This window comes from Felis catus, chromosome C2, assembly GCF_018350175.1.
Source record: "Felis catus isolate Fca126 chromosome C2, F.catus_Fca126_mat1.0, whole genome shotgun sequence".
In the NCBI taxonomy this organism is placed as follows: domain Eukaryota; kingdom Metazoa; phylum Chordata; class Mammalia; order Carnivora; family Felidae; genus Felis; species Felis catus.
Genome location: NC_058376.1, coordinates 13,210,001 through 14,047,500, shown reverse-complemented (window position 1 = coordinate 14,047,500; position 837,500 = coordinate 13,210,001). Strand labels below are relative to the sequence as shown.

The 837,500-nt window shown below is 44.0% G+C and overlaps 4 protein-coding genes, 5 long non-coding RNA genes, 1 other non-coding gene and 1 pseudogene across 27 annotated transcripts in view; 7 read left to right on the top strand and 4 right to left on the bottom strand.

The window, feature by feature from the left end:
* Positions 1-126,527: 126,527 nt before the first annotated feature.
* Positions 126,528-526,197, bottom strand: TIAM1 (TIAM Rac1 associated GEF 1). 13 transcript variants are annotated; one of them, XM_045036687.1, is made up of 31 exons: positions 525,758-526,197; positions 524,011-525,287; positions 508,123-508,368; positions 498,563-498,655; positions 443,041-443,089; positions 275,734-275,910; positions 265,823-266,796; positions 249,785-250,232; positions 244,374-244,546; positions 225,715-225,939; positions 223,677-223,862; positions 218,046-218,192; positions 215,596-215,670; positions 212,700-212,870; positions 205,950-206,054; positions 198,517-198,598; positions 191,191-191,277; positions 185,451-185,675; positions 171,852-171,955; positions 162,079-162,258; positions 161,039-161,107; positions 160,590-160,715; positions 155,284-155,392; positions 150,979-151,158; positions 150,761-150,879; positions 145,024-145,132; positions 139,659-139,717; positions 138,970-139,072; positions 136,815-136,902; positions 134,826-134,998; positions 128,710-131,232 (listed from the first exon to the last, which is right to left on the bottom strand). In XM_045036687.1, the coding sequence occupies exons 7-31, from the start codon at positions 266,783-266,785 to the stop codon at positions 130,763-130,765; spliced, it is 4,776 nt and encodes a 1,591-aa protein (XP_044892622.1). In that variant the 5' UTR covers positions 266,786-266,796; positions 275,734-275,910; positions 443,041-443,089; positions 498,563-498,655; positions 508,123-508,368; positions 524,011-525,287; positions 525,758-526,197; the 3' UTR covers positions 128,710-130,762. The 13 variants fall into 13 exon arrangements, with proteins under 13 accessions (XP_044892627.1, XP_044892622.1, XP_044892625.1 ...); XM_045036692.1 differs by lacking the exons at positions 128,710-131,232; positions 525,758-526,197 and adding an exon at positions 126,528-126,906 and having other exon boundaries at positions 524,011-525,425; XM_045036690.1 differs by lacking the exons at positions 524,011-525,287; positions 525,758-526,197 and adding an exon at positions 516,581-516,857.
* Positions 188,232-205,273, top strand: LOC109503349. Of its 2 annotated transcripts, none has more exons than XR_002162277.3 (4): positions 188,232-188,580; positions 189,241-189,676; positions 189,792-189,893; positions 204,471-205,273. It is a non-coding gene; the product is annotated as an uncharacterized LOC109503349 (long non-coding RNA). The 2 variants fall into 2 exon arrangements; XR_002162276.3 differs by lacking the exon at positions 204,471-205,273 and adding an exon at positions 190,214-191,772.
* Positions 414,517-415,238, top strand: LOC109503350. Its single transcript, XR_002162279.3, has 2 exons — positions 414,517-414,655; positions 415,095-415,238. It is a non-coding gene; the product is annotated as an uncharacterized LOC109503350 (long non-coding RNA).
* A 16,390-nt stretch (positions 526,198-542,587) lies between the features above and the next one.
* LOC105260899 lies at positions 542,588-623,599 on the bottom strand. Its single transcript, XR_006584847.1, has 5 exons — positions 623,445-623,599; positions 596,865-597,054; positions 554,339-554,522; positions 542,996-543,054; positions 542,588-542,727 (listed from the first exon to the last, which is right to left on the bottom strand). It is a non-coding gene; the product is annotated as an uncharacterized LOC105260899 (long non-coding RNA).
* LOC101092043 lies at positions 580,820-581,406 on the top strand (annotated as a pseudogene).
* LOC111556412 lies at positions 607,388-607,491 on the bottom strand. Its single transcript, XR_002735894.1, has one exon. It is a non-coding gene; the product is annotated as a U6 spliceosomal RNA (small nuclear RNA).
* Positions 623,600-623,720: 121 nt separating the features above from the next.
* SOD1 (superoxide dismutase 1) lies at positions 623,721-632,260 on the top strand. Its single transcript, XM_006935922.4, has 5 exons — positions 623,721-623,880; positions 628,284-628,377; positions 629,800-629,869; positions 630,732-630,849; positions 631,887-632,260. The coding sequence occupies exons 1-5, from the start codon at positions 623,809-623,811 to the stop codon at positions 631,992-631,994; spliced, it is 462 nt and encodes a 153-aa protein (XP_006935984.1). The 5' UTR covers positions 623,721-623,808; the 3' UTR covers positions 631,995-632,260.
* SCAF4 (SR-related CTD associated factor 4) lies at positions 630,126-695,160 on the bottom strand. Of its 3 annotated transcripts, none has more exons than XM_023238818.2 (20): positions 694,657-695,160; positions 671,581-671,664; positions 670,384-670,428; positions 668,723-668,884; positions 667,436-667,571; positions 666,989-667,128; positions 666,201-666,377; positions 660,485-660,681; positions 659,729-659,837; positions 657,954-658,118; positions 657,352-657,437; positions 656,461-656,651; positions 655,005-655,105; positions 654,447-654,560; positions 653,547-653,703; positions 651,957-652,114; positions 650,107-650,272; positions 649,933-650,019; positions 649,587-649,778; positions 630,126-635,775 (listed from the first exon to the last, which is right to left on the bottom strand). In XM_023238818.2, exons 1-20 carry the CDS (start codon positions 694,684-694,686, stop codon positions 634,844-634,846), a joined length of 3,429 nt encoding a protein of 1,142 aa, XP_023094586.1. In that variant the 5' UTR covers positions 694,687-695,160; the 3' UTR covers positions 630,126-634,843. The 3 variants fall into 3 exon arrangements, with proteins under 3 accessions (XP_023094586.1, XP_023094588.1, XP_023094587.1); XM_023238820.2 differs by having other exon boundaries at positions 649,587-649,712; XM_023238819.2 differs by having other exon boundaries at positions 666,201-666,371.
* Positions 695,161-697,627: 2,467 nt separating this feature from the next.
* On the top strand, positions 697,628-721,261 carry LOC123379877. The gene is made up of 3 exons (XR_006584846.1): positions 697,628-699,218; positions 709,660-709,778; positions 720,008-721,261. It is a non-coding gene; the product is annotated as an uncharacterized LOC123379877 (long non-coding RNA).
* Positions 721,262-721,514: 253 nt separating this feature from the next.
* On the top strand, positions 721,515-778,378 carry LOC109503347. Of its 2 annotated transcripts, XR_006584845.1 has the most exons (6): positions 721,515-722,173; positions 760,239-760,303; positions 761,013-761,094; positions 766,057-766,143; positions 772,055-772,156; positions 776,634-778,378. It is a non-coding gene; the product is annotated as an uncharacterized LOC109503347 (long non-coding RNA). The 2 variants fall into 2 exon arrangements; XR_002735806.2 differs by lacking the exon at positions 721,515-722,173 and having other exon boundaries at positions 760,090-760,303.
* A 48,554-nt stretch (positions 778,379-826,932) lies between these two features.
* The window catches only part of HUNK (hormonally up-regulated Neu-associated kinase), a 112,165-nt gene continuing 101,597 nt past the window's right edge, over positions 826,933-837,500 (top strand). For both annotated transcript variants that reach the window (XM_045036686.1, XM_023238814.2), the window contains exon 1: positions 826,933-827,226. In XM_045036686.1, the coding sequence (XP_044892621.1) occupies positions 826,966-827,226 (261 nt within the window). In that variant the 5' untranslated portion in view covers positions 826,933-826,965. The remainder of the gene's footprint in view (positions 827,227-837,500) is intronic.

The window sequence follows — 837,500 nt, the reverse complement described above, 5'->3', positions numbered from 1 at the left end:
CCCATCCACTATGAGGCCCGTCCACTCCTTCCTCTTCATCTTGAGAAACAACTTCAGTATCTTCCTCCCTCTTCTTCCAGCCCTGGTCATCGTCTAGAGTTGGGGAGCAAATGCATGTCTCCCACGGAGGCCAGGAATGTATTTGTATCCTATGTCTTGATTTTTGTATTTTTTTTTAATTAGTCTTTCATTATATCATTAACCATGTACACCCATAAGAAAGAAATGTAAACAGAAGAGTATAATATGAAAGGCAAAATGTTCAATTTGATCTCCCAATACCCCCTCTGTCTCTCTCTGAGTTGACAGTAACTCTTAAATACTTCCAAATATTTTCCCTAACTATATTACTGTATATGTAATCTACGTATCTTGAATGTTTCTCCTTTTAGAATTTATTTTATCATTCATTATGAAATTTGGCATAGAAATAAGGAATATAAACATATACGTGTACAGTTTGAAGAATACTGATTTTTAAAAACTCACCAACCAGATCAAGAGCATTCTATCAGAAAACCTCAAATGTCCCCCTCAAATTGTGTTTCTCTTCTAGCGTCTCAAAAGTATGTTGATTTTTAGATAAGTCATCCTTTTGGGGGCGCCTGTCTGGCTCAGCTGGTAGAACACATGAATCTTGATCTCCAGGTCGAGAGTTCAGGCCCCATGCTGGGTGCGGAGCCTACTTTAAAAAAAATGGCCCCTTTGGTGGTTATCGGATTTGCTCACGCTTATCCTGGCTCTCTCCTTCCGGCCACAGTATAGAATTGCACTTTGCCACATGTTCAAAGTGTGGTTTGGCCATGTCACATTTTTTGGCAAATGAATGAGGTTGGAAGTGACTGAGTAGAAGCTTTGAAAGTCATTCTATGCTTCGCCAACTTCTCTTTTTCTGTCTGCCTCAGGTAATGGCCTAAAGGGTAGCTGCTCCATCAGCGTGGATCCTAAAATGAAGACAATAACCATGAGAAAGCAGAGAGATGAAACTGTTATTTCCAGTTTGGTTTGAGTTATTTCCAGTCCGAAGGTTTGAGATTGTTGGTGCCCACAGGAGCATAGACTGATACAATCTCTGGCCTCTCAATACAACTACATCACCAGTGAGCACAGCTGCAGTCAAATATGGCTCCATTTGCCCGTCTGTTATCGTTACATAAAAGCAAGCATGTGAATGTTCTGCTGGGACTTTTCAATATCATATTTTGAAAGCTAATCATGTTGCATGTAATATACATAACGACATGGCATCCATGGGGGGGGTGAGTATACCGCGATTTAACCATTTCACCATTGATGGACATGTCAGTAATCTCCACTTGGGAACATTCACAGACATGCATCTCTTCCGGGGGTATGGGTTTCTCTAGAAACTTTGGCACAGAATTTCATCTGAATTTCAAGCCAGCTTAATAGCTCACTTTGACCCACCCCTAATGACACACATAGGAAGTAATTTAAGGCCAGAATATTTGACCTACATGTCGTTCTAGTGTAACATTTCTTTTGCCTGGGGCAGTTTCATATCAATCAATACATTTAGCAACAGACTGAACACCATAGTTAAGAGGTAGCATCTCTGTACCCACAAACACAATTTCACAAACAGGGTTTCTCTTAAATCATTTTTAAATTTTTCAAAAGAAGAAGTAAGTCCCTTTCAAATATTTAGGCATTCATTTTTTAACGCTCTGTTAATATGGTTTGAGAGCATTTACTTTTTTCTAGACAAGTATATTAAAACTACGTTAATGTAGCAACTATTTATTTAGCAGCTGTTATGAATACAGAATAGGCTGGGCGTTGTGACAGGTGACAAGTCGTGTAAGCAGCGTCCTCGCTCTCATGAAGCAGCCATCCACCTCACTGAGAAAATATTTAAGCCCTTCTATCAGTTCGACGCAACACGAAGTGTTATAATTCCACCTTGCCCCTCCCAACTCCAGATGCCCGACAGCTTTATCTATTTAGGACTTGGCCAAGGAGCAAACTCTATAAAATAAATGCCACAAAATGCACACACCTATAGGGGATTCCCTTGGTCCTTACTCCTAGCCTCGTCATGCTTTTTATGTGCCTACAATTGTATTGAGTTAGCCCTCTGGTTTACAAACCTACCACAAGGCAGGACTCACAAGGAAAAAGAGGCAAACAGGGGTAGCAAGGACAAGTGACAGCACACTTGTGACAGCAAGGGAGAAGGCCAAAGAGGAGAAAAAGCAGCAGATAAGCCCGCTGACACCTTAAGCGATGTGCACAAGAATAAATGGACCTTCCTGAATCAATAGGTCCTGAGGCATTTCATCAGGGCTCAAGAATGGCTGTGCCTGTTAACAGCCATGGTGCATGGAGATAACATAAACTCAGCCTGTTCTAGGTAAGGAGGAAAGTGTGCAATAAATTTTTAAGGACTTTTATCTAAAGGGTTACACTTTTGAGAAGCTTTGACACTTAAGTCAACAAAATTTTTCTAGGTCAAAAACTCAGGTGCCTCATAAGTATCATTTTCTCAGCTCTGTTTATAGGCCACGAGCTATTGATATATTCCTCCACCTCAAAATGAAAGAGCATTCTCTTCACTAAATTGAGATTCCGGGAGGTTAAGGACTTTTCTCAGAGTCATGCCTCTGATACCTGATGGATCCAAGGTACAGACTCCTCTCTCTCGGACTCCAAAATCCATGTTGTGTCATTATAACATAGGGCTTTATTCATCCAACAGTCACCTTTTTGAGGGTTATTAAAATGATGAAGTTTCTCTATTTCATGAAATTAATAGCAAAGGGTTTAAGTATATACCCAGAGTTATCAGCATGCTTAATCTACATATTTGCCTCAGGGAATAATTAGCTATCCAGGTTACTACTGTGTTTAATTTGTACCTACCATATGCCCTGGTGCCCTGTGGAGGGATGTATGAAGAAGTCTTTCAGCTGACTGTGGAGTTTTCCAGATTTCTGAGTTCAGACACCAGAACTTCTGGAGGTCAACCTTGCAGTGAATGAGGGAGGGTGTCCTGTCTAATCTTAACACAGAAACGGAGGCCGTAGCACATGAACATATTTACTTGTCAAATGAAAAGACCTCAAAATTTTGTTCTAGAAAAGCGGTTTATACAAAGAGCTGGGGTAGCAACAAATCTCTTGGGGACCCTCAGCAGTATCCTCTCAAGAGGGAGAAAGGCCAGATCCTTGGAAGCCACAATTCACCCAGACATACATTTCTGAAGAACAGGACCAGAACTAAGGGGGAGCAAAAAACTCAGGAATAAAATAAGTAACACTTTAATGGAGTACTTAAAAAATAAAAAGTGGTAAAAAAAAGTTTATGATAAATTATCATAAGCTTAATAAACACAGAATTAGTGTTACTGGGTTTTTTCCCCCTTTTGCTTCAGGATCCAGTATGGTTTTGCACAAGACCAACGGAGAGTTAACATAAATATTTTTTAAAAAGGAGGGTGAATACATGGAGGGTAGAAAAATGATGATTTGGGAGATCATTTTTAAATTACAATTTCACTACATGGAAGAAACAATAATTACCTTCCTGGAGTCTTATTTAAGCCTGGGAGGAAATTGCAGCATGAGATAATAACTCAGTTGTAACTCCCCTCAAGATACCTCCAGTGAGAGCCATGGCCAAGGAAAGCAGCTTAAAGTACTATTTGACTGCAGAACCCACTGCTGTTGGTTTCCACTTTGGCCAGTGGAACATGGGCAGAAGTGAAAGTGCAATGGTACCGAGCCCAGGCTTTAAGAGCCATCACATGTTTCTACTCACTTCCCTTGCAATCCTGTCATGCCCTCTACAGCCTGCAGTTCCCCAGAGAATGAAAGTCACATGAACCCAAGACATACTAAGCCCATGACCTGAAGCCAAGCCCAACCAACTACATTGGGATCATGTTGGCTGCCTCACCACCCTCACAGACGCGTGAGGAGACAGTGCTTATTATTGTGGGATTTTGTGGTTGTCTGTTACACAGCAGTAACTGACTGATACGTTGTTAATAAGTCCAAGCATTCAGTAGCTTCTTATGCCTTTGCATACACAGATCAGTGATTCTCAACCCTGAGCACACTAAGAATTGCTTGGACAGCTTTTTAAAACTACCACAACCTCAGACCAGTTGTTTCATAATGTCTAGAGGTGTTTACTGTGCATCAAACATTTTCAAATGTGCAGCCAGAATGATCGATGATTTTAAATGTGCAGCCAGAGTGATCGATGTAGATGTAGGCATGAATAACTGATCACCAGCATGAAGTACATCTCTATCCCTGTTTGCTCTGGCTGGGACATTCTTCTCCCTGATTAGAGAGGTTTGATGGAAAGCAGGCTTGGCAGGAGTTAAACAGTGTCTAAGATGGCCATGAGGTGGGGTTACTAATATGCCTGGTGAGGTGTTAGCACCAGAGGGTTATACTAGAATTTATGTGCAGTGAAAATATTGTGAAGATATCAAGTGTAAACAGGCTCATCAATAAAACAGAGAATGGAAGTTAATGTGCAGAGCCCAACTCAGTGTGGGGAAAAGGGCTCATGAGTCAGAGGAAGCAAGACTAGAAGCAGAAAATCAAAGATGGGTTACACACATGCTATGGATTCCAACAGTATCGGATTCATCTAGGAAATGCAGGATCCCAGGCCCCACCGCAGATCTCCTTAATCAGAATCTACGTCTCAATGAGATTCCCCCAGGCGATCTATCTGTGTGTGTATTCAAGTTAGAGATGCACGAATCTGCCGGGATCCAGGCAACAAAATACATTTACCTCCAGATGATTTTATATTCTTCTACTGTGTGATTGTGTGACCAGCCCAGGTACACTTACAGGGAATGAAATGGGACACAAAATGGTAGGTGTGCATACATCTAATAAACCAATAGTTATTCCAGTTATTTAAATTTCATATTTTAAAAAATGGAGGTTAAGACACTAGAGACTCTGATTTGGTCGGGGGTGAAGGACAAGCATCAGTATTTATTAGTGGCTATTGAGACGATTCTAACATGCAGCTGATATTAAGAATCACTACTCTCTGCCCCTTAAAACTGAAATTTGATTTGCTAAAAGATTCTTTTTGTTGACTGTGATTCTGAAGTAGTGTTAATATGTGCTTTTGTAAAAAAAAATTTTCATGTTTATTTTTGAGAGAGAGAGAGAGAGAGAGAGAGAGAGAGCATGAGTGGAGAAGGGGCAGAGAGAGGGGGAGACAGAATCCAAAGCAGGCTCCAGGCTCTGAGCAGGGCTCAAACTCATGAACCATGAGATCATGACCTGAGCCAAAGTAGGACGCTCAACCGACTGAGCCACCCAGGCGCCCCAATATATATGCTTTTAAAGGTGCCTAAATACCAAGCCTGGTTGAAACTCTTGCTAGCCATATGTCTTTGGGCAAGTCACTTAATGTGTGTGCCTCAGTGTCCCCATCCCTGATGTGGGGATAATAATGTAACTACTTCGCAGACTTATCATGGGCAGCAAATGAGGTGTGTGCATGAAGAACTTAAGAAAAACATCTATCACAGTGTCAGCACTCAGTAAATGTAAGCAGAAATGAGTGTGGATGAAGCAGTTTTGGAATGAGAGAAATTCTGTGTGCGTATGAATTCAGTTCTATGGGCTGAATGTTAGTGTCCCCCAGAATTGACATATTGAAGCCCTACCCTTCAATGTGATGGTATTTGACAAAAGTGGGGTTTGGGGGAGATAATTAGATTTAGGAGAGATTCTGAGGATGCGACATCATGATGATATTAGTGCCCTGGTAAGCAGAGGAAGTCAGAGAGCTCTCTCTCTTCACGTGCACCTACTGAGGAAAGGACATGGGAGCACACGGTGAGAAGGTCTACAAACCAGACAAATAGTTCTCACCTGACACATCTCTGGCACCTCAATCTTGGACTTCCGGCCCCTAGAAATGTGAGAAGTAAATCTCTGACGTTGAAGCCACCCAGTCTATGGTACTTTGTTGGAGCAGCCTACACTAAGACATGGAGTGAGGTACAATTGTATATAGTTTGAGAGGATTATGCCAGGAGATTTCTAAATTAGGATAAACTAGTTGGCAAGAATTGAGATCCACCATTCTGGATAGGATTTAATCATCTCTTTTTATGGGGGCACCTGGGTGGCTTAGTCCATTAAGCATCTGACTTTGGCTCAGGTCATGATCTCCTAGCTTGCGAGTTTGAGTCCCACATTGGGCTCTTGGCTGTCAGCACAGAGCTCACTTCAGATCCTCTGTCCCCCTCTCTCTCCACCCCTCCCCACTCATTCGCACTCTCTCTCTCAAAAATAAATAAGCATTAAAAAAATAATCTCTTTTCATGGCAAGAGATTTTTTCCTAAGGTCCTATGCAGTTCCTTATGGCTGATCTGCTATTTTAAGGTGGATAGGACAACGACCCTTGCTGAAAAGAAACCTAGAATCTCTAAAATGGAAGGCAGTAGGTCTGGTATCAGAGGGTCGCAGGTCCTATTCCAGATTCCCCACCTGCCTGCTCAGAGCCCCTCCTGCTGTTGCTTAACCTCTAACCTCTAAGTTCTCTGAAGCTTCATCTGTTCATCTATCAGAAGGAGGTAATGAGAAAGCTCAATACAGATATAACTCAAAAAGATGATATAAGGGCAAAACACCCGGAAAGTACCATGTGAATGTTCACTGGTATTATCAGTACAGAAGCCTTTTCCAAAACATCTTGAGCACAGTGCTGAACCTTCTTTAGACTTTAAAACGTTCCCAGAAAAAGTGTAGATCTTGTCTCCAACTCAATCTCTCTACCCCCGTAGTTTCCAAGTTCCTGTTTAGACCTCTGGTCAGACTTGAAAAGAGCAAGGCTACAGGGGATGTTATCATTTTCAGTGACGTCTTGATTATCTGGCACAGAAGCAAACAAATAAGGACTTGTTATTTAAATATTCAATAAATCTAAACCTTGACCAGAGATGTGCATTGCATGTTTTTTCCCCCAGCCACGTCTCACAGGTTACTGGTCAGCCTCGATCTCTACCCAGGGCTGCTCTATGTGGCTATGCAGGCTGAGCATTGCATGCCCAAGGAGATGACGTGAGGTGGATTGACACCCTCTAGAGCTACGCAGAGCAGACCTACCCAGCTCTACCCGGCAGCCTGCTTTGGCTTAAATACTTTTCTCACTTACACAGGGAGCTATCTTCTGAGAAATGAATGGCCCATAAACAAAGAGTCTTCACGTCCAGATTCCCTACTAATTGAATTTTGGAAGTGTTGTCAATCCCAGCCTTCCTGTCTCCTACAATCATTGCCAGCTAATAGATACTTAGCAGGGCTAATTTCATGGCCTCGCCACCTGTATAGTTGCCCCAAGCCCTGCACTTGGTTTAATGTTCTGCTGTCCCCATCTTGAAATTCTTATTAAACAAGGGGCCCCATATGTTCATTTTGCACTGGGCCTGCAAATTATGTAGTCAGTCCTGACGCTTAGAGTAAGTAAAATTCAAAAGCACATCAAATGGTATCCACATATTGGAAGGCTTGTAAACAGATTGCTAGCGGGATTAATGTATTAAGACATTGACCTGAAAATGACTCCACTTCCAAATCATTTGGGGATTTTGTAAATTGTGCAGATTCCTGGGCTCCACAAACTAGAGATTCTGATTCAGTAGGTCTGGCTCCTAGACGTATTTTTTAAAATTTTTTTTAACGTTTATTTATTTTTGAGAGAAAGAAAGAGAGTACGAGTGGGGGAGGGGCAGAGAGAGAGGGAAACACAGAATCTGAAGCAGGCTCTGAGCTGTCAGCACAGAGCCTGATGCAGGGCTCGAACTCACAAACCATGAGATCATGACCTGAGCTAAAGTCGGACACTTAACCAACTGAGCCACCCAGGCGCCCCTATCAGTTGTATTTTTAACTTGAGAATTTTTTTAATGTCACAAGTCATTCCGATATGCAGTCAGATCAAAAAATTATTGCTCTGGGACATGCCAGGGTGGTCTTACCAAGAAGTGGAATCGGGCAGAGTCAATCTGAAAGCTCATAAACTCTCCTTCAAGTGTTCACTGAGGTTAGGGTAACTATGTACTCTGAGCCTCCACCAAAATTCCTTTTCTAGGAGCCTATGAAAAGGACTTTTCACCTTGAACACGGGAGAAATGGCTTTTCAAAGTCAGGAGTCTTTTTTTTTTTAATTTTTTTTCAACGTTTTTATTTATTTTTGGGACAGAGAGAGACAGAGCATGAACAGGGGAGGGGCAGAGAGAGAGGGAGACACAGAATCGGAAACAGGCTCCAGGCTCTGAGCCATCAGCCCAGAGCCTGACGCGGGGCTCGAACTCCCGGACCGCGAGATCGTGACCTGGCTGAAGTCGGACGCTTAACCGACTGCGCCACCCAGGCGCCCCAAGGAGTCTTTTAATTACTTGATGCTAAACCCTAAAATTCAAAGGTGGGAGAGTTTTTCTTTCTTTTTTTTTTTTTTTTTTTTTACCCTGGTCCTATGACTAGAGGATTTTTAACAACTGGAGAGTGTGTCCCAAAACACCTCTGAAGGATTACAACTTTAAAAGAGAGAAAGCATAAAGGGAAAGTGAGAGGAGGTATGTTGGTGCATGGATGCTACTCTGGAAAGTTCCACGGATGGAAGAATGTTCCGGGTGGCCATTTCAAGTAATAACTCAGCACAGGGTCAGACTGTCAGGTGCAATAAGCTCTCCTTAGCTGAGGTTTCCAACGAAGACCTGGCCCTCACATAAGTGTCAGCCCGGCTGGCTGGTTCCCAGCTGCCCCAAGATGGCAGCTGGCCCTCCTCAATGAACTCAACAAGAGTTCCTCCTCTGCTGCCCCCAAGGCTGAGAGACTGAGTTCACAGGAGACCAGAGCTGTGCATGGTCACAGCACATCATACATGTTCTATTCTCAAGTCTCTCTTTTTTGTGTGCTTGTGAGTTTTCTGTGTTGTCTAGATAAATAGTAGGTAAGCCACTCATTTCTCCTAAAGTTTCTTTTTAGAGAGCATCATTGTCAGTTTCTCCCCCACAGGAAGGAAAAGGTTCCTGTATATTAGGAAACTTTTTGAAGTTTTTGAAAATCTTCCTGAATAGAAACTAAATGCATTCAATCAAGTTTATTCAAGGTCTGCTGATGTCAAGAGAATTGTGATGGAATGTCTATGAATCATTATAGGGGATTCTTCACAAGTCGGGGTGGAAGAGTAGGAACAGAAACATCTTCCTAACCAGTGTGAACCCCCTCCCACATCTACAATCTTCCCCTTTAGAGCAGCGGGGCTCTCAAGCACCCTTCCTACAGATGTCATTCGGACTCCCTGTTTTTGCGAGGGAAACTTATGAAAGGATGACCCCAGGGGGCTCCTCCCAGGGTAATTTCCTCCCTCCCACTTTGCAGGGCATGACATGGCTTACCTGGAGAGTGGCTCAAAGTCAGAACTGATGTGCAGTGGACTCCAAAGCTTTCACTGCACAGATTTCCTGAATGGAGCCAAATCCCCTTCACCTGGGAATCCTCTGAAGCACCATGTTGCTATCTTAAGGGAACATTCCAGCTTTTAATTTAACAGTTGCCAAAAGCAGCAACCTTAGAAGTGTGGTTGTCAACTCTCCATGGAGACTTCTTCCAAGTTCAAAAGAACCCTGAGGAACAATCTCCAAAGTATTAAAAGGAGCCATGCCAGGCTCACAAATTAAAGGGAAAAAAGACATCCAAACTCCCCTCTGGGAGGATATAATCTAGGCTGTCTTCTACACACTTTGTTATCCATTAAAATAATTTAAATGGGAAGAAATAAAATATTAGTGAAAGAAAATAAAATACATATGCTGGTAGAGTTTTGAAAGTACTAAGCTCATGAGGAGACCACAGACGTATTTGGAGACTGGCTTTTGGAATACAGTGAAGTGCAGATAAGAGTACAGAATGAACAGGAGTAAGAAATGGGCTGAAAACTGGGGATTCTGCATTGGTGTTTACTCAGAATAGCACCTGTAGGCACCCAAACTCTGGTCACACACCTAAGCACAAGGCTTGAGACATTGAGCCAGGAGGGAAATGTGATTTAGCTCCTGCAGGGTCCAAGAATAACTCCTCCCCACAGCTATGTAAACTCCAGCTAGTGACTTTTATCTTTCCACATCAACTTCCAGACACCCACAGAACACAATGATTGGGGACCACATAAGAGTTAAAGATATTGACAATGATGAGAGCAGAACAGAGAACAAATTGGGTAAAAATCAGGAATGTTAAAATAGAAAATACACAGAGAGGGTGGTTGCAATAAAGTTTATGGAATGCAGGGGTGCCTGGGTGGCTCTGTCAGTTGGGTGTCTGACTCCTGATTTCAGGTCATGATCCCAGGGTCCTACAATCAAGCCTGGTGTCAGGCTCTGTGCTGAGTGTGGAGCCTGCTTACAATTCTCTCTCTCCCCCTCTGCCCCTCTCCCCTACTTGCACTCTCTCTCTCTAAAATTAAAAAAAAAATGTTTATGGAATGCAAAAGTGAAGTACTACTCTATAAGGTTACATCAATGACCAATAACAATAAATAATACACAAAAACACTGAGAGGAGGGGAGGAAGGGATCATATGGTGTGAGTGAGCTAAATCTTTATCATCGTGGAGACAAATAAGTCAATAAATTGCACCCAATTTTTTTAATCAAGCAATTATTTTGAGTTTTGGACTTAAGAAACAGAAATAAAACAGAAATGATTCAAAGACTTTCTCTGAGGAACGAAATCCCTGCTTAAAGAGAGGTAAGGGAGAGACTACTGCTTTGTATAAAATCTTTGGGACCATCTAATTGGTACTCCATGCATATGGATGAGGTGATAAGGTACATGAACTCTGGAGGCCTTGCCATCTGTGTGATTTTAGGTAACTTCATCGAACATGCCCATGCCTCAGTGATCTCATTTATAAGGCAGGATGACTAATAATGCTTATCCCATATTGTTGGAAGAATTAAAATGGGATGATGTAATTAAAGCACTGAGCACAATGCCTGACCAAGAGTAACAAACATCTCCATGAAGCCTGGCTATCATAGTTATTATTATCACTTGGTAACTTGCTTTCATTCACTGAATACATCACTCACAGCTCTACAAAGTAAGACACATGGATCTAAGTCACTCTTTAGTAGCTACATTACAGTCCATAGCATGAACTGTCAGAGCCAGTCAGCCTTTTAACTGCTTAGATTCAAACGTGCTCCTTCTCAAAACCCCGGGTTTCTCCACCTCAGCACTATTGGTATTTGGGTCAGATCATTCTTGGCAGTGGGAGACTGTCTTGTGTAATGTAGGTTGTTAAGCAGCCTGCCTGGCCTATGCTCACCAGATATACCACCACCCCCAAATTCTAGCAACCAAAACTGTCTCCAGACATTGCCAAATGTCCCTTGCAGAGGAGGAAAGGAACAAAATTACCCTTAATGAAGAACCATGGATGTAAAATGACATGGCTAAGATCCATCCCCAAAACTGCAGTGACTGCCCACCAGAGCCAAATTTCTTCTCATGGGAAACTTTCTTTACAGGAAACATAAAATATTACAGTATCTTTGGGGTTTCACTCATCTGAAATTCAGGGTCAGAGAGACAACTGTATTGTGTCTTTAGTCTAAAATGAACTTTACAAGATTTTGGGAAAGGAATAAGGGGTATTACTCAAGAAATAATGCTTAACCCCTTCAATCCAGCCAACCAATGGCAACGTGATGGAGGCAATATTATTTATGCTCTTGGCTCTTGGCTCTTATAAACTCAATCATAACTTTATGAAATGGGGTTAAAACGGGTACAGTTTCTCTAGAACCAGTTAAGAGTTAATTTGGCATAAATAATTTTCCATAAATTTCCTTCCTAACCAAGCCTGAGAGCCTTGTCGTTGTGTGTCAAATGACCCAGAGAGACCCTGCCAGAGAAAAGAAGCAACTCCACGGAGAACTGGGTGAGAGCAAAACAGCGAATCCATATCTCAGTAACACTAGCTCCGAGTTTACCTTCATATAAGGAGGGCAGCAAGTAAACACGAACAGAATCCCCTGATTATATAGCATTTTAATTTAGGGTTCTGTTTAGCAAAACTATATCCATGTCTTTGGGGATGGCTTATTATAATAGTACTTTGCTGATGTGGTTTCAGAAAATCATATTAAATGAAAAATCCTGTAGAACAGATGTGTTCACAAATCCCTGTCCACATAGCAGTTGATCTGCTTAATGAAAACACTGCTATGGTTCAGAATTAGTGCTTTATACTGTTACAGTATTGTTATAGTAAGGTCTCAGAGGAGTAAAGAAGGTTGGGAAGGAATCAGAGTGAGGAAATTGCCCGAACTAGGGGTCAGGGATAGAATATCTCCAAAGCAGGTAGCTCAATATGGTACAGAGGAAGGGAGATAAAGAAAGAAGTATTATTTAGAAAAAGAAAGCAATAGCAAAACCAGGGCCTGGAAATGAAATTTCTGCTTGATTCAGATACACTAAATCAAGTAAATAACACCACCTCTGTGCCCTGTTTAATGGGTTCCATTTAAATATAATTGTAGTGTAACAAAGCTACCGACAACTCCCTCAAATTCATTAAAATGAGATTTTACCAGTATTCACGAGCTATTGCTTACCCAAATCATCCTGTACCAGGGGAGACATAGGGCCACTTAGCTTGTGCTCAAAAGTTGTCGATGAAATTTTGTTTGGTTTCTCCACCTCTGTTCAATTTGTGGTGGCTGTACAACTAGCTTTGGAACCATTGCTGTTCTGCCCCTGAATCAGGCAGGAACAACCCCATTTGAGGTCCTACTGCAAATAAAAAGTCTCTACCGTGCTATGGACTGAATTGTGCCCCCTTAAAATTCATATGTTGAAGCCCTAACCCTCCAACGTGATGGTATTAGGAGCTGGGGCCCCTAGGAAATAATTAAGTCAGGAGGATAGAGTCCCATGACAGAATTAGTGCTCTTATAAGAACAAAAAACAGAGCATTTCCTCTCTCTCTCTCTTTTTCCTCTCTCTCTCCATCTGAGGACACAATAAGAATGAGAAGGCATCTATCTACAAGCTGGAAAGCGAGTCCTAACCAGGAACAAAATGGGCATGCAACTTGACATTGGACTTCACAGCCTCCAGAACTATGAGAAATAAATGTCTGTGGTTTAAACCATCCAGTCTATGGTATTTTGTTATGGCGGTCTGAGATAAAACATACAGGTGTGTGATGCCTTCTTCTTTCTTCTCTGTGTGTGTTTGTATGTGAAAGAAACCATTCAGTATGATCCTTGCCTCCAAGAGATACACTTCCAAATAACACGCAACCCAAATCCCATATATACCCTATTCATCCTGAAACCATAGAAATGCAAATTTATCCAATTAAATATAGGATAATTTAAAAAAATTTTTTTCAACGTTTATTTATTTTTGGGACAGAGAGAGACAGAGCATGAAAGGGGGAGGGGCAGAGAGAGAGGGAGACACAGAATCGGAAACAGGCTCCAGGCTCCGAGCCATCAGCCCAGAGCCTGACGCGGGGCTCGAACTCACGGACCGCGAGATCGTGACCTGGCTGAAGTCGGACGCTTAACCGACTGCGCCACCCAGGCGCCCCAAATATAGGATAATTTTAAAGAAAGCCAATGATTTAATTTTGGATGCTGGAAGACTGGGCTTGTAAAAATAAAGATTAACCTTGGAAAAAAACAATATTGGTCATTTTGTGGTTTTATTTTCATTCCAGTACAGTTAACATACAGCATTATATTTGTTTCAGGTGCACAATATAGTGATTCAACAATTCTATATGTTAAGCAGTGCTCAAGATAATCCCCTTCACCTATTTCACCCACCCCTCCTCCCCTCTCCCCTCTGGTAACCACCAGCTTGTTCTCTATAGTTAAGTCCAGTTTTTTGTTCGACTTTTTCCTTTGTTCATTTGGTTTATTTCTTAAATTCCACATATGAGTGAAATCATGTAGCATTTGTCTTTCTCTGACTGCCTAATTTCACTTAGCTTAACACTCTCTAGCTCCATCCATGTCATTGCAAATGGCAAGACTTCATTCTTCTTTGTGGCTGAATAATATTCCAGTGTGTGTGTGTGTGTGTGTGTGTGTGTGTGTGTGTGTGTGTGCGTGTGTGTGTGTGTGTCTTCCTTATCCATTCATCTATCAACAGATACTTTGGCTGCTTCCATAGTTTGGCTATTGTAAATAATGCTGCAATAACATAGGGGTGTATATTGGCAGTTTCAAAAAACACCAAACAGATGGATAAATCATCAATTTATTCTTGAATGTTAACCCTGGGCTAAGAACTACCAAAAGTGTTAAGATTTTTAGCAAATAGCACGCCTCCTCCCCAAGAGGCCACCACATTTTAACTTGAGTAGTTGAGTTTTCTTCTAAAAAATAAGAAGTTTAGAGCAAAACTGGGAAAAATGCTTGTCATTAAAAGGAATGCAAAACAAATATTTTAATAAAATCTGTCCCGTAAGACATTTCTGAGGTGACACTGACTCTACACTTTCACAGATCTCCAAAACCATCTGCGATAGTGGTTGTATTATTAGCTGCCTTCCAGCTCTTGTTGAAAGATAAATAAATCGCAAATGTCTTATCTGAATGTGCTGATGCAGGCAGCAACGCAGTTCCTTTGCATTTAAACCAAAAGGTACAGCTCGATTTGTCTTTTTCCACTGGCTTTATTAAAAGAGATTAATATATGTATGGTTCTTTCATAGTCTGCATTGCACATACATTATCTCATTCAATCTTTCCAACAAGCCCATGAGTTCTGTAATATTATCATATCCATTTTTCAGAGAAGTAATTGGATGCTGGAGAGGGAAAGGAATTTGCCAAATATTAATCAACGCAAAAGTAGTATAGCTAGAATTCAGCGAACTGACAGCCTTTTACAGGCACATCTCGTCTTCCCCACATAAATAAATGGGCCCTTCCCCAACACACACAAACGCACACACACACACACACACACACACACACACACACACACATACACACACCTAAGTTATAGCTTGTTTCAGAGACTGATTCAAAGTGGCCATATATTTGAGAAAATTTTCACAGACTTGGGGTCTTTGATGACTGATTTTCTCCTGATGGTCTATCATCCTTGTTTTGATTACTTAATAACTTGTTTGATTACTGAATAACAACTCATACTGAAATTAAAACATTCTGCCGGTTAGGGGCCTGCTTAGTTCCCAAGGACGACCATTTCCACAGAGTCCCTAGTGAACCCCACCTCAATAGCACGTTTTATTAGTAATTCAAATAATAGATACACAAACCCTCAAAGCCTGCCCTATCTTCAGTATCAATCAATGAATCAACCAAAGAAAGCTTGCTTTCTTCATTTTCATTTCGAAAAAATTTTTGGAAGTCTCCCTGTGATGATTGATTTGTCCGCTAAAACTATAAGAATTTTTTAGGCAAGAATGTCTTTTAAAATATGCATTGACTTGAAATAAAAGGTTGATCAGCATTTTTCTATCTCTCTGACTTCAGAGACCACTTCAAAGACAGGTTCTTTTTTTTTTATGTTTATTTATTTTTCAAAGAAAGAGACAGAGAGACAGAGCACAAGTGGTGGAGGGGCAGAGAGAGAGAGGGAGACAGAGAATCTGAAGCAGGTTCCAGACTCTGAGCTGTCAGCATGGAGCCCGACACAGGGTTCAAATTCACAGACGGTGAGATCATGACCTGAGCCGAAGTCGGACGCTTAACCTGCATAGCCACCCAGGTGCCCCTCAAAGACAGGTTCTAAATGAAAACATGCTACTAAATGGTCTGGACCTTGTAGAGGATCCTCAAGCAGAGAAACACGTGGCAGGCTTCACTGGGTGTGTGATTAAAACAAGTGAAAAACGAACAGAGTGCAGATGACCCTTGAACAACATAGGTTTGAACTGTGCGGGTCTACTTTGTGAGAATTTTTTTCAGTAAATACAGTTAGGACTGTCAATGTATTTTCTCTTCCTCATGATTTTCTTACAACATTTTCTTTTCTCTAGCTACTTTATGGTAAGAATACAGTATATAAAATATAGAACATAAAAAATATGAGTTAATTGACTGTTAGTGTTATCAGTAACACTTCTGTTCCAGAGTAGACTACTGGCAGTTGTTTTTGAGGAAGCAAAACTTACGCACAGCTTTTGTACAGTGTCTGGGGAGGCAGGTCAGTGCCCTGACCCCACAATGTCCAAGGGTCAAGTACAGTTAAGTATATCCATGCCGGAAGGAGACAGCTTGGGTTCTCATGTTGGCCCTATCATTTTCACTAACACTGAGGATTTGAGCAAATTATTTAAACCCTCTGTGCCTCAGCTTCCTTATCTGTAAAATGGGCATGGTAATAATAGTACTTATCTCATTGAAGGCTTAAGAGAATTGAGTAAATAGAGGTAAAGTACTTCAAAAAGCACCAACCATACAGAAAGTACTATACAAGTATTAACTGCTATTGTTACTATTACAGTAATGTAAAAAAAAAAAAATCCTGGGGTACCTAGGTGGCTCGGTCAGTTAAGCATCCACCTTTTGATTTCAGCTCGGGTCATGATCCCACAGTTTTTGAGTTCAAGCCCCATGTCAGGTTCCTCGCTGACAGTGTGGAGCCTGCTTGGGATTCTCTGTCTCCCTCTCTCTCTACCTCTCTCTCTGCTTCTCTCTCTCTCTCAAAAATAAATAAATAAACATTTTTTAAAAATCCTCCCTTTAAAAAAAAAGAATAAAAAACAAATTTTAAAGCTCCTCCATGGTAAAAACTCACTTTCATTTTCTCCCTTCCTGTTTCCCAGTCAAAGCTGCACAAAGCATGGCCCAGGGACCAAATCTAGCCACTAACATGTTTTTGTACAACCAGCAAACCACGAGTGGCTTTTCCATTTTTAAATGGTTACAAGAAAAAAAAAATCAAAAGAAAAACACCATTTCATGACATGTGGAAATTATTTGAAATGCAAGTTTCAGTGTCCATAAGAAAAGTGTAACTGGTCCCCAGCAGCTCTCACTCATTTACATGGCGTCAGTGGCTGACTTCACAGCACGAGGCAGGGTTGACTAGTTGTGTTAGAACTAATGGCTCAACAAGCCTAAAGCATTACTACCTGGCTCTTAGAGAAAATGCCAGCCCATGGCATTGGTGCACTCACAGGAATCCAGCAAACTGAGGGAGATACAGATAGGTCCTAAAAGGGAAATTTTATGTTCAGGAAAGTGACAACACAAAATTAACTGCTTCGTATTGTTCCCTCTGAGTGCAAGGAAAGGCAGGGCAAAGATGTCCATTGAAACCATAGGCTCAATCTTAATTAGTAACTAAATTTCACAGATTCTGTGAGGTTTGCTTACTCATAAAAATCAAAAATTATCTGAGCTTCATCATAGATGCTCAGTTTTTTCTTATAAAAATTTTGTACAGGGGCACCTGGGTGGCTCAGTAGGTTAAACGTCCAACTTCAGCTCAGGTCATGATCCCGCAGTTCGTGGGTTTGAGCCCCGCATCGGGTTCTGCACTGACAGCTCAGAGCCTGGAGCCTGCTTCAGGTTCTGTGTCTCCCTCTCTCTCTGTCCCTCCCCTACTCATGCTCTCTCTCTCAGAAATAAACATAAAAACTTTAAAAATATATATGATTCTAACTTAAAAAAATAAAAATAAAAACAAAAATTTTGTACAGCAGCTAAAAATGTGTAGAGAATGCCATTCCAATCACCCGGCAGTACCAGCTTGAATGCTTTTTTTTTTCCTCATTTTACTTCATTACATGTTTTTTCTTTTTATTAAAAGTTCATGTTTGAATCTGAAGAGTGAAAGATTAGGCATGAAATAAATTTACCTCACCTACCCACTTTCTCATTTGTATCCAGGCTTCTCATCGCCCTGAGAAGAATTTGTTCTTTTTTTTTTTTTTTAACATTTATTTAGTTATTTTGAGAGAGAGAGCATGAGCAGGGGAAAGGGCAGAGAGAGACTGAGAGGGAGAATCCCAAGCAGGCTCCCTACTGTCAGCTTAGAGCCCAACACAGGGCTCGAACTCATGAACCGTGAGATCATGACCTGAGCCGAAATCAAGAATCGGAGGCTTAACTGACTGAGCCACCCAGATCCCCAAGAATTTGATGTTTCTTTTCTCAATGATCATAATCCTGTACTTAATCTACCAAGTTGTTTTCACACTTTGGTACTAAAATATTCATGTTTAGACTTTTCCCATCATGATGTCCTTTCCCTGGAAGTCTTCCTGATTCCGTCTTCAACCTTCCTTGTCACCCATAAAATCTTGCCTTACACTTCGGTAAGACAAAATTAAAAACAATAAAGTGGAAAGTTCTGCTCATGTATATAGTTTCTACCTGCTTATTTTAAGTGTTTTCTTTTTCCATTCTCTTAATGGATTAAACAATTTCTCTTACAACTTTGTGCAATGACAGCTTTGGGTATGTTGTGGTTAGGCAGCAGCTAGGATTCCAGAGTTCATTTGAAGGTGGAGGGAGAAAGAGCCTCTACCCTCAATTCCCCTGCCCTTCCGGATGTGGCTATCACCTCATCCCCGATTAGCACGAAAGAAGTGAGGAGAGGTAAGGAGACAGGGAAGAAACCACTTAACTGGCACCCATGTTCTTTAGTTTTGGTTCTAATTGGTATTCAAAGCCAATTCTCTTTGGGATGCTTGGTGGGTTCTTTGGACAACGTCTCCAACCTGGGATTCTGCAGCTGCAGTCGCTGTGATAAGGGTAAATTGATCGTCTCACAGAAAGTTTAGGACTGCTCCTCAGCCTGGCATCTGGTGGCACACACCCGCCCCTTTCTGGTGATGTCTTCTGGCTTCTCCCAGAAGTCCTCGGGGCAAGATCGGAAACAATTCCAAACTGGTACTCTCACATGTGACCTTCACCTGAGCCCCAGGTAGCAGGAACCTCTGACCTGCCATCAGAGAGACTGCATCACCTCCCATGCCCAGCCTGTCCTTAGCCGCCCAAGGCCAGCTAGCCTCTCACCCATGCAGACTTTTTTGTAGGCATAGGTAATAAACTCTAGGGTTCACAGTTCACACTCCACAAACGAGCTCCTTAAAGCCCTCTCTTGCCTTAAGAAAGAAAAAATCCCAGGGTGCCTGGGTGGCACAGTCGGTTAAGCGTCCGACTTCAGCCAGGTCACGATCTCGGGGTCGGGGAGTTCGAGCCCCGCGTCGGGCTCTGGGCTGATGGCTCAGAGCCTGGAGCCTGTTTCCGATTCTGTGTCTCCCTCTCTCTCTGCCCCTCCCCCGTTCATGCTCTGTCTCTCTCTGTCCCAAAAATAAATAAAAAACGTTGAAAAAAAAAATTAAAAAAAAAGAAAGAAAAAATCCCTTTAATGTTGGGAGGGGAGAAATTAGTAGGGGTATGAAACATGGGCAAAACATGAAATGCAAGGTCCAAATTTTTCCAAATAAATTCTCTCCAAGTTCCTGGTTCTTTTCTCAGACTCCATGACCTCATTCATAGGCTGGGTAGGTGGCCAGCTAAAGGTCATCAAATGGGATTTTGCCTCCATCCTTTGCAAGCCCCAATGAGGAGGCCCAGTGTTTCACTTTTGAATATGGAAGACGTTGAGACTTATTACCTTGTAGTCTCAACCAAAGACAAGACAAGGAAGAGTCCTAGTCAAAGCCATATGATTTATCTTACACATTTAAATTTACCTTGTAATGTTTTTATTTTAGGGTAGATGCAAAAAAAAAATTTTTTTTAAGACTGGTTTTCTCATAATGTCTCTAGTTTATCACAACTCCTGATCTTCAATCTGAGAAATAAATTCTATAATAACCCACTTAAGCACATTCTTAAAAGAAGCCAACAGAACAAACACCTTTGATGTGTGGCTAAAATCTAGGGCCATGATGAAATCTTAATCTCCTTTTTCTTTCCAGTCTCTAGGCTTCTGGACTTTACTTTGATCCACCCTGCATAAAGCTATTGGCAAATGTATCACGATTTTGATCTTATAAAGTATATGTAAATTCACACACCCTCATATTTGCCTTGTAATAGAGACAGCAACCTATAAATGATGACACGACTATGACTCAGCAGTTTGAAGCCCTGCCAGCAACCATGTCACCTCTTTATACTGAGCTTCATCCAAATTTCTAACCTGGGAAGCTTCCTTGATGATCAAGGGGTCACTAGACAAACAGACATCTGCCTTCCCCAAATGCTGGCAGACATCACCCAGGAGAATCTCAAACAGGAGGAAAAAGCAAAATAAAGAAAAAAATTTGGAGAGTGGTTAAGTGTCAGACTTTGGTTCAGGTCATGATCTTTCAGTTTGTGAGTTTGAACCCCACACCAGGCTCTGTGCTGACAGATCAGAGCACAGAGCCTGCTTCGGATTCTGTGTCTCCCTTTCTCTGCCCCTTGCCCTTTCACGCTCTATCTCTCTGTCTCTGTCTCTCTCTCTAAAGTAAATAAGCATTTTTTATTAATTTAATAAAAAAAATTTTTTTAAGAAAAAAATTTTTTTAATGCAGAAATAAATATGGGGCACAATTAAGCAGCATTGGATACCAGAATGAACATAGAAGAGAGAGGTTGACAGGTGACACAGGAAGCCAGGTCACACTGTGCTGTTACTTATCCATCTGGGCCACCACCAATCATCTCTAAATGTAGAAATGTGAAGAAAATAATTTCTAAAACACTGAGATCCTAGTTAGTGTTGAAATGATTATGTTTTCATTATGTTGACTTTCTTTGAGCACCAATTCTAAGTAGATTCACCAGGATACACACAAGGAACATTCCATAATGATTCCCCACAACACAGATAGGCACATTACTGGCCACCAGCCAATTCCAGACTGCAGCCTGTTTTTGAACAACTTGTGAGCCAAGAATGACTTTTTTTTAATATAATTTATTGTCAAATTGGTTTCCATACAACGCCCAGTGCTCATCCCAACAAGTGCCCTCCTCCCTGCCCATCACCCACTTTCCCCCTCCCCCAGCCCCCATATACCCTTAGTTTGTTCTTAGTCCTTAAGAGTCTCTTATGGTTTGCCTCCCTCCCTCTCTGTAACTTTTTTTCCCCCTTCCCCTCCACCATGGTCTTCTGTTAAGTTTCTCAATATCCACATATGAGTGAAAACATATGGCTATCTTTCTCTGCCGGGCTTATTTCACTTAGCATAATACCTTCCAGTTCCATCCACATTGCTGCAAATGGCTAGATTTCATTCTTTCTCATTGCCAAGTAGTATTACCTTGTATATATAAACCACATCTTCTTTAACCATTTGTCAGTTGATGGACATTTAGGCTCTTTCCCTAATTTGGCCATTGTTGAAAGTGCTGCTATCAACATTGGGGTACAAGTGCCCCTATGCATCAGCACTCCTGTATCCCTTAGGCAAATTCCTAGCAGTGCTATTGCTGGGTCATAGGCTAGATCTATTTTTAATTTTTTGAGGAACCTCCACATTGTTTTCCAGAGTGGCTGCACCAGTTTGCATTCCCACCAGCAATGCAAGAAGGTTCCCATTTCTCCACATCCTCTCCAGCATCTATAGTCTCCTCCTGATTTGTTCATTTTAGCCACTCTGACCGGCGCGAGGTGATATCTCATTGTAGTTTTGATTTGTATTTCCCTGTTAATGAGTGATGTTGAGCATCTTTTCATGTTTCTGTTGTCCATCTGGATGTGTTCTTTGGAAAAGTGTCTATTCATGTCTCCTGCCCACTTCTTCACTGGATTATTTGTTTTTTGGGTGTGGCGTTTGGTGAGTTCTATATAGATTTTAGATACTAGCCTTTTATCTGCTATGTCATTTGCAAATATCTTTTCCCATTCCACCGGTTGCCTTTTAGTTTTGTTGATTGTTTCCTTTGCAGGGCAGAAGATCTTTAGTTTGATGAGGTCCCAAAAGTTCATTTTTGCCTTTAATTCCCTTGCCTTTAGAGACGTGTTGAGTAAGAGATTGCTGTGGCTGAGATCAAAGAGGTTTTTTCCTGGTTTCTCCTCTAGGATTCTAATGGTTTCCTGTTTCACATTCAAGTCCTTTATCCATTTTGAGTTTATTTTTGTGAGTTTATTTTGTGGTGTAAGAAAGTGGTCTAGTTTCATTCTTCTGCATGTTGCTCTCCAGTTCTCCCAGCACCATTTGTTAAAAAGACTGTCTTTTTTCCATTGGATATTCTTTCCTACTTTGTCAAAGATTAGTTGGCCATACATTTGTGGGTCCAATTCTGAAGTCTCTATTCTATTCCATTGGTCTATGTGTCTATTTTTGTGCTAATACCATTCTGTCTTGATGTGAAAATGATGTGAAATTCACGTTTTGGTTTCTATAAATGGTTTTATTGGCCTCCATCCATGTTCATTTGTTTATGTATTATCTATGGCTACTTTTACACTACAACAGCGAGGTGCAGTAGTTGCCCAGAAGACCAAAAGGTGCACAAAACCTAGAATATTTTTTCTGTCCCTTTAAAGAGAAAGAAAACATTGCTCTATAATTACTAGGATACCATGGGCAAGGAGGCTGTATCTATGGGAAGAGGTAGTCTGTGTCCCGCCTGATTCACTCCCTAAACCATGGTAGGTGTCTCCATATTAGCATTGGTCTCTCTGCCTTCTACTCTAAATTAAAACACCCCCCAGGGAGTCTCTTTGGGTATGCCAGAAGAATAAAATGGAGTGGAGAGAAGGGATGGAAGAAAAAAAAAATCAAGAGATTTGCCTTACTCATTTCTCACATACAAATGGTTTAAAAATTGAGGGGCGCCTGGGTGACTCAGTCGGTTAAGCGTCCAACTCTTCATTTCAGTTCAGGTCATGATTTCATGGTTCAAAGTTTCAAATCCTGAGTGGGGCTCTGTGCTGACAGCATGAAGTCTGTTGGGATTCTCTCTCTCTCTCTCTCTCTCTCTCTCTCTCTCTCTGCCCCTCCCCCACTCACTCTTTCTCTCTCTTTCTCTCAGAATAAATAAATAAACTTACAAAAATTTTTTTAATGGTTTAAAAATTGAAACCCTGGACTGGTGGTAAACTAAAGGGATCAAGCTGGATTACCTGTGTGTTAATGCAAGCCAAACTAGTCTAAGCAGCTCTAATTTACTCTCTATTTTTATTCTCTTCCAGGCCTCAGATTATCAAAACCTTGTTGCTTATTCTATTTAGAGGAACTATGAAAATCAATGAAAAGGCAGCCTTAGAATATTAGTTTTGCGATACCAGGGACTTTTGTATTAGAGACCAGAAACCTGCAAAGGACATTACCTTTATGTCTCCAAATGCCCACTTCCAAAGATTTGTTGGTAACATGTAAACCAACAAGGAGTTCACACTTGTAAATCGACTATCAGCTCCTAATTACTATTAGAATATAAGCTTCCCAGCGAAACTGTAAATTCCCTCAGTTAAATAGATAAACCCTCAAGGGTGGGATGCACATTACTTTCTGCTCAGCTCAAAGAGCCTAGTACCTGATAAGATGCTGTCAGAAATATTGGTTGAATAAATGTTTTATTTATTCAGAGAGTTTATTTTTCATTTCCTATTGTGATTAGGTGCTAACTCATAATTCTGGATATTTCCATATATTTTAATATGGTTCTATTAATTCAAATAAGGATTTTCACCACTATGCAATACAAAAGGAATTCTACACACACAAATGAAACACAATAGACACACTGCCTGTCCCTAAAGACCAATCCAGAGATACTACGTCATATGGACAAAAATGATATCCATTCACTAAGTGAGAATCTGTCATGCGAAATGAGCACTGTGAAAATAGTTCTCAAAAATGACAAGTAAATATAACCCATTTGTAAATATGCATGAAGCAAACATCAAATGCCTAGGGAAACAACACAGTTTTTAACTGTTGAATCTGGGTGTGCATTTGGGAGTAAGACAAACCAAAGAATCCATCTCCAAAGCAATGGTGAAGATATTCTTTGGATAATCCTCCACCAGAAGCTATTATTTTCCCTCCTAAAGCCAAGAATATTTGCAGAATTTCTCTCATCACAGCATGAATTCACAGGCAATTTCAGGAGGGATAACTATCAGCTGTATTAGCGGAGGCTGTGGCATTAAGAATCTGGAGGAATTTTGTGCCATCAGCATTTGTATGCAATGTACAATTAGTCACTGAGAGAATCACACATTAAAATAATAGAAACACGGTAGCTAAAGGTCTTTCTACTTCAGAGACTTAACATGGAACATTTGTTAGTTGACACAAAGTCTCACTCCCAAGTTTAAGGAAAACTTTCCCTTGTTACGAAGAGGTACTGGGCCCAGTAGATTGTACCAACCTTGGTAGTCAATATCCTGGGCACAGAGCAAGGGTGCTGTTCAGGGTTCTTGGCTCCATGAAGGAAACTAACTCAGATTACTTGAAGGCATAAGGCAATTTACCTGAAGGAAGTGGGACAGATCACAAGATTCAGACAAGGACTAGCCAGCCAGGCACAGAAAGTGGGCAAGATAGGGAGGTCAGTATCACAGCCCAAATCATGACAATAGAGGACTCTACGTAGGATCCCACGGTAGCCCCATTTTATCAGCCCCACTGATGGCTCTGGACAAGGAATGTTGCCACATTCCACATTGCCACATTCCAGAGCAGACACTGGAAGCCACAGCTGTCCCTCTAAGACAAATTCTAGAATGCTCGCTGTAGGGGCAAAGGGCAGGTCATTCTAAAATGCACCACTTTGAAATATTGATTCTTTTTAATTAAAATTTACTTAAGAAACAGCCAGTAGAAAAAGAACACTCTGACCCCACCTTTGTCTCCAGAAAGCAGGAAATAAATCCCCCATGTGGAAGGTACCCTCCCTGTACCAGAAGGTAAAGCGACAGAGGGATGGAGACAAGGAATTTAGGATTAGATAAATCTTGTTACTTTCTACTAACTTACTACCCCAGCCCAAATTCTGTTTAGATTTCTTCACTGATTGAAGCTCCCAAACGTAACTTTTATTTTTCCTGTCAATTCCTCACAGATTTAGTGTCTCTTCATCTAAACAGTATAAAAACTACCTGCCTTGGTCATTTCTTTAGGTCTTAATTATTGGGCTTCCATGTGCATATAATTAAACATTGATTTTTTTCTCCTGTTAATCTGTCTCATGTCAATTTAATTCTTAAAGAAGAACCCTAAAAGGTAGAATAAAAGCTTTTGCTCCCCAACACTCTCTTGTTTCTTTGTACCACTGCCCCAGAGTCAAAGTCTAAGGTAAGAGGAGCATCTGGCTGGCTCAGTCGGAGGACCATGAAACCCTTGATCTCAGGGTCATGATTTTGAGCCCCATAGTGGGTGTAGAGATTACTGAAATAAATAAAACTTCTCAAAAAACTTTAAAAAAAAAAACTAAGGTAAGAATACAGTAGGCTTAGCTTTGGTCAAATGCCTGTTCCCTAGTTGCAAGGGAATGAGAGAACATCTGGAACAGTTGTATTTAGTGGGAATCAGGGTTCTGCTTCCACTAATCTTAAGCTCTCCCCAAATTAGAGATGGTTTCAGATCCTAGACTAATGTCCATTTTGGATGTGCCTCCCTGTTCTCAAGGAATTGGAAAATAAATACAGATATCACTATTACACAAGAGAGGAAATAAATTACAATGCACAGTGAAATATTATAATTCTAGGAACTTTATACCACAACTGCTCCATGGTCAGTCCCATTTTATAGAGGAATAACAGTTTAATACACTTCTTCCTGGGTTTTTTTTTTGGTTCTGAAAAAAACCAATTTAAACCAATGAGGAGTAAATTGAGGTCTACATCATCTCCTGACTTCTCTTCCACAGCACTGGGATGCAGGCACTCTGGTCCCACTGAGCTGTGGTAGTTTGGGTAGCATAGGAGAATGGTGGAAGACAACAAGAGAATTAGGTTTCAGTGAAAGGAGGAAAAGCCTAAATGTCCGTGTGCACTCCAATAATGAAGGACACAGAGAGAAGTGTGTGGAGTCCTTTTTCTTCAGCTCTGCAACAAAAGGAAAGTGACCCAGAATTGTAGCATCCTTAACGAACAATGAAACAATTATAGACGATCATAGCAGCAATATTTCCTTGTCAGCTCCTCACCAGTCCAGATATGGAAGTCTGATCAATAACACATTATGTGACTTTTGCCTTGGGCTACAACGTCCCAGACTCACTCAACCCACACATGTAAAGGACCCTCACAATCCCAGTGTTTATCAAAATTGAGAGAGGTTCTTAATTGCTTCTGTTGCACAATTGAAAAGAAACTCAGACTGCATTTCTAAACTTCTTTGGACAAGAAATATTTTGTTTATGCACTTGCTCAACTGGGCTATAAAGTCCTGACAGCTAATACTGATAGATAACAAGACAAAAAGGGTGGCTTTTGTTTATTTGGGGTAAAAATGGCCCCCTTTTAGAAAACATCAACATAATGTACATTGCAGTGTGGTAAGTACCTCCACTATGTTATCAAAAAATACTCTTCAAACTACCCAATGTCTTTGACAGGAGATTTCCTAGTGACTACAACCATAAGTATTTGCTGGATCCAAGGAAGGAGGTGGTCCTTGCTGCTGAGAAAAGTAATAAGTACACAATCTTCATAGCAGAAGTTGGTAACCTGGTACCAAAGGGCTGAACACAGCCCAGGATAAGGTCAGGTTCTACCTGCTTTGCTCTCCAGTCTCCTGTCATCAGGGCACAGACACACAAGGAGCTAGTGTTAGGCTGTGCTGATGGAGTTACACTGGATAAGCCCACATTCATCCAGTGCAGGAGGGGGAAAGGGGTGGGGCACCCCATCCCAGAAGCCAAACATTGGCTAAGGCTTGGCAAAGACATACTGTGATTAAGCATTAACATCTAATAAATAAGAAGTGAGTGCCAGGGTAAAGCACTTTGCAAATGGAGAAGACTATAAGAGTACCTATCGTTACTAATGGTGCTGTAGGTAATCACAACATCCAGGAAGGAGTTTACACAGCTTTGGCAGGGAAAACACTAGCGTCCAAAGAGCTAAGCACTAAATGTTTCAAATCCCTGCCCTGGCTGGATGGCTGCCCAGAATAGGGGGCAAGCCGACAAAGCTCTGGAGATGATTTCGGGGAGTTCCACAGAAGACACAAACATTGCCAGGGAAATCATTGTGCTTCCTTAACAAATATTTGCAGCAGCTGTCCCATGTGTAGATTTATACAAGTGGTTCCCTTCAGAGCCCCTAGAAGAAGGAGAAACTGAGAAATTATTTAAATGATACCAAAGGCTCAGCCACCTTGGCTAGCCACCTTCAGAATCACCATGAACATGAAGAAAAGTCAAATGGTAGATGCTGTCCACTAGCAAAATTTTATTTTATTTTTTTAAATTTATTTTAGAGAAAGAGAGTGCGTGAGAAGGGGAGGAGGGTGGTGGGGTAGAGAGAGAGAGAAAGAGAGAGGGAGAGGGAGAGAGGGAGAGAGGGAGAGAGGGAGAGAGGGAGAGAGGGAGAGAGAGAGAGAGAGAGAGAGAGAGAGAGAGAGAGAGAGAGAGAGAATCCTAAGCAGGTTCCATGTTTAGCACAGAGTCTGATGTGGTGCTCAATCCCACGACCCTGGCATCATGACCTGAGTCGATATCAAAAGTCAACACTCAACCAACTGACCCGCCCAGACACCCTCACTAGCACAGTTTTGAAGAGAATTCCAGTTCCTTTATATTCTGGTTTTTTGAATAAATTGTTTTCCTTGAATTTCAAGGATTCTTATTTTTTTATTTTATCTTATTTTATTTTATTTCTAGTTACGCAAAATCTGCACTGTCGTTGTGGATGCAAATCCAACAGCCCTCACTCATCTGTCCATTTTTTTGAATGTCTACAGCACTGAAAGTAAGCACTGCACAGATAAATTATATTTTGTCTCATTACATTCTCTAATTTTTATGTGTATTTAGTCTTTTCTCTTCGTCTTCACGATAAACTCCCTGGAGACCAAGGGCAGTGTTTGGGGGCACTGCTTTGGGTTCCCTCTGGGCCTAACACAGTAATCCTCATTAGTAGATTCACTGTGCTATGAAATTGCTCTAATATGGGATCTTCTAGCTGGACATTTCCAACCTCAATATTCAGAACACTCCAAGCAATTTTTTCAATAATTTAGGCGGCCTTTAAGTGAATTTCACCTTTTTTTAAATACCTTTTTTTTTTAGTGTTTATTTTTGAATGAGAGAGAGAGAGAATGAGTGGGGGAGGGGCAGAGAGAGCCGGGACAGAGGATCAGAAGCAGGCTCTATGCTGCCAGGAGAGAGCCTGATGTGGGGCTCCAGCTCACACACCGTGAGATCATGACCTGAGCTGAAGTCAGACGCTTAACTGACCGAGCCACCCAGTCGGTTTTCACCCTTGCTTGAAAGTCTCCAGTTTAAAAGGCAGGTTAACCATTTTAAGGACATCTCAGGGAAAGAGCATTCTGTACCTGAGGACAAACCAAGTGTGCCCAAGAACTTCCTGAGTTCTTGTTTGCTACACAGCTGATGGCTCGTCACAGCTCCCTTAAAGGGGAGGGAAAACAATGGTTGTGTTTCTAACAAAATATTTTGGAATACTTTGAGGCCTTCCTCTTTTGAATGCTTTTTAAAAGAAATATCTTATTGGGGCACCTGGGTGGCTCAGTCGGTTAAGCCTTCGACTTCGGCTCAGGTCATGATCTCACAGCTTTTGAGTTTGAGCCCCGCATAGGGCTCTATGCTGACAGCTCAGAGCCTGGAGCTGCTTCAGATTGTGTTTCTCCTCTCTCTCTACCCCTCCCCTGCTTGTGCTCTGTCTCTCTCTCAAAAATAAATAAAAAACAGTTAAAAAAAATATATCTTATTGAATTTTCCATTCATCTACCAAAGCTTAGAGTCAGTGCCCCTAAGCAAACGACACAGAACCACTGAAAGGAAAAACTGAAAACTCCTTCTCTCCCCTTCCTAGATAACCAGTGCCAACATTTTGAAGTATTCTTTCATGCTTTTTCTCATGCTTGAACGTATCGAAACATGTTTCTTTACATACGGGTTTGCTTTTTGTTTTGTTTTGGGGTTTGGGTATTGCCTTGCCTTGTTTTATTTTGCAGAGTTGAGATCATCCTATACATATTACTTTGCAATTTGCTTCATTTTTACTCAACAATGTCTGAGGGGCATTCTTCCAGGTCACCCTGTCATTCCTCTTCTTGTGAATCTAATACTTGTGTTAAATTCCCTTGCATAGGTGCACAGTTTCCTTTTACCCCCAGCTTTTCCTTCTGTTGGTCATTCAAGCTTTTTCCACTCAGGTCACCTCACTTTCCGGACCTCAGTTTGCAACTGGAAGCTTCTTCCCAACTCTAAAATTAGCACTTGGCCTAAAATGAAATGCAGCTCTTTAAAAAACAAAAACAAAAACAAAAACAAAAACAAAAACCACTATTTTCTGGGTCAAATGAATCAATATTTATTTAATTGAGTTTCTTAAAATTACCTTGGATTGGAACTTTAAGGCATTGTGCTATTCCTGAGGACCATCAGGATGTTCTAAAGCCATTCTTTGTAACAGGGAATATCCACACTTCTAGAACTCCTTTAAAATAATTCAAATAAGGGCTTAGAAGGGCCAGCACTTCCATTACTAAAACACAGAAGTTCAGTTGTCGATACGTACATTTACGCAAACATTTTTTTACAGGGTGTTCTGGGGAACACTGTCCGGGGAAATGCTAATAATGATCAAAGTAAGTCTAGGAAATTCTGTTTAAAACTAAATATAAACTTTTAAAAATTCTGACATCTTCATGAATGATCGCTTTCTAATCTCTTCCCCTAGCTTCTCTGCTAAGCAATGGAAAGACATATGCCATCTGGTCAGTGCATTAAAGAGAGAACCTCAAGCTACAAGCCTTCTGTACCATGCACACAGCGTCATGGGGCAAATACAGACTGAATCACCAGCTTTCCTGTCCCTCCCTCTCCATGCCTCCCCTGATCCCATGCACATCACTCTTGATCAAACATTAAGGCATGACGCAAGGTAGAAGTAAAACTTCATCTTCGTTCTCCTGTTCTCCTCAATCTTTCTTACTCTTCAAGCTGAAAGGAAAGTGGCATTTAGATTCACTTTTTAAAGTTTAGCATTCATAAGAAACTACCTGAAAGCAAAGGACAAAATGGCTTTGTTTTAACCTCGAAATCAGAGTGCATCCTGAACACAGGGATATGGTGATTCAATTCTCACCTCAAGGGATAAGAGAAATATGAGAGGTGACCTTCACGTGCCCACATCAGAGAGAGTGGAGGCACATCCTGGGAATTCAAAATGGCCTGAGTCCTTTGCACAGAGCCCAGCCCCAGCTCTCCTACCCACCTCCCTAGCAATTTAATTCTTTCTTACTCTCATCAAAAGAATTAACAGGAATTAATAATGCACAAAAACTATTTTTTCTGAGTGAAATCCAAAATACTTGTCCTGAGTATCTGTCCCATGGGAATAATCTTCCCAAGACACCAGCTCTAATTGACAATAGACCAAACACACAGATACTAAGCAGTCAAAGCCAAACAAGATCACTACTAGTCTCAGAAATGAGAACCCCTGCATTTTCCAGAACAAGACTTCTCAGGCAGACATGAGGACCACCTGAGTCAGAATTACCCTGAGCCTGATTTTAGAAAAGATCTTACCTAGCCCAGACGTACCTCATCAGACCATAAGGTGAGTTCCCTGGAATCGATCTTTTTTACCAGCACCCCAGGGGATGCTGATGGGCACGAAAATTTTAAATTATTTTTTAATTTTTTTAATGTTTATTTGTTTTTGAGAGAGAGAAAAAAAGGGGGGGAGGGGCAGAGAGAAAGAGGGAGACACAGAATCCGAAGCAGGCTCCAGGCTCTGAGTTGCCAGCACCCCCCCAAAGTGGGGCTCAAACCCACAAAACATGAGATCATGACCTGACCTGAAGTCGGACACCTAACTGACTGAGCCACCAAGGCGCCCTGAAAATTTTAAAACCACAGGACAGCAGCCCTCTCAGTGTGGTCCCCAGAATGGCAGCATCCAAAACGTCTGGGTCTCAGTATAGAATCCCATTTTCTGACCCACCACAGACCTACTGAATCAGAAATGCTGGCAGAGACTCAGAAATCTCTGTTTAAGAAGCCACCCAGGGGCCAACTGGGTGGCTCAGTCGATTAATCATCTGACTCTTGGTTTCAGCTCGGGTCATGATCTCACAGTTCTCAAGTCCGCCCTGCATTAGGTTCTGTGCTGGCAGTGTGGAGCGTGCTTGGGATTCTGTCTCTCCCTCTCTCTGCCCCTGCCTTGCTCCCTCTTGCATGCATGTGCTCTCTCTGTCAAAATAAATAAACAAACCAAAAGAAAAGCCATCCAGGTGGTTTCTGATGCATGCCAAAGTTTGAGAACTACTGCTATAGCATGCTCCTGCCGAGCTCAGTTTGGAAAATATTGGAATGGCCAGTGAGAACACAAGAACTGAAAGAAGAAAGCCATCACCTGAAGCTCGGACAACTTGTGGACCTTTAAGAGAGGAGCACGTGTTTGGGGCAGGGCATTTAAATTATGGGTCACATAGTGGAAAGAAGAAAGGGCATTCAAGACAGGAGGTAAGAATGAGAGGAAATTGTAATAGGCATCTTCCCAGGGTTAATAATCAGGTCAGTGAGCTCTAAGCTTTCATGCCATTTTTGAGTTACAAGAATTACAGTTGGACAGGCGTGCTAAGCTGTGGATCCGGGCAAACTTCAAAGTAACCGTAAAGAGTATGTACCCTCTTGCTCAGGCATTGGGGAAGCATCGAAGGATAATGAGCTGAGGCATAACAAGACATAGGATTGTGTTTAGGAAATGTGATTATGCATTAGTGCACATAGGGGAACATACTGGAGAGTGTAAAGGTAAGTAATTAAATTAAAAGTCTTTCAATATTCCAGAAATAAAGTGATAAGGGTCGGGATTAGGGTGCTGGCTCTGACAACTAAAATTACCAAATAGGTAGAGGAGAATTTAAAAAGGATAAATGGCGTGTACTTGGTGTGTGGATGGTGCAGCGGGAGAACAAAGGAGGAGCAGGGGAAGGAAGTGGCCAAAGGTGACAGCCCAGGTTCAAGGCTCATAAACTAGGAGCATTTTGGAACACGGGAAAGTCTGAGGGGTGCAGGTCTGGGGGAACAGAGATTGGGTCTTTCTGTTCCCTCTCAGCATCATCACCACTTTTTTTTTTCACGTTTGTTTGTTTGTTTGTTTGTTTTGAGAGAGAGAGAGAGAGCAGAGGAGGGGCAGAGAGAGGGAGAGAGAGAATTTCAAGCATAACGCAGAGCCCAACACGGAGCTCGAGCTCACAAACCACGAAATCATGACCTGATTCAATATCAAGAGCCAGACACTGAAGCGACTGAGCCACCCGTGAGTCCCACCATCTCCACTCTTGTTATCGCTTTCAGTTCTCAGAACAAGCCTGTCCTCTATGAAGGAGACATATGTGATAATTCTTCAAGATGTGTAGCCGCTGGACACTGAACCCCTCTGCCTTACAAAGAGAGGAAGTCTAAAATGACAAAAAGGGTTTTGTTTCTTCATATTACATTGAGAGCGACTTCAATTGTAACCCTCAAAACCTCCCGGGAAATTCCTCAGGGAAACTGGGATGCTGGCTTTCATTTAGGCTAGCAAAGGACACCTCAGCTAACTCGTATGTGCACCTGACCTAAAGTACCTAAAATTTTAAATGTGCTATCAGGAAACTTTTCCTTCCCTCGGCCTTCCCATGAAAACATATCCATTAGAGAGGCCAACTTCAAAGCAGTCTGAAAGCACATGTCTGCTTCTGCCTCCTCTCATTAATGCTCTGCAAGTAGAACGTGAAGATACGTAAAAAATTTTAGGGCACAGAAAAGCCTGCACAGTGCCAACATTCTTGATGATTTCTTTCCTCCTGTGGCAAACCTTCTGGAAAGTGGCACTTAAACTCCTGGGTGAGCTGATAGGTGGCAGATTGATTAAGGAGTAATAAAGCATTAAGGTCACTTTCTGGTTAGGATTTGGAGATGGCCAGGTTCCAGGCAGAACTAACTGAGGGGCTCTGCCAAGCAGGGTCAAGCCCTGCACCCCCGAGGTGGCACTCAGGGGACGGGCAGCACACACCAGGACAGGAGGCAGGGATGCCAGGGAGAGGCTTCTGCTGCCAAGTGAAAGGGCTCCCAGTGGCCGAAGCTGGAACGATCTAGCAATAAAATGTGGCTTCCATAACAAGTGGCCACAAACTGGGCGGCTGAAAACAGTTGGAATTTCTTCTCTCACCGTTTTTTTTTTTCCTTTAAGTTTATTTATTTATTTTGAGAGACAGAGAGGAAATCCGAAGTAGGCTCCATGCCATCAGCACAGAGTCCGGCATGGGGCTCAAACTCTCAAACTCGAGCTCATGCCCTGAGCCGAAATCACGAGTCGGACACTTAACCCGCAGAGCCAACCAGGCGCCCCTCATTTCTCGCAGTTCTAAAGGCCAGAAGTCTGAAATCCAGATGTCAACAGGGCCATGATCCATGTGGGGATCTTTGGGAGAATCTATTCTTTGCCCCTTTCAGTTTCTGGCGGCTCCAGATAGTCTTGGGCTTGTGGTTGTGTCCTCCAACCTCTGCTTCACCTTCACATGGCCTTCTCCTCTGTGTCTGTGTCTTCTTCCTCTTATGAAAATACTTGTCCTTTATTGAGGCATTCATTTCACAGTGTATATAAATGTCAAATCATTACCCTGCACACTTGAAACTAATATAAAACTGTATGTCCACTAGAGAATACTTGTCATTGGATTTAGCGCCCACCCAAATAATCCAGGATGATCTCATCTAAGATTCTTATTTAATTACATTCACAAAGACCTTTTCCCAAATAAGATCACCCTTGGGTTGCAGGGGTTAAGACATGGACATATCGTTTTAGGGGCCACCATTCAACTCACTGCACTGATAAATAAGTGATTGAATATATAGGTAAATAAGGGGTGGGTAGGCAAATCTGTAGTGCAGAAAGTTTCAAATAAGATTAGATAGATAGATAGATAGATAGATAGATAGATAGATAGATAGATATAGATATAGATACACATAGATACTCCCTCTGCAAAGAGGTGGTGCATAACTCCCTCTCTTTAGTGTGGGTTGCACATACTATATTCCTTCCAAAGAATACAGCATGGAGAGGGGCAGGGGAAGACTAACTGCTACAGAAAAACTTGGCAAACCCAATCTCAGCCAGGTGATCAAGGCCAACAGCGGCCAGTTACTTGCATGAATAGCAGGTACCCCTGACACGATGTGATGAGAATGACAGTTAACTCTGTGGTCTTCCTTCAAAAATCCTGTAACCCCAAGAGTGCCTGGGTGGCTCAGTTGGTTGGGCATCTGTCCCACTCTTGATCTCTGGGGCTCAAATCACGATCTCATGGTTTTGAGCCCTGCATCAGGCTCTGTGCTGACAATGTGGAGCCTGCTTGGGCTTCTCTCTCTCTGCTTCTCCCCTGCTCATGCTCGCTCCTCTCTCTCTCTCTCTCTCTCTCTCAAAATAAATAAACTTCAAAAAAAGAAAGAAAGAGAGAAAAGGCTGTAACCCCATTCTAGCCATGAAAAAAGCATGAGACAAACCTAAAGACATTCTACAATATACTTAACTGATACTCCTCAAAGTTGTCACTGTTATCAAAACCAAGGAAAGCCTAGGGGCACCTGGGTGGCTCAGTCAGTTAAGCTTCTGACTTCGGCTCAGGTCATGATCTCACAGTTCATGAGTTTGAGCCTCACATGGGGTTCTCTGCTGTTGGCACAGAACCTGCTTCAGATCCTCTCTCCCCCCTTTGTACCCCTCCCCCTTCTAAAAAAATAAATAATTTTTTTTAAAAGGCTAAAAAACTGTCACAATCTAAAGAAAAGACCTAAGATTTACAACAACATGGATGGAACTGGAAGGTATTATGCTAAGTGAAATAAGTCAGTCAGATAAAGACAGATACTATATGTTTTCACTCATGTGTAGAATTTGAGAAACTTAACAGAAGACCATGGGGGAAGGGAAGGGGAAAAATAGTTTCAAACAGAGAGGAAGGCAAACCACAAGAGACTTTTAAATACAGAGAACAAAATGTTCTCTGAGGGTTAAAGTAGGGGGCGGGGGAGAGGGGGAAATGGGTGATGGGCACTGAGGAGGGCACTTGTTGGGACGAGCAGTGGGTGTTATATGTAAGCGATGAATCATGGGAATCTGCTCCTGAAGCCAAGGGTGCATGGTATACACTGTATGTTAGTTAACTTGACAATAAATTATATTTTAAAAAATAATAAATAAATAAAGGCCTAAGGAGACATGACATCTAACTGTAACATGAGATCCTGGAACAGAAAAGGGACATTAGTAAAAAACAGAGGAAATATGAAGTATGGACACTAGTTAATAATAATAATAATGTATCAGTTCATTAGTTGTGACCAATGCATCATCCTAATATAAAATATGGACAATATGTAGAGTACAAGGGAACTCCCTGCACTGAATCTGCAACTTTTCTGTTAATCTAAAACTATTCTAAAATTAAGAGGTTATTTTAAAACATATATATTGCTACATTCCTGTGATAGAGGGGTGAGGGCCCAATACAGGGCTCCCCGGTCTCAGCACTATTGACATTTTGTTGAGAGCATGGTCCTGTGATTTGTAGGATGGGGAACAGCATCCCTGGCTTCCATATACCAGACGCCAATAGAATCCAACCTCCCCTCCAACCCACTGTGGACAACCAAATATGTCTCCTGAAACTGTCAAGTATTAGTAATTGTTACAATGTATTGTTTTTATTTTATATTATCATGATTTCTCATAATTATTTTATAATCCTATTTCTCACTCCAAGAAAGATTAATGATGTCCTACAGGCGAACGTGAGGAGCCTCTGAGTTACAACACAGACCCTCAATCCTTCACAGTGGGTGCAGCTCAGGAAAGCAATGCAGAGTGTGTTGAGAGCTTGTCCCTAACTTCTGCATCTGTGACCTAAGCTGAGTAACCAGTGTATTGAACCTTGATGAGGTCCCATTGGGAACAGGCTTTATTTTTCTCCAGTCACTTACTTTCAACATGCCTTGCCCGAGGTCTGTTACCACTTCTTGATGGTGCCTCAGACAAAGAACGGAGCTTTTTGGTCAGTTTCAATAGTAAAACGAACCGTCTTCTAAAATGATTCCAGCAGACCTGACTCACCTAAGGCAAGCTTCAATCTCAAGCAGATTTCACAGAGCAAGCCTGGGCCCTAAGTGAAGCCATGTGGTGTCCACCCATTCCCAAACTCTCTCCTGAATTAGCCCCCTCCCACCACCATGACAACCAGGAGGAGTCAGGCTGGTCTGAATTTGGAGAAGTGTGTGCTTAGGGTCTATCTTCTTCTCGAGAGCCCTAGGGATCTTGTGTTGCTCACCTGTATGTCTTGGCATTGGATTCTTCACTCTCAGCATCAACAGATCAGAAGAGATTCCAAAAGACAGATATTACATATTCAACAAAGGAAGGGTATTCCAAACATAAGGGACAGCAGGTTATCATGATAGATAGATAGATAGATAGATAGATAGATAGATAGATAGATAGATAGATAATAGATTTAAAAAAATTTGGGGGTCGCCTGGGTAGCTCAGTTGGTTAAGCGTACCACTTCGGTTCAGGTCATGATCTTGCAGTTCGTGGATTCAAGCCCCACTGTGCTAACAGCTCAGAACCTGGAGCCTGCTTCAGATTCTGTGTCTCCCTCTCTCACTGCCCCTCCCCTGCTCACACTGTCTCTCAAAAATAAACTTAATTTTTTTTTTAATTTTAATGTTTATTATTTATTTTTGAGAAGGAGAGAGAGAGAGACAGAGCAAAGTGGGGGAGTGGCAGAGAGAGAGACACAGAATCTGGAGTAGGCTTCAGGCTCTGAGCTATCAGCCCAGAGCCCAACATGGAGCTCGAACTCATGAACCATGAGGTCATGATCTGAGCAGAAGGCAGATGCTTAACCAACTGAGCCACCCAGGTGTTCCTAGATAGATAGATTTCAAAGTAGGTTTCATGCCCAGGACATGGGGCTACATAGGGCTACATAGGGCTTGAACTCATAACCCTGAGATCAAGACCTGAACTGAGATCAGAGTTGGATGCTTAACTGACTGAGCCAGCCAGGAGCCCATATCACAATATATTTTTCAATAGGTAAGTAACTAATGGATGATAGAGGGAGGAGAAAATTTGGACAGAAATATTATCAGAATAGGAGGGAGAGAAGCTTACAGAGAATCAGAACAGCTCCTGAACATACCCATACAGATTCCTAGACTCACTCAATTCTAAGATGCCATCAATTGTGAGACACAACCAAAGAAATGGTGAGGTGTGTGTGGGGGGAGGGAAATAAAGAAATATAAACACTTTAAATGCCTACATCAATAAGAAGATGCCTCCTGATTTGACATATATTAAAATGTGAGGCAGGAAATAATTCAGGAAAGCAGAATAATTAAATGGCTCTTAGACTAGGAAAAAATCTTCGAAAAGTCCTTTAACTGACCCCATTCGTTCAGGGAGGCTCCTGCACCTCCACCCAAATTGGAGAAAGTCTGGCTAATTTTAAAGATTAGGTTCTTTTCATTTTTAGTGGCATTCCTTCATGGGAGTGAATTACAATTTGCCACTGGTATAAATAACAGAAGGAAAGAGTGCATACAATTTGCATACTAAAAAGTAGAAAATTAATGAAGACAAATCACTCTTCTCAATGGAATGGTCTACTACTAAGATCCTCCCTTTTACTCTGCTTTTAACTTGACTTAGAGAAAAAAGAAAAGTTTGTTGGTTTGTCTTTTTTTTTTTTTCAACATTTATTTATTTTTTGGGGACAGAGAGAGACAGAGCATGAACGGGGGAGGGGCAGAGAGAGAGACACAGAATCGGAAACAGGCTCCAGGCTCTGAGCCATCAGCCCAGAGCCCGACGCGGGGCTCGAAGTCACGGACCGCGAGATCGTGACCTGGCTGAAGTCGGAGGCCCAACCGACTGCGCCACCCAGGCGCCCCTTGTCTTTTTTTTTTAAATAGAGGGGAAAAAAGAATTTCATTTAGGAAATGCCCTAGCTTTGTGCATTTTAAGCATGAATTTCTGTCGACACATTTATCTTTTTAAATATATTGTGCACACATACTGAGTTTCTTATGCTTGAAACCAGCTCTCACAAGAATTAGAAATTAGGGCCTGCCCAGTTAGAAAGAAAAGTCTGATTCAGGATTTACTAAATCACACACTGAAAAATCTTCACTGTACGTATGGGGTAACAGAGAAGCTCAGTCTTTGGAGTCAGCAGGAACTAGCTCAGAAACTAACTCCATAACTTACTTGAGTGTGCCACTTCTGCTATTGAGTTTCTGTTTCTTGAGTTATACAATGGTGCAAATAAATCCCACATATGAAATTCAGGATTAAATAAGATCTTGCCTATAAAGCACTTTACCCAGTATCAGTCATTCAGCACATTTTCATCTATTCTATCCTCCCTCACCCCTTAAAAAATTATAGTTTCAAAGTAAATGTTGGGGCGCCTGGGTGGCTCAGTCTTTTGAGCGTCCAACTTCAGCTCAGGTCATGATCTCACAGCTGCTGTGTTCAAGCCCCAAGCCCCGCATCGGGGGCTCTGTGCTGGCAGCTTGGAGCCTGGAGCCTGCTTCAGATTCTGTGTCTCCGTCTCTCTCTCTCTCTCTCTGCCCCTCCCCCTTCTCTCTCTCTCTCTCTCTCTCTCTCTCTCTCTCTCTCTCTCTCTCTCTCAGAGAAGACTATGGCACAGTTCTAGTTGGTGAGGGATTTACCACCTAATGGTAGACATAGGAGCAGGGCAAAGCCTGGTAGCTCTCAGAAAGGCACATACACAGGACAAGGGGCAGCTGAGCATGGCCGGTGCTCTCTGCCGACCAGCAGAGTTCTGCAGAGAGGAGGGACTGGAACATATCAAGGTGTCAGTGAGGCAGAGGTGGAGTCCATGAGAGTTGGATGTGATGTTCTTCAGAAAGGAGGGAAGCTATTACAGTCATGCTCACCAGCCAAGGGACCCAGGGAGTACAACACCCTTGAGTGTATCACTTCTACTCTTGATTTCTCTTTGATTTATAAAACGGTGCAAATAATTCCCGTATATTAAACTCAAGATTAAATGATATAATCTGCTGGAGAATCAAAGGTCCAGAAACACCTGGCCCCCTTCAAGTTTGTTCATCCAGGGATCTCCAGAAGGCTTCAAATCAACTTCCCACCCTGCTCGTCTTCCTTTTCTTCTGACTCAGGATTCATTTTCCTGCAGCCCCTGTGCTTTCCATTGTGTTCCATGGCTCGCCTTTATTTTGAGATCGGATTCCTGGTGGCTCTTCTCAGAGAAGCCTTGGAAACCCTCATGGAATCTAAGTTTAGGAAAGTAGTTTCTTTCTGAAAATGTTCTCAGAGGGTCATGCTGGACCCACTGGTCTTTTGGGACTTGGTGACATTTCTATAGAGCTGCAGTGGCCTTCTAATGCCACTGCAGAAGACGGTCTAGGATCAAAATCCAGGTCCAGTGTAGAAAGAATGTGAACATTATGAGCAAAGGGGCCTGGATGTACACACCACTAAATCACCACGGAAGAGAACAAACATCTGGACGTACTGAGTAGATGAAGCCATTGACCCATGAAAGAAGGACAGGAATTCTAGAAGTTAACACGCCAAAAAGAACATCTGAAGAGGCTTCAGGAGATTTAGGAAGCCCTGCCCTCCCTCTGAGCCACCTTGTTCTTGCTTTGACATTTCTCTGCCTGCTTGGATTTTTCTTTTTAAGCCACAGACTCATCCCTGGCCCAGCAATGAGCACACTCAGCGGCCTGGCACACTTTCCAACTGATACTCACCCTGAATGGGGCCTGATTTATGTATAAACTGTCTCAGCATAACAGGTGACACCCTGTGACTTGGCTGTCCTTCATTGTCAACAGAGGACCCAAGTTAAGACCTGAAACATTCCTTTCTTGCCTGCCTGGTGACTCCGCACCTGTGACTCACAGAGCCTGCTCGCTCACCCCTCGACTTGCTGGCAGAGGCTGAGGCTGCTGACCTCACCCACCTCTGCGGCATTCCGGTCTCATCTCCAAAATGCAGGGGGAGGAAGGAAAGAGACGGGCACCTCCATCATCACATCTGACGGAAGCAGTCACCAGGTGTTGGATCAGGCAGGGCCCTCGCTGGGGGACTTCTGTTCCAGAACCGTCCCCAAGCTGTTCTCACCTTTGGATCTCAACTGGCAAATATTCTAAGACCCAAATGACTTTGGGATAAACTCTTGCCCAAGGTTGGGCCGGGTAAGTGTGACCGGAGGCTTCTGAATGAGATCATTGAGAGAAAGAAAGAGAGGGAGAGCAGGAATTTTCAAGTCTAAGACCTCCCAGGAAAATAATTTGAAACTAATTAAAAATAATTTAACTTACAGGTGGGGTTCCCAAGGCAAAACACGTCTCTTCTGACTGCAAGGATTAGAAAAATTACATTCAAAAACCAATGCTATCAAGCCCCAGTTGGCATGCATTTGGCTTTCCTCTGGATTCTTGCAGGAACTATAAATTGTCTGTAACACATTCCAAAGAGCCTCGCTCAACAGCACAAGCCAAAGTGCTTACATAGCACAATGTTGATGTTTTCAGCCCACCCTCAGTAACTGATACGTTGTCAGGACACGAATAATTTGTCATCTCAAGTGCAAGTATGATTAAAAGTTTCTCCTCTTAAGAGTCTAAAAATAATACTGGGAGAGCCTCTTATAAACTGACACATTGCTCTTTGGTTCTTAAAATGCAAGAAAAGAAGTATATCCAAAGCAAAGAGTTTATCCCTGTAATCTTCCTATTCTAACCTAATTATTTTCTCTCCTGATCTGTAGCCTACCAAATGCAGGTGTCTGAAATAATGAGAGTAAGCACTTACACGGTACATACAGTGTGCTGGCTGCTGTTTTAAGTGCTTTCATAAACTCATTAATCCACGGAGCTATCTTTGGATAGGCATTATGATTATCATTCCCCAAAGGGCACAGAGAGGTTAAGTGGCTTGCCCAAGATCACACAGCTTGTCTAGTAAGACGCTGAGCCTGGATTCCCACCAAAGTATTTTAGGTTTAGTATCTGTGCTCTTATCCATTAGACTGTTACGTCTCTTTTTCTTCTTTTAATTTTTTTAATGTTTATTAATTTTGAGGGAGAGAGAAACAGAGTGCAAGCAGGGGAGGGGCAGAGAGAGAGAGAGACACAGAATCCGAAGCAGGCTCCAGGCTGTGAGCTGTCAGCACAGAGCCGGATGCAGGGTTCAAACTCACAAGCTGTGAGATCACGACCTGAGCCGAAGTCAGATGTTTATCCAACTGAGCCACCCAGGCGCTCCTATTAAGTCTCTTTTAAAATGTCACATAGGTTGGAGCTCCTGGGTGGCTCAGTTGGTTAAGTGTCTGACTTAGCTCAGCTTGTGATCTCACAGATTTTGAGTTTGAGCCCTGCGTCCGGCTCTGTGCTGACAGCTCAGAGCCTGGAGCCTGCTTCGGATTCTGTGTCTCCCTCTCTCTCTGCCCCTCCCTGCTTGTGCTCTCTCTCTCTCAAAAACAATAAATAAAACTTTTTTTAAATAAATAAATAAATAAATAAATAAATAAATAAATGTCACATAGGTGAAAAGTAAAACTTTTTAATGTGGTTGGAAAAATATATTTGTGTGATTTGCTAATTTGGAGGAGGATGTTCAGAGAATCTGCAAGCAACATTTAATAATTATTTGATTGCTTGTATTTTAAAGGACCTTAGAGATCCTCTAATCCCACTTCTTACTGGTTTTTTTTAGCAAGGACACTGAGGCTCAGGATGCTGTAGAGATTTCCTTGAGAACTGGGATTTGGGTCTTTTCCTCCCAGTGATCATGATGAGAAACTATCAGGAAACAGGTGCCTGGATTCAGACACTGAATACCTAATGAGCCTTGGGTTAATCCTAAACAATCCCCTTACTTCTAAACTGAAAAACTTAAACTAGATGTGTCCTCGGGTTTCTTTACCCTGGTTTGGTTTCTGTGACTCGACATTGTGTGAGTCTTCCGGGGGCAAATAGTTCTGCAAACAAAGGGGAAAAGGGGGAAGGAGCTGGAAAGTCCAGTCTGACCTCTAAGAGGAGTCGGGAAGAATGAGGCACACCATCCCTTACCCACACAATTCTCCATATTTCTTTTGTCTCTTTTAGAAATTGGCCAGACACCGAGAAAGGAAGAAGTCAGAAGGTCAAAACCTTCATCTGATCTCTTTGTAAGGTAAAGCAGGACCTACAGGGGATGGCCCCTGCAGAGTAACACTCCACAATGAGTCCCAAATTATGCACAGGGAGGTTCGGAGCCAAACCAGACAGAGAATACTAAATTACTATGCTCAGTCCAGTACTGGGGAATGGGATTTCACCAGGAAACCTGCAGGTTGAGGGTCTGTACAACTACAGAAGAGGATTGTGGAAAAGGAGGAAGATGGCCAAGCGACACATAGGGATGACTAAAGAAATTTTAATAGACTACTGTCTGTTCTTTTGTGACTACAAAAAGTAAATTCCCTCCTCCAGGATATTACCCCACATATGCACCAAAAACAAAACAAAACAAAAAATCAGCAAAGTCTGTTACACTAAAACCTTCCATAAGGTTTTTATGAAGGAGTGCCTAGGTGGCTCAACTGGTTAAGTGTCCGACTCCTGGTTTTGGCTCAGGTCATGATCTCACAAGCCCCTCATCTGGCTCTTTGCTGAGCGAGGAGCCTGCTTAGGATTCTCTCTCTTCCTCTCTCTCTCTCTCTGCCCCTTCATCCCTACCTCTCAAAATAAATATTAAAAAAAGAAAAAAGAAGACTTTGGGGCACCTGGGTGGCTTGGTCGGCTAAGCATCTGACTTCGGCTCAGGTCATGATCTCAAAGTTCGTGAGTTCAAGCCCCACGTCAGGCTCTGTGTTGACAGTCTGGAACCTGGAGGATGCTTCAGATTCTGTGTCTCTCTCTCTCTCTGCCCCTCCCCTGCTTGCTGTCTGTCTCTGTCTCTCTGTCTCTCTCTCAAAAATAAATAAACATTGAAAAAATTTCTTTAAGGTTTTTATGAATATAAAGAAGCAGGGAGGTCAACTTCCAATCTGGTTTGGAGGGGAGCAGAGAGAACAGTAGGAGGGGAGGGGCACCTGGTTGGCTCAGTTGGCAGAGCATGTGACCCTTGATCACTGGGTTGTGAGGGTTGTGAGTTTGAGCCCGACGTTGGGTGTAGAGTTTACTTAATTTTATAAAGGGGGAGGACACCTGGGTGGCTCAGTTGGTTGAGCGTCCGACTTCAGCTCAGGTCATGATCTCACAGTTTGTAGGTTTGAGTCCCACATGGGGCTCTGTGCTGATGGCTCAGAGCCTGGAGCCTGTCTCAGATTCTATGCCTCCCTCTCTCTCTCTCTCTCTCTCTGCCCCTCCCCCACTCACACTCTCTCTTCTTCAAAAATAAACATTAAAAAAAATTAAAAAATAAATAAAAATAAAAAATAAATAAAAATTTAAAAAGAACAGTAGATGAAAAGATAGAATTAAAATCTATGTGTTTATGAGAAGCACAAGGCCAAGGATGAGAGATCTTGAGAACATGAGCTCCCAAACATCTTCAAAATTCTTGAGGAGGACATTGGACCTCCCTCAGAGTGTCAGCTTCTCTCCTGTATAATGTTCCCTAACGCTCCAAGACCAGAGTGAATCTCTGGTGACATCCGGGTTACATTTAGAACAGTGAGCTACCAGAATGAGGACTCCCCAACACAGAACCATAGGGAAAAGGAATGCTTTCTCAGCCTTACTAATGTTGGAGCTGGATAATTCCTAGTTGGAGGCAAAGGGTGCCGTCCGAGCATCCTGGAGCGGGCAGTCCCAGCCGCCATCCACGGGATGCCTGTAGCAGTCCTAGCCCAAGTTGTAACAACAAAAACTGTCTCCAGATATTGTCAAATATCCCCTGGGGGGCAAAACTGTCCCCACTTGGAACCACTGGAGAAGGATGAAGTGATTAGAAAGTCAACCAGGCTCACAGGTGAAGAGCTGACGGTAACAGAGCAAAACAAGAAAACAACAAACAACAACAACAAAAGAAAAAGGAAAAGAAAAAGAAAAAGAGGAAATAAAAAACAATACCTCATGTATCACTTTCAGAGATTTTGCTCATGTTAATCAAGCTAAAAAAAATTTTGGAGGTGATTTAAGATTCAAAGTTTTATATCACTAATTATTTTAACAAGGAGTTTAACAAGGACCCTCCAGATGCTGACTGTTTTTTCAAATTTTATTTTTTAAATACCCATCATTTCTCCCTCCCAGGGCTGTCAGCTTTCTTCTCTGGTTAAAATTTAGCAGAAGAGTTATTATTTCCTTTTTTGTTTTTTTCCTTTATGCTTGTCAAAGTTTAATCAGCCTGATTACCAGATTGAAAATGAATGACTGTAAAATGCTAGTTTCTAAAAACAGGAGATCAATCAACACAATTGTGCACACCTGATAAAAGGTTCCAGTGGCAGGTTCCTGATTCCAGTAAACTGTGGCTTTCAGGACAATTTCACTGCATAATAAATTAACCCTCATACTGCCAGAAAAGACTGGTAACTAATGCCTCCCCCCGACTGAATCATAATAGCTAATTAAGTGAAGTTCTGTATCACAGATTCTTAACCCTCAGTGGTGAGATGTTTGGAGGCTAGGAGCAGAGTGTCTGGGAATCTCAAGTCAACACAGAAGTGTCACAGCTTGAATTGTGTCCCCTAAAATTCTTATCTTGAAGTCCTAGACCCCAGTACCTCAAAAAGTGACATGGTGTGGGAGTAGAGTCTTTGCATATATAATTAAGATGAGGTCATAGGGGAGTAGCGAGGCTCCTCATCCAACATGACTTGTATCCTTATAAAAACAGGAAATTTGGACACAAATATGCACTCAGGGAGAACACCATATGAAGACAAAGGCAGAGACTGGAGTGATATGTCTACAAGACAAGGAACACCAACAATGGCCAACAAACCACCAGGCGCTGAAAGAAAGGCACAGAACGGATCTTTCCCCACAGCCCTCAAAAGAAGAAACTTTGCCAACTTCTAGATCTTGAACTTCTTGCCTCCACACAACTGTAAGACAATAAATTTCTATGGGACTCTGTTACAACAGCCCTGGCAAGTGAATTAAAGAAACCTATACATACCTCTGTTCTAATTCACCCCAGTCCTGCCTTATCCAGGACATGTGGGAAGAAGATCTTCTATCAGACTGATATGGCTACAGTAAAAGCTCCCGATAGGCTCAAGCAAACAGCATCAGAGTAAATTATCTTTAAAAGGTGAGTATAGGGGTGCCTGGGTGGTTCAGTCAGTTGAGCGTCCTACTCTTGATTTTGGCTCATGTCATGATCTCATGGTTCATGAGATCGAGCCCCAAGTCAGGCTCTGTGCTGACAGCGCAGAGCCTGCTTGGGATTCTCTCTCCCCCTCTCTTTCTGCCCCTCTCCCACGTGCATGTGTGTGCTCTCTCTCTCTTTCAAAATAAATTTTTAAAAAAGCATACAGTTCCAATACTCACTCATCTACACAGTCACATCAGAACCCCAAAGCCTTAGGAACTCTGGAGATTTCCTGGTTTGAAGTTTGAAAGTTTCAGCCAAGATTGTTTATGTAGCTAAGCTCAAAACCATTGGCCCTCATAGCTCTGAAACTGGTTTTCCTTTGCTACTCTGTGTATTCATCAGGGTTCTCCAGAGAAACAGAACCAATAGGGGGGATATATCAATAATACCTATCTATTATAGGTATACCTCTGTGTTATATATATGTGTGTGTGTACATATATAAAATCACCTTTACATTTATCTATATATTTATAAACATAGATATCCATTTTATATACATCCATTTCTACAGAGAACTTTATTTGTATAAAGATAGATAGAGATTTACTGCGACAAACTTGCTCATGCAATTACAGAGGATGAGAAGTCCCACAATCTTCCCTCTGCAAGTGGAGACCCAGGAAAGCCTCGGGTGTAATTCAGTCCAAGTCCAAAGCCCTGAAAACCAAAGGAACCTATTGTGTAAATCCCAGTCTGGGGCAGGAGAAGAGGAGATGAAATGTCCCAACTCAAACAGGGAAGCAGGAGGAAAGGAATGAATTCTTCCTTCCTCCACCTTTTGCTCTATGCAGGCCCTCAGCGGATTGGACGATGCCCACCCACACTGGGGAGAGCCCTCTGCTTTCCTGCTCCCACTGATTCCAATGCCCATCTCATCTGGAAACGCCTCCCAGACACACCCAGAGATCACATTTAGTCTGTACCCCCTGTTTCCAGTCAAGGTGGCACACCCAATTTGCCATCACACTCCACCACATAGTTTCTGTTTCTCTGGGTGAGCTCCAGCAGTTTGTATGAAACAAGTTGAAAAGATGTACTTTTCCTTTTATATCACTTATTCTGCTGCAGCTAAAGGAAGGCACCATGCTCTCAAATGCCTTATTTAAGTGGTATGAAGAAAATGGCTCCAGAAAATGCACAGTCTTCTCCAAAGGGGCCCATTTCCCTTCTCTAAGTCTTTAACTTTCTGAATTAATAGGTTTAACAAAGGCGATCCACACCTTCCACATGGACTGTGTTCTGCAGACTGTTTATAATTGGCTACTTCGTGCAGCCTTTTCCCATAGTAATAACATTATGAATGGAAGTCAGACTCCTAGGCAGCTCTAAACAAACAAACAAACAAAACTATTTAATCCTTAATGTCACTGAACTGCTGTTCTCAAAAGAGAAAGCTGAGTTTGAGGTCCTGGGAACAAGGGTTCATGTACTTCAAAAGGGAAAACAAATTTTAAAAATGTTTTTACTTCTCATTTTTATTTTAGTGCCAGTCAGAAGTGAGTGGGTTTTGTTTTTTGGGTTTTTTTTTGTTTTGGTTATTTTATTTTATTTTATTATTTTACGTCAGAGAGAGAGAGAGTGGAAGCTGGGGAGAGGAGCAGAGGGAAAGAAAGAATCTTAAGCAGGCTCCCTGCTCAGCACAGAGCCTGACACAGGGCTCCATCCCAGGACCCTGGGATCATGACCTGAGCTGAAAGCAAGAGTTGGAGAGTCAACTGACTGACCACCCAGGCACCCTGTGAGTGTTGTTTATATTACAGTGCAACAGGGTGTTAGGATATGCCTTTCCCACTATGGTGTTGTCATGGGCACCATGGGACAGTACTGGTGTAACTGTGACACAGAGACCCCCGCAGAGAAAACTTCCAATGAGAGTTGAAAACCTGTTCCAAGACTCCTGACTCTCCTTGCCAGCTTCAGGAATAGAAAAGTGTAGGGGAGGGGCAATTTAGCAGGAAGATTTCTTTGCCAAGAGCTGCTGCCGTGGTTTAGTGGAGTGCCCCCCACACGGGGAGAGGATTGTGGGGTTTTACCTTCCCTATCTCAAGCCTGGTGAGAGGGCTTCTTTGTACTCTCAGGGTGCTTTAAAGTGTGTGTTTTCTGATGCGGAGGACTCTTCCCTCAGATAAAGCTAAATGAAATTGTGAAACTTCACCTTCTGGCTACGATTCCATAGCTGATTTCAAACCAACTTCCCCCCGGATAAACTACACAGGTGAAATTTTGTTGAGCCTAAATGTCCACCAACTGACGAATGGATAAAGAAGATGTGGTTTATATATACAATGGAATACTACTTGGCAATGAGAAAGAATGAAATATGGCCATTTGCAGCAAGGTAGATGGAACTGGAGGGTATTATGCTAAGTGAAATAAGTCAGAGAAAGACAGATACCATATGTTTTCACTTATATGTGGATCCTGAGAAACTCAACAGAAGACAATGGGGGAAGGGAAAAGGGGGGAAAAAAGTTACAGAGAGGGAAGGAAGCAAACCATAAGAGACTCTTAAATACTGAGAACTGAGGGTTGATGGGGGGGTGGGGGGGGAGGGGAAAGTGGGGGATGGGCATTGAGGAGAGCACCTGTTGGGATGAGCACTGGGTGTTGTATGGAAACCAATTTGACAATAAATGATAAAGAATATTTAAAAAGCAAAAAACAAAGTAGCTGTTTGAAACCGAGAGAGATCAAGAAAGCAGCCAAGACTTAATGGGCCAAGATCCAGAGAGAAAGGAACTACATGGGTGTGATCTTATTATCCTCTGCCACACGCTCCTCCAGGTATTTATCTATTTTTCAGTTGCAAGGAAAAGGCTACAAAGCAAGGATAAACTGGAAGCTCAGGGTTCGCAAAGCTAAAAAGGGCTTTGTCAGATTTGAAGGGCATGAAAGCCAAAGTTGGAGTTGAAGTCTGCAAGACCCTAACAGGCCACACCCCAGGGCTAAAGATGGCCAGAATGAGGGGCACCTGGGTGGCTGAGTTGGTTGAGCATCCGGCTTTGGCTCAGGTCATGATCTCACAGTTTGTGGGCGTAAGCCCCACATCAGGCTTTGTACTGACAGCTCAGAGCCTGAAGCCTGCTTCAGATTTTGTGTCCCCCTCTCTCTCTGCTCCTCCCCTGCTCATGCTCTCTCTCTCTCCTTCAAAAATAAATAAAAACATTTTTATTTTTTTAAATTTTTTTTTCAACGTTTATTTATTTTTGGGACAGAGAGAGACAGAGCATGAACGGGGGAGGGGCAGAGAGAGAGGGAGACACAGAATCGGAAACAGGCTCCAGGCTCTGAGCCATCAGCCCAGAGCCTGACGCAGGGCTCGAACTCACGGACCGCGAGATCGTGACCTGGCTGAAGTCGGACGCTTAACCGACTGAGCCACCCAGGCGCCCCAAAAACATTTTTAAAAAATTAAAAAAAAAAAAAAAAAGATGGCCAGAATGAGACCAGACCTTTCAAAGACTGACTGGAGCAAAGATGGCTTATTGTCACTGCACCTGCCTACTAGAAGTAAAGTAAATGCTCTCTGGAGAAAGAAAACATCATCCAAATCCTCTATAATTTTTTATATATAATATCTGACACTTAGTCAAAAAATTCCAGGCATGCCAAGAAACTGGACCAAGTGATTGTAAAAAAAAAAAAAAAGAAAAAAGAAAGAAAGAGAACCTGAATAATAGAAACATACCCACAGCTCATGATGTCTTTAAAACAAATGTGACTGATAGGGTAACAAACATGGATGGCAGGTTTCATCAGGAACCTGAACTATATTAAGAAAAAAGAGACACAAATGGAACTACCCCAATAGAGGGGTAGTAAGCAGGGAGACCAGTTAAGGGGTCACTGCAGTGGTTCAGACTGAAGTAAACTCATAGTAATAAGACTGGCCAATACAAGATGGATTTGAAACTCTTTTGGGGCGCCTGGGTGGCGCAGTCGGTTAAGCGTCCGACTTCAGCCAGGTCACAATCTCACGGTCCGTGAGTTCGAGCCCCGCGTCAGGCTCTGGGCTGATGGCTCGAAGCCTGGAGCCTGTTTCCGATTCTGTGTCTCCCTCTCTCTCTGCCCCTCCCCCGTTCATGCTCTGTCTCTCTCTGTCCCAAAAATAAACGTTGAAAAAAAAATTTTTTTAAAAAAAAGAAAGAAACTCCTTTAAGAGGAAGGACTAATGAGATTTAGGTATTAGTTGAATGCAACTGAAGACAGAGAGAAACTCCATACCACCCTTTATTAGTGATGTGACCTTAGGCACACTTGCTAACCTTCCTAATTCTCAATTCCTCATTAGAAATTCATAAGGTTGTTGAGAGCCTTAAGTGTGTTCAATGTGGGGCGCCTGGGTGTCTCAGTTGGTTAGGTATCCAGCTGTTAATTTCAGCTCAGGTCATGATCTCACTGTTTGTAGGTTCAAAGCCCCATGTCAGGCTCTGCGCTAACAGTGCTAACAGCGCTAACAGGCTCTGCGCTCCCCCTCTCTCTCTGCCCCTCCCTGGCTGGCATGCACATGCACACACACACACACACACACACACACACACACACACACACACGTGCGTGCACGCATTCTCTCTCTCTCAAAAAAAATAAATAAACTTAAAAAAAGTGCTCAGTGTTGGGGCACCTGAGTGGCTCAGTCAGTTGAGCATCCAACTCTGGCTCAGGTCACGATCTCACAGTTCGTGGGTTTGAGCCTTGCTTTGGATTCTGTGTCTCCCTCTTTCTCTGCCCCTCCCCCACTTACACTCTGTCTCCCTCTCTTTCAAAAACAAGTAAACATTAAAAGAAAATTTGTTTTAGAAGTGCTCAGTGTAAGAGCACCCATCACCTTGTTAGAAAATTGATTTTCAACAAACACTGGTTTTCTTTCCCACTTCCTTTCCTACTCCTAGGCCATACCACAGGAGGGCTCTTCTGAATTATGGAGACTTTGCTCTTAGAGATACCTATCCTGGATGCTGAGAACAGTTGGGGTTGGAGGATTTGGGGGCAACATGCCCTCCCATAATCCATCTCCAGAATTCCTATGATAAAGCAACTTCTAGGCTGGGTGGATCACGTTTGGGGCCCATGTGGCAATTCCTGTATTCTTAAACTATCTGAAGAAGCAATGTGGAGCTTCTGGTAAGTTCCGACAGTAAAAACCATGTTCTTTGGGCCCTTACCCTTCTTCTGTTGGGTTTAGCTTTTGCTACCTTGAGGCTAAGGGAAGCCTCAGAGCATCTGACCTAAGAGGAAATTTCAGTTTACATTGTCCTCACTCCAAAACAAAACAAACAAACAAATCCAGGCCATTTATGAAAATCTGAGTGGAGGCAGATGCAAGTCAATCTCTCTTTGAATCCTGGGACCTATATCAGTTCAGAGATCACAGAATTGAATCATCTGTCTCTGGTTCAAAACATGGGTGGGAAATGAGGGAACTAATTTCCTTGTAAGTCTTGACCCTGTGCTGAAGGACCAGATTATTTTTCTAATCCATCACAAAGTAATACTTCTGTCAAATACAGCAGAAACAAATTGTTAGGGGAGAGAAATTTTCAAAAGAAAATGTATTGCTAGTCTTAATATTGTATTATTTGATTCAAGAGACATAAAGTACATCAAACTGATTTTTTATTTTTTATTTTATTTTATTCTTTTTTTTTAAATTTTTTTAATGTGTATTCATTTTTTGATAGAGAGAGACAGAGCGTGATTGGGGGAGGGGCAGAGAGAGGAGGAGACACAGAATCTGAAGCAGGCTCCAGGCTCTGAACTGACAGCACAGAGCCAGACTCGGGGCTTGAACTCACGGACCGCGAGAAGTCGGTCACTCAACCGACTGAGCCACCCAGGCACACCTATTTTATTCTTTATTTTACTATTTTATTTTTTATGTTTGCTTTATTTTTTTTAAGTTTTATTTCTTTATTTTGAGAGAGGGGGTGGGATGGAGACAGAGACAGAGAGAGACAGAGAGAGAGGCAGAGAGAGAGACAGAGAGAGAAAGAGAGAGAAAATCCCAAGCAGGCTTTGCACCATGAGTGCAAAGCCCACCTCCAGGGCTTAACTGACTGAGCCATCCAGGCACCCCTTATTTTTTCTTTTGGAGAGAGAGAGAGCACGTGAGCAGGGGAGAGGAGCAGGGGGAGAAAAAGAGAGAATCTTAAACAGGCTCCACGCTGAGCCCAATGTGGGGCTCGATCCCACAATCCTGGGATCATAACCTGAGCAGAAATCAGGAGTCAGACGCTGAACTGACTGAGCCACCCAGATGCCCTGTTTTGTTTTGCTTTGTTTTTTAAGTTTCTTAAATCTGACTCTCAGTTTCAGTATTTAACCCACCATGGTCTGCTAACAAACACTTCATTGACTGGCTCTGGTCTGCAGGAAGGACACACTTTGCCTAGAACACCTCTGGAATGTCTTAGTCTGCTAGGATTCCTACGTAAAGTGCCACAGACGGAGTGGCTTAAACGACAGAAATTTGTTTTCTCCTGATTCTGGAGACTAGAAGTCCAAGATCAAGGCATGAGCAAGTTTGGTTTCTCCTGCGGCCTCTCTGCTTCACTTGCAGATGGCTGCTCTCTTGCTGTGTCCTTACTTCCCTGATGTCTCTCTCTCTCTCTTCTTAATTTTTTCTAATGTTTCTAATTTTTGAGGGAGAGAGGAGAGAAAGAGAGCATGCGCGCACGTGTGAGCAGGGGAGAGGCAGAGAGAGAGGGAGACATAGAATCCAAAGAAGGCTCCAGGCTCTGAGCTGTCAGCACAGAGCCCGATGCGGGGCTCAAACCCACGAACAGCGAGATCATGACGTGAGCCGAAGTCGGCCGCTTAACCAACTAAGCCAACAGGCACCCTTCTCTCTCTCTTCTTATAAGGACACCAGTCCTATTGTTTTGGTGACCCATTTAACTTTATTTACCTCCTTGAGGTGACCCTGTTTAACTTTAATTACCTCCTTAAAGACCGTGTCTCCAAACGCAGTTACTTTGGGGGTTAGGATTTCAATATATAAATTTGGGACACAGTTGAGTCCATAACAAAGAGCCAAGCTCATACAAGGTTCTGCACTCCTTCTCTACCTTAGCCTTGTAATAGTCTAAAGAAAAGAGCCTTTGGATTCTCTCTCATCTTGGAAGTTACCAAAAAGTGCCAAACAAAAATGTCCCTTACACCCAGGGCTCAATTATCCACTGTTCACCCCTAATCAATGAAGATCATTTAATGGCCAAGCTTGAAAGTCTCTCCATCTTGATTTTCCAACTTCTTCATGTGCTGTATGTATCTTTAAATAGCTTTTGAGCAAAATTACCTAACAATTCCTCACTGTGACCTTGGACTTCTTCAGGGTTTTGTTTTGTTTTGTTTTTCTGTTTACATTTTGCTTAGGTTTCTTTGGTATTTCATCTTGATGAGAAATGAAATTCCCTGTGTGTGTTCCCTTAGTTCAGTGACAAGGATGGAACTAATAGAAAATGTAAATCAGATGTTTTTAATCACCCCTTTGTCAGAGTGTGCTGGACTATTTGTGCTAGAATCTGTCCCTACCTCCTGCCAGCTGTGTGCCATCTCGCGTGTGCCCAGGCAGATCAAATATTTCGCCAGAAAGCACATGAACCACCAAATATTTCGCCAGAAAGCACATGAATTATTTACCGACTTTGTCTTAGAGGAGAGATTTTTCTTCCTCCTTTACCTGCAAAAGCATAAATTTCTACTGTCAGATTACATATTTTGTTCCTAAAGATGTGTTCATTTCTTTTGCCATTTCTGTAGCAATCTGCTGATTTAACACACGTCTCTAGGAAGTGACTGTTCAAGAAATCTGGCACATTCAACCCAATATTTGTAATCAGTTCTACTTTTGGCATAATGCCTCATTCAGTAAGTGTATCCTTGTTGATAATATTTCCCCCAAAAAATAATTGTCAGACTACTTAAAATTATATTTGTAACCAACAAACAAATATTTGAAAGCCTTCCTGCATACCATCTACATTTAAAAGCCCTTCAAAGAAAAAATAGCCACTCAGAAAGGGCTTTCTTAAGTATTTACAATTTTTTTAACAAGATAAATGTAGAATTTTTAAGTAGAGCAAAGGTAGATTGCAAAAATACATTTTTAAATCATTTATATCCTAATTCTCATATTTCATCATGCAAACTTTTAGATTTTATTATATCCACAGATAAAGAGCAGAAAGTGTTTCATGTGGTACGTACCTCACCTATTAACAGTTATGAATGTTCATATCACAGTTAACATGTGGTCATATTTTGAATTGTGTTTCTAATTTTTTGTTTCCATGGAAGCATTTTTGCATTATTAAAACTTGCCTGTAATAGCCTGTTGGAGACTTTGTTTCTTGATCTGCAATCATCAGAGAGTTGGACCAAAAGTTTGGGGTCCCTTTGATTCCTTTATTCTTTTTACTGACCTGCAAGCTTATCATCTTGTGATCTAGCTGTTGCTGCTCTTGTTTTAAAATATCATATTATAAGCTGGTACAGTTGCTCTGGAAGAAAGTGTGGAGGCTCCTCAAAAAATTAAAAGTAGACCTAGCCTATGACCCAGCAATAGCACTGCTAGGAATTTACCCAAGGGATACGGGAGTGCTGATGCCTAGGGGCACTCGTACCCCAATGTTGATAGCAGCACTTTCAACAATAGCCACATTAGGGAAAGAGCCTAAATGTCCATCAACTGACGAATGGCTAAAGAAGACATGGTTTATATATACAATGGAATACTACTTGGTAATGAGAAAGAATGAAATCTGGCCATTTGCAGCAACCTAGATGGAACTGGAGGGTATTGTTAAGTGAAATAAGCCACACAGAGAAAGACAGACACCATATGTTTTCACTCATTGTGGATCTTGAGAAACTTAACAGAAGACCATGGGGGAGGGGGAGGAGGAGGGGAAAACAAAGTTACAGAGAGGGAGGGAGGCAAACCATAATAGACTCTTAAATACTGGAACTGAGGGTGAATGGGAGGTGAGGGAGGGGGGAAATTGGGTGATGGGCATTGAGGAGGGCATCTGTTGGTATGAGCACTGGGTGTTGTATGGAAACCAATTTGACAATAAATTATATTTACTATAAAAAATTTAAAAAATGAATTATATTGAATTCAAAAAAATAAAATTAAATTAAATTAAATTAAATTAAATTAAATTAAATTAAATTAAATTAAATTAAAATATCGTATTATATCTCTTCACCCGGAATGTAAGTCCCCAGGAGCAGAAGTCACACCATATCTGCTTTCTCTCCCCCAAAGCAGTGCCACTCAAAATACAGGTCTTCAAACTATGCTTTATTTACTGTTTTATTTGCACACTGTTTAGTTCCACCAACATTTTTTCTTAGCAGGACTTTCTTAATGAAGAAAACTAGATGTTGATTTACACTCTGATACAAACTCTTTACCTCACTCTAACAAATGTTTCCAGGAAAAGCACCAATCTTCAGGCCACACTATAAGCAGCACTGGTCTACAGAGCCTTACAAAAGATTCTCCGTAAGTATTTATTATTTGACGAATGGCTTATCTATTCATTTCGTAAGCATTAATTGAGCATCTGTAATAAAACAAAGCACTAAAAGGTACTTACGGCAGGGGGCACACAAACCTATAGGTGCTTACAGTCTATTAAACAAGATGACATTTTTCTTTTCTTTTTCACATTTTTATTGAAATTCCAGAGAGTTAACATACAGTATAGTATTATTTTCAGGAGTAGAATTTAGCGATTTACCACTTTTTTTTTTTTTAAATCAACGTTTATTTATTTTTGGGACAGAGAGAGACAGAGCATGAACAGGGGAGGGGCAGAGAGAGAGGGAGACACAGAATCGGAAACAGGCTCCAGGCTCTGAGCCATCAGCCCAGAGCCTGACGCAGGGCTCGAACTCACGGACCGCGAGATCGTGACCTGGCTGAAGTCGGACGCCTAACCGACTGCGCCACCCAGGCGCCCCACGATTTACCACTTTTTAAAAACTTTTTTAAGTTTATTTCTTTATTTTGGAAGACAGAGAGAGCGAGCTGGGGAGGTGCAGAGACAAAGAGTCCTAAGCAAGCTTTGCACTGTCAGTGCAGAGGCAGATGAGGGGCTCAAGCCCGCGAACCATGAGATCATGACTTGAGCCAAAACCAAGAGTCCAATGCTTGACCTACTGAGCCACCCAGGTGCCCCGTAGTGATTCATCACTTCCATACAACACCTGGCCCTCATCACAAGTGCCCTCCTTAGTGCCCGTCACCCATGTAACCCATTCCCCCGCCCCCCTCCCCTCCAGCCACCCTCAGTTTGTTCTCTACAGTGAAGAATCTGTTTTTTGGTGTGCCTCTCTTTCCCCCCACCCTTATGTTCATCTGTTTTGTTTCTTAAATTCCACTTATGAGTGAAATCATGTGGTATTTGCAAGGTGACATTTTTTTTTTAATTTTTTTTCAACGTTTATTTATTTTTGGGACAGAGAGAGACAGAGCATGAACGGGGGAGGGGCAGAGAGAGAGGGAGACACAGAATCCGAAACAGGCTCCAGGCTCTGAGCCATCAGCCCAGAGCCTGATGCGGGGCTGGAACTCACAGGACCGCGAGATCGTGACCTGGCTGAAGTCAGACGCTTAACCGACTGCGCCACCCAGGCGCCCCAAGGTGACATATTTTAAATAATCAAGTAGAATATAGAATCACAAACTTATAAGCAAGGCACACACAAGACACCTTGGGAGTTCCAAGGAGGGGAAGAATATTTACCCAGAAGGGGTAATCCGGGAGCTTCTTCCTTGTGTGAGGGGCAGAAGGTTGAATGATGGTATGGATGCCAATCACCAGGAGCAAAAGTGAGAATCCGGGAAGCTGTAGGCTAGTTTAGGAGACTCTCCAAGCATGAACATTGCCTTTCTCATCATTTGACATTGGACAAGTATTTAACTCCTGCACATTTCCATTTTCTTATTTGTTAAAAGGGGAATAACAGAAAAAGTATTCATCTTATAGGATGAATGTCAAATGGCTTAATTCAAGTGAAATGCTTAGAGCCACAGTCAGTGCTCAATAATTGTCAACTCGTGCTGTTATTATTATAATTTATCACATTATTATTATTGTGGAATGTTAACTCTGCTTTAGATTTTTGAGGCTCTTAGTGCTTTTGGTTTTATGCTGTGGAAAATAAAAAGCCATTAAAGCTTTCAAACCACAGTAGGAGAAAGAGCAGAGAAAAATGGACTGAGGTCAGAAATGTGAGCATTGCCTACAATTAAGGAGCAGAAAGAGAAGGGAAAAATCAGGAAAGGGCACAGAAGTCACCATCTGGGAGGCAGGAAGAAAATCAGGTAAAAATGGGCACATGAATTTGAGCTGGGAAAAAAGTGTCTTGGCAAAATGAGGCCATTAACAGAGTCATCTACTGTGGAAAGATAAAGGAGGGCAAAAGGTAAAGTCAAAAAAAAGATAAAGTCATTTAAAAAAAAGAGATGAGGTAGCTGAATTTGAGAATTGTGAGGTCACTCATAGTGACCTTTAAGAGAATTTCTTTTTTTTTTTTAATTTTGTTTACTTACTTTAAGAGGCAGAGAGAGCACAAGCAGGGGAGAGGCAAGGCAGAGAAAGAGGGAGAGAGAGAGAGTCCCAAGCGGGCTCCACACTGTCAGTGCAGAGCCCAATGTGGGGCTTGAACCCACGAACCGTGAGATCACGATCTGAGCTGATATCAAGAGTCGGACACTTAACCGACTGAGCCACCCAGGCGCCCCTAAGAGAATTTCTTTGTGGTGATCATAGCAGGAACAAGGTGCAAGAAACTGAAGATGGTGAATGGTAAGGAAGTGGAAGCACTGCAGGTAATATACTCTTACTCCTTTGTGAGTGTTTACTTTCTGTGCGTGAATGTGCATGCTTGTAACCCAGCCAGTGACTACTGACAGCTTACCTTGCTTTAAGATGGGTCATAGACGTCTATCTACTGTTCTGTCTGCTCCACCCCTTGCCCAGTCCTTTCTGTAAACTATTTCTACCCCCACGTCTAAACTTGCAGCTGGCATAGGAGTGCATGCATTTCTAAATGTGGTACCAAAGAGAAAGCATGAGTCAGTCTTTTCCCCACAGCAGAAATTTTACCATGAAAAACTCTGGTGCTGTCAGCAATCATATTTCTTCCCTGTTAGAATAAGCCCGTTGGTCTGCAAAGAAAGATAATAATTGCAGTTTTGGAGAGCAATGCATTGAAGAAATGGAGAGAGAGAGAGAATCCTAAGGGCAACTGGACCCAAGTTCTAATTACTTCTGAGGCACAGCTACATTACTGCCTTTCTGGTGGTTTTCCCCTTCAATGTTTCCTTGGATCTCAGGAGCCAACAGACTCTCCTTCTTGTCTTAGGTACTCTGAGTTAGACATCTGTCCCTTGAGACTTAAAATGACCTACTATGAGAAGGGATATATGTTGTAGCAAAGGTTTGGTAGATGTTAGAAAATATTAAACAATATGGTGGCATGGTGTTCTTGGAGTGAAAATGGAATAGAAGGCAATGAGGTGGATCTGAATGTCAGTCTTTAACTCAAGTGTGAGATAACTGGCCTTTTCTCTTTTTTGTTTTTTGTAGAGAGGGAGTACATGAGTGGGGTAGAGGGGCCCCGGGGGGGGGGGTAGTGGTTAGAGAGAGAGAGACAGAGAGAGAGGAGAGACAGAGACAGAGACAGAGACAGAGAGAGAGAGAGAGAGAGAGAGAATCTTAAGCAGGATCCACACTTAGCATGGAGCCTGACATAGGGCTTAATCCCACAACCCTCGAATCATGACCTGAGCTGAAATCAAGAGTCAAACGCTGGACTGACCAGTTGACTGAGCCACCCACGTGCTCCAAATGGTCTTTTCTGTAACTCAACCTAATTTGCATTATAAGCCCCCAGCCCACTGGGTTGGTGGAAATTTTATCCTAGTTGATTTTCCCCACCCTACTTCCTTTCCCATGACTCTATCAAGGTTTTGGGGTACTTAGAGTACTAAAACCTGGTCAGGGATTTTCACTAAAACATGCCTGTGCCTTCAGTCTAGAGGTTCCCTCCACCATTTCCACATCACTCCAGTGGCAGGGGACTCTTGCTTCAGCCTTTGTGCCAGCCAGGGGGGCAGCAGTCTCTGTCACACTAAGGACCCATCTGCTTAAATGCCATGATTCCATTTCTCCCTGCAATTCTGTTGAGCAAGAAGGCAGTGGGTTCCCTCTCTCCAGGCCTCACAGAGTCTCTGTTCTCCCCACCATCCCAGAGGAATCTTCTAGTTTGGGGAAAGGACTAGGGCGGGGTGGGGATGAGAATTCTCCTTTCTTGTTTCATCCAAACACTGCGTCAATTCTCAGTTTTCCTCTTTCTCCTAAAAGCTCGGGAATTCTCGGCAATCAAAGCCAGTAAGACCCACCCTGTCCTGTCCCTCTGCTGAGACCACGAACATGGAGCCAATTCACTTCTACATATGGGAAGAAAAAGGAAGAAATACTGGAAGGAAATAAAGCTGACATAGGTTAATATCTCAGAAATATCCTCCCAACACTCAGAGAACTTTAGAAGTGATATGAGAGGAAATGAAGGGGACGCTGTTAGATAGATGTGATTGTCTGAGCAAAGTAAGAGTGGAAAATTTTCTGGGGGATGAGGGGGCTGAGGATTGACAGCTCAGAAGTTCCTTGACTTCTTCTATCAGTTCTTGGCACCTGGGAATAGCAGGAGAAAGTGTCCCTCTCCAGGCATGGATGTGACAAGAGGGAAATATGAAAGGCTAAATGGGCCAAGGGATGCTAAGGTATGAGTGGCAAATTTGTACAACCTGGGCCCCAGGGTCCAGGTTGAGTACAGAAACAAAAGAGGCAGAATGGAGCAAAAAGTCTGACAAGAGAGAGGGGCTATGGGAGCAGATGTTCCAATGAGGATGGAGAGCCAGCCCAGCAAGAATGAGAGTATGAGGTGTTGGGAAAGGAGAAAGTTCCAAATGCCACGTCTGCAAAGCCCTCTGCTGAGAACCAGATCAGATATTAAACCCAGAGACACCCACTCTATGCCAATCCCTCTCCCATCAGGACCTGAACTATATCAGCTTCCACCGGATCTCTGAAAGTAAGGGGGACCCAGAATCCATCAAGGGTCCTTGCCCCCATCAAATATTTGCTCTTTTCAAAACTTCCAGAGTCTTATGAAAATCAGGGCTAAGACCATTCACAGACATGTAAGCAAACGCTGAGAAAGTAACAATATGAAAGAGTTGCGTCATACAGCCTCAGATCTACCACGTAGGGGGCTGGTGGATATTTCCAGAAAAGGGCATGCGGTGTTTAATCTTCATTTTACAAATTATTTTTTTCCTCCTCGTTAGGCAAGGCAAATCTCATCACACCTTCCACCGAGAGACATTGTTCCAGAAATTGAAGTTTATAATGTATTTTTAAAGCTTATGCATTGGCAATTGTTAATTATTTTACTGTCTCCACTAAACAGCTTTTTTTTTTTTTTTGCATTTCCAGAGAAATGTGAAGTTTCTGTGGGTTTCAGTATCACCAGCTGGTGAATGTGGCCTTCTTATATAATAAGACGGCTCATTCTACGTTTCAAATAATAAATGGAAAAACAGGCTTATCGTCAACAGAGCTGGCATTTAAACACAAGAGTTCCCAGCTTCCTGCCTTTTATTCGGGTAACTCAGTGTCTAATCCTGTTCTGTAAACTCACACGTCCCTTTTTCCTCTTTGTTGATAGTATTTTTCAATTGCGTCTGCTTGCCAAGATCCTCAAAACAAAAATATAATCATCTTCTCTATGTCTTCTTTATAATTGCTTCTTGAGAACTACAATAATCTTACAGGAAGCCTCACCACCTTCTCGTTTAAAGTCTGGGATGCTAAACAACTCCTAACTAGTACGTTCCCAGCACAGAAGGAAATAAACAGGGCTTACGGGTAAGGATCCCCAGTACATCAAGAGAAAGCATTTTTTCTAACTGGATTGGCAAGCAGTATAATCAAGGCCTCTCGGGGACTTTGTCACAGTCATAAAAGAAAACAGGTTTTGTGGAAACTGTTTTGAGGAAACCTGAAATGCTTAAGGGCATACAGGAAAATTGCCCAAATCTTACTTCAGAAGAAACAGACAAGAGCACACAGATACAGCACTGTGATAATTCGATTAAGAATTCCAACACCCTTGGACATCATCCCCACAGTGAGGCAGAAGGTTGCCAAATTCTATGAATTAGCCCAACTTGAAGCCAAAACTCTAAGTTTAGGAATGCCAAGTGGAACTCACCCTTCCTATGTAAGCTTTAAATCAAACTAAAAAAGACAGACTCTATTTCACTGTTGGGAGTATGTTATTCCTATTTTCATGTATGCTTCTTTCGAGGTATCTGCTGCTCTTCCCTACCCGGTAATCATGAATCATTCTCACACAGTACAGTGCGGGAAGAAGGAAGGTGAACCCTAACCTTGGACACAGTGTTCTTTCAGTCCATACAGCTTCTCTCATCCAGGTCATGGGACTAACTACCTAGAGTCCAGTCACTATGAGGCAATTGTGCAAAGCCTTGAGAAGTACCCACAGGAAGGGGACATTGGTCATTGCAGCACTGTTTTAACTATGCAATTTTGATGCTTTGACATCTTCAGGACTTGCTAACTCTGGGGACTGCCTCTCCCAGTGCAAGTCAATTCCTAGACGTGGTAAAGGATTCACCTCCAAGCCTACCTCATATACAAACCAACCAATCCGATGACACCTGTACCCCCAACCACCTCCTATATAAGGCTTTTACATTCTGGGGCCACTATTCCCCTGCCCTAAGTGCCCCAATTAAATGCCTCAGAGCCCACTGAAATCACTCAAAATGGCCCATCCCAAGCCTGATTACCCTGCCTCACCCATTCCTTTCTGCAGGAAACACAGTACAGATTCTTGCCCATGTTTTCTTCTCTCTCCCTCTACCTCCTGCCTGGCCCTGTGGGACATGGCATGCCCCACAACCAGGAAACAGTTCACAACTAACATACTGCCTTCTCAATGGCGGCCATCTCCCAATCCATTGGCCTCATCATACAAAACCTACATTTTAAAATCAGCACATTTGAAAATTAAACACTGAAATAAGCTAGGACCAGGCAGATGGAAGACAAGTGAGCGTGAACGGCAGAACAATCTCCTTCTCAGGGAAAATCTGTGCCAGGAGGGAATGAGTTGATGTTGGTGCACCGCACCAGATCTCCAGCAAGTTCCCAGTGATCCCAGCATCTGAGCTAGCCCTCCCGTACCTCCACAAAGCCATCACATTTGCAACCAACGTGGGTTCTGAATTGGAAAATTGTCTGCTCAGCTTGACTCATCCTTCCAACCTGAAAAAGCAACAGAGGGCAGAGAAGAACTGGCAAAGTTGATAATGAATGACGAAGTCAAGAAACCACGATGGTCCTTCTCTAGCATGCCCTCACGCACACTCCCATCATAAGGTGGTTCCATCAGTCAGAGCTTGCTCAGGGAAGGGATTGGTTGGAAGGTGGCTTAAATTCAAGTGCTACACATTTGCATTGCAATGGGTCCATAGAGCACCTACCCTCATTCTTTAAGGCATATATTGGAGATAATTTTAGAACTAGAACTTTTAGGATTTATTCCAAGGTTGGGGGTGTGAGATCCTGGGAATAGGGCCAGACTTTTTTTTTTTTTCCTACCTGTGTTTTTTTCAAGGCCCTTCTATACCAGACCGCCAGAGAAAAGAAAGAGTTCCCATATATTTGAAATGCAATCTGCCTATTATACATTGGTTTTTTGTTATTATATACCTCTTTTTATTTCAAAGAGCAGACAAAAATGGAAAACTGCTAGCTATTCTAAGAATCATATAATCATAATTATCAATTTGAATTCCTATTGCGAATACTTGCAACCACAGTGAAGTGATTTATCATCAAATGCATCTCAGGGTTTTAATTGTGTGCACTTGAATGTATTTGCATATTCTCAGCACACTTCATCATTTTCATTCCTGATAAAGCACTTCAAAAGAAACTATGCTCTGTCAAAACTACACAGTTCAAAAATGTATTGTTCTTGCATATCTCTCAAAATTATGGGTAATTGCTATCATATTCTGAATATGTTTAGGATTGAAGGTAACTTGAATTTTTAAAAATGGTGCCATGAAGCTAAGATTTCAAAAAATGCTGGTCTTAGGTGTCTAATGTTTAATGTTATTCATATCCACACTCTGCAATAATCTTATTTAACGATTTCTTGTGTGACACTTGAAAATGGGACAGCAGATTCTAAAAGGCCATCTCTTTCATGCCTCCTCAAGGAGCCCAGAAGCTACAAAAGAGAAGAAAAATACTGAGAGGGCTCTATACAGGTAGACATTAACCAACTGGGTCTTTTTTTGTGGCTTCTTCCCCTCATCTTTCTTCCATCACTGACTCACAGCCCTCAACACCATGTTTTTCCTCTTGGGGGACTAAATAGACTCAGAGATTCATAAACGGGTTAAGGTATTAACTATGAAAAGAAGTGATAGTAAACGTATCTAATGAATCCAACTAGAAAAATACAAACCCAGCTTCCCCAACACTACCAATAAGCAATAATAATTTGCACAAATCCTGCTGGTGCTATTTACACAGCCCACCAATCTAATACTTTCTTTTATTTGTACATCTGAAATACATATTGACATAAATTCTTAGTGGAAAGATCTTCAGCAGAGCTGAGGAATGTTTTTTTGAAAATTAACCCTAATATAGCCAGATGTAGTAACTCAATCCTCCTAGGCATCTGTGTCAAAAGGATAAACCAAGACACCATGTCAAAATAGTTGAGGCACAAATAGACAGAAGTACCAAAAAAAGGCAATTCCACCATTACAGTGCAATACTTAAACATGTTTTTCCAATAATAGGCCAAATCCAATATAAATTGGTATGGATATAGATCTGAACAATACACAAACCATTATCTAATGCACAGTATTGAACACCATGGTCTCAGAAGACACATTCTTTTCAAATACGTGAAAAATACCTAAAAAATGAACCACTTCTAAAGTAACTCAAAAAATATCAAACAATTGGTATCACATGGATCACATTTTTAACTACAAAGTAGTTATGTAATTCTAAACAAAACTGGAAGTGAAAATCCCCATATGTTTGAAAATTTTAAAACACAAATTTAATAACTCACAGACTGACTCGCAATGGAAATAATAAAATATCTAGAATTTGAATAACAGCAGAAATAGTACATGTGCCACAAACCTTGTAAAAGAAAAGGAAAGTGGTGTTTGTAGTGAAATGTGATTATCAGAGAAAAGTTAAAAGGCTTAGACTTTATCTAACTATCCAAAGAACATTAAAGGATGAAAGCATAAAGATAGGAACATGAAATAATGGAGAGCAAACACCCAATGGAGGGAAATGGTAATGTGAAAACTAGGTTATTTGAAAGAACGCTAAAATTGACAAATCTCTGACAAGTCTGCTCAAGAAAAAAGATAGGCTGAATAATATTGGAATGAAAATGGGCCAAAGTTACAGATGCTACAAACATGAAAAAGATAATAACAACTTTATGCCAATAAATGCGAAAAGTTAGATGCCATGGACAGTTCCGTGGAAAATATAATTTACAGAGTTACCCAAAAAAGCAATAAAAAACAATGAATATGCTTATCATTTAAAAAAATTAATCAGTCAAAACTCTTCCTTTAAAAACTAGAAACAAAAACAAACAAACAAACAAACAAACAAAAACAGGGGCACCTGACTAGCTTAGTCAGTACAGCATGTGATTCTTGATCTTGAGGTCATGAATTTAAGCCCAGTGTTGGGCCTAGAGCTGACTTAAAAAACAAAACAACAAATATAAGTAGAGACACAGTAATTTTATAAAGCTAGCATAACCTGATAAGGGCACTATGAAAATGAATAATCACAGGTCAATCTTATTGAAGGATACAGTGTAAAAAATTATATATATATATACACATATATATGTATATATATATTTTTTTGTGTATATATAAAATACATATACATACATACATATGTGTATATACATACATATATGTGTGTGTGTGTATATATATATATATATATATATATATAGCATTTAAATTTACTAAATATTCAAAGATTTAATACCAACCTTTCTCAAACTCTTCCAAAAAATAGAAGAGGAGGAAATAATTGCAAGTTTATTTTATGAGGCCAGCACTACCCTGACACCAAAACCAGACAAAACACCACAAGAAAAGAAAATTAGAAAAATCATCTCTTTTATAAATGACAGATGTTGGGGTGGCTAAGTCAGTTAAGCATCCAACTCTTGATTTTGGCTCATGTCATGATCTCATGGTTTGTGAGATCAAGCCCCCCATCAGGCTCTACACTGCCCGTGTGGAGCCTGTTTGGGATTCTCGTTCCCTCTGTCACGGCCCCTCCCCCACTTTGGCACACACACTCTAAATAAATAAATAAATAAATAAATAAATAAATAAATAAATAAAAACATTTTTCAAAATAATAATAAATTTAAAAAATTATTCTTATAAAGCTTTGACGAGTATGACACTATTATCATAGGGAAAGGCAAATAGATCAATGAAACAGATTAAAAGTCAAAACAGAGTTGGTAAGCTGGGTAGGGGGCATGGGTTAAGTGGGTGATGGGTATTAGGGCACTTGCTGGGATGATCACTTAGGATGAATCACTAAGTCCTACACCTGAAACTAATATCACACTATATGCTGATTAACTGGAATTTAAATAAAAACTTGGAAGAAAAAAAAACAGAATTGAAACTTGTTATATCGGAGTAGGTATTGCACACGAGTGGGGAAAAGATAGACTTTTGGTAAACATGACTGGGACAATTATTATTAGTGTAGAAAAAATGAAATCAAAGCCCTACTTTACCTAAGGCACAAAACCAATTCCAAATGAACTAGATTAAAATACAAAAGACAACACTATGAGATTTTTAGGAACAACATAAAACAACATATTTGTGACATTAGGGGGAGGTGAAATTTTTTAAACAAGATGCAAAAAAAGGTGTGTCATAAAGTAAGATATGGGTAAATTAAGTAAATTAAAAGTAAGAACTTCTGTTCACCAAAAGATATCAAAGAGAAAATAAAAATACAAACCACAAACTGGTAAAATGTTTGCCATATGTATTACTGACAAAGGAATACTATCTAGAATACATAAAGAACTTCAATGAACCATTAAGTTAAAAAGCAAATGAAAACTGAAACAAAAGATTGACTAGGTCTTCAGAGGAGAGTAAAGCCAAACAGCCAAATATAAATGAGATTCTCAGCCATGTTAGTCACCAAGAAAATAAAAATTCAAATCACAATGAGGTAACATGTTACAATTACCAAACTGGCAAAAGTTAAAAATTCTTGCAAAATCTAAGTTGGTAAGGATCTGGAGTTACTCGTCTATGGGACTGTAAATTAAGACAAGCATCTCTGAAAACTACATTACCCAGCAAGTACTTCTACAAGACAATTGCATGTTCATAACAGCCCTTTTTGTAATAGGAAGAAAAATGGGAACAACCCAAATGTTTGTCAATTGTAGAAGAGAAAAATAAACTGCATGAAAGTCACATAATGAAACACCATGGTCTTGTGAAAATTAATGAATTTCAGATATATATAAAACATGGATGAAACTCAGGAATATAATTTTTTTTTAGTTTATTTATTTTGAGAGAGAGAGAGAGAAAGAGAGAGAGTGCTCACATGAGTCAGGGAGGGACACATAGAAAGGGAGAGAGAGAGTCCCAAGAAGGCTCCACTCTGTCACCAAGGTGGGGGGGGGGGGGCTCTATGTCATGAACCCTGAGATTATGACCTGAGCTGAAAACAAGAGTCAGACACTTAACCAGCTGAGCCACCCAGGCGTCCCAGGAATACAACGTTGAACTAAAAAAACAAGTTTCACTTTAATTTTGTCTAAATTAAATTCAAAAACATGTAACACTGAACAATATATCATTTAGAGAAATGCCATCTGGGAAAAGTGAAAAAAAGGGAGGGGGGAGTGGTAGAGAATAATAAACATAAATTTGAGCAGAGTGGTTTCCTCTGAGTAGAGAACTAAAGCCACAACCCAACCAGAGCTCAAAACTCCAAGTGAACCAGTATCAAAATGGAGTCATTTGAGTGACTGTCCTGGGATTCCCCCCTACCAAGAAAAAGCATAGGTCGCAGAATTGGTGTGCAGGGTTGAATGCGAGGGAGAAGCTTAAGAGAATCCAGCTGAGTACAAGGGCTTTATATCATCTTCAAGAAAAAAAGGTTTTCTTCTCATTTCACAGGTAGGAACTCTGAAAGAAAGTTAACATGACTTCTCTAAAGTCATTTGATCATCAGTTTGGACCCAGAAATAGAACCCATCAGTCTTAAGTCCTTTTATTGATGCCATGACTAACCTATACTCTTCCATTCACAAATGACTTAGAGGCTATACACGGGCTAAGGAGGAGACAGGCCATGATTCACGGGCCAATGTGTTTTAGGCAAGGTTTCATTTCCGAGCTTTCCCGATTCCCGTGTCTTTCATGCTCTGGAAACAGCAGCTGTGCCAGACAGCAGTCAACAGAAAACGAAAAGAACTCATTTATAAAGCAGAGGACAAAAATAGTTTGCCCAGCATTTATACTGTGCTCTTTGGGGCTCAGGGTCAAAGAGTTCAGTCTGACTTTTCTTTAGTAACCTAAACTTAGTTGCTTTCTTTTTCTGCATCAAAATGATTTTCAGTGTCTATTCATATAACAATGGATGTGAGGTTCTATCAAATGCCAACCATTTGGATCACTACTGAAATGGAAATGGCATGGCTTAAGCAAATCAAAAGCATACAATTGAGGTCACTAAAAGACATTTTGCTGGCAAAACCCAAGACAGTATCATAATGAAATATGTCTAAAAATGAGAATAGAAAAACCAACTATAAAATATTTCCCTATGTAAATGTCACAACTGCATCAGACATTAAATCCACCTTTAGAGGTAATTTTAGCCCAAAGAATCAGATTTAGGAATCTTGCTCCCTAAAGGAAAGAAGATTTTTTTTTAAATAAAGAAAAACACATTTAAACAATCCAGATCCACCACCAATTTTCTATGTGACATTACACAAGTCTCCTAACCTCTGAGATTCTGTTTCCTCACTGGGGAAATGGGCTCAGAGACACCTGTCATTCCTGGTTCCCAAAGAGATATATGTAGGAAAGCACTTCACTGAATATAAAGAACCATTTGAAGTATGTATCTCATGTGCAGCTACAATTGGGTTTCATGGAATTTTCTCATGATAATTTTAAGAAAGTATTAAGTAATTCTTGTAGAAGATAGGACACAACTGTTTTGATTCACAACTGACTGATCACTTACCCAAAGAAGGTGGGCTGATGATTTTTTTTTTAATCTGAGACAATAAAATCATTTTCTTTTGCTGTGTAACAAATTACCCCAAACTTAGTAGTTCAAACAATACGTGATCTCACTATTCTATAGGTCAGAAACCCAGTGAACTTGACTGGGTTCTCTACTTAGGGTTTCACAAGTCCAAAGTCAAGGTGTCAGCCAGGCTGGGCTATTAACTGGAGGCTGTAAAGATGAGACTAATACCAAGCACATTTAGATCATGGCGATAGGGCTGAGGCACCCAATTCCTTCTTGGCTGTTGGCTAGGAGCTGCTCTCTGCTCCTAGAGGGCACCTCATTCATTTACATGTGGCCCCCTTCATCTTCAAAGCCAGCAACAGTGCCTTGGCTCTCCCTCATGCTTTGAAACCCAGACTTCCTCATTTACTACCAGTTGAGGAAGCTCTCTGCTTGTAAGGAATCCTGTGTTTCGTCAGGCCCACCCAAGTATTCACAAGGCTAACTCTGCCAAAAAATATGACATGGTCATGGGAGTGAGATGTCATCATATTCCCAGCTTCTATGGATCAGGGAAGGACATTTTTGTGAAGGGCATTGTAGAAATTCCACCTACCATAGAGGAAGTGGAGGGATAAAAGTTAAGAGCATGGGTTTTCATGAAGACTGACTTAGCTTCAAATTCCAGCTCTGTAATTTGACCAAATCTCTGTTTAAATTCAGAAGTTGCTAAAACTCTCTAAGCTTTACTTTCTTTAGATTACAATCTACTTAGGATCAGGGAGTACTAATAACTACTTCTCATACGTTTGCATGGTGTCTGGAACATGTCAGTATATTTGAGAGACCAAACGAATCAATGAATTGGAGTTAACACTAGAACCTATTGCCAAAACGTACCACAGAGCTCTGTTTGGCCCTGTTTTGCTAATGTTTTATCATCAACTTTGTCAATGAATTTGAATTGACTCAAATTGAATCGGATCAATGAATGAGGACACACAACAAATATACAAATACATGTTAAAGAAATAAGTGGAACGAAGGTGGGCCAAACATTGGATGACAGAGCCCAAATCAAGAAGAGTCATGGCAGGGTGCCCGGGTGGCTCTTCCGGTTAAGCATCTGACTCTTGGTTTTGGCTCAGGTCATGATATCACAGTTTTGTTTGTTTGTTTTGTTTTGTTCCTAATGTTTATTTATTATTGAGAGACAGAGAGAGACAGAGCATGAGCAGGGGAGGGGCAGAGAGAGGGCGAGACATGGAATCCGAAGCAGGCTCCAGGCTCTGAGCTGTCAGCACAGAGCCCGAAGGGAGGCTCAAACTCACAAACCATGAGATCATGACCTGAACTGAAGTGAGACGCTTAACTGACTGAGCCACCCAGGCGTCCCTATGATCTCACTGTTCTTGAGTCCGGGCCCCATGTTCGGCTCCTCACTAGGAGGCTACTTGTGATTCTCTGTCTCCCTCTCTCTCTACCCCTCCCCTGCTCTATCTATTTCTCTCAAAATAAATAAATAAACTTAAAAAAAAGAAGAAGAAATAGAAGAGTCATGGCAAACTGAAAACAGAAACTTAGCAAACCAAGATGAAAAATAATGAGTTTCCTTAATGCTGTCAGCAACCAGCAAGCTTGGAGCTAGGTTTCTAAGTTAATCACAATCATTTTTCCTCAGTCTGGGCTAACTGGTATTGGTGTCCCTCTTCGTTATTCATGTCTTGTCCGTTGACTTTCATGCTTCCTAGTTTTATTGTGACTGGCTTTTATTGTAAATCATCTAAAAGTTTGTTAAGAAGCAGGTAGGATGTAACAATGTATAACAAGATAGAGAAAATTTTATTTGCCAAAATCTAGGGGACCTAAAGACAAGCAGATTTTCTTTGGGCGTTAAGAGCAGGAAGGGACTGTTCTCTCTGGTGCCCACTGGAGTGAGATACAGAACTGTTCTCTCAGCGATTCCTCTGGTGAAAGTGGCATCTGGACAGTGTGAGTTTGGGTAGGGCTAGATTGTGTGAATGAGCTCCCAGACAAGATGGTAAAGGTCTTTATTTGCCTTATCTCATATGATCACTTCTCCATGCCTCCCTTCTGCCCTGAAAACTTCGGGTAAGGTCCTAATCTGTCAAAATGCTATTGTGTACGTGGATTTTTTTGTGCATATAATAAAGACCAGGTGGGAAAAGAAGATTATAGAGACTTAGCTGAATAGACAGAGATGGGAATAAGGGAAAAGACACTTTGAACTATTATAATACCAATAATTTTTTATCAGAATTTCTGCAACACAAGAAGACCTCAAATGAGGTCCTGATTAAATAAATTAACTAATAATTATTAGATAAGCTTTAATCCCTTCAAATGCCTTTAATCCCTTCAAATCCTTTTAAAAATACTGTAAGAAAATATAAACATCTTTTTGTTATCTTTATAAGAATACAAATTAAAATATTTTGTAGATTTTATGCCTGTAACATATATCCATATAGAGGTAGATAGATAAATGAATTTGCATATTTATTTGCATCTTGGAATGCCAAGATAGCATGAACCATTTTAAAGTGACAAAGAAGTACATTAGCCTGGAAAAGAAGGGCTTATGTCAAGTGGAGAAAGTTCACTTTTGATCTTTCCACTTTTCCATCATCTTTCCATTTGGGTTAAACCAACAGATTTGGGGGAAGAGGAGAAAGAAGGAGCAAAGGGCACCTGAGATGTGCAATACAATCCAGTTCTGGCTGAGCAAAGTGGCCAGGGCAGACACTACCGATTCTCCCCTTCCTGGGCACACAGAGACATATGACCGAGTCCTCATCAACGGGAAAGGGAGTAGAGCTAGTGGGCCACATCCTATCCAACGCCATTAAGAGCTGGCATGGCTTCTACATATCGTCTCCTCTTCCTTCAGCATGGCCGGAACAATGAGATAAAGGAGAGGTAAGATGGAGACAGCTTAGATCCCTGAGACACCCCGAGGAGAGGTGCCTGACCTGAATAAGACTGAGACAGGGTCATAAATAAACCTTCCTGGACCTTTCAGAGTCATAAATAAGCCACTGAGATTTGAGGGTGTATTTGTTATCACAGCATAATCTAGCTATCCTAATACAAAAGCACTATTTCAAGCCATTAATATGAATATTCCTCGATTTGGAGTCAACTGGGATTCAACTGTTCTATGACAAAATTAGATATATAGAGGAGTTAGCAGAAGCTTACCTCTTTATTTTAGATATTTATCATTTATAATCAATTTATAATAGATAAGAAAATAACCAGTAAATCGAGAGCATCAACAAAATATAGAGAGGGTTTTTTTTTTCTATTTTTAACTACAATTGACTCTTGAACAACATGGGTTTGAACTGCACAGGTCCAATTATATGTAGACTTTTTTTGATAGATACAGTATAGTACTGTCAATGTATTCTCTTTATGATTCTTTTAACAGCACTTTCTTTTCTCTGGCTTACTTTATTGTAAGAATACAGTACATAATTCATATAATACACAAAATATGTGTTAGTTGACTATGTTACAGGTAAGGCTTCTGATCAACAGTAGGCTATTAGTAGTTACTTTTTTTGAGGAGTCAAAAGTTATACTACTCAGCAATGAAAAAAAATGAAATCTTGCCATTTGCAACAATGTGGATGGAACTGGAGGATATTATGCTAAGTGAAATAAGTCAGTCAGAAAGAGACAGATATCATATGTTTTCACTCATATGTGGAATCTGAGAAACTTAACAGAAGACCATGGGAGAAGGGAAGGAAAAATAAGATATAAACAGACAGGGGGGCAAACCATAATAAGAGACTCTTAAATACAGAGAACAAACTGAGGGTTGATGGGGTGGGGGGGTGGGGGATAGGGAAAATGGGTGATGGGCATTGAGGAGGGCACTTGTTGGGATAAACACTGGGTGTTGCATGTAAGCAAAGAATCATGGGAATTTACTCCTAAAGCCAAGACTACACTGTATATACTGTATGTTAGCTAACTTGACAATAAATTATAAAAAAAGAAAAAGTTGTATGTGGAGTTTCAATGGCATGAAGGTTGGCACCCCTAGTCCCCAGGTCATTCAAGGGAAACCTGTACTTCTAAGCACCTTCCAGATAGTAGCCACCCAAAGCTTAATGAAAATTTCTAATTCTCAAGCAACACTGAAAATTTATCCTTAACAGGTGGTCGGAAACTTATTACAGCCCAAATGATCAACGCTAATTTGGGTCTCGGCACAAAAGCGTGTTTTTAAAGCCTCAGTCTTAACATCTTGGGTGGTGACATGGAATACTATCCCTTCCTGGGGCATCAGAATGATCCCTGATGCCTTCCTTTCAAGTATGACATGAGTCTGGCATACTTTTTGCTGGTGAGTTGGAAATGAATGTACAGTTTTTCCTAAGCCTTGAAAGTTCAATCCATCTTATGTGAGATAAATCTTAGTGAACATTCAGAGAAGGCTGAATTTAGTGAGAGGCTCATGTGTGGTATTTTATTTCTGTCAAGTAGAAGATACTAGTCAGCAGTGGGGTCATAAAAGCGCCCACCTGGCCAAGATTTGTGCCAATCTCCAAGTTCAACAGCCCTTGTGAGTAACTGCTGGTTACCACATCACTGTTTCTCTATATACATTTTTCAGACGTGTTTAATACCCTATGGGATGTTTGATATCCATCCAGTTTTGTTAAAGCCCTCATCAGCTATCCCAAACCCATTGGGCAGACTACTGAAATACTGAAGGCTTTATGTGGAAGTCATTAATACTATTGCCTAGCTAACTAAAATATCTTTAAGTAACACAAAAGACATTAACTTTATGTCTTTACTTTTCCAAACATCTTTTTTTATTAATGTTTTTATTTATTTTTTAGACAGAGAGAGACAGAGCATGAGCAGGGGAGGGGCAGAGAGAGAGAGAGGGAGACACAGAATACAAAGCAAGCTCCAGGTTCCCAGCTGTCAGCACAGAGCCCGAAGCGGGACTTGAACTCACGAACTGCGAGATCATGACCTGAGCTGAAGTCTGATGCTTAACCGACTGAGCCACCCAGGCACCCCTCCAAACATCTTTAATAGAGTAAATAAATTAATTCAATAAATGGCAAACATCATTTTCCTTAATATATTTCATGTTAGCATAACAATTTTTCTCACATAATATCACAAGGAATAGTTTAGCCAGTATAATTTTCAAAAATTCTGGAACAACTTTTAGGCATCAAAATTCCCATTGAAGTTCTATTAATATTTAGCTAGATTATTTTCTCTGCTAACAATACTCATTCCTTACATATATCACCAGCGGAACACTGATGCCTGCCTTTATATAACAAATATACTCAATTTCATTGAGCAGGATACATTTGCTATACAAGCTAAAAAGAGAAAACAACAGGTAAGCAAGTTTCTTAATTCAAGCGCTTCAACTGATTTTCTTTGTGCTTACTGTTGAAATTTCTGTCATATTCTTTCAGGTGTGATTAGCTCTATGGCTCAAGTAAAAACGCTAATCATGTATCGATATCCTAAAGTCGGAGCATTAGGAAAAACTTCCCTTATTCTTAGATCTTAGAAGAGCAGGAATTCATCAGCCCCTTTCATGCTTGCCTTCCCCAGATATGCCCCTATTATAAATTGCTGGGTTTTGAGTTTCTTAACACTAAAAGCAACGTGTTTATGCATTTGAACCCCCTGCATGTCCTATCCTGGAAAGAACACATAATACGGACTCAAAACAAGTTTGAGAAAGAATTTGAATTGCCTGTTCTTAGCTGACTCTTTTTAAATCATAGAATGTTCTCAACTAGAATATAACAAATCTGCAGAAAAATATACACAAACAAATAGGTTAACAGTTTAATGACTTATCAGAGAGAGAGCCTTTTTAACACCCCCTCCCTGTCCAAAAAAAAAGGGAAAATTGCCAGCACTGTGGGAGCCGGGTCCCTGCCTCAGGCTCTCTCCCGAATACTAGCTCCCCAAAGGGAACCACTCTCCTGATTTCTCACTCTGTAATCTAGCTTTTCCTATCTAGGATCTTAAGTAAATAGGCTCACGCTGTATTCTATTATGCCTGGTTCTGACACCCAACATTATGATTATGAGGTTTATCCAGGGTGTCACATGGAGCTACTGTAGCTTGGTCTTTGTTGTTGCTGTGTGGTATTATATTGCAAGAATGTACTATAATTTACCTTTCCATTCTATTGTTGGTAGACATTTGGGTTGCTTCTAGTACCCATAAGCACACACGTGTCAGTTATATATGTCGCAAATATCTTTTCCCACCCTGTGGCTTCCCTTGACAGCAAACAATTTTAACTAATGTTTCTTGGCAAACGGCAAGGTATCGCACCTGACTCTGTAAGAGGGTACATACAGAGTGCTACACAATGACGGGACTGTCGTAGTTTCCTACACCTGGGACAAATAGCAATTGTACGCGGGGGGAAGAGATGCTCACCCAAAATGCATTGTATCTGTATGTCTGTGTGTCTGTGTCCATGTCCATGTGTGTAAGTGGGGTGTGTAGAAAAACACCAGGATTCCAAAATTGGAATGAACTTTCAGATACTTATTGGGTAAATTATAAATGGCTCTGGGGCACCCGGGTGGCTGAGTTGGTTAAGTGCCTGACTTTGGCTCAGGTCGTGATCTCGCAGTCCATGAGTTCCAGCCCAGACACTGGGCTCCCTGCTGTCAGTGTGAGTGAACCCATTTCAGATCCTCTATCTCCCTTTCTCTTTGCCCCTCTGCCTCTTGTGCTCTTGCTCTCTCTCTCTCTCTCTCTCTCTCTCTCAAAAATAAACATTAAAAAAATTTTTAATGGCATTATACACAAACAAGTTATGAAAGCAGATTGTTTGCAAATGTAAACAAGCAACATTTTTGTATTTTTATAAAAACTCTGGTATCTCTTTTGCCTTTCTCTCCCTTTATGGGCCATACTTAAGGTTTAGGCTGTAAAATCCCAAATACTGTGAATTATGTGATCGCTGAGCTGGACTGCCACAATATCACAGAACGTGCCCTGATGTTCTACAGTGGGGAATGTGTCTTCAGCTGGGACACTAAGGAAGGAGAGCTTCTTCCTTGAAGGGAATTCAAACTCCCCTCTTATTTGCCTTAGCAGGAAAAGCAGAGGCAGCCAGAGAAGGAAGAACAGGGATTCCCAGCACTCAGCTGAGTGAAACCAGGGGTAACAACCTCAGGCCAATGTTTCTTTAAGGTGGCAGCCAGCTTTGGGCAGAGATACTGCAGAGAAATAAATATTTCCTTAAATCATTTGATGAAGACTGAGTGGTGGGCTAGAACTGCCTCGAAAGACTGAGAAACGAAATCCCTGAAGCAAGAAACAGAGGTCTCAATGCAAGAACCATGCAGAGCACAAAGAAGACAGCCCAAACTGGAAGAGAATTTTCCCTGAGAATAATAGGCATAATCACTTATTAAAAATGATCATTGCTCGTATAAGGACCCACCATTTCTTTCTGTGGAAAAACTAGGATTTGTAGATCCTTCTCAGTTGTTTAGCAGGGGTAATCATCTTAGGACATCAAGCCAATGTGCCTTCACCCTTGGCGATTGCTGCTTCCACATTAAGGTAGTTGGGGTTGTCTGGGACGCAGACTTAGGGAAGGCATTTCGAGTGCAGGATGTTTGTTAAGCAGACCCCTGGGACCAGCAAGGGGGAGGGAGCAGCAAGGAGCAGAGCCAGGTAGAAGGAGCAGAGCCATGATGCTGTCACAATGCAGCCTGGCCTGACTCACGTGTCCTCCACAGCTGGACCAGCCCTCTAGGGCTGTGCCACATAGGACCAATATGGCCCGGCCTTTGTCCTCCCATACAGATCAGTCACTGGCTCGGAGCATGACCTTGGGCACTGCTCCGAAGCTGAGCTGGTCCTAAAGAAATGACAGCTGAAGTCTGTGTGGATACCATACTCTCAGTGGCTGAGTCCAAGTCCAGCACTGAAGGCATCTGGGCTGTCCAGTCGGGTGTCAACGTGACACCCTACCACTGGCTCCTATTGCAGACGCTGCTGTTCCCCGTCTTTACCGCTCTGACCTCCAGTGTGGGCAATTCTCTCCCGGGCAGAAGCCCTATCACTATGCCTGCTGGCTCTTTGCTGAACCACTGTGGGCAACGTTGCCCACAAACAAGACAGGCTGGATGTACCAGGGAATGAATAACCACCTACAGCCTTGACTCTTGGAAGTGAATGAAATACCCCAGCTTCCTGACCCCTCCATTATATAGTTCCAATGTGTGACGCTTCTCCAAGTTTCCTTGTGAGATTAAGCTCCCATCACCCAGTGCAATAATTGTCTTAATAATTCACCCATTTATTGGCCTTTTTCTTTTTCCTTGCTCGCTTCCCCACTCATCCGCCAGTGTTCCTTGCCCCCTCCCATATAAACTACTTGCATTCAAATCTTTCTCTAAGGACTTCTCGGAAAAATCCAAATGAGAGAGCTTCCAGAGCCAAAAACGTGCCTCGTAGACTCAGATGATGGAGTTTCTTTCATGAAGTCTGGTCTGTGGAGATCAGTGCTGCACAGAAAGCCATAGTAAAGGGAAATCCTTTCCAAGAAGGAAAAGAAAGCGGGAAACCTACTCTGTTGGTGCAATGAAGTATAAGAGGAAAGGACGGAGGAAGAAATTGGGAGCTGTAGGGTTGAAATCTATAGTGGGAGACACACCCAGGCAGGTACTATCAGGGAAATATAATCAACAACATCTCTGCCAGCCCAGAAAACCTCTTCACAAAGACAGAACACAATTCTATCATTGAATAATTGTTGAACCAGAATGTGGTGTGTATCATAGGCCATCTGCAAAGAGGCTGCAAAGAGGGAAAAAAAATCTTCCTGTTTTATAGAGCCAAGAAGATGCAACCATTTACATGCATGTTCTCAAGATAAACAATAACCACTCCTCTATAACAGGACCTGACAGCACCATTTGTCACACATAGATCATCCCAGATTCACCTGGTAACTGAGGTTGCCATCTGTGTTTGCTAATTGGCTTTATCCAAAGGAAAAATAAACCTCTCACATCTTTATGACAGGAGGTAGCTTTGGAGTGAGGCACTTGCCAAAGTTAGGTCCCTATCCTCTCACAGAAATTGGGAAATGGGACACTTGAGAAAGACATTTCTGGGTCATAAAGCTGACAAGAGGCTTAGTTAGCTTTTAAAAAGATTTACATACATTTCAAAGAGAGAAAGAATTTACAACAAGTTTTCTAAACGTAATGATTGAAGAAAGGGGATATCTCTTCCCTTATTTTCAACAGAAAGAGTTAAGCATCTTGTTTGTATCTGTACTTGCCTTTACAGTACGAGGGGACCCCAACACTTGTCGTCCCCCCCCCCCCCCCGCCCAACACGGGTTTTTCCAGGTGATACTCCAGTGAATAAGGAGGAGAACTGCAGGAGACAAGATCAGAGGGCACTGGGGATGAGACTGAGTCCCCCCTCCCCCTGTCAACTGTTGTAGGGCTTGGCACTCACCGTGATGGAGATAAAAAGTCATTAGAGGTTTTGATCAGAGCGGAGCATGTGGTCTGACGTACATTTTAGGGTCATTTATTATAAAGCTGGCAACTACCTATTCAGCAAGACTTTGTTCTGCATAAGTGCTAATACAGATACACAAGGAACAAAGCTTTATCTTGAGGTTGTCTACTCTGCCCTCTGCTGATGGGAAGGTAGTGGGGGAAAGTCATTAATAACATGAGGTCATACAGGTTCATTTGCCCAAATGGCAGCAGTCTGTGTACAGATGAGGCTAGACAAAAAGAATGCAGAGGCAAGGAGAGACACTGAGGACTGAGCCATCACAGTATGCATTAAGGAGCAGACAGGACCTGAGCTGTTCAGAGGATGGTGGCAACTGAGTGACAGAGAAGCAAACAGCATGAATCCAGGGTCAAGGATCACTCTGAATACAGCCTGTTTGGAGTAGGCTGAGAAAGGCTAACAAATTAAGATCAGGAGACTTGTGCTGTGGAGGCCAAGTGTTACTGATAAGAAAGTATGGGAGCACCTGGGTGGCACAGACTCAGAAGAGTGTGCAACTCTTGATCTCAGGGTCCTAAGTTCAAGTTCCACGGTGGGTGTAGAGATTCCCAAGGAAAAAAAAAAAAGTAAACATAAAAAAAAAAGAGAGAAAAGTATAATGAACAGACCGAAAAGCAATTATAGCCATTACTTTTAACTACTCCTGCCATTCCTTCCTTGTCCCACCCCTGTCTCTGTCCCTTAGACAAAAATTTTGTCCCTTAGACAAAAATTCACCGGGGGCGAATTTTACTTGAGACCTTTAAGCAAAATGCCATTTTACTGGCAGGAGGAGGGAGAGGGCTTCGAAAGAGATGAGAAGGGGAAATTGTGATGGTTAATTTTCTGTGTCAACTTGACCCAGCCACGGAGTGCCAGATATTTTGTCAAACATTATTCTGAGTGTTTCTGTTAGGGTGTTTTGGATGAAATTAACATTTTAATAGGTATTGAGTAAAGCAGATTGCCCCCCTAGTGTGGGTGGGCCTCATCCAATCAGTTGAAGGCCTGAATAGAACAAACAGACTGACTCTCCCTAAAATAAGAGATAACTACTTCTACCTGACTGCATTTGAACTGAGACATTGGTCCACGGGCATACCACCCTGACACGCCCAATCTCGTCTGAACTGAGACACTGAATTTCCCTGTCTTTGAACTCAAACTGAAACACTGGTTCTTCCTGGGTCTTGAGCCTGCTGGCCTATGGGCAAGGACTACACCATTGGCTCTCTTGGGACTCAAGGTTCCTGACACCCTGAAGATCTTGGGACTTGTCCGACTCCATAATTGTGGGAACCAATTCCATATAATAAATCTCATTGTATTTATATATGTATAAAGAGAGAGAGAATATGTACAGAAAATACAGAGTCAATAACTCTCCCAAGCTTCTTTTAGGTAATGGCCTATGTCACCTTGGAGCCTAAGGGACTGAGACTGGAGGAGGGAATACACTCTGTACTGGTAACAATTGAGCACAGCTGAGGAAACCACGTTCAGCAGAGCGACCCACACAAGCAAAAGCAGGGTGGGCCAGGGCCTGGAATCCCCTGGAGACATACCTACGGACATTTCTCTGTAATAGTCACAACTCAGACGGAATGCTTACTCGGTAATACACCCTGGGCCAAACAAAGGCTTTCCATCCATTGTCTCAGATAACGCCCCCGTTTTTCAGATGAGAAAACAGAGATCTAATGAGGCTAAGTGGAAAGTTATAGATAAAGAGATCAAGGGCCTCAGACTAAGAATCCTGTAAGAATTAAATGAATCATTCCAGGAAGCGTGGAGAGCTAGGTGTCTGGCATGTCATATGAGCTCAATAAATGGAAATTGCTATTTTCACATCGTCATCCTCATCACTATTATTACTATAGTCTTCCTTCATCACAAATTCTTTATCAACCATGTTTCTCTGGCTCTAATAAGCCTAAAATGCCAAAGAGGTGGCTTTGTATATGGCCTTCAAACTCAAAGCTACCTGGAAGCATCTTTCTTGCAATATTTTCTGCCTCAGTTGTGAGAGGCACGTGAAGGTCTTCGTAGCCTGAGAAGGAAACCACCATCACTCACCAGTCAGAAACCTGGTTCAAGACTGCTCTCTCATTTCTCCCTGGCCTCCATAGCTCGTTCCCGTTTCCCGTTGTTAAACATCTCTGGACTCAAGGGTGCCCACTCACTAGCTCAACTGGGTTTTGCCTTCAACCTCTTCACACACCGTAACCTAGATGTTACTCAGGGCACTTTGTAAGCCCTAAATGCTTACTTAATGCGAGCCGTTTTCTCTTCAACCCCCTCCCGCCCTGCACTAAAGAGAAAAGCTTAAAGTTGACCATGTAGCTCTCATGTAAAATGACCTACATCCTTTTAATTGTATTTTATCTTTGCATTAAAAAAAGAGTAGAGTTGACCAAGTCGCTATAATAAAAAACATCCTCAATGGTATTGTATCTTTGATACCTGGAGAAATGCCCTTTGAATTAATTTTTCCAACCTGTGTATCATGAGCAACCTGATGACACTGGAATCATTTTCTAGCTGTTGCCATTAATTATTTTTTCCTTTTTTGGTGGCTGTCATTGTACTGAAATATATTCATTAGTGGTCACACATATATCCTGCAGTTTGCTTATTGCTGTGCTCATGTCAGTCCTGATTAAATTCAACATGAACTTTGGCCTTGAATGGAAAGAGAGGCAGATTTAGCCGTATTCCCTGAATTCGTGAGGCCACAACATGTTTTGTTGTGACTGGAGATAGGACACTGCTCTGGAGAGCAGGGCTACCACAGAAAGGAAGAAGCCCACATGACCTTCCCTTTGACACTGGCGATCGCAAGGGTTCACAGCCAGGACTTGGCCTGGCTTCCTCTCAAGAGCCTGCAGAATGTTTGTTGGGATCTGTATGTTATGCCAATGTGGCCTCTGCTCTTCGAGCATTGAGAAGGAAAAAGGAAATAAATGTACATTGCTTGTCACCTGTTACCACTCTGGCCACAATACACATTCAGACTTATAACGGCACAGCAAGTAGGTTTTTTTTAACATGTTTTAGAGACAAGGAAGCTGAAGCTCAAGGAAACAGAGTAACGTGGCCAAGAATAACACAGCTGTTAGTAAAGGAGCAGCGTGGGGTTTTGAACCCATGGCTGTGATTCCAAAGCATGGGTTACTTCTCTGCACGTAGCTAAAAAGCCTTTAGAAATGTGTTCAATGATGAAATCAAGTTTGTAAAATGGACAGTGGTCCAGCCAAGAGACATCTCTCTGCCAAGAGATGTAACAGGGGGCAAATGTCACAGCCAACCAGCAAAGTCAGGAGATTTTCTCTAGTGAGTCTTAGAAACCCATCAGGATGGAGAAAGAAGATAATCTGATTGCCCAAGATTTGGGGTCAGCATTATGGGTGCAGTGGAAGTTTCCAGAGTGAGAAATCTAGGACAGAAAGGAGGGCATGATGTTGGCATGAGGAGTCCGGGCTCTGTGCGGAGCTAAACACCAGGAGGGAGTGGGGACAGGCTGGGACAGCAGGGAGGGGTCTGCAGTCTGAGAGGTGACTGGGTGGGAGTGGGGAGACAGGGAAAAGAGCCTCGGAAATACTCAAGGGGAAAAAGAGGTGATGTCGGCAAAGAGGCAAGTTTCGGAGTCAGATACAGTGCAGGCAGAGCCCGGGGCATGGCTCGTCCTCCAACAAGCTGTTCCCCTCCAGCTGTCAGACTCTTGATAGTTTAAGGGGATGTGCTGCCAGCCCCTCAACAGGTGTCTCTTCCCAGACAAAGCAAAGGGACTTGAAAGACAGAGGATTCTTTACTAATAGAATGGCGGAATCTACAGACAGACACTCCAAATTGTGCGAGCTAGAATTTCCAGTGAGGACACACACCCCTCCTCAGTCCTTCCTTCAAACCTTACGACACAAGGTCTAACCTGCCTTAGAATGCACCAGCTCTGCCTGAAGCTTGCTTCTGGGATGGGTGTCATGAAAGGGTTATGGTCCCAGTTTGGGATTCTCTTGCCACAGCCAACAGTTTCTGGGCGCCATTCTGCTTTTCTCTCCAACCTCACTCTGCTCTAGCAGAGTGGCCTCTTCTCAATATCTAGAACATTCCTTTCCTGATGAAAGACTTTGCACTTGCAAAAAAAAGATTTCCTCTGTCTGGAAACCTCTTCCTTCAACTTTTCCTGAGGTCGCTCCTTCTCATTGCTCAGGTCTCTGCCTACGTATCACCACCAACGACCTGACCTCATACCCCTCCTGCACCCACCTGTTATGGCTGCTTGTGCCTATCCAGTGCCTTGTGTATAATCACTGCATTCGTTACCTTCTGTCTCACCCACAGGAGGGAAAGCCCCCTGCAAACAGGGACAATATGGGCGTATCCTCGATGCTTACCATTGTGCTTCAGCACAGAGTAGGGCACCTAATGGTGTTTGAATAAATGAATGAATGAGGATCAATAAGTAAGCATCTCAAAGGTGCAGCAGAGGCTAGAGGAAAAGAGACAATGGTTCCATCTGGTGCCATTAACCCCTCTCTCAATGGACCTTTCAACTCTTCCCTAGTTGTCAATTTTCACCAAATTTCCCAATGTGAAAAACTTGTAAGGAAGGGGACAGAGGGAATTTAATATTTTCTTTGGGCTCCACTTGTGGAAGGCACAGCCCTGTCTTACACAGCCCACAACCCAACTCTGGCAGAACCATGATTATGGACTGAATTGTCTCCTTCCAAAATTCATATGCTGAAGCCCCAGTGCCACCCCCCCCCCATTACCTCAGAATGTGACTGGATTTGGAGCCTTTAAAAAGTTAAGTTCAATGAAGCTGTTAGGAAAGGCTTTAATCCAATCTGACTAATGTCTTTATAAGAAGAGCAAATTTAGACACAGAAAGACACCAGGGATGCACACATTCAGAGGAAAGACCACATGAAAACAGCAATAAGGCAGCTATCTATTAGCCAAGGAGAGAAGCCTCAGGAGAAACCAAATCCGCCAACACCTTGATCGTGGACTTCCAGCCTCCAGAACCGTGAGAAAACAAATTTCTTTCCTTTAAGCCACTCAGTCTGTGGTTGTTTTGTTATGGCAGCCTGAGAAAACCAACACAAACATCAATGTAATAGTCTTAACACAACTTGGATAACTTTCATAGACCACACAAGTTGGACCAAGCTGACCTCACAGCCCATGGAAGCACTGTGATGAGTGGAAGGCACGTGAGCTGTGCGATCAGATCCCAAGTCCATCACTTGTCAAGCTGGGACGTTTGCCTAACCTCTCCTATCAAGATATAGAACATTTGTCTATATATTAGTCAATTATTTTTCTCTTCTTCCCCCTTTCCCATTACCTTATCTGTCATCAGATGTTTTAATAGTTGGTTAGCCTTATATCTCAGTATTTAAGTTACAAGATCTCAAAGGAAGAGCATCTTGGAGAGGAATAACATCGCCTGGGGATACATTAAGCGACAAATGAGACCTTGTATACTTTGGGAGAGAGAGTTACCATGTTTTAGGCTGTCTGAGGAATAGTTGCATCGTGTTAGAAAGTTAAACATGGGAAGGTACATATTGATGCCAGGTTGACAAGGAGTGGAACATCCTCGTTTTATACTATGTCAGCCTACCTACTGGCACTGTGGGTCCCAGAACCCCCTTCTGGGAAACTTGAGTAAAATTTGGAAAGCAGAAGTGAAAAGTAGCCCTTATTCTTTGAAGAGCATCATGCTTAGACACAACGAGGGATAGAGACAGAGTGCTGGAAGGTTCCAGGTTTTGTCCTTACTCTTCCCTCTTTGGTGCCCAACTCCTCGACTTCCAGCCTTGCTGACTGTAATGATGACTCTTACATGTCAACCTAGATTATGTTTTCTAGAAGCGGTTCACATTTAAATTGGCAAACACCGGGTAAAGCAGATTGACCTCCATAATGTAGGCAGGCCTCATCTGATCAGTTGAAGGCTTGAATAGAGAGAAAAAGACTGGCCACCTGCAGCAAGAGAAAATTCTCCAGCAGACTTGGAACTGTGTCATCAGCTCTCCTGGGTCCTGAGCCTGCTGGCCCAGGCTGCAGATTTCAGACTTCCCAGCCTCCAAATCATGTAAGTCAATTCCATGACAGATGGATAGATAGATAGATAGATAGATAGATAGACGACACATAGATAGATGATAGATAGATAGATAGATAGATAGACAGACGACACATAGATGATAGATAGATAGATAGATAGATAGATAGATAGATAGATAGATAGAGATAGATAGATCCCATTGGTTCTGTTTCCTTGGAGAACCCTGACTAATACATTTACCAACAGCCATTCCAGGCTGACAAGCACATGCAAAGCCCGCAACCTTCCCTAGACCCCTCCCCGCAGGCTTCCTCCCCAGGACCACTCCTCAGGTGGTACCCCTGCCTTCCCACATCCCCATCCACTAGTCCACTGGCACTAGTGCATCAGAAGGCCTGGATACTGATGCTTCCCTGACTCTGCAATCTCTTTCAACCCCCTGCTTCTCCAGCATGTTCCATAATTGTGGAAGGCCTCAATCCTATAGCAAATCTTATTCTATAAAACCCATAATGAAGGGCGCCTGGGTGGTTCAGTCAGTTGAGCGTCCAACTCTTGATCTCAGCTCAGATCATGATCTCATCGTTCATGGGAGTGAGCCCCGCATCAGGCTCTACACTGACAGTGTAGAGCCTGCTTAGGATTCTCTCTCTCTCTCTCTCTCTCTCTCTCTCTCTCTCTCTCTGTCCCTCCTTGCTCACATGTTCTCTCTCTCTCTCTCTCTCTCTCTCTGAAAAATAAACATTTTAAAAAAGACATTAATTATTCCATTTTCCCTTTTATGCCATGAGTGATAGAATATATCATAATTTAGCACAAATGAAAATGTGCTAAAATTCTCAGCATACACAGTAAAGCATTAATACTATTAAATGGTTCTCACTTCTTGTCTCATTCACTCACTCACGTCCTCATTCATCTGGGAAATATTTGGTGAGGGTCTGCTACAGGCCACATGCTCTTCTATGAGAGCACATTTGAAATATATAAAGGGCCGTGACCCTTTGTATATTGGCCTATGACCAATGAGGGGAAATTGCCAGAAGGAGGCTTGGGTTCAACACAGAGAACTTTCTGACAGATAAAGCTGTCTATAAATAGAATGGCCTCTCCATTCTAAGGCAGTGAGGGGCTAGTTACTACAGAAATTAACAATTCAATTACCAGGAATGCTTCAGAAAGCAGTGGCACATCAATTACCAGTATTTAAGGTACATTTGCACCAGGCTCTCTCTCAAATTTTTATATTCTACGATTCCATTATAATATATACCATTTGTGAGATTCTGAAATTCCCTATTCTGCCCATATTCTGAAGCAACTATGAGGCATAACAAGATTATGATAGTCTCTGAATAAATACCAAATGGGAATAGAACTAGCATTTGCGGCTTAGTACATGCCAGGAAGTTTTTCATTGGTTGGTTTGTAATGCTCCCAAAACTCCAAGAAGTAAATTTTATTATCCCCACTGTGTAGATGAAGACACCAAGATTCAGCACACTATAGCGACTCATCCAAACATCTCAGCTCCCCAGCAGAAGAGGTAAAATCTGTATGACCCCACAGTCTGTTTTCTTTTACATTCTACCGCATCACATTTCAGTATTAGGGTGTGAGAATTAATAAGATTATTATCAACCATAAATAAAAGCAGAATATCCAGGTAAATTCTTAACGAATGCATACTTTAATATATAGCTTAGACCATGCTTTCTAGTAACTGTATTAGACTCGTAGCAAGATACCGCTTACGGAATATTCTGTGTGTTCCAATCACTCCGAAGTGCTTTGCATTCTCATCTAACCTCACAATAACCCAGCAAACGGAGTTATTATCCAGTCCCCTTTTACCTGGGGAGAGTAATGAAGACAATGACCATCAGAGAGACTGAGAAACGCTTCCAAAGTCAATCAGCTCCTAGGCAGGGGCACGTCTGGAATTCTAATTCTATTGCAGTTGACACTGAAGCCCATTGTCCATGTGCTGGGTACCCCAGAATACCCTCCCCTTGGACCGGGGTGGGAGTGGTGGGTTTTGTCTACTACACTAGACCCCCTTATGGGTGAGAGGTATGTTCCAAGTCCCCCAGTGGGAGCCTAAAACCCCATATATACTGTTTTTCCCTATCCACACCTCTCTTTAATGAAGATAAATTTACAAACTAGGCGCAGAGATTAACAACAATAACTGTTGTTAATAATAATAAATTAATATACTAATATGTTAGTATATTGCTAATCATATATACTACTACTAACAACATAATAATAAATAATAAATAAAATAGAACAATTACAATAACATCCTGGAACAAAACTTATATGAAAGTGGTCTCTCTTTCTTTGCCTCTCAAAATATTTTCTTGCACTATCCTCACCATCTTCTTGTATTGATGTGGTGATAAGACACCCACCTGATGAAGTGAGGTGAATGATGTAGGATTAGACGGCCACTGACCTTCTGACAACAGGTCAGAAAAAGGATCACCTGCCCCCAGTTACTGGAAAGTAACTACAACTAGAGAAAGTAAAACTTTTGACACGGCAGGGATCCTGTATATTTTCCAAAATGACTTGTTCCCTCTTCTACATGTTCCCAGACCCATCTTCTCCTTCCTCTGGATGCCTCCATACAACAGCTCCTGGCTCCTGGGTTATCTCCATGCCAGTGTTCGTTTTCAGCCTCGTTTAAAAATTAGGAAGACTCACCCGCCTTAAAGCATTTTAACATGAGGAATTGGCTGAGCAGAGAAGAAGAAATATTTTTTCGAATACTTAAATTGCAATGAATGACGTACTACCTCCATTCACTGCAGTTCAGGTCTTGTAAGATATTCCTTTTTCTTGGCTCAACCAAGCATTCATAACTAGATGATTTTTGCTTCAAGCTATGATTCAGATCCACAGAGGACTTCATTTTGCCTTTAAACTAGAGCTGACTCTAGCTGTATGAGATGTTTAAGACAACCAGGTATATAAATTGCCCCATCTGCAATTAAGGGAAAGATGATTATATGTTTGTGAAATGGACCTCAGGATAGAGACCGACCTATCTGCTATTTGCTCTCGTTACGAACATCAGCTCCAAAGCAGAAAAATAAAATTGAAGGAAAGAAAATTGGTTTTCATCTCATTATAGGGAAAGGTAAGCTACATTAGAACATGACTCATACAAAAAACGAAATATATACACAAACACACAATGGGAGAGAAGGAAACTAACATTTATTAACGGCTCAATATACACCAAGAGCCTCACATAACTTACAACCGTCCTATGACATAGCTATTGCCAGTTCTCTATTACAAAAAGAAAGAAAGAAAGAAAGAAAGAAAGAAAGAAAGAAAAGAAAGAAAGAAAGAAAGAAAGAAAGAAAGAAAGAAAGAAAAAGAAAGAAAGAAAAAAGAATTGCCAAAAACAAAAAACAAACCTTAAGTTTAATAAACCCTTCCAACTCAAGGTCCAGGCTCTTTCTACCATGTTACATTGACGCTCTCTACAATACTATGGACATTTCTTTCAGAAACTTGGAACTAGTTTATGAGACATTACTTAACCTTTTTATGCTTCCGAACGAAAATAAAGTCATGAATCTCAAAAGGGAGACCAGAGTTATTGCAGCCTCTACCAATTGTCCCGCTGCTCTGGTGTTTATTACCTAGTTTTACAAGCGCCTTTGTGTTTAAGCCTTGACAAACTTGTTTGGAAACCCTGAAGTTTATAAGGAAAGTGAACAGAAGAAAACTGTCCTCCCATTTTGAAAACATTAGAGAGATTTCTTGCTGTCTGGAGATGATGTCTATTTTTGTTCACGACCCAAAACCCAACTCACTTGATTTTGAAAACAGCCCCTTGCCTTTCCTGAATAGAACCACCCTCCTCCTGGTTGATGGTTTTGATAGAGCACTCCGTCCTTCAATATGCTCTCCCCTCCCCTGACCAAGGGGAGATACACCAAAGCTGGATTCTCCTCACCCCCACCCAAGACTCAGATTTTGTGCAGAGGAGTGAAAAAGAGAAAACAATTGGTATAAATTCATCGCAAAGATGTCACAGAGACATCACACCTTATTTCTCCAGCTCTGCCCAGATTCTCGGGCTCCCTGCTTCATTCATTCATCTATTCCTTCAGTTCTGTGAGCTATCGCATATCCTTCCAATATATTTATTTCTTCCCCCTTTATTGGCTAGAGTCAGTTTCTGTTGCCGGCAACCCAAATACCTGAAATGGTAAACGAATTTGCCCTTGGAAAATTGTGACATTGGGTTCCTGGGCCCCTTCTCTTCTGGATTCCTGTATTTGCAAGATGTGTTCTTGCATTATCGATTTGCTCTAAGCCACTGATCCCATCTAAAACGGTCAAGGAGCATGGAAGTTTTTCGTGTGTCTCGCGTCCATGAAATACAGCCAGACCAACACGAAACCATCCTACACACCTAGAAAACTGACTGGAGGATTAACACAACAATCTGCACAACCGGAACCACAGAATTCAGCAGGTATGCGGCGCGGAGAAGTGAACTTGGGGAGCAAGAAGACACAGGAAGGGAGGTGCTTTTGCGAGCGGGGAGAGGACAGAGACTGGGGGCGGGAGGGAGAATACGGGAAAAGCCCCCTTCCCCAAAAGCAGCTGGAGAGAAAATGGAAAATTGGAAACAGCTGCAGGGAGTAAACTAAAAAGGGAGAAAGGAGAAAGGAGAGGGCTTAAATTCCATTAAGTCTGTAAACAAGGGGAGCGCAAAGGCTGCAACTCCGCAGCTCCCTACCTGGCGGTGCTCGGGTGGGAAGGGCGAATCCCCAGGAACAGAGTGGGGTCCGGGAGGTTCTCGGACCACACAGGGGAAAGCGGTTCCACGGCTGGAATGACATTTGGCAGAGACTGTTGAAGCCACCTGGTCCCAGCAGACCCCGGAAGGCGGCCACATTCGCTGGTGCTGGAGCAAGGTCTTTAGGGTGAAGCCTGGTGCCAGATGTGTGCTATGATTTCCCATAATCCCTGAAACGCTGCTGCTACACTGTCTCGCGAACTTTTTCTGGGGCGAGCTGGCTCCTGGCCGCAGTCTCGGGGTACCGGCAGCAGCATGGTCCAGCGGGCGTTCCTGGGTACAGCCAACACTCGGCCATTGCTCTTTCGGGCAGTGCTCAGTGAGACCCTCTCGCAGAGGGGCGGAGCGGGTCAAAGCCGCAGTCCTTCAGAAGTAAGGGGCCGTGGAAAACAGCCGCATCTGAGACAGAACTCGGGAGAGAGGTGCTGCCTGGGGCCTGGTCACGGAGAGTGGAAAAGCAGGGAGTGGATGAGAGATGAAGACAGAGGACCGGTGCGCGATTGCTGATAGGGGAGAACAGACTGGGTGGCGCCATTTTTCACAACTCCCACACATGCGCACCAATGAGCACCGCAAGACTCCACCCCAGTTGGCTAGCAGCGCCATCTAGTGGAGAGCAGAGCCATTACACTGAGCCCCGCCCAACGGGGCCAACTTAGCTCTTCAAGAAAACAAGTCTCACCCCCGCTTAGTTTATGGACTATAAAGAGCTACATAGACTAACTTCTAGGGGAAAATGAAGTAATTTCAGTCCTACTTCAATCTGTTAGCAGGTCCATCTATTCAATTTTCTTTCTTTTTTTTTCTCTTTTACACTTCTCTTTCTTGAATTCAGAAAGAGAAAAAATTCATTTTTATTTTCAGTTTTTATTAAAAATATTTTTCTTTAATTTTTACTACTATATTTTTTACTTTTGTGTAAATTTTTTCAAATTCTATTTTACTTGCATCACTTTATTTTAGTCTACTTCAGTGTATTCACCTTTTCAAATTTTCAAAAGATCTCCTTTTTTTTCTTTTCTTTTTTCTTTTTTCTTTTTTGTTTCTTTAATTTTTCTTGAATGCAGAAAGAGAAAAACTTCATTTTTACTTTAAATTTCTATTAAAAATATTTTTCTTTAATTTTTTATATTTTTTGCTTTTATGTAAATTTTTTCAAATTCTATTTTATTTCCATCGTTTTATTTTAGTCTACTACAGTATATCCACTTTTTCAAATTTTCAAACAATTTCCTTTTTTTCTTTTTTCTTTTTCTCTTTTTCATTTCTTTTCTTTTTCTTAAATATAGAAAAAGAAAAAATTCATTTTTATTTTTAATTTTTATTAAAAATATTTTTCTTTAATTTTTTTCTACTATATTCTTTACTTTTGTGTATATTTTTTCAAATTCTATTTTACTTCCATCATCTCATTTTAGTCTACTTCAGTGTATTCGTTTTTTCAGATTCTCAAACGATTTCTTTTTTTTTCTTCCCCCCCTTTTTTTTCTCTAATCTGTCAAACCACTTTCAACACCCAGGCCAAAACACACCTAGGATCTAGAATCACTTATTCGATTTTTGTGTGTGTTTTTAATTTTTTAATTTTAATATGTTTTTAATTTTAATTTTTCTACCTCAATTCCTTTTCTCCCTTCAAAATGGCAAAATGAAGGAATTCACCCCAAAAGAAAGAGCACAAAGAAACAACAGCCAGGGATTTAACCAACACAGATACAAGCAAGATGTCTGAACCAGAATTTAGAATCACAATAATAGGAATACTAGCTGGAGTCGAAAATAGATTAGAATCCCTTTCTGCAGATATAAAAGAAATAAAAAATAGCCAGAATGAAATTTAAAATGCTATAACTGAGCTGCAATCTTGAATGGATGCCATGGTGGCAAGGATGGATGAGGCAGAACAGAGAGTCAGCAATATAGAGGACAAACTTATAGAGAATAACGAAGCAGAGAAAAAGAGGGAGATTAAGGCAAAAGAGCACAATTTAAGAATTAGAGAAATCAGTGACTCATTAAAAAGGAAAAACATCAGAATCATAGGGGCCCCAGAAGAGGAAGAGAGAGAAATAGGGTAGAAGGGTTATATGAGCAAATCATAGCAGAAAACTTTCCTAACCTGGGGAAAGACACAGACATCAAAATCCAGGAAGCACACAGGATCCCCATGAGATTCAACAAAAACCGACCATCAACAAGGCATATCATAGTCAAATTCACAAAATACTCACGCAAGGAGAGAATCATGAAAGCAGCAAGGTAAAAAAAAAGTCCCTAACCTACAAGGGAAACAGTTCAGGTTTGCAGCAGACCTATCCACAAAAACTTGGCAGGCCAGAAAGGAGTGGCAGGATATATTCAGTGTGCTGAATCAGAAAAATATGCAGCCAAGAATTCTTTATCCAGAAAGGCTGTCATTCAAAATAGAAGGAGAGATAAAAAGTGTCCCAGACAAACAAAAATTTGTGACCACTAAACCATCCCTGCAAGAAATTTTAAGGGGGTCTCTCTGAGGGGAGAAAAGATGAATATATATATATATATATATATATATATATATATATATATATATAAAGCAACAAAGATTAGAAATGACCAGAGAACACCACCAGAAACTCCAACTCTACAAGCATCATAATGGCCATAAATTCAGATCTTTCAGTACTCTAAATGTCAATGGACTCAATGCTCCAATCAAAAGACATAGGGTAACAGAATGGATAAGAAAACAAGATCCATCTATATGCTGTTTACAAGAGACCCACTTTAGACCTAAAGACACCTTCAGATTGAAAGTAAGGGGATGGAGTTATGCTAAGTGAAATAAGCCATACAGAGAAAGACAGATACCATATGGTTTCACTCTTATGTGGATCCTGAGAAACTTAACAGAAACCCATGGGGGAGGGGAAGGAAAAAAAAAAAAGAGGTTAGAGTGGAAGAGAGCCAAAGCATAAGAGACTCTTAAAAAACTGAGAACAAACTGAGGGTTGAGGGGGGTGGGAGGGAGGGGAGGGTGGGTGATGGGTATTGAGGAGGGCACCTTTTGGGATGAGCACTGGGTGTTGTATGGAAACCAATTTGACAATAAACTTCATATATTGAAAAAAAAAAAAGAAGTAAGGGGATGGAGAACCATCTATCATGCTAATGGTGAACAAAAGAAAGCCGGAGTAGCCATACTTATATCAGACAATCTAGACTTTAAAATAAAGACTGTATCAAGAGATGCAGAAGCACATTATATCATAATCAAGGGGTCTATCCACCAAAAAGACGTAACAATTGTAAACATTTATGCGCCAAATGTGAGAGTACCCAAATATATAAATCAATTAATCACAAACATCAAGAAACTCATCAATAGTAATACCATAATAGTAGGAGACTTCAACACCCCACTCACAACAATGGACAGATCATCTAATCAAAAAATCAACAAGGAAACAATGGCTTTGAATGACACACTGGACCAGATGGACTTAACAGATATATTCAGAACATTTCATCCTAAAGCAGCAGAATATACATTTTTCTCCAGTGCACATGGAACGTTCTCCAGAATAGACCATATACCGGGACACAAATCAGCCCTAAGTAAGTACAAAAAGATCAAGATCATACCGTGCATATTTTCAGACCACAACATTATGAAACTCGAAATCAACCACAAGAAAAAAATTTGGAAAGGTAACAAATACTTGGAGATTGAAGAACATCCTACTAAAGAATGAATGGGCTAACCAAGAAGTTAAAGAGGAAATTAAAAAGTAGATGGAAGTCAATGAAAGTGATAACACCACAACCCAAAACCTCTGGAACGTAGCAAAGGCAGTCATATGGGGAAAGTATATAGCAATCCAGGTCTTCCTAAAGAAGGAAGAAAGATCGCAAATACACAACCTAACGTTACACCTTAAGGAGCTGGAAAAAGAACAGGAAATAAAACCCAAAACCAGCAGAAGACAGGAAATACAAAGATTAGAACAGAAATTAATGCTATCGAAACCAAAAAAACAGTACTACAGATCAATGAAACCAGAAGCTGGTTCTTTGAAAGAATTAACAAAATTGATAAGCCACTAGCCAGTTTGATCAAAAAGAAAAAGGAAGGGACCCAAATAAATAAAATCAAGAATGAAAGAGGAGAGATCACAACCAACACAGCAGAAATAAAAACAATAATAAGAGAATATTATGAGCAATTATATGCCAATAAAATGGGCAATCTGGAGGAAATGGACAAATTCCTAGAAACATACACACTACCAAAACTGAAATAGAAAGAAATTAAAAATTTGAACAGACCCATAACTAGTAAGGAAATTGAATTAGTAATCAAAAATCTGCCAAAAAACAAGAGTCCAGGGCCAGATGGCTTTCCAGGGGAATTCTACCAAACATTTAAGGAAGAGTTAACACCAATTCTGTTGAAGGTGTTCCAAAAAATTGAAAGGGAAGGAAAACGTCCAAACTCTATGAAGCCAGCATTACCTTGATTCCAAAACCAGACAGACCCCACTAAAAAAGGAGAACTATAGACCAATTTCCCTGATGAACATGGATGCAAAAATCCTCAACAAGATATTAGCCAACTGGATCCAACAATACATTAAAAAAATTATTCACCACGACCAAGTGGGATTTATACCTGGGATGCAGGGCTGGTTCAATATCCGCAAAACAATTAACATGATTCATCACATCAATAAAAGAAAGGACAAGAACCATATGACCCTCTCAATAGATGCAGAGAAAGCATTTGACAAAATACAGCATCCTTTCTTGATAAAAAACTCTCAAGAAAGTAGGGATAGAAGGAGCATACCTCGAGATCATAAAAGCCATATATGAATGACCCAACACTAATATCATCCTCAATGGGGAAAAACTGAGAGCTTTCCCCCTAAGGTCAGGAACAAGACAGGGATGTCCACTCTCGCCACTGTTATTCAACATAGTATTGGAAGCCTTAGCCTCTGCAATCAGAAAACACAAAGAAATAAAAGGCATCCAAATAGGCCAGGAGGAGGTCAAACTTTCACTCTTCACAGATGACATGATACTCTATATGGAAAACCCAAAAGATTCCACCAAAAAACTGCTAGAATTGATTCATGAATTCAACAAAGTTGCAGGATATAAAATCAATGCACAGAAATTGATTGCATTCCTACACACCAACAATGAAGTGACAGAAAGAGAAATCAAGGAATCGATCCCATTTACAGTTGCACAAAAAAACACAAAATACCTAAAAATAAATCTAACTGAAGAGGTGAAAAATCTATACACTGAAAACTATAGAAAGCTTATGAAAGAAATTGAGGAAGACACAAAGAAATGGAAAAAGATTCCATGCTCCTGGATAGGAAGAACAAATATTGTTAAAATGTCAATACTACCCAAAGCAATCTACATATTCAATGCAATCCCTATCAAAATAACACCAGCATTCTTTACAGAGCTAGAACAAATAATCCTAAAATTTGTATGGAACCAGAAAAGACCCTGAATAGCCAAAGCAATCTTGAAAAAGAAAACTAAAGAAGGCATCACAACCCCAGACTTCAAGCTATACTGCAAAACTGTAACCATCAAGACAGTATGGTACTGGCACAAGAATAGACACTCAGATCAATGGAACAGAATAGAGAACCCAGAAATGGGCCCACAAATGTATGGCCAATCTTTGACAAAGCAGGAAAGAATATCCAATGGAATAAAGACAGTCTCTTCAGCAAATGGTGCTGGGAAAACTGGACAGTGACATGCAGAAGAATGGACCTGGACCACTTTCTTACACCATACACAAAAATAAACTCAAAGTGGATGAAAGACCTCAATGTAAGACAGGAAGCCATCAAAATCCTTGAGGAGAAAGCATGCAAAAACCTCTTTGATCTTGGCCGCAGCAACTTCTTAACACGTCTCCAGAGAGAGGCAAGGGAAACAAAAGCAAAAATGAACTACTGGGACCTCATCAAAATAAAAAGCTTCTGCACAGTGAAGGAAATAATCAGCAAAACTAAAAGGCAACTGACAGAATGGAAGAAGATATTTGCAAATGACATATTGGGTAAAGGGCTAGTACACAAAATCTATAAAGAACTTATCAAACTCAACACCCAAAAAACAAATAATCCAGTGAAGAAACGGGCAAAACACATGAATAGACATTTCTCCAAAGAAGACATCCAGATGGCCAACCAACACATGAAAAAATGCTCAACATCATTGATCATCAGGGAAAGACAAATCAAAACCACAATGAGATACCACCTTACACCTGTCAGAATGACTAACATGAATAACTCGGGCAACAACAGATGTTCTCAAGGATGCGGAGAAAGAAGACCTCTTTTGCATTGGTGAGGATGCAAGCTGGTACAGCCACTCTGGAAAACAGTATGGAGGTTTCTCAAAAAACTAAAAATAAAACTACCCTATGACCCAGCAATTGCACTACTAGGCATTTATCCACGGGATACAGGTGTGCTGTTTCAAAGGGACACATGCATCCCCATGTTTATAGCAGCGCTATCAACAATAGCCAAAGTATGGGAAGAGCCCAAATGTCCATCGATGGATGAATGGATAAAGAAGACATGGTATATATATATACAATGGAGTATTACTCAGCAATCAAAAAGAATGAAATCTTGCCATTTGCAACTACGTGGATGGAACTGGAGGGTATTATGCTAAGTGAAATTAGTCAGAGAAAGACAAAAATCATATGACTTCACTCATATGAGGACTTTAAGAGACAAAACAGATGAACCTAAGGGAAGGGAAACAAAAATAATATAAAAACAGGGAGGGGAACAAGACAGAAGAGACTCATAAATATGGAGAACAAACTGAGGATTACTGGAGTTGTGGGAGGGGGGATGGGCTAAATGGGTAAGGGGCACTAAGGAATCTACTCCTGAAATCATTGCTGCACTATATGCTAACTAATCTGGATGTAAATTTTAAAAAATAAAAAATTAAATTAAAAATAAATAAATAAATAAATAAAATAAAACGGTCAAGATTGGGGCACCTGGGTGGCTCAGTCGGTTAAGCAACCAACTCTTGATTTCGGCTTCAGGTATGATCTCATGGTTGGTGGGATTGGAGCCCCAGGAGAAAGAGCCTGCTTGGGATTTTCTCTCTCCCTCTCTCTCTGCCCCTCCCCCTCTCACTCTAAATAAATAAACAAACAAACATTTTTAAAAATGGTCATGACTAATGACTGCTCAGGTTGTATTATCTACTGAAAGAAATTTTAATTCAGTGGGAAACTCAAGAAAGCTAGAAAACATAGGCACAGAGGAATGAGACTCCAATAATGAGATCATACATATGCTAAGTAAAATAAAGTAAAATTAATATATTTATGGTAGACCATTCTATAACAATCTGTTCTATAACAATCTATAACAATTACTGTTCTGTTATCTAAACAGTGTCATCCAAGACCCTCTGCCCTAGAATGTTTCCATAATTTATGGAATCTTGCACTTAGAGGGTCTCTCTGAGAGAGTCTTAATTAACCAGTTTTTAAATACAGTACCTAAGACCATGATAATTTATGCTCAATCACTTCCACACTCAGATTTATTGGAGTTTAATTTAAAAATTTAAGGATCGACTTAAAAAGAAAATATCATCTACCCTTTCACTACTAGAAGCAGGCTTCGCTGCTGACTCCACGGAGAGTAAATTCATGCGATTGAAATTCATCTGCATTATCTCATGCTGCTGTCCTCTTTGCACACCAATAGTGCAATGGTAGGAAACGACTATAATCCTTGCCATCTTGCTGTTCTTTAGCATTCCTCTCTTAAATCGGCTCTTGAACCAAGGACCAGAGAAATTGTCAAGTAATACCTGTTTCATTTCATCTGCAGGTGAATAAAGAGCCAGAGACAGCTGTTTCCCTGGGGGCTTCCAATTAAAAAGGATTAAGAACAAATCCAGGTCCTAAACTTCCCTGATTTCTCAACATAATCACTTTACTCCATCTAAGAACTTCAGCTGCAGAACTCTTCTATAAATACCAGTTATATTTTGAGAAAGACTCAAATCAGACAACTAAAATTGCTTGACAAAGTCAGGTCAAAATAGTGTAGGATCTGGACCCTAAACACCACAGATTCCCACTTCTCTGGTTTGTTCGCTGCAGGCTCCTACCTGGACAACACTCTGTCACATCATCCCTGTCCTTTGAGGCACAGATTGTTCCCTTCCTCCATGCAGGATTCCGTGACCCACTGACCTCCTGACGCATTCCTCCCCTGGGGTCCATTCATGCCCAGAAATTCTAGAAGTCTCTTGAGGCACTTAGCGTAGCCGGCCATACATACTCTGACCTCCAGGGGAGCCCAAGGCTCCTGTCCTCCCAATCGGGTCCCAGCAACGTCCGAGGAGACAATAAAGCAGCAAAGCACAACAGGGCCACACTGCTGATGGAACACAGGAGGGAGATGTTTAACTGAAGGAATAAAAATGAGATGAATAGTATGCCTTTAAAAGAATTTCCCTTCCTTTGTGTGCAGTAAAAATTAACAGGGCAAGATTAACATTTGGTACAACCTTGACCTGCCTCTAGAGTAAGTCTACATTTAAAGGGACATGGCTGTTCTTGAAGCTGGGTATAGTTCGGATTAACAAGCAGGGTTGGGATCTGCAGAGAAACTAGATCCATAGGCAGTAGGCGTTCCTCTTCTGCAAGGCCAAGTACAACACGGAATCTATCTAGTACAGAGTTGCCAAGTGGAGGGAGAACCAAGGCATCCTCCTCAGTTCTGCTTCCAGCCCAAATCTCTTCTACCAAAAATCGTATTCTGCTTTGTACATTTAGTTGTATATTGTGGACTTCTTCCAGTTTTACAAATGCATTGGCAATTTCTTGAAAAGACTCTCTTTTTTTTTAAATGTTTATTTATTTTTGAGAGAGAGAGAGAGAGAGAGTGGGAGCAAGGGAGAGGCCAGAGAAAGAGGGAGACACAGAATCCGAAGCAGGCGCCAGGCTCCGAGCTGTCAGCCCAGAGCCCGACACAGGGCTCGAACCCACGAACCATGAGATCATGACCTGAGCTGAAGTCGGATGCTTAACTTACCGAGCCACCCTTAAGGCGCCCCTTAAAAAGATTGTTTATCTCACTAATGCATATCCATTCACCACAGCTTCTGCATAGTAAGTGTGAAATGTTTGATGGTTTCAATTAGAAATGACTTCTTAATGAGAAAAAAATCACACGGAGAAAGAGAAACATCCTAACCAATAAATACAACACGCAATCTAATAAAGTTACGAACATAGTGGGATGCTAGCCGAGTTGCCGTATCAACGGCAAGCTCCAAGAAGAAAGTGGCCATGTCTGTGTTACTGACTGGTGTGCCTAACACCAATGATAGGCTTAAAAAGTATTTAAATAATTAGCTACACGTAACTCAAAAATTAATATTTTACCCCATATTAGTTTCCTATGGCTGTTGTAACAAATTGCCACAAACTTAGTGACTGAAAACAACACAAGTTTATTATCTTGCAGTTCTGTGGGTCAAATCCTACCGAGCTAAAATCACGGTGCCGGGGGGGGCCTGTGTTCAGGCCCTCAGTAGAGGCTCAGAGGGAGAATCTATTTCCTTGCCTTTCCTGGTTCCTAAAGGTGTCTTACATTTGTGGGCTTATGGCCCCTTCCTCTACCTTCAAAACCAGCAGGGCAGCATCTTCACATTTCTGTGACTCGAACAGTCCTGCCTCCCCCTTATAAGGACAGTTGTGGCTATATTAGGAGCCACATGACTGATCCAAGATAATCACCCCCTTACGAGGTCCTCAACTTAATCACATGTGCAAAGTCCCTTTTCCCAGGTAAGGTAACATATTCGCAGATTTCAGAGACGAAGACATGGGCATTTGGGGAGGCCATTATTCTACTTACTACCCCACCACACGCATACACACACACACACACACACACACACACACACACACACACAGAACCATGTCAGACATTTATGAAGCACCCCAGTGCTGAGGTGGAAGGTTTTTGGAATATTAGTCCCACCACACAGGCAGTGAAAGAGCAAGGCAAATCTTCCAGGGAAGCATGGGTATGTGCCTTCTCTTCTGGGCAGCAATCCTAGGCAATAGCCAGCCTCCTCACAGCCTTTTATACTTGGATTACAACTGTGAAGTTCATTGACAATTGAAAATGTATTTAATCAAATCATTACTTATATGTGATAGAAGCTCATGTGAAACTCTTTTGTAAAGAAAACAATCATCCTTCCAACTAATCTTTTGAGTAAATAAGAATTTTCGTGCAAGGGACTACTTAAAATTGGAGAGCACCCACATTTATTTTATGAAGCTTAGCTTCCCGAATCCCACTCAGAAAGCTACCGCCCCATGGTGTGATAAGGCATTCGCCTCAAAGATGAAGAAATGTTGGGAATCCTCCATAGAAATTCTACTCTCTAGGATCATGCTTGGAACAAAATAGAGAGAGGAGAGCAGAGGAGAGGAGAGTCCAGAGAAGAGAGAGAAATGTAGATTAAGATTTTCCTGGCAGGGTTCCCTAGGAAACAGAAACATATGCGACGCTTGCACACTTTTTTCTTAGGGAGTACAATGCATCAAAAGCCAGAGTGAGGGGGAAAGGATAGTAGGGTAGAAAACATAGCAAAGAGAAGGTGGACCCCCACCCAGCTGCCCACACCTTCAGCATAAAGTACATTGTGCCCACTTGCATGGACCGTCTCCAAATGAAACAGAAAGAAAGAAAGAAAACTGGAGCCTGTGAACCATATGGGGGAAGAAAGGAGAAAAACTTATACGCAGGCTCATTCTTGTCTCCTGGTTCTCACTGGTCCAAGTTCACCCCCATTGTATTACCTGGCACCCCTGGAAAGCCACTGGGAAGCCAGATCTCACACCTTAGGTGTGGCCCTTTAACTCAGTTCTGAGGCAGTCCTGCGAGCCTTGACCAGCTCCAAATCTAAATCCAACTCACCTCCTATCTCTAGGGTCATCTTAGCAGGACAGACCCTGGTGAGGGCTTGGGCCCTCAAACCTTCTGGCCTAACTCTTGGTGACCCCATTTGGAGGCTCCACAAACGAAGACAAACCATCCCCAGGTTGTGTCTCCACCTTGTCCCAAGACTCTGCACCCATTCACCACTGGACCTACTGCGGCCCTTGTTTCCATGAGCACAGTGGTGGTCACAACAGCCACACTGCATTCTCATGGCCATGTTTGGTGACGTGGAAGAGGTAAGCCTGAGGCCACTAGGCAAGTTGGTGTCCAGAGAGCCCTTGCAATGGAGGAAGAAAAGGCATAATACAGGGGCATGTGAAGCTCAGCGTATCATAAAAGCACATAAAGTTGGACTTGATACCAACTCCAAGTACATGATAATTTTTATGTGATACCAAATTATGATTTGGAAGGAGACTGAGTACTCTGGGATTTCAAGGGAAGAAAAAAAATCCCCTTAGGCCAAGGACAAGGACAACATGGGAAAAGAAACAGCTCTCAGGCTAAGCCACGAAGAAAAGATTATAATAATAGCAACCACCATTTTGTGGCCACATAAATGCTTTTGACTCTTTCCATGAAATGTTCCATTTAATCTGCTGCTCTACCTGGGAGAGGGAAGTATTGTTTCTCTTTTACACAACTAAGGAAGCTGGCACATGGTTTAGAGAAGGTTATTCAAAGAGCCTGAACATGTGGGAGAGTAGAGAGCTCATTCAGGACAAAAGAAAAAGATGTTTTTAAGAGGTCAGTAACTCCCAGCCCCAGGAAGGTCTTCAGAGCCAGGCTGTAGGGTTGGGCCATTATTCAGTGGCACTGAGGCCAACAGGGAAGGATGACCCCCTGAGGACTGACACGTGTACATGTGTTTAGAAGACAATCCTATGGAAGAGGCAGAGACAGACAGAGGGGAAGATTTCGGAAAGTGAAAGAAGCAGTGGCCGTGGCTTGAAACTGGACAACGTAACTTGATAACTTGAACGTGAACAAGATGGCAGGAGGAGTGAACGATGGCCCAAGGCTCTTCGGGAGCACATCACGGATGGACCAGTGCTATGGAGAGGAACCTAATCCCTCAGTCACCTTTCTGACCAGACTGCACTCGCACAACTCGGCGAAGCCCTTGCCACGGGACCTCGCTCACCCAAATGCTTCAGACAAGTGTGAAACTTCCAATTCGCTGTGACAAAGGGGCCAATTCCCAAAGATGGAAGGAGCATGATGGATCAGGGTCAGCCCTGCCTTATTTTCCACCCCTTCTCTCCAGCCACAGAGTAACATCCCTCAGCATTGCGATTTTCAAGGAACTCCTAGAGCTTTCCATGCCCTCTTGCTAATTACTACACACCTCTGGGTGCTGGGAGAAGCAGCAACAGTAATTACAGACATAGCCGGAGTGCAGTCGTGCCCAGCACAAGTGGCTGAATTAAAATAAAATGCAGGTGACCTGCTCCTCAGCAAATGTGGTCCTATGCACCCTGCCCCCCTCCAGTGTAAACATGTGAGTTGGTGAATTATCTTTCATCCAGTGACATGAGCAACTCTCAGGAATGGTGGCCAGCCTGGATGGGAGAAAATAAAATTTATTATAAGCTAAACTTGTAATTTGACATGCAGATGTTTATAGGAATAGTAGGTTCATGAGTTTTGTACTGTTACAGGAACCCAAGTTTCCCTGGAGACCCTGAAGAGGTTATCACATGTGGTTTCTTATTGTCAGTCAGTCTGTTTGTGAAAAGGATTATAAGAAATCGTCTAAGGTGATATCTGAAGCAATTGTCAGTCTTTCAATGTCATGAGTGACTAGACAGGGCTTCTGAACGCCATCTTGGGACCACAGAGGGACATTAGGCTGAGACCAGCCAGTGCAGAAAAGAGCAGAACTGAGGGTAAAGAAAATGATGTCAGGGAACCCTTGAATCTAGTTCTCCTATTCCTGAGCTTTTCAGTTAAGTGAGCTAAGGACGTCTTTTTTGTATTATTATTATTAATACGAGTTAACTTTCTTTCACTTAAAACTGACAACTGACTCAAAATACCACAGACCCAAAGAACATAAATGATAACTGAGATTTTTCTGTGAGAATAACCTGAAAGCCAACATTTATTTGAGTAATAATTCCTATCATTTTGTGGTTTTAAAATTAGACCAAGAGAAAAATGAAAGAACAAATTAAAAAATACATTCATTTGGGGCGCCTGGGTGGCGCAGTCGGTTAAGCGTCCGACTTCAGCCAGGTCACGATCTCGCGGTCTGTGAGTTCGAGCCCCGCGTCGGGCTCTGGGGTGATGGCTCAGAGCCTGGAGCCTGTTTCCGATTCTGTGTCTCCCTCTCTCTCTGACCCTCCCCCGTTCATGCTCTGTCTTTCTCTGTCCCGAAAATAAATAAACGTTGAAAAAAAAATTTTTTTTTTTAAAAAAAGAAATACATTCATTTAACTTGGTACAGTTTTCTGTGACTTCACCTCAGTTCTGACTACTAAAGCATTGAGTTACCCCATCTTTTCAGCTCAGAGTTGGTGATTAAATCTTGCCTGCCATCAGCATCTCTAAACCATTCTTCCAGCCTTCAGGGAAATGCTGTACAATATAATAGCTTTGTTCATCGGAGCACCTAAATATATAAAGTGAAAACTAACAGAGCTAAAAGGAAAAATAAACAGTAACACAATAATAGTTGGGGACTTTAATGCCCCACTCTTAACGACTGATAGATCATCCAGACAGAGAATCAATAAGGACACAGTGTATCTGAACACCAGTATAGACCAAATGGACCTAACAGACGTATACAGAACATTCTCTCCAACAACAGCAGAATGCACATTCTTCTTAAGTGCACATAGAACATCTTCTAGGACAGACCATTCATTAGGCCACAAAATGAGTCTTAGCAAGTTCAAGAAGGCTGCAATCATACCACGTATCTTCTCTGACCATAACGTGTGGAACTAGAAGTCAATAACAAGAGAAAATCTGGAAAATTTTCAAACACATGGAAGTTAAACAACACCCTCCTGCGTGACCAATGGACCAAAGAAAAAATTAGAGACAGTTAAAAAGTCTCTTGAGACAAATGAAAATGAAAACACGCACACCAGAATTTATGGGACACAGCAAAAGCAGTTCTAAGAAGGAATTTCATAGCAATAAATGCCTCCATCAAGAAGCAAGAAAGACCCCAAATAAACAACCTTAATCAACTAGAAAAAGAACAAACTGGGCCCAGAGTTAGCAGAAGAAAGGAAATAATATAGATTAGAGCAAAAATAAATGAAATAGAGAACAGAAAAATATTAGAAGAGATTAACCAAACAAAAAATTGGTTCTTTGAAAAGATAAATGAAATTGACAAACCCTTGGTGGGTTGACCAAGAAAAAAAAAGAGAAATGACTCAAATCAATAAAATTATAAATACAAAGGAGACATTACAAGTCATATCACAGAAATTTAAAGGACCATAAGAGTCTCCTCTGAACAATTATATTTCAGTCTAGAGATAAACAGAAAAATTCTTAGCAACATACAACTTACCAAGACTGCATTGGAAAAAAATAGAAAACTTGAATAAGGAAATTGAATCAGTAATCAAAAATGCTGCAATAAAGAAAAGCCCAGTACCAAATGACTTCACTGGTGGCTTTTACCAAACACTTTAAGAATTAATACCAATCCTTCTCAAATTCTTCCAAAAAATTAAAGAGGAAGGATTACTCTCAAACTCATTTGATAAGGCCAGCATTATGCTGATATCAACACCCGAAAAATGCACTACAGGCTAATAACTCTGATGAATATAGATGCAAAAAATTCTCAACAGAATGCTAGAAAACTGAATGCAGCAGGACATTATAAAGATCATTCCCGAGGCACTTGGGTGGCTCAGTCAGTTAAGCATCTATCTGACTCTTGATTTCAGCACAGGGCACGATCTCATGGTTTGTGGGTCCAAGCCTGCTTGGGATTTTTGCTCTTCCTCTCTCTGCTTCTCCTCTGCTCAATCTCTCAATCTCTCTCTCTCTCTCTCTCTGTCTCTCTCAATGAATGAATGAATAAATAAATAAATAAATAAATAAACAAACATTTCTTTTAATTTTTCAAATTAAAAAAAGTTTTTAAAAAGGATCATTTGCTGGGAGGATCAAGTAGAATTTATCCCTGGTGTATATATAGATAGTTCAACGTACACAGATCAATGTAATACATTACATTAATAGAATGAAAGAATCATATGATCATCTCAGTAGACATAGAAAAGCATTTGACAAAATTCAACATTTATTCACGATCAAAACTCTTAACAAATTAGGGATAGAGGGGACATATATCCACATAATAAAGGCCATATATGATAAGTCCACAGCTAACCTCATACTCAATGGTGAAGGGATAAAAGCTTTGCCTCAACCCTGAAAACTATAACACATGGATGAAAGAGACCAAAGATGACACAAATAAAGGGAAAGCCATCTCATGTTCACAGACTGGAAGAATTAATATTATTGAAATGTCCAGACTCCTAAGAGCCATGTATAGATTCAATGCAACCCCGATGGCATTTTTTAATAAAAACAGAAAAAAAGAAACACTCCTAAAATTTACATAAAACTGAAGAAGACCCTAAGTAGCCAAAGAAATCCTCAGGAAGAAAACATAGTAGGAGGTTTACACTTCCTAATTCAAACTATACTACAATGCTATAATATCAAAACTGTGTGGTACTGGCATAAACACAGACAAACAGACCAGTGAAAAAGACAAAAGTCCAGAAATAAGCCCATGTATACACAGTTAACTAATGTTTGACAAGGGACCAAGAATACTCAATGGAGAAAAGACAGTCTCTTCAGTAAGTGGTGCTGGAATAATTGGATATTTACATATAAAAGAATGAACCTGGACCCCTATTGTACACGACTCACAAAAATTAACTTGAAATAGATTAAAGACATAAACGTAAGACCGGAAACCATGAAACTCCTAGAAGAAAACATAGGAACAAAACTCACTTACATGGGTCTTAGTAAAGACTTTTTTGATATGACATCGAAAGTACAAGCTAGAAAATAAAAAATAAACAAGCATGGCTACATGGAGCTAAAAATCTTCTATACACCAAAAGAAACCACCAACAAAGTGAAAAGACAACCTATGAAATGGGAAAAAAAAAAACTATTTGCAAACCATCTATCTGATAAGGGGTTAATATCCAAAATATATACAGAACTCATACAACTCAAAAGCAAGAAAACAGATAGCCCAATGGAAAAAAAATAGACAAAGGACCCAAACAGACATTTCTCTAGACAAGCTATACAAAAGGCCAATGAAAAGGCCATGAAAAGATGGTCAACATCACTAGTCATTAGGGAAATGCAAATCAAAACCACAATGAGAAAACACACACACAAGACAAAACAAAACAAAACAAAACAAAAAACAAACCATAAAAACCACAAGAGATAGTATCCCACACTTGTTAGAATGGCTATCATCAAAAAGATAAGAGAGAACAAATGCCGGTGTGGACGTGGAGAAAGGGAATTCTTTTGCACCATTGGTGGGATTACAAATTGCTACTACAGAAAACACATTGGTGCTACAGAGGGGCCCATGGGTGGCTCAGTCAGTTAAGCATCTGACTCTTGATTTCAGCTCAGATCATGATCTCAAGCCCCACATGGGCTGTGCACTGACAATGCGGAGCCTGCTTGGGATTCTCTCTCTTCCTCTCTCTCTCTCTGCCTCTCCCAGCTCACCTCTCTCTCTCTCAAAAATAAATAAACATTTAAACAAACAAACAAATAAAAAAACAGTGCAGAGGATCCTCAAAAATTCGAAACTAGAACTACCATATATGACCCAGCAGCTACACTTCTGGTAATATATCACAAAGAACACCAACTCGGGAAAAAAAAATATCTATATATATCTATATCTATCTATCTATCTATCTATCTATCTATCTATCTATATATTTGTACCCTCATGTTAATAGCAGCATTATTTATAATAGCCAAGACATGGAAACAACCTAGGTATCCACTGATGCAAAATGGATAAAGAGGTTGAGAAACACATATACACAATGGAATATAACTTGGCCATAAAGAACAAGGAAATCCCCCCATTTGTGACCATGGATAGACTTTGAAGGCATGACGCTAAGTGAAAGAAGTCAGACAGAGAAAGACAAATACCGTATGATCTCATTTATATGGGGAACCTTAAAAAAAAAAAAACTCATAGAAAAAGAGATCAGACTTGTTACCAGAAGCAGGGGTGGGGGAGGGAGGGAGGGTTGGAGAAAGGGGATCCAAAGATACAAACTTCCAGTTATAAGATAAATAAGTACTAGGGATGTAATGTACAACATGAGGACTATAGTTTACACTGCTGTGTGATGTACAGAAAGGCGTTAAGAGAGTAAATCCTAGGGCGCCTGGGTGGCTCGGTCGGTTGAGCGTCCGACTTCAGCTCAGGTCATGATGTCTCTCGGTCCATGAGTTCGGGCCCCACATCGGGCTCTATGCTGACAGCTCAGAGCCTGGAGCCTGTTTCTCATTCTGTGTCTCCCTGCTCTCTGCCCGTCCCCTGCTCATGCTCAGTGCCTCTCTGTCTCTCAATAATAAATAAATGTAAAAAAATTAAAAAATATAAAAAAGAGAGTAAATCCTAAGAGTTCTCATCAGAAGGAGAAAGTTTTTCCCTTTACTCTTTTCTTCTTTCTTTTCTTCTTTTTTTTTAAATGTTGATTCATTTTTGAGAGAGGGTGAGTGAGCAAGGGAGGGGCAGAGAGAGAGGGAGACAGAGGATCCGAAGCGGGCTCTGTGCTGACAGCAGACAGCCCGACGCAAGGGGCCAACTCAGGAACTGCGAGATCATGACCTGAGCCGAAGTCGGATGCTCAACCCACTGAGCCACCCAGGAGCCCCTCTTTGCTTCTTACTGTATCTATGACAGGATGGACGTGAGCTGAGCCTATCGTGGTAATCATTTCACGATATAAGTAACTCAAATCTCCATGCTGTACACGTTAAACTTACACAGTGTTGTAGATCAATTATTCCTCAATAAAGCGGGAAAAAATAATAGCTTTGTTGATCAAAACAAAACAAAACAAAACAAAACAAAACACCAGGAGCAGAATGTACTGAACATCAGGTTAACTGGGTAAGGATGTCGCTTCATATTCTGCTGGAAACAATGGCCAATTCACAAGCCTCTTACCTGGAGGCAGCCTCTGTCCAGGCTGTTGGCAAAGATACTAATGAGGTTTGAGATCTGCACAGCACTGTGTGCTTTCTAAAGGGTTTCCCCATCCACTTTTACATGTGACACCCCCGATCGTGGGCTGGAACGGAATGATACCTTGCCTGTTAGAAATGAGGAAACTGAAGCTCAGGAAAGTCCCCTCGTTTCCAAGCCAAACAGCCAGCGGCTCTCAAAACGGGACCCGGTTCACTGCGACCCTGATGAATCTGCAAATTGCTTCCTTTGCCTCCCGAGGAGAATCGGGGAGTTCTGCAGCCACTGGGCAGTCTCCCTGGTCGCTAACAAAAGTCCTGGGGAGGCTTTTCTTTCAGCAAGTGGTTGGCTGCAGGTAGAGGTGAGGAGAGAAGCAAGCCTTTAGTAGGCTCTCAGAGCTGGGAAAGTCCTCCGCCCCCAGTCCCTCCTCCCCCGCCAGCTCTTACCACTCCAGAGAGGCTGAAGCAGAGAGAGCCTTTGATTTCATAATGCAAGATCAACTTTAAAAAAGAAAAAAAAAAACTGGAAAGGGTAACATTAAGTAGGAATTCACTATTGCTGTGGAAAAACCCTCACCACCTTCTTTCCCAGACCCACCGCCCACACAGGTTCCCAGCCGCCTCCCGTTTCACCCCCCTGTCACCTCTGCCCAGCCACCCTCAAATCAAAACCCTCCTAAGAGCAGATGTGGATGTTGAGTGAGGAAGGGAATAAAGGCCACAGGGCCCAGGGAATTTGAGATGTTTGTGCATATGGGGGAGAGGAGAGAATGAGCTAAGTGCCCCATACTGTACCAGCTGCTGTACCCATATTATATATATACAGGGGGGAGCACAAGCAGGGGAGAGGCAGAGAGAGGGGGACAGAGGATCCGAGCCCAGTGTGGGGCTTGAACTCAGGAACTGTGAGATCATGACTTGAGCTGAAGTCAGACGCTTAACAGACTGAGCCACCCAGGTGCCCCAAATGTATTTTTTAATGTTTATTTACTTATTTTGAGAGAGAGAGAGAGTGAGTAAGAGATCTGCAGATGGGGAAGGGGCAGACAAAGAGGGAGAGAGAGAATCCCAAGCAGGCTCCGTGCCATCAGCACAGAACCCACCTCGGGGCTCGAACCTACAAACCGGGTGATCATGACCTGAGCCGAAATCAAGAGCCAGACGCTCAAACGACCGAACCACCCACCCAGGGGTCCCTCCCCATCTTAATGCTGCCCCAATTCCTCAATGCCAAACACCACTTCCCTCACTTTGTAACTGAGGAAATCAAAGCTCTGGGAGGTAAAATTGATTATCCAAGGTCCCAAAACCAGCTTCAAAAACAGGTCTAACTCCACAGCCTGAGTTGGGTCTGCCAGACCATGTTGCCCCAAAGACCCACGCAGCTCCCTCCCCGCACCCCAGGAGCTGGGGAAGGGGTCTGGAGAGTTCCCAGAAATGTCAGTTCTTCAGGTTTGCCACCACCAGTCAGAAATTTGTATCCAATCCCTAAGTCAGCGAAACTCAGAAATGAAGGAGGGCTCTTGTGATGAGCACTGGATGTTGTATGTAAGTGATGAATCACTACATTTCATTCCTGAGACCAATATTACACCGCATGTTAACTAACTAGAATTTAAGTAAAAATTGGGGGGGGTGCCTGGGTGGCTCAGTCGAGCATCCGACTTTGGCTCAGGTCATGATCTCACAGTTCATGAGTTCATGAGTTCAAGCCCCACGTTGGGCTCTCGGCCGTCAGCACAGAGCCTGCCATTTAGATCCTCTCTCTCCCCCTCTCTGCCCCTCCCCCACTCGCTCAAAAATAAACATTAAAATTTTTAATTAAAAAATACAAATTTGAAACAAATAGACAAAAAAGAAGAAGAAGAAAGAAAGAAAGAAAGAAAGAAAGAAAGAAAGAAAGAAAGAGAAAGAAAGAAAGAAAGAAAAAGAGGCAAGGAAGAAATGAACTCCACATGATCTTTGCTGATCTTAGCACAGCTAAGTCTGACCCAAGTCAAAGGAAAGGACAAAACAGATTAAGTGATATACTAGGAGTGGGGTGAAAAGGGTTATCTCTGGAAGAAATTAGTGTAGTTAAGCAACATCTTCGAGCTATTAAATGGGCCTCGTCAGATCTAATTGCCTTTTTCACTGAAGCACCTGTGTTCAGTCCCATCCTCCAGAGCCTCGGGCTTTAAATGGAGTCATAAATCTTACCTGGGTGACGTCCATCAGTGGAGGTCAGGCCATGGGTGTTGCAGAGCCCCCTGGTGACCTGCCGAGGAGACACAACATTTGTTCTCAGGGCAGGTTTGCAAAGGCTGGCTGAGGACAGGTCGACACTGCAAGTTAATGAAGAACTCTGGGATAGCCAACATTTGAAGCCATCTGTAATGATGTCTCAAGTTCAGGCACAGGGCCATCCAAAGTCGCCGAGCGGGACAGGAGAGGCAGACAGGCACACTCCAAGATGGAAGAACCACAAAACAGCATTCCAGCCTCACCCTCCGAGTGAGCCCAGCAAAGGGAAAGGGGCTTTGCCCTGAGAGGCCGTGGACGCGAGGGCAGAAGGGGGACTCTTTCCTGAAAGGCATGGGGAAAGGGGTTAAAGGCAAGAAAGAACTCAGCGCTACAGCAGCCAAATGCCCACAAAGCAATGAAAACTGACCCTCAGCTCAGAATCTCATGTTGAGTTTTAATTTGCATTGTAAAATGTTGATTTTTTTTTAAATGTTGATTTTTAATTTGCATTGCAAAATGTTTCCATCCTACAAAACAGAGACAATGACACACTGAACATCTAGGACCCATCACCACGTCAATCAAATCTTAATAGCCTTCCAAGTTTGCTCCCCATCTTTTATAAGAAGTAAGTCATCGGGGCACCTGGGTGGCTCAGTCAATTGAGCGTCGGACTTTGGCTCAGATCATGATCTCACGGTTCACCCATTCGAGCCCCACATAGGGCTCTGTGCTGACAGCTCGGAGCCTGGAACCTGCTTCAGATTCTGTGTCTCCCTCTCTCTCTGCCCCTCCCCTGCTCACACACACACACACTCTCTCTCTCTCTCTCAAAAATAAACATTTCAAAACATTAAAAAAAAAAGAAGCCGTCAAGTTGAAGCTCCCCTCTTCCTCCTCCCTTCTTTCTTCCCCAGAAATAACCAAAATACTGAATGTTGATGGTCATTCCCATGAACGCGTTCCACAATGATTACATGTAAACGTAGTATTGCTTGTATTGTTTGTTTTCAAATTTCATTTAAATGTATCTTACAGGGGTGTCTGGCAGGCTCAGTCAGGAGAGCATGTGACTGTTGATCTCAGGGTCATGAGTTCGAGACCCACCATTGGGTATAGAGATTACTTTAAAATAAGTAGATGATGATAGATAAATAGATAGGTGATAGATGATAGATAGATAGATAGATAGATAGATAGGTAAATGGCCTCTTCTAGTACATATCCTCTACCACTGCTGTCTCTCTGAAACTTCAGGTTTCTTTTTTTTTTAAGTTTATTCATTTATTTTGAGAGGGGGGGGGGGGGGAGAGCATGCACAAACCGGGGAGGGCAGAGGGAGAGGGAGAGAGAATCCCAAGCAGGCTCTGTGCTGTCAGAGATCATGACCTGAGCTGAAATCAAGAATCAGACGCTTTACCAACTGAGCTTTACGTTTCTAAGATTTGTCTACTTGATATGTGTGGTTCAAGTTCATCCTTTTTCACTACTGTATGTTATTCTATTGGATAATAAACCAAAATGTATTTATCCACTCTTTTATTTTTCCTGAAGAGTTAGATTGCTTCGTTGTTACTTTTTTTCTTTTTTGCAAACAATGTCACAATAAACATTCTTATACCCTTCTCCCCCTGCCTATCCAACGGGAGAAGTTTCTAAGGAATATTGCTAGCAGCAGAGCTGATACTCAGCATTTTTTCAGCAATACACATGCACCTGTTGGGAAGCGGAAGCCTCCATTCTGACTGGAGAAGGTGTGGGTTCTGCTTGGTGGCTGGATTGACCCACAGGATGCTAAATATGTCAGATATCATCCCTGCCAAGAGATGGAATTACTGAGTCCAAGGGCATGAGGATCTTTGGCTTTGCTAAATAGTGACAAATTTCTCTCTAAGGCTACTGTATTGACACAAGCCTCCGGGTCATGGCTGATACTTCTCCAGACCCTTGTCAATGCTTGGTATTTTCAGCCTTCCTTTTTTGTTCAACTGCTGGTGCAGAGCGTTATCTCTCTGTAAGGTGTACCTCTCTGATTCCCAGCGGGATTGGACATTCTTTCATGGTTACCACGTCCTCTGTGAATTACCTGTTCGAACTTTTGTTCACTTTGCGTTTTGAGTTTTTTCTCTATTTGTAAGTCATATGTAATAATCCTTGATCATACACATTTTTATAATATACGCTATGATTCTATATTGTGTATGTATGATGATGTGCAATTATATAACACCTGCATGATAAGTATGCTTTGCCAGCTTGCCACACGGTCTTCAGCCTATAACACCAGGTGTGTTGGTCTCCCCCAGCTCTGCTTCACACACCAGCATGGCAGTTCCTGCTCTCTGAAGGGGTGTCAGCAAAACAGCCACCGGGGAGACCCCAAAATGTGACCTGCGTCCTCTGAAACACCTTCCTCGGACAGCCTCCTCTCAGAGTCTCCCCTTAGATTTTACTGATCTTTTGGGCTTACCTTTCCAATTGATGGTAGGTACTACAAGGGCAGGAACTTGGGCCCGGGACAGTGTTTTTCACAAAAATCAGTGCCCCTCACATTGGTTGATGGGTCACAAATAGGAAAGGGAAGAAGCTGATCTCCTAGAAAACATAACTAAAAGTTGGCAGAACTAATAATTTATTAGACACAAACTTAGACACTTAAGTCATTTACTCTTTTCAACAATCCCACAAAGCAGGTTCTGTTTGTATCGCCTTTTTTTAGATGAGAAGACAGTGGCAAAAAGGATTTCAAACATTTGCCCACTTAGGAAGTGGAAGAATTGGGACTGAAGCCCAAGAAGGTGGGCTCCAAACGTGTGTTTTTCTTGCTTCATTTTACTGATTCCCCTTCCCTTCTTCCCATCCCTGTTATTCGGAATGAAACCACATAAAGGCTCAGAGTCTAAAGGTTTCTTAAAACCAAGAAAAAAACAAATATTGTAATTTCTGATTATCTCTACCTGCACTGTAATCTGAGACAGTTGCTTGGTGCGATGGTGAATTTTGTGTCAACCTGAGTGGGTAAGGGATGCCCAGACACAGCTGGTAAAACACTATTTCTGGATGTGTCTGAGGGTGCCTCTAGAAGTGATTAGCATGTGCATTGGTGAACTGAGCAAAGCAGACATCCCTCCCCAGTGTAGTTGGGCATAATTCGATCCTCTGAGCATCTGTACTAAGCCAAAAGGCAAAAGAAGGGCAAATTCACTCTCTCTGCTGGGGCTGGACCAGCCATCTTCTCCTGACCCTGGACACGGGTTTTGTGGTTCTCAAGCCTTCACACACGGACTGAGTTACACCACCGGCTTCCCTGGATCTCCAACCTGCGGTCAGCAGCTTGTAGGACTTCCCAGCCTCCACAATCATGTGAGCCAATTCCTTACAACAAATATCTTCAGATTTATATACACACACACACACACACACACACACACACACACATATCCTGTTTGTCCTGTTTCTCCAGAGAACCCTGACCAAGACCACTGAAATAATAAATCAGACTCGGGGGGCACCTGGCTGGCTCTGTCGGTAGAACGTGTGACTCTTGATCTCAGGGTTGCATAAGTTCGAGGCCTGTGTTGGGTGTAGAGATTGCTTAAAAATAAAATCTTTCATAAAATAAAATAAAATAAAAATATAAAATACAATAAAATAAATCAGAGTCAGATCATGGTGTCTCAAAGACTCGAAGCAGGAAGAATCCTAAAATGGAATTGGAAAAACTTAGCAGATAACATATTTCCACATCTTATTTTGTGACTGGGACAGCCAAACCCGGACAGAGTAAGAGACTGGCTGAAGGTCACGCAAGCAATAGAAAATCCAATTGAAACCAATTTGGGGGGAGAGTTCCTGTCACCTTCCTCCTGCTAGTTTGAATCGCCTGCCTGAGAAGGTAAAACAAAGATGATACAAATGAGAACAGGGAAGATGATCTCCCTCCCAAACCCCCAAAGACATTTCAGGTCCTTAAAAACTGTGAAATCCAAGACTCAAATACCAACTTCCATCCAACTTGTCACTAATCAAGTTGTGGATGAGGCCCTTCTTCAGCTCAGCGCCATTTCTTTGGGGTTCTAATCACCTCACACTAAAGGAATTAATTCTATCCACACCAAGGTAATTTAAAACAGATAAGACATCTGTATTTGCAACATATCTTTCCTGCGCCTCATCACAAACACACACACATCCACCTCCTTTCTCTCTCAGGCTACAGTTCTTTGTTTTAAATATTTGATCATTTTTTTTTCTAATTAATGAAATCTGATTTGATTGTTCGGTTTCCCAGTTAAAAGCCTTACATGGTGGGGCGCCTGGGTGGCGCAGTCGGTTAAGCGTCCGACTTCAGCCAGGTCACGATCTCGCGGTCTGTGAGTTCGAGCCCCGCGTCAGGCTCTGGGCTGATGGTTCAGAGCCTGGAGCCTGTTTCCGATTCTGTGCCTCCCTCTCTCTCTGCCCCTCCCCCGTTCATGCTCTGTCTCTCTCTGTCCCAAAAATAAATAAAAACGTTGAAAAAAAAATTTTTTTTAATAAATAAATAAAAGCCTTACATGGATACATCTCTCGAATAACGCAGGGGAAGATATGGAATGGAGAAGATAAAAACCTGGTTGAAAACACTAAAAAGAAATATTCTTTCTAAAATAATTTATTAGTGATAGTTAGGAAAAATAATAACTCCTGTATTTCCTGTTAATGGCTTACTAAGAGAACTTCTGGAAAGCTATATAGTCTCTGTGCAGAAAATGAGTTTGAACTGCCAAATGTCAAAATCTCAGCGCTTCCCGGGTTTGACAACGGACTTTTCTAAACAACTCCCTCCTTGCCCTCTCTGGGGTCAGGGCACGTGAGACACAGAAAATGAACAGTTGGAGAAAAGAACGCAAAACCCAGCTAGCGACCGTTCAACTCTTTACACACAAGCGCGAAAGTCCATTTCCATCTGGTAAAAGCTCGTGAAGGGGAATTTTAAGTATCTTTGCCTTTGGTGCATGTACTCAAAGGGTTTGTCATTAGCAGGGATCCTGTTGAGCAAGCGAGTGGTGAATGAATGTTGCAAGAACGTGGTAAGCAGAAATATCACTCTCCTATTGTCCTATCTTATGCTGACTTATTGGAATAAAGAGGGGAGAGAAATAAAAAGGGGAGAAACAGAAAGGGGGGGGGAGAGACAGAAAATGAAGGGACAAACAAGAATTTTTGATCAGAGCAACATTCTGGAACTTTAGAGTCTTAAAAAATATTCGTAGTGAAAGAGCGACCTCTTCTGGTCAGATCAAAAAATGCAGGAACTTCTCTTTTCTCACCAAGGTACGTTCAACCTCAAAGATGGATGAATTACTACATTGAAAAAGAGTGCATTCAAAATTTAATAAATCTGCCGGTGTGCACTAAACCCCATAAACTAGCAAACTCAACTCAGAGTCAGCATCCCGAAGGTGACAAGTTCCAGCAATCCAATGAGAAACTAGGCTTGGATAGGGATCTTGTTCAGGATCCATCCTTCACAGTGATGTCCTTCCCTAGTTAAATTAAGTAAAGCAGCTCAGATTTAGCCCCTTATGGTGAAGCAACTTTTCCAAAATATAATTCAAGAGCAAAGACTATGCTCGCTCTTCTAAAGTAACAGGAAGTGGCAGGACATTTGAGGTCAGCATGAGGTCATAGTGACCCACTTGGGCGCTTTTTGGAGCCAAGACAGACGTAGATTTGAGAGCTGGGTTTACATAAATGGGTAACTTTGGGCCACGACTGAACAGTCTGTTTTCCCAACTGCAAAATGAGCATGGGAATGGCTACTCTCAGGGGTTTTTTCCCAAGGAGTCCATGAGAGACCTCATGAAGCCCTCGGCCACTAGGAAAGGCTTGGTCACCTTGAGCCTGTGTAGAATGGCCACCACCAAGCACAGTAAAGCTCATTGTCAATTACATTGCACATCCAACATCTGTGTGTTACCTCTTCTATCTTTACATCTGCTCTTTCAAAAACCTGAAGACAATTTCTTTTGCTTTTTTTATTGCGGTAAAATAGGCACAACACAAACCATTTTAACCATTTGTAAGTGCATTAATTACATTCCCAATTATGTGCAACCATCCCCACTGTCTATTTCCAATCCATTTTCATCACCTTGAACATAAACTTCATACCCGTTAAAGGCTAAGTCCCCACTTCCCTTCCTTACCTCCCCCCACTCCCTCCAGCCAACCCTGATGACCTCTACTCTACTCTCTGTCTTTATGAATTTTCCTATTCTGGATTTTTCACATAAGTGGAAACCTACACTATTTGTCCCTTTGCATCTGGCTTATTTCACCTAGCCTACTGTTTTCAGGGGCCATCCATGTTGTTGGATATATCAAACTGTTTTCCTTTTTTACGGCTGAAAAATATCCCATTGTACGTATATACATTTCACTTGTCCATCCGTCGATGGACACTAGGGTTGTTTCCACCTTTCAACCACTGTGAATAATACTGCTGTGAACATTGGTGCATAAGTGTTTGTTCGAGTCCCTGTTTTCAATTCTTCCTAGGAGAGGCACTGCTGGGTCATATGCTAATTCTGTGCTTAACTTTCTGAGGACCTGCCAAGTTAGTTCCCAGAGCATTCTCACCGTTTTACAATCCTATGCTCAACATATAAGTGTTCCAATATACTTATATCCTCACCAACACTTGTTATGTTCTTGGGGTTTTTATTATTATTATTATTATCACTTTCCTAGCAGGTGAGAAGTAGGATCCCATTACAGTTTTGATTTGCATTTCCCTAATGACTAGAGATGCTGAGCATCTTTGCATTTTCTACTTGGTCATCTGTGTACCTTTTTTGGAGAAATGTCTCTTCAAGCCCTTTGCCCATTTTTAATTGGGTCTGTTGGCTTTTTGTTGTCGAGTTGTTAGTGTGTGTGTGTGTGTGTGTGTTTAATTCTGAGTATCAAACACTTATCAAATATATGACTTACAAATATTCTCCCCCATTCTGTAGATTGTCTCTTCACTTTCTTGACAGTGTCCTTTTTTTTTTTTAACTTTTAAGTTTATTTATTTATTTTGAGAGAGAGGGAGGGGAAGAGGGAGCCCGTGCTGTCAGCATGGAGCCTGACTCAGGGATCCATCCCAGGGAACCGTGAGATCATGACCTGAGCTGAAACCAAGAGTTGGACGCTTAACAAACTGAGCCACCCAGGCACCCCCTTGATAGTCTCTTGATGCATGAAAGTTTTTAATGTTGATGAAGTCCAACTTCCCTGTTTCTTCTTTTGTTGCTTATGCTTATGGTGTTACATTTAAGAATCCTTTGCCCAGTTTGGCGATACCTTATTTTGGGGTGAACAATGGTAACCACTTAACCTACTTGATTACCACCTCCTACATCTGCCTCAGTGTCTTACCCATGAAGCTCTGCTTCCAACGAGATTCTACTCCTGCCCACGCCTTCCGTGCCCACGTTCCTGGACTTCGGTGCCAGCCTCACTTCATCACTTCTGCTGGAGTCCCAGCTCATTCTACAACACGGCAACCGTGTTGATAAATCATATGACAGCCCGAGTAACTTAACACTGTGCATCCCATCTAGGTTATGGCCCCAAATTTAAGCTCCCCCCCAATCATCTAACACCTCCCCTTCTCTTCATGTTTCTTGTGTGCCCCCTGCCTCTCCTTCCTCCCAATTTCTCCCATCAGGTCCTCCGGGATGCTCGGCTCTGATGAACAGCCAGCTCCGTCCTCAGCCCCCATCGCATTGCTCGCTTTTGTGTTGCAGCTGCTGAGTTTGCACTGGATTGGCAGAAGCTGGGACACACGTCTGTGTTCTGGTTGGAAGGTGGGCAGGGGCTCAGGAAGGAACTGTACCAAATCCTACCTTGAAGAGGCAGAACAAGGCTGCTGCAGTGAGACACTAGGTGCAAAGAGAGTGTGCAAGTGATGCTGCATGGCCGGCAGATGTCCACTGCCAGGCTTTTCCAGTCAAAAGGCAAGAGGAAGTGTTAGTGGAGAAAGATTCGGGAGAAGGGCTCCGTGAGGAACCAGATGTAGATGACAGAGGTGACCAGGTATCCAGCTTACTCAGCCCCGTAGAAGGTGATGAACCCATAATGGAGGAAGAAGTGAGGGTGGAAATGATGAGTCTGGTTTTGGAAACAGCCTGCGGGGTTTATAAGTCTATAGCTCAAAGAAGCTTCCAGATTCTCAGGCCCAGGCAGTGGCACCAACAGTCATCTAGGGGCCTTGCATGTGGCACCAGCAGCTGTTCTGACAAGCCTGTCAGCCAATTCTCATCTCCAAGCTTTGCTCAGGCTGACCTCCTCTGAAGATGTGAGTTGTTCTCGCCTATCCCTAACCATCGTTTCCCAACCCCCACCCCCCCCCCCCCCCCCCCACCCCCGTCCCCAGCTGGGACCCAGTTACTAACGTGCATGAGCCTGAAAAAATCTACTTCATCACTAACGCGTATGAGCCTTGGAAATCCACTTCACCGTTCAGGACCTCAGTGTCTCATCGGTGCAATGAGAGGGTTAGAAACGACCTCCAAGGGTCGTTCCTGTTCTCTGGGCGTCTAAATAAGACGCGGCACTTCCGCTAGTCCACCACCAGGGGGCACAAGAGAGGCGCCCTCTCAAGGGGCTGCCTTGGAGGTGCCGGGGTCAACCCACCTATGCAGGGCGCCGCACTGGAGAAGATAAAAGGTAGGACGCGATCCTTCTGAAGCCTCCTTAGGCAGATCCTTAGGCTGGGGGGAAACAAACAAAAACGTTGAGTAGCTGCCAACTTTCTATGTCTTTATACTCTTTACCACTTTATTAAAGTAAAAAGTATCTTACTGCTTCTTCACGGCCAGAGTTGGAGTCAGATATATAAATTTTCAGAGCAAATTACATCCAATAAGTTTCCGTCCAATTATAAGACAGACAAGGAGAAAAGGATTTTCTTGCTCATGATTGATACAGGCCTGTAGTTCACGGCGCGGCTGGCTCATTAAAATCCCCGGCCTGCTTTTAAAATGTACTGATCGCAAAGTGAGACGCCGCAGGTCTCCCTTCAGCTTGGGACAGATTCCTGCTTCCCGCTCACCTCGCCCCACCTCACGCCTGCAAACTCAGCTCCCCTCTGTGTCAACCCTGGAAAAGCTGGAGACCATCCGGCAGGTGTCCAGCAGGGGGCAGTGCTGTACACGTGGTACCTTCAAAGCCTTCGGCAAAAAGCTGCAAGGTGGTGGTTAACGCTGAGTGGTTCTCTTATCCTTATCGACGGGATAAAACCATAAAGAAAATACCACCAGAGACTTTTAGACGCTCGACTGTTACGTCTGTTCTTTTTCAAAGAGGCAGGGACAGTGTCTGATTCTAGCATTCTGTCATTATAGTCAATTAATTATCTAGCTGGCAATGCTGGGTTTTGCCAGTCTTCTTGTCTCTCTGTGTGTGGTCTAATCCTGGTCGTTAACACTTAACTGCCGGGGTGCAAGTCACGCTTTCTTTGTGCCTTCTCTTCTCGCGTCTATGGAGAGTAAGATATCCGTGCAACCCATCTCAGAGGATTTTGTGAGGGTCGGACAGGGTATGTATCACTGGCGATTTGCCATGGGTAAAATGGCTGCGAATGGCAGGTGACACTTTTAGAGGTGAGGGGTCGCTGCACGGTGTTTTCTTTACACCTAGCCAAAAACGTAATTCAAACATCCAAAATTCCCGACTTGAAGTGGAGACCCTCATTTCTTTTTAGCGAGTATCTGACGTCCTGCAGTGTGTCCACTCAAATGAAATCTTTGCACCTCTTAGACACTATTGATACAGTTAATAGTTAAAGCATGCTTAATGGCACCGGGAGCTCCTGATTATGTATAAGTGAAATTAAGCAGACTATAGTATAATAAAGTACAATATGACTCCCTTTCAATATGCATGTATTGGGGCGCCTGGGGGGCTCGGTTGGGCGTCCGATTTCCGCTGGGGTCATGATCTCACGGTGGGTGGGTTCAAGCCCCACGTGGGGCTCTGTGCTGACAGCTCGCAGCCTGGAGCCTGCTTCGGATTCTGTGTCTCCCTCTCTCTCTGTCCCTCCCCTGCGCATGCTCGGTCTCTCTCTCTCTCTCTCTCTCTCTCTCAAAAATAAATAAACATTAAAAATTTTTTAAAATATGCATGTATCTATATCTGTGTGTTAGATATGCATATGCATATAAAAAAGAAGGAAATGGAAGCCAGTACCCCAGGTGGAAGCAATGGGTATGTCTGGGCAAAGTGGACCCACTGGGCGTGGCTGCCTTCCTGAGTCATTCTTCAGACTGAAGAGCAAGAAATGGGCTAATGGGACAACTAATTGGGCTTCCCTTCATTTCACTTTACTATTAATGTATCTTAACACAAGTAAAATTGCATACATTTGAACTCACATTAATTTAGTAATTTAAAAAATAAACACGCGAAAGCGAATTCAAGTGTTTCAGTCAACGCGAGGGGTGTTTGATTTCACACCCGTGAAAGTCCTCAGGTTGCATGTTTCTTCCCTATTCCCATTTCAAACATGGAGCTCCTTCTCAGAAGTTCTTGGGAAGGAAGGGAAAATGGCTCTCAGTGAACAGAAGCTCCACACGATGTGTTTGGTTATCAGGGACATTTTGATGTGAGGAACAAAGGCAAATGAAAAATTAAATTTCCTTACTGCCTGCAGCCCATTGACAGGCCCTTGAAACAGGCAGAGGGACCCTCTGAGAGCTCAGCTTTTGCTAAGGGCAAAAGGCAATTTTAGCCTGATCCCCCCCAGGGTCCTGTAAGTCTACTTTAACATACAAAAATTCCTTTAGAAACTTCCTTTATCGCCCCTCCCCCAAGATATATGTTGGCAATCAGACTCCAAGCTTGTGGCCCCTGACACATATCTGAAGGGTCTCATGACTGAGTTTTTACCAGACCGTAATAAATGACCTTTTCTTAACAACAGCTAGCCCCCTCAAGGTGCTGGAAACCTTGCTTCCAAAGTTCCTTAGAGACTTGCACTGTCCCTAAACCCCCTCCCAACCTGAAGGTATATAATCTGTCACCTGTCACAATCCCAGGGCAGCTCTTCCTGCCCACGGGCCCTGTCCCCGTGCTTTAATAAAATCACCTTTATGCCCTGAAGACGTCTCAAGAATTCTTTCTTGGCTATGGGCTCCGAACCCCAACATTGCCATATCACATTTCATGATTTCATTTCACCAAACTGTGGGCTTCTTGGGTCAGGAACTATGCTTATCCACCTTGTGCTCCCAATCTCTTATTATCTTGCCCCCAATCAATAGATGTTAGAGGTATGGATTTTCAAATTTTCAAGGTAAATTAGATCCAGCGGTCTTTGGTCCAATAACACAACAGAGGCCAGAAAAGGATGAAGTTCCTTGCCTGTGGGTGATGGAGTCCTGTAGTTCGTAGCCCTACTGGCACCTTAGAACCACCCGAATGCTTATTAAATTAAACTGAAGTCAGTGGGTGTAGCGCCACCTTATTTTTTTTAGCCTCTGGTAAGATTCCTTGGTATGAGTCATTGATTTAACCTTTCCATATCTCTCTCATCTGTATATTTGTTGCTACTGTAAATCTCATAATACTCGAACACATCTCTTTGCTTAGATGAGACTATCAAACATCTATTTTCTAAAGCGAAGGTTTATATAAAGCAAAACTAGAAATAGATCAGATATTACTACCTACAGAATTAGTCCATAATGGGGTTATAACAGTTAGTATTGGGCCCACTGTCCAGCTGGGTGTGAGATTTACACTCGAGATAGTAGAGGTCTACCAAGTGCCTTGCCTAAAGGTATCCTATCTAGGTTCCATTCAACATTTTTTGGTTTGGCTTTGAGGGTCCTCTAGTCCTGTACGGACACCTCAGAATTTAAAGGATTTCCTTTGGCCACCAAATAGCATTTACTAACCAATACATATGATTTTATAAATATTTCTCTTGGAGAAACATACCAATCATTCCGACCAGCATGTGTGTGTGATGGCACCAGTTACTGTGCGTCCAGTTCAAAGTGAGGAAATGAACTATTTGAGTCCATCTCAGGCCTTTTCTGAAGGCTGACGTAGCATTTCATTAAGCCATTTAAAGATTGAAATCAGCTCTGGACCTCTCTACTTATATAAAGTGAATAAAAGCTGGGCTTCACATAGTCTAGCATTAAAAAAAAATACACTGATGCCAACCTGGAGCCTGTGATGCTCTTGGTCGGAGGTGGGTCCCAGCATCAACCTATTTTCAAAGCTACTTGGGGTTGAGTACTGCTGATGCATTAAGATTTTCTCTTTTTTTTTTTTTTAATTTTTTTTAATGTTTATTTATGTATTGAGAGAGTGAGAGCATGCGTGTGCACATACATGAGCTGGGGAAGGGGTAAAGAGAGGGGGAGTGGGAGAATCCCAAGTAGGCTCTGCATTGTCAGTGCAGAGCCCGACCCGGGGCTCAAACTCACAAACCATGAGCTCATGAACTGAGGTGAAATCAGAAGTCAGACACTTTAACCAACGGAGCCACCCAGGTGCCTGTCAGTTGCAATTCTGAAAACTCAGGTACCATTTAAAAAAAATTTTTTAATGTTTATTTATTTTTGAGAGACACTGAGCATGAGCAGGGGAGAGGCAGAGAGAGAGGGAGACACAGAATCTAAGCAGGCTCCAGGCTCCGAACTGTCAGCACAGAGCCCGACGTGGGGCTCGAACTCACAGACCATGAGATCACAACCCGAGCCGAAGTTGGACACCCCACCGACTGAGCCAACCAAAACCCAAATATCACTTTACACAATTGCGATAACTACCAACCTCTTGAAAATTTCCAAAAAAAAAAAAAAAAAAAAAAATGATGATGAGGAAGGGGAAGGAATTATCAATAAAACAATGGTAGAATTCTCAAATGCGTGCCTTATAAAAATTGACTCAATAATGTAACTTTAAGAGAAATTACACATGTCCTGGGTAAGATTTACTATGGAAGAGTAGGAAAAAATGAAAAACAGTTGACAGAATTCTATGAATGTATTTTAGATTTTTTTGTACATAGCATTATATGAGCAATGTAAAATTCAAGCAGAAAAAAGATTTTAGTAAAATTTTCCTATCTTAGCTAAGACATGGATTGTGCAGTGGATTTTAATGCACTTTTAATTCCAAAATTGGGGTGCTTCAGACTCAGCCCCCTGGACAGAAATTATTGAGTCATGTGGTAAAGACATAGGACTCATCTACAAGTTGCTATTTTGATTGAAGCTTCCATGTTTGTTTTAAAAATGTCATTTTTCCAATCAAATAAATTAAATGTACTTATGTACTTTCAAGGTAGCTTTTATATTTTTTTAAATTTCTATATAAAACCTTTTTTTTTTTTAAGATTGCATTTTTAATCTCTACGCCCAGTGTGGGGCTCGAACTCACAATCTCAAGATCAAGGGCAACATGCTTTTCTGACTGAGCCAGCCAGGCACCACTAAAGTTCTACATAAAAATTAAAAAAAAATTTTTTTTATTATTTAGGGAGAGAGAGAGCGCGTGAGTGGGGGAGAGGGGCAGAGGGAGAGGGAGAGAGAGAGAGAGAGAGAGAGAGAGAGAGAGAGAGAGAGAGAGAGAGAGAGAGATCTTCAGCAGATTCCACTCTCAGCACAGAGCCCGACGCAGGGCTCAATCCCACAACCCTGGGATCATGACCTGAGCTGAAATCAATAGTTGGACGCTCAACCAACTGAACCACCCAGGCATCCCTAAAAACTTTTATTTTAATCACTAATGTCACTACTAACTGTAGATTTACTTTTATATATATAACAGAGTGATGAATAACTTTACGAGTGAATAGAAATCCCTGATGAGAATAAAGCGTTTTTCAGCTTCTCTGGAAAGACTGGTCCAAATCAGAGCCAGAAGTTTCCATTGCAAAGCTGGCACCATGTCATCATCTCAGGGCACTGGTAAGTTGAGATTGCCATGAGGTTGAGGCCCTGCTACCTCCTGGTCCTGGCTGGGGGTGGAAGGAAGCAGAAAGTGACCATTAATTGAGTCACATGGTGAAGTAGGTATTATTATCCTCTTTGAGATGAGGAAGCAGAAGCGTTTGGTGCCTGGCCCGGGATCACACAGCTGGTTCAAGCACACGGGGGTCTCATGACAAAGCCCATTCACTTTCTGTCCAGTTAGCCTCCCTGATTCTCAATGAAGAGACAAGTATGAACAAGCATGGACTGCCTCTAAAATAACTCAAACTTCTAAGGCAATAATTTTCCATTTTGTCTCAAAAACTTTCCCAGATAATTTTTTTAGATTACGTACCCCCTCTCATTGACATATGTCTTTTTTTGTCATAAATTTAAATTGTTTCAAAGGATGTAATTTCTGGTTCTGATAGATTTTTGCAGTAATGGTCCCTAATGAATGGCACCCCCATGGATCCATGCCCTTGGGTAACTAGTTCCTTCCCAACCTGCCTCTGGGTTTGGCTACATGTCTTGCTTTAGCCGAGGGGATATTAGTAAAGTTGAGATGGGAAGGGGCTTGAAAACTGCATTGGAGCTTGGCCTCTGATGTTCTTTGGAACCCCAAGGCCACCATACATTCACTGAATGTTTATATCTCCACAGAATGCATATATGGAAGCCCTAACCTCCAATGTTATGGTGTTAAGAGGTGGGGCCTTTGAGAGGTAATTAGGTTTAGATTAGCTCATGAGTGTGATACTCTCATGATGAGATTAGTGCCTTTATAAAGGGAAGAGAGACATCTCTCTTTCTCTACCCACAGGTACCAAGAAAAGGCCATGTGAGGACCCAGCCAGAAGGAAGCCATCTACAAGCTCAGAAGTGAGCTCTTATCAAGCCTTCAATCTGCCACCACCTTAATCTTGGACTCCACAGCCTCCAGAACCATGGCAAATGAATGTCTGTTGTTTAAGCCACCCAGTCTATGGTATTGGTTGCAATGGCTCCAACTGACCAAGACACCATGTGAAGAAGTCTATGCTAGTCTACTGGGTGAAGAAAGACCACGTAGAGCAGAGACAAGCTATCCCAGCTGAGGACCATCTGACCAAATAGCCTTCCACCTGACCAACATGTGACCGAGGCCACAGGACCTGAGTGAGACCATCGCCAAGATTTCAATTGACAAGAGATAAGCCAACCCAACAGAGACCAGAAGAATTTCCAGCTGACCCGCAGAATCACCAATATCGTAAATGTTGATGACGCCACTGAGACTTACAATGGCTTGTTACATAGCAACTGATACACACGTTATTATAAAAGTTGATATTTTTATTTTTTTTAATGTTCATTCTTTGAGAGAGAAAGAGAGAGAGCATGAGCAGGGGAGGGGCAGAGAGAGGAAGACACAGAATTCAAAGCAAGCTCCAGGCTCTGAGCTGTCAGCGCAGAGCCCGACGCGGGGCTCGAACTCACAAACTGCGAGATCATGACCTGAGCCGAAGTTGGACGCTTAACTGACTGAGCCACCCAGGCACCCCTAAAAGTTGCTATTTTAAAGTAAAATAATACTGGGATGCCGGGGCGGCTCAGTCAGGTAAGCATCCAACTCTTGATTTTGGATCGGGTCATGATCTCATAGTCGGGCTCTGTGCTGACAGTGCAGAGTCTGCTTGGGATTTTCATTCTCTCTCTCTCTCTCTCTCTGCCACTACCCCCCTCTCTTTCTCTCTCCAAATAAATAAATAAAAATTTTTTAAAGATATAAAATAAAATAATACTTTTAATGTATCTTACACAATCTGTGTACTATACCAATTGGACACCCATCATCTGTTTTAAAACTCGAAAATTTTCTTTAAATTTGTTTGCCTAATCCCCTAGCTCTCTAATATACTACTTTACAATAAAAATCTCTATATGAATGTATTTGTTAATGGGGCGCCCGGGTGGCTCAGTCAGTTAAGCATCTGACATCGGCTCAGGTCATAATCTCATGGTTTGTGAGTTTGAGCCCCAGGTTGGGCACCATGCTGACAGCGTGGAGCCTGGAGCCTGCTTCGGATTCTAGGTCTCTCTCTCCCTCTGCCTCTCCCCTGCTTGTGTTATCTCTCTCACAAAATTAAACATTAAAAAATAATTAAAAAATAAAAGTTTTGGCATTTGTTGGGACATCTGGGTGGCTCAGTTGGCTCAGTTGATTAAGCGTCTGACTTTGATTCAGGTCATGATCTCAGGGTTCCTATGTTTGAGCCCCACCTCTCCCCTCCCCCTGCCCCCCTCATCAAGCTCTGTGCTGAGAGCTCAGAGCCTGGAGCCTGCTTCAGATTCTGTGTCTCTTCTCTCTGTCCCTCCCCCGCTTCAGCTCTGTCTCTCAAAAATAAACGTTAAAAAAAATTAAAACAAAAAGTTTGGCATTTCCTATGATTATAAAGCCCCAACTACTTCTTTAAAAATCACTTTTGGATTGAGTTAGGATTATAATTGTTACCAGTACAATTGCCCAATAAGAAAAAACAGATAAGATATTATTAAATGTAAAAGGTGACATTTCACTGGAAATGATCTCTTCATGACACGGAAGTGTTTGGGTATTTTTCTCAATTAGTTCATGTTTCCAGAAGGGATCCTATTTTTAGCCACATAAAGACTTCAGCACCAATTCTCTTCCTACTTTTCAGGTTTATAATGAAAGCACAGAGAAAGCAAACTGAAACCACCTGACATGGAAAAGTAGGAGCTTCCTGGTCAGTAGAGTCATTTGCTTTCTCAACACACTATTTTTCTGTGTCTATTTGATGTCCCAGAGGTTCGTGCTCCCAAGCGTGACCCACAATGGATGAGAACAGTCTCTCTCCCATAAAGAGGGGGAGGATTCTAAGAAGGGCGGGAGAAAACTTCTACTTCCTTCACAAGCACACTCCCAGGCAGATAAAGGTGAGGAGATTGGGAGGTGGATTCCCCTGAAATGATCTGCATTTTGAACCCGCAGCAAAGTCACATTTTGGCTCAAGGATCATTGCTCCGGTGAGTCAGGGTCATCTTCCTCTCGCGGGTGGTGACAAACTCCCGGAGACGTGGAGAGTTTATTGAAAATCCACCAATAGGGAGCGCCTGGGTGGCTCAGTTGGTTGAGCGTTGGACTTCAGCTCAGGTCATGATTTCACGGTTCATGGGTTCAAGCCCCACTCGGGCTTTGTGCTGACAGCTGAGTCTGGAGCCTGCTTTGGATTCTGTGTCTCCCTCCTCTCTCTGCCCCTCTCCTGCTCGCTCTGTCTCTCAAAAATGAATAAACATTAAAAAATTTAAAAAAAGAAAGAAAAGAAAATCTACCAGTCATTGCTCCTCTCTCTGTTCTACAAAAATCTTTTTCCATAATGGTTTTTAGTAAAAAACATCAAGAGTTATTTCAAACATAAATTTCATCCCAACCATGTATCCCTACCTTGACTTTCTCTGATTTTTTTTGAAAAAAAAAAAAAATCTATAAGCCCTTATTTTGTTTCCAAAGGCCATTTTCTTCATTATGGATAAGAGGACTCTGGGAAAAGGAATGAATTGCCCAAACATGTCTGTGCTATGAAACTGATTTTATCACTACTGTAAAAGTTCCTCCCTCATGTAAATCTAGAGGGAAAACAAGAAGTAACATATGTGGAGTGAGGGTATTTAAAACCCTTGGAGTTTGAAAGGGAGACCTCGCAAGGATGTTCAGCTCGTGTCACATTAAGTACCCAAATCCTGTAGCTTAATGGCCAAACGTTCCTGTGAAACTGAGTGTGGACAGGAGGAAGGACAGGACACTGGGAGATGGTCCACCCACCAGGATATCCAGCCCAAGGATCTAATACAAACGCAGGTGATAATGCCAGTCTCCGTGGCAAAGCCATAGGCATTTCTGTCGCAAAGTGAAGACATCAGACAGGAAAGTGGATCTTGACAACTCACCAGAAGCCAAACAGGTCAGCAGTATGGCCCCTACAATGTAGAAACGTACATCAAAATCTTCAAGACACATATACATACACTCAAAGCTATTTCGATGACTGTACCCTAGCAAGTGCACAAAGAATACGCAACACATACGTTCACGGTATTTTTCTATAATAATAAAAACCAGAATCCTTCATGACCATCAGCAGGGAACTGAACATAGAAATTATGGTAAACCACAGTCCATCCATTAAAATGGATGACTATGTAGCAATGACTGTGAATGCTACAAACCTATTTATTGTCTTAGGCAAATGGCCACAATTTGTATCACTGAGGGTAAAACTCAGATTAATAAAAAAAAGTATGTGTTAATAAAATAGTATGAACCCATTTCCTAAGTGTGTGCGTGTTTTGTCGGCACACAGGGGCACACCCACGCATGTATTCAAGGAGCCAGTCAGGAAGGACATGAGCCAAAACGTGAACGCCTTGATCGAAAGCGAACCAACCCTTTATGTCTACAGCACAAGGCAATGACACCGGGCACAAAACACAAGCACAGACCTGAGCACAACGGAACACAGGATGTTCTATTTAAGATGAAGACACAGAACTCAGAAACCAACGAGTTCTTGGGATCGTCTCGGGAAGCCCCAGGTGGCTTCCAGGAAAATGGGCCAAGTCCTAAAGCCAAAGAGAATGGGGCTGGTGCTCAGAAATGCTGTGAGGGTCCCACTGAATTTGACCTGGATGTGGGGCATGTTGAAAGGACACGTAAAATGGCATTCTTTTCTACGGATTCTGCTCTATAGTGGTTCCTGATATTTAAAATATTAAGGTTTAGGTTTTTAAAAAAGTATCGGGGCATCTGGGTGCCTCTGCTGGTTAAACACTGACTCTTGATTTTGGCTCCGGTCACGATCCCACGGTTTGTGTCCTCGCTGACAGTGTGGAGCCTGTTTGGGATTCTCTCTCTCCCCCTCTCTGTTCCTCTCCTACTTTCTCTCTCTCAAAATAAACTTTAAAAAAATAATAAAAATAAAAACAATGCCCCCAAACCACAAAGAACAAGAATCCAGCCCACAGAGAACAGACTGACGGTTGCCAGAGAGGTGGGGGGTGGACAAAATGAGTCAAAGGTTCAAAAGGTACAAATTTCCAGTTCTAAGATGAGTAAGTCCTCAGGAAGTAACATACATCATGGTGACTATAGTTAAAATACCATACTGCAGATCTGAACATACCTAGAAGAGTGGATCTTGAAGGCTCTCATCACAAAAACTATGTATGGTGACAGATATTAACTGTACTACTGAGGAGGCCATTTTGCAATATACACGAATACCAAATCACCTGAAACTAAGATAATATTATAGGTCAATTACACCTCAAGTTGAAAAAATTAAAAAATAACACACAAAAATTTTTTTTTTAATGTTTATTATTTTGACAGAGACAGAGTGTGGCCAGGGGAGGAGCTGAGAGTGAGAGGGAGACACAGAATCTGAAACAGGCTCCAGGCTTCGGGCTGTCAGCACAGAGCCCGACGCAGGGCTCGAACTCAGGAACGGCGACATCATGACCTGAGCCGAAGTCAGACACTTAACCGACTGAGCCACCCAGGCAACCCCAGCACAAAAAAATTAAAAAAAAAAAAAAAACAACACACAAAAAACCACAAAAGCACGAAAAGCTCTACCAAGTCAGCTTTCCCTTGATGATCACGATAATTATTTAGAGAGAGAGAGAGAGAGAAACAAAAGGGCATTCCCAGGAATCTCCTCTTTCCCACTGCCAACAGTCCACACCCATCCTCCCATCCAAAAAGGCACAGGACCGTCCAGATACTTTTCAGTATTTTTATTGTTTGACAGGCATTTACAACGTTCCATTCGTAGACCTAAAAACATAAAAATAGACCTTCTTTCAGCTTATAAAAGAAATATATAAGAACTTTTGACATAGACACGTCATGACCTTATGTACAAGAGACAATGGCACCCTCTCTAAGCACCAGACTTTCTAGCATCTGCAGACGGAACCGTTGCACTGGGACTAGTGTGGCTATCAGAAGTCTCTGCTTCCGTTTTCCATCTGGACACAATCGAACTAGAGGTGATATGGAACAATGCAGTGGTACAAAGGGTATAGAAACCATTCTAAAGCTTTTTAAGAAAACCAGAAGATATAGCAAAAATTTAATAGAATAAAACTTTCAAAAGATCAAGCTCAAAGCCCTGGAAACCCGAAAGGGGGGTGGGGGAGGGGGGACAGAGGGTGGGAAAGCAGGTAAAGCAAGCAGGGGTACCGGAGCGTGATGTTCTGAACTCTCTATTGTCTGGAAATATAAAGTCATAACTGATTTTTATAAAATATAACTCCTAAAGCTACTATAAAATTCAGGTCTTTAAAGTACCTACTGATGTGTCAAACACCAAATAGATATTTTCCCCAAAAAAGAAAGTTTTCATATTATTGAAACCCTTCTTAGGAAGTGGACATTGTGAAATGGGAGAGAAAAAAAAAAAGCTATAAACCGTTTTAAAAGAATCAAAAGTGCTTTAACTTGTTTTTGTTCTACCTATTTGGAAATCTGTTGAGAACGTTAGGTTTTTTAGCGTGTTTACCCTGTTTTCGTTGGCATGTTGAAAGTATTAAACACAAGATAGGTTTCTGAAGAGGCTGTTTTGTTAAGGGGTCTGGTGTGGACCGTCAGGGAAGGGACAGGTATTCTATGGATGAGGATGCAACTTTGATGGGAAAACCAATGATCACCATGGCAACCCCTCGAGAAGGAGCCTCCCCTCCCCCGCCACGTGCAACAGACATAACACACTGCCCATCCGGGTGTCATGTTTAATCCAGCCAAGCTCCCATCTCGCATAGAGATTCAAACATTTAAAAAAAAAAAAAAAAGCAATCTGTTTCTTTAAAAGTTTCTCCTAAGCATCTTGTTGGCCTTTCATATATAAATATAAAATCACCATGCCTCACTCTCTCTGTAAAAGGTAAAATCCTCATTTCTTTAGATTCAGAGTTACACTAGCACTGTAAAATTCTTATCTGTTTGTGCCCCTGCATCTCAAGTAAAATACAAAAAATAGTGTTTTTTGTGTGTTTTTTTTTTCAAGTGATAAATTTGGATCTCTTCTTAAAGAGTTTGGCATCTTTATAATTCTATGCAAAACTAGAACTTCCGAACACGGACACTGAGTAAGACCAGCCATGGACCAAAACAGAAGAGAGAGAAGAAAACAAACAAACAAACAAAAAACCAACAAAAAAACACCCCAAAAAACAACTCATCAAAACATACATCTCCACCGTCTCCTCACACATTCTTAAAATACACAGATATTCTCAGACATTTAAGAGGGGAAGGAGTAAGAACATTGTAGACGGTACAGTTGCTTTGTTGTGTTTTGTGTTTGAACGTGGTTTCCCCAACTGAGAGATGGCTCCTGGACTGATTTCAGATAGAGCGACTTTTATTATTGTTAGTTTTTGTGCTGTCCCTTCAACTAATCTGTCGTAACATACTTAAAACACCGGGGGTGATTCTTTTTCCAGTGCTACAGAATCTTTCTTTTTTTTTTGTTTTATTTTTGAATTTTTCCGGCCCTGATTAGTTGAGGATAAGAGCCCTTAGGAATGTACAGAAGACGGAACTCGAGCTTATTTGGGATTCTGGACAATTCTTTCTGATGTCGTGAGAGATGACGAAGTTGGGTGGCGACGTGGCTTCAGCACAAAGTCAAGCCGCCAAAACCGTGTGTGTGTGCAAGAGTGCCACCTACGGGGACATTCTCCTCCTTGAGGGGACAGGAGGGGGCAGGGGGAGGGCAGGGCGTGGGGGGTGGGGAGTATCTACACACACTCTCTAGAGGGAAAGTGACAGTCAGATCTCAGTGTTCAGTTTCCTGGAGGGGGCAAAGTCTTCGCGCCTAACCCAGATGACTTCCTCGCTCGGGCCCTCCAGGCCTCCATTGATGCCCGACAGGGCGGCTTGCTTCTTGAGCTGCGTCATGCGGGACGCGTGACTATCCAGGCTTTTGCGGCCTCTCTCCCGCTGACTGATGGACGCAGCCTGAAGCTGCTCGGGCAGGTCTGTGTCCACCGCGGCGCCCTTCACGGACTCACAGAACTCATCATCGTCACTGAGGATGTCTGTCTCCTTGATGTCGTCTTGCTCCTCGTACTGAGCAAGATCGAACTGTTCCTCTACCCATCGGTCAGTGTCCCCGCCACCGGGGGGCTGCTGGGACTCTTTCTCCGGGCTGCTGGCCGAGATGGCATCAGAGTCAATGGTAAACCTGTTTCGAGCCAGTCGCCGCCTCCTTCTGCCAAGAGACTTGCTTGGGGCGGACACTGCACACACACACAAAAATATAAAAAGAAAACCCCCACATGCTTTACATGCGATGAAAATCCAGACAGCAAAGAAAAGAAAAAGAAACGCTAAATGGTATTTATTTGATGTCGTTCGGGGCTTAAAGTCCAGATTTCACCAGTCTGCCTTAGAGTCTTTATTTCACACAGATGTCTGGACTTGGAGGATGTCATAGCAACGGACCGAAGGGCAGGGCAGGGGGAACAGAGGGACGCAGGGGGCTTTCGGTTATGGGGAAAAGGGGATTCACCTCCCTCTGAAACAATCTATTTCTCTACCCTGTGCTGCACCCAGTTGACCTCTGACCCTGGGATTAGTTAGTGCCCTCAGCCCTGACGATGTCCCATGGTGCAGTGCTCTGGGGATCCCCAGGGGCTGTCCTAGGGTATCTGGGATGGGTCTCTGGTAAGGGTAGGGGGTGCTTTTAGGGTTCCACTGGCTTCACAGAAATCACACATCAAGGAGGCAGAAGTTTGGGTCCAAGTTATACTGCTCTCTGGGAAACCAAATGTCACATTTCTGGAGGATCTGCAGTGAAGTAAGGGCACGGCGTCCCTCACGCAGAGCCTACAGGAGAGTGGCTCTCAGAGACACCAAGTCTCCAGTCACGGCCCTGCCCGCTTTCTGACAAAGCCCCACGTGAACTGTGAGGCTGAGCAAATGTGAGCTTTAGTCCCTCCTGACGACATTCTGTGTGTCACCGATTACTCTCCTACAGATCAATTAAAATACCGGTGCCCGAGTGGAATGAGAAAGAAGTCATATATGACACCCATGCCATTGACCCTCGAAGCGCCATATAAAGGGACTCACCATTACCAACAAACAGATCTTTGAATTTGTTTGTTCACCCCACAGCCCTCTAGGAAGCCAGAGTTTTTCAAAACACACAAGACGCCACTCAATCAAGCAAACGAACACTCCCACCACACGCTCACACACAAAAGACACATACGCAAGGGACGCCACTGCCTGGTCCCTGCTAGTCAAGGGGCTGTGGCATTAGACACGAGAAGGTGAAATGCAACATGGGGTTCCCAGTGGAGGGGAAGAGCCTAAACCCCCCTTAGTAGCCGCGTTCCCGGCACCTAAGCCCTAAAACCGTTAAACTGTTTTCGGTGTAAGGAGTACGATAGCTATTCCCAAGTACTGCCAAACCTAGCCATGACTCCAAACACAGCAGGTATACGGGCAGCGGGTCGGATGACGCCCTCACTTGGCTCCCATTCCAGCCATCCTCTGGCTCAGATCCCTAGGTTTCTATCGTTCTACCAGCTGAAAATGGAACAAACGGAAATTGCTCTTGATCAAGGAAGGGAATCGAATAAAGGTTTCCAGGAAAAATGGAAAAAAAGAGAGAAAAAAAAAGGCACTACTTTTACTCCAGTGGGAAAAAGCAAAACTTCCTGTTCAGTTTTATCCCAATCCCACCATAGTGGAATCTGCCTGTCTCCAATCGCCATATTAGAACCACCTGGATTCAAAATTGGGCTACTGGAAATATTTTTGCCAGTGCTCAAGTATTCAGGGGTAAAGTGTGTTAATGTGTGTATTTTTGAAATGTGTCAAAAATACGATGCGTTGACGGACAATAGATGGACAGATACGGGATAAGAAAAATATAAAACAAAAACAAAAACAAACCCCAATTATAGAATGGATGGTAGGTTCTGTATGTGTACAATTCTTTCATTTTCACTGGGCTTTTGGCAGACATAAAGTACTTTCAGACTGAGTACTGAGGCAAGACACTTGGCTTTACTGTCCTTTTCAATCAGAACAGAGAAATAAACTACCTGGGTATTTATGACAATGCACAATGAAGCATGAGTATTTATCCTTTGTTAAAAGGATACCTCATAACCTGGACGGCTATACAGGGTTCAGGGAGACCATCTCTGACTTGAGTATTCCCAATTCATTGTTAAGACTTGTGACAAACTGGTGCTGGCTGAGCCACTCAAGCATCATCTTTAAATCGTCTAAAGTGAAGATGCTGATGATGATACTGAGGGGTTTGCAGAATGGCCAAAACTTTCTTCAGCTACCTATGAGCCATCAGGCAGACAACTTCCAATCAGCCAAAGCCAACAGGCTGACATTGAGGGTTTCTCTTGGTTTCCATGATGGTGCAACTCTGCATTCGTTTTCGCTCCAAAGGGGTCTTAGCAGGAAAATTTCTGAGTGTCCTGCAGACTAAAATCGCTTAGTTTTAACGCAAATGCAGCTCTGAATTTAGGTTCACTGATTAACAACTGAAACCTAGCCGATGACAAGCACATTTCCTGAGGCTGGCACGCGTATTCGCAATCCGAATTTAAACATTCCCTGGCCAGTAAAAAGGTTAGGCGAGACAATTCTCAGGAGAAGTGCTCTACTGTGAGGTATAAAGGGATCCGCAAAGTTTTCTTCACATGAGGACTCCGCGAGAGATTGTGGATACAAAGGTACGTCAGATTCTCAAGACACTTGGAGAACCCAACAGAACACGAGATGTTCACTGCACCAGGTTTTCAACAGACGTTTATCAACCGATTGGAGAGTAGGTTCGATTTAACTAACCCCCAACATTAGTTAAATGTAAGGTGCCTCAAGAACATAATACCCCACGTCAAGCTATGTAGGCTAGGTCTACGAAAACCTCCAACCATTCACAATTCTATCTATGCCTCTTGGACACAATTGTGAATCGGCAGAAAGGTGACCCGGACAAAGGTCAGACCCTTCTCGGCAAATGCCAAGGAAGCCTCTTTTACTGGACAATTCCCTGCAAAATTCAGGGCTACCTCTTAAGAAAGGAGGGATAAAAGCGTGAATATCTTGATGTCACTAATACCTATGTTATGAAAATACCTTTCTTCCTAGATATATTTTACTGCTATTTACAGATGGTAGTATAGGTCTTCCTTCCTCACTGCTCCAAGGTGATGATTCCAGTCCTAAAAGAATATTTACTCTGGGACCATTTAAACTCTAGTTTCCTCTTTACCAAACAGCAGCTCAAGGCTTCCCCAAACTAACACTGAAGCTAAAAATAAAGTTGCAGGCACTAGGCAAGGGTAAACAGCTCATGTGTCACCTGGTCTACCAAACATGCCATCCTTACTGAGAACAGGCATCGCTGTGTTTTCAGATTACAGAGCCTCCACGTTTTCAGAATGGCAGGCCGTGACCTTGCTGAGACAGGACACACTGCTTTTTGCTAGACAAAGCCGGCTGTCATGCAAAGCAGCGACTCTCATTCCACAAGCAGGCTGAGAGAGCCCCTCCAGAAAGGGAACGCGCTCACTCGCTGGCTTGGCGAATGAGAGAGGCGTCCCCAGCCAAAAGGAGGAGGGTGGCAGAGGGAAGCTGGAGGGAGGGCAAGGTGAGTGAATGAAGGGCGGATCCCCAGGGAGCTGCCGGGAAGGAGGCAAGGGCGAGGAACCCGACACCAGGGAAGAGCTGTACTCCAGTGTTAGCCCCCACAAGGCCACATCTAATTCTTGCTCAACAGAAAGGTCAAGCTCACTGGAGTTCTACAGTGGAGTGGGGGTGACGGGGATCTTGAACGTCTGAATCCCCACAGTACCTGCCCTGCTCATGGCTGGCCTGGCCCCTTTGAGCGCACACAATCTTTTTCCTCCAAAAGGTACATATTGCTGGGATGAGGGAAGGCTTTCAGTTTTGAGGAGCTGTCTTCTGTGCTTATCACGCAGGATTGAATGCACAGCCTTCAGGAAATCTTTCCGGCTCTCTGGAGAGCTATGAAAAGAAAGAAGATTTACACGCGTTAGGGGGAAAAAGTACTTAACACATGGGGATCTTCTAATATTATCGGAGGCAGCCCAACAAATATCCCTGAGGACCAAAGGTCAAAGAGGCCACAACTCCGATTTCTGCGCTGAGCCATGTTTTCATTGCTGGAGATAGAGAAGACACACTTCTTTCCCGTTATGCTTTGTGACTCATCTCCCGCAGCTAATGTGGGACAGACAGCCCATTGACGAATAGATTGATGGATACCCTGATCCTGCACCAAGAAGTTGCCAGATTCTGCTTTTGACACTTAAGGCCTTTCGTTCCAAAATGTTTTTTTTTACAGGCAAATGAACTACAGGATTCTCAGCTCTGCAGAGCACCCAAAGACAGACATCCCAACGACCTTAGTTTCCTCTAGAGTTGGCCTTATGTTAAAAAAATTTTTTTTCCAATGTTTTTATTTATTTTTGGGACAGAGAGAGACAGAGCATGAACGGGGGAGGGGCAGAGAGAGAGGGAGACACAGAATCGGAAACAGGCTCCAGGCTCCGAGCCATCAGCCCAGAGCCTGACGCGGGGTTCGAACTCACGGACCGCGAGATCGTGACCTGGCTGAAGTCGGACGCTTAACCAACTGCGCCACCCAGGCGCCCCAGAGTTGGCCTTATGTTAAATATCAGCTACTCCCATGACACATTTCAACAAGTCAATATTTTTTTTAAAGACTTTTTTAAATGTTATTTATTTTTGAGAGAGAGACAGAGCATAAGGGTGGGGGGGGGGGTGGGACAAAGAGAGAGACACAGAATCCAAAGCAGGCTCCACACTTTGAGCTGTCAGCACAGAGCCCGACACGGGGCTCGAACCACGAACCATAAAGATCACGACCTGAGCTGAAGCAGAAGCTTAACCGACTGAGCCACCCAGGTGCCCCACGACAAGTCAATATTAAAGCTACCTTGAAAAGAACTAAAAAATCTTCCCAAGCCCTAATTCCCACAATAAAAACCTTCCTCCTAGGTAAGAGTAATTTTTCTAATTAGGTCGTCAGTATTTCTACCCAGGTAAGTGGCACTTAGTCTTCCGTATTAATGATGAATGAATACAGCATCTCTAGGGGCGGCCTCACCAAAGTCCATGGACTTTGCCAACAAAATCACAAACATGTTAGCCTACACAGATAGTACCCGAGTTTGAACTCAGTGTTCATTTCTGTAATATTTTAGGCAAAGTAGCCTCCGTGAGCCTTGGCTCCCCATAGGTAAAATGGAATAATGGAACCTCAGTCTGGCTAAATGAAATAATGCATGTGGTGGGGGGTGGGGAAGGCGCGGCGTCTGGGTGGCTCAGTCGGTGAAGCGTCCAACTGTAGGTTTCGGCTCAGGTCATGATCTCACGGTCGATGAGCTGGAGCCCCGAGTCAGGCTCTGCAGTGACAGCACAGCACCTTTTTGAGATTCTCTCTTTCTCTTTCTCTCTCTTTCTCTCTCTTTCTCTCTCTCTCTCTCTCTCTCTCTCTCTCTCTCTCTCTCTCTCTCCCCTCTCTTTCTGTCCCTCCCCCACTTGCTTGCTCTCTCTCCAAACAAACTTAAAATAAGTATATAAGTAAATAAAAAGAAATTAGGTTAGTGAGATCATCGTCTATGTTCTGATAAGATCAGTTTAATTTGCCGGATCAGTGTTATTTGTTGTGCAAGAAAAAGCACGTGGCGTCTAGGGACGCACACGCAGATGTGCAGAGCCCCGAGGGGGTTGAGGCGACATCGAGCAGTCACGTCCCTTCCCTCTGGGCTGCACAGTCTCACGGCCCCAGGCTCACCTGCAGCACAGGTGGAAGATCCTCTCCGGCCTCCCTTCAGACTCAGACTTTACATGGACAATTTCACACACGGCATTTGCTTCCGCGTCTACATAAATTAAAACAAGGCGGGATTAGCGTATGTTCCAAAGAGATATGTTTGCATTTTTACAAAAGCATGTTCTACGCCCTGGCGTAAGATTAAATAGCGCAGAGCCTCATAAGACCAAAGGTCCTTCACCACCATCCTGTCAGCTCAGAGAGACAAAGTGAGAGCTTAATGGGTGTTAAGAAAAAGAAATGCTTGGAAATTTTCCAGTTGCTACAATCTCCTGCTAGATGGTCTAAAAGGGCAATCAGCCAATCATATTGATTACAGAACTACCCCTTTAGCTGCATGGCCTGTTTGGCCGAACTATCTCCATTAAGTGAGTAGTTCTTTCGGCAACGGTTGGACTAGACAGAACCCGAGATGCCAGTGCAGAGTGCAGCAGGCCAGTGCTATCCAGAGGCAGGTCCTCGTGTCCCTGAGAAGGGCCTTCCCTGTGAGTGGCCAGGCCCGTGTCCTGGCCCAGCAGGTCCTGGAAACAGATGGGCCTCCTCCTCTTTCTCAGCACCCCCAGGGTGCCCACTCTGAGGGAAGCAAAAATGGGATGCCCAGAGGCGGGGACAGTTGTCCTTTAAAGTCATTTCTAAGCTTTGCAACGTCGGCATACCATGGTCTTTGAAGTCAGAAATAGTGTTTGTGGAAAGGACAATTACTGCAATCGGCAAAGGCTGCACATTGCGAGGTCTCAGCCTTACCCAGCGTGGTACCGAGAGCCCCGGTCACAAACCCTCATTGTGCCCACACGATTTAAGCCCAACCAGGGCTCATCTGCAAAAATGTTCACGAATCTTCCCAAACGAAGATAAAAATCGAGAAATCGCACATTCTGGTTTCTCAGAGCCACTGGAATGTATCTCATGACGAGAAACAAGTTGGCTAATCTTTCAAACTCACTTAAAAAAAAAGCTTTTATCTTGATAATCTTAAACATGCTTTGAATGAAAGCATGAAAGAGAATGGAACAGCACATCACAAAGATGGCTTTGTTGCCACAATTTAAATTCTTTGTGTATGTGGTCCTCAGCGAAGGCAAAATATCTGGCCGAGAAGCCAACAGTTGGCCACGGACACAAGCTTTCCCATTTATAAAACAGGCACAACATACGAACTAGATAATCTGCAACCTACGGTTACAAAATAAGACAAGAAGAGTGTTTAAGTGCCCCATCCTCGGAATGCTACTCCAGCTAATAACTTCCAGGTTCTGGCAAATCAAATAAAGTAAAAAGGCACTAGAGTAAATTGCTGTGCCTCAAGGTTGGGAAGAAACCTTCTTAAGGCAAATGATCATCCCAAATACATTCGTCCTATGGGGTTTCTGCATTTGAGTGTTTCTACAAGAGATCACAACAGTGAGGGAAGAAGCTCTGGTTTAATTTCAGTGAGTAATTGAAGGTTCACTAAAACCGCATGACGTGGGACTTGATTTTATGAGGATCAGAGCCAATTTTATTACTCATGGAGGTGACATGTAGAAACAGGGAAGGATGAGGAACACACACTGGGCACCAAGAACTTAATGCTCACATCAGATGCCAGAAGAGGATACAGAAATACGGATCTACTGTGCATTGCAGAGGTCCCTTCCATGGCCTCCCTTCACTACCAGACAACTGCACCTGTTGTCCAAGTGGGATGGGCTTTAATGGCTTTATTTTGTGCTTTTGGTGGCCTTTATGGGCCCCCCGGTTAAAAAGCTAGTGAGTGATTTTCTGTGGGCTTTAATCTGCTCACGGTCTCAAGGATTCTGTCCAGAAGTACAAGACTCACTGCTACTCAGATATTAGGTACTATAATATTAATACATATAACAGGATTGACTAGAACTCCTTGAAACAATATTGAAAACATTCCATCTATTCGCTTAGTTCATGCATGCATGCATGCATTCATTCATTCAAATATTTCATACATGGCTGGGAACACAAGAGGCAGTAGAGAGACTGAGGAAAAAGAGATAAATATAGAAGAAAAAGGAAGGTTACAGAGGTTATGCCAAAGAAAGGATTCAGACCAACCGTTCATACACATGTTGGAAACATGCACCCGGCATGTTCCCGTGTTTACCTGCACTTGCCAAAGCTCGAACCTGCAGAGCTTCGGTGGGGATCATGTGCCGAAACCGGAAGGGGTCCCAGTCCTCATAAATCGAAAGCCTGTGAGATCCTACCTGCAGGAAGAGAAGGAAGCGGGTGCGTGGGGGTGATCTGCTTCAGCCTGGACCGGACCCCCCCACCACCACCACAGACACACACCCACACCCCCCACACCCACACCCAGACAACTAGTGAGGCTGGAACACCCCGTGCTGGTCTGGAGGGACCTCAGCCCCACAGGAAGGAAGATGAAAGGGATTCCCCAAAAGGGGGACAGAAAAAAGGAAACAAGTGTCAGGAAGGTTCTGGCCATGATGGGCCCCAATAGCTCTTCACGTTTCATGCTCTCAGTGTGCACCTGCCAAAGAGAAGGCGGGGTAGGCAATTTCCTCCCGTTCTTAGCAACACTTCAAATGTATTTAAAAAGGAAGGAAGGAAGGAAGGAAGGAAGGAAGGAAGGAAGGAAGGAAGGAAGGAAGGAAGGAAGAAAGAAAGAAAGAAAGAAAGAAAGAAAGAAAGAAAGAAAGAAAGAAAGAAAGAAAGAAATCACACGAGGCTTGTGCCTGACCAAGGGGCAGAATGGTAATTATGCAGATAAAAACTACGAAGCAGACAGAAACGGAGTTACTTTCAAACCAGGGGAGACATAAGAAGTCTTACAAGTTTCTTCTTCTGTTTGGAACCGTCTTTATACACAAGGACCACAGCAGTTTTGAAGACTGGAAAAAGAGGAGACAAGGTGGTTACAGCACATAACACAGGGGCTTTCCTCTGAACTCCGATAATGGACACTACAGTTTCCAAGAAGACAGCGAGGGGCATGTGAGCCAGCCCTGACCCCACCTTCTGCTCATTCACCCCATCCACACGGCTCCAAAGCCTCCTGAGATGACAATTTTCCAAAAACCACAGAAAGCCTAAGTAAATGGAAATAAACCCTCCTGCCCCACTGGAACCTTTTTTTTTTTTTAACGTTTATTTATTTTTGAGACAGAGAGAGACAGAGCATGAATGGGGGAGGGTCAGAGAGAGAGGGAGACACAGAATCTGAACAGGCCCCGGGCTCTGAGCTGTCAGCACAGAGCCCAACGCGGGGCTCGAACTCACAGACTGTGAGATCATGACCCGAGCTGAAGTCGGACGCTCAACCGACTGAGCCACCCAGGCGCCCCTGAGACCTTTTTAAAGCAAGTTTAATCATGATGTGATTTCAAGTTTAAAACTTCGGCAGAATGCAGCTGGAGGAACAGTACAAACCTCGATGATGATAACAAAGCTTACAGGGATTTAGATTTATGCCAGCTAACCTAATAAATAGTGCACACACACACACACACACACACACACACACAGAGTATTGATAATTCAGGAAACAGAACTCATCTTGTTTGACCTAAAGAAATGAAAATGTGTTTATGAAACCAGAATGCAATTGCACTTCTTCCAAATGGGGCTGAATCACAGGAAGGATCCAGGGGCAGGGAGCTTGCCGGTTTATTCTTACAGTGTTTGAGGAGCAGAGGAGACCCAATAGTTGTGCACACTCCATAGAGTTCCTTAAACAATGCCAAGCATGGTGACCACTCAGTGACTCTGACTCTTCCTAGAGGGAAGGAAGAACGGGCGCCCAGGAGACCAGAAGATGGGCAAGCCCATCGCTGGCTCTTGGATGCAAGGACTCCATCCCTCTTCCCGCTCTGGCCCCAAGAGCCAGGGCCCAGGTGGTCACACGGCAGCTGGAGGGGCCATGCCTGGTGTACCAGACCCAGGATCACAAAGGGAAGGAATATTCTGAGCATTCTCAGGGAGGGGCTCCCAGGCCTTCTGGAGACCAACCCCAAGTGTCTGGCTCATTTTCTGTCCTTATAAATGGACATTTATTATAAATGAATCGGCTTCTCCTTGGTGCAAAATGCCTCTAACTTCCACTGCAGAAACCAGCCTGATGGTGTAAAGAAACCAGCTCTAGCCACTGGGTCTGGACTGCCCCTGGCCCTTCACGCTCACATCATCCCACCCCTCAAGAGTTCCAGAGGGTCGGGGCGCCTGGCTGGCTCAGCCGGTGAAGCATTCAATTTTTGGTTTCGGCTCAGGTCATGATCTCACGGTTTGTGAGTTCGAGCCTCATGTCAGGCTCTGTGCTGACAGCACGGAGCCTGCTTGGGATTCTCTCTCTCTCCCCCTCTCTCTGCCCCTACCCCACCAGTGCTGTCTCTGTCTCTCTTAAAATAAATAAATGAAAGAAAGAAAGAAAGAAAGAAAGAAAGAAAGAAAGAAAGAAAGAAAGAAAGAAAGAAAGAAAGAAAGAAAGAAAGAAAGAAAGAAAGAAAGAAAAAAGGAGGGAAGAAAGAAAAAGAATCCCAGAGGATTGACGGAGAGGTTCCCTCTCCAAAGTCCCCACTGGCCCAATAAGGCTGTACCTGCTCTGCACGGTGACTAACACTGGCACCTGAAGAGGCCCTACATTCCCACCGGAAGCCTTCAGAAATCACTACGGCCGGGACAATGGGTCCATTTAAAACCGAGGGAGCTCCACCCCAGGACAGGGTGTCCAGTGACCTTAGTCTCAGAAGACCCACCAAGTCACTGGGACTACAGCTCAATGGGGTGGTTGCCATGGTTCTAAAAAGGCTACTGGCCTGCCTCAGTTTACCCTGACCTCAACTATCTTGGATCACGGCGGTGGGGCCAGAGCGGTCCTCAGCAGGGGCTGTGACCACCTCCGCCTTAAACCCTCCCTGATCCCCTGGGACTAGTCTCACTCAGCTGACTGGAGGTGTTGCCCAATCTCTTCCACATGACCCCCACCAAAACTCCTAGCTACCCCTTGCCAGCCCCAAGCACTCCTCTACACCCCCAGCCATGAACATCTAATACCCTGCAAGGCGGAAGCCCAGACCAACTATTTCTTTTCTTTTTTTTTTTTTTAAGGTGATAATCATCAGCATTCAGTACAGATTAGCCATCCTGTGAGTAAGAACATCAAGGTGCTGAGGTATACATCAGTACATCAATTTGTTTCAGAGGAAAGCTGCGCTGTCTCCTGAGACGAGAGATTCAAATCAAAAGACAACCACGTTTTAACCCCAGAGCTGCCTATTCAATGGTAATTACCCTGCTTCCCTTACAGCAACTCCTCTTCACTTCAAAAGGCATTTCTAAGGCTGTTTGCTCTGCCTTGCTACCTGAAATCACATCAAAACTGCCAAACATGACCTTGGAGGACTGAAAACCCGTAAGTAAGCTCATGATGGTGAGGACAGTCTGCCTTTACTCATAATCCTGGTTTGTTTTTCTCAATTTTTTAAAATTAATGTTTATTCATTTTCTGAGAGAGAGAGAGACAGAGACAGAGACAGAGCGTGAGCAGGGGAGGGGCTGAGAGAGAGGGAGACACACAATCCAAAACAGGGTCCGGGCTGTGAGCTGTCATGTCAGCACAGAGCCTGATATGGGGGCTCGAACCTGCAAACCGCAAGATCATGACCTGAGCCGAAGTCAGACATATAACTGACTGAGCCACCCTGGTGCCCTCTGGAGATGACTCTTACTTAATAAGCTTGCCTCCACCTCCCATAGAGCCTTGGGCAATTCTCACCTCACTAACTATGGCCCCGGCGGAGTCTACTGGCAGTGCGATCACCGATCACTGGGGCTGGGTGTGCAACTTCCATTCACACCCAGCACAGGTGTTGGGGGCTCCCTTTTGGTGAGCCTCCCCCCCACCCCGCTCCCAGCCCCAGTAAGCAACCCACGGGGCAGGGAGCAGAATGATGCAGAGTGGAACACACACTGTCCTCCCTCTGAGCCTGTGCAGCAAGAGGCAGCTAAGGCCCCAAACCTCAAAAGCAGCCTGTTCCTGAACCCTTTGTAAACCACCCTGGAAACTGGGGCCAGCTGCCTATTCAGCACAGCCTGCGAATACAGGCACTCACTTGGTTACATATGGTCTATGGTTGCAGTTTGGCGACATATGGCTTCTGGCCCTGAAAACCTAAAACATTTACAATGTGGCCTTTTACAGGGTAGGTTGGTTGACCCCTACTTTCTCCCACTCAAATTATTTTCTGGTTTTAAATCTGTTCATGTCTAACCCCAGGAAATCTGTACAATTCAGGACATCGTCGTGAAAAAGTCCCAATGACGGAACTCTGGAATTGTTCACCTGTAGCCCAGAATCAGAAACAGGTAGGTAAGACCGTTTGGGTCATTTACTTGGGAATCATACTTCCTAGAAATGACCTACCATGAAGCATCAGAAAGCTGCCAGCCCTTCCAAGAAGAAATTGCAACATAAGAAACACAACTGGTAAGTGGGGGGGTGGGGGGTGGGGGGGGTAGGGAAAGAAAACACTCTCCTTACCCCTGCCAAAAGCACCCCGCCCCCATCAAAAGCTACCAATGTGTTATAATATCCCAATACTTCCTTGTATGATGCATGTAGTCACATATTTTTCTTGCACACTTCTACCCACCTTTTATTTTTTTAATGTTTATTTATTTAGAGAGAGCGCACGAGAAGGGAGAGGGGCAAACAGAGAGAGAGAGAATCCCAAGCAGGCTCCAAGCTATGAGCACAGAGCCCGAACCCACAAACCACAAGCTCATGACCTGAGCCGAAGTCAAGAGTGGGACGCTCAACAAACTGAGCCACCCAGGCGCCTGCCCACCTTTGTTATGTTTCATGAAATGGCATCACTACTCTAGTGGCTTTTTGAAAATGTTACAAAGGTCACTACATTTTTCCATGAAGGCTGAGTGATCTAAGTGAGAAGTTCAACAGTCTTTATGTTCAACACTCCGATTTTAATATCACTAGGATGTTCCACTTGGGGAGACTCTGTTCACATCGTGGGGGGAGGAAAAAAAGAAGTGTTCCGGTTAAAGAAGCCTTAAGCAACAACCTCTTGAAGGCAAGGTAAGAAAATGGAAATGCTAGATTTCCTTTATTTTAGGTTCCCACCCATGAGTCTTCTGTAGAGGCTAGGAGAAGACACAACATAAAACAGAAGCACACACTGTTGGTCGTTTTGCACCCAGAACGGCACTGCAGGCCGTCCAAGCATTCAAACTGCAACAACAAGCCGTATTTCCTAAATTACCCACAATTCCCGGTGTGCCAAAACACAGTTTTCTCTCTCGAAGAGCATTTCACAATACGACCACGTGAGAGTCCTGATTACAGCAACTGCATCCATCTGAACCAGTTTATTGAAAAAAAGAAATCACGCACAAGCATCTCTACTTTTGCTAGTATTCGCCCTACTGTGATTGACAAGCATCCCACAACTGAGCAAGACACCCACCACAGGTGAGCTGAGAATCAGAGTCCTGAATCCCAGCACCACACACAACAGCAGAGTCAGCGAGGATAAAAGATGTCAGATTTGAGGTCGCAGAAAAAGACGGTGTTTTCATTTTTGCCCATCGGCTTTTCCCTGGTGTACTGTTAACCTGTTATTTTGAAAAGATATGCAGAGGGGGGTTGGGTGGCTCAGTTGGTTAAGCGTCCGACTTCGGCTCAGGTCATGATCTCACAATTCATGAGTTCGAGCCCTGTGTGGAGCTCTGTGCTGACGGCCCAGAGCCTGGAGCCTGCTTCCAGTCCTGTGTCTTCTTCTCTCTCTGCCCCTCCCCACTCCTGCTCTCCCTCTCCCTCCCCGCCCCTTTCTCAAAAATAAACATTAAAAAAGGGTTTTTTTAATAAAAAATAAAAAGAAAAGATATTCACAGCAGGGACGACAACAAACTCTTTCTCTGCCTGCGTGTTCGTACACGGGGCAGGCTTGGCATGGCCATTCCCTCCCTCCCACGTAGCTGGTGCTCACACTGGCCATACTTAACTGGAAGGTTTCATGCACTGTTTGTGACATGTTGGTGCTCAAGGCAGGAAGACCGGTTCAGATAACTGGAATGAACTTCATTTTAATAAACTGGGTCTTGGGAAAGAAATGTTCTTGTTTTGGGAAATAAGCCCAGCCTCCCTCCCTGGGCCCACCCTCACCAGCCCTGTTCTGATACGTACCAAAGGCTGCCAGTTCTGGCTCCTTTTTCCACTTTCCCAGGGAGGCTGGCGGGTTTGGCCAAATCACGGTGGTGTGCAAAAGCAGGTCCCCCATGCTCAGATCTGCAACCTGAGAAGCACAGCAAAAAAAAAAAAAAACAAACAAACAAACTTGGAGGTGGTTGTTACAATATTCAGATTTTTAGGTTTTCAAATCTGGCAGGCTGATGGCAATCTTATTTCACAAAAATATGGTCTTTAACAACATCTGGTCACTTTTTTTTTTCTTTTTCTTTTAAATAGATTTCCCATACTTTACTTTTTAAATTTTTTAATGTTGATTTTTATTTGAAAGAGAGAGAGAGAGAGAGAGAGAGAGAAAGAGACAGAGACTGTGCACGAGTGGAGAGGGGCAGAGAGATGGAGACAGAATCTGAAGCAGGCTCCAGACTCCCAACTGCCAGCACAGAGTCTGACGCAGGGCCAGAACTCAAGAGCCATGAGATCATGAACGGAGCCGAAGCTGAACACTTAACGGACTCAGCCACCCAGGTACCCCTGGTCCCTTTGTTTTCTTTATCCCACATTTATCTACAAGAATTTCAAGACTAGAGTGGCAAAAGGTAGAAATTGGGGCCTCCAAATTCACACACAGCAGCCTGGAGCCTGGAGCCTGTCAAAATTGATCTACAAAACTGGCCAAGCTCTGTGTTCAAATAGAGACAGTTCCCCAAGGACAGACACATGGCCATCGATCACAGACATTCCCCCCAGAAAACTAGGCATTTCCACCTATGGCTTTAAATCCCCTTGGAGCCAAGGTTTTTCTGGAAAGCAGTGGAACCAATGATTTTTTCTTCTTCCAGCTCATTCTAAAGGTTTGATTTCACTTTAGAGGAGGAAGAGAGAAGCCAACTGAGGAGTCTGAAGAGTGTTCTTTCAGTATGTGCAGCGTGAGCTCAGGGATCCGCAGAGATCATGGGGTGTGGTCACACGGCTGGGGGAGACTGAGCGCAAGCCTGGTCCAGATGCGTCTTTGGGTCGTAGAGCCATCCAGACGTGATGCTGCGGCAGTCCAGTGCTGACACCTCCCGACAGCCACCTCTGCCTTTGTCACCGGAGTCCAGGGCCCATTTGCAAGCCCATCCACACCTCAACCTCCCGCTCACTCAGCATCCTATTCACAGGGAGGAAAAGCATCTGGTCTCTTGACCTGCTCTCTGTGCAGGCACATTAGGGGACAAGGCTTTACAAACAGAGTCTGTGGTCCACCCACTGATAAATACCAAACACTGCCAATAGGTTCCGCATCCAGAGATCAAGCTCAAGGCAGCATTTCAGATATTCCAAAACTTGATGTTGAGCTTCTCAAAGACAGATGGGTCATTTTGCTGCTTATAATCTGACAGGGTTTCTGGAAATAGCAGCAGCGACCCGGCAGCCCTCTGCTGACCACAGTGCCATTTGGCGTTGCTCATCCTGAGTCACCAAGCCAGATGCTGGTGCTGGGGATGCGGCTCCAGCAGTACAAAATCCAGTGGTGTCGGGGCACCTGAGAGGCTCAGTCGGTTAAGCACTGGCTTAAGACTTTGGCTCAGGTCATGATCTCATGGTTCGTGGGTTCAAGCCCCATGTCGGGCTCTGTGCTGACAGCTCAGAGCCTGGAGCCTGCTTCAGATTCTGTGTCTCCCTCTCTCTCTGCCCCTCCCCCGCTTGTGCTCTGTCTCTCAAAACAATGAATAAACGTTAAAAAAAAATTAAAAACACAAACCAAACCAAAATTCAGTGGTGTGGTTACCACTATAGTGACTGGGGGATCAATAATAATAATAATTACTGACCTGTATTATTAGTAAGTAGTATAGCCAAGGATAAAAAAAAATTAATCAATCTTAGTTTGTTTGTACATATGAAATAACTAGTCAACCACCTCCCAGGACAGTCTCAACTAAGGTAACTACAGTCTCTACTACCCATGCCCCAAGCATCCACACAAAACAGGAGTGTTTATACACAGAAGTCAAATTCCCAGGTACCATTCTGGGCCACCGCCTTAGGGGATATGTCTTTAAACGTGATTGAGGGTCACTGGGGCAGATCATTCTCCAAACTCTACTTCCTTCTCCAACATAATTCTGTATCGGCACCCTCTGCCATGTGACTTTCTAGCACCTCCCACTACACCAGGCCAATCCCTGATGACTCTGCACGTGGCCATGTGCCTTGGGCCTCGGACTTGCCATAGTAAGTTTCCACCAGCCCTCCTGGGCTTCCACCGTCCATGGAAAGGATATGCCCGAGACAGCCACTGCTTCTTCAGCCCAGATCCCGAAAGGATGACAAGTAGAGTCTACCCGGGTTTTACGTTCTAGAGCTCACCAAGAGAGGCCAGAGTTCCACTGGCCCACATACCCGAGTGTGGTGGTATTCACTGAGATGTTATTTGTCACATAGTGAAAAGGGACTGATGCAGTCCCAGTCCATGTGGTTATGCTCTGTTTTCAAGTTTCCACATGGCCCACGGAATAAGGGTGTCAAGGCTGCCCATCCTGGCCAACAGTATCTCCCTTGGCCTTCTACTTGTCACCTTCTCAATTTTCTGCCCAAACCTCAAGACTAAGCTCTGATTAGAAGTCTGGCCTGTTCTACTCTGCCACGTCTTTTGGGCCCAAAGGGGACATGCCCTCTTTGGTCTTTTCTTCATCCTACCTAAGCAAAAGGGATGCTCTACGTGGTCCAGCTCAACTCCGCAGGGTTTAACATGGGGAGGTTGAAGGCCTCCCAGCTTCATCATACAGTATTTTCTTGAACAGCTTTGTTCTTTGTGCACATATCTGCCTTCAGGGATCGCCTGAGGAAAGTGGCTGATGACAAGATGAGCTATGGTAACGTGTCCCTGGAATGTTACCATTTCAATAGTGACCCACCTTTCCCAACAGATACTGATAAATGTTCCTATTCATAACTGTTGACAAACTGTTCATAAACCCATTCTAGGTTTTTACTGGATATTGCCATTAAAAAGAAACTACAATGATCAGGAATCAGCTCTGTGGGAATCAGGACATAACCTATGTGCCTCTAACTGGCTGCCTCTCAAAGTTTCCATAATTGCTCCAATGTATGTGGCAAGGAGTGTGATAACTGATCTGTGCACTATTTCCCCAGGACCCACATTTCCCTCAGGTCTTGTGTTTGTGAAATTGAGACCACTCCATCCTTTTCAGTTTGAAGACCATCCTCAAAGAGAGATTGCATGGAACTTGAGGCCTTCTCCTTGCCTAATCAAGGATCGTTGGCTACTAAACCTCTGCTCCACTTTGGGCGCCTACTTCTTTCTTATTCTTCTTACGGGGTTAAAACACAATCTTCCGTTGCTTTCTTTGGCATCTTTTCCAAACCTTGATCTTTCTGGGCTTTGGACGTCCTAATACTGAGATAGGATTTTCCTTCTCTTTAATACTGGTTCTCAGTTAAATGTCTCCCTTTATCTTTTGCACATTTCTTTTCACAAAATCTCAGCCCACGGGAGGCTATTTTGTACCGCACTTTGTCTCTTTGTTCCTCGCTAGAAAGATTTCTTACTTGATTGTCAGAATTTCATTGTAGAGGACGGGCAGTTTCACCAAAGCCATGTTCCCTTTCACGGTCCTTGACTTTTGAATCATATTCGTCTTTTTTTTTTTTCCCTAAATGCTTTGCAATCCACTATCCATATCACTTTCTAGTCTTTGGCATAACAAGGTCTTTGCCCCCAAGGTCATTAAAATCCAGAAGCTAGCTTGATGCATCATGAACAATATAATGAAAATGTTCATTTCCCAGGCCCAATAAAATTCACTTCTGTCAAAATTAAAATAAACTAAAACACAGGGGAGGAAGTGTTGTGATAAAAAAAATGTTTGCAGTATTGGGGTGCCTGGCTGCAGAAGCCTGATCTTGGGGTCGTTCGTGAGTTTGAGCTTCACATTGGGTATAGAGATTGCTTAAAAATAATAATAATAAATAATAAATATATAAAATAAAAATAAATAATAAATAAATACTTTAAAAAATGCTGTCAGTATTATTTGTAGTAGTCAATGAAACCAAGAGATCTGTCTAATGACAGGAAATTAAGTAAACCATTGTTCGCCCACACAATGAAATATTACACAATAATTTAAATGATTGTTTTCAATAATTTAAAACAACATGGAAGTTTTTTGTTCAATATTAAATAAACAAGGCATAAAATTATTTTCAAAGTATAACTATTCAAGCATATACAGAGACATAATTTTCTAAATCAAAGCAAACACCCAAACATTAAGAGTGGTAAGTGCTTTGTTTTGAGATCGAAGAGATTTTTCTCCTTGTCTTTTCCCGTATTTTGCCCTCTCACAAGCATCCCACGGCTTTCTTCTTACAAAGGTTTTATAAGAAAATGAGAACTCAGTCCAGAGTAGCCGTGCCCACCTTTTCTAAACTCTTGATTGATTACATCATCTGCCAGGTAGACTGAGAACATTCTCATGCTCTGCTTGTCACACCGGTAGAAAAAAATAAATGGTGTTTCAGTGGAACACCGTGGATCCTCTAACACACCCTCCCGAGCCATCAGACTCCAGCCCTCCATGCTGCCTTTGAGTTCCTCTGCAACTCTCTTGAAGGTGTCGGCAATGGTTGTCCAGTCGGGCGCTGACTTGACTTCCTCCCGCTGTGGAGAAGCCAGTGTGTCTCCATTTGCAAACGATCACACTATTTCTTCATGTCTTATCCACACCTGTGCTAGTCCAGCTTTTCCAAGAAACCGTGGTGACGTCTGTCTGGTTCCCTCCTATCATCTGAGTAACATAAATGTCTTAATATGTCTTTGCTTTTACATCTAGAGGAGGGCCCATGATTTTACCTCTGTCTGAAAATCAGCCTTTAGCAGTCTGAAAACTTGTTTTGTTTCCCTGAAGACATCAAAATGAACCCGGACAGTAATCCTGTGTACCTTGAGGATAAGGCTGTTTTCTCTCTGCTTAGACTAAACAACCAAGTTTCCCCACCCCCTTGTCTTTTACCCTCTTCGTCATCCCAGTAGGAGTGATTTTCTTCCTGGTTCCCTCCCAGCTTTTCTCCTTTCTTTTCTTTTAAAGGCAGAAAGCAAACCCGAGGAGAATATTCCAGCCGAATGCACAGAGGCAGTGATGAACGTTATTACATATCCTATCCCTCGGATTCATCTCAGTATTATCAGAATTTTTATTCACATAAGCTCTTGTCAATGACTCAGGCATTATTTATAATTTGCTCTCAGTTTTTCTCAGGTGTATCTGGCCCTGTCACTCTTTCTTCTAAGTAGGTTTTTAGGTAGACTTTAAAAAAAAACAGATTTAGAGTCATTTGAAATTTTCATTCATTTAGCAAATATTGACTGAGTCCCTACGACAGGCTGAGCATTATTCTAATCTCGAGGGATGCAGCTTCAGCCTTTTACGGTGCTTACGGAAGCAGCCCAAGCCATGGTCATGGGGGTTCAGGCTCACACATAACAGAATAAAACCAGAGGTCCCGAGGGGGAAGGAATGAGACTCAGAGACACGGTTCCGATATTAAGAACTAATTCAGCTGAGGAAGAAAATTCACTTACAGCCTTGGATAAAGGGTAAAAGTTCCACCGACAAAAACAATACCTTCGTAACTCTTTCACTTACAAATAACACCTTCAGAAAACAATGGAACCAACCCAGCTTTACTGCCAGGTGTTCTGAGAGGCCGGCCCCCTTACCTCTTTTTTCTCACCGGTCTGTTCAGCAATGAGCTGGTCAAACACAGCCCCAAATTCTTCATGAATTTTCTGCATTTCATTGATGTGACTTGCAACCTTGTTCATAGTCTTGATGGCCACTGGAAGAAAACGGCCGTGAAAGGCAAAGGCTGTTTAGAGACGGTCACGGAGACACGGGCAGGGGGGGCGGGGGGCAGACCTCGGGGCCGGGGCCTCACCGTCCAGGTGGTAGTGCTCCTCGCTCTCGGCATCCGTCAGGGCAAAGAGCTCCTTCAGCAGAAGCGGGTACTTGAGGATCCTCTGGATGGGCTTGATGAGGTAAGACTCGAGAGTGGCCGAGTGCTGCTGTTTCGGGTTCTGGGCATCTAAGAACGCCTTGAAAGCCGTGTCCGTCTTGGCTGGAAGAGATTAACACAGGCTGTCAGGATGGAACCTCCAAATGACCCCCTCCCCACCATTTCCCTCACTTTTTCCAAGGCGCCTTTCCACAGGACTGAGTGGAGAGTGTGTTGCAGGAGGAAGGAAGGCGGGGGGGGGGGGGGGGGGGGGGGCCAGGGAGACAACTGGAAGAGCCTGTCAGGCTTCTTTGTTAGGGGGCAATAATGGAGTCTGAGTAAAGGGATAACAGGGTTTGTAAATCCTACACCTGGGCTTTCAGGGGCTGCTGTTCATCCTCCTCGTACTAAGAACGTCTTTTTTTTTTTTAATTTTTTTTGGAGTTTATTTATTTTGAGAGACAGAGAACGAGCAGGGTAGGAACAGAGAGAGGGGAGAGAGAGAATCCATGCTGCTAGTGCAGCGTCCGACACAGTCCTCGAACTCACGAACTGTGACATCATGACCTGAGCTGGACGGAACCAAGAGTCAGATGCTTAACTGACTGAGCCACCAGGACGCCCCAAGAATGTCTTTTTATTCTGTTATTTTGACATCTGGGGGCCTTACAGACCCCGGAACTGCCCCTCCCGGGGCTAGCCATTCCTACATGCAGCAAAGGACTCACCCACCGGGGAGCACACCTTTCGTATGCAAACCAACCAATGTGGAGTCCCCTACCCCCATCTCTTCTAGTGGGCCCTGACACTCTGGGCCGCTATTCCCCTGCCCTAATCCCCTCAGGGCCAGGTACCAGACAAATCAGGACCGCCCCTCTACCTCAGAACCCACTGAAACCCCCCCACCCTAAGCCTGCTTACCCTGCCTCGCTCCGTCCTTTGTGCAACAACCACAATAAAGTTGCCCACGTTCCCCCCTGGCTCCTGCTTCCTGACTGGCCCTGGTGCTTCCCAGTGTGGCCCTGTGTGGCATGTCTCGCCCCCTTCTTTGGGGAACTGTGGGTAACAAACTACCTTTACAAAGGCAACGGTCTCCCTGGTCTGTTCGCTTCGCCGTATCTGAATACTCAGAAAGCCTACATGTTGAAACACTCCTTACCCTGGTTTTCTTAATCTTTAAAGCATTTCATTGCCAGTTAGAATCCCTTTTTTTTTTTTGAGAAAAGATATGAAAAAAAACGAAAAAATGAGAAGCAGTGGTGCTCTGTAGCTCTGGGAAGTGGGGCAGGGCTGGGTCTCCCACAGCCAATGCCTTTGAAGATCTGTTCTATGTTAATATGCTGCTACCAGCTATCAGCATCTAGAGGGCAGCGCCTCCCTCCCAGAGCCCAGGACTGCACAGTCCATTCAGAGGGAAACATGCATCTGACCTCAAAGAACCCAGGCAGCACTTTCTTCATCAGCCTGGTTTCTATCTGTGTCCCAGCAGGGCTGAAAAGCAGCCCTGGGGAGTTGAGGGAACCCAGACCAGCAACAAGGTACCCACCAGTGGGTAGTTGGGAAGACAAGCCTAATTAGGAAGACAAGGCTAATTAATGCCATCTAGGTGCAGAGAAACTGGGGGGAGGGAGAAGGGAATGAGGGCACAAAACGGGGGAAAAAAGGTACAATATATCAAAGTGACGTAACAGTGGGCATACCCTTTTTCAAAAGCTTCTGATAAAAAATGTATCTCCGTCTCCAGGGATTAGCAGCGCAAGCTGAGACCAGAAGATGTTGTAAAAGGGCATCATGGATTGTAAACTGATTATTCTATCTTTATTCAAAGAAAAACAGCAACCATGTGAAGGTGGCCTCATAAAGACCACAATCTTTTCATCCCTTTTAAGCCCTGTGAAGAGGAATTAGACTGCATGGGGTTTGGGGCCACCGTTTCTCCTCCTGCCAAAGAGCAAATCTGGGAAAAGAAAGGAGACTGGGAAGGAGTGGCCTGTGTGTCAGGAAAGCAAGGCCCAGCCCCTCCGATGCCCAGGAGGCTGTGGCTACTGTGCGACATCCCAAGTGTCTACTGCCCACATCTAGAAGGGGCGTAGGAATCCCCTCAAAATCCGAAAGCCCAAAACAATGGCCACTGGCATTTAATCCATCAACCATATTTCATGTCAGAGCAAAACTCAGCTCTTGGTGAGTTAAGGGAGTCTCACTTTCATCCAACCTAGCCGTGAGCCTATTAAGAGTGAGACTTTTGGGACACCTGGGTGACTCAGTCGGTTAAGCATCTGACTTCGGCTCAGGTCATGATCACACAGTTCATGGGGTCAAGCCCCGCATAAGGGTCTTGCCTCTCAGCACAGAACCCACTTTGGATCCTCTCTCTCTGCCCCTCCCCCACTTGCGCTCCCTTCCTCTCGAAAATAAACATGAAAACAAAAGAAAAGAGTCACAGACTTTTGTTCTCCAAGAGTTCTCTTCACCCTCCCCTCTAGGCAACTTTGGCCATTAGAAAAATGTAGGTCATACCTAATGTTTCCAGGGATCATTTTGAAAGACAATATTTTTCAGGTGCAAAAAACAATGTTATTGGATTAAGAAAAAATCCCCAGGGGCACAATTTAATCTAATTGAGTGATTAAAAGTAACACAAATTGCTCTAAAGCCTGTAATGTGTATATAATCTTACAGGAGAACAAAGTTCTCTAAAATTGTTATGTTAATGATCTCCTAACAATCAGCAGTCAGTTAAAGTTGAAAAAGAAGCCTGTATGCAGAACTCTCTGCCCAATATAGGACATGTGAAAGCAGCATATGCGAAAAGTTGGGCCAGACAACGTGACAAGGCAATTCCCAGGCTCCCTCTAAAAAAGTTTTCTTTAATGTTTATTTATTTTTGAGAGAGGGAGAGAGACAGAGTGTGAGCGGGAGAGTAGCAGAGAGGGAGGGAGACACAGAATCGGAAGCAGGCTCCAGGCTCTGAGCTGTCAGCACACAGCCCGATGCGGGGCTCAAACTCACAAGCTCTGAGATCATGACCTGAGCTGAAGTCGGACGCTTAACGGACTGAGCCACCCAGGCTTCCTTGACATTTCATGTTGAAAATGTCCTTTGAATTTCATGTTGGGATAGGTGCCGTGGCAATCAACTAGCTCTACCAGTAAGTATGTCATTATCTGGGGCATGCTCTTCTGTCAACCGGAGACCTGCACTGTACTAATATTTCCTATAATAGGTTTTAAATTAAGCCAAGCTCATTCTCTCTGGCAGGAAAGCATAACATGGATAAATTATTTACGTATTCAGGGACTGGATCCGCAGCTGTGCACATGACAGCCACAGGGAAGTGTTAAGAACGAGCAGGCTGATTTCCAGAGATCCTTTGCAATCGGACTTTCTACCGATTATACTGTTTCCCAGGGAAATGCCTTTTTTTTTGTTTTTTTTTAAATCACCTATCACTAACATCACATGCTGAACTAGGGAAGCAGAACAGCTTTCTGGAGACTCTCAGCTTTAGCAGTGCTGGTGGTGGCTATTATCACACACCTAGGGAGAAAAACATAGGTGAGGGAAAGAGGCATTCCACCAAAAGGCCCAGTAAGTGTGCGAGGTTATAAGGAAATGAATGAACATTAGGAGTAAAGCAGGGATTTCTAAAGCTCCTCTGTTTTTGCATAATTGCAAGATGACCCCTCAATTCTGGCCCCAAATAGATGAGTCAAACCTTTCGCTATGAGAAGACTGGTAAGACCGTTACTCCAAGATAGTAGGGGCACCTGGCTGGCCCCGTCAGTAGAGTGTGTGACTCGGCATCTCGCGGGTTGTGAGTTAGAGCCCCATGTTGGGCACAGACTTTACTTAAAAAAAAAAAAAAGACAGAGGCACCTGGGTGGCTCAGTCAGTTAAGCACCCGACTCTTGATTTTGGCTCAGGTCATGATCTCACGGTTTGTGAGTTCGAGCCCTGCGTGGGGCCCTGTGCTGACAGCAGAGCCTGCTTGGGATTTTGTCTCCCTCTCTCTCTGCCCCGCCCCTGGTTGCTCCCTACTTTCTCTCAAAATAAATAAAAACAAACTTAAAAAAAAAAAAAGACAGCAATGCATTTCACTTCTTAGTACCTTTATTTGTGTAACATCTATCTGGCACATCAATGACTCGTGGATTTCTGTCCCAAACCCCCAACCACAGTCAGCCACACACAAATGGGAATCTACAACAGACATGCCCACCTGCCGCCCAGTCCTCACCGGCCTACCTTTCACCAGGACCTTGGGGACCTTCGTGTGGCTGGCGCAGAAGGCACTGTAGAGCTTGAAGCGGTCAGCATAATACAGAAAGGATCCCCCCAGGGAGAACAGCACTTTCTGGATTCAACGAGAAAAACCGCAGTTAGTTCATGTTCGTCCTCATCTAGAAATATCAGCAGGACACAGAGGGAGCCCACATCTGCCTGACCCTCCCCACACATCAGCACCATTCACACCTGTCACAGCCTTTCTTTGCTCCCCGACGGCCTGAAACTGCCTACTGGAAAGGTCGAGGGCTTACATGTTTGTGGAGTTGGCCTTCTTGCTAATTACAGTGGAGATGTCACTGCTTCTCCAGCCCTGGGCCTTTAAATGACCTACCTGGGATGTCTGAATGTTAATGAGAAAATATAGATGGCATTTTGGAAAAGGCAGAAATCTCCTGAAATCTCTCATTAGCTCATCCTGGGAGGGGGAAGCGACAAACCAAATAGAGGCAAGAAATGCATACACCCCAAAAATAGAAGACACATTTCCCTGGTCACTAATTCCACCCTCTCCAATATCACTCCCTTGTCTAGCAGGGAGTAGATAAGAATGTAAGAAACATGCTAGGCTACTGGAATTAGATATCCTCTCCCAGCCCATACCCTCTGCCTCAAAAGGCTCAAAGATGGGTGATGAACTTCCCTATTAGAATTTAGTTTGCAGGGCGCCTGGGTGGCTCAGTCGGTCGGGCGTCCAACTTCGGCTCAGGTCATGATCTCACAGTTCATGAGATCAAGCCCTGAACTGGGCTCTGTGTGGACAGCTCAGTGCCTGCTTTGGATTCTGTGTCTCCCTCTCTCTCTGCGCACCCCCCGCTCATGCTCTGTCTCTCTAAAAAATAAATACTTTTTTTAATTAAAAAAAATAAATAAAAGTGAGGATCCAAGAAAAAAAAAAAGTTTTGGATTTCAATGTGCAATTTACCTAATGAGCAATGCACAGAATTCTGATAGATGGTCTACTAAGAACAAAAAGTTTCTTTTCAACTACCCAGAATAGGTAATTGGAGACCTACACTTGTTTCCTATGCTTTCTACTTTTCCTCCTTTCCTTTTCAAGCCCCACCCCTCCCAACCTCACCACCCTGGCTGAGAGGGGTCCAGCAGGGACAGTTATCCTTGGAGATACACTCAGTAACTAAAAAGAAAAGATGTGAAAGAGAAAGCTCTAAACATAACCCCTCACGTTAACTGTATCAAGCCATTAGTTAGGTCTAACTTATTACTTACTTAGCATTTACCATACAGGCACCCACAGATAAAACATTAAGGCATTCATTTATTCTTCTGGCCTTAAAAAAATGATCTCAGGGCACAAAGTGTGCCCAAGTATGAGGGGTTTAGACACAAAGACTATATTTACCCCAAGTTGCCCTTCCGTAGGACATCACAGAGCCACTCACTGGATGTTGGACGTAGCAAATTTCCAAGGGCACATTTTATCAAGACTTGTTTGACCTCAGAACTAGTTATATTTCTTTCTGATACTGCCTTAGAACTAGAGTTTTATGCAGTCTGAATATTGGAACAAGCTTCTATGTTTCTGGCCAAATGTACAATCAGAATTTAGACAGAGCACCAAGGGTAAAACCGACAGGGACAGGTGTGGGAGCAAAGGCAAGACAATCCAGAAGCCAACTGAGAGGTGCTGGAGAGGAGCTCTTGGGCCATGAATATTCAATATGCATCAGTTGTCTTGCCTTCCTGGCAGAATGGAGACCTTCAGGGTATGCAATAAACCAGTACAGCCACAGTCAGGGAAGAGTCCCACTCTAGTGGCATTTAGAACTGTAACCGTTCAGAGACAGCTTACTCAAAGAATCCATGCAGCAATCCCTCCTAGAAGAACCCTGCTCATAATGCAGCCATGTTCATACTACAGTTCTGTTCACCTACCTCTCCTCAATTGATTCACTGAACCTACACTCAAAGAACCGGCGTCCCAGCAAGAGACTGGTAAGTGAATTCAATGAGTGTTGTATGCTTTAGATTAAAACCAAGTGTTTTAGGGGCACCTGGGTGGCTCAGTCAGTTAAGTGTCCCCCTTCGGCTCAGGTCATGATCTCATGGTTCATGAGTTGGAGCCCCGTGTCAGGCTCTGTGCTGACAGCTCAGAGCCTGGAGCCTGTTTCAGATTCTGTGTCTCCCTCTTGCTCTCTGCCCCTCCCCCACTCGCACTCTGTCTCTCTCTCTCTCTCAAAAATAAATGTTAAAAAAATTTTTTTAAACCTCTCAAAAATAAATGTTAAAAAAATTTTTTTAAACCAAGTGTTTTAAGGAATGTCTGTAACCATTTGTTTTTTTAGATCCTCATCAAACAACTTTTTTGATTAACAAATCACTGACCCTTGTCATGACTTTGAACTGTCTTAATTAATGCACTAATTTAGAAAACACAGGGGCGCCTGGGTGGCGCAGTCGGTTAAGCGTCCGACTTCAGCCAGGTCACGATCTCACGGTCCGTGAGTTTGAGCCCCGCGTCGGGCTCTGGGCTGATGGCTCAGAGCCTGGAGCCTGTTTCCAATTCTGTGTCTCCCTCTCTCTCTGCCCCTCCCCCGTTCATGCTCTGTCTCTCTCTGTCCCAAAAATAAATAAACGTTGGGAAAAAAAAAAAAAGAGAAAAAAAAAATAGAAAATACATGTTATCATTACAAACACACACAAAGGAACCAAACTGTATTTTGAATGGACAGCAGAACCACCCTGAGGATGAAGAGGGAAGAAAATTAATTCATGCAAGCAGCATTTGAATACACACACAAATGAACCTTATGCGGTAATTAGGATTAAAGAGGTATCCTGCCTGCAACTAAACTCTTCAATGGTTCGAGGAAAAAAAAAATTATATTCCACAGACACACAGATACATACACATATACATATCAGAGATAGGAAGGGAGAGAAATAATAAAACAAACGTGGTCAAATGTTCACATTTGGGAAATCTGGGTGAAGGAGATCCAGGAATTCTTCCAGACTATTCTTGCAACCAGTCTCAAGACATATCCAAATAAAAACAGATAACTATATGTGAAAACACATTTGGGGGCACCTGGGTGGCTCAGTCAGCTGACTGTCTGACTCTTGGCTTTGGCGTGGGTCGTGATCTTGCAGCTTCGTGGGTTCAAGTGCCGCTCTATCAGTGCAGAGCCTGGTTGGAATTCTCTCTCTCCATCTCTCTCTGCCCCTGCCTGGCTCACGCTGTGTCTGTCTCTCTCAGAATAAATAAACTTAAAAAGAAAAGACTATATTCATATACTAAGTGTATGAACATGTGTATGTATACTGAATAGCTCCCATTGCAAAGGATCACTGACCCAAAAAAAAACACGAGGGAGAAAGGGCAGCCAAGTCCCTAAATGTGTATACTAACATCACTCAGCCATATCTTGGCAAGCTCTACGAGAGGTCGAAGCGTATGGGGGCCCCACATAGACAGCTGAACCCGAGTCCAACACAATGGCCAAATTAACAAAGCAAAGAGAATAGAAGGATGGTCATTTCAGCACATAGTACCAGAAAAATCACATTCACAGGCAAAAAAGATGACTTTGATTCCTACATTGCACCTTAACAAATTTAATTCAAAACAGATCCGAGACCATAAGGTACATGCCCCAATTACAAAGCTTCTGGGAGAAAACAGAAGAAAATGTTTATGACCCTGGTTTAGGCCAAAATTCCACAGCCAGGACACCAAAAGTGTGACCCAAGAAAGAAAAGATTTGAAAAATTGGGCTTCATCAAAATTTAAAATTCCTGATCTTTGAAAGACACTGTATGACAAGAAAACATTTACAAATCCCGGTTCTGGTAAAGGACTTCCACTCAAGACCCAATAGTAAGAAAACCAAAAAAATCAACGGGCGAATGGTATGAATAGGTCCGTCACCAAAGAGGATATGTTACAGGCAAACGAGCACATCAGAACACGTGCACCGTCATGTCATAAGGGAAATTAAAATGGAAGTCACAGCCAGATGCCACTACACATGCGTTAGGATGGCTACAATTATAAACAGAGACCATGACCTCCTCGTGAGGGTAAGGGGGAACCGCCGGTGACAAGGTACATTGGCTCAACCACGTGATCCAGCCACTCTACTCCTGGGTATTTAGCCAGAAGAAAGGAAAGCAGATATCCACACTAACACTTGTACACAAATGTTCACAGCAGCTTTACTTGCAACTGCCCCAAACTTGGAAACCACCCAAGTGTCCAGAAAAGGTGATAAGATAACAGAGCGTGCTATACCTGTTAACCCGTATGGTGGGTCACCACTGAGCGATGGCAAGGTTGGACTATTGGCAGATTGAGATACGCAGCCACAAGGATGAAACGTGATTAAACTAAGGACAGGACGCCACGTAAAAAGAGCACACGCTGCATGATTCCATTTATATAAAACTGCACAATGCAAGTTAATCTAACTAATCTATGGTATCACAAAGTGCACGCGGTGGCCTGGGGCTGACGGGCAGTGAGGGGCGGGAGACAGGAATCACCAAAGAGCAGGAAAAACACATTCGGGGCTGATCGTTATGGGTATGTACATATGGCAAGATTCATCAAACTGTGCAATTTGAATATATGCAGCATATTCTATGTCAATTATACTCGAATTTTAAAATCTGTTTCTTAAAAGCGTATGACGGTGACATGCAAGCCAACAACACTGTGCATGAAGCAGCGAGCTCTGTCATTTGCAGGTGTAGCATAGGAAATTATCTGCAATAAAGGAAACCCGGCCAAGGAGGAGGACACAAGCTGTAAGTATCCTCACTACGGTACTCGTCATAAATCCTCATTAAGGCTATAAGAACGCTGTAAGATGGAAGATTGTGTTCCTCCTGGATAATGATAAGCATTTCCATTAAGCAAAGTTTTCCAGAACAGGATAAATTAATTTGTTTACTGGGAAACCAAGGGTGCTGGTCTAATTTGCTAATAACAAGTATTAAAGGGCCCCACATAAACAGAACAAAAGGTCAAGGTTGGTCTATCTTCCACAGCAGAAGCTGGTAGACCTACCAGGTTTGATACGTGTTGATGGCACTAGTGTCCCCTTAGCCAGACAAAGGTCCCCTCTTAGACTCCCTTCCTGAATGGACGCCACTGGAGGTCCAATGAAGACTCAACACCATGAGCACGAGAACTGACCAGAAAGAGCCCAGGCCCCCTGCTATCAGGAGAGTCAACCTGACCTACAGGATAGCCCACCCATGACATTAGGAGGCAGCCTCATGCCTTTGAAGATGAGACTTACCTTAAATTGGTCGACTTTCTCGAGCTTTTCCAAATCAGGGACCAGTCTTACTCCATCCTCCAGGGTTTTCAGAAATTCTACCTGAAACTCTACCATTTCGGTGAGGTTTCCGAAGAGCACGTCCAGCTGGAAAATGGAAAAAGAATTTAATCCACTCTACATTTCATTAGTGGTCAGAAACTTTATTTGCTTCCGATTTCAAAGCTCTTCTATCAATACTTATCAATTAAGATAATGAGCCCACCATGGGGAAGGGGGGAAAGGTGAGGGGGGAGCAGCTCCTCACCCTTTGAGTGCAAGCCAAGAGCTTAACAGGCAATCATTTGAGCTATTTATTACAATTAAGCAAATTCAAATTGCTTTCAGTGTTGCCTGTGTGCCTCGCTCCTTCTTCACCAGGTTCAACTGCAATGTGACCCTCACAAAGTTAGGTCATTTTTCCATCATACCTCATCTTGGGTGAGGAAAGTTTCTTTTTGAAGAGGTTTTAGGTATCTCTCCATGAGACAGTTTAAGTCCTAAGGGTTGAAAGGATACTTCATTAGCACCTCTAAAAGTCTGTAAAGCATCTAAAGAAGAAAAAACAGATTATGTCCCAAACGCTAACATTACACTCTTTAGGTCATTAAATTCCCTTAAAGCAGGAGTGAGCCCAAATTTCCTGCAATATGTTAGACTGCAGGCCATGTGGCCTCTGTCACAACTGTGCCGCTGTAACAGGAAAGCCGCTTCCTGTGACAGCAGCACAAACACATAAGTGAATGTGTGTGTGTGGCCACGTTCCGATAAAACTTTATGTGTCAAAACAGGCAGAGGGCTGGATTTGGCCTGAGGTCCATAATTGGCTGACCCCGGAGTTAAAGACTAAAATAGGTAATTAAAAACAGATCACAGTGTTGTGACATCTAACTAAATTATATAGTTATAGGAATATATAACTATTACAGTCATAGGAATGTATTACAATGTACGTTTTGCAGTGTGTGTAAAATGCACCTATTATAGTTATACATATTGCATAGACATTATGAATGATGAAGGAATAAATTACATAGCTACAGGAATATAACTAAATGTCTGAACACAAGCGAGAATAAAAACAAAACAGATGCCCTTCTGCCTAGACTCAAATTAGATCCTGAAAATGACACCTTTACATTTTTCAAAAACTCAATTCAATTTTAGTCTTAGCCCAACGACAGATTCAGAAAGGTCAGAAGGCTCACTCAATATTCTCCATCATCTCCTTTCTCAGTCGATCACTTACAAATCTCAAAGAATGGCTCTAAGAATTGATGAGCTTCCTTAAGACGCAGGAGAAACAAACGTTCAGAAGAGAGGCCAGATTCCAAGGGGGACCACGATATGTCTCATTACCACCACCGGGCTTTGTGGTTAGTCAAGCAGGGGTATGAACCCACAGAGCCCCTCCTTGGAAGTGAGGGAAGGCAGGCCCCGCTGGAAGGCAGGGCGGGACAAGGGGACCTACTTTCACATAGGTGCGCTCCGTCTCCAGGAGCTCACAGATGACCTTGCGCAGCTTGTCAGCGTCGGTGAGCTGCCTCATGGTGGCCAGCTGAGGCCCCGTGGAGTCCTGAGGCGATGGGCTCGGGTCAGAGAGGTTCATCTCATGCAGACTGCGGCAAAATGCGGCCACCTGTTCCGTGCTCTGCGGAGCACGGTTTAAAAGGCAAGGCAGATGAAGTTACCCCTCGCTAGAGAGACCAGTCTGACATCTGTTCCGCCTCAAGATGTCCTTCCTGATTAATGAACTGCCACACATGAATTACATCTCTCTCTCCCCGCCCCCCGCCCCCCACCGCTCTGCACATATGAGAGCTCGGATGCTCAAAACAACCATAACAATAATTGCTAACACATTCCGAGTGCTCACCACATGCCAGGCACTTGTCTGATGTAGTCAACCCTCCCGCAGGGTGAGTAAGGGCTATTAGCATTCCTACAAAACAGCTGAGACAAAGGAGGCCCAGAGAGGTTAAGGAGCTCATCTGAGATTGCACAGCTCCAAAGTGGCAGAGCTGGGATTTGAGCCAGGCAGTGTGGATCAAAGCCTGTGTTCATAGCTACTCTGCAAGAAGCATACAAATAAGGGGACAGAGAAACAGAAAAATGAAACGCATTCCACTCAAAATACAAGGCTAATTAATTAGCACGCCCCCAGGTTAAGTGAACTATACTTTGCAACGTCAGAAGATGATTTTATAAGCTAAGATTCTTTCTGGCTCTGTTAAAGATTGGCCCTAAGGCAACCTTCTAGATAATGACAGACACTCATATATTTTAAGAAAAAAAAAAAAATTCTGTCTCTATAGCTTCTCCGAACAGAAAGATACCTCCTCTGTGGGAATAAAGGCTGTTGGGCCCTGAATAAGGCTTCCGTGGGGGAGTCCAGCCTCCACCTAGTCTCTGTCCAGGATGATTCGGGTAGAAGTTGAGGGTTCTAGGATTCTAAAGTTCCAGTTTTCCAAGTTATGCAAGACAGTTCTCCAGAGCGTGGGTGGTAGATGTGCGGCTGAAAATCCCTGGGCCCAGTGCTTGGCCACCTCGGCTGCCTATGGGACTCACCTGGGGAACATGCCCAGCTAACCCTCCAGGTCAATTCAATCAGGATCTCCAGGATGGGATGAGCCAGCATATTTTTTAAAGCCCCTGGTGGAATGACTCCAGAGGCTACTTCGCAGCACAAAATCTAGTTTATTAATATTTGTCCAAATGTGCCACCCTACAAATGTTTGCCGGATATCTCCTCGAAGGCAGGCTGTCCACTCCTCCTCCTCCTCTCCCCGGCTTCCATTCTCTAATTCATCCCTCAGCACAGACGATTCCCAATCAACACGTGTGCAAATAAAGAACGACTTCTATCACCCACGTACCCAGGAAGAACATGAGAAGAACATCTTCCCCAAAACAACAGTTGCTGCCCAGAGCTGAAAGTCAACGCTGGCATTTTTGTGCAGGGCAGAGGAGCTAAAACCAAGGGGACCCCATGGGGGCAATCTCTTAAACGCAGAGGAGGGCAGCCAATATTAATATGCCTTTTCTTCATTAGCACATCCCCAAGGGAAGGGAGCCTGGAATAAAGGCAGGACAAGGACTAGGGAAATCAGAACCTAACAAGGATACGTTAACAACAATGGCATGACAAGCCAAGAGTAGAGGCAAATCCACAAAATTATTCTTTCAATTCTCTTGCAGTGACCGCAGCTTATTCGCTGCTAGCGCTAACCCTAGTCTTATGTGCCAGAAGGTATTAGTCACCTGTCAGGGGCACTGTTCAATGTTCTCTATGGATTCAGCGTTCCAGACATTGTATATTCCCATGAAGAATCCTCCCTTCAGTGACTGACAAAAAAAAAAAAAAAAACCTCACCAAAATGGGCTCAACTGTATGATATGTGAATTATATCTCAACAAGGCCGTTAAAAAAGAATTTAATCAAAGCTTGTTTCTGTAGAAACCAACTACACAGTTTTATTTAGTTATGTTAGTGTTTTACTGACTTGTCACCCTGAAACACCCAGCTTAAATATGGCTTTGTCTTAAAAATGGCACAGGAATAAAAGACCCGTTGTAACAAAAATGCTCACACATCTTTTAAATGATCCAGTGATGATTTATACCATCTGCATTATAACGTAGACATGACAGGGGGGTTGGGGGAGAAAACCTCACCAAAACTAAAATCCTGTGGGCGAGAAAGTCTGACAAGTAACTGCCCTGGTCTCCAGCTTTTTCCACCTGACTTTTACCGTTTAGATCTAGCGTTCTGCAAAGGAAACTAACGCAACAAACGTATAACTGGCACCTTTCCTTTCACAAAGCTTTTCTAACCGGCCCGGCACAAACCACGGCTACCTGTCGTTTCCCTGCAGATGGAACATCAAAGCTACTCCTCATGATAAATAAATCCATCCCTTCATTCCCATCAGAGATGCAATACACCTTTCTGCACTTTTATCATTTAGACAGGTTACCACGTGAAATCCAATGTCCTCCTATGGTATACCAAGGGCGCCTCACACTTTCAGGAGGGGCCAAAGTTACAACCTGGGGACTCTGACACATAGCAAAGGCACAGGATTCCAGAAGACACTTCCCTTTGTGCTCCCAGTTCTCACTACACTGACCTGTTGCCATTCTCCCCGACATCTACGTATAGTAATGGAAGGTGTGGGAAGGTCTTTCCAGGTTTTTATTCCCTTGGTTTCACCACACTCTGAGGTTTCCATTTTCAAGAGTGTGAGGAGAGCTTCTGACTTTACCTGTGTGAAGTTCACTACTTCTAAGGTCTGGTATCCTTGTTTTAAGCAGGTCCAAGGGGAGAGCTAAGGTTAGTGGGCTGTGGGCTAGGGCTATGGTGCATCTAAACCTAGCCACGTCCTGTCCAACCTCACTCCAAACACCCAGCCTACTCCTCTTTCTCCCGCTCTGAGCCAAGTTCTGGATTCTATTAGGAAAAACCTTTAGCATCCCAGAGACACCCCCAAATTCCCTTAAGTCCTCTTCTGAGAGTTCAAAGCCTTAGGCATCCCTTCCTTATTAGACACAATCCTCAGCTTAGGACAGATTTAGCTAGGTGGTCTCTAACACAGAGGAGGGGGTTAATGAAGTTTCAACATGGGCAACCCTGTTCTCTGATTCAAGATATAAACTCTCGTGAGGAACATGGATGTAATCTCAACATGGACAAAATCTGCTTACTGTCAATTCCATGTTATTTAAATAAGGAATAAAAAGACAGAATTCCAAGTTACAGTGCATACTGGCAAAGCACGTTTTACAAAGCTCATAAGGAAACTTTTGCTTGGAAACATTTAACCTAAAATGATGTCATCAAGTTTGAGAATTTTGTCTTACTAAAATCTGACCCAGAAAACATCCTTAGAAGGAAGTATGAAATGCAGGTATTTTCTAGAAGAATGCAGAGATTTTGTATGCTGTGGCCCAACTTTTAAGTCCCCCTGACCCTATGCTGTGGCCAGAACTTTTTTTCTTTTTTTAACATCAAGGTCCTAGGGAGCTAGACCACGATGTAGAATGTACGAGGAACGCAAAGCTTCCCCCGCTCTGTCACGGAGCGTTTTGTGGTCTCCTCGTTATTCTTCACCAAGCTCCGGGGTCAGAGATGCCCGGAGAGGCGGCTGCTGTGGGGGGTTCTCAACACACTCCCGAAAGCCAAGTGTCCTGGAACCAGGACAAGGGGAGAAGGGCAGCTCGGGAGGAGGGGACAGCGAGGTTTCTGCAATGGGAGAAGTACAGACCTCTCCCGGCTTGAGGACTGCAATCAGTCACCCTGGAAACAGAAAAGCACTTTCAGGCATTTCAGAGCTGCCGGTTAGAGACTGTTCAAGGTAGCAAAGCCGTTCTACTGCCATAGCTCAGAATTATCCAACCACCATGCAGAAGAGAGTACACAATTGCAGGAGGAAATGGACCACTTTACTGGGGCCAGCGTGAAGCTCAATGTTTATAATATCGCTTTCTTCCTGTGGAAGATGAAAAGAAAGTACAAAAAGAAGGGGGAGGCTTTTAAGTACACACTATTGACTCAAGCTACCCAGCTGTTTAAGCCCTTCCTGTTATGCAACCACCGAGGGCAATTTCTATCTCTAGAGGAGTTCAGAGTCCTAAAACTGTCCTTTAAGTGTGACCGATTTAACACATCCCACAGATTTAAAAGGGGCCAGAGTGGCCTAAAATCTTATAACCTTTACTTAAGCTCTTTTGGAGACAGACACCAAAGTCATGTTCTCTATAATTTCAGAGACCACTATACACAATGGCAGTCCCCATAGTTTTCCATCACCTTCTCTGTCTCCTTTTGAACAAACTTTGAAGAAGAGACCTCTCGGAAGGACGGAGGCTCAACTGAGGAAATCGGGTGTACTTACTGCCAAAGTTCAAGCTGCACTAAGTGACACAAAGATCGCACGGCGGGCAGACTCCAATGTTAATATGAAGCTATTTTTAAAAGTTCAATGTGATTTGGTTAAATTAGTCCTTGTCATTAACCCACCAGATTGTCTTATTAGGGACTCAACACTTTACTACAGGAACTGACACGTACAATAGAAGTCAGTGGACGTCAAACCACCAACACATTCCCTGCGCCAACGCATCTATAAACATCTCCTTCTCAAGTAAGCAGAGATAAAGTCCAAAACCCTTAAAACGTTATAGGAGGCAAGGTGAACACCCTTCTTCCAGAAACACACGCGGAACACTCTGAGGTGGGGGTAGGGGAGATTTGCCATACACATAATACAAACACACTCGAAATCTCAACAACCAAAAGAAAGGGGGGAAACTCAACTCTCACTTCGTTTTAAAAATACACACTACTGGGGCCCCTTGGTGGCTCAGTCGGTTAGGCGTCCGACTTCGGCTCAGGTCATGATCTCACGGTCCGTGAGTTCGAGCCCCGCGTCGGGCTGTGTGCCGACGGCTCGGAGCCTGGAGCCCGCCTCGGATTCTGTGGCTCCCCCTCTCTCTGCCCCTCCCCTGCTCGCGCTCTGTCTCTCGCTCGCTCAAAAATAAGTAAAACATTTTTAAAAATTATTAAACAAAATACACATTACATCTTCAGGCCATTTAAGAATGAAAATATATATATATAAATGTGAAGATTCGAGGCAAATTCGGCTTCACACCAACTACCGATGCCCACCCCCATGCTAAACTACATGTCTCTTTATCAACAAGGGGAACTGGAGGGCAAAAAGATGCAATATGGGGAAACGGGGCTGGAAGACAATTCAGCTGGAAAGTCATAACAGAAACAAGGTTAGCAAGACAGAATTCAAACATGCTCACCAGAGGAAGCGTCTGATACACAGAGTCCCCGGACTTGTAACTGTTTTCGATCCTGGGCTTGCGCTTTATTTTCCACAGTGCAGACATCATCAGGAATATATTCTCATGGTAATGCTACCACCTGACATGCTCCGCACAGAAAGAGAAGTTTCCTAAAATACCCCGAGAGCGCCAAACGCCTTCCAGTTCCCAAGGGAGCATCCTCTCACACAGACAGCCCATGCGGGCTCGCCGGTGAAACCTACTGTCGCATCTCAACACAGCAAGGAGGGCAGCAGTGCGCCCCCCGTCCCCAGACCGGCACCCCTCTTCCCGTCAGCGGCCTCTGGGATGGGGTCAAAGGCTAACTCGCGGACTCGAATTCATGCTTTGATTTCACCTGGCTAACCAACAAAAGTTCCAGAAAGGGAGAACCAAAAGGGACCAGAACACAAAGCCGAAAAAGCCTGCCCAGGATGTGAGCAGTCTGCTCTGCGGCCAAGATCAGCTGATTGGCCAGCGTCACGCCGTGCTCGGGGATATTCAACCCGGCAGGCTCCCACAACTTTGAAGACACCCCTCTCTCACTGAGTCGGGAGCAGGCACTAAAAAACAAATAGATAAATAAATAAAAACAAACTACGTTCTTGGAACAGCTTATGTTTTCACATCTTCCGCTAATGCTTTGTTACTAAAGCAGACATTTCCAAGACAATCCCAATTTGGATTAAAAAGAAAAAAAAAAAAAAAGAGAGAAGCAAGGCTTTCAGAATGGAAATGTTCTGAAAATTATTCTAATACATTGGCTAAATGGAAAACAAAATCACAGCTGCCAGGGGGCCTGGGATGCATAAGGACAGCCGGGAGCTCATCAGCATTCATTTCCAGAGACAAGAGTTTTCCAGGAGAAGCAGGGAAACCAGTGGCCGGTGGAGAAGGCCCCCTTTGAGGCTATCACCACAGTCACAAGAGGAGGGAGGTGGCTCACAAAGAGGCTAGACTGCCCCCCTGCGGTGTGGGAGCCCCGCCCCCACCCCAGGGCCACCAATGCCCGGCAAGCTCATAATTATCTACTTGCTTAACCCCAAAAGGCCACAAATAGCGAAAACTGCTATTTACAAAAAAAAAAAAACAAAAAAAAAAACACATTACACTCAAGCCTGCATTCTCTTGTATTCTGCCCAATGTTTCGTAAAGCAATTCATTTCGGAAGAGCAACAAAAATATTAAACAAAAAAATCAACAGTCTTCACACACTCAGCAGGAATAAAGAAAAAAAATGACTGCTTGTTTCATTTCATGTCATTTCTTGACTTGTTGGTTTATTTACTTGTTTTTACATTCTACACCCAGCCTGGTGCATTCGAAGCAAAGGCTAAACCATCCTTCCGTGTTTACGGCAGCTTACAACTTAAAAATTAACGTTTGGTTTATTCTCAAGAAGAATTACTGATCTAGGAGACATGTCAAAAGAATAAGCTTGATCAAGAAATTCTTGCTCTTACTTTTTTTTTTTAAATGTTTACTTACTTTTGGGGGAGAGAGAGAGGGAGAGAGAGAGAGCGTGCATGCGTGCTCAAGAGCTCAGGCGCATCCGTGGTGGGGGAGGGGGTAGCAGGGAGAGAGGGAGCCACAGAATCCGAAGCAGGCTCCAGGCTCTGAGCCGGCAACACACAGCCTGATGCGGGGCTCGAACCCACAAACCACAAGATCATGACCTCAGCCCAAGTTGGAAGCTTAACTGAGGCACCCCCAGGTATTCCTTACTTTAAATCATAAGACAAGACACCCCAAAAGCTTAAGCATTAAGAAAATATTTAAGTGGCTAATGAGTTTCTAGCTAATTGACTTACACAGCACATTAATTAATTAACTCCTTTTTCTGAAACTTGGTATTTAACACCACACTTTAACCAATCTGGCCAGAAGATAGTTTTAGCATAGCCGATAACAATACAAGGCCTGGTTTTGCCATCTCAGAGCTGTGTGACCTTCAGTGAGTTGTTAACCTCTCTGTTCCAATGTCATTACCTATAAGATAGAGGGAATAACAGGATTTCTCTCTCAGAGGTATTGCGAGGATGAGGGAAGTTAATATGAATGGGGCCCAATATGTAGAAGAATCCACAGTAGGACCCAGACTCCAGAAGAACCATTTGCACAATTTAAGATTTTTGCTTCCAAATATCCAAAGTGAGAAAGTAACTCATTAAAGGCTAATTTAGTTAACTAACTTGGGTTGAGTGACAAAATCATTCAAATAAAGATAAAATGTGAATCGAAGCAAACCTAGGGAGTATTTTCAGGTACAGAATCACACAGTGCCCTCCGACCTGGTGAAAAGAAAAGATGAACCTATGGTTTTAGCATGGGTCACTGCACTAGCTTCACCCAAACTTGTCATCAATAACTCTGAAGCAGTTCTCTTTCAGGAAAGCGCACTGAGCATCGTACAGTGAAATCCAGGGACGAGCTGGCCTGTTCCTGCACCTGACCCTGTCTGTTCCAGGTGAGCTGTAGGGCCTGTTCTCTGGAGAAAGAACCATGAAGTCAGACAGGCATCCACAGGCAGTCAACAAAACCCCAGGGCCCCTTCCTTCCTCTCCACTGCCAGACCTAATATTATAGAGGACCCTGTTTAGGACCTCATGACTCACAAATTTTAAATGAAAACAATCTCAAAATCCACAAGGAATGAGAACACGGGGCTATTACAGTGAGGTAAAAATGATCCAAGTTAAAAAGTATTCAGAGATTAATGTTTTAGATATAGGAAAAATAGCCGTATTCCTAAATCAAATTAGAAACTGAGAATTAACATTCAATAACAAAATAACTTAATAAATACCTTTCGAAATATCTGACCCCAGTTTGGAAATATCCATTTCTCCCTGAGGGGGGCTGTCCCTGTCTCCTCCCCCAAGTATGTAAAAGTAAGGGCCACAAACATAAAAAAGTTAAGTTTAAGCAAGTTTTTGTTTGGGGTTTTTTGGCTTTAAATGAAATGTGTGTATTTCCATTCATCTGTGGGGTTTTTTTTTTAATGCTTATTTTTGAGACAGAGAGAGAGAGAGAGAGAATGCAAGACGGGGAGGGGCAGAGAGAGGGGGACAGAGGATCCAAAGCGGGCTCCGTGCTGATGGCAGAGAGCCCGATGTGGGGCTCGAACTCACGAACCGCAAGATCGTGACCTGAGCCGAAGTGGGACACTCAACCAACGAAGCCACCCAGGTGCCCTACCATTCATCTGCGTTTTAATTAATAACCAACATAAAGCCCTTTACAAATATTAAAGTTAGTTTCAAATATTACATTTGAAAGTTCAAATATTAAATTTCCAAATATTAAATTTCAATATTAAATATTAAATTTTATATTCAAATATTAAATTTTATATTGCGCCCAACTTAGAAAGGACACCAAGGAAGGTAATCCCATGATGACCAAAGACACACACATGGGTAAAAGTGACACAGGCACTCAAGAGAGTCTTACAGAGATAGAAACACCAAAAGAGACAAAAAAAAAAAAAAAAAAAAAAAAAGACACGTAGAGAAATGCAGGTTTTTTAAAATAAGGGTTCATATTTGAATCATATATTTCCCTGGCCAACGTGCTCTCCTACTGTTATATTATTTGACCTCCCTAGTCATCCAATCACTGGGCGAAGGCAAGAACCACCCTGTTACAGGATTTGATCAGGGCAAGTGGTAAATATCAAACAGAAGAACAAAAGCTAGGTGGAGGGATCAAAATAAACACGTGCGTATTATTATTATTTTTTTTAAGGTGAATAAATACAGAAACAGAATCACATACGATGACTTTTGCTGCGGAAGGGCCTTTGGACAGAGGTAACACCAGGTTTTCAAACTGTCGTACCCTGGAGACTGTGCTAAGAAGGCGTTGCTTACTGATCCACGGAACCCTCTGGGAAGTGAGGGTGGAAGGGTGGAAGCATGATGAATTATGGGAAACAAACACACGGCCTTCCACCAAAGAGAGGCAGAATAAGGCCTCAGCCAACCAAGGAACATGCTATTCGAATAAATTAAAAGATGGTTTCTCTCCCTTTAACAGGAGCCACACACAGACAATCCGAGAAGAGTTCAGTGCAGAAACCAGAAACCAGACGAGCAAGAAGGTGTAACTGACCCAGCGGCACACAAACTGGATGCCGCCTTTTCAAGCACAGACGGAGGCGTAAGAAGGAAATCGGACGAAACGAGACTTGAACCCATGCAAAGGCACTTCTGCCCTGTAAGCTCACGCACGGGTTTGTTACCAAGGTGGTGATTTGGATTTTGTGTCTTATCTCGTGACCTCTCAGAGTAAAAGCACCTGGTCCCGGGGAGAGGCCTCCTGACCGCATACGGCTGCAAAGGTGACGTGTCAGTTGTGATTCTTTGGTGGTTTGACACGTGGGACGTGAAAATGAAAATCTCTCACCTTGCTGCTGTGATCAGTTTCATCTGAGGATTCCAGGTCTGGCCCTTCGGTCTCCTCCAGAGCGGTCTCAGCACCACTGCCCTGCTCGCCGCACAGGCCGTGCCCTGCAAGACGACATCAGAGGAAAATGAGGGTCGGCATGTGCACCAACCGCTAAAAGCCATGCCTGTGCAAAGCGGGGCACGGGGTCAGGCTCACGACAGGTACATACATTGTGAGACCCTCCAAATACGAGCTCCACGATCTTGGCTCAGTAAGTGTGTTTTTATTGTTACTAGTATTATTTTTATATTATAGCATATATATATATATTTTTTTTTCCAATACCTAATTGTTATGATGCGCCCCGCCCCCCACAACAAACTCAAGTTGAAGCCCTACCCTCCCACGCCATGGTATTTGGAGGTGGACCCAGGGACGTAAACATTCGGTCCACAATACGTATGATATCTGTTTTTGCGAAGTCTGGCAAGCCATAAACAGAACACCAAACTTCCATACTTCCCGGCATACTCTACGTAAAAGAGAAGGAAGAGAACACTGCAATCACAGGCCTCTGGGGGGGGGGGGGGGGCTTCTCAAATTTAAAGAGCATCTGAACCCACAGGGGATCACACTCTGCAGATTCAGATTCAAAAGATCTGGGGTCGAACCGAAAATTCTGCATTTCTCACAAGCCCCACGATGACACCAATCAGTACTGTAGGTCCACGGACCACACCTGGAGTTCCAAGGCTCTAAGACATTTAAAAACCTCTAGCTAATCTGATGAGACAGTGGTATAATCAAACCAGTCTGGCACTGGATCCGGGACGACAGCACCATCCCTATAAATGGACAGGATAGAAGATGAGAGAGTTAAGGGAGCCACTTTCTGACTCTTCCGATGAGAAAGCCTGGGTTTGCAAAGAGGTTGCCTTATCCGGTGACACCAGTACAGTCATAACCTGCCTGGCATCACTTTCTGTTTGGACTCGAAGTCAGCTGGGAAACAGGGAGGAAGCCCGCCTCCCAGCGAGCACTGCTCCAAGATGGTATCCTGTGGTCTCCCCTCCTCCTCTGGAATGAAGCACCAACAAAGTGAATACACTCTGAATGAAAGTTTCTGTCTGCGTCCTCCCTTTTGCTCTGGCTCTAGGATTTTCTAATTACTGGCTCACTCTACCATATGGCAGTAGCAGTCAAAGAAAGCAGCTCAGTCAACTTGGTGGCTATCGACTATGTCGTATTGTCACCTCCATGGGGAAAAAGTGATTGAACACTCTGTACGGGGGCAATGGCCTAGAGGCTGGGGCCAGAGAAAAGGGCAAGAGTTGACCTCCAATGCGGAGGAGCGGATGAGCTCATTTAGGGACACTTTGCTAAGCACTGAGCTCTTGGATCACAGAAACCACGGCTCACTCAGCACTGTCCTAAACAGCCAGGCTGCACAGCCCACAGGGCACCATTCACACTGCAGTCTGCAGAATGGCAACCCCCCTGCCTGTACAGCCAACGGCTGTGACCCTACAGACCCCACTGTGTAATGCAATGCCTGGGGGACAGCTGATGCTCACAAGGTAGTGAGAAAACAGATGAAAGGATTTCATTGTTAATGATACAGTGGCGCTAGGTATCCTGAGAAGGAAGGAAGGAAGGAAGGAAGGAAGGAAGGAAGGAAGGAAGGAAGGAAGGAACGAGACAGGGAAAGGGAGGGAGAGAGAGAGAGAGAGAGAAAGAAAGAAAGAGAGAAAGAAAAAAGAAAAGAAAAGAAAAAAGAAAAGAAAAGAGAAAAGAAAAGAAAAGAAAAGAAAAGAAAAGAAAAGAAAAGAAAAGAGAAAAGAAAAGAAAAGAAAAGAAAAAAGAAAAGAAAAGAAAAGAGAAAAGAAAAGAAAAGAAAAGAAAAGAAAAGAAAAGAAAAGAAAAGAAAAGAAAAGAAAAGAAAAGAAAAGAAAAGAAAAGAAAAGGAAGGAAGGAGGGAAGGAGGAAGGGAAGGGAAAGAAAGGAGGGAACTTCACCTCTACACAACACTTAAGAATGATAAATAAAACATAACAAAATCCTTTTAAACATAGAGCTGAGCTCCAACGAGTCCCAGGGCCCAAAACGAAGACAATAAAAGAAGCTGGTGTGGTGGGGCCAGTCTAAAAGCTGTGGCGATATTGAGTAAATCCATCAGTCCCCAAACCCTAGAGCAGTGTTTCCCGAAGAGAGAAAGAGACCTATGGGTGTTAGGAGAGGAACAATTCTGGGGGGCGGGGTACAAAATTGCACATTTGGCAGACACTTAGTCTCCCTCGCTCCTGGGCACTAAATACAATTAGCACTCCCCAATCTCTGTGCCAATAAAAATGCACCCACACATTTCCCAACAGCGGTACCATCACAGCTTGGGAGCCAATGTCCTGGAGACTCTGGTTTCAACTGTAAAGACCAGAGACAGAAAACAGGTGTCAGATCGGCACAAGTTGGAGACCTGGAACTGAATCTCCCGCATTCATTCACACGGTTCCTTTGAAGGGCTACACCCTTGGTCTAAAAAGATGTAAAAAGATAAAATAAACAGGTATTCATTGGCAAAAGGGAAGGGAAGGGGAGGAATGAGAAGGGGAAGGGAAGGAAGGGGAGGGGGAGGGAGGGGAGGAGGGGAAAGGAAGCTTGTCTGATTCTGCCTACACTCTGGGACAGAAGACCAGGGAGGGAGCAAGGGCTGGGGGGGGTGGTTCTCCAAAGAGGATAACCACAGGCTGACCCCACGGGTGTTTGAGATTCAAATTTACACCATGTACTGCCTCCAGAAGACTCTATGTCTTAGTCAGCTTGGGCTTCTGTAAAAAGACCACAGAGGTAGTGGCTTAAATAAGACATTTATTTCTCTCAGTTCTGAAGGATGGAAGTCCAATGTCAAGGAGCTCACAGATTCAATTCTTGGGGGAGACCCTTCCCCCGGCTCGTGGAAGGCTACCATCTCCCGATGTGCTCACATGACCTTTTCCTCATGCACGTAAGGGAAGACTGAGCTCTGCTCTCTTGCTCTCCTCATGAGGACACTAACCCCATCATGGGGGGACCCCATCATGGGGTCCTACTTTCACAACTTTAGCTAAGCCTGATTACCTCCTAAAGGCCCCAACTCCAAAGAACAATCACACGGGGCTCACGGCTTCAATGTATAGATTTTGGCAGGACACAAACATTCAGTCCGTGACACTTAAGATGAACAAACTACCTTAAAATCATTGTAGATTTGTATTCCAAGGGCTCTGGCAAAGACACAATCAAAATCCCTCTGGACGAATTCACTCTTAAAAATGGTATCATGTAATGTCCAGAGATAAAGCTTGATCAAATAAAAACTCCTAGTCCGTTATTAGAAAACCCAGGAAGAACCAGGTCCCCATGAGTGAGAAGCCGCAGACACAATAAACAACAGAAGCAGATTCCCAAGGAATGATACTGTAATCATCAGATACAGAATGGCAAGTATGCATAAAAATATATTTTTTTAAAAGGGACAAGAGGTAACTTCAGAAAAGATCAGGTAAATTCACAGAGTTTTTAAAAATGAGAACTAACCACTGAAATAAAATGCTCAATAGGTAAGAATAAAAGTTCAAGAAAGAATAAAAGATCTATCTGAAGAAAGCACAAAAATCTTCAAATGCTAACACGACCAATATAGAATTGTATTTCCAGCTAAAATATTATTCAATAAGGAGAATATAATGTTCTCTGAGAAACAAAGAGTGAGAAAGTTTGCTACAAACAGAACCTCACTAAAACAAACAAAACAAACAAAACAAACAAACAAACAAACAAACAAACCCCACCTCTCTAAGGGATATACAGCTATACCTTGGAAATATTGTGAGTTTGGGTCTAGACCACTGCAATGCAGTGGATATCACAATAAAGCAAGTCAGATGAATTTTTTGGTTTCCCAGTGGATATAAAAGTTATATTTACACTACATTGTAGTCTATTAAGTGTGCAATAGCATTGTGTCTTTAAAAAGTATGATTTTCTAATGTTTACTTATTTATTTTGAGTGAGAGAGAGAGTGAGCGGGGGATTGACAGGGAGAGAGGGAGAGAGAATCCCAAGCAGGTTCTGCACTGTCAGTGCACAGCTGGAACTCACAACCCGTGAGATCATGACCTGAGCCAAAATACAGTTGGACGCTTAATGGACAGAGCTACCCAGGCACCCTCTGACGATTTTATTTTTAGGGGCACCTGGGTTGCTCAGTCTGTTACGCATCTGACTTCGGCTCAGGTCATGATCTGGCAGTTCATGAGCTCCAGCCCCACGGTAGCTCAGAGCCTGGAGCCTGCTTCGGATTCTGTGTCTCCCTCTCTCGCTCTGCCCCTCCCCCACTCACTCACGCTCGGTCTCTCTCTCTCTCTCTCAAAAATAAATAAACGTTAAAAAAAAAAAAACTAAAGGGACGGGAAGATATAGTTGGCCAATGTAAAGAAAGCGCAACAAATGTCAGACAAAACAGATTTAGCCACCACGTGAAGATGTATCAATCGTTATTAAGCTTGATCCATGAATAGATTTCAAACCCTTTTTCTAAGAATTTGTGAGTGTGCATCCTCCCCAAGGATCGGCAATTTATACAAGCAGGCCACACATCAGACCACAACATAAACCTCAACAAATTTCAAAGAGTCTGTATTTAGCCTCAGACTACACTTAGCAGCATTTTGGCAGAACTGAATTTGTGACAAAAGAGCAAAAAGCCAGTAACACCAGAGACAGTTTTAGAGAAAAAGAACAAGATTACACAAGGTTACAGTATTTTCCCTACCAGATCCCAAAATGTATTGTAAAGCACAGGCTAACAGAGCATAGAGCCCAGAAACGACCCTTCCGCAGAGGCGGGTGTGATATACACAGTAAATGTGCCGTTTCAGACCCCAGGGAACAGAATGGTACCTCTGCTAAACGTTATGACAGAAGACTACTCACATGGAGAAATAGAACGTTGTACCCTAACACACACCATTCACAAAAATCAATACCAGGGAGGTATACACCAGAAGAATGTCAGTAGCCCCAAGTATAAAATCTTTTATAAGAAAATACAGAAGACAAGGTTGGTTACCTTAGGAAAGAGAAGGGCTTCTTAAATAAGATATAAAAAGCACAAATCATAGGAGACAGAAACATCAGATTTTATTAAAATTAAAAACCCTTCTGGGGCACGTGGGTGGCTCAGTCAGTTAAGCATCCAACTCTTGATTTCGGTTTAGGACACGATTTCACGGTTCGTGAGTTTGAGTCCCGCATCGGGCTCTGCGCTGACAGTGCGGAGCCTGCTTGGGATTCTCTCTCTCTCTCCTTCTCTCTCTGCCCCTCTGTCTCTCACCCAAAATAAATAAATAAACTTTAAAAAAGAAATAAATCAAATTAAATTAAAACCCTTCTTTGTCAAAATGCAACAAGACACAGTATAAACTGAGAAAAGTGATCTTCAACATATAACTGGCAAAAACATTAATATCTAATAAAGGGACTCCTACGAATCAGTATCTATAGGTATATCCGATTCTAAAGCCAGTGTTCTTTCCCACTTCACTATGTGATGCTTCTGCCCTTAGCTGAAGACAAAAATTAATAAAATAAGAGAGAAAGAGCAATGCAGCTGGTAGAGCTGTTTGCAAACTGATGATTCTGTTCATCCCTTTGAGCACAGACTTCTGTGTCACTTCTTCTCCACCCCATGAACTGGGACTGGCCTTGTGAGTTGCTTCAATCGACAGAACGTGACATAGATGGTGAGACAAAAATTCCAAGCCAGGGCCTCACGAGTTCTTACAGATTCTGGTTTGCCCCCAGGATCTCTGAGCTCACCAGACAAACCGCCGCCTAGCCTCCTGAGGTCCAGCCAACCAAGCACCAAACGTACAAGTGAGGCCATCTTGTAACCCAGCCCCAGTCAAGCCACCAGACGACACAGCCAAATGTGCCACTCCGGGCAAGGGCAGCAAGGACCCAGCTGAGCCCCGCCCAAAACTGCCAAACCCAGAAGAACGAGCAAGGAAAATGACTGTCCTGGGATGGTTTGGTACCCAGCAGAAGATAACCAGGAAATGGGTCAGGGGGATTTAGTAATCAAAGAAAGCCAGAGAGGCAGGAACAGGGACTTCAAAGAGATGAGGTCATGTTCTGGCTCCTATGCTTCAAGGCCTTCTCCGAACATCCCCCAGCTTAAAAGGCTTATGCAAAAACACCGCTGGGGTTTTTTGGCAGCCTCAGTACAGTTTTGCAACATCCTATATCTCAGGTCTCCACCGCCTTCACTACAAGAGACTTTACTCCAACAACAGACACCGAAGGAATTTTCTTCTTTGTCCCGGAAGGAGCTGCCCCCATTTACTCCCTAGCGCACCCCACACACACTGGCTCTGCTGACCATCAGAGAGACGGGAGAGCCGAAGGTAAGGCTGAAGAAGTGGTCACAGCAAGGGAGCCGCCACCTCGCCTCCATTCCATCCCCACGTTTAGCACAACGTCTGGCACAGAGGAGGTGCCCAGTAGCCATGTGGCAGCACAGAGAAGAAGCAGGGCCAAATCTGAAGAGACAGTGGGTTGACAGGGGGCTGGGCAGCCCCAGAGAATGAGGAAGCACAGAGTAGGGCTGAGGCTGGGGGGGACGGGACCCAGAAGCACCATAAATAACATTTATTGTTGCAAAGAGGTGCGGTCATTTTTCACTTTTTAAAATGATTTTCATATCGGGGCACCTGGGCGGCTCAGTCGGTTAAGCATCGGACTCTTGGTTTCGGCTCAGGTCATGATCTCACAGTTCGGGAGTTCGAGCCCTGCGTTGGGGTCCGCTCTAAGCATGGAATCTGCTTTGGATTCTCTCTTCCTCTCCCTCTGCCCCTTCCCCCTCCAAAAGAAAATCCTTACAATGATTTTCACATCATAACAATGCTCTGGTGACCAAGAAAACCTTTGTGACGAGCATAGCCCACTCACAACTAGCAGGATGCACACATCAATGTAAGCCTACGTTTAGATTTATCTTTAATTTACTTGGTTGAGGCACATTCACTCTGGCTCCATTTAAGTCCCTTTGGGACTTAAAGAAAGAAGATAAAAATCTTTCGCTTATGAGATGTACTAACTATGTGTACTACATAAGCAGATTCTCCAAATCAAACATTTCCAAAGAGGGACCAATTATAACACTGATTTTCATAACGCCTTGATTAATGCCTGAGTTTAAAGCTCTGTGAGGAAAAAAAAAAAATGATTGGAGGACAAGGGGGCAAGAAAAGGTTAGATACTGTCAATAAAAACATTTAGCTGAAATTTAACCACTAGGCCAGGATTTTATTTTGCTTTTTAGTCACATAAGAATTCCATAGAAACACTCATAATATATGTATATGATCAGCATAAACACTCCACAACAAAGCTAAAAAGCAAAAGTAATTACAGAGGGGGAAAAAAAAAAAAGAATAGGTTAAAGTGCTCCAACTTTGACTTCATTGACAAATAACTTGTTCCCAGCCAAATTTCACACAATCTCAGTGTCCGTTTCTCTACGGAGAGAAATTTTTACATCCCCAAAAACCGTAGATCTAAGCGTTACCGACTCTGTTAATCTGTTGTAAAAGCCAAATAATACAAGGTTCATTACTGTTCTTTTAAAATACACACACGGAGGCTCTGACATTCTGAACCATTTTTCCCCACACACAGGATTTCGAGGGTGTCGTCAACCCAATCCAGCCGGAAATCAAGACTAGATGTTTGGCTCTCGCCAGCAGGGCCTCAGGAAGCAAGCCAGGTGCTGTGTGACAAAACCACGGGGCCCAGACAGTTTACAAAACGCACATGGCTCCAAATTTTATCAACAAACAAACAGAAGACCGTGTGCTACTGGTATCTGGGAGACTTCAGAGCCTCCGAAGGATGGGGCCATATTTGTTTGCAGGAAAAAAATCTGTGCGGTGCCTATTTCTCTGTTGTGTCTCCCTGCTGCCTGATTGTCTTGTGTTTTCAGAATCAAGCTCCAGACAATCTGCACGGAACAACGGTCTGAAATAGACTCGTACCTTCCCCAGGCACTGAGGGAAGCAGGCTCTGCCCGCAAATCAAACAACTGTCCGTGGTGGGTGCTCAACCAGTCCTCTGGCCAAGGTGCCTTGGGCTCTCCCGACTGTCACAGAAGCCTTTCCTGTTACAACAAACTCTGCTTAATCTACTTCCTCCAGGAGGGGTATTTGTACTGGGGCAGACTCTAATCCTCCACTTAGCATCAGACAGATGTGCCTGAGGTATATCAAGGGGGGAGGGAGGCGCTTGACTCTGCAAACAACGATGGCCCCAACTGTCCTTGACGCGCATAGGCCGGAGTGAGCTGCAGACGCCCAGCTCGGCTTCCATAATGACCACTTTTCAAACAAGAACCAACTTTAGTTTGCTGAACTCTGGCACTTTTATTGTAACACTGAGCTAAATGAGGGCACCGGCTTTGCCCTAACCCGTCGAGAGGAATTTTAGAGAAGATAAAGCAGAGCTGCATTCACCATAAAAATTAAATGGATGCGAGCCTTGATGGCGGGATTTAAAATGAAAGACGCAAACAGATGTTTTGAAGCCTTGGAAAGACACCATTGATGCTCTGTAGTGATTCTTTCAACGTGCGTAAAATGTGGGGATTGCAGAATTACTGAAAGAAATACCTCTGTGCCAAGAATTAATTTCAATGATAAATATCTTATGCCAGAACAATCCTACTCACACTTGGGAGAAAGGCCTCAGAATAAGCATTTATTTGTTCTTTGCTCTTCCCTTGACTCAAAAGGCAGTGGGTGGGGGAGGCCCAGGGGGAAATGCCAGAGAAGGGTATTTGTGTTAGAATTCCCTCAATAAGTGTTTAATAAAACCTTTCAAAATTATTGTACGCCGAGATTTGCTTTTCTATATTGATGCTCACTGCGAATATTTCCCTAACTGGGTAATGTGGGTTTTCCTTCTAGTAAAGCGGGCCAGTGGCTCTCCAAGGGAGGAGATTTTGTTGCTCAGGGGACAGCTGACAATACGTGAAGAGATTTTGGTTGGCACAACTCGGGGAAGGGGCTACCGTTAACTTACAGTGGTTACATTAATGCACAGGACAGCCCCCCCACCACAAAGAATAACCTGGCCCCAAATGTGAGTAGCTCCAGAGGAGACCAGTATTCAAAATAAATCACACAGGAGCATTCGAGAGGCTTTTTGGAAACCTCACACAAACAGTGCTGCAACTTCCTACCTCAGCTTCCTCTTCACTCCAAGGTTCTCTCTATAACAACAGCCACTCAAGGGACTGTCGTTTTGTCTAGACATCCTTCCTCCATTTTCTTACCAGTACGTCGGTAAACAAACATTAAAAAAAAAAAAAAAGGTGGGGGGAGGGGGATGAAAGTAGCTCAAGAAAGATTTTGACAAGGACCCCAGGTGGTCAATGACTGAGAATGGGAAGCTGAGTCTCAGGGAGAACACAGAGGATGAGATCTCTTATTTTCTAAGGCAACACAGCAACCCATTTGCCAAGCTTCCTTCTCAAGGGACACAAGGGCGGGGACACACTCCACATCCCCTAACGGATTTCCATTACAAAAATCTCAGGCCACAATATGATGTCAACAAATGCCACCACAGATGGTCTGCGTATGACCATAACTTTCCAATCACCTTGTCATTCTACCAAGACAATCAAAAGAAGATCAACAAACAAAGACCGTTGGAGACCAAAGGTAGTGGATCCCAATCCCAGCTGCACGTTAGAATCCCCTGAGTTTTAAGTAACCACAAGTACAAATGCACCCCCAGGCCCCACCATCATGGGAATCACCATCTCTGAAAAGGGGCCCAGGTGTCTCAGCACCTAGTCAGCAGAATTCATTTCTTTCTGCCTGGGAAAGGGAAATACTTAAGTAAGGTATTCATAAACTTAGTTCTCAGACAATTCACCTGTTGCACATTGAGGTGGATGGAGGAGAGACCAGAGAGATAAAAAAATGAGCAGCTTCCGGTTACAAGCCACAAATCTTCATGTCTCCATAAGAGACTGTGCTTTGAACACATAACATTTATCGAGCACTAAGACCTAAACACTTCACTTTTATTTTTATTAATTTTTTTTTAGCATTTATTCATTTTTGAGAGAGAAAGAGCATGAGCGGGGGAGGGGCAGAGAGAGAGAGAGAGAGAGAGAGAGAGAGAGAGAGAGAGAGAATCCGAAGCAGGCTTTAGGCTCTAAGCTGTCAGCACAGAGCCCGATGTAGAGCTTGAACTCATGAACCACGAGATCATGACCCGAGCCGAAGCTGGATGCTTAACCAACTGAGCCACCCAAGCATCCCCAAAACACTTCACTTTTATAACTCAATTAACCCTCACAACAACTTAGTGAGACAGTACTGTGGTATCATCCCCATTTTATGCACAAGGACACTGAGGCACAGAGAGATTAAGCATAACCTGTTCAAAGACAGAAAGCTAATAAACACAGAACCAGGACTTAGTCCCAAGAAACGTGGTCCCAGAGCCTACTCTATCTCACTAGGGTGTGGGGCTTTCAGAGAGGAAACAAACTTATGCAACAAAGGGGTTCAGAAATAATCCAGTGCTGAAAGTTAGTCCCATTATTTCAGTTCAGGGTTCTGAGGGCAAGATTGGGCCACGCCTGCCTACTTGGGCACCGGCCAGGGCTCACGTGGACCCCAGGGTCCCTGAGACACTGCGTGGCCCTCCGTCAAGGTGGCCAAACATCCACTGTGACCACCATTAAGACGGTCCCTGCATCAGACCTCAAACCTGCACTCAGGATGCTTCTTATTTTTAGCTCCTTCTAAATTTAGACTAAGGCGATAGTCCAGCCTCCCCATTGTACAAATTTTCTAGTTGTTTTCTTTACTATTTTAACTGCAGCCGTCAGTGGATGCTGCTTTATCTCTGCCTCATTACGGAGCAGTCTTTCAGATCATTTTATCCTGTTTCCTTGCCTCTTGTATTTTTCATGGTGAAATGGGGACTAGGAGCTGCTAGCGACCAGAAAGAAGGCAAAGAGGCTTCAGCTGCTCCAATTGGACCGCCACTGCCCAGGGCTTTTGAGAATTCTTCTGGAACGTGTTAATGCTGAAGAAAACTAACACGATGACTACCTTTTTGCTTTATGCTTGAACCAGTTTTAATGACCTGAATTTGACCCAGAGGACTGTGTTCTGAAGGATTTTGATCATCGCAAAATAGTATCGTTTAACTGGAAAAGAAGCAAAGGAATGGATACATCTTCTAAGAATGATTCCAAAATGGAAATTTTAATGTGTTTTAAACACCGGTAGATTTGGTGGATTAAGCACTCAGCCTTCAAAGGTGACTGGCCTGAAGGAGGTAACATGTACTATGTAGAGGTCAGTTAGGTTTAAAACTCCATCATATAAAAGATGGGACAGCTACTATATATATAGAATATACTCAATATTTCTAAAATAAATACATGCATGCAAATACATTTTAATTAAAACAATTTTAATAAAAATTTGCAAAACGTACACACACATACACACACACACACACAATTTTTTAAAGAAGAAACACCCCAAAATAGGGACAATCAACCTTTATTTAAACAGTTTGTTTAAACAGTTCCAAAAAAACTTTATTGTAAAAACAGGCCATGGGTTGCATTTGGCTTGTGGGTTGTAGTTTGCCAACCCCTGCTTTATATCCATAGCCCACAGGAAGGGCTCAGATGGAAAAAAAAAATCAAAGAAAGTTGAAATACACTGTATGTACATAGTACGTACATCCAGATCTTATAAAAATCCTTTAAATAACCCAACCTAACCTAACACAACAAGCCTCATTCAGAGTCATATTACAGATAGAAACATCAGTCTCTGTGAACTGAGTTTTATGGGATCAATCCTGCCATCTTGTGGTCACACAAAAGAATAGCCTTCGTGGTCTCCATTCCCCATAGGGGTACACAGCTCCCTGGAAACATTTTCTAAAAATCTGATTGGGGTGCGGGTACTGCAATGACATAATGAGTCAAGGAAGTCAACAGCAGTAAGTGTGATCAATTTTCTGAAGCCTCAACTTGTCAAATTCCTGCAACAGCCACTGAACAAAAGAATGTGCTCTCACAAGGGCTCTGCTGGGGATCTATTCTCATCAAGCCAAACTTCAGAAGGGAATTTGAAACACAGTGACAGGAGGGTGCCTGGGTGGCTCAATCAGTGTCTGACTTGGGCTCAGGTCATGATCTCGTGGTCCATGACATTGGGCTCTGCACTGACTGTAGAACTTGCTTGGGATTCTCTCTCTCTCCTTCTCTCTCTCTCTCAAAATAAGTAAATAAACTGAAAAAAAAAATCAATGGCAGGGCAAAGAATATTCAAAGTACCTATACCCAGAGTTTGAAATCAAAGACTTTTTTTTTTAATTCAAGTTTTGAAAAGAAAATCAATCCAAAGACCCCAACTTGCTAAATCAACCCCACTACTAGAACCAGGTCATGGAGAAAGAAGTGACAGCAACATGCTATTGACTGGTGGGCTCATTCACGGACCCTCACTCAACAAGAACGGGGTGCCGTGGAGCAAAGTGAAGCAGGTGTAAGCCCAGTCCCAGGAACAAACTCAGGACAGAGAGACAAACCAGTAAGAACAGTATTGTACAACTAGGGCACACATGAAAGAGGTCTTTGCAGGGTCCTAGGGACCCAGAGCAGGGAGGCTCCAAGGGGCAGATAGCATACAAGTTGCTTCTTTTTTTGTTGTTTTTTTTTTTTAAGTTTATTTCTTAATTTTGAGGCAGGGGCTGGGGGGAAGGAGGGCAGAGAGAGAGAGGGAGAGAGAGACAATCCCAAGCAGGCTTCACACTGTCAGTGCAGAGCCTGATGCGAGGCCCAAACTCACAAACCATGAGATCATGAGCTGAGCCGAAGTCAGATACTTAACTGACTGAGCCACCCGGGTGCCCTCAAGTTGCTTCTTTTAGGGTAAGCACAAGGTTACAAAGGGATAGGGAGAAAGGCTGAGGGCAGGAAGCACAGCGGGTAAGGCAGGGCACGGTTGCACCTGTGGACTCCTGCTCCGACTGGAGACCGGGCGAGCCCAAGAGAAGCTGACCAAATGAGAGCTCTGGGCATATTTCCACGCGGGGCAGCCCGTACCCTCTCCCACACAGAAGGGAAAGCACGGGCTTGACGGTTTGGGGGACGGTGGTGTGGAAGGCAGAGGGGGGACCCGGAGCCTTGGTAAATCTCTGTCATCTCCACCCACAGCCAAGACATGGGGGCCTCTACCCATTCGACTTTCTCCAAAATGATACACAGCAGCAGCAGCTGCGTGTGTGACAGGTTGATTAGTGGACAAACGGTTACTCCGCAAGAACACAAGTCCCCTGACCCCTGGAAATTAACAGGAAGCACACACTCCGTAACCAGTTCATTTCACTCGTACATCTTAGGCCTGCTGGCCCCAGGCCACTGGAACACACACACACACACACACACACTCACACACACACACACACACACACACACCCAGCAGGTCCCGGCTGACCCGGGCTCAGATGCGGGTCCGGCACACGGCGCAGCCATACCTGGGTTGCTGCTGAGGAAGGCCAGGGGGCTGTCGTTGAGATCCGCGGGGCCGTCCGCTCGGTGGGGCGGGCAGTCCAGCAGCTCCACACCCCCGACCAGCTCGGGGTAGGTCCTCACCAGGAGGCCCAGGGACGGCTGCGTGAGGAAATCTTTGAGCACAGAGGAGTTCAGGGTGCCTGCAGCCCGGCTATTGATCTCGAGAATCTCATCTCCCGCTTTCAGGCCTGCCAACGCGAGACGGAAAATGTTTCATTTCACACGCACATAAAAGCAGTGGCGGCCGCAGCATCGAGTCAGATCACAACAGCGTAGAAACCCTGCTGTAAAGGGCACGTGGAGTCACCTGTCGTGGGCCCCACGGCCCCGGGCGCCGGGGCAAACAGGCTCTGGTCCTCAACAGTGATCACCAGGTGATCACGCGGGCCCCGGTCTCAAAGGTTCCGGACTCGGTCGTGACAAGCGTGCCTGTCTGTCCTGCACACACACCAACTAAACACATTTTCTCCTTCCCGAATCCACCTGCTCTGGGCACCTTCTCCTCACAAATGCTAATTCCGGCTATCATCCTCAGTTTTGAGGGGAAATGGTAGAAATGCTCTGGGTAGCTGGGGCGGCTCAGTCGGTTAAGCATCTGGCTTCAACTCAGAGCATGATCTCGCGGTTCGTGGGTTCGAGCCCCGCGTCGGGCTCTGTGCTGACAGCTCAGAGCCTGGAGCCTGCTTTGGATTCTGTGTCTCCCTCTCTCTCTGACCCTCCCCTACTTGTGCTCTGTCTCTCTCTTTCTCAAAAATAAATAAACATTAAAAAAAATTTAAAAAAACAAGAAAACAAATGCTCTGATTGCTATAATCAGTATGTTTTGTACACACTCGTGCGACAGTGCACACATGTGGCACGGCCAGCTAACATCTCTTTGCTCACTGCTATGGAACCAAAGTGCAGTGAGCTTCTTCTGGCTACGAATATAGAAAATCAACTTATTCCAAATTCAAACACAATCTAGAGAACCACATGTGATCATTTTTTGCCCTCCACACACCCCCTCCCGCCTTTTTTGTAACTATATCACGGCTTCGGGGTGAGTATCTTTTGGAAGGTCCCCAAAGGTTCTGCTGCTTTTGCAAAGCATGCTGGGGGAGTTGCCAAAGTCTGGGACCCAAGGGAACTAGCCCAACCCAAAAGAACAAGAGGTTGTGACGGACCCTGCGGCGTTTCAACCTGGTATTAAAAGAATATTCCAGCAGTTTGAGAAAGGGAGAGGTTAGAGCAGAACATGAAAGGAAATATTGTTTCAGCTACGAAGAAGACAAGAGTCCAACTCTCACTCTAAAGACTCATGTGGAAGAACAAACTTGGAAAGGGAAGTGAGTGAGGGCAAAGGTAAATGAATAAACTGCAGAAATGAGACGCCACTCAGCTCCTCAGGTATCCACAGATCCCACCTCTGAGTCTGAGGGAAAGTGTTTCCACAGAGAAGTTCGTACTTCCCGGCTTCACCGAGTCACAGCCCTTGGCTATCTGTACTCGGGTTTCCAAAACACTTGACATCAACCTTCTACCATAAAACACTCCAGGAAACGCTTGGAGTGGGGAGGCAACGGAAGACAAATGTTTTTCTCTACTCAGAGGTGGAATTCTGGGAAGCTAAGCACTCCAGTTTTAGGTGACAGATTTTGGCATCACAGCATTTGAAATGAAAACACAAAATTGCCCCATGTGGAACGTAATTTGTTTGGTTGGTGTTTTTTAAGTCTTTTCTCGGAGACAACCCTCTCGGTTAGACATTAGAGGAGGTAATATAAGGAGAAACAGAAGACAGGACTTAAACATCTAGGAGTTTTGTTTTGTTTTTTAAATTTTTTTTTTTAACATTTATTTATTTTTGGGACAGAGAGAGACAGAGCACGAACGGGCAAGGGGCAGAGAGAGAGGGAGACACAGAATCGGAAGCAGGCTCCAGGCTCTGAGCCATCAGCCCAGAGCCCGACGCGGGGCTCGAACTCACGGACCACGAGATCGTGACCTGAGCTGAAGTCGGAGGCCCAACTGACTGAGCCACCCAGGCGCCCCGTTGTTTTGTTTTTTAAAGAAGTTCCAGGTTTACCATGACTGGTGTAGCAAAAGTGTATAGTGGGTTGAACAGTGACCCCCCCCCAAAATATGTCCATGTCCCAGAACATGTGAGTGGGGCCTTATTTGGAAACAGGATCTTTGCAGTTATAATTAAATAAATGATCTTGAGATGACACCATGCAGGATTGTCTGGTGGGTCAAAAACCCACTGATAAATGTCCTCTGAAGAGAGGCACAGAGAAAAGATAGACGTGAACAGGGCGGTGATAGATACTGCTGGGGGTCAAGGAACACCTAGAACTGTCAGAGGCTGGAGGGGACAAAGAAGGATTCTTTCCTAGAGACTTCAGAGGGAGTTGCTGACACCTTCGTTTAAGAATTCTGGCCTCCAGAACTGTGAGAGGACACATTCCTGTTGTTTTAAACCACCCAGCTTGTGGTCATTTGTCATGGCAGACCTAGACAATGACCACAGGCAGTTGCCTGAGTGAGTTATTCTCAGAATTAATACGTGAGTGTAGACAGCCCAGCAGTAGTGAGCAATGAAGTGCCTCACTGGGGTCCTGCTGTCACAGTGTGACCGTGTAACAGCTCTGTGACCGCGGGCATGTTACTGAACCTCTCCCAGCCCCCATTTCCTCATACGTAAAAGTGACCGTGCGCTGAGACTAAGTGAAGTAACCCATGTAAAACTCTTAGCACAGCATTTGGCACGTTGAAGGTATTCACTAGACATGAGCTCTCATCAGTATGTAGCAGAAGAAAGCTTTTCTTTCTAACAGAAAACCACAGCCTGCTTAGAAGCAATCCCCATAATCGACCGTGGCAAAAGCTATGAAGTATCTAGAAGATACTCTGCCCTGGAAAAAGAAGTACAAGGTTTTCTCGACCGGGCTCTGTCCTGTGGAGCCATCAGAGAAACACTCGGGAGGACAGCAAACAAGACGCCAGCTCCCAGCCTCAGATGACCCCAAGAGAAGAATGATGGGCCAGAATGAGCACACCCAAGTTGAACAGAGATTAAGTGTTATGGTTTTGGTTCAAAGAGTCAATTCCGTAAGTACAGCCAACGCGAGATCCAGGGGACGGGTAGGCAGATATTAAAGGGGGGTTCACCATTAGTTCATTATAGGCCAAAAGCCCCAGGTGGTTAACAAAAATAAGTAAGAGACTTAGTTATAACATGATGGACATCCAAGGCTGTCTATAGAGAAGAATAAGGTAAAACGGTAAATGGAAGCTGAAGAAGGAGAATGTTTTGTGATTAGAGATCTCCGAGAAGAGGCCTTACGGTCTGTAGTGAGCTCTCCATTATCCAGACGTCTGCACAGAGAGGCTAGAATTAACATTAAAAAACCCAAATCTCTCTCTCTTTTCTAATGTTTATTTATTTTTGTGAGAGAGCGTGAGCAGGCGAGGGGTAGAGGCGGTGGGGACAGAGGACCCAAAACGGGCTCTGGGCTGCCAGCAGGGGACAGTCCGACGTGGGGCTCGACCTCACAAACCACGAAATCACCACTGCGCTAAAGTCAGATGCTCAACCAACTGAGCCACCCAGGCGCCCCAACCCAAGTCTCTTGCTTGCCACTGCCCTCTACATGGGTGTGTCTGTGGCCCCAGTGGACAAAGGGACATCACTCTTAAATCTATAGAGGACAGTGCTATACAAGGCAAGTGGGTTGGAACAGACAACCATTTGTTTTTATCTAAAACCAGGGCTCCTGGATTCAGAGAACTAAAACAGGATGTGACTGAAACTGAGGCAGCGTACTTCCCCACCCCCATACCACGCCAACGGGCACACTCATCGTGCTGCAAGAGATAACAATCAGACTTTGGGTTTGTGGGAGAACAAACCCTGCCACGTCTGCTCCCAGCTGAGATACAGCTTAGTGAATGTGGAGACTCGCCTCCAGGCTGCCTTTGGCCTTGGAAAGTATGGAAGGAAAATCCTCCTCTGTGACGGCGGTGAATACATGACTTTGACTTTATTCCCCATTTGTCACACTTCAGCCATTTCTGTGCACAGCCAAGCACGCAGGCTGCCCTTCTCCGAGGCTTACGGCACAGGGGGAAGTAACCTGGGTAGGTAGCTCGAAGGTCATGAACACCCAGAACTGAGCTGGACCAAGACATGGAAGGAGTTGGCAAGGTAGGCCACTCCACCATTTTCTTGTCTGCTCCATTCTTGTCTGCTAGAGCAGACAGATGCAAGGCATTACGTCTAAGTGCAACTGACCCAGACGTTTTGGTCTTTTATTCGACAGGTATGATATGGCTGCTTCCTGGATGAAACGAAAAGTTCCACAGCAAGGAGAATGAAAGGAAAGTGGGTTTTGAGCCCTATCTAGCGGCCTGATTTGTTTACGGTAAGTATGGTAGGCTGAAAAGTGCACCCCCCACCCCCCAAACTCATGTCCATCCAGAGTATCAGAATGTGACCTTAGTTGGAACTAGGGTCTTTGGGGCGCCTGGGTGGCTCAGTCAGTTAAGCGTCTGACTCGATTTTGGCTCAGGTCATGATCAGACGGTTTGTGAGTTTGAGCCCCACGTCGGGCTCTGCGCTGACAGTGTGGAGCCTGCTGGGGATTCTCTCTTTCTCCCCCTGTCTCTCTACACTTCCACCACTGTCTCTGTCTCCCAAAATAAGTAAATAAGCTTAAAAAAAAAATGAATGGGGTCTTTGCAGATGTAATTACGTTAAAGATGAAATCACACTGGATTAGGATGGGCTCTACATCCAATGACCAGTATTCTTATAAGAAGGCCATGTAAAGATGCAGAGACACACAGGAAAGAAGGCCATGTGATGAAAGACAGAGAGATCAGAGGGACGCAACCACAAGCCAAGGACTGCCAAGGACCGCCAGCAGCCACTGGAAGCAAGGGGGAGGCATGGGACAGATTCTTCCGTCAGAGGCGTCAGAAGGAAACAACCCCGCCCATACTCAGATTCTGACCGTCTGGCCTCCTGAACCGTAAAAGCATAAATTTCTGTTGTTTTTAATCACTCAGTTTGTGATAATTTGTTACTGCAGCCCTAGGAAACCATCACAGGAAGCAAAAAAATCTAGGCTGAAAAGATTCTCTCTGAGTAGAAAGAGGAAAGAGAGTTGGGGTTTCGCAAGTAGCCCAAACCGCAGTGAGCCCTGGGAGGGCCGCAGGCGGGGTGTGGCAGAACAGAGCTCTCTCCGTGGGGCAAGAAGACTGGATCCTGAAACCCTAGGTTCTCAACTTCTGCAAAGGTCCCTTCATGAGCGGGAGCAGGACCACAGCCACTCTGAAGGAGCTTTGCAGGTTCAGGGGAGAGCCAGCGTCAGCTCTGGCCACCGGAGCACAGAGGGCTGTTCCTAAATGCTGCTTCAGGAAAACCCCTAGGACCCCCATACCATCGAAAGATGATCACGTCAGGTTAGAATGGGATTTCCCACCAGCCCCAAGGAAATGGGCGCAGAATCAGATTTAAGATCCAAAATGTGGCATTTCTTAAACACTTGCATTTATAGAACAATATGCATATTCCCTGGGAGGGTTTTCAAGGAGACAATGTTCAAATAATCTTTACCGGTGAACCCTTTGGGGGTGTCTTTCTCATCCACCAACCAGAGAAACCCCCAAGAGATTTTAAGAGAGACAGACAGACAGTTACGATACTCAGTCACTTACCTTTCTTGGAAGCTAAGCCAGTTTCCTTTACACTATTCACATAGAGCCTTCGAACGCCATCTTCTTCCACAGAGGAAAGGGAAAAGCCTAGAAAACACAAAGACAGAATGGTAGGGCTCACACCTTCCGAATGTTTGCCAAACAACACGAAATACCTGCTGTAAACTAAGTATGTTCAACGTTTTTGGTTACAGTTTGGAGCGATTGTTTTTTCCTTGTTCGTATTATTTTACAAAGCACAAAAAAAATGTATTTTTAGATCACTCTAAAAAAGCCACTACTTGCAAAAATTAACATTACCAGGTACATCTCTCCTCACACCACCTACCTATCAACCCAAATGGAAGAAAATTATTTTGTTTTACCTTGCTTGCTAGCAAAAGCCACAGTTTTATTTTTTCCATTGTCTCCTCCACAGTGCAAATGGGATGATTAGCATATCTCAACTGGGTCCTTCGGCTTTTTGCAGCCAATCCTTGTCCTAAGATATATTACACCTGAACAACTACATGGTATGTGTCCAGCCATATGTATTGCTATATGGACACCGAGTTTAACTTAATAAATCTCTGCATATGGGGATTAAGTAGTGACTTACTTTACAAATCTTATTTTATACTGAAATTCATTGATTGCACATTCTACTAGAGTGTGATCATAAGATTATCTTATACTTGTCCAGGCTTCCAGAGCCCAAAGCCCATTAGCTAATCAATCTTGGGCTTGCTACATCCTTCGGGAAAAAACGCAGAACCAGACCCTGAGTTTCCAGGTGGTTTGGGGATCTGAGGGGCTTCTAATTCCGTGGCCACAAGCCCTGGGCACCTCAGTTTCTAGACAGTCTCATTACAACTCTTTTCTGATCAGGGCGACTGGCTGGCTCAGTCAGTGGAGCATCCAACTCTTGATCTCAAGGTCATGAGTTCCAGCCCCAAGCTGGGTACAGAGATTTTTATTATCTTTTTAATGTAAATTTATTTATTTTGAGAGAGGGTGAGACAGTGCAACAGGGGAGGGGAGAGAGAAAGAGAAAGAGAGAGAAAGAGAGAGACAGAGAGAGAGAATCCCAAGAAGGCTTGGTGGAGAGCCTGACACGGGGCTCGATCTCACGAACTGTGAGATCATGACCTGATCTGAACTCAAGAGTCGGGAGGCTTAACAAACTGAGCCACCAGACACCCCGAGATTACTTAAAAGTCTTTTCTGATCTGTTATCTCCTTTCCCTCAAGTAAGAGACTGTGGCAAACACCCCTAAAAGAGCAATCAGAATTAATGCAGTTGTGAAGATATGACATAATTTCAGGTCTGGGAGAAGAATAATCCCCTAATATAGGTACTTACCTTAAGGGTGAAGGCAGAAAAAAAATCACAGTGCTTTTGAAGAGCAAATAAGCAAATAACAACAAGACTGAATAATAAATTACAGGACTGAGACCCAGGGAGTCATCAAGACTTTTCAGGCCGTGTCATAACGAACATGGGTTTTTCTGTTTAGTTCACAGGATCAGGAAATAGATACCCACACTTAGGCAAAACTACCAACTGTCTTCGCCTACTACAGTATCATAACTCCCTCAGATGGGGAAACACAGGCCATACCCTGAGGACTTTCTGGTCTTTATTTGACTCGTACTTTGAATTCCATTCTTACAGCAACTTGTAACGAACGTTCAGATTATGTTTCAAGAAGACCCACTCAAATCGGGGCCCCTGGGTGGCTCAGTTGGTTAAGCGTCTGACTCTTGATTTCGGCTCAGGTCATGATTCGTGAATTCGAGCCCCACGTTCAGATCTATACTGACAGTGAGGAGCCTGCTTGGGACTCTCTCTCTCTCCCCCTCTCTCTCTGTCCCTACCCTGCTCGTGCCCTCTCTGTCTCTCAAAATAAACTTTAAAGTAAAAAAAAAAAAAAAAAAAAGAAGAAGACCCACTCAAGTAAAAATAATTTTATACATGAGCCAATTAAGTGATATTAGCCCTAACACAGGTTTATCTATTTGCATTTCAGTAGAGAATTTCCCTTATCTGTTAGAGTAGATGCAGAATCAGGGGCAATGCCAAGAGAAAGAATGGATACAAGTTCATTAAAATATAGGCATTTCCTTTCTGAAATGCCGAGTTTCTGTCAAGTTTTGAGACCACATTTCTTTTTCTTTTTTTTTTTTTTTTTTAATTTTTTTTTTCAACGTTTATTTATTTTTGGGACAGAGAGAGACAGAGCATGAACGGGGGAGGGGCAGAGAGAGAGGGAGACACAGAATGGGAAACAGGCTCCAGGCTCTGAGCCATCAGCCCAGAGCCCGACGCGGGGCTCGAACTCACGGACCGCGAGATTGTGACCTGGCTGAAGTCGGACGCTTAACCGACTGCGCCACCCAGGCGCCCCCACATTTCTTTTTCTATTAAAACAAGTGAGCAGGGGCACCTGGGTGGCTCAGTTGGTTGGACGTTTGACTCTTGAGATCAGTTCGGGTTGTGATCTTGTGGCTGTGAGATCAAGCCCCATGTCGGGCTCTGTGCTGAACGTGGAGCCTGCTTGGGATTCTCTCTTTCTCTCCCTCTCTCTGACCCTCCCCAACTCTTTCTCTCTCTCAAAATAAATAAACATTAAAAAAAAAAAGTGGGCAAATGACAAGGTGCCAGGGGACAAGATCAGAAGATGCCAGGAGAGACAACAGTTGAGAGCCTGATACAAACCACACGAGGCCAAAATCAGTGGAGATGGCTGAACTATTCCTTTGCCCCCTTCCCTCTTTTCTTGGTCTATTTTTTTTTTTTAATAATCAAAAGATAATAACAAGGACTACAAGCGACTATGAGATTGGTGCTGGGCAAGCATGGCTCTGAGAAAGAGATCAGACCCCTCTAGTTGGTGGGAAATCTCTGTGACAGGACTGCTGAAGAGAGCTTTTGCAATAAGTTTTCTGGAAGTTGATTCAAGGGAAGCCAACATTCACGAAGGGAAACGGCACTTCGGCTCTGCACTGGAATTCATATTGGAAGACACCTGTTGGGGGGTCAGGCAAACAGGACCCCCTCGCAGCATTCAGAAAGGCAGCTCTCCCCACACTCAGCTACACAGCACACACTACCTCGGGCTCTCAGAGTCTCAGGGAGCAGCCTCCATTTTGAGATGCCAGTAATGTGCCCACGCAGCGGAGGGGGATTACAGCCATCTCCTAAATTAACACATGTAAGGAAAATATTGTATATCCTACCGTTGGATTATTTTGAGATCACTGGAAAACACAGTTTTTTTCTTCCTTTCAAATAGGATAGCAACAATCTAATTCCCAGCCAATAAACGTAACATAGCCCCAGATGACTGCCAACAGGAGGCAGAGAGAGTTATTCAAAATAAACCCAACTTAACCCACCAGGAGGAGGCACCACGAGCAGCAATAATGCTCTCAAGAATGAAAGGAAGTGATTAAAACTAAGAAGAGAAACCAAGAAGACAAACGCCTGTGATGAGCAACCAGAAGGTCCCTCATACTAAAATCTATAACCAAGGAAAAGTCATGGCGTCATCAGAAACAGCAGGGGAGTACTCAAAACCAGATTCCAGGATACAGGGAAATTCAGAAAATAGGACAAGTGTGGACACCTCTGATAGAAATGGTACATGTGACCAAAAATGCAACAGCAGAAGTCCCCGTAGAAGAAGGAATGTTCTCTTGCTGCAACGATGCATCCTTTACTTCAAGGCAGCCTGGGGGGTCATGCTTAGTCTATCTCATAACTCTGTGAACTAATTTCAACAATCAGTTCAGGTTGAGATGCAGGGAAGGGCGACTAAGAGAGATTAAGGAAGGGCCAAATCTTGGGGCACCTGGGTGGCTCAGTCAGTTGAGTGGCTGACTCTTGTTTATGGCTCAGATCATGATCTCGAGGCTCATAGGTTTGAGCTCCACATTGGGCTCTGCACTGACGGTGTGGAGCCTGTTTGGGATTCTCTCTCTCCCTCTCTCTCTGCCTCTCCCCTGCTCATTCTCTCTCTCTCAAATAAATAAACAAAAAAAGAAAAAAAAGAAAAGAAAAGGAAGTGTCAAATCTTTCCACTGGTTCAGTCAGTTGGATTATTAAGCCCTATTTTCCTCCCTAAAGTGTTCTAAAATAGAAGACAGCATGTGGTTTGTGTTTGGATTTTTGTATGTTGGCATATGCTAGTAACTTATATATATACTGCACTGTATATATATTGAGCTCAATATACGGCAGGAAGCCAGACTTGAGTAGGTGCGAACGTTAAATACTGCTGAGCTGAATTTAGAATCCTTGGTAGTTCTGGGGGCACCTGGGTGGCTCAGTTGGTTAAGCCCCCGACTCTCAATTTCGGCTCAGGTCATAATCTCACTGTTCATGAGATCGAACCCTGCATCGGGCTCTGTGCTGGCAGTACAGGGCCTGCTTGGGATCCTCTCTCTCTGCCCCTCCCCTGCTCAAGTGCTCTCTTGCTCTCAAAATAAATAAATAAACTTAAAAAAAAAAAAAAGAATCCTTGGAGGCACCAAGTTGGTTAAGCGTCTGACTTCAGCTCAGGTCATGATCTCGCAGTCTTTGAGTTCAAGCCCCGCATCAGGCTCTGTGCTCACAGTTCGGATCATGGAGCCTGCTCTGGATTCTCTCTGTCCCTCCCCCACTTATGCTCTGTCTCTCTCAGCAATTAAAAAAAAAAAAAAAAAGAATCCTTGATAGTTCTGAGGTCAGAGGCAACCAAGTAAGTCTCTTACGATGGGGGACTCTTTAACTTCTCCGTCAATACGCTGTTGGAACACCTTCCACCAGCATGAACTGGGCGCTCAGAATAAACGGTTTTGCTGAGGTTATTAGCCACACATAGCAAGCTCTAGAAAGTGAAGTCCATTGGTGACTGATAGTAACATAGACAGAAACTGAGATTAAGCACTGTGAGCCCAGCCGTGAGACAATGGCACACCTCCAAGCATGAGCTTTGAGAGTTTACAAAAGCAGTGGCGGTCCACGACAGACTGTTAGAACAAAACAAAACACCCTGCTTCTTTACCTCAGATATTTTGAGAAGCACTGTTGACGATACTTTCTAGGGTGATGCCTGAGGTGCTAAAATACCTTCAGGGTGGAAATATAAATGGGGTCTGTGAGCGCTTGAGTCAATAAAAACATATAAAATTATAGCTTTTTTTTAGAGTTTTTTTTAATGTTTTATTTATTTTTGTGACAGAGAGAGACAGAGCATGAATGGGGGAGGGGCAAAGGGAGAGGGAGACAGAATCACAGCAGGCTGCCTACTGCCTCAGTGCCTACTGAGCTGTCAGACTGAAGCCCGACACAGGGCTCGAACCCACGAACCGTAAGATCATGACCGGAGTCGAAGTTGGACGCTTAACCAACTGAGCCACCCACACGCCCAAAAGCATAGCGGCTTTATGCCCAGTTCCCGAGTCCAAGCACCCGTCAATCTTACAGTTTCATTCCAAGACCTTTAAATTCAGCCCTGTCTTGCTTCTTGCTACTTAAAGAGAAAAGAATAACTGTCACGGTGCATCTCACTTTGGAGAAGCCAGACACTTAAGTTACAGCACTGCCACCGACTACTGCTTTAATTACCAAGGTCATGCTTCCGATGCATAATAAGCCTTCTGTAGACGTGTATCCTCTGCCATCAAAAAACATCCTCTGGGTGTATGATGTCTTTAGTTTCAAGGTCAAGAAGTAAACAGCATGAAGGTGCAATGCAAGTGACCAGGGTCCAAAATGAGGTTCTCTTCATTAGGCCAAATACCCTAAGGAATGTTCAGAGATGAAGAGTAGTGGCCTGTGGGAGCGACTGCAGAATGATTCTGCCATCCTGCTGGTGCGTGAAAGTTCTGAAGATGCTCAAATGCTAAGAAGCCAAATTAACTTAATTCAGAGAGAAACCGTAAATGAGCAAAGACGGTAAGCTCCATGTGTCTGCATCAGGCTTTCTGGTTCTCTTCCTTCCCACAAATAGCAGGGCTAGAGTCCCCTGCCCCTTGGGGGCAGGCGGGGCCAGGGGACTGGCTTTGACAATAAACTGTGAGGCCACCAGCACCTGGCTCACTGCGCCTTCTCTCTTCCCCTCCGCCGAGAGACAGACAACGCCCCAAGCGGCCGCTGCAGGCCTGTGTCCGAGAGTGACGGTAACATAGAGTCGAGCCAAGCCACAAAGGATGCACGGTGAATTCAGGAAGCCCATTTCACTGTTCTGAGCCACCTCGGCCAGCCTCGCCACTCCTGACTAATATCACTGTTTGGATTTCCCCTTGTGGTTACTGCTCAAGCACCAACTCCACTGCTATTCAGATCATACAGTGTGATGCTAACCAGTCTGGGACATATGAAGGGACGACATATTTGGCTACGCCAGAATGCAGACAACTGTGTAGAAAACCATCAACATGGCAGACCTGTTATTCTTTCAAAGGCCTGCTTGTAAGTTTGGCCCCTGGCTGGCCATCCGGGAACTTGGATTTTGGGTGGGTTCCCAACACCCTGACGAGACTCACCGGGCCTAAAATTTGTACAAACAATATGGCTGACGCCTAACTCCAGCTTTCCCCTGCTGGGAGCCTGAAACTTTGGTACATGCTAGGTAGAGTGCATCTACATGACTGGGCACTGAGTCTCCAACAAACTTCCCTGCTAGACAACACCCCACGTGCACTGTCCCAGCTTGCTGCTGGGGGAATCGAGGACGTCCCGTATGACTGGGGAAGGACTCTTGGAAGCTTGTACCCACTTTCCTCAGACCTCACCCCATGTGCTTTTTCTCTTTATTGATGCTGTTATTATAGCTTCTCTGTAATAACTCACAGTCATGACCAGGACGATCTCCTGAGTCCTATGCGTCCTCTTAGTGGATCAGCAAACGTAGGGGTGGTCTTGGGGACTCCCAGCACAACACGGAAATAAGTTCTTTTTACATTATTTGTTGGGGAAGGGAGAATAATGAGTATGTTTGAGGAAGAGGGGTGTGAAGGGATCATTTCTTCATTACTAGGGTATATCATACTATAATCTATTCCCGATACACGCATTTCCTATTTACGACAGAACCCCAGTGACCCAAAGTTATGAAATTTAACCCCAATGATTAAAGCTATGAAGTTTAGGCTGAAGTCTGCATGGTACCCACAGTAAATCTCTTCCCTGCCCCCCCCCACCCCACCCCCAGTTTGGCCGCTGTGTATATAGCACAGAAGCCAGATGTGCTATCTGTTTTAAATAGGCCCCAAAGACGTTTTACTGAATTGTAAGTGCCTGTTTACACAGGAATTGCTTTAACTTGAAAAACACCAAAGATCAGAGAAAAATAAACATACCATAATTATCACTGGCTGTATCTGACTTCTCAATCTGGATGTTCTGAGTGACTTTTGGACAAATTTCAATTTCTTTGTACAGCTGAAAAATGACAAAGAGTCTGATTAGGATTGCATTACAAATATCTTATTAGGAATAGACATCATTTTGTAAGTCTATTTTTTCACAATTGATACTTGGAAGTAAATTCTCATCACATCACAGCCTTTTTACTGAACCGAACCCAGTAAAAGTCAAAAGAGAAATTTAAAATGCACGCTCCCAAACTTGACTACCGTTCCAGTTTCTAAATAATGTCTCTTCCCCTTCTAGATCTCTCACAGACCTGAAAACTATTGCTAAAGTAACCAAAAATATCCAGTACTGGGGAAAGAAATCATTAAAATCAGAAAGAGGCTACAAAAATCTTGACAAGGGGGCGCCTGGTTGGAACCTGGGTGGTTCAGGCAGTTGAGTGTCTGACCTCGGCTCAGGTCATGATCTCACGGCTTGTGAGTTCGAGCCCTGCGTCAGGCTCTCTGCTGTCAGTGCAAAGCCTGCTTTGGATCCTCTGTCTACCACCCCCTCTCTCTTCCCCTCCCCTACTCACTCTCTCTCTCTCTCAAAAATAGTAAGTAAACATTTAAAAAAAAAAAGATCTTGACAAGGGATTCTTAGAAATAGGAGAAGTTTCTGTTCACATGCCACTTTTGCCCTAAAGATTCATAGCACAAATAGGTGCTGACAAAGAATAGCATTGAAACAGACAATAATTTATATAAACGGAGGAGATTCTCTTTTAGCCACTGGATTATACCAAGTTAGCTAGAAAACTAAGGCACATAAATTAATCAATTCTCTAGAAACCCAAGAAAGCCGGGGGGGGGGGGGAGGGTACGGGGAGGGGCGGGAAAGATAACAGAAAGCTGTAGTTCACATATCAGAAACTTTACTTCGATTTAATTTAATTCACTTTCATATGTCTACAACAATCAGCATCATGGACAATAACTTATGAAGGTTTTCTCAGGTGTCCATGTGCCACACAAGTGTCATTCCATTGAACAAGCAAGGGAATATGGCTGGAGAGAAAGCACTTTGCTAAAGGTTTTAAAGCCAGAATGGGCAGAACAGGGATTTGAACCCAGGTCTCGCTGGCTCCAGAGGTCAAGTTCTCTCCACTATACCGCAATGCCCGGTAGACCACCTCCAGGTGGCGCTGAGAGGTACCACAACTTCTTAGGTAAGCAAGACAAAGGCCGTTTCCAAAGATTATGATAAAAATTCCAAAACAAATAAATGTGTCGAAGCTCATATGGAACTGGAAAACTGTCATTCAATTTTGAAATGAAAAACTCTGGTGCCAAGGTCAATAACAGAAGGCTGTGCTTTAGTACGAAAGAGAAGTCTTGGTGGTTATTGAAACTTGCTCGCATCTCTGACCCACAGTCATTCACCCAGAAATAACGTAATTCAGGCAAGTAGAAAAGAATGGTAGTTTCTTTCTCTTCACTTTCTTAGGGAGGCTGACAGGTGGAAGAAGGAGCCTTGGAAAGAGGCTGCTAGAATAGAAAGGGGAGCAGTGTCCTGGGAACAACGACCACACAGCCCAGATCCTCTAGAACATCCTAATTTAATGCAACTTCCGCCATATGCAATGTGTTAGGGGTGTCATTTCATGTGGGTTTTTTTTCCTTTTATACTTCAGAAAAATGTTCATACGAATAAATTCTGCAATCAGGAGAAATCAGTTGTGAAACTGATCTTTAGTTCAGAAAATGCAGTTACCAACGTTATAAATACCAAATATAATAAAGTTTTATGCAATATTTTAGGACGCCACGGAATGTGCGATAAATGCTGTGCACTGTGTTTCTTTCAAATTACTTTGAGCCTCAGTTTTACTTTTTACAAATTTCCTTGAGAGTCAAACTCTTACCCTAGGTGGCAGTATATCACTGTTGCAATCATCTCCAGAAAGTTCCTAATGGTTGCCACAGATCCAGGGGGAATACAGCTTTGTGAATAATCTTTCCCATTCTCTCATAATATTGCCTCTTACTTTTCTTTGGAACGGTGTGAAAGCTGTTGTGTCTTTTACCAGCCCCAGACAATACCTAAGTGTGATCTAGATATAAGCCCCTTGGCCACAGTATGTTCTCAGAGTGGTTAGACTAAAATTGTGTTTGGTAAAAAACACTAATAAAAACATAAAATCTCAAGAAGGATATGCACTTTAAAATATATTTTTTCAATGCAACTACAATCCCTATCTGAAACTAGAAATGCTGAAATTTCATAGGTGTTATACAAACATCTTTAACAGCAAAACGTCACACGCGTTCCCTTTATTTTATTAAGTCAATGATGTGTCACATTTTCCTTCCCTTTCTTTTTAATGTTTATTTATTTTGAGAGAGAGAGAGAGAGAGCACGCAGAGGAGGAACAGAGAGAGAAGGAGAGAGAATCCCAAGCAGGCTCCGCACTGTCAGCACAGAGCCCGATGTGGGGCTCAAACCACGAACCCTGAGATCACGACCTGAACTGAAATTAAGTCTGATGCTTACCCAACTGCGCCACCCAGGTGTCCCTTTCCCTCTTCTCAAAGAGCAGATTAAAAGATCATCAGATTTAAGAACAAACTTGATTGCCAGGCATTCGAGTTATCATGAAGTCAGGATCACGTCTCACACATCTCCGCTGGGTGCCCTGGTCCAAGCCAGCATCACCCGCTGCCCCAATTACAACGCACTAACCCCCTGCTTGTTCTCAGCAACTTCTCTTGTGCCCTGTGGTCCATTGGCCATGTGGCACATGTCCCACGGACACAGAGCCACAGTGAGCCTACTAAAATAGAAGTCAACCAGTGTCCTTCTTCCTCCGGGGTTTCCCCTCTCATGTAGGCCCTACATGGCCCATCCTGCTCCCCTCCTCCCCTCCTCTCTTGCAGCCTCACCCCCTCTCCAGCCACTGACCCTCCTCACACACAAGAAAACAACCTCCACCCTCGCCATCCACCCCCTGCCAAGGCCTCACCCAGCTTTGTTCCCTTAGCCTAGAACACTTTCCTCCAAAATACCTCTACGACTCACTCTCTCACCTCGCTCTGTTCACACATCAACCCAAACACAGCTCAAGGGGCAGAACACTCTGTTTCTGGATGCCCCATCTCTCTTTCCACTTGACCTAACCTTTTCATTCCAAGCTCTTCACATCCTCTGAAATACTGCAGTTACATGTCGTTATGCAAAAAATCTACATATTTTTGTATGTCTCCACAAACTTGAGTGTGGGTTCCACAAGGAGTAGAGGTTTTTCATTTTCGTTCCTTTTAAGTAGGTATATGCCCAATGTGGGGCTTGAAGTCATGACCCTGCGATGACGAATCACATGCCCTGTGGGCTGAGGCTGGCCAGGTGCCCCGAGGAGTAGGGATTTTTGATTGTGTATCCCAGTGCCCCGAACAGGCACGGTGGTGCCAGGCACACATAAATGCTAAATAAATATTTGCTGGATGAGTAAATAAATCAATTGACCAGTGTTTCTGCAAACTCTTTATTCCCACCTGTCACTTTAAGAAAAACACATTGAATAAGGGTCTTGAAAAGCCAGTGCCTCCCTATTCATTATCAATCCATCGATGGGGCCTAACAATTAACCAAATACAAAAAAAAGTGGCCCAACAGGTACCACTTCTATTAAAACATAACCAGCAGAGCAGATAAGTAGACGACCGACTAGTCATGGTCATTCACAAGCAAGAGGATCCCCTAACCCACCAAAGATACATCCTAGACCCCTCAAAGCTTTCAAATCTAATACACACTTTTCCTAATAACTACAGACTTTACTATTAAAGAATGTCTGGTAAAACAGTGTCAGAGAATAAAACATATCAGGACAGCCATCTATGAATGAGTTACTTACAAGGGAACAGCTTCATACGTGTGCGAGTTTCGCTAGTCTGTCAAAAATAAAATGGAGGTGGGCTACAGAAACTAATCGACCGTGTATGGTCTGATGCTTATTCAGTAAGGGTCAATAACCTGAAATGTGCAAACTCTCAAAAAGCCTCCAGGAGCGCTGTGTGTTCAGACACCCCCTGCCTTGGAATGACATTAGAACAAGTTTAATGGCCTATATGGGGGATTGGAAGCCAGGGACCCCTGGGTAGAATCCAAGGGGTCTGTGAACTTCAGTGGTGGGGAAAAAAAATGCCATCTTTATATCCACTAACCTGTAACTGAAACTTAGCATTTCCTTCAATCATAAATAAATGTAGGCAACGAATACAACAGTACTGGCAGTGACTATGACCTTGTCACCAGTGAAAATCATGGTTGTTTCCCAATCACATTCAGGCTGCTGTCAGTACTTCAAAACAGTAGTAGCTATCGGATCTCCCGCTAGGTCTTATTATTTAAGGAGCCAATAAATGAGCACACGTATTATCTATAATTGTAAAAATATCTTGGATAACTATTGCAACATAATTATGCCATAGGTGATCCTATGTGTTTTATTTCGTGCAACTGAAAACAGTAATCTGAGAAGGGAGCGTGAAGCTTTGCCAAGTTGCCCAAGGTATTCTTAAGAACAAAAAAGTGAAGAAACTTGGTAAAAGCAGAGATGTGAGTAAGCAATACTCGCTTGCAATCTGAATGATAAAATGAACGAGCCTATGGCACTCGCTTCCTCAGGGACCTCTAAGCTGGAGACCTTTTGCAAAGAGCAGGAAAGATGCCATGCTCTCTCTGCATTTTAGACTCTTTAAAAAAAATTGTGATGAGAACATCTGCAATTGCAGATACAAACAGACCAAGCTTGGTGCGCCTCAGTCTCCTACACCAGATGAGCCACCCAATGGCCAAGACTCAAAAATAATAAGCGCGTCAATAGAATTTCAAAAGACATGTCTTAAGTCCCTACTATGTGTGAAATAGGAGGGCCATGGAAGTCGGTTAGAGGCAACATATGAAAGTCTTAACCATCAAGATGCAAACATACCGGTGGTCAAAGAGCTATCCCAGTCTAATCAGCCCCGCACTTTCCTTTTTTAAGTAAGGAAAAGGGTTTTCTTTCCTCTGCTCAGAGAGAACAAAGTCAGGGCTCTGCCCCATGCCAGCCAGAGGAAAAAAAATAAATCAGCTACTCTCTGTTAAAAGCTCCCTCTCCTGTTAACGCTTAATTGTTCAGGCGATGGTTGAAAATAGACTCATCATGGGGCGCCTGGGTGGCGCAGTCGGTTAAGCGTCCGACTTCAGCCAGGTCACGATCTTGCGGTCCGTGAGTTCGAGCCCCGCGTCGGGCTCTGGGCTGATGGCTCAGAGCCTGGAGCCTGTTTCCGACTCTGTGTCTCCCTCTCTCTCTGCCCCTCCCCCGTTCATGCTCTGTCTCTCTCTGTCGCAAAAATAAATAAACGTTGAAAAAAAAATTAAAAAAAAAAAAAAAAAAGAAAATAGACTCATCATTTTGATCTTCTTTCATGGATTGCATCACATGGAAAAGTGCGACAAACACCCTCCCCCTCCTATTTATTAGAAACACTTAATGGGGCACGAGGGAACATTTTAGGATGATAGAAACGTTCTGAAGTAGGACTGCAGTGGTGGAAACATGATGGTATGGTGAAACCTCAGAGAATTGTGTGCTTAAAAACTGGTGAGCTTTAGGGGCACCTGGGTGGCTCCGTCAGTTAAGTGGCCAACTTCAGCTCAGGTCACGATCTCGCGGTCTGTGAGTTCGAGCGCCGCATCGGGCTCTGTGCTGACAGCTCGGAGCCGGGAGCCTGCTTCGGATTCTGTGTCTCCCTCTCTCTCTGACCCTCCCCTGCTTGCTCTCTGCCTCTCTCTCAAAAATAATAAACATTAAAAAGATATTGGTGAGCTTTGTTGCATATAAAGTAAACGTCAAAAAGAGTTGATTGAAAACAAAATTCCCTATTAAATTTTAAATCACGCTTCTCCTTTTCAGAAAGAGACTACGCGGGTTCAAGTTTTCAGTTCTGCTTTCTGTGGTGCAACCATGTCTGAAGTCATCCTGTTATCATTCACATATCCACGGCCAGCAGCCCGGTGGCCCCCAGAGGAATGACTAAGTGCAGAGAGAGAAGAACAAATTCTAAGATAGAGGCGCCTTGCTCCCAAATTGTCTCTTTCCTGGAACTGAAAACTATACCACTCGGCTCACAAAGAAGAGCTTGTTACTGTGTTATTTCCATGACAACCATTTACTGAGCATCTATTATGTGCACTAGTATCTCTCATCTTTGCAAAATCCTAGAAATTAAGCCCAGTTGACCCTTGAGCAACGTGGGTTTGAGTTGCATGGGTCCACTTTTCCAGAGTTTTGTTTTGTTTTTTTTTTTTAAAGTTACTGCAAATGTATTTTCTCTTCCTTAGGACTTTCTTAATAACATTTTCTTCTCTCTAGTTCACCTGATTGTAAGAGTACAGTACCTAATGCATGGAACATGCCAACTGTGTGTTCACTGACTATTATTGTTATCAGTGAACTTCCAGTCAACGGTAGGCTATTAGTAGTTAAGTGTCGGGGGAGTCAAAAGCTGTACTTGGATTTCTGACTGTGTAGGCGGTTAACACCCCCAAGCCCCGCACTGTTCAAAGGTCAACTGTATTAGCACATCTTTTGCCAATATCACAAAATTCGTAAGCAACGGGGCCGATATAAAACCAATCTCTAGGGGCGCCTGGGTGGCGCAGTCGGTTAAGCGTCCGACTTCAGCCAGGTCACGATCTCGCAGTCCGTGAGTTCGAGCCCCGCGTCAGGCTCTGGGCTGATGGCTCGGAGCCTGGAGCCTGTTTCCGATTCTGTGTCTCCCTCTCTCTCTGCCCCTCCCCCGTTCATGCTCTGTCTCTCTCTGTCCCAAAAATAAATAAAAAACGTTGAAAAAAAAATTAAAAAAAAAACCAAACCCATCTCTAGTTTAGAAGCCAAGTCTCATAATGAAACCCAAACATACCTAAATGTCCCCAGGCACCTATATAAATACAATTACAAAAGACTGGGACATAGAATCACACGGCAGCATTTTCACCCAGAAGGATTCGACCCATCGGCTTCAATACCCAGGTGGAAGTCATTCAAAACCAGAGTTAGTGCTTTTGTTCCTGACAACAGCCAGCTGATCTTTGAGTCACCACGCTGCCAGGAAAGCTAGGAATAATAACTAAAATTCTACCTGAGGGTCAGCTCTGGATTTCAATCTCTCACGGTCGCACAGCCTCGCTCCTTGCAGACACAAAGGTGGCATTTCTACTCTACAGACACATTGTGATAAGTAAGGCCATCTTCGCAAACTTCCGAGCTCTGAATGAGGGTCATTTACTTTAGAATTCGTTCTACTTCACCAACCACAATTAGTACAAGCACACATATAATTTAAAAATCATCTCCTACAGAATGTAGTCGGACAGCCGTCATAAACATTACCAGCTCATAAATGTCCTCCTCGGGCTTTGGAACGTAGTGTTGCATTTTGTTTTCTATTAGAAATTTCAGACGCAGGTAATGAGCAGAGTGATCCAGTTGATGTGTCTGGGACAAAAGAAAGGAAAAAGAAAACGTTCAACGGTAAACAGGAGTATTTAGTGCACCACTGACATATTATCACTATCCCCCGAGAATCATAGAGATGTGTTGCTGGGGAGGGCGTATGGTTTCTACACCTCCTAGGAGGTTTACCTCTAAAACTTAAACTTGAAACGAATTTTCATTGAACAGATGAGTAATATTCCACGGACAGCTTATGATTCAATGGAAATAACTGAGTCACATCTTCACTTCTGCTTATCTGAGTCATTACCCTCTTTAACACTGGTTTTGCAACAGAACCCCATCAGATCAGGGAGGCCCTTCAACATAATTCCAAACATACAGAGGTGATTAAAGAAAAAGTCACAGAAACAGTAAGGAAAGATTCACAGTGACAGGGAAAAGCTGTGCCCTGGCAACGTTGTTTTTCTAGCCACATGGGGACACTGGGACAGTTGCTAATAGTTCATCTGCAGGCGAGTCAGCGTGAAGACAAGGCATTTGGATTTCAGTCTTATTTATATACACCCCAAGTGAGACTCCCTCCGGGGGCAGTGCAGACGGGCATGTGTCCAGCACTGGCAACACATTGAATGACTTACCCAAAGAAAACAATTCTAAAATAGTTAAGGGTTGAAATTTCCAGGCCTACTCCTTTGGTTCAGAATGGGTCGACGGATTTTTCTCCTCTAGAGAGTCACCCTCGATTTAACGTTGCGGTAAAAGCAATAGTCGCAACGTGGCTTTATAAATAATCCTCCACGTGCATTCGTGAAGATGCAGAGAAAAATGTAAGAAAATGCTCTTTGAAAGTTACATGGCAGCTTGAAAATGTATTGTTAGAAAACGCTTAAGTGAAGCCACTTTTTAAAGCATTCTTATCCCTCAGAGATGCATCCCAAAGCACTAGTAGATAAAAGATATGATGTCTAAAACTTGCTTCCAAAAGAATCCAGAGCAGGGGGTGGGAGGGGATGAGTAAACAGATGAAGCACAATTTGGTAATTTTGGTTAATTATAGAACCTTGGTGACAGATACGCAGGAGTTTATTACACTATTCTCTGCTCTTACATGAGTTTGAAATTTTTCATAAATATTAGATCTCTTCACAACAAAGCTCTACTGGTGAGAATTATTGCAATATAAGTGAAAATTAATCTTTTGCTGGCTTAATCCTCTTTCTACCTACCCTGATACCCCCCCCCCTGAATTTTAAAGGCTAAACTAAGAAAATTCCGATAATTATTCCAATAGTAGTCATTCAGTGCCATCTAACGAAATCTTAAGATGCTGTGTGAAACACTGCAGATATAAAAATTAATAAAACGTAAATGCAGCCTTCAACCATGTGTGTGGCTGTGGGGAAGAGGGGGGCAGAAAACAGAAGATGGGGCGGTGGTGGCTTTGCTTTTTAAATAAATATATATGCAACAGGGGTGCCTGGGTGGCTCGGTCGGTTGGGCATCCGACTTTAGCTCAGGTCACGATCTCAAGGTATGTGGGTTTGAGCCCCGCGTTGGGTTCTGTGCCGACAGCTGGGAGCCTGTAGCCTGCTTCAGATTCTGAATCTCCCTCTCTCTCTGCCCCTCCCGTGCTCATGCTCTGTCTCCCTCCCCAAAATAAGTAAACATTAAAAATTTTTTTAAAAAAATACATGCAACATAGGCATCCTGCATTATTACAAAAGCACATTTCCAGAAAGTGGAAATGAGTTCGTTCTGAGCACCTAGGAGAATGATAAAGAAGTTTTCTACCCTGCATCCTCTCCTGAGTAAAGTGATAGTTTGAAACCCGCTGTGTGACCACAGATACTGCTGAGCCAACACATTCCCACGTACCTGACTTTCAGGCTGTCACTGTCTGTATTACGGAGGTCAAATGCTCAGGGTCTGACAGACCCAGATGGGTGGTGTCTAAGGTAATAAGAATGATTATGGGTAATCCCAAGAAGCGTAAAACAGGGAAGCTTTTGTTGGTTTTTCTGTCTGTTTTTGTTTTGACAAAGAGAGAGAGAGAGAGAGCATGCATGCATGGGGAGGGGTGGGGGGGGTAGAGAGAGACAGACAGACAGACAGACAGAGGGAAAGAAAATCTTAAGCCGGCTCCAAGCTGAGCATAGAGACCACCACAGGGCCCAATCTCACGACCCTGAGATCACGACCTGAGCTGAAATCAAGAGTCGGATGCTTAACTGACTGAGCCACCCAGGTGCCCCAAAACAGTGAAGTTTTACAGTGGGCTACCTATTACTTACGGGAGGGCTGCTGAGACAAACCAATGAAATAATAATATTTAGGGTAAGATGATAGGAAAAGTTTCCCTCCAGAGACAGGAGCTGCAAATGCTTCCCACCTACCTAGGTCCTCACCGAAATCTTTCAACAGAAGAAAAAAATTGTGTTTGCCATCTGTTTCTGACTGAGGTGGGAGGAAAAGAGCAATGAAACTCCATGGGGTCTTGGTTAACAGGAACAAATTCACTTGGCAACCTTGCTGTCATCATTAATAAACACTTTGTGGACACTCTCAATAAGGCTGACACTTAAACCGTTTCCTGGAAGTCGGACCCAAGGAGCAACCTCACCTAAGAAGCTTGTGGTTCCTGAACCCTCAGTGGGAGAGACAGACAGCCCCCTGTCAGGCACCAAAGATCTTAAGATGGTCCCGATGAAGAGTAGAGAGGTTCTCATCACGCCTTAAATGCTGCTGTGCTGGAACATTTATACAGATGTACAGAGAGCAAAAAATAACAGCTGTCTAGGTACCTCACTTAGAGTGACACAGCAAGGACAACAAAAGAATGGTAAATACAGCAATGGTAATGAGGCCGATTCTTGGCACCTTCCCCTCCATCATCATCTTTGTCAAACTTCTTTAAGTTACAATAATGTCTTGATAATTTTAAAAAATGAAAATGGCACATGCAACAGATAAAGCTTTTAATGGTCTTACTTGCACCCAAGGAGCCCTTCGATTGGTCAGTAAGCAGTTACCCTAAAATGGTAGACCTGAGGGTCTACCATTTTGGTAAAGATTTCTCAATTACAAGCCCTCACTAGTCATGGCTGCTCTAACGTAAAGGCAAAATCCTAATGAATTAATTGATCCTGATGAATTAAATCTGATCATCAGAACTCTCAAGAAGAATTTCCTGCTCCCCAAATATCTGCAGGTTGAGCAAATTTACCATGTTCACAATACATCTTTGTGCAAAAAGAATGCCAAGTATCAATGAATATGTTAACACAGCAAGTCCAAATATTTGTCCTGCTACAGACTTGTAAAACATTCAAGAGAAAACTTCCTAATTCAAGAGAAACTCGGGGAAAAATTTAAGTGGTACCAATTTGTGTTCCAATGTGCATTTGCTTAAGTTACTCAGAGGGCATTTGATTCATTTTGAGGCAATGTAGCCACAAGTTATACCAGAAGATAAAAATACCATAGAACAAGTATTAGTTTAGTTGGCATATATTTTCTTTTAATTTGCATCCACTTCAAAGGATGAAATAGCAAACACAATGTACTTTTTTTTTCCAGTAAATAGTTTGAGCCAATTACAAGAGATAATAACATGATCTTTTAATCCATCAGGGTTTTCTCTTCCAATTCAGTCAAACTTCTTGGGGAAACATAAAAGTTACCACATATAGAAATCCATGCAAACACACACACACACACACACACACACACACACACACAAGTGCTATTGCAGAATTTCCAAAGATAGATCTTCCTCTTCAAGGTGACCTTTCTTTTTTTTAATGCCAATGGTTTTTAGAATAATCAAAAAGTCATAGGCCAATACAGTGATGGCAGGAAATAAAACTCATCCCATGGTTACACATGAATTGTATCAGTGAGTATGAATGAATGAATTTTTTGCAATTATTTTGGTAATTGCAATGATCAGAATATATCGAAAACCCACAGGCCAACGTGGTTACCTGCTATAGTTAGCAACAATCATTTTCGTAACATCTATTACATGAACTGTACATGAAATGTAGATCTTGAAACATTTACTATACCAGAACTTGACTGGTGCTCGGATGGCAGATGACAAACTGATGTGAAAGGATGTGGATCAGATAGAATAGGAAAAAGAATGAGCTGAATGCAAGAGACAGAAGAAAGAGATTGATTATTAAATATTAGAAAAAGCATCCATCACCGACGTTGAGAATGACAATAAAGAAATAAAAGACAGACATTCTGACAATCACCTTTTTTTTCAGTCCCTCCTCCTCCAAAGAGAAAAACACTCACCACTAATTAGATCATTAATAACATGTGGCACTGTTACCCCATTATCTCTTTCCCTCTTAAGAATAAAATTGGCTCCACTAATTACAATAAAGTGTTTTCCAAAGAAGGAGCCAGCTTTAGAAGGCACCTGGTTCTCAGCACACTATATAATTTATCCTACATGGGTGCTTTTCCAGAGACCATCAATTTCTTCAAGTGCATACAAAAGTTTTCCATTTTTAAACTCACGACACTTAGCTTGTTCCACACCACATTGTTTTTGTCTTTATTTCCATGTTTGGGGGAAAAGAGTTGAGGACCCAAGGGAAAATTGGGCGAGATGACCTTCTGTTGTTAGAGAGAGGGATTTGTGCCCTCACGATGCCATCAAAAACCTTTCCAGCAATAGATATAAACACTTTATGCAGGGACAGGTCCCACTTGCTGTCCAAAGATGGTCTCTAGTTGCCGTGACAATACTATTCATCATTCTCTTAGTTTCTATCAAAACAAAGCTTAAAAAGTACCTAAAATTGGGCCCATCACTATTTTCCCCACTCATTGTTCAAGTTTCCACCAATCGATGGTCACTGGAAAACTATGACCTACCCTCTGATCCCTAATTGCATCCAAGGCCAATGTACACAGGAGGCGCTTAAGCAATGCTATCCCCTTGGAAAGACCTCCAGGGTTTGGCTTTATTAAAAAAAAAAACAAAAAAAAAAAAAAAACAAAACCAGAGTCCTACTTTTGACACCTTCAGCTGCAGTTCTGAGAACGACTTCCACAGCTCTGCGGAATATTAATGGGTCTCTAAAGAATCGTGCTAATCTATAAATAAAAGAATGCAGAAATCCTCAATAGACTAATTTTGTTAAGTAATTAAAATGAAAAATGTGAACAGAAATACCATTATCTTCAAAAAGCTGGAATTCACGTACATGAAGGATTCGAAGCATGTAACAGAGTATCATTTATTTTTAACACCTATGTGGGGGCTGAGTTTAGCTTTGTCTTAAAACAAATGGCCCTTCTACATTTCTTCCACATAAGGCTTATTTGAGCCAGACTGTTTCATTTCTCCCACTCATATAAAGAGCCATATTTTTTCTTTACAAAGGCCCTAGTGATTTGTTTTCTTTAAAAAATTCCGAAATTGCTGATTGCGGAATTACAGCATTGAGGTACTTGTTCTGGTAGTGAAATAGATTCAGTCTTTATAAACCATTGTGTTGAGTGAGGAGGTCCTAAAAATGTCACTGTATCCATCCAACTTCTTCTAGGACAAAATTATAACGGGAAGGTTTCTGCTTGCCCTTTAGTGGTCCTGGGGAAAGCCATCACGCTCTCTAAAAAATATATTCTGGATTCTTCTGACCCTAATGGACCATCCTTCCTGATGACCACCCTGGCGCAGGAGAGGATACAGGCTCAGAGCAACCAGGTAGATGTGGGTTCAGTCTCTCCTTTGCAACTGACTGCGTGCAACGTGAGTGCTGGGCCTGGAGCTAAGGCTCTCTGAGCCTCACTTTCTCCATCTGTACAATGGGCAAACATCATTTCTTCCTCAGACTTGACAGAACTCCTAAATAAAACTATTAGTGCTGATACTTTTGTACAAGTAAAAACAAGCAGCACATGGAAAAGGCTCGTTTCTTTCTCTTTTCCTTCCCTCACTCCAGGCAATTCATCTGGTGCCCTTCAGGGGGCTGGAAAATAAAACCACGTTGACTTTGGAAAAGAATCGGAAGTTTCTGCAGCTTAGAAGTGACAGCAGAGAAAGTGAACTCAGGCATTTGTCACATACACACGCATAGTAAGAGGCTAATTATGTGTTTACAGGGAAGGGAACTTCCCATCACGGAGATCAAACATATTTATTTCAGTTTTTCCCTACCCATATGGCTGTGGCATCAGTTACTGTCAAAGAGCAGGTTACACACAGTACACATAATATGATGCCACTAAACCTGTGTGTGTGTGTGTGTGTGTGTGTGTGTGTGTGCGCCCGCGCGCGCACAAAACAAGTTAGGCAAATGCCAGAATGTTTACGGTGATACTTCTAGACCTTGTAGGGGTGGCCTTCATTTTCTTTGCTCTTCACCCAAATTTTCTAACATTTTTGCAATGAGCATATAATTCACTTATTTCAAATCTATGAAACATGCATATTGAAAGAAGCTATTTAAAAAAAGAATCCCTCTCCTCCCAAAGCCCCAGAATTCACTTCCACTTAGTATGCATATGATCACAGAGGAAATCAAAGCTGTGAGAGGAAATGGAGGTACCCTTCGAAGCGCCTTCCTCCCTCACACGTCTCTGAATCCTCGCGCGTGCCACAGATGATTCCTCTGGCCCACTCTGCTCCTCTCAAGGAGGCAACCCCGAATACCTTCATACCTTACAGATCAGCTCCAGGGTGTCCCGGGCAGTGTCCCCGGGCCGGACGACCGTCAGGGCTGGCTGATTATTTGGCAGACAGAACCACGATGGTGTGAAATACTCGTGGACCCAAATGTCACAGTCGGGATTGTGCTGGTGGACGCTGGGCAAGACCATTTCTTTCTCCCTCTACGATAAGAAATGAAGTTAGTCGGGCAGCAGTCATCAGGCTTTGCTATCCAGATTGTACACGGAGATTCACTGTCTCCAGGAAAATGGCCCAGAGTGGAAATGGTAGCACTGGTCAGGGACAGAGGGGGATGTTCAGAGAGGAAACTATTGACAAAGGAGCTTTAATGGGGGAAGGAGAGATTTCTCAGATGTGAGGCAGACCTTTCACCCGGTCCACAGCATCCACAGGTGGGCACTGTGTAAGTGGGGGGGGGGGGTACTGAAATTTGGAAGAAGGAAAGAAATGTATCATTCATTCAGCTCAGCTTTCTTGCTAGGATTTCCCCCACAAATCCACCTTAAACAGGGAATTCCTACAGCAAGATATCTACCGTGTGGGTTATATGTTTCAAAAGCAACAATGAGGCCCCAAGGAAATTATTAAAGAAACGATGATGTTCTAGCACTACACGTTTACAGGGAGCATTGTTTCTGTGCTTGCACTTGACCTCCAGCACAGCTCTGGGAGGGAGACAGTTCCGTTTCCCAGACAAGGTTCAGAGCACCTCAAAGCATGAGCTGTGTGGCCTTTTTAGGCCATTGCCACACTCCATCCTCTTCCACTACTCGGCCTGAGGGTCAAGGAGTAGTGTCATGTTTATAAGGATGGGAAAAGATGTACTCGTTCAGCAGCTGGGATAATCCAAGCAAACGAAGCTAAAACATTCCATAGAACAATGAAATAGGGGCCAATTTCTTTGAAATAAGCAAATAAAGAATGATGTTAGGGGAGCCTGGGTGGCTCAGTCGGTTAAGCACCCAACTCTTGGTTTTGGTGCATGATCTCACGGTCACGATCTCTTGGTTCATGGGTTTGAGCCTGGATCAGGCTCTGTGCTGACAGTGTGAAGCCTGCTTGGGATTCTCTCTCTTTCTCTGCCCCTCCCCTTCTCTCTCAACATAAATAAATACACTTAAAAAAAAAAAAAGAATGATGTCAGATTTCAGCAATGTGAAAACAATATTGATGGGCAAGATGTACTAAGACAAGACTTGATTATTGGTTTATAACCAGGCCACTGATCAATAAATACAAATCTATAGGTTACCAAGAACAAGGCTGGTATTAGAAAATTACAAGAAACAATTTTTCAAACTAAGGCTGATAGGTGGTAACGTCATAGCTTCTATTCAAAAAAAGAATGAATCCGAGAGTGGGGGAAATATTTTTGCAAAGGCTACTAACTAAATTCAACCAAGAAGACAATTTCAGCTCTGGCTTTGAACGATGTCACTTTTGTGGATGAATTGAACCCCAAGGAAGAGATTGTCAAAAAGCAAAAAGCAATCAACTTGGCTAAATCCCATGAACTATAATTGGAATCTTTTTATTGTCCCCATGTGCCATATTAAATAAGTGCCCCTTAGGACTGGATCAACTCAAGTTTTGCATCTAAACTGCTGTTTGAGATCAAGGCACTCCAGCCAAGAAGAAGAATAAAGAAATATCTCAGAGAAATGGACCAAAAAAAGGGGCAGAGAAATCCAAAGGAAAAACATGTGCAGGTTCCAGGATCTGTGTGCTCTGTGCCTGGGGTCCAGGATCTGTCTGCCTGGAGAGGCTATCCCAACATTAAAAGGGAACTAGTAACAGTATGCAAGATGAGTTAGCTAACTTCAGAAATGGCTTCATTAACATCAAAAACAATGCTTGTGTTGCACGTAGGTACAGTGATTTAATTTCATCAGATTTCATCAGAGACAGAGTTTTTCAGAGAAAGGGGCACAGATGGGTATTTCCAAGGACAGCTGCATTTGTATCTACAGGGACAGAATCCAGGACTAGTTCAAGCACAAAAGTGACAACAGGCCTGTCCCTGGCCACTCCTCTCCCGTCACCCCTTCCAAAGGCCAGAACTCCCCGCTGCACTCTGTTTCAGAGGCTCCATCTCGAACACGGGGCTGTGCTACCGCTGACCGCCCCTGCTTGGTTGCACAGCAACCGAGAGCTGAACTCTCTGTCATATTGATCCTGAGCCCAAGAACCGGGGGATCATTCCAAGGTCACGTTATCAACAACAGAACCCCCTGAACAAAGAGGTTACTGGTATCACTGTTAGGGTCTTTAAAGCTTGGGATGTCCATTTAAATTAGAGGCTGAAAAAAGTACCCCAGAGGAAACAAAAATCAATATTCTTCATGGGCTTTCAATCAGAGCAGTGTGACCACCCCTTTTAAATCCAGGCACAAGGTTAGAACAAGTCTGTGAATCTTTAATTGAATACTTGTCTTCAGGAGGCAAAAGCATTTTTTTTTTTAAAGAATATACTATCAGAACAGTTCTTTGAATTAATGGGAACAACACAGCATGTGTGGGCAGAGAGGGAGGGCAGTACGAACTCACCTCTTGGGAATGGAAGTTGTAGATAAAAGCAATTGGCAAAGACATAAGATATTCAGCTCCCCAGAACCCAAATTTCCTCTTATATTCTAGATGGAAAATGATACATCCAAACGATAAGTATTGAAAATGTTATGTTGGCAGGAGAATGTCCTTATTGTTACCAAGTTTTAAGCATAAAATGCTTGTCCACCTTTTACCGACCTGTTACATAACTTTAAAGATTTGATCATTTCAGCATTTAATACAGTCCACTTAATTTTAGGATCCCAAGAAACCAATGCATTGTGTAATGTTGACACATTCGCGGTACTTTTAGAAAAGGAATGGGTTTATTTTTACCTTGCCATCTGGAACAGTGTCATCAAATATTCCCTCTAAAGATTTCTTTACAGCATCACTTCCCTCACCGAACACCTGCATATACAAAAGTATCATCTTAAAAAGGCCTGTCGGCAAGAGGGCAAATGAAGCATGGGAAGGGGGATGGAAAATGAGCGTGGCTCTTGGAACACATGACAGAAGTCTCCAGATCCTCCTATATCAGCTCCATAAATAGGGAACGTAATTCATGGTAGCAGACCAGGAAAAACATGATCCTCTATCTGGATCACTTCCCATAACTCTAACAAACTCAAAAGAAAAAAGAAGAAAAGAAAAAGTTGGCTTCTAGATCTGGATAATTCATTTTGTTGTAAAGAAAATAAGCTTTTGCAAAAGCAATGGACTAGATTTGCTCACATTGAACAGTTTCCACAATTCCCTCACATATACAATCAGATATTCACCAACGACTAGTTTACTTTTCATACTCTGCTGAGCAGAACCTGAGACTATCCATTTATAGTGCTTTCCGTAACATCCCAGAAAAGGTTTTCTTAATTAAAGAAAAAGAAAAAAAAAAAAACAGAAATTTGTCTGTTCTTTGAAATTAAATGAATTCTGTTCAGTAGTCAAAATCTAAACATGTCGACAAGAGAAAGTTTTATATTCTGGCTCTAAACCAGCCAGGTACTATCAGGATAATACACATGATTAAGAAAAAGCCTTTCTCACGATGCAAATGAGATAGATAGAAACACACCATTTGTGTCCATTTCAGAGTCCTGAATTAACAAGTAGATTTCTGTTGGTATGCTCATGGCTAAGTAGAAAGTTTTTATAAACCCTCACTTTAAGAGACAGGAACAAGAATTGCTTCGAGGAAATGGTATCGTCCTTTGATTTTTGAAATACGTTAAAACATTCTCTTGGACCTCATTTAACTTGAGGCATCTATTTCAGCAGCCATGGACTCTGACACAAGCTGGCCCCGATAAAGTTACCACCGCATGAACCAAGGCTTGTGACAGAAAAGACGTTCAAACCCAGTTCCCAACTGCCAAGTCCTGGCATGTATTTTAGTGGGTGCTCTGAGTCACCTGCCATCACAGGAGGATTCACGCAAAACGCCACCACCACCTGCCAAAGGGAGGGGAGAAATCCTAGTGGCGAATGTCTTCCTTCTGTACGTACGTTTCGTCCAGAGACATCAAGTCTCTTGCGTGAGTGTTTTGATAAAACAGTGACTTTCCTCCACACCGTTTCTTCTTCAGGTTTACACAGAAGCAAAACCTGGTAGCAGACTTGATGCTCTGCCTTCTCCAAGGACCACAGACCAAACGGCACGAATGCTCAGTCTGAGGCTCACTTATCACCTGCTCATCTGGTCTCCTGCAACGTCCATCAGCGACACAGAATACCCACGTTTAAACAGTGAGTGTGGTGGTCAGTTAGGAACGTAGGACGACACTTTTCAGGACTGTCTCTTCTAAATTTCAGTTCTTGTGTAAACTAATGGCTGGAACTGTCAGAACAAACAATGAGGGATCTTTTTATCAAAGTAGTCAGTTGGCTTCTCACTCTGCATAAGGGCACAGAGTGAACAGGTCAAACTGGGAATCCTAGCCATGACCTCCAAGATGCTCAGTGCTTCACTTTTCGGCCACCATAACCCATGAATCCAACATTCTCCTTCTCCTGAAAAGACCAAGACCCATGCTCCTTCAGTCCCTAAAGCACGAGCAAGCAGTCCCGGAGCCACTTGCTTCACAAAGCCAAAGAAGAAGGACAATGACAATGGAGAGAAGTTCCTAGAAGTGACTCTAGCAGGATGGCGGTCTTGGCAAAAAGGGATAAAAAGGACAAGGCCACAGCACGTGGCTATCAGAGGACTGACCCTGTGGTACACCTCTCGGTGATGCCATTCGTGAGGTACCGAGATCCCCTTCGAGCCCCAGCATCTGGGTAGAAGGGCATCATGGCAGTGGTGAGGACTCTCAGACTCCTGATTTCTCATACTGGAAGACAAGGGAACTCCCCATTTCATGTCAACCCCAAAAAGCTAATGGCAGAGGAACAATCTGACCTCCCCGGAGGCCACCTTTGATCCAGCGCCAGAAGCAGCTTAAAAAGCCCTGTGCTCAGGTGCCCACTTGGCTTCATCAACAAGCCCCGCTTTTTTCCGAAGACTCAGGATGAATTGTGCACTTTCAGGAGGTCTGTAATTAGCCAGGGTTTGCAAAGGATGCAGGTGGGAGACTGGAGCTTGGTGATAGACTAATAGCAGAGTTCAAAGTCATGAGTACACATTAGCTATTAAAAGCGTCTAGTACAACCAACGTCTTTGTGTCAGTGAGCTGATTCGAAATACCACCCAGTACCAATAAATCACCACACATGCACATGCATCCCAAGTTGAGGTGGCCATGGAAGCAATCTGTGCTTGCTCTTTCGCCCACCCTGGAACCCACCTGGTTGATGCTGGGGCGTCCCTGCTTCTTTTTGGAGGTAGTGTCCAGACCCCAAAGGGAAGAAAACCTGCTCCTTCGCTTGCTTGCGGATCTGGACATGGCCTGAGTACGACGTCTCACTCCGGTCTCACCAGTGCGTGCTGCCACCTGAGGTCGTCGAGGAACAGCATCGACAAGAGAAACGCGTCAGGACCGCTCACCTCTTCCTCAAGGTCCCTACTAAGTTACACGCCCAGGGAGCATCCCTCTCCTTGCTAGAGGGATGCTGCCCGTTCGTGAATGACTTAATAAAGCCAGTTACATCTTCAAATTCATAAAAATTTTAAAAAAGACCAACCATACCTCCATCATGCCAGCCCATCACCAAAGCAGTTAATCTGTGACTCCCATATATTGGGACTTTGAGGGCCCTTCATGGAGTCCAAATATAATTGAAAGGTTGGCAAACTCAACCACTGTCTGAAACCATCAGGAAAACAGTAATATATAAAATAACAATATGACGCGTATGTAATGTTTCCAAGAATTCAATGCCCTTCTGGTCACAGGACTGAGCTCTAGCAGCAAGTTGAGCTAACCATACGATCTTGAGATTCTCCCTAAATGCTCTAGAGCTGTTTCTACATTCTAGAAGAATGGTGTCTGAGTGTCGGCAAAAATAGCGAAAACGATACCTCTCAGTTCCTGTGATTCCACATGAAATCTCAGTGTACCAATTCTTCTATTTAGTTTTCTCAGAACGACACAATTTCCTTCGTAGGGAAGTGATGGTTGTCCCCCTATATCATTCTCCCTCTAGCTCGGTCAGAGAAACCCCACACGTAGCTGAGCACATGACTACCCAACGCTGACTTATTTTCCTTTGTAGCAGGACATGGGCCTGTGACTAACTTCCAGTCAACGGGAGCTAAGCAGAAGGGCTATTTGTCATCTCCAGGAACCGTCCTTAAGAGGAGGGAGGGAGCTCCGTTATCTTTCACTTCTCTCCTTCCGGACAAAGGAAGGTCCGTGGGTTAACTCTTCTAGGACATTCAGACAGAACCCTTTTCACGGTTTTTAGAACAAGAAGATGGACGGGACCCAAGTCCAGGAAAATGGTGAAGCCACCTTATTAGCCTTACATGTCCCATGTTTAGATACAAGGGAATAAAAGTTCTATTTTGTTTAAAAAAAAAAAAAAAAAGCAGTGGGGAGCAGGAGCTCCACTCTGTTGAGATATTTGCAAGATGCCAACAGCCCAGACCAATATTTCAGAGAGGAACACCCCAAGTTCAAATCTGCTTCTATACAAACTGCTCAAGTAGACACTGAATCTCTGTGAGGATCCCACAAAGTCCTTCCCAGGCCAACATTCGTGCTCGCAGTGTATCCATAGGTTAAAAGCAAAGTCCCAGGAACTTGAGGGAACTTCTGCCAGGAAATCTCAATAGGCCACCCACAGGCTCTCCTTTCAAATAAGGGAGTGCCAGGAGGTACAGCGAGTCAGACTTGAAATGAAACCTCCCCACCCGTCCTTTGTTGCTGGAGATGAGTCTTGGAACCTACTTGTCACAGATTCCCACACGGGCAACTCCCAGTGTGGTGGGTGCCAACTGGCATCAGACTGGGGGATGAAACCCCGTTGGGGAACAAGAGGGGCCCCCCAGCTGTCAGCACGTTGGTTAGAAGGCACGCCTCTCTGGGGTTTTCAGCACTGACAGGGTAAATACCCTGGATGCTCCATGAGTAGACTGGCAAAGACACTAAAAAGGAATCAGAACAGCTTCCCTGCAAAGGTATTAGAGGGGGAAGATTTTGGTCCCAAATGAAGATAGGAAGATGAGGAAGCGGTCTTATATTTTCCGAGCTTGAGGCATGTAAAAACGCGGCATCCAACACCACGTTAGAGAAAGAGGTCTAGACTAGGATTGTGCTCAAGGGGATGAGGGGGACAAAATCACAGACCAAAAGACACGTGTTTACTTTAAATAGATACACATTTTCTCTTCCCTATTTTCATCGCTTTCTGAGTCAAAGGTAAACAAAAGCTGCAAAAGGAATAAATTATAATGTGCTGACATACATACATGCACACATGACGATTTCAGTATCAGATAAGCTTATCATCACAAAATGAGGCTAGGAACCAATAAATAAGTGGTGTGAAAGTTAAAAGTCTGAGAGGAAACAAAAATGCCTATTCGGTCTCATTATTTGTATATCTACTTATAAATAGATAAATCTATCCGTAGATACACAGACACCTACAGACAGTCATATACAAATATATGGCTGTTGTATCACTGTTTATATATATATATATATATGTATTATTACCTTGTTCACTTCCTTCATAGCATACATCAATACCTGCACCTACCCTGTCTATTTAACTGCTTACTCATTTATTATGCATCTCTCCCCATAAGAATCTCCAATAGGAAAAGAACTCTGAGTTGTTTGCTGCTATAACCCTAATCATAAGAAGAATAAATGACATATGCCAGGCCTCACATGTATTTGCTGATTCAATGAATAAAATACATAAACCAACATCACAAAGCAAAAGCAGAGGGAAGCCTGGGTGGCTCAACTGGTTAAGTGGCCGACTTTGGCTCAGGTCATGGTTTTGTGTTTCATGAGTTCGAGCCCCACGTTAGACTCAGTGCTAACGGCTAGGAGCCTGGGACCCGCTTTGGATTCTGTATCTCCCCCTCCCTCCCCCTCTCTCCCCCTCCCCTGCTCCTGCTCTGTCTCAGTCTCTCTCTCTCTCTCTCTCAAAAATAAGTAAACATAAAAAAAAAAAAAGCAAAAGCAGAGATCCTACATATAACACGGTCACAACAGTAATTCTTTACAATTTTAGAAAGACAGAGTCCAGCAGAGAAACTTACACAACGTAAATGTTCTCAGTTACCGGCTGACCAGTTGGTTGAGTCTGTTTAACAAATGGGCCCTTCACTAGGGGTTCTCACAGTAACTATGCTGCACTGCTGGGGGCCCTGTAAACTGCAAAAGTAACTGCTACCCCCAACACAATAATGACTCAAAATAAGCAAAGGGATTTACAGGGGGGGAAAAAAAAAGCTGGCAAAAGAACTAGCAGACAAGAGCTCAAGAGTTTCTCAATGATCTTTGCCCAGACAATGCCTCCCTTTGTGGCCAGGACCTGATTACTCTATCATTCTGCTCATCTGTGCAAACAAGAACAATGATAACCTTCTTTCAAAGAGTACAGCGGGGACCCTTCAGTTAATTACTGCAAATCACTGAGCATTATGGGAAGCCCTCCTGGTGAATGGGGCTTAAATTGTAGCCCAAATCTCCCCGCCCACCCCCAGCCCGCCTGCCCTCACACCTCCTCCTCCCTTGCCCCTCACTTAAAAGAAGAAAAAAAATAAGTCTGGACAAAGGCTAAATTGAAACATGTTTCAATGAGGGGTGGGGGGGGACCTCTCTGGGGTCAAATGACAAGGAGTAGAGGAAAAAATAAGTATCTAATAAATCAGACTGTAAAGTTCCCTTCCTGGGATCTCCTACAGGAACTGGAACAACAAACAGGGGCAGACACCTAACCGGCCTGCTGAACTTGTTCTGTGTGAAGTGAAACCCCTCGTGGAAAAGAGAAGTTTGTGAGGACACACGGGCATATAGACACCCAGACTCACACTGCAGCTGAGGACGGTCGGGGGTAAGGAAAAGGAAGCTGAACATAAGGACTTAAATACGTTTCTTAAGGGGTGCCTGGATGGCTCAGTCAGTTAAGAGTCCGACCTCGGCTCAGGTCATGATCTCACGGTCCGCGAGTTCGAGCCCTGTGTCGGGCTCTCTACAGTCAGTGCAGAGCCCTCTTTGGATCCTCTGTCTCCCTCTCTCTCTGCACCTCCCCTGCTTGCCCTTCTCTCTCAAAAATAAATAAACCTAAATAAATAAATAAATATTCTTCTTTAAAGTCACTGACCAAAACGCCTAAATTACTAACCCTCCCATCCCTATCTTCAGCTGGCCAGATTTTAACAGTCTGCCCATCCAAATAAAAGTACACACAAATCACAGATATTGAGATAGAGGCAATTAGAGGGTCTGAAGATAAGTTATGGAAGGATAATAATAAAGTTAGCTCCAATGGCTTTGAAGAAATTAAGGCAAAGAAGTTTTAGATAGATAGCAAACTTATTCTCTCCCAAATCTATCAGGCCCAGTAACAGGAAAAAGTCATTTGGATGCTTGGGGTTTAGAATTAATACGGACTCTGCATCACTGGAGGCATGAGCTCTCTTACAAAAATGCCACTTCAATCTACGACATTCTTACCATGCAGTAGACAAGAATTTTTATTATTATTATTATTTTTTAATTAATTAATTTATTTTTTTTGCAGAATACACAAACTGAGATTTGGTCAAGTTACAAATTGGTGTCTGGGTCTCAGATAAATAGTCCTAGAGCCTCAAACTGAAAAACATTTGGAAAACTTATTCATCACAGCACACTGACCCATTACTAAGAAAAAAAAAAAAAAGCACTTAACAGCTATATGAAGAGGTGGGAGACCAAGAAAGACCAAGAGCTGAGTCGTAATTAGCAGAACAAATCAGGGTGCCAGTTTTAATAAGTCCAGAAATTGGTTTAAGACTTCTTTAAAAATGTAAATCTACCCCTAATTATCTGAATGATGACGCTAATCTATTTATAAAGAATACAAACGCCTTTGAATTGCAGCTCTGAATTCAATTGAAGGGTACAGCTGACGAGGGGAGGCAAGCCAAACCCAGCAGAGCTAAGGTTTTCCAAAGCAGTTTCTGGAACCTGAGACTTAACATTTAATTCCACAGCAAATGTGCTAAGGTGCAGTACATTTTAAGTGGGTGTTGACTTGGATGGGCTGAAACCATGTTACTCGCAATAGCAATTTTTGAGAAGAAAGGAGCCAAACGTACATAAAGCTGTTCGCAATTTAGCAAGTACATAAAATTACAGATTGCAAACACACAACACAACGATGCAATCTGCCGTTCCGGAGGTCAGATGCAAATTCTCCTTCCCAAGCAAATACATATGTTGGGCTGGAAAATCATGGAAGATCTTTACTTTCCTCAAATGCAGCAGGTACAGTTATGACTGTAAAGAACGGATTTCTGAAATGACAGTATTTAAAAATAAAATGAAAGGAAGATCACCAAAGAGATCTGTGTTCAATATATGGGGTGTGTGTGTGTGTGTGTGTGTGTGTGTGTGTGTGTGTGAGAAAGACAGAGAGAGAGAGAGAGAGAGAGAGAATGCATTTCCGTATGAGAGACCTCTCCGCTTAACATTTCCATAAGGTTAATATAAAAAAAAACTGTATTTGGATTAAAACCAGAACACTGCCTAAAGAGGACATCAGTTACGAACAAACACTACATGCAGAGATCTCTTAAGATAATACCTTTCCTATTTTCTTTGCACAATAATTTAGGCCCCATCAAGAGAGGCTTAAGGAATACATTTCAGAACAGACTCAAATGAAGATCTGTACCCACCGCAGAGGACATGTCAGAAATCCACACCCAGCAGTGAACTAGAAAAACACTTCAGCGGCTCCTGTCAAGTCCTGCTCAGGATTAATAGTAAAGAGAAATATTTCTTAAAAACACACCGGCTTCGACTCACCAGGGCATGGAAGGATGATACAGAGAAGATTCCAAGGCGGCCCATTGCCACTTTCGTTGGTCGGCTTGCAAAAGCAAGTAGCCTTTTGGGGTTTGGCAGTTCCCCACCTTGGAGGCTAGCTAAGTAACAGCGGTAACGAAACAGGTCCATTTGGAACTGCTCGAGATTCTGCTCCCAAACGAAGATCTACGGTGGTGAAAATATGGAAAAAGGAAAGGCGAGGAAAAGGGAAAACAGGTGTTAACAGCTTCATCCCACACAAATGTTACAAAACCACACGTTGTCAAGGTATTGATTTTAATCCTAAGGGGTAAACCACAGGTACCCCGAATTTCTTAGGGAACAGCATCTCAAGTATCACTGTTTTCGTAGCTTACACGTTTTTTTCACAAAGACCCACAGTCATAATTCGGTCTGGTAAACAGAAAGTACATGTCAGCTGCTCTGTGTCCTCTGGTTACAATGTCATGTTTCTGGGCTTTCTAGGCCATCAGCTCCAAGCTCTGGGCCACAAACCCAAGGGAAGTAAAATCTGCAGGGTTTTTACCACTGGAGAATTATAGGACTTACCAGGAGATGACCTTTCATAGGAAGACAAAGAGAAAAAGAAAAGGGAGGTGAATTAAAGATCAGAGCCCAACAGCTTTTGGGAACAGGGGAGTGGCACACGGCCCACGGTGGGAGGCAGAAAACACTAGAAGGTGAAGACCCAGGCTCTGGAATAAATTTCCAACCACAGAGTGCGTCCAAGATATTTCCTCGCTTTTCAGAGTGGCAAAACGATACCTACTTCCTAAGACTGAAGTGATATTTAGATGAGATAATGCAAGAATAAACTTGGCACAGGATGTGGTATATAGCCAAGGCTCAGTGATGTTAATGATGACGTGGACAGTGGTTAATGGCCGATGTCTACTTTTTACTGTGACTTATGCATGTTCGCAGCAGTGTTCACAACGGCCAAAAAGTGGAAACAGCCAACATGGCCCATCAACGGACAAACGGATAAGCAAACTGTGGTGAGTGTGGGCAACGAATCATAGCCGTAAAAGGGAATGAAGAACTGACTGATGTACCCTACGATGTGGGTCCATCCCAAAGCGTGACGTGAAGTGAAGGAATTCAGACGCAAAAGGTCACATGTTGTGTAATTCCACTTGTATAAAAACATCCGAAATTGGGGAATCCGTAGAGGCAGCATGCCAGGAGCACAGGGGAGCAATTTAACAGGTATGGAGTTTCCTTCTGGGGTGAATGACAACGTCTGGGAACTAGACACAGGTTGTGGTTGCTCAATACTGTGGACGTATGACATGCAACTGGCTTGTACGCCTTAACATGGTTAATCGCATGCTACGTGAATTTTGCCTCAATGAAAACAAAGACAGCGCCAGGTAACAGAGGGAGAGAAACCACGGGAAACCAGCTGGTGGCCCACACCATCCACTGTTCCATTCCTGAAACTCACTGATTCCCACGATGATTTCCTAACCGTTAAGACAAAGTTTCAAAGCGCGACTAGATGGCTCATCGCAGACTTTGAAACAATTGAGTAGAAGGCACAACCTTCCTGTTACCTCGTGACGGCTTTCTTTTCTTAGCATGAAATATACTTACTTATGATCCTATACTGCAGCTACGCACACCTTTTTTCAAACACACTCCACCTTGCCGAAATTGCCTAAATTTGCATCTCCCCACAGCAGAGCTCACCCGTGAACCGGACAAGGTGGGAAGGAAAACCGGCAGACGTGGCGATGACAGAGATGCCCCAGAATAGCACAGCAGTGGTGGTGGGAGCGGGGGCAGCTCCTCTATTAGATTTCTGTCTCCCGTTCAATGTAATATTGTTCCCTTCAGCTCGTAACAATCGGCTGCGAACGACGGGTGAGGAACGCTGACAGTCACAATAAAGAATTCAGCAGCCCGGATGACAGGCTGACAAGATAAGCGATGATGCTCCGTGATGCCAAGACGTGGAGGCACTTGAAAGACCCATAACGATCCCGCCCAAGTCGAAACACGGAAGGACGATTACCTGATCTAATATAGTCTTCTTCTTCTTCGAATCGGTGACCGAAGACAGCTGCATTTCGCCCATTTTCTTCATCTTCTCATCCATATCAATCTTCTGTTCCAGTTTTTTGATCTCGGACTTCAGGAGCCGGAGCGTGTCCTCTTTGTGGTGATGTCTCGCCACGGCAGCCGCGCAGGCAGAGTGGATGGCGGTGATCCAGTTTTCGAGCTCCGTCTGGCTGGTGGTCTGTAAGGGGGGCGGGGGGGGCAAGAAGAAACAGCTGCCTCTTAGGTTATCGGCAGTGGACCAGGGGCGTTTCGAGAGAAGCAATGGCACGGAGTCAAGGTGACGGGTCTGGACACCTCATGAGTAAGGCTAACCTTCCTGACCTCCTCCTGCAGACAGTACATTAGGCCTTAGGCCAGACGAACTGCACCCACCCCCAGCCCCCAAGAGCTGTCTGGAAGGAGGCCTCCTCCGTGTCTGCTCACTCTGTGTACTCCCTGAACTCACTTGTTGTGATGGAATGATCGTGTGCATCTCCCCCAAATGCAAAGGTTGAAATTCTCACCCCCAGAGTGGTGTTAGAGGACGAGGCCTTGGGGAGAGGATTAGGTCATGAGGGCAGGGTCTTCATGCAGGGGATTAGTGCTCTTATAAAAAGGCCAGAGAGGGGGCGCCTGGGTGGCGCAGTCGGTTAGGTGTCCGACTTCAGCCAGGTCACGATCTCGCGGTCTGTGAGTTTGAGCCCCGCGTCAGGCTCTGGGCTGATGGCTCGGAGCCTGGAGCCTGTTTCCGATTCTGTGTCTCCCTCTCTCTCTGCCCCTCCCCCGTTCATGCTCTGGCTCTCTCTGTCCCTAAAATAAATAAACGTTGAAAAAAAAAAAATTAAAAAAAAAAAAGGCCAGAGAGGGGCGCCTGGGTGGCTCAGTCGGTTAAGCATCCGACTTCGGCTCAGGTCATGATCTCACGGTCCGTGAGTTCGAGCCCCGTGTCGGGCTCTGTGCTGACAGCTCAGAGCCTGGAGCCTGCTTGGGATTCTGTGTCTCCCTCTCTCTCTCTGCCCCTCCACCACTCATGCTGTGTCTCTCTCTGTTTCAAAAATAAATAAACATTAAAAAAAAAAATTAAAAAAAAAAAAAGGCCAGAGAGCTAACTAGTCCCCTTCTGCCGAGTGAGGACCCAGCGAGAAGACAGCATTTACGAATCAGGGAGCGGGCCTGCCCCTCCCATGCTGCCACCCTGAACTTGGACTTCCAGCCTCCAGAATGTGAGAAATAAACGTCTGTCATTTATAAGCCACCTGTTTATTTATCCGTTTGTTATAGCAGTCCAAATTAAGACGCCTGTATATGTGATAATCCTACACAAAGAGCTTAGTTTCTAGTTAACAGGGTTGCTACGAAGCAAAGGTCAGTTTCCAGAGAGGGATGTGTGGTTCCAAAGTAGGAATGAGGCCGAGGGACGTTACTGGCCAAGGAAGGCACAACAGCCCTGCCCCCAGTGAACTGCTGTGACCCAAATCCAAAGGCCCTATGCCAGAGTCAAGCAGCAATGACACAACTAGGGTTGTGGAAGAAGTTCAAGGCAGCCAGATGCAGTATTATGTTCGGAGACACACGGGAGTACCCAGGAAGAGGGGCCACCTGGCAGTGAAGAATGGCCAGGTCACTTTAAAGAAAATGGTAACCCCCAAAAACACACAAGCAACCTCCAAGTGACTCGAGGTGCTCTGAAAGGCAAAAGTCAAAATACAGCTTGGGGGAGACAGTTCATCTGCAGAAACACACGATCACTAAGACTTTAGGAACCCAGTCAATTGAGTATTTATAAGTAAGGACACGCTAGAATGTCCCGGGTATCCCCTTAAGCCCAGAGAGGTTTAACAAACACTCAGAAATTAGATCACTGAAGAAAAGGTCTATTCAGCCACTTCAATACTAAAGTAACAGCCAACATTATTTTCACACACAAAACACTCATTTTTTTTTTCCTCTCTCTCTGATGCGTCTTCTTAGTTTCCAAACTCATCTGAGTGAAAGTCTGCAAACAAAATTCCACCAGCAGGTCCCCATCCGCCTATTACTCTGTACCCACAACCAAAGACCACCCCAGGTGTCTACATTATTTCTGAATTCCATCAGTTTTGTATTCCACAGAGAAAATGGCAACAAATGTTACAAATGGCATCAGCCAATAGAGCCCCGACACACTGGACAAATGTAAACAATGTGGCCGTTGTTACATTTATAACAAAACATGTGCCTCTGTCTAAAGAAGATTTCCATAAGCTAGACATCCTCATGAAAAAACAGCAGAGGGAAGCAAATGGAATCATTTTGTGAAAACTGAGTGGGAGAAGAGGAGATTGCAACACTGGAAATCAGAGGTAAATACTTCTTGGCGGGGGTGGGGAGGGTGCCCGTGTCTGTATAGGAGACTCATCTTTAAGGCTTAATTAACTTTGCTTCAAATTTTTAATGTGTATCTCCTCTTAGAAAGTCACTGTCTTGCATTTTATCTTGGTAGATCACTCTAAAGTAACTCAAGAGGGGCGCCTGGGTGGCTCAGTCGGCTGAGCGTCCCACTTCGGCTCAGGTCATGATCTCGCGGTCCGTGGGATCGAGCCCCACGTCGGGCTCTGTGCTGCCAGCTCAGAGCCTGGAGCCTGCTTCGGATTCCGTGTGCCCCCCTCACTCTCTGCCCCTCCCCCACTCATGCTCTGTCTCAGAAATAAACATTAAAAAAAAATTTTTTTTAAATAAATAAATAAAAAATAAAGTAACTCAAGAAAAATTCAGAGTTCCGGGTCCTCCCACATAAGATAAATGCCCCACGCTTGCTCCCGCCTAGGACAAGGTACAGCGTTGGACCTCGGAGTCTCTCTGTGCCACAGCATCAGTGCGTTTCTTTACTAAAAAGTGGAGTTATTTTTCCTCTTTCTTTTTTTTAAATGTGTTTATTAGGGAAGGTATCAGCTCAGATGGAAAAAGAACCTCGTGAGGATTCTTTCCTAAAAGGAAAGCTTCCAGGAAGAAAATACCAAGTGATGGCAAAGATATGGAGCAACGAGAATTACGACGCGCCGTTGGCTGCTGGCTGCTGGCTGGAGAAGTAACTGGTCTACGTGCTTCGGAAAGCTCTCTGAAGCTACCTAAAAAAAGGGGAATATATGCATGCCTTGCGACCCCAAAAACGCACTCCTGGGTACATGCTCAACAAAAATGCATTCATATGCTCACCAGAACATAGGTGCCAAAATGTTTATAGCAGCATAATTTGCAGTGGGCCAAACTGGAAACTATCCAAACACCCGTCAACAGCAGAATGGAGAAAGGAGTGTGGTAGAATCACACAATGAAATACCATACAGCAATGAGAATGAAAGACTACAACCTGAATAAATTTCACACACTGAGGACAAGAAGCCCGACATGCAAGAATATAGACTAGGATTCTATTTATATAAAGTACAAAAATGGGCAAAAGCAATGCGAGAAGTCAGAAGAGTACCTCTTTGGTAGGTGTCGGGGGGAGGGTGGAGAGCAAATGGGAGAACCCACAAGCCAGGGTGGGGGCGGGGGGCTCTGGGGTGCTGGCCAAGTTCAGCTTCTCGGTCCGGGTGCTGATTATGTGCATGTATCACGTGGGTGTACGAGCTAATCAAACACCATCAAAAGGCGTACTTTTCTGTGTAGATATTCTACTTTAAGAGAAAGTTTTTTTTAAAAAAACACTAAGATATATTACCCTAAGTTTACATCTAATTTCTCTGTAGCTATCCCCCAAAATAATATATTTCAGATTCCATTTTTCTTTAAAAGGTGTCCTCTATAATTCTGCAATGGAAGTCCCAAACAGCACGACCCTTTCGCGGGGCTATGTCTCTGTCGTCCATGGTGTCAGGCAGTATCTGATAAAAATAGCTGCTTCCTTGAGCTGAAACATGCTTTCTCCTTGGTACATGCAGCTCAGTGGAAACAAGGAGGTTTTATAGACTTTAGGAAAGATGGTGTTTTCACCTATGACAAAGGGACACTGTTGGGAGCGTTTCAGATGCCATCCGTGCAGAGGCGGCATGTGCTACTGAGGAGGAGAGACCGTGTCTCCTGTAAAAATACCAGGTATGTGGATGCTTAGAGCGAGGTCAGCATCCACCCCACCCCTGCCACCGCCAGCTGCCCCTCGCCCACCTCTGCCTCCATTAGAACCTTCCACTCCCAAACTCCTCCCGCCCCAAGGCACAAAGAAAAGGAAATCCCTACAAGTCTGACATAAGATGTGAAGAATTGACGGAAAGAGCTGAAATTCCCTGATACAGGCTCTGCTTTTTAAGTTACAAACTTTAATTTTATTTTTTTTTTAATTTTTTTTAACGTTTATTTATTTTTGAGACAGAGAGAGACAGAGCATGAGCATGGGAGAGGCAGAGAGAGAGGGAGACACAGAATCCGAAGCAGGCTCCAGGCTCCGAGCTGTCAGCACAGAGCCCGACACGGGGCTTGAACTCACGGACCGCGAGATCATGACCTGAGCCGAAGTCGGATGCCCAACCGACTGAGCCACCCAGGCGCCCCACAAACTTAAATTTTAAAACAAAAATATGCCTCTAGAAGGGGCCCAGGGCAACTTTATGAATGAGGAACCAAAGCTCAGAAGAATGAGGGATAACACAGTAATTTATTATAAACCTCGATCTCTACCAATTCTGTGCTCAAAAAAACATTTTATTAAATATGCTACACTGCCCCTGAACCCCTAGTTCTCAGCAATTACCCCAAAGCCTGGGCCCCCCCAGTGTCTATACCTGTAATATTTGGAGCCCCTCCTAGGGATGTAGGGGGATAGAACTTTCCTGCTCCTTTTAAAGTTCGGTGTGGCCATGTCACTTGGTTTTGTTTTGTTTTTTTTTTGTTTTTTTGTTTTTTTGGCCAATGCATTTGAGGAGAAGTGGCGTGTGTCATTACAAAACAAAAGCCTGATTTGCCCCCATTCTCGTCCCTTGGCTTGCAGTCATGGAAGCATGTGTCGAGATGAAGCGTCTGTCAGCCTGGGTCCCTGAAAGTCCAGGACAAATACAGCTTCATAGCCAATGCCCATCAGACAATGAAGAGGTGTGGTAAGCCATGGGGGTATGAGGGTTGCTCCTTTCTACAGCATAACCTAACCACCGTGACTGATGATGCACTAGCTATGCTCAAAAACCCTTCTAAAGAAATGCTTTTTAGAAGAGTCTATAGAACACACTTTTAACCTCCGAGAAGAGCCATAATCTGATAGGTTTTATAGAACAACAGCCTTTTCCTCTCTTTACTTAATGGAAGCAGGGTCCCAGGCCCCTTCTTCCCTCCACCTCCACCTTTGAGGGTCTCTGCCAAACTCAGCCAAGGGCAGCACATACTCCAATCTGATGCCTTAGAGTTTATGTTTACACCCCAGTTAAGGAGTGGAAAGAAATCACCTGGCTGGCTCAGTTGGTAGAGCATGTGACTCTTAATCTCAGGGTTGTAAGTTTGAGCCCCACGACAGGTGCAAAGGTTACTTAAAAATAAAATCTTAAAGGGGGTGCCTGGGTGTCTCAGGTGGTTAAGCACTCAATTTCAGCTCAGGTCATGATCTCACAGTTCGTGGGTTCAAGCCCGCATTGGGCTCTGTGCTGACAGCTCAGAGCCTGGAGCCTGCTTCGGATTCTGTGTGTGTGTGTGTGTGTGTGTGTGTGTGTGTGTGTGTGTGTGTGTTTGTCTCTTTCTCTGCCCCTCCCCTGCTTTCTCAAAAATAAAATAAACATTAAAAAAATGTTTTTAATAAAAAATAAAATAAAATCTTAAAAAAAAAAAGAAGTGGAAAGAAAGGAAACTGATACTAGTCAATGAAGCTAAACATCCTTTGAAAGATGTTTATTTCCTTTGGGTAGACCAGCTATCCTGAAATTTATTTATTTAAAATAAAGAAAGATGGTGATTGCCAGGGGCCAGGGGAAGGTGGGACTAATGAGTTAGCATTCGGAGTTTCGGGTCTGCAAGACGAGGAGAGTCCTGGAGACGGACAGTGGTGACGGGTGTACAAAGATGCAAACGTACTTAACGCCACTGGTCTGTACATTTAAAAACAGGTAAGATGGTATGTCACGTATACTTTACCACAACTAAAATTTTAAGGAACAAACAAAAGCACCAAACCCCATAACCTAGAGAAGGATACACAGAAAAGTCTGATCACCGCTTCCTGAAAAATTTATCCGTCATTCGTTCTAACCATTCGGCATGCCTCGAGCCTCCAAGCTTCTCTGAAACCTGTCGGTGGCTGAAGGCAGTTCCATTAGAGAGAACTTTTGCTCCTGCTGCCCTGTATAAACAACGCAGCAGTCTCGGCCTTTCTCTATCATTAAGCCGCATCTATTTCTAAGAAGCGCAATTCACTAAATGAGCTTTCTGAAAGGGCTTGTCCATTCCCAGGGGCATACACAGAGAGGGTGGGCTAAGTCCACCTGACTGCTGTCAACAGCGAGTTAAGTAGACAAAACTCTGGATAGTTCGTGGCAGTTTATAGGCTTAACAATCCAGAGCTGCTCACAGCAGATCACCAACTTGATAGAATGTTTCCCAGTGTGGACTCCCAAGGATTTAAATTCTGACATGCTAGAGAAAGCTTTTCAGAGCCGCTACCTTTGCATTACCTTGCTGAAGCAGGCAAGTTTAATTAGGGACATCGGGTCTACTAAAGGGCTCTCTGTCAGAATCCAGTGGTTAAAAGGGCAGGAAGGAGAGACACCCCCCTCCCCATGGTGGAATCCTCTTGCCTTCCTCCACGGTCATCAGCTTCAATTAAACAAACAGCAGCAGACAGGTAGCAGACGGAATTTTATGATTCTTCCTCTGTCTTCTAGAGATGATATGAAAACTGTACAAAGTTCAGTGAAGGGAATACGCAAAGTTCTTGCCAACAGAGGGATATAATCAGAAAAAAGAAATGCATTTTGCCTAAGAGCCTCTTTGAGTGCAGAGTTAAGATGCACTTTATGTATTCATTATGTATTTAAATAGATCTAGCTTCAATTATCCAACCGAATGGAGGGTACTCAGTGATTTCAGATAATCAATGGTTTACGTGAATGGCAGGAAAAGGGAAATTCATTTTAAACGAGAGAAATACTAGGGAATATATGCCAGATCTAGGAAACTAAAATTTCAGATAATTTGAGTTTATAGGAGCACAGGAATAATTGGAAAGTATATTGAACTTCTTTTTTCCATCTAAAAAGAACAACAACAACAAAAGGGAATAAAGTTATATGTTTTTAAAAGGTTAGTTGGGAATGAAGTTCCTGTATGAACTCTTGAAAGTCTTTTCTTTCATTATTTCTCTCTTTAACATATTCTAGAATTCTATTTATACAAGGCTTAAGTAAGCTATCACTTTTTAAAATTTCCTTATGTAATCTCTACACCCAACGTGGGACTTGAACTCACAACCCTAAGAGCAAGAGTCGCATGCTTTACTGACTAGGCCAGCCAGGTGCCCCAGTAAGCTATCATTTTTAACACATGTAAAGAGAACAATATGGGGCTTGCCTCATCCACTGGAAAAAGTCATAAACTGGGCACTCTTCCCTCCCTAGCCCCCAATCCCTCACCTCTCTACCCCCTCACTCAGCCAAGGTAAATTCTTTGGGGAAGAGAGGCTCCAAACTCTAGGAAGACAGGCACGAAAGGAGGAGGAAGCTTTTGCTCCAAACAGGGGAATCAATGGAAGCCTGCCCAGTTAAATGGCAAGGGCAGGATGCATCTCTGGCAAAGCTGAGTAGCCCCACAGAAAAGGCCAACAAATACTGTCAAATGGACACCCTCAACAAAAAGGTTTTACCATCTGTTCATGCTATAAAAGCCCCCAGTAGATGGCACAAACGATATCCAAGCACTTTTTTGATATTTCACATTTAAATATGATCAGATAGTGAAGAATCGCCATTTGATGAAAGCCTCCAGCATGAAAGGCAGAGACTAGAGCACACAGAAGAAAATACATAACGAAAAAAAGAGAAACAAAGCCTGCAGCCACATTTCCTGAATATTCAGCAACATCCCCAAAGATGGAGACACAAAAGAATCTAAAGCTATGAACAATAAACAAATGCACAGGTTACACTGAAAAAGGGATGATAAGGTAGAAAGGAGGGAGGAAGACAAAGGGAGAAAAGGAGAGAAGGACAGAGGGAGAGGAGAAGAAAGGAAAGAAGGAGGAAGGGTAGGAGGGAAGGAAGGAGAGGGAGAGAGAACAAGAAAGGGAGGGAGGGAGGAAGAGACTGGGAGAAAGGGGAAGGAAGGAAAAGTAGGCGGGAGAAGGGAAAGAGAGAGAAAAGGAAAGGAAGAGAGAGAAAGGGAAAGCTTTTAGTAATAAAAAAAGATAACTAAAATTAAAATCTCTTTGAGAAATCATAACCCTGGTGATAGAAAATTATTCTCAAGCTTCAAAAGAGAAAATAAAGCACACACAAATTATTCAGAAATGATAATAAGTGAACAAAGCACATTTTCCAACCAAAATTTCAAATTACTCAAAGATTATTCAAGTAAAAGGGAGAATAAAGACATTTTCAAATATGAACCATTTTGTAGGAAATTATTACAGGTTTGTTAGTTTGTTAATGAAAATAAAGGAGAAAAAAGGATAACTTGCAATCCAAGATTCTAACTAGGATGGTGAAGGAAAATCCAAGGTAACTATTACGCCTGAGGCCTAGAGAGCAAACAGATTGGAGCAGGACAATAAAGGACCTGGGATAGGTGGTCTCCAGGGAACAAAACAGTACTAAGCAACTAGGTCAGAAAGTACAGATGTAGAAAATACTGCTAAAGCAAGTGTAAAAGTAAATAAATGGAGCAGAAAAAAAGAGGCAGGCATTAACTACAGAAAAAAAAAAAAAACAAGAAGTTGTTCAAGAAAGGAAATCAAATGATAGTATACTAATTGGCCCAGCAGCTAATATTATTTATATGGTCATAGCATGGAACACCCTAATAGTATAACAGAGACTATTGATTTAATCCTAAATGTTCATATAACTATATAAGAACATGAAGAAAGGAGAATTCATATATAATATAGCTAAATATTCATCTGTCATCACAGAAAGTCAGTAGTTAATGTCCAAAGTTAATTTAAAAATACTATAAGGATGTTAATGAGAAATGAGGGTAAATGCAAGGGGAAAAAGAACAACTCAACAAAAGAAAACCTAGCTAAAATAATTGAACATAGTTACTTTGGGGGACTAAGGCTGGGGGAAGAGGTTAAAGAAGGATAAGAATTTCACTCTTAATTTTTCTTTTTTTTTTTAATTTTTTTAACGTTTTATTTATTTTTGAGATAGGGAGAGCATGAACAGGGGAGGGTCAGAGAGAGGGAGACACAGAATCCGAAACAGGCTCCAGGCTCTGAGCTGTCAGCACAGAGCCCAACGCGGGGCTCGAACTCACAGACCATGAGATCATGACCTGAGCCAAAGTCGGCCGCTTAACCGACTGAGCCACCCAGGCGCCCCTTAATTTTTCTTTTAAGGTTAATTAAATTCTTTAAAACCATGTGCTCATATTGACTTTATACAAATTTCAAATAATGAGAAAAGGAAGATGAATAGTGTCAGTAATATATTATTTGGATAATACATAGTAGTATACAAATCATATACTAAAATCTAGCTCAGCCACAATTATATTCACTGTCCTTTTAACATATGTGAGGAAATGTCTGAACACACTAATAGTAGGGCATGTGCTGTAAACATCACTGCCCTGTGTATTCATTTTGTACTTCAACATCTATACTCTTCATCAATACTCTCCTAAGAGCTAGGCAAATGGAGCCCCATATTTTGAAAATACCCCTTTTGGTGCCTGAAAAGGACAGGGTCCAGAAGGAACCCTCCACACCCAGTACATTTGCTTCCCTTTGGGGAGTTCAATAAGGTATGTATGCTAAGGAGCTCTTGGACATGAGTCAATGCCTAGTGGTTGTTCCCAATAGCCTATGTGGTATTTCTTTCACTACATTGCATGAGATGAGCCACCAGAATGGTTTGAAAAGTTGATATGGGGTGAGCCAAATTCTCCATATAGATAAAAAATTTTGCCTGGGGATCCACACATCTTAGGAGTTCACCCTTCTTCACAACTCATCCATGTCAAAACCAAAGGTAAATATTTCTAAACTTTTTAGAAAACTGGCTAGGGGCAGGGAGATGATCTACAGTGATGAGAAAACAGGACTTAGCTATAGACTAAGGCAGCATTTAAACCAACAGAAAGAACAAAGACCAAACATCCAGTTTGTCTTATCTGCAGAAAGCATGAAGTTAGAGGGAAGACCAAATTAGGATCCAGGATGATCTCGACAAGTTCATTAGAAGGACAGAAACCAAAACATAAAATCTCAAAGAAGTCAATTTAACTTCTGCACTTAGAGTTCTGGAAACATCTATTAAAATAGGATGGTAGAGACCTTGTAAGAGTTGATTCTATGGGTTTGATACACCACAAGCTCAGTATGAGTCAACAGTTAGGTGTGGTTCCTAATAAATTAAGGAACTGACACTAGCATTGTGGAAGAAAATGGGAAGAGCAGGAACCAAACTGCAGGGAGGCTGCACAGGACTGATCTCAAGGGAGACAGGGTGCTGGGTTCCAGAACTATTTACAAGGAGGAGTATCTACCAAGTCCACTTCACGCCTCTTTGTAAAAGATGACTTCCAGAATTTTCCTCAATCTGGCTGGTCTTGTTCAGGACATGTGTGCCAGTGACTTTTGTCAAGTCCACATAGAACCAGATGTGGCACTTCAGGATAACCATCCAGAGCTTAAGAGCCTAATAAAACTCAAAGCCTTAGCCTCTTCCCAGGGAAGCCACACTCAACTTCTGTAAAGATCCTTATTTAAATATTTTTTTAACGTTTTTATTTATTTTTGAGACAGAGAGAGATAGAGCATGAACAGGGGAGGGGCAGAGAGAGAGGGAGACACAGAATCGGAAGCAGGCTCCAGGCTCTGAGCCATCAGCCCAGAGCCCGATGCGGGGCTCGAACTCACAAACCGCGGGATCGTGACCTGAGCTGAAGTCGGACGCTTAACCGACTGAGCAACCCAGGCGCCTCAAGATCCTTATTTAACAGAAATAAAAGGAACTAGTCACTTTTTCTTTATTGTTAAAATGCAACTATAACATTTAATGAGCATTTGCTGGGGGCATCTGGGTGGCTCAGTCCATTAGGCATCCAACTCCTGATTTCAGCTCAGGTCATGATCTCATGGTTTAGGAGTTCGAGCCCAGCACTGCCAGTGCAGAGCCACCTGCTTGGGATTCTCTCCCTCTCTCTCTGCCCCTCCTCCTTTTGTTCTCTCTCTCTCTCTCTCAAAACAATAATGAGCATTTAAAAAATATTATTTAAAAAATTATTTTAAAAATAATGAGCATCTGCTATCTATAAGACATCTGACTTGGATTATTACACCCAATCCCCAACCCACCATAATGGTGTAAATACTATTCTTTTGTTCACTAGTCTCTTTTTCATACGCATACTATACCCTCATACAAGTGACTTTCTAAATGATATGAAAACTTTCTATAGAAAGGCAGTCCCCCCACAGAGATATGCTACACTTCTTTAGATATATCATTGCATATGATTTTCCATCCAGTCAGGAGTCATTCTTACCCAGCCTGCTAATTATGTTCCTAAGACATGTGATGTAGAAATAAAAACCTAATATTAGGATATGTTACCATAAAAGTCATGGAGCTTTTTGGAATTGTATGTAACACCCAGCAGTAATGGACAAAGGAAGGCCCCGAGAGGAAACTGTACTTCGTACGTGGTAGATGCTGGTTCTGCCTTCCAGTTGGAGGGAAGTCTCTAAAGCAGTTTCAATGCAGGAAATATAGCCTCCCTTTGCAGACAGCATAGCACCTCTTCTACGCAAGCAGCTCTAATATTCATGCCCATTCCCACCCCCATCCTGCCCATAAAACCCCTTTTCTGCTTTTGCCGGTAGCATGAATCTCCTTACCATGGGCAAATCTGAATAACAGCATCAAATCAGCAGCACACTGGCTCTGTAAACCATGCACAGTGAATTGAGCCCTGGGGCTGGAATAACCTACAAATTATTTCCATAATCGTGGCTGATCTCCCTTGTGTTAACCTCACCCCTAACCCACACAGGTTTCTTTCAAACCTAGCCCCTCTAGAGTCATGTGGATTACAACAAGTAGAAGGTAGAAAATGCCCTCATAGGTCCTGAACAGCAGTAATTTCTTCTGAAAAGGTTCATTTTGTGCTCTATCCCACGTAAGTAGCCTAAAAATTTCACCACCACAAGAGGACACAGAGGTTTTCATGAATAGGTCCTATGTTGCCACAAAAGAATTTTATTCAACGTGACCTATTGGATATTTAGATTGTACTAGCAATTTTATGGCCAAGACGGTCCTTTCAAGAGGAATTCACATCAGCAGAGTGTAAGTAAAAGGAGTATCCTGAAACCGATTAGATTATCATCTAAACTGCGTAGTGAGGCAAAAATGGCTGAAATATTGAAATATTCCCCAGTGAATGGCTTAATTCTAAGAATGAGAAACAGACCCTTTTGACTGTGGTCAGTGATTCCTGCCCATGTTCTTCTTAGGGTACACAGAAATAGAAATAAGATAAATAGTATGCTTAGACAGTAAAAGATTTTAGAGAAAGAGGGGCTTGGTTTGAATCCAGCCAACACTCAGTGACTGTGTCACTTGGCGTCTGATTATTAGCCTTTATAAAAGCCTCAGCTTCACCAAATGGGAGACACAGTCCACATTAATTGGCTAAAATATGGATATACCATCCAAGTCACTGATTGCTGTACGAATTAAATGTGACTTATGATTTTGCTTTCATGTGGAACTGAAAAACATAAAACAAATGAACAAACAAAAGCAGAAACAGACTCATAAATACCGAGAACAAACTGGTGGTTGCCTGGGGGTGGAGGAAGGGGAATGGGCAAAACAGGTGAAGGAGATTAAGAGGTATAAACTTCCGTTTATAAAATAAATAAGCCACGGAGATGGAAAGTACAGGATAAGAAATACGGTCAATCATACTGCAATGATGTTGTAGGGTGACAGATGGGAACTATGCTGATGGAGATAATCACTGCCTAATGTATGGAATTGCTGAATAACCATGGTGGCACCTAAAACTATGATATATCAACTATACTTAAATTTAAAAAAAATTTTTTTTAAGAATTATATGTGACTCACATTATAGAACACTTTCCAAGATGGTGGCATACAAGAAGGGCTCAGTAAAAGATAGCTGCTGATATCACATAATATTGTTATTGTTGTCATTGTTAGCTCTAGTTAGCTATTCCCTCATATACAAGAAATCCAAATAATAAAAAGTGATGCCAGATGCAGAAAAACAGTGGTTAATAAGCTATACAGAAGAATAGTTTCATGACTCAGAGCATGTAGATTTTTTAAATAGGATACACAAAAGCACTATCCATTAAGGAAGACCTGAGAAATGACAGACATTAAAATTAAAAAGTCACAGGGCATCTGGGTGGCTCAGTCGGTTAAGCCTCCGCCTTCGGCTCAGGTCATGATCTCACGGTCTGTGAGTTCGAGCCCCGTGTTGGGCTCTTTGCTGACAGTTCAGAGCCTGGAGCCTGCTTCAGATTCTGTGTCTCCCTCTGTCTCAGCCCTTTCCCCACTCACACTCTGTATCTCTCTCTGTGTCTCAAAAATAAATAAAATATTTATTTTATTTTAAATTGTTTATTTTGATTTTAAAATAAAATGAAAAACTAATAATAAAAACCAAATAGTCAGATTAACAAAGGATATCTTTAACAGAGTAAAAAGCGAGCCACAGTAAAAGCACAGTAAAAAGCGATACACAAAGTATGTATAGAAGTGCCATGAATCATTAAGAAAGATAACCCAATGGAAAAACAAGCAGGAGACTGAAATAAGCATTTTACAAAGATGATGTTGAAATGGTCATTAACCACCCCCCACCACCACCAAAACATGGTCAGCTGCACACTAATGGCTTACAAATGAAAAACTAAAAAGATCTGACAATACCAAGTGCAGACAAGGATACGGAACTCCTTGAATTCCCTTAGGCTGCTGATCGGCGCATAAATTATCATTTTGGAAACTGGCAGTATTTAGTAAATACGAATGCGGGGGCACCTGGGTGGCTCAGTCGGTTGAGTGTCCAGTTTCAGCTCAGGTCATGATCTCACGGCCCGTGGGTTCAAGCCCTGTGTCGGGCTCTGTGCTGACGGCTCGGAGCCTGGAGCCTGCTTTGGATTCTGTGTCTCCCTCTCTCTCTGTCCCTAACCCACTCGCATTCTATCTCTGTCTCTCTCAAAAATAATTAAATATTTAAAAAAAAAAAATTGAAAAAAAAAAACGAATGCGTACATTGACCCCATGACAAACCGATACCAATCCTAGGTATATGCCAGCAGAAATGTGGACAAACATATCCTGAACACAGACACAAGCTTACTCTAGCAATACTGCTCATGGTCCTTCCAAATTGGGATCAACCCAAACGTACCCAGGGACAGGATGCTACACAACCCAGGTAGCCTGGATCTGTTGCAATTTACACCTGTTATCCTGGCATAATTGTTTATTGAGCTGCCATATCTCTCAAAACTGGCTAGTCTCTGAAGTGTCCTGATGAGTTCATCAGTAGAAATGGTAGAATAAAGGACCTCAAAAAACTGCTCCTCTGTGAAACCAGTAATATCAGCAAAAATCTTCAAAATTGGCTTTTTCAGAGCTCCAGCAATTAATTAGGTCTTGCAACAATCAGGTGCTTCTATTGGAAAAAAGCAATAGCTGAGTCTCAGAACAGAAAGGTTTGAGGACGTTTTCACTTGCCTTATTCCCGTCTTCATCTCCCCATCTCCACAAGCATGTGAAAAACAGTGGCCTAGCAATCACTGGAGGGGGCAGTGAGCTCCCACAAAACAATGTCCTCAAAGAATTGTCATCATTTGACATATGACAGTTCGCAGGAAACCCCCATTCACAGGGCTTGCTGCTATTTGACCTCAGAACTCACTTGTGCAGCTAGTCATTACTCCAAGGGGAGTTTCTGAAAACTAATCAGGAACAACTGTTTAATATCACAGCTGCCTGAGACAGTGATGACAGTTGGGGCAAGAAAGGAAGCTAACCAAGAAACTTTTTTTTTAATGTTTATTTATTTTTGAGACAGAAAGACGGGGGGGGGGGGGCGGGGAGAGAGGGAGAGAGAAAGAGCAGGAGACGGGCAGAGAGAAAGGGAGACACAGAATCTGAAGCAGGCTCCAGCCTCTGAGCTGTCAGCACAGAGCTGAACATGGGGCTTGAACCCCCAAATGCTGATATCATGACCTGGGCAGAAGTCAGACACTTATCTGACTGAACCACTCAGGCACCCCGGGAAGTTTTTTAAAAGCTGGGGAATAAGATATTCATAAGCTATCCATAGTCCAGGGAATCTAGAAAGTCATGTACATGTATAAGACTGTGCATACATTCACAAAACCCTAAGAAGGCCCTACCCTCACCCCTCTGGCTGACCTTGAGACTCTGTGCAAGCAGAGGTGAAGGCTAAGGCAAGTTATTAATCAGCTTTCTGAGTGTTGAAGACATAGAAGTCCTTGGGAAAGAATGGATGTCTAATCGCTCCCAGGCATTTAAGGAAATCTTTGCAATCATTTGCTGACTACTAAACTAACTGAGCAGAGACTTCAGTAGCCACACATCACAAAGAATAAATGTTTTATCGATTTCAGGAAAGGCACTTAACAAACAAGCAAGAGTCACAACAATCAACTACAACAAACACTGGGGGGAGAGGGGGGACCTGGTTTCAAGAGTCACCACATTATATTATTTAACGTGGAGTTTTCAACCAAGTAGCTGTGAAACATGCAAAGAAACAACCAAACATGGAACACACACAAGGAAAGAAACAGTTAATAGAAACTATCCCTAAGGAAGTTCAGATAGTAGACTGCTAAACAAAGACATTAAATCAACTATTTTGAATATATCCAAAGGACTAAAGAAAATCATGTCTAAGGAAGTAAAGCATAAGAATGATAATCTCACCAGAGAATATCCATAGAAAATTAAAAAAAAATTTTTTCAGAGAATCAAATACAAATTCTAGAGTTGAAATGTAGAAAAATTGAAGTGAAAATTTCACCAGAGGAACTCAACAGCAGATTTGAACTGGCAAAAAAGAATCAGTGAACTTGAAGTAGGTCAACTGAAATTATCCAGTCTAAGAAACAGAACAAAAAAAGAATGAAGGAAGATGAACAGAGTCTCAGAGACTTGCACTATCAAGCTTGCTAACATAAACATAATGGGAGTCCTAAAAGAGAAGAGAAATGGAAAGAAACCTATTTAAAGAAATTATGGTTGAAAACTTGCCAATTGTGGTTTAGACACATGCATCTAAACATCAAAGAAGCTCAAAGAATTGCAGGGAGAATAAACTGAAAGAAATCAATACCTAGAGACATATCATAAGCTGTTTAAATACAAAGACAAAATTCCCAAAGTACCAACAGAGAAGCAACTCATCTAATAGATTTTTATTTTATTTTGAGTGGGCTCCATGCCCAAAGTGGCACTTGAACTCATGACCCTGAGTTTAAAAGCTGCATATTGTACCAATTGAGCCAACCAGGCGCCCCAAGAAGCAACTCATCTATACAGGGGGTCCTCCTAAGATTAAAAGCTGATTTCTCATCAGAATCCATGGAGGCCAGATGGCAGTACAAGAATACTTTCAAAACACTGAAATAAGACCGTCAGTCAAGAATTCTATATCCAGCAAAACTATCCTTCAAAAATGAAGGAGAAATGCAGACATTCCCAGATAAACAAAAGTGTCCTGGCTTGGATGATAAGATCCAGATTTACTCTATCCAACTAGTGGCCTGCATGTGTGTCTGTGGGTGATGAATGGCTTATAGGGTGCTAGAAATTTCTGTTTCTTGACCTAGGTGGTGGTTATGTATTCATTCTGTTACATTTCACTGACCAATACATTTATGTTTTGTACACTCTTATTTTTTTTTCAATGTTTATTTGTTTTTGAGAGAAAGTGAGAGAAAGAGTGAGAGAGAGCAGGGGAGGGGCAGAGAGGGAGACAGAGGACCCAAAGTGGGCTCTGCACGGACAGCAGTGAGGCTGATGCAGGGCTCAAACTCACAAACCACGAGATCCTGACCTGAGCCAAAGTCAGACACTTAAGCAACTGGGCCACCCAGGCACCCCAGATCATAATTATTTTAATGATGGAGGAGGAATAAGCAGAGGTCCTTTTTTTGTAATTTTTTTAAATGTTTACTTATTTTTGAGAGAGAGAGAAACAGAGTATAAGTGGGATCGGGGCAGAGAAAGAGGGAGACACAGAAGCTGAAGCAGCTCCAGGCTCTGAGCTGTCAGCACAGAGTCGGATGTGGGGCTTGAACTCACGAACCATGAGATCCTGACCTGAGCCAAAGTCGGACACTTAACCAACTGGGCCACCCATGTACCCTTTATGTGTACTTTACTTCATCGATTTAAAGAAAAAAAACAAAAAACAAAACAGATGCTTTTGGCTGTCCACACACAAATGACCACTTTATATTTCTCACTTTAACTGCCCAAATGCAAATAACTTAGGGGCCAAACCCAGAAACTTGGTGAAATAACCTATTATTCTTTCCCACGCCTTTAATCCAGCTCTCTTTTCTGCATGGAATATTCTCACTGTCCATTGCCCCAATTCATCCTTTAATATTCATGACCAGGCCTTCCTATAGTACAAAGATCTATCCCTGTGTCTATCTCCCATGTCATATATGAACACTTTTGAGAGCACGAACTGTGTCAAAATCTTCTTGTTCTCAATAGCACCATGAGAAGCATGTAGGAAGCACAGACTACAAGTTGCATTACAAGTTGAATATCTGCATTATGGAAATAAACGAGGGCAGCCTTCCTAACTACCACAGCAAGTTCTGGCAGAATGCATCACAACTGACCAAACTCAAACAATTCCCTATAAAAGCAAATGTTAACCCTGCAGTGATTAGCAGGTTTGTGGGTTTTGTTTTTTTTTAAAACACAATTAACACTCCAACTTCAAGAACACTGGGTACAAATTTCTGATAAGATGAGGAAATTATTCGGGTACAGCTAGTCATTTCTGGGATGTCACTGTTTTATTTTATGAGTAATGTTAGAAGAGAACATTATGATGAAAAATTTTGACAGCTCAAATCATTTCTAAATTAAGGAATTCATCATCTTTTTCTGAAGCTCTTCACAAATGGTATTGAGACTACATTGATGAATCCTTCAACCCACGGCAAAGAGCGCAAGCCTCTCAAATTCAACTCACATCCTTCCGTAGGCTTCCCATGGAACCTTCTGGGTGACTTCTCTCATTTCTGAGTTCAATACAGATGTTTATTTTGTCATGGATCATTTTTTTGTTTCTATAATGAGCAGAAGATAAAAACGCACTAGAAAAGGAAAACAGGGTGGGGTACCACAGGCTGGAGAGGAAGATGTCTGGTTTGGAGGTTTGAAATGCCCATAGGGGAAGCGCCCAACAAACCTGAAAGAGGAAAGCATCACCCAGGGAATTGCTGAGGCAGAAGACGAAGTCCTTCTTGGGGTGTTCAGGCACAGCCTGCACGATGCTGTTCTCCACCCACACGGCGTGCTTAGGGATGCTGTTGTGGTCTATTCCAGACCTACCATCGCTCTCATAGAAGAAGAGTGTGCACCCTGAGAAAACAAAACAGGGGTCTGCGTGAGTATTCAGCGCTTGTGCAACAAAAAAGTCGGTAGAGGAATCTATTGTCTGTGTCCCGTCACAAGGAAGAGGCTGGAAATTAAAGTGCGTGGAAACCGAGGGAGAAAAGAATGGGGTTTTGCTTGTACTGAAGTCTTGGATGGACTGAGAGAAAGGCAAAGATTTTTCAATCACTGTTTCTCAGTGATGAAACTGAGGCCACATGAGACTCCCTCATGTACGCCCTCAAGTTCTTAAAGACCCTGAATCTCTTAAGAGTGTTTCATCACAGGTGTGCTCATAGGCATATGGGGGTCCTACAGCAACTTTGGCCAATGGTGGCTGGGAACCCGGCACAACTGGTCAGAACTAAAACCACGGCTGTGTGAGGACCACCAATCAGTACTGGCCCACTGGAGTCCCTTCCCAGTGGCTCACATGATATACAACCAGGCAACACAACTCTGGGGGTTTCTTGGCTAGGCCCTTGGAGGAAACAACTCACAAAACTAGCTTTGGGTGCTTTAAGGATAAGGAAAGAAATGATAGATTTTCTTATTCAAATATGTCCTACAGAATGTTCTTCTAGAAATAAACCATGTCTTGTTCCTACTGAAAGAAAAAATGGCATGGCGCACATATGAAGGCCTGGGGCGGGGCGGGGGGGGGGGGGGCGGTGCTCAAGACCTGGTCCGCACTTAATGGCCCTGTGAAACTAATGAGACAGAAACAATAAAAACCTCCCATAGATTTATGCCAAGGTGGCTTCAGTGAATGGCCTCCATGGTCTCCTTAACGTGAGGCTCACTTTCATAGTAATTACTACCTGAACATTTACTGTCAACTAATCAAAACCACTTTCAGGGAAAGCGTGGGCCCCACTTTATGTGACTGACAAAGCCCCTGAAAGTACAATCTATTCAGCCGTAAGAGGGGTTTCTTCCATAACGTAAATTTGCGCATATGTGATTAGTAACGCAGAATGATGGGTATCGATGGAAAAGTCACATGAGTTCAGAGGCAATTTTTCTTAGCCCATAATATTTCACATTCACATGGTAACAGCTGCTGAAATGCAAAGTCCCCAAACACAGCCGAATACAGCACAGTGGCAGATGCCATGTCCACGCACTGCACGAATTCTCCCTTGGCAGAGTTTCCCAAAAGCTTTCCTCACAAGTCCTACCGTATGGTGGTCCTAGGCTTCACGGTTTCTTCTTTCCTGTTCTTGTCTCGATAATCCAGGTGTTTTGATTCCTCTTTCTACCCACTCGCGTTATATTCACTTTTTTATCTTAATTGTTTCAAGTTTATTTATTTATTTGGAGAGAGAGAGAGAGAGAGAGAGAGAGAGCGAGCATGCACAGGAGAGAGGCAGAGAGAGAGGAAGAAAGAATCCCAAGCAGGCTCTGAGCTTTTAGCACAGAGCCCGATTTGGGGCTCAGTCTCACAAACTGTGAGACCATGACCAGAGCCAGTATCAAGAGTTGGACGCTTAACCAACTGAGCCACTCAGGTATCCCATATATTCTCTTTTTTCTTAAAGGTGAAGTCCGATGTTTTCTATAGTATTTACTGCTAAAAAGTAAGATGAACTATGTGAATATTTTTAGCAGTGTATTTAGTTATCCGTCCATCCATCTATCTATCTCTCCGTCTATCCAGCATTGGGTTAAAAAGTTGCAAGCACGTAACTGAATTACTTACCTATTGAATAGTCTGCCCCAACCTTGTTTTTCCCATAATCCCTGTTATTGTGAAGATCTCAGGTCTTTTCAGAAACCCATGTAACACATGGCAGAATCATCTGAACCTATTTCTACTTCTTAAGCTAGCACAGACTCAGAGATAAATATAAGAAAGAAAATGGAAAGAGGACGCCATTTTTCTCCAAATCAGAGGTTCTTGAAGTGTGGCAATCTTGCCCTTGAGGGGACATGTGGTGATGTCTGGAGACATTTTTGGCTCTGTCACTGGGTGTAGGGGGTGGGGGAGGAGATGCCACTGGCATCCAGCAGGTAGAGGACAGGGATCCTGCTAAACATCCTATGGCACCCGGGATAGCACCCCCACAACAAAGAATTTTCCAGAAAATGTCAAGAGTGCCCCCGTTACGAAACCCCGCTCTGATCTTTAGGACGAACACTACAGTCATGATTAGCAGATTGTGAGCAGAGAAGGAGAAACACAGCTGTGCCGGAGGGTGAGGACAGAGAAGGAGGCCTGTGGATAATGGAGAGGGGACATCCGCGAACCTTGGCATGTGCAAACATTGAACACTTTATACAGTCTCCTCAAATGGCTGTTTTTAGAATCTTCCAAAGTTGGTTTACAATCACCCACGACAGCAGGTGGTTAAAATCGGCTTTTCCTCTAATGATCTCCTTGCTCCAGTGAGAAGACGCACACGAAGCAACACATCCAGGACCCACACGCTCCCTGATAGTCCACCGGCCCTCAACTTCACTTGAGCGTCATCTGTATGCTCGGCAGTTGTCGACAGAGACACCCCAGAGGTTCGTGCTAAATGAGATCTTTTTTTAAAAAAATTAATTATTCTGTCTAAAGTGAAAGAATCTTTGGAGAAATCTACCCCCACGGCTCCCAGGTGCTCTGCTTTTGATTTCATGATATCCAAGGGTTGCTAAGAAAGAAAAAAAAAAAAAACAAAAAAAACCCAGCAGCACGTTGTGCCTTTGAGTGGCAAGAACGAACCGTGAGCATGTCAATATATAATGGGAACCCGTCAGGATTAAGAAACGAAGGACTCACTGGCTCTGGGTTCTGGGCCTGGATCCTGACAGACTGTGTCACTCAGATCTGGGTCACCAAGAAAGTGAAGGCTCCCTCCTCTAACGGGCTCCTGAGCTGGGCTCCAAAATGCCTGCACGCTGGCTTCCGGGATCATTTATTCTCTAAGGGAACGGCAGAAACAAAACAGTTCCCTCTTCTGTGTCCCAAGTTAAAAATCACCTCTAATTATTGTTATTCTCTGACACGGACACTGGTGTTCTCGAACTTAGTGTCAGAATGATGTGGGAAGCTTGTTTCACACGTACATCCGGGGCCTGTCATGGGCTGAATTCTGTCACCCCAAATTCCTATGTTAAAGTCCTAATCCAGTACCTCAGAAAGTGGCCATATCTGGAGGTAGGACTGTAAAAAGAGGTCATTACAATCAAAAGAGGTCATACGAGTGAGCCCTAATCCAATCTAACTGCCGTTCTTATAAGAAGGGGGAATTGGGCCACAGACAGGCAGAAGGGGAAAGCCATGAGAAGACACTGGAAGAAGACAGCCTTCTAGAAGCCAAGGAGGGAGATGGCAGCAAGCACCAATCCCACTCACACCTTGATTTCCTCCGGCCTCCAGAACTGGGAGAACATAAATTTCTTTCGTTAAACCAGTCGGTCTGTGGTACTTTGAGACAGCAGCCCTAATACAGGGCGGGGGGGGGGGCGCCTCCATTTTTCTGCAGGAATGCGGCCCCGGTGGTGAGCTGTCTTGACCACAGGGACTAAGATCACGCTCTGGGAATAGCTGAGCAACAGGACAGAAGGAGCCTGGGACCCAAATGACTCAGAGGAAGGAGTCACCACAACGACTTCAGACGGTCTACCCCTGGTAGATGGGAGGGAAATCAGTTCCATCTTGCTTAACACGTTGTCACCGTGGGTCTCTGTGACATGCAGCAAAGCGTACAGTCTAGTTAACAAGCTCCCATCTCGTCTCACCAGGCGGTGAAGCAACAGTTGGCACCGATAGCAATGGGGCCAGCCTACACCTTGCTTGTCCTTCCAGGATTGGCCTGCGCACCACCACAGACTCCAGGGCATCCTGTGCCTCTAGGACTGGGTGTCCCCAACACCAGCCACAGTTGATGCGATTGAGTATGGAATGTTCGGAGTGTGAGCCACATCTGGAAAGCCCAGGCTCCCTCCTGCACTTGGCCTTCATGCCTGTTAACCTATCTAACCTGTCCTGCCAAACCCTACTCCTGTTTCAAATGGAGCTTGTGACAAAAAGTCTAAGTGGCCTTCCAGTATTCTTTTTAAGACACAGAGCTCAGAGGTGCCCGGGTAACTCAGTCGGTTAAGCCTCCGACTCTTGCTCTCGGTTCAGGTCATGATCTCACAGTTTGTGAGTTCTAGCCCCGCATCGGGCTCTGCGCGGAGAGCGTGGAGGCTGCTTGGGATTCTGTCTCCCTCTCCTCCCCCCACCCCCTCCGCCACCCCACCCGTCCTCTGTCTCTCTCTCAATAAATAAGTAAACCTAAAAATTTTTTTTAAAAAAGGCACAGAGCTCACAAATGCATTATGACTTTTATACTACTGAGACACGTGCAGACGTGCACAAGAGCATATACACCTGCTTCAAAGGTGTATATTCAATGTGTGACTGTACAACAGTGACTTTTCACAAACATATGATGGCTCAGACATTCTATTATGCATTAGGTCAAACCTTATGAAATCAGTGATATTCCATCATTTTTTTTTTAAGCCTAAAAACATAGTAATTTCTTGGGCTTCAAACTAATGACTTTGCCTCTACGACAGTCACTTCAGGGGGTACTCCAATGCCTTGAATAATTAAGAGAAATTTTTTTTGGAACATGTCCCTCGAAACTGTCATCCCAACCAGCTGTATATAGGAGGAAACTGGGTTAGTGATGCTCCTCTAGCTTAAGGGTGAAAAAGTGAAGAAAACAGCTGGTGGCGAGGCCAGGGTGGGGAGTTACTAAACAAGCAAGGAACATAAAGTTTCAGTTAAGTGAGATGATTGCATCCCAGAGATGGGCTCTACAGTCAATGATAATGTAACATACGCCTAAAAACTTAAGATCTCACGCTAAGTATTCTTACCACAATAAAAAAAAAAACTGGTTAAAACTGATACAAAATAGGGGTATCTGGGTGGCTCAGTCTGTTAAGCATCTGACTCTTGACTCTGGCTCAGGTCATGATCTCACGGTAGGTGCGATCAAGCCCTGTGTGGGGTTCTATGCTGACAGTACAGAGCCTGCTTGGGATTCTCTCTCTCTCTCTCTCTCTCTCTCTCTCTCTCTCTCTCTCTCTCTCTCTCTCTCTCAAGAAATAAACATTTTTTTAAGCTTTAAAAAAATTGGTATAAAACACAAACTCCACATAATTAAGAAACATCATGTGCGCAGGTGCACCAAGGAGCGCCAGGTGCATCACGCGCTGGGGGAGCGGGGCTCCCGCTCCTACCTTTCAGGGACACCCAGTAGTGCTTCCACTTCCTCCGGGTGGCCGACTCCACCTTCTTGTTCTTCTTGTGCACCAGGAAGTTCTTGACGGCCAGCGCCCCGGCCTTGCGCACCGTGCCCTGCGCGGCCGTGAGCAGGATGTCCGACTGGCCCGGGGAGCTCAGGGTGCCGCTGCTCTGCTCGTCGCTGTGCGCCGAGCCCGCCTCCTCCAGGCTCTCGCTGTTGGTGGTGCTCATCTCCAGCTCCCGCCGGAAATTCTCGTACACCCCCTGGCGGGCCGCATCCCCCGTGGAGCTGCTGCCGCTGTCGCTGCCCACAAAGGCGCGGCCGGTGGGGGGCGAGTAGCTGGAGTTGGTGGCATTGGATCGCCTGGACAGGAGGTCCGTGTCGGTGGTGGCCCCTTCGATCCCGCTGTCCGCAAACTCACTGCCCTCGCCGGCATTAACATCCTTGGGAGCCGAAAAGGGAGAAAAAGAAGACGTACATCACGCAGAGAAGCAAGCCACAGACCGTGTGGCCGCAGGGCTGCGCGAGACCCACGGGGCGCTGCTGCTCCCACCCGGTCCTGGACCAATGACTCCTCAAGCCCCCGACCCACGCGAACCTAACCTGCCCGCAGAGCGGCTCAGGAAGACCACCACGCCACCCTGGCGTGAATCTGAACAGGCTGAAATGTTCAAGAAATTTATGTATTTAAAAACAAGGAACCTTCCAGAGAACTCACCATGTATCTGACTTAGGTAATTAACTATTTGGCGATTCCGCTACTGAGCTTCTCCCACCGCAGTGGCTGGGCGCCCCTCATCAGTCTGCCCCAAACTCCAGGAAATTCTGCAGGCTGATCAGTGCTTGCAGAGGTAGGGGTTACAATGGAGAACAAGGTCTTTACAGCTAATACTTTTTTTCCCCTCTTTTTTTTTTTTTAATAAAGAGCCTGGAGTTAGGAGTCTGTTTTGTAATGTGGGGACTAAAAAGATACCTAGCATACTGCCTCACCCACTCACCCAGCAAGGACCCATGTCCCACGAGCAGGCAAGAGTCCTCATGCTGGAACCAGCTTCACTTCTTGAAAACAAGCAGCCTCTCACCCTGCATGGAGCTAAATAAGTCTGTGGGGCCCACAGCTCCAGTACAGGCTCTCCAATTACCTCGCCCTTTCAAAGCCGGGATGCTAAGAGCCCAAAGCAAGCTACTCACTGCCCCCGGGCCAAGTGACAGCTTGCGGCAACTGCCAGTGTGGGGGGGGTATCAATTCCCAGTCTAAAAACATTTGGAACTTCCAAAGCACAGTCCCTGCTCTCAGGTTGAAGACTTCCGGGACACAGACAGGTCTGTTCTTAAATCAGAGTCTTAACTGCACTAAAGTGCGACCGGCATATCCATAAGCAATAATTAAATAATGGTAGTCATCAAGGAAGGATAATGACAGCACTATTGGACAGGACAGCTCAACAGTCTCACGGATAAGAAGTCAGACTGATTTTTCTCAAAGGAAGAGAACAGGAACAGGGGTCTGACATAGTGGTATAGATGGTAAAGTAATACATGCTTTGGGGGTTTAACCATTTTTTGAGCCTTAAGTCTCATAAGCATCTAATTATGGTTCGAAAATGTAAAAACTGACAGTTCTGGGTTGGCATAAAAATGAATGCTTTGGGCTCAAATATTTGCTGAGAGGCAGTGGGGCCGAATGAACCAAGCCACAGACGAGCACTGTCCTGCGTGAAGCCCAGACAGGTGCTGAGCCCGGATCTCTAAGCATCACAGGCAGTTCTAAGTTAGGGCCTCAAAGTTCACTTCACCTTCATCGTGAATAGATACTAAGTGAACAACTGAAAGATGGGCGTAGCCAGATGTGACAAACAGGAGACCCAGAACGACAAATGGTCTATGATTCACTCGTGTGGAATCTAAAACTGTTGAATTCTGGGGCGCCTGGGTGGCTCAGTCGGTTAAGCGTCCAACTTCAACTCAGGTCAAGATCTCACGGTCCGTGAGTTCGAGCCCCGCATCAGGCTCTGGGCTGATGGCTCAGAGCCTGGAGCCTGCTTCCGATTCTGTGTCTCCCTCTCTCTCTGCCCCTCCTCCATTCATGCTCTGTCTCTCTCTGTCTCAAAAATAATAAATGTTAAAAAAAATTTAAAACAAATAAATTACATATATATATATATATATATATATATATATATATATATATGAATGTTGAATTCATAGAGCAGAGAGTGGAACAGTGGCTGCCTGGGGGTGGGGGGAAATGTGGAGATGTTGGTCAAAGGGTACAAACTCAGTTATAAAATTAGTAAATTCTACAAATCTAATGTGCAGCATGGTGTGTGTGTGTGTGTGTATATATATATATAGTGAATACTGTACGTACACTTGAAATTTACTAGGGGAGCAGATCTTAAGTGTTTTTGCCACAAAAGAAAAAAGGTAACTGTGTGAGGTGATGAATGTGTTAATTAACTTGATTGTGGTCATCATTTCACAATGTATACATATATTAAATCATTATATTGTGCACCTTCAAAAACAACAACAAAGAGAACTGTATGCAAAAGGAGGAAAATACGTAACTTTATAGTGGATATAGCTGCGAATGCTATCTCAGCCAGGTGTTTAAGATTAACTGGGAACCCTCTCTACTATCTACAACTGTTCTGAAAGAAAGAAAGAAAGAAAGAAAGAAAGAAAGAAAGAAAGAAAGAAAGAAAGAAAGAAAGAAAGAAAGAAAGAAGAAAAGAAAGGAAGGAAGAAAAGGGGCATTTGAGTGGCTCAGTCGGTTAAGTATCTGACTTCAACTCAGGTCACGATCTCACGGTTTGTGAGTTCAAGCCCCACATTGGGCTCTGTGCTCACAGCACAGAGCCTGCTCCGGATCCCCTGTATCCTTCTCTCTCTCTCTCTGCTCCTCCCGCTTGCTCTCAAAAATAAACATTAAAAAAAAAAAGAAGAAGAAAGAAAAGAATAAAACGAGGAGGGAAGACAGTAGCAGGAAGTAGTTAAGATATCTTCTAAGGACCAACTACATTTCCAGTGGATTTGAGACCCATGGGATTTACAGAGCCTTAAGGGGGATAAAGAAACTGTGGGTGCCACTCAGGGGCACACTGCCCTGCATCTGCTCTTCCCATCACTTTGCTATCTGCCGTCCCGCCTATTAACTGCCAGCAATGGTCAGGAAGGAGCCAGATCTAGTGGATAAACATCCTCTATACAAACAGAGAAACACAGTTAAGAACTCACATTTCTCCCAGCAGGGATACTGACTATGTCAATAAGACAGTAGGTAAATTCACCATTACTGATTACTCAAGATAACCATGAGTAGTGGGAGATGAGGAGTTTGTGAATTTCCTAAACATCTGGATTCATCTTCACGTGCCTCAATCTTGCTCTGGAAGAACAAAGCAATCCGCGACAAAGTCACATCTAAAATGCAAAGAGGCGAGAAGCTTCTCTGTAAGACAGGGAGAGATCAGCTACATGGGTAACCTCCCTAGTCCATGAGAGAAAGGCCTCCGAACGTGGGGGAAAATGAAATCAAGGCGTCTCACAATGCCAAGAGTTCAGCTGCGACAGCACCTCACAGATTCTGTCTCAATAGTCAACTCCATGCCTTGCCCCCAACCCTTTTTTTTTTGCCAACACTGCTTTTTCCAGGTTTTCCCAGCAAAATCTGAGTGACTATCTACATGCCTTGACTTGCCAGGCAAAGAGCTCAAAGCCCAAAGTTGGGGGAAGGGGAGAGAAGGGATAAAAGAGGAGGGAAACAAGAAGAGACCAGACAGGCCAAACCCTCAAGAGCATGTGTCTTGACTGTCTACTCTCCCACAAACCATTTCCCCCTTTACAGAATGCCCTGAGGCCTCTATTGAAACTAGGAGTTAAGACCTTGGTAGACACTCACCTCTCTGTCAGACCTGAACATCTGCTCATAACAACTGATGCTCTAAGCTTGCAGTGGCCCAGGCTCTGTGTGTTCACCTCCCGGCCGACCACTAAGCTAAGCAGAGGTGATTACCCCAGGTAGGAGGCCTGCTGGCCCCAGCCAAGCATGCATACCTATAGAACGCACAACCCGTGTAACCACCGAGGAATGCTCTGGACCAATGATCCAAGCCGACTCCACCTCGTCTCCACAAGTGGCTAAGCAGGCTAAGTGGTACACGTCCCCCACTGATATGTGACCCAGCCTGTTGGGAAACATGCCGGCTGCCCAGCCCCAGCCCCTATTTGGTCATGAAGCTTGGGATGTCCCAAATACTCATCATGGGAAACCAGAGGCACTACTCAACACCTGAATGGTCAATGGAGGGCTCCCATGACACCAGCAATCTCCAACTTCAGTGTGGGGAAGAATTATCTGTAGAACTCTACTACCCAGATGCCTAAGTGCCACACGAGAAATACAAATTTATAGGTCTAGGACAAACCAAAGCCAGATACTCTGACAGAGAGGCTCTGGGTTCACACTTTGGTTTTTGTTTTTATTAAGTTTTCATCTTAATTCCAGTTAGTAAACATACAGTGTTGTATGTATGTTTCAGATGTACGAGTCATTCAACATTGCCATACATCCCCCTGTGCTCTTTGGGTTCACACTTTGCAAAACACCAGGCATCCCTCTATGGTTGCATCCCAGATGCCCATCACTCTCAGATGCCAGGATGCATTTCACTGTAAAGCGTTTTCCAACAGCTCAGAAGAAAGGTAGTACTGGGGTCATGGAAACATTCTTCGGTGGTCATCTTTCCAAGGGCTCCTCCTCCTACCCACCTCAGTCTCAGAGTCTCTCTCTCTTCAGAAGCCCCTGAGAACCTCCCACTGTTCCTGGCAGCAAGGAATCTAGAAAACCAACCCCTGGGAAGAGTCTCATGGGAGCCTCAGCAGTGCTTGTAGCATATGCAAGGAAGGTTCCTACATATCACCGGAGACATCTTAGCATCTGATAGGTCCTAGTATTTAATCAGATACTGAATTTTAATTCAAAAGTCAAAGCACATCTGGGGCGCCTGGGTGGCTCAGTCGGTTGAGCGTCCAACTTCGGCTCAGGTCATGATCTCCCAGTTGACGAGTTCGAGCCCCGAGTCGGGCTGTGTGCTGACAGCTCAGAGCCTGGAGCCTGCTGTGTCTCTCTCTCTCTGCCCTTCCCCCCACTCATGTTCTCTGTCTCAAAAATAAAATAAACATTGAAACAATTTTTTTTTAATTTTTTTTTAAATTTTTTTTTCAACGTTTATTTTTATTTTTGGGACAGAGAGAGACAGAGCATGAACGGGGGAAGGGCAGACAGAGAGGGAGACACAGAATCGGAAACAGGCTCCAGGCTCTGAGCCATCAGCCCAGAGCCTGACGCGGGGCTCGAACTCCCGGACCGCGAGATCGTGACCTGGCTGAAGTCGGACGCTTAACCGACTGCGCCACCCAGGCGCCCCAGAAACAATTCTTTTTAAAAAAGCCAAAGGACATCAAGGGAAGTGGTAAGACCCTAGCTACACCAAGAAGTAACTCCCAACATGGTGCACGGTCTGGTTAGAGACTTCTAGGAAATTGCTCAAAATAAAGTCTCCATGTTAGAAACACTCCACTGAAGAGGCTTCCGATTATACACAACATTCATGGGGTAGAGAGGCTGTTAAATCCTGCTCTCTCTGGACAAATCCTCCCAAGCCAGATTTTTAGAGCACTCACCAGTTTCCACTGCGCTGGCAGCTTCCCAGCATTAACGTGCACACTTTCCTCTTGGATGCACAAGTGGCCAGCTGTAGCCCAAGGCCCGCTACAGCTGGGAGGCAACAAGAGTTTTCATAGTCATCCGAGCTGGGCCACAAATGCCTAAATGAGCTCCAGTATGAACACGGGGGAAGCAAGTGGCAAATTTCAAGCCCGTTTTCACCACCTCGCGAAGCGAAGGGCCACGCAGCCCTTCCACGCAGAAGAGTGTGGGCTAATGATACGCTGTGGCAAGGCTCAAGTTGTTTCGGGATGACTTGTGAAATACTCTTAGGGACAGGGATTCTATGTTAATGCAAGGTGAGCACAATTTTGAAAAGGTAATTAATTAGCCACAAAGTTCAAGGGCCCTGGGACAATTCAAGGACCAGTAAGATCAATCGATCAATCATTTACTGTAGTTGTAAGTTGAATACAATTAGAAACTATTTTGTTGGCAGGGCGCCTGGGTGGCTCAGTCGGTCAAGCATCTGACTTCGGCTCAGGTCATGATCTCGTGGTTTGTGAGTTCGAGCCCTGAGTCGGACTCTCTACTGTCAGCACAGAGCCCGCTTCAGATCCTCTGTCCAACCCCCCCCCCCGCCCGCCCCTCCCCTGCTCGCTCTTTCTCTGTCTCTCTCAAACAATGAACATTAAAAAAAGAAACAACCAACAACTATTTTGTTGGTTACTTTAATGTCCCTGATGAATCCAGCTTACTTTCATCATAGCTGGGCCACAAATGCCTAAATGAGCTCCAATAGGAACATGGAGGTGCTGACCTCCTGTATAGAGAAGCTCAGTCAAGAAGAGCTCACTGAATTTGTGGGTTGAGGAAATTTCAACCTGCAGAAGCTTTGAATGAGAACAATTTTTGCCGTGTTAAATAAATTCTAAAATACTCCTCCCTCGGAACACCTGGGCAGCTCAGTCAGTTAAGCGTCTGACTGTTGATTTGGGCTCGGGTCATGATCTCAAGGTTCATGAGATCAAGCCCCGCATTGGGCTCTGTGCTGACAGCAAGGAGCCTGCTTGGGATTCTCTCTCTCTCCCCATCTCTCTCTGCCTCTCTCTCTCTCTCTCAAAATAAATTGAAAAAACATTTAAAATAAAATAAAAATAAAAACAAAATAAAATCCTCCTCCCCTGATTTCTCATCTTATTTTTATCCCCAAAATGTAAGTAAGTACCCCCCCACACACACACACACACATGCACACATATGAATGAATACTGTCTTTGACTCCCAGCATTCCCTCCTTGGTATACTCAGTATAATCTTAGTATGCTCTTCCTTGGTAATCTCAGTATGGTCAATACTGATCCTAGGGAAGTTACTTTGGGCCAATTTGTGCCTCAGTTTCCCCATCTATAAAATGGGGATAACAACAGTCATCTATTCTTTAAGACACTTTATAAGATAATGTGGAGTTAATCTAACAAAAGTTTGTAGAACTGTGCCCAGCACATAGTACCTGCTCTGAAGTGTTAACTCTAATTACTGTTCACTTCCATCCTCAGCCTTACTTTCATCTCAGCCCAAGGACAGAAGGCACTGGCTGACCTCACTCCCTAGCTCCCTGCACGAACATGGAAAAGAGGTGGCTGATGAAGAAACTGTGGAAAACAAGGGCTCCTGGGAAAAACAGGCCGACCAAGGCTGGTGCGAACCAATGAAACCCCTTTCAAGTATTTTCACATTCACACAACAGCATAATGACCTAAGACAATGGTGACGTTTTCTACACTGTAGATTGATAAGTCCTGGTCGCTGTCACTAATAATTGCCATTCCTGATTTGCTAGAAATATATCAGTGCTACTTTTGCATTGCTCTAAGGCTCCCCCCCCCACCCCCAATGTCCACTGCCTTTTTGCATTTCTAATTCTGAAGTTTGTAAATTCTACCCCTAGGCTTCCCGCTATCAGTCCCTGTGCACATGTCCCGACTCCTTTTGAGGCATTTCTGAAACCCGACTCTATTTCCCCCTTCTCCCTTTCCCAAGGCAAAATTTCCAGACCTTGTTATGTTTCCAAAACCTCTTCCCTTTTCCTCTAATGATTCCCAATGGGAGTGACTCAAAATTTCTCTCAATCACAAGGACGGGAAGCGACGTTTTTACCGTTGCTAAAAAGCGAGGCAGAAGTAAGTTGGCAAAGGCTTGGCACGTTGCTTCAGGTGACTGCAGCGCGGGGACCGCCTTTCTGTCTACGTCAGTGAATCATCTTCTCTCTTTTCATCTGGGTTTCTATGTAGGTGCCTCGAACCCTGTAGTCATCCTTCCCCTCCCCACGATGTATCGATCACATGGTCCCGCAGGCTCCTGGCGACCTTTCCTAGAGCCACACCTCTGGTTCGGCAACAAGCTGTCTCTTCCCTCATCCTTCCTCACTGCACCCTGCACGCCAGCTGCTAGGTAACCTCCCAGGAGTGCACGGAAGGCCCCTCAGCCTGCCTTTCGAAGCCCCCAGCGAATGTCCAGCCCTCGCACTGGAGCGCTGGATGTACCTGAAACTGAAGGAGTCATTGCAGCGCACGTTCCCAACCTTTCTCGCTTTCAGGAGTGCTTACCCTTCAAGGCTCGGATCCCACCCCTCCCTTCCGCAGCTTGAAGATGTTTCTTTCCCTCCTCCAGTTGCCAGGCCATCTTCTCTGCAGCATCTCAGCCCCCTTCCCCGCCCCCGCTGTGCTCCAGACACACTGGCCTCTTCCCTATGCCCCAAACACAAAGGGCACATTCCCACCTTCCAAATCAGTGGCCACTTTTCCTTCGAGTCTCTACCCAAGTCTGCTCTCCAGAGGGAGCCAGGCCTGACCACCCTGTCTCAAATTGCCTCCCGTGTCCCCCATTACTGCATCTTCCTGGCCCTGCTCTCCGTCCCACAGCATGTTGAATGCTTATTATGCTAATTGTGTTCTGCGTATACACCCCCATTTCACCCTGAACTAGCCAGAAGAGCTCAGGGACCTTTTCTTGTTGACACATCCCCAAGGGCACTTCAAACAAATAAACCCACCTTGGAATGAATGAACTGCTGTTCATGTTCTGCCAGAATCTCCGAACGGGGAAAACAGTTTCTCGCGGATTACATTTTGGTTGATTTAAATGGTTTAGTCATTTCCAGGTTCAGCTCATGCTCGGCTATGGCTGAGGTGACAAATCAATCCTACTTCTCACGCTTAACTTTGCAATCTACAAGCAATCCCATTTGATTATGTTGTCTATGGGAACAACCAGACTTGATTTAATATTTTTAACTTAATTTTTTTTTTTTTAAATAGAGCAAATTAAGAAAGACATGATGGGCTGTCCTACGGCCCATCTTAGATAACAGTGCCAACAGTGGTCCAAAGCAAACGGGGCCCAAATGATGATGGAAAGCCTATATTGGCTCTTTCCTAAGTTCTACCTTGGGCTACATGGAGACCCTCTTAGCTCTTCATAGCAGGCTGGCTGGGAGGGCGCTAAACTCCCAATCCCAACCCCTCCTCCTCCCCAGTGATGCTAGGAAACCAGCATTTTCATCAAGGGACACAGTTCCTCCTCTTCAAGCACTAAACTAAAAATGTGAATTTCAAAGGCTTGAACTTCCCCAGCCTACATTAGCATAAACGAGCAGCTCTCAAACTGTGGACCAGGGATCCTTAGATCATTTCAGGGTAGACGGGGGCTCTCCCTTTTCCAAATACCTGGGCGAGGCCACATTTTCCCCCTACCGCCTGACCAAACTAGCATATCACAAGAGAGTGAATGCAGATAGGCGACTGTCAGGTCTTATCGGCCAGAAACTGCAGAGGTTTGCAAAATGTAAAATAACACCTCTCTTCCCACTAATTTTTTTAAATTTTAGAAAAACAGGGGGCACCTGGGTGGCGCAGTCGGTTAAGCATCCGACTTCAGCCAGGTCACGATCTCACGGTCTGGGAGTTCGAGCCCCGCGTCAGGCTCTGGGCTGATGGCTCGGAGCCTGGAGCCTGTTTCCGATGCTGTGTCTCCCTCTCTCTCTGCCCCTCCCCCGTTCATGCTCTGTTTCTCTCTGTCCCAAAAATAAATAAGAAACGTTGAAAAAAAAATTAAAAAAAAAAAGAAAAACAAAAAATTTAAATAAAAAAGTTATTTGCGTGAACACGTAATGGGTGCATTAGGGCTATTTTAAAACGACTCAACGAGCATTTTCTTTACTTTTCTTTTTCAATTTCTAATGTGATAACTATGTATGCATATAACCCAGAAACAGAAGTCTTCTGGAGTCTGCCATACTTTTTAAGAGTTCAAAGGGGTCTGAAACGCCTGACAGAGCCACCCCTCAACCACCTACTCGCCCCACCCACTTCCCAAAAGGAGATCTTGCTGAACACGGATGGGCTTGCTTTCAAAACTACCTCACTGCTTAACGGAGATGTCAGAAAAGAGGAAGATCAAGGGGAAAGCAAAAAAGCAGCACCAAACAGCAGTCGGAGAAGGGAAGGAAGGGAGGGTTTGCTGTTGTCGCTGTTGTTTAATTTTATACGAAAATACGTTGTTTCGTGAAGAATTAACCTGAGGTTATTAACCAGAAGCTTCTAGATGGACTTTGGGGAAACCATGGAGCCCCAGGGATTGAATGCAGAAGGGGGGTCCGTGTGTTTCTCTAAGAAAAAGATCCAAATTTTTTATACAATTCTCAAAGGAGTCTGTGACCAGAGGTTAAGCATCTCTTGGATGCTGAGGTCAGGGAACATACTTATTCCTGAGCCATTTTTAAGTGGAAAGCAAAATCAAAATTTAAACACCAACACAATTTTCCTAGGAACTCAAGATCGTCTTCTGACAATGCTGTACCCTCTACGTTGCTGAAATCGCGGATTCTGTGACTTGCTTCTCCAAACCAGAAAGCAGAGCTTTCTTCTAAAGCTGTTGTGAACACCTCTCAGGAACCACCGTCTCGGGCTATGGGGGTGGATATTCCCGTGTTCTTTTCAGCCAATCACCCTTTTTTGCTTCTGTACCAGAACTGAGGATTCTCATCTTAAAATCTGAGGACACAGGAGTTGAGATCTGTTCAAGAATGAGAGGTCGCATGCCGTGGGATGTGGGATTCTGAAGAATGGCCCTGGGTCAGTGAGGCAGGAGACCTGGATTTTCATCTAGTTGGGACACCTTGTCACCTCATCTCTTTACATACACTTCTTCCCATGAAAAGCAAGGGGGCTGGACACAGAGGTGATCTGTGAGCTGGAAATCAGGCTGAAATGAATCCCTGCCAGTGGCCCACAGAGACCAGAAGCTCTGGTCTTACCAGTGGAGAGCTCTCTTGCCTTACCCCGTTCCCACTCCATACTACAGTGTGAAGGATTTCTGGGAACACTGAGGTAGTCAAATACTGCACAAACACACGAAACTACCAAGAGCGTCACATCTCCACAAGGTGCGCTGAGCAGGGTCCCCTCGCTGTCTCAAGGCTGTGTCTCCCTGAGACATTCTTGGTACAGCTGCTCCCATTCTCATCTCCTAAGAGGATGAATGAAGCTCTCCTCACAAGTTATGCACAATGGAGCCAAGCCAAAGCTTCCCTCTGAAACACGGAACCTGGCTAAAAGACGCCCCATCAGTTGGCGGTTTTCTCCTTCCACCTCACCCACTGAAAGTCTCAGAGACAGAGGAGGGCTGAGCTCTAAAATATTAAGTCAAACTTTTCCGTCGCAACTAATGATCATTATTGACTAAGCTTGTACAGTGTGCAAGATACTGTGCCGGGAGTTTCGCGTTCTCTCGTGTGGAACTCACATTACCCTATTTAAAGAGGCACCGAGATCCATCTAGATTACACGATCAACAGATAACAGGGCTCAAACGGACAAGCTCAGATCTGCTGGATTTCAGAACCTCTTTGCGTGACACCAGGCTGCCCCAACTCTGTTAACCACAGGAATTATCAAGACGGTAAAAGTTCAGTCCGAAAGACCGGTAACGCATCAATCAAATCAAGGGGCAGTTTCCTCTGTATTTCTGCAGAAATCAATACAAGTAAACTCTGCTTTAAGTGGTGTGGGTAAACCCTCCCAACAAATGAATACCAAACTGATTCGCAAGACTAATTTTTAGGCATGGTGCACGCGCGCACACACACACACACACACTCTCTCAAACATACTGAATTAAAGAAATAACTACTCAGCACTCACTGTGCAGCAGACATATGACATGTGTCACTTTTTCAAACCTAAACATGCACTCCAGTGCCTCATGTTTTAGTAACACTTCCAACTACTGAACAAATACAAAAACAGGGAAAACGGTCAAAAACTCTTTTTCAATCATTTTCAAATCAAATTAAGTTGTTCGCATTATTTCAGATAAAACATATTTTATCCCAGGCTCGGAGGCCATGCTCTGGGGCCAAATGTCTGCCAGAAACTCTTCTTTCTGGGGAGGAATATTGCTGACAGACAATTCCAGATTCAACTACATCACCAGGGCAGATGAGGCGACTTTAATGTCTATGATCCAAGCCTGCTGGAGAGATCCCCTGGGTCAGAAACTTTTACCAACAACAACAACACAAAAAAGAACAAAAAAAGAATTCTTTTCAAGGAAGCTTCCACACCCACCGTCTCTTAAAATACACTGTTTGGAACATAGTGGGTTCTCAAGAAATCGCGTTGGATGAACACGCCAAACTTAGACTAGGAAGCGTGGGCGGAGGGATAGTGTTGTGCATAATTCTGGGGTTTGTTTCAAGTCATTAAAGATCCTCACTCAACATATAAAGTCAATACGAAAATAATACTTCCGTTTGTTTTACAAACGGTTTCCATACGCAGTATCCCATTTGGTTCTCCCAGTGGTCCTGTCCGAGGCTGGTGGCACTCACCCTAGACAGAGAAGGAGCCCGTGGTGCACGCAAGATGGAGAGACTTGCCCAAGGTCACCGGTCAGTGAGGAGTGAGCCAGGATGTAAATGGAGTCGTCAGGATGCCTCGTCTGTTGCACTCTGCGTTACATTAAGCTGCCTAAGCAGTGACTTTATGAGACCACATTCAGATGATCTCACTTCCATATATTAACGATTTTAGAAGGCGACAAGCCAAAGATGGAAACGTCACAGAACAATTACGCGTGAGCGCTTTCAGTGGCACCCGCTCTGAAGGAGAGAACCGCTCTGCCCCTCTCTTTTGGGTGCAGTCGGCTGTGACTCAAAGGCTCAAAGCCCCACCAGCGGGGTGTGGGGTGAAGCAGAGGGTCCAGCCGTCCCCTGCAGTGGAGACCCGGAGCCAGAATACGGCCAGGCATGCCTCTCAAATCCCACACAGAATATGTGCTACCGTGGCACTGTTCCAGGGAAAGGGGACAGTCACAGGTGATGTTCCCCTTCTCTGAACTCTGAAGGCCGGCAGACCATCTCTTTGTATCAGCTCTGCGTGGCTCACTCAGTTGAGCATCTGACTTCGGCTGAGGTCATGATCGCACAGTTCGTGAGTTCGAACCCTGCGTTGGGCTCTGTGCTGACAGCTCAGAGCCTGGAGCCTGCTTTGGATTCTGTGTGTGTGTGTCTCTCTCTCTCAAAAATAAACAAACATTTTTAAAAATCTAAAAAAAAAACAAGGAAGGAAGGAAGTTCTGACATGTGCTACAACAATGCATGAACCTTGAGGGCATGATGCTAAAGGAAAGACGCCAATCACAAAAAAGGCAAATACTACATGATTCCACTTATATGAGGGCCCTATAGTAGTCAAATTCAGAGATGCAAAATAGAATGGTGGTTGCCCGGGGCTGGGCGGGGGTTGGGGGTGAGGAGAGAGGTTGGGTACTGGGCTTCAGTTTTGCAATACGGAAAGGGTTCTGGAGATGGATGGTGGTGATGGCCACACAGCAGTGTGGAGGGACTTAATGCCAGCGCACTGGACACTTAAAAACGGTTAGAGTGGTGGGGCGCCTGAGTGGCTCAGTCGGTTGAGCGTCCAACTTCGGCTCAGGTCATGATCTTGCGGTCTGTGGGTTCGAGCCCCACGTCGGGCTCTGTGCTGACAACGCAGAGCCCGGAGCCTGCTTCCGATTCTGTGTCTCCCTCTCTCTCTGCCCCTCCCCCGCTGATGCTCTGTCTCTCTCTCTCTCTGTGTCAAAAATAAATAACATTTATGGGGCGCCTGGGTGGCGCAGTCGGTTAAGCGTCCGACTTCAGCCAGGTCACGATCTTGCGGTCCGTGAGTTCGAGCCCCGCGTCAGGCTCTGGGCTGATGGCTCGGAGCCTGGAGCCTGTTTCCGATGCTGTGTCTCCCTCTCTCTCTGCCCCTCCCCCGCTGATGCTCTGTCTCTCTCTCTGTGTGTGTCAAAAATAAATAACATTAAAAAAAAAATTTTTTTTTAAATGGTCAACGTGACAAATGTTATGGGTATATTTTTCCCACAATGAAACATAATTTTAAAAAGAAAAGGAGGGGAGAGGTCAAACACGTTCCCTTTAGTCCATATAAACCCAGAGGAACATACAGTTAACTTTTCATTATTCAAATACAGAAATCTAGAGCAGTAAAAGAAAAAACAAAAGAAAACTACCCCCTGATGACCTATACATGAGAATTTAAAATTCCAAAGTAGGGGAACCTGGGAGGCTCGGTCGGTTAAGCACACGACTCTCCATTTCGGCTCAGGTCATGGTCTCACGGTTTTGTGGGTTCAAGCCCCCCATCAGGCTCTGTACTGACAGCGCAGAGCCAGCTTGGCATTCTCTCCGTGCCCCTCCCCCATTCACGCTGTCTCGGTCCCTCTCAAAAACTAAACTTAAAAAAAATATTTTAATTTAAAAAATAAATAAAATTCCGAGATAAAAATTAGAAACCTGAGATTTTGGACACTTAAAAAATCTGCTCTCCGGGGCACCTGGGTGGCTCAGTCGGTTAAGCGGCCGACTTCGGCTCAGGTCATGATCTCGCGGTCCGTGAGTTCGAGCCCCGCGTCAGGCTCTGGGCTGATGGCTCAGAGCCTGGAGCCTGTTTCCGATTCTGTGTCTCCCTCTCTCTCTGCCCCTCCCCCATTCATGCTCTGTCTCTGTCTCAAAAATAAATAAACGTTAAAAAAAAAAAAAAAAGAATCCATTATTAAAAAATCTGCTCTCCAGCAAGAACACAGAGAGTCTAACGCCAATTTTCTTTGCCTCCTTCCTTAGGTTCTCCACCATCTGCCCATCATACTTAGACCCCCTTTCCGAGAGAACTTCACCTTGAAATGCCTGTTTTGCTTGCACAGGAGCAGTACCAGAGGTACACCGACCACTGGTCGGGTCAGAGGGCACCTGCTGTTCCCCGGGAGACCGCACTGCCGTTAGCCGGTCACCCTGGTGGCTGACATGCCTTTCGACGCAAATGGGCTTGATCTGGATTTCTGATCCTAAGCCCCATCCTGCAAACCACGAGCCTACCCTCGACCCAAGCCAGGCCTCCCAAAACTCTGCTACGGGGGCACAGCAGGACCAGAAGAGGACTTTGGTCTCACCTGGTCCAAGCAGGAGGGCTTGACAGGTCCTTATGCTCGTGTGAGTATCATTACCGGTTAAGGTGGGGAGTCCTCTTTCCGTTAGCAAGACACTTCTTAAAAACCTTTGAAAAATGTCTTCCCACCCACCCTCTCATGCCCTAGACCCCGAGGCAGGCAAGTTGAGCATTTTCACTCCCATTTTTCAGAGGAGCAACTAGAAGGCAGGGTTTGCCCAAGGTCACACAACTAGTTGGCTGCAGAGTAGGAACTGGAACCCGCCCGTGTTATTCCTTCCGCTACACCTCCCTCCAGAGACAGGGCTGGCCAGCATCACAAGGAACAGGAAATTGAAATGGCTCCTGGTAAGGCAGGAAGGCTGCCAACCTCCGAGAGAAGTTGACAAATGACCAGAGCCCGCCCTGAGTCGAAAATGCCTCCTCAAAGGAGCTTCCGACTAACCCCTTCCCACCTGCAGTGCTGGAGACAGGAGCTGTAAGAGGCCACAGCCCACCATGCCCATCTGTCCGGGGAGAGGAAGGAAGCTCCGAACCAGCGAGCTGCTGCGGCAGATCGGAGTTGGACAGGCAGTCACTTCCCAGTAAGAACTTAGCAGCTTTATTCTCACTCCCGCCACATCACCCCCCGCCAAACACACACTCCTCCCTTCATCCCACCCCTGCCCGCGGAACGGGAAGCGGGGCAAAGCAGAGGTGAGGCCAGCCCTCGGGGAAAGCGGTACCACCTGCAGCAGCCACCGGGCAAACCGGGCACAAGCCACTAAGAGACGGGAATCTCGCGGGAGCACAATCATGCACTAAAAGTCATGCACCGACTCCAAAACATGGAAACAGACTTCGGTCACTTTACCTGAGTTGTTTTTGCTCTTCTGCCTTGCATGCTGTTGCTATGGCTAATTTGTGGGTTGGTGGCACCTTCGGAAAGACAGTGAGATTTCCTACAGGGGAGTGTGTTGTAATTACTGTAAGGAACAGAGTCTTCAGCAGCAGCCGGTGGCATCTTATGGTTTGCAAGCTCGGGGATATCAGACACCAGATTCCGACAGTAGCCTGCAAATTTGCTCCTTGGCCCCCCGTTTGCCGTCACCCCGGAGTTTTTCTGAGCGTACAAGTCACCCAGGGAATTGGCACGCTGACAGGCGCTGAGCCGCCGCGGACTCGCCCGGGGTTCCATCCCCCGAGCCTCCTCACAGTCTTTCTCTTCAGTGGAAACCAAGATTTCTTCGTTGCTTGTTAAATGTTCTTGGCTCAGATCGGAGAGTGAGAATTCCAGGCTGTCCTCCCGCCAGATGTCTGCAGATTTGGAGCGCTTCTTCTTAAAGCTCGCCGTCTCCATGAAAGCGGGCCCATTGGATGTATAGGGATGCTGCCTCCTGCCCCCGTCAGCCAAGTACGCAGCGTCATCCCCGTAAAGCCTGCTCTCCTCCGAGTCTGGCATGCTCTGCACAGAGGCGGCTGTGAGGACGATGCTGCTGTCTACGCTGGGAGCGACAGAAGAGTCGGTGTACGACACGGGTCTCAGGCCCATATCCACTCGGTCCACCCAGATGGGGCTGCCGAAGTCCTCCAGGGCGCCTTCTTGGGAGAAGGGCTCCAGGCCATTTTCGGCCAGAGACTGGGGGATGCTGGGCGTGCTGCTGGACCGCGTGCTCACTTCGGAGTTCCTGTGGATCACCTTCCCCGAGGACGCGTGCCTCGTCCGCCGCGCCTTGTGCGACAGGCGCAGGGAGCGCGACGTGTGCTTGCGGCCCAGGCTGGCATGCTTTTCTCCATAAAACTCATGCTCTACATTTTGACTCTCTGCGTTTCCCATGGTTTTATGGTCTGTAGCACAGGGGGGGAGGGGGAGGGGGTGGAAAAAGGAGGGGATAATTGAGTCACCAATGGGTACGGGCAGTTCAACAGAAAAGAACTCAGGGTGCAGGGCGGGCAGACAGCTTGGCAGGTCACAGCGTATCCACCTCTCTCTACCCACCCGGCAGGTGCTCGGTCCCTTACCCGGTGGCAGGTGAGAACCAGCGTCATCCACTGAGATGGGCCCTCCCGAGATGTGTGAGAAGAGCCTCAGCAAGACGTTCAGACAAGGAAACTCGTCTTTGTCCAGAGGGAAGCTGCCTATGGGGAACCTGCCACCGTGCTGCCTCCATGAGGCCGCCAGCCCTAAACTCTATACGTAACAAAGTTCTCAAACCCCGAGAGCACAAACCGAGGGGTCGGGCAAATGCGTCACTTTCTGCTTGAAACTATCCGTATTTCAAACAACAGTTAACAAAACTCACAGGTGCATGTGATAACCTCCCTCCCTCCCGATGCGTCTGCTTGACTCAGACTTCAAAAATCAATCAGAACTGGGAAAAGTCAAGATGTAAGTCCGATCAACTCCTCCTAGTTTTTCAAAGTCAGAAAGGAAAATGGGCTTGCTGCTTTTTATTATCATTTTTTTTTTTTTACCTTAAATTCCACAGCACTCTGAAAACCTTAACTTGCGGTGTTTGGGAGGGGGTGCGGGCAGAAGAAAATAGAAACCCCGCTCTCTGCTTAGCAGCAGACCAATGGGTTTATTTCTGGCAGCAAATCCAAATTGAGAACATTGACCTGGTACAGAGTGCCTGCAAACAGACATTCACATCATGAAACCACTAAATGTGATTCCGCCTTTTGGGGCTGCCCAGGTTAATCCAAGTCCTTCCTTAACATTTTTCCAGTCTCTCGCACTGGCCTGGTGACCTTATCCACCATAGGAAAGAGACAAACCTTCCAAGCTCAGCGACTGTGACTCCATTGGCCTATTCTCCTTGCTCTGTTCTTTCTCTGTACCATTCAAATTGTAGGCACTCGAGATATACACATAAAAGTGGCCAGAATGGAAAGAAGAAAAAATATAGTAGCTGGACATATTCCTGAGTTGATTTTTCCAACCACCTACACAGTCATTCATTCAGAAAATATACACCGAGCACCTACCATGTTCTTGAAGCCAGAGATACAACAGAGAACAAAAGAGACACATTCCCTACTCGCGTGAAACTGATACCGTAGCCCCGGGAAGGCACACAATAAAAGTGAAAGGCACCAGGGGGAAATGGAGAATGAATTCCCTTATGACCACGACAAACAGCTTGGAGTGCCCTGGACTATATAATACACGTTCACATTGATCCAGAGTCATTCCCTAATCTCACTGTTCTGTCTGAAACACCGCATTGACCGCCACAAGCGCATCATCGTGGAAACGAAGGCAGTGGCAACAGGAAGAGAAAACCCTCCATTTCGTGTTCCAGTGAGTTCATAGGTAACTCATACAGGCACCAGATGTTAAGCTATTCCCACACTGGAATATTCCCTACCAGGTCACACATCATATGATTCTCAGAGGGAACTTTCCAAGAAGGACGATCTCCTTTTTACTGGCAGTAAGTATATTTCAAAGCAGTTAAACTCATGCCTCTCTGACTGGCATCTTTAAGAAGAAAAGAAAGAAAAAAAAACCACCTCAACTCACTGGAGGGAAAAGAAACAGATCAACTGTCCAAACACGACCATTTACGGGATCTAGAGTCCAAAGAATATCATGTGCTGCATTTTTAAAGTAAAACAAATACACATTTCCATAACTAAAGGCCATGACTAATTTCTTAGAGGTTTGTTTTTTTTTTTAATAGACGTTAAGATCCCTGGATGTATCTATGTATCTATGGTTTACCAATAAATAATACAGAGCTCAGAACAAGTGTTAGCCATGGTTCCATTTTGAGAATCACAGAGATTTAAGTTTAAAAGCAGGAAAGAATGACTGTGGAAAAAGTGAATGAGAGAAAAGCCAAATTGTCACCTCACACCTCGGGCCCACCAGGGGGACCCTCCTCTACCATACGTATCAAAAGTCTGCAAATATAAACTGACAGACATATTCCCAACAACAAATTTTTGGTTAGGCTTGTTTCTGCCAACAGAAGAGTAATCAAGTTAAAAGCCTCAGGAGAGGCTTCCTAAAGAAAATGGCCCCGGCCTTCAAGAATTACAGCGTCTCCATGCATCATCGTGACGGGTCCTGTTATATTAATAGCGTTTTTAGTAGCAGGATTCTTTTCAGCCAGCCAAGGTAGGAAAGAAGCCATTTTTATCTTCAGGACTAGAATTCAGACATGAATGCCAAATCTCCTAAATCCTACCAAGAGAAATTCTCAGGGGATGACCTACACAGAGTCAGCAGGAAGTCTGAGGCTGCTGAAGAACAATCAGTTTCTAGGGACTGCTGAAAAAGCCCTTGGTTGGAAACCTTCTCCAGAAAGCTCGGTGACAACCACGAGGGCCCATGTGGCCTTGGTGGAGGACTCAGAAATAACAGAAGCATGAAAACTTGAAACTGCCCCTTGCATCTGACAGACACAATCTCCCCTTGCAGGGACAACCTCCCACCCCCCGCCAGAGTCAACCCCCAGAACGCTGTCCAATCCTTTTCATGTACAAATGTAAAATGCCAGCTACTTCCGTTATCTGAGTACCTCCCTGTTCTCGTTTTAACCCTATCGTTTATTTTCATTTCAAACAAACACCCAGTTTGTATCTTACATTTGCACCAGCTTTGTTCCTGTGAAGCAGGAAGCAACTCCAGGGCAGAAAAGTGGCTTTCAATTTCTTGGTGGCCTCTATGGAGGCTAGAAGGGTTCGACTCGAGACAAGGAGTCAGTAAACATTCATGCGTTTTAGTAACAAAAGCAAAGGGTACCTCACCAACATGATCATGGCACCCTCAGCAGGTAAGAGAAGAAAAATTAAGATGAGACTGAAATACAAAAGCCAGGATAGAAATTAAAAAGAAGAGCGTCAGGAAAAAAAAAAAAAAAGGAGTACTCAATCTCAAACCAGAAACCGTCACCAGTTTTAAACTCATTAAAACTATCACTCCCTTATGTAGAATGTTAGTGGTTCGTAACAGCTTGCACTTTCAGGGGGCAGTGGGAGGGGCATTAAGCAGGAGGTGCTGGGTAAGATTTTATTACAAGAATAAATCTCAGTATTTAAACCTCTCTCACACTTTCTTTTCAAAGGTCTAAGTTCTGGCTACTCTAGCCTGCCCCAGGGCCTTTGCCCATGCTCTCCCTTCTCTCCTTCTCTCAGGCATCTACTCTCGCTCACGCTCCAGTTCATTCTATTTCTGACTCAAATGCTGCCTTCTCAGGGTGACTTTTCCTGGCCTCTCTACCCAAAATGACAACCCCTCCTGCAGACCTCAATCCTTATCCCTCTTCTTTGTTTTTCTCTTCCTCCTTAGAATTTATCACAGTGGTTAACAATGTATTTCACTTATCTTTTTTTATCCTCTATCCTTCCCCACTACAACCTAAGCTTCAGGAAAGCTGAAAGTTTTGCCTTGTTTACTGCTGTATCCTCAGTGCCTAGAACATTGCCTGAAAGGTAAAAGGTGTAAGGTGCTCAGTGGAAAAATAATGAATGAATGAATGAATGAATGAATGAATGAATGATAAAATGAACTTTCACCTAGGATGCAAAAACTCCTACAACCACAATAAAATGTAGGTGTGAATGTTAACACCACACACACTGGGTAAAAATACCACAGTGTGGACTAGAGAAAACACACATCAGACTTAAACACGCTGGCCTCTCCCACCAGGGTGCCTTGAAGACACTCCAGTCTTCAACGTGCCTGTTGCTCTGTGTCCCTTCCACCTAGAGACCTGTGTAGGTCCCTCATCCCAGACCATTCGACCCCACCATGCTCCGCTCATCCCCCAATTACCTGGCCAAAGAATGAAGGCCTGGCACCTGCCTCATGTCACTTAATTCTTGCCCTCAATTCATAGCTGCCTCCTCTTCTAAGAGAGGACCTTGCAGGGGTTTAGGGAAAGGCTCAACAGTCGAGAGGATACCCCTCCCCATCGTGTGGGTAGACAGTGCAGGACAGCTCAGCCTAAGATGATCCAGACACAATGGGGGCATGGGCGACATAGTGGGGCCACAGGCAGGGGGTCATTCCGACAGGGTCAGAAAACCGAGATTCTCAGGGTCTGAGCTCAAGGGCACTAAAGGGAAAGTGACTCTCCAACACCACGATCTGTCTCTTAATATGATCAATTTAATTTTTCAAGTAATCACTGCAAATTCCTGTAAATCCACCCAATGAAATACACAATGAAAAGGTATCTCAAGGAACTTTATCAAGAAGTATGGTCATTAGGGTGGTTCATGCATTCATCAGCTAAGTGGTCCTTTCTTAAGGACTGCTTTTTCCAATTTATTAGCCTGCTTAAACTTATAACTACATGTGTACATTGAAAAAAAAGAGTCAAACTCCTGGCTTTGATAGTTTACTCTAATTATTTAAGAGGCAACCATCAGGGGACACTAGGTGAAGGGTATACTTTCAGTATACGAGTTCCTCTGAACCTGTGATTATTTCCAAATTGAAAAAACAAAGCCTTACCTGAAATATTGTGGTTAAACAAAATTTTTGTTTAAAAGTGAGAGTTCTGCAAAATGAAACTTTAAAATTTTTTTTTAACGTTTATTTATTTTTGAGAGAGACAGAGACAGAATGCAAGTGGGTTAGGGGCAGAGAGAGAGGGAGACACAGAATCCGAAGCGGGCTCCAGGCCCTGAGCTGTCAGCCCAGAGCCCAACGCGGGGCTCGAACTCATGAACTGTGAGATCATGACCTGAGCCGAAGTCGGACGCTCAACTGACTGAGCCACCCAGGCACCCCTAAACTCTGCTTTTACAGCTGAAAGCCATCAAAAACATTCTAATATAAGTTTCCACAAATTAGGCAATAAGAAATAAGCATGCACTGAGCATCATCTAGCATCTATTATTAGGAAATACAAAGCAAACACAGACCAATGGTCTAAAATGAGGTTGAACTGAGAGGTAGAGTTGAGTGGCAATGCGTTTCTGTCTTAATAAATAAAGTCGTGTGCAAAACTGAGTTGCTATCGTCTGGTGCCAGCCAAGGTTCAGATGCAATATGGCACCAGGACGGACCCTTCCCTCACTGATAAAAACTAAAAACTTGGGACCAAAGGAAAAAAGCAAGTACCCAAAGACTGCAAAGTGTAAGCAAAAGCAAGCGGACTGGGGAAGGGAGTCAAAACCTGAAGAGGCCGGGCACACGGGAGTGAGTTTCCTGGTTTTCTCTCCCAGCCTTGCCCGGAAGGCGTGCACCCAGCATACCCAGACACAGGCAAAGCAAAATTCTCAGGACACGCCCGGCTGTTCTGGCCAGAGAACCAAGGTAAGTGGTCCCTGAAACCAAAGGAGTGAGGGGGATCTCAGAGAACAGAGAGGCGGAGAAGCAAACCCACTCAGGCCGCGTATAAACGCACATGAGTTCCGGGCTCACCCCTCAGAGGCACATGCCTCGGACTGACCCAAAGCAAGACGGCAAAGGCTTTGAGAACTGAATTATGATACGAACCACAGCCCACGTCCCAGACGAGCCAGTGGCACATGTGGGGGACAAGTGAGACCAAAGTGACACTGGAGCCACCACCCACCAAAGGGGAGGCAGAACTTGTAATCTGAACCTAGCCAGGCTGATTACCTGCCAAAACAGCGAAAAAAGAAAGACCAACATTTTCCGGGTGATTTTAACGGGACTTAGGGTCTCCCGATATAATACTTAAAATGTCCACGATGTATTCCAAAGAACCAAGGAAAGCTAACCAATTCTCAAGAGAGAAGACAATCCATAGATGTCAATCTTCAAGTGACCCAGATGTTGGCATAACAAACAAAGACTGTTAAGGCCACTGTTACATGGTTGAAACCGCAGCCCAATGTGTTCTGGGACTCCCACGCTAGGAAATGTATGCAAAGCGCACCCAAAGTGATCAACGGAGTGAGGAAAAATTCGTCGAGGTTAAAATGTTTTTCTTCTGAAATCTCCTCTCCAAAAAAATTAACTAAAATAAAGCAGCTACTCTAACTGTGCTCCCTGAGTAAAGGTAAGCACTCTTGAAATAAATGAAATCCTCAATTGCTTGCGGTGTCTACACAAAATCATTATGAACATAACTATTGTATACGAGCAGAGGAACAGAACACAAAAAAGAAAGGTAAAACGTATTATGATCCAAGAGAGAACACGCAAGCTGCGTCTTTAATCACGCTGATGTTACGTTGTCCCCCGTACTGCATGAGAAAACATTCCAGTTAATAGAAAATCACCCCATGGCCAAGGTCTCTGGGCAGAGAGGAACAAAGAAAACTATTCCTGTAACTTTACATTGTTCAGAGAAAAAAGGGGGAGAGGGGCGCCTGGGTGGCTCAGTTGGTTAAGCATCCAACTTCAGCTCAGGTCATGATCTCGTGGTCTGTGAGTTCGAGCCCCGCATCGGGCTCTGCGCTGACAGCTCAGAACCTGGAGCCTGCTTTGAATTCTGTGTCTTCCTCTCTCTCTCTGCCCATCCCCTACTCTCGCTCTCTCTCTCTCTCTAAAAAAGAAATAAACATGAAAAAATTAAAGAAAAAAAAAAAGAAAAAGGGGGAGAGAAAGAAGAAGATACAGTGGAAACCAGAAATAACCTCATCACCTTGAGGACTAAGGAGCCTGGAATAATATTTTTATGGTACGGCCTGTCAGAGTCCCTAGATGAGTCAAGCGATTCAAGCGGTACATCAAACACACAGCAGAATGGCCCAGCCCTTTCCCTGAAGAACGGGAAGGCTCCGAGTGGTCAAAGCCCAGTCTTGTGCGTCAGCCTGCCAAGGTTTGTCCTGTTCAGAAGTAGACAATCAAAAAAGAGAATTCGACTGCTGTTGCGGTGGAACATCCCTGGAGCAAAACCCTTCTTATTCTCAGGAAGCAAAACTTACATTTGCGAAGCGCATCCAAGAAACTGGCTTTGAGCAGGTTAAAATTTTCTTTAAGAATATTAATAGTATTTCACTTTCTTAGGGCGCCTGGGCGGCTCAGGCGGTTAAGCGTCCAACTCTTGTTTTCAGCTCAGGTCACGATCTCACGGTTCATGAGTTCGAGCCCCCAAGTCGGGCTCCACACTGAGGGTGCAGAGTCTGCTTGGAATTCTCTCTCTCTTCCTCTCTCTATCTGCCCCTCCCCTGCACACACCTGCATGCGCATACTTCTCAAAATAAACTTAAAAAATAATAATAATAATAATATTTCACTTTCTCACACACACGTGAGCACACACACTGGCAACTATTCTGGATAGAGCGATTAGGGGAAATTTTAATTTCCAAAAGTTATATTTTTTGGATTTTCTAAAGTTTCTACACTAACCCTGGAATTCATTTTAAGGAAAGAAAAATAAGTAAAACATGTTAACATGTTGTAAGTCCCTGAGTTTTTTGGATAATTGAAGAGAGTGAGGATGTGGGCACTACATTGACAGCTACAACAAACGACACCAAACCCAAACTCAAAACAGATGGCTGGGGAAATTACCTAAGGTAAAAAGAACACCATCTAGCTTGGACTTAATCACGCTTTCCCTACATTCCAACAGCACTCGGCTTGACCTGTTCACGTGGCGTCTGCGATGTGGTTATTTGTCCACTGATGTGCTGCTCTTGCTTTTTATGTATCCCCTTCCCATTTTATTGTAATTCCCCAGTGGCAGGGACCATGCTCTACCCATCCATGTCATTACTCATTAACACAGCTCTCTTCACTGGGAGTGGTCGCCGTGCAGCCCAACTCGTAACAAGGGTACTTCAAATATAACAACTGTTAGAGCTCACGAGTGGGCCCGAGATGACCCAATTCGAATCAGATTCAAGTCAGAAGGCAACTATGAAAGCCAGGTTTCTCTGTCATTTGGCAAGGACATCGTGAAATCCAAGCATAAGGCATTTAATGATGTATGTAAATTATAATTATTAATAATACAATTTTTTCACTCCCCTGAGGTATTTAAAAACTTATTAAAATAAACATAATGATCACCCTTCTATGACTTGAAAACAGACCTCCACATTTGCAGGAGAAAGGATGAAATGTATTTATTTCAAAGTTAAATTTGAAGCGAAAATCACAAGACAACAGATTGCAAATTTAAAATTAGCTTCTGGTGGGAGGTCTTTGGTTTCAAGCCTGTTTTTTTCTCTCCTGGAGGCTGAGCTTGAAGACAGGGGTGGGGGGGGGGGGTTGGGGGGGGGAGAAGCTAAGATTACATGGAGACAAAGTTCTGAAAGTTTCTGCTCAATCTTTACAAACCCATGAAAAATGTTTTTGCCAAGTCACACGCGAGCGCCCCTAACATGAGAGACTAAACAGGAAAGTTTTGCAACAAATAAAAGATGATCTTTGATTTAGAAAGATTATTATTTTGACTGTATTTATTTTGCTTTTTAAAGATTATCCAAACCACAAACAAAATATATCATTGTTTTGAATTTAAGATTTTGCAGCTAGGTTTGTCTTTTTCAAACATAATCCAATATAAAGATGCTGAAGCTCAGGGATAAATTTAAAAGACCCTGAGGGCAATTCACAGGGTGAGAAAAGATTTCATAGGTACCAGGCTTTTTCTTTTCTTTTTCTTTCTTTTTTTTTTTTTAAGCTTTAATGCTAATGCTTTTGAATTCTTAGATGGGTGTAACCCTAATCCAAAGAAGTGGTTCCAAATTCTTTTTCCCATGAGCTCCATGCAAGACAGCAATTCCAATTATGCTAAAACATATCTGTCCCTCCCCCCTCCCAACCCCACCTTTGAAGCATTTCCATTAATTCATGCAGACACATATACAGGCTCGAAAATACATATACAAACCTACCTTCCAAGGCAACAGTGGTTCCCAGCCCAACGTGCCCCAAGAGCACTGTGGCATTTAGATACTGAGATTGGAAATGGCCAGGATAAACAGTGACAGGGGCTGGGGCAAGGTATCAGCACCTGTCCCTCGCGAAGGCCGTCATGGTCTCATCTGAGTCTATGAGGAGGTGCCAAAAACCTGGAGAGGACCAAGAAGAGAAAGGAAATGGTCAGCCAGAACACAGAAAGTGGCCTTTTTTTTTTTATGGCGCCCATTTTTCTCAATTCTCCAACATCCATCTTGTGTGCAATACCCCACCCCAAATCACACAGTGCAACAGTTGGCCGCAGGTACAAAGTGACAGGCATAATCAGATAAATAAATAAGTATGAGTGTGTTTATTCTGACGGAAAGAAACAGTCCCACGAGCTACGTTATCATTTTCCCCTATTTCTGTGGACGAAAGTCTCCGATGACAGAAACAGGTTACTTCGGATGATTTCCAGGGCTCTTCTTCCTCTCCACAAGGTCTCAAGGGACAGACACACATACAAGGAAACAAGGGAGTCTCAGCTATTACCAAAGCAGGGCTATATTTATAATGAAGGTTGAAGAAAATGTTAAAAGGCAGGAAAACCAAAGACCTAATTAAATACACAGACCTCGTGGCTTACATGTTTGCAGCTGGCAAACTTCAGAGACCACTCATGAAGAATATGTACAGAAAAGAACTTAGCAAAATATCTAAACTGTTATTTAACACAGAAGAGAAATTGACAAGGATAACTCCACGAAAGTGCAGTTTGGATGGTTTTTTGGCAGCTACTGAGTAAGAAAGGAAGAGAGACTGCGGGTTTCCTGGGGTGGCTGCACCTCACCACTGTCCTCCTGGGCACCCATCTGTGGGGCAACCCGCTGCAGCCACCCATTACTGGTGTTTTCAGCAAGGCGAGAACACGAGGCACCAAACGCTTAGAGCACGAATGCGGAGAAAACTGCCTATTTTGTGGAAGGCAACCCCACAGGGGCAGCCAATAAGTAAATGCACACATCCACAGAGAACAGTAAGTAAAGTTGCGGTTGCTTCCTTATCTTGGAAACCAGGCTATTGAACCTGAAGTTGGTGACTCACGCTTGCAAGAAAGGGAGCACTCGGCCTCAGCAACACCCCATTATTAGCCTACAATACATGCCCTTTCCATAATACCCCCATCGCTGGCTTGTTCTCACTCTTCCCTTAGGCATCCTCCTGAAGCTGTTCGCTGCAAATTTTCCAATTTTCAAAGCAGTTCCCGAATTGCTTAGGAACTGGCAGAAATTAATAAGCAACAGCCCATTTATATTGAAATGGACTCATTACGGTGCCAGCTGCCAATAATTTGCAAGGCTGGATTCTTGCTGGCAAACGGGGCCTGTGGGCGGCTGCCCTTTCCACCTGCACAACAGAAGCTGATAATGCATTTTTTAAACACTTTTTTAAAAAGTACACATTTTATCTACCAGAACGAAAACTTTATCTATATCCTTGTAATTCCTGAGTAGAAGAAAGATTATGGGGAAGAAGATGAAAGTTACAGAGCATTATTTATAAAACATGCAGGAGGAGTGCCTGGGTGGCTCAATCAGTCGAGCATCTGACTTTAGCTCAGGTCTTGATCTCACAGTTGGTGAGTTCGAGCCCCACGTCGGGATCTCTGCTGTTAGCGCAAAGCCCGCTTCGGATCCTCTGTCCCCCCTCTCTCTCTGCCCTTCTCCCAACGTGCTCACTCTCTCTCTCTCTCTTTCAAAAATAAGTATTTTAAAAAATAAAATAAATAAAACATGGAGGAAAACAAAATTGAGTTGTATCTGGTATCATTTTTGCCTGATCTTGGTGGGAAAAAAAATTTTTACCTGAGACCCAGGGTGCAGAATTGACCTATGACATGGACTAACGAAGAGCCTCACGTTTGTTCTTTTGCAATCAGCAGATATGCTACGGCTGCAATGTGCCAAAAGGCACCCACTTTGCCTACTGTGGGTTAGCTCCACCGCGGCCTTGAGACTGTGCGCCATGGCACCTTGAGAACTATTAGTCCTCTGAGTTTGCTTCAAGAACCGCAAAGAATTCAGTTTCAATGGAAGGCAGCAATGCACCAAGCTCAGCGCTGGGGGGTTTTGAGCCCGAGTCCTTGCCGCATGCATCAGGTCAAATCTCGGCTTCACCATTTACTTGCAGGGTGGTTTGGGGTAAACTGTAAATATCACCCCTCTACAAACAGAATGGCTCCCAGACCACTGGGTTATTATGAGCACTGAGTAAGATCACCTACGTGACATGACTAGCTTAGTGCCTACCCCTTGGTCAGTTTGCAGTAAACGTTAGCTATTATTCCACTGTTATTTAACATTTGTAAGCTGTAAAAATACTCGCTATAGAAGGCCACCGTTACAGGGACTTCCTTAAAACATGATGCCTAACTCACTGAAACTGGGCTCACAAGTCACCTTAAATCTGTTGCGAGGCAACAAGGGAATTGATTAATGCCGCCGGAAGATGTGATCTACTCGATCTGTCACAGCGCACGCACCGCACTGACTCAATCTGGCAGCACCAGCGGCCCGTTGACGTTACGCTGATGGGACGTGAACGCGGAATGTACCACGTTTTTCAGTCTCGTTCTAATTCATCGTCAACTCACATAGTCAGTTTCTGTGTCAGGTGTCAACCAGTTTCCACAGGGAAGTGCATGTGCTGGAGGTGGGGAGGGAATTACCAGAAGGAATCTCGGGCTTCATCTACCTGCAAAAATAGACAGGGCTGAGGGGTCCCGCTGCTCCCACCTTCCCGCCTGATGGGAGCTAACAATATGACGGGCGTCAGAAATAGTGTGTTCATGACAGTTAATCCGTAGCTTTTCCTAAAAAGTCTGCCAGGCCGGAACTCTTCTTTTTCACCTTTAAAAAACACTCATAAGGGGCAGCCTGTTGTTTTTAAGTCCTTACAAGTTCCAGACACCAAAGTATATAGAGAAAGGGGTACTGTATTTGCCCTCAAAGTATCCAAGCTCACATAGAAGGCTCTATTACGTATGTGACCTTGGGCAAGTATCCATCCTGAAACTCAACAGGGAAAATGTGAGATTATCTCCCTTACTTTCTGACCTACAAAGATTGTTAAAAGACAGAAATTAAAGAATCAACACAAAACATTACAGGAACTATAAAATGCTACATAAGTATGTTCACTATTTTTTTTAATCTTTTAAAAAAATTTTTTCACATTTATTTATTTTTGAGAGAGCACAAGCGGGGCAGGGGCAGAGAGAGAAGGAGACACAGAATCCGAAGCAGGCTCCAGGCTCTGAACTGTCAGTGCAGAGCCCGACATGGGGCTCGAACTCACAAACCGTGAGACCATGACCCGAGCCGAAGTTGGACGCTCAACCAAGCCACCCATGAGCCCCTAAGTATGTTCACTCTTAGGCTATTCATCATGACTTAGTACCCAAAACGATTCCATGATTAGTGAATTAATGAGAATCAGGAAGTTTCCCCTCACCTTGAACCTTAAAAATAAGAAGCATTGGGAGGAGGGTTATAGAGATCTCAGATCAAAATTCTGAACAAGTCAGAATCCTGAATATTTATATGTAGTAAGTACCCCAAAAAATAACTTTTAGTATTCACTTAGTCTAAAAACCAGTACTGGATAGACGGATGGATGGATGGATGGATGGATGGATGAATCTGAGTCACTGAAAAATTTTACATGGTTCAGAAATTAAAGAAAATTCACTGGTCATCTTCTTTACTTATTTTTATACCATTACTTTATTCAACAAAGGACTCAGTAGTGTGTGACTTTCCAAGATACATGATCTAAACCAGAATAGAAGAAATTACTACAAGCCAACTCAAATTGGGAAAACATGGCACTTATAAAATTCGCAATTCCAAATCAATTGCTCAGAAGAAGGATGAATGTTCTTGGTACTAAAATCAGACAGGAATTCCCACTGAGATCCTCTGAGGCCACTGTGATATGATAAGCAATGCCGTGGACCACATCCTTCCACATGGGCTCAGGGACACATTTCATACGGACGTTTCTTCTTGATAGCCGATTAAAAAAGAAAATCACAACTCAGCGACAGAAGTTCTGAAGAAGCAGGACACTGCTGAAGAGCAGAGAGGCTGCATACTTCCAGGAAATTTTCCTTAATCACTGTTTGCTCTCCACAGAGTGCTGAGGGGTGGTGAGCTTAAGGTAGGGTTCTCTGGCTCACGCCCAACTATCGCTGTGTCAAGCTATGACAACCATCCCCATCCGGCATGAGGGGAGGGTTCCACGAGGGGGGAGTCTGTTTGCCTTGTGTGAAAAACGGACACTCCAGGCCCACCTTCCCCTCCCAGGAGAACCATGTGACCCCTAAGGGCAGAACCAGGATTCTTATCACAGAGGAACGAGCCATGCTGGGGGCTCCAAACTCCTAGCGCATGAATGACATACGTGGCTTCAGCCTGGCCACGTTTTCAAGACAGGTGAAAACAGGCACCCAAATCAGCTGAACAAAATCCCTGGAAGCTCCCATATCCAAACGCCGCACTAGTTTCGAGCAATGCTATTTCCTAGTAGATCCAACTGTATCCCGAGGTAACTGAGGAAACATGTTCATAGAATCAGTATTCTTAAGCCAGCTATAAGTCAAGGAATCTCCGCTAAAATAATAACTTTAATTTTAGAACGGTGAATCTTTGGCAATACTTAACCAACAGGTTCAGCTGGGACAGACATTACCATATTTCATAGGAGTAAAGTCAGTGTGTTTCAAAGTGAAGTAACATGTTCTACCCCAACTAAGCGCGATCTACCATTTATGGAATGCTTACTATCTGTTTGGCAGTGAGTCAGTGGCTTTAGGCCAAAATACTCTTCTAAGTTTCCCTCAGTTCTTGGTGTTTATTGTCTTGCAGCTACAGTTGGACACTGGTAACTGCCCATGCATACAACTCCAACATTGCATCACGCACTACGAAGCTCCCTCCCAGCTTCGTCCAAGGGTGTTTGGAAATCGTCAGTCCCAAGGGGCTGTGTTACACAGCTGGCCATCAAATCTCCCCAAATATCCCACAGCCCAGCCCAACAAGGGCTCAAATGGCACCCAGCTTACTGAAATGGACTTAACAGCTTTTTCAGGACAGACCATGAGAACCACGTAATTTCTCAAAAATCTAAGTAGCATCATTCCCACTAGGAAGCCATGAAGCTCCTGAACCCTTGAGAATTCCACCCAACATTCCCGGAGTAGTGACCATGTGATATCAGAGCCTGCTCAGCTCAATTTCAAGTTTGAGTCACGTCAAAAAAGCACGTCCATGTCATTGGAAGAGGGAATAGAACATCTGATCTCCAAAGAAAATGGATGTGGACCACAGTTAACTGCTAATGCTGACATCTGTCCTTCAGCATTACACCACGCTGTGGCTTAAGTTCACAGGGTGTTCCCAGTACCCGGGAGAGGACAGGACGCTGTCGAAAGTGCTTCCATACCTCCCGTGAGACCTAACAGACTGTACCATCTTAAACCGCACACGAGAATAATCCTCTCCAGAACACATCAATGCCTTAGATAGGAGAGATTTCAAATGACGTCTTTTCCAAAATCAAGTCACCGAGGTCTCTTTCCTTGAGCAGACCTGCCTCCCTTTCCCATTCCAGCTGGAGAAGGCCTCCCCAGGCACAGGAAGAAACCTGGTATCCCAAGCCACTGGGTGACACGGGCGTGGTGGGTTAGAGCAGTTCCTCTTTCACTGTCAAAGGCTACAGTTCCAGAAGGGGAATTTGGTTCTAGCTCTTTCTGGCTTTCCATGCCGCGGTGTGTAGCCTGGAGACAGGGGAGTCTCCACTCTGAAGGACACGGCCTTAGCTGAGAGGAGACTCTCAGACTAAGAACAGACACCTTCTCCAGGCCCTCCCAAGTGACCCAGCCCTCGAGAAAGGGCAAGCTGCCACTTCCACGCTGGTCTCCCACCCCTACAACCTGGCCTCTCCCTTCACCTGTTCTCTCGCCGAGCAGCCAGGAGGGACATCTCTCAGCCCAAAATATAACTGAGATGTCATCGGGGTCAGAGCACGATGTGGTCTTCCTGGCGATTTTATTCCATTTGCCACCACACAGACGCAACAGTCCCCTGACCTGGAGCTGCCTTTCCCACGCAGAATGGGAGGGCCACTCTGTGAGTCAGGGAAGAGCTCCCTGGGGGAGGCCGTGCACCCAAGCAGCCGGTGTGGCAACTGTGCCTGCCAGCAACGAGGATCAGGACCGCCTTCAACAGCATAGAAGAGACAGAAAACACCGCCAGCCTCTCTGGAGAGCTTATTGGGCTGGGGCACACCAAACTCGCACAGCTGGTCTCTCGTGCTTGAGCCTAAAGGGTCCATCAGAAAGAGTCACCCCCCCCCCCAGCTGGTACCCCTTCCTTGGCTCATCTCCTGCTGCTGGTGGTATTTGTCTCGGCAGAAGGCATGTATGAGACGGCAACATTCTCTAAGAGAAAATGGCCAAGGAGATTTTGGTAAACCAGATACTAAGGATGGAAAGGAAGGAAGAGAAGCTAAAAATACGAAGTGAGTGTGAATATTGGATTAACAACATAATTTAGTAACCAAAACTCAATGAGCAAGTATGACAGCTGGCAAATGTAGCTGCCCTACATAAAAAGTGACGGTGTAATGGGTCCTGTGCAATACCATTGGTAAGGGGATAGTAGGAACATCAATCCCGATACGTGTTTGGATGGTAACGTAGAATTTTAATCAAACACTAAGGAAAACATTTTAGTGCAGCAAAGAATCTTCTACTTCGATGTCGAGTAAAATAATTTTTTAACAAATTCTTAAAGGAATTCCTCCCAAGGATTTTCAAAATGGGGGTGATTCTTTTCCTATAAGTCTTCATCTTCTAAAAAGGAAGAAATTAGGGCTCACTCCTACAATCGAGTAACGAGACAAGGTTTCACAGACCTAGCATCCCAAGTCACTCCCAGGCTACTCAGCCCCAATGCTCCTTTACGCTCTCATTTTATTTTTTTATTTTTTTATTTTTTTTAATTTTTTTTTCCCAACGTTTATTTATTTTTGGGACAGAGAGAGACAGAGCATGAATGGGGGAGGGGCAGAGAGAGAGGGAGACACAGAATCGGAAACAGGCTCCAGGCTCCGAGCCATCAGCCCAGAGCCCGACGCGGGGCTCGAACTCACGGACCGCGAGATCGTGACCTGGCTGAAGTCGGACGCTTAACCGACTGCGCCACCCAGGCGCCCCTACGCTCTCATTTTAAAGGAAAAACCAAACCAAAACCAAACCAAAACTTTTAAAATGACCTCAACTTTTTATTTGCAATTCACTTCCAACTGTCTTGCAGTTATAAAATTAAGACTATAAGCTCCAGCAGGTAAAACACAGTTCCTTATTCCACTGGTCCTAAGAAACACATTTTTCACTTTGAACATTTCTGAAATTGAATGTTCCTTACAATCTCAATGGTGTAGTGTGGTTTAACTGGCACCATTTTCTTTCTTTCTTAGTGGTACATAAAATAGTGGTGTTTCCTACAATTGAGAGCATCTTTTGAAATAGAGCATATAGGGGCACCTGGGTGGCTCAGTTGGTTAAGTGTCTGACTTTGGCTCAGGTCATGATCTCTCAGTTCATGGGTTCAAGCCCCGCATCGGGCTCTGTGCTGACAGCTCAGAGCCTGGAGTCTGCTTCGGATTCCGTGTCTCCCTCTCTCTCTGTCCCTCCCCCACTCAAGCGCCTGTTCGCTCGCTCTTGCGCGCTCTCTCTCTCTCTCAAAAATAAATAAACATTAAAAAACTTTTTTGGAAATAGAGCATATAAAAATAGTTTTTATTTTTATTTTTTTATTTTTTTAAATTTTTTCTTCAACATTTATTTATTTTTGGGACAGAGAGAGACAGAGCATGAACGGGGGAGGGGCAGAGAGAGAGGGAGACACAGACTCGGAAACAGGCTCCAGGCTCCGAGCCATCAGCCCAGAGCCCGACGCGGGGCTCGAACTCCCGGACCGCGAGATCGTGACCTGGCTGAAGTCAGACGCTTAACCGACTGCGCCACCCAGGCGCCCCTAAAAATAGTTTTTAAATAGTGATGCTTATGGCTATCTGAAAACTGCTTGTGAATGGTTTGGAGAAGAGCTTATATAATTTTGCTGACTCCTACCAATAGTTAACCAACACTTATTGAGCACCTATTGTATGTCTGGGATGAGGAAACAGACCATTTCCTTATGATGCCCCAACTCTGAGAATACAAACAATGGTCACTTATCCACTTAGTAACAGGGCTGTAAAGGCTCATCTGGCATTAAGAGTGAATAAGAAGAAGAAACAGGTTAATTCTGCTAAGAGAAGCTGTCATTTGAACCTGGTCCTCACAGGCTAATAGGATTTGGCTCAGCTTGTGAGGATGGGAGGACATAAACAGGGACAGGAGGGGATCTGCAAAAAGAGAAGGGCAGAACTTTCCAGGAAAAGAGCAAAGGCCCTAAAGGATGAAAGCATTAGTCCAATGTTGTAGAGAGGCAGATGCACAGAAAGGATCTGGGGGCACCTGGATGGCTCAGTCGGTTAAGCATCCAACTCTTAATATTGGCTCAGGTCATGATCTCACAGTCGTGAGTTCAATCCCTGCATCAGGCTCTGCACTGACAGCGCAGGGCCTGCTTGGGATCTGTCTCTCCCTCTCTCTGCCCCTCCCCCCCACCAAAATAAATAAATAAACTTTAACAAAAAAAGGAGCTGGAGGTGATGAGGCTAAAAAGATGGGTTAGAGCTATGGATGCCACACAAAGGAATCAGACAGGATGCGGAGTAGAATATGTAATGGGACTTTATTAGCAGAGTTACATAATTGAACATGTTCTCCCAGCCCCCTGGGTAGCAGGGGAGAGAAGGTGGAGGCTTGTCGCAAGGAACCAATCAGGCAGTGTTTAGCTGGAGATAAAGTGACCTAAACTGGGCCAATGGAGAGCCCTGAAGTAATAAGAAAGGCAGGTGGAGTCAACAGGACTTAGTAGCCACATACATAACTGTGAGAAATGGGAAGGGAAGGAGAAAAAGAAGGAAAAGATGCTTCTGAAGTTTCTGGTTTGATAACTGACAGAGAAGGTGACAACAACACCTTCCACCATGAGGCCAAATAGAGCACCCAATTCCAAAGTGTTATCCTTGAGAGGTGGGGATTCATAGTGATCCTACTAGAGATGCAGTATCTGTTCCACACAAGGCCTCAGCACAGAGGAACACATTAGCATGGCATAGGAAGGAGGGACGGGAGGGAGGGAGGAAAGAAGGGAGGGAGGGAAGGAAGGGAGGGAGGGAAGAAAGGGAGGAAGGGAGGGAATGAAGGGAGGGAAGGAGGAAGGAAAGAGAGAGAGAAAGAGAGGGAGGGAAGGAAGGAAGAGAGGGAAGGAGGGAAGGAAGGGAGGAAGGAAGGGAGGAAGGGAGAGAGGAAGGGAGGGAAAGGAAGGAAGGAAGGAAGGAAGGAAGGAAGGAAGGAAGGAAGGAAGGAAGGAAGGAAGGCCTGTCAAAAAGCTTGGATCAGGAAAGATTTATGGAGGCACAAATATTGGCCAATTCCACTGTATAATCGAAGAATTTTAAACACACACACACACACACACACACACACACACACACACACACACACAAAACCTCGGATGACCTGTGAGAGACCAGAAGTTTAAAACATGATCTCAACTACTCCTTCTACTGACTAAGCCGATGGCTATAATAACTGGCTTAAATAGCATCGATAATTTAACACAAAAATAAAAGTATGCTGCCTCAGGTCCGGTGCCACCAAGTTAAAATGTAAATCAGATTTGAGTTCAGCCGCCCAAACTCTCTAAAACTCAGGACACCCACTGTGCCCCTGCCTCACCCTGAGACTGGGCTTATAATTCAAGTAAGACCACCGATTGCAAGGCGGATGCTCCAAAGCCATCCAGGTCGTAGTGAAGTGCATCTGGGATGCACAATGCACAAAGTAGTACACCAGACATTCCTTCCAACGCAGCATTTGAGGACAATGACTTCCCCTTCCATCAGTGAGTGAAATGAGAAGTGGACAGCGGACCTCGGGCAGAGTTCTGGTTTTGTCGGAAAAGCCTGGGAGCGTGGCACACGGCGATGGGTTCGTGGAGATGGCCGGAAGGACGTGGACTAACTCCACAGCCACAAGCTGAACACAACCTCCCTGAACACCCATTCTCCTTAAATGAAGAGGAGGGTCTGGAAGTTTCTATGCTCCTTACACTTGAAAAGAAGTCCATGTGTCTTCAACCTGCTTAAGTTACAGTGTGGAAGTGGCATAATGAGAACCATCATGAGATTCTCTTTCCAGCAAATACATGATTCAAATCAAGGCAAAAAGTGCCAGGGAGCTTGGCCCCAGAAACACAAGACGGAATAACCGATTCTTACTTTCAACGCTGGTGCAAGATCTTTTGGGCTGAATAACGACCAACATTCATCCTAACTGAATTAAAAATTGGAAGGGAAATGAAAAGCACATGAGGTGGCTGCAGACTGGGTTTTTAAAAAGTAGAAGGGGAAAAAAAAAATCACATGACTTTTTTATGACTACTCCCTGTAGTCAAAAGAGGATAATCAGCCTCTCTCACATAAAGGCAGTTCCTGGGAAACCATGGGAACGTGTCTGAAACAGTGATACATCAAAGTCCCCGTGCAGAAAAACTGATACAGAACATCGCGAAGCAAATCTGTTTCTTGTATGACGGCAACTAGCTTAGAAAGCTTGACATTCATTGCCAAGTAATATCTATGAGACCACACACAACGCAAGTGAAAAGGACACCAGCCTGCCTTCTAAGAACTAATGAGGATACTCCTGTCCAGGGCACTAGTGTGCAAACGGTTTTTATGGGCATCCTCATTCAATAAAATAGTTCGGAGCATATCCCCCCTCAAACAGTGTGAGGGTGCGTCATTACTCATCTAATTAACGTACGAATTGCATACATGAGCTGTTGTTCAAATAAATCATGCACATTTTAAATTTCTGTGTATGTTTATAATGTGCATAATTCATGTGAGCCAAACAGAAATACACAAACATGTAAATGCACAAGATAGAAAGAAAATATTAATGCTGAAATTTCCTTCTCGTGCCCTACTGAAATCATCTCGCACATCCATCTGACACGGACGGACGGCTACGGTTACGGTGCAGAGGAAGCTGATCTGGAAACTAAGACAAAATAAGAAGAAAAGCTCACAGGAATGCCTCCTTCCCCGGCCGCATGACCCCAGCAGGAACAAAACCACCCAGGGTACCTACTCCTTCTCCTCCCCCTTCTGTCTGTCTTGTTTCACCTAAGACAGGCTTTCCGTTTCTTCCAGGGGCATAACTGACAGGTGGGGTCTACGGGTTGCAAAAGAACTCTCTAGCAGCAGATATAAGGTCATCGTGATTTAAAAAAAAGAAAAAGAAAAAAAAAGAAACTATCCCCAAATCTGTTCCTAATTTTTGTTTTCTAAGCCTATGTGACAAATTCCTCAGTTTCCCCATCTGTACACTCTAAACTTTACCTATATCTCAGCCTTCTTATGAAGCAACATCACAGCACTGTCAAGATCTCCCAGAATCTTCAGGAACCTATCACCAGGTTTGGAAACGTGCTGAAAACTTTAGGCTGCTCTGAAGTTCCTCTGCTGATAGGCCTAGGTCTCACGAGGGGCCGTTAAATTGTGCTTTTTGCCATCAAGATATCAGTCCTTTTACCAATACTCAATAAAACAATGCCATATGTAGCAAAAGAAAACGCTATAGGAAGAGGGACTCATTTTTGCAACTTCCTCCTCTCCACCCACCACAAGACAATGACTGGCCAAGAGGCAATAAGCAAAAACAAGTTTCCAACGACGGTTGCATTTTTTGGTGTGGGGAATCCAAAACGCAGCCAGGCTAAGTAGCCAAGAAATATCAGTCAAATGGTCTGGAAGAAAAAAGGCCAACAACAACAACAACGCACAAAGAAAAATCATTTTTGAAATATTTTTGAACAAAACTTTGGTCCTCCTAGGTGGGAAGAAAAGGTTTCGTCTTCTGGAAGAAATCCTCATTCTGTCTGGCCAGCTCCCCATCCAGACAACCACTGGCAACTGAAGGAGCTCTCACTGAAGAGTTGCAATGGCCATGGCCTCCCGGCAGCATCTGCCCCCTCCCGCAACAGCACAGGATTCCTTCCTTTGGATTCCACGCACTTCGCCAATTTGTCCCTGACCCCGACCTGCCCACAGCCTCCTACCAAATTCTCCAGACGGAAAACTTTTCTACTTAACGGACTCCCTTCCTTCCACCCTCTCAACTATCTGAATCTCAGTCTTCAGCACAAATCCCTCTTTGGAACCCCCTTCTGGACAGCTCCATGGGGCTAACCAGTGATAGTTCAAATTTGACGCACTATTTAGGGTCAACACCTCCCACACGTACGATTCCTCCCAGGAGGCAGCAAGACTTGTCAATGTAACACAGACTTTGGGATCAGTCAGATCTAATCTTCACCTGCCATCGAATGTCTTTGTGACCTTGAGCCGGTCCCCTAACATTCCTATAGATCACTTTCTCCATCTACCCAATGGGAAATTTGCCTTGAGGGTTTGTACTGAGAATTAAGTGAGGCAATGTATGTGCAAACAGTCTTCCTTAGTACTGCATTGGGGTTTCCATGAATGTTAATTTCTTCCTTTCCATCTTCTCCCTCTTCCCCTCTTCTTCCTCCAAGGTCCCTGAAGTATTCTCTATACCCTGCCCCCTTGTATTCAATCCTTCAGTTCAGGTCTCCTTGCCTTGAATCCCCATCACTAACATCCCTCTCTGCTGCCCACTCAGTGCACTCACCACCGCAAAACCAAACCAATGCATATATTCAATGTGCATTTAATATCCTTACAGAATGTAGCCACTGGAATCCCTGCTCTGCTACCTGACATACAAACACCCTGGCATAGCCAGCAGAGAGAAGAGCCATAGGGATAAAGGGGCATCTTTCTGAAGAGTCACTTTTACTCAAAGATTTACTCAGGAGGTGGGGGTGCCTGGGTGGCTCGGTCGGTTAAGCATCCGACTTCGGCTCAGGTCATGATCTCACAATTTGTGGGTTCCAGACCCACGTCGGGCCCTGTGCTGACAGCTCAGAGCCTGGAGCCCGCTTCAGATTCTGTGTCTCCCTCTCTCTCTGCCCCTCCCCCACTCACACTCTGCGTGTGTGTGTGTGTGTGTGTGTGTGTGTGTGTCTCTCTCTCAAAAACAAATAAACGTTAAAAAACATTTTTTTTTAATAAAAAGAAAAGATTTGCTAGGAGGTTAGTGAGAGCAGAGAAGTTGGGGCCAATTGACAATGGAATAAACTTTTAAATGTGTATGATTTTTTAAGGTGAAATACCCATCTTTTTCCCAAAATAAAATGGCACATGGAGTGGTTGAAAGTTAACTCTCTTTTTATGGGGGTGTGTTTTATTGGAAAATTGTGCAAAGCTCTGGGCTTCGAAGATTTGCTTTACCACTTTCCTCCTCTGAATCCCCATAGTTATCAGTTAGCAGAACACTTGTCTTAATCCCTCTCTTCTAGGAGGATCACAAGGTCCTTGAGGGAAGGGATTACAGCTTATCACTTTTTGACATGGTGTTCCATGACACATGTCCTCTGTGTGAGGCAGGGTTCTCCAGAGGAAGAGAACCAACAAGATGTGGATGGATGGATCGGTGGATGGAGAGACAGAAATTTTAAGGAATTGGTTCGTGCAACTGTAGGGGCTCATAAGCTCACAATCTGAGGGGCAGATCGGCAGGCAAGAGACCCAAGAAAGAGATGATACTGTTGTCTTGAATCCAAAAGCATCTGGAGGTAGAATCCCTTCCTTCCAGAAGGCTTGAGTCTTTACTCTTACAGGCCTTCAAGTGACTAGATGAAGCCCATCCACATTATGGAGGATAATCCACTTTATTCAATGCCTACTGATTTAAACACCAACCATATTGAAAAATTACCTCACAGTCACATCTAAACTGGTTTAACTGTTTAACCAAACAACTGGGCACCATAATCTAGCCAAGTTCACATATAAAATTAACCACCACATGCCCTAACAGACTTTTTCTCCAGCGCCTAGTAATGGCACAACGTGTGGCCAAAGGAACAAAAGAATTAAACCAAAAGAATAAAAATAATTTCCCCCACAAATGTTTATTGTAGAATAGGCAGCAGGCACTCTTGACGGATCCACCAGATTTGAGCTCTGAAAAAAGGGCTCCTTGGGCTGTTCCTGGTAGCCCCAAGCTGCAGGGCATGAAAGGATCACTGAGGACAGTGGTCTCACTTTCACGATGTCATCTTTGCCATATATTTAGAAGAACGTATATTTTTTAAAGATTTTAATTTTTTTATATTTATTTTTGAGAGAGAGAGAGAGAGACTAGTGCGAGCAGGGGAGGGGCAGAAAGAAAGGGAAGCACAGAATCTGAAGCAGGCTCCAGGCTCTGAGTTGTCAGCACAGAGCCTGACGTGGCCTCGAACCCATGAACCGTGAGATCATGACTTGAGCCAAGGTCAGACGCTTAACCAACTGAGCCACCCAGGTGCCCCTAAAAGATTTGATTTTGGAGTAATCTCTATACCCAACGTGGGGCTAGAACTTGCAACCCCAAGATCAAGAGTCTCATGCTCTACCAACTGAGCCAGCCAGAGGCCCCTGTCATGTATTTCTAGATAACTGCATCCTTCTGAGTTTATGTCTCCTGGTAGCCCACGTCATCAACAGTTATGGCACTCTTTTGCTTCAATATGGAAAATGGTATCAAAATATGATTTGCAAATTGGAAAACACAAATATACCAATCCCCACCCTTAAATCCTCCCCCCACCCCCCACCACATATACACAAATTATGGAGGTCCTGGGTACATAAGCTTCCCTGTGGTGACATTTCTGCTGTCGCCCTGGATCTGAAATTACCACCCTCTTCCACCCCTGAGCCAAGACTTCAAGCACAAAGCAGGGGAGGGGCGGGGGATGTCCCCAGCACGTCCTCAATTCTAATGCAGCTGGGCTTGAAGTTGAGCTTGAAAGCCCAGTGATGGGGAGGAGGGGTCAGAATGATTGTTCAACACCCTCCTACGCCCTGCTCATGACTAATGCATCACACTGGGAAAGCAATTCCTCTCAGCTAGCTGGAACGGACAAGTCCACATTTAAACCAAACCAACCCTCGGAAAGCTCAGGCGTCACCACAGCCCTTCAGAGCCCTAAGTGTGCCCCTTTCTGAAAATACTCACCTTGAGAGAAAACAAGCTGAGAGATTTGGCTTGGGAGTCCTAATTCTGCTTTTCCGTAGGGCAGGAAGCTCTAATTCTCAAGGACCAAACCAAAGAACACACACAACCAGTAGGCAATGCATATTCCTCTTTGAGCACCAGGATAACTGGACAACCTGGGGCAAATCACTCAATTTCTTCATGGCTTCAGATTCTTCCTCATTAAAATTTAGCAACATGCGGCGCGTGGTTGGCTCAGTCAGACAAGTGGGCGACTCTTGATCTCAGGGTCCTAAGTTCAAGCTCCGCATTGGGTAAGGGGATTACTTAAATAAGTAAAACTTAAAAAAAAAAAAAAAATGCACCACCTAGTAAGCCCTTCCAAAATGTGGGCTTTGCAGAAGAGGGAGCTGCTGGGGTTGGGGGGATATACTGGGAGGGAAAAGGTATTGTGCCCATAATCAATGTAAGGATTTTGCTTTTCCACTAGTGATTTTCCATTCAAAATAGCATCCATGAGAAGGAGGGGATTAATCAAGTGTATTCATTAAATAGAGCACGATGATCAAAATAATATCAGCCTTCTGGTTCCGCCAATGTCTCACTCGAACAGGCACAGGGAAGTGGGGACTGTGTGCGGCCTCGACTAATGTTGGCACCAGGGTGCCAGCTCTAGAGCCACCTGTTTTGTTCTGTTTCTCTCACTCCGTCCCCACACTCACAGGAACAGGCTGCCATCTGTGCTGTACCAGCTCGGCTCCGTTTTCCATAAAGGTAAATAAGATCATGACGTTTTCATCTAAAAATTAAAAATAAAAAAATTCCTCCAAGTATTCCTTTCAGAGCTCAATCTCATTTCAACTCAACCTAATGCCATTTCAATTGGTCCTGAGCACCTGCTCTTCCATGCCTGGTTCAAGACTTTACAGGGATGCTACGATGGGGAAGGCTTCAGGCTCCTTCAACAGCCTTACGGATCTTGGGGACGGGGAGGTGGGGGGCGGGGGGATGAAACAGAAACCAAACAGTGCAGTCTTAGACCCCAAAACTAGGTGCCTACAATGAGCTCAGAGTACATGAAAAATGAAGGTGTGACTTAACAAAATTCTTTGCCAAGAGGATGTTCATGCCGCTAATGTCCTCTACAAAGAAATACATGCTCTTCACAGGGCAATGTAAAAAATACATACAGATTATGGTAATACACACAACAGGACAAGATGGCAGTTTAATGCGACTGTGATTTTTTTGAAGTTGAATGTTATGGTTACTGAGGGAAAAAAAGATGATGATGATTTTGGTCTCTTATTTTTTTTCCCTCTTTTTAATGTTTACTTATCTTGAGAGAGAGAGAGAGAGAGAGAGAGAGAGAGAGAGACAGCTCCCACACCGTCAGCACAGAACCTGACATGGGGCTCAATTCCATGAACCACCGTGAGATCATGAGCTGAGCTGAAATCAAATGCTTAACTGACTCAACCACCCAGGTCCCCCTTTGATGGTATCTTATTTATTAATCCATAATCAAAATACTGCTCAAATCCTTAGAAAAGGAAACATTTCTAATTGTGAGGGTTAATAATGGACATTTGGGAATAATTTTCCTATAAAATCATGGAATAGAGGAGAATATTCATTCTTTTTAAAAACACACATTTTCAAAGCCTTATTTGAATAAATAAGAACAGGTCATCTCATATTTTAGGTTATTTAATTTTGAAATGGATACTTCTCATCCTAAAAGTTAGAGAAGATTTCCCCTGAAAGAAACCCAATACCAACAGCTGCCATTTTGAGACAAGAAAACATGATGAAATATGAAATTTTTAAAATCCTGCTAATCATCTACATGACCAAGAGACAATATTTAGGTGTTGAAATTCACATCTCTTCCATTCCAAATACTGGCTTAAGAAGAAACAAAACACGGAGCACCTAACTGGCTGGCTCAGTCAGAAAAGCATGCAACTTTTTTTTTTTAAGTTTATTTATTTTGAGAGAGAGGTGGGGAGAGGGAGGGGGGAGGGGAAGAGAGAGGAGAGAGTGAATCCCAAGCAGACTGGCTACTGTCAGCACGGAGCCAGACATAGGGCTCGATTTCACAAATCTTGAGATCATGACCTGAGGTGAAATGGACACTTAATCGACTGAACCATCCAGGTGCCCCAAGCATGCAACACTTGATCTCAGGGTCACGAATTCAAGCCCCATGTTGGGTGTAGAGATTACTTAAATAAAAAAGAAGAAGAAACAAAACATGTCCATTGTCAGGGGAAATCCCCAGGTCACTTGAGTTCTAATTTGCATATAGACCAGATTTTTTTTTGAGAGACAGAGAGAGAGTGTGTATGTGAGTGGGGTAGGGGGGCAGAGAGAGAATCTCAAGCAACTGACATCGCAGAGCCCAATATGGGGCTCGGTCCCGCGAACCATGAGATCATGACCTGAGCCAAAACCACAAGTCAGATGTTTAACCAACTGAGCCACCCAGGCACCCCAGGATGGACTAGATTCTTGATCAGCTCTTCTTATAGGCACATCCATATTATGCCCTCTCCTCAAATCACGGGTAACTCCTATTCAGGGACATTCCAGAGGAACACCCCAGAAATACACGTACTCTTCTTTCGTCGTGCAATGTGTTAGGAGAATGGGGCCAGGAGTGAGTGAACTGAGAAAGCAAATCAAATCAAATCAAAATCTTACATCATAACAAATGAGAGGATATACTTGAAGATATAATGCTAAGTGAAATAAGCCAGACAGAAAAGGACAAACATTGTACGATTCCACTTACACGAGGTCCCCTGAGTATCAATCACTGAGACAGAAAGTAGAATGGTGGTAGCCAGGGGCTAGGAGAGTGAGGGTTAGTGTTTCATGGGCCCAGAGTTCAGTTTGGGATGATGAAAATGGCTTAGATGGACGGTGGTCGTGCAGCCATGGCTGCACATTGTGAACGTACTCAATGCCAGTGAACTGTACACATAAAAATGGTCAAGGGGCGCCTGGGTGGCTCAGTCGGTTGAGCGTCCGACTTCGGCTCAGGTCACGATCTCGCGGTCCGTGAGTTCGAGCCCCGCGTCGGGCTCTGGGCTGATGATGGCTCAGAGCCTGGAGCCTGCTTCCGATTCTGTGTCTCCCTCTCTCTCTGCCCCTCCCCCGTTCATGCTCTGTCTCTCTCTGTCCCAAAAATAAATAAACATTAAAAAAAAAAAGAAACAATTATTATTAAAAAAAAAAAATGGTCAAAATGGTCAATCGTATGTATGTTATAGCACAGTAAAAAAATCAGAGGGTATATTAAAAACTCCTATCTCCAGGCCACTTCAAAATTTGAAAAGCATCTCCATACACACTACATCACCTAATGATCACAGCAACCTGAAAGGGGAATATGTGTTTACTTCGGAGCCATTTGTAAGTGACAGGTCTACTGCCTAGACGATGGAACAAGTAGCTCGCCCACGATCCGCACTCAGGTCTATATTCTCCAACATGCGTTGTGCTCATTTCTCAACTCCACACCGTCTTCCAATGTTTGTACACATCCTGTAGAAACCCAGGAAACGTTCATAGGTGCCCTAAGAAGAACGCATTCCATGGTCAAAGTTGGGAACTCTAGCTCTCGTGGTGAAGAAATTGATTTCACTTTATTTAAGCAAGTGTTTCTGGGACTTTCTGAATCACGAAACCTTTTTTTGTGGAGTAGCTATCAATGGCCTGTGGGCAATAACCTTTGTACCCTATTACTGTGGGGAACCATCTAACAAAAATGTGCTCATTACTAGAAATTCTGTCTTCTTGCAGAATAAAGAGCCAAGTCATCAAGGTATTTACTTAATTGGCAGTTCCAAGCATCAATGTCATCACCAGCACTACCCTCAGCTGGTAGCCTTCCTTCTCAAGTTTCTATGTTCCTTCATCCAGACCTTTCCATCATCCATAAAACAGACCCTGAGAAAGATAAGAATGACTAACCTGGCATCATCCTTGGCCTAGACTTCTTACTCATGGGCATGGGTCAAGTGAGATCCATTCCAGGGTTTGTGCGTGTGTGTGCTGGGGGCGGGGTTACGCACACATGTCTACATGTGTATGGAATAACTGGCATATGTGCTTTTAAATAAATTAAAAGAAGGATAATGGTATATGTGTCCCCACCCCGAATCCTATTTAATAAGGCCTGGTATAAATGAGTCAGAGAAAGAAACAAATACATCACTCTGCATGAAATACCTATATTGGAGGAGGGAGGTACAGGTGACCAGGAATACAGGTTTTACAGGTGATTTTGTGCAGCAGCAATACTCAGATTTGGAGTTCACAGTTTCTCCCTGATAATTAAAACAAAAATATCAACAACCTGCAGTCAAAATTTCTAATGATGGGTTTGTGTTGTTTTCACCACCGTGCATCCAAAGACCTTTAAGATGCAGCAATGAATGATTCAAAAATCATTTGTAATATGTTATGTCTATTTACTTCTCGAGAAGGCTCCACCATCTCCCTCTGGGATTCAATCAAATATAAATCTGCCCCATGCCTCTCAGAATGAAGGAAAACACAGCCCCGGTTTTCAAGGAGTAAGCCTAGCAATGTATCCACGCCACCACCCTCCCCCCACTCCCCCCACCCCCAGCTTCCATGACATTTCTCAGAATGCAATTAACTGCTGACATTGGCCCAGGCTTCAGTGCCACAAACACTAAACCTGTCGACTGTTATTTCTTGTTGGGGCTTGCGCTGTTTGTTTGTTACGTATGTTCAATTTATAAAGGGAGCCTGTCAGCTTCTTTTGTTTGAACTTGACACAATGGGAAAAGCCCTTAAGGGTTAATTATTCATCTCAAAATGAAATCTGAAACAGATAATGAACAGGTCTTGAGCAACTGTGAATGAAAGACACCCAACAGCATCAGTCAGAGGAAGGACTGTTCCCAGAACCAGAGCCCTCTCAAGCTCCACTGCATGTCATTAGCTCTTAAGTGACTAGGAGAGATTAGTGCTCAGAGAACAGACTTTAGAGCCAGACAAACTTGGGTGGGAATTTTCCTTCTGCTACTGAACACCTAAATGGGTGTGAAGAGTTATTTCACACCACCAAGACTCAGTCTCCTCGTCGGTAAGATGGAAATACTAACAGTGAATGGAACAATCCATGGGAAACCACCCAACCAGCTGTCTGAGCCACGGAAGTGATCAACAGATGGTAAATGTGGGTTCTTTCGTTATCTCGAGATATTGATTAGTAATCAGAATCTCGAGGCTCCTGTGCCATAATTAGAATTTTTCAACAAAAATAAGCAAGTTTGAAAAAATAACCTGTGAAATTAGTGCCTGAATTTCTGAAATCTCCTTCCTCACGGATTGCAATGGAAATACACGAAGCCTTCACATGGAATGGTCATGAGGGTCATCCAGTATCTGTCTTCAGTGATATAAATCATGAGGATGGGAAATGACAGCTCAAAAGACCATAACCTTGTAAAATAATACACCAATTCTTCAGTTCTTTTATGTTACCGCAAACTTTTTGAAAAGGTGACTGTTACCCAAAATTAAAGACAGAAACTTCATCTTCTAAACATAACCTCTGTTGATTAAAGTTAACCAGAGACAACAATTTAAGTATCTTGGAAAGAATATCGCCAATGGCAGTACACTACTCATTATCCCAGAACATGTCAGGAATGCACAAAGCAAATCAGACTTACTAAACATAAATATACTAAAGATATACCAAAATATTAATTCTGTAATATTTAGATTTAAAAGATCATAGTTTTAAGGGATCAAAACAGAGATTCCTGGTATCTCAGGAAGCAGGAGCCTATAAAATAAAATGTGTTTGCGGCCAAAGGGACTCAGAGAATCCAGCGTCAAAATATGACTCAGAGGAGACAACTCCTAGGTATGTATGGAAGTGATAACAAGGACGGATCTGAATTGTGAATTTTAGAGCAGAGTTCATCTGGAGAGTGAGATTATATCCTATGATCACTTTTTGTTAACAAACAAGAATAAGGAACAGCTATTACGTACGAGATACTACATGCCCGGTGCTCAGGACTGGGAAGAGGGTGGGGTAGGCCATCAAGTCTATGACACAGGTATGACTGTCCTCACCAGTCAGCCAGGAAGAACCCAGACCATGAGCCCAAGGCTAGAAACCAGTGACCTATTTCTTTAAGGCCTAATTTATAAGAGCTAGATTAATACAGTGGAATTTAAAACTGTACAAAAAAATAAATAAATGAACAAACAAACAAAAAACTGGGCTCAGTTTCTTATCATTCTCCAGACCCTCTTCTTAAGCAACCCCTAACTATGGAATGCAGACAAAGGCATTAAATGAGGACACCCTTGGGATTTAGGAGCATAAGAAAAGGAACTCCGATAGGAATTATGCTCTAGGCAAAATCATCGAAGTATACAAGACAAATGTAGGTGACCTGACCCTGCTATCCAAGTGGGATATTGGGCTCTGAGAATAGAAATATCGTTATTCAACAGGCAATTGAGATCTCAGATATCTTGTGAAACTGTCCTGCAATGCTATCCATAGTCAATGCTAAATCACTTCCGGATTTAGATCTGGATTACAGAACAACACTGCCTTCACAGGTATTAGCGTCAAAATGACTCTTAATTGTTAAAACCTCAACAAAAAAAGACCTTTAAAAAACATAGCAAATGTGATTAAGATAAAGCAGAAAGTAAATGATATAGTGAATACATATGAAATTCTACCCCACTCCTGCTCACCAAAAGCAATGAAATGTAAGACATTTGTTTGGTGGGACTGTTAAAAGGAATGGTCTCCATTTGGCTGTGAAAGCTACAGATATATTGGCATACTCTATTTAATCCTAGAGCAAAGAAAAAGCCCTTTGTTTCGATTTCCTCAGAAACTCCAGACTGACCTATGGGTTCCCTATCTAAGCCAGTACTAGAGGTATGATAAATGGTAAACAGCACTCATGGAAGGGAAGGAAGGCAAGAGGAGGAAAGAGAAAAGGGAAGGGAAGGGAAGGGAAGGGAAGGGAAGGGAAGGGAAGGGAAGGGAAGGGAAGGGAAGGGAAGGGAAGGGAAGGGAAGGGAAGGGAAGAAAATCTCAGAAACATAGACTCCAAAAGGAATCAGGATACACCATTAAATCCTAGTCTTAAGTTTTCAAAATGCTCTGTTTCTAGGGGGCCATAAAGTTGAAGCAGAATCTGTTTCTAAGAAATCAATCCTACTAGCTTCAAAACCTGGGACCCAGTTCTATGGAGTCAAGCACCTACCATGTGTCATAGGTAAGAGTTGATATGAGAAACAAAGGCAAAAGAAAAAATTAAATTTCCTTACAACTTACAGCCCATTAACAAGTCCTTGGGGCAGGTCGAATGACCTTCCTCTGGGAATGCAGCTGCTTCCATGTCAGTACTTTGCTAAGGGCCTGTGAGTCTACTTTAACATATAAAATTTCCTTTGCAAACTTCCTTTATCTCTACCCCCAAGATATATATGTTAGCAATCATACTCTAAGCTTGTGGCCCACTCACTGATAGACATCTGAAGGGTCTCATGACAGAGGCTTTACTAGACAGTAATTAACGACCTTTTCCTACTTAACAGCAGCTAGCCCCCCAAGGTCCTGGAAACCTTGCTTACAAAATTCCTTAGAGATTACGCTACCCCTAACCCCCTCCCAACCTGAAGGCATATAATCAGTCACCCACCACAACCCTAGTGCATTCTTTCTGCCCACAGGTCCTGTCCTGTGCCTCAATAAAACCACCCTTTTGCACCGAAAATGTCTCAAGAATTCTTTCTTGGCCGTCGGTTCCAAGCCCCAACATTTCCACGTCAAGAGTGACATACTACAATGAGAACATGGTCAAGATTTTTTAAAATATAGGTGTGGTTACTGAAAATTCAAGAGGACAAAAAGAATTTTTCTAGTTCTAGCAAGTTCTGATAACAGACTTGAATATTACATCATTGACATGTCTGAATTTCTAAATTTACCCAACTCTTATCTCAGATATCACCCTGGGGTGTGTGTGTGTGTGTGTGTGTGTGTGTGTGTGTGTGTGTGTGTGTGTGTGTGAGGGACAGAGGGAGAAAACCTATGTTTATAAAATACATGACAATTTTAAATATTTTGTTTAACAAGGATGTGCACTGGAAGTGTTCATTATGAGTACCACTCACTGAAATACTGCCTTTATTTTTATTTTATTCTATTCTACTCTATTCTATATTTTATTTAACTTTTATTTTATTATTATTTTCTTTTCTTTTAGAGACAGAGCATGAGTATTTTATTTAATTTTTATTTTATTTTATTTTACTTTATTTTCTTTTAGAGACAGAGCATGGGTATTTTATTTAATTTTTATTTTATTTTATTTTACTTTATTTTATTTTATTTTAGAGACAGAGCATGGGTATTTTAATTTTTATTTTATTTTATTTTATTTTACTCTATTCTATTCTATTCTATTCTATTCTATTCTATTCTATTCTATTTTAGAGACAGAGCATGAGTAGAGGAGAAGGGCAGAGGAATAGACAGAGAAAATGTTAAGTAGGCTCCATGCCTCAGAACAAAGCCTGATGTGGGGCTCAATTCTGGAATCATGATCTGAGCCGAAATCATGAATCAGATGTTCAATCAACGAAGTGAGCCACCCAGGGGCCTCAACACCACCTTTTTAAAAACATGTATCTACGAACAATTTTTTAAAATTAAATTTGGAGCCAAGAATTTTAGTTGCTTATTTTGAGAGTGTCACATTATAATAAACTGTATAGAAAAGAAAGTGGTAATGAATGAGCATTTGACTCTCCTAAAGCTGAGCAAAAAGGCTCATAGGGTCGATGGGGGTGCAGCAAGGAAGAAATGGAGGAAGGAGAGGTAGGCACAGACAATGAAGAGAAACTGGTTCTCAGCTTTGGTCCTTACACAACCACGGCTAGCAGCTGGCAGGTTCCTCTGACAGCCCCCAACCCTCCTCTCCCTCGGCTCAGCCAAGGCTCTCCTTGAGAAGCCACCTTTCTAGATCGCAGTAGAAATCTTATCAGCACCCCCGTTGTGGACAGAAAAGGTGATGATGACAGTTTTCAAACTTGGGTTTCAACAGGATTGAGCTTCTCCTAAGTCTTGGAATGAGTTGTGTAAGAATGTGCCTGAAGGAACAGCCACTACCCTTCCAGGCCAGCTTACAAATTCTAAACAGGCTTCACTGTTTCTTCAATTTAACAACAAAACCAATTGTCCCTTAAACCTTCATAAAAATATCCACGGTACACTGACCCCAAGGTAAGCATGAAATATAAAACCTGGTGACAGGAGAGAGAGGAGGGTGTCCACCCAAGGGACAGGCCTGGCATGGAGGTGTCAGAGTCCAAGCAAGGTAGCGTGGGGGGGGGGGGGTGTCCCACAGAAGGGAGCAGGCAGGGTGCTTCAGAGTCCAAGCAGACTCTGAGTGAGGGATGGGGGGGAGGGGAAAACTGGACAGAGGAGCCCGCTTGAAGGGACCACCACAGGTCATATCAGGAATGACAAGAGTATCAAAATAAATACCACTACTAATAGAATATAACCCATCGCCTAAAATAGAAAGCCGTGATTCTAAACAGATATAAATAAGTAAACTGAAAGTTCTATCAGAAATAGGGGATCTACATAATTTCAAAGTAACTCTATAAAAAAACACTTACTGGGGCACCTGGCTCGCTCGTTGGTACAGCGCGCAACTCTTGATCTCGGGGTTGTGAGTTCGAGCCCCACGTTGGATGCGAAGTTAACTTAAAAACAAACTCTTTTTAAAAAACGTACTAATGGGATGCCTGGGTGGCTCATTCAGTTACGTGTCCGACTCTTGGTTTCAGCTCAGGTCATGATCTCACATTTCGTGAGTTCAAGCCCCGGATCAGGCTCCACACTGACAGTGGGCATGCCATCTCTCTCCCTCTCTCTCTGTGCCCCTCCCCTGCTCACTCACTGTGTCTCTCTCAAAATGAATAAATAAACTTAATTTTTTTTAATTTACTAATTGCAAAGGTTAAATGAGTAACTTCCTACCAGATAAAGCTGGTGGACAGCATCTTCTAACCAAGAGACCCAGGTGAGCGGCCATCATCAGAAATGAAACAGGTCAAAATGGAGAGTTCCCAGAGAAGAAAACATGAAGACACATCATCGCCACCTCGGGTGTCCACCAGTGATGCAGAACACAGATCTAATCTGCAGGAAGCATCGAGTAAAACCAAATGGAAGGACGTTTGACGGAAAAAAACCCACAAAACTGCTCTGAGCTCTTCAAAAGCGTCAAGATCATGAGAAGTAAGCCTGAGGAGGTGTTGCTGACAGAAGGAGTCTAATCTAAAGACACACACCCAACACAACACATGATTCTACTGGACACATTTGCTATTTAAAAGGGCGCCATCCTTCCGACACTCGGGGCAAATGGCGAAACCGCAAAGGGGTGTGAGGAGGAGTTGGTAGCAACGTATCCATTCATTTTGTGATTTGGAGCCCTAGAGGGTGGTTGCGTAGAAGGGTGTCCTCCCGTATAGGAAAAAACACTCGCGTCTGGGGTAATAGCAACTAACTCAAAGGATTTAGAGAAGATAAAATGCTTCATACTGTACTGCCAACTTTTCTCAAAGCCGGTGACAACTTCAAAATACAAACAAAATTTCAAGCATGACAGCTTATTTATTCTACATTAACAGTTATGGATCATTTGTATGATGAGCTAATGAAACAACTGAGCTAATGAAACACTGAATGTGACTTACTACATTAGATGAGAATTAATTTAAAAAGCATAAAATCGGCGAGTTTCATCTTAGAAAAAATAAATAAAATCCCTTTGGCCACACGTGTTCATATGCCCTTCTGTTTCACCAGATCACGTGAACCATCAGTCAGCAGGTGTGGGTAAATTCAGAGCCTTGTTTTGTCTTTTCACGCCAAGCCACTCCCACGACTGTTAACGTTCTGAGTACACGTTAAATACACGGAACGCTCAGGAACACCTCCCACATCTGAGAGCCCCTGGTGGGCCATCCAGAACACTGCCAGGAATTAAGGAACAAAACCAAAATCACTGCTTTCGAAGTCCGTGTTGTCACAGACCCTGAAGACGTGGGTTCTAATGTGAAATCTACCCCAGACAGCTCCGGGATGGAACTTCATCGAGCCTCAAGTTTCGTCATCTGGAAAGTGGGAGGTTGGGCATGGTAATCAATAATGCTGATCAATTCCACCGGCATTTAATACAGGGCTCCCCAGCCCTGACCGTGTCCTCAAGCAGCTCAAGTCCAGCAGGGGGAGAAGGGCTTACAAACAAATGGAATGAGTGAGTCTCAGTTGTAGACACAGACTTGATCCTGGTCAGGGAGAAGAGAGTCTAAGATAAGGGAAAGACAGGAAGATGAAGTCTCCATTGAATTCTGAGGATACATATGAAGAGCTCCACCAAGTAGCATAAAAGGATGAGAAGGAGAGTTCACCAGCATCACTAGCCAGTGCTACACAATGGACAGTGCTAGTGCACCCTAGCTATGTAACCCTGGACAAATTATGTCATCTGCGGAACTTTCCTCATCTGCTATAAAGAAATGAATTCAAAGTCTGACGCATCTCCTTTTCTCATCTATAAAAAGGACATAATAACATTACCCAGCTCATCGCTGAAACAGTTAAATGCTTTCATGTATTGCATTTTACCTATATATTTAATATTTAAATCTACACTTAATTATTAAGTTGTTGATGTATAATTATATATTAATTGCATACAACAATAAATTGTTGTTTATTTAGAATATTTGATCATTTGACCTACATCTAATATAATCTAAGTGTTTTGGTCCCTGGGAAGGGGTTAAATGTTTTAAATACATTCTACAAGAGACCCTGGCACATAGTAAGTACTCAATGTTTGTCGATATTTATGATGAGTATATGCAGTACAGTGATCATAACGTGGCGTGGCTCGGGAAGAGAGTGCGGTGTGTGTGTCATGGGCGTGGGGGTTGCTATAACGTGTGCAACCCAGCAAAGGCCATCTTAGCTGGCTGCCAAAGGCTGTAAATGGCGGATGAGGGGCTTGAACTTGATTCCACCGATAATGGGAGTCTTATTGTTGTAGTCCTCACTTACAGCTCGCTGATTCTCAATTTAGCAAGCTTGATTACCCAATGTGACAGCCCACGGTAAATTAACAGCAGGGAGAGTTAGAGGGCACAGGGAGAGTTAGAGGGGCCAGGGAGAGTTAGAGGGGGCAGGGAGAGTTAGAGGGAGCAGGAAGAAAGGACTCGGAACCACAGCAGATGTGACAAGAAGAAACGAGACAAGCCAATGAGCTCCGAAGGGTCGCCATTCTGCCCCTTCCAACCTCGCTAACCTCTGCTTTACCAATCTCAGCATGAGATAATGATCAATTCTGTGGGACAAAAAAAAAAAAAAAAAAAAAGACAAAAACAAAAAACTGAGGATTAACTGTTGCTCAACATGACTCTGTTGAACATGAATGGTAACATATGAAAAGTTTTAAATGATTCCAAAGTGATTAAAAATGAAAAGCTTCAGAATCTGTAGGGATAAAAAAAAAAATCTTTTGTCAGGAAAAATCACATAGCTGGAATTCTACACCCCTAGACTGTAAAGTCTGGCTGAAGAACTCCTCCTTTAAAGTCAAGAGAGCTGTCTCTCAAATGAAACATGAAGATATAGCCTTCTAACCCTGAAAGGCCATGGTCATTGATAAACTCTGGGAAAAATGAGATACAAAGATGAACTTCAGGGAATCTCCGAAATTAGCACAGATCCCCAGAGGAACTGTCTGAAAAACCCAAATTTGATTATATCCAGAAGGTATGATGCATGACCAGACGTTTATCCTGGATCTTTGAGCAAAGATCTCTTTAGGCAAAGAGAAAAGTCCCTAATGCAGCACTTCAAAAGTTTACTTTTATTTATTCTGAAACAACAGAAAGAACAAACAGGGGAAGGACAGAGAGAGAGGGAGACAGAATCCCAAGCAGGCTCTTTGCCATCAGCGCAGAGCCCAACACAGGGCTCGAACTCACAAACTGTGAGATCATGACCAGAGCCGAAATCAAGAATCAGACACTCAAATCGATTGAGCCGCCCAGGTGCTCCCACCCAATGTAGCACTTTAAAAAGAAAAATAAAATAAAGTGAAATGAAAAAAGTCCTTTTTCTCCATTTGTGGAAAGCTCATAAATGCCTAAGGTAAAAATGAATTTGGAATTCAGATCCAATACCTAGCTACCGAGCCATGTAAATTCTTCTTTTAATGTCTTCCTAATGGAAATACTTCACCTTTAGAAACTCTTAAGGTCGGGGCGCCTGGGTGGCTCAGTCGGTTGAGCGTCCGACTTTGGCTCAGGTCATGATCTTGTGGTCCGTGAGTTCGAGCACCGCATTGGGCTCTGTGCTGACAGCTCAGAGCCTGGAGCCTGCTTCCGATTCTGTGTCTCCCTCTCTCTCTCTGCCCCTCCCCCACTCACGCTCTCTCTCTCCCTCTCTCTCTCTCAAATAAATAAACATTAAAAAAAAATTTTTTTTAAAAGAAACTCTTAAGGTTAAGCTTTAAATACTCAACTGTGGCAGAGACATCAATTCCTTTTTCACCTGAGAAGTAAGGAAATGTGGCTTCCCAGGCCACTCACCACTATGTGAGGGCCACGTGCCTACATCACGGCCAGTAGAATGTGGGCTCAAACATTGGCCACTTCCAGAATCTGCCCTTTACACCTCCCCGGGGACCCGGATAGGCGCCTTCTTCCTTGTACCAAATCAGAGAAACCAGGAGAAAACTTCAAGAACCTGGGTCCAACAAGATGAACCAAGCTTGAGTCCCTGAATAACCCTGGAGAGAGAGAGAGAGAGAGAGAGAGAGAGAGAGAGAAACTATACCGCCCGCTCCCACCACCAGCCCACAGTAGACATGACAAGAGCAGTAAGTAAACCTCCAAATGTATGAAACCACTGATATTTGGGATTGTATATTTAAGTAGTCAGACTATCTGCCTTGGGTTAATGAGCTTTTGTGAGCATTTCCTGGAGGGACATAAAGCTACCAGCTCCAAAGATATCTTGGAAATTTACCGTCATGGGGGTTAAATCAACTTCATAGACTTACAGCCTGCCTTGGCTGCTGAACACCAAGAATTACCAGCTACTCTTCAGAATCAGAAGTCAGCGACTCCCAAATGGAAATTCCTAGCTACTGTGTTCTCTTCTACCAATTCAGTGACCTCAAAATAACAAGGCCGACTACAGTGTTCTCATTATGTTGTAGCCAATAGCCCTAAAGGAAAGGTTACCAACAACACGCGATGTGAGAAGGAGGACAGCACTGACAATACTCATTGAGGAAAAGTGTTTAAGGCAGCATGTCAAAATGTTTACTTCTAAAGCAAAGTATAATTTGCATTTTTATATATATATATTTTAATTTAGCTCGGTGACTAGCACAATGTGATCCTGTGACAAAGGACTGCATTCCAAATTTTCTTAAGGGAAAGTAGAGAGTCGACTTGTCTTAACAAGTAAGCAACACCTGCACTGGTTTGGCAGGACTGGCTCACACCATGTAAACAATGAACTACCAATATGCTTGTTCCAGAACCCAGGAGGAAAACCTTGATTCTCTTGCCCATTGTCTTCACCGGCAGGAAATGTTTTCTGACACTTCTCTATCAGTGCAATATGAGGAATGCCGTCAAAAATTGCTAACTCAAGAGGGCAATTAATATGCTACAAAGTGAGAACAGAGGCCCTGAACTAAGCTGCCAGATTCTTAAAAAGGGGAGGGACTCCACCTTGGGAACAGATCCTATTACTAAGAAGTTGTCTTCTCTTTAATGACGCCACCCAGTGAAAGACTAAAGCTCTAAATGCTGAAATGAATTCACTCCAAAAATGCCCACCAAGATTTCCAGGAACCGGGGTTACAAATTTTGGCCCAAAGAGCAATGAGAGGTGATTTACCATCACCCTGGATGAAATTTAGTTTATGATTTCTTAAAACACTCATCCTCTTACTCCTGGGTCTATGCAAACATTTCAAAAGGGCTCCACTTCCTCCGCATTGGAATATATCAGTGCACAAAGAGCAGCCCATGAATGGGGGATGGGGAGGGAAGGGAGGAAAACTCTACTCCTCACTCACCAGTCCGTCCATCTCCACAGACCTCTCCATACAGAGACAGATAGGGCAGTGGCCAGGAGACCACTGGGTGAGTGTCTTAACATCACTGAACTTCAACTTCTCATCTGTAAATGATGAGAAATCCGTTCTAATGATTCCTCCTAATAAAGCCTCACCACCACCACCACCTCACCCCCAAGTGAGCTAGGAAGGTTAGGGCACTAGAATTCAAAAGCACAGGATGTTAGCCTTGAATTGTTAAAGATGATCAATAAATGTTAGTTATCGCTTAGTAGGAAATATGCCGCATGTTATGTCAGAACTCTCACAAACAGTAGGAAAAGTGAGAAGTAATGACATTTCAAGGGTTCTAAAAAGACCCTCCTTATTCACAAAATACTTTTCCTACCCAGTTGAATAATAACTCCACAATCCACCATTACATGTTTATTTTTATTTCTATTCTTAAGAAACGTAAGCCTTTTAAAGAAGTACACCTGAATCTTACCAGCATGAAGTGGTCACTGAATCCAGAGATAACAAGAAGCCCATTTTACAAAAGAGCAAATCAAAGCTCCGAGAAGTCACCCACGTCACCCAAGTCCTTGGAAGGAGCAGAAATTCCAACCAAGGTCCATTGGGCCCTAGAGACACGTCCCTGGCCTATAGAATTCTGCCAGATACTAGTAACTGCACACCTTCCAAAGGGAAAGATTTTATAGCTAGAGAGTGAAAGGGAGAAAAGAGAAGAGGACATTATATAAATAGGAGGGACGACACAGGAGGGCATGATACAGGAAGGAATGTCAGGAGGCCCAATTTTAACGAAGGGCAGGCAGCCCTATGGGAGACAGCTGGGCAATGTTCTCAAACCCACATCACACACAACCCTTAAATTATAGCAGCCACTCACTAGCCTGGTGCAAAAAGCATGTTTATATGCATAGCGTATGTCCTATATATTACTTTATAAGACACAGCAAGCTCAAGCTTAAATCTTCTTGCAACCCTCTTAAAAGTGGTGGAAAAGGAAGGTTTTCATGCATGAATCATCTTTTCTAAGAATTTGAATACATTTATTTGGGGTAGACATTTGCTTTGAGTATGTTTGATAATCCTGGAATTCAGTAAACTTCTTTCCTTAAAGATTAACACAATGCCTACAAAAAGTATTTCTGGGGGGTAAAAACACCAGGAAAATTACTTAGCTCTGTGTGTGTGTGTGTGTGTGTGTGTGTGTGTGTGTGTGGTTTTCTTTCTTTTTTTTTTTTTTTTTTTTTTTTACCACATTTACTTTAATAACAGATCCTGGCAGTTGTGTTTCGACGGTATTTGGAGATTTCTAGGAGACTCCCATCTGGGATCCAAATAATCAACATTTGCAACATTTGTAAGTGAACAGAATGTTGGTTCACAATATAGAGGAAAGAAAGACAGATTGCTCTTTTAATGTCATTTATGACGTGTGGGGGCAAAATAATTTATACAAGAAATCAGGAGTTAAGTAGACTACATTTAAAAAAATAAAAGAGGAAGATTAAACAGATGCTTTTAAAACACACTACTAAGCCCAGAGTGCTCATCTGCTTGGTTAACGCAGCCAGAATGGACGATTCAACACATTCTGAGAAATTTCTAAAATGTGATTCCTGCATGGTGTAACAAACAGTTCAACTACTACTAACAGTGATTAATGTTTACTGAGGATTTATGCTATGCATTTTATACACATAAGCTCATTTAATATCCCCAACAATCCTGAGGGAGGGATATTATCATTGTTCGGACCACTTCACAGAGGAGGAAACTGAGGCTAGGAAACATTAAGTCTCTTGTCTGAGGTAGTTAATTGGTGGTAGGGTGGGGATCACACCGATCCTTAGCTGGAGGGGGAAAATAGAGTTTGAATATTAAGGAAAATCAGGAGCGGCTTCAACAGGAGTTAAGCTTATTGACATGAGAGGTATCCCCAGAAAGACTATGGCAAAGCCACCACTGGGGATAGGATGTGAAGATATAAAAATGAACATTTTTCATAAAGGAAAAGGGCCAGTGTAGTCAAAAATATAATGAAAAGAAAACATGGATTTCTTTCAATTGCCCCCACTGCCCTAAATATACAGCAAAATAAAGAGAGCAGACATAGTTTTCTCAAACTGGGACCCATAATTTTCATCTCAACCCAACATACAGATATATAGACACATAGCCTGGTTCCTTTCTATTCTGCTCCATTACATTCTTTTGGTAATGTTGGCCCCGAACCACTAAAATTACCTTATAAACCCTAAAAGTGTTTTAAGCTCCACTTAAAAAACAAAAAACAAAAAAAAAACAAAAAAAAACACTACCCAGCTGGAAATTACAAGTTTCCACATGGAGCTATTAATATTTTTAAAAACATTCATACTTTTAAAGGGTAGGGGTCACACAGACTTGCTAACTTCAGCAATTTTGTAGTAGACTCTGGGAATGGACCTAATACAAAGGTTTTTAGTGTAAGATCCCAGGAGAACTTTCAAAGGCCTTTGAACCTTCTAGAATTAGACCCAAAAGTATGTGCAGGATCATCTCTACACTTGTATAAGGAGCAGCTCTATGGCTTTTACCCGCTTTTCAAATGAGGGAACCCACAAAAGTTCTATATGCAAATGTATTCATTTTGTGAGGGTCACCAAACCCAGCAAGGAAACTACATAAAACTTCTCCTACGTGTAAATACATTCCAGGAGAGAAGAGTATCCCAACCAAGATGGCCACGAAACTGTGCTATAGAACAGAGAGTAGCAATTCAGCAGGACATACATAGGACCTCTTTCATTTACTCTACAAAACTAAGTGTCTCCCAGGGGTGATTAATGACAGGGTCCCTGATATCCCTGATGTCCCAGCGTGAGGACACCATGATTCTAAAATCTGCAAAATTTAAGATTATCACCTACCTACATTTCCTGCCTCCAACGCAGAACGGGCAGAATGTGAAGGTAATTACTTTTTTTAAAGGTATTTATTTATTTATTTATTTATTTATTTATTTATTTATTTATTGGGGAGGGGAGGGGAGGGGAGGGGAGGGACAGAGAGATAATCCCAAGCAGGCTCTACACTGACAGACGTGGGGCTCACGAACCATGAGATCATGACTTGAGCCGAAATCAAGAGTTGGACACTTAACCAACTGAGTCACCCAGATGCCCCAAGGTAATTACTTTTCAGAAAAATCATTGCTTTATCACTGCTTGTTCCTGATTATCAGCTAACAATACATCAAGAAAAGGTTCACACTGATTTAAACAACCATGAAATGTAGCCACCCTCAGATAAAAGGGGTATCCACTTTTCATTAAAAACAATTTGGGTGGGGGGGGGGGCGCCTAGGAGGTTCAATCTGTTAAGCATCCAACTTTGGTTCAGGTCATGATCTCACCATTCATGGGTTCAAGCCTCGCACTGGGCTCTGTGCTGACAGCCTAGAGCCTGGAGCCTGCTTCAGATTCTGTCTCCCTCTCTCTCTTCCCTTCCCCAGCTCATGCCCTGTCTCTCTCTGTCTCTCTCTGTCTCTCTCTCTCTGTCTCTCAAAAATAAATTAACACTAAAAAAATAAAAACCATTAAAATTTTTTTTTAATTTTTTTAATATGGCCTTCTTCTTACCCTGCAGTTGGCACAATCAGCCCTCTCACTGAATATTAATCAAGTCTTCTTATCAGATCAAAGTTGATAAAAAATAATTGTGTCTCAGGACTAAGATAGCATTCAATGTGATGGAATATGTGTGCCATGCCCTGGGGTTTCCTCTCGTAGGAAATGTCTTCTCCTACAGAAACGTCCTGACTTCTCGGACTTTGGACTGCTGCTTCGGGGAGGCAGAGTCACTCACCCAGTTTGGACAAATGACCCACACGCATGCCTAGCTCAAGCCTCCACTTCCCCTCTCTTTGGGATCTCCCAGGCCCACAAAGAACCCAAGGTCTGGCCTGCTCTAGATTACAGAGCAGGTAACTCTAGAGGGCTTGCCTCATGGGAGGATGCCTACTTTTGTCCAGTGCTTGCCCCGCATCTAACTCTGTTCCTGAATCTTACTGTTGCTGTGCCTCTACGTCACAACCTCCGATCCCACATCTAATAGTAACCAAGGGGATCGTTTGATCTCCATCCGATGACTCCTCCATCTGGACATCCAGCTGGTCCAGAACTTGCACAGGGATAAGAGCCTCTCCAATCCCACCCAGCTCGGTCTTCTCCACATTCTGGGGTTTAGGTGGATTCAACACATCCAATTGTGCGCTTGACTCGGCTGTTACTTTCCAATTTTAGATGACCTGTGCCTACTTGATCAGACAACTGCCTGGCCCCGTTGTGACACAGCTGCCACCCAGCGGAGACGTCTCTGGAAACCAAAGCCTATAACCACCGGCCCAGCTCAAGAGAGAATTTCAGGAAGAAGATACCTTCCCCTCCGTTACTGCCCAGTGACAGAACTAACACGAAGTTTGCAGAGGGCAGTTTAACAGACATTCGGGCAGTTAGAGCTTCCAGGTCTCTGCAGAAAGAAGACTTCATTCTACCCTCCAAAGTGAATTTTTAGAACAACAAACATTCAGGTGTGACTATTTTGACACACCCCCTAAGGCTAATAAAGTTGAATTATCAATGGCTTACTAGCTGCTCTACAGACTCCACTCTGCCAGAGATAGAATAACTATCCAAGAACCCAAAGCCAAGGTTCTGGTTCCTACTTAGATTTTCCATTTCCAGGTCTGATTGAACAACACGTGCCAATTTTGTCATGGTACATCCAACAAAAATTTAAGACTTAGGAAATAAATCTTTTGGGATGTGAGGCTAGGAGAAGAGAATTCCGTACATATACATCTACTTGTCATCATCCTGGTAATGTTACTAGAAAGAAAAAAATCTGATTCAGCCTCATGTCATGTGCAGAATGTTTCCTGTGTGTCTTCACATGACAAGGTGGCTTCCAGGGTTTGAACCAAGCTTGGTGTTTCTCAAGTGGCTTTGTGTCATTAACGTCAGTGCTAACACGGATGGGCTTTTTTTTTTTTTCTTTTCTACAGCGCTAATTTCCATGGCTCCACCTGCTAAATGCCACATAAGTATATCATCTTTAAGAAGGATGAATTGGGGCGCGTGGGTGGCTCAGTCAGTTAAGCATCTGACTAAGAATCAGGGCACGATTCATGGCTCATGGGTTCGAGCCTCACGTCAGGCTGTGTGCTGACACCTCGGAGCCTGGAGCCTGTTTCGGATTCTGTGTCTCCCTCTCTTTCTGCCCCTCCCACGCTCATGCTCTCTCTCTCTCTCTCAAAAATAAATATTAAAAAGATTTTTTTAAAAAAGGATTAATTGATAGACAATAATAATACAACTTCAAAGTATCTTTTTGAATCCCTGTTTGCACATCTTCTGGACAATATACCTAGGAGTGGAATTGCTGTGTCAAATGGTAATTTCATGTTTAACATTCTGAGGAACCACCAAACTGTTTTCCAGTGCAACTGCCACAATTTGGCATTCCCAATGGCAATGTACGAGGGTTTCCAATTTCTTCACATGCTCACCAACATTTGTTGTTTTCCTTTGTTGTAACTATAGCTATTCTACTGGATGTGAAATGGTTTCCCCTTATAGTTTTGATTTGCATTTTCTTAATGACTAATGATGGTGCACATCTTTTTATGTGCTTATTGGCCATTTGTATATCTTTTTTAGAGAAAGGTCTATTTGCCCATTTTTTTTTAATTGGCTAGTTTTTTTGTGGTGTTGGTTGAGTTGAATGACCAATGTTCATAACAGCACTATCCATAAAAGCCAAAAGGTGGGAACATAAATGCCCACTGATGGATGTCTGGATAAACAAGATGTAGTATGTATATATAATAAGGTATTAGTCACACACACACACACACACACACACACACACACACACACAAAGGAATGAATTCCTGATACATACTACAACTTGAATGAATCTTGAAAACACTACGCTAAGTGAAAGAAACTAATCAGAAAAAGACAAACATTGAATGATTCCACTTATATGAGAAATTGCCTACGTAGAATAGACAAATTCATAGAGACAGAATGTAGAATAGACATTATGGGTGGGGGTGGGGAGGCTGTTATTGTTTAATGGATACAGGGTTTCTGTCTGGGAGGTTGAAAAAGTTCTGGAAACAGATAGTGGTCACGGTTGTACAACATCATAAACGTACTCAATTAACTCTGCCGGACTTTGCCCTTAAAAACGTTTAAAGCGGTAAATTTTTTGTTACGTCTCTCCTACCACACACCCAAAAAGAGCAGCTCAGTTTTATTCACTTTATATTTCCAAAAAATAATCAGCCAAGAAAAACATCCACGACATGGGAAAAAAAAAAAAAAAGGTGGTTTTGAGCAAAGGCGGTGGAGTCAGTGGGCCCTGAGGCAGGTGCGAGCAGGAAACGGCACACGGGTGAGATGGTATCGGGCTCACGGGACAATCTCAGCTCTGCATCGAGGGGCCTGCGATGGTGGGCATGTCCTCCCACCTCTTAGAGCCTCTTTAGCTACAGGGTTGGAAAAGAGGAGCAATGACCTCAGAGGGTCACCCTAGGGATACAGGAAGCGACCTCCCTGAAGTGCTTGGTGCAGGGACAGGCCAGAGCAAATGCTCCGCACGGGTTCACTGGCCTGCACCCCCTCCTAAGACCGCAGGCTTCCCCATGTCATTAGAGCTCAGTCTAGACACTGCCCTCTTAGCGTGTGTTATCGCCATGCCCTTCTGCGTTTTTTTCAGTATTTCGGGACAGAACTTTCAGAGCAAGTAAAACTTGCTCCTTACATAACACATAAGAAACCAAACTGGTGGAACTAAGTGTAGGAAAACATTAACCCTCCCTGACATCCTTCAGAAACGGACTCCGAGGAGGAGAAAAGAAGTCTAGCAGGAAATAGGGTAAATGTTAACAGTGGTGAAGCAGGCCAAAGGGGAGTTCTGACTGCCTTCTTTTTGCTTATCTATATAGTCTCATCTCTCTGCAATGAATGATGCATGATCATTTAAAAATACTAGAGAAAAAGGGCGACTGGTGGCTGGTTGGCTCAGTCGGTGAAGCATCGGACTTCGGCTCAGGTCACGATCTCACGGTTCGTGAGTTCTAGCCCCACGTCGGGCTCTGTGCTGACAACTCAGAGCCTGCAGCCTGCTTCGGATTCTGGGTCTCCCTCTCTCTCTGCCCCTCCCCTGCTCGTGCTCTCTCTCAAAATAAATAAACATTAAAAAACAACCTTAAAAAAATTGCTCTGGAGTTGAGTCTGTAGCCTAAAGTTGAGGCTTCCTTGCTGCTTCCTCCCCTCCCCCACCACAGCCCACCCCTCACCGCGATCCCTCTGCCTGGTCATGATGCAGAGGATGGGTCCAGCTCCCATTTACTGAGGGTGTGCGTGCGCTGATCACTCCCCTCCGTCCTCACAAAGGCTCATGTGTTTACTCCTCGTGAGAGCTCATGAGGTGGGCACCATCCCCCATCTCACAGGAGAAGGAACGGAAGCCCCCAAAACGACAGTCACTTGTCCACAAGCCCCCAGTCATCAGTGACAAGGCTGGTTTCACACCCAGGCCATATGGCTTCCGAATCCCCACTCTTAGCCTCAACCCCCTCCCCTCTTCTATGTAGTGCTCTGGTGGTCACTGCCTGGCGCTCTGTCACCAGGCACGGACTTTCTGTCACCTCTGCTGCACCGCAAGATAGGAGCTGCAACCTACGAATCTCCACTGCGAATATCCATCCACTGGCACGGTCGCTAGAACATCCACTGAACTGAGTTACTGTTCAATGGTCCATAACTTGCTCATGCAACATATGTGTCTCCATTTCTATTTCCTTAAGAGTGATAAGCGGCCACGGATAATCAGAGCGAGTTTCATGGCTCTCCCACGTAGGTCAGGCATGACTCCCTCAGCCATGGGGAGTGAGCCAAATTTCTCTTCAGGGAATTGGGAGTTTGCAGGTGAAGTCCGTGGTATAGGACTATGTACACTTTGGGCCTTCACAGCCAAAGTCAAGAAAGAATGGAAAACTCAGAGAGAAGCCATTAAAAAGTAGTGCTGTAGACACATCAGGAGAGGAAGCGGAGAAGAGAAGCCTAGCTAGCAATCATCTCAAATCTCATGATGCCCACATGCTGTGGATAATGGAGATGAGACTCCAGGCTCCAGAGGCAGGAAACGAAGGGACCTGGATTCAGAAATGGTTAAACCCTCGTTGGGGAACCTCTTCAAAAAGACATGACTGCAGGGGCGTCTGAGTGGCTCAGTCAGCAAAGCATCCGACTCTTGGTTGCAGCCCAGGTCAGATCTCACAGATCGTGAGCTCAATCCCTGAGTCGGGCTCTGCGCTGATCTGTGAGCTGAACTCGGCACTCGGAGGCTCCTCGCACCCTCTCCTGTTCTAGGAATGTGGGTTCCCCTTGCCTTTCCGGCTCCCAGAGGCTGCTCCAAGGATACGGCCTTGAGATGGTGATGTGGTGTTGAGAACACTTGTGTGGTATAGGTGACTGAATCCAGGGAGGGCTTTTCACCAACTTTTAAGACTTGGTGGGCGAGTGCAGGGATCCATTCGTCTGCCCCCTAAGACAAGCCTCCTACGTAGGTTCCCTTGCTTATTAAACCTACCAGTCTGGAGTGTGCCTGCCTCTTTCTTCAGTCTCTCCCTGCCCTCTCAGTATGGCGCCGGTTTCATATCCTACTTGGGAAGCTCCCGGGAGGGCTGCAAAACAACAATCTTACAATGGCTTAGTAGGGAAGACATAGGAAATCTCTTAAAAACTCCCAATACTGACTCCAGCCTAAGGGCAGAGAGAAGATGACCACAATGTCAACAAGGACAGTAACAACACAGGTTGACACTTTTTGGGGACATACTAGAAATCAGACACTAAAGAAGGGCATTAATCTTTCTAACTGTTCTAGAAGAAAAGGACTTACCCCCAACTTATAAATGAAGACTCCAAAGAACAGAGAGTTTAAGTGACTTACTCAAGGTCACACAGCTAGTAAACAGTAGAGTTCTGTTTTATTCTCAGGGTGCAGCTTTTAGCCTTCTTTTCTGTCTCTACTTTCAGAAGGCATCAAAGTTACCTCAGAATTCTGGGATTCCATCCACAGGGCCCCTGGCATTGCCATGAGCAAAGGGATTAACTATTCAACTTGAAAGTGTGACACTCATGCTGAAGACAAAGATTTTGGTTTATTTTGGCTTCTAAACAACGAAGTACATTTCCAAGTCATTTCTTTGATCCAATTATTTATCTATTTAAGGACCATGCCAGTAACATCCCGGCCAACTGGAGCTCCCACGATACAAGGCAATGGAGAATACCTAACCCACAACCATATATTAAGAACAGATCATCTTTCCACTGTTTTTCCACCCCAGTAAACAAAAAACACATCAACACTGTCAAATTAAAGACCCAAAGTATTTTTTACAGTTCAATACTATTAAATAAGAATCCTGGAAGGAAACATTCTTATGGGGTGTGCCTTTAGAATTTACTCAGAGGGCCTTCGTCTAAAATGATATATAGATGTTTAATATCTCTTATCTGCAGACATATGGGTAATCTTTCTACATTTAAGTCACAAAGAGAGACCAGGAATCAAGGGGTTTGGGACATCATATAGAGGGAGCATTCAAAGAACTTGTGTCTGTCAACATTTTTCCATTACGTTATTTCCACATGCAATTCTAAATAAAGGCAATATTTTATTATAAAATCAATAGCATGCTTTACAGTGGCATTGGGGATTTTTTTTTAAGTTTATGTTTATTTTGAGAGAGAGAGAGAGAGCGAGCAAGCTGGAGAGGGGCAGAGAGAGAGGAAGAGAGAATCCCAAGCAGGCTCCACGCTGTCAGCACAGAGCCCAATAATGGGGCTCAAACTCAGGAACCATGAGATCATGATCTGAGCCTAAGTCAAAGTGGGACACGTACCGACTGAGCCACCCAGGTGTCCCTGGCATGGGGGAATTTTTAAAAAACAGACTTAAGGACTCTATTTAAAATCAAAAGAACCCAATGGGGCACCCAGGTGGCTCAGTCAGTTAAGCGTCCGACTTCGGCTCAGGTCATGATCTCATGGTTCCTGAGTTTGAGCCCCACATTGGGCTCTCTGCTGTCAGTGCAGACCCCACTTCGGATCCTAGGTCCCCCTCTCTCTCTGACCCTCCCCCACTTGCATTCTCTCCCCCTCTCTTTCTCAAAAATAAACAAGCATTAAAAAAATTTGTTAATCAAAATAACCCATTCTTTCACAAGCCAACGGTATATCCTGCACCATTCCCGTGTTCTGCTAAGGCCTGCCGTGAGGCGACCCCCTGAAGACTGACCCAGCCCTCAGTGGCGAAGCCCTGTGGCTCTGCATATAAACACTCTGACCTCAGCTGGAGCCACACCCTTGACTCCCTCCCACAGGTTAACAGGTGAATTCTCTACCTACTAATGACATGACCACAACACTTTCTCCTTTGGTTTTTAGTTTTGTTCCATTTTTTACATCAGTGCCCTCATTTACCAGAAATGGACTCAAGCAGCTCCTTCTGGGAAAAGCCATGGCTCTCCCCTGCGTTCCGCCTGTCCCAGTTCACCGGGGGGACTTTCTGGAGTGAGAGAGTTAGGGTGAAGGGGATGTCCCCGGTCCCCTAAATGAGAATGACCCATTACCAGCTTGGAAGATGGCTGAAATTTAAAAAGAAACTCCCTACCTACCTGCTTACCAAACCAAAAAGGGAAAAAAGCAAACAACCTTACCAGTCAACTCCACTAGCCTTCTGTCCACACCATGAGCCCCCAGGTAATCCATAATAAGCCGTAACAACCCATGAACCAGAAATGAAGAAGTCCTCTGAAGTGACAATACTGAAAACAGCCAGGACAAGTCTCCGTATCCCGTATCCTGGGAGAGTCCCCACTCCCTGAAGATGTGTATAATAATGCACTTCCCACCAGGTAATACTTGCCAAGTATTTAAGAAGCCAGATGAAAGGCATTGGTGAAATGCAAAATGCCTGTTAGTGCTGGGCCCACAGGCTGTCCCTCTATGTTCTTCCCAGTGGTGATTAAACCCCTTCTCTACCTTCCAGTGATGTGAGGTTTAATTAATATGCACTTGGGGTTTTAAAATCCCTAGATGAAAAGGGGACCAGATGCGAAAGTTATTATTATTCTGTTCAAAGTACACTGGTAAACTAACATCTGTGGACAAATTTAACTGCATGCAACTCAGAACGGTCTGACAAGGGTCAAACGCCAGAAAAACTCGGGTTTGGATTTCCGAGAGGCTCAGAGAGCCCACCCGCCAGCTGTGTGCAGGCCACGATTTGGGTGGCTCACCTTTAGGTGAGACAATTACACACCTGACACATGTTCACTTTTCTCAGAATGGAGACTCCTGAGGAGCAACCCGAACCAAGAAGAATGAGTGTCATGGAAAGAGAGTGGAATCTGGCTACAGGCAAGAAGGGGGCTCCCAGAGGCACAACAGAGCCACATGTAGGGAGGAGGATTTTTCTGTTTTCAAGGTGAACACAACACAGGGCTGCACAGAACTTGTTTTCAAGCATTTCTTGAGCATTTTTGGACTCATTACAGAACGCATAGGGTAACTACACTTGCATGAGGAAAGTCCCTTCTCTTAAGAACTATAAAGAAAGAGATTTGTGGGGCGCCTGGGTAGCTCAGTTGGTTGAGCATCCATCTGACTCTTGATTTCAACTCAGGTCATGATCTCATGGTTCATGAGTTAGAGCCCCATGTCAGGCTCTGCGCTGACATCACGGAGCCTGCTTGGGATTCTTTCTTTCTTTCTTTCTCTCTCTTTCTCGCTCTCTCTCTCTCTCTCTCTCTCTCCCCCTTGCTTGTACACAGGCTCTCTCTCAAAATAAATAAACATTTTTTTAAATTTTTTTTTTAAGAAAGAAAGAGATTTGTGCTCACATAGGTAGAAAAAAAATACTTCTTAATAAAGCCCCCAAAGCACCAGTGGGATCGGGGCTGTGTGAGCAAGAACCCAACATCACTGCTCAGACTTAAGGGTCGTTAATGGCTGGAGGGTCAAAGTGAGAAAGCTGCCTCACCTCTCAACAGCGCACTCAGAGACCCTCCTGAAACCTAAATCCGATCACGTGACGGCAACTACACTCACAACCCTCCAAAGGCTTCCCTTCTCACCAACAGTCCTCCTGGCCCCTCCTGGCCTCATCTCCCATTTCTCCAAAATGCTCTCTCCACCCAAGCCCCAGTGGCCTCCAAGCTACTTTTCTAGCACACCAGACCCCCTGCTTCTCTCCACGGAGATCACCCCTGTCTGTTAACCAAAAAAAAAAAAACAACAAAAAACAAAAAACAAAAACCTCTTTGCTCCAAAGTCACCCCTGCAGTGGCCCTTTCCCCTCCCCCATTCCAAAGTTCAATTCCCTGGACTCTTCCTGGCCCCTTCCTCGCTTCGCGGCCCCCCACTGCGGTGATAACCCAACACACTCCATGTTCTAGCCACTTGTTCATTGTCTGTCTTCTGCCTCCAGGATGCCAGTTACATGCATGCACATTCTTCTAGGTCTCGTTCACTACTATGCCCCTGGAACCTGGAAGTGGCCTGGCATAAAGTGAAATGCTCAGTAACTATTTGCTGAAGGCATGAATGAGGACCTCAGAAAAGTGACAGACCACCTGTAAGGAGAAACGCTGATGAAAACGTCCAGAAAAATCTGTGTGATCGCTCAGTCCCATGTTCGTGTACCCCGTACACACAGCTTCCAAGAGAACTCCCCAGGGAAAGGTCACACGATCAAGGCAGGAGTGGACGGTTGCCGGTCTCCGGGCCATAATATTTTTAAATGCTACCGAAGTCAACTCCTCCATCACCATGCCCATTGCAGGAAAGTCCCACTAACCTGTAACATACCAAACGGTAAGTTCATCAAAACTGCATCCTTAATACCAACAATGGCATGATACCAGATCAGAAGGGAAAAACAGGAACTTGAAATCAACGCTTTCACAGCCCTGAAGGTGCCAGGGATCAAGGTCTCCATTCTCATGATACCCCAGTTCTCTGACCATCAGAGTCTCCTGCTTCATAAGGAACCCTCCGTGCCGTCCGCCAGCTGCTGCCCAAGCAGAGGGGCCAGAAAGGACTTTGAGAAGTAATACAAATCAAGAGACATTTTACTGGGCACCGTGAAGAGAATTCACAGCTATTTCCCCAACCGTGGCTTGTATGTTGGGTATACAACGTGGCTATCGTTGGGTAGATTTTATTTTATGGAGTACTTTCAGGTTTGTAGCAAAAGTGAGCAAGATGTAGGGTTCTCCTGGGCCTCCTGCCCCTACACCCGTACAGCTGCCTCCACTATCAACAACCCCCACCGAGTAGCACAGCTCTTATCCTCAGTGAACCTATACTGTTATGTGATCAACCCAAATCCATCATTTACGTCAGGGGTCACACTTGGTATCGTACATTCTGCAGGTTGTAACAAACGTATGATGACATTATATTCACCATTATAAAGACCACACAGAGTTGTTTCACTGCCCTTAAAATCCTGCGCTCAGCCTGTTTACCCCTGCCTCCCCTCCCCCAAGCTCCTGGCAACTGCTGACTTTTATTGTCTCCATAGTTCTGCCTTTTCCAGCATGTCACAGTGTTGAATCTGACAGTATGTACTTTTTCTTTTTTCTTTTTTTTCAGTTGGTTTATTTGAGAGAGAGAGAAAGAGAGACAGAGAGCGAGCGAACGGGGGAGGGGCAGAGAGAGAGAGAGAGAGAGAGAGAGAGAGAGAGAGAATCTTAAGCAGACTTCATGATGTCGGTGCAGAGCCTGACATGGGGCTCCATCCACGAACTGTGACGTGAGATCATGACCTGAGCTGAGATCAAGAGTCGGATGCTTAACCGACTGAGCCATCCAAGCGTCCTCTTATATATTTTTTAGATTGCCCCTTACACTTGAGGTTCTTCCACTGCTTTCATGGCTTGATAGTTCATTCTTTTTAGCAGTGAATAATACCCTGTTGTATAGATGACCATGGCTTACTTATCCACTCAGCTGCTCAAGGGCCTTCCGCCTTCTTTTTTTTTTTTTTTTTTTTTAATTTTTTTTTCAACGTTTTTATTTATTTTTGGGACAGAGAGAGACAGAGCATGAACGGGGGAGGGGCAGAGAGAGAGGGAGACACAGAATCGGAAACAGGCTCCAGGCTCCGAGCCATCTGCCCAGAGCCTGACGCGGGGCTCGAACTCACGGACCGCGAGATCATGACCTGGCTGAAGTCGGACGCTTAACCGACTGCGCCACCCAGGCGCCCCGGGCCTTCCGCCTTCTAAGCTGCTTCCAAGTTTGGGCAGTTACGAATGCAGCTGCTATGGACAACTGTGTGCTGTAGGTTTCAGTGCAGATAGATGCTTATAGGTTTCTACCAGCATTTTCGGAAGCAAAAAGATAACCGAGAGACATGGAAAGGAAAACCCTAGTGAGGTGAAGACAAAACATCTCCATACTTAGAAAGAGGAAAGTCCCTCTTTCTAAGAACCTTTTTTGAGACATTAAATCATCAAAGAAGTCTGGTTTCAGTTTTATACATACGTGCATCCATTCTGCATGCTATGCTTTCCTCAAGCACTTCAAATGGATTTACGAACTCTGAAATGTAAAACGTTTTGAATGTTTTCTTTTGTCCCTATTTAAAAAATCTGTCGGTGGGACTTTGTTGTCAATTCCATTACCCTCAGTCCATTTTTCTCAACTGGTGCCACTAGCCTGTGACTTCGGTTGAGAGACCCACCAGATCTGCCATATCCCTGCCTGAGTTCCATGAGCCTCTCACTAGGCATAGCACATGGCAGGTGCTAAGCAAATTGTTGGCTGGTAAATGCGTTTTCAACATTCAACCAAGATTATGACAAATTTTAAGACAAAAATTCATAGGGGTGCCTGGGTGGCTCAGTCGGTTAAGCATCTGGCTTCGGCTCAAGTCATAATATCGCGGTTCATGAGTTCAAGCTCGGCATCAGACTCTGCTGACAGCTCGGAGCCTGGAGCCTGCTTCAGATTCTGTGTCTCCCTCTCTCTCTGCCCCTCCCCAATTCGCTCTCTCTCTCTCTCTCTCTCTCTCAAAAATAAATATTAAAAAATTTTAAAACAAAAATTCACAGAAGTCCCTAGACACAGATATAGAAATTAATTAGTAACGTAAGCATTCATTTAACCAATTCCATCAAAATCCCATTATAATTATTAAACAAAAGGCATAAGAAATGTGGGGATCTCAAGTCAGATAGATCCATGTCATGGAAAAGGGGAGCCAGCCCATCACATGAAAACATAGACCACAGGCCATTAGGCCAAAACTCCTCAAGGCATCTCTCAGGATGAAATGTGATAAAATATGATGCCCAGGAACTCGAACATATTTTAAGATAAGATATCAGATATCAGAAGGAACCATTTTCTCAATGATTTCTTAAATCGAAATTCATTCTCAACATTTCTGAAATCGAAATGCATTCCTACTACCCAAGACCCCCCATCGCCTTACTACTCAGGATCGGGAATCCCCAACTGTGCCACACCAGCTTTAAAAACTCAAATCACAGGGCGTTTTAGCAGGCCTTCCATTTTCCATTTGTAAACGTAGACATTTACAAAATGTCTCCTGAAGGCTGACATTTCGCAGATGAATTTCCCCACATCCTGTATTTACCACATTCGAAGTATTCCTGGGCATTCCCACCCACTCCCATTTGTGAGTTAAAAAGGGAACTGGAGAGGAGGCCAGATGGATAAATAGACAGGGGTCACCTGAACCAAGGTTCTCACTTGCCGGATTGCCATCTGATTTCAAATTATAGAAATAAGAGGCAGGCAATCGGAGTTTAAATGCCAAGTTGATGTGCTCTTGACAAGATGGAAATATTTAACATTCAGATGTGCTTTGTGCGTTCTTTTCACGCTACAGTCCCAATGAAAAAGTAATCCACATAGAATGTAGCCACCGCTGGGAAAAAGCAAGCACACACTCCTATGTTCCCTTTACGCAGCTAGCAACAAAATGGTGTGTTTTCTCATTTTGTTTAATTTCTCTACTGCTGAAAATTACTTCCAGATTTTGTCTCTTCTTTAGTTTCCATTTTCGTCCTACGTGAAAACCCATTCTTGGAGTGCAAAGGAAAGAGAGAGAAAGAAAACACAACCAGAGGGTGACACAATGTTTTAAGTATAACACCAAAAATATAAAACGCAGCCACAGCATCTGGGTCTAAAACAACACATTTAAGTAAATAATGTAGTAATACCAGGTTAAAAAGTCGAGTCTTGATACATAATATCCTTATTCCAGGCTCTATCATACAGGAAGAGACTTCCATACATCACAAGGACCCTGACCACATTACTCACTGCCCCAACAGCAGACTCTCCTAATGTCCAAGAGTTAGGAAGGGCACATCAAAAAAACAAAAAAAAAACCCAAAAAAACTCAGGTCACTGGACTTCTACCCTGGTGCTCTCCTCTGCCTTCCATTTTCTTCCATAAACATTAACTGGCAAATAATAACCATTTTGTTTAAATACAAATGACTGCATTTACCTCTCTCACCTAATTAAAAAAAAAACAAACAAAACCACAACCAAAGAAATGGCCCTTCACCGAAAGAGAAAAAGCGCTGTGCCCTCGCAAGAGACAATTTCCAGCAGTGTCAACACTGACACTGGAACCACCCAGAGAAAACCTTCAAACCACCACCAAGGAACTGAGTAATAAAACTCCCACACTCATATTCATGCTATTTATATGATAATTAAAATCACCCTCCAAGGACCTAAAAAAAAAAAAAAAAGTCCGCTGGTTACTCATGACTAAATGGCCCATCAGGCACCCGCACAAACTAGATTTCTCTAAACGCGGAAAAAATGGAACAGCCAGATGGTAGCCACCTCGTGGAGAGCACCGCATAACGTATGGATTTGTCCAATCACACTGTGTTGTTCACGTGAGACTAATGCAACGCAGGGAATTAAAATAAAAAACAGTGTTTAAATTTCAGATTAAAAGAAGAAAGTGGAACAGAAAAACTAAGCCCTCACGTGGGATGTCTGTCCCTGATTTCTTAAAAAGAAATACTATGGGTGCACCGACAGTTCCAGCAACAGAGGAAGATGGGAAATGGAAAGGGCCACAGAGGCATGGGGTGGTCAGGAGGGCCGACCGCCCACACGCTGGCTGCATCATCTCTTACCTCTCTCTGCCTCAGTTTCTTCGGCTGTGAAACTGAGATGCTAATAGCTCAGTGGGTTATTGGGTTATTAACGTGGTTAATACACGTTAAGCATTTAAAACTGTGCCAGGCAGACAGTGAGCTCTTAATAAGCAACAGAAATTAGGAATATCATTAATAGCTTTCCCGATCGTTCCACCATTCTACCGCGGAATGGCTAACGTCCTGACCCTTCCAAAACACCAAACTTCTCCATGATGGCTCTCAGGTGGCTCCCTATGAACTTTCCCACAGCGTTATCATTTCTCCCCTTCTACACGGTAAGTTCCTTGAGGGGGTGCGAGCTGTGTGTCACACGTCGCTGACCCCTCCACGGACACCTCCAAGGATGATACCCAGGGCCACCCAACGAGTGACTTGAGGAAATGAATAAATCAATGAACTACCTTCCCGCCTCCCAATCAACATGAAGCCCAGACACTGGACGTCACTGCATTAACTTGAATACATTACCTTACTTCGGTTTGTTCCGACGTCTGTAAACGCATTAGAGAAATAAACAGCAACGGTTATTATCACCCGGAGGCTAGAGTAGGAAAAGCTTTCAATCAACCCTTGTGGCTTTTGGCTTCTCCACCGTGACTGAACTCCATGCTTGCTTTGCATGTAGGCGACCGTAATTACCTCCGATGTTCCCTCTAAAGCTAAAACCACCAAAAACCCGCTCGAGTGTCGCATGCTGTCAACTCTGGATGTTTCTTTCGGGCACAATTGGGCTGCCTCACGCACTCCCTGTCTGGGGGTTCTTCATTACCATCCTTCCTATTTCCACCAAGGCTTTCAGTCCCCGTTACGCAGACTGATGCTGCCTGACCAGCCGATTCTCACTGAGAAGGGCCCCCACTGCTCTATCTGGACTCTCCTGGGATTTCAGGTACTTTCACCGGAGCCTCCAGCAAAGCTAACCCAGCCCTCAGGAATGAATGCTCTTGCTAGCTCTGAAAGTAATTATCTGCAATCCCATCACTTTCCTCACCACCCCCACCCCCACCCCCAGACCATTCACATTCTCTCATAAGAAAACAGAACTCCAAAAGCATCAATTAGGAGCGGAGAGAAAAGGCTTTGCTCTGAGCCAACTGGCTTCCTCCCAAGCTAAACACACTTATGTAAACCTGACTCCATTAGTGCCCGGCCTGCGGACGTACCAGGGTCCCTAGCTTTCTGGACTTAAGCTTTTGTTTACCCACTCTCAGGTAGGTATTTCCCAGTCAGCTTCTCCTCCTGTGGAGACTGGATACAGCCACCCCTACCCCCCACCCAGGCAACCAAATGTGACATCAAAGGAGCCTCCCGAGTGGCCATCTGTCCCTGCCATGCCAATGTTTATGCAATGTGGGCACAAGAGGCACAGAAGAGCCAAACGACCCCGGGTGTCCTGCTGCGTCAGGCCCAAGGCACCAACATCTCAGGCTCGGTGTGCTGCAGGATAAGACAGTGATGAGAAAGTCCTCAGTCTAGCTAGGGAGGTTCCTTCTTAAAAAGAAGGAAGAACTTTTAACTTTCCTGAGGGTGTTCAAAGAATGGTCTTGATTATGTTTCACCTGTGGATGGCTATCTAAAAATAAAGTCAGATCCCTAATATTACAGTTTTTCAAGTATTGGACACCCCACTCCCACAAAGCCCCACCTAAACATGGTATTTCAGGCAATCCTGACTTTAGCAAATCACAAGAAGCGAAGTGCTAAGGGGAATTGGCTACGGTAGAAAAGGAAAAGGTCAGAAAAGAACCCAGGAGCCTCAGAATTCTAGAGTTAATAGGATCATGAGAATCATCATCCAAACACCTGTGTCTAATTAGAATGAAAGAGTCATGGGGTTAGAAGTCAAACAAAAGACAGTTCAAATCCAGGGTCACCACAATATGTGGTTTTAGTGAGATCACATGGGTTCTGACTGGACTTGGAGAGAACAGCACATGCCGGCATGGTCATGGGGATCAGTCATATACTCTGATAGAGAACACTTAGCAGAATGCTAGGCGCACACACCTGCCAGGCGTAGCTTCTTTTCCTCTGTATCTTCAGTTCTGGACTGACCCTCTTTCCTGGACATAAAGGTGGAGGCAAACCCAAGAGGAGACAAAGTGTGTCTGAGTCAGCCAAGGAGGGGAAGTCACTGTGGACAGGTGGGAGCCATCAGCAAAATGTAATATATTGATGCTGGAAGACATCCTTGTTATGTTTCAAATGGGTGGGGTGAGGGGAGACACTTGACATGTTTCACCCATGATTCGCATGAAGTTTGTCAAACCACAACCCAAGAACTGGAAGAAAATCCACATTATTCATCACATAAATCTCCTTAAATTCCCATGGGGGGGGGCGGAGGGGGGGGGTAGCGGTGGTAGGGGATGGCTAGCCATTGTGCTTGAAGCCAAGGGATGAGACATCCACTCTGTGGTTCAACTTGGACAGCTGCAGCGTGAAAATGTGCACATGGGCTCACACAAAAATGGGCTAACAAATTTTAGATTTGTCCATTGCTTATTTTTTTTTCAATTTTGTTCTCTGACCACATTATTTCACAGAACCTAGAAACAACCTTGGCATTTCTTTGGACAGCTCTGACTAGGTTCTGATTAATCCCCAAAGAGTCAAGTCGCCAAATACTTACCCTGTGGTTCAGGGCACGCAATGGTAGCTCTCCAGGATTTACAATCATGCTGGGGTGGGGTGGGGGAGAAGATACACAGCAGTCCCCCGTCATCTGCAGAAGATACATTCTGAGACCCCCAGTGGATGTCTGAACCGCAGACAGTACCAAAGCCTACATACACAATGGCTTTTCCTAACTACATGTACCTAAGATAAAGCTTGATTTATAAATTAGGCATAGTAAGAGATTAACAGTTAACTAATAAGAAAACAGAACAACTAAAAACTATACTGTAATTTACAAAGTTATGTGAATGTGGTCTCTCAAAATATCTTACTGTGCTATACTCGGCCTTCTGCTTGTGCTGATGGGAGATGATAAAATTCCCACATGATGAGATGAAGTGAGGTGAGTGATGTAGACACAGTGACGTAGTGTTAGGCTACTGCTGACCTTTTATTTTTTTAAGGAGGCTTCACATCCAGCAAGGAGCCTGGTGCGGAACTTGAACTCACGACGCTGAGATCAAGACCTGAGCTGAGACCGAGACTTGGAAACGCCTAACCGACTAAGCCACCGAGGCGCCCCTACTACGGGACCTGCGGACGGCAGGTCAGAAGGAGGATCACCTGATTGTGGACGATGGCTGACCATGGACCAGGGGGAAGTGAAACCACAGACAAGGGGAAACTGCTACACAAGTAGTACTCGTTCCGATAGGGGAAAATGACAGCAGGTTGGGCTAGACCAGAGAGGCGGCAAGGAGGAAGGAGGTTGGGGTAGACTCTGAAAGAGAGCTGGGAGAAGGCCATGTTGGGGGGCAAGTGAGTGGACAAATGCCCAGAGACAGGACTCAGGTAGGGCTGACTGGGGGAACAGCCTGCAGACAGCGAGACAGTCAGTCACTCATTAAGCAGGTCATTACGGAACACCCCACGGCAGCCCCTCTAACGCACGCTGAGGCAAATGTACAGAAAAGGGAGGGCACGCAGTCCTGCCTTGCAGAAACACACAGGAACATTCTGGCTAAGAGCACAGATCCTGGAGTCAGGTGACTGGGGCTCCAATTGCTAGCTAGCTCCCCACTTTCTACCTCTGTTGCTTTAAACAAGTTACTAAAGCCAGAGTTAGAACTCCTGTCTAAGTTATTTATTAGGAAGCATTTGTACAGAAAACAAGATGGGGAGCAGGAAAAGGAAGCCAGAAGGGTTCTCTGGAAACAGGACAAAGGAAACCTCAGAGTTGTCCTAAAATCCGCGTGCTCCGCCCCCATGGTTAGTCCTGCCTAAGGACCGCCCTGGAAGTAGAGGAATTCCTTGGTCAAAGGGGGATCCATCCCCAAGGGCAGCCCCTCCAGCAAAGAAGGAGCCTCATGGGAGTGAAAGCACACGGCAGCGAACAAATATGCACGAAAGCTAAGTGAATCCGAGGCGCTGGGGCAAAGCACGGAAGGCAGGTGCCACGAAGGGGCTCGCCGTTGTTCTAATATCCTTGTACTGTTATCATTTATATCAGTTTTTTTAGCCCTTGAAAAAGCCAAGGAACCCAATTATGATAATCCAGTGTGATGTACATGCTGCAAGGGAGGTCCCCAGGCTGCCTTGTACACGCGGAGAGCGGAGTGGGAAAGGCCGCCGGTCTGGTTCAAGAGCAACAGGTAAGACCAGAGGCACAAGTCACAGCAAGACCCGCAAAAGCAGGGCCTGCCGCGCCGGCTGGGAAACTATAAAAACTGTGGGCATCAGAATGCAAAAGCGTGCAGCCGCTGTGGAAAACAGTAGGGAGGCTTCTCAAAAAACTTAAAAATAGCACTACCATATGATCCACGAGCCCACTCATGGGTATTTTTCACCGGGAAGAAACGAAAGCAGATCTCAAAGAGATACGAGCACTCCCGTGTTCACTGCAGCACGAGTCACAACAGCGGAAATGTAAAAACCACCTAAATGTCCAGCAACGGATGAATGGGGGGCAAAAAAAAAATGCAGTGGGTACGGGCGCAATGGAATATTAGTCAGCCTTTAAGAAGAAGGAAGTCTTGCAGTGTTGCAGCAACGTGGATGCACCCGGAGAACATGAGGCCACGTGAAATAAGCTGGTCACAGAAAGACAAATGCCACATGATTCCACGTACATGGGGGCATCTGAAATAGTCTAACTCACGGAAGCAGAATGGTGCTTGCCTGGAGCCGGAGGGAGGGGGGAAGTGGGAAGGTGCTAATCATCGGAGACGTTATTTCAGTGATGCCAGATGAAAACGTTCTGGAGATCCACCGTGAAATACTGTGCCGATAGTGAATTACACTGTATTGTACATTTAAAAATCTGTTAAAACGGTTGGTCTCAGGCTAACTGGGTTGGTTTCAGGCTAACTGCTCTTACTACAGTCAGATCAAAAGAAAAACAACAACACGGTGGGGATCGTGCCTCAGGAAGCATCTGCGATTCCTCCTCTCCCCCGAGCGGGTAGTCCCATATTATTGTTGAAACTCTGAATCAGCCAGCATACGATCAAAACGTGATAAAGGGTGAATAGTGCGGCGTTGTTACCCAACATCCAGGCTTGGGTGGGTTTGTTCATGGGGAGGAAGGCAAACACAAAAGGAATACCTGCAACTCTGTGTAGTCATAAAGCCCCTTGTGGTCTAATTCATTCCCTCCCCCCACCCCCAGGAAGTACAGGAGGACTGACATGGCCCTGTCCCCGCTTGGCAGAAGGGAAAGTGAGGGAGGAAGGTGTCTGCGGCATTATTTCTCTGCTCAGAGTGCCTGTAAGGTTGTAGATTTACGGCTTGACCCTTTCAGTGGAAGCTTTATCAAAAGTAACATGATCTCATGGCCACAGCCCCAGAAAAAGCCCATGCTGATACCAAGCTTCCCCTGTTGCACTCCAAAATAATTCCTTCTTCTTCTCCTTTCCTGATATCACAAGGGCAGGCAAAACCGATGCCAGGAAGACAAAGGTCGGAAGACTACTCCGTGAGGTCTTTGAAACAACATAATCTGAGAATCAGGGGGAATCTTCTTCCTCATGACTCAAAGCATAAAGAATCAATGCTAATCGGTGGTCACTCACAAGGGGCAGACCCAGCCCATGGGGTCCCTGACATGGGTTGTACCACTGTGCCCTCTTCATCAAGCCCAAAACATTGGCTTGTCCGTGGAATGATCCAACAATGGGACCCTACACATCCAATGGTTCCCAGGAAATCAATTTCAAAGCCTCAAATTGTGAAAGAGGAGAATCAGCAACGCCTCTTTCCACAAAACGGCAGTCACAAATAACGAACCTCCTATTGTCCCAGGACAGGAGGATTTGGACAGGGTCCTAAAACAATAAGGACTTTGAAAGCTTGAATCCTCGGGCGCTTGGGTAGCTAAGTCAGTTGAGTATCTGACTCTTCATTTCGGCTCAGGTCATGATCCCACGGTTCATGAGATTGAGCCCTACATCGGGCTCTGCCCTGACGGCACAGAGCCTGCTTGGGATTCTCTTTCTCCTTCTCTGTCCCTGCCCCTCCCCTGCTTGCTCTCTCTCTCTCTCTCTCTCTCTCTCTCTCTCTCTCTCTCTCTCTCTCCCTCTCAAAACAAATTAATAAACTTTAAAAAATAAATAAATAAAAACTTGAATGTTCATTTCCCAACCTTCTGCAAATGCCTCACTTACCCCATCCCAAGGAGAAGAGGCTTCTCTCAAGATCCCCATATGTGCCATCCAAAGAGGCCGATCACGTCCTAGATAAGAGACTAGGATTCAGAATATCACACCACATGGTACCAACCCTCCTCTCCTCCTGGCTTTCAGGTCTAGATATGTGGGCCTCAGTTCACACCAGTTCTACCTACAAGAGCAGACACAGGAAAATAATGGGTTTTATGCTCATTTTTTATGCACTTCTAGAGAATGCAGTATCACCCTCAGAGACAGTAACAAGAGAACACGGGAAAAGTACCGGTATGTTGTAGATGCTCAGTAAATTAGTATTTAGTATTAGTATTTTAATAATCAAAGGAGTATTCAGCAGGCCCTTATTCGACCATGGCTTTGGAGAAAGCACTTTGGCCATAGTTATCCTTGCCCACCAAAATCTCTGGGTTTACAGAAGTAAATTTTCAGAGATCTCAAACACTGGAGCATACATTTCCAAGGTATTGCATGAGGCTCCACGCTTCAGTACAAGATCTCACAAACCCACTCCTAACCAAACTTTCCAAAAGTGGTGATCTCTCCCCCAAAAGTTTTACCAGGGAATACCATGCTGACACTTGTTTTCAAGCAACAGCATCAAAATAAACCAGAGGCGTCGTGTTGCAAAACACTCATGAAGACTATACGCCTCCTTGTCCCCTACTCTCATAAAAACACCAACCAATACAAATAACAGCACAGTTACTCAGCACACTGGGTCACAGCTGATGGGCCAGATCAAAGGCAGCTAGTCAATCTGTTGTTGAGGCCGATTCACCACAAAAAATGTAAGCCAAGACTCACTCCTCGAGCAGAGCACTGAATGATGTTGGCATGGCACTGGTAAGCCTTTTCCCAGCTGATGACCCCTTCCCTTCCCCAGTCCAGCCCCTTGCATTATTAGACACCTGAAGAAACACTAACTAATCATGCCATATAGTCCCCGGGACCTTCTTCAATTGACAAACCCCAAGAAGAGCAAACAGCTGCAGGGTTGGATCACTTCAAGAATGCCATATTCCTTTGTGGAGGAATATTACCCAGCCAACTTCCTCACCCTATGCCTCTCACTTCCTTTCTTGGTTATGAGGTCAGCCATAGCATTAAACAATCCACACTTCCCCCCCCCCCCCACACACACCCCCAAAGTACCAAGGAACTTTAAGCTCTGGAAAAACACTCTCAGAAAATGCTATAGCAATAAAACCCTGATATGGTTATCCTCAGCCCCATCTGCCTCCTGGTTTACATTCCCACCAATGGTGCATGAGGGTTCCCTTTTCTCCACAGCTGAACCTTGTTATTTCTTGTCTTTCTGGTAGAGAGCTGGTATCTCGTAGTGGTTTTGCTTTGCATTTCCCTGATGATTAGTGACATCGAGCATCTCTTCTAGAGTAACTGGAGTTCTGGAATAACTACATTTTACCAATTTCCCTTCGGAGAAGCAACCCCACTAACTTACAGCCCCGTCTCTGCCAAGTTTGAGCTGAGTGATCATTTCATTTCTACTGAAGGGAAAGGAGGCTGGGAGGCAGGGAGGGAGGGAGGAAATAACAGAGCAGTGAGACTCTCAAGGAAGTGAGATAAACTGAAGACAAAAATAATAATCCCAGGAAGGTAACGTAAAAATTGGGGTGGAAGGGGTGCCGAGGTGGCTCCGTCGGTTGAGCGTCTTGAGTTCAGCTCAGGTCATAATCTCAGGGTTTGTGAGTTTGAGTCCCACATCGGTCTTGCTGCTGACAGCATGGAGCCTGCTTTGGATCCTCTGTCCACCTCTCTCTCTCTCTCTCTCTCTCTCTCTCTCTCTCTCTCTCTCTCTCTCTCTCTCAAAAATAAATAAACATTTAAAAAAAAATTGAAGGGTCGCCTGGGTGGCTCCATCAGTTAAATGTCCGATTTCGGCTCAGGTTATGATCTCATGGTTCCTGAGTTCAAGCTCCACGTTGGGCTCTGTGCTGACAGCTCAGAGCCTGGAGCCTGCTTCAGATTCTGTGTCTCCCTCTCTCTCTGCGTCTCCCCAACTCACACTGTCTCTCTCTCTCTCTCAAAATTAAATAAACATTAAAGAAATAATAAAATAAAGTTAGATTTTTAAAACATTTAATTTAAAAACTCGGAGTGGAAAAATATACAGCCAGTATACCACCAATCAACTAGGATAATAAGACGAAAATACTGAAAACGTGGAAAGGGACCTTGGTAGCCCATCTGCCCCAAATATGGAGAGAACAGATGGGAGAAGTGGCTTTGTTTCATTCTGTTGCAATAACCTTTCACACTTCTGGAAGGCAGCACCCAGGGAAGCTGTGAGGTTGCAAGTACAACCAGAAAGGGCAGGAGGCGAAAACACGCAACGCACGGCACCCCATTAAGTGCCCACTTTGTTCCAAATCACCAGCCAGGTGCCTTACAGGAGTACTCAGAAATCTCACAACAGCCCCCTGAGCAATTTTCATTATTTCCATCTCACAGGAAGGGAAATGCAAGCTCAGAGGGGTTAGGCAACTTTCTGGAAGTCACAGAGCTAGCTACAAGTGGCAGAACAAGAATTCAGATCCACGGGCACCTGACTGGCTCGGTGGGTAGAGCACGTGGCTCTCGATCTCAGGGTCGTGAGTTTGAGCCCCACACTGGATGTAGAGATTACTTAAATAAATAAACTTAAAAGAAAAAAGACTTCAGATCCAGGTCTTTCTGGCTCTAATGTTCTCGTTCTTACACGGTCACAAACTCAGAAAGATTTTCCGAGAAAAACGTTAAAATGCCAAGACTCATGTATTAAATATGAACCAAAATGAAACTTTCTTGGTCATTACAGCAAATTTCCTCTGCCCTAGTACAAAATAAATCTGTATTGTCAAGTAGGTTGAAGGGTACCTACAATTCACATTAAATTACCAGCAAGTCTTATGTAAATTCTAGCTAGAAGTTTCCAAAACAATTTCACAGGGTGTGCCCCAGTGAATGTACAAAACCATCTTAGAACAATTTGATGCGCTGGGTAGGATTCTCGAGAACACCAGGTATGGTTTAATAAAACCGAGAAACATTATTTCAGAGACACATAAAAATGAATACAGAATGTCTGCCTCCTTACAGCCAGGAGACCCAGTTACTTGGTTTTAAAGGCTCTTAACATCTTTTTTGACAGTGTTCCACAGCACAGAATTTTTAAAATGCATGTAAACTTAAGAAAGGAGGCAGTGTTTATGTTTCATTTCAAATACAAACAAAACCCAAAGTTGGTTCTTTCAAATGCCAGTAAAATTGATAATACATTAGCAAGACTGACCAAGAAGAAGAAAAGCACAAATAACCAATGCCAGGAATGACAAAGGAAAACATTTCTGCAGATGGCATACAGTCTTTTAAAATATTATAAAAGGATATTCTGTACAACTTTCTACCAATAAATGTTAATATTTACGTGAAATAGAAAAATTCCTATAAAAGACTATCTAGTTACTAAAACAAGATAATCTTAATGGCCCTATTTCTATTAAACAAATTGAACCTGCCACTTCAAACACACACACACACACACACACACACACACACACACACACACACACACACAATCAGAGCCAAACCTCTTCTTTATGGGAGAGGTAAGAGGACCTTGAGGAAAAAAATAATGATACAGAAATTGTAACATTCTCTCACACCTACCTACACCTACCAATTCATATAGGAGAAGTAATCTAATTCCAAATGTCTACATGAAACAGTCCCATGTGATCTCTGAATACCTTTATGAATAATATACTCTCTTTCTCTGGCTGAGGATTATCGTTCCATTAAACTCCATGTGAACAAGGGTCTATTAGTTAGTTTCACCAGCACTATCACGAGATCCAGTTGGGTTGTCTTTCCTGTTGAGTGAGTTGCTACAGACTTCTTAGGGGTGGAGGAAGCAGGCCACACAACTTCACGCGAGCATCAAGTTCCCATCTCCATGCCATGCTCTTTCTTGAGCCCTCAAGGAACACAGGGCTCTAGCGGTTGTGACAGCCTGGACCATGCAACCTGTTGGCCTTTCCCGGGACGTGTCTACTTTGCTTTAAAAGTCATTTCATTCCAGGGGCACCTGGGTGGCTCAGTCGGTTAAGTGGCGACTTCCATTCAGGTCATGATCTCACGGTCCACGAGTTCAAGCCCCGCGTCAGGCTCTGTGCTGATAGCTAGGAGCCTGGAGCCTGCTTCTGTTTCTGTGTCTCCCTCTCTCTCTGCCCACTCCCCATTCGCACTCTGTCTCTCTCTGCCTTTCAAGAATGAATAAATGTTAAAAAAAAATTTTTTTTTTAAAGTCATTTCATTTTACTTCTGTATCATTAACTTCAGGGAAGCTGAAGGTGGAAGTAAACTAAGTAAAACTGTGGCCACAGCAACCCGGCCCCTGACCCCAAAGTTCAAATGGAAGGTGCCAAGAGAAAGCCAGGCTGCCCCACTGTCGGATCAGGAAGATGACAAAATCAACTATTGATATCCTCCTAATTGCACCCACCCCAGATCAGGGAGAAACACTTGTAAAATGAAATTTGGTTTTCTATCAGCATAATGACAGCCACACATTTCTTCCCTTCTGTGAAGGTGCCCTCAAAATAAGATGATTCTCTAAGAATTCATAGGAAGGATTAGCTTAAACTACACACACACACACACACACACACACACACACACACACACACACAGCTCCCACTGCCCTGCACCAACCTGTTGATCAGATATGAAACAGGTGAATTGGGTAAGTTAGCCCAAAAGCTTCCATCGGACCCTCATGCGGAAGCAAAACCACAAAGCTCTAAAAGGGGCTCCAAAATAAAATCTAAAGAATGTTTACAAGAAACTTTACCTTTGGCCAACTTTATCATTCGCTGCAACATATATTAAGTGTTGCTTGCAATGATCCCAACCAGGGTGCCAGCCTCCACCCAAACTTCCTCTCCCCACCCCGCCCAAATCTGACTTAGGCAATCAACCTGGAGAGAAAGCAGCTGCCATAGAAAAACTCATACTTTTCAAAAAAATTTTCTGGATACACAAATGACACCTCAACGGCTAGGAAGTCTTGAGCTGAACTAAATCAGACACAAAATTAATGAGAAACCCAAGACTTCGGATGCCTCCCTAAAGAATTCCCATACTGACCCGGGGGGCCTGTCGGGCGCCCCAGCTTCAGAACATTCCTTCAGAAATACTGAATCCCAATGGATTCATTGTCAACGGCACTGACCTGGCATTACAGAACGGGCAGCCGGACAGCGGGGACAGTGGGGACAGAACGCACCTCTGGTGGGTAACCTGATCCCCCCGCCTCCCTCCCTCCCACCCTTCCCCATAGGATCCCTGGATACCGAAGGCAAAGGGGTAAAGGTGAAGGGCTCACAAAGCCCCCATCCTCTCTTTACCCTGGAGCCGGGACCCACACAGGCAGTGCCCCCCCCTTCCCCCAGGGATCCCGGCGCAGCGTGGAGACGCTGCTCGCCGATTCCACGGGGCTCGGGGCTCCGGGCTCCGGGCGCACAGGTCCCCTCAACGCCGCCGCCGCCGAGCTCAGGACCCCATCGGCCTCTGCTTGTCCACAGCCGCCTCAGCTGCTTGTCCCTGGCCACCCGACACAAAGAAATTCGCCGGTGGAAAGAATGGGCTTGAAATTAACGCTCACCACTGCTCGGCACGGCGCGCATGCTTCCCCGTCTTGCTTCACGTCTCCAAACTTCCAGTAACAGAAATGAGGAAGCAGCAGCCTTCCCCGGCTTCTGGCGGAGGGAGTGGGCGTAACTTGTGAAGTTTCGTGCTGTGATGAATCTGGTCATTTGGGTGTGTTGGAGAGGGTTTGTCGCTCCTCCCCACCCACCGTCCCCTCCCTCCTCTCCACCTCCCTCCTCTCCACCTCCTTCCCCAATTTAATTCTCCCCTCCATGTTCCCCAGACCAAGAGCCCAGACGGGCTGTCACTCAGGGTCGCGGCTCTGGGCTCCTCACAACCTTAGGGGAAGAGATTTATTCCTAACAGATCTTAACCACTTCACAGATGAACCTGGGCACCCTGCAGACAGCATAAGTTCCTGTCACATTTATTTCGCACATGGCAAGAAGGCAGTGCCTCTTTCTGGATTTGAAAGGCTAGAAATCTTAAATAATTGCACCGTGCTCCCCACCCCAGCACAGGCAGGAATGTGGATAGGTTAGTCAGTGGAGGCCTAATTCCTAAACATCTATTGAAAAAGAGTGGGGGACAGAAAGGCAAAACAAAACACTTACAACTGCCCCTGTTGCCCTGAAAACTTACTACAAAATATTTCAGGCATACGAAAATATACCTGAAAATAAAATAATGAGCCCCCAAGTACCTATCATGTAGCACAAAAAATTAAAATTACCAACATAGTTAGAGCCATCTGTAAACTCCTCCCTGAAAGACATCCCACTTTCCCTCCCCCTAGAAAAATGCCATAAATTTGGTTTCCCACCAGCAATATTTATACCACAGTTCCTGAGCACTCTAAACGATACGCGCTAACTTAAAAGTCCACCCAAAAGCAGTCCAACGATCATCCCTTTGCTAGGCCTGACCTCGGTTCTGAAACAGAAGTTTCATGGAATAAAACTAAAAATGACCGCACACGTTAAATGAAGCCTCAGGTGGCTGGTTAAAGAGAATGAAAGGAATCACAATACAAGAAAATAGGAGATCTAGAATGACAAGTGGAGGCCATATCTGTAACAGGTGAAGCATTCATGGGTGAAATTGATAGATTAATAGAGCATTATCATTTTACAAGGTTAATAGCTGTGTCAAAGCCAAGAATACTGACCCAGGCTGCAAGGGGCATCCCTCAAAGACCCAGGCTACAGAAATAAAAAAACATTCATTAAAGAAGTCCTAATTACTCAAACGCCGGCCAGGGCTATAGGTTGGGAATGACATTCAGAGAAGGGAACTTTCGAGATAATAATGATAAAAGTCAAAAGAATGTAAAGCATGATACATCAAAATTGACTCATATATATATATATGAAGATGAAGAAGGAGATACCTAGTTCATCCTTATATTCCCCTACATAGATGGCATAAGAAGCTAGCATAAGTAGAAAAGTGAGTCACTATTTGTTCCATGAATGAAGTAAATAAACAAAAGAATGCCCATGAAGAACCGTGAAAGAACAAACTGAACAGAGGGGGTGCTTGGAATCAGCGCTGGTGCCTTGCTGGGAAAATCAGTGGACTTTGCCCCCGTGGGAACACTCAACAACAGTGGGGACAATTTTCGGTTGCGACACCTTGGGGGAGCTACTGGCATCTAGCAGGCAGAAGACAAGGATGCTGTACAGGAAAGCCTCCCACGACAAAGAATTATCCAGCCCCAAATGCCAATACTGTTGGCTACTGAGAAGCCCCGGGAGACAGATTTCACCATCAACAGTCACTATATTTATTCATTCCGTATATGATCATCAACATTATGATGAGGCTCTCCAGGGACTTATAAGAATATAGAATAGCATTTCTTCTCCTCTTCCACTGGGCAGCATTTGAGGGCTGGACCATCTGCGTGGGACCAGAAGACGGTGGGCATGGGAGTCAGAAGCAGTAAAGCATTCAGGGATACGGAACACAGCTGGAGGCCCAGGCACTCACTAAGTTAAGGACCTGTGTCAAATGTGGATGGAAATAATCATGGGGGTGGGGAGGAAGATGACGTCAGGCTTGGGTATCAGCTTTAGAATCACAGAGAGCACATCTGGGGGGAGGAGGCATGATACCTTGCTGAAAGAGATATGAAAGATACACAGACAAAGCAGGCTTATCACAGTCACCAGCCATTTCTCCACTGACAATCTTTAGCTGGAGACGCTCCATTGAGAACAGGAAGGATGTTTAATCTCATTACAGCTTATCGAAAAGAAAGTTACAAATCCGCTTACAGGAAAAAGAATACAAGCACCACCACTGTCTACCAGTTAGGGTGAAGGACCTACAAAGTGAAGATATCTTTTCTACAGGTTTTCTGGTCTCATCACTACCTAAGAAGTGTTTCCTTTAACTCTAGAATGCTATATACGCCTTTTTTTCTTCTTTCTTATATTATTTTTTAAGTTTACTTATTTATTTTGAGAGAGAAAGGACAAGTGGGGGAAAAGGGGGAGAGAGAGAGAGACAGAGAGAGACAGAGACAGAGAGAGAATCCCAAGCAGGCTCCACACTCAGCACAAAGCCCAACGGGGCCAAACTCACAAACCATGAGATCGTGACCTGAGCCGAAACCAAGAGTCAGATGCTTAACCGATTGAGCCACCCAGGCGCCCCTCTTTCTGATATTACTTAATTTCTGCTTGGAGAGGAGAAGAGCCTTGCCCTTGTTGCTCAGTGTTTCTCAAAAGGGGACACAGAACGGTGGGTTGGCTCCTCTGGAATCCCCTTGCAGCCTAACACACGGTATGTATGTGATAAGTGCATGTTGCATAGAACTGAATCAGTCTTCACCTCATTGCCCATCTCTCAGGCCTAAAAGTAAAGACTCTCCTATAGTCACTTCTGGAGGAATCTTCAGGGCACCCTGGGTTCAAGAGTCTGAACTACCTGTGAGCACATATAAAACCTGCTGGTTTCAGGGCGCCTGGGTGGCTCGGTGGGTTGAGCGACCGACTTCAGCTCAGGTCATGATCTCGGGGTTTGTGAGTTCAAGCCCCACATTGGGCTTGCTGCTGTCAGCACGGAACCTGCTTTGGATCCTCTGTCCCCCTCTCTCTCTCTGCCCCTCCCCGGCTTGTAGTCTCTCTCTCTCTCTCAAAAATGAACATTAAAAAAAAAAAAAAAATTGGAGGGGCGCCTGGGGTTAATCGTCCAACTTCGGCTCAGGTTATATCATGGTTCATGAGTTTGAGCCCCACATTGGGCTCTCTGCTGATGGCTCAGAACCTGGAGTCTGCTTCAGATTCTGTGTCTCCCTCTCTCTCTCTCTCTGCCCCTCTCCCGCTCATGATCTGTCTCTCAAAAATAAATAAACATTAAAAAAATTAAAAATTTAAAAATCCTGCTGATTTCGTTCAGGGGCTGAGAGGTTGCACAAGACCCGACACAGGTGAAAGCCCACCAACATCAGAACACAAGAGGTGCTCGGGCAGCGGCCGCCAGCCCCCGGCAGGGCTGCTCTTCGCATTAAAGGAAAGAAGGGTGCCAAGTAGTGGCCCTCTCCACACACCCCTGTACAAATGGGTGGTAAAGACACCCTATCCCTCATTATATCATCAGCTTCTTAACCTGCGGTTCTAAAAGCCACTGGTCTTGCTGCTTCTTTTTTTTTTCAACGTTTATTTATTTTTGAGAGACACAGAGAGACTCAGAGAGACCGAGTGCAAGTGGGGGAGGGGCTGAGGGAGAGGGAGACCCAGAATCCGAAGCAGGCTCCAGGCTCCGAGCTGTCAGCACAGAGCCCGACACAGGACTGGAACGTACAAACCGCAAGATGGTGGCCTGAGCAGAAGTCGAACATTCAACCGACCGAGCCGCCCAGGCGCCCCTGGTCTTGTTTCTGAAAACCAAGGAAAGGAGAAGGAAATGAGAATGTGAGCACGGTTACGAGTCCCGCCAAAAGCAATGAACCTAATCATGAATGTACGGCGTTTCTGTTCCAAAGAAATGCAACCAGTAGAGGGAGCACAGTCAACTTTTGTCTTTAACAATTTCCCAAGATCAGGAAAAACCTGGGGACAGTGTTAAGTGATAGAAGGCACAAAAATAATCAACCATTACCACAAATAAGATTTATGTAAAACTATTTTGAAAAACTGTAAGTCATGACACCCTTATGAGGCATTTGTACTGTTCATGGATATTTACACAAGAGCCAGCTACACAGATATAAGAAGGTCATATAACGAATAAATAAATACATGTTGGGCAACAACATTTGGTAGGTGGGGGAGGAAACTCACAAAGGGCCAAACATCTCTCTTTCCCTTTGTCAGCTGAATTTACGCCCAGAAGCAAAAAACGATGCGGAGTTTATTTAAGTTATTTTCCCCATAGATTTTAATTCAGTCTTTATCGTGCTGTTTTCTAAATTTGACCTCCCATAGCCGACTTTTAAAATTCCTTTCAAACTGTGTCCTCAATGACACAAATGCCTTCCTTTTTTATTAAATAAAAAAAAATGTTTTTTTAACGTTTACTTGCTTTTTGAGAGAGACAGAGCGTGAGCGGGCGAGGGGCAGAGAGAGAGACACACACACAGAATCGGAAGCAGGCTCCAGGCTCTGAGCTGTCAGCACAGAGCCTGATGCGGGGCTCAAACTCATGAACCGTGAGATCATCACCTGAACCGAAGTCAGTTAACCGACTGAGCCACCCAGGCACCCCCACAAATGCCCTCCTTAAGCAAGACTCTTCTGGATTTCAGTTCAAGGATCTTCGGAACCAACGTGATCAAACACCAGGGCAACTTAACCGAAAAAGCATTGCAATCAGCAGAGCCGACAAGGTCCAAGAATGCGATGCCAGCTCCGGCAATGGTTCTTACCTGCACCTACCCCAGCACCTACCCCGGCAAGCGCAGACAGCTGTGGTGGGCTCCCAGGAACACGTCCACGACTGTCCACATCAACCTGCTGTCGCCTAGCAACAGCAAGCCCGCAGCCCAGCTGGAGAAAAAGAGCATTCTCCTCCTCAAGTTAGGGGAAGTCCCCCAGGGGTGCCGACGAACACCGATGATCTGAACCCAAGCAGATGACCCCCCGCGATGACTGCAGACCCAAATCCAGATGCCCTGCATTATCCAGCATCGCTCTGGAAATTGAGAAGCTTCTCCATGAATACATTTTGTGGCTAGCTACCAACGGATTGCCAAGATCAATTTTTTTCTATTTGAAACCGATTAAAAGTCTAACTATGGATCCATCCGACCCACTCTTGTGCCGGACGGTGTGAGGATCACCAGGAACATGGACATGTTTGAAAACCCTTGATTCAGCACTGGATGAGGCCTTCCTTCTCTCTGAGAGACAAACCGAGGCCCTTCCTTTCAGACAATGTCTTCAACTGCAGACCCTCATTACATTTGATTGGATACAGGGGCACCCGGGTGGCTCAGTCGATCAAGCATCTGACTCTTGATTGCAGCTCAGGTCATGATCTCACAGTTTGTGAGTTCAAACCCCACATCGGGCTGTGTGCTGAAAGTGCAGAGTCTTCTTGGGATTCCCTCTCTCTCTCCCTCTCTCTCTCTGCCCCGCCCCTGCTCATGCTCGCTCGCTCTCTCTCTCTCTCTCTCTCTCTCCCTCTCTCTCTCTGTCTCAAATTAAATAGACTTTAAAAATTTTTGATTTGAGGGGCACCTGGGTGGCTCAGTCGGTTAAGCGGCCAACTTAGGCTCAGATCATGATCTTGTGGTCCGTGAGTTCGAGCCCCACGTCGGGCTCTGCACTGACAGCTCAGAGCCTGGAGCCTGTTTCGAATTCTGTGTCTCCCTCTCTCTCTGACCCTCCCCTGTTCATGCTCTGTCTCTCTCTGTCTCAAAAATAAATAAACGTTAAAAAAAAATTAAAAAAAAATTTTTTTTATTTGATACAAAAATGTTTTACAACTTAAATCTTACACCAACCTTAGTGACTTTGAATACGGTTTTCTCCATCTGAAAACCAAATGCCTAACAAATAAGCAGAGTAATCCTGAAAAATATAAAATCAGAAACACACCAAGAAAATCTCACCAGCCTTTAAATGCCACCTGGATCCAGAATACACTTCAAGGACTGAATGGGTAGCAAGTTCCTTACAATCCAGAGGCTTTGATTTTCTCCAACTATTAAATGGCAATATCCCAATTAATATTCTCTGGCCTCCTAGTTCTACCTTCCAGTTGTGTGTTTCCAGGATTGTAAAACTCCCATTGCTTTCATGGCCCCAAATGACAACGCCTTGCCCAACAACATTTGTCTCACACGCCGAAGTCAAGAGTCTCAGGACTCACCGGTGGCTCACGCACTTATGACTGAAGCCAGGCTTGTAACTGGAGGGGAGAGGGGAAAAGGGAGGAAGTGCAATCCAAGGATAAAGGTAACAGAGAAGGCAAAGGAAAAGTCCATGAACCTCTAGCACTGAATAGCAATAAACCATATGGGGCCAGATGCTGTCCTGCCCACACACACAGCGAGGCTGTTGGTGCCAAAGGCCCTGTGAGCCTTGCACAAGAGGTACGTGTGGTTCGTGGGGGCGAGAGCATCTGGGTTTTCCCTGGCGTGGGCTCTTTCAGACACCTCTCTGCTCGGCAGCAATAAACAATAATAATTATTATTGGCACTAACAGTGAGATCGTGCTGAATAAACTCATGTAAGAAGATAAGAAGTCAAGTTCTAATTTCAGTCTTGCCTTCTCTCCAAAGAATGTGCAGCCGAGATCGCCTTACAGTCCTCGATGTAGCCCCTAGGGAGTGCTCCCAGGGGGCGTTCAGGGAGCAGTCCCACTGAGGAGGCCTCGTTTGGTCAAGGGAGAAGCCAGGGTGTGTAATGAGAAGGCCTTGTTCAAGTCCAGGCCTCCTCCAACAAGCAGAGCCAAGCCATGTGGCTTCCCTTTCGGTAAAATGGGAAGTTGAAATCGACGCCTAAGGACAACCCATCGGGTTGTGTGGATAAACAGGCTTTGCGTGGGGCACATGCCCAGAGATTTCCTTAAGAGGCACTAAACGTACAAATACAATTTGCAGTCAGGAAGTAAGCAACCATGTTAGTGTTTTAAATGTTTTTGAGGTTTTCGTATTGCTATTTGGGTCACGGATAGAAGTATAGTTCAGATACTGGTTATGCACGTGGTGAGAGAGTGGGGGCCCTTCCAACACCCCGGGGCCTCAGAGAGACCCCGTGAGCCCTTGCTCGAGTCCCTGTTGTGGGGAAGCAGCAAGCCCCCTCATGAGGATTGCCACAGCGAGACACAGAGGCCCTTGGAGCTCACCAAAGATAACCAACATTAAGAGGACTTGTTTTGGGGGCTCTTGGGTGGCTCAGTTGGTTGAGCGTCTGACTTCGGCTCAGGTCATGATCTCACGGTTTGTGGGTTCGAGCCCCATGTCGGGCTCTGTGCTGACAGCATGAGACCTGGAGCCTGCTTCGGATTCTTTATCTCCGTCTCTGCCCCTCCTCCCACTCATGCTCTGTCACTATCCCTCAAAAATAAGATAAAACACTAAAAAAAAAAAAGTACTCGTTTTTATGGTTGATGATTTTGATTTTTATTTTATATTAAAACATTGGTAATTATCCTTTCATAGTTCATGGGCCAAAACCTTTTGGAGGAAGGGTAGGTGGGAACAAGGTGAGATAGATAGTACGGACACACATAGCACATGGGTGCGATGGTGACGTGAAAAGGACCATGCCCATGGATGTGTTTCTAGCACCTGACATCTTACACAGTCCTCTGCTCAGGATGGGCCCATAATCAGTGAAAATTAGGTGACTTTTTTTTTTAACTTTTTAAATTTTCTATTTAATTTTTAACGTGTATTTATTTTTGAGAGAGAGAGAGAGACAGAGCTCGAGCAGGTGAGGGGCAGAGAGAGGGGGAGACATGGAATCCAAAGCAGGCTCCAGGCTCTGAGCTGTCAGCACAGAGCCCGACGCAGGGCTTGAATTCACAAGCTGTGAGATCATGACCTGAGCTGAAGTCGGACGCTCAACCGACTGAGCCACAAGGCGCCCCTAAAATTAGGTGACTTCTGATGTCAGAGAAAACATGCAAATGAGAATCCACTTGTCTTGCTTTCCTTTCTAAGAACATAGACATTTGATTTTATGGACCTTATGAGTACTTGGTGGCATTTTCCCTGACGTAAACAAAACTCCAACATGCAAAGATTATTTTCAATCAGAAAATACAACAAGCGTATATCTTAGAATATCAAGTGAACGGGGTGGGCAACACAGAGGCGCAGACCCAAATACATAAGAGTGAGGAAGGGCTTCTGATTATTCACCCATTTGAGGTCAGAAGGGTTAAGTGACTCACTCAGGCTCACATAATAAAATAATGGCAGATCCAGTCTAGAACCCAGATCTACTGAAACAAATCTGCTGTATGTCCTGCCCACTCCATTATTCCCTCCTTAAAAAAAAAAAAAAAAAAAAAAATCCATCAAATAAACATTAAATGTAGTCTGTGCATATATAATTTGGCCCCAACACAGTACAAAAGGCACATATAAATAAAGAATGATAGAAATTGAGCCCATCGAAAAGTAATAAGCAAACCATAATAACCGGATGCCTGAGACACTGCTTGGCTCAGCCCCAGATGGCCAACAAGAGGCTCAGAGACCTGGGACGGAAGGACGCAGTCAAGCCGGGGCGGCTGAAGGCAGCCTGATTCAGCAGCAGCCGGCATCCTCCCAAACAAATTACAGTGCTAGGCTTGGCGAGACTGCAGGTAAGGCTGGCGGAGACGCAGGACGGATTCGTGCGTACATGCCCAAGGGGTCATGTGGGCATCCTGGCCAAAGACAAGGCCTCCTCCGATTTCTGCCCAAGAAATTAAAACCTGTCTCTACAGATACTACAACGGATACTGCAAAACAGCATCCTTTCGCCTGCACCAGAACGTGCACCTGTAGCCCTCTGCACGGTTGGCAAAACGTGTAAACAGCCCAGGTGTCCATCCGCAGATGAACAGATGAACAAAAGGGGGCCCATCCATACGACAGATGAATACACGGCCATCAAAAGGAATGAAGTTCAGAACAGGATCCAAAAGGATGAATCTTGAAAAGATTCAAAGCAAAACAACGCTTTGCATAATTCCGCTGATATGAAATATCTACAAATCGGCCAATTCAAATTCTCGGAAAGGAAGACTCCGGGTTACCAAATGCCGGGGGGGGGGGGGGGGGGCGGGGAGGACAGGGGGCATGGGAATCACAGCATAATGGTTGGAGCGTTACTGTTTCAGCCACGAAAGAGTTTGGGACATAGACAGTGGTGATCATGGTAGAATACTTTGAATGTAATCAATGCCACGGAACAGTACGTGTAACAATGGTCAAAATGGCAAATTTTATGTTACGTAGATTTTACCGTAACTTTTTTTTAAAGACCCCCCCCAAAAAAAAGAAAGAAAAGAAACCCCACATCATTTTCAATCTATTGGCTCAGGACCACTTAGCTTTTCAAGACATTGCTGCTCAAAAACCAAAAGGAATCAAAACGTTAATCTAAGCACATTAACCAGCTTTAAAATGTACCTGTTCTCCCTGTCACTTTACCATGATCTTAATCTTAATCTCATAACTAAAAGAGCAGATTTTCTCTGATTGCAAGAGATTAAATGGGATTGTCTAACCGACGAAATTCAGGCTGTTACAATTATAACGACGAAATTAAGGCTTTTGCAATTATAACGACGAAATTCAGGCTTTTGCAATCACAAAGGTAAAACAAGGAATACCTCTTCGCATGCAAAGCTTTCACAGCGCGCAGGGCAGGCATCACAGTCACACCTGTAGGCAACACTCCTGACCCTACATCGGCTTCCCCCAACCTGTTCCCATCCTAATTTCAAAGCAGATCAAGAAACCTACAAGGGGTGGACCGAAGTCCGGCACCATCAGAGTGAGAGAAATAAATCAAACTCAAGTGACCAATTGAATACATGAAATGGCACACATCTGGGCAACCACATTTTGCACATTTGACGGACCCGAAATGGCCAGGAATTCCTTTTCTAGTCATCAGCCCATCACCTAACCCTTGGAAAGCCTCAGCCTCTCATCTCTCAAGTGGGTTATAATAGTATTTCGCTCGTGACGCTACTCAAGAGTGAATCACGTTTCCTGAGCACTTCGTGAAAACCACAGGGCTGGTGGGGGGAGGGGAGGCTGCTCATCCATTTTTGTACCCGGTCCTCATGCCAACAAAGCATAGACACTAGACCCATTTCACAGATAGAGAGACTGAGGCACAGAAAGGTTAAGTGAACTGCACAAAGCCGCCTGGCACGCAGGAGTCAAGTCTGAAATTCCAACCTGTTCTCTCTGAGGCGGGGACGGTAGCTGTCCCTCATTTGACTGCTACATCTGGCCTATTTCTTGTCACCTTGCGTGTGTTTTCATTATCGCCATCATCTTTAGCAGTCACACATGCTGGGCTTGCAACGTCAGAGAGCCGAACCTGACTCTCGAAGCCTGAGCTTGCTCACGGGGCACCTCACGCCCCTCTCAAGACCAAACGTAGCAGGCCAGCGACATACTTCGGGGCTTGCCACGAAGCTCCTGGCAGGTAACCGTCACTCCGTGACGAACAAGGTATCTAAGAGAAGCAAGTGAAACTGGGCAACAAAGAATATGCACAAGGTATGTGTAGGAATCTCATAAATGGATTCACTGGACCCTCTTGCAGAACCAAGTTCCCCTGCAAAAGGCAAGTTCAAGGTCTGGAGTGAGATAATTGACCATTAGGTGGTTATTTTATATTCCACCATTCACAGTGGTGGTTCACGATTAAAAAAAAAAAAAAAAAAAAACCATAAGGAACAGAATTTTTGCTCCCGCTCTCCCAGACTTCCCAGTAAAACATAGCAGGTGACTCACAGGATGACACAGTGTCCCCGATGCAGGCACCGAGAGTGACACATGCCGGCCATTTGGTGTGGGGTAGGCTCACACAAGCAGGTGGACAGACTTCACCAGATCACCTGAAACACCAAGGCTCGGCCTTCCCCTCCCAGCCATCTGGTTTCTGAGACACAGGATTTCCTCCACATTGGGTGGCAATGACAGAATCCTTGCTGAGGGCTGGCATGAGGGCCGGCCATGACCAAGACAAGCCATCTCCAACTTTCACTTTTCTAGCTCCAACGAAGTCACACACCTTTCTTAGAGGTGGGCGTATGATTCAGACTTCTGGCTCCTGCCAAAGCCCTGGACCCTGAGTGCCTTCGTTCTTTTTTCTGGCCACAGACAGAACTCAGCCCCTTAAAGAACAACTGTAAACTTTTGCCCACAGAACTTCCCATTGGGCAAAAATTAGTCAGGTTGGCTGGGTCTGAGGTCAGCAACCTCCTGAAGGAACACTCACCAGACAGCCTACCCTATCCCCAAGAAAGTCAAATATAACTGTTAATGAACTGCCCATTTCCACAGTCTCATAGATACATATTGACACATACGTAGATCCTATTGGATCATTCTATTTCTTAATATTAACCAAAAACAAGATTCCTGGTCTTTAGCATTAGCATCAGCTTTGTTTTCATAAGGACTCGGTACCAACTTGTGCTATTTGCTTCCATGGGGACTCACCTTTACTCTGAGCATACACGTGACCTTGGACTTGAGGTCTTCCTTCACTGTCACCTTCTCAGTGAGATATTCCTAGCCACTCCCCAACCCTTCCCCCACCCCCCACCACCCCCACTCTCCCCTGGCTCATTTCCCTTCTCACTTCCCTAATTCATTGTTTGTTCCTGTAAACATACGTGGGCAAGGATGTTGATCCATTCTTCTCCCAACTCTATCTTGAGTGCCTACAAGAAAGTTTTGCACATGGCAGACCCTCAACAAATATTTGTTGACTTCGACTGAATACACTCTCGTCATGATAACGAAGACCAGAAGCATGATCAGAACCACCCAGGCCTGAGATCGCTCCTTGAATTCCAGAAGTAAAGTCCTGTACCACTTTCTTCTGAACCCCAAACAACAGGAAGAGAAACAGGGAACAAGGAGGGAAGTGTACATTTATTCCAACAATATGCAAGTGCTTGGACTTTTCAACGTAAGCTAAGGATTTTCAAGACGCAGCATGCTAAATCTCTGAAACGCCATTTTGTTAACCCAAAGACCAATAATCTCTCCATACAGTCAACATCACGCATCCCACCCTCAGCTCACCACCTCCCATTTTTCCAGACCAACCCCCTCAGACCACCACCTTGGGGTCTGTCACAGTCCTCCCGGGTCTGTCACTGAGTTCCCTTCCTTAACTCCCTGGCCCCTCTACCACTTGGTCACATCCATTTGACAAAGATACCACCTGGTTAGATCCAACCAACTAATTCCCCGGTGGGTACCTGCACTCAGAGAGCTAAACAGTCCACTGGTCCTCCTTTAAACCCATGACCACTAACGGCAAGTCCGCCCTAAATGAAAGTGGCAATCTCATACCAAAGTTCCCAGTCCATCCACCCCTTCGTGAAGTTCACATCTACCCTTCTTGTCCCAAGTGCCCAATAATCTCTCCTCACCTTTTTTCTCAGCGGATGATCTCTTGTCCTCCTCCTGTGAGAAAACTGAAGCAACTGGATAGGACTATCACAACTTCCAAGCCTGTGTATATACACCAACAAGCGTCTGTCTGTACCCAAATGCTCTACAGGAAACAATCCACATCCCATCTAAAACCAATCCCTCCTCCTGTGACGAGACCCTACACAACCCCTTCCTGCACTCAAGGACAATGTTCCAGCAATTTCCCTCTCTCTCCTCTCCACTATCAAATTTCTTTGCTCTCCTGGAGCATCCCAGCAGTAGGAAGAGATGCCTTTTTCCTCTAAATCCAAATCCCCTGTCAACACGCCCACCGGTGCCACTATACTCTGAGCAACCATCTTCTCTCTGCTAGGCTACAGCCAAACTCCGTAACAAGTCTCCCTGTTTATACAGTCCAGTCTCACCCAAGAGCCAGAGGGGTCTCTCTGATGTGCAAATCAGAGCACACTAACCTCTGCTCAATCAAGGGGTAAAAGCCAAATTCCCTGGAAGGGTCTACGAAGCCTGTCATCTCTCACCTCCTGCTCCTTCTCCCCTTGCTCATGTCACGTCAGCCACACTTGGCCTCTCTGATGGTCCCCGAACTTTCCAGACGCACTCCCTCTTTCTGGAAAATTCCAGATACTCATTTAGTTAATACCTTTAAGTCCTCATTCAGATGGTACTTTCTCATGACTGTATCCTAAGTGGCTCGAACTTTCCCCCCCAAAATGGCCCCTCTTCCCAAAGCAGCTCTACTTTTCCTTTTTTCCATGATAATTTTGCTATCTTTTTTCTAAGTTTACTTATTAATTTTGAGAGAGGGCGCAGGCGTGTAAGTGTGCACATGCAACCAGGGTAGGGGCAGAGAGAAGGAGAGAGAGAATCCCAAAGCAGGCTCCCTGCTCTCAGTGTGGAGCACGAGGCAGGGCTCAATCCCAGGAACCGTAGGACCATGACCTGAGCCCAAGTCAGGAGTTGGATTGAGCCACACAGGTGCCCCTACTTTTCCTTTTTACGAGAGCACCTACCACCTTCTAGCACGTTATAGCATTAAATTAATTAATTAAAATAAAGAAATATTAATAACTAAATGCGATTAACAAACAATTGTTTATTATTTAATGGTAACGCACAAAGACAAGGATCTTTGTCTCTTTTGTTCACTGAAGTATCCCGACAACCTAGGACAGTGCCCAGCACAATGCAGGACCTAAAAGACCAAATGCTGAGTGAATAAAACACTATTTCCTTTTCCTGCCAGTTGGCAGAATGAAGTAGGGAAGGACAAAAATATGAAAAATAAAGAAAGAGAAAGTAAAAGAGAGACTACAGTGAGAACGTCTAATATTCAGGAAAACAAAGAGAACTGGGCAGAAAAGATACAGGCTGGGAATTTCCCCAGATGCACAACAGACACCGATCCACAGATTCCAGGAGCCCTACAAACCCCAAAGAGAACAAAGAAGAAGAAACTTACACCTAGACATGTCATAGCGGAACTGGAAAAACCGAAGAGAAAATCTGTACAAAGAGCAGGAGGAAGCCTGCGGGCCTACACGGAGACAACCTTGGGCTGCCAGCTGACTCCTCACCACAAACGAGAGCCAGAAGACGAGCTGTTATCTCCTCAGTGTTCAAGGAAAACAACTGCCAACCTAGAATACCACGCGGAGTAGAAATAAAGACCATCTGGAACAGAGATAAAATAATAATATCTTGGGAGGTTTCAAGTAATATGAAAGAACACAAGCTATGCCACAACAATATCTTAATACCAGGTAGGAGTAAAAGGAGTTAAAATACTCTAATGCCCCAGTATGGTCTGGAAGGGATAAAAGTACCAATTTACATAAGACTTTGTAATCTAAGTTAATGATGGTAATCTTGGATCAGAAAGAGATTTTAGGGGCACCTGGTTGACTCAGTTGGCAGAACTTGCAACTCTTGATCTCAGGGTTGTGGGATCAAGCCCTATGTTGGGTGCAGAGATGACTTAAAAATAAAATCTTTAGGTGGCTCAGTTGGGTAAGCATCCAACTCTTGATTTTGATTCAGGTCATGATCTGATGGTTGTGAGACTGGGCCCCGTGTCTGGTTCCATGCTGAGCGTAGAGCCTGCTTAAGATTCATTCTCTCTCTCCCCTGCCTTCTCTCTCTATCCCCCACACCTCTGCCCCTCTCCCGTGCACACGCACACTCTCTCTCAAAAAATTACAATAAAGAAATAAAATAAAATCCTTAAAAAAAGAGACTTTATTTAAGACCAACATAAAAGTAAATAATAATTCTGATTACATTCAGACTGAAAATGTATTTACTTAAAAAATAATTATTTATTTTAAAAATAAGTAAGAGAATGAAAGACAAGCCATGCTGGGAAACCATATTTGCAACTCATACAACCCACAAAGGCATATTATCCAGAATACATTAAACACACATGCACACACGCACGTGCACACACACGCACACAGAAATCAATAAGAAAAGATCAACTACCAAATGGAAAATTACAAGTGATTTGAACTGGCGGTCCACAAAAAAGGATATTCCAAATGACCAATAAACCTATGAAGAGGGGTTTAATGCTACTGATCATCAGGAAAATGTAAATTAAAATCAAGAAATCCACTTTTTATCAGAATAGCTAGAATTCAAATGAGTGATAATGAGGTGTCCGTGAGGACATGATGCAACAGGAACTCCCTTACCCTCCTAGGGAGAATGTAACTACCTAACCTGTAAAAGATGAAGAATCAGCAATTCCGCTCCAAGACATACCCCAAGAAACGCATGCCCACGTGCTCTAGGGAAGATGTCCCAGAAAGTTCTTTCTTTGCAGCATTATTCACAATAGCCAAGCATTAGAACTCACCCAAGTGCTCATCAGTCTTAGAATGGCTACATCAGTTAGTCTATTCACACAATACAACTGTGTAATAATGAATATGGAGCTACACACAAAAGAAATGTATCTCATTTTTTAAAAAGGTGAGGAAATGAAACCAGACCTAGAATGGTAAATACAAAATGATTCCATTCATATAAGGTTCAAGAACAAGCAAAACTAAACTGCAGTGCTTAGAGATACATGTTTGAGTCATACAACTGTGAAAAAAGCAAAAACACAATTCCATAAAAGTCAAGCCCAATTACTACCCTTAGGAAGTGGAAGGAAGCACCTGGGTGGCTCAGCCCGTTAAGCATCCAACTTCGATTCAGGTCATGATCTTGTGGTTCGTGGGTTCAAGCCCCACATTGGGCTCTGTGCTGACAGCTCAGAGCCTGGAGCCTGCTTTGGATTCTGTGTCTTCCTCCCTCTGCCCCTCCCCTGCTCTCACTCTCTCTCAAAAATATACAAACATTAAAAAAAATTTTTTTTTACATTAAAAAAATTTTTTTAAGAGTAGGTAAAATCACATTAAAACTATCTTAGAGAAAAAATATTTCCCACCAAATATTAACCCCCCTCCCATACAAGAAAGCCTCTTAATTTTAGGCTCTAGGTATAAATCCTGTATAAATAACTTCTTCATTAAATCTCTGTAAAGTTCAGTAAGGCAGATAATGACACAAAAGATAACATATTTGTTCTAAAGAAGATACTTAGTTCATGAAGGCATTCTCCTCCAACTATTCAACCAACAGTAGATCATATGGTTATAGATGCAGGTGACTCTTCTTTAAGCAATATTGTCAGAGACGTAATTGATTAGATGGATATAGGTAAGTAGGTAGGTAGGTAGACAGATAAACTATGTATGTATTTCTGTATGTATACACCCACACACACATATATACACATGAATATGTGGTCAACCTAAGAATATACCCCTTGCTGTGACTTTATTTAAAAATAAAAGAAGCATTTAAGAGGGGACTCAGTACACCCACTCTTTTCCCCACCTCTGGTGTCACTGGACTGGACAAGCTTCAGGATCTGATGCTTACAACCCAGAAAGGAAGTGGGAAAGGTGTGGTGGTTGTCCCTACATTGAGCCCAAAGATTCAAGCCATTCACCCAATACTGCCTTTCTCTTCAAAACGAATCATGGATCCATCACCTATGAATATGCTATATTTTTATGTTTAAAGGAATGCCCATCTATTGCTTTTTTTTTCAAGTTTATTTATTTATTTTGACACAAGTGGGGGGAAGGGGCAGAGGGAAAGGGAGAGAGAAATCCCAAGCAGGCTCTGCCCTGACAGTGCAGAGCCCCATGTGGGGCTCGAACTCATGAACCACGAAATCGTGAGCTGAGCTGAAAACCAAGAGTCACACTTTTTTTTTTAATTTTTTTAAACGTTTTATTTATTTTTGAGACAGGAAGAGACAGAGCATGAACAGAGGAGGGTCAGAGAGAGGGAGACACAGAATCTGAAACAGGCTCCAGGCTCTGAGCTGTCAGCATAGAGCCCGAACGCGGGGCTCGAACTCACAGACCGCGAGATCATGACCTGAGCCGAAGTCAGACGCTTAACCGACTGAGCCACCCAGGCGCCCCAAGAGTCACACTCTTAACTGACTGAGCCACCCAAGTGCCCCCACCTCTCACCTCTTGAGGCAATGAGCACCCTATCTTTCCTACCTGCACCATGAGGCAGTTAATTGCTTTATTTTCTAATTTGTATCCGGCCTATAAAATAAAACATCAAGTTCTCTGATGTCTTTTTTGCCTAAGATCGGTGATGAGGACCCTTCCTTTCCTCCTTTATTTGTGACTACTTTTCTCTGAAGAATACCTCCACACTTTCTTCTCCGTCATCCCCAGGCACAAAGATGGGCATGATCCAGGGAGGGAAAAATCACTGAACCTCAAGACAATGGACATAGTGATTGGTCCAGAGGTGGGTTAATGATCTACACTAGTCAATCAGAGAACTTTTAAAACTGAGAATATCAGCCTAGAGCTGCTGGCAGCCATGCCTCTCCCAGGCTCAAGCCAGACTGAGAAAAACTAGTCTGGTACGGGAGAAAACAAAGATGAAAACCAGAAAGAGAGGCCTGATACGCTGGGCTTCTCCAGGTCCAGCTGTCCCCTACCATCAGCTTTATCATGTTCCTTACAGGGACTAATTCCTTTCTACTTAAATCAACTTGGGTTTCTTTTTTTTTTTTTTCTTTTTTTTTTTTTTTAATGTTTATTTATTTTTGAGAAAGAGAGCACAAGCAGGGCAGGGACAGAAAGAAGGGGGGACAGAGGATCCAAAGCAGGCTCCATGCTGACAGCAGAGAGCCCAATGCAGGGCTTGAACCCATGAACCACGAGATCATGACCAGAGCCGAGGTCGGACACTCAACGGCCTGAGTCACTCAAGGAGCCCCAACTTGGGTCTCTAACCCTTGAAACAAAAGGTCTAACTAATAGAATTGGGATTTTCTTTCTGGGTTTTGTTTTGTTTGTTAGTTTGTTTTCGAATGGTCTTGCTATTGGTGTTGCCATTTTGCTGGGGGTAAGAAGCAAAGATCTGCCTATGGGACTCACAGCACACCTCCATACTACATGTTCTTGAAAAAATAGTTTGCGAGTCCCTAAGCTTTCTCTTTTCGTGTCTTTCACAACTGTTCTTTATGTGTCTTCTTCCTGCCTTATTCCTTATTTATTTCTTTACTTAACTCTTGTTTTCCCTTTCCTAAATGCTGAATGACCACATGGTGACTGGCCTAGATTTTTCTCTCTTCTGTGACAATGCTGATCACCCCCGAATTAAAAAGTGAACATGCAGGGGTGCCTGGGTGGCTCCGTTGGTTAAGCGTCTGACTTTGGCTCAGGTCATGATCTTGCAGTCAGTGAGTTCAAGCCCCGTGTCGGACTCTATGCTGACAGCTTGGAGCCTGGAGCCTGTTTGGGATTCTGTGTCTCCCTCTCTCTCTGCCCCTCCCCTGCTCCTTCTCTGTCTCTCAAAAGTAAATAAACGTTAAAAAAAAATTTAAAGAATTGAACATGGAACAGCAGCTGGAGGTACTTTTGCAGTATGAAGATGATGATCTTTGAGTCCTTCCAAAAGAAAGCTCTCTGGTTTTGAGGACACTCCAAGCTTGGGGCAACCAAAGGAAGTGCCTCTGAAAACCACACAACATGCAACGGAACCACAGAAAGAAAGAAAAAAAAAAAGAAAAAAAAAAGCCTCTTCCTGTACATTTTCTGAAACATTTTGCTTCAAGAGAGATCAGTGGTGTTGGATTTCAAGAAAGAAACATTATGAGGAAAAGCGTACAGCAAAACAGCTTCATGACGACACGTGCAAACGTTCACGGCCACAGGAGTCATTTGCATTGACTTCACACATCTCTCCATTATCTTGATAATACAGAACAGAATTTCAGCAATTAACAGGAAGGTAAAAACGCATTCCCAGTTACACCAACCTATCACTCTCTTCATTTCATGGTAAGCTTCCCAGTACTGCCAGTTCCTACAGACAAGATTAGAGGCCCCAGCACTGCATTGTTCTACATTTCTATGTGCCACCAAAAATTAAAAAGTATCCCAGGTGGAGACAATTTGTTAAGCAAAGGGCCATTTGAAAATGACATTGCTTGTAGATAGCTCTCTCACAGCTTAATGAAGGGGGCTCCAGTTCTCAATCTGAAATTGTGATTAAATGAAGTGCATCTTCAAGGAAGGAAGAAAAAATGGATGATGGATGGGTGGATGGATGGACAGATGGATGAGTGGTTGGCTGGCTGGCTGGCTGGACAGACAGGTGGATGGATGGATGGACAGATGGACAGATGAGTGGTTGGATGGGATAGACGGATGGATGGATGGATGGATGGATGGATGGATGGATGGATGGAATGAGAATGGTGACAGTCACAACTAAGTGGCTGTCTGCTGATGGAGGGGAGAGGAAGGAAGACAGGTAAAACAAACCATAATTAAGTAATGACACAGTCCAGAAGGGGCCAATTTTTCTGTGAAGAGCCAGATAGTAAATATTTTAGGCATTGTGGGTGTTCTGGGCTGAAATGGGTCCACCCCAAATTCATATGTTGAAGTCCTAACCTTGAATACCTCAGAATGTGACCATATATGCATGGAAATAGGGTCTTTAAAGAAGTAATTAAGTTAAAATGAGCCCATTTGAGTGGGTCCTAATCCAATATGATTGGTATCCTTTTAAAAAGAGAAGATTTGGACACAGACAATTGAAAGGAAAGACTACATATGGACACAGGGAGAAGATGGCCATCTACAGGCCATCTAGAGGAGCCTCAGAAGGAATCAACCTTGCCGACACCTTGATCTCTGACTTCTAACTTCCAGAATTGTGAGAAAATAGACTTATATTAGTCAAGCGACCCTGTCTGTGCTCCTCTGTTATGGCAACAGAGTAGACTAACACAGTGTGCAATAAAGTCTCTATGGCGACTATTCAACTGAGCCATTGTAATGTAAAAGTGACACAGACAATATGGGAATAAACCATATGGTTCAGTTCCAATAAAGATTTTTATTCATGGATACTGGAATTTGAATTTCATATAATTGATATGCTATCATTGATTATATACCCCTTGTGATTTTTTTCCCCAACCATTAAAAAAAAATGTAAAATACAAGGGGCTTAGAAACACTGGAAGCAAGAATTTGGTGGTCAAACTGTAGCTGGAGGATCCCAGATTCATTCTCCAAGCACTCGAGACAGTGACCAGAAGAGATCTCTCCAGTAGATTCCAACATGACAAGCATTTTTCTAACTATGTTCTCTCTACTCTCTATATGTCCCCTTCTGCCTTTATCACACACCACTCTCCATGTATGTAATTGCATGTCTGTTTCACGCACTGGGCTGTGAGCACTTTATGGGCAAGGTCTATGTCTCACATGTTCCTTTATATGTAGCACTTCTCATAGTACCTGGAATGTAACAGGCACATGGTACATATTCCCTGAATTAAATTACATTCCCTGATTCTGCTGTCAAAGTGTGACATGAGAGGCAATCCAGGAGTAGACGCGCCAGCTACCAAGCCTCTCACGGTCTGATATCATAGCCATGAATATTATTCCCTTGGGATGCTTGACAAAGATCATAGCAAGTAAACCGGACACGTTATCCCGAAGCTGGATTTTGCCCTTTGTCCAAAGCAACTCTTAAGTTATCACACTAAACAAGGCAGAAAACACTTCATTTTCTTGCATGGCCTCATGGATGTTACTTAATTTATGCATTGTCCCGAATGAAAGGAAACATGCCCCTCCGTTAGCAGAGGACAAAAAACATGTTGCCCTTGACTGCTGAGTTTGGAGATCAACGTGCAAGGAACACACCCCAGCATTTTCTTTCCAGTCTCATCCATCCATCAGGAGGGGAAGCTCAATGTCATCTTCAAAATGAGCATTTTGTAGCTATACCCTGAATACAGTCTTCATGTTTCTCAGGAAAACAGAGTCTGTCAACAGGATGTGGCTTAGGACTATTTTAAATATGTCACTGGAAATCTTAAATGGAAGCATGTCAGGGATCAAATCTGTGTACCCAGGGAATATAAAGAAGCATAGAGGAATCTGCACGGAAGTGATTCATGACTATTCAGATTTGAATAGACCCTAAAGTATGGCCCCAGAGCTATAACTGTAATAGGAGGCAGGTAGGTAAGCAAGACAGAAGAAAGAACAAAAGAGAAGGAAGGAGAAGGGAGGTGAGAAGGAAGAGATGACACCAATGGTATCACTCACGCTGAGTCAGCACTCCCCCAACCCACACCGGCCCTTATAAAGGGACCAGACAGTACTTCGGGGTTACAAGTACTATGAAGAACAAATGGGGCCCAGAATTAAGAGAGGGGCTGACACCATACTTCTATATTCCACATCCATCAGTAACTGCTAGATTTGAATCGAGCTACACTAAAACTTAGCTTCCTAGTCAACAGAGCAGAACTAGAAGTTCTGGCAGACAGACCACAATAACAGACTGCACCAGCTACCCATTCTAAATGGTATTTGTTTTCTTTTTCTTTGTGAAGATATCTCCATAGCAACCAAACCTGAACACCTTGGTATTCAACCCAAGCTTACCCGCCCAATGAATTTGGCAAGAACGGTCTCTTCTTACTACGGGCACACACAGTGCTGTTGTGAGTAGCTAGAAATGTGACAGGCCCTGTGCACTCTTCCTGGGATATCAGACAACCTAGAGACATCCGCCTGCTTCTCAACAAAGGCGGGCACATCATTATTTATCACATCGTGGCTGTAGATCAGCTCATTGTTCACGTTATTTACACCTTTGTCCTTGTGTGTTGGTACCTTCTGCGTCCTCGTGGGCCACTGTTACAATATTTTACTTCAGAGGACATCTTAAGTTGAATTATATGATCAATACAATATGGTTGTTTATTGGTCGTTTGTCTTCCCAAAGCTGCTGCGTGGAATCCAAGTGGATGCCCAACGAACAGAAATCAGACACTGAGTCTCGGTGAGTCACTGCGTGAGATCCACTAAGAGCCCATCTATAAATCTCCCTCCACAGCAGGCTCATCTCAGTACGCTTCATGCAAAGAGTCATATTAAAATAATTCATGTTGAACAACTTCACTCGAATTCAAGCTTAATGATATTACATTAAAGGGACTTGAGATAACCTGACGGTAAGTGGACAAAAGAAATTCATCCATCATTTTAACTTCCTGAAAGATTTTAAGGGGAAACATTTAAAGTTGGTATTAAACTCCCTACTTTGTTTCTTGGGCTCTGTTCTTAAAAGACCTTGAATATTTCAAAATAATGGATCCTAAGCTTTTCAAACAACCTTATCTAAAAATCTAGGTGAATCATTTCCGCAATGGGGTACCCAACAAATTATTCATTTGAGCTCAGCTACAGGCATATACCATGTTTAAGCAGGGTGCCATGGTGTGCCTTGATTTCAAATCTGAAATGTTCCAATCCAAAACGATTCACTAGGCTTCCTATTTGCTGCTGGGAGTTTGGAAAGCTAAAAATAGCAACCAAGTTTTCACATCACGAGGCAGCAGAGAGCATTTCAGGAAAACATCCAAGCTTCAAAAAGATCCATGAACAGATCCCAGAAGCCGGCTATAGCCTGACAAGATCTTAGCTCTGGTCATCCCCACTACACTTTTATTTGTAAAGGCAAAAGGACATTAGGCACACCTTTAACAGTATCATATTATCAGGAGAAAAACCCTGTAAAACAGGGGCTTGTCATGTAAACTAGGCGGCTGCAGGAGGAGGATATGGAAAAACTGCTAAAACACAAGTATCTAGACTCCTCTACACTACAAAACTGAAGACATTAAATTAGCATACAAATTTTGAACACATCCATAAGGATTCAACCAGCAAAATCCAAAATATGGGAACCTAGGAGCGCCTGGGTGGCTTAGTCGGTAAAACGTCCGACTGGCTCAGGTGATGATCTCACGGTCCGTGGGTTCGAGCCCCATGTCAGGCTCTGTGCTGACAGCTCAGAGCCGGGAGCCTGCTTCCGATTCTGTGTCTCCCCCTCTCTCTCTCTGCCCCTCCCCCGCTCATGCTCTGTCTCGCTCTGTCTCTCAAAAATAAATAAATGTTAAAAAAAATTTTTTAAGAAGAATATGGGAAACTTTTACAGGTCAAAGACGTCTCTTCAACAAATAAAGTAAAAGGGAAAAAAGAGAGGGTAGCAGGGAACCACTGATTATATAACAAAGACATATATCCATCAGTTGATCAATTTCAACATGTGGGTCTTATTTGGATGATGATTCAAAGAGACAAGCCGTTTAAAAATTATAAGGGAGGTAAATTTGAAACAAACAGGCTATTTTATAACATTAAGGAGTTACAGTCAGTATTTTTTTTTAGGTTCTTACCTTTTCTTGACATATACTGATGTATTTACAGATGAGATAATACAATGTCTAAGACTTGCATCAAGGGGGGTGGGGTTGGGTTGGGGGGGGTGGGAGGGCTGGTTGTAGATAAAAGCAGATTGGCCATGGGTTGATAATCATCGAAGACACGTGATGGGCACTTAAGAGATTGTATGAGGACTCACTATATTATTCTCGCCACTTGTAAAATATTTGAAATTATCCTAATAAAAAGGTTCTTAAAATTGGTATGTACAAGAAATACTGTGGTCTGTGTGCCCAGAAAATGCCTCCGGGTGGCCTGAGGGCGTGTGTGGCCTGCAGACATATTTTGTTTGGACTGTGGGGGACGGCTTTTAAAAAAATGTTTTTTTTCCGTTCTGATCCAACATTTGAAAATAAGGAAGATTTCCCATAAAAATCAGGATTTCCAACTTCTCTTGAAAAACGGAGAGGTCTGGCAATGCGGGACCATAGAAATAAGCCCTGGAGTATGGCCTCCCACCACCTTTGGTCTCCCTGGCATGCATCCACTGGTACGGCCTCCCTGGTCTGTGATCATTCGAGTTTGGCCCCCAGTGTACGGGGCTCCTCAGAGCAGTAACGCAGTGCCAACAAGAGTGCCAGAGTCTCCAGCATTAACATGTTCCACTATCAGCCCAAACCACTAGAGCTTTGTTTTCTGAACAGTAACCGAAAGTTCCTCAATACAAGCACTTGGACAGTTTTAGTTTACATTACACAAGGCAGTGATTGGAAACACATGGAGAGTCAAGCCGCTGCAAAAGAAAACTCCAGACTTCTTGTAGCTGATCTGGCTTGGGACCTCCGGCCAGCTCTGCTGCCTGTCCTTATCGCTCGGGCGACAGGGGTGGCTCCCGTTCTACTCCAAACTCCCAGCTGGCCGACAGGAAAGGCGCTGAGGGCTCGCTTAGCTCCTTACCCTCATCTTCTAGCTGAGGGTCCGGCCAACGGAGGCTGAGGGATTCACCCACCCATTTTCCAGAGGGTAAAAAGAGGAAGGGGTGGGGATGAAAACACACGTCATGCTCCAGATACTGGACACAATCTGCTCCTGCATGTTGCTAGTCCCTTTCAAATCTTTTTGGAGTGCAATGTTTCCTAGAAAAAGATAGGCTTTGAACCTTGAATGGAACCAAAGGTTGAGGCACTTGGGTTCGGATGCTCCTGTTTAACCGACCACGCTAGGTGGAACAACTGTTCACAAGGTCTTCTAACACCTTACCAACATTCCTCACGTGTCTGAGTAGCTGTCTTCTCATCAAGCAACAAAACAAATAAGGTCAGTCCGTCTGACTCCTCTAAAGATTCGGATCCTCGGTTCGTCCTACGAGCTCTCAGATTCACTCACTCCTCGGACCGAGCTCCACCAAGCTGAGTCCAAGGAAGTTCTCAGAGTCCTATGGTGACCACCATATTCTCAGATCCAGCCCTCTGTGACCTTGGGCACTTCCCAAAGCAGACTTACCTCGTTAACAACACACTGTTATTGAAATGTAATTAACTCAAAGCAAATAAGTCAGAAGAAGAAAAAACAACGCAGGGCGATACGTGACATAGGACCCTGGCGTACAAGTAGCACCCCTGACCCTCCAATGGGGAGCTGCTGTCATCCCTCTGGTGACACTTCCTGTGCTGGCTGGAGAGCCTCACTCACTCTCTCAGGACTTCCACATACCTAAAGTTAGCAATGCTTCTCTCCCATTAAAAATGTAGGAAAACATCATCTGTTTTTGCCACCCGAGGTCTAAAGGCACCACAGCAATCACCAGCCAGGGGTCCTCAGCTTCCTCAGCATCCAGACTTGAGAAAAGCCTTCAGGACCAATCATCGGTGGTTATATTACATTAGTCTGATACGTAATTAGTCACGGGTTATGACTCATCCTTTGCCTACCACCACGGGAAGTTGAAAAGGTTTGAAGTGAATCCCAGCACACAATATGAAGGCTTTGAGGGCTTAAGGGGGCATCTGTGGCCAACCGCTGCTCAACCAGAACCCGAGAACCATTGAGAGCTGTGGAAAACAGCCATGGGAATCAGTCTGGCAAGAGAGGACAAAACTCTAAACTGGAACAGCAGCCACAGAGAAGAAAAGGGATGAAAGGGAGGGGAGGGGCTTGGGAAACAAGGCAGGTAGACATACCACACACCAGGATGACGGAAGGATATAACCCAACCTTTGTTTTGTTCACACAGTATTTCTTGAGGGGTGCCTGGGTGGCTCAGTCGGTTAAGCATCCAACTCTTGGTTTCAGCTCAGGTCATGATCTCACAGTTTGTGGGTTTGAGCCCTATGTCAGGCCCTGCACTGGCCGTCCAGAGCCTGCTTGGGATTCTCTCTCTCTCTCTCTCTCTCTCTCTCTCTCTCTCTCTCTGCACCTCCCTTGCTTGCGCTCTCTCTCTCTCTCTCTCTCTCTCAAAAATAAATAAACTTAAAAGAAAATAAAAATAAATATTTCTCGAGCACCTAACATGTGACAGCTACTATGTAAAACACCAAGGGTACAATAGGGAGCAGGACAGATCAAGGAGGAAACACACACACACACAGAAGCAGGATGGGTGCTGGGATTTTGTTGTTGTTGTTTCAAAAGGGAGAAGTAAAGATGAGAAGAACAACTTCATTTGGGGAGATGCCAGGTTTGATGTGAAATCTTAATAGGCAGAAGAAACTTGGGATAATTCAAGAAAATGATCTGATATAGACATTCCTCTACATGAATATGCTTACCACCCCCCATCTTCTAATATAGAGGCCCCTCCTTTAGTCCTACAACCACTCTAGTTACTGCCCAGCCCACGGAGACCACTGTCATGGAAGCAACACCTCCCTCTGGTTGCGTTTGCTCTTCTCACAAATGCGTAATCCCAGCCAAAGTCACCAGACACTATCCCAATGGTCACTCTGAAAGATCTTCACCTTCCTTGGTATCTGCATAGCACCTGAAATCAACAGTCATGGCCTTCCTTTGGGAGAGCCTCCTCTTTTGAATTCTGTAGCAATTACTGAAAATTCCAGTGAGCTTCAGGCCTGATAGGATCGGTACTCGGCAACATGAAGAGAATCAATGCTGAGTGTAGAATCCCTTCCTCCCAAAGGGTGCTGATATACTGGGCGCTGATAAGAAGATGGGAAACGAATGTTGGGTAGGCAATGAAAATTACGTCCACAACCAGTGTCTAAGGTTTCTGTCCAACAGTTGTGATGATTTCTTCTCAAACTCCTCTTAGCTCCCTTTCTTCGCACCACGTTGTACACCCGTGTGCACAGAATATTCCCTCTGCGTGCATACAACTGCCCCCTAGAGCCCTCTCCTTTTCCTACACTGATACCATATGGGGAACTTTTGTAACCTTGCACACACATCTTATCCCTCACCCCAGAACCAAGGAATCTGACATGTCCCCTAGATTGACTTGAAATCAGGGTGGAGAAATGGACAGATAAAAATGAAGAGATGGGGCGAAGTGATGTATCTTGAGATTCTCTAGGACATTCTAATACAGGTTCTGCGTTTCCCACCCATTACTCTGCCTATGTTAAGAGAAGCCCATTCTGTCAAAACACCATTGGGCAGGAAGGAAAACATCAAGTTCTCGGCAGGGAGAAACTTTTTCCCAAAGTAACATGGGACAAGACTTAATTCCCAGAATTTATTTATTCAACTTCTGGGACCAAAGCTACAACCAGCCAACTAATAATTTTGGAATGTATTTATAAAAGAAAAACAAATATTCATTATTTCTCTGACCATTAAATTATCTTAAATATATTTTATGCTCCTATCCATCCCTCCTGAAAAACATACTCAGACTCTATTTCCAACCATTAAAAATGAAGTTTGGCCTAGGTTTAAGTGGTAACAGGGAGCAGGGACCAACTTAGCAAGAAATGAGAAAGAAAGGGCAAAATTTCTGGCCTTTGGGACACTATCGTCTATACTTTATAACCAGTGCAATAGATACTTCAGCGTTTCACCCTGAACCAGAATTCTATCTTTTCTACACAAGCAGAGAAATGTTCCCACTTTTGAACTCTTAATGTTGGTTCTTCATTCTTTACATTCTTTAATACTAAATAATATTCTGAGAAGCATACAGTTTGGGGGTGAATTTAACATTTCAGAAAAACAAACTATCAGAAAGTCAATGTTTAATAGAAAAAGTGACTTCAGTCACCCCCAACAGACTAAAAGATACTAACATAGCATGATCATCTATATACAGGAAATTGAAGTATTTTTGTGTGCAAAAATGTACATCATTTATGCATGTATATGCACATACCTCCATATATTATACAACTGTATGTCCAAGCAAGAAGAAGAAAGAATGGACAAAATACCAAAGTGTGAGCATGACTTTTAACAGTAGGTAAATAGGCAATTATTTCCCCTTCTTCCTGTTTTTCTGGTTTTTCTTTTTTCTTTTTAAGTTTATTTATTTATTTTGAGAGAGAGTGAGAGCACTAGCAGGGGAGGGGCAGACAGAGAAGAGCAAGCAAGAATCCCAAGCAACGCGGGGCTCAAACTCATGAACCCTGAGACCATGACCTGAGCCTCCTAAGTCAGACACTTAACTGACCGAGCCACCCAGGCACCCCGTATTTTTCTGGTTTTTCATACATGCCACCACACTGGCTGACTTGCTGAACGTCCAGTGGGATCAGGACACAATGTTTCCCTTAGCCCTTTAATGGGTTCACATATTTCTGGTAACACACATCATGCCTTCTGACCCATGTTGCTACAAGTCCTGCCTTCCCTGTTGTCTATCATGCGTACAACACTCTCTTCTTTCTTGTTCTCTCCAAACTCATGCAGGACATTACATTCTGCTTTTTAAATACTGTGTGACAGGTTTCTGCCGGCCATCCTGGGCTGCTGAGGTTATTCAGAGTTTGTACCGATAGCCTCACAGGTCTCCCATCCAGATGTGATACTCAAGTTCAGAAACTTTGGGCAGCCACATTTCGGACCATGTCAATTCAAGAACAAGAAAAAAAAATAATTAAAGGCTACAGGAGAGAGAAGAGTGACATAGATAAGCAAAGACCAGAGGAACCAAGCGGGTCAGGGTGTCCAGAATCCTGATGGCCTTCCCAACAGGCACATTTTCTAGACAGATCCATAACTCTCAATGATGTCTAGGAGGCATTCTGTATCTTCATAAAAATTAACACCAACCTCTTTGAAACCAAAAACAAACACAAGAAAAACTTATATGATCTTGAGTTGGTTTCTGTTGCTTACAAACATGAGACCTGGATAAGAAAGAAACTGTATTCTCTTAGAAAAACGTGAGTGTCCCATGTAAGTTACCGTTGGCAGTTATTCCTTAGGTATTGAGCAATTTGTGGGGTAAGCTACAGACATCTTCCCAGTCCGACACTGATTCATTAATTAACATTCTTCTGTTCGAATCCAACCGACACGTATCTTATGCCCTCCCCAGGACATTTTAACTTTTTAACCCTCAAGACTTTTAACTGTTTTATTCACCTCTTTAGTTGGCTTCCCCTGAGCCCCAAAGCCTGTCCTTCTCCCACGCGTGTTTTCAGCCATGCAGTCTGGCCAACACATTACCTAATACATCAATGAAGTAATGAATAATTTCTCCATCCAAAACACGGTGCCGTCACTGCAGCCAAAGACTCACAGAGGTTGAACCTTATGCCAGGTATATCCAACCCTAGACTCCAGATTGGTAAGAACAAAGGAGATGAGAGAAATGTCCAAACCCACACAGATTGCGCCTTACTTCAGAAAGAGAACATAGACAAGATCTGTACTTAAAAAGTCAGTTCATATGAAAAGATGCACGTCCAACAGCACTAGCGGTTTGGGGAACAAAAATCAGGCCCACAACTACATACCACTTCATGCCCACTAGAAAGCCTGGAATCAAAAAGACGGGTAACAAGTGTGTTAGCAAGGATGTAAAGAAGCAGGAGCCTTCACGTCACTGGTGGGAATGTAAAGAGTTGCCACCGCCTTGGAAGACAGTCTGGTAGTTGATAGAAACGGTCAACCTAGAGTTACCATATGACTCAGCAATGTCCTTACTCAGTAAATGAGAGCATAAGTCCACTTGAAAGCTTGCACATGGATCCTAGCAGCATTACTTGTAATAGCCAAGGGGTGGAAACAACCCAAATCTCTATCAGCTGATGAATGGATAAAGAAAACACAGTACAGTATATCCATACAGTGCGATACTATTTGGCAATAAAAAGAAAGGAAGTGGTGATACATGCTACAACATAGATGAAACTTGAAAATCATACTAAGTGAAAGAAGTTAGTTGCAAAAGGTCATATATTGTATGATTCCACTTATATGAAAAGTCCAGATCAGACAAATCTGGAGGCAAATATTTTCTTTTTTTTTTTTAATTTTTTTTTTTCAACGTTTATTTATTTTTGGGACAGAGAGAGACAGAGCATGAACGGGGGAGGAGCAGAGAGAGAGGGAGACACAGAATCGGAAACAGGCTCCAGGCTCTGAGCCATCAGCCCAGAGCCCGACGTGGGGCTCGAACTCACGGACCGCGAGATCGTGACCTGGCTGAAGTTGGACGCTTAACCGACTGCGCCACCCAGGCGCCCCTGGAGGCAAATATTTTCTGAAGTTTATTTCATTTAATTTGAGAGAGAGAAGGAGACAGAGCAGGAGGGGCAGAGGGAGAGAGGAGAATCCCAAGCAGTAAGTGCAGAGCCGAACGCTGCAGGCGCCAACTTGTGACCCGAACCCAAATCAAGAGTTGGTCACTTAACCAACTGAGCCACCTAGGTGCCCCTGGAGGCAAATTAGATTAATGGTTGCCAGGGGCTGGAGGCAGGGTAGGGACGGCTTGGGGAGAGACAAGAAGAGACTGGTAATGGGTACAGAGTTTCTTTCATTCTAAAAATGTGAGGATAGTTGTAACATTCTGTAAATAAACTAAACACTACTCAAGTGTATACTTCAAATGGATGAAGCATGTGATATGTGAATTGTACCTCACGAAAGTCGTTTAGAAGAAAAGGTCTATTAGAATATGGTCAATACCATTGGCAGTCATGGTATAAAGAAAAGGAATGTACTTGGTACACTAGTTTTTCCAGTTCATTAAAATGTTGGTTAAAATCCTAAATCTGATATATACACAACTTTCATAAAGCTGTCTATATGTTTAATTCAGTATAACCTGCATTATACCAGATTGGTTAGGTACAGGGGCTTAGGGATCAGGACTAGGTCTGAATCCCAACCCCACCACCCACAAGCTAAATGACCTTGAATGCCCCCATTACACTTCTCAAAGCTTCAGTTTCTTTATATGTAAAAAAGGAAAATAATAGTGCCCTCTCTCAGTGGGTTGTTGTGAAAAATGAATAACTTTCATGAACTGCTAAGTACCTGGCACAGACCAGCCCTCTAATACTAACTGTATAAATATATAAACACATACGTACATAAAACTAACAACAAAAAGCAGTTACGTGCAATGAACCAAGCCTTTTGAGAGGACATAGATAATGCAGTCCCCTTCTTCAATTATCATTCCAAGCAGATCTCAATAAAACACTATGAGAAATTTGTGCATCCTGAATTAGAGATTGAAAAGGGGGTAAAAATGAAACAAAACGATAAACACCTCTCACATGCAATGCTTTTGCTAGCTCATATACAAACACCAGAGACCATGAGGCTGGAGGTCTCAGCACTTGCCAGCACATTGTAGATCTGCATGAAGAACCACGAGGGATTATGAAAACCACTGCTTAAATTACAGGTGATACAAATCATGACCGTGGAGGCTCACACCCTCTTTAGTACCAACGTAAGGGCACAAGTAAATGAACAACAGAGAGATTAATTGTATATTTTGACAAAATTACAATAGCAAATCAAATACATAAAATCTCCAATTTCAACATTTCTGAACACTAGCTATCAGACTCCTCTGTATCTCATTAAAGACATAAAAGAGGGGTGCCTGGATGGCTCAGTTGGTTAAGCATTCGACTTCAGCTCAGGTCATAATCTTGTGGCTCCTGGGTTCAAGCTTTGCATCAGGCTCTGTGCTGACAGCTCAGAGCCTGGAGCCTGCTTTGGATTCTGTATCTCCCCCTCTTTCTGCCCCTCCCCTACTCACTCTCTGCCTCTCTCTCTCTCTCTCAAAAATAAGGAAAACATCAAAAAAAATTTTTAAGACATAAAAGAAAAAATTATCACAGAGCCTGGCAACCTCCTGATAACTCTTTGCTCTGTTTTTTCCCAAAGATGGGATAACTCCAATGACACTGTTCTCTGAAGGGTAGCCAATAAGAAGAATGTAGCACACTAAATGAAAAAGACTTGAAGTATCCATGCTCTTTCTTTTTATACTGTGTACACACACACACACACACACACACACACACACACACACACACAAAAAGATGGTCAGTCAATTGGTGATATACAAAATGAGATAATTAAAGTCAAAGTCTTTATACTTGGCTTCAGTGGTAAATTCTGGTGAACATATAAAGAATTAATGTCAATCTATCTCAAACTCTTCCAAAAACTGAAGAAAAGAAAACACTTGCAAACTCATTTTATGAGGCCAGAATTACCCAGATACCAAAGTCAGAGAAACACACCACAAAAAGAAAAGAAAACTGCAGGCCATTGTCCCTGATCAAATAGATGTAAAAATCCTCAACAACATGCTAGCAAAACAAATTCAAAAGCACATTAAAAGGATCACTAAACAGGAGCACCTGGGTGGCTCAGTCAGTTGAGTGTCCAACTCTTGATTTCAGCTCAGGTCGTGATCTCACAATTCATGAGATTGAGCCCCATATCGAACTCTGTGCTGAAAGCATGGAGCCTGCACGGGATTCTCTCTCTACCTCCTCTCAAAATAAATAAACATTAAAAAAAAAAAAAAAAAAAAGAATCACTAAACATAATCCAATAGGATTTATCCCTGGGATGTTAAGGATGGTTCAACATACGCAAATTAATAAATGTGATATACCACATTAAGAGAATGAAGGGGGGGAATACAATCATTTCAATAGATGCACAAAAAGCATTTGACAAAATCCAACCTCTTTTCATGATAAAAACTCTCAAACATTTAAGTATAGAAGGATAGATAACAAGCCCACAGCTAACATCATTCTCAGTGGTGAAAACTGGAAAACTTTTCCTCTAAGATCAAAAACAAGAGAGGGATAGCCAGTCTAACCACTTCTATTTAACTAATTACTGAAGTCCTAGCCACAGCAATTAGGTAAGAAAAAGAAATAAATGGTATCCAAATCAGGAGGGAAGAATTAAACTGTCTCTGTTTGCAGGTAATATGTTCTTATATGTAGGAAACACTAAAGAGTCCATCAAGAAATTGTTCAAACTACAAAGCAAATTCAGTAAAGTTGTGGGATACAAAATTAACATACAAAAATCTGTTGCATTTCCATACCCTAACAACTGTCCAAAAAAGAAATTAAGAAAATAATCCCATTTAAAATAGCATCAAAAAAAAAAAATACTTAGGAATAAACTGAACCAGTGATGAGAAAGATCTGTACACTGAAAACTATAAAATACTGATGAAAGTAACTGAAGACATAAATAAATGTAAAGATATCCCATGTTCATGGATTGGGAGAATTAATATTGTTAGGTATTAGGTGATCTACAGAGTCAATGAAATCCCTTTCAAAATTCAAATGGCATTTTTCACTGAACTACAAAAAAGAAACCTAAAATTCATACGGAACCACAAAGGACCCTAAATAGCCACAACAATCTTGAGCAAGAAAAACAAAATTGGAGGCACCACACTTCCTGATTTCAAAATATTATGGTATGGTATGGACATAAAAACAGACATATTAACCAATGGAACAGATTTGAGAGTCCAGAAATAAACCCACATGTATATGGTCAACTAATTTATGACAAAGGGGCCAAGAATATACAATAGGGAAAGGACAGTCTCTTGGGAAAACTGAACAGCTACAGGCAAAAGAATAAAACTGGATCCTTACTTCACACTATATATTAAAATCAACTCAAAATAATTTAAAAACTTAAGTGTAAACACTGAAACTATAAAACTAATAGAAGAAAACACAGAAGAAAAAGAAACTTTAAGAGAATGTGAGCAGGGGAGGGGCAGAGAGAGGGAGAGAATTTTAAGCAGCACAGAGCCCAACACAAGGCTCAATCGCATGACCCTGAGATCATGATCTGAGCCAAAATCAAGAGTCGGACACTTAACCAACTGAGCCACCAGTCACCCCAGGAGAAAAATTTCTTGACATCGGTCTGCGCAATGATTTTTTGGGGGGATCTGACATGGGCAACAAAAGATAAATAGGTGAACTATTTCAAACTACGAAGCTTCTACACAGCTACACAGGAAACAATCAAAGACTAAAATAAGAACCAATGGAATAGTTTGCAAACCACACATCTAATAAAAGGTTAATATCCACAATACATAAGAAACTCAAACAACTCAATAGCAAAAAAATCAGATAACCCAATTTAAAAATGGGCAAAGGACCTAAACAGATATTTCTCCAAGAAGACACGCATAAGGCCAACAGGTATATGAGATAGTGTTCAACATCACCAATCATCAGAGAAATGCAAATCAAAACCACAGACAGATATCACCTCACACCTGTTAGGATGGCTATCATCAAAAAGACAAGAAGTAAGGGTGCCTGGGTGGCTCAGTCAATTAACCATCGGACTCTTGGTTTTCAGCTCAGGTCATTATCTCACAGTTCATGAGTTCGAGCCCTGCGTCGGGCTCTGCACTGATAGCATGGAGTCTGCTTGAGATTCTTTCTCCCTCTCTCTCTACTCCTCCCCCACTTGCATGCTTGCTCGCTCTCTCTCGCTCTCTTTCTCTCAAAATAAATAAATAAACATAAAAAAATTAAGAGACAAGAGGTAAGAAGTGTTGGTAAAGATGTGGAGAAAAGAGAACCCTGTATACTGTTGATAGGACTCTGCACAGTCATTGTGGAAAACATTGTGGAGGTTTTTCAAAAATTAAAAACACAACTATCGTATGAACCAGAATCTACATCTGAGGATGTATCCAAAGGAAATGAAATCTGGATATTGAAGAGATATCTTAGTCCCATGTTCAGTGTAGCATTATTTAAAATAGGCAAGATACAGAACAACTTAAGTATCTGTTAACAGATGAACAGATAAATAAAATGGGATGCATATCTATACCTACATACAGATACAAACATAGACATAGACATAGACTTAGATAGACAGATATAATAGAATATGGTTCAGCCATGAAAAAAAGAAGGAAAGCTTGCCATTTACAGCAAGGACCGGGAGGGCATTATATGCTACATGAATTAAGCCAGACACAGAAAGAGAAATACTCCATGATCTCACTTATGTGGAATCTAAAAAAGTCAAACTCATAAAAGCAGAGAGTAGAATGATAGTTACCGGGGGGGGGGGGGGGGGGGGGGCGCGGGGCGGGTGGAGAAAATAGGGAGATGTTGGTCTGTGGAGAAAGTTCCAGCTATGCAGTATGAACAAGACCTAGAGATCTAATCATAGCATGATGACTATAGTTAATAGTACTGTATTATATACCTGAATTTTGTTAAGAGAGCAGTTCTTAAGTATTCTTACCACCAAAAATCAATATTAACTATATGAGATACTTTATATGTTAATTAGCTTGATGTGTTAATCATTTCACAGTGTATACATATATTGAAACATCACACTGTGTAATTTTTGTCAACTATATTTCAATAAAGCTGGGGAAAATAATATACAAAGTCAAAATATTTGCTACAAAAATACAGCAAATAAATTGAAAAATAAAAGTATATGATTCAAAATAATGTAAAATAGCTAACCCGTGCAACATTTTTGGTTTAAGAATTATGCCTCTGTGTCTTTAACATGAAAAATTAATCATTTTCACCTTGGTGAACTATTACAGTGTACTGCTTTAAAGCATATTTCTCAGATTCCATGCTCATTGATAGGAAGAAGAAATATTGTTAAAATACCTACAGTACCCTGGGGGCGCCTGAGTGGCTCAGTCAGTTGAGCGCCTGACTTCCGCTCAGGTCATGATCTCATGGCTCGTCTCATGGGTTTGGAACCCACATCGGGCTCTGTGCTGACAGCCCAGAACCTGGAGCCTGCTTCGGATTCTGTGTCTCAGTCTCTCCCTGTCCTTCCCCTGCTCCTATCCTGTCTGTGTCTCTCTGTGTCTCTCTCTCAAAAATAAATAATTTACAAAAACATTAAAAAAAAAATCTACAGTACCCAAAGCAATCTACACATGTAGTGCAATCCCTATCAAAATATGAACAGCATTTTTCACAGAACTAGAACAATCCTAGTATTGTATGGAATTACAAAAGATCCTGAATAGCCAAAGCAATTTTGAAAAAGTAAAACAAAGCTGGAGGTATCATAGTTCCAGACTTCAAGTTATATTACAAAGCTACAGTAATCAAAACAGTACAGTACTGGCACAAAAACAGACACATAGATCAACAGAAGAGACTAAAACATCCAGAAATAAACCCAAAATTACATGGTCAACTAATCTTCAGCAAAGCAGGAAAGAATGTCCAATGGAAAAAGACGGTCTCTTCAACAAAAGGTGCTGGGAAAACTGGACTGCAACATGCAAAAGAATGAACCTGGACCACTTTTTCACACTATACACAAAAATAAATTCAAAACTGACTAAAGGTCTAACTGTGGGACCTGAAACCATAAAAATCCTAGAAGATAGCACAAGCGTAATTTCTCTGACACTGGCTGTAGCAACATTTTTCTAGATACGTTCCATGAGGCAAGAGAAATAAAAACAAAACTAACCTGTTAGGCCTACATCAAAATAAAAAGCTCCTGCACAGTGAAGGAAACAATCAACAAAACTAAAAGGGAGAAGATTTCGCAAATGACATAGCCAATAAAGGATCAGTATACCAAATATATAAAGAACTTCTAAAACTCAACACCCAAAAAACAAATAATCCAATTTAAAAATGGGCAGAAGACATGAACAGACATTTCTCCAAAGAAGATATACAGATGACCAACAGACCCATGAAAAGATTCTCATCATCACTTAACATCAGCGGACTGCAAATCAAAACTATAATGAAATATCATCTTACCCCCGTCATAATGGCTAAAATCAAAAACAAAAGAAACAACAGGCGTTGGTAAGGATGTGGAAACACAGGAACCCTCGTGCACTGCTGGCAGAAATGCAAACTGGTGCAGCCACTGTGGAAAACAGTACAGAGGTTCCCCAAAAAGTTAAAAATAGAACTACCCTATGACCCAGCAATAGAATTATTGGGCACAAAACACTAATTCAAAGGTATACATGCACCCCTATGTTTATAGCAGTATTATTTACAATATCCATGATATGGAAGCAGCCCAAGTGTCCACGAATTGATGAATGGATAATTGACGACGATGTGGTATGTATATACAATGGAACATATTCATCCATTAAAAAAAGGAATGAAATCTTGCCATTTGCACCAACGTGGATAGAGCTAGAGTATAATGCTAAGTGACATAAGTCAGTCAGAGAAAGATAAATACCATATAAGTTCATTCATGTGTGGAATTTAAGAAACAAAACGAATGAGCAAAGGGGGAAAAAGAGAGAGAGAAGCCAAGAAACAGATGCTTAACTACAGAGAACAAATTGATGGTTACCAGAGAGGAGGTGGATGGGGGGATTGGTGAAATAGGGAAGGGGGATTAAGGAGTGCCCTCGTCGTGATGAGCACTGGGTGATCAAAATAAAAGCTTAAAAAAAGCAAAGAACACACACACACACACACACAAAATAATAAATGAAAACATATTTCTCAGTATCATAAACATTTTTAAAAAGCGTAAAATATAGGGGCGCCTGGGTGGCTCAGTCGGCTGAGCGTCCAACTTTGGCTCAGGTCATGATCTCCTGGTCTGTGAGTTCGAGCCCCGCATCGGGCTCTGTGCTGACAGCTCAGAGCCTGGAGCCTGATTTGGATTCTCTGTCTCCCTTTCTCTGCCCCTTCCCCGCTCATGCTGTCTCTCTCTATCTCTCAAAAATGAATAAACGTTAAAAAAAATTTTTTTTAAGTGTAAAATATAATCACCATTTTCATAAACTTAGAATACTTAACAGAAAATATTTTAATCCTAGCCCTCTCAGTCTAAAATACGGTGATTCCCTCAGTGCCAGGGGCCACTGAGCAGTATACTGTGCAGAATGACCTTTACTGAACACCTGTTCTGTGCCTGACCAGAGGCTATACGGAATCACCAGGAAATCAGAAAGTCATAGGGGGCACCTGAGTGGCTCAGTCGGTTAAGCGTCTGACTTCACGTCACGATCTCATGGTCTGTGGGTTCGAGCTCCACATCGGGCTCTGTGCTGACAGCTCAGAGCCTGGAGCCTGCTTTGGATTCCATGTCGCCCTGTCTCTCTGCCCCTTCTCCGCTCAAACTGTCCTTCTCTCTCTCAAAAATAAACATTGCAAGAAAAAAAAAGTCATAAGATGAATCCTTCCCAACATCTCTTCAGACATCCAGTTTTATCACTCTGCCTTATAAACAAGCTCCAAAAGTGCTTTTGTAGACTTCACAAACTGACTCTGCCCTTGTCCACAATGCATGCCTACCTAGTTCAGGCTAAATATCCTCTCCAACGGCAGTTGCAAGTACGCCCAGGGAAACAAACCGTTCTCGTATCTACATCAGATTGTACGACTCCGTGTATGTATCTACTTACAAACAGTATCTATACCACAAAGTTTTGTGTCCATGTAAACAAGGAAAGCATGAGAAATATAAAGCAGAGCCCATTACATCATTTGGGGCACCTGACTTTGTTAAGACCAGCTTAATTTGCTGGTATTTTCCACTTTCCTGAATGCAGGTCTGGAATGGAAAAAGAGATGTTTCCAAGTATGCTGCAAATCATCAGAACAATCTGGGCCAATGGACAGGTTTCCTGATCTGACAGCTGCTCCTCTATCTGTTGGGACCTGCTGTTTCAAAATTATCATACCAATTGAACACCTAAGGAGCCATACAAATTGCTAAAATCTAAGTAGAGCATGTGAAGACATTTGCTGGCAGATGACCATATTCTTGTAACTCACTCTGGGCCGTGTACCCTGTTGTGTTCACAGATGTTAACGTGTTCACAGCACTGGGCACACAGTCGGTCTGAGTTGAATGAATGAATCAAAGAGTTAAGACAGTCAGGTTAATACATAACATATGAAGGGACTTTGGAAATAAAAGTAATCAAATAAACACATCATCACATAAAAAAGTGTCCAAGATCAAGAAAGACAACGCCCAAATTTTTCTTTGTAATGTTCCAACTTCCTTAAATTATTCTAGATTTTATTTTGTGCTTCAGGACTATACAGCTTGAGTTTGTTTTAAATTTAAAAATCAGAGTCAACAAAAAGTTAACAAAAGTCCACCTCAACTGATGGGTGTAGTCGCTTATGTTCCCTGTACCTTGACTTCTTTACCTGTAAAATGGGGATTCTAACTGTATCTGAATAACAGGATGTTAAATAAATGGTTAATAAATGAAAATGGTTAAGCGCTATATAAGTGTTATCTGTCATTATAATTCAACACTCATCCACTCATATATCAGAAGAATGATAAGGGGGGGAGGGGGCGGTGCACAGGCTACCAGCAGCACCTCAGCTGTGACTCCACTAAGCCAGGGCTCAGCTAACGTTTCTCGTGAAGGCACAGATAGCAAATATTTTAGGCTTTCCGTGCCAGGCAGTCTCTGGCCCACCCACTCCACTCTGCCGCGGTCGTGCGAAGGCAACCTTGGGCAGGACATATATGCATGGACGTGGCTGCGTTCCAATAAAACTTTATTCATGGACACTGAAACTTGAATTTCAGATAGTTTTCTCCTATCACAAAGTATTCTTCTGGTTTTTAACCATTTTTTTAAAAAAAATTTTTTTTTATATTTATTTATTTTTGAGAGACAGAGTGACACAAAGTGAGAGTGGGGGAGGGGCAGAGAGAGGGGGAGACACAGGACCGGAAGCAGGCTCCAGGCTCTGAGATGTCAGCACACAGCCCGACGGGGGGCTCGAACACACAGACCGTGAGATCATGACCTGAGCTGAAGTCGGACGTTCAACCGACTGAGCCACCCAGGCGCCCCTGTTTTTCAACCATTTAAAAATGAAAAGCCCACTCTTAGCCTAAGGGACACAAAAAAAGAGGTGGCTGACCGAATTTGGTCCTTGGGCCCTCAGCTGCTTAACAACCGTGTGCTAAGCACCCAACTACATTTTATATTCCTCTGACACGACCAGTCGGCTGGACTCTCAAAGCCCCCTGCCTTGGACACTGACATTTAATCTCTTATTTTCTACCTTCAGAGAGAGAGAGAGATTTTTAACCAATATTTGATGAACTATCTCGCCTCTTTAGTGAGAACAAGCTTCAATTTATCTACTTTAGCGCTGGTATTTTTCTTTATAAATCAATTCCTGAGGTACTCATTTGTAACTATAAATGTCAGGCCTCCACTGTGAGTTTTAGGCTCTTCGTTCTGTGCTCTAGACGCAAGATGTCCAACATGACAAATTTATTTCATTATATTCCGTAATCAGGAATACTCTTTGGCAGTGGGGAAAAAACCCTGGAACATTACCCTTTCCCGTGTGAGCCTCCTCATATTAAATAGACTTTTTAAAAATCTTATCAAAAAAATTTTTAGAGGGGCGCCTGGGTGGCGCAGTCGGTTAAGCGTCCGACTTCAGCCAGGTCACGATCTCGCGGTCCGGGAGTTCGAGCCCCGCGTCGGGCTCTGGGCTGATGGCTCAGAGCCTGGAGCCTGTTTCCGATTCTGTGTCTCCCTCTCTCTCTGCCCCTCCCCCGTTCATGCTCTGTCTCTCTCTGTCCCAAAAATAAATAAACGTTGGAAAAAAAAAAATTAAAAAAAAAAATTTTTTAGAAAGCACAAAGACTTTGCTTTTATAAAGTTTATTTATTTATTTTTTTTTTTTTTGAGAGGGAGAGAGAGAGCAGGCGCACAAGCACGCAAGCAGGGGAGGGGCAGAGAGAGAGAGAGGGACAGAGACTCCAAAGTGAGCTCCACACTAACAACAGAGAGCCCGATGTGGGCCTTGAACTCATGAGCCATGAGGTCATGACCTGAGCTGAAGGTGGACACTTAACTGACTGAGCCACCCAGGTGCCTGGAAAGCACGAAGACTTTCTTTAGCAAGAGTGAAAGAACATATGAGTGAGCACTCTGGCTCGGTGGGGCGGGTTGGGGAGGATGGGGGAAGGGATGTCATATTTACTCATCTTCAAGATCCACCTCACTGAATAAAGTACTAATGGACATCATGTTTTCAGTCATGAGTAGGTAATTAATGATGTAAAAAACAAAGCATTATTTTAATACCCTTGAATCATCAGGAGAACAGAACCTTGGGCCCCTAACATTGTTTTCCATGCTTTCCCTACTTTCCATGCTTTTCCATACTTTCCCTAAAGTACTTGAGATCCTCTCTAATAAACAATTTGTAAAACCTTTGTATTATTATTACCAAAAATGACAAGTGATTTATCAGTGTGTGTGTGTGTGTGTGTGTGTGTGTGTGTGTGTGTATATATATACACACACACACACACACACACAATTTAAACTTGATCTTGATTTTGAGTTTTCCAATGGATTAAAATTAGCTCTTCTCATAAGAATCGCCTTCAGGGGCGCCTGGGTGGCGCAGTCGGTTAAGCGTCCGACTTCAGCCAGGTCACGATCTCGCGGTCTGTGAGTTCGAGCCCCGCGTCGGGCTCTGGGCTGATGGCTCAGAGCCTGGAGCCTGTTTCCCATTCTGTGTCTCCCTCTCTCTGCCCCTCGCCCGTTCATGCTCTCTCTCTGTCCCAAAAATAAATAAACGTTGAAAAAAAAAAAAAAAAAAGAATCGCCTTCAAAGCAACAATTAAGAACATGAGAACATCCACACAATCACAGATGCTGTGAGCTTTAAGAATGCTGTCAAGGAAGATTCACCAAGAAAAAGGTGAATCATTCCATCAGCTTGGAAGGAAACCCTGATCCCCGGGATCAAAGACAGAGAGTCCGTTCTTTGGCAAACCTTCATTAAGGTTCTTGAAAAGTGAAAAGCGAAAATCTTCATCATGGTATAAACATACCATATATTTCACTATTAGATCAAGCCTAGAGCTTTCTAAATGAACATATGCCAGAACATGACGTATTAAAACCAACAGCTTTTGAATTGCATCCTGTTGAATTCCAGCGTATTTGGAATGGATGCTTCTCACTGTACTTTTGTTATGTCAAAAGTAATAGCTAAATTTTTTAAGATCAAAACCAAAGCTAAAAGATTCCTAGTAGCAAAGAACCTGGGTCCCTTTTTCCAGAATCATCCCTAAACCCAAAGAAGAAGGGCCCTTGACCCAGGCACTCATATCAGAGGGCCTTCTCTGACCCTCCACCAGCCATGCCCTCATGGAAAACAAGCAGACATATGCAAAGAGTCCAGCTTGACCCCTTTCCAGACCATTCCTATGTACCCTGGCCCTAGTGCCCACACCCAAGCCCCTCCATAAGACCTCCTTAGTTCTATCTCCCAAGGGCAGGGAGGAGACATGTGCACTCTAATACCCAAGGGCAGCCATCAGTGGGGGTTCTAGAGGGAGCTTGTCTGCGTAGGTTTTAGGGTCCACGAAGCCTCATATGGTCCAAGATGGAGCCAGGGGTGGGCGCATAAAAATGGCCATGGGCTGGGGGCTGGCTATCCTTTACCTCTATTACAATTCCTTACGGTATTTCAAGGACCCTAATCGTTCTACATGTGAATCCAGTTTTCTAGGTCATTATGAAAGCCTGTCAAGGTAGGAGAATAAAACATGGTTTATTTTACACTTTGTTAGCTTCATTTACAACCTTTTATATATTCAGACCTCGGTTATACGAGCCTTCATTTGTACTTTTGCCCCAGACCTGCTTTCTTCCCCCAAAAAGACACAATGGATAATTACAACTTAAAAAGAAAAAGAAAAAGAAAAAAAAATGCTAGACACACACTCTCATTCACGGAAACCATAAAAAGATATTACTGAGTTAAGTCAGGCTTTGTTTACCTCTTAAAAATGAAAAGTGAAAATCGAAAAGATGCTCAGGTCAACGTATGTCCACTTCTGGGGTTGCTTTTCAGGCATTACTAGTCCCTCGGTCCCCACCTCCCCAGCAACACCCTCCGTCTCTCCACCATGAAGAGGGCCAGGAGTAATAAATGTTCCCATAACCCAAAGCAGTCACATCAAGCATTATAAAATACATGTGCGACTGAACCACCAGATTCCACAGGAACGACCAGATTCTCCGCCACTGGCAAGACTAAGGGTCATTGCTAAAGCAGTCCTGGATTGTTTTGTAAGGGAGGAATTTCAGTACCTCCTTGGAGGTCAGTTGTTCAAGAGACTTATAAAGCTGACACCGTTTGTCTGAATGTCAATTATCATAAAGAGTCACTTAAGAAGCACTTTTAATGGAAACAGGACCAGCATTTGGAATGCCCTAAATCTTTCCTGTCTTTACCAGGAAGTGTTATAATATATAATAACCGTATGTTCTGCATTTTCCAGGACAGCTTCAATTTCATGTGTTTTATTACATTAAATTCATACACAGACTCAGACTGAATTTTTAAATTTTTCTTCTTTTTTATATTTTCCAAATGTTACACAGCTGAACGTGTGCTTTTTCATAGTCAGAAAAAAATGAGACTTCGTTAATAGATATACATAAAAATACATATATATATGTGTGTATATATATATATATATGTATATATATATATATATTATCCACACAAAAATCTGCCCATGAATGTTTACAGCAGCTTTATTTATAATCGCCAAAACTTGGAAGCAATCAAGACATCCTTCAGTACATGAATGAATAAGTCAGCTAGGGTACATCATACAATGGGACATTATTCAGCACAAAACGAAATGATACGGGGGGGTGCCTGGATGGCTCAGTTGCTTAAGTGTCCAACTTGATTTCAGCTCAGGTCATGATCTCACAGTTTGTGAGACTGAGCCCCGTGTTGGGGTCTGTGCTGACAGCATGGAGCCTACTTGGGATTCTCTCTCCCTCTCTCTCTCTCTGCCCCTCCCTTGCTCACCTGCTCTCACTCTCTCTCTCAAAACAAAATAAACTTTAAAAAAAAAAAAAGATATGATACAGAAGAACCTTAAATGCATATTAAGTGAAAAACACCAACCTGAAAAGGCTATATACTATATGATTCCAACTGCATGACGTTCTGGAAAAGGCAAAACTAGAGACACAGCAGTTGCCAGAGGTTAAGGGGATAAGGAGGGACGAACAGGTGGCACATAGAGTGAAACTACTCTGTGTGATACTGTAATGATGGATACATGTCACTGTACATATGTCAAAACTCACAGGATGTACAGCACCAGGAATGAACCCTAATGTAGGTTCACAGCTTCTAACAAATGAACCACTCCAGAAGGGGGTAGGGGGTAGGCAGTAGGGGGTAGAAGAGGCTAGAGATTGGGGGACAGGGGAGCTAAGTGGTATATGAGATCTCCCCATGCTTTCTTCTGTTCAATTTTGTTGTGAACCTGAAACTACTCTAAAAACTACAGTCTACTCAGGGGCGTCTGCATGGCTCAGTCAGTTATGCAGCCAACTTCGGCTCCGGTCATGATCTCGCAGTCCGTGGGTTCGAGCCCCATGTCAGGCTCTGTGCTGATGGCTCAGAGCCTGGAGCCTGCTTCGGATTCTGTGTTTCCCTCTCTCTCTGCCTCTCACCCACTCCCACTCTGTCTCTCTTGCTCTCAAAAATCAATAAAACATTTAAAAAATTTTTTTAAAATACAACCTACTCATTTGTACACACACACACACACACACACACACACACACACACGCCTGCTAGAACACACAAACAGACTCAGGGCTCACGTTTATGATGACCCTGGCTGCCAGCACTGGGCAACCATTCCTTGCCTGCGACTCCCAGTTTCTTCCTTTCCGGTATGGAGTGACTCTAGCTCCTACCCACAAGCTACAGACTTGATTTCAAAACGACTGATCCTGAGCTGTCTGGAGACAGCCCTGCTTCCCAAGGGGCTACTTCTAGTGAAGTCACAAACAGCCCAGAGAACGCTGCTCGCCTCCAGCGAGATGCTGTCTGCGGGGGACAGGGAGCGCACGCTTCGGCCGTGACGTGTCAAGGCAAGGACAGCTTCTGCCACGAGAGCGGCAGAGAAAATCAGACGAGAGAGGAGCCCTCGGAGGCCAAGGTTATCTAAACGCAGTTAGTCACCCGATCCGCCAGAGAGGCCGAAAGGACCATCATCCCTGTGTTTCCTACGACAGGAGAACTTGTTTCCGCCGACTGAGAAAACAGATGTGATTACGTTACTCTGCAGAAGTGAACTTAACGCAGAGGACATGAGGCTGGTAAAAGGTGCTAGACGTGAGAATAAATATTGACTAAAACATCCATCTAGAGGAGGGGACACGTGTTCCCTTGGCTGGCAGCTGAGGATTTTTGTTACACGAATCGGAGAGGTTACCGAAAGGACGTGAGATGCATGGAATTCATTAACAACTATCTGTGAAAGTAGAGCCTAATTAGGAGAACAACACACTACATGCCTGAATCAGCACGCCAGAGGAGAGGGCCTGAACGGGGGGAGGGGGGAAATAAAGCAGCCTAGCACAGTGACGGTAAGCAGGCGGATCACGCTCCCGCTAGATTTAAAATTTCAACAGGAAATATGGCATTTTCCCTCTTACTAGCTGTGAAATTGATTGGGATATAGGCTAATAGAGGTCCCAAGGGTGCTAAACTAAATTAGAGCAAGTCCTATAATTACAGCTAGCAGTTAATTATTATATGATGGGAATGGTAATCAAAGGAACAGATACACTATTATTTTCCATCTTCTCTGCAAAAACACATTGAACAAAGTCTCCGAAGACCGGCACGGAGGCCGGTTTTGTGGTTCGACTGTGTCTCTTCCCATCTCCCGCAAATAAAATCCAAGCAAGAACCTCCTGCAGGTGAGTTGGCCTCGTTTCTACTCTTCCCTGCCTTTCCCACACAAGCCACTTGCAGTCCCCTCAACACATTGCTAGGTCCCTCCGCCTGGAATGTTCTTTCCCCAGATTTCCATAAGGTTTGCTCTGTCCCTCCGTGCAGATGTCGTGAAGATACCTGGCTGGAGAAGGATTCTCAGTCTTCGCCATCTAAAATAGATACGCACACCAGCGTTCCTTGATGTCGAGCCTCTGAATCCCAAATTAGCCCTCTTCATCCATTCCTGCCACCTGACATTTGTTTTATATGGTCTCTTCCCCACCAGACTGTCAGCTCCACACGAGTAGGGATTCGGTCCATCTTGTTCCCACTGTTTCCTTTAGCTCCCTCCCAGAACACAGCCTAGTCCTGACCTGGACCTCAATAAACATGGTTAAATTAAAAGGGGGTGGGGCGGATCACCTTTTCTACCCTACCACCTTTCTATGGTAGGAAAAAAACAAAGGAAGAGCTCCTTTGATCATTGTCATCTCGCTATATATAAATGAATAACAATGTAGCAAAACTGATATTAAGACCAGGCAGAAGAGGGGCGCCTGGGGGGCTCAGGCGGTTAAGCGTCCAACTTCGGCTCAGGTCATGATCTCACGGTTCATGAGTTCGAGCCCCGGGTCGGGTTCTGTGCTGATGTCTCAGAGCCTGGAGCCTGCTTTGGATTCTGTGTTTCCCTCTCTCTCTGCTCCTCCCCCACTCACACTCTCTGTCTGTCTCTCTCTCAAAACTAAATAAAATAGAAAAAAAAAAAAGGCCAGGCAGAAAAAGGTCTGCCAATTCAGCCAAAGATCTGAGATGCAACATCAAAAAGGTAAAGTAGGGAACTAAGACGGGGAGGGGTACCTTTTATGTACTAGGCACTGTGTTTGGCTCTTAATGAGATATTAACTCTTCAAGGACTATCTCACCCATTTACAAATGTCATTTTATAAATGACAAAAACAGAGGCAGAGAAGCTGGCTTAGCTAAAGCCACACATACGGTCCCAAATTCCAACACAGGTCACTCTACCACTGTTAACTGTTCACACTTCAATTGCTCACTTCCCTCTTTTCTCTCCTCCACATCCCTCCTGTTTCTTCCTTTGTTTTGAAAAAAATTCGGGCAAGTAGAGACCCAGAGACAAACATCTGTATACCCGCCCCCCCCAAAGTAAACACGTTACATTTTGTTAGATTTGCTCCAGATCACCTTTTTTTTTTTCAACTAGAAATTTCAAAATTGCCAAGAAAGCTCATTCTCAGTTTCTCTCCCAGAAATCCTATCACCTATTCTCTTTCGCAAAGATAGGACAAAGAAAGGGTTGGCAAGACATCCTGCCACTCACAAAACTAGAACTTTGTATGAGCTAAAAGCATTCCTTAGCATCAATTTGGAATCATTATTCCTACGCTTTAGAATATTTTTGCTAACTGCCTGAATACCTGAATCTCACACTGTGGATCTCAATGCGGTGTCTCTAAGGCAAAAATATTTGCAATCACATTGACCAAAGCAGCTCTTGGTTTAACAGAGTGCCCAATTTTCCCTCTCCGAAATAAGATCGCAGGACAAAGACTTGACGAGACCTCGTTCAAATGACTATTTATGACTGTCCTCTCTGGCCTGCTGCCAATGCTACGTTCTAAATCAGTTGGGGGGGGGGGGCTCCCCGTCAAAGGCAGCTCTGTGTAAAACAAACCTCTCTACACAGAAAGAAACTCTTTCATTCCACTCCAGAAGTCAGAATGTAAAGATGCTGGGGCAGCTTTCTGGCAGGGAAAAGTGAAAGGGCAGGAGGAGATCAGAAGGGCAGAAGCAACAGGTTGCAACACGGACCATTTTCTGAGGACAAAAGGACTTCAGACTTTTCACTGCTAACTTCTAGAATGGATGCACCATAAAGTACCTGATAAAGATCTCAGCAAGCTTCGGCCTGCCTCTGTGCGGAGATGCACCAACTCTGAGCACCTCCCGCTGCAAGAGACGACCATGCACCAGCGGGCTGCCTTCCCTCTGACCTCCACAACTGCACCAGCAGAACGGGACCCAGGGTCACAGGAAGTGCCTAATCTCTGCAAGCAAATGTCAATCTTCAGGGCAGAGAAAATGTCTTTGTTCTTTAGAATGCCGGTTTAAATTGGGTTGAAATGACCACATAAATTCACTAACTTGAACTCACAAAGGAAGCACCTGTTTTCAGAATGGCGTGGAAAATTTTTAAACAATCTTACTTTTTATGCCGTCCTTTTGAATGAATAGCTGTGGATGAGAAGGGCCGGAGGGAGGACTGGCCAATTTCCCACACAAGGGTAATGGTTTGCGTTACTGATGGAAATGTGCAGATTTTTTAAATAAACCGGCACAGAATTTTAATCCACTAAAAATGGAAACCAATATAACTCTCGGAAGTAGCCCACATCGTGCTATTCTCCCTCGCATTCAAATACCTAAGCATGTGCACGGCCAGACACATAGACAAGGGGTGCAAGAGTCACTGCTGAATTGCTAAATTCCTGCTCCCGGCAGAACCTTACCAGCCTCACAGGAACGTGCATTGTTCCTGGGTCTGAAGATTACTCTGTGTTCGCTCAGTGAAGGAGAGAAATTATGACCAATTATAACAACAAGGGCACCGGCCACGTTGGAGAACTATTTAGTGTGATGTGAAAATACGGAAGTGATCACTTGTCCTGCGAAGCTGATGAAGGAAAAAGGAAAACTTAAATATCAACATCCCTTGTCACCAAGCTCTGTCCTTTCTCAATTCAAGATACCCTTTTCCAGAAATGAGAAAGAAATTACAAAGCCCAAGTTACTTCCACAAGATGGAACTGGTTGGTTCACTCATTAATACTAACAATGTGTGATCAAGAGTAGTAACCTTCTGTTATTATGGATTTGCTTTAACGTTTTAAATGTGACATCGATGACCCCACAGATATACATACAATTTGTTTGTAAAGCAATGAAATTATTTTTTATACCAGCTTGGGTAAGTTCTCCCTCAGAAATTTCAACCAGCATATCCTTAAATTCTTTATACCATTTTAAACTGTAATCATTTGGATTTAGGGTATATAACAATCTACAAATGCTAAACAAAGAATAAAGTTTAGGTCAATGAAGTTAAATAATTGTATACAATATATTATTGCTTCAAATCCCAAGGCAAAGAAAGGAAATTGCTTCCTTTGGCTGGTAGAATGATTTGTTTGGATCCACTGGGGGAAAAATACATTTCCTCCCATCTAAAAGAGCCTGTCTCCCACCTAAGTTTCTCTTTCATAATAACAAAGGTTGCAAAACATAAATTTTTAAAAATGAAGGATTTTATATCTTGAGTTATATGTTATACCCCAAGAGATGAGTAAACCATAGCACTAGATAGATGCGTTATCTGAAACTGTCCAACTTTAAATTCAATATGACGTTTAGGGTTATTAAAAGCCATTAAGATTTTTAACTTTGATTTCATAAAAGTAAAATGAGTTACCCCCTGCACTGCTAGGAATGTCTTTCCCTGGGTCATCAAAGCCAAGATAATCAGCTCATAAAATATCTCTCACAAGTTTTACTTACTCTCTTAACTCAAATAAAGCCCATTTAATGTTTGCCTTGAAAAACGGAACTGTTGGGGCGCCTGGGTGGCGCAGTCGGTTAAGCGTCCGACTTCAGCCAGGTCACGATCTCGCGGTCCGTGAGTTCTAGCCCCGCGTCGGGCTCTGGGCTGATGGCTCGGAGCCTGGAGCCTGTTTCCGATTCTGTGTCTCCCTCTCTCTCTGCCCCTCCCCCGTTCATGCTCTGTCTCTCTCTGTCCCAAAAATAAATAAAAAACGTTGGAAAAAAAAAAAAAGAAAGAAAAACAGAACTGTTTTCAAAGAAGGTCGACGTTTTCACTGACTCCAAATGGCTCCTGATCATGTTCTTGCACACACATGCACTCACATACCCGGTTTTCACAAGACAAAGAAGCCCATGTGTCTGCTACAATGTCCAACTTTTTAAAAACCTGATTTTCTATACAGTTGGAAGAAAATATAAGGATACTACTCTTTTTTTTTTATTTATAAGCTAGAGGGGTAGCAGAACATGCTGAAATATAAGCTCCAGGAAGACATGATTATCATGTATTTTGTTTGCTCCTATACCCCGAGTACCTAAAACGTGCCTTAGAACATTATCCCATTGAGCCCTCTCAACCATATTAGGAGATGGATACTTCTCTTACTGATTTTACTGGTAAGGAGACCTAGCTTCAAAAACCTAAGTTACCAAGATGACCCAGCTTGGTAGTGGGGAAATGGAGCCTTCAGATCTTATCCACCCCTCTTCTGGATGCTTTGTCACTGTCCCCCTGCCATCCAATAACTGTGATACACAACAGAAGTTCTTGGCTGTAAAACTGGAATCTCTGCATGATGAGTATGAATGTCTCAAGTCAAAGTTAAGGACTCAAAAAGTAAGTAAGTTTATATAGAAAGAAAAATTCAAAGGCATTAATTTAATTCAAAGGCATGAGTTAAAATATCTTTAGAATTAAGTATTGATTGGCAATGCCATGTATCCAATCACCCGTTTTTAATTAGTGTTAGTAAGCAACTCTTCATTACCAACAAACAGACTACAGCACTTCTACTGCCTAGACCTGAAATTCCAACTGGGAAAGGTTGGGAGGCCAGGACCAGGCCAAAGAGGAATGGGTCCTGCTTTCCCAATGCGGTCTAGAGCCAAACACAAACAATGGTGAATTGTTCCTTGATTGGGATATGGTAACCATGCCAATCATAGCCTCCCACCAACTCTACCTTCTCGAGAGTCTGCCTAGACAAGTCTGGGACTACCCAACATACAAATGACCCCTTCATCCCAGCAATAGCTGGGGAGACCAGGAGAGGATATATGACTCAATATGGGCCAGACTCCCACTCAAAATTTTGGAATTGAGATACTAAGAGACCAAGATTGTTATCTAAAGGAAAGATCGTGTTGTATTGGACTAGAGGACTTTGTACCGAGTCAAAACCATTTGGCGAGCAGTGAATATGAAACCTGAGAAGTCAGAGCTCAAACAAGGAAGCCAGTCTGCAGGTAGAGGCGAGAAGATGGCAGAGCCTTGTAAGAAAAGCCAAAATTACAGACTGCGTGGGCCTCTGAAAAGTGGGAGGAAGGCATCCCTTCCTGATTTTCCTGCTCTCATCTGTTCATGGGCACATCCTTAGCTACCCACAACTTTTCCCCACATTGCTTGACCAGTGCCGTTTTTCCATAGGTGTATTTGAGAACTTCTTTCCGTTGTATTGTAACCAAATGATCCCAAGGACACAGCATTTCTCCTCCTTGTGACTGCCTCATTAGAAAAAGTGACCAAAAAACATAACTTCCTAAAGTTCTCACACAAGGCAAGGCCCCACAGCACCACTGACAATTTGGAGGTCACAATCATAGACGATGTCCAACATCCTTAATACCCAACCTCAAAAGGCGGCCATGAGTTAGAACAATTTTAAATAATTATCCCAGGTGTTAACCATTAAGTGTAAAAGATGATTAACTTTTTTTGAAAAATTCTATACCACAGGGAAACATACAAACAAACGAAAACTTTCCACTGCTTTATTAAAGAAGAAAACCAACCAAGCTCTGGGGTCGTTTTAATGCTGTCTCAATAAAACTCTAGAACAAGGCCAGCCTGTCTCATGATAGCTCCAAATTACACAATAATCTATCATGAATTAAGCTGTATTGATTTCAAATACACATAACATGCAAACAAATGCCCGGTTAAACACATAAAGAAGCGAAGCAAGAATAAGGAATAGTCTGGAAATTGCCAGAGGCAGAGAACTAGAGATCCTTAATGCTTTCAGCATCCTTGCTTGAAACTGCGAGAAAAGGAGGAAGAGAAAAGTCAAAAAATGAATTAGTCCCTGCCCTCAAAGAATTCCTAGTCTAGCGAGAAGACAGGCGCCCCCACAAACAGCTCAAATCCAAGGCAGATAGTGACGGAGGCTAATTGGAAGTCTCAGCAAAGCGTGATGGGACCACAGAGGCAGGGGCAATCAATCACAGTGAGCCCAGCAGCCAACATTTAGCTCACCTCCTACAGGGCTGTCATTTTCAAAGTAAATCCACTCTTAACAGTTATCATGAAATGGCATCCAGGATCTTTGAGTCCCTCCAGTCCATACCTTTTATCTGATTAATCAAAATCTCTCCCTTTTTCAGGGATAACAACATCTGTTTATGGTTCTCTGCAAGAGCTCTTAATATGACACAATGACCTTGAATTATCCTTTATCTTCGGAAAGTCTCCTCCCTCTGAAAAGGCAACAAAAATGAAGATAATCTCCCCCAAGTGTTCAAGGCCATAAATGAAAATAACCAGACGGTTTGGTCTCTATTCCATTAACTCAGCTGCTGGACTTCACATTCCACTCAACTGCTTCCCGTGTTAAAAACATTTAGACGTTAAACTAAAAATCATGTGTCTGTAAAATATTTATTACAGCTTTTGTCAGAGGTTCGCCTTCCCGTCAAGGAACACCAGTAAAATTATATAGTCTAAGTACGATCAAAAATAAAATAAAACAGGTACGTGCAAAAACTAGTGAAGGCCCAGTGTGGCCTGTAGTTTTGTTAATTGCATCGTGCCAATATCAATTTCCTAGTTTTGACATACGCTAATTATAGTCAAACAAGATGTCACTACTAGGCGATAGGTACACAGGACCTCTCTGTTTTTTGTTGTTGTTGTTTGTAACTGCTTGTGAGTCGGTAATTATTTAGGTCAAAGAGAAAAGCCACCTATCAAATGCGCAGCTAGTTTCCCAGGGCTTGTCTGCATCCAGCAGTTCCTTTGTCCTCCCAGATTCCACTTGGATATTGAGCCTCAAAACTTGCAGAGGCAATTCTGCAAACACGGTTACCCCAGTCGTGGGAAGGGCAGCCAGCAAGGGGCATTTCCGCCAAAGTCCACGCTCTCATCACGGAGTCCAAGAACGTTAATTTCCTCAGCCTAATCCCACCATGGACCGATTCCCTACAGAACTCCCTGCTTTGCTCAGCCACCGATATCCCCTCCCTACCCTGCTCCCCCAACATACACACAACACACATAAGGGGCATTTAAAGATGTTCAGAAAACTCAAACCCAGCAGAAACCGGCAGAATCTCTCACCCACAAAACCGACTCCCAGGACTTAACTTGAATGAACCTCAACCAGTTTGGCAATAAAAGTCTAAAGAACTGAGTTCCTATGGGATTCAAAACACAAGAAATGCTCAAAGAGACTGTCCTCCTCAACTCTTCTCAAAGCTACACAAACATGCAAAGCCCCCTTGGGGATCGTTCCTTAGCAGTTATTAATATAGCTTATTCTTCAACTCCCAGCCCCCCTCAGTGTCAGGTAATGCGAACTGAGTTCCATGTCTTCAGACTTAAAATCTTTAAGGAAAATGTTACCACCCCGATGTGGACATTCTTGAGCTGTTTCCAAGACAAAAATCCAAGCATCGCTATAACAGATTAAACTCATGAGAACTTTGGTACTGGGTCTATGATGCAATGATTATAAACAAAGAATCTGATGATCTACCAAGATGCACAGCCCATCATTTACCACCCGAATAACTTTTGGCAAGTTACTTAAACTCTCAGTGGCTCTGTTTCCATCTGCAAAATGAAGACAATAATGGGATCAGGATCCTGCTGCACAAGATTCTCATGAGGATAAAATAAGTGCATTTCAAGGGTTCAGAACAGCACCTGCCACATAGCAAGCACCCTTAAAGTGCTATTATTACTATTATTAATGCAATAAATTTGTCTACTATTGCTATTAATGTAATAAACTGTTATCATTATGTTTGTTGTCGTTGTTGTTATCTCAAGAACCTTTTATTTTTAACTTTTCTTTTTAACATTTATTTATTTTTTGAGAGAGAGACAGAGTGTGAGGGAGGGAGGGGCAGAGAGAGAGGGAGACGCAGAATCCAAAGCAGGCTCCAGGCTCCGAGCTGTCAGCACAGAGCCCGACTCGGGGCTTGAACTCACGGACCGTTGAGATCGTGACCCGAGCCGAAGCAGACGCCTACCACCTGAGCCACCCAGAAGCCCCTATTTCAAGAAACTTTTATGGAGCGCCCAGCTCTACAAATCCGAGGTAAAAGACGGAACAGCCATTATTCCAGAAGAATCCACATATTAGCAAATGAGGGGGACAGGAAAGGAGCACACCATGCTGGCGTCCCCACCCCAAAGAACCACTTCTTCAGCTTCTGGATGGAGTGTTTAACAGAGAACCTGTGAGTCACAGACGATGAAGCTCTAAGATTGAGAAATCTTAAAACCTGGACAAAACCCCAACAGGGCAAACCTGTGAAAATCACAATGGTATGTATTGCCCTACCCCTCCCATGTTCACCTTTCACCTTAAAAGTCAACAAATTCCCTACAAGAGGCACCGCCCCTCACAAAGCTGGAGCCGTCAGACACGTTTTTCAAGTTCTGCAGATAATTCTATTAAAACACCAGCCACCCCAATAACACCGAAACTACTAGGCACACCATTCTCGACACATTCGTGTTCACTCACCACCACCACCATCACCACCACGGACATCCCTGGGATCAAGACAGCAATTCCCATAAAGAAACGCCTGTATTACGGGGAGGCAGAGTTTCGACCCGTACAGAAGGGGCTTGCACAAAACAACTCTGAGAAGCAGGGATCCTTGTGGTTTCTGAAATGTTGCCAATCGCATAAAGGAAGCCTGATGCATGATTGTCAAGCCGGTTTTATAAAAATGATTCCAAATCCCTAAGTGTGTGAAAACCAAAATTGTAAATATTGTTAAGATCCCTGGGGTTGTTTAATATTATTTATTATGATTCCTCTTGGCACCCCAAAAGTGCTCACAGAGCACTTTATTAATTTATACACCGTCAATAGGGTTCACAGATGGCGGGACGGATACATGGTGATGTCAGAGAGTCTTGGCCAAAATCCCAACAACTTGTAAATAAATGAAGCTCTCAAGGACCCTGAGTGTTACTCAGTCCCACTATTGCTACCACCGGTGCTGAGGGAGGACCAAATGGATACTCTGGGTAAAACGGAAAGTCAATGGCTCAAGCCACAGGCAGCAGGCACCAATTCCAAGGTCAAGGTTTTCAATCCTTTCCTTTTCAAATGAGTCACTTGCACTCAAGTTAATCCTTTCAGGGATTTTTGAGGACTCCGTGAATGACTGACCTGCCTAATGTGAACAGTCAAATAATTAAGAGCTCTTCTGAAATTTACACATTTGCATTTTAAAAGGCTCCTGGCCTTTTTGATGTATTTGCCCCTTACAGAAAAAAAATCCTAACTTAGGGCACAGCCATCAGTTCTGTTAAACACCTGGCATTTATTCCAGATCATTCCAGAGCATTCAAGATATTTTTGAAGCATATAGTTACACTGTTTGTTATGCATCTGTCTCTCATTCTTTTGTTTCTATTTCAGTTATGTTTATACTTGTGGCCAAAATCTCCTATCAATCTTTATTACACTCAGAAATAAAAACGGAAAATATCAGAGTCTGTCAGCTGAAAATTTAGGCCCACTGACATCAAATGATCATTGTAAGAGGACAAACCCTGACAGTAAAAGAGGGGAGCTACTCAGACCCCTGAATTATCTTTTTTTATAAATAAAAGCTCAAATGAGGGACTCTCTTTCCTGAGTCAGCTAAAAGGATTCAAAATTACAAAGAGCCAAAAACTCAGTTTTGAAACACTCTTCCTGTTTATAGGGAATGAATTCCCCAAATGCACAGGAATTAGATTTTAATGAAAGTCTCCACTATCGTGTTATTGCTCAATAGCATTTTGCTAAAACTAGCTTAAGCCTTTCTAGAACTTAGAAATGATGACACAGTAATCGACCCAATGGGGACCAAATTCTTGTTCTGAATATACAGCTAGCTTTATATTCCATCTTCTAATCATTTCTTAGCTCGGTTTCATTTTGCGGACACGGAGGGGCTTGCTTCACTGTTTCGCTCTTTTATGGGCCAGTGGTTCTCCAAGTGTGGTCCCCAGATGTGCGGAGGCAGCACCTGGGAACTTGTTAAAAGTGCAAATTCTCGAGCCCTACTTGGAGACCCACTGAGTCAGAAACCCTAGGGGCCGGCATTCTTCCACTTAACAAGGCTTCCAGGGTGACTGGGGTGCATCCAAGAGTGAGCACGAGGCCCTAGGCCATGGAAACCCCAACCGCTGTGTCATTCAAATGTCCCTCTGTGCTTCACCAGGTGGTGGTCCTGAGCAAGTCGCAAACACACTGCTCCCCCCACACCACCTATGTCCCTCACTGCCCCCGCCCCAAGTGGCAGAAACTCAAGCCCTCTTCCTTTCTTGGGTCTCTCCGGAAGTCTCAGAAGTGGGCTGGCTGTTTCTCACAGGATGCCCACCTCTGTCCCAGTGACTCACTGTCCACAGTCCGTGGTCACTGTACGGACTTCATGCTCCTCACATTCGGGACACGTTGTCCCTCCTCTCTTACCTCCACGCGTGGGCCAGGGCCACACCCCTCCCCTTGGGACCACCGCTATCGGGCTCCCTCCCTCCGGCAACTGCAGCCCTGCCCCCATCTCCACCTTTTTTTTGGGGGGGGGGGCGCTGGCTGCAGTCTCTGGGCTGTAGGAAACCTCCCTCTCCCACTGAGCCTCACTCTTTGGTGGGGAAGCCCAGCGAACTTCCTCTGGCTAAAGGCCCTCAGCCTGGTCCCAGAGCCAGGTGAGAGGGGAGGTCAAGCAGCCGTTTATTTATTTATTTTATTTTTTTAAGCAGAGAGAGAGAGCAGGAGATCCAAGTTTTCTCCAGCAGCCTGAGAAATGAGAGAAGCATCCTGTCCTGGGATTTGAGGGCAGCAGAGTCATTACGGTGGACAGAAGGCAGCACCGAGGGCATATGAGTGAGCGCGTGTGTGTAACAGACAGAGAAGTCGGAGTGAGTTCTCCACGTCACTGGCAGGCACATAAATTACCTACATTTCCTGCGTCAGATAGGAACTAAAATAAGGCACACAGATGCCTGAAAGCATCTGGACTGCAAAGCAGTAAGTAAGGACCGTCTCATCACGGGGAAATGTTACAAAGATCCCCTGAAAAACTTCAGAGACAAAAACTGAAACGGGTAAGTGGCGCTTAGAGTGGGTGAGCTCCTGACGTGTGGGGTGAGGCTGTCCTGGAGTCTGGGGGGTATCTGGAACTTCTCCCGCCCCCACAATACCTGGGGTGGCTCCTGATCATCAAACTCCCCCACGAGTCCAAACGTCTTCCAGAGGGAACCAGCACACCACCAAAAATACAACTCCTGACACGATCCCAGAGCTAAGAGGGGAGGAACAACGGGAAGCTATGGGTTGGATTCGAAGCAGCCAACATTAAAAACTAGAGATGGGGTTTTTTTTTATTATTTTTTTAAATGTTTTATTTATTTTTAAGACAGAGAGAGACAGAGCACGAGCAGGGGAGGGTAGAGAGAGAGGGAGACCCAGAATCGGAAGCAGGCTCCAGGCTCCGCGCCGTCAGCACAGAGCCCGACGCGGGGCTCGAACCCACAAACTGTGACATCGTGACCCGAGCCGAAGTTGGACGCCCAACCAACTGAGCCAGCCAGGCGCCCCCCAAAAACTGGAGACTTTTAATAAAGGGGATGTCCTAGATTTCACCGTCCAGATAAAGAGCAAAGGTTGGCAAACTTTCCATAAGAAGCCAGAGAGGAAGTATTTCAGGCTCTGGCACCCATTCTTTCTGTCAACGCTGCCATTTCAAGTGTGAAAGTAGCCACTAAAATAAAGCAATGGGGCATGGACATCTTCCAATAAACTTTATTTACAAAAACAGGAGACAGGACAGATTTGGCCCGTGGCCTGTGTTTGGCAACCGTGGGACATCAAGCATGTGTGTTATGCGGAACTGGGCAGTGCTAGAAAGTGTACTTCATCTGCCCTTTCCAAGAAACCAGACGATGTATCCGTAAAATAACGTTCCCTTCGCAGACACTTCTGTGTCTTCATGGGAAGGTGCGCCTCACACGCTAATTTGCCTCTTCCTTGCACGTCTTGGTACGTCCGATAAGACGACACCATCCTCGCCCAAAACCAAGCCCCGCCCCCCGTTTGTCCCTGAGAAAGGGATATTATGAAATGGATTATCATCCTGTTCCTTGGGGAGAAAAAAAGCAAATGAAATGGACTATCCAGAGCTGACCGGTCGCCTCCAGTGTAACACGGGTGCTTACGCTTGATACAGCGTCTGGACCTCAGTGTTGGGGGGGAAGGCTCAGGAAAAGAACATGCAAACAAACCAGTCGAGCTCCACCTCCCTCCACAGGGTTCCTGGAGCTTCAATCTGGAAGTCAGGAGCCAGACTCAGCCAGCACCAACCCCTCCACCCCCGCCTGCGGCAACACCAGCTGGGGTTACGTCACCTGTACGAGTCCAACATCTGGAAATCCACAGAACGACCCTGGTGGATGGGAGCAGTGCTCAGGGAGCATTTTTCCAAGTTCACGGGGACCGCGTACACGTGACCCTGGGCAGATGGCGAAGGCCTACGAGAGTTATGATCTGGCTCAGCTCTGCACTTCATCCCCACCTCAGTGGATCTCTCCAGAGCAATGCTCCCAGGAGCCCATGGATTTGGCCACTCTGAAAGTGCAAGAGAGAATATTCCAGAGCTGCGGAGAAAAAACCCTGACAAGCCTCAAAAGTGGTCAGAATTCATTTTCTTTTGTGATATCAGGACGCACGATCTAAGAGTCCCACAGTAAAGGTTCCCTTCCTCCTACGGATTTCCTCAACAGCCAGGGGAGTCCTCAAGTACCCATAAGAAAAGCATTAATCTACGGCATACGTACACATGTCCGGCTCAGATGGTTTTCATCAGACTTAAAAGAGAAGCTGTCCTTTTTCTTCTCAAACCTAACAGTGAACAATCCCAAAGGGCATGGAAAGCTCTCAGAATGAATCCACCACAAACGGGAAACGCTTACGAACAGGGCCAGGTTGCGGCTGGAGGTGGGGGGACCCGGCTCTTTCAATGTGTCCGGCGTGCAATCAGTAAAAGCGCCCCAGGTCGGCCGAGGACCCTCCGATGCCTCCTCCTTGGCCCACATCCAACTTGATGACTTCCAGAACTCGGAAGTAAAAAAGTCTCTGTGTCAGGAAGCGATCCCAACCAGAATAGGAGCCTCTGAAGGACAGGTGTCTGCGCGGTTGGACCTGGACCACAGAAAAGACAAATTCTCTCTTCTGTTGCCACCAGTGCAGATGGATGGGATCCGGGGATCATTTCCTCAGCGGGCAAAAACCCAGGGAAGAGGAACTGACAAAGGTCACGTCCAAACAAATCTATCAACCAAACTAAGATGGTCCCAGAATGTGCAGGCGGACACATACCGCCTACGAGAGGAGAAAGCAATCACCAGTTCAAAAGAGCCAATACACCGAGGAGCCTTCTGCAAATGGCCCCTGAGAAAGCCCTGCGTGGGCAAGTGGTCAGGAAGCCACTCAAAAAGGGGTACCCCTGAGAGATGGGGAATGTTCTCTGATGCGTCCAAAAATGAGTGTCTCCTTCCACCTGTAAAACTAAAACAAACACACAAGAAGCACTCAATATAAAATAAATGGGGGGAGGGATGCCTGGGCGGCTCAGTCCGTTGAGCAACAAACTCTTGGATTCGGCTCAGGTCATGATCTCACGGTTTGTGTGTTCGAGCCCTGCCTCAGGCTCTGCGTTGACAGCATGGAGCCTGCTGGGGATTCTCTCTCTCTCTCCCTCTCTCTCTCTGCCCCTTCCCTGCTTGCGCTCAGTCTCTCTCTCTCAGAATAAATAAATAAACATCTACAAAATAAAATGAGATGGGAGGAGACGGAATTTTAGACGGCCTTCCTACCTTCGGGCTCCAAAGAAAGAGAGAATCCTCATGGATTTCTATATAAGACACATTTATAAAATGGTTAACACAAGGCTGGGAATTTGTAGTAAAGTTAGGTCGAATTTATGATAACATTGTCTTACTAACAATGCCAATAATAATATTCATGACGGTCACTGAAGCATGTGTTCCTTCCAGAGATGAAAACTAAGTTACAATCTAAGCAAATCCACTGAGTTCGTTAACTAAGCACATTCTAGAACCCATGGCTATCCGAAATATTCTCTCAAAGTCAGCACACCCACATGGAAAAACGTCAAGTATGCGTCCCTCCTTTCCCTGCTATTTCTAACCCAGGGATCAGGGAGGCGGGTGATCACATACTAATGCCAGAAACCAACGTCCCCAGTGCGGCTAAAGTCAACACACTGCCTTCTCCCAGGTTCCTTCTCTCTCACCAGGATATTTCTCTCCTTCCTTCCTCCTCTGTCACACAATGAAAGGACAGGTTTGCTCTTGCCTCCTCTGGTTTCCACACTCTCAACTGCTACTTCCTTTTCTTCATATTCTTTTCCTTTAAAGGGTCCTGTGACTCCTTTAAGAAAGAATTGGTCTAAGAAAGAATTTGGTCTTTTTTTTCCCCTTAAGATTTCATCTTTTTAATTTTTTTTTTTTTAATGGTTTATGTATTTTTGAGAGGAACAGCACAAGTGGGGCACAGAGCTGGGGACGGACAGAGGATCCGAAGCAGGCTCCACGCTGACAGCAAAGAACCCGACGCGGGGCTCAAACTCATGGACCGTGAGATCATGACCTGAGCCAAGGCATGGGTGCTCAACCGAATGAGTGACCCGGGCACCCCAAAGATTTTATTTTATTTTATTTTTTAACGTTTATTTATTTTTGAGACAGAGAGAGACAGAGCATGAACGGGGGAGGGGCAGAGAGAGAGGGAGACACAGAATCGGAAACAGGCTCCAGGCTCTGAGCCATCAGCCCAGAGCCCGACGCGGGGCTCGAACTCAAGGACCGTGAGATCGTGACCTGAGCCGAAGTCGGACGCTTAACTGACTGCGCCACCCAGGCACCCCAAGATTTTATTTTTTAAGTAATGTCTGCATCCATCAGTGGGGCTTGAACACATAACCCCGGGATCAAGAGGTGTATGCCCCACTGACTGAGCCAGCCAGGCACCCGAAGAATTGGTTCTTTTGAGCTCCCGAGTGATTTGGGAGAAAACTGGCCTCCCTGTGGCCATGACCCAGAAGAATGCCTTCCCTGCACGGTCTCGTCCACCCTTCTCTTCCATGACGGTTTCCCGGCCACCACGTACCTCCAGCTCATCTCTAACCTGGTCATGGAAACAAGCTCCTAACAAGCCTCCCTGTCACCTAGACCTCCACCAGCCAACCGGCCTTCTACATGCTACCCTAGGGTTTCTTTAAGAGACCGCTCGCGGACGTCATTCTCCCCCACTGGCAGACTTCCAGCGATTGGCCATCTTCTGCCAGTAAAATTCGGGCTCCTTGGCACTTCCTTTAAAAAAGGTCTCCTCAACATGACCCCAGCTGCACTTTCCCTCTTCCCTCCGACACGACCCCTCACAAATCCTGCACTCCAGCCCCACAGTATGTCTCCTCCTCCGCTAGGCAGCCCTGTAAACGTTTTCACATATCCGCCATTCCCCTGTGCCGCTCGCCCAGCCCTGCACACCTTCCCTACCCCGCTGGGGTCCCGCCCCCACCCAGTTGTTGCTAACGTCCACTCTGCTGCAGGATGTGCTCAGGTGAACATCCTGCAAAGTGACCTTGATGCCTGGACACGAGGGATCTCCTTACCCAGGGTTTTGCTTAGAGTCTGACGCATATTAAAGTTTTGTCTAAGTACTGACGATCAGGTCTACCCTCTCCAGCAAATTAGAGGCTCCCTGAAGACAGGAATCATCCCCAATTCCACTGCTTCACACACAGTAAACCATCGACAGATACGTACTGAAACTGGAAATGAGGACAGTCAATTGAAACTCTGGGAGAGAGTGGAGAGTGCAAACTGTCCCTCCCCTGTACCTTGGAGGCGGATCAGACCCGACCGAAAACTATGCTTGGAGCATAGTAAGGACTTTCAGAACTATCAACCTGCCGCTGAGATTCAACAGCGCTGTTCTCATTCTATCTGAAACCGAGGCCCCTAAAGTGAATCAAATGTCCATTTAATGTGAGCCAAGCAAAGATCCTGGTCTGATGTTGAATGAAACACATGGTGGCTACCAGGGATTCTGCAAGAGGAAAAAGCTCTTGCCATCAAGCTGAGAACAGATGCACACATTCCAGAACACCTGCAGGTCAGTTCACACCTACAGTCGCTGTGGATGTACCCAACACTGGCGGCCACATTGTACCCGTGGAGTCAGGGATGTGGGGGACACATTCGTGCTGGTTTTCAACAGGATGGCTGGGGACAGTCTCACTGAAAAAGAGACACGATAGAACCCACACCTGGAGGAGGGGAGGGCCACACCCTGTGGCTCCCTGGAGAAGAGAGCTCCAGGTGGAGGACAGCCAGGACGAGGGCTCCCCAGAGTGTAGTGAGCAAGGGGAAGAGGGACAGAACAGAAAGGCAGCTCCCGTCCACTTGGAAGCCACTGTACCTCGGTCTTTCTGCCGGGCGTTTGGAAGGCCAAGAAGGTTCTGAACAGATTGACACTGACCTAAAAGGTGCCCTCTGGCTACTGGCTTAAGACAGATGGTGAGGGGCACCTGGGTGGCTCAGCTGCTTGAGCGTCCAACTCTTGATGACGGCTCAGGTCATGATCTCGTGGTTCACAAGTTTGAGCCCTGCGTCGGGCTCTGCATTGACAGCATGGAGCCTGCTTGGGATGCTCTCTCTTTCTTTCTCTCTTTCTGCCCCACCCCCAACTTGCTATAAATAAATAGATAAATCTTAAAAAAAAAAAAAAAAAAAAAAAGACAGATGGTGGGAGGACAGACCAATTCAGAGGCCGGGGCAGTGGTCCAGGAGACAGGGCCCTATGCATACACACACACACACACACACACACACACACACACACTAAACAGCTGCCATCTCGAGTTAGGTTTATGCACCAGCTGCCAGCTGCCTGCATGGATGTGAGGACACCCCCCGGGTATCCACACCGGCAGCTCCCGACAGAAGCAAGGCAGCAGGGCCCAGCAAGGGAGAGCACAAGACTCCGGATGAAAGGGGAACCCTGTGCAGCTTTCAGGACAAGTGCACAGAAGCTCTGATCAGACAGGTGAGCGGCAAGCTTCGTCCAGCTTTAAACACAGAGGGTCAGAGGGGTCACCTCACATGAAAAGGAAACTGAGAAACAAGCTTCTCCCGGGAGCCCTGTGGGATATGTCGGGGGGAACACACCGCCAGAGAAGAAAGGCGGCCTGCGGACACAGACAGTGCAGGCCTCTGCACGGAACTCAGTCTCTGAGACAGCCCTTTGGAGCTGGCCAGGTGGCGAGGCCTCTTAGAACTGTCCTTTCTCTGACGGAAAGAAAGGAGGGTCAAGGTTACACACTCAGGTGGCTTTGAAGCCCAGCTATGTCCCAGGCCCCCCATCTCTATCGTAGCAATCACAGGCTGAAGGTTCAAGCAAACCACTCTTCTGTGTTCCTCCTTCCCCAGACACGGCCAAGCACAACCGTGCTGGCCAGGACCCCACTGCCTCCTGGGCAAGAGCTTCCACCCCGGAACCAGCTCAGCCCAATCACGTGGGAGCCCCCGGGCATGTAACTAACCGCCTCCAGCCTCCTCCTTCCTCCTCTGTACCAGGGCAATGAAGTTAGACCATGCAAGGGGCGCCTGGGTGGCTCAGTCAGTTGAAGGTCTGACTCTTGATTTAGGCTCAGGTCATGATCTCATGGTACATGGATTCAAGCCCCATGGTACATGGATTCAAGCCCCAAGCAGTGCAGAGCCTGCTTGGGATTCATTCCCTCCCCTCCCCCACCCCCTCTCCCTCTCTTTCTCTCAAAATAAATAAATAAACTTAAAAAAAAAAATTAGACCATGCAAGAAAACACCTAGTACAAGGATGCCACTCAACACTGGGGAGTTTCTCTTGGGGTTGTTATTGTTAATTCTCTTAACCTGTCTGTGAATGCGTGAGAAATGCGTTTACTTCAAGCAAAGTAAAATCACCCCAATATTCACTGATACCAATAAACAAAAGATGTGTCATCATTAAATAATAGTGATTAAAAGCAGGCGACACATCTTGCATTCGATACGCCATGTTAAACATGTACTCAAACAGAAGACCCACCTCCGGCTAGCGGCCACCCTCACCGAGGTCTGGACCCCTCATGAACAAAGCTGCAGATAAAATAAAAGATATAAAGACTTATACCTAAAGTTATAATAAAAGTTGCAAAGACTCACATGGAAGGAAGTTCACAGGCCCCACAACTAGTAAAAGAGACACTGGAAAACTGGATGCTGAACCAGAAGCTAAACAAGCTACAAGTTACATCCTTGTAAAACTTGCTGTGCAATTTGAGAGAGGGCAACCTCAGGAAAAATACCTGTCGGGAGAGCCTCAGCTACCTGCGAACCTGGCAAGTGGATCAGAACTGGATTAGCAACTGGATTAGAAGCACACCCGAGGTTTTGTCACATAATCATACGTCACGGTACAGAAAACAAGGTTGGAAAGCCAAGAAATCTCTTCAGAGCCAACACGCACGGCCCAGGACAGCCACTCTGCCTGCGGAAGGAACCCATGGGCCAGAGCCTCCCACTTTCTTGACACCCCTTCTGGATGCCAGTGAACACAGGCTCCAAAAAATATCCAGAAATTGAGCATAAAGAATCAGTTGGCTGCGGTGCCTGGGTGGTTCTGAAGCGAGCTGAAGCGTCTGACGCTTGATTTCAGCTCAGGGTATCAACTCATGATCGTGAGATTCAGCCTGGCATCGGGCTCTGCTTAAGATTCTGTCCCTCTCTTCCTCTGCCCCCTCTCCCACTTGTCCTCCCTGTCTCTGGAAAAAAAAAAAAAAAAAAAAAAGAATCCGCTATTTCAGGAAAGCTTACTTAAGGGATATCCGTGAAAGAATTTTCCAGCATCTCATATGCAATCAACCTGAAGACTCTGGAGGCAAATGAATTCAATATAGGTTCTCAGTGAGGCATGCAAAGATTGTCCAAAAGAACACACCAATTTAGACCTGAAATTTGGAATTGGAATGGCCACCTACTTGTGGCTCTGTTGTTGTTAACGGTGACGGGTAGAGGTCCCCTTGGCCAAGTGTATACTTCTTTTTTTGTTTTTTCTTTAAGTTTATTTATTTATTTTGAGAGAGCCAGAGAGAGAGGGAAGGAGGGCATCACACAAGGAGAGGAAGGGCAGAAAGAGAGGAAGAGAGAGAGAATCCCAAGCAGGCACCACACTGTCAGCGTGGAGCCCCACGCAGGGTTCAAACTCACAAACTGTGAGATCGTGACCTGAGCTGGAGCCAAAGAGTCAGACACTCGGCTGACTGAGCCACCTGGCGCCCCCCCCCCAAGTGTATCCTTCTTAAATCTTTATTCAACAAAGTAGAACTGCCTTCAGAACCAACCCTTGGAGTTAGTGGACCAAATACTGTCCACCCACCCGCCCCCCAACAAAATCCATGTCTACCCAGTTGTGTCCACATAACTTCAGAATGTGACCCCATCTGGAAATAGGGTCTTTACAGATAAAATTAAGATGAGTTCACAGATCAGAATAAGCCCCAAATCCAGTGACTGGTGCCTTATAAGAAGAGAGGACACGCGGAGAAGGGGATCATGTGAAGACACAGGCAGAAACTGGGTGTTGCAACTATAAGACAACGGATGCCAGGAGTTCCTGGGAGCTAAAATCTTCCCTAGAGCCTTCAGTAGAAGTACGAACCTGCCAACCCCTTGACTTTGGACTTCTGACCTCCAGCAATGTGAGAGAATACATTTCTATTGCTCTAAACCACCAAGTTGATGGTGGTTTGTTCCAGGAGCCCTAGAAAATGGATATAATCTACAAGCAAAAGTCACAGAGATGAGATGAGACCAGATAAACACACAAAGGATTGCTACGGACTGAATGTTTGTGTCCTCGCCTAAAATTCCTATGTCCTCAAACCCAGTGTGCTAGTAATTGGAGACGGGGCTTTGGGGAGGTGATTAGGTCATGAGGTGGAGCCCTCATGAATGGGATTAGTTCCCTTACAACAAAAGGCAAGAAAGAAATGATCTCTCTCTCTGCCAGATGAGGATACAACAGAAGACGTCCCTCTGCAAATGAGGAAGAAGGGCTCTCACCAGGAACTAAATCAGGTGCACCTTCATCTTCGACTTTGAGCCTCCAGAAATGGAAGGCATAGGGGCGCCTGGGTGGCTCCGTTGGTTGAGCATCTGACTTCAGCTCAGGTCATGATCTTGCAGTCCGTGAGTTCGAGCCCCGCATCGGGCTCTGTGCTGACAGCTCAGAGCCTGGAGCCTGCTTCGGATTCTGTGTCTCCCTCTCTCTACCCCTTACACACACACTCTCTCTCTCTCAAAAGTAAATAAACATTAAAAATTTTTCAAATAGGGGCACCTGGGTGGCTCAGTCGGTTGAGTGTCCAGCTTCGGCTCAGGTCATGATCTCACGGTTTGTGAGTTCGAGCCCCACATTGGGCTCTGCACTGACAGCTCAGAGCCTGGAGCCTGTTTAGGATTCTGTGTCTCCCTCTCTCTCTGCTCCTCCCCCACTCATGTTCTGTCTCTCTCTCTCTCTTTCTCAAAAATAAACATTAAAAAAATAATTTAAAAAAATTAATAAATAGACATTTAAAAAAATTTAAGGAAAAAAAAGATGTAAGACATTAATATCTACTGTTTCAGCCACCAGCCTGTGGTATTTTTGTTACAGCAGCCCAAGCTAACTCAGGAGGAGACTCTGTTAAGAAATGTATGTTCCTTTACAACTCCATTTCAGACTCAGAGTTGGGGATGGGGGTGGGGTTTTATGAAGGAAAACTGAAAGATAAAAATAATTTTAGGAGCATCTGGGTGTCTCAGTCAGTTAAACATCCGGCTCTTGATTTCAGCCCAGGTCATGATCTTGCATTTGGTGAATTCAAGCCCCGTGTCAGTCTCCTCAATGACGGTGCAGAGCCTGCTTGGGATTCTCTCTCTGCCCCTCACTTTCTCTCTCTCTCTCAAAATAAATGAACTCTAAAAAAAATAATAGTTCTAAGGTTTTACTAGAAGTGTCCTTATTTCTCAGGGCAGCGGTTCCTAAGCATCAGGGTGCATAAGCCTTACCTGGCAAGAGTGTTCGAATGCAGATCACCAAGCCCCCCACCCCAGAGCCTGATGCAATCAATGCTGCATTTTTAACAAGTACCCCCACATTCTGACAAAGCTGGCTTCCCGATCACACTTAGGACTCCATTGGGAGTTCTACATATAACAGAAACATCTTTTTTGGAGAAGCCCATCTATCTAACTCCCCAGGCTGGTCTCTCTCAAGTCCCTGTCCAGCAACCCCAAAGCACACGATCTCTTTGTGACTGAGTTCACACTCTCCATGAATACTCCCGGAATGTCCCACACCTCCACCTGCACCCCCTCCCCGTGCACGCGTTAGCCCACGCCTCCTTGCCTCGAGCAGCTCTTCCTGGCCACTCACTGATCTCCTGCTCGTTTGGGCATCGTCTCAAGAGCCCAGTATGAGCAAAAGTTGTTGGTACAATGACACCAGGTGCACAGAGCTGATTTTTTTTAAAGTTTATTTATTTATTTTGCAAGAAAGAGCAAGAGAGACCACACGAGCGTGCGGGGGAGGGGCAGAGAGAGGGAGAGAGAGAATCCCAAGTGGGCTCTGCACTGTCCGTGCACAGAGCCCGACGTGGGACTCAAACCCACGAACCGTGAGATCGTGACCTGAGCCCAAGTCGGACACTCAATCGACTGAGCCACGGAGGCACCTCAGAGCTGATATTCTTAAAGACAGACAAAATGAACGTATATGGAGTGGCCACAGGAGCTGCACGCTGGGGCCGGACTGCCCATCCTCGAATCCCCAGACAAGGTGCTCAGTCCCTCACGGGGCTGTTGTTCAGGCTCAGCGAGTCAATACACGTAAGAGTGCAATTAAAGGTCATCATCGCTGAATAAACGAGATAATTTCAGATTCTAACACGTACTATGAGGAAAATCCACAGGGGACCAAGACGGAGTAGCGTGGGACTCTCTCTCGGGATGGAAATCACGGGACGGGGAGCACTATTTACAGTAGCCCTTGAAGGAGCTGTGGCACGAGGCTTGGCCAGTCTCACGATCCAACTCTGTTACTTCAGCTCCCAGATGACAAAATCCCAGGTGGCAGACAGCCAGAACTTCTGCATGCATCTCGCCTCTTGGCATAGACCTGGATATTCTCATCAGAGAAAGATTTTTTTTTTTAATATTTATTTATTTTGGGGCAAGCACAAGCCGGGGAGGGTCAGAGAGAGGGGGACAGAGCATCCGAAGCAGGATCTGTGCTGACAGGCTGACAGCAGGGAGCCTGATGCGGGGCTCGAACCACTGAACCCACAAGATCATGACCTGAGCCGCATTCGGACGCTCAACTGACTGAGCCACCCAGGCGTTCCCTCATCCTAAAGATTTGAGCAAGGCAGTCCTTCAAGCATCTCCTACAGCACGGGGCTGATGGCTGGACACATGCCCAGAAAGGAAGGACAAGCTCCTGGTGGCTTGGCTGTGACCAACCGTGACCAGCCTCGGCTACACTTGACATCATCCTTTGGGAATCTGCAGAAATCCCAAAGGAAACACTGCAGGGGGAATACAAGTTCCACACAGCCACACGGGCACAAGGACAGGACCTTTAATTATCAATGCCAAAGTGACTTCACCGAATCCACACACCAGTGAGGCCTGCTCACCCTCGGATTCCCAGGCTGCAAACCTGTGCTCCTTCTCTGATTACGCAGTGAGCTCCCTGAGGGTGGGAAGGCGTCCATCTTTGAGTGCACACGGACTAGAGCTAGGGACATGTAACAAACGTCACGCTGGACAGATAAAGGAATGTGTCTGCAAATGGCCCTCGACAGCGATGCACCAAAACACAGCACGACGGTCAGACTGCCCTGAAACGGTAATGGCTGGGCCTCGCATGCCACGACATTCTTGATCATCCCATTGGATCCTAGACCTCAACTTGGGAGATGTGTGATGAAATGTACCCTGAAGCTATGAGGGACTTGTCCACAGTTTCCCATCTATTTACCAGGCAATAGAGCGTGACAGTGACTCTCGTACAGGGCGGCTCATTGCAGCCCTTTCTACCGAGAGGTCTGGGCCTGGAAATACCGTAGACCCTGGAGCTGCTAGCACGATTCAACTCCCTTCTGCCTGCCCCAACATCCTGTCTCTACATCCCAGTGAATCCACAGGAACCGCCTGATCAGGGGCACCTGGGTGGCTCAGTCGGTTGAATATCCGACTTCGGCTCCGGTCTCGATCTCACCCTTCGTGAGTTTCACCCCACATCGGACTCTGAGCTGACCACGCAGAGCCTGCTTGGGGGTCTCTGTCTTCCTCTCTCTCTCCCACTCCCCTGCTTGGGCTCTCTACCTCTCTGAAAAATAAACATTAAAAAAAAAAAAAACCTGCTTGATCATTTACTACTTAGAAAAGCTCTGCTGCCTTCCACACTGACACTCCAGAGTCTCCTTCCAGAAAAGTCTGGTGCCCTCTAGAAGGGACTCTACAGGATATGCCAACTCCACCCCCACTCACGGGTAGTCAGGGTCAGGAGGGGAATACGCAGATGCCTCATACGGGAGCCAAGGTCCTCAGAATTAAAGGTTGAAACTCTGAGGTCTACAGGACAAAACTTGTAACCTTTGCTTTAACATACTTTGCAAACTGGAGGCAACCTGCCATTCCAGACTCTTCAGATGGCCCTCCTCCACACCAAGGCCGTGAGAGCCTCCGTGATACTCCTCCCCTGTGAACACTCTGAGCATCTTGTCACTTTTGCTCGAGGCCTCTTCTTACAAGCTGGCTTTCCCACCATGCACACGATGGCTTCCCCAAGAAATTTTACTCATTTTTCAAAACCTTAATCAAACATCAACACCACCCCCTAAGGATTCCCTTGAATTATCACAGCCCAGCATCTTGCCAACCAGCACCCTGCGTAGATGGCGATCTTCCCTGCCACCCAGTGAGCTCCTCAAGGACACGGACTGACTCTCACTGTTTACTGTGTCACCACTGTCTAACACAGTCACTTTGTAAACACCGACTGAAGGCATCTCCCAATGTGAGATGTGTGGACAGTCTTCAAGGTGCAAATCTGAAGTCACAGCAGCCTCCCTCACCTCCCCCCATTAGACACTTTCAGAATATCCAAGCTTTCTCCATTACAGACATCAGTCCTTGGTGGTTAACATCTGTGTACTAATTCAGTTAATGCCCATCTTTCCCACAAGACTGAGAGCATCTGTGCCACCAGGGGATGGGTCTGGTATTCAATGCCAGAGCTCTAGGCCCCGGCCCTGCATTTGGCTCGAAGCACTACGAACGCCCAGATGGTGATGTATGAATCTCTCACAGGTGAGACCAGCGGACATCCTAGAAAGTCACACAGAAACCTTGCAAACGTTATGCTGAGTGAAAGAAGCCGGTCACAAAAAAACCACACATTGTACGATCACATTAATACAAAATGTCCAGAAGAGGCAAATCCATAGAGACAGAAAGTAGATTAGTGATGAGGGGGGTGGAGGGAAATAGGGAATAAATGCTGACATACGGGGCTCTGGAGTAGGGGGGACAGAAATGTTCTGATATCGACTGTGGTAATAATTCTCACAGCCCTGAGAATATGCTAAAAACCCTTGGATCATACACTTTAAGCGGTGAATTGCACACTAAGTGAATTATATCTCAAAACGGTTGTAGAAATTCTATTGGTACAAATACTCCAAAATGAAGTCTGCTCAAGACAGCTGAATGGTATCATTAGGAGAAACCATGAACATCTTAAGGAAAACATAGAATTTTCTTTTATTAATAGACTCAGACTTTCTTTAATTTAGTATCCAATAACTAGAGTTTAAAAGAATACTTGAGTGGCTCAGTCAGTTAAGCACCCGACTTCAGCTCAGGTCATGATCTCATGGTTCATGGGTTTGAGCTCAGCATCTGGCTCTGTGCTGACAGCTCGGAGCCTGGAGCCTGCTTCAGATGCTGTGTCTCCCTCTCTCTCTCTGCCCCTCCCCCGCTCATGTTCTGTCTCTCAAAAATGGATAAACATTAAAAAAAAAATTGGGGGGTGGGGCGCCTAGGTGGCTCAGTCGGTTAAGCGTCCAACTTCAGCTCAGGTCATGATCTCATGGTTTGTGAGTTCAGGCCCTGTGTTTGGCTCTGTGCTGATAGCTCAGAACCTGGAGCCTGCTTCGGATTCTGTGTCCCCCTGTCTCCCCCCGTCCCTCGCTCATGCTCTGTCTCTCTCTCTCTCTCTCTCTCTCTCAATAAATGAAGATTAAATTTTTTTTTATTTTTTTAAATAAATAAATAAAAGAATACTTGAAAGCATCAGGTCTGCATTTCTTATTTTTTAAAGTATGGGACACTGGGGCGCCTGGCTGGCTCAGTCAGTTAAGCGTCCGACTTCAGCTCAGGTCACGATCTCACGGTCCGTGAGTTCGAGCCCCGCGTCGGGCTCTGGGCTGATGGCTCAGAGCCTGGAGCCTGCTTCCCATTCTGTGTCTCCCTCTCTCTCTGCCCCTCCCCCGTTCATGCTCTGTCTCTCTCTGTCTCAAAAATAAATAAACGTTAAAAAAATAAAATAAAAAGTATGGGACACTGAGATGCCTACGTTCGGGGATTTGTCTAAGATCTCGTACCCAGTTTGGGACAGCTTAACATCCAAACATCAGTCACAGCAGCATGATTCACAACAGCCAAAAGGTGGAGGCAACGCAAGTGTCCACAGATGGATGAATGGGCAACAAAATGTGGTACATAAATACAAGGGAACATTATTCAGCCTTAAAAAGGATGTAGTTCTGACACATGCTATGACACGGATGAACCTGGAGGACATCCTGCTAAATGAAATAAGCCAGACGCAAAAGGACAAATACTGTGTGATTCCACTTATGTGAGGGACGTCGTCAAGCCCTCAGAGGCAGACAGTAGAAGGGGGTGGCCAGGGGAGGGCGGGGGATTGCTGTCTTATGTGTTCGGAGTTTCAGTTTTGTGAGTTATAGAGCTCTGCCCCTTGCTTGCACAACAAGGTGAATTGTCTCTACTGAACTGCACACTTAGAAATGCTTGAGATGGTGAATTTTACATTTTGTGTATTTGACCACAACTGAAAAACAAGAGAGCCAACCTCAAGCCCCCTAGAACTCCTGCCCTGGCCAGTCTCTCCAGCATGACTCTCCCAGACCCTGCAGGATGCCCAGGTGAGGACAGCGGGCTCTGCTCGGTCAATCAGAGGGACTGAAGCCACCGCTTCCAAGACATTTCAAGAAGTTTAACAAATCTCAGTATACAGATCAATAAAACAGAGGCTACTCCGTAGGTCTGGGTCTGCCCAGAGCAAAGTCCAGCCAGGAGGTAACTGGGTGGCTGTGAAAGACAGGGGGTGATGGGTGCAGAGCGGGTTAGGTTGCCTTCACCAGGACAGAGCCCTCCAGCCTTAACTGAGCATAGGAATCAACCTTGGGATCAACTTCCTGGGAAAATGCTGATTCTGATTCACCTGGGTGAGGCCTGGCCTTTCTAACAAGCGCCCAGATGCTGCAGGTGTGATGCTGGCCCAAGGCACCACTCGTGGACACTTCCGGTAGCCAGGGTAGAGATGAAAGTCCACACCGCACTCCTTTCTCCACACAAGAAGCCACCCTCATGGGCTTGGGGCTCCATGGAATCATTCTATTTTCGGTAGAACTAAGCATACAGACATAAGCCAAGAAATCTCGGCTCATTTTAGCCTGAGTGAGGAAACATACGCGTTCTAATTTTATGATTTATGAAAATGTTAAGTTTGATTTATGTTAAAACTGGGTCAGTAGGTTGGCTGCTGGATTGTGGGCAGGTGGGGAAGAAACCAACTGTGGTCCACTCTTTAAAGGGACTATTAAATCAGACTTAAGACTCAGAAGTCGGTGGAATCTGGCCTAATAATAGTTGCTTCACCAACTCGACTCTTGGTAAGCTATAGTGGGCAAAGCCACAACGCAGACAGAGCCCAAACATTCTGCTTTACATAGAATCACAGACAAGATGTTTCTTCAGCTTGATTTCCATGAAGGTTTCGTTTCATGCCAGTACCTAGTGAAAATTAACCGGGAAGAAAAGACATCTGAACAGTAATGACAAGAGGTTTGTAAGGGCCAGAGTCTGCAATCAGTAGGACAGAGGAAAAGACGAGCAACGAGGAAAGAAAATGACAGATTATGTTTTTAGGGTTTCGAGGTCACCGTAGAAACTTAAAACTATTCTTGCGTGGAGACAACAAAACGTCGTAAAAAGAGAAAGCAACGAATCGGCTCCTCGCAATCAAAGACTATCCCCAAATATTCTACAGAAACTAAGTGTGGCTACTTTGCAACTTTGCACCAAATGAGCTTGTAAGTCCACTGCAGTCGTTAATGCCCATTCCTCTATTTGTGTCAGTTAGTTAGCCCTTTCGTTGTACTGCCATGACGATTAGCAAGGCCCCAAAATAGAAGCGGGTGGCTTACCTATTACTCACAATATCTATTAAGTGATTCTCTCAGGTTCAAAGCACACACCTTCCACCAGTCTTTGCTTGCTGCGATGTCAATCTAATTTTTAAAAAAATGCCTTTACCTTAAGGGACAAGGAATAAACAATTCAAAGGTCAAAGCAGAGAGAACAGTGTTCAGTACCAGCCACACTGCAGTGAGACTTCCCATACTCTGCCTCGTGGTGTGTCTGATACAACCTTTTCTGTGCAGACTGGTAAAAGTTAAAAATGTGTAGACTCTTTGATCCAATAATTCCTCTTCTACAGATCTATCCTAAGGAAATGATCCAAAATTCAGGAACGGTGCCACATGGAAAAAAGAGAGCCACTGCGGTATTTTGTAACAACAGAGTAAGAATTACAGAGAAGCCCTGAGAGTTTGGTTCCATGTGACTGTAGCTAAATGGGAACTACATTTCCCAGAATCCCCCTCTCTTGGACGGTCCTGGGTTAGGGTCAGCCATGAGGGGAGTGTGCCCTGAAAGCACAAGTGGAGGAGCGGATAGGGTCAGGGTGGTGAGCTCCACAAGGGGCTGGAGTGGGGCCACAGCCCTTCCAGCTCCTGAGGTAGGCCCATGTGGAACCCCCAGGGCAAGGGCATGGATGGGGTCTTCTGAAAGTCACCCCAAGTCATCAAGGTGGACAGTGACGAGAGACAGACTGAGCTTCCATGTGTTGTGGCTCTTCCAGCTCCAACTGCATCTTTTCTTCCTGACTACATATCCAGCCAGAGGCAGACAACAGCCTTCCAGAGACTTCTTCTAGCCCCCACAAATGCATGGGGTCACAATCTCATGGTTAATCCTTCTTCCACGTCCCTCACTGCGATGGTTAATCTGACGTGCCAACATGACTGGACCAAAGGATGCCTAGACACTTGGTAAAACATTATTTCCGCGTCTGTCTGTGAGGATGTTCCTGGAAAAGATTAGCATTGGAATCAGTAGACTGAGTGAAGCAGCCAGCCCTCACTGATACAGGCGGGCATCATCCAATCCACTTGGCTGATGGCTTGAAGAGAACAGAAAGGTGGAGAAAGGGCAAAGTCTCTGTGTTTGAGCTGGGACATCCATCTCCTACCCTCAGACACAGGTGCCCCTGGCTCTCAGGCCTTCAGACTCAGACTAACACCACTGGCTATCCTGATCCTTCAGCTTGCAGGCGGCAAACAGATAATGGGACTTCTTGGCTTCCATAATCGCATGATTATGGAGATATATATAGATATAGATACCTATAGATATACATAGATATATATCTATAGATATCTATAGATACCTCTAGATCTATAGAGATATCTAGATATCTATAGATATATATATATATCCTATTGGCTCTGTCTCTCTGGCGAACCCTAATACAATCACCAAATCCTAAGTGAGGCACAAAATGCATGCAAATGAGTCAAGTAAACTTAACTACAGCGCTCCATGTAATGTTAAACACTTGTTAAAACAGATGTTTACAAAGTATTTAAAGACCACTGTCCTCAATAAATGGGAAAAAATATCAAGCTAAAATTCAAATTTATTACTCACACTATATATAATAAACAAAAACCAAAGAGAAAGAAGATTCATTAAAGTACACCAGAAAGGTAAACAGTAGTTCAATCTAGGTGGAAATAGGAAATCACTTTTCTTTTGTTTCTTTCTTCTAGTATTTTCTAATTTAAATTTTTTCTAGGCATTTTATGTATTTTCTTAGAACTAAAATTCTCTAGGATTATACAGACAAGCAAAAGACCCCCCAAAAAACCCAAAATAATATTGAAGGAGAAGAAAAAGGTGGAGAACGGACACTACCCATCTTTAAGACTTTCTATCAAACTACAGTAATCAAGACCTTGTGGCAAAAGAACAATCTGGCCAAAAGTAAACAAACAGATCAAAGGAACAGAATAGAGAGCCCAGACACAGATGAATTGAGCATGAAGAAGTGGGCAAACTGATCTCCGACAAAGAAGCAAAGAAAATGCAATGGTGAAAATTCAGTCTTTTCAACAAATGGCGCTAGAAACACTGGACATCCACGTGCAACAAGAGGGTTCTATACACAGACTTGGCACAGAAATCAACTAAAAATGGATCACACCCCTAAATGTAAATGTAAAACGCTAGTGGAAAAACTAGCTGTAAAGGATCAGACAGAAGAAAATCTTGATGACCCTGGGTGTGGCAATGATGTTTTCGATACACCAAGAAGCATGATCCATGAAGGAAATAATGGAGAGGGTGAACTTCTTTAAAATTAAAAACGTCCGTTGAAAAAAACTCAAGAGAACAAGACAAGTCAGAAACTGGGAGAACATATCTGCGGAAGACACATCTGGTAAAAAGGCTGTCATCCGAAAAGAACTCTTACAACTCAAAGTAAGAAAACAAACAACCCAATTTTAAAAATGGGCCCAAGACCTTAACAGACACCTCACCAAAGAAGATATACAGGCAGCAGATAAGCATGTGAGGACATGTTACACATCATATGTCACTGGGGAGACGTAGCTCAAGTGACAATGAGATACCACTCACTTCTGTTAGAATGGGCAAAATCTGGAACACTGACAACACCAAATGCTGGCAAGGATGTGTAGCAACAGGAACTCTCATTCAGTGGTAGAACGGATGCAAAATGGCATAGCCACTTTGGAAGAGAGTTGCCAGTTTCTTATAAAACCAAACATACTCTTACTATCCTCAATCCAACAATCACATGCATAGGTATTCACCTGAAGGAGTTGAACGCTTAGGTCCACACAAAAATCTGCACAGAGCTCCTTAGCACAGCTTTATTCATAACTGCCAATTCTTAGAAGCTACTGACATGCCCTTCAGTAGGTGAATGGGTAAGCTGTGTTACATCCAAATAATGGAATATGATTTAGTGCTAAAGAAATGAGCTATCAAGCCACAAAATGACATGGAGGAAATGTAAATGCATATTACTACTGGAAGAAGCCAGTGTGAAAAGGCTATGTACTGTGTGAGTCCAAGAATGTGACATACTGCAGGCAAAACTATGGAAATGACAAAAAGATCTGTGGTTGCCAGGAGCTTCGGGAAGGGAGGCAAGGACGAATAGGTGAACAGTGGATTTTTGGGCAATGAAACCATTCTGTACGATAATTATAATGTTAGTAAATACATGTTATTACAAATGTGTCCAAACCCATATAATATGCAAGATCAAGAGTGAACCCTATGTAAACTACAGACTTTAGATATGATGTACTAATGCAAGTTCATCCGTGGTAGCCAAGGGACCACTCTGGTTGTGAATGCTGATAAAGGGGGAGGCTATGTATATGGGGGGGGGGGGGCAAGGAATATATAGGGAATCTGTACTTTCTGCTCAATATTGCTGTGAACTTAAAAGTGCTGTAAAAAATGGTCTATAAAAAAATTAATTAATTCTTTAAGAATCATTATATATAGCAAGAATTAAATTCTAAACTCTATTTTTTTCCTCCCTCGGGGTTTGGTTTTGTTGTTTTTTTGTTTTGTTTTGTTTTTTTAGATTTTATTTATTTATTTATTTGTTCATTTTTAACGTAAACTCTAGGGGCACCTGGGTGGCTCAGTTGGTTGGGTGTCCGACTTCGGCTCGGGTCATGATCTCGCAGTTTGTGGGCTCGAGCCCTGCATCGGGCTCTATGCTGACAGCTCAGAGCCTGGAGCCTGCTTCGGATTCTGTGTCTCCCTCTCTCTCTGCCTCTCCCATGCTCATGCTCTGTCTCTCTCTGTCTCTCAATAATAAATAAATGTTAAAAAAAATAATAATTAAAGTAAACTCTACCCCCAACGTGGGGCTTGAACTCACAACCCCGAGATCAGGAATGTCACACTCCACCTAAAGAGCCAGCCAGGCTCCCCTAAGTTTTAAAAACTTTTTCTAATTTAAAAAAAGGCCCTGGTTTTTGTGTGTATCCAATAGAATTGCAAATCTGACATTATTCCATTTCACTGCCAAAAACCATTCAGCTCTTTTCCAGGAGAAAAGTCAAACTTCTTGGCATGATCTGCCAGCTTACTCATCTTATGACCCTGACAGAAGAATAATACCAATAATGACATAATGACAATGATAATAACTGTGATCCATTTGATTGCTCTACACTTTTGCATGTGATTCTCTCTCGGCCTAAAAACGCTGTTCTTCTCACCATGAGTCATCTGAAGAAGAACCGCTCGTCAATTAAGGCTTAACCTGAACTTCCTTCATCTGAAGACCCACCTGACTCTCCAGTGGCATCAGCTTCCTCTTCCCAGTTACCCCCAGATATACTTGACTCGCCTACAGCTGCTCTGGCCAGTCCGTATCGGATGAGTCCATCTCTAGCTGGAGGGCTGGTTAAAATTCACATTGCAAGGCTCCACCCCCAGGGGGTCTGATTCAGTAGGTCCGGGGTGGGGCCCAAGAATGTGCATTTCTCACAAGTTCCCAGATGATAATGCTAATGCTGTTGGTCTGGGGACCACACTGTGAGAACAGCTGAGACCAGACCCTTGAAGGTGGGGACTGTACTTTACTCATCAGAGCATCCCAAAGGCTCAAGAACAGTGCTTGGCACTTAGCAGGTGCTCAGAATTGGTTAAAGGTATTTTGGTTTACTTTACTTTTTAAAATAATATGGCCGTCATCACTAGGGTGCAGTATATAACATGATGTACAGAGCTATACAGAATCTTACAACTATCTCCGTGTTCATACCTTTGTGACATCTGGAAACCTTAGTAAGTGTGAGGTGAAAACGTCAAAAATCCAAGATTCCTTGCATTCGTACACGCTTTTTTTTAATTTTCTTTATTTTTTTTATTGAGAGAGAGAGAGAGAGAGAGAGAGAGGGAGAGAGAATGAGTGGGGGGAGGGGCAAAGAGAGAGAGAGACAGAATCTGAAGCAGGCTCCAGGCTCTGAGCCATCAGCACAGAACCCGATGCAGAGCTAGAACTCATGAACCACGAGATCATGACCTGAGCTGAAGTCTGACACTTTACCGACTGAGCCACCAGGCGCCCCTGGCACACTTTTTGTGGAAAGCTCTCCCCGTTTTATGTAGCTGCTGTTGCTTTCTCTGTGGCTCCAGGCACCAGGAAATGAAGCCAGAAATAAGGAGATGGACAGAGAACACCTGGTTCTTCTTTTGCTCCCAACTTGTAGATGGTAAAAGCCCAGACCATTTTCCAAAATGCCCTGCTGTCTCTTTTATTCTACTCCTCCTCCTCTACCTGTACAATTATATGGTTGACTGGCAGTGCTAAGTCCGGGAGCAGCACTCAGGTAATCTCACCTTCAGGCTTATAAATTACCTTCCTGATAACAGTGACCATCACCTTCCCAGACATACCTTCAAGCCAAGTGGGGGAGAAAGTTAAAGGAATCCAGAAAAGAGAGGAAGCAATTCCTTTTGTGAAGGCTGAGAAGATGTCCCAGCACACATGATTTGAGAGAGGAGGGCACAGGGAGAAAGATTTTTCCAAAGAAACAATGGAATCAAACACACAGAGGCGTTAAAAAACATATGGCATGTCCCCGCAACACCAGGACGTTTGCCCTGTAGCTCAAATGTACCATGTAATGGAGCCAGGACTGGAAAACAATGTGGGGTCAGACGGTGGAAGGTCTAAAATACTATGTCACAAACAGACTCTAATCTGTATGTAGTAACTCCTGTCATAGAGGAGAGTGACAATGATCAGACCCACATGTTGGAAAAACAACCCTGGGGGCCGAATAAATGAGAAAGAGGCCTTGGGAGAGACATGCTCTGCCTTACTGATAACCAAAGATACACTGAGCGAACTGGCAAAGGGAACGTGAAACACCAAGACTGCTAGAGGTAGGTCTTTATCAACTACTGAAGTAAAGGCCTTTATTTTCTCTTTTCCCTCTATCTCAGCTTGTTTTAAAAACAACTTAAGGTAGGTAAAGAACTAATTGAAAACCAGACCTCTTGAGAGCCAGGGAGACAGGCAAGTGTTTCAAGAATATGATCCCAGCCTTTAACAGATAAGAAAGACTTCACCAGGATGAACGGTGCATTTATAGTTACTGCCATTATCCTCAGAGACTTTGCAGACGGGCAAAATTCAACTGGCTCTTTAGAAAAGCCAGAATCTTCCAAAATGCACCTTACTCCCAAGTTAACAACATATTTTGGTGATTAGAAAGAGCACACTGGTTACAGAGAGGATGAAAATACACACATCAGTTATGCCATTTGTGAGTACGACCTCTGAAAACAGATCAAGTAATTTCATTTATACTTCCAAATGCAGTTGTGTGTTGCAGTCCATACTTCCAGTCCAAAGAGAGGACAAGGCCTACCGAACTTTTGGAAACTCAAGCTTTTCTTTTAGAACAATTTGCTCAAAACATACGAAGAAGAGGCAGCAAATTAAAAAAAGGAACTGATCCCCTGATGGCTGAGAAGAGAGGTTTTAATTATGCTTTAAGGTAAGGGTGATAATTGACTTACACTCTGACACATCTGAACACCAAGCTCATACGCACAAAACAACTTCATTATCAAAGACGGTCAGGAACGCGCTTTTATTCTGCATAAGTCAATTTGCCGTGCAACTAAAGCTCAGTATTTCCAAACGTCCAAACTTTTATTTTTAATTTCTTAAAAGCTATTTTGAAAGGGAAAGAAAGCACTGTCAAATATACTACAGATCTTCCACATCCAGCCAAGATGAGACAGCAGGAGCCAAATTTATACACCCTCCTGAAATGGTTTTTATAAAAAGGGACAGAATATATGAAACAATGGTTCTCAGACACCGGACAACAGGAGCCCAGGACAGTGACCCCCAACGGACTGGACACGATGAGGGGAGCCCTACCGTTGCCCAGGAGAGGAAACCCAGGTGGGGCCGCCCAGAGTGTAGGAGACCAAGCTCAGACGGATTACGTGCCACCTTGCCATTTGAAACGAGCAGGCCAACGAGCTTACCGAATGCAGAACCGTGTGTTTCTTGATGGCAAGTGGTCACCACCATGAAGACCATGGCGAAGACCTGGAAAGCCTTCTTCCCCACACTCCTAAACCCAAAGTCCAGGCGTGACCTCATAATGACTTCGGATTTCCTCTTTTCCTAACAGATCATTGTCCCCTCCCGACATCAGCCCCCAGATGATGTACTTCCCAGCACAGTTACAGTTCACCGCATCTCCCATTTTTCCAATTCCCAAACTCCACGGCACAGGGGGAAGGGGGCGGACTCAGGGCAAGACCCACAGGCTCCGGAAGGAAGCCAAGAGCACTGCTGGGACATCTGTGTTAACAGCTCGGCCTTTCCCACTCTCTGTGTTGTTCTGGGTTTGCCAGACTGGTGACCTCTGGGCCTGGCAGGCAGTAGGCACGCAATGAATAATTACTGAATTCATTCATTCGTTCATTAGTGAATGAACAAAATGCTATGGTTAAAAATCTCAGGCAACATGTATCTTCTTTTCTCAATTCATAATCTATTCATGTTCAGACCAACCTAAACAAACCAGTTAGACACCCTTCCGTTCTGAGCGGATTAATTCTTCACTTCCTCACTGACAGTGATCCCCAGGGTTCACATCAAGAACTTGAGGGCCACCGGCCATGCACCCCTCTGCCTGTACTGAACCTGTTTATAGAGGAACTATGGAATCGCATTCCACAAAGAGCAGCTTGAGACTTCAGTCTTCAAGTCTTTAAAACCAACATCCAACTTCATTCAAGTTAGCCTTTGAAAGGCTCCTAGTGCTAGAGTTTAAAGCAACAAGGTAATGCCAACAAGTTTAAAAAAAAAAGGGGGGGGGTTTCTTCTATGGACCCAGGAATATATAAAACTCTACAGATATGTAGCTATAAGGCCACTCAATGCCTTGTCAATTAATACAAACAAAACTGTGGGGCGCCTGGGTGGCTCAGTCAGTTAAGCATCCGACTCTTGATATTGGCTCAGGTCATGACCTCTGGGCTAAGAGCAGAGCCTGCTTTGGATTCTGTCTCCCTCTCTCTATCTGCCCCTCCCCCACTCACTCATTTTCTCTCTCTCTCTCTCTCTCTCTCTCTCTCTCTCTCTCTCTCTCTCTCTCTCCCCTCCACTCTCAATCAATCAATCAATCAATTCACATTAAAAAATACAAACAGCGGCACCTGGGTGGCTCAGTCAGCTAAGCGTCTGACTTCAGCTTAAATCATGATCTCATGGCCCGTGAATTCAAGCCCCACATTGGGCTCTGTGCTGACAGCTCAGAGCCCGGAGCCTGCTTTGGATTCTGTGTCTCCCTCTCTCTCTCTCTGCCCCTCCCCTGCTCGCTCTCTCTCTCTCTCTCTCTCTCTGTCTCAAATAAATAAACATTAAAAAAATGAATAAAAGACACAAACAAAACTGTAATTAACTCGGGGAAAATAACTGATCCAATCATCACACAGAAAGGACCAGTGGGAAGTAAGTCCCGGGTGGCTCACACATTTCTGCTACACACAGCGTTAATAATAAAATGACTTCCACTCACATAGCAACTAACAGATCAGTGACAGAACTGAACAGACACGGTCCAGGAAGTGATGAGAAAAATGGCCTGGGCTTTCTCAGCCCTTCTTTGCCTTTGTGAACTCAGGGTCTGCCATCAAGACCCTTCTCACATGTCACCTGCTCCATGAAGCCTCCCTTCACATCTGTAAGGAAACTCGGCTATCCTGTCCTCTGCCATCCCACAGAATGTTAGTCCATCCCATCTACCGTAGGAAGTGTTTCCATCCACGTTTCCATCCACGCATCTGCCTCTGGTTGTGTCGAGCCCCACAGCTGCCACACGGCAGCCACCTGATGAACAGCTGACCCCCTCAGCCCTGTGATAAGTTCCTTTAGACAAAGAAACGTCATCACTGCAGTGAACATTAAAACATTTACATTTTTCTCATCTCAAAAGTAACCTGTCTCCATTAAAATCTGGAAAATACATCACACAATAGAGAAAAACAGTCCTTTACTGTTCACACTGCCAGGCTTCCAAGTCTATTTTTGGTATAAATATAACCAAGTGAAGAACATATTATATATCCGGTTATTTATCTTACTTATTTTATTAACATACCCTAAAAATGCTCCCATGTCATTAAAAAATTATTTAAATTATGTTATATGGATATTCTATCGTTTCCTTAATTCCAGATAGAGAAATTTAAAGGGGCTCCATTTTATTTATTTTTTTCTTTTCTTTTTTTTTTAAGGGACTCCATTTTAGAAAGACTCCATTTCTGCTATTTCTCTGCTAGACCCCATTTACTCACATTCTATATCTCACCTGGCATCTGAGTAAACCAAAGAAGCTATGTTCCTACTCAAAGGGGGAAGCAAGAAAGTTAATCATTCTCTGAGCTTCACTGTAGGCCCCCATACACCTGACAACATCTGAGAAGAACCAGGTCCCGAGCGTGTTCCAGGACATTAGCTTCAGACAAACCTTGGTTGACACTGACGTCAATACCTGCTACCTTTGGTGATTCACGGAATGACACTCCCCTTTGATTGGCTCCTACCCTGGATGCCTGAAGGAACACATACCTTGGACCCCTTTCCAAATAACCCTCTACCTCCAAGCGATAAGGAAACTCTCCTTTCTTTCCCAAGTCTCCCAGATACTCTGTCTGCCATATACAGAGTAGAATATGTCACATCCACTATTCAGTAAACTCTGCTCTCACTTCCTCCTGGCTTTGAGTTTGATTTCTCTCTCGCACGAAGCCAAGGACCCCCTTGGCTGATCCTAAGGGATCCCCCTCTGGGTCCTTGGACCCAGCCTGCCTGCATCAATTTCTTCATTTTTGGACAGTTAGATCACTTCCAGTAGCTTGGAATGGACATTATTACGGGTAGATCTTTGTGCAAATCTCAGATTGCTTTATTAAGATCCACCATTTTGGAAGTGAAGACACAGGAACTTGTGAATAAGCAGCGACCTTCATCATCTAGTCCTTACAAACCCCCAGACAACAAAAAGCACCAGACAACAAAAAGGCCCGAGAGGTGACCGTGTTACTAAGTCACACATATGGGTTTGTGGGGTTGACACTCCTGTGCTGTGTTTCTCAAACAGGGCACTGGAGAGAGTTAACAGATCTGTGCACAGACCTACCTTAAACTGATGCGTCAAGACGTAAACTCTTTTTCTTCTTTTCTTCCAGAAATCTCTCTCCCATAGCCTCTCCTTACTCCCTACTAATTGTTCAGAAGCCCTTCCAAGGTCAAATCAGAGTTTCATAACCTTGGCAGCACGGGCATTTTGAGCTGGATAATCCCCGGTCGTGGAGAAAGTAGAGGGGGCTCAGGGCACGGTAGGATGTTTAGCAGCGTCCCCGGCCCCCACCCAGTAGGTGTCAGTAGCAAACCCCAAGCTGCAATAGTCAAACTAACTCCAGACACCGCCAAGTTCCGAAGGGCAACTTCATCTGCAGCTGAGAGCCACTGATTAGCCACTTAGTTGTTTGATGATAAAGGCAGGGATATGGCCAGCCAGAACTGAGAATCTGGTCTCAACTACTTTGCTAACGATAACTGACTGATGGTGTTCACCTGGTATCATGTCCAGGGAAGAGGGCTACAGTTGATTGGTGATGTCTGCCATGGGCTGGGAATGGGTATTTGCCGCCTCCATTTCTTCACCAAACCAGCTGGACGGAAGGTGGGGATTGGCACAACATTTAAAACTTGCCTGCAAAGAGACCCAGTGCCATCTGCCCTTGACTCCATGAGAAAAATAACATAAACCTTAAACGCATTCTACTCTAAAATGCATTTAAGGGGCGCCTGGGTGGTTCAGTCAGTTAAGCATCCAACTTCGGCTCAGATCATGGTCTCGCAGTTCATGAGTTTGAGCCCCGCATCAGGCTCTGTGCTGACTGCGTGGAGCCTGCTTCAGATCCTCTGTCCCTCTCTCTCTGCACCTCCCCAGCTGGTGTGTGCGCTCTCTCTCTCTCTCTGTCTCTCTCTTTCTCTCAATCTCTCTCTCTCTCTCTCTCAAAAAATGAACATTTAACAAAAAATAAAATAAAATAAAATAAAATAAAATAAAATAAAATAAAATAAAATAAAATAAAATAAAATAAAAATCCATTTGACTAGTAACATGCTATGAAATGATCCCTAAGAGAAACATAATTGTTTGTCATTAATTATAAACTTCCTTGGGATGCCTGGGTGGCTCAGTCGGATCCAACTTCGGCTCAGGTCATGATCTCATGGTCGGTGAGTTCGAGGCCTGCGTCGGGCTCTGTGCTGACAGCTCAGAGCCTGGAGCCTGCTTCTAATTCTGTCTCCCTCTCTCTCTGCCCCTCCACTACTCATGCTGTCTCTGTCTCTCTGTCTCTCTCTCTCTCTCTCTTTCTCTCAAAAATACATAAACGTTAAGAACAAATTTTAAACTTCCTATACTATCTGAGCAAGCTGCACATTACTAGAGGCTGGTAAGAAACAGAGCTGACTCTACCCACACAGCCCCAAAAAGCTGGCAGTATCGAATGCTAACCCAAAAAACCACAATTTTCATGAAAGGAAACGGAACCACTCTCTTCTGCACCAAGTAATCCATGTGTAAAGAAACAGAGAGAAGACACTTTCCAAAAACCACTGGTTGTACAATAATATAAGGACTAATGCGGAACACATCAAACTGAGAAAGAAGAAAAGTATGGATTACTTCTACTTCCGATGGTGAACGGGCTCTTGATTCTCCACTGTAACCCTGCACCGTTACTAACCTCCCTGTGCCTCAGCCTCGGTTTCCCTCACCTGGTAAAACAGGAATACACAGCACTAACAACTTCTAGTGTTGTTAGGATGAGTTAGTAATAACCAAGGCTATAGACAGTAGGGGGTCTATTAGTGTCAGTTAATACTGTTTGGTGTCAGTACTATATTCAGGCTAGAAAGCATCCACTAGCCTGTGTCAGTTGCCACTTTCCACTTGCCAGTAGCTTAGCGACGGACGGTGCTGAGAAATTAGAAACCCCCAAGAGTCTCATTCAAAGCCTCTATATTCACAATCTTAGTTTCCCCTTACAATTGCAATTTCCCCAAACCATTATCTCATTGAAGATCCACATATTCCTTCTCACTCCACCAACTTTCCTTGCCGGAGTTTGGGAAAACTGTCTACACTTGTCCCTCCCCACCCTCAGGTATGTCCCTGGCCTGATTTCTGACAAAATAAAGTAAACTCAGCCCATTTAAAAATCATAACACAAGGGCATCTGGGTGGCTCAGTCGCTTAAGAAACTGACTCGGTTTCAGCTCAGGTCATGATCCCAAGGTTGTGGGATCGAGCCCCACATCAGGCTCTGCACGGAGCATGGAGCCTGGTTAGGATTCTCTCTCTCCCTCTCTCTCTCTGCCCCTCTCCCACTCGTTCATTCTCTCTCTCTCTCTCTCTCTCTCAAAATAAATAAATTTTAAAAATAAAAAATAAAAATCACAATACAAATGGCCAAGTCAATAGCAGATCCTGTCAAGAGTTTTCATGATCCCTGATCAGTTAAGAAAATCCCTATGTCTTCAATGGGTTTGAAGAGACAAATGAAAGAGAGGGAAACCATCCATTGTAGTTAGTTGCTGAGGAAAAGCAGCACACCTCCTGCGCCCCCCATTCTGGTCTCCAGCACCCCATCATGTAATGAGGTGCCATAAGGTAACATCCTGGTGTGTTCCCAAAGCAGAAGAGTATCAACAAGATGATGATGGGCCACGGGGAAGAAGAGATAACCCTGACCATTTGATGAGCTGATCTGAACAGGTCTACACATGTTACCAAACCTAGAACACGGACAGAAAAATCAACTGCAATTTTGTTTGCTCAACTTCTCTTTTCACTTTGGAAAGACTCACTGTTTTCTGTGTGAATAATCCCAGCATGACAGAATCACGGAACCTTGGGTCTAGAAGGTACTTGGCAATCATTCTACACATGGTTTCTCAAGGTGTGGCCGAAGTAACCCCTACATCAGAATTACATGGACACTTGTTTGCAATGAAGACTGACAAGTTGGTGTCGAACAAAACTCATACCCTCTTCCTCTCACCTACGTTTCTCAGCCTCTTTTAAAGAGAAATGTGACTATGTGACATGATTCTAGATGATAAAATATGAGTGAAAAAAATGTGTCCTCCCTCGTACAAGGCTTTGCGCTCTCTCCCCTCCCATGATTTGACTCACAGGAATACGGCAACCAAGGAAGGCACATGTTGGAATGACAGAGCAACCATATAAAAGGATCTTGGAATCACATTTGGGAGAGAACTTTATGTGGACAAGAAATAAACTTTGTTGGGTTAAGCCACTGTCATTATGGATTTTCTTTCAGGAGTGTGCCTTCCCTGTGAATAATGCATAGACAATGTCCCATCTTGAACACATCAAGTAAGATTCTAGAGGATGTTAAGGAAAAATCATTCTGATGGCTGTTAAAATGGTAAGGAAGACTTTATTGAATATTATCAATAGGAATATTGCAATAGGGGAGAGAAGTCAAACTCAAATACAACAAGGACAAGCGGGGATCTATAGCAAAGGAGCACTCGGGTGAGGGGGTCCGTCAATAGGAAAATCAGCATGAGGAGACATCAACCATCAGGGATTCCTGCTAAACTAGCATAACGGGATTCTTGGTAAAGGCAGGCCAAGGATGTAAAAGGTGGGGGATGAGGAATTTTATCAGATATCAAGGGTGGGGATAACTTAGCAGGATTCTTTGCAGAGACTGGGCTGGGCAGGTCAAAGAGAGAAGCAGGGGCCAAGGTCAAGGCCTAGGAAAAAAGAGAACTCAATTAAAGAGAGCTGATTAAATTCGGTCCAGAAAAGAGACTTCATCAAGGTAGGGCCATGGAATCCTGCATGTTCTTAAGATTTAGGAAGGAAAATCATCTGAGCAGCGAGAAGTACCCTACTATACCAGGTCACACAGACAAATATATTGAAAGAGCCAAGACTAGAAGTCTCCAGTGATCAGTCAGGTTCGATTCAGTGTTTTAGCAAACCGCTATACTAAATACCAAGTTCAACTGTGACTCTATCCACATAGGTTATCCAGGATCAAAGGCAACTTTTAACTATTTTAATTTAAGCAGAAAGCATCCCTACCTAAAAGGTGGAAATCCTGGACTCTCCCCCTTCACGATGCAGTTTTAACTCTGAAGAACAAAGCCAAGAAGGTCTGGGAAGGAACGGGTTACAGGAGAGCCCAGTGTGAGGCATGGCCAGGCCTGTCCGATTCCCCAACTGTCTGTAGTCATTGGGAATAATTGGACCCTCCGGTAATATGCAAAGAATATGAAGAGGCATTTCAGAGTCAGATCCCCAGACATTATAAAACAATAGGAAGTAGGGGGAGACAACATTTTCCCACAAGACTCTTAACCTTAGAGAGCCACGTACCCCCACAGTCTAAACACTTTTCAGAACTGGGTTCAGAGTCTATCGATCATTCTTCTATATATCCTCACTAACTTAATGCTTTGCCCTTTGAATAAGGGGTTGAATTTTTTTGGAAAAAAAATTTTTAAGATGATTTATTTATCTTCAGAGAGAGAGGGATGGGGGAGAGAGACAGAATCCCAAGCAGGCTCCGCACTGTCAGTTCAGAGCCTGAGACGGGGCTGGACCTCACAAACTGTGACATCATGACCTGAGCCTGAAATCAAGAGTCAGATGCTTCAAGGACTGAGCCACCCAGGCACCCCTGAAAATGGTTTCTAACAAATAATCATTCAGAGTGAAGCATTAATATTCCTTTGGCGCTCTATTCTGCTTCTAGCCTCTTCCTCTGCCTTGCAAATCTGCCCGTTGAAGACTTGTTGACCAGCAAGCCCTGCGTGCCCATTTTAAATGTCCCCTTGTAAGAAACTCATCTACCCACCACCACCACCACCACCACCACCACCACCACCACCACCACCTCTGGAATAAAATCCCCAGACCTTAGACTCTTATGGCTCAAGTTGTGAATCTCTTGCAGCTTTCAAAGTATAATTTCTGACATGCTAATTTGGGACCAAAAAGGGGGTGGGGGTGGAGGTCCCTATTGCATAGCCATGGTTTCTACACCGAGCCCTTAATTATTATGGTTTTCCAAGTTTTCATTCTCAAGCAGGCTAACAGTATCCCTACCCCTCTTGCAAATCCCTAAAAACTAGGATTTGGAATTCAGTGAAGGCAGCATAAATCTGACTCGTCGTGTAACATGAAACATCAGACACAGTTGGCTCCCATGCAAGTCATTTACAACATATTCCATGAAAGCTGGACCTCAGGCAGTGTAACCTCCCCAAAAAGTCAAAGAGGAGCCACGGTCTGTAAACCGTTCATCCCTGGACCCTCCTCGGTCTCAAATTAAAAGAGCCAGGAGGATAGAAACTGATGAGATTTCATTAAGAGAAAAGATTCAGGAAAATCAATCCTAACCAGGTTAGCTCCCAGCAACAGGACCCATGTTTATATGGATGGTGTTAAAGATACAACAGCAGAAATTACAACAGCGGTTGTCAAACAACATTTAATACACTCTCCTAAGCAGACGCGCTTCGATTTAGAATTTGCATTGGCTCTTCCTGCCATGAAAAAGCACAGCGCCGACAGCCTGCACCAACAGAGGAAAACAGCAACTGAGGAACACAGCTTCCTGATTTAAAACTAATAGATCAGTAAGGCAGGCTTCTACTAAATTCCCTACTGCGTTAAATTGTGGAGGAGGGGTGCAATAGCCACCATGCCACGATGGTTTTAAAGGATCGGGGGTCCGGACTAATGAATTTCATGCTCATGCTCTGGGAATTTACAAGGAAAAAATTCAGGATAGATGGCTAATTGCTACAGTAGTAATTTCATATTTACATTCCCCAAAGCAAGGAGGTGAAATTTGTCAGCTTGAGGAAAATGAGACTGGACCTCAGATAATGACCTAATATCCAAATTAACTGAAGGCTACCATTAACTATTTAACAATAAAAAAAATATACGTCAGCAACCCCTTCTAAGAACAAGAGAAAACTTATTCAACTACTGCTTTGGCCACAGACAGTTTTACATTCAGTAACAACTAGGTAACGTTTCTGTGGGAAATGTCACCTACCATACGGAATGCATCACGTGTCACAGGCTAACGTGAGAAACAGTCTATGGGTCATGAAACCCTTCAGCTCTGGGGCCTCAGTTTCTTAATCTGTAAAATAAAGGATCTAAATTCATTTTATCACTATGCCCCTGTTAGCTTTAACATCCTGTAATGCCATCACAAGCCTTACTGTGGTGAGGACAAGTGTCTTCCAGAATGTTCTTTCACCACAGATCTTTCATATTACATTTTGGTTTTGCTGAAGGGAGGGCAACACGTGCTCCAGAAGACTCCTTCATGTAAGGTGCAAATTTTATGGAAAATGACCTGGTAAATCAAGGAAATGGTAAGCTTCCCCTTGCCATTCTGGATGTTACCTACAATTCCAATTAAAAGAGACTCAGGCCTTTAGCAGCCACATAGAATCCTGACTATTGTCCCACATGCCGCCCCAACACTACGTACCTGGCAGGGATTTCAAACACTCAAACTCCTGGCAACACCCAAAAGTTTGTTTTCTTTTTTCTTTTTTTAGTGTTTATTTATTTTTAAGAGAGAGAAAGAGACACAGAGCGCAAGCAGAGAAGGGGCAGGGAGAGAGGGAGCCACAGAATCCGAAGCAGGCTCCAGGCTCTGAGCTGTCAGCACAGAGCATGAAGTAGGGCTCGAACCCATGATCTGAGCCGAAGTCAGATGCTCAAGTGATTCAGCCACCCAGGTGCCCCAAGCCTGTTCTATTCTGAAGAGACCCACAGTATCCCAAATCCTAATAAAAATCCAAGCATCAATGCTACCATCCATTACATCGTGAGTTGGAATGTGTCCACTGAATTTATCAGCTAGCCTTCCCTGACGCAGGGAAACAAAGGCAGTCAGGGGGAGGAGGGCAATGGAGGGGAGACGGGTTTTGTTGCCCATTTGGGCTTGGGCTTTGGGGAGTTGCAGGAGGGGTTTTTTGTCATTATTTTCTTTTCTCAACTAATTCTGCCTTTAGCTACAATTCCTGCAGCTAAAAATTATCAGCAACCTCTTGCAGTTACGTAGCAAAGATGGGTATGTGAGTTCCGGCTATCCCACGTGCCCTGACCTGGATGCCCACTCGAGGGGCAAGGGGCCGCGCACCATGCCATCTGTCCCCACAATTCCGTGCGCTCACTCCCGCAGAGCTCACTGGACCTGCACCGGAAGCCTGCACGCGGGCTTTCTTGCTGGGGCAGGGCCACAGGACCAAGTACAAGGTGATGGGTACTACTGAACAAGGAACAGGGAGCCCCGAGTAAAACGCAAAGAACGCAAAGGACACAGAGAAATGGCATGGAGCGTCCACAACATCCCGACAAGAGGTATTCATTCACCACGGTCGGGAAGGCCTTCCGCTCCGGTGACAGGCCCCCTGCAGCACCCAGGCCACTCTCAGCCAGCCCACCAAAGCTCTTTCCATCCAGGATGTGCTGCATGTCTTCAATGAGAAGTACTAAAAACAGAAAAGCTGTAAAGCGTGCAAATTAAAGCAAAACAGTACAGTGCAAAAGGAAAACTTTATCCATAGTAAAAGCTGGTGTTTAAAGAAACGCAGATTTAATGAGAATAGGGTGGCCAGAGACATTCTCAGAAATTCTGGAGCGGGCCAAGACCTGCGGCCTTGTTTACTATTAAGAATTTCAGGTTAGGGGCGCCTGGGTGGCTCAGTCGGTTGGGCATCCGACTTCAGCTCAGGTCCTGATCTCGCGGTTTGTGGGTTCGAGCCCCGTGTCGGACTCTGTGCTGACAGATCAGAGCCTGGAGACTGCTGTGATTCTATGTCTCCCTGTCTGTTTCTGCCCCTCCCCCACTTGTGTTCTCTCTCTTTCAAAAAATAAACTCTTTAAAAGAAAGAAAAGATCAGAGAAGAGAATCTAAGTTAGAAGTACACCACCACAGAGAAACCCAATGACACAGGCCAACCATGGAGATGCTGCGCAAACGTTCCCAACTCTGCCTGTGACTTTGGGGTACAACTTCCCTATCACTCAGGACTCCACATTCAGAACCATGGCAGCTCTCGGGAGGCATGAACAACTAGGACCAGACAGGCTGGAAAATCCCCAAATTCTGGGCATGAATTTTTTGGGTCAGAGAGTCCAACTCTACCCAGTTGAGTCCCCTGGCCTCCACTCCTCAAGATCCCTATGGTCAAAGGACTTGACCTCTCCCTGCCTCGGTTTCCCCATCTGCAACACCAAATGTGCTAGCAGCATCCACCTGCGTGGACTGTTCTGGGGAGCCAACGAAGCAATGGATGTTAAGGACTTACTCCAACGCCAGACACAGAGTAGAGACTCGAAAAAAAAAAAAGTAGCCGTTGTTTTTAATTAACCCCTAGTTCCCTCCACAACATTTCCACTCAGAAAATCTACGAGGTACTTCTCCAGAGAAACCTGCCTGGCAATTGCCACAACTCCCTCTTCTGTCTTGGGCAGGGCTGGGGTTGGCATCAGGACTGTCTACTACACAAAGTACCAGGAGAGCACCCTACGGATTGACCAAGGGCAAGCAAACACTGCTCTCACACAGGCATAACGGGACGAGGCAGAAAAGCAAATGTCTGGCAGGCGATGAAAAAAAAGTAAGTTGCATGGGGCCGGGAGGCGGTGGGGGGGACAGCAACCACATACCCAACCGCCTCGCCTCCCTGCTCAGTGTGGAATCTCTGGGATGTCAGAGATGTTCATGAAGGCCGCAGCTGTAGAAAACAGGACTCCCTGAGCCCTGCGGAGCACCACTGCCTTTCTGCCCTGCCCCCCACTGGCTGCCCTTTCACAGAGGCAGGGCTCCACTCCCTCCCCCTCCCAGATAACTTCGGAGCCTACCAAAAGAATCAGGATCCCGCCCCCCCCCAAACCATCTCCTTTCTTTTTTTTTTAATTTTTTTTTAACATTCATTTTTGAGAGACATGGCGTGATTGGGAGAGGGGCACAGAGAGAGATAGAATCCAAAGCAGACTCCAGGCTCCGAGATGTCAGCACAGAGCCCGAGGCGGGGCTCGAACTCACGAATCGTGAAATCATGACCTGAGCTGAAGTCAGACGCTTAACCGACTGAGCCACCCAGGCGCCCAAACCATCTCCTTTCAAAGGGGTCGCACCCAAGTTGCTTATCATAAACAAGACATTGTCTCCTATTCCAGAGAAGTAAGTCTAAGACACACTTCTCCAAAGAGTCTCCCTGACATTCCAGAGGAGGCAGGTCCTACGTAACCACAGCGATTCCACTGCTGTTAGGGAGTGCTGCGCTTTCTCCCAGGCGCCCTGCTTCCCACCCACCCAGATCTAAGTTCCTTCACGGCAGAACTCTCTGCATCTTGCTTCCGGGTGCTTTGCAAAGTGCAGAAAACACAACAGGCATCCAAAAGACCCCAACGCAAAGAGCCGCCCTGACTCTCAGAGAGGCCAGGGACACTGGCGGCCTCTCCCCCTTTGAGAGTCCATGAAAACAGTCCTTGGGGGCTTCAGACATCGTTAAATAGCAACTAATCAATCCAGAAGTCAATTAAGCTAAGAAGGTAAACAGAATTGAAGAGGAAAACGGGCCATCCAAGATGCATAAGGCTGAGGCCCCACGTGCTGGGACAGACCTCACCATCTGTATTACACCACAGAGCGATCTGTAGCTCTGAGGTGAGCACCAATCAGGTAGCAGGGGTGGCCGGCAAGGGGGCCACAGGAATTCCGGTGCTGGCCATCAGTCATGCCCGCTGTCTGGGATGCCCAACCACAGACAGAGCCAGCCGAAGGGACAAGCATAATGAGCGACTCAGATTGCCAAAGAGCATGCTTGATTTAGTGCATCACATTTTTCTCATGCATTTTTTAATTCAGTTAATTCATCCAACATTATTTTAATAAAAAAAAAATAGTACCGTCTATAGGGAAGTTAGCCAAGTCTACACATGGTTGAATAATCCAATTCAAGTGACCTTGATGATTTCAACTGGAAGGTGGAGAGGGGTAGGGGTGGGGAGAGGGGGAAAGGGTGAAAAGCACCAGGTGTAAGTGGTGTTCAGAGAAAAGTGCAACCAAGGAGGCCAGGGAGGGGTGAGGGATGGCTTCAGAGGATTAACAAGTGGGGGGGGGGGGGCGCTCCCGAGGACACTCCTGGAGGGACAGACAAGCTCCGAACCATCAGGGCAGAAATTCAGGAATGAGGCAAATGGCTCATCGAGAAAAAGTTGGCCAATCAGGCTAACATCAGACTCTAGGAAAACCCAACGTGTGTGTGTGTGTGTGTGTGTGTGTGTGTGTGTGCACGCACACGTGTGAGAGAGAGACAGAGAGAGGGATACAAAAATCAGGGTTTAGGAAGTACGATTTCAAAGGGCATTTCAAGGAACATAAAAGGACTCAGTAAGTGAAGGGGTAATAAAATGACAAAGAAAAACAGATGTCAACACTAACACTCAGGATAAACACCTGGTGTCTGGAAGATTGGCGGTTATGCTAATAGATACAAGGGAGTCAGAAGTGGAAAAACAGTGAGTCTGGTTTCAAAATGAAATTCCCAGATCAGTGAGCCACTCTATGCAGGGCACATGCTAAGGGGATCCCTGAAGACCCCCGCCCTTGTACGACCCCCGCCTCGATTGTGTGCAGGACCCAAGAGTTGAATTTAAACAATGGAACAGCAAAGGTGATGGGACATCACCCTACTGGTTATATTTCATTTTAGAAGATCTGTCTTGGGGCACCCGGGTGGCTCAGTCGGTTGAGCGTCCGACTTCGGCTCGGGTCATGATCTCATGGTCCGTGAGTTCAAGCCCCGCATCGGGCTCTGTGCTGGAGGCTCGGAGCCCGGAGCCTGCTTCGGATTCTGTGTCTCCCTCTCTCTCTGCCCCTAACCCCCTCACATTCTGTCTCTGTCTCTCTCAAAAATAAACATTAGAAGAGCTGTCTTAGTAAGCTGAGACTTTTTTTTTTTAAAGAGAGAGAGAGCACTTGTGTGTGCACACAGGACAGGGGTAGAGAGGGAGGAAGAGAATCTTATGCAAGCTCCATGCCCAGTATATATGCGGGGTTCGATTTCACCATTATGAGATCATGACCTGAGCTGAAATCAAGAGTCAGACGCTCAACTGACTGAGCCACCCAGGTGCTCCAGCAGACAGGGCCTTTAAAAAGCATACTGCCAGGGGCACCTAGGTGGCTCCGTCCATTAGGCATCTAACTCTTTTTTTTTTTTTTTAACATTTATTCATTTTTGAGACAGAGAGAGACAGAGCACGAATGGGGGAAGGTCAGAGAGAGAGGGAGACACAGAATCCGAAACAGGCTCCAGGCTCTGAGTTGTCAGCACAGAGCCCGACGCGGGGCTCGAACTCACGGACCGCGAGATCATGACCTGAGCCGAAGTCAGACGCCCAACCGACTGAGCCACCCAGGCACCCCTAGACATCGAGCTCTTGATTTCAGCTCAGGTCATGATCACGCGGTTCAGGAGTTCGAGCCCAGTGTGGGGCTCTGCGCTGGCAATGTGGAGCCTGCTTGGGACTCTCTCTCTGCCTCTCTCTCTGCCCTTCCCCTGCTCCAAGATAAATAAAGTTTAAAAAAAAAAAGTCGATCTCGCGGTCCCTGCACTGTTCAAAGGTCAACTGTATTAGCACATCTTTTGCCAATATCACAAAATTCGTAAGCAACGGGGCCAATATAAAACCCATCTCTAGGGGCGCCTGGGTGGCGCAGTCGGTTAAGCGTCCGACTTCAGCCAGGTCACAATCTCGCAGTCCGTGAGTTCGAGCCCCGCGTCAGGCTCTGGGCTGATGGCTCGGAGCCTGGAGCCTGTTTCCGATTCTGTGTCTTCCTCTCTCTCTGCCCCTCCCCCGTTCATGCTCTGTCTCTCTCTGTCCCAAAAATAAATAAACGTTGAAAAAAAAATTTTTAAAAAAAAAAAGAAAAAAAAAAGCAAACTGCCTGGCTGTGAACTGCCTATAGAGGGGGTCATGTGGCAGGAAATGTATGGCTGCTAGGAGGTGAGGGTGGCCTCCAGCTAAGAGTCAGTAATAATCCAGGGCCCCCAGTCCCACAACCCCAAGGAAACGAATTCTGCCCACAACATGAATGAGCTTGGAGGCCAGTTCTCCCCCAGGCCAGCCTCCAGATGAGAATGCGGCAGCAAACACTTAGGTTACAGCCTTAAGACCCACTGAACCGTGCCCAGATTCCTGACTCACGGAACCGTGAGATCCTAAGTGTGTGTTGTTTGAAGACCCTAAGTTTGTGGTTACTTGTTATGAATTTCTCAGAAACTGGAGTAATTGGAGTTCAGGAGAGTTCAGGAGAGAAGTCAGGTATGAACCTGCGTCTGTAACACAGTAGACGAGGGCCCACATGCTGGAGGTAAATGCCTGGGATTGAGCCCCAGCACCTCCTAGCTGGGTGGTCATGAGCGAGTGATGTATTCTCTCCATACCTCAATTTCTTCATTCATAAAATGGGGGGAAAAATAATAGTACCTATTGCCCAAGGTTGCTACTGATGATTGTTATCAGCAAGTAACTGTTTCATGCTCAGAACAATTCCTGCTCCAGAGGAAGCACTGTTGGGGGAGGGGCTGGGTTAAGTTCTCAAAGGCAGAAAGTGCTAAGAGAGGCAAAGCCACGAGCAAGGGAGGAAAAAAGATCAGTCAAGGGCAAAGTTAGGGTCAGACAGAAAGTGGCCAAGAGGGTGAGCGCTGTCACAGTCCAAAGTCACACCCATCAAGGCAAGAGGGAGCATCGGTGGAAGGAGGCCAAGAAGTATGAGGGAAAGGAGCGACCGGAGGACGAAGGCATTTCCATGGGTTATGAAGGGGAGGAAGCCGACTGGCCTCCAAAGACTGAATGACCTGGCCTCTCTTTCCTGGCTGTATCCTTCTCCACTCGCCCCTCCCTCACACTGGCCTCCTTGCTCAGACACAGAGGGATGCTCCCCTCAGAGCCTCAGCACTGGCTCTTAACCGTCTCCTCCCAGAACGTTCTTCCCTGACACCCACACTTCTTCCCAGTGCTTGTCCAGAAGCCTCTTCTCATCAGGGCAGTCCTGACCAGCATTTTTAAAACTGCCCTCCAGCTGCCTTGTGCCCTGCTGTATTTTTGTCTACAGCATCGAGCTGTACCATTCTACAAGATTCAGTATTTGCTATGTTTACCGTTTCTCTGTCTCCCCTGCCTCACAGAGTTCTGCCTATATTTTCTGCTGATAAATTCCAAGTGCTTAGAACAAGGCATAGCTCAAAACGGGTACTCAGAGAAATGACAACCAAATACAACATACAATTCGGAAACAGATCCTTTTGCTTATAAAGGACATGATGTGAACAACAGGTGAAATCTGCTTCTGGTCTGAGGATTAGGAGGGAGTCGTAGGTCAGTGTTAATATCCTGATGTTGAGGCCTACAATTACAATTACTCACAGAATGTCGTGGTTGTAGGAAACATGACCACGAATTCCAGGATGGGGGGGCATCAGTCAGCAAGTTCCTCTCAACAGGCTGCAGGGAAGGGAGGAGAGGCCTCTCTTGGGACTTCCCAACTTTCTGTGACTGCTTTTTTTTTTTTTTTTGCATTATTAAAAATTAAAAAAAAAATAAAAAAATAAAAAACACTTGGGCACCCGACTGGCTCAGTTGAGGAGGGTGTGACTCTTGATCTCACGGTCGTGAGTTTGGGCCCCATGGTGGGTACAGAGGTTACTTGAATAAATAAAACTTTAAAAAACAAAAATAAAAAAATAAACATAAAAATAAATAAAAACGCTGTCTAGGTGGTAACAACACAACAACAACAAAAAGGCCTAAAGAGATACTCATCGTTTTATTATAAATGGTTATTTCTGGAAAGGGCAATGAAATTCATGGGGAAACAGAGAAGGAGAGGAACTTTCATTTTTACTCTGCATTGTTTTCACACACACACACACATACACACACACACATACAAAACATATATTATTTATATGATAGTTAAATAATAAAATATTTGGTGGGGGGAGAAAAGTTGGTCCACAGAAATGACACATACACCAGAGCATAATCCTCAATAAAAAACCCAGGGGAGCCTGGGTGGCTCAGTTGGCTAAGCATCTGACTTCAGCTCGGGTCATGATCTCGAGGTTCGTGAGTTCGAGTCCTGCATCGGGCTCACTTGTTGTCAGCGCAGGGGCCACTTCAGATCCTCTGTCCCCCTCTCTGCCCCTCCCGCACATGCTCTCTCTCTCAAAAATAAACACTGAAAAAAAAAAAATACAAAATACAAAATAAAAACCCCAGGCCCCAGGCAAAGACGACACTCACTCCAACACTCACTCTCCTCCCCTTTCTGAGTCTTCCAGATGCTCAGTATCTATGACTTCAATAAACCCTGCTCTCACTTCTCAGCTCCCATTTGATTTCTATCCGACGCAAAGCCAAAGACCCTACTGGCCCTGCGGGACCCCCTCCCAGTCCTTGGACCCGGCCCACCTACAACCCCACCTCTTGCCAGGGTCACCGCAGGCACAGAGAGGGCGAGACCTGGTGGAAAGCAGCGGCTGAGGGGTGTGGAGGCAGCCCCCCTGCCCACCTGGTGAGGACAGGCTTCCCCCGGCTCCTGTTCCCACACCCACCTGGGGCTCCAGACAGAGGGACTTTGCCAGCGACACTGGCAGCATCTGTTGGGCTTGGGAATTCTCTCTGAGAGAAGATTACAAAATTGACAAATGTCTCATAGTGTATTTACATTTTTTTAACTGCAAACAATGTTGCAATTTACCAAAGTTGATCAGCTTCCGATTCATAAACAACTATGGTTACATAATCCCCACGTATCCATAACCCAAGTTCAGCTATTCAATCCTGTTTCACTGTAACCCTCCCACACCAGACTCTTTATGGTGAAGAAAATCTGAAACATCCAACTATGCCATCCATAAATACACAATGTATCGCTAAAAGAGAAGGACCTTTTTGTAAACATCAACACAATTTTTACACCAAAATTCCTCTCTGCTACCAATGATCCATTTAGTTTCTCAATGTCTCTGATATTCCCTCTCTCTCTCTCTCTCTCTCTCTCTCTCTCTCTCTCTCTCTCACACGCACACACACACACACACACACACACACACACACACACACAGTGGGTCTGTTCAAATCACATTGTAAACAAGACCCATACGTCGTGTTTGGCTCATTTGTCAACTCCTTTATTTAGAACTTTCTCCTTCTTCCTCTTTTTATTTCCTTGGCATTTCAGTTTCCCCTTTTCAGTTAAATGTCTATGCCATTTAAGGTATTCTTCTGTCCCTCCCTTCCTCTGACTCCACTAATCTCCTCCCCGATCATCTTTTTAAAACATATTTTGTCCGTAAATCCTCAACATGCCTGAACAGTGGTACTTGCTGCCCAGGCTCCAGCAGGGACCCCGAAGACAAGGAGTAAGAGCCCCCAGAAAGCGCCACTAATCACACCACCAAGCTACACAGAAAACAGAAGTGCAGGAAAATCCCCCAGAAACACCCATATGGGCATTGCTCTGCAATTAGCCATGACTTGGGTGAATCACTGTCCTTCACTGGGCCTTAGTTTCCTCATCTTTAAAATATGAAGCTGCTGGGGGGTGCCTGGGTGGCTCAGTCGGTTGAGCATCCGACTTTGGCTCAGGTCATGATCTTACAGCTCCTGGGTTCAAGCCCCGCGTCGGGCTCTGTGCTGACAGCTCAGAGCCCGGAGCCCGGAGCCTGCTTCGGATCCTGTGTCTCTCTCTTTCTGCCCCTTCCTCCCCACCCTCCCAAAAAAAGAAAGAAACAATAAATAAATAAATAAATAAATAAATAAATAAATAAATAAATAAATAAATAAATAAAATACAAAGACGAACAACATAACAATGAGGACACCGACATTAACTGGGTATTTAGTGCCCAAAGAACCTTCAAGATTCCTTCCAGTCAAGAGTGTGGTTTTAAGTATCCTACTCACACAATGCACTAGCAAAGAACACCCCCCCCTCCTTTGTTGGGGGGGGAGACAGTCCATAAATGGGACAATAACAACAAAGGAACTAAGATCACAAATGCTGATTATAAACAACACATCAGTCAACGACATAATCTAAATTTGAATACCATGCTACTGTCTCAAATTTGAGCCACACTAGTGGATAAATGATAAAGGATGCTACAAGGGCGCCTGGGTGGCTCAGTCAGTTAAGCGTCCGACTTTGGCTCAGGTCATGATCTCAGGGCTTGTGCCTGGGATTCCCTCTCTCCCTCTCTCTCTCTCTCTGCCCCTGTCACCCCCCACACACAAAAATAAATAAGCTTTACAAAAATGATAATGGATGACACAAAAGATAAATAGTAACAGTGCTTTCTGTCCACGGGTCCTGTCCCCGTGCTTTAATAAAAAAAAAATAAACCACATTTTTGCACACACACAAAAAAAAGGTTAATGGTAGAACCTTGGGTAGGTAGATGTTTCTAGACCAGTGGTTCTTAACAGGGGAGATTTTACTTCCCTTTCCCTAGGGATGTCTGACAACATCTGGTGACACTCTGGTGTCACAGCTATGGCGATGTGCTAGTATCTCATGGGCAGAGGCCCAGGACACTGCTAAATATCCCACAATACACAAGACAGCGTGCACCACTGCTGAGCCCAAAGTGTCAGCAGTTCTGAGGTTGAGAAACCCTGAGAGAATCCCCTTGTTACCCAAGTGAAACTGTGCTGTGCTCGGGTTTCAGGCGGCGGCTACTGAGGTCTAAAACCACAGGATACACACCCTGTGTTATAAGCTTCTGCACCAAAGACCAGTCTCACACGTGAGGTTTGATAAAGAGACTGCCTTGCTTTGGTTTGCTTTCATTACCAAGATAAATCAGAGCACGTATTTCTGAATCTGAACCCTTCCCTCAATGGAGTCATCCCGGGAAATTATTGAGAAGACACCATCCAACTGAAGAATTTATGCTGCGTCAGGGACTGATCTCTGGGTGACAGCACCTATGCTGTGGCAGGCCTCATAGTGGCAATGAACCACTAGCGACCTTGGGACTCTTTGGCTCTAAAAGTGACAAGCAATGAACGGGCCAGTGAGTAAAAGAGGGAGTCCCCATGGCCCCCAGGGCCATGATGAGACTAGAGTGGTGTCATGGGAGGTGAGGAGGGGCTTGGGGAGATCGTGTGCTGAGGGGTGGCTACGTCATACTCGATGCTCTGGGAGGCTTTTCTGGGGAGGGGATGTTTGAGTAGAGCCCTACAGGAAGTAAAGGACTGGCGAGGCCAGCTGGAAGATGACGTTCCTTGACATCCAGGAGGAAGACCTGAGTCTGGCTGTATTCTAGTCCCAGAAAGGAGGTATGGGAAGGACCCACAGTTAAGAGGAAATGAGGTGGTGAGGGCGGGGGGAATCGGACAAATCACTGGAGGCCTGGCAGTCATGGCGGAGTCTGGTGTTTAGGAGGAAGCCACCGGAAGTTCCAAGCAGAGGAGTAATGAGATCTGACTGCCGTTGAGATCTCTCAGACTACACCATGGACAGTGGACATCAGGCAGACTAGAACAGGAGAAACCAATTGAGAGGAAACTGCATTAAGAATTTTACCGGGGGAAAAAAAAAAGAATTTTACCGAAATTGAGGTGCCTGGGTGCTCTGTCGGTTAAGCGTGGGACTCTTGATATCAGCTCAGGTCATGATCTCACAGTCGAGAGATCCAGCCCCCACCCCCACCATCAGGTTTGGCATTGAGCGTGCAGCCTGCTTGGGAGTCTCTCTCTCCGCCCCTCCCCTGCTCACACGTGCTCTCTCTCTCAAAATAAATAAAATAAATACACACACAAAAAAAAAAAGAAAAGAAATTTTACGAAAAATGAAAACCACTCCAAAAAGAGAAAGAGTTGCCACTGAGGAAGATATTCCAAAGGACACGCTCCAGACTCTACAATCTATTTCCAAAGAAGAGGCGTCAAATCTCTGAGCAGTGGTAGTCTCTTTCAAATAAGTGCTGGGCAGTGCTGCACACCCCCCCCCCCCCCCCCCCCCCCCGCCACCGCATTCATTCCCATCACATGATTTCTTTCAAAAGCTAAGCTCTGGAGTGGCCGGTTCCCCCTCAGCCCCTCTACAGTCACACAGAGCCAACTTCTCCCACCAGGGGGCAATGAAGAGCACCCACCACCACGCCTCTCACAGAAGCCTATACGTGGTGCCTCGTGGGCACAGAACTCTAGAACCAAAGAAGTAGTGAACAGAAGTTCAGATCTGCCTGGAATAGTCTCGGCCAGTGCTTTCATTTGCGTTCTTAAGTGTTCTGGTGTCCCGGTCTCAAGGAGTCAGATGGAGCCAAGGTGGGCAGTAGAGAAAGTGAGACTCAGGCTCCGAGCCTGTGAATCCATTACCTTCCCCCTCTGTTTCCTGGTGGTACTTTTCCTTGGACTCATCTTTCCTGGCCGTATCTGCAGTAAGATCCATGGGGCCAGAATGGGGGTGGATCTAGAAAATGAGGTCAAGGAAGCTTCTCAGCTCGTTTAAAGCACACGCCCCAGGCCAACCTGATACCAGGGCAAGAAGGGTCCCCCATCTGGTCTACGCCAGGGAACTTCCCTGAGGTATGAGCTAAAACCACAGCGGGTATCCAGGAGTTTGTCTTCTCCTGTCCCTAATCAATCCCGGGGGCAGCGGTGGCTGGATGGCTGGTCAAGCTTCGGGGAACCCTCTCTCCTAGCCCTTAGTTTATGATCTCTCTCTACCAACAAAAAGCAACTAACAAGGCAGGAAGCAAGATGCTACAATCTGTGCACAGATTCAGAAGCACTACGGTAAGAACTAATTCAGACATCACCGCTCCTAAGAGGTCCCCTGCCTGCCCAAATGCACGCCTCATACTTCAAAGAAAGATTGTTAATTACACATTATGATACCAATTATATCCGACTGCATTATGAAACAGGATCTTTGCTAAGCAATTTTATTGTTTTAATTCTTTTCTTCTATCATTTTTAATAATTACTCTCTGGCTTTTATTACATTAAGATGCAATTAAGAAAGAAAAGTCCTTTATATTTTAAATCTATTTCATTCTTTTATTTTTTTTTCTTACATGAAGAATCCCATAGCCTTCCAGAATAACATAGCACACAATATAGCTAAAAGACAAAAGGAACAACTTAGATAAAACTAAGTCCCATTTAGGGGGGAGAAAGTGCAAGTCTACTTATTTTGAAAACCCTTGCATTTACTAAAAGGATGGAGAATTCTTTTTTTTTTAATGTTTATTTATTTTTGAGAGAGAGATTGACAGAGTGTGAGTGGGGTAGGAGCGGAGAGAGGGAGACACAGAATCCGAAACAGGCTCCAGGCTCTGAGCCATCAGCACAGAGTCCGACACAGGCCTTGAACTCACGAGCCGCAAGATCATAACCTGAGCTGAAGTTGGATGCTTAACCGACTGAGCCACCCAGGTGCCTCGGGGATGGAGAATTCTTGATCACAGAAAGACCAAACAAACCACACAATATTAATACACTCATATGGGAGAGAAACTTTCTGCTATGCAAGGAGGACCAAATGGCAAATCAGGACTTAAATGCTAAACTTTGGGATTACGGAAGGTTCAACACTAATATTCCATACTAATACTAACTGAATACTAATATATACAACCATCTGCCCAGTAAAATGACACCAATATTAAATGTGAACCTGCCCGTGCTGAATTGTATTTCCTATTAAGTATAAAAATAACGTCATTTAACCTGTAGAAGAACAAACAAAAAAAAAAAAGTAAAATCTTAACAACGTTAAGCCACAATTTGTGAGGTATGGAATTTCACATTCACACACACTAAGGCTGAGCGGCGTTCAAGTGACTGACGAGGAACACTTCTGTATGCTCCATCCCCCGATAGACTTTTTCATCCTCTACTTATTTTCTAGCCCATGGGTCAGCAAACTTTCTTTCTGTAAAGAATCAAAGAGTAACTATTTCAGGTTTTGTCCAGGCAGTTACTCGACTCTGCCTGAATGGATAAAGAAGACAAGGTGTATGTGATGGAATATCATGCACCCATCAAAAAGAATGAAATCTTGCCATTTACAACAACATGGAGGGAGCCCGAAAGTACAATGCTAAGCAGAATAAGTCACAGGAGGACAAATACCATATGATTTCACTCGTGTGTAATTTAAGAAACAAAACAAACGAGCAAAGGAAAACAAAAATAAAAAGAGAGACAGACAGACACACCAAGAAACAGACTCTTAACTGCAGGGAACAAACAGATGATCACCAGAGGGGAGGTGGGGGGGTGGGGGGCGGGTGAAATACTCCCCGTCACGGGGAGTGAGGAGTGCCCTTGTCGTGATGAGCACTTGGGTAGCTTATGGAAGTGTTGAATCATTATACTGTACACTTGAAACTAATATAACAATGTATGTTAAGAATACTGGAATTAAAATTAAAAACTTAATTTAAACAAACAAACAAGAAACCAGGCCTGGGGGTTAGGATTTGCCTCCCCTTGGCCCAGTGCTCAGCGTGCTGGCAATGACGGGTGGGATAGTACGCTTCAGACACCCCTGTAGAAAAGCGGGAGGAGGGGTACCTGGGTGGCTCAGCCGGTTGGGCGTCCGACTTCAGCTCAGGTCATGATCTCACCATCCGTGAGTTCGAGCCCCATGTCAGGCTCTGTGCTGACGGCTCAGAGCCTGGAGCCTGCTTCCGATTCTGTGTCTCCCTCTCTCTCTGCCCCTTCCCCGTTCATGCTCTGTCTCTCTCTGTCTCAAAAATAAATAAACGTTAAAAAAAATTAAAAAAAAAAAAAAGCGGGAGGAACGAGCAAAGACGTGTGGGTGATCCGAAACTACCCACCAACACGCTGAGCCCAAGAGGGTTCTTCCCATCACGCCCAGAAGTATTTTTCCGAGACCAAAACCAAGTCTAGACGCACGCGGTAGGAATCGGTCCTCAACAACCTTCGTTCTCCGGATCCAAGGGGTTCTCCCTCACAGAAGCAGATTCTCCTCTATCACGGGGCTTGTCCTCTGAACTGGGCATCTGTTAGAGGTTCAGTCGTGACCTCCTCAAACCCTGGCTGCTTTTGTGGCTGGCACGAGGCCAGGGCCAGGGGTACAGGTGGTGGCCACTGAATTAAAAGAGGTGACTTGGCCACCACGGAATGACCCATCCAGCCACTCATAAACTCCTCAAGAATGGAGAACTCCATAGGCAAGCCTTGCTTCCCGCTGCTGGCCTGGAACTCCTGCCGCACGGCCAAGAAGGGCCCAGGTTGCCTGGAGCAGCCAAGGTCCACCGACGCCACCGCTCGTCCCCCAAGTACGTGTGGCTCTTGTCCCTCCTGGACACCTCCCTCCTCCCTCACACCTCACACCCCATCCGTCAGCAAATCCCGTCAGCTCTGCCTTCAAAATGTATCCAGAATTTGGCTGTATTTCACCAGCTCCATCACCCGTATGCTGGTCACGGCCACCTGCTAATTCGTCTTGCTGATTCTGCCCTGATCCTGGCCCCCCAAACAGTCTATTCTCATGGTATAAAGTGAGTGAAATCAAGTCCATCCATGGTCCCCGAAGACCTTCCAATGGCCTGCGAGGCCCTGTGCAATCTGGAGCCTAACCCACACAGCCCCCCATTGTCGAGTGTCTCCCAATCGCCCCCTCAGTCCTCTCCTGCTCATTCACGCTGTCACAGCCGCAACGGCCTCCTCCTGTTCCTCTCACACGCCAGTGTTCCTCTCACACAACGGGACACAGCTGCAACTCGGGGCTTCCGCACTTCTCTTGCCTCGGCCTGGAACCTTCTCTCCCAGAAAGGCACCTGGCGTCCTCCCTCACCTCTTTCCTGTCTTTGCTCAATCATCCTGTCTTTCATGGGAAGATCCTCCCTGATCATCCTATGAAAATTACAGCCCTATCCCCCAACCCCACCTCCAGGATGCTCTAGCACACTCCCTTGCTCTTGTCCGTCACCATCGGACATGCTCGTCCGTGACTTCAGACTTCACGCACACTAGAAGGTAAGCTCGGTGAGGGCAGGAGGTATGGCCTCAGCACCTAGAACTGAGAAAGGTATGTAGTAAAAAAGTAAAGTAGTAAAAAAAAAAAAAAAGTAAAAAAGTAGTAAAAAAGCACTTGGTGAATAAATTACTTCCCTTCTGTTTATCTTCCCTGGAGTATCTTAGATGATTCCTTTTTTGTCCCCTCCATTCCTCATTTTTAGCATCTTTCTCTCTCTCTCTCTCTCTCTCTCTCTCTCTCTCTCTCTCTCTCTCTCTCTTTTTTAATGTTTTATTGATTGGGGGGCCTGGGTGGCTCGGTTGGTTAAGTGTCCAAATTTGGCTCAGGTCATGATCTCACATTTCATGAGTTCGAGCCCCGCGTTGAGCCCGGTGTCGAGATGGCTGTTGTCAGCAGAGAGCCTTCTTCGGATGCTCTGTCTCCCCTCTCTCTCTGCCCCTCCCCTGCTTGCACTTCTCTCTCTCTCTCTCTCAAAAACAAATAAACATTTTAAAAATAAATAAATAAATAAAACATGTTTTATTTGTTTATTTTGAGAGAGAGACAGAGAGAGCCTGCTCACACACACGTGTGCAAGTGGGGCGGGGGGAAACGGGGGGGGGGGTGGGCTGAGAGAGAGGGAGAGAGAATCCCAAAGAGTTTCCTCGCTGTCAGCACAGAGCCCGACTTGGGGCTCCATCTCATGAACCGTGAGATCGTGACCTGAGCCGAAACCAAGAGCTGGACGCTTGACCAACTGAGCCACCCAGGCGCCCCACGCCTTTATTTTTTATCCTTCTTTCATCCTTATTTAATCATGCTTATAAATTCTTGTCTCTTCCTTTTTCACTCCACATCTTCCCTTCCCTCCTTTCTCTTATTATCTAGAAGTGTTTATTAAGTAGATTTATACATCTAAAAACAGAGGCCTTTTTAAGCTACTGTTTCTAACCACATCCCGGCTCCAATGTCAAATACATAAAGAATCTAAGAGTTTGCAATAAGATCTTTCCTTAAAAACTCACTGACCATCTTTGAAGGACAATATGGAATCGATTCATTATTCTGGTGAAGGAAAGAAAAAAATCAAGCCAGCATTCTGCCTCTTATATACAAACTATATACCCTGAGGCAATTTTTTTAAAAGATTGAAACAAAGTTCTTTATAAAACTTTCCAGCTAATAAAGGCAGAGGAAATGACAGAATGAGATTATCACCCTTCTGTAAACACCCTAAATGAAAACTGAGTCTAGGCATCCGCTATGGACCGCCAACAGCTGCCGAAACCAGGAGGGAAAAAGCTGATGGGGACCCTAATGAAGGATGATCAGATTAACAGCACCTGCCTATATTAACATTTCAGAAAGGATACAAAATATGTCACCTGATAAAGTTACATTGTCATGTATGCAATACTGTTGCCCAAAAATACAAATCTGAATCTAATAAAGCCTTTAGTTTATAGGACATTTTGAAGACAATAAAATGTTTAATGACAACACTGGGATCCTGGCAGCAAAGTCTATATATACTTGTATACCGTGAAGAACTCCACAGGACAAAAGATCCAGCTTCTTGACCAAATATATTGCAAGAGAAAACAAACAAGGACAGGAAGCCTACATATAAAAAGAGACTTAAGAGGCATTAGCAACCACATGCCATTTGTGGACTTTGTTTAAATCCTTTGATTACCCTGAGGGATTTATAACTAACTGTGAAAAGAACATTTATCAATCAGGGAAATCTGAATGTGAATATTAAGTGATACTGAGTGATTTTTTTTTTTGCATGTGATACAGTATGCTGATATTTAACAAAAAGAATGTTATCTTCTCAGACACATAGTGACATATTTATAAATAAATCTGATTTCCTTTTTAAATCTGCACCTTAAAATTCTCCTTCAGCAAAAGACTTTGGTTGTTTTAATCCTATGGAAGTCACTGCTTCTCAAAGATACCCATAAATGCGGTGATGCAGAAAAAATAGACAGTGGAAATCAACAAAACACCAGGCACAGATTTAGGGGCTATATGATAAACAAATAAATGAGAAACCAAATGGATTTATATACACTTGATGCACCTCGAAAGTCCTTCAAAGCATGTAGGCGAGTTAAACTGCTCACCATGTGCAGGTCAGGCTTCTGATAATGTTAATATCTGGAACACAGCCATCTGGAAATTAAAAAAAAAGAAAGAAAGAAATACTTCTGGGTGACAAACAGCTTTCAAAAAGCCCCATGCACTTTACTCCATAAAAGAAAAAGAAGCATGTCACTTATAAAACGGTATCTAAACAAGGCATCATCAAGAACCAATGGCAGAGGAAAACAGCAGAGCACTCAGAAGTAGAAACACAGTTGCTGAGCCACCCAGGAGTTTATAACAAAGACAGAGTCCCCAGGGACTCAACCCCCAGGGCCATCACCCTGGAGCAGCTTCCTATAGTAACAATATCCCAGAGTTGGCAACAATGTTCCAGCCAGGCTCGGAGTCCTGTTATAAAGAAAGCAAGAAGGTGGGGCGCCTGGGTGGCTCAGTCCGCTGAGTGACCAACTTCGGCTCAGGTCATGATCTCACAGTTTGTGAGTTCGAGCCCTGCTGACAGTTCAGAGACTGGAGCCTGCCTCAGATTCTGTGTCTCCCTCTCTCTCTACCCCTCCCCCACTTGTGCTGTCTCTCTCCATTTCAGAACTAAACATTAAAAAAAAAAGAGAGAGAGAAAGCAAGAAGGTCACTATAGACACTACTTGAGAATTATTTTCATTGGAGTGCCTGGGTGGCTCAGTTGATTAGGCGATCAACTGTTGATTTCAGCTCAGATCACAATCCCAGGATCGTGAGATCGAGCCCCACATTGGGCTCCACGCTGAGTGTGGAGCCTGCTTAAGATTCTTTCTCTCCCTCTCTCTCTCTGCCTCCCCCCTGCTTGTGCACTCTCTCTCTCTCTCGCTCTGAAATAAAAAAATAAATAAAACAAATTTATTTTCATTACAATGGTTAAAATTTTACGAAGCTCATTTATTCCCTTAATGAGGGAGTTAACAGATTCCCAGGAAAGGCGACACTGAGATCAATGAGGAAAACTGAAGGAAAGTTTCAAGCTTGAAATTGAGGCGAGGCATCTCAACACTGAGAACCAGCCCACGAGAGGGTAGTAGTCTCCTCATCATGGGACCCGCTGGGCTCTCAACACTGGGCGGGTTGGACTGGAAGTCCCTGAGGATCACAAACAATTCCAAGGTTTTATGGGGTGGCAATGTTAAAAAAAAAAAAAAAAGTATTCTGATGTTTGTTAAAAAACGGTAAGAAAGTCTTTATTCAGGGCTATTGCAATAGAGGAGAGAGATGAGGTGCAAATCCCAGTGCAGCAAAGACACCTGGGGACTTATAACAAATAAGCAGACTGAGGAGGTCACTACTCAAGCAGACACAGCAAGGGTGGGGGTCCTTACTAAACCAAGAGAAAACAGGATTCCTGCTGAAGGCAGCCCAGGGTGACCAGGCATTGCATACCAAGGTACTCATACACCAAGGGTGGGGGTTCTCTCTAAACTGACTTAGCAGGATTCTTGCTGACACCTAGAGATGCTGTCCAAGGTCACAACGCGGGAGCAGGAGCTGGAAGCAGATCCCAGACTTCCTAGATCCAAGCTTGGGGGTGTGACTTACACCTGCTAGTGACCTGACCCTGCCGAACGCTTTTTAACTTCTCAGTTGCTTCCCCGCATATAATCTCTCTGTTCTGCAAAATCCAGAAATGCCCATTTCATTACATCCAGTTATCACGTAAGAGAAAACTACCTTTGAACATAACGCCATGCGAGTGATTTATATATAATTCCCTGTGATAATGAGGCAGATTGATTCATCATCGTGAGTCGCAATGCAGCCTTTCAAAGTAGCCTTGTAATAACAGGCATACGAATAAAACAGGGAAAAAACAAAAACAAAACGTAAAAGCCTGGATTTAAAAGCATCTGGGTGAAACCCAGGAAGCTTCCAATCATGAACAGGATCACAAAACCCTCACAGCACAAGCCATGCAACTTCCCATGACGTCCAGTCCCCGAGGAGAGCACTTCAGGAGGACAAAGCTGTTCCTTTGCAGCCTCAAAAGTGCATCTATTGGACAGAAACATCTGAAGAGTGATGCGCTAAACATCCTGTTCATGTCCCATGGTTGTCCGCTGGGATCCGTGCCCTGGGAAGCTGACCTCCGTGACCTGCATCAACCAGGCTCCCCTGCCCTCGGGTCCCTTGGGAGCTAACCACAGAAGCCAGGAGCGGAAGAGGAGGGTAAAGAAGGAAGGAGCACTGGGCACCTGGGCGGCTCAGTCGGTTGAGGGTCCAACTTCGGCTCAGGTCACGATCTCACAGTTCGTGAGCACGAGCCCCACAACGGGCTCTCTGCCGTCACTACAGAGCCTGCTTCAGATCCTCTGTCCCCCCGCCGCTCCCACACTTGCACTCTCTCAAAAATAAGTTAAAAACATTAAAAATAAAAAAAAGAAGGAAGGAACAGGTACCCACACTCACCCCTCCCCCGCCTCCTCTCTACAGGGTTGCCTGAAAGTCTCTCCACCACAGGGCACAGCCTCTCTGAGGAACCCTCCCTGCCTGTCCTTAGTTCTAGGGGTTGGACGGTGTCATAGACTATGTCCCCCCAAATTCATATGTTGAAATCCAACCCCCCAGTGTGATGATATTAGGAGGTGGGGCCTTTGGGAGGTGATCAGGACATGAGGGGGGAGGGGAGAGCCCCCATGAACGGGATGAGTGCCCTTATAAAAGGGACCCCAAAGACCTCCCTCACCCCTCCGACCATGCGAGACCACAGGAAAAGTCTGCCACCTATGAACCTGGAAGTGGACCATCACCAGACCCAATCTGCAGCACCTTAATAACCTTGGACTTCCCAGGCTCCAGCAGTGCGAGAAAGAAATTTCTGCCACGTGAAAGTTTCCCAGTCTGTGGTATCGTTACAGCAGTCCGAACAGGTTAAAACAGAGGGGCTTCCTCAGGTAGTCCCCGCACCTCACGCACCCTTTCTGCTTCCCGACCTCATGACACGGCTTCACTCAACCCTCTTCTGTCACCTGAGTGTGCCGTATATTTTCCCGCCAGGCCTCTGACTAACTACAATGGAAAGGGAAAAGGGGCAGGAAATCAAAAATTTAATTTTCCATACTTGCCCTCAACTGGGGCGGGGGAGGAGGGAAGAATACCCAACTCTTGAAGTAGATTTCACGGTATGAATATGGAGGGTAGGATACGGCCAAGGAGCCTCTGGTTTTAAGAGTGCCAGTGAAAATCCAGAATTTACACACAGAATTGCCTATAAATGTGCACGCGCTATTTTTCTGAAAAGCAAAATCCGGGGAGGAAAAAGGTCGAAATTTCAACTGTATTCTCAAAAGTTGAAGACCCAAAACCGCAGAGCCAACGCTGTAAGAACAACACGGCACAGAAACGGCCTCCATCTGCCCAAGAGAAGAAAATGACCAGGCAGGCGATGGGTACCTGTGCCAGCTGCATGAGCAGAAACACAGCCACCTCCCCCTACCAAGGCCTGGGAACCATCGCACTCCCACCCGGCACCACCCACCCCTTGGAGGCAGCTGGGATGGTGTGTTCCCGCCAATCACTCACAGCTCCCTCCCAACAGCCAAGTGACATTTCAAAAGCTCATCAGCCCAGCAGGTGCTCAGATGCACAAGCAGTAGCAAAAACAGTTCCGGGCGGTGGAAAATCTCATTCTTTTTGTTCTGAAAAGCTCGGGACACGGAGGCAAGGGAGAGCAGGAGAGCGTGGGTGCAGCACAACAGGAGGGAAGAAGCAGCTGACTAGCAGAGCTGATGCCCCATCCCAGGGCCCCCCCCCCGGAGAGCCCCCACGTGGGGTCAGTCCTCACCTTATTCTAACCCCCCCTGCCCCCCCGCTGTGTGACCTGAGGATACAAGAATAGTGCCTGGCCCTCCCCAGGCCACTACTCCCCCCTTTGCCACATGGCGATCACCATTGAGTGGGAACCTCAGTGGGTCATTGTGGGGGTCAGGGAGATGATGTGCATCCGAGACTGAGGACATGCCTTCCCAGGTATGTTTTACAAGTCATATCAAAGCTCTCCTTCATTTCCTTCCCCACTGGGATGGTCTTGGCAACCAAACAAACAGAAGCCTACAGAAGACTGGTAAAATCAACCTCCATTCCACTCCACAGCGGATGCCCCAAAAATGTGACAAGCCACGTGGGCAAGGGCACCTGACCGGGACCACACAGCCTCTAACCCACACGGAGCCCTGTGACTGTGTCCATCCCCTCTGCCACCACCCCTTTCCCAACTGTACCTGGGGTCTTAGCTCAGAGGCAGGAGCTGCTGCGATTCAGAGCCCGGCTCGGGAGCCCGATGACCTCAGCTGACTCTTGGCCTTGCCGTGTCCTGACTGGGTGGCCTCGGGCAAGATAAACTACCCTTCTGACTTAGTTCCTCCATTTACGACCCAGGTATAATCATGATCATACTAGCTACCTTTCTGTGAGGATTAACAACAATTCATGCCAAGTTCTTAAAATAGAGCCTGGCATACAGTAATAACTCGATAAATGCCGGCTGTGGTATTGCCCCGCACATTTAAGCTAGTTTCCAAGGCCCATCTAATAAGGAGGCATCTGTGCTCCAAAGAGTAGCCAAACACTGGCTCCACCAGTCCACGAGCCAAGCACCATATGTCCTTGATTCTCAGATGTGTTTTGTATGTTAATGTTCCTAAAATTACGCTACACGTGCACATTTCACCCTGTCGATTTTCCCATCTGTAAAATGAAAATTGCAGCATCTACCTAATGGGATTGGTGGAAAATTACTGGTTAATACGTGCAAAACACTTGGAAAAGGTCTTGGCATCAGAAACTGTTCTCTGCAGGTTATGATCACCATCGTTATATTAACCGACCTGACCTGCTGCAGGGCTTTCCACTCCCAATGTGAACATTCTTCCACATTCCACCTCGAAACAGGGACCGCTTGACACTTGGTACCCAAGGATGCTGTGGCTCAGGGCTGCCGAGTGAGTAGCTACAGCCCCAGTAAAAACAGCACAGGGCTTCGGCCAGAGGCTGGGTTTTTACCATCGCACCGGGTTCCTAGAACTAATTCCTTACAGAAATTGTTAAATTGCATCACATTGGTTCCTGGGGTTTATTTCAGGCTTTTGCCCATAGAATAACTTGGGAGGTCATGATGTTGGTTTCTTGGTGGCCTCTAGAGACCAGCTGGCCTCCCATCAGTCAAAGAGAGACCCGGGGAGGATGGGACTTTAGCAGAGGCACTAAAAGGCAACTCAGAATGGAGAAAAGGCAGCAGAAAGGGCAACCCAGAACAGCCGAAGGTCAATGAATGAGCCCAGAATGAAGGCAACTGGTACATACATCAATGGTCTCTACTGTCCGAAGCAAGTTCTATCAAACTACACTGTTTTCCCTTCCTCTTTCATCTTACTGCTTTCTCCCTACATGGGAGGCTTGGACAATGCTGAACAGACAAGGTACAAGGTGACTCCTGTGAGCATGGGTGCTGGGTCAGATTACATGGATTCAAATCCTGGTATCCCCAGCTATTAGCCAAGTGACCTTGAGCCAATGCCCCAACCACACTTTGCTTCTGTTTCCTCCTCTGTAAAAGGAGGGTAGCAGTAGCTAATAGGCGAGTAGGGATTAAGGGAATCTCTTGGAAAACAGTCAACAACCTGGCTGCCATCACACTCTGGTACCTGCACCCCAGAAGCCCCGCAGGGGAAAACCCGGGTTAGTGACACTGCTCGGAGGAGGCATCTCTTCCAGCTTCCAGCAGCCAGTGAAATGGGAAGACGTCTGGAAACAGAGATTCCAACCACAGGCGCTCCACATATAAGCCGTTGCTAACGCCCTCTGAGCCTCGGCTTCCTCACCAGAAAAATGGGGTTCCGCTACCACACGGGGTTGTTGTGAGAAATGAGAAGGCGTGACGTAGGCATTAAATAAACGTTACTTCTTGTCATCTGTCCTCCTTCCCCAGAGTGAAGAGAAGGCAGCAAAAGCAAAACCTGACCTCTTGCCACTCTCAGGGAAGTTTGTCACCGGCCCACATCAAAGCTCCTGTGCCCCGAGACCCCGCAGCCCGCCATGGCCACTGAGGTCTTCCTGCCGACAAAGCAAGCCAGCGGCCCCCTTCCCGGGGGAAGGTGAATGGGGTCTGTCTTCCAGCCCCGACACGTCAGCCACTTCCCACCAAAGGCCCAGAGACACGAGTCACGGGCAGTAAAACCCTGGAGGAAGTCCTCTCACAAAAACCAACAGCAAGCAAAAGTTATGAAGAACCCTTGACAAGTGCTTCAGGAGCTGGAGCCTGAATCATTAGCGAGAAGGACGCGGAGAGGTCGTTTTTCTGGAAACGTCTGAGGGATAAAGAGAGTAGATAAATGTCAAAAACAATGCCTAAAACGGCTGCATTCTGCTTGCTTACACAGCTTTTTCCTTCTTCAGACAAATGATAAAACATCCACGCTTCTGAATATAAATCATCTTCAATTAAGACGTTTCTATTGGGAAGCAATTTGGGCAGGACAAACGAAGTCTCTGCCACTGTTCTCCGACTTGGCACTTTCAAGGTTGGCAGGGCGATTTATTTTTGTTGATTAAACAAAATACAAATGGAGAGGGCCTAAAAATTGATTAGCCAATTAAAGTCAATGATTCTCAACAAAGAAATGTGCATTATTAGCTTTGCCAGAGTTATAAAAATGCCTCCTGGCTTTACTGCTGCTTTCGGGATTTACACCATCGATATTTGTGCTGACAGAAAGATTAAGTAAGGACTGAATTAGGCAAAATTTGTCTTCTCTTCTGCTGGAACGGAAGGAAGAGAAACGATTAAGGGCTGGGGCCGTTTCAGGGAGAACGTTTGCACAGCATTCGTAATTCTTGAAAGAATGATCCGGGCTGAGTGGGCCGCAGTCACTGATTTTGTGTGTACTTGTTCTTTGGCAAATTACAGATTCACTAATAGGGGCCAAATCTGTTGAGATGACAACAATCATAAATATCCAAATTCTTCGCCTTCTCTTTTCACTTTCCAAGGGGATGAGCGTCCAGATAGGCAGCCAAACACATGATGGGTGTCAGATGCCTTCCGCAAAACGGACCGATGTTCAGGGGGACATCAGCTGCCCATTTCAGTCCAGAGCAAAGTGTTTCTGGATTGCAACCATAAGGTCCAGACCGCAACTGCAATAAATTCACGTACGATAGCCACACACCCGGGCCCGCGGAATGCTGGGATTTTTCTGGTGGTCAGAGCATAAATGTTGCCGGCTGCTATGCATTTTTAAACTTGATTGTACATAATTGTTAATCACTGACCCATTCTCCAACCCTCCTGGGCTGGAGCATGTTGCTAGGCAACCAATTTTGTTCTGGATACTTTCTGAAAGCTAGTGAGGCAACAAGCAAGTGTCAACTAAGTGAACACTAACCAGGAGAGACAGATTCAAAAAAAAAAAAAAAAAAAAGGATGCCCAGTTTCCTTAAAGCACGGTCATCCCGTGCCTCTCCTAATGTAGACACGTATTTTCCATGTCTTACAACTCAGCAAAGAGGCTCTCTTAGGTGGAACTGGATGAAACTGCCCTTTTAGCAGCTCGGTTTGACAATTCATATAATTCAACCTAACAACTTAAAAGAGGTCCCACAGACTGCGAAACTGGCATAAGCACAACTGTGCTTCGTATCAATAACATATCGTTCATGTGGTCCATGGGTTTCTGAAAATTCTTCTTATAAGACACAGCTGGGAGAGACAACCTGTGTGGTCACACAAATGCCTGAGTAGGAAGTCACATTTTTCCCCCAGTTCAGACTACTACAAAGTGATCGATTTCATGTAAATAACCACACCTTCCTGCCTTTTCAAATGTTCGGCGCCACGGGCGATGAGACTAGATTTACTTCTCCCAATTTGAGAATGGAGATGCTAAAGGACATTCTAAAGATGAGGAAGGAACTGCCAGGTACACGAGAGAAGTTCATCTAAGGGGAAAGAGGAGGGGAGGCAGGGGCGTTGGTATCACGGAACATGATGCTATTCCGGGGAAGCCAGTGAAATCTAATGACTCTTCGCTTCCAAGGCAGCTGAGAGCACCACAGTCAAGGAACGGTGGAAGAAAATAATGGCCCTATGTCAGCTCACAGAATGAATCCAGGAGGTTTTTAGAATCTCTGTTGGAAGCCCTGAATAATGACCAGCTCGGGCAATGCATTCGAGTAGATGATTAACCTCATTAGGAAAGAATTGGTAAAAATTATTAGGTGAAGGGAGCATACACAGGGAATCCTAGGTTTAAATTCTGGCCTTATTGAACAGGTCTGAATACCTGTGCAATTGCAACTCTCTAGCAATCAAAATTAATTGTGTCTAAAATTATTAGGCTACAACTTATAAACTAAGGCACCTGTAAAGTTTATATTGGGCAAATGGCAAAGCGTGGTAAGAAGGCAACAGGAAGTTTATCGCCGTTGCCCAGATGAGCCTGATTAAAATATAAGCAGGCCGTTTTGTCCGGATTTGCTTTAGATGACATGCTCATAATTAAAAAGAAAAATGAATTAAGCAATACGGAAACATATAAACTTAAAAGTGAGAGATTTCTCTCCAGCTCATTTCCACCTTCCACCACCCTCCAGAGGTAACCACCAATTTGTTTCTCTTTTACAAAAGTGGCATCGTAATGCATACCTCAGCAACTTGCCCTTTTCACTCAACATTACAACACAGAAGCTAGTTTTCAACACAGTCCTCTGGAGCACTCAATTCATCAGCCACTCTGTCCCTGATTTCTTTTTTTTTTTTTTTTTAATTTTTTTTTTCAACTTTTATTTGTTTTTGGGACAGAGAGAGAGAGAGAGAGAGAGAGCGAGCATGAACGGGGGAGGGGCAGAGAGAGAGGGAGACACAGAATCAGAAGCAGGCTCCAGGCTCTGAGCCATCAGCCCAGAGCCTGACGCAGGGCTCGAACTCACAGACCGCGAGATCGTGACCTGGCTGAAGTCGGACGCTTAACCGACTGCGCCACACAGGCGCCCCTGTCCCTGATTTCAAAATAAAGCTTCTCAGAGAGTAAGAGTGACCCTTCCTCTCTCAGAGTTAACAATTTAAAATGTTTTATTTATTTATTTATTGGTGGGGGGCGGTGCATGTGTGAGCTGGGTAGGACAGAGGGAAAGGGAGAGAATCTTAGGCAGACTCCACACTCAGCATGGAGCCCGACACAGGGCTCAATCTCATGACCCTGATCATGACCTGAGCTGAAATCAAGAGTCGAACACTCAACCAACTGAGCCACCCAAGTGTCTCAGAGTTAACAACAATTTAAATTTTAACGTTTATTCATTTTTTCATAGAGAGAGACAGAGCGTGAGGGGGGTGGGGGCAGAGAGAGAGGGAGACAGATTCTGAAGCAGGCTCCAGGCTCTGAGCTGTCAGCACAGAGCCCGACGCGGAGCTCGTACTCATGGAGCGTGAGATCGTGACCTGAGCTGAAGTCGGGCAATTAACCGACTGAGCCACCCAGGCACCCCAGTTTAAAGACCACCAAAAGTAGGGTCAGTTATTCACCTCCCTGGAAGTTCCCACCAGAAGCCCAACAAGGAGGAAAGACATTTTCAACCCCATAGATACAGTTACAGAAATTCAGCGTGACACAAATGGAGCCCCTGAGCAGCAACTGGTTAAAACCATAAATGGGTGAGTGAGTTGGGAGTCCCAAAGGAGAGAGATCCAGATCACAAAAGAGAGAGAGAGAGAGAGAGAGAGAGAGAGAGAGAGAGAGACACGCCAATGAAATCCAGAAACATCAAAGACTGAAAACCAACTGCTAAATTAAATTCCGAAGCCCGGTGCTACAAACTAGGAGAAGAATGTAATTTCAACAGGGACATTTTGAACCCCCTGTGAAGGAGACGGTGAGCCTGCTGGGAAGCAGCAGTTATAGACACAAGAACAACAGGAACACTTGGATGAGCGTTAGGACTGTCGCAGAAAAGCAGGGATGACAGAACAGCAGTGCATACAACATGGGTTCCACACTGCTCCAACTCAGAAACTACAAAGCTATATTCAAGATTGTGCTTTCTTCACTTAAGAGAAGCAGCTGCAGACTTCAATTCTGAAGACCATCGTCCTAATCTAAGTTCTACAAATAGATTTTAATAAAGTCACTTCCTTGGGGCTCAGTTGGTTAAGCATCTGACACTTAATTTCAGCTCAGGTTATGATCTTATGATTTGTGAAATTGAGTCCCACATTGGACTCTGCGATGACAGCACAGAGCTTCTCTCTCTCAAAATAAACCCTTCTAAAAAAAAAAAAAAGTCACTTCCTCTCTTTAGGTATCAGTTTTCTTGTCTATAATATGAGAAGACTTGACTAAAAAAAACTCTAAAGTCCATAAAGTAATATATTTCTAAGATTCTGTTTAGTTAAAATGATGTTTATAGATGGATGGATAGATGATGGATGGATAGATGGACAGACAGATGGGTAGATGATGAATGATGAATGAATGACTAGATGAATGGATAGAAGGATGAAGGATGGGTAGTTGCATGGGTGGAAGGATGAAGGATGGATGGATGGATGATAAATGGATGATGGATGGATGAATGGACAGACAGATGGGTGGATAATGAATGATGGATAGATGGATGATGGATGGGTGGATGGATGGGTGGATGGATGAAGAATGGATAGTTGGATGGACAGATGGATGGATGGATGATAAATAGATGATGGATGGATGGGAGGTAATGGTCGAATGAATGGGATTATACCATTTGTTGTGAATGGTTGTGATCAATTGTTGTAGCTTTAGAAATTTGGGGGAACATTCAACATCATGTCGGTAGCTTGGAATCAGCCATGGAAGGAGTATTTACACCACGGAAATTGGCAAACATTACAAATCAGGCCTTTGTATTCACCCCGCAGGGTCAGCTTACCAAAACATCACTGAAGAAAGAGAAGGAGGAAGGAAAAGAAGGGGAGAAATGAAAGGAAGGGACAGTATCTGTACGCACACAGTCTCCAAGTGGGCTGGCTTCCCACATCTCCATCTTGATATGCTTACTATTCTCTCTGCCTGTAACACCATTATTCAGATTTGACTGAATAACCCAGACTTCTTGCCTCAAACTCAGCTCAAGCCTCACCTGTTTTAGGAAAGCCATCTCTGGTGTCTGCCCTCAGTCTGTGTGACATATAGCCCCCCCTCCCCAATGTGCTCCTGAATGCTGTAATTACCTCCCTCTGCCTTCTCAGGTAGTACCTACAATATAGTGTCGTCCACTTAACCAGCCCCACTAAATTGTCACCCAATTCAGGGCAGCAACCATACATTTTAGCTCTGGGTGTTTAATGCCTCGCACGAAGCCAGGCACATAATCACTATCCAATAAATATATTTTAAATTAAAGCAATGGTTTTAACTACAAGGCAGCACAAAAGAATTTACTGATAAAAGGTTTAGGCTCAAGAGCTGCACTACTCTCTCCTAGACATAAGTGGGTAGTTGGGAGATTTTTCGAGGGCTTCAGCTTTTCAAGACCACTTTCCCTTAGATTGCGGCTTTCCATTAAGTCCGTTAACCTACATTTATCACAAAACAGTGCGGTGTGTCACTGACCCACTTTTTTTCATCTCTTTGCTGCTCAATGACATCCACCTGTCACTGTGAATTGCATTTTTAAATAAGGAATTAAATATATTTGTCCTGGATTTACCCAAGCGAGCTCTGACAGCGCTGGGATGCACCCTCAGGTTCATTGCCTAATCTACTAAAGTGGCTTTGAGAAAACTGCTTATGCTTTCTCATCCTTAGCTATGCAATCCATTAAACGACCCCACGGCCTGGATGTAACACAGAGGAGACACCCCCTCCCCGCCTCCGCCCCGTGCCAGGGCAAATGCAGGCTTGCCAGGCCTGACCTCAACAATGCTAACGTTACTGCAAAGGGAGTCACACATGCCTATCACCTTCGGAAGAAAGGAAAGTGTCTTAGTCCACTGGGCCTGCTGTACAAAGTACCACACACGGGGGGGGGGGGGGGGGGAGGCATGGGCCTCACACGACAGAAATGTATGGTCTCACAGCTCTGGAGGCTGGAAGTCCAAGGCCAAGGCGTCATTAGGGTTGGCTTCCGGAGAGACCTTTCTTCCTTGGCTTGCAGTCCACTGCCTCCTCACTGTATCCCCACACGGCCTTGCCTCTGTGCACATGCACGTGGAAAGAGGGGCAGCTCACCCGTCTCTTCCCCTTCCCATATGGACACTATCCCTGTTGAATTAGGCCCCCACACTTTTGACCTCATTGAACCATAATTATCTCCTTAAAGGCCCTATCTCCAAACACGGTCACATGAGGAGTTAGGGCTTCCACATACGAATAGGAGGGTGGGTGAAACAACTTAGTCCGTAACAGAAGACAACCACTCAACACCTACTGGGTACAGATACCTCACAAGGGATAGAATCTCTCTCCACTCCCCTGAAAGGAAAAAGCCAGATCGCCATTCTTTTTTTTTTTTTAATGTTTATTTATTATTTGTTTTTGAGAGGGGGGCAGAGAGCGAGCGAGCGAGAAGGGTAGGGGCGGAGAGAGAGGGAGAGAGAGAAGCCACGCTATCAGCACAGAGCCCAACGTGGGGTTCAATTCCACAAACTGTGAGATCATGACCTGAGCTGAAACCAAGACTCAGACACTCAACCTCCTCAGCCACCCTGATGCCCCTAGACTTCAATTCTGAGTTGAGTTGCGTTTCCCTAAATTCAAATGTCAAAGTCCTAACCCCCAATATCTCATAATGTGATCTTATTTGGAAATAGGGTCATCGCAGATGTTATCAGTTAAGATAAGGCCAATAAGAATAGTGTCCTTATAAAAGAGGGGAAGTTTAGCAAGAGAGGGTGAAGTAAGAAAACACCAAGAGGTGAAGAAAAAGGCGGAGGTCAGGATGACAATTCCACAAGCCAGGGAACACCAACCAGCACCAAAGACTGAGCAAACAGCCACAAGCCAGAAAAAGGGTGGGGGCAGACTGTCCTTCACAGAAGCCTTTGAAGAAACCTGGATCTCGGACTTCCAGAACCGAAAGACAATAAATTTCCACTGTTTAAGTCCCCCAGCGTGTGGTTCTTTGTTATGGCAGCCCCAGGAAAGTAAGACAAGCTCTCTTTCAACATCTCCCAAGTCTTTCCTCCCAGGGACTCAGGACTTTCCTGCTTGGCGGACTGGAAGAAAATACAGATTGCACGCCTCGAGCCTTCTGAGTTCTCTCCTTTGGAGCTGATCATCGTCAGGACTCACCTCTCCTTCTCTGCCCTGTTCCCAGGGGCGGTCAGCCCTGCAGGTCGGGCAGAGCAGTGAGCGAGCCCATTTAGCCCTCACCTGTAAGCCTGCTGTCCAACCAGCTTTATCTGTTGTGATCTCCCACCTGTCTGGATTCTCTGTTCCATTTGGCAATTGGCTCTCTAAACTCTGGGAAGAGAAGAGGCGATTACTTATCACCCTTCAAAACTCAACAGCACCCTCCACATCGCTCTGCCACTACAATCTCATACTACTACCACCACGAGGGAAGCAGCCAAGGCTCCTGAGGGTTTGGTCTCTTACCTGTAGTCCCAGGACTCCCGGACAGGACAGCCAAGGAGTCCAACCCAGGTCCTCTCCCAGCGAATCCCACCTTCTTTAATTAAAAAAAATCTCTGGGGCGCCTGGGTGGCGCAGTCGGTTAAGCGTCCGACTTCAGCCAGGTCACGATCTCGCGGTCCGGGAGTTCGAGCCCTGCGTCGGGCTCTGGGCCGATGGCTCGGAGCCTGGAGCCTGTTTCCGATTCTGTGTCTCCCTCTCTCTGCCCCTCCCCCGTTCATGCTCTGTCTCTCTCTGTCCCAAAAATAAATAAAAAAGTTGAAAAAAAAAATTAAAAAAAAAAAAAATCTCTGTACTGGGGCGCCTGGGTGGCTCAGTCGGTTAAGCACACGACTTCAGCTCAGGTCATGATCTCACGGTTCGTGAGTTCGAGCCCCACGTCGGGCTCTGCGCTGACAGCTCGTTGCCTGGAGCCTCCTTCGGATTCCGCGTCTCCCTCCTCTCTCTCTCTCTCTCTCTCTCTCTGCCCCTCCCCGGCTCACACTCCGTGTGTCTCTCTCTCAAAAATGAATAAACGTTAAAAAAAATTTTTTTTAACTTTTTTTTTTAATCTCTGTTGTGACTCACAGTGAGTCAAATACACAAGAAGAAGAAGAGAGAAAAGAAGCACATCTTCGGTAAAGATCTTACGTGGAGTGGAAGGGAAACTCCACTTACTTACCAATGAAAGCTAATAAAAGTGACGAGTTTCTTCCAAGCCAAAGAGTACTCAGCCACCCACTCAGCCACCCACTGAACTACCAGGGGGCACACACAGCTTCTCCAGGCTGGGGAAACTCGATTCCAGGCTTATTAGTGAGACTGGTTCCGGTACAGTCCTACTGAAACACCGGTCCAGAGCCACATGGACACAGACACTGTGCTGGCCTGGTGACTCCAACGAGCTGCCGCTATAAGAAAGGAAAGAAAGAAAGAAAGGAAGGAAGGAAGGAAGGAAGGAAGGAAGGAAGGAAGGAAGGAAGGAAGGAAGGAAGGAAGGAAAGAAAGAAAGAAAGAAAGAAAGAAAGAAAGAAAGAAAGAAAGAAAGAAAGAAAGAAAGAAAGAAAGAAAGAAAGAAAGAAAGAAAGAAAGAAAGAAAGAACACAAAACACATCTGGTGGGAACTCTCCACTTCCCACCACACTTCGGTATCTCCTCTTCCTCTCTTCTTGCTTCTACCTACCGGTAGTCTAAACTCGCTGGTGGTGGCCCACGAGGCTGAACTTCGGGGTTAAAGAGGTGGGAGCACTCTGAAATGAATGACTCCTTAAGAAACCACCCTATGTCCAGACTCCAGAACAAAAGCACCGCATGGCTGTTGACTCACTACCTTACCCGCCGGAGGCAAGGAAAAGATCTAGACATGCTGAGAACTTCATCCAGAGCTCTACAAACGGCTACCTGTAACTTTAAGTGCAAACAACAACACAGGCACACATGGGGAAGACGGGTTCAGATGGGATTCCCACGGTCTGGGTGACTGGAAGCTACAGGAGACAATAGGGTCATGTGGCTGCTAAAGAAAAAAAAAGAAGGGGGGGCGCCTGGGTGGCACAGTCGGTTAAGTGTCCGACTTCAGCCAGGTCACGATCTCGCGGTCCGTGAGTTCGAGCCCCGCGTCGGGCTCTGGGCTGATGGCTCGGAACCTGGAGCTTGTTTCCGATTCTGTGTCTCCCTCTCTCTCTGCCCCTCCCCCGTTCATGCTCTGTCTCTCTCTGTCCCCAAAATAAATAAACGTTGAAAAAAAAATTTAAAAAAAAAAAAAAAAGGGGTGCCTAGGTGGCTCAGTCGAGTAAGCGTCCGTCTTTGGCTCAGGTCATGATCTCGCGGTTCGTGGGTTCGAGCCCCACGTCGGGCTCTGTGCTGACAGCTAGCTCAGAGCCTGGAGCCTGTCTTTGGATTCTGTGTCTCCCTCCCTCCCTCTCCCTCTCCCTCTCTCAAAAATAAATAAAACAGGGGCGCCTGGGTGGCGCAGTCGGTTAAGCGTCCGACTTCAGCCAGGTCACGATCTCGCGGTCCATGAGTTCGAGCCCCGCGTCAGGCTCTGGGCTGATGGCTCAGAGCCTGGAGCTTGTTTCCGATTCTGTGTCTCCCTCTCTCTCTGCCCCTCCCCCGTTCATGCTCTGTCTCTCTCTGTCCCAAAAATAAATAAATGTTGAAAAAAAAATTTTTTTTAATAAATAAATAAATAAATAAAACACTTAAAAAAATTTTTAAGAAAAAAATAAAAATTAAAAAAAGAGAGAAAAAGAAAAGAAATGCATGCTATAAAAGCTAAGGATTGGGGCGCCTGGGTGGCGCAGTCGGTTAAGCGTCCGACTTCAGCCAGGTCACGATCTCGCGGTCCGTGAGTTCGAGCCCCGCGTCGGGCTCTGGGCTGATGGCTCAGAGCCTGGAGCCTGTTTCCGATTCTGTGTCCCCCTCTCTCTCTGCCCCTCCCCCGTTCATGCTCTGTCTCTCTCTGTCCCAAAAATAAATAAACGTTGAAAAAAAAAAATTTTTAAAAAAAAAAGCTAAGGATGCAACTAGAGAGGGGCACCTGACTGGCTCAGTCAGTGGATCTCAGGGCTGTAAGTTGGAGGCCCATGTTGGGTGGAGAGATTACTTAAAAATAAAATCTTAAAAAAAAAAAAAAAAAAAAAGAACGCATCTAGAGAAAGGTTAATCCTGGAATAATGGGATTAGTTATAAGGGATGAAACCCACTGCCAGTGGGTCTTTGACAATCTGGACAACAACTCCAAAAAAGTAAGCAGCAAGAATTCTGTGTGAACTAAAAACAAAGCCCAAGGAATGAGAGTTTGAGGAAATGGTAAAAAAAAAAAAAAAAAAAAAAAAAAAAAAAAAAAAAAAAAATTAATTTTTTTAATGTTTGTTTATTTTTGAGACAAAGACAGAGCACAAAGGGGGAGGGGCAGAGAGAGGGAGACCCAGAATCTGAAACAGGCTCCAGGCTCCAAGCTGTCAGCACAGATCCCGATGCGGGGCTCAAACTCAACAAACTGCAAGATCATGACCCGAGCCAAAGTCGGACGTCCAACCGACTAAGCCACCCAGGCGCCCCTGGAAATAGTAACATTTAACCTTGAATGAGAGGTACAGGGAGAGACGCAGTAATGACTTTCAGATACTTGATGACCATGAGGCCAACATGTAAAGTCCCTGGAAGACGAATTTCAGCTCAGTATTAAGTTAAAAGTAGAGATGCCCCTCCAAGAATGGAAAGGGGCTGCTTTTTGATAGAATTTTGATGTCAGGCAGTATTCGCGGGTACAGATAGGGGCCCACAGGTCAGAGATGTTTGACAAGGGATGCCTACCCAATAAAGGGCGGCTGGGGTGGGGGAGAAGAGAGTTTGTACGACCATCAGTGTCCTCCTCAGCTCAATAAAATCCAACCCAGATGCCAAGGGCACAGTCAATGCCTCCCATGACCCTTAAGCTCTTCTGGTGGGACCTGTTCCCAATCCTGTATCTTGACCAGAAATTCTGCTTTGCACACAAACTCAAGACCCAACCTTTTAGTCACCTGGGACTGGCCAAAGGAAACCAAGAAAGGGCTTATTTTTTTATTCCCTAGACTGAACCACTTTGTTTTGCTTGTGTCTGTGATGGCTTTCGCTGGGAGCAGGGTGGAGAGCACACACGGTGGGAGACGTGAGGGACAGAAGGCTGACGACGTAACACCCAGGCTGACATTCGGGGACACACCCACTCGCCAGCCCATGTACATCTGGAGTAGGTTAATTTTAGGCTTGCCAGTCCTTAACTAAATGAGAAGCATCCATAGTCAAGGCCACCCTACTGCTGAAAACACCATGGGAGACCATGGCAGTGACCCAGACAGAGCAAGGTAAGAAGTGCGCTCACCATTAACTTGTAATAATAATGGGTACCATTCATCACCCTGCTACGTAGTCCCAGGCACCATACATAATCTATAATCATCGCTGTTAGACTGGTAAAGAAGGAGTTGTACCAATTTTACAATAAGGGTACAGAGGCTCAGAGACCAAGTGACCTGCCCAAGGCCACAGAGTTGGTTAATGAACGGGAATATGAACCCAGATGTATCTGCAGAAGCCACGGCCCTGGCATTACCCTATGCCGTGCTGCCTCTCATGGCTCCTACATTTATAAAGAAGGGGACGCTTTACACACATAAGTGGACACAAGTTGGCCAAGACCAACAGGTCCCAGAGCAAATGGCGCCTGGGGGCACCCACCCTGGGGGCAAACACCGTCCCTCTCCTTTGTTTCACGAAGTCTGAGCTCTTGGGAAGACACACACACACACAACTACACCACATGCTCCAACCCAAGAGTCAGTGTGTAAATGGCAGAGTGGGTCTCGTGCCAAGAAGCTGGAGCCGGTTTATTTTAGTCTCAGTGTTAAGACAGCCAGCACCAGGTTGAGGCTGAGAAATGCTCCCGCTAATTAAAACTTTTTATTTTCAAACACATGTCACAGTTTCACCATGGTGAGACTCACTCCCTGCTCGGTGGATGTCTGCGCGTAGGAGCGGCTCCTCTGTGACAGCCTCTTCCATTCACGTTGGGATCCCCAAGGGCAAAGACTCAGAGGTTGCTCCCCCTGGGGCAGCGGCGCTGTGTGGCCCGCGAGCACTCCGGAGAACCGCACAATCGAGAACAAGAGGAGGCTTCTGCAGATCTGGCTGGTGCTGCGAGAGTCCGATAAATGTGCACAGAGGACAACGGACAACGTTCCTTGTCCCCGCGGGTGAGAAAGCAAAATCCAGCACGGGAAGTGCAGAACCGAGGCAGCCCGGAGAAAGGGGGTAAACCAAGGGCATTCCAGATTCCCGAACGAGGAGTCAGAAAACCCACAAAGCCTGCACCGCTCCCCCCCAATCTTGGCCTCCACCAGGCGGCTGCGAGGATGCGGACTGTGTCTGCTTTGATCCCCACTGCATCTGAGGGCACATACCCAACAGGTATGAGGTCCACACATCCAGACTTCAATGCCTGCCTGTCAAATTAACTGGGGCTGGCACCGTGGGTGGCCTCCAAACCCAGCTCTGCCTCCTGCACAAGAACCTTACTTGAACATCAGGTCTTCCTCCAGCGTGACAGGCAGAGGAACAGAAAGAAAGGATTTGTGGAAGTCTGCAGGAGCGGAATCCCGCGGGGCTCAAATCCTTCATCTACCACTTTCTACCAGGATAGACCTGCTCAAGGCCCAGCTACTAAATCAACGCCTGAAGCCCACAGCACTATGGGTCCTGAAATTTCAGATTCCCAGAAAGGGGAGTCTATAAACCGTTGAGGACCCTGCCCCGAGCCAGGTCATCTTCATGTTCCAAGCCCCCACCCCCAACCCAGGTAGGGCCAGGTGATGAGCTAGACAGAGATGCTCCACTCGTTTGCCATTCATGGCCCAGGAACAGAGCCTACAGGTACAACTGCTTCTACAAGACAGAGAAAAGACCGCACGTGGTGGTGTAGGCAGTGTGGGCCACAAAGGCCACTCTTGGGGTAATAATCCCACAGAGTGTCAATGGCAAGTCGGGACTCCAAGCTGCCTTCCCACTCCTCACTCCACAGCTTACCAATTCCAACTGGTCCCAGGAGAGCACCCCCTGGTGTCTCCCAGATGTGGGCCACCCTTATCTCTTATGGTAGAGACCATGCAATGATTCAGATTCCAAGGGGCTGTGCTGTAGGGTGAATGTTTTATAATTTATGGAGATTTTCTAGAAGCCTATATAAATCCAGTGGTAGCCCAGGAGCAAAGAGGTTTAATGTTTAAGAAATGTTTAATATGGAGGCACGTGGGTGGCTCAGTCGGTTGAGCATCCGACTCTTAATATGGGCTCAGGTCGTGATCTCGTGGTGGTGGGATCAAGTGTCATGTCAGGCTCCCCACTCACGGTGGAGCCTGCTCGGGGTGCTCTGTCTCCCTCTCTGTCTGCCTCCCCCCAAAATAAATAAATAAACATTAAAAAAAAAGAGAGAGAGAGAGAGCAATGTTTAATACCAATGTTGCCTGAGCACGTGGGGATGGGAGGCAGGGAGAAGCCAAAGGCTAACTCTAGAATCCCAACTCAAAATTTAAACGTGGAAGCTCAAACCTCAAATGACCATATTCTCTCTGGGGGACTCTAATAGCCGTCCCTGCAGCAGGAACGTCCGTACAGCTCCCACACCCCCAATTCTGCAAAACTGTACACGCCCGAACGGACGGGGCTTGCACGTTTGGTGTCCCAAGGACGCAGCCCAGAGGCAACAACTCAAACAGCAGCTACTGAATGCCAACCACAGGCCAGATATTAGCCCAGGAGCATTCAATCCCCAGAACACTCCTGAGAGGCGGGTCCCGCAATCGTCCCCATTTTGCAAACGAGAAAACTGATGCACAAAGAGGGTAAGGGCCCCATGCGAGGCCACACAGCTGGTGGGTGCAAGTCTCAGCCCATTTCACAGCCTGTCCTCTTAGCTCTGAGCTGCCACCTAACCACGCAGTTTCGAGAAGCTCTCACTGGCTAATTCCCAGAACCGTGTTCATCAACACCATCTAGTGCTACGTGGGTTCAGGCATAAGCCGCTCATCAACAAGTAGAAATCAACTGCACACCCCAGCCTTCTACCACTTGATTCACAATTGGAACTGATTCTCGTCCGCCGTAAAACCCAAAACTTGAAGAGTATTCTACCTTGTGGAGCTGGCATGCCTTCAGGAGGGCTGCAAGCCATCCAGACTGGACCACCAACCATCTTCCAGTCTGCATCATTCTGGGGAAGAATGTAAACTCTCGCCCTCTGACGGCTGGAGGGTGGCCTTGGAAAACTCCCTGCTGCCCCCTGGAGGCCAGCTCTGACCCCCCCCCCCCATCCTGCCACTGAGTCCCCCGAGGGGAGCCATTGCCAGGAGAATTTGCCATCCAGCTGGGCTGGGCCATCCTTCCAGGTCAGGACAAGAGGGGCCAAGGTAGCTCCAGCAGCTCAGCCTGCAGAAGCGAGATTTCCTAAGCGCTTCATTTACATCTGACAAATATCCTGTGTCCTCAGGTGCTGCCCTGGGCTCAGCTGTGCGCTTGCACTGAGCAGTGTTCCATTCAACTGCTCCTGGCACTGAGCACAGCAGTCTGGCTGGGGGGTGGGGAGGGGGGGTGGCTGCTGCCCTGCCGTCCTCCCAGAAGGGAGTGGGCCAAGCCACCCTCCCTCATGGACCCTTAGAGCCCAGTGGTCTTTGATCTGGGGGAGTCCTGGGGCAGAAGCACTTTGTGTGAAGCTGCCTTGCCCACAGCTTAAGTTCTGCCACTGCTCAGAGACATTCCCGCTGTGTGGCCTGTTCCCCTGATAACTCACTGGGACCACAGGTGTCTCCACCTGGAGTCATGAAAAGACAGGCAGTGGCCCTGGCTGAGATGTGGTGCCACAGCCACGGGGAGATCTTTCCCCGGATTCATTCCATCTAGGACAGCTGGACCCTGCAGCTTCCACCCTTCAAACAAAATGCATGATATTCCGAGTCTGGGAGTGTGGGCAGTCAGAGTCTGTGCTTGACCTTCATGGGTCTTCATCCTGGCGGCCTGGCAGCTTTGTGCTGGGTGGCCCTGGGCAGCGCCGGGTGATAAATCCTGAGTCGTCCAGTCCAGTGGTTCTCAGTCAAAGGTGATTTTGCAATGTCTGGAGTTGGGGGGCGGGGGGGGGCACCACCTGCATCTAGTGGGTGGAGCCCTACAATTCACGGGACAGCCTCTCACGACAAAGCACTGGGCCCAAAAGGTCAGTAGTACCAAGGCTGAGAAGCCCTGGTCTGAGCTACCCAGGACATGCAGCTTTCCTTTGCCAGAAAGTAGGGTTTTCAGCCCCACTTGACAGCTTGGCAGTAGGTCGGCAGGGAGTGGCTGGTGTGATAAAGTTTGGTCACCTGCCAAGAGACATCAGTGCTGGACACCAGACTGAGCAACCCACAGAGATGTTTACAATTAGTCCTCAAACACCCATTACCCCCTTTCACAGATTAGGAAAACTGAGGCCCAGAAGGATCCCATACTGCTTAGAAGATGAGCTGTGGTTTGAATTGATCAGTCTGGCCCCACACCATGTGTTAACTGGGAGAAAAAAACACAGCATTGTACCTATATTCTGTGTGGTCCTCATTATGTGCAGAGAGAAAAAAGAAAAAACGGATGGGAAGAGAGAAAGGGAGGGAGGGCAGAGATACGCATGAGGAGAAAGACTGTACAAAGACGGATGGAAGTGTGAACAGCCACAATGTGTAAGTGGTGGAATCTGGGCATCTTTTGTTTTCTTCTCCGTGCCTTTCTGTATTTCTACATTCCGTCCAACGAAAACGCCTTTTACGGGCAGAAAAAAAGCCATAAGCAAAACAAAAACACCTGCCAAGCATACATTTCAAGACTGTCGTCAGCACCAGGCACCTATAAGGCATCAATAACTGTGCTAGGGAAGAAATGCAGACCCCCCCCCCCCGCAACAGCCATGAGGGGACACCCGCGGTCACTCGGGTCCATCGCCGCCTTGATGACAGCCGTGTGGGGCAGTCATCCCCAGGAGGCCGTGTGCACAGCACACCTGCAAGAGAAAGATGCTGCTGGAATCCGAGACAGCTTGTCAGCTCCTCATCTATCTCACAGCAGAGGACGGGGAGAGGGAGAGCCGTGAAGGCGCGAGGTCAAGACCCCCGCCACGCCTGACTGTTTCCACGCTCGAAAGGCTCAAACACCACTTCCAGAAAAGTAAGGTTTCCAGATCATTAAAATTGCCTTTCAACAGTTTTATTAACCGGTAGGAGACACAGGAAAAAAGAAAAAATTATGGTCCAGACTAATGTGAATATTTGTTTTCGGAAAAAAAGGAGAACACTAGGATACAGTGAAAAGCCTGCTTTTCCTATTTTTTCCCACAGAATTTGTATTTGCACTATTTTAAGGTCAGTTTCCACCATAAAAACCTATTCTATGCAGAGATGCCCATATCTACTCCACCTTTTTTGCTATTATTCTTAACCTCCCCCTCACCATTTGGGGTCATTGTGAGGCCGTCTCTAACTCCACCTTGCATAAAATGCTTAAGTGTGTCAGAGTTATAAAAAATCCTTGCAGTTATCTTCACCTTTCACGAAGGATCTCTAAAGTTTAAGACATCACACCCCAGAATGCAGAAATTCAAAACGTCCAAATGTCACCATTGGGTAAGGCAAGGAATCAACTCATGTTAGGCCATCAGCAAGCCTACACCTATTTTTAAAAATAATAAATCGGTAGCTGCCTTCCCTAGAGCCCCTGCTTGGGGCCTCCTTCCATGCCAACAGAACGCGGACCATCTCAAAGGTCATGTTCAGGGGTGCAATGGACTGCAGAACCACCTCCCTGAATCAGGTCTGACACGAACCAATCAGGGGCATCCCACTCCTCCTTGCCTGTGATTGGGTTAAAGCCAAGCACGTGACCCAGCTCTAGCCAATAAAAGAAGAGGATACCCTATAACCGCGGTTCTGGGAAGAGTTTTCACTGCAGATGGAAAAAAAGCAAGGTGGAGGAAATGGCCTCGTTTTTTGGCCAGGTATCGCTGCGCCTCCTTCCACTGCTGCAAGTCCGGCTACCATGCTTGCCACTGTGTGGAAATAAGCCCAAGGATCAAGTGAATAAATACCCTGAGGATAGTGGAACAGGAAAATGGAAAGAACTCCATTCTGATGCCATCATTGAATTGCGGGATTAACCTTGGAACCATCATGTGAGATACTAACTGCCCATCCCCCCCCCCCCCCCCCGTACTGTTTAAGATGTTAGTTGGGTCTTTTGTTTCTGGCATTGAAAATATCCTAAGGCGCCTGAGCAGCTCATTCAGTTAAGCATCTGACTTCGGCTCACGATCTCACGGTTCATGAGTTGGAGACCTGCTTCATGAGCTCGAAGAGGCAAGCCCCACTTCTCTCTTTCCCCTTCTGTCTCTGCCCCTTGTGGGAATCTCTCTCTCTCCCTCTCTCTCTCTCTCCCCATGCCCCTCACTCACTTGTGCCCTCTCCCTCTCCAAAAAATATATATATATACACACACACACATTCTAACTGATAGAACCCTATGCTAAGACTCATTACTAAGCGCCTGGGATCTTACTAACACCTTAAGGCCAAAAGAGAATGAGTCAGATCATTGGCACCATATCCCCAGTAAGTCAGTGAGAGGATAGGTGACAAGAACTTTCATAATGACTTCCTGTCAATCACCAATCTGTTTCCCAACTCTGCATCCTCCACACTCTGTCTATCGCTCACTCCAGCAGAGGTTAAGCAGCTGACCTCCTTTAAGACGTATTCAGGACAGGGAAATAGGTGCTCTATGGCCACCCGAGAAGAGCAGTGCAAGCCAGAATCCCAAAGACCTTACACATTTTCTCTCTTCTGCTTTAGCAATTCATAGACTACCAGCTGCTAAAAGTCCTCCCCAAATTTAGACTTTAAATAAACTGACTCATGAATCTGTAAGGCTCGGGGAAGGAAAATTTCCAAAGTAATTTGTTCGGGAATGGAGGCTGGTGAGAGCCATAAGTGGTAGATAATAGTCAGTACATAAATCATCTTGCTAAAGATATGAATTTCATGTAAGGCCCTCTATCCTCAGAAAACAGACACAGAAGAAGTGATAACACCATTTGACTAAAAAGAAAAATCTCTCTTCTATGTGCCTGTAACTTTATTCTTCACAAACAAGTTTCCTGAAACTACCTAAGCATTAAAAAGAATGACTTTAATATGTGTATATGAAAAGCTAAGTGAGAAAAAAATCCAGGCATCACAATACACACACACACACACACACACACACACACACACACACACACACGCTGGTTCCAAACAGAAGTGCACACGTGCCCAATGAAAAGACAGGAGAGAGGTGCCCGGGTGGCTCGTTAGTTAAGCATCCGACTCTTCATTTCAGCTCAGGTCACGATCTCATGGTTGGTGAGTTTGAGCCCCGTGCTGGGCTCTACACTCTCAGTGCAGAACCTGCTTGGGATTCTCTCCCTCTCCTTCTCTCTCTGCCCCTCTCCTTCTCTCTCTCTCTCTCTCTCTCTCTCTCTCTCTCTCTCTCTAAATACACAAAAAAGCTTAAAAAAAAAAGACAAGAGAATTTGGTCAATAAAGATCCATAAGGTGTGTTTTAATGAAGTTGCCTTTTTAATGAAGTTGATAGTTAACGTATGTACGTCTTTTAACGAAGTTGTTTGTTTTTTTTTTATTTTTTTTTCAACGTTTTTTATTTATTTTTGGGACACAGAGAGACAGAGCATGAACGGGGGAGGGGCAGAGAGAGAGGGAGACACAGAATCGGAAACAGGCTCCAGGCTCCGAGCCATCAGCCCAGAGTCTGACGCGGGGCTCGAACTCACGGACCGCGAGATCGTGACCTGGCTGAAGTCGGACGCTTAACCGACTGCGCCACCCAGGCGCCCCTTAACTAAGTTGTTTTGAGCTGCTAATGCATATACGACCATTCCCAGACATCTCCGGTACTTGAAACTGCAAATATCTGAGGGTCAACTCCATACCACGTGCAGGGCTGGTCTGTAGAGAATTCAACTATGTTTCAGACACAGCCCAAGTGGCACTGGGATTCTTTCTGCAACACAAGAAATAAGGGAGAGTGGGAAGGAGAATGGATTTACCCTCCTAAGAAAGGGTAATCTAATGAGAAAGCAAGAGGTATAAGAGGGGTAAATGCACAAATATTAAACATAAGGCACACAAAGATATTAACATATGAGATGGCAGAGGACTTTAAAAGAAAAAGGTCTTAAGGTGAGAATTTCAGCAAAGACTGAGAGAGGTGTCATTGGAAATGGAGGGGCGCCTGGGCGGCTCAGTTGGTTAAGCGTCCAACTTCAGCTCAGGTCACGATCTCGCAGTTCATGGGTTCGAGCCCCACGTCGGGCTTTGTGCAGACAGCTCAACGCCTGGAGCCTGCTTCAGATTCTGTGTCTCCCTCTCTCTCTCTGCCCCTCTCCTGCTTATACTTTGTCTCTCAAAAGTAAATTAAAAAAAAATTTTTAATTAAAAAAAAATGAAGTCCTAAAAATTAACAAAAAAACATATACCCACCTAAGCATAAAATGAGACTTGGACAAAAGTACAATTAAAGTACAATGGGATTAAAGGATGAGTATGTGTGAGGATGTCCTTGTTCTTAGGAACAACACTGAAGAACTCACACAGCAAGGGACATGATGCTCCCAACACACTCTCAAATGGATCCGAAAATAAAAATGTGTATGTATGTGTGTAAATCTGTGTAAGGATAAATGTGTGCAAGGGTAAATGTGGGTGCTATGTACTCACATACACGGAGTACAAATTATAATGCAAACAGTGCAAAATGCAGACAATTGGTGAATTCGAGTAAAGGGTATATGAAAGTTTCTTACAGTATTATTGCAACTCTTCTGTAAGTTTAAAATAACAGTAAAACAAATAGTTACAAGAATGAGAGAGCTATTTATATAGTGATTAAGATCTTTAAAACCTGATGTTAAGTGAATAAAAAAATCCATGCAGAATGGAATGTATGGAATGTTATCATCTGTGTAAGAGGTAGAGAGGAAAGACATATAGATACAGATACAGATTTACAGATACACATCCACCATATGCAATCATTTGTGTGTAATACACCTGTAATGACTCCTAAGAAACTGGAAACATCACAGAGCTTCTCTGTTGGGAAGAATAGGGTAGCTGGGAGTCGGGGGGAAGGGAAACTTCTCATTTTAAACTCTTACATATTTTGAATTTTGAATCATGTCAATGTGTTACCTAGTCAAATATGCAAATAAAATAAAATGACCTTTAAAAACATTAGAGGAAAATAATAGTGCAGGCATATGGTTTGGGGTAACTTAGGCCAGGGAAATATAGCAAACAGGATTAAAGCCACTTGGCAGGGTGCTACCCAGATGTGACCCCACGGGCCGCCATGCTTGGACAGCTGCCTGCTTATAAAGGGCTCATTCCAGACAAGTAGAGCTGAGGGCTTAGGAAAGCACATTCTATCAAGTTTCAGCCTAAATTGGATAGAAATGTCCCCTAAAATAAACTATGTAATCTACTTACAACAGACGATTCCCCATAGCCCTGTTCTCCAAGCTCAGGTTCCCCGATCTAAGATTTAATCATCTGACACATGGCATGCCTGTCCTGCCTCTGATGCCACAACCTGCTATGCCCTGGTGAACAGCACTGGGAGCCGGTGCAAACCCACTCCTCAGTGGGACAGACCCAAACATAAACAGCATCCATCTGCCTTCACTGGCAGCCACCATCCCTGCAAATAACGGCCAGCAAGCCATCCAGTGGTTGCGTCACTGAAGACACTCTTGGATCCGTGCGACTATTTTTTAAGAATTTCCAAGATGGGTGGGGCGCCTGGGTGGCTCAGTCGGTCAAGCGTCCGACTTCAGCTCAGGTCACGATCTCGCGGTCCGTGAGTTCGAGCCCTGCGTCGGGCTCTGGGCTGATGGCTCAGAGCCTGGAGCCTGCTTCCAATTCTGTGTCTCCCTCTCTCTCTCTGCCCCTCCCCCGTTCATGCTCTGTCTCTCTCTGTCTCAAAAATAAATAAACTTAAAAAAAAAAAAAGCTGCTGAGGACTCAACTCAGTTTAAAAAAAATTATTAAAAAAAAAAAAAAAGAATTTCCAAGATGGGGCACCTGGGTGGCTCAGCTGGCTAAGCGTCCGACTTCAGCTCAGGTCCTGATCTCACGGTTCATGAGTTCGAGCCCCGCATCAGGCTCTATGCTGACAGCTCGGATTCTGTGTCTTCCTCTCTCTGCCCCTCCCCGCTCATGCTCTGTCTCTCTCTTTCTCTCTCTCTCTCTCAAAAATAAATAAACATTTAAAAAAAAAAAAGAGTTTCCAAGATGATCGTGCATGGCAAAGCCAGGTAATTCAGAATGGGGAAATGGACCTTCTCACCAGGTCCATGGTTACTGGTCCAGGTCAATGGAACTTTGAGACTCTTCTGTTAAACTTCATGGGGACTGAACAAGTTCACAGACAACAGTAGAAAGACAGGAGGATATACTGTCCAGAGAAGCCAGGCTGAGAAGGTGGTTGAGCTCATCTGGCTTTCTGGTTGTCAGAACACCAGGCAAGGGACCCCACAGTACCTCTCTCTCCCTTGAGGGAGCCCGTGGTTGCTCTGAGCCAGGATCTCGGCTCCAGTCTCGTACTGTGGGGGACTGCTGGGGTGCACAAGCCTGTGTCTGTGCCTGAAACTGCCACATGAACTGCAATCAGAAAATTAATTGATATTTGCATCTGAATAGGGGTAAGGGATACAAGAAAGCAGGGTATATATAGGTTCCGTAAAAGAGGGTCCTCCTCTCCCCACAAATTTAAAACAATGGCTCCCCGTCTAGTAGTGGGAGAAAAACATCAATCACAAAAAACGGAAGGATGGGGCGCCTGGGTGGCTCAGCCGGCTAAGCATCTGACTCTTGATCTTGGCTCAGGTCATGGTCTCGTGGTTGGTGAGTTCGAGCCCCACATCGGGCTCTCTGCTGTCAGCACGGAGCCTGCTTCAGATCCTCTGTGTCCCCCTCTCTCTGCCCCTCCCCTCTTCTCTCAAAGAAATAAGCATTAAAAAAAAAAAAAATTAAAAGGAGAAGAGACACAAAGGAAGAAGCCATGGACTACAGAGCCCAGATTAGAGACAAACCTACGAGCCAAGGAACTCCAAGGACTCCCAGCCACCACTAGAAGCTAGGAGGCAAAGAGCAGACCTTCCCACAGAGCCTCCAGGAGGAGCCAAGGCTACTGACACCTTGAGACTCTGCATTTCTAGCCTCCAGGATCGTGAGGGAAAAATAAAACAGTGAGCAATTTTTGTATCATTAAAAAACTATATTAAAAAATAAATAAAAGTATCCTATGTTTTGCCTCACAGAAAGAAAGAAAGAAAGAAAGAAAGAGAAAGAAAGAAAGAAAGAAAGAAAGAAAGAAAGAAAGAAAGAAAGAAAGAAAGAAAGAAAGAAAGAAAGAAAGAAAGAAAGAAAGAAAGAAAGAAAGAAAGAATTGTGAGGGAACACATCGTCGTTTTAAGCCACACAGTTTGTGGTGCTTTGTCAGGGCAGCTCAGGAAATGACTACATCCTTTTCTCCTCTTGCTCTTTTAAGGAAAAATGAAATTCCTGAGTCCCCTGAGGAAATAGGACACTTTCACAAATACAAATAACACGCCAGGAAAGGCAATCTTTGGTAAGAAGCCTTTGCGAAGAAAGAGCGGTATGCGAAATAGGAGTGTTCTCCTGGTTCTTTTTTTTGTTTTCTTTTTCCTTTTGTCTCCTTTTCCTCCCTGCCCCTCTCCTACCAGGAGCAGCCGCCACCATCTGGGGCTCTTCCTACTTTCCCAGAGGGATCAAGGCACAGCTAAAGAAGAATGACCTTCTGGGGAGGGGGGTGGAGGAGAGGGGAAAATGGGAGACGGGCATGGAGGAGGGCACCCGTTAGGATGAGCACTGGGTGTTGTATGGAAACCAATTTGACAATAAATTACATATTAAAAAAAAGAAGGAGGAGTAGGAGGAGGAAGAGGAGGAAGAGGAGAAGAATGACCTTCTAATGCCGCGCAGAAGGTCAGGACCGCAAACCCCATCGCCTCATAAGCTGGTTCACATCCCACATGCAGCCCACCTCCCAGGAGACCCCGAAACACGCCCCCCTCAGTAAGACTCATGGCCACCTTGGGGTGAGGAAGGCCCTGGATTTTTTCAATACAATCTGCTGACAGCAAACCACAGGTCAATCGGGATGGAGAGAAGAGGGGGCCCAGAGACAATCTGAAGCAGAAAATCACTTTCTGGATGTCTGTGCGGCTAAAAGGAAGCACAGTGAGGCTCGGGTCTGACTCGCCCCAGCCCACCCCCTTCCTGGGGCCTTTCACATCCACCTGTGCTATGGTCTGAATGTTTGCATCCCCCAAAATTCCTATGTTGAAATCCGAAGGCGCAACGTGACAGAATAAGGAGGTGACCTTTGGGAGGTGCTTAGGTCATGAGGATGTAGCCCCCACAAATGAGCTTAGCGCTCTTATAAAAGAGACCCCACAGAGCTCCCTGGCCCTTCCTCTATGCGAGGACACAGCCAGCAGTCAGCAGTCTACAACCCAGAAGAGGGCCTTCATCAGAAGCTGAGCGGCCCGGCCCCCTGATCTCAAGACTTGCAGCCTCCAGAACTGTGAGACATACATGTCTGTTGTGTTTTTTGTTTGTTGGTTTGTTTACATCTTTGTTTTTGAGAGAGAGAGAGAGAGAGAGAGAGAGCGCGTGTGAGCAGGGGAGGAGCAGACAGAGAGGGAGACACAGAATCCGAAGCAGCCTCCAGGCTCTGTCAGCACAGAACCCGACGCGAACTCACCTGAACTGTGAGATCGTGACCTGAGCCAGAGTCGGGACACTCAACCGACTGAGCCACCCAGCGCCCCCCATGTCTGTTGTTGTTTAAGCCAACCAGTCCGTGGTACTTCATTATAGCAGCCCGAACAGACTCAGACAGAGTGCTATTCCGTCACCACAAAACTGGCATTCTCGCTGGAGTCCGCAAAATCCACAAAGTGGTCTTTACCTGCAACCAAGAAGCCATTTGTTTGCATATGTGGGTCCAACCGGCTGTCTGTCCAGTTACCAGCCCTGTTAAAATTCAAGTGGAGGAAGACTCACTAAGTGTGAGCACTAAGAGTGGTGTTTGGACATCATTTTATTCTCCCCAGATTTTCCAGCTTTCATCTAGACGTCTGGAGGCCTCAGGGGAACTTTCCACGGTCGAGGAATACAACTGCAGACTTAATGACTCAGGAGTGCTGGTTCTAATAAGGTTACCAAACCAGTCCACCGGGTGACCCACCTTAGAGAACAGTGAAGGCAGATATACCAGAGAGGACACTCTGGGACCCACAATCCCTGCCAGGAAGCAAGCGATTTAAGAAGGCACCGGTTTCTACCTCCAGCACCACCACGATCCTCCAAAACCAGGGCCACACCAAGCCCTAGGGCAGAGAGAGAAGGAAGGGGAGGCTTTCAGCTGTAGAAAAGAGGAAACATGATGCTGAAATAATGGGTCGGGTGGGTTCTAGAAGTTTCTGCTGCCTTCAAGAAGCTGCCTTATGATATTTTTTGCCAGATCATCTGTCTTGGGTTTCCCGGTTCACCCTGGAGGGTACCCTTGAATGCATTTCATGGCTGCCCTGTACACTCAGATCCTGACTATTCAGGACGGCTAACGCAGGTGCTAGAACTCTCTGACATGGGCTGCCTGCCATCCCTCGGCTTTGCAGCACCTCCATCAGAGTGAAGGCAAAGGAAATTTCAGGAACAGCAATCAGTCAAGCAAGGAATCCTCATGTTCATGCCTCTTAGTGGAGTTAAGATGGCGAGCCTGCCTTAGCAGCAGTCGATTCAAAAAAAAGGGGGGGGGGGGGAAACTATAAAAGAGAAGGAAAAAGAAAAATCTCAGAAAGGAGAATCCTGGAATCTTGGGATCAGAATATTTCATTATTGGAGATCATCGGTTCTCCACTCATTTTATAGCTAAGAGAACCAAGGTACTGAGCATGGGCCCAAACTCACAAAAATGGTTCCCGTTCATGGACTGACCAGGTTTTCCGTCCCCAGCAGGGCACGCCTCCTACTCCACCACCGGCAACCATGAACATACAGGTGTGGCAGGAGGCCTGCTCAGAACTCAGCACCAAACCCGTGCCAGGTGAGTCTTCAACAAACAAAATGAACATCGCAAGGGGCTTTGATCCAAGCGTCAGGTCCTGATTACATGCACTCAAGGAGGAAAGCAGTTAAATCAATTACGTGGGAAAGTGTAACACTTCTCTACTCCTGTTCCCACCAGGGGGTGGCCTGCCCTCGCCCTGTCGGGCCACACAAGTCTGGCCTGCTGAGTCTGGTTGGTGTGAACACACCCTCTGGACCAGCGACTCCACACGTCACACCTAGAAGGACTCATCCCAGGCTCTGTCCAATAAATCAAGAGTCGCTGTGCATGAAGCAAATGTGAAAAGTGACCCAAGGGTCCCTGTGTGTGAGGACTTCCAGCTTAGTACTTTCGGTGTTATCTGACTCATGAGTATACTTCCTGCCTGGCCCCCACCCCAAGCTTCCAGGAGGCTATCTTTCCATCTCGGTGGCCCTGGGGCTGCGACATTGCCAGTACAGAACAGGAGGAAAGAACCTAGGACAGACGGCATACAACTTTGGGAAGAACATATAGGAGGAGCTTAACACAGCCCACTTCACGAAAGAACACACAAGGTGCCAAAGAGCTGATGTCTTCCTAACTGTCAAATGTGAAGGCCAAACTCTGGCCCCTTCCAACACCAAATCCCAAAGGATGATTCGAGATGCGGAACACTACAGGTATTCCAGTGCAGGAGCTGGGACCAGCTCACCCACTTTACAGAGCAGATCCTGAATGCTTACCGGGGATCGCTTACAAACAGACAAAAGATCCACTGTCTGTCCTTTCACGCCATGCCCAACCTGACCGTGAACAAGGGCCTAGATCTTCCAAGGAAGCATGCCCTCTTTTCAAGGGAGATATGAGCAAGCCGACGGTCGGCCTGTTGTCTGTCTTGACTTGCTAGCAGAATTACAGGCTCCTGCTTGCCTGCGAATGCATCCCAGAGCAACCTACACTACCCTACCACAGAGCCCTGTTCAGGAAACCGATGAGCCCAACATTAGCTGCGTTTGCAGGTACACGAGAGGCCTGACCTAACCCTCCCGGAGATGCATATCCACAAGGTGGGCATGTGAGCCTAGGGCGAAGAATCCAATCCCTCGGGGTCACTCATTCACCCGATACTCTTCAAGGATGGGTTGCCACTTTGTCAGAAAGATGGTGGCTCTGATGAGTGACTTCTCTACCCGGCCTTTCCGAAGCCACTCGGAGAACAATGCCCCCGGCCCCCCAAGTTCGAAAGTGCCAGTTTGTGAAATGAAAGCACTATGGGTGGCCGGGACTCGAGGGCCCTCTTCTGGTAGTTTTTCAAAGACTGTAACGCAAAAACTTAAAAAACTTCCAAAGCTGGGAAACCTCTTACTTCCTGGTTAACTCAAACCAGTGGATCTAAAGCTGCTTCTCCACGTGAGCGTCTCTGGCAATCAAAAGTTGCTGATGAGGTCTACGCGGGAGGGAATAAGCAGCACCCCATTTTGGCTTCTCTGGGCCTAGACCCTGAGTGATCCTTGCTTCTTCAGATGTTAAAGGAGTATTCCTGCATTTTCCACTGGATCCCATACTTGGTTGATAACTGCTCTCCCGCCCACAAAGGAAACTTTTAGAGGACCCTAACTCTTCTCCCCAGTAGCTAAGAACTTGACTGCTGTGGTCGGCTCAGCACAACAGATACTCCTTCCCTGACAGAGTGAGACAGGAATGATCCCTCTTAAAAGAAATGAGCAAGTTACCTTTGAAAAAGTTTATTAGTCTCTAACAGGCCTGTACTAGAGACCTTAGAAGTACCAAAAATAAAAATAGTCGATGCCATAAAAGGACCCAGGATACCCAAGGAACAAGGACTGAAGGCGCCTGGGGCAGTATCCCATGAGAACAACCCAAGTACAATCACAGCTCAACCACTGATTAGCTGGGTGACCTCAAGGCCAAGCGAGGTACTTAACCACTCAGCTTCCTTGTCTATAAAACAGAGACCGTGAACTGACCTCACAGTGTTGCCATAAGGATGCAATATCACGCATGCAAAAGCTTAGCGATATACAAGAGATACTACTGTCAGCATGAAATAATTAGAATACAAGCCCAACATGCATAAATGTTAAAAGAAAGAAAAAGGACCAAGGTAATCTTGAAATCAGAAGACCCGGCAATTGGATAGGAACAAAGAGAGATTAAGGGGGGAAAATAAATGAACGTATTCTTCTTAAGCCAAACTAACGGGTGCCATTAAAATCACCAGGAATTCCTAACCAAAGGATGATTGCTTTAAACAGACACACTCTGGAGCCAGCAGAATTAGGAGAGCACACACCGAGTGTAGCAGTTGCAAAGAACTGTGAAAAACCTCAGTGAATCAGCATTACCTTGTTAGATGCTTAAAACCTCTGAAGCTTTTGAGCTGGAAAGATCTTCAGAGGTTACTATACCAGCTCCTTTTAAAAGTGGATGCCCACGATAGGAAACCATTGATTTGCTCAAGATCCCACAGCTAGCTGGAGACAGAGCTCTGATTATAACCCCAGGTACTGATAACTACCCTTGGTGCTTTTCCCTCCGGCCCGGCCCGCTACTTCTCTTCCCTGTAGGCAATGTCAGCAACTCCGGCTGCCTCTCCCTTCCGATCTCCCTTCCTTTCCTCCAGAGCACCCTCTTGAAACCCACCCTCCGTCTTTCACACATACATACACATATCTGTGTGTGTGTGTGCGCACATCCTTCCATATTCATTTTTTTAATTGCGGTAAACTACACAGAATGTAAAATTCACCATCGTAACCATCGTTAAGCGTACATGTCAGGGGCATCAAGTACATTCGCACAGTTGTGCAACCGGATCTCCCATCCATCTCCAGAACTCTCTCCGTCTTGCAACCCTGCAACTCCATTCCCATTAAACACTAACTCCCCCTTCCCCCGCCCGCCCCCCATTCTACTTTACGTCTCCCTGCATCTGATTAGATCATACAAATCTCATATAAATAGAATCCTACAGCGTTCCTCTTTTTTGTGGTTACCTTATTTCACGTGACTAACGTCCTCAAAGTTCATCTACGTGTCAGAATTTCCTTCCTTTTTGAACCTGGATAATATCGATTCCATATATATACGTCTTACCTACGCATCTGTCAATGGACACAAGTCGCTTCCGCTTTTTGGCCCTTGTGAACGATGCTGCTACAAACATGGGTGCACAAATACCTCTCTGAGTCTGCTTCCAACTTTTTTGTATGTAAGCCCACAAGTGGAGTTGCTGGATCTTACAGTAGTTCTATTTTTAACTTGTTCTGGCGGCACATGTATCTTTTAAAAATCACATCGCACTTCTCCCTAACTATAATTGATAGAAAAGCATGTCTCCCTTTTTATCCAACTATTCTTTTCTTTTCTTTAAGTTTATTTATTTATTTTGAGACAGACAGAGAGCAAGCTGGAGAGGGGCAGAGAGTCGGATGCGGGGCTTGAACTAACGAACCGTGAGATCACGACCTGAGCTGAAGTCCCAACGCTTAACCCACTAAGCCACCCAGGCACCCCTGTCCAAATAACATTTTAAATTTTGTTTAATGTTTATTTATTTTTGAGAGAGAGAGAGAGAGAGAGAGAGACAGAGTGTGAGCAGGAGAGGGGCAGAGAGAGAGGGAGACACAGAATCCCAAGCAGGCTCCAGGCTCCGAGCAGTCAGCACAGAGCCCGACGCGGGGCTCGAACTCATGAACCTCGAGATCATGACCTGAGCTGAAGCCGGACACTTAACCGACTGAGCCACCCAGGTGCCCCTAACCGTGAAATCACGACCTGAGCCGAAGTCGGATGCTCAACCAACTGAGGCACCCAGGCCATGTTCCAAATAACATTGTAAAACACAAGCTACCTGCTAGGCCTGGGCCTAGGTACCAGGAGTATAATCAATCACGAGCTAAAGTCACGATCCCTCATCTTGTGAGGGTTTACAGTCTACGAGGCCAGACAGGAATCAGAAGATGAGCGAATGTCTGTTTGGGCTCTATGGGGACCGTCATGCAGGACCCTGGGAGAGTGTGCACTTCCCCTGGAACGGGACAAAACAGGAATGTCCAGATACAAGTATGCTAGCATCAAGACCTGAGAAAGCAAAGAATAATAACAAAAAAAAGATTCAGCAGCAAAGGAGTCGGGGCGGGGGTGGGGGGTGGACACTTAATCAAAAGGATACCTCCGAGCTCAAACGAAGAGGGCAACAGATACACAATAATAAAATCGATACAGGCAGCCGCTCTTCTACCATCAGTCATATTCGGAGCAACCATGGTAGAGTGGGAACACAGGGGCCATGGTGGGGGGGGGGTGTTATGAGTTCAACCCTGACCCCCAGAAATAGATCTCTCAGTCTTAACCCCGGGGTACTCGTGACTATGCCCTTATTGGGAAACAGGGTCTTTGCAGCTGTAACCAAGTTCAGACAAGGTCACACTGGATTAGGATGGGCCCTAATCCAACAGCGGGTGTCTTTATAAAAAGAGAATGTTTAGAGGCAAGAGACAGACCCAGGGGGAAGGGCGTATCAAGATGGAGGCAGAGACTGATGTGACACAGCTACAGGCAGGAGAAGGTGGGCAAAGCTGGGACCACCGGAGGCCAGAAAGGAGCAATGAAGCGTTCTTTCCTAGAGCCTTCGAGGGGGCATGATTCTGCCACTACCTTTGTTCCAGACTTTAGCCTCCTGGACTGTGAGACGAGAAGTCTACTTTTAACACAACCAGTTTGTGGTACTTTGTGACCACAGCCAGGAAAGTAGCCAGGGTGCAACATGGGGAAAAACCTGGACTGGGATTCTTGTGGTAGGAGCACAGACGTAGAAAGACAGAGAGAAATAGACTTTCATCTCGAAATTTCTAAGCAAATAAGCACTTACGATCCAGGCCCGTTGACCTGAATCTCAGTTGCCAAATCTGCTGAATGAGTAGGGTGCCTTAGACACCAGGGAGACTAATACTGACAGGATCTGGATTTCAGCATTCCCGGGGTCTTTTCCAACTCACCCAGGAGGGCGACACGGAACCGGCACTTGCACTTGGGTGTGACAACACCACAGGATGATTAGTAAACTGGGCTAAACGCTAGTAACCTACTCTGCCCCCCACCCCAATATAATGAACACATATTTCCTTTTTATTTTTGTTAACATTTATTCATTTTTGAGACAGAGAAAGCACAGTGAAGGATGGGCAGAGAGAGAGGGAGACACGGGATCCGAAGGAGGCTCCAGGCTCTGAGCTGTCAGCACAGAGCCCGATGCGGGGCTTGAACTCACAAACCGTGAGATCATGACCTGAGCCGAAGTCAGCTGCTTAACCCACTGAGCCACCCAGAGGCACCCCAATGAATACATATTTCTACACAGGCAGTGCTGAGTTGAGAGCCACCCCCATCCGGGGTGCGGTCAGAGTAAGCACACTGATATTCCCCAGGATTTATGTCTGAATGTACTAGAAGCATGTTTGATGGAGATAATGGTTGGAGAGCACTGGGCAAGAGTCAGGACAGACACCAAACCCTCCCTGCTGAGATGCCACCCCAGTGAGAATCACCCACTTAGCCACGTCTGCACCCCATGAGTCTGTTGGGGGTGGGTGACATCAGGCAGCCCCCTGCCCCCCGCATGTGACATGGAGGAGGGAATGGGACCCCCAGCAGAGAGGAGCAAATCCAGCTCCCCCTAGAGTTCTGCAAGGCCCCAGGAGCCACGTGAGGGCCAAGTCACCTGCCTGGCACAGGCGTTGCCTCCCACGGGCTCCACGGGCACCCAACTGTTCCAGCGCCCGTCACCGCCTCCCCCGCCACTGTCAACACAAACGCCCACACCCAGGCAGGAAGCAAAAATAACCAGGCTTCTCATAGCGATGGCTCATCCCCTTCCCCAGGGGAGACGTGCCTCTCCCATTCTCCAGTGGGACCTGAGAGGAGAGGCGGGGATGGGAGGGGAGGGGAGCAGGAGGAGGGGAAGGAAGGGGAGAGGAGGGAAGGGGAGGAGAGGAGGAGGGGAGGGGAGAGGCAAGGTAAGGAGACAGGGTGAGAAGGCATGGGGCAGGGAGAAGAGGTAGGGCAAGGAGGAGTGGGGGGGGGGAGAAGAGGGAGGGAAGGTCAGGGCAGGGGCAAGAGGCGGGGCAATGAGGGGCAGGGTGAGGAAGGGGACTGGCCTAGAGTGAGCGCCAGACCCATCCCCAGAGCTTTGTCTGAGCCATCAGAAGATCATCTTTAAATTTTTTTTTACATTTATTTATTTATTTATTTTTGAGAGACAGAGACAGAGCCCAAGTGGGGGAGCGGCAGAGACAGAGAGAGGGAGACACAGAATCCGAAGCAGACTCCAGGCTCCAAGATGTCAGCACAGAGCCCGACCCGGGGCTCAAACCCACCAACCGGGAGACCATGACCCAAGCCGAAGTCGGACGCTTAACCGACCGAGCCACCCAGGCGCCCCCAAAAGATCATCCTGAAAGGGGATAGGAGTGGAGGTTCTTCCCCTGCAGGACCACTACATACATACCCGCTCCTCTCCCTCAAGAGGCCAAACGGCCTAGAATGACAGTTCTTGCGGTCAGCAAGCTCCCCTGGGCCCCTCAAGCCTGCAAACTTGGTGGATGAGGTGGCTGCAACCTCTGCGTACCCAGCCACCCCCAGGCTCCTCCTCCTTTATCTGGAGCAGGTATGTTAGTGCCCAGGCAAGGGAAGAGGTGAAGAGCTGCCTTCCATGGAAGCCCAGAGCAGAACCAGCATCCCATGAGGCAGGGTCATCGGAGGACCTCCTAATCTGGGAGGCAGAATCAAGCCCCAGCAATATGGGTTCGGTTGTGTCCCCCACATGTTAACGTCCTCACCCCTACGGCCCGTGAATGTGACAGGTGTGCAGGGAGGCTGGCATAACCAAGTACCGCAGACTGGGTGTTTAACAACCGAAATCTGCTTTCTCACAGTTCTGGAGGCTGGACATCTAGGATCACCGTGTTGATGGGATCGGTTTCTCCTGAGGCCTGTGTGTGTGAGAGAGCATCGTGATATCGTGTGTGCATCCAAACTTCCAACTCATAAGAACACCAACTGGACTGGATTAGGACCGACTCTAGGGCCACCCTTTTATTTATTTATTTTTTCAATATATGAAGTTTATTGTCAAATTGGTTTCCATACAACACCCAGTGCTCATCCCAAAAGGTGCCCTCCTCAATACCCATCACCCACCCTCCTCTCCCTCCCACCCCCCATCAACCCTCAGTTTGTTCTCAGTTTTTAAGAGTCTCTTATGCTTTGGCTCTCTCCCACTCTAACCTCTTTTTTTTTTTTTCCTTCCCCTCCCCCATGGGTTTCTGTTAAGTGTCTCAGGATCCACATAAGAGTGAAACCATATGGTATCTGTCTTTCTCTGTATGGCTTATTTCACTTAGCATCACACTCTCCAGTTCCATCCACGTTGGCGCAAAGGGCCATATTTCATTCTTTCTCATTGCCACGTAGTACTCCATTGTGTATATAAACCACAATTTCTTTATCCATTCATCAGTTGATGGACATTTAGGCTCTTTCCATCATTTGGCTATTGTTGAGAGTGCTGCTATAAACATTGGGGTACAAGTGCTAGGGTCACCCTTTTAACTTACTTACCTCTTTAAAGGCTCCATCTCTAGGGGTGCCTGGGTGGCTCAGGTGGTTAAGTGTCCGACTTCAGCTCAGGTCATGATCTCACAGTTCGTGAGTTCCAAACCCACATCGGGCTGTCTGCTGTCAGCGTAGAGCCCACTTCGGATCCTGTGTCTCCCTATCTCTCTGTGCCCCCCCCCCCCCGCTGTGTGCGCGCTCTCTCAAAATAAATAAACACCAATAATAATAATAATAATAATAAAGGCCTCATCTCTAAACATGGTCACAGTCTGAAGTACTGGGGATTAAGGCTTCAACACATGAATGGCAAGGGGGGGGGGGGGGTCACAATTAGCCCCTAACAGTGACCATGTTTGGAAATTGTTGACATTTCGATTGGGTCATTGCAGATGTGATTAGCTAAGGAGGTACTGGAGTGAAGTGGGCCCCCTAAGCTAATATGACTAGTCTCCTTGTAAGAAGGGACAAAGACAGGAGGAGAGAAGGCCATGGGGCTACGGAGGCAGAGACTGGAGTGACAGACCTATAAACCAAGAGGCTCCATGGATTGCCAGCTCCAAGGATTTAATCTAGGAGAGAGGCACGAACAGATTAACCCCTACAATCTTCAGAGGGAACAAGGCCCTACCACACCTTGATCTTGGAGCCCTCGTCTCCAGAACTGTGTGTTGTTACTAAGTCACCCGGTTTGTGATACCTTAGTGACGCAAGCCCAGGAACTAAAGCCTAGGAACCCTGAGTTGAGCAGTTTGCTCACAATGAAGGTGAGGTCTCCTGAAGCCACTTAGCAATACACAGAAAGGCTCAATCAAAACAATTAGCTTTTTTTTTTTTTTAATTTTTTTTTTCAAGGTTTATTTATTTTTGGGACAGAGAGAGACAGAGCATGAACGGGGGAGGGGCAGAGAGAGAGGGAGACACAGAATCGGAAACAGGCTCCAGGCTCCGAGCCATCAGCCCAGAGTCTGACGCGGGGCTCGAACTCACGGACCGCGAGATCGTGACCTGGCTGAAGTCGGACGCTTAACCGACTGCGCCACCCAGGCACCCCAAAACAATTAGCTTTTAATAAAATTCAGAAAATGATTTACGACACAGCATAGCAGAGTGATTATCAGCACTGTCTCGATAGCCAGAATGCCTGAGCTCAGATCCGCACTCTGTCACTTAGCAGCCACCCCGCCCTGGCCAAGGCCTGCCCTTGGAGTCTGGGTTTGCTTCATCTGTAAAAAAGAGGGTAATAATCATCATCATCATAATATCCAGCTACTCCTGTTATAAAAATCAAATGAGGTACTGTTGTAAAACACCGTATGCCTGGCCCACGGAGTCCAGGCCGTAAGGGATTTCATCAATCCTCACAAAGAGTTACGTCACCAAGGCATGCTTCTCTCAGTTGTATGTAACATCCCTAAAAATCCTTCATCGGGCCCCTCCCATCCTGGACTGATCACGTGCAACCCCAAAATTTACCAAATTTTCCAGGCAGAGGAGAGCAAAAAGAAAAATTTAATAGTACTAATGAAGCATTCCAAAATTATTAAAAATCCCAAGTTTACACCTGGCTGCCGGAGCAAGGGGAAAATATTTTTTTTTTTAATGTTTATTTATTTTTGAGACAGAGACAGAGCATGAATGGGGGAGGGGCAGAGAGAGAGGGAAACACAGAATCGGAAGCAGGCTCCAGGCTCTGAGCCATCAGCCCAGAGCCCGACGCGGGGCTCGAACTCACGGACCGCGAGATCGTGACCTGGCTGAAATCGGACGCTTAACCGACTGCGCCACCCAGGCGCCCCAAGGGGAAAATATTTTTAAGAGAATCTAATCTGTGGGTCGCCTGGGTGGCTCAGTCGGTTAGGCGTCCGACTTCAGCTCAGGTCAGTATCTCACAGTCCGTGGGTTCGAGCCCCACGTCGGGCTCTGTGCTGACCGCTCGGAACCTGGAGCCTGCTTCAGATTCTGTGTCTCCCTCTTTCTTTGCCCCTCCCCTGCTCACACTCTGCTACTCTCTCTGTCTCAAAAATAAATAAACATAATAAAAAAATAAATCTAATCTGAGAATCCATATGAAACTGACGGGCAGTGGGCAGTGGCTGGCAGAAACAGACAAGAAGCACTCTCGCAGCCCCGTGGATACAAAAGAGGGTTGTAAGTCAGGGCCCAATGGTAAACTGCAGTCCATGGTAAGAAAGTTCACATGGCAACCTGTTACGGGCACCCAGGTATGTAACACAAGAAAATCTTTTACAAGATACCTGCCTTCCTTATGTGGGATGCACTGGAATTCTCTATTCTACTGCAGTTTTTTAAATGCAACAGCCCCACATAAATCAACACGTGCCTTACAACCCAGTCTGAAAACCAGGGACAGGACCCTCTCTGCAAGACTCTTCATGCTCTTTTTTTCCCCCAAAATATTTAACTTAAACTAAATTCTGAGGACAACTCTTAGGGCTTTCTTTTCTTTTCCAAAGTCTAAGACAATCTTCTCTCAACACAGAGAAACTTGAATGCTCTAAAACAAACCACATAAGCTTGGACACTTAAAGACAATGTAGGGTTTCCAGAGGGCTAACAGCTCTGTTCAAGAAAGTTAGTAAAATCTAGGGGCGCCTGCGTGGCTCAGTCGGCCGAGCGTCCGACTTCAGCTCAGGTCATGATCTCACAGTCAGTGAGTTCGATCCCCATGTTGGGCTCTGTGCCGAAAGCTCAGAGCCTGGAGCCTATTTTGGATTCTGTGTCTCCCTCTCTCTCTGACCCTCCCCCGTTCATGCTCTGTCTCTCTCTGTCTCAAAAAAATAAACGTTAAAAAAGAAAAATTTTTTTAAAAGTTAGTAAAATCTAACTTCTTTTCATCATTCTTATCCTCTAGAAATTGATTTGGTTAATAAACATTTATACACAAGCACCATAGACATATAAGTGCCATGCACCAGACCCTATTTTAAGCTCTTCATAAATATTAACTCAATTAATCTTCACAACAACCCTATGAGACAGATGAACTATTTTACACCCATCTTATGGATGAGAAAACTAAGACCCTAAGAAGCCACTAGCCCAACGTGACGGGCCACCATTCACACCCATGCAACTCCATGCTCCTTCCCACTAGACCATGCTGCTTTAATTGATCTCTCAATTTTCTATCTCAGATGCCCATGTTCATTATTAAGCAGAGTTCCTTCTGAAGTTTCCTTGCTACAGTGCAAAGTTTTTTAAATTAAGTTTTTAATTGAGATATAATTGACATGTAACACGGAAGTTTCACGTATACAACATACCGATTCAATATACGCCTGTATTGCAAAATGATCCCATGGTTAAGTCGAGTTAACATCCATTACAATGCAAACTCTCAATCACGACAGCACGGCCCCCCCAAGAGGGTAACTTACAGGGTCTCACCCTCCCTGTCCTAGTCATTCCTTCCCAGTTATTTAGCAGTGGGATCAAACTGTCAGTATAAGCTCCTTAGAAACCAGATGGTACTGGAAGAGTATGGAAGAGTAAAATTCTGATTTTAAAGGAGTCTCTTGTATAGGAATCATGCCTGTGGGCTATTTTCTTTACGTCAAACCAGATCTGCCTGCAAAAACAAGGTTCCAGCACATTCCCCCCAAAGGATTGCAACAGAGGGACATTTCTGAGGTGGGGGGAGGGGGGGAATATCCCATTGTATCTCAAAACATGCTCTGATCCCACCCTTCCCCGTCCTCCCCCCCCCCCCCCCACACACACACACTTCCCCAATTCTTTCTACCTCACAATCTGAGAGTTGAAATTAAGAACAGACTGTAGAACCAAAGTTGTTGGCCCCAAATGGTAATGCAAACCCAGGACTAAAGAAAGTAAAAACTGTTTTCAACTGAAAAGGCAATTATCCAACCAAACTGGTTGAACGAGAGAATTTGCAAATTCCAGGTTCTTGCTTCCGGGGTTCTAAAGGTGAGCCACCAACTGCTCAGGGCCGGCTGAAAATGGTTAAGTTACAAGGCAGAAAGGAAATAAAAACCCATCTTGATTTCAATTTTGAAACAACTATGATCCTTAAGTCCTTCAGGATTTGAACGGCTGGGGTCTACAGGTAAGGGTGTGTCCCTGCCGGGTGGCTGAGCTGACCCTCTCCTTGCAAGAAACAGACCTCCTGGAGCCCGAGGCTGGGTGGGACCACAAGACAGAGCCTACTTTGTTCCAAGAAGAGAGCCTGTGTTGGACGATGGGAGAGATGGAAAGGGAGATAGAATCCCATTACTTCTTGCTTCCAGTTCTCCTTATTTCTATCACACACATACAGGTAGTTTCCAAACTCACTTCGGCATCCCAACACAAGATACAGTCGGAAGGACCTCGCCTGATTTGGCAACTCTTTGCCAGAGGACACTCTTTCTTAGCTTTCCAGAGACGTGACTACACGTTTACAGAAACTCTAGATGCACATGCCCTCGACCAACCAAAAAAAAAAAAAAGTCTTACGCTTAGTTCTCTGTTTTTCCCCATTTCTTCACAATCCAGCCACAGGGAACCCCTCCAAAATCACGACCCACCATTCCATTCCCTACCTTGCCACACACACACACACCCCTTACACGCGAAATGCCCCGTCCTCTTTCGTCCATTTTAGGAAAATCAGACCCACCCTAAGCCCAGCTGGAAAACCCCACCTCTGGGAAGCCCTCCTGACCTCCGCGTTGAGTTAGGTGCTCTGTCCTCCATGAGCCCACTACACGGTGATTTTCCAAGTGTGGTCCCCAAACCAGCAGCACCAAAATTCTGGCACTCCACCCCAGGAACTAGGAGCCAGAGTTGGTGCTTTCACAAGCTCCAGGTGGTTCTGACGCCTGCTCAAGCCTGGCACCCACTGCCACAGTCAAAATCGACACTTTACCTACATAGCTTCGGGGCTCAATCTTTGGAAGGCCCTCAGAGCCTGGCACAAGGGAGGCACCACAGAAACACAAGCTTGTTGAATTCACCTAATGAATCTCTTCTAGAACCGGGAAAGGGCTCTGTGTGAACTACAGGCCACCGAACCTCCACCTCTGTGTTCAGGCACACGATGGCGGCAACACCCAGGAATCCCGTAGAATAAAACCAGGGTTGGTCAGAACTGTCGTGGGACATGGGAAAAATGAATCCAAGGCTCCAGGTCATGGCCATCGTACAAGGTTAGCTGCCGTGGGCAGGTAAAAAAGACACCCAGGAAATGTTGGGAACAACACCGGCTTATGTCCTCGAAGGGGTCTTCGCTGGCTCCATGGGAACAGTAAGGCTGAGTCATCCCCACAGGCTCACCAAGGAAGGGAATTGCCTAAATGTGATTAACATATCTCCTAGGACGTCCTCTTGCCTCATCAGAGCCACTGATCCCAAGTCCCAACTCTGCAAAACCCATCACACTATTGGCACCCACAAAGGATTTGAAAAAAAGGAGGAGGAGGAGGGCAAAAGGAAATCAGAATGGAAAGGAGTGAGAGTCAGAGCAGCACAGCAGAACATTCTCAGAAAGCTAAGTTAGTGTATATGGGGCATCTTTCTGTACCAGGCACTGAGCCAACGGCTTAAACACTCATGAGCGTTAAAGCCAAAACAGTTCCCTGCTCCATCGCTGGATCTCAAGTATCTCCAGGCAATCCCATCACATAAAAACACTGATGGAGAACACTATTACCTTTTTTCCCTCATCCCAGAAGCAATGTACCCCCAGATAGACCCAGACCCTAAACCCCAGAACCTCATATGATAAAAAATACAACTGAATTAAGGACCTTTTTTTTGAAGTTTATTTATTTATTTTGAGAGAGAGAGAGAGAGAGCATGAGCAGAGGAGGGGCGGGGGGGGGGGGGAGGGTACGGGGCACAGAAGGAGAATCCCAAGCAGGCTCCACACTGTCAGGAGCCCAATGTGGGGCTCGAACCCACGAACCATGAGATCATAACCTGAGCCGAAACCAACAGTTGGCCGCTTAACTGACCGAGCCACCCAGGTGTCCCTGATGGAGTTAAGGATCTTAACCAAAAGGCAATCACCCGCATCCAAATGAAATGGAGGCCGAGGGAGACTTCACAGATAGAAGGACACAGAGAAAGGAAGACAGGATGTGAGCACAGAGGCAGAGACTGAGCGACGCAGCCACCAGCCAAGGAACACTGGCGGCCATCAGAGCTGGAAGGGACAAGGAACACGTTCTCCTGAGAGCCTCGGAGGGGGTGTGGCCCTGCCAACAATTCTGATTTTGAGCCAGTGATAACTGATTTTAGACTTGTGGCCTACAGAACTAGGAGAGAATCAACTGGTGTTGTTTTAAGCCACCAAGTCTCTGGCTTAGGAAACTAACACATTCATTCATCACTTCTTTTTCTCACACTAGCCAGTATTACCCCCACCCTATGGACAAGGAAGCTCGGGCTCAGCAGGACGGGCAGCGAGCTCACAACTGCAGGCACAGGGCAAGCCAGGTGAAAACTCTGTCCATCTGATCTTCTCAACATGCTGTGCTGGCTCCAGCCAACCGACATGTGGGTTCCCTTGGCCTTTAGAAGTAACCTGGGAAACAGTCACCCCGGTAACATTGTTTCTATGAAAAACATTCTCCAGATTCCAAATAAAAGAGGAAGTTGAGAACACCACCATGGGGGAGAAGAGTGTGCTCATCCCAGAGCCCAGTTTTCCTCTTAGAAACTGAAGCAATGCAGTTAACCCGCTCACTGAAGGGTCCAAGTTCCCTGGTCATAACATCACAGACAAGCTGCCCCCTGTTCTCTGGGCATCAGCATCTCAAGAAAAGTTGTAACTGGCCATAAGGCTCCCTTCCCTCCGTAATAAACCCCAGAACCCTCCACTTTGAAATCCAGGAGAGTATTCACATCGCACAAGGCCCTGTGGTATTACCAGCAGAGGGCTGCTGAAACCAATGATCACAGGTTTCCTAAGGAAATTAATTCGGGGTGGTAGGAATTACCATTGAATTCTCAATCAGTTGAATTTAAAGTATACGTTCACGGGGAACCTGGGTGGCTCAGTCAGTTAAGTGTCTGACTCTTGTTCTGAGCTCAGGTCATGATCTCACGGTTTGTGAGTTCAAGTCCTGCATCGGGCTCCGTGTTGACAGCTCACAGCTTGTTTGGGATTCTGTCTGTCTCTCTCTCTGCCCCTCTCCTGCCCGCAATCTCTCTCAAATAAATAAATAAATCAACCAACCAACCAGCTAACCAACCAACCTTCACACTTTACTGCAACACTAAACCTGTTGATGATGATGGTTGGTGGAAAATATGCAACATACTGAACATAGTTTTTTGTGTGGACCACGATCACATGCATGCAATAAAAACAGATGCCAAGGTAAACCCTGGAAGGATATACTAGTTGGTTAAATACTAACAATAAGCACTTTATGAAAAGATGCTCAACAACACTCATCATTAGGGAAATGCAAACCAAAACTACAATGAGACACCACCCCATTCCCACTAGAATGGCCATTAATAAAACACAGAAAATAACAAGAAGTGGCAAAGAGGTGGAGAGACTGGAACCCTCATGCACAGCTGGTGGGAATGCAAAATGGCGTAGCCACTGTGGAAAACAGCATGGCCGTTCCTCAAAAAAATTCAACATAGAATTAGCATATGACCCAGCAATTCCACTTCTAGGTGTATACACAAAGGAAATGAAAGCAGGGACTCAAGATACTAGTACACCCATGTTCGTAGCAGCATTATTCACGATAGCTAAGATATGGAAACAACCCAAGCATCCATCATGTGATGACTGGATAAGCAAAACGTAGTATATCCACACAATGGAATATTATTAGCCTTAATAAGGAAGGAAATTCAGACAGGCTACAACATGGACGAACCTTGACGACATTACGCTAAGAGAAATGACCCGATCACAGAAGGACAAATACTGTATGATTCCACATCCATGAGATATCTAGAGCAGTCAACTCATAGAGACAGAAAGCATATGGAGGCAGTCAGGGACTTGGGGAGTGGGCGGCTGGGGAGTTAGTGTTTGATGGGTGTGGAGGTTTAGTCTGGGAAGGGGAAAAAGCTGTGGAGACGGGTGGTGGAGACAGCTGCACAACAATGTGAGTGTATTAATGCCACTCACCTGGACACTTACAAGCGCTTAAAATGGTAAATCTTGTCACATGTATTTTACCACAATAAAAAAACAGAAATGCTAACAACAGCTATTTAAGATCAGTGAGTTTACGGGTGAGGTTCCATTTCTTCTTTCGAGTTCTAAATTTTCATTCATGAAATTTCCCTTTTTATAAAGAGGCATACGTGGCATTAAATATCAAAAGAGGGGGGAAAATGGGACCGTCCAGGGCAAACCAACTCATTCAAGACCCACAGCTTCAGGGATTAACGGAATTCCCGGGGTAATGGCCCTTCCCACTTCTGTAATATGAATTATCACAAAGTGAAAATCCAATTCCCGCTCCGTGTTTATGAAAGCCATTCCTTTCAGACAGCTGAGGCAACAAAGCTGGCCAAAAGCACTTCCCAGACGTCCGATTAGAGATTTATATTGCATATAAACATAAAGAAACATTATGTAACATAAGCTGCGAGGCAGGGGAAGAACGCTGGTCTTGGAATCAGATGCTGAATTCAAGACTGGCTTCACCCACTGACTCCCCACACCAGACCAATTACAAACCCTTCAGGCGTCTGCCACCTTTTCCACAGGCGAAACAACACCTGCTTCATATGGTGACAATAAATCCTGAAAAGGACCCGTGGCTTACAAACGTTACAAACGTCAGGGGTATATACACAGCACGAGTGAAAGAGCACAGCCTGCCATGGAGCAGGTGCTTAATAAATGATCCACGCCTGCTTCCTTTCCTTCCACGAGTATATGAACTCACACATCAAGTGGCTTTATGCTTGTTTATTCCCGAACTTCTTAACGTGGAACAGATTGCCACATTTACTCTCAATGACCTCAACGCCACCACCTTCTCTAAAAAGTACACTTATCCTAAAATTCGTAATGATCGTGGCTTTCTAGGTCAGATAACTGGAAATCACAAAACGCTGGCTTAAAAAAAAAAAAATATCAAGCTGGAAGTCTTCATTTAAATTAGAAAATATTTTTTAGAGTTTTTCTTAAAGATCATATTCTAAAATTCCAGAAAACCTAAGGCTCCAGCACTCGCTACGGGTGTGACCTTGGGCAAATTACTTCACCTCTGTGAGCTTTGGTTTTGACATCACAAATGAGGACCTAAAACACGTGTACACAACTGGGCCTCTTGAAGAAGTAAAGGCGAGCAAGGACTTTAATCGTTAAGAAATTACTTGTCATGGGGAGCCTGGGTGGTGCAGTCGGTTAAGCATCCGACTCTTGATCTCAGCTGCTCACGATCTCACGGTTCGTGAGTTTGAGCCCCACATGGGGCTTCCACTGAGGGCTCACAGTCTGCTTGAGGTTCTGACTCGCCTTCTCTCTGCCCCTCCCCCACTTGTCCTCCGCCTCTCTGTCTCAAAATAAATAAATAAATTTACAAAGAAAGAAATTATCTGTCACGTCCCCAGGATGAAATTATTAAACATACTTGTGTATGTTCTAGGAGAGTCTTTGTTTCTGGGCCTTAGGCTTCCACTGTTTCAACTGAAGCTGCCCTTTGCAAATAGTTTTATCCAAATGGGATCCCTGGCAATAAATATCAAGAGTTGAAAACAGGTGGTAGGGTGGGCAGAAAACAAAAAGAAGGGAAAACGGTGATGACTGGGAAGTTTCTTCTGATTTGAGCAATTTCAGTAACATTTTAACATTTTGTTTCTCCATCCGGATAACTAATATCACCCAGTATCTCAACATGACCAGCGTTTAAGCCACAACCACCAAATCTGTAATTCACTGACTATCTGTAAAAGGAAGTTCAGCACAGTCTCAATCATTCTCGATGGACCGTCATCCTTCAGGGCTACAGACGGCTTTGTCATGGCACCCAAGACTGCTCTTTTCAACTTCTCACGCCCTACCAAAACACCTGCAAAGAGAAGGAATCAAACGAAACATCTTGTTGCATGGATTTCCTCTTTACAAATGTCATCAAAGAACACAGGCAGACCAAGACATAGAATAGGGCCCCCTGAAACTTTATGAGGTGCAGTGTTCACTAACTATAGCTTAATGGCTGAATAGTTAAATAGGTCCGTGCCTTTACAGGAGAAATCCCAAATAGTGCCATTAAAAGAGACTGAAAAGAAGCCAATGCATTGATCCAAGCAGCAGAACTTCTCAACTGAGGTCAAGTCATATGAAGCACCCAGTTACGACTCCTTGAAGGAAGGTGTCTGGACTTGGAAATTAAGAGAAAAAGAACACCATTTCAGAGCAGCAGCATGACGAAATAAAGGAGGACTCCTGGACAATCCCGGACACAGTCTGAAGGGCTTGTGGGCCTCAGTGAGCTCTTCCCGAACTGTGTGACTGTGGGCAAATCTCTGAAGCCCGGTCTGGTCCTCAATAAAGCGGAGATAATAATGCATACCCAGCTTACCCTCCAGGCCTCATGATCCCCATCGCTCAGATGACAAAAAAAAAAAGCCAAGACAGGATCACATTCCATGGCTAGTGTAAGCCAGAACCAGAACTCAAAAGTCAATTCTAACTCCAAGGCCAATGCTCTGTCCTCCTTGCTAGACACAGGAGCACCAAGCCTTCCCTTCATTTGCTGGTGATGCTTTGGACCCTGAGAGCTTGGAAACAGGAAAATGGAAAATCTAATTAGAAAGTGTTTTGAGCCCATACTATGCCCAAGTGTTTTATGTTCATTTTATTATGTAATGTCCCTATAGGTAGTTCATTAAACCAAAAAGTTACACAGACTTGGTGTCTGCCTTGCCCCTATTCTAAACGTCTATCATATGAGCCATTTACTACTCCCAACATTCCGATGAGATACTATTTGCATCCTATTTTGCAGATTCACCAACTGAGGCAGAGTCAAGTTACTTGCTCAAAGTTATGAAGGCGCAGCAGTGGGGCCAGAATTCAAACGCAAGCAGTCTGATGCCAGTCTGTGCTATTAACCCTACATGAGGGACTCATTATCCCCCCCTCATCTTGCACAAGAAGAACGGGGGGGGGGGGGCAGATGGTAAATACCCCACCCAAGTGAACATACTTGCTTTGAACCCAGTTCACCCGGCCTCATCACCTGGTGACTTTGAACCTGGCTCACCTGGCCTCATCACCCAGGCACTTATAGCCATGCTTTCCTGTTAGGGCCTGGCTAGCAGATATGTGCTCCCACACAGCACCACTGGCTTTGAGCAAATAACCAAACACGATCAGGAACCCACAACAGCGGACTAAGGAGGGAAGGACAAGAGGTAAGCAGAGGCAGTAAAGAGCAGAGAGCACAAGCCCAATCACCTGTTTCTACTGACTCTGATGAACACATACTGCGCGGTGGACACTTCTGGTCCAGCTTATATGTAACTATTTGTCTATGGCCAGGGGCTCCACCAGCTGAGTTCATTTGACAAATTAATGACCTTCTAAATCTTTTACCTCATCGTGAACAGAAAAAGAATCGCGGGGCACCCGGGGGACTCAGTCGATTAAATGTCCAACTTCAGCTCAGGTCATGATCTCATGGTTTGTTGAGTTTAAGGCCCGCATCCGGTGAGCACAAGCCCCACCCCACCCCCTTCAGGTGAGCCCTGCTTCTCTCTCTCCTTCTCTCTCTCTCTCTCTCTCTCTCTCTCTGCACCTTGCTCACTTCCACCCATTCTCTCTCCAAATAAATAAAGATTCCCCACAAGTATTTAAAAAATAAATAAAATGAAATGAAAAATAAAACAATATAGGGGCACTGGACTAGCTCAGTCAGTAAAGTATATGACTCTTGATCTCAGGGTTGCGAGTTCAAGCCCCACATTGGGTGTAGAGATTAATTTAGAAGCTAAAACTAAATAAATGCATACATACATACACACACACATAAATAGTAAAAATAAAATAAGATATTAATGCTTCCCGGTCTTACAAACGACTCCAATACCCACATGAAGGAATCCTTCAGTAAGTCTGGGGGGGTCACATAGATCATCACATACTTTACCCTCACAGCATATCTGTGGGATTCTCAAAAGCTTGTGGTCTCTGTTTCCTGGTCTTCTGTCAGGCTTCCAAGAACTCCCAAAGACGCCAGGGCCACCCACTTAGGAGCTGACACCTGAGAGGTGGGCTGCAGCTCAGAGAATCAATTTAACACACTCTTGCCCAGAGGCGGTCACCCCTGCAGACCCAGCAGCTGGGGCTTCCTTGCCTCACCATGAGCTACAGCTCATCATCATACTCACTGGAACTCGTTCATGCTGACACCCAGGCACGTTCTAGAAAGCAAGTTTTGGCAGGGGGGCTGAGGGAGACCCAGGTTATTAGACCCTCAGGGAAGGCCCAACATCACAGGACACTCACCCACCTCAACTTTGCAAGAAGCGGTGCCATAGTTGCAAAGCCTAGTGGAAAGCGCTAAAAATAAAGAGCCCTACAGACTCCCGACAGAGGCAATTTAAACTACAAACAATCTAGGGGCGCCTGGGTGGCTCAGTCAGTTAAGCGTCCGACTCCGGCTCAGGTCATTATCTCACAGTCTGTGACTTCGAGCCGCACACCAGGCTCTGTGCTGACAGCTCAGAGCCCGGAGCCTGCTTCGGATTCCGTGTCTGCCACTCCTCTGCTCACACTCGGTCTCTCTCTCTCAAAAATAAACATTAAAAAAAATTTTTTTTTTTAACTACAAACAATTCATTATTTAAGTAACAAACATGTGGGGCACCTGGGTGGCTCAGTCCATTAAGCGTCCGACTTGATTTTGGCTCAGGTCATGATCTCACGGTTCCTGATATCGAGCCCCAAGTCAGGCTCTGCATTGACAGTGCTGAGCCTACTTGAGATTCTCTCTTCCTCTCTCTCTCTCTCTCTCTCTCTCTCTCTCTCTCTCAATAAGTAAAATAAACATTAAAAAAAAATCTTAAGGGCACCTGGGTGGCTCAGTTAGTTGAGTATCCAACTCTTGATTTCAACTCAGGTCATGATCTCCTGTTTTGTGGGTTCGAGCCCTCCATCGGACTCTGTGCTGACAGCATGGAGCCTGCTTGGGATGCTCCCTCTCCCTCTCTATCTCTGCCCCTTTCCCCTCACACACACACACTCTCTCCCTCTATCTCTCAAAATAAATCAACAGGCTTTTAAAAATAAATAAGTAAAAAAATTATAGAAATGAAACGCCTCTTAAATCCTTCAGCCAGGTTTTTAGGGAGTCCTGTGTGGTGGAAAATAAAGAGAGGTCTTGAGGCCTGTCCTCAAAGGCTCCTTGGTCCCACTGGAAAGGGAAGAGAAAATGAAGGCAGATAAAACAATTAGGAGACAGTCACCAGGGTAATTATGGTCGGGGTTTGAGTTCCAAGGATGAGATTTCAGGAACCCAGAAAGAATGGTCCAGTCACCAGCTCTGGAGGCAGGCAGAGGAGGAAGCTGTAACAAAACATTCTCTTCTTTATCTCTAAGTGTATCTTCCCTATCAGCAAATGGATTTCCTTTCGGGCAGTTTAAGACCTTGTGGGTCAGGGCTACCTGCCCAGTCTAGGCCAGAAGGGAACAGAGGGAACAAATCAGGTCACCCAGCAGCCCCGCCCTTCTCCCCAGAAGTCCTTCCTCAAACACAGAGAGTCACAAGTCACTGCAAAGCGGCACACGCAGACACGTGTTTATGCACAGTAAGCCCGACACCTCCAACCTGGCCATCTTCCTCCTCCAGCTCCAGAGAAAGGCTGGGTCGTGCCCCTTCCTTCTCAGAGGAACGTCCACAAGAGACAATGCAAAATGCTCTCACAGGCAAGATCCAAACCTTCTGTGACCGCCACCACCCCCCCAATCAGTCTCCATCATGACCATCACATGGTTTACTGGCCGCGATCACTGCTTTTGTAAATTCCCTGCAAACGTTTATTTACTCTAGCACGTCGGAAGGCAAGAGGATAACTTGGCGTTCAAACAACCACATCAGGAAACTCACAAGTGAACTTAGGTCCTGTCCAAGCACGAGCACGGCAGGACCGGATGCATCCTTGCTCTCGTGGCTCTCGTCCACTGTTCAGTGCCACCTTCCAGGACAACCTCACCTGGGAGGGTCTCCTCTGAACTCATACCGAAAAGGTCTTGAACATGACCTGCACTTACTTCAAGGATGGCGAATGGTTATCCAGCGGAAGTTCCCTGCTGAGCAAAGTTCTCCATCTAGAATACCTCCTCAACCCTATGGTTGCCATTTAACAGATAAGGAAATGGCAGCTAAGAAATGAAGCAAGGTGGTCAAGATTGCCCAGAGACTTGAACAGAGAGATCTAACACCAAAAACCAGCTCTTCACCCTCAAGGCAATCGTGTCTCCCATCACTAGGTTTAGTTTTTCAAACTGGCCAATGGAAGTCAGTGCAGAGCACTACAAGCATATTTGTATGATTATGGTGATCCTAGGAAGAAGCAAGGCCACAAAGGCTGAGGCAGATCTATAAACCTATAAACCAAGGGGTGCCCCTGAGACCAACTGCACGTGCCCTCCCGGTGGACTTACACCCACCCAGAAGCAAGGTGCCTTCCGATCCACACCAAGCAGGCGCCTGCCCCCACCAGCTGGCCAGCCATGCTTCCAGTGCTCAGAACCAACCTCCAAGATCCCGGCCCCCTGGCCACACCAGGGGTACACAGCCAAAGGAAACGTAAGCAGAGGGCAAGTGATTTGAGGAACACACTTCTTTCTTATCTGCTCACCCTTCAGGCCAACCCTTACAAACACAGAGGATAGTGGTACTGGCTTGATTCCTATGTAATACATTTAGGGGTTAAAAAAAATAAATGATTACTACTAACTATCAAGAACAAGAAACAGGACTTAACAGTTCTGGCTCCAAGTCAATCACAGCGCCACTGACTTACGCCCCACGGAGCACACTACCATGGCTAATTGCTCTCCAGATGGCGGCTTGTACTTTTCCAGGCGGAATCTCATCTCCCCAAGCCTTGCCTCACCTTTCTACGGCTCTTTGTGTTTTCCCAACGTCCTCGATGTGTGCAGAGGGCTTTGCAACACCTCTGAATTTACGGCCACCTACAGATTTAATTAGCAGACTGTTTACTTCCCCCTTCACTCTTTGGAATATCTTAAGTAAAACCAGGCCTCCATTGAGCCCATGGGTACTCCACCCTGGGCCTCCATCCAATCAGCTCCCAGTGGAACAGTGTTTGCCCAGCTCCAGCCCCGGGCCTGGCCCTTGTCCAAGGCAAGTCTGTGCTGAGCCAGCCACTGGGTACCACGTGAGGGCCCTCCACCCCCAGGGCCACCTGTGTGAGGAGACTGTGCCCAAGGAAGGGCAGAGGTGGTCAAAGAAAACACTAAAGTGACACTCAGTTAAGGCCAGGCTTTATTAGAAAAAGAAAGGGCACGGACCCGCCAGTTAAACACACATTCTTCAGGACTTCTCTATGTAACCCATACCTTAGAGGGAAAAAGAAATTAATAAAAAGCAGTAACAAAATGGAGGGAAGCTGAGAGCATAGATGAAATGGAGAAAGCAGGGCCAGAAGGGAAAGGAGGGCAGGAGGGGAGGAAAGAGGATGGTCTGGTTTTGGGTTTTTTTTATTAGCCACTAACTGTATCAACTAACAAACACCAAGTGACAGTGCGTATTATGTGCAACAACACAGGAGTTTTGTTTGTTGGTGTGTTTAAGTCATCTCTACACCCAACGTGGGGCTCAAACTCACAACCCCAAGATCAAGAGTCGCAGGCTCCACCGACTGAGCCCGCCAGGCGCCCCAACAATACAGGAGTTTAGAAAAAGGAAACAAGATCTCTCATGGCAAGGATTTTGGCATCCATCGGGAGAAACAAATCAGCAACCAGCAGCAAGGGAAACAAACGCGAAACCGACAGCAAGCCTGGCGAACAGGCCTATCATTCATTCTCCTGCAGAGCCCTTTAATGATGCTAGGGCTAACGCATTACTCTGGCCAAGGAGCAAGAGTAGAGGTTTCACGGAAACCTCCCTCTGGACCAACTAAACCAGGCTCGGTCTCAGATGCCCCCATCCAAACAGCCCAGCACTGACGCATTATTATGGAGACGACAAACCAGCATATGAAACCTCACCTTGATACGGGATGTCTCCTCTCCTTCACTATGCTACAGCTTACACACTCCTGATTCATTTTTCCTAAACTCTCGTGGGGGACTACTCTCATTTCTTTATTCTTAAGCTTTTAAAGGGGAGTCAAACAATGAAATTTGGGGCCCTATGATTACTCATAGTAGGTGCTGATACCATGTCTACCCGATCGTCCAACTTTGCCTAAATTAATTTTGCTGCAGAGAAAATCCTTCTGTCTTTCCAATGAGCTAGTTAGGAAAACTCGTTGTTTCAGAAGTGGCTCCCCCCTGTTTGTCATTTTCCCCAAACCCTGGCTTCCAACATGCTTTGCAAGGCCCGTCAGAGCTAAGAGATTCCTAAAATAAGAGATAACTCACCCACTCTTGCAAGTTACCCCAGGAAAATAAGTAGGCGGTCACTGTCCAGAGCAAGGCTGTCCAATAAAAACATCACTTCAAATTTTGTAGTAGCTACATTTAAAAAAAAGTAAAAAAAAAAAAAAAAAAGTAAAATTAAATACAATAACCAATATTATTCAACCCAATATATCATAAATATTATTTCAACATATAATCCATACAAAAGTTATTGAGGGGCACCTGGCTGGCTCAGTCAGTGGAGCACGTAGCTCTTGATCTCACGGTGGTGAGTTCGAGTCCCACACTGGGCACAGAGATTGCTTACATAAAAAAATTAAAAGCAAAGAAGAATTTCTACTTTTTTTTTAAAAATGTTAATGTTTATTTATTTTTGAGAGAGAAAGAGAGAGAGAGAGAAAAAATGTGAGCGGGGGAGGGTCAGACAGAGAGGAGACACAGAATCCGAGGCAGGCTCCAGGCTCCGAGCTGTCAGCACACAGCCCGACGCAGGACTTGAACTCACCAACGGTGAGATCATGACCTGAGCTGAAGTCCAACATTCAGCCGACTGAGCCACCCAGGAGCCCCAAGAATTTCTACCTTAAAAAAAATTTTTTTTGAGAAGCAGTTGAGATTTTTCTTATTAAGTCTTTGAAATCTGATCTGTAGTTCACATGTCCAACACATCCTAATTCAGACATTTCAAGGGCTCGGCAGCCATGTGGCTGGCGGTCACCAGAGTGGGCAGTAGAGCTAGAGACCCTCTGACTATACATGTAGCCAGGAGGAAACGAGGCTCGATACAGAACTTCTGAAGTGTGAGGGATTCCTGAGATTCTAAATGCCCAATTCCAGGACATGCTAAGCTTTCCTTTTCACAGCCCTTTCAAGGGACAAAGATGCCCTCCAGTCTTTTGGAAAGAACTGCCTGGAATCGGGAGAACCTCTCCAGGGTCCTGAGTTTTAGGTCCAAAACCAACACCCTCAATATGATGGAAAACACAAAATATTACCTCCTAAGTAAAAAAAAAAAAAAAAAAAAAAAAAAAAAAAACATGCTAGGGGCTTACACAAAATGTGTCCAAACTCACTAGTAACATCTAAGCCCCCTACACTCTGGCCAGGGGATGCTGTCTTTTGTGGAGCCCCACGCCTTATTAGAAAGTCATTAAAAAATAAATAGATAAATAAATAAATGGTCATTAAATCTCAGTGCCTGCACTGAGAGAGCAGACATCTTTAACTATAGGAAACTGAGTCCCTGCGTCCATGACCTGCCCTGTTCCAAGTTCCAGGATAAACCAAAGAATCCAAAATCAGCACTTCAGAATCTTCACTTCTGCCTGCCCATCACTGAGTCTCCAGCACCCCACGAGCCCTAAAGGAATCATCATTGTTAGCGTATCTGCCGTGTTTGACAGTTTTTACTCAGGGTCTTTGTTGCTCTAAGTTGATCCGGGAAGTTCTCGCTAACCCAATTTTTTCTCATATCACCTTAGAAGAAAGTTATTTCAACACTCTGATTAAAATTCATGAAAGGTATCGAAATTGAGCTTTGTGAAGCTGAGTGGGAAAATGACCCCATTTGCTTAGTGGGAAAATGACCCCATTTGAGGCACTGTGGATTGGGTAATAAGTGTGCCCACTCCCCACCCCTCCCCCCTCTCCCCAGAGACCCCTGGCTATCAGATCCCATGGGAGCTCTGGGATCATGGCAGGTCCGTTTTTTTGCTTAATGTTTATTCATTTTTGAGAGAGAAAGAGAGCACACAAGCCGGGGAGGGACAGAGAGAGGGAGGGGGGACACAGGATCTGATGCAGGTTCTGTCCTGACAGCAGAGAGCCTGATGCGGGGCTAGAACTCGTGAACTGTGAGATCATGACCTGAGCTGAAATCGGATGCTTAACTGACTGAGCCACTCAGGTGCCCACAGCAGGTCCCTTTAACTGTCAAGTCAGCCTGACGGCTGCTTCTCCACCCAAGTCTTTTTTCCCTTCCTATTGCCCTGATCTCTTTTAGGGTTCAGGCTCTCCACACGTCCCCATGGGACCACAACAGCCACCAGACAAGCATTTGCAGCTGACAGGAGAGTCTGAGGTCCAGCCCGGGCACATCCCCGTACTTGGGAAGACACTCAGGTCATTACTTATTCTCTTCCGAGCAAGCAAGGGCTTCCAGAACAGAATCTAGAATGGACCTGCCCTCAAGACCTCCTGGGGCCCCAATGAAAAGAGACACACGAACGGATTAAAAGAAGACAACGGGTGATTATGGCAGCAGAGAGGATCTTGGAAAGCTTTCAAGAGATAACGGTGCCTGCACTGAACCTTAAAAAGTAAGCAAGAATAGACCCGAAGGGGAGAAAATGATACTCAGAAGTTTGGGGCCAACAATTTTTGAGCTTCTTACTGGGTGCCAAGCCCATTGGAAACATCTACAGGAATTAACTCATTTACTCCTCACGACAGCCCTAGCAGGCGGGTACTACTGTTATCCCCGTTTGACAGATAAGAAAACTGAGGCATAGAGCAAGGTCATTCTGTGAATAAGTGGACAAGCAGACCGTGCAAACCGAGCACTGCAACCACGACAGCCCTGCAGCTGCACATGTGGGAGCATGTTATGTTTGTGGACTTGTGAGTGGAGGTTGTAACGTGGACCACGTTGGCGGCCAGGAAGGTAGTTTAAATGCAAGAACTTCCGAGCAGAGTAACGAGGACAGTCGAGGACCACTGGAGCCCAGAAGAGCCAGCTACGTACATCAAATTCAAAGTCACATCTGGCACTCTTCAATCCAGACTCAGCCACCCCGTTGGTAGCTGCCAATCTGTGTCCACTTCGGGGTTGAGTCAGCAAGGCTGGGGCGAGCAAGAGGTGAGGCGGAAGGGGCAGAGCAGTGGGCACCTGAGTGGCTCCGTCAGTTAAGAGTCCAACTCTTGATTTCAGCTCAGGTCATAATCCCAGGGTTGTGGGATCAAGCCCCACATCAGGCTCCAAGCGGAGCGTGGAGCTTACTTAAGATTCTCTCTCCCTCTCTCTCTCTCTGTCCCTCTCCCGCTTGCACGCACGCATGCTCTCTCTCAAAATATAAACTTAAAGGAAAGAAAAAAAAAGAAGGGGCAGAACAGGGCACATACGCCAGATCAAGAAGCTTGGGCTTCACCCAATGAATAATGGGGAAAACTCAGGTTGTAAACCAGGACTGACGTGATCAGACATATGTTAAGACGGATGGCTGACCTCCATGGAGAAGATGCAGCGACAGGGAGGAGGCGGTGATATGCAGCCAGGAGAGAGGGTAAGTAGAGCGTATCAGTCAGCGGGAGCTGCTGTAACAAAGCAACACACACCAAATGATGTCAAAGACTGGAAATGTGGGTACCGTTCTGGAGACAAGTCTGAAACAAAGGTGTGGGCAGGGCTGTGCTCCAACTGGAGGCTCCAGGGAGGGCCCCTTCCCCATCTCGTCCACCTTCTGGTGGCTCCTGCAATCACAGCTTGGAGGCACATCATCTCAATTTCTGCCTGCATCACTCCAGCCCCCTCCCATCGTGTCATGTCTCTGAATCTGAGTCCTCAGGTTTCGGGCCCAGCTGACTCCCACATGACCTCTTCTTAATAAACTGCATCTGCCAAGACCCTGCTTCCAAGCCAGGTCACATCCCGAGGTCCTAGCAGACATGAGTTTGGGGGACACCACCCAACTCACTACATAAGACCAGTGGCAGGGATAGTAGGACTGAATGGGGAGATGAAGGGACATTGTAGAGGAAGGTGTAGAGAAGCAAGGATGGGATGCTGTCTTCCTGGAGAGTGCAAAAATCAGAATACACACCTTTACTTACATAAAGTGATACAGCGAGGATTCACAAGAGACCAAGAAAAGTAGTTACCTTCGTGTATACTTTATCAGAGCATCTATCGGAAACCACGGAAAGGCAGAAACGCAAAGCGTATCCAAAACACGGGATGAAAAATCATTATCCTTATTGATTACCATGATTATCAAGGGTGAAGCTCAAGCCGTGGTGTTACAAGTCAGGCCTGGGGCTGCCTTTCGGGGCGTTCTCACAGGAAGGGACCACAGGAAGGTTCTGAGTTCTCAGCAGGTTCTGGATCTGAGAGCCGCTTACACGGGTATGTCGTTTGTAAGACTCCATCCAATCAGACGCTTCCAATAATGCATGCTTTTCTGTATGTGTGTTGTGTTGCCATTTCACTAAATAAGCACGTATATACACAAATGTTGATAGCCAGCTTCCTCTCTGCAAAACGCGGGTGAGATCCCCCCACGTCTACAGCGAAGCTCTCCTCGCCGACAATACCGATAATTCTAAGGGTGATGACACAGGATGCAGGTGCCATGCAAATGTAACGTCATGGGATTTCACGGAACAAAGTCCATGTGACACGCTCTAAGAGATCATCTTTTTTTCCCAAAAGAAACGTGCATATCACAACGTTTTGATTAGTGCTGCCTTTGTTTCGAGAGAGATTTGGCCTCCACTGTCACAGCCTGAAATTTTAGCTGCAAGCAGGAAGGGGGGAGGGGGTCCCGGAAAGATTTCTATGCTTTTCTTAACTGAAACGAAACACCAAAAATGGATTTTCCACAAGAAGTGACAGGGGGAGGAGGCTCGCAGCCTGCATACGTCGAACCCGGCACGGCCGCTCGAGGCAGCCACCTAGCAGGCCTCCCGGAATGGAAACACCAGATTTAAACAGGTGTCATAACAATAAAAGGGCCCATAAATGGGAAACCCAGAAGGCCTCGCAGAGCGGGACAGCTGGTGCGAGAGTGAGGGTTACAGACCTAAGTGGTCCCCAGACTTCCGGAGCCTGCTGAACGTCGCCTCACACACACTTAAACATCCATTTGCCTTCAGGAGCACACACACACCACATATATAAAACCTCTCAACAGGAAATTTCTGCCATTCTTAAACGGCCTTGCCTAAATAAAATACCTTTGACAGACTGCTCCGAGCCATTGGATGTGTTAAACGAGAGGAGAAAAGAGAATGGGTTGGTTATTCCACAATAAACAGTCTGCTCGGGTGCATAGGGTCACGTGGGCAGACTGGACTGCCCAGTAGAGGGGTATAAATGCGAAGGGGGTGGGTAATGTAGTGGCCTTGAAGGGGGGGGGGGGAATCGACAATCTCAGCCCCCCCAGAGCCACCCCAGTGCTGTCATCAGCTGATGAGCGTAGTTTTCGGGGATCCACAAAACCCACACCACAGGGCTTTGCTCATGCCATCTGCTGGCTCGCTTCCCCACTTTCTCATCTGTAAAATGGGAAAACAATACCCATCTGCAGAGATTTTTTTTTTTAATGGTAAAGTGTAAAGATCCCAGCACAAAGAAAAGGATCTATATGCTAGTCAGCATAGGGGCACCTGGGTGGCTCAGTCGGTTAAGCGTCTGACTCTTGACTTCGGCTCAGGTCACCATCTCATGGTTCGTGAGTTCAAGCCCCTCATCGGGCTCCGCGCTGACAGCGGGAAGCCTGCTTGGGATTCTGTCTGCGTCTCTCTCTGTCCCTCACCTGTTTGCTCTCTTTTTCTTTCTCAGAATAAATAAAAAAAAAAAACTTCTGGGGTGCCTGAGTGGCTCAGTCAGTTATGTGTTCAACTCGATATTGGCTCAGGTCATGATCTCACGGTTTGCAAGATCAAGCCCCATGTCGGGTTCCACACCGAGTATGGAGTCTGCTTAGGATTCTCTTTCTCCCTCTCTCTCTACCCCTCCCCAACTAGAGCTGTCTCTCTCAAAATAAATAAACATTTTAAAAAGAAAAAAAAAGAAAGAAAGAAAGAAAAAACTTAAAGAGAAAAGGTAGCCAAGCATAATGGTCATAGTCATAAAAGTCATTTATATAATTAATTACTTACTTTATTAAAAAATGGCTACTCATTCTTTACCCAGAAGAGAGTATAAACTGAAGGACGGCCTTTGACCTGCAAGTCCCATTAATTCCCCCAGAAAAGCTCAATAAGAAAAGCACAGAAGGGGCTGCAGGAAGACACTGATGAAAAGGGGCAGGAAAGTGGGGATAAAACTACATTACCTTCCTGGACTAGTTTTCAAGGGCTGTCATAACAAAACACCACAAACTGAGTGGCTTCAACAGAAATTTGGCAGATGGGTCTCTTCCGAGGCCTCGCTCCTTGGCTGGCCGACGGCTGCCTTCGCACTCCACCCTCGCGTGGTCTTCCCTCTGCACTCAAGCATCATGGCGCCTCCTTGCGTGTCCACATTCCCTCTTCTTCATAAGGACACGACTCATACTGGATTAGGTCCACCGTAATAGCCTCATTCTAACTTAGTCACCTCCTTAAAAACCTGGTCTCCAAATTCAGTCAAATTCTAAGGCACAGGGCTTAGGACTTCAACATGAATTGTTGGGGGGGCGGGATACGATTCAGCCCATTTGACTTGTCTACACTGAAATTTGCCCGTGTTGAATCGGGTGTTCACAGAACAAAAGAATCCACGTGCTACAAAGGACAGATGAAGGAGCAGAGTCTGGCCTGAAAAGAGCTACTGGAGTAAGATGGGGGAGGCATGACAGCCGACAGTAAGTGGTTACAGGTTGGGGGGTTGACTTACTCCCTCGACCCGGGACAGCGGGGGGCACGTGGGGGGCAGAAGAATGGCCATCACTGGAAGTTTCAGGGAGGCAACCTCCATTCCCTGCAGTAAACAACTTTGTAACAATTCACTTGCTCAGCCAAGCTCAAGGCTGTCCAGGCTCTTTTGATGGACTTTTGTGCCTTCCTTTGGGGCTTAACAAAGGCCAGCCCACCTTGTATCCATGTCACCCCTACAACCTGGGAGCACGCACTGCTCCGACATCACTCCACAGAGGGATCAGATAAGGTCAGCCTCAGAGAGGGAAGTGGCTTGACCAAGGTCAACTAGCTAATCGGGAGTCGGCACAGGAGATGGAACCCGGACTCTCTGATGCAGGGTGTCTGTTCTTCCCTTGGCTCCATAAGGGAAACCACAACAAAGGCTCAGGTAACATTCTTCAGCCACGGTGTCACAGACAAGATTCGTGGGTTGGAGAGCCTTATCAATCCTTCCGACTCTAAAATCCCAAACCAGAGGCAACCATAGCAGAAGGCCAGGAAATAGCGGGGAGAGACTCTCAAAGGTGACGTCAGCTTCCTCAAAGCCAACCGCAATCCAACTGTATGACATTCTAGATAAGGCTAAACTATGGAGACAGTAAAAGATCAGTGGTTACCAGGGGCAAAGGAGGAGGGAGAAACGTATAGACAGAGCACAGAGGATTTTTAGGGCAGTGGAACTATTCTGTACTATATTTTAATGGGAGATACACATCATTGGACATGTTTGGACACATTTGTCCAAACCCAGAATCTACAACACCAAGAGTGAACTTGGATATGAACTATGGACTCTGGGTAACAATCATGCATCAATGTAGGGTCATCAAATGTAACAAATGTACACTCCAGGGGGGATGTTGATAACAAGGGAGACTGTGTATGTGTGGGGACAGGAGGGATACAGAAACTCTCTCTGAACTTTCTGCTCAATTTTAATGTGAACCTAAAACTGCTCTAAAACATAATAAACTCTAGGGGTGCCTGAGTGGCTCAGTTGGTTGAGCGTCTGATTTCAGCTCACATCATGATCTCCCCGGTTCGTGAGTTAGAGCCCTGCACTGGGCTCTGTGCTGACAGCTCGGGGCCCGGAGCCCGCTGCAGATTCTGTGTCTCCCTCTCTCTCTGCCCCTCCCCCACTCATGCCTCCTCTCTCAAAATAAATGAACTTTAAAAAAATAAAAATAAACAAAGTCTATAAACGAACAACAAAACCCAGCCAACAACAGGTCACCTACAGCCATTTCGCCAGCTGGTGCATCGGAACTCTTAGGGATGCCTCCCATTCCCCTTTTACACTTTTGGTTCGTCAAATCAGATGCAGGATGCTGGAAGCTAGAAAGACCTTCAGGAATGACTGGCTTCAACCTCAAGGTCTCACAGATGAGGAATCCAAAGGAAGTTGTTCCTTGTTTTATTCCATTGATTTGTTTTGTTACGGGGTACGTTAAGGAATTAAAAGACAAGCCAACGGCAGTGTTTTCTAAAACTTTAAAACAATGTTCAAACAATAAACCCAAAAAGTTCAGTCTACCTGAAAGCAAAGAAAGAGAGAGAGATTCAATTAAGAGTAACAAAATAGGAGCGCCTGGGTGGCTCAGTCAGTTTGGTATCTGACTTCAGCTCAGGCCATGATCTCACAGTTGGTGAGTTTGAGCCCCGCGTCGGGCTCTGTGCTGACAGCTCAGAGCCTGGAGCCTGTTTCGGATTCTGTGTCTCCTTCTCTCTCTGCCCCTCCCCCGCTCACACTCTGTCTCTGTCTCTCAAAAAATAAATAAATGTTAAAAAAAAATTAAAAACAAAAAAACAGCAACAGAATAAATGATTAAGACCCAGCGCTGTTGTGAGACTCATCTAGATGAACAGATCAAGACTTCTGGAAGGCAGTTTGGCAATGCAAATTAACAGCCTTTTTTTTTTTAATGCCATATTTAATACAGATACCACATCCTGGGAATTTATCCTGAAAAAAATAAGTTTTAAAAAAGAAAGAAAAAAAAGGCAATACAGACATAAAGAACGTCAAAAAAAATTTTTTTAACAGCGGCAAAAAAAAAAAACCCCACAAGATAAATATTCAAGTATACGAGAATGGTTAAGTAAATGATGAGCTCGCTGGAATGTGCGATCGTCGTAAATGACAAGTTGGGGGCCAATGCAGCCAGAATGCACATGTTGACACTGCGATGTTACGTGAAAAGAAACAAAACACAAAGCTGTATCTAGGCAGGAGTTACAAATATGTTGAAAGGACATGACAATTAATTACAGATAAGAAGGAACAGAGAAAACCAAAAGCAATCAACATGTTCCTACAGTAGGAATGTGGGAGAATGCCCCCTTTTAAATGCACTTGATTGTTCTTAATAATCCTGCAGTAAAGAAAACTCCATTTTAAAGACTAAGCTGATATGTTTGCAACTCAAAGTCCCTTTTAGAAGCCACATGTTTGCTCAGCTCTACCTGCAGCCCCTGCCCAGTAAAGCAGTTTGAGAATACCAAAGCAGAGGCCTGGACCCTTATCAGAACTCGATCCGCAGCGTGTTCCCTTTCCCTGGAACCAGCCGCCTGCCTCTGTCCCTCAGTGGATATTTGCAATGAGGGCTATGCCCTCAACCCTACACCCACCACGTGCCGCGAACCACACTCCAAGGCACCCCCTCCATGAACATCCCCTTTCCATTCTGTCTCCCTCTCTGCTTGGCCTGTTGGGTAGTCCTACCTCCAGGCAAAAGTGGATTCTCCTAAGACCACACACCTCAGCCCCTCTCTGTTTTCCCTGCCCCTATCCCTCACCACCCCTCAGAACTTCCATGATGTTCTACGCATACTTTCAGCATCCAGACACAAATTCTTCCCCATCCATCCGCAGGCTGGGTCCTTGGTGACCCGGCCCCAAGCCTCGGCGACCCTTAACTAAGCCCAGGTCCCCAAGAGCTCACCTTGGAATCAAAGGCATACTGGCACGATGGACTTAGATTCTTTTGTTTGCGTGTCTCCTAGTTTCTCTTTCTCTTCTGGTTCCAAACTGCGTACCTGGCTGCTTGCTCACTGCTGTGGACTGAATGTCTGTGTCCTCCAAAATTTCAGGTGGTGAAGCCCTCATCACTAGTGGGATGGTGTTTGGAGGCTGGGTCTTTGAGAGATGGGTTTTGGTAAGATCACGAGGGTAGAGCCCCTTGATGGAACTGATTAAAAAGAAGAAGAAAAGAAAAGAAACGTGGGATCTCTGAGTGTGCAGGCACCGAGGAAAGGCCACAGTATAAGATGAAGGCGACAGAACCAGGAGAAGAGCCCACGCTGAGAATCCAACCAGGAGGTCACCCTGATCTCAGGACTTCCAGTCTCTAGACCGCCAGAAACAAAAGTCTGCTGTCTGACCCACCCAGCCTATGACATTTCCTTAGGTAGCAGCCTCGATGTGGACACAAACCCACCCACCCTTCCCCTCAGAGTGCATGCTGCCTCATTCATTTTGACTCCTGTGACAGCATCAGACTCATCCTGGCCAAAGACTGCTCACCGGCAACGAAGACACCTCCCTCTTGCCAGCGGGTCCTGGCAGAATTTGCCTGTGTGTCTCTAGTCTCTCCTGAGTACAGCCCTTTCTTGCTTTGGGCTTATCTCTTAGCTGTCCTCCAAAGACTGCCCTCTTGGCAATGACCCATGCACCATGCGTACAGACTGACTGCTGATGTCGTAAATCAGGGCAAACACAGATCAAGCTTCTGTGTGGTGAAGCTGTGGGAAAGCAAGATCAATTCAAAGAGTTTGGACTCCAAGAAGAGTTCACTGAGACACAAGAAGAGGTAGATGGGACAAGCAAAAATGGGAATAGTCCTGGGGCGCCTGGGTGGCTCAGTCAGTTAAGCGTCTGACTTCAGCTCAGGTCAGGATCTCACAGCTTGTGAGTTCAAGCCCCACACAGGGCTCGGTGCTGACAGCTCAGGGCCTGAAGCCTGCTTCAGATTCCTCGTCTCCCTCTCTCTGCCCTTCTCTCTCTCTCTCTCTTACTCTCTCTTTCTTTCTGTCTCTCAAAAATAAATAGTCCAGATCTAGAGACCATGTGAGCAAAAAACAAAAAGGAAGAGAAGGAAGGAACGTAGAAAACAGGATACAACCCAAAGCAAAAGGGATTTCTGTTTCACTGGCTCAAAGTATTTGAAAAAAGAGTCCTGGGAGATGAAATGCAGAATGCAGGGCTGGGACCAAAGGGCCTTTGAAAGTTTAAACTCATGGTGACATAAGGGTATCGGCCTGGCTCTATCTGTACAGCAAGTGACTCTTGATTTTCGGGTCATGAGTTCAAGCCCCACGTTGGGCATAGAACCTACTTAAAAAAAAAAACAAAACAGGGGCGCCTACACGGCTCAGTTGGTTAAGCATCCGAATTGGCTCAGGTCATGATCTTGTAGTTTGTGGGTTCGAGCCTCGCGTGGGACTCCGTGCTGACTGCTCACAGCCTGGAGCCTGCTTTAGATTCTATGTCTCCCTCTCTCTCTGCTCCTCCCCTGCTTGCACTCTGTCTCGCTCTCTCAAAAATAAACATTAAAAAAATAATTTAAAAAATAAAAATTAAAAAATTAAAAAGACAAAAGCAAAAAGCCACAATAAAAAAAAATAGTAATAAATTCATGATGACATTATCAGCTTTAGGAAAATCATATCTCCTAGCAGTAAGTACACATCCACATTGCAAGTCCCTACCTGCTTTAAACAGGCCATGTAATGGAGTGGTGCTTGGGTGCTCTTGTGGGTTAAAATGTGTCCCCCCCAAAAAAGGACATGTCTAGCACCTATGAATAAGACCTTATTTGGAAATCGAGTCTTTGCAGATGTAACCAAGTTTAGGTCATAAAGGATGAGGATGGGCCCTACACCCGATAGCTGGTGTCTTTATAAGAGAGAGAAGGAGATTTTTTTTTTTTAATTTAAATCCACGGTAGTTAACATACAGCTACATACAGTTATACATATACAGCTAACATATACATATACAGTTATATATACATATACAGTTAACATACAGTAATAATGATTTCAGGTGTAGAATTTAGTGATTCATCACGTACATATAACCAGTGCTCATCCCAACAAGTGCCCTCCTTAATGCCCATCACCCACTTGGCCCATCCCTTCACCCAAACCCTCCAGAAAACCCTTAGTTTGTTCTCTGTATTTAAGAGTCTCTTATGGTTGGCCTCCCTCAAGAGAGGAGATTCAGAGACAGACACACAGCCACAAGAGACAACTGCCATGTGAAGAAGGAGGCTGAGGCTGGGAGTGATACTATCACAAGCCCAGGAAAACCTGGGGGCCAGCAGACGCTGGAAGAAGCAAGACCCCCCCTCCCTAAGAACCTTCAGAAAGAGCATAGCCCTGCCAACACCTTGACTTTGGACTTCTAGCAACCCGACTATGAGAATAAATTTCTATTGTCTTAAGACATCCAGTTTGAAGTATCTTTTGCAGCAGCCTTAAAAAACTAACACAGACATGAATTAAACTTGACCTGAAAATCATCCATTCTTTGGGACCTCCAGAGAAGATGGGCTAGATCACGAGCAAGGAAGCAATCCTAGGGAAAAACCGAGGTCAAGAGGCACAACCATGTTTGGAACTATGGGTGTAAGACCACTGTCTCTGGGGAAACGATTCTAAAGAAAGGGACACAGTCAACACTGGAAGGTCAGCAACTTTCTAATGACTGGGGGTCTGGGTTCAATCTTTGCCTGAAAGGATCCATCAACAATGGGGCTAATCCTTCCATTGATATTTAATCACTGGGCTTCTTGGCTGCCCCACAGACTTTCTCATCTTTGCTCACTCAGGCCAGAATACACATATTCTTTATTCTTCCCATTGTCCTCATCGAGGAGAGGAGCACTTTGCTATTAATCCCCATGTGTAAGTGGATTATGGAACAAGAAAATATGACTTGGAAGATTAAGTTTCTACTAGCCACCGCCAACCCAAAGATGAATGTGTATTTAATTAATGCAATTTGCTGATCAGAAAAGGAACCCTTCCTCACTGCAAAATCTAAGTTAGAGAAAACTATGCATAAGAAAGTAAGAATCACCCTTAATCTCAATACTGAAAGATATTTATTGTTGGGATTTTGGCTACACAGTATTTACTATTGGCGCCTGATGTAACTAAGAGAAATACTTCAGAATTAAAGGGAAAAAAAGGCATTGATGAGATATTTGGGAAGAATCACTGAGACAGACCAAAAAAATAAAAGGCGGGGGAAGGCGGGGGAAGGCGGGGGAAGCCCACGGACTGTCTGGGGAAAATGCAAAAGGCTGAAGCCAGGTAATCAAAAGCCATTAGCCACTTCAACACTTGCTAGATGTCAGAGATTTCATTCAAATTAAAGGGGGAAATTCAAAGATCTGACTCAGACAGGCTGCTGCAATACTCACGGTATTAAACCATCCAACCTGACTCATGTCCTAATTAAGCTCTCCAGTTCTAAATTCCAGAAAGTAACTTTTCCAAATGGAAAAACTGTACTTTTAATATTTCCTTGAGAGCTTTTCATTTTCCCCCAAATCATGTATGGTTTTCTAGCAACCATAACATAGCAACCAGGACCATATTAAGACACACTCCTGGAATGAGTCTCCCCAAACCCCTGTAACTCAGCTGTCATGGCTGCGGGCTGGGCCCCAGAATGTTAGGGGAGCTGGCTCTCTCTGCACCCCTAATAAAGTCCAAGCACTGTAAACTGCTAGATGCTAGTTGCTAGGAGGCCCATAAATTCACTTTTCCTGACTTGGATGGGATTCAGAACTGCTGCATCACAGGCTGCGAAGACAGGGATGACCACAATTAAAATTCAGAAGCTGTCCGTGAGGGATAATGTTAGCCCTTCTCTCTCTAATAAGCTGTGAACTGGTTCTGGTGTAAAGAATGGGCCATTAACTTAGATCTCTAATGTCTTTGGCAAGAAGAACTCCAAGATCCTAATACCAACCTGCAACGGTCATAAGTATGCTCATCTTATTTTAACCCCATTTTCTCAAAGAGAGAGAAGGCCATTTGGGTATTCTTACTCGAAGCAAGTTGAAACCCCACAACAGGCTCCCACAAACCTTTCTCTTTAAGGCAACTTGGTGGTAAGCAGTCACAGGCCGATTGAATCCCCAAATTAAAGCATTAACTGTCAGGAGGGGGACGGGGAAGGGGGAAGGAAAAACAAAACAAAACAAAACAGAGATTGAATATTTTAAATCAATATTAGGAGGTTTTAGTTGTTTTAGGTTGCAGTGAAATGTTAAAGTTCAATTGATATTTATAGATTGAAATGATAATTTCTAATCAGAGATATCAAGATGAGATAATTATTCTAACATTCAAAAAAATTTTCTAAAATGTCACGGTGCATCTCGCACTGTCTTTTTTTTCTAAAAATGTTTGTGACGCTCCATGGACTGCTTAAGAGGTGTGACATTCTAATGATCAGACTACAAATACTTGTCCTCACATAACACTGACCACAGCAGAGTTGAGGGCTAAGGATGAGCCTTTCACGGTATGTTAACAGCAATATTCTGAAGTCATTAAATGGATGATCTTGCCCAAGCACTCAGGGGCCCAAAACCCCTGAAATGATCCATTTTTTAAAAAAAACTTTCTATCCTAAAAAAGATACTTCATTTATTCCAGCTAAAATAATAACCAAAATAATCTGATGCCTCAGATGATTCATTATTAATCTGACAGCTCACTTCCAAATACCTAAAAAACATCAGCTCCTGTTGTAAGTGAAGAAATTTACATATGCATTCTCTAATGGTATTTGTGTCTTTTGAATGCAGGGTTTCTGGGGGGCGCCTGGGTGGCTCAGTCGGTTGAGCGTCCGACTTCGGCTCAGGTCATGATCTCACAGTTTGTGGGTTCATGCCCCCATCGGGCTCTGTGCTGACAGCTCGGAGCCTGGAGCCTGCTTCGGATTCTGTGTCTCACTTCTCTCTCTGTCCCTCCCCCACTTTTGTTCTGTCTGTATAAAAAATAAATAAACGTAAAGAAAAAAAAAGTTTGAATGCAGGGTTTCTCAACCTCAGCACTACTGACCATGGACCAGATAATTCTTTGTTCTAGGGGACTGTCCTATGCATCACAGAATGTCAACATCGCTGGCCTCTAGATGCCCGATATCTCCTTATATCTAGATAGATACCAGTATAACCTCCCCAATGTGACAACCAAAAATATCTCCAGATGCTACCAAATGTCCCCTGGCAAGCAAAACTGCCCTCTGTTAAGAACCTCTGTCCTCACCTAACACAACAAAAAATATCACCCAGCAGAAATGTAATGCCCAAAAGCTGATACCCAAAGACACCTCACTTTCAAATTACTTTGCAAATATTTCCTGCATGTGCCTTTGGTAAATAAGTAAAATAACTGAATCATATGCACTGAGTTTTTGAAGTAAACAGGCTATTTTTCTTTTTTTTTTTTTTAATGTCAAATCACAAGGAGCCAAGAATACTCAATGAAGAAAAGACAGTCTCTTCAATAAATGGTGCTGGGAAAACTGGATATTCACATATAAAAGAACGAAACTTGACCCCTACCTTACACCTCTCAAAACTTAAACTGAAATGTATTAAGGACCTAAATGTAAGACCCAAAGCCATGAAACTCCTAGAAGAAAACACAGGAAGAAAGCTCCCTGACATGAGCCTTGGTAATGACTTTTTGGAAATCATGTCTAAAAACACAAGCAAAAGGGGTGGCTGGCTGGCTCAGTCAGGAGAGCATCTTACTTTTGATCCTGGGATCATGAGTTCAAGCCCCATGTTGGGCATGGAGCCTACTTAAGTAATAATAATGATAATAATAAATAAAAATAAAAACACAAGCAATAAAATCAAAAACAAGTGGGCTTACATCAAACTTGAAACCTACCTACCGAAAGAAACCAACAAAGTGAAAAGACAACCTACAAAAGAGGAAAAAGTATTTGCAAGCCATTTATCCGATAAGAGGTAAGTATCAAAAACATAAAGAACTCCTATAACTCAATAGCAAAAAGCTAAATAACCCAATTTAAAAATGGGCAATTTAAAAATGGACCTGAATAGACATTTCTCCAAAGAAGATACATGAATGGCCAACAGGCACATGAAAAGATGTTCAACACAGTCATCATTAGGGAAACAAAAATCAAAACCAGAGTGAGGTATCACTTCACATGGGTCAGAATGGCCATCATCAAAAAGACAACAGCAGGGCACCTGGGTGGCTCCATCCATTGAGAATCTGACTCTTATTTCAGCTCAGGTCATGAGTCATTTTGGCTCGGTGCGTTAGTTCTAGCCCTGCATCAGGTTCCACACTAACAATGCTCAGTACAGAGCCTGCCTGGGATTCTCTCTTTCTCTCTCTCTCTCTCTGCCCCTCCAGCACCTCGCCCCTTAAAAAAAAAAAAAAAAAGGCAAGAGAGAACAAATGCTGGCCAAGATGTGGGGAAACTGGAATCTTCACACGTTGCTGATAGAAATGTAAAATGGTGCAACCACTTTGAAAACAACCTGTCAGCTCCTCAGAAAATTAAACATAGAATTACCATATGACCTTAGTGATTCCACTCCTAGGTGTTTACCAAAAAAAATTCTTAAATGAGTATCCAAACACATATTTGTTACACTGGTGCTCAGAGCAGTAACTATCCACAATAGCCAAAAGGTGGGCTCAATCCCAATGTCCATCAGTTGATGAATGAATAAATGAAATGCGGCATTATCCATACAGTGAAATATTACTAAGCAATAAAAAGGGATTCTGACACATGCTGCAACACAGATGACCCTTGAAAGCATGATGCTAAGCAAAAGAACGTCGACACACAAGGTCACATTTTATATACTTCCATTTACAGGTAATGCCCAGAACAGGCAAATCTACAGACACAGATCCGTAGTCACCAGAGGTGAGAGGGAGGCATGGGGAGAGGAAGTGCATAATAATGAGCACAGGGTTCCTTTTAGGGGTGATGAAAATGTTCTAGAATTGATTATGGGGATAGCTGCACAACTCTATAAATATACCAAAAACCACGGAATTGTACACTTTAAGGAACTAAATTGTATGGCATGTACATTACATGTTAATAAAGCTGTTATAAAACAAAAGCAACCTAGGGGCACCTGGAGGGCTCAGTTGGTACAGCATGTGACTCTCAATCACAGTGTCGTAAGTTCGAGCCCCGTGTCAGGTGTAGAGATTACTTAAAAATAAAATCTTAACAATATCCAAATTATGGAAAGAGTCTAAATGTCCATCAACTGATAAATGGATAAATAAGATGTGGTATATATACAAAATGGAATATTACTTGGCAATGAGAAAGAATGAAATCATGCCATTTGCAGCAACGTGGATGGAACTGGAAGGTATAATGAATGCTAAGTGAAATAAGTCAGTCAGAGAAGGACAAACACCATATGTTTTCACTTATACGTGGATGTTGAGAAACTTAACAGAAGAGCATGAGGGAGGGGAAGGGGAAAAAAGTAGTTACAAACAGAGAGGGAGGAAGGAGAACCATAAGAGACTCTTAAATACAGAAAACAAACTGAGGGTTAATGGGGGTGTGGGAGAGAGGAGAAAATGGGTGATGGGCAATGAGAAGGGCACTTGCTGGGATGAGCACTGGGTGTTGTATGTAAGCAATGAACCATGGGAATCTACCCCCAAAAGCAAGAGCACCCTGTCTACACTGTGTGTTAGCCAACTTGACAATAAATTATATTTAAATAATAATAAAATCTTACCAAAAAAAAAGGCAATCTGTAGACAAGGCATAGAAGACTTAATCATGCTTACAGAACACAGTCTTAAAACCCTGGTGGTGACAGAAGCTGGGGGTGTAAGGTGGAGAGGGGAGAGCTGAGAGGAAAGACAGATCCAGACACCGATATTCTTATTTGACAAAGGGGAGGTCAAATGTCACAGTCTTCGGGTGACGAAACTAAATGAGAGGTCCATGCAAGTAACAAAGAATGAAGACTAATCAATGTAAGAACTATAAATATCACCAGCAAAAATCTGGAGAAGGAAGGAGGTGAGAAATAAGCAGCCTAATTGTCCTTCATCATAACAGGGAGCCGATAAATAAAAATGGTATAAGCATATTACTTAGAGATACAAAGACAACCACCAGAAGAACAAAAAACAAAAATGAACAAAAGTGATCATTTCAGGAGAGTACAGAGTGGGCGGGAATAGAAAAGGCATGGGAACAAAAACACGTTTCACGTAAGCTTGTCTGCTACGAGTTTGTTAATGCTATATGGAATTATTATTACTTCACACCCTGTTTTTAGAAAGAAATCAAACTTGGCATTACTTGAGATTAGGAATATGGATGAAATAAGAATATACCTTGATGGCAGGAAAAATATTAAACCGGATCATCACCACTGAGTAAAACTGTGATTGAAATCTAACCAAGCAGCAGTCTCTGTTTTGCTGTCCTGCATTCCCCTCCTTGCGGTGTATCCAGTAAACTTCTATCCCCTTTAAAAATAAATAAGTAAATATATTTGAGCAAAATAAGCAAATATATTTGAGCAAAATTGACTCAAGTTTTACAGCTAGAGACTGCATCCATATTAAGGCAAACCTGGAAATGTATGTTAGATCTTTAAGGGACCAAGAAACATGCACAAAGCCTCTACTCTCTGCATGGCAGACAGCCGGTTAAGAATCCTCACGCGGGTCAGGGCACAGGTGGCAAGAATAATCAAAAGACCTAAGATCACTGTGGGATCCAAAGGGCATTTCAGATGAAAGAAAGTGCATATGGCATTCTCTCCCTCACAACGGACCCCTGTTTAAACACACATTAGGGGCGCCTGGGTGGCGCAGTCGGTTAAGCGTCCGACTTCAGCCAGGTCACGATCTCGCGGTCTGTGAGTTCGAGCCCCGCATCGGGCTCTGGGCTGATGGCTCAGAGCCTGGAGCCTGTTTCCGATTCTGTGTCTCCCTCTCTCTCTGCCCCTCCCCCGTTCATGCTCTGTCTCTCTCTGTCCCAAAAATAAATAAAAACGTTGGAAAAAAAAATTATAAACACACATTAAAAATGAAAGGGCAAGGGGCACCTGGGTGGCTCAGACAGTTAAGCATCCCATCTTGACGTGGGTTCGAGCCTCACACTGGGCTCTGTGCTGACAGCTCAGAGCCTGGATCCTGCATCGGATTCTGTGTCTCCCTGTCTCTCTCTCTCTCTGCCCCTCCCCACTCACACTCTCTCTCAAAAATAAATAAACATTTAAAAAAAAAACCACGAAAGGGGGAAGGTGAACACTGCTCAGCACCAAAACCCAGCAGAATTTGCCACCGGGGAAGTACCACACTCAGTTATTTAAAACCTCATCACAGTTACAACTCTGACACCTGGGACATGATTCTGGACAGCTAAACTAGGACGCTTCTGAGGGTGTCCAATGGTTACGCTAGGCAGTGGGCACGAAGGAGTGTCCCAGAGTGCTTGGGGCCTCACAGGCATGGAAAGGGACTCCGCGGGGACCAGAACCTAGGGGCCCCTCCAAGTCCTCGCCATCCCTGTGCCATGGAAAGACATAAAGATGCACATTTTGCAAAAAAAAAAAAAAAAAAAGGCAAACACTAACACATCGCCTCGGTTTGGGTCAGGCTCCTTTTAAGTCCAAAAAACCCAAAATCCACATACAGAGCTCACGGCAGAGTGATCCCACAGCTCTGGGCCTCTCAAACACTGCCCAAAAGGCAAGTCGCCCCGGCTAAATGAGTTCCAGAGGCTCCCAGAGCTTCCTGCTGGAAATCTTCATTTGGCCGCAATTCAGCCAATGCTCTCCACCCAGCCCAGGTGATGAGGTTGTGTCAGATGAGATCGTGTTCCGGGGACAGGGGATAAGGGACATGAAGAAGCCCTGAGATGGTGAGGCTTTGGGCTGGAATCCTAAAGACGTGGGAGGCCTCCACGGTGGCAAGGGGAGGCAAGGCAGACCCCCTCCCTCAGGGCCCCTCAGACTCAACCTGAGGCAGACATCAGGCCCGCCCCACCCCCTCTTCTGAAGGGCAAAGGGTAGAAAATCCCATGGACCCCATTTCCATGGTGGACAATTCCACAGGGAGAATTCCCAACCCATTCTCAGACCCTAACCTCCCCCTCCCCCAGGGTTGACCTGGGGGCTTATCCAGGGCCATTATCACCTCTGCAGACGGCAGAGGAAACTAGAAACAGGCACCAGAATTGATCTATATTTACAAGGTTAGCAGTTCCCAGTGGAGCAGGAGGAAGAGGAAGAGGAAGAGGAGGAGGAGGAGGAGGGGGAGGGGGAGGGGAAGGAGGGGGAGGGGAAGGAGGGGGAGGAGGAGGAGGAGGAGGAGGAGGAGGGGGAGGAGGAGGGGGAGGAGGAGGGGGAGGGGGAGGAGGAGGAGGGGGAGGAGGAGGAGGAGGGGGAGGGCGAGTGGGCAGACAGAAGCGCTCGGGGCTGGAGGCAGCCATTGCAAAGACAGGTTCCTTCTGCAGGATTCCCTGTCTCCTCCGTGGGCACAGAGAACAGTGTTTGGGGTTTTTAAGGAAAAGCAACTGAACTTCCAGAACCTAATCTCTCATCCCCTCCCCCCACCCATCCCAAGCCAAGCTGGGGCACCCAGATCCACAGTCTTCCAACCACTTAATTCCTCACACATCTGTATACTGATCTGTAGGTCTTTATATAAAATCATGTTCTTTGGGGGGCAGATGATGTAGTTAAATAATACAAGAGGCTTTTTTAAAAACCCTTCTCCTTCATAAAGTCAAAGCGACCCTGGCTAGAAAAACATGCAATATCTTTCATATCATACTTTGGTTTTGCCAGGGGGCTGCAAAACGCTAGGACCCCCATTCCCCCAACTACACCCAAGTGTCCCTTTATGGAAAGAAACTTTGTGACAGCACTAAAACTCAAAGGACCTTGGCCCATTCTGAAACTGAGGATGCACTCAGCTGAAAGAACCTTCCTCCCACAGAGCTGTTCCCTGAGTCATCACTCTGTTACACGTCCTTTGAAGACACACAATTGACCAGCTCTCAGATCATGGCAGTATTGTGCACCCCCACCCCCCAACACTTTTGCTACCATTTCAAGGAACTGAGACCCTTGCAGATGAATGCAAGCCTCTGAGCTCAGGCTCAGTCCACGAGGAAGGAACCTCTTCACCTAGCAAAAGAGCTCCAAGGTCTTCTAGAAGAATCTCACAAGAACACAGGAGGAATCTTCGCATAACCACAGTCTAGACCTTTATGAATTTCTTAACGAGGTCCCTGGAGACCCAGAACAGTGAAAGTCTTATGCTGGAGGGATGTGGAGGAAGGTACAGGAGATTGGGAAGGGGATAGAAGGGAAAAACCCACCTAACTAGTAATATCTGGTACCTTTCACACTAGACCATTGTTTTCAAAACATTCTGTTCCTGGCTGAGTACTGCTTAATTTTTGAGTGCCTCTTTTATTCAAGTTTTTTTCATTTTTCTAAATAAGCGATTTGGCCTACAACGATGAGAGATAACTTTTTTTTAATGCATTTATTTATGGGGGGGGGGCAGAGAAAGAGGGAGAGAAGGAATACCAAGCAGACTCTTGCTCCTGGCGCTCGAACTCCTGGAGCAAACCGTGACACCATGACCTGAGCCAAAATCAAGAGTCTGATGTTTAACCGACTGGGCCACCCAGGCGCCCCAAGAGAGAACTTTTCTTTAAATACAGGGGTCATTACCTAAATAAAACTGAATATTTAGGCACGAACTGACCTCTAGTTTGGAACTGTTAAACAAACAAACACACAAAAAAGACACAGAAAAGTGTTGCTGGGCCTGTTTTTTCTGGTCCTGTATTGAGAAAAATTAAACAAAAAGACATACACAGAAACATATACTCTACCCATCTTAATTTGGAAAGGAAAATTAAATGCACACATGTACAGTATACACACACATGCACACACACAACTCCCGTGGAACAGTGTTTAGGATACAGGAGTCCAGTCTACGGCCATACCACCCTGAACGCGCCCGATCTTGTCTGATCTCGGAAGCTAAGCAGGGTCGGACCTGGTTAGTACTTGGATGGGAGGATACAGGAGTCCAATGACCAGAGACAGTGAAAATGAGGATCTTTCTCCACTGTAAGCCTGCACCTGTGGGGTTCAGGAATCTGTCCATCGCCCACAGGAACCAAATTCTCTTTCAGCCTTCCCACCTTTGCCCCTCCTGCACTCGCAAACAGCAGAAGCCCCTGCCTTCGCGGACTTCTATTTGAGGTTTCAATGTGATCCCTGTGTTCTCACCTGCCTTCCTCGCTTGGGAAAGCACAGGCTTGAACTTTCCATTTATTAAAGTGCAGTCTCACAAACCCTTCTCCTGCAGACAGTAAGCTCCTTGTGGAGAGGAAAGAACCAAGTGTTCACAACCAGCACACCCAGTAGGCCCTCAGCAAGGCTCTGGGGAAGAGATTTCCAGCCAGGCGCTGCGGAAAGCCTGGGGTTCAGTGAGCCGCCCCAACTGCAGGAATTTTGACCAGGAGGAGACTGGGCCAGGCGGGGAGGGGAGGAGAGGGAAGCTGGGAGGGAGAACTGCAGGGGAAAAGGAGAGGAAGTCTTTGTCCCTGCTCCTTGCAGGAGCATTAGAGAGGAGTTAAATTGTCAGCTAATGAGATTTCCTAACCACGTGCTCCCTTTTAAGTCTAGGCCCCCAATTGATTTGATCCCCAGACTGCCGCAGGGGGCACAGCTGCCTTTCAGCATCCCTAAGGGCCAGAGAATTCCCAGAACAAGTGCAGGAAGGCTCGGAATCATGGCTAGGAGAACTTTAAATAGGTTATCTCGTACATTAATTGAGACCTAGCAATAACACCACTGGCCCCTCTGTTTGCAGGAGTCGGCCACCTCTTGGGGTGACTGAGGCAGGCCTGGGAAGCAGAACAGGGTTGGGAGCATTCTCTGTGGGCTTCTGCACCCGCTGGACAGACTTGGGTTCCAGTCACTCACCTAATTTCTGTCCGTTGGCTTTTGGGGGGCAGTTAAGACCCCTGAGGTCAGGGCACATGGGTGGCTCAGTCGGTCAAGCGTTGGACTCTTGGTTTCGGCCCAGCTCATGACGATCTCACAGTTTGAGGGTTCGAGCCCAGCACTGGGTTCCACACTGACAGTGCAGAGCCTGCTTGGGATTCTCTCTCCCTCTCTCTACCCCTCCCCCACTCACTTTGTCTCTCTCTCTCTCTCTCTCTCTCTCTCTCTCTCTCTCTCTCTCTCTCAAAATAAATAAATAAGCTTTAAAAAAAAAAAAAAAAGATCTCTGAGGTTGACATTCAAAGAATATGTTATTGGACCTAACCCAGTAATTTGCCCCAACCAGCAAAAGGGGGTTGAAACTGGAAACACTTTTTCAATAATATCCTATGTTGTAGCCAAGTCTGAGATTGTGTCTCTTCAACTATCTGATTATGAGCTGTACAGGAGTTTTTCTTGGTTTTGTTTTTGTTTTTCCTGTATGAAACTGGCTTCTCTCTTAACCTTAAAAAAAAAAAAAAAAATAGCCGTGTCGGGCTGGTGGAGCCGAGGAAAAACAAGTCAAAACACATTGACAGCATTTTGAAGATATTCAATGAAATCAATTCTCCCTTTCTACCTTCCTTAGTTAGCCAACAGCCTGCACCTTTAGTTTATTTCTCCTTTATTCAAAGATAATTACTTAGCAACTTTGGTGTTTACCAGTCAAAAACCAACTTCCTGGCGGGGCTCTTCATTATGGGGTACAACAGAGTATATTCTAGAAACCAGAGATTTACTAAACTTCTGCCACAAGACACAGCTCAAATTTCACTTCTACCAGGAAGTGTTCCCTCCCGGCCTCCAGGTATCTCTTTGTTCAAACCTCCCTCCATCCGGGTCCTAATCACTTTGCACAGTGGCCATTGGTTCATGGGGCAACCGCTTCCCACCTGGACAAGTCTCCCTCCTCCAAACCCAGGCCTGGGCCTCTGCATAGCCTTAAAGGAAGAAGGAAGAAAGAAGAAACAACTAAAATCGAATGGAAATTCAAACACATAAAATGGAGCTGGAAGCGATTAGATAACTATAATTAAACCTAAGGCCAAGTAAAACAAGCCCTGTTTGAAGCTGAAAGCAGTCTTCAAGCTTTCTAAAATAAAATAGGAGCCAGGGAAGTGGAGAATAGGAGAAGGGGGAAAGACACAGGCTAGCTATATCCTCTAGAATAGATTCCCTGTAACTGGGAGACACCATTCCAGTGTTTCATCTGTGACAGTTGCTGTGCTAAAACTAGGGGTTTTTAACTGTCGTTTAAAACCCGCCACAAATGGGAATACACGTTATTCCCACTTTACAGACTCGGAAACTGAGTAGCTCAGCCTAGATCACTCAGCTTGTGAGTGACACTGAGCAGATACGGGAACCCGAGTTTGTCCGACCTCTGCGCCCAGGCTCTCAACCTCTGCTCCAGTTCAAACTGTGCACCAAGTCAGCACACTCGGGTAACCCGATCGCTACCGCTCGGACTCAAGGATGCCCCACAGCTGCTCTGCGGGACCGCGTGGGTACCATTAAAAGCGGGCATGGATTGGCCAGCGTCCCCAAGGGCTCGCGCGCGTCCTTCAAGACTTGGCAGCACGCAGGGAAAGGCAGGCTCGGAATTAACCTGGGCTGATCCGGAGGCAAGGCCAGAGGATGCTACTGGAAGGGAGGTGAGCTTGGCTCGGTCAGCGCCACGACGGCCGTCAATCTGAGAGGACCCCTGGCAGGGACAAGGCTCCTCTGGGTGCACAGGGCCTGGGGGCCGCCGTGCGCGGCAGGGACTGGGCGCGAAGGCGCCGTCTAGTCGTCTTTTCCCTGCAGCATCTCTCCAGGAGGCCGGGGGAGGGGGCGTCACCTGACAGCACGCACCAACTTCTCCCAGCTCGGAGGGGGCGCGTGGCGGCAGCCTCGGGCCGGGGAAGCGCAGCGCGCGGCTCTCGCCCAATGGCGAGGTCTGTAAACAAAAGCGGGCCCCACGCGGGTCCCCCAAAGGGCGGTGAGCTGCGCAGCGCAGCACGACCCTAGCGGCAGAGCCCGCGAGAGGGCGAGGCGGGGTCGGGATCGGGAGCCGGGAGTCCTCGCACAGCCCCCGGGATCCCGCACCCGGACCAGTCATTGTCTGCGCGCGCGCAGAAGGCCGTTTTAAATGCCTCCTCCCAGGTTAGCCACGGGTCCCCGGCCCGGTGTGCCGGTCCCCAGGCTCTCCGTCCCGCGTGTCCCGCCCTGAGCGCTGCACGGATCGCCAAGGTGAGAGGCGACAACGTCGCCGAAAACCCAGGCCTGGAGGTGCCCAAGTCAGGGACGGAGACACACACACATACACACACGCGCACGCACACGCGCGCCCTCCCCGAAGTTGATAAAAATCAGCCGACAAATACAAAGTGCCGCCGCCGCCGCAGGTCAGCGCCGACCTCCTGCTGCCGAGAAGACCGAATGCCAACGCCTGGACACTGTCACTTTCATTCGGCACCGGGCACCTGGGCGCCGCTGGCTCGTCCCCCTCCCGACTGCTCCCTCGCGCGAGGGATGTTTCCTCTAGCTTACCCTCGCCAGCTCCTCACCTTCCAAGTGTGTGAACGCGAAAACAATACGAGTAAAACCCAATCGGGGGGAGCTAGGACCCGCCGGGAGCCCCAGTGTGCGGGAGACGGGGGTCAGGACGTGCCCGACACGGGTACAGCGGCTCCGGGCATCCTCACCCGGATCCCTCGGGGCGGCTTCGGACAGCCGGCACAGGCCCGCGGTACTCACCCGCGACGCTCGTCCCGGATCTCCGCGACGCCGCCGGGGACAATGCGGGGACGCCGGGCTCCTGGGGCTGCGGGCGCCGAGGCGTTCGCCGCGCTGCAGAGCTGCGCGCCCGACGGCGGCGGCGCTGCTCGGCCCGGCCGCACTCCGGCCCGCTCGCCGTCTGCCAATGGGAGCTGTCAGGGCGCCTCTGCCGGCGGCCTTGTGGGCGGGGCCACGGGAACCCGTGGGAAACGGAGCTCCGATTGGGCCGCCTGACAATCGCTCCGCCTCCAGGCGGCCAATCGGAGGCGGCGGATACAGGAGCGGGGCGTTCGGAGTTGGGCTGAAGAGTGACAACAGGAGCACGCTGGGTACCCGGGCTGCATCCCGGCCGGTGGCGCCAAGCTGGAAGGATGCGGGTGCCGCGCGCTCCGGCGCTGCCACCCCACGAGGGTCTGGCAGCGCGGCCTTGGGAGAGCGGGGGAAGGTAGCAGAGGCGCGGCGGGCTGGGGAACCGAGAGGGAGCCCCTAACAAAGCAGCTTTGGGAGGGCCGAGCGGCCTCCGCCTCCTCCGGCTATAGGTCGACGAAGCTGCCTGTCACTCTGCATAGGTGGAGGTGGCCAATGACGTACAGAGAAGGAGCTCGAGTTGGCGCGCGCGCGCGGCTCGGCATCAGTGGGATTGGTCGGAGGTAAAGGATTTTCCTGCCACCTAAGGCTGAGAGGAAAGGGGAAAGGAACGGGGAAGGGGAAGAGCCAGAAAACGTACCTGCGACACGTGGTCTGGCTTGGGAGGCGTGTGTCTGGCTCTAGGGGGAGACAGGAACTTTTTTACGAGGCAGGAAAACCCTAACGTAATGCCTCCCTGTGGATGCTGGGGGATGTTAGCGCTAACCGAGCTCCAGGTGGGGCACCGTGGCCTGAACGGAATCCTGGGGAGTCCTCGACTCCCCGGGATGACCCACCTTGCCCAGCGAGTGAACTTAAAATCACAGCGTGGGGCTTGGGCCTTAACATCCACCCACTGGGCAGAGTACGTGACTCGGGCTAGGTTCACACGGACCTCTTGCTGCCTTCTGTAAAATCCAGAAACGACCCTGGCAGTTTACCTTTCGCGAGGTTCCGAGCGACACCGAAGCCGGGACGCTGACGGTGGAGACACTAACGAAGCTTTCCCCACGCTGGGCCAGTGCTTCCTCCTCACCTTAAGAGCCTTGGACTTCACCATTAAGAACAAAGGCTGGGGAGAATATTCTTTACAGCCCGAGGGGTGGGAAGACCTGGGCTCCCGGGGTTATCTGGTTGAAAACAAAAGGAACCGCAAAAGGAATTGCCAGTGGCCTGCAGGGTAAACCTGAACTGGAAAACGAAAAATCATCCTTGACTTCCCCCTCCTCCTTCTCTTCTTGCCTGCCTCCCAAATCCATGCCCTCCTCCAGGTTTTTTCTCACCCGACCACAGGTCTTTCTGCCCCCACCCTCTTGAAATCTCTTCTCCCCTCTGCGAAATCATCCTTCTAAACTGAAAAATCGTATTTTGGGCCCTCACCATTGGGTTCTTCCCTTTCCCCAGAATACCCTCCCCTCCCTCACTTAACAGCTCCTACCCATTCTTCAGAACCCAGTTTTGCAGGCAATACATTCATGCAGTAGACATTTGCTGAATTCCAGCAGTACAGCGGTCTTGTAGACACTGGAAACCTCCTGTATGGTCAAACTTAGAGACCCACACCCCCCACCCCCACGTTCCTACTCCCTCCTTGTATTACCTGGGCTGAAATTGCCAGTTAAGTATGTCCTCCGCCACCAGCACAGAACTCCATTCCATCCAGAATCTTCTCTGTCTTGTCCTCTGCTGTTTTCCCAGTGCCTAGCACAGTACTTGATATATTTGGGGCACTCAAAAATATTCAGTCAATAAATATAGACGAGCTATAATTAGAGGTAAGAGCTTTGAAGATTTGAAGTGCTTCTAAAGCATCAGTTTTGAGAAGTAGAGTTAGGATAGTAGATGGAAGAGGGGTATGTCCGCCAGATGCCATGATGGGTGTTGCAGGGAGGTTTCTGAGTGAAGTTTGTGAGATTTTCCAAGACACCCTTTCAAAAAACTACCTTCATCTCAGCGAATACCTTGCCCAAGCTTCTCAATGGAGAATCATTTTGGGTGAAGCTTTTCATCCCAGGAGAAAGAGCAATTTCTTTTCTTTCCTTTTCTTTTCTTTTCTTTTCTTTTTTTTTCTTTTTTTTTAATGTTTATTTTTGAGAGAGAGAGAGAGCCCAAGCAGGGGAGGAGCCGAGAGAGGAAGAGATAACACAGAATCTGAAGCAGGCTCTGGGCTCTGGGCTGTCAGCACAGAGCCCAACACAGGGCTCAAACTCAGGAGCCCTGAGATTATGACCTGAGCTGAAGTCTGTGCTTAACCAACTGAGCCACCCAGGTGCCCCAAGAGTATTTAAGTGGTTACAAGCCATCATATTGGAAGGGGGGGAATACACACACACACACACACACACACACACACATATACTTTTGAGCTCAGCGTTTTCCCCAAAGTATGTTCAAAAGTGCGTTTGGCTATTCTCTGGAGCCAGACTGCCTGCTCTCAAATCATAGCCCATCATTTTCTAGCTGTGACCTTGGGCAAGTTACCTCAGATCCCTGTGCCTCGGTTTGCCCATCTTTATAAAGGAGATGACAACAGTCCCCACTATATAAGGTTGGTATCGGGATGAATGAGTTAGGATCAGTCATGAGCTTAGAAGAGTGCTTGGCATATGGTAACATTAAAGAATGTTCATTAAATAAACGTCTTCCACTGGAGACGCATGTGGCGGGACCTGCTGAAGCCATCCGTGTCAGTGACAGGCTACTACATTTAGGCTTTCCTGGGAGTAAGCAGTTGGATTTCTCTTCTCTGCCTCACTCCCGGCTGCTACCTGTTGTTAAGGACGTATCACTGTTGCCAGGTGAACTTCAGATTAATCCTGAGTGGCCATCTCATAGCCTTGGGCATAGCTCTTGCTGCTCCTAAGAAATCTGAAAAGCAGTTAAGAGAACTCAGGAGTTAGACTGGCTGATTTGAACCCAAGCTCCACCAGCTCTGAAGCCTTGAGCAGGTTACTTAATCTTTTGTAAGCCTCACTTTCTCATTCTATAAAATAGAAGTAACTCCCTAACCCATAAGGATGTTGAGGGACTTAAAAAAAAGGTCACACACAGGGGCGCCTGGATGTTTCAGCTGGTTAAACGACTGACTCTTGATTTCAGCTCAGATCATGACCTCACGGTTCGTGGAATTGAGCCCCAGGTCAGGCTCTGTGCAGACAGTGCAGAACCCATTTGGAATTCTTTCTCTGCCCCTCCCCTACTTGCTCGCTCGCTCTCTCTCTTTCTCAAGATAAATAAATAAGCGTGAAAAAAATTGTAATAAAAAGTCATACACAGCACATGGTATACACTCATAAAAGTTAGCTCTTGGGTTTAGCTAAGTTAACTAAACACTCTGCGTCACAGTGTCCTCATCTTTAAAATGGAATAATGAGGGGCGCCTGGCTGGCTCAGTGGGTAGAGCATGCAACTCTTGATCTCAAGGTCATGAGTTCAAGCCCCAAACCAGGCGTCGAAATTACTTTTTAAAAGGAAGGAAGGGAAAAAAGAAAACTGAATAATGACATTTCATTAAGTGTTTGAAAACCCTGAATGAGATGGTATGAGAAAAGCTTAGCTCTTTGCATAAAAGGGAGATGGTTACAGAGGAAACCACCGTTTGGGCTCTTTCCATCATCCACTCTCTCTCTCTGAGCCCCACCTACATCAACACACTCAGAATCTGCTCAGGGCTGAGCACGGGAGCCTTTCCCACAATCACAATTCTACCACTGAGGTTAACAGAATCAAACTTCTCCGGCCTTCGGGTACATTTCTTGACCTCGAAAACCGGAAAAGCAACTGTAGATCTCCGCTGTTTCTTTGCTAAACACACTTAGCTTGCCACTCCACACTGTGGCAGAGAATGGGGCGTTTTGATTAAAACACAGACAAATGCCATCTGGCCGAGTAGTCTGGCATCCCATCTCCTGAGGGCATGGTTGACATCTCAAGAAAACACAGCGTTGGCATTAAGGAAAAACATGGAGTGGTCAAAGGCGGAATTAAGGGTTTAGGACAACAGAACCAGAAGAAATTACATTTCTAGTACCTGACCTCAACTCCAACCACAAGTCAACATTTTCTTCCCCGCTATTTACTGAAAGCCTCGCAAAATATAAATGTAGTTAAGTCACAAGTGGCCCTCCCTAGTAAGGCTACACCGGGGAGATGGGCCCACGTCCTTACTCCCCGCAGCCTCTGTCTTCCTTTTGGGCAGGTGCTCCCTAGGGGCACAGCTGGTGTTTGTTTGGGTCGCTGCTGTAATCCTCGTCTCTAAGAATAGAGTCTGGCACAGAGAAGACACTCAATAAATGTTCATGGAATGAATGAAGTTGACCCTCTTGAGCTCCCTGTGACAGGGACTTTTAGCGTTTACTTTCTTTTTTGTCACTTAGTTGCAAATGTCCTCTTTAAGAAAGAATGAGAAGCAGGGACGCCAGAGTGGCTCAGTGGGTTAAGTGTCTGACTGTGACTCAGGCCATAATCTTGTGGTTCACAAGTTTGAGCCCTGTGTCAGGAGGGATTCTGTGTCTTCTTCTCTCTGCCCCTCCCCTGCTTGTGCTGAGTTTCTCTTCTTTCTCTCTCTCAAAAATAAACATTAAACATTTTTTTGAAAAAAGAATGAGAGGCAGCCCATGAGACCATCCATCTCCAGCAGGACTTCCTTCATGGTAGAGAGGGCAGCTTCAGTGTAGTTTTGTCTCCAACTAAATTTAGGCTCCCTGAGGCTATGCTTGGCTCTCCTGGAGCTTGTACACTGTGTGCGTTCAACAAATGTTTCCTACAAAAGCACTCACTGGTTGAGTTCTCATGTACTCAGAACCAGGACAGAGATGAGAATTGGGTTGGCCAAGGCAACTGTTGATAAGTTTGTTCTGATTCACCCTCAGTCTCTTGCCAAGACCCCCTTTGCCCCATTAACCCCCTTTAGACAGGGCTAAAATCTAAAATGGGAAAGTTCTGGAGCACCCCGGTGGCTCAGTCGCTTAGGTGCCCAGCTCTTGATTTCCACTCAGGTGATGGATGATCTTGCAGTTTGTGGGATCAAGTCCAGCACTCGGCTGTGCACTGACAGCACAGAGCCTGCTTGGGATTCTCTGTCTCCCTCCCTCTCTGCCTCTGCTGCTCACATGTAAGCACACTTTCTCTCCCTCTCTCTCTCAAAATACATCAAGTTTTTGTTTTGTTTTGTTTTTTTATCCTTTCTTACGTTTCTGAGATTTTCTTTAACAAACCAGCCAGGTCACTACTGAATTCCAAGTTCCTGACAATAGGTTCAGAGAAGCTAAAATCTCTGCCTTCGGGACCTGGTAAGCCATTGCTTGGGTGGTTTTCTTCTGCAGTACAATGCTCTAGAGTTTTGCTGTGTATTATTCTGTCACACAGCTGTAGACCTCTTTAAAACCTGACCTCGGTGTTTCCAAAAGCCCCACCTTTTGGACTGCCAACACCCCACCCCATCCAGAGAGCACAAACTTAGTAGATAGGACTGTGACTCTACCCACTGCTACCACAGGGTTTCCAAGTGACATAAAAGTGACATCAACTGGCTTACTTTATAAGCATCTGGAATGACAAGTAAAGGATGGTGAACACGCTATCTCACTGAAAGTGATAATGAGTTTGGGGGTGCCTGGCTGGCTCAGTCTGTAGAGCATGCAACTCTTGATCTCGGGGTTGTGAGTCTGAGCCCAACGTTGGATCTAGAGATTACTTAACAATTTGCTTTAAATTAAGTAATTGCTACACCCAACGTGGGGCTCAAACTCCCAACCCTGAGATCAAGAGTTGCATGCTCTACAGACTGAGCCAGCCAGGTGCCCCTGAAAAGTGATAAGGTTTTTGAAATTACCTTGTAGGAAGGAGGGAAGAAGGAAACAAAAAGAAAAGAAGGAAGGAAGAAGTAAAGGAAGGAAGAAACAAAAAGAGACACAAAACACTACTCTAGAATTTCCATCAGGATATTTAAACTCATCTGCCTCCTGAGCTGACTCTATCCAGGGCAAGCTTAATGGGCATGTGACCTGTGTGGTTTGAAGGGCTCCACACCTGGTTTAATGCTCTGCTATTGCTGTCTTGAAATTCCTAATTTATTTCTTCAATCCTAATTTTTGAACAGGGAGCCCTGCATTTTCATTTTACTTTGGGCCCCACCAATTATGTAGACTGTCCTTCCCACATTCTTCCACTGTGGGGGCAGGGGTGGTCTCATCCTCTGTCCTCCTGGACCCCCAGCTTGGAGCTTTCACACAGCAGGCACTCAGCACAACTGTATTAAGGGGTTCAACATAAATATAGAGTGTCGGGGCGCCTGGGTGGCTCAGTCGGTTAAGCGGCCAACTTCAGCTCAGGTCATGATCTCGCGGTCTGTGAGTTCAAGCCCCGTGTTGGGCTCTGTGCTGACAGCTCAGAGCCTGGAGCCTACTTCAGATTCTGTGTCTCCCTCTCTCTGACCCTCCCCCGTTCATGCTCTGTCTCTCTCTGTCTCAAAAATAAAATAAAAAAAAAAGTTAAAAACATAAAAATTACAAAAAAAATAAATGTACAGTGTCATCTGTCACTGTATGTCAGAATTGATGGGTCAAGCCCAGGAGTTACATAGAGAGTTGCCTTTGAGAGCATGGAGATCTGGGGCAGCAATGACATTAAGCTGACAAGGGGACACATCTGGATCTTCTGACTAAAGATTTCCAAGAAGATAACCAAGGACAATCCAAGAGCCATGACGACCCCAGGGGAGAATACCCCTTCCCATCTCATCATGCTTCACCTTATGAGTCAACTCGATTAGGCTACAGAGTGCCCAGACATTTGGTCAAACAGTATTCTGAATGTGTCTATGAGAGTGTTTTACGTGAGATTAATATTTCAATCAGTAGATTGAGTAAAGTAGATTGCCCTTCTTCATGTGGATGGGCCTCGTCCAATTGGTTGAAGGCCTCAATAAAACCATATGGCTGAACCTCCCGGAAGGAGGACTTCCTCTTGCCTGACTGTATGATCTGTGACACTGATCTTCTCCTGCCTTCAGACTCAAACTGAAACTTACACCATCAGCTCTCCTGAGTTTCCCCTTGCAGATGACAGAGCTTGGGACTTGTTAGTCTCCGTAATCACATGAACTAATTCCTAATAAACCTTCTCCCCTTACATCTCTCTCTCTCTCTCTCTCTTTGTATAAACAAACATCTCCTATTGATTTGCTTTCTTGGAGAACTTTGGCTAATACACATCCCAACAGTGTTCCCTACAACCATTCAACCATTCAGTGTTTCTCAACAGCTGGTCGTTTTGTTTGTTTGTTTGTTTGTTTGTTTGTTTGTTTGTTTTAACAGCTGGTCGTTTGAAATCATGGTCTGTCAACCAGCAGCAGCATTGTTGGCTCATTTCAGAAATGCACACTCCTGGTCCCCATCGCGGACACACTGAATCTGAATCCCCCCCATCTTATTAAAATCCTCAAGTAATTCATCCACACATAAATTGGGAAACACATCAGCCTTCTTTGAAAACGAAAGCCACCTAAGAGTAACAACAATATTAAAAACAACTTCCCAGGGGCACCTGGGTGGCTCGGTATGTAGTGTTTGACTCTTGATTTAGGCTCAGGTCACGATCTTGCGGGTTCGTGAGTTCAAGCCCCGCACTGGGCGCGGAGCCTGCTTGGGATTCTCTCTCTCCCGCTCTCTGCCCCTTCCCCACTTGCACTGTCTCTGTCTCTTATTCATACATTAATAAACCTTAAAACAAATTAAAAAAAAAACTCTAGTAAAAGAATTAGTTTAATCAATGTTTTCTTACCTGAGGTGACATGTGGAAAGCAGGGTGAAAGAGGGTCCAGAAAAGGACTGAGGAAGCCAGGACATTTTCCCAGCTGTGACAAGCCTTCAGTCATGGAGACAAGACGGAGGAAGCCTCAATATGCAGACCAGCATGCCCAACCAATGCATAGAAATTCAAGGTCAAAGACAAGTCAGGCCACATCACAGCCGGGAACTTAGCACTCCCTCCTCTGTGTAATGTGCTTGGTTGCGTTTTATTTTCTGTGTTTTCACTGAAATGGCAGTTTGTGGAGAAACTCTCCCACTTGGCTGTGAACAGGCTCTGAGCAACAGCAACACTTTCTGCAGAATTGGCAAGGACAGCACTGTGGAATATTTCAGAAACTTCAAGGCAAAGGGACAAACAAACAACCACAAAAAAGAAAAAAATCCCTCGAAACGTGTTTTAAGGCGAAAGAGCTGGGAATCAGAAACAGTTACCGGGAATGCATCCATGGGGGTCTTCAAAAGAAAACCAATCAGATACTATGTTTTCCGCCTCAGCCCCCCTCCCAGCCTGATCATCCGCATGGGAAAGAACGAAATCTCCTCTGCAGGCCAGAACTACTGCAAGGCCGTGGGTCTCTGGGCTGCCCTACCAGGTCTCAGCCTAATGAACCCCCACCATCTCTTTTTATTGTAATTGACACACACGTTATGTTGGTTTCAGGTGTGCAACATAGTAACTCGACAAGTCTCTACACTCTGCTGTGCTCGCTGCGTGTGTGGCTGCCCCCTGTCCCCATACAACACCACTGCCGACATCCCTCTGCTGTGCCCTTGCGACTCTCCCTTCATTTATACGCCTGGTGGCCCTGGGAGGGCGAGAGCAGGTCAGAGCTGCCTCGTTCCCACTCTTCCCACCCCCCCCCCCAAACAGCACCTGGCCGGAACATGTCAGAACACACGCTTGCTGTCCACCTGCCCCACACCATCCATTTAGTTTCACTTCCACCCAAGTGTTATCCAACCCCCAGTCTGACAGAATGGTATGGAAACGGTTGGAAGGTAGCCACGCTGCCTCAGCAAAACAACCAGTGGACCCAGAAGAAGCTTTACCAGGAAGCAAAGTGGTGCAGTGGAGCCACAGCCATAAACCTCTCTTCTTGGAACAAAGTGACAGCCCATTTTCTCACTATGCACGCACACAGACACACATGCACACACACGTTCTCTAGAGAAGCCGTAGCTAAAGACAGAGAGGCTAGCGGGGGGGGGGGGGGGGGGGGAGAAAAACAAAGACTGTGCCCTAAGTCAAATCTTGTCTCTGTTCCTTACCAGCTGTGTGACCTTGAGGAAGTTTAGTTAACATCTCTGTGCTTAATTGCCCTTGTATTATCTCAGGCCTGCTGTAACAAGGTACTATACACTGGGTCGCTTAAACATATATATATATATATATTTTTTTTTTTTTTTAATTTTATGTTGGGGCGCCTGGGTGGCTCAGTCAGTTGAGCGTCCGACTTTGGTTCAGGTCATGATCTCACGGTCTGTGAGTTCGAGCCCCACATCGGGCTCTGTGCTGATGGCTCAGAGCCTGGAGCCTGCTTCTGATTCTGTCTCCCTCTCTCTCTGCCCCTTCTCTGCTCATGCTCTGTCTCTCTCTCTGTCTCAAAAATAAATAAAAAACATTAAGAAAAAAAAATTAAAAAAAAATTTATGTTTATTTTTGAGAGAGAGAGAGAGAAAGAGAGAGAATGCAAATGGGGGAGGGGCAGTGAGTGAGAGGGAGACACAGAATCCAAAGCAGGTTCCGAGCTGTCAGCACAGAACCCGATGCGGGGCTCAGATCTACGACCCGACCCTCGAGATCATGACCTGAGCTGAAGTCGTGCACTTAACTGACTGAACCACCCAAGTGCCCCTAAACATCTATTGTAATTTAGAATAAATTAAAGCAATTAATTTTCTTACAGTTCTGGGGACTAGAAGTTCAAGATCAAGGTGCCATCAGGTTGGTTTCTGACAATAGCTCTCTTCCTGGCTTGCAAACAGTTGCCTTCTTGCAGTGACCTCACCTGGCGTTATCCTCTGTGCACAGAGAGAGAACCCTGGTATGTCTTCCTCTTCTCATAAGGACACTAACCCTATTGGATTGGGCCCCTGCCCTGTGACCTCATTCAACCCTAAGTACCCCCTAAATGCCCTGTCTCCAAATGCAGTCACACTGGGGGCTTAAGGCTTCAACCTATGAATTGGAGGAGGGCGGCTCAATTCAGTCCATCACAGCCCTCATCAGTAAATCGAGGCCCAGAGTCCCGCACATCTCATGAGACCTTGTGAAGATTTAATGATTTGAAATAGTAAAGAACTTAGAACAGCACTTTGTGCACATTTAGAGACACGACAGACGACAGATTCCTGACTCATCTACAGAAAGCCAGATTCATTTCATTTTCCTTTTTTTTTTTAAGATTTTATTTTTAAGTAATCTCTACACCCCATGTGGGGCTTGAACTTACAGCCCTGAAATTAAGAGTCACACGCTCTTCTGACTGAGCCAGCCAGGAGCCCCTGGACTCATTTTGGACAAGCTCACTGCACATCTCTCCCAAGACACCCCAAAACCTTCATGAACTTAACATGTCCATAATCTCTATCTGCTCCAACACCTTCCCCAAACAACAACAAACAAATCTCGATAACCCCCCTTTTTTAAAGGTTTATTTATTTGGGGCACCTGGGTGGTTCAGGCAGTTAAGCGACAGGCTCTTGATTTTGGCTCAGGTCATGATCTCATGGTTCCTGAGTTCAAGTCCCACATTGGGTTCTGCACTGATGGTGCAGAGCCTGCTTAGGATTCTCTCTCTCTCCCTCTCTCTCTCTCTCTCTCTCAAAAATAAATTAATAAACGTTCTTTAAAATAATAAATAAATGTTTACTTATTTATTTTGAGAGAAAGAATGTGCCAGCACTGTCAGTGCAGAGCCCATACAGGGCTCCGTCCTGGGAGCCCTGAGATCACGACCTGAGTCTAAATCAAAAGTTGGACACTTAACTGACAGAGCCACCCAGCTGCCCCCCAAAACCTCTTTTTTGTAATTAAGATTTTATTTTGGGGGGCTTCTGGGTGGCTCAGTCAGTTAAGGGACTGACTCTTGGTCTTGGCTCAGGTCATGATCTCTTGGTTGATGGGATACATCTGTGTTGGGCTCTGCGATGACATCATGGAGCCTGCTTGGGATTCTCTCTCTCCCTCTGTCTCCCCTCTCTCTCTCTCTCTCTCTCTCTGTTCCTCCCCTGCTCGTGTGCGACCATTCTCTCCCTCTCCCCCACCCCATTCTCTCATTCAAGATAGATAAACTTTAAAAAAGAGATTTTAGGGGCACCTGGGTGCCCCAGTTGGTTAAGCGTCTGACTCTTCATTTCAGCTCAGGTTGTGATCTTGAGGTTTGTGAGCTCACAGCACAGAGCCTGCTTGGGATTCTCTCTTTCTCCCTCCCTCTCTCTCTCTCTCTCTCTCTCTCCCTCAAAATAAATAAATAAACTTTTTAAAAAATCTTTATTTTAGGTCATCTCTAACACCCAACATGGAGGTTGAACTCACAACTCTGAGATCAAGAGTGGCCTGCTCCACTGACTGAGATGGCCAAGCGTGGCCTCCCAACCCACTCCCATAACCTTGCCACCTAGAGGGACAGTGTCCAGGCTAGAAAAATGGGAGATAGCATGGGCTTGCTTCTCATCAACGAATGCCCAAGCCGTATCCATGGGTAAATCCAACCTTTGAAAGGACTCTAGAACCCTCCTCTCTGCAGGCCACTGCTACTGCCCCTGACCAGCTCACACCCCCATCTCTGATAATGGCAATAACCTTTTCACTGGTCCCTCCACCTCCGCTTTCCATCCTGGTCACTCTTTGGAAAAGTCTCTCTGCCGAATGTAAGACAAAGAACATTTATTTGACCTGGCACGGAAGACCCATCCTGTGTTTTTGTTTTTCTTTTGTTTTTTTCATTAAAAATGTTTTTAAATATTAATTTTCGGGAGTGAGAGAGAGAGAAAGACCGAGCGTGAGCAGGGAAGGGGCAGAGAGAGACACACACACAGAATCCAAAGCAGGCTCCAGGCTCTGAGCTGTCAGCACAGAGCCTGGTGCGGGGCTCAAGCCCATGAACTGTGAGATCATGACCTGAGCCGAAGTCGGATGCTTCACCGACTGAGCCACCCAGGTGTCCCCATCCTGCCTTTCTGACTTCCCCCAACTGCTTCCAAACTTGTCCTGCTCCCCATCTACCTGAAATGACCCAGGGCTCCCCAGACAACCTCTTCTCTCCTCGGCCATCTGCCTGGAATACCTCCTTGTGTCCCAGTTCTCTCTGTCCGGTATGATCCTGCTCTCTGCTCAAGGTCAGGCTGGACCATTATCTCCTCTGAGGGACCCTCTTCCTCCTTATGGCTACTGACCACCTGCCGTGTGTGAGGCTTTACATTACTCAGTTTCTGATTTGACTTTTCATTTCATATTCACATCAACTCTTCAAAATGCGTCCTATAACCTCCATTTAAAAGATAAAGAGATTGAGTAACTTGCCCCAGGTCAGAGCACTAATGAGAGATCCTCCCAGAGGGAGGCCTCTGATTGTTTTCCTAGCCCTTGCTTCCCCGCCTCCCGACAGAATCTGCCACTCCATTTTCAGAGCTGACACACACAGCCCGTGTGCATGACACTTGCCACATTGTATTTGAGGCAGGAGACCAATCAATCTTGGAGGAATAAAACGTGGACGAGGGCGTTCGCAAGAATCTCCGCTGGAAGGCCCGGCTTCTTGTCGGGACCCAGTGTCCTACCTTCCCAGAGGGTCTGTGGGCCCCTTTAGTGGGTCCAGGACAGGTGTCTTTACCACTTTGGTGGGGGGGAGGTAAGGGATGTGCACTGATTAGGGACACGCCCCAGTTTCGCAAGCATTTAAAACTGCCCTCTGTGCACTGTGAAGTGCCAGGGCTCCAGGCAAGAGGAAATGCAAAGACAGCACAGCCCTGGCTTCTCCGGGCTTCCAGAGTTCCAGAGTGCGCAGCGGGGGAGAGGCGAGCAGGGAAAGCAGGAACAGAAACACTGTCATCCGGGCCTGGAAGGGAGGTGCAGGGTGTCTGGCAGGGAGCAGCTTCAGGCTTCCGCACGGGAACCCCAGAGTTTTGGTGCCGGCTGCTGTGAAGTCAGATCAGTGGGGTCTTAGAGGGGGTATAACCGTTTGACTTGTTTGAGGGTTATTTATTTATTTTCAGAGAGAGAGGGAGTGGGGGAGGGGCAGAGAGAGAAAGGGAGAGAGAATCCCAAGCAGGCTCCCTGCTGTCAGCACGGAGCCGGAGACGGGGCTCAAACCATGAACCGGGAGATCACGACCTGAGCTAAAATCAGGAATCAGATGCTCAACCGACTGAGCCACCCAGTTGCCTCAACAGTTTGACTTTTTTTTTTTTAATTTTATTATTATTTTTTTTAATGTTTATTGGTTTTTGAGATGGGGGAGCGGGAGCAGCAGAGAGAGAGGTAGACAGAGAATCTGAAGCAGGCTCTGTGCTGTCGGTACAAAGTCCAGCGTGGGGCTCGAACTCAGCAACCATGAGATCACTACCTGAGCCAAAGTTGGACGCTGAACACCTGAGCCACCCAGGCGTCCCTAAAGATTTTTTTTTTAATTTTTGTAATGTTTTTATTTTTGAGACAGAGAGAGACAGAGCATGAGCAGGGGAGGGGCAGAGCGAGAGGGAGACACAGAATCTGAAGCAGGCTCCAGGCTCTGAGCTGTCAGCACAGAGCCCAACGCAGGGCTCGAACTCACAGACTGTGAGATCATGACCTGAGCTGAAGTCAGATGCTCAACCGACTGAGCCACCCAGGTGCCCCAAGATTTTTTTTTTTATGTTTATTCATTTGTGAGAGAGAGTGAGAGAGAAACAGAGCATGAGTGGGGGAAGGACAGAGAGAGAGGGAGACACAGGATCCAAAGCAGGTTCCAGGCTCCGAGCTGTCAGCACAGAGCCCAGCGCAGGGCTCGAACTCATGAACCGCAAAATCATGACCTGAGTGGAAGTCGGACGCTTAACCAACTGAGCCACCCAGGCGGCCCCCCAACAATTTGACTTTTTAAGGACTGTATTAGTCCACTGGTGCTGCCATGACCAAGTATCACAGACTGGGGAAATTTATTCTCTCACTGTTCTGGAGGCTGAATTCCACCATCAAGGTGTGAGTAGGGCTGGGTTCTTCTGAGGCCTGTCTGCTTGGCTTGTAAACTGCCACCTTCTCCCTGTGTCCTCACCTTCTCCCTGTGTCCTCACCTTCTCCCTGTGTCCTCACGCGGTCTTTCCTCTGTGTGCAAGCGTCCGGGTACCTTCCTCTCTGTCCCAACCTCCTCTTCTCACAAGAACAACAGTCATATCGATCAGAGCCCCTGCTAAGGATCCCATTTTAACACCATTAACTCGTTAAGGCCCCATCTCCAAATACTGCCCCATTCTGAGATGCTGGGGGCTAGGAGTTCAACAAAGCAATTCGGAGCGGAGGCCCAATTCAGCCCCTAAGAAGTACCACCACCCCACACACAACTGGGAGCATCTGGAGTCAGCGTAGAAACCCTATTCCCAGTGTGTTCGGCTCTGTTTTCTTAGTCGAGTAGTTGTTTGTTGAATTGGATTGAATTTTTTGGTTAGGTAGCAAAGGGCCACTGAAAACGTGTCCTCTCCCCTCGGAAGCATTTCTTCTCTCCTTTTTGAAAAGGAGAGAAGAAACACATTATTGAGATTTCTAAGTGTTTCTTTGAGATCCTGAGAGGGAAGGAGAATCGCGGTCACTGGGCTCTAGTGTCAGAGAGGGAGGAGCCGGGCAGAGGGTGCAGGAGTTCTGTGCCCAGGGCCCCAGGGGGAGCCGGCCTCTGCTGGGGAGGGGGGCCCTTTCTCAGGGCGCTCCACATAGTTAGTCCGCATTATTTCAGGTCGGGACTCAGCCCTCTATAGGTGCCTCTCAATAGCTTCATTAATCCTATTCTTAGGATTTAAGTTAATTTAAGTTTTTTCCTCTAAAACAATTGTTGCTTTTATGTTTCAAAACGTGTGGTATGTAAGAAGCAACATTCCAGGGCCTTCGAGTCCCTGTTACTGTGATTATTTCCTTTGGCCGAACGCAAAACGCCGGCTCCCAAACATGAAAACCAGTAACTGAAAACAAATGCCCGATGCAGCCGCCCCGGCACTTGTCCCCATGTATTTAGTTATGATTCTTATATTATTTCTCTGGCCAATTGTCAGGAATACAAAATGTTCACAACTATTTTTCCCCCATTCACCACTCTAACATAATTCCCGGTTGGAAATCAAGACCTTGGATATTATTGCAAGGCACTGTATTTATTTTTTTAAGTTTATTTAGTTTTTGAGAGGGAGAGAGAGCAAGTTGGGGAGGGGCAGAGAGAGAGGGAGAGAGAATGTCAAGCAGGCTCCACGCGCTCAGCATCACTGAGTGCAGAGCCGGATGCAGGGCTCGACCGGAAACCGAGAGTCAGGTGTTTAACCCACTGAGCCACCCAGGCGCCCCTGATAAATACCACTTTAACGAGAGGTTGTCTCTCAAGTAAATTTTGTTTCTACTTGACTGACCTGTTACCTTAGTGCCCTACTGCTGCTGTAACAAATGATCTCATGGCACAAAAACAGACACATAGACCAATGGAATAGAATAGAAACCCCAGAACTAGACCCACAAACGTATGGCCAACTCATCTTTGACAAAGCAGGAAAGAACATCCAATGGAAAAAAGACAGCCTCTTTAACAAATGGTGCTGGGAGAACTGGACAGCAACATGCAGAAGGTTGAAACTAGACCACTTTCTCACACCATTCACAAAAATAAACTCAAAATGGATAAAGGACCTAAATGTGAGACAGGAAACCATCAAAACCTTAGAGGAGAAAGCAGGAAAAGACCTCTCTGACCTCAGCCGTAGCAATCTCTTACTCGACACATCCCCAAAGGCAAGGGAATTAAAAGCAAAAGTGAATTACTGGGACCTTATGAAGATAAAAAGCTTCTGCACAGCAAAGGAAACAACCAACAAAACTAAAAGGCAACCAACGGAATGGGAAAAGATATTCGCAAATGACATATCGGACAAAGGGCTAGTATCCAAAATCTATAAAGAGCTCACCAAACTCCACACCCGAAAAACAAATAACCCAGTGAAGAAATGGGCAGAAAACATGAATAGACACTTCTCTGAAGAAGACATCCGCATGGCCAACAGGCACATGAAAAGATGTTCAGCGTCGCTCCTTATCAGGGAAATACAAATCAAAACCACACTCAGGTATCACCTCACGCCAGTCAGAGTGGCCAAAATGAACAAATCAGGAGACTATAGATGCTGAAGAGGATGTGGAGAAACGGGAACCCTCTTGCACTGTTGGTGGGAATGCAAATTGGTGCAGCCGCTCTGGAAAGCAGTGTGGAGGTTCCTCAGAAAATTAAAAATAGACCTACCCTATGACCCAGCAATAGCACTGCTAGGGATTTATCCAAGGGATACAGGAGTACTGATGCATAGGGCCACTTGTACCCCAATGTTCATAGCAGCACTCTCAACAATAGCCAAATTATGGAAAGAGCCTAAATGTCCATCAACTGATGAATGGATAAAGAAATTGTGGTTTATACACACAATGGAATATTACGTGGCAATGAGAAAAAATGAAATATGGCCTTTTGTAGCAACGTGGATGGAACTGGAGAGTGTGATGCTAAGTGAAATAAGCCATACAGAGAAAGACAGATACCATATGGTTTCACTCTTATGTGGATCCTGAGACACTTAACAGGAACCCATGGGGGAGGGGAAGGAAAAAAACTGTTAAAAAACTGAGAACAAACTGAGGGTTGATGGGGGGTGGGAGGGAGGAGAGGGTGGGTTATGGGTATTGAGGAGGGCACCTTTTGGGATGAGCACTGGGTGTTGTATGGAAACCAATTTGTCAATAAATTTCATATATAAAAACATAAATAAATAAAAACATTAAAAAAATGATCTCAAATTTGGTGAAATGACACAAATTTACTCCTGGAGGTCAGAAGTCCGAACTGGGTCTCACTAGGCTAAAATCCAGGCCCTGGCAGGGCTGTCTTCCTTTCCGGAGGCTCTTGGGGAGGATCCGTTTTCTTTCCTTTGCTCCCTTGCAGGGGCGCCTGCACTCCTCGGGCCCCGCAGAGCCCTCCCCTCTTCAAATCCAGCAACCACCAGTGGAGACTCTCATGCTGCAGGGCTCTGACTCTGCTTCTGCTCTGCCCCTCCCCCCCCCATTCCACTTTCCAGGATTTGGGGGATTATGCTCTGCCCACCTGGATAATCCAGGATAATCTCATGTCAGAGTCTGTTAATTAGCACCCTTAATTCCATCTGCAATCTTAATTCCTCCTTGTGGCATAATCTATGGTAGTCCCACATTCTAGGGATCAGAATAAGAGCATCTTGGGAGGTCGCTACTCTTCGACTATCCCCAAGTGATGAAAGTTATGGCAAGTGATGAAAATATAAGGTATTTCAGGAATCATGTGGACCTTGTTTATTTTATCTAGATCTGTATAGAGTTATTACACTCCCCCCACTCCCTGCCCCAACCATTACCCTTTTTGTTTTATTGAAGTATAGTTGACATATTAGTTTCAGGTATAGAACACAGTGAAGTGATAATTACATATGTGACGAAATGCTCCTTCCCTATTACTCTTAAAACTCAGCTTCAGTGAGTAACAGACAAGACATCTGGATTAACAACTTTCTGGGGCTGTAAACCTTTCTGCAAGGAGAATTTATCAAATACCATGGTTCCAGGATGTTTCCACTCAGAATTCTAAGCCAGTTATAGAATTCTATCTTCTTAGGTCTTAACTGGAGTCAAGCAATCTACATGTATGTAACATAATCGAAATGGTATATGCCATTTCCTTCCTGCCTTTGCTAAATAAATGCACTTCCCTCTTTTTCCCCAAAGGGCTTGTTACAAAGAGATGCTTGAGTATCCTCCTTTCCATGAAACCTACCAGTCCTAATTGTTGGCTCAGAAAAACGGATCCCTTATTCAAGACACAATTTAATAAATTTGTCGATGGCTAGTTGTTTTCAGCCACGGACAAGTTAAATTTATTTACTCTCCACCATACTTAACTTCACATTCACCAATACCTCTTATTTGAAAAACCCATCTTTAAAACTCCTTACAATTTCTGGGGAGCCCATGGGGCTCAGTTAAGCATCTGACTCTCAATTTTGGTTCTCGGTTCGTGAGTTCGAGCCCCGTATTGGGCTCTGTGCAGAGCCTGCTTGGGATTCTCTCTCTCTCCCTGTCTCTTCCCCTTCTCCACTCATGCTGTCTCTCTCTCTCTCTCTCTCTCTCTCTCTCTCTCTCTCTCTCTCTCTCAAAATAAATAAATAAACTTTTTTTTTCTAAAGGTATTTTCAAGTTAGCTAACATACAGTGTATACAGTGTGCTCTTGGTTTCGGGGGTAGATTCCTGTGATTCACTGCTTACATACAACACCCAGTGCTCATCCCAACAAGTGCCGTCCTCAGTGCCCATCACCCATTTCTCCCCTCCCCCCCCATCAACCCTCAGTTTGTTTTCTGCTACATACATACATACATACATACATACATACATAAATGTTTTTTAAAAAAAGAGAAACTCCTTACAATTTCCATTATGACTTTGGAGATGACGGAGACCTGGGGAAGAGAGTTGGCTGTGTACTGGATTTGTTGGATTTGTAGTAGGAGATTCTGAAAAGGGCAGATACTTTTGAAGTCATTAAGTAGAAAAATGACAAATGTTCCCTCTTCTTGTTCTGATCATGAAAATACTTGTAGGCCAAGACCAGAAAATTCTGGTCCTGAAATGATAATCCATTACAACATTAAGTACATTCAGAATTTGCACTACTCTTTAATTTTTCCCCCTGAGTTTCGAGTGGACCATTTGGTAGTGATATTTCAAAGAAGAAGGAGTGAGTGGGACTGAAGAGGAAACAATATTTATGTCTAGCCGCACCTGGGAGTATGTGTGCCATCTGTCATTTTGATCTCAGTTGACATCTTTCCCGCTGGAATCTGCAAATGTAACAGAGGGAGATAATCATTTTCCTTTTTATTCTTATCTGTTTGGATCTTCTCCCCTATTATATCTACTTCAGTATTATTACCACTATTCATAAAAATGAATGGCCCTTCCAAATATGTGCTATAAAATAAACCCCTCAGTGTGGGGTTGCATAGATTTAGAAGAGAAAGGCTCAACTGAGTAACTTTTATTTTGACAGTCATGAGGGAAAACAAAATTTCCAGCATCTCCAACTACTGCTTTTTCTTCCTGAACCTGGTTTATTTAAATAGCTCATATCAGGGTGCCTGGGTGGCTCATTCAGTTAGGCCTCTGACTCTTGATTTCAGCTCAGGTCATGATCTCACGGTTCATGAATTCAAGCCCCACATTCGGCTCAGTGTTGATGGTGCGGAGCCTGCTTGGGAATCTGTCTCTCCTTCTCTCTGCCCCTCACTTGCTTGTGCTCTCTTTCTCTCAATATAAATAAATAAACTTAAAAAAAAAGTTTTCATATCAACTTGAGTTGATTCTAGGAACCGGGCTCACGGGGATCCCAACATCCAACCCAAGTAGACACATGTTGGTTTGCGTCTTGGCCTCCAGTCTTACGATGGGCTGGTGGAATATTGTTTCATCAGATACTTGTCCCAGAGGCTGCAAGCTCGCTCAGGTTTGATAGTTGATGGAAGAAGCAGTTCATGTGTTGAACAGGCATTGCAGAAAGTCCCTCTGCAGTTCTAACACACATTTTTTGTCCTGTGTGTATCTGTTTTAAGCAAGCTCTATGCCCAATGTGGGGCTTGAATTCACAACCCTGAGATCGAGAATTGCATGCTCTACCAACTGAGCCACCCAGACGCCCCCAAGGTGTGTATTTTTAATAAGTGTATGTGAAGGGGGGATCTTTTCACATTACATCTCTTGAAAATCTTTAATTTGGCAAGGACAATGTCTCCATCAAAGACTGCTACTATCTTAGGTTGGCCTGGCTCATTAAAATATACTGACTTGGGACATGGAAAGGAGACAGAGGAGTCAAGTGTCACAGATCATGTTCCAGGGGAGACAGGAGCTGAGTTGGAAATGAGCCTGCAGGAAGTGCCCTTGGGATCAGGAGCAGCTGGGGAGGGAAGGGCCGGATGGGGAAGAGGGAAAATCTCTCTGCAATACTGTCTTTGGGAAGACCTCAGGTAACCCTGTGGTGAGCTCAGAGCTGAGCTGGTCTATCAGGACACGAGGGCTCATTGGACACTGGCTGCCCCGAGAAAGGGCTGGGCCTTTGGGTGGGACAGTTTTCTTCTGAGTGGGACCAGTGTCCAAAGAAGGCTGATGACTGAGAGCTGTCAGTCGACAACCTTCCCAGCAGCTGGGAGGAAAAATTCTCTAGTCCTGAAGAGGAAGTCAGAATCCACCTGACCTTCTGCTCAACTTGGGCAAGCAAGCCACTTACCTCTTAGTGAAGGGGACCACCTACCTGGCCTGGAGTGGGTCCCAGGAAATATCTGTGCTTCTGGACTTGCTGCCTTTCTACCCTGGGCTTCCAAGATCTTCTCTCTCTAATGAGGGGCTTACATCAAAGTTGAAGGGGACAGCCCTCCCGCCCAATCAGGCCTGTATATCTGATTTCTAGTGGCCTTCAGTGTTTTAAAGTTTTGTGGCTTCATTGCCAATATTCATAAAAGTGGGATTTCCCCCAGATTCCAGATTTGTTTTTTCTTAAACAAACAAACAAACAAACCAGAAGATCTGACCGCACTCCCTTCAAGGCCAGTCACTGGACATGTCACAAGCCCAGCAATGTACAGAGACCCCCCCACCAGGCCTCTGGTCCCTGGGAGCAGGCCTCCCAAACCTGGAAGGTTTGGGCAATTGCTAGATTTTGAATAATGTTCAATTATTTGAACAAGGCTTCTAAGTTAACTCTCTCTCTCTTTTAATGTTTGTTTATTTTTGACAGAGAACAGGGGAGGAGCAGAGAGAAAAAGGGACAGAGGATCTGAAGTGGGCTCTGTGAGGTGCCCTTGACAACAGTGAGACTAACACAGGGCTCGAACCCACGAACCGTGAGATCATGACCCGAGCTGAAGTCAGAAGCTCAACTGACTGAGCCACCCAGGTGCCCCAACTCTCTTTTGCTTTTAATGTCAACAAATCAGATAACCTTTTATTAAAACCAAAATAAGTGAATCTCTCAATTACACACACTTTGATAGGTCCTGAATACAAATTTATTTTATTTTTATTCCAGTAGTGAATATGAATTTTAAAATGAGAAGAAAGCCAGCCCAATGTGATGTCCCCCATCCATGAGAATCACCAAGTAATTAGTTTGGTGGATATGGGTAACACTCATTCTTAAAGGAACCAATGGCATTGACGTCGCGACACATTAACACGAGTAATGACACATTTGTAATGGATGGAGGTCCTTAATATAAACCAGGCATAAGAAGTGTCATTTAAGGGGCGCCTGGGTGGTTCAGTGGGTTAAACATTCGACTCTTGATTTTGGCTCTGGTCATGACCTCACGGTTCGTGAGATAGAGCTCTGTGATGGGCTCCGTGCTGACAGCACAGGGCCTGCTTGAGATTCTCTCTCTCCCTCTCTCTGATTCTCCCCCCATTGCTCTCTCTTTCTCTCTCAAAACAAACAAACAAAAATAAATAAAAAATAAAAGAACTGTCACGTTAAAAAAAATTACTCCTGGGGCACCTGGGTGGCTCAGCTGGTTAAGCGTCCCACTTCAGCTCAGGTCATGATCTCACGGTTCATGGGTTCGAGCCCCGTGTTGGGCTCTGTGCTGACAGCTCAGAACCTGGAGCCTACTCCCGATTCTGTGTCTCCCTCTCTCTCTGCCCCTCCCCTACTTATACTCTGTCTCCCTCTTAAAAATAATCATTAAAAAAAATTTTTTTTAAATTACTCCTTCACTAAAGAGCACTGTATCTGCAAACCCAAGCTACTTAAGTGGTAAGTAGGAGTTTTGAGGGGTGCCTGGGTGGCTCAGTCAGTTAAGGATCCGACTTTTTGGCTCAGGTCATGATCTCACGGTGAGTGAGTTCAAGCCCCATGTCGTGCTCTATGCTGACGGCTCAGAGCTTGGAGCCTGCTTTGGTTTCTGTGTGTGTCTGTCTGCCCCTCCCCTGCTCACTCTCTGTCTGTCTCTCTCAAAAATAAACATAAAAAACAATTTTTTTAAGTAGGAGTTTTGATGTATTCGCTGGTAATTTGTGCTGAAATGTGTCTTATTCCAAAATATCATTTTGATTCAGGCACACAGCCTAACACTGACGCAACGCCTTCAGCTGTACTTGTCTTCACTATGAGGAGGCAAAAGATACTCTTGGTGTCCTTTGTTAATGGAACACAGATTTTGCTCAGGGGGAATATGTCCAACTCTGGCATATCCCCAGGGGATAGATCATGATTGAAGTCAGTGTATCAAGAATATCGATCTCATTCCATTTTGCTGGACAGTGACACTTCCAGCTTCCCTAGCAGCTACATTGGCCAAGTGTCCTGGTCTCTTTACTGACACTTTGGGAAATCTGCCGGGGTTTTTCTGAAAAAGAGAACGTGTTTCCTGATCAAAAGGGACAACTGCAAGAGGGGGACTTTCTGGTGCTCTTTCTCTTTCTTCCAGAGCCATCTTGAAACCATAAGGGAACCATGACTGGAATGAAAAATCAGGTGAAATGAAAAATACAGTCTGGGTGCGGGGGGATATGGTTGATCACCTGAACCATCCCTGGAAATGCCTACTCCCAGCCTTTTCACCGAGACAGAATGTATTATCTAAACTGGTTTTAGTTAGATTTTCTATTACGAGCATCTAAGAACATTCCTAGTTGATGAAGAGCTCTGGAGGGCAAAATGCATTTAATATGACCAGAAATAAGTGATTTCCTTACAATTTAGAAAATGCCTTGCCCGTATTAATAATCCCTCAATAGAGCTGTCTGCTTGAATTTTATTCTATTAAGTGCATCTTTTCAACCCAGATCCTAGTTAGTACATACTTCCTAGTTTCTCTGAAATATACTATCATCTGAGTGCTTAATGTTTATCTAAGTAGCAAGTTAAGGACTTTTCTTCCACTCATTTTAATGTAACCGTTGGACAGTGCACTATTCCAGAATTCATTATTTTTTTATTTTTAAAAGTTTATTTATTTTGAGAGAGAAAGAAACAGCATGAGTTGGGGAGGGACAGAGATAGAGGGAGAGAGAATTCCAAGAAGGCTCCACACGGCTTGTGTGCAGCCCCCCACACAGGGCTTGAACTCACAAAACTGTGAAGTCACGAATCCATGCTTAGGGTTCTGGGCATCCCTCTTCCTTAGAAGGGGTGAAAAAGCAGCTCCTGGGTCAGACAGCTGGGTCTCAGGCCACCCTTTACCTCTCCCTGCCTGGGACGCCTTGCGTGAGTCATTTAACTTCTCTTCCCTTTAGTTGATTTAACCTGTGGAACAGCTGTTGTTCATGTTTCCATGAGAGGCATGTTTGGGGGTGCTTGCCCAGCCCACAGCTCCTCCTTGGAGCCTTGCTGCCACCAATGGCTGAGGCAACCATATATATGCTATATGACCCTAATGAACAGATTATTGGACAGATGGGGCATGCCCAAGGAGAGCCAATACGTTTGATGGTCAGTGACCAAATGTATTCTCTGTCTCTTCGAAACCTGAACAAAGAGACCAGAGAATGTATTCTAAAAGATGATGATACCGGGCTGGGGCGGTCATCTTCCCCACAGAGCAGAGCGATGAGTCATCAGACAATGGCAGCCTGCTGAGGAAGCGGGAGAGCCATGCAGATGGACAGATACAAGGGCTAGAGACCATGTCTCTCTCCAAAGCACTAGAAAGACTGAGTCTCATCCTATCGCCTGATGGCTTCCAGATTCCCCTGAGGCTCAGTTGTTCTTTGCTTCTATGAGATGTCCTCAGCTCCTTCTAGTCTCCCCCCTTTCATTTATACTAACTTGTTTGTCTGTCTGATCCTTTTTTTTTTTTAGAGGAGGGGGGCAGGTGGGGGAGGGGCAGAGGGAGAGGGAGGGAGAGAATCCCAAGGCTCCACGTCCAGCATGGAGCCCAAGCAGGGCTCGATCTCAGATCACGACCTGAGCCAAAATCAAGAGTTGGACACTTGACTGATTGAGCCACCGCGGCACCGCAATCTGATCCTTTTAACTAAAAAGCCTTGACCAGAAGAGAGTCTCACATAAGAGTGATGAAAGTAAGTAGCTTGAGTGGAACCAACTCATTTCGATTCAACAAAAGATCTGCCTCCGTCATGAAACCACTTCGGTGTTCCATCAGCCCCCCCAAAAATACTTTCTGAGCATTCACTGTGGGTTCAGCCTTGAAGGTCTGATGGGATTTGGGAGGGTGGAGGAAAGGAGGTGATATAGCCAAAGACCCTGAAGCAGAGGTGAGCAAAGCAAGGGAGGAAGGGAGGAGTCCGGGGACAAAACCGAGAGGGGGTAGTTACGTAGAGTTGTCAATTTTTGTCTGCTTGACACGAATTCCTCTCTTTCTCCTAGCACTAGGAACCCTCTTTCTTAAAGAGAACCCATTCTGTGTGATCTGACAAGAGCTTGGGCTTCCTTCCAGAACGACCAGAACTGCCAGCACCACCATGTGGCTGGGCACATGACCCTCACCAGCACGTTCCAATCTCTAGGTCACTGTAATTGACTGAGGGGTGGGCTCATCAGATACGATCATAGCCTGCTAGGCCAATCCAAATCTCCCCTTCAGTTGTGCTATGGAACCCCTAGGGGAATGACACTTGCTATAGACCACAAGCCATGAAGAAAGTGTGAGCTGAGCTCTTGGGGATGATCCTGGCCTCCATGCGGAGAGATCTAGACAGTGAATGTGCCCTCAAGGAAAGCAGGGATCACAGATAAAGAGGGGGCAAGAAAGGAGTCTAGATGGTATCATTTGGTATCCTGAATCCAGCTATACCTGAAGCCATTCACACCCTTTGATTGCTCTCTTGTTCAGTGTAAGCAATATTGCTCAGTTAGAAGAAAACAATATGTCTTCTTCCTTACGGTGGTTTGAGCTGAGTTTACACTGTGTAAGTTTGTTTGTTTGTTTGTTTATCTATTTATCTATTTTTTAGAGAGGGTGCAAGTGAACGAGGGGCAGTGAGAGAGAGAGAGAGGGCAAGGGAGAGAGAGAGAAAAGCGGGGCTCGTGATTTACCCAAAGTGGGACAGGAGCTCACCTGATGTGAGATCATGACCTGAGCCCAAGTCAGATGCTTATGGACTGAGCCACCCAGGGGCCCACCATTGACTGTGTAAGTTTAGACAAAAGAGGTGATTAGTGCTGCTTTAATGATCACTGCACTGTGTTTCCTTCCTGCTTTCTACTCCCCTCTGTGCTTGCCTCCCTGAATGCCAGGTGCAAACTAGAGAATGCAGCCGTGGCCAGAGCAGGGCTGGCACGCCAGCCTTGTGTCGACAGAACACAAAATCAGTGTAATGGACTGCCCTTTGGACCACAAACATGTGCTAACGTATAGAGCACTTCCCATCATTAAAAGTGCAAGGGGAACTAAGGAAACCAAACATTATTCCAGTGATTGATAAAACTAGGCTGAAGAAAGCATCCTCGGTCCCGGGTAGAAGAGAAAGGGTAAAAGGAAGGGAGGAGAAGACTGGGGGTGCAAAGAGAAGGGAAGCAGCAGAAGTAAGGGAGAAGAGAGCCAGCACGGGAGGAAAGAGGAAGAAAGAAAATTTCAGAAAGGGAAAAAAAAAAAAAAAAAAAAAGGGGAAAGCATCCACAACATTTAGGCCAAGACTCAGCTCCTCCTGGGCCTCCAGGGTCTCCTCCAAGGAAGGTATCCACAGGCAGGACCAGCTACACATTTGTGGGGCTGAATGCAAAACTAAAATACAGAGCCCTTGTTCCACACTGATTAAGCATCTCAGGACAGCGACAGTAGAGCATTAAACCCAATGTGAGGCCCCCATGAGACTCTGCAGGTTGCCCCCATGGCCTGTCCTGCAGAGGAAGATGAACAGAACCAGGATTTTCAAGGAGTGTTTTGTAAGCCTCAGATGTTGCAGAAACTAAAGCTTCCTTTAACCTCCTAACTGGGGAGCAGGGCACACGCCCCATTCCCAGAAGCCCTGATGAAAAAGCCCTGCATGTAACTCCATTTAAATAAGTGTTGCCTGGGGTGCCTGAATGGCTCAGTTGGTTAAACATCCGACTTCAGCTCAGGTCATGATCTCATATGGTTCATGAGTTGGAGCCTAGCATTGGGCTCTGTGCTGACAGCTCAGAGCCTGGAGCCTGCTTCAGATTCTGTGTCTCCCTCTCTCTCTGCCCTTCCCCCACTCGCACTCTGTCTCTCTGTCTCTGTCTCTCTCTCTCTCTCTCAAAAATAAATAAAACATTAAAAAAGAAAGAAAGAAAGAAAGAAAGAAAGAAAGAAAGAAAGAAAGAAAGAAAGAAAGAAAGAGAAAGAAAGAAAGAAAGAAAGAAAGAAAGAAAGAAAGAAAGAAAGAAAGAAAGAAAGAAAGAAAGAAAGTGTTGCTCAAATTTGCTTGACCATGGAAACATTTTTTCCCCAATTCTCCATATTAACGTCCTACAGAAACCATTTTTGCAAAATGCTCAATTATGATCTTGAGGTTCCTGGAGCTGGGGGTGGAGGGCTTTAGCAATCACCCATAGGGGTGCTTCCTATCCTGAGATTTGGTGCTCTAGAATCTGCTCCACTTAGCCAGACCAGTGACAGCAAGGACTCTGTGCCACATGGTGGGGGGGTGATGGGGAAGGGTCAGGAGTAGCCCTCACAGTTTACTGTGGCTGCAACCTCCAGGATGAGAGACGTCAACTCCTCTCCTCTCCCCTCAGGCGTAATTTGAATTTACTCAAAATGTTACCTCTTTGCTAATGTCCAATCTCCCCTCAAATTTTTCAAAAGGAGCTCTGTGACAATATGTGGGCCAGGGACTCCTTGGTTATAGCGAATAAATACAATGTTTATAGAAACCTTGCAATCCCAGATAATGGTATTCAAAGTGCATCATTGTATTTGGGGAGAATTTATGTCCAGAACTATGGGTTCTGATTCCTGATAAACATTAGCTAATTTTCAATCTTGTTGAAACAAACAAACAAACAAACAAACAAACAAACAAGGTTTAATACAGAAGAGAACCCTGGTAGTCTTTTTGCTTGTCCATCCACAGTAGGGTAAAGAGGGAGGGATTAAGGGGGCGCCTGGGTGGCTCAGTCAGTTAAGTTTCCAACTTCAGCTCAGGTCATGGTCTCGTGGTTTGTGAGTTCGAGCCCCACTTCCGGCTCTGTGCTGACAGCTCAGAGCCTGGAGCCTGCTTCGGATTCTGCGTCTCCCTCTCTCTCTGCCCCTTCCCCACTCACCCTCTGTCTCTTCCTCTCTCTCAAAAATAAAAATAAATATTAAAAAAAAAAGATGGAGGGATTCAGAACTTCAAGTTTGAATCTCATTTCTGTCCCTCACTATCTTTGTTGCGCTGGACAGGTCACTACATTCTCCCCTCTGTGCCTTTATTTTTCCAATCTGTGAATTATGAAGGTTCTTCTAGCAATAAGATAATGCATGAGAGAGCCCTCTAAAAATCAAGCCCTGCGAGCCTTGCTAAAGCACCTCTAACTTCCCCCTTACAAGCGTCAAGAGCCAGATTTCCACAGTGAGGCTCGAACAGATGATTTGAACATCAGAAATAAAAATGGTTACAAAAACACTAACCGAGAATCCCCCTCATTGGTCGTTTTGCTTGCGGGTTCAAACTATAACTAGATGCTATGGAACAGGCTTACTTTGGAGATTGTGAAAGTTAACTTGGCTCGCGTCCTTTCAGAACCTATCAACGGGTCCGCAAGGAAATCAGTCCAGCGGGGACTCTGAGAGTGCGTTGGTGACACCTGCTGGCTAGGGGTGGTATGGCAAGTGTTATCTGCACACACAAAGGGAGGTGGTCTGCAACCCCTAAGTGGGGAATCTGGGAAACCTGGGCTGGAAAGGAATCTTGTAACCTGGATCCTTGATGCTCCAAGTGTGGTCCTTGGGCCAGCAGTCCTGGCATCACTGGGAGCTTGCTGGAAATGGAGAATGAGACTGCATTCTTATGAGATTCTCCAGGTGATCATATGTGCCTCAGAGGGCAAGAAACATGTTCTGGAAGATTTAATCTAGTGACTAAGAGCTGAGAAACATACTTTACTGGGGCGCCTGGGTGGCTCAGTCGGTTAAACATTCGACTTTTGATTTTGACTCAGGTTATGATCTCGTGGTCATGGGTTCAAGCCCCCCATCTGGCTCTGTGCTGACAGTGCGGAGCCTGCTTATGACTTTCTCTCCCTCTCTCTGCCCCTACCCTGCTCACTCTCTCTCTCTCTCCTTCTCTCAAAATATACGAAAAAAATTAAAAAGAAAAGGAAGGCTACTTTATTATTTTTTTAAGTTTATTTATTTATTTTGAGACAGAGCGAGCACATTCACATGCAGACAAGTGGGGGAGGGGCAGAGAGCAAGGGAAAGAGAATCCCAAGCAGGCCCAAAGCGTGATGCAAGGCTTGAACCCACGAACCACGAGATCGCGACCTGAGCAGAAATCAAGAGTCGGCTGCTTACCGACTGAGCCACCTAGGTGCCCTTACTATTATTATTTTTTAAAGATTTAAAAAATTAATTTAATTTTTAAAAGTAATCTCTACATCCAACGTGGAGCTCAAACTCAAAACCCTGAAATCGAGAGTTGCACGCTCCACTGACCGAGCCAGTCAGGTGCCCCTAGAAGTAGAAAGCCACTTTAAAGAAATTACAAACAAAAAAAAACAAAAAACAAACCAAACAAACAAAACAAGTAGAAATAGCAACTCACGGAAAGTTTAGTGCTACTGCTGCACCTGGTCAAGCCCTGTGCCACACCAGGGAGTAAACTAAGGCCTCCCATGCTCCCCCTGCCCGCTCCGCCTGCCCGCACCCCTGCGACAATCCTGCTTTTCTTAATTATATTTTTATCGTACTTCCTACTTATTCTCTTGAAGGCTTTTTTCCTTCCACAGGATCGTTGTTACAATTTTATAACAAAATGACCCAGGGAAACAGGATTCCCACTGCAGAAAATTTGCTTTAATATCTTACTTTCTGAATAACTGTCTTAGAGTGCCTTGGTGGTAAGCAACAGAAATGAATTCTGGGTGCAATATAAGCAATAAATAAGAAGTACATAAGTAAGTCAATAAATACAATTTATTGAATGGATATAGTTTATAGAACAAAGGAAAAGCTGAACAATGAGGTCTTGGAAAGGACAGGAAGCAGGGTACACGAGAAGCTGGCATTTCCAGGCAACACGTTTGGGACCCACCTGTGCCACATGTTTTCGGCCCTTGTGTGTGTTGCCTGTCAGCATGCAAATTCTCAGGGCAGAGGGTCTGTTTGGCTTAGCTCGGTCCATGCTTGGCCCTTAGAGAAGGAAGGTCAGGGCATCTTGATGTCAGGACTCATCAAAACAGTAACTGATGAGTGAATCTGGGTTCAGCAGGTGTCACAGTCAGCATCCATTCCGATTGTGTGGGTGTGGTTATACCCATGTCATTCCAGTTGTTATACACTTTGACTGTCACCCCCGGAGAGGGGTGGATCCCCAAAAGAAAACTGAAGTGTTTTAGCTGAAAAAGACGGGATGAATAAAAGGCAGGCAAACCCAACAGCTGTTCCCTACGCACATCTGTATTGTGAAATAGACGGGCACCAGGGTCCTGGCTGAGGAGGAGAAAGGGAATGTATTTACTCTAAAACCCATGGGCTTATTATTCCAGGATGTATCTGTTTGGAACCGCTGATGCACACGATCGGGGTGTTCAGCAATTTCTGGATGATCTTCGGTTCTTCATGTCAAATCTACTTTCTAGCACATCACCAGATGAAAACAGAAATGAAACGGTCAGGAGGGGCCTCTACCCTGCCAGGATCTTCCGGCATCGGTCTCCCTTCTGACATTCTAACGTATTCATGGGAAATGTTACACATATGGTGAGGGTCTTTTGTTTCTCTTTGTTAAATAAGAGAGAGAGAGGAAAAAAGAAAAGGATTGCATAGCTATGAAACATACACTCTGTCACCAGAGCCACATCACAGTTCTCTGGAAAAACACTGTGCGGGAATAAATAGCTGTAGTCCCATGGCAACATTCAATTGAACGATGATCGGAGCTGAAAGATGTTCTTTGGTTAGAGATTCATGCTTACAAAGGGATACCATCTACCGAGTTACTCACCATTAATTATGGATAATAAAGTCAGTCCACAGCCAGGGGAAATGAGTCTCAATCAAGCAGCCTTTCTGCCTCCTTGGAATTTTGCAAGAACTGACCGATGACGTCCTCATAAAGTAAAATGAATGAAGCTGTGTATCACAGACAGGACTCAGTGGCATACTGGTCACCTTACAAAGCTTCTTACCTGGAAGAAAGCATTTTTTTTTTTATGTTCTGTGCACTGATCACACTCTCTATAGAGCTAATAATCATAGTCATAATCATAATAAATATAGTATGAGGGAAACAATGCTACGCCCCCCACGTACTTCCCTTTGACACGTCTCTATAAACTGTGCTGTTACATTCATTATGTCTATTTGAAGTCTTACTTCTCTGCTTCAAGACTGTTTCATGAGGTAAAAGAATCTATTTTTGTGTTGTTGGGGAGATTTGGCATCTCAGGCCCAAGCAACTAGCAAATGCGCGTTTCTTGGAATCCTCCTGTTGCATCTTGAAAATCCAAGTGATTTTTGCATTCTATGTCATAATCTATCCTTGCGTATTTTTAAAAATATGTTTTAAGTTTATGTATTTATTTTTGAGAGCGAGAGAGAGCACAAGCAGGGGAGGGGCAGAGAGAGAGGGAGACACAGAATCCGAAGCAGGCTCCAGGCTCCGAGCTGTCAGCACAGAGCCCGACGTGGGGCCTAAACCCACAAACCATGAGATCATGACCTGAGCCGAAGTTGGAGGCTTACTTGACTGAGTCACCCAGGTGCCCTATTCTTGCATATTTTCATAAGAGACTAATGTTTCCTCCCAGATTCTGGATGCACACGAATTCTCTAGGAAGTGGCAGCAGCAACATGATCATGGTCAACTGACTGAGATGGCTCAGTGTGGAGCAAAGGGGTGGGGGCTCCTGTCCTGGCTCCATCGCCCTGTCCCAGGGCAAACCTGGCCAGGAACTCGATTTCACTGCCCCCTCAGTTTCTCTACTTGGACAATTAAGGTGGCTGATTTCTGGTACACTGCCTAATGCAGCTCAAAAAGCCTACCATCCCGGGGCACCTGGGCGGCCCAGTCCGGTTTGCGTCCGACTTCAGCTCAGGTCATGTTCTCACAGTCTGTGGGTTCGAGCCCCTCGTCAGGCTGTGTGTTGACAGCTCAGAGCCTGGAGCCTGCTTTGGATTCTGTGTGTCTCTCTCTCTCTGTCCCTCCCCCACTCACACCGTCTCTCACTCTCTCAAAGAATAAACATTAAAAAACAATTAAAAACAAAAAAAGAAAAGAAAAGCCTACCATCCTGGTCATGTTTCTTGTGACTCTAGGGGTAGAAAAGGAAGTCAAAAAGAGTGACCAGAAAGCCACTACCTCTCTCTTCTTTAATATTTATTTTTGAGAGATAAAGAGAGAGCACGTGAGGGAATGTGTGCGCACAAGCTGGGGAGGAGCAGAGGGGGAGGGAGAGAGAGAATCGCAAGCAGGCTCTAGGCTGTCAGCACAGAGCCCAATGCGGGGCTCGAACCCATGAACTGGGAGGTCATGACCTGAGCAGAAATCAAGAGGCAGACGCCTAACCAACTGAGCCATCCAGGTGTCCTGAAAGCCACTACTTCTATGTTTAATATATCTGGGCCCTCTCAGAAACTTGCATTGGAAACTTTCCTTTAGAACTCCCATCTCTGGGGGGGGGGGGGGGTGGTGCCTGAGTGGCTCAGTCGGTTAAGTGTCTGACTTCGGCTCAGGTCATGACCTCCTGGTTCGGGAGTTCGAGCCCCGCATCGGGCTCTGTGCTGACATCTCAGAGCCTGGAGCCTGCTCACACTCTGTCTCTCTCTCTCTCTCTCTCTCTCAAGAATAAATAAACATTAAAAAAAAAAAATAGAACTCCCATCTCCGGTCCACACACTTTGGGGAAAAGGTCCAGAAACGGAGTCCTTGAACTGAAAGCCAGAAGTGCAAGAAAAAAGGATCAGAGACTTTATTCTTTAAATACCAAATCCTTGATTAGGCCCCCTTCTGCCATCCGTTCTGTCTTTATCTGAACAGAGCAGTGGTTGTGGGCACCAGCCTGCCGGCCACAGAGCACGTCCGTTTCGGTCTGGTACTGTTAGCGCTTGCGGGCTGTGATGGCGGCTTATCAGGAGCTCAGATGGATCAACGCCATCCCAGGCGATTGAATTAAGATTGGAAAATATCTTGACAGGCTGGAATAATGGATGAAATCTAACATTTGGAATTTCATCAGGATAAAGTAAAGTCTGGCCCACAGGTTCAGAATACCAAGTGTACAAAAATAGCTGATCTCACGAAAAAGGCCTAGAATGTTCAGTTTACTACAACATCCATCTGTACCAAACCCATCAACAGGGTGATTCCCCGCATCCACCCAACTGAAGCCAGCGTAGGGTGGGCTTTGCTGAATGAAGTTCACCAAAGCCAGAGGAGAAGACTCTGCATCATCCTCTGGTCGTGTCGTTAGAGACATTCGTGTCGTTAGCGTGACGTGAGTGATAGGAAACAAAGCGGATGAGGCCACGAGGGAAAGACAGACTCCAGGGGGGCGAGCTGTGACTGTACACAGTCTTACTATTATTGCTAAACTAGTTTTGGGCCACCTGGGTGGCTCAGTCCGTCGAGCGTCCGACTTCAGTTCAGGTCATGAACTTGCCGCTTATGGGTTTGAGCCCCACGTTGAGCTCCGCACGGAGCCTGCTTGGGATTCTCTCTGACCCTCTCTGTCTCTGCCTTCCCCACCTGTGCTTTCTCTCCCTCAAAATGAATAAATAAACTTAACAAATTTTTATTAAAAAAAATAGTTGTGATGACCCCCTGAAAGTTCTTGAGGATCCCCAGGGGTCCCCACAGTTTTGAGAACTACCACCTTATGGCTTCTCTGGCTTCAGGCATCTCATCTACACTCAAAGCAAGAAGATGAGAAGAAGTGGACAGGTCACACTGCCCTCTTACCAAGAGAGGAAAAGCTTCCCTAGCAGTTCTTAGCTGCTTTCCTTTGTGGTTCACTGGCCAGCACTGTCCCATGACCACAATTAGTTGCTGTCCAATATGAAAGCAAAGACCAAAACCAAACAGATGTGTTTTGAAGTTTGGAAGGCAACAGAGACAAACCAGAGAACAGAATAACAAAAAATTTTAAATCCATAATTACTTTTTTTTTTCAGAGAAGTAAGAAGACAATATTGGGTCCCTAAAATAAAAACAATATACTAGTGGGGAGCCTGGATGGCTCAGTCGGTGAAGCATCCAACTCTTGATTTTGGCTCAGGTCATGATCTCATGGTCTGTGGGACTGAGCCCTGTGTTGGGCTCTGGGTTGATTGTGCAGACCCTGCTTGGGAGTCTCTCTCCCTCTCTCTCTGCCTCTCTCTCTTTCTTTCAAAATAAATAAACTTAAAAAAACCCACAATATTCTATTAAAAATATTTTATAGCTGAAATAGAAACCCAACCAATGCATTGAGAGATAAAACAGAAATCAGATTTTTCCTTGCTGTAACAGAGCATTTACTAACAAGGAAACTGTCCAGAATTAAATGGGCTGGCTTGGAGGATGAACGGTTTAAGAAAGGCAGGGTGGGAAGGCGGCTGACTGGCTCAGTTGGGAGACCGTGCAACTCTTGATCTTAGGGTTGTAAGTCTGAGCCCCACACTGGGAGTTAGAGATTACTTAAGAATACAAAAATCTTTTTTTTGTAGTTAGTTAATTAACTAATTTGTTTGTTTGTTTGTTTTGAGAGAGACAAAGAGAGGGAAAGACTCGAATGCACGACCCCGGAGATCAAGAGTTGCATGCTCTCCCAACAGAGCCAGCCAGGTGCCCCAAGAACTCGGTTTTTGAGAGACTGACCCAGGTGGGTGACGCAGGCTGTGGCTGTGGAAACACTGCTTCTCCATTTGCAGCCAAGCGACTCATGTGGATTCAACCCCCAGATCCTGGCCTCAGTGTAACTCTGCTCTCAGGACTTCACCCCACTAACAAAGGCTCTGAGGAGGACTCACGTGCCCCTTTGGAGGGCGTGTGGCCACCAGTGCCACCCAGTTTGCCAAAGCAACGTCTCCCTGCGGCCCTGCGGCCCCTCTTCCTTGCTGCTGCCGACTGCTTTTTTTTCAGACTCTTAATTCAGTGCTGTAGGAACCGAACACAGCAGTCGGCTTCAGGAACCTTACTGTTGCCATGGGTTACATGAATTCAAAACGAAGGATGGAACCAAAACAGGCCCTTAAATATCAGCCCTCAAGTGGGAAGCTAAAAGAAATGCTCCAACACCTTAAAAGAAATCAGGCGACGTCATGACAGGGGACAAATACCGGATACGAAAACAGCGGCAGCAGCCAGCCGGATGGTTGCTGCCTAGAGCTGCAATTTGTTAACAGCTGCTAAAAATATTCTCTCTATGTGGTGCTTGCAAATCCATGGCAAATACTCAGCCAAATGAGAATGAATGTCTTGATCTTTAGCCTTGTACTATCCAATATGGCAGCCACTGGCCACATGTGGCCATGGAGCACTTGCAATGTGGCTGGCCTGAATGAAGATGTGCCATACGGGTAAGGCCATCGTGGGTGGGTAGCGGAATAGGTGTCAGTCTTTGATCTCACTTATCAAAATAGACTCCTGAAGGATTGAGAGTTAAAAGCAGAAGCATCTACAGGAAACCAGGTGACTTTTGAGCATGAGCAACAGAAGAAATCGCAAAGAGAAGGACAGATTTGACTACAAAAAATTAAAAGATTTAGCTTTTTTTTTTTTTGACAAATATTAAGTTTAAAAAGGAAAAGAAACCCAGTACCTTCATGCTGGGTAGGTACCTTTAGAAATATCCTCTCTTAAACAAAAAAAGAAAGAAAGACAAAAAACCCCACATTTTTACTGAGATATTTTTTGACAAAATACTAATTTAAAAATCAAAAAGAAATGACCTTCAGGCTAGGTAGGTACTTTTATTTTGTTTAATTTTAATGTTTATTCATTAAAAAAAAATTTTTTTTATGTTTATTCACTTTTGAGAGAAAGAGAGAGAGAGAGGACGAGCAGGGAGGGCAGAGAGAGAGGGAGACACAGAATCTGAAGCAGGCTCCAGGCTCTGAGCTGTCAGCACAGAGCCCGACGTGGGGCTCGCACCCATGAACCACGAGACCATGACCTGAGCCGAAGTCGGAGGCTTAACTGACTGAGTCACCCAGGTGCCCCAAGGTAGGTACTTTTAGAAACATTCTCTTTTAAAACAAACAAACAAAAAACATTTTTATTGAAATGTAATTAACACCCTACTGGTTTGACACATTCATTATACATATTGCAATATGGTTACCACCATAGGATCAGCTAACACCTCTATCACATCACATAATTATAATTTCCTTTCTGTGGTGGGAACAATTAAGATCTAGTCTCTTAGCCACTTTGAAGTTTATAATATACTACTGTTTATAATGCCTATGTTGTGCATTAGATCTCTAGGACTTAAATGTCCACCAGTTGCTAGTTTGTAAAAAGCTTCAGCTTTTATAAAATTATAGGTATAAATACAATTTAAAACCACATAAAAATGGGAAATAAAGATCAATAAAGATCACATATAAAGTACACAAAAAATTGATGGTGTTCTAATGCCCCAGTAGTAGAATGAACAAGTCCCAGAGGAAATACAGATGGCTAATAAACATTAAAGTGTTCTTTCCTACAAGTAATCAAAGGAAAGCAAATTAAAACTGCCATTAAAAGTTTAAAAAGTTAAATGAAGGGAAGTTTAAAACACTGTTTATTATGATTCAAGCTAACAAACTTTTGTTTTTGATGGAAGTCATACACAGCTGATGGGAATGTAAACAGGGAAAAATCCCTAGAAAGCAACTTGCAAAATAGATCAAGAGTTTAAAAGAGTCTAAAAATGTTCTACTCTTTGACATGGAAATTTCACTTCTGAGGAAATTAACAGACCGATTTATGTGCAAGGATGTCCATATGTTCACTATTCATAATGGCAAAATAACTGAAGCAGCTTAAAATATGCAAATAAACTATCATACCACCATAGAGGAAAAAAAAAGTGCTATAAGCACAAAATGCAAACTGGGTTTCAAAGACTCAGTATGAAAAAAGAATATGAAAAGATCACATTAATATTTTTAGATTGATTCTGTGCATTGGTCGGTATATTTCGTGAAATACTGAGTTATATAAAACATCTCATTATAGGGGCGCCTGGGCAGGTCAGTCGGTTAAACATCCGACTCTCACGGGATCAAGCTCTGTGTCCAGTTCTGCTCTGACAGCAGGCGAAACCTGCTTGGGATCCTGTCTCCTCTCTCTGCCCCTCCTCTGCGCTCTCTCTCTCTCTCTCTCTCTCTCTCTCTCTCTCTCTCTCTCTCAAAAATAAATAAACATTTAAAATATGTATCTCAGGGTGCCTAGGTGACTCAGTCAGTTAAGCAACCAACTCTTGGTTTCAGCTCGGTTCATGATCTCATGGTTGGTGAGATCGTGCCCCGTGTTGGGCTCTGTGCTGACAGCATGGAGCCTGCTTCAGATTCTGTCTCCCTCTCTCTCTCTCTGCTCCTCTCTTGCTCACGCTTTCTCTAGACAAACATTTTTTTTAAATAAATAATGTATCTCGTTATAAATTTGGTTATAATACCAGGTTGAATAAATTGCATGTAGCATGCATTACTAAAATTGATGACCCCTATCTCTTTTTTAGTGTGGCTACTTGAAAAGTTAAAATTCCATATGCAGCTAGCATTCGTGGCTCACATTTGTGGATTGCACTGAATGTCTCTGGGATAGCGCTGCTTGAGATCTATGGGCAAATCCTCTAGACAGTCATCCCAGCCCCATGGCCTCCCCAGTTGTCCCCTTACTCCAGCCCCTCCCTTCCTCTTTGCTTCTCTACCTCTTTTCTCTTCCAACAGGAAACTAGCTCACTTCTACCATTATTTTTAAATGGGAAAAATAATAGCTAACATTTTTTAAAGGCTCTACGTGCTAAGTTCTTTACCTGTCTTATGTCCTGCAAACCCCCTCCCCCACAACTATCCTCCAAGGTAGGTAACATTATGGCACAGAGGGGTTAAACTCTGTGCCCAAGGTCATACAGCCAGTAAGTAGAGAAGCTAGGCTCCTAACCCCAGGTAGCGTGTCTCCCAACCCGTCCGCTCTCTACTGCACAAGAGAAATGGGATATTGGGAAATCTTAATAGAAACCCCTTTGGAACAATTGACTGTATTTTCCCATTTGCACTGCCAGGTTGCCCTGGGGAAGATGTTGAAGCTTAAAAGCTAATGGCAGGTTCCTGAAATGCACCCATCAGTGCTGTGGGCGGCATTGTGTCTCCTGAGTTGGTTCACTGCAGCTGAGACAGCACATTTCTGATAATTTCTTACACATTAGGAGCCTACTGAGGAGGCTTTTAGCCTCGGAAGATGTGAATAAGCAGGTTCAAATCAATAAAAGAGGATGTAGAGATTTCAAGTGAAATAGGACAAAGGGATGACTCAGTCAGGAGGGGACAGGGATGCTAGGCTGAAATTTGGTGAAAGCAAGGAAGTTAGAGGCATATTGTACATGATAAAAGATCCTCAGGTCTTCAAGAGGGAAATATGTAAGATGTGTGAACGATAAAATCACCAATATGGGGATGGTTGCAAATTGCATTTATACAAGAAAATGTAACTACTGACCTGGTGGGTCGACCACAGCCAAGTGTCTTAAGCTGTGAACTCAAACCACAGTGCCTCATCCAGTGGCAAAGCTGGCTAGTTGATTGCTCGTTGATTATAAGGAAAAATATTTAAGTACCCGACGTGGCAAAGGATTCACTTCTTATGTGTTTTAAAGCGGACAGCAGTGTTATCCCAATAGTGAGCTCCCTGTCTGCACCTGTCTCCTGTGAGAAAATGAAGGGGAGGGGTGTCAGTGTCAGCTCTGTGTCTTGTCCCCAGCGCTCCCTCATCTATGCCTGTGGCTTGGGACCCCGAAGGGAATGCATTGTGCACAGGGACATGTCTGTCCCTTGTTTCCAGGCAGAAATGAAATCTGAGAACAAATGGCTTCATGGATGATAAAAGAGAATCCAAGGGATCGTGATAAGGTCAGATGACGGTCAGATGGCAAGAGAAGGTGATACGCAAAGGGAACCCAAAGCTTTGGAGATTTTGGTATCGAGATGCAATGTTGTGGACAGAGGAGAGCCTTGAATCAAGGTAGATTGGGTTTAGAACTCAGAGTTGGCACATAGAAGCTTATGGGAGACCGTGTGGAGTTTTTTTTTCCTACACCGACAACCAATTCTCTGCCACCTGGGTGTCCAACAATTCAATCCCTTGCTGATACTATGCATGCAGCTAAAGGGCTGACGTCATCTACCCACAGTGAAAGGGCTCAGTCCCACTTCGGATGCCAGCTGTGAACGGGAAGTCCAGACTACTCATACTTCTGCCCGGCTGACTACAGATGTGAGGTTCCCATACTGCCCTCACACCCACCTCCGGTTTGGCAATTTTCTAGATCGACTCACAGAAGCCAGGGAAAAAAAACTTTACTTGTTTTGCTGATTTATTATAAAGGATATGATTGGTGGCAGTTGGAGTGGGAGAACTGGTGCTGGAACACAGCAGCTAAGGTCCCAGTCATCACGGAACAGAGATAAGCAGTCACCTGGATGCTCTTCCCAAATCCCACCCCAGAGAGTCTCTGAGTTAATAAAATGACTAGTTTCATGTTGCTGTTTTGGGGTTGGTTTCTTATGCGGTCGTGGATAAATGGACCCAGGTGGTCCACCTTCAGAGTTATAAGGATCAGAGATAACATGGAAATCACCTAATCTGGGGCCTGACATAAAGCAAATCTCACAAACGGTAACTCTCATCTTCATTATTGAAAATGAAAGGATTGTAATCTAGTAGCTGTATTTGCCCCATCCATCTCCTTTGCCCCACCCACCCCGGCCCCACACTCCGAGGAAATCTCAGAGTCAACTCAGAGGAGCAAAGACCCTCCTCCGCAAGCTCCAACCATTGTCTTCCACCCAGAGGTGGCAGGTGAGGGTCTTTTTAGGTCTGTTTCGCTGGTCTCAAGCCAGCTTTATGTGAAATCAAGCCCCTCTGCCCCTGGCTTCATTCTCTTGTCTTTTGGGACCCCAAATCCACTTTGACCCGGGGCTGACCCTAAAATTATTCTGCAGGCTGTCAACCCAGGTCCATCAGATCCTGCAAAGTGGGGGCGTCCAGGTTGAGAATGGAAAGAACTTTCCCTGCTCCCTCCCTAGCCCCTCAGTTTGCCTCAGCAGGTGGAATCCTGCCCCAGCATCACATCATTTCTCTGTGCACCGATCTGCCAAGGACGCTAGGAGCAAACGTTCTCCACCCTCTCTTGGGGCTGTTAGGCAGACAAGACCCCACCTACTCCCTTGATGGTGTGTCTCAAACAAGGTGTATCTCCGGCCAAGTAGCTCTTCCTCTGATATTTTTTCTCTCCAAGTCGAGTTGTGAAACACACACACTAACCCAGACCTGGAGTCCAAGATCAAACAAACCAAAGCGAAGTTCGTAACCATGGAAATGAACTGTTGCATCAGATGATTGCTGCATTCAGATGAGCGAGGCCCAGGCATTTCCTCTGCCTTTCCTGCTGCCGGCCACGCCACGGGGAGGGGGCTGGGCGGTGGTGGAGGGTTATCTAGTGCACGCTAAGGCTGGGCAAGTATGTGAGCGCTGGACTCACCAAAGGAAAATGCAGGCACTGCCCCCAAGTTCTATGGTCCACACCGAAATGTTGAAAGGTAAATGCATTTCGGGAGTGGGGACATTGTGATTCCACACAGTTCAAGTGAATACATTTGCATGTGTGCACTTGTTAAACATGTGTCACGATGTGTCACGAGCCAGGCACTGCCCTGAACATTACATCTGCATTACATCCTTTTATCCTTATAACAACCACCTGGGGTGCTCTTATGGAGCCCACTCTACGGTGAGCTTAGAGGGTTAATCCAGGGCCACAGAGCCAAAATAAGACAAAGCTGGGACTTGAACTCCATCTGTCCCACTGGAAGTCAACCTCCCAATTCCCAGCATGTACCACATCCTCTACTGTAAATGCCAGGCACCAGGCCGGCTGCCGGCACTACACAGAAAAACCCCAGTAAGCTCCATGGACCTCTACTGAAACCCTATTCCGAATGATGTCAGGAGCTGTGCAGAATAAAAAAAATGAAATGACTAAGACACAAGAAGATAGCTCACCGTATAGCAGAGAAAGAAACAACCAATCTTTAAGACTATTGTTTAAAATGTCACTGGGGCGCCTGGGTGGCTCAGTTGGTTAAGTTGCTGATTTCAGCTCAGGTCATGATCTCAAGGTTCATGAGTTGGAGCCCCGAGTCGGACTCTGTGCTGACAGCTCAGAGCCCGGAGCCTGCATCAGATTCTGTGTCTCCCTCCCTCTCTGCCCCTCCCCTTCTCGCACTCTGTGTCTGTCTCTCAAAAAATAAATAAATAAATAAACATTAAAAAAAAAGTGTCATGAAAAATCCCCCCCCCCCTCAGCTCCCCCCACCCACCCTGCCTCCAATCAGAGAGCCCTCAGGCAGTCAACAGCAACCATTCGGGACATTCCCTTAGCAGGAAGGAACACTCCAAAGAACTGTCCAGCATTCAATCGTGTCCCACAAAAGGGCATGCTGAATCCTAGCACCCATGGAGGGAAGACGTGTGAAATGACATGGAGGAGACAGCCACCTACAAGCCAGGGAGAGGGACCTGGACCCAATCCTTCTCTCGTGGCTCTCAGGAGGAACCCGCACAGGTTACGGCACTGGTACCAGTGAGTGTGACCTTGTTTGTGTATGAAATCAAGATGTATTTGGGGCACCTGGGTGGCTCAGTTAGTTAAGCGTCTGACTCTTGATCTCAGCTCAACTCGTGATCTCATGGTTCGTGAGTTCAAGCCCCACACTGGGCTCGATGCTGTCAGCACAGAGCCTGCTTTGGATCCTCTGTCCCCATCTCTCTCTGCCCCTCCCCAGCATCTCACATTCTCTCTCCCTCTCTCAAAAATAATAAATAAACATTAAAAAAAAAAGATGTATGGGGTGCCTGGCTGGCTCAGTGGGTAGAACATGTGTCTCTTGACCTCAGAGTTGTGAGTTTGAACCCCACATGGGGGTGGAGATTACTTAAAAAGAAAAGAGAGAGAGAGAGAGAGAGAGAGAGAGAGAGAGAGACATGTAAAGTAACATGAAGTCATACTAGAGTGGGGTTGATCCTTAATATGACTGATGTACTTATGAGAAGAAGAGACACAGAGACAGAGACACGTGGTGGGAAGAGAGCATATGAGAGTGGAGGCACAGACTGGAATTACGTGACCACAAGCCAGGAAATGTCAGGGATTTCTGGCAACCACCGGAAGCTAAAACAGAGGCACGGACTAGAATCTTTCTTGAGCCTCCAGGAATGAAGCAACTCTGTCAACTGGCACATTGATTTTGGACTTCTGGCCTCCAGAACTGCAAGAGAAGGCATTTTTGGTGTTTTGAGCCAGCCAGCTGGTAGTAGTTTGTTATGGTAGCCCCAGGAAGGGAATACATACGCCTTCCAATTCGCCGTGGTTCCTGTTTTGTGGGAGGAAGAGTAATCTCTCCTCAACCTTGTGATCTGTCATTCTTCCTGTGTCTCTTCAAAGACCTCCTACTCTTTCGCCGAAGCTTGTGTCCATCCAATGAGCTTGTCTGCTAGCAGAGTTTCCTCCTACTCTAGGGCTGTGGCTCCTCTGTGCCTTTCACACATACCTCTGCCTCTCCGAGCCCCTGAAATGCACATTCAGCCTTTTGCTCTCTGCAGCTCTCTTGATTAATTGCCCTCAGCAAAAGGATTGACTCTGCCCAAGGGATGCATGGAGGAGGTGAAGCTGGAGACAGAAGATGAGACCAGACACTGAGCAGAAAGAAAGTCCTAAAGGTTCTGCTAAGGAGTTTCAGTTCCATAACCAAGGGGATAGGGAGCTACTGAAGCAGGAGAGTTCGTTGCATAATGGACCTAAACCATAGGTACACTCATTGTTCACTTAACAAGTAGTCTGGAGGGAGATGGGCACTGATGTCTTCAAGGACCCAGCTTTTCCAAACTCCTACTCCACTCCAAACTGTCCACGACATGGTTAACTTTGAGTCTTGTGTTTGTTGCCTCATGGTTTTGAATGGTGACAACACCTACCGAGACAGATGTTAGAAGCTGATGTGTGTCCTCCCCTCCAACATTCATATGTTGGGGTACTAACCCCCAGTACCTCAGAATGTGACAGTAGTTGGGCTGGGGCATTTAAAGAGGTGATTAAGGTAAAATGAAGCTATATGGATGGGCTCTAATCCAACATGACTGGTGTCCTTATTAATAAGAGGAGATCAGGGCCTAGAGAGGCACAGAGACACCTGGGGGAAAGACCATGGGAGGACGCAGAGAGGACGCGGCCATCTGTAAGCCAAGGAGAGAGGCCTCCGAAGAAACCAGTCCTGCCGACATCTTGATCTTGGACTTTGTCCTCCAGACTATGAGATGATAAATGTTGTTTAAGCTCCCTGTCTGTGGCATTTTGTTACAGCTGCCCCAGAAAAGGAACACAATGGAGAATACAGTAAAACCTTGGCTTGAGAGCATAATTCACTGAGGAAACAGGCTTGTCATCCAAAGCACTTGTGTACCAAAGTGAATTTCAAGAACCATTGGCTCAGTTGTGATCATGTGACATTCGGCATCCTGTACGGCTTATTTGCAAGACATCGTTTATCAAGTCAAAATTTATTAGAAATGTTTGTTCCTCTTGTGGAACACTAATAGATCAAGTTACTCGCAATCCAAGGTTTTACTGTACAGGGACAACCAGGCTGGGGGTGGGTGGGAGGCATGGGGAGGAAGCCAGCTTCTGCACACTGATTTAAGCTCTCCCCTCCACCATCAATCAGGCTCAGCCAGGCCCCCCGCAGGCCCCCAGGTCACAGGCGCACATCTTAGAGACCTTCCTCACCCTGGGACCTGTGTTTCAGTGCAGAAGGATCCCCTGTCCCTACCAGGCTGTGAACTGTGGAGCATTTCACAAGCTTGTTTGGAAGGGAGAGAAATTCGTTTTTCCTTCTTTTACCGCTTGGTGAACTATCTCCGTGTGTTGTAGTCACATTCATTCTTCACGTACCTGCACGTGTCAAGGTCTGTGCAGTTTAACAGAATTCAAAAGTGATTATGACTGTAGGTTCTCCAAATCCTTTGGGACAAAGGAGAGACTCAGTCTCAGGGGTACTTCTGAGAGTGCTGGGGTAGCTGACATCCCTCAAGTGCCGTGCAGATGGGTATGGGGGGGCGGGGGGCGTGCGTGTATGCGCGTGCCCATGCATGCCTAATGAGGCTGTGAGCAGGGACACAGTGGACAGATGGCTGCCTGGGGTGGGAGGCTGGTTCCTCTCCCTCTCCTTCTGGGCCCTCGCAGGTTTCCAGGTATGAGACTGGCTAAAATGAGCTGAGAAACATTAGAATAAACAAAGCAAAACAAAAGAAAACAAAAGACCAAATTTAAACAGTGGGGCTTGAGGCATCTGAAAAACAAAAATTGGGATTTCAGTGCTTGGCGTATGGAAAGAAAAGAACCAGAGATTAGCAAACACCAGGTATGATAACCGGATTTAAGAACCTGTCAAGAACGGGGCGCCTGGGGTGGCTCAGTCGGTTAAGCCTCCGACTTTGGCTCAGGTGATGATCTCACGGTTTGTGGGTTCGAGCCCCATGTCGGGCTCTGTGCTGACAGCTCAGAGCCTGGAGCCTGCTTCGGATTCTGTGTCTCGCTGTCTCTGCCCTTCCCCTGCTCACATACACACACTCTCTCTCTCTCTCTCTCTCTCTCTCTCCCTCAAAAAAAAAAAAGCTGTCAAGAAAAACTTATTCTGATTCTGGTTAAAATGGCATGAGGACTTTATTCAGGATGATTGCTGTCGGTGACAAGACTATTGCAATAGGGAAGACACAGCGGGCTCAACCCTGACAGGTGGGGAGTTTTAGCCGAGGAGCAGCGTGAGGGGGCCAGTGGGTGGGAACTTAGGAAGAGGAGACATCAAGGGTAGGGGGATTCTTGTTAAATCGGCCCCGACAGGATTCCTACTAAAGGCCATCCAAGGACCTGTACCTCAAAGGTTGTGGGTAGGAAACGTAATCAGAGAGCAAGAGTGACCAGGTAGCAAGGATCCTTACTAAAACATAGCAGGATCCTTACTAAAACTGGGAGGGAGTGGGGGTCAAGATCAACGTCCAGAAGAAGCCCCAGATGAACCTGAAGTTCGGTCTAGGAGAGTCTTGTCAAAGCAGCCCCAACTGAGAAGCACATAAACACAGGGTGGGAACTGGAGGGCTACACAGGTGCTAGAATACAGATCTAAACTACCTTGTACAATATCTGTACCTACGCATAACATCTTATCCATTGCTTATTTATAATACTTTATACATATTCTAATATTTGTTAACTATTAGTTTTTTTCTTTCCTCAAAATAGACTTGATAGATGATTAAGAAACTTTAGACCCGGCTCAGCAAAAACCATATTTAAATTTCAATCTCCTATTTCCCGAGAGGCTAACATCTTGACGAATACTGATGAAATCTCACTACAGCACATCAAAGATGTAGGAGGTTTTGGCCTCAAATTGTCTGAGAGATTTTTCAACTACAATTGTGAAATCGGTCTCGTTAATCTTGGAGAAACTACAGAGAAAGGAAGAAGCACTAGAAGGTCAGCATTGGGCAAAAGTGTGTCCCAATTACACAGACGGTCTGGGTCCATTCACTGAATGTTCAGTGGATCAACTATGTGACTTAAAAATGTGCAGAAACTTGCCAGAAATGTGTACAGAAGTGGCGGAGTGAAAGCCAGAAAAGTCAGGAAAGTGGTTCCCCGCAAGGAAGGAGGGAATTCCTCTTTGGGCAGGACACATCATGGGCTTCTGGGATTCTTCCAACACTCAGCTTACTTACGGTGAATCGTTCCAGGGATGTCTGACGCATAGTTATTTATCAATTAGTACATATTTATACTTTACGCGCCTTTATGTAGTGTGTGGCATTACACAATTAAAAGCTTTAAAAAAATAGTTTGTTCTAATTTTCAACAAACACATGGAAGCTTCCAGAAATTGCAAACCAAAAGAACCCTTGAAAAAAAAAATTCTAGGATAAGTTACAAAACTGACAGTTTGAGGGCTTGGAAAAGAAAGTGGTGATGCTGGGCGCCAGCATGGGTTTATTTAGATCAAGTTGAGCCAAAAGCATCTGAATTTGGTTTTGCATAGAGTTACTAGGCTAGTGGGTCATGGATTGTAGAAAACATCTGGAAAGATCTCTCAGGTTATCTCTGTGGGCCAAAGAGAAATGTTAGCTGGCCCAAAGGAAGTTTATGTGGAGGATACTGAGGTTGGTTTGCTGTGGATGATGTAAAGCGTGGCTGCAAACGTTTTGATGCCCTTTGTATAGAGCGGTGAGGTCTATGAAGCGTCATGTTTAACAGCTTCCTCTCTGAGGAAAGAAGCCCTGATTCCTAGTATTTGCCAGTTTCTGTGGTGTAAAATTTTTTGTGAAAGATTTGATTTCTGGGGCACCTGGGTGGCTCAGTCTGTTGGGCGTCCCACTTCGGCTAGAGTCACGATCTCACGGTTTGTGAGCTCAAGCCCACATCAGGCTCACCGCTGTCAGCACAGAGCCTGCTTCAGATCCTCTGTGCTCCTCTCTCTCTCTGCCCCTCCCCTGATCACACTCTCTTAAAAAGAAATAAACATTAAAAAAAAAAAGAATTTATTTCTAAGTAATCTCTACACCCAACATGGGGTTCAAACTTACAACCCAGAGATCAAGAGTCACATGCTCTACTGATTAAGCCAGTCGGGGGCCCCTATGGTGTAAATATTCCCACCATGATCGATGTCTAACATGGCTGTGTTTAACAACTGACTCATACAATTTTTTGAGAATTATGCTGGCTTTACTACCCTACTGGGTCTCTGGCTCCTCTTTTGGATCTAGGCAGGTTTGTGACAGCTTTAATCAACAGTCCAGGGGCATCTGGGTGGCTCAGTCAGTTAAGCGTTGGACTCTTGGTTTTGGCTCAGGTCATGATCTCACAGTTCGTGAGTTTGAGCCCCACATCGGGCTCTGCGCTGACAAGGATGGAGCCTGCTTGGAATCCTCTCTCTGCCATTCCCTGCCCTCTCTCTCTCACAATAAATAAACTTTAAAAACAAAACAAAACCCCAGAGGCTAGAAAGTGGGACACTCAAATTCCAAGCCTCTCTTGCAGCTAGGTGTGGCCATGTGACAGTTTTGGCCAATGGGATATGGGCAGAAATCTCTGGGAAGGTTTTCTCTTGTGAATTAAAAAGGCAAATACTTAAGAGAGGGTTTTTGCTCTTTGTGCTTTGTCATGTCTCATTTATCCTGCCTGGAATGTGGATATGATGGTCTGAGGTTCGGCAGCTATCCTGTGCCAAGAGGAGAAATTGGGTTCTAAAGAAAGTGGAAGAGGGCAGAAGTCCTGGGTTATCTGCCTCGACATCTCTTGTGACATGGAAAAAGTAAAATCTTTCTTGCTTGTTGGGATAACTGTTGTTGGGATATCCCTTGTTGGGACAGCTGTTACTCACAGCTGGAGGTGATCCCACTGGACTTACTTCAGAGAAGCCAATTTGTAGCAAGTTGGATGACTGAAATCAGAGAAGTTAAATCTGGGCTGGTTTCATGGGTGTGTGACCTGTGTGATCACACAAGGGTGCACACCGAGAAGGGCCCACACTTATTTAATGCTCCCTTATCTTTATCTTGAAATTCTAAATAATTTTTGAAAATGAGGCCCTGCAATTTCATTTTGTTTATTTATTTTGAAAGTCATCTCTACATCCAACGTTGGGCTCAAACTCACAACCTTGAAATCGAGAGTCGCATGCTCTACTGACTGAACCAGCCAAGTGCCCCTGCATTTTCATTTTGTGCTGGAGCCCACAAATTAGTCAGTTCTGGGTTTAATGAACCAGTGTGACCCTAAATGGAATCTGTATGTAAATGGATTTTGTATGTAAGTTGTATTCTCAAACTTGGTCACTTGACATTTTTCTTAAAGTCACAGAAAAGGACATAGAAAACATAATGAAATTTATAAACAGCACAAAATTTGATATATTGTTAGTTAGTTAGATGGCAGATATAATATTTAAAAAGAAATCTAAATAGTCACAAAACCCAAAGCAAGAAGATGACATTTAAGAAGAGATCAATGAGAAGCCCTTTATTCGGAATTTTTTTTAAACACACAAGGTCAGAGGGGCACCTGGCTGGCTCATTTAGTAGAGCATGCGATTCTTGATTTCATGGTCATGAGTGAAAGGCCCACGTTGGGCAAGGAGCCTACTTAAAAAAAAAAAAAGTAAAAAATGTAAACACACAAGGTCAGAGCTATCCATGTGGAACGAACTCTGTTGTAAAGTCAGGGAATCCGGGTTTTGCCACCGGCACTACCGTGTGTCTAAAGGAAATCACCATTTCCTTGGATCATGATACCTTCATGTGCAGGGTGAAGGAATTAGCTAGGCAATACCAGGTCAATCTGATGATTCTAAGTGAGGTACTGAACTTGGGGTTGGAAATCTTTTTGTCATATAGTGAAATTTAGTAAGGGTATTTCATCTGAGAAGGAGTCATGTACATATTTCCTTAAAGCCTGGAGCTGGTGTGGTACCAGGTGAGTGGGTGAGAATTGGTACCCACTCACCTTGCCCAGTCTTCTTTACACACACATGCACACACGCGCACACACACACACACACACACACGTATGTCTCTATAATAAATATAAATATATGTACACATACTGGTTATAAAGCAAATATATATAATATTTATGAACCATTAGGTTTTCATCATTTTATTATAGTTACCCAGAATAGACCACTCTATCCAATAAAAGTTTATAAATATGTCTGCCATGAGAATAGCTGAAGTAATATTTTATTAACGTTTCCAAAAACATGTTGGTTAGTTATTGAAGAGTAAAACAATAAAACAATCTAGGTGCCCCAGGCCCGAAAGACTGTTAACAAAACAGAATTTGCCACCTTGTCTTTTGTAAGGATTACATGAGGCGATCCGAGCAAAGTGCTCGGGACACAGTAAGCACTCAGTACGTGAGTTGTTATAATGATATATATATTCTTCACCTAATTAATCGTGGCCAAACTGCCAGCGTACACCTTTGGCATCAAAGAAGTGAAATTCAAGGAAATCCAATCAATGAGAGCTAGAGATGAGGGCTACCCATCTTTGAGAGGAAGAATGTAACAGTGGGAGAGAAGCCCAAGGCTGCAAACTCTGTTCCCCAAATCAAGGAGTCCACCATCAGTGCGGTCATGAGGACAACTGTGAGGTGGTGGTGCCACCTGGTGGTCACCAGGCGACAATTCTGTGGGGACTGAAGCTGGATTTGATAACCAGGGACAGGACAGTGTGGCTGAAAGACAGTGGATTTTGGAGTTAGGCATCTGAGTCCCCGATCACAGCTCAGCCATCTGCTGGGGGTCTTGGGTGGGTTACTTAACCTTTCTTAGCTTCCTTTCCTCTGCTGTAAAAATAGAGCTACTAACAGGGTCGTTGAATGGAGTCTGGCTATGTCCGCCTGCAGGTGATGGGGAGTATCTTGATAACTTTGCAAGGGGGGCAAGTTTCCAGATCCTCAACTTGCACTTGCCCTCTGTCCCTTATGGATCTGCCTGACAACTAGTGTGGATGAACTGTCGAGCTGGGTTTCAGTCTCCCTCCCCCTTCCTAGCGCTCTTCCCTGAATCCACCCTTAGTCTAACTAAAGTGCGCTGTTGCGGGGGTGGGGGGGGGGAGCATCAAACAAAGGGACAAATGGAAATCTCTGTGCCTGCAGTGAGAATATGAATGACTAATGACAGGACAGCCAGTCCTGATAAATCAGGTCATTTCCCATGCATTGTCTTAAGCAAAATTAGAGGAGGACATAATTGAACGGCTCGTTACTAGATCATTAAAATTAATTTAATGAAAGATCACTTAATGATTTCTGACATATTATGCTGAAGGAATTAAAAGAATTAGAGGGATATCGGTGTGATAAAACTTCCAGACCACTTACTGATCTATGTGAAGCTGGTCTCTCAGAGGATGCATCCTTTTTATACTTATTATTTAAAAAAATTTTTTTTTTCAATGTTCATTTTGTTTTTGACAGAGAGAGAGACAGAGGGGGTCAGGGGCAGAGAGAGAGGGAGACACAGAATCCAAAGCAGGCTCCAGGCTCCGAGCTGTCAGCACACAGCCCGACGCGGGGCTCGAACTCACGGACTGTGAGATCATGACTTGAGCTGAAGTCGGATGCCCAAACAACTGAGCCATCCAGGTGCCCCCTTTTTATACTTGTTATTAAATGATTTTGGATTCACAGGCAGTTGCAAAGGCAATACAGAGAGACTGATGTACCCTCCGCCCAGTTTCACCCAGTGATTAATCTTCTGTAGCTATAGGACAGGAAACAGACATGGGGGCAACGTGTGTGTGTGTGTAGTTCTATGCCTTTTTAACACATGTGCAGATTCACATCACCACCACCACAATCAAGGTCTGGAAGATCTTGAAGATCTTCCTTATGCTGTCCCTTGACTGTCACATCCACCCTTCCGGTACCCATCGTTAACCCCTGGCAACCACTAGTTTGTTCTCCATCTCTAGAATTCTGTCATTTTGATGGACTTGACAGATATATTTAGAACGCTGCATCCCAAAGCAACAGAATATACTTTCTTCTCGAGTGCACATGGAACATTCTCCAAGATAGATCACATACTGGGTCACAAAACAGCCCTTCATAAGTATACAAGAATTGAAATCATATCATGCATACTTTCAGACCACAATGCTATGAAGCTTGAAATCAACCACAGGAAAAAGTCTGGAAAACCTCCAAAAGCATGGAGGTTAAAGAACACCCTACTAAAGAATGAATGGGTCAACCAGGCAGTTAGAGAAGAAATTAAAAAATATATGGAAACAAATGAAAATGAAAATACAACAATCCAAACGCTTTGGGATGCAGCGAAAGCAGTCCTGAGAGGAAAATACATTGTAATCCAGGCCTATCTCAAGAAACAAGAAAAATCCCAAATAGAATTCTGTCATTTCAAGAATGTTACATAAATGGAGTTATACGGTATCTGACTTTTCCAGATTGACTTTTTCTTAGTCTTCATAATGCCCTTGAGATCCATCAAAGTTGGTACATGAATCAATCTTTTTGTATGCTGATGTGTACGTCTTTCTACACAAAGAATGGGGACAGAACTGATCCCAAAGCCCTATTCATTCTAGCAGTAATTTTTATCACCAACAAGATAGACTCAGTGTCACCAAAAATCATCCATCTCATGAAGATATGTATTTCTTTTCTTTTAAGTTTTATTTTTATTTAAGTAATCTCTACACACAATGTAGGCCTCAAACTCCCGACCCTGCAATCAAGAATTACATGCTGTTCTGACTGAGCCACCCAGGTGCCCCGAAGATACATATTTCTAATAACACAACTTTCTATGTTTAATAACTGTCAGCGTTTTTGTTTTAATCAATTATATACTGCTGATCACTGTAATTGTAAATTAATCCAAATAAAGAAAACTCAAACCTTATAACCTATAATCATAGGAAATTGAAAATATTTCAATTTATATAATTTAGTTGGGCAGAAATGATGGATGATCAATAAAAGGTCTTCAAACATGTATTGTACTAGGAAGAATTCTGTAGGCGATATGGCATAAAAATATCAGTTGAAGGGGGAAATGATGCAAATTTCTGGCTGTTAAAATGAGTTTGTTCAGTGTTTTGTAAATGGATAATGATGGGTGTTAAATCTCTGGGGTACTCAGGTTCCATCAAACACATTTGCAGGTGATCCCAGAAGTTTGTTTTGCGGTAAAAAACACTTAACATGAGATCTACTCTCCTAATAAATTCTTATGTGTACAGTACAGAATTGTTAACTGTAAGCACAATGTTGTCCTGCAAATTTCTACAACTTGAGACTTTACACTTGAAAAAATGATCTAAGAGTTTTACCTGAAAATGTCAGTATCTCCAATACAGGAGAAATTACATCCTTTGCACTTAACATGAAAAGTGGTTTTTAAAATGTTAAAGCAAACAAAAATTAAGTGAAGTGTTAAAACTTTAAAAAGCATATGGGACGGGAACCTGGGTGGCTTAATCCGTGGAGAGCTACTCTTGACTTGGGCTTAGGTCATGATCTCCAGGTTCCTGGGTTTGAGCCCAGAGCCCAGCTCTGTGCTGACAGCTAGGAGCCTGAAGCCTGCTTCAGATTCCATGTCTTCGTCTCTCTCTCTCTCTCTTTGTATCTCCCCCACTCGTGCTCTCTCTCTCTCAAAAATAAACAAACATTAAAAAAGAATTTAAAGGCATATGGCAGGGAAAAAGGAAAAAAAAAAACACGGGGAACAGTTTTTCAAAGTTCTTCTAGGATGTGAATAAAAATGTTGAATCACCAGTGTTACCAATTGGTTTTAGCAAAGTGGTTTTGAAAATCCATGACGTAACGCATGTAACATGAACAAGGTGGCCCTGTTAGTAATAGTATTCCCATAAATGTTCACTGGCACCCTGGTAAGAAACCAATCTGTACTGGGATAATTTCAGTGTGAGTAACCAAAATCTGACTCATACCGGATTAAACAGAAAAGAGAATTTATTGGCCAAAGACTTAGAAGGCTGGGGTGAATGGATTCACATCCTTAGCTGGAAACTTTGGAAATCCCATCTCTCCAGCTGTTCTGGTTTTAGTTTCCTCTGGTTTCACTTAGGGAGAATCTTTCCCTTAATGTGGCAAGATGGCTGTGGGTGGTCCCGGGCTCCCACCCTCCCGATTTAGCAATCCCAGTGCAAAGAAAACTTCGGACCCAACAAGTTCAGTGAAAATGCAGGAATTGGGTTTTATTGGCCTGGCTTAGATCATGCGACCATCCCTGAGCCAATGGCTGTGGGAATGGAAGCCCCTGATTGGGTAGGTCTGGGTCATGTGCCCACCCTGAACCCGAGGAAAGGGTCAGCTCGACTCAAGCCCCTGGAAGTGAGAGTGAAGGAGTAGAGAAAGAGCAAGAATCCTACCGGAAGGCAGAATGGAGAATGGATTCGCCAGCGTGATGGAAGGCTTCACATTATCTATCAGACAGCAGGAATGCACTGAGTTCTAGGGGTTAGAAAGATACATCAGTCATAGGTCTTGTTCATTATTAACGTATGTGTTTTGAGTGAATTAATATAGGTAAAGTGCTCAGAACAGTGTCCAGTGCAAAGCAAGTACGTGATCGCTACTGTGTTAGGTCAGGTTTCCTACAACAGGGCCTCGGGGAGTCTTGTTCTAGGGATTTCCTGAGGGGTGGCTCTCAGGAGAAGGGGAGTGAGGGAAGCAGGGTGGGGTAGGGACATGGTTAACTAAGCAAAGGTGTGCTTGCAGCAGGAGACTGGTCCCACAGGGAGCTCTGGGCCATGAATTGCACCACAGACCTGGTTCCAATTAGAGCAGGGAGCCGGGCAGTCACCAACTGTGGGCTACTGGGGATGGGCTGGAGGAGCGTGATAACCCCCTGGGCCCTGTGCTCCTGCCCCGCAGAGTGCGATTCTCCGGAGAAGGGGTAGCTGTGAGCAGGAGCTAACATTAGGAGCACCACTGCTCTAATCAAGGGAATCAGGCTGGGCATCAACAGCACCTACCACGGCTCCTACCAGTTTTCATGGAGGGCACGGAAGCAAAGGTAAATAAGGAAGAGTTCCTGTATTCCATGTAGGAATTTCATTTTCACTCGGGGAAAATACAAGGAGCATGGGGTCGCCCATGGAGTGCTCCTGACCCTCAAGGCAGAAGGGCCTGCGGGAGGTGAGAGCTCAGCAGGCCAGTTAGAGGGCCTGGAGAACCCATTCTGGGTCCCTCATGTAAGTGGAATCATACAGTATTTGTCTTTTTGTGACTGGCTTATTTCATTTAGCATAATGTATTCAAGGCTCATTCATAATGTAGCATGTAGTGTAAATATCTGACACTAAGCTTTTGATGCTGAGGCATTCTGTTTTTGTTTTTTTAACTAAGTGAATTTGTTTTTTATTTTGAGAGAGCATGCACGCTCAAGTGGGTGGAGGGGCAGAGAGAGAGAATGAATCTCAAGCAGGCTCCACGCTGTCAGAGTGGGGAGGCTTTCATTTAAAAAGACATTCCTTTTGCGGCGCATGGGTGGCTCAGGCGGTTGAGCATCTGACTTCAGCTCAGGTCATGATCTCGTGGTTTGTGAGTTTGAGCCCTGCATCAGGCTCTGCACTGATAATGCAGATCTGCTTGGGATTCTCTCTCTCTATCCCTCCCCCACGTGCATTCTCTCTTTCTCTCTCTCAAAATAAAGAAACTTTTAAAAGTAATTAAAAAAAAAAAAAGACATTCCTGGGGCTCCTGGGTGGCTCAGCTGGTTAAGCGTCTGACTTCAACTCAGGGCATGATCTCATGGTTTGTGAGTTTGAGCCTCACGTTGGGCTCTGTGCTGACACCTCAGAGCCTGGAGCCTGCTTCCGATTCTGTGTCTCCCTCTCTCTCTGAGCCTCCCCCGCTTGCACTCTGTCTCTCTCTCTCTTTCTCTCTCTCAAAAATAAATAAACATTAAAAATAAAAGACATTCCTTGTGAATAAACATATTGCCAGCGATATGACACAGCTACCAATAAAATGACCAGATAAAGAGGTAGGACTCCCCTACCCACGAAGTTCCTTTTATGGAAACTCTAGACCTGACCACTCGAGTGACCCTGCTCCCGCTCTCCCATGCCCTAATTTCAGTTCTGATGCTTCAAATTAGCCAGGAGACACCCCACCCTCTGACCCTAATAAAGGCAGAGCCCTAGGTCTGTGCTAATCTCTCTCTCCCCACAGCTGTAACATGTATCATAATTTCACTTTTTTGAGTTTAAATGTTTATTTACTTTTGAGAGAGAGAAAGAGAGAAAGAGAGAGAGAGAGAGAGAGAGAGAGCGAGCATGAGCTGGGGAGGGGCAGAGAGAGACACACACACAGAATCCAAAGCAGTCTCCAGGCTCTGAGCCGTTGGCACAGAGCCCGACACGGGGCTCGAACTCATGAACCGTGAGACCATGACCTGAGCCAAAGTCGGATGCTTCACCGACCGAGCCACCCAGGGCCCCTCAGAATTTCATTTGTTTTAAGGCTGCATAATATTCTATTGTATAGATATATCATCCTCTGCGCCTCCATGGTCTGTCGATGGACGTTTGGGTTGTTTCCTCCTTTAGCTACTGCGAATAATGCTGCTATAAATGTTCCCTGCCTTCAGTTCTTTTGGCTACAGTCCCAGCAGTGGGACTGCTGGATCATATGGTAATTCTACAAGTTAAACTGCTCGACAATGGCCATACCATTTCACATGCCCAGCAGCAATGCACAAGCGTTCTAGTTTTTCCACATCCTTGCCAACGCTCATTATTTTCCATGGGGAGGTTATTTTAATGTTCATTTATTTATTTTTAAATGTTTTTATTTATTTTTGAGACAGAGAGAGACAGAGCATGAGCAGAGAAGGGGCAGAGAGAGAGGGAGACACAGAATCGGAAGCAGGCTCCAGGCTCTGAGCTATCAGCACAGAGCCCGACGCGGGGCTCGAACTCACACACTGCGAGATCATGACCGGAGCCGAAGTCGGATGCTCAACCGACTGAGCCACCCAGGCGCCCCAATGTTCATTTATTTTTAAAATTTATTTATTTATTTTGTGAGAGAGAGAGAGACTGGGAGGGGCAGAGAGAGGGAGAGCAGGCTCTGGGCTGTCAGCATAGAGCTTGATGCGGGGCTCAAACTCATGAACCATGAGAGTATGACCTGAGCCAAAATCAGGAGTTGGACACTTAACTGAGCCACCCAGGTGCCCCAGGGTTTTGTTTTTTTTTTTTTAAGATTTTATTTTTAAGTAATCTCTACATCCAGCATGGGGCTTGAACTCACAACCCTGAGATCAAGAATTCCACATTCTCCCTACTGAAGCAGCCAGCCGCCCCTCCATGGGGAGTTTTGGACCTGTCCCGCACCAGCACACATTTCAAGAGGCTGGAATCAGTACTAGCAGTGCTGAGGTCCTTGCTTGGTTAACCATCTCCCTGTCCCCACTGGCTTGCCTCCCTTCCCCGCCTCCGAGAGCCTCCCCTGTTCAAGCCTGTGTGGCGATTATGGTGTGGCGCCAGGCCGAAGAAGCACCACCACACTTCCCAGGGACGCAGGGCTCAGGGCACAACCCTTCTCCCACCCCCGCCCCTTTAAGGACACCGCCACTGAGAAATGAACACCTTCTTAGGTTCTGGCGTTTCTAGCTTAACAAGTGCAGGTGGCAACCCACTCCTCTCGGAATTTGTCATGGGGGCTGCTTCCTTGCACACTAGTTGTAAGAGCTTCCACCGAGAGTGAGGCACAATAGGATGCCATGTGGGTTATTCTTCGTTTGTCGTCCACACCCACGGTCCACCCTTCTCAGCCCTGTTACGTGCCCTCTGGGGCTGGCCCCTGTGGATGACCCTCTGGGTTGCCTCCACTTTGACTTCCTGTGGGTGTGGCCAGTGAGAGGTACAAAGGAGAGATCAGAGAGCTCGGGTCTTTCTTCCCCCACATCTGTGCTCCATGCACTGGCGCCTGGCTCCTTCTCTCGGGCTCCACGAAGCTCAGCAAGCCTGTTTACTCCCCTTGCCTCTGCTTACCCTCTCTTTGCCTCCATCACGGTTATTGGTCTCAAGGGTCTTCACTCTCCTTCTTTGTATCCATTACCCTTGTGTGCCGCTCTGTAAACGGATGCTTTGTTAAATTCTTTCCAGAGTTCCGTTTGAGCGTACCTTCAGTTTAAGAAAGCTCTGCCCATGGGCAAGGGCAGGAAGGGGTCACAGGATTGTGGTATGATTTCTCTTTTATTCGTCACTGACATGGTGTAATGTTGTTGATGTCAGTGAGATCAAGGAGAGAAAATGGAGCCCTGTGGATTTGAGAGGGGCCCGGCTCTACACGTGCTACGCCGCACATTCATTCTTCTCTCCACCTGCTGTCACATCAGGAAGGTGGACTTACTGGAGGCTGCTCAGTGTGGAGAAATACATCAACATGAGGTCAATTCCTCCAACCTTGGGGAAAGGTGGAATCAACCTTTTTTTCATGCAAATGACTTTTTTTGAAGCTTATGCATCTGTAAAAATTTTTTTTAAGTTTGTTTGTTTGTTTGTTTATGTATAATCTCTCCACCCAAGTTGGGGCTCCAACTCACAATCCCAATATCAAGAGTTGCATGTTCTTGGCTGTTTTTCTTCTCTGGATACTGGCGCAGCCTGCGGTCCATGAAGATGCAGCTCAAACTGCTGGAGATTAACCTTGAGATGCTGAACAAAGTGCTGGCCTGGCTGGGGGTCGCCGGCCAGGGGCGCTTCGAGGACGTGCTGGGGCTGGAGGCGGCTCTGGGCTTGGGACCAGTGCCTGACTGAGCACTGCTGCTTCTGCTGCTGCTGTTTCCCCTCACGGCCCAGCAGGAGACCTTGAGGAAGAAAACAGACTGGAGACCAGAAGGGAAGAGAAGTCAGTCCTAAGGGGCACTTCATGAAGCGGACCATCGGGAACTTGCGAGGTACCACTGGACTTACACAGGCGGTGGCCAGTAACCAAGACAAACTGGAGTGTGAGGACAGATTCTTTCTGAAACAGAGAAGCTGTCCCCTGAAGGCAGAGCAAAATGCTTTGAAAAGAATGAGGCCATTCAGGCAGCCCATGGTGCTGTGACACAGGAAGGCCAATGTCGGGGAGATGGCAGAGTGAATTTCCATTTGATGCTGTTTACCAATGTGGATGGCCAGTTCTCGATGGACAAATGCCTTTTCCGGTAAACCGTGGCACCGGTTCAGAGGATGCATCGCTGCAGGAGGCCGCCAAGGTCTGAGTGTGAGCAACGGAGGTCCGTTGTCCTGTGGCGCTCTGTAAGGCAGCCTCATGCCCTAGGGGAGGGACACAGCCTTTTCCCCCCCTCTTCCCTTCACTGGGAAACCTGTCCCCACAATTCGGTCTAAAATGTGTCAGTACTTGTGGAACAGGGTGGTTTTCCTTTGGTTCTGCGGATAATGTTCTTACCCTCAACTAGCAGAGCTCAGCTGTTGATGGAGCAAAGTTTGATATATGGTCAGATGGTGAAGCATTTTTCTCCAACCTATGTATTGTACCTCAGTAGCTAATGCTTTAAATGGCTACTTTGTTTTTTTTTTTAATATGAAATTTATTGTCAAATTGGTTTCCATACAACGCCCAGTGCTCATCCCAACAGGTGCCCTCCTCAATGCCCATCTCCCACTTTCCCCTCTCCCCCACCCCCCATCAACCCTCAGTTTATTCTCAGTTTTTAAGCGTCTCTTATGGTTTGCCTCCCTCCCTCTCTTTTTTTTTTCCTTCCCCGCCCCCACGGCCTTCTGTGAAGTTTCTCAGGATCCACATAAAAGTGAAAACATATGGTATCTGTCTTTCTCTGTATGACTTATTTCACTTAACATAACACTCTCCAGTTCCATCCATGTTGCTACAAAAGGCCATATTTCATTCTCATTGCCAAGTAGTATTCCATTGTGTATATAAACCACAATTTCTTTATCCATTCATCACTTGATGGACATTTAGGCTCTTTCCATCATTTCGCTATTGTTGAAAGGGCTGCTATAAACGTTGGGGTAAAAGTGCCCCTATGCATCAGCACTCCTGTATCCCTTGGGTACATTCCTAGCAGTGTTATTGCTGGGTCATAGGGTAGATCTAGTTTTAATTTTTTGAGGAACCTCCACACCGTTTTCCAGAGTGCCTGCACCGGTTTGCATTCCCACCAACAGTGCAAGAGGGTTCCCGTTTCTCCACATCCTCTTCAGCATCTATAGTCTCCTGAGTTGTTCAGTTTAGCCACTCTGACCGGCATGAGGTGGTATCTCAGTGTGGTTTTGATTTGTATTTCCCTGATGAGGAGCAACGTTGAGCATCTTTTCATGTGCCTGTTTGCCATCTGGGTGTCTTCTTTAGAGAAGTGTCTATTCACGTTTTCTGCCCATTTCTTCACTGGATTATTTGATTTTTGGGTGTGGAGTTTGGTGAGCTCTTTATAGATTTTGGGTACTAGCCCTTTGTCCGATACGTCATTTGCAAATATCTTTTCCCATTCCGTTGGTTGCCTTTTAGTTTTGTTGAGTGTTTCCCTTGCAGTGTAGAAGCTTTTTATCTTCATGAGGTCCCAATAGTTCATTTTTGCTTTTAATTCCCTTGCCTTTGGAGATGTGTCAAGTAAGAAATTGCTGCGGCTGAAGTCAGAGAGGTTTTTTCCTGCTTTCTCCTCCAGGGTTTTGATGGTTTCCTGTCTCACATTCAGGTCCTTCATCCATTTTGAGTTTATTTTTGTGTATAGTGGTAAGAAAGTGGTCTAGTTTCATTCTTCTGCATGTTGTTGTCCAGTTCTCCCAGCACCATTTGTTGAAGAGACTGTCTTTTTTCCATGGGATATTCTTTCCTGCTTTGTCAAAGATTAGTTGGCCATACTTTTGCGGGTCCAGTTCTGGAGTCTCTATTCTATTCCATTGGTCTATGTGTCTGTTTTTGTGCCAATACCATGCTGCCTTGATGATTACAGCTTTGTGGTAGAGGCTAAAGTCTGGGATTGTGATGCCTCCTGCTTTGGTCTTCTTCAATATTACTTTGGCTATTCGGGGTCTTTTGTGGTCGAGTGCACATGGAACATTCTCTAAGATAGATCACATACTGGGTCACAAAACAGCCCTTCATAAGTATAAAAGAATTGAGATCATACCATGCACACTTTCAGACCACAATGCTATGAAACTTGAAATCAACCACAGGAGAAAGTCTGGAAAACCTCCAAAAGCACGGAGGTTAAAGGACACCCTACTAAAGAATGAATGGGTCAAACAGGCAATTAGAGAAGAAATAAAAAAATACATGCAAACAAATGAAAATGAAAATACAACAATCCAAACGCTTTGGGATGCAGCGAAGGCAGTCCTGAGAGGAAAATACATTGCAATCCAGGCCTATCTCAAGAAACAAGAAAAATCCCAAATACAAAACCTAACAGCACACCTAAAGGAAATAGAAGCAGAACAGCAAAGACACCCCAAACCCAGCAGAAGAAAAGAAATAATAAAGATCAGAGCAGAAATAAATATAGAATCTAAAAAAACTGTAGAGCAGATCAATGAAACCAAGAGTTGGTTTTTTGAAAAAATAAATGAAATTGATAAAACTCTAGCCAGGCTTCTCAAAAAGAAAAGGGAGAGGACCCAAATAGATAAAATCATGAATGAAAATGGAATTATTACAACCAATCCCTCAGAAATACAACCAATTATCAGGGAATACTATGAAAAATTATATGGCAACAAACTGGACAACCTGGAAGAAATGGACAAATTCCTAAACACCCACACACTTCCAAAAGTCAAACAGGAAGAAATAGAAAACTTGAACAGACCCATTACCAGTGAAGAAATTGAATCAGTTATCAAAAATCTCCCAACAAATAAGAGTCCAGGGCCAGATGGCTTCCCTGGGGAATTCTACCAGACATTTAAAGCAGAGATAATACCTATCCTTCTCAAGCTGTTCCAAAAAATAGAAAAGGAAGGAAAACTTCCAGACTCATTCTATGAAGCCAGCATTACTTTGCTTCCCAAACCAGACAGAGACCCAGAAAAAAAGAGAACTACAGGCCAATATCCCTGATGAATATGGATGCAAAAATTCTCAATAAAATACTAGCAAATCGAATTCAACAGCATATAAAAAGAATTATTCACTGTGATCGAGTGGGATTCATTCCTGGGCTGCAGGGCTGGTTCAACATTCGCAAATCAACCAATGTGATACATCACATTAATAAAAGAAAAGAAACGAACCATATGATCCTGTCAATCGATGCAGAAAAAGCATTTGACAAAATAAAGCATCCTTTCTTAATAAAAACCCTCGAGAAAGTCGGGATAGAAGGAACATTCTTAAACATCATAAAAGCCATTTATGAAAAGCCCACAGCTAATATCATCCTCAGTGGGGAAAAACAGAGCTTTCTCCCTGAGATCAGGAACATGACAGGGATGTCCACTCTCACTGCTGTTGTTTAACATAGTTTTGGAAGTTCTAGCATCAGCAATCAGACAACACAAGGAAATCAAAGGCATCAAAATTAGCAAAGATGAAGTTAAGCTTTCACTTTTTGCAGATGACATGATATTATACATGGAAAATCCAATAGACTCCACCAAAAGTCTCCTAAAACTGATACATGAATTCAGCAAAGTTGCAGGATACAAAATCAATGTACAGAAATCAGTTGCATTCTTATACACTAATAATGAAGCAACAGAAAGACAAATAAAGAAACTGATCCCATTCACAATTGCACCAAGAATAATAAAATACCTAGGAATAAACCTAACCAAAGATGTAAAAGATCTCTATGCTGAAAACTACAGAAAGCTTATGAAGGAAATTGAAGAAGATACAAAGAAATGGAAAAACATTCCATGCTCATGGATTAGAAGAATAAATATTGCTAAAATGTCAATACTACCCAAAGCTATCTACACATTCAATTCAATCCCAATCAAAATTGCACCAGCATTCTTCTTGAAGCTAGAACAAGCAATCCTAAATGGCTACTTTGGTTTGTGTCTGTATATTTAGGCCTCTGGTGTGGTTTAATTGTTTGTCCCTAAAAGAAACAAACCTTTTCTGATTAAAAAAAAAAGAAGAGTTGCATGTTCTTCCTACTGAGCTAGCCAAGCACCCCAAAATTAAAAAAAATTTTTTTACTCAAGTTTAATGAACATACAGTGTATTAGTTTAAGATGTGCAATACAGTGATTCAACAATTCTATACGTTACTCAGTAGTTCTCATCTCAATAAGTATATTCTTTTTTAAATTAAAAAAACTTTAAAATATTTAATTTTTTGTAAATGTTTAGTTTTGAGAGAGAAAGAGAGACAGAGTGTGAGTGGGGAGGGGGAGAGAGGGAGAAAAAGAACTCGAGGCAGGCTCCAGGCTCTGAGCTGTCAGCACGGATGCAGGGCTCAAACTGCATCTCAAAATTGTCATGCTCAAAACTGTCAACACGGATGCAGGGCTCAAAATTCACTGATGCAGGGCTCAAACTTGTGAATTACGAGATCATGACCTGAGCCGAAGTCAGACACTCAACCGACTGAGCCACCCAGGCGCCCCTCAATAAGTATGCTCTGAATCCACTTCACTTATTTCATCCATTCCCCCACCTACCTCCCCCTGGCAACCTCCAGTTTGTTCTCTACAGTTAAGTGTCTGTATTTTTGTTTCTTTTTTCTTCATTTGTTTCTTAAATTCCACATGAGTGAAATCATATTTGTCTTTCTCCTACTGACTTATTTCACTTAGCATTATAGCCTTTATATCTATTCATATTGTTGCAAATGGCAAGACTTCATTTTTTATGCCACACCTTCTTTATCGATTCATCTACTGATGGTCTCCTGGGTTGCTTCCATATCTTGGCTGTCAGTGTTTTCATCTTCTTTAGGTAAAAACCTGGTAGTGGAATTACTGAATCATATGGCAATTATATTTTTAATTTTCTGACGAGCTGCTATACTGTTCTCCACAATGGCTGCAACAGCCTGTATTCCTACCAACAGTGCACAAGTGTTCCTTCTTCTCCACATCTTTGCCAATACTTGTCTCTTGTGTTTTTGAGACTAGCCATTCTGACAGGAGTGAGGTGATATCTCATTGTGGTTTTGGTTTGTATTTCCCTGATGATGAGTGATGTTGAGCATTTTTTTTTCATGTGTCTTTTGGCCGTCTGTATGTCTCCTTTGGCAAAATGTCTATTTGTGTCCCGTGCTCATTTTTTTTTTCAACGTTTATTTATTTTTTGGGGACAGAGAGAGACAGAGCATGAACGGGGGAGGGGCAGAGAGAGAGGGAGACACAGAATCGGAAACAGGCTCCAGGCTCCGAGCCATCAGCCCAGAGCCTGACGCGGGGCTCGAACTCACGGACCGTGAGATCGTGACCTGGCTGAAGTTGGACGCTTAACCGACCGCGCCACCCAGGCGCCCCACCGTGCTCATTTTTTAATTGGATCATTTGTGGGTTTTTGGTGTTGAGTTGTATAAGTTCTTTATATGTTTTGGATATTAACCTTTATTGAGCATGTCCTCTGCAAATATCTTCTCTCATTTAGTAAGCTGTCTTTTTGTTTTGTTGATGGTATCGGTTGTAAAAACATTTTTCTAGATATGTCTCCTTTGGCAAGGGAAACACAAGCAAAATAAAACTATTGGAACCACACCCAAATAAAAAGCTTCTGCAGAGCAAAAGAAACCATCAATAAAACAAAAAGACAACGTAGTGAATGGAATCAACCTTTTATTTGTTGGTGAGATTTCCTTGCTTGGTGTGCAATCTTCTAGATTAGAAAATGTGGCCAGGCTGATTCCACCATGAGATCAACAAATTTAATAAAATATATTTACATAAATCATTAATATATTAAATACATTAATTAAGCACATCACATTTATTTAATGCCCATTCTGCTCCACATTCTGCTGAGCTCTACTTAATAATTCACAAATAGACCACAGGTTTACCCCTATATTTTTGGTTCTTAAAAACATAAAATCTGTTTAATAAAATTATGAGGTTTCTTAGCAGCCCCTCCAGCTGGATGGCTCCATGCAAGACGGCACCCAGGACCCCTCCTCAGGAAGTTCCCCCGGCCTGGCAGAAGCTCTTTCCCTGGGGTTTTCTGCCTTTGTATCCTTGACTGCAGTTTCCAAAAGGAAGTGTCAGCAGACAGCATGTCCTTTGGTTCTGTTGAGATTCTCCTTGGGAACCTGGTCTTCAAACTCCTCTTCTAATCTCACTTCTAAAGGTATCATTACTGTTCGTGGAGGGTTCCAAGGACTATGTCTTGAAGACTCTAAGGGAAAGTAGTTGGTATTTTTCCTCCATCATTTCGATTTCGGTTTGGTATGTCAAAGAGAAATTGTCGCTTTTGGTGACAAAGAAAAGGGAATAAGTCAATGAAGGGATTAACTGGGCGTTAATTGATTCAGTGGATTCCCACTGTAGGCATGGTGATGGTCAATTTTATGGGCCAACTTGGCTAGGCTGTGGTACCAGTTGTTTGATCAAGCACCGGTCTTGATGTTGCTGTGAAGGTATTTTTAGACTTTGAGTAAAGTCAGTTACCCTGCACAAGGTGGGTGGGCCTTATCCAATCAGTTGAAGACCTTAACAGAAAAGACTGAGGTCCACAGAAGAGAGAGGAATTCTGTTTCCAGGCTGACTGTGGACTCAAGACTGCAACTCTTCCTTGGGTCTCCAGCCTGCCCTACATATTTCAGACTTGCCAGCCCACATAATCATATGAGCCAGTTCTTTAAAATCAATCTCTTAAAACCAATCAATTTATTTTTAGTTATTTATTTGTATTTTAGAGGGAGAGTGCAAATGGGGAAGAGGGACAGAGGGAAAGACAGAGAATCCCAAGCAGTCTCCATGCTCAGTGTGGAGCCCAATGTGGGCCTTGATCCAACGACCCTGAGATCATACCTGAGCTGAAACCAACAGCCAGACACTCAACTGACTGAACGGCCCCGGTGGCCCTGCCAATCAATCAGTGTATATACATACATACAAACTATTGGTTCTGCTTCTCTGGAGAACACTGACTGACACAGTAGGATGAAAAGAGCCGACTCCACTTTCTCAGCAACTTTAAGGGCTACATAAAAGGCTGGAATTTAGTATTGCCAAAATTACCTCATGAATCTTAAGTTTTCAATAGGGACCATCTTTACACAACATTTGATGACTGACACATGAGCTGTCCAAAACAGTCCTCTGTGGCTACACTGACACATAGCTGATCCTTCCATCACAGCAAGTTTACTGCAGTGGTGACCATGAGACCTATAACATTTTCTGCTAGGCTCATGGAGCAGAGGGAAAGTAACAAGACTTCCCAATATTAGAAACAATTAAGGAATAAGAATTTCAGATCACTTGCCAAAATAGCAATTGGTATACTTCCTACAGTTTGACTTCTAGGGCCCTAAAGTGAAAAAACTGAATTCCAAAGATTACAGGTGGGGAATTTTGGAAGAATGTCTATATTCAAGTGGAGATCAAAGAGGCCCAACAGAGGGGTGCCTGGGTGGCTCAGATGGTTAAGTGTCAGACTCTTGATGTCGGCTCAGGTCACAAACTCATGGTTCATGGAATCAAGCCCCGCATTGGGCTCGGTGCTGACAGCACAGAGCCTGCTTGGAATTCTCTCTCTCCCTCTCTCTTTGCCTTTTGCTGCTCGTGCACTCTCTCTCTCTCTCTCAAAATAAATAAATAGACTTCAAAAAAAAAAAGCCCAACTGAAAGAACTCTGGACTGATAATGGCAACTGTGGATTAAACAAAAGTTCTTTTTAAAGGGACTATTTTGAAGATTATGATTATGACTTTGCAGGAACTAGGGTGATTGGCAGTGGAAGAAATCACATGTAAAATTCCTTAAATAAAAAATTTATTCACTTAAAAATAATAGTCCTCTTCCCCAACACCAGAGATGAACAGATTGTTGTTTTTATGTTTATTTTCAATTGAGCATCAGTTGAAATAACCACTTGGGTATATAGGGCCTGTATACAGTACCTAAACTACATCAAACTAAAAAGCTTCTGCACAGCAAAGGAAATAATCAACAAAGTGAAAAGGCAACCTATTGAATGGGAGAAAATATTTTCAAATCATTTGTCTGACAAGGGCTTAATAACTAAAATATATAAAGAACTCACACAACTCAATAGCAATATATCAAACCATCTGATTTAAAAACGGGTGGAGGATCTGATTAGACATTTTCCCCAAGAAGACATCCAGATGGCCAACAGACACATGAAAAGATGTTCAACATCATTCATCGTGGGGAAATGCAAATCAAAATCACAATGAGATATCACCTCGCACCTGTCAGGATGGCTAATATCAAAAAGACAAGAAATAACAATTGTTGGTGAGGATGTAGAGAAAAGGGTACCCTTGTATACTGTTGTTAGGAATGCAAGCTGGTGCAGCTATGGTGGAAAACAGTATGGCAGTTCCTCAAAAAATCAAAAATAGAGGGGTGCTGGGCTCAGTCAGTAGAACATGCAGCTCTTGATCTTGGGGTTGTGAGTTCAAGCCCCACATTGGATGTAGAGCTTACTTTAAAAAAATTAAAAAATAGGGGCACTTAGGTGGTTCAGTTGGTTGAGCGTCCAACTTTGGCTCAGGTCATGATCTCGTGGTTTGTGGGCTTGATCCCCACATGGGGCTCACTGCTGTCAGCTTGTCAGCACAGAGCCTGCTTCGGATCCTCTGTCTCCCTTTCTCTGCCCCTCCTCCACTTGCACTCTCCCAAAAATAAATAAATATTTTTTAAAAATTTAAAAATAAAACTAATACATCATGTGATTCCACTTCTGGGTATTTATTCTAAGAAAATAAAAACATTAATTTGAAAAAATATATGCATTCCCACGTTCATTCGCTGCAGCATTATTTACAATAGTCAAGACGTGGAAACAACCTAAGTGTCCATTGATGGATGACTGGATAAACAGGATGTGGTATACAATGAAATCCTGGTATCTGTGACAACACGGATGGACCTTGAGGGCATTAAGCTAAGAGAAATAAATCAGACAGAGGACAAATAACCATATAATCTCATCATATAACCCATTTATGTGTAGGGGCACTTGGCTGGCTCAGTCAGAAAAGCATGCAACTCTTGATCTCGGGGTCATGAGTTCGAGCTCTATGTGTAGAGATTACTTAAATAAATAAAACTTTAAAAAATCCATATATATGTGGAATCTAAAAAACAAAACAAACAAAAAACCAAGCTTATAGATACAGAGAACAGATTGTGGATGCTGGGGGGGGGGGACAGGTGGGTCAGGGGAGGAATGGGTGAAGAAGGACAAAAGGTACAATCTTCCAGCTATAAAATAAATATGTCCTGGGGATGTAAGGTGCCACATGGTGACTGTAGTTAATAATACTGTGTTTCGTATTTGAAAGTTGGTAAGAGAGTAGAGCTTTAAAGCCTTCATCATAAGAAAGAAAAGAAAAAAATTATAACCACATTTGGTGAGAGATGTTAAGTAGAAATGTAGTGATCATTTCACAATATATACAAGTATGGAATCATTATGTCGTATACCTGAAACAAATATAATGTTATATGCCAATTATACCTTAGTAACTTTTTTAAAAAAAATATGTACTTAAAATAGTAGAATCATACACACAGTGTGAAATGCTCACACAATGAGAGTTACCCAGAAACTGAGAGCATGTGAAGAAATATTTGATTCAAATCTCCAATCTCCCTTCTACTCCAGGGCATAGACTTATTGATGGGAATAGTAGGCAAAAATCTCCTTCATGATGTAAATTTATATTCTTTCATTCTTTCTATCTTTGCCCCTGCCCCCAATATGCATATATAATTAAGTTCATGTAAGTTATACATAAATGTATGTTGGAAGTGATCCTACATTGAGTGATGGCTGAGGCTACTGTCAGATTTGACTAAACAAATTCCCCGAGACTAGGGGGCACTTTATTTACTTATAATTTTTTTTTTCAACGTTTATTTATTTTTGGGACAGAGAGAGACAGAGCATGAACGGGGGAGGGCCAGAGAGAGAGGGAGACACAGAATCGGAAACAGGCTCCAGGCTCTGAGCCATCAGCCCAGAGCCTGACGCAGGGCTCGAACTCATGGACCGCGAGATCGTGACCTGGCTGAAGTTGGACGCTTAACCGACTGCGCCACCCAGGCGCCCCTACTTATAATTTTTTTAAATGTTTATTTATTTGGGGGAGGGGGAGACAGAGCGTGAGTGGGGGAGGGGCAGAGAGAACAGGAGACACAGAATCTGAAGCAAGCTCCAGGTTCCAAGCTGTCAGCACAGAGCCTGAAGCAGGGCTCAAATTCATGAACTGTGAGATCATGACCTAAGCCAAAGTTGGATGCTTAACTGACTGAGCCACCCAGGCGCCCCTAGGGGGGTGCTTTAAAGTGGCCTGATCTTGCAGTACGAGGCCTCTTCATAACTGTCCCCAGGGGGGGTCATCAATTATTTGAGTTTGGGTAGAAATGTGTAAGAGACTACTCTGATCTTGGCATAAAAAAATTAAAGCAAATGTAGATCCATGGAACCTGTCCTACAAACTGCAGACTGGACTCTGCAACCATTGGTCTAAGTGCTTCCAAAGACTCAAGATCTTCTAGGGAATAGAAGCTCTATAATTTCATTTAACTACCCAAACAATTACAAATGTGGTCTACTTTTATTATTTATTTTAATGTTTGTTTATTTTTGAGAGAGACAGAGTGTGAGCCGGGGAGAGTCAGAAAGAGAGGGAGACACAGAATCCAAAGTAGGCTCTAGGCTCTGAGCTGTCAGCACAGAGCCTGACATGGGGCTCAAACACACAAACTGCTAGATCATGACCTGAGTCGAAGTCTGATGCTTAGCCGACTGAGCCACCCAGGTGCCCCAAATATAATCTACTTTTAGCATATAAAAGTGTTTATAGAGGTGAAAAAATAATTATGCTTATAGTAAAAAATAATATCCTTAACATTTCTTTTCATAACACTGGCAGAAAGACGTTTCAAATTGAGTTTAGCTGTGATTCTTTTTTTTTTTTTTTTTTTGAGATAGCTGTGATTCTTAACAGCCAGTCAGTCTTTATGGGATGTATATCTCAAATGAGACATAAAATACACATATGATATGATACATATGTTCATTGGGAAGAGGCAGCTTCACTTCTGTTAGCTTTCCTGAATCCTGAGTCTAATAAAAATTTCAAATGTAGTTTTGTGCACAACAAAAGAGAATGGAAAAAAATTTTTAATGTCTATTTTTTAAAGAGAGTGTGTGTACATGTGCATGAGCCGGGGAGGGGCAGAGAGAGGGGGGGGACAGAGGATCTGAAGTGGGTGCTGTGCTGACAACAGAGAGCCCGATGCAGGGCTCAAACTCTCAAACTGTGAGATCATGACCTGAGCCTGAGCTGAAGTCAGACGCTTAACTGACTGAGCCATCCAGGCGCCCTGAGAATGGAAATTTCTGATAAAATCTCCTGTTATGTTTCTTCTCAAACATCTTTGAATTAAGCTAAATTTTATTTTATTTTTTAAGCAGTTCTGAAGTTATCATCAGAAATGTAATTTAAGTCTGGTAAGGTTTATATAATAAAAAATGTAATAAAAGTCTGGTAGCCAGCCTCTAAGATGTTCGCTATTGACCCCTGCCTCCTGGTGTCCACACCCTTGCACAGGTGTCCACCCTCCTAGCTTGAACCTGGGTTGGCCTGTGGGACCAGTAGGATGCTGTGAAAAGTGGTGGTGTGTGGCTTCCAAGGCTGGGTCATAACAGACATGGTGGCTCTCCTGGATCACTCACGCTGAGGGGAGCGGTTGCCATCCTATGAGGATGCTCAAGCAGCCCCATGGAAAGGCTCATGCAGGGAGTAACTGAAGCCTCCCACCAACCTGCAGGCAAGTGAGGAAGCCATGACCTGGGCACATCCTTCAGCCCCAGTTGAGCCTTCAGATAATAGCAGCCCAGCCAATGTCTAACTACAACCTCAGGAGTAGCCTTAAGCTAGAACTACTGAACCATACCACTTCTGAAATCTACAGCCATAGAAATGATCAGAGATAATAAATGATTATTGCTGTGTAAAGACACTATACGTGGGGTGATTTGTTCACAGCAATGAACAATACAGGAACATGATTTTATTTCAAACATCAGTTATATGGCGGCAAAATGACAAAACTAATCATGCATGATATCCATTCCTGTGGTTTATAATTGATACGCTTCTTTCACTTTTATTCTTTAGTCATATTAGTGCCTAGATACATCTGCAGACATTAAAAACTGAGTATCATTATAAAAATATTTTTTTCAGTCCACGATTTCAATTTGGCAATTGTTTTTTAAGATTTTAATTTTTTAATTTTTAATTTTTAATTTTTATTTTTTTTAACATTTATTTATTTTTGAGTCAGAGAGAGACAAAGCACGAATGGGGGAGGGTCAGAGAGAGAGGGAGACACAGAATCCGAAGCAGGCTCCAGGCTCTGAGCTGTCAGCACAGAGACCGACGAGGGGCTCAAACCCACAGACCACAAGATCATGACCTGAGCCGAAGTCGGCCGCTCAACCAACTGAGCCACCCAGGTGCCCCAAATTTTTTTATTTTTAAAAAGAGAGCAAGTGGGGAAGGGGCAGAGAGAGAGAGAGAATCTCAAGCGGGCTCTGTGCTGAGCTCGAATTCATGACCATGAGATTACAACCTGAGCCGAAATCAAGAGTCGGATGCCCAACTGACTGCACCACCCAGGCTCCCCTAAAGACTTTATTATTTTTTTTCTTATTTAAAAAAAATTTTTTTTAATGTTTATTTATTTTTGAGAGAAGCAGAGACAGAATGTGAGTGGGTTAGGAACAGAGAGAGAGGGAGACACAGAATCACAGGCTCCAGGCTCTGAGCTGTCAGCAGAGAGCCCGACGTGGGGCTCGAACTCACGAGCTGTGAGATCATGACCTGAGCCAAAGTCGGATGCTCAACCGACTGAGCCACCCACGCGCCCCAAGACTTTATTTTTTAAAGTAGTCTCTACACCTAACATGGGGCTATTAAAATAAATAAATAAAAGTAGACCACATTTGTAATTGTTTGGGTAGTTAAATTCATGTGCCAGCCCCTGAATTTTGCAATTGTAAACATTTATCGTCATGAGGTATTCAATCTATGATCAAATGTGAAGGTATTTTTTGAATCTAAAGGAGTAAAAATTGATTTCATACCTGTTACAGGCAAGGTACTGTCATAAAACAAAGGTGAGTGAGATGTGGCCGCTCTCTTCAAGGAATAGATTCTAGTAGGAAAATTAAGACACATGTAGTACACAGACCCACATTTTGATGGCTAAATGCCATTCCCAATGAAGAGGAACCCAGGATTCTTTGAGAAAGACCAAACAGGGAATGTAGGAGAGGAGGGACATTTCTACCACAGAAAGCAAGATCAAAGAGCAGTGGTGTCCTGTCATGAAAACTCAGAACCAACTTGAAGGAACTGCCATGGGTCTAAGGGAGCATCAAAACCAATAATGCACTGATGGTGAATGGATAAACAAAGTGTGGTATATACGTATACACAGGAATATTATTCAGTCTTTTTTTTAAATTTTTTAAATATTTATTTATTTTTGAGACAGAGAGAGACAGAGCATGAACGGGGGAGAGTCAGAGAGAGGGAGACACAGAATCTGAAACAGGCTCCAGGCTCTGAGCTGTCAGCACAGAGCCCAACGCGGGGCTTGAACTCACGGACGGCGAGATCATGACCTGAGCCGAAGTCGGACGCTCAACCGATGGAGCCACCCAGGCACCCCTATTATTTAGTCTTTAAGAGGAAGGAAGTTCTGACACATGCTACAACATGGATGGACCTTACGCTAAGTGAAATCAGCCAGTCATAAAAAGACAAATACCGTATGATTCCACTTACAGGAGATGCCCAGAGAAGCCAGATTCACAGAGGCAGAAAGTAGAAGGGTGGGTACCCCAGGGACTGGGGGAGGGGAATGGGGAGTTCTTGTGTAATGGGTATACAGTTTTGGTTTAGAATGATGAGAAAGTTCTGGAGACGGATGGCGGTGACGGTTACATAACAATGTGAATGGACTTAATGCCACTGAAGTGTACACTTCAAAATGGTAAATTTATGTTATGTATATTTTACTGCAATTAAAAGGAAGAGAATACTTAGAAATGATTATAGCCAGGAAAGATGTTCTCTTAATCTAATACATACACTGTAAGGGCAAAAAATAAATTAAATAAATAAACAAACAAACAAACAAATAAATAAGAATAATGACTACAACTGATTGAAGCAGTGGGTTATATAAAAAACCCAGAGCAGAAGGTAAATATGAGTGAACAGAAGTCAGGTAAATTTACGCTCACTTCCAGAGGCAAAGATAAGGGAATGAAATTCCACTATGTGTTTTCTCCAACACCACAGGCAGTTAGCTCACTCCTAACACCATCTACCTGCAGACTGTGTCACGTCCCACAGGTTAAGGGCTCCGTCCCACTATACTCTCCCCCACCCCCGCCCCTTCGGATGCCGATTACAAGTCCAAGTTGTTACCTGTGCTTCTGGTGACCTGCCATAAATTGGAGCATCCCACGATCCCCCCTTGGGTTGAATTAACTTGCTACAGAGGCTCACAGAACTAGCTCAGAGGAACATTTTACTCGCCAATTATTGGTTTCTTATAAGAGGGTACAACTCAGGAACCATCAGATGGAAGAGATGTGTCGGGCAAGGTACGTGGGAAAGGGTGTGGAGCTTCCATGACCTGAGAACTCCGCTCTCCTAGCACCTCCCCTTATTCACCAACCCGGAAGTTCTCCGAACCCCGTCCTTTTGGCTTTTTACGGAGGTTTCGTTACATAGGCAGGACTGATGAAATCACTGGCCAATGGCAACCGATTCAACCTGTATTCTCTCTCCCTTCCTCAAAGGTCAGGGGTCAGGGCTGACATTTTCAACCTCTATTCAACCTCTATTTTCCTGGTAACTGGCCCTGATCCTTAGACGCTTTCCAAAAGTTACCTGGTTGATATAAACGCACGTGCGGCTGAGAGGGGTTTGTTATGAGTATCAAGACACTCTATCGCTATCGTCACTTTGGAAATTCCAAGGGTTTTTGGAGCTCTGGGCTATAGATGGGGACAAAGACCAAATATGTATTTATTGGACATCACAGTATCACAGACATCTTCGAGGAGAAGTGATAGGGCGTCCAAGCAGAGCAAACAGCCAAGGGAAGGGTTTGAGGTGGGACGGCGCTGGTACAGCAGAAGAGCAGCACGAGGCCCACTTGGCTAGAAGCCGGAGAGCGTGGTTCTTGAGTAAGAGATGGGGCAAAGAGCTGGCCGGCGGGAAGGCAGGACATGGGACACGGGAGGGCCCTGTGATATGTGTGGACTTACTGCTAAAGGAAGCCAGCGGGGCTGCTGGGCAGAAAGAACATGTTATAAACCTGAAAAAATAAAAATCAAGTGTCAATGAAAATGGGAGGAATCACACACTCTCACGCATGAGAAGGTACATCTGGTAGCAAAGCGCATAGTCAGGGTTCTTTGGAGAAACAGAACCAACAAGATGCACATACGCCTGTGTGCGTGCGTATGCGTATACCTGTATAAAATACAGAATCAGCTCACCTGATTATGGAGGCTGAGAAGTCCCAAGATCTGCAGCTGGCAAGCTGGAGAACCAGGAGAACTCATCGAAGTTCCAGTCAGAGGATAGGAAGAGACGGATGTTCTGATTCAAAGGGTCAGGCAGGAGACGTTCCCTCTTATTCAGTCTTTTTATTCTATTCACGTCTTCAGTTGATTGCATGGGTCCCACCTATACCGGGAGGACAATCTGCTTTACTCAGTTTACACATTCAAATGTTATTCTCACAAGAAAAGAACAGCCTTACAGATGGTCAGAATGAAGTTTGACAACATGTCTGCACCTCCCCCTCCCCCCGCCCCCCCCCACCGGCATGGTCTACTCAAGCTGACACATAAAGTTAACTATCATAAGAAGTATTGGTAGCAACATAGGTGCTCAGCCCAAGGGGATTTATAATTAAAGTGTAGTAAATGGAAAGCATAAAATGTACTGCTGACCAGTTGCAAGCAATGAAATTGTCTCATATCACCATATGGATAAAACAGAAAAAAACGATCAGTATCAGGTAACAAGGTAAAAAACAAAACAAAAGAAACAAACTTATTTTTATTGAGACTCTAGAATGAGACCTAAAAAATCTCCCCCCATCAAAAAATCCCCAAATCATAAACTCATTGTGATATTCAACAAAAAGAGAAAGTTCCTTCCCCTAAAACAATGCATTTGCCACCACTGATGGTAGCCAGCGCTATAACTCCTTACTTGGAAAATGGATTATTAAAGAGAAATATGTGAACATTTATTTTACCTTTCCTACAGAAACTGTATTTCAGGATGACCAAATGGGCCTGAGGGATGAGAAAAGTCTCTGCTTTTTACAGAAGGAAACCAGTTAATTAAAAAAAAATTTTTTTAATGTTTATTTTTGACAGAGAGAGAGAGAGAGAGAGAGACTGAGCATGAGTGGGGGCAGAGAGAGAGGGAGACAGAATGGGAAGCAGGCTCCAGGCTCTGAGCTGTCAGCACAGAGTCCGATGCAGGGCTCAAACTCACAGACCACGAGATCATGATCTGAGCCAAAGTTGGATGCTCAACTGACTGAGCCACCCAGGCACCCTGGAAACCGGTTAATAAATGTACAAAAGTCATGATATAAAATCCCCATTGTGCAAACTCTAATGAAAAAACTGACTCAAGCAATATCCATCAGCAGATGACACACCCTTTAGGTGAAAGACTGACGGCAAACAGGGTACCAAGTGTCATGCCAGAGATTACTTGCTGGTTGACAGGGGGAAATGCAATTTTTTTTAATGTTATTTATTTTTGAGAGCGAGTGAGAGAGAGTGGGTGAAGGGCAGAGAGAGAGGGGGTAGGACAGAGGATCTGAAGCAGGCTCTGTGCTGAGAGCAGAGCCCGATGCAGGGCTTGAACTCACGAACTAAGAGGCACCCAGGCGCTCCGAGAAACACAATTCTACACAAGCGATCATGCTGCCAGAACTCACCAGATCCTAGCATTATTAGTAATAGGGCAGCCAGATATTCTAAGCAACCTGGTGAAGCCCACAACATCACTTTTAAATATTCTTACTAAAAATATTTAATATTTTTGTTAAGTCTAAGCAGGATTCTAGATTTAAATACCAGGTGACAGGAAGTATAGAAGACAAGTTAAATGACCACATGAGGAAGAAACCAGCCAGATTCAGAATGGGAGAGTAACTGATTTGGTTTTCTCAATAAGACAAGGATATGAAACAAAGAAAAAACGGGGAGTTGTTCTATGCTAATTCTAACAAACCAACTGTACTAAAGTTTTTTTTTTTTTTAATTTTCTTTTTTTGAGCGTTTATTTATTTTTGGGACAGAGAGAGACCGAGCATGAACGGGGGAGGGGCAGAGAGAGAGGGAGACACAGAATCGGAAACAGGCTCCAGGCTCTGAGCCATCAGCCCAGAGCCTGACGCAGGGCTCGAACTCACAGACCGCGAGATCATGACCTGGCTGAAGTCGGACGCTTAACCGACTGCGCCACCCAGGCGCCCCTGTACTAAAGTTTTTTTAAGGACAACTGGAGAAATTTGAATGTGGGCTAAGTGGAAGAAGATGCTAAGGAATTAATTTTCTTATGGCGATGAAGGAATTATTCTGGAAGACACTGTCCCTTAAGGTTGAGCTGCTGTGATGTTTGTAACTGACTTTAACATGCTTCAGGAGGGGCACCTTGGTGGCTCAGTTGGTTAAGCATCCGGCTCTTGATTTCAGCTCAGGTCAGGATCTCATGGTTTGTGGGATTGAGCCCTGCGTCCAGCTCTGTGCTCACAGCACAAAGCCTGCTTGGGATTCTCTCTCTCTCTCTCTCTCTCTCTCTCTCTGCCTCTCCCCTGCTCACCCTTTGTCTCTCTCTCAAAATAAATAACCAAACATTTTTTAAAAATAAATAAAATGCTTCAATAAATTATATAAGACAAAGCATGAAGCAAAAAGTGGCAAAATGGTAATTGTTCAATGTAGGTGATAGGTTCACTAAATCATTCTCTGTACTTTTCTGAATATTTAGAATTTTTCATATGTGAAAATTAGAAAGAGCCAGTGGGGCTCTTGGGAAGAAGAAATTCAGGAGCTTTAGGAATCATTTCACATATAAATGTTACATCCAAACAGAAAATGGTGGGTCTAATTCTTGCTGACATATTTATCTTTCCATTAAACCTGTCTCAGAAAGATTATTTCCTCGACGCAGTAAGACAACACAAGTTCCGGTTGTTAAGAGAAATTCTAGGTCATAACGTGGTGAAACTGGCCAGACACCCAGCGCTCTATAGTAGATTGGGAACTCCAGCTCAGGGCCCAGGAATCTTGGGTTCTCCAGAAGCCTGGGGCTTCTCACCTGGGCCTGCCTATTCTTACTGCAAAGTGGGGATCTGTATCTGTTCAACCGCACAAACCTAACTTACAACCATGTGTAGTGCTCCAGCATAGGGTTAGCAGCTGCCAGGATGAAGGATGCCCCTAAGGGGCTTCCCATCCTGTAGGAAAGACAGTAGAGAGACAGGTAAAGTCCAAAAACCTGCGGGTGCTGATCAGGGTTACGAAGGCAAATAAATGAAGCACTGAACGAACAGAAAGGGAAGGACTGATTTGGGCTGGGGTCAGGGATCATCTCAAGAAAGACCAAGTCTGGAAGGGCAGCAGGTTTTCTTTTTGAAGCAGAAGAGAAGACACACGGCAGGCCATGTCATGAGCCACAGCACAAAGGGGTGTCTGGGTGAGGCCAGATTAGTGGGAGCAGCAGATGAAAAACCCGAGACCAGATCGTGGCAAACCTCCAAGCAGTTCCTTTGATTCTGGTGCCCAAAGCAGCAAATGCTCGAGGGCCAGAGAGGAAAACCAGGAAAGTTGGTGTTTTCAAAAGGTGATTCTGGAGAGGTAAGGAGGACCAGCTAGAGAGGAGAGAGGACAGAGGCAGGGGTCATTAACCTTTTTTGTGCCATGGGCTCCTGCTCAGGATAATGTCCCTAGGTGCTGCTGTGGTCTGAGTGTTTGGTCTCTCACAAATTCACATGTTGAATTCCTAACGCCCAGTGTGGTGATAATTAGGACGTGAGGTCTCTGGGGTGGTGCTCAGTCAGGAAAGTGGAGCCCCGCAAGTGGGATTAGTGCTCTTCTAAAACAGACCCCACAGAGCTCCCTGCCCCTTCCGCATATGGGGACGCAGCCGGAAGCAGCAGTCTGCAACTCACTAGAACACTACCAGGCCGGCCCCCTGATCTGTCTTGCAGCCTCCAGGACTGTGAGAAATTAATGTCTGTTGTTTATAAATACCCAGTCTCTAGTACTTTGTTATTACAGCCTGAATGCATTAATGCATTAAGACAAGTGCAGAAAGTCAAGTGCACAGGCTGACAAAGGAAACACTGTTGAAATTCTAGCATCAAAATGTATTTAAAATTTGATATGTAATATATGTGCTTCTTTATTAATACACAGAATGACAAGATCTAGTGATGAGTCTAATAACTTAGGATTTCAAAGGAATGATGAGTGTAAATAATAGTCCATATCAGTTGTAATGTGATACAAAAACATCTGGAATTTCCATGGGTGACATAGACACTGGTACTGCTATGGTTTGCTGTCTCTTCATAATTTACAAGACTAATGAATTTTACTTCGAGGTTGGTGGAAATATCAACCTAACTGCTTTCCCAGCCAACTGTAAGGCCTCCTGAGTTCTATCCAAGGACCCCTTGGGACACCAGTTAAAGACTCCTGGGACACCAGTTAAAGGCTCCTGAGCTTGAGGGTGCCCTGTTTCCCCTGAAAATAGATACAGCACTGATGGGTAAATTTTTAGGATCTTGTCAAGTTCAGGGAGAATCCATTTTCTTTACAAGGTCTGAGTTCACTGATTCTTTTGGGTGAGACGGACTGGAGCACGATATTAACTAAGGCTCTAAGTGGCTCCCCACAGGTGAGGTATTAACTATAGAGAGGAAAGAACACCTTTATAGTGGAGAACTATCCCAGATATTATAATGTTGACCACAGAGCAAGTGTCCAACATTCAAACAATAATAATAGGACACACTGAGATCACAATACTCCAGACCCAAAATGTGTAACCAGAATAATCTCAAGGAAGCAATCAGATAAGCCCCAATTAAGGGGCCCTCTATAAAACTAGGCACTTGTCCTCTAAAAAATGTACATGTCATGACAAAGTAAGGCAGAGGAATGCTTCCAGATTATGGGAGATTCAAGAGATTTGACAATTAAATGTCTTGATTAATCCAGGACTGGAGCCAAGCTTGAAAACAAAGGTTTATAAAAGATATTATTGGGACAACTGGCAAAATATGAACATGGAAAAAAAATATATATATATTTATTTATCTAAAAATTGTTTTAAAGTTTATTTATTTCTTTTGAGAGAGAGAGTGTGTGAACATGGGAGGGGCAGAGAGACAGTGAGAGAGATAGAATCTGAAGCAGGCTCCATGCTGTCAGCATGGAGGCCGATTCAGGGCTCGAACCCACAAACTGTGAAATCATGACCTGAGCCCCAACGAGTCAGATGCTTAACCGACTGGGCCACCTAGATGTCCCTACAATACTATTGTTTAATATATTTTCCATGTTCGGGTGGAAAATGTTTGGGTGGCTCAGTCAGTTAAGCATCCAACTCTTGATTTCAACTCAGGTTATGATCCCAGGGTCATGGGATTGAGCTCACAATGGGCTCCATGCTGTCTTGTGATTCTCTCTCTCTCTCCCTCTGCCCCCTCCCCACCTTGAGTTCTCTCTCTCTTTCTCTCTAAAATAAAGCAAAAACAAACAAACAAACAAACAAAAAGTATTGTATTAATACTAATTTCTTGAATTAGATGATTTTTCTGAGATTATATAAGAGAATGTTTTTGTTGTTAGTATATTCTGAATTATTTAGGTGTAAAGGGTACATATTAGTAGTCTTAGTGATTCGGCAAAAATGTCTCTTTTATTAGACAGACACATAAATATACATATATATACATGTATATCCAGACACATATACATACATATATGGAGAGAGTGTTCATGAACAACTGTGACATAAAAATAAAAATGTTGGGGCACCTGGGTGGCTCAGTTGGTTGAGCGTCTGACTTCAGCTGAGGTCATGATCTCACGGTCCCTGAGTTCGAGCCCCGTGTCAGGCTCTGCGCTGACAGCTCGGAGCCTGAAGCCTGCTTCAGATTCTCTCTCTCTCTCTCTCTCTCTCTCTCTCTCTCTCTCTGCCCCTCCCCTGCTCATACTCTATCAATCTCTCTCTCAAAAATAAATAAACATTAAAAAAACCTTAAAATAAATAAATAAAACTGTTAACAATCGGTTGAATCTAGATAAAAGGTATAAAGAATATCGATCTATCTACCCACCTACCAACCTATTTCTTGTAAAAAAAAAAAAAATGAAGTCTCCCTGAACTTGGCAAGATCCTATTTACCCATCAGTGCTGTATAGATAGAGCTTATCTATAGTGATATCGAGAGAGAGAGAGAGAGAGAGAGAGACAGAGAGAGAGAGAGAAGGAGGGAGGGACAGAGAGGGGGAGAGGGACAGAGAGAGAAGTGTAATTCAGGATAATACCAGAAGTGCTATTTCTAGGTCAAAGGTAAATACTGTGTACTTTTGTTAGATACCGCTCAATTCCCTTCATCAGGGGATGTACCATTTTGTATTCCCACCACCGGGTGTGAAAGCCTACTTCCTCACAGCCTCGCCACAGAGTACTTTGTCAAGATTTTGAGGTTTTGTCCTGATGACAGGTGCACTGTAGCTTAAATTCGTGTCTTGTGACATGCACAGGGCTTTCATTCTTCTACCAGGTAAGTGGCTCCTAAGACCTTATTTCAGAGAAATGGCTTCCACTTAGGCTCCAGGTACTTGCTCTTCAACCCCAACCCCCCTTTCTTCCCTGTCTAGACAGAAAAGGTCAGTCAGACTGTAGGAGTGGGATCCTCACTGTCATCATCATCATTATCAAATCTGCCTAGACAAGAGAGGGCACTCAACACATTTGTGCCAGTGGTACATTGGCACGGAACTGGACAGCTTCCCCTCCATCTCTTACATCTTCCATCTCAATATCCACAGCAGCCTCCTCTGGGGGGCACACAGACAACACCCTCCGCATTGAGTGGTGACAAAAAGGAGGTTCAAGGAGATGAAGTGGCTTGTCCAGCCTGTGAGTGGAGAATTTAGGACTAGGGATCACACGTTTGGGTCCCTACTGAGTGCCTGTAAAGTTAGGGTACGGTCCCCAAGACTACCCTCACTTCTGACACCACTGGCAAGTCCAAGGATTCCCACAACCACCCTAAGTTCAAGAATTCACTAGAAGAACTCTCAGAACTTGCTGAAACCTAGTATACTCGCTGCTATGATTTATTAAGCGAAAGGATACAGATTAAAACCAGCCAAGGGAAGAGACACAGAGGGTCCAGGAGAGTTCCACACACAAAGCCTCCAGCTGTCCTCTCCCAGTGAAGTCATGGACAGTGTCAACTCTTGGAAACAATGTGTGGCAATATGCATGGACTACTGCCAACCAGGAAAGTTTACTCAAGCCATGGTGTAGAGTTAATTTTAATTGGGCTCTGATCGTGAGGACACGGTCAGTTGCCCACATGGCTGACCTCAGTCTCCAGTGTATCCAAGGATTGAGCTGATACTGCATGACCAACACCCCCACACAAATCACATTGTTAGACCATCTGGCACGGCCCAAGGATCCAAGTAAACAAAATCACTCTTATCAGGGAGGACATTCTCAGGGTTTAGAGATCACCTCCTGGCTGAGGGCAAAGACGAGATCTCTCTTTGGGCAAGGTTAATTCTTTACTGCACAGCGCCCTTTCCTTGTAATCCATTATGATAAGTGGGGGTACCTGCTCACCGTCACAGAGGGCTCGGCCTCTGCACCCACGCATCTGTGATGGAGTAATCCCCCTGGCTGAGCACCAGGACTGGGGAATGGAATCCAAGCATAACAGAAGGGACGATGGCACAGGGGAACTCAGGAGTGAACTGAATGATGGCCTTTGGCAAGAAAAAGTACAATCGATACTGGTGACTGTGAATTTGCATCTGATACTTTTCTCTGCTCACCAAGGGTGGAAGAAAAGTGCTAGTTTGAGCCCCCTGTCTATTGGGTCAGGCCCGGCTGGCCTCAGTATCATTCTCTGAGTGCATCCGGGACCCCTAGGTGGTGCCCATTTTCAGTTTAGGAAGCAAATTTAAAAAAACAAACAAAAAACAAAGAAACAAAAACAAGGAATCCAAAAGATTAACAAACCTCAGCCTTCTATCAAATCACATTTCCTGCTGAGGTACTGTTACAGTGAAAACTGGCTTGCAATTTGTGCAAAAGGTGTTGAGTTCGCCTCTTTATTTGCTTTTTAAATCTTAGCCGTGGGAATGTTGTGGACATTTGGAAAAATATTCCACCCCCAAATAGGACGAAGTTCAACAGAGATGAGGCCAGGGGTCATAACAGAGAGGAGAAGGAGAGGATGGGGTGACAGGGAGTTGGGAGTGAGCAGAGAAGTCTTGTTCACTTTCCCTCAGAGCTTCCTCTACCGTGTGATCTGAAGGAGGAGGACGGGAGACCTTTGCTCTGGCTCCCTGAGCCCATCCCAGCTACTCTTTTCAGGATTTCCATTGTCTTCCAGCCTTCCCTGGAAAGGACCCCACAGCCACAGGCAGCTGTTTTATTTCTTCATAACACAGAAGCCTGGAAAGACCCAAACCCAACACCTGGGTTACCAAAGCGTTGGTGGGTGCTTATTTGGGCATAAAATTGAAATAAGACTTTTTATTCGAGACTTGCTCCTCCCTGCCCCCTTCCTCTTCCCTGTCTCATTCCCTCAAAGGAACCAGAACCTTCCTCCCAGGGATACTTTACTTATTGATTAACAAGTATTAACTGAGCATCTATTAATGCCAAGCATCGATGGGAGTGATGATGGGGAGACACAAATGATAAAAACAAACCAGAAAAATACCAGCGGGTGACCATTGCTTACAGGTGAGTAAAATAGTGTTTGGTAGAGAATGGGTGGGTGGTTTTCCCATGATCAGGAATGGTCTAAGAAGGTGACACTGAGGGGCACCTGGCTGGCTCAGTCAGAAGAACATGCAACTCTCGATCTCAGGGTCATAAGTTCGAGGCCCACATTGGTTATAGAGATTACTTAAAATAAATAAAAATTTTTAAAAAAAGGTGACATTGAAATAAAGGCTTGAAAGACAAGAATGGGCCAGCAATGTTAAGAGCTTCTGTGGGGAAAGAAAAGGGAAAAAACCTTGACTTGATGAACCAGCCCTGACTTGCCCCGGAAGGTGTGGAATCAACTAGGGTGAACTGAACTGACTGAAACATGGCTTCTACACCTTGTGGAATGAGTGAAAGAGAAGTTAATAGGGAAATTAAGAAAGCTACAGTTCTCTCCAAGAGGGGGAGAGGCAGGTTAAAGAACAGGGCTGTGGGCTGCTCTACTGAAACCCACCAAAAAGTCTCCAGGGTCTTCCTACCAGATTTGCCCCAGTGGGGACCTGCATTATTTTCAGCATAGTGAAGTGGTAATGAGCAGGGACGCTGGCATCAGATGGATAAATCTTTGAATTCTGAGTGTGTGACTTTAGGCAGAAACTTAATGAGTTGGAGCCTCAGTTTCCTCCTTTGTAAAAGGGGTATAATGAACTCTCCCACTCAGGGAGGTCAGGAGGGCTAGATGCAATGGCCTGGCACAAGGGACCACAAAGGGCAGTGCCCAGCCCTTGGGGTGGCCCAGGAGGACTGCTCAGAGGGATAAGTAGGGTTCCCTTTGGCAGCCCCAGGGACAGGGTTAGGGTCAGGGTCTAAGAAAGGAGTAAGGAATGTCTTTACAATCTGGTGGGCTCTCTTCCAGCAAACTCCTGGCAAAGGCCAAAGGGCACTATCTCACGCTGCTGTTACATAACTGGTTATATAACTGCTTATGGGGAAACATAATTCTACTGAAGGCTGCGATTTAACAGAACCATTTGTAATTGTTTTAAAACACATCATTTCCCCACACCAACATGGAAACAGCCAGCAAAACAGGCAATGCAGGTGGCTTGTGACCGTGTGTAAGGTTCGGATTTCTAGGGATTGTCAACATAAACTGAAAGAAAAAGGCAAAAGTAAGCCCATCTTGTTTTGGGACACAGTAGATCAAAATTCCAGTCCTGCTTGAGTAGCCTTGGGCAAGTTGCTTAATCCTTGCTACTCAAAGTGTGGTCTGTGTGCCAGCAGTAGAAGGATACTTGGGAGCTTGGTGGAAATGCACAATTTCAGGCTCCACCCTAGATCTGCTGATTCAGAGCTTGCATTATTAACCAGATCTCTAGGTGATTTTAGGCGCGTGAGAACTGGGGAAGCATTCGTTATACTGCATACCTGAAATACAATATTGTATTTTAACTGAAAGTATTATTATTGTTATATCTTTTAAGTAAGCTCTATGCCCAATGTGGGACTTGAAATCATGACCCTGAGATCAAGAGTCATATGCTTTACTGTTGGACCCAGCCAGGTGCCCCTTAACTAACTGGAATTAAAATGGAAACTTAAAAAGCCCCCCCCCCCCAAAAAAAAAAAAAAAACGAACTGGGGAAGCATTTAACATCCCTGAGAGTCACTCTCCTAAGACAGGGGTCAAAGTGGCTTTTAAACAAATTAAATATAAGTATAAACAGCTTTTTTTTTTAATTTGCTAAATCATTCTCACCAATTTATTCTTCCCAACAAGTTTTCAAATCCTTTGTAAGCACTCTGCCAAAAAAGAAACCCATTGGAATTCTCATTAGAATTGCATTAAAAATATAAAATAATTTGAGAATTGGTATCTTTATAATATTTTCCTATCCAGGAACATGGGCTGTCTCTATACTCAGTCTTTTTATTTTTTATTCAAGTATAGTTAATATGAAGTGTTGTATTAATTTCAGGTATACAATATAATGACTCAATGATTCTATACATTACTCATAATGATCAAATCTGCTTCACAAATTTTTATGTCATCCTTGTGTAGGGGTTATATTAATCTTCTTCGTATAGTCCCGATTTTAGTATATGCGCTGCCAAACAACCAATAAATATACCCAGCTTTTGAACAATTAAAAATTAACCAGGGGGTGCCTGGCTGGCTCAGTTGGTGGAACATGCAATTCCTGCTCTCATGGGTTGTAAGTCCCAGCCCCATGCCGGGTGTAGAGATTACTTAATGAAATCTTTAAAAACAAAATTAAGCAGAACAGCGAGTAAAAGTGAAAAAGCAAAGTCCTCCTCCACTCCCCAACTCCTCTTCATCCCACAACTCCTGCCCCACCCCACCCTCAGCCACTCCCTGAACCTTCTCCAGCTTGGCCTGGTATTGGGTCTTTCTCCTCTGCAGGCAGGCAACCCCTGCACTCTAGGCATTACTTGCCTGGAGTTTGGGGGGTGGCAGTGGAAAATCACCCTCCCGCCCACAAGCCAACATGCTCTTCAAAGAAGTGTTCACTCTGATCTGGCTGACAGATCACTCCCTTCTTCCAATAGAGCCCATAGGAGGCGATGGTTCCAGGTCAAAAACTGGTCCGGCCACCTCTTAGCAAGTTATGAGGGGAGGTCCCTACACCTCTCTTAAGAACGTCAGGTTCTTGGGGCACCTGAGTGGCTCAGTCATTTGAGCAGCCAACTCTTGATTTCAGCTCAGGTCGTGATCTCATGGTTTGTGAGTTCAAGCCCCACAGCGGGCTTTCTGCTGTCAGTGCAGAGCCCGCTTTGGATTCTCTGTCTCCCTCAATCTGCCCCTCCCCTGCTCATGCACACACACACTTTCTCTCTTTCAAAAATAAATAAACATCAAAAAAAAAAAAAAAAAGAATGTCAGGGTCTTGTCACATATCACTTATATTCTTGGTTTGGAGCATCAGTTGTTATTCCCGGACAGGGGTCTGCTACAGTTCTCCAAATCTGCAGTTGGTGGATTGACTCCAGAGACAGAATCTGTCCCAATGATCATTTCATGGTCAGCTCCTTCAATATGAACGTGACATGATCGAAATATGACTTCCCTTCATGTGGGCCATTCTAGACGCTCTAAGGGAAATCAACCAGCATTTTGGGCTTCTCTGACTGCTCAGATACCTTCCATCTTTCTCCAGTTTTAAGAGTCTGGGCATCTTGGCCCAACTTAAAATCTAAGGTTCTCATCCGTCATCTCAACTAATGAACAATAAATATTATATACTCTGCTAATTGCTGTGTAAAATGATTCTAGTACCAATCCTAATGTGTGTGTGTTGGGGGAGGGGCTCCCCACACCGTTCAACAAGTATCCGGACACCAGCTAAGTGTCCTACAGTTCAACTCAATTCTGCCACCATCTACCCAGAGAAAGCATCAGATTCCACAGGTTGAGGTCTCAGTCCTGCAAGAATGGTCTCACCACCCCTCAACCTCAGAAGCTGATCATAAGCCCAATTTATCACCTGTGCTTCTGACCAGCCAGCTGTAGATCTGAGGTTCTAATGGCCCCCTCCTTGGGCTTGATTAATTTGTTAGAGCGGCTCACAGAACTGAAGAGGAACATGTCGCTTGCTAGATTACTGGTTTATTATCAAAAGAGGATATGCCTCAGGAACAGCCAGCTAGAAGAGATGCATAGGGCAAAGCGTGGGGAAAGGGTGGGGAGCTCCCATGCCCTCTCCCGGGATGCCACTCTCCCTAAAACGTGTTGACCCACCCACAAGCTCTGTACACCAGTCCTTTTGGGATCTTGTGGAGATCTCGCTGGATAGGCCTGACTGATTAAACCACTGGCCACTGGTGAGATCCAACCTCCAGCCCTTCCCCCGCCTAGTGTAGGGCAGGGGAGGCGAATTTAAGTTCTGACCCTTGAGGCACATGGTTGGTTCTCAAGGCAACCGGTTTCCATCCTTAGGTGCTTTCAAAAGTCACCTCGCTAATGCTCTTATCACTTATGGAATTGCAAGGGCTTTTTAAAGGAGCTCTGTGCCAGACATGGAAAAAGATCACATATATATTTCACAAATATCCTTTCCTTAGCGAAATGCGGACTTGAGGAACATAAGCAGCCTGCATCTTCTTTTGATACCAATTGATTGATCCATCAAATATTTATTAAGAGTTCGCTCTGTGCCAGTGCTATGCTGGCACTAGTGGTTTCATGATGAGTAAGACAGGCAAGGTCAAGGTTGAAGAAGGACACTCCTGTGAGCTGGCTTTCAGTTATTTCTAATTCTAAAGGAAAAGACTCTCTGAAAACTGAAAAACTTACCTCAGTCTTGTTGAAAGTAAACTGAAGCATATTAAACATTTTAAGACTTGGAACAAAAATCGACCACAATCAGACAGCACCCAATCTAACAGATAGGAGCCCCAAGGAGCTCCTAGCTGAAAATGAAAGACTTTTATAGGCAGAAGGGAACAGGAACAAGAGAATTATACTGGGCAAAAAAGTGGGTTGGTTACTGAAAGGTTACTTTTCTTTGGGGACGGCAGGGAGTCTCTCAGGTAGAACACCTAACTATTGCTGATTCCTGACTGACTGGTTTAAGATTCCATTTCTGGGAGAGCCAAAACTGTAGTTCAATTAATTCTCGGTTTGGTGATGTGGGGCTTAACATAAGCAACTCAATTTTGGGCTGGCTGGCTTGTTTTTAAGTCCCAACCAAAGGTGAATTTTTTTTTTAATGCCTATTTATTTATTTTGAGAGTGAGAATGAGAGACAGAGGGTGAGCAGGGGAGGGGCAGAGAGGGAGAGAGAGGATCCCAAGCAGGCTCCACGCTGTCAGCATAGTGGGGCTCAAACTCATGAACCATGAGATCCTGACCTGAGTGGAAATCAAGAGTCTGATTAACTGACTGAGCCACCCTGGTGCTCCAACCAAAGGTGAATCTTATATCCTAAAAATTTGCTTCGTAGTATTTTTAATAGTTAAGCATTAAAAAAAAACTATAATATTTTTGGAAAAATTAACACAGTACATGAACATGGCAAAGTCAAATGACCCAAAAGGCTATACAGGTAAAAGTCCTTCCCTTCCCTCCCAACCCTGTTTCTGGCTCCCTCTCCCAGGGCTGCTAGGTGAAGTTTTGGACTTAATGCCTAAGTGGGGCCTCCTGGCCAGCTCTCCTTCTCCTCAGTCCTATCTGAGATCTTTGGACCCGAGGGCTTTGGCTTGCTGGACAAAGGGGGCGGGGGTGAGGACAAGTCCCCAGTCCCCACATGAGGCCTTGAGTTCTCATACCCCATCAGCTATCGGGAGTAGAGATAGAAGTCATTCATTCTCAGATGCTTATTGATTGATCCAGGCATTTGGAATACACTGGCCAGTAACAAACAAGTCTCTGCACCCATGACAGCTCACATTCTAACGTGGGAGGACACGGTGAAATGCAAACATGAAAAGTAAATTACAGGAATGAGTAAACCTTCCTTCTTGGAGGTGGAGAGCTGGTGGCAGCGGGGTGGGGGGGGGCGCGACGAGTGCCTGGCTTAACGTTCGCCTTCTTGCTACTCTCACTGCAAACTAAAGAGCTTTAAGTTGGGAAGTGGGCAGTGCAAGGGGTCAGTGGCTATCACCGATGGCTCTAAAACGAACACATATTTCTGCGCTTCCCTTCAACAACAAAAATAAAACAGACCTCACAACACAAGAACCCAGTGAATGACCAATTTTTCATCTTTAAGCAGTGCTCTTCTAGAAGAGGAGCCATTTCTGATTTCCAGGAAGACTTCTTATGGCCAGTGGGTTGGAGGTGGGGCCCAGGAAGAAAGGAGTGAGTGCACATCACTCACAGGGGCCACAATCCTGGACAGGCCCTCGTGTGTGAAATTCCCTGGTGTGAAACAAGGCAAAAATGACCCCTCTTCACTCTTCCCTGTTCCTTCGCTTACTTGTTTTTAATTGCGATAAAATACACATAACAAAAAATTTACTACCATAACCCTTTTTTAACGTTTATTTATTTTTGAGACAGAGAGAGACAGAGCACGAACGGGGCAGGGTCAGAGAGAGAGGGAGACACAGAATCCGAAACTGGCTCCAGGCTCTGAGTGGTAAGCACAGAGCCCAATGCGGGGCTCAAACTCACGGACCACGAGATCATGACCTGAGCCGAAGTCAGACGCTTAACCGACTGAGCCACCCAGGCGCCCCTCATAACCATTTTTAAGTACACAGTTCAGTGGTACCAAGTACATTCATATTTTGCAACCATCACCACCAGCTACCTCCAGATCTTTTTTTATCTTGCAAAACTGAAACTCTATCCCCATTTAACAACAACCCCCCATTCTCCCCTCCCCCAGCCTCTGGCGCCCACCATTCTACTTTCTGTTGTCTGTGGCCTCCTCTGGGTCCCTCATACAAATGGAATCACACAGTGTTTGTCCTTTTGTGTCTGGCTTCTATCATTCAGCATAATGGAAGGTAACCTCATGGTTCACTCCTGTTGTAGCAAGTGTAAGGATTTCCCTCCTTCCTGTTTAAGGCTGAGTAATATTCCACTGCATCTCTGTACCACATTTTGTTTACCCATTTGTCCAGGGACACTTGGGTTGCTTCCACCTTGTGGTTATTTCAAATAAGGCTGCTAAAGAAACATGGGTATACAAATAACTACCTGCTCATGAGCTGCTTTCAATTCTTTTGGGTTTATGCCCAGAAGTGGAGCTGACCTCCTTACTTTTCTTTTTTAAATTTTTTTGACGTTTATTTATTTTTGAGAAAGAGAGACGGAGTGTGAGCAGGGGAGGGGCAGAGAGAGAGAGAGAGAGAGAGAGAGAGAGAGAGAGAGAGAGAGAAAGAGAATATGAAGCAGGTTCCAGACTCTGAGCTGTCAGCACAGAGTCCGATGTGGGGCTTGAACTCACAAATCATGAGATCATGACCTAAGTCGAAGTTGGATGCTTAACTGACTGAGCCACCCAGGCACCCCTATAATTAATGTGATTTGAAGCCCTGTACTATAAGGCACTGAAAGGTTAACAGAAAGCACATGTTATAAGAAAACTGTAAGGGGGAAAAGAGCCCTGATCAAGTGGCATATGAAGGAAGGTAACTGTTATTATGAAGGGGGGCACCTGGCTGGCTCAGTTGGTGGAGCATGTGACTCTTGGTCTGGGGGGTTGTGGGTTTGAGCCCCATGTATAGAGGCTACTTAAAAATAAAACCTTAGGGGCGTCTGGGTGGCTCAGTCAGTTAAGCGTCTTTGGCTCAGGTCATGATCTCACAGTTTGTGGGTTTGAGCCCCACGTTGGGCTCTGGGCTGACAGCTCAGAGCCTGGAGCCTGCTTCAGATTCTGGGTCTCCCTCTCTCTCTGGCTCTCCCCTGCTCATCCTCTATCTGTCAAGAATAAATAAACATTAAAAAAGTTTTCTTAAAAAATAATAAAATCTTTAAAAAAATTACTATCATTTTTGGTAATAGTTTGGTAAAACCAAACATATTCTACAGACCTTAGGTACTCAGTGTGTGTTTTGTCTGAATCAAGACTCATGGGAGTCTGACGATATTTAGTTCCTTTAATTGTATTTAACATGCAAAATTAGAATAACCAAATAAAGTGTGGCTAGCAGACCAGCAGCAGCAGCAGGTCCTGGCGGCCCATTAGAAATGCACATTCTCAGGCCCCATCTTGGACCTGCTGAATCAGAAACCCTGAGGGGTGGGGTTGACTCATCTGTTCTTTAACAAGCTCTCCAGAGGGTTCTGACGCACAGAAAGTTTGAGGTCCTCTCAGGTGGAGAAAGTGAAACACTTTTTCCTCAATATTGTGGGAAGCGAGGGAAAAAGAGACCTGCAGAGGCAACAAGTACTTCCTCTCTCCCTAGTTCTGAGGGCTGAGGCAGAAACACAGAGAGAGACATGGAAGATCTTGAGAACTTTAAGAGGGTTAGTGGCATGCATACAATAGCGGGCGGAAGAAGATCAAAGGTCTTGGAGAAGGTCCATGTGAGGAGACATTTCAACTTGGCACCAGGCGGGTGCAGCCGGGTACGGAGGGAAATGTCAGGAGAGGGAGGTCTGAAGAGCTTCACGTGGCCTATGCCTGGTCCCTACGGCACCTGAGGTTTCTGCGGGCCCCAGTGTCGGAATACAAAGAGGCCAAATCAACCGGTAGGCACGCAGAAGACTGGGGGCAGGGCAAAGAAGTAGGGACCTGGTGATGAGGCGAATGGTTGGAACCACAGGTGGGACCAGTGACACCACAGCTGTCACCCAATCCAGAACCCATACTGGACCAGCTGCTCCGCAGCAGAAACCAACAAGGACCCTGATGACATCACATGGATAGAAGGTGCCCTCCTCCACTGGTGCCCAGAGTCTATCCTGGAGTGCACTCTCAGGAATGGGGGGAAACTCAGCATCTACCAGTGAGACAGGAGACTGTCCACAGTCTGAGGAAGGCAGGCTTCTCCAGATGGAGAAGTGTGGGGTTTGGGATAATTAATAACCTCCTCCGGAAAGTGACTAGCATTTATGAGAAAATAATTAAGCAATTTTCTCATAGACTCTGATGAGATTAAGCGCCTCTGAGGGCAGTTAGATTTACCCGCACTGTCTTGTTATGAATCACCTGAAGCGCTAACCATCAGGCTGATACTGAATAGACAATCGTTCACCTGACAGTCCTTTTTGAACCTAACGTTAACAATATTAGTCAGCTTACTTTTTTCATTTTTTTGAGAGACAGCGCATGCACACAAACAGAGGGCAGAGGGGGGAAAGAGAGAACCTTAAGCGGGTTCATTGCCCAGTGCAAAGGTTGTGGGGGGCGGGGGGGTTCTGACATTAGGCTCAATCTCACAACTGTGAGATCATGACCTGAGCCAAAATCAAGAGTCTGACGCTGAACCAACTGAGCCACCCAGATGCCTCTGGTCTCCTTACTTCTATCAAAAGTTTTTACCAAAAGAAATCTCTGAACTGGCTTTATTCCATGCCTTGCTCCCCTATAGCAAATTTAAATAAAGTTTTATGCATGCTCATAACAAGTTCATGAGAAAGTTCCTTTAGCGTCTAAAAAGCACTGAGTTAATCTAAAACAGTGGTTTTCTGGGGGCGCCTGGGTGGCTCAGTCGGTTGAGCATCCGGCCCTTGATTTTGGCTCAGGTCATGATCTCACGGTTCATGAGATGGAGCCCTGTGTGGGGCAGCACTGACAATGCAGAGCCTGCTTGAGATTCTCTCCCTCTCTCTATGCCCTACCCCCTGCCTATGTGTGTGTGCGCACTCTCTCTCTCTCTCTCTCTCTCTCAAAATAAATAAACACTAAAAAAATCAAATCAAATCAAATTGGTAAAAAAATAAATAAATAAATAAAGCAGTGGTTTTCAAAAGTGTGCTCTCTGGGACAACCAGCATTACCTGAGAATACACTAAATGTAAATTCTCTAGCTACACCCAGGTCTAACGGATCATAAACACAGGGAGAGGAAGGTGACTTCTGGCTATGGTCAAGTGAAAAGGTCAGCAAATCCTCTCCCCAGAATGCAATTATAAAGCGAGACAAAATTGACAAGAATGACAATTTCAGTGCTCCGGAAATCGGCCAGAGGCATACGACCATCTGAGAAGTGTTTATGCTTGAAAACTGTTGACCTGTGGGTCAGAACAGAGGATGTCCAAGGCATTCTGGCCTGGGACTGCTTCTATGCCCGCCAGCCCAGTGGGTGTGAAGGCTCTGCCGGGGCGGGAGAGGCCGTGACGGCTGGCAGCCATGCTGCTGTGGTTGAGGGGGGCCCAGGGGGCCCCAGTGTAGGGGACATGATGCCCAGTGACACTGTCAGTGGAAGAGACGACAGCCTTGCCTTTCAGGAAGTATTACAGGAAGTCTTTCAGACTGAAAGGAAGTGACATCAGATGGCAATTAGATGCACAGGGAAAAATAAAAAGCACTGGAAATGGTAAATATGTGGGTTAATATAAAAGACTTTTTAAACATTATTTCCTCATTTCTCCTCTTCATTTCTTTACAAGATATAGGATTATGTAAAGCAACACTCATAGCACTGTATTGTTGGGTTCATACCACATATAAATGTAATACATACAACAATAGTAATACATAAGAAGGGGAAGAGAACTGAGCTATACTGCAGTAAAGTTTCTATATTTTGCCAGAAGTAAATTAGTGTTAATTTCAACTAGATTTTGGTAAGTTTAGATGCTGTAATCTATAGAGCAACTACTAAGAAAATTCATTTTAAAATAGTAAAAAAAAGTTCAGAGGAGTTTCAATGCTATACCAAAAAATATTTAGCACAAAAGAAAGCAATAAAAGAGGAACAGAGAAGCAAAGAAGAAAGAAGACATATAGAAGACAAATAGCAAAATAGCAAATGTAAATCCAAACATATTATTAATTATATTAAATGTGAATGGCCTAGGGGTGCCTGGATGGCTCAGTCGGTTGGATGTCCGACTTCAGCTCAGGTCATGATCTCGCCCTTCATGAGTTTGAGTCCCGTGTTGAGCTCTATGTTGACAGCTCAGAGTCTGGAGACTGCTTCAGATTCTGTGTCTCCCTCTGTCTCTGCCCCTCCCCTGCTCATGCTTTATCTCTCTCTCTCTCTCTCTCTCTCTCTCTCTCTCTCTCTCAAAAATAAATAAACATTAAAAAATAATAAAAATTTAAAAAATGTGAATGGCCTAAACATCCCAATCGAAAAGTGGAGATATTCAGATTGGATAAAAAAAAAGCAAGATCCAAATACATGCTCTCTGCAAGAGACACATTTAGATTCAGAGACACAAATAGTCTGAAAGTAAAAAAATGAAAAAAGATATATCATGAAAATAATAATGATAAGAAAGTTGAAGTGGCTATTATATGGACATCAGCTAAATAAGATGTTAAAGGGATATTTCATAGTGATTAAAGAGTCATTAGATCAGCAATCTACAAAACCCTATTTCCAAATAAGATCACATTCCAATGTAAGGGAGGTTAGACTTCAATGTATGAATTTTGGAGGGGTCACAATTCAACCCACAACAAATCCAATGTCCATCAACTTGTGAATGGAAAAACAATTTGTAGTATATACATATAATAAAATACCATTTAGACATAAAAAGGAATGAACTACTGATACATGCTACAACACAGATTAAGCTCTAAAACATTATACTAAATGAAAACAGTCGGGCGCCTGGGTGGTTTAGTTCATTAAGCATCTGACTGGCTCAGGTCATGATCTCACGGTTAGCAGGTTCGAGCCCTGCGTTGGGCTCTGTGCTGAAAGCTCAGAGCCTGGATGGAGCCTGCTTCAGATCTGTGTCTCCCTCTCTCTCTGCCCCTCTCCTGCTTGAGCTTTCTCTCTTTCTCTCTCAAAAGTAAACAAACATTAAAAAAAATTAAAAAAAAAAAAAAAGAAAGAAGTCAGATGCAGAAGACTACATGTTGTATGGTTCCATTTATAAAAAATGTCCAGAAAAGGCAAATTTATAGAGAAAAAGGCAGATCAGTGGTTGCCTAGGGCTTGGGATGGGAGAAGGGATTAAGCAAAAACCAGCAGGAGGAAACTTATTGGGCTGACAGAGAAGTTTTAAAACTGAATTTTGGTAATGACTGCCAACTATGCAAATTTACTTAAAAAAAAAAAGAAAGTAATCACTGAAGTGTACACTTATAATGGGTGATTTTTTTATAGTATATAAATTATATTTTAATCAAGGTATTTCTTTTTAAAAAGTTTCGGGCGGGGGGGGCGCCTGGCTGGCTCAGTCGGTAAGCATCCGACTTCAGCTCAGGTCAAGATCTTGCGGTTTGTGAGTTCGAACCCCGCATCGGGCTCTGTGCTGACCGCTCAGGGCCTGGAGCCTGCTTTGGATTCTGTGTCTCCCTCTCTCTATGCTCCTCCCCCACTCACACTCTGTCTCTCTCTCAAAAATAAACATTTAGAAAAATAATAAAAAAATAAAAATAAATAAAAACTTTCGGGGGTGGGGACCTACAACCTGGTTTTTAAAAAGCCTTCTAGCTAATTCTTATACTAAGGTGTGCAAATCACTGCTCTAAACTGATTAAACCAGATGAACTTGACATAACATCACTGGCACATCCAAGTCTCACCCAATTCTTACCCACCTAAAGTGGTAGAGGGTCATGAAGACAATTACATCCGCCTAGAGGGAACAAATTACTATATTTTCTTTATAAATCTGAATAGCATGTGTGTTAAATTTGATACAGAGCCCGGACTTAGAAGTGACCCTGAGGTTCAGACCCACATCCAGGTGGACAAGGCCAGCTTGGCACTTCCAAGGTTCCTCAGGCACCCCAGATATATCCTGTCCTGAATGAGGCTCTTTATCCTTCCACTTGCTTTCCTTGGTAAATAGCACCACCATCCACACCCTGTGCCCCAAGCCTGAACCCGGAAACTACATTTGCCCCGCCCCCCCCCCCCATCCTGACCGTTGATAGTCAATGAGGCTAGCAGTTGCATTTCCATTATCTCTCCCCTTTTTTTCCAGTAATGGCCTTAGGCCAGGACCTTATCATGGCTCCCAAAAGGCCTCTCTGCCTTCAGTCCACCCAACCCTTGGTCAGTCCCCACACTCAGATATCCTAGGAATCACCCTCACATATGAACATAATCGTGCTGCTTCCTGCTAAAACTCCTTGGGTGGCTTCTCCTCTTTATCAGTTAGAAACTGCTTTTGACTGCACATAACAGAAACCTGGTTATGCTTGTTTCACCAAATAAAGGTGTTATTTTTCTCATGTGATAAAACAATACCCATTCTCAAAGAAAACCATTGTTAGTTTCTTAAAAAAAAATTTTTTTTTTAATGTTTACTTATTTTTGACAGAGAGAGACAGAGCGTGAGCAGGGGAGGGGCAGTGAGAGGGGGAGACACAGAACCCGAAGCAAGCTCCAGGCCCTGAGCTGTCAGCACAGAGCACGACATGGGGCTCGAACCCATGAACTGTGAGATCATGACCTGAGCTGAAGCTGGACACTTAACCGACTGAGCCACCCAGGTGCCCCAGAAGGAATGTCTTTTTTTTTTTCAAGTTTATTTATTTTTGAGAGTGAGCTAGCATAAGCGGGGGAGGGGTAGAGAGAGAGGGAGGGAGAATCTGAAGCAGGCTCTGCCAGTGCAGGGTTCAAACCCATGAACCATGATATCACGACCTGAGCTGAAACCGAGTTGGATGTTGAACCCACTCAGCCATCCAGCTACCCAGAGATCATGACCTGAGCTGAGGTCAGACGTTCAACCAACTGAGCCACCCAGTTGCCCCCTACAAGCCCAGTGTCTAAAAAAACCCCAAAAAACTCCCAGGTGGTTCTAATGTGGGTCCCAGGTAGCTTCGATTTACAGCTGAGATCTAGACAGAATTATCCAAGAAGACACTGTGGGCCAGACTGAGCCAGAGACCAGCTTGGAACTGCTGAAAATAAAGCATATGACATATGTTATTGATGAGATTATTAAATATCCAGCTAACTGGCAATCACAGTTTGCAAACTTCTAATTGCAGACTGTTCACTCCTGCTTACTAACGTAACAATCTACATTAATTCTTATGCTATTCACTTTCCAACTTTTAAAAATGGCTCCAATACTTCATGATTCTGTGATATAATCTTCTTACAGGGTTTATTGGGAATAGGTTTCAGGTTGGGGGATTTACTATCATCTGCATTTTAATAGCTGCAGAAAAACTAGCTAATACCACTTTTAACGGTTTCTCGTGGGCTTCCTAGTTGTCAGTGCATTTGTTTCTTAGCATTAAAAAATCCTCTCTCTTTCTACTTTGCTTCTTTTGGATTATCCCTAGCTTGGACATTTTCCTACAATTCATATAAAAATATGTTTTCATTAGCAAAGGCCTTGGTGATAATCCCTTTGTGATGTGTGATATGAAGGAGATTAATAGAAAACTAAATATTTACCGAGAATGATGAAGATATAAGGGGGAAATTACTTTCAGTCACAGAAATACAAATGATTCAGGGAAAGAGAAAGATGAGATAAAAGAGAAAAGTAGAAAAATGAGCCCTAGGAAAGGAAGAAGAGGAAGGGGAAAATGGAAACGCAAGACTGAATTTCTAGTCTACCTTCTCACTCACCTCTCAACGACAGAGGTCCCCAAAACACTGATTTTCGTTCTCAGGAATGCCAGAATGACACATCGCAAGCTGCTTAGTCATCTACACAGGCTGCAGTAATATCGGAGACATCTATCCCCCTTCATCATTCCCTATAAAATCAAAGTCTCTCTGGATTACCTGTGCTCTATTCTGACTGTCAAATTCCAGCCACATTCTGGGGCTCAAGACAACCCCAGCTACTTTAGGACTCTTTGGACTTCTTGGAGATAATGATTCTCAATCGGACTGGCCTGGTACAACAGTGAACTTTTCAAAATTACCCGTCTGAGTACTCTGGTCACACTCCAGTTTGAAACACACGAACTCTGGGGCTAAATTATGGAATTGAGTCCAAAGCCATCACGGAATCCCAAGGTTCAAACGAATAGGCCTGCCCTAACATTTACAAGACTGGGGCAAGGGCACCATACACTAAATATTTAAATGATATAAATCAAGATAACAGCTAAATAAAATATACCCTATCCTCCGCCTTAACAAATATACCTTCATAAAGACCCAGAAGGCAGATTCAAATATGGAATTCTTGGGCTTCTTGAGTTCTATGTAGGAAGGCGGCAAAAGAATGAGAGCCAGTCCTCTGTCCCTGGTCCTTCCTTCCTTCCCCAGCCCCAGGCTGCAAGGTGCACTGAGGGGGCCTATGGTCAAATTCAGATACATACCCACGGTGGCACAGTCCGTCTTTAGTGTGTCCAAGCCCTGGAAACAGGTCTAGTGCGCCAAGAAATTCCAAGGTCTTATATATTTAATGACAGTTCTGAACAGTGGTTCTCAACTGGGGGCAATTTTGCCCCTCAGGGAACAGTTGGCAATTTGTAGTGGTATTCGGCTTGTCACAGCTTGCGGAGGGGGGTGTTAGAGCATCTAGTGGGTAGAGGCTGGGGATGCTACTAAACATCCTACAAGGTACAGGACAACAACAACAAGTGTTATCTGACCCAATATTAAGAGTGCCAAGACTGAGATATCCTGCTGTAGAAGGACACAATACTGCTCAAGATCACATACAGGCACGCCTTGGAGATATTGGGGGCTTGGTTCCAGACCCCTGCAATAACGTGAATATTGCAATAAAGGAAGTCAGATTAATTTATAGTTTTGTTTACACTATATGAAAGTCCAGTAAGTGTGCAACAGCATCAAGTCTAAAAAAATGTACACACCTTAATTTAAAAATACCTTATTGCTAAAAAATGCTAACCATCATCTGGGCTTTCAGCCAGTCGTAATTACTGATCACAGATCATAACGTAATGATAATAACAAAGCTTGATATACTGAAAGAATTACCAAAAATGTGGCACAGAGAGTGAGCAAAGTGAGCAAAGGCTGTTGGAAAAATGGTGCCAACAGACGCGCTTGATCAGGGTTGCCACAAACCTTCAATCCGTCAAAAAATGCGACATCTGCCAAGCATGATAAAGTGAAGTGCAACAAAATGAGGTATGCCTCTATTTAAATTCCTTAACCCTGTTCTAGAAGGAGGGGTAAGGTTCACCCTCCTGGCTCCACAGACTCTTTCCCCCTCAGGAGAGCTGGCTTGAGGAGGGGCAGACAGGGTCTTCTAAAGTATGGGGCCCAGGGCCAGGAACTCCCTTGCCCAGGAGGGAGGGCAGTGCTGGGAATGAACCTCCGGGGTCCTCTAAACTGGCAGGACAACAAAGGCCTTCCACTGACCAAAACAGGGGGATGCCCAGGCTTCATCTGAATAGCTCAAGAGAGAACCAAGCCCCTGTCCCAGGCCGTTCTTTGCATCCATGGGCTGGCTGGTTCGGGGGCTGGATCCTTGCCAAGTACTCCCGATGAACTGAAACCTGAGTCTCTAACTTCCTGGAACCCAAAGAAACTTAGACCTTGAGCAAAGGCCCTTTGGCTGGCATGCACACATTTATCCAACTCTCTATTGGCATATGCCTGGAGAATACTAGTAAGTATAAGCAGCAAAATTACAAATATGTGCACTTTCGAGAGGACGATAAAAAATGTGGATTGTGCATCTCTGGTAGAGGAAGCCTTGGAGTCTGAGGATCTAAATAAATAAATAAAGCTTAACACAGATGTGGCTGAAGCACTCCCTGCCCTGGTGTCACTGTGGCCTTGGATTAGGTCTCAGTATTTTGTCATCCTCACCACTGAATCCTGCCGACTGAGGGAAATACGGATCTCATGGTGAAGAGTTCTCAGGAAGTGGGGAGGATTTAAAGATCCCACAAAGCAAACAGAACACAAGTCCCCAGCAAGCAGAGCTCTTTTTCCTGGATGTCTGCCCCTTCTTGGCCCCTATCGGGGTCTCCTTGTCTCCACTTTTCTTTTCAGGACACTTTTCCCATCTCCTCTTTGGAGTCAAGTAGGGTCCAGCCCTTTGCCTCAATTTTCCTGCTTTCGTGGGCAAGAACTCCTGCAAGCCACAGGTCCTCAAAGCGAGGTCCCAGGCCAGCAGCACCGGTGCTACCTGGGAACAAGTCAGGAATGAAAGTTCCAGAACCACAGCAACCTGCAATTTAACGAGCCCTTTGGGTGACTCTAATGCACACTTCCGCTTTAAGGTAACTTCATCCCACCTCCAAAAACAGTTTAGTCAACTTTGTAGGTGTTCAGTCAGGCATGCCCTGTCAGGGTGGAAGATGAAGATGCCTACTCTCCTCCATGCCCCCAGCGTGGTTTACTTTAAAATATCAACTTTTTTGGGGCGCCTGGGTGGCTCAGTCGGTTAAGCGTCTGACTTCGGTTCAGGTCATGATCTTGCGGTTTGTGAGTTCAAGCCCCGCGTCGGGCTCTGTGCTGACAGCTCGGAGCCTGGAGCCTGCTTCACATTCTGTGTTTCCTTCTCTCTCTGCCCCTCCCCTGCTCATGCTCTGTCTCTCTCTGTCTCAAAAATAAATAAAACATTAAAAAAAATTTTTTTAAACTATAAAAAAATAAATATCAACTTTTTTTTTAAGTTTATTATTCTTTTTTTGAGAGAGAGAGAGAGAGAGAGCGAGCAGGGGAAGGGGCAGAGAGAGAGAGGAGAGAGAGAATCCCAAGCAGGTTCTGCCCTCCCCAGGTGGGGCTTGAACCCAGGAACCATAAGATCATGACCTTAGCCGAAACCAAGAGTCCCATGCTCAACAGACTGAGCCACCCAGGCGCCGCCCCCTTCCTATGGCCTATCAAACTAGCCTCCCTGCAAAAGTGTGTGCGGAGAAAGGTGGATAGGATTCTCAAAGCCGTATCGTTGCAAACAAATTCACATTCACTGTAAAAAAAAAAAATAAATAAAAAAATAAAAAAAAATTCTACGAGAACCTAGCAGAAGTTAAATTTGCACCCCAAAGGTGCCAGAGTCTCCTATCCATCTTTCTAGACATTTCGGAGCACACAGTGAATATGTTTATCCTTTAATAACATACACACACAAGTAGTTTGTGTTTTTGCTCATTTCATAACAAATTTGGAAATATCTTTCTGGAAGACTAAGCAATATTCCGGCGTTTGGAGGTATAAATTGTGTGCCCATTCTGCCCTCCTCCCCGACCGCTGGGGCAGGAGGGCCGCACGAAACACGAGAGACGTGCAGAAGTCAGTCAGCTGACGTTTTGGGATTCTCACCGGTTGTGGCCTTCTCGGTCTAACAGGAAAACTGTGAAGAGAACACAGAGTTCCTCTAGCCAGATTACCAACTCTATGTGCTAAGGACTAAAACAACCGCAGGGAAGAAAAGGCAAGGGCAGGGATTCAGATGCGCCGACCTTACACACCCTCAGAAACCCAAGAAACAAGACACACATGAAAACCACAAAGAGCAACCAGCTTGACGCATCCCAATTTCCAAGCAACAGAGGAGACAAGGTCATTATAACCGATGACATTTCCAGACAAAGTGACTTAAGAAATTAAAGGCGTGCCACGTATACCTCATTTTCCCAGGTTCGCGTACTGCAATCCACAGGCTGGAAGGGAATGGCTGATTTTTTCCACAGTTCCATGTTTCTGGGCGTTTTCGAGCCGCGGGGCGGAGGGAGCCGGCGGCGCGGGACGCAAGGTTCCCCACACCGCCCCTTAGTCCCGCCCCCGGTCGTTCCAGGCCACTCGCGTGCCAAAGCCCTGTGGGGCGCGGGCTGAGCGCGGGGGACGATTGGTTCCGGGCCAGGGTGGGCGGAGCCAGAGTTTCGGCCTTTAAGAGCGCGCGGCGCGGCCACCCCGGTTTGCGTCGGCGTCTTCTGCGGCGTCCTCCGGTGTCCTCGGAGCCCTCGAAGCTCGGACCGGACCCCGAGAGTCATGGAGATGAAGGCCGTGTGCGTGCTGAAGGGCCAGGGCCCGGTGGAGGGCACCATCCACTTCGTACAGAAGGCAAGGGCTGGGGCGGAGGCCGGCGGGAAGGCCGCGCGCGCTCACCTGTGCCCCGGAGCGCCGGCCCGCCGGGCCTCGAGCCGCCTTCGTCACGCCCCCGCCGCGCGGAGTCTGCGGGTTCGCGCCGCCCGAGGCCTCTGCCCCGCGGCGGTGCGGCGGCCGAGTGCTGAGTCACCGGGCGGGCCGGGCAGGGGCGGCGGTGCGTGGCTAGGCCTGGGCAGGGGTGCAGGGAAGGAGCCTCGGGCGGCCCCGGGGGTGCTTGGAGAGCGCGGACGGAGGCCGGCTGCCCCGAGGGCCTGGGCCGGCGCCGCCGCGTCGGTAGGCCGGGGCGGAGACGTGACGTTTTTGCAGAGGCTGTGGCCCTTCCTTGCGGGGTCGTTTTCTGGGTCCTGAAGCTCGTGCAGATTCGGAGTTGCGCAGTCCGGGGCCTGGCCGCCCTTGAGGTTCGGGAATGGGGCGGCGGGGGCGGGGTTGGGGGGGTTGGTGGTGGCGAGTGCGACCGAGCCACCTGGGTATAGTCGCATCCGTTACCCCGCTTTGGGGTTTCCTTTCCGCTCAAGAGGTCTGCAGCTTGCAGCCTGTGGGCACAGCCCGTCCCCATGCGGGTGTTCGTACAGCCCCGGAGCTAAGAGTGGTTTGTATATGGTTAGTTCAGAGGGTCCTAAAAAACAAGAGTCATGCGACTGTACAAAGAAATAAAACCATTGAATCCCTGAAGTACCGATTAGTGAAAGTTTATTGTGCACACACCAAAAGATGGTCGTGAACCGGGAGCACTCAGACTAATTCATGGAACGCGGCTGAGGGGTATATGTTGGCATAAAGCATCTTCTGTAGTGAGAAGGCATTGACTTTATGTTTCGCAGTGATGGGTTATGATTTTAGTTTTCTTAGATGCTAAGAAATTGGTTAGTGGCTACCACATACTGACCTTGGGAAACAGCTTGACTTTTGCTTACCATTTCCACAAGGCATGAATAAGAAACGACCCATGTCAAGCTAGTCTTGCCAAATAAGCCAATTAAGCTTTTGCCTGTATGACTAACTTGGTTTTGTCTGATCAGGGAATTATCAAGGCTGGTCTCCGTTTGTTTTTGATTTTAAGGGGACAGAAACCTTGGCCCCTTGCAGAAAAGTTTGCTGACCCTTGCTCTGGGTCATGGTCTGGCTGTAAAGTCAAAGAAGATGGCCCTGGGCAAAGCTCCTTTTCCTCCTCCAAAGCTCCAGAAGCCAGAGATCTAACCTACTCACTTGGGTGTTTTCCAGACCTGCGATGTTTTACCCTGGGTGCACAGTAGACTCATTTGGGGAGCTTTTAAAAAATGTGATACTGATACTAATTCCAGATCAATTATATCAAAATCTGTCGGCGCAATATGAGCATTGCTGGTTGGCTTTTTTTTTTTTTTTTTTAATGTTTATTTTCAGAGGGAGAGAACCAGTGGGGGGGGGGGGGCAGAGAGAGAGAGAGAGAGAGAGAGAGAGAGAAAGAGAGAAAGAGAATCCCAAGCAGGCCTGGCACTGACATCGCAGCGAGCTTGATGCAGGGCTCTATCTGACGAATTGTGAGATCATGGCCTGAGCTGAGATCGAGAGTCCGAAGCTTAACCCACTAAGACACCCCGGTGCCCCTGAGCATTGCTGGGTTTAGTTTCTACACTAGTACTAATTTGCATCAAGCTTTGAGAACTTTTAGAGGGTAGCGGATGGGATTTTGAGTTGGAAGTCAGGAGACCTGGAGTGTCACTCACCTTGCTTGTCTGGACATTGATTTAACCAAATTTTCTGTAAAGTGGTTTTGAAATTGCTCTACCAACAAGCCCCCTACTGAGATGGTCAAAGAATAAAGTATACAGAAATACTCATTAATTGTATTATGAAACACATGTTTTACAAGGAAGGTGTTTGTCTCCCAAATCTCAGCAAGGTTACGAACTGATGGAAAATTGTCATACTTTGCTTGATAATCATGATATTCAATATATGAATGAGGTTTAATCTTTAAAGGGGCTTACAGAAATGTGAGAGGACAGGAAAAGTAATCTTTGTAAGTGTTCCTGTTTATGAAATTTATGCAAGGGAGTTTAATTTTATCCTTTGAGTGGTTTGCAAATTTTCTGGAAGAGGCTTTTTGGCAGTTGACTAAATTTTGCTGCTTTCATTTGCCAGACTTTGTTTTGCTCCTCTTCTCTCCTTGTGTAATTTTGCCAAAATACTAGAGAATCTAGGCAGCTTCTGAGGGATCCCTTCCCTCTGGCTATGGAGAAATGGCTTCTGCTTTACATTCAGAAGCCGAGCTGTGAATCCATATGTAACTCAGTCTACCCACCTTCCCTGAGCTGCATGTATGACTCCCCTTTTTCAAGTTCCAAACTTCATTTTGGTGGTGCTGTTTGTACCTGATAAAAGATCCTTGTGTAGTTCAGCATTACAGCTCTACGGATATGCAGGTGTGTTAAATTGGAAATAAACCATATTTGTTTGGTTTAGAGAGCGTTTAAAATTTTGGATTAGTGGGGCATCTGGGTGGCTCAGTCAGTTAAGCATGGTTTGTGAGTTCGAGCCCCTCATTTGGCTCTTTGCTGACAGCACGGAGCCTGCTTGGGATTCTGTTTCCCTCTTTGTCTGCCCCTCCCTTGCTTGCTGTCTCTCTGTCAAATTAAATAAAAATAAACTTAAAATATTTTTGGATTAGTTTCCAGTTTTTAAAAATCTGAAATTTTCACCTAGAAGTCCAGATTCCTGGCTTCTTTTTGAAAAATTTGGAGATCTTTTGAAAAATTTGAGCCTTCATTAGCTCAGGACAGCATTCTGCGGGACCAGTTGGTTTATATTCCTTTCGCTTCCCTGACCTGTTTTTATTCATTTAAGACAACAGTGCGGCCCCTGTAGGGCTGTAACTAGGCAGCTTACTGCTGAGCTACTCCCGTGTGCTCTGCCTTTACCCAGGACCCGTGTACAGATGCTGGGAAGACCCTGCCCTTTGTGCTCTTGGTAACACTCTCGTTTTGGTTTTTACAGAATTAAAGCTTATGCTTAGAAAAATTCTAGTGTATCTGTCCTCAAAAAGCAGAGCAAAGAAGGGCAGCAGTTGCCACAGTACTTCCTTTGAGCGGTGCTTTGTATCCAATGGGAAGTCAGATGTTCAAGGCCAGCACCTCTTGTAACTGTTGGCCCTGACTATTAAAAAACAAACCAAGCTAAAAACAAAGACGCCATCACGTGTACTTCTGTGTGTGTTTTATTTTAGTTCCTAAGATCTCTTTGTAGCTATACTAGTTAACTTTCTTTCTTTCTGTATGTAGCTGTATAGTACTGTTACCTATTATTGTTGCCTGCGTGGTGATCCCTATGTGTTTTTCTACCTTTGTGTTTTCATTGCCCTTTCTCTGTGCTGTCAGAGTGGAAAGGTTATCTGGGTTTGAATGCCTAAAATGACTTGAGAAGACAGTACCTTTGGTTAGAGCAGAATCAGTCCCCGGGGACAGTGGGACAGGATATTTTCTGGCTATTAATAAAAAAATATCTCTGGTGGAAACTGATAAATACCCACCTAGGGGGAGAGTGGAGAACCAGGGATCCTAGGTTAGTTGTATATGATTAGTGTCATTTTTCTTTCTTTCTTTCTTTCTTTCTTTCTTTCTTTCTTTCTTTCCTTTTTTTTTTTTTTTTTGGAGGCAAATTTGTATGTTTGCTTTATGGAAGAGGGTCTGCATGAATAAAAAAAGGTGCTATGATGTGTTGACATTTGGGTTAAAAAGTTTGATATATACACCTATTTAGCATGTGCAGATATAGCATTTTCAAAAGTATTTACAAAATAAATAACTTATTCATGTTACATATTTACTGAAAGGGAGTCAATCCCTACAAAGTCTATAATCTACCATTTAAGTGCTCACTCTACTTGCCACTCTGATTAGGTGCTTTTTCTGGGCTATTTTATTTATTTTAATGTTTGTTTATTTTTGAGAGAGAACAAGCAGGGGAGGGACAGAGAGAGAAGAGAGGGGGACAGAGGATTCGAAGCAGGGTCCTAGCTGACAGCAGCGAGCATGATGTGGGGCTTGAACCCAAGAACCATAAGATCATGACCTGAGCGGAAGTCAGATACTCATCCTCAACCCACTGAGCCACCCAGGCGCCACTGGGGTCTTTTATTTAATTGTGATGCTGGCTTCAGGGCTCCTGGGCTGTCTTAGAACAAGGTCACATCTCCCTAGTGTTGGGTCCCTGGCCTGGAACAGTTAAATAGCTCGCTAGAAAGGGGTGGGCCTGGGATTTGGACACAGATCTTTCAACTCCCGTGTTCTTTTCCTGTGACTGGTAAAGATAATTCACCTGTTTTCTTTGTTTAGCAGCACTTGCTCTCTCAAACTTCTTGCACTTTTCTTTGACTAAAGGGCAATGGGCCTGTTGTGGTATCAGGAACCATTACAGGATTGACTGAAGGAGAGCATGGATTCCACGTCCATCAGTTTGGAGATAATACACAAGGTGGGTGTTGTGTTGGTCCAGTGACTCCTACCTGTTTCACATAGTAAGATAAATGTACTGAGTAGAGCTACCCCTTAACATGAAAAAAAAAAGTCAAGATAATATGATTACTAAGGTCGACCTTAGGGAAATGAGCCATAGCACTGGCTTTGGACTCTTTAAGTGTGGAAAGGAAGAGGAAGAAGTTGATGTGGTTTTTGTTTGTTTTTTATGATCATATCTTGATTATAAAAGAGTCTCAAGTATTTTTTTAGAAAACAAAAAAGCTACTTTCTTACTGCCATAGTGATCGCAGGTGTTTGTGAGCTGGGGTTGAGGGTGGGTGCTTCAAGCACAGGGTCTGCATTTATTCGCATCATCCTGTAAGAATAGCTCCATGCTGCCGACGACGCAGGGATCTTAGTGGGACAGAAGTAAAGTCAAATATGAAAAAAGAATGTAAACTCTTGATGCTTTGGATTGAGTTCCATTCATTAGAAGCAGGTTAACAAAAGTTTATGGGTTAAAATGCATTTACCTCTTCTACCGTTTTTGAGTAATCTGAACTGGGTGTTGAGACTTTTTATGGTGAAAACTTGATTCATCTTGCTGGAATTTGTTTTTACTGTTCTGTAATTTAGTTCCTGTAAAAATTGTGATTTAATGACACGCTTTGATCTATTTCAACAATTACTAAAACTCCTCAGGTTGCTCTTTACTTTTTTACTGGCTCTGCTTTGGGAGGTGTGTGCCATGGACTTAACCTTGCTGCTTCCTGTAACCTGTGTGTCTTCTCCCTGGGGGAGCTGGGGAGTAGCTGTAAACAATGGAGACTTTCCGTCACCTGCTGAGGGAAGAGAGCCATGTCACAAAAGCACTTTCTGCATTGTTGTGTTCTGTGAGAAAGGCCTTCCCTGAAGCACAAGAATGCCATTTTTACAGAATATATTCTGAATGCCAACTCCTGGAGTTCTGTGAGGCAACAGCCTTGGCCCTTAGAAGGTGCCATTTTATATTCTGCGGGTACCAAGTAAAGGCCACAGTAGGGCTCCTTGGTAGTGTGTTGCTGGGGAGGTGAGTTTTTGTAGTTAAGGTATGCTACCTTATAAACTACAGTCATAATCCTGGGGTTTTAATGATAGAAGAACCATGAAGATCAAGTCTTGGCCCTCTTGTTTTACGGGGCAGTGAAGAAATCAAAGCCCAGAGAAGGGTATTACCTTTACCGCTGTCACACACACTAGTTAGAACTTGTCCCTACTGCTTGCCTATTTTATTTTGTCTTAAGGTGTTGCTTCCTGTTTTTATGAACCTAGAAGTTATGATGTAGGTCAGTAGTTTCTCTGTTTGAGGTTTTAGTAACGACCAGTTTGTTTTAAGAATTTATTTTGGAATTCTGATTCATAATTTAGCTACCTTTTTGTTTTTGCTTTTGGCAAATAGGCTGTACCAGTGCAGGCCCTCACTTTAATCCTCTATCCAAAAAACATGGTGGGCCAAAAGATCAAGAGAGGTGAGTGACAAAGTGCTTAACTCTTATCAAAAGTATGGCACTGGCTTGTTGGGTCAGAGTGGGTATAGTACTTGCAGATTGCACGCTGACATAACTGAGTAGTCTTCCCCACCTCTGCTCTTGAATTCATTGCCCTCTAGGTAGGCCCTCTATGTATGTATGCCTCCCACCCCGCCCCAAGTAACCCTGTATCCCCAAGTGCTGGAGCGGCTTATTCCCTGGGCTGGTAATTGACAAATGGGGACACTTAAGACGATTTGGTTTTGTAGCATTTATTGAATATAGAACTAATACAAGTGCCAAAGGGAACTAATACAGGAAATGTCATGAATAACAGTACTGTCAACCACTAGCAACATAAACCATCATTGTGAAACATAGGTAGCCTTGTAGATAAAATTGTTACTGAAAATTGAGTGAGTCCATTTGTATGTGTGTTTCCTGAGAGAGCCTTTCAGGAAAATACTAAATTTAAGGACTGGGAGTAATTTATTTTTATAACAGGCCTGGGGCATAGCTTTCTTAGCCATGCCAAGAATTAACAGGCATAACTCAGAATTTACCCTTTGGTACTTTACCTCTGAAATTCTAGATGTGCCCCCATCCCACGATTCTTCCCAGAGTATTACTTTGTAGATTTGAAGCTTTGAAGAGCAATGGGTCTAGAATGTCAGGTTGTTCCTAGTTTGTATGTTCCAAAATTTTGTCATTCTGAAAAAGTGGGTCCTATTTGATACATATTATATCCACCTCTTTGTCCATCCTTATGTATCTGACTCAGTTTTTAATTCAGCTCACAAACTAGCCTGATGGTAAGGTAAATGGAAATCAGTCCTAATCCCTGACCCTTTTTCAATGTTAGGCATGTTGGAGACCTTGGCAACGTAACTGCTGGCAAGGACGGTGTGGCCAACGTGTCTATGGAAGATTCTCTGATTGCACTCTCAGGAGACCATTCCATCATTGGCCGCACGATGGTGGTGAGTTTTCATATAATAGGGTATGCATACAGTTTTTTCTAACAGTCCTATATCTTCTCACGATTTCATGATTATTGATCCTGATCCACATACATTGTACTTTTAGTTCAGATTAGGAAAAGCAGTTAACCTATTGATGACAGTGACGATGAATTAATGATCTAGGTTGGTTATGAACACTATTCTGCTAAGATGCAGTAGTAAAGTAGGTTACGTTTGATCATGTTAGATCCATATTGTGGAAGCAGAAGTCGTCTTTGTCTGGTTTTTGAATGGCCGTATTTTCTTGCCACGATTGAATGTCCCCCCTCCCCCCCCTTGTAGTTAAACAGAACATTTTGTTAGGTCTAAAATCTGAGACAGGCCTCAGTATTCCTTATTCGCATCTGCAGGTTATGGTCACTTGTCTAACACGTGGAAGGGACTGCCTGGGAGCTGCATCTGGTTCTCACAAACACCAAGTAGTCTAGGCTCTCTGTTGCCTGTAGTCCATTCTTTACAGCTGACCCTTGACTTTTCTTCAGCTGTAGTTGTGAGGCAGAAAAATCATCGATCAGTGTTAGATGAGCCAAATTGAAAATGCTGTTATTTAAATAGTCCTGAGATATTTTTAAGATCATTTAGACTTCTAGTTCATTAGGCACAATTTTGAGTTTTTAAAATTCACTTTCCTTTTCTTTTCTCTCCAAAACAATGTTTATTGTAAGAGAATAAGTGTAATTGAGGCCATGAACATGTCTCACGGAGGGTTAACATTGGCATGTGGTGGCCTAGAAGAGTCGTTGGGGTTTTAGCGATAGCAGCTCAAACCTAGCATGGACAGTTAACTTCCATCTGAATCAACAAGTGAAAGCTTTGAGTAGTAGTTGTTGCTATTTTTTACTACTAAAGATTAGCGTATTTCCCTGCTAGGAATTATTTTAACACGGTGTTTTCTAACATTAAGTGGTTCTTAAAAGTCTTTTGGGTATTGTTGGGAAGAGGCGGTAATTACTTGCTAGCACTAAGTATGTTAATGTTCTTAAAACTTTTTAAAGGTTCACGAGAAACGAGATGACTTGGGCAAAGGTGGAAATGAAGAAAGTACGCAAACGGGAAACGCTGGGAGTCGTTTGGCTTGTGGTGTCATTGGGATCGCCAAGTAAATATTCCCTAGGATGTGATCTGAGTCCTAGTAACTCCTATGTTATCTTGCTAGTTGTAGAAATTTAACTTGATAAACATTAAACACTGTAACTTTAAAAGTGTAATTTGTGTGACTTTTTAATTGCTTTAAGTACCTGTAATGAGAACTGATTTATGATCACTTGGAAGATTTGTATAATTTTATAAAACTCCTATTCAGTTAAAATGTCTGTTTCAATGATCTCTGTATTTTGCCAGGCTTAATAATCATGGGTATTAAACTTCATTGTCTGAATTTCTTCAATTCTCATTCAAGCCCGCAATAAACAAATATACCTTATGGCACTGAATTTTGAACCTAGTGAAGTATCCAGATTGAAACTCAAAATTAGCTCTTGATACCCTACATAGAGTTTGAACAGAACAGATTTAGTAGTAGGTTGACAGGTATTACATGTTTCATAGAGGTCACTTTTCAAAGTGTTTTAAATGATGTTTAAATTTTTAGCAGCCGGTCTTTTAGCTAAGACTAACCTCAATTTAAATCTTGGACAAATATCTTTTGTCAGCTTCAGGGAAATTAAGATGGTCTCTCTGATTAGCTCCTCAGCATTTTGACTCAGTAAGATTAAATTACCTACCTGCCACAGGGGCACATACTTCTCTCCATACACACATGAACAGTTACTCCATCTGTGCCAGTCTGCTTTCACATTAGCCATTTAAAGAAATCTACCATAGCATTTTAAGATGGAACCAAGGAAATGTTTAAATGTGGGTTATGCCTAAGGATTTATACATCAAATTAGTAAATTTAAGGCTAGTTCTCTTATCGTAAGTACTTGCTATGTACCTATGAGAAACTGCTTTTAAATGAATGTTAACCTATTTCAGATTTGACTCTGGAGCACAGTCGTTTCTTGAGAGTTGCAGAACATTATTTCTAACAGAGAAACCAGAAAGAAGCTACAGTTCTGATTGATCATAAATATATGATATACTTAATCAAATGTAGGATATCGCTTGGGAGGGGAAAAGCAAATTTGGAAAAGGACAATTTGTAGTGCTTTCAAAGTTTTAAAATTGGTGATAAAGAATATGCTCAGAATAAGTGGTTAAAATCAGTCAGGATTTAAAAATATGAACAGATTTCACTAATGTGCAATTTGGAGTACATACGTGGGATAGGACTCAAATATAGGGACCTGCTTGTGACCTTTCAATTCTCCAGTGTAATCACTACCACTTGGTACTTGGGGGGGGGGGGGGCTTGTCATGTGCAAATTGGATGATCCCAATACTTACAATTGGAAACACGGGTTTTTTAAATCCCTGAAATCTGACCACTAAATGATCACATGTATGTTTCTTTCCAGAAGCAGTTTCAGTTAGGACTTTTTAAAACCTCTCCGTGGGCCAACATCAAACAAAGGACAAGTTTTATCATTTAAGTGCAGATACGAACCTGGATTTTTTTCTCATTTTCTAAAGTCAGGAACACAAGAACATTGTCCTAGATACATTCTCCCTGTCAAAACCAAGATCTTGCTGCAGAGTACTATTTAAGAACCAAAGTAATAAAGCAGCTTCGCCTGGGGATGAGGGCAAAGAAAAAGTTACTGCTCAACACACTGAATGAAACGAGGACAGTTTAAAAATGTAATTTAGGGGGGAAAAAAAGCTTCAACAAGGCCATAAATACTTGGATTGTGTGGTCTTTTCCTTGGCACTGAGTAAAGCAGTTTTATGGAACTGCTTTTCTGAACTATTTCAGACACAGGTTTGATTTGGCTTTGGATGACTTCATGTAATAGTTCTTGGATAACCTACATCTATTTTTCCTAGTAAACCCAACAATTTTAAGCAAAAGAGAAAATACTTTATATGTTCTCATATGTGACAAAAAGTTCAGTCTACCTCTGCCCAGCAGGGGAGTTTAAAAAATGGTAAAGAAAGGCAACAGGCAAAGCCTATATTATAGGAAACAATAGGTTGCTTTTAAGTCCTTAAAACATATAAGACAAAAAGCTTTTAGGTTGCAAATTTAACCTTGATTTCTTTCACCCTTTTGAAAAATTTAATGGGATGGTAAGAAAACATTCAACCTTCTAAATAAGTAATACCCAGGCAATCGGATAATTTTATAGTACAAACGGGTACTCTGGGATCCAGTTTCCTCCCCCCAGCAAAATTTCTCTTTACAAATTAATTAGGGCAACATTTACCACAAAGCCAATGGCAAAAAAGAAATCCTTGATTGAACTGCGAAACTAACAAGCTTTTCCATTAACATTAAAACCATGAACCTTTACACCTTATGATTGAAATGCTAAAAATAAAAAGTATTACAAATGAAGTGTTTGAGAGTAACTACATAAAGATGTCTATTTCCATCAAGTAAACAAGTCTAATTTAGACTCCAATACAGTATTAACAGCTCAAACTTTGATAGTGAACAATCCTTTTCCACCTTAATGCAGTGTAGGAAGAATAGCACACATTAAAGTTTGTTATGAAAATAGAGTTTATTAAAAACATCCCTATTGTTTTGAGGAGCTTTCACCGTTACCTTGTCTTAAATTAAAAAAAAAAAAAAATAGAGAGCACTTCTAATTACGATTTGTAAACTTTTTAAAGTCAAAACTTTTAAAAAGTTACAGCAAAAAGGGTAATATTTATTCATATTTTCAGTATTTTTTGTTATTTTGTGGCTATTTTTAAATAGAAGGGAAGCAATCAAATTGCTTACAATTCCCCACCAACTACTGCGGGGCTGTGATATAGCAGGAGCAAATATAATACAGCATCTGTACACCTCAAGCTCTACACTCCAGAAGCGTCACTGTCACATTTTGACAAATTCCAGTCTCTAACGAGGAGCCTCTGCTGCTGAGCCAGAATCCTTTTCGGGTTCAACGGATGAGGTAGCCTCAGCAGGTAACTCTTCAGAAGATTTTACAACTGCAGACTCAGACTCCCCCTTATCAAGTTCTGAAACAGTGTCTACGTCTCCCACTTGGCTACCGGGAGGTTCAACGGTTTTGTTACCACCTGCCCTGTCTGTCACCTCAGGCTTCTCCTTTCCTCGGTTTTCTTCCTTCTCTCTACGAGACTCTCTATCTCTAGAATCTCTCTCTCTGTCTCGATGCCCACTAGAGCGTCTATTTCTCTCTTCCAAGTCTCTGTGCCTGTCCCGGTCAGGGCTCCTTCTTCCCCACTCTCTCCTTTCACGATTGCTATTATCTCTATCATCATTACGGTTCCCATACCGTTCCCGGTCATTTTCCACCCTATTTCCAAAAGATCTTCTTCCAAACCTCTCTTGGTCTCTACCTGAATTGAACTGCTGCCTGTTATCGTTTCTAAACGGTTGTGGTTGCTGCTGAGCCGGTGGCGGCTGCTGAGCTGGTGGCGGCTGCTGTGGCTGTGGCTGTGGCGGTGGCGGCTGCTGTGGCTGTGGCTGTTGCTGCCTCCCGTCTCTGTCTTCGGGACCCCCTGGGCCTGGCCCCGGGCCCCCAAGCCCTGGCATTCCCCCAGGCCTAACAAAGGGGCCATGCGGTGGAAAGGGGCCTTTCATTCCATGAGGTGGAGGCATTCCAAAGCCCCCGGGGCCTGGCGGTGGACCTCTATGCATCATGTGCGGTGGCATGGGACGAGGTGGCATCAAAGGAAATCGCTGTAAATGAGGTGGAGGCATTCCTGGAGGACGCTGAAGTGGGATTAGGCCAGGTCGGGCACCAAGGAGACCAGTGGATGGTGCTTGGAGCCCAATTACAGGACCAGGTGCAACTCCTTGAGTACCTAAAAGAGAGTAATAAAAATTGTCTATAAAATAATGCAGAAGATGGCATTCTGGTTTCAACTGTTTCCTGTGGAGCCTGAATCAAAATGAAGTTCAACCCAGAATCTTCAAAGTTGTCTGCCAGTCTACCTGCGCAAAACTCAACGTGAGGCCAACAACCCATAGCATGTAGTCTTAAAGATAGATTACATACTATATAAAGATATGTATTAGTGTGTAGATGATGAGGATCTGATAATGGCAGAGGTCAAAGTAAGATGGAAAAGGACACTGCAATATACCAATTTTTGGAAAGAGTATGTCCATCACTAGTGGTTGGTAAAAATACTTTAAACACTCAAAATACTTACGACATTTGAGAAAGACAATGTACGGGTCCTCATGACACAAAGAGCTGAACTATGCTATGTGAGCCAACTGAAGGCCATCTCAGGTGTACTCTTAGGAAATTTTACACTTTTAAGTCTTAACTTACTGGAAAAAAATAGGGTCACTAACCCAGAAAATCCACTGAAGAGGGAGGTCTCCGATTCCATGTCATTAAAATGCCTTATTAAACGGTAAACATCACTTGAACAGTAAAGCTTATAAAATAAAGATCAACACACCAGTGGGGAGTTTATTTTTACAGGTCCTTTTTCAAAGCACACCCTAAGGCATAAACCTGCTAGGCCGAAATGATGGAATTATGCTGAAAAGTCCGGCCATTCACTTTCTATTCATTCCTCCTAAGGTGGCGAGACCAATGAAGTCGGTGCTGTTGAAGGTGACAAGGACTTCACTGGTTTTATTTCCTGTTTTCATGAGGGTTGGCTCAGGTTTTGGTGTTAAGTCCTACAAATAAAACCACCCATCCTTTAAAACGATACGGCAAAATAGTACAGATTCGGTTTTGGTTCACCACTTCAGTAACAGAATGACATCATCCCCCTCTCTATTTCTTTGCAAATATCAACACCACAAGGCAAACACTATGACGAATAGGAGTTACTCTAACAATGGAAAATGTTCCATTGTCAGAATATATTATTTACCCATGTACTGCATGCAGAAAGGCCTTTGAGCAAGTTAGGGGCTATGACTCTCAACCACCGATGGTAAGAGAAATGCTTTTGGGACACTGATACCCAATACTTTAATAGGAAGTTTTCTTGCCCCCTCCCCCGACAGCAGGTTATTTTATGTTGACAGAACCACTTCTTCATGTGTGCTTTAGCATACATTAAACAAGTCCTGCTTGCTCCTAAATTTTCTGTATCGGCAATACTAAACCTAAACAAGAGTTTCTACTTCAGTTTCGGATCCTCACAACATGTGGTCCAATCCCATTCTGTCCGATTTAAGGACTAAATAGAATGGACCTGAAAATCTACATATACCAGTTTATAACTCACCAGCTGTGGTATTTACTTAAACACAATACCTTCTTTCAAATGCTTACAATGAAGTCTATTATGTCTGGTGAAATACAATCTCACTTAAGAATGACCTTGGACGTGTGCCTCAGAAACAGTACCTGCCTCTTGTGGAGATTAAGTGGGATAAAATACATAAGACTGAGCTCAGAGCCTTGTCCACAGTTAAATGCTGAAATTTTCACATCTATCTTGACAGATGATAAATATCCTAACATTAAATATCTGACTTCGCAAAACTGAATGCATTTTTCATTTATGATAGGATCTTATTAACCTCTTGTGGTCGGTCCCCCAATACCCACCATAGTTTAAAGTCCAGGACTTTGACAGCTGGGAAAAATGTGAATACACCGAGCTTCTACGTGTCAGGTCTTAATTTTAAAAATGCAAATGACTTCAGTAAGAAGCTAGAAATTATGGAGTGGATAAATGAAGCAAAGACCTAGTTGCTTCACACACTCTTCAGACGTTCCTTAGGAAAACCCCAATGAACATATACAGAACCACCACCTATATACCGTATTTCAGATTGAATAAATCCAATGGCAAACATTCCTATTGTTTAGTAAACTTTTACTGAGTGCATACCATACAGTGGGACAGCAAAAGCCCCTAAGATATGTCCTTGCTCTCACTTTTAAAAGGAATCAGTACTGGGGCGCCTGGATGGCTCAGTTGAGCATCCAACTCTTGATTTCGTCTCAGGTCACGATCTCACGGTTCGTGAGTTCAAGCCCCGAGTTGGACTCTGTGCTGACAATGTGGAGCCTGCTTGGATTCTCTCTCTAACCCATCCCCACTCACTAGCTCTCTCAAAATAAGCAAAGATTTAAAAAAAAAAAGTTAAAATAAAAGGAATCCGTCCCAACATTTACAGACTATACCTCAAAACAACATAAAATGTATGTACCCCATTACTGCCCTTTAAACAAAGAAATCCTGCACAGATGCACTTAAACAAATTGAACTTTACTTTCCCACCAGTCCTTAAGGAGTAAAATGACCACTGAGGTGGGATTAGACCTTTTTCAGAGATTTGAGTACTTGTTTATAGGGTTAAGAGACCAATGCCAAATTTTTAAGTAACACTAGAAAAATGTGGAAGAGGTTCAAAGCATCTTATTGTTGTTAAAGAATTAAGTTCAGATGAACCTTTAAGAGGAAACGATGACTCTTACAGGACAATGGAAAGGTCCTGTTTCTTGATTTACCCAGGAAGACTGACTTCCTCAGCTACCAATCTGACAGTGGCCAAAGGATGTATGGCCACCTCGCCCTTGTGCCAATCAGACAAAACGGGCAATCATTCTCCATAAAACATAAACCTGTCTCTAGGAACACAGCTCTTAAGTCCTTCATAACATGCATCTGAGAGTGCACGGACATCGATTTGATAGGGTTAACATTTACAGTCATATATTTAAACTACCTACAAAGCAGTATTTTTATACAGAAAAATTATTGCCTAATTTGATTCTGTATGTATGGATATTTGTATTTGCCTAATACTATACACTCAAATCCCTTCCCTCATTTGTAAATAAGTGGATTTCCTTCTAATCCTTCATGAACCAACATTTACAGATTCCCCTGACAGAATATCCAACCCCATAGTCCTAAACGTTGGCTTTCAGGCCACAAAAGTGATAAAAGTGTGGATTACAATTTTTTTTTCCTGTAGTGGACAAGTATTGCTTTAATAAGTTATATTTAACTAAAAATATACCAGGTGGCATAAAGCCCTAGATAGGCATGCTAGCTGAATTTCATTTTTAATTAGGAAAGCAGACGTTATGCATATTCAATGGACTGTATAGTGAGTTACCCAGGTCTAAAGGGCATTCAAACCAATTATTCATTTTATCTGGAAGTATGACATGCAATGTCACTGCCAAGTTTTCTAGAGTTGCAAGTTAAAAAGAATTCACACATATTGAACATCTGAACTTTATTAACTCATTTCATGTGCTGGAGATAAAACAAGGCCCTCTCCTTTAAACAGGACATAGCCTAAGTAGAAAGAAACTGCTGGAAGAGATGGCACGAGCTAGTATTGGTGACAGAGGTGGAAGTGATTAAGCTGGTGGGCATGAGTCTCAGTGCAAGTCCTAGAGCGTTTGAATAGGGTCTTGAAAGAAAGGGCGGAAAGACATCACTGGTCAAGAGAACTGCAACAGAATGTCTTTTGCCAAGAGAGAAACAAATACAGAAGATGAGGTTTGTTACTGAAGTAGTAGGAAAGAATTTGTGTAAATACAAATTACTATCAATTAAAGAAAAAAAGAGGTTCATAAGGCTGAGCAGGCAGGCCAGGGCAATTCAGAGGTGTTACATGCCACAAGAAGAAACCTGGGACTTACCAAGAAATTTTTTGCAGGGATGATCCCGTGTTCATTTTTGAAAGACCTTTCTAGCAAGCAGTGTACAGGAAAGGAAGGGAAAGACACTGGAGAGCAGCTGGACTCTCACTCTCAGAATCTAGGGTACAGAAATGAGAGACTGAACAGAAACAGAGGTGACAGAGAGGAGGAACACAGCTCTCTGCTCTGAATAAGTGGATGGAAGCATCAATACAACGCAGGAATTTAAGAAAAGAAGCTATTTTGGGAGACAGATGACAAATTTCATTCCCTCCACCCTCTCCCCCCGCCCCCCCAAATTTCTGAAAGTTAGAGGGGCCTGGCTTAGATCTGGTGGAAATGTGAAGAAACTGGCATGTATACCTAGAGTTCACAAGAGTCACAGTGTTACCCACAGCACAGGCAAGAAAAAGGGAATTCAGACCTGGGAAACACCACCTTAGAGACTCTGAGATTCCTAACACAGTAAGATTTTAATGCAGAAAAAGGTGACAGCCACAAATATCTGTATTCAAATTTGAGGATGAATGAGAAATACACTGGACTTTAACTCAAAATAACCAAGACTTAACTGTGGATATTCCAGTGATGAGCCCCAAACCAGTCATTTCACCATTAAAAAACAAAAGTAAAGATTAAAGGGGAGGTGACTGCTATCTAGAGCAAAGACGTTCAGAATTGTGTGAAATAAAGAACAAGTGTGTTAAAAGGCTGAAGGGGCAGTGAGGGGGCGGGGGGTGACTAGGATCATGGTTGGAGTCCAATGTGGACCTTGAAATCTCAGGGGAACATAAATAAGGGATGCAAATAGGATCTTTCTGCCAAGTACCAGTGCATGGGGACAGGGAGACACACAAAGGTTTCAACTAAATACTGTGGGTGTGACCAACTGCCTCAGTCATAGTTGGACGCTCTTCAAGAGGATATAGGGGCACCTGGGTGGCTCAGTCGGCTAAGCATCCCAACTCTTTGTTTCAGCTCAGATCTCATGATTGGTTGAGTTCGAGCCCCACGTTGGGCTCTGCGTTGGCAGCGCAGAGCCTGTTTGGGATTCTCTCTCCCTCTGCCCCTCCTGCATGTTTTCTTTCAAAATAATAAACAAACTTAAAAAAAAAAAAAAGGATGTAAAGTGGAATCTTTTAAGGAGAGCAAGGACTTGCTAGGTGAAAAGGGGAGGGAAGAGAGGAGGAGGAGAAAAGGTGGACGGGACATCTAAATACCTCTTCTACAATCTTGTCCTCCAATCTACCAAAGCTGCTGCCTCTAGGAAGTCCTGCACCTTTCATTACCAACGTGTCCTCAACTGCAAGCACCCTAACTCTCCAAACTCCTTCCTAGAATCATTTTTGATCCCATGAGAGTCAGGCCCCCACAGTACCCTTCAATGTCTTTACTTTCCTCCTTACCTGCCTCAGAGTCCACGGTTCCCCCTCACCACAGTTGTCTGGTAAAACCTCAATGGCTTTGAATGCAACTCTTCTACCCAATCTGTACACAGACAGGGCTGGGGGTCACCCCACCCCCAACACATCGACTGGCCTCATTTTAAGTTTATAACCTCAACCACAAGTGCTTCCTTAATTCTGGTTAGTGATCCTCATTTTCGTAGGCAGCTCACATTCTCATTTCCCTAGACGTCTACTTCACGTGCTCATGTTTCTCCTCAATCCTGTCTACCCTTAGGGGGTTTTAGAACAAATCCAGGGAGATAAAATTTACGTAGTTTATAATTCACCCATATAAAGTGCCTAATTCAATGGGTTATAGTGTCTTCAGAGTTGGGCAACCATCACAATCTTTAGGATATTTTCATTACCTCAAAAAACCAAGTTCTGTATCACCCCCCATTTCCCTGTGATCGCCCCATGCCTCCCTCCAGGCAACCACATACCCTGGTTTCTGTGTCTCTACATTTGCCTATGCTGTACGTTTCATATGGATGGAGTCATACAATATGTGATGCTCTGTGACTGGCTTCTTTCACTTAGTGTATGTTCAAGGTTCATCCATGTTGCAGCGTGTACAAGTGCTTCCGTTTTTTAAATTACCAAGTACTATTCCATCATAGGGATATACCGCAATTTTATTTATCCTGTCTGGTTTACCATGAAAAAAAAAAAAAAAAGGATTTTGGAAAAAAGACTTTTTCATTCACTTACCCACCACCCCACCTACCAATTTACCTGTACCTGTATCCATATGACTCCTTCTGTCTGAGAACAGCTATGCTCCAAGAATTAAGTCCTTTATTCAAACCCTGAACCGATGCCCTCTTACCTACATAAGCGTTATCAGCTTAGCCAACACCTCTTCTTTCCTGCAGCAAAAATTTCCCCTCTGATTTTCCAGTAATAAAGATGCTGTAGTTTCACCCATCTTTTAGAAATAAAAACAAAAACTCCCTTAACCTTGCCATCTCTTTCCAACTTTCACCTCATTTTGCTGTTCCTCTATATAACAAATCTCCTCAAAGAAATGCCCAAAATCACTGTATCCATTTCCTCACCTTCCATTCTCTCCTGCCCCTGTGTAACTGGGCTTTTGGATCCATTATTCTGAGGAAATCACATTTCTAAGGTTACCCAAGAGGCTTCATTCTGCTAAACCCAGGCAGCAAGTTCCAGTGCTCTCCCTAAGCCACCTATGTGACTGATAGTTGATCCCTCCCCCTCCTTCCTAGGTACTCTTATTTGGCTGCCAGAAAAGCCCCTCTACTTTAGCTGCACCTTTCAGTATCCTCTGCTGAACAGAACAGTGGTTAAAACCACAGGTGTCGGAGCAATGCTAGCTGAAATTCTGACTTCACCACTTGTAGCTGTTCACTTGGGCAGGCTACTCAGCTTTGTGCTTCAGCCTCCCCATCTAGAAAACGGGGGTAACTGTACTTACCTCTTAGGGCTGTTAACGCTCAAATGACTCACACATACAAACTCTTCGCCAGAGTTCCTGGCATCTGGAACTATGTCTGTCTTAGTTCTCAGTATTGTATTCTCAACGGCTAAGTTGCTGAAGTTTTCCTAGGCTCATCCCTCTCACTGTATTTACATTCCCTTCTTAAGTAATCACTGGCTCCTGTGGCTTTGCTGATCGTTTGTGGAGGATATCTGGAATTATATCTCAACTGTATTCAAGTTGTTTACTTATCACCTGCACCTGAATTTCAAAGTTAAAATAGCCAACCTTTTAACTCGATATCCCCTCTGCAGATCCAGTACTCCTTGACATTTGCCCATCTCAGAAATGGAGATTACATCCTATCAACTGCTCACATCAAATACTGAGCTCAATCTTGACTCCTTTCTCTCATATCCCACACTTAAGTAGTCAGGCAATTAGGAAGGCCCTATCTTTAAAATAAATTCGACGTCCAACCACTTCATTTCCTCCACTGCGCCACCCCAATGCAAGCAGTTAGCCTGCACCTCTTCTACTGCAACAGCATCTGAACTAGGTCCTCTTTCCACTCTTAACCAATTCCTAAAGTCTGGTGTCTACGTAATAGCCGTTACCCTTTAAAAAGTATACATAAGACTGAAACTACAACATTCCCCACTGCACTCTCAACCTGGCCCTTGACAACCTTCTCTAAACTCATAGCCTGCAACTCTTTTCTTTGTTCATCCTGCTCCAGCCACACTGGCACCCTGTGGTCCCTCAAACAAGCCAAGTTCACTCCCAATTCAGGCCTCCTTTTGTTCTTCTACCTCAACTATCTTTTCTCTGTATTTCCATGGCTTTCCCCCATCATCTCTCTCCATATTGCCGCCTTAGATGCCCTCCTGGGCCATACATATACCATTTAAAATAGAACATCCCATGTGACACTCCTCCAATTCCCTAAGTGTTCTCTGCTTTACTCTTCATCATAGGATTATCTCCATGTGAAGTTATTAGTTTATTATCTAAGTCCCTACTAGAATATAAGCTCTAGGAAGACAGGCTTTGTCTTGTTCATTCAGGTATCTCTAGTACCCAGAAGGATACCTGGCACACAGTGGCTACTGAATAAAATACACGAAGAATGTATGAATGGCAGTGGCAGAAGTGATGACCAAATTCTTCAAGGAGAAAATATCTCTCAGGCTGCAAGAGCAGAGGCTAGAAGGTCCAGGTCTCTCCCCCAGGGCGGTGGCTTTCCATTGTTAACCTACAAAGATCTGAAATTTATTTTGAGAAATTCTGCAATTTTCTTTAACTACCTCCTTTTCTGTTTCTAGTTGGCAGTTTGACATTTTTTGATCTGATCCAAATAAAATGTCACTGTGGCATTTGCATGAGCCTAAAATGAAATCCCACACAAGGAAAAAAATTTACCAACCACTCTTATCTCTCCCACCAATGCCTAAGATCCCTAAGCATGCATATATATGTGTGTGTGTATATATATGCATATAATGTATATATATATGCATATAATTTTTAAAAACCATTGTTTTTCTTCATCCGAGACATTCAGAAAATTGCAGTAACAGTGCAACTCATACATGTATTTCCTTTGCCTAGATTTCATTGTTTATTAACATTTGGAGCATAACTATTTTGAGAAGGCTCCCAGGCAATTCTTGCAGTAGGCACTATGTTGGGAGCCGAAGAGAACAAGAGTAAGGAGCTAGTTTTCAAAGAATGAGAAAGCACATTTTAGATAGTATTATACATTAAGATTACACCAAAAAAATTGGTGCTTAGGATGTTAATGAGAAATCTTTAACAGAAATCTGAGTTTTCAATAATATATAATGCAAATATATGGGAGAGGTGTATCTATTTTTAGCAGAGGGGTACATTATGTTTTGCTGAAATCCAATACACGAAAACCAGAATTTCAGATAAAGAGAAATCAGAGACAGATTATTTCAAAATGACTCCTTGGCTTTTTGCAAAATTATGCACAACAGGTTTTGTCTGGTCAACTTCCCTACAGTTCATTTGTAGTAACTTTTTAGAATTTGTATACCAATTGCTATGTTACCGTAACTGGCAAAATGGAACAGCTATTTGAGTCAAGACGTTTCGAATAAACAATTAACCTATCACTGAATGAGATTTTCGACAGGGAATGTTACTTTCAATGTTAGCTGGAAAAAATCTTACCTGAAATTGTTCACAGCCACATCTTTGTCTACCAAAATCAATCTAGAGCCCAGAGTGCCTGCCCCTCCCACCTTCCTCAAGCCCAAAGTGATGTACGTCGGAGAGATTTAAATTTAAGAGAGACTCGAGGCTGGAGTTCTATAGCCCAGGAAGCACAGAGGGACATGGAGACAACGTGATGAGCAGTTTTCAAGTTTCTGTATAAGACCTTCCCTGTAGGTTTCATCTGAAGTACCTCACCTTCTGAGAAAATATAGGGTATTCGTCCATAAATTTAAATCCAAGGCAAGTATCTGGTGTGGATTAATAGTTATTAATTACCCACTGTATCCACTGAACAATGTTATAGACTATATTGAAGGTACTGTGATGACTATTTGGGAACCATTTCTACTATATAACACTAGTGGAATAATTACCAGTGTAATATTTAGAGTACCAATTTGAGTATTTTAGAGCTTTTTGAAAGAACATCTTATAGGATAAATAAAGTCAACAGATTTGGGGGCGGGGGGTACCAAAACAAATACCTAGCAGGCCCCTCTAGAGTATAATTTAAAATAACCAAACATTATAGCAAAGTTCACAATAAGAAAAAATACTAACATGTAGAACTTGTATTAAAAGTTAGGTATTATCATTAAAAAACCACTTTCCAAAGGATTTTCTTCAGGTTTTCTTTGAATGTTATTCACACTAGATTGGTGCTCTAATGTTCTAATTTAAATGTTGTTATAAGTACTAACTATAAAAAAAAAAAGTCAAAATTCTGGCAGAGAAATCCAAGCTAAGTGAAATCACCACAAATCAAGTATCAATTTTAAAGTAATTCTAGAACGTGATGGTAAAACTATTCACCTTCTAGGCAGTTGTAAGGATCATAACTATTACAATAAAGCAAACATGCCTGTTTGATAATTCCAAACCAATTCTGTGCACATAATTTCTTGAAGTGTCCAAATTTGGGAACACTGACTCAAATGCCTACTGAGTTCATGCAGGGATGTGTAGAATCAAGCCTGAAGGGCATCACACCACTGTCTAACAATTCAGCCTGGAGGTCACCAATTTGTAACTTCTGCTTTAGATCTTTGGCAACAAAAAATACCAGTAAGTAGGAGGCAATCTTAGAACTACCCAATTCTTACAAATTTCACCATCATCTACAGCAGTGTGACAAAATTAGGAAGAATCTGCATATTAATAATTAATGAATACATGTATCTGACAAGAGAAAAGGCTTTAATTTTCCACAAAAGGAATGAGTCCAAGTTACCATAATTTTTCCTTGAAAAGATATTCTGGATATACTGGTAACAGAGTAGAGATATGTAACACAAACAAACATTTTTTTGTGTATTTCTTTTTTATTGTCTGGAACACCAAAGTAATAACCCAAATTTCACATTTACAATGCACTTTTTTTTTAATAAAAAGGCTATACATATTAGAGATACACGTTATACAAAAGTTTTTGAAAAGTAAACACATACACTTATACAGTAAAGAGAATAAACTGAATTGCTATTATCATTAATATTCCTTCTCTCCTAAATGATCAACCACTGTAGACAGTTACCAACAGCTTTTATGAAACCATCACTATTCTAACTAGCTATCTTGGTGTGTGAGGGACTAAGAATGGATTTCTTTAAAATGACATGATAATGAATTATTATCGTGCATCATATAACTTCATATTTTCAGATTATCAGTTACTAAAATAATCAGAACCCCTACAACATGGAGATTTAGTTCTCTACAAACACGGTAGCATGGGCTACCTCGGCCCAACTTCAGAAACAGGTAGTCCTCACTTCCAGACCAACACCCCACACTTACATCTGATCACTCAGAAAATTCCTTAAGCCAAAGCATCCTTGCAGCACTCATTGCCTCCTCCCAGTATAATCAGCCTTACTACAAAGTTTTGGGAGATCTGTTGAACATTTGTTTGGTCCCGGCTACTTTAAAAGTATCATTATTACCATGTTTCAATAATTAAATCCAAGAACTCAGTTAAGTCTCAAGGATAGGTTCACCTCCCCTTACAAGAAAATTATCTGAATACTGTTAATAAGAATATAGATATCATATTGTGCTAGTTCAGGGAAATACCACTATGACTGGCATATATTTTCTCAGTACAACTGATGGAACTTTTAATACGTGTGAATTTCTGACCTGGTCTAATCTACCGTGAAAAGATCTAAGGCAACTATGTCAAGATACATTTTTTCCTAAAAAGCTTGCTTCCTCTGCCAACAAACAAAACAATTTAAAACGAATCATGGCTAAAGTGATATAATTTTAGAATTTCAAAGTATAGATATTCTTCTCTAGGTATTCTAAGTATCACTTAGAACACTCCTTACCTGTAATAAGCACCCACCATTCATGAACAGCCTACCCTGTGGCAGGCTCCGTGTGTCAGTTGTTTTATATACACAGGCCCAGTGAATCACCACAACACCCTGGTGTGTCATTTTTATTCCTTTTTTTTTTTTTAAACAGATGAAGAAACTGGAGTTTCATATCCCCTTCTAGGCTTAAAGGTTTCTGGTACAGCATAGCATTTCTTTTTATTATCATAAGACAAAACATTAGAGCACCAAGAGGAAACTTGAAACCATCTTAGTTCTAATATTCTGTGAACCTGGTTAACAGCAACAACATCCCACCCTGATCAGCCATCCTTCAGTGCTGCACTACTGCATGTGATTATTGCATTCCTTTATCAAAATGATGCAACTATGATTACTCTTTTGGATAAATCCTCCTTTATTTGCCCATGCATTAAGGTCTCCTTTCTCTAAAAGGTCAAAATCTACGGGATATTCTTTTCAAGATTTCTAGCTGAAGGGACACAAAAGTCTTTCTTTCTTGACTGGAACTAAACAACTGCATTTTACTTGAAAGTACTCATTGTAACAGAAGTTTTCACTTTTATGTTATGTCACATTTTAGTCTTTCCAGATTTGGAACAGCCTTTAATTTCTAAGTTGTGTTATGAAAGTTATAGACAAAGAAGTGAAGTATAAACAGCCCTGCATTGAAAACCATCTATCTATCTACTTATTCAAGTAACAAATGTCCCTCTCTCATGGAGTTTTCATTCTAGTATGTATCTGGGAGAGGGAAGGAGGGAAAGACACACACACACAGTTATGCCAGGTAATGATAAATGCTAAGTGCTTAGCTTACTAAGTTTGCTTTTCAAGCTCACCAACTTTTGATCTGTGCTTTATTTTGTTTCACATGTTGGATGCAGAGTTTAAATTATGCACTTCGGTTGTAAAATAAAGGGCAGAGCCGTCAAGACCTAAATGTTAAATCAGAAGCAGGCTACTTATTCTTTACGTTTGTTTGAAAGTAGTGGTTATTAAACTCGTAGGGATGAAGAAATCGTTCATTCAGTGAGTTTACTAAGACCAGAAAAAAAAAGCACAAATGCATGCCATTTTGTAGATACTCTCAGGTGGCCTAATATCCATGGGATGCTAGACTAGGAATTTTCACTACAAAGAGAATTTATAATCACAGATGTTGGTGTGATGTGGAGAAAAAGGTTTGATCAGAAAAGTCTAGCCAACTCAGATTCTGTGATTCTTATGTAACCATCTTACTGCAAATATGAAAAAACAAAATGCGTAACAAAACTGATATCCAAAGACGTTAAGGTCTCCTGGATCCTAGAACAATGTTCCTCTACTACATGATTTTCATTATAGTGTAGACCCCTTAAGCAACTTCCTCATTAAACAAACTATTTTCCATCATTATGATAACTATTGCTACATTACTGGTGACAAATTTTAATCCCTAATCCTCTTTCACCATTACCCAGTCTGCGTACTAAAGGAAATAAAAATCAAGTTTATTACCGGACTAAGCTCAGTCTCAGAGAGGGCAGAAGACAGCATGCCATTTAAAAACAAATTGATTTTTATTATAAATATAGTATATGCACAAAGTAAAAATTTCCAACAGCACTGAAAGGTTTAAGTGAAAAGTAGAAGTCCTACATCACAAACTAATGTCCTATAGTCCTAATGTCCCATAGTCCTACATCTCAGAGGCAACTATGTGCTCTCTCCTAAAAAAAACATCTAAGATTATGAAAGCACATATGTACATATACATATACCTCTGAAAAATACAATGGGCTCACAGGACTAGAATGTTATAATACTAAGGATTATACCTTAGTATAATCTAACTACCCATTAGGAGAATCAAGTGTTAATTATACTTGGCAAAACCACTTCAAAATACAGGAATTTATTAATGTAATAGATTAATAACTATAACAAATGTATAAAATATAACAAGTGTATATAAAATAATCATTTATAATTCAAGCAAAGGTAAAGCCTCTTAAAGACGTAAATAATCTAAATCACACTTCCCTTGATCGTGGCAGTAAAATTGTGGGTAAAAAGTCCAACAGATAAAACTAGCAGGAGAAAACTGAGGGGTCAATGAGAAAGCATTACTCTAGGCTGTACAAATGTCATTCAGACAATAAAGCCATTTTATTACATGTACCTAAGAGAAGTTCTCTGCTAGCCAACAGAGAATGCTACCACAGCCCAGGGTTTTAGAAAAATTGGTCCAGACAGGAAAAAATTCTGTTGTCAAAGAAATCCTATCTCTTTATAAAGCTGAATGTCTGGGGTTGTAACAGTCATGGACTTTGCACCAATTCCTTCTCTCAGAGATTAATCACTTTCCTATACCAAATTAAGATGTACAAATCCACACTTTTATTCAGGACGAACATGATTTCATCTTTGAGGCTGTCTCTGGGGCTACTCTTGGTAAAGACCAAGTGCACATATTTAAGAGGAAGATCTTCCTCAAAGAAATTAGCATTGTTCTTTAAAAAAACCTAACTTGGGTGGGGAAAAAAAAACTAATGATAAAAAAAAATCAACTTACCAAGAAGTGAAACAGGCTGCGTTACAGGAGGGGTGGGCAGATTCGTGGGTGCAGCAGGTGGCACAGCAGAGCCATACATTTTCACACTGTCACCAGACTCGGCGTTTCCTCTAGCCCCAGACACCACTGTTGGAATGGGATTTCCAATAGATAAGTCTTTTGTAGTGTCTTCATTTATACCAGCGATAGTAGCTAAGGAATATAATTACATCAACATGTGAAGCTGAATAATTATCTCCCCAATCAACATTCTTTTGCCACACTCTAGACCCTGTTACTGGTCCACTCTCCCCTCCTACTCCCAACTCCAAGAGGACTAGTGAACACAAAAGAAAAACATGCTTACAGTTTGGGATGCTTATTGGTGGAGTGTGAGGAGGAGGAATGGATACTGGTGGAGTTATAGGAGGTGGGGGTCCAGGAGGAAGAAAACCTACAATAAGAAAAATAATGTCAACTTATGTTGTGCCAACTAATCTTGGGCTCTAAAAAGAATGTCTTCTTGAACAACTCACGGTACCTGGTGGCAGATGCATCGGATTAAATCCTGGGCGCAAAAATGGTGGAGGAGGAGGTGGAGGAGGAACCCCAGGACCAAAACCCGGAGGAGGAATGCCCAAGGGAGGCGTGAAAGTGGGTGGCTGGAGAGCACCAACTACAGGAGGACCCGGCTGATGTGGTGGGACCTAAAGACAAAGGAAGAATAATGAAGCCACATATCTAGCCACCCTCCCATCCATACAGTAAGTTGAGATGAAGATCTTGTTGAAAAAGATATTTCGAAATTTGTGATTATGTGAGTAAATTTATCTAGTAACAGGTGGTAATTAGTACCTACTCTAAATGACAGTCATCAAATTTCTGTTCTCTATGACAGCAAATTCACATTGCATCTCACAAGTATCTACTGGTGTTCTGACAGAATATCCTATATGTTAAAAAATGTCCCGTGGTCAGGTTAGTAAATTTGATAACTACAACTCTAAGAAAAGCTACCTGGCAATTTACAGTGATTAAAATCACAGGTCCTGGGGTGAAACTGCCTGCCCCTTTCCCATTTTTAACTAGCTTTGTGACCTTGAGTAAGCTATTTACAATCTCTAGACCTCAGTTAACTCATCTGTAAAATGAAAAAATGTCAACCTCACATAGTAATAGGGATTAAAGAGGGAATACATGTTAAGTGCTAGTGTCTGTCACTTAATAAACACCCTACAAATGTTAGCTATTAAAAAAAAAAGTCTGAAAAATTTTAACAGATTAGTCAGGTTTCTTTGAGTGGTGATATATACATTGAATCTTATTTAGAAATTGTGCTGTAAGGGCCTGTCCAAAAGATCAAATAACGAGTCTGTCAATGTAGGGAATCTATTTATAAAATGTCACCACTAAGTATGTATCAGAGCATGTAATTTTCTCCTTACACTGGGAAAATCAAGAGGCTAGGTAACCCACTTTTGTGACAGCTCAGATTTATCTGATTCAGATTTAATGTGAGAAACTGAAAAAGGTACTGAAAACAAGAAAAACCTAACATCATAACACTGTGGGTCAAGGACTTAAAATTTTTACCAAACGGTTGTTCATTATTGAGCTCTTATTATGTAACAGGAAACATGCTGAGTATTTAACATTCACGATCTCATTTAATCCTCAAAACAACTCTGACCTAGGAAGAACACCGGAGCCAAAGCCAGGAAAGGGAACTTGTGCGTTTATAGATAGGAAACTGAAGCTTAGATTAGGTAGGTGATCTGCCCAATGTCACATTGCTGTGAATAAACAGTTGAGCTGAGATTCAAACTACATTCTGACAGAATCCAGTTTGTCTCCTCCTACGTCATAAATGCACTCACTGACCACACAGCAGAGGTTTATGAATATACCTTTGTGTTAAATAGCACTCAATTTATTAAACAGCTGTCACTCATCCATTAAAAAACTTCATGATAGCACCGCCCAAACTGAAGATTAAGAGACTCTCTTTCTCTCAAAACAGCTGCTTGTTGGGTGGATATCCAAGTTCTCTCAGAACATAAACCCCCACCAAAGAATAAAGATTCAATAAAAGAAAACAAGGGGAAGCGGAATACAAGAAATGCCATCAGGTTTGCATCTCAAGTCTGAAACATTATAAAGACACTAAATAACCTAGACAGATGTAAGGCGGTATGAATTGATTTTACTGATGTTTATGAAAAAATGTGTTAGTTTATAAACAGTAGGTCTGACATACCAAAATACTATTAACATGCACATTTATGTGTTCACGTCTTTGAACACTGACCTAGACATACATCTATAAAAAGATTTAGAAAAGTTTACCTTTCAGACACTTACAAGTTTAAATAACACCCCAAATGTTCTTACCTGTGGAGGTGGCACTGTTATAGGTGCGGGCACAGGAATAGGAGGGACAGGCACTGGTAAAGGTTTAGGTATAGGTGATACTGGTTCTGTATGTGAGGTTTCTGCCCCTCCATTTTGAGCAACTTCATTTTCATGCTTCTTGGGGATTCCTTTCCAATCTATGAGTTAAAGAAATTTAACAATAAAAATTGACAATTTTTTATAACTTTAAATCTAGAATTTTTAAATGATTATATAAAAAAATCAGCAGTCTGATTTACTAAAGAAATGGTTATGCTAATCTTATATTATTTAAATGAGTGAACAATAACACGCAAAAGAATGCTTATTGTGTGTCAGACACAGTTTGAAGCATTTTATATATATATATTAATCCAATGAATTCTCATAACCATCTAGAAGTAGGTCCCATGATCATTCCCATTTTATAAGTGAGGAAAAGAATTTGGAAACTGAGGAAAACAAGGTCACATACTAACAAGTGGCAGACATGGGACTCAACATAGACACATCTGGCTCCAAGGTCTATGTTCTTAACCATGATGGTGTGTTGTCTGGATTAAAGATCCCCGGAGGGAGGAGCAAGACTCTCTGCACCCTGACCAGAGCCTGTGCCAAAATGTTTGGCACACAGTAGACCCCTAATACCTATTGCATGAACGGAAACCTAGCTCTACCTGCCCTTTTTAAAAGAAGTTTATTTGAGAGAGACAGAAAGAGAGAGCAAGACAGAGAGCAAACAGGGGAGGGGCAGAAAGAGAATCTCAAGCAGGCTCCGCACTGTCATCACAGAAACCAGACCCGGGGGGCTGGAACTCACAAAAACCATAAGATCTGAGCCGAAGACAAGAGTCGGACACTTAACTGACTGTGCCACCCAGGAGTTCCAACCTAGCTCTCCCCTTAAGTGAAGGCATCACGCACTGTGGGGAAAGAAGTCAAGGTATGGGAATGGCTCAACATCGTTCCACCTCTTTTTGGCTCTCAAACCAACTCTGCCTGCTTGAAACTCCTTTAGCCGCTTATTTTATTTTGGCACACCACCCTGCACTCCTTGTCCAGCCATCTATCAGTCTCCAGGTCATGCCCTCACATGCTGCTATTTTCCCCGCTGTAATCCTACTGTCAATCTGGATTTTTAATATTCATGCCACAGGTAACTACTTTCTTGCCTCACATGTTTACTTTCAATTGTTTCTCTGGACATTTAAATGCTTTCAAAGAAATTATTATGAAACACTGGATGAAAACAATACCAGTAATGTTCAGTTTCAGACTCATTTGGATCTGCTAGGTTTTTCACAGCGAAAAATTCTATTTAAGATCTACTTAATACTGAAATTAATGATTAACTCCACAATCAGTATTATTTCACTTATGTCTGAATCTATCCCACTAAATATAAGTTGCATTAAGGGCAAAGACCACATCTGTCTTATTCACCATGGTTTCCTCAATTTTTAATGGAGAGAATGGCACATAGTGGGTACTTGAAAAATCTCAAAAATCCCTACAGCAAAGAATAAACATTTTTCACATGCATTATCAAGAAAACAGATGAATTTTAAAAGAAATTAAATACTGCGTTACCTGGATTAAGTGTATCACTGTCCAACATTCCTCCTTCACAAAAACTCTCCAGTTCTTCAGGCTTGACTTTGTCCCATGGAATATAAGTAACTCCCAGTTCTACATCCCAATACTGCTTATAATCTGCCTTTATTCCTTTGTTTAAAGCCCAGGCAATCTATATCACCATTAGTTAAAATACAAAAAGAAAGCACAGGAAAAAAACGTCAGTTTTGAGAATTAACCGTTCCTCACATTTCTAATCACTCAGATTTGGGCAACAAGGGAGCAATCTGACCTATCCCTGGATCTCCCTTCGATGCTAGTTAATTGGTTAACCTTTTCTCCTACTTTGTCCTGGTGGAAATTTAACTGGCATCACCTCCTTATCCACTCCTCCAACCATTCACTCCCCAATCTACTGACATAAAACATAAAAGAGAAAAGGAAAATAATGTTTATTGGGGAAAGGCTGAGGTTTCCTGCATAGCCCAGCATACTGGGGACCACTTTCCAAAGTCTTGGGTACTTTGAAATTATTTAAGATTAGACAAAATCCTTTTGCACCACAATCATCCAAGGGTACATAACTGAGGAAATGCTGACTCTGGCCCCTTAGGGGAAGAATATCAATGTACCTATTATCTTTATCTCTGTTGAATATTTTCGTTTATTCTAAGAATGAGATGGCAAACTTTAAAAATAAAATGTGTAAAATCCAAAAAAATCTTTAAAATAAACATTTAACATTTTAAATTAAGTTAAATCAAAGATTTTAAACTTTATGTTAACTTTTAGGAGACACAACCTCTTAAATAGATATACATGAAATGCCTTAGTGTCCAAAATAAGTTTTTAAAAAGCCAAGTAATATTCTGTGTTAAGTTTTTAAAAAATGAATTACAAGAGATAAAAATGTACCTTTATGGATTTCTGGTTCACTTTATAGTTTCCGCGGCTCAGTTTCTGCAGGGCGCGATAAGCATCTTGCCTATGAACCATAACAATATAGGCACAACCTCTGGGAGGTATCATCTGCTCCAAAACATTTTAATATTATAAAATAATAATAAAATCAAAGAGCAACAAGAGAAAATAAATACTAAATAACTAGTTCCAACAACCCCAACTCCCCTGCCCATTACCTACCCACGAAGCCAGGATTCTATAATCTGAGATTAACTTGTTATAAATTGGCAAATTCAAGTTTGGTCTCAACTATCAACTTTTAATGAACCTATGGTTCTCCAAGTCTTATTAACACAGATTTTTCTAGAGAAAGGTTTTAAATTAAACTTGGTTGTCCAAGAAATGTGGTTAAATAAATGAGAGGATGCTAAACATGGACTCAACACTTATACTCTAGCCACATCTACTACAAAGCTGGGCAAATTTTAACTTGGGCCTCAAGTCCTTAATTTTATAAAATGGCATTAATCACACCCATCCACTGTCACTACATTAAACATAAACACTCACATTAATTGATTCAATTGGACCAAACTCTTCTAAGAGACTTGCAACATCTTGCTGAGTAGTCCGTTTGTCCAGCTGTCCCACCCAGAGTGTAGTGCTACAAACTTGAAATAAAATTATAATCATAAAAATAAACACATTTGATAATGGGCAGCACTGCACTTTTCTACAGTGAAAAAAATCATTATAGAAAAAATGCACAAGTTACAGGATACCATAAGGCTAAGTAGCAAATCCTATATACATCTAAAAAAACTCTAGAAAATTGTGGTAGTACTTCCAGAAATGGGAGTAGGATGGTGAATAACGTAAGAGTTGAAAAATTCTGTCCCTTTTGTGGACAGATCTAAAGATTTCATCTATGAAAACAGGCCAGAGACACAATAACCTGCCCAAGGCCATGAGAAGACCCGATCCCAGCTCTCTTGATCAACAACCAGTCTAGTGCTTCTGTCCACTGCTACAGTTGTCCCTTTCTGACCATCGAGTGTACACGATGGTTTTTCTCTTATGCTGTGTTCTACGTAATAAATCTTATAGAATCAGAAGTTTTACATATGCCCTATTTGTATTATAAATTAAAATTTCAATAATAACTGCAAACTTGTACCAAGAACGTGTCTAGGGGTGCCCAGGTGGCTCAGTCGGTTGAGCATCCGACTCTGACTCAGGTCATGATCTCACAGTTTCTGAGTTCAGGCCCCATGTCCGGTTCTGTGCTGATAGCTTGGAGCCTGGAGCCTGTTTTGAATTCTGTGTCTCCCTCCCTCTGCCCCTCCCATGCTCATGCTCTGTCTCTCCCTCTCTCTCTCAAAAATAAAGAAACATTAAAAAAATTAAAAAAAAAAATGTGTCTAGCATACCATATTAAACATATTCTAAATACATAATGAAATTCAGGAGATAATATAGTCTGTAAAACTGTATCTTTATAAAAGAGGTTATTAGTTAATCTGGAAAAAAAGGAGAACCTTGCTATTATGTATAGGAGAGCTAGTTAACTGCTTTCTATTCCATACATTAAAAACATGCTATTTTTTTTTTAATTTTTTTTTTATGTTTATTTATTTTTGAGACAGAGAGTGACAGAGCATGAACGGGGGAGGGTCAGAGAGAGGGAGACACAGAATCTGAAACAGGCTCCAGGCTCTAAGCGGTCAGCACAGAGCCCAACGCGGGGCTCGAACTCACGGACCGCGAGATCATGACCTGAGCCGAAGTCGGGCGCTCAACCGACAGAGCCACCCAGGCGCCCCAAAACATGCTATTATTTTATTCCTCATCACTGTTAGTTTGGTTCACTCCCTATTTGCTGCTTTACAGCTGGCTTAACATATCAAAGCAAACTCAAGGGTATACACCAAAACACAAACAAGATACGATAAAATAGTATTTTGCTATCAGAAAACATTTTAAACCCAGGACACACAAAAAAAATAATGCAAGAAGTTTAATTTACCACTTGCAGTTTCTGGTTTGATTTGAGGAAGGCCTTTTTGTCGGCGTTCTCTTTCTTTTTCTCGATCTCGCCTTTCTTGGGACCGAGATCTAGGTGAATGTCGGCGTCGATCTCTGGACCGAGAACGAGAACGTCGATGACGGGACCTTCGCGATCTAGAGCCAGATCGAGATCGCCTTCTTTTTGGTGACCTAACATTTTCATGAGGGAGAGAATGAGTAGAACATGAGAAAAAAAAAAACAAAAAAGGTAAGCAGGCGTTAATCTGGAAAAAAAAATATACATACATATATAAAACTAGATAGTTTAATGTTTGGATATGTAATAATTCAGTAGCAGGGAATTCATTTTAAACATTTTTAATATGTTGAAAGTTAGAAAGCATGCATATACTTAAAATGAGATAAATAAGGTTACTAGCATATAAAAGTATCTCTCATCTTCGATAATTCGGTACTAGACTGAATTACATACTGGTAGTGTTAGAAGCTGTCATCATTGGGATACACTTCTACTATTGATATCTATCTTCTCAGTTAACTTCTTTTCTGCAGCAATTAAAAATGTTACCTGATTATAGTATTACTTATTATCTTCCCATTTTTGTCAGCTAATAAACTTGTGAAGGAACTGTGAATACATAATTCTTATCATTCTATGTATAGCTGTATGCAGCGATTACAGCAACTCAAGGGGAAAAGCATGGGTGAGATGACCAACCTTAGTTGTTTTTTTTTTTTTATTACTGCTTCTGCCCCCATTCTACACATACAGACATACAAATATACCAAATGTTATTTTATTAACACTGCATATCTAAAAATAATCCAGTTTGATTTTAATTAGTCTCCTAAGACATACAGGATTGGAAAAACATTTTCTATCAATTACCTGGATGCTGACCTAGATCTTGACTTTCTGTTATCAGACATGTGTCGCTTAACCTCTTGGATACAAGGTTGTTCTACTTCCATTTCCTTTAAAAAACCAAAACCAAAAACAACCACCCATCATTAAATGAGAAAAGTGTAAACTGTAAAGGCAAGAAGACAAAATCTAAAAATTGCTAACTTACAAAATTTCTCTTGCCCTGAAATAGATTTATTCTGGTTACTTGACATCACATTACTAGTTTAATAATGACTGTCCATCAGCAGGGAAAAAATTTTATATGGTTTACAAGATTAGAAGAAACAAACACGTCTGGAAATTTGTATAAGTCATATACTGTTTTAATAAACCATTGACTACAGCAGTAAACTAGGCAATGATTAAGTATTCTACATTCTATCTCGATCCTCACAGAATCCTATGGAAATTGGTATTACTATGTCCACTTTCCAGATGAAAAACTTTAGGCACAGAGAGGGTTAATATGTGCCCAACAAAGTCTTTTTCCACATTCAAAAATGAAGATAACAAGCAAACAGGCAGGAATCTGCACATAAGCTGAAGCAACCAAAAAGATCATCAATCTGAGAATACAGTTTTACCTGATGTGTCTTCTGTGTAAGTGGTTCATTTTGAGCCTGAAAAGAAGCTTGGAAAGGCTGCTGCACGGGTGGAGTTGGAGGAATCACAGACTGAGCCATGGGAGGAAATGGAGGTGTAGGAAGAAGGCCAAAACCTGGCATCTGTCCATTAGGAGGAAGTGGAACCTTTTGAATTTAAAGAAAGCATATGAGTAGATTTTAAATAACAGCTACCAAAAATAATTAAGAAAGTCCTTAGTTACTTGATATACAACTAAAATATCTTCGGGGTGCTTTGGTGGCTCAATTGGTTGCACGTTCGACTCTTGATGTCGGCTCAGGTCATGATCTCCTGGTTCGTGGGTTCATGGTTTCAAGCCCCGTGTCTGGCTCTGTGCTGACAATACAAAGCCTGCTTGTGATTCCCTCTCTCTCTGCCTCTCCCCAACTTGTGTGTGCACTCTCAAAATAAATAAACATTTAAAAAAAAAAACCTCAAACATCTTCAATAAATTTTCATCAAGGGAAAACTGTAGTGAGATGCAATGATTAACAATTTCCATAGGTATAATATTTACCTGAAGAACTGTTACATATCCAAGTATATAGGTCAAAAATCCTATAACTCATTTAAAAATTATAAAAAGGTTTGACTATATTATAGATTTAAAGATGTGATTTCATTTATATAAGGAACAATAGTGACAGACTAAACTTAAAAATCAGAGAGGTACTGTATTGCAAACTGTCTCCCTTCAACCTCAAAGGCAATTAATTAAGCCTTCTGGGAGGGGGAGTGGCTACAGCAATGATGTGTACAGGTTCACTTTTTAAAAATTTACTCCAAGGGATGTTTCAACTAACATGCCTACTTTTGGGGCTTAAAATATCATAATAATAATGCGAATAAGCCACAACGTAACATATTTCTGCATGTGCTGGTCCAATACCAACAAAATTAAAAGTATAATTGTAATTGTCACAAATAAGTATTCCTTCTAATTTAAATTTTCAGTAACTGTTAATTGGAACATTTGGAAATAAGTGCACCAGGTTTTCTTCAGATTTTAAATAGGCTTATAAAAAACTTCTCAAACCTCATTCATCAATAAGTCATCAAAATCATAGTATCATTTTCATATTACCGAATTATAGAATGGACCAAACACAATATACATAAGAAAATGAATATCCTCTGAAGAAATTTCTTAGAGCCCTTTCTAAATAAGGCTACAAAGTAGTATACAATTAAAAAAAAATATACAGATTCTCTAGATTGGCTTTAGCCTGGATCCCGACACCTATAATTTAGCGGCGCAGTCAAGTTTAGGAAACTCTGAATAGAGGATTTACTAAAATAAACCCAATGAACAAATAAATCTCTACCTAACTTCTTCCAATTCTCCAGTGTGCTATGCTCCCTTGACTGCAGATTTCAAACTATACTTCTGAATGTGAGAGCTGAAAACCCTCTAAAGCATCTTAACATTTACCCCAAAAAAGGTTCCTCACGAGGGAGAAGTGTACAACTAAGCAGGCTAACTCCCTGAAACAGAGCCATAATCTCGCCCTAAACGATTTTAACACAAAATACTTACTATTAAAATATATAAGGATGTAGTATTTAGCATCCTTGTTTTAATTAAAGTTTTAAAAAAATAACTCAATTACATGCTCATCGGCTTTGACTGCAGCTGCAGGACTACGAAGCCAAACACACAGCTGAATAGTGGTCTGTGAAACACAATCCATAGGCTCTAATGAACAGATCTTCACTTATTAAAACTCAGCTGTACCTGATGGTGCACTGGATCCTGCTGTATTGTCATCATTCGAGGCTGAAACTGATCCATGTTTTGATGTTGTGTATATGCTGGCTGCTGCATGCCATCTCCAGGAAACCCACTAAAAAAAGATGAGTTATCTTTTATCCGTTCAAAAACACATAAGATTCTTAGCCACATTTATACTACAGAGACATTACGAATGTTGCTCAGGAGTCATCAATAATCAACATCTTACCGAATCAGGTACTTGCCCACATTAATTTATATACTCAGCATTATTCCCAACATAAAAGCCATTTTTAACTGTAAATCTGATAGGATCTCCTCCCAAGAGAAAACCCAAAATATAATTTTAAAAAACTATATGAAAAATGATTTTGTTACTAAAGTTATAGCTGACCCTTGAACAACATCACCTTTAACTGTGTGAGTCCACTTATTCACAGATTCTTTTGTCGACAGTGCAGTACCGTAAACATATTTTCCTTATGATTTTAACATTGTCTTTTCTTTAGCTTACTTTATTGGAAGAACACAGTACGTAATACATACAACATACAAAATATGCGTTACTCAACTGTTCATGTTACCGGTTAGGCTTCCGGTCAAGAGTAGGCTATATAAGTTTTGGGGGAGGCAAAGTTCTACCATGGATTTTTGACTGTGCGTGGGTCATCACCTCAACACCACGCTGTGCAAGGGCCAACTCTACTTGCATCATGTTTCCCACTGAATCCCCTGTGGAACAGAAAAAAAGACACTTACAAGGGTGCCTGAGGAGGGGAAGCGGCAGGCGTGGCAGCCGGTGTGGCAGCAGCAGGTGCTGGTGCAACAGCCACAGCAGGTGCCGTGGCGGCGGCGGCGGCAGCAGCAGCGGCGGCTGCGGCGGCAGCAGCATCTTCTTTCTTTGATTCTTCCACAGCTTCTGGCTCATCATCATAATCAAATCTATCAAGAAGCTTCTGGAATATGGATGCCAATATTCCATTTTATTTTTTAATATTTTTGTTTATTTTCTAAAAATCAGCTCTATCCTCAACATGGGGCTTGAACTCCCAACGTTAAGATCAAGAGTTGCATGCTCTACTGGCTGAGCCAGCCAGGCGCCCTCCATATTCTGTTTTAAAATTGAGATTGGGATACACCACACAGAAGACTTTATAAAAACAACAGATGTTTACTATCATCTATAATGCCACTGTGTTGTCATGTACAATCTCACGTTCCCACTGGCCCCTTAGGACCTTGGTTTACAGATAATTTCCATACAAATCCCATCTGAAAGACAATTTTTCATTCTGCTTTTCTTCCTCAAACTTAAATGCAGTGTTTTCTTCGGATTATTTTCTATATGCTTATTCTATAGTTAACTTAGCACTATAAATATTTTATTAAAATATTCTCTTTCACAGACCAAAAACTTTTGGAACTTGGCACACATGAAAATGGGTGTACAGGGGCACCTGGGTGGCTCAGTCGGTTAAGTGTCCCCTTGATTTTGGCTCAGGTCATGATATCACCATTCGTGAGATTGAGCCCTGTGTCAGTGCAAAGCCTGCTTGGGATTATCTCTCTCCCTCTCTCTCTCTCTCTGCCCCTCCCCAACCTGTATGTGCTCTCTCAATATAAATAAACTTAGAAGAAAAAAAAAAGAAAGAAAATGGGTGTACGTTTTCAATTAACTGTAAAATGTACCAAGACTGTCTTATCAAATGACTGTAAATGCCTATAAAAAATGTCCATGTACTGCTTGCATAAGAACATACTAATATGACAAAGAAAAAAAGAGAATGGTATAGACAGGGCCATGAAGAACTTACTACCTAGGCACTAGCTTCTTCCTTAAAACTTCACAGCACATATCAGATTACCAGAAACATTAAAAAAAGAAGAAAGGTAAGAACCCCAGCACTTCACAAGATCATGTCTAGAAGAAGAGGCATTTAAAAATAAGATTACGAGGACATCTGGGTGGCTTAGTCAGTTAAGCATACAACTCTTGATTTCGGCTCAGGACATGACCTCAGGATTCATGAGACTGAGCCAGCATCGGGCTCAGCATTGACAATGCAGAACCTGCCTGGGTTTCTCTCTTCCTCTTTCAAAACAAATGAATAAACATTAAAAAAAAAAAAAAATGATTACATCCGTTCAGAAAGGAAGGAAGGTAACACCACAAACACCTACTACTAACTCTATTACTATCTACTGTGTCTTACTATCTACATGATACTTCATGACATCACAAGAAGCCTGCAATGTAGACATAATTTAGGTACAGTTTCTTCTTTTTATAGACAAGGAATCTAAGGTATAGGGGATTAAGAATCATTACTAAGACTGCACAGTCAGCGAATGGAAGAACTGGGATGTGGAACTGTTCTTTTGACTTCAAAGTTCTCAGTCTCTGGCATTCAACAAGTAGACTTTCCCCTCAAGCTGTGTCCATTCTTGTCATGGATTTTCAACTTCAAATTCTTAAATCTGAGTTGTTTCATGCCAGTTCTGCCTAAAAATAATGGTTCTACTTTATTGCACAACAGATTTCTAAATTAGGATGGGAAGTCCCCTTCTTGGACAACACTGTGTTTCTTGTAATGCCAGGCCATGTCATTAAAAGTTCTTATTATATTGAGCAATCTAACTATGACCAGGACACTATGCTGTTTCACACACATTAGTATGTTTAACCCCCACAGCAATAGTAAAGCATAGGTATTACCATCACTATTTTGCAGTGCTGCACACTGAATATTTAAGGGACTAAGTACCAAGACAGAGTCAGTATCAATAATAGGAATCAAAATTAAAACTAAGGTCTAAACTGTCACGAAAAACAAAATCCATGGTCTTTGCCATTTATCACACACACAGATATGTTCTTCTCAAGTTTATTCAGAGAAAGAGAGAGTGAGCACATATGCTCGAGTGAGCAGGAAGAGGAGCAGAGACAGGGAGAGAAAGTCGCAAGCAGGCTCCTCGCTGTCAGCACGGAGCCCAACTCGGGACTTGATCTCACGAACCATGAGATCATGACTTGAGCCAAAACCATGAGCTGGATGCTTAGCACCCCTCACATATAGATATGTTCTTTAAAGTTTTAAGATCTATACCTAATGCTTTGGAAGAAGATTTGAAGCAATTAAAAAATTAAACTGAAATCTATCCAAAAAGGCATTTTTTTGTTGCTTTTTAGGAAACTGAAGATCCATGAAGCACCTGAAATAAATCGTTCCCAGTCAAGCTGTTCTACTAGCTTAAAACAGACCTTTTAGTCAAAGGAAAAGCACAGAATTTCTTTTTCTAAACTTCATGCAACTAATAAACACTGACCAACCAACTGCTTGGGGTGAAACACTAGAGGAATTACAATTCAAATTAACAACAAAAAAATAAGGACTCCATTAGCATTACTGTTATTCAACATTTTTTTTGGAAGTCCTAGCCCCCAATACAATAAGAAAAAGAAACAGGCATAGATGTTGAAGAGGAAAAGTCAAATTTAGTAGCTACCCAGAAATCTCAGAGAACCTATTAGAAAACTAAGTGTTTAATAACACGACCACTTAAAAGAAACAAACATGAAAAAGGACTAAATACCTTAAGAATAAATGAAGCAATAATTGAATAAGACTTAAATGAAAAATGATGTCAATAGAGAGGCAGTATAAGAAGCTCTTGGCACTTCTTAAATTAATACATTTTAAAATTTATGCTAAATTTCATCTTTTTTTTTAAGAGTTTTTAAAAAAATATTTTATTTATTTTTGAGACAGAGAGAGACAGATCATGAGCAGGGGAAGGGCAGAGAGAGAAGGAGACACAGAATCCAAAGCAGGCTCCAGGCCCTGAGCTGTCAGCACAGAGCCCAACACGGGGCTCAAACTCACAAACCGTGAGATCATGACCTGAGCTGAGGTCGGACGCTTAACCGACTGAGCCACCCAGGCGCCCCATGTTCATCTTGAAAAAGTATGCTGTGATGGTTAACTGTACCAATTTGACTAGGTTAGGGTGCCCAGTTGTTTGGTCAAATATTCATCTAGATGTTCCTGTGAAGGTCTTTTAAAAATGTGATTAACAATTAATAGCATTTGAATAAAGAAATACCCTCCATAATGTGGGTGGGCCTCAACCACTCAGTTGAAGGCCTTAAGAGTAAGAACTTCGGTTTCTTGAACAAGGAATTCCCAAGACAGCAACATAGAAAACTTGCTCTGTAGAATTCAGACTCAAAACTGTAACATTAACTCTTACCTAATAAATTTCCAGCCTGCCTTCTGCCCTACAAATTTCAAATTTGCCAGCCTCCACAACTGAGTCAAATAATTTCTTAAAAATCAACCAATCTCTCTCCCCTTTTCCTCTGTGTGTGTGTGAGCAGTATTTTCCCCTGGAGAATACAGATTAATACATATGCCAAAGAAAGTCTGAAAAAGAAGCAGAGCGGGGTGCGTGCGTGTGTGTGATACTTGGAAATGAGATACAGAATATAGTATAGAAGCTGCAAGTATTTAAATTGTTATGATACAGGGGCGCCTGGGTGGCGCAGTCGGTTAAGCGTCCGACTTCAGCCAGGTCACGATCTCGCGGTCCGTGAGTTCGAGCCCCGCGTCAGGCTCTGGGCAGATGGCTCAGAGCCTGGAGCCTGTTTCCGATTCTGTGTCTCCCTCTCTCTCTGCCCCTCCCCCGTTCATGCTCTGTCTCTCTCTGTCCCAAAAATAAATAAAAAACGTTGAAAAAAAAATTTAAATTGTTATGATACAGAAATAAACGTATTAGCTGCGCACAATAGAGTCCTAATGTCCACAAATAGACACAGAAACAAACGAGAATTCGGAATTCAGTGTATGACAAAAATAGTGAGGGAGAATTGGCTATTTCCAAAAAATTCGAGATTTAACTGTCTTGAACCATATTCTAAACTAGGTTCCAGATGGAATGAAGAGACAAACATAGAAAACAAAAATATAAAACTACCAAAATATTAAAAAAAAAAAAAAAAAATCCAAGCGGGGAGAGTTTTCCTAAACTCTGAAAGAGCAAACACAAATCTGTTCAAAGCAGAGAATTGCTTCCCCTTTTACTTTAGAACTTCCTGTTTGCAATTTTTTTCCCCTATTAGCATGTATTCCTTTTCTACTTATGTATGTTATTTGTTTTGAGAGAGAGCGTGCACGAGCAGGGGAAGGGCAGAGAGAAAGAAAGAACCCCAAGCAGGCTCCACTCTGCCAGTGAAGAGCCCAATGCAGGGCTCAGACTCCTGAACCATGAGATCATGACCTGAGCCAAAATCAAGAAGTGGACACTTAACTGACTGAGCCACCCAGGTGCCACTATTCAAACTTCTTTTAATCAGTAGTTGTTCATAAATCACTAAGATATAATGACAACCGGTATATACCAAATGCATTCTTTTTTGTTTAAGTGGGCTTCATGCCCAGTGCAGAGCCCAATGCAGGACTTGAACCCACAATTCTGAGATCAAGACATGAACTTAGATTGAGTCGGACACTTAATCAACTGAGCCACCCAGGCACCCCCAAAATGGATTTTTAATTTGGACTACCAGCAATAAAGTTATTATATCTTAAAATTAAAATCTGGAAAGAATAAAAAATTTTAGAGATGATTAAACTAAAAATTATCACTTCGTTCTAGGGTTTTCAAATATTTTTGCTTTTGCAGTGAGACCTGTAAGATGAAATCAAAGTTTATATAGTCATAAACCCAATAAATACACAAGACATAAAACAGCTAAGATAGAGTTGCTCGAGTTAACATTTCAATGGGAAGCTCCAAGCTGTGCAAATTCAGCACATCTATGCCCTTACTAGCTCAGCTCCTTAAACATGCCTATGGCCAACAAAGTTGGAAGACACTGAACAAAACTCTCAAGTTATACATATTGTAACTAAGTTTTAACAGCAAAAAGCACAAGGTAACTTAATTGTCTATCATGGCTAAACTGTGACACACAGATGTAATAGAATATCCCTAATAAGCACTCAGTAAAAACGTAGAACTAAATCTACTAACCTTAACAACAAAGAAATAAGATTAAGATAAAAACAAGCAAGTTAAAAACTGTATATATTTTCTTTATAATATTTATAATTTATATTTATAACATTTATAATATTACCTATTGTGACATACAAACATATTATGACCAATAAAGAAAAATATATCCATGGGAAATTAGTTCGGAAAAGAGTAGTTATCTCCCAAGTATGGGGGTTAACGGTGAAAGCTTTCCTGTTTTCTTTTCCATTTCCTTTTTACTGGAAATTTTTGTAATGAGTATATATTACATTTACAACCAGGAAAAATAATCAATGTTTTGATATTGAGGGGGAAAATTCCTCCAACGAAAAAACAACAAAATGAACAATCTAGAGAGAAAGTAGAGAAGAAGTAACTTCCACATTCCAAATTGAGTGGTCTAAACAGTTAAGGTGGGTTATTGAGTGAGGCCTACCTTGTCAAATGCAGTTTTTTGCTCAGGCGGGGGGAAAGCAGCTTTTTGTTCAGGTGGCTGTGCAGGAGCCGTCTTTAACTGAGCCGTGATAGCCTGGACCTGCGCCATCACAGCATTGTCAATGGCGGGAGACTGTGGTTTTGGAGGTTGCTGAAAAGTCTGAAGGATCTGCTGAAGCTTAAAAAATGGGAAAACTGATAAACCACATAGCAAAGTATAACCATAGTATCAAAAGTTAATTTACTGAAGAGAAAAAATTCTTAAAGGTGACTCAAAATAGCGTAGGCACAAAGTAAACTGGAAAAAGAAAACACCTTTTAGTAATGGTTAAGTCTGTTGTAAATATCAGAGATTGGGGTCACTTAAGGTTAAAAATACATGCTGACACCCCAAAGGCAGAAAATGATGGTCAAAAAGAGAAAATACATTGAACAGTAAACAAAGTAAATAAACGTTTTCTAGAAAAATGTAAAATTCACCTCCAATCCAAATAATTTTGAAGTTAATTGGAAATGCTAGAATTATGAGCAACAATACCAACCAGTCAGCAGTTCTGAGGTTCTCTTCAAAGAGGTATTGCCATTTCTCAGTATGTGGCTCCCTTATTTTTCACCTTTCCCACATCTTCTCTATTTATCCCTATTCCATTACCTTCCTACTGAAGGCTTTTCCAGGTGAAATGTAGAAATATTTCCTCCCTTGAATGTCCTCACTAGTTAGGAAAGGAAAATCAAAACTGACAATAGTACCTAACTGCAAGGAATTTAATCTCCAGACAGGTAGTTTACCTGTTGACCTTGAGTTGTCTGAAACAGTTGGGCCACAGCAGCAAAAGCATCAGAGCTAGGCAACTGTGGTACAGATGGTACAGAGTTTGTAGTGGCTTGGGGGGGTTCAGAAGAAACTTTAACTGGAGGTGGAGGTGAGCCTAAAAAAGAAAAGGTCATTAAGACCTACAAAAACTTTAATCTACACAATTTTCCTTTTTGAACTCCATTAAGCTTTTTTACTATAACAACATTCCATTCACTTTAATATATAGTAAAAACACAGATCGTGGTACTACAGCAAATACTGAAAGAGAATATTTTACTAGAAATAACAATTATGGAAAGTAAACCATAACTTCCAATTTCTTTTTTATGGAAAAATTCCACCAGTACAAACAGACTTCAAACTTCACATGCAGAAAAAGTTGTAACATTTTCTAAGCTCACAGATATATTTGACCATACCTTCATTATTAGTAACATTTTCTGGTACTGGAGCGGCATTACTAGTTCCTGCTGCCATGTCCAAAAGAGGCTGAATAATTTCAATTTTGAATACTCCATTTTTTTGCCAAAGGTTCAGCACGCGAACTATTTTACTCTGTTATGTGTAACAAAACATGAATATACAATAAATATTTGCATAAATAATGTATTATACGTCTTACTAAAAAAAAAAAAAAAAATCCCAAGGCTAGTATTTCTGTACTAAATCTATTTCACAAACAGAAAAAAAAAGTTATCTTCAGAATTACGACCTGGTTAAAAACTACTCTGATTAAGTAAAAAACAAAGAAGGGGAAAAAAAGGGGGGGGGGGGGAGAATCAGAAAAGAAATATAACCTGGATAATCCAAATAATAATAAAAAATGTATTTGAAATTTTCATTTCATTTATGATTACAAAAAAATGCCATCACCGACAAAAAAAAGTTATCTGAGGAAAGTAAATGAAGTGAAGAAGGATTTCTTCAGGATAATTATAACAGTTAAAATATTTACGAAACTGATCTGTAACTGATAGGTAAGTAATCTTATGGAGCAATAAATATGGAGAGCCAGAGATGTGTTATTCATGGGAGTAACTCTTATGTCCTACTCAAGATATGATCTTTTCTCCTGTATACTTATCCCATAAGAATACTCCTCCAAGAACATAAATACAATATCTACAACACTCAAATTTATATACTATTTACTGTAAATGTCCTCATTCTTCATTATTCTGAGTAGATTTAGCAGTGTATTTCTCCCACCTACTGGGAGTTCTACTATAAATGTCTGTAAAGTTTTTCTACCTTTCAACGGTACATAGTAAAATCAGCTATAAATACAAGGAATTAAATACTGTAGTCTGATTGCTAATGAATACCATTTATGCTCTAGCATCTCTACAGGCAGGAAAAAGCCATCAATTATTGGTCCCTTTCTTCTGCAATAGGCAACAATATGAGAGGAGTACTGCCTTCCTCCACTGTAGAATTTATCACTGAACTACAAGTAAATCTTTCCAACAATGTCTTCTTTAAAGTAAGATGGTACTCCTTTTTCAACAGTACAACATTCCTGAAGAACTTCACAAGAAATTAAACATGAGATGACCACAACAGAAAACACTGGATTTTGTTTCAAGTTCAGAGACCACCACATAATTCTAATAGTACAGTACAGTTCAAATACATAATATAAACAGATTCAAATAAATATAGAAATAACAATACAAGTTTTGATGTAAAAATGATTTTTACTATACCTTATCTTCAGATGGACAAAGATATAAATATTGGAATGTGGCAGTTATGTTTTTAGAGAATCTTGGCCCAAAAACATCTTTATCAGTTCCAAACTGATGACGAGACTGTCGCACAATTGAGTCAATTACATATAATCCTGGAACCTTGTACTCTGGTTTACACTACAAAGGTAAAAATGTAAAGTCAATACAAGAAAAGCAAAATCACAATTTGACACGCATTTATCTCCTTTTTATAGAATTCTATATATCCAATGAGTGTTTCTATCTAGAAAGTGCCTGAATATTTAGCTCTTATTGGCTAGCTTGTCAAAGTTCACAGATCCATACAGAACAATCAATTATCTTGATACTTCAAATCCCCAATAATTTACATTGCCCTCTGATCCTTCTATCTCCCCACAATTTCCTGGAATCAACATTACTTTACCAATCCCTAAGCCACTTCCATACAAATCCACTTATTATGATACCTCCTACTCCAACTTATCCTGATTAAAAAATAATTTTTGCCTTTTGAAATTATTAAAAAGATAATTTTAATAGCATCAATTTTAATTCTACTAAAGCATGGTACCAGCAAAAACAAAAGCTAAAAGGAGATACCATTTTTGTCTTATCAAATCAACAAGAAAAGAGACATTTATATACATTTCTGGTGGTACAATCTTTCTGGAAGATGATTTAGCAATAAAAGCAAAGCCTTATTTGATCCAACCATTCTACGTCTAGAAATTTACCATAAGGAAAACAATTAAGATGCATCTAATTTTCTCTTTAAGGACAGCCACTGAAGTGAAACGTCTAACAACACAGAACCAGCTGGATAAACTTTGGAAACAATCATGTGATGGAATACTCTACAGATGTTTATGATAAATTTAGTGGGGAAAAACAGGTTATCAATGTCACCATTTTCCCTTTTATGAATGTACATGTACACAATTAAAAAATGAGTAGATCCAGATATAAATATCAAAGTCATTTCGGGTGGTGGCATGCAGGTAATTTTAATTTTTTTTCTCTTTTACTTATTTACACTTTGATGTGCTACTATAAAAACTTCTACTGGCCATTTTTTTGGTCTACTGGGACTCTAATTCTCATCTCTTAGCTAGTATTCAAAGGCCATGGATCAAAGACAATGCCACACACATTTATTAGTATATACCACACGACACAGCTCCAGGTTGGGGAAGAAGACAGAGAGGTTTAAGTATCCGTTCTCAGTCCTCTGGTGAGACAGATGTGTGCTAATCACATGGTTATAAAACCAGATACAACTGTGAAACTGAAAAATGATTTAATTATGACAGAAGCAGAAAAAAATTAGAAAGAAAAACTTTACAAAGTGATTTCATTTGAAATACTCCAGGATTAGTTAAATGTCAACAAAGTAGACAGGGCAAACAGCAGGGGAGGAATGTCAGGGAAGCATCCAGCACAGTACAAAAGACTGGCTGAGTCCCTACCTCACACTCAGTGCTCAGTCAACAGTACTGCTATAAATTTGTTTTTGTTTTGTTTAAAAACAAACTCAAGCCTAGTGACAACTTTTTTTTTGTAGAGTGGGTTTAAAAGCAAGCATCCAGATTACAATGAAAAAAGTAAATTACAAATACTGATAACTAAAATGAGGTAATAATGAAATGAATAGTTACCTTTTTGATGAACTTTTCTACTATTTGAACTACATGCTTATAAAGCTGAAAAGAATTAGAAGAAAATTACTATAGTTCACATATTTCCACATTTTCAGTAATATAATTAGAAAATACTTGAAACCTTAAAATTTGCAAAATCTGAATAATTCTCAAGATAATAGTGAGTGAACCATGAGAAATAATCCTTAGTCAACAAGTGAATATAAAGAAATTAAGTAAAACAAAACTACTAGGGTGCCTGGCTGGCTCAGTCAGCTGACCGTCCGACTCTGGATTTAGGCCCAGGTCATCATCTCATGGTTAGTGGGATTAAGCTCCTTGTCTGACTCTGCGCTGATAAAGGAGAGCCTATTTGGGTCTCTCTCTGTCCCTCCCCTACTCACACACTTTCTTTCCAAATATATAAACAAACATGAAATAAATAAATAACACAGAAACTACACCCCCCTCCCTTGGAAAAGAAGTTCCTTTTCTTAGATTTTTAATCAATAAGCCTTAATAAAGCAGTATATCAAGCAACTTTATGAGGGATAAGAACAGTGTAATAAAATAATAGAAACACCTTTGATTCTACTCTCCATTTCAGTTAATTCGACTTTCTGAGTCAGTCTCTCTCTCTCTCACACACATACACAGGCAACTATGTGAGGCAACGGATGTGCTAATTAGCTTGACTGTGTTAATCATTTCATAATGTATGTATGTATCAAGCTATCATGTTCCTCTTTTCTTTTTAATGTTAAACAATTTTGAGAGAAAGGGAGAGAATCCCAAAAAAATCACTCAGCGCAGAGCCTGACGCAGGGCTCGATCTCACAAATGTGAGATCATGACCCAAGCCAAAATCAAGAGTCAAGTGCTGAACCAACTGAGCCACCCAGGAGCCCCAAACCATCATGTTCTGTTCTGTCCAATTCTATTCTTAAATATATTCGATTTTATTTGTCAATTATACCTCAACAAAGCTTGAAACAATATAAAGGGGAGATACTATAGAACAACAAAAGGAAAAAAGCGGGTTTTGAAATAATATGTTACAACGCAAATACACTGTACTTTATTATCATACACCTTCAGCAAAAGCTAGTTACTGCTCTCTGATTCAGGCCTAAACTAACAGGTTGAATTCTCATGTTTAACAATATTTTCAAAATTTCCAAAAAAATTTTTCAAATTAAGTATTTTTACTCTTACCTTAATAGCTTTAATAGCAGCTTTAGTGATAAGAATCATCTTGGCTCGAGAGATGGGAGGTTTCATATCCATAAGTGAAAAGAGCTTAAAAAAAAAAAAACGAAAATAATTTAAAAATTAAAGGTAAAGTTAGAAGTCAATTCTCAGTTCTACAAAGACACTGTAATTTATTAACTAAAAGAATAACAAACTTTTGAAACTAAGTTTAAGATTTCAGCTAGTAAAGAAAATCCAAGCACTTTTCTATATAACCTGCATCACCACTAAGAAAATACAGTGGGGAAACAATATTAAACATTAGCAAAGAAGAAAAAAAAAACATTAAGAAATTCACAAAATCTGTAACTAAAATAATTGCAAAGTTTTGCTGAAGAACTCAAAAATGATTTGAACAGAAACATACCATGTTCCTGGACTGAAAGCTATAATCTGACTCAATATTTAATGCAAACCTTACTGAGATTTTAGAGAACTTTAAATAATTCTAAGGTTCATTTGGAGAAAGATTCATTAAATCAGGCAAGACATTTAAAATCCTGGAATTCACAATTTCTTGGATTAGTCAGGAATGGCACCATAAATGGCACCATACTGAACAAATCCCATGACAGTAAATCCAACAATCAGGTGCTCCCCATGAGATTTGACCACCCATGTATATACTCCTTCCCCCCAAAGTTTATTTTTTATTTATTTATTTTTTTTAACTTTTTTTTTTTTTCAACGTTTATTTATTTTTGGGACAGAGAGACAGAGCATGAACGGGGGAGGGGCAGAGAGAGAGGGAGACACAGAATCGGAAACAGGCTCCAGGCTCTGAGCCATCTGCCCAGAGCCCGACGCGGGGCTCGAACTCACGGACCGCGAGATTGTGACCTGGCTGAAGTCGGACGCTTAACCGACTGCGCCACCCAGGCGCCCCCCCCCCCAAAGTTTAAATCGAACCAAGACATAATGAGAGCCCACAGAGGGTTATAAAGAAGCTTATATTTAGCTTCTTAAATTCTTCTTCTGCTTTTTTTGTTTGTTTGTTTAATCATGGGCAAAACACTCACTTAGGACTTCTAAAAACATATTTTGAAGTAAGTTTCAGGGATTTATATGAATCATATTTCCTTCCATTTTCATCTAAATAATGTTGATATTTCAAATATGGAATCTCTAAAGACACAGACCTTTACTAGACCACTAAGAAGCTAACCTAAAGGACAAAGTCTCTCTTCATACGGTAAACACTCCTACCTGGTAGGGTATCCTAAAAATTCAGAGAATTTTCACAGCTTTTCAAAACTACAGACACAAAGGGACTACAGGTAACAGTAATATTAGAAAAGGTATGGAATGACAGATACAATCAATACAAGAACCAGACTTAAGACTTAAAACTTTGGTTTAAGCAGAGAAAGAATTTTTCCATAAGCAGTATTAAGATACAGAAAATAGGAGAAATACAAAGACATTAAGAAAGGAATTTTGTTTTCAAAAAAGTGGTTCTCTAAATAAGGTCATGATTCTTTATTATTTACCAATGTAATAAAAATTATCCTTGAGAACAATGCTCACTAACAGAAAACAATTAGAAAGGAGACAGTAATCTTTGAGATTATATAAACTAATGAGAAATTTAAAAAAAATAAAAGATAATTTAAAGTATGACAACAAATGCAAATTCTAAAAATGTAGGGCACCTGGGTGGTTCAGTCTGTTAAGTGTCTGACTCTGGGTCAGGTCATGATCTCAGCCCTGCACTGGGCTCTAGGCTGTCAGCCCAGAGCCGCTTCAGATCCTCAATCTCCACCTTTCTCTGCCCCTCCCCCACTTGCATACCCATCTCTCAAAAATAAAACATTAGGGGCACCTGGGTGGCTCAGTCGGTTAAGCCTCCGACTTCGGCTCAGGTCATGATCTTGCAGTCCGTGAGTTCGAGCCCCACGTTGGGCTCTGTGCTGACCGCTCGGAGCCTGGAGCCTGTTTCAGATTCTGTGTCTCCCTCTCTCTCTGACCCTCCCCCATTCATGCTCTGTCTCTGTCTCAAAAATAAATAAACGTTAAAAAAAATTAAAAAAAAAAAAAGAAAAAAAAAAAGAAAACATTAAAAAAAGTTCTAAAAACGTGAATGTAAAATTCTAAAAATTTTAAAAATGAAATATATAGCATGCATTTATAAAGGATATATTCTGACCATTTATGAGTTAAAAAACTTACAAAGAATTAAGACAATTTATTATTACTGTTGTTCTATTTCCTTCTCTGTACCTTAAAGCAAAGAAAAGGAACGCAAAAAAGTTTATATATGGATCTTAAGAAAGTACAACAGTGAAAACTACTTCTCTGGTAATTAAAAGCTTGGAGAATCATATTTTCATGAAGCCTGAGCCAAAGCTAATATTCATTTAATGTACTGAATAGCACTTCTTATTTCAGCAGTAAGCAACTTGCCATAGAAAAAAACTCAGCCAACAGAGCACACAAGACAGATCAGCGTACCTTTTGATAAAATGCTCCATAATCTATATTTAAATTATAACTTGTTAAAAAAATTAAAATACAGACTATATCATAAAGTAGTATAACCATTCAAGCAAAAGACCAGCAAGAGAACCTCAACTGCTATCCATTATCTAAGAGACAGTGAAAAAGGTATTATGTTAATACATTTCAGGAAGAAAAGATGACTTGGGAAGAGGAGGGAACCAACATTTGTGAACTACTATGTACAAGGAAGATTTAAGTTTAGTGGTACATAAATTTATTTAGTTTCACATTAACAACTAACAGATTCTCTTATACCTGTTTTGAGATGATACTCAAAAGGGTTACATCTGTTTTGGATGATGCCCAGGGAATGGGTGTGAACTAAAATTTATAGATTTCATAGCTCACAATTCCCAATAGCATACTCATACCCTTAATAAAATGCTGCTTACTGATTAAATACATACCACATCATTAACTATGATGGGGAACACAGACAAAATATCAAACACGCATTTATGCCTGTCTATATGCATTGTTTTGACTCAGGAGTAATGATGAAACACATTGAATTTAAATTCCAGATGCCTACTGAAATTGAGGCAGACATGAGAATACGGATCTGGAACGCAAAAGATCCAGGCTAGAAACTGGAAAGTCACAGAATCAAAGCCATGAGTATGGGTGAGGAGAAATTTGTAGTTAAGAAAACAACCAAGAACATACAAACTAAGGTATACCAAAAATTCCTGTGTGGTACAGAGAAAGGGGTTGCAAAAATGAACACCAGGACAAACGCCAAAAATTAAAGGCATTTGGCATGGTCAAATGGTATTAAGAGGTGCAAACCAAACCTTGTTCAGTTTGACTATGAGGTGGCTGAAGAGATACGTTTCTGAAAGTGATTTCAAAGTCCAACTGGTAAAGTGGCAGGTGAGGAGGCAGAAATGCAGTTTTGGATCATTTTTCACTAATGTAATGAATCTCTGCGAGCTCAGAAATAGCAAACTAAGTGTCTCGTACACAGAGGAGGCAGAGCCCTGTTTCAGTGCTTTACAGATGACCACCCTTAAATATCTCTTATTTGTGAGCACTGTAATCCTTCTATAACATTTAAGTTTCTTTTTAGATGCTCTTTCCTTTACAAATGCCTTTCTTAAACCTTAAAGCTGTACATCTGTATTTATATAATTTATGAAGAAAAACACTACAGGCAGATATAGAAGTTTCAAAACTGGAGGTTTAAAAATTACCTTTTAAAAGCTCAGTGAATGTTAGCAATATTTTATTGACTTCTTCAAAGCACAAATTTATCCATCAGTCTACCTTTTTTTTTTTTTTTTTTTTTTGAGACAGAGCGCAAGGAGGGGAGGGGCAGAAAGAGAGGGGCACAGAGGATCTGAGGCAAAGTCTGTGTTGACAGCAAACAGACTAATGTGAGGCTTGAACTCACAACTGTGAGATCATGACCTGAGCTGAAGGTGGACACTTAACCAACTGAGCCACCCAGACACCCCTTTCAGTCTCTACTTTTGCAAAGCAAAAAGGTCCCTAGTATCCAGATCAATGCCTTCATTGGAAAAGGAGACTCAGAAATTATGCTGAAATCGATAGACTTTACTGTAACTATGAACACTGGCACTATGTATTTAAATAGAAACACCAATAGCCTTTATGATAGTTAAATATTGTAGTTCCATTTTACAGATGAGAACACTGAGGCACAAAAGTTCAAGAATAGCTAGAAGTCATAAAGCTAATTAAGTGGTAAATTCAATCTGTGGTCTACCACTGCCCAAAGCTCAAGTTCTTTCCAATAACTACCTAAGAATAAGCAAATTATTTAATTAATACTGTAATACATTACCCCAGTGGAATGAACAATACACAGATATTAAAGATGATAAACACTGTATGACTAAAAACATATACATATACACACATGCATGCATGGAGGAGACCCAAATGAGAAAGTAGACAAAAATATAATTGTTACGAGGAGTTGGACGCAAAAATTTTTTAGTAACAAAAAAAAAGTGACCTAGAGATAAAGGGATGTGCCCAGACAAGCAATAAGAGGCAATGTACTGTCCTTAACTGGATCTAGAGCGAAGCTGAAATTGAATAATCTTAGAAAACAAAGAGTTAACTGAATGTTGGCTGAGGAATCTCTCAGAAGCACACAAACTTGTGCTGACCTAAGACTCAGATTATACTTACTGAATGAATTTTTAAAAACAATAAATTTCTGTTTAAGTAATGATCAGAACACAAGATCAATAATCAACTGTCTGGGAAATCCTGGCTCCACCACTTGCTATAAGAAGTTGTTCCTTCATCTGTAAAATGAAAATAATAGCCTCTACATTTAGAGAAGTTTAACACAAACAACACATTTAAAAAGCACTTAATGCAGCACCTAGCACAAAGTAAATACAAATAGATGTTACCTATTATTACCACCACATATAATTTGGTTGAAAGGAGAAAACAATCCTGGAGATAATCCAAAGTAGTGTTTTTCAAACTGTGGGTTGAAGTACATTAGAATAGAAATATAAACAATGGATGTGACACAACTTTTTTAGTGGAACAGAGTAAAAAATTCAATAGCATTATGCACAGCAAAGGTAAGTACTATTTGGTGAAACTTCTTAGTTTTGGGTGTGCCCAAACACCTGACTCTACGTAAAATTTCAAGTCGTACCACGGGAGTGACGGTCAAAAAATGTGAAAGGCAAGGACTCAGAGAAAAATTATTTTGTTTCCAAATGAGGAAAATACAGCCCAAACTAACTGCTGTAACCTTTCAATAATAAACAGATTCCTTAAACCACGAACACATTTCTTACAAACTGCAGGAAAACAGCATCATCAAGTTAGAAAAAAAATTTCATATTTTTCAATCAAGTTTAGAATATGCAGTATATTCAGAGTAGAAACAAGGGCAGAGATAATTCAGGCTCTAGTTATTTCTGACCAACATCCAGTCTCAGCCAACAAGCCTCAAGAAAAAAAATCTATTGGCTGTATATAAAAGCCTGAGAACCATAAAATTCAGTAGAACTCCAACAAACTACTAGTGAAAAAGAAAAAAATCAGACGTTGTGGTATTCTGGAAAGAGTCAGAAAGACCTGGTTTTGATTCTGGGTCCAGCCATGTAACACAATTCTGGGCAGATTACGTAACCTCTGTAGGGCGCAGCGTCCTCCTATGTAAAAACGACATGGTGGTTATCTACTTCAGAGGTTTCAGTGAGAACTGAATTAGTTCTTGCACATGGAATGACTAGTGTTATCACCTGCAACAGGGCAGGTGCTCAATAAATATTCCTAGGAGCAGCACTCTCCCTACTATCACAGCCTATATTCACAATTAATGTAATCTGTCAATGAAAACAACTATGTCAAAGCAGCCAGAGGAAACCATGCAATTCTCTAATATAAAATAGCAGAAGCAGTAGGCTGATAAAGGTACAAGACCCCCTTGGAAGGCATCAGTTGGAAAAAAATACGTGCCAACAACAGACTGAGTTTGGCTTTTTGCCCTGTCACTAGCTAAATGACTATAAAAAATATAACTGTGCATGTAGTCTTGCAACATGCCTGATAGACAAAGTAGTCTACAAATTATTAAGAATCATTCATTAAAAACTCATTTCAATAAAGAATAGTTTCAGGAGAAGGTAAAGAATAAGAATATTTGGCCTGTGACACCTGTAGAATTCAGTTTGAGGCAGTCAAAGTAACAAGATACTCTGCTATTCACTAACAGTATAAACTTTGACAAATTTAGTTAACTTCTTTAAACTTCAAGGATTTTTAAACATGAAAAGGGGGATTAATAGTATACATTACATCTTATAAGGCTGTTAGGATTAAATGAGATAACATACAGACATCTCAACCTAGTAACTGACACATAAGTAGCTCACTAAATAAAGCTATACAATGTCTGAGAATCTTTGCATCTACGATTGCATTTAGAGAAAACTTCTCTGTGGTGATGGTACGGTAGTATCAAAGACTTTTAAAGCTGTATAGCACCTTAGTATCTAATCCAGTACTCACACCGAATTTAGAACCACTTTTATAGTACATCTGCAGTTCCCGCCTAGTGACATAAGGCTTAATAACTCATAACTAATCAGCTCCAGTGGTTACAAAAGCCTCCTGTGAACTAACCCTGAATCTCCCTTCTGATACCTTCCCTCTCCTGTTCCAATTCTGCACAATATTTATCTCTCTCATGATAAAATATTCGAAGGTAACTAAACCGACTTCCACCTATCTTCTTCAACTATTAAATGGTATTTCTTGATCTATTCTGGCTCTTTTTTTTTTAAATATTTGAGGGCAAGCAAGAGCGAGCGAGCGAGCGAGCAAGCACACAGGGGAGGGGCCGAGAGAGGAAGAAGAGAATCCCAAGCAGGTTCAGCGAGGTCTCACGACCCTGGGATCATGACCTGAGCTGCAATCAAGAGTTGGATGCTTAACCAACTGAGCCACCCAGGCGCCCCCTGGCTAATTTCTTTTAAGTATGATACCACCAAATGGACATCGTCCAGATATATTACTGTGTTAATGGAATCTAGTGTATTTTCTTAGTTTCCTATTTCTGCAAAAACACATTACCACAAACTTAGTAGCATAAAAGCAACACAAATGCATCTTGCAGTTTTGGAGGTCAGAATCTCTAGTCTGAATTGAGGTGATAGCAGGGCTACATTCCTTCTGGAGGCTCTAGGGCAGTATCTATTCCTTGGCTTTTCCAGCTTCTACAGGGTGCCTACGTAGACTCCTTTGGCTTACGGTCTCCTCCTCCATCTTCAAAGACAACGGGGTGGCATCTTCTTCCATCCTCCCTGACCTCTGTGTTTGCTGTCACATCACTTTCTGATTCTCCTTCCTCTTTTGTGTAAGGACCCTTGGGATTACATTGGGCTCATCTAGATAATTCAGGATAATTCACCCATCCTAATTAATATTCTTAACCTAATCAAATCTTCAAAGTCTCTTGTAACATATTAACAGGTTCCAGGATTCTGAAGGGGGGAGGGGGCTTATTTATGATCTCCAAAAACAGCAGTGCTTAATCCATTAACACATCTATAATCAACCAAAACCCTCAAACTGTTTCCAATGGAATCTCTCTCAAAACTAGATCTTCATGTTGACTTTATGTTGGTTTCAGACAGTCCTTTCAATCTACTCAGGCCATCTGGAAATAATTTTCTGCCATTTGATGTAGTAGCTACTCCAATCAGCTCGTAAATTTCATTAACGTGCTTTATATGCCTTCCTCCAACTCAATGTTTTTAAAAATAAGAACAGGACCTACTTGTGGGATGACCCTGATATTCCCTGGACACTGCCAGTCAGCTAAAATTCATTTAACACTCCATCCTGTCTATATTGTTCTAATTTATTCATAATGAAATCATGACAAATATCTTTCTGAAATATTTGGTTTACAGTCCTCACTACACAAAACACACTTCACAAAAGAAAAAAGATTAATGTATTCTGCTCTGAATTGTTAGTGAATCTGTTCTGACTCCTAGACTAGAAATTTCTAGTTGTTCATAAAACAAACTAACAACCATCACAGATGAAAGTTACTGGCATTGAGTCTACAATTTCTGGAATATGCCTTTTCCTATTTTTTAAAAAAGATCTGTCAAAGCAGTAAAAGAATCAGAAGATCATTCTAGTCTAAGTAATTCTTCTAACCTTAAATCCCTCAATGTTTTCTTTAGGAATCACTCAATGGCATACTTACCACTACCTTTTCTCCCCTCAACTTTAAAATATTTGCTTTCCTAACATTTATTTTATAATGAATTATATCGATTATACATGTAGTATTTCTTCCTTCCTATTATCACCTCCAAGATGACAAATTTTGCCTTAAGCTCCTGTTATTAATACTTAACTACAAACTTTAAAGAAAAATATGAATGCTTCCAAAAGGAAACACGTACACTTACAGGCTAGTATTCAAATCTTCCTCCTGATAGATGCAGATATCAAAGCATTTAATTCTAGTCTTTCTTCCTCTTCATTCGACTCAATGTATCAGACACATGAGCTTCAACCAAATCAAGTTAACTCCAACATAACTTGAATGTTTATTAGTAACATATAAACACTTTACAGAAGTACACATCAAATTTCCTAACAGAAGATAATTAGGAAAAAAAAAAAACTTTAAAATCCTCTTTTCTGCAAAGATGCTTTGTCTATCTAATTACAGCCTGAAGATAACTCTGTAAAAAAAAAATTCTTACTGCTGGAACAATTAGGAAAGGGATAGTTTACAGTTCCTTTTTACTTGGCATTTCACTTTATGCCTTTATATACACTTTACCAAATGTTTGTTGGAACTAATACTTTCGTAATACTGGGTAATTCAGGGGCACTTGGGTGGCTCAGTGGATTAATTATCTGACTCTTGGTTTTGGCTCAGGTCATGATCTCACAGTTTGTGGGTCTGAGCTCCATATCAGGCTCCGTGCTGACAACGTGGAGCTCACTTGGGATTCTCTCTCTCCCCCTCTCCTGCTCTTTCTCTCTCTCAAAAGCAAATAAATAAACTTAAAAAAAAAAAAATACTGGGCAATTCAACATGATGGGGGAGGAGTTGGGAGGTACAGAGGGTTGCAAAACCACCACACATTAAACAATGCCATTCTGCCAACTATGCCATTCTACCTGAAAGCAGAACACGTACAAGATGGTGAAATTGAAAAATATGTACAGGGAAGTAACTCAATTAACAAAGAAAACCCCAATAGCCGATTAATAAATACAGAAAAAAATTTCAACCTTACCAATAATCAAAGAAGTACAAAGTAAAACAAAGAGACACAATTCTTCAATTATCTAACTGGCACAAAGGTAGATCAGCATCAAGCAAAAGCGGCACTGCCCTCTGCTGATGAGACCTAATCGGTGAGCTTTAATTCCAGAAGGAAATTTAAACCTATGTACCAAGAACTAAAAAATGTCAGTATCTTTTAAACTAAGAATTCCACTTCTAGAAGTTTATCTAAAACAATAATCATTTGCACTCAAATCTTCCATGATTTGAAAATTAGAAAAAATATTAATGGTATTCAGTGGGATATTTTCTTTTATTTCCTAAACTTATATACTTGTATTAATATTAAAATTGAAATACTCAAACCCATTGACTTAAAAATGAAAAACTTTGTATGAAACAAAGTTTCTCAACTTTTGATTATAAATATAAGTAAATAAATAGAACCATCATTATCAGATACAGCTTATTCATTACTTAAACCTTGTCTTTGAAATTAACACTTATATCCAAGTCAATGGCTTGTAAATCTTTAATAAAGTTTTTCAAAATTATTAAAATATTTAAAAATCAATTTTAAATTTGTTCCTTTAAATCTTTATAATAAGGGATACCTTGTGGATACAAAACCCAAATTTAAGAAATCACTGTCTTTAGTATAGACTTTGTTGACCTTTGTGCATTAAACAAAGTATCCCTTTGGGGTGCCTTGGTGGCTCAGTCGGTTGAGTGTCCGACTTCGCTCAGGTAATGATCTCACAGCTCGTGAGTTCAAGCCCCGCGTCAGGCTCTGTGCTGACAGCTCGGAGCCTGGAGCCTGCTTCACATTGTGTCTCTCTCTGCACCAACCCACTCGCATTCTGTCTCTGTCTCTCTCAAAAATAAACAAACATTAAAGAAAGCATCTCTTTAATTACTGACATACACTTCACTGCCAAGCAAATTGTATTTACTTTCTATAAAGTCAAAAGTCCTTTGAAACCCAAATGATTAACCAATTTTCCACTTGCTTAGAGGAAAGTATACAGACAAGACAGTCTGGCATTAATATGAAATATTCTTAAGATGGAGCAAACTTACAAGGCTTTATTTTTTTTTTAATGTTTTATTTATTTTTGAGAGAGAGACAGACGGACAGACAGACCGCAAGTAGGGGAGGGGTAGACAGCAAGAGGGAGACACAATCCAAAGCAGGCTCCAGGCTCTGAGCTGTCAGCAAAGAGCCCAACGCGGGGCTTGAACTCATGAACCAGTGAGATCATGACCTGAGCCAAAGTCGGACACTTAACCGACCCCGACTGAGCCACCCAGGCGCCCCTACAAGGCTTTTTAAAACAAAGAGTCAGGAAAAAGAAACTATTGTCTCCCTGTTCCTACTGAGCAGTCTTTCATTTGACTTAAACACTACAAAATAGTTCCACTGATTTCTCTATAAAACTCACTCTTCAGATTTCTCATGATTCCTATCCAGATATTTTTACAAGTAACAATGCTGCACAAACTATTCTCAAGTTAAAAAAAATGTTCATACTTTTCCTACATTGCTTTATCTTACTACATCCTACATCCTCCTACAAACACTCCAGCTTTTCTCCTAGTTCCAGAATTTAGAGAAATGCACTACAAAATACACATGTAAGTGCAAATGAAAACTGTTAACATTAAATACAAAACCACTTTTAACTACTTATATTTCTATGTGAATTAAGAAAACAGCATATAGCAAACAGTTTAAACTTCATATGTTGTATTCCCCACTTTTTAATTCTATCACCCACCCCTATTTGTTAATATTTCCTGCTGGCAGAACAGATTTTCTAAGCAGTTAATTTCTGACAACTTATTCTATACAATATGCCCTAATTTATTATTCTTCGTTTAAGACTAACTCTCCTACAATTTCCAAGGGTCCACCTTTCACTCAAACTTTTAAGTTTTAAGTTGGTCGGCTGGCCAGCCAGCCAACCAGCCACTCAAACTTTTCACTTTACAACCAAAGCTGCCTCTCTTTAGCAGGGCTTTTAACCCATTCAGTTCCAGCTTAGGACAACAGGTCATTTTTTTTTAGTCCTTACCTACATTTTGGTTCACTGAACTGCAATCAATCCTCCACTTCTTCCTTTTCACTTGACCAAGAAACAGCCAGGTGGCAATTTTGGGAAATGGCAAGTATTTTATCCATGGCACTGCTCTATTTTACTAGCACCAATGCCAGATTTCAAAATTACTTTTACTGTGCCTCACTAGTGAACTTTATGTCTTCCCTCCCAAAATTGGCCAGAAAACATTTTTGTGAATTAAGTATTTCTTCCTAGACTTCAATAGAAGAAATAAAACTTGGTTCCTGGATATAAAATCATTTGATTAGAAGAAAAAATAAAAATTACCCATAATTTACATATTTTATTTATAATCAGTTATTTCCACAAAGTTGTCATGACTAGATTTATGCACAAGCATGGGACTAAAATTAAAAATGTTAGCATTTAAAAAATCCCCAAACCAATTTAAAATTTAAATAGTGATTATAAATTAGTAAAAGAAACATACATGTCTAAAAGCATATCTTAAATTTTAAACATGGATCATCTATGGATGACTTAAAAACTTACCAAACTTCATTATTCTTAAATTTTTACAAATCCTTCCAAAAGTATACATTATAGTACACTCACTACCATGCTTCAAATGTACAAAAGCTGTTTAGCGAGCCCTCTCTCCTCATAAACACTCCAGTAGACAAAAATTAGCTGCTCAAAAGCCTTCAGAGTAGCCAGGTGGGACTATGGACTGAGCTCAGATGGGTACTTACAGTACTCCGTCATATCTCAGAAATGCCATTCTATACGGTGTGACTGTGGTCAATTCACACCATCTCTTCAGTTTCCTTACCTTTAAAATGGAAAGAATGCAAAGATACCCATATACAACTCCTAACCCATTAGCTGACATCTGGCTGGTAGTTAATGGGCAAATGCAGGAATCATTTCCTGTCCTTCCTGTGAACTGTTCCCACTGGGTAACTTCTTAAAAGAGCATGTAAAAACTAAACATATCTTATAAAACAAACTTAGGATTCAAGATCAACAAAATAATTTACAGAGGCACTCAGTAGCTAAAAAATATTGTTTTCAATTGAGAAAAAATCAGATCAAGCAACAAAACAATGAAAATGGGTTAAAAACTAACATTTTTCTATTTTTTACAACAGGTCTGAGATATGATTCATATACTATAAAGCTCACTCCTTTAAAGTATACAATCCAGTGGTTTTTACTATATTCCAGAGTTGGGCAACCATTAGCCCTATTTTGTTTTAGAGTACTTTAATCCCCTCCCAAAAACTCCATATTCATTCCTCCCCACCACCAACGAATTTTAATCTACTATCTCTATGAGTTTGCCTATTTAAAAATTTTTTTTAAATGTTTATTAACTGGGGGGGTGGGGGTGGGGGAGCAGAAAGAGAGGGAGACACAGATTCGAAGCAGGCTCCAGGCTCTGAGCTATCAGCACAGACGTGGGCTCGAACTCATGACCTGAGCTGAAGTCAGACAAACTGAGTCACCCAGGCACCCCATGCCTATTTTTGACATTAAACAATAATAAAGGCCTTTATGAAGATTCAAACATATCTCCAATGAACCCCAAAGTTGGCTGTCCTTTCCAAAGTGATTTACCATTCAGCATCTCTTAATTAAGGTGAATGAGGTGATACATGGCCATTAAAGTTTAGAGAGTATTTTATGTTTCCTCAAGGCTTAAAAGGTATATTGCTGTAAATTTTCCCATTATAGACTTTCTTTCAGCAGGGTCTTAGAATTCCACTTCAGCTAAAACTCAGCTCTGACAAAAGGAGGAAATAAAGTGGAATACTCATGATAAAATGAAAACAGATATATTAAAAATTTTGCAGAGGAAGACTTTATATAGAGGTGGTCAACTATTGGTCTTTCAGGTAACAGCAGGACAATGGGAGAAACCAATACAGGGCAACCAATAGTGGGTGAATTGTCTCTAAAGCCTCTAAATACAAAAACTGACTGAAATTATTTTACCATTACTAAACACTGGCAATTCTACGTAACATCAGGGACAGAATATTTCTTCCCCTAAAATAAGTTGTTGACTGAGATGCTTAAGTTTAAATCTACTGCTGTGGTTACTGCTGAATTTTAACAATATAGAAGCATCAAATCTGTACATTTTTATTACATTTCTTTTAATAAGCAATCTATTCTTAGTGGAAATTTATTAGGAAACCCTCCAGTTATGTGGTCAGTGCCCAAAACATGCAGATTCACCACAACTGTGAATTCACATTTGGAGAGTCACTACAAAGAAATTTCGTATAGCTTATGCTCAGGCTCAGTTTGTTTCTCCAATCCTGTGGTTCCTATATATGAGTGTGTGTTTAAAGATTAAAGAGTTACATTCAAAATAAGATAGCTGAGCGCAATTCTTCTTTCTTGAAATATTTTTTTCTGGTATAAATATTTACTAATAGCCAGGATAGGCCCTGAACAAAGGTATAATGGAACATAAAGCTTGAAGATCCATGAACAAAAATCATGGAGGTCATTATTATGCAACAAAATATAAGGAAGCAGACATTTACACCTAATTTGAAGAATGTTTAACTAATAGAAATCTATACTGAATTTTTTGGTGGAAATATTTTAGTGAAAAAATTTTTTTGACTGAGGAGACATTTCAAAGTCATTATAGTCAATGCTGAAAAAAGACATGGGTACTACTGTGATTTCTAGAATGTATTGTGAAGTGGGTTTTTTTCTAAATTTGTACCAAAAGTGACTTATGTTTAAGACTCCCTAACCAGTGTATGTGTGTTGCTTTATGTACAACTTTTCGTAATTAAAACCAATAAAAAGTGTTCTTCATTCAATTATGGGTGAAGGTAAGATTGATGAATCTGGCTACAACTGTTTACTGAACACAAATATGTGAAGATCACCTTGACAGTCATTGGCAAATATGCAGAAATAAGGCTTGAAAGGAAACTGGAATATAATAGAAAGTCAATATTATGACAGACCAGTAAATAGGTAAGTTTTTCTACTTTTTCCCAAAAAAAGTGCTGATGCAATTTAAAAATATTAACTCCTTTTTTCCACTATAACATTTATTTGCAACTGGCATAAAGTTCAAGTTTCTTTTTTTGGCCAATCTCATGATTACTTCTGCATGAAGTAATTCTGTTGTAGAAAAGGTCTATATTAAAAAGAAAGAAAGAAAAATTGTGCTTTGGTGGCAAATAAGCAAGGCATGCCATTGTTCTATAGTTTCTTCCAACTAGGATTACTGACCCACATGGATTTATACCAAATTCACCAATTATCCAAACAATGATAACAAACAATGATATCCAACAAATGATAACTCCGAGCGGAACTTGTATGGCTCTCTACTTTTCACTGAGCCCTGCCATCTCCCCAGCCCTGATGCCCAACTCCATCACAACCTTAGCATGGGGGTGCCTGGATGGCTCAGTCAGTTAAGCATCTGGGTTCTTGATTTCGACACAGGTCATGATCTCATGGAGACTACTTAAGATTCTCTCTCCCCCTTTCCCTCTGCTCCTCCCCCACACATGCTCGCTCTTTTTCAAAAACAAAAAACCATGGCATCTAACCCTTTTTTTTTTTTTTTGGAATATTTATTTTGAGAGAGAGAGAGAGAGAGAAAGTGCAGAAGCAGCAGAGAGAGGAAGACAGAGAATCCCAAGCAGGCTCCACACTGTCAGCACAGAGCCCAATGCAGGCTTGAACTCACAAACCATAAGATCATGACCTGAGCCAAAACCAAGTCAGCCACTGAGCTGACTGAGCCACTCAAGTGCCCCTTAGCTTCTAATTCCTAACTTCACTCCAGCGTTACAGTAGATTTCTTGCTGACTTCACTACTAACCTGCACAATGTGCTTCACTGGAATATCAAAGTTTCTATATTTTTCTATGCCTTCGCAATCACCAATAAGGAGCTCTAGCTATAAAGCAATGAAATGTAATCAATAAACCATGAAAATATTTAACAGGACGAAGGTGACCAGGATATAATAAATTATAGTATTGTTTGTGAAATCTTAATAGTTCTCAAAGTCGTTGACAGTGCACTTTTAATTACATGTAGTATTAGCAAAAATGCAAACATGTCTCTTCAAATCTAAGCTTTCTTTTTCTAAGTTTATTTATTTTGAGAGAGAGAGAGAGAGAGAGAGAGAGAGAGCGAGCGTGCACCTGCATTTGCACACAGTGGGCCAGGGGCAGAGAGGAAAGACAGAATCCTAACCAGGCTCGATGCCATCAGCGCAGAGCCTGATCCAATGTAGGGCTCAAACTCATGAACTGTGAGATCTCAGGAACTGTGAGATCATGACCTGACCCAAGATCAAGAGTCAGACGCTTAACCTACTGAGCCACCCACGCACCGCCCCTCCCAAGTTTAACCTTTCAAGATATTTTTAAGGCCTAGTCTAACACAAGCCTAACTACTACCAAATTCTCCCTTTTCCTGTTCCATCAAAATAGAATATTAATCAACCAATGTTACCAAAAATTTGAACTGGTAATAGGTAAGCTGCTTATTCTATATACCTATATAGGTATATAGCATATACCTATATGCTATATATAGCATAGCTTGTTTTTAGCTCATTAAAGTTGTATGCTTGCGAGGTGGGCTAAAAAAAAAAAAATCCAGCATATTATCTCAACAAATGTTATGAATAATATTAAAAGTTCATTGTTTATGTAACAACTTTGTTCCTACCATGTTATCAAGGTATACTTAAAATGAGATTTCAGTGTGTGCAGATATTTACAGAAACGTTACCTGGAGTGCTGAAGTAAAGTATATTCACTTGTGCTCCATGGCAGAGAACCACCTACAATTTGTATCTGGTAAAAAAAAAACATTTCCCCACCCCTGCCAAATACCAACTACCATTTTGTCAACTTTCTGTCAGGAATTTGGTTTCACAAGACTTATAAGTCAACTTTTCCATCATTCCAAGTTCTCTCTGATTCAGTTCCTTAATCATGTGTCCATGTCATTTTTAATGAAACAAAATACTAAGCAAAATTCTAGACTTTTAGGGCAGGGGATATTTTCAACAAGAACGTCAGTGATAAATGCTGCAACAGAAAGCTCCGAAAAGCCAGCTTCCCTCCACGCACTATAAGGCCGGATTTTTACTGTTGTTGGAGATAAGCAACTCACTGAGGGTCAAGAAAGAGCAGAAGAATACAATGATAACTTTAACATCTAAAACTCGTGTGGTAATAGCATAACATGGTCAAATGAAGGAAGAGAAACCTCCAGTTTTACTTCAACTATTGCCCTGGTTCTCTGTATCTCTTCCACACAGTACGAATCTTGTGTCAACTCTTTTGTCCACTGCTTTAGATAAAACTCTCCAAGAAGAAAGGAATGATCAAAAACAACTAAAGACTAATATTACGGGTTAGAATGATAACAACAACAAGGTATCTTTATCATATGATTTAAATTCTGGAAGACAGAGGCACCTGAGTGGCTCAGCAGGTTAAGCATCCAACTTTGCCTCAGGTCACATCTCACAGTTTGTGGGTTTGAGCCCCAACCCCACGTCAGGCTCTGTGCTCACAGCTCAGAGCCTGGAGCCTGCTTTGAATTCTGTGTCTCCCTCTCTCTCTGCCCCTCCCCCACTCCCACTCTGTCTCTCTCTCAAAAACAAACATCAAGAAAAAAATTTTAATAAATAAATTCTGGGGTGCCTGGGTGGCTCAGTCAGTTAAGCGACCGACTTCAGCCCAGGTCATGATGTCGCAGTTCGTGGGGACAAGACCCACATCGGACTGTGTTGACAGCTCAGAGCCTGGAACCTGCTTTGGATTCTGTGTCTCCCTCCCTAATGTTTTAAATAAACATTAAAAAATACATACATACATACATACATACATACATAAATTCTGGGAAGACAAACACACCTAATAATTAATAGGTACAATACTCCATACACAAAACTTTCCAGTGGGAAAAGGAAGGAGCGACAAGTTCCCCACTGAGATGTGGAACTCAACTCTTCAGGATAACATGGTGGTTCTAGAAAGCCCAGTGAATAAGTGTACCAACATAAATTCATAAAGTATTCATAAAGCTTAATTTGTCTGATCTTAAAGATAAAAATGAATGTTAAAGTTCTCATATTTTCTTCCTGAATTCCCAACATATCATTATATGCATACCACTTCAGTATCTCAGTATCTCAGGGCTGTAGTTCTCTAAAAATAATCTGAGGATCCCTGGGGGTCTGAGTTCCTTTCAGTGGTCAATGAGGTAAAAACTGGTTTCATTTTAATACTAAGACATTTCTTGCCCCTTTCATTCATTTTCTCACAAGTGTACCGCAAAAGTTTTCTAGAGGCTACCCTGACGTGTGTAATTGCAAGAGATTGAACTTCTAAAGAAGTACATATGAGAACCCAGGTTTAAAAACCAAAGTTTAAATGAGATTTGCAAAAATGTGAAACAATGTCACTCTTCTCATTTTTGTTTCAGAAATGTTATTTTTCATTAAAAATGTTATTTTTGTTAACATCTAATGATTTGTTATATTTAATAAATGCATTTTTCAGATTAAATATCTAAAATGGTAAATACCTCCAAAATATATATGATATATCATCCACAAATATAAGAGTTCTCTGTGGTCCTTACCTTTTAAGAGCAAAAGAAGTCAAAATGCAAAGTTTGAGAATAGCTGCCCCAGAGAAACTCTTATATATGAAGACATGTTAAAGAAAGTTCACTGTCATGGGGCGCCTGGATGGCTCAGTCGGTTAAGCGTCTGACTTCGGCTCAGGTCATGATCTCACGGTTTGTGAGTTGGAGCCCCGCGTCAGACTCTGTGCTGACAGCTCAGAGCCCGGAGCCTGCTTCTGATTCTGTGTCTCCCTCTCTCTCTGCCCCTCCCCATTAATGCTCTGTCTGTCTCAGAAATAAATAAACATTAAAAAAAAAAATTAAAAAAAAAAAGTTCACTGCCAGCAATGAGAAACAACTTGAATGTTCATCAACTGGGGAACTAGATAAATAAAATACGGTTTACTCAAATGACAGCATCCTCCCCAGCAGTTAAAATGAAATCTTAATATATAATATTAGTAAAGTTTAAGGAAAAACACAAATATGTACAATATACCACTCAGGCATATCAAAACACAGAATATTACATATTGCTTATGTACCAGAGATTGATACTAAATTCACTTTGATTGCCTCTGGAGGAGGAAAGGGCTTTAACTTTTAATATTTTAAAATTTAAATTAAAACCACTTATTAGGGCTCCTGGGTGGCTCAGTCAGTTGAGCATCTGACCCATGATTTCAGCTCAGGTCATGATTCCAGGGTCGTGGAACTAAGCCCTGCATCAGGCTCGGGCTCCGTGCTGAGCATGGAGCCTGCTTAAGATCTCCCTCTCCCTCTGCCCCTTCCCCAGGCTGGCTCCGCAGGCACATGTGCACACACACTCTCTCTCAAAAACAAAAAACAAAAAACCCCACAACACTTATAATATTAATATTTACAACTGTCCATTCTTACTGCTATATCTTCTCTGTACTTTTTAATACTTTAATTAAAAGTCTCAAAATCATAGATGCTGCCAAAAAAAAAAAAGTGTGAGATCTACTCTTTTGGAATTAGACAAGATTGGTTAATTTTTTTTTTTTTTTAACGTTTATTTATTTTTGGGACAGAGAGAGACAGAGCATGAACGGGGGAGGGGCAGAGAGAGGGGGAGACACAGAATCGGAAACAGGCTCCAGGCTCCGAGCCATCAGCCCAGAGCCTGACACGGGGCTCGAACTCACGGACCGCGAGATTGTGACCTGGCTGAAGTCGGAGGCTTAACCGACTGCGCCACCCAGGCGCCCCTAGACAAGATTGGTTAAAGGCTAAAATGTAATCAATAGATTTAAAAAATCCAATCCATAACTCTTATTCATTCAACAAACTTACAACATACCAAACTCTTCACATTAAGGAGTATATAAGCATAGCAGAAAACAATGAAGTACCAGCTATAATTGGCCACTCACTTTTTTCACTTACCTTTTTTACAACCCCTACAAAGTGTCTCACCATAAAAGTCCTGTTTAGTGGGTGTCTTTAGTAACTTCATCTTTTATCTTCCTTCCTGTATCAGAGATACTGACCTCTTTTACCTGTGATCTGTACCCTTCCTTTTATCCACAATTTTGTTCTAAGCAAGCCCTCATGTTGCTTTAAACTATGCTTCTCTACACTTCCACTCTCCCAACATGCTCAAGCTTCTACTAGCATCTAAGACACCAGGGCCTGAATGTCACTTATTAAGGCTAAAACCTCATATATGCTATATATGAGCATACAAACGGCCCAGCACCAGTGCCTTCTATACTGTTAATTGCTCTTTCCCTTCATGTCCTTAAATCCCTCATAACCAAAATTCTAAAAGACTACATTTGTTTCCTTATCTCCATCACCATTCAACCTTAAACTTCAGATCCCATTACTCTCAAATTTTAGTTGCTTTTTTCTTAAGTCTTAACCTGTAACCTCTCCCCTGGTATTATACATATTATCTGTAGGCAGCAATTATGATGAGAAGATGTGCACTCAAATCCCAGCTCTGCCATTAGCTAACAGTATGCCCTTGGGCCAGTTATTATTTAACTTCTTTGAAAATCAGTTTCCTCATCTATAAATGGATGTCTGTGCAAAGCTGTGGGAATATTGTTAGATATGTATATATAAAATGCCTGATATGCCAGAGATGCTTATTAAATATTAATTCTTTTCTCTCCCCTCTCAATTTCCTCCAGGGCACATCTGAGAGTGACTTCCAGATGTCTCCCTCTATTCATTGGTTGCTTCCAAGTTTGAGTCCTACATGCCCAACTGCTTGCCAGAAATTTCCACATGACTTTTCCACTCAATCTCAAACCCAACCTGTTCAAAAACCAAACATATTTCCCCCTCCACCAAGTATGCTTTTGATGATTGCTTGACTTGCGTTAGTAGCATCACCACTCTCCCAGCACCTAGAATGTTGGGGGCAAAAGGTGCTTATAAGCCTACGAGATGGCAAGGTCCATGGATTCCTCTGGCCCATATCCTTTTCCTGCTCTCCATGCCAAACTCTACTTAACTCGACCTTAGTCCTGAAAATGTCAATCTTCCTCAGATATCTGCCTTTATAACATACACTACAAATCAAGCAGTTTTCTTGATTGTATCACACTACTTAAAATCTTCAGTTTATCCACAGCCCCAAAACGGAATTCAAACACATTAGACGGACATGAAACTTGTCAGGCACCAAATTACTTAACCATCTTTACTTTCCCGTAGCCTCTGGAACCAAACTACTATACTGTTCACTTATTCCTGAGCACTGTTGTCCCTCAATCACTACTTCCTACACCTTCTGAAATTCTGAAACTGACATCAACCTTTTCTTCCCAAGTCTTCACTTGCCATCCCACAGTACTTTTAAAGAGCCCCAAAGAAGCTGTTCTATCACATATTAAAGTTATTTGCCAAAGTCTTGTGTTCTCTATTACATTAGGCTCCTAGGGGACAGAGATCCTTGGTAGTGCCACAGTATTTAGGACACAGCTTTTGTAGCTGAGCACGCACTCGAAAGTTTGTAAAATTAAGGTAAGATTGGGGAGATTTGAAATTACAGGGAACTAACCAATAACATTTCATGAATGGGGAGAAAAAACTGAGAAGCACTACAAATCAAACAGGCAGGCGCAAGACGATGGATTTTAAAATCAGACTAATTTCTCCAGAAGGAAGTTTCTTCAGAAGAAAGATGGAATTGGCAACACACACCTAACATAATGTAATTTGCAGTTCATGAAGACTAGGAATGGAAATAAAAATTGAGCTGAAAAATGTACCAAGATAGGAAAATTCTCATTTTGTATATTTTAAAAAGGTTAAAATACCATTTCCCTTTTTCGAAAAAGCAGTATCATACCTAATTTTGGTTTTTCAAAGTAAAAACTAATCACACTTTTCCAGAACTAACGTAAGATATTTTGCTTCTTAATGTGCTCAATGTCAACTTCCATAATGCCTAACTCACAATTAAGTACTTCCGAACTTAAGAATACTCTAAAAAATCCCCTTTTTCATTAAAAAGAGTCCATAAGATTTTATCTGAGGAAATAAATATTTACAATCTTTAAAAAACTGTTGTACCATTTATACAAATCCTCATGCCTCCTTTGCCTCCTATGGTGAGGGGAGGAGGAAAGAATACAGACTCTCTGCCCTCATGGAGTCAACATTTCAGTGAATTTTGCCTTCAGGAAACCAAGTCAACTTCCAAACCTGAAATCTTTGGAGTAGCATCACAAATTCTCTAGCCATCAAATATTAGGAAATATTATTTCGTTATTTTGAAAATCATCACACTGTCCAACAGCAGTTGCCACTACAGTTAAGACATTTTTTGTACCCAATAGTTGAAGACAAATCATCTAGAGGATAATCTGTAAGGCAATGAAAGGTCCTAACTGCAGTGTTACTGGAGGGTCGCATATTACCGCACGGCAAATCTAGAAGAAAAGTTATCGCACCTTAATTCTGTTACAAGTGAAATTACAAAATCTTATCGTGAGATGCATCGAGTTTTCAATATATCAAGACATCTAGAGCTACAGTACTCCATCTGACTTTTTCAATGTTGGGTTCCTCTTTAGTGTTTGGAAAAGGAAAATAATCCAAGTCAACACAAGACAACAGTTTCCATTCGGTAATTGTATTTTAAATTATCAATGGTCAAGTCCCCTCCCCCCAAACCGATTTTGATGAAGAGGGTGTGTGGACTCTACGCTCCAAAAACAGCACCTGGAACGGCTGGAGATAAAACTATAGAGCTTCAAGGCGGCAGGCAGCTTTGTTCCCGGTTTTGGGAGGTTTTCACATGTAAATGTTCCCCTAGAAGGGAGCCGAGGATTAACTACCTCGACCGGACTGCGAGGGTGGGAGACTAGAGGCCAAAGCCGGCTTTCTACCGGACTAAGGCGGGGCAAGTACTCTCCCATTCAACTTTTTAGGTGTCACGTTGGGGCCAAAGAGCCCATTACAAGGACTGTGTTCACCACTCGAAATCAGGAGCCACCCCTCTTCATTTGGGGACCCCAATTCCCAAGTGTGTGAATCTTGAGAGAGGGGGGATGAACACCCTCTCCGACTCCTCCTCGACCCGGGATCAGAGTCCAGTCGCCGCCGCGCCGGGGCCTGAGCAACAGGAGAGCGGAGGCCGCCGCTCCGCCAGCCCGGCGACCGGCAGATGCTCCCGCTCCCCCGCCCCCAACCCCACACGCCCGCCCGCGCTTCTTTCTTAGCCCCTTGCGGACGCCCGGCACTGCGAAGCCAGTAACGGGCTGGGAGCAGAAAGCGAGAGCGCCGGGACCTGAAAGAGGGCGAAGTTGGAGGCACCAGCGCCGACGCGGGCTGGGGGAGGCCGGAAGGGGGCGAGGGGGGCAACCCGAGGTCGCTGCCCGGGGGTGGGCGATGGGGGAGGGGTGTGGGGTCGGTTCCCGTGGCCGCCGCGACCTCTCCCGGGCCGCAGGCCTCTCCGCGCAGGCCCCGCCGCCCCGGAACCGGGGCAGGAAGCGTCCCCACCCCGACCACAGCTTTAAACCTCCGGCGGCGGGAGAAACGGAGTCCCGGCTCCCGCGGCAGGCCCGGCACCCCCGCGCCCCGAGCACTCCTCACCTCCTGGTTGAAGGCGTTGACGGCGTCCATGTTCGCGCTGCGGCGGCGGCTGCTCCGGGCCCGCCGGTCACATAGACCTCGCGCCGCGGCGGAGCGGGGCCGGGGAACCGGCCGGGCCTGAGGGGCGGGGGGGTGGGGGGGCGACGAGCGGCGGAGCCAGAGGCCGGGCAGGAAGAGGCTGCGGCCGAGGCGGCGGGGCGGGCGGCAGAGGCGGAGGGTGGCGGGCCCCCTCTCAGTCCCGTTCGGAGGATAAGGAAAAGGAGGCGGCGGCGGCGCTGGGCTCCAACATGTCCGTTTGGTGGTGGCGGCTGCGCTCTGCGTCTCGCTGACACGGCCCCCCGCGCCCTCACGCACTGGCCCACACTGGCCCGACCGGCGAGCGGGCGGGCCTCTCTCTCCCTCTCGCCAGCGGGATGGCGGCAGCGGCCCGAGTCCACGCCGCGCGGGGCACCCTGGGACGGCTCGGGCCTCCCAGCGCTTCCTGTGCCCGGCTCCCGCCCCGCCCCGCCCCGCCTCGGGCGCGCTGGCCCCGCCCCCGCCCCGCCTCCGCCCCGCGCGCCGCGCGCCCTGCTGCTGGCGCGTGACGCCGGGACGCCGGGCGCTTTCCCGCCGGCGGTGGCGGCGGGCCCAGGAGACTGTTTGGCACTGAAGCTGGGCCCCGGCGAGGGCGCGGGAGAGCGCGGGATCCCAGAGTCGGGAAGCTGGCACCGAGAGGGCCAGCGCACACGCGCGCCCCTGCCCGACGCGGCGTTCGCGGGTGCGTTTTCGTGCCATTCTACCCATGCGGGCCCTGCAGCCGGCCGCGGCTGGCGGGCGGACACAGACCCGCTAGCTTTCCGCTGGCTGGAACAAAGGGCGCAGGATTTAACCTCAGCCCGCTGAGCGTGCATTTGCAGGCGCCCGTTCAGCCTCTGCCTGCGCAGCCCTGTATCTGCTCTAACTGTGCGAGAGTGAAGCCCCGAGAACGACGTGCAGGCACTGGATATCCACGCAGGCCTGAAGGAACCCGTGTTCAGCTTGTGCCGCGACAGGAGTGGATTCTCTAAGCCTTGATATCGATTCCCCAAACAAACGTTTCCTTTTTGGTGGAAACCCTTTGCTCTGGCTCACTTACCTTGAGTACCAACTGTCTGCTGGCCACTGAGCTAGGTTCTGGGGTTATGGAAATAAAAGGCAATTTTTCTGCCAGCAGACAACTCAGTTTAGTGGGGAGGACAGACACATGAGCAGATAAGAACTAAAACATGATAAGTATTAGGGAAGAGACCCAGGGGAACAAAAAAGAAAGCTATTCATCTGACTAGAAGTCCAGAAAGGCTTCTCAGAGGAAGTGGCACCCAAGCTACATCTGGAAACTGCAGCAGCGGTTGGAGAAGGCCCTGTGGACTGACTGAACCTGATGAATACTTTGACATCACCAAGGAGGACCAGCTGGAGCTTAGGGAGTGGGGTGGACTGAGAGAGTGACTGAGACCAGGTCCTGAAGAGCCTCCGTGCCCTGCCGAGGAGTTTGGATTGTGTACCCGAGGCAGAAGGGAGACCTGGAAAAGTTTTAAGAGGAGGGTGGCGTCGTGCAATGTGCTCTTTCAGAAGAAGGGTATAGAACAGCAAGGGTAGGGTCAGGGAAAGAATGGCTCTAAGTCCCAGAGGAGCCCAGGACTTAAGGCAATGGAGCAGAGAAGGAAAGACAAGGTCAGATGTTTAAGAAGTGGAATGAATGGGCTGGGACAGAATGACAGGTTAAGGAACAGGGAGGTATCAGGAGGATGCTCAAGGTTCTGGCTTGATAAGAGTTGCGGGTGGTGGATTTGTGAGTCAATTTGGGGACTTTGGAGAGGAAGGAATGTGTTTGAGGGAAGGTGGCATAATAGTTAACACTTGTAGATCCTTTACCATACGCCAGAATCTATGCGATGCAATTCTATGATATTTCACTTAATCTCCATAACAAGCTTCTCTGTATGAGGTGGCTATCAGTAATGCCTTGTTTTATAGTTGAGGAAGTGAGGCCCAGTTCAGTTAACTAACATGCCCCGGGCCAGATGATTTCCTTCTGGGGCCCTTGGAGTTGAGGTGCTCCTGGGACAGATAAGTGAAGATGTCTAGGAGGCAGTTGGGTAAACATGTGTGGAGCCAGGAGAGCTGGCTGAGAGGAAGTAGAGACCTGGGAGTCATTAGTGCACAGCAGAGCTAGTGGTGGGAGGAGCTGGAATAGGGAAAGCTGGCTGGGAACACAGGTATGGAAAGAGTAACAAGTTGGAAGATGAGGCCAGCCCTGTCTGGTGCTGGAGGTAGAAGGCAGCAAGGTGTAGACTGGAAAGTACCTGACAGCGTCTAGGATCTCAGCAGGAACATTGGCAGGAGTGGGGTGAGCCCAACTGACCTGCACCCAAGAGAGGGAGGCGGCAGGAGATATTTCACAGAAACTTGGCCGTGAAGACTGGTTGTGAGGGCCCCAGGGAAAAGCTGCAGGATGAAGAAAGAGTATGCCTGTGTCTTTTAGGATGAGAGAAACATACTCATAATTATTTGCTGAAGGAGCAAATAAAATAGATCCCAAATATTCTTTTCAGTCCCACCCATCATCCACTTCATATTCCTACCTTTCTTTTTAAGTATTTATGGGAGAGAGTGTGAGCAGGGGAGGGCAGAGAGAGAATCCCAAGCAGGCTCCATGCTGTCAGCAAAGAGCCTGACTCGGGGCTTGAACTGACAAACCGTGAGATCAAAACCTGAGCTGAAATCAAGAGTCGGGGCACTGCACTGACTGAGCCACCCGAGCACCCCCAATATTACTATCTTTGTATCTCTGCTCAACTGCCATGACCATTAAAAAAAAAATTTTTTTTTTTTGAGAGAGAGAGGGGGCACAAGTGAGCAAGAGCGGAGAAAGACAGAGAGAATCCCATGAGAGCCAGAGAGAAAGGAGAGAGAGAAGCAGGGCTCATGCTCACCCAAAGTGGGTCTTCAGTTCGTGAATAGTGAGGTCATGAGCTGAGCTGAAGTCGGATGCTTAACCAAGTGAGCCACCCAGGCACACCATGACCATTTTTTTTTAACCCATTTTGCTTCTATAAGAGTTGTCATCCATAGGACTGCCAACATTGCATTAGAAAATGAAATTTTTAGTAGATCCAAGATCCCCACACCTTCTTTCTCGCCCACTGCCAGGGCACAACCAAGTTTTGTCACTGTCTGGACAACTCTGTGTGAACAGCTTGGTTTTTGCTCTCGTGTAAAATCCCTGCTCCTCCACATAGGTAGGCCCATTTAGCAATCAGCTGATGTTCAGACATCACCTCCTTTTCATCATTAATCAGTTATCAAGCACTTACTTTATACCAGGTACTGTGCTGAAACGCTTTCCCACTCTCCTCCCAACTAGACTCAACATCTCCTACCATATGCGTCCATGACCTTGCAATAACACTTCTTACCTTGTATTGCTATTACCTGAAAAAAAAAAAAAGTCTGCATTACTTGGACATGCGGTGCCCCTACCCTGCCTCTACCCCTTTCTCTGACCAGTGGCAGAATTTTAAAAAGTACCCACAAAGCCTAATGGGATCCCTTTCCCCCAAATTCATACAAGGAATCTTTTTTTCCCCCCCTATGAGTCAGAGAAATAGATTTGGCTGAGGAAGGCTGAATTCTTGAGCTGGGGTGGGAAAGAGGCGTGGGGGAAGGTGGTGAATTCAGTTTTAAATGTGTTGTTTTGGGATTCAGTGCATTGTAGCGATTGGGCCATAGAATGGCTATTACATTAGGGGCCTACAGGAGAACATTTTTTTGTAAGCCATCCTACCGAAATTTGAATGCATAAGGAACAAGATTTGGATTCTTGTGTTTGATATAGATTATTTAGATTTAGGAGGTTCTTTTCTGGATAGGGTTGTTTGATTTTAATGTTGCTAGTGTTCGGGAAGTCTTTTAAACAACTTGTTTGGGGAACGTGTGTTATCAGCTAGATAGCGCGTACCTCAGCGGCATTGTCTCCCATTTTTCTGTTCGGAAGACAACAGCACCTCTGTCTGCTTGGGGATACGTGACAGCCATTTGTACGGCTACTGCTGGACTTCTAGCTCTAGCTGTCCAGGCAGACAAGCCAAATCTTCCAATAGGAAATTTTTGGCAAATGACAAAAACTCAGGAGGGCTGTCCTTTGTGAGCAGACCTTGGAGCAGTAGGAATGCAGCCTATTAAAAAGATGGCTGGAGGATGATAAATACACACAACTGATAAAACTCAGCGAGACATTTTATCTAGTTGCAAACTTGCCTTCTCTCAGAGAACATAGATTTAAGCAGATTCATGTGTTCATAGTGTGGGTGTGAAAAGAGACAGTCTGAAAAGCCATTCCAAACAAACTTGTGTTTTAAAAGAGTAGGTGAAATCGATATTCAGAGGAAAGAAAAGATGGCATGCAGGAAGTAATATTCTGGTTAATGCTGTGACCTTCACATGCCAACTTGTTCTCTTGAAAGTAATGCTGGCTACAGTCTACAGGTGTAGAGGATACAGGAAGCATCTCACTCCTGAAGAGCCCAGGAAAGCATTTATAGGTAAGAATTCCATAGAAAATAAGTTTTTTTTAATGCTTTATTCCATATACTTTCTGGAGCAATATACTAATTATACTGTACAAGACTCATCCTTTCTCCTTGGTCTGCTTGTCTTCTCTGGCTTGCCTCCCCCACTTCCTGAGATTTCATCTGATACCTATGGGATCCTTCTCCCTCCCCGCATAGGGATCAGAAATCTCTCCTGGTTTACGATTGCATTTCCAACTGCCCACTGGTAAATTCCACGTGGATGTCCCCATATGTCCCCAAGGTGTCCACCTGATTCCTTTTCATGTCAACCTCTATCTCCATGCCCTTTAGGCTTTTGGTGCCAAATTAGTGGAACAGATTACAAGGCAAACAGGAACTGGAAGGAGGAAGATCTCAATGGTAGTGGGGGCAATGGGATTTTAGGGAATTTTCATTTCCTTCTTAGTTTTTCATCATTTTTTAGACTCCCTACCGAAGGCATGTATTACTTTTGTAATCAGAAAGAGTAAGTGGCTCAATCAGTTAAGCATCTGACTCTTAATTTCGGCTCAGGTCATGATTTCAAGATTCGTGAAATCAATGCTCCAGTCCCTCTCTGCGCTGACAACATGGAGCCTGCTTGGGATTCTCTCTCTCTCTCTCTCTCTCTCTCTCTCTCTCTCTCTCTCTCTCCCTCCCCTGCTCATGCTCTCTTACTTTCTCTCTAAATAAATAAATAAATAAACTTAAAAAAAAAAAAGAAGGAATAAGGGTGCCTGGGTGGCTCAGTTGGTTGGGCATCCGACTTCTGCTCAGGTCATGATCTCACGGTCTGTGAGTTCCAACCCTGCCTCGGGCTCTGTGCTGACAGCTCAGAGCCTGGAGCCTGCTTCAGATTCTCTGCCCCTCCTCCACTCATGCTCTGTCTTGTTCTCTCAAAAATAAATAAATGTGAAAAAAATTTTAAAAAAGGAAATATAGGTAAGTGTGCAGCAAACCTATAATATTTTGGATTAGTGAGCATATGAGCAATGTATTAATTAGTCAGGGTTCTCCAGAGAAACAGAACTATTAGAATACACACACGCACACACACAAACATACATGTATTCTAATATATCTAATATAATTTTAACAATTTATAATTGTTTCATATATATAATTAAATATAATATAATTGTTATATACTTAATAATATATAACTATAGGGGTGCCTGGGTGGCTCAGTCAGTTAAGCAGTGGACTCTTGATTTCAGCATAGGTCATGATCTCATGGTCGTGGGCACGGAGCCCACTTGGGATTCTCTTTCTCCTTCTCTCTCTGTCCCTCCCCTGCTCATGCTCTCTCACTCTTTCTCTTTCTCTCTCTCCAGAGATAAACTTAAAAAAAAAAAGGAAATATAGATAAGTGTGCAGCAAACCTATAATGTTTTGGATTGATAACCTTACTATGATAGTAAGCGTATGAGTGAGCATATGAGTAATGTATTAATTAGTCAGGGTTTTTTCTCTCCAGAGAAACAGAATTATTAGAATACACACACGCACACACACAAACATACATGTATTCTAATATATCTAATATAATTTTAACATAATTTATAATTGTTATTATATAGTTAAATATAATATGTTATATGTTTAATAATATATGACTATAAGGGTGCCTGCGTGGCTCAGTCAGTTAAGCAACAGACTTGATTTCAGTGTAGGTCATGATCTCACAGTCATGGGCGTGGAGCCCACTTGGGATTCTTTTCCTTTCTCTCTCTCTCTGGCCCTTCCTCTCTCTCAAAATAAATGAATAAGCATTTATATATATATATATATATAATATATATATATTATATATATATATAAATATATATAACTATAATGGTATATAATTACATATAATTTATCATAATATATTCTAATTCTCATATTTTAATATATATTCCCTCTCTGTCTACATATATATGTATATCTATCTATATATATACCATTAGTGTGTGTGTGCGTGTATCTGTTTATAGGATCTGCCATCTGCAAGCTGGAGAATCAAGAAATCTAGCAGTCAGACCAAAGGCCTGAAAACCAGGAAACCCAGTGGTATAAATTCCAGTCCAAGGGCAGGAGGAAATGAAAGATGTCCCAGTTCCAGCACTAAGGCAGGAAAAAAGGAGCAAATTCTTCCTTTTGTACCTTCTGCTCTATTCATGCCCTTAGCAGATTGGATGAAGCCTACCCCCATGGGAGAGGGCAATCCACCTGACTGATACCATCAATTCAAATGCTAATCTCATCCAGAAACACCTTCACAGGCACACCCAGATATAATATTTAACTTGGGCATTCGTGGCCCAGTCAAGTTGACACAGAAAATTAACCATCATAAGAATCTGATAAAGCAAGACAGTTTCTTTGGGCAATTTCCTATCTGACTTAAGATTGGGATTTAAGATACTTTTTCCAAAATTGAAAGTTATTAAATCCAGTCCTGACTGTAGTGAAATGTTACCTTCTAGGGCTGAACCACCCCAATCTGATATTTGCCCTTACATTCATTCATTCATTCAGTCACAAAATAAATATGACTGCCCCTTTGGATGGGTACTGTGGTAGCTGTTTAGGATGCTATGGTAAAAAAACACAGAAGTTCCTTTCTCCTGGAACTACTCCTCCAGAGTCTAGCACCTGGCCCTGATGTTGAGCATTTTTTTTTCATATGCACATTGGTCATTGGTTCATGATCATGTCTTGTGAAAATGAAGAGAGTTTATTTCTTTTCTTAACCACCTTGTATGTCTTTTACGTGTTTTTCTTGCCTGCACTGATTAGTTCTCCAGCACAATTTTGAATAAAAGTATAAAATTAGTGAGAGTACCTTGTGTCCGATCTCAGGGGCAAATATTCTCTCACCATTATGTAGATTGTTGTCTTTTGTTTTTCCATAGATGCCCTATAACAGGTAGAGGAAGCTCCCTTCTGTTAGTTTCTTGAGAGGTGTTTTTGTTTTGTTTTGTTTTTAAATCATGGGTGGGTGTTGAATTTTGTCAGATGCTGTTTCCACGTCTACTGAAAAAGTCATATATTTTTTCTATTTTATTGTTAATATGAATTCTATTGAACGGTTTTTTGAATGTTAAACCAACTTGGCATTCTTAAATAAACCCCACTGGTCATGGAGTATTACCCTTTTTATATTTTGCTGAATTCAATTTGTAAAGATTGAGTCAAGAATATTTCCTTCTGTTTATGAATGATACTGGTCTGTAGTTTCCTTTCTTGTACTGGTTTTGGTGTCTAAGCAGCCCGTTTTCATCAAATGAGTTGAGAGGAATGTCCTTCCCACTCTGTTTTCTAAAGGAATTTGTGTAGAATCAGTATTATTTCTTCATTAAGATTTTGTTAGAATTCACCAGTGAAGCCATCTGGGCCTAAAGCTTTCTTTATGAGAAGGCTTTATATTAAAGATTCAATTTTAAAAATTGATACAGGGCTCTTTAAATGTTCTATTTCGTGGGTGTATTTGGATCATTGGTATCTTTTGAGAAATTTGTGTATTTAAGTTTGACAGCTTATCGCCACACAAGTTTTCTATAACAGTCTCTTATTGCCCTTTTAATGCCTATAGTCGTATCTCCTCTTTCATTCCTGGTGTTGGTAATTTGTACGTTCTTTTTAAAATTTTCTCATTCAGTGTAGTTAGAGGTTTGTGTATTTTGTTGGTCTATTCAGAGAAACAGCTTTTGATATTATTAATTAATCCTATTGTCTGCGTGCTCTCTGGTTCATCAATCTTCACTATTCCCTTTATTTATATTTTTCTTTCTGCTTGCTTTGTATTTAACTTGCTCTTCCTTTTCTAGTTTCTTAAAGTGGAAGCTGAGATTATTGATTTGAGGCATTTTTTTCCTTTTGGAATGGAAGTATTTAAAGTTTTAAATTTGCCTCTCAAAATTTTGACATGTTGTACTTTCATTTCCGTTCACTTCAAAATATCTTGTTATATCTCTTTATGTTTTCTTCTTTTATCCATGGTTTATTTAGAAATGTTTAAATTCCAAATATTTGGGAACTAAAAAAAATACGTTTCTGTTACTGGTCTATAATTTAATTTCATTGTGGTCAGAGATCAGACTTTGTCTGATTACAATCCTTTTGAATTTATTGAGGCTTGTTTTATGCCTCAGCCTGTGGTCTATCTGGACGATGGTTCCATGTGCCCTTGAAAATAATGCTTATTTTGTTATTGTTGGATGGAATGTTCTATTCATGTCATTTAGGTCAGGATGGTTGATAGTGTTAAGTATTTATGTCTTCGTTTTCTGTCTACTTATTCTCAGTTACTAAGAGGAAGAGATTGATATCTTTGGCTGTGATTATGGATTTGTCTATTTCTCTTTCCAATTTTGTCCGTAGCTGCTTCATGTATTTTAGATCTTTGTTATCAGGTGTGTACAAATTTATGATTATTATTTTTCCTTGATCAATTGACCCTTTTTACATAAGGAAAAATTCCTTTTTTATCTGGCAATAGTCCTTACCCTGAAATCTATTTTGCCTGACATTGACATAACTACTCTGGCCTTATGATTTGTATTTGTATGACAAGCGTTTTCTTTTAACCTGTGTCCTCTCCAATCCTTGTGTTTATTGTTGTTGTGCATTTTACTTCTACATATGTTTTATAAGGGCACAATATATTAGTATTGCTATTGCTTTTGTTTTGTTCTCTGTGTGTTTTTTAGTTTTCTGGTTTTTTGTTGGTTTTATTAGAAATATGGAAACATAATTGTTTTATGTGGAAGGGTAATTCTGGACCTTGTTACTTCCTCATGATTAGAAGTAGAAGTTTCCAGAAGGTTTTCTTTTTAATTAATTATTTATTTTTTTGTTTAAGTAGACTCTACGCCCAATGTGGGGCTTGAACTCATGATCCCAAGATCAATAGTTTGAACATAGTCTACCCACTGAGCCAGCCAGGCACTCAAACACTATTCATGGCAGTATTCTTTTTTTTTTTTTTTAATTAGCTTTTAATTATTATGGAGTAACATTTGTTAATTTTTTCTTTTATAGTTCTTTGTATTATGTTTAAAAATTCTTTGCCTGCCTTGAAATCCTGAAGATACCCTTCATGTTTCCTTTTGGAAGCTTTATAGTTTTAGTGCTCGTATTGGGTGTATGGTCCATCTCAAATTAATTTTTGTATAGATGTGAGATAGAGTTCAAGTTTCATTTTTTTTAAAAAAAGTTGTTCTGTCCCCATTTATTGAAAAGCTTTCTTTGCCCTATTGAATTGCATTAGCACCTTTGTAAAAAATGAAATGGCTGCATATGTAGAGGTGTATTTCTGAAGTCATTATTCCCTTCTTTAATCACTAATACCACATTTGATTACTTGATTACTATAACTTTATTGTTAGAGTTTTGAAATCCAGAAACGTAAATCCTCCAATTTTATTGTTCTTCAGGATTATCTTGGCTATTTTAGTTCCTTTGCCATATATATTTTAGCTTAAACTTGTCAATTTTGGAGAAAAAAATGAATCTATTGATGTTTTGATTGAGACATCTGATTCTCAGTTAATATTCATGAATCTCAAGTGGGCCCATTGTGAAATCCAGCAATCACATTACATTTCCTTATGTAAAGAAAGGAAACTATTCCAGAAACTTCTTGCACACAGTTCTCCTTACTTCTTATTGACCAGAACTGAGCCACATACTCATTCCTAAACAAACACAAAGAAGAATGGAATTTTCTGTTTAAAACCAAACCAGGATTTGTTGGCTAAAATATGGGTGTCTTTCCTTCAGACCAAGAACTGTTTGCCTACATGCAAGCAAGTAAATTCTGCTAGCCAGGTAGGAGGAAGGAGGAGGGAGCAAAAATATGACTGTTGAGAGGGCAAGATTGATAGCCATACAAAGACATCCTATGGGTGTGACCGTGTATTTATGATTGTATAAGCATGCAGAAAATACGAAAGGATATATACCCAGTTTGAGCACATGCTACATCACAGTGAGGAAAGGGACACTCTCATGTGGGTGAAAACAGGAGGGAGTCAAGCACAAATGAAAAATAGTAACTTAAAAAGATATAGGGGCCTCTGGGTGGCCCAGTTGGTTAAGTGTCCGACTTCGGCTCAGGTCATGATCTCACCTTTCCCAAGTTCGAGCCTTGAGTCGGGCTGTGTGCTAACAGCTCAGAGCCTGGAGCCTGCTTCAGATTCTGTGTCTCCCTCTCTCTCTGCCCCTCCCCTGCTTGCACTCTGTCTCTCTCAAAGATAAACAAACATTAAAAAAAAAAAAAAAAAGATATAGATGAGTGTCACCTGGGTGACTCAGTTGGTTAAGTTTCTGACTCTTGATTTTGGCTCAGGTCATGATCTCAGGGTTGTGAGATCGAGCCTGGCATCAATCTCTGCACTGAGCATGGAGCCTGCTTGGGATTCTCTCTCGCTCTGCCCCTCCCCTGCCTGTGCACGCACATGCTCTCTCTCTCTCTCTCTCTCTCTTTCTCAAAAAATAAATAAATAAACCCCACATTCATCACATGTGTATATTTATATAAAATTCTGTACATACGTGAATACGTATATCAAGTAGAATATTAAACAGGGGGTCCCATCCCTTTCTAAAACCAAGGTCATTCGGGGGGGCAACATGTTATTAACATGGCTGAGTACCTGAATTCAAGCAAAAAAATAAATGAATAATGAGGGAATGAACAAATAAATAAGTCTGTAAAAAGCCACAATTGATGTTACATCTAAACAAATATATGAAAACAAGTACGTAAAGATGCAAAATAGATGTCTCATTGTCCGTCTATTAAGATCATACATGCCACCCACTGGATACTCAGCACTCACTTCTGGAATGATTATCTAACCATTCTAACCCCTCAAGTCTTTGATTTTTAAGTACAAGCACATTAAAAGTAGCAAAATAGGGAAGGAGGCTGCTGGAGATAAGCAAACTGGCAGCAACAAGAAATGGCTGTTGACAGGGCTGACAGTGAGAGAGGGGACAGAAAAATCCAAAGACAGCAGACGCGAGAGCGCACAAAGGCAAAGCCGTCAGGTCCGCTGGGTTTAAGGGACACTAGTTCTAGGAACCTCCATAGCCCTTGGTGGCACCTGTTTTATAGCAAGTCACAGCAAAGCTGCTTGTAATGTCAGATCCCAGTTAACAAAGAAATTGAGCGTATGCACCGCATTCTCTGTTTCCGAGAGTGAGGCAGCATATGATAGAATGCAGGGAGATGGCTCTGCCCTTTTCGAGAAAGGAACTACGCTCAGGTCATCCTTGTGACTTTTAAGGCATCGATTCCAGCTGTCTACTGGATGCCCCAGCGCCTGGGTCCACAGCTACCTCGGGCCCAACACGGTTGAAATTCTACCCGCCTCATTTTCAATTCAGGTGCCAGTTTGTTATCAGTTACAAAAGTGATTATGAGGGGGGCGCCTGGGTGGCGCAGTCGGTTGAGCATCCGACTTCAGCCAGGTCACGATCTCGCGGTCCGGGAGTTCGAGCCCCGCGTCAGGCTCTGGGCTGATGGCTCAGAGCCTGGAGCCTGTTTCCGATTCTGTGTCTCCCTCTCTCTCTGCCCCTCCCCCGTCCGTGCTCTGTCTCTCTCTGTCCCAAAAATAAATAAATGTTGAAAAAAATAATTTAAAAAAAAAAAACAAAAAACAAAAGTGATTATGAGGGAAATCCATACACGAAGATTGTCGAGGGAGATGTCTGAAGAAGTGTTTCACGCCTCTTAAACACCCTCCCCCACTTTGAGACCATAAAGATGGTCAGAACACAGAGAGAGAAAAATTGGTATGAGGGTCTCAGGCTTCCAGCCCTCCCCTCTCTGGGAAGTGAAATGAGGTGGTGGAGGAACCCTACCTCTAACCCAGGGGTCGGCAAACTTTGGGACTGCAGGCCAAATCTGGTCACTGCCTATTTTCATAAAGTTTTATTGAGACACAGTCATGCTGAGTAGTTTATGTGTTGTCTATGGCTGGTTTCAAGCTCCAAAGCAGAGTTGAGTAGTTATGACAGAAACAGCCCACAAAGACTAAAATATTTACAACCTGGCTGTCTTCAGAGAAAGTTTTCCGACTTCTAACTCATGACTCATGGGGCAGACTTCAGGTGTCACTAGGAGGGTTTTGAAATGGGTTCTTTGTGGTGAGAGACAGAGAGAGGGCTGAAGACTAAAACCAGGTCTAAGACAGCTAAGGCTGGGGTCTGACTCTGAGGAAACCCAGAGGGGAGCAGTGGGCTGAATACCTACTTTCATGGCAGATGCTGGGACACTGGGATTCAGGATAAGTAGGAGAAGTGACTGAGGGTTTCCTGAGGTCCACTCAGGATTCAGTGGGAGACAAAGAGCAGGGATATGGTTCATTTTGGGTTTTATTGGATAGACCACCTGGAGACCTCAGTAGGAAGAGGCTGGAGCTGCCCGGGGTTGCATGTCCAGGGATTAAAGAAAGAATTGCAAGAGACCACACAGAATCAGTGTGCCCTTTGTGGTCAAAGGGAGTGGGGGAGAAAAGGATCCAGAAAAAAAAAAAAAACCCAAGAGCCCACCAAAGCGTCTGTGAGAGAGTGCCATCTGCCAGCCCCAGGACTCAGCATGAAGTCACTAGCCAAGTTAGAGCTGGCCTCGACCCTTCCATCTCCCTCTTCCACACTCATGCTTCACCCTGGCGGGGTTGCACCAACAACTGGCAAGTGGAGGAGAATGTGAGCACGGGGAGAGAAGGGGCAGAGGGCCACCCCTTTCCCCTCCTGCAAGCTCCCAGCCAAGGAGTCAGGAAAGGAAGTTTTAACACTGTCAAGTTCAGTGTTTTGAAACTCTAATGACTAAATCAAAGTTGTCTGTGACTTGATGTGACTCATTTATTGCCCAGGGATGAGTTCAAAAGCTATGGGACCTGCTAGAACTTCATCCAGGCTCACGAAAAGACTGCTACCTCTGCCGGAGAAAGTTTGAAGGGTTAGCAGAAAAACACTGAACTGAAGCTTGTTTGGGGCATGATTCCTGCTTGTTTGACACACTGGGTACAATAACTAATATTTATTGAGCACTCACATGTGCCAGACCCCATGCCAAGCACTTTTCGTGCATTAACATGTTTCACCCTCCCATTAAGTCTCTAGTATTAAGCCAGTTTTACAGGTGGGGAGTCAAGATAAAGGAAAAAAATCATAAAGCTATGATCCACAGCCTCACAGCCAGTAAGGAGCAGAGAAGAGATTCAAACTCGGGCAGTTCAGAGCCAGCCAGGCTCTCAGTCACCATGTCAGGTTGCTTAGCCCAGCAACCCAAGAACTGGTTCTCTAAAGCTTTGCCATTTGCTGAGGGGTCTTGACTTTCCCTGGAACCGTACGGTCTTCTATTTGGTTGCTCAGCACCTGCCACAGGCTGTATTACATCCCAGGGGGCCAGAGGCACTCAGACCTTATTGGATGGGCTGAATCACAAGTGTTAAATGGTAGAGTTGCTTGCCCTACAAGCCTGGACCAGCTCTGGACCTTCTTGTTCTCAAAGCCGAGCATGAGTTGAGTCCCCCATGGGGTCAGACGGCACACCCAAATGTATCATGCAGGTCTAAAGTCCCGGAGATGGGAATGCAAGCTGGTGCAGCCACTCTGGAAAACAGTGTGGAGGTTCCTCAAAAAACTAAAAATAGAACTACCCTACGACCCAGCAATTATACTACTAGGCATTTATCCAAGGGATGCAGGTGTGCTGTTTCGAAGGGACACATGCACCCCCATGTTTATAGCAGCACTGTCAACAATAGCCAAAGTATGGAAAGTGCTCAAATGTCCATCGATGGATGAATGGATAAAGAAGTGGTATATATATACAACGGAGTATTACTCGGCAATCAAAAAGGATGAAATCTTGCCATTTGCAACTACGTGGATGGAACTGGAGGGGATTATGCTAAGTGAAATTAGTCAGAGAAAGACAAAAATCATATGACTTCACTCATATGAGGACTTTAAGAGATAAAACAGATGAACATAAGGGGAGAGAAACAAAAAGAATATAAAAACAGGGAGGGAGACAAAACAGAAGAGACTCATAAATATGGAGAACAAACTGACGGTTACGGAAGGGGTTGTGGGAGGGGGGATGGGCTAAATGGGTAAGGGGCAGTAAGGAATCTACTCCTGAAATCATTGTTGCACTGTATGCTAATTAATTTGGATGTAAATTAAAAAAAAAATAAAAAAATAAAACAAGTTAAAGTCCCATAGAGCTCCGCAAACTTTGCACCTGATTCCTAATGAGAGGACTTGCAAGGTATAGCAGCTTACTGTTAATTTTGGAGAAAGAGCGAGCCCTACATGCCCTGGGTTATTGGAAACCTTCCCCTATTTCTGCCCCAATTCCACTGCCTCAAATCTGCCGTAGCTTTGTGAGACTTCTTTTCCACCCTTTGATGGGGGTTCTCTTTTCCAGGCATCCTGGGTATCTGCTATTACGGCTCCTTGGATTCTGTTAGCTCGATGTCCTGGGAGATGACTGAGGTTCCCACAGACCAAACTGTGGCACAGCACCAGACAGGTAACAATACTGAGGTAAGACAATAAAGGCATACTATTGTCCTTGCCAAGTAAAACAAACAAACAGATAAACAAACAAACACTTGCTTTTGGTGTTTTCGTGTGGCGACAGAAAGAACATGCCTTTGGCAAATCCATGGATGCATACCAAGCGCCAGGGTCTTTGGATATTTGCGTTTGTGCCGTGAAGCCAGCTAGAACAGCAGATGTAACTGACTCAGTTTATGATAATCCATTGTCATTCTCCAAGGCTGATCTGGTTTTCCTCACTGGCTAAACTGGAGAGTTAAGTGGGAATGTGACAGCAGTCATCACCTCCGGATCGTTCAGGTCTTTTAACGCTTGGAATTCTACTAGGGATGTGATATCAGCGTGATATGCTGTTTTACATGAAGAGAGCTCCATGCGTTTACATCGGGCCATTCCTATTATAATGACCCGTATTCCATGGGGTAGAGAGCCAACGTGGGGATTTGCTGTTGGTTCTGTGTATCGCTTCTACTTACACTTTCACGAACTGGGGAAATAAACACAGATTTGGGGGCTCTTTAAGCCCAGTGAAGACAAACTGAAGTCAAAACTCAATTTACTACCTTACTCCCCATAAATCTCCTCTCTGACTGGTGGCCAAAAGTGGCATTCTGTAAATCCTCCAAAGATCTAGGTGTTCCCTTTTCCATAGCACACATTAATCCCGATTAATGATGGTATCTGTTTTGGTGGAAGATCAGGATGAAGATTTACAAGATGTATGTGTGATCTTACTGTAGTGCTCTTAAGCAAGGGTTTCTGGCCTTTCCTTCGTTCAAGAGGCTCTGGGTCTGTGAACTAATTCAAGCCTAGGATTTGAGAATCTCTATTGCAGTGCTCAGATTGCGCCTCTCTTTATCAGACCTGAGTGAGCTCCTTAGGATTTTGGTCTGAGAGAGTCTATGGTCGGTTAGCCACGGTGAAAGATCCCTGTGAGGCAGACCATTCTGATTCTATTCTGGCCCTACTTCTTTCAGTTACTTGCTCCTTGCACCTGATTGTCTATCTAAGGGTGGCTTTGGGTCAGGGGATGCATTAAGTTGGCCAAGCCTGGGTCACTTGCCCACACCCCAGCTGCAAAAACAACTGGGGAATCGCAAATCTGTTTTTCAGTGTCAATTGTGGGAAGTAGAGTCTACTTTCCACCAGGATTTATAATCTGGGGAAATAAACCCAGATTTTTATCCCAGACATAAGAAGGAGGTTCAGAGGTTGCTCAGCCAAAAACAACGACAAATGCATTCCCTAATTTATTTCCCCCCTCTATTGTTTAACAACAACGAGGCTTAGAGGATTAATCCCAGCTCCAAATGTAGCCCGTGCTTTACTCAAGCCAAGTTTAATAACGTAATCTTCCTTGCTGGTGACTTGTTCAGAAACTCAGACCTAAGCCAGATAGCACAGGGCATTCCTCTGACCTCAAAGTTTGTTTTATGTATAGGCATTTGACACATCTTGATCTAATTAGATAGAAACTGAACTGGGTCTACTAAACCGAACCAACCCTGGAGCCTGCACTGCTCCTGATCTTGGGGTTATGAAAGCCAATACATGTCCTTTTTGTTTACGCCAGTTTGAGTTGGGTTTTCTGTTCTTGGTGATTGCAAATATCCAATCTGATTTAAGATAGAGACTTCTGAGTTTATATCTCCTAATGGCATGCTCCAGAATTGGTGTTCTCTTATAATAATCACTACTGTCCTGCAAGATGGCATGGCTGGAATCTGGACTGAGAGGGCAATATAACAAATGTGAATATTGATAAGAGAGGAAGTAGATATTGATTGAAGAAAGGTTCAGATGTATAGTTTTTATAATGAAAGAGATAGGCTTTAGTTACCAAAAATTTGAAGCGTATTGACAATTCAATTCCAAGTAATATAAATAAATGAAGCATTATTAAGCAGCCAGAAAACACTAATGAAAGTCAAATAAGGGACCTACTTCAGCTTCGCCATACCTTTTCTCTCCCTCTAAGCTATTTTATTATTAAGAGTCGTTGGAAAGGGTCCAGGAAACTGGTTTGTAATATGACCTTAGGCAGGTACATTTCATTCTTTGAATCTTAGATTTCTAGTCTGCAAAACAATTGTTAGTATCAAATTAATTTATATATGTGAAAATATAGAGCCCAGGGCGGTGAAAAGGTCAGTCTAGACCCTGGAGGGTTGATATGGTTGCACTGATCATTCATGAATATTTGTTCTAGAATACATGCTTCATTTCCTACTTTGGTTGCTGATTTTTGTATTTGAAAACGAAAGCAAATCTATTGGTGTGTGTCTTTATAGCCCAGTGCTTCAGAATTGATATTCTCTCTCTATTTTTGTTAGATAACTGAGGGTGGATAATAACTAACATTTTCTGAGGGTAAACATAAGGAATGAAGTACTTTCAAAAGCATCATCATATCTGAGAGATGCAGTTAACTCTGTGCAGGTGGGAGGGAGGGCAGTATTACGATCAAAACTTTCTGAGGACAAAACTGGTACTTCAAGAAGTGTGCAGACCAGTTTGGCCAGTTATTGGTGAAAGGAGGATTTTAATCGTGTCTTCTGATGCTATTTCTATGATGAGTAGCTTTGTGACCTGAGGCAAGTGACTTAGCCTCTTTATGCCTTAGTTTCCTTATCTGGAACAGGCCCACTGCAGGTTTTTATAAACAAAGTTTTATTGGAACACAACTAGGCCAATTCATTTGCATATCACCTATGGCAGCTTTTAAGCTACAGGGCCAGAGTTGTGTACTTACAGCAGAGACAGCATGGCTCAGAAAGCCTAAAATATTTATTATCTGACCCTTTACCTAAAACATTTGCGGACCCCTGTTTTAGAAACGTATTTTTTAGAAACACACTTGAAACGTTCAAGTCTTGGAGAGAGGACATCTCACACATTTAAAAAACAAATTTTTAATGCTTATTTATTTTTGAGAGAGAGAGAGAGCAGGGAAGGGGCAGAGAGAGAGAGAGGGAGACACAGAATCTGAAGCAGGCTCCAGGCTCCGAGCTGTCAGCACAGAGCCTGATGCAGGGCTCGAACTCACGAACTGAGATCATGACCTGAGCTGAAGTCGGACACTTAACCGACTGAACCACCCAGGCGCCCCATCTCACACATTTTAAATTCGGAAAAAGTAAATATTTCCTTTTTGTTCCTCTTGCACTACAAACATAAACAATTCCCACAAAACTTCACCCACCTTTCCTATATCACAGATAAGGGACAGTTATTTTTACCATCATCAATCTGTTATTATATCAAGTACAGACTGCCGTTGCCTAGCCCATGCCTGCCAAGAAGCTTCTGGGTTCAGCTCTTCTGTGTTGAGGAGGCTCATTTCCCTCCTTAAACATGTCTTATGATCAGAGGCTCTCCCTTGAGATCAAAGGAGTGATTCATCTCCCCCTGAGATCAGATCAAAGCCAGAGTGGGGGCCTAGGTCTTGTGCCCTCCCCACCCCTTACCTCACTGATACTTCCTGGAACAAAGCAGTTCCCAAGTTGGATCCTACATTATACCAGGTAGCTTTCCACTGTCTCATGATTGCATTATCACCCCCTTCCTCTTGGGTATTGGTCTTCTAAATCTGTGCTTATGCGAGATTCAAGAAGAATTGGGATGGATCAGGTGAAATCCCTTCCTATTTTTTTCCCTGGGGAAAATAGTTTGGGGCACATGATACACGTCTCCTGCATAGACGACCCGCTTTTAAGTGTCTGGCATGCGGCTATATCATTGTGTATTTTTAATGTTCTAATGTTTCATGTTTTAAAATGATCGATCAGAAAAGAAAAATAAAAAAGATCTATTAGACAGAGGCTGCGGGGAGTTGTCCCACACTAGTTCTTTTAGTTGAATTGCTTTTCACAGATCATTTTCAGCAATTTGTCTTTAAAGCTTCTTAAAATTATCTTGGTGTTCTGCTGAACCTACGACTCTGAGAATCTGTCTCCCCTAGACATAATTCCTATCGTTCTGTAGTGCATTGACATCACTTCATCCATCTTTAATGTATGTTACTATTCAGATTGACAGATTTTGTACTTATTATCTGTGACATTTTCATTGGCTTCTTTTGCAAAGTGACGTTATTGCCATCCCAGCCTGGGTAAGATTTAATACCTGATCTTTCTGCCATCCATCTATCAGAATCATTCGTAACTCTCTCTTTTCCCCCCTCCCCCTATGCAAAGTATAAATTCAAAGATTTTTCTTCTTAACCCATTTCCTTGGATATTTTTCTCTAATCGCTACTTTTTGGTAAAGAAATATTATTACCTCAAGGACAACAGCTGTCCCAATTCCTGTATCGCCTTGTGATTTATTGAGATAGTTTATGGGCTTTTAGAACAAACTCTTAAGGAAGTGTCCAAATATATTGCTAATGATAAAGGACCATTGTTTTATTTCCTTATAAACATTATTTATAGTGTCCCTATTAGAAGCATTATGAATTGTTTCCAAAGTGCCTCTATCTGAAGTTTAATATTTATGGGAACTTACAACTTCAAAGCCTATTTATAAAAAAGACTATAATGTATTTTTAATATCTTGAAAGCATTGATCTTCAATTTCCATGACAAATTGTTAAACTTGAAATACTAATTTATTTCTTAATCCAAAGGCAATGGAGATCCAGACCTGAAAAGAGAAGAGTCCCTACCCTCATGGAGTTTGCAATTTCACGTGAGAGTCTGACAAGTTAATTAAAAAAAATTTTTTTTAATGTTTATTTATTTTTGAGAGAGACAGAGCATTAGTGGGGAGGGGCAAAGAGAGGGGGACAGAAGATCCGAAGCAGGCTCTGTGCTAACAGCAGCAGGCCCGATGAGGGGCTTGAACTCACGAACCTGTGAGATCATGACCTGAGCCAAAGACCAATGCTCAACCAACTGAGCCACCCAGGTGGCTTGAGAGTCTGACAAGGTTAAAAAAAAAAATTGCAAAATGGGAAGTGCTAAAGAAGCTACTATTCTGGGGTGCCTGCGTGGCTCAGTCGGTTAAGCATCCGACTCTTGGTTTCTGCTCAGGTCATGATCTTATGGTTTGTGAGTTTGAGCCCTTCCACACTGACAGCGTGGAACCTGCTTGGGATTCTCTGTCTCCCTCTCTCTCTGCCCCTCCTTCATTGGGCTTTCTCTGTCTCTCTCTAAAGAAATAAATAGACCAAAAAAAAGTGCGCTACTCTTCCAAGTGAGTTCTATGGGTTTTACTGGAGCACGAGTGCTGACATCATCAGGGAGGGCTTGGAAGAGGTGAACTAGGTCCTAAAGGAAGAATAGGATGTTGCTGGGTTGGGACACGTATTCCACGATGAAAAAACACGTTGTGCAAAGTATGTCTGTTTGAGTAATCTGAGTAACCAGCAGGTACACGGGGACATAGACTTTAGACTATCTAACTCTACACTCATGAATGGCTCTGCTTCAGGAAAAGTTGGCCCAAACCAAGTGTTAACAGACTTCCCTGGGAGTGCGTCTTAAGGTCTAGAACAGGTTGCAGGGCCAAGAAGAACAAGGGCCTCTGAGTATAGCTGCAAATGAAAGAAGTTTAGGGCAATGAAAAAGAATTATGTCAGTGATTCTTTAGAATAACACTTCTTTCTGGTTCTTATCTAGGTTCTTAACTGGGCAATCATCATTTTTTTTTTTTTCTGATTTTCTTTCATGATTCTATTGAGTAGGACTCTTAGCATACAGGTCTACAGACTGAAGGAAATAAGCCAAGAAGAACATTCCTTCCTTTCTTTTTTGGGTTAAGTCTAATTTTAGGAAGCAGCCAAACAGATAATAAAAATGGATGTTTCTAAGCAGATTGTGTGTGTGTGTGTGTGTGTGTGTGTGTGTGTGTGTGCGCATGTCTCCTCCTGGTCTCATGCAACATCAAAACAATTGAATGAGCAAATTGAGGCTTTTTTCTTTTAGTGATACTGTTTTTATATCTAAAACACACCAGTGAAAGGTTGGTTTCTACTCTCACTCCCAGAACCAGGGAACTGGCTTCAAGACACTGTAAGGTAGTGATTCTAAGCAAAGACTCTGGAGCCATCCGGCCTGGGTTCAAGTCCTGGCACTACCACTTATTAAACCTACAAACTGGGATGCATTACTCAGTTTTGTCATCTGTGAAATGAGGGTAATAGTAACAGTGCCAACCTCATGAGAGGCTTTATGAGGATTAAATGAGTTGATGTAGATGGATATTCAGAAGTGTCCCAGGAGCCTCATAGGGACAACCCGAGTGTCGGCCAGCCCCATCTGTCAAATAGCATCCAGGGACATATGCCCTGGCATCAAGAAGTTTGTCCTCAGTGCTCTGTCTCTTCTTTTTGTCTTACTCACTGTGCCAAGTCCCCCCATCCTTACCCCAGTTAGCTCCTGGGGCTCTAACTTAGCTTGCTCAGAGAGACAGTGACCCGGCCAGGGTCAGTCACAGGTAGCAATGAGATATAGAGTTGACCCTTGAACAACGTAGATGTTAGGGGGACTGACCCCCACACAGTCAAAAATCCATCTAAAACTTTTGACTCCCCCCAAAGTTAACTACTAATAGCCTACTGTTGATCAGAAGCCTTACCAATAACATAAACAGGGGAGTAACACATGTTTTGTATGTTATATCTATTATGTACTGCATCCTTACAATAAAGTAAGCTGGAGAAAATCCTAAGAAAAATACCTGTCAGGTACTGTACTATATTAACCGGAAAAAAAAAAACATCTGTGTATAAGTAGACCTGTGTGGTTTGAACCCATGTTGTTCTTTGAACCCATGTTGTTCAAGGGTCAACTGTATTCTTTTTAAAGTTTGATTACTTATTCTTAATCAAGCTTGATTAAGAATAAGAAAACATGGTGTCTCTTCCCCATCACTGCTTACCAGCTGTGTGTCTTTAGAGAAATCTAAAAATTCTATGATGCTTGGGTTTCTCATTCTCAAAGTTGGGATGACAATACTTGACCTGATCTCATTGACTGACTCATTGACTGATCTCAATACTTGACCTTGACCCTGGTCACTGTGAGGGTCACAGGAGATAGGACTTGTGGAACAATTTTGTAAACTGTAAAGTGAAAACAGTATTGTTTTCATTAATCCAAAGAAAAGAAAAAAGGTGAATAGTATTAGCTTTTCCTGCCCTTAATGTGTTATCTACTAACTGTAGCACAATGCTGAATAGGAATCTCATCTTATCTCCAACTTTTATGGGAGAGATTATTATAGTTGACACATAAAATGGTGCTTCCTTAGGTTACTAACATACTTTATCAGGTTTAAGAGGTTTCTTTTCCTGGGTTGCTATCCTGGTTGAATTTCAGCAAATGCCTTTAAAACATCCATTAATATGGAGCACCTGGGTGGCTCAGTCCATTGAGTGTTGGACTCTTGATTTTGGCTCAGGTCATGATCTCACAGTTTATGGGATGGAGCCTTGCATAGGACTCTGAGCTGACAGTGTGGAGCCTGCTTGGGATATTCTCTCTCTCTCTCTCTGTCTCTGTCTCTGTCTCTCTCTCTCTGCTCCTCCCCTGCTCACACTGTCTCTCTCTCTTTCAAAATAAATAAATAAATAATAAATAAATAGATAGATAAATAAATAAAACATCTGTTAATACAATCATACTATTTTTCTACTTTCATCTCTTCAATAGATTCTTACTACTGAAACATCTTTACACTCCTAGAATGACCTTTTGTGTTATTCCTTTAATACACTGCTGGATATAGAATTTTGCATCTTTGTTGTTATGCGGTATATACATATATGTGTTTGGATAGAGAGATAGAGATATATATCAGGTATCTGTATTGTATCGAAACTATAAAGTTATTTAGGTGGGCTTCCTGTTTTTTCCTAGGCTCTGAGACAGTTTATACAGAATTAGTTCTTCCCGAAAAGTCTGGTAGATTCTACCTTCTGAAAGGCCCTCTGGACTTGATGCCTATTTCAGAGGTGGATCTTTGAGTATCTGTTCAATTTCTCCCATTCTATGCAAGTTTCCTCCTTTTCCTTGAATGAATCTTTATAACGAATATTTTCCTAGGAAATTAGTGACTTTATCTAGTGATTTTCAAAATGCTTGCCAATGCTTCCAAGTTTCATAATTTTTACAATTCTATATTTTACATTCTTACAATGTTTGACTTATGATTTTGTCCCTTTTCTTTCTTTTGACAGGCCTGACAAAGATTTGTCTTTCTATCAGTTCTTTCTTTTTAAAAATTTCTTTTGGGGCGCCTGGGTGGCTCAGTCGGTTAAGCATCCAACTTCAGCTCAGGTCATGATCTCACAGCTTGTGAGTTCAAGCCCTGCATCGGGCTCTGTTCTGACAGCTCAGAGCCTGGAGCCTGCTTCAATTCTGTGTCTCCCTCTCTCTGCCCCTACCCTGCTTGTACTCTCTGTCTCTCATAATGAATAAATGTTTATTTATTTTTGAGAGAGAGGGACAGAATACAAGTGGGGGAAGGCAGAGAGAGAGAGGGAGACACAGATCCAGAACCAAAGAACCAAAGAACCAGTTTAATTCGTCAAATTCTATTGTCTTTTTGTGTTCTATTTTTGTTAATTTCTACTTTTATCTTCCTTGATTTTTCTCTTCAACTTCCTTTAGGTTTATTTTCTTTCTCTCTCCCCCCCCTATTTGTTCCAAGCTTCTTGAATTGAAAGCTTGGTTGATTCATTTATTTTCAAGCCTTCTGCTTTTCTCCCCTAAGCATTTAAGACTCTGTGTTTTTCTTCTGAATGCTGCCTTAGCATAGCCCATGGGCTTTGATACGTAGGCAGTGCTGTTACTGTGATTCTAAATAGCTTGCCATTTCCAGTTTTATTTTCTTTCAAGCCTATAGCTTATGAGTAATGTAAATACTCATGAGAATAGATTTTTGTTGGTTACCCTTCTGTTATTAATTTCTAATTTTAGTCCATTATAGTTCATGAGTATGAGCCAGAGTTTCCCTTCTGGGGATTTGTTGTGAGTGCCTTTGTGACCTAATACACCAGGAGAATGTCCTATGAGAGTTTTAAAAGAATGTATAATCTCTGTTGGGGAAAAAGTTATTTCTCTCCATATATCTTTTAGGTCATAATTGTTCATTTTATTAGCCAGGACTTCTCGAGCCTTATTCCTTTCTGTGATAGTTGATCAGCCAATTCCTGAGAGGCATATTTAAAGTCAACACTTATCATGACTTATTTCACTTAGCATTATACTCTCTAGCTCCATCCATGTTATTGAAAATGGCAAGATTTCAGTGGAATAACATTCCATTGTATATATATACCCATCTTTTTTATCCATTCATCTATCGATGGACACTTGGGCTGCTTCAACAGTTTGGCTATTATAAATAATGATGCTATAAACATAGGGGTGTATATATCCTTTCAAATTAGTGTTTTCATATTCTTTAGGTAAATACCCAGGAGTGTAACTTTTTGAGGAATCTCCATACTGTGGGTTTTTTTAAATTTTTAATTAAAAAATTTATTTATTTTTTGTAGTTTCAAGTTTTTATTTAAATTCCAGTTAGTTAACATCTAGTGTAATATTAGTTTCTCTCCATATTGTTTTCCACAGTGACTACGAAGTAAGTCAGTCGGAGAAAGACAAATACCTTATGATTTCATTCATATGTGGAATTTAAGAAACAAAACAAATGAGCAAAGGTAAAAAAAAGAGAGAGCAAGAGAAAGAGAGAGAGAGAGAGAGAGAGGCAAACCAAGAAACAGACTCTTAATTATAGAGAACAGACCGATGGTTACCAGAGGGGAGGTGGGTGTGTGGATGGGTGAAATAGGTGATGGGATTTACGAGTGCACTTGTCATCGTGAGCACTGGGTGATAAATGGAAGTGTTGATTCACTATATCTGTGCACCTGACACTCATATAACACTGGATGTTAACTACACTGGCACTAAAATAAAACCTTAATGGACAAAATGAATTCACCTTTATGAGACCTTGTTGGTGTCTGCTTGCATTTCTATCAGGATTTGTTTTATATATTTTGAGGCTAAGATGTTAGGTGCATAAAGGTTTGTGACATATTTGGTAGGTTGTACTTTTATAATTATGAAATATTTCTTTTAGTGCTTTTCATTTTGGATTTTACTTTGTGTGAAATGAATGTTGTTACTATGTATCTGGCATACCTTTTCCAATCTCTTCTCAAGTCTTTATATTTGACTTTCCTGTGTTATTTTCATTAGGTATTATGATTACTAGTACGTTCAGCCTTCTTTCTGGCTGCAGCAAAAGTGGCCAACTGACCACCAAAAATTCATGCTCCTTCCCTCCGGACAACATCCAAGGTATAGTCATGTGATTAGTTCTCTGCAATGGAATGTGAGCAGCAGAGATGGAAATCACCAAGGATTATTATTTTCTCTGCTTCAGTTGGATGCTTACTTAACGGGAGATGATTTTTTCCATAAGTGGAGGAAACAGAGGGCAGGAAGATGCCTCTGTTTGTTCATTAATTCTGAATCCTCAAAGAGCCAGGGGAGACCAGATGTATCTAAGTCATGGCTATAGTCTGAATGGTGTGTCCCCTAAAATTCATATGTTGAAGTCGGAATCCTCAAGGTGATGGTATTAGGAAATGGGGCTGCTGGGTGGAGATTAGATCATGGAATTACTGCCCTTATTAAAGAGGCCTCAGAGAGCTCCCTCGCCCTTTCCACCGTGTGAGGACACAGCAAGAAGACAGCTGTCGACGAACCAGGAAGCGGGTTTTCACCAGACACTGAATCAGCCAACACCTTGATCGTGGACCACCCAGCCTCTACAACTGTAAAAAACAAACTTCTATTGTTTATGAGACACTCAGTCTATTGTATTTTGTTATAGAAGCTTATACAGATTAAGACAGCCACGTTGGTGAGGCAAATGACCTGCTTTGATATTTGTCATCTCTATAATTAACTTCCCTGTAGCCCAGGGCTACCCCCCACCTAGTTATACCAGGGTCTCCCTCAAGCTCAGTGTTGGTGAACACTTCATTAACATGAATGGTGTATGAATGAATGGAGTTCTGACCATCTTCTTCTGCACATTTGCTTTCCGGTGATCCCTTCGACCGATTCTTTTGATACATGAATCTCTGCTTCAACAAGGCCAACATCTTTCTCAATAAGCAACCAAGCCAATGAATGAAGGAGTGATACCACAGGAAAGGAGTTTCCCCTCTGTGTCTATAATCCACTAGTAGCTGGAAGATCTACCAAATGAGATTATTAAAAAGAATAAAAATTAGAAGTTGTATATATTAACAACAGCAAGGACCTACATCATATCAGGCACTGAGCTGGATATTTCTGACATGTTTTCATTTAAACACAATAGCTGTCATGTAGGTGTTAGTCTCCCTATTTTACAGGTGAGTCAATTGAGGCTTGGTGTGGTAAGTATGCAGCAAAGTCAGAATTCCAATCCTTGGCTTCCTAATTTCCACCCTCCCTCCCTCCCTCCCCCTCCATCCTTCCCTCCTATCTTTGTCCCTTCCTTCCTTCCTTCCTTCCTTCCTTCCTTCCTTCCTTCCTTCCTTCCTTCCTTCTTTCCTTCCTTCCTTCCTTCCTTCCTTCCTTCCTTCCTTCCTTCCTTCCTTCTTTCCTTCCTTCCATCCTTCCTTCTTTCCTTCCTTCCTTCTTTCCTTCCTTCCTTCCTTCCTTCCTTCCTTCCTTCCTTCCTTCCTTCCTTCTTTCCTTCCTTCCTTCCATCCTTCCTTCCTTCCTTCTACTATACCTCATAGAAAGAATTCAGCAGCCTGAGGTTCAAGGCTCTTTTGCTTGATTTTGGGAAGTGATTTAATTTTACTGAGCCTCAGCCTCCTCTTTTGTAGCATGGGGATAATGAAGATACTGATTTTCAGCTCCTCTCAGGGTGATTGTGAAGCAAATGAGAGGATGATGATGATGATGATGATGATGATGATGATGATAGCATTCTGTAAACTATTGAACTCTACAAATATTGGTGATTTTATGGTAAATCAGAGAAGTTTGCAGCAGACTTTGAACTTTCTCGTTTAGAGGATAACACTTCTCACAGGCACCCTGTCATTTATTCAGAGTCGAAATATGCTCTCAGTCACATGAGAGGCTAGTTTCTTCTTGTATTTCCTTCTATTTTAAGCATTCAACTTTTCTCTTCAGCATTGTTTGTAGGTGGGCAAATCTTAACTGAGTTTCTGTTCCTCAAATTGATGTCTTCATTTGCATTAGGGGGCAGGGTTGCACAAGCTTATTTTATTATCGTCCAGCCTTTCATAAATCTTTGCCGAGAGACAACAGGGGGTTGTTGAGAGAAGTCTTGGTTGGTTGTTCGGAGCCCGGGTTGGAGCCGAGCCCTGATGCTTGGCAGCCGTGTGACCTTGGGTGAGTTTTTCATGTGACCTTGGGTGAGTTTTTCACCTCCCTGCTTCTCAAGGTGCCCATTGACAAAGCGATGGGTGGGGCTCTTAACCTAAGGCTCCCTTAGCCGTATGGCTTAAAGAGGATTGCAAAGGGTCTTAAGCAAAAGTAAACGCCTGCTGTAAATGTCTGCACCTCAGCAACATGGCTGGCGGTAGAATCTATATTTGGTCGTGGTTGGATAATTTCCCCTTCTCTTTTCTCTTGAGAGCTTCCTACTCCAATTATTTGTTTATTACATCTACCCCCCCTTTTTGCTCTATTGATGCGGGTGAGATGCAAATGCGCCTTTTGTGACTTTTGCTGTGTCTCCTGGGCCCAAAATTGACAGACAGGAGACAGAGCAGTCGTAGAAGCTGGAGATGGCAGGGTTTGGGGGCAGGAAGTGTGTGCCAACGCAGGAGAAAACCAGGGCAAACAGCTGGAAAGCGGGAGTAAAAAGCTGGAGTTTAGGAGGAGGACGGTGAAATGGGTTACTTTCAGAGATTTCTGGCTTTGAGACTCAAGAGTAAAGAGAACTGACCTGAGTGTGGCAGGCTAGCAGTACATTTAAAAAGAAAAATCAGATCGTGTCACTCCCCTGCTTAAAACTGTTCAATGAGGGGGGCGCCTGGGTGGCTCAGTCTGTTGGGTGTCCAACTTCAACTCAGGTCATGATCTCACCATTCGTGGGTTCAAGCCCTGCATCGTGCTCTGTGCTGACAGCTCAGAGCCTGGAGCCGGCTTCTGATTCCATCTCTCCCTCTCTCTCTGCCCCTCCCCCACTTGCAGTCTGCCTCTCTCTCTCTCTAAATTAAATAAACATTAAAAAAAAAATAATGAACACCCCCCCCCCAAACCCCTGTTCAATGGATTACCATCTTGCTTAAAAACAAAAGAATCTGAAAGCCCTTTCTTTGGCTGATAAAGGCTCTGTGGTCTAAGCTTTGCTCTTTCTTCTCAGTTTCTGCCACTCGTTTCCTTACTCCCTGTGGACCATAACACTAGTTTCTTAGCCTCCATTAGCAGAGTCCTGCCTCAGAATCTTTGCACTTGCTGTTTCCTCTGCCGGGAACACCCTCTCCCTTTATCCAAGCAGCCATATCACCTTCTCAGAGGCCTTTTCTAACCACCCAAACTGAAGGAGCCAGCCTCACTCCAGGCTTTCTTTGTCCCATAGTGCCCCCAGCGCATAGTTGTGTTTTTTTTTTTTAAGTTTATTTATTTTGAGAGAGAGAGAACAAGCAGGGGAGGATCAGAGAGAGAGAGAGGGAGAGACAGAGAATCCCAAGCAGACTCCCAACCACCAGCGCAGAGCCTGATGCAGGGCTCAAAGTGATGAACCATGAGATCATGACAGGAGCCAAAATCGAGAGTCAGACACGTAACTGACTGAGCCACTCGGGTGCCCCTCCCCCCCCCGCCCCTAGCACAGAGTTTGGCGCCTAACATAATTGTAGAAAAAGTGAATGCATGAGGGAATGAGTGAATGAATGGAGAGATGGATGCGTGACCATCCATCTGGGACCTGCTCCTAGTTCTTCAGACTTCCTTCTGTCATCCTGGTCCTTGGCTCCCTATTTCCACACATTGCTAAGTTCTACTCTCTTGTGTGTTTGGCTTACCCACAGTTTCAGTGACACATGTCCCCACTCTATCCTGAGTCCATGGCCCCTGGCTGGTCAGGCAGAGGCCTTGAGGGGATGTAGAGCAGTGTAGGAAGAGACAGAAGCTCAGGACCCAGGTGCAGAATTTCTTCCAGCAGAGAAGATGCTGTAGCAAAAGCCAGCCGCCTGCAGGAGAGCACCCGGTCACCAGCGGGTGCTGCAGGGGCCTAGGTGGCATGATTCTGCACATCAGAGGCTGTGCACTAAATGACAGACTCTTCAACAATCCAACCGCCCCAGGACTGGGTGGAGGCCTCGCCCATAGTGGAACAGGCACCTGGGACCAGTGGAAAGATGCCAAAGCTAAGAGGCCGCAGGGTGGGTGCTGGCCCTCACCTTTTACTACAAAGCTTAAAAAGGTGTAACCCTCGGGGCACCTGGAAGGCTCAGTTGGCTAAGCATCTGACTTCGGCTCAGGTCATGATCTCGCGGTCTGTGGGTTTGAGCCCCGCATCAGGCTCCGCACCGACAGCTCAGAGCCTGGAGCCTGCTTTGAATTCTGTGTCTCCCTCTCTCTCTGCCCCTCCCCTCCCCTCTGTCTCTCTCTCAAAAATATATAAACATGAAGAAACATTTAAAAAAAGGTGTCACCCTTATGGATCAGCTGCAATACACTGTTGTCTTCTGACAAGGCCATCAAAACAACCCCACCATAGTTTCAAGAGAACTCACATTTGTTTCCATCTATTTCTTGAATACCTGGAAATCCGTAATCACCTAACGGGAGCTCTTGAAATCCCGTTTTCCTCTCTCCCATTCACTTTGAAATGTACACCACAGGCGCTGTTCTCAAAAGACCTCACCCAAAAGGCCTCCCCGCCCACCCCTGCCTCTCCCCTGCCCACCTCTCATTTTTCTTCTCCTCTCCCTACATTCTCCTAATTCTCTATCCCAAAAGATTGTCTTTGCAGGCAGGAGGAAGGAAAGAGATGGAAGCTTTTTTTTAGTGATTACAGGCATGGGGTAGACTCAAAGCCCTGCTTCCCTTACCTGCCAAGTAGGAGTCTTAGCAAAGCCCACCTCCCAAAGTGTGGAAGCGTCAACCCAGCTAATGCACAGGGAGCGGGGGGTTCTATCAGAGCAGAGAAACCATTGGTTTTCTGTGCATTTTCCTTCTTCTCTGCTGAGGGTGTCTCCAGGTCACCTGGGAGCACAAACAGACTCATGGATATCACTGACCTTGAGGAAAGAAAGATCTGGGTGCTTATTCCCAGAGATAGACTCTGCTCCATTGAAGAGATACAGCTGGGGACTGGGAAGGAGCACCGGGCAGGAAGAGGATGTGAGGGACAGGTGTGGAGGGAGCCGAGTCCTTAGAACAGAGGGGGGCTCCCTGGGATCTACCTGTGGGCTCCCCAAAGTCTAATAATGGTAGACAGCTGTGGACACTCGAGCTCCTTCTATGTGAAGAGGTTGGCGAAGCAGAAAGAAAACCATGCTCTTGAGCAAGGCCAAGCTGAACTGAGGGATTGGTCTCTGAGCTGGGATGACTAGACACAGCCACAGTGACCCTCACGTGTGATGCAAAGGCTGTGATTTACCCTTGGCCTGATGATCAATGCTTGTTGTTTTCTGTTGGCAAACTTCAGCTTTATTGTTGTACATGTTTCCAGGAAGGGGCATGCATTGGCCTACAAGACCCTTCTGTCACTTTCCTGAGAGGTCACCCCTGGGCTGACATCACAGATGTTTCTGACTCAAGGTTGTTGTCCATGGCCTCGAAGAGGGAGGGGGGAACAGCATGGCTTTCAGCCTGATGGGAGAATCCTTGTCAGCATCTGCAGAAATGGGGTGGGAGCTGCATTAAAGCATCCCACCTGGATACAGGGTGCAGGGAACAGATTCATCTCCCTTCACAGGGCAGGGGAGGATGAGAGGGACTCCTCCTGGATTAGTCCAGAGCCCTGCCAACCAAATAAAGGCAACTCTTATTCTCGTCTCTCCTTTTCCTGCCCTCTTCTCTTATCATCAGGATGGATAATGGCTAACCATAGTTTTTTGCGTCACCCCCCTTTTTTGATACAAGAAACAAAACATTGCAGATGGAAAGGAAGTCCCATAGTGCTACGAGCTCCAGGATGGATAAACAATTGCCTACACTTATAGTAATCTGAATATCGAAGATCAGTCTTTCCTTGAGGCAAAATTAAATACGCCTCATGGAGTTGTTCCTATGGAAACGGGATGACCAAAGGAAGATTTGAGGATTGAGGACCAAAAACTAGTTCAAATGCTTAATGATTCTAAGCAACACTATCACAAGATCCAAATAAATATGGAAGAGGGAGGAAAAGCTATAGTTAAATTAAGTGACCCGATAATTCAGGGACTTTTTGGATGTCTACAATGTATCTTTACTTCCCATGGTGTGACCTCCTCCCTAGGAGGCATTGCATTTGGCATATTAATGCTTATTGGTCTAATATTCTTTTTGTATGTCACTTGTAGAAGCCATTGCATATGCCAGAAAAATAGGAAAATTTTGCTAGCCCAGATGTTCCAAATACCCTTCCATTATTTTGGACCTCTGGATTGACCTCTGAACCTGCTCTCACAGCTGTACCCCTGTCATCGCCCCCTTTCAGCAGGAAGCAGTTAAGATCGGTCGTCGTACCAATTCCTAATGACAGTTAGGAGTCATGTGTTCAAAGGGGGAAATATGATAGGAAAAGATGGGATTTAGTAGGCAGAGAGGGAAAGGTTAGGATCTGAAATCCCTGGGTGGGAAAAAAAACTAAAAACAAACAAACAAAACCCCCGAAAACACACACATATTTTGGAACAATGTTGGGAGCATCTGACCACAGCAAACCCCCTTGGGCATAAGATTCCTGTTAAGAAACAAATGTCTGTGCTTTGTGCCCAAAATAACTTATAAATGAAAATGGAATCAACTCAGAAAAGAAGAGGAGGGATTGTGAGAAGTGAGATGATTCATTTTCAGAAATACCAAATAAAAGCAGTGCTGTCTAGTTAACAGTAGGTTTACAACTTATTGAAAATATATATGAACCACCACCCCCTCCCCCCTCACACAGTGGAGTCCCAAACCTTTAGACACTTCACTTCCTGGTTCTTTTTCCCCACTCCATTTCACGGGCTTATTTTCCATGGCTTTGCAATGAGCATGTGCCAAAGATCTGAAGTCTGTGCGTCGTCTCAAGGAGTGTACTTTTTTGCCTTACATGGGCATAGGTGTCCTCCAGGTAAGGCTGTAACCTCTGTAGTGCTCAGCCAATGAGGAACCAGGGGAGGGACTTGCATACTAGGAGATAAATTGTCTGCTGTAACTGCCCCATCAGACACCGGCTTTTGCAAGAACACTGATTAAAGCCTTGCTTCACTGTGGAAAAAAAAGGAAAACAAAAAACAAAAAAAGGAAGTCCCATTTGTCCTTCTTCCGTCTCTATATCCTCTCCTTCTTTTAAGACAATCTCTGCTATAGATTGATGAGTATTCTCTGGCCCATTAAAATATATACATTACACTCTTTAAGTGTATCTAACTTCATGTATATTTTCCACGAACAAAATATAACATTAGCTTATGTGTTTATAAAATAGATGATACTATACTAAAAATTCATTTAGAAATTTACTTTTTTCACTCATTTTATATTTTTGAGAGCTGACACCCCCCATCCCCAATCCAATTAATGTCCTTCTATTGCTGTAGGGAATTCTGTCCTATGGATAGATCACATTTTATTTATCTATTCCTCTACTGATGTTTTGATTGGTCCTGGGTGTTTTTGGATATACAGACACTGCTCCAGTGAACCTCTTGGTCTATCCCTCCTCATGCTTGTGGGCAAGAGGGTCCTGCAATCACACCCCTCCGTCTCATTTTTGCCCCACTGTTATTCACAAAGGAGAGGCTCACTGCTGCTCCCAGAGCATCTATTAGGCTGTGTGAGAACACCTGCTTGCGTCATCCCAATGATGAAGATGAGGCCATGGCCTTTGAGTGGGTGAGCTGGCCAGGCTTGAACTGAGACGTGTGACCTCTCAGGAAACCTTCCTCCCTCTCCAGGACTGTCCTGTTTGATGGTGCAGGAGGCAAAGGAAATCAATGCTTTTGGAAAAGTCCTGTTGGTACAAAACTAACCAGTTGAAAATTTGGTGAGATTCAAGCTGTAGCTGGGATGTATCATTTGAGCCAATCGTGTTCAACCTGCTTCCACCCAAATGTGTGCATAGCCTGTTCTTGCTTCAGAGCACTACTAAACATTTACATCTGGTTTTATAGGTGCCAAGGGCCCTTTACGATTAATTAATTATGCCACATAATAATTCCATTGTGCAGATAATGATGCCTGATTTATAATTGAGGAGGAGGAGGTTTGAAGATGCACAGTACTTTGCCTTGGGCCGGATTCTTTTAGCAGAGCCAGGGACATACGTTGGAATTCCCAGTTTTTAACTCTGTATTTGGTTTTCTGTAAGCCATGCAGATTTCTAGGTCCATTTTAAGCGTCATGAACTTATTGGTGAATACCAACCCATATATAAAAGAGAAACTATGGGAGTTCTGCCCCCAAAGAAGCCTGTTCCTTGTTAGGTCCAGAGGCATGTCTTTGCAGGGATGTGTCTGTTGATGTCCTCTGCCCTCTTATCTGACAAAGGGTTTCTCTGTCACTGGCAAACAGATCTTCCTTAATATATAGCCTTTACCTGGTGAGTACTTTCCACTCAAACGTTTCCAGGGTAAGTGATGTGAAGAAAGGAACTTGAATATGTAATTGGGGGGACAGTGAATTTCATCATTTCAGAAAACAGTTTGGGAGGACCTAGAAAAGCTGGAGGTATGCTGCCATCTAGAATCTCTTGCATGGGTGTGACAAAAAACATGCCTTTGGCAGCATTTTTGTTAGAGAAAAAAAAATGGGAATCACTCCAAACGTTCACTAGCCAGAGAATGGATGGAAAAGTAGGGGATGTGTTGAAGGGACTACGATGCTAGAGATCAGTGAAGATGAATGAACTAGAGCCAGTGAATCACCATGGGTGAATCTCTGGAACATGAAGTTCAACCAAAAAAAAGAAAGTCACGGAACAATGTGTGTCACATAAGCACAGTATGATTGCATTTATATGTAATGTTCAGAAAGCAACAAATGGAATTGTATATGTTGGGGGAACATACAAATCCACAAATGTAGTTAAACTATGAAGATAAATGAGGGAAACAGAAGTGCCCAAATCAGACCCATAGTTCCCTCTGATGGGGAGGGAAGAAGAGAGCCTGGGAGGGGTCATTGAGGGTTTGTACTATATTGGTGATGTTCAATTTCTTAGGCTGGGTAATGAGTCCATTAGGTGAATCTACTACTATGCACACACACACACACACACACACACACACATACACACACCTGTATATATACATATATTCTTTATTTTGTATGAAATATTTAGCAGTAGAAAAACATACAGTCAACCCTTGAACAATGCTGGGGTTAGGGGTCCCTATCCCCTGCACAGTTGAAAATCCGGTATAACTTTGACTCCCTGAAACATAACTACTAATAGCCTGTGGTGATCAGAAGACTCATCAATAACATAAACAGTTGATTAATACATACTTGGTGTGTTATATGTATTATGTACTGTTTTCCTCCAATAAAGCAGGACAGAGAGAAGAAATTGTCATTAAGAAAATCATAAGGAAAACACATTTACCGTTCTTCTTTGTATTTATTGAAACAAAAAGTCTACGTGTAAGTGGACCCATGCAGTTCAAACCTGCGTTGTTCAAGGGTCAGCTGTACAAATAAAACACTTCTATGTGACTCTGCCTTTCCTAAAGCACCTACATTGCTCTGTCCAACTTAAGTTGGAAGGGTCTTTAAAGACCCTTCACCATCTGGCCTCCAGCTCTGTAGTATTAGCTGACAATAACATCCCCTTCTGCCAGGGACTGCCCTAAGTGGTTTATACTGTATTACTATACCTGATCCTAACCACAGCTTATCCACATATTATGTGTGAACAGACAGGTCCTGCTCAAGTTCATGTGGCTAGTAGATGGCAGAGGCACTACTTGAACCTAAATGCTCTGATATTACTTATTTCCTGCCTCGCTTTCTCTTCCCCTCTGGCTGTGTCTTCATCTCGCAATTTCGTGCACGTTCCCACCTTTTATGCACTTGCCTTCCCTTGTCTGGTACTCTGATTACAATGGTCTTTCCCAAGTGTATGCCATACAACCCCAGGACCATGAGATCTGCAGTTAAAAAAAAAAAAAAATGTGCCATGGTCAAGTAAACCAAGCAAATTTTTTAGAGTAAAAGCCACGCTCAGAATTGCAATGATTATCAGATATTAGACAATCTAAGATGTCCTGGAGTAAAGAAACCCAATTAATTCTGCTCAGCCCAGCAAATCCCAAACTTATTTGATGGCAAAACCCTTCCTCCCCACCCCCCAGTAGCAATATTTACTGTTTCAATGAACCAGTGCTCCAAGGAACCCACTTTGGGAGTTATCGATGATTTATCTATTCTTCCCCCTTTTTCCCCATCTTCATTTATTCCTTTCTCTGGAACTCCATAGTCCTTCTAGTTTATATGGAACCACTTAGTTCTGATTTAAATGCTGATATATATAAGTCCAATCCGGTTTAAGGATTTCTCTTGTGGGCTAGCCTTGTATTCCTCAGTGGAGTGTTAAAATTCCTTGCAGGCAGGGATGAAATCTTGCGTTCTTTCTCTGCCTGTCTTGGCCACCAGCTGTGACTACAGTGCTGGGCACTTGGTACATTCTCAAAACATGGTGACAGGAGGCAGTGATCTGAGCATCTAGGCAAGAATACCAAAGGCTTTACTACAGGAAGTGGGCACTCGAAGGCCTGTGTTCAGGGTCTCTGGATACATCCAGTCTTGTTGGAGATGGCATACAGAACACAGCAGAAGCCTGTTTATCCAACTGGGACCTGGGGGCAGATTGCAGCGATGTCCCTCGATGATGGACCTACCACATCACAGGTGGTTCAATTCTGCACTGTGTGGGACTTGCCTGAATATTGCAAGATACTTAGTATCCCTGGTTCCTGCCCCTAAATGTCAGTACCCGCCCTCAGTCGTTGTACCAGTCCAAAAGGCTCTCATGCATTTTCAAATATCCCCCTGGAGTGTGGTAATGTTCTCAGTTGCTACTCAGATATCACCCTTCTAAGGTTATCCTGGAAGCTCATATCTCTAAGCTCATATCCTGCTATGAGCCTGCAGCTATAAGCCAGTCAGTGCCAGGGTTAAGAAGATGGAGTGTATAGAGGGCCTCCTGACGAGTACAAAATTTTTACTGTTTTGTTATTGACAAACATGGAATTTATTTTTGGGGTACCTGGGTGGCTCAGTTGGTTGGGCGGCTGACTTTGACTTAGGTCATGATCTCACAGCTCTAGAGTAGGAGCCCCACATCGGGCTCCGTGCTAACAGCTCAGAGCCTGGATTCTGTGTCTCCCTCTCTCTCTGAAAAATAAATAAACATTAAAAATTTTTTTTTTAAATGGAACTTATTTTCCAAGGTTTCTGTGTAATAGTTTATACAGTGGCTCCTCCCTTCTCCCAGACATCTTTTTTCCCTCCTTCCCCTCAATTTTATTCTGTTTTCTCTTTTCCCTTACCACCACCCTAGGACCTGGTGACTTTCATGATGGTTGTAAGATCCGCCTAGATGACCGTTCTCCGTTCTATCCCTTCCTTCCCCTGACCACCCTACGCATACCTTCCAAAGCCTCCTTTAAATCTCAGACCTGCTCATGTAGGTCACTGGCCGGTCAATGAGCCTCCTGGGGTCCTCACTGAAGGCCAAAGTTGGCAGATCCTGAAGACTGTCGACCAACCCTACTGAGATATTCCTCCAGCATCATGTCCCAGTTCTAGAGTCTGGGATTCTCCTGGTTTCGGGGTATTTTCTGTCTGGCACACTCTTCACACTTGTTTCTGCCACGTCTTCATCATCGAGGACCAATTCATTCCCTTCCCTTTTATGAATCTACATCCCTTCGGGATCTGTTCAGATGCTATTCTCCCCGCAAATGGGTATGGCACGCTGGTAAATATGACAGTTTCCCAACAATTTCTTGAAATATCCAGTTATTGAAGATCGGTCTCAAACAAGAAAGTACTTTGTCTCTCATTGAATGTTGCTTTCTCGAGCAATAAACTATCGGCTTCTCTAATAAGGAGCTATTGTCAGTTATGGCAAATTAAGCCATTCTAAAAATTGCTGATCATCATCAAGTGGGATTTCTATCCCAAGAGCATTTTACAAAAATTACAGAGAACTCTGATTCAGTACTTTTATACAGCTCAGCTGAAAAATTTCGGTTAATGGATAAACCCAGTCTGAACAGCAGAGGGCTCTTATGTACATCACAAAAATTTTAACTGCTTTGAAAGAGTGTAATAAGCCCAGGTGTGCAAACCATGTTGTCAGCTGTGTGCCTCTGCAGGTATACGTTTCAACAGGTGTAATTACTGTGCTCGTGGCCACCATCCCCCAGGACTTTCTGTCCCCTAGTGTTGTTGAAAGGAGCAAAATGGGACAGAGACCGCCTGTGCGGAAATATTGTAGCAACTCTAAAGCGAGATACACATGCAAAATAATCTTATTAATCAGTCAAACAGGAGTAATAACTACCTCACCAGATTGCTGGGAGGTTGAGGGGTTAGGACACACAGAAGGTGTCCGGTGAGCTGTAAGATGCTGCATTCCTTGCATGGGGCGCTTGGCACTTTCTCCACACCTGGCCTCTCTCTAGAATTTCAGCAGGTCTGCAACTCCAACGTCCTTCTTGGAATTCATCCCCAACGTGGAACAGCCATTTCATAATGAATGGGGCTGAAGCAGAATTAATTGATCTGCTCCCTACCCCCCTTCCAGCAAAACAAAAGAAAACAAAAGTCAGTCACTCCAGCCCTGGTCTTCCTTACTTTCATCAGTGGCACCAGTATTCACCCAGCTGCTCAGACCAGAAATCAAGCCCTTGATTCTGCTTTTTCCTAGTCCTCTGATCCAGAGAAGGTCCTGCCTACTCTCCTTCTGCGACTCCAGCCTTCTCCCTCCGCCCTCTCTGCTTCGAGTCTAGTAGGAGCCACCAGGCTCGTTGGCCTGGGCTTCTTTCTTCCAGGAGCCTCCTTCATGGTCCCCCTGTTCCCTGTCTTGTCCTTTTCAATGGATTCCTCAAACACAGCCAGTGTTCTTTAAAACAAATCACATCGTGCCTCTCCCTTGCTTAATCCCCTACTTTCCCTGCAGGCTTCTCCACTAAACTTAACACAAAAGCCAAGACCCTTCCCTGGCTTTTTAAGCCCCACCTGGTCGCACCCTTCCTGTGGCTGCAGACTCCTCCTTCCCACACCCCATGCCTCTGCCTTCCTTCGGTGCTGTGGATACTGCACACGTGGGCTTCTTATCTTCTCAGGGCTGGCTTCTTTGATGCATCAGCTTAAATGCCGTCTTCTCCAGGAAGTCCTCCCTGATCCTCCAATTAAAAGTAGTGAGCCAATCACTCTTTTTCACCCACCCTACCTCAACTCTGTGAAATACTCACCACTAGCTTGATATTACCTACAAAACAGTACATCCTTAATAAAGCATTTCTATACAAATCCCACCTACTGACATCATTCTATTAACCATAACAGAGCAAAAGCATATCTTGTTTTGTAATGGAGGTATCATCCACAGCCCCTTAGTATTTCCACCCTACTCAGAGATGCAGTGACTTCAGAATCTGGGGGGAAATCCGTGCAAAATATGACTACAAACGACTTACTTAGGGAACTGACAGTGATGTCACCAATGTTGAATAGACTTCCTTCTTTAGCAATAGCCCTGGGATCGTTCATGTATTCATCCCTTTAGTTATTTAGCAGCAAACATTTATTGAGCATCTAAGCTATGCCAAATGTTGAGGAAGTCATGATAGGTAAAGTTAGGGCCAGTCTCCCTGCGTCGGCTCCTCTCTCCTCCCAACCCTGCCTCCTCTTTCTTTTGTTAAAACTCAGGACGTGAAAACATAAATCCTCTAAGCCTGTTCCGAAACGCATGATTTGGTTTTCTGGGGTGGCTGCTGCAATTACTAGGCAACTGAAATGAACACGGAAATGATCCCCAGTGACAACTTTAACCAATACATGGTCACTGGGAAGTGCTATAACCAGCATGTAAGGAGTGAATCCAAGATAGTCTGAGAAAAATTAACCACAGCCATATATACCACTGACAGTGTCTTGGAAAATTCACAGGCAGATGAGCCTCAAGCCTGCAACCCCCTCACCTTCAGACATCCTATTCCTGACTCAAGTGTTTCTACCTTCTGGCTGCTGGAGACAGGCCTCCCCAACTACAGCACCCCTTTCCCCCAAACCTCTTCTCCAATGCCACCCCTCTCTTCCCAGCTTTGATGAAAACTCCCAAGTATTTTGAGTAATGTTTGACTCATATGTGTGAATGACCGATAGCCTCCACTTACCAGGTTATATTTTCCTCTGAGAGAGAACTTTAATGAAACTCTAAACAGAACTCCTAAAAAAAATTTTTTTTTAATGTTTATTTTTGAGAGAGACAGAGGCAGAGCATGAGGTGGGGAGGGGCAGAGAGAGAGGGAGACACAGAATCCGAAGCAGGCTCCAGGCTCCGAGCTGTCAGCACAGAGCCCGACGTGGGGCTCAAACTCTCGGACCGCGAGATCACGACCTGAGCTGAAGTCGGACAGCCAACCGACGGAGCCACCCAAGCGCCCCTAAATAGAACTCTTGTTCCTATTTGGGAAACTTTGTTTAGTCAATACTTTTGAACAGGGTGTCAGCAGCCTCTCGATTTCTCTCTTGGCTGTGTTACTTTGGACAAGTGACACAACCTCTCTGTTCTTCAGTTTCCTCACATTTAAATGGCAATCATAAAGGTACCTGCCCCTTGAATTATTCTGAGGATGAGATTAATAAATGCATATAAAGCATTTTCAGTAGAGCCAGGTATAGAGAAATACTACATACGTATTAGATATTACTGCCACCACCACCACCACCACCATCATCATCAATATCAGCCACAGCATTGTTGTTTTTCCTCCATTGTCGGAAGATCTCAGGGCAGCAACCTGAAGCTTCTCTCATTTTCCCTCAGCAAATTCAATCCCAGATGAGGTTGCTGCTTTTAATGTCACCAGGGGGCAGACTATGGAAGGAAAATGTGGCCAAAGTTAATAAATGTAAGAATTGTATTTAATTCTTGAATTTGGGAGCTGCCTGTGTGTAAATTCCTCCAGACTGCTCCTTAAACCATGCGTTAAGTATCTCCTAAGTAGTTCTATTTTTTCCTATTTCTTTGTCACAGTGAGTTTCTCTTGCTCAGGGAAGTACATATGTCTTTGAATATTTGAACCCAATGTTTTCCTCTTTGCTCTAAAATCCAAAACGTTTTGTGAAATGTGGGAAAATAGAGCTTGGTATATCAGTTGCGGGTTTTTTTTTTTTTTTACTGCTAAAATGCTATTTTGATTTTAGGCTTCAGTCCCAGGCGAAGGGCGTCTAGAATAAGGTTTACATTTCTAGGGCTGCACATGCGTTGCCCATGGACCGTCCTTCCGTTATCTTTCGCCTGTGGAAGGTGCCGCTGATGAATTGTCCTTCCTGCAGTCAATGGCACTTGAGACAAAACCAATGTGGCATCCCTGAGATGTTCTATTTCACACTTCTTCCATCACTCCCCATTCTAAGTACAGGGTTGGGGCTTTCTATTTTAAGAAACATTTTTATGCAGTGACGCTTAATCGGGCAGTTCCACTGGAGTGTTTTGGAAATCTGTGAAGCACGTTTTCTTGGTGTTGTTTATTTTTTTCTGATATCAACCTCTCCAGGTGTGTGTGTGTGTGTGTGTGTGTGTGTGTGTGTGTGTGTGTGTGGTGTGTGTTAAAATATACACAACATACAATGTACTACTTTCACCATTTTTAAGTGGATATTTCAGTGGCATTCTCATTGTTGAACTTTTCTCAGAACTGTTTCATCATTTCACACTGAACCTCTATGTCCATTAAACGCTAACTCCCCAGTCTACATTCACAGCCCTTGGTAATCACGTTCTGCTGTATGTTTCAACGAATTTGACTACTTTGGCTAGCTCATATAAATGGAATCATGCAGTCGTCGCCATTTTGTGAATGGCTTATTTCCCTTAGCGTGATCTCTTTAAAGCTCATCCATGCTGCGGCATGTAGCAGAATTGCCTTCTTTGTTAAGCGTGAATAATACTCCGTCGTGCGGATGTGCCATATTTTGTTTTTCCCTTCATCTGTTGGTGGATACTTGGATGGTTTCTGCTTTTTCGTTATTACTAATGATGCTGCTATAAACAAGGTTGTACAAGGATCTGTTTGAGACTCTCCTTGCAATTCTTTTGGGTATATACTCAGAATTAGAGTTGCCGGAAATACGGGAATTCTGTGTTTACTTTTTTTAAGGAATCGCCTCACTGCTTTCCATAACGGCTGCACTGTTCTACATTCCCACCTGTAGTGCCCAAGCGTTCCAGTTTCTCTAAATCTTTGTGGGACAGTTTTCGTACTCACAATAAATGGGGACGCTCCAAGTGTCCCAAGAAGGGCGGGGCCTGGATTGGTAGCCATCCTACAGTGTGTGGAGTTTACTTCCACAAGGAAGAATTGTCCCCCAGCCTGCATTAACTTTTGGAATGTCTTGTTAGGATTTCATGGAAGTGAAAAATTTGTCGATGGTGATGTAATAATCCTAGAGTTGAATTCTGCTCTATATTTTATTGTTTTCATGCATCTTCTAAAAATGTTTATTTATTTTGAGAGAGCTGGAGAGGGAAAGAGAGAGAGAGGCAGACAGAGAATCCCAAGCAGGCTTCATGCTGTCAATGAGGATCCCGAAGCAGACTTGAACTCAAGAACAATGTGATCATGAACTGAGCCAAAAACCAAGAGTCAGATGCGTAACAACTGAGTCACCCGGGTGCCCCTGTTTTTATACAATGAACCCAGTTGGGTAATAACCATATGCATTGACATAACGTTGTATTCTGTTTTGTGAGAACGTTGCTAATGGCAACAGTCCTCATGGGATTTGAGTCGCTGGTGCAGCCCACCTGTTTCAGCCTGCAGTGGTAATGGTCCTGTTCTCAGAGTTTTACAGGGAAGGCAAGTGCCTGCATACCTACCGATGTCTTCTATTGTACTTGAGCATGAGTATTTACACAGATGTGGGGTGGCCCTGCTTTCGATGGATTTCATTTCAGAACAGTAAAATAGATGATTCAAGCATTTGCTGTAAAGAGAGTCCACTGCTGCAGACAAAGGATTGCTTTTCTTACCTCTGTTGAAGAGGGACGCGGGGGGCTGCCATAGACTGAATGTTTGTATTCTCCCAAAATTCATACGCTGAGACCTGACTCCCACGTGGTGACATGAGGATGTGGGGCCTTTGGGAGGTGATGAGGTCACAAGCATGGAGCCCGGATGAGTGGGGTTCGTGCCCTTATAAAAGAGAGCTCTCTCCCTCTTTCAGCCGTGTGAGGCTATAACAAAAAGACAGCTGTCTAGTAAGCAGACACCAAATTGGCTTGCGTTTTCATCTTGGACTTCCAGCCTCCAGAACTGTGAGAAAGAAATTTCTGCTGTTTACAAGCCACCCTGTTTATGGTATTTTGTTACAGCAGTCTGAATGGGCCGAGACAGAAGCATGCCGTGGTCTGTGGGTAAAAAGTTGAGCTGAGGTACGGTGTGTAGGTGTGAGTGTATGTGTTTAGCGTTTAGTTTTTTATCTAACAGTGGCAACTGACTCAGTCTGGCCCACTTCCACTCTTTGCAAGTGCACACATTGCCCCAAGCACAGAGTTTTGAGAACAATGTCACCTGGAAGAGGCACTGCTCTGGTTCAGGTGCCAGGTAGGTGACGCACGTGCACCCATCAGTGGGCCCTCATTTTTACCATTATCAGGCTAACCGAGATTTTAGGTCTTCAAATCACTTTTTTAAAAAGTTTATTTATTTATCTTGAGAGAGAGAGAGAGAGAGAGCGAGCACAGGGGAGGGGCAGAGACAGAGGGAGAGAGAGAGAATCCAAGCAGGCTCCATGCTGTCAACGCGGAGCCTGATGCAGGGCTCAAACTCACGAACTGTGAAAGCGCGACCTGAGCTGAAATCAAGAGTCTGATGCTTAACCGACTGAGCTATCCAGACACCCCTCTTCAAATCATTTTTAATCTTACGGCATCTAAAAATAGATTTAGAAATCACATGTCATGAGTACATCTATCTCATCTGGCAATATTGATTAATTCAACAAATATCAATTGGCCTGTATTTTGTGTTGCGCCTTGTTTGAGGTATGAGGGATGTGGTGGAGAACAAAATGAGTCCCTTAAAAAAGGTATTTAAACTCCATTTTTTTTTTTTTTTTGAGAGAGGGAGAGAGAGAATCTTAAGCAGGCTCTAGTCCATTACAGGGCCACTGCGAGGCCAGATCTCACAACCTTGAGATCATGACCTGAGCCAAAATCAAGAGTCAGATGCTTGGGGCACCTTGGTGGCTCAGTCGGTTGAGCATCCGACTTCAGCTCAGGTCACGATCTCACAGTCTGTGAGTTCAAGCCCCGTGTTGGGCTCTGTGCTGACAGCTCAGAGCCTGGAGCCTGCTTCGGATTCTGTGTCTCCCTCTCCCTCTGCCCCTCCCCTGCTCAGGCTTTGTCTCTGTCTCTCTCTCTCAAAAATAAATAAACATTAAAAAAATAAATTAAAAAGAAAAGAGTCGGATGCTTCACCCACTGAGCCACCCAAGTACCCCTTAAAGTGCATTCATTTTCAATATAGCAATCTCCTAGTTACTTACCGTAAGAAAATTACTGGGTAAATGGGCAAAGATGGATGAACAAGTGTGCCTTGTTTATCAGATGAAAGTAAAAACCAGAAAAAAGTCTAGCTGTTCAACAACAGAGGACCAATGAGAAGTAAGCTTTATACGTGTACATAATGGAGAACTAGTTAGCCATTCAAATTAAATTTGTATTGGGGCATCCGGGTGACTCAGTAGGTTAAGCATCCGACTTCAGCTCAGGTCATGATCTCACAGCTTGTGAGTTCAAGCCCCGCATCGGGCTCTGTGCTGACAGCTCGGAGCCTGGAGCCTGCTTCGGATTCTGTGTCTCCTTCTCTCTCTGCCCCTCCCCCACTTGTGCTCTGTTTCTCTATGTGTCTCAAAAAATAAATGAGTGTAAAAAACATTTTTTTAATTAAATTTGTATTTATTAAAATGGAAGAAGAAAACTGACATATATTTAGTAAAAAAGCTGATCATAGACTGTAAGTGTATTATGTAATTCAAAACTTTATTTATATGCATATACTTTTGTTAGGAAAAAGTTTGGGAAGGATATGTATCAGCGGTGAAGGAAGGGGAAATTTTAATTTCATCAAGTTTTTTCCTTTCTGTTTTCAAAAAAAATTTTTTTACAACAATTGTGCATTAAGTATGTAATTCCGAAATGAATGTGCTTTCCACAAACATCTAGAATAGACCAAACGAGTCTATATACTTGCTGTATGAGTTTGCAACAGCTGCCATAAAAATGTAGCACGGACTGGACAGCTCAAGCAACAGACATTTATTTTCTCACAGTCCTAGAGGCTAGAAGTCCAAGGTCAAGGTATCAAGGAAATTACAGGGTCGCCTAAGCGTCTCGGTGGGTTAAACATACAGCTTCGGCTCAGGTTATGATCTTAAGGTTTGTGGGTTCGAGCCCCACGTCAGGATCTGTGCTGACGTGTGGCACCTGCTTCGGATTCTCTCTCTCTCTCTCTCTCTCTCTCTCTCTCTCTCTCTCTCTCTCCCTCTCTCCCTCTCTCTGCTTCTCCCCAATGCATGTGTGCATGCTTTCTCTCTCTCTCTCTCTCTCCCAAAATAAATAAACTTAAAAAACCTATAATTACAGCATGAAGATAAGATGATGCCAAGAATCATCTTATAGCATGCCAGAAGTTATTTTATAAATTTAGACCCAGATTCCCCAAAGGTCACTGGTGATAGGCAGAAGACCCGAATGCAGGCCTGTGTAGTAATTTCCCCTCCCCAGTGGTTCACGACCTGAAGCGTTTTTTGAACTGAATCATGCTTTCTTCATTTGAGGCCAGCGAACCCACATTTACTGGACGCCCACAGGGCATGGCACATTTTACTAGGTGTGGAGGTGAATTAAAAATAAATAGAGGCTCAACTCATGCCTTGAAGGAGCTTTTCATTTCTGGGGGACACTGAACATTCCCTATGAATGAAAACACACCAATGGTGAGGAAGCATTTCATGTGGGGTTTCAAGGCCAGCAGCCTAACTTACTTTGTGGAGAGTGACATATTTTGTAATTAAGTGACCACAAAATAACAGGATAAGCCAAGACTTGCCCCTAAGCCTCTTGACTGCCTGCCTAGTACTTTTCCCATCAGATCAGCCACCACTGACCCGAACGAGTGCCACCACCTGGAGTACAAGACTGTACCCTCAGTGCTGAGAGGAGTTTTAGGCCAAGAAGACAGTCAGGTCTTGGTATCAGGAAGAGCATCCCTAATGTGTCTTGGGGAGGAGAGAGGCACTGACTCAAAGGAAACGAACATGGAGAGTGGTTTTATGGCTGGGTTATCCTCATGGTCTGAGTTCTCTATGTCCAGTGGGAGGGAGGTTGGCAAGGCCTGGGGAGGAGACATTCTCCCATCGGAGAGGCCAGGACCACGTGGCGTCACCCCAGGACTGCGGCCGGGGAGGCTGTGGGTGAGCTTGGCTGAAGTCGGGGTTGTCAGAACCCCCCCCCTCACATTCCATAGCTCGTTTTGTTGCGAATCATTTCTTGGTACGGTTAGAAGTGGGTTAAAGTTTTCCCTGGGGAACACTGAAAAGTCCATAGATGTTATTCCTTAAAACCCAGGACGGTTGAGTGGATTAGTTCTTAAAGGCATGTGACTATGTGTGTAGGTCTGAGTGAGTGTGTGTATGTGAGAGAGCACGCGAGTGTGTATTTGGGGGATGAGTGTGCATGTAAGTATGTGAACACATGAGACAGTGTGGGTAAGTGTATGTGAACCCGTGTGAGTGCACCGAGTGTGTGTTTGGGGGGAGTGTGCATATCTGGGCAGTGAGTGTGCTTGTGTGTACGTGACTGTGTGACGATGCGTGTCAGTGTGCGTGAGCGTCTGGGAGCATCCACGAGTGTGCATGTGAGAGAGCGCGAGTGAGTGGGGATACGTGTGGGAGTGTGGCCACACGAGGATGTGAGGATGTGTGTGAGAGAGTGTGTTTGTATGCGAGAGCAAGTGTACGTGTTCCACATTAGCCCCAGAGGTCACTGTATTTGTTTCCCGTTGCAGGTGTAGCAAAATTCCACACGTCTAGTGGCTTGAAACAATGCAAGTTATCGCATTTTTGGAGGTCAGAGGTTCAAAATGGGTCTCGTTGGGTTAAAATCATGGGGTCAACAGGGCTGTATTCCTTCTGGAGGCTCCAGGGGAGATTCTGTTCCTTGCCTTTTCCAGTTTCTCGAGGCTGCCCGTGGAGTCCTCACGTGAAAGACTCTGACCTACTCTTCTGCTACCCCCTTCCGCTTTTTAAAAATTTTTTTTTAAGGTTTATTTCTTTTTGGGAGAGAGAGGGAGAGAGAGAGAGAGAGAGAGAGAGAGAGAGAGAGAGAGAGAGAGAGAGAGAAGGAGAGCGTGCAGGCAGGGGAGGGGCAAAGAGAGAGGGAGACACAGAATCGGAAGCAGGCTCCAGGCTCTGAGCTGTCAGCACAGAGCCCAACACGGGGCCGGGCCGGAACTCACAAACCACGAGATCATGACCTGATTTGAGGTCGGCCGCTTAATGGACTGAGCCACCCAGGCCCCCGCTCCCCTTCCACTTTTAAGAATCCCTGTGGTTACATTGTATTATTCACCCGATAATCCAGTATCATTTATCTTAAGGTCAGCTGATTGGCAATCTTAATTCTAAATACAACCTCAATTCCTCTTTTCCCTGTAACCTAACATATTCACGGGCTCCAGGGATTAGAAGGGGAACATTTTTCTGCCTATCATAGTCACTAGAAGAGCTTTCATAAAGCAGAAAACGCCTCTTTCCCCTTGCTCCAAGTGTCCGCATACCCTGGAGGGTCAGGGTGGTGGAGGGTCAGCAGGTGGCCAGCTGGAGAAGCAGGTGTACATTGTGAAAGGGCAGCAGGTGATTCGGATTCAGCCCCACCCCCATGGAGAGCCACTGGGCGAGGCATTATCCTGAAGCAATATTGATCTTTCCATAAATAACAATGATGGAAAGGACTTTTGTGATGACCTGTCCATTTTTATCATGAGGAAATGGAGAGCCAGCTGGCTGGTGGAATGACTTCTCCAAAGTCGTTGGATACGATGCTTCCATGGTTTTGCTGCATTTGCTGCCTGGGGCACATAATGAGCCGAGGAGGTGAAAGCCTACATAAATGTGCCTGGCATTCAATCCGAGTGCCATGGTATGAAGAAGAGGCAGATAAATTGGCAGAGGTTCAGAAGAGATCAGCTAAAATGATGAAAAGGGGGAAGATTGCAGCAGCTAAGCGAGGAATGCTTCACTAAGTAGTCAGTCGGCTGGAAGAAAGCAGGCTCCAGGACTTCTGTGAATATTTTCAAGCTCTGACAAAGAGGGAACATAATTACCTTAGCATTTGGGCAAGTCTGAAAAGATGCCCCGTGTGTGGATACAAAGAAAGAAAACTACTTCGTGCCAACGTTAAGGGCGTCAGTTCATTTTGCCGTAACCTGTGGTCGACCTCAGCTTGTAGAACATTGTTTATTTCACTTTGGAGGATTGCTAGGGTGACCAGCAGTGGCCCTGGTCTTCCTGAGACTAAGATTTTCCTGGGATGCTGGGCTGTCAGTGCAAAAACCAGAACAGTCCCAGGTGCTTCCAACAGGACAAGCGGGCTCCCTACTGACCATACTGATGGTCTTACTGCCTGGGAGAGGCATAATCTAGGCTCACCTGTCTGCCTTCCTGACACTGGGGTTCCAGAAGGTTACCAGAAATCCTGTTTGCACGAGGACCCCAAGGCTCCTTGGAGAGATGGGAAGGAGATCCCTGGGACTCATGGTTGAGCCTCAGAATACCTAATTGAGTGAATCAGAGAGGCTAAGCCTGACCACCTTGGCTGCAGTCAAGGGGCAGTTGGGTGTTTCAGGAAGGTAGGGAACATGGCCTGAGTGAGGTTGCCTAGCTGGTCCTGGGGTTCCTGTTCAGGTGCAGCGAGAGATGTGTTTGAGGTAGTACTAGCTGATGTCCCTCAAATAAACTGTGGACTAGTCAGAAAGACTAAGGCTACCTTTTGGGGGCCTGGAAATGTAGAACCACCGAGGGAGGACATTGCCAATGTCGAGGGCCCTGCGGTAGCTGTAATGGGAAGTGTTTGGCTGCCAGCGTTGGTGGTAGGAGGGTGGCTAATCACCTTTCAGTGGCAAAAACTGTAGGCCGTTAGATAATGGGGGAAAAAAGAATGAAAACAAGAACAAAAACATCAGATGCAAAAAAACACGAGGCTCCTCCCGAAAGGGGAGACATTTGGCAGAAACTTAGAAGCATGGTAGCAAGACTTTGTGAGGCTTTGTTCAAACCGAGTACAATCTCTATTTTTACCCAAGTTGTCAGAGTCTAAAAGTCCTGTTCTTCCAGGTGCCCTGGTGCCCTGGAGTTGGATGAGTCCCTAGAAGGATTAGGTACAGGTGGGTTTCAGAGGCAAGGGTCAGGATCGAGACAGGTTGCTGTGAAATGTGAAGACAGAAAGAAGGGAGAATGATTAATTCCAGGCCATCAGGTCATGGGAGTCGGGGCTGAGACGTGGGTCAGGTTATAGAATGAGTTTTTAATTACCAGTCTCACTCATGCTGAATCAATCAGTATTCTTAGTTGCATGCAAGATAAAATGACTGGTTGATTTAAGCAGGAAAGGAATGTGCTGCAAGTATGGCAGGTGTCTATCTCATGGAAACTTCTGAAGGGCTGAGGAACCAGGCTTGGAGCCAGAGAGCAAGGGGGAAATGCCTAAAACGACACCACACAGGGAGGAATGTGATGCCACAGCCCGCCCGGATGCGTGGCCTCCATTGCTGACCCAAGACCTCAGGGCCTTCAGTCACCACTCTACTGGCATTTCCACTGCTGCTCCTGTCCCCACCTCAATCTTCCTTCCCCCGGGCGACACACGCATAGAGAATTTGCTGCCGTTCTGGCTTCATGGCAGCACTTATTCCTCATTTGAAGTCCAGGTGGATGTGTCTGATCAAAGATATCTAGGTCCGAGGAGGCTGGGGAGGAAGATGTCTGCCATTTCTGGGCCTCTATCAGAGGTGGTTGTCTTTGCATCCCTGGGGACTCGGAGTGTGGGTGAAATGAGAGGCTGGACAGACAGGAAGATGGACACTTGTCCTTTAGTGCACACCGCTGGCGGCCTAATATCAACAAATACTCTTATTCCTGTACTTACCCTTTGCATTTAACATAACAGCCATCGGGGCACCTGGGTGGCTCAGTCGGTTGAGCGTCTGACTTCGGCTCAGGTCATGATCTTGCGCTCTGTGAGTTTGAGTCCCGCCTTGGGCTCTGTGCTGACAGTTCAGAGCCTGGAGCCTGCTTCAGATTCTGTGTCTCCCTCTCTCTCTGCCCTTCCCCAACTCGTGCTCTGTATCTCTCTCTCTCTCTCTCTCTCTCTCTCTCTCTCTGTCAAAAATAAATAAACATTAAAAAAAATTTTTTTTAACATGACAACCATCATTCATACCATTGAATGAAAATATGTTTTTCCCTCCTTGAAGGCTTGGAGTTTCAGGATCTCTGGGTCTTGACCATTTCTCATCTATTTCGTAATGATCTTGATATTTTGTAACCTCTGGGAAAATTTGCAAGGGTAACTGCTGAGGGACCGTAAGGCAAACTAAGGGCCAAGCACAAGCTAGCACAACCCCCCTCGCCCCCAGGTGGGATATGTGTGATATTCCTCAGGCACTTCTGGCCGCCCAAGAACAAAGGAAAGGACAGAAAACAAACAGTTAAACTGATGGTCTCCATCAGTTTACAAATGTCTTATCAATAGCCTAATCTCAAGGAACTCACTACTATCTTTTAAAAAAATTATTTTATTAAAATTTTTTAAAAATTTGTTTTAGGGAGAGAGACAGAGACAGAGTACTACTTGGGGAGGAACACACAGAGAGAGAGACACAGAATCTGAAGAAGGTTCCAGGCTCTGAGCTGTCAGCACAGAGCCCGATATGGGGCTCTAACTCGTGAATCGCGAGATCATGACCTGAGCCAAAGTCAGATGCTCGATGGACTGAGCCACCCAGGGCCCCAGGAACTCCCTACGATCTTTTTTTTTTTTTTTTAATTTTTTTTTTCAACGTTTATTTATTTTTGGGACAGAGAGAGACAGAGCATGAACGGGGGAGGGGCAGAGAGAGAGGGAGACACAGAATCGGAAACAGGCTCCAGGCTCTGAGCCATCAGCACAGAGCCCGACGCGGGGCTCGAACTCACGGACCGCAAGATCGTGACCTGGCTGAAGTCGGACGCTTAACCGACTGTGCCACCCAGGCGCCCCCCCTACGATCTTAATGTAATGTTTTGCTAGAGGGAAAAACAACCTTAGCTTGACAATAGCTAGGCCTCCAGTAATCTGTAAATCCTCTTTAGCAAATGGAAACTTACTCTTGACTTTACCTCCCCCAACTCCACAACAGATAAGCAGTCGCTGGGCACAAGCCCCGTGCAGCTCTTTCTGCCCGTGGGTCCTGTCCCCGTGCTTTTATAAAATCACCTTTTTTGCACCAAAGACATCTTCAAGAATTCTTTCTTGGCTGTCATCACTGAACCCCCACCACCACCCCAAAGCCGCATCAGTAACCACCACCACCCTATTTGAAATAGTGGGACAAAAGGAGAAGAAAATTAGTTAAAATACCAACATATATCTTTTAGTGGGAAGCAAATAGTGCTGCTCATTTCTGTATGTGGTCAAGTTGGTAGATCTGTCTTCCCTCCTCTAGCACCAGATTTCTTTTGAAATCAGCTAGCACCTCACCTGGTCAGGGTTCTGCACCTGAGGACATGATACACACCTTCATTCTCAAGACTTCTGAGATCTTGGTGGTCATGCCTGAAGAGGGTTTCTTTAGCCCTTGATTGATTTTTACCATTAGACACAGCGGTTTCAGGAGATAGCCCAGGGATCCATGGGTTCATCTACCTTCAGGTTGCTTTCAGTTTGTAGCAGAAGCTCTATTTTCCCTTGAGAGTCAGGAGAAATCAATCCCAACCATCATCACTTTTTTTTTGGTTTGTGTGTGTGTGTGTTTGCAAATTTATTTCTGAGTGAAAATGTATAATGTAAGATCAGTGAAATACACATGCAGCAGCCCATTGTCTTATTTCTTTTCTGTAATGTGTGTTCCTTGGACAGAAGCAATACGTACGGTGGATGGCAATGCTGACCAAAGAATGGCAGGTAACAGAAGGCAAGTTCAAATCCAGAAAGAATGTTTATATCAGTGAGGACAAATGCTGATGCCCCATGATAGAAGGGGTCAGTCACATAAGTCAATCTGTCCTCAGGGGGCAGGTGGTCCCTCCAGGAAAGACAGTATTAGGAGATAAAGGATGGCTCATACTTGTTGTAAGTTGGGTCTCAGCACTGGAAGCAGCCAGACTAGCTTTGTCTTTAAGTTCATCAATAGGCTCCCTTCCCACCTCCATGGCCACTTTGCTCATGAACTCATTGAACAGTCATTGACTGGGGTGGCTGGGGAGGAGGTTGACCGATAGCAACAGGGATGGGTATTTTGTCCACTGGTTTATTCAGCACCTTTGCCACTGCAAGAGAGAGTCTTTTGGTGAGTATGCACTTAGGGCACTTTCCTAGAAGGCCATCCACATACCTCCTCGATTAGTAACCTCCTTCTTACTAATTATCCAAGCTTATTCCTTCCAAGTTCATGACTAGCCATCCAAACATTAGCCAAAGCCCACAGGCCAAGAATCATATAACACTTTACCTTATGCCATCCTACAAGAACATGTATTTCATGAGGTCGAGGATATCGTCTGTTTTATTAGCCAATGGCTTCTCCTTAATACATGAATGCCTTTGATTGCCTTTAAATCTTAAATTAATATTGACATCATTTACCATTATCAATACAATTTTTTAATGCAATCAGTTTTAATGGCAAGGTAAGTTTTCTTTCTTTTTTTTTTATATGTTGTAATATTTATTAAGTGAATTTTTTATTCAGGAGAAGGAGGTTGCCTCCTAAAATAATAGAAAACATTAATTTGTTTTAGGTCATTTCTTTTTTTTTCTTTTTCAAGTTTTTTATTTAAATTCCAGTTAGCATACAGTGTAATATTAGTTCCGGGTGTAAAATTTAGTGATTCATCAGTTACATACAACACCCAATATTCATCACAAGTGACCTCCTTAATACCCATTATCCACTTAACCCATCCTCCTGCCCACCTCCCCTCCAGAAACCCTTAGTTCATTCTCTATAGTTAAGAGTCTGTCTTCTGGTTTGCCTCTCTCTTTTTTCCCCCTATGTTCATCTCTTTTGTTTCTTAAATACCACATGTGAGTGAAATCATATGGTATTCGCCTTTCTCTGAGTGACTTATTTCACTTGGCATAATACTCTAGTGCTATCCATGTCATTGCAAATGGCAAGATTTCACTTTTGATGACTGAATAATATTCCATTATATATAATAAATTTATATATATTAATATTAATATTATACACACACACACACACACACACACACACACACACACCAGTTCTTTATCCATTCTTCAGTCAATGGACATTTGGGCTCTTTCCATAATTTGGCTATTGTTGATAATACTGCTATAAACATCAGGGTGTATGCGTCCCTTCCATTTGGTATTTTTGAATCCTTTGAGTAACTACCTAGTAGTGCAATTGCTGTATTGTAGGGTAGTTCTATTTTTAACTTTTTGTGGAACCTCCATACTGTTTTCCAGAGTGGCTACAACAGTCTGCATTCCTACCAACAATGTAAGAGGGTTCCCCTTTCTCTGCATCCTCTCCAACGTCTGTTGCTTCCTGTGTTGTTAATTTTAGCCATTCTGGAAGGTGTGAGGTGATATCTGGTTGTAGTTTTGATTCATATTTCCCTGATGATAAGTGATGTTGAGCATGTTTTCACATGTCTGTTAGCCATCTGTATGTAGTTTTAGGTCATTTCTTAAGTGAATTTCTTTTTTTTTAAATTTTTTAAATTTTTTTTATATATAAAATTTATTGACAAATTGGTTTCCATACAACACCCAGTGCTCATCCCAAAAGGTGCCCTCCTCAATACCCATCACCCAACCTCCCCTCCCTCCCACCCTCCCATCAACCCTCAGTTTGTTCTCAGTTTTTAAGAGTCTCTTATGCTTTGGCTCTCTCCCACTCTAACCTCTCTTTTTTTTTTTCCTTCCCCTCCCCCATGGGTTTCTGTTAAGTTTCTCAGGATCCACATAAGAGTGAAAACATACGGTATCTGTCTTTCTCTGTATGGCTTATTTCACTTAGCATCACACTCTCCAGTTCCATCCACGTTGCTACAAAAGGCCGTATTTCATTTTTTCTCATTGCCATGTAGTATTCCATTGTGTATATAAACCACAATTTCTTTATCCATTCATCAGTTGATGGACATTTAGGCTCTTTCCATAATTTGGCTATTGTTGAGAGTGCTGCTATGAACATTGGGGTACAAGTGGCCCTATGCACCAGTACTCCTGTATCCCTTGGATAAATCCCTAGCAGTGCTATTGCTGGGTCATAGGGTAGGTCTATTTTTAATTTTCTGAGGAACCTCCACACTGCTTTCCAGAGCGGCTGCACCAATTTGCATTCCCACCAACAGTGCAAGAGGGTTCCCGTTTCTCCACATCCTCTTCAGCATCTATAGTCTCCTGATTTGTTCATTTTGGCCACTCTGACTGGCGTGAGGTGATACCTGAGTGTGGTTTTGATTTGTATTTCCCTGATAAGGAGCGACGCTGAACATCTTTTCATGTGCCTGTTGGCCATGCGGATGTCTTCTTTAGAGAAGTGTCTATTCATGTTTTCTGCCCATTTCTTCACTGGGTTATTTGTTTTTCAGGTGTGGAGTTTGGTGAGCTCTTTATAGATTTTGGATACTAGCCCTTTGTCCGATATGTCATTTGCGAATATCTTTTCCCATTCCGTTGGTTGCCTTTTAGTTTTGTTGGTTGTTTCCTTTGCTGTGCAGAGGCTTTTTATCTTCATAAGGTCTCAGTAATTCACTTTTGCTTTTAATTCCCTTGCCTTTGGGGATGTGTCGAGTAAGAGATTGCTACGGCTGAGGTCAGAGAGGTCTTTTCCTGCTTTCTCCTCTAAGGTTTTGATGGTTTCCTGTCTCACATTTAGGTCCTTTATCCATTTTGAGTTTATTTTTGTGAATGGTGTGAGAAAGTGGTCTAGTTTCAACCTTCTGCATGTTGCTGTCCAGTTCTCCCAGCACCATTTGTTAAAGAGGCTGTCTTTTTTCCATTGGATGTTCTTTCCTGCTTTGTCAAAGATGAGTTGGCCATACGTTTGTGGGTCTAGTTCTGGGGTTTCTATTCTGTTCCATTGGTCTATGTGTCTGTTTTTGTGCCAATACCATGCTGTCTTGATGATGACAGCTTTGTAGTAGAGGCTAAAGTCTGGGATTGTGATGCCTCCTGCTTTGGTCTTCTTCTTCAAAATTCCTTTGGCTATTCGGGGCCTTTTGTGGTTCCATATGAATTTTAGGATTGCTTGTTCTAGTTTCGAGAAGAATGCTGGTGCAATTTTGATTGGGATTGCATTGAATGTGTAGATAGCTTTGGGTAGTATTGACATTTTGACAGTATTTATTTTTCCAATCCATGAGCAGGGAATGTCTTTCCATTTCTTTAAATCTTCTTCAATTTCCTTCATAAGCTTTCTATAGTTTTCAGCATACAGATCCTTTACATCTTTGGTTAGATTTATTCCTAGGTATTTTATGCTTCTTGGTGCAATTGTGAATGGGATCAGTTTCTTTATTTGTCTTTCTGTTGCTTCATTGTTAGTGTATAAGAATGCAACTGATTTCTGTACATTGATTTTGTATCCTGCAACTTTGCTGAATTCCTGTATCAGTTCTAGCAGACTTTTGGTGGAGTCTATCAGATTTTCCATGTATAATATCATGTCATCTGCAAAAAGCGAAAGCTTGACTTCATCTTTGCCAATTTTGATGCCTTTGATTTCCTTTTGTTGTCTGATTGCTGATGCTAGAACTTCCAGCACTATGTTAAACAACAGCAGTGAGAGTGGGCATCCTTGTCGTGTTCCTGATCTCAGGGAAAAAGCTCTCAGTTTTTCCCCGTTGAGGATGATGTTAGCTGTGGGCTTTTCATAAATGGCTTTTATGATCTTTAAGTATGTTCCTTCTATCCCGACTTTCTCAAGGGTTTTTATTAAGAAAGGGTGCTGGATTTTGTCAAAGGCCTTTTCTGCATCGATTGACAGGATCATATGGTTCTTCTCTTTTTTTTTTGTTAATGTGATGTATCACGTTGATTGATTTGCGAATGTTGAACCAGCCCTGCATCCCAGGAATGAATCCCACTTGATCATGGTGAATAATTCTTTTTATATGCCGTTGAATTCGATTTGCTAGTATCTTATTGAGAATTTTTGCATCCATATTCATCAGGGATATTGGCCTGTAGTTCTCTTTTTTGACTGGGTCTCTGTCTGGTTTAGGAATCAAAGTAATACTGGCTTCATAGAATGAGTCTGGAAGTTTTCCTTCCCTTTCTATTTCTTGGAATAGCTTGAGAAGGATGGGTATTATCTCTGCTTTAAACGTCTGGTAGAACTCCCCTGGGAAGCCATCTGGTCCTGGACTCTTATTTGTTGGGAGATTTTTGATAACCGATTCAATTTCTTCGCTGGTTATGGGTCTGTTCAAGCTTTCTATTTCCTCCTGATTGAGTTTTGGAAGAGTGTGGGTGTTCAGGAATTTGTCCATTTCTTCCAGGTTGTCCAATTTGTTGGCATATAATTTTTCATAGTATTCCCTGATAATTGTTTGTATCTCTGAGGGATTGGTTGTAATAATTCCATTTTCATTCATGATTTTATCTATTTGGGTCATCTCCCTTTTCTTTTTGAGAAGCCTGGCTAGAGGTTTGTCAATTTTGTTTATTTTTTCAAAAAACCAACTCTTGGTTTCGTTGATCTGCTCTACAGTTTTTTTTAGATTCTATATTGTTTATTTCTGCTCTGATCTTTATTATTTCTCTTCTTCTGCTGGGTTTAGGCTGCCTTTGCTGTTCTGCTTCTAGTTCCTTTAGGTGTGCTGTTAGATTTTGTATTTGGGATTTTTCTTGTTTCTTGAGATAGGCCTGGATTGCAATGTATTTTCCTCTCAGGACTGCCTTCGCTGCGTCCCAAAGCGTTTGGATTGTTGTATTTTCATTTTCGTTTGTTTCCATATATTTTTTAATTTATTCTCTAATTGCCTGGTTGACCCACTCATTCGTTAGTAGGGTGTTCTTTAACCTCCATGCTTTTGGAGATTTTCCAGACTTTTTTCTGTGGTTGATTTCAAGCTTCATAGCATTGTGGTCTGAAAGTATGCATGGTATAATTTCAATTCTTGTAAACTTATGAAGGGCTGTTTTGTGACCCAGTATATGATCTATCTTGGAGAATGTTCCATGTGCACTCGAGAAGAAAGTATATTCTGTTGCTTTGGGATGTAGAGTTCTAAATATATCTGTCAAGTCCATCTGATCCAATGTCTCATTCAGGGCCCTTGTTTCTTTATTGACCGTGTGTCTAGATGATCTATCCATTTCTGTAAGTGGGGTGTTAAAGTCCCCTGCAATTACCACATTCTTATCAATAAGGTTGCTTATGTTTATGAGTAATTGTTTTATATATTTGGGGGCTCCGGTATTCGGCGCATAGACATTTATAATTGTTAGCTCTTCCTGATGGATAGACCCTGTAACTATTATATAATGTCCTTCTTCATCTCTTGTTACAGCCTTTAATTTAAAGTCTAGTTTGTCTGATATAAGTATGGCTACTCCAGCTTTCTTTTGGCTTCCAGTAGCATGATAAATAGTTCTCCATCCCCTCACTCTCAATGTAAAGGTGTCCTCAGGTCTAAAATGAGTCTCTTGTAGACAGCAAATAGATGGGTCTTGTTTTTTTATCCATTCTGATACCCTATGTCTTTTGGTTGGCGCATTTAATCCATTTACATTCAGTGTTATTATGGAAAGATACGGGTTTAGAGTCATTGTGATGTCTGTATGTTTTATGCTTGTAGTGATGTCTCTGGGACTTTGTCTCACAGGGTCCCCCTTAGGATCTCTTGTAGGGCTGGTTTAGTGGTGACAAATTCCTTCAGTTTTTGTTTGTTTGGGAAGACCTTTATCTCTCCTTCTATTCTAAATGACAGACTTGCTGGATAAAGGATTCTCGGCTGCATATTTTTTCTGTCTAGCACCCTGAAAATCTCGTGCCAATTCTTTCTGGCCTGCCAAGTTTCAAAAGAGAGATCAGTCACGAGTCTTATAGGTCTCCCTTTATATGTGAGGGCACGTTTACCCCTTGCTGCTTTCAGAATTTTCTCCTTATCCTTGTATTTTGCCAGTTTCACTATGATATGTCGTGCAGAAGATCGATTCAAGTTACGTCTGAAGGGAGTTCTCTGTGCCTCTTGGATTTCAATGCCTTTTTCCTTCCCCAGTTCAGGGAAGTTCTCAGCTATTATTTCTTCAAGTACCCCTTCAGCACCTTTCCCTCTCTCTTCCTCCTCTGGGATACCAATTATGCGTATATTATTTCTTTTTAGTGTATCACTTAGTTCTCTAATTTTCCCCTCATACTCCTGGATTTTTTTATCTCTCTTTTTCTCAGCTTCCTCTTTTTCCATAACTTTATCTTCTAGTTCACCTATTCTCTCCTCTGCCTCTTCAAGCCGAGCTGTGGTGGTTTCCATTTTGTTATGCACTTTGTTTAAAGCGTTTTTCAGCTCCTCGTGACCGTTCCTTAGTCCCTTGATCTCTGTAGCAAGAGATTCTCTGCTGTCCTGTATACTGTTTTCAAGCCCAGCGATTAATTTTATGACTATTATTCTAAATTCACTTTCTGTTATATCATTTAAATCCTTTTTGATCAGCTCATTAGCTGTCGTTATTTCCTGGAGATTCTTCTGAGGGGAATTCTTCCGCTTGGTCATTTTGGATAGTCCCTGGCGTGGTGAGGACCTGCAGGGCACTTCCCCTGTGCTGTGGTGTATAACTGGAGTTGGTGGGCGGGGCCGCAGTCAGACCTGATGTCTGCCCCCAGCCCACCGCTGGGGCCACAGTCAGACTGGTGTGTGCCTTCTCTTCCCCTCTCCTAGGGGCGGGATTCACTGTGGGGTGGTGTGGCCCATCTGGGCTACTTGCACACTGCCAGGCTTGTGACGCTGGGGATCTGGCGTATTAGCTGGGGTGGGTAGGCAAGGTGCATGGGGGCAGGAGGGGCAGGCTTAGCTCGCTTCTCCTTAGGTGATCCACTTCAGGAGGGGCCCTGTGGCAGCAGGAGGGAGTCAGATCCGCTGCCGGAGGTTTGGCTCCACAGAAGCACAGAGTTGGGTGTTTGCGCGGAGCGAGCAAGTTCCCTGGCAGGAACTGGTTCTCTTTGGGATTTTGGCTGGGGGATGGGCGGGGGAGATGGCGCTGGCGAGCGCCTTTGTTCCCCACCAAACTGAGCTCTGTCGTCAGGGGGCTCAGCAGCTCTCCCTCCCTTTGTCCTCCAGCATTCCCGCTTTCCTAGCAGAGCTGTTAACTTATGACCTCCCAGACGCTAAGTCGCGCTTGTTGTCAGAACACAGTCTGTCAGGCCCCTCCGCTTTTGCAAGCCAGACTCAGGGGCTCTGCTTGGCAGGCGAGCCGCCCCTCCGCCCCGGCTCCCTCCCGCCAGTCCGTGGAGCGCGTACCGCCTCGCCGCCCTTCCTACCCTCTTCCGTGGGCCTCTCGTCTGCGTTTGGCTCCGGCGACTCCGTTCTGCTAATCCTCTGGCGGTTTTCTGGGTTATTTAGGCAGGTGTAGGTGGAATCTAAGTGATCAGCAGGACGTGCGGTGAGCCCAGCGTCCTCCTAAGCCGCCATCTTGCAAACCTGAAGGTAAGTTTTCATTCAATGAATGTAATACCACATTTCTAGTGAGTGGGGGTCAGAGAGAGAGAGAGAGAGTCTATTGGACAATGAGACAGCCGCATGTCACTCCTTGACTCTACTGCAGCCTTTCCATATCTATCTGAAACTCCACTATTCTCTACTTGCCTCTTGCCTTATATAAGTCTTGATTGTCCCCAGAAATCAATGTGGTCTGAAGAAGCAAAAGTTAATCACGTGCAATGGATCAGGGCCCTGAACACTAATTCTTCTGTGGTAGGAACAGAACTTCAATCAACCAATTTTTTTTCTGTTGGTTTGCTTATTTGTTTTTGACACTCACTAAGTCCTGGTAAAGAAGCGCAGATAAAACATAACAACGTATTGCGTTTTAAGTGCTTCACGTGTTACCTCACTGAGTTTCTACAATAACCCTATGGAGTCATCGCTAAGGCAGAGAGAAGGTAAAGAACTTGTCCAAAGCTTCACATTGCTGACATAACACCAGGATCTGCACAAGGCAGTCTGACTGTGTGACACCATTCTAGATGTGGTCTCAAGTCATTTTATTCAAATGCCTTCATGGCAAAGAAGGGCATGAATAAAGAACATTAAGAAGCAGGTTGATAGTTTGCTCTTAAAATGGTGGTAAGATGTCTACTCCCAGTTGGGAACCACAGCAGCCCCTAGTTATTTAGAACAGGTTGAAAGATGTCGTATGATTTTTTTGGAGGGAGAAGAGTTTCTTGACAACCAAAAATGACTCCTTCCTTTGACTCTCTCAGCCCTCAGTTGACCGAGGCTTCTTATCTTACTTACCAGGAGAGCGAAGAGTCTCATTACAAATGTTCGCTTAATGGACTCCCCAGTTTAATGGTCACTCCCCATCACCTCCAAAACACACACTAATCAATGCCCATGGCATGTTGTATGCTCATAGTTAGTTGACCACTCTCTCACCCACCTGCTGATTTATCTGCTGTGCTTACTGAGTCCATTGTGTTAGCACCTAAACATTTTTATGCTGGTTGTACTATTACAGTAAATAATTAATTTAATTAAATATGATGGGAACCATCTTTTTAGAAACAAATCGAACACCTACAATGTGCCAGGCTCTGTTCTTCATGCTCGGAATCAGCTGGTGAACAAAGCAACGAAGATTTCTTTTTCTCATGTAATGTATGCTTTTTTCTCTTTATTTTTTAATTTTTTAATTTTTTGAGAAAGAGAGAGTGTGAGCAGAGGAGGGGCAGAGAGAGAGGGACAATCTCAAACGGGCTCTGCACCGTCAGCGCAGAGCCCGATGTGGGACTCGAACTCACGAAACTGTGAGATCATGACCAGAGCTGAAATAGAGTCAGACGCTTAACAGATTGAGCCGCCCAGGCGCCCCCCCCAACTTATGTTCTACGCAAAAGGATATAACCTACCTTACAGACTGTGTCTCTGAGTTGCCTGCTTCCACGAGACTCAACAAATGTGAGTTGCTCAAAAGTTTTGCTTAATTTGGTATGGTTGCGACAACTGTAAAAAGATTTGAAAAAACATTGCAAGGATCTGGAAGGAGGCCACACTCAGAACATTTCACAAGTATTTTTAAATTCTTGTTCTATTTTAAAGAAGTCAAAATTAGAAATATATGGATGTGACTTATAGAAGAAAAATAATGAAGCCATCCAATCAGCAAACCCATACCCAAGAAAGGCTTTGGGCATTTATCAGAAAATAGGTGAAGATTCCTTACTTTACATATTTTAAGTTAAACTGAAGTGGTTGAGGTAAGTATGCATCTTTTCCATTTTTAATACGGATTTGCACTGTAAGTGGTCTTTTTTTTCCTTAAGTTTTTAAAATTTATTTTAGAGAGAGAGACAGAGTGCATGCCCACGTGTGCAAGGGGCAGAGAGAGAGAATCCCAAGCAGGCTCCATGCTGTCAGCATTGAGCCTGATGCGGGCCTCGATCACACAACCAAGAGATCATGACCTGAGCCAAAGTCAAGAGTCAGTTGCTGTCAACTGAGCCACCTGGGTGCCCCTGTACATGGCCTTTTTTGATTGGTAACCAACAGCTAGTGCCACCTGGGTTAAAGAATTTCTGCTCTGTTTTTCAAGGACCGGTGGAATCAAAAACCACCAGGGGAACTGCAGTCCTGAATCCAAAGTTCTGGGAATGAGCCCTCGGAGTCTGTATTTAAATAAAACTTCTAGGAACTGGCTGAGAAAGGCTGGCCACGAGGGCTCTCCTGCTGGTCAGGGCAAAACCCCTAGGTCCTTCTTGGTCTGGACCTTCAACCTTGAAGATCAGGACTCAAGACACCATTTCATGGGAAAGCTCCATCCTGTCTTCAGAGGACAAAACCTTTATAGAGGTCTCATTTTGAACTGTGTCAAAGCAGAGACCTGGTGTTAAAATAAATGAAAGTCAACTTGCAATTCTTAGGTGCACCAAGGAGATTAATAAAAGCTCCTTGACTCCGGCAGTTTATGATCTTGGGACAAACTCCGCCTGTGTCAGTAGGTTATATTGCTAGACAGTATACAGTCTAATTAATAGCAGAATCACATGCTACCGATCCTGTAGGGCTGGGAGAGACTCAGGATGACCAATGGTCCCCATCTGCCCAGGATTAGGAGGTGTCCTCAGATGTGGAAGTTTCAGCGCCAAAATGGAGACAGTCTGGAGCCAACTGGGAGAGTTGGTCACTATAGAGAAGGATGGCTTTGCTGGCAAGCACGGTGGGGAAGGCATTGCAGAGGAGGAAGAGAAGTGGAGTGGTGCTGGAATCTAGAAGAATGTACAGCGACCCAGAGCTTGGCGGGGAGATAGAGAATGCTAATACAAATACACGGGTGGCCTCCGGGATCCCCAGCGCTGGTAGTTTCAATCCGGGTATTTTAGACAGAGCGTGCGCTTAGCAATTGCTTGGCACGTTGCTGCAAGAAGCGAGACGGAGTAAGTGGTTTTGCAGGCTCAACTGCTGACAGGGCCTGTGTGCACCTACCTCTGAGTTGAGGATAATTAGCTCGTGTCTGCAGCAGCTTCGAGCGTGTGCAGCCCGCCCCGAAACCCAGATGTTATTAGTCGGTCAGCACCACCTTAACAAAACCACAATTCAGCGGTCCCATCATCCCTTATTTCTTCCCCATTCCTTTGAGGGAGCCGGATGCCTGCAGGTTTCAGGCGAGTCGGGCGTCTCACGGGAACAGTAGAGGCTACGGTGTCTGACGCCACCCGTGGGAATGGGCTTCAAACCGGTTCCGGGCCCGGTGGTCAGCCTGGGGGGCCAGTTTCTGAAGTAGGCCATCGACCTCCTATTAGGGGCTTTGCATTCTTCATCCCGCCTCCTCTCTGGTTGCTGGCGTGTTTACAGATCTCCTTCCTAGATGTATCATAACCTTGTATCAACCATCCCTGTGACATCACAGGCCAGATGCTATATCAATAGACATCATAGCTTTTAAAAAATGTTTATTTATTTTGAGAGAGAGTGTGCAAGCAGGGGAAGGGGGAGGGAGGGAGGGAGAGAGAGAGAGAGAGAGAGAGAGAATCCCCAGCAGGCTCTGTGCTATCAGCACAGAGCTGGATGCAGGGCTCGAACCCATAAACCGTGAGATCATGACCTGAGCTGAAATCAAGAGTCAGGCGCTTAACTGAGCCACCCAGGCGCCCCGAGGTCACATATCTTTTAATGAGAGAGCTGCTAATGTGGCAATGCAGCTGAAAACACTGAAGGACAGCCCCCTCTCCACCCTGAGCTCAGGCCAACTGCCTGAGGGTCCAGGTCAAAGGGCTCTGGTGAGGGCTGAGCTCTCAAAAGCATGTGTGTACATATATGTACATACATATATGTATGTATGAGAGTGTGTATGTTGCATGTGGTACATATGTAGGGCGAGTGGGTGTATATGTGTGTGTGTATATGTGTGAGTGGGTGTACCTGTGTATGGGTGTATCTGTGCACATGTGTGGGAATGGTGTATGTTGTATGTGTATGTGTGTGTGTAGGTTGTGTGTATATGTGGTGTGTGCATGTGTATGTCCACATGTGTGTATGTGCACACATAGGTACGCACACAGCCTTCTTGAGGGATCCCGGAGAGTTGGTGGTTATGCTCTGGGCCCCAGCTGGTGAACAGGCTTGCCAGCCCCTGGATGTGGGTGCCGAGACATCTCCCTGTTCCTCGTTCTGGTGAGAGGGTGAATGACAGTGCCAGGGACGTGGGAGGGGGAAGTCAACCGATGCAGAACCCAGGCTGGGCTCTCGTCCTGTCATCGTCCCTCGCCCGGTCGGAGTTCACAGCAGAGGGAATCACAGGAGGGTTTCACCGCAAACCATAACCAGCCTCAGACACCGGGCCAATCTGCCCATCTACTGGGAGCAGTTTGCCAGGCCATCGTTGCTAAGCAGTAGATACAAATCCTTCACGTGAGCCCTCCAGCTTCCAGATTTATTTGGAGGATCCCACCCCTCGGCCAGCCCACCACACAGGGTGGACGGAGTGAGGAGTCAGCAAAGCTGATTCACTTCAGACGTTTTGTAAAGACCAGAAGTCGAGGCTATTCCCGCAGGACGGCTGTTAAGAGGTCTTGAAAAATCTACGTGGTAGATGGAATACACTGGCCGCTTCCTACGTGACCGTGGAGGAAGAGGTGAACTCTTACTAAGCAGATCAACGGTTTAAAAACCCAGAGAGACAGACTGGGAAGCAGAGAAGCCAAGAACATGAGTGTCCATTCGCTGTCATGAGCCCCGAAATCTGAATGCCAAGGATTCCTTGGGATTAGACTCTTTGGCTTTCTTTCTGACGGGCTTAGGCAAGTGCCGTCAGTTCCCTGGCACATGAGTGTGTTTTCCCCCCAGCAACAGCGCCCACGTAAGTTATTGCACAACTCAGTCATCCGACATGGCCTTAAGAAAAGGGAGTGCTGTGTGAATAGGGGTTAGGAGCTGTTTAAAGGTGACAGCATACTCCTCTTTCATATTAAGTCTTTTAAATTGCCACATCAAATACCTGAATGACCCATGACCCTTGTCTGCATGATCACACAGAGACATTTGCAGCCCCTTTTGTTGGAAAGGAAAGTGCGTGCTACCTCCTGACCAGACTTCAGACAAGCTGGCCTCTGGCCACTGGTTTTATTTTGCTCTAAAAACGATGGGTTCTCTTGATCTGCAGTGAGACGCCTTTGTACCGATAACCATCTGACTGCTCTTCCTTTCTTCTCTCTGCCTTTCATTCTTTTCTTTCACTTGTGTTGACAGAGAACCTATGAGTGATGAAAAAGAAATCATGTTTCTGGCAGTCACTGAAGTTCACTCCATATTTTCCCCACACTCATTTCAGCTGTAGGAACTTCACATTTTGGGATTTCATGTAAATGTTACTTACAGGGACGCCTGGGTGGCTCAGTCGGTTAAGCATCCGACTCTTGATTTCAGCTCAGGTCGAGATCTCACGGTTCACAAGATCGAGCCCTGCATGGGGCTCTGCACTGACAGCGAGGAGCGTGCTTGGGATTCTCTCTCTCTCCTGTCTCTCTGCTCTTCCCCCGTGCTTGTGTGCTCTCTCTCTCTCTCTCTCAAAATAAGTGAATAGACTTAAGAAAAAACCCTTTACTTACAATATACATCAGAGCTACCCAAAAGAACTTTCTGCAATGATGGAAATCGTCTATATCCACGCTGTCCAGTACAGTAGCCACTACAGGTGGCCCTTGAGCACCTCAAATGTGACTCACGTGACAAAGGAACCACATTTAAAACTTTACTTAATTGATTTAAATTTAAATAGCTGCATGTGGCTGCAGGCTATCCTAGGGAACAGTGCTATTACAGAGCATATATGTGTCTCCAAGGCTTTCCTCCTCCCCTGCTCCCTCCAAATCCAAGTTCGCTTTTTTTTTTTTAAACTATAAGTGACCCTGGCACGCTTCAGCATCCCTCTCTAGGCTCCTTAACATGAGAGGAAGTAAGCAAACACTCAGCTTGTTGCCCTACAATTTCTGCAGCTCTCAGACTCCTTCATGTGGAGGCTGGGAGGGGGGTTGGGAGAGGCTTACTGAAATGTCAGTAACATGGTGAGAAAACGTCCGTTCTCCACCAGGCATTTCCTTTGTTGACACGACAGGTTTTCTCTGTGTCCGTGTGAGGAGAGCAACGGCTCACCCCGAAATGGAATGCCCGACGTCTCAGGTGGGTGATGTTTCTATTTCAGTTTAATGTGTGTTTAAACTCATATAAGTTCCTTGAGTTATGTATGCTTGAAGGTACGACATTATAAATGTTTTAGGAGTAAGCCTGTGGAAATTGCATTGCGATTACATAACCAGAGAAGAATTTGACGAGTCCTGGGTTTGCATGAAGGAAAGCAGCTCAGGAGGGAGCTGAACCTCCAACCAAAGCCCCACGTCCCCAGGACAGAATCATCGGAGTGTGACCCGGGTGATACTGGCAAAGAGCCCGGGCGAGGAAGATGGTTGGGAAAGGTGGATTTACTCAAACGGGCTCCTGGGAAAAGAAAGGACAAGGAGTTTCCAGGGTGGAAAAAATAAATTTCCTACTTTTAGCGAAGGTCGAAGGCAGTTATTGAGCCCTGAAAGGAGAAAGTGGGTGGAAAGAGAATATAGCACAGATAATGTGTACCTGGAAAAGGTCTGGGGACTGAAGACAGCTCATGGGTGTCAGAAGAACAGGACAGATGGGGTCTGCCCGTGATTGGGTGTCACACAGACACTACGTTAAGGGGATGATGACCAGGTCTGGGGAGGAGTCCTTGTTTAAAACGGGAGAAAGGGTCTCCTTCACTTATTCAGCCATCCGGCTGTTTAGGTCTGCTCAGGCTGCTGTAACAAGATACTATAGACTAGGTGGCTTACACACCAGCAATTTATTTTTCTCACAGTTCTGGAGGCTGGGAGCCGGCTGATTTGGTTACTAGTGACAGATCTCTTCTGGCTTGTACCTTCTTGCTGTGTCCTCACATGGTAAGGTGGGGTAAGGGAAGGAGGGAAAGGGAGAGAGAGAGAGAGAGAGAGAGAGAGAGAGAGAGAGAGAGAGAGAGATGGAGTGGGGGAGGGGGAGAGGAGAAGGGAGGGGAGGAGGGAGGGAGGGAGGCAGAGAGCTGCCTGTCATCTCTTCCTATAAGGGCCCTAATCCCATCAGGCCATAGTCCCACCCTCATGAGCACATCTAACCCTCATTGCCTCCCAAAGGCCCCATCTCCTAATACCATCACACTGGGAATTAGCACTTCAGTGTGTGAATTTGGAGGGGAAGACAAATTATAAGTATATAGCATCAGCCATTCAACAAATATTTATTGAGCACTAGTTACTAAGTGCTACAGTTATATTGAGTAAAACACCAATCTCAGTCTCAAGGAACTCAATGCAAACAATCACAGCCCAAAGACCTAAGTGCACTAATAGAGAAAGTGCTGGAAGGTGCACAGAGGATGAGGGACCGGCTCTGCTTGGGGGTGTACGGATTAGGGTTATGTGACATTTGAGCGACTCTTCTCTTCTCTTCTCTTCTTTCTCTTCTCTTGTCTTGCCTTCCCTTCCCTTCCCTTCCCTTCCCTTCCCTTCTTCCTTCCTCTCTTCCTTCCTTCCTCCCTTCCTTCCATACCTCATTCATTCAATCAAAAAGTTTATCAAGTGTCTACCAAATACAAAGTCCTATTCTACTGCCCAAGGTCATGGCGCTCAATGAGTCAGACAAAAATACTTGACCTTTGGTGATTATATTCTAGAGGAATAAGATAATAAATAATAAGCAACTAGGTAAACTATTACACAGTCTATCATATTATTATTTCTTTGCCTCAGGTTTATTTTTTAAAATCTTTATTATTGAAGTGTACTTAACACATGATGTTCAGGCGTACAACATAGTAATTCAATGATTGTATATATTACAAGCATCTCTCGAAGAACTAGGGAGGTACAGAGAGGGTGATTCCCAGACAGAGGTGACAATATGTGCCAAGTCAGGAAGGTGGTCGAGGCACAGTGTGTTCTGACATTTGGGATGATCTGTTGTGTCATGGGATTATTAATGATGGCATGGGCTAGGATAGGTCAGCAGGAGATGACATTAGAGAGACAGGTTGGACTTGGAGGAAGATCCAGATATGCCATGCTAAGGACTTTGAACCTGCTCTCAAAGGAAATGGGGAGTCTGAGAACTAGAACAGAGTTTTAAACAGGAGAATGTGCAGACCTACGTGTAGGAAGCTAGTGGGCATTGCATTAATGTGCTGGGGCTGCCATCACAAAGTACTACGGACTGGATGGCTGAAACAACAGAAATTTATTTTCTTACAGTCCTGGAGACTGGAAGCGCAAGATCGAGGTGCTGGAAGGTTCAGTCTCTTCTGAAGCCTCTCTTCTTAATTTGTAGATGGCCGTCTTTTCCCTGTGTCTTCACATGGTCTTCCCTCTATAGTGTGTGCCTGTCTGTGTCCGAATTTCCTCTTTTTGTGAGGACACAAGTCCTATCGGATTAGGGCTTACCCTGATGACCTCGTTTTAGCTTGCAACCTCTTGAAAAGGCCCCATCTCTAAATATAGTTACATTCTGAGGTACTGGAGGTTAGGGCTTTAACACACGAGTATGGACGGGGGCTGGGGAGGTGGGGGCACAATTCAGCCCATCACAGGCATCCATACTGAAGGTAGGCTGGATAACAAAGGCTGGTAGGTGATGAACTACTTTAAAGCTCTTTGGTACAAATTCACTTGTTGAGTAATGGTGAAGACCTGATTGGGGGCTGTGGTGGGGACAGAGAGGAGCTGGTAGTTTGTGGCGGCATTGGGAGGCTAATGGCTGAAACTAAGTCAAGGAATTTACTAGAAGGGAGAAGTTTGTACCCCTTAACTCAGAATTCCTACCTAATGTCAACAAATATTTGACACACAAATGGGTGCAGATGAAAGCCCGTGAGTTCAGGATATAACAGATACCCTGACTGCAAGGTGATGAGATCCAGCCTCAGTGTCACACCCAGGATCGCTGCTGAGGTAGAAGTGTGACACTTTTTATAATAATTTCTTATCTGAGAGCTCTTCATCCTGCTAATAAATTCTTTTTTTTAATATGAAATTTATCGTCAAATTGGTTTCTATACAACACCCAGTGCTCATCCCAACAGGTGCCCTTCTCAATACCCATCACCCACCCTCCCCTCCCTCCCACCCCCCCATCAACCCTCAGTTTATTCTCAGTTTTTAAAAGCCTCTTGTGGTTTGGCTCCCTCCCTCTCTAACTTTTTTTTTTCCTTCCCCTCCCCCATGGTCTTCTGTTAAGTTTCTCAGGATCCACATAAGCGTGAAAACATATGGTATCTGTCTTTCTCTGTATGACTTATTTCACTCAGCATAATACTCTCCAGTTCCATCTACGTTGCTACAAAAGGCCATATTTCATTCTTTCTCATTGCCAAGTAGTATTCCATGGTGTATATAAACCACAATTTTTTTATCCATTCATCAGTTGATGGAAATTTAGGCTCTTTCCATAATTTAGCTATGGTTGAAAGCCTGCTAATAAATTCTGCTTCTCTATGTGCACAAGAGCTTGAGCATACACCTTCATCAGGTCTAAACAAAGGGACTAGTATATTTCCTAATGTCCTGAAGAAGTGGTTGGTGACAGATCTGATTTAGGGGAGCAGATTTATCTAGAAAAATCATTGGAGGGACTCAGGTACAGTGAAAGTGATCCTTTGCTCCCTATTAAACCTCATCGTGCCTATGTTGTATATTCTCAGCATTACCGAGACGATTGCTTTATCACATTACTTATGTCATATACTTGTTTTTGACTCAATGCCGGAAACACCTGGACCAGAGAGGTCCCTGACTTCATTGAAAAACAGCTTCCAAGTTTCAGCAACTTTTAAAAATAGAATTTCTAAAGTCTTCCCTTTGACTAGAACAAGCAATCCTAAAATTTGTATGGAACCACAGAAGACCCTGAATAGCCAGAGTAATATTGACGAAGAAAACCAAAGCAGGAGGCATCACAATCTCAGACTTTAGCCTCTACCACAAAGCTGTAATCATCAAGACAGTATGATATTGGCACAAAAACAGACACATAGATCAATGGAATAGAACAGAGAACCCAGAATTGGACTCACAAATGTATGGCCAACTAACCTTTGACAAAGCAGGAAAGAGTATCCAATGGAAAAAAGACAGTCTCTTTAACAAATGGTGCTGGGAGAACTGGACAGCAACATGCAGAAGAATGAAACTAGACCACTTTTAAACATTAAAAAAAAAAAAAAAGGGGGTGCCTGGGTGGCTCAGTCGGTTAAGCGGCTGACTTCGGCTCAGGTCATGATCTCGCGGTCCGTGAGTTCGAGCCCCGCGTCAGGCTCTGTGCTGACAGCTCAGAGCCTGGAGCCTGTTTCAGATTCTGTGTCTCCCTCTCTCTGACCCTCTCCTGTTCATGCTCTGTCTCTCCCTGTCTCAAAAATAAATAAAAAACGTTAAAAAAAAAAAAAAGAAAGAAACTAGACCACTTTCTTACACCATACACAAAATAAACTCAAAATGAATGAAAGACCTAAATGTGAGACCGGAAACCATCAAAACCCTAGAGGAGAAACCAAGCAAGAATCTCTTTGACCTCAGCCTCAGCAATTTCTTGCTCGACACATCTCCAAAGGCAAGGGAATTAAAAGCAAAAATGAACTACTGGGACCTCACCAAGAGAAAAAGCTTCTGCACAGCAAAGGAAACAATAGACAAGACTGAAAGGCAACTGATGGAATGGGAAAAGACCTTTGCAAATTACATATCGAATAAAGGGTTAGTATCCAAAATCTACAAAGAATTTACCAAACTCAACACCCAAAAAACAAATAATCCGGTGACAAAATGGGCAGAAGACATGAATAGACACTTTTCCAAAGAAGACATCCAGATGGCCAACAGACACGTGAAAAGATTCTCAATGTCACTCATCATCAGGGAAATACAAATTAAAACCACACTGAGATACCACCTCACACCGGTCAGAGTGGCTAAAATTAACAACTCAAGAAACAGATGCTGGCGAGGATGTGGAGAAATGGGAACCCTCTTGCACTGTTGGTGGGAATGCAAACTGGTGCAGAGGCTCTGGAAAACAGTGTGGAGGTTCCTCAAAAAATTAAAAAGAGAACTACCCTATGACCCAGCAATAGCATTACTGGGAATTTACCCAAGGGATACAGGAGTGCTGATTCGTAGGGGCACATGTACCCCAGTGTTTATAGTAGCACTATCAACAATAGCCAAATTATGGAAGGAGGCCAAATGTCCATCAACTGATGGGTAAAGAAGATGTGGTATATATATATATATATATATATATATATATATATATATATACACACACACACAATGGAATAGTACTTGGCAATGAAAAAGAATGAAATCTTGCCATTTGCAACAACGTGGATATAACTGGAGGGTATTATGCTAAGTGAAATAAGTCAGTGAGACAAAGACAGATATCATATGTTTTCACTCCTATGTGGAAGTTGAGAAACTTAACAGAAGACCATGGGAGAGGGAATGAAAAAAATATATATTGTTACAAACAGAGGGAGGCAAACCATAAGAGACTTTTGAATACAGAGGACAAACTGAGGGTGGAAGGGAGTGGAGGGGTGTGTGTGTCGGGGGGGGGAATTGGTGATGGGCATTGAGGAGGGCACTAGTTGGGATGAGCACTGGGTGTTGTATGTAAGTGATGAACCACGGAATCTACCTCCAAAACCAAGAGCACACTGTATACACTCTATGTTAGCCAATTTGACAATAAATTATATTAAAAAACAAACAAACAAAGGTTAGATGTAATGCTATTAAAAGACATCAAAAAAAATAATAATAAAGTCTTCCTTTGAGTCATTGCCCCAGAACTGAACTCTCCTGCTTTTTCCTCTTCAGAACTCCTTCATGCTGCTGGGTCACTGCCACTTCTGTCTTCCTCCAAAATACCACCTCGTACCTAGAGCACGGCACCACTAAGCACGGGTAAGAGGGGAGAAGGCAGTGAAGGTGTGTATGGCACAGTTCCTGCCTCCAGGAGCACACAGTCTCCTGAAAGAAAAGAGAAGCGCAGGATGTTGAAATGGGACTCTTGTCTCTCTTTTTGGCTGAGGCACCAAGTCAATAGATACAACAGCAATGACATTGCAAAGTGAGGCATGTGGTTTCCCAGGCAGGACTGCAAAGGAGGTCACTGGGAAGCCAGCTTTGAGGCCCCAGCTGACCACCAGCTGCAGCCTATACAAAACACTGGAGAGGCCAAGAGAGAGGCTGGAGGTTAGACAGAGGACTCCTTTGAAGAGAAATAGGCAGTGTGCACTGAGTTTTATCCCTCCATGGAGGGGGAGATGGTGCTGCTACCTTCTTTCCTCGATCTGTGAGGGTGACTTCAAAAACACCTTTGGACAGCTTGTCAGGTATTCCCAGGAAAATGGATAACTCAGGGGACCAGAGTCTGGGTATGTGGATTCTCACGAGTGAGAGGTTGGCTGAGGCCACAGAGAAAAGGGCTGTGTGCCTGCACTTGAACTGACCACAGGCCAAAGATGCATGTTCACTGTGGACCAGAGGTGAGTGTGTGTGTGAGAGAGAGAGAGAGCCCTGGGGGATTATCATAGAGAAGGCCCAGAGCAGAAAGAAGCTAGAGGAATTGCTATGTGACCATGGGCCAAAGGAGGGCTTTTAAGTGACCAGCTAGATGCGACTCTTCTGCCTGAGTCACAGGCATGATAGGTGGGAAGTAGCCCCAGTTTTGGGGGCAGGAAGGAGGCTCAGAGAAAGAATTGGCTTCACATAGGAGTCATGTGACCAAAGGCTGCTTCCTCTGCCCCTTCCCTGATTCTAACCTTGGCAAGGACAGAGGTACAGCCAGCAAGGTGAGTGAAAGAGAGAAGAAACCAACCGCATGGTTCCAAGGGCCCACCAGAAGGAGGCCCAAACCGATAGGGAGGGACTTTAACGTTAAATGGAAATTTGACCATCATGTGGGCTGGATATTGTGAACGTATTATCTGAGAGAAGCAAGAAGCCGCGAGGCCTGCCTGAGATTTCATATGGTGGCAGAGAAAGAGCCAGCCCCTCCAGTGGGTTGAACCCACTCTTTTAGGGTAAGGAAACACTGTGTTCTGATTGTACTTGGTGATTTTCCCTCTTTCCAGTACTGGTTCTATGCACACATAATGATGATCTCAGGCAGAATAACGTACCCGTCTCTTGTTGCCTCAGCGCACACCCATTGGATTCCTGCTCTGTGCCAGACCCAGCCGACTCTGGGAAACAACAGGGAACAAAACCAGGCAAGGCCTTGACCCTTCAGTCAAGGGGAGGGAGAACTGACAGTCCAGCTGGGGAGACTCTAGACCCTATGAAACAAACTCACGTGCAGCATGTTTTGAGAATGTGATGAGGGAGGAATCACACAGGAGTGGAGTAGAAAAGAGGAAAGGCTTCCTGGAAGAGAGAGGACGGAGTTGGGTCCTGCAGAAGTGGCCAGCCCTGGGAAGCAATGGCCAAGAAGGCTCTCCAGACAGAGTGACCAGTGTTCAGGCACATCATGGGAGAGGAGTGGTCCAATGTCGTGTCAGCACAGGGTGTGCAAAAGGCCAAATGAGTATGAGTCTATTATAGGAAATAGAATACAGTAGGCAAATCTACAGAGATGGGAAGCAGATTGGTGATTGCCTAGGGTTGAGGGGGTTGCTAATGAGCACAGGGGCTCTTGTTGGGAAAAGGAAATTTCCGAAAATTTGATTGAGGTGATGGTTACCTTAAATACATTAAATATACTGAAACCATTGAATTAGACACTTGAAATGAGTGAATTTCATGGTATACGAATTATATCTCAAAAAGCTGCTAAAAAAAGAATCCAGTCACAGCACAATAAATATAGATGATACAATCCGTAGAGAATTCAGAGTCTGGCAACACTAGACAACATGTCATTTAAGAATAGGTGGCAAAACTATAAAGAAATCAGGGGAATACAGTCAATAATATTGTAATAACTTTGTACAGTGACAGATGATAACTAGACTTACTGTGGGGATATTATAGGGTATTGTATGTCAGTTATACTTCAGTAATAATAATAAAAAAAAAGGAAATAAAGGGAATGATCCTGCAAATGTCAGGGCAAAATTCGTTCTTGGAGGCAGGAGGGAAACAGGTAAATGGGGGAGTACAGAAGTCAGTGACCATCTAACAAAGCCGACATAGCTGAGTCTTACTGTGACTGGTGGTTTCACAGGCATGATCTTTATAAAAATAGCTGTACATCCCTTAGGAACAATCTTTTGAATGTATGACATGTTTCAAAATAAATAAAGACAAAAGGGGAGGAGGCCAAATGAGAGACAGGACCAAAAGTCCCCTGGCACTCATGGGGAAGAGTCCAGAGCACGAGGTGAGACCTAACGAGGGAGACGATGGGGAGCCATTGAACGTACTTGAGGAGACAGCAAGGGGATGGGAGAGGTAGTTTAGGAAGGTAACCAGGCTCTGTGAGCAAGATGGATGGGAGCAGGGAGTGGCCCTGGGTGGGGAGAAGTTCCGGGGGAGAGAGAACAGGGTCTGAGCGTGTGCAGTGGGCCAGTCGGGGAGGGGGTGCCATGGGAATGGCGTGAGGACCACTGTGCAGAAATCAGTGATGTAAGAGTAAGGGATGAAGGATGCCTGGGAGAATGAATGACAGCATGGTGGGCAGAGATAGGGAGTCAGGGAGGAGGGGCTGGAGGGAAGCAGAGATGAATAGTTTAGACTTGGCTACGTATGGAGTATAAGAAACTACTATATTAAAAAGTGAGGGATCTCAGGAGCTTGCAACTATAACTCTTGGCAAATTGTAGGTTCCCACATAATTATGGGATCTTTCCAAGTTCTATTTGGGCCAGGTTCTTTGAGGAACCTGCCTGTCTTTTGTAGTCCCAACCCTCTCTGTATCTCAGCCTGATCTGCAGTCCCCGCCTCCCACCACTTTCCAAGATGTAGGACGAGATGAGTCCCGTTGGTTTAGCCCGGGGCCTTGGCAGTGCCGATTTGAGAGGAGGCTTTTTGGCTTCCCAGCTCTGAAAACTCTCCTTGAATAAATTGTTCTTGGCTACCCCAGGTTCCTGCTGCTCTGGGAACCTTATTTGGCATAGCTTGTGAGAGGAGCAGAAATGAAGGTCCCCAGGAGGTAAAGACTCCTAAGGCTAGGACCTGAAGGAAGAACAAGCTCATCCAGTTCCAGGTGGGAGGAGCAGGCGGGCAGGTGCCAGCGAGAGACAGCGTGAGTGGAGCTGACAGGGAGGGGCCCGAGAGCAAGCCAAGGGCCAAACTGTGCAAGCAGTTAGACTGGACTGACTATTTACCCTAAGGGTAACTGAAGCTATTGAAGGTTTTGAAGTAGGGAAATGATATGATCGGTTTCTACTTGTGGCTAGTGAACATTTACTGTGCGTCAGGAATCCTTCAATCTTTTCATCTACACTATCTTATTTAATCTTTTTAGTGGCTCTATGGGACTGGATATGATCCATCCATCCATCCACCCATCCACCCACTCAACTATCCATCCTTCCATCCCTCCATCCCTCCATCCCTCCATCCCTCCATCCCTCCATCCCTCCATTCCCTCCATCAATCTAATCATCCATCATCCATCCACCCAGCTAACAATTTTTTAAAAACTGAAGACAGCTTTGTGCTAGTCACTGTACTCATGTTCTTTGGACAGATGAGGAAATTGAAGGGTCCTCACTCCTAGAAGTTCAAATCAATTCTTCAAAAAATATTTTTTTTTAGTTTATTTATTTTTGAGAGAGAGAGAGAGAGAGAGAGAGAGAGAGACAGAGTGCGAGCAGGGAAGGGGAGGAGAGAGTGGGAAGCACAGAATCTGAAGCAGGCTCCAGGCTCTGAGCTGTCAGAACAGAACAGAGCCCGATGCGGGGCTCAAACTCACAATCTGCGAGATCGTAGATCATGACCTAAGCCTAAGTCGGCACTTAACTGACTGAGCCGCCCGGCACTTAACTGACCTACAGCCTAGGTCAAATCAAGGCTGTAACTAGAAAGAGGCTTGGCCAGAATTCAAATCCAGGAAAGCAGACTCCAGCACCTGGGGTTTTCCACTGGATCAGAGGCATTGCTCAGGTCTCTTTTCAGGGTAGGACTGCAGGTCCTGGGTGAGTCCTAAAGGCAAGGTCACCTGGGATCTTGAAGTATGAATTGGTCTTCAGTAAAATGAGGGGGTTGCTGAGGCCACTATATATGAGATGAATAGAATAAAAAGCACATGTGTGAATGAGTTTGGCAGACCTGGTTACCTGCCATTTCTCTGCCTTCTTTCTTGCTAACAGAACTCTGATTTGGGGGGTGGGGCATGCTGGGAAAAGCAAAGTGTGGGGGAACCACAGTGTATCTAGTTTCTATAGAGACTTGTGATTGGTTTGAAACCAATCATGGCTAAACTAATACTGTTTGTTAGGTACTCACCTTTTCTGCCCCCTTTGCAGCTAGTGGGGGGCCAGCCATGTGACCAAGTTTTGGCCCATGAAACAACGGGGAAGTCTGTTGAGGGCTTTTAAAAAATGGTTTTGATTGCCCTAATGGAAAGCAAGAAAATCAGCCCTGTCTATCTGGCTGCCTTACTGCATCCTGACTTTGAATGCAGCCATGATTCCTGGAGCTGTGGTAGCCATCTTGTGACCATGAGGCAACAGACACAAAGACAAAAAGCCAGTAAACGAGGTGGCAGGCTAGAAAGAGCTGGGTTCTTAATGTACTTGAGCAGCTAACAAATGGCAGCAAGGGCTTCCCTCCAGACTGCTAATATGTGAAAAAAGTAAATCCCTAGGAGTTAACATTTTTTCCATTACCTCTAGTTGACCATGTGCTAACTGATATAATAAGCATGGTGAGGAGAAGGCAGGAAGGAGAGAACTTATTTGGAGTGTAGGGTGATGTGAAGGCACCAATGGGAATGTGGCTTTGTTTTCTCATTACTTTATGTGTTGTAAATCTTGAAGACAGGGTCACTTTTTCTTTTCTGTTTTTATCTTTTCCCTTCTGTACTCGCCTAACTTCCCCCTTCCCTTTCGCCCACATCAAGCCCCCATGCACCATGACTTGGTTTGGAATGAAGAAATTTCCCCTTTGTTGATTCTCACTCTACCTTTGTCAAGTTATCAAAAATTTTCCAGGTAGGGCAGGCACCTAAACTCTTTCACTGTACTCATGAAAACTTTTACAGATGCTTTGCTTATTATCTTCTTTAATGCCCAGAAGGGAAGCTGGTAATTTAGAAACTTACATGGTCCTTTGAGAAGAGGAAAGGCCTCAAGCCAAAAATGTCAAAAGAATTTGGAGGGGAGGGAAGGGCAGTTGTAAAAATAAAATGACAGAGACAATGGAAGAAAAGGAAAGAAAAGATACAAGGGAGTCTTTTGAATCACTGGCATTTTCATGCTCTCACAAGTTATCGTCAGCAAAACCTACATGACCCCCTACCCCCACCCACCACACACTTTTTGCTTAAATCCCAGCAGTGGACTGATGTCTCTTCTATCAGTGGAGACATATTTCTGAGATATCTAATTCTAATAGCCTTTCACAACAGCACTGTTAGTTACTTTGCATACAGCTGTTACCCCAACTTCCCTTATTCCAAGTGAACAGCGTCCCATTTTTAATTACCCTCCAAAGTGTGGCAGCGCTATTCAGATTAGGATGGCCTTGCAGTGGCTTCAGACCTAGGGTAGGGAGTTGTTTTCCTTTCCCAGGGATTGGTTTATGAATGGCCCTGTGACACAGTTTTGGCCATTGAGATGAGAGGGGAAAGCTGGTAGGGATTTTATGGGGAAGTTTCCTTTGTTTTTAGAAGAGGTGGGCATGTTTGTTGTTGTTGTTGTTTTTTCAGATTCTGGTGTGGATGTGTAAAGAGGTGATGCCTGGAACAGTGACAGCCTTTTGCGGACCATTAGAGGAGCTCTCCAAAGGATAAGCCAGCATACTAAGAATGGTAAAAAGCAAAAGAGTCTGTGTTTTTGGTTTTGTTTCACCTCCATATTAACCGACTCTGGAAATATTCCCCTTTCGAACTTAATGTTTTATTATTAGACTGATCAGAAAGAAGACTGGGTAAAGGTGAATCTTCAGGTTCTTACAGTGCCAGAGAATAAGGAAGTGCTAAACTGCCACCCCCAAGGGGCTATGTCAAAGGGACACAGCTGGAAGACCTTCCAATGGCCCAAACTGGGACCATTTGAGCAATAAAATAATTGAAAGGTGCTGGATTATAACCTGAAGTATAAAATAAATATCCACAAGTCCATACTAATATAAAAAAGTGAACAAGTACATGAAGAAGAATGGAGGAATCGCCTGGGCAGAAAAATTCCAAATAATTCATGTAGATATTATGTCCTCAAAGAAGTGGAGCCTGACTGCCCACTCCCTAAGTGTGGAATTCCTTTAGAAGGAACCCCTTCCTTCTAAAGAGTAAACTATGGAAACTGGGGAGAAAAGGGTTACTCCACAGCGGAGAATCTTGACACATGTGACCTCAGCTGGTGATCAAGGTCAACATCAACAGGGGTTAAGTCATATTGATAGAAGGTACCTCTGATATCATGTGGTAAGAATGGCACTTTCTCTCTCTGGTTTTCCTTCCCCAGACCCATAATCCCTTTCTAATCATGCGACTAACATCAGACAAACCCAAATTTAGGTATGATCTAAAAAATTCTTACTTGGTACTCCGCAAAGCTATCGAAATCATCAAAAACAAAGACAATCTGAGGAACTGTCATAGCAAGAGAAGCTCAAGGAGACTTGGTGATTAACCAGAATGTGAGATCCTGAAAGGGATCCTGGATATGAGGTAAAAACAAAGGAAATTTGAGTAAAGTATGGAGTTTAGTTAATAATAATGTATCAACGTTGGTTTATAAATTTAAGTTTATTTATTTTGAGAGAGAGAGAGCACATGTGTGTGTGAGTGGGGGAGGGGGAGAGAGAGGGAGACGGAATGAATCTCAGGCAGGCTCTGCACTGTCCAGTACAGATCCCGATGTGGGGCTCAAACTCACGAACCGTGAGATCATGGCCTGAGCCGAAGTCAGATGCTTAACCCACTGAGCCACCCAGGTGCCCTGGTTCACAAATTGTGACAAATTTACCATACTAACATGAGATGTTAATAATAGGGGAAAGCAGGGGAGGTAGATAGGGATTCTCAGCGTTATCTTCACAAAGTTTCTATAAACCCAAAACTATTTTAAAATTCAAAGTTGATTTTAAAAAAGAGAGCTACCAATATTAAGAATGAGAAAGATTCTTGTCACTACAGGATATTAAAAGGATACTATTATGAACAACTTTATGCCAATTTATTTGGTAAGTTAGACGAAAAGGACACAATTGTTAAAGACCCAAGCTACTAAAGTCACCCAGGAAGAAACTTAATATAGTGCAGATAACTTAAATAGCCCATGGCTATTAAGGAAATTTAATATCTAGTTTAAAACTTTTCCACAGAGAAAACTTCCAGCTCAGTTAGTTTCACTGAGAAATTCTATCAAACATTTAAGGTAAAACTATGGCCAGTCTCACACTTCTAGCCTTCATTCCAGAAGGCTAGCGTTACCCTGATATCAAAACCAGCATAAGACATTATGAGAAAACTATACCCCACTCTACTTCATGCAAAAATGCTGAGCAAAATTTTAGCAAACTGAATTCAACAATATGTAAAAGGGATAATACACCATGAGTAAATGAGGTTTATCCCAGGAAGGAAAGCTTGATTTAACATTTGAATGTCAATCAATGTAATCTGTATTAACAAAATAACAATAAACAGAAGAAAGTGAGCACTAATACACATTAACAGAACAAAAAAGGAAAAACCGTATGATCATCTCAATGCAGAAAACGCTTTTGACAAAATTCAACATCTATTCCTGATGAAACTCCAGCAACTAGAAACAAAAGGGAATTTTCTTCAACCTGATAAAGACATCTGTGAAAACCCACAGCTAGTATAATATTTGCTGGGAAAGAGAATGCTTCACTCCTAAGATCAGGAGTGAGACAAAGGTGCTTACCACGGTACCCAAGGTTGTACTGCAGTTTCTATACAGTGCAATAAAGCAAGAAAAAGAGATAAACGTTTATATTTTGAGAAAGAAGTCAACCTGGCTTTATTTACAGATGACATGGTCATCTCTGTGTAAAGTTGTATGAAATCAGAACTAATAAGTGAGTTTAGCAAGATTGCAGAATCAATATACAAGATGAATATACAAAATCAATAGTATTTCTGTACATAAGCGATAAGAAAATCAGAAATTGAAAACTTTGAAGTATGCCATTGACAAAATCATAACAGATATGAAATACTTGGAAGTCTAAAGATGTGAGGGGTGCCTGGGTGGCTCAGTCAATTAAGTGTCCGACATTGGGTCAGGTCAGGATCTCAGGGTTTGGGAGTTCAAGCCCCGCGTCGGGCTCTGTGCTGACATCTCGGAGCCTGGAGCCTGCTTCGGATTCTGTGTCTCCCTCTCTCTCTGCCCCTCCTCCACTTGCTCACATTCTCTCTCTCTCTCAAAATAAATAAATAAATAAAAATAAAGTTAAAAAAATTTTTTTAAATTAAAAAAAAAGAGAGATGTGAAAGACCTGTCACTGAAAACTCTGTAACATTGTTGCAACAAATGAAAGAAGACCTAAATAGATGGGAAATATACATGTTGATGAATTGGGAGACTCAGTATTGTTACAATGTTAATGATCTCCAGTGTAATCTAAAGATTCAATGCAATACAATCAAAATCCCAGAAGCCTATTTGGGGAGTAGAGATTTATTAAACTATTTCTAAAAATTCACATGGAAATACAAAAAGCCCAAACTAACAGCTTCAAAAAATATACGCAAAGTTGGGGGGACTTAATACTACCTGCATTCAAACTAGTTATAAAGTGCCAGTAACCAAGATGCAGTGTGTTATTTGCTAAAAGATAGACAAATATAGACAGAGAATAGACTGGAAAGTTCATAAATAGAGCATTTATATATGCTCTCTCTAGACATAGACAACTTATTTGGGACAAACCTACAAAGGCAATTTAGTGAAGCTTTCTAGTCTCTGCAACAGGTGGTGCTGGGATAATTATACATCCAGATGCAAAAAAAAATTAACATCAGTACCTCATACTATGTACAAAAACAACCCCAAGTAGGTCATAGACCTAAATGTGAAAGTAAAATTAGAAAACTTTTGGAATAAAATATAAAAAAAAAAAATCTTTGTGACCCTGAATTAGACGACAATTTGTTAGATACACCACAAAAAGCATGACCCATAAAAGAAAAAATTGTTAAGTTGCACTTCATCAGAATTAAGCACTTTTTAGTCTCTTCAATGAATGGTATTGGGAAAACTGGATATCCAGGAGCAAATGTAAGAAACTGAACTCTTACATCACACACAAAAATCAACTCAAAATGGGTTGAAGAATTAACAGTGAGATCCAAAACTGTAAAGCTCTCAGATAAAAACATAGGGGAGAATCTTCAGGACCTAGGTCTTGACATTGATTGTATGGATATGACACCAAAAGCACAGGCAATAAAAACAAAAATAAGGGAGACTACATCAAACTAAAGAGTTTTCTGTACATTAAAATGAACAATCGACAGAATGAAAAGGCAAACTATGGAGTGGGAGCAAATATTTGTAAACCATGTGTCTGATAAGTGGTCTCCCAAATGTTTACGGAGCTCCTAGAACTCAACAGTAAAACAACTAATAACTTGATTGAAAAAAATGGGCTGGGGACTTGAATAGATGATTCTCCAAAACAACATACCAATGTCCAACAGGTGTATGAAAAAAATACTCAATGTCAAAAAAAAAAGCAACAAAAACAAAACCCCAAACAACTCAATGTCATTAATCATTAGGGAAAAATAAATCAAAACCGCAGGGGCTATCACCTCATACCTGTTGGTGTATAACAGGGTGGCCATTACATTAAAAATAAACAGGGGCGCCTGGGTGGCTCTGTCGGTTAAGTGTCTGTCTTCGGCTCAGGTCATGATCTCGCAGCTCGTGGGTTCGAGCCCCGCATCAGGCTCTGTGCTGACAGCTCAGAGCCTGGAGCCTGCTTTGGATTCTGTGTCTCCCTCTCTCTCTGCCCCACCCCCTGCTTACACTCTGTCTCCCTCTCTCAAAAATAAATAAACCGTTAAAAAAAATAAACAAACAAAACCTGAAAGATAACAAGAGCTGTCAGGAAAGTGGAGAAATTAGAATCCTTGCACACTGCCAAGGCAATGCAAAATAGGGCGACGATTATGGAAAACAGTATGGAGGTTCCTCAAAAAATTAAAAATAGAAGTACTTCATAATCCAACAATCCCACTTCTGGGTTTTTTCCTAAAAGAACTGAAATAGGATCTCAAAGAGATATTAGCACTCTTTTGTCCTCTGCAGCACTATTCACAATAGTCAAGATGTGGGAACTACCGAAAAGTTCACGAACAGATGAATGAATGGAGAAAATGTGACATATACATACAATGGGATATTACTCAGCCTTCAAGGACATTCTGCAAGATGTGACAATCCCGGGTGAAACTTGAGGACATCATACTAAGTGAAAGAAGCCAGAAAAAACAGAAAGGTAAATAATGCGTGAGGTATCTAAAATAGTCAAACTCATAAAATCAAAGAGTAGAATGGTGGTTACCAGGGCCTGGGGGAAAGGGGAAATAGGGAGTTATTAATCAATGGGCAGAAAGTTTCAGCCGAGCAAGATGAGTAATTTTGAGAGATCTGCTGTATCACCTTGTACTTACGGTCAACAATAACGAATTATGCACTTAAAATTTTTTTGAGAGGGTAGGTCTCATGTTAGGTGTTCTTACCACATTAATTAAAAAATAAATAAACCTTTGCTCTTATAAGCCCCTAGAAGAGAATGAAAAGACAAGCCACAGATAGGGATACAATATTTTCAAGTCTTATATCAAATAAAGGTCTTATATACAGACTATATACCAAATATCAAAATTCAATAATTGTAACCTAATTGTTTGAATGGGTGAAAAATGTGAACAGATACTTTACCCTCAAAGATATAGGGATGGCAAATAAACACATTAAAAGATGCTCAATATCATTCGTCGTTAGGGAAATCCAAACTAAAACCACCCTGAGATACCACTACATATTCATCCCAATGGCAACACAGGTGAATCACTGAAGGATAGGAGCCAGCCACAAAAGTTCATACTATAGGATTCTAAGTTTTATAAAATCCTAGAAAAGCAAATTTATCTGTAGTGACAAGAAACTGTCTACTCGGTTGAGTAGGGTGGGGAGAAGTGACAGGGAGGAATATAAAGATTCGGAGGCGAGGGATATGTTCATTATCGATTGCTGCTCATGGTGGCGTATATGTTCGTATATGCATCATTCATGTATACATGTGTCAACACTAACCAAGTTGCACACTTTATACAAAGCTTACTATACCACAATTATAACTCAGTAAATTCTATCTTTAGGAAATAATCACAGATATTTAGGAAATCATCTTTAAAAAATAATCACCATAAAAATGTATTTATAAGGATATTCATTGCAGAAATATTTACAGTAGCATAGAAACTCAGAGGTAGATTCAAAGCCCAGTGATAGAAAGATGTAAATTGTTCTTTTACATTATAAAAATAAGTATTATACATTTATATAATGTGAGATTTGTGATGGAATTTTACTCACATGAGGAAAGGCATGCAGTATGCTACTGAAGAAAGCAGGATACAAAATCTGGAAATATAATCACAATTTAACTACCGTCTCCCCCTCACACCCACTAGGAGATAACATTCCTGAGGGAGATGCACTAAAATTATCTGAGTGGTGGTATTATGGACGTTCTTTTCCCTTTTATTTTTTAATTTTTTTACTTATTTTACTTAATAAGGTAAAAATTATTTTACCTCCGTATTTTCCAAACTTTTTTATAATAACCACAATCAACTTTTTTACCCAGAAAATAACATCTTTTAAAAAATATAATTTATGGTCAAGTTAGCTAATATACAGAGTATACCGTGTGCTCTTGGCTTCGGATTTCCTTGATTCGTCACTTACACAAAACATCTAGTGCTCATCCTAACAAGGGCGCTCCTCAATGCCCATCCCCCATTTTCCTTGCCCCCACGCCCCCCACTCCTTTCCACCCTCAGTTTGTTCTCTGTATTCAAAAGTCTCCTATGGTTTGCCTCCCTCTCTGTAACAATATATATTTTTTTCATTCCCTCTCCCATGGTCTTCTGTTAAGTTTCTCAGGATCCACATATGAGTGAAAACATATGGTATCTGTCTTTCTCTGCCTGGCTTATTTCACTTAGCATAATACCCTCTAGTTCCATCCATGTTGTTGCAAATGGTGAGATTTCATTCTTTTTTGTTGCTGAGTACTATTCCATTGTGTGTGTGTGTGTGTGTGTGTGTGTGTGTGTGTGTGTGTGTATCACATCTTCTTTATCCATCAGTTGATGGACATTTGGGATATTTCCATAATTTGGCTATTGTTGATAGCACTTCTATAAACATTGGGGTACGTGTGCCCCTATGAATCCATACTCCCGTATTCTTTGGACAAATTCCTAGTAGTGCTATTGCTGGGTTGTAGGGTAATTCAATCTTTAATATTTTTAATATTTATTTATTTTTGTGAGAGAGACAGAGAGAGACAGAGCACGAGCAGGGGAGGGACAGAGAGAGAAGGAGACACAGAATCTGAAGCAGGCTCCAGGCTCTGAGCCGTCAGCACAGAGCCCGATGCGGGGCTTGAACCCACAAACCATGAGATCATGACCTGAGCCGAAGTTGGATGCTCAACCAACTAAGCCACCCAGGTGCCCCAAAACCACAATTTCCTTATCCATTCATCAGTTGATGGACATTTAGGCTCTTTCCATCATTTGGCTATTGTTGAGAGTGCTGCTATGAACATTGGGGTACAAGTGGCCCTATGCATCAGCACTCCTGTATCCCTTGGGTAAATTCCTAGCAATGCTATTGCTGGGTCATAGGGTAGATCTAGTTTTAATTTGTTTGAGGAACCTCCACACCATTTTCCAGAGCGGCCGCACCAGTTTGCATTCCCACCAACAGTGCAAGAGGGTTCCCGTTTCTCCACATCCTCACCAACATCTATAGTCTCCTGAGTTGTTCAGTTTAGCCACTCTGACCGGCATGAGGTGATACCTGAGTGTGGTTTTGATTTGTATTTCCCTGATGAGGAGCAACGTTGAGCATCTTTTCATGTGCCTGTTGGCCATCTGGGTGTCTTCTTTAGAGAAGTGTCTATTCATGTTTTCTGCCCATTTCTTCACTGGATTATTTGTTTTTCGGGTGTGGAGTTTGGTGAGCTCTTTATAGATTTTGGATACTAGCCCTTTGTCCGATATGTCATTTGCAAATATCTTTTCCCATTCCATTGGTTGCCTTTTAGTTTTGTTGAGTGTTTCCTTTGTAGTGCAGAAGCTTTTTATCTTCATGAGGTCCCAATAGTTCATTTTTGCTTTTAATTCCCTTGCCTTTGGGGATGTGTCAAGTAAGAAATTGCTGCGGCTGGGATCTGAGAGGTTTTTTCCTGCTTTCTCCTCTAGTGTTTTGATGGTTTCCTGCCTCACATTCAGGTCCTTCATCCATTTTGAGTTTATTTTTGTGAATGGTGTAAGAAAGTGGTCTAGTTTCATTCTTCTGCATGTTGCTGCCCAGATCTCCCAGCACCATTTGCTAAAGAGACTGTCTTTTTTCCATGGGATATTCTTTCCTGCTTTGTCAAAGGTTAGTTGGGCATACATTTGTGGGTCCAGTTCTGGAGTCTCTATTCTATTCCATTGGTCTATGCGTCTGTTTTCGTGCCAATACCATGCTGTCTTGATGATTACAGCTTTGTGGTAGAGGCTAAAGTCCGGGATTGTGATGCCTCCCGCTCTGGTTTTCTTCTTCAATATTACTTTGGCTATTCGGGGTCTTTTGTGGTTCCATACAAATTTTAGGATTGCTTGTTCTAGCTTCTAGAAGAATGCTGGTGCAATTTTGATTGCATTGAATGTGTAGATAGCTTTTGGTAGTATTGACATTTTAATAATATTTATTCTTGTAATCCATGAGCATGGAATGTTTTTCCATTTCTTTGTATCTTCTTCAATTTCCTTCGTAAGCTTTCTATAGTTTTCAGCATACAGATCTTTTACATCTTCGGTTAGGTTTATTCCGAGGTATTTTATGATTCTTGATGCAATTGTGAATGGGATCAGTTTCTTTATTTGTCTTTCTGTTGCTTCATTATTGGTGTATAAAAATGCAACTGATTTCTGTACATTAATTTTGTATCCTGCGACTTTGCTGAATTCATGTATCAGTTCTAGTAGACTTTTGGTGGAGTCTGTTGGGTTTTCCATGTAGAGTATCATGTCATCTGCAAAAAGTGAAAGCTTGACTTCATCTTTGCCAATTTTGATGCCTTTGATTTCCTTTTGTTGTCTGATTGCTGATGCTAGAACTTCCAACACTATGTTAAACAACAGCAGTGAGAGTGGACATCCCTGTCATGTTCCTGATCTCAGGGAGAAAGCTCTCAGTTTTTCCCCACTGAGGATGATATTAGCTGTGGGCTTTTCATAAATGGCTTTTATGATGTTTAAGTATGTTCCTTCTATCCTGACTTTCTTGAGGGTTTTTATTAAGAAAGGATGCCTTATTTTGTCAAATGCTTTTTCTGCATCGATTGACAGGATCATATGGTTTGTTTCTTTTCCTTTATTAATGTGATGTATCACATGGATTGATTTGCGAATATTGAACCAGCCCTGCAGTCCAGGAATGAATCCCACTTGATCATGGTGAATAATTCTTTTTTATATGCTGTTGAATTCGATTTGCTAGTATCTTGTTGAGAATTTTTGCATCCATATTCATCAGGGATATTGGCCTGTAGTTCTGTTTTTTTTTTCTGGGTCTCTGTCTGGTTTGGGAAGCAAAGTAATGCTGGCTTCATAGAATGAGTCTGGAAGTTTTCCTTCCCTTTCTATTTTTTGGAACAGCTTGAGAAGGATAGGTATTATCTGTGCTTTAAATGTCTGGTAGAATTCCCCAGGGAAGCCATCTGGTCCTGGACTCTTATTTGTTGGGAGATTTTTGATAACTGATTCAATTTCTTCTCTGGTTATGGGTCTGTTCAAGTTTTCTATTTCTTCCTGTTTGACTTTTGGAAGTGTGTGGGTGTTTAGGAATTTGTCCATTTCTTCCAGGTTGTCTAGTTTGTTGGCATATAATTTTTCATAACATTCCCTGATAATTGGTTGTATTTCTGAGGGATTGGTTGTAATAGTTACATTTTATCTCATGATTTTATCTATTTGAGTCATTTCCCTTTTCTTTTTGAGAAGCCTGGCTAGAGTTTTATCAATTTCATTTATTTTTTCAAAAAACCAAGTCTTGGTTTCATTGATCTGCTCTACAGTTTTTTTAGATTCTATATTGTTTGTTTTTGCTCTGATCTTTATTATTTCTCTTCTTCTGCTGGGTTTGGGGTCTTTGCTGTTCTGCTTTTAGTTCCTTTAGGTGTGCTGTTATATTTTGTATTTGGGATTTTTCTTGTTTCTTGAGATAGGCTGGATTGCAATGTATTTTCCTCTCAGGACAGCCTTCGCTGCATCCCAAAGTGTTTGGATTGTTGTATTTTCATTTTCATTTGTTTCCATATATTTGAAAATTTCTTCTCTAATTGCCTGGTTGACCCATTCATTCGTTAGTAGGATGTTCTTTAATCTCCTTGCTTTTGGAAGTTTTCCAGACTTTCTCCTGTGGTTGATTTCAAGTTTCATAGTATTGTGATCTGAAAGTGTGCATGGTATGATCTCAATTCTTTTATACTTATGAAGGGCTGTTTTGTGACCCAGTAAGTGATCTATCTTGGAGAATATTCCATGTGCACTTGAGAAGAAAGTATATTCCGTTACTTTGGAATGTCAAGTCTATCTGATCCAGTATATCATTCAGGGCCCTTGTTTATTTATTTATTCTCTGTCTAGATGTTCTATCCATTGTTGTAAGTGGAATATTAAAGTCCCCTGCAATTACTACATTCTTATCAATAAGGTTGCTTATGTTTATGATTAAATGTTTTATATATTTGGGTGTTTCCGAATTCGGTGTATAGACATTTTATAATTGTTAGCACTTCCTGATGGATAGACCTTGTAATTATTATATAATGCCCTTCTTCATCTCTTGTTACAGCCTTTAATTTAAAGTCTAGTTTGTCTGATATAAGTATGGCTACTCCAGCTTTCTTTTGACTTTCACTAGCATGATAGATAGTTCTCCATCCCCTCACTTTCAATCTGAAGGTGTCCTCAGGTCTAAAATGAGTCTTTTGTAGACAGCAAATAGATGGGTCTTGGTGTTTTTTTTTTATCCATTTGGATACCTATGTCTTTTGGTTGGAGCTTTTAGTCCATTTACATTCAGTGCTATTATTGAAAGATATGGGTTTAGAGTCATTGTGTTGTCTGTAGGTTTCATGCTTGTAGAGATGTCTCTGGTCCTTTGTGGCCCTTGCAACATTTCACTCACAGAGTCCCCCTTAGGATCTCTTGTAGGTCTGGTTTAGTGGTGATGAATTCCTTCAGTTTTTGTTTGCTTGGGAAAACCTTTATCTCTCCTTCTATCCTGAATGACAGACTTGCTGGGTAAAGGATTCTTGGCTGCATGTTTTTCTCTGTTCATCACATTGAAGATTTCCTGCCTTTCCTTTCTGGCCTGCCAAGTTTCAGTAGATAGGTCTGCTACTACCCTTATGTGTCTACCTTTGTATGTTAAGACCCGTTTATTCCTAGCTGCTTTCAGAATTCTATCTTTATCCTTGTATTTTGCCAGTTTCACTATGATATGTTGTGCAGATCGATTCAAGTTACATCTGAAGGGAGTTCTCTGTGCCTCTTGGATTTCAATGACTGTTTCCTTCCCCAGATCAGGGAAATTCTCAGCTATGATTTGTTCAAGTACACATTCAACCCCTTTCTCTCTCTCTTCTTTTTCTTCTGGAATTCCTATGATATGGATATTGTTCCGTTTGATTGCATCACTTAGTTCTCTAATTCTCCTCTCATACTCCTGGATTTTTTTATCTCTCTTTTTCTCAGCTTCCTCTTTTTCCATAATTTTATCTTCTAATTCACCTATTCTCCCCTCTGCCTCTTCAATCCATGCTGTGGCTGCCTCCATTTTATTTTGTACCACATTGATAGCATTTTTAATTCACCATGACTATTTTTTAGTTCCTTGATCTCTGTAGCAATAAATTCTCGGCAGTCCTCTATGCTTTTTTCAAGCCGAGCAATTAATTTTATGACTATTATTCTAAATTCTTGTTCCGTTACATTGCTTAAATCGGTTTTGATCAATTTATTAGCTGTCGCTACTTCCTGGAATTTCTTTTGAGGAGAATTCTTCCATTTTGTCATTTTGGCTAGTTTTCTGTCCCTTACACGTTTTAAAAGCTTGTTGTGTGCTCTGCACCTGTGAGTACTGCTGTATTAAAGGAGGGTCATACACTGTCCTGGGCCTGGCCCTTCAGGAGGTGTTTTCTCAGGGATTGTTGCTTGCTCTCTGTTGTTGTGACTTTGGTTATTTTATTACCCTACTCGTAGTGATATTTTGGACCCTCCACCAGATGTGCTTTGATTTGTTCCTTGGAGTATCCCTGTAAAGGAAAACAGACAAACAGGAGACAAAAACATGCAAACACACAAACAAATAACACAAACAAATAAACAAAAACAAAAACCTAAAGACTAAAAACAAAAAACCCCCAAACACCGACTACAAGTAGAGGGTGGAGGCGGTGCTGATGGAAGAGAAAATACAAAGAGAGAAATGACAGGAGCGGGGGAGAAAAGAAAAAATAAACATTGACTAGGCAGAGAGACTAAAAGGCTTAATCCAGAGAGAGAGAGAAAGGAAAATAAAGAAGGAGGCGGGGAAAACGAAACGAAGATACAGTTACCCAGACAGAGAAACTCTAAGGCTTGATTATTCCAGAGAGAAAGGCGCGTAAAGAAGGAGGTGTAGAACATGTGTCAAGACAACGGATTAAATATGTCTGTTTAGACAGACCAATAACCAGAGTAACCAGCCTAGGGGAGGGAAGAGGTAAGGAGGAGAAATGGGCGGGTGGGCGGGGGAGAATATAGCTGTATATCCAGAATTGACCTAGAGTTAATCCAGGCAATGCTGCCTGGCTGGTCTGGTCGGGAGGAGCTGTCCGCAGGGTCGGTGCCCCTCGGGTGGGTAAGCAGTTACCCAGTGCAAGGGGGCGTGGTTTGGCGTATTCTGAACCCACCTCTACTGTGGGTCCGGGAGTGATCCCTGAGGCCCCGCCTTGGTCGTGGTGGGGGGTGGGGGTGGGGGTGGGGAATGGAATGGTGATCCCCAGTCTCTTCTCCGTGGAGCCCACCCAGTGGACTCCGTTTGAGTCGTCCTCACTGTGCGGCGGGTGCGGACGGGTCGGTCCTTCTCGCTTGGCCAACTCCCCTGACCCCGCACTTGGCTAGGATTCAAAGTCCCACTCAGTGCGCTCTGACGCTGGGAAAGCGCCTCTCAGTGCGGCGATGTGTGGCCCCGGCTGGCTTTGTCTGTGCCGCCACACTTCTGGGAGGACCGACTTCTCCTACTGCGGACTCAGAGCCGCTGCCCCCGCGAGCCCCCAGGGTGGCAGACGCAGGTAGTTCTGTGCTATCGCGCAGCCCTCCAGGGAGGGAACCGCTTTCTCCAGCTGTGGACGGAGCCCCTGACCTACCACCGCACCCAGGCCCAGCTCCCCTCCTCCCCAGGGGCGCGAACAGGGAGCCGGCTCCGGTCGGAAGAAAGCCCCCCAGTTAGAGATGGGATCCCTCTCAGCCTCAGTCCGAGGTCTCTCTCCTGGCCAGATAGGGTCCTGCACTTTCCCAGCCACTGTTTCTCTTCTTCCCTTTGTCTTTCTGCAAAGGGGGTCCCTCTGCTCCATGCCCACGCAGCCTTTATCTCCCCCAGTTCGCAGTTACCCACCTAAACTTTTTTCCAGCTTCCCCATTTTCTTCCTAGTAGATTCAGTCTCTTTTCCTCCCAGGCTCTGGTGTTCAGAGTCCTTTGGCTTCTGCTCTTTGTTTGAGAGATACAGGAAGTTTGGATCCCCCTACTTCTCTGCCATGTTGGTCCCTCCCTCTTTTCGCCAGCAATCTCAATTTTAAGTTTTTTAATGTTTATTTATTTTTTGAGAGAGAGAGAGAGAGCATGAGGAGGGGTGGAGCAGAGAGACAGGGAGACAGAATCCAAAGCAGCTCCAAGCTCTGAGCTGTCAGCACAGAGCCCCACGCGGGGCTTGAACCCACAAACTGTGAGATCATGACCTGAGCTGAAGTCAGACGCTTAACCAACTGAGCCACCCAGGCGCCCCTAAAAATAACATCTTTTTAAAGACAAAGTATTACCCAGATTGCTGAAAAGATAGATGCATTAATCATCAGCTACTGGACGTCTGCTCCTGTGTGTTGCCCATCTCCTGCTTATGCCCACATATTTATTTGTTGTAGGTTTATTTTTGGTTACAACTATTTATTCCCTTCCTATAGGTGGAGTATATTGACAGACTCAGTCATGCCATTTGCTTTGGGCAATGGAATGTGAGTGAGCATAATTGAGGGCATATCAGAGCAGGAGTTTAAATTTTTTTTAATGTTTATTTATTTATTTTTGAGAGAGAGAGAGAGAGAGAGAGAGAGAGAGAGAGAGAGAAACACAAGCAGGAGAGGGGCAGAGAGAGAAAGAGGGAGACAGAGAATCCAAAGCAGGCTCTGCGCCCTCAGCAGAGAGCCTGACGTGGGGCTTGAACTCACGAACAGTGAGATCGTGACCCGAGACAAAGTTGGATGCTTAACTGGCTGAGCTACCCAGGCATCCCCAGAGCAGAAGCTTTAAGTGCTACTCTGTGGTTTGCCTTGGCTACTTGTGCTCTTGCTTTCTGGCAGAGAACAGCATGATGCGTAGGGGCTGTTCCTTCATCCTGGGTTCCAGAGTGGAGGGTTCCAGGGGGAGCAGAACTGAAGTCATCCTGTCACCTGGAGCAAAGCCGCAGTTGACCTGCAGCCCATATATAGCAGGAGAAAAAAAAAATAAAGCTTTGATGCTGGAAGCCTCTGAGCTTTGGGGATCGTTTGTTACCCAGCAAAAGCTGACCAGTACCTCTTGTCTATTGTGGATATAAGTGCTCAGCTGGCAAGGACCAAAGAACAGCATAGCACGGTAATATGTGCACCACAAAGTCTAGAATCGAGGGCAATAGCCTTTTATGCCCTAGATTCCACCTTGTGGGCTGGAGGTGTATGGAAGGGGGTAGGGACTTAGGCATGGTGTTGGGACATGCCTGATGATGCCTCTAAAGGGGGAGAAGGAAAAACAAAAGAGAGAAGTAAAAAGAGTGAGTGAGAAAGACGGAGAGGAAGGCATACGTGTGATCAGGGAGTGGTGGAGATGATGTTGTAACAGTGCTGTTGGGGGGGGGGGCGCTGTTGTGGGCAGACGGTAGCCAGGCTTGTGGTGAACACCTAATGAATCACCACGTACACCTGAAACTAATGCAACCCTGGGTCAATTCTACTCCCCCCTCCCCCGCCAAAAAAAAAAAAAAAAGTGGTAGAGAAATGCATTTCATCTCAGTCGCCACAGGAAAACAGAGAGTCGCCTTTCTGTTCTTAAAAATGGTGCTGGCCCAATTTCTTCCTCAAATACACCTTTCACCTCATTTCCTTAGCCAGAAAGTGGAAACTGCGCCAATGTCCGTTCTGATAAGAGTGCCTGCCGTCCTAGGCACTCAGGGCACCACCCGATCCATGTTCCTTTTCTACCCAAAGGAGGGCATCCTTTTAGGTTTTCTTGTGTACTTAACTTTTCCTGGGCACTTGCCTCTGAATTTTCCTTTTTTTCTTAACCGTCAGGTCTCCAACCAGCAGATCTATTCTTTCTCCTTCTGGGTACTTAATTTCTCCGAGGGAATGTACTAGCATCAGCTTTGGACTTTCTTCCTGCGTTGGAGAAGAGTAACATTTGATGCCTTTGGCCCAAGAAACTTCACTGAACATTGAGATGTAGGAGGAGAGAATTGAAATTCATATTTAATAACCAGCTTGCCTTTTTTATACTTAAAGGCTTTTTTTTTTCAAAAGAAAATATCTAATTATGCATAAGAGAAATTCACTTAGAATTAATTCACTAGGAATTAACTTGAAAAAAAGGTAAGGATGTTAACAATCTTTTTAAAAAAATAATTCAAATTAGAAACACTAATTATAGGAACTCCTTTATATAACATGAAACACAGTTCTCTGAGACATGGGGGAGAAGGCTGGCTTGTAAAGCCGACTTTCAGAGAACAACGTCTGATTTATGGGGGAATTTGTGTGAGTGAGGCATAAAATTTCCCTTGAGAAAGGACTGCCCAGTTCTTCTGATAAACTGTGTGATCGTTTCTGGGGAGACCAAAGGACATAACATGACCAACATTTAATTTTGGGATCGGGACCTGAGGGTTTAACATCTTGGACTTATAAAGTCAGGAAGGAAAGGAGCCAGAATGCTTGACTGGCCCCTCTGATCTGGGCCTCCTCAGATCAGAAACACACAGTGAGTGAGTGATAAAGCTGGGATTTCTATCTGGGTGTGTCCTGTATAGTGTTTTGCTCTCTTCGCTTCACCAGGAAGCCCTGAGGACAGGCAGGGATCTCAACAGGATCTCAATAGGAAAGCACAAAGGTGCTTTCTGATACCTTATCAAGGTTATCTTGGCCAATCACCAGATAGAAGGGTAAAGACAAGGTACTACACGTGGTTTGTCAGACCAGGGTGGTGTCCCGTTCTCAGACCGTGAAATCAAATTTTAGAGTATCTCAATATGAATTTTTAAAACACAGAGCAATGTGGATGGAACTGGAGGGTATTATGCTAAGTGAAACAAGTCAGTCTGATAAAGACAGATATCATATGATTTCACTCACATGCGGAAGTTGAGAAACTCAACAGATGAACATAGGGGCAGGGAAGGAAAAATAAGATAAAAACAGAGAGGGAGGCAAACCATAGAGACTCTTAAATACACAGAACAAACAGGGTTGCTAGAGGGGAGGTGGGTGGGGGATGGGTTAAATGGGTGATGGGCATTAAGGAAACCACTTGCTGGGATGAGCCCTGGGTGTCATATGTAAGAGATGAATCACTGGGTTCTCTTCCTGAAGCCAAGACTACACCATATGTTATCTAACTTGAATGTAAATAAACAACAACGACAACAACATAGAACAGAATAGAAAATACCAGACTGCACTGGATGCATGAAGGGAGTGTTATGAGCTGACTTATATGCCCCCCTCATATTTGGAGATCGGGTCTTGAAAGGTGTAATTAAGGTCATGTGTCGTCATTGGAGTGGGCTCTAGACCAGGATGACTGATGTCCCTATAAGGAGGGATTAGGACACAGACATACACAGAAGGAAGACCGTGTGAGGACACAGGAAAAGAAAGCTGTTCTACCCACCACGAAGTGAGGCTTCGGAAGAAACCAAACTTGCTTATACCTTGATCTGAACTTGTAGCCTCTAGAACTATGAGAAAATAGATTTCTGTTGTTTAAACTGCCCAGTCTGGGGAACTTTGTCATGGCACCTCTAGCAAATTAATACAAGGGGTAAGTATTATGCTGTGGACTTTTGGTTTCAATTACACACACACGCAGACACACACGTACACACATATTCTTACGCTAGATTTATAGCCTAAAATTATTGAAGAACTCTGGGTTAGAATGAGGCCCCAACATTTCCATATTCAGGAAGTGAGCCTGGGACACCATCTGGAGCCATCCAGGTGAGACAGTGGTGACAGGACATTAACGTTCTCAACCAGAGCAAGCAAAGGCTCCCTGTGGCTTCCTTAGTGGCAAGACAGAGAAGGGAAATCTCCTATTCTGTATGTGAAACCCAGTGTTTCTCTTTTATCGGGGCAAAAGTATGTGTCAGAACAAAGCGAGACGCTCTAAGTGCAAATTATTTATGTTGGTTTTTATTTATTTATTTTTTTTAAAGAGCAAACAACTTATTACCCAGTGAGCTCAGTCATTTGGAATTCACCCAGGAGCATAGAAGAAAGCCAGAAAGTTTACAAGTCAATAAGCCTCAATGTCATAAAACCCATGACCTGAAGTTTACCAGCTGTATTCACAGGAAAGCTTTCTGGCCCTCATACAATTTCTTTATTCTCATTTTAGACCTTAATAGTTTAAAAAGAAGTATTACTTCAACTTTATTTATTTATTTATTTAAATGTTTATTTTTGAGAGAGAGAGAGAGAGAGGGAGAGCAGGGGAGGGGCAGAGAGAGAGGGGGGTGGGACAGAGATCTGAAGCAGGCTCCACACTGACAGCAGAGAGCTCTATGTGGGGCTCGATCTCACTAATCACGAGATCACGACCTCAGACAGAATGGGACACATAGGGACCGGGCCACCCAGGTGCCCCCGTATTACTTTAACTTTAAAGCATTTTACATGAGACCGTATTTGTTGGTCAAACTCAGGAGTGGATTCTCTCGTTTGGTCAACTCTAATTCTTGGTGATGAGGGAAATGTTTCAGGACATCTAGAAACCTAGAATTCTCAGCGTCATTTTGCCTTCTCCTTCTTTTCTGTCCAAAAAATGTAACACCTTTTTTTAGATATAATCATACAGATTTCTGTTCTGTTGGTGAGAGGATTTACTTCTGCGTGTGTCTGAGCAGACCAAGCTGCCAATTTGTAAGGAGCCTGCAGTTAGGGTCTGCTCAGAAGGAGGACAAAGGTGCTTGACCTTTCCAGACCTGCATCTTGGGGGAAATTTGTCTGCCGGCAACAGGGTCCAGTCACATTCCCATTACCTGTTTGGGACAGGCTTAAGAGGCCCACTCCTTTCCGGTTTTGGAACAGAGTTCTCCTGAGGGCATTGCAAGCATGCATGTGTTAAATTTATTGGCATGCTGTGAAACTTTCATTTCTGAAGAAAGTATACCTAGCTTTCATTTCTTGCATACATCACTTACTGGTATTAATTTAATTAGTTTCCCACCCCCATCTCACCATCCGCCCCAAGGAGAGAGAAAAATTAGAAACGGTGAGGACGGTAAAAGCCAGGTCTTTAAAGGGGAATTCAACCAAGGGTCTCCCAAGAATGATCAACCAGCACTCTAGCATCCTACTTAATACCTTTCTAATTAACCAAGCAGTCTGGTTCCTAGTTCATAGCAAACTGGAGACAGCAAATTGGAAAGACAAGTGGGCTGACAAGAGCAAAGATGACAGCAAACAGAATAATAAGAATAGCGACGGCCAAAACGTTAGAGCCAGATTTGGGAATTTGGGAAGCCAGCTCCTGCAGACATTTGGTGGAGGAACAACCCAATCAGCATACCTCAGTAACCCCTGAGGGCGTGGCTGCTTCAGACCAGGGTGCCGCCATTGAGTAATCAAGAAGACAAACTCTGATACCATTGGTTAGTGACAAAGAATCTCTCTCTGGCCAAACTTTATCCACGTTCCTCTGAACCTCCTTCTTGACAAGGCCTCCACATTAGCCCTTCCTTGTCAGGTCTGCATAATCTAGTTGGGGCAAGAATCCTGCTAGGTTGGTTTAGAGATATCTGGTCTCTTGATATCTGGTCATCCTCAATATCTGATCAGATTCCTTACCCCTCACCCTTAGTATGTGACCACTCTGGACTGCCCTCAGGGAGAATCCTCCTACCCTTGATATCTCCTCTTGATAATTTTCCACCCATTGGCCCTTCAGTCAGCTCCTTGGCTGTGAATTCCAACCTGTACTTGTATAGGAGTTGAGCCCAATCTCTCTCCCCTATTGGGATGGTCTTGATGCCTATTGCAATAGTCCTAAATAAAGTCTTCCTCACCATTTCAACAAGTGTCAGAATACTTTCTTCTTTAATCGAGAAGACAAACCTGTCTTAGAGGCTTGAATGTAGATACTTCAGCTGTTCTCCATGCTAATTCCAGGAAGGTTAGGTACTAGCTCCTAACCCACTTCTGGGTAGCACAAATCTGAGAGAGGGAGCTAAGGTGATTATTATTTTGAGTTGGTTTATACCAAAGGCAGGGATGTATAAGTTGTTTATTGGCAAGAGTTCCCAGTTGAACCCCAGCCCATGTCTACTTGGCAAGTGTCTCGCCATGGAGTGGGGCTGTGTTTCCAGAGTAAAGGATGCCTTTTTCTAATTTTTTTTTACAGAAGCTCCATAAGTTCACTAAATTGTGTACCTATGGGGCACATCCTCCTGAAGAGTCACATTTAAATACCTATCAAAGGTGCGGTTTGGAAAAGTCTGAACAAAGATGTGGGATGGAGAACAGGGCAAAAGGTAAATTTGACCAAACACATTCAGCAGCAAATCAGCTGTAACAGAAAGAAAATAAATATCTGCATGTTGAGTCACCTCCTTGTAACACCAGTGGTTCTCAAACCTTGGTGTGCTCCAGAATCATTTGGGGGAACAGATTCCCAGGCTACCCCCCACTAGCAGTTGGACTCATTAGTGCTGGGACCTGGGTATCTGTGTTTTAAATAAGTGCTTATCTGATTCAGGTGCTTGAGGATCTTCTTGGCCCACACACACTTTGGGAATCATCATTTGGGAAGCCTGCAGAATCTGCTTAAGGAAGGAACTGATTTTTGGTTTATAGAAGCACCTTACTAGGCAGATTTTGGTTTCTCAAAGGCAAAGTGTTTGAATTGAGTCTAGAAGAAGAGATGTGAGCAAAGATGGTGCAGTGCTTATCATCATGCATAGTCAAGTAACAGGAATCTAGAAATTGTTGGAAGCCTGTGAAGGAGGAGACGCTAGGAAGATGAAGCAAGGAGGCCAGCAACTTGGCGAGGAGGTCAGGGCTTGGGTAGAAGATTGGTTGAACAAAGTTCCCAGGGGTGGGAATAAACAAGGAACTTTCTAGAACAGTAATGTTGACTATTTGCAGTTGCTTGCTATTATGGGTTATAATCTCTTTTTGTTACCCTGGAACCCTCTGTAAGTCTGTCTCACAAACCCGTCTTGTGCCATTAGTCATTTGTGGAGAAAGGAGGGGCCCACCCTAGGAGCCAACATGGAAAGGGAACTGAGGGCTTCAGTAAGGAGGAAGGAACCAACAGAGAAGCTGGCCATAGTAAGCCCCAATTGAGAAGGGGTGAGCCATGAATCCTCCCTCTCCCTGAAGGTCCGAAAGCAGTGGTATCCTACCTTTTATGATTAAATAACTCTATCAGTAAAGAAAAATTTTTGGCACAGAGCCCTCCCCCCATATATATGCATATGCATTTATTTTTGTCTATTATATACCACTCTACTATTGACATTATAAAACACATGTAAAAATTGAGGTAAAAAAAAAAGAGAGATGGGAAATCAGCATGAGAGTTCTAACAATTTATGCTTGTGTTTCAGGGGATTGGGTTGCGTCGCTACTGGAGCACATGGGTTCCATGTTGGAAAGCCTGACCAAAAGGAAGGTGACCCTTTAAGTAGAGGAAGGATGAACTTGCTGCACTGTGGATAGGGCCTATTTAGTTAGCAGACACTTGGATTACTCAGCAACCCAAATTATAGAAGAAGAGTGTGGAAAGAAATAAGGTCTATGCTCAGGTCAAAGGATTGTGCTATATATGTTGCTCATATTTGGTTCCATGAGAAGAAAACCCATGGGAAGAATACTTCGATTATAACCACTTGTGACCACTAATTAAAAGGGAGGAAGAGGGGCGCCTGGGTGGCTCAGTCGGTTAAGCGGCTGACTTCGGCTCAGGTCATGATCTCGTGGTCCATAAGTTCTAGCCCTGCGTCGGGCTCTGTGCTGACAGCTCAGAGCCTGGAGCCTGCTTCAGATTCTGTGTCTCCCTCTCTCTGACCCTTCCCTGTTCATGCTCTGTCTCTCCCTGTCTCACAAATAAATAAATGTTAAAAAAAAAAAGTTTAAAATAAAAGGGAGGAAGAAAACCCAACTTCCTCAACGCAGCAGCCTTAAGACATTCAATTCTTGGTTGCTGAGCATGTGTTTTGGGGCTCTGGGTCAGACATCTTTGGGCTCTCATACAGACAACAGCAGGTTGGCTATAAGCCCCTTCACCAGGGCTCTGGGCCCCAGCTCTTGCTTTTTTTCATTTTAATTTTTTTTTACTGTATAAAATACACATAACATAAAATGTGCCATTTTAACCGCTTTAAAGTGGCATTAAGCACATTCACCACGTTGTGGGAACCATCGTTACTATCTGGCTCCAAAGCTTTCATCACCCCAAACAGAAACTTCATACCTATCAAGCAATAAGTCCTCATTCTCTCCTTCCTCCAGCCATTAGTAACCTCGAATCTACTTTCTGTTGTTATGAAGTTGCCTATTCCAGGTGCCTCATGCAAGTGGAATCATACAGTATTTGTCCTGCTGTGTCTGGCCTATTTCACTAAGAATGAGGTTGTCATGGTTCAAGTATGTTGTAGCATGTTTCAGAATTTCGCTCCTTTTCATGGCTCAGTAATATCCCATTGTACGGATAGACCATATTTTGCCCATCCATTCATTCATCGATGAACACTTACTTGGGTTATTCCCACCTTTTGGCTATTTTGAATAATGCTGTAATGAATATGACTGTATGCATATCTGTTTGAATGCCTGCTTTAAATTCTTTTAGGTATAGGAGTAGGATGGCTAGGTTATATGGCAATTCCATGTTTTGCTTTTTGAGGAACTACTGAACTACTTTCCACAATGACCACACCATTGTACATTTCCAACAGCAAAGTGTGAGGCTTGCAATTTCTCCACATCTTTGTCCACATGCTTGTTAATTTCCATTAAAAAATATTATAGCCATTCTATTTAGTGTAACGTGGCATCTCATTGTGATTTTAATTTGCATTTTTCTAATGACTAATGACCTTGAGCATTTTTTCATGGCTATTTGGCCATGTGTATATCTTCTTTAGAGAAATGTCTATTAAAGTCCTTTGCCCATTTTTTAATTGGGTTGTTGGTTGAGGATTTCTTTATATAGTCAACCTTTATTAGATATACAATTTGCAAATATTTTCTCCCATTCTGTAGGTTGTCTTTTTGTCCTTTGATGGATAAAACTTTTTCATTTTAATCAAGCCCGGTTTTTCTATGTTTTCTTTAAGGACTCGTGCTTTGGTGTCATCACTAAGAATCCATTGAGAATCCAAGATCATGAAGATTTGGCCCTATGTTTCCTTCCAATAATTTTGTGGTTTTAGGTCTCATGTTTAGGTCGTTGATTCATTTTGAGTTATTTTTGTATATGGTGTGAGGTAAGGATCCAACTTTATTCTTTTGCATATGGAAATCCATTAGTCCCAGCACCATCTGTTGAAGAGACTGTTCTTTTTCCATTGAATAGTCTTGGAGTCTTTGTTAAAAATCAATGGCTCACATTTTGTGGGTTTTTTCCTGGACTCTCAATTCTATTCCATTGGTGTCTATGTCTACCATTATGCCAATCCTACACTGTTGGATTTTTTTGCTTTGTAGTTGAAGTTTTAGAACTGGGAAGCATGAGTCCTCTGACTTTGTTGTTTTACAAGATTATTTGGCTACTCAGAGCCCCTGGTAATCCATATAAATTTGGGAATTGATTTTTCCACATTTTTAAAAAAATGTTGTTGGAATTTTGATGGGATTGTGTTGAATCTGTAGATCACTGTGGGTCTAGCTCTTGTTTTTTTCCTGGACTATTAGGATGATCAAGAAGCCTTCTCACCTCATTCCAGAGGGACTAACCTTTGAAACTTCTTAACCAGAAGGTTTAACAACTGCCCAGCACTCTGTGCATGAGGAATTTGAAAGAGTAAGCCAGTCAGAACGTTCAGTGCCTATCTTTTCTCCAAGTACTGGCTGAGTGCATCATTCAAAACACCAACACATCTCTCTTTTGCATTTGTTCCAGCCTGGAGATTACACTTTAGAACCCACTGTCTTAGTGGTGCTTGATGAATCAGCACCCGATTGAGGAACTGAAATTGAACCAGCTGGATATTTTAAGGCTAATTGGGAAGCATTGAACTAACTCTTAGCTTTCCAGTAACTATTCCCCTTTTGTGAATGTATTTTAGTCCTTTTGTAGTTAAATATATTTTGCAATTCATATATGTATTGGCTAGGGATGCATTCAATTGCATGGAACAGAAGATGTATTTTTCTCATATAATAAGTCCAAAGGTAGGTGTTTCCTGACATTAGTTCAGGCACTCAAAGATTTCAGGGCTAGCATCTTTACAGTTCTTTTTGCCTTTCACTCATTATCTCAAGATGGCTTCACGACTCCAAGTATCATGCCCACATTCATAACAGGAAAGGGCGGGAAGGGCACCCCAGAGCTTATATTAAAGAGATAGAAACTTTCCTAGAAGCTCACAGAAATCTCCCCATTATATTTTGTTAGTTAGATTTGTGTCCCATGGTTGGACAACCCTGTAGTTGCAAAAGAGCTGAGAATTTAGGGAACAGGATTGTCATGATTACCTTCAACCAATCCTGATCCATCGCTTGGAGCTAGGCACATTACTTTCCTAAACAAAATTGGGTTTCCTGAACAAAATTGGGATTCTGTGGGCAAGGAATAAGAAGAAATAGGGAATCAGTGTACTAGCAGATGTATATTATTTTATTATATGTTTCCTTAACACTTTCTACCTCTTGTGGGCTTGTTCTCATCCTTGATATTCTAAGAATACCAGAAGTCATCTTGATCGTATTGTCTTTATTTCCTTATTGGGCCTACAGAGTGGTTTGGACACACAGTGAATACCCAATGAACATGGGGTGATCTCACCAATAGACAAAGCAGAAAGTTGCCATCTTCAGGAGAATATGTGCAGGAGAGGGCTGGAAGGTGGTATTCCTCTTCTGTTGATAAAAGCCTGGTTAGGTTAGTGTAGAGACAGTAGGGCATGGCCATCCTGTTGGGCTGTAAGCAAAGGGGGGAGCAGTGTTGCAGGCTCCATGTCTTTAAAGTCTTAGTTCACAATACCCATGATACTTCCTAACTGTATCCTTTAAGTGTTAAAACATTCTCTTTTCTTGCCCTTTAGGAAAAAATGCCACGTTTGAAAATGCATCTCATCAGTGATTCAATCAAAGAAATATCTTAATGAGAACATGAATAGGAAAAAATTCCCCAACATTGTATCTGGGTAGACTTCAATAGCTAATTTATATTTCCAAATATGAATATAAATCAAAAGGCTAAATACTGGAAAGTCAAAAATATTCCATATTTGGCATTAAAGTCAGGGAATTGATCACATTTGCTGAGTGTAGCTTATAAAAAGTGCTAATTTATGGCTAAGTAATTAAACTGGGAGACAGATGGAGAATCAAATGAGTTTTCCCCACATCCAAATTTGCATACAGTTTCTGATGGTGCATTCTCTCGTTGCTGTGTACGGTGGGCTCCAGTTTTGGAAGAACATGAAGAGCTATTTATGTCAGTTTTGCTCAAGCATCTCCAAAGAAAGAAAAGGGGGATGATACAGAATCACAAACTGACATAAAATACAGAGCTCAGTTAGAAGTTCTGTCCTGCTCCTCATTCATTCATTCATTCATTCATTCCTTTTGCTTCCATTCCATGATGGGAATAGCAGGCAACTGTGGAATTATGCAATTCTCTCCATTCTCCATTGTGTAATGGGAAGTGCACTGGTCCAGGAATCAGAAGGTAATTTAATTTCAGTTTTCTCTGTAACTAGCTATGCGATGTTGGGCGACTCTCTTCTCTCTGGTCCTTAGTTGCCTCATTAGACATTGAGTTTAGCGTTGACTAGACTATCTCTAGGCAGTATTGTATGGTGGAAAAAGCAAGGGCCCTTTTGATCTTCGACCAACCACATACGAGCTGAGGAATATTTGACAAATTACTTTAACCACCACTTGTGCTCCAGTCTCTTATCTGAATAGATTATCTCTAGGCAGTATAAGTATGTTAGAGAAAGCAAGGGTTCTTTTGATCTTGGATTAACCACATACTACTTGAGGGATCTTCAACAAATTACTTTAACCACCACTGTGTGCTACAGTTTGTTATCAGCAAAATGGGGCTGTTGGGTGATTTCATGCAAAACTCTTAGACAGTGCTTGACATATAATAAGTACCTCTCAGATGCTGGGTGCTGAGTATCTCTAAGACTGTCTCCTGCCCTGAGACTTTGTGAGTCTATGTGTCTGTCTATTCTCTGAGTCTGTGAAGGAAGGTAACTTAATGATAGTCAATCTAGCCTACTCCCACCCTGCATCAGGCTTGCAATTTCTGGAAATCGTTAGCAGGGTTTATTTAACTGTCTGGGCCTTATTTACATTGCCCTTGATGGCACAATGCCACCAGACATAAAGAGTTCAATCCCTCCCAGGCCACGCCAGTGCTTACACCCACCAGGGCACATGGTTTATCAATTAGTATTGTCTCAGAGTTATGCTGAGTTGCCAGTGAAACTCGTAGAAGAAAACCTTAACTCTCTTCTCCATCTTCCATGCCTTCAATCCCAACATTTGGGAGAGAGGATCTGGGTGTCTCTGCCCCTGGGATGACATGAAGTGAAGCTCTGTGATCTAGACTTGGGCTGTCAGACCCCTGTACTCAATCCACACATACACCAACACAGTGGGTGTCAAGGAGAGAAGCAGCTTCTTCGTCATGGTTTGCAGAGACCACTTTGCAGACGGTCATGGTCAGGGCAACCGGGTGCCACTTGGTTTTACAATCCCTTTCATTTTCATTTTTGTCTTGTAGTCAGTTGTTAGGGATGACAAAAGCATGGAAGTGTTTAAAACAGTTTGAAAAGATGCCCATGGCGGGCATCACTGTGTGGCAACCAATCTGCTTTCCTAAAATTATCTTCACTTACTTCTTGATGTCTTACTGTGATAGCCAATCAAGATGCTCTGCCCTTCCCTGCCCAGGAGGTAAGAAGTGGGTCCAATCCAGGCAACTTGGCTTCTCCTCTGACTTGAAATCTTAGGCAAAATGGCTAAGAATGGGTGCCGGGCATTCTCCATTCATCATCTCTTTGGTTCCACTCTCCGGCCACCCACCCTGGTCAGTGTCTTAGGAAGTTGATATTACAGCCTACCTCAGCGGACTTCCTTGACCTCTAGATTCCATTTGTGTTTGGCCAGTGGAAAGCACTGGTGGGAGACCAGCGGGAAGAAGAAGAGTGAACTTGGTTTTCTTTTTCACCTTGCTCCCTCCCTGCCAGGCAGTGTGGTTTGGCTCTTTCCCTCTACTAATGCCTCAGTTCTGGATAGGAGCTCCAAAGATGAGTAATTTCTTTCCAGTTTAGTACCATAACAGAAGGCCAGTCCTGATGATCACTCTTTAAAAATCAGTATCAATGTGAGTTGAAAACTGTCTGGAAGCTCTGAAAGGATTGTTTTGTTTTTCAAATATCAGAATTAACTTATAACCTCTTTCTTTTTTGTGTGTTATAATCAAAGCATGATTGTATTTAGGGTTGTCTATTTCCCCATATATACTTTAAAAGTCTTTTAAAATATTGAGATAATTAACCATCATAAAATTCACCCTTTTAAATTCTTTTTTAATGTTTATTTATTTTTGAGAGAAAGAGAGAGAAAGAGAGAGAGAGAGAGAGGCAGAGAGAGAGGGAGACACAGAATCTGAAGTAGGCCCCCAGGCTCTGAGCCTGATGCAGGCTCGAACTTATGAACCACAAGATCATGACCCGAGCCGAAGCTGGATAAAATTCACCCTTTTAAAGTACACAATTCAGTGGATTTCGGCATATTTCTAGAACTGTACAGTCATATCCTCTATCTAATTTCAAAACATTTTGTCATCCCAACAAAGCAATCCCTCTCCATTCCTCCCTCTCCATTCCTCCCTTCCCCTCAGCCACTGACAACCATGAATTATTTTCTGTCTCTATAATTTTTCCTCTTTTGGACATTTCATGTAAACTGAATCATACAATACATAGTGTTTTATGACTGGTTTCTTTCACGTAGCATAATATCTTCAGTGTTCATCTATGTTGTAGCATGTATAAGTATTTCTTTCCTTCTTATGGCCAAATAATATTCCATTGTAGGGATATACTACGGTTTGTTTATCCATTCATTGGTTGATGGACATTTTGTTTCTACTTTTGATTATTATGAATAAATGGTGCTATGGGTACTCATGCACTAATTTTTTTCTAAACATCTGTTTTCAGTTATTTTGGGTGTATACTTTGGAATGTATACTAGATCATATGTTAATTCTATGTTTGACTTTTTGAGGAATCATGAAACTGTTTTCCAGAATGTTATTGTCTATCTTGTTATTGTCTATCTTTTGATTAGAGTCACTTTAGTAAGTGTATCTCATTATGGTTTTATTTGCATTTTTCATTTTTTTAATGTTTATTTATCTTTGAGAGAGAGAGAGAGCAAGCTGGGGAAGGGCAGAGAGAGAGAGGGAGACACAGAATCCAAAGCAGGCTCCAGGATCTGAGCTGTCAGCATAGAGCCTGACACAGGGCAAGAAACCCATGAACCATGAGATCATGTCCTGAGCTGAAGTCGGATGCCCAACTGACTGAGCCACCCAGGTATCCCTGATATGCATTTTTCTGATGACGAATGCTGTTGAACATCTTTTCATTTGCTTATCAGTCATTTTTATGTCTAAGTTTATGTTTTTATTTGGAGAAACAGCTAATCAAATCATTTGCTCATATTTTAACTGGGTTGTTTTTTTATTGTTGAGTCTAAGAGCTTTTTATATTGTAGGTGCAAGTCCTTTATAGATACATGAATTGAAAACATTTTTTCCTATTCTGCAGGTTGTCTTTTCACTTTCTTTGTGGTGTTCTTTGAGCACAAAAGTTTTTAATTTTGATGAATTCCAATTTATCTATTTCTCTTGGGTTGCTTGTGTTTTTAGTGGCATGTTTAAGATACAAAGATCCTAGGAAATTCTTACCCACTTTGTATTCCAATATTTCCATGTCCCATGAAATTCTTACTATCTATGTTAGATATTCTGACGTTATCCTCCAAATCCCTTAACCACCCTTCCACCTGTTTTTCTTTCTGTATTATATTCTGAATAATTCCTTCACATCTATCTTCTACTTTGCCAATTCCTTTTTCAACAGTATCTAATCTGCCACTTTTCTACTGAGATTTAATGTCATTGGATATATTTTACACCTGTAGAATTTCTGTTTGGCTTCTTTTCAAACCTACATGTTCTCTTCTATAGTTATTTAGTTGTTTATTTGCTTCTTAGGGTTTCTTAAATATCTCCTATTTAATCCTTTACTTGTTTTTAGCATATTTAATTTGTGTTATTTTCCAGATTGTTGATTTTTTAAATCTTAAAGTCTTAGGGTCTCTAATCCTTTTGTTTCTTTTGTCTTATGATACCTGTGGATTGTACGTGCGTATGCATGCATGTGTGCAAAGTATATATTTGTAAGTTCATCTTTAGTCAGACTTCTTCTGTTTTGTGGAAATCTACAGCGGTTTCCTTGCAGAGAATCTGAGAGAGCATGTTGCATTTTCTTCTGTGTTTTTTTTTTTTCTGCCTAGAACTAATTTTTATATTAATTTCCAGTATTGATTTTTCCCAGCCTCTACAATTAGTATAAATTAAAATCTCAGATGCATGAAGTGATGGCCTAAAGGTTTTATTTAAAAAAATTTTTTTTACCCAGGGCCAAAGAAGAAAACAGATGAGCTTTCTCTCTTAACTACTGGCTGTACTGACAGATGAAGTTTTTCTGGTCCACCCTTCTGCTGAGATTACAGCTATTTGCAATCCAGCTCCAAACAGGGGTTTTGGCTCACCACTCTTCATCTTGCCCTGGGCCTCAACACCTATCCCCACATGAACACTGAAATCCAAGTCCCTTGGTCATTTGAACCAACAACTACCTCCCGTCAGTCACATCCTGCAGTGTTAGCTCACATGGCAGTTTTCAGTTCTGTCTTCTATGTGGCCCACTGGGATTTCTAGTTTCTTGTGAGCTCAACTATGACTTTTTTAAATGAGTTTTTAAGACCTATGTTTCAAAAAGGCAATGGATCTAGGATTTTATTGAGGGAGGTTTGTGTTATTTTAGCTTGCCATCTTGCCCCTCCCCATCATTGTTTTTAATAAAGTTCTGCCAACAGGTCACTGTTACGGGAACAATATGAGCTTTAGGCTCAGTATGTCTAGCAGCCTACACTTACGGGAGATTTAGTAAGAAGGAAAATTCTCGTTAAGTTGAAGGTATACTTTTGAGCTTGTTCAGTAGGGCTTATTGTTTTTTACGTCGTCACTAACATACAGGCGGAAACAGGGGGTTGAATTATTGTGTTAGGACTAATTACTTGATGTGTGAATGATTAGTTATTTTGTCTTCATTCCTCTCTATTTGTTAGCGTCTCTACTGTTGGCTGGACCATGGAAAATGTGTCATAGGAAACACTTAACAAAACTGTTTAATAACAATCCTTAACATTTAAATTTGTTTTAAACTTTATTTTGACTCCAATGTAGTTGACATATAGCCTTATATTAGTTTCAGGCCAATCATTAAGATCTTTGATGGGACTGTAATTGGAAAGATACAGGAATGGTGGGCTACAACAGGGTCTGAATCTTCACCATCTCTGCTCTTGTCCTCTTATTCTACATAGATGTGAATCTGATCACTGAACCTGAACCCCGCTACTGGACTATACTGTTACTATGCAAATGTTCAACTCTGCTCTATAGAACTATACAGCTCTCCAGAGAGTCCTCTTTAAGGACTCTTTATATCCTGTAGGAAATAACCTATCTGTTTATTTATTCAACAGATATTCACTGAGTGCTGGCCAGATGTCTGGCACTGGGTTGAGTGTGGTCATTGGGGAGATAGAACCACCAAGTTTCTGGCCCTCACTCTTTCAACCAGAGCAGCCCTGTTGGTATCTGTTTTCTAGTTGGCATTCTGGGTAAGGGGGTTCTGCTGTGTAAAGAAAGTTTGAAATCCTCTCTCTGTGACATAGCGCCCTTATTTTAAAAGAAGTTTCTATTAAGCAAAGCTATTTGGGGACCATGGCTTAATAGCTGTATGTATAAATAAATTGTACACCCAGCACAATGATGAACACCTAGTGGGTATGTGTGTTATTCAGGGTGGCTATTGTTAGCTGCTATAAAAAAGTGACCCCAAACATATAAGGTTTATTTCATGTTCATATGATATGTCCATTGCACATCTGTGGCTGTGTTTCACATGTCATCCTACTTTGGGACGTACGCTGACAGAGCATCCTCTATCCTCTTTCCTGGTCCATGGCGGGGGTGAAAGAACTTGCCGGAACCTATATTGGCTCTTACTACTTCTGCCTGGAAATCACACATGCCACTGCTATGGACTTTTCACTGGCTAAAGCCAGTTATATGACTTTTCCTGATGTCATTGGCACAAGGAAATATACTCTTCCCATAGGGAAGGGCCGCAAATATTTGCAAATGATAATGCAAAGTGCCGTAGCACTCAGCAAATATTTGTTGATTAAACAACTCTATCCAATACATAATCATGTATCAATGCATTCTCAAATCCCAGCCAGAGGAGTCAGTCTCTTTGAGTGGAAATGCACAATTGTGTGCTTTTGTGAATTGTGAGAAGAGCTGAAATCAGGTTAAGATAATCTCAACATTTTTATTACCACAACACAGTAACAACTACTCTTCAACATCAGGTAAAGAAACCATAACATCCATCCCCCAACCCCGCATCCCTTCTGCCTTTTCAAAATGAGTTCTAAATATTAGAAGGAAAAAGGTCTGGGACTTCTAAGGATTAAGAAGAAATTTGCATCAGCAGAAAGTCAGGCTGTAAACCCCAGGGAGTTGAAGAGCTTAGTTCCAGAGCCAGATTGTATAAAACAGGGCTTAAAAAGTAATCTGGAGCCATCCTATGTAAAACAAATGGTCCGCCAACAGGAAGCCTCAAAGGGTTGCAAAGTATGAAGGAATGAAATGATTTCCAGACTACCAAGAGGATTTTCTTGATTGAACCAAGACCAACTTATGGAGTCATGTTCTCTGTGAATCTATGATTTTCCCCTTTCGTGCAAAAGCACGAAGGAAAGCATATAGAAATTTTTGCCGTAGCTGGACTACACAGAGGGAACATGTATCTCGGTGCAAAGGGAAAGCTATGATTGGACTCATAGTGCAAGTGATTGAAATTTGACTCAAGTCATCTTCAGCCAAAGGGTCTAATACTGGTTCTCAAAGCTGAAAAGTCCAGGGGTGGATTTGGCCTCAGGTATGGCTGGATGTAGGAGCTCACGCAATAATGTGTGGCCTTTGTCTCTGTCTCCCCGTCTCTCCTTATTTCTGTTTGGCTTTATTCTGCAGGCTGGGTTGTATCCATCTGGGTCTTGGATTTTGCATAACATACCTGCCTCAGCTGAGCATTCAAACATCTCTGCAGAATTAGGTCTTAGCCTGCTGCGGGCCTGTGTCCGTCCTTCCTTTGTAGCTGATAGGAGCCTCTCTGTGAACGCCCACCAAAGCCCTCTGGCTCCTGCCACCTGCCATTTGCTGCTGGTGACCAGCTATCCATTTCCTTCTGCGGGGCACCAGCATGACTTAGCGTCACTTAGCCAACGCTGCTCTCTCTGTAGGTTTTGTCCCCCAGATTTTTAAAAATGCCCACATCATTGCACCTGTTACAGAAGCTTCTTCCACTGGGACATTTTCCAGGCTACCACTGGTGAAATCTAGCAAGTGGGTTGCTACCTTGAGGCAGGACTGTCCTTCCCCCACCTACCAACCCAGAGGGCATCCTCTCCGCCCACCAGGTGGCAGGTGGGGGAGTCACAGATTCCCACTTTCCGTCTGTGCTGTCTGACCTCTTCTGGCCACCACCGAAGCTAGCCTGGGTCCTCCAAGAAGCAGACATTGAAAGGGGCTTAAGCGTGCAAGGATTTTATTAGGGCAAATGACTGTGAGAAAATGGGGAGAGAGACCAGCCAAAATTTGGGAGAGCTTGCAGACCTTGAGAGAAGGGAGGAAAGGTTGGGTGGGGGTGTCCCAGACCAATTTGCAGCTTATGAAGGTTCTGCAAGGATGCCAAGTAGTCCTCAAGCCCATTTCGGGGGGGGGGTCACCTGTCTGCCAGGCAGGACCAGCTACATGATTTGTGGGGCCCAGGCTGAAACGAATATGCAGGGGCCCTTGTTAAAAAGTGGTTAACCACCGATCACTAAACCAAGCACGGATCTTTTGAGTGTGGGGTCCCATGAAGCCAGTCCTGCTCCCAGGAATTGGCTGCCTTAGTGTCCCCACTGTGCTCAGTCACTGCCCGAGAACAGGCCTCGGGAAGGGTGGCCTCAGCTCCATGTGTGATGAATTGCAGAGCTTAGCAAGCAGGGCCCTGGGTCATTCATGCTTCCCCATAACTGGACGTCTGTGAGACACATTCTCACAACCTCCACAGATGGGGTCACATTTATCTTTTTTTTTTGGTGGTGGTGGTTTTTGCTTTTTGTCTCTTAAGAATGCTGAAGATGAACATATTATCCTCCATTTACAGCTAACACTTTAAAAATAGGGTTTTACTCCTGACACAATTTATTTAAGTGGGGATTTAGTTTAGTTTTTTTCCCCCCCCTTCAAGTGATAACCGTATGTCCTATCCCCATTTCTTATATGGCCAGCCCTTTCCCTCCTGATTTAAACACCCACTGTGTCAAATGTTAAATTCTAGGGGCGCCTGGGGGGCTCAGTCGGTTGAGTGTCTGACTTCCGCTCAGGTCATGATCTCACAGTTCGTGGGTTCGAGCCCCATGTCGGGCTCTGTGCTGACAGCTCGAAGTCTGGACCCTGCTTTGGATTCTGTGTCTCCCCTTCTCTCTGCCCCTCCCCTGCTCATGCTCTGTTTCTGTCTCCATCTCTCAAAAAAAATAAACGTTGAAAAAAAAATGAATTCCACCTATACATAGATGACAGGAGGTGATAATGCAACAATTTTGTCTTATTTTAGCTGGCTTCTGAAGAGGGCAGTTTCCACATCTCAGGTACCGCGTGGGAATGCCACAAAGGGGTGGCAGAAGGGTGACTCAAGCTAGGTTTTGTGACCCCGAGTGTCTCAAAAATATCGGGTCTATAAGGAAGTAAGATTGCAGCAGCAGGAGGATTTTCCTAGAGAAGGTCGGTGAATTTGGAATCTCTCCCCGCTTTAAGGGTGATGGGAGGCGCACTCCTCTAGGGGCTCCCGTGGGACCACTCAGCTTGCTCTGTATATCCCACAGATGGAGGGACCCGGCAGGCGGGTGTTTGACTTGAGCCAGGAAAACCTGAAGCTCAAGAGTGCCGTGGCGAGCTGGCTGCTCTCTGGGGCAAGCGGAGGTGGCTGCCCTGCGTGGTCCCCTTCCCTTCCCCACCAGGGCTGCCCTCAGCATTCTCCACCCTCCTTGGGGCTTCTCGAAGGACACCGCCCGGCTCCCTGCCCTCTGGATTCCCATTGGATTTGGGCATCAGGAGGCCCCAGGGGCCACGGAGAGAGAGGAGGGGAGACTTTGCCCCCCAGCGGCCTCCCTGGTGGGTGCTGTTGATGAAAGGGCTGCAGTTGTCCGCCTCAGGCCACAGCTTGATGACATCCGTCCGTGTTCTTGTTCCTCCAAGTCCCAGGCTGAGAACTGTCCCCTCTTTCCCCAGCCCCAGCGGGCTTCCCTTCCCTTCCTGGGACTTTCCCTCAGCTCTGCCCACCCTTTAACTGACGATCCTCCCTTCATGGATTTATCTTCCATTTTCCCTTCCCGGTGTGCCAACTGTTTGTAATGGCAAGGAACTTCAATGTGACGCACTTTTATATTTTAGACGATGATATTTATCCCCCCCCCCCCCCAATTTACATCATCTTCCAGGTCTTCTCTTCTGAGCTCTGGGTTTGCATGTCCAAAAGCCTACTTACATCCCCCTGATGTCTGGTGGAGCTCCTGATCTCTGCGCCCGACCGTGCACGCTACCGTCCACCGGACACCGTGCTCCTCACCAGACTGGCCGGTGGTGGTCAGGCACCCCCCACCCCTGCCCGGCTGCCAGAGCCCCACACTCAGGGCCACTGCTGACTATTTTCCGTTTCTCCCCCTCGCCCCTCTCCCGTTGTCTTGCCCACACCGCATCTCTCATGAAGTCCCGTCAGCCCGATTCCCAAAGTAGATGTCAAATCTGTTCCCCTCCCGCCACTCTGTGTCCATGCCACTCCCCCCAGGGGCCTTTGTCACTCACTCATCTGCACAGGAGCCTTTTTAGGGCCTTCCCGCCTCTGCCCGTTTCCGAAAAGCCAGACTCGCATTGTCACAGTGTGGGGCAAAACTCGTCACTCCCGTTGGTCCTAAGAACAAAGTCCAGGCTCCTTACGATGAGCTATGAGCAAAGCCATGGGGTACAGTTGGGCAGTGAGGGTCCTGCTTGGGATGCGTGGCCGACGTGGTCCGGGGGCTGACATCCCACCTGACCTGTTTTGTGTCCTGCCCGCTGGGTGAACCTCCACTCCCAGCGGAAGGTGCCTTTCTCGAACTTGTGCAAAGCTGCCTTGGCTGCAAGGCTCTAATGGCCGCCTTCTGCTCTCTCTCCGTCACCATCTCTCATTGCCCTTGTTCCCAGGGCTCCAGCCACAGGGAGCACCTTCCTTCTGTGAATGTGCTCGCTCCCACCTCTGTGCTGTGGCAGTCGTGGGTCTCTTTGTCTTCAAGGCTCTTCACGTGACTTACTCCTTCTCAGTCTTTGGGTCTTGGTCCAGATAAATTGCCTCCTCTGAGAGGTCTCCCCTCCAATAAAGTGGCACCCCAATAAAGTGGCTGCCCTAGTCAATTCACACGCTTACTTCGTGATTCCACAAATATCCAGTAAGTGTCCACGATGTGCCAGGCACGTTCTATGTGTCGGAACAGTGGATCCAACAGATAAGAATAGCTGCCCACAGGGATGTTACTTTTCTAGGGGTGAGGGTCAAACAACAGATGTGATTGTTAATTTTTTTTTAATTATTATTTGAGAGAGAGAGAGAGAGAGAGAGTGCAGGCAGGGGTGAGGGGCAGAGGAAGAGAGAGAATCCTAAGCATGAGGGGCTTGATCCCACACCCCTGGGATCATGACCTGAGCTGAAATCAAGCGTCAGATGCTCAACCGAACGAGACACTCACACACCCCTGTGATGGCCAATTTTGTGTGCCAACTTGGTGAGGCCATGGTGCCCAGATTTTTGGATCCAACACCAGTCTAGATGTTGCCACGAAAGTATTTTTCAGGTGTGATTAACAAGTAGATCCGTAGGCTTTGAGTAATGCAGATTATCCCCCACCGTGCCAGTGGGCCTCACCCAATCAGTTGAAGAGATTGAAGAGAAGAGACTGACCATGGCCGCAGAAGAAAGAAGTCTACCTCCAGCCTGCTGCAGATGTTGGGGTTGCCAATGCCTCCATAATCATGTGAGCCAGTTCCTTAAAATACACCTCTCTCTTTCTGTGCACACACACACAAACACCACACCCTATTTGTTCTGTTTCTCTGCAGAATTTTGATGAATAAATAGACCAGATAAATAGGCAAAATAAATTATACAGTACAGCAGATAGTGAGAAATGCAATGGAGAAAACCCATAGCCTTCTATTTTCTCCATCACTGCGATCATCTGTAACTGTCTCGCTTGGTTTGCACGCAGCTGAGACTTTGCCAGCAGCTGAGACTTTGCCAGCAGCTGAGACTTTGCCAGCACACCTAGGCATGGCCTCCCATGGGACCTGGGTGTCTCATAGGGTGTCTGACAGGATGGGTTCATAAAGGAAGTTTTTGAGGGCTGTTTTTGGACAGTGAGGCTTCAGAGAGAGCCAGGCAGGAGTGGCTTGGCCTGTTATGACCTAATTTCAAAAGCGTATCACCTCTGTCGTACTCCAGTGGTGGCAACCATCTTGGACTCAGATTCAAGAGGAGAGAGCACAGATCTCTCAATCAGAGAAGATTTTAAAAAATTGATGAAAAAAATATGTGGCATATACACTAGAATATTATTCAGCCATAAAAAAGAAGGAAATTCTGCCATTTGGGGACAACATGATGGACCGCATGAGCACTATGCTAAGTGAAATAAGTCATACGGAGAAAGAAAATGCTGTATCTCACTTATTGTGGAATCAGAAAAAATCCCAAAGCATTGAAACATAGAGTACATCGGTGGTTCCAGGGGTTGAGGGTTGGGAGAAGTGGGTGGTGATGGTCAAAGCATGCAAACTTCCAGTTCTAAGAGAACAAGTTCTGGGGACCTAATGCACAGCGTGGTGACTCTAATTAACAATACTGTATTGTACACTTGAAATTTGCTAAAAGAATCGATCTTAAGTGTCCTTGCCTGACCTCCCCCCCACCCAGAGTAACTGTGTGAAATAATAGATGCGTTAACTAGCCTTATTGTGTTAATTATTTCACTATTATATATATACCAAATCATCACGTTGTACTTTAAACTTGCACAAAGGTCTATTTCCAGTGCGTTTCAACAACACTGGAAAAAAAATTTCAGGTGATATGTTCACACTATCTCACATGCTCGGCACCTAACACGGTTCCTAGTGCATAGAAGATACTCAAGAAATGTTTGTTGATTGCATGCACAGAAAAGCCTAAGCCAAACAAAATAAATGTTACTTATTCTACTCCCTAGAGATAATTGCTATTAAAATAGTTTCTCAACACATGGACTGTCTATGTTCTTTTTGCTCAATGATTACTTCTATAAGTGCCATTAGCATTATAATATTTTCCACTTAACATTATGACTTTCCCACGTCCCCAGGTTTTCTTCCAGTCCCAAATAGGGCTCTGTAGTTGCACGTTTTTGGAGGCACCATATTTTATTTATTTGATCTGCTGGTGTTAGGCAATTGGATTTTCCCCAGTACTTTGCAATAAAGTAAATACTGCAATAAACATATTTGTGTGCATGTCTTTGAACTCTTTTCTAGAAATTCTTTCAAGGACAAATTCCTAGAAGTAAAATTTCTGGGTCAAAAGGGATGTCTGTTTCCAAGATCTCGGAAATATATTCAAACACCATGATTTTCTCGCTTTTGAGAAATCAAAACTGAACATTCAACAAAAGTCTTATAGCGAGTTTTGACATGCATTTATTTTCTTTAAAACAATAAAGCATAAATGTATTTTCTTCTGTTTTTAAATGTTTATATTTAGGGCTTTTTTTTATAGTTGATATTGCAATAAAATCAGAAGTGCTTCTGAAAAGAAACACCAGGAGGTTGTCTAAAACTATCACATCTTTGCAAAAATGTTCGGATTTAAAATGGAGTGTGTCCCCAGTAATTGAATCTCACTGCAAACCAATTCATCTCAGCTCTAAGGAGCAAAGAAAATTGCACGGTGAGAGGCGTGACTGTTACACATTACCCATGACTTGTAAACTTGTTTGAACAAGACCCCAGAGTCTAGATGTACACTAAGAGAAAATTCAAGTTTTTAGTTTCATGACAGTCGTCTTGACACTTTATTCCTTACAACACGAGAGTAGTCCGTGAGTTTTAATCTTGTTGGGGATCATCCAGTTTCTTTCATTTTTGCACACCCTTAGTTATATTAATGGCGGGTGTTATACTGATACATAATCTAGTTTTTATAGTCTCACTAAAGTTTCAGAGTAAAGAAGTATGTTGTCACATATTGTATCATATCATCGTATCATATCATATCTCATATATCTTAGGTGGCTATAGCTGCAGTTACAATTTATGATCTATGTGTAATCAAGCTCTCCCTAAAGTGGTTTTTTAAGTTCTACATGCTTAAAATTTGCACATTCTATGAATCAGGTGGTTTCATAGCTTAGCCAGTGTGATGTCTAACTTCTTTAACGTATCGGGAAGATGGCCTCCAAAACACACATCTATCTGTTTGCATGTCTCTCTATCTTCCTTAGAGCAAATGAGATTGGTGGCATAAAATACTAAAGGCTCCAAGTCTTTATATTAAATATAAAATGATTTATAGTAATTTTCTTTTTGCCCAGTTCTATTGAAATGTAATTGACATATAACATTGTCTTAGTTTAAGGAGTACAATATATCGATTTGACATATGTGGGTATTGTGAAATGGTTACCACAACAAGTTTAGTTGATATCCACTACTTCATATACAGGTAGTGACTTTTTTTCTAGTAATGAGAATTTTTTTTTTTAGTTTTTAAAATTTTTTTAATTTAATTTTTTATTTTTTTAAATTTACATCCAAATTAGTTAGCATTTAGGGCAACAATGATTTCAGGAGTAGATTCCTTAGTGCCCCTCCCCATTTAGCCCATCCCCCCTCCCACAACCCCTCCAGTAACCCTCTGTTTGTTCCCCATACATAAGTCTCTTCTGTTTTGTCCCCCTCCCTGTTTTTATATTGTTTTTGCTTCCCTTCACTTATGTTCATCTGTTTTGTCTCTTAAAGTCCTCATTTGAGTGAAGTCATAGGATTTTTGTCTTTCTATGACTGACTAATTTCACTTAGCATAATCCCCTCCAGTTCCATCCACGTAGTTGCAAATGGCAAGATTTCATCCTTTTGGATTGCCGAGTAATACTCCATTGTGTGTGTGTGTGTATATATATATATATATGTATATATATACATATATATATACATATATATGTATATATATATATATGTATATATATATACCACATCTTCTTTATCCATTCATTCATCGATGGACATTTGGGCTGTTTCCATACTTTGGCTATTGTCAATAGTGCTGCTATAAACATGGGGGTACATGTGTCCCTTTGAAACAGCACACTGGTATCCCGTGGATAAATGCCTAGTGGTGCAATTGCTGGGTCGTAGGGTAGTTCTATTTTTAGTTTTTTGAGGAACCTCCATACTGGTTTCCAGACTGGCTGCACCAGCTTGCATTGCCACCAACAATGCAAAAGAGATCCTCTTTCTCTGCATCCTCACCAACATCTGTTGTTGCCTGAGTTGTTCATGTTAGCCATTCCGACAGGCGTGAGGTGGTATCTCAGTGTGGTTTTGATTTGTATTTCCCTGATGATGAGTGATGTTGAGCATTTTTTCATGTGTCGGTTGGCCATCTGGATGTCTTCTTTGGAGAAGTGTCTATTCATGTCTTGTGCCCATTTCTTCAGTGGATTATTTGCTTTTTGGGCGTTGAGTTTCGTAAGTTCTTTATAGATTTTGGATACTAACCCTTTATCTGATATGTCATTTGCAAATATTTTCTCCCATTCTGTTGGCTGCCTTTTAGTTTTTCTGATTGTTATGAGAATTTTTTTTAAGTTTATTTATATTGAGGGAGAAAGGGAGAGTGAGAGTGTGTGGGAGGGGCAGAGAGAGAAGGAGACAGAGACAGAATCTGAAGCTGAACACAGGGCTTGATCTAACGAACCGTGAGATCATGACCTGAGCTGAAATCAAGAGTCAGACATGTAACTGACTGAGCCACCCAGGCCCCCATCATTGTATAAAATGATACATATAATATATAATCTCATTTTTATTCATTCATCTGTGGATGGACACTTAGGTTGTTTCTATGTCTTAGGTATTGTAAGTGGTGCTGCAATGAACATGAGAATACAGATATCTCTTAAGATAATTATTTCATTTCCTTCAGATATAACGTCAGAGGTGGATTTGCGGGGTCATAAGGTAGTTCTAGTTTTAATTTTTTGAGGAGGCTCCATACTATTTTTCATAGTGGCTGTGCCAATTCACAGTTCCATCAACAGTGTACAAGGTCCTTTTTCTCCAAATCTTTGCCAACATTTGTTATCCTGTGACTTTTGGATGATAACCATTTCTTTTTTTAAAAGTTTATTTATTTATTTTGAGAGAGAGAGAGAGAGAGAGAGAGAGAGAGAGAGAGAGAGAATGTGCATGAGTGGAGCGAGGAAGAGAGAGAGAAGAAGGGAGAGAATCCCCAGCAAGCTCTGCACTGTCAGAGCAGAGCCCCACGTGGGCTTGAACTCATGAACCATGAGATCATGACATGAGCTGAAACCAAGGGTCAGATGCCCAACTGACTGAACCACCCAAGATCCCTGATGATAGCCATTTCTAACAGGGGTGAGTTGATATCTCATTGTAGTTTTGATTTGCGTTTCCTGATGATTAGTGATGTTGAGCATCTTTTTATGTACCTGCCGGCCATTTGTATATTTCTTTCAAAAAACATTCGTTCAGTTCCTCTGCTCATTTTAAAGTCAGCCATGTGTTTTGTTTTGTTTTGTTTTGTTATTCAGTTGCACATGTTTTTTATATACTTTGGATATTAGCTCCTTATCTATTATATTGTTGGCAAATATTTTTCCCATTCTTTAGGTTGTCTTTTTATTTTTGTTGATGGTTTCCTTTGCCGTATAAAACCTTTTTTTAGTTTGATGTAGTCGTAATTATCTATTTTTGCTTTCATTGCTTTTGTTCTTAGTATCACATCCAAAAAATCGTTGTCAAGATGTTGTTATCCAGGACCTCACTGCCTATCTTTCCTTCCAGGACTTTTATGGTTTCTTATCTTCAAGACTTAATTCCATTTTGAGTTGATTTTTGCGTATGGTGTAAGATTGTGGTCCATTTGCATTCTTGGTGCGTAGACACAATCTGCAGATTTCCCAACACCATTTATTGAAGAGACTATCCTTTCCCCATTTTATATTCTTGCCACCTTTGTCATAAATTAATTGATCATAAATGTGTGGGTTTATGTCTGGGCCCTCAGTTTTGTTCCACTGACAGATGTGTCTGTTTTTATGCCAATACCATACTGTTTTGATTACCAGAGCTTTGTAATATACTTTGAATACAGAGAGCATGATTCTTTCAGCTCTATTTCTCTTTGTCAAGATTATTTGAGCTATTTATGGTCTTCTGTGGTTCCATACAAATTTTAGAATTTTTTTCTTTTTCTGTGAAAAATACCATTGGAATTTCGATAGGGCTTGTGTTGAATCTGTATATTGTGTTGGGAGTATGGGCATTTTAACAATATTAATTCTTCCAGTCCATGAGCATTAAATATCTTTTCATTTATTTATGTCTTCTTCAATTTCTTCCATCAATACCTTAAAGTTTCCAGTGTACAAATATTTCACCTCTGGTTAAGTTTATTCCCAGGGTTTTTTTGTTTTGTGTTTTTTGTTTTTTGATGCAATCGTAAATGGGATTGTTTTCTTAATTTCTCTTTCTGACAGTTTGCTGTTAGTGTATAAAAACAACTGATTTTTATACATTGATTTTGCATCCTATGACTGTATTGAATTTTTTATTAGTTCTAACAGTTTTCGGTGGAGCCTTTAGGGTTTTCTATATATAGTATGCCATCTTTATATAGTCGTCTGCAAATAGAGGCAGTTTTACTTCTTATTTTCTGGTTTGGATCTCTCTCTCTCTCTCCCTCCCTCTTCCTTCCTTCCTTCCTTCCTTCCTTCCTTCCTTCCTTCCTTCCTTCCTTCTTTCCTTTCTTCTTTCTTTTCTTTCTTTCTTTCTTTCTTTCTTTCTTTCTTTCTTTCTTTCTTCTCTCTCTGTCTTTCTTTCTTTCTTCCTCTCTTTCTTATTACTCTTTCTAGTAAGTACCATGCTGAAAGTGGAGACTTTCGTCCTGTTCCTGATCTTAAAGGAAAAGGCTTCAGTTTCTCATTGTTGAGTATGATGTCAGCTGTGGGCTTATTATGCATGGCGTTTCTTATGGTGAGGTATGCTACCTCTAGACCCAGTTTATTGGAACCTTTTGTCATGAATTTTGTCAAATGCTTTTTTTTTTTTTTTTTTGCATCCATTGAGATGATCTGTATTCTTTCTCTTTGGCAGTATTATAAGAGCAGCAGATGACTACTCTGTAGCAGGGTTTCAAATTTTCAATGATCTTGTCACTATTCTCGATGCCAGCCTCTAATGAACAGTATTGAGATCTTTGTTCAGCTGGGGTTTCCTACTATGTCTTTCTAAATTCTTGCCCTTCTAGCATGTCCTCTTTTGTGTTAGTTACGTGATTTTTGATATCATGAGGAATCCTTTGGTGTAGTTGGAACCTTGGTTCAGCCACAGTTTTCTATGAGTGAGTTTGTGACTATGAGCTCACATCTTGCTTTCTCATTTTCCTGACCGGTACCTTAGAGGAATTGGCACTTTCTCCCAGTTACTTCTCTGATTCTGGAAAGAAGGTGAAAATTTGTGCATTAAGGGGTATACATTAAGTTTAAAAAGGTAGAATAACTAATGATTGAAGATCTTTAAAAAATGTTTTTTAAATCTTTATTTATTATTGAGAAACAGAGAGACAGAGCACGAGCGGGGGAGGGGCAGAGAGAGAGGGAGACACAGAATCCAAAGCAGGCTCTAAGGTCTCAGCTGTCAGCACAGACCCCGACGTGGGGCTTGAACTCACAAACCGCGAGATCATGAACTGAGCTGAAGTCAGACGCTTAGCCGACTGAGCCACACAGGGGCCCCGAAGATCTTTTTTTTTTTAATATTTTTTTTTCTCAAATTAGTTCAAATTAGTTCATATAAATTCATTCAACTGATTGAGGCAATATTTTTTTTTTTTTTTAGTCAGACCAACCAAATTTCTGTTATACCGAAGCATTTGTACTTTGTATCCGCTAGGACTTTGGGACTCGAATAACTGAAGGAGTATGCATTTGTAACAAGGTGTCCTAGCTGGGTGAGGTCAACAGGGATTCTGGGATGTTTGGGCTCTGAAGGATAACCATGGATACTTAGGAGTGTTTGTACTATTTCCTGTCATTTTTATAGGATCCAGAAGTCCCTTGGCAAAGAAGTTCACCCTCATAATGATGATGGTTTATATACATAACTCAGATGCCATGAAACATGGCAACTCAAGGGTCTCTCCTGCTGCCTGTGAGAAGTTCCACACGTTTCCATAGTCCCCACACCAAGTTTCAGGTCCACATGATAGTTGTCTGATCCTGTTTAGAGTTTGCAAAAATTATGAAAAATATTTCTAAAATATCTTTATTCTTTAAAAAAATATTTTAAAAAATATTTATTTATTTTAGAGAGAGAGCATGAGACAGAGTGCAAGCAGGGGAGGAAGTGAGAGAGAGGGAGACACAGAATCCGAAACAGGCTCCAGGCTCTGAGCTGTCAGCACAGAGCCCGATGCGGGGCTCAAACTCACTAACCGCGAGATCATGACCTAGGCCGAAGTCAGACGCTTAACTGACTGAGCCACTCAGGCGCCCCTAAAATATCTTTATTCTTAATTAAAATTCCAGGAAGCCCAGGAACTCATGGACGGCATAAATAAATTGAAATAGAACTACTCCACTCTCTCAGCTCACGAATGACAGCTCCTTCTCACATTTCTTTTTCCTGAGGATTAAATGGGGCGGGGGGGGGGGGGGAATGCCCAGTATCTCCTCTCAGAGTATTTCCATTGAGTTTTTGCTTTTACCTTGGTGCCTGGATTTTTCTTCCTCAGTAGTCTTCAACATTCTCTTAAGGGCAGACGCAGACCATTGGCCAGTCACCACTATTTTCTTTTGTACTATGTAGTGTTATCACTGAAAAGCTATACTTCAGGCTGTAAATAAGGTAGACCTCACTGAAATCTTTAATACATGTTTTGCTGCAAGTCTGGACTCTGAATTGGCTGTTGTGCATTTAGATTTGTTTGTGCAAGTGTCGATGCACCTATTTTTTATTGTTTCTCTTTTGAGATTAGTTGTTGCTTTGAATTTTATGCTTTTGATCTAAAGACAGCACTTAGTGTTCGCATTTCTTGGGCACCGGAGAACTCATAGTCTCATCTCCCTGCCTAGGGCTAGGACAGCCCCCTTGCTGGAGGATGATGCAAAGCCTAATCCAATCTCCCTTCCTGGCCAAGAGGCCAGTCGCTAGGGTTAAGTCACAACCTAACACAGCCGGTGAAGGGCTGGTCTGAGTAAGGGAGCAATGTGACCATATGTTAAAGAAGCTGTAGGACTTAGCCAACATGTGTTGGCTGAAGCCAAAAACAGAACGGAAGGAACTGGATTCGCAGGTTCTGGATCAGGGAGAGTGGAACATAAAGTTGGATAAGGAAGAGCTTATCAGCTTGGGAGCACTCTCTTGGGATATTGAGCCTAACAAGCTGGGCAGTCATTATTATTATTCGGGGGGAATCTGACATCAAAGGCATAAGCAACCAAAGTAAAAATAGGCAAATGGGACCACACCAAACTAAAAAGCTTCTGCCCAGCAAAAGAAACAATCAACAAAATGAAAAGGCAATCTACGGAATGGGAGAAAATATGGTTTATGTACCCGAGAAGGGATGAGTCTTCAAAATGTACGAGAACTCATGCAACCCAATAGCAAAGGAACAGACAACCTGATTTACAAATGAGCAAAGGACCTGATTAGACATTTCTCAAAATAAATCACACAATGGCCAACAGGTACATGAAAAGGTGCTCAGCCTCACTCATCATCAAGGAACTGCAACTTGAAGCCACAATAAGATACCACCTCCTACCTTGTAGAATGGCTAGTTTCAGAAAGACAAAAGATAACCGAAGTTGGAAAGGAGGCGGGGAAAAGGGAAACTCATCTCTGCACTTCTGTGTTCATTTCAACAGGACTCACAAGAGCCAAGATATGGAAACAACCTAAATGTCCACAGATGAATAAATAAAAAAAAAAAAAAAAAAAGGAAGTGTATATATGTAATGGAATGTTATTCAGCCATTAAAAAAGAAAGAAAGAAAGAAAGAAAAAAGAAATCCTGCCATTTGCAACCACATAGGTGGGCCTGGAAGACATTATGTGAAGTAAAATCACCTCGATGCAGAAAGACAGATTTTCCATGCTGTCATTTACATGTGGAATCTAAAATTGCCAATCTTCGGGCACCCGGGTGGCTCAGTCAGTTAAGTATCCAACTTCAGCTCAGGTCATGAACTTGTGGTCTGTGAGTTTGACCCAGGTCGAGATCTGTGCTGACAGCTCAGAGCCTGGAGCCTGCTTCAGATTCTGTGTCTCCCTCTCTCTCGGCCCCTCCCCCACGCATGCTCTGTCTCTCTGTCTCTCTCTCAAAAATAAATAAACATTAAAAATAAAATAAAATAAAATAAAATAGCCACTCTCAAAGAAACCGAGTAAAATGGTAGTTACCAGGGGTTGGGGGAAGGGAATATGGGGAGAAGTTGGTCAAGGGGTACAAAGTTTCAGTTATTTAAGATAAGGAAGTTCTGGAGATCTAATGTACTACAATGTGACTATAGTTAACAATGTTGTATCATAGACTTGAAAGTTGCTACATGGGAAGATCATAAGCGTTCTCAACCACAGGCACAAAGAAGGCAAGTAGGTGTGGTGATGGATATGCTCATTGACTTGATTGTGGTGAATATGTCAGTGTTTAATTTATAAAACCATCAAGTTGTATTCCTTAAATACATGTAATTTTAAACTGTCAACTAAAACAATAAAAGAGGGAAGATGATATTGAGGCTTCTACCTTGTCCTTTCTTTAAAAAGACATTTTTTAAAATGTTTATTTCTGAGAGAAAGAGAGGCAGCACAAGCAGGGGAGGGGCAGAGAGAGAGGGAGACACAGAATCCGAAGCAGACTCCAGGCTCTGAGCTATCAGCATAGAGGCTCGAACTCACAAACCGTGAGATCATGACCTGAGCCAAAGTCAGAAGCTTAACTGACTGAGCCACCCAGGAGCCCCTCCACCTTGCCCTTTCTTAAATATCACTGCATATGCGGGAAGCCAACTGCTTTGTCATGAAGATAGTCAAACTACCCTTTGGAGAGGTCCTATGTGACAAGGACCTGAAACTACCTGCTACAGCCGGCATGAACTTCCCAGCCATGCATCTTGGAATAGGATCTTCCAGCCCCAGTCAAGCCTTCAGATGACTGTAGCCCCAGCCCATATCTTGACTGCAACCTAATGAGAAACCCTGAGCCAGAATCTCCCAGGTAAGTGACTCCCAAGTTCCTTATCCATGGAAACTCTGTAAGATAATGAATATTTATTGCTGTTTTAAGCCCCTACACTGTAGGAATCCAGTGGTCTGAGGCCAGCTGGAGTGTGCCCTCTGTAATAAAGGCCGCATGATTGTACCTCACACCTCCCATGACAAAGAAGGAAGCACAATGCTTGTAGGTCCTATAATTCCTGGAGGTGGCATATTCCATACCCGGGGAATATTCTTCTGACCCAGACTGGGTTACACAGCAGGCTGCCAGCTGCTAGGCCCAGAGGGAGGGCTCTGGAGGAGATCCAGGCTGCAGTGCAAGTGTCCCTGCTTGCATAGACCATACGAGCCAGCAGACCCCCACGTTACTAGAGACATCAGTGGTGAGAAAAGACCACTACGTGCAGTTGACAATAAGTCCCAATGGGAGAATCATAAAGCAGACGTCTCGGATTCTGGAGCGAGGCCATGCAGTTGCCGTGGGGGAATTTCACATTTTTCAAAAAGGGGCTCCTGGTGCATCATCACTACTGGACCCTGAGAGAGATAGAGCATCTGTATATGGGACACCAAGTGACCATACCTCCAGAACTGCTATTCATAGGCTGGATTCTATCAGAGTCATGAGGTTATAAGACCTCCTGGGCTCAGCAGTCTCCACTGCAAGATAGAAGTTCTGCCTCCAGAACTGAACATGTGTGTGTGTGTGTGGGGGGGGGGAGGGGGCGGGTCCAAGCAAGCTATATAAGCAGGCAGCTTAGACCTCCATAACTTGCGCCATTGTTTGCACAACCCGCTGTCCACACCTACGGCTACATTGGGAAGGGAAATCCCCTATGACACATTGATGGAGGAGGAAGAAGCAGGAGCTTGGCTCTTGGATGGTGTGTGTGGGTAGAAGCCAGAAAACAGACAGTGACTACACTGTGGCTGCCCGCAGCTTGGCCTTAAAGACAGCAGCGAAGTGAATTCCTTCTAGTGGGTGGAGTTTCTGTGGTACACTTGCTTATACCTGGTCTAGATGGGGAGTATCTATCACCCATCCATCTATCTTTCTATACACAGAGACCCATGGGCAGCAGCAAATGGGTTGGCCAGTTGATCAGAAGCCTGGAAAGAGAAAAGTTGGAAGATCAGGGTTAAGGAGGTCTGAGGTAGGGGCATGTGGTTGGACCTAAGACAGTGGGCACAAAGTATAAAGATAGTTATAGCCATGCCAGGGACCACCAGAAAACCTCCCCCCCTTGAAAGGAAGGGGCGCTAAACAGCCACGTCTTGTCAACTCTTCACTTTATTTATTTGTTTGTTTAGTTCGTTACTGATTTTCAAATTTTTTGTTTTCTAATCTATGTCCCAGACACCTTTCCATTTTGACGTGAGACAACAATAACCAAGATAGTCTCTGTTTTTGTGGCGCATTCACCTGTGTTTGCCTTATTTTATCCCTGCAAGTGTCCTGGGGGCTAGGAAGGACAGACAGGAGCTATTAGATGGAGAAAAACTGACGATCACAGGTGGGAAGCGCCCTGCTCAGGGTCACAGAGCCAGCTGGTGAGGGAGGTTCCAGTTTCCACACTGGTGTTCTGTCCGTGGTTCCTTTGGGCTTCCTCTCGGTCCGCGGAGCGAAAGCAGAGCCGAGTCAACCGGCAGGGGGCGCCTGCCTCTCCTCAGCTGCGTCTGGCCACCTGACTGCCCAGAGCAGGCTTCTGCCATCAGTCTGCCCCAATGCCCCTCTTGTGACTGGTGACTATTCTCAGTTCCAGAGGGCTCTTCCTCTCACCCCTTCCCCACCCCCTGGATACATTTTAGAGTTGCCCCATTGCGTGTGCTCCTTCTCTGGGTCCCACTGGAGATGCTTAATGCTGCCTGGTTCTGCCTAGTCGCCAGCAAGAAGTGGACAGGCAGCAGCACCCATAAGTGGAGGCCATAAGTTTCAAGACTTTAGCGCTAATAATAGCCTTTCCCTTCCTGCCATAATACAAATGTGGAGCTTGGTATGGAGGTTTATCTTTGTGGCATGAATATTGATTTTTTTTAAATGTGTCTTTATGACGCATGCTTTCTCCAGCGGAACTCGGTTTTGTCGTGTTTCTTTTTTTCTACTTTCTCGTGTATTACAGTCTTCTCCTCTGCAGCGGGAGACCCTGTGAATTACAAATTCATTCAACCACAGCAAATCTGTACTGAGTACTTCCTAAGTGCATACAGCACTTAACAAAAATCCCAGCCCTCATGGAACCTCCATCCTAGGAAGGAAGACAGATCGTCAGCAAAATAAGCAAGGGAAAACACAGCTCTTGTCACATGGTGTTAAGGGTTGTGAAGAAAAAAAAAAAGCAAGAGAAGGGAAAATAGGGAGTGGGGGGGGGAATTTGCATGGTAAATGAAGAGGTCAGGCACAGGTTTGCAGAGTAGGGACGCTTGAGTGAAGACGCAAAGGTGGTAAGGGAGCCCGGTCTTCAGATATCTGCAGGAACAATATTCCAGGGGACTGATGACCATGTGAAGGGTCCACTGCGGTAACCCGTGGGGAGCAGCGTGCCGGCCAGTGTGGCCAGGCAGCTTGAACAGGGAAAGTGAGGTCAGAGAAGTGAAAAGACAAGGAGCTTGGGTCCCTTATAGGGCAGGACGCTTCGTAGGTCACAGGAGTGATGCTGGTAGTGACTTTATAGAAGATAAGAAATTCAAGCAAGGAGAAACTGTCCAGGGGATTGCGTGTGAGGCCCTCTTCCTGTAGAATATTCTAACCTTCATTCCTTCTTAATAGCCTCTGTCTGGAATTTGGAAGATGCAGGCAAACCTCAAGATGTAGAGTCCTAAAGCCTTGGGTCCCCTATGGCTGGGAGGTGGGAGACACCTTTTTCTTACTGAAATAGCCATGACCTTTGACTCTTCAGGACTGATGGAAACCAATCGTGGTGACAGGCTGGCTCTCTTAGGGGTGGCCATCAGCACTTGTTCAAAGAATGGGCCCTCCTTGTCCTGAACATCAGCTCAGTGCTGCTGAGAAGCAGCCATAGGAGGGCAGACTTGGAGCCATCCATGCTCCATCACGCTCCAGGCGCCATGCCACCCAAAGTCCAGGGGCTCTCTCCTCTCTCCCAGGGCGGATCAGGAGTTAGATGACATTACACATCATCGGGTGTTGAGCACCCGCAACATGCCAGGTGTGCACGCGGGTTGGGATTCAGAGAGGTCCTGGCTTCGTGGACCTTAAGTTCCGCAGGGAGTGAGAGGCAGTAAACATATAAGCTCATGTGCGCTCTTCTGTAGCTCCTGATGAATGGCTCGAGGAAGCATTGCACAGGGTGTGGGGGAAGAGGACGGCTCTCAGATCGAGACAGCAGAGCCATGAGTGAAGGGAGGGACAGACCATTCAAAGTTCTAGAAGAAACGTGTTGCTGGCAGAGGGAGCAGCAAGGACAAAGGATCTGAAGTGGAAAAGAGCTTGGTGGCTTGAAGGAAGAGGGAGAGGGATGTGCAGCTGGTCTTGGGAGGCTAGGCACTGAAGGAGGAGGCAGGGGCCGCCCAGGATAAGCCCTTCGGGGGATCTTTTTGTGGTGGGGGCCCATTAAAGGGTTTGGGCTGGGGAGCTGGTGTGAGCTGATTCCCATTTTTAAGAGATGGCTTTGGCTTTGGTGTGGGAGCACAGGTTGGCAGTCAGGGGAGGAGAGAGAATGGCGGCTTGAAGGGGGTGCCAGAGGTGAGGGTAGTGCGAAGAGGTCAGGTGCGGGGGCATCATGAAGGCAGAGCCCGTAGGATTTGCTGAGGGTCGGGAAGGACAGGAAGCAAAGGCTGAACCTTAGATTCAGGGAGCAATTGGGGTGAAGCCCTAGGAAAGGAGCAGTGTGTGTGTGTGGGGGGGGGAGGTGAGCCCAGTTTCAGTCTGAGATCCCAGCAGACAGCCTTGTGAGATGAAGAAGACTGGCTACACAAGTCTGGATTCAGGGAAGAAGTCCAACCTGGAGAAAATGTTTTGAGTTCCTCAGCAACAGAGACAACTGTGTTGGTGGAATTCTGGGCCATTCTCGCATGACTCGCATGTGTTGAGATGTGTTAATGTAGTATTAATTAATTATTAATTAATTAATCATTAATCATTAATATTTTAAATATGTATTAATATTAATAATATTAATATTATATAAATATTATATATAATATATTATATTTATATAATCTATCGTATATAATATATAATATTTATCAATATTTTAAAATAATTATTAATTAATTAATTAGTATTAATTAATTGTTAATGTGCTATTAATAAAGGTATCAAAAGGAGTATTGATAATGGTCACTAGATGCTTATAAGTGCCAGGCACCAGGCTGAAGGCCTGGGTGCACAATCTCACTCAATCCTCGTGCTTCCTTAATATCGCAGCTTTACGGATGAAGGAAACCGAGGCACAGAGAGGGGGTGAGTCACGATTCGTTTCCAGAGAAGGGCTTCATTGTGGGGTGTGGCAGGCGGCTTGCTCTCCAGCACGACACTAGGCCGCTTCCACACACGCCTTTATTTCTGAGGAATCCTTCCTTCCTCAGCCCTGCACGGGGCGCATTCAGCAGCTGGAGGTTGCGACAGAATAATGGCGGACATGAACTCTGGGGACATGGGTGCAAATCCTGCCTCTAGAATTTATCGGCAGCTCCGTTGGGGGAGAATTAACGAGTAGAGCTCCCAAAATGTCTTCCAGGCAGAGTTTATTCGTGCCTGCTGTCTTTGCTTCACTCTCGGTTCCTTCTCCAGTCACCAGCCAGCGTCTGCCAGCCTAACCCCCTCTAGCCAACTTTCATTTCCTGGCCGTGCCAGCCTGATTACTTCTAATTGTCTTTGACTGCTTCCAGCTGGGTCTCCTAGCTGGTGTTCTGTGGGAGCACACAGACAGTCGCCAGCCATATGGAGGGAGGGGATGGGAAGGAAGGAAGCGGCTGGTACGAGTCCACGGGACAAAGCTTTTTGTGGCTTTCCAGGCCACCGTAATCGGTCATGTTTCTTACAGGGGTCACTCACCCAAGTTACTCACTGGCTCATCTTTGGCAAGACAAACGGTTTCAGTCGACCTCTCAACGGCAACCAACAATCTAACTGCAAATGCTTTTAGAGACTTACTAGAAATGTTCCTCCCCGGGACAGATGGAGTTTTGCTGTCAGGAGCCACGAAACTCTACTCACTGGAGAATTAGTGAATGGTTACTTTCATTCATTTATTCGACAAATATTTATTGAATAAGGACTGCGTCTTGGGCACTGTGTTAGGTGCCCTGGGGCAAATAAAATATAAATTAAGGCACAGCTCCTTAGGTTCTCAGTGAGCCTAAGAGGGGAGAAAGACACTCGTGGTAAGTAACGAAGTACACACAAGTATGAAATGAGTGATATGTAGTAAAAGAGGTTGGAGCAGTGATGAGCCCCTGGTAGGGTATCATGGGACAGGGAACGTCTGTGCTGGGTAGAAATGGGTCGGCAGCAGACTGGTGCGGTGGGTTTGGCATAAGGAGAGGTGCAGAGGCGAGGAAGCCCTATTCTGGATGAAGATCACTGAAATGCAGTGCCCAGGGAGATCCCTCAGGAGGATGAGAAATCTAGTTGAGGATAATTCATAGAGAATCTTCAATGCTGCATGGTTGCTTTTCGACCGCATGTTTTCTGCACATCTATGAGAGCAACAGATTGTTTGGGGTACTAATTTGTTTTACATAAAGGAATTTCTGGGGTGTTTCCTTTTTAACCAAACCACTTCAGAGAATAGGACCTATAGTTCAAATGCCAGTTCCTAAGCTCAGGCAGGGGTAGGGTTTGGACTTCTCTTTGGCATTCATCCCAGCTGATGGAATTAGCAGTGAACTTGAATCAAACCCAGGCATCAGGCTTGAAAAAGATTTAATGGGCCTGGATTTTCTCTCTTCTTCTTCTTCTTATTTCTTTTTACATTTATTTATTTGTGAGAGACAGAGACAGAGTGTGAGCAGGGGAGGGGCAGAGGGAGAGGGATACACAGAATCAGAAGCAGGCTCCAGGCTCCGAGCTGTCAGCACAGAGCCCGACGCGGGGCTTGAACCCACGAACCATGAGATCATGACCTGAGCCAAAGTCAGACGCTTAACTGACTGAGCCACCCAGGCGCCCCTTCTTTTTTTTTCTTTTTATTTTTTGATGTTTATTTTTGAGAGAGAGAGAGAGAGAGAGAGAGAGAGCAAGCATGAGTGTGGGAGGGGCAGAGAGAGAGAGAGGGAGACACAGAATCCGAAGCAGGCTCCAGGCTCTGAGCTGTCAGCACAGAGCCTGATGCAGGGCTCAAACTCACAAACCATGAGATCATGACCTGGGCTCGAACTCACGAACTGTGAGATCATAGCCTGAGTGGAAGTCGGATGCTTACCCAACTGAGTCGCCCAGGCGCCCCTGGATTTTCTCTCTTCTTCACCCCTTTTCTGACCTCTACCCTGAGAGCATAATTAAAAGGAAAGAAAATCTCTACTGTAAACATCTTCAACCATTTTTGTGCCTGAGGCTAACTTTTTTTTAAGGCCAAGAAGATAACTTTGTCTCTGAAATTTGCCTTATACCATAATAAAGGAACCTCCAAATTTTCATATACAATGTCCTAAAATTTAAAAAAATCATACTTTATTAATAAACAACATTGGGGGAAACTCCAAAACGTGATTCAGAATGGTTATGACCCCAAAGGGAGCTCTATATTCTTCATTCACTAGACATTTGTTGGCCATTTTACTTTGCATGCACTAGCACGGGTCATACAGCGCCCCCCCCCGCCCTCCTCCCCCCATGTAACTGTCCTCAAATTTGTTGAGTCAAGAGGCATTAAAGCGATTGGACTGGTTTTGCAGAAATTGTGGGGGGTAGGGTGGTGGCACAGCCTTGTAAGCATAGCAAGAAAAAACATTCGAAAAACATGTAATATTGGAAAACGGGGACAATGAGAAGCCGGACAGAAAACACAAGCTCGGTCATTAACGAGGCTGGTGACTCGTAACTTGTGAGTAGATGACTACAGCGTGTTCCACATTAGATCTATTTAAAATAGGCGTTTCTCTGCGTTGCCTTTCACATGGGTCAGAGGACCCCCCCCCCAAGTGAATCAATGACAGCTGTGCCCCACCCGCCCCAAATCAGAGCACTGACGGGGATCGTGCCACACTCATTCACCGAGGAGTCAATTAAGGAACTTGATTAGGACCGAATCCTCCTTTCAACTCTGATGCGATGCCAGGGGTTAAGTATGCATTAAACGCCGGCGCCTTTTATCTGGCTGCTCAACAGGTAGTATTTTGTAAACGCTTCCCTTCACGTACCTCCCCCTCCCCCAAGCTTCTCCCTCCCGAGATTCTTCATGTTTGGTTCGGGAAGGCGTTGGGGGTGCTGGAGAAAATCAGAGTCGTCTGGGCAGCTGCACTTGTTTATGAGGGATGAGCACAGTCACGGCGCGCACAGAACAAAAGCCTTCAGGAGCAGGGGGCGCGGATCCACCTCCTCCTGCAATCACCGGCTTCGTTTCGATGGAAAGCAAAGGTGTAAACGCACAAGCAGAGGCAGCAAACGCCCAGGTTCCTACGTTGCTGCCGCCACTATTATTGTTGCGGCTGCTCCTCCTCCAACCCAGCGATCGGGTCTGCGCGCGAGCCCGGACAGACCCATCTATCCAGGGTCCACAGGGCCCTACTGTGTGCCAGACCCCGGACTGGACACCTAGCACCTAACCCCAGTCCACTGGCTTCGAGAGCCCTCCCTCGGCCCTCCCTTCCTCCTGCCCCGGGTGGGTGCGGCTGGGGGTGGGGGTTGGATTTCATCGCCGAAAGGTCCAGAAAGCCCAAGCCCAGAATCCGGGCGAGAGGCGCAGCCGGAGGAGCCCGACTCTGGCGGCCCGGGAGCGCGCGTCTGCGAGGCCGCGCGGGGTCCCCCAGTCTGGCGCTCAGGTGCCTCCGCCGCCCACTCCGCCGCTCCCCTCCCCGCGCCCTCCCCTCTCCAGCGAGGGTCGAGTTTGGCTGTTGCGCGCGGGGGAAGGAGGGGCTACGAGGGATTTGAAAGTGCACAGGCTGCGGAGCGGAGCTCGCATCTGTTCCCGCCGCCCGCGACCGGATTGAATTTCTGCAAATTCAAACTGAATGGGGCTTTCTTCTGCTGCCTTCCAGAGGGCGCCTGCAGCCCGCCGCGCGCTGCTCTCGGGCGGGAGCGCTCCCCCGGCGCTCAGCTAGGACGAGCGAGCCGGCCCCGAGCCCGCGCGGGCCAGCCGGCGGCGGCAGGGCGGAGGCTGCGGAGGCGCCCGGGCTCCGGGACCCGGTACCCGACCGCGCCCCCCGCCAGCCCGGCTCCTCGCGCGCGCGCGAGCGGGGCGACTGTCATCAGCCGCCGCACGGGACCCGGGCGGGGGCCCGGGCGACCCTCCGAAGAAGAACTTCTTGGGGGCGGGTCCCCGACACCCCGTCGCCGGCTATTGTCTGCGCGCGGCGCGCGGCGGCGGCCCGGGGCGCGGGAGACGCGGGCCGGGCGGGGCCGGGCCCAGGGCGGCGGCGGGAGGAGCCCGGGCGGCCGGAGGAGGCGGTGGCGCCGGCGGCGGCGGCGGAGGAGGAGGAGGAGCCGCGAGCGCGGGAGCCGAGCGGAGCCGGCGGGCCGCGGGCGAGCGCGATGCCGGCGGCGGCGGGGGACGGGCTGCTGGGCGAGCCTGCGGCGCCCGGGGGCGGCGGCGGCGCCGAGGACGCGGCCAGGCCGGCGGCGGCCTGCGAGGGAAGTTTCCTGCCCGCCTGGGTGAGCGGCGTGCCCCGCGAGCGGCTCCGCGACTTCCAGCACCACAAGCGCGTGGGCAACTACCTCATCGGCAGCAGGAAGCTGGGCGAGGGCTCCTTCGCCAAGGTGCGCGAGGGGCTGCACGTGCTGACCGGAGAGAAGGTGAGCCGCCCGGGGCGCGGGCCCCGGGGCGGGGTGGGGGGGTGGTGGCCGCGGGGACCCTGCCGGGAGCACTGCGCGGGGAGTCCAGTCCCGTAGTCCCGGCGCCTCCCCTCATCCCGTTTTTTCCTCGCGGGTGGAAAGAGGGGACGAGCCAAACGCGCGCGCGGGCCCCCGCGGCCGGACTGCCGGCCTTTCCCGGGGCGGGGGGCGGTCTGGGGTCGGCTTCCCGGGTGGGGGCGGCTGGTTGACCCGCGAAGCCGCCTGCTGCCTTTTTGCTCCTCGAAGGGCGCCGCCTGGTGGGCACCAGCGCGTGGGGGGGGGGTCGTGGAGGGGTTCTACCCTTGGCGTCCGCAGGGGCCCCAGATCTGCGGAGCGACAGGAGCCAGGCCATTACGTTGCGCGCGGGCCACTATGTTGAGGGTGGGAGAGCCGCTTGGGGAGCTGCGAGTCCGATTTTCCCTCCTGGGCTTAGGAGCTGGGAGAGGGCTGAGACCCCAGGGGCCTTTTCCACCTGTGGGCTGGGGGCAGCTAGGGAAGTTTTTCGTGCTCAGACGAGGGTTTTCACATGGCCCCCCTTCACCCACCCGTTCCCTCCCACTCCTGCTTTCGGGTATCTCCCACCCCTCCACCCTCAGCCATTCCCATCTCCTTCCCTCTATCCCTCCCCCGTTCTCCTCAGCCCCTGGGTGGGAGCTTCAGTAAGGACCCCGCTCCTGCAGGGAGCACACTGATACCCCCAGATTTCAGGGCTTGGGAGGCGCCTTCATATCTTTGGAGAAGGGAAAGCAAAGGAGGAGACCCAGAGACCTAGAGGGGCACCCTCTCCGGACTTGTGAGAAGTTAGACGGTTGTGAACCCTTGCTAGGTGCTGCCGAGGTAGATCTCAGTTGTGACTTAGAACTGCGAGAACCCCAAGACATGATGACTTACTTTGGAGGTGAGAGGCACGGGGTCACCCCAAGCGGTGAGGCTGCCCCAGCCTGGGAGTTGCCCAAGTTTTGGGGCAAGCTCATGGTCGTCTCAGCCTCAAGACTCCCCTGCTCTCCTCTGAGGCTTGGAGTGGCTCATTGATCAGGGAAGCATCAGCCCTGTGGGGGGGGGGGGGCGGATCGGGAAGCTATAGACTTCCTACCTACCCTTCCGCCCACTGACCTGGGGTCGTCCGCCCAGCCTGGGTGTCCCTGGGAATGCCATACACTGGACCCCTGATGCCAGAGCCAGCTGGCCTGCCCGTCTGTCCCTAGCCTCACCAGCTTCGGTTTCCCTCCTCCTTTCTCCACTGTGCCCTGAAGCCCCTTGCATTTGAGTGCAGGTCTCTATCACCCTTGTCACTGGCCATCTATTCCTACCTGCTGCTCCAAGTGGGGTACCTTTGTTTTGGGTAGGTGGGGTTAGAGTGGGTAGTTTAAAAAGTGCCTCTTGCTTGAATTTCCATGTAAAACAGGAGTGTGCGGAATGAACTCACCAAATTGAGTAATTCTTCAAAGAAGAAGAAAAAAACACTCCTAACCTCATTCTAGTCCGAAGGGAGCACTGCATACTTCACTCCTTTGGCTCCAGGAGGACTGGCCAACTTGTGCATCCGGCACAGGCCGGGCCCCCCCCCTCCCCCCCCACCCTGCTTGCTAACTACAGTACGCTCACTTCCCCATCCCTGGGCAAATCCCTGCCAGCATGGGTGGTAGAACTTGATTTTCCTTCGAGACATTTGGGAATTCAGTCTGGTTGTGCATGTTCCCGCTTGAACCTTAGCAGAAAGGGACGAGACTTTATATCGACGGCATATGGGCAGCGTTACGAGCACATTCATCTCGCCTGCCCTACCGCTCAGCCTCTTCTGGCTTCTCTCCACTTTCCCATGCCGCGTCGTGCCTCCAGCGCCTCACCGGTGCATTTTTGCTCCGTAACATAAGGCTGTTAGCCTTGGCCGAACTGGGCGAGGGTGCACTCACAGCTCAGCCCCTGTCCGGAGCTTCTGGAGCTGTGTGCTGGGCCCCCAGGACAGCCTGGATGCAGGGAGCTCTTGCCCAAATGGGGTCCTGATGAGGAGCTTTCTTCACCCTTAGGTGTTCATGCCCTTCCTCTGCCGTCCCATCTTTCATAAATGATGAATTCCACCTCATCTCAGCAGGGGGTGTGTGGCACTAATTGGATATAAAATTGTCATTCTCAGGCTATTGGATTGGCTCTAGTTACTGAGGGTGGTTCCTAGGGTGGGGGAGGATGTTGGGGAGATTATTCTGATGTGTTGCTCTCCAGCCAGGAGAATCAGTGCTTCAGGGGGTACAAGCATCGTGAGAAATCTGGATTTTAGTTCGCTTAATTGCCTGCTTTCAGGAACCAATGGGTGTCATTCATAGCTTTTATCTCCCAAATCCAACACCTTTGATGCTTAACTAATAGATTAGGGTTTTGGCAGATCGTAGAGATTAAAATTGTGTGTGTGTGTGTGTGTGTGTGTGTGTGTGTGTATGCACAACTTTGGGAAGGATTGCTGAGTTTGTGAGTCCCCATCCACACGCGCTCTGGATATTGTCTTACGAAAGCCAAACGAAGGTGAAGTCAACCTCCTACTCTGTGCAGCCTTGCCCTCTTTTTACAAGGTGAGCTAGGAAGAGGCTTTCCAGGCTGGAGACGGGGTACTCATGGGAGCCTAGCAAGGGGAGACCTTGAAGTGACAGTACTCTGGGGGAAGGGAAATGAGGTGTCCCTCACAGTGTGATGTCAACGGCCCTGGAAAGCCTCTCATCCCAATACTGCCCCCCTTTATGGAGTGCATACTTTGGATAGAGCACGCCACTTTTGTCCTTTGCTTCCTGTTTTAAAGGACATAGATCACAGTGGGAGGGGAATGAAGTCACGAACACTGTAGTAAGAAATGGATGCACGCCCTGGTGCCATCCCCTCAGTGGCAGGATCCAAGGCAGCTTGTGGGGAATCAGCCCTTGAAAAAGTTGAAAGCCGGGGTGGAAAAAGGGAAGTACACGGGGTACCCATGTTTGGCCTTGGACTTCACAGGTGCAGTCTCAAACTATGCGCTGTTTTGGGTGATTCATACCAAAATCCAGGGTACTGCTGGTTTGGGACACTTGGGGTGCATGAGTGTGTGTGCGTGTGTGTGTTGCATTTCGACTTGGTGCACGTTTCCAAAACGATTTGGGCAGGAACCTCCCCGTGCCTTGCCGGATGTTACTGCCCAGTCCAGATGACCGAAAACCACTCTTACCTGACTTTCAATTCTGTCTCATCAAGAGGCTTCCTTTCCCGCCACTGTCTCCCGGACTGCAAGTTGCCAGCCTTTCCCCTGAAGTGGTTTGTTTGAGAGTCATTTGAATCTAGATGGCCTTGTTACTGCTTGAAAAGAAAGAATGGGTTTGGGTGACACCCACTTTTGCCGCTCTGAGTGGACGTCCTCTCTGTTAATACGGCTTTGAAAATAAATAATTCACTTGGGCGTGTGAGGCTCTTAACTGGTCTGCTCTGAGGACAGTGTCTGTGACTAAAGGAGCCTGATGATAGGAGGAGGAGGAAAACTGACCACAAAATCAGATTTTGAAAAGTGTTTTGTGTGGCGTTGAGACCAAAAGCAAAGTTGTTGAACGGGGGTTGGGGGGGGGGGTGGTACTGAGTGATGACTTTGAAAGACCCAGAGAGGTTGGGCTTGCTGTCACTGAGATTGTTCCCTGATACCTATGAAATGCATCATTTGGGCACATAATAGGTCATTGTTACATTTTTTAAAAACTTGGTAAAATAAAGGAAAGGCTTACAGAGAAAAAGCAAGGTAGATCTCAGGTAGAGAGCTGGTTTTATAGGCAGAACCGCACGAAGGGGAAAATGGTGGAGGCCACAGTTATCTCCTTTTGTGATTAAAAGTCTTTCTAAGGTACAAGGGTGGGCACAGAAATGATTGGCTAAGATGTCTCAATATCTTGTCCTACCCTTTGCTTAAAAAAAAGGAAAATAAGGCGGAGCTATTTTGGGGCTTAAAATAAGGGTTGCCTGCTTCCTAAGTTGCCGGTAATGATGCTTTGAGCACGACAGTGCCAGATACCTGGAGTGAAGGAGTTACTAAAAATAGAAATTACTATGTGTTGCAGAACAGGAAATAGGACTAATTTTAGAGATGGCCTTTTGGCAGATCTGTTTTTAGCAAGTATTTCTGAAACAAACAGGTGCTAAATCCTGTGGGTTTTTTTTTTCTTTTTTGAAGAGCTAGAAATTTAGGGGTAATAGCTCTGAGGAACAAGAAATGCTTCGAGAACTGGAAATTCCTATTAATCCTCAGCAGGGATCTCTTGGCAAGAAGGAGGCGTTTGGCAAAAACACCTGCTCTGTGTGTCGCGTGTGACAAGGCAGCGCCTATAATTTCCGAGATTGCACGCTGCAGTGGCAGGCGCGTTCTTTCTGAACTTCCTGCCCTGTCTCATCTTTTTCAAGTACGTGTGAGTGATGGAAATTGGCACATAGGGCTCAGTTCTTCGTGCTCATTGATGCTCGGGTCCCGTGGACTTCAAAGGGAGCCTTGCCTTGGCACAGCAGTGCTGAGCGGTGCCCAGGAAGAGCCGTGCAACCCTAAATTTCGTCCGCAGGTGTTGAGTCACCGTACAGGCTGAGTTCGACGACAGCGTTCTGTTCTGGCTGTTCCAGGGCGGGATGGCCGCCTCCCCATCGGGGTGATTGTCCCCCCTGAAGGCATGGGGAGCGGCAGCTGTGTCTGCCCCAGAGGGATGGGCAGGCTGGGTGTTCTCTGTGACCAGGTGATTTGGGCACGAAGTATCATTTACCTCCTCGGGATCTACACCCCCCTCTGGATTATTCATGGTAACCAAGTGACCTGCTCCCTTGGCTAATTGAAACCCATAGATAAACCCCCAAGCCTTATTTTTAGCAAACTGGTGAAACCTCTTCCTCTGCTCATCCCCGGGGCCCTGGCCGCTTTGAGTGCTGACCTGAATTGAATTTCACGCTCTCCGATGGGGGGCTTGCTGGCTGGTAAGATGACCAGGAGGAAGGAGGTGAACCTCGGGGCCTCCAGCCCTGGAGGAGGCTGATAACCTCTACAAAGGTGGGCAGAGCCACTGCATCTCCTGTATCACGAGTGCCACCTCTCCGTGGTGTGGCGCGTTTTGGGGCTTATTTGGGGGTCTTCTGGGCATTTTCTCGCTATATACTTGCGGTGCCCCTGAGCAGACGGGAACCAACTTGCTGGTGTTCATACCTCTGTTAATGAAGCAGAGGAAAGCCCTGAGTAGGTTTTCCCTCTGGCCTTCACATCTGTGCTCTTAGGGCTTTGGAACAAATAGCCATACACTAGGTGGCTTAATTTTATCCCATCACAGTTCTGAAGGCCAGAAGGTGGGGGGCCCGGTGTCCACTGCTTCCTGGGGGAGACAGGGCCAGGGCCCCGGGTGGGAGGGAGTCTGAATCTGAGACCTGGCTGTTTCCATAAAGAAAGTGGACAGCTTTCCCGCCCTACCTTGCTGACCGGTTGTGATCCCTCTCAACCTGAAACGAGGGAGCATCCACGGGGTCTCCACTCCAAACCCTCTCAGTGTCTTGGGAAATGTTCTGGCTGCAGGTTTCTCTTTGGTTGGAATTCTTGGGGGCTCTGTTGTGTGTGGGTATGCGGGGGTGGGGGTGCTTTTAGGATACTTTTACATGTTCTCTGTGTTTTCTCTGGAGAACGTTGTGTCAATGGAGTTTGGCTAACTTGTCGACCAGTGTGTCTAGTTCAGAGACAGTGGGAGAGACCCCCCCCCCCCCGCCCCCAATCCATTCTGGGCTTTGGGAGAAGTTGTTGTGGGAACCTGGACTGTTGTCAATTAGAGTTAATGATTTGGGACATTTGGGGGGACCAAAGACTACTTGGGTCAGAGCCATTTCTTAACGTCCACTTACCCCCTCACTATGCTGGCCCTTCCCTACTTAGCTATGCACTTCCTCGTTAGTGTGTTCTTTTTGGTTTTTAGTCGTTTTTGTGTTATTGTAAATGTATAGAAAGGTATACTTTTTTACACCGTAAATGCTGTTCAGTGTCTTGCCTTTTTCGCTTAGTAATACATGTCGAACATCCTTCCCCCAAACGACTATGGGATTGCCTCATTATAATTTTTTTGTTTATTTATTTATTTTGAGGGAGACAGCACAAGTGGGGGAGGGGCAGAGAGAGAGGGAGAGAGAGGATCCCAGGCAGGCTCCACATTGTCAGCACAGAGCCCGACGCGGGGCTCGAACCCATGAAACCGTGACATCATGACCTGGACCGAAGCCAAGAGTCAGACGCTTAACTGACTGAGCCATCCAGGCGCCCCCTCATTATTTTTAATTGCTGCATTTTATTCATGGTACGGAGCTAACGTATTTACTGTATTATTCCTTGTTGGTGAAGTCCATGGACGTTACTTAAAGAATTAAAGGCAATTAAAGAATGGACATTTAGGTTGTATCCAATTTTTTGTTATTCTCAAACCCTGCTGCAGTAAACATCTGTGCTCATTATTTTGTAAACGTTTCAAGTATAGCTGAGGGATAAGTTCCCAGTCTTTGGTGAAAGGGTATGACTGTTTTTAACTATTAATAAATACTGTCAAATTGCCTTCCCTAGAGTTTGGCCAGTTTCTGCACATGTCAACCTAACATGGCGGGGTGGGGTGTGTGTGTGTGTGTGTGGAGGGTATCTTTCCATATCTTTGTCAATACAAGGCACTCTTTAAACTTTTTGATCTTTGCTAATCTAGTAGATTAAACAAGGTATCCAGTTTTCCTTACAGTTTTTCTCTTTTTTTTAAAAAAATTTTTAACGTTTATTTATTTTTGAGAGAGAGGGAGACAGAGTGTGAGCAGGCGAGGGGCAGAGAGAGAGGGAGACACAGAATCTGAAGCAGGCTCTGCGCCATCAGCACACAGCCCGATGCAGGGCTCGAACCCACGAGCCGTGAGATCGTGACCTGAGCCGAAGTCAGATGCTCAACCGACTGAGCCACCCAGGTGCCCCTCTTTACAGTTTCTCTTATTTACAAGGGCACTGAGCATATTTTCATGTTTAACAACAATTTGCATGTCATTGCTGTTCGTTGTTCCTGTCCACCATTCGCGTCTGGGTTTTTGGTCTTTTTCTTCTCGGTTTATAGACACCCTTTGTATGTTAAGGACAGTGACAGATTTTGCAGCTATCGTCTCCTGCTGTCTGCTTAATCTTTGTCCTTGTTTCCTGGTGATTCTTGCCATCACAGAGGTTATATCCCTGGACCCCACAAACTAGAGAGGGACCGTAGGTGAGCTTTGCAGGTCTATGAACCCCTATAAATTGTTTGTGGATAATTATATTTCCGGGGAGGGCGTCCATGACTTCCATTGGATTCTAAAAGGTGTTATTTACCCGCAGAATATTAAGAGCCAATGCTTCGTTGCCCACCTCTGTCGACTCTGCTGACTGAATGGAGGTTTGTGCATTGTTGGAATAAAGATTTGAGTCACCTTGGTTTGCTAGCTTCTGTGCTGATTGGGCTGAAATTGCAGATAACACTCAGACCAGGCAGGCTGGTTCTACAACCATGACCTTGGACTAGGCATGTGATTCTGACCCCCTGCTCCCTCTATGCCTGGGTCGTGGGCATAGGGCATGATAGAGTGTAGACACATCTTTGGAAAACCTTGACTTTTGCTGGGACAACTCTGAATCCTGGTCCCCTGTTCTCTTCAGGGGAAAGTCAATAGAAAGAATTTTTTGGTGGGTGGTTGATAAGAAAGAAAAAGAGGAATATGGAGGGAAATGAAAACTCTTGCCACTTAACTTGGACATAAAGTGCGCTAAGTCAAGGTAGGCACTTGGGTAGAAATATGCCTTGGGACCCTGTGGGATCTTTTGTCTACCCATAAGCCCTCTGGAGAGTGGTGCTCGTGGGCTGAACACCTGGGCCCTGGTGTTTGGAATCCTAGAGGTCAACATGACCTTGTTCTGATGACGCTTGTCGCTTTCTGCCCCTTCTTCACCCTGCTTTGTCCTTCCTCAAAGTGCTTCCCATCCCCTCTATTAGTTTGCTGGGGGCTGCTGTGCCACACACTGGGTGGCTCAAACTTAAATTTATTGTCACACAGTTCTTTTTTTTTTTTTTAATTTTAATGTTTATTAAATTTAATTAAATTTAATTAATTAAATTAATTTAATTTTAATGTTTATTTTATTTCTGAGGGGGAGAGAGAGAGAGAGAGAGAGAGAGAGAGAGAGAGGGAGAACATGAGCGGGGGAAGGGCAGAGAGAGAGGGAGACACAGAATCTGAAGCAGGCTCCAGGCTCCGAGCCGTCAGCACAGAGCCCGACCCGGGGCTCAAACTCACCAACCATGAGATCATGACCTGAGCTGAAGTCAGACGCTTAACCGACTCAGCCACCTAGGTACCCCCCCCCCTTTTTTCTAAGTTTATTTTTTATTTTGAGAGGGAGAGAGAAAGCAAGAGAGAGAGAGAGAGAGAGAGAGAGAGAGAGAGAGAGAGAGAGAAGGGGAGGGGCAGAAACAGAGGGAGAAAGAATACCAAGCAGGCTCTATACCATCAGCATGGAGCCTGACATGGGGCTCGAGCCCACGAACTGTGAGATCATGACCTGAGCCGAAACCAAGAGTTGGACGCTGAACCGACTGAGCCACCCAGACGCCACGTTGCCACAGCTCTGGAGACTAAAAGTCCAAAATCAAGGTGCCAGTAGGGCTGGTTCTTTCTGAGGGTTGTAAAGGGGAATCTGTTCCAGGCCTCTCTCATTGGCTTGCAGATGACTGTGTTTTCCCTGTGACTCTTCCGTCATCTTCCTTGTGCGTGTGTCTGTCTCTGTATCCTCATTTCCCCTTTTCAGAAGGACGCCAGCTATATTAAATTAGAGCCCATCCAAATGATCTTACTTTAACTTGATTACCTCTGTAAAGGCTGTATGTCCAGGGGGCACCTGGGGGGCTCAGTCGGTTGAGGATCTGACTCTTGACTTTGACTGAGGTCATGATCCTAGGGTCATCGAATTGAGCCCTGAGTTGGGCTGAGTGTGGAGCCTGCTTAAGATTCTCCCTCCCTTTACCTCTGTCCCTCTCCCCCACTTGTGTTCTCTCTCTAAAATAAAAAAAAAAAAAAAAAAATTAAGAAAGACTGTATGTCCAAATCAGGTCACAGTCTGAGGTACTGGGAGTTAGGACTTGCTATCGTCTGAATGGTTATGTCCCCCTAGAATTCATATGTTGGAGCTGAAGCTCCAGTGATGGTGGGATCTTTAGGAAGTGATTAGGCATGAGGGCAGAGCCTCCATGAATAAAACTGTAGAAGAGACCCCAGAAATCTCCCTTGACCCCCGCAAGAATACAGCAAGATGACTGTCTGTGAACCAGAAAGAGAACTCGCACCAGACGCCCAATCTGTAAGCTCCTTGATCGTGACCTTGAAGCCTCCAAAACCATGAGAAATAAATTTCTGTTGTTTCTAAGCCACCCCATCTGTGGTATTTTGTTTTAGCAGCTCGGACAGATTAAGACAAGACTTAAAGACAGGAATTTGGGGAGGACAAAATTCAACCCATGACGTCATCTGACCCCCTGGTAAATATTTATGTGTTGATGTGTTTGTTGTTTGTCTCCCCACTGGACCGTAAGCCCCGTGAGGAAGGGATCGCCGCTCTCTCCCTGGTGTCTGGAATAGTACCTGGAACAGACAAGGTGCATCGTGAATATTTTCTGGATGCATCAGAGAATGCTTTGATGTTCCCAGGACACGAAGGTGGTCTGTGGATAACCTGAGCTGGCGGGGACTGGTTCCTCAGGTGCTGTCTCTCCAGTCCTTGCAGTGCGTGGGTACGCATGTGTGAGGGGTGAGGTGACTGGACAGGTTGTCCAGCCGGCGTTCTTTGGGAGAAAACCCCGGCCCCGGAACAGCTGTGCCTTTTGCAGGGATTTGTTAAGGAAGGCGCCTAGGTAGCAGAGTGACAGGTGACCAGCCAGAAGCAGAAGCATATCTTGCCGTGTCATGGGGCTGTTGATGGACCCTCAGCTCTTCCCAGAGAAAATATGCCGACACCGCGACAGATGGGCAGAGTTGCTATTTGCAAACATACATTTTTTTTTGGATGTTGCCCATGGAGATATATGGAGGTTTGGATCTGTCTCTTGGACTATAATTTTTAAATAAGGGGATCGGTCTCCTAAACCAAATCGCTGCCAAAACATTTTGCCACCCTGCTTGCTTCTCCTGCCCGTTCTCTGAGCCATTCGATTGCTTTCCGTCTCCCTCTTTGCGTT

Bases quoted from the DNA above. Each gene is read 5' to 3' on its own strand.
- TIAM1 (XM_045036687.1), bottom strand. From the start codon at position 266,785: ATGGGAAACGCAGAGAGTCAAAATGTAGAGCATGAGTTTTATGGAGAA. The intron at 139,718-145,023 runs GTACGTATCAGA...CTCTTTTTCCAG, and splicing joins GCCAGAACTGGCAGCCTTTG to TCTTCAAAACTGCTGTGGTC. The intron at 131,233-134,825 runs GTACTGTGGGGA...GTGTGTGTGCAG, and splicing joins GCCAGCCATGAGCAGGGCAG to TGTCCGCCCCAAGCAAGTCT.
- SOD1 (XM_006935922.4), top strand. From the start codon at position 623,809: ATGGAGATGAAGGCCGTGTGCGTGCTGAAGGGCCAGGGCCCGGTGGAG. The intron at 629,870-630,731 runs GTGAGTGACAAA...TTTCAATGTTAG, and splicing joins GGGCCAAAAGATCAAGAGAG to GCATGTTGGAGACCTTGGCA. The intron at 630,850-631,886 runs GTGAGTTTTCAT...AACTTTTTAAAG, and splicing joins TCATTGGCCGCACGATGGTG to GTTCACGAGAAACGAGATGA.
- SCAF4 (XM_023238818.2), bottom strand. From the start codon at position 694,686: ATGGACGCCGTCAACGCCTTCAACCAGGAG. The intron at 670,429-671,580 runs GTAAGAGTAAAA...AATTCTTTTCAG, and splicing joins CTGCTATTAAAGCTATTAAG to CTTTATAAGCATGTAGTTCA. The intron at 660,682-666,200 runs GTAGGCCTCACT...TCCATATTCCAG, and splicing joins AAAAAACTGCATTTGACAAG to AAGCTTCTTGATAGATTTGA.